At 51.1% G+C, this 1,141,099-nt stretch overlaps 8 protein-coding genes across 32 annotated transcripts; 4 read left to right on the forward strand and 4 right to left on the reverse strand.

Annotated features, from left to right (window-relative positions):
- Window positions 1-37,885: 37,885 nt before the first annotated feature.
- CACNA1B (calcium voltage-gated channel subunit alpha1 B) lies at window positions 37,886-490,665 on the forward strand. Of its 8 annotated transcripts, none has more exons than XM_075906063.1 (49): window positions 37,886-38,543; window positions 40,668-40,774; window positions 47,916-48,055; window positions 190,980-191,071; window positions 193,804-193,956; window positions 203,389-203,576; window positions 254,620-254,723; window positions 278,753-278,868; window positions 288,782-288,838; window positions 289,564-289,635; window positions 292,154-292,243; window positions 296,958-297,167; window positions 307,626-307,738; window positions 311,655-311,767; window positions 319,922-320,053; window positions 321,175-321,247; window positions 324,803-324,920; window positions 333,827-333,894; window positions 341,440-341,546; window positions 351,522-351,584; window positions 364,397-365,218; window positions 369,621-369,838; window positions 372,623-372,749; window positions 376,964-377,093; window positions 379,625-379,684; window positions 381,372-381,478; window positions 395,967-396,063; window positions 397,411-397,571; window positions 399,515-399,652; window positions 401,420-401,621; window positions 403,873-404,037; window positions 405,948-406,058; window positions 406,197-406,280; window positions 419,744-419,860; window positions 423,227-423,292; window positions 423,874-423,965; window positions 427,295-427,445; window positions 436,912-437,039; window positions 442,147-442,243; window positions 461,372-461,480; window positions 465,151-465,258; window positions 466,733-466,845; window positions 469,069-469,196; window positions 469,942-470,080; window positions 473,205-473,315; window positions 476,071-476,106; window positions 480,153-480,360; window positions 480,721-480,920; window positions 486,359-490,665. In XM_075906063.1, the coding sequence occupies exons 1-49, from the start codon at window positions 38,285-38,287 to the stop codon at window positions 486,896-486,898; spliced, it is 7,140 nt and encodes a 2,379-aa protein (XP_075762178.1). In that variant the 5' UTR covers window positions 37,886-38,284; the 3' UTR covers window positions 486,899-490,665. The 8 variants fall into 8 exon arrangements, with proteins under 8 accessions (XP_075762178.1, XP_075762179.1, XP_075762184.1 ...); XM_075906064.1 differs by lacking the exon at window positions 442,147-442,243 and adding an exon at window positions 446,573-446,669; XM_075906069.1 differs by having other exon boundaries at window positions 486,364-486,506.
- Window positions 490,666-497,038: 6,373 nt separating this feature from the next.
- On the forward strand, window positions 497,039-720,650 carry LOC102452610 (uncharacterized). 5 transcript variants are annotated; one of them, XM_075905925.1, is made up of 69 exons: window positions 497,040-497,308; window positions 553,832-553,979; window positions 554,812-554,970; window positions 560,317-560,512; window positions 562,479-562,634; window positions 563,731-563,817; window positions 566,599-566,640; window positions 597,768-598,610; window positions 612,587-612,631; window positions 614,785-614,904; window positions 626,311-626,349; window positions 626,974-627,027; window positions 628,758-628,811; window positions 636,857-636,964; window positions 639,578-639,631; window positions 641,169-641,222; window positions 642,280-642,324; window positions 643,072-643,125; window positions 645,612-645,656; window positions 647,877-647,930; window positions 648,042-648,086; window positions 649,142-649,195; window positions 652,013-652,057; window positions 653,884-653,937; window positions 656,787-656,831; window positions 658,144-658,197; window positions 660,841-660,948; window positions 665,218-665,271; window positions 667,403-667,456; window positions 668,537-668,581; window positions 670,312-670,365; window positions 672,189-672,233; window positions 674,322-674,375; window positions 676,962-677,015; window positions 679,141-679,194; window positions 680,247-680,300; window positions 682,233-682,286; window positions 682,481-682,525; window positions 684,284-684,328; window positions 684,765-684,872; window positions 686,498-686,551; window positions 687,309-687,362; window positions 688,436-688,489; window positions 689,516-689,623; window positions 692,250-692,303; window positions 692,936-693,043; window positions 693,843-693,896; window positions 694,049-694,102; window positions 694,809-694,862; window positions 695,711-695,764; window positions 699,370-699,477; window positions 700,135-700,188; window positions 701,061-701,114; window positions 701,812-701,865; window positions 702,359-702,412; window positions 702,703-702,780; window positions 704,257-704,310; window positions 705,863-705,916; window positions 707,271-707,324; window positions 707,417-707,470; window positions 708,203-708,256; window positions 711,532-711,549; window positions 713,466-713,519; window positions 713,880-713,942; window positions 714,546-714,711; window positions 716,122-716,228; window positions 716,779-716,859; window positions 717,505-717,693; window positions 718,370-720,650. In XM_075905925.1, the coding sequence occupies exons 1-69, from the start codon at window positions 497,206-497,208 to the stop codon at window positions 718,517-718,519; spliced, it is 5,733 nt and encodes a 1,910-aa protein (XP_075762040.1). In that variant the 5' UTR covers window positions 497,040-497,205; the 3' UTR covers window positions 718,520-720,650. The 5 variants fall into 5 exon arrangements, with proteins under 5 accessions (XP_075762043.1, XP_075762040.1, XP_075762041.1 ...); XM_075905926.1 differs by having other exon boundaries at window positions 702,727-702,780; XM_075905928.1 differs by lacking the exon at window positions 670,312-670,365 and having other exon boundaries at window positions 497,039-497,308.
- A 119-nt stretch (window positions 720,651-720,769) lies between these two features.
- LOC102452869 (ER degradation-enhancing alpha-mannosidase-like protein 3) lies at window positions 720,770-746,600 on the reverse strand. Of its 5 annotated transcripts, none has more exons than XM_075905931.1 (20): window positions 746,368-746,600; window positions 744,528-744,573; window positions 742,182-742,282; window positions 740,765-740,804; window positions 736,788-736,900; window positions 736,222-736,375; window positions 734,509-734,643; window positions 733,370-733,475; window positions 732,787-732,884; window positions 731,914-732,039; window positions 730,742-730,825; window positions 728,698-728,781; window positions 728,180-728,304; window positions 727,153-727,318; window positions 725,969-726,123; window positions 725,462-725,582; window positions 724,355-724,540; window positions 723,390-723,555; window positions 722,778-722,966; window positions 720,770-722,020 (listed from the first exon to the last, which is right to left on the reverse strand). In XM_075905931.1, exons 1-20 carry the CDS (start codon window positions 746,463-746,465, stop codon window positions 721,989-721,991), a joined length of 2,325 nt encoding a protein of 774 aa, XP_075762046.1. In that variant the 5' UTR covers window positions 746,466-746,600; the 3' UTR covers window positions 720,770-721,988. The 5 variants fall into 5 exon arrangements, with proteins under 5 accessions (XP_075762046.1, XP_075762045.1, XP_075762047.1 ...); XM_075905930.1 differs by having other exon boundaries at window positions 724,355-724,543; window positions 746,368-746,599; XM_075905932.1 differs by having other exon boundaries at window positions 720,770-722,025; window positions 724,355-724,543; window positions 746,368-746,598.
- Window positions 746,601-749,339: 2,739 nt separating this feature from the next.
- On the forward strand, window positions 749,340-767,544 carry SLC31A2 (solute carrier family 31 member 2). 2 transcript variants are annotated; one of them, XM_075905814.1, is made up of 4 exons: window positions 749,340-749,472; window positions 761,941-762,007; window positions 764,718-764,907; window positions 766,452-767,544. In XM_075905814.1, exons 1-4 carry the CDS (start codon window positions 749,467-749,469, stop codon window positions 766,618-766,620), a joined length of 432 nt encoding a protein of 143 aa, XP_075761929.1. In that variant the 5' UTR covers window positions 749,340-749,466; the 3' UTR covers window positions 766,621-767,544. The 2 variants fall into 2 exon arrangements, with proteins under 2 accessions (XP_075761929.1, XP_075761928.1); XM_075905813.1 differs by lacking the exon at window positions 749,340-749,472 and adding an exon at window positions 752,308-761,143.
- A 1,336-nt stretch (window positions 767,545-768,880) lies between these two features.
- Window positions 768,881-854,238, reverse strand: NIBAN2 (niban apoptosis regulator 2). The gene is made up of 14 exons (XM_075905812.1): window positions 853,698-854,238; window positions 812,745-812,875; window positions 797,761-797,889; window positions 797,081-797,186; window positions 796,116-796,283; window positions 785,537-785,652; window positions 782,799-782,903; window positions 780,251-780,413; window positions 778,505-778,692; window positions 776,864-777,019; window positions 775,541-775,657; window positions 774,805-774,912; window positions 773,789-773,900; window positions 768,881-772,830 (listed from the first exon to the last, which is right to left on the reverse strand). Exons 1-14 carry the CDS (start codon window positions 853,750-853,752, stop codon window positions 771,950-771,952), a joined length of 2,535 nt encoding a protein of 844 aa, XP_075761927.1. The 5' UTR covers window positions 853,753-854,238; the 3' UTR covers window positions 768,881-771,949.
- Window positions 854,239-872,126: 17,888 nt separating this feature from the next.
- STXBP1 (syntaxin binding protein 1) lies at window positions 872,127-937,438 on the forward strand. 4 transcript variants are annotated; one of them, XM_075905261.1, is made up of 20 exons: window positions 872,127-872,735; window positions 896,950-896,999; window positions 897,922-898,003; window positions 901,289-901,365; window positions 902,244-902,322; window positions 903,348-903,451; window positions 904,469-904,617; window positions 905,261-905,345; window positions 906,985-907,115; window positions 908,880-908,987; window positions 911,253-911,313; window positions 911,913-911,978; window positions 912,915-912,995; window positions 913,879-914,017; window positions 915,327-915,436; window positions 916,282-916,383; window positions 921,689-921,774; window positions 924,782-924,936; window positions 926,845-926,970; window positions 934,797-937,438. In XM_075905261.1, the coding sequence occupies exons 1-19, from the start codon at window positions 872,699-872,701 to the stop codon at window positions 926,952-926,954; spliced, it is 1,812 nt and encodes a 603-aa protein (XP_075761376.1). In that variant the 5' UTR covers window positions 872,127-872,698; the 3' UTR covers window positions 926,955-926,970; window positions 934,797-937,438. The 4 variants fall into 4 exon arrangements, with proteins under 4 accessions (XP_075761376.1, XP_075761375.1, XP_075761378.1 ...); XM_075905260.1 differs by having other exon boundaries at window positions 872,128-872,735; window positions 911,910-911,978; XM_075905263.1 differs by lacking the exon at window positions 926,845-926,970 and having other exon boundaries at window positions 872,132-872,735.
- Window positions 937,439-941,376: 3,938 nt separating this feature from the next.
- Window positions 941,377-1,014,190, reverse strand: AKNA (AT-hook transcription factor). 4 transcript variants are annotated; one of them, XM_075905906.1, is made up of 22 exons: window positions 1,014,055-1,014,190; window positions 986,509-986,808; window positions 983,936-985,179; window positions 982,798-982,872; window positions 972,774-973,119; window positions 972,028-972,188; window positions 971,711-971,770; window positions 970,410-970,537; window positions 968,120-968,336; window positions 967,436-967,590; window positions 966,338-966,511; window positions 962,810-963,077; window positions 962,037-962,143; window positions 961,348-961,601; window positions 960,029-960,179; window positions 955,146-955,304; window positions 954,266-954,378; window positions 953,620-953,739; window positions 953,272-953,370; window positions 950,869-950,994; window positions 949,095-949,272; window positions 941,377-946,743 (listed from the first exon to the last, which is right to left on the reverse strand). In XM_075905906.1, the coding sequence occupies exons 3-22, from the start codon at window positions 985,088-985,090 to the stop codon at window positions 946,452-946,454; spliced, it is 4,338 nt and encodes a 1,445-aa protein (XP_075762021.1). In that variant the 5' UTR covers window positions 985,091-985,179; window positions 986,509-986,808; window positions 1,014,055-1,014,190; the 3' UTR covers window positions 941,377-946,451. The 4 variants fall into 4 exon arrangements, with proteins under 4 accessions (XP_075762021.1, XP_075762018.1, XP_075762019.1 ...); XM_075905903.1 differs by having other exon boundaries at window positions 986,307-986,808; XM_075905904.1 differs by lacking the exon at window positions 1,014,055-1,014,190 and adding an exon at window positions 997,302-1,002,958 and having other exon boundaries at window positions 986,307-986,808.
- Window positions 1,014,191-1,020,490: 6,300 nt separating this feature from the next.
- On the reverse strand, window positions 1,020,491-1,135,672 carry WHRN (whirlin). Of its 3 annotated transcripts, XM_075905665.1 has the most exons (13): window positions 1,134,007-1,135,672; window positions 1,103,270-1,103,485; window positions 1,080,689-1,080,814; window positions 1,062,108-1,062,310; window positions 1,061,632-1,061,668; window positions 1,052,713-1,052,925; window positions 1,052,114-1,052,320; window positions 1,049,295-1,049,327; window positions 1,036,584-1,036,655; window positions 1,035,532-1,036,120; window positions 1,029,321-1,029,499; window positions 1,027,251-1,027,373; window positions 1,020,491-1,021,564 (listed from the first exon to the last, which is right to left on the reverse strand). In XM_075905665.1, exons 1-13 carry the CDS (start codon window positions 1,134,700-1,134,702, stop codon window positions 1,021,382-1,021,384), a joined length of 2,877 nt encoding a protein of 958 aa, XP_075761780.1. In that variant the 5' UTR covers window positions 1,134,703-1,135,672; the 3' UTR covers window positions 1,020,491-1,021,381. The 3 variants fall into 3 exon arrangements, with proteins under 3 accessions (XP_075761780.1, XP_075761781.1, XP_075761782.1); XM_075905666.1 differs by lacking the exon at window positions 1,049,295-1,049,327; XM_075905667.1 differs by lacking the exons at window positions 1,020,491-1,021,564; window positions 1,027,251-1,027,373; window positions 1,029,321-1,029,499 and having other exon boundaries at window positions 1,033,995-1,036,120.
- Between the last annotated feature and the right edge of the window lie 5,427 nt (window positions 1,135,673-1,141,099).

The raw sequence follows: 1,141,099 nt of genomic DNA on the forward strand, positions 1-1,141,099 counted from the left end.
TTCTTACAGTGCCGTTACAAGGCAGCGGCGGATGGAAATAAGAAATGGACTTTTGCCTAGGGATGTACGCAACTGGTGAGACGACTAGTCGCTTTCCCCCTCGCCCCCAGCTGCCTCTATCAGAGAGAGGCAGCAAGTGGGGGGGAGCAGGAGCTGGTGCTGGGGGGAGCCAGCTTAAAAGTCGGTTCCCCCAGCACTGTCTCCACGGGGGCAGGGGAGGTAGAGGCACAGTGGAAAACGGCGCACGCAGGGACTGAAGCAGGCTCCGCTCATGCCGGTTCAGCTGCGATTCTGCTTTTGAAATGTTCAAGAGCCCCGCTGGGACTTTGGTACATTCCAAAGGCTCAGGCCTGTGGGGAGCGCGGGGCCAGCAGGGTCCCCCACTGGCTACTTGCTCCTTGTGGGGCTTCCACTTTTGAACTGTACCGAGACCCTGGCAGAGCTCTGGCTACAGTTCAAAGGCGGAGGCGTCCTTCTCAACTAATCGACTAGTCGATGGAAATCTCATCGACCATTCGATTAGTTAATCTAAAGTTAACATCCCTACTTCAGCCAGTGTGGGATTATTTATACAGGAAGCAGGTCTGACCGGCTTTCCTCCGCTCCCCACCTTCGTAAGGGGGCAAGAGAGGTGTGGGCTTGGGGCGGGGGGTCAGTTCGGTCTATCAGGGTCAGGAATGTGATCTCTGACCTTCCCTGGTTTGGCTTGAGGCCTTCTTGGAGGACTCAGAGTCGTGGGCCGGGCGTGTTGTCACTCCTGCACGAAGGGGCTTGGCAGGGTGGCGTAGCCCTCGGCACCGGAGCTTTGCCCCCCAGGCTTGAGTTGAATCGGTGTTGACAAAAATGAGGATTTTTTTTTAAAAACAGTCTGAAGGGTAATTCCCCCCCGGCACAAGCCCAGTTCCGCTTCTCTCCCTGCTGAAGCCGGCTTGCTCCTCCCGGAGGAGGCTGAGTGTCTAATGCAGGAAATCAAAGCGGGGGCGGAGGGAACCCTTCCTGGCCACAAATCTAAATGAGTGTCCCTTTCAAAGGCGCCTTTGAAGCCACGGCCTTGGAAGCTCCCCCGTGGTGGCCAGGACAGTGCCTGGGCCAAAACCCATTTGCATCTGCCCGTTTGTCTTGTGACTTCAACAGGCTTTGATTCGGGGCCGAAGAGAGGAGCAGCAGCTGGTACCGTCGAACCCCAGGCGTGGTTTGGAGGCTGCTTGCCCTGTTGCAGGCCTAGCGGGTGCACTGCAGGCTGCGGCGTGGGGGCGAGGGAGGAGCGGTTCAGCGATGGCACCTTGCTGACCATGGGGTTTTTCCTTCCAAATCTCAGGCCGACCTCAGGCTGCTGAGGCTCTGGAGGGGACACATGCTGGGGGCCTCGCCGGGATCACCTAGGCTTTGACTCTGCTGATGCGTGAAGTCAAGAAACACGCCGGCTCTGCAGAGTGACTCAGCAGGATCCTGGCGATCTTGCACCATAACAGGGTTGCCAGGTGTCCGGTATTGACCCGGACAGTCCAGTATTTTTGCCTCCTGTCTGGTAAAAAAAAATTCAGATTTTTTTTCCCTGCCACAAGGCAAAAATACTGGACACCTGGCAACCCTGTGATACCCTACAATACACACAGCAACCGGACCCCTCCCCCCCGCTGGGCACCCCCGCTTACCTGTTTCCTCAGGGGATTGTCTTGTGGCTGGAACAGAAAAACAAAATGGCCACCAGCAAAAAAGCCTTGTCTTAAAGGGGCCATGCTGATTTTTTTTTTTTTGCTCAACAACTTTTTTTCTTCAACAATTTTTTTCCCGGTGTTTTTTTTGGGGGGGCGGTTCAGTATTTTTGGTTAAACCATCTGGCAACCCTAACCATAAATCTGTCTTTGAAGAAAAAACATGCTCATAGACACCACCCTGCTCACCTGGCCACTGGGGCTTGAGCCCCAGGGCGGATGGTCTCCCTCCCCCTTCTACAGGCACGTGCCACTGCCATGCCTGGGAAGCTGCCCTGTCCACTCTGAACTGTCCCATCCCAGGAAAAGCAGAGCGGCTGGTTTCTGCCTCCCTCGGGATGCTGCTGGAGACAGAGTGGGAGGCCAACAGCCTCCGGCCCACTAAGCGCTGCCCATGGGGTAGCGAATTGGTTTCTGTTGTGCACAGCCTAGGTCCGCGGTCCCCTGTCAAGCTCTGGTTTTCCTTGTCAGCGAGGGGGTGTGTGTGTGGTTCAGGATCCAGGCCCCTTAGTCCTTGGGTTTCCCCTCTCTAGCTTGATTTTGGGGCATTTGGTTGATTAACGCAGCAGGGAGATGGGGGAGGGGGGATTGTGGCTCTGTTGTTTGAATTCTCTTTGGCCACCTCCCTGCTCCTTGGCCTTGGAGCGATTTGTTACTCTACTTGTGCAGGTGGGTTGGTAATTAAGTTTCCAGCCGAGCTACTGGTTGTGCTTAGACACAAAGCAACGGGAGGCCTCTAATCCCCTCCTCACCGGGGCTTGGGGCACTGTGAATTCCACTTACAGACAAGGCCGGGATGACACACACTCAGCTTTCTCAAACGGGGCTGGGGGCTGCTCCTAGTAATGGGAACAGGGCGGGGGAGGCAGAAGGGGGGATATGGAAACAGAGCAGAACCGCAGCTTCACTTGGTGCTTTAAAGATGAAGGGAAAGAAATGACTTAAGGTGCTAAACCGAGGGCCCCATCCTGATCCTGCGCGCACACCGAGTGGCAGCTCCATTGATTTGGGTGGAGTTTACCCCAGTGAAAAATCAGGCAACAAAGTCAAGAAACACAGCCCCCTCCACACGCTATTTCAGATCGTTGTGAGAAACCGTTAACGAGCTGATTTTAAAAAGAAAGTTGAAATAAGCCAGTATTGTCCAGGAGCATCACCCACGCGTCCACTGCTTGCTGGGCTTTTAGAAGACGTTGAGGGGTGAATTAGAGCGAAATAACAGCACAGAACCCTGAGAGCCGGGACTGGTAGCTGGCTCCCATGGTCCCATAACAAAGTTTTGGGGACTGTGGGAAACTTGGTCACACCCATGATAAGTGGCTATCCAGCTAACTAAAATCATGCCAGACCATGGATGTTGCCGGACCAGAGAGGCAGACTGGAGCGGTTCCACTGGAGTAGGGATCGGTGTCTCTGGATGGACAAACAAAATTAGCGATCCCTAAGCTCAGCTTTGAGTTCCCAGCGCCTCGCTTCCCCCATTTGTGAAACCGTTGCCAGAAATGACAGCGTGCAGGAAAGGGGCTTCAGGAAAGCGGCTCGTTTTGAGCCCTGCGACAGGGTGAGAAGTCATTTCCCAACCCGCAGAAGCTGTTTCCCTGATTGCATATAAAGTGCATTCTGCCCTCTGCATAGAGACCATCCTCTTACCAAAGGCGTCTCTGCAGCCTCCAGGTTGCTCTCTGGGTTTGCTGGTCTGGCCCTGCCAGAGAAGGGAGTGGGTGCTTAGCATCCACCCCACCCTTCCGAAAGGACTTTCTCTGTCCCGGGCTGAGTAACTGGCTGCCATCAACACTTCCCTCCCTTACTCACAGACATCCTCTGGCCTCTGCTTTACTCCACACCTGCCCCTCTTACCCTCTTCTCCCCGCCCCCCAGCTCCGTCCCCCCCCTTCACTCCTCATTTCACAGATCCCATCCTAACCCACCCCACCCAGGGACACAGCCATGGCATTGTGCTCCCTGCCGCTAGCCTAGCTCTTCCCTCCCCCCCCAGCTGTCTGTCCATGCAGCTTGTGAGCTGCTCTGGGTGGGGACTCTGCTGCTCCAGGTTTGTTCAACGCCTGGCACAATAAGGCCCCGTTTGCCATCAGCCCTTAGGCGCTACTGTAATAAACCTGGACTTGGTGAATAGGTCTCCCCTGCCCCCCTGATAGAGGCAGCAGTGCAGGGGGGGGAGGGGGCACCGTGGAGATGGTGCTGGGGGGCTCTTGCTCTCCCCCTTGCTGCTTCTGATACAGAGGCAGCAGAGGGAAGGGGGGGTGAATGTGAGTAGTCAACTCGACTACCCGCTAAGCTTAGGATTATAGGTAATCGACTACTCGCTTACGTCCCTATGGCCTACAAGGAAAGTCTCTTTCCGCGAGGTAGAATACGGTGTGATCTGAGCAGGAGGGATGGGGGATGGTTGTAACTGGATCCTCCTAGTTGTAGCTTTGTCTGGGCTGGAGGGTCAACTTGCTTTGATGCTGGAGAGGGGCTGGACACTTGGGCGAGGCTTACAGCCCCCAGAGTAGCACAGCTGCAGCGCTTCTGGGTAGGGTGGCCGGGTGTCCTGTTTTGAACCAGACAGTCCAGTATTTGAGCTTTCTGTTTGGGAAACAAATTGAGACAATAGAAATGAGACAATAGACGTGTCCAGTGGTTTCTAAATCAGCTGTAACGTCGATTGTCATGTCAAGTGTGCCTGGTATGTTTGTTGAAACCATCTGGTGACCCTACTTCTGGGTAGACACTTCCCCTGCCGACGGGAGGGCTTTTCCTGTCCACATAGGACAGGGCTGGGAACCCTTTTTGTGTGGGGGCCACTGACCCACTGAAAAACCACCTCACTCACGTGGCCCCCGCTGAGAAGCAGAAAGACATTCCCCCACGTTCCCCTCACGCCCCAGAGCTTCGGGGGCCTGGGTTGGTAGATTTTGTAGAGGGGGAAATGTCTCCAGGCAGCACTTGACTACGCCTGCCCATGGGAAGGGGGAGCAGCAGCGCATGGAGCCACTGCCTCCCCCATCAGGCAGAGCCTGTGGGTTGGATCTGGCTCTGGCTCCAGCCAGTGTTTGACTGCCTGGACAGCACTGGCTTGTGCCTGGAATCGAGGGAGGCCAAGCAGGTACCTCCTGAAGGGGGGTTCCAAAGAGGATGGAGAGAGGCTGTTCACAGTAGTGACGGATGCAGAACGAGGAGCTCAAGTTGCAGTGGGGGAGGTCTAGGTTGGATATTAGGAAAAACGATTTCCCTAGGAGCGTGGTGAAGCACTGGAAGGGTTAACTAGGGAAGTAGTGGAGTTTCCATCCCTAGAGATTTTTTAGTCTCGGCTTGACAAAGCCCTGGCCGGGTTGATTTATTTGGGATTGGTCCTACCTTGGGCAGGGGGCTGGACTTGATGACCTTTGAGGTCTCTTCCAGCCCTAGGAATCTATGATTTTCTATGCTGTTTTGCCTGTGAAGAACATCCGTTTTCAAGGAGCTGTCGACTGGAGGTCTCCGCTTGCTAAGCGCAGAGACGTAACACTTGTTAGCGCGCGTCAGGAATTCTTCAGCAAATATTTGTGGCCAGAAAATGCCAGCTCCAAATGTGTCCGCTTCAAGAAAAGAGTTTCTCAAATCCGGTCAAAACAAGCAAGGAACAGAGACCAGAACCGCCAGCGGGTTTGAGGGCCTGATTTCAGCAAGGGCTCAGACATGGGTCTCTGATTACTCAGGCGCTCTAGCCTTTGGGCTATGGTGTCGGTATCTCGCTCAGGCCCAGCGTATGTTTAATAGAAGTGGAACGGCTCTGTGATGGGGCGTTTGCCCTGCACTGGCCCTACAAGGGTTAAAACCAGTCTGGGGAGGCTGTGGGCAATTAGGGCCCAGCTGAGGGCGATATAAATAAGGGCTCCAGGAAGGGAGGAGAAGGACACGCTTGCTTCAGCTGTGGAGCAGGAGGGGCCTGGCTGCCAGAGAAGCTGGAGGCTTCCTGACACAGGGCAGAGCTGGGGAACTCCAGCCAGGCAAATTCCCAGGCTTGGGCTCTCAAGGCCTGAGGGTACTGGGGCATCAGGGGAGCAGCAGAAGGCAGTAGGTCCACCCCCTTGCCAATGCTGCAGGGCCATTTCAGAGGGCAGCTGGCCCGAGTTGAGTAGAGCTAATTCCCAGAGGGACCAGCAGGAGGCGCTGTGCTGGTGAGTTGCATTGTGTTATAGGCTCCGAAAGAGACTTCCCCCGCCCCCTGCAATTAGCCAACAGGCCCTGGGCAGGGGAGAGCCACGTTCCAGGCGCTGTTCTGTCTGGTTGAAGCAGTGACTTCAGTCGGTGATAGAAGAGCACCCCCAGCACCAGGCGATGGTCTCAGGGTTGGTGGAAAGTTTTGCAAGTCTCAGTTTGGCCCCGTTATAAAACCTCCGTTTCTCCACAGCGGGCTTCCTGGCCAGCCCTGCCCTTTGGCGCAAATCAATATGTTTTGTTTAAAACGATCAGTTCTTACAATGCAGGGAGCCAGCCGCTCCGCTGGTGGGGGTCAGTGTTGGCCACAGTGGAGCCAGGCTAACTTGTATCGGGGTGGGTGGGAGGGAGCGTTCTGCCTCCTCTGCTGCAGCGGAGATCTGGTCGAGCATTTAAAACCGGATCCTCCCTTGATGAACCAGACCAGCACTGAAACCCCCGTGGCTATCTCAGCGCCTTGGAAAACTCTCAGGAGCAGAGATGGCGGTGTGACCGTCTCGTGGGTGCGAGTTCTTCAATCGAGAGCCCTGATTTTTGACCCCGCTCTTTGCTCCTTTTTGAGGAATAAGGATCTTGCGCAAAAAGGGGTTTTTTTGTGCAAAAAGGAAATGTCCGCACTGCTTGTGTTGGCACAGAAACAGATCAGAAGAGATGATGCAAAGGAAGCGCGAGAAAATGCTAATCCCCGCTTCATTTGCATTGCTTCTTCCGGCAAAACTCGTAGTGTAGACGTACCCTGATAGTGCAGCACCACTGTCCACCGGCTGCTGACAAAGACTCGCGATTGTCTTTTTAATTTCCTGACAAATTAAATTGTTGGGGGAGGGGCATTGAGGCGAACTCTGCCAGCGAGGAGAGGACCCAAAAGTCCCGGAAGTTACAAAAGTTTGATCTGACTAGACAAAGTGTTATGTCGTGGAGAGTTTCACAGCATAGGAAGAAATCAGAGGAAAGGCAGAGAGCCGGAGTAGTTGCAAGTGTCCATTTTATTGCATAGCACAGAACTAACTAGAATAAGCCCAGAGTAGCTGGGCTGACCCCAGTGACCTACTCAGTTACTATAACAACAAGATCTATATCCAGTGGCGGATTTAGGGCAGGGCGAGCGGGGCGGCTGCCCTGGGCCTGCGCATGCGCCATGTCAAAGGGGGGAGCCCCGCGAAATTTCGCTGCCCGGGGCCCCGCGGCACTCTCATCCACCCCTGTCTATATCTACAACCCAAGAAAGAAATGGATACGTTGCTGGAGGTCAGGTCCATCAATGGCTACTGCCAGGGTGGGTAGGGTCGGTGTCCCTGGCCTCTGTTTGTCAGGGGTTGGGAAAGGACAACGGGGGAGGGATGATTTGATGACTCCCTGTTCTGGTCTCACTCTGGGGCACCTGGCACTGGGCACTGTGAGCCGACAGGACCCTGGGTTCAATCGACCTTTGATCTGGCCCAGTAAGGCCATTCTGATGTTCTTGTAGTGGGTCGGAGGGGCTGCCCCCCCCCCCCCGAGCCTTGGTGGGCAACAGCTGGCCCTAACGAAGTACCTGACTCTCAATCATGAGAGGGGTCCAATGAGATAACAGGCCTTCCAAGGAGGCCAGAAAGGCCCGGTGACGGGAGGAGCCGGAAGCCTCCACTCCGCCCTCACCGGAGGAGCAAGACACCGCGGAGGCCGAGCAGTGGGCTGGGCCGCCGGGCCCGCTGCTCCCAGACGGACTCTCCCCCTGGCCAGAGCTGCCGAGGACCCGCCCGGAACCCAGGTACAGCCCAGGGAAAGCTGACTCGTTGTTCGCCGTGACCAGGGCCGGCTTATCCATTCGGCACAGTAGGCAGAGTGTCGAGGGCCCACGCTGCTTTTAGGGGCCCATGAAAATGTTTTAATTTCTTTTAAAAATCAGAAGAAAAAAATGAACTTTTAGGGTCGAGGAAAATGTTTGAATTTTTTTCTCATATCAGAAAAAAAATGAAACTTTTAGGGCCCATGAAAATCTGTTAAATTTTGCCTAAAACAGAAAAATAAAATGTTGAAGTATTTAAAGTTCTATCCAAAATAATTTTTAATATTTTTTTTTTAATGGAGGAAGGGGCCCACGAAAGTCATAATGCGGCCCGGGCCGTGACAGAGCTCGGGCAGCGTTGCGGGGCGGATCCCCGCTGACCCAGCGGCAGACTGCTCCGCTGCGACGTGGGCTGGGACGCAGTGGAGTGGGTGGGCCCGTGTCCCCTCCTCCCGCCAGCCCACGCTCGGGTGGCCGACTCCCCCTTGGCTGTGCCTGAGTTGCAGCCGACACCCACTGCTGCCACGCCCTGAACAGGGGCCTGGCTTTAGATTACTGTGTGTTTGCCTGTTGCCACGCCCTGGCTTTAAACGGCCATTTGAGCCTGCTGCCTTGCTCTGAACCAGGGTCTGGCTTTGAACTCCGAACTCTTTGCTGTTTGTTTAACTGGCTCCCCGCCCTGAGCAAGGGCCTGGGTTTGAACTGCTGTGTCTTTAACTGTTGCCAGGCCCTGAGCAAGGGCTTGGGTGTGAACTGCTTCCTGGTGGCTCGCTCTGGACAGAGGCCGGGCCCTTGAACTGTGTATTGTATTGCCCGTCACGAACTGCGGCCGGGCGCTTGAACTGCTTATTTGTTGCCCGCTCTAGACTGCAGCCGGGCTCTAGATGCCGGGTTGCTGCCTGCCCAGTGGGAGGACCTACCCGCGGACTCACGGCCTCCGCTAATGCCCAACTGACAGCGGAAACGTAGTGCGTCGGAGGGGCTGACCATGAGGGGGAGCTGCCCCTCCCCGAGGCAACCTGCTTACGGTTCCGTTCTGACTGAAATTCACAAGCCACTGAACCTCAGTAAGTGATGTATTTTTATGTGCGTTCACATTAACCAGATGGTATCAAGGGGCTTCTTTCGGGGTATAACTCGCTGCCTGCTGATGTTCGGCCCCTCAGTCACAGCGACACAGTCCCATTCATTTCAGCAGAGCCGCAGCAGATTAGGATACATGGCAGGGCTTAACTGACAATAAACTACACAAATTGAGCTATGTCAATTGTGTAGCTTATTTTGAAATAGAGAGCATCTACACAGCACAGAGGGTATGTCTACACTACCCCGCTAGTTCGAACTAGCGGGGGTAATGTAGTCACCCGCACTTGCAAATGAAGCCCGGGATTTGAATTTCCCGGGCTTCATTTGCATGAAGCCGACCGGCGCCATTTTTAAATGCCGGCTAGTTCAGACTCTGTGCCGTGCGGCTACACATGGCACGGACTACCTAGTTCGGATTAGGCTTCTAATCCGAACTAGCTGTACGCCTCGTGGAACGAGGTGTCTACACTACACACGTGTTCTTGCACAAGTAAATTTACAGGACAGCATCGGAAAACAGGGCTTCTTCCGGAAGAGTTATTCCTCTCCCCACGAGGAATAAGCCCTCTTGCACAAGAGCTCTTCCACAAGAAGGCGCGGTAGACAGGCAACATGATTTTCTTGCGCAAGAAACTCCTATGGCTAAAATGGCTATCAAAGCTTTCTTGCTCAAGAGAACATCCACACTGCCATGGATGCTTTTGCGCAAAAGCACATCTCTTGCGCAAAAGCACATGGCAGTGTGGACGTGCTCTTGTGGAAGACTTTTTGCACAAGAGTTCTTGTCCAAAACAGTTCTTGTTCAAGAAGCCTGCAGTGTAGATGTAGCCAAACAGAATACAATGAGGTCTTCCAAGTATATTGCAGAAAATTTCAATCTGCCATAAACATTTTAAGGTAATATATTTGTTGGTCATCTGTAATGAGACTTGCTTTAAAAAAGGAACACAACATACAAGGGAATTGTTGACTTTCTTCAGAAAACATGACACAGCCGAAGTAATGGGGGTTGTGAAAGTAATTTATCACTGTGTAGCTCTTGACTGACATCTCTCATGCTAAACTGATAGGCTTGGGAGAATTGAGTTTGTGTCGCTATGTTCATAAACATCCATCTCCCTGTACACACACAATCCCATGAAAAAAATTTCCATCAGGGATATTCCAAATTTATAGATAGTCCAACTAAGAAAAGTGCTTTTTGAGAAATTTATGGGAGTTTGAATTAAGGATATTTACTGTGTATATTGTGACCTGTAATGTTGACAACTGAGGCTTTAATGGCCAAAGTGTCGTCATTTTGAATCTGTCTACTGTCATTAATTAATTGTCTGACCCCCATGTCTGAATTTCTGCATAATTTCTCACAAATGTGAAAATTTAAATCAATAAAACTTTGAATAAACCCTCAAACCCATGATTTTGTGCAATTGAAAATTTAAATAGAATAAAAAACAATGTTTAAAAATAAAACATTGCTATCTATTGAAATTATATTTAAAAATGTGTATTCTGCCAAGCCTATAAATAAAGTATAAAAATCCAGTCCCTGCAATGGGTGTATGGAAAATTCCACCTCAACAGTGGCAATTACTTCACTTTATCCTGGCAACACTCCCATTCTGTGTAAATATGATTCAGAACAACCAATAAGCTGATAAGCCTTTCCCCAAGTTAATGATACAAATATTTTTTCTCTTTTGGCTGTGTGGGGAAGTGAGTTTCTCTATAGTTGTGCAGCTGTCAAAGGAAAATAGCTGGAATAAATTGCCTAGGAATTTGTGAATAGTAAATGTAGCCTGCAGCTTTAGCAAAATCACTGCTACACACATGAGTAAAGCTGATGGGAAGAATATTCTCTTTTATGCCATTAATTGTCCCGTAAAGAGGGACTCGTGTTGGGGCAAACGAGAAGCCAAAGGGCTCTTATGGCATGAAAACATTTTGCTTTGCAAAAGCCTCTTTGCAGCCTGAATTGTCTTACCACAGGCAGGTTTTTTAAAAGCAAACTGAAGGGCTCTTGTCTGAATGTTGTGTGATAATGCTGCCAGCTCTTTCTAGCTAAGCAGGTTCAGGTTTGGCTACTAACCAGATGGGAGACTTGGCTGTTCGTTGAGGGAAGGGGTACAGCTTGGTGATTTAGGAACTCGGTGGATTCTTGTTCCTTCTTTGAATTAGAAGCACACCAGTATTACTTCTAGGCTGCTGGGTTTTTTTTTAAAGAGCCAAAACCCAGTGCCCAACTGTTGTGACTAGTAGAATCAAAAAATCCTATCTGCATCTTTAAATGCTGAAATACCTCTGAAAACCTGGTTCTGAGACTATACTGAACTGTTTTGTCTTTTACATCAAATTATAAAGGTGCAAAGTTGCCATGACAAATCTTATTAATCTACATAAGGAAGACAATTGTGAATCATAGAATACTAGGACTGGAAGGGACCTCGAGAGGTCATCGAGTCCAGTCCCCTGCCCTCACAGCAGGACCAAATACTGTCTAGACCATCCCTGATAGACATTTATCTAACCTACTCTGAAATAGCTCCACAGATGGGGATTCCACAACCTCCCTGGGCAATTTATTCCAGTGTTTGACCACCCTGCAGTTAGGAACTTTTTCCTAATGTCCAACCTAAACCTCCCTTGCTGCAGTTTAAGCCCATTGCTTCTCGTTCTATCCTCAGAGGCCAAGATGAACAAGTTTTCTCTATCCTCCTTATGACACCCTTTTAGATACCTGAAAACGGCTATCATGTCCCCCCTCAGTCTTGGATCTGTTTATTTTTGAAGTGATCACTTGTCTTCAAACTTCTCCGTGCTCTCTAAAATATGCAATGTATTTCAATGGGAGATATTGTTTTCTTAAAGAATTCTTGTCTTTGTGATAACTAATAGGGTATATTAGAAGACTTACCTGGCGTTGCCTGGGTCTGACCCGGGAACGGGCGTGTAGGGGGCACATGGGCCTCCCCTTGGTACTCCCTGGGCCTGGCCCAAGGGGAAGAGGTAGCCACACAGACTGGCTGGGCGTGGCCATGCTGGGTTGCCTGGCCATGCTGGCAGGAGGGCCACTGGTGGGTCATGTCGGGAGGAGGGGAGCAGGGCTGCACTACCCAGCCACAGTGATGGGGACAAAGGGTCTTTCACCTCCTTCTCCCTGGTCTGGCGCTAGGGCCAGGGGAGAAGTGTTTGCAGCCAGGAGGCACGTAACTGGGCCAGTGGCAGGCAAGATGGAGAGACCCCTCCCTTGGTGGTGCTCCCCCCAGTGGTTACTCTGCAGGATAGCTCTCCCCTGCGCTTGCTGCCCCCAGTGGTGACGGTGAGTATTGCACCCTTCCTTTCTCTGCCCCTTTCCTTTCTGTGTTATGGAAAACAATTGAATTCCAGGCACATCCTGTTTTCCTGGAACAACCAAACCTCGATCCTGCTTTGAGTTAGGAGAAGAGGAAGCTGCCTCCCAAATTTGGTGGACCTAGCTCTTGCCGTGTAAGAGGAGTTCTTGAACAAACGGACTTTCAGACAAACACACAGTGACACGGACTCACAGACGCACAAATCTCAAAAATATATAATATAAGATATTAGCCTGTTATGATCCCATTTCTTTCCTAACGGTGACACCTTTCAATCCAGAGGGCTCTCCTATTATGGTTCGTAACTTTGTCTACTTAGTGGGAGTGGGCCTTATAACACAGATCTTGATTTGTCAAAGCTGTAAAGATAAACTCTATAAATGGATTTCTGCGTTAAATGCAAAATGGTTGAAACATTCCCCATGCGTGAAACCCTGGTTTTCAGAAGACTGAAGCTTTCCCCTCTTTTTGTATCCAAGGTTGAACCTCTATGATCTGGGATTCTCTGGTCCAGCAACATCTGTGGTCCGGTAGTGCAACCCACACACCTATTTGATCTGAGGAAGTAGGTCTGGCCCACAAAAGCTCATCACCTAATAAACCATCTTGTTAGTCTTTAATATGTTACATAGTCCCGTCTTTTGTTTCAGCTGCACCAGACTAACACGGCTGCATTTCTATCACTATTCCACACACCTGGTGAGGATCACTGTCCCATTTACACTTAGACCATTTACAGTGAGTGAGAAGAACAAGGGCCTAAGCCGAGAAGCAGCTGGCTTGATAGCTTAAGTGTAGAGGCTCCTACACTAAGCTCCAGAGATGGGGATTCCACAACCTCCCGGGTCCGAATCTGCCTGGTGGTGGTTACAGTAGCACCACAGATATTATAGGACCAGAGAGCCCAAGTAAACTGGGTTGCTAGCAGCTGGGAGTGGAACTGGCCGGTGGAACTGGCAGGGCAGCAGGGCCCTCAGGGCAGGACAATCCATAGGCCGGCAGAGCCTAGAATCATAGAATCATAGAACTGGAAGAGACCTCAGGAGTCATCAAGTCCAGCCCCCTGCTCTAGGCAGGACCAATCCCAACTAAATCAACCCGGCCAGGGCTTTGTCAAGCCGAGACTAACATCTCTAGGGATGGAGACTCCACTACTTCCCTAGGTAACCTATTCCAGTGCTTCACCACCCTCCTAGTGAAATAGTTTTTCCTAATATCCAACCTGGACCTCTCCCACCACAACATTGCTCCTTGTTCTGCCTCCATCACTACTGAGAACAGCCTCTCTCCATCCTCTTTGGAACCTCCCTTCAGAAAGTTGAAGGCTGCTATCAAATCCCCCCTCACTCTTTGCTTCTGCAGACTAAACAGACCCAAATACCTCGGCCTCTCCTCGTAGGTCATGTGCTCCAGCCCCCTAATCATTTTGGTTGCCCTCTGCTGGACCCTCTCCAGTGCATCCACATCCTTTTTGTAGTAGGGGGCCCAGAACTGGACACAATACTCCAGATGTGGCCTCACCAAAGCCGAATAAAGGGGAATGATGACATCTCTGGATCTGCTGGCAATGCTCCTTCTAATGCAACCTAATATGCCATTAGCCTTCTTGGCTACAAGGGCCCCCTGTTGACTCATATCATAGCCTATGGAGACATGAAGCCTCAGGGCTGAGGGCAGCAGAGCCTGGTGCCTGGTGAGAGGAGCCCAGCTGGAAATCTGGTGTCTACCCTCCGCACCAACCTGTTGGCCTGGCAAACTTGCTAGACCAGGACTGATCAGGTCTCCAGGGTTCCCGCCCAGGGAGGTCCAACCTGCATGGCAGGTGACCTTGGCAGTTATGGATCAGCTGGCTGTGTGCTTTGGACTGTTGTCGGAACGGTGACGTTTCTTGATTGAATGCTTGGCAAGAGGCGTGTGACCCCAGAGGGCTGTTGCTGACACTCCATTTGTTATGCATGGAAGCCTCCCCTCTAGGGCAAACGCACATTGTGCTGAACAAAACCTCACTGCTGATTGGGTGAGCGAGCTCTCCAATGGGACTCCGCGGAGCTGTGGGGTGGACTTTTGAAGGGCACCGGCTCTCCTAGTTCTTTAGGAACCTTTGCAAATCCCAGCCCAGGAATTTGTGAGTGAGTCAAATCAGATTGGCCCGGCCAAGAAACCAGTTTGTTTGCTGTGTCCACGCTCCGGCCCTCAACACTCCATGAAATGCAACGGCTGGAATGTCTGGTTTGCAGCATGAATACCATGGCTCCTTGAATGAAGATGCCCTTTGGATGAGAACCTGGATATGAGTCAACAGTGCACCCTGGTAGTCAAGAAGGCTAATGGCACATTAGGGTGCACTAGAAAGAGCATTTCTAGCAGATCCAGAGTAGTTATTATTCCCCTTTAGTGAGGCAACATCTGGAGTATTGCGTCCAGTTCTGGGCTCCCCACTACAGAGAGGATGTGGACGCATTGGAGAGGGTCCAGCGGAGGGCGACCAAAATGATTAGGGGGCTGGAGCACATGACCTACAAGGAGAGGCTGAGGGATTTAAGTTTATATTTAGTCTGCAGAAGAAAAGCGTGAGGGGGGCGGATTTGATAGCAGCCTTCAACTTCCTGAAGGGAGGTTCCAAAGAGGATGGGGAGAGGCTGTTCTCAGGGGTGCAGATGGCAGAACAAGGAGCAATGGGCTCAAGCTGCCGTGGGGGAGGTCTACGTTGGATAGTAGGAAAAACTATTTCCCTAGGAAGGTGGGGAAGCGCTGGGCTGGGTTCCCTAGGGAGGGGTGGAATCTCCATTCCTAGAGGTGTTTAAGTCCCGGCTTGACAGGGCCCTGGCTGGGTTGATTGAGTTGGGTTGGTCCTGCTTTGGGCAGGGGGCTGGAGTCGATGACTCCTGAGGTCTCTTCCAGCCCTAGGATTCTAAAATGCAGCCCTGGAAGACCTGTGAAAACAGGGGGCAGCCGGCGCTGCATCATCGCAGGGGGCGACACCAGACTGGCCTTGTCCTGTCGGTCGGCTCTGGGATGACGGGGGAGGAGCTAAAATTCATCTCTGGGGAATCTGGCCCGACTGGGCTTGTAGCTCAAGTAGTTTGTGTCTGAGCAGAGAGAAGACCTGCCCAGCCCATTGGGAGGGGTGGGAATAAATGTAATTCCAAGGGGGCTGGATTCTCTTCAGGGCTGCCAACAGTCTAATCACACAGACCCAAACACCATGCCCTGCCCCTGCCCCGAGGCCCCACCCCTCCTCCAAGGTCCTCCCCCACTCCCTCTGCCCTCCCCTCCATTGCTCACTCTCTCACTTCCATGGGGAAGGGACTGAGGGTTGGGGTGTGGGAGGGGTGCGGGCTTTGGGGTGGAGCTGAGGGGTTCAAAGGGGGGGGGAGGGTCCTGGGCTGAGCCTAGGGCAGAGGTTGGGGTGCAAGCGCACTCTGGGAGGGAGTTTGGGTGTGGGGGGGGCTCTGGGGTGTGGGAGGGACTGTGAGCTCTGGCTGGGCAGCGCTTACCTTAGGCAGCTCCAGGGAAGTGGCCAAAGGGGTCAGCTCCCATGTTCAGAGCTGGCCAAAGGGTCTGTGCACCACCCCCATCTGTCCCGGCAGCTCCCATCGACTGGGGCTCGCAATCAAGGGGCGCTGCGGGGCCGGAGCTCGCTCACTCAGCTGCTCGTGGCCACACGACGTCTCTTCCGCGCTGGACGAGGGGGAAGCCGCCGTGTGGAACTTTAGGGCTGTTTCCTTTCTCGTGCGGGTTTAAAATGCTCCACAGGGATGGCTCCCAAATGGGCCTGGATGAGCACAATGGAGAGCCAATGTAGGAACGCGGGAGACCTGCAGCGTCTTCTGGAGGGAAAGAGTTCGGCAAATCGTCAGGGAGGACGCGTCCTCCTCCCTGGGCTGTAGGCCTAGGTGGGCAGATGGCTGTCCAGGCTGCATCGCTTCTAGTTCCCGGCTCCCCTGCCTACTCCACCTTAGTCCTGCTCTGGGCCCCTGGCCTGCTGGGCCCCTCTTCTGCGTTTCAAGTCCCGAGTCTGTCCCGCTAATTGCAGCACATTGTGGTTTGGTAGGAGCTGGCCGTCTGTACTCGGAGGATTAGATGGAGACCATCACATTCACTTCACGCTTTCTCCAGACTTGAACGCTGACTTTCCAGAGTGACAGCCGCTTGCTGTTAATGGGGCGCTGCCTGGGCCTATAGCATGAACCTGCTTTTATTGCCATGCTTGCCAGCGCCTTGCTGGGGGCCAATGGGAATCTCTCTAAGCTCTCCTCCTATAGGAAATGAGGATATTGCTTAGTAAGCCACCTCACTTGAGGCGGTTGTGAGGCCTAACCTGGCAGACGCCCAGGCAGCACTTGGAAGAGGCAACGCGCCATGTGAAAGCGCCCGAGAGTAAGAAGCAAGGTGGAGAAATAACAATCAACCTTCTTCCAAGTCCAAGGAGCGATATTAGAAAGCTAAGGGCTGGGAGACCATGGACCAGAAGGATGGTGGGATGGGAAGGTGTCCAACCAGCTGCTTTGTGCATTCCTGCTTGTCTGTGGGCTACGGACCAGGACTCACCCTTTTCTGCTCCTGGATGCGGGACAGCACGACTTCCTGTGGAAGCAGCTGCCAGACGCCGAATCCCAGAGAGTTTGTGTCTGAGCTGGGGCTCACTTTCACCTTATCTCACGTAGGGGCAGGAAGGCCAAATGAAAAACCCTCCTTCTCTGACCGGGAGTGGCTGCCTATCGGAGGCATGGACGAGTGATGCTGTACAAAGCTCCACTAGGAAATGCATGCGAGTGTGATTCCCCCCTCCCCCAAAGAAGTTTATTCGTAGTGTACAGAAACTGCAGACAGGAAAGCCAGCCAAGTGACTTGTGGTTTGTTTGAGCACCGTTTTCTCTGGCCTTATAGCATGCGAAGCAATAAACAGCTGCTGAGATTGATTAGGCGCCCAAGGGAAGTTCCTTTATACCGTGCCTCCTTCCCCCTGTGGCTTCTAGCTGTCGCTGTCTGCATGATCTCATTGTCTGTTACTGGACCATGAATCTAGCCTAGAGAAATGCATGTCAACAGTGCCTGGCTTGTGTAACAGTAGGGTGGGATCCGAGCAGCTTAAGTGCTCTGGAATGTAAAATAGGATCATTGAAAATTCCTTCCATAAACCTCACTGGCAGTAGGGGGCTAGCAAGACTTGCAGTGTCACCTTCATCTGGAACAAGTCTTGCTTTAGGAGATCTGGCATGGATACTGAATTCAGTTCAAGGAGTTCAGTCTAGAAAAACTTTACGACTTCTTTGCCTGTGCAAAACAGGATGGCTAACCAGCGGCGGCTAACCGTTCCAGAGCTTTCTCGCTCATTCTTAACAAACTCATCTTGCCTAGAGGAAAGCTGCAAAGGGCCGGATCCCGGAAACTAGTTAGGCTCCTAACATTCATTGGCGTCACTGGGCGTTAGTTGCCTAAATACCTTTCCTGACCAATCCCAAAGTCTTTGGCTCTGTAAGCCCAATATGGCTGCATTGGTGTCCTCAGAGGTAACACTGATTTACCCCGCTGGGGATCCGTCCCGACAGCCTGAATCTTCTGTATTTACTAGTTGTATTATCTAAAGTGAAAGACGCAGGCATGCAAGGGAGTTCCACAGAGTAAAATAAGACAGCTGTATGATAGATAACAACAGAAACGGACTGAATACATTGTTACTTGGCATGTTCACAGTTTATCTATTCCAAATAGTAATTAGATTGCTCGGTGTTACAATTGTTGAATTTAAGTAGTTTGAAAAGCTGGCCTTGTTTAACTTCATTCTTCTATCCTGAAAAGACAATCTGTGTCCAAATATTGGTAGAAATGTAGCCGTGTTAGTCTGGTGCAGCTGAAACAAAAAACAGGCCTGTGTAGCACTTTAAAGACTAACAAGATGATCTGAGGAAGTGGGTCTGGCCCACAAAAGCTCATCACCTATTAAACCATCTTGTTAGTCTTTAAGTGCTACACAGTCCTGTTTTTTGTGTCCAAATATGAATCTTTAGTATGGTTATTTTTTAAGGACAATCATGCTTGGGTAGGTATAAAAATGAACACTAGCTAGAAATTTAAAATACTATGAGCAATTGTTTAGTTTAGTTTTGAACTGAGAGTTTACACAGTTCCCCTCAAGGGTTAACAAACAAACTGTAGTCAAGTGTTTTATTTCCACACCCACTTAGTTGAAGATCTAAGCCTTATTATTTTAAAGCTAGACTTAGGGCTGAGAGAACATGTCAAAAGCTAATCCTAGGAAAGTCAGAAGAATTCAAATATTTGAAAGCATGGACATGCACGGTTACAACACCTGACCAACATTAATTCTGCCCCCTGAGCCTGGCTCAGCAGCCTGAACCTTTCCAGTCTCTCTTTGTTACTTTCAGACCTTCTTCTGCTCCACTGCTTATGCATAGAACATCTTCCATACCCCTCTGCTCCTTCCTCCAGACCCACTGCTCCTGTGAAACAGATAAGAAACTGCCAGTTGGCAAGGGCTAGCTGGAAGTTTGGTGGAAATAGCTGACGCTCTTCCTTCTTGTAAAATGTTCCCGAGGCACTTTCCGGCTCTCCCAGCTCAAAGTGCAAAGGTTTGCAGATCTAACTGGGTGAATGGGGGCAGTATTGACCAGCTGTTTCAGAACCTTCCGCAAGCTTTCAGTTCCCAAAATAAACAGCTTCTCACTTGGATTCTTTCCGGAACCAATTCACTGTTCTCTAGGTTCCAAAAGGGGTCACTTTAGTCCTACTGGTACAGATGTTGCAAAAATCCCCACAGTTGCCTTCCACTGTTCCCTCGCCCCACTGGTCTTCCCTGGCTTTCTCTTGGCAGGAGAACTCCAGCAATGCCTGCAATAGCGCGGCTAAGAAATCTTCTCTGAGAACCATGGGTGTAACTGAGTGTGGCTGATGTTGGGCATGGCTGTTGGTAACAACTGTGTCGGGGAATGGGGGTGCTAAGGCCATGCTTGCAGGTCTGAGCTGCTTGGCTCTTTAGCATTTGGTCTGGTTTTGTTAGCAGAGGAAAAATGTGAGCCAGAGAGCAGTGAATGGAAAGTTTATAACAAGAGAGACTGATTTATTTGTTCTATGGTAGAACCCAGACTGGGTCAGACTGGGTCAGACCAAAGGTCCATCTAGCCCAGTATCCTGTCTGCCAACCATGGTCTATACCAGATGCCCCAGAGGGAGGGATCACAACAGGTAAACCTCATGTGATCCCTCCCCTGTCACCCACCTCCAGAGAAACAGCGGGTAGGGTCACCATTCCTACCTATCCTGGCTAATAGCCATTGATGGACCTAACCTCCATGAATCAATATAGCTCTTTTTTGAACCCTGTTAAAGTTCTAGCCTTCGCTGCATCCTCTGGCAAGGAGTTCTACAGATTGACTGTGTGCTGAGTAAAGAAAAACTTCCTTTTGTTTGTTTTAAGCCTGCTGCCTGTTAATTTCATTTTGTGACCCCTAGTTCTTTTATTGTAGAAACAAGTAAATAACTTTTCCTTATTCACTTTTCCCATACCAGTCCTGATTTTAAAGACCTCTATCATATCCCTCCTTAGTCTCCTCTTTTCTAAGCTGAAAAGTCCAAGTCTTTTAAATCTCTCTTCATGTGGGACCCGTTCCAAACCCCTCATCATTTTTGTTGCCCTTTTCTAAACCTTTTCCAATGCCAATAGATCTTTTATGAGATGAGGCGACCACATCCGTCTGCCGTATTCAAGATGCGGGCGTACCATGATTTTATATAGAAGCAATAAGATATTCTCTGTCTTATTCTCTATCCTTTTTTTAATGACTCCTAACATTCTATTTGCTATTTTGACACCCGCTGCATACTGAGTGGATGTTTTCAGAGAACTATCCACCATCACTCCAAGACCTCTCTCTTGAGTAATTGTAGCCAAATTAGTCCCCATCATATTGTATGTATAGTTGGGATTATTTTTTCCAATGTGCATCACTTTACATTTATCAACGCCATCCTCCTCAGTCTCCTCTTTTGTAAGTTGAAAAGTCCCAGTCTTTTTAATCTCTCTTTATATGGAACCTGTTCCAAACCCCTGATCATGAGGCGAAGGCCAAGACTCTGAGTTGTGCTACTGGAAGTAGACGATGGGTTTAAAAATGTAAATACCCCTTTGGAGTCATGCATTTATGCAGTGCCTAGTATTCATCACCAATACAAACTGAAATGCAAAGCACAAGTGGAATGACCCAGCACTGAATCGCACTCGTCTTGGTCTTGTTGGTGTTCAGTGCAACACACCACTGCACGACAGCGTGTAAGCATGAATGGAGATGCCTGCATCTGAGGGAAAGTTCAGGGGGATTGTAGGGACGGTGGACAGAATGCAATTGGCTGAGTTAGGATTTCCACAGGATGCTAGGGTTCAGGCTAGCAGTCTCACGAAATGTGCCTTGAGCAAGCACAAGTGAGCAAACCCTCAGGTTTTAGCTCCCCAACGCAAGGCTTGGGCACAGAGACTGACTCAGAGGGAAAAAGCACTGTCCGCTGAATTACTAACAGTCTCCAATATTGGCTGGTTTCCGAGCCTGGCTAGCTGGCATAAGGGGACAGGCTCATGGCACAAGGTGATCCATCTGCTATTTAATCACTCGCTGGGTGCAGGGCGCTAGGGAGCGTTGGATGTTATCCAGCTCGTTCAGCTTGCTGTCAGAAATACTCCGGCTCGGTTTCACCAGGAGATGCTCACTTGCATTTCAGCATTCCACCAGAGTGTCAAGCCGATACTTCAAGCCCTGTGCCTTGTCCAAGTAATATACACTTCCCTGGAGTGCTTGTGAGTCGTAATTACCATGTTTAACTTGCAAATATCTCGGTGCTGAAAGAGTTGGCTGTATGTTCTCTCTCTCTCCTCCCCCCCCGTAAATAATTTGAATAGCGAGCCACATAATTTGACAAGACCATGAAGATGTTTGGGGGAAAATAGAGTGACCAATGGCTGTGCATATAGAATGAAACAGACCCGGAGAGATAACTGGCTTCTGCTTTCTCTAGCCCAAAGGTCCCAGAATACTTAACAGACAAGAGGAAATGTTTGATCTGATGATCAGATAGGCACTTGGATGTTAAAGAAAATATCAAACGGCTGGGTATCAAAGGCAGACTACCAGGACTGGATGGCTCTGTTTTTTCTTGAAATGAAGAGGAGATGGCCTGGAGTTACCTAGTTTTACTGAATTCATGGCCGGCCTAAATACCCCAAGTCCTGTCAGATGGGGTAACCTGAACTCTATATCACCCAGGAAACCATGGTAGTCTTAGTTCACGCCCTACAAGGTTTAAAGCACATCCTCCTTTTCTTTTTGTCAGGTCTGGGTCACTCGCCCAGACCAAACGAAGAATGCTAGGGCACAAGGGTTTTTTTTCACTAAACAGTATTAGGCCTCATTGCACGAGGAGTAACAGTTAATTCGAGGGAAGAGTTTTGAATCGGACTACTGCATCTACACGTGGCAAGTTAAATCGGGTGACTGTCATTTTAAAATGGTGGCCGGCTGCGAATATGCCAATCAAGTGCAGGCTAGTTAAATCCCGCGCTTCATTAGCAACTTCAGTATGCTTCATTTGCCTCCCTAGTCCAAACTAGGGGGCAAGAGTAGACATACCCTTAGAAGCCTAAGACCTGTTGATATTTAATGGGACTTAATCTCATCAGGGTCAGATTTTTCTGAGGTTTCAGTTGACTAGTGTGACTTGGCATGTAACCCCCTTTGACTTCAATAGGAGGTGGGGGCCTAATGCACTTAGCTATATTGACAAATCCGCCTCGGTAGCTAAATACCTTTTGAAAATGGGACTTAGGTGCTATTGAAAAGTTTTAACCTGTGTCTGATTCTCAGAGATGTTGAGAACCCACCAATCCTGCCGCAGTCTTGGGGCATAGTGCCAAACAACTCCTGCATCAGGCCAGTTCAATCTTGCCAAATACCCGCGTGAGGTTGCAGATGGTTAAACTGGGAGATAAAAACTCCACAGAAAGAGGACAGGAAGAGACCTCGAGAGGTCACTGAATCCAGCCTGAGGCAGGACCCAGGAAACCTAGACTGACCTTGACCAGCGTTTGTCCAACCTGTTCTTGAAACTCTCCAATGTCAGGAATTCCTTGGAGGCCTATTTCAGACCTTCAATATCCTTATCGGTAGGAAGCTTTTCCGAATTGTAAGGGTGGTTATGCTTTGGAGAAGCTAAGTTCCTGGCCTAGTCACCCAATGAGTTAGGGATGGAACTGGGATTGAACTAGGAATCTTAAATTCCAGAGCCTTGCTCTCCCTACCAGCCTACCTCCCCAAGCTCAGCTGCAGATACAGGCTTCCTGATCCTGAACATCCTGTTATCACCAGGGGACCTCGCCACTGCTCATGGACTAGGCTAGAATCTCCTGACTCATAGCCCAGAGCTGTCAGCTGCATTTTCATCCATCAACTACTCACCCAAAGTTGACCCGCACAGGCAGCGTTGTCCGGCTGGTGTCATGCCACGATTCATCAGCGTCCCTGCTGCTGACTGCTAGAGATTATCACTCACAGCTGGGTCAGCATCTCCAGCTCCATCACAAACTGAGCTGTAAGCAGCTGGGTTTGGAAAAATGAACTCCTCAGACATCTGACTCCCCTGGGGGATAAACGTTTGGGTCTGGCCATGTGCACAAGTTCTATTTTTGGGGGACTGTGACGGGGCGAACCAGCCCCGCACTGAGCAGGAGGAAGGGGAGCCCATTTATTGGGCAGAACACGCCCCTCCCCCACAGCCCTACTGGGCATGCTCGAAGTGTAGCCTCGCTATAAAAGACTGCTGGGCTGCTCAGTTGAGGCAGACCGCTGGGGAGGCAGGAGCTCCGGCCCAAGCTGCCGGCCCGCCGCCGGACCTGCCGCCAGATCCAGAGCCGGAGGAGGCGCCGCTGCCGCCGCTACCACCAGCCCTGGGGCGAGCACGCCCCCAACACCGACGCCCGGTGGCCGCCCGCCCCGCTGCAGAAGACGCCCCTGTGCCGCTGCCCCAGGGACAAGACCGTCGGACGAGGCCGCTGCCGGCAACCCAGCATCACCAGGTGGGACCTCCGTCGGCCGCCAGATTGGGGGTAGGAAGCAACCCAGGGCAAGGGGCCGGGAAACCCCCCCCCAGTGGGCTTAGCATGTTTTGGGGGAGGACCCCCGCTGAGCCGGTGGTGGGAACCACCCACTACCATTAGGGCCCTGGGTTGGGGTCCGGTGGAGAGGGAGGGCCTGGACCCCCCTACTCCACCCCGCAGTGCTGGACTAGGCCGCTGGGCCTGCTGCGAGTGCTGGACTAGGCCCCTGGGCCTGCTGCAAGTGCTGGACTAGGCCCCCAGGCTGGGGGTTAACGCTTTGTTCCCCAGGGGAAAGGGGACGGAGGCAGGTGGTACCCCGCCACAGGGACCTAACAGGAAGATCTGAATCTCATCTCTATTGTAAGGAGAACAAATTAAGCAACCTATGTAATACAAGTACACTGGGCCATTGAGGAGTTCTGTGCTAATGTTTTAGGGCACGCTCAAAAGTGCGCTGGAGAAGTAACATCATTTGATTAGGATGCGGTACTCTAAGGGCGGGGGTTATGTCATGGCTCCGAGAAGAGATGATCATCTGAGCTGCATAAGTGATAAACTATTCATGGTGGTTATATGGTCCTAATTTGCGAGATGCTTAAGCTGTTACATTCATTTCTCATCATAAAGCTCCTGTGCTATTATGCCCATTTTACTAAAGGAGCACTGCGGTTCGCAGAGGTTAAGAGACTCAGCCAGGGTCATGTAGGAAGTGGCAGAGCAAGGCAGAACCCAGGTGTCCCAACTCCTAGGCTTGTCCTACATTTAAGTTACATGACATAGCTTCGGTACTTCATGCCACTCAGTGCTGTAAACCCTTGGCATAAATACAACCAGGCTGATGGAAGAGTTTACCTGTCTGTCCATCTAGCAACAGCCCCTTGGAGAAGCAGATTATGTATGGCACCAGAAAACCCTTCCCAGCACAGGAGGAAGCATCTAGGATATTGCCTGTATCTGTGCTGCTGCGGTGCCTGGTCCTGCAGACATGACCTGAAGTTAGGGATCTTGTTGCTGCACCCGGCGTCCCCTCTAATTCCAGGCGTTTTTCTCGATCTTGGTGCAGCTCTGATGCAGCTGGTCAAAAGGAGGCAGCAAATTTTCACTAACACTTTGTTCTAACAAAGTCCTAAGGAGACCCAAGACCCTCGGGCTCTCTCTGGCTGAGTGGCGTGGGGGCGGCCCAGAGCAAGACAAACGTGCCTCACGATTCATGCCCAGGACCTTAGAAGAATCCTAGAATCTGAGGGCTGGAAGAGACCTCAGGAGTCATCGCGTCCAGCCCCCAATGTCTTCTCTTAGCGTCAGATGGAGCAGGAATGACGCTTCCCCCTTTCTCCTTGTGATTGACTCGGCCCCAGGCTTTTCCTAGCTCTTTTTCTCTGCTAGCATTTACTGTCGCGATGGGCAGTTTTCTTAGGCGCACTTCACACTTCCAACTTACGTTGGTAAAACTCCGTTGCGTGTGAGTGTGCAGCTGTACCAGCCTTATCTCAGAGGTAGCCCGTGCTATGTCCAAGTGAGAGTTTCTCCCTTTTCTGGAGCTACTACCCGTCACGGATGTGGATAAATTACGCCCGCTGAGCAGCTCTCTTGTCTACATAGTAGCTTCTTCACTAAGGCTACGTCTAGACTGCAAGCCTCTTTCGAAAAAGAGCATCTAGACTACAACCAGTACTTTCGAAAAAACAAGCTGCTGTTTCGAAAGAGAGCACCCAGGTAGTCTGGATGCTCTCTTTTGAAAAAGCACAGTTTGCATGACATAGCACTTTCTAAAAAACCGGCATTATTCCTCGTAAAACGAGGTTTTCTGTGGTCGAAAAAACAGCCACGTTCTTTCGATTTACTTTCGAAAGAACGCGGCAGCAGTCTAGATGAAGGGAAAGTTTTTTTGAAAAAAGACCACTTTTTTCGAAAAAAACCCTATAGTCTACACACACCCTCAGTGCTACAGCAGCACCGGTACTGCTGGGCCGCTGTAGCACTGAAAGCAGAGCCAAGCTCTCATATTAGTGCAGTGTTGTCTAGTGGTGATCCCTGGAAAAACGTCTCTCAGCCCAGGAATAAGCTGAGCATCTGGAGACCTAGGGTGCGTCTAGACTGGCAAGAAACTTGCCAGCTGTCCACACTGGCCGCTTGAATTTGCGCAAGAGCACTGACTTTGTAATGTACAAAATCAGTGCTTCTTGCGCAAATACTTTCCCACTCCCGCTCAGGGATAAGCCCTCTTGCGCAAGAGGGCCAGTGTAGACAGGCACCTTAATTTTTTGCGCAAGAAAGCCCGATGGCTAAAATGGCCATCAGAGCTTTCTTGCGCAAAAGCGCGTCTAGATTGGCACGGATGCTTTTGCGCAAAAGCACTTTTTGTGCAAAAGCATCCTTGCCAATCTAGATGCCCTTTTGCAGAAATACTTTTAACGGAAAAACTTTTCCGTTAAAAGTAGTTCCACAAAATCATGCCAGTCTAGACGCAGCCCTACAGTTTTAGCTTTAATAAACAAAGGCCCAAGTGCTCTCCGTGGCTGAGGAGTTGAGGTGCTATGGGAGCCTCTGTCTGCCACAAAGAACAACTTCCAGGATTATCTGCACCTACGTTTTACCTCGGTTCTTGAGATGAACTTAGTCAAAGTGACATTCCAAACACGGGAGCTATTCTCCCAGAAAACTGACGGTGACTTTCTGACGGCCTAATGGCTGTTTCCCACAGAAATCCCTCAGGTATCGATGGAAGGCTGTAGACCCATGTGTTGGATTAACCCTTAAAGCCAGGCCTGCACTTCGAGCTGTAGGCTCTGTGGGGTGAAGAGCACCACGAGAGATGAAGTCTCAGGTCTGGACTCTCACCCGGCGGAAGTCATCCTCTGCCTGCACAAGTTGACAGCTCGTCCCAGAGGGGCGCCGGCTGCATGTCCTGTCAGATCCGCTGGAGTTTTGAGGATGGGAGAGGTGAAAAGGAGCGTCAGTACTGTCTCTGCTGAAATAGAGGGCACTAGAGTACAATAAAAATACCAAACAGCTTCTGTGAGCTGTTGTCAGATGCTCCAGCTTGGCAGAACAACAACTCATCAGTCAGTTTCTGTAAGACACCAGGACAGAGGGATCTGGGAATTGTGTGTGTGCGGGGGGATGGGATGTCAAGGAGGCTGCAGGGGTTGTAATGAGACCCAGAGTCTTTTGCCTTCCACTCTTACGTGATGGAGAGTTACTGTCATCTGATGGGACACTTCCCTTAGCACCCGTCCTACAATTGACAGGTACCTTCCCCCACCTCCTTTCTTTTTCTGTTATGAATTCTGCCTTCCTGTCATTTCTACTCCAGCTCATCTGAGGAAGTGGGTTTTGCCCACCAAAGCTCATGATACTGGATCGATTTGTATTAGTCTCAAAGGACGACTCGTCATCCGATGGGCCGTCTGAGTGGCTCCTCTGGGGCCAACGGGAGGGCCGCTTGCAAGGCTGCTGTTTGTGTCGTGTTTGCGGTGTGGCCCCCGGGAGCTCTCCAGTCTCCAGGGCTGCCAGTCGAGTGTTCGAGTTCACACCAGAGACCCACACGAGCTGCAAAGCTGCACTACCTGCTCTGTCAGGCTTGTGATAAACTGGGGAGGTGTTTCTCTGAAGTGTCCCGAGAGTCCCAGCAGCAAGGATGGCTCTGCCCCATGTTGCTGCCGAGGAGCGGCTCTGACCATACCGAAGGGGAGAGCCTTGGCTGGCACCATCTTCTGGCAGTCACCAAATTAAATTAGTAGGCAGCAGTTTTAAAACAAACAAAAGGAAGTTTTTCTTCACACAGGGCACAGTCAACCTGTGGAACTCCTTGCCGAAGGATGTTGTGAAGGCCAGGACTTGAACAGGGTTCAATAAAGAACTAGATAAATTCATGGAGGACAGGTCCATCAATGGCTATTAGCCAGGATGGGTAGAAGTGGTGTCCCTAGACTCTGTCAGAGGCTGGAATTGGTTGTCAGGGGAGGGATCACTTGATGATTCCCTGTTGTGTTGACCCCCTTTGGGGCATCTGGCATTAGCCAGTCAGAAGACAGGATCCGGACATTTGGCTGACACAGTATGGACGTTCTTATGTTCTTATCTTCGCAGGCGCTCTGCTTTTCCCGCCCTCGCTGGTCCATCATACTGGGAATTTACATGGCATTTATGACGGAGCCAAATAATTGCAACCACCGTAGGTATTGCTAAGGCGCCTCTCACTCATATCTGTGTGCTAGTGGCGTAGTGAGGAGCTGAACTTTGGGTGGGCCCTGACTGTCAGGGTGACGGGCAGGGACAGACTGTTCTACCTGCTGGCTGGCAGTGCAGCCTGGTTAGGGCGGAAGTGTCGATCCCCTTGGCTGCATCCTGACTGCAGCAGCGGGACCAGAGGGAGCCCTAGCCGTGCTGCGGGGTAGGGACTACTGCCCTTCAGCTGGGGCCTCGCCTCTCCTGCAGGCTGTACGGCCTCCGTGCAGAGTCACCTCTGCGGACATGAGTCAGGGCTTGCCTGTGTGTGTAACTTGGCCCAGACTGCCTTGAGCTTCTCAGGGAACTGTGTTCTCTGCTGGGGGCCAGATCCAGGCAAGCCAGCGGTCATATCTGGCCCCTGGGTTTGACGTTCCCCATCCTGTCTTAAAGGATAATTCTTACATTCCCAGGACCTGACTTGCACTAAATATGGCACACGCTGCCAATGTCCTCGGCAGTGTGTCCCGCAGTCACTCTGTGTTAGTGATTTGCAGGGAGGAGTTTGGGTCGGGGTTGTGTACACAGGTTTGAAAATGGTGATGAGATGAGCGTTCCAGGAAAATGAGCATTCACTTCTGATCCAATCAGCAAGCGCAGACATGCTAGCTGATTGGCCCATGGAGGGCCCTGTTCTGAAACGCCTCCTCGCTCTGTGTGGCACCTTGCTGTGGATTTCAGCGGTGAAAGGTAGCACTCCACGTAAGGGTGGCCAGGGGAATGTTTTACAGGAAGTCCCTGGGTTACGTACAAGATAGGGACTGTAGGTTTGTTCTTAAGTTGAATTTGTATGTAAGTCGGAACTGGTACATATTGTAGGGGAAACTCTAGCCAAACATTTCTCCAGAGCTCAGTTTTATTCTCCCACACCTCACTTCCCTCAGTCCTTTATTCTCAAGCTGAGGTGTCTCAAGCTCCGCGTCTCCCTGGTCTGCTGGGGGGGAGGGGGCGCTAGCTTCGCGTCTCCCTGGTCTGCTGGGGGGGAGGGGGCGCTAGCTCCGCGTCTCCCTGGTCTGCTGGGGGGGAGGGGCGCTAGCTCCGCGTCTCCCTGGTCTGCTGGGGGGGAGGGGGCGCTAGCTCCGCGTCTCCCTGGTCTGCTGGGGGGGAGGGGGAGCTAGCTCCGCGTCTCCCTGGTCTGCTGGGGGGGAGGGGGCGCTAGCTCCGCGTCTCCCTGGTCTGCTGGGGGGGAGGGGGCGCTAGCTCCGCGTCTCCCTGGTCTGCTGGGGGGAAGCAGCTAGTGCGGGGTTGCCTCACCCCGTTTGTAAGTAGGGATCCGATGTAAGTTGGATCCATGTAACCCGGGGACTGCCTGTACTCTAAAGCACTGTAGCTGCTGCTTGACTGGCTAATACGCCTCCCATGGGGCTGTTTTGAGTCACTCTTGAGCCAGGACTTTTTCCTTGTATGCAAAAGCAATCTTTAGGTTGGGCAAATGGCTTTTTCCCCCCCCTCTACTCCTGTCCCATTGTGCAGGCGAGTGTCCAATTAGCGAGCTGGCTTCCAGTCATGCTGAGCCATTGTGCCACTACATTGATGGGAACTCACAAACTCAGGTCACCAGCTTTTTTTGGTCTTAGAATGTGAGTTTAAAAGGCACAGGCCAATTTCTCAAATGAGGAAGGTTCTCTCAAGGCTACCATTGGGCTGGAGGGCTCTGTGGTGTGGCTTCCCGGCTTTCCTTTAGGTGCCTCATTCCAAGCATTGGCATTGGCAAAATTGAAAGCATTACTGTTGTACTTTGTCAGGGGGATCATCTCCAGAGCCTTGGGCAACCTCGTCTTTGCTCCCTCGCTACATCTACACTGCAGGCTTCTTTCGTGTGTGTATGTGCAAAAGTTCTTGCACAAGAGTGTGTCCACACTGCCATGTGCTTTTGCACAAGAGATGTGCTTTTGTGCAAGAGCCTCCATGGCAGTGTGGACGCTCTCTTGTGCAAGAAAGCTCTGATGGCCATTTTAGCTATAGGGGTTTCTTGCCCGCCCACACTGCCTTCTTGCACAAGAGCTCTTGTGCAAAAAGGCTTATTCCTCGTGGGGAGAGGAATAACTCTTCTGCAAGAAGCCCTCTTTTCCGACGCTTTACTGTAAATTTACTTGCGCAAGAACGCGTGGGCAGTGTAGACGCCCTGCAAGCTCTACAGCTGTTCTAGCACAAAAAGCCTGAAGTGTAGACGTAGCCTAATGGATTGTCTTCCCCGTCACTGAGAAGATTAAAGGTTCCAGGAGGATCAATGGTCTGTCCCAATGGGGGAGGGTTTTAAAAGGTCTCAGGCAGGCCTAAAATGGAGTCAGCTGACCCTAACTGAGCCAAGATTGCCCTGTCTCAGCTGACCCTAATCTGCCTGAGACAGCCCCTTATCAGCTGCTCTTGCTTGGCCTGCAGTAACCCACTGCTAGTTAACAGGGGAATTAACATTTTACCCTTCTATGGCTGCCTTTTCCCACTCTAGTGTAACCCTCTGGTTTGACTTTATCACAGTACTTAAGTCTTCTTTTCAAAAGTTACTTAGGCACTTTCTCATTATGAGATTAGGCTCCTAAATCACTTAGGTCTTGCAATGCTGAGCAGAGCAACATCTGAACACCTGTAAAATTTGGACCCTGAACGCCATAGAAAATCAGGTCTTTAAGACCTAACTTGCTACATAACGTCTTCTTTCAGGGAGAGAGTTTGTTTCAAACTGTGTTGTGGATTTCTATGAGGCTGACAAAATAGCTTCTAAAAATTACACTGAGATCCACTAAACTCCAGCTCTCCTGGGGTGGAAAAGGGAGTGTATTTTCCTAGCCTATTACTGTCCTCTGCTGCCATGGATGAAGGTAAAGAACGAGGTGCTAGTGAAATAAATGTACAACATCTAAAATAAAAATATCAGGACACATTCAGTGCAGCATCTTATTCAGCTCCCATCACCATGGTATTTGAGAACCTAATTAGGTGCAAAGCAGGTGCAGCCTTACCTGAATGGACTTCTCTGGCATCCACAAAGGAAAACTGTAATTAGTGTTGCTGGGGCTAAGTTATCAGCATAGTGACCTTTTAAACGGAAGACTGGACACCAGACTGCCAGCTGCTTGACTCTCCTTGCCACTCAGTGAATAACTGGGCAGATGCCATTGTTTACTGTGATCTTTGATGTGATCTCCATCTAGTGCAAGATTTTTGTGAACCGTTTATTGGCCTTCACATCCATAGGCTTTACTGAGCTGTGCACTTCCGCCTAATTATTTAGCTAATTGGGTGAACGCATTAAGCCGTATGCAGCAGTCTCAGACACACAATTTGAATCCACTTCTTTTGCAACAAAAAAATGGCTGTAGTTGGGTTTCATGTAAAAATAGATGGGGGGTGAGGAAGCCAGAAGAGACATGAAATGGCTTGCAGCTGATCTTAGTGCACAAGGAAGTGATTTAGTATTAGACGGCGGGCTAAGAGAGGCAACATGGTCCCACCGATAAGGTGCTCTGCTGGGACTCAGGAAAGCTGGGTTCTATTCATGATGTGGTTCTGCTTGGTGGCCTCTTCATATGACCACCTAGAGACTGGAGAAGCAGACACGTCTAGACTAGAAACCAGCGATGGGCACTTGAGGCTAGCGAGCGGGCCGCATTGAGTGACCCTCCTTATTCTCCATGGGCTGCAAGATTGTCGTAACCAAGCCGGTCTCCCGAGCCAGGGTAGTTTTGCTCCCTGCACTTGCATGCTCAAAATTTGCGGGGTGTGCTGATTGAATGGTAGCAGTGCTTTGATTGGATGCAGAGAGCACACACGCCTCTTAGCGCTGGCCTACACTGGGACCTTAGTCTGAAATAACCCCCCAAGTTCGAATTTATAAGTGGTGCATCCACAGTACCAAGCCTGTTATTTCAAAATAACGTGGAATTTGAACTGTGTACTCCTGCTTTTCATGAGGAATAACGCTAATTTTGAAACGTTAGTGTGGATGCTCCGGTGCCGCTAATTCAAACTTATTTGTCTCTGGGGAGCTGCAAGCGGCCTCCTGGAGTGCTTCTAAGTCTGAGGTAGCATGGCCACATGAACAGAGCCTGCCTCAGACTAATTTCGATGCTTCCCTGTAGTGAGGACGCGCTAGTTCGAATTTGTTAAATTGGGCATTCTTAAGTTGAATTTAGTCATTCTGAAATAGTTTCCTAGTGTAGACACGGCCTTACTGTCAATGTTGTGAGCAATAGTACCTCACTTTATATGTCCTGGCCTTACATGCATGTCATTCTAGTGATATTGATAAGAAAAAAATGACATGGACGGCAACTAGTGGAATCTGGCAGCCCTGCATGTGAGCAACAGTAAACGAAATGTCTCATGGGCCATGCACAGAACCCCGATTGGCAGCCTGCAGGGCATGGGCCGCATGCAGCCTACCACTGCTACCAACACTTCAGGGGGAGGGACTGTCTATGACCATGTGTATTCTGGGCCCAATCTCAGCTGAGGAGTCTAGGTGCTACTGTAATATAAATCATATATTATTATTATATTGAGACATTGCTGTGAGTCCAGGAGAAGGAATAGTAGGAACAGGGCCAGCAAATGGTTTTCTTTACATTCTGTTAGATATTTTATTTTATACTTTTCTCTCTGATATAATTTAAAGAGCATCTTTCCCATCCCCACTCTCTCCAGTCACCCGTTGCTCAGTGGGGTTAGGTGTGCTGTGACCAAACAAGGAATAATTTTAACTTCCGCAGTAGGTTTTGCCCGAAGTTCCCAGCTAACTGCGTCACAGAAGGGTCGCACTGTCTCGCTAGCATGATAGGCTGGGTGCCCCGCAGTCAGGCAAGCCGATATCTTTGGCCAAAATCAGACCCTCATCCTTACCAAAAGTGCCACTGGGTCCTGACTGTCAAATGTGAGGTGTGGGCTTTGATTTGCTTTTCAGAAATCCTGAGGCTTAGGATGGCTGAGCCATATCTGAGATTGCAACTCAACTCCATTGCTATTGATAGACTGGAATAAAATGTTGCTCCCTCCTTGGTGGTTCTTAAATGAAGGGCCAGCTGATACGCTCATCTGAATCCAAGAAGAGTGCATGCCATCCATCCCCTTCCCTCTGAGCTGTCATGTAAGACATGGAGGCTATGTCTACACTGGCATGATTTTCCGAAAATGCTTTTAATGGAAAAGTTTTCCGTTAAAAGCATTTTCGGAAAAGCGCGTCTAGATTGGCAGGATGCTTTTCTGCAAAAGCACTTTTTGCGGAAAAGCGTCCGTAGCCAATCTAGACGCGGTTTTCCGCAAAAAAGCCCCGATCGCCACTTTCACGATCGGGGCTTTTTTGCGGAAAACAGTACTGTGCAGTCTACCCTGGCCCTTTTGCGCAAAAGTCTTTTGGAAAAAGACTTTTGCCCGAACGGGAGCAGCACAGTATTTCCGGAAAAGCACTGACGATCTTACATGAGATCGTCAGTGCTTTTCCAGAAATTCAAGCGGCCAGTGTAGACAGCTGGCAAGTTTTTCCGCAAAAGCAGATGATTTTGCGGAAAAACTTGCCAGTCTAGACACAGCCGGGCAGTCTTTGTGGGAGTCTTTGGAATTGAATGGCTCCTCCTTCTCCCTTCAGTTTACGTTTAATCTCTTCCCTATCACCTTTCTCCCACTGCTTCTACAAAGACCTACCTGCTAGAATACTACCTTGGTGACCAGCCATTTGAGAATGTGGGGGTGGTGTCTCTTCTCTCCTGCCCCTTTATGTGCAGACAGAAGAATGGGATCAGGGATCTGGAGCTTATCAAGAAGCAGGTGGCCTATAGTGCTGCCACGTGGTTGAACCAAAAAGCTGTAGAGTTGGTACCTAATCTCATTATGCTCTGTTGTCATGGTGAAGTGTCCAGTGGTGTCCCATAAGAATCCATCCCCCTAAATAGGGACCAGCAGCTCCCTTATAGCCAAATGGCTGTAACTTTGCATTGTTCTCTTCAGCTTCCCGTTGGAATTGAGGCTTGGCCGTTCTGGATCAGCCCATGGTCCTGACTCAGGCACTAGCCAAGGTTTAGTACGTCAGCGGAAGGGTCAGCACTTGCTCGATTCTGCAGTCTTGCTCCAGGTGGGGGGAGGGCAGAAAGAAGAATTGCTCTCCGATGGCAGAGGTAATATAGATGGGGGCCATAAAAACACAAAATTCAATCCCCATCTTCACATTTCACAGTTACCAATGTTAGCCATAAAATGATCCAGTCCATTTTTAGAACCAACTATTTAATGCGTTGTCCTCTTGCAGTGGTAGATTCCATCGTGGTTTGAATATTTCCTTATTGGTTTGAAATTTGCTTTCCATTAATTTCCTTGAGTGACCCTTTGATCAGGTTAAATCTAGTCATATTATATATATTTTTTACTGTTCATAATCTTATGTGCCCAAGCTAAATCTCCATGTTTCCTTTTTTGAGGTGAAATAACCCTAGCTTTTGCACCTGTCTCTCATATTTAAGTCCCTCTATGTCTCCAAACAGTTTTGCTGGCCTTTTTGAGCCTCAGAATCTCAGTTTGAGTTTTCCCGGGATATAACCAAACCGACCATGCATCTGCAGATCTGGGAGCACCCTTGGACTGGGAAATATGAGGTTTGATTCCCAGATTTGCTATGGACCTGCTGAGTAATGTGGGGCGAGGTGTGTCTGTCTCTGTGCCTCAGTTTCCCCATCTCTTAAATGGAGATACTACTGATCTATTTTGCAAAGTACTGTGAAATCTGCATCTGAAGAGCACCTCATAAGATCCAGATATTAATGTAATGTCATTACAACATGTTTGCATTATTTTCTAGTCCATTATGAATGCACCCAAGCACCCTGTTTAATGCATTATTAACTAGAGTCCCGCAGCTGACTTCCTCATTGAGAGAAGTGGCATGGCCTAATGGATCTACACAGAACTGGGAGATGAGAGCTCAGGAGCTGTAATTCTGGCTCTGCCTGATTTGCACTTTCCTGGTGGATAACAACCTACACAGGTGGTATAGTGATAGAAATGTAGCCGTGTTAGTCTGGTGTAGCTGAAACAAAAAACAGGACTATGTAGCACTTAAAAGACTAACAAGATGGTTTATTAGATGATGAGCTTTCATGGGCCAGACCCACTTCCTCAGATCAAATAGTGGAAGAAAATTAGCACAACCATATATACCAAAGGATACAATCAAAAAAATGAACACATATGGTTGTGCCAATTTTCTTCCACTATTTGATCTGAGGAAGTGGGTCTGGCCCATGAAAGCTCATCACCTAATAAACTATCTTGTTAGTCTTTTAAGTGCTACATACACAGGTGGTAAGCATTCTCAGCTCCTTGAGAAGGTGTTAGGAGTTGGCAGTGACGAGCACCCTTAGAAATCCCCACAGACCCAAAGCTGGTTGAAATGTTTCTGTACAGATTTTTTCATTCAAAACGGGGGTGTGTGTTAGAGGACATGCAATTATTCATGAAAACGTCTGTGACATGAACAAGTGGCTTTTCATTGAAAAAATGCAAAAAAAAAAAAAAAAAAAAAAGATTCAGGCTTTTAGCAACCAAAACCAGAAAAGGTGAACTTCCCAAATTTGTAGTGCCTATAAGATTACAATCCAGTTTGGAGTGTTTTGATTTTTAAAAATCCAACTGATTTTTTTAATGGAAAATATTTAATAAACATACTTTCTGTTAATTTTTTCTTACAGGGAGAAAAATAATTTCCCAATTAGCTCAACCCATAACCATTCTGAGCCCTTTCCCCCCATCTGTACAGTGGAGTAAGTAATTCCCTGCGATGCATGGGGCTGGATGGATCCATAAGGTGATGTCTTGCATTTTGAAGATGTAAATCCATTTAAATACTATTATGTCTCTATATATTTTAGCGATTTGTGTGTCTGTCTGCAAGCCCATTTGTTCACAAACTCCTCCTAAATGTTAAGAGCTAGGATCGCTGCACTTTCCTCTTCTCCTAACTTAAAGCAAGGTCAGGGGTTGGTTGTGCCAGGAAAACTGGAAGTGCTGGCAAAGGAACTGTTTTCAATAACATGGAAAGGTAAAGGCTGTTCAGAGGGATGTGATACTGAGAGTGACCACTGGAGGCAGCAGCCCTCAAGGGAGCATCCAGCAGAGTTTGGACTCCACCATCTTACCTGTCAGCACACTGGGTAAGTGCCCCCCAAGCCTCAAATCCTTCTCCCCCCTCCCAGTGCCGGAGGGAGAGGGAGAGAAAAGGCAGTTGGTGGCTGGGGGGAGGGGCTAGGGGGAAAGAAAAGGCCCATACTGGCTGGGATGCATCTCCTCAAGCTCCCTCTCACCTGTCAACCCTCACTCTCACACCCCCTAACCTCCTGTACTGTCCCCATCCTAAAGGCCCTGCCCTGACTCCTGCACCCCCCACACTGCCAGCCCCCTGCCCTGAAGAACCCGGGCAACGCCAGCTAAGTCTTCTAGTTTATTTATAGTTTTCAGCTGTTTGGGATGACACCCAAGATTTCCCTCCCCCCCCCCCCCCAGAGGATCTTGCAAATATCAAGCCCATCAGGACATATGACCTGAGGCTATTTTTGTCAGACACATTATCCAAAGGTTTGCACTTATCCAAAGGTTCCACTAAGATTTCAAAGAGACTGAGGCCAGATATTTTGAAGGGATGGCTTAAAGACACCCTTGGGGCTACTGGAAGACTGAGCAGATTGGCCATAGGACCCTATTTTCTTAAGGCTTCCACATCCTCAATGAGAGTAAAACTTTCCAAAGAGCCCGGCACCCAACATGCACCCAATACACTGGATGCTTTGGAAAATCTGGCCTGGATTGTGAGCGTTGGGAAACCATTTCTGTATTTCCTCCCCTGGCAGGCTGCCGATTCATTAATTCCCTGCAGGAGGTCTCTACACTCTATCAGTTCCATTATCAGCAATTTGCCTCTGGACCTTAGAAACCAGGATGATGTGGCTGGGTCAGCGTAGTCCCATGTTTACCTTGTCACCCAGGCCGGATGTGATGCCATTCCTCCTTTATTATTTGTTTCCGTGTTCCCTTGAGTTAAATGTCAACAGGCTTTCACCCTGGCTGGAAAACCATCCATTGCCAGTCATGGTTACTCAAGCTCCCTCTTCCTGGGTACACAAAACAGTCCCTGGAACTCCAAAAAGGCCGGTTTCTTCTTTAAAGCCAACTCTTAGCAGACAGCAGCTGCCCTTCTTTCTGAATAAACTTCTGTCTTCTGAGCCCTCTTAGAGACTTGCCTCGCTGGTGGGCTGGTTTTGAACGGAGACAGCTTGGATGACTAAGGCAAAATATATGAGCTGCGAGGAAGGAGACGCATCCAGGACTTCCTTCTGTGGCAGAAGTGAAAATGGCTTGACTGACGGCTCTGGCGGGTGCATTTTTAGAGCTGCTGTGGTTCTGTCAGGCTTAGTGTAGAGGTAAAAGAAGGGAGCCCCCCCCCCCCACCCCAGCTCGCTGGTGCAGCGGTAGTCGAGGGGGAAAACTGCAGGCAGCAGGAGGGGAATACGAGAGGGTGTCCGAATGAAGAGGCTAGAAGAGTTGGGTTGGGTTGGAGTAGCCAGGGCTCTCCAGGAGTCAGTCAAACTGTTGGGAAGGAGAGCGCGTTCACCTGTGGGAGGGGGGGGGTTACACACAAACAAACCCCACACACACAGAACCCCCCCCCACACACACACCCTACCAGGGTCCTCTCGTGCCCCCGGGTGTCAAGCAGCGCTCTACCGAGTGAGGGTTTCGTCGGGAAAGCGGAGAGGCCCCGGGCCTGCAGCTGCTCTCAGATCTCCCCCGTTGACCCCTCGCTAGCCCCCCTCACCCGTCCATGGCTCGCTCCCCCGCGCGGCCGTGCTCAGACCGGCCCAGCGGGCGGGGTCCGGGGCCCTTCTCCCAGGGGACTGGTCCAGCCCTTGCGGGGAAGGGCTCCGAGTTCTCCGAAAGTTCGCGGGGCGAGCCCGGTGCAGCCCCCCCGGCCAGGCTCCGGCCGCTGCGTGTGGCGGAGCCCGGCGGGTGAGGCAGGCGGCTCCCCCCCGTCCGTGGCACGGATCGGGGCCAGCCTCGCAGCACCTGGACAGCGCCCAAGGGGCAGGGGCGCGCCGGCGCCTGGGGGCCCTTTCCCCCGGGCCTGTCTGCTCCCCCGCCCCGTCCCAGGGTCGCTCCGTGCCCCCCCCGTGCACTGGCAGAGGCACCTCTGGCCTCGTGGGGGGACCTTGGGGCAGCGGATCCGAGCCCGCTCTGCACCCCGGGGCGGGCACGCACCTGCCCCCGCGCACCCCCAGGCGCGCAGGAGCCTGGGCCAGGCAGCCGGGGGAGAAATCTCGGTTCTGCCTCTCCTGGGCTTGCACGGGTCTGGGTGGAGCCGCCGCCGCTGATTGGCTGTGGGGAGTCACGGGGCCGGGCGCTTATAGGGGGCGGAGGTGCCCCAACCCGGTTACTCGGAGCGTTTCCACTCGAGCGCCGGGTGACTCAGGCCGGCTCCGCGCGCCGCGCTCCGGCCGCCGCCGCCCGGGAGGGGAGCCCCGCGCGCGGGCCGAGGGAGGCGGAGAGACGGGGCAGGAGCTGGGATTCCTGCCCCGCAGCCCCGGGAGCCGCCGCCCTCCGCCGGGGGAGCTGTCTGGGCGCGGAGAGGCATGAGGCTGGGCTGGAGGGAAGGCACCTGGCTGGGAAGTTGAGCGCAGCCCGCCACTGCCTTCCGCCGGCTGGACCGGCCGCCTCCTTCCCCTCCCTCCCACCCCAGCTGCAGCCGGAGCAGCCCCCCCCCCCCAGCAGCGCCAGTCCGGGGCGCTGGGATGCGTCTTCCCCCTGCCTCGCCTGCCAGTGTGGATTGTAGCGCCCGGCTCTGCGCCTTGCGAGGATGGCTCGGTTCGGAGACGATCTACCCACCCGCTATGGAGGCGGAGGTCCGGCCGGGGCTGGGAGAGGCAGCAGCCGGCAAGGTGGCCCCCCGCCCGGCCAAAGGATGTACAAGCAGTCGATGGCTCAGCGAGCCAGGACCATGGCTCTCTACAACCCCATCCCCGTCAAGCAGAACTGCTTCACCGTCAACCGGTCCCTCTTCATCTTCAGCGAGGATAACGTTATCCGGAAATACGCCAAGAGAATAACCGAATGGCCATATCCTTTTGGGGGCTGGAGGGGGCGGGCGTGGATGTGCCGGGCGCCACCAGGCCTGGGGGCGTCTGGGGGGTAATAAAAGCTCGGGGTGTGTGGGTGTGTCTGGGGAGAAAGCAGATGGGTGAATGCTGGTGTCTGGCTGGGTGTTGAACAGGGGTGTGTTCAGGGATCCGTTGGATTTCTGTGGGCTTCAGCTCGGGCTCGGTGTCCGGGGGTAATAGAGGTGGGGGTCGCGGGCGAGAGAACTTGGTTATAATAGAAGGGAGGTGGGGCTCGACTCATGTGGGAGTGACAGGCGTGTCTTTCTCTGTGTGGTAGGCTTTCCCACAGACACGTTTCACGCCATTTAGACCGAGTGCCAAGGGATCGGGAAGACGAGCGAGGGGGAATTTGTGGTAAAATGGTCCTATTTTAGCGCCTCTCTCCGTGCAGGAGGGCGGTAAAATGGTGACACCTTGGCATTGAAGCTAGCGCTAGGGACACCCGTAACCAAGGTCTCCCGACTGCCATCTCGCCCATGCACAATCTGTTGCCGCCTGTTTTTCAGCACCCCACCTTGCCCAGGCGGTCAGTGAGCGCTGCCATCAGCTCTCCCCCTCCGAGGCCCCGCGTATCCCCGGGAGCAGGCGAGCCTGGGGTAGGGTTTTGCTTTGGAGAGGCTCCCTGGCCCAGGGAGGCAGGGCACAAGGGGATGGACCATCGCTGTGGCGAAAGGGGCCGGTGCTTTCCATCCCCGAAGCCGCTCCCGGGCCCAGTGATCTGCAGGGATCCGCCTGGGGAGGGAGGCTCGGCTTGTGCCGCGATGCAAGCGGCGGGGAGCGGGATCCTTGGCAAAGGCAGCCAGGCGCTTCCTCCGGGGTGCGTCTCCGGTTGCCTGGGTGCGTGTGCGCGGCGCAGGAGGAGCCCCCGCAGGAGTGCGTGGCACGGGGGAATCGCCTGTTGTTTTCACCCGACACCGCACACCTATTGCGCCTGGGTCAGTAGCAGCCGGGCCTCCTAGCGACCCCGCAGCTAACCGCGAGCCCGGGACCCCGCGGGCGTGGAGCGCCCCGGGTTGGGAGCAGCTGTTCCCCGCCGCGATCGCTCGGTGAATGTTGGGACGGGCCGCAATCCCGCCTGCCCCAACAGGCAGCGGCAGCCTCCCTGTCTCTGCAGGTCTAGGGGCGATCTCGGCGCCTCCCCCCCGCCCCGCTTTCCCGCCAAGGAAATGAAATGGATCAACTAGAGAACCCCCCGAGTCAGCAGGAAAAGCAGAACCACAAAATGTCCGCAAAATCCACTTTCCGCGGGGCAGTTGCAGCTCAGGCCAGGGAGGAGTCGGCTGGTGTTTGCCAAGGATGCTCTGGGGGAGTTAAGTGCTCCAGGGCAGGACTAGCTAGACTAGATCTGGCGGTGCCCTGGCCCCGGGGAGCTGTCCGCGGTGCTGAAAATGTCACCGGCCACCCTACAATGCTGGAGTCAGACAAAGATTTGCTCATGGGCAGGACACACACACGCTATTCCAGTGGCTTTACTGTCCCTTCTGTGTGTGTACACACACACACACACACACACTATTCCAGAGGCTTTACTGTCCCTTCTGTACACACATACAATTCCAGTGGCTTTACTGTCCCTGCTATATATAGCCCTATAAGGCACGGGAGAGCTTTCTCTACCCTTTGATCTGGCACAACAATCCATCAGTAATTCATCCATAGACCTTGAAATCGAAGTTCCCGATATGCTTAGATGTAAATGCCAGAGAATCACTGAAGCATAATTTGGGGCAGGAGATCCAACTTTACTGTCTTTTTGGGGGAGCACTTCAAATTGTCACCCGCTTTTTAAAAGTCAAAACTTCCTGTTTGTTTTTGGAAAAATAAGAGAAGCTCTGAATTTCTAGAGGGATTCTGTGGGACTAAATTTTAATCACTGGCTCCCAAAGAAGGGAACTTATTTCTTAAAAACCTCCCAAAGATATCCCTACAAGGAACTGAAGTAGGAGTTAGAGCCTGGCTAAGGGTTTCCAGGAGAGACCACTTGAATGGTCAATATCCGAAACGTAATAAGAATGCATGGGATTCTTCTTCTTGCTGAAAGTCTCCTTCTCTCAGCTCATTTTTCTTTAACTGATGGCTCTACTCCATTTGAATACATGATTTTAGCGACAATCATAGCCAACTGCATTGTTCTGGCTTTGGAGCAGCATCTACCAGAGGATGACAAGACGCCCATGTCAGAGAGATTGGTGAGTTGCATTTATTTATTTATTTAGGTTTTTACTATTCTGTATTATAGGAGCATTTCCCCACCCAGTGCTGGATGTCCTTAGCAGTCTTTTAAAGATAGATGTATAAATAAACAGACCCAGCAGTTACTCTCAGGCCAGAACAAAAAATCCAGCCACAACATGAATATAACAAAAATAGAGGAAGCTGTCTATACCCCTTCCTGTGAGTTGTACATCACCGCTAGCCAGCCCTGCTCATCTTCTTAAAGTCAAGGAGAAAAGTTTGACCTTCTAAAGACCAACTTACTCCGGCTGTTATTGACCAAGGTGGAAAGGGAATTCCAAAGGCATCTTCATTCCTATATGTAGAATGGAATGACCCACTTCTTGGGTCATTCCCCACCCCCCAGTATTCTGGATAGAATAGAGAGTTTTCTTTCCTCTTTAGATATCATTGCGGGAGACCTGTCAATATTAAAGTCTTTGGAGTTAGAAAATGTTAGTCTTGCCAAAAAGAAACAACTTACAAAGAAAAGTAATTTGCCAGCAGGCTTTATGGTAATGAGTCAGTTTATAGTATTTCAAATAAGAATAGCTTCACAATAATCCTTTTACTTCTTATCGCCCGATTAAAAACAGGCAATGCTTGGTTTCCTTTTTTTCTTACTCTGCAAATTGGAGCAACTTCCAGGCTAGACTAAATGAATGTTGGTGTCTGGGCAGGGAGCTGGGGGGGGGGGGGGGGGGGAATAAATCTGGATCCATCTGTGTTTTCATGTATAAATGAAATGATGCAAACTAATATTAGCCTTAAGGCAAAAAGCTAGGGAATTAAGGAAATTCCTAGACTTTGTAGTTCATGATCTCTAGAACAGCTCATTACAGTGTTGGTGAGATGAGAAGCTCTTTAATACAAGGAATAAAAACCAAGGTTATAGCACTGGAAATCATCCAGGGTCATTTATTTGATGCACCTTTTCTTACACAACTTGACCTGCTAGTGTCTATTATTTATTTGTATGTTCAGAGTGCTTAGGAGCTGAAGTCATTTTGAAGATGCTGCAAAAGCCTATGGACTTCCTAAAAGTATATGGATTCACTTTCTCCACTACTTAATTATATATTCATTTAAAAAGAGAGAAGGAATACAATCAGAACTCATGTATACATGCCCAAACTTTTTATCATACTATGATAGTGTATTGTTATCAGGCTTGGGACTTATTAATTGGGTCAGGCTGGTTTTGCGATGAAGGCATTGTCTGGGATCCTCGTGACATCAGTGAAAAGTTTGACTCTAAAGATGTAGGACTGGATAAAGGCTGGATTTCTCCTCCCCTTGCTGTTCTGAAAAATATGAATCAGCAAAGGGACAAAATGATTTCCTAGGCTACTCTCACAAGAAACTCTTCAGTGTTGGATTATTCCAAACAAGGAGCAAATCTTACTTATATCCCTACATTTCTCTAGATTCAAGGGCTTGCGGGGGAAGGGCTTGGGAGAGGTGGGAGGAAGAGAACAGGGTTCCATGCCTTGTTTGATGCTGAGAGGACTATTTGATCTTTCTCCCCATCACTTTAATATCTTTCCTCAAATTTCCTCACTGCAGGAGTTGTCCTTCTAGGATTGCTGTCTGTTGCTCCCAGTATTACTCCTCAGTGAGCCAGTGGTTCACCAGGCTGTGTGGCATAAAACTCCCCCACTTCCTATGAGCTAAGTGCATAGTTGCTACAGCACTGACTGATGGAGTAAGAGTTGATCCATAGTTTTTTGGTCCACTGATAATGGACAGCAATGTCTCAGTGGGCAAGCCTACACTGTGAGACGAGATCTGCAGCATGACAGTGGCTGGCCCAGGTCAGCTAACTCCGGCTCATGGGGCTTGGACTATGGGGCTATAAAATTGCATTATAGACGTTCAGGCTTGGGCTGGAGGCCTTGCAAGAATGGTTGAACCTGAACGCCTAGACTGCAAATTTACAGCGCTGCAGCCTGAGCTTTGCCAGAGCAAGTCAGCTGCTTCAGGCTCCAAGATACTGTTTAGTTCTGTGTGGACAGACCCTCAGCCAGTCTTTGTGGGTATGTCTACACTGTATTCAGAGCCTACCTCTGTGGACCTGGGTTTGTGGATTCAGTGTTTTCAAGCCCATGCCTGAGCATCCACATTGCATTGTAAACCTGGGTGCACATTTGCTAGACTTCAGTCTGATAGCCACGCCATTGTGTTCACATTGTGTCCGCACTGAAACACGACAAGGCTTGAACCCACCTGCCTCGCAGGGTTTTAGGACTCAGGATCGGAGTGCTTAATGACCCAAGTGAGACTGATTTGCATGAGCATAAAATGGGGTCTGGGTTCAAAATTGAGGTGGATTCCCAGGTTTAGAGCATGTGTACGTAGGGAGAAAATACCAACTGCATGGTCCCAGAGGCTGGACTCTAGTCTGAACCTGGCTATCTCTAGACAAGCATCAGAAGGGTAGCCATGTTAGTCTGCCTCTGCAAAAACAACGAGGAGTCCTGTGCCGCCACCTAGATGAAGATTTATTTGAGTATAAGCTTTTGTGAGGAAAAAACATTTTGTCAGATGCAACTGACAAAGTGTTTTTTACCCATGAAAGCTTATGCCCAAATTAATCTTAGTCTACAAAGTGCCACAGGACTCCTCCTCAACTCTAGCCAGCAATTTTTCAGCCCTGGAGTCCGTGTTCTGTGAGCCCAAGTCAGCTGATGTGGACCAGCCACAGGTTTGTATCCCTATGTAGGTGTATTTCCCTCCCCCGAAGGTGCAGCATAAATATGCCACTAGACCATTTTAATTATAGCATTTGATAGCCATAGCTAAGGTTGCCAATGAATTTCCATTCTAAAGGCCTTACTGTAGAATCATGCTAATAATATTTTGAAGTTATATCATCTCTTGTGTCCTCAAAGTGTGTTGCCAGAAGAATAAAGTCCTGCTAATGAGCAATAGATTTTTGTTTTTTGTTTTCCAAGTTTTTGGCAGTGGATCACAATGAGGGCTGGGCAGGAAATGGTATTCCTATTCCATTACAATTTTCAATCATGTTTCCCCATTTCAATTTGGGAAGCTACAAACCTCTTTTTTTTGTTCAGAGTTATTGAAAGAAAACATTTCTATTAAGCTGAAACGTTTCATTTTTATTTCCACCTTCCTCCCCTTTTTTTACTTTTCTTCTTTAGTGAAAATGCCCTCAAATTTTGAAATAGAGTCCTTTTGACTGAAAAAATGGAAGCTTGCCAGCTTGAGAATCTTTCTCCCCAAACTGTTTCACGCTGGGTGTTTCATCGAACCTGATGCTGTTTTGTGAACAGTTTCAGTTTGGAAGCGATGACATTTTTTGGAGAAAAAACCTGTTGAAAATTTCCCAGCCAGCGCTAGGCGTGATGTTTCTGAATGTGCTTCCTGTTTCTCCTGCAAAGCATCAGCTATTTCATGTGAAAATGCTAAGAAACTAGTGTTAGATGCACAATAAGACACATAGGGGAAGAATTACCCTCTCACTTTTGATGCCTAGGGTCAAACCCTAACCCCAGTTTTACCATTGACTTTAATGGGACTAAGAATTGGCCCTTTTGGTGTGATGACTTCCTCTCTCTCACATTATTAAACCATTACCACTAGTTCTGTGGAATGGGAACTGTTAGCTGAAATGATAATCAGATTCTGGGGAGCTACAACTGAGCATTATCACCGATGTTCCCTCTAATTTTTCCATCGACGTGCAGAATAAATGTTATGTGCACCAACGCACATGCAGATGTGCACCACCAGTAGAAACACATGCTGTTGGCTGCTGGCAGCTGTGAGTGCTTTGCTAATGAGCTGGGTGGCACCTGAATCTCTCCTAGCATAGCTTACAGGGAACAGTGGCAAAGGGCAGTATTGCAGAAAGGATCAGATGACTGGCCGGGTAACCAGGCCAGGAACCTTCTGGTACAAAGAGGGCTAAGGAGTCTTGGACCATACATGTGTTGTTTCTAGAGTGTGTCAGGAAGGTCGTGAGGAGGCAGAACAGCAAAAAAGGTCACAACATTTCTTTTAGTTTTGTTCAAATGTTGTTGGTGTAAAACCTTTCTGTTCAGCTGTAGTTGGTTCCCTGCTTTCCTTGGGCTGCGTGCTTCCCTCTGCAGTGGCAGTCCAGCCAAATCGTTCTCTTGCTGGGCTAGCACTGGCTGCCCTATCCCCTTCACCAGCATTCCTGCGCCTCTTCAGCTGGGTTTCACTTGGCAGATGGGAGGAGCTAATGGCATATGGGAGGAGCTAATGCGGCCCTGGTCAGCTTTCCTATGTATTGCAACAGCTGTCTTTCTTGGCTAGAATTGCCTAGACATAAAGGATCTTTTCTGCAGTGGAGGCTGCAGGCAGTTTGCGGCTTTGTCACATCAGCAGCACAGAAGGTTGGTGGCAGTTATGTGCTGCCCTGGTATGATTCCTTATGGTCTCCCTTTTCTCTTCAGCCGCCCTGCTTTGGTCTTTACTTTGCTAGAAGAGGGTGTGTGGCATAGGTACCTCCGTGTAAACACCCTCCTGATTGTAAGACACGGGAGGGTCTGCCTGGCGATGCTCTGGAATATGCCGCACGCCTGGGTTTTGGGGGTGTTTTTGATGGGAGCTGGGCAAAGCTGGCTGCTGTGTTCCTCAGCATGACAGATGTTTTAACGTTGCTAATGGATTTCATTCTTTATGCCAACCACAGGCACTCAGCGCATTCACGTGCAAGCGGCTCACATTAACCTCTATTTGTGCAGAGCCTCTATTTACCAGCGCACCCAACCCTATGAGAGTTGTCATCCAGAGCCCAAGGAATGACATGAGGAAATGGACGGGGAGCGGGAATAACTTTCCAGAATCAGCGCTTGTCTCTGATCGGAAACGTATTCCTGAATCTGCATCTGTCTGTCAATGACTGTATCCCCGGGAAGCAGCCTGTGGGTTATGGCCAACTTCTCCACCGGAGTTCTGCCCTGGTACGGAATGGTGGCAAAGGTCCATCCACCAAGGTTATAGATCCCTCCCCCCCCTTGAGGGAAAGGCTGAATGGGGCTACCTCATGGGTCCCCAAACTTTTTACATCACACACCCCATTTATCCCTCCCCACCCCCTTTCTGGGAGCCACAGTGGGAGCCAGGGCTGTGACTCCCAGGTGGGTGAGGAACACAGACAGGGATACAGGAGCTGAGGCTGGGGCAGGAGTTGGAGGTGGGCCTGGGGCCAGTAGTGGGGCTATGGCCAGGAGCCAAGGCTTGGGGTGGGGGCAGGAGCTACAGCCAGGCCACAGCTGGGGGCAGGGTTGAGGCCAGAAGAAGAGGCATCGCCGGGGGGGCCATAACAGTGGGTGTGGCTGCAGAGCCGCAGATGGACCAGGGCTAGCAGTCAGGGCAGGAGCAGAGCCATGGACAGGCTGTGCAGAGCTAGAACTGGGCTGTGGCTGGGGGCAGGGCTGGAGTAGAGCAGAGTTGAGTAGCATTCTCTCTCTGCCCTCCATCGGCACATTCCTGGGCCCCACCACACTCCACTACACATTCCTATGTGCCCTGATAACCTGTGAGAGTCAAAACTGCTATTGCTCCTGCCTCAAAACACTGGGCCAAATGTTATCCCCACTGGAATTGTACAGATTTAAGTGGCAAGACAGGAGGGACAAAGCGACGCAGGAGCCTAAAGTCCACTCTGAGTCAAAGGGTCGTAGGCTCCCAAATATTTGTCCCTTTTGAAAATGGGACACAAGCTGCTAAGTCTAGATGCGAACGTTGGAAACAGTAAAAAAAACTTTACAGCAGCCAATTTCAGAGCCCAGGTGTGCAGATATGGGTTGGGGGCTCATGCCTTGGGGCTATGCGTAGCCACGTTTATGTTCCCCCTTGGACTGGAGCTTTTCTGAGACCAACCTCCTTGCCAGATTTCACATCCTGAGGTTCAGCCCCAACAGGAAGGTCTACATTGGGTTTAGCGCCATACTGTGATCCCGAGTCTGGCAGGTTGTAAGACTTGCTTCCATGGGGGAGTTTACAGTGTAGAAATACCCTTAGATGCTTTTGAAAATTGTACCTGCTGTCTTTGCCTTTGTTATCTCCAGCTCATACATTAATACTAGTCACAGCAGTTCCTCTTCGGTGCTGAAGATAATTTTCTGATACTTAGATCATTTCAAGTAAAAGGGAACTAATATTATAGTGCCACAAATATCTATGATGCTGAACAAAACATAGTCCCGACTCCCAGTGAGATGACAGTATACAATTTTGATCGTGTGATGAACTCCACATGAGGAAAGATCACTGCAGGACCGGGGGGGGGGGCGGTTGAAGACCCAATCCCATTGTCCTTAATTGGGCAAAACTCCAAGGGAAGTGAATGGGAGTTTTGCCTGAGTTGTGATCGATTACCAAATCACACAGAAATAAATGCAGGGTAACGATTCAGACAAGGGAAATTGTGGAGACACCTTGGAGGAGAAAGTTGTTGAAAGGAGAGCTGATGGAATAAATGATTTTGGAGGAGGACAGAGGGAGATGGATTACTGTACTAGAAGTGGGAAGGCATTTAAAAATAGAGCTAAGCATTTCACAAAGAATAATTTTGGTTGAATGCTGCCTTAAATGTATTAACATGAATTGTCCACCATCAGGTCATAACATTCGCAAATGATGCCAAGATTCATCTTATTTCCCCAGAAAATAATTCTCAGTTTGCCTATCATTTGCAAATAATATGTTCTCAATATTGGCAGTCCATACTGGTCTGATTGCCTATGTGCGACGTGTTTTTTGTTTCAGTTCTCTGAGTGTACAGTGTTTGTAAATCACCAACATGGGAAAAACGTCAGTTTACAATTAAACCTCCCATTTGAAATGTTGCTTTTGTTGGCTATTTGATCTTAAAATTCCCTTTTCATGGCTACTTGTGCATCTGAAGCATAATGCTCAGATATTCATGGCAAAAGAAAATGAGACTCCTAAACATGTTGAGTCACAATTTATTTTTGAACGTAAAAAAATATTCTTGGAACAGTTTTTTTTTTATTACTGCGTCTTTTGATCTGGTATATGTGTTCCCACTTCAACAAGAATCTTCAGTATTGACTACATTAGTCTCCCTTCTTGACCCCTCTATTTTTTCTCCCTTCCTTTCAGGATGATACCGAGCCATACTTTATTGGAATATTTTGTTTTGAAGCGGGTATAAAAATCATCGCCCTGGGGTTTGTTTTTCACAAAGGCTCTTATCTCCGAAATGGCTGGAACGTGATGGATTTTGTCGTTGTCCTCACAGGGTAGGTGACTGTTACCATTGCTTCTGGTTTGTTAAAGGATTAAGGTGGCTTTATTTCATATTGTCTTTTAACTATGGATTGGGGGTGGGGGTGGGGGAAGGGGAAGGAAGCAATCCAAATATGTACTGCAGTAATGGTGTGCGTTGCTGAATTTATTGTCTTTAATAGCTGTTGTGCTGAATGAGCTGGTTTTGAAGTGTAATGTTGGAAGTGAACTAAAAAGAGGGCTTGAAGACTGATCAGAATACACAGTCATAGGTTTCCCAGATGTCCTGAGAGTTCCATTTTCCCAGCTTCTAATTTCCAGGAAGCATTTCAACTCTAGTTACAATAATCCCTCATCTGAGACTGTGGGATGATACCAAAAGGAAAAACTTTAAAGGAAATAGGTGACAGTTAGTCTTTGTTAGAACAGCTGCAACTCCATCAGAGTCAATGGAGTTTCACCAGGGATGACGCTGACCCATTCCAAAAAGAGTGACTTGAACACTCAGCCTCTGTTATTCCTTTTAGTCAGTTAAAAATTCTGCTTGTTCTCCCTGAAACATGTAAAGCCCACGACTAGTTGAAAGATATCTGTTGGGTTTGCTCTGTTGTACCAATGCTGAACATTCTAACAGTTTATCTTTATGCCCCTTGCCAAATTGAGAGCGAGTAGAAAAGTAACTCTGTTCAAAGAGTTCTTGTGGCTCCATAGCGATCTATTCATTCAAAGTCCAAAATAGATGTCAACATTTTTCAAAATCTGTTTGAGGTCCTGATCATACAGTCTTTATACATATACGCAACTGACTTCACTAGGAGTTTTGCCTGTTAGTGTTAATATCTACTTGTTTTGTATATCCCTCTGAGTATAGAGTATGGGAAATATACATTCTTTGTCCGTATCCTGGCATGTGATTTGGAATGGAGTGCTTTCAGAAAAGTGCATACATATACACATAAACATATTCAGGAGATGCAGTCTGGTTGTAATTCTATTTGTTGTTCAGTGTACCATGTGATACTACTGTCAAGATGTTGAAGGGAATGTTTAATGCATTAATGTTTTGATTCTCTTGGTGCTAGTGTAAATCAAGAGCATCTTCACTGAAGCCAAAAGGAGAATCAGGTTCATATTCTAGGAATTTGTTAGAGGGGACCAGGATGAAATCTGAAATTAATGCAATTGCTACAGTCATTGATGACAAGATGTTTAACATCCTATTTCTCATTGGATCCTTACAAGGAAGAAACAGACCTTGAATCTGGAAAGCCCTTATGCACATGTTTGAATTCATCCTTATTCCACAAGGCACTTAAGCATTTGCTTAAGTCTGACTTCAAAAGTACTTATACGTGTGCTTAAAGTTGAGAGTTTAAGGGCTTACTTGAGCACAGGTGCTTTTCTGAATAGGGGCCACATTTTGGTTTATATGAACATGGTTTTAATTTTTTTTAATAGCTCCAAATGCAAAATTGACATAGATCCTGTGAAATGCTTCCTGACTGTATCTGAGTAGCTCAGGATTTAGCGCGAGTTTATGAAATACGCCCAGTGCGTGCCATGCGTATGGCATATTTGGGGTTGGGAAGGAATTTTCCTCCAGGGTAGATTGGCTGAGGCCCTGGAGGTTTTTCGCCTTTCTCTGTAGCATGGGGCACGGATCACTTGCTGGAGGATTCTCTGCTTCTTGGGGTCTTTAAGCCATCATTTGAGGACTTCAATATCTGAGATATAGGTGAGAGGATTATTCTAGCAGTGGGTGGGTGAGATTCTGTGGCCTGCATTGTGCATGGGGTCAGACTAGATGATCATAATGGTCCCTTCTGACTCTAATGTCTATGAATCTATCATAAATGAATGTGCAATGCTGTAGACATGACTCGGGCATTTTATTCCTATAATTTCTATGGCAAGTGCTTGCAGAACTGTTTGAGCTCTGAATATAATTGTGGATTATCGGTTTGATTAGACCGCTGTAATAAGGAATCCTGTTGTCATCTGCAAACATGCATAATCCTTTGAAGTACAATCCTGTAAATGTCAAGGCTTGCGGTTTCCAGTGGTGACACTAGCTGGGTTGTATTGAAGTTGTCTTGAACATGGACTTCCCAGCAGGCAAGCAATGCAGGGAGGACTTAGTGTAAACTGAGTGACATTAAGTACAACAGCCACCTCCAGTGAAGACATTCACATCACCTGTAAATATTTTATGGCCTCAATTCTTTGGCATAGTACATAATCACGTGCCTAACAGCAAGCTTTGGAATCACTGGGGTGGCTCATGTGCTTAAGGTTAGCCTTTAATAGGTAGCAGGTTTAAAACAAACAAAAGGAAGTACTACTTCATGCAGCTCACAATCAACCTGTGGAACTTCTTGCCAGGGGATGTTGTGAAGGGCAAGACTTTAACAGGGTTAAAAAAAGAGCTAGATAAATTCATGGCAGATATTTCCATTAATGGCTATTAGCCAGGAGGGGCAGGAAGGGTGTCCCTAGCCTCTGTTTGTCAGAAGCTGGGAATGGGCAACAGGGGAGGGATCACTTGATGATTACCTGTTCCATTCATTCCCTCTGGGGCTCCCAGCATTGGCCACTGTTGGGAGACAGGATACTAGGCTAGATGGACCTTTGGTCTGACCCAGTATGGCTATTCTTATACAGTGCCCATACTTTTTGGAATTGGGGCTTAAGATTGCAAGACCAGCGATGAAAAGAAGGATCCTATGGGACAGAAGTGGTGTTGAAAGATCTCCAACATCACACAGGGTATTAAATTAATTTTCCTATCAAGACTCTTGTGCGCTGGTATAAATTTCCTAGATGAATCGGTTTTCTTAGCTTATCGTTGTGCCACACATGCTAGATTAAAAGGCAAGGACTTGATAGTTGTTTGGGCACCACTCGCCAACTCTGATATCTTTATTATCCACCCAATAACCCATATACAGAGGAAGCTTTAAGCAAGACCATTTTGTTAGAGAGATCATTATGACATCCCCACAAGCGGACTTTAAAGAAAGGTCACCGAGGAAGAACGTTTACCGATAACAAACCAGACTCTTTCTTCAGGGAAGCGTTTGCTCTTTGGTGACATGAATTCAGCTTGGATTTTTCTTTTCTATGAAAGGTGATAGCAGAGCAGTTTATTTAAAAATGCTCATGCGGCAGGGTGTGTGTGTGCGTGTGTATGACGCACCAACAATAATAAACATGATATACAGTAGTAAATCTGCAGCTGATGCAGCATTTTAGATATTTATAGAATGTGTGTTAGAGCATTACTCTTGCTACACTACTATTGCAAACTATCATGCCAAGTTATTTTGTTTTTACTGTACATCCTGGTACTTTGTGAGATGAATTAATTTAGTTCATATGGAAAGTGCCCCACAGTCAACCCAGACAACCCTTAAGTCACTCCAAACACCTCTCATTGTGAAGATAAAAAGGTAGGATCCATTCAGTGCCCCAGCCCAGAAGAGAGCTCACCTTCAAATGCATTTTAAATACATCTGGATCTATGGATTCCTCAGGTTTTGTGAAAACATATTATGTGATGCAGAAAATTCCTTCCACATTCATGCAGAACCTCTGCTAATCCTGTCGTCTTTGGAAAGCTAAATGATGAGCACTGGAAAACCTGATCTCATTTTCAGCTTTCAGATTAAAGCCAGAAAAGCAAAAAGCAGCTTTGCTCTCATTAGCTGTTTCCATAGGGAGCGGGTTAGTTGGTGCTGGGCTTTTATCAAACCTCCCCTTTTGTGTGAATTTTAATATGAGCTGATCACCTGTCTCGACAGACTCTGCAAACAACAAGAACCTTTCTCTGCCTCTTCTCCCCACCCCAGAGCCCAAATCCTGAAACATTGTTGACGTTGTTGTTGGCTGCCGGCAATGATAGACATTTTGTCTGTCAAAATTAGACATTAGAACTTGTTAATTAGAAAATAAATCACAGTTCTGGTATCTGCAGCCAAGATCAATACCCTATTGAACTAAACTGGAGGCTAATAGATTGTGGCCTAAAATGGCTTGTTTTATCATTCCAGAAAACACTCACGCAGTGTCTTACCACCAAAGTGCTGTGGTGTCTCTTTCTCATTTACTTTCAGGAAAGCCTGCCGACATGCTGTTAATAAAAGCAAGGGAAACAAATAGATTTCTGTTCTCCAGAAGATTTTCTTTACCCTGGATTTTTTTGGGGGGGGGTTTAAGCTGCAATTGCAGACAAGAACACTGCATTGTTGGGATGTCTCCTGCTGTATTAGGAGCCACAAATATTTATTAGCTGCTGTTTGACTTGTATAGTTTTATTGGTGGGTTTTCACTTCAGTGACATTTCTTTCCAGTAATAACTGTTAACAAAATACCAACAACCAGGTTAGGTAGGCATCTGTCAGGGATGATCTAGATCAGTGGTCCCCAACCTTTTGGGGCTGCTGTGTGCCTGGGGGGGGGGGACTGTGCATCTGGGGGCGGGGTTGAGTGTCCAGGGGCGGGGCTGCATATGTGCTGTGCATCCGGGGGCGGGGCCGTGTGTGCACCGCGCGTCCGGGGGTGGGGCCCGGGGTGCAAGAATGGCTTGGGCTGACCCATGTCACTCGGCGGGCACACATAAGTGCCCCGGCAGGCACCATGGTGCCCGCGGCACCGCGTTGGGGACCACTGATCTAGATGGTGCTTGGTCCTGCCGTGAGGGCAGGGGACTGGACTCGATGACCTCTCAGGGTCCCTTCCAGTTCTACTGTTCTAAGATTAAAATGATGAGGGGGCTGAGCACGTGACCTGTGAGGAGAGGCTGAGGGTCTGGGCTTGTTTAGTCTGCAGAAGAGAAGAGTGAGGGGGGATTTGAGAGCAGCCTTCAACATCCTGAAGGGAGGTTCCAAAAACGATGGAGAGAGGCTGTTCACAGTAGTGACGGATGCAGAACAAGGAGCAATGGGCTCAAGTTACAGTGCGGGAGGTCTAGGTTGGATATTAGGAAAAACTATTTCACTAGGAGGGTGGGGAAGCACTGGGATGGGTTCACTAGGGAGGGGGTGGAATCTCCATCCTTAGAGGTTTTTAAATCTCAGTTTGACAGAGCCCTGGCTGGGTTGATTTAGTTGGGATTGGTCCTGCCTTGGGCAGGGGGCTGGACTTGACGACTTCCTGAGATCTCTTCCAGCCCTGGGATTCTATAAAACAGACACTCCCAGAAGATGAGCTTGTTAACCCTACGCACCTCTAGATTCACCCGTACACCTACAATGTTTCCTGTCATTGCAATTCCAAGTGTTTTGGGGACTGGAGTTCTACCATCCACGAACCTGATGCAGCAGTATCATTCTTAGAGCTTTGGTGTAATGTTCCTTTGGATCAGGGCCTGATCCAAAGACATCTGAAGTCAGTGGAAAGATTCCAGTCGTCTTCGGTAGGCTCTGAAACATCCTTAATCAGGTAGACATGGAAAAAGCCTTCCACTCTGCAGAAGGAACATGCTGGGTGAGCCTATTGCAGTTCCTTGCAATTAGGACTAGCTGTTGTCTGCCATACAGTCATACTTGTGCTCTAGCATGAGCGCTTCCACCCACTTTAAGCTGCAAGCACTAAAGGGAAATGTATTTGGTGTAAAGATGTCAGCAGAGCAATGTTGCGTGATAGAACATAGCCAGAGGAGGGAAACTTGATTGTGTCTACTTGAGCCTTCCACGCAGCATACGGTAACAGAACTCTCGCACTGTGTGGGAAGACAGACTGACAAACGTCATGTGGTGTGTTCTAGCCCAGCTGTGTCAGTCTCTGCTTCCAAGGAAGCATTGCTCTCGTGACACTGGTAAACCCAACGGTAGCTGGGAAGGCAATCCTTTCTGTGCATAGCAATCCCAATTGTCCTTTAGGACAGGGTTACTCGACTTTGGAAGCCCCAGAGGCCACAATGATACTCTCAGCACATGTCGAGGGCTGCAACTTAAGTGTGGTTGCATATATATGCAAATATGCAAATGACGGGCATGAATACAAAGATTAAGGCAAGACTACACAACACGCAGGCCCCATTTAAGTCAGTTCTGCTGATCTTAACAAAATGCAATATTTACCTGGTTTTTACCCATATGACATCATTTTTAATGAGCAATGACAGTCCAGGAATTTCACTACTAAAACACATCTCAACAGAAGACCATTATACTGACTTGCCATTGTGGAGCGTTTCTCAGTGGAGGCCATGTTCAAAGGATCCCACCTGTGTCGAGTCCCACATAAACCCAAACTGCACTGCGGGCTGTGCACAAACACGCTGCATACGGCCCATGGGCTGTGTGTTGAGTATCCCTGCTTTGGGACAACTAGCTAGGGCTGCGTGATTATGTCCCCAATTTGCTATATGACTCTTGTAGCTGGGTGCGAAAAGCAACGGTACCTCCGTGGCATCAAGTCCGCAAACACTGTATTTTCTTGTCTCAGTGCAGAGCCAGCAGTCAGTATCCAATAGGCAGGAGGAGGCTAAATACAGAGCTTTCTAGTTTGATATAGGTTCCAAACCCAATTTTCTTACAAATTTCTGAGTCTGACCATTAAGAGGAAAGTGCACTAATTATTGAAAGGAAAATGCACGGTCATGTCTTGAGGGGTTCTGCTCTTCCAGCCTGCGAGGGAAATATTGCTGTGGGTGCGTGACAGTTTGTTTGACACGGGAGTGAAGAGAACTTGCAAAGCAGTTTGGTAAAGGATGAAAAATGAATTCCTTGATGTATAAGTTGGCATGTGCAAAACTGTTCACTAGCTTTAGCTGCTCAATGCCTGTTGATAGGTTAAGCACTAAGGCCTGGACTACACTACAGCAGAATGTCACATTAAGATATGCAATTCCAGCTACGTTAATTACATCACTGGAGTCGCTGTATTTTAAATTGCATTTCCGTGCCATCCAAGGAGCAGGAATACTGGCACTGATTGGGACACCCTCTAAGTTTGATTTAGTGGGTCTTTACTAGACACAGCAAGGAAGATCAACTGTGAAAAAGTTGATCTTCTGCGTAGCCCTCAGACAATGAGGAGCACGCAATCAGTGACCACTTGTAAAAAGTTTGGTTTAAGTAACTTGCCTAAGTGTCACACAGGAATTCTGTGGCAGAAGCAGGGATAGAATTCAGTTCTCCAAGGAACATTCCCCCACCTTAAACATTTGATCATCTTTTCTCTTCCTGCAATTCTGTCTCATTCACTAAACATCTTCCACCTTCTGCAGCAAAGAAGGGCAGGGTCCTACAGACAAGTCTTGCTCACTACACAGCCCTGATTCTATCCCACAGCAAGTCTGAACTGTGGAAAGAACAGTATGGGTGTGTCTACACAGCCACATTATTTTGGAATACTGGCCATTATTCCGAAATAACAATGCATGCGTCTACACAGCAATTCCTTTATTTTGAAATAAATTCGAAAGAATGGACAGCTTATTCCTACTTCTATAAACCTCATTCCACGAGGAATAATGCCTCTTCTGAAACTGCGATTTCAAAATAGCTGTTGTGTGGATGCTCCGCTGCTGCTATTTTGAAATAGCTCTTCCCCAGGGCCATTCAAAGTAATTACTCCCTAGTGCCTCCTGGGGCTCTAAACTGAGGTAGCACGTCAACATTAGGGGAGCCTGCCTCAGACTAATTTTGAGGCTTTCCTGTAGTGTAGATATGCTATTTAGAAATAAGCTATTTCGGCGTATTTCTTAGAGAATAGCTGATTCCAAAATAGGTGTGCAGTGTAGATGTACCCAAAGTGATCATGTAACGAAAGACTAGCGGAATGCATCCATACAGGATGGGACAAATTAAAATCTGACACTTCTCAAGTTTTGATTGCTTGACTTTTCAGCCTTAATATTTTTATTGATCTAGTTTTGATATGTAATATACATAGCAGTGGAAAATGAGAATTCACATAGTAGGCATTTAAATCTTCAATAACTTTTACCCACATTTTCCAAGAGCACTACTGTTGTTTGGGGTATATTTTTGTGGATTATTCCCCTGGCATTGAGCTCACGATGTCACATCTATAATGGGGCATCAAGCTGGCTCTCGTAGTTGTGCCCACAGTTTTTCATGCCCGTGTTCTTTATGCATGCCAGCAGCTTGGACTTGCATATCTGAATGCAGCTGCCCAGACAATAAGCATGTGTGTGCACACAAGGGAGTAGATTGAAAGAAATTGTTGGTGCAACGTCAAAGGCTGCTTTTGAAAGGATGCTCCCTGAGTCTGTTTCGTGAACCTCACACCAGAAGTGCTGTAGGGCAAAGGGACCAGAAGAGGGGGGAAAGCAGATTTGTCTGTGCTTTTTATATATTGAGCTCTTTCCATATCTTCAGCAGAAGGCAAAACTGTGCACAAGCCTCAGTGGAAATGGATATTTTCACAGGAACAGGCTTAATTTCTGGCAATGTATTGGGGAGGAAACAAGGAAGCCTCTTTGTATAACTGTCTTGTTATGGATGGAGAGGGGCTCTGACTGATTGCTATTAATGTTGTGCATGAGTCACACGAAGAGCAAAGCCTGTATAGAATTTAGTACATCTGATCCCTCGTTTCAATTTCCTTTATGCTATCATGATGGATGGTGATGACTTGCTGGGGCAGCAGAGCTAGTGGTACCTTGCAAAGTGAAATCCGATAAGAAATGAGACTGGGGGAAGAGGGTCTGTGTGATTTCCAGTGAATGCAGAGTTAACTCCCCGCTCAGATCTCTCTCTGGTGCCTGGAAGGGACTAATGAAGCAGGGCTAGAGATGGAAGGCCCCAGTGATACATAAATCAATCAGAGAGAACCCAGGAACAACCAGCTGCTTGGTAATTGGCACGAAGGCTCTGCTTTCAGGAGCTAACTCTTTGGACTATGCTCGTCACCGAGTCTGTTGATGTGATTCCAGGAAGACTTGAGAAGCGGTGTGGTTCAGAGTGACTGGGGGATTTGTTCCAATCCCAGTTGGGCCAGTAACATCATATGTGCATCGGTTTCCCCTCCCACCTTTGTCTTGTGTATTGTTACCGGCAGTTCCTAGGAGCAGCAAGCGTGCCCAGTGCTGTGATGCAAGCCACACTCACACACTTTCCTTTAGTCTCCAGACGAGATGCCCTGTGGGCTTAATATTTTTATTGCGGTAGTGCCTACAGGCCCACCAGGTCATGGCCCGGCGATGCTGGGTGCACGTACAAGTTATGTCTACACTTGGAGCTGGGGGTGTGACTCGCAGTTCACACAGATACAGTTTTACTGGGGGAGCCTACTCAAAACCAGGGGTGGCGGGTATGCTAGGTGGGGAGAAGGCATTGCCTTTCCAAGCTGCCAGCCTGGCCTCACCCATACTCTACCCCCAGAATGCCTGCTGCAGGTGCATTGGGGGCAGAGTGTTGCTGCCCACGGCACCTGCCCTCCTTGTGCCCTGGGGCTGTGTGCCTCCTCACCTCTTGTGGTGCTCTAGGCGGGGGCCTTGACTCCCATGGGAGGTGGAGCTTGGGCAGAAGGGGCGGGGCTGTGGGCGGGGCTGGGGTCTCGCCTCCCCCAGTCCAACCTTCACCCACTGCCCAGGCTCAAAACGGTAGTGCAGCGACACCAGCGTGGGCAGCAGTGAGTGGTAGCATGGTCTATGCCCGCAGGGCACATCAACCCAGACCCGGTGGGTCAGTAGGTAGGCCGGCTAGCCTGTGCTGCTGCTGCCCATGACTCTCTGGCTACACTTCTCCCTTTAGTGCACTGGCTCAATGAAAGCCAGCCCTGGTATGTCTACACTAGCTGGGATTCACCCCTCCCCAGCTCCAAGTGTAGACATCGCCATAGACTAGCATGACGCCATTGACGCCAGCTGAGGATCTGGCTGGCTGGAGAAAGGGAACTCCAGCTAGCCTCTTGCCTGATACATGGGCGGCACCAATCCTGCAGTCCAATCGCCACGGCTCCATTGCCGTCCGTGGGGTGCCCGGCGGGTGCAGGGTACCGTTCGGGGCTTTCGTCTGAGCTACCCCTTGTGATGATACTGGATGTTTTTAAGCCGTTTGTTTGTCAGCTCTTCCAAACCCTGCTCCTCCTCCTTCCCCTTGTGGCAGGAGGGGAAAGCCTCCGAGGGAATGAGATAATGAGCTGAAAGCACTTTTGTTGTGTTAGCAGCAAATACAAGAGGCTCTGACTACGTGGGCTGTGACTAGGTAAATAATGGGCTTTATGCAACCAGCAGCAAGAGCGAGGAGGCCTGTGACAAATGACTTTTCGCCAAAGCGAGTGAGGAAACATGACAGCCGCGTTTTTCAGATTTCCATCTCCTGTTGATTTCCATGTCTTGTGCCTGTTCACAACGTCTCTGACGCTTTTTCTGTTGGCAAAAAAGAAACAATCCCCCGTGATTATCGCTGTGACGTGCCGGGGAGCTTCCTCCTCCTTCGCCCACAGACCTGGCAATGGGGCTGCCTGCAAAAGCCGGCGGGGGAGGTGGCAGAAATCCATGAGCAAGTGAAAGGAAGGCTTGTGTCCCCACAGCATTAGGGTGGCTATCGGAGCCCTGGTGATGCAGGCTGAGATCATTAATCTAGGCCGCGGGGTTACACATTTCATGGCATTAAAAGGGAGGCCGGGAACGGAGCATCATCTGTTCTGAGTCAATTAGCCAAAGAATGTCAAGGCAATGGGCACTCAGTGTTGTGGGGGGGTTGGCTGTGGTTTGTCTCCACACCGGGATGGGTCCACACACTCTGGCTAATGCAGGTGTCTGTCCTTAGGCAGGCAGGGGAGCTCTTGCCTGCCCTGGTGGAAGAATCTGGTCCGATGACTGTTGCTAACCTCTCAGGGTAGAATGTGCTCCCTGTGTAACTCAATGTTGCATCCAGTGGGGCTGGGGAGGGGGGACGTAGGGTTTAGGCCTCATCTTCACCCACATGGAGGAACTGATCGCGGAATGAAAAGTTATTGCTAATTTAGAACTTGCCTACACTACCAAATTAGGTGGATTTAAAGTGAGGTCAACCTACCGCCACAGCAATAATTCAATTAGCTGTTGATGTCCACGTGACCCTACTTCCACTGGTGGTGTGTGTCCTCACCAGGAGGGCTTGTGCCGACCAAAGTGGGACAGTGTGGGGCACTGTGAGCAGGTGTGTGAGCCATTGGCAGTTGGGAAGGGCTCACGGCTCAGTCTGCCAGCTGGTAGGGCATGGTGAGGGGGAGGGCGGTTTGACAGCCAGGACCTCTGTTGCCCCTCCCAGTGAGGGACTGAGGTTGTGGGGAGGAGACCCTGGGTGAATCAGGGAGAAAAATAATCCTTACAACAATACTGGTCCATTACTAGATGGAAATGGTACAGTGATCAGAAATAAATAGCAGAAAAGACAGACATGCTCAAAATATTTCCCTTCACTATTTGAGGAAAAAAAAGCAGATGATGTCAGATCATACAAGAACATACTTTCCATTCCACCGGTATCTCAGCAGACTATAAAACAGCAGCTACTACAGTTAGACACTTTTAAATAAACAGGTCTGGACAACTTGTATCCAAGAGTTTTAAAAGAACTGACCAAGGAGCTCAGGCCATTTATGTTGATTTTCAATAAGTCTTGGAAAACCAGGCAAGATCCAGAAGTCTGGAACTAAGCTAATGTGCCAGTATTTTAAAAGGGTAAATGGGATAACCCAGGTAATTACAGTCCAGTCAGTCTGACATCGAGCCTGGGCTAGATAATGGAGAGTCTGCTATGGGATTCGATTAATAAAGTGGTAAAGGAGTACAGGTAGTCCCCGGGTTACATGGATCCGACTTACATTGGATCCCTACTTACAAACGGGGTGAGGCAACCCCGCACTAGCTGCTTCCCCCCAGCAGACCAGGGAGACGCGGAGCGGCTTTTCTCAGCAGACACCTCAGCTTGAGAATAAAGGACTGAGGAAAGTGAGGTGTGGGAGAATAAAACTGAGCTCTGGAGAAATATTTGGCTACAGTTTCCCCTACAATATGTACCAGTTCCGACTTACATACAAATTTAACTTAAGAACAAACCTACAGTCCCTATCTTGTACGTAACCCGGGGACTGCCTGTACAATAATACCAATCAAGATGCATTCATTGAAAATAGATCCTGTCAAACTAACTGGATACTTTCTGTTGATGAGCTCACAGATTTGGTTGATAAAGGAAATAATGTGGATATTAGACTTTGGCTTGGTACATGACATTTTGGTTATAAAATTAAAAGTGAAAAGCTGCCTAATTGATAGGTCTCAACATGTAATTGCAAAGGGGGAATCTTCTTTGAATAGGTATGTTTCTAGGCACTGGGTCTTGACCATATGCTATTCAGCATTTTTATTAGTGACCTGGAAGGAAACATAAAATGATTGCTGAAGTTTTTAGATGGCCCACAAATGGTGGGAGTGATAAATAACAAAGAGGACTGGTCACTAATACACAGCAAACCTGAATTGTTTATTAAACCAGACACGAGCCACAAAATGTGTTTTAATAGGACTAAATGTAAATCTATACCTCTAGGAGTAAAGAACGCAGGCCGCGCTAGCAGAACGAGGGACTCTCTCCTGTAGAAAAAAGGTGTGGGGATCATGGTGGATAATCAGCTGAACGTGAGTTTTCAGCGTGACCACAAAGGCTCATGCAACCCTCTGCTGCATAAAGCGGGACATGTGGAATGAAAGCAGGGAGGTTACTTTACCTTGATCCTGGGCCATGGCATCACAGCTGCTGTCATCCTGCGCCCAGTCCCAGGCTCCGTAATTCTAGAAGGGTGTTGGTAAATGAAGAGGGTTCAGAGAAGAACCACGAGGATGATTCAAGGGTAAGAAAACAAACTTCAGTGATAGGCTCAAGGAGCCAAGTCTCTGTAGCCGAATAAAGGCAGGGGTAAGGAGTGATTGTGATTTGATCCCTGCCCATACGCGCCTATGTGGGGAACCAATATTTGATCATTCACTCCGCCAACAAGCAGAAAAATCCATAACGGGTCCCAGTGGCTCAAAGGTGACGGGAAATAAAGCATTCGTGTTTCACATCTCAGGCCACGAACCATTTGCTTCTCAATCCTGACTGGATCTTGTTCTAGCAGATCTGCTGCAAGGATTGTTTGCGGGCAGTTCCCAGGAGGTTAGACTAGTGAATCACAATGGTCCTTCAGGCCTTGGGAATGTCTGAATCTGCCGGGTAAGCAGGGCTAGCGATTCTGAGAGCACAGACTCGGAGAAGTGCTGCTCTGCCGCATGATCTTGCCTGGTCGTCAGCGTGCTAGCACTGGGGCGGGCGATACTTTTTGAAGGGGGAGGGCCATTCTAAGGGTTTGGTAAGTGGGGAAAGGCTGCACTTTCCTATGAAATTAGTGGAGGGAGTGTGGGGTGGAGGTTGAGTGCAAAGAGGGGCTGAGAGGAGGAGATGGGGGTGCAGGAGGGAATTCTGGCATGGGGGAGGGATGTGGAGGTAGGGGAGGACCTGGAAGGGATTGTGACCTGGGGCAGGGAGTTGGGGTGTAGGAGGGGATGGAGTGCCCGGTGCAGGCTCTGGCTGGGAGTAGCTTACTTTAGGTGCCTCCCAGCCAGTAGGACCCTTGGGCAAGTTCCCTGCCTCCTGTTCCCCCTGCACACGGCTCAGGAGGTCGGCATGCACAGCTCTGCATGGTGCATGCCATGGGAAAAGGAGGAACTCCACAAGTACAGCCCAGACAGCTCCCATTGGCCAGTCTGAGCTGCATGGAGGCAGGGGCAGCACGCAGACACCTCCCCCCACGGGGCTTGTGGCATGGGGACATACAGTGGCTCCAGTGCTGTGGCAGGCAGGGAGCCTGCCTGATGGTCCCACAGGGCTGCAGGACATTGGCAGCCCAGAGGATTGTGGCAGGCTGGATCTGAATGTTTGGTGGGCCAGATTTGCCTCGCTCTAGAGTAAAAACTGCTACAAGGGAGGGGAGTGTTGTGCAATGGTTGATGCTGAAGAGTAGGGCTGAGGACTTCTGTGTTCTCTTCAGAGGTAGAGATGCTCTTTGGCCATAACCAAGTCACTTAGGCCTAAGTTTTCAAAAGCAAGCTCTGATTTTGGGTGCCAGCTTTTGACATTTGAGGGCCTCGTCAGCAGAGGTGCTAAGAACGCACCTACAATTCCAGCTGAAGAGGGAGCTGTGGGTTGGTTAAGCCAGGCAACCAGAATTAGAAGCCACGTTTGAGAACATGGGGTGTGAACATTTAGAACCAGGGCCGGTCCTAATGGGGTTTTGGGGCTTTAGAACCTTGAGTTCCTTGTGGATTTCTGAAGGGAGGCGTTGGCTTGGAGGAACACCTGGGAGTTGTGGTGGATCATGATGTCCACCTGAGTCAGCAAAGCAATGCTCTTGGGGGCAAAAGTGCAATTAACAGAGGCATTGCATGCAAGTCATGAGAGGTGGCAGTACTGCCCTACTCAACTTCTGGTTAGGTCTCTGCTGCAGTACTGTATCCAGCTTTGGTCACCGCTGTCTGGAAAGGATGTAGAGAAACTGGGGAGGGAAAAAGGCAAGTGACAAAGATGATCAGTGGGATGGAATGCAAGCCACATGAGCCAAGGCGGATGGAGTGGCCATGTTTTGTTTGGAAGAGAGGAGATTAAGGGGGGATACGAGAGCGGTCTTCAAACACTTGAAGAGTTGCCATAAAAAAGATGAAGAAACCTTGCTCTCTTGCCACAGGGAGGACAAGAGATAATGGCGTCCGACTGCAGTAGAACAGATCTAGATTAAACCTCAGGGGAAAACTTCCTAAATGTAAGAACAGCTCGACAATGGCTCAGACACCTATGGAAGTCATGGAAGAACTTTTGTGAAGAGCTTCAAAAAGATCTGGCCAAACTAAGTGATTGGGCAACAAAATGGCAAATGAAATGTAATGTTGATAAATGTAAAGTAATGCACATTGGGCAAAATAATCCCAACATATATATATACAATATGATGGAGACTAATTTGGCTACAACTACTCAAGAGAGATCTTGGAGTCATTGTGGATAGTTCTCGGAAAACATCCACACATGGTGCAGCGGGTGTCAAAAAAGCAAATAGAATGTTAGGAGTCATTAAAAAAGGGATAGAGAATAAGACAGAGAATATCTTATTGCCTCTATATAAAACCATGGGATGCCCATCTTGAATACTGCAGATAGATGTGGTCACCTCATCTCAAAAAAGATCTATTGGCATTGGAAAAGGTTCAGAAAAGGGCAACACAAATGACGAGGGGTTTGGAACGGGTCCCACATGAAGAGAGATTAAAAAGACTTGCACTTTTCAGCTTAGAAAAGAGGAGACTAAGGGGGGATAGGAGAGAGGTCTATAAAATCAGGACTGGGGTGGAAAAAGTGAATAAGGAAAAGTTATTTACTTATTTCCACAATATAAGAACTAGGGGTCAGCAAATGAAATTAATAGGCAGCAGGTTTAAAACAAAGGGAAGTTTTTCTTCACTCAGTGCACAGTCAACCTGTGGAACTCCTTGCCAGAGGACACGGTGAAGGTTAGAACTTAAACTGGGTTCAGAAAAGAGCTAGATAGATTCATGGAGGTTAGGTCCATCAATGGCTATTAGCCAGGATGGGTAGGAATGGTGTCTCTAGCCTCTGTTTCTCTGGAGATGGATGACAGGGGAGGGATCACGTGAGGATTACCTGTTGTGTTCCCTCCCTCTGGGGCATATGGCACTGGCCACTGTTGGCAGACAGGACACTGGGCTATATGGACCTTTGATCTGACCCAGCATGGCCGTTCTTATGAAGCTCCTTCACTGGAATATTTCAAAAAGAGGCTGGAGGGCCATTTGTCTTGGATGGTTTAGGCACAACACATCTGCTCCATGGCAGCGATTCGATGAGATGACCGTAAAGGAGCGGCACTTGGAGTGCCCCCCTCGGCCAAGGGCGTGTGCCTGCCCTCTCTCATTTAAAGCCTTTTCGATATCTCAGCCCTCAGGCCAAGTCTCACACCCTGTGTGCGATCAAACGCAAACCCCTTCCAAGGTCCACATCTAAGAGGGTCCCGTCTCCTTGCCCTCTGTGTAGGTCTAGGAGTCCATTCCCTCAGTCCCAGATAGCGAGCGGTGCTCCCAGGGCATTCTTCCTGGAGACAGCTTCCTTGCTCTTACCTCAGGCTTTATCTCAAGCTTATCATAGTCCATCAATTTCACTGTCACCACATGGAGCTGTCCATGGTGCTGCTGCTTCCTCAGCCAGCCTGTCACCAGATCTTCACAGCTTGAGGTCTCTAGAGGCTCTGACCCCGGAGCTCCTTTTATAAGGGCCTTTTCTGTCTCCTGATCGGCTGTTTTTCCTGCAGCCACTCTAGCCTGCTTGAAGGACTTCTCTGGTGTGTCTGTGATGTGCCAGAGAGGATCAGGATATGGGGAAAATGACTTCCACTTCATTCATTCCAAACTATCAGTAGCTCTACAACTTGAGAGTATGGAGGGGGGTTGATCTGGGCTGGGCCAAGGAGCCCAGGGCTTCTGCCAGACAGGCAAGTGCTACTGCGTAATTGGACCATCAGATAAATATCTCAAGAGCTGGGAAATATTCCCGGAACTCTTGGATGATTCAGCTGGTAATCTGCAATGCCCTAGTAACCATGTGTAGTGCAATCTGTGGGACAGCCCGCCGGATTGGGACTGAGGAGACATTGGTTCTGTTCCTGACTCTGGCCTGTCACGTCCCCTCTTTGTGTCTCCATTTCCCCATTGTAAAATGGGAATAATGACTCGGGCCTTCTTTTTAAAGCCTTTTGAGAGCTCCAGATAGCGTCATAGGAGTGTGGTGGTGGTAACCCCGGCCCTCCTATATTTGCCTGCATACACAGGAAGGTGTGATTTTTTTTTTTTTAACTCCTTGATGTTTGAGATTTCCCGTTGAAAGGCCACCATCTCAAGACAAGTGTCTTTAAGACCGTGGGCAGTAGAATGAAGGGCCGGCGCTTGGTTCCCTTAAACCTGTGGTTCTCAAAGTCTGGTCTGCAGACCACTAGTGGTCTATCACCCTCTTGCAGGTGGTCTGCAGGCTCAGGGCTATCCCCCACTGCAGCAGAGAGCCCATGCAGGGCGCTCCAGCCCCTCCTGTCCCTCCTTGTGAGGTTGATTTCCCACTGGGGATGGGAGATCCCTGAACCTCCCAGGCTGGGTCCAGCTCACAAGGGTAGGAAGTGGCCCCATGCACTGCTGCTCCCTTTTCCCCCCATTGGGGAAAAGGCACCACAGGAAACTGCTCACCTGGGGACTTTTCCCTGCTGCTCCCATTGGCTAGAATCCTGCCCAGATGCCCCTACCCCCATCCCACTCCTGCACCCAATCTCCCGGCCAGACCCCCCACCACTTCCTGCCCTTTACCTCCCACCCAGACCCTGTACTCCATGCCCACTCCTGCACCCAACTTCCCATACAAACCCTGCACTCCTACCCTGTCCCGCGCCCATTGTATCATTGTGGGTGGCTGGCTGATGGTTTGCGGAAAGGTTTGCATTAAGCAGAGTGGGCGGCGGGCCAAAAAGTTTGAGAACCATTGTCTTAAAGTCATTCTGCGCTGGGCCCAATGTGAAGTTTTGGAAACTCAGTTGCTTACAATGTGAAAACAAAGGGTCGACAGGAGTCAGCCTGGTTGAGTTCTGTTCTCTGCAGGTGACATGTCAAACGTATAAAAGCTGGGATTTGAAAAGTCCTTTGTGGTTCCTGCAAATGAGCTGAATGCTTTAATCCCAGACTTAAAAAAAAAAAAAAGTCCTTCCCCCCCCTGGTGTTTCAGCACTATCTAAATCAGTAGCAGGCAATGAACAGAGGGGATTTTCTTCATTCTCTCGCATACAGCCAGGCAAAGCACCGCCTGATGCCTTTCCATAACTGAATGGAAGGACCTGATTTGCTTTTAGCAGCTGGCTACTGTTGGCGGCAGAGAGGAGGTTCTGATTTAAAAAAACAACAACAACATTGCTGATCAAAGTAGACTGGGAAAGGGTCAGAACAGGCTAGTATTGCTGGGCCAATACCCAAATTCCAGAACTAAGCGCTCTTGGGCTTAGAAGGTAGGCAATGAAAATGATGAGAGGGCTAGAGAAACTTCCATGTAAAGAGAGATTGAAAAGTATGGGCCCCATTAACTTGGGACATGGTGGAAGTATAGAAAATAATGATTCGTACAGACGGTAAATTATGTGTTCCAACCTCTCCTCTCATAATGGAAGAAGAGGAAACATGCAAAGAAATGTGCTAACTTTCAGTGTAAATTTATGTGATGCAAAATTAACCGGCGGGACTTATTGCCACAAGAAATAATTGGGGTCCACATGGACCTAGAAAATGACTGAGCACTTGGATGAACTAAGAAAATATCGAGTTACGTTAGAGAGGAAACGTGTTTTTTTTAGAAGGGATATAAACCCTTCTGCATCAGGGCTGTAAAAGACAAGGGTTAGGAGAAAAAAATACGGTAGTTACTCCATGACTGTTCTCTTTGGGGTGTCTGTGTTCTCCCTGTGATCCATGTTACTTGGAACACGGGTCAGGTCTGGAACAGCAATTCCTAATAAGCTTTTGTTTATGCATATGGAAGGTTAAATGTTGCCATCAGGTACACAAGAAAGGCCACTGGCAATAGTGTGAAGTGCAGGCTTCAGCGCACTGGTTATGGGGCTGAAAGATACACTGCAACTCAAGGAAACGATGGGCTTCCTGCAGAAATCATGGGGTGGATTCTCTGGTGGGAAGATCAGGCAAGGTGACTGTCATGGTCCCACCAGGCTTAAAACACTATGTGTCTGCGCAGTGATTGGAGAGCAGATTTTGACTTTGAAATGGGCTCTCATTAAAACAAATTGGAATGATGCCCACAGGACTGTCTCTCCACTAATAGAGAGATGGCTTCTGCGCAGAAGAGCTGTCCTGTTGTTGGTCCCTGCAGACACCCCCAACTTCTTGCTACACCCAAGTCGCCCTCCACGATGGGACGGCAGGGTTGCGACTGACAGGAGGCAGAACGTAGCGGCAGGTTCTCCTTGCTGGGCGGTGTAATGCTGAAGTGCAAAGGTAGCTGTCGTTACATTAACAGGAGTGTTGTGAGCAAGACAAGACAAGAGACGTCATGTGCAGTTCGGTATTTTTGTTTCAACCATCTGGCAACCCTATGTGATCGGTGATGTCCAAAGGCAACATAAAGTGGCCTTAAGACATTTTCCGGAAAAGGACCAACCCTTCCTCGTCCTTCTCTAGACTACGAACTTCTCTGCTTAGAATGGAAACAACACAGCCCATGCACATTCTCTAGACGCTGCTTCTGGCACCCAGCTGGCAAAGGTCCAGAGAAGGAACAATTTCACAGTCCTAAGACTCAGCTAGATCAGTACATAGAGATGATCAGCAGCACCTAAAGCCTTTGCATTTCCAGATGCAGTGGAAATAAAGCCTGTGTCCTCACAGAGAATATAGTAGAGGCCAAACCCGAGATTTAGCAAAGCATTTGTTTAAAGCCCATTGATTTTCAAAGGGAATTAAGCATGTGCTCCAGGTTAAGCATGTGGCTTAGCGCTTCATTGAATCAAGACCCAAAATGCCAGATCTGAAACAAGTTAGCAGGTGACATTTTTATCTTGTTTACTAAATTACGTTGAGTATTCCTAATCTGATACAGGCAGTCCCCGGGTTACGTACAAGATAGGGACTGTAGGTTTGTTCTTAAGTTGAATTTGTATGTAAGTCGGAACTGGTGTCTAGATTCAGCCGCTGTTGAAACTGACCAGCAGCGGCTGAATCAGACACGCCTGGGGCAGAGCAGCGGGGGTGCTGCTGGGTTGGTCCCGCAGCACTGCTCCTCGGCGCTACTGGACCAACCCGGCAGCACCCCAGCTGCTCTGCCCCAGGTGTTCCCAAGTCAGCCGCTGCTGAAACTGACCAGCGGCTGACTACAGGAAGCCCGAGGCAGAGCTGCTCTGCCCCGGGTTTCCTGGAATCAGCCGCTGATCAGTTTCAACAGCGGCTGAATCTGGACGCCTGGGACAGAGCAGCTGGGGAGCTGCCAGGTAGGTCCAGTAGTGCCGCACCTCGGCGCTGTGGGACCAACCCGGCAGCCCCCCAGCTGCTCTACCCCAGGTGTCAGCGAGAAAAGCCTGGTCTGCTGGTGGGGGGGGGGGTGATGGTGCACTAGCTGCGCCCCCCCTCCCCCAGCAGACCAGGGAGACGCGGAGTGGCTTTTCTCACCGCAGAGGACGCGGGCGGCGGGACTGCGGCATGTCTCGGCAGTCCTGCCGCCCGCATCCTCCGTGGCGAGAAAAGCCTGGTCTGCCGGGGGAGGGGGGCACACCAGCTGCGCTCCCCCCCCCCCAGCAGACCAGGGAGATGTGGAGCGGCTTTTCTCGCCATGGAGGACGTGGGCGGCGGGACCGCCGAGACGTGCCACGGTCCCGCCGCCTGCGTCCTCCGTGGCAAGAAAAGCCTGGTCTGTGTCTCCCTGGTCTGCTGGGGGGAGGGGGAGCTAGCTCCGCGTCTCCCTGGTCTGACATAACCCGGGGACTTCCTGTATTGAAAAAGATTTAATAGAAACAAACACTTATTTTTTGACTGTTTTCCTTTTCTTCCATCACACTTAATTTAACCACTTCCTGGACAGAGAGAAATTTTGGTCCTGAGATGAGGAATTTTCCCTGGGACGCTTTGCTAAAAGTTGGGTTGGGTGAATCCTGTGCTCTTAGTACTGTCTAAAATCCCTTTTGTAGAGTAGCAAATGTCTTTTCCATTGGGCACATCCAAGGTAAGAGGATTTGGGAATACTAACTTTTGCTACCAATTGTAGAAAAGATAAAACCATTCCTTGATCCGTTAAGTCCATTACAAAAAAGAATAGCATTTCTCCCCCCTTTGGCCCCAGTTAAAAAGCTAATGCTAATTATGCCTGATATAAAATTAGGGTAACCTTGGATTAGCACAAGAGGCGAACATCGATGAAAGAAGCTGAATATGAGCCAATTTGCCTGCTTTAACTGGCATACATTAAAAAACACTATAGAGGCCGGTGATGCTGAGTATTCACAATGAAAGATGCAGGATGGTGCGATTTCATCCGTACGTCTAAATGGTCGCATGGCGTGTGCTTGAATAGGCAGACAAGCACTAGCCCTGCTTAAGCTAATGTATTAAAGTAGCCATGGGGTGTGTGAGTGGCTGCTTGGCCCAGTTTGCCTCAGTACAAACCTGTCTGGACGCTCTGGTACGTACTCAAGAGGTTAGCCCATGCTAACCCTGGCTACAATACTCTTTTCAGCACACAAGCAGAGCTAGCAATGCATGTCTGTCTACCTGCGCTTGGAAGAACACTCCCAGCTGCAGTGTAGGTACACCCAGAGTTCATGTGGCCTAGTGCATAGAGCACTGGACTGGGATTTCAGAGACCTGGGTGCTGTACATAGCTCTGGCCTGGCTCATGGTAGATAGGGCATGTCACAGCTCTGTGCCTCAGTTTCCCCATGTGTAAAATGAAGATAACAATATTGACTTCAAGGGTGTTGAGCTGTACTTATCAGATCCAGGTATGGTCATTTTAAAGAGCCCTTAAAATGTCACAGATTTTTTTTTTAAATCTTTTTTTTTAAAGATGTGGAAGCATTTGGGGAGTAATATGTGGGCACACATTTGATTGCTTTATCTAGATTGCCCTCATCCTCCCCCATCGCCCTGGACCACAGGAGCATCATGCTCCTGTTTGTTACAATTGATCTAACCTTCCGGCTGCTTGGAGGCCCTTGTTCTGGGGAGGAAGGCTGGGTGAGGCTAAATTCAATTTCTTATATCCCTGTTAAAATGTTAACATGCTCCGGGAGAATTCCATTAAAAATCAATTACATTAATAGGGCTCAGTTGGAGACTTTCTAAACTGTGGTTATGGTCAGGAAAGTGACTTTGCAATATAGGTCCCTTGATACTGCAGATATTGGCTCCTTATAGAGATCTTCCCGGTCAGAGCTGTGCATTTTACTGACAAGACCAAGTTTTGGCTCCTGTCAGCTCTGCAGAAGGCAATGTAGCAGTGCAAGGGCAAGCTGTAAATCGCATGCTTCAGGGCATAAACCCATCGCTTTGGGGGTCTTCTATCACTATTCTTCTCCCTGTTACTAATTATTTGTATTGCACCACGACTGTGTGCTCAGCCCTGCGCAGAGATAAAAAAGACAACATCCCTGTTAAGCTACCTGGACCCTGAGCAAGTGCGCCTCATTGAGGTCCCCTCTTGGCATTTCTGAAGTGTGTTTCACAGCGGCAGAGCCGGTCTGTTCCTCAGAGCCATGTGGTGCTAGTTGTTATTGGAATCAGGCTACTGAATTCCATAGCCCGGTATGGTCTGATCTGACCTGGCATATGCTGTGTATGCAAAATAAGGGCAGGATTATGCCGTGTTATCCTGCCCTGGTGTTTTAAAATGCATGAAACAAGCTGATCCAGACCTTAGGTGCACCCTGAAACCAGAGTGCTCTGAATTAAATCATATGGAATTAATACTGATTTTCCCTTTTCTTGTTAAGGTGGGATTAGAAGCTCCATATCGGTCAGTAGGCTACTCAGTGCTGTGTTGAGCACATTTCTCTTAAGATCCATAACATTGTGATATTATTAACGGGGCAAGGCTGTAAGATTTAGCGAGTCTCATGTTAGTGCTTAGCTGCCGCTTATTGCAAAGGGGAGATGCAAGGCGCCGTGGACGCACTTGGCGGCTTGTATGATTGATGGACCAATTGGGCTCTGACTGCAGGTGAACACAAGAGGGGTTTATTCTTCCCTTCCCTTCTGTTGAATTAATAAATGTACCCTCCCCGCACGGGCTGCTTTCTGTCATCCAGCGCCAGGCCACTGCCTCGGATTTCTACCACCGCGTGTGTGTGTGATGCTAGTGGAAACAGCTCCTGCTACATTGCCACAGGTTATGCTTAAGATAAGAGAGAGAAAGAATTCACTACTAATTACTCACCACCCTGCCTGCTCATATGTGAATCCCTCTTAAGTGGTTATGTCCCTCTCTTGTATATACGCACTAGGGATGTTAAATATTGGTAAATTGAATAGTCGAGTAACCTCATGAATTCTTTGCAGTTACTCGACTTATTCTACAGTCCCTGGAAATGAGCTAGCAGCCAGTGCACTCCGGCCCCACTCCTGAGGAGCCCCCTGCCTCTCTGCATTGCTGCCTCTGATACAGAGGCAGCAGCATGGGGTGTCAGGTGGGAGCAGGACCACAAGGGAAGCCAGTTGAAAACCCAACTCCTCTCGCGGGCCAGCTGCCTGTCACCCTGTGCTGCTGCGTCTGATACAGGGGTGACATCAGCCCCTGTTGGGAGTGCGGGGGGGGGTGTGGGGTCTGAGCTCCTGGATCCAATGTGAGCCTGAACTGAGCTGGGCTGCCTGCCTGCCTGCCTCCTAATAACACTTTAAATGCAGAGCCGCAGCGTGGGTGGATCCCTGACCCATCGCATGCCAGGACTGAGACAGGCTGCTGGGCCAGCCTGCTAAAAAATGTACTGGTGGAGGGGAGGGGGGAGATGCCTGTCGTCTATAGCATTATCCTATAAGCTTTTGCTGATCAGTTAATCGACTACACGATTACGTCCCTAATACGTATCCTCTCATGCTCTATCTCCAGCTCGCCTCTGCACCCTAACTGGTAAACTTTGCTAAGCAGCTGTTCTGCAGAAAAAGACCTGGGGATAACAGTGGATGAGAAGCTGGAGATGTGTTAACAGGGTGCCCATGGAACCAAAAAGGCTAATGGCATATTGGGCTGCATTAGTAGGCACATTGCCAGCAGATCGAGGGAAGTGATTATTCCGCTTTATTGGGCACTGGTGAGGCCGCATCTGGAGTATTGTGTCCAGTTCTGGGCACCCCCCCACCCCCATGACAGAAAAGATGTGGATGCATTAGAGAGAGTCCAGCAGAGGGCAACAAAAATGATCAGGAGGCTGGAGCATATGATTGACGAGGAGAGGCTGAGAGATTTGGGCTTATTTAGTCTACAGAAGAGTAGAGTGAGGGGGGATTTGATAGCAGCCTTCAGCTTCAAAACTACCTGGAGGGAAATTCCAAAGAGGAAGGAGAGAGACTGTTTTCAGTGGTGACAGATGGCAGAATGAGGGGCAATGGTCTCAAGTTGCAGTGGGGGAGGTCTAGGTTGGATATTAGGAAAAACGATTTCCCTAGGAGTGGGGTTAAGCACTGGGATGGTTCCCTAGGGAGGGGGTGGAATCTCCATCCCTAGAGGTTTTTAAGTCCTGGCTGGACAAAGCCCCGGCTGGGATGATTTAGTTGGGATTGGTCCTGCCTTGGGCAAGCGGTTGGACTCGATGAGATCTCCTCCAACCCAAGGATGCTATGATTGTATACCTGCTGATAACTCCCTCCAACATGCTGGAAAGCCCTTTAAACTCTGATGGGTAATAGGCACCCGTGGAAAAGGCCTGTGGTTTTAGGTTCTGTTCCCTGCGCTACTCTCCCCTCCCTGTACCGCTGGGGGCAAATCAAGCAGCACTTAGTTGTTCTAGAACAGGCCACAAAAATCTCAACCACATCACCATGACTGGTGCCCATGGCAAAACTCCAGCTGGCTTCAGTGGTGCAGCACTGGGACCGGCATATAGTACAGCAGCACTTGGACCAGCAGTGGAGAAGAATTAGCGATATTTCACTATCCAACCTCACTTCTCCTGCCCTCTTCCCCTTGAACAGCAATGTCAAATGCATGTCTTCAAAACCCCGTTACGGCTTTGTATGCCTTCTGCCACCTTCAATTACATAAAAATAGCCCAGACTATATCAAAATGGGTATATTTTGCATAGACGATTGGAATTTGTTTTGTTGGCCATCAGGGACACAACGGGATGACCTAACTCAGGTTCGGTAGAACTGTATTTTGGGCCTTAGTGTAAGGTCCATGCGAACAGGTCAAGGAAGCCATATAACTGCCAAAACCCCATGACTCCCCCTTACAATGTGCACATCGCTCCTTCATACAAGATGGAGGCAGGAAAACCTGCTACTTCTGGTGGCTGAGTCACTTTACCCGTGCTGTAGGGATTACACACAGGGCACCTAGTAAAGCTCATTAGATCTGGAAAGCTGCTATTCCCTGCAGGTAACAGAGCCAGAGAGGAAAATACTTCAGCTGTCCATCTTTGTAATGACTTTTTCTTACAATTTATAGATCTTTGCTCTCATAAAGCATATCAAGTGTATTCCCTGTGTTGTCTGAACATTGCTGGCATAAATTGGGAGCCATCATTTTGAAATGATATCGCTGTACATGACATAAATAATGGAGGAACTCGAACCCTTGTGACTTCAAATAATTGTCCATTACCGCAGAGTAATTATTACCGCATAAACGAGTCCTTGGTACTGTTGACTAAGCCTTTCCATCCTCCCACATCAAAGTCTTTTGGAGACGCAGCTTAGAGTTGTTCTGAACCAAAACTACTTACACGTTTATGGGCCTGATGATCGTGCAGCATAATGGTTGGCTTTGTAGAATGGTTTGTGGCGGAAGTACTGCCAGAATTCTGATTTGAACAGATCTTTCCTGGAGCTCCGTGAAAGTTACAAATGTGCCATTACCATATAGGTCTTCGATGCAGCATGCCAGTGTGTGTTTGGTATTGACCCATGCAGGATAAATAAGGAATCGCTGCAGACGTATGTGTCTAGCTGCAAATCTGTTCTTACCCTGCTTTTTTGCCTTACTTCCTGGCAAGCCTGATGATGGAATTTTTGAGGCAGAAAGTAGGTAAGCTGAAATTCTGGAAGTATGATTGTAGTTAGGTGCCCTTATACTGAATGCAGCATTTTTCCAGGATATTGGGTGCGATTCTGGTTTCAGAAAGACCAAATAATTGGTATAGCTCCATGGAAATCAATGGAGAAGAATTTGGCCCAAAATCTTAGCGTGATCAGTTAAAGGTGTCCTGGTGCCTGTTAAAATTAGGAAGTTTCAAACTGCCATTGTCCCATGAAGGTATTTCTCCCATTTTGGTTCTGCTTTGTCCCTGGTCCAGCTGAATTGTGCAATTGCTCTTTCTTCGGTGAAACCACTATGCACGAGAGCTGAAGGGAACATTTGCAACACAGAGTTGTCTTCTGGAGCCGAAGATAACTTGTATAACCCGTATTCTCCATTGTTGGCTAAAATTCAGTTTCTTCCACCTTTTTGAAGGCCTCTTGTTTTTCATTGCAGCCTCTGCTGTCTTTTCTAAACACCTACATTCTTTCAGCCTCTCTTTAACGCTGTGCTCGGTGTGTTAAATTCTGTGAACCCCATCACCACAATTGGCATCAGCCTCCCTTTTGTTATCAGTCAAAGCAAAAGGCTTGAATGAGCCATGGAAACTAAACTCCAGTCTCTCCTCTGGAACCTCTAAGGGAGCGATAGAACGGGTGGGCACTATGGGGGAGAACTGAACTGACCTGTTGATAAACAAAGTGGCCCGCTGTGGCCCCAAATCCACCATAGCCACTATCAGCAGCACGACTGTACAAAATGGAATGAGCTGGTCCATTTGAGGTGTTGAAGAATGGCTCAGTCCAATGGACTAAGGCACGGGTGAAAATGAACATGTCATCACCCGGCTTGGCATTTTGAGAGGAGGTCTCTGGAGGCTGCGGATCTGCTATAGCTTTACTAAGGGAAGTTTTTGAAATGTGTTCAGTCTTTTACTGACCTTCCCTCTCCTCCGGATTGCAGACAAGATGGCCCTGACACTGAATAAATGAGCATGCTGCCATTTAGCCATTTTATCTTTGTAAGGACCATTTAGCACAGTTCTATTTTTTCCTCTTCTGTGAGGGAGCTTTTCAAAGCGAGGGTCAAGAACATGCAAGCAGTTGGTTCCATTCTTTTAGCTGTCCTTCCTAGCAAGACAGCTTAAAATATCTCCAACAGCATTGTGTAGAACTCCCATGAGCACACGGTTCGCACCCAGACCAGGAGAACACAGGGCGAATTATGACCCACGTACGTTATGGAATGTAACTTGCCTAGTGGAGTATGAAAAAGGAACGTGGGAGTTTGAATGCCAGCTGTAACGTAACAAAAAACAGGACTGTGTAGCACTTTAAAGATTAACAAGATGGTTTATTGGGTGATGAGCTTTCTTGGGCCAGACCCACTTCCTCAGATCAAATAGTGGAAGAAAATTGTCACAACCATATATACCAAAGGATACAATTAAAAAAAAGTAGGCATCTTCTATGAGATTGAACAGCACGTTTACCTGCTGTGCCTCACTGTTTCATCGGTCAGGAGGAAGCTAATACTGCATAGGCAGTGGGTCAGGGTTAATTAATGTTGGAAAATGAAAAGTGCCTTCAGTGTTTGGTTGTAAGCTCTTTGAGGCAGGAACTGTCTTTTTCTCTGATTTGTACAGCGCCTGGCACAGTGGAGTTTCACTTCATGACTGGGACAGCAAGGCACCACAATACCAACTACAGCTCTGACCTATGTGAGGCTTTTCACGAGAAAGGAGGCAAGGCATACTTTTCCTAGTGTGAACTCCAGGCTGGTGCCCTGACAGACGTGCCGAGCGTTTATTGAGCAGAGGCTGACCAATGAGTCTTCATTGTGGTTCGAAAGGACGATGATGCTTATGCAGCCAGAAGCTGGGAATTGGCAAAAGGGGCTGGATCAATTGATGATTACCAGTTCTCTTTGTTCTGTTCTGAAGCACCTGGCATTGGCCATGGTCAGAAGACAGGGTCCTGGGCGATGGGAACCCACTCACTTTTCATCAGAGGAGTTTGGCATAACCTGCAAGTGCTCGTTAATTAAGTCTCACAGGTGAAGTGCTATAGAGATTGAACCTCTCTAGACTGGCACCCTCAAGACCTGACTGGTTCCAGATGAGAGAATTTTCCGGGCTACGGGAGGTCAATATTGTCTTGCAGCATTACCAACACTTCCACTGCTTCTGGGGCTCTTAGGAGATATTGAGGAGTAAATTAGAGCTAAAGAACAGCAGAGAACATGGAGCTAGGACTGGTGGCTGTAAACAAACTTTATGGGACCATGGGAAACGTGACCACCCCATGAACAGTGGATACCTGGCTAACTAAAGCCATTCTGGACGAAGGATGTTTCTGGACCATAGAGTTCTGCTCTAGAGAGATCCCACCTATAGTTAAGTATAGTTCTCTCCATTTTCCAGACGGGAGTTAGATAATGGTGGCATAAAGTCCCATAGCCCTTTAGTGGCAAAACTGTCTGGAGCAAACCCCTGGGATTTTGACTGCTGATTTTAGACAACGTTGTCTGTTTCCAAAAACTGAGATGCGGTGGGGAGCCTGAAATTCCCATTTAGCTTAAATCTCTGGAGTCTTTTTCATGAAGACACAAAACCCCAGGCCCGGTTCACTGGGGTCATTCCAACGTTTACACTTTTCAGTAATGTGGGGGTGTCAATCCATGTGTCCTGCCTCAGATCCCCCCTAAGCTGCCTTCCTAAGTTTGCCTGTCGGTGCAAACTGCATGTAGTATCTTCTCCACTTCCTGTCCTAAACTATCATTATGCCTTTGTAACAGGGTGTGTGGAGTCCCTGTCACTCAAATCCCCCTGGATACATTAATTGGGACCTGACTGAAAGACAGGCAATTGGCAGAGGGTGACAATTAGTGGAGTAAAGATACTGTGCAGGGGCTAATTGGGTGGAAGAAACCCCAGCAGCTGGCTCTACGTAGGCAGCCAGGAAGGAAGTGCAAAGGGAGAGAGATGGATGGCAGTAGGAGGCAGATCTGGCTGTTGCTAATACCGTATCTTTCCCAAGAAGCAAGGGTGGGGAGCTGGCTACTGACTGTAAACTGTATGTAACTAAACTCCAGGCTGGGGCCCGCAGCAGGGATATGATCAAACATGGTGGTGGGGAAGATCATCTGGAGTTGTGGGGTCAGTCACTGAGGCTGGAAAAGTAGGTCTGGGGAGCCTTCTATGGCAGCTGCTTCCTTCTGCCAGAGGGGTCGCTGCTTCCGTATGGGAAGTGAAGTGGCTCCTGTTTTTTTGGGACCATTTGGGATGCGAGGTGCAGAGTAAATGCAAGATGGTTATTCAAGTGTGGAGTGCCTGACTCACAGAGCTCAGTCTTGCACAAAACCAGTTTGAATCTGAAACATGTTTAGAAACATGTCCCATTGGAGGATGGGCGGGAGGGAGCAGGAGATGGGGACAGGGAGGGGGAAATCCCTGGTTTTTCAGCAAGAAAAGTCCCCAGAATGTGGCTGGCTGCCCCTAGTTACCTGGGCTTTACCGCTTCTGACGAAACGTAGCTTACAATCATTGCACACTTGAGCCCTGACCCTGTGTTACAGAAACAGAAGCAGCTCTGATAGTTCCCTACGGCCTCTGAACATCTCCCAGCTTGGTGGGCGGGGGAGAAATGGCATTAAAAAGGAGCTGACCATGCAAGAGGCTCTTGTGTGTTGAAGTAGGAGATCTTACCCTCATCTCCGTAGGACGTGGCTGCGTCTGCCGTAACTGGCTGATGTGTTTGTTCCTCTGAGTGGATTCCATTGCCCCGACCCTTTCTTTGAAATACGTATTTCCTATGCTAAAAGGGGCCCGACTCTGAGCTCACACTTTGTCTGTCAATGAAACCCAAGAGAACGGTGCCAGGGCGGGAGATCAGAACAGGACCTTGGTGCTTTAGCTCTGGAGTTTGTTCAAGCCCATTCTAAGAACGACTCTGTGTGTTGCTGAAATTGATGAGAGGTGCTAATCAGCCCTTATGCCTGGTGATGTCTGCGGCCTGTGTGCTACCGTGTGCATGGGTCTGCGTAAAAGGGGAGGAGCCTTTGTTTCCCTGTGCCTAAATAATTCCACTCAGCTAGATGCATCCAGGGTGACGAATGAGGTTCTCAGAGGGCCAGATTTGCTTCTATTATACTTATATAATAGCTGGAAAACTTCTTCAAAGCCCTTTCCTAGTGGGTGAGCACTGCATCTCCCAGAGAGTTCCTGTGTCCCAGGATTCGGAGCCCTGCCTTCATCCAGACCGGTGTGGGAATCTGGCCGCAGAAGCTCTTTTCTCATGGTCTAGCAGGCCTTGCCTGGCCCGGCAAACCATGCCCAGAGGAGACAGCATCCTCTGTCCAGAGGAGACGATTCGACAGCCCTTGATGGGGGACTTGACAAGATGAAAGGGAAACATAGGACTGAGCGTTGACACAAGGGACGCTGCATGATAACTGCAAATTATAGAGCTCTTTTGGAAGGACTCCATCAAAAAAAGGAGGGGCTGAGATGGAGGGGCCTATTAGAAGCATCCCAGATGTGTCTGAGGTAGCTGGGATCAGCTGCTGTATTTCCATTCATCTCTTCTGCCAGGGAGAAATGGGCTTTGGATCTTTCTGCCAAGCTGGGGGAATGCGACAGGAGACCGTCAGCTGCTCATGTTGCCAGAAGCACTGGGCATATGAGGTTAGTGGGCTCAGAGGACATGGCTGAAAAAGAAAAGTGGAGCTTCCAAGCCTTTGCCTGTCTATAGATGCTTCTGCCATCCCTCCCCTCCCCGTAAGCACGGATGGATGGCAGCAGGGTGGGCAAGGGTCTACAGAGCTGTATTTAAGCTAGGAACATCTTGTGAATGCAGGGGATGAATGGAGAAGTAAGTTACTTTTGTGCCCCCACCTCAGGAAGCATCAGTAGGAAAAGAGCTGTTGTCAATCGACGGGTTGCGTCGTGGGGACCAGGGCAATGATGCTGGCATGTAACCAGTTGTCGTCATTTCCTGGGCCAGCCCGGCCTGTCTGGAGTCAAGGTCGCACCAGATCCTTTGGAGGCGGCACTTAGACCATGACCAACACAGGTCAACGGAAAAAGATTTGGGAGTCATGGGGGACAGTCACCTCAATGTGAGCTCCCAAGATGGTGATGTGGCCACCAGGATTAATGCCACCCTTGGATGCATAACCATGGGACTCCTGACCAGGACTGGAGAAGTGATTTTACCTCTCTATTGCACACTGTGGAGACCATCCCTGGAACACTGTCCTATTCTGGGGTTCAGAGAAGAGCCATGAGAATGATTCAAGATCAGCAAACAACCCCCACAGTAATAGCTCTATTCTTCCTCCTTACAAAACACCTTCCACAGGGCGTCATCCCATGCTGCTGTGGTTGTATATTTGGGAGAGATCGGGGAGGGGGGAAGATTGTCAAAGGGACCCACAACCCGGTTGAAAAGGCACCCTGCAGACTGAGCGGCTGAAAGACCATTTGCCAAGGCAATGGGACTAAGGCAGGTCCCTGCCTGCCCTGGCTTCTTGCAGCCTCAGGAAGTGGCTGGCATCTCTGGTTCCTAAGTGCATGGGCAGCCAAGGAAGTCGTGGGGGTGGCACCTGCCAGAACTTGGGGTCAAGACTTTACAAAGTGCCTGGTGAATTTGATGTGCCCAACGTGAGACATCTCAGACAGGGACCTGATTCTCAATGCTCCTTCCAGCACTGTCAGCAGCACTTTCTAGTGACGAGCTCTTAAAACCAAGAGTCACTTCCAAGCTCTTGGGTTTGATTTCTGACCATGACACCTTAGGTTTGCCACAGAGAGATTTACAGAGGAAGATGCAAGATCAGGTCAGCCATTCCCCTTTATTCGGCTCTGGTGAGGCCACATCTGGAGTATTGCATCCAGTTCTGGGCCCCCCCAGTATGGAAAGAATGTGGACGCATTGGAGAGGGTCAAGCACATGACCTATGTGGAGAGGCTGAGGGATTTGGGTTTGTTTAGTCTGAAGGAGAGAAAAGTGAGGGGGGATTTGATAGAAACCTTCAACTTCCTGAAGGGGGGTTCCAAAGAGGATGGAGAGAGGCTGTTCTCAGGTGTCAGAACAAGGAACAATGGTCTCAAGTTACCGTGGGGGAGGTCTTGGTTGGAAATTAGGAAAAACTATTTCACTAGGAGTGGGGTGAAGCACTGGAATGGGTTACTTAGGGAGGTGGTAGAATCTTCATCCCTAGAGGTTTTTAGGTCTTGGCTTGACAAAGCCCTGGCTGGGTTGATTGAGTTGGGATTGGTCCTGCCTAGGTGGCTGGACTTGATGACCTCCTGAGGTCTCTGATTCTATGATTAGATTTTCCACATCTCTCACTTCTCTCCCACAGCAAGCTCTTCTGGGGAGAAGCAGTAGATTTTAAGTCTCTTTCGCTGATACACTAGTAGTTCTCTCAGGTAAATTCTTCCTGCTGCTGCAGTCACTGGGCATGTTAGGTCAGGCAGCAAACACATGCAAAGGGCAGCAGGGCCTCGTGAGACTTCAGAAACTTACCAGCCATTTCACTTTCTGACTAATCATGTTTTTCCCCCCAGAGTTTTAAAAGCTGCACTCCCCAATAGACAAAGGGCTCTGTACACGCCAACTTTGATTTTTCAAAGCTGAGTCACTTTTCAGCACTTGAGGTGGAAAACAAACATGTCTGTCAATTTAGAACAGAGAATTGGGCTAAATGACTTTTTCATCTAGCGCTCATTTAAATGCATTTAGCTTCAATTTAATAAACTAATCAATAAATTATCACTTTCACTCAGAGACCAAGCATGGCAAATTATAGCTCCAAATAAAAATATATTAAGCATGTTAAACGCTTGTTTGTTTGTATTGGGGCTCTACTGCAGTCATGGAGCAGGAATAGGGTTGCCAGGTGTCCAATTTTCAACCTGAACGCCTGGTTGAAAAGGGACCCGGGCTGATTGGGCCACGAAAAGTCTGTTTGGCGGTGTAACGGGGCTCCCTGACTGTCCTGGCTCCACACAGATCCCAGAAGTGGCCGGCATGTTTGGCTCCTAGGCCCAGAGAGGCCAAAGAAATATCAATGAAACATTTTGACTTGGACTTTAAATGTAACTAGGTTTAATTTTTGTCAAGATTAAAACAAAACTTTGACCTTGGTCTGTAGTGGATTTTTCCCCCTCAGTTTTTCATTTTGGGGTGGAAAACCAAAATAATTTCCATTGTGATTTCACCCAAACGTAAAAAAAATCTGATTTTTTTTTTTCCCCCTGTTTGGCCGGTGAGGGTTGGGGTGAGGGTGGAAATCAATTCTACTGTCTCCTTTGCAGACAACAACAAAAAAGGTGCTGTGCTTTAGAAGGAATAATTTTAATCTCATACACCTTGCTGGGCTCTTCATGAACAATAAATACTGAACAGAAAGATCTGGGTGTCACTGTGGCCGGCTTGATGAAACCCTCTGGTCGATGAGCAGCAGAAATCCTAAAAAAGCCAACTCCTAGACTTTATAGTCAGAGGGAACCATTATGATCTTTAGTCCAGTGGTTCACAACCAGCGGTATGGGTACCCCTGGTGGAACACAAAGACCTTCCAGGGGTTACATCAACTCGTCTAGCTAATTGCCTTATTTTTAAAAGCACTAGTGAAGTCAGTACAAATGGAAATTTCACACAGACGAGGGCTTGTTTATATCGCTCTATATGTCATACCCAGAAACGGCAGTACAATCTTTACATTCCAATTGATCTATTTTATAATTACATAGGAAAAGTGAGAAAGTTGGCAGTTTTTCAATAATCACCTGCTTCTGTCTGAGTTTGTAAAGGAAGCCGTTTTTAAGTGAGATGAAAACTGGGGGGCATGCAAGACCAATCAGACTCCTGAAGCGGGCACAGTCTCCTAGAAAGATTGAGAGCCATGGATCCAGTCTGACCTATGGCACATTTTCGACTCCAGAACCTCACCCACTCACTCCTGAGATATACCCCTAGCCATCCCACTTTAGGGTTTGAATGGGATAGAACCTGAGCTTGGAGGCATGTCAATGGGATGACCTCGTCTGCAGCACCGTGTTCTGGTCTGATCATGGCATCTCTCTCGTTACATGAAATTGAAAGGCAGCCATTTGAGAGCAGTTCCAGGGTCAGGCTTTATTTTGTGTGTGCAGAGCACAGTTAACCTGGGGCGCTCATTGTCCTAAGGCAGGGCTACTCACCATGCGGCCCGAGGGCTGCATGTGGCCCACAGCCCCTCGGTTTGTAGACCATGGGGCGGCTTGAGTTTGCATGGGGCTCAACGTGCAGCCCATGGGTGGGACCCCTTGAACGTGGCCTCCACTAGGAGCACTCCACAATGGCGAGGCGTCTCCCAGGCGGGGTGAGCACTGAAAGACACAAGCGGACGGGCTGGCTAGAACAGGCGGGTACAGGGTGTCAGTGTATCTAGCCCCCAGGGAGGAGGTACCAGGAGTGCCAGGGCATTGTGGGAAGTGCTTTGTATTCATGCCTGTCAGTGTGAAAGAAGCTATTTGCATATATTTGCATATATATTTGCATGTATATGAAACCACACTTAAGTTGTGGCCCCTGGGGCTTCCAGAGTTGAGTAGCCCTGCCCTGAGGTGTCACTGGGCCGGAGTGTAGCAGTATTAAAACACCGTACCAGACATTGATGAGAAATGACAAAAGTGTCCCTGTGCTAGATGGAATGATTGACCGTGTAAGAGGAGGGGTAGAAACGCTCCCGTGGAAGGGCAAAGGGTGAAGTGCTGAGGAGGAGGAAGAAATATTCCTTGCAGGTGGCTAATTCCATCATGGTCGCCCCAGGGGTTCTTGCACTTTCTTGGCTGCAAGGGTAAGGTGGTGGCGGTGGTTGGCGGCTCTGTGCTCCCGGAAGGGGCGGGGCATCAAGCGGAAGGGGTGGGGGTTTGGACAGCCAAGCCTTCAAGAGGCCTGGAGAACGGCGCCTTCCCCAAGTCTCAGAGCTGCACGGCGCGCATGGCGCTCCAGCAGTGATTTAAAGGGCCCACGGCTGCAGCAGTAGCAACCAGGACCCCTGGGCTCCTCTGAATCACCGGGCCCCAGGGAACTGCCCCCATTTCTCTCCCCCTGTGTCAGTGGCACTGGTACTGGCCACTGTCAGAAGCCCTGATTCCTTATTCAGAAAAACATCCCCTTAAATTCGGTCAACATCAGCTTTCCTGACGAGGGATGGATTTATGCAGGCCCTTTCCTGGGGCGGGGCCACACACCGGCTGCTAGAGGAGATGGAGCTATAGTCTGCCCCAGGCTAGCTCCCTTAGGCTATGTCTACACTTGCGGCTTCTTGCACGAGTAATATGCAAATGAGGCTAAGCGTGGAATATCGCCAAGCCTCATTTGCATACCGAATGAGCCACCATTTTTTTCAGCAGAGGCTCTTGCGCAAGAAGGAGCGTCTACACTGCCCTGTCTTGCGCAAGAAAAACCCTCTTGCGCAATGCCGTTACACCTATTACTTTTCAGGAAGAACGGCATTGCGCAAGAGGGTTTTTCTTGCGCAAGACGGGGCAGTGTAGACGCTCCTTCTTGCGCAAGAGCCTCTTCTGAAAAAAATGGTGGTTCATTAGGTATGCAAATGAGGCTCGGCAATATTCCACGCTTAGCCTCATTTGCATATTACGCGTGCAAGAAGTCGCGAGTGTAGACATAGCCTTACTGATTTATACAGGGCATTAGAGCCAATGAAAAGCAGTGGCATTCTCCCCCAAGGAGCATGGACTGTGCTCCCGCCTGCCCCACAGGTCTCTGAGACCCCTTTGGAGACACTGAAGCATCTTGCTTGCAGAGATGCACCATTTTGAGAGATTACTCAGTCAGCATTGCTGCATGTCCCCACTCCACCCATGCAAATGTTTTGTCCAGCAGCCAGTGGGATAAATTTGGAGGGTGCTTGGCTCAGGTGTCCATTGGGAGCGTGAGTGCCTGGTGTGCAGAAGGCCCAAGGAAGGGAAAGAAAACACTTCTAGAGCTGAAGCATTTGTTTTTTTTCCCCCCTTGCCTCCTCAGGCCTGTTTAAGGGAATCCAGCTCAGCCGTTCAGCTAGTTGTCTCCTGGGGCGGCTCCTGGGGCCAGCGTTCGAAATGCATGAGTCTTGCAAGAGCGGAGCATGAGTCTTAACAGAGGGGTGAGCCACAGTGCAACATGAAAGCAGCATCCCTGCATCACAGAAGGGCTGGGGAGGGAGCTCGGTTGCAGTTACAAATAAATCCCAGCTAAAAAGCAGCCCCTCTTTTGCAGTGCTGGCTTGGTTCCCCCCACACGTCCCCGTGCTTTCTCCCCTGCCCCGCCCTACCCCACCCTCCTCCCAAAGGTGCAGCCTCTCGGCTTGCTGTCATGTTGAAATTAGCCGTGGAGAGAGACAGAGCGTGTGCCTCCTTGCCCAGTTTCTATGGTGATATTCCACTCAGCTGTTTTCAGCTGGTCTCAGTTTATTTCCCTGCAGATAAGGCAGCCTGTGCTATTATCCGTTCAGCCTGGGCTCTATGGCTTGGCATCTCGCCGAGGGCTGGTAGCACGGAAATTAAACGGCGCTAGGTGGAATGTATTTCACGCTGGCTTTGGCAATAGCCCGCATTAGCTCATAAAATAATATTTTGATTGTTTACTGCTGCTGTTTGACACTCCAAGCCAGGAGGCTGGAAAATGCACTGAAAACATGCAACCTTCTCTTTCTTCCCTCCATTGTGGCTGACAGCCCAGGGCCTGTTAGCAATGACCTGAGCTAAGACCCCAGGGTAAAATTCGCTCAAGGGCTGAGAGTGTTTGCAAAGGCCTAATGATGCTATTGACGGCCTGTGTTGCCCTGATCTGGCAGGGCAGAAAGCAGGCGGCTACTGGCCATACAGATGGTCTCAGCACCACCTACCCATGCAGGAGAGTACTGGGGATTATTGGGTCTGCACATACATGGATCCTCCCAAGGTCTGCATGTAGATTTTAGGGAGTGGCTCTCATCTCCCTTCCTGGGTTTCCCCATATGAAGCTTGATTATGCAGGAGGTGGGAATGAATTTCACCCACTGAGAGGAGGAGATGGTACAGTCTTCCCACTCTGGCACTTTACCCTGGTACCATCCCCTTATACTTTGGAGTGGAATGGGCCGGGGTGGGTGCCGGGGAGGGGTGGGGAAGGAGTTTTTTTTTAAACAGAGGGTGCCAATTAAAGGCAGCTGCCCAATCTGAAACATTGGCACCAGAGTCATTTTCTAGTGGCACAAAAAAGAATCCGAAGTTCAGGGTAAAAAATGCAGAATAATGCCTCATAGCAGCTGCCCCGGGAGGATTTCAAAGTGCTGCACAAATATTGACTTAGTCTCCAGCTGATCCCCGGCTCCACTGTTGCAAAGCCCCTTTGAAGCGCCAGAGTAGCACTTCAAAGAGGCTTTGCAACGCGGAGCCGGGGATCAGCTGGAGTCCCCAGCTGATACCCAGGCTCCTAATGCACTGCCCCTTTAAAATGCCAAAACGGCACTTCAAAGGGGCAGCACAAGCAGAGGGCCCAGCTGATCCCAGGCTCCTAATGCACTGCCCGTTGGAAATGCCACGGTGGCGCTTCCAAGGGGGCAGTGTTGCATGGAGTCCGGGGTCAGCTGGGGACTCCAGCTGATCCCAGGCTCCATGCAGTGCTGCCCTGTTGAAACACCGCCACGGCATTTTAAAGGGGAGGTGCACGCAATTAATTGCAATTAATTTTTTTAATGACATGACAGCCCAATTTTTAGGACTTGCACGCTGTTCGCAAGGTGCGGAGAGTCCTCCATGCTCCCTGATTGAAGAGGTAGGTGAGGGGGCTCGTAGATTTGCTCAGCACTTGGCAGGATAGGTCCTGCAGTCTGGAAGCTTACCCACAAGCAAGGAAAAGTATCTAAATTGCCATTTGCAATTACATGTGCAATCTCCCCCTGACGCTAACTGACAGACTTTGATGGTTATTTACTGGCAGCCATTTCCTGATGCTTAGCAACCCCAGTCACAATGTTACCTTTACTCCCACAAAAGGGCAAATGAATTTGGAGGTTCTGAAAAGTTCTGATTGTTACTGATTTAATCACTCCCTGGTCCCGAAGACATTTGATGTGGTTCACCAAAGACAAGTGCAGAGTCCTGCACCTAGCACAGAAGAATCCCAAGTCCCCAGGCTGGGGACTCACTGGCTAAGCAGAAGGTACCTGTGCAGAAGGACATGGGGATTACAGGAGACGAGAAAGTGGATATGAGTCAGCGGCGCGCCCTTATTGCCAAGAAGGCTAATGGCATATTGGGCTGCATTAGTAGGAGCCTTGCCAGCAGATCGAGGGAAGTGATTGTTCCCCTCTATTTGGCACGGGGTTGAGTATTGCATCCAGCTTTGGGCCCCCTGCTACAGAAAGGATGTGGAGAAACTGGAGAGAGTCCAGTGGAAGGCAACCAAAATGATGAGGGGGCTGGAGCACGTGACTTTTGAGGAGAGGCTGAGGGATCTGGGCTTGAAGAGGAGAGTGAGGGGGGATTTGAGAGCAGCCTTCACCTTCCTGAAGGGAGGTTCCGAAGAGGCTGGAGAGAGGCTGTTCTCAGTGGTGGCGGATGGAAGAGCGAGGAGCAATGGGCTCAAGTTGCAGTGGGGGAGGTCTAGGTTGGAGATTAGGAAAAACAATTTCCCTATGAGGGTGGGGAAGCACTGGGCTGGGTTCCCTAGGGAGGGGGTGGAATCTCCATCCCTCGAGGTTTTTAAGTCCTGGCTTGACAAAGCCCTGGCTGGGATGATTGAGTTGGGGTTGATCCTGCCTTGGGCAGGCGGTTGGACTTGATGACTCCTGAGGTCTCTTCCAATCCTGATCTTCTATGATTCCATCTGAGGTCAGCGATGGAAATGGTAGGAAGACCTGTTCTGGCTGGACGTGCTCACGGGCAGGCCTGTTCTCGGTCAGCCAGCCTTTGTAGGGTTTGGATGCAGGGGCACGCTAGGCCAGCACGCTTCCATTCTGAGAGCACCCGGGGCTGTCTTGTGAGTGGACCTCTGTTGTGCCGTTGCTGAAGGACAAATCTGTATCCCATTTTGAACTCCATTTTGCATTGTGTCAAACACATGCCTGGACATGCCCAAAGGCATCCCATTGTGATACTTTCCAGAAAAGGGACTTGACCCCTCAGGCAAGGAGAAGCTCTCAAGATGAGGCGATGGAGTTGAATGTGGCTTAGCTCCTGCTACAAGGGAACAATTGTTTTTCCGCATGGGTGGGACAAGAGTGGCTTTGGGAGGAGGCAGTGCAGCAGCTGGCAAGGAGACAGACTCTACCTACAGCAGGGTGCTGCTCTGAGCTGTGTGTGTATGAGAGAGAGTGACTGTCTCCACATGAAGGAAGGACTTGCCAGAGAAAGGGGGCAGAAGGGACTTTGCTTAGCCTGAAGCACTCTCAAACCTTGGACTCTCAGGAGTGGTGAGAGGGGACGAGGGGGGAGGGGGACGCTGTACCTCAGGACTTGTTTTAAATGATCTGTAGCTCTCCCGTGCTTGAAGGGCCAATTGTCTGTGGTTAAGAAATTACTTTGCTAAGCCTGCGTTCCCTGCTGTCTTGTCCCTGAGGGATTCCACTAGAAGTCCAAAGAGCCCACCACCCTAGGAGCACTTGGGGGCATGGACAAGTGACTGGCTGGGGTTTGGACATCATCGATGCTGGTTTTGGGGTCTGTAATGGCTGGGGAGTGGCCCGTGTGCTGAAGAAGGGCCTCAGAGGAGAGGTGTCAGTGGAGAGCCGGGCCTAGAAAGAGTGACTAGAGTCTTGGGACGCTGGGTAGGGTAGGCCGAGGCCCAGAGGTGGCACTGAGATTTCTTCTCACGGGTTTGGCTGGCTGGATCTTGCTCATATGCTCAGGGTCTATCGGATCAGCATCCATGGGGTCAGGAAGGAATTCCCCTCCCCCCCGGGGGTGTGGGCAGTTTCATGGAGGTTTTTGCCTTCCTCTCCAGAGCAGGGTGTGGATTTTCTGGGTGTAAGTCACGTTGCAGGGGCGCAGGTCTGGATTCACGGTGGTGTCTCTGCCTATGGGCCAGTCTCCTGTGGGCTGCCATGCATTGGCTGGGCAGGAGTTCAGAGTGCGGGCGACGACGGTCGAGGAAAGACAAAATGATCTGATGGTCCCACCTGGCCTTGAGCTCAGACAATAGTCCCACCCTTCCGTCCTTACGCCTGTTTTCTTAGATGGGGGGGGGTTCCGCTTGTTACCCCCCCAAGACAGGACCCTGGTACTGGTCCATGGCTATTGTTATTCGGGCAGGCTTGTGTAAGGAGGTGTCTTGCCCGAAAAGTGGCAAAACTCAGGCTCATTGCAGACCCCCCCAGTTCAGCGCGTCTCCTGCTACCTTGCCTGTGAAACGATTCCGTAGCATCCCCGCTGACCGCAGCTGGGGTGACTCTGTCTGAGGCAAGGAGCACAACCTTGTAGCCAAGGCACCGGACTAGGACCTCAGCTCTCCAAGCTCAACTCCCGAGAGTGTCCCGGGCTCACTCGGTGATGTTGGGCATCTCACTTTACTTGCCTGTGCCTCAGTTTCCCTGTCTGCGACATGGAGTCGGTAATGCTTTCCTGCACTCCAGGAGGGGTGTGTGGCTGAAATCACTAACATCTGTACTGTGCTCAGGTTCCACCGGAGTCTGTGTAAATAAAACCAGGGCTTAATTCAGCATTGGGCAGTGAGCGGGGAAACAGCCACGTTGGGTCTCAACCCTTTATCACGTTGCGGCTCCTTGGATCCTGCTGTGAGTGTGGAGCTGAAGTGAACCCCAGAAGTTCTGTCTGAGGTACTCAGGTGGCCGAGTACTCGATTACCTCCCCACGGTCAGGGTATTTATCCTCACAGCAGGCAGGCGAGGTTGGGCAGCGCAGCTATTCCAGTGTTCAGCTGGGGAATGGAGTCACAGAGATTAAGGCTCACATTGCAAAGGGTATGTAGGAATCAATGGGAGTTAGGTCCCTAAATATTTCCGAGGAATTGGGCCCAAGGGATTGCCCAGAGTCACAGAGGAAGCTTTGGGCAGAGCAGACAATTGAACCCTGGTTTTCTTGGTCCTAGACTAAGGCCCACTGGACCAGTCTTCTGCTCAAAGCATACACCAGCCAAGTTCTCATCACTGGTTTCCGCACAGACAATACAAGGGTTGTCAGCCCTCCAGGACTGTCCTGGAGTCCCCAGGAATTAAGTCTTTAATGAAAGATGGGGGGCTGGACTCGGTGATCTCCTGAGGTCTCGTCCAGCCCTGGGATTCAATGATTCCGAGGATTCTGTAAAGACATCACGTGATGAATCTTCCAGGAACACGTCCAACCAAAAGTGCCACCCCAGAGGTACACACTGGGATGGCTTTGTTCAGACCTTGTAGGAACCCAGGTGAACCTTTTGGCAAACCAGCTTGCGGTGAATCTGAACCAGAGCAAAGCATTGCCCGGACTGGAGCTGTGTTAAGGAAGTTTGTGGCTGTTCTAGTGATGACCATTGAGTTCCTACTGACTGACCTGCACTGGATCTAATTTTACTTCCTTGAGTTTATTTTTGTCCATCACAGACTAACAGCTTGACTGTCTGACGGAAATCGGCTTTTTTCTTCCCCCCCTTCCAGTGAAGGATTATTAATAGATGAGGCATTAACAACGAAAAGACCATTTGAGAAATAAGAAAGGACATTTGCTCTGCAGGGAAAAACAGCAACAGCAAACCTCCATATAAAACACATAACTTTTTAAAAGGACTTTGACAAGGACTCTCTCTCTCTCTTTCTCTTTCTCTTTAATAGGCATTTTTATTCCCCATTGTTCCATTCAGCCAAGCTCTCGGCTCCATCTAGTTTAAAATCAATGACTCCCCCTTCCCCTCCACCCCCGCTCACCCCTGATATCATGGTAGAATGATTTTAAGGTAAGTCAAGTGTTGACTTGAAAAAGTCTTGCCTTGAATTCCATTTCCTTCTATCACTCCTGTGCAAGGCGGCTGTCTCTTTCGGCTCCGAGTAAACACCGCCTCCAAGCATAATTAAAACTCATGCTTCAGGGAGTAAGATTGCCTGCAGGGATCAGGAAGGAATTGTTGTTCTACTATTTGTAGGGCTGGCTAGGTTCATTGTATAGAGGAGGGGCTGGAGCTGGTAGTTTCCTCTGGATCCTAGTTATGGGGCACAGATGCAGACAGGCTTGCCAGACTAATGGTCTAATGCGCCGTGACGTGCTGTATGCTACAGACCCAACTTTAGGAGCATAGGAACGGCCAAAAGTCCCCCTCTCCCAGTTTCCCGTCTTCCGAGCGTGGCCAATACCGGGGGCTTCAGAGGGAATGGACCGAACAGGGAATCAAGTGATCCAGCCCCCATTCCCAGCTTCTGGTGACTAGGAATGACTCGTCCCTTGGCTCTTGGTGGTGTCACTCTGTTGCAAGTACTCCATGGCAAGGGCCGGTTCTCGTGGAGAAGCGTTGGGTGTCTATGGGCGTTCGCTGGCAGCCCTGTGCATTGCTCTGGGATGGACCTGCTTCTGGGGTTGCATGGACCAAACACACCTCAAACAGCAGGGTGGGTGCCAACGGACGACCCCACTTTCCAAACCTTCCCTGTGCCTGGTGTTTCCTCCAGAATGGAGTGAGAGGGCCACACAACTCCACATCCACAACACCTTGCGTGACCACCCTCCCCCTTGCCCAGGGTGCCCCAGCAAGCCAACAGCCCAGGACCCAGGCCCTCCTGTCTCCCAGTCCTAGGAAAAACTTGTAGGACTTGAAGTACAGGGCATCAGCCCCCCCAAAGGCCGGTGTGATGCAGGTACCGTGTGTCAGCAGCTCGCTGGATCAGAGACCCCGTTATCCTTACTCCACAGTTCCCCATAAGTACCAAATACCCGGATGATTTCAAACTCCCCTGAAAAGAGGCTTCTTCTGCATGAGACGTGAATGGGGATCAATGACTCGGCACTAATTTGTTGCCATAGCAAAAAAAAGGCACGGCGGAGGGTGCCCTGCTGACTACTGCCCTCTTTTCCTTCTGTGGTCTCACAGCACTCAGCCCAATCCTGCCAAATGCTGAGCATCCTCAGCACCTCACCGGACCAGTTCCTTAGTAAGCCCCGTCTGTGATCTGAGACATTCTCTAGCCCCATTCCTGTCACATTTGAGTACCCCGGTAATGTCTTTCCTCTCTGCTCCTCTGTGAGGTAGGTAGTTCGTTTAGGCCCATTATACAGCTGGGGAGCTGAGGCACAGAGCTGATTTGTCCAAAGAAAGCTGTAGCAGAGTAGGAAAGAACCCAGCCTACCCCTGTACTGAGTTACGCTGCTCCCACGGCTCCTTTACGGGTCACATCCTCAACTAGCGTCTTCTGGAGCTAGTGACTGACGCCAGCTGAGAATCTCTGTTTCCTTCTGTCTTTCTCACGATTCCTGAGAGCAGGTTCATATCCAGCCTGGCAGGCAGTCTTTGAATGGGGAAGCAAGTCCCTGGAGAAGTGTGTTTTCTAAATGCAGTGCCTGTTCCCTTTTGCCCGTGGTTGCAGGAGGGGAACCTACTGTGTTATTTAAACATCTAGTGGCATGGGAGGGAAAGGAGGGTTGATAAGAAAAATGAAACAGTCCTCTGGGATTTGCAGGTGATGGTTTATTTGGAATTCTGGGGCAGCCCTCTGACGACACTTACCAGGTAGATTGCAGTCCCTAGTGGATCTCGATTGGTTGTATTCATACTCGTTCCTGCAAGACAGGAGAGTCAGGAATAAGCTGCCGCTTCTGGGCCAGCTTGTCGAGAGAGGAGGCTTGGTAACTGAAGCGGTTGATGGCTTGAGATCTGCGCATGGGAAGGTGAGGTTAGCCTTGTGGTTAAGAGGCTGCCCGGGACTCGGGAGAGCTTGGCTTCTTCACCAAAAGAGAAAACATTCAGAATTTGGGTGGAAAATGGTTTATCTGAAAACACAATTCTACATCGCAGAACGTTTTTGACAAGACTGTGGATCAGTCCCTTGCAGAGGTTTACTGCTGTGAGAGAAAGTACAGAGACCCTCATGGTTTGTGGAATACTATTTGGGAGTTTGTGGGTCTCTCCTGTTCCCCCAATGCACCCCATTCCCCAGCCTCAGGCAGAGCTGCCCCCAAAGGGCAGCAGTGGTCAGAGGCCCCACCCCCCACTCACCGTGGTGGCTGGGAGCCACGGGGAGCTCACTGTGGCAGCAGGGAGATGCCACCCCCAGTATTTGTGGATATTGACATTCATGGTGGAGCCAGGAAAGCATCTACCAGGAATGGCGAGAGTCGACTGTATCCGCCCTAGCGCTGCTGCTACACTTCAAAGGCGAAAGCGCCGCGTGGAGCCCATGGTCAGCTGGGGACTCCGCCACTGGCCCCGGACTCCAGGAGCCGCTGCTGCTTTGAAACGCTGCAGAGAGCCCGGCGTCAGGCTCCTCGCGGCATTTCAAAGCGGCAGCGCCGCGTGAAGCCCGGTCAGCAGGGGAATCCCTAGCTGGTCCCGGGCTTCACGTGCCACTCCCACTTTGAAATGCTGCATGCACCCTGGGGACACCCCAGCTGGACGCAGCATTTCAAAGAGGCAGTGCTGCGTGGAACCCAGGGTCTGACTCTGGGCTCCACATGGCACTGCCACTTTTGAAGTACCTCCTTCCCCCCCCCCCACCTCGTTCTGATAGAGGGGAGGGGAGGGGGGGAAAGCGACTAGTTGACACGCCTGTTGACTATCTGTTAAGCATTTGCTTATCGGATAGTCAGGTGGACTAGTCCTTCATATCCCTAGTTAGGGTTGCATCTGGAGTTATTGGGCCTAACAGTAGTTTTACACCTAAGTAACCCCAGTGACTTCCGTGACTCCTATTAGGAGTAATTCCTGATTGACTCCCCCTAAGGAAATCAGAGAAGAATCACACCATGTACGCTTCTGAGTATGGGGTTTTTGTTTGGTTTGTTTTAGCATATTAATCAGCTTGGCAAATTCAATTCTTATTTTTTAATAATTTTGGTGGCTTGTTCTTTAAACATTTTACATTTTTTTTTATCCATTTAAATTTGTGGGGCATTACAGGTTTTAACCATTTTTTAAAAGTTCACAGCTTTGGGAAATTCCAGGGGTCCGGCAATCCTTAGTTAATGGCAGCAGACGTTGAGTGAAAGCTTTGTGATCGTTGAAACACAAACTGTCAACATCATATGTCAAAATATACAACGTAAATAGCCGTAAGTCAGATTCTTAAGAGAAACACTGCTGGAGCACTTACTTTGTCTGTGTGGGCCTTTTGATTATTATTGATGGGAACGTTTTTGGCTGCTTTATGTGTGTATGCAGACATTGATTTGTATCAACGTTTACGGATAAAATCTAATGTTTTCAAGCCTAAAAGTTACATTTGGAAAAAAACCTTCATAAATCAGGCTGATGGTGGATTAACTGTAACGCTGCTTGGCCTCGGATTCTTCTGGTATTGCTCTCAAGACATCCCTAGCCTAAGCACCACGGCCGCTTGCGCCCTAGAGATCAAGCCAAGAGTTGCAAGTTCTCGTTTATTTCAGAAGAAGGTGTTTGGATTGTCATTAGCGGAGTATAGGAGCAAGGAGAAGGAGATGGGGAAATGAAGAGTTAAAAGTAATCAGAGAAAGAGGGCTTTTGCTAACTCTTTGTCCCTTAACCAAAATGGGAGGTGGCAGAAAAAAACAAAAGACATTTTCAGGAATTTTTCAAAAGCCTTTTTACTGGTTTATTTTAATTTTGAAATGTAATAGGAAACATTTGGCAATTTTGCCCCAGAGGGAGTGACGGAACAGGGAATCATCACATGATCCGTCCCCTGTCACCCATTCCCAGCTTCTGGCAAAGAGAGGCGAGAGACACCATCCCTGCCCATCCTGCCTAATAGCCTCTATGCATCTAGCTAGCTCGTTTTTGAACCCTGTTGAAGTCCTGCCCTTCCCAACATCATGTACAACAATTCCTTGGGGTTGTTCTGCAATTATTTTATAACAGAACTTCTCCCTCTAGTTCAAAAAATAGCTGGGATTTAAATGTATATTCCCTGTGGGGTAGCCAGGCCAAAAAGAAGGCAGCATTATCCCTGGTTAGAACATCCAACAGAGAGCCAGCTTCCTGGGGTCTAGTATCTGCTCTCCCACTGGTTGGGTTGGTGACCTCGGGCAGGTTGCTTCCCTGCTCTGGGCCTTGGTGTCCCATCTGTAAAATGGGCTAAAGATTTTTTTTCCCTGCAATTAAATCTCAACCTTAATAACTTTACTCACAATGACCTCCCCCAAAGCACTTATAGTACTGGGCAAGCTATTCCAATGCACCAAAAAAGAAAACAGCCTCATCAATAAGTGCGGTTGGATTCATTTTTTAAAAAAAACAACCTTTGATCAATGTTTATATTAATTTTTTCGATTTTTTTATTGATTTATATTTTCACAGTTACATAAAATTATGGCCTGGAGGTTCCAACAAGTATATAATGACCCTAAATGTTAAGGTTCAGATAACCATTAAAACACAATTTGTCTCTCATGTGTCAAAATACACAAAGTAAATCAAACTCTAAAGATGATCAATTAAAGCAGTTTTCTTATTTTGCTTGGCTGTACATTTTGATAATCCTCAATAGAAATACTCGCTTGTGTGTGTGGTGAAATGAATATCGACCGACAAATCTACCTTTCCTAGCCTACTCATACATATAGAAACGAAACCAAGTCCTAAAAAGAAGCATCATAAAAATGGGCAAGTGTTGCAGTTTGCGTATTTATGTTTTAAAGAAAGGGGGCACTTTTCCTTGCATATTAAATAGCAGCACTGCTCTGTTTCATCCCATTGATTGCAAAGAGAGGGATAGCTTTGAGGGTACTGTACAGGACTACAAGTGAAGAGTTCAGCCCAGATCTTTTAATGCTGTGCTCTAGCTACAAAGCCATCCTTCGCATTGTGTGAAGTGGGTGCAAAGAAATGACCCTGGCACCAAAGATGCAAGAAAGAAATAGCAACAAATTGGGGGGGTGCTCTCTGTGTGTGTGTGTGTGTGTGTGTGTACGTAGTCTTGCCATTTGACGAATCTTGGTACTTGGTAGTAGGTATGATATCAAGTCATAGGTCGTATGTTTCCGCTAGAGGAATTTTCCATCAAAGGTTTTCCAATGTAGGAAAATAGCCTTTTGCTAATTTCATTTCCAATGGGAAAAATCAAAATGACTGCTCCCAAGCTGCCTGCCTGGAAGGCTCTTGTGGATTTCGCTTTCTCCCTGCAGGCAGGAAGCTGAAATTGGCAAGCGTCTTCCAGGTGGGCTGCCCAAGACGGAGTGCCCCCACACTCCGCTTCCCTGCTGACTCACTGCTTCTCCGACACAGGCACACAGTGAAATCAAGGAGAGTCTTTGAGGTGGGCAGTCAACGAGCTGAAAAATTCGATGTCGGTTTCCCTGAAATAGAATTTTCTGGAATCTCTGAGGGAAAAACATAGTCGTTCTTGACTTTTTTGTCCTGAGTCGGGGTGATCCCTCCTTTTCCTCCATCCTCCCCAAAGTATAATTTTTCACAGGAAAGTATTTCTATTTTCTAGACAGTTCTAATTTTCGACCTCCCCCTCATGTTGATATCTATGGTCTCAGTCCTCAGCAGATCGCGACGGGGCCGGACCCCTTTGCTGGCTGTAGGTTGATAGTATGAAATGCTGCAGAGTAGCACAGTGATAACCAATATGGCAGACGCTGATTTTTGTTTTGTTTTTTTCAGAAAGGGAAAAAAATACACCCTGCCGTTTCCCACAAAGGGAAAAAATAAACTTATGCCCCTTCCCAGCCCCCTCTGTACTAATTCTGCCTGTTTTAATTTGGCATAGTTACCGGGATAATGAGATTAGCAACTGATCATTTATGCTAATTTTCTGAGCACTGAAACATCTTTCATTAAAACTGCCATTCCAGAGAAATGTTAACTGGTGCGTTCATTTGCATCTCCTGCTGTGGCCATGGGTGCAGCCTGTATCGGTGTTCCAGTGTCTGTAATGGGGATCCTCTGACTTCTGTTACCCATTCCCCCCTCCCCATCTTGAATGGAAGCAAGGGATTGAGTGCTGGCTGGAGCCAGGCCTGGAATAGGTAGAGGCAGCTTTGCGCATGATTATCACTGAGGGTTGCCAGGTATCCGGTTTGGAACCAGACAGTCCAGTATTTGAGCTTTCTCTTCAGGAAACAAATTGAGAAAATAGAAATGTCCAGTATTTTCTAAATCAGATGTAATGTAGATTGTGATGTAATGTCAAGTGTGTCCGGTATTTTTGTTGCAACCATCTGGCAACCCACGTGCCTTGACGTTCCACTACTGTCTTCTCCTGAATAGAAATTAACCGTACAGACCAGGCTCCCGCGTAACAGTCAGGTACTGTGCAGCCTTCCCCACTGTTACGGTCATGGGCATTAAAAAAAAGGTGCAGCCCTTGTCCCATGAAGGGTCAGCTTTGATTTTCAGCGGTGCTGATCACCACCATGGTGACGTCCAAGGCAGGAGGGTGTACTCAGCAGGGGGCGTCTGCCCAACAGACCGGCTCTTGGAGTTGTTTTGGGAAGTTCGATGGCCTGTGTCCTACAGAACATCGGACTCAGAGATCACCATGGCACCTTCTTGGCCTTGGGCTCTCTGGGTACGTCTACACTGCGCTCTAAAATTGAAATCCGATTTCATATCGAAATAGGCTATTTTGAAGTTTGGCGCGTTTCCACGGTGCCAAATTTCGAAATCAAGCGCTATTTCAAGACATCCCTTAGTCCTTGTGGAACAAGGTTTACAGGGATCCCGAAATAGCACGTCTGCTATACCTCCAGTATCCCGAAATAGCCTTGCAGTCTAGACGTACCCTATGAATCTAGCACCCCCAAAAGCTAGCAAACGCCTTCAAATGCTAGTCTGTGCTTCTACGCCTGCGGCTGAGAGGGCATGGAGCCGTGCCAGGGAAGTGCTGCTGCCACATGTGCTCCTAAGGTGGCCACTGAGCGTGCCTCCAGGATACCGGATATTCTGGTCCTTCCAGGAGCAGCCTGGCACCGCCCTGCCTAAGGGACTCTGCCTCCCCTAGGGTGACCTCATGTGCATGGTGCATGGGGCCGGTGGTATGGCATGCCCTTCAAAATGGCCCCCTCCATCACTTGTGGCATGGTGCTGGACAAAACCACATCTCCCCTGGGTTCATGCCCATACCGGACAGGGGGCAAGCCTTGGAAAGAACAGGAGTCCAGCTTCCCACCAGCCGAATGGGCTGCCTGTGCATGTCTCTCCTCCATGATCTGATGGGCCAAGCACTGGGCCTGCAATCAAGGCTGACCCTGTCGCGGGATGTATCGGGGGAAGACTCCGCCCCGGTGCTGTAAAGTGCCAATAGCTCTGCTTTCCCCAGCCAAACCTCCTCCCGCTTTGCTCCCTACTGCTCAGTGCACCCCCAGTGCATTTTCAGCCCCCCTGCTGGACTATCTCAGGACCCACACTGCTTTGCCAATGCACCTTAGGCCCGACGTTCCGCATGGCCCGCTCCTCTAGTCCTACGCAGGCCCAACGGCGGGATAGGCCCGGTACAGACAGGGAACCAGACCGATCCCCGAGCTTATTCCGCTTGCGACTGAAGGCAGATTTGCATCCAGATCTGCTGAGCTGAAAGGCTGGTGCAATTACTTGCCACCCCCTGCTCTCTCCAGGAGCTCCGGTTTGATGTACACTGGTGATGACAACGGTAGCATTACCTCCCAGCGCTTTGATGTTCGCAGACTGAAGCATGTTGGAGGCCGCATAAAAATTGCATGTCATTATGCGTGTCCTGGATCTGTGGGAGAAAGCAGGCATCAATATTGATGGCTGACGGCATTTATGTTTTATACGAGTGTATGTGGGTGACTTTCTGTATTCAGCCGAGCCTTTTGATCGTTGTGTGTGTGCTGGAACGTGAGGGGTGTGGTTTTGGTGCTGTTTTCTCTTTCGGAGCTTGGAACAGGGGACCAAATAGCAAGGTGATCTCTCCAGCAAAGGGGGCCTGATCCTTAAATTGCAAGAGCTCAGGCTGTTGGCATCAAGGTAGTGGCTTCAGGGTGCCTTTTGCGCCCCGGGCCTTTTTCCTGGAGGGACTTTTGCACCATCCCTGACACCCAATGAATAATTCAGAATGAAAGACGTAAGAGGCAGGAGGATGTTGGCTCACAACAGAGGAGTGGGAGGGAAGGCCCCGTGACAACCAGCCCATTAAAGAGAGAGAGAGAGAGAGATTAGGCAGGCGTGTCTGAGGATGAAAGATGTGCTCAGTTGATGGGCCCTGAGACATGTACAGCAAGGACATGGAGGCCAACGTTACCCATGGGAGGGCTGATGCTGATGCCAAGGAGGCGGGGGGATGGCTGGGCACCCTAGGAGGTGTCTAGGCAGTGAGGAAGGCAGTGGGGGGGGGGTGTTTGGGGTGGGTAGCTAGGGAGCAGTGCAGGGAGTGGGTAGGTGAGTTAAGGTGATGGGGTGGGTATGGGGGAAGAGGGGATGGGATGGGTATGGGAGGAGAGGGGGTGTGTAGGCGAGGGTGAGGGGATGAGGTGGGTGGTGAAGGAGGAGGTGGGTAGGCGAGGGTGAGGGGATGGGGTGGGTGGTGAAGGAGGGGGTGGGTAGGCGAGGGTGAGGGGATGAGGTGGGTGGTGAAGGAGGGGGTGGGTAGGTGAGGGTGAGGGGATGAGGTGGGTGGTGAAGGAGGGGGTGGGTAGGCGAGGGTGAGGGGATGGGGAGGGTGTGGGGGGAGACGGGGTGGGTAGGCGAGGGTGAGGGGATGGGGTGGGTGGTGAAGGACGGGGTGGGCATGCGAGGGTGAGGTGATGGGGTGGGTGTAGGGGGAGAGGGGGTGGGTAGGCTCAGAAGATGCATATGGTGGGGGAAGGTGGCAGGTAGGTGCCGGGGGATGTATGGGGCACCACAGCCCCCCTTGTGTTCCCTAAGCCAGACAGCCACCCTTGTATTCCCTGCCATCAGCACAGGGCGTTAGGCCTGCTACTGAATGACCAGGCCAGCTCCTCTGTCTCCAGCTGCACATCGGCCTGGTTTTTGGCTCTAGAACCCGCCTTTTCTTCCCTTCCCTTCTCCCACCCACCTCTCGGCAGAGCGGCCCAGACCCTTTCCCTAAGGTTCAGCGCAGAGCCAGCGTGTCGCCCCGGCTGGCTCTAGCTCAGACTGGGCCTGGACTCAGCAAATCCCTGCTGGAATTCAGCCCCGAGCATCCTGCGCTGCCATGTGGCTCTTCCCCGCCACAGTCACAGGCCCCTCAGCTGCCCCTCGGCTGACTCCATCGCTTGCTGCAGGCCTAACGATGGCCACGCCTGCCATGGCTTCCCCTTTCCCAACCCGTTTCATTTCTGTCCTGCCTAGGCCGCCGTGGTGTCCCACCAGGTCTGAAGCAGCAGCCACTGTAGCGGCTACGGCTACAGCAAACTAGCCACTTTATTCTGAAAACGTAAAGAATGTTGTGAGCCAACTAGCCGCCCTCAACCGGCCAAATAGCCACGTGTGGCTAGTGTGTGGGACACCATGCAACAGCGCATCAGCGTCCCCCCATCTCTCCTGTCTCCTGCGAGCGTGTACGCCACTCACATCTGAGCCCCTTCTCCCAATGCATTAAGCAGCATGGCCCACTCCTGGCTCATACCCTTCTGCCCCCTGGCACGGGGACTCAGGAAGGTGGCGAGGGCAGCCCCAGCTGCTGGGTTGGGTGAGAAGATGCCACAGAAGCCTAGTGACTTGATGTTTGCTCGTGATTTGAGAGCGGAGACAATTTAAACATTTTCTAGTTCCCCAAAGCCAGCTTCGGGGTCACCGTCATTTTCTAACCTTGTAATAATGTTTTCAGGATAAAACAGTTTGGTAAAAAAGTGTTAGAAAATGCGTCTGCTTCCAATCCATGGGACTGGCGGGACGATTGACTTGGGTCCCAAAAACAAGAGTTTGTTTTCCGGCCTGCTCAGACTGGAGACATCAGATGCCTTTCCAGCCATGGGACCCGTCTCCCTTTTCCCCAGGAGTCTCAGGGGGACGCGATCCTAATGATGCAGTTAGCCATAGCATTGCTCCTTCCCCGTGCTGTGTAACAGGAGGGGGTGAGCACCCCCCCCATGTAAGTGGCAGTGGTGGAGGCTCAGTCAGCGCTACTCAGAATTGGGCCGTTTGTTTGCATGGTTGATTAAATGCTGATTGTAAACTGGTGCCTCTCTCCCCTTTCCAAGGGCTTATGTCTGGGCTAATACTAGTGCAGAACACATTGTTACCACCTTCTGTGGACAATTAAAACTGGTATCTGCTGCAAAGCCCTCCACCCAACTTCTACCTAAGGGCGTGGATTAAGCAATCTCTCTGCAGGTTTGTTACTGTGCTGTACTAAATCCAATTAAGTGTTCACACAGTAGTTCTGTTGTCCCGGCGAGTAATCAGGGCAGGAGTTTTCTGTCTCTTAACTCTCACTGTGTGAACCCCCTAGACTAACCCTTGGCAGATTGGAAATCCGTTAATCTGATGTGATGGAGAGATCCTACCTTTATAGAAGATGATAGAGGAACCAATAAAATGGAGCTAACTAAGGCTCCTGGCAGGGAAGATGACTGTAGACAGGGATAGCACAGGATCAGGAGCAGATATATGCTCACAGAATATTATCTAATATAATTAGATATTCCCTAGAGGAAGCGTTCCTCTATTCCTCCATTTTTCCTTTTTCCTTCCCATGAAGGCATTACTACTAGACTTCCAGGTCTTCTCAGTGACAGTGAGGTTATGTCTAGACTACGCCGAAGTTCCGAAAGAGGATATGCATATTCTGCGGGAATTTGCATATCTTCTTCTGATCTCGCTTTCGAAAGTGGAGCTTTCGAAAGTGGAGCTTTCGAAAGTGAAAGCAGTCAGGATGTGTTTTTTTTCCTGCACCCCCGTCCCCTTTTTTGAAAAGCTGCGTAAACCTCATTTTTTGAGGAAGAGCGGCTTTTCGAAAAAGGGCGGGGTGGTTGGCAAAAAAAAAGGTGTCCTGACTACTTTCACTTTCAAAAGCGAGATCGGAAGAAAATATGCAAATTCTGCAGAATTTGCATAGACTCTTTCCGAACTTCAGCGTAGTCTAGACAAGCCCAGCGAGTTATCCTATTTGCACATCCCATACATTTGCAAACACAGCATTTAGTTATTTTCTACAAGCAAGGAAGTAATTTTTGGTAAACTTAATGTGAAGCTATCATTGTTCCAAGAACTGGGCAAGTAATTTCTAGGGAATAATTTACTAAGTAAATCTTGATCTTTATCCTTTTTCCCCCCCAAATGTTTCAGTCTTCAAAGACACACCACTATCTGCAAAAATTCATTTGCTATCCTAAATCGTCAGCATTTCTTTTGAAAACAATTTAAACACATTTCAGCCTATGTCTGGCTTGATATCTGCCCATGAGCATTTATGCCAGCAGATTTGAGTGAATAATTGGTATTTTCCAGTTTGGGGAATGAACAAAAAAAATTAAGTGGGAAAAAATGGTTTGATTGGAACCAGGACATCTTCCCACCTCCCCCCGCAGTTTCTCGTGAAATGAAAAATGCCCTTGTGTAATTTTTTGATTGAGCAAAACATTTGGGTTGACCCAAAATAATTGTTTTTGTTTCGGGCTGGTTTTGCGTAGTGTTCATCCATTAAAAAAATGTGGCTGAAAGTATTGATGCCATTTTGAAAACAAAAGTCTAAACCTCTTATTTTGAAATGGCTAAAATGAACCATTATTGGATAATTTTTCTGAAAAAAAAATTCCATTTTTCCTCCAGACACAATTATTTCTATATAGGAGTTTTGGTGTTTTTCAAAATGCATTTTTCAGCTCATTTACTAATGACCAAAAATGTTTCTCTCGGGTCTACATGACAGTGTTATTTTTTCATTATTCTTGTTAGATGATTAGTTACTTTAGTCATGTGGTACTGTTTCTAGCCCTTGATTGGGCCTCCTATGATGTGTAAACCAGAACAGCATGTTCACATCAATGGAACTAAGATGAGTGAGCCTAGGGAATATTAAAGCATTTATAAAGCTTGTCCTTCCCCTCTCATGCCCAATGAGAAGCATTATGTTATATATGGCTAGGGATGTGATTCCTGGATTTTTAAAGTATCCGGGCTCTTTCCTCAGAGAAGCAGCCAGATTTACTGGCTATTTAGCAGTTTCCTTTTGTTTCATCGATCCCATGTAATTGCATTTGCCCAGGGTGCAGACACTTGTCTTTCCTGATTAGCTGCCACATTGTCGGGGTTCTGGGCAGTGGTTCGGCTGTGGCTTTGTGTTCTCCATCCCATAAACAGCATGCTTTGCTTACAATGGACTGCCCGGTCTGCTCTAGGTAAGTCCAGCTTTCTGTTTAAAGCTTGACTCTTAGCACTGGTTATGTAACGGAACGACTGACTTAGCCTGTCCAGCCGCCACGTGATGTCATGTTATCACCAATATTCATGTATGTTTTTATTAACACCTTGGCTTGGGTTGTCTGAACCCAAGACCTCCGGTTCTAGAATGGAGTTTCTACAGCTTGGGCTAAAGACCCTAGGCTGTTAGTATGGAGGTAGTGAATAGATTCATAAACCTCTATACATCATCCACCCACTAGAGGGGAACAAACACCTGCATTGGATTAACGTCAGCTAGTGGTTCTCAATCAGACCAGAGGTTTCAATCAGACCCAGAGGTCTTCCTGTGGAATATATCAGCTCATCTAGATATTTGCCTAGTTTTACAACAGGCTACATTAAAAGCTCTAGTGAAGTCAGTACAAACTAAAATTTCATCCATCAGTTGTTTATATGGCTTTGAAATAGAAGTAGAATATTTCTGTTCCAATTGATTTAGTTTATCATTAGATGGTAAAACAGAGAAAGTCAACAACTTTCCAGTACTTGTGTGTCATGACACTTGGGTCTTTTCTGTCTCATTTTGCCAGCAAGTCATTTTTAAGTGAGATGCAATGTGGCTTATGCAAGACAAATTGGACTCTGGGGACAGTAGTCTGGGAAGTTTGAGAGTTGCTGATGTAGGTTATGTACAGATGATCCCATTGACAAATGGTTCAGCCATCAATTGTCTCTGCTGTCAATGGATAGCCAGGGCAGTTTGCAGAACTGGTATGTTGAATACTTTCACTATCTCATACAGTACACAGCAGTGCGACTTCATGGAGCTGAAAGAACACATGAGCTGAATTCACTGGTCTTCATTTCCTACCACTGCCTTTCTTGTCCAAAACCTGGCAAAAATAGGGAACAAAATGGTTGTAAAATACTGGATCAAGCTGACCCATTTTATTTTCAAGACAGATACTTCTCTGTTGTAAGTGTCACTGTTATTTAGCAGTAAACTCACCTTCCTCCAAGTGGTTTGGTCTGGTCTGTCCTTTAAAAATGTCAGTAGCAAACTCTTCCAGAGACAGGGACCAGGGGAACGTCAATGGGAAGTGAGCTTCTAAGTCGCTTACGTGCCAGGTGAGTGCCCTGACCACAGGGCTAAGCTTGGAAATGGGGTGATGCCAACTCCTTTCCCACTCGTTATGTGAATCCTTCTGCTTAATTTTTTTCCAAAATGCTTGAAAATCCAAAGGAATTTTTTCAAATTGAAATGAAACATTTACTTTTGACTCTCCATTCCTGTTTGATTCACTCAAAAATTCCAAAAATGTTGGGTTTGGTTTTCTCTGAAACACAACTTTCTTTTTTCAACTTGCCAGAGAACTGACAATTACACCGTCTGCTCAGTTCCCCCTCTGTCAAGCCAACCCTTAGTTACTTTTTAGTATGTGCTTAACTTTAAATCTGTCACTATTCAGCAAATACTTAAGCCAAGACCTTAAACAAATAGTAACAATAAAAGTGAAAGCTGTTCATGCAGATTGCTTTCCAAAACCCCAAATCAGTGAATCCAGACTTATTGCCGCCTCTTCAGCCACTAAACAATTTCTAGTTCTCTTTCCTTTGTTCCCTGGGAGAGTTCCAGGATGCTTGAAAGCAGGTTTGAGAGCAGGAGATAACCTCTCGCATCTGCACCTCTCGCATCTGCAACAGAGTTCCATGCTCAGATAGTTCCCACCATTCAACGTACCCTGTAGAGATTTTTTTAAAGCAAAGAAGTAGCTTGGCTCCAGGCTTAGGGCATGTCTACGCTACAGAGTTATTTGAAATAACTCCCATGATTTCGAAATAACAAGCTGAGCGTCCACACAGCAAGCCTGTTATTTTGAAATAACCACCCTTCATTCGACGAGGAATAACGCCTATTTTGAAATTGCTATTTCAAAACAGGGCTAGTGTGGATGTTCAGCTGCTATTATTTCAAAATAACTACTCTCCTTGCTTCCCGGGGCTCTAAGTCAAGATAATGCATCCACATTACGGGAGCCTGCCTTGGACTAATTTTGAGGCTTCCCTGGAATGTGGATGTGCTATTTCGAAATAGTTATTTTGGGAGTTGTTCTTTCAAAATAACTTATTTCAAAATAACCTAGTAGTGTAGATATAGTCTGTCTGATGGTGGAGGAGGAGAGGCCTTTGTCGACTGCTCTGTTATGCCTCGTGAAATGAAGTTTACTGGAGTGGTCAACAAAGGCTTCCGTTGTCGACCGCGGAGAGTCCAGACTGCCCCGCTGTGCTGCCAAACAGCTAATTGACACAGCACAGCAGCCATTTTGATGTAAATGAAATGGTGATTATTTAAATCGCAATTTCATTTTCCTGTGTCTAGTAAACTCATCTACATGGCTCCATCGACAGAGCCACGTAATCTAGACATACACTGAGACCACTTACAGGGTGGTGTGTGGGTTACATCTGCACCGCCATTTGTGCATGGGAGATTCAGCTAGCTTGAAAGGAAGAGAGAGGCAGGTAAAAAGAGAGGGAGGATCATGTTGAATTCCAGACGTGAGGTACAAGGCCTTGTTTCCTGATCTAAAACTCAAGGGTGAATTGACTTTGAATTCACAGTCCTACCTGATAAGGTTGATTGTTAGCACTTGTGATTCATTGGCCCTGTACAGCCATTTGGTTTACCCTCCTTTCTGGACCAGTCTGCGAGGCAGTAAAGAGAAAGTGGAGGGAAAGCCACAGTGACCACCGTTTGGCTGTAAAACGACCATCATAGTCACCATCTTGGGTCTCTGATCTAGTGAGGACACCATTCAGAGCAAAAGGTAGTTATGCCCAACACCCGTCCCCACAGGGTTTTCTTCATAGTGTTTTTCTTTAAGAACTCAGGGCTGTAGGCTGTGGATCATGCGTCGGATACGCGTGGACACATGATCACTCTTTTTGGTGTGCTGCTGGACACAGAGCTAAGCCTTGGAAGTGCTTTGTACCCCCAGAAGATGTGAAGCACGGCCCTATTTTTGAATGCCTCAGATATTTTTAGATCACGAGCGACAAATATAGTTAATGCATTCTGCACTGACGTCAAATCCAGAGCCGGTGGGTAGCTGGGACGGCTTACGTTTTATTTAATCATCTTGGTAAGCAATTTTTCTCCTCCCTTCCTTTTTCACTAGAAAGAAAGGATCTAGAATGTCTGTGTTAGCAAGGCCAGAGCAGCTGTGCCTAGGGGGAAGCTGATTTTATATATTTTTTAACTTTGGTCTTGTCTGCATCAAGGACCGGAGTCTCTCCTACCGTGCACCTGGTACCGTCATCTACGCCCGGCAAAGTGGGAGTGAAATGCTGCTGTTCGGATTTGGTAGCATTTGTGGGGGGCTGCCCTAGTCAGTGTGGGTGTGTCTACACAGCAAAGTTCTTTTGGAATAACGGCTGTTATTCCGAAATAACTATGTGAGCGTCTACACAGCAATTAGAAAATAATTTCGAAATAACGGACGGCTTGTTCCGACTTCTGTAAACCTCATTCTACGAGGAATAATGCCTATTCCAAAATAGCTATTTTGAAATAAGGCGTGTGTAGACATTCCACTTCTGCTGTTTCAAAATAGCCCCTCACCAGGGCCATTTTAAGTTATTCCTTCTGGGGCTCTAAATTGAGCTAGCATGTCTACATTAGGGAAGCCTGCCCTGGACTAGTTTTGAGGCTTCCCTGCAGTGTAGACGTGCTCTTTCGAAATAAGCTATTTCGGAATAACTATTTTGGAATAGCGTATTCTGAAATAACTGTGCAGTGTAGATGTAGCCCGTGTGATACGCGAGTAGCTGGAAGAACTGCTCTTTTGGTTCGGCAGTGGATCAGAAAAATAAAACAAAAATCAGTTCTGGTTGCATCGAATCTCAAGCAAGTTGGAACCTTTAGGTCGGTTGAAAAAAGACCCCGGATCACCACTATAATCACTTTGCCGTAACCGCTGGATAGAGGTTTTGGGGGGAGGCGGTGGCATCGCCCATCACCACCTCGTCTTTCTCTGCCAGTTTTGTGACTTGCTGCAACTATTCATGTCAAACTCGCCAAGGGGTCTTGCACTGACAAAAACTGCATGTTATGGTGAATAAATGATTTGTCTGAAACATTTCACCCCCCCGGAGTTGTCGCCCTTCCCCCTGCTCCTGTGTGCCTCCTTCACAGAGAATTGAGTCTGGAACAGTCCCCATTCCAACATGTGGGAAGTCATGCATTACATTCCGAATGTCCCTGGTGTGGCAGCCAAGATGGCACCTGTCACGTTTGCCAGCGTGTCTACACAAAGATTTGCACCAGCATGGTGACGTTGGTGCAGCAATACAGCCAGGGATATCAAAAGCAGGTAGAGACAAGATTTTTGGTTGGCCGGCACCCTAGATTTGAAACCATGGAGTAGTAGGGCTGAAAAGCAAGGCATGCTAAAGACAGAGGAGGGGCCATAGATTTGAAGTTCAGGCGGCAGAAGCTATTTTGAAAATTGATTTTAGTGAGAGACCAACATCGTTGAAACTTTAGGGGGAGGAGGCTGCGAACTGGGGCAGCACAAAAAGCGGGGCCCTGGTGGCTGGCGTTTTCACAGCCGGCATATGCGGCTCTGCTCGCTCAGTGAGAAGCTGGTGGCGGAGTCCCACGCGGGGGCGTTGGGTTGGTGGAGGAAAGATGCAGCAGGGAAGTGCTTCAGGCATGGCCTGTTGGAGGGACCCACAAGCAGAGATGTGTAGGTGTGAGAAATGATTCATCTCGGCCTCCCTGCAAATGGCTTACGTGTGGCCAGGGTGGGAAGGCTGCATGGATTTATTTTGCCTTGTTTCGTCTCCTCTCCTCTCCTCTCCTCTCCTCTCCTCTCCTCTCCTCTGCTGTCCCTGATGCTGGGAGCGAACACGCTACTCTCCCTCCCTTGAGACCTCTCTCTAATAGTCCCCTTCTTTCAGCAAGCCCTATCACCTTCACTAATTCCATGACCTGGCTGCAACAAGGTGGGGAGAGGTCCCTGTGTGGGACGCATTGCCCAGTTCCCTGCCTGTCAGATGGCCTCTCTGTTGCAGGGCTGGACAAGAAAGGAGGAAGCCCTTGCAAAAAAAGCTAGCATCTCCTCCAGCTTCTGTCCTGCCAGGCCTTTCCCTCCTGGCCTCATGCCCCACCCCGCTCTCCAACATTCCCCCTACCACTGCCAGAGTCGGCTTCCTCTTCTGCTGCGTTACCCCCTTTCCTGAGTCTCTCTGCTGGTTCGTCTCTTGCTGTTTCATCTTCGTGCGAGCGCCTCCTACAAGGCTCAACAGGAGCATACCCCTTGCCTCTGTCTCTGCCCAGCCTTCACTTCCTCTACTTGTCTGTTCCTCCCACCGCCCACCTCTGGCCCTTATCCATTTTCTGTGCTATACCTTCTGCCGTAGGGAGATTGAGCATAACCTTTGGCCTCCTTCAGACATCCCCCCTCCATTCCCTTCCTGGATGGACGGACGGACAGACGGCATTCCAACCACTTTGCCTCTCTGACAATGGAAGCTTCGGGGGGAGAGAATGAACCTAAAATAGTTTAGAGTTGTCGTTATTTGCTATTCGGTTCTCTGGTTTGGCCTGCACTATGCAGGAAGATCGGTAAATGGCATGTTAATCCACAGGAGTTTGAGACTATTTTGTACAGAAGACGACGGGTTTTGTAAAATGCCCTAAAAGCACTAAGTGACCGCGGCTTAGAAGCACCTTTCACTTTCAGGACCCAGGTTCTTTGGAAAGTATCACCCTTCGTCCCCACGGTACCCTAAAGGTGTCTTCCCTAGGAGCCAAGTTTTTTCATAGGTAATATTGGCTGTGCAAAGCCCTGCTCTGCGCCTCATTTAAAAATCTCAAGCATTAATTAATTAATTAATCCTCGCACTCCTCTGACGCGGCTCAAATATCACCGTCCTAGGTCGACACATGGAGAAATGGAGGCAAACAACGTTTATTTGCATAAATGGCTTGGTGGCAGAGCAGGGGATAGACACCCAAAGACCTGGCTCCCAGCCCTTTGGTCTGGCTTCTAGATGCCTCATTCTCACGGGATTTCTTACAGCTTCTGCTACTTTTATTCTGATTTGCATGATGCTTGTTAGAGGTTGTCTCGGACTCTGTCCCCTTTGATTAAAGTGACTATCCAAACAGTCAAAACACTAGCCAATCAGCTGTCTCAATTTAAAACAACCACTTAACATTCCTTGGCAGAAAATTAAAAAAAAGTTGAAGACACATCTTTTTTTTTTCCATACCCAAGAATATTTGCTGAAGTAGCATTTATTGAAAGGGCTGCGCGTGACTGGAATAAGGATTTCCACTAATACAATCAGAGCGAGGTATGTAAAATTCAGCTGGCTTAATGTAGCGAGGTCCTGGGCAACCTCCTTCACAACATCCCTTTTCAGAGCCGAAAGATAAAAGTCTTTTTCAGTGGCAGTGGGGGATGTCTAGGGTGGATATTAGGAAGAGCTATTTCCCTAGGAGAGTGGGGAAGCGCTGGGCTGGGTTCCCTAGGGAGGGGTGGAATCTCCATCCCAGGAGGTTTTTAAGTCCTGGCTTGACAAGTATTGGCTGGGATGATTGAGTTGGGGTTGGTCCTGCTTTGGGCAGGGGGTTGGACTCAACGACTCCTGCGGTCTCTGCTGGTCCTAGAAATCTAGGATTCTATGAACAGGTAGCATTGAGAGAGCAGCCATTCTGCTTGGAGTACGTCTCAATGGGTGTGTCTAAACTACATGGCTCCATCGATGGAGCCATGTAGATTAGGCTGATCGGCAAAGGGAAATGAATTTAAATGGCTGCTGCGCAGAGCCGACAAACAGCTGATCAGCTGTTTGTCGGCTCAGCACGCTAGTCTGGACGCTCCCGCACTGACCTGAAAGCCCTTTATCGACCTCCCCGTTATGCCTCGTAGGATGAGGGTTACCGGGGAGGTCGATAAAGGGCTTTCATGTCGGCAGGAGAGTGTCCAGACTGCCCCGATCTGCCGACAAACAGCTGATCGGCAGAGCGCGGCAGCCATGTAAATTTAAATGAAGCCGCGATTATTTAAATCGCGGCTTCGTTTCCCTTTGCCAAACAAACAAATCTACATGGCTCCGTCAACAGAGCCATGTAGTTTAGACGTACCCGATGTGTGTGCACGCTGGTGCGCTGTCGAGTGGAGATGTAAATTAGCAGCGTCCGTGGGTCCATGCCATGCTAGACAACCCTGGAGTCCAGAGCGAGGACCTGGCGGGAGGAGTGGAATTGCCGTTGCTCCACTTCCTTCTTGACTGTGCAGTTTGAGGTGGAGCAACTGCAGTGTCCAATGCTTCCTAGATTCTCTTGCTTTGTTTTATTTTAGTGTTTCATTCAATTTTGGCATAAGTTTGTGCTTTAGGGGAGCCCCTGTGCAGTCTCTTGGGATCAATTTGGGTGCCAGGGTGGGGCTCAAGCCCTCCCTCTCTGGCTCTTAGGCAGGGAATTTATCCACTGTGCCACTGAAGGAGCCCCCCAACCTCCCCACATTCTGGGCCCCCAAAATCTGTCCTAAGTCCCTAGAGTGCATTTGTTCCTAGAGTGCATAGAACCATTTGTTTGGCAGCTAAGTTTTGAGGTTTGTGGAAGGCTCCAGTTTTCCGTTAAAAGCATTTTCGGAACAGAGCGTCTAGATTGGCATGGATGCTTTTCTGCAAAAGCACTTTTTGTGGAAAAGCTTCCGTGCCAATCTAGACGCTCTTTTCTGCAAAAAAGCCCCGATCGCCATTTTCATGATCGGGGCTTTTGTGTGGACAACAAATCTCAGCTGTCTACACTGGCCCTTTTGCACAAAAGCTTTGTGTAAAAGGGACTTTTGCCTGAACGGGAGCAGAATAGTATTTCCACAAGAAGCACTGATTTCTTACAGTAGGAAGTCAGTGCTTTTGTGGAAATTCAAGCGGCCAGTGTAGACAGCTGGCAAGTTTTTCCAGAAAAGCGGCTGATTTTCTGAAAAAACTGGCCAGTCTAGATACAGCCAAGTTGCTGTACACAAGTAAACTGTCCTGTTAGCGGCCCCTGCCAGGCTCTCAGTACTATGAACTCCTGGGTTGCAATCCCAGTTCTGGCACTTACAACCTCTGGTTCCTTGGGTGAGTCACTTGACCTCTTCCTCGGACACTTTGAGAGATGGGGTTAATGATACTCACCTCACCGGGCTGTTGTGCAGCTGAATGGGTTGGCTGTGAAGTGCTTTGGAGCTGAGACACCACCCATCTAAAATGTGAACACTACGCGGTTACACAAAAAGCCAGCACTGGATGTAACTAGCACCAGCTGACAGTGGCCATCAAAGGACCATCTGCCAATTTGGGGATTGCCAGAGTCTCTTTCCTTCTAAGCTGCTTTTTCTGGGATCTGTGGGGAGGGTGGCACAGAGGTAAGTTGAGTAGTCCCTATGTCCACTGGAGACCAGTGTTCCCTCTAATTTTTTTCCATCCATGTGCGGAATAAATGTTGTGTGCCAAGGCATGTGCAGATGTGCACCACCAGTAGAAACACATGCTGCTGGCTGTGGGTGCTCTGCTAATCAGCTGGGTGGCTGACCAAGCCCCCAGCGTTCAGAGAACACTGCTGGAGACCACATACTCCCAACATGCACTTTGGAAGACTCTTTGGAGGGGACGTTAAAGTCTCGGCTCCTGGGTATTGCAAAGAGGACAGAACGGGGCTGTTCCCCTCCCTCCGATTCCACTTAGTAAAATGGGTTCAGCTGCTCCAGTTTTGGGAAGAATTCCGGGAGGGGGTGGGAGTGAAGTTCAATTTCTGTGGGGCGGGAGAGGTCAGTTTCCGGCTGACTGTTACGCTGTCTCTTTGGGACCTGGTGCACGCTAGGGCTGTGTGCACTGCCCAGCGCTCCCCCATCTCGAAGGGGTTACAAATGGGCTCAGCTGCACAGGGGGAGGAGGTTCTGTTTCCTGGAGGCTCCTTCCATACGCGTCCGTGCTCCAGGGTAAAGCAGAAACTTCCTGCACTTACACACGTCCATGAGTTACTAAACAAGGGCCTCGCTGATTATTTAGGGAGTGACTCTGTAAAACGGACTCCGAAGCCCCCAGCAGCCAGGTCTGCCTGCTCCCTGGGCTGCTGCCTTGCCTCCTGCCGCCATCTCTGTACAGTGCCTCCCGGACTTCTCCCCAGGAGGTTCTTTCTGCGCCAGGGCGAAAAGAAACAGCTTGCTCCCTGGGGAGGTCTCTTGGTGCGCCGATGGGATTTTTTTTTCTTCATGAACAAATATTTTTCCTCTCTGGATTTAAAAAAAAAAATACGTCCCGGTCTGAACGCTTCTCTCCAGTAGTGCAGGTTCACTCAAGGGACCCACCTCCGTGTACTGCAGTTGCCCAGGGAGTAAATCCAGAGAGGAGCTGCTCTGTGTTTACATATGATGCAACCATGATCAGATTTATGGGTATTTCACCCCATGTGGTTCAACCAACAAGGTAGGGGTGTTCTAGTATAAATCAACGAGAAGACTTACCCGGCATTGCCTGGGTCTGGCCCAAGGGTGGGGGTAATGGGCCATGCAGGTCACCTGCCAGCACTTCTTGGGGCCAGAGGGGGACTCGAAGGGGTCCCAGGACCAGGGTGGGTGGGAAGGAGGGCCATGCAGTCCTCCTGCCAGCACTTCCTGGGCTGCAGGCTGGCCAGGTGTGCCCATGCTGGGCTGCCCAGCAGTGCTCATGGAGATAGGGGGTCACCAGTGGCTGCTGTTGGGGAGGGGTGGGGCTGGGTGGTGCTCCCATCAGGGGAGTGATGGGGCCAGTGGAGCTTCTCCCCCACACTGATCTAGCACTGGAGCCAAGGGTCAGTGGGGAGGGATTTGGAGTGTGGGGGGGGCACTTACCTGGGCTGGTGTCAGGCAAGAAGGCCCCAGCTGACCCCTCCCTTGGTGGTATGGCCACACTCAGTGGTCACTGTGTGGCATAGCTCTTCCCTATGCTCGCTGCCCCCAGTGGTGACTGTGAGTATCACGTCCTTCCTCTCTCTCTGCCCTCTCCCATTTCCATATTATGGAAAACAGTCGAATTCCAGGCATATCCCATTTTCCTGCCACAACCAAACCCTGAATTTACTTCAAGTTAGGATAAGAGGAAGCTGCCTCCCAAATTTGATGCTTCTCGCTCGTGCTGTTTCGGAGGCGTTCTTGAACAAATGGACTCTCAGACAGATGCATACTTCTGTAAAATATAGAGAGAGAGTTCGAGTACATTTATTCTGTAAATCATCCATCCATTCCAGACACGACAGAGATAAATTTTCTCCTGCTCCCATTCTTTCAGCAGTTCTGCATGCCACAGAAAAGCGACGGTCCATTTCCCACGATTTGTAGCAGGAAGCGGCACCAAACTTCCCCTCGCTGTACTTCGACTGCAAGCTCTCAGAGGCAGGGCAATCTTGTCTTCACATTTGTGTCCAACAGGGGTTGTCAATTATTATTATTATTTTTCCTGAAGACTCAAATGTCTTGGTCAAGGTATGGTCAAGATCCAGATGCCAGAGAAAATAATAAAAATAAATGAACAATAACGATAAGAAGAAAATAAAAAGTGTCTGGCTTTGACCAGTGATCTGCCTATTGCCTGCCCTGGTGTATAGTGTCTACTACAAGGGGAGTTCTGCTGGTAGGGCTGTAGGTACCACTGCATTACCAATCCCTAAGAAGAAAGAAAGAGACCCAGACAGACCCCTGCAATATGGAGATCTGTGAGGTTCCCTGGGCGTAACAGAGTAGGACAGAACCCATTGTTTTAATTTAGACTCCTCCAAAAGGACAAAGCTTTTGCCGCACTGTGGCGGCTAATCAAGTTCCGTGAGCAGCTCTGTAAGTATGCCATGAAGCTCACACCTCCAGTTCCCCTGCAGACACCCCCTGCTACAGTATTTATAGAGTGCCTGGTAGTGGGCGGTGTGATCTGTTCTTTTTTTTTAAACTTTCATTCATGAGGGATGCTGCTGCGCATCCCACTCATGAGTAATGCAGCCGCCCGAGCTGCTGCAAGCACAGCTCAAGCTGAGGCTCCCCGCGCGCCCCCACCGCTGTTCTTGGAAAGGATCTGAGCAGCGAGAGCGCCAGCTCTGCTCTGCGGGGGCAGGGCAAGTACAGGTTCCCCCCTACCAGCTGGCCCGCTCTGGGCTTGGGCTGTTGTAATGTGTTGCTGGGCTGGCCCATTTTAGTCCGACCTCTTTCAGCTCGCCTCCTCAGTCGAGCTTTCTTCCCCTCCTCCATAGGCCCGGCCCCTCGGATGCACCCTGCCTCCTCGGCAGCCTAAGTTCAAGGCTTCCTAAAGTGACTGGGGATTTTAGATGCCCAACTTGGAAGGGGGCTTGAAAGGGGGCTGCCTTTCAGCAAATGCCACCTGCCTGCCCTCTAGAAACCAGGCCCCTCCGCTGTGTCCCCAAGTCCCACGTGGCTGTAGAAAGTCTGAATGTAACTTCCCACGTCTTGTTTCACTGATAGCCTCCCTATCTGCCAAGTCTTAGCACCCCCTCCCGCCCAATAAGTCCTGATTCTATCCCTGGGCCCCTTTGGATAGGAAATGGCCACTTCCCTACCTATGCAGGGGCCTCTTCTCCCGTCCAGGGTCTCCTGAAGAAGTGCAAAGGTTGCTTCAGCCCGATATCGGGGAAGACCTGCCGATCTGGCTTTCCCGTGCGTTCCCCCCCATACTACATGTGTCTGAGATGGGAGCTGAGATGTGTGTGGTTTTGTGCCTGCCAGAGGAAAGTGCTGTGCCCTTCAGGGGTTCTCCCCATGCTGGGTAGTTTGTGTTTCTTAGGCACCCCAAAAGCAGCTCAAGGAGACACAAAGACACAACCCAGAGGGAGCGGAACATCAGGAAGGCTCAGCATTTCAGCCTGGGGGAGAAAAAAGACCAAGGACTCATCAGAGAAAGGGGCCAGACTGATCCCCCCGCTGTCTGAATGCTTCTCTCTAGTAGTGGAGGCTTCTAGGCCAGCTAATCTCAAGGGACCCATCTCTGGTCAGTCCTTGTCCTCTCTCTCTCCAGTGAGGGCCAGCCATGGAGTCTCTTGTGGAAGCAGTGCTCAGAGGCATGGACATCTGCCCATTGGACTTCAGCCAACAGCTTATTTTACTTGCACCACGAAGCAGACATCAGATGGTAATTTTTTGAATTCTGTTGCCCAAGGCTGGATTCAACTGAGCAATTTAATGGTTAGGTGAAAGGCTCTGGAGCCTGCTATTAATCCCCAGTTATCCGGTGCCCTGACAGAGAAAATGCTGAGCTATCTAGATATTGTTCATCTGTAGAATACAGGGCTTTTGTGGGGCGCTGCTCGTAAGCACTGGAAACCTATGGAGAAAGCGTCTAGCTGCGGTAAGACCTGTTCAGCACCGAGGCATCATTTTTTGCCATGCTCTTTCTTAGGGAATGCGAATATCAATCCCATGAAATCCACTTACCTGCCAAATCAGACTCAGCCTTCTTGGAGTGTAAAGTTACACCCTGCCAATTTACACAGCTGCTGAGTGCACCAGGGCCTCCTTCAAGAGAAATGCAGAAGGGCAGATGGAATCTGTGAAATGGACATGACCCTCTGTACCACCTGGTTGAAATAAGAGAACTGCTGGTCCTGTTAAACTGATAAATCTAAATAAGCAAATCCGATTGCAAGTCTCTTCCTCGGCCTATGGAATTGCTTGCACAATGGATGAGAACAGCCCTGGTGCCTAATATAAAAGAAAACCTGGTATAAAGAAAAGCAAAGTCAATAAAAACGGCATATTTCAGCGACAGCTCTGCCTATGCGTCTCCAACTCAGTTGCCGCTCTGCCATCAAGAAGAAAACTGAGACCAAAGCAAGATGCCCTCAGAACTTCTGACTTCAGGAAGCGTCACCTGCTTCCTAGGCAGACTGTGCTGGAGGCAGATGGAGCTCTGCCCTGGCGCATGTGTGTATCTGCAGTGATCCAGAGCACCCCAGTGTGTTTGGCGGTAACATCCTCCCAAGCATTGTCTGTCACTTGCCTGTTCACCAAACGGCCCTTCACTCCCACAGTTAGACTATGTCTATACTCGCGGCTTCTTGCGCAAGTATGGCCGTTCTTGTGCAAGAATCTGCAGAGCGTCCACACTGCCCGCCCGCTCTTGCACAAGGAAATTTACAGTACGGCGTGGCAAGAGAGGGCTCCTTGCCCAAGAGCTACGCTCTTTTTTATCGGGTGTAAGCCCTCTTGCACAGGAGCTCTTGCACAAGAGGGCAGTGTGGACGCTCGGCAAGGATTTCTTGTGCAAGAAAGCCCTATGGATAAAATGGCCACCAGAGCTTTCTTGCACAAGAGGGCGTCCACACTGCCATGGGCACTCTTGTGCAAAAGCACAGCTCGCACATGGCAGTGTGGATGTTTTCTTGCGCAAGAACCCTTGCACAAGAACCCTTGCACAAGATTTCTTGCACAAGAACCCTTGCACAAGATGTTCTTGCGCAAGAAGCCGCGAGTGTAGACATAGCCTTAGAGCGGGAACTGCTGGGCAGCTCCTCAAGGGTGAGAAATGGATGGAGAAATAGTGGAGAAATAGTCACATCCCAAATTAGCCTCTCCAAAGGCAGCGGTTGGCACCAGCATCACCCTCTGGAAGCAAACTCTGGAGAGATGCCAAAGAGGAACTGGGCTGTGAACCTTTCTGTTCTGAGGCTTAACCAAGACCTTGAGTCGCTAGAGCTGCCCACCTGGCCCCAGGTGCACTCTCAAAATATATATGGGCCAGAGATTTGCAAGGCATTGTGGGCTAGTGGTTAGAGCACTGAAGTGGGTCTCCGGAGACTTGTATTCTGTTCCTGACCCTTGGGGTGAGTCATTTTCTGTTTTGATGCCTCAGTTACCCCATCTGTAAAATGGGGATGATGACACCAAACTCCTTTGTAATGTGCGTCGGGATTTACTGACGAGAAGAGCTGCGGGGGGAAATTGTTAAAGCGGAATGAGCCAGATGTTGACTGTTGTGGTGCTCTACTGGAACGGGGTAGTGGTTCTGGTGAGGTACAAACGCCACACGCTTTCTCTTCTTCTTCATTAAATACCAGTGCTCAGGCATAGTCTCAGTGTGTCATCTCTGAGAGCTTGTCTATGCTTAAAACGTGGCAGCGGCACAATTGCACCTCTGCAGGGCTTCTGTCCTGGGTTCTCCTGTCAGTGTCTATATTCCCCAAGAGGCCGTCGCAAGATTGATGGGAGAATTCTCCTGTCCTAGCCCTGTCCACAGTGGGGGTTAGGTCAGTGTAACTGCGTTGCTCAAGAGGAGGATTTTTCATGCCCCCGTTGGATGTAGTTATACTGACCTGACTTAATTTCCTAGGACAGACCAGGCCTGGCTGCCTGAACGCATCTTGCATCTGTGTCCCTCCCCCTGCTGCAAGCCAGCCAGCAATCACCCCATCACACACTATCCGGTGGGCTCCGTTCATTGTTCCCTGCATATTGCAGAGTCCTTGATGCCAGGAGAAAGGAGGTGGGAAATGCGATCAAATCAGGACAGTGTCACTCCCTGGCGTGGAGGTGGAATCTCCATCCCTAGAGGTTTTTAAGCCCCACCTTGACAAAGCCCTGGCTGGGCTGATTGAGTTGCGATTGGTTCTTCTTTGGGCAGGGGACTGGACTTGATGACTCCTGAGGTCTCTTGCAGCCCTAGGATTCTGTGATTCTATGAATGATGCCATGGTGAGCTGGGCCTGCCATTGGCTGATATGAGGCAAACCTCAGGTTCAATTTGCCCACACGGCAAGTCAACAGCAGACCTAGAAGCCTCTTGAGCCCCAGTCCTGAATTCTCACTGGCTTGGCATCCTTACTCACCCCGACTGCACATGGGAAAAAGTGAGGGAGAAGCCCTTATTTGTATGGAGATATCCCATCTCATAGAGCTGGAAGGGACCTTAAGAGGTCATCAAGTCCAGCCCCCTGCCTGGACCTTGACAGATTTGCCCTAGATTCCTAAATGGTCCCCTCAAGGATTGAGCTCACAACCCTGGGTTTAGCAGGCTAATGCTCAAACCACTGAGCTATCCCTCCCGCTTTCTGGGCTCTATTCCAGGAAGAGGGACTCCAGGAGCCTTGGAGAAGATGTCTGCTCCCCCAGGTTGTCCCTGACCCATGGCCAGCTTGGAAGGGAAGAGTCCAGGTCTGAGCCTTCCCCTTCCAGTTGCTCAGAGATGGCGAGAGGATGGCAGCGAACTCTGCCAGAGCTGACCAGCTCGTGGAGAACTGGGACCAAATCTCTGTATGATCCAAGCACAAGCATCAGGGCAGGGTATCAGCTTGTCCCCCTCCACCCTACGCAGTGTTGCCAGCTCTGATGATTTTTCCATGCGTTTCAGGGATACTTGGTGTCTTTTCTTAAAGCCGCAGCTCCTGGAGTCCTGTCACTAGAGGAGACTTTGGGTTTTTTAAGCCTTAGTCTTCATGGCTGCAGGGTAGAGCTTCATGCTAGGGCTTCTCCAGGCTCAAAACCAGCGGAAGACAAAAGACCTTCTAAAGATCTCTTGCTTTGTGGGCGTCCGTCTCCTGAAACTTGAAGCCCTGGGATGGTGATGGAGTTGCTGCAAGTCCGGATCCAAACCATTAACGTTCACCTTTAATGTAATTTCTTAAATTAAAGAAGCTGTATCAGGTGTGTTTCTGCCTGCAAGTGCCCGGAGACGCTCCCCTATTAATAATGCTCCAGCAAATCCCCTGTCATTAAAACATTATTAGAAAGCAGCCCGTAAACAGAACAGGCGTCATTAACACCACCTAATGTATGGTAGCCTTGCAATATTTCTTTTTCCAGACCCTTTTCTAATTTCTAGTAATTGAGCTCAATGAGCCTGCTTGGAACGCATTTCTCTGTACAGTTTTCTTTACATCTATTTTTGATTTCTGGCCTGTCTCCAGCTTGTTACTCGATGGTACATTTTATTTTAGCTTTTTAATTTGCTGCTAGAGTTGTCAACAACATGGGGCCCCCCCGCTGTTTTGTTTTGGGTCCCCCCCCCCACCTGCTTAAATAGAGCAGATCTATTTCCTTGGAAAATTAACCACTCGGCTGCTGCTCATTTAGGACAGTTAGGTGGAGATCACTCACTGGCTGTACTGCTAGCATGCCAGCTACATCCGAGCAGAACACACCTGCTGAGCTATTGAGTGTCTGAGGAAATGTTCCGGAGGAGATCAAGCTCTTGCTGGGAAGATGAATGGGCTCAGCACATCCTCACATTCCTGTTATTCTAGTGACATGGTAATAACATTGCCAGCTGCAAAGGGGCTGCTGTGCCTTTCCTGGAAAGGGAAAGGTAATTTGCTTAAAGGAGGGATGAGACCATGCAAACAAACCTCTCCCATGCACATTGTTCTGTTAAGAAACCGAGGGGCCTGATTCTCAGCTGGTGTGAATCAGCATCATTCTTCATTTGGACTTCAGGGAAGCGACGCCAGTTTACACCCATTGAAGATCTGGCCCTGTCGCCATGGTTTGGTTGTTGCGTTAGCTGTTGCAAAATACAGCACCTTGGTTCATTGTTCCCCAGTAACAAAAGTGACCCGATGCGAATTGTGATAGGGCAGCAATAGACACACACAGATGCAGCAGCACCTTCATCGGTAACTTCCTTCTCCCTCTTCGCTCTCCACAGGGCAGGGCTGTGCCATTTTACAGGTGCTGTGACCCAGAGAGCTTTTCTTGTGCTATGGTGATAGAGATGCAGCTGTGTTAGTCTGGTGCAGCTGAAACAAAAGACAGAACTATGTAGAACTTTAAAGACTAACAAGATGGTTTATTAGGTGATGAACTTTTGTGGGCCAGACCCACTTCCTCAGATCAATTCTTGTGCTGGCCTTTTAAATTTTGGAAAGCCCATCCCTGCACTTCTAAAGAAGCCATTTTGTAAGTTTCCTGGTGCATTTTTTTTCTCATTCAGCTGTTAAGTTTTGTGGCCGCCTTTATAGCCGAGGAGACAGCCTGTTCTCCCAGGAACCACGCTCCTACCCCTAGTTATAATGTGCTTGTGAGTATGTTCCATTGTCTCTCTTTGGGATATAATATATCACCCTGCACATGCAATTGGTTCTGAGCTGCTGAAAGCTGATTTATAACTCACTAGTAGAGGCCTGTTGGCAGGGGTGTGTGTGTGTGTGGTTCTGAGCTGCTGAAAGCTGATTTATAACTCACTAGTAGAGGCCTGTTGGCAGGTGTGTGTGTGTATGTGTGTGTGTTACGGGGGTGGGCTCAGAAGGTCTAGATAAGAAAGGGGGTGAGGCTGCACTAAACATCTTGTGTGCACACACCACCCTTACTTCTGCCACTTGTGGAAGAAAACAAAGTCCTCACTCTGCGTTTAGTAAGCAACAAATCAGAGAGTTTATTTTCGAGCAATTGCAAGGGAAGCTGTGACCGGACGGGGGGACAACTCCCCCCCCTTGCTTAGGCAGATCTTCGAATACAAACAGTAAAAGCAGCAGTATATATACTTTCCCGTTACATACAGCAATGGCTAACAATTATCTCTTAGTTCCTCCCAGATGCTATCTTATCTCAAGGTTCTCACTGCAGTCAGCATTCCATCCTTCTCTCCGTATGGAGGCGAGAGGCAAAGGCAGCGCTTCTTACAGTTCTCGCGCTGTCAGGCCACAGACTTAGCCTGACTCTTGCTCTGCTACTGACAAACCTAAGATGGCTGCACACAAATCCCCTTATCTCCTTTTCCTGCTTCCACACACACTATGCTACTGCTGGCAGCAGCGCTGCCTTCAGAGCTGGGCACCTAGAACATTACTTCTGTGTATTGTTCAACCTTTGCACTGGGAAGGGTGGCTGGGTGGGCATTTAGGACTTTGCAAGCCCCCGTCCCCGTGATTCCCCTGTCCATGGGCTCTTTGCACTAGCAGTCATGTTAAGAACATTAGAACGGCTATACTGGGTCAGACTAAAGGTCTATCTAGCCCAGTAGCCTGTCTGCCAACAGTGAACAGACAGGCAGGCAGAGAAAGCTTGAGTTTCTCTAACAAAAGGTGCTTTGATCCTGCAACATACTAATGAAGACAGCTGGGCTCCCTGCAGGTGCAGGGGTCTGCTTAATGTTGCCAATAGCAGGATCAGGGCCATACTGTCTGGACTCTGACCCTGCCTGGTTTATGAGGACTGGTATGCTTCTCCCATATCTGTTGAACAATGGATAGGAGTGTAAAAGGGTGTGAGTGCAGGCTGTACAGCATATGAGCCAAGCTACAGTATTTACATTTTTCACACGCAGCCCAGAAAATGATCGTCACAGTTTAAGATACATTTTAATAGTTGTCTGATGGTAAATTTCCTTGTCAGCTGCTATGGAATTTGGCTTCAAGGCAGAGCCAGGAAAAGCATATTGTCACTGGGGGATTCCTGGTTCTGTAAGAGCCACAAATGTGACCCGGCAGGGCAGCAATCCAAAAGATGAACATAAAGTTTGAATGATACCAGTTGCCTCATTCCAAGGTGCACATGAAACACCAAATGTTCCAATTCAAACTGAGGTGAGAGTTTCTCTTTTTGGAAGGATTTGACCTCTCCCAGACTGGGTAGCGTGTTTTTTTTTTTTCATGAACATATGGAAGGCAGAATTAATCTTTTTGATCACTTATTCGTATGGCCATTATTCCTCCTGGATATAGTTTTGCATTTGACTCTTCGCCCCCTCCCCTTTTTGGCTTCCAGTTCCCTGGTGCCCCTTTCCCTCATCAGTGAGATTGGGGTACATCATAGTTTTAACGTTTGTCTTGGTCAAATGTTGGAAGAAAATGAGCATGGAGCAACTGTGTGTTTCTAGCATTTCCTCTTGGCTACGTCTACACTGGCATGATTTTCCGGAAATGCTTTTAACGGAAAAGTTTTCTGTTAAAAGCATTTTCGGAAAAGAGCGTCTAGATTGGCAGGACGCTTTTCCGCAAAAGCACTTTTTGCGGAAAAGCGTCCGTGGCCAATCTAGATGCGCTTTTCCGCAAAAAAGCCCCAATTGCCATTTTCGCCATCGGGGCTTTTTTGCGGAAAAGAAATCTCTGCTGTCTACACTGGCCCTTTAGCACAAAAGTCTTTCAGAAAAAGGCTTTTGCCCGAACGGGAGCAGCATAGAATTTCCGCAAAAGCTCTGACAATCTTACATGAGATCGTCAGTGTTTTTGCGGAAATTCAAGCGGCCAGTGTAGACAGCTGGCAAGTTTTTCCACAAAAGCAGATGATTTTGCGGAAAACTTGCCAGTCTAGACACAGCCCTTGTGTTTTCTTTCCTGTACACTCATTTCAGAGCCATACTCATTCATCCACACGGATACACACTCACTCGTCCACACGACTGCACTCACATGTACTTGGGTGCGTGCATTCACAGACATACAAATGCGGCTCCTCATACTAACTCATTCCCACGCTTGGCCTAGGCTTTGCCTCCATTTCAACAGGAGTAACTAGGAGGGTCTGGCTTGTCTGCAGCACTGTTGGAGTCATGTTAAGAACATAAGAACGGCCACACTGGGTCAGACCAAAGGTCCATCTAGCTCAGTGTCCTGTCGGCCGACAGTGGCCAATGCCAGATGCTCCAGAGGGAGTGAACAGAAAAAGGAACCATCAAGTGATCCCTCCCCTGTCACCCATTCCCAGGTTCTGACGAACGAAGGCGAGGGACACCCTCGCTGCCCATCCTGGCTAACAGCCATTGATGGACCTGTCCCGCCATGAGTCTATTTAGTTCTTCTGGGAACTCTGTTAAAGTCCTGCCCTTCACAACATGTTTGTCCCAGGACATGAGGGAGACGAGGCAGGTGAAGTGATGCCTTTTACTGGACCCATTTTTATGGGTGAGAGAGACACACTGTTGAGCTCCCCCACCTTGTCTCGCTATGAAACTGTCATTTGCCCACTAGTTTAAGGCTCTTTTGTATAAACACACGATGTCCTGAGTTACTGTCGAAGGGGAAAGAAGGTGGCAATAGGAGGGTGCTGCTTTCTCCGAAGAGGTAGTTATGTTGGATCAGTACCTGGCTTTATGCTGCTTTATTAGCCTGGTGTTTTTAGCACCTGCCATAGGAGCCTTTATTCAAAGCATCTGGGCACAAAGTAAACATACCAGGGCTGGAGCGTCGGTCAGAAGGGAGGGTTCCATATTAGCACCCTTCTCTTCAGCACAGATCTTCCCAGGGTCCACACCGGGAGAAAGCGAATTGACCTGTGCTGTGCCCAGACCGACGAGCTCCCTGTGGCAAATGTAGTTTGTTCTGGATGGGCGGAGGACTGTGGAAAACTGCCTGGAGCTGAGAGCTTTCCGCACCGTTGTATCTGCACATTTGGAAAACTCCATGGAGCTGGGGAGTGGATGTGCTGCCTGTGAAAGTTAGGGGCCAGCAGTGCTGAGTGGAACAGTACAAACTGCTGCCCGGGCAGAGGGGGCAGAGTCCCTTGGTTTGGCCTTAACCAGGCAGTGCAGCCCATGTCTGATACATGCTGCCTCTTCAGCTGGGATGGGAAGGATGCATGTGTTGGGCTAGGGGAATGGACGTGGGGATGCCTCTGAGAGTCAGGGCTGGTGGCTGTAAACAAACTTTATGATAAGTGGACATCAGGCTAACTGAAATCATGCCTGACCATGGAGGTTGCCGGACCAGAGAGTGCCGAATTAGAGAGTGTCAACCTGTAATATATAATATATATATATATATATATATATATATAATATATATATATATATATATATATATATATATATATATTTAACTCCTTTCATCTGAGTATATCAAAGTGACTTAAGCTAGTATTCTATTTTACAGATAGTAAAATTGAGGCAAAGTGAGATTAAGTGACTTGGTTGAGGTCACACATAATCGGTGTCAGAACTAAAAGTAGAATCCAGGAATGTTGGGTGTGGCTCTTGGCCCTTTGTAACATTCAGGTTATACTTTCTGCTTTCCTTCACTGGTTTTCTTTTCCTATCCTGACTGTTGTGTCAATATTTCTATGTTATTTGGAAAGTGGAACAGTAAATAATTGATTGCTGTCACTTGGTATCACTTGACATTGCACTACAAGGATTGATGCATTGCTCACTGTGTCAGTGTGATGGAATGTTGCATAAACTGAGTCAAAGAATTGCTAAGTGTTAAAAATTTAGCCTGCAGCTCCTACCCTGATACACAAACCAGCACATACCCTGATATACACACACAAATCTAATTAGGACTCCTTGGAATCAGAGCTAGGCAAAGATTTTCTGCAAAATTATTTAACCAAACCAAACCAACCAAACAAAAACACCCCCCCCCCAAAACCCCCAAAAGCAGATTCCCCAACTTTGAAACATTTATTACATTTATATAGTTTCCCCAATGTGTTTGCGTTGAAAACAAATTCCCCCAAAGCTGAAGCATTTTGTGGTGACATTTGTAGGTTTGAGATGCCTTTTTGTTTAGAAATTTCCTTCAGTTTTATTCAAGAAACATCCGAGAACATTAACAATTTGCTTTGTTTTTATTTTGCGGTTTGTCAAAAATTTTGGTTTTGGTTCAGCCCCACCTAATGGTTTTTCAGCATAGCCAGCAAAGTGAACAATCCATTGCTTGCAAAACTCTGCTTGGAACAGAAGAAACCCAGACCCAACATGAGTATAGCTCACTCCTCTCCAGATGCTGTTGGAAACAGGTGATGCTCCTGCAGCCCTCTAGGAGCATAGAAAGGGTTCAGAATAGAGCAACTAAAATTATTAGGGGTTTGGAACGGGTCCCATATGAAGAGAGGTTAAAACGACCGGGACTTTTCAGTTTAGAAAAGAGGAGACTGAGGGGGGATATGATAGAGGTCTATAAAATCATGAGTGGTGTGGAGAGGGCCGATAAAGAAAAGTTATTTATTAGTTCCCAGAATAGAAGAACTAGAGGACACCAAATGAAGTTAATGGGTAGCAGGTTTAAAACTAATAAAATAAAGTTGTTCTTCACACAGTGTGTAGTCAACCTGTGGAACTCCTTGCCAGAGGAGGCTGTGAAGGCTAGGACTATAACAGAGTTTAAAGAGAAGCTAGATAATTTCATGGAGGTTAGGTCCATAAAAGGCTATTAGCCAGGGGATAGAAATGTGTCCCTGGCCTCTGTTTGTCAGAGGCTGGAGAAGGATGGCAGGAGACAAATCGCTTGATCATTTTCTTCAGTCCACCCTCTCTGGGGCACCTGGTGCTAGCCACTTTCGGCACACAGGCTACTGGGCTAGATGGACCTTTGGTCTGACCCAGTACGGCCATTCTTATGTTCTAGAACTGACATGATTGTTTCTGTGGGCATGGGCATAGGCACAGACAGCCAGGCCCTCCAGGTCCACACTCAATGCTTGTGTTTTGTCTCCTTTTATCTCCTGCTCAGCCCAGCCCACCAGAGCAAAAGCAGCAGCTTTTCCTTGGGCACCCCCTCATTAAGTTTGCACGTCAGAACTCCCCGTTGTGCTCCACCAGGCCACAGCCACCCACATTTGCTGTGTGCGCCTCTCCGGCGGGTTCAAGGACTGCTGAGAAACCTGAAGCGGGGTCCTGACTTGATCCTCCTGTGGGCTCAGGACATTGGAAGGCTTCAAGGCTGCCGTTTCTGGGACAGAGGCTTGGTCTGCTTGTAGCGACACAGCTGAGTCGCTACAGAAGTGATGCTGAAAGTCACGCTGGGCAGCGAGGGTTTGTCTGGTCTTTCACTTCCACCTTCAAGGAGTGGCAGTCGCTTGGTCGGCAGGAGAGAGCTCTGCTCTGTTCACACTGCTGCCTGTCAGCAAAATTTTTCTTTCAGGGTGGGGGGTAGGAGAGTGTCATTTTAGTGCCTCTGAAAGACACAGCTTTCCTCTTTCAGTATGCCATGTAGATGCAGCCTAAATGGGCCATGAGCTCCCCTGGGGGAGATGTCAGACTGGCAGGGACAAGCTTCAAACCCAGAGTGGACTGAGGACTTCAGTCCTCAGTGTCCGGAGCAAGCGGTGACTAAAAGCAAGGACGTCCCTGAGGTCCACTGCTTGGCTGGCCTCCCCTGCCCTCCGGAGGAAAGAAGGGAAAGCCTGTTGCTTAGCAACGGGGCCGACAGCCACCACAGGACCCGGGGCAAGGTGGGGGGCAGCTCTGCACCCCCAGAAGGAGTGGGGTGAAAGGGGCAGGAGCCAGGGACATTCAGTCCTCAGCACCACTTGGACTGCGGTGTGAACTCACCCACGTCTCAGCGGCACGGCGGTGCGACACTCCGGCGGGGACTCAGAGGGGGGCCAGGGCCCCTCAGAATCTCTGGTGCACTGGGGCAACTGCTCCCTTCCCCCCCTCCCCGCCCGTGTTGGCAGGCCTGTTGCTGAGCCAGTTGTGATGGACACCGTTCGTTTGCATTAGCCAGTGAGGATAGTAGGGGCACAGCTTACCTGAAGCCTTCTGGGGTAAGAGCAGTACCACACCTGGGGGGGCCATCTGATTGTGTATATTGGCAACCCCAGGATGGGGGGGAGGGGGCTCTCCCTGCTGATAATGACTGGTTTGGTGTGGTGGAAAATCTGGACAAAGCAGAGCCCTGGATGTGTGCTGGGGCCGGCCTCAGCGGTGCCTTGAAGTGAAACTTAATGACAGAGACACTCCTCAGGTTCCCCTCCACCTGTGTAACAGGCAGCTCCCCTCTCTATCTTCTTTCGGTCTCTCTGGAAGCAACCCAACCCTGGACACATCTTCTGTTGCCTCATGGGATGAGCACAAGCATTTAAGGCAGGAGGAGAGAGGTCATGCTTTAAACTTGGAGTTGGGCCCCACATTTTCCGGAGGATGCCCTGGGCATGCAACATGGAGTTTGCATGCACACAAACAATTGCGCATGTAGCAGATGCAGAGTTAGAGGCCACTTTGGAAAATGTGGGTGTGGGTGATTATGTAGGGTGCCCAAGCCTGGACGGTGACTGCTGGGTACGTCTTACCCCCTCCCTCTGTCCCTTGGCTTCTCCTGGTGTTGCCTGGTTGTCCAGCTGTTTGTTTCCTTCTTTGTTTGAAGCCAAATCAGGCAAAGTGGTGGCAAGGAGGGGGTAAGCTTTCAGTCTTGTTCCAGACATATCTGACGAGGCAGAATCCTATCTGATATCTCCGGTGGGTCAAGCTAACTGAGCGCATGAGGAATATAGGCAGGAGCTGTTTCTTCTGCCCAGCTAGCCAGAGGGACAAGAAACCCAACCAGCAAACTTAGAGACCCTCAAGGCACATCTACATTATGAAGTCAGCTCAGCCTCAATGAGTCTTGTTGACCTGGGGCAATTGACTTGGGCTACAGGACTCGTACTACAGTGCCGGGTAGCTGTCTGGGCTCAGGCTGGCGGCCAGGCTCTGAAACCCAGGGAAGTCTTGGAGCTCTGACTCCAGCCTGAACCTCAATGGCTACCGTGTTATTTTTAGCCCCATTGCATGAGCCCAGTGTGGTTGATTCGGGCTCTGAGAGTCACTGCAGTGGTGTTGTCTTTGCATTGAAGACATACCAGGAGTTCCCAGCTGGCTGGAGACACCATGGCCAGCTCCTTTGCCATGCCTCCTATAGCCCAGAGCGTGATGGGAATGTTAGGGTATGTCTACACTACCCTCCTATTTCGAAATAGGAGGGTAATGTAGGCATACCGCAATTGCAAATGAAGCCCGGGATTTGAATTTCCCGGGCTTCATTTGCATAAGCCGGGCGCCGACATTTTTAAATCCCGGCTGGTTCGAACCCCGTGCCGCGCGGCTACACGCGGCACGAACTAGGTAGTTCGAACTAGGCTTCCTAGTTCGAACTACCGTTACTCCTCGTGGAATGAGCCAGTGTTCCCTGTTAGCTGTGTGCTAGTGCGCTGGCTGCGGAGAGATTCCAACGCCACCCAGCTGGTTAGCAAAGCGCCTGCAGCTAGGTTTGTGTTTCTCCTGGTGGTGCCTATTCCTATGTGCTTTGGTGCACATAACAAAATGTATTCTGCACATAGATGGAAAAGAGTAGAGGGAACATTGCTTGCATCCACCAGCTAGTGCAAACAGCTAAGAATCTGGCCCTTAATTCTTTCTGAGGATGTTGCAAATGTTTGAAGTCAAGCACGTCAGCTGAGGGGTGCTTTTAGGTTTCCAAAAGACCATTATTATCCGACATGTTGCAGCACATAGGCCAAAGAACCACGCTTAGTAATTTCCAGCATCATAGGAGGTAAAAACACCTAGATAATCCATAATTTGGTCCAAGGGACCCTCTTATCACTTCCCTCTGCTCAATTTTCTCTGCAGGGTTCAGGTCAGGGGGGATTCAGGCAGCATCCACGATAATTCTGGGCTGGTTGGAGATTGAATTCTGGGCTACTTGCATAAAGATGGTGCATAAAGCCACTTGCATAAAGATGGTTTGTAGGGTCTGATCCATTCACAGACAAGTGGTCATTTGGCTGTCACAGCCGCTGGCAGCTTGTGCTGGCCTGAATGGACTTAGTTTGTGCTAAATGAAACTCCTGCAGTAGGCTTTGGCTTGTCCATATGATGGCTCTAAAAAAGACAGAGGATGTTTGAATAATGCTGGCATGGTTGCGAAGTTATATATACATTTCGCCATCTGTGTTGCTGGCTACATCTGTCTGATGCCCCAACGATATAGTCTCTTGCGATGGCTGTTACACTTAACTGCAAACCTCAGCCTCTCTGCATCATTTCTGGGCCATTACGCAACAGCTGGAAACTGAACCAAAGCTCAGCCAGGGCTCAAGCCTCAGGAAGAGCAGCTTCTCTGGTGAAGGGTGCTCAGCTTGTTGGCTGGGCCCTTGGTTTTATGGGTCTTCTAAAAGACGCACCTCCAGCAGCATGTCTAGCTCATATCCTTCTCCCTCCGGACCTAGCTCCTATCCAAATACTAACCGCTCTGACATCGGCTTCCCTTGTGAGATTAGAAAAGGCCCAGCCTAAGGCAGATCCTCTTCTGACCAGCCGGCTGACCTTGGCCAAGTCACTTCCTTGCTGTGGGCCTCCATTTCCACACGTTGGCTGAGGAGATTTCAAGGTCTTTTGGGGGCAGAAGCAGGGGGACATGTTTCCCTATGTTGAATACAGGGAGTCAAGTGAGGTCAGTGGCAATCACTGAGAATGGTGCAGTACAAATGTTCAAAGTAACATCAAGGTAACTGAGCCGCTGGGAAACATAAACGCTGCACAGCTGGATTCTTTATTTACCTTCTTCTCTTTAGGGCTCACATGTAGAGAGGGACACAGCCACACTCCAGTACAGCTCTCTCAGACTGCGGGGTGGCTGACCAACCTGACCCTCCAGGTTTCTACAGGCATGTTAGCAAGAAGAAGGTGATCAGAGAGGGTGTGGGGCCCCTCCTCGATGAAGGAGGTAACCTAGTGACAGATGATGTGGAAAAGCTGAAGTACTCAATGCTTTCTTTGCCTCTGTCTTCACGGACAAGGTCGGCTCCCGGACTAATGCGCTAAGTGACGCAAGATGGGATGAAGCTGGACAGCCCGTGGTGGGTAAAGAACAGATTAGGAACTATTTAGAAAAGCTAAACATACACAAATCCATGGGCCTGGACTGAATGCATCCAAGGGTACTGAGGGAGTTGGCAAATGTCATTGAGGAGCCTTTGGCTATTATCTTTGAAAAGTCATGGAGATCGGGAGAGATCCTGGATGATTGGAAAAAGGCAAATGTAGTGCCCATCTTCAAAAAAGGGAAGAAGGACGATCCAGGGAACTATAGGCTGGTCAATCTTGCCTCGGTTCTTGGAAAAATCATGGAAGGGATCCTTAAGGAATCCACTTTAAGGCACTTGGAAGAGAGGAAAGTGATCAGGAATAGTCAGCAAGTCATGCCTGACCAATCTGATTAGCTTCTATGATGAGGTAACTGGCTCTGTGGACATGGGAAGTCAGTGGATGTGATATACCTTGATTTTAGCAAGGCTTTTGATACGGTCTTCCACAATATTCTTGCCAGAAAATTCCCATACATACAAGATGGGAAGCGACTGTCTAGGAAGGAGCATGGCGGAAAGGGATCTAGGGGTCATAGTGGACCACAAGTTGAATATGAGTCAACAGTGTGATGCTGTTGCAAAAAAAGCAAATATGATTCTAGGTTGTATCAACAGGTGTGTTGTAAGCAAAACTCGTGAAGTCATTCTGCCGCTCTACTCTGCACTAGTTAGGCCTCAGCTGGAGTACTGTGTCCAGTTCTGGGTGCCACATTTCAAGAAAGATGTGGAGAAATTGGAAAGGGTACAGAGAAGAGCGACAAGAATGATTAAAGGTTTAGAAAACATGACCTATGAAGCTAGGCTTCATGAACTGGGCTTGTTTAGTTTGGAAAAAAGAAGATTAAGGGGGGACATGATAGCAGTTTTCAAATATCTAAAAGGTGTCACAAGGAGGAAGGAGAAAATTTGTTCCTCTTGGTTTCTGAGGACAGGACAAGGAGTAATGGGCTTAAAGTGCAGCAGGGGAGGTTTAGATTGGACATTAGGAAAAAATTCCTAACTGTCAGGGTCGTCAAATATTGGAATAAATTGCCAAGGGAGGTGGTGAAATCTCCCTTTCTGGAGATATTTAAGAACAGGTTAGATAGACATCTGTCAGGGATGGTGTAGACGGAGCTTGGTCCTGCCTTGAGGGCAGGGGGCTGGACTCGATGACCTCTTGAGGTCCCTTCCTGTCCTATTATTCTATGATTCTATAAGGGAATATGGATTGGATAAATGGATGGTAAGATGGATAGAAAGCTGGCTAGAATGCCAGGCCCAGCAGGTAGTGATCAATGGCTCGGTGTCAGGATGGCGGTCGGTTTCTAGCGGAGTGCCCCAAGGTTCGGTTCTAGGACCGGTTTTATTCAATATCTTTATTAATGACCTGGATGAGGAGATGGATTGCACCCTCAGCATGTTTGCGGATGACACTAAGCTAGGGGGAGAGGTAGATACGCTTGAGGGATAGGGTCCACAGTGACTTAGACAAATTGGAGGATTGGGCCACAAGAAATCTGATGAGGTTCAACCAGGACAAGTGCAAAGTCCTGCACTTGGAACAGAAGAATCCCAAGCATTGTTACAGGCCGGGGACCAACCAGCTATGTAGTAGTTCTGCAGAAATACAAGACAATTTGCCCGTTTTTAATAAAAAGTTGAGACACCTGCTGGAGGGCTTAACTTCGGGACTGTCCCTTTTAAAAAGGGGGCATTTGGTCACCCTCGGCAAAGGCCATCTCTTTGTAGGTGAGTGTAGAGTGCCTAGCGCAATAGGGCCCACCCTTGGCTGGGACCTCTAGACTCTACTGTCCCACCATATGGAGCTATCCCTGGCTATTGCTGAGTTACTGGGTAAAGGTCCATTGTGGAGTGGGCCTGCCTAGAGATGGAATATTTCAGACCCTCGACCATAAGCGCTGCCAGGAACCTGGCTAGTCCTGAGTATCCAAAGTACTTCCTAGTTTGGCAGTCTCCACAGGGGTAAGAGCAAACGAAGCTAACACATTAAAGCCTCAAGCAATCGCCAGCAGTGCAGGCCTGCGAGGTTAGACGGCCGTCTGGGGGAGGCTCGGGCTTTAGTCAGTTACTCTGAGAAGCCACTCCCCTCGTTCATGCTTAGCAAGCCCGAGTCACGCCTACGTGTCAGTGTGTGTGATGCAACCCTTCAGCCATTCAGCCACAGAGCTCGGCTCTTTCGCTCAAGAGATCTGGATTTATGCATGTAGTTTTGGAAGCCCTGGTTCCATCCCAGGTGTTGGCCAAGACCGCGACTATTTTGCAAGTGCAGACGTGGCCCCGTCTTCTCCGGCTCAGCAACAGCTCACAGAACTGATGGGCTACGTCTAGACTGGCATGATTTTCCGGAAATACTTTTAACAGAAAAGTTTTCCGTTAAAAGCATTTTCGGAACAGAGCATCTAGATTGGCATGGACGCTTTTCTGCAAAAGCACTTTTTGTGGAAAAGCGTCCATGGCCAATCTAGACGCGTTTTTCCGCAAAAAAGCCCCGATCGCCATTTTTGTGATTGGGGCTTTTTTGCGGAAAACAAATCTCAGCTGTCTACACTGGCCCTTTTGCGCAAAAGTTTTGCGCAAAAGGGACTTTTGCCCGAACGGGAGCAGAATAGTATTTCCGCAAAAAGCACTGATTTCTTACAGCAGGAAGTCAGTGCTTTTGCAGAAATTCAAGTGGCCAGTATAGACAGCTGGCAAGTTTTTCCGGAAAAGTGGCTGATTTTCTGGAAAAACTGGCCAGTCTAGAAACAGCCATGGAGAAAAATTTCCCACCCTCTTCAGGTCTAGAACCGAATTCCATCCTTCTCTCCCCACGACAGGATCCTGCTGGAGCAGGGTGGAAGCACGTGGCCGGGTGGGTGCAGTGGGGAAGTTTGCGCGATCCCTGTCCTATGTATAAATAGGGGGACGTTGGTCTCCAGGGCTGAGAATCCAGAGTCTTTCGCCAGCGCAAAAGGCGCTTCACCAGGTTTTGTTTTCAAATGTTCCCCTTCCCCTGACAGCTGGCAATGAGTAATCAGCACAGGGAAGCAGACGGGTCTCCTAAGACCTGGTATTAGTAACTCATTTTGCCCTTTCCTGCAAGGCCGTGATTAAATCTGCAATAATGTCACTGTGTATCATGTCTGCTGCTAAGAGCCAAGAGAGGAGGCATGCAAACCTCTCTTGAGGAGCCTCGGATTGCTCTGGGAAGATAAGGGAGAATGAAGACAGAGGATTAGCTAACTCGCTGGGTTACTGTGGTGGACACACATTTTCAGTCTGTGTCACGGGGAAGGAGGAGTTCAGTGATCGAAGCAGCTGTTTTGGTGCCAAACGCCTACAAATTCTAGTTGAGACCAGATTGCGGACTGCCGCAACCACCTCCCAGTTGGGGTTAGCTGGGGATTACTGCACCACTCCTGGTATTTCACGGCTGCGTTCCCACCACGCAGAGAGCACGCACTATATGGAGCCCGGCGAGACCGGAGATCTGGCTTCGTTGCTATGTTGCCATCCCTGTTCCAGGGGCCAGATTTCAAAGACGGCAGCAGTTGCACAGGGGAGAAGATTTATTCTCCTCTCACACCTGCAGCCCGTCAGTTCCTGCGTCCTGCCTCGCAGTTGCGTGGTTGCGATGCAGGTTGTTTTGCCGAGAGGCAGATCCCCACACACTGGAATGCGCCCTGGGAGCTGCAGCATGCCGTATTGCGTGGGCGTGAGAGGAGCAGTCAGACATCAGCTTACCTTGGGGGAGGATGTTTCAGGAGCAGAAGAACAATGAAGACAGGAACAGATTCCAGGGAGTAGGCTGAGTGGATTCACATGGTTTAAATATCCATAAGGAGACAGCAAGCAGATTCTCCTCTGTGACTGAGCTCCATGCCACTCAGGGGAGTGGTGTTGGGAGGGAGGCAGGTTGGGGAGCTAATTATGGTTCCTTGCGTCTGTGTTGTCCAGCTCTGGCATCTGTTAGAGCAGCCTAGGGGGTGCTCTAATTTACACCGGTAGAGCTGTGCCATGCCATGCCCTGTCTACACCTCTTCTCTGGCCCACCATTCTTCTGTCACAGTGGGACTAGCACAGGTGTGGCTCTGCCATCTGTATGCCAATGGGGAATAGGCCTCCTCCACTAGAAGAACTTTCACGGCCAGGAGCCATAGTAGCCGCAAGGGGCAAACCAGGTTCTTCCCCGGCCTGTGTGTATGACACATGGGCTGCTTAAGAGGATCCCACTGAAACGTCATGGGGCTAAAATGCTCGCGTCTCTGTGATAAATGGAATGTTGGGGACAGTTTGACTTAAATTAGACTCCTCCTCCCACAGGATTACCTTGAGCCTTCTCCTGTGCCTGCTGTTGAAGGGGATCCCCTGAAATGTGTGGCTCCCTATTTCTGCTCTCTTCTCCCCCCTCTTGGTGGATGCTGGAAGTCCACCTCTGCCTCTGCTGTACTACCCTGGTAGACACGCTTCCTAAGGCCTAGCACTCCTGGCAAGCACCAGTTCTGGCAGCTTCCTGGCCATTGCTGCATGCTCCACGCAGGGAACACCCAGAAGTGTGACATTCGAATGGGGGAACTGGAAGCCCATGCTGCCCCCATGGAGGCTGGGAGGAGAGCTGTGGAATATTGCCTGGAGGAAGACACCTGGGTGGAGTGGGGCGGGGGGTAGGAGGTAGTGAGGGTAGAATGAGGCTCTGCTTCCAAGAAGATGTTTGAAGATGCTGTGTCTACTAAGGGAGATCAATACAGGGAGGTGGATGATGCGTAGTGTCTCCCAGGAGGATTCTGGGATGGGGAAAGGGCTGCCAAGTGTCCCATGAAGCATGCTGTTGCGGAGGGGGGTGGGAAGGGCCTGCCTGACAGAGGGAGGTGACAGAAAGGGGATGGGATTAGAGGATCCTTGCCCAGGGTGGCTAATTTGGATGAATTTATGGGTGTTAATCCAAAGTGAACTCTGGCTGGTTGCCAGGTGTGAGCCCCTGGAAATCAGCACTGTGCCGAGAGAAAGAGCCAAGTTCCACTCCGCTCTCTAATGCTGTTAACTGTAGCGACCTCTCTCTGCATGAATAGCTTGATATTCTGAGCATCAAAATGTGCCAAGCTAGGCAGGGAGAGTGATCTGAACTGGGCATTGGTGTCTGTCCTCTCCTGAACCCATCCTCTCCCAGCTCTTCGTGTGTTCCCTCAGCATCTCTCTGGCTTGGCACATCGGTCCCTGGAACTTTACTTGGGCTGGACCAGGGATCCGGGAGAAATACGTGACCCTGGTCACTGATAGAAGCAAAACTGAGCTAAGCCTTGTTTAAAAAAAAGTGTCTCAGATGGGGGGCCCCACCCTAGCCCCCCACAGAGGAAGAGCAGAGCCTGTGTGCTCTGTGGGAGTGGTGAGCCAAATACCCAACTCAGAACGCTGGGGGGGGGGGGGGGGGAGGGGCCTGGCCACACTCAACTGGGTGGCTTGGCAATATCTCTGGTCTGGAGCATCTCAAGTTCTGGGTTAACTATATTTTCCTGTCCACCCGCTAGACTGCCAGATGGCCAAAGTTATATAAGGGTCTGGCCAGCATCAGATATTTCTTGAGAGAATACTGTTTTTGTGACTTTTCCAGAGTAGGGATATTAAATTTCAATTAATTAGCTAATTGAGTAGTTGATGGACTTTCCATTGACTACTCGATTAGTCGATGCGGGGGAGGGGGACATTTGTACCCCTGCTGCGCCTCTGCCTTTTAAATATAGTAAGAGCCATCCAATTCTTATTATGTTTAAAAGGCAGAGCCATAGCAGTTAGGACTCGGTGTGAGCAGGGACTGCTTCAGTCCCCGCTCGCATCAGGTCCTGCGCCACGCCTCTGCCTCCCCTGCACCTCTTCCCCCTCACAGCGAAGATGGGGCTTTGAAACCAGTTCCCCCCACCACTGGCTCCTGCTTCCTCCCACTTGCTGCCTGTGACTATTGAACTACTCTTTTACATCCCTACTGCAGAGTGTTCCAGCCACTTTTCATATGCATCCAAATGTTGTGATTCTTATTCCAGCTGATCCCAAGCTCAGGCCTTCTTTAGTTTTCCCATAACTATACTGTTCTTAATGACTATGAAGATAAGGCTTAAATGGTTGGTTGCTTCCTGGACGTGTGTGTGGAATGATTGAGGTAATTTCCCATATATACTTTTATGCTTTGCACTCTTCCTGGAGGTTATAGGATATTGCATATGCTCTGATGAGGTAACTGGCTCAGTGGACATGGGGAAGTCAGTGGATGTTATATACCTTGACTTTAGCAAGGCTTTTGATACGGTCTCCCACAATATTCTTGCCAGCAAGTTAAGGGATTATGGATTGGATAAATGGACGGTAAGATGGATAGAAAGATGGCTAGAAGGCCGGGCCCAGCGGGTAGTGATCAACGGCTCGATGTCAGGATGGCGGTCGGTTTCTAGTGGAGTGCCCCAAGGTTCGGTTCTAGGACCGGTTTTGTTCAATATCTTTATTAATGATCTGGATGAGGGGATGGATTGCACCCTCAGCAAGTTTGTGGATGACACTAAGCTGGGGGGAGAGGTAGATACGCTTAAGGGCAGAGATAGGGTATAGAATGACTTAGACAAATTGGAGGATTGGGCCACAAGAAATCTGATGAGGTTCAACAAGGACAAGTGTAGAGTCCTGCACTTGGGACGGAAGAATCCCAAGCATAGTTACAAGCTGGGGACCAACCGGTTAAGTAGTAGTTCTGCAGAAAAGGACCTGGGGATTACAGTGGATGAGAAGCTAGATATGAGTCAACAGTGTGCCCTTGTAGCCAAGAAGACTAATGGCATATTAGGTTGCATTAAGAGGAGCATTGCCAGCAGATCCAGAGATGTCATCATTCCCCTTTATTCGGCTTTGGTGAGGCTGCATCTGGAGTATTGTGTCCAGTTCTGGGCCCCCCACTACAAAAAGGATGTGGATGCATTGCAGAGGGTCCAGCGGAGGGCAACCAAAATGATTAGGGGGCTGGAGCATATGACTTATGAGGAGAGGCTGAAGGACTTGGGTCTGTTTAGTCTGCAGAAGCGAAGAGTGAGGGGGGATTTGATAGCAGCCTTCAACTTCCTGAAGGGAGGTTCCAAGGAGGATGGAGAGAGGCTGTTCTCAGTAATGACAGATGGCAGAACAAGGAGCAATGGTCTCAAGTTGTGGTGGGAGAGGTCCAGGTTGGATATTAGGAAAAACTATTTCCCTAGGAGGGTGGTGAAGCACTGGAATGGGTTACCTAGGGAAGTAGTGGAGTCTCCATCCCTAGAGGTGTTTAAGTCTCGGCTTGACAAAGCCCTGGCCGGGTTGATTTAGTTGGAATTGGTCCTGCCTAGAGCAGGGGGCTGGACTTGATGACCTTCTGAGGTCTCTTCCAGCTCTATGGTTCTATGACTTGGATCGATCTCTCTCTCGCTCTCTCTCTCTCTCTCTCTCTCTCTCTCTCTCTCTCTCTCTCTCTCTCTCTCTCTCTCTCTCTCTCTCTCTTATTTTCTTTTCTCATTTGCTTCCCTTTTTTCTGAAATATCATTTAAACCCCCCCCCCCAAAACAACAACAAAACCCAGCTTAACTTCTTAGAAGCTTTCTGTGTGACAAGGTGGGGAAAGTAATATCTGTTATTGGACCAACTTCTGTTTTGTCTCTCTAATATCCTGGGACCAAATGGCTCCAACCGCCCAGCAAACAACAATGGAAGATAATGAGTTTTGCAGTCTGATATGGAAACTCCACAATATGAAGAAAAAGGAAGCAGAACTTCGCAATCTCTGCTTCCTGAGCGAATGCAAGATAACTGCCGTTGGTCCAACAAAAGATATTACTTCACACACCTTCTCTCTCTAATATCCTGGGACCAACGTGACTACAGGACCACTGCACAGAACATATTTTCTGTGTGAAAATCTAAACAGAAGCAGTGAACTAAGCACTTCTGAACTACATTCTAGCTAAAGGACACAACTGAATGACACCAAAATGATGAGGGGGCTGGAGCACATGACCTATGAGGAGCGGCTGAGGGATTTGGGCTTATTTAGTCTGCAGAAGAGAAGAGTGTGTGTGGTGGGGGGGGGGGGGGAGAGGGGGGGGGGATTTGATAGCAGCCTTCAACTTCCTGAAGGGAGGTTCCAAAAAGGATGGAGAGAGGCTGTTCTCAGTAGTGACGGATGGCAGAACTAGGAGCAAAGGTCTCAAGTTACAGTGGGGGAGGTCTGGGTTAGATATTAGGAAAAACTATTTCACTAGGAGGGTGGTGAAGTACTGGAATGGGTTACCTAGGGAGATGGTAGAATCTTCATCCCTAGAGGTCTTTAAGTCTCGGCTTGAGTCGATTTAATTGGGATTGGTCCTGCTTTGGGTAGGGGGCTGGATTCGACCTCCTGAGGTCTCTTCCAGCTCTAAGATTCTATGAATCTATGACTTGACTTTCTGTGCTCCCAAGGTACCAAGTGAAACAGGCTGACGTGAAAAAGGAGCAGCCCTTTTCAAAAGCACCATAAAATCCAGAACCAAGGATCCCTGTAGCACCTCAAAGACTAACAGATTTATTTGGTTTCAGAAAGATAGCTGTGTTCGTCTGTTTCAGCAAAAGCAACAAGGAGTCTGGTGGCACTTTAAAGACTAACACATTTATTAGAGCACATGCTTTTGTGAGCTACAACTCACTTCCTCAGCTGCTGAAGAGAAAAAGAAAGACAGAAAGAGAAAGAAAAAAGGATACAGAGATGGGAGTGTGACATCAGAGCTAATTAAATTAGAGTGGACGTGGCTCATTTCTGACCGTGGTGAGAAGGGAAGAGTACCTGAATGGGAAATTACCTATTGTGATGTGAGAACCATTCTATGTGTTTATTTAGACCTTGGTTCTGGGTGTCAAATTTGCAAATGAATGCCAGCTCAGCAGTTTCTGTCTGCAGTCTGCAGATTTATTTGGACGTAAGCTTTCATGGCTAAAGACCACTTAGCTGCAACTGTGGTTTTCACCCACAAAAGCTTTTGCTCAAATAAATCTGTTAGTCTTAAAGGTGCTACAGGACTAGTAGTTTTTGCAGATACAGACTAACATGGCTACCCCTCTGAGGGTATGTCTACACTACAGGGTTTTGTCAGAAACACGGCTGTTTTTCCAACAAAACGTGAGTAATGTCCACACTGCAATCGCGTTCTTTCGAAAGTAAATCAAAAGAACAGAGGGGGTTTTCCGGCGTTGCTAAACCTCTTTCTACAAACAAGCCTTTTCCCAAAAGAGCTCTTTCAGAAAAAGGTGTGTGTGGACAGAGAAGAGGGAGTTCTTTCGCAAGAAGAGGAAAGAGGAAAAAGGACAGGTGCTCTGGTGGCCATTTAGTGTGGACGCTATCTGTTGAAAAAGCAGATCACTTTTTTGATGTGCTTTTGCTGTATAGGCGCTCTCTTTCGGAAGAAGTTTTTCAGAAGAGCTCTTCTGGAAAAGCTTCTTCCGAAAGAAGCCTTCAATCTAGACATAGCCTGAGACTTAAAATCCAGAGTCCTAGCTACACTACAGACCCTACAGCAACACAGCTAAATAGTTTCATTGCCATATGTAGACACATCCAACAGTGACAGAATGGTGTTTTTCTGTTGATGTAGGTAATCCACCTCTTCAAGCGGCGAGCGCTGGGTTGATGGAAGAAATCTTCTTAGCTGTGTCTATGCCAGAAATTAGGCCAGCTTAATTACAGCAGTAAGGTGTGAGCTTTTTCATCCCCGATCACTGTAGCTCTATGTCAACCTAACTTTTCTGTAGCCCAGGCCGAGGAAGAGTGCCCCCTTGATTTTGAAAGGGTTGGTAGACTTGATCCTCCTGATCTGTCATTGGCTGTAGACAATCGTCTATCAGGGCTGAGCTAGATGGTGCTTGGTCCTGCAGTGAGGGCAGGGGACTGGACTTGATGTCCTCTCAAGGTCCCTTCCAGTTCTAGTAGAACTGGAATCTGGGTGGGATTCAAATCACATACTGCAGTTTCAAGTGGGTGGGTGAGGTTTATGCACTCGGCTGGATGACAGGGTGCAGAATTCCTCCTTCCTCTGTGCAGGGGACGCAGCCCCTTTAAAGCTTGAGGTGAAACCCTCCTAAGCCAGCACAAACACTTTCCAGGTTGACTTGAGGGCAGGGCATATGGTCCAGGGCAGAATGCCAGAAGGGCAGGGTGGGCAGCAGCTGTGTGCTCCAGGACAAGGCTTGCATTTGAGCCCATTCCCCAGATGCTAAGGGAGTGAGGGGAAAGTGCTTGCATTCTGTGCATGCCTCTCACACCTGGCTGGTGAAGGGAGGTCACCGGCCAGGAGCGAGAGGCAAGCGTGGAATGCAAGCACTTTCCCATCACTCCCTTGGCATCCGGGGAATGGGATGAAAAGCAAGCCGCATCCCGGAGCGCACAGCTGCTGCCCCCCTACCCTGCCGAAATTCCACCCTCACATATGGTCCCTCGTCCCCCAGATGTGCTAGAATTGCAAGCTACTGCTTTAAGAGAGGGGCTTTGTAGCACAGCGTGCAAGCGGTGGCTGGTGAGTTATCTCACTGCTTTGGGGTGCAGGCTGCTTTGTCGCTCTCTGCTTTGGGTTTCTAGCATTGTCATTAACAGTTTTCAGAATTAAAGCAGCATTGCATTGCAACCTGCCCGGAAGAGCACTGTATGTGGTTAGCTAAGTTCTCTGTATGCCATGAAACATAAAAGCACTGAGCAGGAAGGAAGAAGGGATGTCAGGGAAGTAGCCTTAGCTTTGGGACCCCATAAACACCCAGTTTCTGATTGGCTTTAAGGCCATTATTGGAAGTCGATGTGTGGGAGTGGGTGGGGTGGACTTTTCCTTTATGCTCTGTAATGAGAAACAAGCTGGTTCCTAGATGGTCTCTTGTGAGATCCAGAACTTCGCAGTGGCTGGAAAATGCAGCCAAGTTGTAGGTTGGGACAAGGCAAGCTGGGAAATCGGGGAAGATAAATTCTGCCACTTTCCCGGCAGGAGAGAGACCTAAGTGGAAGCAGGTTGTTTCTTGGTTTGATCCTTTTTGCTTTCTAATGGGCCTTTGAGACAGCCACTGTTGATGAGTGTCTGAACTCATTCCTCCGGGAACATGGAAACACATCATTGTCGTCTTGCTTAGAGTGAACTGTTTTTAAAAAAAAAAAAAAAAAAAAAAGCACCAGGCAGGGAAAATTGATATTTTTTTTCTATTTTGTTTGTATGATCCCTGAAATGTCTTGCTGTTTGTTTGCTTCCTATGCCACACCCATCTTCATCCTTCAGCTATTTTCTTCAATGACCAGGCCTGGTTGCCCTTTAGGAATTGTTTTTAGCTTCTTTCGTAGCATTCTGTGTTCTCCGGTGAAGAGCCCTTCGGGACAGAAGTGTGTGTATGAATGTATTTAGTGCCTCTTTCTGGCTTATTGTCTTGAACACCTTTGAATCTCACTTAAATGCAGCTCTTGTCCTATGATTTCAGATTGATTCAGCTTTCTTCCCTGTCAGGAGTTTCCCTCCTCCAGCTCAAATCTCATCAATAAATCTTCTGGTTTGTGGCCTCTCTAATGTAATCAGATGTAAAACAGTTTTGAAAATACCTCTCTGTGTAAAGAGGCAGATGGTCACTTCACAATGATTTTCTCTCTTAATCCTAGAATTCAGCATTTTAGAAGAGCCTGTTATTTCTCTGCTGAAGCCAGTGCTCTGTTTTCCTGGGACTCTTCTGTAATTAGTGCCTCAAAAGAGAGTGTTTCTGTGTTTGTTTTTTTGGTTGCTGTGGGGTAGTTGCAGATTAGAGAATGGAGATGTGAATTATTCATAGTCTCAGACAGTCATGGGTGTACAATTGAATAGGCTGCGTATGCCAGTCCAAAGTTACTGTGTTTGGGTATTACCGTGTCCTGCTAGCCTGGTAACAAAAGCCTACAAATTCCTTTCCTTCATGACCCCCTGCATGTTTGAAAACCGCAGCACATGTCTCTTGAGGCATGAACCCGAACCAAATCAACGGCGTAATTTGCATATGCAAATATAATATTTGCATGTAACCTCATTAGGCCACTCTGAGTGCATCTTTTTCTTCCTAGGAAGGAGTGGATTAAGCAGTTATTTGGGACTGCTCCAGGGCATATTCTAGATTGCAAACTCTCTGGGAAAGGGGCTGCCATTTTGTTCTATGTTTGTACAGCACCTAGCACTGTGTGGTCCTAGTCCATGACTGGGTCTCATAGGCTCCCCAGAACTAAAAAGCTAGAGCATTCGCCTGGTTTCCTCCCCACCCTGTGAAAATATTGCTGGAGTGAACGTAAATGCTGGTGTTTCCAGTGCACAATAATATTACAGTATTTCAGCAGGTCTAATGGGAAAGGCTGGTGGTACATGTCTGACAGCGGGCTGGAAGAAGAGTGCTGCAGGCGAGACAATTCTCTGTAGAGTAATTCAGGGGCACGCCCATTTTTTAGCAGAGTATCTCACCCCTTTATATCCGAATTTCCTTCCTTTCCATCCTGAAGCAGTTTTCATTCCTTTTCTGTTTCCTCCTGAGTCCCCTGCATGTCCCTGATGAAGAGCTGAGACATCCCCAACCCTTGTTTGCTGCTTACCCTGAGCCCCTGAGTTGCTGCTGCCCAGCTTGCAGATGAGCGAGAGTGCATGGCTGCTGGTGCTCCCTCAGCTTGCCATGGCGTCTCTTCTCAGCGGTAGCTGTGGCTGTGAATACTTCATAAAGCAGGAACAAGCAAACCCAATGCACGTTCAGGAACAGCTGAGGGAGCTTAGGAGAAGAAGCACAAATCCAAAATGGTTCAGCCATTTCTATTGGTGAGTTACCAGACTAAAGAATCTAGTTCAATTCTTCTGAGTAATGAGATTTCACTCCTCCTTCAGCTTGATGGCACGGCCTCTCGTGCCCTCACTCCCCTGATAGAGCAGGGCAGAAAGGATCCAGGAATTGAACCTACTTGGCCTTTGGCCTATAGTGCGCATGGCACAGGCATAGGCTACCTGATGTATCAGCACCTTATGCTGCATTAGAATCATAGGATAAGTCTAGACGGCATCCCTCTGTCGGCAGAGGGATGCAGATTAGGCAGGTCGACATTGCAAATGAGGCAGGGATTTAAATATCCCATGCCTAATTTGCATAAAAATGTCTGCCGCGTTTTGCCAAGTCAGCACTTTGTCGGCAAAAAGCGGCCGTCTAGAAGGGGATCTGTCGAGAAAGAAAGACAGCCCTTCCCCAAAGGCTCCTACAGCTGAAATTGCCGCCTGCTTTGGCACCAGTCACCTGTTTTATTGTTCATAACGAAAGTGCGACAGTACCAAAACCAAGGCAAGACTTCAGGCTAGCGTGTGCAATGTTTGTTGGTGACAAGGGCAATGCAGTATTGGAGGCATTGCTCTGTGCTGCCAGGGAAGCTGATACAATCTCCCATGTTCAAGGAGACGGCATTGTCCTTCTCCTGGCATCTGTCTCTGGGGAGCGTATTTCTCCCCCTTAGTTAATCACAGCTGGCCAGGTTATGGCTCTTTTTCCTTTGGGATAAAGGTGGGGGACAACCCGCCATGGCCCGAGATGAGTGTGTGTCAGAGGACTGCGCAGTGTGTTTGTGTGGGCAGGGAGGCCCCAAGGCAAACCCACCACTGGGCATAAGCTTTGTTGTGTTGATGCCTTGGGTGCTGTCTCACTCCCCTGAGTCTTGTTAAGCCTCGTCTGGGTGCTGAGCTGCATTAGCTTGAAATTCCTGCCTCTCACCACTGAGCCCTGGGTGAGCGTCACTGGTTAAATGCTGCTGTTTAAAGTGTCGATTGAGGCCCTGCCGTGGTGGGCCAGCAGGGTGCGTTGTGTCCCGCTGGTGAGTGGTACCTGTCCTGCCTGCCTCGTGAGCTATCCAGACGGGGAGTCAGGTGCGGCCCCCAAGTACAGAGTCTGGCTCTGTAGCTCAAGCCCATGAAGAGGTGAAAGTAATGTTAAATGTCTTACAGGTAGAGTTGTGTTGCACCCCGCACCCTGTGGTGGGTGGCCCAGGGCAGGGTGTTGGGGAGAGGAGGGAGCTGTGATACGACAGTACCTGTAAGGAATGTAAGTGTCGGGTGGCGTTTGGGGGCTCGGGCAAAGGCTTGTGCTGTGTGTGGGTGGGCTCAGGGCACAGGGCTTTGCGTGGGGTGCAGGAGTTTGAGGGTGGGGGAGCTCAGGGCAGGGGTACATGTGGATACAGAGAGTGCAGGAGGCAAGGGTGCTATTTCAGGAGGGTAGGGGGCTCAATCCCACCCCCAAATTCGTATCAGGGGGCTTCTTGCCTTTCATCACTCTCAGGGAGTGAGAGGGAAGCTCTCAGTCTGCCTTACTCACTCCTCTGCCCCCTCCCCTCGCTTCCCCAGCCAGGAGGGAGCGGAAGACACACATGCCATGTGCTTTTCTCTCGCTCCCTGAGGGGACGGAGAACAACAAGGTTCTCTGAGGGTGAGGGGCTTCAGTTCCCCCTGCCTCCCAAAATGGTGCCCGGAGTGGGGGTGGAAGCTCAGGGCTTGGATGAGCGGGGGAGTGCACCCCCTGCCAGCCCCTGGTTTTAAACTTGCCTGCCTGCTGCTTAGCAGGGAACCCTGGGAGCCCAGTAGGGAGCATGCCACACTTCCCTCTGCAGCGGAGTGCCCCGGGTGACCGGCTGGCTTTCTTGCTGGAGCAGCGCATCGGGTACACCAGCTTACTTTCGCCTCTGAGCCCAGGTGATGTCTACAGTTAGCTCTGTACAGCCTCAGCTCAGTCCCTGGTGCTGCCCCACTGGTAGCCGTCATGTTTTGTTTAATGGTGTGAGCCCTGGGAATGCATGCTAAGATACAGGCCGACACACCTGAAGTCGTTAGCTGGTCAGTGGGGAGTGTAAGGACAGGCACAAATCGGAACCCTGGCTCCAAAAAGCCCTGAGCATTAGGAAAGTGCAGGGTCTGAACTCATGTGGCCTGCCCTCTGTCCCCCCCCGCCCCCCCCCTCCGGGAACATGATGCGGAACAAGACACTAAAGTGACTAAGCTCATCTGAAGTCCAACAGAGCTGCAGTGTCTGTATGGAGCCAGGGCTTGTAGGTTTGTATATGGCTGGTAATTGTGGTTGTTCGCAGCCCAGCTGTGCCCTGCAATGTGCTCGTGTTCTTAGCATTGTGTCAGAAGCAAAGATGCAACCTCACTGCTCTGCTGTTGCCTGGTATGGCATTTTAATTGTGTAGCGATGTGCTGCCGGCACCTGGATCCCAGAAAAAAAATTGTCTTTTTTTAAAGTTGGAAATAAGATAATTGCATTCGGGACATAAGGTGGGAAGAAACAAATAAGTGAATCAAATCACATGAGGAGAAAAAAAGAGAAAAGTAAAGGAGAGGCGAGACTATGTTTGCAAAATAATCTCTTGGGCCTGCGTCTCCTTCCCAGCTTGTAAAAGGGGGAAATGAGCCTTCTTCTGCCGCACAGGAGACGCCCTAAGGATCTGTTCATTGATGTTTGTAAATCTCTGAGATCTGGAGGAGAAAGGAGCTAGGGAGGTGCCATGTTTTGTTGGGAGTGGGGGCTTCAGTGGGGGGACTAGCTGACTTCCTGAGGTCCCTGCCTGCCAAGACTGCTAGGCCTCTTTCTTCAAGCACATGGAGAGAACAGTCCTCTCTCCCACCAGAGTCCTTCCTTCCTGTTTTTTCCAAGGGCTCATGGGAATTGTAGTCTGGATTGTTGCACACAGGGTCTTTTCAGAATAAAACAGAGGCCCCTTTAGTAAAGGGACTACATATGGTTCTATGAAAACAGATGCATCAAATAGGAAGGGACTTGATCTGATCCAGGGCCTCTTCCTGAGGATTGAAAGCATCTACCAATTTCCTCTCTTCCTCATACCCAGGAATTTTCATTGACCCCACACCTCAGTGTTCCTCTGTATGTGACAAACTCAGACAGATCCAGGGCCTTATATCCCTGTGAAGTTCACACTAAAGTCTTAGAGATAGTCAGTGAACAGACAATAGGCAGTATTTTCACAAATATTTCCTCCATTCCCTTTAGCAGAATATCCATGATCACCTTGTCTTCATTGTTTTGCAATTTTCTGGTGCTGTTGGCTAATTTCAAATCTGGAATGTAAACTGGCTTGCTTAGTTGTGATTGGCCATCTTGGTCACATGGTACCATGTAGCATTATCATATTGGGCTAGTTTTTACTTTTTGTAAACAGTTCCGTGGCACAAAGGCATATGTGCAGTTTGAGTTGGCTTTCAGGGAAAACCCATGCTAGCAAATCACAGTCCTGTGGATGTTCAAGTTCAGGATCTTCAGGGGGTAGCCGAGTTAGTCTGTTACAGAAAAAAACAACAAATGGTCTGAAAGCACTTTATAGACTAACAAAACATGTAGACTGGTCATCTGAAGAAGTGGGCTGTGCCCACGAAAGCTCATGATACCAAGTTCAGGATGTGAGCAGAGCCAAAAAGAATTCATTTAAGAATTGGGATGACTGTTCCAGTGATTTACCCAATCAGGATCCTTTCCTGACATGACATAGCGATATCAGTACTAGAGCTGACTGAGACCCGGAATTTCCATCCAACGGGAAATCCTGCAATTCTCATATTTGCTTTAAACATCAAAATTTTCCAGCAAAACCAATTTAAAACAATCAAAATCCTTTTGTTTTGGTCAGTCAAAATGTTTTGTTTTGCTTTTGACTTTTCTTTTGCATTATTGTTAACATCTAAAATAAGGTGAAATGAACATTCTGATTTGCAGAGAGAAAAGTCCAAATGAATAGTTCTGATCTTATCAAAATGAATCATGTTGGTCATTTTTTTAAATGAACTCGTGTTGCTCGATACATTCCTGTGGCCTGTTTCCATTTGATCAAATCAGCGTTTTCTGACAGAAAACTGTTCCACCGGAAAGTTTCCACGCAGCTGAATCCTGACCTTTCCTTTCTTGCCCTCAGGCCATCTCTGGAACTGAGTTAATTAGGTTTAATTTTATATATAACATATACAAATTCTCTCCCTGGTGACATAGTTTAACTAAATGACACTTGATTCAACTTTATAAAAATCCGTTCCCGCCTCCGCTGTCTGCTAAGCTCAGCAGCCGTGGCTGGTCTTTGATAAGGCAGCTGCAGAGGAGCAGCAATGTCGAGGATTCTGTTCTAGGCCCAGTTGGCTCTTTTAATGAATCCCTAAGGGTAGCCTATGCAAAGCCCTCACGAGCTGTATGGAGCGGGTGTTCACACCGAGAAGGCCTGAGTTGATGATTCGCAGCTTTGTGGGTTGCACACCCACTGGAGAAATGGGAGCCTGCTTTGGTCAGCAGTGCCAGATGATTTAAGGAAGAGGAGGTGATGGGAAGGCTGGCTGGCCGGGGGCTGGTAAGCAGAAACTGTAGAAGTGGAATGGCCACGTTATTATTACATAGTAGAAAATTCAGATGGGATTTGAGCCTGTCTCTCTCCAGATCAAAGGAGCTGGAGGGGGAAGAAAAAAGTGAACTAGTGTCACCTCCCCTTTTCTGGACCTGCACTCCAGAGTAATTCTTCATCTGCTAGTGCCCCTTGCGGCAAAGAAAGCTCCTTTGTCCAGTTACAGCTCTTTCGGCCTCCTCTGTATTGCTGTTCTAAGCCCTGTGCTGGGTGATATATACATTTGCTTCAAGGAAGCAGCCTTAATATGCTTCCTTTTGTTGTGCCAATATCTCTCTTGCCTGTGGAAGCATATCCTGCTCCTGAAGATGATGAGCCTTTTGCTAGGCCGAGTGATTCTCATCTGCAGCTTCTCTTCTGTTTTGTTTCCCTTGGTTTTTGCTGTGCCATGGATTCCAGCTGCACTGTTCAGATGTTCAGTGTCTGACAGCTTGGCTCAGACCCGCCCTGGGGGCTCACCAGCATTCTGTGGACAGCCAGTCTGCTGGTGGAATTGGGACAACAGAATTAGAAGGATGGTTGTGTGCGTAAGCCATTGGATGAGGACTCTGAAGGTCTGGCTTCAGTTCTTGGCTTTGGGCACATCACTTCATCTCTCTGTCCCATGTTCCCATGCTTCTAAAATGGGGATCATAATATTTCTCAGCCCCTAAAGGGGGGTGGGAGCTGGAAGGATACTTTCCTTAATCATTGGACACACTGATGTTATGTAAATACACAGCTAGGAGAAGCTCATAGTCCATACCACATATGAAGAACTGACCTTACATGTGCAGATACCAATGGTACATGCAAGCCATTTGGATGTGCATTGGCCGGGTATGTTGGCCACTGCGTGATTTGTATGTGTGCCACAGGTGTCTGTGTCCATAAGAAAGACATGCAGATATCTGCGCACAGTTACAGGGGCCTAGGTTTGAACATCTGTAGCTTAATGTTTCATCAGGTGGTACCAGTAGAACGATCAGTCTCCCATGTAGCTAATATTGTGCCTAGACTTCATAGAGTTGACTTTTTTAATTTAAATTTTTATTAGGGTAATTGCAGTACAATTACCCAGGGTCCTGTGCTGGTCCAACCTGTATCAATTAATCTGTTTTCCCCAGGAGTAGGAGAACGGTGCTCTTTGGCACCTTAGGTATATCATTTAGTGATATATTCTCAGCTCTCTGATGTGCTGCTGTGATTAAGAGAGGGAGAAAAAAACTCACTTTATGGATGGCTTTAACTGAAATCCACTTACCTAACGAATGGCACAAATCTCCAAAGACCACAGCGTTCACTGGCTTTGGTGCAGATGTTTTTTTTTAAAAACACGTGGATTTGTTTATTAACCCTCTCTGGGCTGCAGAAGAGGTAGAAGTGCAGTGGGCTGTCATGTTGGATGGCTGCTGGGCATGGTTTTCATTGTGGGCCTGACAAACTCGGTTTGCCTCATTCTGAATCCAGCTAAATGTTACACACATGAGGGTCACGTCCCACTGAGAAGATCCTGAATATTGGAGGAGAGAGGCAGGAAACTTAGTAAAACTATCCAGGGGCTGATAGACCAGGGAGGAGAAGAGGGAAACATTTCAAACTGGATTTATTGTTCCATTTTGAAATGTGCCAGCCTGTGTTGGTTTTGTTTTGGTGGTGGTGGGGGGAGGGTGGTGGGGGGAGGGGGGATAGGGAGGGAAGGGAGGACAGAGCAGGGTTCTCTCTCTCACTCAGAGAGCCCTACTTGGGTTTGGGCTGGCACTCTGTTCAAAACCAATGGCTTTCAATGACAGGAAGAAAGAGTTGTGACTGAAATTAGCTGCACAACCCCCAGAAAATATCTGGAGAGCTTCTAAAAAGCCTTTTCTGCCCATTCTGGGTGGATTCAGACCATTTCCTAAAGGGGAGGAATTGCATTGGGAAGGGAGGGGCCAGGTCATGGCTCCTGGGGGGTAAAGAGCACCATTGTTCTCCTCTCCTGCCCTCCAGCTCTGGAGAAGGGGCAGAACACAGCAGCCAAGAGTGGCTATGGACACTGCACTGCACCCATTGTGGATCCATGCAGGAGAGGAAGCCTGGCTATTGGAGGGTGGGGGAGAGAGGAGGAGATGGGAACTCAGAGCCTATCCCAGTGCTTTGAACCTGAGGGCCCAGAGGGTTAGCCTTTCCTTCTTGCTGGTTGCTAGGTATAGATATCACACACACGCAGACATGCACACGCTATATGCACACGCAGACATGCACACACACGGCCCACACGCGCCTTGGACTGAGCACATGATTCCAGTCCAGCAGGCCAGCTGCACTCCATGGCCCACTGTCCTGAGGCCCGCACACTCAGAAAGTAGGGCGTGAAGGCGGCAGGGAGAGAGCGGCCCAACGCCTTTGGGTTTGATTCTGTGGGCAGGAAGGAGACAGGCTCGACTCTGTAATCAGCACACCAGGGCCGCTTCCTGATCGGGGCTGTTCTCGTCTCTGGGGGCGAGCCCAGGCCAGACAGGTGCACAGAGCACTTGGCATCAGGGATGGGGAATCTTCTGGCTGAGGGGAAGGAACAGGCCTAACAGGGAAAGCCATGGAGTGACCTACGAGCAGCTGGCCTATTGGACTGTAGTCATGTCCTCAGTCCAAGGGGCATGCGTGTTGCGTGTGTGTGCCGTGTGTGCATGTATAGTGTGTGTGTGTGTGTGTGTGTGTGTGTGTGTGTGTGTGTGTGTGTGTGATATCTATCCTTAACAACCAGTAGGCTCCTTGAAGTCAGTAGCAAAGCTCTAAATGTTGCAGGATCTGGATCTATGTAGGCCATAGAGTTCTCAGGCTAACTGGTGTTTCATGGGCCCTATGCAATATGATCCATTGGCTTCAAAGGGCTTTGGATTAGGGCCTGTATAGGCCACGGTGCTCCTGGGTCATATAAAGCGGGTGCCTTTCAGCATCAGCTGCAGCCCCCGTGGCTTCAGTTGGGTAACGGGCTGACTCTCTCCCTTTTAAGTCACCAGCAGCCTTATTATTATGACTCCTTGATGTGATGGGAACCATTTCTTCTGTGTGCGAAGGCTATTGTAAGATCTGGAATGTGGGTGCAGTCATTTCTGGCCTCCTCCCTGCTTCTCTCTGAGTAAACTCATTTAGTTTAGCCTTAAAAATACCCCAAGACACAGCTCTGGGCCATCTGCCACCAGGCTGTTTCTAGCATGGCCCCTTAGGAAAGTGTTTTTCCAGGCTGGGAGAACAATTATGCATATTGCTCCTGAAGGAGCCCTGGGGCTCTCTCTGAAAAGGCTCTGGGCCTTGCTCTGTGGCAGTCCACGAAGTGGGGCAGGCCTGCTGCACCAGTCAGCCTTTTTTTAACCCTTCGGAGCCTCTCCTTTCAATTCTGCAACAGCTCTAGGGCTTGTCTTCACCCACTAAGATCCAGGTGGCAGAATCCAGGTGCTCCCCAGAATCCAGCTGCTGGTTGAATACACTGAAGTAAGAGAAGTGTGTGCTATAGTCTAATGCTGGCTTGTGACTGTAGATTTTATTCTTGGCTCTACCACCGACCTGCTTTGTGACCAGGACAAAGTCATTTCCCTTCCCCGGCCTTTGGGTCCCATCCTGCTCGTTAGAGATGGAAATGCCCTATCAGATCACCCAGTCACCCCTTAACCATGCTGCTTCGGGGCACTGGTCCATTTCATAGACTCGTAGAATCCTAGACCTCAAGAGCTCATCAAGTCCAGTCCCCTGCCCTCATGCTAGGACCAAGCACCATCTAGACCATCCCTGATAGATGCCTATCTAACCTGCTCTTAAATATCTCCCGTGATGGAGATTCCACAACCTCTCAAGGCAATTTATTCCAGTGTTTTGCCACCCTGACAGTTTGGAAGATTTTTCTAATTCCAATCTAAACCTCCCTTGCTGCAAATTTAAGCGCATTGCTTCTTGCCCTAACATTAAAGATCTGGGACTATTGCCTGTTGTAGTGGGATCGGTGTCTGGAAAGGCCGTGGCCCTCTTGCAGGGGGTAGGGGTGGCCATGGATGAATGGACTGAAGCAATGCCCAGCTGGCGGCAGGGCCGGACCAAACCATTCCGGCGCCCCAGGCAGACAGTTTAATTGTGCCCCGGGTTGGGGGAGGGTGCATGCGTAGCTCTGCCTCCGCGCCATCACGTGGGGGAGGGTGCACGGAGCTGGCAGCAGCAGGACGCACGTGCCCGGCCGGGCCCAGCCCAGCTACCGCCGCTGACGCACAGCCCGGGGCCGCTGGGGGGAGGCCGAGACTGGCCAATGCAGGGCCCCGCGGCCGCAGGGGAAGGGCGCTGCTGATTGGTGCTGTGGGGGTTAACGCAGCCCCCGCCCTGGGTGGCCGCTGCAGGGTAGCCGCTGGGAGCTGCTGCAGCCTGCGATCAGGGAGCTGGGCGTGTAGCCTGATGGCAGCTATCAGAGGTGCTGTGCGCCCCCCATAGGTTCGCACTCTGGGCAGCTGCCCGGCTAGCCCATGCCTTAATCCGGCCCTGGCTGGCGGCCCTGTTGCATTGAGTTGTAAATGGCTGAAAGAGTTTGCAGGATGGGAGTGATGCAAAAGAAGATTTGATGCTGCATCAGGCCTGGGATGTATTATTATTATTTAGTGTAGTAAAGCCTAGGAATCCCTGTCATGGACCAGGCGTCCATTGTGCTAGGAGCTGTACAAACACGACAGACAGCCCTTCCAAGATTTTACAGTCTGGAGAGAGGCCTGCCCTTGTGGGAGCACACAGAGCAGAGACGCTGCACCCTTAGCTAGTACAGGTATAAACAGCTCAGTAGAAAGCAAGGCCTGGCTTCAGTGAGTGGAATAGAACCCCCAGACTATACACCCTCCCTGGGCTCCCCCCACACACAAGCCCTGCCACTCATGTCTACGCTGCTGTTTTTAGTGGTATAGTGCTGTCCTGCGGCCTTCCGACACACCCAGGGTGTGTCTAGACTACAGGGATTTTTTTAAAAAAGTGGCCTTTTTTAAAAAAATTCTTTACCTGCGTCTATACTGCAGCTGCTTTCTTTTGAAAGTAAATGGAAAGAACGTGGCAGTTTTTTCGACAGTGGAAAACCTTGTTTTACGAGGAACGACACCTTTTTTCAAAAGTGCTCTTTTGAAAAAAGGCACCATGTAATGCAAACTGTGCTTTTTCGAAAGAGAGCATCCAGGCTGCCTGGGTGCCCTCTTTTGAAAAAGCGGCTTGCTTTTTCGAAACTACTGGTGGTAGTCTAGACTTTCTTTTTCGAAAGAGGCTTGCAGTCTAGACGTAGCTCCAGTGACCAGCAGGGATGCAGCCTCCTTTCACTGTGGCATGTGATGTGCGTATGCTACACGTGGCCTTAAGCCGAGATGAGGCATTCGTATGAGATGAGACTGCGAGTGGAGACAGACAGCTGGAGAGTATGGGGAAACCACGAGATAATATTGGTCAGCAGGATGGGCAGTGATTTCTGCAGCCTAGACAGCCAGGTGGGCAGGAGCCATTGGGAGGGTGCCTGTGACTGGAACTCTTGGTTTTACCGGTCAAGGAGGGCGGATATACCTGTTGCCGTTTTGCTTTTTGCCTGTCTAGCCGTTGTGATCGATTTGCTCATCCGAGTAGCTCCGGGAACGGCGCTGAGATAGGAGCGGCTGGCAATAGTCGCTCGTTAAAGCGGCCCGCGAATTAGAGCTGAGTCTAAGCAGAAGGCAGTGGTGGCTGAATACCCGAGTGAGCATGCACGGAAACAAAGGGGGCTGACCTAGAGAGGGCTGATGGAACTTCAGAATTCCACTCCGCTGGGAGCCAGCATGAGGAACAGTCATTTGTCAGGAAAGTAAACTGGCCTTTGGCTTTTTCCGTTCTCTAGCCCGGGGTGGGTAGTAATTTTCACAGGGGGGCCACTTAATGAATTTTGGTATGTGATCATGGGCGGGCTGCCCCCCCTGGAAGGGGCGAGGACTGGGGCAGAAGGGGCAGGGCTTGAGCAGAAAGGGCGAGGATGGACACTAGCATTTCCCCCAGAGTTGTCTGGGGCTGGAGGCTTTGAAGTAAACACGCAGCAAAGGGCGGTCCTGGCCCCAGTGCCTGGTAACCACCCGGTGTTGCTGTGGCCATTTAAAGGGCTCTTGGCTCTGGCCCCTGCCATTTAAATAGGATCCTGCTGCCCGAGCCACTGCCTGGAAATTCGTAGTCCCGGGCAGCAGGATATAGATGGAAAGCAGCCAGATGCAGTCCAGTGGCCAGATCTGGCTCCTGGGCCGCATCTTGCCCAGCCTTGCTCTGTCCTCATCGTGAAGGGTGACTGGTGGATTGTGTACCTGGGCGTGACCTCTTCTGTTGACCGTTTTCCAAGGCTGGCTTCACGTGCCGTCACATCGGTAGGGCTGGCTGGGAATTTCTTTTCCCCCTCTGAACCAAAACTTTTTGTGGGAATGTGTCGGTTCTGACAAAGCTTCGATCGGGAGAGGCATCTCGGCTCCAGGCTGGAATAGACAGAGAGCCCAGGAAAGCCCAGTGCTCTGAATTACACAAAGTAGGGGCTGCAAGGGCGGGCTCCAACCAGCCGGCTTTAGAATGAGCCTCTCTTGGTTTTCATGAAAAATGTTGAGGTGAGCTGTGGGGTTGGGCAGGGTGGTGGGTAGGAGGCAAGGTGCACTGTGAGGTTGGGTGGGGGATGGGTAGGAGGCAAGGTGCACTGTGGGGCTGGCCAGGGGTTGAGGTGCGCTGTGGGGTTGGGGGGTGGCACGTTGTGGGGTTGGGCGGGGGTGGGTAAGGAGCGGCGCACTGTGGGGTTAGGTAGGGGATGGTTAGGGGACAAGATGCGCTGTGGGGTTGGTGCGGGGGTGGGCAGGGGCCAGCGCACTGTGGGCTTGGGCAGGAGAATGGGTAGGGGACAAGATGTGCTGCAAGGTTGGGTGGGGGTGCACACCGTGGGGTTGGGCAGGGCAATGGTTAGGGGGCAAGGCGCACTGCGAGGTTGGTGGGGGCGCACCGTGGGGTTGGGTGGGGGATGGGTAGGAGGAAAGGTGCGCTGTGAGGTTGGCGGGGTGAGCAGAGGGGGTGTGCTGTGCGGTTGGGTGGGGGATGGGTAGGAGGAAAGGTGCGCTGTGAGGTTGGCGGGGTGAGTAGAGGGGGTGTGCTGTGCGGTTGGGTGGGGGATGGGTAGGGGACAAAGTGCGCTGTGGGGTTGGGTGGGGGATGGGTAGAAGGCAAGGTGCACTATGCTTTTGGGTGGGGGATGGGTAGTGGGAATTGCATTGTGGGTTTCTCACAGGCAGGGACAGAGCATGGTGTCTATGGGAACGTGCTGGTTAACGTCACCCATCCATCTCCACCCAGCCTGCCCAAGGCCTCTGCCGGTCTCCTGTGCCTGATGAACTGGCGCTGAGGGTCAGTTTTCCCCTTTGCTCCGTAGGGGGTGGCCTTTGCCTTTCCCCTAACAATGACGTGCTCTCCCTGTGCCCAGCGCTGGCCGTTGCCGAGAAGTGTGTGGGGAGGTGGGGTGGGCAGGGGGAGAAAGGGGCTTTGTTTCCTTGTTGCAGGTTGCTGCCTGCAGAATACAAGGCAGCTCCCGCTGCATAGTGCCTGGCAATGAAATATGAACGGGTGGCAGCAATTGCTCATTAAAGCGGCCCATTTGTAATTAGAGCTGAGTCCAGGCAGAGGACTGTAAGAATGAGTGTTCACAGGAAGCCAGTGGGGATGACCTAGACAAGGCTAATGTAATTCAGAAAGGCCCCTGTTGTTTGTGCGCTGGGGTGCTAGGAGAGCTAGAGACCAGGGGCCAGCGACATCACTACCTCAGGAGGCAGATGGCTTTCCGACAGGCTGAGGAGATGGCCCAGCCCGGTGTGAAGAACCCCCTGGGTTCTCCTCAGCCGCTGAATGAAACAGCCCACTGCTGTGAGTGCCTCCGTGTAACATGGCGGCTTCGTGGTATGTGCCGTTGCTGTGGGAGCTACAAAGCCGTTGAGCTGGGTTTGTGTGACACAGGGTCACGCCGGCGAAATTAGGATAGTCCAGAGCTCCTCTAGGCAGCCCTCGAGGCCGGACCTGCCCTTGTGGAGCAGTTCAGGCCATCCGAGGGGGATGTTTCTCACAGCCTGGGGGCATAGAATCCTAGAATCCCAGGGTGGGCAGAGACCTCAGGAGTCATCAAGTCCAGCCCCCTGCCCAAAGCAGGACCAACCCCAATTCAGTCATCCCAGGCAGGACTTTTTCAAGCTGGGACTTAAAAACCTCTAGGGCTGGAGTTTCCACCACCTCCCTAGGCAACCCATCCCAGTGCTCCCCCACCCTCCCAGTGCAATGGGTTGCGCAGTATGTAAGCCAAGGCATGCAGGAACGTGGCTGTGGGTGAGCATTAGGGGGGCAAGAATTCAGAGCCGTTGCCTCATACTCTCTTCCTGATTCTGGAATAGCTTTTGTTTATGCCTTTGCCGCAAGCTCGCTTCCCTTCAGGATTGGTCCTGTCTGCCTGGTTCTAGCTCAGCACCCCGGGAAACCCTGCTGGCTCGCTGCAGCGGGACAGGTGGACTGCCGACAGCTGGCAGGAGAGACGGGGCAGATTGCTCCTGCTGGAGTCATGGCTTGGGGTGGGAGCCATGCGTTGGCACGCCCCCGTGCAGTGACTCGGCTCGCGGCAGTAGCCTCCACTTGGAACATCCTTTGCTGTTGACTCAGATGCTGAATGTCATTCGGATTTGCGTGACTGCTGAGAGGCAGTCAGAGGCGGACGCCTGACTTTGCCCCCAGCCCTGGTGTGCCTGTGCGTTTGTTTCACGCTTGGTTCTTGGCTGGCCTGTGTCTGAAGCGGATCAGCGGAGGCGGGAAAGAGGGCTGGCCGGGCTTATTTTCAGGGGTTGCTGTGGACGCACGTTGACATTTCTATGGAGAGCCGAACCGAGTGTGTGACTTCCCAAAGGGAGAGGTTGTTGGGGTTGGTCCTGCTTTGGCCGTGGGACTGAGGTCTCCTCCAGCCCTGGGATTCTACGATTCTATGACCTCCAGGAAGACTACAGCTGTGCAGCACTCAGGTGACAGAAGCCAGTCATTTGGCAAAACCAAACCTGCCCCTTACGGGCTGAGGAGAGGACACAAACTCTCTGCTGTCCGGTAGCACGCAAGGCATGGTGGCATCACCTGACAGGTGGTAATGCCAGGGGCAAGCATGAGCCATGAGTGGAGAGCAGGCCTCGTCTGCGGAACTGTTCAATGAAACCCTCTGCGTGTTAGTCAAGTGTTTTCCTACTTGGCTATTCATTTCTTATTGTTAATAACTGCCACGCCCCAGCCCCCGATGCAGCCAGCACACCCAGTCTCCTTGTCAGCCAGCTTAGCAAACAGGCATTTGGATGGGCATCCTTACCCCGGCATTAAGGCATAAGGCCTGTGAGCGCTGAAGAAATTGCAAAGATTAGGCCTTAATGCGACTCCTCCAGCCCGTCAGGATTAAGGCGCCCCAGGGCGGGGTGATGTGGGGAAGGCCGGGATGACTGGATCGTGCGGACAGTGGTGTGTGCACGGAGAGGATGTGTAACGTGTGCCGCTGGTGGGTGGGGGTGCAGGTGTGGGAGTGAGGAGTGTACGCAGGCTGTGGGTATGTTGGGGGGTATGTGAGAGAGTAGAGCAGTGAAGGTTGTGGTGTTGGGGGGATGTGAGAGGAGTGCTGTGAGAGGTGGCTGTAGGGGTTGTGGGTTTGAGGGCTGGGTGCACGTTGTGGCAGCAGGGCAGGGGAATGCAAAGGGCTGGTGCAGATTGTGAGGGGATGAGTGTGAGGGGCAGATGCCGGCAGGTTGTGGTGGCATGGGGGGGTGGGTGCAAGAGATGGGTGCTAGTGCTGTGGCAATGCAGGGGCAGATATGAGGGGCAGGTGGTTGTACAACTGGTGGGTGCAGGGGTTTGGTGACATGGGTGTGAGGCATGGGGGGTGCAGGTGTTGTCATGACATAGGTGTGAGGGATGAGTGCAGGTTGTAGTGGCCTGTGGGTGGGTGCAAGAGGCAGGTGCAAAGGTTGTGGCAGCGCGAGGGGCAGATGCAGGTTATAGGGGGTGAGCGTGAGGGGCGGGTGCAGGTTATAGGGGTGAGTGTGAGGGGCGGGTGCAGGTTATAGGGGGCAGGTGCAGGTTATAGGGGTGAGCACGACGGGCGGGTGCCGGTTATAGGGGTGAGCGCGACGGGCGGGTGCAGGTTATGGGGGCGGGTGCAGGTTATAGGGGTGAGCGCGAGGGGCGGGTGCAGGTTACAGGGGGCAGGTGCAGGTTATAGGGGTGAGTGTGAGGGGCGGGTGCAGGTTATAGGGGTGAGTGTGAGGGGCGGGTGCAGGTTATAGGGGGCAGGTGCAGGATATAGGGGTGAGTGTGAGGGGCAGGTGCACGTTATAGGGGTGAGTGTGAGGGGCAGATGCAGGTTACAGGGGGCGGATGCAGGTTATAGGGGGTGAGTGTGAGGGGAGGGTGCAGGTTATAGGGGGTGAGTGTGAGGGGCGGGTGCAGGTTATAGGGGGCAGGTGCAGGTTATAGGGGTGAGCGCGACGGGCGGGTGCAGGTTATAGGGGGCAGGTGCAGGTTATAGGGGTGAGTGCGAGGGGCGGGTGCAGGTTACAGGGGGCAGGTGCAGGTTATAGGAGGTGAGCATGAGGGGCGGGTGCAGGTTGTAGGGGGTGAGCGCGAGGGGCAGGTACAGAGGCTGTGGTGACACAGGAGTGGGCGGTGCCAGGGTGTATGGGGAATGTGATCTGCAGACACAAGAGCGTTGAGCAGCCAAACCTCTGGGTGCCAAGCGAGAGGCACCCGCTGAGTGGCTTGCGGCCTGCAGTGTTCAGCTCACGTTCAGGGCTCTCAATACTCAAATAACGTTCAGCCCTGAATAAGGAAAAGGCCCAGCCATACCAGCCTCTGCCTTGTGCCCCATAAGGGCCGCTGCAGTCAGTCCCCAAGGATGCCTGCTCCTTCAATACCTGAGAGACATCCCCTGCGATGGATCGTTTGGTTCGTGTGCTGCTTGCCGGGTTGGGCCCATTTTCCTTCCATCCTCCAGGCCTCTTGCTCTTGCCCCCAAACCTGCAGAGAGACGTTCCCTCACCACAGGGAACTGATGAGGCCTCACGTGCCCATTTCTTCTGCAGACGAGTCAACCTCTGAACCCGGCCCTCTAGAAAGAAAACTTGTGCCTCAGCTAGTCTGTCTCCAAGACTGCGGCCCCGCACAGCGCAACCTTGAAGAAGTGCCCAGAGCTAGCTGATCTTCCGACGTGATTTCTTTTTGGCAGCGAGAGGGGATCGGGAAGAGCTGTAATTACAAAGCTCCTCCAACCAGATATTTCATGCTCCTAATTGCTGACACCGGCTGGATCAGGAGGTTTTTTCTCCTCCTGCTTTCAAAATGCAGGGGAAAGGGAGCTCATGTTTCACAGCAAAGTAACATGAGGGATGTGGGCCAGCTCCCCCATCACTTTAACCTTCTCCTCTGGTGGATGGGCTACCATTAGAGGGGAGCTGGGAGGGATTTATTGACTGCCATGTAGCAGCTGGAGCCCTGAAGATGCTGTTTGACTTAATCTTCCCCATGCTGGGGTGGAGCGGAGGAGCCTGCAGATTATCGGGGCTGGCAAATGCTGGCAGCCCAGCCGGCTGAGCAGCGGAGGAACAATTTGCTGACCTTGCACCCTGCTGAGTGGCTGCATGTTCTCATGGAGGATGATCAGTCATCGAGCTGGGGCGGATGGTAAAACTGCTGCCTCAGGTGCAATCCAGCGGCACTAGCTAGAGGGAAAGAATCCAACTGCAGGCAAAGCGACAGGGTCTCAGGGAGAGGTGGCCCAGCAGCCATGTGGGCACCAGAGCTGCCAGGACTCGTTTGCATTGCAAATATTAATACCCCTTCTGCTGGGCAGCTACAGCCACGCTGATGGGTCGTGAGGCTTCCGCAGGGCAGAAGGAAGGGGGTGGGTCTGGTCTCGGACTCAGCCCTACTACAGGGCTGCTAAACGGGGGAGGGGGACATGCCAAAAAACAAAGTGTTTTTATTCCTTCTTTTTAAAAGTTCAGGAAGTGCTGAACTGGCAGCTAGCCCTGTCCTTTGCCGCTCCCAGACAGATGTCCCATTCTGCAGCATGGGAGCCACGTTCTAGGGAGGCCATATACAAGGGATTGGCAGGCCCTTGACCCATTCATCCTATTTTTCCCATGCTCCTCTGAAGCTCCTGGATTCACCCAGAGCCAGAAGCAGGTTGGCTGATCTACCACCAGGGCAGCCTTCTGGGGTATTCCAGACCTGACCCGAGTGGGGAGTGCTGCGAATGTCCCCCAAGGGCCCAATCCCACCAAGCTTCCAGCCTCTTTGTGCAGATCCAGGATGTTCAGATGCTTTGGTGAAGCATGTGTGGTGAAATCCCGACCCCATTGAAGTCTGTGAGAAGTTAGTCTTTAGGTTCAAGGGGGCCAGGATTTCACCCTGACCTTTTAGGGTGCTTTTCCAAATCACTAGGGCTTGGCTGATCAATAGCTAAATGTAGTTGTTCTCTTTTGACCTGATCTGGAGAATCCACCCTCCCTGTTCTAGGCAGTAAGTGGTCTCACTGGAATAATTGTGAAGGATGGCCTTACTGAGAGCAAGGAGAAATGTGCAGAATCCGTGAGACGCAGATGTTTTGTGAACTCATGTTGATTTCATGTTGATTTTACTTAAAAAGCAGGAAACCCAAATGTTCAGAAGAAAAGTCCAAGCATTCCATTGACGCTTTTGAAACAAAACATTTTGATTTGGTGTTTGGTTTGAAATTGGTTTTGATTCACAATGTCCTTTTAACTTATTTTTTTTAAATTCCAGAAACATTTAAAAATGGAAAAATCAAAACATAATATATCATTTGGCCTGACATTTTTTAACTACATTGAAAATGTTGAAAATGTTCATTTTTGGCCCAAACTATAAACATACTTTTCCAACTTTGTGGGATGGCCAGCCAAACTGAAAACTCCAATATTCAGCTATCTGTGGGCCTAACCCTTCTTTCTGAGGAATGCAAATGAGAATAGAGGAAATATTACCCAGAAGATCATGTGGTCAGTTATTCATAGACAGTAATTATTCAACATGTTCCAAAAATGAACATAATTAGTACAATTATCTGTCTCAGATGGTAATTTAGTCCATTCAGTAATAGTTCAAGGCAGAAAAAGGAACTCATCAAACAATGGGTCTGACATATGTAAGTCAACATCTTCTTATCCTGATATGTACAGCATGTGCTGGTTCAAAAATAATTAGTGTGATCAATTCCAGATTAATTGTTGTCTAGAAGAAAAAGAGATTTAATTCTATTCATTTTTTTGTGTAAATGCCTGGCACAAAGGCCTTCAGATACAAAGTTTTGGGAGGAAAACAGCAGAGAGAGGAGAGAGAGAGAGCTTGGTCTAGTGGTTAGAACTTTGGTTCTATTCCTGTCTTTATAACTTTCCTGTTAAGTCCAAAGCAGATGCATGTAGTTAGAGAGGGATCTCTCAAAACTGGCTAACTGGTCAACAGAATGACAGATGGAAATTCAATATTGATAAGTTCAAAGTAATGTACACTGGAAAAAATAACCCCAGCTACACACGTAGAATGATGAAGTCTACATTAGCTATTACCACCCATGAAAGGAATCTTGGAGTCTCCATGGATAGTTGTCTGAAATCTTCTGATTAATGCACAATAGTGGTTAAAAAGGCTACAATAGTATGTTAGCAACTACAGGTTGAAACTCTAAAATCAGGCACTCTCTGGTCCGGCAACATCTGTGGGGTGGCAGGACCTTGGGTATTGCTGGACCAGAGACCCTGGCTGGGAGTAGCGGTAGCCGGGGTCAGAAATGCAGCTGGTGGCAGTGGGGCTAGCGGCAGGGGGTGCAGCCCTGGCCAAGGCTAAGAGCAGAGCCCAGTGGCCGGGGGGCTGGCACCCAGGAGCAGGGCTAATGGCTGGGAAGGGAGGCTTGACCTCCCCTGATCCAGAAAACTCCCTGGTTTGGGACCACTCAGGTCCTGAGTGTTCCAGACCAGGGAGGTCCAACCTGTGGTAGAGAAGTAAAAAGTAATAGAAAATAAGACAGGCAATATAAGGTCATTATATAAATCTGTGGCACACCCACGCCTTGAATGCTGTGTCCAGTTCTGGTTCCTCATCTGAAAAATGATACAATGGAATTTTAAAAACGTCAGAGAATGGCAACAAAGATGATCAAGGGTACGGAAGAGCTGTAGGGCTGTTCAGCTAGAAAAGAAGCCTAAGGGGGAATATGACCAAGATCTATAAAATCAAGAATGGTGTGAACCAGGGGTCACCTGATGCAATTAATAGACAGCTGGTCTAACAAGAGAAATATCAGAAGGGTAGCCGTGTTAGTCTGAATCTGCAAAAACAACGAGAAATCCTGTGGCGCTATCAGTTTAGGATTAAACAAAGGCTGTGAATAGCTAGCCAACTACAAAAGCAGTTTCTCCTCTCTTGGTGTTCACACCTCCACATGAGCTGCTAGAAGTGGGCCTCATCCTCCCTGACTGAATTGACCTTGTTATCTCTAACCTTACTCTTGATTGGAACTCTTTTCTTATGCCTGTGTATTTATACCTGCCTCTGGAATTTCCACTATGTGCATCTGATGAAGTGGGTCTTTGCCCATGAAAGCTTGTGCTCCAATAAATCTTCTAATCTATAAGGTGCCACAGGACTTTTCATTGTTTTAATAAGAGAAAGGACATTTTCACACAATGCACAAATAACCTGTGGAACTCATTGCAAGGGGATGTTGTAAAGGCCAAAAGTATAACTGGGTTAAAAAAAAAAGCTGGATAAATTCATGGAGGAGAGATACATAATTGTCTATAGCTGAGATGGTTAGATATGCTGACCCATGCTCAGGGAGACTCTAAGGCTGTGTCCAGACTCAGGGTTTTTTTCCGAAAAAGTAGCCTTTTTCCAAAAAAACTTCACCCGTGTCTAGACTGCAGCCGCGTTCTTTCGAAATTAAATCGAAAGAACGCAGCTTTTCTTTCGACGGTGGTAAACCTCATTTTACGAGGAAGAACGCCTTTTTTCGAAAGTGCTCTTTCGAAAAAAGGCATTCTTGAATGCAAACAGGGGTTTTTCAAAAGAGAGCATCCAGACTGCCTTTCGAAAAAGCGGCTCGCTTTTTCGAATGTTCCGCTTGCAGTCTAGATGCTCTTTTTCGAAAGAGGCTTTTTCAAAAGTATCTTTCGAAAAAGCCTCTTTCGAAAGAGGCTTGCAGTCTAGACATAGCCCAAATCTCTGACTACCAGAAGCCAGGCTTGGGAGCAGGAAGTGGATCACTCCTTAATGGCCTTGTGTTGTACACTCCCCTTTAAGCTCTAGTACAAGTCCCTGTATGGCATCTCTTATGTTCTTCTGAGGCTGGGCAAGATACTTCATCTCTCTGTTTCCTCTCCCACCCCTTGTCTTTTTGATATTGTTGTCATCTTTTGTGGGGCATTTTTTATTGTGAGTCTCATAATGTCTTGTGCTTTCATTCCAGCCTCAGGTGCTGAACTCTACAAAAGGTGACATGACAATCTCATTTTTCACTTGAAATGAAAAACAGGTATCCAGCCCTCAGGGTTGCAGCAGAAAGCTTGAAACCATGCAGTGAACGTGCCCTAACGGGGCAGAAATCAGAAGGCCAGGGAAAGGAACGCAACCTTTATTCTTTCCTTAAGCTTTGAAACCAGGAGGATTTTTTTTATCTTGTGCTTTTGAGTCCTGGCTTGTGATTTTTGAATGGTTGGAGTAGGCGTGCTGTTATAAACTAATTGGGGAGGGAACTCTTTTGCCATGAATTTGTACAGCATCTAGCACAATGGGGCCCTAGGTGTTATCATCATAGAAATAATTAATAACAGTCATTAGCAAGGAAATGGCTGTGATTTGCTCCCAGTTCAGGGGCTCTTGTGGGCTCCTTCTGCCTTTTTCGCTCCTCCTCAGCCGCCTCCTGTGTTTCTTTAAAGCTCAGCCATCAATTAGCTTTTAGATTTCCCAGTGATTTCGCTGTGGTGGGCCCCATTGCTGCAAACATTAGCAGGAAACTTTAGTTACAGAGAGAAGAGTGCAAAGTCTTGTGGAAGAGGAGATAATTACCTTTCTCATATAATTACACTGGGGTTGGTGATCCTTTTATTTCAATGCATGTACTTCTGGCGGTAATACAATAACAGGCAAGGATTAAAATTTACTAGGCTGTTATCAGTCGCCTGTAGCAATCAGAGCCCATTTCCCTCTCAGCGGAGAGAAATTTGTCAGAGGAGATCGGTGCTAAACGCTAGGGAAGAAGGAAAGGTTTGGCCAGGAAAGGAAAAACACTCCCCAGATAAATCAGTTCTGTGGGTTGTTTAGGTGGCTCGGATAACAAGGCAGGATTAATGGTATTCCAAGGGCTGCTGGCACTGCTCCAGAGTTGGCTCTCCAGGCATAGAGCCGAACCCCGCTTGTTTGAAAGCACTTCTGGGCAGACCGACGGGTGCCTCCACACTACAAGAGCTGCAGCAGCACAGCAGCAATTTGGCCGCTGTAATACACGTGTAGACGATGCGGCGATGGAAGGGGTGTTGTCATCGCGGTAGCAAATCCTTCCCCTCTAGAGGCAGTAGTTCAGCAGATGGAAGAATCATTCCAACAGCTTAGTTGCATCTGCCGGTGGGGCTAGGTTGGCCTAACTCCGTTGCACAGGCCATGATGTTTTTTCACAGCCAGCGTAGAACAATGTAGCCAGATTGAGCTAGTTCTGAGGTGTGGACCAGGCCTAAGATCCTTGCTGTTGTCTCAGGCTCTTCCCACATAGAACCCAAGGGCTCCAATGTTTGGGCAGTCATAGAATCATAGAACTGGAAGAGACCTCAGGAGGTCATCAAGTCCAGCCCCCTGCTCTAGGCAGGACCAATTCCAACTAAATCAACCCAGCCAGGCTTTGTCAAGCCGAGACTTAAACACCTCTAGGGATGGAGACTCCACTACTTCCAGTGCTTCACCACCCTCCTAGGCTATGTCTAGACTGCAAGCCTCTTTCGAAAGAGAGCATCTAGACTGCACGCGGAACTTTCGAAAGAGCAAGCCGCTTTTTCGAAAGAAAGCACCCAGTGAGTCTGGATGCTCTCTTTCGAAGAAGCCCTATTTACATTCAAGAACGCCTTCTTTCGAAAGAAGCACTTTCGAAAGAAGGCGTTCTTCCTCGTGAAATGAGGTTTACCGCCGTCGAAAGAAAAGTCGCGTTCTTTCGATTTAATTTCGAAAGAACGCGGCTGCAGTCTAGACGCAGGTGAAGTTTTTTCGGAAAAAGGCTACTTTTCCCGAAAAAAACCCTGAGTCTGGACACAGCCCTAGTGAAATAGTTTTTCCTAATATCCAACCTGGACCTCTCCCACTGTATCTTGAGCCCATTGCTCCTTGTTCTGCCATCTGTCACTACTGAGAACAGCCTCTCCCCATCCTCTTTGGAACCTCCCTTCAGGAAGTTGAAGGCTGCTCTCAAATCCCCCCTCACTCTTCGCTTCTGCAGTCCTTCAAGATTAGAAGATCTAGCTATAGCTATTGCCAGTGTCTGTATAATAGCAAACGCCCCTCAATGAATTGCTGCAATTCTACACCCCCTTGGTGCATGGAGTTAAATCAAAAGGTCTTATCAAAGGGGCCAGGCAGGCAGGCAAAACAGGCCTCCATAAGAGCATCTCTTCAAAAAAGAGAAGGGAGATTTCTCAGTGATGGCTGGGCTGCTTGGCAAGGCTGAGAATCCGGCGAGGAAAAGCCACTGATCTGTCAAATGTGCTCTCAGCAGAAAGGGAGAGGGGAAGTGGGCAGCTTAGCTGGTGGCTGACCCAGGGGAATACTCGTAAGCTGACCAAGAGCCTGACTGAGAATTAGGAGCTGCAGCAAGCCGCCCACAGCTCGGTTCCCAGAGGCAGGGTGTACCGCCAGGCCGTCGCAGCCAGCTGGCGGTGGGAGGGGAACACAACATGCGTTGCCCCTTTTCGACCCAAGTGGCTTATCAAAGATTTGTTGCGTTTTGGCAAAGTTCGCCTGTCCGAGGGATCCCAAAGGAGAATGCTTGCAGGCACCAAGTCTGCTGGGCCAGCTCCATGTCAGGGGAGTGCATTCTGGAGACCCAGTCAGGCCATGGTTTGGTCCTTGAGGACTCCGCCTCAAAGGGAAAATGAGGCATGGGCTGGCCACTTGAGCGAGGTGCACCGGAAAAGAGATCTGGGGAGGGGCAGCCTACCCAAGGACCATGATAGCTGTCTTCCTCCCACCATTCCTAGCACCGCTGTCCTACTATCAAATCAATCAATCACACCGTATGTCCCTGTGCTGGGGCTCCTCCGGGGCGGAGGGACACAGGTCGGGGTGTGCTGGTTCTGTGCCTGCCAACACCTTCTCCTGTATTGGGGGCATTTCTCTAGGGGCAAATCAGGCTTATTTACAGCCCTTTTATGCTGGTGAGGCAACTGCCAATTGGGCCCAAAGGAGGGGAATTTGAGCAGGGCACACAGAGCGCGGGGCGTTAGCGGGAGAGAGGGAAAAGGCAGGCACAGTTTGCAGGGCATGACAGGTGCTGGGGCCCACAGGAAGCTTAAGATGGATTCTCTTACAAGAATTCTCTGCTTTGGCACCTCCTGGCCCAGGCTGATCTCACGCTGCTTCTCTGTGGGTGCCTCTCCACTGGCTTCAGAGCGAACACGCCTGCTTGACTCCGGTGTCAGACACATCCGAATCGAGCAGCGAAGCTGGAGCACGGAGGGATCCCTACTGGAGAGCGGGCGGACATGTGCCTGGGCAGAGCTGTCTCGATAAGCTGCTGCGAGCAGCCCCCACTTGCCACTGTGAATCAGCAACAGATGCTTTCAGCTGCCTCCCCCACCATCTCATAGCGTTGCTGTCAGAGGACATGGTTGCTCTGGTTATGGCGGAGTCTAAATCCCCTGAGCTAGTTAGTCCCCAGTGCCTCTGACTTCTTGAGCTGCTCTAACCTCTTCTTTAACATTTTCAGGGGTGCTCACATCCCTCCATTTATTTCCAAGCGTCGCTAAGCTCTGTCTTCCGGAATCTCAGCACCTTCTCCTCCACCCCTGCTCTCCGTCTGGCTCCCCCTCCTCTCCTGGCTCTGGTGGGAGTCTCCAGGAGATAAGGAGCTGGGTCTGAACGTGGGCTGGGCTCCGCTTCCTAAGAAAGGCAAGTGTCTTCCCAGCTGCTGGCTGAAGGGTGACTGATACCCAGCGTGCCAATCAGAGGTGCTGTGAGAGGCTGGCCAAATAAGGGATGTCCCCACTCCTCACCTCAGGACGGGAAAGGGAGGTGGCATTTGGGGCAGCTGTGTGTGCTGGCGTTCGGGGTCCCGGGCTGTCGGCCCAGCAGCGAGGGGGCTTCAGTTTTCCCCTGCCTCCCCTCAGCGATATGAAGTCACCGAATTTTCCTGCGCCTCAGCTGTCCTGTTTGTAAAATGCATTTGAAGTTCTGTTGACTGAGCATTCTGGGAGCCTCATCTGAAGCCCATGGAGCTGGGTCGTCAGCAGGCGGGATTGAACCTGGGACTTTGGAGGTCAAAGCCCATGTGCTTCTACCACATGAGCTAAAAGCCAGCGGGCGCTTAGGCTGTAGAGCAGACCTCATTCTCCTTGTCTCGGTGCCTCCGCATTACACTCAAAGGGAAGGTAACGTCTACAAAAGGCACGGATGGTATTATTGCACCTCCCAGGGGCTGCTACTCTTTCTCTGTCGGGTCCCTTGTTGTCGTGGCCAAGCCGCCTTATGTGAGGCGCAGTGACAGGACTTGGAACATCCTGCTTCCACTAGCAGGCTCTAAGAGGGTTTCCTTCCTGAGGTCTGGCTGATCCCCGGAAGGGGAGGTGCCTGAGCACTGCTGCCCCACAGATTCTGAAAGGAAAGCAGCTGGTGCCCTGTTGCGCCTTTACCTGGGGGTTAAGCTCTGCTTCGATTTGCGGTTCTCTCTGCTTCTAACTCGCTGGTGGCAGGGGCTGGAAAAGGAAGAGCTGCTCTGCACAGCCAATTGAATGATAAAACATTGAAAAGGTCAGAGTGGTACAGTTTACTGTTCTCTGTCACAGAACATAAGCGGCATTAAAATTCTGCTGTCTCATCCTTGTAACAAGGGAGAAAGTTGTAAGAAGAGAAGAAAATGGCAAAAAGAAAGAAAACAGTCATCTCCCCTGAAACAAGTTTGGAGCAACTCAGGGCAGAGGTGCAAATTTAACCCTTCCTAGTTAGAGACATAGCTTTGGGGGGCTTGCATTGGTGGATTCACATTCCAACTTTCCACTTCTGTAGACCCAGGTTCAAATTCTGCCTTTAAGCCAGGACACAAGAAATGTGAATTTGATGGTTTTACCTTTCTCCTCGTTCTGTTTTGCCTACAATATTTTGACCCACCTTGTGCTCCATTGACAAGAGTCCTGGTGTAACCCACATGCAGTGGCACCTAGATCACATACAGCAAGAAATAAAACAAGGGAGCTCTATAGCCTAAGCCAAGAGGTTATAGCACAAAAGAGCTTTATAGCGCAAGCTGTAGAGGCTCCTCCAGTAAGTTCCAGAAGTCCCAGGTTCAAATTTGCCCTGTGGTTGTTACACTGGACTTGTATGCTAGAGTTCTTGCAGGAAAGATGTGGTATGATGGCTTTGTTGGGAATTGCTCCAGAACAGCAAGGTCAACGGTGGTGTATAGAAGTAGGAGATCGCCCAGACTGGCATAGCAAGGACCAGGATGGATGTGCATTAGAATGGTCTCTTCTCTATAAGAAAGAGCCACCACCCAGCTGAGCTCTGGGTTATGCCCCACCCCCCCACTCCAGCTCTGACTGCTGCTCAGAGCATGCAGTACTACACTCCATTGGTGATTTAAAGGACCCAGGGCTCTAGCTGTACCACTGGTGCAATTGCAGTGGGGGTGGCCAGGCCTCCCGGGCCTCTCTGAATCACCAGGCCCAGGGGTAACTGCCCCCTTTGCCCGCCCTCCATCTGCGGCAGGCCTGCTCTTGCTGAACGTCCTACCTCCGCATCGCAGCCTTGATCCTGCCTTACAGAAACCCCCCTGAACCTATGCAGCCGTGCCTTTGCTACTCAATACACCGGCCGAGCATTTCACATGGCTTTTCACTGCTCTTCCACGCCCCCGTGCCCCTGTCATGCTTCACGACTAGTTGCCAGGCTGCCTGGAAGTCTGACAGCAAAGCAAAAGGGAGCTGGCAAAAAGACCCGCTTGCCTCTCTACAAGTTACAAATGACTGAAGGAGTTTTCCTTCCCTGCCAAGCATGTGGGCTGCTGAGATTTCTGTGACAAGTGGCGCACTTATAGAAATATCAAAGTTTGATCAGTCATCTGAGCCATCAGCAGCTAAAGAGGCAACTGGGTTTCCCAGACTGCCACACTCTTCAAAGCCAAGCAGCCTCGTGAAATCGAGCTGTGAATCGTGTCCATATGAGAGCATCTCTGGCAGGCAGGTTTCCCAGCTGGCGGATGGGCAGGCGCTTCCACAGACTGATCTGAAGCTGCATTGAAGATAAAAAGACCATGAAGAAAAATATACCATCAAGTGCTTAAGTCCTCAAAATGTATCCTGCCTTAAAACTGTTGTAATCTGACACAGGGAAAAGCCTTCCTTTGGGTTTTTAAGGGGAACTGGTCCAAAAGCCAGTTTTTCCCCAGGAAAAACTGATTCTAAATTCAAAGGTTTGTTTTGAATAGACTTAAAATTCCATTTTGGTTTAAAAATAAAACAGCAAACTCTCAAACACATTTTAAGTCAAAGGCTACATCTAGACTACTCTTGGCTTCCGAAAAGATATGCAGATTAAGTGTGAATTTGCATATCTTCTTCCGATCCCTTTTTCGGAGAGGTTATTTTTGAAAAAAAAAAAGAGCAGTCTAGATGGGGGTTTTCGCGCAAAAACCCCCTTTTTCAAAAGAACTCTGTAAATCTCATTTTTTGAGGAAAAAGGTTCTTTTGGAAAAGGGAGGGTTGCGCAAAAAACCCCATCTAGACTGCTTTTGTTTTTCCGAAAAAACCTCTTCCGTAAAAGGGATCAGAAGAAGAGATGCAAATTCACGCCTAATTTGCATATCTTCTTTCCGAAGCCAAGGGTAGTCTAGACGTAGCCAAAATGAAAAGAACATTTTAGTTTCAATATTTCTCACAGGACAGCTGACTGTGTCATTTTCCTGCCCTCCTATCCCCTCAGATCAGTTTGAATAAAAGTATTTTTCATCCAGAAAACTTCCTCTGTGAAAGACTTTAACCAGTTTTGGTTCTTAGTGCTGACACATCTGTTAATTTGTTTTAAATACATATCACCAAGAAAGTACCAACTTTTCTCCCGCCAAGAGTTACTGTTCACAGAGGAGATACACAAAAGCAAAGTTTTGTCCTTTTTGTTTTTGTTTATATTACAGTCAGGCCCAGTGACCCTGCCCCCTTGTGCTTGGTGCTGTACATCCATACACTAAAAGATAACCCCACCTCTCAAGAGATTATAATTTGCATATGGCCAGACAGTCAAAGGTTGGGAGGGGAAATAAAGGCACAGAGACTAGCTCAAGATGACAATGCAAGTCAGCGGTGGCGGTGGGAATAAAAACCACCTCCTGAGTCTCAGACTGCACATTACACCCTGCTGCCTCTACCATAGATTGCTCTGCTGCAGATGAGTTTTGTTCTCAGTGCTGTGGCAGGTTGCCTGCTAACAGGGATCACGGGAAGAGCGTGGACATGGCTGCCTGTGGGGGTCACACCTTTTCATGGTGTTACAGTTTGCATGCTGTATTTAGGCTGGGGGGCTGTGGTATAAGTTCCCTTGTTGGAGGTTCCAGCAGGAGCTGCTGTTTGTCCCTGTCTCCAGAGATGCTCATGCAGAAGACACAGGCAAAACTTACTGAAAGGAAAACAAATCTGTGAATATTGCTTGGGCATCTATTGCCTCACCACCGAGGCACCAGTCTCTTGCTGTTGCTGATGCGGATTAGGCACATACAAGGGATGCCAAATAAGAATAGATCCCTCAAGGTCGACCTCATTGGAGGCCTCTGGAAGGATGTGGGTGGTTGCTGTGCTAGAGCAGAGTCCGCCTAGCCAGAGAATCTCCCTCCTAAAGTGATATGTTCTAGATGCTCCAAATTAAGCTGTAGGCCCTTCCTCTCCTAGGCAAGCACCTGCGCCCATCAACACTGCACCTAGTCCTGTACATGGGGCTGGGGTGAGGACTCCTCCTTAGATCTGGCTGGTGAAAAGTACACGCACCCCAAACGAGGACTAACTGACATCACATTTTTCTAATCCTACCCAGTGTTCCTAAAGTTGCTCTTTATTACAGGCTTCAACCACAGGATATGGGATTGGCACCAGAATTGCCATGTGGAATTCTGTATATGCCAGGATGGGTAGGAATGGTGTCCCTAGTCTCTGTCAGAGGCTGGGAATGGATGATAGGAGAGGGGATGATTCCCTGTTCTGTTCACTCCCTCTGGGGCACCTGTCATTGGCCACTGTTGGAAGACAGAACACAGGTTCTTTCTAGTCTTAGAATCTATGTGCCAAGTCCTTTAAAAATGTCTCAGTAAGATGTTTGCCTTCATTAATATCCTGCAGCAGTGAGTACCACAGATTTATAGTCAGGTTGCGTTTAAAAACTAGAAGCCATGCAGCGCTAATCTCGTGTTTCTTCACTTGGGTCATAGAGCTGTCTCGCTGATATTAGCATGTGAGAGGCTTTGGTTCATGTTGGGAACGTACAGGTTTCCAGTGACATACTTTAGACCACAACAATTCTGCAACTCAGGCTGTGTCTAGACTACAGCTCTTTGTCGTCAAAATTGCTAATGTAGCAGGGATTTAAATATCCCATGCTTCATTAGCATAAACATGGCCCCCGCTTTTTTTTCAAAACTGAGCTTTTTTTGAAAAAAATCGGCAGTCTAGATGCGAATCTGTCAAAATAAACCCATTTTCAACAGATCCTGTAAACCTCATTTTTTGAGGAATAAGCTCTGTTTCAAAAAAAAGTGGCGGCCATGTTGATGCTAATGAAGCGCAGGATATTTAAATCCCTGCTTCATTAGCAATTTCTACGTGCCTAATCTACATTTCTCAGTCAACAGAGAGCTGTAGTCTAGACACAGCCTTGCACTGCTGTGAGGAGAAAGTCAGGCTGAGAACAGTGCTCTCCATATTTGTTTGATCTTTTCCCTTACGGAGGGGAAAGCAAGGGGATGAGGGGCCCAGGACCTACATTAAGCGAGAATTTTAGGTGGCAGATTATGACCCTGTTTCCTTAGCAGCTCGTGTAATTATTTAATTAAAGGCACTTTTGGAAGTCCCCCTCACTCTTGTTCAGTAGAGTTCAGGGTCCTTTTTACAGCCCGATCCTGCTTTAGGGCTCCCTTTGGGACCATGTACATGTTGGGTGGGGTGCACTGTGGAGACGCTGGAGCAGCTGCTGTTTACTGATTAGGGCATAGATCTGGGAGGCGGACTGATTGCTTTTCGTATTTGCTCCTGTGGCAGAAGAAGCTAGTCTCTCATGCATCTGCATCAGGGTGCCGGAACTCTCCCCTCGATGCCCTCTGAACTGCAAGGCCCCGCGTCACAGCCCCCACCTTTGTGGACAAAGAATGACTGGAGAGGGGCAGCATTGAGTTCCACAGCTCCCTAACAGGCTGAAGTGTGGTAGGGACTCTCTGACACTGCAGCACCGTTCCCGGGTGTAAATTGAGCTCTGAAAACCTGGTGGGGAGGGAATAAGAGCAGGGAGAATGCGTGGGTGGGTAAAACAAGATCCTTGGCTGCTCCTGCCCAGATGGAGCCTTCATCCTTACTTGGAAGGGGGCTAGTCATCTGAGCCCTCTGGCCAGGAGAGGGGTAGACAGGCTGCAAGACCAGGGGTGCATGTGGGACTGCAGGTCCTTGCGGAGCCGTAATAATAGCAGCAGCCGCTGACATGGACACAGACACATCTGGAGCTGCCTCCTCCCTGCAGTTTCCAGGGTTACCAGAGGAAAGAATCTTTGATAACTACAAACGAGGGGAAAGTAAATGACTAAGCGATTGCCAGAAATGCTTACTCTGGAGATTCAACTCCTGCTTCTCCTTCCCTCTTGGAGTCAGAGCTTCCTTGGCTGGCCTCCACTGGATGCAAATCCTCAGTGAACTCAGGCCCATCGAGTGCTTACAGACTCCTTTCTGCCTCACATCTGCTACCCCATCAAAGGCTCATTCACATGCACATCGATATGCCCTCATGTGCCAGCAATGCCCCTCTGCCAGGTATGCTGGCAAACTGGACTGTCTCTTCACAAAGGAGTAAATGGACACAAATCAGACCGTAAGAATGGCAACAGCCAAAAGCCAGTGGGGGAACAATTTAACCTCCCTGGGCACACAGCTTCGGACTTGCAAGTTGCCATTCTCAGACAGAAACACTTCAAAAACAGACTGCAGTGAGAAATGGCTGAGACTAAATTCATATGCAAATTTGACATCCTGAACCAAGGTATAAATGAACACATGGAGTGGTTGTCCCATTGCAATAGATAACTTCCCATGCAGGTACTCTCATCTTCTCACCACTGTTGGAGGGTACATCTAGACTGCAAAGTTTTTCCGAGATACCTCCGGTATCTTGGAAAACCTCTGCCACATCCAAGGAACGCATCTGCTCTTCTGAATTTTTTTTTTTTTTTGGAAGAGTAGATGTGTTTTTTCAGCATCCCTGTAAACCTCATTTTACAAGAAGAAGGGATGTTCCGAAAAAGGGTTTTTTCCTGACATTTGGCCCAGTGTAGATGAGCCAAATGTCAGAAAAGCCTCTTCCGAAAAAAGAAGAGGAAAAAGCTACGCAAATTGCAAACTTTCCCATATCTTTTCCCAGAAGAACTGTGTAGTCTTTCTTTCTTTCTTTCTTTCTTTCTTTCTTTCTTTCTTTCTTTCTTTCTTTCTTTCTTTCTTTCTTTCTTTCTTTCTTTCTTTCTTTCTTTCTTTCTTTCTTTCTTTTGCTGGGAAGAAAGAGCAGGCTGGATAAAATGGAGAAGAGGAGAAAGATTGTGGCTAGTGAAATGTGGTGGGGAAAGGGAGAGAACATGACTAGCAAAATATTTAGGATAAGGAGAAGGAATGTGGCTGGCAAAATGCATAGGCGTAGGGGGAATGGCTACAAAAGTGGTGTGAAGGGATGTCAGTAGCAAAATCCATGGTGGTAGTAGCAATAGTGGTCAGGGAACTGGCTGCTTCTAGTCCCCAGCAGAAGTGGAGCTCAGACTCCAGGATGTTTGTTCATCACGTGCCCCAGTGTCTATCTGGGAGGGGATTTTAGCATTGCTGTCTGCAAGCAGAGAGCAGAGCTCACCTGTTGTGCTTCAGGGACGACAGGGGTGACAAACAGTAATCCCAGTTCCCGGGCTGCTGGGATCTAGCCTGGCTGTATTGTGCACCCCTGCAACTGGTCCCTCTCCCGCTAGTGAGGAACGTCCATGGCCCTCGCACCTCAGCCTCTCTGTCATGAGTGACTCCATGGCTATGAGCAGCTGAGTGATTTAGCTTGCATCCTTACTGCAAAATGGGTGGGTGTCAGCCTGAGTTGAAGAGGCTCAGGGACTTCCTGAGATTACAGCAGAGTCTGCTGCATAGCTGGCATAGCCCTCTCTCCCCCCGATCTGTGTTCTCTGTAAGATGAGCACTTGAACGGCCACCCAGGCTTGTGGTGCCTCCCAACCGATTAGCAGAGCGCCCACAGCCAGCAGCATGTGTTTCTACAGGCGGTGCACAGCTGCATATGTCTTGGTGCACATAACAAAATGTATCCCCCACATGGCTGGAAAAATGTAGAGGGAACACTGCCGCAGATCTCCTGATTGCCAGTCCTGCACTCTGTACATCACACTACATTGGTGTATGGAGGGTTGTGCATTGGAGTCCTTCCCAGCGAGGGCCGTGTCGCCATCTCCAGCCCGAATAAGAGCCATGGAGCTGACGTGTGTGTTCATCGGAGTAGCGCATCCAGGTGGCGGAGGAGGAGCCGGGGTGAGAGTGTTCCAAGGTGATGGATGAGGGAGGAGAAAAGAGGAGCAAGGGGACAGGAGGCTCTGTTGCAGGTGCTGATGCTACCTTCTTCCCAAGGCTCTTCAGTTCCCGGGCAGGCTGGGCTGGAAAGCGCACTCTTAGAGTCTGGCCAGTGCTATAGGAAAGGGAGAGGAAGGAACATCTGACATTCAGAGGAGTACTGCTGTTTCCTGTCTGGCTACTGAAACCCACTGGACTCCTGCGTGCTGTGAGGGTCTCCTTTGTTTTCACCCAAAGGCCTGATGGACACTAACATTTCTGAGGATCACAAGACCGGGACAGTCCCACTATTGGGAGGGCTAGAATGGATGGGGCAGCCACTTCACGTCATCATTTGTCCTGCGTTTGTACAGCGCCCAGCACAATGGGGCTGTCACCAGTATGAACTGTACTTCCTAGAAGGCACATGCACAGTCACTAGCGCGGCTAAATGCCCTTTTGGAAAAACCAACCCAACAAGTCACAGCTCCTTGTTCTGGTATCAGAGCGATTCTTTCTTCTCCATGGCAGCAGCTCTGCTTGTGCTGGGTTTAAAGCATGGTACGGATGGCTATACAATTATTGCCAACTTCCATTCATTATATCAGATAAGGCCCTGAATTTATTGAGTAGAAGCAGATGGCGGGAACACACAATATTGTAGATATCTTGGCAAACTGTGTCTTCTTTAGAACAACATTACACGGCTGCTGTAATGACTCTGGCAAAAGAACAATATCCACTCTCTTCTGCGCTCACATGCCAACTCGTATGGGAGCTACACAGAGGTGAGTGTTAATAGCCATGAGATGAGTCCCGGTGTTGCCAGCTCTCACTATGCTCACAAATCTGGTGTGCTTCATGGAGGCCTGGCGCCTGAGATCATGTGATTAGAGGAGACTTTCTGCACTTGTTGAAATGATTCCTTGCTGGCCTGGTTGTAGAGAAAAGCTGCCGGGATCGGTGTGTACCCTGTGGGCTCAGAAATAAGAGAGCCAATAAACAGACCCCAAATGTTGTTGTCGTTTGGCGTAAAATCTTATGATTTTCTGGGCCCAACTCATGATGTTCAAAGGCTTGGCATCAGCAGTGCCAAATTTCAGTGCAGGAGGCTTCTTCCACAGACGGCGAAGAGCAGGAAATTGATTATTGAGCATTGGGTCCTTTAGTCTGACAGATTTGACCACCAGATGCAGTGGGAACATATGGGCCTGTCTGCGTGCTCTGGGCTTTTACTGGTTACAGCTTCCCCCTGAGATCTGGTTACTAATGGGCCCCGCTGAGATCAGCAGACTGAGAATTGAGCATACAGGAGGGCACTCGTCAGTTACTGCTGGAAACAGGAGCAAAGTTAGGAGCCATGTGTCCCCACTTCGCCTCCTCCCTCTGTGCTCCCCCACTCTGAACTCCTTCAGCCCTCAGCATGAGGGAAGATGGGGCATGTCAGGAGAGCAGGCTGAGGGAGGGGAGTGGTTCCTAATGGTTGGATGTGGATAGTCAGTTCTTGCTGCAGATAAGATTCCGGGAGAACATCTAAAGATCAACCACCTTGCTAAGCTCTAACAAGAGGAACCTCAGCTCCTTCCTCCTCCAGGAGATGTCCTGTTTTGTCGTCTTTACCCCTCCTCTCCCAAGAGTCCCTCACAAAGACCTGCTGTTGGCAGGTTTGCCGTACAGAAGAACCCTTGGGTGCAGCTTGCTTGTAGTCTCGTTAGGTTCATGCATGGCACACGCATGAGCGACGATCCCCAGCTGGATTCTTCCGGGAGTTTGGCTTCTAAAACCACTTTGAGTGAAAGGTCAGGCAGGCCTCATGCTTAAGAGAAGCTAAGCATGTCAGACTCAACGGGTAGTGATCAACAGCCGGATGTCTGGCTGGAGGTCGGTTTTTAAACTGTGTCCCACAGATAGATTCTAAGTACGGTTTTGTTCAACATCTGTATTAATGATCTGGATGAGGGGATGGATTGCACCCTCAGCAAGTTTGCACATGACACTCAGCTAGGGGGAGAAGTAGATATGCAGAAGAGCAGGGATAGGGTCCAGAGTGACCTACACAAATTGGAGGATTGGGCCAAAAGAAATCTGACGGGGTTCAACAATGACAAGTGCAGAGTCCTACGCTTGGGACGGAAGAATCCCAAGAATTGTTACAGGTTGGGGACTGACTGGCTAAGCAGCAAATCAGCAGAAAAAGACCTGGCGGTTGCAGTGAATGAGAAGCTGAATGTGAGTCAACAGGGTGCCCTTGTAGCCAAGAAGGCTAACGGCATATTGGGCTGTATTAGGAGGAGCATTGCCAGCAGGTCTAGAGAAGTGATTATTCCCCTTTTTCAGCACTGGTGAGAACACATCTGGAGTATTGCATCCAATTCTGGGCTCCCCGTTACAGAAAGGATGTGGACTCATTGGAGAGGGTCCAGTGGAGGTCAATGAAAATGAGGAGGGGGCTGGAGCACATGACCTACGAGGAGAGGCTGAGGGATCTGGGCTTATTTAGTCTGCAGAAGAGTAGAGCAAGGTGGGATTTGATGCAGTCTTTAACTACCAGAAGGGGGGCTCCAAAGGGGAAGGAGGCGATAGATGGCAGGACGAGGAGCAATAGTCTCAAGCTGCAGTGGGGCAGATCTAGGTTCAATATTAGGAAAAACTATTTCCCTAGGAGGGTGGGGAAGTACTGGGATGGGTTCCCTAGGGAGGGGTGGAATCTCCATTCCTAGAGGTTTTTAAGTCCTGGCTTGACAAAGTCCTGGCTGGGATGATTGAGTTGGGGTTGGTCCTGCCTTGGGCAGGGGGTTGGACTCGATGACTCCTGAGGTCTCTCTCAGCCCTAGGATTCTAGGATTCTGTGATCCCGTAGGCTTTGAGCAACATGACGAGCACCCCTAAATACCTATGGGTATGTCTACACTAGCCACCTTAGTTCGGACTAGGGTGGCTAATGTAGTCATTCGAACTTGCAAATGAAGCCCGGGATTGAAATATCCCAGGCTTCATTTGCATGTTCCTGGGCACCGCCATTTTTAAATGCCCAGTAGTTCGAACTACCTGCCCACGGCTACATGTGGCATGGGCTAGGTAGTTTGAACTAAAGCTTCTAATTCAAAGTACCATTACTCCTTCTGCAATGAGGAATAACAGCAGTTCGAATTAGGAGCTTTAGTTCGAACTACCTAGCCCGTGCCATGTGTAGCCGTGGGCAGGTAGTTCGAACTACTGGGCATTTAAAAATGGCGGCGCCCGGGAACATGCAAATGAAGCCTGGGATATTTCTATCCCGGGCTTCATTTGCAAGTTCAAATGACTACATTAGCCATCTTAGTCAGAACTAGGGTGGCTAGTGTAGACATACCCTATGAGAGATTGGACTGGGCCCTTTAAGAGGTAGCAGGCGTGGTCTGGCTTTGCCTCATTAATGGCTTTATGATGATGCAGGATAGAAGGCAGCTGGTCTCAAAAAGAGTCGGCGAGGCAGAGTGTAGAAGGCTGCAGGAGAATTTGAGAAGCCAGGGGGATGACTGCAGCCAGGTAGGGCTGAGAGGGACCTGCTAAAGGCAGGAAATGGAGTTGGACTGCGGAGATTTCACTGGGGGACTTTCCCTTCTCCTGGGGGGAGGAGGGTTGGAAGTGGGTGAAGTCCACTCAGGAAGAAGCGAGATGAAGACACAGGGGCGAGGGGCACAGGAACAGTCACCCCTGGCCTGTACGAAGGAGAGGGGGGCTTGGCCGGAGCTGCCCTTTTACAGTGCTGCTGTCCCCCATCGCACACAGCTTCCTCTGTGCTTGGCGGAAGTTGCAGGAGGGCATGCGGCAATCACCCCTCCCAGTCGGACTCACAGCAGCATGATGGGGGGGGGGACAAATACTCTTCCCCCTCCTCCGTTCTGTTCAGAGAGTACAGGGGGTGGTGCTCTGTATCCTCAGGCAGAGGAGAGCAGCACGTGATGGGCAGCTGAGAAGTGAGGGAAAAGGGTCCCAAGTTCCTAAGGGAACAGTGGTGAGCCAAATTAACAGCCCACCCTTCTGAAAGAAAATCCTAGAACTGGAAGGGACCTGCAGGGATCATCGAGTCCAATCCTCTGCCCTCACAGCAGGACCAAGCACCATCCAGATCATCCCTGATAGATGCCTGTCTAACCTGCTCTTAAATATCTCCCTATTCCAGTGTTTAACCACCTTGACAGTTAGGAAGCTTTTCCTAATGTCCAACCTAAACCTCCCTTGCTGCAATTTAAGCCCATTGCAGCATAATAACGCAACAACTTTCGTTTCTCCTTCCCCTATCTGCCCCCTGCAGTCCCAAAGTGCTTCACAAACGTATAGGCAAGCCAGAGAGTAGGGAATGAACATGACAGCTGTTCCCACCACCACGCCCTGCTGTGCTGGTGGTTAGGGCAGGAAGGGAAGAACGCGGCAGCCAATTGGAACCAGAGGGGAAATGCAGGGAGGCAGAAATGCATGGTGTGTGTGTGTGTGTGTGTGTGTGTGTGTGTGTGTGTGTGTGTGTGTGTGTGTGTGATTTAACATGTGTGTGTACACGCATGCACACTCCTTGGGAAGAGCCAGTCCCACTTTGGCCCTGCAGTACCCAGGCAAGCACTGGAGATCTTCCACTGGCCTGGCTGTGCTTTATGTTCTGCACCTAGAGGAATTCAGAACACTTGAGTAGCGGGACACGGGTGATGTGGGAACCGACTGCTGAAGCTCTGAGGTGTGCACGGAAAGCCTGCTGCAGCGCACTGCCTCTCTGAGTCAGTGTCCTCCAGCAATGTTCTTTCAGGGGCAAGTTGCACACTCAGTGCCAATGGCTTCCCATTGCATTGCTCTGCGTGGCCTGGTGCCAGGCGGGAGGAGCTGCGATTCTCTGGCTTGTGAACCACTCAGTTCACCTTCCCTGAGCGGAATGCGTTCGACGCTCTTGCATTGAGCAGGCAGTGGTGGCTCCGGCTGTTGCAATGGGGTGTGGCTGGCAGAGCGGCTTGTGACCAAGAGCCCGATTTGGCTGTGCATTAGAGCCGCAGCATAGAGCTCCCTGCTGATTTTCTCTTGGAACATCAATGGGAGGTGTGAAGGGTGCGCCCGAGCCCCTGCCTGGTACACAGCACAGCTCCCAGCGTGCTTCAGCCGAGAAGGCAGGCGCAGAGACAAGGCAGGGAAGAAGCACACGCTTAGGGCAGCAAGGCCTCGTGGTGTGTTCGGTACTTGCTGTATGTCTGCGGGGCTGGGGCACCATGCCAGGGAGCCCTTATGCCAGGCTGGCCTGAGAAGGAGATGTTTCTGATGGAAGTACAGTCGCAAGTGAAGCTGCCGGCTAAACGGTCTGTAGTAAACGGGGCCCCTTGGTCTGCTGATGAGCAGATCAGGGTGCCTTGAGTGAATTCAACTGATTTCCGTCTGCCTTGTCTTCCGTTGACTAGTTGGGAATATCTGAAACTCTGGTCACGGCTCTTGACTTTGATTGCTCGGCTCAGTCACATGGTGGTGTCATGTTCCCTGACGGGCTGAGCAGGCAAGCACTTTGGGGCAGGCAGGGCAATATTTCATTTCTGCAAATCTCCATGCATAGGATTGTGCCATGAAAACACAGTGCTCGAGGAAAGTGAATGCAAAAGAAGAGAGTGGGTGAGTGGCGGGGGGAATCCAATGGCTGGTCCTGGCCATTATTTTGCGTTATCTTTTCAGCTCTATTTGGAAGGAAACATCAAGGACATGTAAGTATCGTATTACAGCATGCAGAGAGAGGCATTCCTTCCTTCCGTCTTCACAGTGGCAATAGAGTAGTATTAGGGGTATTATTATTAATGCAGTGGTTCTCAAACTGTTTGGCCTGTGGCCCACCCCGCTCAATGCAAATCTTTCCGCAGACCACCAGCCAACTACCCATGACGACAAAATGGATGCAGGAGCGGGCTGAGGGTGTGGGAGTGTGTTGGTGGTGTAAGGGTTTGTCTGAGAGGGAGGGTGCAGGAGTGGGCTGGAGATGGGGGGGTCTGGGCAAGAGGGTGCAGGAGCGGGGGTTGCATGTGTGGGTCTCGGTGGGAGGGCGTGCATGAGGGATGTTCGAGCTTGAAGTTGCTTGTTATGCTTCTTCCTTTGAGATCGGAACAGCCCTTCTGTGGGGCAGCTGGAGAGGCTTATTTTAGGGATGTGCCAAACACCAGCCTGGGATTTTCAGGGGGTATCCTCGAGGAAACTGGTACTCAGGTCCGGTGAGCTCAGTTACAAATCCTAGAGCTCGGGCCGTAGGGATTGACGTATTCCATGGGTGACTTTCCACCTTGGCTTCTGTGCCTCAGGAACAAGTCTCTGCTTTTTATTTGCGGTTGAGGCCAAGTATCTTTGTACTGATGCCTGGTGCCTAATATATATGACCAGCGCTTGAGAAACCCACCCAGGATGTGTAGGAACTCAGAGCGAGTGGGGTGGCTGTGGTCAGAGAGCAGAACAGCTCCTTTCCTTGAATGCCTCAGTTTCCCCTTGCCACTTTGCCTCTCTGGACCTCTCTCTGCCCATCCTTTGTCCATTTAATTTGTGATCTTAGAGCAGGGACTGGCTCGCTGACCTTGATTGGGGCGTGGAGGTACTAGCATAATGCAAATAATCAATACCAATAAACAGTGCTAACTGTTGTCTATCTTTACATTGCAACTGGGGTGGCTTTGGGGGAATGTGTTTTGGGGGCCTGAGTTATTTTTAGAGTGGGCTGGCAGGCTTAGTAAGCGATGGGTCCTGTTTCTCACCTTGTATATAACATGGTGTCCAATGCTGGGGGAGGGAGGGGAAGGTGTTGTCTTGTTGGCAATGCCCACAGCTAGCATGGCCATGGAGAGGGCTTCTTGGGCAGCGAGAGGAAGGAATGGCTAGAGAAGCCCAGTGTGATCATGTGGTTGAGTGACTGGATTCCTTTGTGCCAGCCGTCCAGTGAAGAGCAGGCAAGTGTGGTGCTTGCGTGTATGCTGGAGGGTTATTAAGGTGGATGGTTAGGGAAGTCTCTAATATGGAGTCTTCTAGCCCCCTGGATAAATCTGGCAGCCCTAAAAATGATACAGCAGTGATTAACATTCCTACTCTTTTTGCCTGCCCAAATTTGGTGCCAGCTGCTTGCCTTCGGCAGCCAAGAAAATGCTCATGCCCGTGGAATCAAATTGACTAGAAGGCATCTTTTCAGATAGGGCAGTCCACACATCTCCTGGCAATCTGTGATAGAGCTGCGAGAACAAGGCTGCGCAGAAGAGCGTGAGCTGACAGCGATGCCGCACTGGTTGCTTGAGTCTGGAGGCAAGCCAGGCTTGCTGATCGGAGCAAAACTACTGCCAGCATCCTGCCGTCCTCTTCAAGAACTCCGGCACTAGGATTTCACCTCCACGGACCTGCCTTCGGGTCTGCTCTCACCTCACAAACACGGGGAAAAAATAGTTTGAGCTCATGCAATGTACCGTTAGTGCCTATTAACAGGGCTCAACAAACAATACAATCTACTCGCCCGTGGCGAGTAGATTTCAGCCGCGCGCCCCACTCATTCGTGGCGCGCGCATGCGCATTGTGGCTCTTGCGCATGCGCAGTATGGGGCTGGCGAGCGGTTTTCGCCGCCGTTCATCAAGCCCTGCCTATTAACCACCAGAATTTAGTGTCACTAGTGGTGTATGACTAATAGAATCATAGAATACTAGGATTGGAAGGGACCTCGAGAGGTCATCGAGTCCCGTCCCCTGCCCTCATGGCAGGACCAAATACTGTCTAGGCCATCCCTGATAGACATTTATCTAACCTACTCTTAAATATCTCCAGAGATGGGGATTCCACAACCTCCCTGGGCAATTTATTCCAGTGTTTGACCACCCTGCAGTTAGCAACTTTTTCCTAATGTCCAACCTAAACCTCCCTTGCTGCAGTTTAAGCCCATTGCTTCTTGTTCTGTCCTCAGAGGCCAAGATGAACAAGTTTTCTCCCTCCTCCTTATGACACCCTTTTAGAACCTGAAAACTGCTATCATGTCCCCCCTCAATCTTCTCTTTTCTAAACTAAACAAACCCAATTCCTTCAGCCTTCCCTCATAGGTCATGTTCTCTCGACCTTTAATCATTTTCGTTGCTCTTCTCTGGACCCTCTCCAATTTCTCCACATCTTTCTTGAAATGCGGTGCCTAGAACTGGACACAATACTCCAATTGAGGCCTAACCAGCTCAGAATAGAGTGGAAGAATGATTTCTCGTGTCTTGCTCACAACACACCTGTTAATGCATCCCAGAATCATGTTTGCATTTTTTGCAACAGCATCACACTGCTGACTCTTATTCAACTTGTGGTCCACTATAACCCCTAGATCCCTTTCTGCCATACTCCTTCCTACACAGTCGCTTCCCATTGTGTATGTGTGAAACTGATTGTTCCTTCCTAAGTGGAGCACTTTGCATTTGTCTTTATTAAATTTCATCCTGTTTACCTCAGACCATTTCTCCAATTTGTCCAGGTCATTTTGAATTATGACCCTATCCTCCAGATTAGTTGCAACCCCTCCCAGCTTCGTATCATCTGCAAACTTAATAAGCGTACTTTCTATACCAATATCTAAATCATTGATTTAAACTCGGCAGCCTCTTCTCAAGTAAGGGGATACGGGGAGTTAAATTTATTTGTATCTACCTGGGCTGCGATTGGAGTGATGAAATCTTTCTCTTGGGAACATCTCTGGATCCCTGAAGTGATCAGGAAGACAAGAATTGCTGCATCCCCCAGGAGGAAAGTCTCATTGCATGTAGGCTCAGCTGCATTTTGGAAGGCTTCCTTCTTCCTCCGAGGCATCAGGAATATGCCACGACCAGCAACACACTAAATGGTTGGATGGGCTAGTATGGCACGTCTGGTGTCTCTAAGTCTGGTGGAGCAGGAATCGTGCTCTCTAGAGGGGCAGTAGCAAGACTCTGGATTTGCCGTTGTGCCATTGGCATAAAGCAGAAGTAACTCCACTGAAGAAATGGGAGTATGCTCATGTAATAGTATGATGTGAGATGGGAGTCAGACTGGGTGTGTGGGAAGCTTGCATAGCCCCTGGCTGCATATTATGCCTAGGTCAATTGAGTAGGGTGAATTCTTCATTTTCCCAGGTGCCCTGAAAAGCATGTTTGCCGGGGTTTTCTGGAGTAGGTGAGTATTGCTCTGTCACAGGCAAAGGGACTGGCTAGTGCAGAGGTGCACATGTGCCCTTTCCTCTTGGTATTTCCCATTGAGTGCGGTTCGTTATGTTGAAACCCGTGCTAAACGTTCATACTTGGTGCTTGTTCCTGCCGTGAGGGCAGGGGACTGGACTCGATGACCTCTTGAGTTCTAGGATTCTATGGTTCTATACCAAAAACCGGAAAGCAAGTGACAATCCCTTGAAACGTTCAGCCGCAGCACATGAAAGGAGCTGTTCAGGAGCCTGCTTCCACAGAGCTGAGGTTGGAGAGAACGTTGAGCGATTTATGGCGTGGGGTAGACTCTGGAGCTGGTTTGTGTTTTTGATTAAAGCTTTTCATTCCAGCCTCTGGGGCTAGACTGTTGGTTACTCTCAAATTCAGTTAGCTGCTGCTATTCACGAACCCTGAAAGCCTCATCAATTTGTACCACAAAGGTGCTGTTCACTGGTCCTGTTTCAGATGTTTCAGTTGTCTATTCAGGGAGCAGAAACAGCGTCCTATGATGAGAGCTGGTTGGAAAATTGTAAATATACCCCCTGGAAAGTTTAGGAAAAAATCATTTTCCCTACAATGTTGATTTCATTTTCCCTTCTGATGATTAAAAAAATAGATTTTCGTGAAAAATTTCTGAACCCGTTTAGAAAAACAGATTCTGGTTTTTGGCAGGATAGGAGTGGGGGAATTTCCTAGAAAACTTGAAAAATGTTGAAAGAAACATTTTCATGTTAATGGGTTGTTTTTTCATTTGAAAAGCTGGTTTGGAACAAAAAGATTTCAACCAGTGCTACGTGTGATCGGTATGAATAACTAACGGCTGATCAGGCGCCATTGGGCTCAGCTATGTACCAACATATAATGACGGTGCCTCCTTCAGAGCTTACAGTGTAAATGTAGAAGACGAGACGTAACTGGTTTGTTTACGCTATATACACCACTCCTGGAACAGCGGAGAGCCCAAATGGCACGAAACAAACAAGCAGGCTCGGGTAGGGGACAGTGGGCTAACGATGCACATAGCCTGTTAGGAGTGGTGATCACAACTTACCATCCAACTAGCTGCTGTCAGGTTTGGGTTTCCTGTCTGTAGTGGGCCAGAGGTGGGTTCCAAGTAGGGGCAGAATGGTGATTTCACAGATATGGTTTTTCCGAGCAGGAGGAGCTGCAGGGGAGAAAGTGTGAAGGTGCTGGGGGTAGAAGCACCGAATTAGACAACTGAGGCTGCTGGTGAAGAATGAATAGATATAGTGAACTGTACATGAGCCAATCAGAGTCTGGACATTTCAGACAGTTCTCATGAAGAAGTAAAACAGTCAGGCCTGGCTTGCAAATGAGTCAGACCAAGGCAGCCCGCATGTGCCAAAGGCGTACTGTACAACCAGCTATAGCAGAGGTCTTGTGGAGCTCGGTGATTGCTTTGGTTTCAATCTCACAGCAGGAGAAGGATGTCTCTAGGGCTTAGATGACCGGGATGGTTCTAAATCTGGGTTCAAAACTTGATTCCTCTACTCTTGTGTTACGAGATCTTGGGCAAGTCACTTTACTCAGTTTTCCTCATACACAATATGGGGATAATAATGCAGAGATCTGAGACCAAGAAGAAAGCGCCACATGGAGATTATTGGTATTTATTAGGAGATGTTCCATCACACGGAGCTGTTACACATCATCTTAAAAGTGGCATGTAGACTTTGAAAACGGCTGTATTGTGGGTTAGGTTTGTGAGAGAATTCCTTTTGAGGGAAGCGGTTGCAAGCCTGACGGGAGTTGGTGCTCTGCCTTTAACATCTCGAGACAATTCCTGAGGTTGAGGTGCTCCTGGGGAATGGGGTCATTCCTACATGCCATTTGGGCTCACCTCTGTTCCAGGAGTGGTGCATATCGCGTAAACAAACCAGTTATGTTAAAATATACCCAGGCTCTGTGCCGCTGATTTCGCCTCTAATGGGAAACTGAGCTGCAAGGCCCTGACACCTGACAGCGCTCAGAAGAGAGGTGATGCTGTTGTTAGTTATTTATCCATCTCAACTGCAGTTTGATGTGACCCCCGCGCCCCCCCTCCACTTCTTGAGTGAGGCTGCTCAATTTCTCGCAAGTCTCATTACAGTTCTCATGTGGAGATCTCTCCTTGGTACCTGCCGTTGCGACTCATTATCAATGGCACCAGGGGATTAGGCTGAAAAAACATGCCAAAGTCATCTGCCATCTGATGGTCCTCTAACCCCGAGCCTCAGTGATTATTCTCTGCTGAAGCAGGAACCACTGTGTCATTTAAGCAGAGGTATGAACTGACAGCTGCTTATCTCAGATCATTTATTCCTGGCGCTTAACTCAGAAAGTCTTCCCAGGCTCTGTTCCCCCTTTCCCCTCTTCCGTCCACCGACAGGGAGGCAGCAGAAAGCCTTTGTCATCCATTCCTCACAAGGCTGGGTGGAAAAGATGACCTAAATCTGCTCAAAGGCTGTAAAGCCAGGATGAAGGCAAGGCAGCCGCAGCAGCTCTGAGGAAGAGGGTTAGCTTTTCCCCGGCTTCCTCGCCTCAGGCTTTACAGATCCAGAGGCTCAGTTCGAATGAATTTTCTGGCGTTTTCTTGTGACTGTCTTTTGATCAGCACTTCCATAAGAAGATCCATGCTCATGTCGCTGTGAAATCCCTGGCATTGGGTAACAAAGGGTCTTTTGAAATACACTGGTTTTGGAAGAAAGGCAGATCTCATGCTCCGGGCATAAGTCAACTGCTGATTATGGGGCTGGGAGGGAGAAGCCTTTCGTGGGGGAAGGTCGTCCCCTCACTGCCTACTGCAGCGTTCCCTTGCATTTCCCTCTGAAGCAGCTGATACTGGTTGGCCACTGGTGGAGGCAGGATATGGGCTGGTGTAATCATGGGTGCTGGGTGAAGGGAAGGCAAACCACAAGCCCCCAGCTCTGCCCCTTTTGCCCAGGCCCTTCCCCCCTCCACAGCACCACCGGGAGGGCAGGCAGTGTGCAGCCTCAGCATCTCTGGCCCCAGAGCACAGGGAGTGGGTGGGTGATCGAGGGGTAGCAACACTCCAGCCTACGGTAGGCGTTCTGGGCACAAAGTGTGGCGGGGCCAGCTGGCGGTTTGGAAAGGCAATGCCTTCGCCTGCCTCGTGTACCCGCCGCCCATGGCTATAACTGCAGAGTCCAAGGGTTTTCCTTGACTCAAGCAGTTCTTGATGTGCTCAAGCCATTCCAAAAATGGTCTAACAATCTGCAGGAGCCACCACGAGGGGGAACATGCAGCACAGCGCACAGCTGGGGGGGAAGTCTGTTGCCAAGTGTGCCTTCCAATAAAAGGAGGTTTCTCGAAGGCAGAGTCCACCTCATGTCAGCGACTTTGTGATCTTGTCAGTCTCTGCTGTCAGTCTTTAATCATCACACTTGAGTACAAGTCCCCTCCTGACCCAAGTGCTCAGCTGTTAGTCTCTTGTGCCTTCATAATCCCACTGGTTTCCCAGCCCGCCAGCAGGGAAGTCAAGACCTACTATTTCCAAAGTAAAAACAAGCAGAAACCACCCACCCCCAGCCCACATTTGACATTTTGGGAACTCAACAAGAAAAAGGGAAGGGTACAGACCCAAAGTCTTCCCTTGTTGCTAAGTCGCCTCTTAAAACTTCGCTCCCTCTATTTTTATTCTCATTGTCAGTTTCCTCCGCCAGCTCTGGCTCTCTGCGGCTCCTCGCTCTTTGTTCTCACTTGCTCGGCGTGCAGACAGGAAGGCTTCCGCCGGATTTTCAAGTCAGGCTTGTCATCTGGGCTTGTTTGATCTCTCCTCTTCTCCCCAATTTTTAATAATCATTTCCGCCTTGCTGCTGTGCAAGCCGCGACAGGTTCTGAGGATTTACAGCTCGAGCGCAGGGAACAGGGGAAGGGAGAAAGGCAGACAGCCCCTTATGCGAATGTTATGAAGCGAGTAGAAGCCTTGTGTTAATTACATCCCTTCCCTTCGCTGGGGACTAGTATTTGTCTCCATGTCAAGCTGCAGCACTGCTAAGTGGCGGGGCTGGCCATGCAGGAGTGGTGTGTGATCATGCAATTAGGCAGGAGAAGTGGCGTTACTGCAGCCTGTTCTGGGACAGGAACTGCATTGTCACACACTGGCATAGGGCAAATGAAATCCTTGACTAAAGGGGGGCAGGAATTGGGGGGAGCTGTAAATCAGGCAGTTTTTCTTAACTTCAAACCTCTTAAGAACATGTCACGGGGATGAAGAGCCGCTTCCGAGCAGCTGGCACTAACTGGCACCATTGATTCTCTCCTGCATTTGGGATATGACCTAGGGTAGGAGGGGATTGTGATCTGGGGCAGGAGATTGGGGTGCCAGATCTGGGAGAGTGTAAGAGGGGGACATGGGGTTTGGGTATGTTGAGTGTGTGTGTGGGGGGGGGGGGGGAGAGCAGAGAGTTGGGGCAGGAAAGGGCTGGGGTGCCAGAAGCAGGCTGTGGCCAAGAGACTTACTTGTCAGCTGCCAAATTAGCCTGCTTGCCTGCAGAGCTTAAAATGTTTCCCAGTCAGCCAGCCTGCTTGCTGGGCCATGTGCTTCATGAATAACTGAGCCCAGGAGAGGGGGCGTGATTCTTCTTAGCTGCCTGTTATTCTAACAAGCAGCTCCCATTGGCTGGTTTCTGCCAGAAACCAGCCAATGGGAATATGCTGGGGGCGGGGCAGCTTCTAACCCCCCCCCCCCCATTATTAAAACAGAAACGGAACCCTGCATCCGCGTTTCTCCACAGCACAGGGGGCTATGGGGCAAGCTGGGGAGCCTGTCTAGGGCTCCCCACTGCCTCCGCAGGCTGGATCTGATGGCTTGGCGGGCTGGATCTGGCCTGCAGGCTGTATTTTGCCCAGGCCTGGTCTAGATCATCTCTGACAGGTGTCTGTCTACCCTGCTCTTAAGTATCTCCAGTGATGGAGATTCCGCAACCCCCCAAGGCAATTGATTCCAGTGTGTAAACACCCTGATAGCTAGGAAATTTTTCCTAATGTCCAACTTAAACCTCCCTTGCTGCAATTTAAGCCCATTGCTTCTTGTCCGACCATCAGAGGCCAAGCAGAACAATTTTTCTCCCTCCTCCTTGTATCGCCCTTTTAGATACTTGAAAACTGCTATCATGTCTCCCCTTGTACAGTCTTCCTTTTCTAAACTAAACAAGCCCAATTTTTTCAGTCTTCCCTCATAGCTCGTGTTCTCTAAAACTTTAATAATTTTTGTTGCTCTTCTCTGGATCTTCTCCAATTTCTCCACATCTTTCTTGAAATGCGGTGCCCAGAACTGGACCCAATACTCCAATTGAGGCCTAATCAGCACAGAGTAGAGCGGAAGAATGACTTCTCGTGTCTTGCTCACAACACTCCTGTGAATTCATCCAAGAATCATATTTGCTTTTTTTGCAACAGTGTCACTCTGTTGACTCTCGTTTAATTTATCGTCCACTAGGACCCCTAAATCCCTTTCTGCAGTATTCCTTCCTAGACAGTCGCTTCCCATACTGCATGAAACTGATTGTTCTTTCCTAAGAGGAGTACTTTGCATTTGTCCTTGTTAAACTTCATCCTGTTTACCTCAGACTATTTCTCCAGTTTGTCGAGACCATTTTGAATTATGACCCTGTCCTCCCAAGCAGTTGCAACCCCTCCCAGCTTGGTATCATCGGGAAACTTAACAATCATACTCTCTATGCCATCATCTAAATCATCGATGAAGATATTGAACAGAACCAGTCCCCAAACATACCTCTGTGGAACCCCACTAGTTATGCCCTTCCAGTATGATTGTGAACCGTTAATAACTACTCTCTGAGAACAGTTGTCCAGCCAGTTATGCACCCACCTGATAGTAGACCCATCTAGGTTGCATTTCCCTAGTTTATTGATAAAAAGATGATGAGAGACTGTAACAAATGCCTTACCAAAGTCTAGGTATACTATGTCCACCACTTCTCCCTTATCCACAAGACTTATTATACTATCATAGAAAGCTATCAGATTAGTTTGACATGACTTGTTCTTTACAAATCCATGCTGGCTGTTCCCTATCACCTTATTATCTTCCAGATGTTTGCAGTGAATTCCTTAATTACTTGCTCCATTATCTTCCCTAGCACAGAAGTTAAACTGACTGGTCTGTAGTTTCCTGGGTTGTTCTTATTTCTCTTTTTATAGATGGCACTATATTTGCCCATATGTTACCCACCCATCTTTTGAACCACTATGCAAAATATTAGCTGTGGCATTCCTGCTCCTGTATGTGGTACTGTTATCCCTCAGATCTGCATGATGTTAGGCCCGACTGCTTTACTGATGTCTGTACACAAGGATATTGTTCCATCAAGGGATACCATGACAGGTGTGAAGGCTGCATATGCAGGAGGCAAGAATGGCTAAAAATGGCTCAGCCTGGCTCTTGTGGACTCTGTTATTAGGGCTAGCTCATCCGCACCTTCCTTTTGTTCCCTCTGTTAAAATAGCCTCAGAAGAAACCTATAAAAATTAATGGGTGTTGCCTACAATGATTTTAAAGGGACTGATCAATAGGGAGTTGGTGAGCTGTTTGCTTTAGTTGCCATGGGGAATTCCTTCCTCAGCTCTTAACATTTGTGCTGTGGTAACACCAAAGGAAGAGCTGCAGAAGTAATTACTCAAGGCATTGAGTGTTTAAAGGTGCGTCTACACTGAACCATTATTCCGGAATAACACCTGTTATTTTAGGAAAACGATACTAGCATCCACACGTCAATTCCATTATTTCGAAAGAAAATCAAAATAACAGAGGGCTTTTTCCAGCGTTGGTAAACCTCACTCCATGAGGAATAAGGCCTCTTCCGAAAAAGCTCTTTTGGAAGAGGGGGTGTGTAGATGCTCCACTGCTGCTATGTTGAAATAGCTCCTCACGAAGGCCTTTAGGGGAGCCTGCCTCGAACTAATTTTGAGGCTTCCCTGTAGTGTGGACGGTCTATTTCGAAATAAGCTATTCTGGAAGATATCTTCTGGAATAGCTTTTTCTGAAATAAGCTTGCAGTGTAGACGTACCGTTGTCTGGCAAACCTTGCTAGGGAAGAATGCATTCCTCATGCCTTCTGGAGCCTATGCTCTCTTTTCTTTCCTTGCTGCTGGAGTGAAACCTGTTGTACTATGGCTAGCCTGAAAATGCCTTTTGGTTTTCTCTCTATGATGCATTTTAGTGTCTATGAATTGCCAGCCTGCCAAAATGGCAGCCATTTTGTTCTGAGAGCTATTGCAGACTATTGCGATGTATATGCTCACACTATGCGCTTTCTTTTTTCTTATTGTTTTCCTTTCTCTAAAGTAGGGTATTTTGCTCCCAAACTTATATTTACACATGCACAGAGTAAAACACAAAACAGAAACTCTTTTCATTCAAAGAAACCATCAGCCATCGGCATGATGGAGTCTCTAATAAAGTGTCTCATATTCTAGCCTTGTTAGGGGATAATTTTTGTTGTGTTGGGGATATGTTTGCCATGATCTCACTGGGAAATGGAAAAAGGAGTCATCTTTCTTTACTCAGAGGCTGGCTGACTGCCCCATTTTCCCCATAAGAGCTTGGGTAGGAAAAAAAAAGAAAAACAAACTTAAAACATTTTTTTTTGCCCCACACTGAATTTTGAAATTCAAATGAAATATCAACATTTGAAAATGTCCAACCATCTCTAGAGTTGGTTCCATCTGGAGTTAGTTAGACACCATCACCTGAAGATCTAATTGACTTGCATATTTCAGGACATTTGGGGCCAGTTTTCAAAAGAGACGTATTAAATACACATTTCATATTAAGTGCATGATAGGAGCCGAGCTCTCGAAAATATTACAAGTGTGAGTACTGAGCAAATTTCAAAATATCCTCAATGTTCTGAATTGGATTTTGGCTGGGGAAGATTATGAGAAAAAAATTAGAAAAACTTTTTGCAATTCTTCTAGCCTCCTGATGTTTTTGACCAATTATAGAGGTTGTTGAAATATATCAAACATGGACATTTTGAAAATTCAAGATTGTGTGCTTTGGGAACCCCTCCACTCACCCACCCATATGCTCAGGGTCTTGCGGTATGTCAACAGTCTCCTAAAGAACAAGCCAGGTGACTTCAAAAGGTTAGGTTAATAATTTTGAATGCATACAAGTGAAGGGGATAAAAATTGCTCAGGATTAAATGGAAAATATCAAGTTCAGACTAAACAAAAATTAAACAACATTTTTTAAAAAAGAGCAAAGCTTGTATTATATAAATACACTCGAATTTGCATGTCTGTATACACAGGACACTCCTCTCTGCAAGATGGAATCAGAACTGTTCAATTGTGTGTCATAGACTCTATATTGGGGAGAGCTAACGGAGATTCTCCTTTAGCTTGAATACTAGGGATGTGTGACGCAGGAGCAAGCAGATATGCATTGTATGTTTTCACTGGCAACTGAATGCAGTGTTATGACCACCATAAAATCCTAGGTGGCCTGAATTTGTTATCATGCTTCATTTATTTGCATTTTGGAAAACTCACATTTAATTCAATTTTTCTCTCTTTCTTGCCTTTCCCCATTCCTACCCCTTTTTTTTGTCTTAAATCAGGATTCTAGCCACTGCCGGGACTGATTTTGACCTACGCACCCTGCGAGCTGTTCGGGTATTGAGACCTTTGAAGCTGGTGTCAGGAATTCCAAGTGAGTGTCACAAGAACCATGGCCATATGATTATCCCTGTCAGGGCCCCCTGGCCGTTGGGGAACCGTGCCCTCAGGACACTATAGTTTTCCCTGTGCTTCCGTTCCGCAAGGATGCCCTTGCTTCCCACACCTGGGACCTGATTTTCCATTGCTCTGTGTAAAGGGTCAGCATTTACACCTATGCAGAGGGAGAGCAAAGTGCTACCTCACACATCTGATGCTTGAGACTTCTTCACCTCTGGGACTTGATGAGTGCTCCAAGCAGTGCCCGGTTTCTGGCGCCCTAGTGTTCAATTTCCCAAGGGAGATTGTTAGCTAGAGCCATGGCAGGTGACATCAAATGTGGGTCTGTCCTTCCATGTGACTCAGGCCTGTGTAAGTAGCACCAGTTAAGGCTTGGCCGGGGAAAAGGGACAGTGGCTATAATCAAGTTTCACATAAGGCAACCTGATATTTTATGTCTTCGTTTGAAAGGGCCAGATGCTCTGGAGAGGGGCACTGAACAATACATTGCAGCAGACCCCTGGGGATACCTGCTCATTGTTCCAAGCCTAGTGGCCTCTGGGTGTGTGAGCAACAGATCACTACAAATGGTATATTTCCTTGCTGAGTCTGGAACGGAAGCATTTTCCATGCAGCATGAAGCAGGGACAGGAAATTATTTCCCTTTTAAATGTCAGGCACTTCCATGAAGCTCAGCTGTTTGTTTGGTTTAATGCCTTACCATCCTTCTAAGCAGCAGCCTGGTGTTTCAGCTGTACAACAGAGAAGGTTTCTTGCAGCCAAAGCACCAGGGGCTGTGCACATCTGATGAGGAATTAGCTGCCCTGCCTCTGGGGCTGGAAACTTGAGACAGCAGTGTCCCTTTGGAAGCACAGATTACACAGGCATTTCCCACCCGAAAGGAAGGGGCCCGTGGCTTGGCTTGTAACAAACTGGCCTTCATTTATAAAGAGGCATTTGTAATTAATAGTCACGGGGTGATCTCTTAGGCGCCAAACTACAGTGCTTTTTGACTGTATGAGGCCATTTAAATAAGCACAGAGTGGACAAAGATCGATGAAAATTTTAAAAAATCATATTTTTTATTTAAATTGGGTTTTTGTATTTAAATCAGATTTTTTGTATTTTTTAAAATCATCTATAAAATACTCAATTTCTCATTTAAAAATAATAGTTACGATTAAATCTGATCACAAACATGCTGTAACTACACCTACAATCTCATCAAAATGCTCTAGCCTGGCCAGCCTAACAACCAGCTCTTGCTCCTTGCAACTTCTGGGCTTTCAGTTTCTATTAGTCTGCTGAGAAATAAGTGCATGGAAAAGGCCCAAGATTGGAAGATCGCAGGCCTCTGTTTATCCACAAGATGAGTCCACTGGGTGCAGCGACACCAGCGCCTCTTTGGCTATGTCTATGCTGCTGGGGGGTTTTGGCAGAAGATACGCAAATCGCGCTCTCATTTGCATATCTTCTGCTGATCCTTTTTGCGGAAGAGGTTTTGCTGCTAAAAAGCCCCGTGTAGATGGGGCCATTTGTAGGGAAAAAACCCCTTTTTCGCAAGATCCCTTATTCCTCAAAAAATGAGGTTTACAGGATCTTGCAAAAAAAGGGGGGGGGGGGACAAGAAATGGCCCCATCTACACGGGACTTTTCAGTGGCAAAACCTCTTTCCGCAAAAAGGATCGGCAGAAGATATGCAAATGAGAGCACGATTTGCATATCTTCTGCTGGAAAAAACCCGGCAGTGTAGACATAGCCTTTGTGTCTAAGTGGGTCTCACTGACAGCAGGGCCAAATGTTTCCAGGGAATTGTTTAGTTGCTGAAAAATTCACTTGGGGTCGGCTGAAACCAGTCGTAAATTTTCAGTGGAGTTTGCTGACTCGCTTCCACCACACTGAAAAACTGGTCATGTGGATAACATTTCATTTCGACCCCCAAAATTCTGTTTTGATTTTTCAGGCTTTTGTAAGAAGACCCAAGGAAAGGCATCACAAAAATAATGGAGGGGGGCAGGAAGAGGATGTGGGGGTGATGCTAGCTGCCTTTTAAAGCTGTAGCTGCCAGGCTATGGCATTCACATTGGATGTAGGAGATACAGGTTCAGTTCCCCTCTCTGCCTGAGGTAGAGCAGGAGTTTAAACTTGTGCCTTTTGCAGCTATTCTGGTATGGGGCTTTCTCAATTATTCCAGCAGCTGGAGCGGGGCCCTGAAATTGAGTCTCCTACCAGGTAGGTCATGTCCTAACCACTAGGCTGTGGAGCAGACTGTTTTTTTCCCTGGCCCAGTGATGACCCATTGTCATCATGAGTGGCTATGAATTGCCAGGATGCTCTCTCTTCATGACTAATTAAGCTAATTAAACCAACGCCTTGGCCTCTATGGGAAACAGCGTGCCAAATTCACACCAATTGTGGCTATGGGGTTGCTTGTTTTTTAATTGGACCCATATCCTGGGAGCTGGCTTGAGATCACCAACACATTTCACAGGAGCTACTGAACAGCTTTTAGGATCTGATGTTAGTTGGACAATTTGGATGGGATCTGGGTTGAGCATTAATCCTTGCTGAGCAGAGAGCACTTTGAATCAATGACCTCAAAGAAAGAGGCATAGTCCGACATTGACAATCCAGAGCATTGTATTAAAAATCCAAACTCCCCTCCACTCCAAAACCCCTTTCTTTTCCTCTTGCCTCTGACTACCATCATCTTCTTGCTTCCTACAGGTTTGCAGGTTGTCCTCAAGTCCATCATGAAGGCTATGGTGCCCTTGCTCCAGATTGGGCTGCTTCTCTTCTTTGCGATTGTGATGTTCGCCATCATTGGGCTGGAGTTCTACATGGGGAAGTTTCATAAAACCTGCTTCTCAAATGAAACAGGTGAGACTCAGCTGCTGCTCCCCCCAGTAAATCAGCAAAACTCGCACGATCCCTAAGAGCCTAGTGACCTATCAGAAAGGTTGGATTCCACAGGGTTTTTGACAATGAGACTTAAACACAGGTGATGGTTAAACACTGGACTAAATTGCCTGGGGAGGATGCGGAATCTCTATCACTGGAGATATTTAAGAGCAGGTTGGACAGACAACTGCGGGGGATGGTCTAGACGGTGCTTGGTCCTGATGTGAGGGCAGGGGACTAGATTTGATGATCAAGGTCCCTTCCAGTTCTAGTGCTTTATGATTCTGTGATTAAAGCCAAAGTCCAGGAGCTTGTCCAGTGATGATCCCATGACCAACAGGTGTCCTGGCAGAGTTCCAGCTGGCTTCTGTCTCCCTAATGCCCTCTGCAGTTGGGCTTGGATGTAGTGAGCCCAATTTTCTGATGGTATAAGTCTGTGCAGCTTCATTGGCCTGGTCCTCTTCACTTCCTGCCCTAAATTGCCGTGCACTGATCCTGTTTCTGTTTATTCCAGGCTAGTTTGTGTGCAACATTTCACAATCATAAATGCAATTTCCAGTTTTTGCCTCATTCAGGTTTCTTTCATTCCTCCTTTCCATTCAAGTTACTTTTCTATTCTTATTTTCCTCTCAGTGTTTTCCACTAGCTAATTAAACCACAGCCTTCTACAGCACGCCCCTCTGTGCCTCCTGCTCGGTTTCCCTTTTCCCTTCCATTCCTTCTCTCCCTCCTGCCCACCTGCTGTCAACGCTGCAGAACCCGTGGGCGCTCATGTGCGCTGTGGCAACCAGATAGGGTCTCCTCTCCTTTACAGCATGTAGCTCCACTGGCTTAGATGGCTTTACTCACCACTCATTCACTCACTTACACAGCAGAGCCAGCTCAGGCCATCAGTTTGTGTATCGCTTTTGTGTTGTCACTGGCTGCCAGGTCGCACGGCACTAACTGGATGCAGAGACTTTTGGTATCAAGGAGTCTGGGGTTGTGAGGAGTGGCTGTTTGTGGTGCCCCTAGAACAGAGCTGTTGTAAGAGACAGGACCACTACCTGAAGAATGGGTGGGGACAGATGGGGAATGGCAAAGAAGTCAGAGAGAGGCATGAAAATGCTGGGAGAGAACAGAGGACATGGAGGTAAAAGACTTCACAGAGAGGGAAGTGGGAGCTGGATGGAGCTTTGAGCAGGGCAGGTCAACCGTGTGACCATGAAGGTGAGCAGGAAGGACAGTGCAGCATTGGTGTGGAAGAGGAATGTGGAGCCAGTGAGGTTTGACTGGCCATTGATGTGATGGGTGAAGTCCCTGTGGAACGAGGAGGGACAGGGACAGATGGACAAATCGGTCAGAGAGGTCCAGTCAGAGGAACGGTTCGGCTGAGGAAGAGACAAGGGAGGGGGTGGAGTGTGGGCAGACTGAAGCTGAGAAGACTCTGAGAAGACTCAGGGAGGAGACTGTGGCAGATGAGAGGCAAGACGAATCTATGGCGTGCCCACGGCCTTCCTTGTGGGGCAAGGAGGAAAATGAGGGGTGTGAAAAGCAGGTGGCAGGGCAGCAGTTGCTTGGGATTTGGGAAGCGTGTGGTGCAGGCTGCTGGAGTGTGGCAGGGAATGTTTAAGCACCAGTATCTTGTAAGGGTGATGTGGCTGGGCCCTTTGGGTGTTGTATTCTAGTGAGTACAGTCTGCACCGTTACCCCATGTCCCGGCGGAGGGCTCCCATCAAGCGCGGTGAATTGTGTCTACTGTGACAGACCCAGACCCATTGGCTGCTGCATGCTAATGGAGGGAAGACATGCTGGGGCCTGGGTAAACAGTTTTCTCTTCCCTGGGTAGCATAATCAAGCAGGCACCTGGGGCCAATTAGAGCTTGCTGGACGCTACAGGCTAATCAGACACCTGCAGCCCGTTAAGGCCTATAGAGCTGCTTTCAAAGGTTTCCCCCAGGGAAGGCGGGAAGAAGGAAAAGAGCGAAGGGCTGGAAGGAGGAAGTGCAGTGAGATGTGTGTGAGCTGAGGACTGACGAGCAGGTCCTGGGAGGGATCGTTAGGGGAAGAGGCCCAGGGAAAAGCTGCCAGATTGGGAGTGGCAGTAACTCTGCCTGTTGCTGCTACTTTAGGGTCCCTGGGCTGGAATCTGGAGTAGTGGGCCGGCCCAGGTTCTCCCCAACCTCCCCACGCCACCACAGTCTGCCCCGGAGAAGGGAGACCAGGACTCCAGAGGGGCTTTTATCCCCAAACTATGAACTAGCCTGGGATGAGTACGGCACAGGCTGTGGCTCCTGCCACAGTCAAAAGAGAGAGGCCTTGTGGAGGGTCCCAGCGAGCCTCTGAGGCTAACACTGTCCGCCTGGAGTGCAGGACCATCCCCGGGCACAGCCAGAGCTCTGCAACGCTACACGCTGACACCTCTGGTCTGCTGCACTGACACCATAATCCCCCAGGGCAACCCTGCCCTCGCGCGGCGCGATCCTGCACCCGGGGTGGGACACAGCGGACGCCGTGCCAGCGGGTTAATAAAAGACCTGATAAAGGAGAGGGCTACAATTTGGCGGTTGCCATAAGGGATGTGGCAACCGGGAAATTGGCCTCTGCAGTGAAAATGACATGTCTTTGCTCACAGCTGTGTTACAAACCCCAGAAAATAGAGGAGTAAGGCCGGCATACCCAGAGACCTTTCACTGAGGACTGGCTGCAACCTCAGAATAGCTGCTTGAGATGCAATTTAACTTTAAAAAGGGGAGCAAGCGGTCTTCCCTTCTGCCTCCCGTTAGCTTTTAATCTGGCCATTGACGTGGTGCCCAGTTGTGTAAGGGGGTGTGGTGTGGAATCACACAAGGAAAGAGCTCCTACCCCCGAGAGCCTGCCATCTACCAAAAAAAAAAAAAAAAATTAAAAATCAGACCTCTTCAGTGATTACCATTAACCATCATTTGCATTTATTTGTTTAGGTTTATGCAAACTGAGTGTCCTGTCCAATGCTGTGAGGGGCCTTTAGCAATTCTGTAAAAACTCTGCTACAGTATGGAGCCCCATGCATTTAAACAGGTTTAAAAAGCTGCCTGGCCATTGAATGACATGGGGCCTTCAGCTCTACTCTGGGTGCAGAAATAATTTCCATTCAACACACACACACAGCCACTGAGCAGCAGCATGGGAGACTGTGTTCCCTAATGGACAGAGCACTGGACTGGGCTTGGGGCATGGCTTCTATTCCCTGCTCTGTCAGAGTCTGACGACGTGACCCCAGGCAAGTCACTTCTCTCTGTAGTGGGATCCCCATCTGTAAAATGGGAGCCATGAACCTGACCTTCCAGGGAAAGGTGCTTTGAGATCTGATGAGAAGTGCCAGATAACAGGCAGGATTGTTCCTATTTTATTGCTTTATAGCGGGGGAAAGAGAGGTGCCGAGAAGGGAAGGGCTTGTCCGAGCTCATCCTGCAGCTCACAGGATAGAAATGGGGAGGGGGCTTCCGGGACCTGTTTCTCCATTCCCCAAAGTCCTTTATGCCAGTGTAAAAGGAGGGAGACGAGTTCCGGCACCAGCCTAGGAATGACTGGTATGCAGGTGGCAGCACGAGGTGCAGGGCAGCGGACAATCTGGCCCCAGGTCTCCATGGTGATGGAGGGATGCAGTGTGGAGAGAGGAAGGAAGCGAAGTGCGTAGGTGAGATGGAGAAGATGGCAGGGACATGAGAGCAGAGAGGCAGGCGAGTGAGGCTGTTAGGCCCTGCTGGGTGAGGAGGATGATCTTGAATGAGAGGTGATAGGGAGACAGCACTTGTCTTGGACCCTCCAGAGCTAAAATCATGAGCTGCTCAAGAGCCAACGAAGTGGGCGCTGGACCAGCTCGTGTCCGAGGTGGAATGGCAGAGAGGGAGACCAGTAACACCTCCTCACTGGTGGGTCAGTGACTGGAAGACTGCCCTGGCATGAGTGTGAGGAGGAGAGAGCCCTGAGTGAAGAAGATGGCTGTAATGGTGATGGTTTGCCATAGACTGAGGATGGGAGAGAGATGAGAACCAGGGAATCCAGGGAACAGAAGGTTCAAGTGCTCAGGTGTTGACCTAAGTGTCACATAATACTCTTCTGTGCGCCCTTGACACTTGCTAAATGGGTGGAGACCCCCTTTGAAAATTCTTAGCCTTTTCCTTACTGTAATCGGGAGTTGGGCAGGTGGGGCGAAGGAGGGCAAGTGTTAGGTAGTTGCTGGATTTTCCCCCCTTTTAATGTTTGTAGCTTCTTTCAAAAAGCCCCAGTGCCCGTCGTGACCCCTGGGCATCCATCTTGGGGCACGATATCACAATCACGATAGGACTGACATAATTCTGGGCCAAGAAGAAGGCCGAGTGCTGTTTCTGGCATGTGCGGTGACACGCTCAGCTTAGCACCGCTCTTGGAAGAGTGTTCCAGTCTGAAAGCGGGCGCCCAGCCAGAAGCTTGTGGGTACCATCTTCCACGGCATCTGGCTTCTCGACAAGCGGGAAGTAGGCCCTGCTCCTCAAAGCCTGCACCGTGCCCACATAGGAAGGAGTCTGTGTTCCAGGGCGCCACGCTGCTCTCTGCTCCATGGTTAATATGTCCCTCTACAAATGAATGGCAGAAATGGATTCAGCCCACTTCCCTCTTCTCCCCTCTCCGCTCCCTCCCTCCAATCGGAAACAGAGCAAGGGCATTACTGAAAAGGCAGCGGGCGAGCTTTCCTGGATGTGGAATCCCTGGTGTGCAGGGAAAGTCAAGCATCCTGCTAATCTAATCAACCCAGCCTTTTAAACCTCAATGCCTAATCTCAGAAGAGGTCCATTAACAACGCCGGTCCATTTGCATCGACCTCGGGGTGGAAAGATGAGCCTCCCCAAGGAATTGCGTTCCTGCAACAGGAGGAGGCCCAGAGACCTGGGGAGCTAGGGGGATTCAGGTTTTGTTCTCAGTCCCCAAATGAAACAGTCCCACGGGATACTTATGTAAACCAAGAATGAAAGAGCAGTAATTCAGAAAGACGTTCCAGGCGAGCGTGTGGGATATGAATGCAAATGTCGTGGGTCGCATCCACCCAGCGTTAGTAACCCTACAGCACTGGGTGGCTTAAATTCAAAGGCATAGTTATGACTGTGGGGTTTTCCTCAAACATCGAGGAAAGTTTATAGCACCACTTTTTATCTATGGCATAGCAGGTGCTTCTGAGCTTGTGAAAAAGACACTTGGTTTTGGTAAATACCAGGCAAAAATCTACAAAAACCCCACATGTTGTTATGAGATTTTCTGTGAATATATGAGAGATTTTCCGTTCTGTAAACTTCCGTGTGCTTCTGTTTTGCTGACACCAAGAATTTTTTTATCCACAGCCATTGGCACACATTCTCATTGACTATTCCTGCTTACCAAATTGCAGAAGTCATTACCATGGAATCATCTTGAGACGGGAAGGAATCACCCGTTGATGAATTTTCCTTTGGACACCTATTTAGCCCTTTGAAATAGGTTCTAGAGATTATGGGCCAGTTCTGCTCTGTTACACCAGTGTAAAAATCCAGAGTAATCCCACTGAAATCAATTGTATTATCCTGGATTTACACTTGTATAACTGATATCAGGTATCTCCCTTTGAGTGTGTATTGACTAGAGGGATTTTTAAAACTTGCTAATTGATGGTTAATTTGAGTTGGTAAAATGTTCATGTATGACTAGTCTAGATGCGACCCAACTGATTGTTGTGACACAAACTTTTGTGATGTAGTTGTATCCTGGAACAAACTGTTATGGCATGTGCAGACTTGCATTTAAAAACATAGTAGATTTAAAAAGCTGAGGTAGTTGGTATTCTAGGGACTCTAGACTAGAGCTGAGTGAAAATATTTCTTGTAATCCATTTTTTCACCAAAAAATGCGGATTGCATTTGACTGAAACAATCTGAGAATTTAAATGGATTTTGCCAAATTGTTTCAGTCAGGAAAAGAAAAGAAATTTCCTCACAAAGGTCAAAACTGGACATTTCAGCTTTTCTGAAACAATCATATTTAATTGCTAATAGAGCCTTATTGTAGACTATGCATGGATAGCACCTGGCACAGGCTATGTCTAAATCAGAGTTTTTCGGGATACCGATACCAGAAAAACTCTGCCACGTCCAGGGAATGCGTCTGCTTTTTCAGAACAGTTTCCAAAAAAGCGGGCACGTTCTTTTGGAAGCCCTGTATTCCTCGTTTTATGAAGAATAAGGGATCTTCTGAAAGAGGAGGTTTTTCCAACATTTGACCCTGTGTACCTGAGCAAATGTCAGAAAAGCCTCTTCTGAAAAACAAAAGCGGAAAAAGGTACGCAAATTGCAGTTCGCAGATTGCAGTGTAGACATAGCCACAAGGGGGCCCTAATTTCAGTTGCAGTCGATAGCCACTACTGGGATACAAATGATGATAATTTGGCTGCATCACTTTGCATCCTTTTAAAAATCTAATAAGTGAAGTAGCTAATACCAAGTCCCTCTCCTGATCTCTCTCCTGGCAATGGAGTTTAGAAGACCCTATTTGCTTGTCATGTCTCCTGCTCATAAGGTAATCAATACATGTAGTAATGGATGTTTGTAGCCTTCACCTTGCAACAAAAGGCCAAATGTCAGAAAGCAGGCCTGGCCCCTGGAGAATTGTCTTCAAAGACTATTTTCTTCTTGTTGCCTCGCTTCAGTAAACCCTTCAGCATTCATTACAAGAGCCATAGTGACCCACATGGGATCCTGACCGCAAAACTGAGTCTTAAGATGGGAAAAGGCTGCTTGCACACACGTATTGTGAGATACCCAAGAGCCAGGCCACCGCCGGATTTGTTTTTCCTCTGAAGGGCTCTTTCCATAGAATAATACTAATCGTTGATATTTATTATTCCCTCCTTTGGTGAATTTACTTTAGTCAGGCCCGATTCTCATTGCCCCTGCCTCACCGAGCCTTTTCCGCTGCCTCCCCCGGAGCAGTGTAACTGGGCCTTAGTGTGATAACTGCTCCGGAAAGCTGCAGCGAACATGGAAACCAAGAGGGCTCTGGATATCAAGTGACTTCAGTTGTTGGTGGGTGAGGAGGGGCGCTGTGTGTCTATTTGGCAAGTGACCAATGTTGGCTCAGTCATGACAACAAACAGAGCCGGATTAAGCGGGGGGCTAGCTGGGCAGCTGCCCGGGGCACCAACCTATGGGGGGCACCTGATGGCAGTTGGAAGGTGCGCAGCATGCTGGGGGGCGGGGCCGCACATGCGCTGTGCGCCCGGGGGCGGAGCCGCACATATGTCACGCGCCCGCTGCCTGGGGCGCAGGAATGGCTCGAGCCGGCACCGACAACAAATAGGCGTTTCTGACCTTGCTCGGAGCCAGAGTGATGGGGGAGCAATCTTCCTGGCTTAGCCGCAGCATTGAGGGGATGTTTCTGGTCTTGCCTCGGAGGGCCTAGCTCACCTTTGCCACACCTCCTCTGAAGTGTTCGCAAGTGGTAGATATCTTTCCCTTTGCCTTCAGTGGGGCTGGAGGATGCTCTCCATAGAGCAGAGGATGTTTCATACTCAGGGCAGCTTTGCAAGTGAATTCAACACTGACGATATTGCAGTGATTGTATAGGACAAGCAGAGCCGCTATTACTAGTTGTTCGTATTGTGGGCATGCCTGGAGGCCAGGCCCCACTGCGCTAGGTGCTGTACAAACATGTAGCACAGTGACCATTCCTGTCTGCAAAGACTTACAATCTGTAACATGTTTGGCATTTGGACATGAAAATCTGTTTCAAGGGGAGAAGTAGCATTGGCAAGGACGCGTCAGCCTCGTCCTCTGCATTCCCCAAAATGGACCAGGGAGGAATTGTTATGCCCTTGCTCCAGAGACAAGTTAGAGCTGGTCAGAGGCATCTTGAGCCTTCACCACTGGCCTTAGGCCTGCCTCGTACCTATGGGTAGTGTAACTCACAGGAACTGAGACCACTGCAATGGAGAGTGAAATCTTGTGCACAGCCGTAGCTAAGGGCCACTTGGCTTTAGCCCCAAAGGGGCCAGGTTCTAGCCTGCCTGCCAGCAACCCGGGTCTCTTGGCTTTACAAGTGGGGGCTTGGTTTCACTCTCATTTAGTGGTCCCAGTGCCACTAGGGTACTGTCTGGGTACACTTCAAGCTGGAGATCTATTTCCAACTTGAGTAGACAAATTCACACTAGAGGCACGTCTAGACTGCCCGTGGCTTTTGAAAGAAGATATGCACATTTGGTGCTAATTTGCATATCTTCTTCCAATCCCATTTTCGGAAGAGTTTTTTCAGGAAAAAAAAAAGCAGTCTAGGTGCGGTTCTTTTGAAACAACCCACCCTTTTTCAAAAGAACCCTGTACACCTCATTTTTTTAGGAAGAAGGGTTCTTTCGAAAAAGGGTTTTTTGCCCGAAAGAACCGCGTCTAGACTGCTTTTTTGTCTGAAAAAACTCTTCCAAAAACGGAAGATATGCGTTGAATTTGCATAGCTTCTTTCGAAAGCCACGGGCAGTCTAGACGTGCCCCTAGTGTGGGTTTGTCTACTCAAGTTGGAAATAGATCTCCAGCTTGAAGCATACCCAGACTGTACCCCAGCGGCACTGGACCACTGAAAGAATGAAAACAAGCCCCCATTTGTAAAGCCAAGAGACGCGGGATGCTGTGCCTGGCACATAGTCTCTTTGGGTATGTCTAGATTAAACGAGGTTTACAGGATCGGTCGGCAAAGGCTTCCCCAGACGACAGATCCGTATCTAGACTGCCGTGCTGTGCCGGGTCAGCTGATCTTCGGCACAGCACGGCGGCTATGTTTATTTTAATGAAGCAGGGATTATTTAAATCTCCGCTTCTTTGACTGTGCCGGGTAAACTAGTTTACATGGCTCCGCCGACGGAGCCATGTAGTCTAGACATATCCTTTGCGTCTGCCCCTCCTCACTGTGATACAGCAGGAGGAATGCTAATACTCAGTACTCTTCCGTACATCATAGCATGTCACTGCATCACAGTATTCACTCTGCTTTAAATCCCTGGCATCTCTTGGCCTAGTGCTAGATTTCCTGCTTGCACTGGTTCCAGGGCATAGATGGGATGCTGCAGTTTTTTGGAACGAACCTCTGGCTGTTAATGCTAATGTTAATGATATTGCTCAGTCAGGGCCCGGAACATCGCCCTCACACTGCTGCGAGTGCTAAGTTTGGACCCAGCATCTGATTTACATTGATTAAAGCCCCTATCACGCCCCTGGCAATGTCAGGGGGCTTTTGTGGCTGGACCCACTTTAAGGTTCCAAAGTAGCAAAAAGGCACCGTAGTGTAAATGAGAATCAGACCCTGCGTGTCCGGGAGGCAGCCCATTTGGGGCTCAGTGAAACCAGCATGTTTGGGAGCCTTTGATCAATAACCGTGTCCCCTCTTTGCTTGTCTCCATAGGTGAGGAGATCGGAGATTTTCCTTGCGGAGAGGATCCACCTGCCAGGCAATGTGAGAATGGAACCACATGCAGGAAATACTGGCCAGGCCCCAACTATGGAATCACCAACTTTGACAATATCCTGTTTGCGGTGCTAACTGTCTTCCAGTGCATCACCATGGAGGGCTGGACGGACATCCTGTACAACGTGAGTAGAACAGGCCATGCCCATGACAAGCTCTCCGGGCGATGTGTGAATTGCAATTTTCTATTCCACAGCGGGGACCGGCTTCGCATTCTGTGTGTGCAGAGCAAAGTGTGGAGGAACGTGCCAGTGGTTCAATCTTACAGGGACAGGAGAGAATTCTGGTTTGAACTGCAAAACAATGCAGCTGGTTGATGTTTTCTCACCAGTAACCCTCAGCCCAGGCTTTTTTGGGGGGCATTGTCCCAGTTTTCCAAAGGTGCGGGAGAACTGTGCTTTGTAGAATAGTGATAGAAATGTAGCCGTGTTAGTCTTGGGTAGTTGAAGCAAAATGCAGGACAATGTAGCACTTTAAAGACTAACAAGATGGTTTATTAGATGATGAGCTTTCGTGGGCCAGACCCACTTCCTCAGATCAAGGAAGTGGGTCTGGCCCACGAAAGCTCATCATCTAATAAACCATCTTGTTAGTCTTTAAAGTGCTACATTGTCCTGCATTGTGCTTTGTAGGACGTTTCTTGATGCCTTATAATCCTGGATGGGTCCCACAAATCATCATCGCACTCCAAAGAGATGGTATTTTGAGGCAGCAGGCCTCATGTGTGCATACCAAGGTAGTGACTTGCGATCCCATACGACAGTGCCATGCCAAAATGTCATCAGGTTATGTTGAAATGCACCGATGCAATTTCACACCAATGGATTTGTCCCATAGTGGGAACCCCAAGTGTGAAGTCCATCCTCGCTATTTCTTATAGAATGTATTTAATCAGGTGCAATCAGTGATTCCTTAACAGTTTTCACTTATATCTAAGGGCTTTCCCTACAGTCGAGGTTCACACGGAGTGCTGGGAATGTGTAAAGGATCATAGCTAGATGCTGGTCCCAAATGTCATGCTGAGTTGGGTTATTCTTGGGTTAACTTTACACACAGTAATCAGCCACTTCCTTATCTGCTATATCTCCATGAGCTCTGGCAGAGCTGCACCCAGGATGAGGTTGGTCTTTTGGTTCTGACTTTTCATTGGCTTGCACTTTATTTAGTCATTTACACCGGTGTGAGGTGGGTGTACACTACAGTAGTGGTTTTCACACTTTTTTTCTCATGACCCAGTTGAAGAAAATTGTTGATACCCACCACCCAATGTACAGTGGGCTCTGAAGGTCTGAGGCTGAGGATGAGAGCTTCAGCGTTGGTGGGCGGGGAGCGCAGGGCGGGGTGCGGGATGCGGGGCAGGAGGGTCTTACCTCGAGTGGCTCCCAGGCAGTGATGCAGCAGAGGGGGCCAAGGCAGCTTCCTGCCTCTCTGGGCACCACAGACAATGCTGTGCCCAGAGGCAGCCAGCAACAGGTTCCAGCCAATGGGAGTGCAGCCTAGTGCTCAGGGCAGGGGCAGTGTGGGGAGCCTTGTGCATGCCCCCCACACACCTAGGAGACGGACCGTCTGCTTCTGGGACACCACACAGTCTGTGGTGTCAAGACAGGCAGGTAGCTGCCATAGCCCCCCACTGACCACCATGACCCAGCACCGGGTTGCGACCCGTCGTTTGAAAACCACCGCCCTCGAGTTCAGATCTGGGAATACTTTCCAGCTGTTTTTCAGTCCTGTTGTGCAGTGAAAACAACAGCCCTAGAGGCAAGGGAGCAGCGAATGCTCACTGTCGAACGCTCTCCCTAAGCTAGGGGCAGACGTTTTGGCTAGAAATCGGGGGGTTGTGTGATAATAGCCAATGCAGTAGCACGCCTCAGGGCGGGGAGGCATTCATAGGAGCCTTGAGTAGTACTGTCAAGCGGGAGGCCAAAAGCTCTTTGGGTATGTCTACACTAGCCCTCTAGTTTGAACTAGAGTGGCTAATGTAAGCATTCGAACTTGCAAATGAAGCCCGGGATTTAAATATCCCGGGCTTCATTTGCATGTTCCCGGGCGGGCGCCATTTTTAAATCCCCTTAGTTCGAACTGACTGCCCGCGGCTATACGCAGCAGTCAGAAGTTAATCCGAACTAAGGACTTAGTTCGGATTAACTGTTACTCCTCCTGCAAGGAGGTGTAACAGTTAATCCAAACTAAGGATTTAGTTCGGATTAACTTCTGACTGCCGCATGTAGCCGCGGGCAGTCAGTTCGAAGTAAGGGGATTTAAAAATGGCGCCCACCCGGGAACATGCAAATGAAGCCCGGGATATTTAAATCCCGGGCTTCATCTGCAAGTTCGAATGCTTACATTAGCCACTCTAGTTCGAACTAGGGGGCTAGTGTAGACATACCCTTTGCCTTATAACCACTCCTGAAGTCTGCAGCCCCCTTCATTACCAGGGGCTGGGTGCTTTCATGCTTACCGTGGAAAGGAGTTTACGCATAAGGGAAAGAGTCAGCCCTTGCACTTGTGGGCATTATTGGCATGGGCACTGCCAATGACCTACGAGAACTCTAGTGATGCCCATCATGGGCGATGGGACCCCTTCCCTTCCGTCCTTCCCTCTGGATAGTTCTATGAGCACATGGCTAGCAGCAAACAGCAAGGCAAAACCTGCTTCATTTGAAGCCAACACCTCTCACTTGTTCCCTTCTCTCTTCATTGCACAATTCTTCCATTTCCCAACAAGCACCGACCTGGTTAGACTGGCCGCAGAAGCCAGCAGCCGAGAGATGGTGGAAAGGCCTCACTTCTCAGCTGTGCTTCTCCCCTCCACTCTGCCTATTTCATTACCCAGCCAGTCCCCGTAGACTCATTCACTGACCCTTCGCAATCAGCAGCCATGCAAAAACCCCATTAGATTCCTGGTTTTTCCTGATGGATCAATAAATGGCATATTAGATCATCTTCTTCCAGCCTGCCTGTTGTCTAGCCTGCATGGAGCAGAGCTGGCTGTGTGTGTGGGGGAGAATTGATTCGAGGGCTTTGAAGTTATTACAGTACCATTTTTCAACATCCATTAACCTAATTGGAAATCAATCCATTGATCTGGGGCAGCGAGGGTTGGCTGCATAAGTATGATTTGGATGCTGTAGAGCTTGCCTGTGGAGCAAAAAGCCTCAGCTGCTTATCCCTGGCAAAGCCTTGACTGTCGGGTTGATTTCCCTGCTCCTCCAAGTGGAAGGCCCTGTGGATCACCTGTGTGCAGGAGCGTGCTAGAGGGGAGATTTATAAGCCTTCGGCTAATTAAGGTATGATTCCCTGTAGACTAGAGAAGGCTCCTACAGGCTAATTGAAGCCTGTAGTTAATTGGGGCTCTGTCAAGAACCTAATAACCTCCCCCACCACACACACACACTCAGGCAGACTCTGTGGTGTGAGAAAGGAGCGAGGACTGGAGTTTGGAGGTGTGGCTGAGATTTGATAGACCAGAGAACTGGAAGAAGGCAGTCCTTGCCTCAGTGGAGCAGGGAAGCTCCCCCAGCATCCAGGACTGAGGGTAACCCTACTCAGAGGGGGAAGAGGGCAAGAAGGCCACAGCGGTTGAGAGGGCTGTGCTTCAGACCCAGATCCCTTCCCTGCTCCCCTCTCTCTCCCTTCAGGGCACGAGCAGAGCACACATTGTGGTAAGAAGAGGGTCTGAAACTTAGCCCTTGTATCACAGGCCTGGTATGAGGCCTAAGGGGTGGACAGAAGTAATGGTCAAAACTTGCTAATATAAAGCAAAGCCCGGTTGTGAGCCCGAGGCAGGCCCTGCTCCCAGCATCTGGCAAGAACAGGTCCAATCCTGCAGAAACACAAATACCTAAGAGGTAATAGGCACAAGCTATGCAAACACTCCCCATAGGCAGCAGGAACATGCTGACCCGGCCGCAGGGGAAGAGGATGACAGGAATGTTTTGACCCAGCCAACTTGAATAAGTGAATGCGTGGTACCCAGACACATCAGGAGTGATGCGTAACTTCTTTCTGTCTGTGTAGAAGGATGTATCCCGGAAGGTCTGTCTTTGGCCACCACGGGGCAGTGTGCCGTGTCCCAGCAGTGACCGAGCTGCGTACATTGCAACGGGCAAGCGTGTGTTAGTGTTCCCGTAAAAACCTGACCAAGTGCCTTCATCCCGTATCTGGTTTTTGTAGCCAGGGGGAGGTTCACTTGCGGTCTGGCTCTCCAGCTATCTGTGCAGTATCAGGGGGCACGCTGAAGAAACACACACACGCAGCCAAACCTCTATTATCGTCTAACAGAACACCACCCAGGTAACAACTGCCCCCACACAACACCAAGAGTGGGGCAGAGGGCAGGACCCTGACCTGCGTCAACAAGGGGAAGTGCAGGATCCACCTCAGGAACACCGGGTATTTGCCGCACCTAGGACAATGTTTCTTAGGCTGTGAGGCTGCCATTCCTGGGGGAGCAGGAACGCAACCATGGGCCATTTGACAGTGGAGGGTTGTTTTCTTTTCCAGCCATTCGATCCATGAGCTTCCTGTTACCAAGGGATCGCACACCCCAAGGTTCTTAAGTGTGTGTGTAACTTTAAGCATCTGCTTATCACCATGGTATCCAATACCCCTTTGACTTCAACAGGAATGCTCACGCGTCATAGTGTGTGTGTGACAAAGTACCATTGAGAATCTTGGCCAAAGCGTCACGAAGTCGTCAGGATTCAATGATAGCAGAGTTAAGTAGAGAGTAGCCAGATCTATCTATTGCCCTATTACCTGTCCCTCTGCCAGCTGCATCACCTCTATCCTTCTCGTGTTCCACTCCTGTAATTTACTAGTTACCTGTGTAGCAGCAGATTAAAGGGTGGTAGTGGATAAGGCAAAACAGAAGGGAAGATCTGTCCCATGCAGTCTGGTTTGTTGATTTGTAATCGCTTAGTTTTTGTCTCAGTTTCCCCAGTGCTACACCACGTGTCATTTAGACACACGTAACGGCAACATATCAGATGTGCAGTGATGCAGCTACCAGACTGCACTACAGAGAGCACCCAGCCCATCAAACCCAGCTGCTCCAGCCGACCCAGCTGTGTACCAGCTACTCTGTAGACTTTGCTGCCTGCGCTGGCTGAGACTAGAGTGTGGAAGGGAGCCAGAAAGACACTGCAATGTCTATCCGTAGCTCTGCAAGTACATTACGAAGGGCAGGGGCAAGGGCCGTGATCCTCACGAGACAGAGGAGGGGAAATGAAGTACAGAGCAGGAAAATGAGTTGTCCAAGATGAGTTAATAGCAGAGCCACGTTCATGCTGACTCATCGCCCTGGGCTCAGTCCATTAGCTGACAGCTAGCTCTGGGGCAGAGCCCAGACTCAGGCATCGTCTCTGGGCTGTCGGCCCCTTATTGTGAGTCTAACATGGAAAATAGGAGTGGCCCGGACATTCCCTCTGGTTCGTTAATGAGGAGCACGTTCAGGGCGCAGGTCCATCATCTCTGCGGCACTTAGAGAAGCAGAGTAAGATGGTTCTTCCCTTGCAGAACCTAATCTCCCCCCCCTCCCCCTTTTCCCTTCCCGTGGATCTAGTCAAGGGCTCAGTTGTTTGTGAAGGTGTTTGCTTTGCTCTTGGCGCACTCTGCCAGGGAGGTGAAGGTTTCAGGACTGGGGCAGGCGAGGGTGGATTAGGACTTTAAAAGGGTGGAGCATGTCCTGGTAGGAGACCCACCCTTTGGTCTGTTCTGTCCCCACATGAACTTGCCGGTCCCCAGATGCAGATCTGTCATCTTGGCCACATTGTGGGTCTGCTTTTATACGCAAGGAGCTGTGCAACCCTGAGGTGAGCTTCCAGGGAGGTAGAAAGGAAGACAGAGCTGAGACATCTGCCGCCAGCCGCCTAGGAGCTAGTGAAATGGCCATCTCCCTGACCCCAGCATTGCTGTCCAGATTCCCCAGCCTTTGAGTGGACACTCTCCCGCTCCGGCGAGAATTTGCTTTAACTTCGGCTGGGCAGGTTGTTTGCGTTCCCCCTCACTTTCTGCTGTTAAAACGGGCAGTCATGGGGCAGGGTTTGTCCTAGGCACTGACGGTGTATTACGCTGCTGGGTAGTGTGGGGCCCAAGGCCGTTATGGGGAAATTGAGGTTGCTTGGAAGGTTATTAGCTTCCTCCTGAAAAATGAGGTGATTGATTGTTTGATGGCTTTGGATCAATAGCACTCAGTTGTTGTTCATATTTCTCTGCTACAGCTATTGCTATTGCTGTGCTCTGCCGTGGGGCAGTGGAAAAAAGGTTGTTTTTCCCCCCATGCAAATCATTGTTAGGGTCACTCAGACGAGCCTCTCTCTCTCATCCTAGCTACTTAGCCAGTCCCTCATTAACTTCACCGGGGAATTGGAGCGGTTTACCCCCAACACAGCTTTGGGATGGTTGAAATAACTGACAAGCATTGGTTCTGTGGGACCCAATCCCTAGAGAGCAAGTTTAGGCTTGCCACTAAACCCAGCATTCTGGCCTGTTTGGGTCCTGGGTGGTGATTCAGGTCCCGTCTCCACTTGCAGGAAGATCGATGGCTGCGGTGGTCAATCTTCTGGCGTTCGATTTAGCGGGTCTAGTAAAGATCTGCTAAATCAAACACGGCGAGCACCCCCATTGGCGCTGGTACTCATACTCCTCTCGAGGGGTAAGGGAAGTTGATTGGAGCATTTCTCCCTTCGACCTCCCACTGTGAGGACGGCACCAAAGCTCAGTTTAAGGCACATTGATTCCAACTACATTTTTAATGTAGCTGGAGTTGCGTACTTTAAGCCAACCTTGCTCAGTAGTGCAGACCTGGAGACAACCATTGGAAAGATGAGCCTGAGGTCCAGCTCTGAGATTTGGACTTGAAATTCCCTGATGCTTGTGGGGTTTTGGATCTGATGTTCTGATTTGTCCTGTTCTGCAGACAGACAACCTGCAGGGACCTGATCCAGGCAAAGGAGGGTGCATTGAGTCTGGTTTGCCAGTTGGGCTCAGCTCTTTCACAAAGGGCCTTTGTAGAAGCAACAATCTTCTAAGAACTACTTGTTTCTAAAAGATTGTGCTGACCACACATCTGATATGGACATGATCTTCCCAAAGATTATTAGTGAGTTACACAGAAAGCAGAGGGAAAGGTTTTGTGATAAATAAGACTGACTTGGAACCCCTTAAATCCTTTGGCATTTCCCGCTCCATGAGATGGAGGAGTTACAAAGGCCGGGAGATGGATCTCAGGTTTTCATGGTCTGTAAAATTTCTTTTTCCTTTTGCCTCACTCACCTGCCATTGATGCTTTTATGGGAGTGTCCCTTTAATTGGAGTCAATGGAAGCTTTCTAGCAAGACTTTGTATGGAAAGTGATTTATGCTTGAGGCAAAGAGATTAAAGCATCAATCAGGTAAAATGCTTTAAGAATAAGCTGGGAGAAGATCATTTCTGAAACAGTAGCACAATAACAGCAGAGTAATCGCTCCAAACAAGCTGGGTGCAGGACCAGCTGTGTCCTGCACCCAGCCAGAAAGCTGGTGTGTTTTTAAAGAGCGACACATGATTTAGAAAAAGTCCCTTTGTCTTGTGTGCCGATAAAGGGAGCCATCTTTTCTCCCACAGAGAGCGGAGAGAAAATTCTCTCCTCCTGAGAAAAGCCCAGGGCCCCAGCATTATCGGAGAACACAACTAAAGCACAGACTCAGCCCAGCTAGGCTGCTATGTTTGAAATGTGTTGCAAGACTAATGTGCTGTAACCATTTCCTCCACCATGGCAGAACATGAGTTCCCAACATAGGCTCACGATCCAGCTTCCATTGCCACAGCCCGCTGCCTTTTCTTTATGGTTCATTGAGATGAAGGACCTGAAACTTTTCTCCATTGTCACATGGGGTCACATTACGTAGAAGGTTGAGAAAAATTGTGGGAAGATAATAGAGTACAGATGGGACCCCAGAGACTCCTCAGTAATACACAGCCAGATGTGGAAAGCGTTACTCATTCAGAGGGGCACCTTATTGTGTGAGTAGCTTGCTGAAATACAAAATAGCATCGTTCCTTGGAATCAGGAAGCCATAACCTCTCTGTGTGCAGCGCAGACACGACCGTATCTCCCAGTGGACTGCTGCCTGCCATTCTGGGCACCTCAGTACTAGAGATGCACCATTAAATAGGAGGGAACTTGGCGAACAACAATGAAGAGGCTGGAGGGACTGAAGATTAAAAGAACTTAATGTGTACAGCGTGGCTAAATGACTGCTAAAGAGGATTAAGATAACCGCCTAGAAGTGTTTATAATAATTTACATGGCTCCTTTCTTCCTAAAGTGCTTTACAAATGATATACGGTACACACCATTCAGCGCCACTGGAATACGGCCTCCTTTGGCTTGGGGAGTGGAAACCCACCAGCCAACAGTGAGGGATGAGGAATTTTGGACAAGGACATCAGGGTAAAACTGGGATCTCTATGTGCAAGGACTTGTACAAAAGCAAACCTCGGGAGGGGGTGGAATCTCCATCTCTAGAGGTTTTTAAGTCCCGGCTTGACAAAGCCCTGGCTGGGATGAGTGAGTTGGGGTTGGTCCTGTTTTTGGACAGTGGGTTGGACTCGATGACTCCGGGGGTCATAAGAACATAAGAACGGCCAAAGGTCCACCTAGCCCAGTATCCTGTCTGCCGACAGTGGCCAGCGTCAAGTGCCCCAGAGGGGGTGGACCAAAGACAATGATCAAGCAATTTGTCTCATGCCATCCATCTCCAGCCTCTGACAAATAGAGGCCAGGGACACCATTTCTATCCCCCTGGCTAATAGCCTTTTATGGACCTAACCTCCATGAAATTATCTAGCTTCTCTTTAAACTCTGTTTAAGGGTCTCTTCCAGCCCTAGGATTCTAGGATTCTATCATTCTATGAAATCGAAAAAAGTGGTTCCAGCCCAAAAAGTGTACAGCGTAAGAATGAAACGGTACAGTGGGGATACAGCAGGGCAGATGGGGAGATCCTGAGGAGACAGTGACAAGGAGTCCTGTAGCACCTGGGAGTACGTCTAGACTACAGGCTTTTGTCGACAGATACTGCCGACAAAGAGCATCTAGACTACATCCAGTTCTGTCAACAAAGCAAGCCTCTTTGTCAACACGACAGTGTCGACGCAAAGGACAGTGTAGATTCAATAACACCGTTGACAGAACTCTGTCGACAAAAGGCGTTATTCCTCGCAGAATGAGGTTTACCACCGTTGCAAAACTGCTGAGTTTTGTGGACGTTATGTCAACAGAATTCAGTGGCAGTGTAGACGCAGGTATAGTTTTGTCGACAAAAGTCCACTTCTGTCGACAAAACCCTGTAGTCTAGACACACCCTTACAGACTAAGATGCATTGGAGCATAAGCTTTCGTGGGCAAAGACCCACTTCGTCAGATGTATGTAGTGGAAATATCCAGAGGCAGGTATACATATGCAGGCCAGAATCAGGCTAGAGATAACGAGGTTAATTCAATCAGGGAGGATGAGGCCCACTTCTAGCAGCTGATCTGGAGGTGTGAATACCAAGAGAGGAGAAGCTGCTTTTGTAGTTAGCTAGCCATTTACAGTCTTTGTTTAATCCTGACGAGGCCATCCTTTTCAAGGTCTCTTCTATGGAAATTGAGTTGTATGGGATTTACATTTGATCCTGTGGATTGAGGTTTTCATTTCTATTGAAGCCTCTTATGGAAAAGCAGTGTAGTTTGCTGCGGAATAACTGACTTTGGGCAAACATTTTTCACTCTGTCTTGATCTCTGTAAAATTGGGATCGTAATGGGCTACCGGCCCTGTAAGGCCAAAGGGAGTAGTCTAATAAGCCAGGTACTCTATTCTTTGTATCTCGGGAAGGAAGTGAAGCAGTCATTGAGAGAGAGAAAGTTGGTCCTGGGTTATTGTTTATCTGGTGGAGAAAATGTAAGGGGAAAAACTAAGGACCTGGGATCAAAAGCCTCGTAGGTGTCAAGGTAAAGTTCCCTTCTCTCTCAGCTGGTCCAGGCAAGTGCTTGGGGTTATTAGACCCATCTGAGGAGGGTTATGGTGGTTTCCAGATGACTGACTGCGAGAATCTCAAACGGATACTCCCAGCCCAGTTAGGAGGATGAAGTGAGCCAGAGAGGCTTTAATATTTCTTGTGACTGATACATCTGATTCTCCTGTTTAATACCAGTGGCCGATGGATATTTCATATCTGTAAGCTATTAGGACTAAACGGATATCATAAAATCCTAGGCTAATGCCCTAACAACTGGACCATCCTTAATCATAGAATCATAAAATCCTAGGGCTGAAGAGACCTCAAGAGTCATCGAGTCCAGTCCCCTGCCCAAAGCAGAACCAACCCCAACTAAATCAACCCAGTCAGGGCTTTGTCAAGCCGAGACTTAAACACCTCTAAGGATGGAGATTCCACCACCTCCCTAGGTAACCCATCCCAGTGCTTCACCACCCTCCTAGTGAAAGAGTTTTTCCTATTATCCAACCTAGACCTCCCCCACTGTAATGTGAGACCATTGCTCGTTGTTCTGCCACCACTGAATCAGCATCTCTCCATCCTCTTTGGAACCTCCCTTCAGGAAGTTGAAGGCTACTATCAAATCCCCCCTCACTCTTCTCTTCTGCAGACTAAATAAGCCCAAATCCCTCGGCATCTCCTTATAAGTCATGTGCTCCAGCCCCTAATCATTTTGGTTGCCTTCTGCTGGACCCTCTCTGTGCTATGATAATATGTGCTTTGCAGTTGAAAAAAAATCAGAATTGAATCGTAATTTGATCCTAATCTGAACCCAACCTTTAGTGGGCTTGAGAACGGCTTTTGATTAACTTGGTCCTATTTTCATTTCCGCTTGCATCTCGGAATTTCCTGGTTCCTGTCAGAAACAGAAGTGGAAGGATCAAAACACAATGAGAACATTTGTTTTCACTCTATAGCCAGCTCAAAGAAAGCGGAAGTTCCCAGAATTTGGGAACAGAATTTGTGCTCATGAGACTTTCGTCATGGTTATGTTTCAATAGCTCATATGAGCATTGGATACCTCTTTCTGCTGAACCTAAAAGACAGTTTATTTGAGGTTTGCCCATCAGTAATGTGAACAGAGAGTTCCAGAGTCTGGGGGTGTTACTGGAATGTCTCAGGAAGCGTTTGAACTAAGGATGTTAAGGACTAGTCAACTATCAGATAAGCAAATGCTTATCGGATACTCAGTCGACAAGTTGACTAGTCAATTTCCTACCCTCTGTCAGGTAGGGCTGGAAGAGGCAAGTCCGAGGCCAGTCTAGATGGTACTTCAGCTCTCCCTTTGGGGTTTAAATTGCTTTTGCTGGCATTTTGCACAGGGATGGTTTTTACTCTGAGGTTATCTACCTATTCCTGTACCTACCTATTCCTTCAGAATAAGCCAGCCAACCCCACGGAATTCCAAGGGAGTGGCTTTGAAATTCATTTTCTCCTAACGCACCCTCCATACCGCCATCTAATGTCAATTAGACGTGATTTTAACTGCCGGCACAAATTCATAAATGTTAGACACCAGCGTTGGCCTGAATAAATGAGGGTTCATTTGCACTTGATATTTATGTGTGCCTGAAGCTAGCTGTCTGCAGCATTCCTGGCTGACGGGATTTATGGTGGGTTTGCTATCGCTCACTCGTGTGTGTGTGTGTGTGTGCGTGTGCGTGCCAGCTCTCGTTGTGCTCAATGAACATGCTGAGGAATAAAAACTGTTTAGCCAGCAAAACATGGGCAGCCAAAGGGGGAAAAAATTCACTTGTCAAAAATGTGGCTTTTAATGAAGCCACAAAGGAGGAGGAAAAAAGACAAGTAAAAGTTTTATTTTTTCACCATGGCACCATGCCAAGTTTTTTTTTTTTAAAAGCTGCATTTTCTGTCCTGCCCACTGGGTAGAATTTTGCGCCATTTGAAAGTGGGGTGCCATGAACACAGATGGCAGAGGACACCAGCACCTGCAAAATGGATGGTGCAGCCAAAAGTTTGCAAATCCCTTCCACTGACTCTAGCTGTATGTCTTTGTTGTAGAATCACAGAACTCTAGAGCTGGAAGGGACCTTGAGGGGTCATCGGGTCCAGTCCCCTGCCCTCACAGCAGGACCGAGCAGATCATCCCTGACAGCTGTCTGTCTAACCTGCTCCTATAAAATCTCCTATGATGGAGATTCCACAACCTCCCTAGGCAATTTATTCCAGAGCTTCCTCACCCTGACAGTTAAGAAGTTTTTCCTAAGTTTTTCTAACCTAAACCTCCCTTGCTTCGGTCAAAGCCCATTGCCTCTTGTCCATCCCTCAGAGGTCAAGGAGAATAATTTTTCTCCCTCCTCCTTTTTCATCAGACGGCAGTGTATCCTTTATTGGGATGCTGTGGATTCCTTCTTGGGTGGTTGCTGTGGTGGGAGTAACTACAAGAGGATGCCTGCCCACCTACACGGGGTGTGTCTATATTGAAATCAGAAGTGTCACTGCAGCTCAGGCGGACATACCCACTCGGTTTGGTTTGACCTAGCCAGCACTACTAGCAGGAGCAGTGAAGATGCGCGGGCATAGGACTTGTACTGCCTACACTGCCACCTCTTCATTGATATTGTTAGTCATGCTAGCTAGACGACAGCTCTCGTGGGAGTGCCTGCTTGCACTGCAGTCTCCAGGCAAACCTCACTGAAGGCTGGTGACCTCATGGTGAAGCCAGTTACAGGAAACATGGAGTAGGAGGAGGGCAGGTAAAATGTCAAGCGAGGAGGAGCTAAGAACCGGGCCATCGCTGACCATGCTAAGGCAAGGATTCTGAGCAGCTTCCAGTTCCAAAGCACCCCCAACCTGGGCCTGGACGCTAAAAGCAAAGTAAGTAAACGAGTAATCAGTCGTATTGGCCTTTCATCTGTTGTCTGGGGGACGGGGTCTTCAGGGCCTTGATTGTTCATCCTCAGTCATCGTCACTGAGGTAGCTCTGATTAGCTCAATGTTCTGAATGCTGAGAGAGGTGACAAGGAACAGAGCAGCAGAAAACCCGGGAGCTGCATTAAGGAGCCAGTGTGGCTTATTTAGTTTACACAGAGGCTTGGGGGGAAGGGGACAGCATACCAGAGCGCACTGTCTGTAATAGGGGAGCCCATCTGCTGCACAAATGGGCCACATTAATACTCAGTAACAGAGAGGTAGCCGTGTTAGTCTGATCTTGGTAAAACAAAAAAAGCAGTCGTGTAGCACTTTAAAGACTAACAAGATACTCCTCACCTAATAAACATGACTGCTTTTTTTATTAATACTCAGGGTAACTGACAGCCATGCTGTGCCCCTGGACAAGGTGTGTGGGAAGACTGGCTCCATGCTCCCAGAAGAGCAGCCCGTGTGAAATTTGGCTCAGAGCAGAGGGTCGGCACAAGGCGTAGGCGCCGTTAACATCCCATTTGAATCATCTTTTGAGGATCTGAATGGAACTTTTAGTGAAACACAGAGCTGGCTTTTTGCACAAGTGTGAGTTTCACCTGGTGCGCCACAGAAGTTTTGTGTCAGTCGGGAATCTTGTTATATCTGAAAATTTTGGCTTTGTATTTATTAATTTAGCTGTTTGCTACTCTTTATTAAAAAGCACCTATCCAGCACTCTGGGCACCCTTCGCAGAGTTTTAAAAATACACATATTAATATACAAACTCACCAGTTACTCCAATATCAAATCAAATAACCCAGTGAATAGAGCTAGGCAAATAATGGATTTTTCAGTTCACTGGCAATAACAAAACAATGAAGGAAAAAATAAAATAATTTCAGATAGGTCTGAAATTGAAGCTTTTTAAAATGTTCAGCTAATTTGAAAAGTTGAAAAAATTATCATTTTAATTTTAAATTAATATTTAGTCCTGAAGCAAAATGTTGTAAATTAAAATGTTTTTTAACTGAAAAATCAAAACATTGCATTTAGAAAATATCAAAATCAAAACGTTTAAAGTTTTTCAGGTTTTATTTGGCTGAGACAATTTGGTAAAATCAGTATGAATTCTCGAAACACCTCAGTGTCACGAAATCTGGGCGTGGGAGTGTTGCTCAAAAAAAGTTTTGATTACAATATTTTGCCCATTTCTACCAACAGCATTGATGTAACAAAAATTAATTAGACTCTCCATACAATCCTGTTCCACATAACTGCTACACTGCCCGGTCCATCTCCCATTATTATAGACCAAGTGGAGGAGTGACCAGCAGCTCAGAAGCAAAATAAAATTATTTAATCTTTTGAGTGCGCGTCACTCTGCTTTAGTTTGCAACAACAAAAATCATTAATCAAGTAAAACAAGGCAGAAGCGCCTTTTTCTCAGGGTGGATTTACTTGCCAACATGTCTTCATAGAAAATGTGAAAAACCTTTTAAATTATGATCAATGCTTTGGTATGGAAATCCTTGTACATCCACTTCATCCAAAGGAGAGGTTCTGCATGCAGCAGGCTCTTTTGTTGTTTTTGTTCAGGACATGTGATAAGAATAGAAAATGATTAACAAAATATAAGGAAGGGAATAAAACAATGGGCTTTGCTTTGTGTGGGTGTGAGGCTGCCCAGCTGTTGGCCACGGCTGAAGTCTTTTTTTCAGTTTGTGTACAGGCAATCTCCCCAGCCCACTGCTGAACTTCTCTGAGAGCTTTGAGTAAGGTCATCAGCATTTGGTCCTTTATTTACCACAGTTTTATCTCTCTGCTCAGTGCTAGACACTTTAGACCAGTGATGGGCAACCCACAACCCATGAGCTGCATACGGCCCATCGGGGTCTATGTGCGGCCCATGAGACATTTTGTTTACTGTTGCTCACGAGCAGTGTGGTCAGGTTCTGCTGGCTTCTATCTGTGTCGTTTTTTCCTACTGATATTCCTAAAGTTACGTGTACATAAAGCCAGGGTGCGGGAAGCGAGGTGGGTGCCGATCACACACAACAGTATCTGTGAGAGCCGTGTGCTCCTTCTGCATCCAATCCCAGCGCTGCTACGGGTCAGTCCGCGCAGCCTGCGAATTCTAAGCACGCAAGCCCAGTTGACAAAACTACCCTAAGCCCATCTTGGTCACTAGCCTAGCATCACCGCTCTAGACTTGTGGATTGATTTAAATCAAAGTGATTGAAATAACGGACTTTAATCTTCATTTGAAATCCACAAGCAGAAAACCTGGATTTTTAAATATTTGATTTGAATGGTTTTGCATTTGTGCCTTTTATTTAGTTGCTTTAAAATAGGGCTGATTGGCACTGGCTAGTCATTACAGCACATTTATTTGAAACTAAATATAGCCTTTACGCTAAATGTGGTACTTCTATTGGCAAACAAGAAGGATACACTACATCTGCACATATTTATTTAAGCCCGTGATTCTAACTCTTTCCAGACGACTGTACCCCTTTCAGGAGTATGATTTGTCTTGAATGTCACCTCACTTAAAATGACTTGCGTACAAAATCAGGCATAAAAATGCACATCACAGCACACTGTTACTGAAAAACTGCTTCTATTCTCATTTTTGCCATATAATTATAAAATAAATGAATTGAATATAAATATTATACTTGCATTTCAATGTATTAGTGTGTAGAGCAGTATAAATAAGTCATTGTATGACATTTTAGTTTGCACTGATTCCGCTAGTGTTTTTTATGTAGCCTGTTGTAAAACTGGGCAAATATCAGAATTAATTGATGTACCCCCAGAAGACCTCTGTGTACTCCTGGGGTACATGTACCTCTGGTTGAGAACCACCAATTTAAGCAATCTTCTTTTGAGTGTGTCACAAGTCAGTATCTAGATTATTCAGTCTAACTGCTGCATCACCAAGGGTGTGGCAGTCCCCCCTCCAGTCTTCTAATTATGCACTCCTAATTGTATCACTTGCCTCTCAGTTGTGCTATGAGGATTAGGCTAAATTAGCGGTCTCCAACCTTTTTAAGCATGAGGTAACTTTTTGAATTTAAATACAATCCAGGATCCACCTCAAACCTAAACACCCTTGCCCCACCTCCTTCCTGCCCCTTCACCGAGGCCTCCCCCCTTGCTCCCCTACCCTCACTCACTTTTATCAGACTGGGGCCAGAGGTCTGGGCTGCCTGTGGGGGAGGGGGATGTGGACTCTGATCTTGGGCTAAAGGATTTGGCAGGTGGGAAGGGTTCTGAGCTGAGCCTGGGGCAGGGAATTGAGGTGGGGATTCAGGGTGCTGGCTCTAGGAGGGAGTTTGGGCGCAGGGGGACTCAGGACTAAGGCAGGGGTTTGGGGTGTAGGACGGGTTCAGGACTGGGGCCGGGGTTTGGAATGCTGGCTCCAGCTGGGCACCACTTACTACAGGTGGCTTCTGGGTGGTGGTGCAGGGGACTAAGGCAGGGTTACCACTACTGTGGCCCTGCACCACTCCCAAAAGCAGCCAGCAAACTCTTTCCATCCCTGCTCCCCCCCCCCACTCTGTGGAGATGGGGTGCAGGGTGGGGGGAGGGGCACCATGACATAAGCAACACCTCCTCTTCTTCCTGTGCCCTGCATAGCAAGCAGGAGGCTCCCAGGGCTGGAGGGGGGCAGCTCCAAGGCAGAGGGCAGGAGCAACACAGCAGTGTTTAGAAGGGCAGATGAAGTTCCGGCACTTGACAGCCTCCTGGCCAAAACTGCAGGATCACCTGTCGAAGGCTCCAAGATCGACCAGTAGATCCTGATCGACTGGTTGGTGACCACTGGGCTAAGTGAAATTCAGCATGCTGGCTGGCAGCCACTCCAGCTGTTCCTATCAGCGGCCTGCGAAGCCTGGGACAGGATCCGTCTCTCATTTTGCAAACTGGCAGGGGTGAGTTAGGGCCAAGGAAGTTTGTCAGCGGGCCTCTCTCTCTACCCCAAAGGTACTGTCACTTAGCAGCTCTTGGCTCTGATATGCCTTTGTTCCTTGGAGACTGGCCCTGAACCAGTGGCACTAGACATGAATGGCCCTCACAAAAGACAGGTTTGAAAGCAGCCGTGGCAAGTTCACTGATGAGATTTAAGCAGTTACATTGCTTAAGTAGCTTTTATTCCGATTTTTTTTTACAATTGTTATTGTGATAGAAAATGGTGAATAATGCCCTTTGTTACCCGATGATTAATTTTTTACTTGTGGTTTGTGTCGAGCTTTATTGGGATGGGATTTTGAATCTAATTAAAAATGCACAAAATCCCAGCAATTTTACAAGCTGTTCTTTAATTAGTTAACAGTTTTAGCTAAAACTGCCTTGTGCAGGAGACATAGGAAAAAAATCAGTGAACGACTAAAAATTATGAAAACATATTTTGCATTTCAAACTGTTTTAATAGACAAAGAAAGGTATTTTCTGCAGTTCTTAAACTGAATGGATTGGTTTTGGTCACTGTGTCCTTCTAGTTTTTAGAACTAGTAGTTTTCACTCTCACATTTAGTTTTTATTCATAGATTGGTGGAGGAAAACAAATTTTTCTGTTTTTCAGTGTCTTATCCATTTTAAACTTTGAATGAATCATTGAATGGGACAAGCTAAATTAATTGAAATGAAGAAGCAATACACTCTGCACCTATGGAGAGACAACTGTGGTCAAAATGGGGTTTAGCATATTAACCTACCCTGGTTCTAGGTGCTTAACCAGTGATTTCTCCAGTTCCATGTTTTGACATTCTTTAAAACGTTGGCAGTAAACACATAAGCCTTTTTATTTACTTGAAATTATTTTAATGGCTTAGAGTAAGTTTAAACCTTAAGGTAGGTTATGATTTGAAATACATTTATTTTTAAAAATAAATCTGTATTTAATTACAAACAATTTATATTAAAAAAAATCTGATTAAAAACCCCCAATATTTTTCAACCCTGGAAATACCTGAGACACACAGACAACTGTTGGTAAGGAAAGCTAATCAAGTGTATATAATACATATATAGAAGATTGTTCAATCCACTCCCGGGCTTCTAATTTGTCTGAGGTCATACTCCACTTCCTGTTATTTGGATGATTGCTGTTAAACATTCAGAAGCCCTTTGAAATCCCGCCCTTGCTTCCTAGCATCACAAAGTTCACCTGCTTATCGAATCTTCTCTGTCAGTTTAAATGGGAGAAATCCCCTCTGAAGTCAAAGGGTGAAATCCTGCCATATTGAAGTCAACGGTAAAATACTATTTTGCTTCAATCTGCCTAGGATTTAACTCACAACTTTAAAAGTTAACTGAAGTTTTTATCATCTCATCCAAAAGTGCAGATTCATTTTTACTTTAGGGCAAAAGTTCAGGCTGGGGCTTATTTTACCTTTTGTCATATACCCCAGGTCAAAGGCCCAAAAGATTCAAAGCATCCTCTAATTTTGGATGGCCAATGTGAGACTTAGATGATCTTATATTTAGAGATGCTGGGGCTCCCACCTCTGGCTGAAATAAAACATTGCTTTCCATTCCAAAGTTCATGGTTCCTCATCTTGAACTAATTGAATAAATTGAAAGACATAATAATAATAGATTTGGATTTTGCCTAAGGCTGAAACTGTCTTGAGAATGGTATATTTAGCTCCTCCAATCTGTCTGATACATATCACTGATCATACACCAGTATATACTTGGCTGGAAGCACAAACTGTCAAAGGCCTAATGCCGAGATGAAAATTAATCTTGTGCAAACCACCACTCCAAAAAAAATTACGATATAACAAATTATAGCGCCTCAGCCAAGCACTTGAGCACATGCCCTAGGTTAAGCAAATGTCGGAGTGTTTTGCTGAATCTTCAGGGTTTTATTTAGTTTACTCCTTACCACGCGTTCAGCAGAAGCTTGTAACAAATGACGGGGTGAGCCTCCTCGCAGGTTTTATGAGAGGCACTTAAGAGACACAGAAAAGGAGTGACATTTATCATGCCCACCCAAAGAGACCTTTTAGCCGATCAATTGATCTTGGAAAAGAACCTAAAAATCTCTCCAAACAGCAACTTAATCATCGGTGTTTGCCAAGAAATAAAAGCTGGAGCTGAAGAAATTCACTTGCAGCTTGACAACACGATCCCATTTAGGGTACGAACAGCTCTTTCATATGTTCAACAATTGGTTTCCTGCATAAGGAAATAAAGCCAGCTGCAAGCTTTCAACAATACGCCATCCTGCTGATGCCTCGGCTGTTCCGTCTGTGGTTATAGTGGAAGAAAATAACAGGACACTTATTAACAATAAAAAGCAAGACAATGCACATTGGAATGGTCTGCCAGAAACTTTTATTCATCCTCAGGAGTTCCTAATGCAAACAAATAAATAGGGCTTGATTCTCCATTAGGGATGTGAAGGACTAGTCGACTATCCGATAAGCAAATGCTTATCGGATAGTCAACAGGATAGTTGGCTAGTTGCTCCCCACCTCAGCTGCCTCAGATAGAGGCAGCGGGGGAGAGAGGGTAGAATAGGGGGTACTTATAAGTGGCAGTGCCACTTGAAGCCTGGGGCTAGACCCCAGGCTCCACATGGAGCTGCCGCTTTGAAACGTCACGTGCAGCCCAGGGCCAGCTGGGGTGTCCCCAGGCTCCACACAGAATTTCAAAGCAGCAGCGCCACATGAAGCCCAGGACCAGCTGTGGACTCCCCTGCTGACCTCGGGTTCTGGGCAGCGCTGCTGCTTTGAAACGCCTCGGGGAGCCCAGCGTCAGGCTCCTCGCGGAGTTTCAAAGTGGCAGCACCACACAAAGCTTGGGGTCAGCGGGGGTGTCCCCAGCTAATCCCGGGCTCCACACGGTGCTTTTGCCTTTGAAATGTAGCAACAGCCCTGTCGGCTATTCGATTAGTCAATTAGTCAATACTTGACATCCTTTCTCTCCACACAAAGCCAGGTGGCTGTGTTCTGGCCGGAAGCACCCAGAGCAGAATTCCCCTTTGCGCAGGCAAGCCCATGTTGCAAAAAACAAGTCATCCTGTGGCACCTTAGATGGTGGCATCTTAGATGAGCTGCCTCGTGCTGTGTGTTACCTGCCTCTCTGGTGTCAGGGGAGCGTCAGGCTGAGGTCAGAAAAAGGAAAGGCACAGGGGAGCAGAATTCCACTAGACCCTCCGCCCCCCCTCCCCGAGAAACATTGTGAGCCTCCTGGCAGCTCTAAGTGGAATCCAAGTTCCAAGTGGCCAAGTGGAATCCAAGTTCTGCAACCAGCTCCCTGGAACCTCCTCTCTGGGCCCAAGCAGATCTCAGGACTGGTGGAGATTTCAGCCCTTAATAGATTTTTTGGGACAATCTAACGTTCAGCAGAGGAAATTCAAAGTGCTATAAGAGGCCTTAGAAGTGGCAAATCTCTGGGGTTGGATGGTTTTAGCAGCAAGTTCTCTAAATCTTTTGAGAGTTTCTAATGCCTTACATATGTCAAATGCTCTGTCACTCCATTGCACAGGGAAAATTGCCCAGCTCCTGTTTGGAAGTCAGCATTGCTACTCCTGAAAAAAGAGACTGTCGAATCATTCTGACCAATATTACTAATGAATCTAGATAATATCATACTGGCAAAGAGCCTCCGGGCTTGTCCACAAGCAGATTTTATACCAATTTCACCGCAGTGGTCTAGCAACTGATATAGTTAAAGTGACAGTCTCCTTATGTAGAGGCAGTGAAACCACTGTGAAGGTGTTTATATTGATATAGCTTATTCCCATAGATTCACGTAGATACAGTAAACACTGGTATTACTGTATCGACATAAGGAGCTTGTACTGATTTAAATATATCTGTTTCTAGACTGGTTTAGTTAACTGGTACAAAACTGGAGTGTAGACTTGCCTTACCAATTTGGACAACCCTGCAGAGTCACACTAGGTACGTCTACACAGCAGCGCTATTTCGGAATAACTGACCTTATTTCAAAATAACAAAGCTCATCTTCACAGCAACCACTATTTCAAAGTACTGTAATGTTGAGATGGAGGGCTTCTTACTCCAACTCCTGCGGTGTAAACATGCCCACTGAGTCCAAGGGATACCACAAACTGCCATAATATGCTGTGAAAACTAATCCTCATTTCTGCTATTAAGCAAACATAAAATCAGCCCCTTTCTAGTATTCGAGGCAGAGAAGGTTGCTTAGTAACTTTTAACATTGCTAGAGAAGCAGAATTTTAAGCACTGATTTATAGACAACATCAGACTGTTCTGCAGTTCTCTGTGTGCCTTCTTTCATTTGAAGGGTGCCCCGTTAGTGCATTTCTCTTTACCAGATGATAGACCAGGCACTGTTTTTCATTTTGTTCATTTTTTGTCACCTCTCCTATTTGCTGTCTCCACTGAACCACTTCCAGTAGCTCTCAGATGCTCCAGAGTTTCAGGACACGGCAATTCATGATAAAGAACATAAAAATGCTCTCTTCACAGATGGCTTATCTCAGTGTATCTTAGCCTGCTGCCAGAATTTTCATTGCTTTCTTGGCTTAGCATTTGCAGCCCCCTCCTTCCCAATTTCCAATCAGATTTGAAATGTTGACGGCAATTTTCATTTCAGTTTGGAAATTTTAGACCAGTTCTACAGCATGTTGAAAAACTGGATTCATTTTTCTTAACTTTTTTCCCCCATTTATCTAATTTTTAAACATTTTGTTGAAATTTTTAAATTTGGGAAATGTTGAGTAGCTGTGCTCAAGGGCAGACTGGCCCGGCGGGATACCGGGATTTTCCTGGTGGGCCATTGTTCGGTGGGCTGTTGTGTCCGCACGCCGTTGCCCCTCACTCCGAGCAGCTCCGCATCCACGCAGAGCCAAACCCGCTGCCTGCGCCGTGTGCCGGACATGACGATGGGGTGGGGCTTGAGGGGCATGCAGGGGTGACGTCATGGGGAGGGCTGTTCTCAACCCATTTCCCGGGCCTATTTTGGTTGCCAGTACGCTCCTGGCTGTGCTAGCAGGTTTCCCCCTCGGGCAGGAGAAAAGGTTAGCTTTAAAAGAAGGGAATTAGTCTCAAAGGATCCAGGTCTTGCTGAGAATCCCTTCCCTCCCACAGAAGACATTTCCAGTGTCCGCACCAGGGATGTCACTGGTATACGTGTAGTTTTCGGCCTGCATCTCAGAAAGGTTGTATGTGCATAAAAGGAGGAGGGGGCTGACTTGTGGAACATCACTGAAGAGCCATTTAAGGCAGCCGGTTTTCTCCCCAGCTTTTCGCCCCATGCTGGGTGAGACCAATGGTCCATTGCAGGATGAAACATCACATGCTGAGCATTTCTGGGATGCACCATTGGCTACAAGGAATAACTCAGCGCCTTGGCAGTGCGCCCAATGAGCCACTGTGGGGTTGTGGGCTGCTCTCAGATCAATAAGAGCTGCACCAATTTGCTTCAGGACTCAAGTGCACTTTGTCTGTCTTGAGCCAAAGTATCCAGTCCTGGGTGCAGCATTGCCTCCTGCGGCCGGCCTGACTGTTAGGCAGCTGAGGCACCACAATCGCAGTGGTCAGCCTCTGAGTCTCTCCATCGCCTCGTAGGTAACACACGTCTGAGAAATTGCTCAGTCGCTCTGTGGGACTGTCAGCGGTTGCCCTGGTTTGGGAACCTCCGCTCTGCCCCAGACTCTAGGGACGCTGCAGGGTTCCGAAATGGAAGCAGCCAGCTCCTAGTGATGGGTCCGAAGGGAGAGGCAAGGTCAGGAGGGATGAGATCCAGGCCAGGGCTCTCGTGAGGCTGCAGCTGATGCGTAGCCAGGTTGAACGCTCCTCCGCCGAAGAACACACGCTCGCCTGCTGCTGAACACTGCCTGGAAGTCTCTCTCTGCAGCACGGGCAGGAAAATGCGGCACTTTGTGCTGCATAAGCGATAAGCCTCCTGTTCGCTTTGGAACAAAGTAGTGGAGTAGCCAAAAGAGCACAGGGGGTGGGCAATGATGGGGGCTGGGCAGGGGGCAGAAGGGACTGGGCTGCCTTCCCTCCAACGGGCCTGGGCAGCGGGGAAATGGACACAGGAGGTGACCCCACCCTTCTCCCCTGCCTCCCAGATCCCTGCTCGGAATCCTGCACCTCCCACCCACTGCCCTGATTCCTGTACCCCCCCCCCCCCCGCCCTGACTCCAGCCCCTCACCTCAAACCTCTGTCCTGACTTCTGCACACTCACTCCCTGCCCTGAGCCCACCCACGCACCAAACCCTGCACCCCAAGCCCTCCCTCCCTGTCCTTGCTCCAGCCCCCTCCATTCCAAGCCTCCCACCCCCCTGCCTGCAACCCTACACCACACCCTCTGCCCTGAATCCCCCACCCCTGCCTTGACACCAGTCCCACCCACTCCCAAACCATGCCTTGACTCTTGCAACTCATCCTCTACCCTGAGCCCCACACACCCAACCCCTTGCCCTGTGCCCTCCACCCACTGCCCTGACACCCCATTCCTAAGCCCTCCACACACCTCCCAACCCTTTGGCCTGACTCCTCCACCCCACCCTTTGCCGTGAGCCCCCCAACCTTTGCCCTGCCTCCTGCACTCCCCCCCACCTTGATCCCCATCATTTAAAGCATACACATTTTCTTTTTAATTTCCAACAAATAAACAATGACTGCCGTTAAGGACCCGAGCAACGCCGGGTACATCTGCTAGCTTCGTAGCGTGGTTTTGGGCATCGATCCACCCTCACATACGTTCCAAGTTGGCAACTATCTGGCGCTTTGCTCAACATTCTGGGAATCGCCCCATAGGCTGGACTCTCTGTCGCTGCCTTAGCAATAAGAGCCCGTCTGCTCTGGCATGTGCGCGGGGGTGGGGTGGGAGGAATGCTTATCCTAAGTTATACCAACAGCGCTCTCATTACCGGCTGAACCAGCCTGAGCCCACTCAAGCCACCGGCCTGCATCAGCATGACTGGAAGAAGATACTAAAAACTAGGGCATGTGTATGTACGTCACCCCTCTTCATCCAGTACTAGCGGCCCATTTTGACACCAGTGTTGCTCCTCTGCTGAGTGGCAGAACGTGCCTGGGGCTTTGTAGGTCAGCTCCCAGGTGTAGGAGAAGTCGGTGACGTTGAGTCTGGGTATATTCTAAGCGGAGCTTGCTTTTCTTATGCTCTATAGACCCATCCAGGCCACATAGCTTGCAGGGCAACCCCTCCTTTCAAGAAGCTGGAGTATTGCATCCAGTTCCGGGGTCCCCGTTACAGAAAGGATGTGGACGCATTGGAGAAAGTCCAGCGGCGGGTGACCAAATCGGTGAGAGGGCTGGAGCACAGGACTTCTGAGGAGAAGCTGAGGGATTTAGGAGAAGAGGGAGGGGGGAGCTGAGAGCAGCCACTAACTCCCTGAGGCGGGTTCCAAAGAGGATGGAGAGAAGCTGTTCTCAGTGGTGCAACGAGATGGAACAAGGAGCAATGGTCTCCAGTTGCAGTGGGGGAGGTCTAGGCTGGATATTAGGACAAACTATGTCACCAGGAGGGAGGTGAAGCACTGGGCTGGGTTTCCTAGGGAGGGGTGGAATCTCCATCCCTAGAGGTGTTTAAGTCCTGACTTGACAAAGCCCTGGCTGGGATGATTGAGTTGGGTTGGTCCTGCTTTGGGCAGGGGGTTGGACTCGATGATTCTTGAGGCCTCTGCCAGCCTTGGGATTCTATGAATCTCTGCCCTCCACGTCCTGCCTCAAGATTCCCAAGGTGCAATTCTGCCTCCAGCGCCGACGGCAGTCAGAGCCCCGGCGACTGTGCGGTTCACTGTGGCGCCTCCCAGGGGATGGGTGTGGCGGAGCAGGTTGTCTCTGCTCTAGCTGCGTGGGGGTCAGCCCTGTGAGCGAGTCACCCTGGAGTCTGACCCCTTCTGGGGTAAACCCACGGTCCTTTGACCTCCCATTGGGCCTTCGGTCCAACTCCGGTCCCGCTAGTCTTACCCTCCTGCCGCGGATTCTCAGCCACCCTTGCCCCCTCGCAGGAATGGCTGGTGATGCCTATGAGAACTAGACAAATGCAGGGGTGATAGAGTCTTACTGTTGGTGGGGGGCTGAAGAGGCTCCCCCACCTCTGTGGCCCTGCCCCTGCCTCTCCTCTTCCCCACCCCCAAAGCCCTGCCTCCCAGCCTAGCTGGAAGCTAGATGCAGGCCAGGGAGACCAGGTCCCTCCTCCTGTCTGGGGGCCCCTAGAGCAGCCCCTGGCCAATGTCCATGCCCCTCCCCCCACATCCTCCCACCTAGGGCAGATAGAAGGTCTGTGATTCCCCACAACTGCGGGCAGGCCTGAAGAGCAACCCAGGCAGCTTTGGAGAGGCTGCAGACCTGCCACCAGCCCTGGGGAGAGCCTGGGGGCAGGGGGGAATGGGCTGTTCTCAGGCCCTTCTGCCCTGGGTAGGTGGAAGGGCTGCAGCTGTCTAGATTCCCCAGGCTGGGCTTGGGGAGCAGGGCCTAGGGCAGGGGGCCAAGTCCGAGGGTGAAAAGTAGACAGGCAAGACCTGTCCACTTCCAAAAAGGGGAAGGGCCACGGCCCCTTGGCTCCATCTGCTCTGGTGCCGCTATGCAAATGTCTGGGAGATTTGCAAAATGAGACCTCGGTTGATCTCCTGTTGGAACTCTGGAGCTATCTCAGCATGTCCCCGTCAACCAGTCCCATTCCCAACCTGTCACTAGGGTCAGGCACTGAGAGTTACAGTGACTATTGAGTGAAGCTAGGGTGGGGTTACAACTGGGAGATTTTAATCGCTGGTTTGCATATTGTTAATTGGGAGAAAACTACAAAATGAAGCATTCATGCACACGGAGAGCTTTACTGTGCAGCGTGGATTCCCTTTCCTGTCTGCTATCTGTCACGACAGCCAGCACACTCAAATTCCCAATGGCATTCCTCTTTTGGGGGAGTGGTTTAGAGAGAGTATGGTCTAGTGGTTAAAGCTTTGGAGTTCCTGAGTTCTACACACAGCTGTACCTTTGAATTGCTGTGTGCCTTCGGATACGTTTCTTCTCTAAATGCCTGCTCCGCACAGCCTTTGCGTCACAACTGAGGAGATGTGGCTGGCCCCGCCAGTCCGGTAGCTGGCATGTTAATGCTACCAGCTGAAGACTGTGCACACGAAGGGTCTGACCCAGAACGTGCGCTGCCAGCAGGCACTGTGATTTGCTTGGACCTCGTTTAGACGACTAATTAAAGTCTAAAGCTTGGAGGGAGGGGAATGATCAGCTAAAGTGAGAGTCGCTTGGCCAGACTGTAATTCTTGACAGTGAATTCAGCGTTTAGCAGTGCCAGGCAGGCGGGCAGCTGAGCACTCTCATGAATGAGGCAGCTTAGTGAGTGCACTTGAGCACCGGACTGAATGAATTTTTTATCACTTGATACAGTTAGCATATGTACTGATTGATTGATTAGTGCCATAAGCCTTCAGATCAGTGCATAAAGCATTCCAGCTCTCTCTCTACAGATCTGAGCTTCGGGGAACAGGGCTGGGCCAAGAGGAGGTGAGACTAACAAAATAAAATCGTAGGTTCTTTTCACACGCCAGCTGAATTAACATCAAGGTGATTTGCAAGCACTCAGAGCGCATCTACACAGCAGGGCTTAACTCGAAACAAGCTACGCAATTTGAGCTACGTCAATTGCGTAGCTTATTTTGAAATTGGGAGCGTCTACACGGCACTTATTTTGAAATAGAGCACTCTTCCTCCGGCTTCCCTTACTCCTTGTCCAATGAGGGTTACAGGAGTTGGAGTAAGTAGTCCTCCAGCTTGACAGTATGGTGCCATTGTTTTAAATAACTGCCTGCTGTGTAGACACAGGCTAGGTTATTTCGAAATAATGTTGCTGTATAGACGTACCCCTACACTGTTAGCAGGGTCCAAGCATAATTTCAGTGCTTCCCCCTCTCAAGATTCTATCCTGAGTCTTCTGAAAATAAGCACAGATTTTATTTCTTAAACTGCCCCCCCCCCCCAGTCGCCCTGCCGGCTCCTGGAGTCATGTGACTGCGAGAATTTGTTTTTATCTTCTTTCTGGTTTCTTATGGAACTTTCTAGTCCCCATCATGATTGCAGAAAGAAGCTTGAAAATGTGGACACGAAAGTCTCCAAAATCAAAAGGCAAAGTCTATAAATCTCATGATTTTTAAAACTGTGGATTGATTGGCACTACAGCTGGTCAAGTCACTGATTTTTTTGATTCCATAGCAGTTCTGAAAAACTGCAAAAAGAATGGTTTGACATGAACCAAATCTAGAAATTGCATATGTGTGTGTGTACATATATGTACATATATTTGATGAACGAGACTCAAAAATTGAATGATTCAATCTGCAGTAGATTTTTTTTGCAACAGGGGAGACAGAGGAGGGCGCTATTCTGTCTTGTAGTTCATTGGCCAGAGCATTCCCTGGGGTTACGGGAATGTCACGTCTGCCTGTTGTGAAGAAGGAATTTAAATGTGAGTCTGTTGCCTCTGTGAATGATAAATAAATAGTCACCTGGCCAGGGAAAGAGAATGGCCCTAGTTCTAACTGACAGAACTATAGTTTTTTCAAGCAGCGTGGTAGGGTTATATTTGTACTGAGAGAAGCTACCAGGACTGTACTATGCATTATTTTTGGGGTTTTGTACTGAAACAAGTTCTCCTGGAGTGTTTTGGTGTTTTTTTCCATCTTCTCTGGGGAGTGTCCTTGTTTTAGTGAAGATGATTTTAAGCATGTAAGTGTATATCCAGCACTTTCTCCTCATAGCAAGCTCTGTGCTCTATGAGTGCCTGGCTATAGATATCAAATTTCTTGGCATGTTTGGGTAGTTACTGGATCTGTATAGGCAAGTATAGTGATCCATGGCTTTCTTGTATGTAGTCATTTGTAGAGCTCCATTATTGAAGCTAATTGTGCTGTCAAGAAAATTGATTCTGGTGTGGGAATATTCTAAAGAGAGTTTGATAGATGGGAGGTAATTGTTGAAGTTGTGGAAATCTATAAGGGTACGTCTACACAGCACCCTAAACTCGAAACAAGATACGCAATTTGCGCTAGGCAAATTGCATATCTTATTTTGACTCTATTTTGAAATAGCTTATTTTGAAATTTCGTACATCTACACAGCACCAAATTTTGAAATAACATGCTATTTTGAGACATCCCCTATCCTTTGTGCAATGAGGTATACTGGGATGGTGAAATAGCGTGCCCGTTATATCCAAAAATATTTTGAAATAATGGGCGGCTTTTGTAGACGAGGGGGAAATATTTCAGGATACCTCCAGTATCCTGAAATAGCCATGCACTATAGACATACCCTAAGGGAATTTAGATTGCCTCTTCAGAGGAGAAAAAGATAATCAATATATCTCAGGTATATTGTTGGTTTCATAGACAAAGTGTTTTTAAATGTAATGTTGTTAAAGTTGAGGATGAAATAGGTGAGTTTGGAGATGGGTTGTATGTTATTGAGTGGGTATCAGAGGCAAACTGCAATGCTGTCATTATGAGGGATGCTGATCTATAGGGACGTGACATCTCTGGTGGCAATGCCAGTTTTCTGAGGGAGGTTGTTAATGTTGTGGAGTTTCTGGAGGAAGGCCGTTGTGTCTTGGAAGGAGATGATCTTTTGTGTGGTGAGTGGTTTGAAGATGATCTCTATTGTGAGTCCTGATATTCCCTTAGTAAGAGTGCCCTTTCCAGGTAAGATGGGTCTGCCTTGACCCCTTGTTGAGAACCAAGGAGACGGTTTCTGGGGAGAGCTTATGGGGGACAAGTTGTAGATTTTTTCCTTTGAGTTGTTTGGAAGAGGATTTGATGATATCTTTCCATTCCTGGCTGAAAGCCACCTTTTAGTTCTTTATAGTAGGTGACACCAAAGAGTTTTCTGTTGGACTCCATCATGGGGTGGGCATGCCCAGCCCCCTCTGAGGCAGGACGTTGAGCCTATCAGGCCCTGCAAGACGTGCTCCACCCTGTGCGTGTTACAGTCCCAAGTACTCACAGACCTCTCACTACCCCCTTTCTCCCATACGGAGTCTGGCCTAGGGGCCAAAGTCGGTAGCCATCCCTATCTGCGGGGCAGTAGGGTCCAGTGGCCCAAGTCAGTAGCAACCCCCTGCAATAGGGCCTGGCAGCTGAAGTCACTAGTAGTCTCCCTATCCACGGGGTAGTAAAGCTGGGTGGCTAAAGTTCAGTAGCAACAATGGGAGCACCATGTCACAGGGTGTGGGGTAGGGAGACCCGGGCCCTCTCTCCACTGGGTCCCAGCCCAGAGCCCTGTCAGTGGTGGGTGTGTTCCCCCACTAGCTCAGCAGGGAATCCGCCTGCAACATGCTGAGCTCTCGGGGCTCCAGCTCCCCACCCTGGGCTACTTCCTACCCAGTTCACAATCGTTGGCATCTTCCTCACTTGCCTCCTCCAGACTGGGAGCTTCCCCGGCCGGTCTCTGCTGTCTGGCCTCCACTGCGACATCCGTCTGCTGCTGCTCCTCCTCCTGGGCTCTGGTTGCACCTCCTTCCTCTGCTGTGGACAGTCCTGGCTGGGTTGCGCCACTGACCTGGAGACTGGTCCTCCAGTTGGAGCATGCCCAGCAAGGCTGTGGGGGTGGGGCTCTCTCAGCCAGATAGCCCTGGCTGGCTGCTTCCGACCCAGTGCGGGGTTGGTACATTCCATCACAGTATCACTGAAGTCGTCAGAGCGATTAAGGACTACAATAGCGCCCCCTTTGTCAGCTGGTTTGATGGGTTGGATTTCAGGGACTGTATTAGCTCTTCTATTGGTGGTACAGAGATTGTTTTTTGATGATTTCACAGTCATCCCCCCCCCGAAGCAATTGGTATAATAATTAAGTGTGTGGTTTTGTCCATTGGGGGGGCATCCAGTCAGTTAATTTTTTTTCTTATGACTATTGGTGGGGCTATAGGAGTTGTCGATGGTATCATCTTCGTTGTGAAAGAATTCCCTGAGGCAGAATCGGTGGAAGAATTCTTCTAGTTCTCCATGTGCTCATAAGGTATCAAGCTCTGGCTGGGGCAGAATTTCAGTCCCTTGGAGTACAGATATTCACTTCTGCCTAGAGGTAGTCTTGATAGATTGATGATGTTGGAGTGTTGTGCAGTGTCCACATGGTGGGTCCTCGTGGCTTGGTTTAGTTCAGGAGGTGGTGGTCTGTTGCTTGTGAAGTTACTGCAGTTGGTTCCACATTTCTGGTTTTATGCTGAATGGCTGCCATCAGGGTGGTTTTTAGTTTGTTGTTTTGGGTTTCCTGCATGATTTCCATGTAGGCTTCCTGACTTTTTTTTCCTTCCAGTGTGCAGGAACATGTGATAATTTCTTGTTTCAGATGGTTTCTTCTGGAGAATCTAGGGTGCAGGAAATGGTTTTTTGAAAGTTACAGGCTAGCATGGCTAGCCCTCTGAGATTTCCTCTGCAGAGCTATATGCAGTTGGAGATGTATGTGGTGGTCTGAGGGTTATAAATGGTAAGTCCTCTGAGGGGTGTTTTAATTGCATTTGCTTAGGAAGTAGTGTCACTGGTTAGTCTGGCTTCCTTTTTCATGTTGTGACATCTCCATTTTAAGCACCAAAATTATGTTTACTCTCTTAGAAGCATATTATACATTTATTTTATTTGTAACAATATCTTTGCATGGTATTACTTAGAGCTCTATCTTTACCAATGAATTGCTCTTTGTTTTACCCTAAATCCATGTGCACGCTGCAGTATTAAAGGAAAAAGTGCATCCTCCATTGCACTAGCAGGCTCCTTGGAGACAATGGACCTGGAAATTTCTGTGTGTGTCCAATGACAGGGGCTGAGTATTGTAGGGGAAAACTCTTCAAGGAGGTTCAAGCACTGGGATACACCAAGCTTTACCCGTAAGGCAAAGTAAAAGCTGGTGGAGTCTTGATTAGACTGATGGGAGTGACAAGGTGTTGTCGCTGAGTTCAGCACCAACAAATCTCTTTTGCTAAGGCAGAGGGGTAGCAAGGTCACCCATGGTCCCGAGAAAGTGTCACTCCTTTCTGCATCTCCCTACTGCCCAGGGCAACTCAACAAAGCTACTATGGACGCACTTGGGCTCTGAGTCCATGAGAAAAAGAGAACTCAGTTTACCTCAGTGGAGACCCTCCATTAACCCAGCCACCTCACGGCTGCTGGACCATTTTCCCCTGCATTGGAGCCTGGTTCCATTTCAGACTCTGTCCAGAAAGCAGCAGATAGCCCCTTTGCATCTGTGTGCTCACGTCTCACGCTGCCAGCTTGGTCACCTGAGACTCTTAGCTCTTCTCAGCATGGCCTTTGGGGACAGAACCCCTGCGCTCTCTCTGCCTGGCATTCAAATGCTAGCTTTGTTCTCCTGTGTATCAGCATCTGCACATCTGCTTCGGTTAGGCCTGGTGAGGGCTCTCTCCTTTCCCTCCTCCCCTCCGCTCTTCCATTTTTAGCTCCTTTCTTTTCAGCCGTTCTGCGATTTGTTAAAAATGAGCATCAAGTGCATCTCTGCTCACGTTCCTTGGAGACTTGGGCATAAGCACAGAAGATCATGATGAAACAACATGAAACATTCTCCACTCACATCCCTATCTCCCTGCCCACCGCCAGCAGGGTCAGTTTGTGATTCTTTGCACCTCTGTTTGGAATGGGTAACCAATACCAACCTACCGGGAGAGGCCTGGCCTGTATTTTCAGCCCCTTGCTTTAAGAGGAAAATCAGGATTTCCCACATCAGCATTTCCCAAATATCTGAAAGCCAAGTCCTGCTTCAAGAAAACCAAAACCCTAATTTGTTGTCAGATGTTGTGCTTAAAAAACGGCACGGGATCTTTTTCAGGGGGATAAGGCAAAACGCCACTCTTACTGGTAATCTATATCTATATATCTCAACACTGTATCATATTATACTCATGCACTCACATGCACACACAAACACACTCCATCTTGTTGTTGTTACCAACTAGTTACTCCCCTTGACTTCATTGGCCTGGTGAGTTGGGTGGGAGAGGAGAGGAGCCGAGCTTCTGCCAATGCAGATGGATGCTCCCGTGTTGACAAGATAAGACCCGGGGTCTCCTGCAAGACACCCCACATTTATAGTAGCTTCCCTCTCATGCAAATCTATTAGTCAACTCATGCAAATCTATGCACTCTAGCTTTTCAGTTAGTCATTTGTGGCGCCATCTTCTGGGTGTTGTCCTCAATGCTGCCACATTCATCTTCAAAGAGGGGTTCTGAATTTGCTTCCAGAGAAGTGCTTGCTTCTGACACCCAAGACCCTCAATATGTCGAATCTTTTCTCCGTGAGGTCACTTGACAGGTCTTAGTGTTCCTGGGATCTGTCTCCTATGCCCTTCTCCAACTGTTGCAGCTGTTTGGAGGTGCTTGCCTTCCATACCTTATTCATTCACACCTCATTCATTCAACAGGGCAATCAAGTCAAAGGGGAGAGATCTATTCTACTCCTAGTAAAAAGACATTTTCTTCACCTTAATTATTCTTAGGGACTACAACATTATACTAAGACTTAATACAAGGTTAAATGAAATGATACAAAGTTATATGAAAATGCTTAATACAGAGACTTAGCTACACAGACACCTACCAGTCTTCATGGTATTGTAGAATCTATACTTCCTAATCAAAATGATTGAGTCACATGATGGTAAAGTTCCACAGATAAATGTTTGAGAAGTGTGTTAATACAGGAGTAGAAGGTGTTACAGGTGTCTTCTGCTGATGTGCTTGAGATGATCATGGGTGGTTCTAAACATATCCCATGCTTTGGAAAACATTGGTCTTGGTGGAACAGGCATGTGGTCTGTTACAACGTGGAAGCCAGCTTCTACCTATATTGGACACTGACAAGGGAGGCAGAAAAATCCCCATCATGCATCTGGACAGTTGTGCAATAACAATGCTTCGGGTTTCTCTCAAAACAGGTCCTGGGGATGGCTATGTGAAATGCAGATTGTCTTGTAGCTAGCATGGCGGAGATTAGGAACATCTTTTTGCCAAGCAACGTTTATGAAAACATGCCTAGAAGTAGTGGATTCTCGGTGGTCCAGAGTGGAGCAAATTAAAAAAATCAATTATCGGTTTGAGCTTGCTTGTATGTTAATCATTTCCTATCAAATGTCATGTTGATTCTATGCTGGATTCATTTTTGATCAGATTAGCAAACATTTGTGTGCTTTGCTCTTTTAAACATAAAACAACAGAGAAGCTGGACTTCTTTGGTACTTGTTTTTAAATATTGCTGATTTTGGAGAGTTGGTGAGAATTAAAGGAATTGTGGAGCTGGTTTGATTCTCCATCCACTGGCCAGCTAGGAAGCTGGAGCTATGAAAGGATAGGAGGAGGAAGGGAGATTTATACTGTCTAGGCCCTTATATCATTAAAGCAATAACTCTAACAGCCTAGTTTTCATTTGTGCCAGCAGAGGCTGTAACAGATCAATCAAAGAGATCTTGGAGAGAGGGTCATCTGACTGGTCCTCTTTTGCTTTCAGCCTGTGAGCAGAGGTGTCTCTAGGGGCCTGCAGTCCTTCAAGCTGTAGCAATACTAAAGGTAATTTTGAGATCAGAAGCCCTGTGGATGTTTGCATGGTGGGAAATTATCCTCTATTTCTAACCTAGAGGTGATACGAATATCAAAACAGGCATGCATGCTTGAAAGGAAGGAGAGAGAGAGAGAGAGAGAGAGAGAGAGAGAGAGAGGAAAAACAAACTGTTCTCAGTGGTGGCAGATGACAGAATAAGGAGCAATGGTCTCAAGTTGCAGTGGGGGAGGTCTAGGTTAGATATCAGGATAAACTATTTCCCTAGGAGGGGGGTGAAGCACTGGGATGGGTTCCCTAAGGAGGGGGTGGAATCTCCGTAGAAGTTTTTAAGTCCTGGCTGGGATGATTGAGTTGGGGTTGGTCCTGCTTTGGGCAGGAGGCTGGAATCAATGGGTACGTCTAGACTACATGCCTCTGGCGACAGAGGCATGTAGATTAGGCTACTGGACATAGTAAAATGAAGCGGCGATTTAAATAATCGCCACTTCATTTAAATTTACATGGCTGCCGCGCTGAGCCGACAAACAGCTGATCAGCTGTTTGTCGGCTCAGCGCGATAGAATGGACGCTCCCCTGCCGACATCAAAGGTATTTGTCGACCACCCAGGTAAACCTCATCCCAGGAGGCATCCCTGAGTGGTCGACAAATACCTTTGATGTCGGCAGGGGAGCGTCCAGACTATCGCGCTGAGCCGACAAACAGCTGATCAGCTGTTTGTCGGCTCAGCGCGGCAGCCATGTAAATTTAAATGAAGTGGAGATTATTTAAATCGCCGCTTCATTTTACTATGTCCAATAGCCTAATCTACATGCCTCTGTCGCCAGAGGCATGTAGTCTAGACATACCCAATGACTCCTGAGGTCTCTTCCAGCCCTAGGATTTTATGATTCTATGATTAAGGATGGTCCAGTTGTTAGGGCATTAGCCTAGGATTTAAGAAACACGGGCTTATTTCTCTACTTTCCCACACACTTTGGGGGTGACCTTGAGTCATTTAGTCTCATTGTGCCTCAGTTTCCTTTCAGTAAAATAATGTACTGACAGAATAGTGCCGGGAAAATAAATACATCTAAGACTATGAGGCACTCGGATTCTATGGTGCCTGTGGTTATCTAAGTTCTGAGGATAAATAGATGCAATGTTCTGTAAGAAAAGTGATGCCAAATGATTTGGGGTGGGGAGAGGAGAGGAAAGGAAAAATGATTTGGGGTGGGGAGAGGAGAGGGCAACTCCACTGACCCGATCAATCTTCCTGGTTTTAGATCACTTTCTGGCCTTGCCACTGCGCTGCAGCTCAAAAAGATTTGGTTACTTGAGGCCTTCATATTGTCAATAACATTTACAGTCACAACCTAGCAGCCCATCTCTGTACAACAAAAAGGGATGAATAAGCCTCTCCACAGTACTGATTTTTGTTCGGCGCTTCCCATTGGGAATGCTTGTTCCTGTTGTGTAGACTAGACCGTAAAACACAAAAAAAGTTTGCCTCAAACTCAAGTGTAGCCAGGCTGGCCAGCATGGGTGGAGTGGTCGTGGAGGAGCAATTTCCCTGGGGCCCAGCAATTTAAAAGGGCCGGGGGCATCAGTCACCGCTATTACAGCACTGGAGGCTGGAGTTCTGGGTCTTTTAAATCGCCCCCAGTCCTACCCTTCCGCCCCACTCCTTCCAGTAGTGCAGAGACAGCCCTCCCTTGTACAGGGGCCTGGAAAGTCTGTTGGCTTCCCTGAGTGTAGCATGTAAAACTCCAGTTTCACTTAAAAATATACATCTAGAGATGAGCCCAAGCTAGGGTTGCCAGGTGTCCGGTATTCAACTGGATAGTCTGGTTTTGGAGCACTCTGTCTGGTAAAAACATTCAGAAAATACCGTAGATGTGCAATGTTCTGTATTTTCTGGTTTTCCGGCGGGGCGCCGGATGGAACCCTGGCGGGGGTGGGGGAAGTGGCTGGGAGGCGGGACGTGATCGGCGCTGGGAGCCTCTGGTTGCATCTGACGTAGGAGTGACGCCTTGGGGAGGAGGAGAAGCCCTGTCCGTGCTCCAGAGCGCTGTTCAAGCGTGTAGTGGAGCTGTAGCCCAACTCACTCGTACTTCGCCGGGCCCGTGTGCAGGGCACCCAGCGATCTGCATGTGCTCGGGTCAGTCCCGCTCCCCGCCGGCCGATTCTCTCCCTCCCCACTCCAGCCCCCCGGCCAGCCCCGTTCCCCCTGACCCCCTCCCAGCCAACCCTGCTTCCTGCTGGCCATTGCTCCCTCTCCCAATCTCCCCCTGCCCCCCCCATCTCCCCCAGACAGCCCTGCTGCCCCTGACTCCCCAACCAGCCCTGCTTCCTGCCGGCCGCCCCCCCCCCCCCCCGATCTTCCCTGGCCAGCCCCACTGCCCCTGACCCCCCCCAGCCCTGCTTCCCATCCCTCCTCCCAGCCAGCCCTGCTCCCGTCCCAGCCAGTCCTCCCCCCCCCCCACATGTAGTGTGTCCAGTATTTTTTCTGAAGCTACCTGGTAACCTTAGCCCAAGCTACAACCTTCAGGCCAAGACCTAAACTTCCTTAACGTTCCAAGGTATTCAGATCTGCCTCTTTCAAAGATAAAGGGGCCAGTTCTGAAATGGATCTGAATCAAGATCCAGAGTTGAGACGGCCTCAGATGTGAAGTTTTGGTTCAGGCTCATCGTTAGCAAGATTTTCCAGCATTTTTAAAAACTCCAGCGATTGCTTTTAATTCCAGGAGTTCTGGGATTGCAAAAGAAAAGGGCTTGGAGGAATACAATGTGTGGAAGAGTATGATTTTGATAAGTTTACTGCCCATTAATTTCAAAGACTGATCAGTTTTCATGGGATCTTTCACAATGTTGCCTCTGTCAGATCCATCTACCACTTCTCCTTTTGAGGCCACGCAAACCTCAGTATTAGTGTGAATCTTCTAATATTTAGGCCACTCCCCTGCCAGTTTCATTTGGCTGGAAAGATCTGCTGGTATTGCTTCTACCAAACTGTCCAGCCGAAGTCGAGCTAAGTACCAGATCTGCTCCGTCATCTGAAAAACAATAACCAGAGTTATTTGGCTCACACTATGTCTATACTACAAGCTCTGTGGTGGCCTGGCTGCAGCACTGCACCTACACTGTGCTAGTGCAAATATGTCCTACATTGTTGGGAAAAGGGGGTTTCTATCCATAGAGGCAGCTTCTCTAAGCAGCGACAGCTGGGTCAGTGGAAGAATTCCTTCAGCAATATGGCTGTGCCTACACCAAGGCACATCGATTGTCTTAACAGTGGTGCTCAGAGATGTGATTTTATAAGGCTGATGTAAGTATTAAGTGTAGACCAGTCTGTATCTATGCCCAAGTTAAAGTGGACTGATGAAGATGGTTTGGAAGTAGCTATTATGTGGGTTTATGCTTCTCGGGCACTGGACTGGAACTAAGGAGACCTAGATTTTGTTTCCAGCTGTGCTTCTGATTTGCTAGGTGAACTTTGCAAGTTTCTGTGCCTCTGTTTCCACATCTTTAAAATGGGGGTGATCATACCGACCTCCTTCATAGAGTGCTGTGAGTTCTACTGGTGAAAAGTGTGACAGAAGTGCTGTTATTGTTATGACTGTGTCATTGAAAGTCAAAGTTGCATCCATTTGCTATCACCGGCTAATTCATGTGTCTATGGAAACAGGAGCTAGTGAGGTGAAATCCCTGACTGTGACCCATCTGACTGGGCAGAATTCCACTAAGCCGCACTTTTTATAGCCTTTTGTAGACCAATGGTTGTTCAGTAGGGTTCTCTGCCTCTTACAGCATCCGCAGACATGAGCACTTCATATTGTTAAACTTCCTATTTTTAATCTGGTCATAACGGTTTATTGTCCACTGGTTAGCTGAAAGAAAGCACCAGAGGAATGCAATTGCATTTGCGTTTCTATAAAGCACAGAGCAGGAGGAAAATCTCAAATAGAAATCATAACAAGTATAGCCTACCTGTGCATTGCTAATGGATGCATATTTACAAAAACTCTAAAGCCATGTCTACACTAGGAAACTATTTCAAAATTACTAAATTCAACTTAATAAGTCCCGATTTAACAAATTAGCATGTCCTCACTACAGAGAAGCATCAAAATTAGTCCAAGGCAGGCTGCGATAATGTGGTAGACTTAGACTTAGACCTTAGACTTAGAGCCCCAGAAAGCACTGGGGTGTAATTAATTTGAATTACTGTGGAGAGTAGTTATTTCAAAAGAGCGGCACCGGAGTGTCCACATTCCCACTATTTCAAAATAACTATTTCAGAATGAAACAACAAATGGTCTGGTAGCACTTTATAGACTAACAAAACATGTAGATGGCATCATGAGCTTTCGTGGGCACAGCCCACTTCTTCAGATGACCGGAGTTAAAGCTCATGATACCATCTACATGTTTTGTTAGTCTATAAAGTGTTACCAGACCATTTGTTGTTTTTCTCTGTACAGACTAACTAGGCTGCCCCCACAAGCTTATTTCAGAATGAGCATTATTCCTGAGGAAAAGCAGGAGTACAGATTTTGAATTAAGCGGCCTGTTATTTCGAAATAGTGTGTTTGGTGGTGTGCATGCTCTGTTTACAAATATAAGCTAAGGGGGATTATTTCAAAATAAAGTCCTAGTGTAAACCTGTATTAAGTAAAAGAAATTCCAAAGCCCAGGTTTTTTCCCCCAAAAAATGTAGATGAAAAATGGCCCTTTTTCCAAAATTGGAAATTCTTGCAACTTCATTATTTTTGTTTACATTTTCTGTTATGATGAAATTGGAAAACAGAAACTTTTTTGTTTTATTGCTTTACCTCCTCCCCTTCACTATTTTTAGTGCCAAAATATGTGCAAAAATGAAAAAAAGTACAAGGAAAGGGAAAGAACAAGGGGAAGAAAAGATAATGTAGAAAAAAAGGAACTACAAATTTCAAAACCAAAAGTTAATATATTTTGGGGAAAAAAAAACCCCTTGAGTAAGCCAAAACCCAGGAAGAGTTAACAGGATTTCAGAAATTTGCAGCTAATCAAAATTTTGTCACAAGCCCAACGAACTATCTAGAGGGCCCATTAAAAGGAAGAACAGTTTGGGTCAGTTCGTGAACAAAGATGGTAGAGGGAACAAAAGCTCTAATGAAAGACTTGGTACACGTGCTTCTTGCCGAGCCAAAGGGGACAAAATACTCAAAAAAGAACATTTGCAAAAAAGTCCCCCTTAATAACCACTTTGCAGGCAACATACTTGCCTTGCCCAGCTGCTTGCTAGCGCTACAGCTGAAGACCATTCTGAACCTTCGGCTAGTGCAGAATGCGCCCCCTTTGCTTAATGCACAGGGGATGGGTGACACTGTGGGGTCTGGCCTCACTTCTACGTGATCTCTAGGTACAACTCGCAGTGTTCATGTTCGCACGTAGAACTCTAGCGCATAGGAGGACGAATGTCCCGGTGGAGAACCCTACACTTCCCTGCCTCATAGAGCTGCTGCGAAGATGAACGTATGATGCAGAGATGCTGATAGTGTGCTAATGGGGGGCACATTTCAATACTAGGGATGTTAGATATTGTGTAATTCCATAGTTGTGTAACTGCATAAAATATTGTTGAGGAAGCAGTGCAGGGTGGGAGGGCAGCAAAGGAGGGGGGCAGGCGGGTCCGTGGGAGCTGTGGGAGGCAGCAAGGGGGGGGCAGGTGGGTCTGCGGGAGCCGATACGCATGGGGAGCTGGCTTGAAAGCCAGCACCCTGCAAGTATTGCCTCCTGCTTGCTCCCCTTAACTTCTGCATTGCTGCCTCTTTCAATGTGTGGCGGAGTAGGTGGATCCAGTGCTCGTGGGGAGCCTGCTTAAAGCCAGCTCCTCATGGGCACCAGCTCCCGCTCCCCTCCTTGCTGCCTCTGATGCAGAGGCAGCAAGGAGAGGGGGAGTGTGTGTAGTTGATACGATTAACCGCTAAGCTTAGGCTTATAGGTTAAACGTTTACTTGACTATACACTAATATCCTTATTAAATACCGTAGAGAGATAAATAACTTGTTCTAGTTGGCTCAGTGACTGCCTCTCTGTGTGAAATTGCCAATGGTGCTTGACTTTATAGCCCCCGGACTGAAATGGGAGTGGCTAGAAAATGGCTATTTTCAGTGTGGAGTAGTCTGGAATTCACTTCTCATTAGTCCCCTGGAATCCATGGTTGTCCTGTTGCAAAGTCTTTTCATTTTCTAGGGTGGAGGGCTCAGTGGCTGGGAGCAGATGCTGGAAGACATTTGTTTGGGTGGGTAGAGGAGGGCTCCATCTGGAAATTGGTCCAAATTGCACTCTGTTGCTTGCTTTGATTATGGCAGTGTGTATGTGCACCCAAAGCTATGAGTAGGAAGTAACAGAGATAAATAAAGCACAAATGGCTTTTGCTAATTAGCAGAAGTGGCATGGAGAATTGTGAAAATCAGATGAAAGGTAAATGGAATTCAGCGCAGTGAGACAGCTGAGAGATTTCCCCAATGTGAAAGTGCTTCTTTAAGGAAAGATTATACTTTAATTGCCCCAAATAAGTCAGATTCTGCCAGTAGTTAAATTAACTAAGATAGAGTGAACTTTGGGGACGTCATGCAGTTTTGTACACGACAAACCAAAGGGCTAATGATATGTTTATTTCCACCTCGGATACCTCTGTCAAATTGAATCTCTTCTCTGCTGAACTCCAGAACCCCAGAACACTGAGAAACATTTATTTGTTAACATCTGCATGGGCTGCTTTCATACCCATAGAGGCTCCTGTGTCACCATAGTGACAGTGCTCCTTTCCTAGAAGAGGGAGGGGCATTCAAGTCAAGTCTTCAACCCTAGGCAAGAGGGGAAACTTATCTGGACAACTCCACAGTGCAAAGCCAAATACATCAATTCTTCTCTTTTGTTGGTGTTAACCAAGAGTTACCCTGATAAAATAAATGGATTGTGCTACAGACAGAGCCACTATCTGCAGAGACCTTCCGTTCTGGATCAATGGACACAATGAACCCAGATGTCTCCCAAATGTCCAGGAAAGCAGTAAAAGGACGTTCCATTTATTTAATCCAGGCTCATACTTAGGGTGTGTCTACACGGCAATCAGAGGTGTGACTGTAGCATGTGCATACATTCCTGAGCTAACTGGATTCCAGCTAGCCTGAGTACCAGTAGCCGGGTGGTAGTGTGGGGTACCTGCCTTAGTATAAACCCTTCAGTGGTATGTAGTCTGACAGCTAGCCTGTGCTGCCATGGGTTCCTGAGCTAGCATGGGTCTGGCTGCATGGGCTGGAATCACAAGTCCGATTGCACTGTAGAAATGCCCATGAAGAGCCAAGATTGGGGCATCTCCAGCAGCCTCCAACACTTGAGCAATTACAGACCAGTCCTCTCTGATCGATTTCCATAAAAGAGTCATCAGGTCCTTGCCACCCATCTGTTTCTGCGCCCTTTTGTCTCTTCTGGCCGCAAGCGAAACCAGGAACAGACAACCACCACCCACTCTTATAGTATTGCTGGCTCAACCAGACACACCTTGGGGGACTGCCAAATTTTGCAAATCCTAGATGTTCAAATAAGCAGCTCAGCATTTTGGATGCTTATCACAGCTAAGACCACAAGGCTAATGTTTTACATTCATTCCTAAGCCCCTGCTCTGTGCAAAGTGCCGTGACCATTTTAATGTCCAGTCGAAGGTGCCGGGACTTGGAAAAACAAAGTCTCATCTCTCTGCAATAGTAGAAGAGCCAATGTGGCCAGTGGGAAAAAACACTGGAACTTCAATGAGGTGGGTTCTAACCCTAGCTCTCCCGCTGATTTTCTGTGGGTCTCTGTGTCTTTCTTTTCTCATTCTTTGCTCTTTTAGATTTAAGCTGCTTGACGTAGGGGCTGGTTTTGCTAGGTGTTTGTACAGCACTTAGCACCGGGGCGCAGCGAGGTTCTACCAAAATAGCAATATGTGATATTAAACAGATCTGTCTCAGAGTTATGAAGGGCTTTTTAGACCAATTAGGATTTGAGCTGGTTATTCCAGAGGGGTTTCGAATGTAATGTCTTGATTGCTAAGCTATCCCATCATTGAACAAGCAGTGGGGGAGGGGGGAAGAGATCATAAATCATACAGTGTTGTAGAAAAAAACAACAAACAGTCTGGTAGCACTTTATAGACTAACAAAACATGCAGATGGTATCATGAGCTTTCGTGGGCACAGCCCGCTTCTTCAGGTGACTGGAGTTAGGTTGTATTGTAGGTTGAACTTAATATCGGAGTGAGAAAAGACCATTGGAACTCCACCAAGGAATTGTGTGCATGAAAACTTGTCCAGGCTGAACTTAGTATCATTTGAAACCTAGTTGAAGTTTCAAACACTTTAGGAACACAAAAGCAGCACAGTGTGACCCCGCTATGCGTCCAAGATATGTTCAAAAAATATGGACATATAGCAAAATGATGTAGAGCGGGGAAATTTTCCCCCATGGCTGACTTTTGTTTGTGCAAATTGTTTTTTGTTTTTGTTTTTTGTGCAACATAACAGCAGGGAATGGGAAGACTTATAATGCAACAGTTCTTACAAGTGTCAATGACGTTAGCATGGAACTGACGTATACCAGGGTGCCATATAGCTGGAACACCCTATAAAACAAAACCTGAAGATGCTGAGTGGCACATGGCAGACTCTTTGAATTCCCCTTCCTGGGACCATCATACTGTGGTGAACCTTAAACAATAAACAGACTTGTTGAACAAACCATGATTCATCTTTCATTTCACCTCCTGCCTTCCTGGAAGAAGCCATCGCTCCTTCTCCTCCAGTGTCAAGAAGCTCTGAAAACAAAGACTAAGGCTGTGTCTACACTGGTGCGATCTTGTGCAAAAGTGGCCACTCTTGCGCAAAAACTTGCTGCCTGTCTACACTGGCCACGTGTTCTCGTGCAAGTACACTGACGTTCTACTGTATGAAATCAGGGCTTCTTGCACAACTGTTCACAAATGATGCTCCCACTCAGGAATAAGCCCTTTTGCACAACTGTTCTTGCGCAAGAGGCCAGTGTAGACAGGCAACATGAATTTCTTGCACAAGAAAGCTCTATGGTTAAAATGGCCATCAGAGCTTTCTTGCGCAAGAGAGCATCTACACTGGCACGGATGCTCTTGCGCAAAAGCACATGCCAGTGTAGACGCTCTCTTGCGCAAATACTTTAATGCAAGAACTCTTGCGCTAAAGAGTTTTTGCACAAGATCATGCCAGTGTAGACGTAGCCATTATGTGCTTACTGACTCTCTTCCTTCAGCTTAAACTGGGTTTGTTTCTGTTTACATTTAAATGGATTAGCAATGGGTTAAAACTAAAATGGAATGACCTGCTTACACTGAAATCAGAGTGTCCACACAGGGGTTTGCAGTGGTTAAATTGACCAGGTGTAAATTTGCACGCATGCAATTCTGATGATTGTTTGTGACCCCAGAGACAGGTGGCCAAGGACTGCTGAAGGGGACAGGAAGGCAGGAGGTGAAATGAAAGATGAATTGTGGTTTCTTCGATGATTCTGTTTATTGTTTAAAGTTCACCACAGTTCCAGGAAGGGGAATTCAAAGGATCTGCCATATGCTACTCAGCATTTTCTTGGAGTGGGGAGACCTGTTTGGTTCTACTGCTTACGTATTCCCAAAATGGGTGTAATGGCTCTCAGCGCAATGTTGATTGGGTTATTTGATCATTGGCATTCTGCTTGTCCCATTCGTTCCTTGACACAGGTGAAGCTGAGCTGTGGAGCATAGGGCGGTGGGGGTGGTGTTTGCCTAAGTTGCAAGAAGCTGTCAACTCCAAGTTTTAGACTGTGGTTAGCCCCTTAGGGTGTGTCTACACTGCAGTTAGACACCCGTCGCTGGCCCATGTCAGCTGATTTGGGCTTGCGGGGCTCAGGATAAGCGGCTGTGGAACTGCTGCAGATGTTTGGGCTCGGGCGGCAGGTGTCTAATTGAAGTCTAGCCACACCTTCAGAGCTGAGAAGCCCCTTGAGGCATGTGCTAGTTTTCATCTCTCTGTCTTCTGCTTGGTGGAGTGCAGGCAATGTGCCTGTGAGTATCTGGGAGTAATTTTGCTCACTGGAAAATGTAGATCCTTAGAAACCCGCAGGGGTGGAGAATGGGGTGATGAGATTCCAGGCGTATTTTCTCCAGTGGAGTTTTTCACCCTTGGAATGATAGCACAGGTAGTGGCTGGCCTTTCCTAGGGAGGGAATGCGCCATTGATGACAGTATCTCTCTGTGTTATCAGTTGAGCTCTTTGGACTAACCAGATGTTTGGACACTTTTCTGCATTCCTTTTCCTGTCCCAAATGGTGTGTGGCAAGTCTGGGCTAAGCCCCCTGGGTCCTGCGCTTCCTGGCGGGGTCTTTGCGTACGCCTAGGAGACTCGCGGTGTCACGACCACTGCCGAGAAGGAAGGGTATCCCGCTCCAAGAGCCTTTTCCATCATTGGCCGGTCCAGGGTTTTGGAGGTCAGTCCCTCCGATAGTCCAAGGGTCCCCCTTTTCCTTACTGGCAGCCCACCAGCCAGGAGGAGGGTTGGGGGGAACCCAGTTCCACCCACTTGCTCCGGATTCCGGCCGAGGGACCTATGGGGTAGCCTCAAGTGGGGCTGTGAGGCTTGATCCTTGCCCCACTGAATAGCGGCCCCTCCCTGGGCCACTTCCCCAACCACTCCCTGGTGTCTTGTAACAGACCTGGTTCGCTTGCTGCCTTCTGGGTTTGTCTTCTGCTCAGTCTGTCTCCTCCAGTCTGTCCCTTTTCTTCCTCCCTGCCTGGCCCGCGGGAAGGGTTTTTATAGTGTGCCCATAAGCCGTAACTGGTGGCAGGTTTTCTAATCAGCCTTCCCTCCAGGCTGACTGCAGATGGGCTTCAGGTGTCCTAATGGCTGGGCTGCTCAGGGAACGTAAACCCACACACCCAACTCCCCGTGTCTCTGCCTGCCACCAGGCTTCTGCACCCACAGCCCACTGGGGACATCAGTTGGAGAATCCTTCACGGTGCTGTGAGCACGGGCGTGTACGTGGCGTGGTTCACTCCTGTTCCCGAAACTTGTCCCTTCTGTGGCGTGAGGAAGACCCTGGCGCACATCTACCTTGAGTGTGCCAGAATACAGCCCCTCTTTCGGCTCCTCCAGAACCTCTTGTTGAGATTCTGGCTGCACTTTTCCCCTCACCTGCTAATCTACGCACACCCCATCCGTGGCCCCACAAAGTCACGGGACCTCCTGGTCAACCTCCTCCTGGCTATGGCCAAATTGGCAATTTACAAAACCAGGGAGCAGAGGCTGGCTGAGGGAGGGGCCTGAGACTGTGGGGCCTATTTCCGTTCCTGTGTCCGCTCACGTATCTGGGTAGAGTTCCACTGGGCGGCATCCGCTGGCTCTCTCTCGACTTTCGAGGGGCGGTGGGCGCAGTCCAAGGTTCTCTGCTCAGTATCCCCACCCGGTTCCCTCGTTTTAGCCCTTTGACCCTCACACCTGTCCATCTCTGTTTTCTCTTTATTTGTCCCACGTAATTATTTGTTTTTTGGGGCTCTGTGGACACTTCCCATAGGCTGGGGAGAGGTCCTTTAGGACACCAATAGGACCCGGTTTCTTCAGTCCCCTGCTTTCGGGCTGCCACAGGTGGCTTAGTGTTGTGTGTCCCACAGTGTGCACAGAGACACTCCTGAAAAACAGAGATGCAACAGAAAGCCAGACAATTTGTATTCTGGTTAAAGTAAGGGAACTAAGGAGTCAGGGCTCTTAGAGTACGTCTACGCTGCACACTTATTTCGGAATAAGCTATTCTGGAAGAAATACTCCAAAATAGCTTATTTCAAAATAGCGCATCTACACTACAGGGAAGCCTCGAAACTCGTCCAAGGCAGGCTCCCCTAATGTGGACGCGCTACCTCAATTTAGAGCCATAGGAGGCACTGGGGGGAGTAACTTTAAAATGGCCCTGGGGAGGAGCTATTTTCAAATAGCAGCAATGGAGCGTCCACACTACAGCTATTTCGAAATAGCAATTTCGGAATAGGCATTATTCCTCATGGAATGAGGTTTACAGAAGTCGGAATAAGCTGTCCGTCATTTCAAATGTATTTAAAAATAACACAATTGCTGTGTAGACACTCACAGTGTTCTTTTGGAATAACGGCCGTTACTCTGAAAGAACGCTGCTGTGTAGACCTACCCTCAGATTCTGCTCCTTTCTCTGGCACCAATGCGTATTGCAATCTGATGCAAGCTTCCCAATCGCTCTGTGTCTCAGACTTCTCATCTGTTAAACAGGTTAATTTAATCATCTCTTAATACTTGTCTACCTAAGAGGGCATGTGTGATACTTCCCTATTGTCTTAGGCACCTGGGAATTACTAGGTCAGAGGCTCGCTGTTAATGCAAATTGTATTACACTAGTTCATATAGAAACTGCAGCAGCCTCCCCTTGTTTGCTCCGTGGTATGGTTCTGCAGGGAACATCACACTTTTCCTGCCAGCCCCCACCCCCTTCATTAGAGAAAGTGGAGCTGAAAATGGCGGCAAAGTCTTCAGGAGTTTTTACATGCTCCTTTTTCATACCGATGCTGGCATGTGTCCCCTTTGATCAGCACCGTTTGAAGTCATGGAATGTGGAATTTAGCAGCTATACCCACGATTCATTAAGCTCCCCTGGTGATTCCCTCAGCCAGGGGGAGTGTGGAACCGAAAGTAGGTAGGGTCCCTGGAGGTGGAATTTTCCACTGCTGTGACGTACACGGGGTGGGGGAGAGAAGGCCGAGCTGGCAGGTCTCCATTGATCTGTGCTGGCTGGAACAGAAATCCCATCTCGCGTTTGATGGATTTGGGTCGAGCCGAGCGCGGCCGTCGCTCCTTCTCCTCTAGTGTCGAGTAGCTCTGAAAACAGAGACAGCCTCCTCCCCCCGGTGTAACAGGGCAAAAGGGCTCTGTCCCTTGGCATTTTCAGTGCCGCCAAACCACCTGCAAAGTTGCATCCTTAACCCCTCTCCAAGACAAGGGCCAGAGAAGGGAAAGAGGCAGGCTCGCATGCAAGGGTTTCTAGTCAGTGCAGCCGATTGCAGGCAGGAGTGAATTGCTGTCATGCAGATTGTTTGAAAGCATAATCTTAAAATACTTCACGATGAGACGGAGCGTTACTAGTGCAATGAGGCAAGGTAGCCTAAGGCTTTAGCATGGATTAGATTAACAAGAATGTATGAGGATTGGGCTAGACAGCGTCGGGGAGGTGTGATTCCCAGCTCAATTAGATACACGCATGCTAGCTCTGCTCAAGGTGCTGCTTACGAGCATTGTGGCCACAGTGGCATGGGTGATGGCTTGGGCTGGCCACCAACGTTCCCTCCATTTTTTTCCCATCCATGTGTGGAATAATTTTATGTGGACTGAAGCATGTGTGAATGTGCACCACCAATAGAAACACAGGCTGCCAGCTGCTGCTAGCAGTGGGCACTCTCCAGATCAGATGGGTGGCCTTTGAATCTCTCCCGGGTGGCCACCCAAGCGCACAGCGTAGTGGGAACCCTGCTGGCCACCCAAGTGTAATCTGGCCCTAACTCCTCCTAGTTTATTCACCGAAAGTATTTGCCAGATTTGACCTGCGTTTGCAAAGAGTTTCAGTTGCCCCCGAACAGCATTTTTCCTCCTGCAAATTCAAGTGAAAAGTGGCTGTGGGATAAATGCCCGGAAGATTGTGAGGTGCCGTGGTGGGGGCATCTGCCCTGCACTGGCTAAAGAAGGGTTAAATGCAGCCCTGGGTGAGGGCTGGGCTGTGGCAGATACAGCCAATTGGGGCCCAGCTGTAGCTGTATTAATAAGGGCTCCGGCTGGGGCAGAGACTCACTTGCTCTTGCTCCAGTTGTGGCTGGGAAACTAGAGGCTTCTGACACAGAGCAGGGCTGGGGGAAGGCAGGCAGGGCTGGGGAGCTCTGGCCAGGCAAGCTCCCAGGCTGAGGCCTTGCTCTCAAGACCTGAGGGGACTAGGGGTGCAGGGAGGCAGCCAGGGCAGCAGAAGGCAGCAGGTCCAGACCCCTCGCCAATGAGGAGTGGCCATGCCAGACTGCAGTTTGCCCCTGAGGCTGGGGCTAGATGATGACTGGCCATGGGGTACTGAGGCAAAGTGGGCGTAGGGGGCTGGGGGTTCCCTGAAGGGGAGACCCCAGAGTGTGGGGCACTGTGGTAGGGTCCTAACACAAGATGATGGACAATAACAGGTAACAGTAGGTGAGACACTGGCCGAAAGGGGGCGCTCCAGGCTGAAATAAGCTAATTCCCAAGTGACCAGCAGGAGGCGCCATGGTGGTGAGTCACGCCCTGTTATAGCTGCTCAGATACTGTGGAGATGGGGGCCATGTAGAAACCCTTAGCTGGATACACGTGTTGGGCTTATAAATTGCTACCTCACTATTGCTACTAGTGCGAGTGCAGCAGTCCTGAAGATGCTGGGAACTGCCCACAAGCACCTTCTGCATCTTGATACAGTGTGGTCCCGTCATTACAAGTATTTTATTTCCATCCCTTCCCTATCCAGCTAGTGCTGTGACTGGGACTGAGTGGCGCAAGCCATCAGCCAGGCATTAACTGGAAGCATAAAAATTGATTTGATCTCGGCTTCCCCCAGTTAATGAACAGGGCTGGAGTTGGGAGGTGGGAGTCAAGCCCAGCCTCTCCACTAATGCCCTCTGTGGTTCAGCATACCCGGACAGCTGCAAGGCTCTGCCGAGACGTGGGAGTTCCTTCTTCCTGGCAGCTCACAGACTGATTCATGAAAGCGTCTCTTTGGGGCGGAGGTGGTGCTATAAGTTGTGTCCAGACATGAATTCTTAGTGCTGTGGAGAACAGACCCCCCTCTTGTGTGGACTCTAGAACCTCCTGTGACACTCCATCCCTTGGGGAGTGCCTTGGAACCTCGTTTTCTATCCTTGTGGTCTTACATATAAGGGATAGGTTATGATCTTCTGAAAGTCATTTCTTTTGTCTCCTCAATGCGTAGGAAGGTATGAGAAAGTGTTGTATGGTTGTCACTAAAACATGCTGTGTGTTTGGGAGGTGTCCTCACACTAGCTCTACAGAAACAATGACAGAGGAGGTAACCGACACCTAGGTGGTGCTGTTGAACCGACATCACCAGCTGGCTGTGTTAGAGGAGTGACCAGAGTTATTTCTGCTGAAAAGGACCTGAGGATTACTGTGGATGAGAAGCCTGGATATGAGTCAACAGGGTGCCATTGTAACCAAGAAGGCTAATGGCATATTAGGCTGCATTAGTAGGAATATTGCCAGATCTAGAGAAGTGTGATTATTCCTCTTTATTCGGCACTGGCGAGGCCACATCTGGAGTATTGCCTCCAATTCTGGGCCCCCATTACAGAAAAAATGTGGATGCATTAGAGAAAGTTCAGTGGAGGGCAACAAAAATGATTGGAGGGTGGAGCACATGACTTAAGGGGAGAGGGATCCGTCCATCCATCCATCCAAAGGTTTGTAGCTAGAACAGCATGAAATGCTGCCAGAGATCATTTGTAAGCCCCCAGACAGTTGCCATAGGTATTTATGGATACATTAGTTATTCAGAGAAATGTTCTTCATGAATCTTCTCCTTAGTCTCCGTCATTTGAGGAATGGTTTGTGTCAACATATATGTCGCCAAGAGCGAATCACAAGCTGTTTGCCACCATTAATACTTCAGGTGTTTCTTGTCTGCAATTCATACTGTGTCATCGCTCACTTAAGTCACATGGTATTTGTTTTTGCTCCCCGATTGGATGACTCTCAAACCCCACAAGGAGCTGTCAAGATGGCTTCAAGAATGCACATGGTGCAAATATTTGTCAGTGCATCTATGACATTTCCTTTTCCTGTGAATGCTGTTTTGAGCAAAATTTCACTTGCACAATGTTGACGAATAGTGAATAGAAGGCATGGCACATTGTGAATGAAAGGCTATGTCAAAATGAGTTGTTAGATTTTGTACAAGCCAGTGCTCACAAGTACAGCCGTATTTGCCAAGTTCTGTTTACAATCTATCAGACATTTCAGGCCTGCATCGGGGTGGGAGAACTGTGTCATTCCTTCATCATTGCAAAAGGACAGGTATAAATTTTCCCTGTTTTCCCCCTACAACTTTTGCATTAGCTGATTCACAAGTTGCTGCATTCTGCATCCACAAGAAAAGAATCTGAGCTCTCCAAGGTACTTAGGTTGGGTATTAGCCACACCGCATTTCACTTTTAAGCAATTACTTGAAGAGCTCCCTTGTGGTTAAAGAATGAAGAAATTTTGTCAGAAACTATAACCTGTGCTTCTTCCCTGCTCCTTCCTCCAGTACGCACACTTGCTTACTCAGAAAGTTTTAGACGCTGGTTTTGATGATGGTCTCTAAAAGTGTGCAATAAGCAAATATGGCATTGGCATGACTCTAAAGAATGCTCAGGGAGGCAGCTGTGTTAGTCTGTAACTTTAAAAACAATGAGCAGTCCTCGTTAGAGACTAACAAATATGTTGTATCATTGCACTTTCATGGGTAAAATCCACTTCATCAGAAAGCTCGTGAGATAATATATTTGTTAGGGTACTTCTACACTGCCCACTTATTTCGAAATAAGCTATTCTGGAATAGTTATTCCGAAACAGTTTATTTCAAAATAACACATTTATGCTGTAGGGAAGTCTCAACATTAGTCTGAGGCAGACTTCCCTAATGTGGATGCGGTACCTGGATTTAGAGCCCCAGGATGCACTGGGGAGAAATAACTTTAGAATGGCCCTGGGGAGAAGCTATTTTGACATAACAGCAGTGGAGCATCCACACATGCCTTATTTTGAAATAGCTATTTCCGAATAGGCATTATTCCTCGTAGAATGAGGTTTACAGATTTCAGAATAAGCCATCCGTTATTTCAAAATTATTTCAAAATAACAGAATGGCTGTGTAGACACTCACTTTATTTCAAAATAACACTAGTGATCTCGAAATAATGGTGCAATGTAGATGCACTTTTAGTCTCTATGGTGCCACAAGATTGTTCTAAAGAGTTCCCCTTATTTGTTTTGCAGGACGTTTTCTCCTTTTTGTCTTTGGAGTGTGCGTGTGTGTGTGTGAGCGTGTGTGTAAAAGAGAGAGATTCAGGGCATGCTGCGATCTGCTGCATTAATTGCATCACATATAAGAAGACCGCATCTCCCTCGTGTGCTTTATGTCATGATTAAGATATAAATACAACACAGATATAACACATGGTAACTCAGATTCTTACTTGGGCAGGGAATGTAGGGGCTATTTTTGTAATAAGGTGGATGGCTGGGTTGGCTATTTGAAAGTGTGTGTTGGGAAGGACTGACAACAGGCCCATGCTGAGGTCAGAGAGGCCCAGGGCAGGAGGCAAATGGGGCCTTTGCTCCAGGGCACTGTCACCAGCACTGGAGAGGCCTAGTCTTGGGGTGCTTATGAGCCAGCTATTCTTGCTGGAGTTAGTGGCAGTTTTATGAGGTGGATACCTCATGCACATTACCATGAGACCCACATTTGTCATTAATTCTCTTCCGTGGATTTCAGTCATTAGTCCAGCCTGCGTAATGGTACCAATTAATAGTGGTGCAGTTGGTAGGGAGTCTGAAAGGGGGATCCATTGTCCAGTGCCTTGCACTGGGAGATGTTTGCTTTTCTGGGGACTGATTAAAAATTGCTTTTCTGTCTCCCCTTCTCTATCTTCAGACTAATGATGCGGCAGGAAATACCTGGAACTGGCTTTACTTCATCCCGCTTATCATCATTGGCTCTTTCTTCATGCTCAACCTGGTGCTGGGTGTCTTATCAGGGTAAGTAAGGCATCATTGACTTGTCTGTCTCCACCTGGCTGCGCCTGCCAACAGCTGCAACATATCGGTTTGGGTGTTATGGGCAGGAACTGGGACAGGCAGGTGACACCCTATACTCAGCATCTTGCTAACCCCTTTTATCTTCCCTGCAATATTATGTCCTTATGAGGCCACCATGCTGCTGTAATCTGAGAACACCAGTAGGGCGGGTGAAAAGTTGGTAGCCAAGACAGCCCAAGTGTGACTCCAGTTGCCAGGGCAAGGGAATTTCATGAAAAACACTGACTTTAGGCCTTGTCTAGCGAATACTTACTGACGTGCTTAACTGTAAGCACATGAGTAGCCCCACTGAAGGCAGTGAGACTACTCAGATGCTTAAAACTAAGCACGTGTGTATGTATTTGTAATGCATTTGGGTATACCTCCTTCTAGTGACTGGCTCCTGTGAGGGTAACAGCCTGCTACTTACTCCTGGGTGATGGCATTACCTTGGCAGCTCATGCAATGATAGAGGCGGATGCCTTGGGTTACTACCACTATGCTGTCTGTGGCCACATCTACACCACAGACAGCTTGGGACAGTGGGTAGGGTATGCGAGGCTGATGCTGCAGTGAACACCAGGTTATGTCCATGCTGAGGTGTGTAGCTACAGGTGTCAGGGGAGGTTTTGGCAGAGGAGAGGCGACGGGGAAAGGCCCCAGAGGGTCACCTCATCGGTTAGATGGAGGAGACGCTGCTTCAGTTGCAGTGGGGGAGGTCTAGGTTGGATAGTAGGAAAAACTATTTCCCTAGGAGGGTGGGGAAGCACTGGGATGGGTTCCCTAGAGAGGGGGTGGAATCTCCATCCCTAGAGGTTTTTAAGTCTCGTCTTGACAAAACCCTGGCTGGGTTGATTGAGTTGGGATTGGTCCTGCTTTGATCAGGGGGCTGGACTTGATGACTCCTGAGGCCTCTTCCAGCTCTATGATTCTATGTGTAGAGAGCTGCGTAGGCCAGCCATATAGCGTGGGGTCCAGATGCCTTTACTTACTTATGTTGTGCCCCCTTGCAATTTATACCCATGTGTGTGTGGGGGGGGGGGGGGGGGGAGGGGAATGTGTGTGTGGTGGTGTCGTGAATGTTCCCTGTATGCTGCCATAAGATCTTTGCAGTATAGACGTACCCAGATCGTATGAAACCACCAGCACTGCCAATTCTTATGATTCCATTTCCCATCTTGAGATATTTGGTGTTTTTCTTAAATACCCGTGTGAGGGGGTTTCTCAGGCCTTTCCTGCCCCCCAGCTGGAGCTATTGGCTCCCTGACTCCTCCCCCCCCCTCAAGGAAAATCCACTCAAAGCAGGCTAGCAACAAGACAGTCCTCCAGAGGTCTAGAAGGGCCTGAAAGAAATGCCGACCAATCCAGCCAGCCGATCAGCTAAGAAAGCTTGCCGGCTTCTCCTCGGGAAAGAAGGGGAGACTGAAACAGAGGAGGTGTTGCTCACTGCTAGTCCAGGGCCCCACAGCTGGGCGAGGCCTTTGCCTTTGAGTGGGGCAACTAAGTGCTTGCCTGTGACGTTTGGGTTTTTGCACAAAAGTGCAAACAGTTGAGTCCTGACTCTATTTTGTTATCCGGCTGTCAAGAACGTGACACTGATTTGCTCCAAATCAGTGGCCAGACCTTATGGATTAAGGTAGGATTTGTCCCTAGAGGAGGAGTTATGGAGAGGCCCCACCCACCATGCCTCAGCTCCTGGAGTCCTGTGATTACAGGAGAGCGTGAGCTTCCATTTCAAAACTGAAAATGAATTTCTAGCCCTTATAGTTAAGGGCTGTGTCTACACTGGCACCTTTTCCCGGAAATGCTTAAAACGGAACAGTTTTCCGTTATAAGTATTTCCGGAAAAAGAGCGTCTACATTGGCAGGATGCTTTTCCAGAAAAGCCCTTTTTCCGGAAAAGCGTCTACATTGGCCACGGATGCTTTTCCGGAAAAAAGCCCCGATTGTCATTTTCGCGATCGGGGCTTTTTTGCGGAAAAGACTACTGTGCTGTCTACACTGGCCCTTTTCCGGAACAGTTTTCCAGAAAAAGGACTTTTGCCCGAGCGGGAGCAGCATAGTTTTTCCGGAAAAGCATCTGATTTCTTACAGTAAATCGTCACTGCTTTTCAAGGGGCCAGTGTAGACAGCTCGCAGCTTATTCCGGAAAAACAGCTGCTTTTCCGGAATAAGTGGCCCAGTGTAGACACAGCCAAGGAGGCCAGCTTGAAAATGTAGAGTGAAAAAGCTCAAAACCCATCAGGCAAATAAAATTAACTCAACTTTATGTTCTAAGACTCACTAAGTTTAAGACAGCTACTAAAGTCAGATCCTAACCTGAACATCCCCAGCCTCTGTGGGTATTTGGATCTGGGTTTATCATCCAGACCCACCTCAATAGCATACAAGTCCTTGCCGTGTGTGTAACTGGGTGCCAGAGCCCGTTCAATAAATCAGTATTGGGCGTGTGCACGTGCCCCTAGATTTACCTCTTGCAGCACGGTTCTCTGCCCCTGGCATCACAACCCTATGTTTGCTGATCGCCATTCGGGTAGCAAGACAGGAGTGTGCAGCTGTGGTGAGGAAAGGGTTAATGCTGCTCAGATGTAAAAGTCCTTGAACATTGCAGCCTCTGCTCTTTCTCTGTCCTAGGTAGCCAGGGAAAGAACAGACCCTTACCTAGTGGGTTTTTTAAGAGTCTCGACAGCCACAGATCCTCCTGTGTTCAAAGCAGGTGTATGGGGAAAGTAGGGAGCGGCTTTGTGAGAGGGTTAGGAAAGCTGCCCTCGGGCATGGAGGATGCAGCTGGCCTGTGTTATGGGCAGAGCCCGATTCAGCAGCAGGTGACTGTGGCGTTGAGCTTGTGGGGCACCAAGCTTGGGGTACTGTTTTTGTTGTTAGTGACAAAAGGGAAAACAGAATGTTGAAGTCAGATGTTTCAGGTGTTCCATATGTGGATACGTTTTTCATTATCTCCTAGAATGTTCTGGATCTTTGTAGGATCTCACAGGGCCATCCAGAAGTGCTTAGAGATGGCATGAGTAAATACAGATTTCCCGATCTTAGCATGGAAGTTTATCCTCTTACATGGCAGGGATACATCATGAATGCAAATTGCACATCAAAGTTGTGAAATGGGCTACAAATATAGTTAAAACATGCACTTGGGAGATCTGGTTCTGCCACATGCTTCTTGGGCAAGTCAGGTCAGCCACTCTGTGCCTCAGTTTCCCCATCTGTATTACAAGGGTCATAATAACAGACCTCACAGGGGAAAACTCAAGATTTTTACAGAGTTTCATGAGGAACATCCCCAGAGAAGAGTCTAAGAAAGATCCAAACATATTTAATTAATTGTAATCTAATTAGCATGATTTTACTATCATGCCCATATCTATATCCCTTCCTTTCTTTCTCTTCAAGAATGTGAAGAAGTGAGTTGTCTCTCACAAACTTATGGCTTAATACATTTGTTAGTCTTCATGGTGCCACTGACTCCTTGTTGTTTTTGCTGAAACAGAGTAATACGGCTCCCCCTCCCAACCACATGGGCCGACATTAGCCACATTGCTCACTGCACTGCTGGAAGGTGCTAAACATTGCGGTGATGAGAGGAACATAAGAGCCTGGGTGGAAGAAAATGGCAAGTTACTGTGTTTAATTTTAGACCTGCTGGTGATGTAGCCGTGCATTCCTGCCAGCAGTGATCAGTGCCATTACCGCCCTGGGCGAGTGCTCCAGAGCAGCACAAAGACATGTATGCCTGTTGAAGTTACAGGAAAAATCCTTTACTTTACGGGAAGAGTTTTTGCCAGCAGAGTGTTTGATCATTAAGAGACAAAGGGGGAAATTGTGACCCTAGTCAAAACTATGACAAAACTCCCATTGACTTCAATAGGATAGGATTTCATCTAAGGACTTCATATTAATCTACAGTACAGCTGCACCCAGCAGACAGCAACCCCCTCTGCCATGGACAGCCCCAGCTATATGCCCTCTTCCTGTTGCTGTAAAACAGAGGCATACGTGGCTTTGGGGCTGGGGCCCTAATAGGACCATCATCAAAAGTATTTATCTGGCCCCCATTATCATTATTCCCTACTCTCCTGGCAGGTAGGGCAGTGCTGCTGTCCCTGTTGTATGCCTGAGAATCTGTAGTGTGGAAAGGCCAGCTGGCTTGCTCAAGGTCCCACAAAAGGCTGAAGTAGTGTAAGGGCTTGAATGCTGGTCTCACAAGTCCTAGGTCAGGACCCTAATCAATGTCCCATTCTTCTCTCATGAGTGGTATGTGTGTGATGAGGTACTTCCAACACCTGGACCTTGCAAACGACATCAACATGTGCATGGCCCTTTTTTAAAAATGTGATTTCTAGTTGTGTGAATGGCTTCAACTTGCCACTGCTGATGACACGGAAAGACACAGAATAGATCTTGAACTAAATGGCTCTTGGGTACTTAATGATCTGGATGATGGGATGGATTGCAAGCTTGCAGATGATTCTAAGTTGGGGAGAGAGGCTGGAGGGGCGCGACCTAGATAATATGGAGGATTGGGCTGAAAGAATCTGATGAAGTCCAACACGGATAAGTGCAGAGTCCTGCACTTAGGGTGGAAGAACCTTTCACTGTTACAGGCTGGGGACCGACTGGCTAAGCAGCAGTTCTTCAGAAAAGGACCTGGGGATTCCAGTGAACAAGAAGCTGGGTATGAGCCAATAGTATGCCCTTGTTGCCAAGAAGGCTTATGACATATTGGGCTGCATTAGTAGGAACTTTGCCAGTAGATCTGACGGAGGTGATTATTGTGTTCCATTGGGCACTGGTGAGGCCACATCTGGAGTATTGCGTCCAATTCCGGGCCCCCCCACTACAGAAAGGATTAGGACAAATTGGAGAGAGTCCAGAGGAGGGCAACACAAATGATTAGGGGGCTGGAGCACGTGACTCATGAGGAGAGGCTGAGGGAACTTGTCTTATTAGTCTTCGGAAGAGAAGAATAAGAGGAGATTTGATAGCAGGTTCAACTACCTGAAGAGAGGTTCCAAAGAGGAGGGAGTCAGGCTATTTTCAGTTGTAGCAGATGGCAGAACAAGGAGCAATGGTCTTAAGTTGCAGTGTGTGGAGGGGTCTAGGTTCAATCTTAGGAAAAACTACTTCATGAGGAGGATGGTGAAGCACTGGGATGGGTTCCCTAGAGAGATGATGGAATCTCCATCTTGAGAGGCTTTTTAAGTCTCCGTTTGACAAAGCCCTGGCTGGGATGATTGAGTTAGGGTTGGTCCTGCTTTGAGCAGGGGACTGGATGAGATACCTCCTGAGGTCTCTTCCAAACCTCATCCTCTATGATTTATCATTGTAATTAGGTTTTAATGGATTCCTTTCTGATGCTTGCATTAGGCCCCTTTCCCAGAGTAGCAATGGACATGCTATAGATTTCTGACCTGTTTAAAGAGACACCATCATCTTAAAAGCTGTCATCAATAATAATAAATAACTTCAAACACAAATGAAATTACCTAAATTCCCAATAGCAGTGGTGATTATGAAAAGAGCAGTAAGAAAAAAAAAATAAATAAAAAACTTTAAAAAAGACAATCTTTCTAAAAGCTCACTAAAAGACTACAGACTTATTTACAACTTTTTTTTGCATTAGGTATTTACATTTATAATGAAAAATAGTTGCTGTGTGGAAGGCAAGGATAAAGTAATTGAGGTGATTGATCAATTCTTCTGTTGGTGAAAAGGAGGAAGGCTTCGAAGACGCTGTAATTCTTCTAAGGCGGCTTTATGACAAACATCGTCACCCATTAATTTGTTTGGATCGATTTTGTTGATCTCTACGCCTTCTAAAGAATGTACTCGACTAAGTGCAACAAATGGTTGAGCTGGTGCAAAGTATTGAGAGACAAGGTTCACAACTGCTCTATCCACTGAGGTCCTTTGTAGTTTGTGGACAGACATAGCAGAAATGTGGATGATTGCAAACATTCGCCACTCCGCCAAGCCGTATCCAAAATTCGCTTGAAATTGACATCTGATTGGCTCAATGATGTGCTTGCCGACATCGCCTTCAAATTCAATTTCAACTTTAGGAATATCGGTTTTGTGAATTTGATTGCGGCAGAAGTAGGGTCATATTTTATTGGTAATGGTGCCAATTTTGCCATTGACTAAGCCTTTTGCTTGGTCAACATTGTACTGAAGCATAACTTTAGTGCCCAGATGTCCAATTATTTTTGTAATGCCTGCCATTCAATTGATCTTTGTTGGGATAGCTTGATAAAGGTTAGGCACTCGTCTTCTCTGCTCAGTGAGGGCATCTTGCACTGTGATTGTGAACATTTGGAGGTTTGCATTGTCTAAACTGGACAAAACTTGATTATTGTGGTTGTCTACCATTTTACAAGTTGGTATGATTCTCAAAGCTTTTGCAGGTGAAAAGCCCCCTTGTTGTTTGCTTTCCTCACATTTACGCAGTAAAATATTTAGTTCTCCTGTGAGTTTTTCCTCCCAAAGATTTTCCTCCCAAAGATTATTTAAAATTTTGATAAATGTTGCATCCACTCGCTGTCGCATGTTTTCAGTCAATTCACAAAAGCTAAAGAGGTACCAGAAATGCACAGCAGGTCTCATTGAAGCAGGTTGCTTGTAAATGGGTCTGCCTGATGCTGGTGAAAGTTGAAGGATATAGCTATTTCATAGAACTGGAGGGGACCTTGTGAGGTCATTGAGTCCAGTCCCCTGCCCTCACAGCAGGACCAAGTACCATCCCTGATAGATTCACCCCAGATCCCTAAATGGCCCCCCCTCAAGGATTGAGCTCACAACCCTGCGTTGAGCAGGCCAATACTCAAATTACTGAGCTATCCCTCCCCCTGATCACTGAAGAGCAAGATGTTCAAGCCTCCAGCTGCTCCCAGTGTGGCTGGACTTGAACCCACCAGCCTGTCCTCCCCAGGCAAATCCCTTAAGAGACTCCAGAACCCACCCCACCTTCCTGCCTTCAGAGGGGCCCCTTATTCTGCCTTCCTAATGCAGGAGCCAGCTCCATCCTCTGGGTATGGGGGGGGGGGGGGGGGGGGGGGGAGGGAGAAGAGAAGGGAATCAAGCCCACCACCCTGTGTTCCCCAGGCAAATACCCTATCCCCTAAGCCACTCCAGAACTTTGCAGAAGTCCTTCCAATACCCTTGCAATACAATACAATGCACACCCATCTGTTTGTATACATATATGCATGTGTGTGTGAAAGATGAAAATCCCATGGCAGACAAGAACAGTGGCCGTTTAATAGAAAGGTTGTCTAAGAAATCAAATTACTTTTCACCATTTATCTAGGAATTTCTCTTGTTAGCCATTTATACTGCACTCATCACTATACAGTGTCTGAATACAGGGCAAAGCTAAGTTATTTGAACAGCTACCACTGCTCCTGTCTGCTTTAGAGAGATTTGCACCACCAGTAAGACTAATTGAGAAGCCCTGTAACCATGGAAAGATGGGGTTATACCCAAGCTACTGAAGGAATTGATAAACCCTGTTTTACATCAGTGAAGTGTGTTTAGATTAGGGTGATTCACTGCTTCAGAAAGTCAGGAATGTAACACTGGTGCACTGTTCTCTAATCTTCACCACGACTGTCCTTTCTCTGTGCTGAGAATTTTGTTTCTTTTTCTCTCTCGGTGGGCAGTGCCAATGAACTAGTCTGTCTTGCTTTCATATTCTTATGTACTAACACAATTTGTCAACTTGGGGGTTGCAAACTCTGCAGGTGTGTGCTATTTGTTTTAAAGGGAATTCCAAATAATCCCTTCTACCTTCATTATTAGCCGTGGAAATGAAAGTAAAATAAATAGCCAACAACCATTAAAAAAATTGAGAAAATTTTTTGGCTCTTAAGTGTTAGAAAAACTGAGCTATAAAAATAAACCCTAAATGTCAGACCACACTTGACGTGACAGTGTCCCTTGAGTATACGGCTAAAGATGTAATTAAAAGCATGTTGGCTGTATAATTCAGATTAAATTAGGCTCTGCCTGCTGTAATGACATGCTCCCCCACCCCCATGCATGCTGATCAAAGGGCTGCCAGTGCTCTTGTAATCAGTTAATATTTAAGTACCCTCTTGGAATAGTCTCCTCAGTTTCCTGCTTTTTTTCATCTGATGCTCATCGCTGGAGTGGGTAGCTGGTTTCTCTTCCCCAATGTAAATATCATTCATGGGTCAGAGAGTCAAAGGGGCTCGGTTCCCTTTGAGACATCAAAATAAGTGGCTAGAAAGATGCTCATGCCACTGTGTCTACAATGCTATTTTTAGTAACCTAGCTTCATCAAAGCTAGCTTGGATGTGCTTACACATGGCCTCTACATTGACAAACCCTTGTCATATCTAGTTACTATCACATTAACCATCAGTCTATAAGGACAAATCAGTGCGCGTTTTCGAATGGTAATCCAGCTGTCCCAGGCTTAAACTGCTCAAGACAAGGTTATTTTAGCCCCATGGCAGGGGTTTTTCTTGTCTACACTAGTGGCTTATCACTGGTGCAGCTGAATTTGAGCAGTTGCCAAAAGGAAGGTCCTCCTTTTGCTAGCGTAGACAAGGCACATGTCTCTGCAGCAGGAACAAAGCTGTGTCTATCCTGACAGCCGGGTGCAGTTTGGATTTTCTGAACGTGCTTACCACTATCCTTTTGAGCCATTTATCAGGCAGGAGTAACCTAGTAGACCTCAGTGCCAGTTGCTCCTCTCAAATTGAATACATGCCCCTTCCTTCTCTGCACTACAATGATTCATCCATATTTTCCCCCTTACAGGGTGTCTTCTGTGTTCCTTTTGAATGCCAGGGGTCTCCACTCCTGTCCCTTCACCCCATTCCTTCCCCATAGCATGATCCCACACCACAGGCACTATCCTTCTAGCTGAGCACGAGAAGGTAAGATGCCCTTCAGAGATGACTGATGCCAATAATTCACCTGACTGGCGTCTGGTTTACTGGGCTAACCCTCCCATTCATAAACAACAGTGGCCCGTGTACTTGATCAAGTTGGACAGATACAGTGTGTGTTTGGCTATCCATCCATCAACCCAGTCATGTGTGCACTTGAAAACACATCAAATGGGCTTACAGTGTCAACATGCACTCTTCAGATACCGAGACAGTGGTAAAATCCCTTTAAGGAGGAAAATCTTTACAGCAAAGAAACCAAATTAAGAATGCGAGCAAAGTTTCCCATGCAACATTCAGTGAGCCCACCCAATGTAGGAGTTTCTCAGGCTTTGTTCGTATTAGTGAACTGGACAAGTTGAACTGATCCAACGTAACCACAAACAGGTCTGTGTGTCCATACTAGCTTGGCTGAATCCATTTGTGTTGTCCCACAACCACAGCAATGTAGTCCTGAACTGTTTCATTTGCAGTGACCTCTGGGTCCCTGGGTTAGCGCCCAGAAGCAGGAGAGCCCACCAGACTGCTAATGCACTACGGAGCCATCGCAGAAGCACTAGCGGACCCGTTTTAATTTATTTGCACCCCCTTTGGCACAGACCTGGTCACGTGTTAACTGTTCAACACAGCCTGCTGCAAGGTGGTTTGGACGTGAATGAGGAGGTAACAGTGGCCAGTCATGAGCCAATATACGTTTTTGCCCACTGTAAATATTAGTCTAGGCCTGTGTCATTGGTTGGGATTACACCACGGCAGGAGCCAGGGGAGAGGTGTTATCACACAAGGGTGGTTGTGAGCTTCTTTCAGAGCCTTAGCCTGGGACTGAATTAGGCATTTGCTAACAGTTTCTCCGTTTCCACCATCTGTGGTGTCAGCGGTGGGAGCACAAGGGGCTGGTAGCTACCAGCATTCCTCCCACAGGAGCAGCGAGTAGAGCTGCTCACAGGGACAGCGCTTAAAGTGTGCCCGGTTGAAGTGGGGGCCCAGCCCCCTGAGGCAAGCCCCCTCTGCTCGGCTGCTCTTCCTTATGAGGTGGGCCAGTGGGGCAAGCAGCCAATCAGCACTGAAGCAGAAGCTCTGTGAGCAATGACTGACAGCTGCTCTGACCCTCCCACTTCTCCTCTTCCTCCCAGCAACACTGGGCCTAGGGAGGGAAAGAGGGAGCTCTTGCAGCCCACCACCAAGACACGGAAGAGCCCCAGCAGGGGAAGAGAGGAGGCTGTGGGGGTGGCAGAACAGAAGCAGGAGCTGGAGGGTGCAGAACTGATGGGGGGCTGGGTGATTTGGGGGCAGAGGGGTAGATTGAATTGCTGAGGAGATGGTGGGATGATGAGAGAGCCCCCCCCATCTTTTCAGACCATGTTCAGCATTGCTGGGAGGGGCGTTATGTAGTTGCAAGTGGCTCCCTCCAGATGTGCACCCAAAAGGTTTTAATCTGAATCTCCTGAGTGTAAAGGATGGTGCTGGACTTGTCCTGGACATGAGCTTTTCCATGGCATTGATGGTGGCCTGTGGGGTATTGCAGCCCAACCAAGAAGCAGAAATAACCTTTTTGGGGCCTCTGCTCCCAGCTGTAACCAGAAAGTGTGGAGACCTACCAAGATGGTAGCTAGCACCCTTTCTCCCCCTGGCCTAGACAAACCTGTGCAGCATCTAGCCTGGCTGCGTGCAGGTATCAGCAACAGCCACAGCCTTGCTTATACCTACCACTCGGAGCACGGCCGGTGGAGCTGGAAGAGTGGGAAGGGGTCCTAGTATTGGCAAGGTGTTGATCTGAATGACTTTGACTTCAGATGAAGTAAAACACCCCGTCCTCGTGATGGTGAGAGCCCAGCGTGTTGTTTGCCACAGCCAGATCGGCAGCACAGGCAGGGCCTGTCAGAGCCCGTGAACAGAAAGCATGCCTGTTACTGCTCCGTCTCTCTCGATAGTGAGAATGATTCTGGCTTCAAGGGGCCAGGCTTAATGCTTTTCCGCTGTGACAGGGTGAGGCCAGAGAGCGCTGGAAGAGCACTCGAAGGGAGGTATGTGAGCCCTAGATTAAGCAGGTCTCTGTTCCCTGGTAAATTGGCAGGGGCTGGCCTAGAACCGGCAGGAACTTTCCAGAAGTAGTCTGGACAGTCAGGCCAGTTGGAACGCCTGGAGCCTTCCAGAGCCAAGGGAGTCAAGCTCATCAGACCACCTGGGGCCAATCAAGAGCCAGTGGAGACTGGGTTAAAAGGGCTCCTCTTCTTAGTTCTGAGCCAGGTGAGGAGGAGGGAAGGAGCCAAAGCTCTGAGAGCGAGAGGAGTCCGGGTGAGAGCTGGGAACTGCCAGCCAGGCAGAGGGCCGTGGACGGGCAGGACAGAGGGAAGGTCCTGGGAGGGATCGTTTGGGGGAAATGGCCCAGGAAAGTAGTTGCCAGACTGGGTGTAGAACAGACCCCCTCTGTTAGGGTCGCTGGACTGGAACCCGGAGTAGTGGATGGGCCCGGGTTGCCCCCAACCCTCCCCACGCCACCACAGAGTCTGCCCCTGGGTAGGGAGACCAGGACTACAGAGGGGTTTCACCCCACACTATGGACTGGCCTGTGAAGAACATGGTTCAGCAATCCAGGAGCCCTGCCTCTCGCAAGAGAAGAGGCCGTGCGGAGGGTCACAGCGAGCCTCTGAGGCTGAGCCCGGCCTGCCAGAAGCACAGGACCCCTGGGCACAGCCAGAGCTCTGCCGCATGGTGCATTTGAAAAGCTTGTCTCTGGCTTGGCCTCCAGGCTGCTGATTGTCCTGGGAGAGCTGCTGCAGCACTCATGGTTCACAGTAACAACACGTCTTAAACCTCTCCTGCCAAAGCTCATTTTGAGCAGGTTGCGCCCTATCACGATGTCGTCTGAACTGAACTTTCAATACGTCCTCCTCCCGTTGGCTGCTATTTTCTCTGCACTGAGGCAGTGTGTGTCCTAGATTATCGCTGCTTCCCATCTCTTACAGCCTCCCTGGGGGAGTCTTATCTTTGTTCTTTACCCTTGCATGTTGGGTAACGGCGGCTTCAGTGCTGATGAGTGCAGCCTATTGGCTGGGCGCGCCCAGCTCCGCTAAGACCTCTGGCTTCGTGGCTGCTTTTGCAAAGATTCTCCCATTCAGAAGCTTCGGCTAGATTGAGATCATAAGACTTCATCTTTTGAGACCTGCATAGAGACAGGAGGATAGGGAAAGGCGAATTAATTGATCATAATGGGAGAAAATTTCCTCCGTCCTCTCTTTTCTCATCATGAGGGACAATCCCTCATTTTCCATCCAGCTTTACTTTCCACGTTTTCCTGCTGCGATCTCGCTTGGGCTGATATCAATTATTTGCCTCAAATGCTGCATTGTGGAAAGGGAGGTCACTGCACTATATGTATCTTGCATTCATCTCAGATTCACGCTCTCTTGCTTTGGGGGATCTTTATTGCAGGGCTTAGCCCATCTTTCGGCTCCACATTAGAAGGCAGCCAGCATACGTGGTGGGTGTTGACTCTCCATTCTTCCCCATGGCCACCTCACTTTGTAATAAACCCATTGCTGGAAACAGCAGAGAGACTACTTAGAAAAAACCCCTCTGCAACCTGCAGAGGTGAGAGCAGAATTTCTGGTCGACTAAGAGCTCAATGACCTGGCTTTAGTGTGTGGTCCACTAAAGAGCCTCAGGAGCTGTGTGACATTCACGCAAGGTGTTGCACCTTTGCCCCTGCTGGAAGGGAGGTGGAGGTTAGAGCCGTGAAGGCACGAACCTGTTTAAAATCGAAACTGACACAAGCTGGGTGTAATGACAAAGAGGCTTGCATGGGCAGTGGGTAAAGGCTGGGATGGAGGAGGCAATCCCCCTAGCTCTGCCCCCAACTTTGCCCCTTCTGCCCAGACCTCACCCCCAATACCATGGGGAAGGAGGAGGGCGCACGGCCCCACCCTCCCTGGCCCCGGAGCACTGGGCAGGGAGGGGGGCACGCGACCCCAGACTCCCTGGCCCCGGAGCACTGGGGAGCTTGAAAGGGCATTTGAGGACTCATCTCTGGGCCTTTCTAATTACCGGTCTCTGGGACTAGATGGTGCTTTCTCTGTTCGACTCGCTCCGTGCTCAGGAGACAGGAACGGTGGCGAAGCCGGGATTGATGTGAGCCTCGCTCGCTCTCCATGTGATGCTTTCCTCCCTTCTCAGCTAGCCCAGGAGAGCTCATTTTTCCTCCGTGCCAGCAATGAGCGGGAAGCAGCAGCAGCAGGACTGATTGAGCCTCGACCTTGGCCCTTCCCAAGATAAATGCCGGCTATTAGCAAGGGCTGGCAGTTCCGCCAGCGGGGCTTCTCCTGCCCTGCAGGTAGCCCTGTGTCTGAGACCAGACAGGAAGCAGCCCCGGGGGTGGGGAATCTCTCTCCCAAGCGCAGCACGGCCAGCTGGAAGGCCAGATGGGCTGGGCCAGCACTGGCATGCTGGGGAGTTGTGTGAAGCTAGAGAGAGCTCTGAGGGCAGCTCTGCAGCAACATGCTCTGTCATCTGCCTCAGCCTCCAGTCCCAGTCCTGCTTCGTGCTTCCTCGAAGCGCATCCGTGAATGTCGGCGGGTTAGGCGTCTGCCTCAGGTGCGGGTGCCATTCCACAAGCGCCTGGATGCTCCGGAAAAATCGGCACCCCCTCTCCCTGGGCACCTGCTTCCCGTGCAGCTTTCGAGCCCCTCGGTTTCCTGGTGCTAGCTGTCTTTCATCAGCACCCGCACTGCAGTGACTGTGCCACACCTGGGCCGGGCACACAGCCATGCTGGGATGGTTCTGCCATGGGGCAGGGTAGGGGAGATGAGGAGAGACGGAGCAGGGAGGCGGCAGCCCTTGGGCACTGCAAAGCTGAGCTCTGGGTGGGCCTGAAGCCCCACCCCCTTCTCCAAGCCCCACCCCCTCCCTCCCAACCTCATTCACATTTATAGGGCTGGGGTGGGTAGCTGGGCCACTTTTATAGGGCTGCTTCCAGCTAGCAGGACTAAGGCAGGATTCCTGCCTGTTCTGACCCCGCACTCTCAGAAGTAGCCAGCATGTCCCTATGGCCCCTGTGCAGAGAGGCCAGGAGGCTTTGTGCTCCCCGTGTCCTCAGGTACCACCCCTGCAGTTCCCATTGGGCACAGGTTTTTGGCCAATGCACTGCAAACTCCTGTCTAACTTGTAGCCCCTTGTCCCTCCTAGATCTCCCTTTGCTCGGTGCTGCCAGGTCTCTTTCTCCCACTGGATATGGGCTTCAGATTATTCTCCCCTCCCCCCGATTTACTGGCTTTCACTTTTAAAGACAAATTTAATTTTATTTTCTACCCATGTTTGTAACCTCTCAGCAGCTGCTCTGCTTCGTGCACTGAAGAGAAATATGTTCTTTCCTCTCCTCGCCCATCCCTCTCCACCCCATGGCTCCTATCTGCTGGTATGAATAATTCAGCTGCTGCCGAGCCTGCCTTTGTTCTTTGCACATGAGAAACACCAAAGGTTGGCAGCGTTCAGGTGGCTGGACTGCGTGAAGGTCGGCATGGCGGGGGACTCTGTTCTCCTGCAGCCATCTCCCTGAGCTACCATTTCAGGTTCTTAGAGGTCTGCTGCATCGTAAGGCATCTAAAACTCAAAGGGTTGCTGGCCCTGTTTCAATCGACACTTCCCCACTGAAAGTACGTTCATGTGGCGCTAAACAAGGCAGGAATGAAAGGAAAAACAGCCTGTGGTTAACCCTGCTCAGGTCCTGAGCTTTGCTGCTGTCTCTCAAATAAACTCCCCTTCCTCTTCCTTCACTGTCTTTTTCTATCTCCTCTTCATAGCTGCCATTCCCCTTTTAACTCCTGGGCCCATTCCTAAGCATCTTTAGAAGTCAATGGGATTGACAGATGCTCAGCATTGCATGCCATTTGCATTTGCAAGTTTATCAGCATTTAAGAATGCTTTGCACTCTGAAGTCTTTCTTTCTTTCTTTCTTTCTTTCTTTCTTTCTTTCTTTCTTTCTTTCTTTCTTTCTTTCTTTCTTTCTTTCTTTCTTTCTTTCTTTCTTTCTTTCTTTCTTTCTTTCTTTCTTTCTTTCTTTCTTTCTTTCTTTCTTTCTTTCTTTCTTTCTTTCTTTCTTTCTTTCAAGTTGGCCGTGTCCAGACTCAGGGGTTTTTTCGGGAAAAGTAGCCTTTTCCCGAAAAAACTTCCCCTGCGTCCAGACTCAAGCTGCGTTCTTTCGAAATTATTTTGAAAGAACGCGGCTTTTCTTTCGATGGCGGTAAACCTTGTTTCACGAGGAAGAACTCCTTCTTTCGAAAGTTCCTCTTTCGAAAGAAGGCGTTCTTCAATGTAAATAGGGCTTCTTCAAAAGAGAGCATCCAGACTCGCTGGGTGCTCTCTTTCGAAAAAGCGGATTGCTCTTTCGAAAGATCGCGTCTAGACTGCAGGCGGATCTTTCAAAAGAGGCTCTTTCGAAAGATGCTTTCGAAAGAGCCTCTTTCGAAAGAAGCCTACAGTCTAGACATAGCCTTTCTTTCTTTCTTTCTTTCTTTCTCTCTCTCTCTCTGCACTCCCATTGCTTTTTGTCACTCCTACAGCAGGTTAGACGTGATTAACTGGATGTTTGGAATCACCGAGGGTTGGTGTCCATATGTCTTTTAGTTGTATAAACAGAATCACAAAGTGGCTGCTTTTTGCTGCAGCCAGGAGGGATTGCGCGTTACAATGGATTTACTGTGCTCCAGGAAGACATAGCAGAGATATGAACCTGCAGAATAAATTCTTCCCCTGGAGCATGGATCCGCTTTTCATAACACTAGAACACTAATGCGGTTACTGCAGGAAGCATAAGAGCATTAACGAGATCGGATTCCTAGTGAGACGAGCTGCGGGGGCTTTAAAGGACTTTGTAACCGAGATTTTCAGGAAGGAGAATGTGAGCTTACTGCAGAAAGGTTGGGCTGATATAGTGGAGGCAACACTGAACATTGTGGTAAAGATCTAGTAGCATCATTGAATCCATCCATCTTGCTTACGTGTCCAGATAGTCCTAACCAATAGTCCCATAGGGTTTTGTTTACGCATTTTTGGTGTCTTGAGTAGAATCCAAGATGGAAACAGCTCTCCCCTTGGGTTCTTCCAGAATCCAGGTTTGGAATGCAGGACATTGCTCTAAGGCAATGGTAACATGAAAGGTAACATGAAAATGGTGCTTCTCCATTCCCAGTATCAGGTACTAATTCATTGGTTGCTACCATCACATTTTAATGCCCATTACTCCTTGCAAATCTACAGTTTTTCTCTCCTTTCCTTATATCATAGGGATTGTCCATCTCCTTCTACTGCCCAGATCTGCACTCCCCCTGATTTGTGCAACCTTGTGTCTGGTCCTGCAATGGGCTCTTTTTTTCTTTTAAGATTCCACATTGCACATTGGTTGCTTGCTTGAGGTGTGTCTGTGTGTGTTTCTGAGTGTTGAGCCATCTCTGAGCTAGAAAAAGTGACCCAGCTGGGATGAAGTAAGAATTCCCCTATACCACTCATTTTGGAAGTAGACCAGACTCCTACTCCTTCCATTCCTCACTGTTTCTCCTTCCCGTGCCGGTTCCCGGTCATAGCTGGAAGCAGAAGTGTGAGATCGTGAAAGTGCTTCTCCTTGGGAGATTTTTTTTAGGCAAGTTTTCATTTCCTGAAAGTTTTGGAGGAGATTTTGAGAATTCGCCAGCCTTTAGGAGAACTGCCTTTACCAAACCTTTCGAGGTCCCCTCATTGCTGGTCACACCAAGGATGGACTAAAACTAAGTTGGTCCTTGATTCACCAGAATTTTGGGATGCTTCCCCACATCGTGAAATGGCTCCTTTTCTCTTCTCCCCAACAGACTTCCCCATCCACACAGCCCCCCCACCCCTCTGTTAACTCTTGCCTCCCTCCCACTCCTCAGTCCTTCCTATTCCTGCCAAGTGAGGCAAACTGGCATGTGGCTGTCTGGCACCATTCAGGCAAGCTGGCACCACCACCTGCTGCACTGACAGATTCGCTGCTGGACTCGGTCTTCCTCTGTCTTGGGGGCAGTCTGGATCCCAGGGAACCAAAGAGGTTGCTTTTCCCACCTCTTATTTTCAGCATCAACTGCCCCTTTCTCTATGCTGTTGAATGACTCGGCTGTTTAACATACTGCTTGCTGTTCACTAGCAAGTCTGTTCTTGGGCATTGCCCTATATTCAGCAACAATAGCTTCCAAATTTAGCCTCTGCAGAGCTCATCCATCTCTCTCGGCCTACTTTATTTTTCCACCTAGAGAATTCTCTTCAGCTAGTGACCAACCCAGACACTGCAACATCTGCCTGGTCTGCCAGCTCTAGAAGGAAGAGTGGCCTTCTTACCAGCTGCGTTCATGCGGCAGGGCACCAGTCGGATGGGGGAAGGGGGCATGTTTTTCCACGCAGTGCTGCGTACTGCAGCGTCAGTGTAGCTCTTGATCAGTGGAAGGTCAGTTCCCAGCTGAGGTGAGGAAGCTTTAGACGTCTGAACTAGGCTCTGTGTCACAAACCTAAGGGGCCTTGTAGCACTTGAAAGACTAACAAGATGGTTTATTAGGTGATGAGCTTTCGTGGGCCAGACCCACTTCCTCAGATCAAATAGTGGAAGAAAATTAAATTAAAGTTAAAGTGCTACATGGTCCTGTTTTTTTGTTTCAGCTAGGCCAGACTAACACGGCTACATTTCTATCACTAAGGGGCCTTGGCCTGCCTCCAGCTCATCTCGTTTGGGCACTGGATGGTGGTGAAGCTACTTTGCTAGGTCTATGCTTCAGTTTCTTTCTGTCTGTCTGCCTGTCTCTGCTTATAGCTGGGCATAGCTTTAAATTCACTAGCCTATGGCTGCTGTCCTGTTTTAGGAACTGTGTTCTTATAATAGATGTACAGCACAAGTATATGCTTCTGTATAAGAAGCTAATTGCATAAAATAATAATAATTTTTAATAAACAGTCCATGGCACCCTTCATCTTAGAGGGGGATACATTAACGACCTCGCACTACTGACAGGGAAACAAGGCTCGGGATGGTTGAAGGGCGTGGCGGAGGTCACACAAGAAGTCGGTCATAGCTGAGGCCGTTCGGAGGCCCAGGCATGATGGACAAATTATCTGACGCTTGCATTTCAGCTGTTTGCTCTCAAGTGGAAGGGCTAACCCTGAGACCAATGGGAAGAAGTCAGGTGTTTGGCTGCTGTGACACAGTTTGTCACTGCCTGAGGAAACTATCGAAGCCACACCGCTTGAAATATTTACAGTCAGCATGGATAAACCATGTGGAAGGCCTCTCTTGGGCAATAACCCTCTGTTGACCCCTGGTGATGATTAGATGAGCTTACTCCTCTCTTCTTTTCTTTAGATGGGATTTAATACGACCCCCCCAAAATGGCCATCATGACATTTTTTACAGCTTGATTTACTTTCTTCTTCTACCCACTCAGGGGTTAACCTTTCTTTGTGTCTCTTCCTACTAGCTGGCGCCCGCAACTAGAACTGCCTGCTATTCTAGCTAAAGGTTGAGAGGTTTTCATACTAAGGGGTGACCCCTGCTCATGAGTGTGGTGTCGCTGTGACCTGTTACAGGTATATTCCATAGATGGGCCTTATAACGCTTGAGTGTCTTGAATCAGTTGAATACGATATTCTCCATGGTGAGGCCTCCTGCCTGCCAGACTCACTGTGGCGTGGTCTCTGGGTATGGGGAAAATCTCTTTGGTGCTGTGCTCTTACAGCAGCCATGAGTCCTTGGTGCAGGAGAGAGTGAGGGGAAGAATGGACTGATCAGGGAGCGTGTTGGGGGAGAGTGGGAAGGAGGCAATCTGATTTCTGGGAGCACCTAGATGGATAGAGAAGTTGATGGGAATCTGAGGCAGCCTGGCTTAAATTGCTGCAAGACTCTAGGCTCCTAATACGCCTGCTTCCCCCTCCATCTGCACCTGGGTAGCCTGGTACTGTGTCGAATCATCAGACGCAGGTGGAGTTTATGCCCAGCGGGATGGTGATGTGCTTTCCCCTTTGTACTGGCTTAGTCACAAGAGTAAATCCATGAGACAGCCTCTGATGTTTTGTTCCATCTCCTTGAACCAGGCTGGGTCAGTCTGGGGGGCCAGCACATTGTGCCGGTTGGCAGAAGGGTAGGAGAAAGAGCAGCCGAGAGCCTTGGAAAAGAGATGCCAAGACTGAACAAGCCAGGGGCCTTTTCACCCCGGGAGATGGTCGTCTCCCTCTCCCGCTCGCAGTGCACTGTTGGAGAAGCTGCTGCCTGTCCTGCCCCTGCCCTGTGGATAGAGAAGGGATTTTCGCCTCCAGGGCTGTCGGTCTGGCACCTTTCACCAGCAGCATTAAATTCACAAGGAAAAGGGGCAGGGAAAAAAATCTCCTCTTCTAAAATTAGAGCCTGGTGTGTGAAAAGCTTGAGAGCCTGGCCTGCTGTTTGCATCTCACCTCGCACCTCCCTGGTGGCAGCACTCTCTTGTGCTTCATCTAGCTCCTGCTTTCACGCTGCAGAGCATCCGCCCACTGGCATGGGGAAGGCCACAGCCAGTGGAACCAGCTCTACTGTGTGAATGGGGCACAATGCTGGGACTCGCCCTACAAGGGGTCATCCTAGTGCTTGAGAGCGGTGTACCTGGGTGCCCGGATAGCTCCTTCCTGCTTTAACTCTGGGATACTGGGCGGGGGGAAGGGAGAGGGGTTGGTTGTCAATGGTGTGAAAATAACAATTCTGCTAAATAAATCAGAAGATTTATTTAATGCCAGCCACCCCCATCTCTGGATCCTTCTGTGCTCTCAGCAAAAGCTGGAGGAAAATGTTTCTGACGACACATTTTTTTGGTGGATGGAAAAAGGATTCAACAGAAATGTTTGCACATTTTTGGGGGGTGGGGTTGTTGAAACCCCCCAAAGTGGAAACCATTGGCTTGTTTTATGCCCCACTAAATAATAATAACAAAAAATTAAGAAAAAATATTGAAGAAAACAGGAAGGGAAGAAAATGTTTTTGGTGAAAATTTTACCAGCTCTCCTGTGAGCTGAAGTATAGGAGTAGTCCTCTCTCCACCAGGAAATCTCTTCCCCAAACCACCGTGTCTCCAATGCAGGAGGGTTGGGGAACAGCTTCAGAATCATTCCCGTGGGACATTGAGCAGTGCGTTGAGGTGCTCTTCATAGAATCCTAGAATCCTAGGGCTGGAAGAGACCTCAGGAGTCATCGAGTCCAGCCCGAAGCAGGACCAACCCAACTCAATCATCCCAGCCAGGGCTTTGTCAAGCCGAGACTTAAAAACCTCGAGGGATGGAGATTCCGCCCCCTCCCTAGGGAACCCATCCCAGTGCTTCCCCACCCTCCCAGGGAAATAGTTTTTCCTAATATCCAACCTAGACCTCCCCCACTGTAACTGTAACCTCTTCCCTCCACACTCAGCCGGCATTGGTGAGCAAGAGCCCTGGACTGGAATTGGATCTTGATCGGGCATGTGACAATGCGATAGCTCGTAACCTTCGGGTTAAGCCTATTCCATCGGTGGCTGTCCCTGGCAGAGGTCCCTGTGACAATGCGATAGCTCGTAACCTTCGGGTTCAGCCTATTCCATCGCTGGCTGTCCCTGGCAGAGGTCCCTGTGACAATGCGATAGCTCGTAACCTTCGGGTTCAGCCTATTCCATCGCTGGCTGTCCCTGGCAGAGGTCCCTGTGACAATGCGATAGCTCGTAACCTTCGGGTTAAGCCTATTCCATCGGTGGCTCTCCCTGGCAGAGGTCCCTGTGACAATGCGATAGCTCGTAACCTTCGGGTTCAGCCTATTCCATCGGTGGCTGTCCCTGGCAGAGGTCCCTGTGACAATGCGATAGCTCGTAACCTTCGGGTTCAGCCTATTCCATTGGTGGCTGTCCCTGGCAGAGGTCCCTGTGACAATGCGATAGCTTGTAACCTTCGGGTTAAGCCTATTCCATTGGTGGCTGTCCCTGGCAGAGGTCCCTGTAACACCATGTCTCCAGGACCCGTGTCTGGGATAGCTGGTTACAAGCAATGTCTTCTACTGGGCAGGGTTGGCTGGAGCCTCTCTCAGCCTCTGACCTTGTGTCTCCCCAGCAGGACGTCAGTCAGCCTGGTGAGGAGCTACAGCCTTGCGCCCGAGCACACTTTCTACCTCATTCCACTGTAGGATCCAAACCCGCTCATCAATAGGCAAAGAGCATATTCAACCCCAGTTAGGATTTACTTTTCCCTGGGCCCAGGCTGTGACTGGGGGAGGGGGAAAATGTGCATGTGCCTTGGACCTCCCCCACATCTTAGGCGCATTGCTCAAGAGTCAAGAACATTGATAGTCCTGAACTCAGGAGAACTCAGAGACTGCTGAGTCCAGGACCCCTTCGCACCCCTCGCCCAGAAAGGGATCAGGGGAGACTTTGGCCCTGTTGATGTGCCTCTCACTGCTCTAAATGTTGGCCAGAGCACAGGGTAAGTACTGTCCTTCGTGACACTCTCCCTGGGGCTCACATCGCCTCCTCCTCAGGCCTGTGCTTGTCTGGCCCAAGGCAGGCCTGCACAATTCGCAGTGAGACAACCCCAGATAGCAGCAAGCATAGCCCAGCTGGGCCTGCCCTGTCCCTGTCCCTGTGCTGCCAGATCTCATTCCTCCTCTCCCCGAAAGAAATCAAAACTGACTGGAAGTCCCCGGCCTGGACCGATGGGCACTGAACCAGGTCCCTGCTGACACATGCAGGTTTATGGATCGCAAGCTAGACACCCACCGATAGAGACCTGGAGTGACACTGCCTCCCCCGCACCCACCCAAAAGGTGGGGTCATGAGTTGTGCTGTCGGATGTGGGAGGGAAGAGGCCGGAGACTGAAGGGCAGGCGAGCGACGTAGCTGATGGCAGGTATCAGCTGCAAGCTTTCACTGCAGTCCCTTCTAAACAGCTCAGACCATCCTTCCAGACTAAGCTGAAGCGCCAGCCTTGACAGATGAAATGAAGATGATGCTGCCTCAGGCACCTCCAACCTCCTGCCCCCACCCTTGCTGGCTTTTAACCATGGAGCATGTTTGAACAGGCTTGGATGCTTTGGATGGGAATCTAGAAAAGAACAACAAAAATTAAGCGTAGGGCTGCAGGGACTGGCCAAGCTCAGCTCCGGCTCAGTGGTGACCAACTGGGGGGATACGAGGACCATCTGTAAGGACTTGGAAGGTGTGAACTCCAAAGATCCTGTCCAGATCTTCCTTACGCCACTTTTTCCCAAATGTCAAATCTCCTGGCTTCAGCGTAGTCACTCCTGAGTTCCTCGCAGGTGAGATCAGAATCTGCCACAAAGTGAGTGAGGGACTGGGCAGGGTAATTCAAAGCTGTGCTACTGGAAGTCAGTGAATTGAAGCTGAGCTAAAGGAACTTCAGGAAAAGCTTCTGACAGTGGTGCGTGTTCGGCTGCAGAATAGCCTCACGAGGGAAGTGGTGGATACCCCATCTCTAGGGTCATTTAAACACAGACTAGAATATAATGGACAGACTAAAAACATAAGAACGGCCGTACTGGGTCAGAACAAAGGTCCATCTAGCCCAGTATCCTGTCTGCCAACAGTGGCCAGCACCAGGTGCCCCAGAGAGGGTGGACCGAAGACAATGATCAAGCGATTTGTCTCCTGCCATCCCTCTCCGGCCTCTGACAAACAGAGGCCAAGGACACCATTTCTATTCCCTGGCTAATAGCCTTTTATGGACCTAACCTCCATGAAATTATCTAGCTTCTCTTTAAACTCTGTTATAGTCCTAGCCTTCACAGCCTCCTCTGGCAAGGAGTTCCACAGGTTGACTACACGCTGTGTGAAGAAGAACTTTCTTTTATTAGTTTTAAACCTGCTACCCATTAATTTTATTTGGTGTCCTCTAGTTCTTCTACTAACCCGGCTACCCCTCTGAGATGTTAGAATATCATGGGCAAGAGATCCCTGCATTGGCTGGGGGAAGATGATGACTCTGTATTCTGAGTACTTCCTGGCAGACTTCTCCTTAGAGACCCATTTTGACTATGGATTTCCATTTAATTTTTGCAGCTAATGGGACTTGCTAGTATCTCAGCCTAGGGCTGAGTGAGATGTTTAGCTATAACTGCCAAGTGCCCGCCACCGCTCTTGAGTCAAATGAGACACTTCTGTGAGCCTCAGCGCAGGCCTGTGGAAGTCGAGATCGGCGAAAGCTCCCCATTCTGAATTCTTACAGGCTGGCTGTGTCCCACTCATGTTCAGTGTTCTTTACCACAGTAACGTTGCCCTCGTCCGGGGCGGGGACCCTAATGCCCGGGGGCTGGATCCAGCTATGATTTTTCTGCGGCTCAGTGGCCTGACCCAAGAAAGTTCCCCACCCCTGCCCTAGTCCAACTGGAGCTCTGCTGGGGGATAGTATTTTGATCTCTTTTTAAGTTGTGGCTCTGGGAAGACCAGAGGTTTTTGTTAACATGCACCTCAGTATGGGTTGAACCTCTCTAGTCTGGCATCCTCGGGACATGACCGGTGCTGCACCAGAGAATCTGCCGAACCACGGGAGGGCAATATTGTCTAGCAGCATCACTAACACTTCCCCTGCTTCCTGGGATGTTAGAAAAAGTATAGAGTAAATTAGAGCTAAATAGCACAGAACCCTGAGAGCCAGGACTGGTGGCTGTAAACAAAATTGTGGAAACTTGGCCACACTCATAAGTGAACATCCATCTAACTAAAATCATGCTGGGCCACAGATGTTGCCAGACCAGAGAGTGTTGTTAGTAGTAGCAGTGTTATCCTTGTTTTACTTATTTGTATGGTGGTAACATCTCAGAGCTCCAGTCCTGAAGGGGACCCCATTGTGCAAGGCAAATACAGAACAAAACGCTTACAAACTAAGTCTAAGAGTTGAGATGAAAGGTGGAAACAGACAGACTGGGGAACATAAACAAAGGTACGCCTACAACCTACCCATTGTTAAATATTTGTAAGTATACTGGCAAAGGTGCCCTTTAAAAGCAAATTTGAAGGCGAAAGGAGGTACTGTTAATCTGTCTTGACTTTGTTTGATGTGCTTTTTCTCTCTCTGCAGCGAGTTCGCCAAAGAGCGCGAGAGGGTAGAGAACCGCCGGGCCTTCCTGAAGCTGCGTAGGCAGCAGCAGATTGAACGAGAACTAAATGGGTACTTGGAGTGGATCTTCAAGGCAGGTAAGTAGAGAGCCTTATGACGATAAGCAACCTTGTGTTGAAATGTTAAGCCTCTACCATTTTCAAATAGCATTTTAAACCTGACCCACTTTGCCGGGCGCACTGTCCTCCCAGCTCACTAAGTTGCACCCACAAAATATGCTGCTGCAAGCAAATAACCGTGTGCTCAAAAGAGACTGTTGCACGTACAAAATGAGCAAGTGCTTGCATTGTTTCATTCTGTGCCTATGCCTGCCTCTTTGTTCCTACTTGTAACTGATGCACAGCTTAGATGCCGAAAAAACCAGCCTCATGTCTCTTCAGTGGCTTCATTTGTTTTCCTTTATTTCACGGATGGCTTTTACCCCTCTGCAAACCCAACCATGGATAGCTCCGCCCCTGTGTGAATTCCTCTGGGGTTTGAAGAAGAGATCACAGTAGTCAAGCAGAAGGTGATAGTGGCCTGGCCAAAACTGTTGACAGTCTGGTCAGAGAGGAAAGGCAAAGCATTGAAATATTGAGGAGGAGGAAGATGGAGCAGCAGTTTGTATGATGACCGGAACCTGTCATTCCACACAGTACTCTGGAGAGTGACAGTCAAAAGCCAATTGTATTGACCAAGCTTTATTGGATGTAACAGCTCAACAGGAACTACCTGCAATTAGTTAGATCAAATATTCGAAAGGGTAACACACAGACACCTGTTGGGGAACATTTTAACTTGCCCAGGCACTCATTAATGGACCTCAAAGTTACCATATTATTACAAGCCAATTTCGCAAACCATCTTGAAAGGGAAGCTGCAGAACTTAATTTTATTTACAAGTTTGATACTTGCAATAGCGGTTTAAACGAAGACCTTAACTGGATTAACTGCCACATTCCACATCCTAATGACATAAAAAGCCAAGCACTGGGTACTTAAGAGTACTTAGAATCCACTCTATCAGCTTCATTTAGCATGGGCACTCTAATTGACAATTTCTTTCCTTCTCTTTCCCTCCCCATTCCCTCTCTTTCTCTATTTATTGTACATCTGACCCCCTAACTCCATTCATCTGAAGAAGTGGGTTGTATCCACAAAAGCTCATGGTACTATCTACATTTTTTGTTAGTCTCTAAGGTGCTGCAGGACCATTCATTGTTTTTTAAGTTTTTTCTGTTACAGATTAACATGGCTAACCCTCTGAAACTACCTGCAATGAATTAACCACCATTTATCTCCCTTTAATTCTGTGGTTCCCTAGCACTCAAGAAAGGCCCCATTCATATTGCTTTCCGTTCATAAATTGTCCCTACATTTGTTTACAACTTTGTGCTACTTGGAATTAATTAAAGGTGTATTGAATAGCTAGAGCAGAGGGTGCCTCAATTCTAATCCCATCTCTTGCTGCCTTGCTTTAGGGGCCCTTGAGACTTCCTGATCTCTCTGAGTCTCAGGGTATGTCGACACTGCAGAGGGAGGTGTAATTTCTGGCTCAGATGTAGGTATGCGTGATAACTTTGATGGATCCAGGATGCTGAATATAGCACTGAGTGTAGCTAAGCCTACCTAAGTTCTTACATAGGTACTCTAGGTGGTTAGCTCAACCCACCACCCACTCTGGCTATATTTAGTGTGGTAGCTCAGTCAGAGGTATGTCTACCCCAACTAGAAACGATATCGCAGCTCCAGTGCAGACATACCTCAGTCACCCCATCCGCTAAGTGAAGATAGCAACACCGTTCCTGCAAAGGCATGTCTTGCCTTTATTTGGATTGGATAAGGAGCTTTGATGCACAGTTCCTTTCTGCAGAACACAAATGCCAGAGGTATCACTGGAAGTGGTTGTTGGAAAATGGAGGTGTGTACGTTGCAGAACATGCAGCAAAGTCCCTTCCCTTCCATTTGCCCATCACGGTGGCACCTCTCTGTGGGAATGTCTGGCTGCTGTGTCACGTTGCCTCTCCACGTCTACATGAGGGTGCAGTACACACGCGACATGAAATGCCTATTGCTTCCATTTTGTCCAGGGACATATGACATTTAGAATGGGAAAGCTTAAAGGCAGCTGCTGAATCGGGGAATGGTGATGAAACAGTCCTACAGAGGCAATGTTGGAAATACAATAGTAATGTAATATAGGCTCCTAGTGCAACCTGAAGGAAGCTTTGTGCAGCAGAAAATAAAATAGTTAGCTAGGTTGGGAAATCATTAAATGCAAAAAATAGCATTGAGGGCTATGCTAAGGTGGAGAAATCAAGTGCTTAAAAGTCAGGGGTTGAAATCTTGCCCCCAGTGAAGCCAGTGGGTGTTTTGCCAGAACTGGCTGCTTCAGAAGAAAATGAGACCCGCTTTGCGGACAGTCCTGGACCAGCCAGCCCACGTGGCTGTTTAAGGGATGCTGAAGTCAGAATACCAGCGGTGAGCTGGTAAATCTCCAAAGCAACGTACCTTTGACGGATGCAGAAATGGCCTTAACTGCAGCTGCTTTAATGGAGAAGCTCGTAACTTTGGCAGAGGCGTATCCAGTTGAGGCATCTGAAACAAAGGTGTGCTGAATGGTGACATCCTGCTTGCATGAGTTATACTTAATACAGGAAGCCTTAATTGCGGGAGTACTTAAGAAATGCTTTCTTAACAAAAGGATGGGAAAAGAAATCGAAAGCATTGGATTTAAATATGCATGACTTTAAAAAATACACCCATTTTCTTACCGCTTGCATTGATTTCCCCCCCGAAATAGTGTTATAAAACAAGCTAGGTATTTCCGAGCCCTGCAAATGCTAATATTTCAGCTGGAATTTAATTAGAAGAGTGGTTTTGGTATTTTTAGCACTTCCAAGCTTAAAAACAGCCAGTTTTACTTAAACTTCACAGAAGAACTTACCTTGGGGCTGAGACAAAGCATTGAACATTTTAGCTCAACGGAATTTAATTGAGGGAGTTGTGAGTGACAGGAATAGAGGAGCCACTCCAGAAACTGCATCTCTGCTCTGGGTGAAGGTTTCTGAGAGTGTTTAGGAGAGAAGAGTTATGTTGCAGGAAGACTAGGCCTGAGAGGAGTCCTGCATTTGGCCCTAAGTGGGGTATGAACAACCTCATCTCTTGGGAGCAAGAGGCCATCAGTCTGAATTCAGCTCCTGTCTGTCTATGCCTGGGATATGGGCATAGGGGTCATGACGAATGGTTAGAGCAGGTGATGGTAGTCAGGGAAATGGAGTCAGCGCCAGGGATAATCAGAGCTGGAGTCAGAAGATAACAGGAATTGAAGCTGAGGTTCAAGACTGGGGTTCTTGGTGTGAGACCGGACAGGAGTAAGATCTATCAGAGCTGTGGGTGCATGCGTTGAGCTGTGGGTGCATAGGAGCTGGTTTGCTGACTCTTTCAAACTATCAGACGGCATAACCAATTAGGTAGCCTACTATAGGCTAGCTGCAAGTTGCTAGGAGATTAACTTTGCTACTGGCCCCCATTCTTGAATTTGTCAAAGGTCTGCTTCCAGGCTTTGTGAGTCTGCTGAACTGGCTGATAGTTTCCCGACTCCAGTAGCTAGGAGCAGTCCTGTGGAAGGCTTTGAATATCAGGGCAGAGAGCTTAAACTGGAATCTGTATTCACTTGGGGTACGTCTAAACTACATGGCTCCATCGATGGAGCCATGTAGATTTGTTTGTTCGGCAAAGGGAAATGAAGCCGCAATTTAAATAATCGCGGCTTCATTTAAATTTACATGGCTGCCGCACTGAGCCGACAAACAGCTGATCAGCTGTTTGTTGGCTTAGCGCGCTAGTCTGGACACTCCCCTGCCGACATGAAAGCCCTTTATCGACCTCCCTGGTAAACCTCATCCTACGAGGCATAACGGAGAGGTCGATAAAGGGCTTTCAGGTCGGCGCGGGAGCGTCCAGACTAGCGCGCTGAGCGGACAAACAGCTGATCAGCTGTTTGTCGGCTCAGCGTGGCAGCCACGTAAATTTAAATGAAGCTGCGATTATTTAAATCACGGCTTCATTTCCCTTTGCCTACAACCCTCATCTACATGGCTCCATTGATGGAGCCATGTAGTTTAGACACAGCCTTGGAGAGCCAGTTCAGAGAGCAAAGCACTGGGGTGATGTGTTTATGGTACCTCATGTTATGAAGCAGAAGGGCTGCAGCATTTTCTACCAGTTGGAGCTTTTCCAGGGTGTGGGGCTCCGTTTGGAGAGACAGCGAGGTGCATTAATCAAGGCTGGAGGTTACAAATGTGTGGATCACTGTGTGTCAGGGTGAGGTGCAGATTCCTGTTCAGCTGTGGATGAGGCTGCCTGCTTTTTACTGCAGTGGCCCTTTGGACATCCAGTAGCACCTAAGACCCCCAAAAGGACCCCAAAGCTGTGGACCATCTCAACTCTCTGAGTACAGATGCCGTCAGTGGAGAGGGCTTGTTATAGAGGAATTGGCTTTGCCCTAGTAAGCCGATAGCCTGCATTCACAGGTGATCCAAGTTAGCCATGGAGGGAGATGGAGAGAGGAGGAGATGGGCACAGGAGTAAGACCATGGAGGGGTTACTCATTCCAACCTGTGCCCGTCTTGATGGCTCCCTCGCAGTTTTGTGGGGGCGGAGCTATAATTTTCTCGTATGAACTCATTGTGCATAACTTCTCAGGGGGTAGCTGTGTTAGTCTGTAACTTTGAAAACAATGAGCAGTGCTGTGGCACCTGAGAGTACGTCTACACAGCAGGGCTAAATCCGAAATAAGCTACGCAACTTGAGCCACGTTAATTGCGCAGTTTGAGTTGAAATAGCTTATTTCAGATTTTGACACTGTCTATGCAGCAGCAAGTCCAAGAAAGAGCACTCTGCCTCCAACTTCCCTTACTCCTCGTAAACGAGGGTTACAGGAGGTGGAGTAAGAAGTCCTCTGGCTGGATATTATTCTGACGTTATGTTGAAATAATTGCTTGTGTGTACACGCGGACTGTGTTATTTCAGAATAACATTAGGTATTCTGAAATAATGCTGCTGTGTAGACGTACCCTTAGAGACTAACAATTGTATTAGGTCATGAGGTTTAATGAGTAAAATCCACTTCATCAGATGAGTTGGAGCGCATGCGGAATCCAGCATTTAGAAGGGTTAGAAGGGGTGTAGATAAAGAGAGACAATGGCTTCTAGGCATACACGTTTCAAGTGTGTGCTCCATATATCAGAGGGCATTACAGAAGAAGGGCCTGGAGGTGGACATGAGAGAAGTCAGCCAACATATAGGGTGTGATTAGTCTCTCAGGGTATGTCTACACTACAAAGTTAGTTCGAACTAACAAACGTTAGTTCGAACTAACTTTGATAGGCGCTACACTAGCGCTCTGTTAGTTCGAATTTAATTTGAACTAACTGAGCGCTTAGTTCGAACTAGGAAAACCTCATTTTACGAGGATTAAGCCTAGTTCGAACTAGCTAGTTCGAATTAAGGGGTGTGTAGCCCCTTAATTCGAACTAGTGGGAGGCTAGCCCTCCCCAGGTTTCCCTGGTGGCCACTCTGGCCAACACCAGGGAAACTCTTCTGCCCCCTTCCCGGCCCCGGAGCCCTTAAAGGGGCACGGGCTGGCTACGGTGCCCGTGTCAGGTGCAAGCCTGCCAGCACCCAGCCAGCAGACCCTGCACCTGGCACGGATCGAGCCACCCACCTGATGCCCTCCCCCTCTTCCCGGGACCAGGCTGGTGGCTCCCGGGAGCTTGCCCGGGACCGCAAGAGGCGGGCACCCACCTGGTCTAGTGCGGACATCGTGGACCTCGTCCACGACCTCCGCACTAGGCACAGGAAAGTGGCAGTCTAGGGCAGGATAGCTGCCAGCCTGGCCACCCAGGAGCAGGTGTGCAAGAGAATCAAGGGGGTCCAGTGAGACCCCCGACCCTGAGCCCTGAGCTTACAATGGCCGTCCTGGGTCAGACCAAAGGTCCATCTAGCCCAGTAGCCTGTCTGCCGACAGCGGCCAACCCTAGGGACACTGGAGGGGATGGACCGAAGACAGTGACCAAGCCATTTGTCTCGTGCCAAAACGTAGCAAAACGCTAATTCGAACTAGTTTTTTAGTCTGGATCCGTTAGTTCGAATTAGCTTAGTTCGAATTAACTAATTCGAACTAAGTTAGTTCGAATTAACGTTGTAGTGTAGACATACCCTCACATTGGTGTAAATCGGGTGTGACTCTAGTCAGGTGAGCAGATAGACCCTGGTGTAAAACTGGGATGGAAAGAGAATTTCCATAGATTTTTAAGGCTAAATGGGAACATTCTGATCAACAAATCTGACCTCCTGGGTCACGCAGGCCATAAAACTCCACCCTGTAACTGCTGCCTCCTGCCCATGGGTCCTGGCTTGGGATATGTGTTAGAAAGAGACCCCTTTAATCTGATGTAAAGACGGCACACACTAAAGAATGAAGCCCATGGGATTTTAAAAATAAACTCTGCAAAAGGGTAATTTCCTCCCACCGTTGAAATGTAGCCATCCGCAGGTGCACCATGTCTGTTACCGCCTTAGGCCCACAAACACAATTCTCCTACCAATCGCCACTTCCTTAGCAAATGCAACACCAAGTCTCCAGTGTCTAGCTGGAAACTTGTTGTGCGGGGAACCTTGAGCCTCATTCACTCTGCGGGGGAAAGGTATTTTTTTCCTTTGGCTCGAAGAGAAGGTGGCTGGGAGTTTATTTGAAACGGTGCCCTTTAGAGGACTAAAAGAGAAGAGCATTAAGGAGACACTGATTTAATCCATGAAAATGATCTTGCTGTTGCTGTTTCTTCATTAAATTCCTCAGAGCTGTCGCAACGACGAGGCTGTCATGCCACATTTCTGAGGGAGCCGAGAGCTAGAACTTCTCTCTGGAAAGAGAGAAGCATTCGTAAGTCCCCAAATAGCCTTTTGAAGACATTTCTCTTATCTTACAAGGACATGCATCATTTGAAAATGTTTTCGCTTTGGAGCCTGAAAGTCGTGCAATTCAGAGCAAATCAAGCGGCTTCTTGCATTTTAATTCCTTTCAAGTCCATCTCCGAGCCATAGCCCTTCACTGACAGTTCCTGTGTGTTTCTTTGCCCCTGGAATAAGCAATCTTTGGGGCGTTTCATTTAACCTTTCTCTTCCTGCTCATCGCAGTGTGAGTGACATGCTCCAGTACGGTGAGGTTTTAGGAGCATCAGGACGCAGCTCTTGTGGAAGATGAGGAGACAGCAGTCCCCTCACACAGTTGAGACTAGACGCCTAGACTAATTAAAGCGATGTGAAGCCATGTCAGAGATTCGGGGGGAAGGTGCTTATTCAAGGGGACAAGTGATGGACCCAAAAGAAAATTTAGTGGGGTTCTCCTTATAGGGGATTTCTGTCTTTCATATTCACTAGGTCTGAGCCTAATCATTTAATTTGATTCTTCTGCCTGGTTGTATCTTTAATTCCAGTAATCCAGCCTTTTCCTTGGCATGCAATGTCCTTTCTCTGCATGCCATGTGGTGTCTGGCTTACTAGCTTGCAAGCTCTTTGGGAAAGGGCTGTCTTTATTTTGTGCCAGGTACAACCTCAAGCATAATGTCAGCTCTCAATTAGTAGCAATAAATCCAATCGTGAAGGCATCTATCACTGTGACAGCTAAGTGCAGAGAGTTCCCTACACCCAGGCTCTTAGTGGGCAGTGATTGCTAATATCACCCTTGCTCCTTGTCACCTTGTTGGGTTTAGAATTATCCTCACATCCTCTGTCACTCAGAGGTTTGCAAGGGCTTCTAATAATTTTCTTTTGAATGTTGCATTTCACGAGAATCTCTAAAAGCAGCCCAATTTCAAATTGCTCCTCTTACAGTTTCATGTCAGGGCAGCATATCATAAAACATGCTAGTTACAGAGTGCCAGGCGGCCTGCGCTAACTCCCTCATTCCGCAAGTTTAAAAACGTGGGTACAGTTGCTGACATTCCTTGGCTGGGTTGCGGCAGGGGCAGTTCTTTAACTCCACCCAGGATATTAAGCAGGGAGGGAACTTTTGGTAGCTGGAACAGAGGGGGACCTGGATAGAAATTCTAAGGAGAAACAAATCTGGGGGGTGCATGCTTTGAGTGACGTTCACTTTGTGACGTTCTGTTTTGTTACTAGTAAAACGAAACCTCTGGGATACGTTTGTGTTTGGGAAGCATCTCGGAGTCTCTGTGCTATGGGGAGGACAGAGTAATGATCCTTCTGATTTACAGTGCTATTCCGAGCGAGAGAGAGACAGAGACAGAGAGAGAGATTGGGATTCAGGTGAACCACATCTGTTGTAGGTTGTCACATCACATAACTCCCAGAGGGGAGTGAATAGAGCTGCTGCTGTTGTTGAGGGAGAAGTGCCCCTCCCCCAGCCAGGCAGCTCCAGGCACGAATCCTGCAGTTGCATGGCCGTGATGCCACTCTCCTTAGAGGGAATCTTGTGTGAGAGGGAGGATTGGGGCATGAGGGGGGGCTCAGGATGGGAGAATCCCATCTGGCATGGGCCTTTTTCTCTCTTTCCCCCCCCCCAACCTCCTTCCCCTGGCTACCAGAGGCCTTCCCGCCCCCCCAACCAAGCCCGTCCCTGGCTGCCAGAGGCCTTTTTAAATCTCCCCTAGCTTTTTTCTCTCCGGCCCTAACTTTTACCATTTAGGAGGAGTTCTTGAACAAACAGACTTGCACCCAGACATAGACAGACACACTATATATGGGTATGTCTACACTGCCACCCTAGTTCGGACTAGGGTGGCTAATACAGGCATTTGAACTTGCAAATGAAGCCCGGGATTTAAATATCCCGGGCTTCATTTGCACATTCCCGGGTGCCGCCATTTTTAAATGCCCTGTAGTTCAAACTATCTGCCCGCAGCTACACGCCGCACGGACTAGGTAGTTTGAATTAAAGCTCCTAATTCGAACTACCATTAAACCTCCTTGCAGGAGGAATAACAGTAGTTTGAATTAAGAGCTTTAATTTGAACAACCTAGTCTGTGTCGTGTGTAGCCGCGAGCAGGTAGTTCGAACTACGGGGCATTTAAAAAAGGCGGTGCTTGGGAACATGCAAATGAAGCCCAGGATATTTAAATCCCGGGCTTCATTTGCAAGTTCAAATGCCTATATTAGCCACCCTAGTTCGAACTAGGGTGGCAGTGTAGACATACCCTTTAATATCTCTATACTATTACTTGGCTCATTCAGAATTAAACTGGACAAAGTGACATGGGTTCCATTACGTTCTGGGGGAAACTATTCCACAACCTATGACACCTCACATTCACAGACAACTTCTTTACTTAATTTGTTCCAGTAGCCCCATTTAATACCCCTTTAAATGATTCCTCTTGCTTCTATTTCAGACATGTCACAATCCCCTTGAGTTGTCACTTAGTTGTATTTAGCTCCTGTCATCTTTCTCCTTCCCTCCATGTTCCGAAACACATTCACAGCTCTTCTCTGAACTGTCCGTAGCTTGGGAGTATCTTTTGGATATTGAGGTGTCCAGTCCTGTTCCAGGTGGAGTCACACCTGAGCTTTCTACAATAGCATATGTTTACACCTGTGCAGGTCTTGGGTCTGGATTGGCCTGGATGGCAGCAAGTACCTCCAGATACTGCAAGCAACTGGGTGGGGACGGGCAGAGAGGTGTGGGCAAAGCTAATACTGTTTTCTTACATGTCTGAGGGGGAGGCTTGGTGAGCGGGGAGAAGCAAGTGGCAACCTTTCTCAGATTTTAATAACTTGCTTTCCTCCCTGGCGCAAGAGGGATGCATGGGAGGAATTATGACTCTCTGACTTGCCCTTTACTCAAGCAAAGCCCAAAGACTCGCTCTAGTCGGGCAGTTTGGTGAGCTGAGGCTGTGGTAAATGTCCACGCCCATTTCCTCCCGGCCAGTGATCTTTATGATGAAAATACAACTGCTCCAGGGCTGAGCGCTCTGTTTCCCTTTTGCAGAGGAGGTGATGCTGGCAGAGGAAGACAAGAATGCGGAAGAGAAGTCCCCTCTGGACGGTAGGTTGTTTTGCATTGTACTTTCCCTCTTGTAATCCATGAGAGGTTTACACGCCATATGCTGATGTGGTTTTTACTGTGACCTAGTGGGTATAAACACCATATCTTTGCATGATACCAGCCTGATACCATGATTTAGCAAAGCCAGCTAAAATTCCCTCTTCAAAGTTTCAGGTGGACAATCAGCTGCTCTCAACGTCACTCTAGGATGGGGAGCAACCCTTGGGATCTTCCAGATGCCCTGTCTAATTGCGTGGGGGTCTGGCGTACACAGGGGCCCCCATCAGCCTCTGGGAAGCATGGAGGGATGTGTCTACTTGTAGCCTTGAGGGAAAAGTGCCAGCGTGGATGCCAGCAAAAATAAATAAAGGCAGGGTTCTCAATCAAGGTTTTCAAAAGGATTTGACACCGAGACTAAGACCCCTGTGACCTTTGAGCAGTAAGACATAGCAGGGTGTGGTGATCCTATCTAATCTCATGACTCCTAGGGGCCTAATGTTAGCAGGAGAACTCGAGGGAGTAAGATTTCCGACACAGGTGCCGTGAGACTATGGAGTGTTTCCCCCGCTCTTAAGATGTTACAGACAGTGACCGTTCAGTTAAAGACTCTTCCCTCTCCCTTTTCTGACCATCTTTCGTCCTCCTGTGTCTCCTCCTTCCCCCTTCCCTCCCCGCCCTCCCCTTCTCTTTTTTTTCTTTTTGTTTCTCCTCCCATTCACTGTCAGGGAGGGCCGCCTCCGAGGGGCCAGTTCAGCAAGGCACAGCATCGACGGAGCCTGGCAGCGGCAGCTACAACAGTGAGTGGATTGCAAATCAACAGGGGCTTAGGTGGCACAGTGGGTGGATGCTTATTGCTTGTGGCCTCAGATCTGGAGTCCTTAGGTCATTAGGAACAAGGTGTTTGCTGGGCTATATCTCAGTCCTACATGGCCACTGGTCCACCATGCAAAAGGATCCCCAAATCTGGTCTGCTATGGAGTTGTTAGAGATCTGTGCTCAGGAGAGGCCCAGGAGTGGAAAAGCAGGGGGTATGGCAGGTCAGGGTTGAGGGGCATTGCCAGAGCTTTGGGGTGGGAGAGCTTGGCTGTAGCTGGGGTTGTTGGTCCCTGTCCTAGAAGAACAGCTGTACAAGATGGGAGTTGTATGAATAAAATAGACAGGGGCTCAGGCTACAGAATTCAGACCCAGATATTGGGATCTAGGATTTATGTTCAGCCTGTTATAAAGTCGATATATGCCAAATTTGATTCCAGATCCCACTTTCGATTAGGGATGTTCAAAATTGTGCAATATTGTAATTGAGTATCCACTAAAAATCTTACATCCCCTGTCGGCCCAGCTCCCGAGGAGGTGGTGGCTTCACCGCCTTGACACAGCAAAACCGCCTCCCCGGGAGTCAGCTGAGATTAACCGAGACCATTAACTGATAGGCATCAGTTTATCGGATAAACGGTTAATCGATCAAAGTCTAACATCCCTCGTTTTGATTAGAGCCCTTCGCGCTCCGAAGTTCAGATACTTGGGAAGGTGGGACGGGAAGTTGCTGTGAGCCCTTTTCGAAAGGGAGCTCTGTGACACTTCCTAAGAAGGATTTTGTTGCCGACATGGTGGTGCACCCGTTATTCAAGCATAGCAGTGCAGCTGGTGTAGGATGAGGGTCCCCTGTGGGCGTTACCCTAAACTCCATTTATCCTCAAGACAGACAGTTCTCAGATAGCAGATTCCCTATATCCCCAGCGGACAGTTTGTATCACCACACCATGGAGTGTCTTACTGCTGGTATTCAATCATGCTTAATCATTCTATTGTTTTGAAACTGTTACCAACACGGTATCAAAACTATTTTCTGATAGTTCACAAGGTTCCAAGGCAGGTGGTCTAATGCTCAGAGCAGGGTTTGCAAGACAGCAATTCCATTGTGTCCACAGCTTTGCCACTGACATGTTCCATGGCCTTGGCATACCAGTTCATCGTCCTGTGCCTCAGTTTCCCCATCTGTCAACCAGGAAAGTGATATTTACCTGCCTCCCAAAAGGGGTCACTGCGTCAGGCTGATTTGTTATGAATTTTGAAGTCCCCAGCTGGAAGGCATTGTAGAGTGGATGCCATTAAAAAGACATTAATCATGTGATAGTATTTGCTTATCCAGGGTATTTCCTGTGTCGGGCAACACACAGTGGCAAACTATCTCAACTGGAATCCAGTGAATGGTGTACGCTGTAGAAAAGCAGAGCATCCATCCCATAGCGCATCATGGCCCAATTAGCCAAACCAAATCTCTCCTCTGCATATGACTTTGTTTAATAGAAATGTCACTCCAGTAGCGATACTGAAACGAACAGTGGTGGAAATGCGCTATCTAGGGGTACGTCTAGACTACATGCCTCTGTCGCCAGAGGCATGTAGATTAGGCTACCCGACACAGTAAAATGAATCGGCGATTTAAATAATCACCGCTTCATTTAAATTTACATGGCTGCCGCGCTGAGCCGACCAACAGCTGATCAGCTGTTTGTCGGCTCAGCACGATAGTCTGGATGCTCCCCTGCTGACATCAAAGGTATTTGTCGACCACCCAGGTAAACCTCATCCCAGGAGGGATGTTAAAATGCGGGCATTTAACAAATTGAGTAGTCGATAGAATTTTTATCGACAACTCCATCAGGTGATAGGCAGCTGGCTCGCACCTGGTGCGAGACCAAACCCTGCCTATGGCCGGGTCGCTGTGTACAGGGGATGCTTTGCGGCCTACCCCCCCGCCTCTGATAGTGGCAGCAGCAGGGGTGGACAAGGCTGCACCACAAAGATGGTGCTGGGGTGAACCAGTTTTTAAACCAGCTCCCCCCAGCACTGGCTTGTGCTTCCTTTCCCACTTCCTACCTCTGATACAGAGGCAGCAAGGATGGGGTATGAGTAGTCGACTCGACTACCCAATAAGCATAGACTTCTATGTAGCCGGCTAGTCGACTACTCCTTTACACCCCTAGCCCTGCCTTCAAGCTCTAAGAAGCTACCAGACATTTTTCTTCCCCATTGCCTTTCCACTTGGCTGCACTGCGGTGTGGGTGGACAGAAGTCCTGCCTGGCAAGCCTTCAAGATTTAGAAGGTTAAATAAATAATGACCCTGGCTTCAAAGTGAGCAGAGGCCTCAGCACAAAGCTGTAGGTTGATCGATTTGCTACGGCTTATCCGTGTACGGCAGCTTTTAGCCTGCACTGGGAAGGAAATACAGGCCCCGGAGTGGGAGATGGGGAGAGAAGGTCAGCTACCGACTCTTTATAATGCTTTTCTCTTTAAACTAAATTTGCATGCAGTGTTGAAAAGAGCGACAATAAAGAAGAGCAAAAACGACCTGATTCATGCTGAAGAGGCGGAGGATCATTTCACTGACATTTGCTCCGTGGGTGAGTGTTGGCCCTGCGTTTTCTGGTGATGTGAAGAACTCGGGCACAGGGCTTTCATGTCACACTCCTCTGAGTTATTCTTTTGTTGCAACGGACTGTGCTTCCTTGCTAGAACCTCTGGACGTTTCAGCAGCCAAGTGGGCACAGGTGTGGCGGAGGGGCCCGGAGGTCTCCTCCACCCTTTGACACTCCTGCTTGAGAGCCAGATGCAGAACTTTCCCTTCCAGGGCTTGTGGAGGTACCATTCCTGCATCAGGCACCATGACTCTGGGAGCCCCTCCTTGGGCACTGCCCCTCCAGGCATAAACCCCTCGCCGTGTGAAGGCCAGGAAACTGAGAAAGATCCAAGCCCATAAATGAACAGCGTTGACTACTGGACACATGGCAGACTTCATTAGAGAATGGCTGGTACTCTGGTCACAGAGAAACCCTGGACCAAAGTTCTCTGCTAGCTCTATAACATTTACCCCAGAAAGGGCTCTTGTTGCAGATCTCCAGTGTTATGGCCAGTGAACACGAAGGACTGTGCACAGATAGGGTGTGACTAGACTACACCTTTTTTCGAAAAAAGTGGCCTTTTTTTTTTAAAAACTTCCCCTGCGTCTAGACTGCTGTCACGTTCTTTTGAAAGTAAACTGAAAGAACGCGGCCGTTTTTTCAACTGCGGAAAACCTTGTTTTATGAGGAATAATGCCTTTTTTCGAAAGTGCTGTTTCAAAAAAAGGCGCTATGTAATGCAAACTGTGCTTTTTTGAAAGAGAGCATCTAGAGCTTGGGTGCTCTCTTTCGAAAAAGCAGCTTGCTTTTTCGAAAGTACTGGTTGTAGTCTAGACGCTCTTTTTCTAAACTATATTTCAAAAAAGCCTCTTTCGAAAGAGGCTTGCAGTCTAGATGTAGCCATAGTCATCCCATGCTCACCTGCATAAATCAGGTGCCATGAAATGCCAGGCTCCGATCTCTTCCACGACCACAGCATCTTTCAGCCTGTTGAGCAGGAATGTCATAGGGCCCAGAAACTCGCTTGCTTTCTAGCAAAGAGTTACCTTCCCAGGATTAATTCCCTGCTTAGACCTCACATGGGTGGGCAGGATGGAGTGATAAGAGGGTTGCAAACTCAGTCAGCTCTCTGCTGCCCCGGCAGTGGGACAGCCTTTGAAATGGTGAATTTCTACCTCCAGTGATGGCCCTGCTGGACTATAGGCCAGGCCGGGGACATGTCCTGCTTATTGTCTGGTTAGAATCAATCATTCTCCCCTCTAATTGTCCGAATGAAACCCTTAGGAAGAGACTTTGCTGACTGTGTCTTGGTTTTGTTTTGCCACTAATGCAGCAGATGCTCTCAGCCATGCTACCTACCACTAACCCTAAGGAGCAGCAGACCAGGGGCTTTTAATGATGCCCATTAAAAACGGAAGCCTCAGTGGTACTTGTGTAAGTGCATTTCCACATGCTGGTACAAATGTGAATGCCCTATGCGCACTCACCTTCACTCTTTGGAAATTTGGCACTTCGCGTCCAAGGGCTTGTCCACATGGCAAGTTGCTGCATGGCAAGCCCGTGTGGGACTCTAGAGCACACCAGCTTGCCACACCGTAATGTCCCCCGTGGGTGCTGTTGCCCGGAAGTGCGGTGTGGAGAACAGCCCATCGAAAGTGCACTGCGCTGTAGCATTGTCCATGTGAGACACTGCCGCATAAGCTGCTGTGCTGGAGAGTCCCACCACGGCTTGCTGTGCAGTTCCTTGTTATATGGACAGGCCCTAAAAGATTCCCATTTTTTTTTAATGAGCAGCTGTTCATTCCAGGTGAGTGCTGTACAGCATGTTCGGGTGACTTGCAACCCCCCATCACGCCCTAGGAATCAACTGCTTTATGGCTACTCTGGGTAGAACTAGTAGGACAGTTCTGTTGCCCGGAGAAAGCACAACATCGTTGTGTGTGTGTGTGTGTGTGGGGGGGTGCTGTATCAGTGACAGGAGGGCCACCCTGCTACCGCATTCTCTTACTCCCACGAGAGCATAGAGGAGCTTTTAGTCCATTTGTCAATCCCCTTGGGCTCCAGGAACTTGTGCCGCAGGAGAATCCAGCACTTCAGCACATCTGAGGGAAGCAGGTGCCGTTGCATTCCTGGATAGTCTGATGCTGCACTGAACACCGTCTGCTGGGTGTATGGTCAGGAAAATATCTGCAGTGCCCCCTTTTCTGTAGGGCTGGTTCACCTGGTGGGGGAAGAGTGTGTTTGGCAAAGCAGGGCGCCCTGTGATTAAGAAGAAACAAATACATCAGAGAAAACGTAAAAAGCTGCAGGCTCTGGCAGAGATATTTGAACCTCCTGAAACACAAGGAACTCTGCATATCATCAGTTATCAAACCATCCTGCAGTTTCTGTACAAAGTGAGGCTTTAATGAGTTTTTTTTTCTGATGTTTTCTGTCTGGTCTAGTAACATTTCTCTCTGATGTGACTTAAAGGCCCTGGAAGAACTAACAATCTAATTACAAAGTGTGATGTGAATATGCTGACCAGTGCAGTCCTTGCACTGATGAGCCTCTTGCCAGCTGTTACCTGAACAAGTTGCTTTGTAATTCAATTAAAAGTGCCTCCAAGAACCTTAGGAAACTGGAACAACAGAGATTGTTCATCGTGTTCTCTCTCAAATCATTTTTCAATCCTCACTTTTGTTTTCTCCCTTCTCTTTGCCTTCTTTCCGCACGAATACAACCCCAGTTGGAGATTCTGGATAGGAATACTAGATTCCTAGTACTAGATGCAATAGAAACATGAGCACTGGAACACTCAGCCATTTCAGCACTCTGACTGCCCGATGTCTGGTCTGGTTTTCCAAGGAAAGGGCAAAATTCAGCTCTGAGGCACATCTGTATCTCTGAGGCCTGGTCTACACTAAAGAGAAAGTCGACTTAATATACCCAACTTCAGTTACGTTAGTTACATAGCTGGAGCTGAAGGATCTTGAATTGTATTCTAGTGCCATCTACACAGAGGAGGTCAATGGGTGCACATGTTCCTGTCGGCTTCCCTTACTCCTCATGAGAAGCAGAACTACTGGCGCTGACGGGAACGTCCTCTCAGTTCAAATTAGTGGGTTTTCACTAGACCCACTAATTCAATCCCCAGAAGATCGACTGCAGCAGCATCAATCTTCTCCATAGTGTAGACCACCCCCAACCGGGCCACATGCCACTCTGATTTACACCTGTGTAAACCCAAACTAGATTAGTTCACATTGGTGAAGTTACTCTAGTTTAAGACCGGTTGAACTGAGAGCAGAATTTGGTACATTTGGTTCTCTCACAGCGGCATAGATATCAAGAGGAATAGGGATGTAAGCAGAGTGGAGTATCGGCACAGAACAGATCTCCTGGCCAGCTTTGACAGCAGCAGTTTGTGGTGGGTTCCAGAGGGTTCTGTATTTACAGCACAACATCAGAACTCCAACACAGCATTTGTCTTGGCCCGTGCTTACCTCTGTTGTCTTGAAGGGCAACAGAAACATTGAGAAATTCTTCAGTAGAGAAGAAAGCCTAACAGAGCTAGTCGCACACCCTGCTTTTCTTCAGTGCCCCTCCCTAGAGTGTGGACACGCCATCTAGAACTCTTTTCTTCTTCCAAGTGTCTGCTTTTAACCCTCTGACTCTGTCAGGATTTGAGACAAGATGTGAAACGCAGCTGTAAAGGGCAGAGCAAAGGTGAGTCAGCACACCTGCTACAGAGCATTGCATAGGAGTCCAGATCCTGCCCTGTGCTGTGCAGGCACACGGGGTGAGGGCAGGGCGTAGGGAGCCTCTCCCTTCAGCACAAGCATTGGTGCAGGGTCTCTGCCAGGCAGGGTACCAGGAAGAGACACTGGTTTCCCCATTGGCTAACGCTGCCCAGCTTCAAGGCTTTCAGTCTGCCAGCGTAAGGGGTAGGTCTGGGGCTCTTCCCCATCCAGATCATGGGTTGCTGTGGGCAGCAAGCACTGGCTGAGGTTGCATTCTCCTTTCTGAAGGAGAAATAGTGGGTGCTCAGCATTGCCTCCCTGCACCCTGGCCAGCGCAGGGATGGGGAGCGGGGACGCAATCGTGTTCGCTCTCAGACCCAGCGTTCCTGACCACCAGAGCGGGATTGCACAGGGAGACTCAGCCATGCTGTGAATCGCCCTGAAGAGCCACAGGGTGCTTGCAGCCAGTGCCCTGGCATTCAGGCCAGCTGGTGGGGATTGGGGGGGGGGGGGGGGTTAGATGTATGTTGCAAAGAACCAAAACCAACAAAGAGTCCTGTGGCAACTTAAACACTACCAGACTGATTTGGGCATAAACTTCAGTGGTTAAAAACCTCTTTGTCAGATGCCTTGGAGACTCCTGTGCATCTGACAAAGTGGGTTTTGACCGCAACAGCTAACGTCCAATTCAATCTTGTCAGTCTTTAAGGTGCCCCAGGCCTCCTCGTTGTGTTTGCTGAGACATGCCGGAGCCTCCTGCAGCTCATTGTAAATATATCCAAGTTTGTGCTTAGCTGCATTTTTAGAGAGGAAGGAGGTTCTGCAGTCTGGGTCCTCAAAGATAATTGGGCACCTAACTCTCAGTCCTTTCAATGAGGCATCTCAATACTTTGGAGGACCGGAGCCCGTTGTAGTTGTGATTTCATGTTTCTTGCTCCCCTGTTATCTTCCTGAGTTTAGTGTGAGGATGATTCCTTGTGTCCTTCGATGCCCAGGGTCTCCATTTGCCCGTGCCAGCCTGAAGAGCGGAAAGAATGAGAGCTCCTCATATTTCCGGAGGAAAGAGAAGATGTTCCGGTTCTTCATCCGGCGCATGGTGAAAGCACAAAGCTTCTACTGGATTGTCCTGTGTGTGGTTACCCTGAACACTTTGTGCGTCGCCATGGTGCATTATGACCAGCCAGAGGGGCTCACCAACGCGCTGTGTAAGTTCAGGGGTCAGTCACGGTCCAGCTGGTCCTCCCACTCTGGAGTGCTCTGGTCACTAGCCCCACATTCCCACTAATACCTGCAGCCTCAAGGCCTTTTGGGAACTTCTTATGCCCCCTCCGGAACATCACAAACACATTACTAAGCGGCTCCAAGAAACACCAGAGAAAGGGGGCAATGTGCTATTGGTGCATCGTGACGTGTAATGGTCAGCCAAAAACTTAGTGAACATCATGGTAGGACTGGGGGTAGGGAGGGGGAGCTTGTGGGTTAGGAAAAAACATTTACTTGGGTCCCTCCCAGCAGTTTTGTAAGTTTCTCGAGCCATCTTCACCTGGGGCTGTCCAGAGAACCCCACGAGTCAACCCCACCAGGAGATCACACAATCATAAAAGATTAGGTTGAAAGAAACCTCAGGAGGCCATCCAGTCGAACCCCATGCTCAAAATAGGATGTATAGCTTGTTCTCAGCTCGTCCCTGTGTTCAATACACTAGGCCATTTCTGATAGTAAAACATAATAATGGAAATAATGGAGACTCTGAAGCCCACTTGATATCAAATTGTGCAATGGACAGTTCCACTTCATAGAAACACTATTCCCTACCCCAAAACATTTTACACTAATTCAGTGCAATTGTGTCAGTTAATAGCAACTCCTTGCTGAACATGCACTTGTACAGAAAGTGGCTTTCCAGGAGAGTGCTTGCCTTAATAGGCCAAGGGTGAAGAGAAATGTAATAGTGCCCTTCAGCAAATTGAACTGTGAAAATATGTCCTGTACACATATAAGCAATAATCAGGGCTCGCCAAGTGGACTGCGTTGTGCATGCGCTGACCGCACTGCGCGGCCGCACCGGGCTAAAATCTACTCACCATGGGCGAGTAGATTGCCTGATTTGTCAAGCCCTGGCAATAACGCACAGCAGCTGGGTGATTGTATCACACCCTTGCACATGTAGGATGTGTGTCAGTATCGGCATCCAGTACTGTGTAAAGGCCTTTGCAGTGTTGTTGCTTTTTAAAAGTATGTAATGTTGTTTTATTTTGTAAGGAATAGCCAATGAATCCTGCTTTCTGCACATAGACCTTGTAATGCGGTAAAACCCTTCCTCTGCTGATCACATTCCTGCTTTCACAATGCTCCCCCCAATTATATATATATATATATTTACAAAAGTAGGAGCAGCTTCACTCATCTAAATGTTGCAAAATTTGAGCCCAAACCTCCTGAAGAATTGCACTTTGGTTAAAAGGAAAATGTAAGTGTAGTGTGACACTGATTTGGGGGCACCCATCAATTTCTCTCTGAGGGTAAGTCTACACAGCAATGCTATTTTGGAATAACTAGTGGTATTCCAAAATAACATAGTCTGTGTCTACACTACAAGCAGTTATTTCGACATAATGTCAAAATAATGTCGAGCTGGAGGACTTCTTATTCCAGCTCCTGTAACCCTCGTTTCACGAGGAGTAAGGGAAGTCAGAGGAAGAGTGCTTTTCTTCAGACTTCCTGCTGGGTATGCAGCGCCAAAAGCCAAAATAAGCTATTTCGACTTAAGCTACGCAATTAGCTCAAGTTGCGTCGCTTATTTCGGCTTTAGTCCTGCTGTGTAGACGTGCCCTTAAAGGTTGGGGAGGGTTCAGTTTACTATGGGGTGGAATAACTGAGCTGTGTTACGCGTATGTGTCTGACAAAGGATTCAAAGTCAGTTGGCTAGAGGTTGAATAGGTCATATGCTTTAAAACCAAGCAGGGTCAAAGCAACTGCTGAGCAGAAGGTAAGTTATAGTGCCCTGATTCTGGCTTAATAATAGTTTAAAAATATGGTCGGTGAAGATACATTGGTGTAAAATGTTTGTGAGGGAGATCACAGTCAGACCCTCAGACTGTGTCTAGACTGGCCAATTTTTCCAGAAAATCAGCTGCTTTTCCGGAAAAACTTGCCAGCTGTCTACACTGGCCACTTGAATTTCCGCAAAAGCACTGACTTCCTACTATAAGAAATCAGTGCTTCTTGCGGAAATACTATTCTGCTCCCGTTCAGGCAAAAGTCCCTTTTGCGCAAAGCTTTTGCGGACTGGTCAAATTGCATGATGCCCTCTCCAAGATTTTTTCCCTGTCACTTTGGACCCCTTGTCCACAATCCTGCTCCCACTGAAGTCCCCCCAAAACTCCCATTGGGGTCAGGCCCCACCTCTTAGGGTGAAATTTGCAGAACGGCTCAGCACCCGCTGCTGGGGCCAGGTTTTCAGAAGAGCTCAGCCTGCATGTGCAGCTGAAGTGTGTGCTGCTGGCTTGGCTCTCCTCCTCCAGCATGCTGCGTGCTCAGTGTGTGCATACAACCTAACGCTGGGCACGACAGGTTCCTTCGTGTGGTGCAGGGTTCACACGGACAGTTAGTGTGCACAGTGCTAAAGTGCTGTAGATCTGCCTCCCGGCTGGCTGGTCACATAGAGAAACCCAAAGTGTTGGGTGCTGATATGTCCAAGTGGGGACTGCTGAATGCTGGGCACTTTTGAAAATTTGGCCCCGGTTGTGCAGGCTGCATCTGAAGAAACGGGGCCTGTAGTATGCGGAAGTTTCTTGCACTAGGATGGAGATCAGAGAAGCAGGAGGAGAATTCTTGGTACAGGAGGTGGACTCTTGTTACAGCTTCACGCCTCTGGGGCTCAGTCCGGCAAGGTAATATCTACTCTGCTCCAGACAAGCAGATCATTTAATTTGCTTGATTTTAATTCCCATCAGGTGAAATCATGGGCCCGTTAAAATCAATGACAAAACTACTTTTGCCTTCAGCTGTGGAGTATAATGGGGCTGATTAAAGTTAAGCTTGTGCTTAAGTGCTTTGCTGGACTGGGCCAGAATGCTCAGCACCTTCAGTGGTCTAGAACCTGTGCTGATATATGACGTTCAGCAGTGGACTATCCATTTGGAGCTCCTGGACAAATTTTTCCAAGCCAGAAAAAAAAATTGAAAAATGAATGCAAATGAAATAAGATGTGTAAAATAGACTAACTTAGGAACTCAGTCTTGCTATCTTAAAATAATAATAAAAAGGTTAACGTTTGAAGTCTTTCCTTCTGCTCAGCCTGAAAGAGTGAGGCTACGGGTTACTGTGTCTTCAAAGAGCTCCCGCTAATATTGACTAGAATATTTAATAATACCAGGTAACTGAAAGCTGTAATGAGGGATGGGTGAAAGGGAGATAAAACATCCTTTCAATTCTTCTCCTCTGCCAGGAGTTAAAGGGGAAATAGAGACAGAACACACAGGAAAATCAGTCCTGCCTATTCTTTTTCTTAATTAAACAGTGGAAATAATAGGCTAGGGCAGGAAGACAATTAGAAAGCTCAGGTTTAAGATTTCTTCTCAGATTGGGACTAAATGGTTAGAAAAGTGATATAAGTCTTTTGCTCTAAACAGAGCATTTTAGATTTCTGAGCTGGCTTTCTGGAACTGACATACACAGTAACATTTCTAGGGAAAGCATACAAAGGAATGTGAGCTAAAATCGATTTAGTAGTCAAGCTTGCACGTCCATGGTAACTGGAATTAAAGATGCATTTCCTGGGGAGGTGAGAATCGAGGATGAGTGAGAGAAGTGAAGGGTCCAATATATTCAGTGGGGACAATATGGGGCACACTCCAAAGCCACCGACACACACTGCGAGGTGAGAGCAAAAACTGCTGAGAAAAGGAGTCCACCAGAAATGAGCCCTCGTTATAAGACAGAGGCCAAGTGATGAATGATTTCCAGTCACTTCGGGTATGTCTACACTACCCCGCTAGTTCGAACTAGCGGGGGTAATGTAGTCATCCGCAGTTGCAAATGAAGCCCGGGATTTGAATTTCCCGGGCTTCATTTGCATGAAGCCGGCCGGCGCCATTTTTAAATGCCGGCTAGTTCGAACCCCGTGCCGCGCGGCTACACGCGGCACGGAGTAGCTAGTTCGGATTAGGCTTTCTAATCCGAACTAGCTGTACTCCTCGTAGAAAGCCTAATCCGAACTAGCTACTCTGTGCCACGTGTAGCCGCGCGGCACGGGGTTCGAACTAGCCGGCATTTTTTTGCTGCAGGATGGCTCCCTTTAGATCTGCAATTGTGTGTCCAGAGAGATTGAAGTGTTCCCCTACAGGTTTTTGTATGTTGCCAGTCCTAATATCTGATTTGTGTCCGTTTATTCTTTTACATAGGGACTGTCCAGTTTGGCTGATGTATATAGCAGAGGGGCATTGTTGGCACATGATGGCATATATTACATTAGTAGATGTGCAGGAGAATGAGCTAGTGACGGTATGGCTGATCTGGTTAGGTCCTGTGATGGTGTTGCTGGTGTATATATATGGGCAGAGTTGGCACCGGCGTTTGTTACATGGATTGGTTCCTGATTTCCACTACATGCATCTGACGAAATGGGTCTTTGCCCATGAAAGCTTATGCTCCAACACTTCAGTTAGTCTATAAGGTGCCACAGGACTCCTCGCCGCTTTTGCAGATTCAGACTAACATGGCTACCCCTCTGATACTAGTTTCCATATGAGTAGAGATTAAAAAGTCTGGGACTATAAAGCTTGGAAAAGAGATGAGTAAGGGGGAATATGGTAGAGAGCTACAAAATCATGACTAGTGTGGAGAAAATGAATAAGGAAGTGTTATTTAACCCTTACAGAACACAAGAACCAGGGGTCTTCTGATGAAATTAATAGGCCTCAGGTTAAAAAGAAACATAAGGAAGTGCTTTCTCACAGCATCCATCAGTCTGTGGAACTCATTGCTAGGGCATGTTGTGAAGGCCACGAGTGGAAACGGTTTCAAAAAAAGAAGAGGTCAGTTGGATAGGTCCATCAATGCGCTTAGCCAAGATGGCCAAGGATGCAACCCCCATGCTGCGGGTGTCCCTCCACCAGATCCTGAGTTTGGGCGGCTATTAATGGAGCAGTTGATGATTGCCCTGTTCTATTAATTTCTTTTGAAGAATCTGGCATTGGCCACTGCAGGAAGACAAAATATTGGGCTAGATGGACCACTGGCCCGACCCAGCATGGCCATTCTTAAGTTATGAGGAGATCTGGAGTAGGCATGGATGTTTCTGGAATATTTTCCAGTTTTTCTCTTCTGAAGGAAAAGCTCAGTGGTGTCACACAATGCTGTACGTATTGTGGGTCTACTATGCAGGTTCTCGTCTTCTAAGCTCATAACTTTGTTTGATGAAATAAGATGCAGTTCCAAGTGAACAGATTTCCTTCATGCAACCACCCACCGTCAGTGTTTGCTTTAATTGCTACTAGCACTGGCGTTTTCAAGAGGAAGAGTTTTCTGATCACTGACAACTCTTTAATCTAGCACACAAAAGGCATAATGAAAGCTAGATGTGAGACAAAGTCAGAGTAAAAACAAGACACATGTTTTCCATGAGGGTAATTAACTAATGGAACGACTTAACTAGGCATGCGGTGGATTTTCCATCACTTGCAGACTTTAATTCAAGACTGGATGTCTTTGTAAAAGATGCTAAAGCTCAACCAGAAATTACAGGCTTGATGCAAAAGTTCTTTGAGGTCCTCTGGCCTGTGTTATGCAGGAGATCAGTAAAGATTATCTGAGTTGATTCATCCTGGCCTTAAAAACTCTATGACTTCTCTCAGTAAGCTTGGCTGGGCAGTGGGCAGGAAAGTTCCATGTTGCTGCTGTCCGTCTTGTTCTTTGGCTCCCACCAGTGGAGGTTGCCATTCTCCAGAGCTCTTAACCAGGCACCTCACAGCTTCCTTTGATGTGCTTTAAAACTGAAGTTTAAAGAAAAGGCATAACAAAAATATTTTTGTTCTTCTTATTATTTATTTTTTGGGAGATAGGAAACTCTATCAAGGTATTTGGGCCATCATGGTCTAAGAACTCATCTCCTCTGTTTTTCCTTTGTGGCCTACAGTGTGCTTAACCCAATGCATTATGCAATTAGTTTCTTGATGATATCTTATTTGCCTTTGAAGTAGAAGCCCAGCTCCCTCTGGATATAAATATGCAGCATTTGCAATTGAAAGAAAAAAGGGTTTCTGAAACATGCATGTTTATTTATGTCTGCTGATTATTTCAAGCCCTCTTTCTTCAACAGGAGAGGGAAGGTTTGGACCTGGGGCAATTTTTTCCGGTTAGAGGTTTCCACATGGGGAAAAACAAATAAACTCAGTGGTAGCATCCCCAACTCCTGCACCTAATGACATCAGACTTCCAGACAGTGCGGAAATGGAATTAATTTGTTGGTGATTGACAAAAAGAGCCACTAACTACCTAATTCAGACATCTGGGTCAAAATTATACCAGTGTGGCCTTTGCCAGCCACATACATTTTAAATTAAATTAGACTATTTGTATCAAACTATTTTCCCCTTAAATTGAATTACAGAATGTTTCTGTTTAAAGGAGATTAAATTAAATGTAGGGCCTGAATACCAGGCGGTCCAAACAATGAAACTGCATTTTCAATTATATGGGCAGGACCATGTCAAAAGAAATTCTGTTTTGGATCCATCAGCCCGAGAAGCTGATTCATTCTGAGTCACTGTCTTGTACTCAAGGAGTTAAGTGCTTTCGTTTTGCTCTGCATCCTTGTTTCCACCCTTCCTTTACTGCCTGCATCTGGTTCCAGGGCTCATGCAGCTAGTCACCACTGAGACACTGCTGTTGCTGCCAGCTTTGACCTCTGGACCCAGGTGCTGCTGAGTCGGGTTCTGGATGCAAGGATCACTAGCTCTGAAAGACATTAGTTGTCTACTCTCAGATCTGGAGTAGACATTCAATCTTCTTGGCTGTTTCGCTGATTTTTACATCTGTTACTCCCATTCTTGCCAGGTACCTGAAAAAAACCTTGACCGATTTAATCTGTGTTGAATTTGGCTGTATATGACTATTTAGGGTGCAAGATAGTTATGAGCCTGGGGTAGCATGGTCTAGTGATTAGGGCACTGGACTGAGATTCAACTAGACCTTCGTGCTATTCCAGGCTCTGTCATAGGCCTGTGAGGCAACTTGAGGCATGTCACTGTCCCACTCTGTACTTCTAAAATGGAGATAGTGATACACTCCTCCTTCATAAAGTGCTTTGAGAGCTACTGAGGAAAATTGCTCTATAATAGCTAGATATTATTATTATTATTTATTATACCACCTATATAAAAAGATTATCACAGTGAGCCAGGACTTTTCTCCAGCATGACTTTCTGGATCCACTAAGGAAACACAGCTGTTTTCAAACTTTAGCCACAAAAAAGTTGGTGCTCTTGGCAGCAAGAAACCAAGAGCTTTGTCTAGAGTTAGGTAGAACTGGTGGCAGCTGCAAATTCCCCAGCCTACCTCAGACGTGACCTGACCTGACCTGCTGCTCCCCTCACTGCTTTATGTCTTGTCCCCTCATCGGGGGATGTATGCCTCTTTCATAGCATGTGGGGGAACCCCTGTCTATGAAGAAATAGAAGGAATTTCGCTAAACTCATTCCACTTGTGTCCTGAGGGCCACATCCTTTGGTCTGGCTGAGCTCCTGAAAGGGAACTGGAATTCTGTCCAAGGGGTTAAGGAGAGTTGGAATCGCAAAGCTTAAAGAGCAGCCACAGACAGAATCATGACTCTGTAAATATGACATGTGAGTTCTATCTTCTAAGTCAGTTACTGTAATTCACTTACCACTGTAGCATCTGAACACCTTCCAGCCATGCATTAGGTCTGTGATTTGTTCTTCTTTTATCCTTTCCTCGGGAGGAGAACTGTGGCTGTGTCCAGACTCCATGCCTCCGTCGACGGAGGCATGTAGATTAGCCAGCTCGGAAGAGGGAAATGAAGCCGCGATTAAAATAATCGCAGCTTCATTTAAATTTAAATGGCTGCCCCGATCTGCCGATCAGCTGTTTGTCGGCAGATCGGGAGAGTCTGGACGCGATGCCCCGACAAAGAAGCCTTTCTTCATCGACACAGGTAAGCCTCGTGAAACCAGGTTTACCTGTGTCGATGAAGAAAGGCTTCTTTGTCGGGGCATCGCGTCCAGACTCTCCCGATCTGCCGACAAACAGCTGATCGGCAGATCGGGGCAGCCATTTAAATTTAAATGAAGCTGCGATTATTTTAATCGCGGCTTCATTTCCCTCTTCCGAGCTGGCTAATCTACATGCCTCCGTCGACGGAGGCATGGAGTCTGGACACAGCCTGTGTGTGTAGTGGATTGTTTTGTTTTGGTAGGGTTTTGCTTTTGATGCTACTTAAAAAAAAATCCATAGTTCTTTTTCCTCAGTGATGTCCAGATCTAACGTGCTCAATTTACAAAGCAAAAGGTACTTTTTTTCTGTAACTGTGATTCTTGCAAATTCAATACGGAACTTGAAAAATCCAGCTGGATTTTTTCTGTCCCTTATGTTATCAGAGGTGATAAAAACTTTCCAACCAAAAACTTGCCCGGCTGTTTGGTTTGTAATGCATGAGGCATAACAGGATCCAGTTTGCTGGCTCCAAGCTATGTAGGTTCTGCAAGGCTAACAAAAACAGTGTGATGAGTCGGTAGTAAAGTCAGCATTTTGGATTTAGTATGCAGTGAACACATATCCATGAAGGAATAGATCATTACACATAAAGTAAAGTTCTGTTGAATAAGAAAGTGTCATTTTTGCACATGGTAAAATTTGCAAAAATATCTAAATCCCATTTTCAAAAGTGCCTTTGCTGCTTAGGTACGTAAATTCCATTAAATTTCAAAGAGACTTGGACTTCTACTTAAGTAGGTTTGCAACCTAAATCACTTTGATAACTAAGGGTATGTCTACACTACCCCGCTAGTTCGAACTAGCGGGGTAATATAGGCATACCGCACTTGCAAATGAAGCCCGGGATTTGAATTTCCCGGGCTTCATTTGCATAAGCGGGGCGCCGCCATTTTTAAAACCCCCCTCGTTCGAACCCCGTGCAGCGCGGCTACACGGGGCACGAACTAGGTAGTTCGAACTAGGCTTCCTAGTTCGAACTACCGTTACTCCTCGTGGAATGAGGAGTAACGGTAGTTTGAACTAGGAAGCCTAGTTCGAACTACCTAGTTCGTGCCCCGTGTAGCCGCGCTGCACGGGGTTCGAACGAGCGGGGTTTTAAAAATGGCGGCGCCCCGCTTATGCAAATGAAGCCCGGGAAATTCAAATCCCGGGCTTCATTTGCAAGTGCGGTATGCCTACATTACCCTCCTAGTTCGAACTAGGAGGGTAGTGTAGACATACCCAAAGTGCCTTTGAAGGTCAATAGAACTTAGGCACATAAGTGACGTGGGCACTTTCGAAAATAGAACTTAGATGCTTGTAAAAATGTTAGTCATATTACGCTTAAGATTGCAATCAGATCTCAAATGAGGTGGCCGTTTTTTCAGTTATAGTGCATCTAAAGTAACTGTTGCTCTTAAGAGACTTAGGTAAGGCCTACACTTAAAACACAGCAGCACTTTCAATTGAAAGTTTGACCATCGCCCTAGCACTGGGAGCAAGCTTTCCCAGCGGTCCCTGTAAACCACCTAAATGAGGGGAGTAACAAGTAGCAGTGAGAGCTGGCCTCCCAGTGCTCACAGCCCATTTACACCGGTGCTTTACAGAGCTGTAACTTGCTGTGCCTGGAGGCCGGAGGTAATTTTTCATGCCCCTGAGTGAGAGAGTTCCAGTGGCAATGTAGACATGGCTCCTTGTTTTGTGCCTGCAATATTCTGTGCTCACACATGGAAACTGGGTAACTGCACATCATACTGTACAGATTCAATCATTCAAAGAATTTACTAAGGGGCACGGTGGATTCCATCACTGACCATTTTTAAATTCAAATTGGCTGTCTTTCTAAAAGATCTGCTCGAGGGATTATGGTGGGGAAGCTTTACAGGAGTGCTGGACCAGTTTGTATAATGTGGATGCTGAGAACCATTGAACTAATGCATAAGCCCGTTAAAATGAAAACCATTTCACACCAGGGCTTGCTGCAGCTCCCCTCATTCCAGTCCCTGTGACGTTTCATGGCTGGTGCTAAACAGGTGGCCAGACTAGAGGTCCTTCTGGCTTGGGACTTCCATATGAAAGAGCAGTTGACAGATCTGTGTAGTTGTACATGTGCGAAATATTCCGGGTGGAGCTAAGGGAGGCTTTTATAAACAGCCCCACAATCCTCTTTCTCAAAGTGCTTTTCACAGAGGTTGTCAGGATTTTTCAGAGCTCACATTTCTAACCTCCCCCAGCCACACTGAAACTACCTTTGCGCTTCTTGCAGGATGTGCCTCCAAGCCATATAGGCAGAAATCACGACCCTTACATGAAGGGGCACTAGGTCAGTTACCTTCCCCCTGCAGAAGGGTTTTCAATCAGCAGGAGGCCCTCCATGCTGCGGAGGGTATTGCATTATCTCAGCCTCGCAGGTTCTCATTAACTGATTCAGTCTCTTTGCTGGCTTCTAGATTTTGCAGAGTTTGTTTTCCTGGGTCTGTTCCTTACTGAGATGTCCTTGAAGATGTACGGACTAGGGCCCCGAAATTACTTCCACTCCTCATTCAACTGCTTTGACTTTGGGGTAAGTTGACATCATCTACATAAACTAATGCAGCGTGGAGGGAACTTAAGTCTGTCAGCTTGGACCCAGAACTGACTGACTGCGAGTGCTTCCCTTCCCCCTTCCGGGACTGAACGTGCTGTTTCCGCAGCACTTCATGACTCTGGGAAATGAATATCTGACTCACTGGCTACGTCTAGACTAGCATGATTTTCCGCAAATGCTTTTAACGGAAAAGTTTTCCGTTAAAAGCATTTGCGGAAAAGAGTGTCTAGATTGGCCCGGACGCTTTTCCACAAAAGCACGTTTTGCGGAAAAGCGTCCGTGCCCATCTAGACGCGCTTTTGCGCAAAAAAGCTCCAATCGCCATTTTCGCGATCGGGGCTTTTTTGCGCAAAACAAATCTGAGCTGTCTACACTGGCCCTTTTGCACAAAAGCTTTTGCGCTAAAGGACTTTTGCCCGAACGGGAGCAGCATAGTATTGCCTCAAGAAGCACTGATTTCTTACATGAGATCGTCAGTGTTCTTGCGGAAAATCAAGGGGCCAGTGTAGGCAGCTGGCAAGTTTTTCCGCAAAAGCAGGTGCTTTTGCGGAAAAACTTGCCAGTCTAGACACAGCCACTTTGTTTTACTGTTGGCAGGTGCCCACATCACAAATTCCACTCTGACAGCTGATGCTAATTGGCCCCTTGGTTGGCTGTCTCAGGAGGAGGCCAAGGACCGATCAGGCCTAGAGCCCGGACTAACCCCGTATCTCTAGAGGGGAACTGTGTAGAGCACAGCAAGGCCAGGAAAAGTGTGCTGGGTGACGGGCTGCCAGCGGGGCACCCAGCCCAGGAAGATTGAAGACCCTGCCCTCTTTCAGGACACAGTTTATTAATTGAAATAAAAAACCTTGCAAAGTAGCACAAAATAAAGATACTCCCCAGACCAAAACAGCCTCCTCTTTGCTCCAAGGCCAGTCACAGGAGCCAGCCTCCCTCCTGCAGCCCCCTCTCCCCATCCCAAATGAGCTTTCTCAGCCCTTCCTAAGACCACCTGACCTCTTTCCGCTGGGAATGACTGGCCCCAGAATCTCTGCTGCTTTAAGGGCTAGGCTACCCTGGTAGGCGTGGGAAGCATCTGGTGTACTTTCCACTGCAAGACTGGCTCTCCTTTACCTTTCGCTGGCAGTGCAAAAAGAAACCATCACCAGCCCTCTAATGGAACATACCAAATATGCCCAAACCTGGTGATGGTGATTTTCATGATAAACCATTTAAGGCGTGTTGTGCAGACACTGACCCCCAGTTCTGTTGCAGCAAACTGTCATACAAGTAATTGTGAGTAGGGCACTGTATCTGCAGCTGCTTCCCTCTCCCCTCTCCCCCCATCTAAGTCACATAGATGGCTACACTCCTGATTTTGGAATATCATCAGGGACTTTAGTTAACAGTCCCCCCCTTAAACTAAAAGCAACAGGCTGTAGTAGGCATAATGCTGTGCCTGCAAAAACAAAGGTTCTGCTAAGGCTAGATTGAAAATTGGTTTGGGATTTTCAGAGACTTCTAAGGGAGTTGTCTAGGCCTGGCCCTAAACTAGCTGGTGCCCCAGGTGAGGCGCATGTTCAGTGTGTCCTCTCTGTTTGTTAAGCTCTAATCTTGAATCCCTCATGTTATTGCATTTGTGGTCCATTTCACCATTTTGATACAAGATTTGCACGTGTGATTTATCCCTGGCATACAAAACGATAAAACTAGCTCACTCGTATCTGTACATCTGTATTTTTTCATGCCATATATAAGCAAGTCTGGAAGCTTCCACAAGATTCTAGAAAGGTCCAGAACATTGTAGGAGGTTAGTGAAATATGAACCCACATAAAGAACATCTGAAACATTTCATTTCAAGCATTCTGTTTTCCCTTTCATCATTAACAATAAAAAGAGCACCCCAAGTCCCATGCTCTCCAAGCCCACCACCCCAGGCCATCGCCTGAGTCACCTGACCCTGAACCCGGTCCTGAATTTGGCACCCAGCTCCTATTGAAAATATGGGAGGTAAGCGTCTAACAATTTGAGACTCCTTTGAAAAGTCCAGCCTCTCTGAACTGTCTCTAGAAAATTAGCCAGTTTGGTAACACCCTAATTAGGCTTTTGATTTATGTAAATTTATCGCTGCCTCATTTTTTGACAAGTTCTAGTGAAAGATGCTGGATTGATGTTTTCTATCCACCACATTGATACTTCATGGGCTACACAATATGGCAAGTGTCACCCTCATGGTCTGCTAATTTCTCTTCATTTATTTCCTAAAAGTCTTTGTTAATCAGAATGCTCCCCCAAAGGAAAAAATATACCTTGTCTTGTGGGATAAATGATCTAAGAATTTTATGTTAACCACAGAACAAATCCACTGGGCCCATCAGCTTTCTGTCGTGCCATGCTGAAGGAAGCAGTGGTACAGTAATACGTTTCACGGATTGGGATTCCCAGGAGGGAGGGAGAAGGTTTTGATCACTTTTCTAATTCTTCCTTATTTAGAGACTCCATTGGGAAGCCACCACTGGCTAGCTTTCTTCCACACACCCACCTTCCCACTCCTTAATTTAATTTAGATTTTTTTTACCCCCTTTGGGAACAGCACACAGTTCTGTAGTCAGTTTAGCTTGACAAACCATTGAGATGCTAAGAAGAAAGAAACAACAAAACAGAGACACATTGGCCCTGGGAGGAATAGTCCAGTGGAGCCTTGTGTGAAGTCACTCCCAAGAGGTCATTTTAATATGGCAAGAAAATTAATGATCAATTTAAAACTCAGAGAGCATGGGGGAAGGTTTTACTGATGCATGATGGGTTCCTAAAAAGGATACACAGTGAAGGAGAGGAGAGCTGTGTTCTGCTGAAAAGGAGCTGGACTTCTGTACACAAATGCCATTTTCAGGGTGTCAACAATCTCATGTCATCACTCAAGTGCTAGCACAGGTCTATCTCTTCACCTTGATTTTCTGTGAAAATTGCATTCCACGGTAGAAATCAGCCCCTGGTGCATTTCAAGGCAATTGCTGTGCTACTCCATGGCTAAAGTTTCTCAACCTTTGATTTTGCCTGAAATGAGATATAATGGCTCAGAGATGCTCGTCTTACCTTATTACTTAAGCAGTAACTCAGCTTTTCTATAATCCCCCTTTACTATAATGCAATTTTCACTACTATAATTTCTCCCTCTTTACATTTCATACAGTCCCTTTGTATCTCAGGGTTTGTACTATTGCGTAGCTGCCAAAATGTTAACAAAAATCTGTCCAGAGACAATTCTTTAAATATCTCCAACCCAGGGGCTGTTGAACAGTAGAATGTGAACTCGATTGAATTCTATGGATTTTTATTTAACTGCAAGGAGCTTAATTAACCATCATTCGAAAGGTTCTGAACAGAGAGATGCTTGCAGTAGATTTTACATAATTATTATTAGCTCCTATACAGTGCCCGCTCCTGAGCCCAGCTGTGCCCAACTCATAGGAGTAAGGGGGCGTAAGGAGACATCTCATATCCTTGTGCGGGCTACTCATATGCATGACGTGCGGGCAGGGCCAGCTTTTTTCTGGTTGCTAATGCCCCCTCTTGTGCAGGTGGGCAGTGGCTGGGGCATTGGCTGTGATCCCACAATGCACCAGGCAACATACAGGCCTGGTGCAGAGAGTGCTTCCGCCACCAGAGCAAGCAGCAGACTGGTATCTGAGTTGTTTTCCTTCCTCAGGCTGGATCACACAGGCACGATATGAGAGCCATTCTGTCTGAGAGTTCAGGCTTTCTTGCTGTTTTCTTGATTGTGCAAATTACACTGGCAGCCCCCGTTCCAGCGCAGGATCAGTCTCGCCTTTGGTCCCGAGCCCCTGTGGGAGGACCCACAGCCGGATGTGGAATCATTTTCCCTTTTAAAAGAGGCTGTTCTTGCAGGTGATCGTGGGGAGCATTTTTGAAGTGATTTGGGCAGCGGTGAAGCCTGGCACCTCGTTTGGCATCAGTGTACTGAGGGCTCTTCGGCTGCTGAGGATTTTCAAAGTAACCAAGTAAGTCCAAGTTCATTTTCGCTCCCCTTGGCTGTTAGCTCAAAATGAAAGCTGTCATCACTCTCCTACAATTAGTGTCAATGCTGGCCTGCCTCGCACACTCCTGGGATACAGCCACGTACAAGGTTACCAGATGGTTTAACCAAAAATACCGACACCTCCGCCCCCCCCCCCCCCCCCCGGCCAAAGAAAAACCACTGGGGAAAAAATTCTGTGGAGAAAAAAAGGAGGAGACCAAAGTTGTTGACGAAAAAAAAAGGATCCCGAGAGTTATTAAGCCAAAAAAAAAAAAAAAAGGAAAAAAAAGAACTCAAACCAAAAACAACAGCATGGCCCCTTTAAGAAATGCTTTTGAGACTTTTTGGCCCTAACAGGCTGCCGGCAGCCGTCCACCAACTTGTCTCCCTCCTCCAGGCCAGATAGCTCCCCTGCGGAACCCGGTAAGCACCCGAGATTTTTGCCTCCTGGACGGGAAAAAATCAGAAAGTACTGGATATTTTAGGTGTCTGGTATTTTCTGAATTTTTTTTTACTGGAGAGAAGGTGAAAATACCGAACTGTGCGGGTCAATACTGGACACCTGGCAACCCTAGCCATGTAGCTGTTGGGCCCTGGCGGTAACTTCTGCTTCTGTCCGTCCCCCTCACGCTACCACGCAAGGCCTGCGATTAACTGAGGTGTGTGCTACCAGCACTCACGTCCGCCAAACCGGGCCCTCGGGACTACAGTTGAACGAGCCAGGAAGACTGTACATCACTTCTCCCTACAAAAGACAAGACTGAGATACACCAGCACAACAGCACGAGGACACTTGTGCTACTGCTGCCTGTAGGGTACCTTATCTCAGAGTGTACTGAGGTCTTCTGTTTCCCTGGCTGAATCTGGCACTTTGATTAGCCTGTAGCGTTTGGTAGGCGATGCCTTTTACTCGTTCTTCTGAGGTGTCAGGGGAATTAACAAACAGCTATTGTGCAATTTATATTCCACTTAGTGCCACTGCTGCAGGTGTGAAAGTTGTAATGTTGAGCTAACTGAAACTGTTTTGAAATGACAAGTGGTCCTGTGGCACCTTAGAGACTAACAAAAATGTCTGTCGTATCAGGAGCTTTCGTGGGCAAAACCCACTTATTCAGAAGAGGTGGAGAGGGATATCAGAAACCCAGTAGTACCTGTAAATTGTAGGACTGGGGCTAATGAGGCTAATTAAGTGAGCTGCAAGTGTCCCATACTTAGCCTTTGATGTAAAAATGAAGTGTTAAATACAGGTTATAATGTGACATCCAGTTTATATCTTTGTTCAAGCCCAGGGAAACAGTGTCAAATTTGCAGATGAATGTCAGTTCTGCACGCTCTCTCTCTAATTGGCTGACCATGTTTTGGGCAGCCGTGCCAGTTTTGTTCCTCCCCCCCCAAGTTTTCCCCTCTTCTTCCCTCTTTTTAATTAACTCTTTGTATTAGCAAGAGGCATGTAACTGTGACACCAGGTGAGTGTTGGGGTCACTCAGCCTTGGTCACTTAGCATCACCCCCACTACATCTCTGCAGGGATTGGGGATGCTTAGCTGACACGCCGTCCTGTGCTGTGCAAGGAGTCTGGTTGGAGACAGATGCCAATCAGGGACTGCAGCCTGCCTAGAACCCTAGGGGGAGGGGTTGTGTTCCAGCCTCAAGGTGGGGGTGAGGTTCAAACCCAGAAACTTGGGTTGGTGTTGAGACAGTTTGCAGCTAGACTGCAAAGAGGAAAGCTCACAGCTGAGCCTAGCTGAGTTGCATATTTGGTTCTGTTGGACTTTAAGTGAAGGACTTGGAGGCCGCCGAAGAGGTTGGACTCTGTTAAGTGGCTTGGCTGCAGGGCCAGTCAGATTTATAGCCAAAATGGGGCTGCGAGGGCGCTGGGCAACCCGAAGGCTGAGCTGCTGCAATACCGCTTCCAGCCACAAGGGGGGAGGGGGAGCTGGTGCAGCCTCTCTGTGCAAGGAGCAACACAGAAAGGATTTAGACGGGGAGCCCCTTTTTCGAAACTTAATAGGGTGTCAGGGCTCCGATTGGCCACCAAGAGTATGAAATGGCCATTGGACGTGCTTAGCTACGTCTCTCGTCATCAGCTGCGCAATGTGGGTGTCCTTTAGCCAGGTCTGCGCTGCAATAATTAGTATGTTCTTAGGTCAACTCATGCACATGAGCAACGTTTGGTTTAAAGTAGCTGCAAAGACCCAGTGACTCAGCTTTTAATGTGGATTAGCAGGCCCCATGGTATGTCTACACTGCAGCTGGGAGTGAACCTTCCTTTAAGCTGACAGGCTAGTGGGGGCAGGGCTGCTCGAGAACACTAAACATAGTTGTGGGAACCTTGCAGCAATGTCAGAGGCTCAGACTAGCCACCTGAGTTCAAGCCCACTCTACCTGGGCCAAGCGTGCCTGGATGGCTTGCCTGAGCCTCCCTTCGTGCTGCAACATCCACCAGCTATTCTTACCATGTGAGCATAAGCTCCCTCCCTACCACAGGTCTGTCTACTGGACAAAGCTCGCTCCCAGCTACAGTGGAGATAAGTCCCTACAGAGTTGAAGTCGAGCTGCTAATGCAAGTTAAAAGCTGAGTTGCCATCTCTTTGCCGCTAATTTAACCTGTTAGCTAACCCAAGTTAGGAACATGCTTTTCTTTGCTGTGTAAACCCCTCTCCCCCCCCGAAGAGTTAGCTGGCTTTTTACCTGCTGATCGTTCAGCATCTCCAACTTTCCCCTGTAGGGAGGGGTGAAAGGAACTTACATTTTGTACAGCTACTGTCCTATCACAACCCAGGTCCCTGCCAGCTCCTTCAACAGCTCCCTGCTGGTTTTTGCTGCAGCTCAGCCAGCTCTTGCCGGAGCTGTGCACTAGAGCGCACCTCTGCCTGTAGGTGTCTGAGGAAATCCGAAACAATTTCTGAAAAGGGCAGAGAGCTGGAAAAACTGTAGGTTCTCAGCAGCAAAGAAAAGTCCTGAAGGGGCAGCAGGCTCCAGAAAAGTGCTCAGTCACATCCGAGCAGGAACTAGTTGAGAAAGTTAGCCAAGCAGGAGCTCCATATGTTCCATGGCTGCTGTCTGGCTCTCTTTATCACCTCACCCTGTGCTAATTCTTTCCTTTTTGCCTGGCTTTCCCCGAAGCTCCCTGCCCTTGGATTTTTGCCTCTAATCTGTTCAACGGAAGGCAGCCGCACCATCCTGCTCTGAATAATTGGGAGCATTATGCCTTTTCTTTCAGAGGCCTTTTCTTCCTTCAGCACAAGCCAGGAAGATTGTGAAAAGCAGAGCGACATGATGGTTAGAAAGTTAAATTGCAGCAAGCTGGAAAGGTCGCAGCAGGATGGCATATCACTGCAGAGAGTGGGAATGCAGCCTGAGAGGCACTGAAATTCAGAGATAGGACACAAGGAGAAAATAGCTCAACATAATTTCCTGCTTGTCAAGCTGTAATGGGAACTGGCAACTGTAGAAATTTAACTCCTTGTTACAGCCCAGGAGCCGGTCATCAGTCATGGATGGGTGCTGAAAAGGCCCAGCTACTCGGGATAATACATCCACCTGACATGTGGATGTGCTGCCCAGTTATGTTAACTGAGAAATACCAGCTTGAGAGTTGATGCAAGTTTTGCCTCAGGCAGGCAGCAGCGCGAGGCAGGGAAAATTCCCTTGGAGAACTGTCTGTCCTGGGCTGTGGTCATAAAATCTATCCATTAGAGCAATTTAGCCTCTTTTTAGGGTCTTAGTCTAACTCAGGTACATCTGCTTGATTCATCTCAGGGAAACATCCATCTCAGACACCCAAGCCCTCCCCCCCCCAAATCCTATGCCAGTCTGTCATAGAGAGGCACCTTTTTGGGGCTATCACTGGACTGGATGTTGCAGGCCCTCCAGTGCATGAAGTAACATTTATACCTCATCTCTTACATGCTCACGCTTGTGCAGAGCTTGCAAGTACAGCTGGGTGGAATTTTCCATCTGAAATTTTTTTCAATGAGAAGTGCAGATTCAGCAACACAATAATGTTGTGAATTTGTGAGACACACAGTGGGTGAGGTGACCTCTTTGGGTACGTCTAGACTGTGGCGCTATTTTGGGATATCGGAAGTATCCTGAAATAGCAACACTGTGTCTTTAAACACTCCCGCTATTTCCTGAAATAGCGGGCGTGCTATTCCGGCATCTCTGTAACCCTCATGAGGGTTATGGGATTTGTCAGAATAGTGCCTTATTTTGAAATTTGGTGCTATCGATACAGCACCAAATTTCAAAATAAGTTCTTTCGACCTAGACTCGGAATAAGCTATGAAATTTGCATAGTGCAAATTGCGTAGCTTATTCCAGTAGAAGGGTACTATCTAGACGCACCCTTTTATTGAACCAATTTCTGTTAGTCAGAGAGACCTCAGCTCTGGTTACTCAAAAGTTTGTGTCTCTCACCAACAGAAGTCAGTCCTTTAAAAGATATTAGTTTACCACCTTATCTCTCTAATATTCTGGGACTGACGAGGCTACCCCAATATTGTGAATTCATATCAGTTTCACTGAATTGTTTCATGGGGGGGAAAACAAGCCCCAGACAAGACAAATTCCCCCAGAAGTTAAAAAGTTTTGTTGTGATAGTTTTGAAACAAAATATTTTGATAAGACTTGGCGCACTGGGGAAATGGCAGAAGCTTTCTAGGAAAGAATGAGTGCTGTGCTGGTCTTTAGAAAGAGTAAATGGGATATCCCAGGAAATTACAGGCCTGCCAATCTGACTTTGATCTCAGGAAAGATAATGGAGCAGCTGATAAGGGACTTGATTAATAAAGAACTAAAGGAGGGTAATGTAATTACTGTAAATCAACACAGGGTTTATGGAAAATAGATCCTGTCAAAGTGACTTAATATCTCTTTTTTTGTATACGTTTGGTTAATAATGGTAGGAGTGTTAACATATAAATGCATTTCAATCTGGCTAAATGTAACTGTAGACACCTGGGAACAAAGACTATGGGCTGTACTTACAAATGGGGAGTCTATCCTGGGAAGAACGTCAGAAGGGCCAGACTGGGTCAGGCCAAAGATCCACCTAGCCCAGAATCCTGTCTTGTGACAGTGGCCAATTCCGGTGCCCCAGAGGGAATGAACAGAACAAGGAATCATCAAGTGATCCCTCTTCTGTCACCCATTTCCAGCCCCTGACAAACAGAGGCAAGGGACACCATTCCTATCTATCCTGGCTAATAGCCATTGATGGACCTAACCTCCAGGAATTTATCCAGTTCTTTTTTGAAGCAGTGACTCTTGAAAAGGTTTGGGGCTCCTTTTGGCTTATGAGTTCTCAAGGACATCAATGGCCAAAAGAGTTAATGCAACCCTTGGATGCATAAACAGGGGAATCCTGAATAGTAGAGGGGTGGTTTTAGTTCTGTATTTGGCACTGGTGCCACTGCTGCTGGAATGGTATGTCCACTTCTGGGGACCATGGTCCAAGAAGAACATTGTTAAAGTAGACGGGGGGCAAAGGAGAGCCATGGGGATGATTAAAGGTTTAGAAAACAAGCCTTGTAGTGCTAGATTCAAAGAGGTCAATGTACTTAGCTTAACAAAGAAAAGGCTCAGAAGTGATTTGATTACAGTCGATAAATACCTACCTGGGGATCAGACTTAGAGGCCAAAAGGGACCATCGTGATCATCTAGTCTGACTTCCTGCACTTCACCCACCCACCTATTTAACAAACTTAAATCTAGCAGAGAATGTTATAACATGACCCATGGCTGGAAGATGAAGCTTGATAAATCCAGACTGAAATAAGGCTTTTTTTTAACCAGTGAGAGTAATTAATCATGGGAACAATTTCAGAGCATATTCTCCATCGCTGACCATTTTAAAATCAAGCCTGGATGTTTTTCTAGATGAGCTTTAGGAATTCGTTTGCGGACACTCCCTGGCCTGTGTTACACAGGAGATCAGACGAGATGATCCCAAGCAGCTGGAAGTTGACTTTAAGGGTGTGTCTAAACTACATGGCTCCGTCGATGGAGCCAGGTAGATTAGACTGATCGGCAGAGGGAAATGAAGCCGCGATTTAAATAATTGCGGCTTCATTTAAATTTAAATGGCTGCCACGCTCTGCCGACCAGCTGTTGATCAGCTGTTTGTCGGAAGATCGGGGCAGTCTGGATGCGCTGCAGTCGACAAGGAAGCCTTTGTCGACCGGCGCAGGTATGCCTCGTGAAACCAGGTTTGCCTGCGCCGGTCGACAAAGGCTTCTTCGTCGACCACGGTGCGTCCAGACTGCCCCGATCTTCCGACAAACAGCTGATCATCAGCTGGTTGGCAGAGCGCGGCAGCCATTTAAATTTAAATGAAGCCGCGATTATTTAAATCGCGGCTTCATTTCCCTCTGCCGATCAGTCTAATCTACATGGCTCCGTCGACGGAGACACACCCTAAGTGCTGAGCCCCTTGCAAGGTGGGAGGAGACTTCACACACCCCCCACCCCCAAACCCTGATTGGCCTTGGGGTGTGGGAGTGGCAGAGCCTCTGCAGGCGGGATCAATTCGCTTGGTGGGCTGGATCTGGCCCACGGAGGCCCTTTTGCCCACCCCTGGTTAACCCGGGCTTGCTAAAGAGACCCTCAGCTTGACTAGCTCTGTCTGCCTTTTCTGATTCATTACTTTCCGTAATACAAACGTTCCCTGCTTGTTCTCAGCAGGGAAATATGACAGTGACGTGAGAGTGCCGTTCCTCCACGCCCTGCCCGGACCTCTGTGATTCAGCCTGCCTCTCCCAGCTGGGTGCATGTATAGACACCTGCCCCTCAGGCAAAGGATGCAGGGGGTGGGGGAGAGCAGATTGAACATCAGTGCCTGGCCAGGGGGCAGCTGCCATGTGCAGGTCAAACTAAGTTCCCCTTCCTTGAGTTCTTGGGCACAATATGCAAAATGTAGGGGTTGGATGCAGCGAGGTTAATTTTCAACCCTGGCTGTCCCAATAGGATGGGCAAATTCCCCTAAACTACGCACATTGGATGCCTATTTCAAACACCCACATACCAAGTGAAATGCCCGAAGGTGAGATTTTGAGGTCTTGTGTGTAGAAATCAGGCATTAAACTGTTGAAAGCTCATTTTAAAATAACTTCCCAAACAACATGGTGGGGGTGTAAGAAGGGGGCGGGGGAATCAAGCTCCTATGGAAATGAACCATTCGGTCCTGGCTGAAGTCTTAGCAACATGAGTAGTTCACAGCCCCCTCAGATTCCTTCTCACCTCAGCATTACCAATAAATCCCCGTTTTTGGCATCCCCAGCAGTGGGTATGCATAGTAATGGAAAGGAAATGCAGGGGAGTTTAAGCTGTAGGCAACACATCTATACTGCAGATCAGCAGTTTTCAAACTTTTTTTCTCATGACCCAGTTGAAGAAAATTGTTGATGCTGCAACCCGACATAATTTGACTGGAGCGCAGGCTCCGGGGTGGGGCCGACGTGGAGAGCTTTGGGGTGCAGGAGGGGGCTCCAGCTTTGGGGGGGGGGGCAGGGCTGGGGCAAGAGGGTATTATCTCGAGCGGCTCCCGGTCAGCGGTGCAGTGGGGGAGGGCTAAGGCAGCTTCCTGTCTCTCCTGCACCACAGACCATGCTGTGCCCAGAGGCAGCCAGCAGCAGGTTCTAGCCAATGGGACTGAGGAGCTAGTGCTTGGGGCAGGGGTAGTGTGGGGAGCCCTGTGCACTCTCTTCCCACCCACCACCCTGGCATGGAGCCAGGCCTACTGCATAGTCTGCGGTACCAGGACAGGCAGGGAGCTGCCTTAGCACCTGCACTGGTCACCTGATCCCCCTGCAGCAACGAGCCCCAGGCCCCGACATTCCACGATGCGGTACCGGGCTGTGACCCATAGTTTGAAAACCAGATAAGCTGAGCAGAGAGAAGCTGCATAGTTTGGAACGTGTACAGTTAGTTTGGACAAAGCCCTACAGAATTCATGGAAAGTTGCTATTCTCCACAGCAGCCGTTTGCTCATGATGGCTAGAGATTTCTGATTCTACATGTGGTTTTGCTCTATGATAGACTCAAATGGGCCACGTGTTCTATTTTCATCTCTCCCGGAAATAGCCCCTCCTCACCCAATGACACTAACTGTTGGTTGCTTTGATTTACAACCTAGATACTGGAACTCCCTAAGGAATCTCGTGGTATCCTTGCTGAACTCCATGAAATCCATCATCAGTTTGCTCTTCCTGCTTTTCTTGTTCATTGTGGTGTTCGCTCTGCTGGGAATGCAGCTCTTTGGAGGACAGTAAGTCTAGTGGTCGTTGAGATGTTTTCCTCACATCAAAGCCGTCTCGTGGAAGGCAAAAGACTGAGGGGACTGGATGGCTCAGAGGATTTGCAAATCTGCTTGAAATTCTTTCGTGCGGAAAAATTTCTTCCTGGAACGTAGTTTAATCAAACCTGAATTTTGTTATGAGACAATACCAATTCCAATGACTAATTTCGGTTTTCCAAAGCAACATGCCACAACAAGCATTTTTTGTTTCAGATTGGCATTTTGAAAGAAAAGAGCATTTGTTTCATCTAAAGGGACCGTTGTCATTTTGTTCTTTTAACATTTTAGGTTAAAATGGCCATTCCTAATTCAATTTAATTTATTTTCAGTTTGGATATTTCTGGTTTACAACTTTTGGAATTATTCCACAAAAGTTTTTGGTATTATGATTTTTCAATTCCATTTAGGAATGGAAATTAATTTTGAAATGTTGATATTTCCAGTGAGATGTAAATACTGTTTTCTTAACAGTTCTGCTAAACACACCTCTCTTAGGCTAAGTCTACATGGTACTGTTGTATGTAAAGAAACATCCCTGGCCAACAAAAGTTTTACCGATGAAAACCATTGGTGCGGACAGGAGACACTCTCCCTCTAACTCCAGGGCATAAGGGCAGCCGTGGGGCTCTGTGCACTGCCCCTGCCCCAGGCACCAGCTCCCCTTGGCTGGGCACCACAGCTCCCCTCTCCTATCTGACTCCACCCCAGAGCCTGCATCCCCAGTCCGGAGCCTGTACGTCCTTCCACACCCCAACTCCTTGCCTCAGTCCAAAGCCCAGAGTCTCTTCTGCACCCCAAGCCCCAAATCTCCATCCCCTTGCTGGGAGTGGTTTTATTTTGTCAGTGAGACAACAGAGCAGCTCCACGGCATGCCTTGCAACGGCCAGGCTAGCGGCACAGGTCTGGTGCTCGAAGCTGCACCATGTAGATCTAATCATCCTTAAGATACCACCTCCCATCCTGAAACTGACCAGATTATCCCTCTCTGTAGCAAATATTGTCTTCTGACTCTGGCGATAGAGAATTACGAGAGCGTAGGGTTTTTTTTCCCCCTGCATCATTTTAATTTTTAAATTTTATTTCCTGTGTAGATTTAATTTTCAAGATGAAACGCCGACCACCAACTTCGATACGTTCCCTGCTGCCATCCTCACTGTGTTCCAGGTAAAGCTGCCTCCTTGCTTAGGTGCGCACTTAGAAAGGAACCGTTCAGACACCTTTCTGTTCCTAATGGAGGGGACATCCCTCAAGCTACCTGGATAGGAGAAAGAAATTTGTTTGCTCGTAGCCTCACAGTGTGTGGTTGGTGGGATTATCACGCACATGAAATGATCCATTGCAATAAAGGCCAAGGGACTCTGAAATTCAGGCAAACTGAATTCTTTTACTCGGAAAATGGACGGCTGCTTTGCACAGACAAACCGTCATCTCTGGACGATGGGAGACCCTCCAGCATTCTTCATGAGCTCACCCCCGCTGTACCTTACGCTGCAATGGGACTACTCATGTGTTGTCCTCTGCCCAGCATCTGTAATGGCATCATGTAGCAAACGAGGTGCAATGACCCATTTCCTCCTGAGGGTGCCTAGAATTAATGAGAGTTGCGGGAGAAGGCCCAAGGCAATGAGAAAACAATAGAGCAGTTTGCACTATCAAGATTGAAGGATAAGATTGGCTAAGAATGAAAACCAATGGGAGTTAGGGTTAGACTCATAGAACCCTCGGGCTGAAAGAGACCTCAGGAGGTCATCAAATCCAGCCCCTGTCCAAATCAAGACCAATCCCAACTCAATCAACCCAGCCAGGGCTTTGTCAAGCTGAGACTTTGGTCCTGCTTTGGGCAGGGGGTTGGACTCGATGACTCCTGAGGTCTCTTCCAGCCCTAGGATTCTGTGAGAGCCAGGGAAGAGTTATCGGCTCTGGGCCACGTGGCAAGTCAGTATGGGGGAGCTGCAGCTCAGGCTTTCAGGGCCTCGTTCTGCAGCTGCTCCGTGCCTGGCATGTTTACAGAGTTATGGAAATGGGAGGGACACACCCAGTTCTGTCTGAGACAGCAAGCGAGCGCTCCTTTGCCTCTGGAGAGCCGTGAATGGGGGGAGGGGCACACGCTCTGCATGGATGCTGGCAAGGGCTCAGGCTGAGATGTTGGGGTTTCCATCTAGATCCAAACTTCTCCAAAGTGCAGTGAGGCCTGAATCCAGAAGTGGCAGACACTTCCTAAAAGGGTGGGGGGCACAGCGCCCAAACTGTAGCCCTGCCCCCATGTTGCCCCTTTTCCTTACGCTCCTGCCTTGGCGCAGCCTGTCCTGAGATCCTGCCCTGAGCCACTTCTTCCCCCATGATTCTGCTCCCCGATTGCTCCTCTCCCCCCGTCCTCCATTGCTCACCCTTAAAGCTGGTACCCCCCCATTCTGACACCCCTGCCAAGATCGGCTGTTCCAGTTCATGGTCCTCCCAAGGCAAGGACAGTCCTGTGCTTAAAGCAGAGGATTAGGCTTTTAGAGACCTGGGTGCTAGTCACAGTTCTGTCATTGTTTCACTGTGTCCTTGGGTAAGCTGTGTCTCTATGGGCCTCAGTTTCCCTGTATGGGAAGGGAGGATTATAGGACTCCCCTTCACTGAGATGTTCCAAGTTTCACTGTGTTAATATTTGCAAAGTGCTCTGAGCTTCTTCTGAGGGAAAAGGTATTGTCAGAGACGGTGCTCAGCTCCAGATAGCAATGTCCCCAGACTCTGGGGCTGATTTGACTGAAGCCAATTAGTAATTTGGGGGAAATTGTCGTAGTTCCTTGTTTCCTATCATGTGACAAATTCACCCTGCAATAGTGTTCCTGTGGGTTGACAGTGAGTTTTCTGCAGATCATTAATGAAATTTATGAGTAAGTAAGTGAATTAAAAATGGCTAAAATGGTAACACAAGATAAACTCAGTGCTACCTTGTTGGTTGCATCAAAGTGATTTGATGTCATGTTTCCCCCCCACCACCAAATGCACAAGTCTTCAGAACACTGTAATAAGGGCTCCCAAGCCCACCATTAGAGCTTACATCTGCCTCAGTTTCCCTACTCTCATCCAAGCCAGGTGGCCAACTCACTGGTCAATGGATGTAGCTGATGATACTCCCACAAGTGCCAGTTTTACAGTCCCTTTTCCCAGCAAAGCATTTATTACCCAGATACAAATGTACATCAACATCAATTGAAACAGGTAAACCCTCCCCCCCCCCCCCCGGCCCCTCGTAAGGTTTCAGAGAGTTTCTGCTGCTATCCACACAGCAGGTGTGCCCAGCTAGGTCTTTCACCTACCTGCATGGAAAGCCCTCCCCTCCAGATTCTCTCTCTGATGTCAAATATGCTATAGGAGCCACTCAACTCCCTTTGGCTCTCCCTCTGAACTCAGGCTGCCTTTTGTATCCCAGCGGGATTGTTTTGAGTCACAGTCTCCTACCATGTGACCCAAGGCTTTGTAGCAAATTGCTGCATCTCTGTACTCAGGCAGTCGGGTCGCACACATTCAGCAGCTCAGCAAGAAGGGTTTACAACCACCATAAACACAGAGACTGCTTACAAACCAGAGAGGCCTCTGTTCGCCATCCATGCAGCACTACGTGAGGGTTGCCAATTAAATAATTCTGTGCCACCAGCTGGTAAGAGGTACGCCACTGATGCGTGCCTGAGGGGATGTGAAAAATTTAAAAACCACCAATAGACTTAATAGCACCTTAAAGACTAACAAAGCATGTAGATGGTATCATGAGCTTTTGTGGGAACAACCCACTTCTTCAGAATACGGGAGTATTAGAAGTCCGGATACAAGAATAAATAAGGAAGAAAAGAGAAAGAAAAAGGAGGGGAAAAAGAGAGAGAGAGAGATTGAGAGTGAGTAGATGTTTCAAGTAGTTACAAGAAGCTGCTAAGATCAATTAGCACCTCCGTTGTTTGGTTGGTTGGTTAAGTCATTAGGATGTGGAAGGTAGAGTGGGAGCCAGCCAATGTCCCTGTTCATACCATTAGCATTAGAATTAAAAATGAAGTTAAGTTCCAGTCCTTCCCTGTGTCTTTGGCTTGGCCTGAGACAATAGTGTAACATGGAGCTCCATTAATGAGCGTCCAGGCAGCTTAAAGGGTTCTCCAACAGGTTTTTGGGTGTTGCCTTTTCAGTTATCTGATTTATGTCCAATGTTCCTTCCCATAGAGACTGTCCAGTTTGGCCAATATACATGGCAGCAGGGCGTTGTTGGCATTTGATGGCGTAGATCACATTAATGGATGTGCAGTTAAATGGGCCTCTGACATGGTGGCTGATGTGGATGGTCCGGTGATGAAATCACTGGTGTAGATGTGTGGGCAGAGTTGGCACTGAGGGAATGTGGAATGTTGGAGACAGGAGGGCAGTGAACTTTGGCTGCTCTCGCCAGGTTCTTTTCTGAGTTGTATTGCATGGGTGTCTGATGCAGGGTTTAAACTCTCAGTCAAGTCCCAGGTCAGAAAGCCTCTCCGTTCAGGACTGCACTTTAAGTACGTGCTTCACTGCTTTCGTTTTGGAAGCCCACCCACGATTGATAACAGGCTCTCTAATTGGAGCAGAATTTGGTCCATTTCTGGGGCTTTCTTATCACTAGATTTCTCTTTGAGGGCCTGTATCCAAGGCCGTGTATATAAATGATGCTTAAACACTTCTGCTCATCTCTCTCTCTTGCTCTCATATTTCCCTCTCCAGATACTGACTGGTGAAGACTGGAATGCAGTGATGTATCATGGGATTGTATCACAAGGTGGTGTCCACTCAGGAATGTTTTCTTCCATTTACTTCATCATCCTGACATTGTTTGGTAACTGTATCCTTGCTCTTGGGTCTGAGTTGTCCATGGTCTGTCAGTGGCAAATGAGCAGTCAGGATTCACGGGCCTCCTGAAGTGCTGGCGTGCCATGTTGTGCAGGGGGTGAGGCCCAAATCTGGGCATCCTGGTACTTTGCGTCTGTTCTGACTCTGCCACTGGCTTACTGTGTGGCCTCATGAATGTCACTTAGGACTTGCCTCTGCACAGACCCGTGCCAAACACTAAATTGGATTTAATTTGTACCTTTTGGTATTTCACTGCAAGTCTGTGTGCAGACACTTACTGAACATTGAGAAAGTCCTATACTGATTGACTGTAAGCCGCGGGAAAAATAATTTAAGATCTAACCAAGTAGGACCTTTTAAAGTAAACGTGCCCACACACGCACTTACACTGAAATGAAATTCAGTTTCGGCTCTGTCTACAGGACAGCCTATGTGTGCAAGACGTACGTTACTCTGGAGCTATATCTAAAAACCTCAATTTGCGTATCTTTTTCCACTTGTTTTTTCGGAAGAGGCTTTTCTGAAATTTGGCCCATCTACAGGGGCCCAGTGTCAGAAAAACCTTCTCTTTCAGAAGATCCCTTATTCCTCATAAACTGATCCGAAAAAGTGGACGTATTCCCTGGACGCGGCAGAGTTTTTCCAGGATACCTCTGGAATAGTCCACCTCCCTGAGTGGTATGAGTTACACCTCATGTGCACAGTGCTAAGTGAGACAAATTGCTTATGCCTCAGGTGGAGGTGGAATTTTATACTCTTCCATCTGCTTGGAGCATCTTTGCCAGGCAGCTGCAGTGTTGTGTGTATCAATCAGCATGGCCTTGGCGAATATTTGGGTATAACCTACCCTGGGATCTTACTGATTCTCCAGTAAAATAGGAATAATAATACTCATCTCTGTGAAAAGCTTTAGGGTCATTGGATGAGAGGTTCTATAGCAGGGTGCCTGAAAGGGCTAATCAGAGTTTCTCTCAACCACCTCCCATGGGGTCAGCAAAGCTGTTTGGGAATTTGTATTAAGGAGGGCAGAGAGAATAGCTGTCCTGAAACAGTCCATGAAGAATCGTTAGAATCCCTCTTCTTGAGGTGTTTTAGCAGGTTTTATGTCTCCCCCCCCTTTGGGGTTCTGTATTTTACTTTTATATATATGTGCGTGTGTATAGGTATATATCGTGTTTTAAAAATTTTATAAGCCGCGTCGAATATTTTAAATAGAGAGGCAGGGTAAATATATTTTAAATAACAAATAAATAAATGAATTAGGTCCTTCGTTCTAGGGGCAAGGTGAGAGAGCATGTTGGAAGCAGCACACCAGCCTTTCATTGTGCATGTTCCTCTGTATTCAGCAGGAATATGACAAGAAATGGTCGATTAACTGGCATCCATGTTGTAGGTGTCACGTAAGTGGCCATCTTTGGAATTACCTGGCTCTAATGCAGACTGTTAATGAGCACTACATGGAGAGTGGCTTGGTCTTTGCACTGGGGGGTCCATCTCATGCCAGGCAGAGACAGACCCCTCTGGAAATAGAAATATTCCAAAATTGGGACTGTAGTTTCGGAGAAGGAAGATCTCTGGATCCTTAGGGCACAGCATTTGAAAATGTAATCACGTTGACAGAGAGATTGGCAGAAATAGACTGGCTTTTAACCTAAAGAGACTGAGACCTACTGCTTTAAAAAGATACAGATTCCATTCTTGTCCCTTTCTCCCCTTCTCCCCACCCTCGCCAATTCTCTGCTTCTATACAGGGATGCAACTCCACAGAATTCGTTAGTTACATCAGCATAAAGCTTGTGGACTGGAGTGGCGAATCAGGACAGTGGTATAGTTTTCATAGACTGTTGTTCAGTTTGATATCCACCAAAGGACAGATTCTCTTCCCTGCACCAGCCCCTTTTAAGCTAAGGGGAGAAGGGAGAGGGATTCCCCCAGCAGAGGAGCTGTGCAAGGTATTGCCGAAAGCAGAGAAAGCAGACGAGGGGGTGGACAGAGCGCTGTGTGCTCTGCATAGCCCATAGAAAGCTGTGCAAGGCCGCTGTCCCTGGGACTAGCCTCACATGCATCTGGAGCCACTTCATTACCTTGAGCAGCCTGGAATTAGGGAGACACCAGCGCCATAGAGACTTTCTCCACACTGTCCCAACCTGCTTGGGGAGAGACCTTCCCTTTATGAAATGCTGTGTGGGACATGTGGCAAGGGAGAAGGAGAAAGGGTTTCCCACTGGTAAATACCCTGTTTCGTATACTGTACATTTCTCTGCTAAATGCCTTCCGGGGCCAACATCATGTTCTTTATATACTCCAGCCACCCGTCCATCCCACTTCCCTGTATGTTTCCACCTATACTCCTTTTAATGTGTCTGAAACTCCTCTTCCATGCCTGCTGTGCTCTGCCAAGAAGGGACACTTTAAAATCTTCATGATTGATGTAATTGAATCCAGGAAATATCTTTGGAGGTAGTGAGGAGACTAGATGATAAAGGGTTGTATTAAAATAATAGTCATTATATCGAACTGTGAAACATGATTAGCAGCTCAACTAGCTTTATGGGGTGAGCATCCCCAACCAGGAGAATTTTGCATATAAAAGGGACCTCATGCTGTGGAACTAACCACTTTAAAGTACCATTTTAACTGGCAGATGGTTCCATATGAAGATTACACTCGGGAGAAAATTTTAAAGGCATTTTAATAGCCTGAGTCTTGTATGAGACACACACGGTAGGTAAGGAGGTATCTTTTATTGAACCAACTTCTGTTGGCAAAAGAGACAAGCATTTGAGTTACTCTTTCAGGCCACGTTCCTTATCTAGTATTGGTGTTCGTTCATTTTCATTATTGCCCATTTCAGTGCTCAGTAAATGCCTCCGGTATTCTGACTTAGCTCATCCAGGAGAGCCACCAAAAGTTTGCTTCTCATGTCAGTGTTCTGTAGTCTGAACTATGTGCCATACACCCTGTAGTGCAGACAGAGGAATACTGAGAGTGCTAGATCCATGCTCAAATATGCTATGTTGCGAGCGATTCTTTAATTCTCTGTGACTCCTGTAGGGGAAAGTGAGTTTGCTGCAGTGGAGTTTTTGCACAAATAAATTACACAAGAGGAGAAAGCCAGCTGAAAAGTATTTGTGACATGAATGACACCGTAACAGGTTTGGACCAGGTTTGGATGTGAGAAGCCATACACTGTTGTCAGTCTGGAAGGAAGCCATTGACTTTGATGGAGGCACTCCCAATTGACACCAATGGAAGTGACATCACAATAGAGCTTATTTTGTCTCTGTAGAAATATGTCATCCTAAGTGTCTCAGACCTGTATAGTTTGATAGAGTACTTTTGGGATTACTCGCCTCCCTAGCCATGTGACTGTATCTCCAATTAACATTCATGAGAATCTGCACAGATTGGGAAGAACAGATGTGGGGAATGTTGTTTGGTTTTTGTTGTTCTGTTTTTAAAAATCTCTTTTTCCCTTGATCACCAGGGAACAGCAGTGGTAAGCCCGTTGACACATCTACCAATATTTCAAAAAGGGTTTCAGTGAGGTTGCTGCCACCTCTGTTTTTCATTGTAAGACATTTTTAATGCTCCTGGCATGCAGGGGGCATTCGTTTCATGTATCAAAGAAAATTGAACCATAACTTTCAAATGGTTTATATTATCTCAGGTACAACATAATCAGAAATGTCTGAAAATGAGTTATAATTTTAGTTTGCCAAAAACCAACCAACCTTGCCTAATATTTTTTGAGATGTTAAACAGTTGGAGGTGTAAGTGAATATAACCTGAGGTAATAGAATGTTGGTAGGATACGGTACATCTATTATCCTGTGAGGAACAATCCTGCACTGCCCAGATCATGGATTAGATAGGACAGATAATATTTCTTCTATTTCTAATCCATCAATTAAACGGACTTTGAAAATTACTTTTTAAATTATAATTTTGCTCCCCCCTCCCCCGGGTCATTTGCAAGACCCTCTTAGAAGCTTGGAAGGGACACTTCTTTCTCAATCTAGATTTTTTTTTCATTAAGAAAACACTAGTTTACCACCAATTTTTCCCATGGGCATTATCACCAGCCCTGAAATTTTCATCACTGATATCAGCTCAGCTCTGGGAATAGGTTTTCTTAGCTACAGTGCACTCTGTTTGGGAGGCTGTGCAGTAGCAAAGCAAAAAGACATTTCTGTTCCTGGGTAAAGACGGGCTTTATTTTCAGTTTCTCAGAACAACCGTTTGATGGATCACTGCTTAGGAGAAGGAGGCTGGAAAGAAATGGACCAGGTGTCCTGTTATCAGTTGGGGGTGGGCTTCCAAAACAATGTTTTGCTGCTACCCCACCTCCTTCAGTCATAAATTCCTGCTGGTCTGTGAGCACATCACTATGCGCAGAACTGGCCAAAGAATTTGGGGGGGGGGGGGGGGGGGGGAGATGATTTTGCAGGAATCTGTTTTGTTTTACATCAAAATGTGATGAGTGAATGTATCAACTGCCGCTTACTTCAATAGAGGAGCACAATTGTGGATATATTTTCAAGGCTCTTTGCAAGCAAAAGGCTAGAAACTGACTTTAAAAAGTTCAGCCAAAAAGATCACCAAACCCTGAGATTTGTGTTTATATCGTATGTCACAAAATCCAGGGGCTGGCTCTGTTTTAATAGTCTTAATTAGGGTGGCACTCTTGGGATGGAGAAAAGAATTGGGCCTGGTACAAAGTGAAGCCTTGTGTGTATTCAGTGTGGCTCTGTAAACAAGTGCGACTTTGAATATAATCAAGCCCCAGAGAGGTGTCCTAAGTGAAACGTCAAGGCCAAATCTATTCCTCCAAAGCAGCCTGTGATTCCCCTCTTTTGAGCGCTATGGTGTGAGGACAATGCAGAGCAAAGGGTTCTCATTTCACCTAATCAGTGGATTGTGTTAACCTGTCCAGGCCAATACAGCCTGAGCTAAATGCTGATGCTGTGCATGGTGGTTGGTACAAACCAGGGCTCCTGCCAAGGTATTAAGGTGACTCGCATGGTCCCAAAGTTCCCATTTTATCAGACTGCACCAGTTGGAAGGTGGATCAAAATAGCACATGCCATTAAAAGATACATTGGCCGTGGTTAACAACACTATCGCAGGGGACAGAATGGAAGGCAGCTTTGAGACTGCCACTTCGCTCCATTGGGTGCCCGCATCGGGTGCTTGTTGGGGGCATTTCGAAAGCATCCGAAGCACTGGCGAGGAAGTCCCGCTAGCCCGAGTCCCTTAGAATGGCAGCAGCGACTGCTGACGGCAGTAATGCAGCTCACAGCTGCCACTCCATTTTGTTAAATTAGAACCTCATGTTCCAATCAGCACTTAAAGGGGAATTGGGAAATTAGTCTCTTTTACATCTAACGTTAATGGAATTCAGACATCTGTCAAAAGCGCAGTCATTAAGGAGACAGCACTGTGGGTAGGGAATGGCTGTTTCGGAGGTGGTGGGTTTTTTTTTCCCCTGACTTGACTCAGCTAGAAGAATATTTTCTCACCCATTTCCCCTCTCTGCCTTGCCTGCAAATGGGAAGGAGCCATTTCCAGCTTTTCGCAGAGCCAGGGAGATCATCTCTACAGGGTATATGCCGCTGTCTGACATGACAGCCTGATAGAACGACTCACGTTGGCACCGTGCTGGTGTGCTAAAAATAGGGGTGTCAACGCTGCTGCTTAGGCTTTCAAAACCTTTTAGGCTGGGTGGGCGTGAGAGCCCAGACTGCAGCGTTCACACAGCTAACGTTAGCATGCGACAGGTGGCACCTCTGAAAACCAGCACTCTTTGGTCCGGCAATATCCGTGGTCCTGCCGGACCAGGGATGCTCCTAGACCAGAGAACCCAGGAGCCTAAGGGCAGGAGGGCCAGCTGGGGCTGGGGCAACAGGCGGTAGGTTTGGGGGCTGGTGACAGGGAACCTTCCCCAGTCCAGCAAATTCTCTCCTTTGGGACCAGTCAGGTCCTGACCATGCCAGACCAGGGAGGTCTAAGCTGCCTGCTACAAATCTGTAAGTCTGGACAGGGATACTCACTCCCAGCTGCAGGACAGGCATGTCCATGGAGGCTGACAGACCTTGTGTGGCTTTCTCTCGCTCCGTAGCTCACCGATTGACTCAATACAGCCCCTGTGGCCTAGTGCCGTGATGCAGGGTGATGTTGTATCTGTAAGAAGATTCTTGAGGGACAGGTGGGCTAAGGGTTGGGGCACCTGACCTATGGCCCCTCATTTTCCTAACTAAGGTGCCTCAGTATATTAGGTAGTGGGATAGAGGGATACTGGCCCTCCCTCTCCAATGGGTCCAGTGCAGGGCCCTCTGTGCATCGGGCCCTGCTCTGAGTAAGACTTTTGGGATGGTCCCCAAGATACCATTGCTGGAGCTCAGGGAGCTCTCGGCACGTCCCCAATGTGTCCCTAAGCCAGGGAACTTTTTTTCTGTCTGGGACACTGACTCACAGAAAAAATCAGTCGGGGGGCCACACAGTGTCGTGAAGAGAGAGAGGCTCAGAGCTTCCCCTAGGCTCCAGGATGGGACCAGAAATGAGGGGTTCAGGGTGCATGACAGGGTCTGGGCAGGCACTGAAGAAGGTGAGCTCCATCTGGGGATGTGGGCTCGTGGGTAGGGCTAGGGCCAAGGAGTTTGGAGTGGTGGGGGAAGGGTGGGAGAAGGTTCAGGGTTCAGGCTCCAGGAGGGAGTTTGGGTGCAGAGAGGGGCTCAGAGTTGGGGTAGGAGTATGGAGCAATATTTCCTATACGCTGAGTGCTTGGGTGGACACCCAGGAGAGACCCAAGTGCCACCCAGCTGATTAGCAGAGCACCTACAGCTTGTATTTCTATTGGTAGTGCACATCCACACTTGCCTTGGTGCACATAACAAAATTTATTCCACATATGGATGGAAAAAAATAGAGGGAACACTGGTGAGGGGTCTGGCAGGGGATTCTGACCTGGGGCAGGTGGTTGGGGTGCAGGAGGGGGCTTGGGGCTCACATTCCTTAAGTGGCTCTGGTGGGGCAGAGCACTGGGGCTAAGGCAGACTCCCCGCCTACCCACTGTGTCCCCATGCTACTCCCAGAAGTGGTCACCATGTCCAGACCCTAGACAGAGGGGCCAGGTGGCTCTGTGGAGTGTGCACTGCCCGCACCTGCTGGTACCATTCTCACAGCTCCCATTGGCCATGCTTTCTGGCCACTGGGAGCTCTGGAGCCAGCTCTGGGGTAGGGGCACTATGCAGAGCTTTCCTGATCGCCCCTTCTTCTAGGAGCTGCAGGAACATGCTGATGAGCTGGTGCTCCTGACTCCAGGGCTCCCGCACCGAGACTTGCCATGGATCAGATGAAATGAAGCAGCAAGCTGGATGTGGGCCACGGGCCACAGATTCTCTACCTCTGCCCTAAGCAGAAGGATGGTACAGAGCCAGCAGCTCCAGCTTTATCCCACCACAGGTCCTCTGGATACAGAGGAGTCCCAGTTGCCCTATTAGGACAACTGCCTGAGCAATGCGAAGCACCCACTTAGTCCAAGGTTTCCATTCATCCTGTCTTAGTTGCAGCTGCCATGGAAGGGTATGCTAGCGATGCTACACACCCTTCCTCCTTCCCATCCACCTCTTTATCTCCCCTTTTCTGCCTCATTGCTTTCTCCCATAAATCATTTGTTCCCTACAGCAGGGCCGTATGCAGCTTTCCCAACTCACAGACTGCACCAGCAGAACCAGCCTCGTAGTTTAATTACTTTCTGTCTGCTTAAAATTCCTTCAGGCATTTCAATGGGTTCTAGTATATTTTCAATTCCTCTCCTGAACCCTTGAGCAACAGCTCTTATGTCAAGCAATGACAGTGTTGTGCTCTGGTGGAGGAAGCAACTTCTCTCCATACACTCAGGGATATGCACACACCGATCCACTTGCGTGCACACCCACGGAGAGTTGTAAAGGACTTTGGAATTCTGAGAGGAAGAGCACCACATATATGCAAGATCCTCTTCATTATCATGTCAGGGTCTCAGCCGGTGGATCCATCACTACTTCAGACAGCCATCAAGAGCTGAACCCTCTGTCATATAGCTGGCATTTTCACAACCCTGTGGTATTCTTTCTGAGACACAATTTCGGGTCTGTGGGCTTATTTTGCTTTTCATTTTGTTTTGTTTGCTATATGTGCCCCATCTTTTGTGCCTGTATGATCTGATTTTTAATTTATCTTTTGCTTTATTGCAAACTAATATCTAAAATGGTCACAATAACAATAGGAAGGGGCATGGAGTAGCTCAAGTCATAAGCAAAACTGAAAGTGTTCCTCCTAATAATAAATAGAAGAAGAAGAATTGAGAGAACTCATTGTATGTGCCAATGATTGCTGTATTGACTTTGTGATGTCATATTTTCCTCTAGCTAGTATACAATTTTGCAGTGAGAAAAATTTTACTTAGTAACCTATTATCTTTTTAGCAGCAACCACTGAACAGTAGAGATGGGATAATTGTCTCCAACCAAACCGTTTTTCAGCTCATGGTTGATATTTAAGCAAGGGGGAGTGAGGAAGACCAAAAACAGAGGGGTGTGTGTTTGTGTCAGTGTGATGGACAAGAGAAATTGGATAGGAAGGAACGGATGCAACAGTGATGTCTCCAGCACGGTGGAATAGGCTCTCAGTGACAAGGCTGGGTAATTCGTAACTGGATTGACAAAGCACTGGAGAATATTCAGTAGGGTGCAGCCCTATGTGGAAAAGGGGAACTACATTTTTCCATTTTCCACGTCTGTAATACTATGATGGTTGCAGGCAGTGGGGCAAGAGGAAATCCAGGTTATGGAATATAGATGGAAGGCTATTTAACCCATCACTGCGTAAAGATTTTTCCTTAGCTGCTGCTTAAAGACACACTCCTGAACGTCTTCTTGGCTATTGCTGTCGACAATCTTGCGAATGCACAAGAGCTGACCAAGGTATGTATGGAACGCCTGGTGCTTCGAACCGTACCTGTGCCGGAGGGACTGTGGCATGCGATCTCCAATCTGCAAATGTGACACATGAATTCTTATCGTGTTCTCCCCGGAAACCCTTGAATTTGGCATATGCCATGGAATTGTCCTGCTCCAGCCAACCTGTGGTAGCCCTGAGATTTCTGTACAAGTGCTATGCACCTGTTGCAACCTTCTTTCCCCATTTCCATTGTTTAGGGAGTTGATTGTGAAACACGCATTTCTTTCTGCTTAGTAATGACGACCTGTGCATGTTCATCTTCGTACCCCTGAGCCTTTCTTATTCTTTAGATGGTGATGACGATGAAGTAGAGAGCAAGCACTTTTCCTTCCTATCACACAAAAGGGCCTCTGGCTAGTTCCAGGAGCAATGGGGAACCAGTTGAAGGTTTTTATTGGACTTAATAGCATATTCTGAATTTCTCACCTGGGGAAATTCAGTGATTCGTGTCCTATTGCCTAGTTTGGTGTTTCATGCTCATACATCTCAGCTTGCTGAATCTCAATACAAATCAGAGCATTATAACCCTCCAGGCAGGTCTGTGGAAAGCTAGTTGCAAAAGACTTTTATGGAGTTTCAGTCAAGATATTAACACCTGCATGCCCCTTGGCAGAGGCAAGAGAAGTTTGACATACAAGCTGGCAGAATGGCAGGGCCTGGCAAGAACTTAAAATGAAGCTGACGTAGCTGAAGTAAGGTGAGGGCCTGAAACAAAACCCATGTAGCACAGACCTGGTTGGAGGCCTGAGGACCTCTGTAAAACAGTAATTGGTGCTGGTCATAAGTTGCAAGACCATTCCTAAAGGATGGTACCACCAGCTCGTTAAAAGGACGTTGGTCCCCACACTCCTCTCAGATACCGACCCAGGTTCAGGAAAGGGTCTAAAATGACAGCATGATGGATAGAAATGTTCCAATCGAACCATTGGGTGCAGGGGGATGGGCAATATCTAAGTAATGTCAGAGGGTGGCAACCTGACATGTCAGGAGTGATGTGTAACTTGTTTGCACCTGTATATAAAGTGGTGTCTTGGAGGGGCTGTCTTTGTCAATGATGGAGTCCCATATCACTCCTATCGCTGACTGAGCTGGTCCATTGTCAGAGGGTACAGACGTGTGGTGGACCAGTAAAGTCTGCTGACAACTATTATTGTACTTCATTTGACAATAAACCAAGCCAGGGCACCTTCAACCCTGATCTAATTTTGTGGGTTTGGGAGTTCATTGTGTTGACTACTTGTGCGAGTCAACACCCCACACATGAATGAGCACACATGCAGGCAGCCAAATGTTTATCATCATTGATGGAGCAGACATCCCGCCAGTAAACCCTGACTATTAGAGTAGCTTTACTCTAAAACTCCATTTTACAATGGAACATCCTGAATGGGGAAGAAAACATATACCCCAAGATCCAACATGCTACAGCTTACCATAGTGTTACTGGGCTGCTGGAGATCATTACTGCAGAGTACTCCATGGCTCTATGGACACATTTCTAGCTCTTTTTTACTGGCGGGTAAAATGAGCACAAAGCCATCGCTACCATTGTGTGCCCTGCTAATCAACAGAAAGAAATGTGTTTGTCCATGTGACGTAGTGGGGGTACTTGCTGGGCTGTGGTCACCTCTTCTGTCTGGAGCAAGACCCGGCAGGGAAAACCTCATTATGCAAAGTGATAGAAATGTAGCCGTGTTAGTCTGGGGTAGTTGAAGCAAAATGCAGGACAATGTAGCACTTTAAAGACTAACAAGATGGTTTATTAGATGATGAGCTTTCGTGGGCTAGACCCACTTCCTCAGATCAAATAGTGGAAGAAAGTAGTCACAACCATATATACCAAAGGATACATTATTGGACCTAACCAAGTGAGTTATAAGATCAAGAACACATATTCCTGCGCATCCAGAAATATAATCTATGCTATCATGTGCCGAAAGTGTCCGTCTGCTATGTACATTGGACAAACATCTCAGACACTTCGCCAAAGGATTAATGCCCACAAAACAGATATCAGACAAGATCACAAAGAGAAAACAGTTTCTTGCCACTTTAACCAGAAAGGACACTCTCTAAATGACTTAGCCACCTGCATTCTGCTACAAAGACCTTTTACATCTGCACTTGAAAGGGAATCCTCTGAACTGTCATTCATGTTAAAATTCGACACTTGCCAACAAGGACTTAACAAGAATTTGAATTATCTCACCCATTACCAAGACAGTTTCCCCAATTATCACCTGTAATACCATTAACTCACAAACATCCCACTCTCCCTACCTTTTATATCATCAATTCACAGACACTTACCTTCCTTCCTCCCCCTCCCCCCCCCCCCCCCGCATCCCCCTTCTGTTCTGCAATGTGATTTGTCCTTTTCATATTTGTTCATTTTTTTTAATTGTATCCTTTGGTATATATGGTTGTGACTACTTTCTTCCACTATTTGATCTGAGGAAGTGGGTCTAGCCCAAGAAAGCTCATCACCCAATAAACCATCTTGTTAGTCTTTAAAGTGCTACATTGTCCTGCATTTTGCTTCATTATGCAAAGGTGAGGCCAAACCTGTTGAACCAGACACCCCCCATGGAGAGGAACAAAGGAAGGTGGAATGCTGCCCTGGCTGGGGGGCAGGGCTGGAATAGGGTTAGTTAGTTGCTGTCTGGGAGCATGGAGGAGACAGCCTAGGGAAAGGGGCTGGAGTTTAGGGGCCCAGTCTCCCCCATCTCAAGGGGGCCTGAGGCATCCTAGCCCAGCTCTGTGACCAGATTACATCTGTGCTGTGCTGTATCCTGGAGAGGCAATAAACTTCCTCTATTTCACCGGCTGGTGCAGTCTGTTTGTGCCGTTTCGGACTGCAGGAGACGGGGGACCCCCAACACGCTGTCACAGTCCAGCCCCTAGCAGAGCAGATCTTGGGTCTCCTAGATGCTAATATAATAGTAATATCCCTTTGAGCCATTCCATTTCACAGACCTCTACTGGTTATTTCTTCTGTGGTAAAAAGTTCACTAATCCTTGTGCGTGTTGCACCCACTAGTGAGAGAGCTTTTCTTGGTAGAGCTGTGATCATGCTTGCCAGTCAGTGGCATGCCGTGACGTTTTCAGTCAGGAATGCCGATGTTCATTGGCTCGCTAGATGGCGTCCTCCATGCAGTGTGATCCTGCATATACAGAACATTACAGGTCATGCTGTGCAGAGGATGCCATTTTGGCATCCTCAATGCAAGTTCAGGACCAGACAGAATGATCCCGCAGGCATAGCCGGTCTGAGGCATTCAGTGCATGCCTGTAATCATCAACAGTGCACCACTATTGCCAGTGGTTCGGAGATACCATACATCCCTAATACTTCTTGACATGGGAAGCCAGAGTCAAAGAAGAACCCCTCTCCCATCCCAATTCCTGCCACCCAAATCCCAACACAGCTAACTACATCCTGGTTCAGAACTGGTTTAGGATTGAACTCTTTTTGTATAGTTGTCCCTCTCGGATAGGCAGCTGCATTGCTGCCTTCGGTCTGCAGAGCTGAATAGAGCTTTGTTTCCTGGAAGGGGATGTCTGATGTATTGCACAAGATAGGGATAATGGGTCACAGGTGTATAATAAATGTTCCTCTGTCTGTGAGATCATGTTTGCTGATCTCTTCTCTGTTCTGATTAATTTGAGTCCTGAGTTTAGGGGATGGGTCTGAGTTTTACTGAGGAAGATTTTCCCATTCAGAAACTCAGCTCTTTCTGTGCATTATAAAATCCAGAAGTTCTTAACTAGAAATGTATGATCCTCTCAATAGGTGTACTTAACTTCCCCCCATCCCATGAGGATTTATGGGAGTCACTTCCATGCATGGATAAAAGAATAGACCCCTTAAAGTTCTTGTCCAATGAAGTTCATCTCTTCCTTTCTAGTCTTTTTAACTTTGCCTTTTGAATAGTTTAGAAGTGGACTCTAGTGTTTAGAAAACTGCTTTTGTCAGAGTTTATGGAGTGCAATTATATATTGACAGAATCAAAAGCACTGCCAAATCACAGAGCTTCTTTCGAAATGCTTTCACTTCACAGATCCAAAAATCTACTAAGGTTTTCAAATCAGGAAGAAAAAGATAAAAAGTAATTCAATTATCCGGCCCACGTAGAGAATGAGAGATTTATTGCTAAGTAAACACGAGCGTGCAAAATTCAGAATGGCCTGAAGATATAATTAAATTACTCAGGAGTCAGTTGACCTCCAGGGACTTCATTTGACAATTACATTTTAAAACTCATCAAGATCAGTGTTGCATGCAGTGTCCAAATACTGTAAGTAACCTTAAAATGACTCTTTGGGGGAAGACAAACAAATAAACCTCCCTTTGATGCATCAGTTCAGCCAGCACTTACCTGTATTAGATCTGAAATAGGAGATGGTTTATCAGATGACTTAAACTTATTCTGTAGTATTTACCAGCGGGTTGTCACTGATGGCAGAGTCATGGTTGCTGCATTTCAATTCAGCTTAGTAAGTGGAAACCTGATTAGAAAATGGATGAGTGCTATAAAGCAACTCCCTAAAAATACAAATTTTTCAAGTTTTCCCTCTTCTTGCTTTAAATAAGATAGTGTGCTGCCCATGCAAAGCTTGCCAGTAGCATTGTGGAGGGTGATAAACAATCACATTTACATCCTCCTCACAACTAAAGGAACATGTGCCTCTGAACATAATAACATTACTACTGATGATCATCCTGAGCACTTATATCATTATTTTCATCCACTGGTGAGATATGTGTTCCAGTGAAAGGGTCACAGGCTAGATCTCAATTTCAGGGAAGAAATTATTAGTGGTTAGAGAACAGGACTGACAGACAGGAAGCAAATCACTTATAACCTTCCTATCTGCCTTCTCTTTTGTAAAATAAGGGTATCTATAGGGATGTATGGCTCCAGGTATCCGCAACTGCTGCTTCTGCTGATAGTATTAGAGGTAGTAATATCAGATATGTATTGCAGTAGCAACTGTGAGCCCCTGTCATGCAACAGGATCCCTATGATGCATATGTACAAACAGAACAAAAAGATGGTCTCTGAAAAGAGAACTTACAGTTCTAGTGTAAGACAGAAGTTTGTTTAATATGTGTATACTATTTTGAAAAGCCTGGATAGAAGGTGCTGCAGAACTATTATCGTCTTTATTTTATGAAACACTTTGTCTGCCAAACACTCTAAGTTATGTACTGTTAAATTTGTATATACAATAGCAATTTTCTGCTGGTTATTTGGCACTATAGGGTCTGTCTACACTGCACCTGTACCTCAAAATAAGCTGCGCAATTTGAGCTACGCAAATTGCATAGTTTATTTCAAACGAATTCTGAAATAGCTTATTTCGTAATTTGGCACTGTCTACACGGTGCCAAATTTTGAAATAACCTGCTGTTCCAAAACGTCCCTTACTCCTCGTGGAACAAGGTGTACAGGGATGTCAGAATAGTGAACCAATTATATTTCAAAATAATGGGTGAGTTGTTAAGACAAGGGATAGCAATTTTGGGTACCTCTGGTATCCTGAAATAGGTCCGCAGTGTAGACGTAGCCATAGAGTCAGAATTTTGTGCTGCATTTGAAAGTGGCTAGAAGCAGGAAATTTAATCTTTCTGTCATGTTCCATGAATGGTTATTTTAAAAGGCCAATGACAACAATTTAACCCTCTGTGATTGTATTAAAGCAGGCTAGCACTTGGGAGAAAAGACAGAGAAACCCCAGCCCATAAAAGCAAAACGTTCAAAGTTTAGTCGGTGTACAGTACTTCCAGTTTGTATACCCCCAAATGGTTCATATTTGGCAGAACAAAAAAATATACATTTCACTTACAGTAAAAAGTCTCAAGCCATTGATAAATTTACTGGAAATTGGCAGTTGAGAGACATCGACTTTGTGTAATTGTTTAATGGAGCATTTTTGTCGTGGTCTGGCTTGGATTCCTTCTTTAACTGCAGTGAGGAGTTGCTCATTATAGATTTACTAATATCTGGAGAGAGAAAAAGAAGCAAGCTTCAAAGCCTAATGGCAGAGGGAGTTTTTCCACCTCTATAATTCACTGTAATTTTTTCTTTCAAAAAGAGGAAAGCAAAGGAAACCAATTTCAAAATGAGTTTAATGTGATCAAATAATATTAAATTATGACCAGTTGGTTGTTTTGGCCTATACTATTCCAGGGTGGAAAAATTCAGATGTATGCTATGCACTAGTTAATATGTCACAGCACTAAGCCTCAGCAGCAAGAGATGGTGAAATAGCATCCTGCACTGAGCTACTGTGTGGTCTAGAACTGCCCTCATCTTTGAAGAGTGATTATGCTTGGGGCTGTGAGGTTAAAAGTGGCATTGTAGGGTTCTGTGTTTGATTTTCCATCATTCCTGACACACGTGACTAGATTGAAACAAAGGATGGTTGTTGTCAAGCTCTCGGACCCTGCAGCCTGGCCCCCACCACCTCAGTCTTGGGTCGTGGCCTGGTGGGGGCTTCCCGCTCCTCATGCCCATGACTGCGTTCTGTCTCCTGCTGCCTGCTGTCCATGGAGTTGGCACACTGAGTGACTCTACCTCACGCTTGTCAGCACACAAAGTGTAGCAAAGCCATGGTGGCCAGGAGGAGTGGGACAGGCAGCCCCTCTTTCGCAGACCCCCTGGCAGGAGGAGGTGATCAGAGACTACCGGACCCGAGTGCAGAAGGGTCAGGCCATTTAAACCACTCATGGATTTTTGGTCCCATGCAGTTCAGGTCAGGTTACAAGCCTCTAATCTGGAGCTGTCTTTACACAAGTATCTTTCCAGCCAGAACCTTAATTTAACATGACATCCAATATCAGGTCCCTCTAGGGTAAAACTGTGGAGTGACACCAATGTAAAAATTTCATATGTAGAAGGTCAGATCCAGGCCCTCTAGTACCCTTTTTGTTTTAAGAAAAACATACTTTCAATTTAATCAAAAGAATGTGATCTTATTTGACACACAAAAGGTCACAGTCTTATGTATTCTCTTTCCACTTTGTGTCACATGTTGCCCAGTTATGATGCGCCAAAGTATAAGGAAACTGGAGAGTCCAGCCCACAAGCTGTGCACCTCTGTGGCCCAAATAGAAGGAACCTCAGCAGAAGGAACCAACAGAGAACCTTGCATTGTAGGATTTGTAGTCATGAGAGAGTTTGCTGCTGTATTAAAGATGAAGGCAGCTGCCATCAGCTCTATTTTATGCAGCCTTCAGATTCCTTGTAACTTACTAATATGGCCTTCCAGGGAAAAGCCCGTGGGCCCTGCTTAGGAAAATGTGGCATCACAAAACATGCAATTGTGTCTTTTAACCAAACCTGGATGCTCTGTTTCAGAATGTTTTCACTGTTGTTAGATTAAAAGTGGCACTGACCGTTGTGTATCACTTGTGGCCATTTGAGCTCAGTTGATTTTCATCCTAGGTTTTTAAATAAACGATGAATGATGTAACCCTGGATATGTCTTGATTTTGAAAACAGGATGAAGAGGAGATGGAAGAGGCTACCAATCAGAAGCTTGCGCTCCAAAAGGCCAAGGAGGTAGCAGAAGTCAGTCCCATGTCTGCAGCTAATATTTCCATAGCAGCGTAAGGGTTTTTTTATTATTTGGGAACTTTAATCACTTTGTTTCTATTCTTCAGACTTAGTGTCTATCTGTTCCATTGTAGCAACTTGTAGGGTCCAGGAACCCTGTGTACGATATGGGGTTACATGGGGTGTAGGTTGATTTGAACACTTCAGTGTCGATCACTTTGTTGTGTGTTTTATTTGCTGTTTTGCATGTAGTTTGTTTTTCTTTGAAATGTCATTGTCTCCACATCACTGTAAAAGAAATGCGTTTTAGAGGTTTTTTTAAGTTGTCCTAGGAAAGACTTCACCAGGTGAAATGTTGACCTGTCACTTCAGACTTTTAGTTCTGAAAGACATGTGGGTGACACAAACTATATTTCCAGCACAATAATCTGTGCTTTGATAATTGAATTGTAAAGTAATTGAATTGTAAATCCTAAATTTTAGTCACAAAACTGGCTTTGCATGCTCTTTGCTCTCAAAAAAGCCATTTGAGTGTGCAAAATGGGACATTGCACATGTAAACAGGCACTCCTGTACACCCACTTCACATTCAGAAGTATCACCTTGCATGTGCAAATGTAGGCTTTTCTGCATAGACGTGGCCATGCACATATTGTGTGATCTCCATTTGGAAGAACTCTTAGAAAATGATACTCTTGGGGTCGGCATTTCAAGTATATGACTAACTTCACATGCAGAGCCTGCACATGCTGGTGGAAATAGGTAATTTTCAGACCTGTGCTGAGGTCTTTGAGTTCAGAGGGGTTTTGCTTGTTTGCACATAATACACATTTTGTTTGTGCTTCTTGGGGAGCCTGGGTTTGAAAATGAAGATGTTTTGAAATGTACAGATTAACACAACAATCATCCTAGAAGTTTGTAGAACTCCTTGGGGATGTTCAAATGTCTTTGTGTCAAAAAGACTCTGCTATTTACTGAAATCTGCAAATATTTCTCGGCAGCCTCCTGTCCTTACAAAGGGGGCAGCTGGAAATAACGCCAAGAAGTAGGGAAGCCTAAACTTATTTAGAATAATTTCCTGTCCAGATATGTCCAGGTGCATTCCAAACTATCTGTTGGCCAGAAAGAGACCCATTTAACTAAAAAAAATGTCTAATACAGGCAGTCCCCGACTTACGCGGATCCGACTTATGTCGGATCTGCAGTTAGGAACGGGGCTTTTCTCGCCCCGGAGGACACGGACTGCGGGACCTTGCGGTCCCGCCGCCCGTGTCCTCCGGGGCGAGAAAAGCTGCTCCGCGTCTCCCTGGTTTGCAAAGCCTCGGGGGAAGCCGGCAGCGGGACAGCCCAGAAGCGCCTGGGCTGCCCCGCTGCCCGAGCCCCTCCGTGGCTTTGCTCCTCGTCTTCCTGGAGACCCCCCAGCAGACTGGGGAAACACGGAGCAAAGCTGGGGAGGATGCGGGCGGGACTTTTCTCGCCTGGGGTAGAGCAGCTGGGGCTGCTGGGTTGGTCCTGCAGCGCCGCTCCTCGGCGCTACTGGACCAACCGGGCAGCACCCCAGCTGCTCTTCCCCAGGTGTCCCCAAGTCAGCCGCTGCTTAAACTGATCAGCGGCTGACTACAGGAAGCCCGAGGCAGAGTTGCTCTGCTCCGGGCTTCCTGGAATCAGCCGCTGGTCAGTTTCAGCAGCGGCTGACTTGGGGACACCTGGGGCAGAGCAGCTGGGGTGCTGCCTGGTTGGTCCCCGCAGCGCCACCCCTGCGGGGACCTACCCGGCAGCGCCCCAGCTGCTCTGTCCTAGGCGTCCAGATTCAGCTGCTGTTGAAACTGATCAGCGGCTGATTCCAGGCAGCCCAGGGCAGAGCAACTCTGCCTTGAGCTTCCTGTAGTCAGCCGCTGGTCAGTTTCAGCAGCGGCTGAATCTGGAAGCCAGTTCCGACTAACATACAAATTCAATTTAAGAACAAACCTACAGTCCCTATTTTGTACGTAACCCGGGGACTGCCTGTATATTTTCTCCAATTTAAATCCATCTCATGAGGCCTTCATTGGTGTGCATTTAATCTAGAATTATTTTATTTCAGCAACAGTGGAGGAAATGAAACTTTTTCACTAAACGTGAAAAAAGAAAAAAATATTCTCAATCTGAAGGTTATTTATTTTACTCCTATTTAGCTTTTTTCCCCAATTCATATATGTACAATACATATATAGTTATAAATTATAGGTAATTCTCTTATAATGATTTTCCAGCCTCAAAAAGAATTCACATGGGAAAAAATTACTCTTGTTCTTTGTGTATTTCTGTGCACTGTAATTTTAAAATGCTTATGTTGTTTCATTCTATCATTATAAACGGATTGTATATGTGGAGATTACTTATCACCCCAAAATACCATTGAATGTAATGGGAGCCAGGATTTCAACCCAGTATCTTAGTTACTGACAATCATTTTAGTCCCTGATTTTTCATCAGACTTTAATCTGGTTTTTGATGTCGCAGGATCAGCTTTGTGACTACAGTTACATATGCATGCAAAATTGCAAGCTGTTATTTGTTGTGTCTACAATTAATCTGCTCAGATATCTATGTGCCTGATGTGTAGGTACGCTCAGGTGGCGAGGCTTCTAAAATGAATACAATCACAGGTGCAATTGTTTCCACATTTAGCAGCAGTAGCAAAGTGGTGCTTGCAATACTAGAGGTCATATTTGAATATGTAGGACTTCCTTTCTCAACAGTGTTTCTAGACAAGATGTATCTGCTGTATAGAAACATGAGATACTTACAAGCAATATTCCTTTTAATCTTTTCCATTAATGTAAGGGTTTCTTCCGTCTATGTGCAGGATAAACTTTATGTGCACCAAGGCATGTGTGAATGTGCACCACCAGTAAAAACAAAGCCTAGCTGTGTGCACTTTGCTTATCAGCTGAGCAGCACTTGAATCTCTCCTGAGCGGTTGTACAAGTTCACTGCTTATAGGGAGCACTGCTTCTGAGGCTACTGTGATTTAATAAATGCATATATGAGTGAGAGAGTGACTTTAGGTTGAGAGAGACACTGAAAAATAAATAGATGGATGATGGAATAAACACTTGAAGGACAGATTGGGGTTAGAAGGTAAGTAGATGTGTGGATAGATTGTTGGTTGGTGAGAGCCAGGTGGCTTAATAGAGGAAAGGATCAGAGTGATGTATACATCTATTCACACTGAATTTTTAAATTAAATTTGGTGTTTATCATTTGAATGAGTCTTTTTTTTTTTTAAAGGAGGGGCTTTTTAATTTTTTTTACTTATTTTTAAATTTACTTTTCAAAGAGCATATTTAACATGAAAATGTATTTCAAAAGCCCCCCTGCCTGTGTCAACTGAAATAACTTTCTCTGCCTTTCAGTGTTCTGTGGAGTACAGAGCGCACTGTGGCTGAAGAGTTTTCTTAATAATATTGACCCATGTTAGCAGAATGGGTCTCTGGGAACACTGTAGTACGAGTCCTTCTCTTGTTTGTTCTTAATTCGGTGAGCCTGTCCTTTCGGTTCCTAGAACCTCCAGAGGTGGCAAAACCATCCTGGGGCTCAGTCTGGTTAAAAAGCCATTTCTATTTTCCCTCCCTTGTGTTTTTAAACAAGAAGGATGTGTCTAGACTACAGGATTTTGTCAACAAAAGTGGACTTTTGTCGACAAAACTATACCTGCGTCTACACTACCGCCAAGTTCTGTTGACATAACATTGACAGAACTTGGCAGTTTTGTCGATGGCGGTAAACCTCATTCTATGAGGAATAACACCTTTTGTCGACAGAGTTCTGTCGACAGCATTATTGCATCTACACTGTCCCTTGCGTCTACACTGTCATGTCGACAAAGCGGCTTGCTTTGTCGACAGAACTGGCTGTAGTCTAGACGCTCTTTGTCGACAGAGGCTTGGTCGACAGTATCTGTCGACCAAGCCTCTGTCGACAAAAGTCTGTAGTCTAGACATACCCTAAGATACTGTGCTTGCTGCTTTGTGTTGCTTCTTGTCAGCTTTCTAACATTTCTGCTGTTAAGTGGGAGCAAATCCTCTGTCTCTTCCTCTAACTCTCTTCCCTCCTATTTGCTCATCTAATCAAAGTCTGCATTTTGCAAACTCCTTACTATGTACACCACGGGTGATGGTAGGGTACCCAAGTTTTCCATCTTTATGCATTCCTGCAATGTGTGTATACTGAGCGCTTATTTGTATGTGTCGTATGTGTGTCGCTATGCCTGTGATTGTCTATACTTCTGTGGAAAATCACCTCACTTAAAACCAGCTGAGCTCCAGGAAGAATTCTGCTTACTGTGTCAGTTGCACAGTTTGCTTTCTACACTATAAAAGATAGTTACTTCTTTAGTAGGTCAGCCTAATCCCAGTGTATTGAGTCACATGGCAGAATTTTGCAGACGCATAGGATGCAATGCGAACAAGGATTATTTTATGGTTGCTGGATAGTGAAGTCCTACTTCTGATACTTGATCTTTGCAGCCACATGAGGATGTCAGTCTCATAACTGACTCAGAAGGGGCTATATTCTAATACTGCATCTTTAACTGGGAGAGGCAAAGAAGTACATTACAGTGGGTTATGGCTCCTGCTTCGTACCTCTTCAAGAATTGCAGTGGTTCAACTTCTGTTCCATAAAAGAGGCAAATGGCTTGGTTTCTTTTTTTACCTGGTGAACTCTGTCCTGAATATGGAATATTTTTCTGTTGCACTGTTGTTTTAAAACAAGAGATTTATTTAATGTATGTTTTACATTTTAGTTTTAGCTCATTATTTTCATTCTGGTTTTGTGATTTTTTTTTTTCCGTTTAGCATTTCCCTTGCTTTATTGTTTCTTGAGGTGAGTTTGGGTTTTTTCAGTTTACCCAGAGTTTTCCTTTGAAGTCCCCTGTTTTGTATAGCATTGAAATGGCTCGGTCTCATTAACTGAGCTACTATAATATCGGATGGGACTATGCAACTAGCCATTGGTGCAGCTTCCTTGGTGATGAAAATGGAGAAGAGGGGGAAGCCATTTTAGGGAAATTCCTTATTAATTGATGGGTCTTTAGGCAATGTCTACACAAGGAAACTATTTCAAAGTTAGTAAATTCGACTTAATAACTCCCTATTTAACAAATTCAGAATAGCATATCCATACTATGAGGAAGCCTCAAAATTAGTCCGAGGCAGGCTCTGTTAATGTGGACTTCCTACCTTGGACTTAGAGCCGCAGGAAGCACAGGGGAGTGATTAGTTCAAATTACTCTGGGGAGTAGTTCTGTTCTTTCAAAATAGCGGCACCAGAGTGTCTACACTACCGCTGTTTCAAAATAACTATTTCAGAATTAGCATTATTCTTGATGAACAGCAGTACAGATTTCAAATTCTGCAGCCCATTATTTTGAAACTAGCTAATTAGCCCATCATAAGACGGGATTTTCAGGTCTCTCCTTCACCTTGGTCTTCTCTCCTGAGCCTCCGGTCTCTCGCGCCGTCTCTCTCTCTCTCTCCTCCTCCTGCCTCCCCCTCTCTCTCTCAGCTCTCCTCCGCCTCCTGCCTCTCTCGGCTTCTGCTTCTCTCTCCGTCTCTTTCTTTCTCTTCTCCCCCTCCTGCCTCTCACTCTCCCTTTCTCTTCTCCTCCTCCTCCTGCCTCTCTCCCCTCCGTCTCTCCTGCTCCCGTTCCTCTTACTCTTCCCCTCCCACCGTGGCGCTCGGCTGAGTGCTGCCTGCTCAGCTGGGTCGCCGCAAGGGAGGGGGGCGGGGCGATGACAAACACGTGTATGTCACTGCCCCCCCTTCCCTCTTCCCATGGTGCTCAGCTGAGTGCTGTGTGCTCAGCCGGGCTGCCGCGGAGGAGCCCAAACGCTGCTCTGTGGCAGCCCGGCTGAGGGGCGCAGCACTCAACGCCACGGTGGGAGAGGAAGGGGAGGTGGGGCGGTGACGTACACGGCCACACCCCCGGCCATGTATGTCAGCGCCCCGCCCCCCTTCCCCTCCCACCATGGTGCTCCACTGAGTGCTGCGTCGCTCAGCTGGACCGCGGCAGGGGAGCAAGCGGCAGCAAGCGGCCGTTTGGGGTCCATGCTGCATGCCTGTGGAGCGTGGACCCCAAACAGCCGCTTGCCGCCACTTGCTCCCCCACCGCATCCCAGCTGAGCGGTGCAGCACTTCAGCACCACGGCAGGAGGGGAAGGGGGGCGGGGCGCTGACGTACACGGCCAGCGGGCGTGGCCATGTACGTCAGCGTTACAGACTCATAGACATTGGGCTACTATATTTTTTGAAATAACAGGCTTGGTAGTGTGGACGCTCCGCTTATAAATTCGACCCGAAGGGGTGTTATTTCGAAAAAGTCCCAGTATAGACCAGGGATAACATAGAACAAGTTATTGGGAGCCAAGAATCAGCACTTTGTTCCCTGCTTTGCCACTAACTCATGATGGGAGTTGGAGCAAGTCATATAACTTCTGAGTCTCAGTGGCGAAGTTCTGGTGATGACTCATTAACTCTGTGGAGCATGAGGCTCCACCCGTTGCTGTGTTAAGTACTTTGGCTACGTCTAGACTAGTAGCCTCTTTCAAAAGAGAGTGTCTAGACTGCAACCACTTCTTTCGAAATTGCGAGCCGCTTTTTCGAAAGACAGTACCCAGGCAGTCTGGATGCTCTCTTTTGAAAAAGCCCTGTTTGTATTCAAGAATGCCTGTTATCGAAAGAGCACTTTTGAAAAAAGGCGTTCTTCCTCATAAAATGAGGTTTACTGTGGTCGAAAAAACTGCTGCGTTCTTTCGATTTAATTTCGAAAGAACGCGGCGGCAGTCTAGACGCAGGGGAAGTTTTATACCCTGTAGTCTAGACACACCCTCTGAGTCCTTATGTGAGAGGCACTAGAGAAACGCATAGTCCCAGGATTGTTTATATTATGGCATAAAGCCCCTATTTCACAATGTCGTTTTTGGGAGTTGTCTGATAATTCACAAATCCTCAGTCCGAAATGCTACACCTTTGAGTTCCCCCTCCACTTCTTTCCCAGCCAGAGATGCACCAATGGCATGTACAAAAGGGGCTGCATTAAATAAAACCACACACCAGAGCTCTTCGTAGTTCAGTGGACCAGTCTGACAGACAAATGATGACTCATGAAAGCCCCACACATGCGCATCCACTTCACCAGTAGTGCTCAGGAGCTATCGATGCAGAATTTGGGCTTGAAATAAATAACCTTTGTATTTGTTTATTCCTGGGTCTGTTTCAAACTCTTAAAATAGCAACTGCAGCAGTGAGCGCCACATCTAAATTCATTATAACCTGCAAAATAGTTGTGCCTAAGTTGTCACACGGAGTGATTTTTTTCCCCACGGAGGTAATGGTTTTGAGTTGTAGCTGGCTTCCAAGCAGCTACAGTATTGTAATACCGTATGAATAGGTCTGCAGCTGTATATTGTGACGGGAGTGAGAGCCCCGAGACATGATAGCTCTAACCCTGTATGGAGCGGTAAAGAGACAGTTTGTACAGGAATATATGGGCCAAACTCTGCACTAAGAGCTGTCTCGGACCATAACTGACCACTTTAAATGATTCTGTGTGTTTTCCAATAGAATGTTTGTCAACCTTTAGTTATCTGGTAGGTGGCTGGTTCCTTACGTAGTTGCTTTAGGCATTTTACATTTACTTGTGTACTCACTCAGCTGCGACCTCCTGCTCACAGGTAAACCCCGCTAATTGCATTGATAGCCCTGGCCCAGGTGAGCTGCCAACTCATCATAAATTGGTAAAAAATTAAAAGATGTGCTGTTAAAATACCAAGGATAGTGCATGGAAGAGCAGGTTCGGTAGCACACTTCCATCTTTCACAAACACTTCTTAGTGGTCCTCTGTCCCTTTTGTACAGGTTTGGGGGTGCAGGTGTGGGTGGGTTCTGTTTTATCTGGGCATTGTCCATCTCAAAGATTCCTATTTTCCCCTGTCTCTGGAACTCTGTGGTCAGTTCTAGTCATTGTTGGGCATTGCTGTTGGTACCCAATAGAATCCTGCAAGACATATGCCTGAATAATTAGTAAATAAGAAGTACTGTGTACAATGGTGTAGACTAGAAGAGGCATTCTCTTTATTTTGCTGGCTTGTTGTTTCTTCCCTTTTCTTCCTCCCTGGGGGTGTGGGTGTGCAGGATACTGTGACTCTTCCTATTTGCTCTTTGGCCCTTTTCGTGGTGTCATTGTGAATTAGCCAACAGCTGCCCAAAGTCTTTCTCTTTCTTTCCCTCTCTCATGGTAAGTAGCAGCAGGCAGAGCTCAAATACCTCCTCGGCTTTGCTTTGAAAAAGGAGGCTGTCTTTGCCCTGTGAGTTTGCATTGTGTGATTTCAGTATGAAAGCATCGTGGAACAGGGATTCCAGCAATGAAATCAGAGAAACGGAACTCTGAGGGCCCTTTTACAGAATTTGCGTAGTCGTGTTTGGCCAATACAGGGATGTTTGGCAGCACCAGTGTGGGGCCTTCATCCTGCACTGGACCAATTGAGGCAATGAGGAGTGGGATAAGTATTTTGCCAAGGAATTTCGACATATGTTTTAAGCAACAAAATGCTTTAAGTTGCCCTCTGCCTCCACAGACACTTGGCCCGTGCTAGTTCTCCTTTTCCTGAATCTTCGATGAGTTAAGCCAGTACTGGTACCTTGTCTGCTATGCGTTTTCCACCTCGTTTGCTCAGGCCATTCTCCTCACACCTTAGACCATGTTACAATCATAGGGTCCTTGCTGGAGGGTTCAGTTAACACCCACTGTCTGCAGCGTCCAGCCAAATAAAGAAATCAAGGAGTGCTTTCTGTGGTGACCCCAAAACAATAATGCCCTTTCAAAACCTTACAGTGTGCTAATGCCAAAGGATCAACAGCTCTCCTGTTTGTGTCACCGCAGTATAAATATACTAATAATGAAGTTAGGGCAAAATAACCATAAGATTTCTCCCCAAGACCATTTATGCTCTGTCACATGAACTAGCCAAGCCTCTATAAGGTTGTTTATATATTTACGCTTCCCCTTGGTCTACATTGAATTTTGTAATATACATTATTACATAATATCCTATGAGTTTGTAATGTACATATTTAAAAATCCTCCAGTTCGTCCTGCCTTTTCCCTCCAAACCTGGCTCCTTCCCAGGAACAATATCTTATCAGCTGGGCCTTCTGGCTTTATGGCATATTATTCACTAAATAAAACCCACAAAACCCCAGTGGAACTATATCGGTGTTAAAACAGAAAAAGGGTAAATTCAGAAAGAGGGTGGATTTTATTTTCCACCTCCAGAGAGGGTTCCATTGACAATGCAGTGTTGAAAAAATGAATATATAGAATTATTTTTTAAATTAGAACTAAGTGTCCCTTTAAGTGTTCGAATAGGAATGTCAAATTTATCTGCTACTGCATTTCAGTCCTCCCACCTCCACCCATAGATAGGCAGTCACATGTATGTGAAACAGACACATCCCGCGTTGCCTATGCAAATGGTATATCCTTAGGGCTAGGCCGCTATACCCTATCCCCTGGATGTTACGATAACCCGAGTTGGAATCGGTGGCCTTGTGTCGTTCTTTTAGTTGGAAATGAGTCATTGCAGCACATAGTGGAAATGCAAACTCCACCTATTTCTACAAAGACCTCTGATTGGGGCCTTGAAGGTAGCTTGTGCAGAGGACTCTTGACTATGTGAGTACAGCACGTTGCAGCCTAAAGTCTTACTATCATCTTGTGTCTTTTGGTTCACCTTTTTATATTTCCTTCTGGCTCAGATTTGATTTTCCAGTTGTTTGCCTTTTAACTAGAAGACGATGTCTCTGTGGCTTCCGCACTTTCTGAAGCTTGCCCGGGCTCCTTCCAAGATGCACGCTGCAGCCTGCATTCGATAGGACACAGCCTGTTTGAGTCTCCTCCCGATGTCTTTTATAGTTTCTCTCCTCTTCTTTTTTTTCTCACCTTTTTTTTTTGTTGTTTTTTTGTTTTTGTTTTTTGCATGTGCAGTTTTGTAAAGCAAACTCGAGGTACTGTATCTCGCAGCTCGTCAGTCTCCAGCGTAAATTCACCGTGAGTTGCTCTCTGTTACAATATTCAGTAAATGGATTTATGATATATATCTATATATTTATAAACCCCCCTGCCTCCCACCCTCCTGATGCCTTCCCCCTTCCTTTGGTTTTTTTTCCCCAAAAAAGTCATTCACATCATTGTGGAAAACCTCCAGGCCAACATATGGTAAAAAGGGCTGGGAAGGTGTACGGCAGTGCCATATAATGATTGTGATTTGAGCGTGAGCAACTCTGTAGTGTTGTGTACATTGGGTGTGAGCTCCTCTGCTTCTTTTCTTTGTTTTTTTCTTTTTCCCCTTTATTCTTTCCATGCTTCTCTTTGTCCTTGCCTTACCTAGTAGTTAACTAGTTCTTTCCCTCTTGCTCTTCCCTTGTTCTGTGGCCTGCCGTGTTCTCACTTATATTTTTCCTCTGTGTTCTGTATACATTGGGCTAATGGTTTTGATATTCCACCAGTGTTTGCGCTTTTGGTTCCAAAGGAGAATCCCGGCATGAGCATGGTCTGTAAAATGAAAGCTAGAAAGAGAGAGTTTCAAAGGAATCCAGCTTCTGGAAACTGTGCATAAGTAACCCTTGGAAATTTGCTATAACAAGAGCAGACTTGCTCCTTCAGCCCTTCCTGGGGCTTTGATTTGTGCTCCCATGTAGTCGAGAGGTTTGCAAACATGGTGGTAGATCCTTCAACCATTCCACCCACTCCCCATTACCAATCCCACCATCTCCAGGGCTCACCGTGAACCACGAGTATGCCTCCAAGGTGCACGTTGCAGGTTTGTAGAAAATCCCTTCCATCCCTTCCACGTCACGCAGCCAAAGTTTGTCATCACCTCATTGAGTGTCTTTGGTGTTTCTCATACGTGTGCCGCTTTGTGTTACTTTTCTGCTGTGTAAGCTCTTGGGGAGACAAGCAAGCGGAGTTCAGACGCAAAGAGCCAGATATTCTGGTGCATCACAGTAGGACTTAGTGCACCCAAGCAGTTGGGCTTTCCCCCTCCTTTCTGCCCCCTCCTCTCACTCCGTCATTCCAAGGGGCATCTCAGGTCCAGTTTGGCCCCAAGACAACGTGGAGATGCTTGGATTGGTTTCGCCAATCTCTCTTCACTTTGTGACATGCTGCAAAATTCCCCCTCTGTAGGGGGACTCTCCTGTTGGTGCAAAGTTGGTGAAAAGGACTCTGCTGCCTCCTGCTTCAGCTGTGGTGTGCGTGGTTTCTAGGGTCCTGGAACCCTCTCGCGGTATGAGGGAAGGCAGGTGGAAGGGAGAAGGTTTGTGAGGAGAGGGGATGTGACTAATAAAGTCTGTGCCTGGTTCTCTGCTGCTGATACTCCAGCAACGTAAGTTAAAACTGCGCAAGAGCAGTGTAAGGCAGCTTTTTCAAATGGGAGCCAGGCCTGTTAGCTTTGAATGTGACCCTTACTGCCCGTCTTGTGGAGACAGGGCGGGCTGCTCTTTTAAAAGCAGAAGGACAAGTACACAAATCATGGGAGTGGCCTTTACCCTAAAGCCACTTTTGTCATGCAGCCTTAAAGCAGGTGCAAATATATTTTATATCCATGGTAAGGCCTCTTCAGTCTACGAGAGCACCAGCTGTGAATCAGGCCCTTTGTGTGTTCGGCAGACCTAGGATTTTGAAAGTTTTGCTAAGCCTGAATTTCTTTTTCTGTGCATATCTACAGCGCTTTCCTCCAACAAAATACTTGCTTGGCTAAACAATTCACTGGATCCCATAGGTAGCTATCACTAGCTATATGTTACATGCAGGATTTCCAGGATCCGGTTTATACCAATAAAATCCTCTCTGTAATTAAACTTAAAGGACCTGATTCTTAGTTACACTAAGGCCTACCAGCGTATAAGATGACTTTTTATACTAAAAAACATCCCCCAAAAATCGGGGGTCGTCTTTTACGCCGGGTATAAACATACTGTAGCTTCGGCTACATACAGAACGTCCCTGTGCTGATACTGTATGTACCGCGCTGAGCCAATCCCGGCAAGCGGTGTCACCTATTAATGCATACAAAGCCTGCTCGGATTGGCTGAGTCAGAGAGGCGGGCTATTACAACCTTTGCCAATCCGAGCAGGCTTTGTATGCATTAATAGAATACACCGCTTGCCGGGATTGGCTCAGCGCGGTACATACAGTATCAGCACAGGGCCGTTCTGTATGTAGCCGAAGCTACAGTACTGTATTAGGGCACATCCAGCAGGCTGGTGTTATTAAATGGTGTTGCCTCGGAAGGAGGGGTAGTCTTATACGGTGAGTATAGGCCAAAACCTATGTTTTAACTGGAAAATTAGGGGGTCGTCTTATACGCCCAGTCGCCTTATACACCGGAAAATACGGTAACTATTTCGGATAGAAGTGTTGCTTTTTCTACTGAAACAGTATCCTCCCACCCCCTGTAGTGGGGAATGCAGTTATACCAGTATAAAAGTGCCTCATAGCTTATTCTCCTTCCCTCTGGAAATAATTATGCTGTTATAATTACCTTTATAGCAATATAATTGCTTGTTCCATGTGGGGATTCAACCATTTTATCTATACTGGTCCATAGGGGAATAATTTTTAGACAAGGTCTAAAGCCGTGCTCTAGTCGTATGAAGTACAAATAAAACTTATGACCTCTGTAATACTGCTTTGCATTGTGAGACCTGTAGAAAGTGGCCATAATGTAATTAAGCATTAAGCCTTGAGAATCTATGGTTACTGAGTGGAAACCAAAAAATTTCCACTGGAATTTAGATATTTTTTCAGTAGTCAGTGTCTAATTTTGTCTTTAGGAATTTGTTCAGTTGAAATTGTAAGTGGCAAGAAAATCAGGACAAAAATATGGGCAGTAGCTTCTTAACAACAAAACATTTAGGCGAGTTACCTTTGAGGTAATTTTCAGACTTTCCTGTTGTAATGACTGTATGGTACAAACACAGCAACCAGAAAAAATCATATTTGGTTCACTTGGGAAAGAAAAATAATGAAACACATGTACAAACAATTATTTTTACTTTTAAACATTTAGTCAAGATTTGTAGAATATACATGCTGAAAACTGGCAACTAGCTGCATTGTAAAGTGTTAACATCCAGCCAAGTGCACAGCTATACTTCTAGTACAAGTCAAAGTGCCTTCGATCACCCAGGATCACATGGTAATCTAAACATGTGACATGGGAGGACTGGAGGAAAGGAATCTAAAGGCTATAACAGACACAATATGTAGCTGTCGTGGAACGTAGGCGTACAGATAGTGCGGAATGGCTTGCTAGTTCGAACTATCTAGCCCGTGCCGCGTGTAGCCGCGCGGCACGGGGTTCGAACAAGCCGGCATTTAAAAATGGCGCCGGCTGGCTTATGCAAATGAAGCCCGGGAAATTCAAATCCCGGGCTTCATTTGCAAGTGCGGTATGCCTACATTACCACCCTAGTTCGAACTAGGGTGGTAGTGTAGACATACCCTGAGGGAGGGTATGATAGATGTATATAAAAATCATGAGTGGTGTGTAGAGGGTGAATAAAGAAAAGTTATTTACTTGTTCCCATAATATAAGAACTAGAGGACACCAAATGAAATTGATGGGTAGCAGGTTTAAAACTAATACAAGAACGTTCTTCTTCACACAGCGCACAGTCAACCTGTGGAACTTCTTGCCAGAGGAGGCTGTGAAGGCTAGGACTATAACAGAGTTTTAAAAAGAGCTAGATAAATTCATGGAGGTTAAGTCCATAAAAGGCTATTATCCGGGGGTAAGGAATGGTGCCCCTGGCCTCTGTTTGTCAAAGGCTGGAGAAGGATGGCAGGAAACAAACTGCTTGGTCATTGTCTTCAGTACACCCCCTCTGGGGCACCTAGCACTGGCCACTGTCGGCAGACAGGCTACTGAGCTAGATGGACCTTTGGTCTGACCCAGTATGGCCATTCTTCTTATGTTCTTATGTGGGAAAATATCTCCTGGTCCTCATTTGCCATCCAAAAAACCAAATCACTGTTTACCCTTATCACTTGTGTCTGCCTGAATTCGCCATCTGTATCTTCTGGTTTATCTCCCTTCTCACAGCAAAAATGGCTGTAGCATCTTTGCATGAAATTGTTTTGTTCTTATCAGAACCTATCAGTTCCTGCAGGGACTGAAGCCAGAACCCAGCCGGGGCTGCGCAGTTGTGCGTAATAATCGCAGAAACATCTTATTGAAAGTCTAACATGAGTGATGTAGAGAAAACAGCTCACAGGAAAGGAAATGTTTTATGACTGGATTTAGGCAGACTTCTGTGCACTGAAGGGTTCATTATGTTTAAGCTAGAAGTATTGTTTGTTGGATCAGGACTGAAAAGTGCACTTTTAACCTTGCTTTTTTGCTCCTGGAATTTATTACTAAGAAAGCAGTTACTTTATCACAGTATGTAACAGTGGTACCAAACTCTAAACCACATAGTACGAGTGTGATGACTTGGTATCAAATCAATATTTTCTGGAGTTTCCGTGCGTTTAGAAGTTGCTAAAAGTACTAGGCTTCAATGAATACAAATTAACTAATACATGATTGTATAATTTTACAATGAGTAATTAAAAGACTCGGTGTATTAAAGCAATAGTCTGTGGCATGCATGCTGGTGCATTTTATTGAATCCAGATCTTGCCATTGTTACTCAGGTGAAATTGCCCCTGATTTCAACAGAAGTGCTGCTCGAGAAAGAGCTTCAGGCTTTGGCACTGAGAACGGCATTGACTTGTCAGCTGTTTGACAATGTAAATCAGGAGATGACACCATTCCTTTTGGTGTTAGAGGCTCCAGCAAATTGCACTTGAGTGTGCTTTATGGCTTCTTATGAAATTAAATTTCCGGAGAGACTGGATGGCTCAGGGAATTGATAACAAAATACTAGAGCTTTCCTTTCTAGTGTACTGATCCATAAACACCCCCACCCCCGCCATCATGGCCCTCAACATGTAAGGGTTGCTCCATAGCCTGCAGGAAGTGAGTTGATGCTTGTTTCTTCTTCCCGGTGGCGAGGTGTTAGTAAGAGGTGGACTGGATGGTGGCTGTAATCCTGTCCCCCATTGGGGTCACTGGATGCAATACTTGGAAGTGTGCTAAGTGTTCAGAGACCATAGGGCAAGTGTTTTAGCCATTTCAGCTGATGAGACCTAAAGGTTCCTACATCTGACAGTTCCTCTAACTGCCCTAGAGCCTTCACCACCTGCTATCTTACCACCCTCCAGGCAGCAGAGAGAAGAACGGGAAACATCCTACTTAACACATTCACAATAGGGGCTTCCGTTGACCTCTGGCGGCCTAGAGGGTTCTTTACAATACCTAGTTTTAATGAAACCCTCCATCAAAACTTGGCACAAAATCTGATGTTTGTTGGCAGTTTCAGTAGTGAGACCAACAACTGAATGTGCCGTGAAAAGCAAATGGTGCAGGCCCAGACTAAGTCATGCTGGCAGGGCAGCATAACAGCAAATAGCACTGATGCTTCCTGGCTGTACCTGCTGTTTGGACAGAGGACTCCAGCCCCTAGATCTAGCAGTCAAATGAGTGTCTTTTACCAACCCTCTTTTCATATTGAATTGTTTTCTTCCAAGGAGCTAGAAAATGATATAGCATTTTTATATGAAAATATTAAAAACCTGACTCCTGTATCTATTGGTCTTTATTGATCTAGAAAGTTGACGTTAGTGTCAGTTTTAAAGCCATTTCTCAATTCAGTTATATGCTTCCAAATTGAGTTTAATAAAGAATTCGCATTGATCAAAAATCAGAATGTTAAAAAACTGGTTTTGTCCTGAATTCAGACACAATGTTGAAATATCAGAATTTTTCACGTAACGGAAATGGTAATTTTCAAAGGGCTATAGCTCATACATGTTAGAAGGCGTGGCTGGACAACACCTCTTGTAAGGTCCCATGGTCAGAAGACTCTCTTGATGTACCTCAACTGGTCAACCTACGGGACACTGTTGTGTGTCAGAGGATGTGGTCGAGCCAGAGTGCAGAGCCTATAGACACTCAAACTACAATTGCCAAGAGGCCGTGCAGGAGTTGAGGTGCGCAGAAATTTGGTGTTAAAGTCACCAGGAAAAAAAATCATCGCATCATAGGACTGAAAGGGACCTCAACAGGTCATCTAGTCCAGTCTCCTGCCCTCATGGCAGGGCTAAGTATTATCTAGACCATCCCTGACAGGTGCTTAACTTGCTCTTAAAAATCTCCAGTGATGGAGATTCCACAACCTCCCTAAGCAATTTATTCCAATGATTTTTTCCTAATGTCCAGCCTAAACCTCCCTTGTTGCTCATTGCTTCTTGTCCTATCATCAGAGGTTAAAAAAAACCCTTTTTCTCTTTTCCTTGTGGCAACTTTTTATGTACGTGAAAAGTGTTGTGTCTCCTCTCAAGTCTTCTCTTTTTCAGACCGAACAAACCCAGTTTTTGTAATCTTGCCTCACAACTCATGTTTTCTAGACCTTTCATCATTTTTGTTGCTCTTCTCTGGACTTTTTCTGGTGTGTCCACATAATCCATGAAATGTGGCATCCAGAACTGACACAATACTCCAGGCTTACTCTGTGTGGAATAGAGTGGAATAATGACTTCTCATGGCTTGCTTACAGCACTCCTGTTAATTCATCCCAGAACGATGTTTGCTTTTTTTGCACCGGTTGATTTATATTTAGCTCATGGTCCACTGTGACATCCAGATCCGTTTCTGCGGTACTCCTTCTTAGGCAGTAATTTCTCATTCTGTATGTGTACAACTGATTGTTCCTCCCTAAAGCTGTGTCTATACTACACCTCTCTGTCAACAGAGAGATATAGATTAGGCAAGTTGAAATTGCTAATGAAGCAGGGATTTAAATATCCTGTGCTACATTAGCATAAACATGGCTGACATTTTTTTCTAAATGGAGCTTTTTTGGAAAAAAACGGCAGTCTAGACACGGATCTGTTGAAAAATAAACCCTTTTTTGAAAGATCCCGTATTCCTCAAAAAATGAGGTTTACCGGATCTTTCGAAAAAGGGTTTATTTTTCAACAGATCCGCGTCTCAACTGCCATTTTTGTTTTTTGTTGGTTTTTTTCGAAAAAGCTCCATTTCAGAAAAAAGCAGCAGCCATGTTTATGCTAATGAAGCGCAGGATATTTAAATCCCTGCTTTATTAGCAATTTCTACATGCCTAATCTACTTCTCTCTGGCGACAGAGAGGTGTAGTCTAGATGTACCCTAAGTGGAGTACTTTGCATTTGTCCCTATTGAATTTCATCATATTTACCTCAGACCATTTCTCCAGTTTGTTCATATAATTTTGGATTATAATGCTAGCCTCTAAAGCACTCACAACCCCTCTTGGCCTGGTATCATCCACAAAATATATGTGTGCTCCTTATGCCATTATCTAATCATTGATTAAGATCATGAACAGAACCGGACCCAGAACTGATACTTATAGAAACTCACTTGTTATGCTCTTCCAGCATGACTCTGAAACCATTGATAACTACTGTCTAGGAATAGTTATCCAACCAGCTATTCACCCGCCTGATGGTAACTCCATCTAGGCTGTATTTCCCTAGTTTGGCTATCAAGAAGGTCATGCAAGACTGTATCAAAAGCCTTATTAAAGTCAAGGTATACCTTGTCTATAGCTTCTGCCCTGTCCACAAAGCTTATTATATTGTCAAAGAAAGCTTTCAGGTTGATTTAACATAATTTGTTCTTGATAAATCCATGCTTCCTGTTACTTATCAAAGTATTATCTTCTAGATATCTAAAATGTTTCATTTGGTTTAACAAACTAAAATATTTCAGTACAGATCAGTTCAAACCAAACTGAAATATTTGTTCCCTATAGAAATAAAAAACATTTAGGCAAAATCCAATTTTGATTTTGCAGGAATTGCATTTTCTATAAAAAATATTTCAACAAAAATTCTCCACAGCTCTTATCAGAAAATACTTTTCTAGCATACAAAAATCTACAACATGTAGGGCCAAATTCCAGAATTATTATACAGCTTTATTCAGTCTATACTCAGGTAAAATTCTTAAAGACATCAGTGATGGAATATGTATTATATATTGTTTTTATTCAGGCGGTTAATTTAAAACAGTTATTCTGGAAGGTAATGGTCCATTACATAAAAGTGTCATTCTAAATAGATGTGATAAAAATGCTTCAGCCAGTAAGAAAATTGCTTGTTCTTAACTGTGATTTTTAAAAATACCAGAAAGGAATACTTTATAATTTCCTGAACAATCTAGAGTGTGATTGGTTGATACTTCTTTTGTATTATTTTTAATGAGGAACTAGAGGATTCACTAGTTAGGAAACTGATATATTAACATCAGTTTTATTTGACACAATGTCTGTTTTGTACAGAGAGATGTAACGTATCTGATTACAGCCACTGCTTTATTATCCAGTGGTCAGTCTCTGAATACAAGTAGCACTGGTGGCATTATGCAATAAAATCCCTAATCGTAGCTGCCAAACTGTTTTATCATGTCAGGTGCTGGGGAACTCAACCTGTATGTGAAGTGCTCAGAATAAAGAGAAGTGGACATTGGGGCTTGAGGAAGGCAGGTAGATTCCTGAGTGCTTTTTTTCTTCTTCTTATGCAGTTTGCAAAAGGAATAATATGGAGCGCTATTGATTAAAAGCACCAAGTCAAGAACAGATGTGATCACAGCGTTCATGGTTGTAAAGGACCATTTTGCCTAGTTCATACTTGACATCGAAATATCTGCTGCTAATGCTGCATTTAGTATCTTAAGGAGATTTTGTAATAGCACCGTTTCTTGAGTCATTTAAAACGGAACTAGACAAAGCTCCAGAGAATGTGTTGTAGGGAATAATTGTATATCAGCTAGATTTTTTTCCCATCACTTCTGCCTTTCTTTGTGTGTGCAACGCACATGAACGGGATCTCTATATGGTCCTTTAATGATACTGTGTTTTGTCTTAAGGTGACTTCGCTAATGTGCCATAAATAAATCTGGTCAAAAGCCTTCCTCTCAGAAGAAATGCAGCAGCAGCAACAGCAGAGAAGCAGCACTCAGACTGTCTCTATTTCAGTTACTGTGAGAACATGTGGAAAGCAAGAATCAGATACATTTAATTGGACAGGCAGAGTACATAATTCCCCCAGCTGCTTGCACGTTCACTCTGAAAAGCCCTATATACAGTCTTTGGAGGGACAAGACTATTTTGTCTCCTCATTCCCATTTCCCAGTCAAGACCCTAACATGTAGTGTCACTTTTCCTGGCCTTTTTTACTAGTTTGGGTGTAATGATTAGCTGAGGGTATGCTTAAAACTTTGCAGGTAGTGCCTTTGCTTATTTTCTGTTTGTTTTTTCCATTTCATTCCATAAAATAAATATCATCACTTCCAAACCTCACTGCTAACTGATTCTCTTGCTCTTTGGCTTGTTAGTGACAAATGCTAGTGGCTGGCAATGCATTTTGGTGTGGGTGTCACCCTTTGCTAACTGTGTCAGTGTAAATGATGTGACCTCAGTATTTATAGATGCTGAAAAGTTTGGCGAGTCTATAATTTTGCTGTCCTGGCTAAGGAAGCAAATTTTGCAAAATAGACTTCATTAATATGCAAATTACTATGCTCCTACAGGTTCCCAATGGTGTGTGTTCTTAGCAGCAGCTTTAGCTCTCAGTTGTCCATGGTCCAAACACAATGGAACACCTTGCAGCTCCCAGATAATTATATTTTAAATGACTGTTTTGTGTTCTTAATCCGTGCGAAAAACAACTAAAAACCAAATCCCTCTGCCATTTCCAGAGCAAATGCTTCCTGTGCTAGTAGGTCATTGGCCTGAAACTTACCCAAGGAGAAGAGCTCAAAACCTATTGCAAACACCAGCCTAAAAGGGCACTCACTTTGTAGGAGCCATCAAGAAAGCTTCTGAAATCTGAGGGCCATGTGCATGGTCTCAAAGTTTCCTAAGCCACACAGGTAGGAAGCCAGGCCCCTCAACAGCACAGCTATTCATCCATTCAAATCCAACTGAGGTTGGGAGGCGTCGTAAGTCTCTGGTTGATTATGATGATCAGTCTGTCTAGGTTTTTACAGGGCAACCTCTCTATGCTACGAGTGCTTTAGGACTTTGGGTGGAATATGTTTGGTGGCCTCAATCCAAGTGCCACGGGACAGGTTGCATCACAAAATCCCAACCACAGTTGCACTGGTTGCCCGCGTTAGTGGCCAAGGGCTCCATGGGTCACAGAGACAGAGCCCGCTCTGGAGAGGGTCCCTCCAAGTCAGGACTGTGGGGGGGGAGGGGGGAGGAACAATGCTGCTGCCCAAGCTACTGCTGTTCTGTGGCTGGACAGAGCACACTGATCAGCATCGGGGCTGCCACCCAGCACTGATGTAACACGCTATTACTATTGTCATTTTAGTGCTGACACCGTGCTCTGTGCTGTACGAGATGCCAAAGAAAAAATGGTCCTTTCCCCCTGGGCTTTAAAATCGAATGAATGGTATTAGCTCAACAGCATCATGCTGAGTGCACATAGTCAATTGAAACCCAGGGCATAGGAACATGCACAGATTCATGCTCGAGCTTTCTTGCTGAGGACAGACCCGTTCCCTAGCACAGCCCTGTTGGTGGGCTCCGGCACACCTCTCGGCTCTCTAGACCCGGCAGTCCCCGCTGCCCATTGGCTGCAGCCCCCAAGTTGGTGGAGCCCTAGCAAGAGAGGTGCTAGTGCTGTCCCTTTCCTGGGAAGCTTTGACTGGCAGGGCCGTAAGGTTACTTGACTTGATTTTAAAATTGCCAGCCCCTCAGGTGAGACCTGCCCGAGGATGCACTTATTTATGTCGAGGCTACAGTTCTACAGCTGTGAATGGAAAGCGCAGTACAGGCGTGTGAGCCATCCTGAGTATCCCACGCTTGCTTCTCAAATTCCCATGTCAGTCAGCGCATGCAAGGAGGCAGGGTTCTGCCCGTTGGGTATCTGTGGGCAGTCCCTCGGGGTAGGCAACAGGGAATTGCAGGAGGGTTTTCCATGCGTACCCTTTCTAGTTCCTTTTGAGAGCGTGCAGTACATGAAACTGCTAAGCTGCTAGGCCATTGCCTTGAAATGTGCTCCCCCTATAGCAGGGGTGGGGAACCTCTTTTAGGTCGGGGGCTGCTGACCCACAGAAAAATGAGTCAACGTGAGAAGCAAAAAACCCCAAACCAACCAACCCCCGGCTGAGAAGAACACTCCCCACCTTCCCCTCCCACACCAGAGTCTAGGGGGGTTCAGGCTAGTAGATTTTGTGTGCTCCCGCCCTATGGTGGAGCGGGGGGGGGGGGCTGGAACACCAGCATTGGCTCCCCAATGTTGGGGAGAAGCCCTGAGCCTCGGGGGACGAATCCAGGCAAGTCGAGGGCCGCATCCGGCTCCTGGGCCTGAGGTTCCCCACCCCTGCCCTAAAGAAACCTCCTTCCAAGAAAAGAGACTCCTTCATATTTGAACTGAGCAATTCTGCTTTGGGATCAAATCGGATTCATTTGCCTGACCGTCTCAGACCATCCGAGTGAATATTTCACACGTTTTTGCCTCTTAGCGAAACTGGCTGGTGCCACTTTCAGTGAAATGTGGCAGATGTCTGAGATGCAAACCTTTTCCGCCAGTCTCCCATGGCATGACATAACTCCATCTGAAAGCTGTTCCCCGAAGGGCCGGAGAATAGTGACAGACAGACAGTGCCTGTCTGACCTGAATGAATGTAAAGAACGCAGTTCTGCTTCCCCCTCTCTACATCCTCTCCCCATCCCGCAGTCCCGCTGAGACAACAGCAGACGCTGCAGATGGGGGTCTGAGAGGAAGAGGGCGTTTCCTTTCTTGGCACGGGGATTTTTGTGAAGGGAGCCTGGGCCAGTTCTGTTCTCATGGAAGTCCATGTAAAAATAGAGTCACTCCCTCTCTCTGAGCTGACTCTCGTTTTACACTGGTGCAAATGAGAGTAGAGCTGGACCCCAAATGTTTAGAGTGGTTTTGAATAAAAGCGGCCAACAGCAGTACATCATCGGCTGCCTCCTTGGTTAAGTTATTGGCCTGACCTCCGTGGCTAGGCTGTGGTTACCACTATGAGGAGGTTATATAGAAGGCCACCTCCCATTCCGGATCTTCTTTTGACAGGGGTAGAGACTAGTTAAGTGTGTGTCTCACATGTACCTTGGCCAGACTAGTTCCCATGGCAGCTGAGATCTTTGCCGCTTTGGGCATGTGCCGTGGGTTTGGATAGATCAGAGGCCAGCTCTCCCCCACAATGGCACAGGTCAGATTGTCTGGGGGATCCAGAGGAATACGTTCTTCATTGAAATGGGAAGCAGGGCTTTCTGGGTGAGGACTCCTTTACTGTGGTTTTCTATCTCTTCCCCAGCACCCACAATCTGCTGAGCGCCACGTTGCATGGCCAGGCTCGGTTGTTCCCCTGGGCCTGGTGATCAGGGATAGGTGGCTGGCTAGGGACGGCCAACGTGTCCATTGTACCCGCCCCTAGAATGTGGGAGGGCCCTGTTTTAGGAACCAAAGTAAACCCATCCCACAAGCCCTTTCTGAGAGTGTCAGCTGTGTGTGGGGATGGCGCTGGCACCCTGGTGACCCCGCTGGCTTTATCTGCTCGTGTGTTTTCCGCCCGTCATGCTCTTTTCATCCCTCTGTTTTCCTTGCCTCAACCCTACACTTCCCTGCCTCCACTAGACAGTTACATTTTTCTTTTTAACTTTTCTTTGAGGGAAAAGGATCCAGACCTGATGCTAACTGTCTCCTTATTGGTGTGTTCTCCTCTGTTCTGCAGCAAACAGCAGAACTCCTCCAAATCCAAGTCCGTCTGGGAGCAGAGGACTAGCCAGATCAGGATGCACAATTTCCGGGCCAGCTGCGAGGCGCTGTACAATGAGCTCAATCCCGAGGAGCGTGTGCTCTACGCTACCACCCTCCACATCCGGCCAGACATGAAGACCCACTTGGATCGGCCGCTGGTGGTGGAGCCAAGGACTGACGGCAGGAACAATGTGAGTAAGCTAAGCCCGGGGGACATTCAGGAGACTGAGCAGGCCAAGGTGACCGCTGCCGACAGTGCAGAGGTGCCCCGAAAGCACCACCGGCATCGGGATAGAGACAAGGTGGGAGAACAGGAGAAGAGCGACATGGCGAAGGATGAGAACGGGGAGTCCGGCACAAACAGTAAGGAGGAACGGCACCGGCAGCACAGGAGTCGCAGCAAAGAGGCAGAGGGAGGCAGTAAGGAAGGAAAAAGTGAGCGCAACAGAAGCCAGGAAGGGGGTAAGAGGCACCATCGCCGGGGCTCAGTGGAGGAAGGGGCCGAGAAGGAGTACCGGCGGCACCGGCCTCACCGGCATGCGGTGGAGCGGCAAGCCAAGGAAGGCAACGGGACAATCAATGGGGCCCGGAGTGAGCGGCGTTCGCGTCACCGAGGAGGGTCAAGGTCAGGGAACCGGGAAAGTGATCCCGGCATGAAAGGAGAGAATGGGGAAGAGCCCCACAGACGGCACAAGATGCGGCAGAAAGCTCTGTCAACCTATGATTCGGTGGAAAAGGAGAATGGGGAGAAAGAAGGAGAGACGGGGGAGAAAGACCTTAGGAACCATCAGCCCAAGTAAGTCGGCACTACACAAACCAAGCTTGTCGGTACGTCAGCTGGGGGGGATTCACTGCAGTTGTCGCCTCGTGAGTGTGGCGGGCTGGGGTCACCCTGATGGGGCAAGAGGATTCAGCCTCCCTCTAGGGCAACTTTTAAAATATGGTCAGTGCTGCCTTGAAAGGGTGTCAGAGCACGCCCACTTAGCATCCAGGTCCACCCAAATCCTTGGCATGGGTGTGCTGCTGCCCCAGCAGCCCGGACCATCACAAAGACACCTGAAATTAGGGAGCTCTACACCCGCCCATCAGGAAGAAATCGGTAATCCCTAGGGCTGCCAAAGTCATGTTGGGTCACACACACTCCCAGGACAGCCTGGGACTAGCAGGGGGCCAAGAGGATGATAGGTTTTAAGGCCAGAAGAGTCTAGTCATGTAGACCAGAGATTCTCAACCGTTTTTCCCCCTGAGCCCTTAACCCCACCCTTAATAGGCTGTCAAAACTCCATGGCCCACTTATGCCACTACAATGGTTTTTCTGCATAGCAAAGCCAAGGCCAGCGGGGGGCAAGCAGGCGCAATTGCCTGGTGCAACACACCACAAACCTAAGTTGAGTTCAACTTCAGCCCCAGGTCCCAGGCTGCAGCACCATGTGGTGGGCCCTGAGCTTTCTGCTCTGGGTCCCCGCATGTCTGATGTTGGTTCTGCTTGGCAGATCTGCTCAGACCAGTTTGTGGCTCCCAGGGGCCCTGGACTCCTGGTTGGAAACCGCTGCTCTAGGCCTCTTGCCTAACCCTGGCCACAGCATTTTGCTCTGTGAGACCCACACATCTTCTGCTTAGGCTGGAATGTATGTGAAAAAGGCAACTCCCTAGCCTGCCACCCTGGACGCTCTGCATCTGGGGACTGCACTTCCCAGAGGCTTAGGACATGATCACACGCCTCACATTTGAGAACCTCTGATCTAGTCTGAACTCCTACATGCCACAGCCATCCAGAGCCCACACACTTAATTCCAACAACCAGAATGTGACCAAAGCATTGCAGCTCTGGCAAGACACAACTCTTGTGTGCCAGAAGAGGAGGGATCTTTTCTTTTCTCCAGTGAGGTGAGTCGAGTAACACAGACCTGCCACCAGGGGAGTTCTGAGGTTGAGCTAGTCAGTGCTTGGAGAGCACTTTGACCTCTTGGCATTATGGGATTGTGAATTATTGCCCTTAAATAGTGCTAGGAAGCAGTGGGGGGAAATCTAGTTTTAATAAATACGAACATGGAACATGTTCCTTGCAGGGTGAAACGTTGTTCCGCTTACCCATGGAATGCTGCAGGGCTTCCGGGCAGTCAGGCAGCACACAGAAGGGGGTACACAGTCAATGCGCCATATTCAGGACTATGCCTGTGGCGGTGTCTCCTGGAGTTCCCCAGTATGCAACAGGGACTGTGGATAATAAACGGAGTGATGTGTCCATTCTCAACTTTCTTAGGGGCACAGTGTGTCCCCAGGGGAGCAGAGAGGGACTGACATTGCGTCTGGCCTTTGTGAAAGCCCTTTGGAAGGTTCTTTGTGTCTCCCCTCCCATTGCACAGATGAGAACAGCAGAATCTGGCCCCTGGATCTCACTTACACGGCTACAAATCCAGAGTAATCCCCCTGCAGTCCTTCCTGTGAAAACTCCTGATTTATACCAGTGTAGGGAGGATCAAAATTTGGCTTTGCGCATCTGCTGTATCCAGATTGCTTTCATGTCCTGAGTTATAAACACCATTGTCAGATCCTTGGCAGTTTTGAGTGTGTTGCAGTTTGTAGATGAATTGGAAGCTGAATATGTCTCAGGGTAAGCACAATAGCATTTATTATCCCGATTTTGTCCCATCCTGATTCCTCAGTACATGTTCGCAAGCTCCTTACAATGGGGATTCCACTAATGAGCACTTAGGGGCTTTTAAAAATGTATGTAATTGATCAGGTGGCCACTCATGCCCCTCTCAAGCTATTGCAGCAAATCACAGAAACCTGCTCCGGCCCATTAGAGCACTCGGAGCCCACGGTTGGTGAGTTCCCGCAGTCGAAATGTGCAGAGATTGATTTCTGCAGAGATGCAGTAGCTACAGTTTCCCTGTTAACAAACTCTTCAGGCTTTTCTTTCTTCCTTTTTTTGATACATTTGGGAGATATCCAGGAACTATCCTGAGCCAAAATGTGTCTCTTGTTGTGCTACTTAACCATGTAAAGGGACACTTATGGGGGAAAGGTTGGGAACGCCATAGACTGACTAAAGCTAGAAGTCACCTCTTGCCTTGAGTGTATTTGATGATGACTGTAGCATGGGGCAAATACAGATTTTGTGTGCCCAGCATCCTCTGGATTCTCAATTTCTGTGACACGTAAAAGATTTTTGAACAATACCTAACATCTGTTTTAATGCACCTGGGAGTGTTCCCTGTAAGCTGTGCTCTTGGGCGGCCGGCCACCCACGAGAGATTCAAATGCCACCCAGCTGACTAGCACAGCACCCTCAGCCAGCAGTATGTGTTTGTACTGGTGGTGCCCATCTGCATATGCGTTGGTGCACAGAACCAAATTTATTCGGCACGTAGACGAAATGTCGCCCCATTTACACTACCTAACTAAACAAGCCACGTGACTCCGTGGGATGCACTTCACGTATGGGCTAACAGGTTGTAGGTTCATGTCTCCCACTAGCAGTTGGGCTCCTACTTGCTGGTGCTATTGCAGTGCCTTACGGAGGGAGGGCTGCTGTGTTAGAAACAAGCCTGCCAATGGGCAGGTTAAAGGGGGCAATTGCACCAGGGCCTGGCAATACAAAAGAGCCCGGTGTTCCTGGTCACTGCAGCGGCAGTCAGAGCCCCTAGCCCCTATCAATCACCACTGGAGCGGCACACTCCAGGCAACACTGAGGGCTGCCTAGCCCCGCCCTCTTCCACCCGAAGCCCCTCCCCTTCCAGCAAGGCTTTTGGCCCCACTGGCTAGAAGTGACACATGAAGCCCTAAACCTTTTTTGGTCATGATTCAGTCAGCAGTTAAATGCTGGAAAATGTAAGGGCCCTGGTCAATTTTCTCTCCTTGACAGTAGCTTCTACAGCCCAGTCTTGTGCCCACTGAAGTCAATTACAAACCACACATAGACCACAGTGGGGAAAGGGCGAGTCCATTATGTCCAAGTCTGGGGGTGCGCACGGAAGGGCAACCACGTTCAGTGCGTTGCTGTTATCTGCGAGTACGCTGCACGAGAGTACGCAAACCATTCTATTAGGTTCCCTTTCATTCTGATTGGAATTAATAGAAAACTTAATAACCAGGAATCATTCTGAATATTTAATAAAGAAATATTATTAGCCGTTATCACTCTGCTAATCTAAATGGAAACCAATTAAGCTGGGAATCATTGGAGTGAATAGAGTTCCCCCTATGAAGTCCTGGTAACAGAGTGGAGTTGACACAATGATCTCGGCAGAGTGCCCCTTCCATTCAAAGGGATCCCAGAGCACTTTACATGGGTTCTAGATTGGCCAGATCCACTTTGCTCCTTGCTGAATGCAGCCACTTCTAATGTGGAACTCAGCGGCTTGTTAATGCACGTGCATCGTTCCACACCAGCTTCAGACTGGAAATGAAGAGCACCAGTTTCAAATGAAACTGCAGGGAGATGAAATGGAACGTCCTAATTCAGAATCTGGCCAGTACAGAAAGGCCAATGGGCTTGCTCTGGCAAAAGTGCCAAGTGATCCTCACTGCACATAGCTGGGATTTCAGTTGGATGTCTCATTAAAACAAATGGCATGGCCAGCCCCCCAAAGCCTCCGGACAGCATATGTGCAGCATCTAGCACATCTGACTAGCAGGCGCCAGGATAATACACATAATAACGACAACTATGTTGTGCTTGGATGATGGTTCAGTCGGTCTCGGGGGAAACAGAGTCACTGAAGCCATGTTTGCACGTGGAGGGAGGTGTGTGATCTCCGGCTCATATACATGTACTTGCAGCAGCTCTCATTGAGCTGTTGCTAGTATAAATATGTGTAGTGGTAGCAGAGGCAGAACTGAGCTGTACCAAGCTCATACCAACTCAGTTCAGGTGGCTTTGTATTCAACATGGCTCAGCTGTGCCTTCTCGGCCACTCCCCACATTACTACAGCCATATTACTATTTATACTCATGTTGGCCCAAGTATTCGAGCATGAGCAGAGAACTCATACCCTGAGCTTGCAGTGTAAACATGGCCTCACTGAATCACTGATGTATGAGTTTTCCCCACAGGTCTTCCATGTAGAGATTGACACAGCTTAGCTTAGATGATCTGGGCGACAGAGTGTATGAAGGCCTGCTGCCGGGCATGGGTGTTTTCCCTGCTTTGGTCTTGAAGGGGTTTATGCTGTCTCCTGTTCTGTCTCAGGGAGACTCAGTTTGAGATCGAGGCTGGGGGTAGCGTGAGTGTCGTCCCAGCCCATACCCTGCCCAGCACCTACCTGCAGAAAGTGCCTGAACAGCCAGAAGATGCTGACAACCAGAAGAATGTGACTCGGATGACTCAGCCACCACTGGACAAAACCACCACTGTGAACATCCCCGTCACCATCACTGCACCTCCTGGGGAGACCACTGTCATACCAAGTGAGTGCCTTGGACAACTTCTCACTCTCAGTGGAATATATGGACCAGGGCCCAGATATTCACAAATAACTCTGCATATTGGGTGCAGAGCTCTTTTGAACACAAGAACATAAGAATGGCCATATTAGGTCAGACCAAAGGTCCATCCAGCCCAGCATCTTGTTTTCTAACACTGGTCGATGCTAGGCACCCCCAGAGGGAATGAACAGAGCAGGGAATCATCACGTGTCACCCAATCCCAGCCTCTGACAGAGGCTAGGGACACCATTCCTACCCATCCTATCCACCATGAATTTATCTAGTTCTTTTTTGAACCCTGTTAAAAGTCCTGGCCTTCATAGCATCCTCTGGCAAGGAGTTCCACAGATTGACAGTGCGTTGTGTGAAGAAGTACTTCCTTTTGTTTGTTTTAAACCTGCTGCCTTTTCATTTCATTTGGTGACTTCTACTTCTTGTGTTATGAGAACAAGTTATTAACTTTTCCTTTCTTCACACCAGACATGATTTTATAGACCTCCATCATATCCCCCCTTAGTGTCCTCTTTTCTAAACTGGGAAGTCTTTTTAATCTTTCTTTATATGGCAGCCATTCCAAACCCCCTAATCATTTTTGTTGCCCTTTTCTGAACTTTTTCCACAGATGAGGTGACCACATCTGTACACAGTATTCAAGATGTGGGCGTACCATGGATTTATATATAGACAATATGATATTCTTGATCTTATTCTCTATCCCTTTTTTAATGATAGCTCACGTTCGGTTTGTGTTTTTGGCTGCTGCTGCACATTGAGTGGATGTTTTCAGAGAACTATCCACAACTCCTCCCAAGATCTCTCTCCTGAGTGGTGAAAATCCCACCCCCCTAGCGTGAATTGTCACACTGGGTAGACAGTCCCTGACACTGACTTGAATCTGTTGGTCTTGGGCAAGTCACCTGGGGGCCTGATTCTTCAGAAGAGACGAGCACCCAGCAGAAGTCAGCGGGTGTTCAGCACTTGTGAAAATCAAGTCCTTTAAGCCCTTCTGCCTCAGTGTCCCCAAAGGAAAACAGGGGAGAAGACCTGCCTCAGAATGGCTGTGAGCCTTTAATTCATGAATGTTTGTGAAGCACGTTGGAAATATCTGAGTACTACAGTGTAGGGTTAGTGCTGGGCTGGGCAATCTGGGGCTGGCGGCTTTGAATTAAAAGCAAAGAGCTTGTGGCTCCTGGCCCCCTTCAGCCAATAAATCCTGCCAAGACTATTGAAACCAAATCTCCTGTGACCCCAAAGTAACCGTCACCGACCGTGGGGCAGCTGTCAGCAGTGCGAGCCAAAGGCTTTTCATCTATCCAGCATGAGCGCTGGGGAAGGGACAGCGGGCGGCGTTTGATTAAAACGTGTCACTCAACATGTGCTCTAACTAACGAGGGCTGGTGTGCCATGTCTATCCCTTACGACTCGGGTGAATGAGAAATTGGTGGTTCATTCTTTGCCCTTTTGGAGGTTATATCCTGCATACGTTCATTACAAGGCCCCCTTCTGAAGCCGTTTAGAAGGTGGCTTCCGTTCTTTCTCTAAACGTAGCTTTTCCTTTGCATTGTCAGCTTTGTATCTTCAGGCCCCAAGTCTCTCCCCTGCTGTGTCGGTGTAAAGGGTTGAGAAACAATCTCCTAGAAAATACCTGTGTGGCCCTACCCTTCCCCCTGCTTGTGGGCGCTGGTTTGGGGTGAGACGTCCACGGGAGAAGGGGATATCCTGGGGGCCTGACTGGAGAGCAGTTTTGAGCGGGTGACTTAGAGCAGCCCCTGGAGCTGGTCTGGGGGTGGGATCTGGAATACAGGAAATGTAATTAGGCTTAAACGGGTATCTGTTTGTATTCTTCCTCTTCACACTCTGAAATGTTTGGCAATTCTACAACAGTCTGATATTGACATCTCTTTCAGTGACCGTTTCACCTAATACTTTTTTCCCTAATGGTGTTGACATCTAGCTGATTGGAGAAAGGCTGAGCAAATTCTTTTCTGTGTTGTGGGAAAGGATTTAGGGGGATTGCTGGGGAAAAATGAAATATCTGGGAAGGAGGGGAGATGAAAAGTAAAGGTTTGGTGGGTACATCATAAACCCTCAGCAAAAGCGACACAAGAGAATGTCTTTATGGGCTCGCTCATGAACTGTATGACCAGCATATGCAGCAGCTTTTTGGCTAAGAAATGAACATACAGCATAAACAGGGTCTCTTGTTTGTGTTCTGGGCATCAGACTTCACTAACAGGCCTATCATAGAGCAGGCCAGGTGTCCCAGCTTGCTTATTTGAGCCTTCCAGATCCATCTCCATTGCTGATTTATATGCCATGAATCAAAAGATTCAGGAGCATGCTGTCCGTTCTCATTATCTTTATTTTTTCATAGTGCCCTCGCTGATTCCCTGTCCTCACCTATGGGATTACGGAGATATCTGGTTGCTTGGGATCCAATTTCAATCCCCATCTTGATGGATCCTTTATTAAAAAAAACAACTTGAGATTTACCTGCATTTGGGCATTCCCAGACATGTCTAAAATATTGCTCATCAGTGAAGCAACAAAGGGATAATTTGTTTGTACTGTGTATTATACGATAATAAGTAGACATGCTCACTGACAGCTAGTCCATTCATTATACTTAATTAACAGTTTGAAAGCTGCTTTTTTTTATCCAAGCTGCCTTGTGTGTATTTCCAGCAGTCGAAGCCCATTTGTAAATGGAATGTGTTTACATTCTTTGATCTGTTTGATGCCTGCTTCCTTCCATTCACACTGTAGTGAACAACGTTGAATTTGAAAGCAAAACGGAAGAGAAGAAGGATATGGAGGTTGACGACTTGACAAAAAATGGGCCTAAGCCAATCCTGCCTTACAGCTCCATGTTTATCTTAAGCCCTACGAACCCGTAAGTCTTCCAGTGGTGCCTTTTCTGTCGTGTGTGTGAGTGTGAGTGTGAGTGTGTGAGAGAGAGAGAGAGAGAGAGAGAGAGAATAGGCATAGAAGAATAATGTACTTTGATCTCTGTTTAATCAAATCCACTAGAAAAAGTAAGTACATAGCTTACTGCTTGTGAATTAGAGGCACAATTTGAGCTGGGCTTTCCTGGATAATAATTTACTGTTGGGAAAGAGGAAAAAAAATCCTTGATGTATGAGCTTGATGGTCAAGATAGGGAACGTTTGTTCAGTGATTGGTCAGTGGTGATAAGCTCGCTGTTGCAGATTGCTCCTCTGAATTTCCAGTCTCCCCAAGAGCACATGCCTTTGTCAGGGATCTGTTTTGGAGGATGGAATGTCAATAGAAGAAGAGGAGGATGAGGAGCAAAAAGCAGGGGAAACGTGTTCTGGGGACCAGCCAGTGCAGCCTGGTTCCACACAAACCTTCGCCTGGAGGATGTGGTACTCGTGCCAGACCTGTAGCCCCACATCACCATAGAAGCTGAATTTCTGGGAAATTAGGAGCATTTTTCACAGACCAAGGCAGAATAGAACATATAGGGTCTGTTCAGACTCTAGCACTTGTTCTGCTTGTGGTGTCTGCGTCTCATGGGTAGCTTTGCACTTTGACTCTGCCAGTAGAGAACCGTGTCATTGTGAAGTGTGACAGGACTAGACAGATACATCATCATGAGCTGCAAGCATTCTAGCAGAAAGGGCTGTGAGTCATTTCAAGCAGTGCATTGGGGCTGGAGCAGATGTTGGGAATTTTTGCTTCCCCCGAGGATTGCTTGCCCTCTTTGTGATCATTTCTCTCTGGATTAAACCCTGGTTCTATCTGGTGTTGGGTGTGTATAGTTGGAATACGCTGGAAATAAATCTGGAGGATATAGTTCAAAACAAACTATAGCTACAAAGGCTATAGAAATTAATTGAGGGCTGAGTCTACTTCCCATTAACAACATAGGCGTCTCTGCTTTGGTTTTCATCTGCCTTTACTGTGGTTTGTCCCTTCAGCTGCCATTAAGGCCTTTTGAAGGTTTGGGGGGACTGATTGAAAAATCTGTGGAGATTTCTGTGTCTCAGAATGCTGTGACTACACTGTACTAGTTCTAATAGTAGCTTTAAATACAACAAACCATCCTTTGATGGATGTGATAATCACAGCTAATGTGCGGGAAGAGTTTGATCTCGTGCACACACAGCGTGATACAAAAGAGTGATGAACTTTCTGGGAACAAATACTTGTTTGAATTATGAGTCTTGGATCTTGGCTGGCTCAATTTTAAACATTATTCTGCCTCAGATATACAGCTGCCTCTTTGCTATGGGTTGACTGCCTAGAAGCGAGTCTCAGGCTGTGAAGCATCTGATAAAGTTACTAAGCTTCAGCAGAAGAAAGAATACAAACTCCTGGGCTGTGAATGGGCTGAGTCTAGCCTCATACAGATCGGTTAAAGTAGCACAGGTGTCCTCAGCCTTTTCCATGTAACCCCCAAAACACACCCACACTTTCTTCTTTTACTGCATCTTGCAGAAAGCTTTCAGACTCGTATTCCGATATCCCGTGGGGGTCTATTAATTCTCCCTCCTCTCACCCCCTCAGAAAAGAAACCAACCAAAGGCTTAATGCATAGTTCATGGGACCATATATGGACAAAGTAGATCTTAACATACATGGCCATATGGTGCCCATGTGAAAGTAAGCAAGATGAGTAGAGGCCACAAGCTGCCACCCAAGAAAGGGCAAGATGCAATCCCGTTGTGGAGCATGTACACTGATCCCTACAAATGTATCCTATATAGCACATCCCTGCTGAAAAGCCAGAATCTAGCTCACAGTTGGATGATTTCATCTGGTTACTGAGCCCTTTTAGAAATCTACTTTCAATGTACGCGCTAAAGCCACGTTTAAATGAAATGTGTCACACTAAAACAGAGCTACTCGACTTTGGAAGCTCCGGGGGCCACAATGATACTCGCAGCACATGCCGAGGGCTGCAACTTAAGTGTGATTGCAGATGTGTGCAAATATATATGTAAATATATGCAAATAGTTTCTTTCACACTGACTGACATGAATAAAAAAATTAAGGCAAGATTACACAACATGCAGGCCCCATTTCACTCAGTTCTGCTGATATTAATAAAATGCAATATTTACCCCATTTCCACCCAGGACAGCTATTTTAATGAGCAACGACAGTCTAGGAATTTAACTACTAAAACACTGATCAACCCAAACCATACCGTAAACCCAAACTGCACCACAGGCCACAAACAAATGGGCCACAGGCCACCTGTTGAGTAGCCCTGCACTAAAATCATGTCAAAAGAAAAAAGAGAAAGAAAACAGGTTGTGGTGTTTTGTTTTGGGTTTTTTTTGTCCAATATAGCTGAAAGTTGTGTGTAGGTTCATATCTCTGATTCAGTTTCTATTTTTGAATAGTGGGATATTTTTCACAGTACAGGTGGAATCTCTCTAGTCCAACACTCTCTGATCCAGCAACATATGTGGTGCAGCATGATTTTAGTTAGCTGGAGGTCCACTTATCAGGGTGTGGCCAACTTTCCCGCAGTCTCATAAAGTCCTGGCTTTCAGTGCTCTGTGCTGTTCTGTAGCTCTAATTTACTCTTAACCCTAACCCTAAGAGCAGTGTCCGTTTTGGTGATGCTGCAAGACAATATTGACCTCCTGTGGTTCAGCAAATTCTCTGGTTCGGCACCAGTCAGGTCCCGAGGGTGCTGGACTAGAGGTTCAATCTGTATCTCTTTCTAGATGACTGTCTTTCTAAGCTCTCAAGAGTTGTGTTGCCCAGAGCACAGAGCATTTCTGAAATATACAATTCAGATAGATGGTTTTAAAAGTACCAATGTTTTAACAATGCTCATGCACAATGAAAATGATTTATAACATGCCAATCATAGTTTAGAAACACGTCTGTATTGCAATACTTGTTCTGAATGACCAAAATAGCTATTTGATATTTCTTTGTTGCAGCCAAGTTCAATATGTAAATTAAACTTACAAATTTTGTGGATAATTTCACTTCTTTACAGTCCTAGAACACCAGGAGAGTTTTCCCTTTTTGTAAGATATATAACAAGAGTGTGAGGTTGTAATTTTAGTATTTTTCAGAACAAGGTCACTTCAGCTTTTTTGTGCCCCTTTTACATTCACTACCCATTAATGTAGCAACAGCAATTACTAAAATAAATACTTCCAAAAAGGGTATTTTAAAATCCACTATTCAGTGACAGATTTTGAATTATGATTTATTTACATTCTCATAATTTAGGACTGTTGGTTAGTTATACACATCATTCAGACTGGGAATGGAAACATCATTTTTATTGTTAACTAACCAACATGATACAAATTTGTAATTTTGCATTCTTTAAATTAAACATTTGCAACTATGTGCCAGTCAGGAGTTATTTGCTGAAAGTATTTTGAATAATGTAGAAATGCCAGAGTATAAATAAATTAATGGTTATGTCCAGCTATCAAATATTGTAGTAAAGGGAAGGGTACAGATGCCTGGAGAGAGAGAGAGAGAGAGAGAGAGAGTACAAATTATTACATTGAAGTTATGAATCATTCAGTCTTTGGGAGTTTTGCTGCTAAACTGAACACAGTCAAGTCAAGTCTTATACATACAAGGAATGTTAGTGCCTAGCAATCTGGGGTGTGCATTTAAAGTACAATAGCTTGTCATGAAGTAATGTCCCATAAGGACTGATATACAGCTCATTAAATGTGCAATCTCATGTACTAGTGTTGGAAATGAGAGTACATCAGAACATGCCACAGAACTTTTAGTGCACAGTATCTACCTGGGCGGTTGCTGAATGGCAAGGTAGTGGCTACACATGAACATCCCATCCAGATTAGTCCTTTATAAAGTGTGCTCCAGTTACTTAAATTCTTGCTGGTTCTGTGATATTTATCACCACTGTCACCTGTACACAGATGGATTAGTGAAACGAAGTGACTTGCCCGGTGTCCCACAGCAAGTTGGTGTCCCGAAGAATAAAGCCCAGTCGTCTTGACTCTCATTTCCCCACTATATCCATGATAAAATTCCCAAATGTAAAATATCCTTGGTAAGCAACGTGCTCCCCCAAGCCACCGACACCACAGCACCGCTACTGCATTATTGTATTGATTTTGTTCTTTCAGAATCCGACGCCTGTTCCATTACATTGTGAACATGCGCTACTTTGAGATGGTCATCCTCATAGTCATCGCCCTGAGCAGCATTGCCCTGGCTGCTGAAGACCCTGTCCAAGCCGAGTCTCCACGGAACGATGTGAGTAGTTGCCAAGGGAACCAGGCTATGATGGGTTTGCTTCTCTGACTCAGAGAGCGGTGGTTCCGTTTGGGACATGAATGATCTGACTTGTACAATCTAGTGGGGGACACTGGGGTTGGGAGTGCAAACCTGGGGCTTTCTGGAAATGAAATCTGCACGAGTGAGAGCCAAGTGCAAAAGAGAGGGAAGGTAACAGCCTCCAAATCTGGCTAGACTTGATGCCGGCTAGATGCCCAGTGTAGTGAGACTCACAATAGCATGATGATAGCTCATGGATTCCATGGATTCAACACTGAGAAAACAGAGCCTTCCAAAGTAGTGGCTAGTCATTTATACCAACAATCCACTCCATCAGTTTCCCCACCGGAGTCCTGAGGTTCTCTGGCAATTTCCTCAACTTAAACTCCATTCGCCTTTGGGGTATCTTAGCTGTTGGCTGATGCCAGCTGTATGGGTCTGCCTTGGAAACCTAGAAAGCCGTTTCCTGTACCTTCCCCAGCCAGAGAGGTCCCTGCTGAGCAGTGGGAGGTATTTCCCCCACTCCTGATGGGGGAGTACACTTCTAGATTTTCATCGCCTATAGTACAGAAAGCAAGAGACTGAAGCTGGATTTCAGAATGGCTTCTCCTGGATGGTCGGGCCCAACAGTAATCACTAGAGCCAGCACAGGATGGATAGTTTGTTTTTAACCAGGTACAGAAAAATACATTTAGGGTCAAACTCTGAGCTTGCACATCCAAGCGATAATGCACCCACCGATGGGTCTGCACCTTACATCCAAACACAAGCCTCCCCCCCCCCCAGAGGCAGTCACAGATTAGGTGGCTGGTGCCTGTTGTTTTGGAACATATCTTCCCCATATGATCCATCTTGGATCAGGATACTCTGATGCTATGCCAGCTAGTTACTAGAATGGGGATAATTACCAAACCTCTGCTCTCATACTTTTGAGAATGAAAGTGATATGAATGCATGGGCCCAGATTCGAATACACTTGCTCTTCAGTAACACTCTACTCCACAAGTAGCCGTACTGTCGTGGGGATCAGAGGAGTCTGGCCCTAAATTAGCAACAGATACAACCGGGTCCAGCTGCCCGATGTGTTGCACAACCTGTGTTCACAAAATGGGTGCAGTCAATTGCAAGGGTAAAAGCGGGCATACAAACCTGGAGATGGGGACTGACCATGTCTCACTTACTATCCAAAGCAGTTTACCAAGAAGATTATGAAGCTCATAGGTGTGAACTGGCAGGTGTTTTACTTACTGAAGCCTGAATTCAGGATTCTGCCTTTTCCTAACTCCTAAAACAAATCAAGGAGTTGCATTCCTCAGAGCATGGGAATTGCTATATTGGATCAGACAAGGGGACCACGTACTCTCATAGCCTGTTTCTGACCTGGCCAATTCCAGAGATTTCAGGAGAGGGCTCAGGAAACCTTGAAGGAGGCAGCTATAGAATCATAGAATCATAGAATAATAGGACTGGAAGGGACCTCGAGAGGTCATCGAGTCCAGCCCCCCGCCCTCAAGGCAGGACCAAGCTCCGTCTACACCACCCCTGACAGATGTCTATCTAACCTGTTCTTAAATATCTCCAGAGAGGGAGATTCCACCACCTCCCTTGGCAATTTATTCCAATATTTGACCACCCTGACAGTTAGGAATTTTTTCCTAATGTCCAATCTAAACCTCCCCTGCTGCACTTTAAGCCCATTACTCCTTGTCCTGTCCTCAGAAACCAAGAGGAACAAATTTTCGCCTTCCTCCTTGTGACACCCTTTTAGATATTTGAAAACCGCTATCATGTCCCCCCTTTATCTTCTTTTTTCCAAACTAAACAAGCCCAGTTCATGAAGCCTGGCTTCATAGGTCATGTTCTCTAAACCTTTAATCATTCTTGTCGCTCTTCTCTGTACCCTTTCCAATTTCTCCACATCTTTCTTGAAATGTGGCGCCCAGAACTGGACACAGTACTCCAGCTGAGGCCTAACTAGTGCAGAGTAGAGCGGCAGAATGACAGCTATGAAATGAACTAGCCATGGGGAAAGTTTCTTCCTAATATTCATTAGAAGTTGGTTTATTTCCTGGACAGAGGGATTTATATCTCTTCCTTACACTCCAGAGATATTAGTGATGCTATCATCCGTCATTGCAGAGGGAAGCACATTTGTACAAAGGCATTGGGAGGAAAGAAAATTAGGAAAAGTTTTTCACATACTTTAATTTAAAATATATTCACTTTGCTATTTTAAGGCTGCTACGTACATGCACAAAAAGATGAATGCTCACAACATGCACACGAGCATTCTAACAGTGATTTCTGTTAAAAAAGTTTCAGCTCCATGGAGGGGATTCAAATTTGGGGTCTAAACAACCTGGCAGCACACCATGAAACAGGTGCTATGCAATGGCATTTTGGTAAATATGCCACTGCTGGAATTATCCTTCCTTACTCTTCTTGTGTGGATCATTTCAGTGATTCTGTGCTTAATCTCCTTTAAATTCAGATTTCTTTTTCTGACTTAGGCGCTGAAGTATCTGGATTACATATTTACAGGAGTCTTTACCTTCGAGATGGTGATAAAGGTAAGAATATCACCGGGGTATTTCTTCAGCTGATTGCCTGTGGTGTATTTTTAGGAGTCCAGAGCAAGAGACTGGAACGGGGCAGACAGACTACTTATTCTTGTAGAAAAATATTGATAACAAGACATTCCACCTGTTATGAGCAGGGCTTGGAAACATCTGTACATCAGACCCGCTACGTTTTGGAGTCACTGTCTTGTTCTCCAGAATCTCACCTTTCATTTTATAAAAAAGTCTCTTGCTGTTATGGTCATGAAGAAAATCTCAAAAACGTGAAGGGAGGGTGATGCAAATATGTCATCGTGAGTCTGCAGATACTTGGAACCTTCGTTCTGAAAAGTCCCATTTATCTCAGTCAGGTGCAATATCTGAGGCTCAGTGATGATCATTCAAAAGTCAACATTTCCTATTTTATCCCACACGTAAGAGCTGAGAGGGAAGGGGATCACAGCTTGTCAGTGTATTATGAGAGAGCTCTCGTTTGGGAGCTCTTGCCACGGATGGGGTTCTGAGCACAAGGAATTTATTAGTTTGTTGTGCTCCCTCTCTTGCCTATTACAATCAAGTAGTTTGGCTCCCAAGTAATTTCCAGTAGTTTCCTCTGTGGACGTTATTTGATTTAATTTTGTGTAGTTGACAGAGTACAGAAGACCAACGCACTGCAGTATGTATGTGTTAAGTAATGAGGAAGTAAATAATACAGGCAGATGTATATTTAAGAAAAGACCAAATTACAGGAAAGGGACAAAAATTCCCTTTTCTCAGGATTATCTCTCGTCTATACTTTATGGTACCAAACTACCACACGATATGGTATTGGGGGAGGGGTGTTCTGACAGGAAAAAGGCCCTGGAACTGGAAAATGAAGGGGTTTTACCATGGGTGGCAGATGAACTGACTGTTGGGGGAGGCTAACTGCTGGTCCACCCGCCCCTGCACTCCTAACTCCAGTGCCCCCAACCCCAGTTCCAGAGCACAGAGCAGTCACCAGCCAATCCCAGGCTCCCTAAATCCCAGGCAGCAGGCCATCTGGCCACGCTGGGAACTCTCCGGACCAAGCAGAGTCCAGGGGAGGCCACGCCAGGCTGTTGGGAGAGGCACAATCTCCTCTGGGATCGACAGCCTTGGAGTGCCTGGCAAAACTAGGCATAGGTAAGGTTACAGAGCAACTGCCTGCACGGCTCCTGACTGCTCAGCATCATCTGCTCCTGAAATACTCGCTTCTCTTGGCAAACTACACACGCAAACCTCTTTCCCCTACAGAAAGCCTGTCAGGGATAAAAAACAGGACTATGTAGCACTTTAAAGATTAACAAGATGGTTTATTAGGTGATGAGCTTTCGTGGGCCAGACCCACTTCCTGGTTGTGACAATTTTCTTCCACTATTTGATCTGAGGAAGTGGGTCTGGCCCATGAAAACTCATCACCTAATAAACCATCTTGTTAGTCTTTAAAATGCTGCATAGTCCTGTTTTTTGTTTCAGTTATACCAGACTAACCGGGCTACATTTCTGTCAGGGACAAAGCATTGCTACTATGTAACTTAGAAGGAGGGATTTTGAAGGGACCAAAATCATTTGACCAAGGCCATAGGTTCACCTTGTTGTACAAATCCCTGCTGCATATCTGCATGGAAGATGTTTCCTGTGGTTTTACATGTCTCATGTTAATTTGTTTCCCCTTCAGATGATTGACTTGGGGCTGCTGCTTCATCCTGGCTCCTATTTCCGTGACCTGTGGAACATCCTGGATTTTATTGTGGTCAGTGGGGCCTTGGTGGCATTTGCCTTCTCGTAAGTAGCACTTCCAAAGTCTGAATCTGAATTTCCTGGGAGGGCGAGAAGAGGGCAGACAGGACACTGAAGCAGAGCCCCTTAAAGCTCAGTGGTTGTGGGTCTGTGTCACAAGTTCATGAGTAGGGCTCTACCTAGTTCCCGTCCCATTCTGGTCAATTTCATGGTTATAGGCTTTTAAAAAATTGTAAATTTTGTTATTTCAGCTATTTATAACTGAAATGTCATATTGTAATTTGAAAGGTCCTGACCCATAAAGGAGCTGTGGGGGATTGCATGGTGATTGTAGAGAGTGTTGTGGTACTGCTGCCCTTACTTCTGCACTGCTTCTTGCAGTGGTGCTGCCTTCAGAACAGCTGGGCTTCATCTACACTGGCATGATTTTGCGCAAATACTTTTAACGCAAAAGTTTTTGCGTTAAAGTATTTGCACAAGAGAGTGTCTACACTGGCGTGTGCTTTTGCGCAAGAGATGTGCTTTTGCGCAAAAGCATCCGTGGCAGTGTAGACGCTCTCTTGAGCAAGAAAGCTCCAATCGCCATTTTAGCCATCTGGCTTTCTTGCACAAGAAATTAACGTTGCCTGTCTACACTGGCCTCTTACGCAACAACATTTGCGCAAGAGAGCTTATCCCTGAGCGGGAGTGTCAGAGTATTTGCACAAGAAGCACTGATTTCCTACATTAGAACATCAGTGTTCTTGCGCAAATACTCGCGGCCAGTGTAGACAGGTGGCAAGATCTTGCCAATGTAGACACAGCCCTGGAGAGCAGCAGATACTGGCCAGAAGCCCAGCGCTGAAGGCAAAGCTGCTGCCAGCAGCAGTGCAAAAGTAAGGGTGGCATAGTATTGTATTGCCACCAATGTTCCTGCCAGTCGTTTACAACCATGTGTGGAATTTTTACATCCATGTGTGGAATACATTTTATGTACACCAAGACCTATGTGAATGTGCACCACCAGCAGACACAAAAAACCTAGCTGTGGGTGCTCTGCTAATCAGCTGGGCAGCATTTGAATCTCTCCTGAGCAGATGCCCAAGTGCACAGCTTACAGGGACACTGATTGCTGCCCTTAGTTCTGCATTGCTGCTTGCACAGCTGGGTCCTCAGGCAGCAGCTGCCACTCCCTGGCCACCCAGCTCTCCAGGCAGCAGTGCAGAAGTAATGGTGGCAGGGTATTGTATTGCCACCCTCACCTCTGCAGAGCTGATGCCCTCTTGGATCAGGACACTCAATTTGAGAAATGCTGGTCTCCCCTGTCAAATCTGTATAAGTGTAGGTTAAAAGCACTCAAAAGGCCTGATTTTGGGAGGGGGAGGGGACAACAAGATTTAACAGTCTGTGATGTGTTTTTCATGCCCATGTATTCAGTAGGAAAAAGAATTTCCCATCATGTCAACCTAGATTCACTGTTCTAGAGTTCATCAAAACTTCAACTCGGTGCATTTTGATTCCAGCTTCCACTCCCTCGAGCCTGGCTCCCCGTTTGTGTCATATTGGCAGCCTTTCCTGAGTTCTAAGGGCTCATTACAAACATTTCTGGCAGCTCTGAGTATTTTTAAGCTGCCCTGATTGATGAAAATAATAATCGCAAGAGATTGAGCTGTTTAAGAAAATATGCATTTTTCATCAAGTAATATATATCTTTCCCCCCAAATCTGGAAAAACATTGTTTTGGGAATCACTGCAGCTTCTGCTTTGTGCATCTTCTGTATTTGTCTCCCCGCACTCTCTCTCCTGAACAATAATTTCCAAGTTTCTACAGCGTTCCTCTTGCCTTGCTGCTTATTCATTACCTCAAGTCACTCTCCTCTGTTTTCTGACATCAGTATGATTTCCCGAACAACCTACTGGGATTTCACAGAGCTTTTTGGTATCAAGTGAGGAACGAGCAGCAGACACAGCTGAATTGTTAAGAAACCAAGATCCTCTTTCCATTCAAATGTCCTTATTAGTAAAGAACACAGGAAGAGAAATACCCACACTTCAGCACACAGGCTGATCGCAGGGAGAGTGGGGGAGGACATCTTCCCCCGTGTAGTACTGCCTAGTTGACCTGTTGCATTCAGAGGGTTTTCCGTACACCTCTGAAATTCCAGATATTGACCTGGAGGTGAATTTAAAATAGGAGTAAAATACACCAGGGACCTTGTAGTGCACAGCAGCAGCCACGTCTGGACACGTAATGCATGGCTAATGCAGGGTAGATTTACACCATTGACGTCTGGTGATGTGCGCACAGACAAGTTCTAACAGGATTTTACTTGCCAATCCAAAGAATGCATTTACTCTAGGCAACTGGGCAAGTGGAAATATGCAAGTCTGTCCTAATATGTTACAGAAGGAGAACCATTTCTAAACAGAAGGCCAGATTTATTGGTACTCTTTGGTTGATTTGCATCACTCTGACAATGCAAAGCCACCGTCAGCTCGCCCTAAAGTTAAGAGGGGTTTATGGTTGCTTTGCGCCACTGGAGCTACATAAAGTTTCCAGAGCATCCCAGAGAATCTGGCCCAGGGTTCTTTTTAATTCTGTAGTTTTAGAATTCCTTCTCTGTTGTGTCCACGAAGTCAGCCTTTTAGAGCTGTTCAAAATACAAAATCCATATCCAAGTTGATGCGACCTCAGCCATTGAGACTGGAAACACCGGCACAGAGTTTGCATTGTGGGATTTATTTTTAAATTGGTTAAGATATGACAGCCGGCTTTTCTCTCTTCCCCCAGGGAGGGAGTATTGGAAACTTGTCTTAAATCACAGAATTAGACCATTTCAGCCTCTAGAGCAGAGGTGGGCAATAATTTTTGCAAGGAGGCCACTACATGAATTTTGGTACATGATCATGGGCCAACTCTGGGCCCCTCAGAAGGGGCAGAGCCTTGGGCAGACGGGGCGGGTCTGGAGGCTACAAAGAGAGAGGAAGAAAGATGGAGAATATGTGTGAAAGAGATACTGTTTCCATGTGGCAGAGACTGAGGAGAGTGTGTGTGGTAGTGTGTGTGTGACAGTGACTGTGTGTGTGGCACAGAGACAGTATAGCACAGACTGGGTGTGTGCGACAGTGACACTGTGTGTGTATGCTGGGTGCTGCTGGGTAAGTTTCTGAGAGAAGCCATGCTCTGGCTCTTTGGCTGGGTCTAAACTGCGGCATTTTTGCAGAAAAAGCTATGCAAAATGCGCATTTTGTGTAGCTTTTTCCGCCTTTTTTTTTTGGAAGGGGGTTTTCCGCCATTTGGCCCTGTCTAGACAGGGCCAAATGGCAGAAAAGCCTCCTCTTTCAGCGGAGCCCTTATGCCTCATGAAACGAGGTATACAAGGCTCCCCGAAAGAGCGCGTTTGCTCTTCCACCTCTGGTATCCCACAAAAACCCCATAGTCTAGACATAGCCTCTAATACAGGGGAAGCTGTCCTAGTCTGTTGTCTCCCCCCTCCCCTGCCCTGCAGAGATGAGGTTTTGGAAGAAGTGTGTGTGTGTGTGTGTGTGTGTGTGTGTGTGTGAGTGAGAGAGTGAGAGAGAGAGAGAGAGAGAGAGAGAGAGAGAGAGAGAGCACTGAAATCTTAGAAACAGAGCCCTGACACTGAAGACAGGTCCTCCTCTGAATCACTTACCATCCATTCTTCCAATTGGAGCAGCTCTGCTCTCTGTCTCCCTCTCACCAACCCCTATTCTGCAGAGATGGGGGTACAGTGGCAGGTGACACCCAGATTTCAGCACTCCCCTCCCCACTGCACCCCACCTCCACCTGCACAGCTATCAGGAGAATCCTGGGAGCAGCTCAGCTGCAAGACAGAGCAAGGGAGGGGAAGCCAAACACACACTGATGGCTGTAAGCCTAGTCAGCTGGGCAGGCTGAAGAGAAATACTTGGCAGGCCGGATTTTGCCCACCCCTGCTCTAGATTCATTTTAATGTTACTGTGATGACAAGGACTTTCCTAGAAGTGGTTAGATTTCAGAATATGATCAAACTATTATATTTGCCGGCATTAAATGGATAAAACTAGAACCATCCCAAACCTTCTCCCTGAGCTGAACTGAATCAAACTTTTTTTTTGTGGTTTAGAAGAGTCTGAAGATTTTTCAACTTTTGCTGCTGCTGTTCATGTGGTAGCCAGACTTCTGTATTCCAGCTGGGACTGTAAATGCTAACGTCCCACAAGAGAAACAATACTTTCAGAATGTATGGGCTAACTGGATTCAGATAGTTCAGATGAAATGCGGATAAACATCCAAACTCTTGGTTATTTTTCCAAACCAAAGGCCCACTTGGTTTGGAGTTTTGTTTATCAGTAGAAAAGAATTTGATTTGGTAAATGAGATGGGTGATTCTGTTGCTCCCGTGTTGGGTGTTTTTGCTACCAAATGCTAAAGCACAAATAAAGGTAGAGCTTGCAACAATCTTGTAAGCATTCTTTATTGCAATCTTTACTGATTCCAGTCTGCAGTAAGCCAGTTGAATGACTCTCTCTCAGCTAACCCCATTTATTTCACCAAATTAACGTTCTTGATCTGTTGTTCGATAGTGGTGATCTGTATTAACGTTTTGCCATATGGGCATGTCAGTGGAATACTCAGTCAACCAGATCATTCACAAACATTGTCTCCTGGAATATTGCAATAGCATCAGTTGGTTAACATAAATGATGAGTCACTTCTGTGAGATTTCATAGGCTTCACCAGTCCACCATCTCCTGCTTATAATTCTTCAGATTGTAACTCCATTGATTCTTCAAGGTGGGCCCCAAAGAGATGCTTGCACCCGAAGAATAATAACAAAAAAGGATATATCTTTCTTTCAAGATGAAGCATCTCCCTGTGCTGGAGATAAAAATGACATGCACGTTGGGCTGTATATTGTTGTTTCTAAAGAAATGGAAGTAGAGGGGCTTAAAACAGCCTTGCAAATTAGTCCTGAAAATTGGCCAGCCCTAGGCATGACTTCTGCTTCTCAATCAAATGATGCTTTTAAGTGGGAGGGGGACTAGAAATACACTCCTTGTGCATCAATCAAAAAAGTATAGAATTTTGCATGGCTTGTTTAAAGTGAAGGAATTTACCCTAATTTGCTGAACAATGAATATTATTTCCTCCCCAAGTGACAATAAGCTGGAAGTATAGTAATACTGTCTGTTTGACAGTGGAAGGATTACTCTGGCGCTGGCAAATGTATGCATGAATATTTTATGAGCATTGAGTTCGGCATGGCGGGAGGGAGCACGCGTCTTTTTGTGAACTGGGTATATTGTAAATACCTCTGTTTCTGTCTGTCATTGACTTTGTGCTCTTTCTTTGTCTTCCTGTTGCTGGAATCTCTCTCTAGGAGTTTCATGGGGTAATGCGTTATTGCTCTCTTGCTGCATTGTTATGCCTGTGAAATGTGTGTATGCTCGACTGAGTTTACACACTCACCTGTGGAAATTATCCATGTTACACCCATTGTATTGACTCCTTTGTCCTTTCACTCTCCATTATTCAATGACATCCCCTTCCTCTTAACAGCTCACATTTGTCCCAGATCACTTGAACCAGAAGAAGAAACCCAGGTTGCAGTTACTATGTTTAACAAAACTCACACATTAGAATAAGCAAATTTATATGTATCCAGCTACAGTGTGAAAGATTTGGGGGAGTGACTTCACGTGTGATATACAGTGTACATAAAAATAATAAACTAGGTATAAGAATGAGGATTTAGTCTCATGGAGGGGGTTGTGTATGTAAACTCCATCAGTGGGTAATGGAAGTTACATGCATAACTTTCTGTGTCCATAAGAATCAAGCCCATTATCAACTCTGAATCGATGCAATTGATAATCGAGTGAAACTAAGTGACATGGGGTTTTGAGGGCGCTGCAAAGGAAAGATGTTGCAAGAATGATCTTTAACCTTTTTGTCTGGAGATCTCTGGTATGTCTGTAGGAAACAGAAGCTTCCTTTTCAGGACCACAAACAGCTCCTTCATCCAGAAGACAGACTGTGCCATCTTCTTGTCTCATTTTCAAGAGTAAGAGAGGAGGGCAGGAATTCTAATCAGTCTCCCTGCAGAAGGAAATGAGGAGATAGAATGAAAGGAACAGGTGTTTTGTGATACAATCCAAGATGCAGGGTGCTCTTTTCTTTCTTCCCTTTTTGATGCTGGAAGTGGGTAAAATCATACTCAGGCAGAACTGAATCCTCATTCCCCCTTAAACGGAGCAGTTCACGTTCTGCCTTGGGGATTTCAGGCGATCACAGGAGATGGTGGCTCTACCCCTCCATGAATATTTGATGAGAATCCTTTAGGAGACCCGTGTACATGAAATCAGAGTTCCTGCAGGAGCAAGAGAAACAAGAAGCCTCCATTTGAAAGAGCTATCGATTTTTTAACAGATCGTTTATTTATTAAAGAAAAATAACTTACAAGATCTCTTTCAGTATTTTTAATAGTTTCAGTGTATGAACAGCTCTCTACTACAGGGCAACCAGAGCTGGCCCGATACAATCAAATTGAGGCAGCATAAACACACAGGCCAGTTCCTTCCCCCCTACACACACACTTTCTATCTATCTATCTATCTATCTATCTATCTATCTATCTATCTATCTATCTATCTATCTATCTATCTATCTATCTATCTATCTTTGGGATTTCTATGTTCTGTCCATTTTCTGTCATACTCTGCTGATCTGCAAAGTTCATACTGCTGCAAAGATCAACTCCGTCTCCTCTTTCTCCCACACTCACTTTGTGTTTGGGCAGGGAACATTAGACAGTAGTTGGACTTTTGTGGTGAAATCCATCCTGGTGTCGATCCATTAAGTGACCTTTTCCATTTGTGTTTTCTAAGGCAATTTACAAATCAAATCTGGAAAAAGCCCTCCATTGAAAAATAAAAAATCTTGTCCTTTTACAGATAGTTAGGTAGTGGAGCTGCCGAAAGCGGGAATGTTTCATCAGGATATCACTTGCATTGATCTATCACCTACAGACCTGGATCCTTTAAAATTCCATCTCTCTTGTAGGGAGAGTCTTATTTTTTTATCAGGAAATCAGCACCTACATAGTTTTCAATGTAATTCATGCACTTAATACACTTAGGAGCTTTTGAAACCCCCATCCTCATTGTTAGTCACGAGAATCTGCGTAACACCGAGTTTTAAATCTTGAAAACCTTTATTAGGAGTTTAGCATGCCTCCTGTTCTCATCACAGAACAGTTTTGAAGTATATTCCTTATATTAAGAAGACTGGTGATGATGCTGGAGGGAGTAATCACCATACTCGTTGATTAAGCCCCATGTCTTTTAACTTTCTACCTCTCACCAGGAATGCAGTCACTTAATATGTGGTTATAAATTGGTGGTAGATGCAGCCTACTGGATTTCCAGTTTACAGCAAGATCTCTCTCACCTGAAGATTATGGACTCACTGTTCTACAGACATAACGCCCCCCCCCCCCCTTAGATCAACCATCCACTAGCTTTCTCCTGTTCAAAGCACAGTTTCAAATTTTAAATTTTGCTTCTTATTCACTGTAATAAGGAATTCTGCCCGTTCCATTAGGGCTCTGGAATGTGGCTGTGTAACTGCACGGTCTAAGTAATCAATGGATTTCTAGTTTGCCAGAGTTCATGTTTCTTGATGTTTAGATACAGGGTGCTCCACAATAGTTCCTCTCTGCCTGCATTTCATTATTTCCCAGCTACAGCAAGACCTGTAGAAATAGATCCATCTGTTTGCTGTGCTTTGCAGTGTGGGTGGGCTGCCAAAAGCCAGTTCTTGTTTCTGTATACCGAGAGCGCTCAATCTTTGTTTATAGAGATGAGCATTGTGTAGATCACACCCACAGGTGCCTAATATCTCTCCTCTTCTCAGGAGACATTTGAATCTCATTTTGTTTGCTGTTCACGCATCCTGTTTCAGAAAACAAAACTGGGCTGTGGAATGACTTGTTTTTGATTCTTTCTTCTATCTAAATGCTCTGTCTTCCAAATAGAAAAGAAGGCTGAGCAGTTAAATGCCTGTGTGTATTTTTTGTGTGCTTGCACACCTGAAAAAGGAAACTCGGCAGAAAGACGTGAAAAGTTTCCTCTAGGTTATGCTGGCAGTTATGTACTGACTGTAATGTGATTTTTACTTGCGGACATCTGGCGATGTAAACATATGTAAAGCAATCCAAAAGTACTGCTCAAAACCTTTGGGTCTGAGTCTCATTTACACTAAAGTCACTGCTCTAACAATGTAAAGGGGCTTAAAGGGAGAGTAAATTACAGTGATGCTCATTTTAAGATCGTCTTATGCTACCAGAGCAGTATAAAGTGGTCTTAGTGTAAATGGGAATTGTGTCCTTTATTTTGGATAGTTGATCATTCTTAAAAAGTGGCGAGGAGTCCTGTGGCACCTTATAGACTAACTGAAGTGTAGGAGCATAAGCTTTCATGGGCAAAGACCCACTTCGTCAGATGCATGATCATTCTTAATGTGTCATTAGCCCATATTTAAAACACATTTACGCGCTTTCGGTGTGGATGATCTTACATTAAGCATTGAAGGCAAAAGTGATCAGCTAATAATATTGAATTTTATTCCAGTTCCCCCAAGACAGCTTTGCAGTGGGATGTGTAGAACTGATCTGCCCATTTACCATCTTCCTACAGCCTCCACAAAACCAAGGTTTGGAAAGAAGAGCTTTCCTAGCTTTTCTGGAGGCCAGCCCTCTGTACTGAAGATGAAACAGACTGCAGCTTGCTTCAGTTCCTGCAAATTTGTTCTGAACCTCCGACACCTGGCAACTTGCCAGTGCAGACCTCAGTGGAGCAGAATTTGGCTACACCTTGCTAATGTTGCTCTGCCCCGCAGAGGCTCTGCAACCTTCACAAATGAGGACACTGTTGTCTCTGTAACCACAGAAACGATTCCCTCGTGGCTGCAATTGAGTTGTCTGTCGATTCCCTGCCTCCTCTCAGGTTACACTTCAGGGTCCTCAGGCATCCTTCTGCAGGAAGAAAAATTAAACCCCCTCCTGCTCCCGTTGAACCTAAAGGGTTTGTGCCACTGATTTCAACAGCAACCAGATCAGGGCTTAGCACTGTAGGCGGAGCGGGGGGAACAGACAAGCACTGCATTTTTTTTTTTTGCATTTGCCACCAATTTTCCTATTAGCCGTGCCATTTATCACAACGCAGGCTACTGCCTCCATCGTCATAGACAATGACAGGAGCTGATGAACTGCATGCACAATGCTAAAACTTTGTGATTGCCCGTGGAAAAAACTGCTTACAAATCAGACATAATATAAGAACTGTCAACTTTTCCTGCTGCCTTTGAGAAGCCCATGGGAACTTTCTCGAGAATCCCTTAAGCCAAACGGTTAGCTTGTCGTCTCGGCTTTCCACTCTCCTTCACATGGCTTCTCTGACCAGCACACAAAGGGATTCCTTTCCCCTGGCGTTTGGGTACCAGCCTGCCTAGAGGGAATAGTCAGTGTGGTGCAGGCCAGCCGATTTTTTCAGCAATGTGGCGCTCAGAAAAACCCTGCTAGCAAGGACCATGCTTAAGCTCAGCTGGAGCTCAATCTTTTACCAGCTGAATAGCAGAGACAAAGCCTAAAAGTCATAAAATGTGTAATCGGGAGAGACAGGTTGGGTGAGGTCAGGCCCACCAATGGGGGGAGGACAACTGCCCTGGGGCCCAGTGATTCAGAAGGGCCATGGGCTCTTGGTAGCAGTGGCAGCCAGAGCCTTGGACCCTTTAAATCGCTGCTGGAGCACCACACTGTGCTCTCCAGGCAGCTCTGAGGGCTGGCGGGAATGGGGGGGCAGAGTGGCACACTCAGGGCAGCTCTATGGGCTGAAGGGGTGGGGGGTGCGCTCCTGGCAGTGCTGAGGCTGGCTGCTCTATCCCCGCCCCTTCCACCCAAAGTCCCGCCCCTTCCAGAAGCATGGAGCCAGGCACCCTGCCCCCACCCAGCTTGCCCAGGGACCCGGCAAGTTTGTTGCCTCCCCTGAGTGAGATGATCTCGTTTTTTGATTGCACCAACTTCTGTGTGTGGAAGAGACACGCTTCCAAGCTTCACCGAGGTCATCTTCAGGTCACAACTCCATCGGACACCGTCCCCGTCCTCAAAGAGCAGTGATTAGCAGACTGAATCAATCACTTCTCCGGGGTAATGCACCTCCATAGAAAAGCTTTGGGCTTCTGCTGTCCATTTTCAAATTAAGAAAAAAAATGTGCGCGGCGATCGACAGGGAAGCCTGGCAGCGTTTGAGAAGAGACCAGTCTGTAGATGGGCTCTCCAAGACCTCTCCTCCTGTCTGTGCAGAGGGGCTCCCAGAAGCAAATACGCTGGCGTTAAAGCCATAAATCCCCTTGGGTATGTCTACACTACCCCGCTAGTTCGAACTAGGGTGGTAATGTAGGCATACCGCACTTGCAAATGAAGCCCGGGATTTGAATTTCCCGGGCTTCATTTGCATAAGCCGGCCGGCGCCATTTTTAAATGCGGCACGGGGTTCGAACAAGCCGGCATTTAAAAATGGCGCCGGCCGGCTTATGCAAATGAAGCCCGGGAAATTCAAATCCCGGGCTTCATTTGCAAGTGCGGTATGCCTACATTACCACCCTAGTTCGAACTAGCGGGGTAGTGTAGACATACCCCTTATGAGTCAATCATAGACCAGCTTCCTCAGTGCCATAAACCAGTGGTTTTCAAAGTACGGGTCACAAGCCAGTTCTGGGTCACGGACTGTCAGGCACTGGGTGCCCTTGCTGATTGGAATTCTAACGATCGCTGCTGTACAACAGCTCTAACGAGCTGTGCAGCAGGGACCTGGAGAGGAAAGAGCTAGGGGGTGGGAGGGGTCTGGGGAGGGGAGCAAACTGAGGTTTCAAGGCCACTGCAACTTCTCCTCCAGCCCCAGAGCTCACCGCTGCTGGTGGAGAGAGAGGGCGTCTCCTCCCAGAGCTCAGTGCTGCCTGCCGGCAGGGAGAAAGAAGCTCTTCTCCCGGAGCTAGCTGCTGCTGGCAGAGAGATGGCTGGGATAAGTCTCCTGGCCTCAGACCTGGAGCAGCCTGTCTGCACCCCAAACTCCCCATCCCTGGCCCCACCCCTGAGCCTGCATCCACAGCCAGAACCCTCATCTTCCCCTCCCCCACATTACAACCCTCTACTGTAGTCCTGAGCCCCACCTCCTGCACTTGGAGCCCCTCGCCCCCGGCCCCCATTTGTTTAAAAGTAACAGCCCTGTCTAGTGTTATTTACATACAATGGGTTAAGCTGGAATGCATTGCAATACTCCTGAACCTCTTTAATCCGGCAACCCTGGAATGCCAAGTTAAGGAAGTTTGCGTTCCATGGAGGGTGCGGGGATGGAGTCTGGGATGGAGGCAGGGTGTGAGGTGGGTGGAGGTGGGGCATGTACCTGGAGGTGGGGAAAAGCTTCCAGACCTGCCCTGCAGTTCCCCCAGCTAGGGAGGGAGGAAGAGCAGGAGGGTGGTAAGAAAACTGCTGCCTTAGTCCACAAGAGAGCGGAAGGATCGATACCGGCATTCTCACTTTGTAGTGAGAACAATCTCCCGTAAGTAGACAATCCCTTCCCGTCATACCTTGGATTTCCGACCCAAATGAGACTAGTCTCCTCGCACCAGTTTTATGGTAATATAATTCCATTGACTTCAGTGGTGCTACTTTTCTGCTTTATAGCAATGTGAATTAGAGCCGGCTCAAACTCAGGATATGTCTGATGAAAGTGATTCTAAAATATCAGTGGAAAAACTCTCAGATGAGCTGTCCTCTTCCTTCTATGACCCTAACCACTCCCCCTCCCTCTCTATAGTCATGGAGCTCAACACCATAGACTCCCTGTAAAGATGAAACCTCCCCGGTTTCATTCTGAATATTCCATCTGTCTCGGGCTGTAAATGAAGAGAAGTGTTGGCTGTGGCGTTCCCCAGGGTACAGTCCGGATTGTTGAACATCTGTGTTCCCTCAATTCTTCAACCTGGGGTGCTTTTTACACTGCTTCACTGTGAGAGCAGCTATTCCTCAGTTGCCCACACACAGCCTTCAGCAGGTAAATTACTCCCAGCAATAGTGAATGGGCTGTGTAGCCAGTCAGCCATGAATAATATTACAGAGTGACACCAGTAAATTCCCAGCCCCAAACTTTCATATCTTGTACTGCCTGGCACCCTCCTAGACAATACAAGCTCAGTGAAAGTCCGTCATTTCATTAATAAAAAATTATATGCACAAATTTCCCAAACACTTTCAATGCAAACACACTGGTTTAGAGAAAACAAGATTAGTTTAACTACTACAAAGTAATGAGGCATAGAAATCAGAATTGGTGACAAAGAAATAAAATGAAAACAAATCCCTAATTTAACAAGCTAAGTGAATTCAAAGTAAAAGTCTCTCTTACCACGTGCTATAGAAATCTTACTAGCTAAACCTTACAGTCAGAATCTCCCCACAGCTCAATGATCTTTCTTTATCTTTTCAAGTGCTGTTAATGCTGTGCGTGAAGATGAATGCAGAGAGATAATCTGGGGAATTTGCTCCCCTATCTTGTGGCATTTCTCTTATTTGAGAGTCATCTCCAGCTGGGGTTCAGGTGACAGCACATCTATCAAATGGGAACGTCCAGTTGTTTCTTTGCCAACATGCAAATTTCTCACTCTCATCCTTTATTCTGCCAAAGAATGGCTGCTTAACCAGATGCTGGTCTATTTGATTTGCTGACACCTGGCCAAGGCATTAATTTGCCTTTTGTCGCTGAGCAACTGGTTTGTGCCTACTTCTCTAAACTTGGAATATGTTTTAGACCGTGAAATTTCATAACTTTGTATACAATGTTGCCACACATATTTTACCAAGACAATAATGTTCAGCAGATTATCCGTTTTCAAATAATACAACATAAAGCACAGTTTGTACCACATTTATCATAGTCTTGTAGCAAATGTGAACATGGGGATACAGACTGTCACACTAAATAGAGAGAAAGATTGCAAATGAGACATGGGCATATTCACCTCTGGTACAAATCCACTCTGTATAGTAGTAACCAGAAACTGTTACTCTCTGATCAGCTGGCGGTGTGACATGACTTGTTGATTTCTCTTTACTAGTGGATTCAATTCACCAAACCCACCATCGCCACTGTGAGGTGGGGTCAGTGGCTTGAGTGAGCCAAAGAGTTGGAGCTGTCGTCTTCCCCCTCCATGTGGTTCCTCCAGAGTGCCATCACCTTACTGGTGAGGCAGTGTGGAGGAACTTGAATTCAACACTGCCCGTGCTGTACAGTTCTGCATCTCTTGGCTTCATTGTGTTTGTTCTTGATACATTTTCCCAGTGGGGAAGGGATACTGAATGTGTGGGAGGGGGAGCAGAGCAGGGCCGGGCCAGAGAGCCGGCTCAAAGCATTGTTCATTCATATCATTTGTTGCTGTAATACACGTTTATGTCTAGATCCTCCTTTGAACCCATACCTGTAGTCAAGTTCAGCTCCATCAACAGTCTTCCATCTCATTCTCATGCCACACTAAATGAAGGTGAACTGCACTGTTGTACTATCTGATTGCCAAAAGGCCTAGTTGCATCTCTTCAGAAAAAGCCCTACTTTTTTATTTTAGGGGCGTGGGGGGAAAGGAGCTCTGTTTCCACCATCACCCCCCATTTCCCATAATGGTATCTAAATGAACAGTATTATTTGCATAAATTATTAACCTTTTGCATATGGTTTTTGTAAAAGAGAAGTGACCTCCAACCTCTGCATGCATGACATGGAAAGTTACTCTGTTATTGTTTCAGGCATGTAATATGCCTGCATATTACATGGCTCAGCATGGTCTTGGCAGCATGTCCTCTAAAAGAGACCTGAGAGCAATAGTATGGCTGTACACACTGCAGAAATGGAGAGCTTATTCTGCCCTGATACGGTGTTCTGTCCATCTACCCACCAAAGGCTCCATTTCCTTCTATTTGCCGCCTGTTTTATGAAGGGAAACATTATCGCCAGGCTGTTAAGAGAGTGGCACTGACAATTTGGATGGGAGGTGTGTCAACAAATGATCTGGCTTTGTGGGAAGAGGCGGTGATGCAGGTCCACCCAGGCCAGAAATCTTTTGGGTGGAGCAAATGTGACTTAGCTATGCTAATGTGCTCTGGCTTCTCTCCTTCCTGCTGTGACCAGAGGTCCTCGCCTGCCCTCCTACTGGTGAGAGGAAGGGGAGGTTTCTGAGTATGAGGGCAGAGTCTGACTCGCTGGGGAGCGATGCTGGGTTGGAGAACACAAGCTATTAAACTTTCTCAGGGCCGAGTTTTGCCCTCAGCTTCCCTTCTGTACTTTATGCTTCTCGAGTGAACACTCATCTGTAACTCCCCATGTGAGCATTCAAGGGGAAGAATTTGGCTTCTGATCTGAAAAATCTGAGTATTTGCAGGCTTTTATAATGAGCCCTCCTAGAAGCAAACTCCTTCCCTTTGTTCTTATTTCATTCCCCTTTCAGAGGAAGCAAAGGCAAAGACATCAACACAATCAAGTCCCTGCGAGTCCTGCGAGTCCTAAGACCCTTGAAGACCATAAAGCGTCTGCCCAAGTTAAAGGTTGGCAAATAACAGGAAAAAGTTCTTCTTTGTTGGGGACTTGCAGGCGGTTCTGTGGGCAAAATTTCTTGTATAAACCCAAAGTGGGTAACATATGACCTATGATTTCATTGTAATTGATGTTAATTTTTCAGTTTTACTGAGCTAAAAAGACCCCCCATGTAATAGCTTGGCACATTTTTATCACATTCCAAAATTTGCCTTCACAAAAGCAAAACCCAACCAAATGTTGTATGTGCTCACACAGAATTAACCAAACCCACTCAGAATTCTTTCCGTGGAATTATCACCACGACCTGTTCTGGAACATTCTATAAGCCAACAACTATTTGCAGAAATGATTTGGCAACAAATACCATAAAACAAATACATGCAAAAACTGTTTGCAGACAGTTCACAAGCTACATTTGCCAACAAAATTATTTAATAGATAACACTGGTTGAATTATTTGCCACAAATTATTTATTCAAAGCGTTTTGGTATTTTGTCATGAAATATTATTTCTTATTATCCAAACAGTTCAAATAATATTTAACAAGTAATTTATTTGACAAGTCTTTTTCTATCCGTCATTGAATATATCATTTGCATATACATTTTTTCAGTTATTCATCCAGTTATAACAATATTTGCTTGGGGCTAATATTTACATATATAAATTGTTATTACCGTATTTTCCGGCGTATAAGGCGACTGGGCGTATAAGACGACCCCATAATTTTCTAGTTAAAAGATAGGTTTTCGTCTTATACTCGCCGTATAAGACTACCCCCCTTAAGAGGCCAACAGGCAGCACCCCAGCGCCCCTCCGCCTCCCCGGCTTTGCTCCCAGAGTCCCTGGTCTGCTGGAGACGGTCCCCAGAAAATTAGGGGGTCGTCTTATACGCCCAGTCGCCTTATACTCTGGAAAGGGACCAGGGAGACGCGGAGCAGACCAGAGAGACGCGGAGCAGCCTTTCTCGCCCCGGAGTACACGGGCGGCGGGACCGCGAGGTCCCGCAGTCTGTGTCCTCCGGGGCGAGAAAAGTCCCGTTCGAACCTGCAAGTTGGGGACTGCCTGTATACCCGGCGTATAAGACGACCCCCGATTTTTGGGAGATTTTTTTAGCATAAAAAGTCGTCTTATACGCTGGAAAATACGGTATATTTTCCATTTTTATGGGCAGTATCACAGAATTTAAGTCATATGGTTTAAACTCTTGCAACAAGGAAAAAGAATGGAGCTGCAGTAAGTAGGTGTTAGCAGAACTCAGAATTTGAAACATCTAGTGTGCAAGTTAACAAAACTTTTTCTTGACAGCTCTCTGTCCTCCCCTCTTCCCCTATTTTTCACCCCACCACCACAGGCTGTCTTTGACTGCGTTGTGAATTCTCTGAAGAATGTCCTCAATATTCTGATTGTTTACATGCTCTTCATGTTCATCTTTGCTGTCATTGCTGTGCAACTCTTCAAAGGCAAATTCTTCTACTGCACGGATGAGTCCAAGGAGCTAGAGAAGGACTGCAGGTATTTGAAGAATGGCAGGGGATGTTGGAAGCCAGTACTGAATTGCTTGCAAGATCCCTTCCAGAGTTCCCTTCATGGTGATAACTCATCTAACTGTGTGTGACTTAAAGTTGCATCATTCTGGGCTCAAGTGATCCTAGTGCAGCTCCATTGAATAAGAGTGCTACTTTAACAGAGTTATACCTAATTTTACCCTTTGTTTTTCAGTAGGTGAAATGTCTAAGGCATGGCTACCGTAGAAAATTATTTCAAAATAACTAAATTCAAAATAATAACTCCCGAAATAACAAAATCAAAATAGCATGTCCCCACTACAAGGGAGCCTCGAAATTAGTCCAAGGCAGGCTTTCTTAATGTGGACCCACTACCTCGACTTAGAGCCCCAGGAAGCACTGGGGAGTAATTACTTCGAATTATTCTGAGGAATCGTTATTTTGAAATAGCAGCGGCAGAACGTCCACACTAATACTATTTTAAAATAACTATTTCAAAATAAGCGTTATTCCCTGAGGAATACAGGACTACAGATTTCAAAATAACCACCCTGTTCAAAATAACAGGCTTGGTAGTGCAGACGCTCCGCTTATTATATAAAAATAACTCCCTAGCATAGACCAGGTCTCAGATCCTGTAAACTCAAATACTTAATTAAGTCTGTGTAGTTGCAGTGACTTGATTCAAACTAATCATGTGCTTAAAGTAAAGCACACACTTAAGTGTTTAAAGGATCAAGGCCTGTGTAGCTAATTTACTACCTGCCTTTCAGATTTTTAAAATAGATTTTTTTTCCCTTGAAGCTCTTTTATTTGAAAATTGCAATTGATGAGTAAGAGGTTAAAAAGAAGTTAACGGAGCAGTATCAAGTATTTGAAAAATAGCATGCCATTGTTGGCAAAATCATGATAGAAGCCCCATGTTTCCAGTCTGTTTTGTCCTTTCCCCTTTAACAGTGTTTTATGTTGTTTATATGCAACACACACTAGCATGGCTCATATTTGCTTGCTGCTATCATTACTGAAGACATTCCCAGATGATGACAATCATCAATGTCAGCAATAGGTCTTGGAACAGTGATATGTAGGTTACCCTCTCTATATTTTCTCTGCTGGCTGCTGAATCTATAGCAGCAGATTAAATATATTATGAGGCCAGATGTAAGCAGTATTTCTGGGGTTTGTGTCTCCTTTTTTTCATTGGCTGTGTGGTGAATTTGTGTTCAAACAGATATTTAGAACCAAAAGGACATGCTGCACTAGATTGTAACAGTTTGAGATGGATCAGATTATTCCAAGCTTAAAATAATTGACAATGTCTTCTTAACGGTAAGTATTTTCTTAGGGCGTGTCCACACTACACTTAAATGGATGTAAGTTATGTTGCTCAGGGGTGTGAAAAATCTACACGGAGCCCCAGAGATGTAACTTACATCAGTTTAAAGCAGAATATGCCCCTTCCCTCCCGCTATGCTGGCAGGAGATGCTCTCCTGTCAACATTGCTTCTGCCTCTCATTGAGGTGGAGTAATTATGTTGACAGGCGAGCGCTCTCCCATTGGCATAATGCATCTTCACCAAAGGGGCTAACGTGAGGCCACTGCATCAATGTAGTGGCAAAGACAAGCTTTTATTTATTTTCCCCTGTGATTGGCAGACCTAGGGACAGGGTCCTACCCTCCCGTGCCCAGCACTGTGGAGTCACATCTCTGCTGTGTCTTGTGCAGAGATTAACATTGTCTGGCCCTTTTAATTTTGATTGAGGTTATATACAGTTTGGGGGCAGGAGCCTTTTTTTTGTTCTGTGTTTGTACAATGCCTGACAGAATGAGTCCAAGACTGGGATCCTACACATTCCTGCACACTACAGATAATTACAGGAATCCTCATTCATCAGTTGCTGCCGAGCCTTGTCACCTCTCCTGTTTCAAACTTCTGCTTTTATTTTTAGGGGCCAGTATTTGGATTATGAAAAGAGTGAGGTGGAGGCACAGCCCAGGCAGTGGCAAAAATATGAGTTTCACTATGACAACGTGCTTTGGGCTCTGTTAACACTGTTCACTGTGTCCACAGGAGAAGGGTGGCCGACGTAAGTACATGGAGTTCGTCGGGTTCATTTGTCTCACTGACTGTAACGCTCGCTCTTCCTAGCTGTCAGGAAGAGAGAAACAATCAATGACTTGTGCAAAGTAGAAGGGAAATTCATTATCAGACAGGCTTGTGGTTTTCCTCACGGAAATGTTAAATGAATCAGAGGTATTAGGCAAGACTGGAGTGTATTTTTCTGCACATTCCTATGAGCTTGCAAAGTGGTGTTTCCTGGGCACTTTTTGATACAGAATTGTCTGCTCTCTCCTGGCCTTCAGCTCTGCGCTGCTTTCTTTGGTGTGAAATAGATTAGGAGGTTCACAAAAGTTGCTGAGCTTCAGAATGGGGGAGAAGGAACATTGTGACCCATGCAGGAAGCATTCCTGACTGCTTAGCACAGAGCTGCCTTCACTATTAATCTTAGAACTTTATTTTGCTTGGCTTTTAATGGGAAATATACGTTAAAAATGCAAGCTAGAAGTCTTTTCATGTGGCAGACAACCCATGCCCTGCTTTCTAATCTACTATATATTTTGAGGGAATTTGTAAGTGAACAAGTCTGTCTGTCCCTCCATCTGTTTGGTCAAGAACTCCTCCTCAGTGGTAAGAGCTAGGACCACCACATTTGATATGCAGTTTCCTCTTATCATAACTGAAAGCAAGGTAAGAGTTTGGTTGTGCCAGGACAGTGGGATGTGCCTAGAATGTGATTGTTTTTCATAACGCAGAAAGGGTAGGAGCTGCTATCAGGGAAATTATATTTTGTCATGGCCACGGGGGGGCAGCAAGGGGCCAGACATGGAACTGGGACTGCTATAATGTCATTGGGGAGCCAGGAGCAGGTAAGTTTCCTGCCTGCCACCTGGAGAAGTGAAGTCCCTGCTGCTGTAAACCCCGGGGAACTGCCCTCCACCCCACGCCATGGCTGCCAGCCCTGGGGAGCCACCCTCCACCCAGCATGGATCCTGCCAGACCCAGCCGCAGGGAGCCCTCACCCAGGCAGCGAGTTCCCCATTGCAGTCAGCCGTGGGGAGACACTGCCTGGGCAGCACAGTCCCCGCCACAGCCAGCTTCAGGGAGACAGCTCCTCCACCCCCACCCCCTCAGCCCTCTGCCCTGAGCCTGTCCTTACCCCGAACCTCACTCCAGCCCTCTCCCACACCAGCCCCCTACGCTGAGCCCTCTTCACCCCTAAACCCTCACGCCTGTGCCCCCACACATTCCCAGACCCCTTTCCTGAGCCCCTCCTTGCCGCTCAACATTGACTCCTGTATTCCTCACAGCCCCCTGCCATGAGCCCCCACCATCCCCAAGCCCTTGCACCCCCTCCCACCCTCAGTCCCTTGTCCTGAAGCACACAAGAAACACTTGGTAAATCTTCTTGTAAAATAATGACCAACATAGTCTCAGGAGAGTCTGCACAAGAGGCTATTCACAGTTTAGTCACGTGGCCCTTTCACTGCCATTGTTTCATCCATATGAACACAGAGAAAGAGATTGAGACCCCAAAGTATCCTCTCCCTTTGCAATCACTGAAAATTAATCCTGGCAGATACGCTGACATAATACAGCCAAATGATCCCCTGTTCCAAAATGAAGGAAGAAGAAAGGATGCCCATTAATACACCCTTCCCATTTGCAAAGATGGCAATGAATTGAATCCCATGCATGTAAAGATCCTGAGGCCATGTAAACCTAGAGGCATCCTTGGTACTTTGTCCTGCACTTAATTTCATTGCTTTCCTTCTCTTTCTGCATTTGATTACAGTGTGTTGAAGCATTCGGTGGATGCTACACATGAAGACCAGGGTCCCAGCCCTGGCTATCGAATGGAAATGTCCATCTTTTACGTGGTGTACTTTGTTGTCTTCCCCTTCTTCTTTGTGAATATCTTTGTGGCGTTAATTATCATCACCTTCCAGGAGCAAGGAGATAAAGTGATGTCAGAATGCAGCCTAGAAAAAAATGAGGTACCCAGGTGTTACGAATTCAGCAATCCCTTGTGCACTGAATCATGAGCTTTCGTGGGCAAAGTGAAACCAAGAGATATGTATAACAGCAGAAGTAGTACCTGTGGGTATGTATACACTAGCCCCCTAGTTCGAACAAGGGAGGCTAGTGTAGGCATTCAAAGTTGCAAATGAAGTCCAGGATTTAAATATCCCGCGCTTGATTTGCATCTTCCCGCCCAGTCGCCATTTTTAAATCCCCTTAGTACGAATTAACTGCCCGCGGCTACACGTGGCAGTGAAACATTAATTCGAACTAAGTCCTTAGTTCAATTTAACTGTTACTCCTGATGGAATGAGGTGTAACAGTTAATTCGAACTAACGACTTAGTTCGAATTAACGTTTGACTGCCGCGTGTAGCCACGGGCAGTCAGTTCAGACTAGTGGCATTTTAAAATGGCGCCCGGATGGGAACATGCAAATAAAGCACGGGATATTTAAATCCCAGGGTTCATTTGCAAGTTCTAATGCCTACACTAGCCTCCCTAGTTCGAACTAGGGGGCTAGTGTAGACATACCCTATCAGTCTTCTCTAGCTCCAGTGATAGAGGCCAAGAATTGTTAGTTGTTGATACCTGGACATTATTTGCTTGGGATAGCACTAGCTTTAATCTGCTGTTAGTCTCTGTTTGACAGAAATTAATGAATCGGTCAGGAATAGTCAACAGGCAGATTTTAGGCCAAATCAGAACCACCAGACACTTTTGAACTGACCCTGAAATCTTTTTATTTACTTGTATCATCATCATTATTATTATTTTCTCCAGAATCTGAACCTTGACTTTACCTTGACCAAAAATTTGGACCTTGACAAAAAATAATTGACAAACCCTGACTCAATTGTAACTGTTCATAAATTAAATAAACCAAAAAATTCTTGTGTGTGGCACAGTAGTTACCTGCTTTCAATATGCCTGTATACAACAAACAGTCTTTCACTTTAATGGCCAAACCATTCAGCTGAAAACTTTTCAAAAAAGGAAAAGAAAGTGAAATGGGTAAGCCAAATTACACCAATAAACACAAGATTGACATTGGTTTCTTTTTTCTTCTGGGTGAAAACTCTGATGTTAAAGGAGTTTTATAAGATACCAAAGTGCATACTCACAATTTCCAAGGGATCTGCCTGTTTCCTCCTTAATGAAGATTCCCATGACGAGAGCTTGTTTGGCATTTGTTGATTAAACCAAAACTTCCTGCAGGAATATGTTCATTCTGACAAATATTTTTGTTTTGAAAAAACTTTGGAAAAGCATTTGAAAATATTGATTTCTCATCTGGGCTTTTTCAGAATGAAATATTTCATTTGTTCAGCTCAAATCTATATGAAATTTTAGTAAAATATCAGTTAAAATAAATAAGATCAAAATCCAAATGTTTCAAAATTATTGAAATAATAGATTTCAACTATGAATTGTTGCAGGGGTTACAGTCAGAGAGTATTTTAAAGAGTTTGACCTGCCATCCTGATTTGGGATGGAATGTTCTCATGGGAGAGGGAAAATAATTTCCCACCCAGTTCTAACATGTAGGAAAAAAGCAAACCCTGTGGAAAAACCGAGCCATTCACATTCCACTGTGCAATCCAACAGTGCCTTCTGGAGCTGACTGAAAACATTACCTGGTTAGTTTATTATTAATAATTATAATAATGTATTATTCCCATTACATAATGCATATGAATTATTAGATGAATATTTTCCTTATTTGCATATATGTTATTGATGTTATTATTAATTCATTAATTTTGCTATTAATTTCACTTTTGGGGGAATGAGGGTGGGGGAGAAATATCAGTTTTTCAAAGCACCCAGTTCCAGTTCCTAGAATTAAGTACCAGGATTGTACTGGCAGGTTGTCCTCAGTGGAGGACCCCTGGCTTTAGAATGATGTAATGGCTTAAAATCCATGGATCTATGGAACTTGCTTCCCCAGGTTGTCTGCCCAAGGAAGTGATTTTGCAGGCTGGTATATAAATTAACATAGTTTAATTTTTCAGAGAGTGTTTCGCAGCTGCTGGTGGTCCACGTGCCACGTGCTATATTTTGCTGTATTTTAGAGTTTTTCCGTGCCTAGGCACTATGTGATATACATACTCAGTCCAGTCTCCCCAAAATACCCCTCCCAAATATAACCTGCTTGATACGTGCTTGTTGACTCTTGGATGACCCCAGCTTATTTTGATTTTTTTTCCCCATTCGTGTGACGTAGAGGGCCTGCATAGACTTCGCCATAAGTGCCAAACCACTGACCCGGTACATGCCTCAAAACAAGCAGTCGTTTCAGTACAAGATGTGGAAGTTTGTGGTGTCCCCTCCCTTTGAATATTTTATCATGGCCATGATTGCGCTCAACACTATTGTGCTGATGATGAAGGTTAGTGAGTTGCTGTCAGTCCTTCCCAACTTCATGTGGACTAGGAAATGTGGCATTTGCTATGTAGGTTGAACCTCTCTCACCTGGCACCATCGGGACCTGACCAGTGCCGAACCAGGGAATTTGGCAAACCATGGGAGGTCATTATTGTCTAGCAGCGTCGCCAACACTTCCACTGTTTGCCGGGCTCTTAGAAGACATTTAGGGGTAAATTAGAGCTAAATAACAGCACAGAACCTTGACAGCCAGGACCGGTGGCTGTAAACAAACTTTATGGGACAGCAGGAAACTTGGCCACACTCATGATCTCATGATAAGTGGACATCTGACCAACTAAAATCATGCCAGACTATAGATATTATCGGACCAGAGAGTGCCAGACTAGAGAGTTTCAACCTGTAGAAGCAACGTGCTTGAGATACTATGGTAAGATGAAAGTGACAAGAGGTAGCTTACTTCTGCTGCTGCTTAGTCACTGGTTTGGCCACAATGCTGTTAGCTGGGCGGTCCTTGCTGATTGCCTCGATGTGAACCATTGTAAGACTGAGCTCCCCAACTAGGATACAGAAGGCAGAAAGCACAGACTGCATCTGCTTGCACAACCTTATGCCTGGTTGCAGAGGAATTGGGACTCGGGTCTCTAATCAAGTCGTGTTCCCCACTGAATCCGTCACTCCTAATAAAGGGTCAGATTTACCTCTTGTTTACACTGGTTGAATCCAGGGCAACTCAAGTTAATAGTTACTTAGATTTGCACCAGATGGATCTTTGGGTCTGGCTGAACTCCACAAAGCACCGGAAAGGGGGAGGCAGATGTGTCTATATCGTGTGGACTGACCCCCCAACCCTGATCTCTGGCATAAGCTGGAGCTGCCTCAGATGAGCCCAGGAGCTGTTTCATTACTGGATATCACTGGGGTGCAGCAGCATCCAGGGCATACCCTGAATGCTGCTGCCATGCCTGCGGATGGGGGGAGGGGCAGGCTAAGAAGGCAGCTGGCCCAGGGCTCCAAGCCACCATTACTGTAGCAGCCAAAGCCCTGAGCCCTTTAAATCTCCTCTGGAGTGCCAGGCGGCGCACTCCAGGTGGCACTGAAGGGCTGGCGGAGAGGCTAGCCTCAGCCACACCCCTTCTGCCTGAGGCCACACCCCTTCTGGAAGATCAGAGCCCAAAGGCCTGCAATTTTGTCCGCATCTCTGGTACTGCACCTTAGAGATCTCCAGCAATGAACTCTTAACCATTCCCCCAATGTACCTGCGGCTTGGGAGGAGGCCCTACACCAGAGGAAGATTTTCCAAAGCTAGAGGAAAATCCAAATTGTGCCTTTGGAATGGCACTAATGGTCCAAATCATAGACCAGCATCTGACTTTTACTGAAGGCAGAATCTGGCCCTATGGCCATGTCCACACTAAGAAATTATTTCAAAATTAGTAAATTCGACTTAATAACTGCCAATTTAACAAACTTGAACTAGCATGTCCACACTATTGGGAAGCCTCAAAATTAGTCTGAGGCAGGCTCCGTGAATGTGGACACACTGAGCCCCAGGAAGCACTGAGGAGTAATTAATCTGAATTACTCTGGGGAGTAGTTATCTTAAACTAGCAGCACCGGAGCATCCACACTACTGCTATTTTGAAATAACTATTTTGGAATTAGCGTTACTACTGATGGAAAGCAGAAGTATAGATTTCAAATTAAGTAGCCCGTTATTTCGAAATAACAGGCTTGGTAGTATGGACATTCCGCTTATAAATTCAACTAAAGGGGGTTTATTTTGAAGTAAAGTCCTACTGTAGACCAGAGCTTAATCTATGAAGATTCCAACAATCTAGCAACTCAGTTGTGGACATTGTTTCATCAGCTAAAAGCCTTCCCATAACAGTCTGTCTTCCCTCTCCATTGTAGTTCTACGATGCTCCAGAGACATATGAAGAAATGTTGAAATGCCTGAATATTGTGTTTACATCCATGTTTTCAATGGAATGTGTTTTGAAGATCATTGCCTTTGGAGTACTGGTATGTTGCTTTCTCAGTCACCCTCTGCTGCTTCCCCTTTGTACCAAACATTCATGCTGCGAGACGAGGCAGTGATAAAAAACTTCCCCACATTTAATTTAGAGATTTTTTTCCCTATACTGTGTTTGTATTTCACAGAATTATTTCCGAGATGCCTGGAATGTCTTTGATTTCGTAACAGTATTGGGAAGTATTACTGATATTTTAGTAACAGAGATTGCGGTAAGTACAGTTTGCCAAATTCACTTTCTTAATCCACAAATCTGTGGCCTGTCGAGGCATTGCCTCTCCTTCCCATCAGCCTGTTTCCGGGAGTGCTCCCTGTGGCTCCTTATGAGACGGTGGGCTCTGGGGATCCATTCACAGGAGCTCTTTTCTTTCCCCAGGCTGAACAAACTGCCTGGCTGAAGACTCCCTTTCCAAGTGTTATGATGAGAACAACTGTGTTAATAGCTATTGTAGGAAATGCCATCTCTTTCTCGTTTAATGAAAGGATCCCCATTCTTGAGCCTTTTTTACATCTTCTTGGAAAAGTCCTATAGAATTTCATAGAGAAAAAACCCAAACCAGGTTATTACAATTGTTCCTCTTTAGTAGTATCCAGCACTGTGCTAGGAGCCTTGCAGAGGAAATAAAAACCACTGTTCTCTGTCCCTTCAAGCTTTCAATCTGCATTTTATGTTAGACACAAAGTGATGGTGACAAACCAGGAAGGAGCAGATGGTGCGAATGAGAACAGCAGCATCGTCTGCAGCCATTGTTTAGCCCTGTTGGGGGTCATTGTAAAAGATTTCAGTAGAAATTAGTATTAGAAGAGTTTAATAGAGAATGGGGGCTTGTCTTCACTATGCTATGGATCGACACTGCAGCAATCGATCCACCGGCGGTCGATTTATCACTTCTGCTTAGACGCGATGAATCAATCTCCATGTTCTCTCCTGTCGACTCTGGTCCTCCACCAGGATGCAAAGAGTGCCAGAGTCAACAGGAGAGCAACCTGTGCTGACCTTACTGCACAGAAGATACCATGGTAAGTATGTCGACTTCAGCGATTAGCATAGCTGAGGTTGCATAGGTTAGATCAGTGTGGGAAAGGGGAGAGGTTAGTGTAGACAAGTCCTGAGGTCATTTCTGTAGAACTTACTCCTGAGCTGTAAAACATAACAGAATTGCATCACTGCTGAGGAATTTTGTAGGATCCTTTAAAAATTCCAGACTTTCTATTAAATTCTATAGGAGATTTTCACAAGAACAAAGTGACCGTGTACCAAGTACCTGGTTGTAAACCATTTATGACCTGTTATTATCATAGCTACTTGTCTGCATCACATTGTGATGTTGTTTTAGTTATGAGTATTGAAAACATACTATCCTTTTCCCTTGGACATCTCTTAGGGCTTATCTGTAGCAAGTTGTAACATGGCAAGCCAGGGTGTGGCCCTAGAGCACACTTGCTTGTGTACCATTCCTTCGGGACACTCACCAGGTGGCCTGGTGACTCCTTGTAGTATATCAAACCGCACTCTGAGGCTTTCAGTGCTCTGGGGCAGTCTCCACTCAGGATGTTACTTCGTGTGAAAGTGAGGCACTGTATCTTCACACCCTGGCTTGCCACGTGGAACCAGCCCTGGAGACTTTACTCTAAGAAGTCCTGTCCCTTGGACGCATTTATAGAATTAAGCCGTTTGTGCTTTGGTCACAGCTCAGTATTGAATGGTCCAAGGCTGCAGTATCCCAGGGACAGTGTATCCCTTGTGCTGAACCTTGGGGGCAGCTGTGCAGTCACACAGCCAGCTGGTGTGGGGGCTTGGATTTGTTTGGGGAAGAGTCATTAGTGTTGGTCTTCTTACCTTTCCCTCCCATGATTCTGGGGTATTTTGCACTCCAGCCATTGCGAGGACAGTGTGCTCTGTGTGGTCAGGAGAGAGCAGAGAGAATGACTTTGCCTGGCTCTGCAGAAAAGGTTTGGAGGGGTGGTGAAGGACGAAGCTCCATGCTCCCGTCTTTTTTCTCCTGCCTTGCCACGGAGAGGCCAGCATAGACTGACCAGCAGCAGGCAATGGGATGGAGCATCCTAGAGTCAAGACTCACGACACACGTGAGCACACATGCATGCGGCCTTCCACGCACATAGTACGTTTCACGCTCAGATTGTAACAGATTTTCCTAGCGTGCGTCTATGTGAACGTTTAGTGCACGGCAAGCTGAGTTGTGGATCTGCTCCACACTAGCCTGCCACAGACTGACTGTCTGCTGGGACCCTGCTGACGATTCATTCGTGCGCTTTGATCTAGTTCTCTTTGCAGTGGGAGGAGAGAAATACACAATAACAAACTGCTCCTGCACGTCAGCAGGGCCCATGCTGACTGTCAAGGGCTGGCGAGTGCAAGCAGATGTCCATGTAGACAGGCCCTTAGTAATTCTGAAAATACTATGTGCTAGGACTGACCAGTGATTTCATGTGCGTGTTTCCATTGCTCTTTTATTGGACTGCAATTTCTTCAAGCTCACTCATCAAGTATGGAGGGCAAAATACTCTGATGGTTTCAAGGTTGGTGTGACAGGAGAAGATGATCATGTTCAAAAGAGCCAAACTTCCAGGCACCGGTAACACTTTTCAGGGGTGCTCCCAAGTTGCATGTTAGGGGCTCCTGGTATAAGAGTTACAAAGGCTACATCTAGACTGCAGTTTTAAATTGGAAAAAGATACGCAATTTGCGGTATGCTAATGCACATCTTTTTCCGATTTACTTTCGAAAGAGGCTTTTCTGAACTTTGGCGCATCTACACGGTGACAAATTTCAGGGAAAAAAGTGCTCTTTCGACACATCCCTTATGCCTCATAGAATGAGGTTTACAGTGGTGGCAAAAGAGCACATCCGCTTTTTCGAAAAAATTTCGGAAAAGCAGATGCATTCCTTGGACGCGGCGTTGCTTTTCCGGCATGCCTCTGGTATCCCGGAAAAGCAATGCAGTCTAGACATAGCCTAAGTGTAAACACCTAGCTCTCCTCAAAGAGGGGTGGCTGAGTATTTCCAGTTATTGTGATTCTGCAACCTTCTTGGCTGTGAGTTTTGTTACAAAACTGTTCTTACAAACAAACTTTCCCCCAACATTTAACCTAAATGTGCCCTTTTCAGCACCAGCCCATTACTCCTTGTTCTGTATCCATTGACTAATGAACCTATTTTAATCCCTGTGGTCTTTTATTCATGCCTTTATAAGTAGTTGTATACACTTTCCTTGTCTCCCTTTTACTCTTTTCTCTCAACTGAATATAACCATTTGTCTCAGCCTTTCCTCACTGGGCTTCTCTCGTCTTTGTTGCTGCCCTCTGGACTCTGTCTATAGTAACACATTCCTTGTTATGGAACAGCTGTTGTGGCCTCTGGTGAAGAACCCTTTAAGCAAAGCACCTCTTTTTGTAACCTTCAAACAGGATCAGGGAGCAACTACTTCTCTGGCACCGCACAAAGCTGGCTGAAGAGATGTTAGAAAGGCGCTTAGCTCACATAAGGGGGACATTGACACACAGGTCTCGTGAAATCGTTGCTTAGTTACACTTTTTTAAGTGGTATTCCATAAATTACATCCAGAACAAGACTTGAAGAGCAATAAATAATGGTCGTTTTCAGTGTGTCCCTGACACGGAACGCCACTTTTACAGTCATCCTGCTGCATGTAAACAAGGGCTCGGCTGCACTGGTACTTTTCTTCCTCCTCTATGCCCAAAGAAGACCAAAATATCTAGGGTGGAATCCAAAAGGGAGAATTCAGCCCCTTTCTATGGTGCTTAGGCACAGGGGCAAGGCTGTCACACACACCAATATGGCCATTCTGGCCTTTCCTGGTACAGACATGGACAGCTGTAACTGAGAGCAGACCTGCCTGCATTACACTGAGGGCTGTTTTGGGCCCCAGCCCAAAATCTGAAGGGCATGTGGAGTCTGCCTTTCGATCTCTCCCCCATGGCTGCACAAGCTGTACTCCGTCTCCTGGAAAGGCATTACCGCAGATGGCTTTTCCTTTTCACTTATGAGCAAGCCGTGAAGTCAACGAGAGTTGGGGAAAGATCCTTGCTGATCTCAGCCTATGCAGCTTTTCCTCTTTAAACTTTAATGGGTCTGCAGCTCCTAAATCACTGAGGTGCTTTTGAAAATACCCAGTGAAAAATGTTGCGAGGAATAAGGTGTGTTGGGGAATTTAGCCCTGTATTAGTGAGAACACTGCCAGGCAGATGTCAATCACCCCAGCGAGAGCTGAAACAAATCATAAGAGGGGAGTGGACCACGTGATGCCTCATTAGAAAGTTGAAGAGCTTTCTTCAGGGGGTATCTCTTCGATTGGGTTTAATCTTTGCTCATGTGCAAACCTTTTCCTGCCCCTCAGCCTCTTGCAGGTAAGGGGACTTGAACTCACTTGACTTGAACCCACCATCCTGTGCTCTCCAGGTAAATACCCTATGCCACTCCAGAGCTGAGCCGAGACTACCCCACCTCCCTACCTTTGGTGGATTCTGTATCCTATGTTGGCTGTCTGGTTGCAAGTGACTAAGGGACTGAGACTGATTGCAGCTCAGGGTAGCTAATGCTTAACCTCACTTAGCCTCTATTCATGCATAGTCTGGAACATAGCCACCTTGCACCTCCTTCTAGGGTCAAGCTGTGCTGTTATACAAACTGCAGTAGCCAGAGAAAGGAAGGGGACTTTGTTCTCAGGTAATTTTCCAAAGATCCATGCCCAAAGTGTGTGATTTGCTTATGGGGGGAAAGGCCCCTTTTGTTGGCAGCCTGGCCTTCCTGAGGGGAAGGTGCTCAGTGGGATGTAGATGGCAGTAGGGACATTTGTATGGCAACACTCACATGGGTGTGTTGCCCTAATGAGCTATCAGCATGAAGTTATGTGTGGTTTTTTTTACCTGGGCACCAAGAAGTCCATATGCCATCCTGGTGCGTTCTCGACTCAGCACAATTTCTGTTTAGGGGTTCCTACAATGGAAATGAATTTCTTCCTACTCTCCGTTGGGGGAGAACTCCTCTGTGGAACCAACCCTGCGATCGCTGAAAACTGTGGCTAGCGATGGGAAAGAGAGAGATCTGGCTTGCAGAGAGCTGCAAGGAATCCTGTTTCCTGCTTGACCAACCTCCCTCAATTTTCCCACTGTAAACATTCTCCAAGCCAACTCAACCAACTATGGGCATGTCTGCACTAGGAAACTATTCTGAAATAACTAAAATAGATTTAATAACTCCTGAAATAACAAAATTGAAATAGTGTGTCCTCACTATGCGGAAGCCTCGAAATTAGTCGGAGGCAGACTCCGTTAACGTGGACCCGCCACCTCAACTTAGAGCCCAAGGAAACACTGGGAAGTAATTAGTTCGAATTACTCTGGGGAATAGTTATTTTGGAATAGCGGTACTGGAGTGTCCACGCTACCTCTATTTCAAAATAACTTTTCAAAATTAGCATTATTCCCCAAGGAAAGCAAGAGTACAGATTTTGAAATAAGTGGCCCATTATTTCAAAATAATGAGCTCGGTAGTGTGGATGCTTTGCTTATTAATTCGACCTAAGTGGTTGGGGGGCTCGAAATAAAGCCCCAGTGTAGACCTCGTGTTAACCTACCTAGCCTTGCTGCATCAGCAGTTTCGTAGCACTAAAGAGTAAAGATAAAAGGAAAAGAAATGTGTTGATAAATTGCTTTCTTTGGTTTCTTAGTCGTGTTATATGTGATTTACTTTGTGAATGCAGTAGATTTTTTTTTTATTTCCTTAGGCAAAAAATACACATATGTCAGTTTTTCCCTGGTTTAATAACCTAAATAAATGAGATGGAGTTAAAAAGACAGGTCAGTCCTTCTGAGTTTAGGAGGCCCGTAGGAGGTACAATGAGCATATATGAAACTGACATCTATTTCTCTGCCTGGAAATACAAAAAAATAAAATAAAAAGTGTTTGTGAACTGTCTCCTAATTTGCATTACAAGATGAAATGCAAATAACTGCTGCACTGTCTGTGTTACCTTTAGGGTTTCAAAATCGGTTTTGATTTGAAACATTTTTTTAATTTATATAATTACCATAAAAGCAGGGGAAACCTCCAAACCCAACAATTTTTTTCCAGTGAAATTTTCAGAGCTTTTGTTTCTTGCTCGTCCTGATTACTCATTTTCTCTTTTGTTTTCTGTTTTTGTTCTTTATTTTCCTTACCTACCTGCTGAATCACGCCATCCAATCAACATACAATGCGAAAACCATGTCTCCGTCTGTATGTTGTGCGCCTGCTGCTCAAAAAATAATTTGTAAATAATCTTGCAAATATTCATCCATGAAAACATCACATATAGGACACGGTTGGTTTCATTGAATTTAAACACTTATTTAATTCTCTGCTTTTATTTTCTGTTGGTTTAATATTATTTTTTAAATTTCATTTTAATGAGATTACCGATTGCACTAGTGGGAAGTCTCACTGTACGTTTGCAGCATGCCTCATCATTGGCTCCTCTTGTGCATCTTCTTCCCATTGGCTAATTGGTGATATGAGGCAAATAAAGTCACCAATAGCTTGTTTTCTGCTGTTTGTTGTTTCACTTGATAACAATAAAGGGGAAACTGACATTTGCTTTATTTTCATGAAGGGCTGACTTAGAGGTGGAGGGATAGCTCTTTTCACATGACCTCTAGAGTAGGGAAGTTTCTTTGGCTTGAGCAATCTTTATTTTGTAGGTGATAGAATCAACTTTAAGCATCTAAGCAACCACTATTTTATACTGAGATTGGTTGGGTTTTATGACAAAAGAAGTGGTCCATTTAAAAGGACAATGCCAGGTGTTTTAAACCCATAGTTTAACTCTGATTGAAAAACAAAGATTTTTAGTGAAGCATAAAGAGATTAGTGAAAACATTAACTCTGGCTTTGAATGTCCACGGGAAAGCCAATATAGTACTATTTTGCCCCCCTATGAGATCTAAAAGGAAACAGTGACTAGCAACAAAAAGGTTGAAAGAAGGTAGGTATCCAAATCCCATTAAAATTCAATCAACGTTAGATGCCTAACTCCCATTGGCTCATAGGAAATCCGAACATAGACTGTTTTCTTTGCCCAGGATGAGTAAATACAAAAAGCAACAAGCCGTATAGATTGTGACAAATATGTTAAAACTATTTCATTTTTAATAACCCCAAGTGGCATTAATAACACAAAGACATGGGTTTATTAAAAATACATTTATTTTATCTGGCAGCATCCCTTTAAGCTACGTTAGTTTTCCATCTGGAATTTCTGTCGCACAGTTGCTGTTTTATCCAGAGATTATAAAAGCTTTCGCCTCCATGACAGACTGCAGACACACACATTCCATAACATTTCATGCAGGATCATGGGGGAAGTTGTCTTTTGGGAAACAACAGAGAAGCAAAAGCAATGTAAAGTGCAAGTTATGCCTTTCTAGAATTTTCAGGGTGAAATCTGAAAGGAAAGTTCTTTATAGTACCGGAATGATGACAGCAGAGATGGCCATAACTATGCTATCCAGTTTGTGTGTGCAAATGCAGTTCACACATGTACAACAAAGCGAGTACGTCTGATAAAACTTAATCACCCACATTGGAAAATGTGGGCCTTGGTACTGGTGGGCTACGTCTACATTGGCCCCTTTTCCGGAAGGGGCATGGTAATTTTTGAAATCGCAATAGGGAAATGCGCGGGGGATTTAAATATCCCCCGCGGCATTTAAATAAAAATGTCCGCCGCTTTTTTCCGGCTTTTAGAAAAGCCGGAAAAGAGCGTCTACACTGGCCCCGATCCTCTGGAAAAAGCGCCCTTTTCCGGAGGATCTTATTCCTACTTCCTACTTCAAAGTAGGAATAAGATCCTCCGGAAAAGGGCGCTTTTTCCAGAGGATCGGGGCCAGTGTAGACGCTCTTTTCCGGCTTTTCTAAAAGCCGGAAAAAAGCGGCGGACATTTTTATTTAAATGCCGCGGGGGATATTTAAATCCCCCGCGCATTTCCCTATTGCGATTTCAAAAATTACCATGCCCCTTCCGGAAAAGGGGCCAATGTAGACGAGCCCGTGCAGATTAATGGTTTAGATCCTGATCCTCCAGGGGCTGAATTTCACATGCTTGAGAAATCCCCTTGACTTCAGTTTCCCGGGCTAGGGTCAAAGGAAACAACATGACAGAGTCTCGGCAGCGCACACAGATAGGGTGAAATCCTGGCCCTGTTGATTTCAGGGAGAGTTCTTCAATGAAGACAAGACTTCGCCCAGGGTATGATCATTCCCCCTTAATATGAATAGAGTCACATGCATCAGGGGGGACCATTCTGGTCACATTCATCTGGGGGAGACCGTGTGTGTCTGCACACTTCAGATTCTTTGACCACGTGAGCAGCTTCTTGCTTGTTGTTTCTTAGCGGCATAGTTGAAATGTTAGTTCCCAACTGTCATCCCTCCAGTGCAATGAAGTCTCCCCAAGATAGCCCTGAGACAGCACTGAAGATTCAAAGGCTGACCTCTGTCCTCAAGGCCAAATAGCTGCCTCATCCGGCACATGACTTTGGAAGAACCTGTCATTTGAAGGAAGACAGTTAGCATGTCTGCAATGAAGAGGCAGCAGCATGGGCTGTGCAAGCCCGTCTGGAATTCTGGCAATGTACTCCCGCTGCTGGTCCATGCCACTGCTATATTTATCTATGCTAGGTAGGCTGAAGCCACGTCCCTAACTGCAGAGTAGACATGGAACCATAGAACTGGAAGGGATCTTGACAGGTTGTCAAGGCCAATCCCGTGCCCTAATGGCAGGACCAAGCATCATAGAATCATAGAGCTGGAAGAGACCTCACAAAGTCATCAAGTCCAGCACCCTGGCAGGACCAATCCCAACTAAATCAACCCCGCCAGGGCTTTGTCAAGCCGAGACTTAAAAACCTCTAGGGATGGAGATTCTACCACCTTCCTAGGTAACCCATTCTAGCACTTCACCACCCTCCTAGGGAAATAGTTTTTCCTAATATCCAACTTAGACCTCCCCCACTGTAACTTAAGACCATTGCTCCTTGTTCTGCTATCTCTCACTTCTGTGAACAGCCTCTCTCCATCCTCTTTGGAACCTCCCTTTAGTTCATCTAGTTCATCCCTGACAGATAAATGTCTAACCTGCTATTAAATCTCTCCTATGATGGAGATTCCACATCCTCCCTAGGCAATTTATTCCAGTGTTTAACCTCCTTGACAGGAAGTTTTTCCTAATGTCCAACCTAAACCTCCCTTGCTGCAATTTAAGCCCATGGCTTCTTGTCCTGTCATCAGAGGCCAAGGAGAATAATTTTTCTCCCTCCTCCAGGTAACTCCCTTTTAGGTACTTGAAAGCTGCTATCATGTCCACTCTCAGTCTTCTCTTTTCCAAACTAAACAAGCCCAGTTCTTTCAATCTTCCCTCATAGGTCGTGTTTTCTAGATCTTTCATCATTTTTGTTGCTCTTCTCTGGACTTTTTCCAATTTGTCCACATCTTCCCTGAAATGTGGCTCTCAGACTAGGCACAATACTCCAACGGAAGCCTAATCAGAAGAGTGGAAAAATCACTTCTCATATCTTGCTCACAACACTCCTGCTAATACATTCCAAAATGGTGTTTGCTTTTTTTTTCAACAGTGTCACACTGTTGACTCACATTTAGTTTGTTGTCCACTATGACCCCTAGATCTCTTTTTGAAGTATTCCTTCCTAGACAATCATTTCCCATTTTGTAAGTATGAAATTGATTGCTCCTTCCTAAGTGGAGCACTTTGCATTTGGCCTTATTGAATTTCATCCTATTTACCTCAGACTGTTTCTACAGTTTGTTCAGATCATTTTGAATGACAGTCCTATCCTCCAAAGCCCTGGCAACCCTTCCCAGCTTGGTATCATCTGCAAACTCTATATGTGCACTCTCAATGCCATTATACAAATCATTAATGAAAATATCGAACAGAACTGGACCCAGAACTGATCCCTGCAGAAACCCACTCGTCATGCATTTCCAGCATTACTGTGAGTCATTGACTCTTTGGGAATGGTCATCCAACTAGTTATGCATCCAACTTATATTAGCTCCTCCTAGGTTGTTTTTCCCTAGTTTGTCATGCAAGACTGTATCAAATGCATTACTAAAGACTAGATATACCACATCTACCACTTCCCCCTTATCCGCAAGGTTTTGCTATCAAAGAAAGCTATTAGGTTCTCTTGACACGATTTGTTCTTTACAAATCCACACCCACTGTTACTTGTCACATATTCTAAAGCTACAGGCCATTTGTTTTCTGTTATATGTCTGCGAGAAATTCATGTTTGATGGTGTTGGCATAAGTTAGTTGAAAGAAAGAAAAGCAGGCGTATGAAGCACACCAGTGTAACTTTCGCAGATCTCATCATTCTGTGAGATGTAACTCACATCAATATGATAATCCATGAAGACAAATTCAGCTGTGGTAAAAGAAGTCACAAATCTCATTTCAGATAAAAGATTCTGAAATTAACTTAGCCAGTCATTTTGCTGACAATACACACAGCAGAATAAAATACAGATTGCTTTTGTGCATCTTTACTCCCTCTTCTGACATGGCCACCAGTTTAGCAGTCTGCAAATGAAGCTGAGATGAGGCTGTAGATGCAAAAGGAGCAGATTTGGTGAATAGCAGAATGACATATTTGTGGTCATTTTTCTACTTTTAAATACAGTAAATAACATATTATGGGAATGGGTAAAAGCTAAGACATTAAAATAATGTCATTCACCCTCGCCCGTGTTCGGCACCTGTGCAACAGAAAAAAGAGATAGCAAGAATGAAATAAATCATCCGCCAGAATGACATTCCTCTCTCACATATGGTTATTTGAAAGGAAAATCAATGCAAAAATAATGGAGCACAAGAAATACTGCAATGTGGAGTTTCTCCTTTAAGTGCATGCAATTCTAATAACTGCTGAGGTCTTGAGGGACAGTTTTTCTGCACAGTGTATGGGAGGTGTGTGTGTGGGGGGGGGGGGTGTTAAACACATGAGCTATATCCCTTCAATTCTCACAATTGCATGTTTAATGTTACCAAACAGGGAATAGCATGGAGAACTGTCCCTCAAAAGCTTTGTAACTTGATAAAATAGGATTTTCCTGGGTTGCTAGTGATCCCCCTCTGGGCTATTCATTTGATTACACAGAGTGAAACACTGGCAGGAGTGTTTGAAAAACAGATGTTGAGCTTGGATCTGTAATAAAAAAAAAGAACATTGTTAGGCTCCTAACTCCCATGGAATTTCAATGAGAGTTGGGTGCCTAATTCCGTTTGAAGCTGGTCCTCAACCAGGTTCATGTTGTAGAGATCTTCTTCCTTTTTTACTTGCACGTCTCCCTCGCTAGCACTTCTTATTATCACACAGCCGTCCTGTGTTTTCCTGTAGAGGTGAAAAATGGAGTTCGCAGCGACCATGCTGACCATGACTTAGATCAGACACATGTTAAGCATCGTATCAGCTGACTGTGATTATGAGGGAATTTTAACAGGAGTCTGGACAAGACAAACTATTGTGGTTTTGCTACCAAGCACACGCTGTAAGAATTCTTCAGGGGAAAATGCTGGGGAAATGCACTTCTAATGTTTTATAAATTCAGGGCTGATCCTGTTTACACTTGCTGTATGTATACAGAACTGCTTATATGAGGAAGATTGTGTGTGTGCGGGGCCTGGCCCATATACCACACCATATCTACCTATTGTATCAATGGGAATTAAGGACCTGATTTCCCAAAGCCACGAACCTTGTGTTATCACTTGGGGCCTGATCCAACACCTGAGAAGGTGAAGTCTTACTATTGACTTCGTTGGGCTTTGAATCATAGACTCCTAGGGCTAGAAGAGACCTCAGGAGGTCATGGAGTGCAACCGCCTGCCCAAAGCAGGACCAGTCCCAGGCTCATACACCTGCACAAAGTCAGTAGGAAGTGGGCCCTGATTTATCCCCACTACTCAAATGGACCTTGACCACTCAAGTTCCTAGATCGGGGATTAGGTTGAAAACTAGATTACATCAGTGAAGTTCTGATACATTTACACTGCCGTAACCACAATGAAAATCTGACTCCCGGCCATAGATGGCCTTTAATGCTGAGCTGAGCTCTGATATGTATTGTATCAAGGGACAATAACCTAAAGTATTGTTCTAAGAAATCATCTTCGCAAAACAGGCGCTGATGATCCAAACGTTAAACAGCCCAGGAGAATCCTTGCTTGTGTCTTGCCTGCCGTGGACTGCCTTCCGTGGTAGACTAGAAATCGCTTCCGTGTTGTCTGCTCTTTCATGAAACATACCTGTGCTTTTCTCTTTTCTCTTTATTTTAGGACTGGGTCTGACATACAATATATGCCTAACTCTGAGCTGCTTGCATTTTAAACCCAACCCAAGTGCATGTCTGAAACTGATTTCTTGAACCATTTGATGGTATCCGTGGAATGCAGCGGTCTTGGCCCAGTTTGCTCAGCTAGCATTTAAATAAATTAATAGATAAAACAGGCACCCCCAAACTCAGCATGAGCTATGCACACAGATTAACAAGAGCTGTCAATCCCTTTAATCTGAGCAGGTATCTTGTGGTAAAAGATGATGGGAGATGGGACTAGAGGAAGACTGTACTGATTCATCTTTACCTACAAGGCCTCCTTATGATTGGGTCACCCTCTCCATTGCTTAATACTAGGTGGAATTTTGTTTAGTTAGCCTAGTCAAATTAATTCCTGTGGTTAAATTTTAGCATTCACTGGAATTGGGATTAATGTAGGCAGGGGGGATTTTTTTTAATCTACTTAGATTCCCCCCTGCCCTCCTCTTTCAACCTTTGCATGTTTTCGTTTGGAAAGACCTCCTCCCCTTCTAGGTTAGCTCGTTAAATGACCTATTTTCTGTCCATAAAAGGGAAGGGAGAAGAATCAACTAAAACGATCAAATAAAAATCAAACCCCCTGGCATTTCTTTGATTTACCTTAAAAGTGATATTTGTGAATCATTAATAAGTCAGCAGGTGCCTAAGGGCAACCCCTGCTGTGGATCACTCAATCTTGCCTGCAAATGATCTCCCCTCTAAGATAATGATCAGATTCCAGCGTTGCAGGTCAGCAAGGTTCTTGTCCTATCACCTGTTGTGTAAATACTTCTAAAAGGAGGGTGCTTTAAAGTAGATTGGCTGATCTCTTCCTTTGTCATGGAAGAGGCTAAAGCTACGCACTCTTATAGACCCTCTGGGCTTACATTGGATTCACTATAATAAAAATAAAATGAGCCAATCCAAGACTTCAAAACAATCCCGCTCACTAGCAAATAATAATCACCATCACTTTCCTTTCACGGGGAAAACCAGCTTTGCACAAAGAAAACAAGAATTGAAAGAAAAGTGCATAAGGGAAATTTTTTTTCCTTTTTATTATTTACCCAATAGCCGAGGGAGGGGCTTTTGTGGAGAGGGGTTTTCTCAGACTTACTGCATGTGGAGTGATCTGCACTGACGAATGTTTCTTTTGGAAGGTTTTCTGGTGGCCGATTTGCTGCTTAGATCGTGAAGCCGGTAATTTTAATTTCTTTTTTGCGGGCTGTGGTTTCTAGTCGCGTTAATTTCTGAAGGACACAAAACCTTTACTTTCCACAGGATAACTTCATCAACCTCAGCTTCCTGAGGCTCTTCAGGGCTGCCAGACTCATCAAACTTCTTCGCCAGGGCTACACCATCCGCATTCTGCTCTGGACATTTGTACAATCTTTTAAGGTGAGTAGCCCTCACGGTTGAAAGCAGAAGGGGATCAGCTAATGCCTTGCACTTCGGTAGCATCTTCCAGGTGAGGACATCAAATACTAAAGAATTAAGCTTTTCAGCATCCCTAGAAGACAGTTCTCTGATAACCTGTCTGTCAGGCATGTAATTAACTTGATGAAGGTTCTCCTTGGTCTGATTTTCAGAAGCATTCAGTGCCCCTAACATTCATTGACATCAGTGGAACCTGCTGGTACTCCACACTTTGGAAAATCAGCTCCAAAAGAGAACAAATTGCAGACACAGAAATAGGGCACAGGAGGGCAACGTTCCATGCTCCTCCTCTGTCTGCTGCAAAACCTCTTCTAGAATTTATATGGGGTGAAAACAGCAGAGTTCACAGAAGTCGAGGTGGGCTTTCCACAACCTATGGAATGTAGAGAATGAATGGTGTTTGGTTTGATTTTAATTCTGTAGAAGGGATCTAATTAAATTCTGTAGACTAAGAAGGGTATCATTTTCTCCTAATTCAGTCGGGGTGTTATAGTGCGATCACCAGACTATCTGCAAAAATAATATTTAGCATATACTATTATTTGCTGTTTTTACTATGGTAAAGGACCCAACCTCATGATGCTCAAACACATAAGCAAAAGTTGGTCTCTTCCCCAAGAATCTCAAAGTGCTTTATGACTGAAGAAAGGGGTCATGATTCGCTTTTCTACAGTTGAGAAAGTGAGGAACAGGGAGCTCATACCAGACCTTATCCATTAGCTCACGTACATCGGCATCTCCCCCCCCCCCCCCCCGACTTCGATTCCTCCACTGAGTTACAGTAAGCTGTTCTGTGTGCCTATGTATCATATGTCAGGCTTTCTACTGTGTATAGAGTTCCCTCTAGCTTGAGGTCTTGCAGCTGCTGTTAGACTGTTGCATGGAAGCGCGTGCAGCAGAGGCTTCCCTGAGAACAATGGGGCAATTTTATTTTGTCTAGGGCCTTCAATAAAAGCTGCTCCCTGCAGCTGCCTTTCAGAGTTAATCCACAGATACTTGCAAAGGGAAAGAAAACTCAAGAGAGAGCAGGTGTGTAATGGGGTCAGGATGTGATGTGGAGTCAGTGAAGCAAGAGGTTCCAGATAGAAGAAATTTCCTCCAAGAACAAGAGAGGCGAAGGGGCGTGCTCCAGGGAGTTGCTAGATGGCTGGGGGGAGTGGGGAAGGAGTGTGGAGAGGAACGGAGAGTGAGAGAGGGGCTGTGGGAGGTGCTGGAGCTGGAGGAGGATGGAGAAGGTGGAGGATGGAGAAGTTACGTAACATTGTGCACGTGAGAAGGAAGGCAGTAGAATGCTGTGCGGGCAGCGGGGCCCACAGCTCCTGTGCGCCCTGGGGCAGGCTCCATGCTCCCTGGAAAGGGTGGGGACTCGGGCAGAAGTGGGGGCTGGGATAGCCAGCCCTCAGACAATGGCACTGCCCCTGCCACTCCCAGCCCTCAGAGCCATGCGGAGCGGCATTCTGGCCTTCGACTCCAGTAGCCGCCGCCGCCACTACTTTGAATCACCAGGCCCAGGGGCCTTTGCTCCCTTTGTCCTTCCCCCTCCCGTCGACCGGCCTGGGTGCAGGCTGCAGCCTGGAGAGCTGGGACTTGAGGAGTTCAGCACCAGGAGTTTGAAGTCCTTTGAGAGATCGTGGGGGGCAGGCAGCTGGGTGGTTTCTAGTGCACCTTCAACATTTCCGCTCTCACTTAGCGGTCAGGCCGTGGAATTAAAGGCCTCTTGCTCTGGCTGCTGTGCTTTCAAGCAAATACCCCAGGATGTGTGTTTGATAACACTTTCTCGAGGTGAGGTGGGGATGGGTAGTATGTAAAGGCCACAGCAGCCAGTTTGAAACGCACCAGGAACACCTCCCACCCTTGGACAGAGAAGGTGCCTCCGAAATAAACCGGTGCCCTAGGAAGGATAGAAGGGACGGGCTTGTAGTTAAAACACAAGAGTGGGGCTCGGAAAACACTGGGTCTGGATCAACCTCTGCCAGGCAGCATGCTCTTGAGCATGCCACCTGGGCCTGGTCTTGAGAGAGAGAGAGAGAGACAGATGCATGAACCAAATCCTTTGGCTGGATGTCTGAGAGCCAGCTGGTGGCAAGATCATTGGTGACATCAGTAGTGATGCAGGCCAAGGTCAGATGGAGTGCATTTTCTCCATACAAGGTCACTGCTCTTGCCTCCCAGCCCCAAGCATAGCAATATTATTATCCCTGTTTTCTACAGGGGAGGAAATATAGACATAAGGGAGTGAAGAATCTGCTCCTGAGCACCTACAGCTCTTGCTTATCACAATCCCCGCCCCATGCCCGTTACGCTGTGCTAGCGCCATATTGAGGAGATGCAGCTCCACCCCTTCTCCTCCCCTGCCATCGGCGCCAAGGGCAGGGGTGAGCAGGCACGTCACACTTGCAAGTCTTGGTGGCTGCACAGGTTGGGTTCATATGGACTCCCAGCCTGGGCAGAGCAACTGACTCTTAGTCAAGCCCAGTGAGGGGAGGGATAGCTCAGTGGTTTGAGCATTAGCCTGCTAAGTAGAGGGTTGTAAGTTCAATCCTTGTGGAGGCCATTTAGGGATTTGGGGCAAAAATTAATCAGGGATAGTACTTGGTCTTGCTGTGAAGGCAGGGAACTGGACTCAATGACCTTTCAAGGTCCCTTCCAGTTCTAGGAGATAGGCAATCTCCCTTATAAAAAAACCTTTAGCCCAGTCAGCACAGAGCTGCAGCCCATGTAACATCCTCATGGCCATGCAGGTCATTCTGGATGTGGCCCATGATGGTAAGTAGGTTGAGGCGCACTGCTCAAACCTTTAATGATTTATCACTCAAGACTCGGAAACTTCTCTTTTCCCCCACAATGCCCAGTTAAACCCAGCGCTTGCTTCTTTGCAGATGTATTTTTCTAAGAATGTGTTTTTACTAAACTTCAGAAATAACTTTTATAATTGTATAACATTGCCTGAGAACCGCCACGGTATGTCATGACTAGGCTAAAGTACGCACCCTGCAGTCTGCTAGTGCCTCCCTTCTGGTGAGGCTCCGTCTACTCACACGGGTTGGTATGGACCATAACAGTGCAGAAAACTAACTTTATTTAAAGCAAAATAAATAGTCTTGCCTTACTACAACCTAATGGCGTGTAGTAAGGCAAGACCAGCTTTCAGCCGAGTCTCTTGTGCAGGTCTCCTTTGTGCCACAGCAGCTCAGGTTTCTCTTGCTAATGCTCTCATCCAAACCACAGGCAGTTTGGAGAAGCTCCGTGCTAACCAATAATTAATAAAGACTGTTTGCTAATCTGTGGCCCTGCTTTGTTAATGCTGTCCCTATTGGTTTTTTCCAGGCCTTGCCTTATGTGTGTCTCCTCATTGCGATGCTCTTCTTCATCTACGCCATTATCGGCATGCAGGTAACATGTTGGCTTCGACAGCTAAGACTCTACGATTTGCCATGTTGACGCAGAGCACGAGACACGCTATTGCTACTGCCTGCCTCCAGCAGGGGGCCTCTTTCAGAGTAAGGTGAAGAGCTCCCCCAACTCCAGAGTAGAAGGTCAGAGGAGGCACAGTCCCCATTGCTCCCACCCCGAGGGACTGTGCCAAACAGCGCTCAGATGCTGATATTCCTTAGGGATCCAGCTTAGCCTGGAGTGAATGGAAGTAGCTCTGATTGAATTCACTAGCATATGCTAAGGCCAAACTGGCTCCTTCAATTTTGGGGACAGCCAGCTTCATGTGCATCCAGAACATCTTCTCTTCGGTTTAGCGTCTTTCCTTGCTCCACACCTTATGCCTCTCCAGCCCTATAAGTTACACCCATTTAGCACAACTTGATACAAGTTACATTCCCACCCACTCTAACATCTGCTTTATACCCAGTCATGACCACTGTGCCTATCTCATACACTGCTGCTGACAGGGGCCCAGAGATTACCAAGGTTGCTTACTCCAGGCTGCATTTGGTCCTGATAGCTTTTGTTTCCTTTTCTAGGTATTTGGAAACATTGCACTAGACGATGATACCTCGATTAATCGACACAACAACTTCAGAACTTTCTTGCAAGCCCTGATGCTATTGTTCAGGTAAATCCAATCAAATCAGCCGACTTATAGGCTTGCCATGTGAGTAATAAATAACTTTTTATCTTCATGTGCCGGTTTAAGGGCTGAGCTTATTTAAGTTATATAAGACCTCCAAGCACAGCAGTTGTAATGAAGCACATGTTCCTCCATTTTGTGTTACGCATGGTTAGAGCAGGACACATCAGACAGAAATGTATCATCCAGACATTGCACGCAAATTGCTGTTTCGTTCCAGGTGAGTTCATGCCTCTCAGATTTTTCTGTTTTGAGAAATTCAACTTCATGGTTATTTTTGCATCATGAGCAACTTGAAATTTCATATTTCAAAGGGTACTTGTGGGTCAGAATTAATCCATTTCCACTTGGGCTCATTCATGTTGAAAAAGGAGTCCATTTTTAAGTAAATTGTAGCAAACATTTCAGCCATCTGATTCCATTTTTGTGGGTGTAACAAAAGGGAAAAACAAACAACCCTCAATACCAGGGTAGTGTCACCGTTCATTGTGTACATTTCACAAACATCTATGTGTGAACGTAAGAATGACCATGCTGGGTGGAACCAAAGGTCCATCTAGCCCAGTATCTTGTCTGCCAACAGTGGTCAATACCAGATGCCCCAGAGGGAGGGAACACAACAGGTGATCCTCACGTGATCCCTCCCCTGTCACCCATTTCCAGACAAACAGAGGCTAAGGACACTATTCCTACTCATCCTGGCTAATAGCCTTTGATGGACCTAACCTCCATGAATCTATCTAGCTCTTTTTTGAACCTGTTAAATTCCTAATCTTCAAAACCTCCTCTGGCTAGGAGTTCCACAGGTTGACTGTGCGCCAAGTGAAGAAAAACTTCCTTTTGTTTGTTTTAAACCTGCTGCCTATTAATTTCATTTGGTGACCCCTTATATTCTTATTCTTATATTGTGGGAATAAGTAAATAACTTTTTCTTATTTACTTTTTCCACCCCAGTCATGATTTTATAGACCTCTCTCCTATCCCCCCTTAGTCTCCTCTTTTCTAAGCTGAAAAGTCCAAGTCTTTTTAATTTCGCTTCAGATGGGACCTGTTCCAAAACCCTAATCATTTTTGTTGCCCTTTTCTGAATCTTTTCCAATGCCAATATATCTTTTTTGAGATGAGGCGATCACATTTGTACGCAATATGCAAGACGTGGGTGTACCATGGTTTTATATAGGGGCAATACAATATTCTCTTATTCTCTATCCCTTTTTTAATGATTCCTAGTATTCTATTTGCGTTTTTGACTGCCGCTGCACACTGTATGAACATGTTCAGAGAACTATCAACAATGACTCCAAGATCTCTCTCTTGAATGGTTGTAACTAAATTAGTCCCTGTCATATTGTATGATGTGCTCTGTGTTATGCACAAGAAATGGTTTATTTTTGCATAAGGCTACTGCTTCCCCCAAGCAGCTAGTGCCCATGTCAGGGGCTCAGGCTGTGGTCAGTCAGGGAAACTTTATTCTGATGATGTAATGTTTGTAATTGGATAGCCTGCTAAAGGATCTTGATTAATGGAGTGTGTGGAGAGCCAGGCAGACATGAAATTAGCTCACTCGGGTTTACTCATGCAGTTTAAAATAATCTTGTTGAAATTAATCTCTTAATTGAAAAAAAATCTGATGTTATTGCAGTCTTACTTCTGGATCCTTTGGGCCAGATCCTGGCCCCTGGCATAGGGCCCTTTTTGTCACAGCTGCAGAAGCTAGAGACTATAAAGTGAGTTTAACCAGCCAACTGTGGATACTCTCAGAATTAGGGACATTCCTGAGATGGTGAGAGCTGACCTTGCTAGCACAGTGCTCTGCCATTGTTGGAGAAGGTTGGACCAGGATCTGGGACCTGACTCTGGTGCCGCCCAGTGAATTGCACTTTGAACAACTTAAAATAGTCTTGTGGCTGCTTTAAATTCCACAAGGAATTGAACCAGTCCCAAGATCAAGGTCCAGGCATATGAGTCAGGTCCTGTGTGGGAAGATTTTCACTATTCTGTATATATCCCCGGGATAAATACAGTACTTCATAGTACCCAAGGCTTCCAGACGAGCACCATTCATCAGCATTGAGGTTCACTGGAGTTTGTAAAGTTTAAGGGGGGAACAAACAAATGAAATAACAAATATATTAAGACTTTAGAGCAGCAACACTTTGCACCCACTTTGCACAGGTGTAAATAGCTACATAGGATACCGGGCAATGGAGACTCAAGTTATGGGCTTGGTCCATCAAGTATTGAGTGAGGTTCTCTGGTCTGTGATACATGGGAGCTCAGGCTAGATGATCATAATGGTCCCTTCCAGCTTCATAATCTATGACCCCATGAAGTTACTCCAATACACGATGTTACCTCGCCCACCTAGTCTCTAATGTCCTGGGACTGATTTGGCAGCAGTTGCACGACATACAAGTTAAGGTCCAGTCATTTGATGGAAGACGCCTAAGAAAAGAGACAAGAATTGGCTGCTGCTATTGGCTACTGCTATGCTTTTGGTTAGTCCCTCCATGATTAGTGAATATATTTAGTTAGTTATTAAATCACATATTGTGACAGTGCAGAGTCACTTGGGGATAATTCAAGGTTATATTTGCATCTGCTTCTTACCACAGGAACAGCTGCCATAGGTAACATAAGGAAAGAGAGAGGCAAAGGCGTTCAGAAAACCCAGTAGACTCTCATAAGAAAGCGTATCTGTGTCAGAGTGGTAGACTGCAGTATTCTGATGCATCCATTTAAAATGATAGATTGAGACAGGAGAGTCTGTTTTTGTTTCAGTTCCTCTCCATTGGGTTTGTAGCTGCTATTAAGGCTGAGCTGCTGGGTTTGGGGAATGGGAGAGTTAAACTTGTTTGATTACATTGGTCCTCTGTGCTTGCCTGACTTCAGTTAATCTGTTTCTGGAAATTGAAAATAGATTAAGTGTATCCTGTCTGAGCTTGTCAGGTTGATTTTGTTTCCCTGTGACATGGGTGGAGGAGGGAAGATCTTTTTTCATGTCTTTCTTTCATACGAAGTTGAGAAATGAATCGGATACAGTAAACGCCAGTGCAAACTGCCTCCCAGAATGTGTACAGACACACACAGGCCGGCCATGGGAAGAGGAGGTTGTGTGTTACCAAAAATGATAAAGGGAATTCAAAATAGAATTTTTGAAACATTGTTACTGGGTGTTCTTTGGCTAATTTGACCTCCCGTAACGCGTCGAGAAGTGCTTGCGAGGGCTCTGGTTAGCTCTCACGGTGTACTCTTTTGCAGTCAAAAGAATTCACCCTTTTTCCTTTGTTGGAATCTTTTCCCCCCATCTGCAGGAGTGCCACCGGGGAAGCTTGGCATGAGATCATGCTCTCCTGCCTCAGTAACAGAGCCTGCGACAAACTCTCCGGCCTCACCAAAAACGAATGTGGCAGTGACTTTGCCTATTTTTACTTCGTCTCTTTCATCTTCCTTTGTTCCTTTCTGGTAAGTCAGTCCCAGTCTCTGCTTCCCTTCCACCTTATCAAACAGCAGGCATCACGTTAGCCCTTGCCAACTCCTCCAGCTCCCTTCACGCTTAGGCCATGTCTACACTTACCACTGTGAGGATCAATCTCCTGGAGGTCGATTTAGCAGATCTAGTAAAGACCCACTAAATCAACTGCTGATTGCGCATCCATCAACTCTGGTACTCCACTGAAATGAGACGAGTAAGGGGAATTGATGGGAAATTTTCTTCCATTGACCCCCATGCAATGGGGACACCGTGGTAACTGGATCTAAGGTATGTCAACTCCAGCTACGCTAGTCACGTAGCTGGAGTAACAGACCTTAGTTTAACCTTGCGCTCTAGTGTAGACCTGGCCTTAGCATGAAGTGGGTGTTTCTTTCCACCTCCTTCTTTCCTGCTGCTCCCTAATTACGATTTAGACAACAGTCCAAGACATTTCCATTAAAAAACATTTATTATCATGGTGATTAAAAACCTTTTAATATCCAAGAGATAATTTAGTAATTAGTTTAATGCAAAGGTTTTTATCTTTCTCCCTGGAAGCGGGGGCGAGGGGAGGGTTCTAATTTATGGAATTAAACATTAATCTGCTTTGTCTCCATTTTTACACGGGCTTTTGAAGAATGGGATTGAGAACAGGGAGAGGCAGGCTTGTAGGGACACACTTGGCTCTATGGTGCTTTCAGAAAGCAGCAGGAAAGCGCCAAGTCTGTGTGATATTTTATATGTCGGGTGGTACATTGTCACTGAGAGTGGTTTGGAACTTCTCAGGCACAACGGTGAAAGATGTACACCAAGGTGCGGTCGCTGACTCAGGCCACTGTTCCTCGGGCAGGACTGACACTAGCCATGTTTTACAAATCCCTTCTGAACGCATGAAAGGTGATCTGTTCCCTGAGGTGGAGTCCACCTTTGGATTTTATGCTGATGTAACTCCACCGGCTTACAAGAATGGAGAAGCAGGCACACAGGGAACAAACTCAGAGGCTGAAGAGTTGAAATCACAGCTCAGAAGCTTACCAGAAGGCAAATAGGGTTTATCCGTTCTCCCCTCACTGCTTTCCACTGCATAGACAAGAGATTACCTTACAGTATAAGAGCTTATTGTGAATCAGAACGTCACAAATTCAGCCAATCCCTATTGGCCACAAAAGGTTCAGTCTTGGAAAAACAGCTTCATATGGCATTTATATATTACAGGGAGACCTACCACCTCATAGGTCTCCAGGAGATCCTTTAGCCAGCTGGAGCCCTTTCCTTTCCATCTGGCATCTCACTCTTTCCTGCACCGATTAAAATTTGGAGCACCCTGGAAGCTGATAAAAAGTTACTGCACCATTTACTGATTCCTTTCGAACTCCACCTCTTCAAAGCTTTTCTTGTGTAATCCTTCACTGAACATCAGAAACTTTCTGTTTTAAAGCCCATTAACATTTCTCAAGTTCTTCCTGCCCCCGGGAGAAAACCTCACCGAACTGCACCAGATTTCACACTCATGTAATAGTGAAATTGGAGGCTGCAGTACATCTGTGAAATACACAACCCTGCGTGATCTTATACCTTACACCAGTGCCCCTGAACACTCTGTGGGACCACGCCCTTTGTTCATTGGCAGGCCTTGGGGAAGCCCCAGGTGATGAGTTAGGGGAGGCGGGACTCCAAAAACAGATGATGCATAGTCAGCCAGCTGCAATGTTTCAGGACAGAATCATTCCTCATTTTTTAGAAAGCATTTGGCACAACCTTGCAATAAAATGTGGTTCCCCACATCTGATTAAACCATTATACAGCAGCGGCCTTGTCAGCAGGGTGCGTATTTATGGTGTCTTGGGTTTGGTTACATCACGGAATTGGGGGGAATGATGTAATGTATTGGTTTTTAACATTGCTTCCATGTCTTTAAGGATGCCTGGTTGGCATCATTTTCCTTGTTTAGTTTGCACCCTGTGATATAAAGTGCAACTAAAAATTAGAGCAACTGCAAAAGCTCCTCTGGAGCAGTCAGATAAGCCTCTCTAGACCCAGCCTTGCCTTGAGGACTACACAGAACAGCACCACTCTCATGGGAGAACAACCTCTCAAGAACAACTTGCTGTATCATCACTCTGGCAGTGCAACCTCCTGTGGCCAGCCATCTCTCCTGGGCAGTGCAGAAAGAGGAGAGGAGAAAGGTCCTGCCCCTGTTCCTACTCTGAGGTTGGGGGAGATGTAACTGATTGGAAGAGAATCACTTTCTTAGGTCCGAAAGGGAGTGATCAGATACTTACCACCTGGAGCCTGACTGAAAGTCAAAAGACAGATGGATTCTTGCGCCTTCTTGGGATCAAGCCTCAAACTCAGATAAACTGTCACGGTTGTGAGAACTTTGGGACTGCAATTGTTATGAATGGAACATCCTGCTGGGTAGCTAATGGGTACAGAGAACACAGCCAGGTGTATATACTAGCCAGATGTACTAGCTTCTGTTCCACAAAATGAACCAAGTAACTTCAGCAGAAATGATCCTGGTGGTTTCAGGTGCCCTAGTTTAGTCCGTGGACTCACTAAATCAAACACCAGAAGATTGATCTCCAGCGTGGGAAGTGGAGATGTGGCCTGGCAGTTGTCTCTGAGGGTGAGGAGAGAATAGGAAGTGTCATTGTGCCTAATGTACAGAGGGGATTCCTGAGAAAATATAGTCCATCAGTAATATTTTTAAAAGTGTCCAAGTGATTTAGGAGCCAAAGTCAAACTTAGAGCCTGGCAAGGATACAAAATGTGTATCCACATCCGATCCGCAATCTGCAAAATTGGTCCATGGATATCAACATCTACAGCTGCAGAGCTATAGTCCCCGTCTTTTAAATCTCTCCTCGCACGGAAACTGTTCAATACCCCTCCTCCTTTTCGTTACCCTTCCCAGCACCTTTTCCAATTCCAGCATATCTTTTTGAGATGGGGCAACCAGAATGGCGTGCACTATTCAAGGGGTGGGCAAAGCATGCATTTATATAGTGACACAAGAATGTTTTCTGTTTATTATCCCTTTCCTAATGGTTCCTAACATTCTCTTCACATTTTGACAGCCATCACACGCTGAGCAGAGAACACATTGACACCAAGATCTCTTTAAGCTGTAACAGATAATTTAGAGGCCATAATTTGTAGATATAGTTGGGAATGTTTTGGAATGTGTATTACTTTGCGCTTCACACTGAATTTCATCTGCCATTTTGTTGCCCATTCACTCAGTTTGATGAGATCCCTTTGTTATGGTTCACACTCAGCTTTGAATTTAATCATCTTGAGTAATTTTTGGTCATCTGCAAATTTTACCACCTCACTGTTTGCCTCCTTTTCCAGATTATTTGTGAATATGTTGAACAGCACAGATCCTAGGACAGAGCTTGAAGACCCTGCTATTTGCCTTTCTCCACTGTGAAAACTGACCTTTTATTTCTACCTTTTGTTTCCTATCTTTTAATTACTTACAAATCCATAAGAGGACCTTCCCTCTTATCCTTTGTCTGCCAATGTTGCTTAAGAATCTTTACTGAGGGTCTGAGGGACCTTATCAAAAGCTTTCTAGAAGTCCAGGTACACTGTATCACTGGATCCTTCTTGTCCACATACATGTTGACATCCTGAAAGAATTCCAGTAGATTGTCGCATCGGTCTGAGAATGCGGGTACTTGGATTCTTCTCCAAGTGTTAGTTCACGTACATTCCAAACAGGTGTGTGTGCACGTAGGTGCACAGTAGCAATAAGGTTTTTCCCTACCAGCTGCCGATAGATAAACTTAAAAAACAACAAATGGTCTGGTAGCACTTTAAAGACTAACAAAACATGTAGATAGTATCATGAGCTTTCGTGGGTACAAACCACTTCTTCAGATGACCAGAAGTAGGCTGTGCCCACGAAAGCTCATGATACTATCTACATGTTTTGTTAGTCTTTAAAGTGCTACCAGACTATTTGTTGTTTTTAAAGTTTATCCTATAGGGTATGTCTACACTACCACCCTAGTTCGAACTAGGGTGGTAATGTAGGCAACCGGAGTTGCAAATGAAGCCCAGGATTTGAATTTCCCGGGCTTCATTTGCATTAAGCCGGGCACCGCCATTTTTAAATGTCCACTAGTGCGGACTCCGTGCCGCGTGTAGCCGCGCGGCACAGAGTCCGCACTAGCGGACATTTAAAAATGGCGGCGCCCGGCGAGATGCAAATGAAGCCCGGGAAATTCAAATCCCGGGCTTCATTTGCAACTCCGGTTGCCTACATTACCACCCTAGTTCGGACTAGGGTGGTAGTGTAGACATACCCATACAGACTAACTCAGCTACCCCCCTCCAGAAGCTACCCCTAGAGTCTGTCTGGGCATCCCCAGGAGTCTCTCCTTCATGGTGCCCAATATAGAGCCCTTTCAGTCCATCCCCTCCTCTGTTCCTTTTTACCACCCAAGACAGTAAGTTGCTCAGCAGTTACATAGTTCTTGATGTAGTTTTTGTATTTTATAGTTGTTAAATAATGAGTTGGTTAGTTATAAGTTTCAGTCGTGGGCTTTCCCCCATTTTCTCCCTACTGCCCATGGAACATGCTGTGGTCTCCAGGTTTTAACCGTGCAAGTACTACGTGAGCTGCATGCCAATCAGTGATCCCCACACATCCTGCTTGAGGTGTCTGGAAGAAGATCACCAAACAGCTCTCTAAGATCTGTCAGGAATTCCGACCAAGGACACTGAAGGAATGAGAACAGCGGCAGAAGAGCCTCTTCCTAGACAGAACCCAAACCAAAGGCTCTTCTGGACCCTGTGGGCCTTCCACCAAGCCCAGGGGAGGAGCCAGGCTCTCACTCAGCCTCAGGGGTGTTAGTCACATCCATCCCACCAACACAACCCTTCTCGTCATGTCAGTGGAGACCCCAGTTACTTTCCCACTCTTCCCAAGACTCCGACCCAAGACTCCAACACCCAAAGTGCAAGTCGCTCGACCTCATGGCGTGGAAGCTCCATGGCTGAATGCAACATAGCTCTCATGTTCCGACCGGATCAGACAATTCCTCCTGGGCAGTAGGAAACCTGCCATGAGAGCCACCTACCTAGCCAAGTAGTCAGTGCAACACACCTTGTCTCCGACACTCACCCCACTGCCACTTATTTTGGACTACCTTGTCCATTGAAAGCAACAAGGATTAGCAGGCTCGTCAATATGGGTTCATCTCACTGGTCTATCGGCATTCCTCCTGGTGCACAGGGCCTCTTTCTGTTTGTGAACCCCAGGTCAGATGATTCTTAAAAGGTCTTGACTGACTCCCTCAGCTCCACCACCAATAATTTTGGCCAGAAAGCTATCTGAGCTCAGGGCCCGATCATCGGAGACCCCCTATACAGTTTTCTATAAAGATAAAGTACAGCTCCAACTTCCCACCCCCGCTTTCCTCCCAAAGGTGGTGTCACATTTCCATATTAACCAGGATATTTTCCTCCTGCCATTCTACCACAAGCTACACTCTTTCATCCCAGCACACCAAGTCTTGAATAGGGTCCTGAAATCGGGACTGTTACAACCTTAAGAACATAAGAACAGCCATACTAGGTCAGACCAAAGGTTCATATAGCCCAGTATCCTGTCTGCCAACAGTGGCCAATGACAGATGCCCCAGAGGGAATAAATGGGACAGGCAATCAAGTGATCCCTCTTCCTGTCATCTCTTTCTAGTCTCTGAAAAACAGGCTAAGGAGACCATTCCTACCCATCCTGGCTAATAAATATTGATGGACCTAACCTCCATGGATTTGTGTAGTTCTTTTTTGAACCCTGTTAAAGTCCTGGCCTTCACAACATCCTCTGGCAAGGAGTTCCACAGATTGACTATGTTACATGAAGAAAAACTTTCTTTGGTTTAAAGCAAACTATTAATTTCACTTGGTGAGCCCTAGTTCTTATGTTATGGGAGGAATATCTGCACCTCTCCCCCTTCACTGCACACTCCACCAGAACACAGGCCTTGTCTGCAGCATTTGTGGCTCACATCTCTACTCAAGAAATCTGTAGAGCATTGGCCTGGTCCTCCAGCCGCACCTTGGCCGCGCACTATGCGATCACCCATCAGGCTCAGGATGACGCAGCATTCAGCTGAGCAGTGCAAGACTCTGACCCTGTGCCCGAACTTTGGTGAGTGAGTCACCTTGTGACCTTGTGCACATGAACAAGCACTCGAAGAAGGAAAACCAGTTACTCACCTTCCCATAACTGTTGTTGTTCAAGACGTGTTGTTCATGTCTGTGCCAACAACCAGTCTCCCACCTCTCTGTCAGAGTAACCAGCAAGAAGCAACAGAAGACGGGGTGGGTCATCAGAGCTTTGTATTGGGTACCATGCATACGTGATTCCAGGGTGAGCCCAGGGTAGCTGCTAGAGAAAAATCTGGCTACGGTGCATGCGCACGCACACACACCTGACTGGAACGGATCTGAACAACACCTCTCAAAGAACAACAATTATGAGAAGGTGAGTAACTGTTTTTTCCGTTCTCCGCTTTACTAGGTAACTAAGTCAATTTGCTTTTCTGTGCCTCAGTTCCCTGGCCTATAAAATGGGGTTATGTAAATTGTTAGGAAATTCTACAGGGGGATTAATTAGCATTCATAAGGCATATTTCTGTGGCACTTGGGATTCGGGGTGTCTCAATTATCAGGTCATGAGTAACAGCAACAGCACATCCTACACACGATCCCCCGATCAAAGATCCACCCCCTCTTCCACATGAGGCCGGAAGGATGCAGGGTTCTTTTAAGCAGCACAAACTCCAATCCCAGATGCAATTGCCTGGTTTCATTGTAATGACTTGCAGATGCTGCTGATCTGAAGACAGCTAAATATTGTGTCATTTCATCGATTCCAAGCAGAGAGCTTGCAACCGGCTCCGCTGCGCTATTTCCTTGTGCACGATGTCATGCCACGAAGCAGCACCCACATCTGCGTATCTCAACGTGAGGTTTCCCATTGACTTTAATAAGAGATAGGTTGGACCCTTTTTTCTCAGGCCCATTTGCCTACCTGTGTATTAGGATCTTGCCATTTCCAGCCGAGGCCTTTTGCATGCTGTGCCTCTCGTCCTCTTCGCTTGGAGGATTCTCATTCCTGAGATCCTAACACAGGACATCCAGGTTCGAGACCCACTCGTCTGAACTGCTTTGTCTTGATTTGCTCTGATCCGAGGAGCAGTGGGAAATGCTCTCAGGAGAGTAGCTGCATACATCTGAATGATGGGCTGGTTGACTGGTGAACCTGGGCCTCTTTCCGCCGGCATTAGGAATAAGGAAACAGCGTTTCTCCAGAGAGAGCGTGAGTCACACTGCCTCCGTCATGAATCACGCTGGATTGTAGCACGCTGCCTAAGTGCCTCAGTAACGGAGAGAGACGTTTCCTGTTACACTAATAAATATGTTCTGACATTTCACACGGGCAAAAGGGGCTGGATTAGCAGCCCAGGATAACCAACTCCACTGCAGCAAGAAGAATGGGCAGCAGTGTCTGTCTCAGTGTTTGCGAGCACACTTCCATTCTGCTGCACGGGGTCTGTCTTTAGGCAATGAGAAGGAACTTCACTCTCCTTGGTCCATTCAGTCCTTGTCTTTCTGAGGAGGGTATCATAAAGAGAGCATAAGGTAGCATGCTCACCACCTGTCGCCCTTCACACTCTTCTAGCAGCCTCCTTCTAGCTCAGCTGCTTCATTGTTAATTAGCGAAAGGGGCAAAACCTGTCTGCTGCTAAGTGTAGCCTGCAAGGTTGTCAAGAGACAAGTAGGCCCTAGTTCTCCTGAAGAGCCATTGACCCCATGACAGATTGGACTTCCCGGAAATGGACATAGGTCAGCAGCTCTTTTTATATGGGCTGCTGATCATCCTAAAACAACTTTATTGCCACCAGCAAAGAATAGACCAAATGGCGCTCCTGACCCTGGCTCTGAGGCCAGGAAGAAAAAGCTAAGCCAGCATATCATAATGGGATTTCTTGACACTCAAAACAAACTGTTAAACCAGGAGTTCTCAAAGTTTCACCACTCGTAGGGTTACCATATTTGAACTCCTGAGAGGGAGTGTATCAGTATCTACCAACTCATGGGCTGAGTCTAGACTGGCATGATTTTCCGGAAATGCTTTTAACGGAAAAGTTTTCCGTTAAAAGCATTTTTGGAACAGAGCGTCTAGATTGGCACGGACGCTTTTCCACAAAAGCACTTTTTGTGGAAAAGCGTCCGTGCCAATCTAGACGCGCTTTTGCGCAAAAAAAGCCCTGATCGCCATTTTCGCGATCGGGGCTTTTTTGCGGAAAACAAATCTGAGCTCTCTACACTGGGACTTTTGCCTGAATGGGAGCAGAATAGTATTTCCTCAAGAAGCACTGATTTCTTACAGTAGGAAGTCAGTGCTTTTGTGGAAATTCAAGCGGCCAGTGTAGACAGCTGGCAACTTTTTCCGGAAAAGTGGCTGATTTTCCGGAAAAACTGGCCAATCTAGACATAGCCATGTTGTATTAATGTGTATATATACTACATATTGTATTCATATATTATATAGTATATATAACATATTACTACAACGTGAGTTGGTAGATACTGATATAGATACACTCCTTCTCAGGAATGGCCTCTTTTTTGAAAGTTCAAATATGGTAACCCTATGGACTTCTCAGGAACCTCAAAACAATCCGTTGTGTGAGTTCCAGTCCCACAATCCTTTGCAGTCATATCCTCCATCTCTCTGGCATCCTGTCAAGAGCCCGGGGCTATCTTGGGGCAAGAGGTCTGATGTGAAGGTTGATGGGGTAGGTTTGTGGATTCTGGAGAGGAAGGTGGATGCTTCTGGGCATGGACAGACATTCTGTGTGGCATGATGCTGGTAGTGGGGGAACGAGGACGGGGGCAGGAGCTGCTGTCTGGGGATACAGATGCAGAGAGAGATGCTTTAGAGTGGGGCTGTGCCGAATTGTGCAGTGGAGGACACTGTGCTGCTGGATATTGGTGGAAAGAGTGCAGATCTGGGAGAGGTGCTTCCTCTTCTTCCTTGCCACACCATCTGCCTGCAGCGTGCTCCACTCCTGCAGTGACTGAGCCTCTGGAGTCAGGGGTGGGAGGTCTCCTGTTACCATGCTATTGCCAACGTGTGAGGAGCTATGGCTACAGGCCCCCAAAAGGAGGTTTTCTTCAGTTCTTCCTGGCCTGAAGGGTGCATAGTGGCTGCATGCCATGCTATCTGTGGATCAAAAATTGTGGGACCTCAAAACAACCCTAGGGATGAGGAGAAACCACACTTCCTGCTAGGCAAATACATGTGTTCTCTACTTGCAGCTTCATTCTTCCACCACCTTCAGTTACATACCTTAAATCGAATCCACGAGGTAAAAGGCAAGTGTGTTTCTTTCCTCCCCCACCCCAATATCCTTTTCCCTCATGCAGATGTTGAACCTGTTTGTAGCTGTAATCATGGACAACTTTGAGTACCTGACACGAGACTCTTCCATCCTAGGACCCCATCACCTTGATGAGTTCATTCGGGTCTGGGCTGAATACGACCCAGCTGCCTGGTATGTATATAGACAATACGGACATAGCACATATACTGGTTTTGATGTGGCTACAAGTCTACAGGAAAAACAAAATCCAGAGCTGGGGAGGTGAACATTGCAACCCAGATTCACTGTGCACTTGAGATTAACAACCCTGATGTAATTACAGGGGAATTTCCTTTTAGCTGACATGGGAACCACAAAAGAGAGAAAACTCAAACCCTTAACACTGCCAGAAAAAGAATGGGTCTGATGCAAACAGAGCGCCTGACCCTCGCTCCGTGGTTATGCAGAAAAAGCATTTGTTAATTCTGGAAACACAACTAAACACTTTTGGTTTTCATTTCCCAGTGTGAAGTGGGGGGGAGGGAGGAGTAGATTCTCTCACCATGTTAGCATGTTAGTTAGCACTTGAAATTAAGTGGTCCAGAAACACAAAGGTTATGTTTTTTGATGGACAAGAATTGCCTGAATAATTTAAAGCAATAAAATGCAGCATGAATTTGTTTTGAGACCATAGAAAACCAAGGAAGCTTTCTTTTCACATTTTCAAGGTGCCATTCCCCTCCCTAAAAAGTGTGGCCCTGATTTGCCACTACTTTGCATGTTGCGCCATCACTTTCAGCTGTGCAATATGAGTGTAAAATGCTACCAAATCATAATTCTCCTCACTCCTGGTAGCTTTTTGCATCCACTCTGTACAGGTGTACAGGACTACACAGGCTGCAAGGCAGTGCGGGAAGGACTGAATATTTGTTATCAGAGCATTGGCTTGATTAAACCTACAACTGGAATAGAAAATTGCCATCTAAAATTAGGGTTTGATCCTGAAACATCCATTGAATGGCATCACGTTACAGAGGAGATCTTTGATCCTTTTAAGAATATGCTGGGATTTGGACAGGAGGTTGAAAGCTGAGACATGTAAAGCAATAAAGAGGAAACAAAAACAATAAGCTTAATATCTCTGAGCCTTTCAATTCCTGGTGAATCTCCAATAAAACACCCTTGGGTTTGTTAAGGGAATGGGTGTTTTTCTCCAGCCAGAAAGTGAGGGTTGGAATGAAAGCTGCCTAGGATTTTTCTTTTTTAAATCCAAATACAACAATGGAGGAACCTAGGTACAGGTTGCGATCCGTCATGACAGAAAACACTGCACTAAGAGGAGAAGGAGAGTGTGTTGCCACAGACCAAGAGACAGGATAGAAGAAATTTTAGGGTATAGTTGATGTGGGGGTCGACTCACACAAGGTTGCCTTGTTACCAGGCTTGGAGCAAAGTTTGCATGAAAATATATTGTGACAAATGTAGGGGAGAAGGTCGTTCTGTTAAGTGCCACCTTTCTGACAATGCCGGCTTTAAATGGGCTAAGAGCTATCCGTGGGCTTGTCTACACTATCTGCCAGATAGGCGGGATCCATCAGAAGTCGATTTATCGTCTTTATTATAGAGGTGATAAATTGACCATTGAGTGACCTCTCATTGACTCTGGTACTCCACCAAATGAGAAGCGCAGGCGTGGATTTACTGCACTGAAGACAGCATGATAAGTAGATCTAAGTCCATCAACTTCAGCTATGTTGTAAACATAGCTGAAGTTGCATCATTTAGATCAATGGCCCCTGGTAGACTAAGCCTACAAATCTGAAAGTTTTATGAGCTCAGGGTGTAGTCAGAACCATTTCCTTGATGTTTTACAGCTTTTGGAAATGTTATATGAGGGACAATTTTTTACAAGCTTTCACCCCCTTCTTATCCTCAGTCCTCCCCACAGAGCCACCATGCAATGTGTTTCCTACAAAATACTGCTTTCTTGTGGGAAGGCTTCAGACCTGCGCATCTACAACACATCGACAAAACTAAGGCTGCCTTCAGCCCCTTTGTGCTTTTCACCCAGATTTTGTTCCGCTGCACGCAGAGCTGAAGATATAGGAAAAATGTTTATAGACAAAAACTTCAACCCCTTAATAAAAATGTGCTTAAGATGGTTTAAATCAAACTTAACGGCAACGTCTAGACTGGCATGATTTTCTGCAAATGCTTTTAACTGAAAAGTTTTCTGTTAAAAGCATTTGCGGAAAAGAGCGTCTAGATTGGCACGGACGCTTTTCCGCAAAGCACTTTTTGCGGAAAAGCGTCCGTGCCAATCTAGACACGCTTTTGCGCAAAAAAGCCCCGATCGCCATTTTCGCGATCGGGGCTTTTTTGCGGAAAACAAATCTGAGCTGTCTACACTGGCCCTTTTGCGCAAATCATTTGCGCAAATGTAGACAGCTGGCAAATTTTTTTTGCCAGCAAGTTTTTTTTGCCAGCTTTTGCGGAAAAACTTGCCAGTCTAGACACTGCCAACCAGTTTGATTTAACGTAATAACTTTAGAACAGTAGGTAAATCTGTTTAAACATAATTTATACCATCAAGTGCATCCACAGGCATTTGTACCAGTATAGCTAGATTTTTGTTAGTGCAGGTTTCTAATACCATTCCTTAGTGAATATTTAATCAGTAATTGGTGGTTATGTTTATTTGCAAATCCCTCCTCTTTCTTAGCACTGATGGGAAACTCAGGGAGGCTGAAAATTTGGGAATGTCCATTCTCCCTTTAACAAATAACCTCAATTCCCAATATCATCAATTATGTAAATTACTTGTATACAAGGAAGAAGAAAAAACACAAATGTGCTTCACAGATTCAGATGCTCGGACCAGTGGAGTCAAAATGAGGGTGTTTTCTGTCTGATTTCCTCCCTCTTTGGATTCCAAAGAGAAAGGCTAAAGTGTTGGTTTAAAATGACACTTATTTTTAAAAAAATCACTAGTGCACACTAGGTCCCACGGGAAGATCAGGGAGTATGATTCTCTAATTTATTCCAGTTTTCCACTGGTATGACTCCATTCACTTCACTGGAGTTACTCCCGATGTGCAACTGTGTAAATCAAACAGGAATCAAGCTTTGAGCCTGCAAAAACCTGTCCGTGCTTAATTTTACACATGCAGGTATTTCCACTGAAGTCACACACATCAACTAAGCACTCTTAGGTGTGTGCAGGTTTGAGGTCTAAAATATCACTGATTTACACTTTCTGAGATAAGACCCTTTCCTCATAATATGGGTATTTGCATGTCATGAATAATAATAATAATAATAATAATACTTTGCATGGAAAAGGATCATATGGCAGTATGATCTAGATTCAGGCAAACTGGATCATTATTCCTGCTTCTGTCACTGATTTACTTTGTGACCTTTGTCATGCCACTTAGCGTCGTTATGCTTCACTTTGCCCATCAATAAAATGGACATAATGTCATATCCATCTTTGAAAGCTATTTGAGACTCTGAGATGGAAGGTGATGTGTGAGTGCAAAAAGCAAATATTATTTGTGTATAGCAATATTTAGTAATATTTTATATCTTTAAAATATTATCTTCAGTGTCACCACCTTTCTCTTGGTTATTATGTCTTTAAACTTTCCTGTGGGGAAATGTTGAGAAAAAGGTTAAAAACAGAAAAATATTGCTATAGTTTTGAAAAACTCTTTGCTAAATAAAATGTAAATGTGGTAATGCTGATGGGTTAAAGGAGGGTAGATACACCATACATCAGAGAAAGAGAGAGAGAGAAAGAGAGAGAGAGAGCTATGAAATCTACCAGTCTGCTTTTGGGGGAAATCTATCACACACAAATTGAAACTGATAAATGGCAATCTCACTTTTAACTATCAGCCATTTTTAGTCCCTTTAAAAAATAATAGCATTGAACTTCAAGATGGTCTGCAAAATAAAATAAAATTGGATTCATGCCCTTTTTTGTTTCTTTAAGACGTATAAAGAAGGCCTGAAAGTTGCTGTATTTTTCTTTTTAAGAGTCTTTTCTATATGTTTTCTTTGGAAATATTAGGAATGTTTTTTCAGAGGCCTCCTTAGAGAACCAGAAGTGTGCACTGTAAATGTTTTTACCTCTTAATGGCAGGAGCAGGGTTGTGGAATCCCTAATAAGGAGAGGTTCTCTCACATGTCTGAGATAAATAGGTGTTAACAAAAGCAAACAAAAAACAAAGAGATTTAAATAGCCTAAATAAGAATCAAATCCACTGTGAATTAATCATAATTCACTGCAGTGGTGTTTCTCACATCATAAACATGCTAGCTCTCCAGTCATCCACAGAGTTTCTCAGGGAAGATATATTTCAGACCTTGTCTACACACCATTTTTGCAGTGGTTTAACAATACTGATTTAGAAATTTCACTAAATTCACTGAAAGGAAATGCCACTATTATATCAACATGCCACAGTTTAACTGTTTTCATAGTAGTGGGTTACACCAATTGAACTTTATAGTGTTCTAAATTGATGCAATTATACCTCTGCAAAAGCTTTGGATAAAGCAGCTCTGAATTTCTAATGAAAACAACAAACAAACAGTGTGAAAATATTGGGGGAAAACAATCTTTATGGCCTTTCTTATGTATCATAAAGAAGCTAAAAAACGAGGGGGAGGAGTTTATAGTCCCAGTTTGCTTTCCTTTGCAGGTTGCCTTGAGTTTCAGTGCTGCTATTTTTTTAGATGATTTGACTAATTTTAATTAGAGATAAAATTAATCCATGACATCTCTTAATCCAACTGCTAGATTAACTGAAAACATTTTCAAATAATAGAATTAACCATAAAAACAACTATGGTGATAGGCTTATTTCAGTTGTTACTAATGGGATCTGAATTTTTCAGTCTTAATCAGTCTGATAATGCTCTACTGGCCTGACTTAATTTTTTATGTTCTTATATTTCAAACACATTAAAGAACTAGAGCATTAGTAACTGTCATAATTAAGTGCAGTGATTAAAATATCTTTTCTATTGCACTGTTATTCAGGTAGTAATTAAAACAATCAGGCTACTTTATGCTATGGCTTTTGTAGAGCAAGTGGAAGTTCTCCCTCTCTCGATCTGAATGAAGGTGTCTACCTCCTGGAGAATCCAATCCTTGTCGAACTAACCTTGCTTCTCGAATGTTTTCCTTCCCCACCTCTCCCATTTGCTATGTTCTGCAGGGGAGTGTTCTTGGGGAAGAAGGCCTCCCTCCTTGTCTATGCTGTTATAACTTGTGATGTTTTCTTTCCAGTTGCCGGATTCATTATAAGGATATGTACAATTTGTTACGTGTTATTGCTCCGCCCCTTGGCTTAGGAAAGAAGTGCCCTCATAGGGTGGCTTACAAGGTTTGGAATTTCAGGGGTCTGCCCAGCCTTTCCTTCTTTGGTTTTCTTTCTTTTTTCTTTTTACCCCTTTTTTATCCAAACGGCAAATGCACACAAGACTGAAACGAACCTGGAACGTGACTAACCCGTTGCTTGAAAAGGAATGATTGATTGCCCCCTTATCCCATGATGCATCAGTCATCTACTCCTACACCCCAACTGGCTGGAGAAAGGCAGCCTTATGAGACAGTGAACTCAAAAGCTTCCATCCCTCGTGGTCTAGATGGGAAGGGGTGAGGAAGGGGCAATACTCCAAATATATATGAGAGAGAGACACACCACATAATAATATTCCTGTGGAATGCTGACGAGAAAATCTAGTGGCATGGGGCCATTTTATTTTTAATTTTTAGCTGATGTTGTGCCTTCAGTTTAGTGACTAACCTTTGATCCTGTCTCTTTCCTCAGTTGAAAGGACATTAATTCAAGGGCCCAATTAATGATGCAGCAGGGTGGGAATGCTTACGTAGGATTAGGAAAGGATGCAAGGCTGAACATGCTTTCTCTGTCAAGCAGTAGCCCCAGGATGCTTTTAGGAAGAACACGGATCTCTTTGAGGTTCTCAGATGACAGTGTAGTGGACTTGCAAAGTATTATAATGTCTGGATGATATGATGATGTAAGGGGAGGAAGGTTTTAGGTTTCTTAAGGACTTTTGAGGATAAGAAGAGCCTATACAGGAAGGATAAGCTCCACCTAAACTAATAGAGACCCAGACAGTTAGCATGGAATATTAAAAAAGTTTTAAACTAAGAGCTGAAGGAAAGCTGACACATGCAGAGGAGCATACGGTTCCAGTGGAGATCACGTTTAGGGATGAATTTATTGAAGGAGGAACTCAATAGCATAAAAAAGATGATAGGGAAGAAGTTGGTAAAGTACAGGTAGAACCTAGTGAAGCATAAAATAATTCAGTTTAAATATAATACATGAAGGGAAGCAACTAAATATTGACAGAATGTACTACGGCATAAGTACAGATGCTAAAAGTCTGCGTGCAAAGGTGGGTAAATGCGAGTGCCTGGCATTAAATGGGGATATTGTTAGAAAAGGTGCTGCCCGTGCTTGATGGAGTGAGGGCAATCAGCGGACAGTATATATAAGGACAGAGTGGGGGGCACCGGTGGGGGAGTGACTCTGGCTCTGAAAGAAAGCAGCAAGTCAAATAAAGTAAAAATCTTAAATGACTCAAACTGTACCAAGGAATCTCTGGCTAGAAATGCCGTGCTTAGCAGTGACAGTAGAACAGTAAGAACACAACATTGGCCATCTGACCAGGAAGACAATGGTGACTGTGAGCTGAGCAGGGAGATTAGAGAAGCTATAAAGACCAAAAACACAATAATAATGGGAGAATTTCAACTAGCCTCTTATTGACCGAGTACGGGTCACCTTAGGAAGGCATGCAGGCATGTTTTGAGACAGGTGGAGCAGCTTCTCCTGGAACCCAACAGAAGAGACGCAGTTCTTGATTCTGGTCCAAGAGGTGAATACAGCTGAACTGCTCAATAGCAGCACCCATACTGCAATCGAATGTAACGTCTTGATTGGGAGGAAATAGCTGTAAAGTGCATGGAGAGTTTTAAAAAATACCAGAGGGGTAGCCGTGTTAGTCTGAATCTGCAAAAGCAGCGAGGAGTCCTGTGGCACCTTATAGACTAACTGAAGTGTCGGAGCATAAGCTTTCGTGGGCAAAGACCCACTTCATCAGATGCATGTTTTTTTTTAAAATACCATAACAGAGCCCCAAACTAAATATGTAACCACCCCACCCCAAATAGTAATAGGACCTAAGAAGAACCATCATGGCTAAAGAACAGAATCAAAAAGGCAAAAAAGAGAAAGAATCTGAAAAACAAATAGCTAAAAGCACAAAATATAATAGCCAATATATTTTTAAGTGCATCAGAAGCAGGAAGCTTGGCAAACAGTGCGGCCACTGGATGATCAAAGTGCTAAAGAAGCAATCAATGAGATAAGCTCATTACTGAGAAACAAAATGAATTCTTTGCATTGGTCATCACTGCTGTGAATCTGGGGGAGATCCCCACATTCGAGCTCTTCTTTGCAGGTGACAAATCTGGAGGAACAGTCGCAGACTGAGAGTCAGTAGAGGAGATCTTGGAACATACTAATAAACAGTAATGTGTAACTAGGATCAGACGGCATTCAACCAAGAGTTCTGGGGGAACTCAAATATGAAATTGCAGAACTACTAACTGTTGTATGTATCATTTAAATCAGTCTCTCTATCAGGTGGCTGTAGGATAGTTAGTGTCGTGCCAATTTTTTAAAAAAGCTCCAGAGGTGATCCTGGCAAGTAAAGGCTAGCACGCCTAACCTCAGTACCAGGCAAAATGATTGAAACAATAGTAAAGAACAAAATTATCATGTCTTTAGCAAAGGGAAATCCTGTTTCAACAATCTACTAGAATTCTTTGTGGGGCCAAGCAAGCATGTGGACAAAGAAGATGCGGCTGGTACAGTGTACTTGATCTTTCAGAAAGCAAGCCCCTTGTCCAACGAGGTCCCTCAACAAAGGCCCTTAACCAAATAAGATAAGAGAGAAGATCTTCTCCTGGATCAGTAACTGGTTAAAAGGGCTGGGGGGAGGACAAGTTTACACTTAAAATGCTGCATTGGTGCAGCTGTTCTGCTGTTGTGTTTTAATGAAGACAGTCTACTCCAACAGGAGAGAGCTCTTTCATTCACATAATTCATCTTTCTCCCAGAGAGGTGGTAGCTACATTGCAGGGAGAAGCTCTCCTGCCAACAGAACCACTGTCTACATGGGTGGGATTGGTCAGTATAGATATGTTGCTCTGGGGTGTGGGTTTTTCAGATCCCTGAGGGCATGTCTAGACTGCCGAGCTTTTCCAGGCAATGTGCGTATCTTTTTCCGATAGATCTTTGTAGTCTAGACACAGCCTGAGTGGTGGTGTTCCCTGTTTTTCAGATCCCTGAGTGTTGATGGGTCTGTAGTGTAGACTACACCAAAGGGCAGGAATAAATGGCCATTTTCCACAGTGGACAGAAGTACAGAACAGCATCCTCCAAGGGTCCATATTGGGACCTGTGCTGTACAACACACTCATAAATGATCTGGAGAAGGGGTGAACAGCGAGGTGGCAAAATTTGCACGTGATGCAAAATGACTCAAGATAGTTAAGTCCAAAGCTGAGTGCAAAGAGGTGTGAAGGGATCTCACTAAACTGTGTTATATGACACACGACCAGCTGGTCACTTAAAACCAGACACTACAATCAATAGCAGAGCCAGTAGGGGCAGCAAGCCAGAGAGGGATGGCTTTTAGGCTCTGCCGACCCTTCTTCCCAATGCATGATTTAATTTGACTCCGGCTGTAACAAAACTCATCAACAATGGAAGCAGAGTTGTGAGGCTTCTGTTGAGCCCCTGTACTTCCTAGATCTGCCAACTGCTCCCAAACTCCCAGGCTGGCCAGCATACCCTTGAATGAAGCCAGATGGTTACACAATGGAATGGCCCCTGAGGATAAAATAATGCATCCTCTCCACGGTCCCCGCTCGCAGATGAAGGTAGGCGGGATTATGTGTGGCTGCCCTTGTCAGATCTAATTCTGAGTTGTTAGAGAAGTATGGCTTGATTGGTCAGGGTGCTGCAGAAATTCATTTTTTTTCTTGGAGTCAGGGCAATCTTAGTCCACATGGGGAAAAAAGGTTCTTCTTTCTCTTTTAGTCTTCAATCTAAACTGGAAGCAAAACTTTTTATCCACAAAAGAATTTTCTATGTCTCATCTCTGTCCCATAACTCTGCCTACCAGCTCTCCCTGGCATGGTGAATACAACCCTTTTTTGATTTGAAAAACAAGCAACCCCCCGAAAAAGCAACCCCTGCCTCAAAAATCCCTCTCCCCCTTCTCCCCCATCCCTTTCCACGTCCATTGACTTAGACATCAATCATTCCGTACTGCTGCCGCAGGGATTAGAGTGTCAGCGTTTAACCTGGGATTTCTCTGCAATAAGGAGGAGACACCCAAGTGTTCAACCAAAGGGATGGAAGCGGAGAAATCCTTCCGTTTACCCTCCTCTCTATTTTGTTTATTTTTTCTCTTTCCTGAGAAATCTGATTAACCGGATATCTGTTTTTCTTGTCTGCTTTCTCCCCTGCTCTGTCCCTGCATTTCCCTCGCCCTGGTTTTGTTTCACCTTTTCGTGTTGTTCCCCTTTTTTATTTTGGCTCCGGTTTGATTGATGTGTCCTCCTGCTTTTGCCCCTTGCTCTCTTTCTCCCCCCTGCCTTCAATTCCAAGTGGGCGCATCAGTTACACTGACATGTATGAGATGCTGAGACACATGTCCCCACCTCTAGGCCTGGGAAAGAAATGCCCTGCTCGAGTTGCCTATAAGGTAGATCACCCTTAAAAACTCCCCAAAACTGCCAGTGAAAGCTTCTGTTGCCATGCTTCTATGGAAATGGGGGCCATTTTCTGTGAGATTATTGGTGTGATCCTGGGTTCTTTCTGGTGCTTTATCTTCTTTCTACGCAGACTGGATTTGAAACATGACGCATTTTTTATACTATTTTTTTTAGTCATTACAGTTGTGACACCTTCGTTTGTCTTTGTAGCTATGTCTCCATCTACCTATATAAGTGTCGCTGCCTGTATCTTTGTGCTTCTTTTCCAGTCCATTTGGGGGTGGAGAATGGAGTTTATAAGCAATTTATGCCACCGATAAAATGCCACTTATTTTTGTATATCCCTGTCTACCCCGACCAGCCTTTTAGTTATGTATAGGGTCTTTTCTTTTAATTAGGTCAAAATAATTAGGGTAGGCAGGGCCATGGGAGGTAGCAAGTTATTAAATACAGCTGAGGCCATAAATGCTCCCTAATACACTCATGGAAATAATTGCACACAAATCAAATCATTTAGATCCAAAGAAAAAAGTGAAATCACATATAATTTGTCCTACCGTTTTAATTAAACCTCAAAACATGCTGCATTCAGAACTATGTTAGTTGCTACATTTCAGACCCTGCTGGGGAGAGTGTGGTAGAAATGCAGAGAGACATTAGATTTAATTCACAAAGGCTGAGGGAGGGTTCCAGCCGATTCATTCCAATTGGCTTTAGCGAGAGTTGGCTGCTACCACCAAACTGTGTATGAAATGTGCATGAGGGGGAGGGGAGGGATTCGCTGGGAATAGTTCTTCAGCTTGGATATTCAGGCCTTCCAAGGGATGTTCTCAAGCATGCAGGACTGGCCTAACTTTGCTCCCATTAAAGACAATGGGGGTATGTCTACACTACCCTCCTAGTTCGAACTAGCGGGGTAATGTAGGCATACCGCACTTGCAAATGAAGCCCAGGATTTGAATTTCCCGGGCTTCATTTGCATAAGCGGGGAGCCGCCATTTTTAAATCCCCGCTGGTTCGAACCCCGTGCAGCGCGGCTACACGGGGCTCGAACTAGGTAGTTCGGACTAGGATTCCTATTCCGAACTACCGGTACTCCTAGTCCGAACTACCTAGTTCGAGCCCCGTGTAGCCGCGCTGCACGGGGTTCGAATCAGCGGGGTTTTAAAAAAGGCGGCTCCCCGCTTATGCAAATGAAGCCCGGGAAATTCAAATCCCGGGCTTCATTTGCAAGTGCGGTATGCCTACATTACCCTCCTAGTTCGAACTAGCGGGGTAGTGTAGACATACCCTGGGAGTTTTACTGTTGACTTCAGTGGAAACAGAATTAGGCCAGCACTGAGCATGTTTGACGATCCCACCCATCCATCCGGAGCTGTGCCTGGTGTGAAAGGCTGGAATGAACCCAAGCCACATCATACCTCCGAGCAGCCCCTGAGTTCTCATTTAAACTATGGGACACTGAGTTTCAGAAGAGTTTCCATATGACAATCATGGGCAAATACTGGCCCACGGGCTGGATCCAGTTCCCCAGGGTTAGCCCCTGGCGGGTTGGCGCTGCTATAGTTACCTGCGCCTCTGCAGGCATGGGCAATTGCAGCTCCCATTGGCCGCAGATCACCATTCCCAGCCAATGGGAGCTGTGGGAAGCAGTGACCCAGTCAGTGCCACTTCCCACAGCTCCCATTGGCTGGGAACAGTGATCCGCGGCCAACAGGAGCGATGATCGCCCATCCGTGCAGAGGCGCAGGTAACTATAGCAGGGTATGTCTACACTACCCCGCTAGTTCGAACTAGCGGGGTAATGTATGCATACCGAACTTGCTAATGAAGCCCGGGATTTGAATTTCCCGGGCTTCATTAGCATAAAGCCGGCGCCGCCATTTTTAAAAGCCGGCTAGTGCGAACCCCATGCCGCACGGCTACACGCGGCACGGGCTAGATAGTTCGAACTACGTAGCCATTCCGAACTATCTGTACACCTCGTTCCACAACTAGAGTTTCAAATACATTCTTTCCACATAGCCCTTCCCTATGATAGTGCATTTCCCTTCTATGGGGCAAAGTGAAAAGAAGGTAAAAACAGCTGGCTTGGAAGGGTCTTTTGGATTCACTACTATACGAATGACCAGTATTGTATGAATGACATTTTCTATGTGCATCTTGAAATGCTCCTAAAAGCATAAGAATAGCCCTTTCTGTTCTTCCAAAGGTGGCCAAACCAGGTACCCCAGAGGGAGTGAACAGAACGGGTAATTGTCAAGTGATCTGTTCCCCCCTCTTCCCTCCCATTGTCCCCATCCTGACATAAAATGTGAGTACGCCGAAGGGTCATCTCTATTGTGAGTACACAGCAATACTCAATCTATAGTAAAAGCCTTATAAAAAGTTCCTAGAAACATTATCAATTTTTAAACTTTATTTTAGCCATTTAAAATACACCCACCCACACCCACACCCACAACATTTGTAAAAGTGGCCACTGGTTTTCAGGGTCTCTACTTTAGAGCTCCAAAGACGCAGTGGTCCTGATTTTCAAAGGTGCTGGGTTTTTGGTTGTGTTTGGTTGTGGGCTTTTTGACCACTTTCTGTGTGTATATAGAGCATATGTATGTATGCACATAGTCCAGAAGGCCAATATTTTCAATTGTATTACCTTTTGCTACCTCTCTGCATTACAAGTAGCCAATAAAGGTGTTTAAAATGTACATTTTAACAGAGTTATTGTCAACTTTTAATTCTGCCTTGTGAAGAGGCTACATATTTGTTGTTCAGTCTATACATGCAGACTTTTTTCCAAGCTGAGACCTTACATATTTACCTGCTTTCATTCTTCACTAGAAAGTTCTTTTCAAATCAGTCATATAAGCAGTTTAACATATGCCTGTATTTATATACCTCTCTCCTAGCATTTAGGTACCTTTACGTATTTTTTTAAATACGCTGACTTGATTTTTCCAACCGTAAATCTCCAAAGAGATGGCAGGGCGTGTAACTGAGCCCCGTAAATAGGGACAGGTCCAAGCTGTGAAGTTCAGACTTAGATTTAGTCAAACTTTCTCTGAGTTGAACGTGGTTGGATACATTGTTCCACTTTGGCTCACTACAGACTAAGTCAAAAGTCTGAAGTTTTCACCTGGACTTTGCTCTGAGGCACAGGAGGGTTGGATCAACCCTTGCAGTTTAGACTGATCTGCATTCACAGTGGAAGCAGTGCTGCTAGGGCATTTCAGTGCACATGTTTCAGATTGCAAACAAACCAGCTTTCTAAGAAAATAGAAAATAAGAAAATAATTAAAAGAACACCCACTAATTTTGCAACCGTAGCTCAGAGAGAGCTAGTGAAAGAAGTCAGTGTTTGGTCTCTGCATTCTACTGTTCTCTCGCTGTCAGTAAAAGTCACTTGTTTTCTGTTCTGTTGGGCAAAAAGGGTTTTGCCCTTTTGTCCCTCTTTGTATTATGTGTATTTTCCTGACTCTTTGGTTGCAAAGATTTGATCAGCCTGTATGGTTTTGTCCCTCTCTCTGTCAGCTTTCTCGATATTTCAGCACAGTGCTGTTTTTTCGTTCGTTCGTTTGTTTCCCTCCAGCCTTTTTGGGCTATCGTTTCTTTTTATTTATTTGTTTATTTTGTTTCTCCTTTATTAACAGTTCTCCTTGGTTAGGAAGACCAATCCCTGCAGAGTTGTTATGCACGTGGCTTGCTGCTTGCCTTGAATTTCATGCATGGAATCTTTTAATGCCTTCTTCTGACACTCCTCAGCTGACAGGACAGCTCTATCCCAAGAGACACTGGGCTTCCAAAAGGAAAAGGCCACTTTCCTTCACATTACTGGAGCTGGGTAGGGAAAAGTGGCACTTTGGCTCCCCTCCAGGTGATTAAAGTTCTAGCAGTAGCATAGTTTCAAATCAGAAACTTAGGTCCTTTTAGCAAAGTTTACCAAGACTTTATCTTAGTCTGGTACGGGCCTTGTGAGTATTTCAGCACCCATAGGAAGTGCTGGTCCAAATTTTTTGGCAAAAGATGCAGAGTTGGCAATGCCAAAACTTTTTGAGAGTCAGTGTCAGTTTTACCAAACTGTTCTTGTCCAAAACAAAACCACAAAATAATCTAAACATTTTATTATGACACGTTGTGGGGGCCGGGGGAGCTTTTCTTTCCTTTGGTTCAAAACAATGTTTTGTTTGGTTAATAAAAATACAAAACCTTTACAAATGGTTAAAACTGAAACAAAACATTTGATTTCAAGTTGAATGAATTGTTTCAGCTTTGGCAAAACAGTAACATTTGGTTTCACATTGAATGAAATGTTTAGTTTCACTAGAAATTATTTTTACTTTTAGATTTGCTTAAAATTTTAAAAAATCATTTATGGTCCAACTCTATTTTTGTATTAATTTGTCAGGTTTTTTTAAATTACCAGCTAACAAGAAAGAAAAACAACCAGCATTTGTCCAGTTCTAGTTATAGGTCTCCCCTGTGTTTATAATGCACACCACAAGCATGGAGCCTTCTAAGCAATGGAGTTTTTAACAGGTTTGTAGAGAAAGAATCTTGAATAATTCTACCCATGAGTATAACCTACACATGCATACTCAGGGAAATTGCACAGGAAAATGGTCAGTGCATTATCTGAATGCATTCATGGGTTTTGTGGCAGCAATGCCACAAACTCTCTCTCGAAAATCTGTCCTTGATTTTCAGGGCCATACATTGAGCATTCCAACAATGTGTTTTGGGTCTGATGACAGAACTGCAGTCCAAATCTTTGCAGTCATTGTGCTCAGCTATTGACAATGGCTTTTTCAGCAATGGGCTGATTTTATATATCAGAGTTTCCAATGTATATGCAGTGAAATTGGGGGAAGGAAACCCAGCACACTCTGTGCCCTTAGAAATGTGTTGCTATTGAGCTGATACCAAAGTGAACTGGAGTCTGGAGGCAGAATTTCAGTTACATATGAATCTGGGTATGACTTTAGAGCATAAAATCATTAGGCTTGGAAGGAATTGATTTTTATTGATAAATAAATGCCAGCAAACATTGATTTGGCTGTACACAGACAAACCAATGAAAAAATATTTCCATCAGTAATAATGGTAATTACAGATGGGCCAAGTAAGAAAAATGTTGCTTGAGAATGTATTAGAGTTTGATTTAAGGCTATTTACTTAATATAGTTTGCCATAAGATACAGGCAAATTGTGATTTACCAGTTAGGAAGCTTTCATTTTTTGACTCATCCATTTTACCCCTCAAAATTATTTTAAAAAGTAAAATCGAAATCCGCTGTTTGGCATATACCAGGGACATCCAAATGTTGCCCTGCTGAGCCTCACATGGATTTACGAAAAATACCCAGGTCATGCCCTAGCCTTGCTATCTCACACCATGGGCACAGCCCATGGTGACTACAAATTCCAGCGGGCAAGGCTTCATCTTGTTCTGCGTAGCCCTGTTTGGCCCACTGAAGCTGTGATGTCCATAGGCTATTTTTCAGAACTCTCTGGGCCATATCAAGCCACCCACACTGTTTTGGGGGACTCTTGGCAAATATAGTCCTTGCCATTCTAACTCCATCATTGTCACTTGAATGTGGTAACTTTATCCCAAAGTAGTTTTGGTTTCTTTCTTCCCCAAGCTTTGTACCAGCAAAATTTGAACATCCGGATTAGGCTGCGAAAGATTCTAAACAAATTACAGACTTTAAACTGGTCACCGTGCTAACTGGCTGGCCATTCTACCTTCCAATCAGTTTCACACACAGAGAATGGGAAGTGACTGTTTAGGAAGGAGTACTGCAGAAAGGGATCTAGGAGTCATTAGTGGACCACAAGCTAAATATGAATCAATAGTGTGACACTGTTGCAAAAAAAGCAAACATGATTCTGGGCTGCATTAACAGGTGTGTTGTGAGCAAGACAGGAGAAGTCATTCTTCTGCTCTATTCTGCGGCCTCAATTGGAGTATTGTGTCCAGTTCTGGGCACCTCATTTCAAGAAAGATGTGAAGAAATTGGAGAAGATCCAGAGAAAAGCAACAAGAATGATTAAAGGTCTAGAGAACATGAGGTATGAAGGAAGACTGAAAGAATTGGGCTTGTTTAGTTTAGAAAGGAGAAGACTGAGAGGGGACGTGATAGTTTTCAAGTATCTAAAATGGTGTCACAAGGAGGAGGGAGAAAAATTGTTCTCCTTGGCTTCTGAGGATAGGACAAGAAGCAATGGGCTTAAACTGCATCAAGGGAGGTTTAGGTTGGACATTAGGAAAAACTTCTAACTGTCAAGGTGGTAAAACACTTGAATAAATTGCCTAGGGAGGTTGTGGAATCTCCATCTCTGGAGATATTTAAGAGCAGGTTAGATAGACATCTATCAGGGATGATCTAGATTGTTCTTGGTCCTGCTATGAGGGCAGGGGACTGGACCTGATGACCTCTCGAGGTCCCTTCCAGTTCTAGTGTTCTATGATTAAGTAACTAGCTAGTCAAAAGACAAGACATTAAATAAGTCAGAGCATAATAGTTACAACTGGAACAGAATGAATTATTCGTAGCACATAATTTATTCTACAAATTCAGACTCTGTTACTACCAGCAGATTGTCCGTAAGCAGTTCTCAGCCCTTTTGAATGTATTCACTGTTAGGAATTAGCTCCGCAGTGATTTTTGTCCCTTAAATTGCCCACAGGGTACTTTCAAAGTGAGTTTTCAATATCCAAAGTTTCAGTGGTGCTAGCTAGTTTTAATGGCATATACAGAGCACATGGTAATTTTTCCATTGACATAGAAATGATCCTATCAGTGAGTCAGATTTCTCATGCACAGATTCACGTTTACAATTTAAATCTGTACCGAGGGGCACAGGAGGCCAGTGTTCTGCCTAAATCTCACTTTAATCCTGGGATGTAAGTGGGGCTAAATAATCAGGGCCATCCTGAGGGGGGTGCAGGGCCTAGGGCAGCCCCCCTGCCACAAGACCCTGCTCCAGGCCTGCCCCAACTCCACTTCTTCCCCACGCAGTGCTGCCTGGGGGCATACAGGGGACTGGTGTGGTGGCAACACAGGATACCCTCCCTCCCACACTCACCACAGCGGTGGCAGCTGGAGTGTCCGGCAGGCTTTTCCACTCTCCCCCACCCTGCTGCGCCGCCCTCCCAGCCAGCTGCACCCCACTTCACCGTGGTGGTGGGAAGGGGAGTGTCCTGGCGTGGGGTACTCTGCTTCCTGCTGCAACTAAGAAGCCGTGCACAGTGGCATGGAGCGGGGGAAGGGCAACTGCTGCAATGCCAGGCCCCCCAGTAATCTGCCAGGGCCCTCCTGTTCATACGATGGTTGAGGTGGCTGCCATGGGCCCCCCAAAAGCGCAGGGCCTGGGGCAATTGCCCCCAAGTCATCCTATGGATGGGACAATCTTTGTGTATAGCAGGGTTACCAAACCACAGAAATTTAATTTACGGGCAAAATGGAAAACATTTACGGACGGACACATTTTTTTACGGACATAATTTTTATACTATATTAAGATGACATAAATGGCCAAAAGTGAAGAGTAATCCACAGCAAAATGGCTGAAGCAGCACAGAAGAAATTGAATTGCTATAGAATAATTGCTGTTTTTTGAAAAGTTATTGCACTTTTACAAAATTTACAGACACCTAAATTTTTTAATGGAATTTACAGACATGTCCAATTTCAGCTAATTTTTTACGGACTGTTCACAAATTTACTGACGGTTGGCAACCCTGGTGTATAGCAGCCCTCTACTCAGATGATTTGCCTCTAACATTATGCTTAAAATTCCCTGTCTCCATGGGCACTCCTGTAAGTAAAGTTTTTAGGAGACTCTTTGTTGAACATGAACATGAAACTGGCACAAATAGAGGCTTTGTCTACACAGGACAAATGAGTCATTGAGTTTTGACTGTTCATCGGGGCGCTTAAAACCCCCCCGAAGGACAAATCCTTTGTCATGGCAAATACTAGTATAAACAGTGCTCTCCTGTTGATGCCGCTCAAAAAGGGCGGAAGATTTTTGTTCGTTTTTACTGATAGGGCTGTGTCAACACAGCCGTGTCGTTAAAAGCTGTGTAGTGCAGACAGTCTAAGGCCTAGTCTACCCCACACCCTCTCCTCACCCCCGTCAATCTAAGATACACAACTTCAGCTACGTGAATAGTGTAGCTTAAGTCGATGTACTGAGACCTACTTACTGTGGTGTCTTCCATGCAGTAAGGTTGCTGGCTGATGCTCTTCCATCATTTCTGCCTACTAGGGCCCTCCCTAGGGTAGTGTGGGAACTGGGGCAACCACTCCAGTGTCCCAGGAGTGGGACCCCGGGCAGCCACCCACCTCACACGCTGCCACTGCCCCCACCCCACCCACCTCCATCCCACTCTACCCCTTCTCTCAAGCCCCACTCCAAGCAGACATGATAAATCCACTGCCAGTGGATTGATCGCTGCAGCATCAGTCCACTGTGTAGTGGAGACAAGCTCTTAGCAATGTAACCCATGTGCTGGTCTGTAATTGGCTGTTATCTTGTTAGCTGGTTGCTCCCCCCTGTGTGATGCAGAGCGTTAATTAGGATACTCTAGAGAGAACATCTGAGCCCCAGCCCCGAGGCCTTTCACTGCAGAAACATTAACAAGATCTTCTGATATATTAGATCGGTTCTTTGTGTTAGCCGCTATTCCGCTCCTGTTGAGAAGGGAGAATGATTCCGAAGCTGCCTAATTCAGATCTGTGGATTGAGGAAGTTTCTGTGGCATAGGTGAGGTAACCAGGAACTAGACCTCCATCCCCCGCCTAAATCTTCTCTCAAAACTCCATAGGAGGAAATGTAAGAGCAAGGGAAGTGTAGGAAGCGGAATGGCAGAAGGAGCTGAGAAATGTTTCTGCCAGGCACAGAGATCGAGTGGAGGCTTTTCTCCTTGTCCTAGATAGTTTTCTTCCCCCATCTAACTAGTACAGCTAACCACACTGCATTTGTGGCAGGCAGTCCCACCTTGATCCTGGGGTGGAGTGAATTCCTTCTCAGCAGCTCGGAGCATTGTGACCCCTTCCCATGTGCAGGGCCATCCTTTGGATTTACGGGGCCCTAAGCAGGACTGTTAAACCGCTGCCCCCATGCCCAGCTGCAGCCTGGAAGGGGGGAAGAGGTGACAATGATTTTTTTTAGAGACGTGATTTCATGATCTTCAGGAAAATTGAATATTTTTAAAGCAAATTTTAAACAAAAGTCCTGTATACAACACGGTAAATTCAGAAACGGACAGTATATACCTGTTAAATGTTTTCATTGCCACCAGAAGGAATCTTTCACAAGTTCAGTGTTCTGCTAATAGGCCTGCTTAGAAGGTTATTTCACTTCCAAATTAACTAGCTCCTCTCTGGTTGAAGACTCACCAGATTGCAGCAGCAGTCTGAGGGGACATTAAGTCCCAGTGGTACCTGAAATTTTCAGGAGCCCTACACAGGGACTTGCTCTGAGTATGGGTAAGGACAGAGAAGAACAATTATTAAAGGTCTAGAAAAAATGACCCATGAGGAAAGATTGAAAGAACTGGGTGGCTACGTCTACACTGGCATGATATTCCGGAAATGCTTAAAACGGAACAGTTTTCCGTTGTAAGTATTTCCGGAAAAAGCGCGTCGACATTGGCAGGATGCTTTTCCGGAAAAGCACTTTTTCCGGAAAAGCATCTGTGCCAATGTAGACGCGCTTTTCCGCAAAAAAGCCCCGATAGTCATTTTCGATCTGTTAGAGCGGCTGATTTTCCGGAATAAGTGGCCAGTGTAGACACAGCCGGTATGTTTAGTCTGGGGAAGAGAAGAACAAGGGGGAGACATAGCAGTTTTCAAGTACATAAAAGGTTGTTCAAGGAGACAGGAGAAAAAATATTCTCCTTAACCTATGGGGATAGGACAAGAAACAATGGACTTAAATTGAAGCCAGGGAAGTTTAGAGTTGGATTTTAGGTAAAACTTCCCAACTGCAAGACTGGATATAAATTGTCTTGCACAGTTGTGAACTCTTGATCACTGGAGATTTTTAAGAACAGGGTATACAAACACCTGATAGGAGTGGCCTAGGTAATACTTTGTCCTGAGTGCAGGGGACTAGACTAGGTGACTTCTCCAGGTCCTATGATTTTATGATTTCACTGTGTGGCAAGATTTAACAGCACTGCAGGAAGATGAGGCTATTAAATGGGAGAAAGAAGAAGGTGACTATTTGGTGCTAATGAAGGATAGGACGGTGAGGTGATGTAACTGGAGCAAAACGTTACTTTAAAGAGATATTTGCTGTTTATGCTGCAAGATAGGACAACAGGAATCAGTTGGTGCACGTGGCTTGTGTGGACTAAACGCTTCTAGAAGCCTGAGCAGACCCACGCTGAGCTGAATGCTTGTGGAGTTAGTGACAGGACTGAACGTCTCTCTTAACAAACGTGACCCCTGAGAGCTTATTCAGCATCACAGGGGGGCCGTCATAGAGAGGATCTGGTTTTAACTCTCCCTTTTCTCCTGTAATGCATTCAGAAAGGGGCGGCTGCTCTAAGTAGATGACTTAATCCCACTGCAATAAACAAACCCAAATCTTGCTGTCGAGAGGTAGTGGGCACATTTTGTACATGTATATTACAAGTTACTATCCTGTCTTCTGCTCTTCGAGAAGGAGTATTCAAGTTGGGGAAGGGGAGTCAGGACTCTTGAGGTTTTTTTCCGGCTCTGCTACTGGCTCTCTTTGTGACCTTGGGGAAGTCACATCACTTCTCTGCTTAATGGGAACAAGTGAAGTGAGGCTGATGGCCAGAGTGTGCCTGGGTGAGCAAGGGAGTGCAAAGAGACTAACTGGAGACCCATTGGAGGGCGTACACACTGATCCCCGCTAGCTTCACTGCCGACTGTGGGAGGAGCTGGATGATTGGCTTTGACCTTGCCCATCCTCTCTACCGACTAGGGGCGAAGGGCCGTGGCCCCGGAGCACGTTGCAGTGGTTCTGGTGCTAACTCTGCTGCTTGTGCTCCTGTGGGAGGGAGTCTGGTTGAGTCTGCTGGGACTCGCCACACTCACCTCTGCCATGAACAACCAGATTTTCATTCCAAATTAATATCTGTAAAGTGCTCTGAGAGCTGTGATGAAAACTGCTGGCACGTATTGATAGCACGTCCAGTCAGAAATCACCCTCACTGGGTTGCTCTAACAGTGATGGCGTGAGAGCATCCTATTAGTTGCCACTTTATGGGTGAAAGGCTGTTAGGTCTCAGCTACGCAAGGCCGCCAGTCACATCACTCCAGTTACTGAGAAGTACGGTTACAATGGGATGCAGAGTGAGGGACAGAATGAATATGGAGGGCCAGATGTCTAGGTGGGCCTGTCACCACTCCCAGTCAACACCTGTTTCCATGTAAATGTGCATTCCCATTTACTCAGCCGTGTTGCTCCCACATCTGTTGGTGTGTGGAGATGCAGGGGACTACGTACGCCATCAGACTTGTGAGGGAGGGCCTCCATGCAGCGACGACATGTCAGTTCTCAGCGTGAGGTGTCTTCTGCCCTCTGTGCATAAGCACAGCTGCTCCTGGGAGTTAACTCAGTGACGTCTATGGGGAGACCCAGGGTTTGCAGTCCCAGTTCTCTGGAGGATGGAGCTCTCCTAGGAGGACTTATTTCTCACCTGCTTGGTCTTCATTTCCACGCGTCTTCTTTCTCTCGCCATCTCTTAACTCTCTCTCTCTCTCTCACTGAAGTAGGATTCAGTGGGGCTCTTTCTGTAAGTGAACCATTGGATTGCATTGAACACACTGGTTTTGCTCTAACCGTTGGCGTGCTGAAGGAGGATTTTCCAACGGACCAATTTCCCAATTTTACACAATGGACCAGACAAAACGTTTGTAGCTTTGCCAGCATTTGTTCTTGCCTTTGAATTGCATGGGGAGGAAATTCTCAGCTTTGATTTTGTTGTCCCTCCTGTCAATAGCCCGAGGAGAACCCCTTGTCCTTGTTTGAAATGGGGTGCTGTTAGGTTGTGCTGGTTTCTCTTAGCTCAGTTATTACTAGAGTAAACCTGTAGGGGGCAGCCTTTTGCCCCAGTAGACAATAGGATCAGAGGCTAACGTGTAAAATGACTGGGATGGTCTCAGCTCTTTCCAGCATTTGTTCACCATAAGAAATGGTTGTGCCAGAAGCGTGTCCCGCTTTACATCCGCAGGGCTCAGAATAATATTTAAAGTCCTAACGCTCCTGTTCATGCCCTTCTGTAGGGTTCTTGAGCTATGGAGTGTTTATCTGTAACTGCTCTTCCCCCACACCTGGCACTGTGCATGGGAGCCTTCGGCATGTGGCCACGAAGTAGCTGGCAGGGTTAGAAGTAGAGGGCTGATGAAGCTAATGAGATGAGCTATTAGTTCAGGATCGGATTCAAGCACACGCAGATGTTCATGGCCCAGTTTCCTTAAGCAACCAGCGGTGTTCAAACAGGAAGTGGTGGAATCTCCATCCCTAGAGGTTTTTAAGTCCTAGCTTGACAAAGCCCTGGCTGGGATGATTGAGTTGGGGTTGGTCTTGCTTTGGGCAGGGGGCTGGACTCGATGACTCCTGAGGGCTCTTCATAGAATTCTAGGACTGGCCAGATTTCTGCCCTCGCGCAAGCTTTACTCTACTACACTTCCATTGACTTCCCAGGAGCTACTCCCAGGCTGCAGCGAACAGCGGTTGCATGGGTGCTTCCTCGCATGAGCAGACAGACTAAAATAGTCTCATAGTTGTATGGCCACGGCGGCACAGACAGCAGCTTGGGCCAGCCCTCCTTACCAGTCTCACCTGACACCCTCAGTACATAGGTGGGTCACCACGCTGCAATTTGCAATATGTCCACACGGACAGAGAGTGTGCATGGCTGTCCATCCAAGCCGGGGTGTACACTGCCAGCTGTGGTGGAGGCATACCCTACTTTGCATTGCTAGAAGTGAACAGGGGCTTTTTCTCCTGATGGTGGAAAAGGAGGACAGACCAGGAATGTAACGGCCAAGTCCTTTTCCATGCAGAGCAGTTTAAGGATCAGAGCAGAAGACTGGAAGTCCAAACCATTACAGAATCCTCTTCCCAAGCCTGGCCCTCCTCTGCTCAGTGGCTGCAGGCCACTCCCTTCACTTTGCTATGCCTCATTTTCCTCCATCCATAAAAAAGAGCCTCACAATAAGAGATGTGTCATGAGAATTGGTTCATATTTGTATGTTGCTTTGGAAACTCTGAGAGGACTTTGGGTAACACTTTCAAAAGCCCTCGAGTGACTTAAGAGCCTAACACTACGACTACACTCGTACTTTTGTTTGTATACGTTATTTCCCTCAAGGGTGTGAAAAAACACCCCCCAAGCAACATAAGTTACATTGACAGAAGCACTGGTATGGACAGCGCCATGTTGGCAGGAGGTGCACTCCCACTGACATAACTACCGCTACTCGTTGGTGTTGGTTTAATCTTATCGATAGGAGAGCTCTCTGTCCTCACCAACCCGCGGCTCTCCCCCAAAAGCGCAGCTCACAAAGCCACTCCTGTGCCACCCCAAATGACCCCCGGCTTCCCGCCAATTATTCAAAATGGCACCCATTGACGGGAGCTGATATGGCCAAAAAGCCTAAGCTTGTTTCTTAAAGGGGCAGCCTCTTTTCTTTTTTTTTTTTTTGCTTGCCAATTCTGATGCGGCTTTTCACATTTTTTCCCACCGCTGTTTTGGCTCTCTTTATTAAATGGATTGCCTACCCCTGGCATAGAGCATCCACACAGGAGACCTTAGAGCTGTGCAGCTGCAGTGGTACATCCTGTACCAGTAAGGTCTCTAGACAAGAGCTACAAGGATGCAAGGGCAGGGCCAGAGGCCTAGCTGGGGTAAGCGGGCACAGCTACTCCCACATCAGTGGCGCTGCACTTGCTTACCCCAGAAAGGAATTGCCCTCGCAGTGTCCATCTCCTCACCCTTCAGACCTACTTGCTACGGCCAAGTCCTGCTGGTGGTTTTTGTCTCTGTGGTCTAGCCTCACTGTGAGAAGCACCCACGTGGAATAGGTTACTCCTAGGGGAAGGCATGTGGCTGGAGTCAGCCACAGAGTGTTCTCGTTAATGTGCCGTGTCATGGGGAGCAGAGGCAAGCTATGCCTCTTGTCTGGCCCGTGGAGACCCTAGCTGAGTGGCTTTCCTTGGGCACATACAGCCAGGGTGAGGTTGGTTTGGCTGAAGCCTCAGTAGCACGTCGAAGATGGCCGAGGGAAGGCCTCATCTGCTGCTGGACTTCCTTTGCCCCAACTGGAACACCTGGAGCTCATGTGCTGGGAGATCAGGATAGGCTGGTAGGTCCTGACACGGGATATTGCCAAGGGAAGTTAAATCAGTCCAGCTTGAGACAAAATCTACTCCTCTGCGGGCAGCATGAATGCTGGCAAACCCCAATCTCAGAATATGGCAGTGAGCCCTCTAGCCGTGCAGCATCCCAGAAACGGAGCCACCATCCGTCAGGCCGAGGTGCATCTCCTCCCCACCAGCACGCGAACGGTTAACCTTTCCAAACGGCACCGACTTGTGATTTTGCTATTGTAAGAATCCGGGGGCTGGACGATAACCCGAGAGGGGGGAGGTGGGGGAGGGACAGCGCCAGCAGGCACTGACAGCAACTCTGCTTTGTTCCTAGCGCCTGGTGCGGATGAACATGCCGATCTCGGACCAGGACTTAACGGTCCACTTCACTTCCACGCTGATGGCCTTGATCCGGACCGCTCTAGAAATCAAACTGGCAACAGGTGAGGGGGTGGGGAGAGGAGAGGGATCCAAGCCGCACAAAGATGAGCGTGAGCTTGGCACGGAGCTGGCAGCAAGGTTATTCTGCAGAGGGGGCCGGCTTTCCTAAGCCAAAGGAAGGGGGTACGCTGAAGGAGAAGGGCCATAGAGGATCCTCTAGCCAATTCCCACCCGTCCAAAAAAGAGAGGAGAACTGACAGATTTCGGACCAGGAGTCCACAGCTCTGGTCTGACGCAGGGGAACGTCTGCACTACAGATGGGAGGTGTAACGTCAGCCCAAGTTGATGTCCACGGGTTAGCTCATGGGTGGGCCGAACGGGTTGATCCAGCCCGTGGAGCCCTGCCGCTCCCCCGCCCCCAGGCAGGACCACGCAGCACTCTGAAGCTCCAGGCACTCCTTGCAGGGTGGGAGGAGACGTCACGCGCTGCCCTGCCCCCAAGCCCTGATTTCAAAGTGCTACGTGCTCCTTGCAGGGCGGAAGGAGGCACCTGGGGGCGGGGGAGCTGTGCAAAGCTTCCTTCGCCCTACCCCGGCCCTGTGCGCCTGATTGGCCTGGGGGTAGGGGAGTATGCGAAGCCTCTTCCCATCCTGCCAGGGGCATGGGTGCCTAATGGGAAGGGGGGCAAAGGGGCTTCCCCTCCCCCAGACCAGTCATAGTCTGGGGGTGGGGTAGCCCAGAAGCATCCTGGCCCCACCCCTTCCAGTTTAGGCCCCACCCCTTCTGGGGTGGCCCAGGGCCACTTCAAAAATTTTAGAAATGGTCCCCGGCCAAAAATTATTGCCCACCCCTGGGCTAGCTGTGCTCTGGTTAGCGCCTAGAAGATACAGCAATAGGGTTACAGTGGCACTGCCGGCACCTTGGACCACCTGCCCGAGAATTGACGTAGGGGGGTGGGTGGGAATATCCAGCACCAAGTGCGAGCCACCGCCTTGCAACTGCAGCTACCCTGCTCATTTCGCTTTGCCCGTGCAAGGTGGGCATTGCGCCTCCCGGCTGCAGCGCACACGTACCCTGCGTGTGCCCTCGACACGACACTTCTCCGCCCCGCACTGCCTCGTACAACGGAGAACGTCACCTGGTCACCGGGACGGGCGGCTTTGAAGTGACATGCCCCATGCGGGCACCAGCCCCGGCTCTTCAGGTTTTATTATCTTAGCCATGCCAGGAGGAAGAAAAGCCTCTTCCTGCTGATAGTGGGAGCTGTAAGTCTGCAAGCTCTGACCTGTATTATGCTCTGAGATGAAATTTAATTATGTAAATGCTTAATCAGGCAGCTACTTGGCTTCCCAAGTAACCAATCCCACATCGTAACATCTATCCAGTTCTGCCTTGGCTTATTAGACTGTTTAATGGGCCCTCAAAGCCGGGGCTTCCACTGGAGCCAGAGTGGAAAGGGCTGGAGATTTTTTTTCGTTTCAAACCCCAAGGGCGGGCAGAACGTGTCCCTGGGGTTGAGATGCAGGACTGGGAGTCAGGCCACGCGGGTTCTGCTCTTGGTTGAGTGAGTGAAAATAAGGATCTAGGCTGACATGGGTCACCTAGCCCCTACTGAAATCGTTGGGAGCGAAGAGCCTGAATACCTGGGAGGCTGTGCATCTTAGCCTCTCCCTGATACTGACCTAGCTCATAGGAGGGCTGGAACACGTTAGCTCTTTGGCTGGAAATTGCTTAGGGGCAGTGATCCCCGGACTTTTTACCTTGTGCCCCCCCAACCTCTGTCCAAGCACCCGCCCCCCCCTGTGGAGACGGGGGTGGGGCTAGGAGCAAAGCTTTGCCCAGGGGCCACCCTATCAGCGAGATCCTGGGCACAGATCCTCAGGGGTGTGAGTAGCAGCTGGAGCCCCAGGCTGGGAGCAGGTGCATCCCACAGTTTGGGGTCCTCTGCTCTAGAGGGCAAAATATTATGGCCCAAAGGATCTAGGCAGACTGACAGCACAGAGGACCGGCCATGTGATTTTAAAGCATGTGGCTAGGACGGACTCATTCATGTCTTGGGGATCAGTCCCCTCCTTCACATGAATACGCCTGCGTGTGAAGGGGACAGTTGAACCCGGAGAGTCTGTGTCATTTTCTTACATTTCACTGGCGATCGTTCAGGCCAGGTCCCGTCAGTGAGCATGACTGTCTGCGTCTACGAGATCTTTGGCCACCAGCAAAGAGGAACAAGCAAATACGCCACTTTCCACAGAGCACAGCTAGTCAGGGGAATGGATCTGAGGGTCTGGATTTGGCTTTACCCATTATTACCGAGCTGGTTTGGATTTTTAGTTTTCTTCTGTCAATTGTCAATGACACTAGTTGGTAGGACAAAGCGTCCTGTAAGTGGGGTGCAGGTCACAGGCTCCAAGCCCCGGTGGAACGGCAAGCGCTAGAGGAGCGATCATTATCTCCTCCCTTTGCTTTTCTCCCCCACAGAGAGAAACCGCTCCACCTCATTCTGTGTAATTTAGCCAGTCGGGAGCCAGCCTGTCCTCTCAGGCTATGTCTGCACTACAAGGCTATTTCGAAATAACAACTCCAGAAATAACTCTGTCGAACTAGCACATTTACACTACAGGGAAGCTTTGAAATTAGTCCGAGGCAGGCTCTGTTCATGTGGACGCACTACCTCGACTTAGAGCCCCGGGGAGCCCTGGCGAGTAATTACTTTGAATGACTCTGGGGAGTAGTTATGTCGAAATAACAGCCGGGGAGCATCCACACTTGACCCTATTTTGAAATAGCTATTTCAAAATAGGTGTTATTCCTGGTAGAATGAGGAGCTATTATTTCACTATAGCACACCCGTTATTTTGAAATAATTTCAAAATAACAGGCTTGCTGGGTGGACACTCACCTTGTTATTTCAAAATAACTCAGTAGTGCAGACATGCCCTCAGAAATACTTTAATCATTCTTAGCCTGCGTGTTGAGAACCCTCTTTGGCCTTTTTAATAGTCTAGCTGTCTTTGGCTCTTTAACATCTTACTTGGATTTATAGCATCTATTTGATGATGATGATGATAATGATGATATAATATATGGTCTTATAATTTTTTGTGAGGGCCGCCCCCCTACTACCATAGGTGGCGGGGAGGGGAGTGCATGGGGGGAGTGTTTATGTAATACCTCGAGCCCATGGTTATTTTCACAGTCAGTTTTGTTGTTTCCCTTAGAAGCAGCTAATGAGGTGACAAGTCTAAAAGGATATAGGGGAACAGTGGCAGAGCATCCTTCTGGTGGGGACACCAGATTAAACTGGTCCCTGAAATATTGGTCAGACTGCATCTGTTGCAAAGCTCACACACCAGGGTATAGCACTGTTCCCTATACGCTGAGTGCTTTGACAGCCACCCACTTGATTAGCAGAGTGCCCACAGCTGACAGCAGGTGTTTCTACTGCTAGTGCACACCTGCACATGCCTCAGTGCACATAACAAAATTTATTCCACATGTGGATGGGAAAAAACTACAGCGAACATTGGTGTGCAGTGAGGAGGGTTAGCACTGTTGTTAGTATCAGTGGAAAAGCTGATCCTGACTTAGCATATTGGAAAGAAGACAAGGGGAGTGGGATCGGAATAGTCAGGGTCTGTTCACATATTAGCGCTCTCTGGTTCTCTTGCGGTACATGTGCAATGGATAGTCCTTTGTTCTCAGCTTCATGTGCCTTTTTTGCCCCCTCGCCAGCGGGCGTGCAGCAGCACCAGTGTGATTCTGAGCTGAGGAAAGAGATCTCTCTGGTCTGGCCCAACCTGTCCCAGAAGACATTGGACTTGTTGGTGCCTCCCCATAAACGTAAGTGCCGCGTAAGAAACCTCTTGCCCCTAGAAGCAATGCAGAGACATGAACCTGAAAACCCATTCCAGGCAGTCACTAAAGTCCAGGTCTTTCCCCTTCTGGGGATGTTCCCCAGAGCCCAGCCAAGGTGCACACAGCAGTCTAGATGCTACAGGGCAGGAGCCCATTTCATCTTCGGCCTGGACCATCCAAGCATTGCCTCCAGAATGCCCACAGCCCCATGTCCCCCTGCCTGACTAGTACAAACCCCTCAGTCACTCCCAGGCATCATGTCCTAGTGCCTCTTGCCTGAGACAGCAGATTCTTTGCATCATGGAGCAAGATAATACACACTGGCCAGAAGAGAGCACTGCCTTGTCCAGCCTCTTCGAGAGACATTTCTGTGTTGTGCACAGTCCTGCTTCCTGTCGTTTTAACTGCTGCCAGTCTGGCTCCAGCTGGTTGGGGGAACAGTTTCTGCCTTCTAGACTCTGTCTGCATCCAAACAAAGTCAAGAGAAGGATGTTAAAGAGCCCATATAATAGGAAGGGGGGGTACAAAAGGTGTAATCTCCCCTAAGGATGGCCTGCAGGAGCTCACTGAGAAAATGGAAAGTTTGAAATTCTCTTGATTGACAAAAACAAGGGCTCTGAGTCCCCTGACTTTCTGATTATGAAAAACAGCCCCCTCCAATCAGGGCAGCATTAACTGTGGAAGGTATGGAGCCATGACGATGGACTGACAACGCAATGGCTGCTTCTCTCCTTCTCCCTCCCCCTGCGCACACACCCCTCCCCCCCAGCAGATGTTGGCATATCCCGGAACTTTGCAGCCCCTTGCTATAAGACAAGTGCTAAGTGGCATGGCAGGGACAGGTCAGTGGCATGACTGTAAAACAAAAATGAGCCAAAAAGCCATCTGGAAAAATGAAATACCATTTAAAGGTATATTAGCCTATTCGTCCCCTGTTGGTAATAGAAAGAAAAATCAGGCTTTTCTGATCATAAAAATGCTGGCTTCAGATCTGGTATTAATTTAAATGTTCTGTTCTGTCCCCCATTCTTACAGCGCCACATGGGTTTGCTTGCCTAGGGCATCCTTTCTATAATATATCCCTAAATATTTTCCATAGAGGGCGAGGCTAGAGGGCTGGGTGGCTTTAAAACACTGGGCGCCGTGACTCTCAGAGAGATGGTCAGGGACGGAAGGAAGGAAGGGAAAAGATGTGAACTTGAAGAAGTTTGTTTTAACTATTTATTTTCCCCTCTCTCTCTCTCTCTCTCTCTCTCTCTCACCCCCCCCCCCCCCCCACTTCTATTGTGACATCCTACCACTTTTCACTTGCTTTTCTTGCCCATCGGACATTTCCCCCATTGAAATAATTTCTTCTCTTTCCCTCCATTGCTGACACTCATTCCTTCTCTCCCCCTGCTTGTTTCCACTCTTCCTGTGACTCCCCCTTCTGCATTTCACCTCCTGTCTCCTCATCCAGAGGATGAAATGACTGTGGGGAAGGTCTATGCAGCACTCATGATATTTGACTTCTACAAGCAGAATAAAAACAGCAGGGACCAAGCGCACCAGCCACCTGGAGGTCTTTGCCAGGTACCCAGCAGCAAGACGCTGTTTTCTTTTCTCGCTCCCATGTAGATTCGGAGGGGCTGCATGCTCCTTCATGTTAGCAACCCTCAGCAAGTCTAGAGGTTCCATTCTATCCAGCACCCGAATGTTGAGATGCTATTGAATTGTCCAAGCATCTTGGAAGTAGACAATCTCATGGCAGCACACTTTCTCATTTTGTTTCTAACGTTCCTAATTTCAGCAGGGCTGGAAATACTGAGGTGTTTTTGGAAATTGTAGCCAAAGTGACTTAGGAGCCTACGCCTCATTACAAGTCAATGAGATTTAGGCTCCTTCTGTAATTGAGTAATATTTTCAAAAGCACTCACATGCTCGTAGGCACTTGGGAACCTAGGACCCATTGAAAGTCAGTGAGATACAGGCTCTTGAGTGTTGTCACTTTTGAAAAATGGAACTTCGGCTCTGTTGAAAATGTTACTCCTTGAAAATAGCTCCCTGCAGGGTGTTTGGGCATTTTCACTTCCCACCCTGGGCAGAACTGAGCAGGCTGGGGAGCATGTAGCCAGGTAACTTCTGAAAGTGTGAGACTGCAAGATGGGTTCTTGTCCTAGATGGCTACACAGAGCATTGTGCTTGAGTGGGATGATGTTTTAGGCAAAGCAGCCTCCCAGATTATGCAGAGTTATGGTGATTGACGTGCACACAGCATCGCGGAGACTGAAAGATCTTCAGTGCACAATACGGCATCACAGTCTGCAATATGATGTAGCACCCGACCCTTTAAGCTGTGGCACCTTTTGAGGTTGACTCGAGACCATATTATTTTATTCCGATTGATCTGGAAATGGATCATAGAATCATAGAATAATAGGACTGGAAGGGACCTCAAGAGGTCATCGAGTCCAGCCCCCCGCCCTTAAGGCAGGACCAAGCTCCGTCTACACCATCCCTGACAGATGTCTATCCAACCTGTTCTTAAATATCTCCAGAGAGGGAGATTCCACCACCTCCCTTGGCAATTTATTCCAATATTTGACCACCCTGACAGTTAGGAATTTTTTCCTAATGTCCAATCTAAACCTCCCCTGCTGCACTTTAAACCCATTACTCCTTGTCCTGTCCTCAGAAACCAAGAGGAACAAATTTTCTCCTTCCTCCTTGTGACACCCTTTTAGATATTTGAAAACCGCTATCATGTCCCCCCTTAATCTTTTTTCCAAACTAAACAAGCCCAGTTCATGAAGCCTGGCTTCATAGGTCATGTTCTCTAGACCTTTAATCATTCTTGTCGCTCTTCTCTGTACTCTTTCCAATTTCTCCACATCTTTCTTGAAATGTGGCGCCCAGAACTGGACACAGTACTCCAGCTGAGGCCTAACTAGTGCAGAGTAGAGCGGCAGAATGACTTCACGAGTTTTGCTTACGACACACCTGTTGATACAACCTAGAATCATATTTGCTTTTTTTGCAACAGCATCACACTGTTGACTCATATTCAACTTGTGGTCCACTCTGACCCCTAGATCCCTTTCTGCCATGCTCCTTCCTAGACAGTCGCTTCCCATCTTGTATGTATGGAACTGATTGTTCCTTCCTAAAGGATGTGCCACTAAAACCATTCCTCCCAAACAGCCTGGCTCATGGACTGTAAAAGGTTCGGCCGCTGTATAATGGCAATGACCCAGAGAGAGGGAAAGAACCATTTTTAAAAATGAATCTAGTACTGGTGCAAAATGCAAAATGCCAGACTGATGTCCCTGAAGGCTGCTATTCTGCTTGCCCCGAGTGTGAACAGCAAGGAGTTGGCAGCCAGTATTCCCTGGAAGCTGGGCAGCCATCCAGGAGAGATTCAGGTGCAACCCAACTGATAAGCAGAGAGCCCACAGTGCCAACAGCTGGCAGTGTGTGTTTCTACTAGTCATGCACATCTGCACATGCTTCAGTGCACATACCAAAATTTATTCTGCACATGACTGGAAAAGATCAGAGGGAATACCAGTGGCAGTGAATGTTCCGTTAAACTTTCCCTGAAACTGGCCTCATCTCGGATACATAGGGACCAAAATTATGAGCTAAAGGAGAGTCCAAACTTACGGATTTACTCTCACGTAATGCTAGTGGCTGTGATTCCGGAGGAGTGCTTTGATCATGGGGACACCGGTAAGCACTGAACTAGGAAAGTCCACACGACTTGTTCTCTGAGCATCTGTAGCTTTCTCATTGGTGCCCTCTCTTTACGCATTGCAGACTGGACCAGTGTCATTGTTCCACCCCTTGAAAGCAACCCTCGAGCAAACCCAGCCTCTGGTGTTCAACAACGCTAAAGCCTTCCTCCGCCAGAAAAGTTCCGCCTCGCTCAACAACGGGGGCACACTGTGAGTCTTCCCGGGGCGTTCCACCACTACCTTCAAAGCAGTGGCTCCCAGAGGGATTTCTCTGTAGTTCCCTGGTTTCTCAGTACAGGTTGGACCTCCCTGGTCTGGCACGCTCAGGATGAATGAGGAAACCATCTGTCAATCCAAGCTCAAGAGCCCTGCAGTTTACTCCAGGGGCAGGCTATAATTTTCGCAGGGGCCCACAGAATTAATTTTCGGATGTGGTCACGGGCTAGCTCTTCCCTGGAAGGGGTGGGGCCTATGGCAGAAGGGGAGGGGCCTATGGCAGAAGGGGCGGGGCCTGGGACTAGCCTCCCCACAGAGTTGTCAGGGGCTGGAGGCTTTGAATTCAAAACACAGCAAAGGGCTTGTGGCTCCCCCCCCTGCCGTTACCGCATTGCCTAGCAGCCAGCTGGGGTTGTTGTGGCTATTGAAAAGGCTCATGGCTCCGGCCTCTGGCAGGCTAGCACCGTGGCCATGAGCCTTTTAAATAGGAGCCTGCTGCCAGAGCCACCACCTGGAAATTCGGTGGCACGGGCAGTAGGATATAACTAGAAAGTGGCCAGATACCGTCCACAAGCTGGATCAAAATGTTAGGCAGGCCGGATCCTGCCCCCGGGCCGCATCTTGCCCAGCCCTGGCTTACTAGCTTCACCAGCCACTTCCCCCCCCCCAGACTGCTCCAGCGCTCTTTAAATCAAACGCCTAGCACAGCTGTTCACCTTTTCTCTCCCCCTTGTACCAGGCCAGCCCCGGAGAGCGGGATCAAGGAGTCTGTTTCCTGGGGGACTCAGCACACTCAGGATGTGTTTTATGAAACTAGGACACCAGCTTTTGAGCGAGGCCACTCGGAAGAAATTCCCATTGAGCGGACAAGCAAACAGGTGAAGATAGAGCGGAATATCATAAGTCTCCCTTTGTGTCGAGCTCGTTATCCCTTACTGCAGCAGTCCCCAACCTATAGAGGCTCCCGGGTGCGTGGGGGTGGGGCCACTCACGCGCCAGGCGCCCGGGGGCAGGGCCACGTGTCCTGGGGCACGCCAGGGGCGGGGATGCCCTTGCACCCGGCGCCGGCATGTGCCCCAAGGCCGGAGCCGCCCGAGTGCCTTGTGCCGTGGGCCCGGGGCCGGCGCCACCGCCCAAGCCGCGCGCCTGGGGCCGGCACCAGCGCCGCACGCCCGCATGTGCCCCTGGGGCCAGCGCCTCCAGAGCGCCACACGCCGGGGGCGGGGCCGGCCCAGGTTGTCGGCGGGCGCACACAAATGCCCCAGCGGGCGCCCTGGCACCCGCGGGCACCGCGTTGGGGACCACTGCCTTACTGACTGCCTAAGGCCTTGTCTACACTTACTGAGAGATCAGTAAAGACTCGCTGAATCGGCCTCCATTGACTCGGGTACTCCACCGGAGTGAGAACAGTAAGGGAGTGAGCAGGAGAGATTCTCCCGCAGTAGAGACGCCGCAGTAAGTCACACTATGCAAGGTCCACAGCAGCTGTGCTAGTCACCTAGCTGGAGCTGCGTACCTTAGCTCGACGTTGCCCCCAGTGTAGACCTGGCCTAAGAGCCCCCATTCATGTTTTGGGCCAAGTATCGCCCCTTCACAACGTAAGCTACAAAAGGTTTGCTTGGATGTAACTGAGAACTGAATTGGACCCGTTAATGTCTCTGAAACACTTTCTTTGGCAGTTTCAGGCTTATCCCAAATGGGAGCCTGGGGGAGTAAGATCACCTTGTGCCCATGTGGCTGGATTGGTAGGTAGGAGACTTAGTGCGTCTCCACTGCAGGGTTTAACTCGAAATAAGCTATGCAAATTGAGTCGTGCCAATTGCGTATTTGATTTTGAAATAGCTTATTTCGAAACAGGGAGCATCTACACAGCGCTTATTTCAAAATCGAGCGCTCTTCCTCCAACTTCCCTTACTCCTTGTACAATGAGGGGTACAGGAGTCAGACTAAGAAGTCCTCCAGCTTGACAGTATTTTGACACTGTTTTGAAATAACTGCCTGCTGTGTCGATGTGGACTAAGTTATTTTGAAATTGTGTTGCAGTGTAGACATACCCTGAGATCCAGTTCTCAGCCAAAAGCTTTGCTATGTAACCTTGAACAAGTCTCTGCCTGGCTTCCCCATCTGTACCTTTCCACCCAGAGCCAGGAGGCTAAAATCCATTTATGACTGTGAAACACTCAGTTACTGCCCTGAGGAGAACTAAGCAAGTCTGTAGATAGATCGGTGTTACTGGAGAACAGGGAATGTGGTTAAAGAAGGCCTTCACATTCATATGGCTTTCAGAAGCAATGTTGGCATTGCTGTGGTGGCTTTAGCTTAGTGTATCAAATCACGTCTTGCTTCATGGGCCTCCCATTTCCAGTGCTGCTCATCTGATTCCCCCTTCGGGGCATCAGCTGACAGCGAATCTGGAGAAAATTTCCAGACCTGGATCTCATTGGCTGTCAGAGCTGCATGGAGTTGGTGCTTAAGTGGGAGGCCGAGGAAGAAAAGAGAATTTGGGATTAGTCTGGAGTCATTTGGAAGGAGGGCAGGACTGTGGATGTTCCTTCTAGTGAATAATGAGTAGCCCTGTGGCACCTTAGGGTGCGTCTACACTGCACCGTTATTCCAGAAAAACAATATTAGCATCCACACAGCAACTGCGTTATTTCAAAAGAAAATCGAAATAACAGAGGGATTTTTCTGATGTTGGTAAACCTCATTCCATGAGGATTACGGCCTCTTCCAAAAAAGCTTTTTCGGAAGAGGGTGTGTGTGGATACTCCACTGCTGCTATATCAAAATAGCTCCTCCCTAGGGCCATTCTAAAGTTATTCCTCCCCAGTGCCTCCTGGGACTCTGAATCGAAATAGCATGTCCACATTAGGGGAGCCTTCCTCAGACTAATGTTGAGGCTTCCCTGTAGTGTGGACGCTCTATTTCGAAATAAGCTATTCTGGAAGATATCTTCCAGAATAGCTTTTTCTGAAATAAGCTTGCAGTGTAGACTTATGGTGCCTACAGGTGCCACGAGACTACTCCTAACATGGCTACCCCTGAGAGTTTTAGTGAATGTCATTTTCACAGCAAGGCAAAGTTTCAGAACTGGCAAAACTGGAGCAAGGGAAATTAGTCAAGAAGAGAAAATCAGAAAGCAAAACACATCGAGGGCCTAGTGGAATGGGCTTATAGAGACTCTTAATTGTAGGTGACTTGTTCAAATCCAGCCCAAGTTAATAGTCACTGTGAGGGTATGTCTACACTACCACTCTAGTTCGAACTAGGGTGGTAATGTAGGCAACCGGAGTTGCAAATGAAGCCCGGGATTTGAATTTCCTGGGCTTCATTTGCATCTCGCTGGGCGCCACCATTTTTAAATGTCCGCTAGTGCGGACTCTGTGCCGCGCAGCTACACACGGCACGGACTAGGTAGTTCGGACTAGGCTTCCTATTCCGAACTACTGTTACTCCTCGTTTCACTTAAAAATGGCGGTGCCCGGCGAGATGCAAATGAAGCCCGGGAAATTCAAATCCCGGGCTTCATTTGCAACTCCGGTTGCCTACATTACCACCCTAGTTCGAACTAGGGTGGTAGTGTAGACATACCCAGAGTGTTTACTTCATGAAGGCTCTTCACTGACCTATGTGAATGAGGTTTGGGGTCTTTAGTGCATTCTGAACGTATCGACAGGCTGTATTATAAAAAGCACCACCATTTTTGGCACTAATTGGCTCCCTTATTGACTGAATGAGAGGCAGAGACTGACCTGTGCTGAGAAATGGTCCAAGTTGAGGTGCTCTGACAGTACGCTCCAGCACTCCCCTGGATGAGTTAGTTCTGTAGAAAAACAGAGACCTTTGGTCACCAGGACTGTCAGGCTGGTATTTCTGACAAACAGGGAATCTTCACAGATGAAGCAAAAGCCCTGCAGTTCAACTTAGTCCTGGAGCAAGCCTGGCAGAGCCGTTATTTACTTTTATGTTCCTGCTTCTGAAAATATTTCTCAATCCAACCAGGTTGTGGAAATGAGAGAAATCAGCCCCACCTTGGCCAATGGAGACCACCAACCTGGCTTGGAGAGCCAGGGGCGGGCGGCTTCCATGCCGCGTCTGGCCGCCGAAACTCAGGTGAGGGAGGGAGGCTTTACTGGCAATGGAAAACTTACAGTAAGTCAAGCATTCGACACCTTTTCTCTTCTTGTCCATGTCATGTCGTTTTTTCAAAGTGACCGGTGGGTTGTTTGTTTCTTTAAGAGATAACAATAAAGCTGGAGGCTCCACAATGTGACCAGCCTTTGTGCTTTTGATCATTGGGATGCTGTGTGGACAACGCTGTGCTCCATCCCTATATACAGCCAGCAAAAAGAAATCCAGCTCCCTGGGCAAAACACTTCATTTAATCTGATTTCTGTCTAGCTGAAAATATATGTTCCCAATGACAGGGAGTCACGCTGTAGTTGGCAGAGGTGGATAACCATGCATAGATATGCATAGATTGCTGCCCTGCGTGCATATCGATAGCGCTGGGAATAAAATAAGCAGCAGGTTTCTCTTTGAGTCTGTATGTATATGAATTGTGCTGTGCACTCTCCCACCCCGAAGGGTTGCATTTCCTTTGCCTCTCTCCTCCGCCACTCACCCAGGAGGCTTAGCGCTGTTTGGTGGGTGGCTAATAAGATGCTTGGGACTTTACTTCCTTTGCTTATCTGATAACGCCTTGCAAGGAAGCCCTGTCACAAAAGGTGGCCTTCGGAGCAACTCTGTGACTCTCCCAGGGCACTTCACCCTGGGCATGACAGCAGGGTTTTCTCAAATCACTTCTGGGCATTTCACATGCGCATTGCTAACGTGTCCTCCCGTCATCAGCATAGTGCCTGGTGTGTGTTAGGCCATCTCCATCTCGCCACACATCATCGTGTCTCCTTAGCTCAAATCGCCTGAATGGGATTGGGCTGTTTCACGAGGGAGACAGAACGCAGGAGGCTTGCTGAATCCGAGAACTGAAAGGTTCCCCTGTATCCAGCCACACCTCCAATAGCTGTGTCATTCCATTCCGGCTGTGTTCCTGCCAGTTTGGATCATGACAAACTGCTGTCAGCTCGGCTGTCTGGCTCTCTGTGATACCCTGAGAAAGGAACACCTCTCCCCAAGGACTGTAGAAAATCCTTGGATAAGTCTCCATCTCCCAGAATTCTTTGAGTTCTCATGAACTCTATTTATTATGCTTAAAACCAACCTTTTCTCCCTCAAGCTCCAAAAGCTGAGCTGCCCTGATTAGAGGGTCTCATGCCAGGTTCTACCAAACCTAATGGAAACGGTCAGCATACGAACCTTAAAGACAATCTATTCTCGGGTATTTAGGGTACGTCTACACTGCTGAGCAATTTCAGGATACCGGAACTATCCCGAAATAGCTATTCCACGTCTATTGAAGCAGACTGTTGTTTCGAAATAGATTTCAAAATAATGGACGGCTTATTCCAATGTCCCAGTAACCCTCATTCCACGTGGGTTAACGGGCACTTTGGAAGAGCGAGTTATTTTCAAATTCGGCGCTGTATAGACAGTGCCAAATTACAAAATAAGCTATTTCGAAATACGCTCAAAACAAGCTACACAATTTGCATAGCGCGTAACTTATTTCAAGCTAAGGGACAGACACTCCGTTAGTGTTGGGCATCGAGCCTTTTCTTCAGCGCAATATAAACAGTAACTTTATATTTACATGCGCTTTTCAGCCCATTGAATCCCAAAGCACATTAAGGACTGCGCATGTAACCAGTGGTTGCCAATAAAATCTTTGCTGAGGCTTGCAAAGGCGAAACTAGAGATTTTAACGGGGACCAATGCCCATGCAGAGGAATTCCTCACCCGCCACTGAAGAGCAGCTGTGTCTTAGTAGCCATTTCATCCCAGCCTCTCTTCCTGGCAAATTTCAGAGGTTATCACAGAAATCATGGGGGGGGGGGGGGGGTTGATACCCACAGGACTCTTGAATAAAGGCTAGCCTTCCAGCATCGTTGCATTCCCACCACTGCAATACACTGATTGTCAGTAGCACTAGGGCAGTCCTTGGAAAATTGCATACCCCGTACTGACCAATCACAGCCTTTCTTAATTAATGAGAACTGACAAAATCACAGTCCTAGGTTGAAAAGCCCCAGGCCCATAACTAGCTTCCCCTCCCCCCCCGCAGAATCTGCCAGACTACTTCTGTGCTCTCCCTGGTACTCATCATTTTCCCTCAGGAGACTCCAACTTCTTTGGTCGTTTTTTTAATACCAAACAAATCAATGTTTCCATTTTCCCGAGAGAGCTGCAGAGGAAGCCTGTGAATACCTGGGGGTCTGGGAGGGAGCCAGGGAGTGAATTTCTTACTAAGGAGAAGCACGTTGCCCAGAGCAGTGCCGAGCTGCCTTGCATTAATGCTGTGTAACTTATTTATGAATCAGGCCTCTGGTATCTGAACAGCTCTAACCTCATTAAATGATGTAATGTTTTAGTGGTTGTAGCTTCAGCAGAATAACTGATGTCCTTTCTGTGTGTGTTTCCCCTTCTGTGCCCTCCCCCTGACCCTTTGTGTGCAACTTCCGGCTCCTCCCCAAACTTTAATTTCTTTTTGATTTGTATTAATAATAATGTTTTCGTTTTTTCATTCATCCCCTTTTCGGTTGGCCTGTCATGTCTGTCCTTTTGCGTTTCTCTTCTTTTATCGGTTCATGCTCTCAACCTGGCTTCCTTCCTCCCCTTTTGCTTTCCTCCTGTCACCCGCCTTCCCTTCTCATCATCTCGTCTGCCGCACATCTGCCACGATGCCTGACAATGGCTCTTCTGTGGGGGCTGCTTCAAATATTCTCTCCCATCTTGTCCGAATTGTTTGCAGAGGAGCAAAACACGGTCACCGGGGAGTTACCTGGCAGTATGTAGCTCGCACAAAGTTGTCTCCTATTCAGTTGTTAAGCAATGATTTCCCCTCGCTAACCCCTCCCCCCTTGTTTGGGTTACGTTCTGGTGCAGTAAAGATGCAGCTGTCGTCGGTCTCCCATTCAGTTTGTTGCCGTTATTTTGCCCCATAGTTGCATGCTGCACGTTGTGATACAGTGAATGTGTTTGAATTGCTCTGTCGGGTAAAAAATGTCGTAAGTGAAAAGAGGCTTGCTGATGAATGAAAAGGTGACGGCCCTCTCAAAGGCTGTGGTATATTGTCTGCCCGTATGTCTTGACGTGAGCTGGAAGTGTCATTTCCTGCCTACCAAAGGCTCATGAAGCTAGCTGTGGCTGAGCTAGCATACGAACCACAGAGACATCTGGCCACAGGAGTGCAGGCCTAGGGTCCCCGGTGGGACTGTAACCTGTCCTGCCACCCTGCACTGCTCTGCTCAGCATGCTAGCTCAGTCAAACCTATCGCACGTTCTGGAAATGACGCCTCACACTCCGCTATCAACATATGGGTGTGTAAGTCCAGCCAATGAGACTGAGCCACCAGGAGAGACTATAACTGTCTGGGTGGTATAGGAAGAGAGACTGTTATAATCCCATTAGTTTCAGGGCTGGATTGCACCTAGAACAACTGCAGACTCAGGCCCTGGGAAGGTTTGTCTCGTGCATACTTAGCTTCTTTTTCAAGTCTTTGCCCCTCCCCGTCGCGTTTCGTGTGCAGCAGCTCCTGGGGGCAGAGGGAGGCTATCAGGTTACTTCATCTTAGGTCTTGAGCTGTGATCTGCCATGGTGTTACCTTGCCTGCTGCCCCTCAGAAAAGAAATTTTCTGGCCCTGAATTAGTATGGGGGCCTGCCATTGGCCCCCGTACCGTGGACAGGAGGCAGCATGGGAGAAGATAGCAGTGGAAACGGAAATGAATAAGGCGTGAATTATATTCTGGTCAGAGATTTGCTCTGTTGCAAGGGTGCATCTACACAGCAGCATTATTTCGGAGTAACGGCCGCTATTCCGAAATAACAATGCACACGTCTACACAGCCATTCCGTTACTTTGAAATAAATTCGAACTAATGGGCGGCTTATTCCGACTTCCGTAAACTTCATTCCACGAAGAATAACGCCTCTTCCGAAATAGCGGTAATGTGGACTCTCCACTGCTATTTCAAAATAGCCCCTCCTCAGTACCTATTCCCCTGGGGCTCTAAATTGAAGTAGCACTTCCATGTTAGGGAAGCCTGCCTCGGATTAAGGCTATGTCTAGACGGCCGCTCTTTTCTATGCCATGTCCAAGGAACGAGTCCGTTTAAAAAAAAAAAATTCAGAAAAGCGGGCACACTATTTCGCCATCCCTGTAAACCTCGTTTTATGAAAGGATGTGTCAAAAGAGGAGGTTTTACTGAAGTTTGGTGCCGCATACACACACCAAATTTCAGAAAAGCGTCTTTCGAAATAGAAGCTGAAAATATATGCCAATTGCTGTTAGCAATTTGTGCATCTTTTCCTGACTTTTCTTTGTAGTGTAGCCATCACCTGATTTCGAGGTTTCCCTGGAGTGTAGACGTGCTATTTCAAAATACTATTTTGGAGTATTTTTTCCGGAATAGCGTATTCTGAAATAAGCGTGCAGGGTAGACGTTCCCTTGGTGACTTAAGACAGGTTTGTCTGCTAAGGGCCTGGTAAAAACCACAGCTCTAGTGGGGACAGAGTTCCAGGAGAGGGAGCCAGCACCGTGTTGTCCTCTCTCCAGCACTTTGTCTATACGGGCTGCATAGCCTACCAGTCACCTGTTCGGAGAGCCCGTTGCCTCCTTCCTCTTCCCCCTTACTACTCACTGCTACAAACCTACACCACTGACCAGAGCCACCTGGGCAGCAAGAGCGTAAGCCTTCCAACCAATTCCAGCCCTATACAGGGCGCAGAATACCCCTCCTCAAAGGTTACAGCCAAACCTGGCCTGCTCCCTTAACATTTTGCAACACCACAGCATCATTGAGAGTCCTCTTGGGCAGATCTTAACGCCTGCTGCCCAGTCTGTGCCCTCCTAGTGCTTATATCTCTGTGAGAACCCTGCTCCCAGCAGCACCATGCCCCCTTGTATGTGAGATAAGAGACCCCAACGTGGACACTACCCTCTAGGAAATGAATGGTGTCTTTAGATTGCAAGGAATTCGTAGAACTGCTCCCCTACTAGCCTAACAATGTGCAAATCCCCAGGGGCAGCAGGTACGCAGACTCCAGTGTCAGCCAACGACGGGGCACCACCATTTAAAAACAGAACATCCCCTGCAATGGAAGCTAGAAAGGTTAAAGAGAACAAAGTTAATGCTTTGGTAGAGCGCAGGAGAAGGGAGCATTCTGTCGTGCATGTAACCAAAGGGACAGAGAAATCCCACGTCCGTCTCCATGAGAGTTGAGGCTGCTGTGGGCAGAGGTCTTTTCTCTACCAAGGGCCTTTTGTGTAATCAACAGACACAGCAGGCCCTCTAGAGGATGAGTGCCATGCTGCCACGTCCATAAAGCAGGGCCACGGAACAGCCGGAGATGAGGAAAAGAAGAGAAATCCAGGCTCTTATCACTTATGGAGCTTTGTGCGTGGTCTTTGGACAGGAGGCAGGTCTCACGTTGAACTCGTAGCCATAGAGATAATGCAAGCAAAGACCCTGGCAATTAGAGAAAAACCCAAACTCCTAGCACACAGCTACCCCTCTCAGTGACCCCGGCCCCTGTCCCATGGCATTACTCAGCACATGTCCTACCACCCCAGAAGTCTGCTTTGTGCGGCTGTCCCAGCTTATGGAGCTGTCCTCGTCTCACCAGTCTCCCCTTCGGCTGTGTTGCACCTCTGAATCTACATCATGCCAGATCTGCCTTTTCTCCTGCCACCTCTTAGAAACAGGCAGAAATGTTCTGGAGCTGCTGTTCTTAGAAAGGCAGGGCCAGGGATATAGTGGCATGGCAGTGTGGGTGGGGTGGAGAGTGCAACAAAGTCTGCAGGGGCCATGTCTACACTTACCCCAAGATCGACGCTCCGGAGATCGTTCTTCCAGGGTGTGATTTAGCAGGTCTGGTACAGACCCACTAAATCAACCACTGAGGGTGCCCCCATGGATCCTGTTATTCCACAGGGTTGTGAGGAATAAGGGAAGTTGATGGGATTGATTCTCCTGTCAACCTCCCGCAGTGGGGATACCGGAGAAATTCGATTTAAGGTACGTTGACATCAGCTACACTATTCACATAGCTGGAGTTGCCTATCTTAGGCCAACTTTCTCACATAGTGTAGGTCTGGCCTAAACTACTGGACTGTGAGAAACTGGGACTGGACAACAGAGGAAGGATCACTCAATTATTGCCCTGGTCTGCTCATTCCTTCTAAAGAATCTGGCACCTGTCGAAAAACAGGACATGGTGCTAGATGGACCATTGGCCTACCTAGTATAGACATTCTTGTGTTCTTAAGGAGGCCTGCTCCCATGTTTGAACTCATAAAAACCAAGAGACTTAGCCCAGACCGGAAGTAGCATCTTCTTTTAGTCCCAGTCCTTGGTGGTAGCCACTGGACAGCACGACCTCTTTATTTCTTTGGCATTGCACTGGGAATGCTGTAGTTTCTGGAATTGCACTGGGTGAGACAAACAGTGGATTGTCTTTGTGAAAGACTTAGATGTCGTGCCTGCCCTGAGATCCTATTTAGTCATTCTTGTTCACCCCTCCCCCCCGAATCTGTGTATGGTGGCTGATGTTAACTGATGTGCATTCCTCTATGGATACAATAATTGTGTTGTCACAGAATTCACAATATAGCCCAATTCAGGTATCGCCGATTACATTTGTTCCACAAATTTAGCACTAACTATTTCATTATGCGACTGCTTCTGACCTTCCCCGTTCTGTTTGATTAACCTTTTCTCTCCTTCCCCCCACCCCCTGCAAAATTCTCCCTTGCTAGAAGACACTCAATTAATTGCACTGTGGTCTCTGTCCTCTCCCACCCACTCCCCATTTCCTCCTTGTGCTTTGCAGCCCATTCCAGACACCAGCCCCATGAAGCGCTCCATCTCCACGCTGACCCCACAGCGCCCGCATCCCATGCACCTGTACGAATATTCCCTGGAGCGCATGCCCCCGGACCACACTCATCACCACCATCACCATCGCTGCCATCGACGGAAAGACAAGAAGCAGAAGTCGCTGGACAAGCCGCCCAACCAGCTGGCTGACGGAGATGCTGGTAAAAAGCCTTTTCCACGTTGTCTTCTCTCATTTGCACCACGGAACTGTGAAGATGGCTCCTCCCAAACTGCCAGTCTTCATGCCTCAGGGGTGGGGATGGGGACTTAAGAGAGAACATGGAGCCCCTGCTCATTTAGATCCCATGGGGCCTTTCCCCAAGGCAGGCCCTTCATGGAGGCTTCCCCGCCCTATGGGTAATGGTGCCCAATAAGAAGCTGACCCTATGGGTGTATGAGGGTCTCATTTGAGAGGATTCACATGGGGCTCCTGGAGTTCTTGAACTCGTTCAGCCCAAAGTTGAATGTTTCTACGGTAGTTGAAGCCCCAACTAAATACTTTACTTTGGTGGCACGTCCAGGCGAGGCTTCTTCCAAGGATAAGAAGCAAGAACGAGGCAGGTCGCAAGAGAGAAAGCTGCACTCCTCCTCGTCCTCTGAAAAACAGCGCTTCTACTCCTGCGACCGCTACGGGAGCCGGGACCGTTCTCAACCCAAGTCAGCTGATCACAGCAGGCCCACCTCGCCCAATGGGGGCCTGGAGCCAGGTCCCCACAGACAGGTGAGGAGATTCAAGGGGGCAGGAGGCCTGAAAAGAGCAATAGGTGCACCCAGATTAAAAAGAAAAAACAAACAAACAAACAATAAGGGTTAGGACTGTCTGGGCAACAGGAGACGGAGCTTGTTTCAGATCCAGGCCGGTGACTCAGGGTTGTTGCCATTTGATGGCTCTTTGGAGGCTTTGTACAAGATGAGTTATGCCCTTCAAGATGAGTTTAAGATCTCAACTCAGCTGAGACTCTGCCTACGCCGGTCACTGTGCTGTGTAGCTGCATGTCACAGTGAAAGCCTCCGGCAGAAGGATACAACCCTGTTGCCGAGGAGGGAGGTGTTGCTCGGGTGTGTAGAGAACTGTGTATTTGGGGGTTCAGGCCTTTAGGAGACTGTACTCATCTCAGCTGTTCCTCAGCTGTCTTCACTGCTGCATATCCCCATGCTAGCTGGGCATGTCATGTCTGAACACTACACACGGCCATCACTGTAGATGTACCATAAAACCACAGTTAGGAGGGACTGCAAGGGTCATCTAGTCTAACCCCCTGCCAAGATGCAGCATTTGTTGTGTCTGACCCATCTGAGACAGACGACTAGCCAGCCTCCTTTTGAAAACCTCCAGTGAAGGCGCTTCCACAACCTCCCTGGCGGTCTGTGCCGTGAACCTACTGTTCTTCCAGGTCGAAGGTTTTTCCTGAGATTCAATCTAACTCTGCTTTGCTGGAGTTTGATTCACCTCTTGTCTTGCCCTCTGTGGCAAGAGAGAACAACTTTTCTCCACCTTTTTTCATGGCAGCCTTTCTAGTATTTGAATACCACTGTCATGTCCCCCCTTCATCTCCTCTTTCCAAACTAAACAGACCCACTTTCGTCGGCCTTTGCTCAGGGAGCTGTGTTCCATCCCTTTGACCACCTTTATCACTTGCCTCTGGAACCTTTCCAGTTTCTCCACGTCCTTGCTATATATTGGTGACCAATGATGAACACAGTACTCCAGCTGAGGCCTAATCAGTGCCCAGTTGAGCGGTACTGTCCCCTCCTACGACTTGCATGCTGCACCTCTGTTAATGCAACCTAACATTGCATTTCTTTTGCAGCAGAATTGCATTGCTGACTCATCCTGAGTTTGGGATCCGCCCTGATTCCCCGATCCTTCTCAGCAGTGCTGTCACCAAGCCAGTTATTTCCTATTCTCTCTTTGTGGTTTTTCTTCCCTGGTTACCTCCACACTGCGGCGCTATTTTGGGACACTTCTGGTCTTTGAAACAAGCCCATTATTTCAAAATATAATGGGTTGGCTATTCCGACGTGCCTGTAAACCTCGTTCCACGAGGGTTAAAGGATATTCTGGAATAGCTCTTTATTTCAAAACTAGCTGGACTTACCCAGTGTTGCCCGGGAAACTGGAGGAACAAAATTTAGAAAAATAGAAGCTGGTCCTGACAGCCTCCAGCCACACCACGACTGCCAGTGCCTGACATCTGGCCAGTATGGCAGACCCCCCCCCCCCCCCCCCGTGCTTTTCTACTGCTGCATCAAGCAAAATCTCTGACTCAAAAAAAGCTGCATTGCCATGTTGAGAATCAGAGCTATTTGACTTGGCAAACTTAGATACAAAAGTCACAATAGAAACTAGGTCTCTGTTTTCTTCCCATGTCATGAGTCTTGGAGCCCTTAAAAGCACAGGGGGAGGGAGAGCCCCCAAATCACCATGGCGTGTTTCCCCACCAGTGCGGGAAGCCTACGGAGGCCCCTCTTCAATAGTGCCATGTTTTGCTTCTTATCAGATGGTATTTTTGCTAATTATCCTTGTAGAAGCTAATGGGTTTTTGGTAGGGAAGTAGGGGAGAGGCATGCTGGGTCTGCAAATTCTCATCCAAGAGCTGAGTACAGGGATGCCTCAATCCATGGGGCTGGCCCTACTGCATCTGAGAGATTTCAGGGTGACACCTCAAACTCTTCTCCCATCTTTTTTGATGAAACTATGAGTCAACTACCTGAGCCTGCTGGCACCTCTATAGCCCCTCCTCCAGCACCACCCCCTTGACCAGCTGCCCCTTCCATGGACTGCATCTCTCCCCCCCCCCCCCCCCCACCACCGCCCGGATCATCCAGCATCAAACCCAGGACCAATGCCCAGATTGGAAGGATCCCCCTCCGCCCACCTTGGATTAATTTCTCACCCACCCAGCATCATCCAGCGCTGCCCTTTGGGCCAATGCCCCTCAAAGGAGACCCCCCCCCCCCGCCACGGTCTTCATTTCTCACTCACTCCCTTCCAGGATTGTCCAGCCCCACTTCCTTCATCACCCTACAATCCTGCCTTCCCCCGACTCACCCCCAACGGTCCAGCCCCAGCCCCCTACAACCTGCCCTTCCCCCACTCGCCCCAACCCCCTACAATCCTGCCCTTGCCTCCAGCGGTCCAGCCCCACCACCCCCCACACAGAATTCTGCCCTCCCCCCACTCGCTCCCAACGGTCCAGCCCCCCCGGACCAGCCCACGCCCCAACAATCCAGGCCCCCCAATCCCGTCCTCCCCCACGCGCCCCCCCCCATTCTGTCCTCCCCCCATTCACTCCCAACGGTACAGCTGCCCCCCAGGCCACCCTGCCCCCCAATGATGGAGCCCCCCCCCAATCCTGCCCTACCCCCCACTTGCTCCCAATGGTCCAGCCCCCCCCATTTCCCCCCCCTGCTTTCACATCCAAGATGCGCCTCCTTCTGGACATTTTTTCAAAGTGGCAGCTGAGCAGTAACACCAGCCCCACCTCCTCCGCCTACAGCAAGCCCAGACAGCAACCCACCCACCCATTGGTTGGCTGCCAAGCCCCAAGCCAATCACAGTATTGAAGAGGGGCCTCCATATGCTTCTAGCTTCTCCCCGCACTGCCAAGCGCCGTGCAGCCCCGGGGAGAGGTGTCGGCCTCTCCTCTCTTCCCTCCCACAGAACCTTAAACCCTTCTCCTGGAGGAAAGGTTACCCCATGCAAAGTTTGGTTGCAGTAGGTCTTACAGGGTTCAAGTTATTAGAGCGCAAACATACAAACATTCTCCTTTCTGTATTAGATTGGTGCTGTGTAGACAGCGTCACATTACAAAATAATCTCTTTCAAAACACACTCGAAATAAGCCATGCAATTTGCATAGCTCAAGGGGGCAGTGTAGATGCACCCCCTGCATGCAGCACCTGACATTTCTTTTTGTTGCCTGTTGTTGTCTGTAGCCCAGCTCTCCAATTTATCTAGATCCTTCTGAATTTTAGCTCTGTCCTGCAAAGTGCTAGCACCCCCTCTGCCAGCTGTGTGTCGCCGTCTGGTCCTATGTCTAACTCATGAAAATGTTAGACAGCCCTCAGCCCACAGCAAATCCCCATGGAACCCCATTTGAGACCCCCTCTAATCAGACCTCGTTCCATTCATAGTTACTCTTTGTTTGCCGTTGTTTGACCAAGTATGTAGCCAATTAACGGTACATTCACTGAGTCCACGTTTCTCCAGCTTATTCACCAGAATGTCGTATAGGACTGTGTCAAAAACATGCTGAAGTCCCAGTATATTATATGCCCTGTATTCCCCCATCCACCAGACCAGTTACCCTGTCAAAGAAGGAAATCAAGCTGATTTGGCAGAATTTGTTCTGCTCGTTGGCTGCTCATGATTACTCCTTCATCCTTCAGGTATTCACAAACTGAAGGTTTTCTACATTGCTGTAGTAGCTTCCCAGGTATCAAAGTCAGACTGACTGGTCTACAGCTCCCTTGCTCCTCCTTGTTCTTCTCTGAATAGATGGTCACTACGTTAGCCCTTTTCCAGACTTCCAAGACTCTCCAGTCATCCAAGAGTTTGTAAATATTATTGCTAGTGGCTCCGAGATTTCTCCAGCTAATTCCTTCAACACCCTGGGGTGAACAGCATCTGGCCCTGCTGATTTGAATTCACTCAGATTGGTCAGAAGCTCTGTCATGTTCTTTACGTGTCCTGGTCTGCATCTCCTCCTCTTTATTGTCTGTGGTAACGTTGCTACAGATAAGACTAAAACCGCTATCTCCCGCCGCCACCACTCAATCCACCTGCAAACATGTAATGGGAAAAAAAAAGGTACATGGCAGAATAAGAACTGGAATGACCTGATCCTTTATATCGGGGTGGGGAACCTTTTTTGGGTGGGGGGCTGTTGACCCACAGAAAGAGAAGTCTGGGGCTGCACACGTGAGAAGCAAAAACCCCCAAACAAGAAAAAAACACAACCCTCACGGATGTGGCCCCAACTGAGAAGGGAAATGACTCCCCATGTTCTCACACACCAGAGCCTCAGAGGGCCCAGGCTAGTAAATTTTGTGTGCTCCAGACCCCTGGTGGGACAGCAGGGATGGGGACTGGAGCACCAGCATGGACTCTCCAAGGCTGGGAGAGGAGAGCCCTGAGTTTGGGGGCCAGATCCAGGCAAGCCAAGGGGCTGCATCCAGGCCCTGAGCCTTAGGTTCGCCACCTCTGGTGTAGGTATATAGAAAAGCTTCACTTCCAAAGTCAATGGGCGTTGATAGGTCGTTTCCAGCAAACAAGACATAAATATTTGGTAAAATACTTCCGAAAATTCATATTCTTCCATGTGACACTGCAAACAAACACCAATGCAAGGGGGCCTGATCCTCCTCTTGCTTCCACCAATTTTACACCAGTGTGACTTCTACAAGACTCACTGTTGATAAGAGCACAGTTTCGCCAGCACTGTGAAACTGACCAGTTTGAGACCCAAAAAGCCAATGCACACTGCCCTACATAAGTACTGAAAAGTAAATAGATTTGAAAGCGTTCTCAATGATCTCGGGTGTTTTAGAGTCGAGCTGGTCAAAAGAATTTCCTCTTTGTTTGTGATGAAAAACTAAACAGACATTTTCTTCACACAGCCAAAAATCCAAAATATTTTCAGTTTTCAGCTACAGAAAATTTAAAAATTGACAATGTCCAGTTGTCAAAAACTGGAAAAGGATGGCAACATCCTTCCAAAAATGTGAACATTTTTAGTTTTTTTCCCCAAAATTTGTTTTGTGGAAAATAATACACATTTTCCTACTGGCTCCATTGACTAGCTCAGGTAAGGACCTTGGAAGTATGTATGGTATGTATCCCTTTTCTCTGGACAATGTCCTTTTTTGTTGGAGCCGTCTGCTGGTTTGCGTCCTACTAATGCGCTGATTGTTTCTGTTCTGATTGATCATTCTCAGCGCTTTTGCAGCTCTTTACACCGCTGTTTAAATTGCTTCTCTATAACCTCCTTCCCTTGACTGTGCTTGTCTAAACACTCTCTCTTTCGTTTTTCTCTCCTCTTGTGACGTGTTTCTCCCTCCTGTCGCTTGTCCTTCTGTTTTTTACCCGCGTGCCTTTGTGTCTGTCTGGTGTTTCCTTTTTTATTTTTGATTTGCTGTGTTCCAATTTTCATGTAGGGTAGTGGTTCAGTTAATGGGAGCCCCTTGCTGTCGACATCTGGTGCTAGCACCCCGTGCCGCGGGCGGAGGCAGCTCCCGCAGACTCCGTTGACCCCCCGCCCCAGCATCACTTACAAGACCGCCAACTCCTCACCCGTACACTTCACCAGTTTCCAAACCAGCCTGCCCACGTTCTCCCCGGGACGCCTGAGCCGAGGTTTGTCTGAGCATAACGCGCTACTGCAAAGGGACTCTCAGAGCCACGCACATTCCATGGTGGCCCGCATTGGTTCCGACCCCTACCTTGGACACCGTGACGACAGCGACAGCCCGTACCGCGTCGTGCCGGAGGACACGCTCACCTTCGAGGAGGCTGTTGCCACCAATTCAGGAAGGTCCTCGAGGACTTCTTATGTCTCGTCCTTGACTTCCCAGTCTCACCAAATCCGCAGGGTTCCCAACGGCTACCACTACACGTTGGGCCTCAGCACGGGCCCTGGGACATGCGCCCGCGCACGCAGCTATTACCACGAAGCCGACGAGGATGACTGGTGCTAGCATAACGGCAGAGCCCTTGCAGGTGTATGCATTTGGAATTGATGAGTTTTATCATCTGGGAGGCTGTGTGCTCAGACACACATGGTGACTGGGGTCGTGGGGGGGGGGGAGGGAGAACCAGCCGCTGGTGAGAACTGCTCCCCACCCAAGCCCAACACCATCTGAGACGCTTGTTCAGCCCGTCTTTTCTTTCTTCTTTTTTTTCCTTTTGCACTAGACAAAGTAAATAAACAAGGACGATCATTATTGTGAAGGGAATGGTCTCTCTCTCTCTCTCTCTCGCTCTCTCTTTCTCTCTCTCTCTCACCTGCCTACTGGCTTGTCTAATGTAATGACATACACCAGATGCCAAATCTGCAATGTATGCACAGCGCTGTGGGAAGGTCGGAACTTGGACGGCCAAAAAAGAACCATCGATCCATAATTTTTGTTGGGTGGTTGGTTGGTTTTGTTTTAATTTTCTGCTCAGAGTGAGTATGGGGGATAGAAATTAAACACTCTTGTATAAAATAGAGCCTGTATTTTATCCCGCTCAAACAATAAGAGGAAGAGATCTGCCTAATGCACTGGGAGAGGAGAGCCCCAAATCAGAACAGAGGAGAATCCTTTGACTCAATGTTCAACAACAGCAATCGTTTTCATTGGAGCCAGTAACAAACCTTCACTCTGATAAAGCCCCGTGTTGTCCGTGATTCTCTGCTTCAACACGCTGCTCTGTGGATTTCTTTTATTTCTCCACATCGAGTCCTTCACACTGACACCCGATAAAGCTACTTTGTAAGGACTGTTTCCTTGCTGCTGGGACTTTTATTTCTGTCCCCTCATCTCCTGTCAATTGCAACATGCCCTCACGATTTTGTCTTGTTTACAGTATAAGCTTGATTTAGCAAAAAAATCAAAAAACAAACAAAAAAAGAAGTGGGCGGTGGAAAGGAGAAATGTAATTGGTTTTCTATCAAGCTATTAGATAGAACTTTAACTTTTCATTGTGTGCATTTTTGTAAATTGTACAGTAAAAAAAAGAAAAAAAGAAAAAAAAACTTTATGTAGAGAATTAGTCCAATTGTCATTCCAGGTCCCACTGTTTCTATTGAATGCTCCAGTTGTTCACTACTAAGTGCCTAACCTTTGAAATCTCTCACAGCGATGATGCACCCTCTTGCTTCAACGCATCAGAACTTGAGAAAATGGGAGGGGGAGAGAAAGAGCCTGGAAAATGGGGTTGTCTCAGATCTCTGCTGTGCATACAATGCCACACGTATGTTTTCTGAACAGTGTTTTCAAGTAGCCGGATTGGAAACTTACAAAGGGAGCGTAAAGTAAATTTGATTGGGAAATGGGTGGCGAATGATCATGGCAAACAGAATCAGCCTTTTCTCGTTGAATAGAAATTTAGGCTCCTACAGGAGAAATGCAGGTAAAAGTACAGCATTAGCGGCAATGCTTTTATAGAAAAAATCAGAGACTTTCACATTGCATGTCTAGTCTTAACTTGGTTGTGAAAGCTCTGGCAACGTTTCATGGTGCGTAGTTCGTCTCGAGGGCGGGTTGGAGAGAGCCTTGTTTTTATTGCCTGTTGAAAAAAAATCTGACTCTCAGGGATGAGATTTCTGTATTTTTATGTTGGATCATTTCCTTCTTGTGCGTGAATGCAGATTTCTGCGTTTGGAGCCTGGGGAGAAGACAGTGACAAGAAGGGGGGATAAGTGCTAAAGAAAAAGAGGAACAGACCTGCCAGTGATGGGCTGGAAGAACTGCTGGGTGGCCACCGTTGGAGAGGCTGTGGCCAAGGGTTTGGCATGGCATGTTGGGAGAAGGGTTAAAGAATGGTGAGGGAGGCAAACAGAAAACCCAGCAATGCCAAACAAAAGAGGCATTGGAAAGAATGCTGGCAGGGAATAGGTCTGAGACAGTGACCAAGCCATAGGACACTAAGACTGTAGAATGAGCTGGCGCTTGCAAAGTGTTGGGCCCGGCTTTGGTTTGTAGCTGGGTTACCAGGGGGAGGGTATCACACATTTCAGAAAATGGCTCAGAAGAAGGCATCTACCACTATCGGCAAAGTCTCAGGAGGGGAGCAGGACAGGTATTGGGTGATCGTCCACATCTCCTTGAACCTTTATGTTGAGCGGGAGGGAGAAAAGAACTTTGTTTTGTTTTAGAAGCTCCGGCCAATCTCATCCCTGGATTCTGCTAAAAGATAACTCATCTCTATTCTATGTCTATTTATCTGTGCACTTTGAGGAAAGGAAGTGCTTTAGCTGAGAGGTACATTATGGATAATGGATGTAATTTTTAACTGTAGGGCTATGCAACAAGATGACACTTAAGGAAACAAATCAAAACAAACAAAAAGACCTTCATCCATTCTGTAGCTTTACCTGCTGGATTTTCCTGATTCAGGCTTCAGCATGATTGTGACCAAATGTTTTATACATTTTCCTTATATGAAGGCACAAACACTTTCTTTGAAATTTTAAAGAAAACATTACTATTTTACTCCAAGAAGTCAAGGGGGAAAATCAGTATGGCTGATAGTGCATGCAACCTTCGTATCCACACTAGAAAGTGAAAGGAAATGTTCCTCTGTATTACAATTTTTTGTCTTTTCCTCCGCCCCTGCCTTTCCACTTCCTGCCTCCTTTTAGCTACTAAAAGCCACAATCTCATATAAATAAGATGGCTGGAATCTCACAGAAATAGATGGCATTGGATCTTTTAACTAGTATAGACCACGAAGAAGAACGTTGTTGTCTACCACCGACTCTTCTCTTGCGGGGGTTTCTTCAAACGACAAGGACAGGAGAGCCTGACCACCGTTGTTCATAACCCCTTTTGCATATTTTTTTACAGCCTTGGCGCTGTCTCTTAGCCACACACATCTCTCCCAGAATTCTCATAGTGAGTTGCCAAACTTGAATTGCACCAACCAGTTTTCTGCATCCAGAACCAGTCTCGTAGTGGCTGTACTTTGAATAAGTAATGTTTGCATGTAAAATATATACATATATATATAAAGTATGTGCATGGAAAATGTTTATCTTCGTACTTTTTTGATACAATGTATTCATCAGTTGTTAATTTTTAATTATATTTGATATAAATTGGGGGTTTGTTGCAAAACTTTATATTTAAAAAACAGTGTTAAAATGATAACAGTTCCAACCATGCAACACAACTGGAACTTTACCAAAAAAAAAAAAAAAAGGTTCTGTGATTGCCTAGTTTGCTGCCTGAGTAATATTTATCAGCCAAACTTTGAATTCTGCAGTTGTTTCTACAATTACATTTTGTATGAAGCAAAGTCCTTGAATTAAAATAAAAACTTAGCAAAAAACGTACAGATCCTAAGGTGGTGTGTGCAGCGTGCATGATGAATGGAAGATGAGTATCCCACAAGCATTGCCCATTCTAGCTAGGAAAAAGTAATCGAGAAATTTGCCTTTTCATTCTGAAGATACAGGCTACCGCTGATGGATTTCATTTGGAACAAGATTGCATGAGCCAAAGGCTGGGAGTTGAAGCTAGACAAATTCAAACTGCAAACAAGTTACAAATGTAGAACAGTGAGAGTAATTAGCCATTGGAAGAGTACACCCAGTGTGATGGTGGATTTTCCATCACTGACTAGTTTTAAATCAAGCCTGGATGTTTTCCTAAGAGCTCTGCTCTTGGGATTATGTTGGAGCAGGTCTCTGGCCTGTGTTATGCAGAAGGTCAGACTGGATGATCACAATGGTGCCATCTGGGTTTGGAATCTGTGAATTGCCTGGTTTTGATGCCATTAAATTAATTAAGCCTCTCTTTGGTTGTGCTCCTATGCAGATGCTCATTTTCCAAAGGATCTGTTTGTGACTTTGCCTTTTCGATATGAGTCCAGTAATAAGGTTACAATTCTTGAAGTCCAGTATGCAGAAAAATTGCGCTAGCCAGGTGGAATGTTGTAAGCGGTCGATCCTATCTTTCGCTGTTCCATGCAGACTGACAGGTGCACATTTTGACACAGGCATGTTGCTCTCACGGAAGTGGAGCAATTAAGCATTAACCCTTAACTGTCATGCTGAATCCTCTGTTTCCCAAAGCCAGCCGCAGCCTCTGGTAATGCTATTTCAAATATACATTCCCCATGGAATCGACAGAGCATCAAGACGCAGGATGTCTGTTTGGCAGTGTAAGAGGTATACGTCACCTGCCTAATATACAGGGGTAACATGCTACACTTGTAAAAGAGTTAATAGGAGCAGCTTGCATTTCCCAGAGCTCATAGTGAAGCAGCAGAAAAATCCAAGGAATGTTTGTAAATACAAATGAACAGCAGCAGCTCACTTCTTTGGACAACAGGACACACTTCCTCCCCTGCCCCCGGAGAAATGGATGAAATGTGCAAAGCTCCCAGATCGGGATCAGATGTCATGCTCTTTCTGACAAGTCAAAGAGCACTAAGTCTCCTGATCTTCTTCCCAGCACTGCAGAACCATTACACCTGAAAAGAATTACAAAGAGGAGAATTTCTTGTACTTTCCAGAGACCCAGATTTAGGCTTTTTAGGGATCACTCCATCTCTCCTCCCTCCCTGCCTATCTGTTGTTTATAGCGGGTCTGACCTAGACCTCGAAGGTCAGGTTAAGGTCTGCAGCTCCAGCTCTGTAAAATACGTAGCTGGAGTCAGCTTACCTTAAACCAAGCTTGGCTCCATCTTCACAGAGGGAGGCCAAGGGGAGCAAACACTCCTGTCAGCTCCCCTTACTCCTTGTGCCTGCAAGGAGTACTCGGGCCGACCGAAGCCACCCTTGGCATTTGATTTAGCAGGCCTTAACTAGTCCCACAACATCAAATGCCAGAAGTTTGAACTCTGGTGTGGCAAGTGAATATATGCCATTATGGGCACTGCTAGACCCTGGAGTACCCAAATGAGACCAGCACATTGTACTAGATGATGTACATGTATAGTAATACATAGTGCCTGCTCCCCAAATCCTAGGATCTCCATTGATAAAGCTGAAGGAGAATGGGAGGAGAAAGTATTTGACCAAGGTTCTGGAGCAAGTCATTGGAAGGAACAACCACATCTCGACTGCTGGCCTGAACCACTTGTCCTCTCCCGAGCGGTCACAAATGTACAGGCTTTGGCAACAGTGTTATTTGTTCTTCCGCACGCACCAAGCATGGTCAGAGAGGGCTTCCTTCTGCCCAGAGTGTCTGGACAGGAAGAAAGGGAAGCCACCTCCTGGCTCATTCTAATAGCTAGAAGTCAGTCTGTGTTCCCGGCTCTTCCTGCTTTAAAGGAAATGTGCGGTAGGATTTAACACACACACAGAACATTTCAACAGGCTTTCTGACTCATCGGATAGCATAGATCAGATCCCTCCCGGAGAGAGCTCTCGAGTGGAAGCTATAGAAAGCTGTATGCCCTATGGCTTAAGAGACGTTCCCCCAGAACAGTATTGGCTTCGTTCCTGGTGTAATGTTCCGGGAGTTCAGAGCATGCACACCTGGCTGTGCCATGTACAACTTTCTGTGTGCAGCGACAACTCAGTGAGCTGGTGACAGGGATTGATTCCAATCTCTGGCTCTAAAAAGTGCACTGCACTGCTGCCTGGATGAAGGGACAAGGTCCAGGGGTCAGTAGCCCTACAAGCCACAGTCTGGCCTCTAGATGGAGCCATGGCCTTCCCTAGGGTTCATGTGGGAGATGTCCTGAGTACCAAAGGTCCACTGTAGTTCAGATTCCTGTACCAACCACCACTTTCTTACCACGCCCTTGGACATGTCACCAACAGAGATTGAATTTGACAGTTGCAATATGTCTAAGCACCTCCCACCCTTGGTTTTTTTTTAATCCTTGCAGGACTTCTTACATCACAAGGGATCAAAGGGGGAGGGAAGGAGCAGGGTATAGTCCACTCCTTTGCTGGTAGTAATTCATGCATCTGTTGTGCAGGGAACGATGGCTTGTGACCCTGGGTGAATTCATAACGCGGGTTGCGTTGTAACCCATTTCCTTAATGGGCGATCTAGACTCAACAAAGAGTTCCAAGGAGAAACCCAGGTGATTTGGAATTTCTTGTTCACAGGAGAATGAAAAGTCACCATAATTCAGCTGGTTCCCAACGTTATGCCCATTTCCATAAGGTGTCCACAGATTTCTATAGGCATCCAAGTCCAGGACTCTATGACTTACGCATTCCAATGAGCTGCTGGAATTCATTCGTGTTGAGCATTCCAAAAACTGATAGGTTATCTTTGATCCACTGCCTAAGTAACTCCTTCTTATATAGCACTTGGGTGGATTTGTGGGGCCCTGGGCCAGGATAAGTGGGGACCCCCCCCCCAGCGCCCTAACCTTGCTCCCCAGTAAGAGCAGAGTGGGATGCCCATTTTTCTGGGACTCTCATTTGGAAGAGGCCCCTGTGCATGGTCTAGTGGCTAATCCAGCACTGTACATTTCAAAATGTACAAGATTCTTATCTTGTTACTGATGGGGAAACTGAGGCACAGAGAACTGACACAACTTACGAAAGCTCACGCAACAGGTGAGTGGCAGAACCAAGACTAGAACCCAGGTCTTCTGAGCCCTGCGAGGTCACATGGCCTCCCTAACTCCTGACTCTTAACCTTCATAGGCTTAGAACTGGTGAAACTGCACCTAGAATCTGCAGGCAATACCCGGTATCTCACTACAGGAAACATTTTGATTAATTGGAGGAAATCTGGAGAAGAGGAATGAGAAAATGATTAAAGGCCTGGAGGGATTGATTTATGGGGTAGGATTTAAGTAGCTTGGGGAAAAGGATGGTAGAGGGAGCCCTGGAAGGGAATCCAAATATTTGTAGGGCATGAAATGCAAAGGAGGTAGAGATGGTGCCTAGGATTGTGCAAAGAGGCCGAACTAGGGGACAGATTTCTAACAGGGAAGGCTGACTGCAGCAATTTTCCACATCAAGTGGGGGAAGCGTCTTCAGTCCTGTTACTGCAGTTGGGGTGGTCTATAGTCCACAATCATTCCTCCCCCAGCTCAAATGTCTATGATTGTCCTGAGCCAGAAAATATTCCTCCCCCAATTCTTTTGCCTGCATCTGTTTATAATTAGCGATGGGTTTCTAGTAGTGCCCTCTGCACTCAGTAAAGTCCATGGCCCCGGACCAGTCACTGCTGCACAAACGCCCAGGACTAGGAACTGACCCTGGACTAGCCATTGTGTGTGGGGAGGGAGTTGCCATTTTGGATAACTGTTTGAAAGGGCAATACAGCTGGGGAGTAAAGGCTTTCGTTTCACCAGGCGAAGTACAGCAATAGGAATGGAAAAGGCCTGCCTTGCAGGTTCTCACACAAAGCCTCCCACTCACCAGGTGATGGGAAATTTGCATGTGAACAGTAGGGTTCAGCTAGTTGCCCTAAAGGCTGGCCAGATGTCTCCCATCAGAGACCTGGTACACGAGAGACATGGGGGAGGGAGAATGCTACAGGAGCTTTCCAGAGGGGCCTCTGGGACAGATGTCAACCATGAACATCAATAGGATTCCGTGACATCTGACAAAGGAAATGTCCACAATCCGCATCCAGAACTCTACACATTCTATAAAGCAGACAGGCCCCTCTGTGTCTCTGGAAGTTCATTCCCTCAGCTGAGGGGGTAGCAGGATGCTACCTTAGAAAGGGTAAACAGGGACCTAAGAGAAATGTAAGGCTAGACAGAACCTCGGGGTCCATCTAGTCCCTCCTGCTCAGGCAGAACAGGGTTTGTCTTGCCTGCTGTTGAAAATTGTTGATGACAGCAAGTTGTTAAGCATCCTGGCACTGTGTCTACATTGGCGCGATCTTGCGCAAAAGCAATTGCTTTTGCTCAAAAACTTGCTTCCTGTCTACACTGGCCGTGAGTTCTTGCACAAGTACACTGACGTTCTAATGGATGAAATCAGTGCTTCTTGCGCAAGAACTATGATGCTCCCGCTCAGGAATAAGCCCTCTTGTACAACTGTTCTTGCGCAAGAGGCCAGTGTAGACAGGCAACATCAATTTCTTGCGCAAGAAAGCCCTATGGTTAAAATGGCCATCAGAGCTTTCTTGCACAAGAGAGCGTCTACACTGGCGTGGATGCTCTTGCGCAAAAGCACATCTCTTGCGCAAAGGCACATGCCAGTGTAGACGCTCTCTTCTGGAAGAGTTCTTGCACAAAATCATGCCAGTGTAGACATAGCCCTGAGGTATTAGGAAACCCTGTTGAACTACAATGAGTAACAACCATTGTTCCTGCAGCCCCATAACAAACAGGTGGAGATGCTTGGGTTAAGGGTTTAATGTTCCTGAACAAGGGTTCAATCAAGACCTACTCAACCCTGATTCTCCATGGCTGGGGCATTGCAAACACCTGAGCAAAATGGGCCTCACTTGCTACCAGTCTACCTTGAGAGCATTTGACACTCATTTTGCACAGGTGTAACTTCCCAGTGGAAAATCAGGCTGCTTATCTACACAGGCCTCTTCCTCTAAAATTTCCTACTCTTCTGGCCCAGATCCAGCCTGTGCCACTAGCAGTGGGAATGCAGGCCTAGATTGGGGCTCGATCTAAGATAGTGGGGTGCTTTGGACCAGGCACTAGCCACACAACAAGTCTTGGAAATCCAGGTGGTTAAAAGCACCACAAGGGTTCAGTCCATGCTAATGTGCTCCTGGTTGTGCCTGCGGTCTTTGTGCAGCTGTAGAGTCAAAAAGAAATGAGAAGAGTAGCCTGTGATTCAGAGGACTAGTCTGTCGATCTGCCAAGCAGGACTTTCTCCTGCCAGGGTCTTTGTGGGTTTTTTCTTTTAAAATCTTCTGTCTTCAGGAAACTGTCTCTAAACGTGTTCTGGCTCCGTTTATGCTCAGAAGATGAGTTTAGTGATCACTCATGCACATGGGGGGAGGAGGGTGACCTAGGCTTCACCTGTTAAAATGACAATTTGATCTGTTCCCACTAAGATTTTAACACATTTTAATTAACAGGTAAAAAATGCCTATTTGCCTAGTGCAGAAGTGCCCTGTGACAGCAAAAGACTCCAGGAAGCTGTCACCACATGGCTCAGATGGTGCAACAGCTGTGGCCCTGAGACAGCTGGAAGTAACCAGGCGAAGGTTGGTGTTGGATACAAGGCTGGCTGTTAATAGTGAAGTGGGCTCTGATGCTCCGTTTGTGGCGGTAGGGGAAAAGGCAAAGCAGTAACAGGCAAGAGCCCAGGGGGCCTAATAGGAACTGCCTTGACAAGGGGAAGCAAGAGGCAAAATGCCATAGGACTCTGGCCCTTTTCCCTGGGGATTTAGCAGCTGAATCCTGGGGACTCCAAAACAGGACCTCAGGGGAACCAGACCCGCTCAGCAGGCTGGAGCCAGGAGCCTGTGGCATCTCAGAGAGCTGGATAAACACACTGTGATGGGTGTGTAGCTTTTAGGCACTCCCCTCCCCAGCTTGGCATGCTCCTGGCATGAGCGGATGATGCATGTGGCTGGGTGTTCCTTTAGCCCATGGAGTACTAAACTCTGGGAAAGGGAGGTTGAGTCCCGTTAACCAGTCTGGACTCTGTCTCTTTTTAACATACTAGAGACAAGGTGGGGGAAGCAGTAATTTGCATTGGGCCAACTTCTGCTGGTGGAAGGGACAAGCTTGGAGCCGCACAGAGCTCTTTGAATGGGGAAAGACCTTGACAGGAGATTAGGGTTGCATTGGGATTGGGGGGAAGGAGGGAGAAATGACCCAGGCAGTTCCAGAAATGGGGGGAGGTGGAGTCTGCAGCACCCCATAGCTTGAAGCAGTTTCCATTACATAGGGGGTTATCCTTTGGTTCAGTGACACTCAGCACCCCCACTGTACAAGTGGGTCCAGCACTCTTGGAGGGAGCCCCCCTTAACCTAAGCAATACCCGGGCAGTAGTGCCAAGCCCTGAGGCCAGTATCTAATAACCCTGCAGTGCCAGAAAGGGGAGGGGATGCCCATTACCCCAGGTGGGCAGGGGATCCCCATTAACCTGTGCGAAGCCAAACCACGGGAGGGGGGGAGTATCCATTAAACGTGCAGGGGGCGGGGTTCCCCTTAACCCGTGCAGTGCCCAGCGGCGCCCCCTTCCCTGCTGCGAGCCCAGGCCGGGGGGAGGGAGGGGGAGCGTCCCCCCAGGCAGCCCGGGCGGCGGTGGGCGGGGCCGGGGGCTGCGCCTGTCCCGGTGGATGCGGGCTGGAAGCAGGCGCAGCTGGCCGGGCAGGCAGGGAGCCTGGCGCGGCGGGGCTGAGCGCTACCCCCCGGCGCTCCGGGAGCTGCGCGGCTGGCTCCGGGCAGCGCCATGGGCGGCGGGGCGCTGAAGATGCTGCTGCTGCTGCGCTACCTGGCGCTGGGCGCCGCGCCGGAGCAGGAGCCCTCCGAGCTGGGCTCCGCACTGCCCCCAGGTAGGGGGTGTCCGGGGGGCGCCTGAGGCTCCCGCCTGCAGAGAGCCGGGCTGCGGGTTGGGCTTTCCTGGCGCCCGGCTCTGGGGCTGGCGCTGCCTGGGGCAGGCGGGGGAGGGAGCCTGGCCGGGTCCCGGGGGACGCTGCCCGCTCCGCTGTGTTCAGGCAGGGTGAGCCCGGGCCCCGCCTTGCCGCCGGGCTGTGTGGACGCGGCTCAAGCCGCAGAGCGCGCCAGGGCTGGTGGGGGTGGGGCAGGGTGGAGATGGTGCGGGGGCTGGAACCCCCAGTCGCCAGGGTGCGCCCCGCAGCTCTCCAAGGCAGCGAGGAAACGGGCGCCGGGCTGGTAGCTCCTGGGGCTCTGGAACCCGGCCTGGGCTAACCGGTGCAAAGCTCCAGCCTGCTCCGCTTGGCAGGGATTTGCCCCCCAGGCTGCACCCAGCTGAGGGCATCGGCCGCTTTTCCCTACCTGCAGCGACAAGCTGCGGGCTCCCTAGCTCCTCCCTGTCCAGCCTAACCCGCTGGCTCCCAGCCTTGTCCAGCGTCCGGGCCCCTTTTCAATCTATTACAACTTCACCCCCCCCCCAAAATAGCGGTGCCTGCAGCCTGCACGTCCCGCCTCCCGAGCCAAGCCCCTCAGCCCGCTGGGGAAGCAACGGGCGGGCCGAAGGACGCGCTGGCTGCAAGAGACTCCCTGAGAGTTTTAGTTGCTGATTCCTCTGCGTCGGGTCTGGCGACAGCCCCTGGTGCTCTTGGAGGTGGAGCCACGGACAAGAGGCATCCTCTGGGATGCACTGTTGAGTCAGGATTTACACTCCTTGGGAACACCCGGTAGGAGGTAACTGGCAACAGCATTACAGTTTTTTCTGATAATTGCCCTGTTCTGTCTAGGCACTGGGGCGGTGTTCCCAGCCCTTTGGGCTGACTCTGTTTCAGAATCCTAATGCCACACCCCTGTACAAACTGCAGAGCCAAAGTGCTCCCCAGGATGCAAAGTGATGTGCAGGTGCTGTGTATGGTTCGGATGGTTCTGTAGTCAAGCGCCCCTTGTCCCTGAATCTCTCCATCTGACCCAAGAGACTTGTGCAGCTTTCTCTGACAGAGAATACTTGGAAATCGTCTCTCCCTGCAAAAAACCTGAATCTTAACTGGACTCTATAAAGCCAAACGTGATGACTAGTTTCAGAGGGGTAGCCGAGTTAGTCTGTAACAAGCAAAACTTAAAAAACAACAAATAGTCTAGTGGCACTTCCAAGACTAAATAATTAAGAGGCTGGTAAGAACCATCAGTTTGCACTAGGAAAGGAAGAGTATTATGACTAGTGTCCTGCTACGTGGCGGCTCTTTTATTCCTCCTTCAGAGCTTCAAGGCTGGGTTTAATCATGCCATCTGGCAGGCGGGATGGCTTGGGACTTGGTGACGTGGGGCACGGATTAGTATTCCACAGGTGTGACCGAATGTGACGGTCCTAGCTTTTACTGTTTAGGAAGAGTTCTTGAAGAAACACAGGCACACAAACTCTCTCAAATATGTAGTAGATTTTTAGACGGGCACTCAATCTTAGTTCAGACTTGAGGTAATAAAGAATTCGCCACATCCCTAGTTCCAGGGGCCAGATTTAGGAAATATTAAAATATAGCGCTTGATTTTTGCATCTTAATTTGTAATGTCCCTTTTGGAGGTGAAATTGATATAAATATTCCACTGAGCTGTGAAAAGATTTCCAGGATAAATGAGTGCCTTTCCCTGGTAATAATGAGAAGAGGGCTTTCTACACAAGAAGGTTCAAGATCTAATCAGAACAGGATGTGTGTTTCTGATCATATAAATACATATGTTTGAGGCAGATGGGCAATACATGCAACACTTATGGAAAAATAAGCGGTTTTGAATTACTCCGGTGGGGCCCGTGTGCTACCATGCATAAACCAGGTTATCTTTCATTCTAGAAATATTTACAGAAGCTCTCCCATGCTCTCAAGGCAGTGCATGTGGCCAGCAATAAACCTGAACTCCCATCACTAATGGGCCCAAGCTCAAACACCAGCTATTTTTATGTGATGCAGACCCAGCTGTGGCCAAAAATAACAAGCTGATTGAGCCAACAAGTTGGCCGGGTCCTGGAGGGGTGGGGGGCGTGGTTCTAGTATGAGAGAGGCATTTGCTAGGATGTACAGTGATGTGGGTCTGGCATTTTCCATGCCCTGTCCCCCATGGGCAAGCTCTGAAATGATCTGATCATTAATACTCTGGGAAGACGGGGCAGATTTTAGGTGCACAAATGTCTAACGTGACCGAGCCACGGTGCTAAGCACATGGACCATGTGATGTAATATTCCATCTCAAGCCAAAACAGGTGGCACTGGTTTCTTTTTATGGATATTCTCTGGGTGCCGTTTTTTAAAAAAGCCCCCCCTTTCATAAGCCTTTTATTTATAGCAGGGCCGCCGGGTTGATGTCACTCCTAATGCACGTGGTCCTTTGCCTTGTGTGAAAGATGCTGGGTTTGATTCCAGTATCAGCGGGAATTAAAACTTCCCCTCTGCCCAGCCCTGCTATACCATCTGCTGCATGTGGCGTGGTTTTTTCCCCTGCTGCCTTGGGTTGATTTAAGCCAGGCTCAGGGAAGGAAAGCGCAGAACGCCCTTTGTAGAGCAGAGGGCGGAAGGCAAAGTAAATCCGCTGACCATTATTGGTCCCATTGTGAGTGATGCTGGACATACATCCCAAAAGGCACCATCCCTGTGCTGAAGGGCTCGTGATCCAATATAAGCCAGACTCCGAAATTCCAACAGAGGGGAGGGCTAAGGCAAAGAGGCAGGAGGAACAGAAATCAAGCACTTCCTGTTACGGGACTGGGAAATGCAGTTAATAGTCTGTGCTCTCTGTAAGATGGGGGCTTGGGCAGCCACCCAAGAGAGTGAGATGCCGCCCAGCTGATTAGCAGAGCACCCACAGCCAGCAGCCTGTGGTTCCCCTGGTGGTGCACATGCCTCAGTGCACATAACAAAATTTATTCCACACATCTGGAAAAATGTACAGGGAATACTGATGGTGCTACAAACGTGGTTTTCTCAGCATCAGTCATTGCATTTGGATTATACTTAATCGCTGCAAAGGAGGGATTGGTCTACCCATCGCTTCTCTAACACTTGCCCACCTATTCAGCTTCACAGCTGGTTTTATTTTTGCCCCTCTATCAGACTTCTGTTAGTTGGCCTGTTTCCTTTTCTCCTCTCCCTCCCCTCCCCCCCGCTTTACTATTTCCCTTCCCTCTGAGCTGTGTTCGGGTGTGAGATGAACCCCACTCCCTCCTCGCCGTCCCTCTTCTGCCAGGCTTCTGGAGAGACTCTTTACCCCAAAGCTACCCCGGGGGGAACCAGTCACTGGCCTTAACAGCCCCTCTTGCTGCCTGCACAGTGTGTGTCCTTGGACCGGGAGTGAGCTGAGGCTGGACTGGGCCTTTCGTGCCCAGAAGGGGAAGAGCAGAGCGTGCAAAGCGGGAAATGGGGGGAGCAAGGCGGGAAATGGGGGGAGCAGGGTGGATGCTGGTGTCTGCTAATGTGCTGTCTACCTGCTCCCCTGGCCCACGACATAGCTGGAGTGGCAAACTCAGCCCCTGCTTTCTGTCAGGAGATAGATCCTGGGGTAGAGGAAAGGAAAACCACCATCATAAACTAGCCTCCAATCAGCCATCCCCTGTGAAACACAAGTGGCTGCGTCTAGACTGGCATGATTTTCCGCAAATGCTTTTAATGGAAAAGTTTTCCGTTAAAAGCATTTGCAGAAAAGAGGGTCTAGATTGGTACGGACGATTTTCCGCAAAAGCGCTTTTTGCAGAAAAGCGTCCGTGCCAATATAGATGCGGTTTTGTGCAAGAAAGCCCCGTTCGTCATTTTTGCCATCGGGGCATTTTTGCACAAAACAATACCGCGTTGTCTACACTGGCCCTCTTGCACAAAAGCATTTGCACAAGAGGGCTTTTGCCCGAACAGGAGCAGCATAGTATTTGCGCAAGAACATTGACGAACTTCCGCAAGAACACTGACGATCTCATGTAAGATTAAGAGGCCAGTGTAGACAGCTGACAAGTTTTTCCACAAAAGCAGCTGCTTTTGCGGAAAAACTTGCCAGTCTAGACGCAGCCAAGGGCTACATCTACACTGGTGTGATCTTGTGCCATAGATATGCAAATGAGGCTAAGCGTGGAATATTGCTGAGCTTCATTTGCATATCTAATGAGCCGCCATTTTTGCAGAAGAAGCTCTTGCGCCAGAAGGAGCTGTCTACACTGCCTCTTCTTGCGCAAGAAAAACCCTCTTGCGCAATGCCGTTATTCCTGAAATTAATCAGCGTAGCGGCATTGCGCAAGAGGGTTTTTCTTGAGCAAGAAGGGGCAGTGTAGACAGCTTCTTCTGGAGCAAGAGCCTCTTCTGCAAAAATGGCGGCTCATTAGATATGCAAATGAGGCTCAGTGATATTCCATGCTTAGCCTCATTTGCATATCTCTGGCGCAAGATCGCGCCAGTGTAGACATAGCCAAGGGGTTTGCTTCTTGGGACTTCCTGGGCAGGAGGAGAAGGAAAACCCATTTCTTAAGGGAAGGGTTTAGAATTTAGAGCTTAGGGCAGACTCCAGCATCCAGCTGGCTTGACCTTGCTCAGAGGCAGGGAAATACAGAGGAAAATCCATCATCTTGCACCAAATTCAGTCCCCTGATCCTGTGTTGGGCTGGAGGATTGTCAGGATTGTGTCCGCCTGCAATGGCCACAATCCAGCAAAGCCTGCAGCTTGTTGCAGTATTCCTGAGACATTCACGACCCATCCCATCCACACGCACATGCAAGAGATTTTTGCCATGCTGGGCTACAGCTCCCCATGGCTGTGAAATGGGGAGTGGTTGGAATTGGATTTGTGGTCCAGGTGCTTTCAGGTACATGTTGGTTCAACAGCTAGCACCTGGGGGCCTTGGTGTCTAGTCAACACACGTGTTGCATTACAAATTATTATGGAAAGGGGCCTCTTCAAAGAGAGCCTGATTGGGGGTGCGCCACTAAGCTCCATTAAGGCTTTTCTTACTACGTCTTCCAGAGCCTCTGGGCTGCTGTCGAAGCAGCCGCCCTCTTGCTTGTCTATGACGTATGGTGCAGCTGTGCTGCTAACCACTGAACCGGCCTGCGCGGTTGATGCTAATAAAGATAGCAAGAGCGAGTGCCAACATTTGCAGGCCTGCTCGCCTGACGTTAGGTGCCTTAACAAATAGACATTCTGCAGGAGCTGTGGACTAGGGTTGCCAGATGGTCTCCCAAAAATACTGGACACGCGGTATTTTTTTGGTCGAGCAAAAAAAAAAAATTAATAAGCCCTCTCCCCTGTTCTGGGGTGCCCAGAGCGGTGATCCCAGGCTGGAAGGCGGGGCCACGATCGGCGCTGGGAGCCTCTGATTGCACAGAAGCCTGGCGGGGGGAGTGGCTGGCAATCCCAGCCACTCCCCTCGCCCCCGCCAGACTCCCAGCGCTGATCGTAGCCCCGCCTTCCAGCCACTCCCCCCCGCCCACGCCAGGCTTCCGTCTGGTGCGCAGCCGGAAAAATCAGAGAATACCGGACATTGCACATGTCTGGTATGCTCTGATTTTTTTACCGGACAAAGAGTGCAAATACCAGACTGTCCGGTAGAATACCGGACACCTGGAAACCCTACTGTGGACAGGCAGTACCACATGGCTCAGCACCTCAGAAAATCAGGTTTATGTCTCCGTCTGAATACGAACTTCAGGGCTACGTCTAGACTGGCATGATTTTCCACAAATGCTTTTAACGGAAAAGTTTTCCATTAAAAGCATTTGCGGAAAAGAGCGTCCGGATTGGCACAGACACTTTTCTGCAAAAGCACTTTTTGCGGAAAAGCGTCCGTGCCAATCTAGATGCTCTTTTCCGCAAATGCTTTTAACGGAAAACTTTTCAGTTAAAAGCATTTGTGGAAAATCATGCCAGTCTAGAGGTAGCCTATGTGTTCCAGAGGATGAGATGTCAAGCCCTGCACGGATGTACTTTCATGCACTTTTTTTAAGGCCTGGCTCTCGCCAAGTGTGGCACAGAGCCAGGTGACGAATGAGTTTTGGTTCTCTGGCAATTTGGAAAAGTTGGGAAAAAAATCATCCTGAATTGAAAAACCCCCAGTTCTTCAGAACTTTCACTGAACTGGAAACGTGGCACGATAATTCATTTGAGGTGAAGGAAACATCTAGATTTTCCCCCATTTTAAAACATTTGCTTGGTTTTAATGAAATAAAATACTAAAATGTTTGTTTCAAGCTGAAAAATCAAATTTTTAAAAATGCTGAAATGCAACATTTAGATTGGTGGTGGGAAAGTTGTTTAGGGCTTCTCTCCACCCAGATAATTTGGTGCTACCAGCATGAACTCTCAAAGCTTTTAGGTGTTGCCAGATCTGCAGGGTTAGCCAAAAAATAAGCACTGTCACCATTCGCTATTGCTAAGCATCATCCGTTCCCTTTGGCTTGCACTAGCATTGAAGGCTGTCGGCTCTGAGTGAAGAGTCATTCCAGACTTTCTTGTGTGAAAGGTATTGGTTTCCATGTCCCATCTCGTTTGATTAATTCCAGGGTATGCAGAGAAAGCACTTGGATTTTTCAACACTGAGAAATTCTGGCGCTCAGGAATCATTTGGGGAGGGTGCAAATCAAACATGGGCTCTGTGCTGAAAAGCTAATGTAAACTAAGCAGAGTGAAATATTACCTGAAAGCACCGCTGGAGCCTGGGTCTGGTGATGACCTTTCAACCCGAGGCTAATAGTCACCTCTTTGCAAGACATCTTTTTAATAGACCTGGGTGGCAAGCACTAATTCTCCCCGCACCACCCCACGCTCTCAGCCCTGCTTTATGTTGCACCGAGGCAAATTACAGCCCCATATGAACACTCGGCTTGTCCAGCAGCAGCGGTGAGAGTAATAGTACCTACAGCAGCCAGGGAAGCTGGTACCGTGGTCGGCTTATAATTAGAGCTAGATTCCCTGACACATCTGTCTGTGCTGCCTGCTGCTTTTCTGTGAGCAGGGCAGGTGCTGAAATTTGCAGTGAGCCTCCTGTCACAGCCTATAAAACCGGAGCAAAACTCAGATGATCTGCTGGCTGAAGTCAAGGCACAAGAGCAGAGGAGAATCCCTAATCTTGTTGTCTCTGTGTCCTCCGCAGTCCAAATCTAACTAGCCGCGACGCTGGGGATGCAGCAGCCAGCTGAGCAGATGGCGTTTCTCTCCCAAAGTCCTAGTTTCTGAGGCTTGCTAAGAAAGTAAATCAATCAACTTCCCCCGAAGGCCTTGAGAGAAATAACATGATTCAAATCCACTTCTGTTTAGGGCCTGTCAACCTTGACCGTGTCTCTAGCCCACAATGCTGGTAATTAGTGCAGCACTAATGAGGAGAGTTGAACTTTGCCTGGTTGTGAAGGGCCCACTGGCAGCAGAATGTTTTGAAAGGTTAACGGTCGCGCTAGGTCAGTAAGGGCTGAGGGTGTCCTGCCTTGGAGGTGTAAGGATATGCAAGGGAAAGGTGATGGAAGGAAGCACATCGCAGCCCTTCTTTGCAGCTCTTCAGTCTGTTACATGCAGTGGATCACAGTGGTGCTCTAGAGTTGCAGCAGTGAGGGCGTAGTTACGTTGGCAAGGCATTTTCCACGTGGCTCTCCGTGTGTTCTCCAGGGAGTCAAACTGGATGGTCACAGTGATCCTGTCTGGCCACTGTCTGTCAGGCTGCGAAGGCTGATTTCTTTTCCTTTCCTTTTCTCCTCATCTTTTCTACACCCACACGATCCTCTATCCCTCCTTCAGCACGTCTGCACAAATGCACCGTGCCCCCAGAGTTCCTACTGGTGTGCCCTTGCTAGAGGAGAGTGTTTCAGGGAGATTGGGCACGATCTGTCAGAGAAGCGAGACTTTACAATTCTGGCATTTCGAGTCGCTGTGACGAACAATCTGCGATAAAACTTTGGGTTAGGAACCCCCCATTTGTCATTAAAAATGTTTGGAAGTGTCGCTATTTCTACACGTTTTACTAAGTTGCTGGCTCATTTCCAAGTGGCTCGCTATAGGCAATTATTTTTCTGAGGGTTTATGCCTCGGGGGGGGGGGGGGGGGAGAGTCAAACAGCAGGGGTAGAATTGTGGCCTCCAGGGCTGGCCTTATGGTGAGGCGAACTGAGGTGGCCGCCTCAGGTGCCAGACAGAGGGCGGGCGCCACTAGAACCCAGAGTGTAGAAAATTGTGTCTGCTGCTGATGCATACGGGGCGTCATTTGAGCTCTCTGCCTCAGGTGCCAAAATGTGGGCCGGCCCTGGGGGGCCTCGATATTTTAATGTGAGAGTCTCTTGAGAGAAATGATTTATGAGGTTGTAGCAACTGCTGCATGTTGCCCAGCCACCACTAGATGGGGACAGTGCGCTATTACCGTCTGAGTGGGTGTGGCTTACAGCTGCAGAGATACGGTTTGGGTCAGGTCTGGTACAACTCACTGGGAAGCAAGGCTCAGTGCTGTGGAGCAGACTAGCCCCAGGCACGGAGAGCTCCAGACTAGCCCCTCGTGGAGGAAGGGAGCAGCGGCAGACGCTGTCTGGAGAGTGCAGTGAGCCTGCCAGTGGTTCTGCTTGGCTCTCCGGAGCGAAGGTGAATAGGACGTTAAGGACTTCCTGGCACGTAGTGTTCCGCTGTGCACTAGCCAGCCTTATTAAACTGCTCCTGGTCCTGACATCTGTGGGGAACTGAAGGTGCTGAGCACCTTGCAGGGTCTGGCCCTCTGTTTACTATACGCTATACAGCTCCTTTTTTCCCCGCTATCAACACTACTTCTGTTACATAGCTATTGAGTATCTGCATCTCCTCAAAGCCCCACAGAAACGACACAATAAGATACTTATTGCATATGCACAGTTCCTGGTCAGGGAATTCATAATGAACTTAAATGGGGAGAAGGCAAGGCTTAGGGTCAGAGTTAAGGTTGTTTTTAGAGTCCTGTTTCCTTTCCATAAGGAGGCCTGGCTTGTCACCAGGGAAGGTACTGAGCTATTAAATACATGAGCCCGTAGCTCAGTATGAGGCATTGTTAACCCTTATCATCCCTGTGTGTGGTAATTCTGATGCTGGTTTATTTCAGATTATTTTAAACCTGTTCGTAAGCACTTTAAGATAAATCCCCAAATAAGTCATTTTTAAATGGAAATGAGTATGTCCCTGCGGATTTGCAGTGGGCTAAAGACATACTTTCAGGCTTGTTAACCCCAGACATGTAAAAATCACAAGTCACCCCCACCCCGTGCAATCACAGACCTTAGAACTTTTATTTATGCTAAAATTCGACAGGTTGGGAATGGGCCTTAATGGAGATGATAATTATCTTACACATTACAAAGACAGCCTCCCCACTTTATGAATGGGTCTTAACAAAGATGCTAATTACCTTACCCATTACAAAGATAGTGTGGTGTTTTAGATGCTGTTTCTAATTATTAGAACTGGGAGCACGGGCTGTTGGGAAGCTGGAAGCATAGGAAACAGGAAGGAGGGGGAGGAGATGGGCCAGGCCTAAGTGAGAGCTACAGAGAGGAGCAGCAGCAGCTTTGGAAAGAGGTTTCACCTTTGGTAAATAAAGGCCTGTTGAAGTTTGTTACTACCTTGATTGCATGATACAACAGATAGCTTTGCCAATTATCACCCCTAGTATCATTAGCTCATAGATACTAGCCCTCCCCCTCGCCCCCCTTTCTGTTCTAAATCTGATTTGTCAGTTTTATAATGTGTTCACTTTTTTTCATTGTATCCCTTTGGTATATATGGTTGTGCCAATTCTCTTCCACAATTTAATCTGAGGAAGTGGGTCTGGCCCAGGAAAGCTCATCACCTAAGAAACCATCTTTGCTAGTCTATAAAGTGCTGCATAGTCCGGTCTTTTGTCCCCACCTTTTGATATTCATAGTGACCCCAGATTAGCCACTTAATTGACTCTTACAGTAAGCAATTTCCTCCTTCCTTGTCACCCCCCTCAACTCCCACCTTCTATTCTATGTAGCTGATTTGTCAGTTTGTATTTTTTTGGTGCAGCCCATGTTTCCTTGCTATTGTAATTTGCAGTAGCTAGATGAAAGCAAGCTCAGGTTTGTCTAAGCATACTGCAGTCACACCTCTGAGTGTGCAGTGTACACGTGCCCTTAGGAAACTTATTTTCCTTTCTGTTATCAAGCTTGGAATTGTATAGATGCTGTTTGACCTCTCCATACCAGATTAAAAACACAATCACACTCACACATCTCTGGATGTTGTCTAGGGACCTTCACATGCTTATCTCAGATCATGCATTGAAGGTACCATAATAAAAAATCTTTTGAGGCTGTTTCAACATTAGTGAAAATCGACTCACCTTCCAAATATTGACTGGCTTGTCATTATTTCTATCGCAGTATCACCTATGGATGCAAAATAGAGATTAAGAGTCCATTTGCCTTGGCAGCTCAATACCAAAAAGACTGCTTCTATAATTGAGACCTCTTGCTCCATAAAGAAACAATTGAAGGGGTTAGATTTTTGTGCATCTTGAAGTTGGATAGCGGGGGGGGGGGGGGGGGGGGGGGGGAATCTGGCACATGTGAAGTGAATGGCTTGGTTATTTGTAAGATGGGACTAGTTACTAACCAAACCTGGTAGAAAATGGAGTGGCAGAGGAGGAGTTAATGTTAGAGCTGGTTAAAAATTTTCTATCAAGGTGACTTTTGGACAGAAAATGCAGTTTCTGCAAATATCTATTGCTGCTGATTTTGTTTTGTTTTCTGTTGGGAGGACAAATAGATTATTTCATTTTGGATTGGCTCACAGGGAGATGCAGTGTAAGGCTGAACGGCCGTGAAACAAAACGGGTTCTCTCAATTCAGCAAACCAAAGCGAAATGTTTCACCTTGGGAATGTCAAAATGCGCATCGCTGTCTCCAATCCTCAACTTTCAGGAATTTCACATTTTGTGAAAAACCTTCTGTGTTGCTCTTTTGTCCCGTAAGGGGATGAAAACAAATATGGACATTTCCCACAGGATGGAATTCTAATTTTTTTTCACTCTGTGCTAATATTAAAATTATGGTCAGACTATACATGAGTCAATATCCTCTCTCACGTGACAACTGAAACCATCACCAAGTGGGAGCCTTTAACATCCTAAGGTTGCTACCCGGCATTCATTCATTTAGAAAGCATCACGCACTTGTCCCTCCCTGGCTCTTTTCAGTTTAAATGCTCAATGGTTTTTTTCCATCCATTTCGTAAATAGGACAACAGCCACTTGCTTTGTCCCTTAGGAAGGGAGAGAAGTTTCTTACATTTTATTGATGGAATTACCCCCCACTATTTCATGCATAGAACTTTAAAGCAGAGGAGATAAAATCCAAGGAGTTCTTGTCTCCTTGGGCTCTTTCATTTGTATCATCTACTGTATATTTGAGAGAGTTTGTGTATCTGTGGGTACGTCTAGACTACCGGGTTTTGTCAACAGAAGTTTTGTCGACAGTATCTGTCGACAAAACTTCAGTCGACAAAGAGCGTCCAGACATATTGAGTTCTGTCGACAAAGCAAGCTGCTTTGTCGACAGAACCCTGTAGTCTAGACGCAACCCTACAGGCAATAACACCTTCTGTCGACAGAAGATGTTATGCCTCGTAAAATGAGGGATACCAGTGTCGACAAAACTGCTGAGTTCTGTCGACGTTATGTCGACAGAACTCAGCGGTAGTGTAGACGCTGGTATAGTTTTGTCAACAAAAGTCCACTTTTGTCGACAAAACTCAGGAGTCTAGACACATCCCTGTGAGTCTGTAAGTGCGCTTGTTCAATAACTTCTAAACGGTAAGAGTAAGGACCACCAAATTCGATACGTAGCTTCCTCTTCTCCTAACTTAAAGCAAGGCCAAGGGTTGGTTGCGCCAGGGCAATGGGATGAGCCTGGAATTCGACTGTTTTTTATAAAATGGAAAGGGAGGAGTGGGACAATTACACTGCAGAATGACCACAGGGGCCAGCAAGGGCCAGAGATGGGGACCTGGACAACTATAACCCCATTGGGCCAGCAGGGGGCAGGGGTAAAGAAAGGAACAGCTATCCTCTACTCCTGTATAATTCAGAGAGATTGTCTGTGTGTGTGTGTCTGTCCCCCAGCTAAGGGACATGCAAGCCTGCCTCCGGCTGTGCCCGCTGTGGTGGGCATGGAGAGGCAGTTCTCACTTGGCCCCAAGCTGTTGCGGTGACAGAGGGCTGGCGTCATGCTCTTTCCCCAGGACAGCCTGCATACTGAACCCCTCCCCCGCCCCCTAGAGCAATGATTTAAATGAAGAAAACCAAAAGTTATTTGAGTTCAGGACCCAAAGAACACTGGCTAAATCTTCTAGGATAGTTATCAGATAATGAATATAAATATTGTTCTTACATTTCAGAGTTCAGTATATGGCAGTATGCAGAGTAGGGTTACCAGGTAGACCCCCCCCCCCAAATACTGGACACACTTGATCATGGGCAGGAGGGGGGCAGGGACTGGCCAGGAGGTGGGCGGGAAGCGGGGGGGCGGGGGCTGCGGGGCTGGCCGGGAGGAAGGGGGGCGGGAAGCAGAGCTTGCGGGGGGAGGGTGCAGCCAGTTCTCCAGCTGTAAAATGGGGATAAAAACAACAAAATCGAGATGGGGGCCATGTATGTTTGTATCATTGAGATGGGGGCCAGGAAAATGCTTGAGGGGAGGAAATGGAATAAGGAGCATGGAACTTACCGAAAGCAGCTTTGTGGGGGACATTAGAGGACCCCCAAGGTCGGTAGGAGTGGGACTTCTCCATGTTAAAGGCATGTGTGCTCAAAAACCTGGCTGGATCGGGGCCACACAAAATGGCTGCGCTGCTGAGTATTGAAGTATGGTTTGTGGCCCCTCGGGGAGTGAGAAGGTGTCTATGAGGAGCAAATGCCGTGTATTTGTGGGTACTAGGAGAGAAAGGTGACGTCGCTGGCCTGTAAGGATGGAGAAGACAATTCAGCCCTTTGCCATCCTCGGGATCTGCTGCAGTCACGGGAGTCCCCGATCCCACCCGGCTTCCCCAAAGTCATGTAGACGCTTCTGCCCTCTAGCCAGGGGCTGGTTAAAATGAAAACACTCCTCGGGTCCCCTTCCTGGGTGAGTGAACCAGGGAAAATTTTGCAGCCTTTGGATACAAGGGGAAAACTTTGGGGTGACTAGAAGCACAGTCAATGTCATGGGCAGGATGGGAGAAGCCAGTGCCGGTGTCTGAAGCGTGGTGCATGGCAGCTGGTATCTCAGAATATATTTGTACCTCTGGAGGGCACAGGTTCAGCCCCACCTGCTGAGGCCTGGGGTCTGCCAGCGTCACATGGTCACGGCAGAAGATGCGCGTGTGATTATGAAATGATGGGATGTTGCCCTGAAAAGCCTAGTGCACAGAGTCTGTGGGCTTCTGAACTACCTAGTCCTCCTTGGCTTCCAGTCCAGTTCCTGCCTCCCATCCATTTCACCGGCTCCCCATCCTCCCTCAGCTGCATTCTGATCCATCTCTGAATGTTGCACTCTTTTTATCGCTGTTTAAATTCTCTGCCTGGGGGAAGTGTGGTGCTAAGGGCTGTCTGGGGGAAGCCCTCAGCCCCGCCGCTTCTACCTGAGGCTCCGCCCTTTCCAAGGGCACAGATGCCCCCTCCCCCTGCCTTGCCCAGGGGCCAGGCATGGTCTGTCGGCCCCACCACCTGAGAACCTGGTGCTGGGATGGTATTTGAATAATAATTAACTCTTTTTCATGTTCACAATGCTTTATAGATGTTCTCTAATTAATCCTGACTTTGTGAGTGTTATCCCTGTTTCACCGGTGTGGAAACCGAGAGGGATTTGCTAAAGGGTGCTGGAATTGGGGTGGGGGTGGGGGTGAGCTGGTATTAGACCCTGGAAGTTCTGGATTGCCAGCCTCATGCTGAAACCATGAAATAATGCATCTGGTGTTCGTTATCAGAGCGGGGAGAGGTCTACCAGGGGGAGTGGCGGCCGTGCCTCCATTTCTTTGCGGTGTATGTCGAGTATTGTTGAGAGAGTCAGAGACTGTAGCGCTGCTGGAGCGACTGGTTTTGTTTTGCTGAGTGTCAGGCTCATCAATGCTAATGAACGTCGCTTTCCAGAACAACCCAGAAATCACCCTGCGGTCACATCTCCACTGAAGCCTGGTGCTCGAATGGGCGTGATCCTTGTAAGAAAGTGACTCGGTCAAAGTGACCAGCAGTGGTTCCCTTCTAAAACGAATCTGAAGAAAGGTGCCAGAATGAGCGTGTGGAAAGTCTTGTATTTTTGTGGGTGGTTAGAGCATGATTGGTTTTTCCTCCTCCTTCCCCCTAGTAAAAACCCACATGCTTTCAAGGGTGACATGGTCACGGGTGCATTTGTAAGGCACCAGATGTGGGACTTCTGTAACTGCTCTATATAGACAGCAGATATTGCCTAGGTCAAGGAAGATAAGAGAGGGGTGCTAATGACAGCACTTAAAAAATACAGGGAGAAAAATGATGAGCTGGAGTGACCCTCGATCCCTTTTTCATAAAAGCTAGAGGATATGGTTGCGTAAAGTCTGTGATTTATTTCCGTCCGTAATCTTCCTCGCCTTCCTGTGCATGACTCTCTCCCCTCCTCCACTTTGTGCATCTTGTGGCCCTCCAGTTCTTCCTTGCTAGTTGTGTTAGACATGATTGTAGTAGCCAAGTAGCCATAAAACGTGACTCCTCGGGCGTTGAGCTGTTCCAGGTAAAGAGAGGAGAGAGCTCCAATAAAGAGAGCATAAAACTGCTGTCCGGGGCTGGTACCGCGGGCCTGTAGATACACAAGAGTTCTTTTCTCTGATGTTAACAAGAAGGTTTATGCCACCTGGCTTATTTCTGAGTTTTCGAGAGGTGTGAAGGCCTCTGAGGCTCCAGTGGAGATCTCTGAATGAGGGCAGTGGAGGAGTTTGATGTGTGGCTGGAAGGCGCACCAATGCTGCAGCAATGAGAGAGGTTACAAGAACATGTACAGAATGATGTAGAGTCAGACAGAAATGGCTCAGGGATGGGAAAACTACAGGGCTACGTCTAGACTGGCATGATTTTCCGGAAATACTTTTAATGGAAAAGTTTTCAGTTAAAAGCATTTTTGGAACAGAGCGTCTAGATTGGCACGGACACTTTTCCGCAAAAGCACTTTTTGTGGAAAAGCGTCCGTGCCAATCTAGACGCGCTTTTCCGCAAAAAAGCCCCAATCACCATTTTCACGATCGGGGCTTTTTTGCAGAAAACAAATCTGAGCTGTCTACACTGTCTACAAAAGCATTGCGCAAAAGGGACTTTTGCCTGAACGGGAGCAGAACAGTTTTTCCGCAAGAAGCACTGATTTCTTACAGTAGGAAGTCAGTGCTTTTCCGGAAATTCAAGTGGCCAGTGTAGACAGCTGGCAAGTTTTTCCAGAAAAGCGGTTGATTTTCCGGAAAAACTGGCCAGTCTAGACACAGCCCAGGTGTTGTCTCTTCACTGGGAACCTTTGGAACGCCACAAATGACTGAGTAAATAAATGAGAAAGAAATGTCAAGAGCTGGTGGAAAAGTATCAGTTCTAACCCATAGCGACTAAGGCCAGATCTACGTGAGAGGAAAAGTTCCATTCAAGATACACAACTCCACCTACGTTAATTGCGTAGTGGGAGTTGACATGCCTTGATCTGAACTTTGCTGTTGTCCCCACTGGGGGAGTTAGACAGGAGAAATGCTTCCATCGACTTCTCTTACTCCTCTCAAGGAGTAGAAGTACCAGCGCCAATGGGGGTGCCCTCAGGGTTCAATTTAGCAGGTCCTTACTAGACTCGCTAAATTGAATTCCGGAAGATCAATCTCTGGAGTAATTGATGAAGGAAGGAGCTTATAGAATACTGCAGAATATAGTGTTTGTGTGCGCTCAGGCTGGTGCAAGCTCATTTCAGGAGTTAGGGTCACTCTGCCTTTTCACTTCCTGCCTTGTCTCAGCCCCACATAGGAAAACATGGCCATAAATCCCCTAGCCAGGGGCGGATATATGGCAGAGTGAACGGGGCGGCTGCACCGGGCCCCGCGCTTCAGAAAGCCCTGTGCATGCGCCGTGGTGCCGCTGCGCATGCGCATGGCGTCACTGCGCATGCGCCGTGGCAAAAGGGGGGCCCCGCGGAATTATGCTGCCCGGGGCCCCGCAAAACCGTCATCTGCCCCTGCCCCCAGCGTGTGCATTACATGCCTCTATCAATACACGCATGCCCATGCATGCATACACGCCTCACCTAAACTGATATCTCCCCTTCAGAACAGCTCCTTTGCAGAGAGATGAATCAGCCTTTGCTTGTGACCTTGATCTTTGTACCTCCCTTCCCATCAAAGTGTTAAGCATGTGGCCCACAGATGCTGCTCTACCCAGCTGAGATTACGGAATCCGATTCGGATTGTACTTTCTCTAGGATCCGTCTTGTGGCTTAACTGCTTGTTTTTGTGCAAAAGCCTCTTGTGCAAAAACGGCCGCTCATGACTTATGCAAATGAAGCGCGGCGATATTCCACACTGCGCTTCATTTGCATATGCTTTTCCGCAGGAAGGCTACAATATAGACATAGCCCTAGTGTGTGGGTTACAGATGTACAAAGAGCAGGTAGATGGGAGCGTGAGATGGTTGGAAGCCCGGGGAGAGGGAGATCTCGTGGTGATTAGAAGTTAGAGGCTGTATTGCCCACCTCATGTTCAAAGGCCACTCGATAGCCCCTCCCCCCATAAACATGTTTTAAAAAATCAGAAGGGGAGGTGTAGAATTAATCTTCTCTTTGAGTTTGACGCAGGCGCATTTCCAAGCGTTTTCTCCGTCGCCATGAATGCTAAAAACTCTTTGCAAAGCTGAACTTCTCATCTAACCACACAGCTCCCGGGGCCGTAGGGAAAGTCACTCCCCTTATGAAACATTCAAGCAGTGCACAAGCCTCATGATACACCAGCGAGAGCGGGCACCACTGGTCCGTCATCTCGGACATTCAGCTGCCGTGTCCTCTTGGGAAGTCCCTGAACCCAAGTGCCATTAGTGACAGGGGGTCTCCCCTCTTCCCTGGCAGGGACGTTGCAAGGTTTAACAAGGTGCAAGTGCTTTGTGATGCTTGGCTAGTTCGCTCCTCCCTATGAAATGTGCGGTGCCAAGTATAAAAGGTTGGGGTAAATATGCCTTTACTAGACCTTCCTGCATGGCAGAAAGTTTAAAAATCACGTCTTTTACTCCTCTTTTCTCACTTGCTCGCTCCAAAGGGCTAACACTTCTCCCTCCACGGGTGTGTCCCACAGTCCAAGAAAAGAGGTCCTAGCCAATTTGTAAGCAACCTTTCAATCCCCTTAATTTTTTCCTTAGATTAGCTGTTCTCAGAGGACTCTGCTCTGCAACTAGGAGTTTGCCTCCCTGTCCGGTAGACAAAGCAGGGTCTAATTTGGACCAGGGCTGTGCCCCAGCATCTCTGGGCTTGGCAAGTTGATAGCCCTGGCTCCTCTGGGCTTGCAGTATCGGTAATGAATGTAAAAAAAAAGTGTTTGCTTGATCTCTGGCACATCTTTAGTTGTGGGGAGGTGTATTAAAAGAGCAATGTGGACATTCTAAGGTTGCCAGGTGTCCGGTATTCGCCCGTACAGTCTGGAATTTTCACCTCTTGTCCAGTAAAACAATTCAGAGAATACCGGACACCTAAGATGTCTAGTATTTTCTGAAATTTCCCTGGACAGGAAGTGAAAATGCCAGGCACCTGGCAACCCTACAAACACTCAGCGCCCGGCCTTCTCCCCCCCTCCAACCCTCCCCCCAGCTCTCTGACCCCAGCCCCCATACTCACCTGGTTCCCCAAGGTTACCGGCACAAAATGGCTGTTCCTATCCCTGCACTCACTCTTAAAGGGGACATACTGTTTTAATGCTCTTTTATTTTAACTTATTTTAATTTTTTTTGGCTTAAAAAGTCCTTAGAGTCCTTTTTTTCCCTTTGGTCTCCCACCCCGTTTTTTTCCCCTTCAACAGAACTTTTTCCTGGTGTTTTTTTTTGTGGGTGTGGGGGTGGTATTTTTGTTTCAACCATCTGGCTACCCTAATTGCAGCACAGGCAACTGCTGCAGCACCCTGGGCATGTATTTGTGTGACTAATTTGGGCTGCTGCCCAGACTCCCACACTATTTTCAGGACTCTGGCTAGTGTGTTTGTCTCCCTAGGCTGGCAGGTGCACTTCAGCTGCAGTGTGGACATTCCCTAAATCCCCGTGGCCCATGGCTTCCTGTCAGTGCATCTGAGTTGTGGGTTGTTTCATACAACTGCACAGACAGCCACAGGTTTTTGCATGTGTGCATGGTCTGTGGAGACACACACACACTGTGAATACATTGATTCTGTGCAGATTAGCTCCTTCAAAAGCAGCCTGTAGTTATAATCATAATGGTCCTGTTTGCCCTGGCAGCCAGCAGAGATGCATGGGCCTGATTTTTCCCTAGGCCTAGGGCAACAGCTTAGAAGGGAGGGAGGCCTCTCTCTGATGCTACAGGCAAAATCCTTTGCTCAGGAAGAACTGGTCAGCCTGCTTTTTAGGCATAAAAAGGAGCAAGAAAACAAACCACTCTCATTTTCACAAAACACGGTTGCTTTTCCTTGCTTTCGTCTCCCGGCATGTGTTTGGCTTTCTGTGGTCCTTTCAGGCTTGGCTGAAGAGCCCAGAGGGCCCTGGCTGAATGGATAATATCTCCTGCCTGCAAACAGAACATAACTAGAAGGGAACTTAGGTAAATAAATAGGAAAGACTCCCGGCTCATGAGTGTACGGTGCCTGCCACAAACCTTGCTCAGAGATGTTTTTGAAGTTGAGCTGAACGGGGATTGTGGTTTCCCTCCCACCCAGTCCTGGAGCATTTTTGGTTGGGTTGCTTAATGCCAACGTGTGAAGTTGTTTATAAAAGTCACGATCAAAGTATATTGAGTTGCACTGGAAGGTAGGGATGGGATGGGATCTCGCAGTCTGTGTGTCTCCTGGGGGGGGGGGGGGTGTATGTCATGCCTATCCCCATTTTCTTGAGGTGGAGAAGGGAGGGACTGAACTATCAAGAGATTAAATGATTTGCCCAAGGTCCCACGGTGAGTCTGTGGCAAAACCAGAATTGAAGCTAGTGCCTTAACTGGAAGATCATCTTTTGTTTCCCTGATAATTGGTCTGATCAGCGTGTCAGTTCCTGCTTTCCCTTGTGAATTCCAGAGGTTAATGCTAGAGCTGGTAGGGAATCGGCCTTTCTGTTCCATGTGAAATTCTGACGTGCCTGCTTTCAAATCAAACCAGAATGAAGAGCCAAGGTTTCAAAATTTCCTTCAAAACAAAACAAACGGTCTGTGTGGGACCCCCGCATTGTATCATTTTGATACGGTAGAAATGTTTTTCTTTTGATTTGATCATTTACTCGTTTTGTTTGATTTTTATTAAAACATGTATGGTGCTGTCAAATATTAAATTATATGCATTTAATATACTGTATTTGTATTTTAATAAAAAAATTACAAAGTCCAGACAAAATGAATAAAAACATAAGACCGGCTGGACTGGGTCAGACCAAAGGTCCATCTAGCCCAGTATCCTGTCTGCCCACAATGGTCAATGCCAGATGCTTCAGAGGGAGTGAACACAATAGTTAACCCTCACATGATCCCTTCCCTGTCACCCGTTTCCAGACAAACAGAGGCTAGGGACACCATTCCTACCCATCCTGGCTCATAGATTCAGAGGGGGAGCCATTCCACGAGGAGTAACGGTAGTTCGAATTAGGATCTTTAATTCGAACTACCTACTCCGTGCCACGTGTAGCCGCGGGCACGGAGTTCTGACTAAGGGGGATTTAAAAATGGAACATGCAAATGAAGCCCGGGATATTTAAATCCAGGGCTTCATTTGCAACTCCGCTTGCCTTAATTACCCTACCTAGCTCGAACTAACGAGCTAGTGTAGACATACCCTAACAGGAAAAAGGTAAAAAACAACAAATAGTCTAGTTGAAGCAAAATGCAGGACAATGTAGCACTTTAAAGACTAACAAGATGGTTTATTAGATGATGAGCTTTCGTGGGCCAGACCCACTTCCTCAGATCAAATAGTGGAAGATAATAGTCACAACCATATATACCAAAGGATGCAATTAAAAAAATGAACACATATGAAAAGGACAAATCACATTTCAGAACAGTAGGGGGATGCGGGGGGGGGGGGGAGGAAGGAAGGTAAGTGTCTGTGAATTGATGATATTAGAGGTAGGGAGAGTGGGATGTTTGTGAGTTAATGGTATTAGAGGTGATAATTGGGGAAACTATCTTGGTAATGGGTGAGATAGTTCAAGTGTTTGAGTCCTTTTTGGAAAGTGTCGAATTTTAACATGAATGACAGTTCAGAGGATTCCCTTTCAAGTGCAGATGTAAAAGGTCTTTGTAGCAGAATGCAGGTGGTTAAGTCATTGAGAGAGTGTCCTTTCTGGTTAAAATGGCAAGAAACTGTTTTTTCTTTGTGATCTTGTCTGATATCTGTTTTGTGGGCATTAATCCTTTGGCGAAGTGTCTGAGATGTTTGTCTAATGTACATAGCAGACGGACACTTTCGGCACATGATAGCATAGATTATATTTCTGGATGCGCAGGAATATGTGTTCTTGATCTTATAACTCACTTGGTTAGGTCCAATAATGGTATCAGCAGAATGAATATGTGGACAAAGCTGGCAACGGGGTTTGTTGCAAGGGAAGGTACCAGGTTTGGTATTAGTGTGGTATGTCCTGTGGTTGTTGGTAAGAATCATCTTGAGATTAGGTGGTTGTCTATAGGAGACTATGGGTCTGTCTCCCAGAGCCTCTTGGAGTATGGTATCCTGTTCCAGTATAGGCTGTAGTTTATTGATAATGTGTTGGACAGGTTTAAGTTGGGGGTTGTAGGCGATGACAAGTGGTGTTCTATTGTTGGTTTTCTTGGGTCTGTCTTGAAGTAGATGGTTTCTAGGTATTCGTCTGGCTCTTTCAATTTGCTTTTTTATTTCTCCGGGTGGGTAGTTGAGGTTTATAAATGCTTGGTAGAGATCCTGAAGCTTCTGGTCTCTGTCAGTGGGATTAGAGCAGATGCGGTTGTATCGAAGGGCTTGGCTATAGACGATGGATCATGTGGTGTGTTCTGGATGGGAGCTGGAAGCATGTAGGTAACTGTATGAGTCGGTGGGTTTTCTGTAGAGAGCGGTGTCTAATTTTCCATTGTTGATTTGTACTGTGTGTCCAGGAAGTGGATCTCTCGTGTAGAATGGTCCAGGCTGAGGTTGATGGTGGGGTGTAGGTTGTTGAAATCTCTGTGGAATATCTCCAGTGTTTCTTGGCCATGTGTCCAGATCATAAAGATGTCATCGATGTACCGAAGGTAGAGAAGGGGTGAAAGGGGACGGGAGTTGAGGAAACGTTGTTCTAGGTCAACCATAAAGATGTTAGCATACTGTGGGGCCATGCGTGTACCCATGGCTGTGCCGCTGATCTGGAGGTCATCATCTAATAAACCATCTTGTTAGTCTTTAAAGTGCTACATTGTCCTGCATTTTGCTTCAGCTACCCCAGACTAACACAGCTACATTTCTATCAAATAGTCTAGTAGCACTTTAAAGACTAACAAATTCTGTAGATGGTATTTCCTGGATAATAGCCATTGATGGACCTAACCTTCATGAATGTATCTGCTTGGAACCCTGTTAAAGTCCTAGTCCTCACAACATCCACAATCTAAACAATAAAGTCAAAGTGAAATATTTCACCTTCTGAAAATGATTCCTTTTGGCGTCTTTCTCCATCAAAAATATAGGGAAATGGAGACTTTCCTGGAAACATTTACATTTTGACTAAACTGCTATTATTCCATAGAAACCTGTTTAATCAAAGTTTCAAGCAGCTGGAGCTAAAATATATCTCAGGTACCTTCCAGTATATTTTTCTCTTCCTTAAGTCTATATCATGCGGCCATGGCGTCCTATATATTTGCACCGGGAAACATACCTACCCTGATCAAAAAATCATGTGGACTTTTGGGTGAGTGTTTGTGTTTCTGCGTGTGCGGTAGCTACAGAGAACAGCTTTGCAAGCCCCACTGTAAGCTGTTTCTACAGCTGTGCTGCAGTTGTGGTGTTTAGTCTGATGAGTTGAAAACAAAGCCGCTGTGCTTTTGTTTAAAAGAATCACGGGAACACCAGAAGATTTATATTCACAAGAATTGGCATATATTGTTCTCAACTGTATTTCATAGGTAAATCTAGCAGATGTTGCTGGTCTTGATGGGAACGGAGGGGAGGGGGGGAGAGAGAGAGACTGATCAGCTCAACACGAGGAAGAAACTCCTGGCGTTGCAAGTGTAAGCAAATTTCTGGTGTCATTTGTAATCAACTTGCTTTTGTTTCAGTTTCCAGAGGGATTCTGAATAGCCTCTTTAAGGCAGTATTTGGGTGTTTTATTCATGTCATTATGATCGTTATTTATGTCATTTATAGTAGGGCCTAGAGCAGGGGTGGCCAACCCATTTAACAAAGAGAACCGAAACAGCGGCAGATAAAATGTGAAGAGCCGCACCAGAATTGTAGAGCCCCCCCCCCCCCCCCCAAAAAAAAGGAGGCTGCCCCTTTAAGAAACAAGTCTAGGCTGTTTGGCCATATCAGACTCCCGGCAATAGCCGCCATCATGGGCTCCATTTTCAATCGTCGCCCCAGTGAGCACAGGGGAGCCGGGGGGTGCGGTGGGGGGCAGCAGTGTTTGGCCAGGAGCAGCTTCACGAGCTGCACTTTTGGGAGAGAAGAGCTGCACGTGGATTGCGAGCCGCAGTTCGGTCACCCCCAGCCTAGAGGATCTCTTCTTCCCCCACCCCGGTCTGAGCACTGTACCCACATGTAATAAGAGACAGCTCATGCCCCAAAGAGTTTACAGTCTAGATGCATAAGAGGAGGTTTTTGGAAGCACTGAGTTATGAAGGCCAGGACTTTTAACAGGGCCCCAAAAAGAGCTAGATAGATTCATGGGGGTTAGGTCCATCAATAGCTGTTAGCCAGGATGGGTAGGATCAGTGTCCCTCGCCTCTGTTTGTCTGGACGTGGGTGACAGGAGAGGAATCACATGATGATTCCCTGTTCTCTTCACTCCTTCTGGGGCACCTGGCACTGGCCACAGTCAGCAGACAGGACACTGGGCTAGATGGGCCTTTGGTCTGACCCAGTGTGGTCACTCTTATGTGCTGAAGGAGTTTAGCAGCGTGGGCTCCACAGACTTTGAATGGGTCCTGTGTTCCCAAACCTCTCTCTTAACTTGACTGCCTTTTCTCCTGCCTTCCTGTTATGTCTCTTATGCCCTCCTTCCTCCAGCTCAGCACTCCACCAGCTCTGTGCGTGTAGAGCAGAGAGAATATATCTGCGCCAGCAGCAGACACAATTTTTTACACTCTGGGTCCTAGTGCCCCCCGCTCCCCACAGTCTGGCACCTGAGACAGCCGCCTCAGTTTACCTCATGGTAAGGCCAGCCCTGTGATGTACCCAAGTGCCCTGCATATCTTAAGTATGAGATTATGCTGCTGCCTGGGCAAATCTGTGCCCCTGCAACAAACATCTAGCTGTAGAGAGGTTTGTGCTTCACTGAGTCATGTTCTCTTGCTGCTCTCGGGAGAGGCAGGGTGGTGCAGGGGCGAGGGCACTGTGGGGGCTTCCCTGAGACCTGGGTTCAGTGCTGTTGCGAGGATTGTTCAGGACACAGAGGGGCTCAGATACTGACGGGGCCATAGAATACCTAGAAATGTTGGAGATGCACCTCCGCGTCCTCGTCTGACCATCCTCCCAGCTTGGAGTCTCCAAAGCCTGGGCTCAGCAACCTTCCCCTGCCTGCCCCAAGCCTGGCCCCGAGGCCACATCTCCTCTGCAGCAGAGATGCACTTCCCGCTGAGGTGGGCACACCCCCGGCCTGGGGGATCGCTGCTCGCGTACAAGCCTGCCCACGATGCTCAGTGCAGGCTAGGATGGCGCCCGGCTCCATCAGGGCTCGTGTGAGCATGGCGGGCGGAGCTGGGAGTTCCAGCTGCCACAAGCGGAGTGGCCACGTCCTGGGAAGCTGGTTTCCGGTCTTCACCTCGATAATTCACAGCGCCCGTTCTTTAACCTCCAGCTCTCCAAAATGGCCACCGCCTGGCTCATTTACAGGCTCCCGACGCCTTCGAAATGAATTGTGTGAAACTAAAGCTGCCCTCTCATGGAATCCTAGGGCTGGAAGAGACCTCTGGAGACCTTTGTTTCAGTTCACTGCGGCTTCCTTATCTCCCTGCCATCCTCATGGAGGGAACCTGCCCGGTGCTGCCTCTCGTGCGGCTGGAATGTTTTATGTCTTACAGGGACAAGAAGGGTTTCCTCCGCCGTGGTGGGTTTAACAGATTCCTGAAGATTATGGAGCATTAAATACTATGTAGCTCTATTTTAATGGTCAGCACAGCTCCTTCTTTTATAGCCGAACACTTAACAGGCATGAAGCATCCTGATGGGCCACACAAACTGTGATACTGGTTGCAAAGCCAGATAGTTTCCACACTGCCTGCTCTTTGCTCCATGGCCTGGGGTCCTGCTCTGCCCGGGCCCTGTTTAAGCAGGTCTCGTTAGCTGGTGGGCCGTAAAACCCTGGGCTTAGGGTCTGAAATGCAATCTGGTTAAAGGCCTCCTTCCCCCTCCTGCTTTCTGCCCTGCCCCCATGCTAACTAGAGACCGGATTTACCCCCAGGAGCGCGTCAAGGAGAAGTGCTGAGTGCTGCCTTCTGTTTCCAATCGATGGCTTCCCAGGAGGAGCAATGAGAGATTAAGCATCTTCTCTTATGGACGCCTTTGTCGTTGAGTAATGACTTGGCTCTGTAGCTGTCTCTGCTCCATGGAGAAATGCTACAATGCCTCTCCTGGGGATAGCAGCAGGCCTCTAAAAGCTGGTTTGCTGCCAGCATCGTCAAAGACTTTGGTTCCTTCAATTTCCTTTGTTCTGGCTCCGATCCTCCCTGGCATTAAACTCCGATCAGAGCCTTGAGTGCAGCCGACGTTTCTTCCTTTACTATCAATGGAGCATGTTTGGATTATGAAGTTCCAGGCTCGATTTCCCGTGGTGTCTGCACTTCCTCTGATGGTTCCACATGGTGACCCGGAGGGTTTCAGAAATTGTGATGAAATCATAAGGGCGTGTTCTTGCCTATGTTCTTGCATATGGTTGTGACTGTTTTCTTCCATTATTTGATCTGAGGAAGTGGGTCTGGCCCACGAAAGCTCATCATCTAATAAACCATCTTGTTAGTCTTTAAAGTGATACATTGTCCTGCATTTTGCTTCTTGCCAAGAGACTTTCTTTGTTTCACTTTTTTCTATAAGCTGCAGCTCTTGTCTGGCAGCTGCTGAGGTGTGTTGTTACTTATACTGTCTCCTCTCTGGCCTATCTCTAGCTCATTAAAGCAACGTAACGAGGCGTCTTTTGTGCCGCACCAGTGAGCAAGTGTCATGTATAAAAATGCAGTGAATATTCTTCTTCTCCCTCTACCTCTGTGTCCTTTGAGGCATTTGTCAGCCTCATGGAGTTGAAAGAAAATTGCATACATCTTACTCTCAATTTGATCATTATTATTTTTGTTACTATTTATGTGCCTGAGCCTGTCTGAGCGAGTAGACCTTTCATTAGGTCAATAGACTGAATGTTCCATGGTTGGCTGAGCCCCCAAAGCTGTGGATAGAGAGAAATATCTGTTTTTGATTAGCCTTCACAAAGCACAAAATAGAGAGAGATGCAGGATTTTGTGTTTGCTGTCTGACTGAGTCACTAGCATTTCAGGTGGAGTTATTGCTTGAGAGAGCAGTGGCTGGTTATGCTTTGTGGTTTGCAGTGAATTTTATATGATCATAACACTCCAGAATACAAGGAACATGTCACATAAATGTAGTTTTAGGAGAAAAGTGAGAAATGAGTCCAGACTAGAACTAGACCAGACTAGAAAAAGTCTAGATAAGCTGATGAGAATCCAGGAGGCTGGTTAAGGTAGACACCTCAATAATTCAATCATTCCTGGAGAAAATTGACAACAGGCTGATATGGAACCACTTACAAATGTGCCTGCAGTTTGCCTGAGGTGAAAATGTGACCTTTTTTGAAATGGAAAGTCTCAGTTTTTCTTTGTGTGAAGAACAGTGTGTGCACATGTGATGGCCACCGCTTTGGATGACCCTACTGGGGCTTTGAACCGGGGATCTCCAGAGCTAAAAGAGTCACTGCTGCAGCTTCAGCACCCAGACTCTGGACTATGGCTGTAACGAATCCCGTTCTCAATGGAATGGCACTCACTGCTGAGTTACTCATGACAGCTGGAGAAGGAGGAGAAGCGCAGGTGGCCGACTAAGAGAAGAAAATAATGTTTTTGAAAGTGGAAAAACACTGGCTGTTGGTTGTCCCTATTTCAACCAAGGCAGGGTCAGCTTTAACATATGGGATTTGAAAGAGCATGAAAAAATGGTCCATCTTGCATCCTGGAATCCTCTCCCATCCAGATTCCTCTCCAGGCATAGGGTTCTAGGGTGTGAGGTTAGGATCACTGGAAGGGTGTGTCTACACTGGCACCCTTTTCCGTAAAAGGGACGCTAATGAGACACTTCGGAATTGCAAATTCCACGGGGGATTTAAATATCCCCCCCGGCATTTGCATGAACATGGCTGCCGCTTTTTTCCGGCTTGGGGTTTTGCCGGAGAAAAGTGCCAGTCTAGACGGGATCTTGCGGAAAATAAGCCCTTTCCTAACTTTCAAGTAGGAATAAGGGATCTTCCGGAAAAGGGCTTATTTTCCGCAAGATCCCGTCTAGACTGGCACTTTTCTCCGGCAAAACCCCAAGCCGGAAAAAAGCAGCAGCCATGTTCATGCAAATGCCGCGGGGGATATTTAAATCCCCCGCGGAATTTGCAATTCCGAAGTGTCTCATTAGCGTCCCTTTTACGGAAAAGGGTGCCAGTGTAGACACAGCCGAAGAGTGTTTGGGATCATCTCAGGAGTCGTCATCGAGGTATTGGGACTTACACCAGCAAAGGCTGATATCTGCAAAGTGCTGCTCAGTTTACTTGGCTGTAAAGGAAAATTCTCCTTTGTCCTGGTTTTAATTTAAACTTGGTGACACTTGATTCCAGTTTTCGCTTCAGTGCTTGGCTTTGCCGGAGGCTCAGTAGCAGAAGCCCCAGCAGAGGCAGGTTTCCAGTTGGGGGTCCTGAGGTCTGTCAGCAGAGGCTGAATTCATGTGCATGTATCTAGTTTCTTCAGCTCCTGGCTTGGCGGGGAGGCGAGGTCACGGGGGGTTGAACTGAAAACAGAGAGCCTGTTCATCCGCGCCTACGGCACAGGAACCTGCCACTCCACAGGGTAGCCAGGTATCTTCATGTCCTTCAATTGCATATCAAAGCCATTCTTCAGATCCTTCCATTGCTTTATTCTAGTTGGCCAGGCTGGTTCCCTTGACTGCTACGTTCAGCCCCTTTAAGGGGATGCTGGCCCCCTGCAGTCAGAGGTTGGATAATAAAGCTTTTAACATAGTGCGTTTCCTGTTGGTACACTCCCAGCCCACCCCAGTCCTACTGGACCTGCCTGTAGGGCCCAGAGCAGATGTTAGTAATTGAGAAATCCTTTGCCATCCCTGACTGCTCCAAAATCGCGGTTCAGAAAACCCGAGGCTGGCATGATAATCGTGAGACTTTAAAGGCACAAGCATGTCCTGTTGTAGGGCATGATCTAGAGCAGTGGGAAGGTTTGGCGGCGAAAATGCTGTCGACATGTGAAAGTCGCCAAAAGTGACAACCAGTCAAACCATTTTTTCTGCCTCCCACTGTCGACACTTCATGGCCATGTTGCTAGCACCCTGAGGGCTGCTAGAGCAAAGCCATGTGGACGAGCATCACACAGTGTCTGACGTCACCCTCCGCCGCTAAGTACTGTAGGAATGAGCAACATAGCGCTAGGCACCTAGGGAATGTGAGAAATTGTCCCGTCAGACACCTCTTTGCTTCCCAGCCCTCCCTGGGCTTCCATTGTACTTTTGTGACACTTGAATGACAGTCCTTGCTGCAGAGTCCAGCGTCTGCTGTGAGAAATCATGATCCCCAATTCTCCCCCACCTTGTGATCCATGTGCTTAAGACATCGCGCCTCGCAGCACGGCTCCTTCGGGATTTGGTATTTGACGACAATGAGGATGGGAATGACACTGACGAATTGCTATTGCATTGGGCTATCACAGGTCACTTGTGCACCATAGACCATTGCTTAGGGGCTAGGGAAACCAGCACTGAGTGGTAGGATCTCACTGTCATGCAGGTGTGGGGCGCATCTTTTTACATGGCTGCAGAGCAGCAGAGTTCAAAGCGCTGGCCAGAGCGGCTAATCAGGCATTGTGGGAAACATGCTGGAGGCCAATGAACTCGACAGAAATCCTACTGTAGCACACCTGATGGTAGATAATAAGGACAGGGGAGAGACACGAGTCTCGTGCGGAGGTGGAAGTTTTTGCTTGCCAAGAAGGGCGTGTCGAGACGTTTGTCGCCTTGCAATGTGAACGCTCTTCGGGTTTTGTCACCAGAAAGGGACCTTTAGGAACAAAACGTGCAAGAGTAGACAAGGCCTTGGACTGTGAAGCCATCATGGTAACCTGTTCTGGCTTCCTGCACCCTGCAGGCCATGGCGCCTCCCCCACCCACTCCTGAATAGACCTGCATAGTCTGGCTCAGGGACTGCCACCTCCTCTGTCTACAGCAATTTGCTCCCCTGTATTCTTGCCCCACTCCTGTCCTTCCGGCTGGCTGCATTAATCACTGCCGCCTCCTTTCGCTAATGGGATCATGATGGGCCATGCGTAATTGGAGCCAGCATCTCATTATTGCTCCTGCCGGCATAATTAGCAAGGTGAAGAGAGGACCAGTATGCCTGATGTAACTGCCAGAGGTTCTGAACCCCGGGAACAAAGGGCCCTGCACTGTTGTTTGCTAGCAGGGGGCAGTGTTAATTACCTTTCTGACCTGTGTCTCGGTACTTTGAAACTTGTTTTAACACTAATATTGGAACATCCAGTGGAGCTGTTCCTGACTTCAGCATACCAGGGAGTATGGGCGACACGGAATGGATGATTTCATAGAATCATAGAGCTGGAAGAGACCTCAGAAGGTCATCAAGTCCAGCCCCCTGCCCTAGGCAGGCCCAATCCCAACTAAATCAACCCGGCCAGGGCTTTGTCAAGCCGAGACTTAAACACCTCTAGGGATGGAGACTCCACTACTTCCCTAGGTAACCCATTCAGTGCTTCACCACCCTCCTAGTGAAATAGTTTTTCCTAATATCCAACCTGGACCTCTCTCACCGCAACAAATTCAGGGAATTTGAAGATTCCCTGTTCTGTTCACTCCCTCTGGGGCACCTGGCCTTGGCCTGGGCTAGATGGACCTTTGGTCTGACCCGGTGTAGCCGTTCTGATGTTCTTGCAGCAGCAACAGTTACTCTCTTGGCTGATTGAACTGGGCGCTCCAGAGCTGAAGACAAAGGGTCTCTCTCGCTTTAGCTCTATCACCAGGCTCTGTAATAGGTACATTGGTTACCAAGGCACAACACACCCTGGGCAGTGTAACTCTGAGACACACGTCTGTCTTTAGATCAGGTATTCCGTAACCCCCACTAACCTTAGCATCCAGGCTCCTCACAACCTGGATGTGCTCTTAGCCTCATTTTACCCATGCGGAGCCAAGATGCAAAGATTGGCTTGCCCAGGCGCACACAGAATGTCTGTGGCATAGCAGGGACCGGAGGCAGGTCTCCTGAGTGACAGGCTAGCACCCTAACCAATAGACCATCCTCCCTGATTGGATCCACCTCGTCATCTCCAGCCTGATTCTGGCCTGCATATTTATACCTGCCTCTGGAAACGTCCACTACATGCATCTGACGAAGTGGGTCTTTGCCCACGAAAGCTTATGCTCCAACACTTCGGTTAGTCTATAAGGTGCCACAGGACTCCTCGCCGCTTTTGCAGAATCAGACTAACACGGCTACCCCTCTGATACCTTCCTTTCTGTGGGTGATCTTCTGTAGAATGGACAGACTGTGTTACCTGAGCAGAGCGGGGCGGAGAACACAACAGCCTGGATTTGTGGGGTTTGTCAGCCCTGTGGCATTTTTCCAGGAAGGGAGTGTGGGCTCATGACTGAGCAGAAGACGACTTGGAGTTGAGAGACTTGTGTTCTGTTCTTGTCGCTGCCACAAATCTACTGTGTCATTTCAGGCAACTCACTAGAACCCTGACTTCTGGCCAGCAGACCCTGGACATTAGTGGAGCTCTGCGGGGTTTAGGGGTGTGTGCAGGTGGACCTTACTGCAGGACAGGGGTACTAATCTGCCTGCATTTAATAAAATGGGGGAGTTGCTACCTCAGAGAGATGTGTTGTGGAAACATTCCACAGTGGTGGACGTGTTGTAGCCGGCTTGGTCCTGGGATATGGGAGAGATAAGGCGGGTGAGGTAATACCTTTTGATGGCACCCTCCCCTGTGGGTGGGAGAGCTTGTGACCATCACGGAGCTGAAGAACAGATGTGCTGCATCTTAGGAACTTGATTGTGGCACCTGCAGAAGTTGGTCCATTAAAACATGTCACTTCACCCACCTCGTCTCTCTCAAGCATTCCTGCTCCAGGACATGAGCCCACTTCTAACGGACAGGACCGGCTCTTTGTGTGCTGGGTGCTTCTGAACTGCCTGCTTGGGGAAGGGGAGGACTTCTTGTGCTTTATAATATATGGAGATCTATCTGTCCCATAGAACTGGAAGGGACCTCGAGAGGTCATCGAGTCCAGTCCCCTGCCCTCATGGCAGGACCAAGTACCATCCCTGACAGATTTGCCCCAGATCCCTAAATGCCCCCTCAAGGATTGAAATTACAACCTGGGCTAATGCTCAAACCACCGAGCTATCCCTGCCCCCAGCCCTGGTAATTGTGTGAGATGAGACTGGGCCCATGGGCTGTTGCACTGTGGTATTCCTTCTCGCTGTGTCCGGAACTCGGAGATCCTTGACTCAGACTCCTTGAAAAATAAGGAACCCTAACAGTCCTGAGGCGTTTCCTTTTTCTCTGTGTGCGACAGATGTTTTGTATGCACTCGACTGGCTCATTTTTAATAAATCCTCTACCAGCTTCTAAAATTCACATATGTTGATTTTAAGCCTCCATTTACCCCATGTGTTATTCTTAACTTCTTACAATGAAGTTCTATGTAAACGCTCCAAGTGCAGGCAGCATAAATATAGTGATTGAGCACTTCAGAAAATAAAGCAAGCAGGGTTGTTTGAGGGACAGACTCGTTGGGGGGGGGGGGGTGTTGGTTGCAGTTTGTACCTTGCTGAAGTGGCTAGAATTCTCAGTGCGGGCTCTCTTGCTCATTATTAAAGCTGCAGTTTCTCAGAAGTTGCAAGAGTCTATAAATAACAGTCCGGACTCAACCCCTTCTAGGCTTTGAAATAATTAGCTCAAGACAATGTGAGGTTAAACTGAAGAACTGTCTGTAATGCTAACCTTGCGGGAGGGTGAAGGCTGGGCTATCCGAAAGGGGCATGCCTGTTAGAACATAAGAACGGCCGTACTGGGTCAGACCAAAGGTCCATCTAGCCCAGTAGCCTGTCTACCGACAGTGGCCAGCACCAGGTGCCCCAGAGAGGGTGGACCGAAGACAATGATCAAGCGATTTGTCTCCTGCCATCCCTCTCCAGCCTCTGACAAACAGAGGCCAAGGACACCATTTTATCCCCTGGCTAATAGCCTTTTATGGACCTAACCTCCATGAATTTATCCAGCTTCTCTTTAAACTCTATTATAGTCCTAGCCTTCATAGCCTCCTCTGGCAAGGAGTTCCACAGGTTGACAACACGCTGTGTGAAGAAGAACTTCCTTTTATTAGTTTTAAACCTGCTACCCATTAATTTCATTTGGTGTCCTCTAGTTCTTCTATTATGGGAACTAATAAATAACTTTTCTTTATCAGCCCTCTCCACACCACTCATGATTTTATAGACCTCTATCATATCCCCCCTCAGTCTCCTCTTTTCTAAACTGAAAAGTCCCAGTCTCTTTAGCCTCTCCTCATATGGGACCCGTTCCAAACCCCTAATCATTTTAGTTGCCCTTTTCTGAACCCTTTCCAAGGCCAAAATATCTTTTTTGAGGTGAGGAGACCACATCTGTACACAGTATTCAAGATGTGGGCGTACCATAGTTTTATACAGGGGCAGTAAGATGTTCTGGGTCTTATTTTCTATCCCTTTCCTAATAATTCCTAGCATCCTATTTGCCTTTTTGACCGCCGCTGCACACTGTGTGTAAGTTTTCAGAGAACTGTCCATGATAACTCCAAGATCTCTTTCCTGATTTGTCGTAGCCAAATTAGCCCCCATCATACTGTACGTATAGTTGGGGTTATTTTTCCCGATGTGCATTACTTTACACTTATCCACATTAAATTTCATTTGCCATTTTGTTGCCCAGTCACTCAGTTTGGTGAGATCTTCTTGGAGTCCCTCACAGTCTGCTTCTGTCTTGACTATCCTAAACAGTTTGGTATCATCTGCAAACTTTACTACCTCACTGCTTACCCCTTTCTCCAGATCATTTATGAATAAGTTGAAAAGGATTGGTCCCAGGACTGACCCTTGGGGGACACCACTAGTTACCCCTCTCCAATCTGAAAATTTACCATTTATTCCTACCCTTTGTTTCCTGTCTTTTAACCAGTTCGCAATCCAAGAAAGGACCTTCCCTCTTATCCCATGGCCATGTAATTTACACAAGAGCCTTTGGTGAGGGACCTTGTCAAAGGCTTTCTGAAAATCCAAGTATACTATACCTACTGGATCCCCCTTGTCCGCATGTTTGTTAACCCCTTCAAAGAACTCTAATAGATTAGTAAGACAGGATTTCCCTTTACAGAAACCGTGTTGACTTTTGTCCAACAAATTATGTTCTTCTACATATCTCACAATTTTATTCTTTACTATTGTTTCGACTAATTTGCCCGGTACTGAAGTTAGACTTACCGGTATGTAATTGCCAGGATTGCCTCTAGAGCCCTTTTTAAATATTGGTGTCACGTTGGCTACCTTCCAGTCATTAGGTACGGAAGCCGATTTAAAGGATAGGTTACAAACCACAGATAATAGCTCAGCAATTTCCCATTTAAGTTCTTTTGTTGCCCACAAAAGCTGGAGGTTTTGTAATTTTGGAATCCTCATCGTCTGTCAAATGGTACTTCTCACAAGATGCCTTTTTTACTCCCTTTCTCTTATGTCTTCAGATTAGTGCCTCTGGGGTTGTAGCTTGCCAGACTCCTATCCATCCATCAATCCATTGAGTAACAGGAAGTTGTGTGTGACTAGATAACTCTCTTCATCACAGCCTTCTCTCATCTTGGACAGTGCTATTCTTGAGAGGACCCACCGTAGGCTCCACCCACCGTCTGATCTCTGCATCAAGACCCCTCTCCTCCATAAGAGCTCAGGGACTTGTCTGCTGTATCCTCGGTGCATGCTCCAACCGAAGGGAGGGGGGAACCTTTTTTGGGTTGGGGGTCTTTGATCCACAGAAAAATTAGTTGAGGGCTGCACACAAGCGAGAAGCAAAAAAACAAAAAACAACCCCCCAAACAACCCGTTCCCCGACTGAGAAGAAGAAAGACACTCCCCACATTCCCCTCACACACCAGAGCCTAGGAGGGCCCAGACTAGTAGATTTTGTGTGCTCCAGCCTCGGGGGGAATGCCAGCATGAGCCTTGGGAGCTGAATCCAGCCCCCGGCCCTTAGGTTCTCCATTTCCTGTTCTAACCACTGGATTACAGAGTCAGTGTGTCTTTTTCTGGCCTATTCTGCCAAGTGGAACAGCTCCAATAGGGGACACTGTTAGAGGCCTACCCCAGAATAGCTCATAGCCTACTGCTTAGGATGCTCACTTGTGACAAGGGAGGCCATGCTTTGGTTAATTGTTGCTGCCAAGTGAAATAGCGCCAGTCCCTCAATAGATAAGAGCCCTCTTGGCCAGGGCTGGCCCGCTGGGCCTGAGAAACCTTTTCTAACAAAAGTTATATTGAAAACGGTACGTTCCTGTGGGGAAGTCTGGGGTCTGAAAAACCGTCATTTTCTGACAGTCTAATTGAAAAACTACCTGCGTCTGCAGGCTGTGTCTACACTGGCCACTTATTCCGGAAAATCAGCCGCTTTTCTGGAATAACTTGCAGGCTGTCTCTACACTGGCCCCTTGAATTTCCGGAAAAACACTGACAATCTAATGTAAAATCGTCAGTGTTTTTCCGGAAAAACTATGCTGCTCCCTTTCAGGCAAAAATCCTTTTCCAGAAAACTGTTCCGGAAAAGGGCCAGTGTAGACAGCAGAGATTTCTTTTCCGCAAAAAAGCCTCAATCGCGAAAATGACGATCGGTGCTTTTTTGCGGAAAAGCGCGTCTAGATTGGCCACGGACGCTTTTCCGCAAAAAGTGCTTTTCCGGAAAAGCATCCTGCCAATGTAGATGCGCTTTTTCCGAAAATGCTTATAACGGAAAAGTTTTCCGTTATAAGCATTTCCGGAAAAGGGTGCCCGTGTAGACGTAGCCGCATTGACTAACAGACTTGGTCCCTCAGCTTAGGTAGTGGAGGATCATAGACTCACAGAACACTAGAACAGGAAGGGATCTCAGGTCATCGAATACAGTCCTCTGCCCTCACGGCAGGACAAAGTGTAACCACCACCAGGCAGATTTGAACCTGGGATCTCTGAAACTGAGTATAGGAGCCTCTACCCTCTGAGCTAAAAGCCAGCTGGCTCCTAGCCTATGGTGTAGAGGTTTCTTGGTCTTAACTATTGCTGTGCTTGAGGTACCACTTGCATTGCTCAGTAACCACACTAGGTGTGTGGGTTACACAAGCACCATCAAATCATCCCTGATAGATTTCTATCCAACCTGCCCTCAAATATCTCCAGTGGTGGAGATTACACAACCTCCCTAGGAAATTTTTTCCAGAGTTTTACCACCCTGACAGGTAGGAAGTTTTTCCTAATGTCCAACTTAACCTCCCTTGCTGCAATTTAAGCCCTTTGCTTCTTGTCCTATCCCCAGAGATCAAGGAGAACAATTTTTCATGCTTTGAGGTCCCATGTTTGATCCTTACTGTTACCCATCCATCCACCCAGAAGGTTGGCTTAAAAATCATACCGTGATTTTTAAAATGAGGGTTCTTTGTATTTAGCTTCTGGTGTGAATCTCCAGGAGGCATTCATTTCACGTTTTCACTCTGAAACCATGAAGGATAGAAACTTTAATAACACGATGACCCGTCTCATGCATTCTCTTGATTCCAGCAGTTAGGAGTTAAAGAAAAAAATTCAAATACAGGTGAACCTCTCTTATCCGGCACACTCTGGTGTGGCAACATCCATGGTCTGGCATGATTTTAGTGAATCGGATAGCCGCTTATCATGGGTGTGACCAAGTTTCCCGTGGTCCCATAAAATTTGTTTATAGCTTCCATCCCTGACCTTATGTTCTGTTATTTAGCTCTAATTTACCCCTACAAGTGTTCTAAGAGCCCGGTAAGCAGTGGGAGCGTTGGTAATGCTGCTAGACGATATTGACCTTCCATGGTTCGGCAAATTCCCTAGTTCAGCACCGGTCAGGTCCCAAGGGTGCTGCACTAAAGAGGTTCAACTTGAGCAACAATAATTTAAAATACAGATTGTATAATCCCTAATTTTAAAAACAAATGTGTTCTGACAGCCTCTCTAAACAGGATTTACTAAGATGTTTGCTTTAAAAAAATATTAGAAACAATGATTTTCTACTATTTTGTTACATAAGGGCCTTTCCAGTTAATAGTAGCACCAACATTTTCGGAGATAATTTTTCTCCCAAGTTGGCCGTGTCTTTCTTAACTTGCTACTGCTTAGAAAAGAAATTACCACTGCTCATCCGAGCATGGAGATTAGGGTTTAAGTTAAATCCTGTTGCGTAACATGCTAGATTTGGCTTCGTAACCAGGTCTAGGCTGGCTTGTGCATGTTTAGGGAGAAGCCTTTTGCAAGTAGATTTTTTTTTTAAATCATAAGTGAGATGGAAGCAGTTGGTAATAGCAGAATTGTTACACTACCAATCGACTAGAGAGTGGTTTAGAAATTTCTTGTGCAACTTTGCACTGATGCCAACATAGAATCAAAGAAAGAGAAAAGAAACTAAGAACAAAGTCAAAGTCGTATTACTGAATCTGATACAGCTACAATGGGCTATAACAATATTGTCAGTTCCAAGCATTCAAACGTCATGAGGTGGGCCCCTACAAAATCATTAATTAGCTTTAAGATAATAAATATGGGGTTTTCTTAAGAGGGGTCAAGCTTTCCTTTGAAGCCATGAGAGTAGACATGCATTTTTAAATGGTGCTGAGAGTTTTATGTGATCAGTTGACTCCAGGAGCTGAGGTTTGAATTAAAAGCAGCAATTATCATGAGAGCTGGCCATGCTGTAACTGGGGCCCAATCCTGCATCTGACAGCACGTGAGCAGGCTTCTGCCTGTGCCCCGTTGATATGAATTGCAGGAGTAGAGTAAAAAATTACCATTAAAAATCCCACCCCCAGTCTTAGAGCTCATTTTTCAAAAATGTTTAGCATTGCAAAAGCAGAGGCAGCGAGCACAGCAATGGCTCAAAAACCTCTTGACCCAGCATGGAAATATTGATATGACTTCACTGTAGGGATGTAATAGTGTGGTCGATTAACTGATTAACCGATAAGCAAAAGCTTTATAGGTTAATGCTATAGACTACACACATTTCCCCCCTTTCCCACACCAGTAAATTTTTTTAGCAGGCTGGCCAGCAGCTCGGCTCAGTCCTGGCTCACGCCAGGTCCGGGACCGACCCCCGCTGCGGCTCTGCATTTAAAGTGTCTTAGGAGCCGGGGGGACAGGCTCAGTTCTGGCTCGTGCCGGTCCAGCTCAGACCTCCCTCCTCTACAGGGGCTGCTGCCACTCTTTTATCTGAGGAAGCAGCCCAGGGCAACAGGCAGCCGGTCCACGAGAGGAACTATTTTTTAAACTGGCTCCCCTCACAGATGAGCTCCTGCTTGGCACCCTGCGCTGCTGCCTCTGATACAGAGGCTGCAGTGCAGAGAGTAAGGGGGCTCCTTGGGAGGGAGGCCAGAGTGCACTGGCTGCCAACCCTGCCCCCCTCCCCTCTCCCGGGGACTATAGAATCGTTGAGATATAGAATTCCCTACTTCACTGCACTGGCAGTGAAAAAAATTGTCCCAAGGTACACATGTGCAGCCAATGGTACATCTAGTGGGGGAGGCTGGTGTCCCCAAAGACTCACGCAGGTCTTTGAAAATCACAGGATCTAATGTCCAAATGTGTCTTCCGATGTTCCCTCTAATCTTTTCCTGTCATGTATGGATTTGTTTTCCATTCATGTGCAGAATAAATTTTGATATCCACTACAGTTTATGGCATGCTTACCGCATCACCGGTTAACCTTTCACATCCCTTCTCTTAAGGTTCCCCTCAGTTCTGTGTGTTTATCGATATCCAGTTTGATTTGTTCCAACCACAATTTTTTAAAAGTGTTTGAATTGAAAAAACAGAATGTTTTGATCAACTCAAAATGATTTCTTTTAAAAGGTTTTTGCTTCACTTTAGTTATTTTGGGGGGATTTTTGCCTTTCTCTTTTAATTGGCGAAGCTGGAAAATGAAATGCAGGGTTTTTTGAAAGAAAGACAGACAGACAGAAAATGAGAATTGAAATGAGAGAGACCAAATTAAATATTTTGAAATGGTCAAAATGAAACATTTCAACTTTTTCAAAAATCTTTCAGGTTTTTTATTTTTGGCTGATACTATTTGTCACATTTTCCCTGAATTCACAGATATTTTTATCCCTTCTCCCCTTCCCCCCCAATGCCTCTCCCCTGTTCTATTCCTGAGTGCTAACCTAGTGCCTTAATCACAAGCACGAGAGGAATTTGGGCTGTCACAATGCAAGGGAAGAAGAAGAAATGTTTTGGGTGCCTGTTTTGTTTTTCAAGGCTTTGCTCTTGGCTGTGCATGCTAATTCGGTGGGGGGTAACCACTCTGGTTTGCCAACAAAACCAAAGACTATTTATAGCACCCTCCTCACCAGGATTAAGGTCTGTGGCATTTGATGATTTATTGGTTTTAGCGGAAGATCGGAAACCATAGCTGTGATCTACAAATGTCTCTAATTTACAGTCTGTAAACGTTACTAAAGCACATGGCATGTGATGCTAAGCAGACTCTGAGCAGGAAATTTTCACAAGGTAATCATGGAAATTAGAGATGGAAAAGACTTATTAGATCATCCAGTCTGTTCCCCTGCCAACCTTAGGAGTGAACTGTTTCTTATAGTCCATTCTCCAGTGCTTTGTCAGCTGGGTTATTTAAATTATGCACATAACGAGGCCTCAACACTCCCCTTTGGAGACTAATAGATTCAGTGTAATAGATTTTACTCTAAGGAATGTATCTTGATATTTTGCTTATGTTTTCCTTCACTTCATGTCATTCCAGTATTCCTAGCTAGGCTTTCTTGGAGAGAACATAAACAAATCAGAGCAAGTATAAACTTCGTGTACTGATATAGGTTTGTCTGGATGCAAGTTCTTGTTAAAAGCACAGCAGTCAAAACAGGATGGCTGTGGAAATATGTAGAAGCTGATGTGAACATATGAAAATAACTGTCTTCTGGGGTGATGGTGAACTGTTCTTGTTATAATAAACACAGGGCTAGGCCCACTAGCACTTAAGCCAGAGCTGAGCAGTTTCTGTTCTGTGGGGTGCTCAGGCATTTCAAAATTGATTTTCAATTCTAAGTCAGAATGAAAACAAAATTTCCTGCAAAATAAATAACTGAAACATTTTGGTCCAATTTTGACTTTTGATATTATAATTGTATATTTATACTTTGTAATACATTTTAAATAAAAAAAGCCCTTTCAAAAGGAAAACTTGAAATGTTCCAACTCAACAAACAGTTTCAACCTTATCAAAATGCTTTCTAAATGAAATTGTGTTTAAACTGGCACATTATTTTGGAAACTTTCAGCAAAGTGGCATTTTCTGATGGAAAAGTGCTTCACATGAACATTTCTCATCAACTCTAATTTCAGCATTTACAGAGACAAGGTACAGGAGACTTCCGATAATCCGGAACCTATGGGACCTAGGTGGTGCCGGATTATCAGATATGCCAGACTATCAGGAGGTACTATAAGATGGTTATATATATACACACTGTATACATTATATACTGTATATAAAGTGTTCTTAACCCTTTTTATTGTACATACTGTATACAGTATACTGTAATGTTTTAGTTTTTTTAAGCCTTTTTTACCCTTTTTGCTCAGTTCAGCTGCTGCCGCTGTTACCTTGTAACTTTTTTGCCAAAGCTCACTCACTAGGCTCTTGCCATTTTGATGCCGGACTATCAGGAGTGCCAGACTATTGGATGCCAGACTATTGGAGTTTTACTGTACTGTTTTCAGCTTCTTTTATTGGACCAGTTGGAAAAAGAGACACACTTTCAAGCTGCACAGAGCTCTACTTCAGGTCTGCTCTCAGGAAAGGTTTATGTCATTTTATTTGTGCGTTTCACATTCGCAACACTGGGGAGTAAGTTTGTTTACAAGTGAAAGAAATCACGGGGAAAAATATTGTTCTCTATTTTCTTTTAGCCTATTCACCGTGATGCCTGTGGCAGTGACTTCATTTTAAAATTCAACCTTGTAGTTGTAAATCCAGCCCGCGGGATGCAGGCCGAGAGAGGTGGGCCTTGATACGGCTTTTAACTTTTTAAAAAAATATTGATTATCTTGCAAGTTGACACTGTCTCTGGAAGAACAGAGGCATGTGTTAAGGACAGCCCTGCTTTGTGGCACTAGTACTGGGGAAAGGTGCTAGACTGACAACATGCAGGAGAAGAGAAGACACACCACAATTCATGCTGGCTACTCCAGCTGTCCCAAACAATGCAGCCCACGCAGAGGGGTATTTTGCTGTCCAAGTCTTCCTGCCTCTCGTGTATTACATGTTCCCCGTATTACCTTTTTGCAATCAGTGCTCACACCACAAAACATGTTTCTGAAAGGGTAACCACCATTGGACCGATTTGAACCTGGGGTCTCTGGAACATGGGCTATGTCTACACTCGTGGCCTCTTGCGCGAGTAATATGCAAATGAGGCTAAGCATGGAATATCACCGAGCCTCATTTGCATACCTAATGAGCCACCATTTTTTTCAGAAGAGGCTCTTGCACAAGAAGGAGTGTCTACACTGCCCCTTCTTGCGCAAGAAAAACCCTCTTGCGCAATGCCGTTCTTCCTGAAAAGTAATAGGTGTAACGGCATTGCGCAAGAGGGTTTTTCTTGCGCAAGAAGGGGCAGTGTAGACGTTCCTTCTTGTGCAAGAGCCTCTTCTGAAAAAAAATGGTGGCTCATTAGGTATGCAAATGAGGCTCGGCGATATTCCATGCTTAGCCTCATTTGCATATTACTCGCGCAAGAAGCTGCGAGTGTAGACATAGCCTTAGTGTAGGAGCGTTTATAGCTCAAGCTGTACAGGACGACTCAACTTTAGAAGCCCTGGGGGCCATACTGATACTCTCAGCACATGCCGAGGGCCGCAACTTAAGTGTGGTTGTATGTGCATGCAAATATAGATGCAAATAGCTTCTTTCACACTGACGGGCATGAATACAAAGTTTAAGGCAAGACTATGCAACACGCGGGCCCCCTTTAAGTCAGCTCTGCTGATATTAATACAATGCAATATTTACCCGATTTCCACCCAGATGACAGCTCTTTTAATGAGCAATGACAGTCCAGGAATTTAATTACTAAAATGCATATCAACAGAACACCATTACATTGACTACTTTTTTGTTTTGGCTCCCACCCACGGGCCGTGTGTTGAATGTGGCGTAAACCCAAACCACACTGCGGGCTGCAAACAAACAGGCCACGGGCTGCATGCAGCTCACAGGCTGTGTGTTGAGTAGCCCTGCTGTAGAGACTCCTACACTAAGTTCTAGAGGTCCCTGGTTCAAATCTGCCCAATGGCAGTTGTGGGGGGGCTTGTCTGGGATTTTAATTGGGTCTCTGAAGCTTGAAATGTGATTCCTCAGCTAGGGGAAGTATGTAACCCACACACCTAGGCTCTGTTTACACTGGCCAGTTCTTGCACAAGAAATATGCAAATGAGGCTAAGTGGAATATGGCTGAGCCTCATTTGCATACCTAATGAGCCGCCATTTTTGCAGAAGAGGTTTTTGCACCAGAAGAAGCTGTCTACACCACCCCTTCTTGCGCAACTCCCTCCCTTTTGGGCAATACCATTCTTCCTGAAAATAAGCAGCGTAATGACATTAAGCAAGGGGGGGGGGGGGGGTTTGCACAAGAAGGGGCAGTGTAGACAGCTCCTTCTGGCACAAAAGCCTCTTTCACAAAATGGCGGCTCATTAGGTATGCAAATGACACTCAGCAATATTCCACGCTTAGCCTCATTTGTATAGCTCTTGTGCAAGAACCAGCCTGTGTAAACATAGCCCTCATGTGGTTTGCTGTCCCATGTAGTGGCACTTTGACCCTGTATAGCTCAAGCTCTAGCAGCGCCTACACAAAGCTCCAGAGGTCGTAGGTTCAAATCTGCCCAGTGGCAGTTACAAAAACACCTGCATAATTGCCTGCTTTAAAATCCCATTGCTGGGTTCACTGAGATTGACCCCCCACACAGTGCATCTCAGTGGGGTTTGCAAGAGGGGCTGGAACCTGACTGCACTAAAGCAAACTGTCTCTGCTCTTGCATACCTTGGTTAAGGATCTTTTTTCCCATCTGGCATCTCTGGCTGCTGCTTTTTCTGTGCAGCTCCAGGCATTGCAATAGTTTCGTTGTGAACGATTAAACAAAGAGCTAACGTGTGGCTGTGGCAGGTGTTTATAGGCGTGTTTGGTTTTGAGCAAGATGCTGTTCGCTGTCAGCTCCACAGCCCTGGTCCTCCCAAAATGGGCTCGGCGCTAGAGACTTCAGATCGAGATGACACATTCTTGGCTGAGTCTCCTTGGCCCGTGTTCACTCCTGCTAATGTTGGCCTGAGTACAAGCCACCCTAGTGCAGAGCTGGCTGAAAAGGTTTCTCCGCTGCTGTAACAGCCCAGAGGCAAGTTAAATTTGGCAGTGAACCTTGATCTCTAAGAATCGTCTTCTCTGAAATGCTGGGAGAACCGTCTCTTGTTCTTTTCACCTGACGGCGAAGAAGACAGAGTAGACGCTAGTTTATGCAGCATTTTGCATACTGAGCGTCCCCAAAAAGGGCTTTGAAATGAGCTAATGTGCTTGGATCTTACTGCTCCTGTCCATGGTGCAGCAAGGGAGAATGATAGTATAGTTCTGTGATGGGCAGCCCAGGCTAGTGAGTGGGCCGTAACCAAGATTGTCTTCTGGGATAGGGCAGTTTTGCTCACTGGGCTTGTGTGCCTAGGATGTGCAGGGGGTGCAGACTGAACCGTAGCAGCACTGGGTCTGGGTGCAGAGAGGGTGCCCGGCTCTCACAGTCAGCGTTGTGTGCGATCAGCATACGCCTCACTTCCCGGGCCCGGGCCTTAGGCACGTGTCGCTGTAGTAATGCCGGTAGAAGGGGGAAAATGTTAATGGAAGCCAGTAGAATCTGGCAACCAGCGTGGGCAACAGTAAACCAGCTGTCTCATGGGCCACAGGTAGAACCCTGCTGGGCTTCATGCGGCCGCCACTGGTATAGACTCAAGTCTGGGACGTTTCTGGACTAAGTCTCTGCCCGGTGCACTAGGCCTCAGCTGTCTCCAGGGACCGTCCCCTCCTGTGTGGAATGGGGAATGCATCTTGCCAACCAGGAGCACTCCTCTGCGGACAGGTAAGCCCTTGCAAAGGGGAAAGCTGTCAGGGAGTGGCTGATCACTCGTGCATGGACGCAGAGGCACCCCGGGGGAGGAATTGGCTGAGCAGTGGGAGCTCTGCAGAGGGTAGCATCGTGGCTCTCCAGCATGAGTTTTGGACACGAGCCAAAAGAGGCGTAAGGAGGATGCTGCGAGGTCAGGCGAGCCACCTGCTGGCAGGAGCTGCCCGGGAGCCGCTGCCGTGACACACAAGGCCAAATAGCAGTGACCCCAAGAAGGTGAACTGCAGAAGGGGGGGTCCTCTGAGAGGGGACTGGACAGAGAGGAGACACCTCCGGACCAGGCTTGAGGGACCCTCGGCCCTTTTAGATGTGCCTGGGTGCCGAGCTGAGGGCAGCTTTCTTATTGTTTGGTTACATCTGTTGCAGCTAGCGAGTCTAAGGGGCGTGCAACCTCTTCTGCCTGCCCCTACTCAAGTGCTGTAGGTCCCCAAGCTTACCAGGCTGTGTCTAGACTGCATCCCTCTGCCGAGAGAGGGATGCAAATCAAGCACTTCGGAAGTACAAATGAGCCTGAAGTTTAAATATCCCGGGCTTCATTTGCATACTCACGTTCCCACGCTGTGCCAATCAGGCTCAGTGTCGAAAGGGAAAGTAAAGTATAGCCGGGGCTCTGCTGACAGTGGGGAGCTTTTTCCGCAGCTCCTGTGCTCCTCAAAAAACATGCCCAAAGCGAGTGCTGGCCACTATGGGAGACAGGATACTGGATCGGATGGATCACAGCTGTGCTCCGGCTCGGCAGGTCCTATGGCAGAGAAACGGAACAAATCACATTCCTAATCACGTACAGCCAGCTCTGCCGTTAGTGCGCAGGGAGCCCAGGACTTCCAGCACCAAAAGCACACGCCCCCCCCCCCCCCCCCCCGGTCCCTAAATAAAATAAGTAACATTCAGCTATAAGAAGTAACATTACTTCTCATTTTTCAGGTGGGGAAATTGAGTCACCCTGAGCTAGGGCTGTAAAATCCCGGTTAATCAGTTAACCAGTTAAATGTAATGTTACTTCTTATAGCTGAATGTTACTTCTTTTATTTAGGGATGGGGGAGGTTTGTGCTTTTGGTGCTGGAAGTCCTGGGCTCCCTGCCCGCTAATGGCTGGGCTGGCTGTGCGTGAATAAGAAGGTGGTTTGTTCCGTTTATCTGCCATAGGACTTGCCGAGCCGGAGCATACCTGTGGTCCATCCAGTCCAGTATCCTGTCTCTCATAGGGTACGTCTAAACTACATGCCTCCATCGACGGAGGCATGTAGATTTGCCAGATCGGCAGAGGGAAATGAAGCCGCGATTAAAATAATCGCGGCTTCATTTAAATTTAAATGGCTGCCCCGCTCTGCCGATCAGCTGTTTGTCGGCAGATCGAGGCAGTCTGGACGCGCCGCGCCGACAAAGAAGCCTTTCTTGATCGGCACAGGTATGCCTCGTGAAACCAGGTTTACCTGTGCCGATCAAGAAAGGCTTCTTTGTCGGCGCGTCCAGACTGCCCCGATCTGCCGACAAACAGCTGATCGGCAGAGCGGGGCAGCCATTTAAATTTAAATGAAGCCGCGATTATTTTAATCGCGGCTTCATTTCCCTCTGCCGATCTGGCTAATCTACATGCCTCCGTTGACGGAGGCATGTAGTTTAGACGTACCCATAGTGGCCAGCACTCACTCTGGGCATGTTTTTTCTCAGTAAATAGATTATTTGCCCAAAACCACATTTTTTTTCAGTTGAACGAAACTATTTGGGAACTCAGGTAAAATTTGGACAAAAATTTCCTCTGAAGAAAACTGGAGAAAAACTCCAAAAGAGCCAAAATATTTCATTTTGTCATTTTCAGAGTGAAACATTTTGAAACGATGTTTTGTTTAGAACTGTGGCTGGTTTTAGCATACAAACACACACCACCACCCAGGAAGGATAACAGAACTCTGAAAATGACACAAACGGTTTTGTTTTGGATCGAAAGAAGAGTTTTGTTTGGCCTAAATCAGAAAAATTTTGGTTTTTCATTTCCCTGAACAGAAACATGTAATTTTGGGTTGGCCAGAAACCAAAGAATTCTGGATTTTTATGCTATGGCCACTGACCTGAAAAATTGATTATTCACTCGAGCTTCAGAGGAGGATGCAAGAAACTCCACAGGAGGCACATCTGTGATCACCTGCCTTCTGCGCAGTCTTGCATGGATTGCTAACAGTTAAAGATTGGCATTAGCCCAGAATCTGGAATGTCAGGATCCCTTCCACAGGTAACGGTCTGTTCACACTTCCAGCAGGTTGCTCAATTGCGGTGGAAGAGGAATAGTTTGAAAATTATTCCAAGTTCCTTCATGTTTTTGAAATGACAAGATAGCAGAGATGGGAGGGACATGCTGTTTCTCTTGCTTAATCTCGGGAGTAGAAGATGCAGAGTTCGACTTGGCTGAACACACCACGAAGGCTGCTGAAATGAGCAGGCCTTGCTTTAATCACCTCTGCAGAGGCAGCACGCTGTGCAGTAGAGACGTCTGGGCCACGAGCGGGGGCTGCTGTCACAAACAGCTCTTTCAAGACGCTCAAGAGGATCGGGTTAGGCCATGTGTGCTCTCGTGCAGCACAAATCTCTCCTCTTCCTGCTCCAGTGGGTTTCTGAGGCCTGCTGGCTTATCCTGGCAGAGGAGAAACCAGCCAGATGAGGCTTGGCTAAAATAAATGAGTGGAAACCGGTTTCTGCTAAGTCTGCAGTGTGACGTTGATGCAGAAGGGCAGCATACGCACCACGGGGCGGTGACACACTGGTTCGGATCCCCCAGGTCACCTCTTCATGAAAGCTGGTGTGTCTGGGCGCGAGATGTCATTTAATTAGCCATCTATTCGGCTAGCAAAAGGTGGGAAGGTAGCAATGGCGTCTGATGGGACCATCGCATTTCTGCGCTGCCGATTGCTATGGGTTCCTAGTGCTGATCTCGCCCAAATGATGTACCTCGTTGAGGTCCCATTAGCTTTTTGCCTTGAGGTTAATGGATATTTTTATTATTCTCTCCCTCCTTTCACCTTCTGCATCCTTACCGCCTCCTTTGAGGGACTCCTGCTGTTTGCATTTTGATAGCATGGATGATGTCGCCACAGCTGGGGGCTGGTGGGGCTGATGGTTTTGCAGACAGGCTGTACTTTTGCAGGACCGCATCGTTGCCGGCTTCCTGGATGAGGGCGAGACCGTGTGGCAATGTTTCCTCTCGTTTTTTCCATCCATGCACGGAATACATTTTGTGTGATGTGCACCAAGGCATAGAATCATAGAACACTAGAACTGGAAGGGAGCGCGGGATGTCTTCGAGTCCAGTCCCCTGCCCTCACGGCAGGACCAAGCACCGTCTAGAATAATCATCCCTGACAGGTGTCTGTCTAATCCGCTCTTAAATATCGCCAGTGATGGAGATTCCACAACCTTCCTAAACAACTTATTCCAGTGTTTAACCACCCTGACAGGAAGGTTTTCCTAATCTCCAACCTAAACCCCCCTTGCTGTAGTTTAAGCCCATGGCTTCTTGTCCTATCCTCAGAAGCCAAGGAGAACAATTTTTCTCCCTCCTCCTTGTGACACCATTTTAGGTACTTGAAAACTACCATGCCCCTCTCAGTCTTCTCCTTTCTAAATTAAACTCAATTATTTCAGTCTTCCCTCATAATTCATGTTCTCTAGACCTTTAATCATTCTCGATTCTCTTTTCTGGACCTTCTCCAGTTTCTCCACATCTTTCCTGAAATGTGGTGCCCAGAACTGGACACAATACACCAACTGATGCCTAATCAGCGCAGAGTAGAGAGGAAGAATGACTTCTCGTGTCTTGCTCACATCACTCCTGTTAATGCAGCCCAGAAAGATAGTGATAGAAATGTAGCCGTGTTAGTCTGGGGTAGCTGAAGCAAAATGCAGGACAATGTAGCACTTTAAAGACTAACAAGATGGTTTATTAGATGATGAGCTTTCGTGGGCCAGACCCACTTCCTCAGATCAAATAGTGGAAGAAAATAGTCACAACCATATATACCAAAGGATACAATTAAAAAAATGAACACATATGAAAAGGACAAATCACATTTCAGAACAGGAGGGGGATGTGGGGGGGGGGGGGGGGAGGAAGGAAGGTAAGTGTCTGTGAATTGACGACCTTCCCTTGCAACAAACCCCGTTGCCAGCTTTGTCCACATACTTATTCTGCTGATACCATTACTGGACCTAACCAAGTGAGTTATAAGATCAAGAACACATATTCCTGCGCATCCAGAAATATAATCTATGCTATCATGTGCCGAAAGTGTCCGCCTGCTATGTACATTGGACAAACATCTCAGACACTTCGCCAAAGGATTAATGCCCACAAAACAGATATCAGACAAGATCACAAAGAAAAAACAGTTTCTTGCCATTTTAACCAGAAAGGACACTCTCTCAATGACTTAACCACCTGCATTCTGCTACAAAGACCTTTTACATCTGCACTTGAAAGGGAATCCTCTGAACTGTCATTCATGTTAAAATTTGACACTCTCCAAAGAGGATTGAACAAACACTTGAGAACTATCTTACACATTATCAAGATAGCTTTCCCAATTATCACCTCTAACACCATTAACTCACAAACATCCCACTCTCCCCACCTCTAATATCGTCAATTCACAGACACTTACCTTCCTTCCTCCCCCCCCCCCCCCCGCATCCCCCTCCTGTTCTGAAATGTGATTTGTCCTTTTCATATGTGTTCATTTTTTAAATTGTATCCTTTGGTATATATGGTTGTGACTATTATCTTCCACTATTTGATCTGAGGAAGTGGGTCTGGCCCACGAAAGCTCATCATCTAATAAACCATCTTGTTAGTCTTTAAAGTGCTACATTGTCCTGCATTTTGTCCCAGAAAGATGTTTGCTTTTTTTGCAACAGCATCACACTGTTGACTCATATTTAGTTTGTGGTCCACTATGACCCCTAGATCCCTTTCTGCTGCTCTCCTTCCCAGACAGTCGCTTCCCATTCTGTATGTGTGAAATTTATCTTTCCTTCCTAAGTGGAGCACTTTGCATTTGTCCTTATTAAACTTCATCCTGTTTACCTCCGACCATTTCTCCAGTTTGTTCAGATCATTTTGAATTATGACCCTGTCCTCCAAGGCAGTCGCAACCCCTCCCACCTTGGTATCATCTGCAAACTTAATAAGCATCCTCTCTATGCCAGCATCTAAATCATTGATGAAGATATTGAACAGACCCGGTCTCAAAATAGACCCCCGCGGAACCCCACTTGTTATGTATGTGCAGATGTGCACCACCAATCGAAACACATGCTGCTAGCTGTGGGTTGCATTTGAAACTCTGCTGGGTGGCCACCCAAGTGCACAGCTTGTGAGGACCCCTGCCATGTGGTATGTTCTGGTCTTCCACGCTCTGGAATGCAGCCGGACTCCCTTTGGGGTGACGTGTGCTTTGTGTCTCTCTGAATCTGGTTGAAAGGAATCTTATTCATTTCATGCTTCATTTTTGGTTTTGGTTGCTGTTTAAGGCCAGAGAAAGATTCCCTGTGCAAAGATTGGTGCTCTCTCTATGTGCCCACAGCTGCTACGGGACTGGTATTTCGACCACACTCCCCTGACATGATGCTGCAGTTCCAGCTTTGGGGAGGGGAGTTTCTAGTGTCCCTGTTCAGAAAAGCACTTAACTTCTGCTTAATTTACTTAACTTTACTTGTGCGCTTAACTTTACTCATGTGCTTTCCTGGCTAGGGGCCTGTGCTGATTTGGGCATTTGTCCATAACCTTAAGCATTCAGAAAAGCTTGAAAGTGAAGCACCTATTTACGTGCCTTCCTGAATCGGGGCAAAGCATGGGACGGTAATTCATCCCAAAGCGGGCGTCCGGTCACGGCCCTTAGCTGAAATTGCCAATGAGGAGATTAGTGAAGGGTGGTGGGGTGATGTAGACTGGCACCCATCAGCCCCACCACCCTCATTTTACCAATTCCTACTCAGAGCTGGGCAAAAATGTTTAAATTCAGAAACTTTCTGATGAGGGGGGAGGGGCTGAGTGTTTTCCCACCCAGCTCTGTTCACACCCAGACAAACTTCTCTTCCGCGCTAGCCTGTCAGTTTCGAGGAACAGAGCTGACAATTCCTTAATGCTCCGAGGAGCCGAAGCCTGCCTCCTTCCAGTCTGGCCCCTTTCTGGTTTTCTGATGCTCTTGTCTCTGGTTCTGGGAGCTGCTGTGTCTCTGCAGGATGAGACTTGCCCCATGACACCGCGATGCTGCATAACCTGGGGAGCCGGCTAACACCCAAATGCGTCGTGGACGCCACGCGTCTCCCTGCACATGCGCAGTGCTCCCGCTGGGCTGTGCTCTCCAGGAAAGCCCTGATGGCAGAGCTGCTACGTCCCAGCGTGAGAACTGGATCCAAACGGCTTCCTGCTCCGTTGACTTGTTACTCCCCAAAGCAGCAGATCTCAACTTTGGGCAGGCACCTTGCCAAGCCGTGGTTTGCCCCAGGGTGTTCATCTGCCCTGGAATAAATCTGGCACCTGCTCCACAGCGGGACACCGTGTGAAAGCAAAGGCTGGGTGTCTGCCCAGTGACTGCAGATGCTAGTGCAGATGGTACTGGCAGGGCTCCCTCTGACAAGTAATCGAGTAAGATTGTCCATGCCCTCCCACCGTCCTAATGCATCACCGGTGCCATAGGTGAGGAGGAGGATGCTGCTGCACCCCTGGGCTCCCGGCCCGGTGTCCCAGCTACGTCCCCTGCTGCTGGCCCCGCGTCTGGGGACCCAGCTGCCACCCTGCTTTGCTGCCAGCTCTGCACCTAGGATCCTGGCTTCAGTCCTGCGCACGGGGGGCTCTGCTGGCCCCGGGGCAGGACAGGGATCGGACGGGGTGTCAGCACTGCCACTCTTAGAAATGTTCCTGCGCCGCTGGCCAGGAAAGCCCAGCGTCTTTGTACCAGGTGGGCCCAGTGCAGCGTTGTGGGGGACTATTGCCTTGTCCCAGTCCGCTAGCTGGTAGCACGTTATTTCCCGTTGTGTGTCATGCAGGTCAAGGCACAAACAAGGATGTGGTCCCAGAGCTTGCAGAGTTAGAAATGCTCTGCCCAGAGGTGACTCCCTTCCCCACCCGCTGCTTTGGTGGCCCTTGATTTCTGTCACAGCCTCTCCTCTGCCTTCTTGGCATGAGCTGGAACCATGAAACTGACAAGGAAGCTGGCTCCTGGCTCCCCAGCCGGGCTGTTGCCAGGTCTCCTCACTAAGCCAGGCTGGCACTCCGGCTCCTGGCTTAGGCTGCCCTCAGGGGTCCTGCTGCCCCCAGGGGTCCCGGCATGGCTTCTCCGTCACCTGCATCGTCACTGCAAAATGGGAGGATTCCTGCTCCAATTGGGGTGACCCCCAGGCTTTAACACCCCTTCCCCCACAGCTGGGTCAGCTTTCTAGGCAGAGGTTCTTCTGTGTTGATGGTGGGGAGCGTTAGGTGATAACGAGGTAAGAGCCCCGGGTAACTGTGCAGTGTGGACGTACTTGGGTGCTGATTTGTTTGGGGTTGGAAAAGCAGAAGGTTCAGCTCCAGAGATTTGAGAAGAGCTGAAGCTCTGATGGGCATCAGATGCCAGCCCCCCTGCTGTCAATTATCCAGCTGCTGTGTACAATGGCCTATAGGAAAACCAGTTGGTCTGCGGGGGTGGGAGGAGAAAGGCTGGGCTAGAAAAAGAGGATCAAGAAAATGAAGGAGCGGGAGCTAGTCTGGGAGGCGGTCCAGCACTAGCCCGGGAGGGGAAAGGATTTGGATGCATTGGCAAGAAGCCATCAGAGAGGTCAGACAGCCCCGGCCTTTCCCATCTGTGCTCCTGGCTACAAGCAGCAAAGCCCCTTGCTCTGCGGAGGTGAGACTGGAAGACATGCCGATGGCACACGGAAGCTGCGGATGCTCCGGTGATGGGTGTCGGAGTGAAAGCCCCGGAGGGATGCTCCTTGAGCTGAGAGTTGAGCCTGTGAGCATGGCCTGGGTTTCAACTGACTTACGCCAGTATAACTGTTGGCCTCCGAGGAGTTGCTCCTACCTTACGCTGGGGTAAGTAGAGTCTGAACTGGGCATGAGGACGGCAGCTGGCGCACAAAGCCGTTTGGCTCTAAACAGTGTCTTTCATATCCAGCGCATCCCAAATTTCTGTGCACAGCACTGAAGGCAGTGGCGCTGCAGTGACTTTTAGTGCAAACTGTTACCTGCTTATGGATGCTAGAGCCTGTGTTGTCGAATCCCCTGTGTGGATTCCAATGGGCTGATGGTGGACAGAGGCGCTTGGACGGAGAGTAGAGAGACTTGTAGTTTATTCCTGGCTCTGCCACTGGCCTGCTGTATGACCTTAGGGAAGTCACTTTGCCTTTTCTCCTGGGACTCTGTCACTATGTGTATGCACAGCGGGGCCCCGATCTCCATTGGTGCCTCTAGGCACTGCCGCAATATGACTGTTAAATGCTCTGCTATAAGAGCAGGGTGACTTAATTTGCAACTGCAGCAATTACTCAGTGTGAGGGGGGCTGTGGTTTCTATGGAGCTGATCCGTGCAGTAGCTGTTTGGCTGTGTGATTGCACAGCGGGTGTACTTCCCTGCCTCGCTTGGCTGTGTCTGTCATCTTGCCACCAGCAAGAGAAGCCTCCTCTGGTAAAATACTGCGGTGTCGAATGCAATCATGTCATTGGTGGGCACCTTAGTTCTATAGCAGTGATTCCCAGTTTTATTTGGCCACGGAACCCTTTTAAACTCCAAAGAATTTTGTGGAACCCCTAATAGCAGTCTTAATTATGGAGCTGAAAAAGTAGACCACAAATAAGTAAGGATAATAATAAACAAATGCTAAACAAGGTCATGAGATCAACAGAAATGAAAATTGGTTTCAATAAAATTCATGTATCAGAGGGGTCGCCGTGTTAGTCTGAATCTGCAAAAGCGGCGAGGAGTCCTGTGGCACCTTATAGTCTAACAAGTGTTGGAGCATAAGCTTTCTTGGGCAAAGACCCACTTTATCAGATGCATGTAGAGGAAATTTCCAGAGGCAGGTATAAATATGCAGGCCAGAATCAGGCTGGAGATGACAAGGTGGATCCAATCAGGGAGGATTAATATTTATTATAATTATTATTATTATTTTAATAATAACATGTTATTGTAATGGATTTTTCTCGCGGAACCCTTATTTTCACTTCGTGGAACCCCAGGGTTCCCCAGAACACCATTTGGGAAACACTGTTCTATAGCAACGGCAGTAATCGGGGTGATTTTTTTCAGGTAATTTGGGGTCCCGGCATCAGCATTGGGGCCTCTTCTCATGCAGGGATTTTTTTAATGCTGGTGCGAATGGGCATCACGGGAGACTGAAGTCCTTTCCAGCAGTTACATTACCAGCAGTATAGTGATAAAAATGTAGCCGTGCTACATAGTCCTGTATTTTGTTTCATTACCAGCAGTAGCCGTCATGCTCCCCTAACAGGACCTGCAGTAAAAGCTTGTCAATGTGCCACCTACTTGCAGACCAGATCCCGATACGGGTGGCTGCTGCATGGGATGGTTTTTCAGGGTATGTCTAGACTACATGCCTCTGCCGACAGAGGCATGTAAATTAGACTGCCCAACATAGTCAATGAAGCAGGGATTTAAATATCTCCGGCTTCATTAAAATAAAAATGGCCGCCGCGCTGTGCCGGCTCAGCTGATCGTCTGCACAGCGCACGAGTCAAGACGCGGATCGGTCGACAAGAGAAGCCTTTGTCGACCGCTCCCTTATGCCTCGTGAAACGAGGTTTACAGGAACAGTCGACAAAGGCTTCCCTTGTCGGCCGATCCGCATCATGACTCGCACGCTGTGCCGACGATCAGCTGAGCCGACACGGTGCGGCGGCCATTTTTATTTTAATGAAGCCGGAGATATTTAAATCCTCGCTTCGTTGATTATGTTGGGTAGCCTATTTTACATGCTTCTGTCAGCAGAGGCGTGTAGTCTAGACATACCCTCAGATGTGAACGGGGATGAAATAACCGGGCTCATTAGGAAGTTAGCAGGAGATTCCTAGGGCACTGCCTACCCGCTGATGTGTTTTCTCTCCCTTCCTTTCAGGACCCACTTCAGCTTTGCTGAAACTCTGATTTAAAGCACAGATTCCCAGCCTAGGCTTTGTGGGAGGATGGGGACCCCGGCTTTTGCTGTTGTAATGGTTTAGAGAAGGCTGAGACACACCCTCCCACACTTACTGTTTTTTAAAATTCAAACAGTTTCATGAGCTTGATTCCAAACGTGGTTCCAAACTCAGTTCCATCACCATGCGCTCACCTCCGCCCCCTTTCCATTTGTCATGGGCACGGGGAATGCATTAAGCGCCGTATTACCCTGTGGCTGCTGTCCTTTCTTGGGGACATAGAAATCCAGTGTGGCCACACGGGCGTCTGTTATCGTCCCTACCCCAGACCCAGGGCTGAACCCTCCTTTTTAGCTCGCTGGCTGCTGGCCTTGCAAATGTTTTGCTCAAACTGGTGTTAACCTGTGCGTGCATCTGACCACACTGTTTGTCCCACTGCCTCCTTTAAAATGGCTGGGTAGAATTCTGGCAGAGTCTAGAGTAGCAATTCCCAACCTTCTCCAGATGGGGACCTGTTTTGACAATTCAGAAAGACTTGGTGACCCAAGGCAGTTCAAAAACAGGGGGAGGAGGAAGGGCAGAGTCACCTGGCGAGACACTTGGCGACCCATATTTGGGTCCCGACCCATAAGTTGGGAAACCCTGGTCTAGCGTGTTTGGAAACTGGACCCGTGAACCGAACAGCTCACCCAGTTGGTTCCAGTAGAGATGCTAAATTCAGATTAATTGGCTAATCGAATAGTCAATGCAATTTGCATTGACTATTTGATGAGTCAATAAGGGCGCCTTCACCTTTGAAGTGCAGCAACAGCCCCAGAGTCTGAGCTGAGCAGCTGAGTCCCCAGCTGACCCTAGGCTGGGGAGACCTGGCCTGGAACGTGCCATGGCTTTGCTGGGCTTGGCAGCAACAATTGAACCCATTTCCCGAAGCCGCGGAGTAGCTTGTCCAAGTCCTTGCCGTGGATGGAGCCGGAGAGGCGAGCATGCCTGTGGCCATATGTGCTCCTGCCATGCACCCTGGATGCTTGGGCAGTGACATGGGTGCAATGCAGTTGTCATGGGCTTGTTCCCACCCCCGGACTCAGCGAAGGGCTGCCGTGTGGCTTGTGTGCTTTCATCCGGAGCATGATCTGCTCTCCCTGTGATGGGGCGCTACCGCGAGTGTGTTATTGTGTTAAGTGCGTTACTGCGACGGTCCTTCCCTCTGCCTGCTTGGGATTCCAGCGGGCGTGTCCGCGGACTCACGGGTGCTGCAGGAACCTTTCCTGGGCTCTCACTGGGTCCTGGCTCATTTTGTAGCACGCATGATGCCCGCTTTTGGAGGAACCTCTCCCCTCCCCCCCTCCGAGCTGTCATTTCCAGGGAGTAGCTCAGTGCCAGCAAGGAGTGTCCCTCTGGCCCAACCCAAGGGGTGTGGCCAAGGGGCGTGGCCATACCCCAGCCACAATAGCCGATCACTGAAAAGAGAGCTGGGGTTCTCCAGCGCCCAAGGGGGGGCTGACATTAGGGATGTAATCGTCTAGTCGATTAACCCATTAACCGATAAGCAAAAGCTTATCAGTTAATGCTATAGACGACACGCATTTCCTCCTCCCCCTGCCAGTACATTTGTTAGCAGGCTGGCCAGCAGCCTGGCACAGTCCTGGCTTGCAATGGGTCTGCGGCCTACCCTGCTGCAGCTCTGCAATTCAAGTGCATTAAGAGCCAGGCAGGCAGGCAGCCCAGCCTACAATGGGTCTGGGAGCTTTGACCTCCTCCCCACAACAGGGCTGCTGCACTGGCTCTCCTCACGGACCAGTTCCCGCCTGACACCTACGCTGCTACCTCTGATAGGGTATGTCTACACTACCCTCCTAGTTCGAACTAGCGGGGTAATGTAGGCATACCGCACTTGCAAATGAAGCCCGGGATTTGAATTTCCTGGGCTTCATTTGCATAAGAGGGGAACCGCCATTTTTAAAACCCCGCTGGTTCGAACCCCATGCAGCGCGGCTACACGGGGCACGAACTAGGTAGTTCGAACTAGGCTTCCTAGTTCGAACTACCGTTACTCCTCATTTTACGAACTAGCGGGGTAGTGTAGACATACCCATAAAGAGGCAGCACGGAGTGGCAGGGGGCTTCTTGGATGTGGGGCGGGAGTGCACTGGCTGCCGGCCCCACCCCTGGAGACTATAGAATAGTTAACTAGCCAATAAGAATTCATGAGGTTAATCGACTATTCCATGAACCAATATTTAACACCTTCCAAAGACATCTGTCCATGGCGTCCTCTCCCTTTTCTTGCCATCACCTTGTGTTTGCAAAGCTACACGTGTCCTTCCTTTCGGGGATGTGAGAACCCTGCTGTGAGGATGGCCGGGGTCCAAGGAAGGCCTCTCATTCTGCTAGGTGCAGCATAGGGAGATCTCAGTTCCAGACATCCCTGGGAGTAGAGCGGTACCCTCGGGGCGGCGCAATGCAACGCTGAGCACAGCAGTGAGGAGAGAGGCAGTTAACACAAGTCCTTGAGTCTGCTAGTTCCCGTGAGCCAGGTGTAGCAGAGGTTGTAGGGGGCTGTGTGGCTGGCAGGAATATGGATGAGCAATAGTGTCCGGGATGTGACAGGGTAGCCAGTTACCCGGTAAGCCTCACCCTTAATGGCAGCCCCCCCACTGCTTCTGCCCAGTGCGAGCTTGCCGACAGCTCCCCCGCCTGCACCTGCGAGGGTGCTGACCCCCAGCCCGTGGACCCGTAACCTGCGCAGGCTGCCAGCAAGCTGCTCCTGCCTATGGTGTGGGGGCCACTCCAGCCCGGCTGTGGCAGGTGGGGGGTTGCTCCACACCAGCCGGCTGGAAAGGTCCCCCCTCCCCCCCGCCAACTCTGTTTAATCAGTTAAACTTAACATTTAACTGGTTAACTCATTAAATGGGATTTTACATCCCTCCTTAAGGCATCCTCTTCCACTGAATCCCTAGGCAGCGTTTTCAGGTGCGTCTCGCTGCAGGTCACTCTGGAAGAAGATGAGAGTCTCACAGCTCTGGGACACGTCTCTGGGCAGCCCTGCGCTGTTCCTAGACACACTCCTTCTCCGTCTGAAAGCCCTTCCAAAGGGCTGTTGCCTGTTGGAGACCATGTCCCTGTGGCCTCCCATACAGCCCCTTGCCAGTGGCTAGTGATGTGACCAGAACACTGGCAGGAGGCTGCATTCAATATTTCGCATCTCTCTCTCCTTTTTGCCTCCTGCCCCGGGCAGGTGAAGTGAACTTGCTGGACAGGCTGACTTCTTCCGCCCAGGACCTCAGCAACGTTTCTCTCAGTTACGACGACTCCAACTGCAGCGTCTTGGCGGTCGGGCAGTACTCCACCCTGAGCATCTCCACCCGGGAGGCCTTCGGCGACAGGTAGGCTGACTTCCCCGGGGCTCAAAATCTGGCTCCCTGCACGCCTGGGGATTTGGGCCTTTACTGTCGGGCCTTCCTGCCCTCCCCTCCTTGGGACATGTCTTCATTGCCACCGGAGGGTGCATGGCAGCTGGTGCAGACAGGCCTGTGTTTGCCGAGCTCTAGCTAGCTCACTACAAATAGACAGCAAGAAGTCACACCGCGGCCTGCAGCACCTACCCAGGGGACTGAGGGGAGGCTGGCCGGTCCGTAGCTCCCCCAATTCTCCGTCTTCCCTTTTTAAAGCTGGGCATGACATTTGCCTTTTTCCAGTGGTCCGGAAACTCCCCCGATTGTCACGAGTTTTCCAAAGTAATGGCCAATGGCTCTGCAATCGCATCAGCCAACTCCCTCAGCACCCTCGGCTGCGTTAGCTCTGGCCCCATGGATCTGTGTATGTGCAACTTTTCTTAATAGTTCTTACCCTGTTCTTTCTCCACCGAGGGCTGCCCACCTCCTCCCCATACTGTGCTGCCTGGTGCAGCAGGCTGGGGGCTGACCTTGTCTGCGAAGACAGAGGCAAAAAAGCATCGAGTACTTCAGCCTTTCCCACATCTTGTGCCACTAGGTTACCGCCCCCATCCAGTAAGGGCCCCACACCTTCCCTGACCACCTTGTCTCCCCTGCTGAAATCTGTCCCGTGGCTTCCTTCCTTCTTCCCTTTCCAGGGCTTGGCTGTGCAAGCTGAATGATGGACTTTGACTGTAGTTTCTGTGTGACACACTCAGAATGACGGAAGGATCCGTTGTCACCCGCCTGCTACAGGGCGCTGTGGTTTGCTTCCCTCCCCTAGGTTTGCAGATGAGCTGAGCCTGTTGGTGAAACTTAGGTACTCTCTGAAGGAGGAGACCAGCCTCTTGACCATCCTGAGTCACCGTAACCATGTGCTGTTCCAGATCAGGGTGAAGCCCCACGCCGTGGTCTTTGTCAGCACTCGGCGGCAACATTATGAGTAAGTTCCAGCTGAGCGCTTCAGTTCCTCTCCCCACGCGGCAGGGGCAGGAAAGGGGGCATTTTCAATGGCAGGCCCTGCAGCGGAGCCTGCCTTATACTGAGATGTGGGGGCAACGGGGTAGCTGCCCGGGCAAGCGAGCACAAGGCTCTCGGTTAGGCTGGTGCTGCTACATGTCGTTAGGGGTTTGCACCCACGTATCCATCCACTGCCCACTCGCGTGCCTCTTCGGAAGGTTGACCAGGGTGTCGTGCCCATGCAGACGTGCGCTAGCTCCAGACGTTAGTTGACAGAGGGGAAGGCTCTTGGAGTGCCCAGGTCTGAGTCACCTTTTTACCCCCCGAGTGGAGAATTCTTGCTTGTGCTTCACTGGGTGTCTGCTCCCTGAGACCACCAGCCTGTTAGCCATGCAAGTGCACTCCTCTGGGCTCTGATAAAGATCATGAAGATGCTGCGGCCTCAGGCACCTCTGCCCTCACCCTTGCTGGCTTTTAACCTTTGCGCATGTTTGAATAACAGGCTTGGATGCTTTGGATGGGAATCTAGAAAACAACAAAAATTAACTGTCGGGCTGCCTGGCAGGTTTACAATAGGTGTCCTGAGCCCCCTTGAAGCAGTGCTGGGCAACCTAGGCTAGTGCGTGGGCCGCATAACTGGCCATCCCTCGTCACAGCGGGCCACAGTATTGTCATAACACCAAGAGGGTCCCCCAGGATACAAGGTTCTTAGATCACAGCAGGGAAGAGGTTTGGTGATGTAACAAAACTCAGGATCTGGTCACGTCCCTCAAAGTTCTCCAAGGCTCTGTCCCTGCAGGCCTCTGAGGCAGACGCCCCTCTGATCATGAAGCAGCGTCTCTGCTGCCCGGACCCACGAATCATCTACATGCATCATCTTCCCCTGCCTGGGCCCACTGAACCTCACTTCTCATCGCACCCCTCTGGTGCAGGCGAATGGAGAGGGCAGAGCTTAAGTGTTAGTCTCACATCCTCTCAGGTGAAGGATGCTGTGGCAGATTTCTAGGTGAAGTTGAAGGGTGTGTTCCCGGTTGTTGTCTCTTGCTGGTTGTTCTGATAGGACATCGCCAGTCCTGTGACGTAGTTTTGGGTATCAGGAAAGACTATTTCCCTAGGCGGGTGGTGAAGCACTGGAATGGGTTACCTAGGGAAGTAGTGGAGTCTCCATCTCTAGAGATCTTTAAGTCTTGGCTTGACAAAGCCCTGGCCGGGTTGATTTAGTTGGGATTGGTCCTGCCTAGAGCAGGGGGCTGGACTTGATGATCTTCTGAGGTCTCTTCCAGCTCTATGATTCTATGATCAGCATGTTTGTGCTCACTCTTGTTTGTGTATCAGAGGGGTAGCCGTGTTAGTCTGAATCTGCAAAAGCGGCGAGGAGTCCTGTGGCACCTTAGAGACTAACCGAAGTGTTGGAGCATCAGCTTTCGTGGGCAAAGACCCACTTTGTCAGATGAATGCTTGTTTGTGGTATGGCGTCCCCCTCCTGAGAAACGGGAACTCGCCGCCTTCACCCCGTTTGGGCTTGAAATTGTTTGGAGGGAGACCATAAGAACGGCCCTGCCGGGACAAACCAATGGTCCGTGTAGCCCAGAGTCCTGTCTGCTGACAGTGGCCAATGCCAGGTGCTCCCGAGGGAATGAACAGAACCGGGAATCACGTGATCCCTCCCCTGTCACCCATTCCCCGCTTCTGGCAAACGGCTAGGGACACGCTCCCTGCCCATAGTGGCTAACAGCCATTGCTGGGCCTGTCTTCCATGCACTTTTCTAGTTCTTTTTTTATCTCTTTTACCATCGTCTTGGCCTTCGCAACATCCTCTGGCCAAGAGTTTCACAGGTGTGTGAAGAAATACGTCATTTGGTTTGTTTCAAACCTGCTGGCTGCCCGTTTCATTTGGTAACCCCCTAGTTTGTATGTGGTGTGAAGGAGTAAATAACTTCCTTGTTTTCTTCCTCCATGTCTCATGGCTGCATGGCCCTCGATCATCTCCTCCTTCGTCGTTCCTTTTCCTGACCGAAGGGATGAAGTGTCAGTCACCAAGATGTGCTGTAGAGCGGTGGTTCTAAGGCCCTGCTGACACTAGGCGCTAAAGGCGTGCTTCCCCTCTTTGTGCGCCCGTACTCACACGAGGTCTTAGCGTTAGCACAAGAATACGTGATAGCAGTGGCGGTCCAGCATAGTTGTGCGGCGGATGAGCAGGTTTGTAACTGGGACAGTTAAGCCATGGCCCTGTTGCTACTACTACAGCTACCCTGCTATTTAGATGCCTGTTAGCTCGATGCGAGCGCATGGGAGCGTCAGTCTGCGTGCAGAAGAATCACCCTCTCACGTCTAGCGTAGGTGTAGCCGAAATGTCTCTAGCCGCGACGTGCTTGAGAGGTGCCGTGATCTGTGGAATTCATCACGTCCGGCAGAAGAGAGACTCTCTCGTGCGTGGCACAGGCTGTCTGGCCGCATGTCAGTCACGGGACGCTGTTCTTCACCTCAGCGGCCTCTCAGGAGTCCTTGTGCCGCTATTTCCCCCAGGTGAATGTGCCACAGCTTTGAAAGGAATGATTGGAGGAAGCAATAATTTGCCCAAATCCACAGTAGCGTACAAGGCAGGGATGGTTCACGTGGGACCTCACTTCACCATCCTCCGGACCTAGGGAAATCGTTTTTCCTAATATCCAACCTAGACCTCCCCTACTATAACTCAAGACCATTGCTCCTTCTTCTGCCACCTGCCACCACTGAGAACAGCCTCTCTCCAGCCTCTTTGGAACACCCCTTCAGGAAGTTGCAGGCTGCTATCAAATCCCCCCTCACTCTTCGCTTCTGCAGACTAAATAAGCCCAAATCCCTCAGCCTCTCCTCGTAAGTCATGTGCTCCAGCCCCCTAATCATAGTAGCAAGGGAGATTTAGGGTAAGTATTCGGGGAAAAAACTTCTAACTCTTCAGGGGTATGTCTACACTACCCCACTAGTTCGAACTAGCGGGGTAATGTAGGCATACCGCACTTGCAAATGAAGCCTGGGATTTGAATTTCCCGGGCTTCATTTGCATAAGCGGGGAGCCGCCATTTTTAAATCCCCGCTGGTTCGAACCCCGTGCAGGGGGTAGGTAGTTCGGACTAGGGTGCCTATTCCGAACTACCGGTACACCTCGTTTCACGAAGAGTAACGGTAGTTCGGAATAGGAACCTAGTCCGAACTACCTAGTTCGAGCCCCGTGTAGCCGCGCTGCACGGGGTTCGAACCAGCGGGGATTTAAAAATGGCGGCTGCCCGCTTATGCAAATGAAGCCCGGGAAATTCAAATCCCGGGCTTCATTTGCAAGTGCGGTATGCCTACATTACCCTCCTAGTTCGAACTAGGAGGGTAGTGTAGACATACCCCAGGAGAGTTAAGGTCTGTAAGAGGCTTCCAAGGGAGGTTGTTGAAACTCCATCATTGGACATTTCCAAGAGCAAACGCCTTTCAGGGACAGTCTAGGGTTATTTCAACCTGCCTCAGCCTAGGAGGATGGACAAAATTATCTCATAAGGTCTCTTCCTATCCTACACTTCTATGATTTGATGGTTATTTGGCATGATGTGAATAATGATGCATCTGTTTTGCTAATGAATCCCTCAGCACCTGTCTCAGGCACACGTGGCTTTTCCAGGATCCTGGCAGAGATCCAGCCCTTCCCGAGAAAGAGGGAGGCTCCCTCTCTTGCGTGGTCTGGGGGTGCCTCATCACTGGATTTCCTGAGTTCTTTTGCTGCTGACTGGCAGGCAGGGACCATCCAGCAGCAGCTGGCGTTGTGTTCCCAATGGCCCATCCCCTGTTCATGTGGCTCTGGATCCAGTCCTGCCTCAGCCCGGGGCTGCAGATGAGGGGCAGGTGGGGGATCTGCGCTGCAGAGCCAGGGTATGAGAAATCAGGGCGGGGGAAGTGTCAGCGTGAGTAAAAGAGCCAGCTGCCTCAACCTCTGACTCAAGGGCTGGAGCAGAGCCAGGCCGGGACTCCCCGGGCAGTTTGGAAAGTGTCAGTTTCAGGTGACGGGTTTCTCTCTGCCTTGGGAATGCCAGTCCGGGGTGGGATTTTGAAAGGCCGTCCGTGTGGCTGTCTGCTGTGATGCAAGGCACGTCCAGAGCCAGCTTAGCTGGGCAGTCTCCAACTGAACCAACCTTTCCCCGTCATCCCAGCTGCAAAGACTAACTCTAAATCCGCTGCAAAACCCCAGGAAAGGGCTGATGCGGGAGAAAGCGGCTGGCCCTGGCTGACGGAGACAGTCCGTAGAGTGCACTCAGTTATTGTGCTAGGGGCCCATGTGACATATTACCCTGCAGAGGGAGAGGGGCTGGATGAATGGGTGCAGGGGTCTTCCCAAGACAGACGGACACCTGTGAAACAGGCGGTAATAGACGAGGTGGGGGATTTTTCTGCTGATTCCCCAATGCAATGGTAAGCTACAGTGTTCCAGCACTAGAGACCGCAGCGACAGTGTGTGTCTGTTACAGGCTGAGCCACTTTTTCTTTAAATCAATTGTTTATTAACTGAAAAATGCCGTTTCGGTCTACCCGACTGACATGTGAATTTGATCCCCTGATTACTTGTGCCTGGGGAAAAGGCTGTCGGGGTCATCTTCAGAAAACCACGTCATGTCCTTCATAACCCGGAGTCCGGTGCGCCGGGCCCTTGCTGCCTGGGGTGAGGGAGCCCCACATTCAAACCCTCCTCTGGAAAAGGGATTTGAACTCGGATCTCCCCCTCCAGGCTTTGGCTGGTCTGGGCTTGGGTGTGCTTGCATTCTGCTGAGGAAGCTATTCCAGTTTTTGCATATTTACTCTTCACCGAAGCAGGGACTTGAAGTCAGGTCCCCTCCCACTGAATTCGACAGGGAGACAATGCAAATCCCCATCTCCAGCCACCTTCATCCTCAGGCAGCAGAGTCTTCCTCTCTCTCTTTGGCCCTCTGAATAGGCCTGCAGTGATACAAAGTGGAACAATTTGGGAGTGATGGAGAGCAGCTATCCACAGGCTGGGGATTGGAGGCACGCCGGGCAGGGGAACCTCAGTTTTCAGAACTCACTTGATTTTTTTTTCAGCCTGCTGGCCAGGCCAAAACCCCAATTATGTGCCAAGCAATGGATGGGTCAGACTTCCATAAGATCCTTTCCTTTAGCTTCCAATTAGCCTGTGTCTGGAAGGCTGGATGCAGAGCACAGTGGGGGGCAAGCCTTTGAGGGCCCCGATGCTGCTACTGAAAGGTGACCCCAACCCGGTGTAAGATGTTGGTTGGTTTTGTCCCTCTGAGCCTCCTGTTCTGTCTTTCTCCTGCCTCCAACTTGGGGCACGCAGGTTCCCAGTTTCCAGCCTAGGAGACGGGGACTGGCATCGGGTTGCCCTCAGCATCTCCTCCGAGAGACTGGAGCTGCATGTGGACTGTCAGCTGGTGGAGAGCGTGGGCTGGTTCAATTACTTCGGGCTGGGAGTCAGCACCCAGGGGCTGGTCATCCTCGGAGGCCTGATTGAGTCCTTTGAGATTCCCTTTGAGGTGAGAGCTTGCTCCTGGCGCACACAGACTCCCCTCTTTGGGCCATCTGCAGGGGAGACGTGGGACGGGGCGGTTCTAATGAAAGGATGCTGGAAACCCATTTGTGATGGAACCCATCTCCTCCCTTCGTGGAACACTGTGGCTACGTCTACATTGGCATCATTTTCCGGAAATGCTTTTAATGGAAAAGTTTTCCGTTAAAAGCATTTTCGGAAAAGCGCGTCTAGATTGGCAGGACGCTTTTCTGGAAAAGCAGTTTTTGCGGAAAAGCGTCCGTGGCCAATCTAGATGCGCTTTTCCGCAAAAAAGCCCCAATCGCCATTTTCGCGATCGGGGCTTTTTTGCGGAAAACAGTACTGTGCTGTCTACACTGGCCCTTTTGCGCAAAAGTCTTTCGGAAAAAGACTTTTGCCCGAACGGGAGCAGCACAGTATTTCCGGAAAATCACTGATGATCTTACATGAGATCGTCAGTGCTTTTCCGGAAATTCAAGCGGCCAGTGTAGACAGCTGGCATGTTTTTCCAGAAAAGCGGCTGATTTTCCGGAAAAACTTGCCAGTCTAGACACAGCCTGTTATTTCCCTACTCGAGGGTCGTGCAAAAAGTGCACCAGGTTTTTGCCCCTAGATCAGAGAAACCCACACAGCGAAAAGTACATCTGCCTGTAAGAAGGGACATCCCAAATAAAACACCTTCTGAACTCCTCCTTTCTCCGCATACCAGCTGCAGGCTTGCACCCGCGCTGCGGGGAGAGGGACTGGGTTTCGAATGTCCTCAGTGAGAAGTAATAGAGATGTAGTCGTGTTAGTCTGGTCTTGCTGAAACAAAAGAGAGGACTAGGCAGCACTTTAAAGACTCACAAGATGGTTTATTAGGTGATGAGCTTTCGTGGACCAGACCCACTTCTTCAGAACGAATTCTGAGGAAGTGGGTCTGGCCCATGAAAGCTCATCACCTAATAAACCATCTTGTTAGTCTTTAAAGTGCTGCCTAGTCCTGTCCTCAGAGAGAAGTGATTTTGAAATAAGCAGCAAAGAGCTTTCTGTTCACTCCACGCTAATATCCCCACACAGGAACCTTAAACCTTCGGAGCACAAAAGTCCCTCTCTCCGCATGGAAGAACTGCCCTTTAGTGTAGCTAGAATGAAACCACCCGGGTATGTGACAGACTCGAATCCCGTTTCCAGCCCACTTGAGACTCCTGAGGTTGAGGGAGGAGAGAAACCCAGCCTCACCACATTGGCATTGTGACATGGCAGTGTTCCTGGGCGGGAGGGGGCGGCTTTGCCCTCGCTAGCATTGCTGAAAATAGCAGCACGGGCTGTGCAAGCCCCCCTGTGCCGTTGGCTAGGCCTGCATTTCGCCAGCCTGCACTGAGGTCCGTGTCTTGGAGCTGCCAGCCAAGACTGACCTCATGGAGACAGCCGGTTCTTCCCACCCTGCCTTGCCCAATGCTGGGGATGATGCTAATCCAGAGCCCGTCTAGGCCATTTCAGGCTGGGGGGAGGGGGAATGGGTCTGCCCTTTGGGGTAGGACCTGATCCATCGGCGACCTGAGAGGCCCTTTAGGGCTGATGCTCAGTGCCCTTTGCTGCCTTTTAACTCTATCCCCCTCTCTCCAGAGATGCCCAGATGGCAGCAGAGTCCCGTCCTTCCCACACAGGAGTTTGCTCGGCTGCTCCCCTGCCACTGGCATGGGTGCAGGCCCTCCCTGCTTGCCGTGGGGCCAAGGGCCCTGCCCGGCTTTGTGTGAGGAACCAGACTTGGCCACTTTGGCACAGAAAAGGGAGTGGGGCCAGGCCTTCCAGGCTCAGACACCCACGCCCCTGGAGGGCGCCTCTTTTGGGCCTGGAGTAGGATTCCTTCTCTGTAGACTGAGGTGGGGCGAATCCTGGCCCACGTAATTGCTGCATGGCCTGTCCGCTTGCTCGTGTAAACTCCGGCTTGTTTGTCCTTGCCCCCGCAGGGTGCTCTGCAGCAGCTGACCTTCCAGATGGGAGACCCGTGGGCTGCCGGCGAACACTGTGGGGGCTACCACGCCAGCTGCAGCAGCACGTTCAGCCCGGAAGCTTTCCACAACCAGTCGTGCTCCTGGGGGGAACCGTGCCCCCCTTGGCCGGAGGTGTGGCTAGGGCCAGCAAAGAGCATTCTTGGGTTTCCCCTTTGCAGAGTGGGCCCCAGTTTATCCCTGGTGTAATTAAACCTTGGGCTCCTTCCATTGACTTCATTCAGCCTTCTGGGGCTCAGGTTTCTGTGGTGACGTGGAGAGCACGCAGCGGTGACTCTGACACCCTTTGCGGCCGGACACCAGTCTGGTGTTTCCTCCCCACCGGGGATGTTAAATTTAGTTTAATCGACTAGTCGATGGAACTTCCATCAATTAGTCGATAACTGGGGAGCTGCAGCGGGGTTAGCTCCAGTCCTGGTCCTGGGAGCTAACTCTGCTTTTTAAATGTATTAAGAGCTGGCAGGTTCTTAATACATTTCAAAAGCAGAGGCGCAGCATCCTGGGAGTAGGCATGAGCTGGGAATCAGTTGATTCCCATCTCGCACCCAATCTCCGCTATTCCTCCTGCGCCCCACGGAGATCGTGCTGGGGGGAACCGGCTTTTAAGCTGGCTCCCCCCAGCACTGGCTTCTGCTCCTCCCCTTGCTGCCTCTAATAGAGGCAGCAAGGGGGAGAGCAACTTGTCGAGGGATTAGTCGACTAGCCGATAAGCTTATACTTATCAGATAGTCGACTAGCCGATTAGTCACTTACATCCTGATTCCCCACGTGTGTCCGTGCTCCAGGGCTGGAAGGGAGCCCCGGAAAGCACCCCCGTTCACCCTGTCGTACTGCCCCTCGGCCCACCCATCAGTGGGAGCTGTAGCGCTGGTGTCTGATGTCACCTGGGCAGTGCGCGGCCTGAGTGATACTTTTGGAGTGTTTGTCCTCCCATCGCCCCCCGCACCGTGTCTGGTGGGCGCTCACAGCCCTATTGTCCTGCCTGTTTCTGGGTGGGTCAGCAGGAGGACCTTGCTGGGCGGTACCATGTCTGGGATGGGGAAGGGGTGTAGCGTGGCCTGCTAGCGCGGGGAAGCTGAAGGGAAGTTAATCGGGACTGGGGGTGGAGAAGACCCCACAGTCGCATGCACATGGAGAGGGGTTCCTGGGCTGGCGATCATGGCAGTTCTTGGCCACTGACCACACGTGTCTGATCCCTCATTCCAAACAGAGCCACGCCCATTCCCCCGAGAATCGCCTGGGCAACGAGGGAGAGGGCTCTGCTGCTGTCATGGGGACGCCGGCGCCTCCGTTAAACGTAAGCTGTCCATCCGCCGCTGCGGTGCCCCATGGGACCTCGGCGTTTGACTTCCCTGGCGAAGGGGTGTGGCACAAAGGGGAAGAAATGGCTGGAAGGAAGGGGCAGGGCTGTGTGCGCACTATTGTGCACGAGTGTGTACAACGCACACTCGTATTTGTGATGTTGCAGCACACTTATCAAAGTGCGATGAGTGAGAAGCCTTGTGCTTAGGAGTTCCAGCCCCTCTCCCCCAAATCCCACTGCCATGCCTGGTTCTTAGAGACACACAAACGCTCTGACTTTTGGGAGCAGGGCTGAGGTGAGGCAGGTACAGTATCAGCGGCCTCCTGTTGCAGTTGTGCGGCGTAGAAAGGTCTGCGTAGCAGGGCTTGCTTTGGTGGAAGCAGTGGGTACAGACGTAGTGTCAGCCTTTGGCATGAGCTTTCCTCTGTGTTTAATAACTGCTCAGAGTGGCTTACTAATGACCTGGCAGCGGCGGTGGAAGGGTAGGACATAGATGTGTAGGACGGAGCAGCTGCCTCCCCGGCCCTCCCTGGGCTCTGGGGGAAAATCTCCTGGCTCCTGGCATCTTGTTTGCGTTCACGTCCGTTCATTGTTGTTCTACTCCTTGACGGGGAAGGCAGAGGAGCGACGCTGCAGCTTGTGCTGCTTTCGAACAGCCCCTGGCTTCCTCGTGCAAGTGCTGGGCCGTGGGGCAGCCATTCCCATAAATATTGGAAAGAAAATGTTTGCGACAGAAGAAAGTCCTTGCGGGGTGAACCAGGGATTTATGCTGCCAGAGGAGGGGCCGGCGCAGACCATGTGACACGGGGCGCAGACCGTATGACACGGAGCTCAAAGGGGAGCCACGATGGATGTTGGGGTAATAGGCTGGTTCTTGCCTCACTGACTATGAAAACAATTTGCCCTCCTGGGTGCAAGGGCTTGTCCACAGGCGCGTGTAGTTCACAGGAAGCTGGGATGGGAACCTGCCCCCCGCCACAGACGTAACCGCCGGGGTGGACCCTGCTCGGGTGCACGAATCGTTTGTTAGCGCACGATCGTCGAGTCCTCTCGGGAACGGACCTGACTCAAAGTACAGCAGCGACCTGTAGTTGCTCGTCACTAGGGTCTAGTGAGTGCGCAGCTGGCTAGCGCGGGGGCGATTCTCCTCCTGGCTTTCTGTGAACTAAGTGTTCCTGTGGACAAGCTGCAGCACCACAAGAGTGGCCTCAGGAACGCTGGTGCTGGGGCTTTCGAGGGCTCTTGCTCATATTGCTCTGCCAAGCTAGCGGTTGCCACGCTCGTGGGTTAGCATCCTCTCCATTTTGCAGAAGGAGAGCTGTGACCCAGCGAAGAGCAGGCCCCCAGATGGGGGGTGGAGGAGAGCAAACGGGGCAGTAGTCCCGGAGTAGCTCAAAAGGCAGCTCTGAGGGCTGCCTGGGGGTGGGGACTGGGGCTCAGTACGCTCTGGGCCGCGCTGAGGGCTGCCTGGGGCTGGGGACCGGGCCTCAGTACGCTCTGGGCAGCGCTGAGGGCTGCCTGTCCCAGCCCTGCCCCTTCCACCCAAGGCCCCCGGCCTTCCAAAAGCACGGAAATGAGTCATCCCGCCCTGCCCCTTCCAGTTCCAAGAGGGCACTGGAAAAGTGAGGAGTAGAGCCCAGGTCTTTGTGAGCCGCACCCGGTAGTAAAAACACCTGGAGAAAATAATTGCTTGACAACAAGAACTTGGGTAAATGTGCACAGGGACACCCAGGGCATGTCTACACTGCCACCCTAGTGCGAACTAGGGTGGCTAATGTAGGCATCCGAAGTTGCAAATGAAGCCCAGGATTTAAATATCCCGGGCTTCATTTGCATCTTGCTGGCGCCGCTGTTTTTAAATCCCCCTCAGTGTGGACTCCATGCCTGCGGCTACACGTGGCACGGAGTAGGTAGTTCAAATTAGGCTCTCTAATTCGAACTGCCGGTACACCTCGTTCCACGAGGAGTAACGGTAGTTCGAATTAGAGAGCCTAATTTGAATTACCTACCCTGTGCCGCGTGTAGCTGCGGGCACGGAGTCCGCACTAAGGGGGATTTAAAAAAGGCAGCACCCGGCAAGATGCAAATGAAGCCCGGGATATTTAAATCCTGGGCTTCATTTGCAACTTCGGATGCCTACATTAGCCACCCTATTTCGAACTAGGGTGGCAGTGTAGACATACCCCCAGGTATTAAAGTACCAACCAAATTCCCCAGTCCTGCTCAGGCAGTGAGAAGCATGCTGAAAGAAGTAACTTTTTATAATGGGAGGGACTCAAAGACCCAGGGGCCAGACGTGGCTCCTCAGCTTGCCTGGCCCCCAAGGCTCACGGCTTCCCCCCCTCAAGCACAGGGGAGCTCACGCTGGTGCTCCAGCCCCCTCCGCCATCCCCCCACAGGACTGGAGCACACATCTACCAGCCTGGGCCCCCCTAGGCTCTGGTGTGTGAGGAGAATGTGAAGAGTGTCTTTCTGCTTCTCAGCGGGGGCCACATCAGAAAAGGGTTTGGTTTTTTTTGTGTTTCTCAATTGTGTGTGGCCTACGACTGTTTGTGTGTGTGTGTGTGGGGGGGGGGGTCAGCAGCCCATGACCCCAAAAAGGTCCCCTCCCCCGTTTTATAAGACCCCGCTGTGCATTACGCTCTTAGGCTATGGAAACAGCAGAGCCACCAACCATCACTTGGTTAAGTAAATTCAGCTGCTCAGGTAACCATGTTGTATTTCATGTTGTGTCCCCCCCCCCCCCACCACCCCACCCGGCCCTTTTTTATGTAGGTGCCAAAAGAAACAAACGACATTCAGGAATCCTACACTCAGGTAGGACTTTCCCAGCTCAACTGCAGGACGTCTGCAGGGGTTCTCCCTTTTGGGGAGGGTTTGGGAGAAGGCATCCAATGTTTCATTGATGCCTCATGCTATGACGTTTCTACATTGTTAATGATCAGCCAAACACTGTATGATACAGCCTGGGCTGCAAGTTGCTTGGGGTTTTCCCCAAGCAGCCCAGAAGTAGGCTGGATGCCTTCAAAATAAACACTGTCCTGAAGAGCTTCCAGCAAAACTATAGAGCTCGCATGAACCATGTTAAGCAGTAACGGCAGAACAAGAGTAACAAGCTGACAGAGTTGCTTTGAGTTTTTGGGTGTCATTGATGAATCCCACAACTTTTTCTGTTGGTGGGGGGAAAGGTTTAGCCCAAAAATTGGATTTAAAAGGGTTTATGCATCGCTTATGAAACTTGGCGCATTATAGTTGAACATACATCAGAGCACAGCAAAACTTTAAATAGCCAGATCCTATGGCATGGTCTCACACTCTCACCACGTCATTAATGTTCTGCAAAATACAGAAAGGTAGGTGTTTGGAAGGGTGTTACCTGGTTCTGCCTCTAATTTGGACACACACTTGAGTCTGAAGGCGTGTGCAATTGAAGGTTTTGTTCAAATCTGACCATAGGCGGGACTGAAAAGCTGTTCCTTAAAATTCCTCAGACTCCGTTACAGAACTTGCATGTTCCAGGCAAACGATGAATTACGCAGCTGCACAGTGATCCACATGAGCAGCCTCGTCTGTGGTGCCCTTTGCTTATCTATTCTGTTATCTGTCTGCTTCCCTTTGTCTTTCCGAAACCCAGCTCATTCTCAGTAGCTTTCCTGCGGATTAGTGTGAATTAGCAAGATCCTGCTCTAGTAAGAAAGCCGGTGAACTTCACAGGCCCAACGGGAAAGAATAATGAGTTTCTGGAGCTGGGTCAAGTTTAATTTTTCAAGCACTTAATCAAAACCAGAGACTCCTGAGGATCTTGAACTCTGATATTAACGGCTCATCTGGTCTTCAGCAACTTTAAATATAGATCTCTATATGTGGGGGTTTGAAAAATAATGAGGAACAGGTCAGCTGCTGCCGAGAGCAGCTTTCCCAGCCTGCTGCAGGGGCTGTGATAAGCTTCAGTTAGTCGTTTTCATTTTCAAGACTCTGCGTTTTTAGGGGCAGATGGAAGCTCCAGAGTTTTCATTAGCTGCTAATTAGGATGAACTAATTACATATTATAAAGGGCTTGGTTAGTACAGCGGTGAAGCTGAGGGCAGCCATGTAAATGGATGAATACAGAAGGTACTAGATTAATTGCTTGGAGCAGATATAAGAAATCGATGTCTCCATTGTTCAAGGGTAGAAGATCCTTGGAGTGTGTCTCCAGGCAAGGTCAGGAGTTTAGCTCCAGGGAAGTGCTGAAAACATATTAATCTTCAGCATCCAGCCAGCACTTATGCAGTCCCTGGAGCTGGGAAATTCTGCTTGTTGTATTTAAACCATTTATCCAGAAGGAGCAGTTGGATCAAGTGATTCAAATAGTCTTTTAAAGAGGGGATCAAAACATACAAGTAAAACTGGGAAGAGACAGCAGGATGTGTTTCCTTTCTTTTCTCCACCCCTTGCCTTCCTGAGCAAGGGCGGCCCCTGGCTATAGGCCGACTCGGCCATCGCGTAGGGTGTTGCCTTCAATGGCACCCGATGATGACGTCATGGGGCGCCTGATGATGACATTACCCCATTGACGTCCCATTGACGGCCTTGCAGGCAGGGGCGCCAATCACGCCTTCCGCTTGGGGCGCCGCAGCCGGCCTTGGGCCGCTCCTGCTCCTGAGGAATCGGGACTGTGCCATTTCGTAGCCAGATGGCTGGCTGGAGCCATATGCCCTGGGAACAACTTTCAGAAGCACCCGCATAACATAGCAGCTGAAGACTTGTTTTCCTAGCCACCGCACAGGCAATTAGGAGAGCGAAGTCTCATTGACTTTCAATGGCACTTGGGCTGCTGTGTCATTTAGGTGCTTTTATAAAATGAAAGCAAGGTCTGCATGGGAGGGAAATTTGCTAAACATTCCAACTGGCTCTAAGACCAGTAACTGGTTGCAAAAATAATTATTTGGAGCGTCTGAGTGACAAAGACAAAGCTAAACCAATTCAGACCAGAAATAAGGTGTGAAATTGTAACCCTCAGAGTAATTAACTATTAGAACTAAGGTGGATTCTCCAGCAGGGATGTTAAATATCGGTTGTTGAGGGGAAAAAAAAGGACCCCGACAGCAGTTACGTAAACAAATTTAAAAATTAAAAATCATCATGGCCCCTTTAAGAAAAGGCTTTTTTTTTTTTGGCTGGTGGCCATTTTGTTCTTCTATTCCAGCCACAAGAAAAGCCCCTGCAGAACCAGGTGAGCGGAGGCGGGGGGGGGGGAGAGTGTCCGGAGAGGGGGACCTGGCAGGCTATCCAGGGGCTGGGCCCGGTTGCTGAGTGTGTGTAGGGTTGCCAGGTGTCTGGTATTTTCCGAATTTTTTACCAGATAAGAGGTGAAAATACCGGATTTTCTGGGTCAATACCAGATATCTGGCAACCGTGTCCCCCCCTCCCAGATACCCCACGGCAGCAGGAGCCAGGGGGGAAGTGGCACACGCTAATGGGTGCATTTACTCCACTGCATTCTGCTTCCCCGTGGTGGCAGGAGCCACAGGAGGGCACAGCTGCTCCTGCCTCGTGGCACCAGGCCCCTGTGATCTCCAAAGTCACTTTCTCAGGGAGGAGAGGCGTGGCAATGGCAGCATGGGAGACAGTCAACCACAGCTCTGCCCCAACCGGATTGTGCAGTCGCTCTGCCAGGACTGGCCTGTGGGCTGGGAGTTTGAAGTCCCGGCCTTAGACTCTGGCCCCTAATCCCATCCTTGCATCTTTCCAGGGCTTGTCCTCAGTCCTAAGTAACTGAACCGCTATAGCAGGACTGAACTCGCCACCTTTAGCTGTTGAGCTTTCTCCTCATCTGCCTGATATAAGGGTCTTCTGAGTGCCGGCTTCAGCCCTACCCCAGCACTTGGGTAATAAAAGGCTATTGCAAACTACAACAGGACCTTCTTCCTGTATGCCCTGGGGGCTGTTTCTCTGGTGCTGGGTGTGGCATGAGACCCCTGACAGATGGAAGCATGTTTAAGGGAGGTCTGACCTTGGGATGGCATCATGTGGCTAGCCATGAGAATGGCGATGTTCTTGCTTTTTGTTTTTTATGGCCCACAAAACCTAATGCAGTGCAGAAATACCTTAAGGCAATTCCCCATAACAAACTAGAACTGCAGCACCAAATAATGGAAGATGAATGAATGAGTTGAACTAAGCAGATTCTTATCGCTGCCCCGATCTTGCAAATGCTTCTGCAGCTGAGTGTTCTGTGGTGTTATTCCCCTGTGCAAAGTGACTCCCGTGCATAAGCACTCGCAGGGTTCGGCTCTGCGATGCCCAGGTTACGTAACTGCAAAAAGCAAACTGTGAGTTCTTGGAGCTTGGTTTAGATGAAGTGCAAAGTGAATAAGATTGTTTCTGTTCCCCTAATTGATTTATGACGGATCAAGACAGCCGCAGACCCTGCTTCCGCTTGAGGGCTGGAAGAAGCTCATGCACAGACTTTTTGGTTTTTATGCTCTCATTGTATCACCATTTCTCCCGTTCCCCAAAGAGTTCTGTCAGCAAAACCAAGGAAATCAAACCATGATATTTCTGGTGATTCTGAGTTTGTCGGTGGTGAGGAAAACCAGAAAACTTGTTTTGCTGGGGAGGAGTTTGGGGTCTGGAATACAAATCCACAGAGCCCTAAAGAAACAATGAAAAGCAAAACCTCTTTGCTCTTCATCTTGAAGTTATGATGTCATTGCCCTAACTCACTCACTCTCTCTCTCTCTCTCTCTCTCTCTCGATTGGAAGCCCCTCTTAAGAGTAAGTGGTTAATGGAGGATTTGGCGGTAACTTACCATTTGCACCTGTGGGAGTCAGAGTTAAATACAGCAGGTTGCTTGACACTCAGAATCCTGTAGTACACTGATTGTTCTTGTAGCCTGTGCCTTGTGTGATGGAGACCAGACCTGATGGTATAAACACATGCAGTTTTCTGCTCCACTAATGCTCTCCAGCGTCTCTGACTATATGCTACTTGGGCAATGCAGTCTAGACAGAAATCCCTCTGGGTATGTCTACACAGCAGAGGTTTTTTTGAAAAACGGAAATTTTTCCAAAAAAACCCTTCACTTACGTCCACACTGCAATTGCGTTCTTTTGAAAAAAATCAACCGAGGGTTTTTCCGACATTGGTAAACCTCTTTCTACGAGGAAGAAGCCTTTTTCGGAAAAAGATGTGTGTGGATGGGGAAGAGGGAGTTCTTTTGAAAGAAGAGGGAATAGGAAAAAGCAGAGGGGCCCTGGTGGCCACTCTGTCCATAGTAATCACAGCTTCCATGCGAGATAGCGTCCATTCAGTAGACGCTATCTTTTGAAAAAGCAGGTTGCTTTTCGATGCGCTTTTGTGTGTGGACGCTCTCTTTCGGAAGAAGTTTTTTCAAAAGATCTCTTCCAGAAAATCGAGAAAAGATCTTTTCCCGAAGAGATCTCTTCCTAAAGAAGCTTGCGGTCTAGACATAGCCTCAGCGAGCTAGAGAGCAAAAGTTGTGTCAAAAGCTTGACTAGAACGAGTCTGAGCAAATGAGTTGTCCCTGCGTGTCTCTGCAGTTCATTTGAGATGGTGCATATAAGGATTAGCTCTAATGCTTATTCTAAATTGAACTAAGCAAATAAGTGATGGGTTTTTTTTATTATTATTTTTGTTGGTTTGTGGCTGAACTGAAAACCCCAAAGAAAAATTGGTTAACTTCCAGCTGAAACTGATTGTGGTGTTTTTTTTGTTATGAAATGAAATACTGGAACAAAAATCATGTGGGTCAAATAAAATGTTGCCGAAGTCGACTGGGAACACTTTAGAAATTGTTGTTTTCATATTGTTTTTCAGATGTAATTGTTTCTGTGCCTCAAAAAATGGGCGGTTTGGCTAGCTAACACTCACGAAATTTTCTGTCAGCTCTAATTATGGACCTTCTAACGTCTCAGTTGTCTTGAAAGAGACTGCGCGGAATTTCAGACCGGATCAGATATTTTTAGGTTTCTGGTACATTGTTTCAGATGTGTGTTTTGCTTCTTAATACTATTTTTTTTTTAAAAAGAGGGGAGGAATCGGGGGGAGGGGGGCAGAAGTTGCTTTTATTTTTGTTGTAAGAAAAAAACCAAATATCATTAAGCCATGCAATGAGATGACATCTAGATAGTGTTAAACCTTTTATTAGCTGATCTGCAGGCTCTCAATTCCTATGCTCGTGCTGCCTTTTATGGTTTACTGTACACATGCGACATTTCAGTATGTTTTCGGTTTGAGAGATGACTTCTCTGCTCCTGTCCAAGCACTTCGCCTCCCTGGTTTGTCATGTCGTATTGATGTCTTGCTGGGGCCATGTGATTATAGACCCATTGACCTTGTGGAAGGTCAGTCAAGCTGCTGTTTGCCAAGGGACAGTTTTGAAATGATTTATCTTTCTGTCCTTCTCTTGAATTGGATTTTCAATGGTGATGTATTAAGAGTCACCCTCTGTTTAATAGAAGTGCATTGGTGTATTTAGGTTGATGACTCCTTGTTTGACTAGAATCATAGAACACTAGAAGTGGAAGGGACCTCAAGAGGACATGAAGTCCAGTCCCCTGTCCTCACGGCAGGACCAAGCATCATTTAGATCCGTGGTCACCAACCAGTAGATCGCGATCTACCAGTAGATCTCGGAGGCTCAAAGAGTAGCTCTTGAGCCCTCTCTGAACTGCACATTTGCGCAGTACATTTACATTAGATTTCCTCATTTGAGGAGCTGCTACTCACCGAGCAACAGCACAGGTGAGTAGCTGTGAGGAATGGTGGGAATTTTTTTTAAAGTAGCAGTATAAGGATTGGGGATAGCAAGTGATGGAGAGGAGGAGAATAGAGAGGGCGGGGCTTCAAGGAAGGGGCAGGGCGGTAGATCTTGGCTTGGTCTGTCATTTAAAAAGTGAACTTGGGTGTAAAAAGGTTGGAGACCACTGATCTAGATTATCCCTGATAGATGTCTACCCCACCTGCTCTTAAGTATCTCCAGTGATGGAGATTCTACAACCTCCCTTGGCAATTTATTCCAGTGCTTAACCATCCTGACAGGAAGTTTTTCCTAATGTCCAACCTAGACCTCCCTTGCTGCAATTTAAGCCCATTGCTTCTTGTCCTATCCTCAGAAGTTAGAGAATACAGGCAGTCCCCGAGTTACGCGGATCCAACTTATGTCCAGCTAGTGCGCCCCCCCCCCCCCCCCCCCCAAGCAGACCAGGCTTTTGTTGTGGACGTCTGGGGTAGAGCAGCTGGGGTGCTGCCGGGTTGGTCCTGGGGGGACCTACCCAGCAGCGCCCCAGCTGTTCTGTCCCAGGCTCCAGATTCAGCCGCTGTTGAAACTGATCAGTGGCTGATTCCAGGAAGCTGGGGGCAGAGCAACTCTGCCTCGGGCTTCCTGTAGTCAGCCCCTGGTCAGTTTCAGCATCAGCGGCTGAATCTGGAACCAGTTCCGAGTTACGTACAAATTCAACTTAAGAACAAACCTATAGTCCCTATCTTGTACGTAACCCGGGGACTGCCTGTACTTTTCTCCCTATTCCTTGTGTCACCCTTTTAAGTACTTGAAAGCTGCTATCATGTCCCCTCTCAATTTTCCCCTTCCAAACTAAACAAACCCATTTCTCCTAGTCCTCCCCCATAAGTTTGACGCTCAGGCCTAACTGTCTCAAGATGGCTGGAGTGATTTTATGTACCTTACTTAGTGGAAACCCAGCTAGAGGAAATGTAAAAGGTTTTGACCTTAAGAAGTCCTGAGTGCCTGCTCTTTGAAAATTAACCCCTTTAATACAGCGGTGGGACCCCTGCATCCTGAGGGTCACATGCAGCCCCCCACAGGGTCTCTGTGTGGCCAGCGAGACATTTTGTTTGCCACTGCCCACGTGCTGGGTTGCTAGATTCTGCTGGTTTCTGTCTGAGTAGGTTTTTTCCTACCTGTGTTACTAAAATGACATGCATATAAAGCCAGGGCCCGGGATGTGAGGGGTGTGCTGATTGTGCACAACGTTGACCGTGAGAGCCGGGTGCTCCCTCTGCACCTAATCAGAGAGCTGCTACGGTTCAATCAGCATCCCCTGCAAATTCTAGATACGCAAGCCCAGTGAGCAAAACTGCCCTAGCCCGGGAGACTCTCTTGGTTACAACAATCTTGCGGCCCACTGAGATGAGCAAGGGCCACTCACCAACCTAGGTAGGCCATCGCTGCTTTCAGGTGTCTCGAATTAGACACCCATATGGTGAAACTCAAAATCATGCTCATCATTCTTGAAAGCTTAGGCCTTTAATAATTAAGGCTTGCAGGGTATTAATATTCCAGGTCCAGCATCTGGATGCCATGTGTAAATACGAAGGGAGCAAAAATTACTGTCACATTGCCTTAGCCCCAGGGACTGGGCACGCATGGGTTGAGAAGCTTGACTTTCCACAGTAGCAAATAAATCACACACATGCTCCTGCTCTTCCAGAATCTGCAGCATGAAGTCCCCTCGTACAGCTGGTCCCCTCAGTAGCACAAGATGGGAATTTTCACGGAACTCTTTTGCATTGAAAAATGCTGATTTGTTGAAATGGAAACTGAAACAAGGGCTGAATTTCCCAAAGAAAAAAGCAGAGGGGAAAAAAAGCTTTGGAATTGGAGTTTTGTTTAGACAGCGTTTGACGCACAAATGTCGGGGGTTTGTTTGGTTGCGGTTTTTCTGGATCAAAATGACATTTCATTTAGAAATGTAAAGATTTTAGAAGAAAAGATCAGTCAAGACACAAGTGTTGACTTGAGCCAATGACATAATTTGATTGACCCGAACCAGAAAACACTGTGGCTGCGTATAGACTGGCAAGTTTTTCCGCAAAAGCACACGCTTTTGCACAAAAACTTGCCAGCTGTCTACACTGGCCGCTTGATTTTGCGCAAAAGCACTGACGTTCTACTATCCGAAATCAGTGCTTCTTGCACAAATGCTTTGACGTTCCTGTTCGGGCAAAAGCCCTTTTCCGGAAATGTTTTTGCGCAAGAGGGCCAGTGTAGACAGCTAAAAACTGTTTTGCGCAAAAATGCCCTGATGGCGAAAATGGTGATCGGGGCTTTCTTGCGCAAAACCGCGTCTAGATTGGCACGGACGCTTTTCCACAAATCCGTGCCAATCTAGACGTTCTTTTCCGCAAATGCTTTTAACGGAAAAACTTTTCCATTAAAAGCATTTGTGGAAAATCATGCCAGTCTAGACGTAGCCTGTGTGTTTTGGTTCACTAATCTTCTCAAGATTTTGAGTTTTTGGTTTGATTTTAAATGGGGGAAAAACCTTTGATCTCTTGCGAATATGAATGGGATTAAACCGTTCCCTGGCTGTTAGAGAGCAGTTCCTACCCTCCCACTGGCTCTGCATTCTAGGGCTCCTGAAGCCGAGAAGCGCGTCGATAGCCACAGTGGCAGCCGAAGGAGGATTTGCTGCATTGCAGACAGGCAGCAGCCACCTGAGCTGTTGTGGAGCTCAGGAGCCCATGGCCTGCCCCCTCAAGCCTGCTGGAGATAGGCAGGAGGGAGGTATTGACAGCAGAGCCCAGGCTGCTTATCGCTTCACATTCTTCCTGTCTGTGCTCTAAGCTTTTGTTGTGGGGCTGTCTGGGACTCTCTTATCTCTGGGGAGGGAGACTGGAGAGAGGGGGTCTTGTGCTCCGCGGGTCTTGGACTCTTAATCTAGCAACAGGAGGAATTGTTTTCCCAATGCTCCTGCAGAATAGTAGCACTGCTCTTGGTGACAGTGCAGGATAGGTAGGCCTCAGTGCCTCCAAGCCGGTGCTAGAGCCATTCACAAAGGATTTGTGCTCAGCTGCCCCATAATGTGTGTGTGTGTGTGTGTGTGCATGTGCGTGTGTGCGCGCGTGCATGTGTGTGCGTGCGCGCGCGCCTTCAGGAGTTCAGAGTTGAGGGGTTTTTTACCTCCTCCCTTGCTTTTCCTCAGCCCAGTTGGGCAGAGACTTGTTTTTGCTTCTGATTTGGTGTCGGGTTGCAGTTTTACTGCTGGCGTGTGCAGGAAACAGATTTAAGGTCCAAATGATAATTTTGTGAGGGCTGGGTTTCCACTCTCCTGCTTCAGGGCATCCGTTAACCTCTAATTAATAGGGGTTAGGAAGGGACTTTGCCTAGGGGCAGGTTATTCTATTGCCATCTGCTGCAGCGTTTCACCAACCTTCCGCTGAATCAGCTGGTACTGGCCACTGTTGGAGACAAGATACCAGGCATCAAGGTCAGGCTGGCAAGTCCTATGTTCCATGGGATGCATGGGCAAAAGCATTTGCAGACCCAAGCAGGAGCACACCCCCATACCCAGCCTAGCAGGGAAAAGGACACCAGGAAAGAGGCTGTGTGTGCAAATTTTAGGTCCTCTTCAAAGTAATTTCCAAACAATAAGTAATTAGTGCAAGGCCCATGGAGAGAAGGAGGTATTGGTCTCCACTGCAACACATGGGAAAGCAGAGTCCAAAGCACTAGAACTGGAAGGGACCTCAAGAGGTCATCAAGTCCCCTGCCCTCATTGCAGGTCCAGGTACCATCTAGATCATCCCTAATAGATGTTTATCCAACCTACTCTTAAATATCTCCAGTGATGGAGATTCTACAACCTCCTGAGGCAATTTATTCCAGTGCTCCACCACCCAGTCAGGAAGCTTTTCCTAATGTCCAACCAAAACCTCCCTTGCTTCAATTTAAGCCCAGGAAGTTGAGGGAAATGGTATCCGAGTTGGGAATAAAGTCCCGGGGTCCTGCTTTTGCTTGCATCCCTGGCTATGTCTACACTCGTGGCTTCTTGCGCAAGTAATATGCAAATGAGGCTAAGCGTGGAATATCACTGAGCCTCATTTGCATACCTAATGAGCCACCATTTTTTTCAGAAGAGGCTCTTGCGCAATGCCGTTACACCTATTACTTGAGAGGAAGAACGGCATTGCGCAAGAGGGTTTTTCTTGAACAAGAAGGGGCAGTGTAGACACTCCTTCTTGCGCAAGAGCCTCTTCTGAAAAAAATGGTGGCTCATTAGGTATGCAAATGAGGCTCGGTGATATTCCATGCTTAGCCTCATTTGCATATTACTCGCGCAAGAAACCGCGAGTGTAGATATAGCCCCTGTTTTTGGTAGGTATCATGTGCATATATTTATCTTGCATAAAATTCAGCTATAAAATCCCCAGAATGTTTTGATTTCCCTACTGCTTGCAGCTTGTTGCTAATAACATATGTGCTGTGGGTATAAACAGCCTTTAAATGTGGTATTTCAGGAACGAGCTGGGAATGGTGCTCAGGGGTAAGCCCTGGCTGCCTGCAGTACTCATCAACGTTGGACTCTCTGCCCATCCGGTTACCATCTTCCAGCTTTTGACTCTATTCTTTTCTGTCGTTGAAAATTATATCCTGTTTTATTTCAGTGGCAGCCTCTGGCCTTTCCAAGACCGAGGCTGGAGCAGGCTTTTATGTGCTATAATAATGAAGGGGCTTGCTGCATAATGAGCTACTAGCCGGCATTTAGTTTTTTCTATTCTATGCTGTAGGGTGAGAAGGGCGAAGGCTGAGCTTTCAAGTCACACGCCAGTTTGCGTCTCAAATGCAGAGACAAAAATAAGTTTTCCATCTGCTTCTGGATTTGTTTCTCTTTGAAGAGTTGGTTTTTAAGCCGGGCACCCTGTGGAATGGCATCCACGTGGCATGGCCTTCCATTTATTGCTACTGACACTTCTTCTTTTATTTTCTTTGCCCACCTGCTCCGAAATATTGCATCTGTGGTACAATTGCTGTAGTACCAGAACCCTGCATGAGTCCTGTTCCTCCAGTCCATGCTAGGATATAGAATCACTGCTGTCCCTGCCCTACACACAGGGGATGAGGCCCAGGGAGATCAAAGCATGGTGTATATTTGAAGGATGAAGGGCAACAATGGGCAGCCTAGACAAGTGACTGGTCTCCTTCGTCTCCGTGGGCCGCAAGATTGTCATAACCAAGATGGCAAAACTGCCCTATCCCAGGAGACCAACGGCCCTTGCGTGCCTAGAATTTTCAGGGAGTGCCCATTGAAATAGCAGCGCTTTGATTGGACGCAGAGGGAGCGCCCGGCGCTCGCAGTCAATGTTTCGTACATTCAGCACATGCCTCACTTCTCAAGCTCTTGCTTTACGTGCGTAACACCCGCAGGAAAAAAACCTACATGGCTGGGAACCAGCGGAATCTGGCAGCCCTGCATGTGGGCAACGGTAATCAAAACATTTCGAGGGCCGCACAAAGAATCCTGATGGGCCACATGTTGCCCACCGCTGTTGTATGGTCTTGACTTTTTAAAAATGATACTGTCACACTAGTCTGAGCCCTTATATGGCCATATCAAGGTGGCATCATTAATCCCCTTTCTGTTCTAGAATAGCGATACTGGTGTAAGACACCTTTCTACTGATCCAGCTGAGTCCACACCAAACGGCTTGTGCCGGTATAATTGAAGTGGCCCAGTTTTTGTGTCTAGAAAGGCCTAAGTGTTTGCCCCGGGTCACACACAGCGTCTGTGAGGATGGAAAATTTTAATCCAGGTCTCCTGGGTCCCAAGACGCTTGGAACCATCCTTCCTCGTGTGTTTTTTCTTACACGTCTTTAAAAATATGGCATAATGTGAGGTAAGCAGCACAGGGCTCTTTGGGTTGCCTTGGTAACGCTAGATCCTTGCAGCTCTTAAAAGAGAGTTTATTCTTTCATATAAGATGTTGGGTCAGCTCCTGAGCTGGTATAAAGCAACATAGCTCCAGAAACATCAGCTGGTCATTTGGCCCACAGTCAAGCCTGCTGACAGGGGCAGGGGCGGGCAAAGATGACACTTGCCCAGGGCCCAGTATTCAAAGGGGCCCAAGCAGGAGTCGGTACATGCAGGGAGCTGTCTTAAAATCTGGCTCCCGGCTTGCACCGGCTCCCCAGGCTCTCTGCACATATCAGGAGCCTGCGTGTAACTGTGAACATGGTCCTGCTTTGGGCAGGGGGCTGAACTCTGACCTCCTGAGGTCTCTTCCAGCCCTGGGATTCTATGATTAACCAATGAGCCCAAGCTCATCAGTTAACCGTTTACACGGTTACACTTTTCACATCTCTGTTGGCTGAAGTTCCTAATGCCAGCCAATGAGGAGCCTGTGGTAACATTAACAAGGCACGATGTGCCCACGCTTGGAAACCTCAAGCAAATTTGCTTTGATACAGTTTCAATCTAAATATAAACCTCCTGTTTTTTAAGCCAATAATGACATCAGGTCAGACTTGGTTGTGTCGATGACTCAACTTTATGATGCCAACAGGGAGCTCTTAAAAGCAGGAGCCTTTGGTCAGCTTGTGGACAGCTGTAGCTGCCTGATGGATCAGCGTATGAATGCCAGTGGGGGAGCGTTTTTAAAACCTCACCTCAGGGTTTCCGACCATAAGGAATACCCAGGGTGATTGGGTTTTAATAACATTAATAGGCTAGACTTGAAGGTTCCTCTGCCTGAATTTAAAGGCACATTTTAACATTGGCTGACTTCCCTTTCTTGGCTTTTCTGTAGTGAAAGAACAAGGTCCTTTCAGTACAATAGTTCAGTCACAGCAAGCATGGAAAATTACAGCCTGTGAAAGCCAGTAATTGGTTGAGGACCATCTCTATAGCCACCGTAGCAACAATTCAGTGTTGGAGGTGAATGTATGTTCTGCATAAATAATAATTTTCACTTACTAGCACTTCCTATTTGAGTGTGTGGATGTGCTTTTGGGTTGATGAGCTTCACGGGGCCCCAGCCGAGCAAGGAAGGGTTGTACGAGAATCTCTTGCCCCAGCGCAGAAATGCAGCTGCACTTGAGCTAGAAAACAGCAGCCATTTAGCAGCATGTGGCATTGCTCCTAAAAACGGGGCACTAGGAAGAGAACCACGTGGACTTGTCACTGCAAGGGGAGCATAGGTAGGTGCAGTATAACAGTCTGAACTGGACTGTGGCTGGGAGCTAGTGCCCATAAACTTGATAATGTGTCCTCCCGCCTGGATTAGGATTTCCACATCTTGCCCGTATGGCATAGCTGCAGCCCATCCTTTCTCCACCAATATCTGCTGGTCTGGGTCATCGGTTAATTGCTGAGATATCACCAACCCCACACCCTACAGTGGTGAAATGCCACTCAGAGTCTGATCCTCGTAAGCTTGGGAAATCTGACGGGTTCACAGCCCAGTGGAAGCAAGAGAAGATCAAATGAAAACTAGGCGAAGGGCGTGTCTACGCCGCAGCCATGGGGTGGGACAGCAGCTCATGCAGAGGTCCCCAGGAGAGCGTTGATCTAGCTAGCTCAAGCGCTGGAAGAGTGAAGCTGTGTTGTCAGGCTACATAAGCCCCCCAGCGCTTTGGGTAATTGTGCGGGTGGCTGGCCAGCACTGAAGTCTGTGTTGTTCTGACTTCACGGCTCCAGCTAGCTCGGGTATGTCTACACAAGCTGGACTAAGACCCATGCCTACAGTAGAGACCAACCCTCAGATGAGGCACTTGTGAACTAATGGTCAGCATTGGAACCCAGACTCTGAGAGGTGGTGAGTTAGTGCTTACTAGGGGTGTAAGAGGGTAGCTGTTTAAATGGGTAACCAATAAGCACGAGCTTATCAGTTCCCCAAAAGACTATCCAGCTATGCATAGCTCCCTGTATCAGAGGCAGCGGTGTGGGGCGGCAGGCAGGAGCTGGTACATGTGGGGATCCAGCTGCCGTTACACCAGTGGTTTCACAGTTAACCAATTACACGCATTTTAACATCCCTAATGCTTACCCCAGCATGCGCTTTCCTACCCTTCTTTCCCCCTGTTGTCACTCCAGCCTCGCGATTGTGAGCAAAGAAGTGTGGCTTAGTGTCAGATTGTTGTTTTGAAAACACATCTGTGCGATCTCTGATGGTTAATTTAAAATCGAAGCTGTTTCAGTATTGATGCAGAGAGAACAGGAGAGGGACCTGCCTAGGTATTAGCAGTTCACGTCACACTTCCGTATCCATGTTATTTTTTATAGAAACCTCAAAAACCTCTTCAGAAAGCATTTTGCATGTGCATGAAATATGAGACTGGCCATACTGGTTGTAATCAATGACCCATCTAGCCCAGGATGCTGTTTTCTGCCGGTGGCCCAGGCCAAATGCTTCCGTGGAAGTGAACGGAACAGGACAATTTGAAGTGATCCCCCTCTTGTTGCCAGTCCTAGTTTAGTAACTGGAGCATGGGGGTGCCTGACTGTGTGTTGTATGAAGCTTTTTTTTGGTTTCCGGTTCATGTTAATTTCATTGGGTGATCCCAAGTTCTTGTATTCTAAGTGGTAAATAACATTATCCACATCATTAATTCTTTAATATACTTCTGTCATGTTCCACCCTGAGGGTATGTCTACACTAGCCCCCTAGTTCGAACTAGAGAGGCTAATGTAGGCATTCAAATTTGCAAGTCAAGCCTGGGATTTAAATATCCCGTGCTTGATTTGCATCTTCCCAGCCGGTCGCCATCTTTGAAATGTACAAGTCTGGACTAACTACCCGCGTCTACACGTGTCAGGGACCCGGTAGTTCGAAATAAAGCCCTAGTTTGAACTACCTGTTAAACCTCATTCCAGGAGGAATAACAGGTAGTTCGAACTAGGGCTTTATTTTGAACTACCGGGTCCCTGCCGTGTGTAGACGCAGGCTGTTAGTCCGGACTTGTAAATTTCAAAAATGGCAACCGGCCGGGAAGATGCAAATCAAGCACGGGATATTTTTAAATCCCAGGCTTGATTTGCAACTTCGAATGCCTACATTAGCCTCCCTGGTTCGAACTAGGGGCTAGTGTAGACATACCCTTAGTTGTCTCTTTTCTAAGATGAATAACCACAAGCTTTCTAATCTCATATAGAAGCTGTTCCAAACCCTTAGTCACTTGTGTTGCCCTTCTCTGTACCCTCTCCAATTCTATGATATCGTTTTTGAGAAGGGATGACCAAAATTGCGTGCAGGATTTGAGGTGTGGGTGTACCATGAATGTATATAGCAGCACTATAATTACTGTCTTCTTATCTAGCCCTTTCCTAAGGGTTCCTAGCTTTGTTAGTTTTTTAAATTGCCGCTGCACATTGAAGCTACAACTACACTGCCTCTTTTGCCGGCAGAGAGTATGCTAATGAAGTGTCCTGATGCTCTGGAATGGGGCTAGGCCCTGAGGCCTAAAACGACCATAGATAAATCCTCTAGGAGGCTAGAGTGGCTGTGGAGAAACCAGCCAATCAGAAGCCAGGAGGTGACTCCAAAAGGAGCTGCAGGAGCAGAGGCAGCTCATTTGTGGCCCAGACCTGGAAGGGAGAAGGTCAAGGGGTCTGGCTGGCAAAACCAAGGGCAGCTCAGAGTGGGGGGTGGCCAGGACACACTCTTCAGGAGGAGAAGCCCTGGAGGCACCACTCCACTACCAAGTGGGGAAGCAGAGTGAGAGGCTGGACTCAGAGTGACACTCTGAGGAGGGCACTGGGATGAGCCCCCTGTTCGAGGTGCACCCCGGAAGGGGGTTGTGATTTCACACAGGGCTGTATGACTCGGCCAGAGGGCTGAGTAGCTGCAAGGCTTTTAAAATACTGAGGCAGTGCAGGAACTCAGCCAAAAGGGGGCAGTGCCGGGAGGTGAGTGCCGACCCTGTTTACGCCCTCCCTTTAGGATGGGCTGGTGGCTGAGGGATTCTTCCCTGCACCCTTTGCTGGGGTGGGGGAGTTAAGTGGGTTGCGACTTCCTTTTCAGTTCTAGATGCTTTTTCATGCTGGGGTTTTGGCCTGGTGCGGAGTCGGCTGGAACAGGGCTTTCCCCCGGCGAGGTTTGAGTGTATTGTGGAAAACTGGAAACGGCTCATCAATGGAGTGAAAGGAGAAGATGTATAACAGCAGATCCAACCCCAACCTTCTTTCTCGGTGTCCAGGCGCTGATGGGAGACCATGCATGCTGCAAGTGCCAAAGGGATCGACTCACATGTCACAGGCCCCCCCGGTTGCTGTGCAGCATGTGCGCAATGGACAGGCAGCTTTCGGAGAGTGTAATGAGCCAGTGGCTGCTAATTATGGTGCATTCATTTGTCTCTGGGAAGCTAATTGTTTGTTCTACCTAGAAACTCCTTTTGGCCAGACCGCAAGGGTTTAACCCAGCTCGGTATGGAGGCAGCTAGCCCTTGGTCCAGCCGACCACTGAGGCGCATGCTTAACTGCATTGTCCCATTAAAGATTTGTGCACTCAGCATTTTGCATGGGGGAGCTGCAAGGAAGCAGATGTTTGTTCTGTAGCTGATGAGTTGTATAATGTAATCTCGGGTATTAATGATGGAATAAATCTGAGCCACCAGAATTCAGGGCACAGGAAGTAATGGGCTTCTGTACCCTGGGATATGTAGGTTGGATGTCAGGGAAAAATTTCTAACTACGTGGATGTTAGAGAAGAACAGGTTACCCAGAGGCTGATCCCAACCCTTGGGATCCGAGTGAGCAACGAATTAACCACAGGCACCTTTTTATCTTAGTATGTAAATGCACTGATCAGTTACATCGCTCTTTAAGCCTCAATTTAGTAATGTGAACACCCATGTGATTCATAATCATAACCGTGTGAAAGGAGATGTGCCCCGTATGTCTACTGCAGAGCAAATGGGAACGGATACGGGGGTAAGGACGATAGCATGACCACACATAGACCATTCATGAAAAGTTACATCCTGGGAACAGCTGTAGCTTATCCAGCCTGAGCAAGCAGGAAAGGAGGAATCCGAACGAGTTTATAAATCAATAGGAGCAGTGTCTGCCGGGGCCATGCCCCATTGCTTGGTTGCAGCTGCCAAGACCCTGACACACCCCAACAAGGAAGAGTTACACTTTGGGACAGGCTGCCAAGGGAGCGTGTGGAATCCCCATCACTGGAGGATTTTTGGAACAGGTTGGACGGACCCCAGCCAGGGATTCTCTAGGCTGACGTGGTCCTGCCTCAGCAGCGGGTGCCGAACTAGGGGACCTCTTGAGATCCCCCCTGGGTCACCCTGGTATCAAATATTCCGCTCCATGGAGCTGCCACCCCTTCCCTTGGGAGCCTGTTAATAAATGTGCCTGCCAGGGAGTCTTTCCTGATAATCCTTAAATTTCCCTTTCCTAATTTCATCCCATATGACTCCTCCTCTGTCCCCCCGTATACCACCCTAAATAATCCCTTTCCTTCCCTTGGGAGGGCGAGTGCAAAGAGGCCCTGGATGCTTTCAGTACTGGCCAGCAGGCCTGCTGATAAAAGGTGGGGGGGAGGGCAATTGCTCTAGGGTCTGGTGATTCAAAGGGGCCCAGGGCGCCCAGCTGTTGCTACTGCGGCATCGGAACCCCCTTTTAAATTGCCACTGGAGCACCTTGCAACACGTTCCGGGCAGCACGGAGGACTGGCTGCCCTGGCCATGCCCCGTCTGCCCGAGGCCCCCCCCCCGCCACGAGCATGGAGCTGAGCCCCCCCACACACCTTCCCCAGGGGCCCATGGTGGCTGCCAGCTCCCCTGCTGGCCTGCTCTCCCCCAAACCATCATGTGTTTGCACCAGTGGACCCACATCCCTGCTTCCCCGCAGGCCGGGCCCGTTCTCTGCCGTTGGCTAGGGCCTGACAGCGTTTGCCCAAAGTCCTGTGCACTGCAGTGTAGCTAGCATTGCCTGTGCTGCTTCTGGCCAGATGTGGGGCCTGGGAACCCAAAACCACTGGATTCCAGTATAGCAATCCTGTCTGCGGGGCTTTAATGATACTCTGCCGAGAGCGCAAAAATACCCGTCCTGACATTGATACGCCCCTGCGGGGGCTGGGTGTCCCCCTTGGCAGGCGGTGCCTGGTCTGTGGCTCTGCACAGAAAGGCTCCTTTCTCATTATCTCCCAGGGAGCTCTAATTTGGTTCCTCTTCAGAGAAACAGCTGAAATCACTCCCAAGGAGGGAGACGCTTGCATGGAGGCTGCGAGCGCGTCAGGCTTTCCTGGGGGGCTGCAACGCCCCTCGGGATTAGCCTCCACTGAAAAGCAGCCTGGCTTCAGAAATGTTAGGCCCATGATGTTAGAAAAGCAAACAGCCTCTCCTGCCCCCCCACATCTTCTGTTTGCTGGGGAGCCAGTGTCTCTTCTTTCTTGGTCTCATGTTTGCTGCTGCCAGGTAGGGAAGGATGGAGACCGGAGCATAGGAATTGCCAGACCAGATCCAATGCGCAAGGTCCATCTATACAGCCCACCAAGCCACCGGATCTGGCCCATGGAGGCAGCGGGGAGGCTCCTCTGTATGCCCTGCAGCCCCGCAGCTGCCAGCCCCGTTTCTGTTTCAAAACGGGAGGGGAGGGGAGGGGAGAAAGCTTCAGAAGCTGCCCTCAGCACAATCCCATTGGCCAGTATCTGGCCAGAAACTGGCCAACAGGAGCTGCCTGTTTGAATAACATGCAGCTAAGAAGCAGGGGCGGATGAGAGTGCCACGGGGCCCTGGGCAGTGAAATTTTGCGGGGCCCCTCCTTTGACACGGTGCATGTGCAGGGCCTTGGGAAGTGCGGGGCCCAGGACAGCTGCCCTGCTCACCCTGACCTAAATCCGCTGCTGCTGTGAAGAACCACAGCCCTTCTCCTCGGCTCAGTTATTCACACAAGCACTTGGCCGGCCAGGCTGGCTGGCTAGGAAACATTTTAAGCTCTGCAAGCCTTAACTCTGCAGGCAGGCTGGTTTGTCTGCTGGCTGGTAAGTCTTCTGGCCACAGCCTGCCTCTGGCACTCCAGTCCCTCCATTCCCCAACCCTCTGCCCCCCAATGAACATACCCAAACCCTCTTCCCCCTTCTTGCACCCATACCCCCTCCCAGATCTGCACCCCAATCTCCTGCCCCAGATCACAACCCCCTCCTACCCTAGGTCACATCCCAAACTCCTGCACTCCAGTCCCCTGCCCTAGGTCACAACCGCCTCTGTCGCCCAAACCCCCTCCTAGACTCCATTCTCCTTCCTGAACCCCAGTTCCTTACCCCAAGCTCCCTTCTGCACCCAACCTCCATCCCTGACCCCTCCTCTCCTCCATTCATATCATTGAAGAGTGCAGCCCTTGACCACTTTGCAAAATCTTGGAGTAGCCCCCCTGACAAAAATTATTGCCCACCCCTGATCTAGCCGAAGGTTCTGTCTGATGCTGGTCAGCGTCAGAGGCTGCAGAGAAGGTATCAAATCTGACCGTAGCAAATGTGGGATAATCTGCCACTTGTGGGTCTGGTTCTAACCCTTTATAATGACCTGTTTTGTTTAGCCACCAACACACGAGGTTTAAATCCCTTCTGGCACATTGTGAAGTTTTTGACCTGAGGGAAATGCTATGGCAATTCCACCCGATTGCTTGGAGGGTTCTTAAGTTTATTTTTTCATGCCTCTCCCCACAGGACAAATATTTCAAATGCATTCCCTAAAGACTCCAGCATGAAAAAGAGCTAGATAGATTCATGGGGGTTAGGTCCATCAATGGAAATTAGCCAGGATGGGTAGGAATGGTGTCCCCAGCCCAGTGGACCCCAACGCGGTCCCTGTGGGCGCCATGGCGCCCGCTGGGGCATTTGTGCGCTCCCGCCGACAACCTGGGCTGGCCCGCCCCCGGCACACAGCGCACGGGAGGCGCCGGCCCCAGGCGCGCAACATGCACCAGCGCCGGGTGCGCGGCGCTCAGGCGGCCCCAGCCCCGGGGCATATGCGGGCGCGTGGCGCTCGACTGGCGCCAATGCCGGCCCCAGGCGCACGGCTCGGGCGGCAGCGCCGGTCCCAGGTCCACGGCACAAGGTGCTTGGGCAGCCCTAGCCCCGGCCCTGGGGCACATGCCAGCACCGGCGCCGGGTGCAAGGGCATCCCCGTCCCCTGGCGTGCCCCTGGACGCGTGGCCCCGCTCCTGGGCGCCCGGCATGCGAGTGGCCCCGCCCCTGGACGCCCGGGAGCCTCTAAAGGTTGGGGACCACTGCCCTAGCCGCTGTTTCTCCAGAAGTGGATGATGGGTGACCTGTTGTGTTCCCTCCCTCTGGGGCAGCTGGTATTGGCCACTCTTGGCAGACAGGATACTGGCTGGATGGACCGTTGGTCTTACCCAGTGTGGCCCTTCTTATTGAATCGTATCCTAGAACTAAGGATGTAATAGTGTAGTTGATGAAATGATTAACTGCTAAACAAAAGCTTATGGATTAATGCTATAGACTACATTCTTCCTCCCGCCGCCCCCCCCACCCGGTCAGTAAATATTTTAGCAGGCTGGCCAGCAGCCCAGCTCAGTCCTGGCTTGCAATGGGTCCGGGGTCTACCCCTGCTGCGGTTCTGCATTTAAAGTGCATTAGGAGCTAGGCGGGTACGTAGCCCAACTCAGTTCTGGCTCATGCCAGGTCCGGGAGCTCAGCCCCCCCACCCACCCCGGACCAGGGCTGCTGCCACCCCACGCTACTGTCTCTGTATCAGAGGCAGCAGCCCAGGGCAACAGGCAGACAGTCCGCAAGGGGAGCTGTTTTTTAAACTGCTCCGCTCATGGATCAGCTGCCTCTGTATCAGAGGCAGCAGCATGGAGTGGCAGGGCGCTCCTCGGGAGCGGGGCCAGAGCGCACTGCCTGCCGTCCCCATCCCCAGGGACTATAGACTCATTGAGTAACCAATAAGAATTCGTGAGGTTACTCGACTATTCAGTTAACCGATACTAACATCCTAGAACAGGGTGGGTAACTGCTGAACAGTGTGATCTGTTCCATTCCCTAGTCTGTCTTGTCTCCTCTGTGATAGTTAGATACTGTGGTGAGTCATCCTCTTGTGAGCTAGCTCTTGTTTGACTGGCAAGATCAGAATGGTTATATTTCAAGGGAGCTAACCTCCCCTCATAGTGGAGGGTTAAACTTTTTTTTTTTTTAATAAGAGCCATAAATGATTCAGTTGTGCTGAATTTCAACCTAGTAATATTTTAAAATTACTAAATTAGTCCCTGGCCTGAAAATAATTCTCAAAATAGAGAGTTAAACTTTTCAAAATATTGATCTGAAAATGACCAGATTGGATTCAATAGATGTATTGTTATTTTGGGGGCAGGTGAGTTGTTTTTTTAATGGACACAGGCTTTCTTCTAAGGCCTTCTTTGTACTCGGAGATGCACAGTATGGTGTGAATTCTAACCTGTTTAGTTAAACCAGTGAAACCCACAGTGTGGATGCTCTTATTCTGAATTTAAAGCAGTGTTATATCTATCTTTAAACTGAATTAAAAGTCCCTCAGTCAATATAAACCAGATTTAAATTGCACTGGTCTGTGTGGGATAATGCAACAGGTTAATTAAATCAATTTAAAATAGCATTTATAGTGAAACTGGTGCAAACTCTGAATGTAGACAAGGGATACAAATTTCAAAAGCACCTAAGTGACTTGGGGGGGGGGGGGTCTCAGTTCTGCATAAAGCCATTGGGATGTAGGCTCCTAAATCGCTTAGGTGCCTTTGAAAACTTTAACGGAGGTCCCAGGCCAGTGTGGGGAGGCTGTGGAAATGGGGCAGAAAGAAACTTGATAATGGGGTGGGGGTTAGAACGGAATGCACCCAGATGGTTGGCCTGGAGGAGGGGGATGGGGTATGCATGAGATAGAATGTGCCTGGCAAGTCAGAGTACATTTTGTAGAAGAAAACGTGTGCTTGCTCCAAAAGTTGGGCTTTCTTCCAAATCCATCTCAAAGCCATCACCAGGCAGCTTGGGTCTGAGGTGGACATCTGGATGCCTTTGGTTTAAGACTTACCAGTGCTCAGAACATGATACCCACATGTGGGAAGAGAGCAAACATGGTGTCTCAGCCTTCTGCCAAGTCAATTCAGCCTGGAGTTCCTGTATGGGACTTGCTTGCAGCTTATGCTTCTGTGGGAAAGTCCAGCAGAGAGAGGATTCTGAGGCATACCGTGTATTTGTCTAATCCATGGTATTAACACACCCAGGCCTCGCTTGCTAATTGGTTTCAGATGATACTGGCCCTGGCTGATTGAGGACCAGTAGACACCAGCGGTGATGCAGCAAGTGTTCCCAAGGACAGTACAAACATTGTTTAACCCTTTAGCTTCCCAGAAGCAGCCAGTGCAAAGAAATACAGAGAAATTATCATGCCTTGTGTGAGGAAAGCTCCGATATATAAATACTCCCCAGGATTCCATTGTGAAAACCTGTGGGTGAGTTCACATGTTACACACGTGCTAATTGCAGCAATTTCATCACCAGAAGAGTTTAGGATTGTGCCCCTTGTGTAAATGAGATGAGCTGAAACCGACCGTATGAGGAGGGCTGTTGAGTGCCAGCTTTGTCCACATATTTACCCTGGATACACCATCACTGGACCTAACCATGTCAGTTACACAATCAAGGGCTCGCATTCCTGTACATCCAGCAGTGCGATATAACCTAGAGAATGTAGTCTCTCTTCTCAGTTCTGTCCCTGGGAATTGGGGCCGGCTGATGCTCAGAGTTGTTGAGCAAATACAACTCCCGTGGATTTGGCTGAATAGGGGCATCAGCAACTCTAAAAATGAGCTCATAGGTGTTTGCTTACATCAGTTACAGCCTCTGTGCTATCAGGCGGGCAGACTGGAAAACAAGAACTCCACTTTATTAATGGTTTCGAGACTGACGCATTGGTTTTGTTCCACTGTGGGGATAAACTGGGAATTTTCAAACTTTCATAATTTTTTTTCATGAAAAATGAGAGTCTGATCTCAGAGTAGACCGGGGTGAGCACATGCAGATGGGATGTGGGTTACACATGGAAAACTCCATTCAGGATGGAGAGATGGTCGCGTGGTTAAGCTTCCCATCCAAGAATGGGGAGAACAGTTGATGTAGAGTTCATACTGCATGGATGAGGGTCATCATTGTGTTTCCCCTGGAAACCCAACAGACTACGTGTAGTCTTTTTTATAAAGTGATTTTTTTTTTTTTTAGTTTGTTCCTGCTTTATCTAGTAAAGGAGCCACTTCTTACTTTTCTATAATGCCTGATAATTTTCAGGGTCTTGTGTCTGTTATAGGCCGTGTCTATACTACAAAATTAAATTGACCTTACTTACGTCAGCATCCAGCCACTGCTGTAATTCCATCGCTTGTGCAGGTCTACACTTTGCTCCTTGTGCCGGTGGTGTGTGTCCTCATCAAGAGTGTTTGTGTCAGTTGTGCTGTCTGTGGAGCATTGTGAGATGGCCAGTAACTGTGATCACAAGCAACACTGTGTCTACACTGGCATTGTATCGACCAAACTAGATTGACCTGATTCTGTGCCACTTGTGGCGTTAAGCCGACTTAGTGGATCAGTTACATTGCTGGGTGTGAAATTTAAATGTGGGCACTTCCATAAGTAGGTTAACATAAACGGTTTTGTGTCAACCTCACTTTGAGTGTAGACCAGACTTTACTTGGCGAGTTCGTTAAAATGGAGAAGAATACTGAGTACACACACCCTGGACTCTGTAAGATAATCACTTGCCCTGATGGCATGTTCCAGGGCAGCATTTTTAATAAATTCATTTTTCATTAATGATGGGATCCCAACCTGAGATAATTAAGCCTCCGCTGGTGAGAGAGATTCAAGTTCCAAGAGCTCTTCTTCACATCTGGGAAATGAACTCTGAAAGTTTGTGGCTCGAAAGCTTGTCTCTCTCGCCAACAGAAGTTGACCCAATAAAAGATATTGCCTAAGAGTAAACACAGTGACTCTAAGATCCTGGGATCAACATGAATATAACGTGGTCCGTCATTAGTGTGCTGAGTATATGAAGTCAGTAGAATGTCTGAGTTACTAGGTGTCTACATTTTATTTTGGGGAGAAAACAGTGGGGGAGATATGTACATAACTTAGGCAATCTCAAAAATATGGGGACCCCTTTCTGTCTTCCCCCCTCTCTCCACCTTGCTTGATTATTTGTCAGTTTCTGTTTGTTTATTGCTAGATTAGCCAAATAGCCCATCATAAGACGGGATTTTCAGGTCTCTCCTCCACGTCGGTCTTCTTTCCTGAGCCTCTGGTCTCTCACTCCGTCTCTCTCTCTCTCTTTTCCTCCTACTGCCTCCCTCTCTCTCTCTCTCTTTCAGCTCGCCTTTCTCTCTCTGTCACTCTCTTTCTCTTCTCCTCCCCCTCCTGCCTCTCACTCGGGGGACCGCGGAGCCCAAACGGCTGTTTGGGCTCCGCACTCCCCATGCTGCATGGGGACTGTGGAGCCCAAGTGGTCGCTTGTGCCACTTGCTCCCCCGCGGCGGACCGGCTGAGTGGCGCAGAGGTCAGCCGAGCGCCACGGCGGGAGGTGAAGGGGGGTGGGGCGGTGATGTTCACAGCCAGGGGGCAGGGCCTGCAGCCGCTGTCACGCCGCACGTCACTGCCCTGCCCCCATTCGCCTCCCGCCGTGGCGCTCAGCTGACTTCTGCACTGCTCAGCCGGGCCGCCATGAGGGAGCAAGCGGCCGTTTGGGCTCCCCTGCGGTGGCTTGGCTGAGCGGCGCAGAAGTCAGCCGAGCGCCTCAGCGGAAGGCAAAGGGGGGCGGGGCGGTGACGTGCATGGCCAGGCTCCGCCTCCCTTCCCCTCCTGCTGTGGTGCTCGACTGACTTCGGCGCTGCTCAGCCGGGCCACCACGGGGGAGCAAGTGGCCGTTTGGGCCCCACACTCCCCATGCAGCACGGGCCACCCAGAGGGAAAAGCCAGCATTTCTGCGTTACAGACTCTCAGACACTTGCCTACTATATATATGACTAGCACATTAGCCCGTCATAAGACGGGATTTTCAGGTCTCTCCAGCACGTCGATCTTCTCTCCTGAGCCTCCGGTCTCTCTCCTCCTCCTCCTCCTCCTCCTCCTTCTACCTCCCTCTCTCTCTCTAAGTTCTCCTCCACCTCCTGCCCCTCTCTCCGTCTCTCTCTCTCCTCCTCCCCCTCCTGCCTCTCACTTGGGGGACCACAGAGTCCAAACAGTCACTTTCACCACTTGCTCCCATGAGGCGGCCTGGCTGAGCAGTGCAGAAGTCAGCTGAGTGCCACTGCGGAAGGCGAAGGGGGGCAGTGATGTTCACGGCCAGGGGGTGGGGCCTTGAGCCGCTGTCATGCCGCACGTCACCACCCCGCCCCCCTTCGCCTCCCACCATGGTGCTGGGCTGACTTCTGCGCCACTCAGCCGGGCCGCCACGAGGCAGCAAGCAGCCGTTTGGGCTTCCCCATTGCAGCACGGCTGAGCGGCGCAGAAGTCAGCCGAGTGCCGCAGCAGGAGGCGAAGGGGGGCGAGGCGGTGATGTACATGGCCAGGCCCCACCCCCGGGTATGTACGTCACCACCCCGCCTCCCTTCCCCTTCCACCGTGGCACTCGGCTGACTTCTGCGCCACTCAGCTGGGCTACCGCAGGGGAGGAAGCGGCGCAAGAAGCTGTTTGGGCCCTGCACTCCCCATACACCACGGGCCGCCCAGAGGGAACAGCCAGCATTTTGGCGTTACAGACTCTCAGACACTGGGCTACTATATATGTGATGTCTGGCTATTCAAGATCTGTTTTAGGGTTGTGGAAATACGGCTGCCAGAGTCCATTAAGTAGTTTAAGAGCATCCCGACATGGAGCGCTATGGTTCTCCTGGTAGGAGAGCAATGCTGGGGAGAGAGTAGATTAACACACATAGATGGACACACCCACCCTTTGTGTGTTATTCATGATGTGTCATTAGATCTGATGCTACTATGTTGGATGAAAGGACTTGGCTGAGGAGAATACAGGGGAGATGGGAGGTAGAAATGGGGCTTTAAAGGGGACCATCGGCCCTTCCTTTTTAATCTCCTTTTGCTGTTGAAGGGAGTGGAACGGTGTTGAATTGCACTTAGGAAGCAGGATTGCTCTGGGCTGCGAGGTACAGTGCATATCTGTCATTGGGCACCCTTGCCCTGGGCTCTGTTTAAATGAACCCTTTCTCCCGTCTGAGCACACCCTCGCTCCAGGAGGACAGTGGCACAGCCGGGAGCAGAGAGAGCTCAGGGTCTGCCCTTGGACCACCATTTCCTTACCCGCTCTGACATGTAGATACACATTGGCAAAGGCTTTTTGGCTGAAGAGAACAGCCCAAAATCTGTGGTGTGCTTCGACGCCCCGCCTCGCTGCAGGCTGTGCTTCCATTGAGGAAAATGAGAGCCCTTGTCAGGACTAGCTTTGTGGTAGTGAAGTGGGCAGGGCTACGTAGCATCCCTTGAGTCTTATGCCAACGGCACAATCTGCCCGTTCCACTCCCCAAGCTTAGCTTTACCCGGCTGGACACGATGAAGATCTTGGTGCTGACCTGTCTGCTGCTGACTTTGCAAGCAGCTCATGCTGCCACCGGCTTTCCTAAGGTAGGGGAGTAATTTGGAGTGGGTGATGATCTCTGTAGGGACATCTCGCCGTTGGGGGCATAGCTGTAAATCATTAAATCATTTGTCCTGGTTGTTCAGGCTGGTTGGATTGCAACTAGTAAAGGCTTTTAGCATGTGTCCTTTTCCCCCCATATCTTCATCCCTTCAATGATTGATGCGTGTGTCTCTGCAGAAGACAAATTTATTTTACTCCTTTCCATAGTGCCTGTCTCGGTTCCATTGAAGATAAGGAAATGCCACAGTTAAATTGTTAAAGAATGTCCACAAAAGAGAGAAGTGGCTTGGGGTTAAACAGCACAGAGAGTGCAAGGAAAGTTTATATCCTGCCCATAAATCTTCTCAGGCGAGCAACTGGGTGTCATTCTGAGGCTCTGCTTCTAGCCTGCTTCGATGTCAAACCAGAATCTTCACTCCTGGCCAACCTCCTGTTTTGAACCTGGCTTCTCTGGATTCAAATAATTCATTCGGAAGTGATTTTTATTTAGTCTCTGTTTCGAGCTGGTTATTCGCAAGCCTGGTTAGCACAGAAAGGAGGAAGCTGGAAGGGGTGTGAGATGTGCTCCAGGGAGGTGGATGACTGGGAATTCTGTGCATCAGACAGCAACGTGGTATTGACCTTTCTGCATTTTAATTGTGGAAATGCTGTTTCTAACTGTATGGAATTTAAACCGATTTCAGCCAGATCCCTGACAGGACAGCCCTTCCACAGCTTCCCAGCTGAGGGATTTACTATTTGGCACCAAGTTTCAGTTGAATTTCCTTTACATAAATTGTGTGTGTTTATATTTAGTAATCTAGAAACCCAACCAACTCTGCCTTCCAAGGAGCAGTCTGGGTGGAGCCCTGTAAATCTGTGGATATAAAGCAGCTCATTTTTTGCAGATATGGATGAGGATGCAGATATAAATTTTGTATCTAGAACCCTGCAAATTTGTGGATAGCCGCTTTATATCCACGGGTATCCACATCTGCAGGTGTCAGCACAGATAACCGCGACTCATTTTCGCAGCTACAGATGCAGATGCCAAATTTTTATGTTCAGGGCTCTCTGTATTAGAAGAAATCACTGATGCAGGCATGTTCCCTGTTTTCCCAACCACACGTTGTCTGTAGAGATCATTCAAGTGAGTCATTTGCAGTTTAATTTTGTGGTTTCATTTAGTTCTTGAGGAAATGAACATTGGAGTTGTTGGCCAAAAGTGCCTCGAACACACTAGTCTTTTGGGGAAATCTTCACTGGGGATTACTGTCATATCTAAACTCTGCTCAAAGCAGGATGAGCTAAGAGAGAAGAAAAAATGCCAGTAATTGTCAGAGCCCTACTTATACTAGTGCTTCCACTATGGGCAAAGTTCTGCATATACTGTCCTGCTGTGTGTGGAGACTTCCTGAAGAACAAAATGCATCTTCACGGTGAGCTCTCAGAATGAGATAGAAGTGGGGTGGTTGTTATTTTCGTTGGTAATTAACCAAGGCTTACTTGTCGTGAGCAACCAGTCTGAGTGAAACAAGTTTCTCTAGTGAGCATCGATACTTTTTAAATACTGCACCGTTTACCTTAAGCAACCCCAAAAGAACCCCTAAAAATTGGTGTCAAGTATCAGAGGGGTAGCCGTGTTAGTCTGAATCTGCAAAAGCGGCGAGGAGTCCTGTGGCACCTTATAGACTAACTGAAGTGTTGGAGCATAAGCTTTCGTGGGCAAAGACCCACTTCGTCAGATGCATGCACGAAAGCTTTGCTCATGAAAGCTTATGCTCCAACACTTCTGTTAGTCTATAAGGTGCCACAGGACTCCTCGCCGCTTTTCCTAAAAATTGGTGATTTATGCAGAATGATATGCCACAGCCTGTAAATTGGGAGCCACTGGAATTACACTAGGGTAAAATTTGCACAAGGAGAGATTCATACCCAGGATTGTGGCTAATCAGAAACATTATGACAAGATGTTTTTCATTGAAAAATGCTGGTCCGTCAAAATCAGACCGTTTTGTGGGAAAGGGTTGATTTTGATGAATTTCTCAACTTGAGCTATCTTTTGAAAAAGTTTTGTAATTGTCAGTGCTTCTGTCAACATGTTGGAAATGAATTTTTTTGTCATTTCAGCTTGAAACCAATTTTGTTTGAAAATGTAAGCTAATTATAGTAATATATATTTTAAACCTGACAGATTCAAAACAAAATGTTTCCATTCACTGGAACTGAATCCCCCCACCTCTCATTTTCAGATCATGAACAATTTTGAGACGTTTGACTTGGTCCTGATTTAGAAAGGGCAACATTTTCAAAATCTCAGAAACATTCCTGGCATGAAAAACTGTTTCCTTAGGCTGTTGGTGATATTTTAGGGCACGCTGCGGAGGCAGGAAGTTGCCTGGTAAGAGTTGTCTTCTTTAGTTTTCTCTGTAATTGAGAGATCGCCTCATTGAACTTAAAAGGGGATGTTTGTGTTAACCTATCAGCAGGGTCATAGCTATTGATGGACAACCCCCCTCCCCCACCCACTGTTACTCTGCTTTCTTGGGACTCTTAACCTGCTCTAACACTAGCATCCTTCCCACAGCTCTGTGTCTGCAAGTGAGTGGGTTCTGTTTTCCTTCCTCCTTGTTCCAATTTCTCCCCACCCTCTTGTCATGTTAAATGAGGTACCACATTCTGGAAGTTTAATTCTCTGTTTCCTCTCTTTATTATGCCACTTGCTGTTTGTGACAGATTATTTCAGCATTTCTAAAGAAGCAGTAATGGGTCTGTTAATCAAGACCAGGTGCCTAGCAAACAGTTGAGCCAAATGATGTTGCCCGCCTGCTCTTCTAAAAGCAAGTCCCTGATCTATGCCGATGGGCTGGAGAGGATCTCGTGTACGAGAGAGTGTCCCCATTTTGCAACAGTGGAACAACGCTGATTGACTCTGTCTACACTAGCACTCCTGTTGTTGCTGTCGCCAATGGAGCTTCAGCTGTGGGCGATTTTAAAGGGCCAGACAAGTGTGGGACTTGGTCTCCCTCTAGTGACTGCTCGAAGAGGGTTCTGATTATGATTTATTATTTGTACTGTGGCAGTCAAGACCAGGAGGACTTAATGGTGCTAGGAGCTCTACAGTCACAGAACAAACAAACAAACCAATATTGCCCCTGCACCAAAGTGCTTACAGTTAGAGCCCTGCAAATCCAGGGATCCACCGGGTTTCCTCATCTGTGGATGCGGCGGCTAGCCTCAGATCATTTTTGTGGATTGCGGGTGGATCCGGACACAGGTTTTGAATCTGCCCAGGCCTCTACTTACAGTGGGAGACAACAAGCAAATACAGGGGAGAACAAGGAACATGCTGGGTGTTGTTTCTGGAGAGAGGACTTGACTTGCTGAAAATTCTACAGTGAGGCCTCCCTGTCAACCAAATCTGGAGGCAGTGACAACACCCCTGAATATGAAGTGTAGCATTCCTTCTAATTTAGCTACACCGCCTGGGGCTGAACACCTTACTTGTCTGGGGGATGGGGGTGTTTCTTTGTGAGTTTGGAACTCTTTAAATGTTGTGGCTTCTTCCCCACTCCCCCCCTGTAGCTGTACGGGGAAGGCTGAGGTAGCAGGACTCCGTCTCTCTTGTGCTAGGGAGCTGAAAGAACAGTTGCTGGTTGCACTATCCCAAAGGGGGCAGTTGACTGTGATGGGCTAATCCAGAATGAAACCCTTGCTGGTTACCATGTGTAATTCATTCATTTGCCTCGAACATCCAAGTGCCTGCGCTTCCTCCTCTCTCTCCATCTCCCAACGTCCTTCCTGGCTGCACCCTCAAGGAGGTTTGCGGCCTAGAGTGTTATTCCAGGGGCTGTTAAAGGGAAGAGAAAGTTGCAGATTGAGGGCTGGGCGTTTAGCAAATTGCCCTTAATTGAAATGTGTCTCTGGGCATGTGACTGCGCAGGGACCACAAGGGGACTTTTACATGCTTTGAAAGTTGTACCTCAAAGACTTTGGGAATGGATGTATGCTTCATTTAACTCCATGGACTTCGGTTTTCCTCTTGCACCAGGGTTGGATTCCCATCCTCAGAACTCTGGTCCCTGGCTCCCCCCACAAAAATCAGTGTTTAATTTTGTTTTACCTTTTTGTTCAAGGCTGATAAAAGAAGGGACTACATGGTTTGTCCGCGGCCTTGAATGTCACTTGGCATCCAAAGCATTGACCTTTATCAGTTTTTTAAAATCATACTCGTGAACTATTGAGCTCTAGATTATGGCTCCTTGGCTGGGATGTTCCATTTTGCTCTGAAATTAGGGATAAACTGGCCTCCCCATTAAACCAGATCAACCAAACTGCTCAGCAACTCTGCGTAATCAAAAATAAATGAAGCAACTGCTCCATGCTGTGGTTACCCAGCCGTACCTGATGCCCATCTCATCGTGGGCGAGGGAGAAACAGTTGGACCTAAAACAAACACGGGTTGATTTTGGACCAACATGGCAACATCAGGTGTTTTCAGAGGCCTGGAATGCCATCAGAGAATGCTCTGTCTGGTTGCAATGGTTACAAATTACGTTTCTTCTTCCTCCCTTTCAGGGCTCAGAATTTACCTCTTCGGATTTGGCCCTGAGGAGAAACCTGACCTGGGAGACTCCCCGAGACAACCATAGTCCTCATCCCAATGGAAGTGCCCTCACTTCAGCTCTGTCTACCAAAGGGCTCTCTGGTGAGGAGGACGAGGAGGAGGAAAGCCTTTCTATTCAAGAGGAAGGCTTTGAGCTTTTGAACTCTACCTACAATAAAATTACAGGACCTGGCAGGCCCGGGATTGGCGGAAGTGAGTTGGAGATCACAGAAAATGCCAGTGATTCCGTTACCACGGTTACCTCAGTTCCTCCCTCTGGGCATCGAGACGCTCAGGTGGCTGATGATCACTTTGTCCTTTTGGGACCCTCCCCTAAAGTCAGCAGACCGGCTTCCAAGAAAGACCACGTTTCGAAACCCCAGGACGAGAACATCACCACAGAAAAGCTGAAGGGAGACTCAGGCTCTCGGACCTGGTTCTCACCCAGCAAACCAACCGATGCCATCATAGACCTAGACAATCCTTCCATCTTCTCCAAAGTGTCTGCAGAGGTCAGTCAGGCAGCGGCCTCTGCAGGAAACATATCCAGGCCCCCCTCTTCTGAATCCCGTAGGGAGGCGGAGGCACCTATGGGTGGAGGAACCCTAGAGAGCCCTTCTAAAACTTCCCTAAACCCCGAGGATGCTGTGAAACCAGTGCATAACACAGGGGCCATGCTTCGGGAGAAGACAGGCAGTGAAGCAAAGGGAAGTGAGGGCCATGACCAGGGAAGTGCCTTATGGACAGCAGCAGATGGACAACAGGTTCGAGTGAAGCCAGGACCCCGTGGGCCTCAAGGACCACCAGGTTTGCCTGTAAGTGGAATGAGGTGTGTGTGGGGGGGGGGGAGGGGGGTTGTGTGAGGGAACGCTGCTGTGTACAGTGGGGAATTCTCATTTGCCATTCGTGAAGCAGTCAGAAGTTACAAGCAACAGGCAAAGGCACCCCCTTCCAAACAACAATACGTGCTGTTGGGTGTGCAGGGGACTTCCATTGCTAGGAAGACTGGACTAATGGGCAGCCACCGGAACAATTTTTGGAGTGGGGGTGCTGAGATGCTCCCTCCCCCCCTTACCTTAGATGCCTATATACAAATGCGAGAAGTATGGGTAATAAGCAGGAAGAACTGGAATTGCTAACCAATAAATACAACTATGATATCATTGGTATTACAGAAACCTGGTGGGATGGGACGCATGATTGGAATGTTGGTATGGAAGGGTACGACTTGCTCAGGAAGGACAGACAGGGAAAAAAGGGAGGAGGGGTTGCCTTGTATATTAAAAATGTACACACTTGGACTGAAGTGGAGATGAATGTAGGAGATAGCTGTGTAGAGAGTCTCTGGGTTAAGCTAAAAGGGGTAAAAAACGAGGGTGATATCATGCTAGGAGTCTACTACAGGCCACCTAGCCAGGTGGAAGAGGTGGATGAGGCCTTTTTTAAACAATTAACAAAACTATCCAAAGCCCAAGATTTGGTGGTGATGGGGGACTTCAACTATCCAGACATATGTTGGGAAACTAACACAGCGAGGCACAGGCTATCCAATAAGTTTCTGGACTGCATTGGAGACAACTTTCTGTTTCAGAAGGTTGAAAAAGCTACCAGAGGAGAAGCTGTTCTGGATTTGGTTTTAACAAATAGGGAGGAACTAGTTGAGAACTTGAAAGTGGAAGACAGTATAGGGGACAGTGATCACGAAATAATAGAATTCATGATCTTAAGGAAAGGTAGAAGGGAGACCAGCACAATTGAGGTAATGGATTTCAGGAAGGCAGATTTTGATAAGCTCAGAGAACTTGTAGGTAAGGTCCCATGGGAAGCAAGACTGAAGGGAAAAACAACTGAGGAGAGTTGGAAGTATTTCAAAGGGACGTTGTTAAGGGCCCAAAAGCAAACAATTCTGCTGTGTAGGAAAGATAGAAAATATGGCAAAAGACCAGCTTGGCTTAACAAGGAGATCTTGCATGATCTCAAAATAAAAAAGGAGTCCTATAAAAAATGGAAACTAGGACAAATAACAAAGGATGAATATAGGCAAGCAACACGGGAATGCAGGGGCAAGATTAGAAAGGCAAAGGCACAAAATGAGATCAAACTAGCTACAGGCATAAAGGGAAACAAGAAGACTTTTTATAAATACATTAAAAGCAAGAGGAAGACCAAGGACAGGGTAGGCCCACTGCTTAGTGAGGAGGGAGAAGCAGTAACAGGAAACTTGGAAATGGCGGAGATGCTCAATGACTTCTTTGTTTCGGTCTTCACCGAGAAGTCTGGAGGTGTGCCTAACGTAGTGAATACAAGCAGAGAGAGGGTAAGTTTAGAAGATAGGATACACAAAGAACAAGTTAAAAATCACTTAGGAAAGTTAGATGTCAGCAAGTCACCAGGTCCTGATGAAATGCATCCCAGGATACTCAAGGAGCTGATAGAGGAGGTATCTGAGCCTTTAGCTATGATCTTTGAAAAATCATGGCAGACAGGGGAGATTCCAGAAGACTGGAAAAGGGCAAATATTGTGCCCATCTATAAAAAGGGGAATAAGAACAACCCAGGAAACTATAGACCGGTCAGTTTAACGTCTGTCCCAGGGAAGATAATGGAGCAGGTAATTAAGGAAATCCTATGCAAACACTTGGAAGGTAATAAAGTGATAGGGAATAGCCAGCATGGGTTTGTGAAGAACAAGTCATGCCAAACTAATCTGATAGCTTTCTTTGATAAGATAACGAGCCTTGTGGATAAGGGAGAAGCGGTGGATGTCATATACCTAGACTTTAGTAAGGCATTTGATACGGTCTCTCATGATATTCTTATTGATAAACTAGGCAAATATAACTTAGATAGGGCCACGATAAGGTGGGTGCATAATTGGCTGGATAACCGTAGTCAGAGAGTTGTTGTTAACGGTTCTAAATCCTACTGGAAAGGGATAACAAGTGGAGTTCCTCAAGGGTCTGTTTTGGGACCCGTACTGTTCAATATCTTCATCAATGATGTAGATATTGGGATAGAGAGTACGTTTATTAAGTTTGCAGATGATACCAAACTGGGTGGGGTTGCGACTTCTTTGGAGGATAGGGACATAATTCAAAATGACTTAGCAAGTTAGAGAAATGGTCTGAGGTAAACAGGATGAGGTTTAATAAAGAGAAATGCAAAGTGCTCCACTTAGGAAGGAACAATCAGTTCCATACATACAAGATGGGAAGCGACTGTCTAGGAAGGAGCATGGCAGAAAGGGATCTAGGGGTCATAGTGGACCACAAGTTGAATATGAGTCAACAGTGTGATGCTGCTGCAAAAAAAGCAAATATGATTCTAGGTTGTATCAACAGGTGTGTTGTAAGCAAAACTCGTGAAGTCATTCTGCCGCTCTACTCTGCACTAGTTAGGGCTCAGCTGGAGTACTGTGTCCAGTTCTGGGCGCCACATTTCAAGAAAGATGTGGAGAAATTGGAAAGGGTACAGAGAAGAGCGACAAGAATGGTTAAAGGTCTAGAGAACATGACCTATGAAGCCAGGCTTCATGAACTGGCCTTGTTTAGTTTGGAAAAAAGAAGATTAAGGGGGGACATGATAGCGGTTTTCAAATATCTAAAAGGGTGTCACAAGGAAGAAGGAGAAAATTTGTTCCTCTTGGTTTCTGAGGACAGGACAAGGAGTAATGGGCTTAAAGTGCAGCAGGGGAGGTTTAGATTGACATTAGGAAAAAATTCCTAACTGTCAGGGTGGTCAAATATTGGAATAAATTGCCAAGGGAGGAGGTGGAATCTCCCTCTGGAGATATTTAAGAACAGGTTAGATAGACATCTGTCAGGGATGGTGTAGGTGGAGCTTGGTCCTGCCTTGAGGGCGGGGGGCTGGACTCGATGACCTCTTGAGGTCCCTTCCAGTCCTATTATTCTATGATTCTATGATCTCTGTCCGCTCCCCTCACAGCCCCTTAGAGCTAGGGCTGGCAGTTGGGGGTGCATGCGGGGCCAGTGGTCAGGATCCTGGGCTCAGTAGCTGGGCAGGGCCGCATGCGGGGCTTGGCGGTAGCGCCAGCAGCTGAGCAGGACTCGGGGTCATCGGCCAAGCCCCTGTGCGCGGGGCCGACAGCAGAGCAGGACTCGGGGTCATCGGCCAAGCCCCTGTGCCCGGGGCCGGCAGCAGAGCAGGACTCGGGGTCATTGGCCAAGCCCCTGTGCGCGGGGCCGGCAGCAGAGCAGGACTCGGGGTCATCGGCCAAGCCCCTGTGCGCGGGGCCGGCAGCAGAGCAGGACTCGGGGTCATCGGCCAAGCCCCTGTGTGTGGGGCCGGCAGCAGAGCGGGACTCGGGGTCATCGGCCAAGCCCCTGTGCATGGGGCCGGCAGCAGAGCGGGACTCGGGGTCATCGGCCAAGCCCCTGTGCATGGGGCCGGCAGCAGAGCGGGACTCGGAGTCATTGGCCAAGCCCCTGTATGTGGGGCCAGCGGCAGAGCGGGACTCGGGGTCATCGGCCAAGCCCCTGTGTGTGGGGCCGGCGGCAGAGCGGGACTCGGGGTCATTGGCCAAGCCCCTGTGCGTGGGGCCGGCAGCAGAGCGGGACTCGGGGTCATCGGCCAAGCCCCTGTGCATGGGGCCGGCAGCAGAGCGGGACTCGGAGTCATTGGCCAAGCCCCTGTATGTGGGGCCAGCGGCAGAGCGGGACTCGGGGTCATTGGCCAAGCCCCTGTGCGTGGGGCCGGCAGCAGAGCGGGACTCGGGGTCATTGGCCAAGCCCCTGTGCGTGGGGCCGGCAGCAGAGCAGGACTCGGGGTCATCGGCCAAGCCCCTGTGTGTGGGGCCGGCAGCAGAGCGGGACTCGGGGTTATTGGCCAAGCCCCTGTGTGTGGGGCCGGCAGCAGAGCGGGACTCGGGGTTATTGGCCAAGCCCCTGTGCGTGGGGCCGGCAGCAGAGCGGGACTCGGGGTTATTGGCCAAGCCCCTGTGTGTGGGGCCGGCAGCAGAGCGGGACTCGGGGTTATTGGCCAAGCCCCTGTGTGTGGGGCCGGCGGCAGAGCGGGACCCAAGGTCAGCAGCCAAGTAGCTGTTTGTAAAATAATCACTCCTACAATAATTCTGTCTCAGTCACAAGACTTATTCTGCTCAATCTCCCCTCCTCAGACAAAATATCACCAGGCTATTGGGTCACTTGCCGTTTAAATGTGGGTCCATTAGGCTCCCTCCAAACCACTTTCCTTCTGCTGCGGTTATTGCCTGCAGGACTAGACCAGTGAAGAGAACAGAAGACCCCAAGAGTCACCTTGTTCACACAACTCTGGACAGTGCTGCTGTCTTGCCCTCAGAACAGGGCGACAAACACACGCAGAGCACGCAGCAGAATGGCCGCTCCATGCTGTCTGGTGGGCATGGCCTCGCCTGGGAAAAGCCAGCGTGATGAAAGCTGGTCCAGCGCCCTCTGCCCCTGAGCGGTCTCGAAAGAGGGAGTTTGCCGGAGCAGGGGAGGTCAAGCCTCAAGTTCTCCCAGGGCTCCCCTCCTGGCCACCGGCCCAGCCAGTGCACGGCCCCCGGCTCACTGTCAGGGACCCGCTCCGGCCGGCGGGGCTCATCTCCCAGCCTCAGGGGCTCCCTGCTCCCAGCCGGCAGAGATCCCCTTCCGGCTGCCATGGCTCCATGTCCAGCCCTGCTCTGGCTGCCGGACCGCTGGCCAAGCTCCCTGCCCCCAGACTACTGGCCCTGCAGGCTGCCTGCTGCCAGACCGGCTGAGCTCCCAGCCACTGGCAACCTCTGTGGCTGGAGCTCTCTGGCCCAGCAACATCTGTGGTCCTACCAGACCATGGATATTGCTGGAGCAGAGAGTCTCAGACCACAAATCAGCAGTAGAAGACAGTTGCAAGTTTCCTGCAAAATGTTTTAGGAGGAGAAAAAGTGGTATTTTATTTTATTTTATTTTATTTTATTTTATTTTATTTTATTTTATTTTATTTTATTTGTTTGCTGTTTGTTTAGTAGAACTGCTCTTTTGTGAAAAACAGCTCTTATTTGGCTTTCATCCCATTTATTTTCCACTGGAAAAGGGAGAGGCACAGAAACCCCCCAAATATCTATTTGCATTGAAATGACCATAAAACCATCTACTGCTGAAAAGATGTTTCAACCAAACTATTTCGACACAGTCTCTATGTCCCTTGTGGGCCACTCTCTTTTGTTCTAGAGCCCTCTACAAGCAGGTCTGGTCTGGAGTGTTTCATCCACTTGCCTGGAGTGGCGAGGAGTCCCGTGGCACTTTATAGACTAACTGAAGTGTTGGAGCATAAGCTTCCGTGGGCAAACACTTAACCTGGCTTTTAAGTATGATTAATTTCAAGTGTTTCCTTTTGTAAATCTGAAGCTTCGTAATTGACCTGTGTTGTTCCCATTTCTCCCTGGGGTGCCGCGCTGCCCAGCTCCGCTAGGTGGTTTTACACATGCAAACCTCACCGGAAGGTTGCTGAAATGCCCCCGGGCTCATGGTGACTAACGCAAAGAAGTGATGGATTTTTCAAGTGTTTAAATGTGTCCCAGAACGCATTACATCTGGGGGGAGGGGGGATCTCCTAAGCTGGCTTTAGGTCTGTGCCATTGCTGAGGGCCCCACACAACGCACAAGCCCCTGTGAGTCCGGCAATAAATTCTGCACCTCCGAATTTGTCTGTCTACTGGTCCAGGTGTCTTGATTCTTGCTGTAAGTTCTCCTGGCTCTACCCGGTGGGTGCTGCTCTGCTAGGCCTGCCTCAGTGCTCCAGACTCTCCTTTCTTGCTTTATCAATTGCACCGCTGTGCCCGGCGCTTTGCAGAAAGGCGAAAGAGCCGGTACCTGGCCAGAGGAGCTGCAATAGATGTGACAGGGGTGATGTGAGGAGAGGTGGCTCTTGGCCAAGAGGGAAGGAGGGAGACAAAGCAAAGCTACCAGTCCGGTGCCCAGCATGGATTGTGTTTGCACCTTTCTTTTCCATGCAAAATTTCCATGTGGCGGGACCGGAGAGGAGAGGAAAGCTGAGTGCTGTTCAGGACAGGGCAGGGCTTTCCAGGAGCAGAGTGGGAGTTAAAGGAGAGAGTGTATCTAACCACCACCAGGCAGATTTGAACCTGGGATCTCTGAAGCTTAGTATAGGAGCTGCTACAGCTTGAGCCAGGGCCGGATTAAGGGTGGAGGCTAGCTGGGCAGCTGCCTGGGGCACCAGTCTATGGGGGTGCCGGATGGCAGCTGTAAGGTGCACAGCGCGCCGGGGGGCGGGGCCGCACATGTGTCACGTGCCCACTACTCAGGGCACAGGAATAGCTCAAGCCGGCCCTGGCTTGAGCTACAAAGCCAGCTGGCTCTCAGCCTATGCTGTAGAGGTTCTCTTGTCCTTAGCTGTTGCTGTGGTCTAAGTGCCACTGCATGGGACAGTGACCCACACTAGGTGTGTGGGTTACACATGCACAGGGGCAGATGACTCCCCAGGGGCCGTGCCGAGGAAGAGGAGCACAGCTAAGTCCTGACTGCTCTTGTGTTGGTGCGTAGCCAACGCTGCCGTTGCAGAGACAGGCGTGGGATGGACGTGCGCACGTGGCAGGGTTCTATCAGCTGGAACGCAGCTGAGCTACCCTGTGCGGAGGAGCGAGAGAGTTTTGCCGGCTGGAAGGAGGCCTGCTAATGCTTGGGACCAAGTTCTTGTCTCTGGGGCAGTGCCCGGGGAAAGTCTGCCGCCTGGCGGGGAGTTGGACCATTGATGTCTCCAGCAGAGGAGTCTGTCCCGTTCAACCGTGCTGGCTCTTGGGGCCCAATTAAACCCGTAGAACTAGCCTAGCGAGAGCAGAGGGACAGGGTTAAAGTGCTGCAGGTCCCAACCATAGCACCGTGGAGGAAAGCAGAGATGCTCGTTGGTGAACACCGCCGGCAGGAGAGCTGATTGGTTGGTGCTTGGTAGGACTGCATTTGGACTTGGCTCTGTGCTGCATCCGAAGGCAAGGCTGGGCCCCGCAGGGGAGGGAGGAGATGCTGCTGTGTGTGAGTGGGGGAGGGCCCTGGAGAGTGAGTTGCAAATGAAGTCCAGGGCTCTGCGTGCACTTAGAGCTAGGGTGGGATTTTCAGCTCCCGTGGACCCACCCGGCTGGCGCTAGTGCGCTGCAGATGGCATTGCAGCAGGCAGTGGTGAGCGGCCGTATAGATGAGCTGCCCTGAGTGCGTAGCCATGGGGGTTTGGCCGGTGCACACTTGGCATGGCTAGCCCATGCTGCTGCTCACCGCTGCCTGTGCCACGGCAGCTACACTACTCTTTGTAGCTGATGAGTGACACCCCAGCTGGGAATCACACCCCAGTGCTGAGGATAGACCGTCCCATAGGAGCGAGGCCCAGAGAGGTGGAGGGACGTTGCAGTCAGAGAGGGGAGCCACCCAAAAAGAACTAGATACATTCCTGGGGGTCAGGTCCATCAGTGGCTATTAGCCAGGATGTGCAGGGATGGGGACCCTGGCCTCTGTTTGCCCGAGGCTGGAAATGGGCGGGAGGAGAGGAATCGCTTGATGATTCCCTGTTCCGTTCATTCCCACTGGGGCCCCTGGCATCGGGAACAAGCTGGGCAGAGGGCTACGGGCTTCCCGGGGCCAGCAGTGAATGAGAAATGAATCTGCGTCTCATTTGTACGTGATGCCGAAGTCTGGGTGGTGGGTCGGTGCCCTGGCAGGGGAAGCACCGCAGAGCACTGATGTTAAGTAGGAGTCAGGGTGGCTTTCCCATGGCATTAAGGTGGCTACCTAGCTTGTGAAAGAGACGCTTAGAGCAACTGTTTAGGGCAAGAATTCAGATGTAACAAGGTTCTTAGTATGTTAGCTTTAGCTGGCGTTCTTTTGTTTGTTTGAACTTAGTAACTTATTTTGAGCTGACTCTTCACTTGCAAGCACTTAAATTCTACTCTTTATACTTATAATAATCAAAAGTGTTGTATTAAGTCCAGTGTAAATAATTGTTACTGGGGAAGAGGGGGGGAAGGAGACTAACCACTGTGCATCTCTCTCTTTCATTGTTAAAGGGAGCTTTCTCTGCATAAAACTTTTACACCGAGTAAGGCGGATTTATTTGGGGTTTTGGTCCCCCTTTGGGGTCTGTGTTCCAGGATGCTGAGCCCTTATGGGGGAGCCTTCCTAGAGCTAAGCCGGTTTAGTGTCTGTGTGGCTCTGCAGGGGGGCGGTAACCCCAACTCTGGGCCTTGCCTGGGTGAGCCCAGAGTTTCTGGCCCAGCAGGACAGGATGGTGGGGAGCCCCAGATGGCTGGAAGACGAGCATCATTGGCTTGATCAGCATAGCAGGGGACAATCCCAAGGGTACTTCTGTGATCTAACCCATCACTGGGGGTGTTCGTTTGCTGCTGCTGTTACTCAAATTTAGCACTAGCTCTTTAACGAAAAAGGCATAGAATCCTAGGGTTGGAAGAGCCCTCAAGGTCATCCAGTCCAGCCCCCTGCCCAAAGCAGGACCAACCCCAATTAAATCATCTCAGACAGAGCTTTGTCAGGCTGGGACTTAAAAACCACCAGGGATGGAGATTCCACCCTGTCCGTAGGGAACCCAGCCCAGTGCTTCCCCACCCTCCTAGGGAAATAGTTTTTCCTAATATCCACCCTAGACCTCCCCCACTGCAACTTGAGACCATTGCTCCTTGTTCTGCCATCTGTCACACTAAGAACAGCCTCTCCCCATCCTCTTTGGAACCCCCCTTCAGGGAACTGAAGGCTGCTCTCAAAGCCTCCCTCACTCTTCTGTAGGTTAAATATTCTGTAGTCTAAGATTTACCCTGAATTCTGATAGAAATACATTGTGTCAGAGGGCAGTATGATTCCATGGGGGGAGCAAAGGCAGAAGCAGAACTCTGGTTTTCACCCAGGAGTTCTCCGTCATTCCATGACATGGACAGTTACAAATGTCAGGTCACTGTGGAAGATGAAGGATTATAGCCCACAATGACACTGAATATGATTTACTGAGAAGAGCATGAGGTCTCTTCTTTAAGAGATTCCCCTGGATCAATTTTCATCTTCTGCTCTGAACTGCTATAGCCCTCATGGCTATTATTCTTACTGCTGTGAATGTGCTTTGTCTTGCTCTGAATGGTATCAATTTAAGAGGAATTTGGTGTGTAAAGGCGAGAGAAATAGATACTGTGAAATTGTAGCTGATGCCATGGTGACTGTTGTACTCAGTAACAACTCCCAAATCCTCACCTCTTTTTGTCCATCATATATCAGGCTTCTTCTCTATTTGTCCGTACTGTTTCCCGCCTGAGATGGCATTGATTTTGTGAATTTATGGTGGTTATTCATTCATGTGAGCTAGGAGAATGAAATTGAATAAGTTCACTGCCAGTCAAAATGTATAGAAAGAGCGCATGCCAGACGTGAACCCAGCAAAATTTACAATACATGCCCATGTCCAAGATGATGGAAGAAGGATTTTTTTCCTCTTCAAAAATGCCAGTTCATTTATGAGGTAGGGGTACAGATTAATTTTAAAACTAAGCAGTGGGTGTGCTAACAATAAAGAATCCGTGTTCTGATTTGCTTACGGTCTAAGTAGACTAGACAGATAGAGGGCAGAAGAAAGGATTATAATCTGAAATGATGCTCAGAGAATAAGTGATTTGCCCAAGGTCGCATAAGAGGGCAGTGTCAGAGTCAGAATATAAACCCAGCCTCCTGAGACATAGTCCAGTGCCTTAACCACAAAATCAACTATCTTCCCCAACTTCGGCCGAGTGGTTTGCTTTGCCCTGGTTGAGAGCGAGGCCTGTGCCTCCGTTTATCTCCCCTGTGTGAATGCAGAGAGATTGTAGGGAGATGTTAAGGCCTTGAAGGGGCTATCCTCTCACTCCTAGCGGGCATGGATACCGAGGTGAGAAATGAGGAAGTCTGGTGATGCCATCTGAGAGAAGGGGGAGGGATGCCTGAGAACAGTGATCATTGGGAGGGGGCAACGACAAAGATGGGGTGGAATAAAAAGCAGGCAGAGGAGACAGAAGAGGAGCAGATGTTGAAGAGAATTTAGAGCTGGAATACGATTCTAACTAGCCGAACTGGCGGATATCTTTTAGCAAGGGATTAGGTGAGAGCAGATCTGAGGAGGGCCCTGAAGGTTAAGAACAAGGAAAACCAGAGAAGGGACTCAAGGAAGACACTGGTACAATTGGAGCCACACGCAAAAGCTTTGATAATCTTAAGCAGTAGGGGGTTGCCTGTGAACAACCTTTGGAGCTGCAGGGGGTCTGGTCTCATATGAGGGAAGAGAGGCAGGTAGCAGCCTGAGAGGGCCCGATTCCCAGCCAGCCACTCCAAGGCTATATCTACACTGGCGTGATCTTGCTCCAGAGCTATGCAAATGAGGCTAAGCGTGGAATATCACTGAGCCTCATTTGCATACCTAATTTTTGCATACCGCCATTTTTGCGGAAGAGGCTCTTGCGCAAGAAGGAGCTGTCTACACTGCCCCTTCTTGCGCAAGAAAAACCCTCTTGCGCAATGCCGTTACGCTGAGTATTTTCAGGAATAACGGCATTGCACCAGAGGGTTTTTCTTGCACAAGAAGGGGCAGTGTACACAGCTCCTTCTTGTGCAAGAGTCTCTTTCGCAAAAATGGCGGCTCATTAGATATGCAAATGAGGCCCAGTGATATTCCATGCTTAGCCTCATTTGCATAGCTCTGGCGCAAGATCGCACCAGTGTACACATAGCCCAACAGTTCAGCTGTACAAGCACCCCAAGCCCTGTAGGAACGTGGAATGGAATTTCCCAGCTCTCGCTTTGGGGGTATTTGTGGAGACAGCATCTCTGCGAATCAGACCACTTCTTAATGCGCACAAGTCGGTAGGCCTCCAGATTGGAGACTGTGGGCTCTAGCTCCCGGATGGCACGCTTGCGGGCGGAGGATAAACTCTTTCAGACTTTTGTGCTCACCGCTCTGAGATACGTTGAGCATCTGTGCGGGGAACCAGGTCACGGAGGATCACTGCACATGCAGCTCGTTAAACAAGGCGTAACTAGCACAAATATGCAGCAGACTAGTTCATGTCCAAGGTTGTTGGGACTGAAAGGCCACCTCTGCTAGCTCTGTTGTGTGTTTACAACTGGAGCCTGCTTTATGTGGTACCCAAAGCCAAAGCTTTCCAATTGCACTTTTAAACTTCATGCATTTTCCAGAGAATCCTAGTCAAGGATGAATTCTCTCCTCCCCCTCCCCGCAAAGGTGTTTCTCATTGAGGGAGAATGTGCGCCATATGATTCTATTTTAAAAACCCTCAAAACTGTTATGCACAGGGCTGGAACGTCTGTGGTTGGACGCACCCGAAGTATGAAACCGTGTGGAATTCACACCTGGATGCTAGTGTTGTGCCAATTCAAAGTTCTGGATAATGGCCATGTCTTCCGAATGATATTTGAGTTCCTTCTGTGCCAAAATAGCGACCCTCTGTTTTGGGCAATATGGACAGAGTAGTTTGATGAGTAATTTCTGTTGCTGTTAGTGGCCCAGGGAAGGATACTGAGATGGACGGTGCCCCTTTGTTTCTTTTTCCACTCCGCATGAAAGGAGACTTTTTTTTTGGCTTGACTGACTGTGTCCTTTATGAGTGCTACTCCCTCATGCTAAACTCTTGGGTGAACTGAGGGGAGGGTGTCTCAGCTGAACGCTTAGTTAGTAGAACATGACTTGCATCAGAGAGCCACCAATCAGGTGTTGGCTTTGCTTGCAGGCTGTGCTCAGTAAAAACATCCAGACCCTGAAAAATGTGTTAATTGCAATTTACCCTCCGAGCTCAGGGTGTTTCCTTCCTGCTGCAGTTGAAAGCACCAGTGTTGTTGTTGCAAGTGATTTTTTTTAGGATCATATCCCCAGCTGGTGGAAAAGGACAACATTGCTTTAATGGTTTTAATAGTGCTACACTGATTCACAGTAGCTCAAGATTTAGATTTAGATGCGGCTAGATGAGTGGTTCTCAACCAGTGGTACACATACAGCCAGGGTACGCAGGGATCTTCCGAGGAGTACATCAGCTCATCTAGATACTTGCTTAGTTTTACAACAGGTGACATAAAAAGCATTAGCAAAGTCAATTCATACAGACAGCAAGTTGTTTGTATGGCTCAATGTACACTGAAATGTGTGTCCAATATTGATATTCCAATTGATTTATGTTATAATTGTAAAGTGAAAAAGAGAAAGTCAGCTACTGTTCAGTACTAGTGAGGCAGGGATACCTGTAGTTTTGTGTCTGATTTTGTAAACAAGCAATTTTTAAGTGAGGTGAAATTTGGGGTCTGCAAGACACATCAGCCACCTGAAAGGGAGGAGTACAGTCATCTGGAAAGGCTGAGAGCCCCTGGAATAGGGACCATGATGCAGAAGTTTTTTCCTTACAAAACAATTGAAAGCACAAATACGCCACCAGCGTCCCCGATGGTATTTGTCCCTGTGCCTTTTCCCGAGCAAGAAGCTTGACAAGCTAAAGACAGGTCCTGTCAAATAGAGGATGGGATCCAGTTTTCCAAGGCTCGAGAGTAGCGTTTTCAAAAGTGACACAGGCGCCCAAGAAGCAGTCACATTGACCATGAGTGGGATTTACACTGCTGAGTAGAACTGGACAGGAACCGCTTTCCTTATCTGTGTGTGTCCACCTCTGTCCCAGCCCTACATAGCCCCTAGCCCAGGGCTTATGGCGCTCAGCTGGCATGTGGGAGACCCCTGTCCAAGTCTTAACCTGATTTGGATCAGGGACTGGAACTTGGGTCCCTCCCACATGCTGAGCGAGTGCCCTGGTTGCTGGGCTGTAGAGGGCTCCCTTGTGCTTTGACTAGAAATTCCATCTTGCACCAAACCTTCCCTTCAAAACTGACCCACCAGTTGGAACAGGAATTTGTCATGGGAATCAGCATCCCCTTACTGCCCCCCCCCCACACACACACCTGGGCTGGGACCACACATAAAACACTGCAGGGCTTCCGTGTGTGGCATCTGTCAACACTCACTGCAGTGGCCGGAGAGGTTCTCGTCGGCAGGCGTCACCGAGAGGTGGTGGCTGATGGAAGACCCATGCAGGGGACTTAGGTCGGCTTAACGGCTTGTTCTTATTCTTATTCTTATTTTAAACTAAGAAAAACTGAATTAAGGCTAAAATGAGTGGCCCTGTGGCACCATAGAGACTAACAGAAACAATCAGTATCATGAGCTTTGGTGGGTAAGACCCACTTCAGTGGACTCATTGGTCGGTGCGTCTCAATGTGTCTTGGCGAGAGCTGGGTAGACATGTGCATGTGCTTTGCAGTCACGCAGCTCCTGTCTGTTACTATCCGATGAGTGGGTCTTGCCCACGGAAGCCTGTGATACCGTATGTATTGTTTTTCGTCTCTACAGTGCTACAGGACTACGCATTGTTTTAAAATTACAGACTAACACGGCCCCCCTCTGAGACTGAATGTGAGTATCCATATGGATTTAATTCAGTTTAATTAATCCACTTTAAAGTGACACGTTTCATTAATTCAGATTAATTTTCGTGAGCGTCCCCCTGAGGACAGGCCCTGCTACAGTCCGTTTCCTCCCAGCCTGGAGCAAGTTCAGCCTGCCAATTGAGTGATCTGCTTTTTAGCCTGTGCTTGCAGTATCTCTGCTTAGAAATTCCTGTCCTACAACCAGCTTGGGGGATCGTCGCAAGTCAAGATTGTCCTTGTGTGCCAGCAACCGAGCCCTTTGCCCAGGTGGAATCGAGCAAACCACACAGCCAAGTGACACAGCTCCTGTTTTTGTTTTTCAGGGATGCCCGGGGAGACATGGACCTCTGGGGCCCAAAGGAGACAAAGTGAGTATGCTGGAAAACGCCGGAAGTTCCTCAGACGTGGTTAGGTTCAGTGGTGAACGCAGCTCTGACATGTATGGGATTAGAAACTGCCTGGGTAGCTTCTGAGATTCCTACTCACCACGCCCCGTGTTCCAGTACTCCTATGAGGATGGCTCAGCTTGTGTTGGGATATTTCCAAGCCAAATTCATGCTTGTGTCTTAAAGCATCTGCTCTGTAGAAGCACGGTGGAGGAATCTCAACTACCGCCAGGTCCCTCACAAAGGAGGACGGTACCGTTCTCATTTCACAGGGGAGGAAACAGACAGAGAGGACAAGTGGCTTGCTCAATACCATCCTGTAGGCCAGAGTCAGGCACGAAGCAGAACCTAGGTTTCCCGAGTCCCAGACTGCACTGCTCTCCCTGGTAGCCAAGGCTCTGTAGGCCTTAGGCCTCGCCTGGTCGACGGTGAAATCAGCAGAGCCCCTGGATGTCATATCAGTGGTAGGGGCTGAAGCAGACGTCACGCCAGTGCTGCTTCACTTTGCCTATTAGATTTGAGACTTAGCATCCCAGGGAACATCTGCACAGCAAAGAGCCCTGCAGCAGCGTGTCTCAGAGCTCAGGTCAGCTGGCTCAGGGTTGCAGGGCTTGTGCTGTGGGGCTACAAACAACCGTGCAGAGCTTCCAGGTCCAGCTGGTGCGCCCCCCTCGCTGGTCCCAGAGGCCAGGTTCTAGCCCAAGGCCGAATCGCTACATGGCTGGTTTTGGTCTCTAGCAGTCGAGCCAGGCTCTGAGGCTTGCTGCTGCACGGGTGGTGGAGGGCAACGTGGTTTGTGTTTTGCTGTGGAGACGTTCCCGCACAGCGCCAAGGCAGCAGGGCGTGACAGACCTATTCCAAAGGCTTTGTCCTGCGCAGGGCTGCTTTCCCCAGCCTGAGAAATGCAAATCGCAGCCCTTGGCACGAGTAAATCCCCATCGTCCCATCCGCCCTGTCTGTGCCCAGTGCTGCGCATGGTGACTTTAGATAAGCCCCAAGATCGTCCTGAGGGGGCCGCAGGGCCTGGGGCAATCTCCCCCCGCAAGGCCCAGGCGCAGGGCCCTGGGGGATCCCCACCCTTCCCACCAGAGGCCCCAGCCCTGCCCTGCCTCTGCTACACTCCCACCCCCAAACAACAGGGGAGCCTGGCGTGGTTTCAATGGGTCGCTCCCCCTTCCCATTGCAGTGCTGGGAGCTGGAGCCTGCTCCAACCTGCCACGCCGCCCTCTCCTGGCCCGCTGCACCCACTTCTCCACAGCAGTGGGAAGCCGAGTGCCCTGGGGGAAGCCGAGTGCAGCGGGCCGGGATGGGGCGGAGCCGAGCAGGCGGCCGGGTGGATCCAGCTCCTGCTGCCGCAGTGAGTGCAAGGGAGGAAGGGCGGCCCCTGCTAATCCTGTGGGGCCCGTCCATAAGATGGTTGGGGCGGCTGTCACAGGGCCTCCAGAAGCACGGAGTCTGGGGCAACTGTCCAGGTTTGGACGGGACGGCTCTGACAAGCCCACTCTCTCTCAGAAAAGGAGGGTAGCGGAGCAGGGCTTGTACATGCCGCCAGCAGGCCCACGCGGGGACGTTCGTTCCTCAGAAGCGGCGTAAAATTTTGGCCATGATGCTACAGAGCCCACGATGGTTTTGACAAGGGCCCTTCTCCACCTAGCATCTGTCAGCATCACTTCTCTGTCCAGGCATGGCGTCGCCCAGCAGATGTGCACAGTGTGCCGAACGGCTGTAGAGATTCCAGGGGTGGCGATGGATTCATTTGGCATGTGTCTCTTGGCGAGAGAGCTAGTAGAGCGGTGGGTGGGTGTGGCAGTCACGCTGCTCCTGTGCGTGTGTTAGGGTGACAGGGTTAGAACTGTACTCTCCGCTTACAGCATCTCGCTCGGTCGGTGTGCAGGCTCCAGACACTTCAGAGTTGGGTCAAACCCAACGTTTCATCCCCAGCTCCACGTTTTCCCAGAGTGGTTTGGATCTTGGGGCTTCACTTGATTTCATTTTGGTCCCAGGAATTGGCTAAGAAGTTCAGATCTGAACTCCCCCACGGTCGGGGAATGTGGTTTGGTTCAGGCCCAGCTCTGGGTGCGTGTTGACTGGAAAATCCAAGCCTGTCTTCACGGAGCTGTTCTTCTCCATCCTAGGGACACCCTGGCGTAATGGGGAGAACAGGCCTCCCCGGAGATCCAGGCCCCCCAGGAGTCCCTGGTGTACCTACCCTTGTTCTCTGGAGGAATTCCAAGGAGGACTGGCTGGCATTCATGGTGAGTAAAGGACAAGGAACTGCATAGAAAGGGTGTCACTTCAACAACACCTGCCGCCTGCTGCTCTCAAAGAGCTTCCAAGACACTAGTTGTGCCCTCACAACTTCCCTGCACAGGGAATAAGCTCTATGCCTGTCTGACAAGTGGGGAAACTGAGGCACAGAGACATTAACCACCAGATTTTGAAAGTTTGCTCTCTGTTTGGGAATACCTACTCCAGTTTTGATTATGGCAGTTTTGGGCTAGAGCTTGGCGTAGAAACCAGCTCATTAGCATCCGAATCTGGTGCCCTATCCACTAGGCCAAACAGCCTCCCTTTAAAAAGCTTGTAAGTCTAATTTCCAACATGGCCCTGTGCCAGTGGGTAGTGAGGTGAGCATGTCAGAGTTCTGGCAGTAAGACAGCGGCTACTCAGTGTAGGCTGTGGGGTGAGGCCAGGGGTGAGGAGCTTGGGGCTGAGACAGGGTTGGGGTGCAGGGGTATGAGGGCTCTACTTGGGAGTATGGGTTCTGGGGTGGGGCCAGGGACGGGGTTGGGGTGCAGGGACTCTACCTGGGGGTGTGGGTTCTGAGATGGGGCCAGGGGTGAGGAGCTCAGGGCTGAGTCAGGGTTGGGGTGCAGGGGTATGAGGACTCTACTTGGGGGCATGGGTTCTGGGGTGGCGCCAGGGACAGGGTTGGGGTGCAGGGACTCTACTTGGGGGTGTGGGTTCTGGGGTGGGGCTAGGGACAGGGTTGGGGTGCAGGGACTCTACTTGGGGGTGTGGGTTCTGGGATGGGGCTAGGGACAGGGTTGGGGTGCAGGGACTCTACTTGGGGGTGTGGGTTCTGTGGTGGGGCTAGGGACAGGGTTGGGGTGCAGGGACTCTACTTGGGGGTGTGGGTTCTGGGATGGGGCTAGGGACAGGGTTGGGGTGCAGGGACTCTACTTGGGGGTGTGGGTTCTGGGGTGGGACTAGGGACAGGGTTGGGGTGCAGGGACTCTACTTGGGGGTGTGGGTTCTGGGGGGGGACTAGGGACAGGGTTGGGGTGCAGGGACTCTACTTGGGGGTGTGGGTTCTGGGGTGGGACTAGGGACAGGGTTGGGGTGCAGGGACTCTACTTGGGGGTGTGGGTTCTGGGGTGGGACTAGGGACAGGGTTGGGGTGCAGGGACTCTACTTGGGGGCGTGGGTTCTGGGATGGGACTAGGGACAGGGTTGGGGTGCAGGGACTCTACTTGGGGGTGTGGGTTCTGGGATGGGGCCAGAGGTGAGGAGCTCAAGGCTTAGACAGGGTTGGGGTGCAGGGGATGTACCTGGGGGTGTAAGTTCTGGGGTGGGGCGTGAGGGCGCAGCTAGAGATGCAGGCTGTGGGGGGAGGTTTGGGGTGAAGGAGGTTGCTCCAGGGCTACTGCAAGCTGAGAGAACTCCCCCAGCTCTCTCTCCTCACCGCAGCACCTGCAGCTAGCTGGAGGCTGGGCATCAGGCAGCCCTTCCCCAGCTGCCACGAGTCTCCGGCCTGCACGTGGCTTAACTGAGTCTCCGCATGCCTCGCAGCAGTGCCACGTGCAGGGCTCGTGGGTGGCAGGGCTGAGCGCTGGCACAGATGAAGCACCGATCCCTCCTGTGGGCCAGGCATGAGCTAGACAGGGGAATGGACACTCCTACCCGGTGCGCGGTGCTGGTGCGTGTGCACTGTGTTCTGGCGCAGGGGCTTTGACTAGTCGCAGCGTCCCTGGCGAGCTCCCTGCAGTGCCCACAGCCGTGCTGCCAGGGGTCCGTTCTGCAACGTGGTGGGGGCTACAGGAGCAGCAGCCCTTACGGTCCCCAGCTTCTCTTCAGCAAAGATCAAAGCTGAGCGAGCGCCCGCAGGGATTCCTGGGGCGGGCGAGTCTCTGGTTTCAGTTTCAGGCAGTCGGGTTTTGATTTTTTTTCCCCTCCTCCAAACCCGCATTCCCAAACTTTGCCCTGGGGCCGGGGGCGGGAGCGCAATCCTGATTAACCCCACATGGAAGGAAGAGAAACACATGGAAGGAAGAGCAAGGAGAAACCCGGTGACAATTCCAGTTGAGGCTGCCCGTGCCTGAGATGGACACGGTGTGTTCCGTAGCGATTGCTTTTCCTGTATCAGTGCCGCGCGCTCGTGTGACGTTAGGGACGGTATTAAAACATCAAAGGCCGCTCCTGCTTTTTAAAGTCGTGCCGTATTCCCTGCTGGTTGTGATGCAGGCTGGGAGCAGGGTGAGCACATGGTGCTATTTCAGAGCCTACCGGAGCGCTGCTTTTTAACGCTGAGCCCGTGCCTGCATGTACCTTGTGCAGCAGCCAGGGTGTGTAGACAATGGGCTGATCATTTTACACCTTCCATGGCTCCAGACTGTGTTTGTGGGGTGGGGAAGTGTTGATATTAGGCCATGTCTCTGATGGGGAGTCAGAAACCAGGCGTTTATTGTAAGTAACTGACCTGAGGCAATGTAGCGAGTCAGTGGCAGAGCCAGGAACAGGGCCCCAGCACCTACACAGTCGCAGAGGCAGAATAATAATGAATTCCAGCCACAGCTGAGTGGAAGATTGTACCCGGCAGCCAGGCACAGACCTGTCCATGGGATCCACCGTTTCACAATGTCCCAGGCTAGGTTAATGCCCCTCCTATCCAGGAGGGAAGCTATTGCAGTGTGAAGGTCCAACGCAACCACCCGCCTGCTTAGCAACCTTGCTTGCCCTGAAGGCATCACTCCGGCTCCCTGTCAATTAGAGGGCAGCTCTAGGTCATCGTCATCAAAGTCCATGATGGAGCTCGTCCTGCTTACTTGAGGGTCAGTTTCCCTGCTGCTGCTGCTGTGGCCTCCCACGACCGTTGCAGGTGCCTGGATCAATGAAACGATCAATGAATAATGGAGGACTTGTGGGTGCAGGAGGCAGGACCTTCCCAGGAACCGGAGCTGTGCTATGGACCCCACCCCGCTAAGAAATAGGAACAACCAGGGGCTTCACCATGTTTGCGGCTGAGCTCTTGGATGTGGCTTTCTCTGGGTTTCTATCGACATGCCGACTGTAACCTGCCACTTCTCCTGCAGGCTGGGACTGAAGGGGGAGGTCTTGTTCTTGCTGTTCCCGCTTGCGAGGTGCTCCCGTGGCAGGGCCACCACCGTTGTTGGCCTCCTTCCACCTGCGAGAGATGGTGGGGTTTGCAGGCGAAGGGGTCGATGGCTGGCAATGTCTCATGTACCTGAATAGTTCAATCCGAGGCTTGTGTTATCTTTGGCAATTATTGCTCACGTGTGTCTCTTGGTTGGGAGCCGCTTGCTTCCTATGGGCTCCTTTCCCTAGAGAGCCAGCTGCCGAATCTCTGGTCCTAGGCTATGGGCTGTCTCTGCTACCGTGGCACATCAGCAATGCCACTCTGGTGTGGGCGCTTTGTACAGCAATGGAAGGGGATACCCCAGAGCAAATAATTCTCTTCGGGGTGCTTCAGCACCTTGAGCCGTGCCTTGCAGGGATCTGGAAAAACTTTTTCCCCTCCGCAGCGCTGCTGGTTGGCCGTCCTGGTTATTGGGAAGGAGAGGCAGGATTCCCCTGTGCTTAGGATGATGGCCAAAGCTGTGGGAGGCCCCCTTTGGCTTCTCTGCTCGGCCATAACTTGCTGTGACAAGGGACGTAGCCGCTTTGGGCTTCAGCTCCCCAGCTGTAACATTTGGATTAGGGCTGTTAAATATCTGTCAATTGAATAGTCGATTAACTTCATGAATTCTTATCAGTTACTTGACTAGTCTGGAGTCCCCGGTGGCGCAGCTGGCAGCCAGTGCGCTCCGGCCTCACCCTCCAGGAGTCCCCTGCCACATTGTGTTGCTTCATCTCTATCATAGGCAGCAGTGCGCGGTGCCAGGCAGGAGCTGGTCCGTGAGAGGAACCAGTTTAAAAACCAGCTCCCCTCGCAAACCGGCTGCCTGTCTCCCTGCGCTGCTGCCTCTGATACAGAGGCAGCAGCGCATGGTGGCAGCAGCCCCTGTCTGGCGGGAATGGGGGTTGAGCTCCTGGACCCAGCGCAAGCCAAAACTGAACTGAACTGAACCCAGGCTGCCTGCCTGGTTCCTAATACACTTTCGATGCAGAGCCACAGCGGGGGCAGGTCCCAGACCCGGCATGAGCTAGGACTGAGCCGGGCTGCTGGCTGGGCTGCTAAAAAATGTACTGGCAAAGGGGCGGGGAGAGATGCGTGTAGCTTATAGCATTAACCTATAAGCTTTTGCTTGTCAGTTAATCGGCTAATCAACTAGACTATTACATCCCTAATATGGATCAGAGCCTGGTGCTGCCTCGCAGGGCGTTGTGAGGAGAAACGCATACATTACTGTCAGGTGCTCACAGATCCCCAAAATGGGGACTCGGTAAATACTTCAACGTCATTCTGCTGAAGCATCAGCTGTTGGCCAAGGCTGACGTACTGAGCGAGGGTTTGACCTGGGGCTGCGCAGTCTGTCTGAGTGGTCTCGAGTCACCACAACAGGCCGATCAAGTACCTGTGTGGATTCCAAGCTGGCAGCCATCAGAGCGTGTCCGTGAGGCATGTCCGTTGGGATGCAGCTGCCCGTCTTGGCTTCACCTCTGCCGAGAGGAGCCCACCTGTTACTATTTCAGCTGGAGAGGTGAGGGGAGGCAGGAGGGGGCCGTACAGATTTCACAAAACAAGCTGGTTACGGCCATGCTCCATCGCCGCTGCCGGGAGCTCCATCAGCCTCATGCACGGGTGCGCTGGAAGAGCGAGTGCGCGGGCCGGGGTGGCGGAAGTGAGATGAGACCAGCACATGGTGTCTCCGGAGCGCATTCGTCTCGGTGTGCCTGTGTGTCGGTTACGAGCTTGGGACGGGTGTTCTTGTACGTGCCACTTCTGCAGAGTGACGTCTTTCCTCTTTGCAAACACCATCACAGAGGAAGGGCTGGGCTGGCGCGGTGCCGGCTGCCTGGGCAGGGGAGCTCACCACCAGGGAAGTGCAAACCGATTCCCAGGGGCAGGGTTGCTCGAGCTCTCCTGCTAGCACTGTGCCAGCAGGGAACGGTGGCGGGGAAGTGAGAGAAGATTCTGGAGAAGGGGCTGGAGATCTGCAGGTGCTGGGCAGCAGACGAGAGGGAATCCTCAGGATTCAGCTCATCACCTTTGATAATATTCATCACCAGCCAAGCCAGCAAAGAGATTTTTCGCCTGACCTGTTTGGACACGAGCAGTGGCATTTCCACCACACAAGAGAACCCATGTGCTCCCCTGCTGTGCCAGTCTGTGCCTGCTGTCGCTCCGGTGAAGCCACTGAACAGCCCCAGCTGTCCCTCTTGGGTACCATGGAGAGCATCTGCCGCATGGCAGCCAGCTGTCCTGGTGTAGCATGTTAGTGCCGTGACGCGGGCGGTGTTGGAGGGAGGAGGTGTATCCTTCCTTGATGGACCTCGCCAGCCTCCTGGGTCCAAGGACTCTGTTGTTTTCGTCCCTGGATAGTGAAGAGACAGATCATTGCTACTCCTAGTAAGGTAAATGGAACGTGTGTATTTTGCTTAGCCCTTCTTGTAAGGTCACTGTTCTGGATTTATTAAAGATGGGAGCAAACTCAGCACCCAGAGGCTGAACTTTCCTACATTTCTCAGATGTGTGGACTGGGCTGCCTGGAGCCAAACCTGCCTCTTTGATAGTTTTCTTTTTGTTTCTGGCCACATCAGAACTACAGGAGAGGGTGAGATTCTGCTTTGGACAAAGTCTGAATCCTCCCAAGAATTCAGACAGGCTGTTATGTCTTGAGGTTGGTGTGCTCTTAATCCTAACCCTTGGCTAAAGTCAACCCAGCATCCAAGCTCTTCCGATTGCCCCCGGCCATAGAGCAGAAACTCAGACAGTAACTAACAGTGGTGATAGACTTAAAGAAGCTAGTGACAGATGAGACTTGTTGGGTTTTCTAATCCCCATCTCCTTGCCGCAAGCCTCTGAATGTGCTTTGGGGATCAGCCACGCATGTGGCCACCCGGCCAGGCCTTGTCTGCCTGCAAAAGGGGGTGAGGTGACGTTCCCAGAGCTACGTGGTGTCTCAGTGTTGGGGTTAGAGCTTCGTCATTCCTGAGCGCTGCCCAGCTGTAGCCTGGCTTTCCATTTAGTATTTAGAGGCATTTTATAGTAAAACTCCCGGTTTGCCCTCAGGCACTTGCATTCCGTTGGTTTAACAGGCCTCACGTCTGTCACCCGAAAATATTACCTAAAGCCACATGTCTTCCGAGTATTGGGTGCCCACAGTAAACAGTGGCATTCCCATGGCAGGGAACCAATGGTATCTGTGCCGGGGTTTGGGAGAGTGATTCTCGAGGGCTGTGTTCTCTGCAGAGATGGTGTGTTCCCCGCTACGTGTGTCTGCTGAACAAAACACGGAGCCTTGTGTCTCATGGCCCCTCACCCTTAGCCCATTGCCTCTCTTCAGGGGAGAAGAGCTACGGGGGAAGATGATGCTGAGCAGTTGAAAGGCTTTCTCCGTAACTGGAGGGGCGTAGCAGATTTAGCGACAGGCTCAGGGGGTGTTACCATTGCAGCTTTGCTGGAAGGAAAGAAATGGCCTGTACTGAAACAAAGCAATGTAGGCACATGAAGGGTTAACTAGTTCACCTGAACGAGTGATGCTGCTAGTTCCAGCTCACCATTAACCGGTGGGGCTGGCACAGCTCCCTGCCTGCCATGGGCAGCTCCAGCCCCACGGGGGGTCCACAGGCAGAGGCTGCATGGTCCAAGGCAACCACTTTACTCGCCTTAAGGCTGGGCCCGCACCACTGTGACCTTCCTACCCCCTGGTGTTCAGTGGCGTATTGTGTCTACACTAGCGACTCCACTTCTCTGCTGGGCAGAGCGGCTTCAGGCAAAGAGCTGCTTGTTTCCTGCTTCAGCTGCAGAACGAACTGGATTTCCCTCGGCTTCTGAGGCCTGGATTCAGCCTCCGTTCAGGGGTCAATTCTCTCTTCTTTTTTGAAGTTTAACGGAACAGCATCACAAGCCCCCGGTGCACCTGAGTTCACGGCTTCAAACGCCCCGGGGAGAAAGCCCTGGGCTGCCTGCCAGTTCCTCGACGGCCCCCGAAAAGTGCCTCTGAAGGGGCTTCTGAGGGAAATGAGGCTCAGCTGCAGCGAGCCAGGGCCTGGCTTGACAGGCTGTCAGGGATTTTGCACATTTGCTCACATTAATCAATCTGGGATAAACTTGAAAGGAGCCGAAGTGGCCGGTGCAGCATTAGAGCTAGTTAAATGTATTCATCCATCATCGGCCCTGCTTATTACTGGAAATATTTCCATATGGCGAATGCCCTTTGTTTTGGTAAATGAGCTCGCTCAGATTCCCCTCCTCCTCCCTCCTCTTGTGTCTGAGGAATAGTCTTGGGGGAGGGAGGAGGAGGAATTTCTGACTACTGAGCTGCGCGTACAGCTTGGCAGTGAACGGGAACCCAGTTCTGTCCATGGTGCTTGGTTTCTGTTGGGGAACTGAAGGTGCTTTTGTGTCTTTCTGGTGGGCTGGGGCTGTGGGGAAAGCTGACAGGATCAGGTGCTAGTCCCTTCTGGAGACCAGAATAAAGTAATTGGGTTGGGGGGGATGACAGGAGGGAAAATAACCCTTTCCCTTCCAGCATCCTTGCCATTCAGGCGGTTGAGAGAACTTCCAAAGGTCTGGAGTGTTGGATTCGTGCTCTTTGTTTTCAGGATGAGTCTCCAAACTGAGCCTCTTGAGAAACCTGGCCTGGAAATGTGGGTTTCTCCAGTAATTTTTCATTTCCTCTAGCTGGGCCAAAATGACTGAGCGAGCTGCTTCCCAGGTCTTTTCCCTTTGTGGTGGGTTTTGTTGTTTAAGATGGTTTTGATTTAGTTTTCTTTTACGGATTCAGTGGAGACGTGATCCAGAAGTGCAGTGGCCCATAAATAAAAATCAGTGCGAGAGGAAGGCTGTTGTCACTAGAGTAGAACTGGTAGGAAAATGGAACTTCTGTTCTATGGGAAATGCTGACATTTCATAGAATCATAGAATACTAGGACTGGAAGGGACCTCGAGAGGTCATCGAGTCCGGTCCCTTGCCAATTCACGGTGGAAAGTGAAAACTTTCACAGAAGAAAAACTCTAGGCAATTTCTACTCAGAAACATCTAAGGGACCTAGTTAAAACATTTCAATAACATTGGAAATGTAAAACAAAATATTAAATGTAATCGAAAACATTAAATATGCCATGCATGGAGAATTTAAAATGAAGATTTTATTCTAGGAATAAAATATTGAAATATTTCATTTCAGTGTTGAATTCTTCCCTTGGATTTCATTTAAATCCTGACAAACATTCAGGATTTGTCTACACTATAGAGTTTTTTTGGAAAAACAGTTGTTTTTCCAAAAAACTTCACTTACATCCACATTGCAATTGCGTTCTTTCGGGAAAAAAATCCTCTCTCTATGAGGAAGAAGCCTTTTTACGAAAGAGCTCTTTTGGAAAAAGGCGTGTGTAGATGGGGAAGAGGGAGTTCTTTCGAAAGAAGAGGAAAGAGGAAAAAGCACAGGTGCCCTGGTGGCCACTTCGTCCATAGTAATCTCAGCTGAAATGCAAGATAATGTCCATTCAATGTGGGTGCTATCTTTCCAAAAAGCAGATTGCTTTTTTTGTGCGCATTTGCTATGTAGACGCTCTCTTTTGGAAGAAGTTTTTTCAGAAGATCTCTTCCAGAACAGCTTCTTCCAAAAGAAGCCTTCAGCGTAGAATTTGATGAAACGCCATTTTCAAATGGAAAACCGTTCCACTGATTATCTTTCAGCCAGCTCTGGCTTTGAATGAATGTTTCGGTTATATTTAGAGAGAGCTGGAGCAGAATACTCAACATCCACCATTCTCATGACTGGCTTTTAGCAGTGGTTTAATCCTGTCATTTGGTCCAAGAGAAGCACTCAAGATTTTGCATTGCGTGCCGTGGTGCATTGCTGGCTTTTTTTTACACATCTCAGATGGTGATTCGGAGTAGGACTGGCCGGTGAACAAGAATTTCAAAGTAGCAGGGACTGGCTTGATTCTGCATCAGGAGGAAACAGATTTTGATTTTTTTTTCATGAAAAATCAGACTAGCTCATTGGAAGACCCAAATCCAAGTCCCCGTGCTGCCCGATTCAGAACAAGGACTTGACCCTGGGCTTCCACGCTATAATCTCTGGACTGTTGGCTATTCTGGGCCTTCTGTGGTCAAAATGACACAGAGAGAAATTGCATCATGGGCCTGATAAACCTTAAATTTCAGAGGGTAGCCGAGTTAGTCTGTAACTAGAAAAGCTTAAACAACAACGAGTAGTCTAGTAGCACCATAAAGACTAACAAAACATGTCGATGGTATCATGAGCTTTCATGGATATAACCAACTTCTTCAGATGACTGGAAGATGAATATTGAAAACAGGACGTCTTCCAGTCATCTGAAGAAGTGGGTTATGCCCGCGAAAGTTCATAATACCATCGACATCTTTTGTCAGTCTTTAAGGTGCTACTAGACTATTTGTTGCCTTCCTGACAAAGATTTTGTTAAAAACCAAAAATGGTTCCAACAAGAAATTGTTTTGACTAATTGAACTTTCTGATTAAAACATGTCTTGGAAAAACCCCTGGATGGCTCCAGTGTGGAGTCCATTGTGCCTTTGGCCTAACACTTTGAAAGGAGAATGGTATAAAACCAGCGTTCAGTGCCCACAAATGCCAGTCTGTTGAACTGCCGAGTAGCTGCTGCTTGCAGTAGCATCCAGAGGAAATGCAATGGCCTCAAAATACTTTCAGGCCAACCACCAAAAGTTATGTTTATGGCATATCTTTTGAGGTAAAAGCAACAAATGAACGGGACTTGAAATATCCTGGTGCCTCTCCTGGATGGAGTTCAGAGCATAACAGAAAAGATGGTAAAAGAGGTGGAGGGATTGATTTATGAGGTAAGATGAAAGTAGCTAAATTTATCAAGCTGTGCTAAGCGGGGGATAGGACAAGCCTACAAAAGACTTATGAGGCTGTGAAGTATTTGCGGTAGTGCCAGGGGGTTCAGCTCAAGGACAGAGGAGACGAAATTGAAAGAAAATGTCTGAACATCAGGAGATGTTTCCTGACCCCGAGTTCTCTTTGGCTCTGGGATATTTTCTTGCCAAAAGCAATCAAAGCCATATCGCTTTGGAACTTCTAAACTGAATAAGAGAAATCACTAGCAAGTGTCCTGTACAGGCAGTTTTTCCTCTGGGCCCCAGTCTATGGTCTGGGTGGTTCACTGAATCTTTTTGGATTTCTAGTCTCCATAAGATTTGATTTTTATAGTCTGTTTAACACCTATGCCTGTTGTCATCTATAGGGATTGAACCCAGATCTTCTGGATCCCAAAGGATAAGCTGCAGTTTGTATAGACTTGCTAGCAGATTTGTAACCCTCCATAGGTAGGCTTGCTAGAGACAGAAGAGAGCAGAGCCCACACTGTGTTAGCATAGGTTACAGCTACATTTCATGTTTGTTTTGTGTGTGTGTGTGTGTGTGTGTGTGTGATGCTGCCATCCCCTTTTGGGGAGTGATGGCGCTGTATTCTCACGTCATACATCCTCGGTGCTCCCCTCCGCCCCGTTCTAATGTCTAGTGTTTTATTTGGTTGGAGAATCTCTCTACCTCAGAGGCTGCATCTCCAGAGCAAAGGGATAATCTATGAATATTGGCTACGTCTACACTACAAGTTTTTGCGGCAGAAAATATGCTAATGAGGGAGTCATTAGCATAAGTTGTGACATCATTCGCTTATTTTCTGCTGTTTCTTTTTGCGCAAGGGGCTTTCTGCACAAAAAGAAGCATCGGGGGAGGGGAGGTTGTGAAAAAACCCTCTCTGGGACAGGCATAAGGATCTTGCACAAAACAGGGTTTTTGCACACACAAAAAAAGTCCACACTGCTTCTTTTTACACAAAAACCCCTTGCACAAAAAGAGCAGCATTTCTTAAACTGGGGGTCATGAGCCAAAAGGGAGTTGCAGAGGGTCACAGGGTTTTGTCATCTTTACATCTGCGCTGTCTGCAGAGCTGGGCAGCTGGAGAGTGAAGCTGCTGGCTGAGGGCTCAGCTGTGCAGGCCGCAGTGCAGAAAGTTGGCAACACCATACCCTGCCCTCCTTCCTTCCGCGCTCCTGCTGGTGGCAGCTATACCCAGCCAGCAGCTGCCGCTCTCCAGGACCCAGCTCTGAAGGCAGCGCCACTGCCCGTAGAAGTAAGAGTAGCAGTACAACAGCGCCCCCATACAATAATCTTGCCACCGCCAACCCACAATTGCTTTTTGGGTCAGGAGGGTCATGGCTACAGCAGCATGTGCCATCCTTGGCTGGGAGAGTAGATGGATTTTTTTACATGCTCTTTCTTTTTTCTTCCTCTCCTTTTAGCAATCCTCGTTTTACCAGCTTCTCCATTCAGGCTGGCCGGTGAGTGTCTCCTGTTACTTAGAGGGACATGGTGGGTTCTCCAGCATCTGCAATTTTTTAAATTAATATCTTTCTAAAAGATCGGCTGTGGCTCGAACCGAAGTGACAGGCGTGACCCAGGAATCCCTGGGGGGACATCTCTGCCCCATGTTACACAAGAGACCCAACACAGATGGTCTTAATGACCCCTTCTGGTCTTAAAAGAGGACATTGGGACAATGCCACCCAAGTGCATCAAGAGCAGGTGGCATGGCTGGGGCACACTTTTGTCTCCTAGTTATGCCTAGAATGAAAGGATTGTTGGGAATCCAGAGGTACTCCCCTTGGAAGCTCTGTCTTCCAGTAGCTCCGCTGGATCCCAGTCCATTTTCAGGTTCAGTCAGATATTAATCCTTATTTTAAAAAAAGTGTGTGTGTGCTGCCCTCTTCACAGACCTTTTTTGTGCATTACACCACTGCCCCCTACCCACCCCTGAAGTATTTAAACAAAAAGAGGATTATGTCTCTAAATCCCGTGACATGATCTCTCACATTTCTCCTGAATGATCATATGGAGTCTTGTGTCTTTCCAAATAGGTTTGATCTCTAAAACATGTTACTGATTGCCTTTTTTTTTAAATCTAGAGACAGCCAGGACCACGTGGACTGTCAGGGCATCCAGGAAAACCAGGATCACCTGTAAGTATGAAAAGTATCCCCCTAAATATGCCCACACCAGCAAAGTTCTCAATTCTCCCATCAGACATTCCTGCTTTCATTGGATGCTTTCACAGGCAATGTTTAGAGACACTTGAACTGATAGATTCATAAACTGTAAGGGTATGTCTATACTAGCCCCCTAGATCGATCTAAGGAGGCTAATGAGGATGACTGAAATTGCAAATCAAGCCCAGGATTTAAATATCACGTGCTTGATTTGCATGTTCCCGGCAGGTCACCATTTTAGAAATTGACTAGCCCAAAGTAACTTCCTGCATCTACACGCGGCAGTGAAACGGGATTCCGATTTAAAGCCCCTAAATCGAATTAGCTGGTAAACTTCATTGCAGGAGGAATACCAGCTAATTCGAGTTAGGGCTTTAAATCGGAATCTCGTTTCACTGCCACGTGTAGACGCGGGCAGTTAGTTACTTCGGGCTAGTCAATTTCTAAAATGGCGACCAGCCGGGAACATGCAAATCAAGCACAGGATATTTAAATCCCGGGCTTGATTTGCAATTTCGGTCGCCCTCATTAGTCTCCCTAGATCGATCTAGGGGGCTAGTGTAGACGTACCCTAAGATCGCAAAGGACCATTGTGATCATCTATTCTAGATCATCATTCCTGAAATAGACCCACAGCCTCCGGCTGCATTACTGAGGTCCTCAAATCAAAGTTACAGAGACTCCACCATTTACACTAGTTTTAGCCTGCAAGTGATCCAGGTCCCATACTACAGAGGAGAGTGAAAACCCCCCAGGGTCTCTGTTCTATCACCCGCCATTGAGAGATTCGCTGCTAGCAGTTGCAGATCAGCCGAATGCCCGTGTAGGCAGTCTCATCAGACCTTCCCCCCGATACATTTATCAAGCTCAGTCTTCACCAATGTAGGACACATAAGGGGGTTTACAAACCCCACACTGAGCACAGACGGGGACAGCCTTTGATCATAACCTCACACAGGGGCCAGGCATGGAGGCAGTACTTACAGCTGGTGGTCTGCTACAAAGGGGAGAGGTAAGAGAAGTAAGGGGAGGTTGGAGGATCTGAGCTAACACAAGGGCAATAGGCCTGCATTAGGCTGCCTCCAAGAAAACAGCCAAGGGACTAAGAAGGCTGCAAGAGACTGATATTTGTATTACTATTTTATATCCAGTCCAGAGGACATTTTATTTTAAAGTGATAATTAACTAACAGGGTCCCTAAGTTTGAGGTGGTAACTGGCGGTGCTGATGGACAGACAGGGCGAAAAGGCAGGTGTGCTCTTGACAAGCCGTATTATAAGCAGGCCTGGGAAAGGGAAGCTGGATTGTGTAGAAGGAAGTTTGTGGAACCCAAATGGATTGAGAGAAAAGCGGGGAAAAGACCCGTTATGGTCCAGCCTCAGAAGAGAATTGTAAGCAATGGAGAGTTTGCACCCCACAGCCTGTGGCTGAATACTGATGGTGTCCTTGCCACAAACTGGGGGAATGCCAGCAGAACAGCAACCCAAGGCCTGGCTCCGAAGAGCTATGTTGCAGCTCATCCGGCATGTGACTGAAATTGCCAGTGCTGCCTTTGTGTATTGTTCATTGTCTGCCCTGGAATGGGATCTGTAAACAAGGCTGCAAACCCCAGCATTCTCTCGACACGGTAAATCCAGCAACCTGATCTGGGCTCGCAAGGGGAAAGGTTAACGTGCACTGATCTGAGCTCTGTGTGTGCGCAGGGCCCGCCCGGATATCCAGGGGAGCCAGGAGATAAAGGCCGGCTGGGATATACGGTAAGTGCAGGCTGCCAAGAGCTGCTGTCTCATGTGGTGTTAGCCCGGATCAGGTACGTGACCTTCCAGACCCTAGGGCAGTAAGAAATATTCTAGTGTCCGGGCTGGCTTCCTGCTGGTGAGCAACAGTACACACGGAGAGTGTGATTCCCAGAGGTACGGGACCGGCACGATTCACGCTGGGAGGCATGGGAAACTCCATGGCTCTTCGCAGCAAGTCTCTAAGTCGCAGAATCCTCCAGACATTTGCACAGTAATAATGTGGAGCCTCAACGCCAGGCTGTGGGTTCATCTGAAGAGCCCGATGGGATGAGATTGGCTCCGTGGAGATACTGTGGGGAGGGAGGCGGGACTCCCCATGATGGATATTTGTGTCTTCTTGTTCCTTTGCTCTCCCCTGAGTATTCACTCACCCAGTCACTCTCCCTCTCCTCCCCCCGCCCACACAAGGTGGAATGGTCTGCGCCAGCGTGATTGTCATTTCCATGTGATCTGTGACCGCCTCAGTCATTGTCGTCCAATCAAAGAAATCCCTGTACCCGCGCTGGAATGGTGCGTTCATTCGCTAGCACTGCGGTAGGCGATACTGTCGCTAAAAGCCGAACCCCTTGTCCATAGGAGGCGGATGGAACTGGGGTTTGTGCTCTGTTCATTTGCTTGTGCAGGTCTTCCCCAGCCGGCTCGGTGACATTGTCTCCAGGCCAGATCCTGGAAAGCATCCGCCTCCCCCCCATGCTTGGATTTGAGAGAGCTCTGAATCTAAATAGATCCCACCATTGCGCCTGTCTATCTCCCTTCCTTCTGATAGGAGACCTCCCAGCCTGTGCCCTCCTTACCTCGCTCCAGCATGAATAAGGAGGAATCCTAGCTCTGGCAGCTGGACCTGAGCAAACTGCTCTGCACAATTCAGATGAGGTTTTCATCGCTGCCTAAGGAATTTGACTATTCCAATCCCATGAAAACAACAGGAGGAATCAGGTGTCCAAACCCTGTGTGGCTTTGAAAACCGCACTTCTGACTTGTCAGCACATAGTCAACCTGTGGAACTCCTTGCCAGAGGATGTGGTGAAGGCTAGGACTTTAACAAGGTTCAAAAAAAAGCAAGATTGATTCATGGAGGTTAGGTCCATCAATGGCTATTAGCCAGGATGGGTGAGAATGGTGTCCCTCGCCTCTGTTTCTCTAGAGGTGGGTGCCAGAGGAGGATTACCTGTTGTGATCCCTAGTTCAGGTACAGGTGACTGGATCACCATCTCCCCAAGCCTCTTCTTACCAAACACTTGGCTGTTTCCCAGTGACCATCCTCTTGTGTGAACTTCAGTTCCTGGGGCTCATCTGTCTCCCCCAAGAGGCCCATTTGTCTTCAACCGCTGCAAGTCCAGCCTTCGCAGGCACAGCGAGCAGTCGATTTCCCCCGACCCTGTAGCTATATTGTTCTCCCATAGGACATTCACCAAGCTGGTAACGGTCCCTTTTAAATTCTATTGTCCAGAGCTTTCCTCATCTCACCATGTTCCCAGAGACCTCGCCCAACCTACATGCAGTTCCCGTTTGCTTCCCTTCCCCATGCTACTTCCTTTTGTTCATTCCCCTCACCCCTCCTTTCACAGCAATCCTCTGTCCCTTCCTGTTGCTTCTGCTCTCACAGGGAGATGTCTCCTTCAGCCTGCGTTTGTCCAGGAAGGGTGGGGGAGAGCGCACGGGGATACTCTCACCTTGATACAAGCAAACGTAGGCAATTGGCAGACGTTTCCCTGGCTTCTAACTGGATTCCTAAAGCGTTTCATGGAGAAGCAGGCCATTCTGTGCGTGTGTGTGTTCCTTGGGGGCGATCTTTGTCCTGACTCCTTGAGACCATGAGGCTGGCTGACGTTTCTCCTACTGATCCTAGCCAGAGCACGGCCATGCAGGGCAGGAGGGAGCTGAGTGTTTGCAAACCTTGGTGTGGCAGTTTGTGTTTGGTTTGAGCTTGGTTCCCCCTCTCCCCCCCCACATCCCTAGGAGCCCCCATGCCCTCCCTGTCTTGAATGTTCTTCCAGACTGGAGGGTTCAGGCCAGGGACAGGTGTGTGCTCCCAGCAATCTGCATAGGGGATGTTGAGCGGTGGTGGTGGAGGGGGCTTCTTGTAGCTTCTGCTGAGCCAGTGTTGGGCATCCTTCAACAGGAGGAGGGAGAAAAATTGTTCCCCTTGGCCTCTGAGGTCAGGCCAAGAAGCAATGGGCTTCAACTGTAGCAAGGGAGGGTTAGGTTGGACATTAGGAAAAACTTCCTAACTGTCAGGGGGTATGTCTACACTACCCTCCTAGTTCGAACTAGCGGGGTAATGTAGGAATACCGCAATTGCAAATGAAGCCCGGGATTTGAATTTCCCGGGCTTCATTTGCATAAGCGGGGCGCCGCCATTTTTAAATCCCCGCTCGTTCGAACCCCGTGCCGTACGGCTACACGGGGCTCGAACTAGGTAGTTCGAACTAGGCTTCCTAGTTCAAATTACCGTTACTCCTTGTGGAATGAGGTTTGAACGAGCGGGGATTTAAAAATGGCGGCGCCCCACTTATGCAAATGAAGCCCGGGAAATTCAAACCCCGGGCTTCATTTGCAATTGCGGTATGCATACATTACCCCGCTAGTTCGAACTAGCGGGGTAGTGTAGACATACCCAGGGTGGTTAAACACTGGAATAAATTTCCTGGGGAGATAGTGAAATCTCCATCATTGGAGATATTTCAGAGCAGGTTAGACAGGCACTTGCCAGAGATGATCTAGATGGTGCTTGGTCCTGCCGTGAGGGCAGAGGACTGGACTCGATGACCTCTTGCGGTCCTTTCCAGTTCTAGTGTTCTGCGATTCAGTGAGGTCAGTAGCCGGCACAGCGAAGCTGAAGGAGCGCTGACATCTCTGAAGCACCGGGACAAGTAGCCTGGAGTTGTCTGAGCATCTCCAAGGCCCATGGGATTAGATAGCAGAGAAAGGGGGCTTGCTTTTTTTAACCTCGCCAAGTGTATTGTTCCATCTTCATTTTTCCAAGCCCTACCCAAGAAGTTGCTCCTGGCAGTGTTTTCTGAACTGTGGGCTGCGGAATTGCACAAAGATGTCTGGTGCATGGGTCCATTTGGGCTTTGTAAAGAGGGGGCAGAAAAGCAGAAAGCTTATTTAGTGGGGAGGGTGTCTGGTCCATAAATCCAGATGCCTCTCATCTGTGGAGAGCAGAAGAGGGCAGCTCTGGGGAATCGGTAGCAATGCACAGTGTTCCCCCCGTATATTTTACCAGCTGCCAACATCTGGAAGGTTTCGCTGAGCGTGTTAAGCCGACAGAATGTAAACCTTGGAGGCTGTCAGTGAAGCTTAATCAAATTGCACCACAAATTATTCATCCGTTCGCATAAACAGGCTTGGCGAGGGGGTTTGCGGCGGGATTAGTGCAGGAATGAAAAGGAACCTTTTTTCTCAGCGCGCAGCTGTGACCCTGATGTGCTTCAGGTCTGCATCTGAGCTCGTGGGTTGCGACTGAGTCCTGGGCGCTGGGTAGCTCTGAACAGAGACCTCGATTTGCCAGGGAAGTGAAACTCGGCTTTGTTGCGGTTTGAATGAGCAGCTTTGTTTTGTGCTTGCGTTCATCTCTCAAACATGGCCTCTATTTCTGATACCTGTGGCGCCCACATGGAATATCCTGATTAGCCAACCACACGTGTAGTGGCCTGCTCATTGTCACTGGCCCGGTAGGCATGTTTATTTTCCAGAGGGTGTAGTCTCAGCAAACCAGAGAACTCTCAACACAGTTTCCTATCCTATCACAGACCAACTCCTGAATTCCCAAGTCTTCTGCAGGCAGCCATTGCATTGATTTTAGGGCTGACCTCTGTCACTGGAGAACAATGTCTGTGGGTTAGACATTTCCAGTCCTGGAGTTCTTTCTTGCTGTGAAGCTTTGCGATTGTACTGTTTTGTGACTACAGCCCTAAGGGACGGTAACAAACTTTCAGCTCAAGGTTCCTACAGCTACCCAGGGAAAATGGAGTCCTGTTTTGGTGTCAGATTGTGCAGGTGGCATGTTTGTGGTGAATACTTTGGAGTGGGAGCCGTTTTCTGGCTCTGTTTGCAGAGCACCGAGCATGAATGTGAGAAACCTTTCCCCACGGTGCCGTATCCTGGAGCCATGGGGCGATGTGGTTGTGGGGTAGTTGAGGAGGGACTTACTCAGATCCTTTGGGTTTGGGTCACAGGTGGCTTGTCTTTTGCTGTGGCCTGGGTCAGTTCGTTCTCTCCTAGGGTACATCTACACTACAACGTTAATTCAAACTAACTTAGTTCAAATTAGTTAATTCGAACTAAGCTAATTCGAACTAACGGATCCAGACTAAAAAACTAGTTTGAATTAGCGTTTTGCTAATTCGAACTAGCATGTCCACACAGAGTGGACCCTGAACCAGGCTTAAGGATGGCCGGAAGCAGTGCCAGCAGGGCATCAGAGGAGGACTTAGAGCGTGGAGATGCTGTCTCAGGCTAGCTGAGGGCTGTGCTTAAAGGGTCCCGACCCCCACCCCGGACAGACAGTTCTCAGGGGTGCCCCGCTTGCAAAGCAGTCCTGGCTTGGATTGCCCGGAGTACCCACACTGGGCACATCACAGCACTTGGCCATCAGACCGGCTGCACTTGCCACAGGCTGCCATCTGGGGGGAGGGGGCAATTGGGGGGCTGCAGGAGAGCTTCCACCCCCAGAAGCCCACAGAGCCAGACCAGTCCTCCCCATCGGGGGCTCGTGCCCCATTCCTCCCTCACCTCCTTCCACTTACCCCTCCCTAGCCCCCCTTCCTGATGTACAAAATAAAGGACAATTGTGTTCAAAAATGGAATCTGTCTTTATTGAACAAAACTGGGGAACTAGAACAGAGTTTAAAGGGAAGTGAGATCAAGTCATGGAGGTTGGGTCCATGGAGTGGTATTAGCCAGGGGGTAGGAGTGGTGTCTCTGCCCAAGGTTTGTGGAAGGCTGGAGAGGGATGGCACGAGACAAATGGCTTGGTCACTGTATTCGGTCCATCCCCTCCAGGGTCCCTAGGGTTGGCCGCTGTCGGCAGACAGGCTACTGGGCTAGATGGACCTTTGGTCAGACCCAGTACGGCCATTGTAAGCTCAGGGCTCAGGGTCGGGGGTCTCAGTGGACCACCTTGATTTTCATGCACACCTGCTCCTGGGTGGCCAGGCTGGCAGCTCTCCTGCCCTAGACGGCCACTTTCCTGTGCCTAGTGCGGAGGTCGTGGACGAGGTCCACGATGTCTGCACTAGCCCAGGCTGGTGCCCACCTCTTGTGGTCCCGGGCAAGCTCCGGGAAGAGGGGGAAGGCTGGGGGGGAATCGGGTGGGTGGCTCGATCCGTGCCAGGTGCAGGGTCTGCTGGTTGGGTGCTGGCAGGCTTGCACCTGACACGGGCACCGTGGCCAGCCCGTGCCCCTTTAAGGGCTCCGGGGCCGGGAGGGGCAGACGAGTTTCCCTGGCCAGAGTGGCCACCAGGGAAACCTGGGGAGGGCTAGCCTCCCACTAGTTCGAATTAAGGGGCTACGCACCCCTTAATTCGAACTAGCTAGTTCGAACTAGGCTTAATCCTCGTGGAATGAGGATTACCTAGTTCAAACTAAGCGCTCCGTTAGTTCGAATTAAATTGGAACTAACGGAGCGCTAGTGTAGCGCCTATGAAAGTTAGTTCGAACTAATGTCCGTTAGTTCGAACTAACTTTGTAGTGTAGACATACCCCTAGAGAAGAGTTCAGCAAGGAGTGGGGAGGGGGCATTTCAGCAGGCCATAAGCGCCAGCCAGTCTCTGAGAGATGCCACTTCCAGTTGAGGCAAAGCATTGCTTGCCTGCTCATCCCTCGGTCTCTAGCTGCATTTTAACAGCTTTCCGTTATTTAATAACAACCCACGGGTGGCCCCGATGCGAGCTGACCTATCTTTGCTGCTGGTGGTTTGTTGTTGGCATTGGTTGTTGTGGATCAACAACGCAACAGCAGCTTGCTAGGGGAGAAAATACCGCAGTTAATCCTCCCCTCCACCACCACCACCACCACCGCCCAGCAAGCTACTGTTGCATAGTTGATCCACACTAGTTTCAACCAACTTTTTTTTTCTTTTCCTTCTTGTTTTTAAGGCAAGTGCAGTGAGGCCTGATGTCTCAAGTGGGTGTAAACTCCCAGGCGGAATCAGAGCCTGGGTCCGTTGTGTTCGGTGGCTGCTGGTTTTCACATGTGCGACTTTCCTCTGTCCCTGGGGAGACTGTTGCATATTCGGAGGTTGGGTCCACACGGCGAGCGAGGGGTGTGACTCCCCTGCTCATGTACTTGCATTGAATGGTGTGGTAGTGCGAGCCATGGCTGTGGGGGCGTGGCTGAGCCGTGCCAAACCCATCGGCAGCGGTTTGGGCGATCCAGTCAATAGAGCATCGCTCTGCCGCTGACATTGTGTCTGTTTGGAGAGTCAGCTCTGTGAGGCAGGGACCTTCGTTGGGTGTTTTCTTACAGAACAACGTGGCTGTGGTCTCAGTTTGGGCCCCTAGGTGCTACTGTTACACCCATCCTGATTATAACAGCTCTTGGCTCTGCAAAAGCAGCCACCGCAAGTCACCAGGTCTTTGTATCTGTTCAAGCTGCTGCAAACTAGGGATATCAGAGTATAACCAACTAACCGTTAAGCTGATGCATTTTGGTTAATGGTGTAGGTTACACTCAGCCAGCTCCCGGAGAGGTGGCTTCGCTGCGACAGGGCCAGGCGGGGAAGGGCGTTGCTGCAGGTTCTGCACTATACACTAACGTATAAAGCTTTCTACTGCAGAACCTGCAGCGTGTGTAACCATGTCATCGCTATCTCTAGCGGACACACAGTTACCATAGGAAATGAATTTTAGCATCCCTACTGCGTACCTAGCGAGGAGCCTCTGAGCCCAGTCAGCAGTGTGCCAATGTTAGGGAGGAGACAGTCGTACAAGGCCTTTACTTGGCCTTCTCCTGATGTCCTCTTGATTCACTTCCCTTTTCTCCTGCCTGTGTTTCGTTTCTTGTCGTGTAGCCAAGGAATCGGACTTTCGTGGGCTGGCTGGCTGGGTCACAATGACCTGGATTTGGATTAATCTTTCTGCACTTTCCCTACCATCGTTCCCTTCTACCCCTTGGCTCTTAACTGGGTTTAGAGTGGAAATAAAACTCTTCACCTATTTGGATGTTGCCAATTTCCTCCCTCCACGCACAAATCTTTTTACTGCAGCCCAAGGCAGAGCTGAATGACAAGGCCGGAGTGAAAGAGAGTGCTTCATTTGCAGTGTTGCTCTGTAGATTCTTATTCCAGGGTGGGCAATTATTTTTATGGGGGGCCCACTCTTTTCTACGGGGGTTCAGGGTTTTGGATGGAGATTGGGTGCAGAAGAGAACATGGGGTAGAGGAGTGGGGAGCAGGAGAGGGGGGTTGGGTGAAGGAGGGGGTTGTGACCTGGGGCAGGAGATTGGGGTGCAGAGTCCTGGAGGGGATATGGATGCAGAAGATGATGTCGGCCTGGGGAAGGGGTGTAGGAGGGGTCCAGGCTCTGGGAGGGATTTTTTGACCTGGGGCAGGAGGAGAGGGGTTGCAGAGGGTTTGGGTGGTGACCTGGGGCAGGGGATTGGGGTGTGGGCAGGGTTGGGGTGCCAGCAGGTGCAGGCTCTGGCCAGGAGATGCTTACCTGTCTGGCTGCTCTATGTAACTGTCTGTGCTGGAGGAAGGTTTCGCATGATGCTCCCACCCCCAGCACAGCCTCCCAGCTCCCATTCGCTGGTTTCTGACCAATAGGAACTGAGAGATTGTGCTGGAGGCATGGGCAGTGCGCGAAGCCTTCCCCCACATGCAGTGCAGAGAACCACATGAAGCAGCCAGCCGCTTTGAGCAGCATGGGGCTGCTCCATGCCTGAAGGTCCTAGTAGGGCAGCTGCAGGCTGGATTGAAATGCTTGGTGGGCCGAATCCAGCCCGTGAGTCGTATCTTGCCCACCCCTGCTCTGATTGATCCACCTTCCTTCTCTCTGCAGGGGGAGCCTGGACTTCAGGGCTTGCTAGGACGTGCTGGTTTCCCTGGCTCAGATGGGCTTCCTGGAATGGATGGAAAGCCTGGACCAGCTGGGTTACCAGGAGAGCAGGTGACAACCAGGATCATTTTGCCCTTCGTTAGAAGTGGTTATGGGCCCATTGGTGTCAAAACTCTTAGCACTCATGCGGAGAGAGCCAACAAAAGAGCGTTGGATGCTGTAGCAGGATATAATGGGAGATGTTTGCACCAAAGAGGTAAAGACACTGTCCACTGTCCCCACTGATGGTACTTAGGCAGCCAGCAAGCCGATGCTGAGTTGCTTATTGGCCTCCTTTAATAAAAGAAAGGGCCCATTCTGCCTAAAATTAGAACCTCTGGGCACTGCTCTGATAATAATGCCCAAAGGTTCACATGTAACGAGTAAAGAGGAACAGCGTCAATGGTCAGTGGGGCATAGTTAGTGTCTCTGGAGCCACCTGAGCTCCTGGCACGCTTCACTGCACCGCTGCTTTTAGTTTCCTGGGTTGTTTTTACCAGAGGGAGAAAGGAAAAAGTTGAGAGAGAATCTGGATTCCATCCGCTTGTCTAGTTCACAAGCTCTGTTGACTTCTTTTGTGGAGCTTTGTGCTAATAGCCTTCCCCTTACCCAGCCTTGCATGCTGGCTTCTGTCAGGAAAGCGCAGGCTTTGATTCAGGGTCTTGTGAGAAGTGTGGATGAACAGTGATTAAAAAACTGGTGGAGGTAAAAGGCAGAAAGTCAGAAAGAAAGTGGGCAGGATAGCCTCTGTATAAATCTATGGGACACCCACATCTTGCATACTACGTACTGATGTGGTTACCTTATCTCAAAAAAGATCTCGTCACTGGAAAAGTTCAGAAAAGGGCAACAAAAATGCTGAGGGGTTTGGAACGACTGCCATATGAGGAGAGATTTAAAAGACTGGGACTTTTTCCTTTAGAAAAGAGTGGGGTTATGATAGAGGTCTACAAACTCATGACTGGTATGGTGAAAGTGAATTAGGAAAAGTTATTTATTTGTTCCCATAACATAACAACTAGGGTCACCAAATGAAATTAATAAGCAGCAGGTATAAAACAAACAAAAGGAAGTTTTTCTTCACTCATCACGCAATCAACCTGTAGAACTCCTTGCCAGAGGATGTTATGATGACCAGGACTTTAATAGGATTCAAAAAAAAGAACTAGATAGATTCATGGAGGTTAGGTCCATCAATGGCTATTAGCCAGGATGTGTAGGAATGATGTCCCTAGCCTCTGTTAGTCAGAGGCTGGGAATGGATGACAGGGGAGGTATCACATGATTCCCTGTTCTGTTCATTCCCTCTGGGGCACCTGGCATTGGCCATTGTTGTCAGACAGCATACTGGAGTCGATGGACCTTTGGTCTGACCCCGTATGGCCGTTCTTCTGTTCTTACAACGTCAAAGCAGGGGAGGTAGCAGGCAGTTGTGCCCAGGCTCAATGCAGGTTGTGGGTTATAGAGGGATAGCAATATGGAGGAGACTTTCATTGAGGGAGCCCAAAAAGCTGTGCAGCACCTATAGTGGTGGCAAAGCCTCAGGAAGTTGATGGAGATCAGAAGAGCTAACTGGCCCCTCTTCATGGGCTCAGCATTCAGGGAAGGTAGGCGTTAGATGTGAAACGAGTGCCAACGAAGTAACGCCGGGTGAGCTCTTCACACAGCTGCTTGGCTCATGAGGCCTGAGGCTTTGTCACGATTAACCTGTGTGGTGTTTTGGATGCTGCTTGTAATGATTAGAACTGGGAGCACCGGCTGTTGGGAATCTGGAAGCACAGGAAGGAGGCGGGAGGAGATGGGCCAGGCCTGAACCTGGCAGCGGGCCTTCGGCAGACAAACATTTCAGAGCCCCTGCTTGGCAACGTGAATAACAACACACAGCTGTACAGCACACGGGCACAGCTGGAATGGCCATGCTATGGATCCATCCAGACAGCTGCTTGGGGCTGCTCCCCGAAACAGGGGTGGCCGGGCCCAATGGGAGTGAGTGGCATTGCCATGTGGCACACAGGGCCACATGTGGGCTCCCCATAAATGTGGTGGCCACACCTAGTTCACCTCAGCATTAATCTGGCCCTGCTGATGAGGCTGCAGTCTGGATTTAGGAAGCGAGGCTGAGGGATTTGGGCTTGTTTAGTCTGCAGAAGAGAAGAGTGAGGGGGGATTTGACAGCGGCCTCCAGCTACCCAAAGGAGGGTTCCAGAGAGGATGGAGAGAGGCTGTTCTCAGTGGAGGCAGATGGCAGAATGAGGAGCAATGGGCTCAAGTTGCAGTGGGGGAGGTCTAGGTTGGATATTAGGAAAAACTATGTCACTAGGAGGGTGGTGAGGCACTGGGCTGGGTTCCCTAGGGAGGGGGTGGAATCTCCATCCCTAGAGGTGTTCAAGTCCCAGTTTGACACAGCCCTGGCTGGGATGATTTGGTTGGGGTTGGTTCTTCCTTGGGCAGGAGTTGGACTCGGTTACCTCCTGAGATCCCATCCAACTCCTGCCTTGTCATTCAGAAACTGGCCCTTGGCCTATACAAGCGGGAGCAACTCAGGGGAAGCCAGTGGTGCTTCACTACTTACAACAGGCTTGAATGTGGCTGGGTGAGTGTAGCCACAGCAATGTGAGAGCTCGGCTCATCTCACTAGGATAAACTCACCTTTTGTGTGCTCCGTTCCTTCTCCCTTGTCACCAGGGCCCCCAGGGATTTAAGGGCGACCAAGGTCCAGATGGAGAGACAGGAGACCAGGTGAGTTGGGGGCATGATCTGGGGGGGGGGGAGGGAGGCCAGGAAGGGGAGGGAGATCCTGTAAGTTAAGGGGGTGGAACTCCAAATTAGTATCTTCTCTTACCCTGTGCCCGCTCTGCACCCCGCCCCCACCACTCCCTCGTGAGAAGAGACATCATGCTGCAAATGACAAGCTCTTCTTGGATCTGAAGCCCTACAGCCTTTCATGCTTAGGTCTCCTGTGTGTGTGTGTGTGTGTGTGTGTGTGTGTGTGTGTGTGTGTGTGTGTGTGTGTGTGTGTGTGTGTGTGTGTGTGTGTGTGTGTGTGTGTGTGTGTGTGTGTGTGTGCATTTACATGAGTGTCTGTCCCCTTCTCTCCACCTGTCCGCACAATTTTTCAAGCACGTGACATTAAAAGCCTCTCTCCGAAGGGTTAACAGATGTTACATGCATATCACACGAGTAATGTGTGTTCTGGAAGGCTATAAACCCATCAGTAGCTGTTTGCAGATGGCCTTAATCCATGTTTGTAATTAAACTGTTGGTCTCTATAACGACCTGTAACAAACAATTGATTTGATCATTTATCAGAATGATTACGCATAAACTAATTATCAATGCTTCTTGACTACAGAATGCGAACACGTTTCCCTTCCTCCCTTTCCCTGGGTTTCCTGCTTTGCTTGGTTTCTTTCCTCGGTTGCCCATGTGTGACCTGAGCAGCGTCCCCCTCGAGAGCAGTACTGAGAGCCAGGAGCGCCTCTCTGGGCATTGCCGTGCCCGTGTGTTTGGGCAGGGCAGGGAGTTGATCAGAAGTTGCGTAGGATACATTGTAGGCTGCGGTGTCCCTTGTTGTAGAGGAGCAGGGATCCCATATTCTGAAACAACGTGAGATTTCATTCCTGGGCTGTTTCGGTTGATCTGAAACAGTCAAAACCCATGTTACTGAGAGTTATTTCTTCCAAATTGTGGTTTTCAGAGGCTGATTGAGCCTGGTGGTTTGAGTTTCTCTGAGCCAGCTAGGATGGATCAGCTTGCATGGAAAATGTCCATGTAAAAGCCTCTTTCAGGCCAGGTCTACGCAAGTGTTCCCTGTAAGCTGGGTGCTTAAGTGGCCATTCAGGAAAGATTCAAATGCCACCCAACTTATTAGCAGAGCGCCACAGCGAGGTTTTTGTTTCTGCTGGTGGTGCACATCAAAATTATTCCCCACATGGATGGAAAAAATCCACATGTGGCTAGAAAAGATTAGTGGGAACATGAGTCAACACAAGGAAATGAGGTCAGAATAACCACATCTCTCAGTCTCCGAGGAGTAGTTGTGTTAGTCTGTAGCTAAAATGATAAGGGGTCCTGGGACACCTTTAAGGTTGTGTTCACATCTCTTGGGGCTGTGAAAGATCCATGCCCAGGGAGTTTCTGAGCTCTCACATGGACCAGGTTTGGGCATGTTAATTGCATTCAAGCTGCCAGCACTCAGAGAGGGAGCAGGCTGATTGGCCCCCCGCTGCTTAATAGCTCTGCAATGGTTCTCATGTCTCCAACGTGCCTGTTTCAGGGGTTCTTGGGCGACCCTGGACCACCTGGGGAAAAAGGAGAAAAGGGGGCAAAGGTGAGTTCACATGTTCTGAACCTGGACACAGGGACCAGGGGGTAGGAGACCCAGGCAAGAGATGCTGCTGGCTACTGGAGTTCAGAGTCACTTGCATGTGGAGCACTGGCCATCAACAGCAACCCTTCCAGCGTCCCCTGTGACCTAAGGGGGACACGTGGCTTTGCTCCCCTTTCGCTGAGACGAAGCCAGTTCTGCCCAGGTCTCGTCACTCAGAAACCTCGGCACCGTCTCACCTGTGCAGTCCCCCGGGTGCTGAATTAGCTCACAGCCCTGGTACTAGGGATATTTCCGGCAAGTCAGCTAACTATTTAACCGATAAGCAATCGCTGGTTAATCATGACAACTTCTTCCCCTCCGCCGCGTGCTCTGCATTTAAAACTCAGGCCAGCAGGCTGGCTCGGTCTCAAGGCAGTCTCTGTCTGTGGGGAGCTTGGGCTCCACTCAGACGGGGGGCTGCTGCCACCCCTCTCTGCTGCCTCTGTATCAGAGGCAGCAGCGCGGGTGGCAGGAGGTTCCCTAGGAAGGGAGCCGGGAGCTCACTGGCTGCCCCCGGGAGGCATCGAGTAAGCATGTAACCTCTAAGAAATATAGCGGTTATGGAGTAATTGAAATAACCACTGTCTAACATCCCTACCCGGTGCAGGCTCCTTCAGGGCCTCGTTGCCTCCTTCCTAAAGCGGGTGCTGGCTCTCCCCACTCTTCAGCACATTTCAGGAGAAGGAGGGGTAGGTGGGATCGTGCTTCCCCTTCACTACAAAGAGTCTAGATCAGAGAAGGGCAGAGACCTGCTGGTTCGGGTTGGAGGCCAGTCAGGACAGGCCTAGTGGCTTGGTGGGTAGACAACGGAAATGCATCGAGCCATACAGCTGACTGACTCGGCAGTCCCATTGCCCACACTGCAAAAGGGGGTGCTGATGAGTCAGTGCTCACAGAGTTCTGACCCGGGTCAGGATCCCAGCGGGCACGAGGGGATCCCCCGCCCTTTAGCCCTGCTTTCTGCTGCACAAGGGATGTTTCCCTGAGCTCCTCTGAGCTGCGCGTTTTGCTGTTTCAGGGGGTGAAAGGACAAAACGGCCCCTTGGGACCTGCTGGAGTTCAGGTGAGTTGACAAAGAAACCATCTCCTCTCATCCTCTGCTCGCCTCCCAGGGTTTCTGCCTCACCTCCCACTTGCCTAGTGGATCCAGCAGCCGGTTTTGCTGTGAGTTCAGGGGGATGCTAGAACCCCACACTCAAAGCAAACCCCAGGGAGGCTTGAACCCCACAAAGGGAGCCAAAGGTCTCCAATTCTAGCCCCTGCTTTAGCTTCCCCCAGCTGTGGCCGTCCCCACACATTTTGCCCTCCTTCCTCAGAAGAGCCAAGCGTCTTACACATCTAGGATTGAGTCTCCAGTGCCCCTCGATTCTGCCCCGTTGCTCTCCTGAGCAGAGACTGTCCCAAAGCTGGAATGGTACCTACCTTTGATACCTTTTGTGACTGGTTGAGGACGGGTGGTCTCTAGTGGTTACAGCACATGATGGGGAGTAGGGCGAGACAGGTTCTATTCCTGGCTCTGACGCAGATTCACATAGCCCTGGGAAAGTCACTCAATCGTTCTGTGCCTCAGTTTACCCATCTGTCAAAACGATGATTCTCCTTGCCTTTTGGGGGTGGGGAGATGTGTGGATATCTCCTTGATGCTTGGAGACCCTCCCCCTCAGGGAAGAACCCCTTGTTGGATGGCTATGTTCTCAGGTGCCTTCCGGTGGGACTCTCTTGGGTTTGACACTTTAAAGAGGGGGATGAAGTGGCCCTGTGCCTGACATGTCTGCGCCTAATCTCTTCAATACATTGGCTTGTTTCCTAGGGGATGATGGGTATCAAGGGTGCTTCAGGGTTCCAGGGCCCGCCTGGGCCGCAGGTGAGTGACTTGCTCTCTTCTCCGCTTACTTCCTGAGTGCTGCAGCACCTGTCCGGTCATAGGCACGGAGGAAGAGGTGAGCCGCTCCACGCTGGACATTAACACAGCTCTGGCGCCTCTCTGGGCAGAAGGACTGAATTACCTTGTAGCCGCAGCATCCACTCGAATTTGGCCCAGCCACCCTCGGCCATCGCTGGAGGGAGTCGGGCCAAATTGAGTGGCATTATGATTCCACGTGCCAGTGGAGCCTTGAGGGGGCTAGACCTCACTCCATTGCCCTTCTCCCAGGCCTTAAGATCCCAACCCCCACAGAAAAGTAGCTGGAGACCCAGAGTTCAGTCTCTAAGGATTTTCAGCAAGGATTGCACAGGGTCAGCCGCCCCCCGCCTTCCCACCTTGATGTCCCAAAAGGAGCTAAGGAAATGAATTTAACTAAATAACTTTATAAAATCGTACGATGAAGAAACAAATAATCACATTTTTCCAACCTAACACAGCTACTTTTAACCCAGACAGTAACGTCACAGCTACCGTAAACATCAATAAAGAGAAAACCAGAAGTAGCATTTGAACAGTTCGGTTCACACAAATCTCCGTGAGGAGAAACTCAGAGACCCCAAAAAGTTAAGTGTAGTTCACCCAAGTCTCGGTGTCTCTGAGCGGCAGCTCTGCATTTAAAATGTATAGGAGCCGGGCAGGTGGGAAGTCCAGCTCAGTTCCGGCTCGCGCCAGGTCTGGAACCAAACAAACCCCGCTGCGGCTATGCAATTTAAAACGCAGTCGCTGGGGCGCAGGCTGCCGGCTCCTACTGCCTTTTAAAATGCAGAACTGCAGCAGGGTTTGGTCCCGCACTTGGCATGAGCTGGGAATGAGCTCGGCTGCCTGCCCAGCCAGCAGCAGCCCCTGTGTATGGGTGTGCCCAGTGGGGAGTTAGGCCCTGTCTGTAGCCTCTCCCCTCCCACACACACACTGCCTCTGATAGAGGCAGCAGCGAGTGGGGGGGACAGGTGGCACTGCAGAGACAGTGCTGGGAGGGACTGACTTTTAAGCCAGCTCAATGCAACACTGGCTCCTGCTTTTCCCCCCTTCCTGCCTCTGATACAGAGGCAGAATGGGTGGAGGGGGCGGGTGTGAGTAGTCAGCTCAACTATCCAATAAGTATAGGCTTCTCGGGTAGTCAACTAGTCCCTTACATCCCTACTGATCCCCAGATCTGCACAATTGGCTGAGTCTGGACCATCTTCCCTCCACTTGCTTGAAGAAATCCTCAGTTGGAATCCAGGCAGACTTTTCCTCTGCTGTGGATCCCTGCGAGCCAGCCACTCACTGGTTAACCAGTCACTCAGTTGAGTCACAAATATACTGATTGTAAGAAAACCCTGTTACAAGCAAATAGAGAAACTGAGAACAGCGAGGTAGAAATGACGCTTTTCCCGTTGCTACATTTGAAAGAACGGCTGATGAATCACAGTAGCTGAGAAATTTAACTAGACGGTTTGGCTAAAATCAAACCAACATTCCAAGCGTACAATTAAAACAGAAGTTATTTCCCCTTAACATCATCACTACCTGCTGCAAAGTGCTTCAGAGTGAGGGACAGCAGCCTGCTCTCTGCTCCTGGCTCTGTTTTGGGGAGCAGCCTGCTTTGTCTCGATCCATTTTGTGATCCTTGTGTGTTGTTCTGAACACTAGGAAATAACGAAGGGCTACGTTGTCACCTTCCAGCAAGAGTAACTGGTTTTAATCTAACGCCCCTAAGTGTATGCCTTGAAGATAGTAGCTGGGACTTCTGGATCTTAAAGCATGAGTCTCTACTGCCCACTCTAAGAGACCCTGGTCTCTCTCTGTAGCCCAGCCACCGCTTGCGTAGAGCAGAGGACACATGGAGCGGGTGTGGGTTACACTTACATGCTAGCAACAGTCTGGGTTGCATCATCCACGTTCACAAACCAACGGTGGCTTTTTCCAGGTACTAGTGTCACTCAGTGGCTACGTCTACACTGGCCCCTTTTCCGGAAGGGGCATGTAAATTTCACCAGTCGTAGTAGGGAAATGCGCGGGGGATTTAAATATCCCCCGCGGCATTTAAATAAAAATGTCCGCCGCTTTTTTCCGGCTTTTAAAAAAGCCGGAAAAGAGCGTCTACACTGGCCCCGATCCTCCGGAAAAAGCGCCCTTTTCCGGAGGCTCTTCAAAGTAGGAATAAGAGCCTCCGGAAAAGGGCGCTTTTTCCGGAGGATCGGGGCCAGTGTAGACGCTCTTTTCCGGCTTTTTTAAAAGCCGGAAAAAAGCGGCGGACATTTTTATTTAAATGCCGCGGGGGATATTTAAATCCCCCGCGCATTTCCCTACTAAGACTGGTGAAATTTACATGCCCCTTCCGGAAAAGGGGCCAGTGTAGACGTAGCCAGTAGGAAAGGGGGGAAGGGAAAAGAGAACAGTTGCTTGGAGTGCGGGATCTCAAGTGTTTCTTTATCCTGCTTTAGGGGGAACATGGCGCAGTGGGCTCTCCAGGGCCAGCCGGACCTATGGTAAGTTTATCATCTTCCAGTTCAATCCGTGGATATAAACCAGGGTGTTCTTGTGCCGAGACAGTTTTCAAGGACAACCATGCTCCCCTAATGCATTCAGCGCTATTGCCCTGGAGAGCTGGGAAGGGAATTACAGCACATGGCAAATTTTCTAACAACGTTTTTCCATTAGAAAATGTCCTTTGGTCAAAATTGAATCTTTCCAGGGGAACGTGTTGATTTCAGAAAGCTTACTTGAGGGGAGGGAGTCAAAATGACGCCTGCCCATAAGGATGGAAAATCTTGTTTTGATGCTTTTGAGATGGAACCTTTTTATTTTTTTTGTTTGTTTTAAAACACATTTCATTTTATATTACACATTGTACTATGGAAGAAAAAAAAATCAAAATGGAAATGCCACTTTTTCAAAAATCCAGTCTCCCAGGAAGGTTGGAAATTTGAATTTTCTCTCCCGATTGGAACGAAAGCACATTTCCAGTGGTGGAAATTCCAGCTCTGCAGGCAATCTGGCCTGTGCTGAAAGGGGAGGACATGTTGCATAGTGCACAGGAAAAGTGGAAGGAAAAGGGAATTCCTTTCCCAGATGCCCCCCCCTGCCTTGTCTCCGCTCCCACCAAGAAATGGGGCTGTGGTGTGTCTGGGGACGGCTGTCTTTTCAATGCAAGAGCGTTACTGAGTTTTAATTATAATTGTCCCCGGGCCTTGCTAAGGATGTTAAATTGTGGTTATCTGGCTAATCGTGTAGTCGATACAATTATCGACTACACGATTAGTTGATAAGGACCGCTCTGCAGAGCCATTCTAGCGGAAACTCCAGCAGCTGGCTCGAGCTGGGACTGAGCAGTCCCAGCTCGTGCTAGCTCCGAGAGCCACCTGTGCTGCAGCTCTGCATTTTAAATGGAGTAAGAGCTGCTGTCTGCTGTGAACAGGGACTACTGCTGGAGCAGTCTCCTCCGTCCCCCCTGCTGCCTCTGATAGAGGTAGCATTGGGGGGCAGGTGGCACCATGGAGATGGTGCTGGGGGGGAACCGGCTTCCCCCCCAGTCCTGGATCCTGTTCCCCCTCCCCTCGCTGCTCTCATAGAGGGAGCGGGGGTGGAGAGCGAGTAGTCGGTACTCCAGTCAACTACCCAATAAGCTTATGCTTCTCAGTTGGTTGACTAGTCGACTACTCGCTAACATCCCCAGGCCTTAGCGGTGCCAGGGTTAGGAGACCAGGCATGCATGAGCATCGGTCTCTGTGGGAATGAGTCGGTCATGTCGGGTTGCAGCACAGTGAAATAAATCTTCTCGTGCAGCAATAAAAGGGGAGGCGTGAGGTGGTAGCACTGGAAAGAGAGAGACTGACTCACATGTGCCCGGGTTGGGCTCTCTCCAGTTTGCCTCACCCCCGTATTTTCTGGGGCTCTCTTGCGGAATGTGAGAATAGGAAACGTTCTGGTGTATTATGAGTGTAGCTGTCACATCTAGGAGCCTGGCTCATGGACCAAGTCCCCATTGTCCTAGACACGTGCAAACTTGTCTCAAAACACTCACAATCTTGTGCGTCTGGTGGTCTCTCCTATCGATTGACACCATGATGCTAATGGAAATCCCCCGGGGCTTTTCTAATTGCTAGATTATGAGATGTGTAGGCCAGAAGTGAATATTTCGTTTGAGCTGTACAACACAGGCCATAAAATGTCACCCAGTAACTCCTGTACTGAAGCCAGTAACTTGGGCCTCGGAGCGTCTGGCTCGTCTTGCTTCAGCCAGTGCCCTGCTCTGTGGGGGTCTGTCTCTGGAAGCCACGAGATAGCCCACCTGGGGGCTGCTGGGTAGGGACCCCCAGCTCATGTGTTGTGATGAGTCATCCCTGAACCTGAGATGGTGAGTCAGCCGAGATAACCCCCTGTAAGCCCTGTGGCAGGCCCAGGCCAATCATCCAGCTCCCAGCCAGTCTGTAAGCAAGGGCCTAACTAGGTGGCCCCAAGGCAGGTATAGAAACTGCTCATGGAAGCAGCTGCTCCAATCGGCTCGACATTGCAGCCTTGCTGGGAGAATTCCCGGTTGCTTGGCGCATCAGACAGACCGCTCCAGCCTGTGTGTGCTCCTGCTCCTGCTGCCCCCCCCCCCCCCCCCGGCGGTCCTGACGGGCAGCCCTGAAGGAGCGGACTGCCTGGTTCTCTCGTGTTATGACAGAATGACCACGGGACTGCATTTGTGTGTTGTGTTGTTGCAGGGCGAGCCGGGGCAGCCTGGGCTGGTCGGCCTGCAAGGAGTCAATGGCTCTCAGGTGAGTCCGTACTAGGGAGTACTGGGGAAAGGGGCACGTGCCTTGTCGTGGGGCACCTCTCTTCACGGGCTGCTGCTATAGTGAGTGTGCCTGCGTTTGCTTTGTTCATAGGGAGAAATGGGCCCTTCCGGCTTGCCAGGCCCCCGGGGCCCCAAGGTACGTCCTCGACCCTTCTCCCTCGTTTGAACGCTAGCCTTGGGGTCACAGGTGGCGGATATAGGAGGCGGGGGAAGGCACTGCCTTCCCAAACTGCCAGCCATGGCCCCGCCCACTCTCCGCCCCCATAAAAGCTACAGTTTCAGCACGGCTGCCAGCCACATGCCACTGGGGCCGGGAAGGCTGGGGCTTCGTGCTGCCCGCCTTCCCCATGCTCTGGGGCTGGGCTGGAGGCTTTCCCCTGCAGTGGGTGGGGGCGTGGCTCCTGTGGTGGGCGGGGCCTCGGATAAAAGGGGCGGGGCTTGAGGCGTGCCTCCCCCAGCCCTATGTCCGCCCACTGCCCATGCTTGTGGTGGCAACAGTTGCTATGGGGAGCATTGTGAAATGAGCTCCCAGTAGCCGACTGTCCCTGGCACCTGGAGGTGAAAGTAGTCTGGTGCGCCGCTCCGGCAAGAAGGAGCCCCTGCCCTCCCTGAATAGCCCCCTTGGGCTCCCTGCATCCACACACACCCCAGCACCCTGCCCTGAGCTCCTCCTCACACACCCCAGCACCCTGCCAGAACCCTGCCCTGACCCCTCCTCACACACCCCAACGCTGACTCCTGAACTCCCTGCCCTGAGCCCCGCACACACTTACATTTCTTACTGGTGTTGTTGTATTGCAACCCCATCTCCTCCCCAAAAAAACCCTCTGCCCTGAGCGCCTCCCCCACCAGGGGTGTATGTGCACGGTAACAGTACCTATAAGAAATTTTAAGTTACTTTCACCTGTGCTGGAACCAGATGCGACGGCTCAGCTGGCACTTCCTGTCAGCCGAGGTAGAGGTTGAGGGTGGTTTAATTGGCCTGAAGACTAACGAACCCCTCTCAGGCTTTGCACGCCCAGCACAAGGTGCAAATACTTGCGCACATTCCGTGAAAGAGGCAGCTGGTGACTGAGGAATGCTGCACACCCCACAGACTGTACCTGAAGGTGGCGTTTCTGGGTTTTTCAATGCGCTCGAGTTCATTCAGACCTAACTGTAGGCTGCTTTCACCCCTCCTGTTTTCTGAAGGGACCACAAGGCTTGCAAGGGAGACGTGGGCCCCCGGGGCCGAGAGGATCACAGGTAAATTGCTCCCAGATGCCAATCATCTCCTTGGTACCAAACATGAGGCATTTCCAAGGCCACAGGGGCCCCATGCAGCACTTGGAGAAGAGGGGCCTGGCTCAAGTCCTTGCTAAGCAAAGGGACTGCTGCAATCCTCCATTGCACCTCGCAGATGGTGGCTTCTCTCATCCAGGCCATATTTAGCCCTGTCTCAGGGAAGGCACAGAGTGCTCAGGGAAAGGAAGTCGCATTCCCTAGTGGGTAGGGCACTGAACTGGGAGCCAGGAGACCCAGGTGCTGTTTCCAGCACCGCCATTGACCTGTGTTTGACCTGGGCAAACCATTCTCCCACTCTGCATCCTTGCCCACCCTGTCTGCTCTGTCTGTTTACATCTGTTTGGGGCTGAGACTGTCTCTCACTGTGCGCTAGAGCAGGGCTTTGTTGGACTGGGTCTCTAGGGTCTGTTGCCATATAACCTAGAGGGCCGTGTGCCTCATTGCTTATAGAATCGTAGAACTGGAAGGAGCCTCCAGAACTCAACAAGCCCAGTCCCCTGTCCTCACAGTGGGACCAAGCACCATCTAGGCCATCCCTGACAGATGTTTGTCTAACCTGCTCTGAAATATCTCCAGGGATGGAGATTCCACAACCTCCCTGCGCATTTTATTCCAGTGTCTAACCACCCTGACAGGAAGGGTTTTTCTAGTGCCCAAACTAAACCTCCTTTGCTGCAATTTAAGCCCATTGCTTTTTGTCCTATCATCAGAGATTAAGGAAGCAAAATTGTTCTCCCTCTCCTGTAACAATCTTTTAGGTACTTGAAAACTGTTCTTATGCCCCCTCTCAGTCTTCTCTTTCCCAGTCCTATTTTCTAACCATTTAATCTCTCCGATTTGTCCACATCTTTCCTTGTGCCCAGAACTGGACACAATCCGCCTAATCAGCGCAGAGTAGAGCAGAAGAGTGGCTGCTTCTCGTGTCTGCTCACCACGCTCCTGTTAATACATCCCAGAATGGTGTTTGCTTTTTTTGCAACAGTGCCACACTGCTGATCATCTTTAGCTTTAGAGGATAGCTCTACACCTTGCCAAGCCCCACATCCCTTCTCTGGCCAGTCCCCCCCCCCCCACCCCCCATCCAGCCATGCACTTGCCCCCAGTGTGGCCATGTCTGGCGGGGCGGGACACGGGGGCTGGCTGGGTGGTGTGTGAGGGCAGCTGAGGGAGAGCTGGCCAAACTGCTGTGCAGAGCCCACCGCACTGCACACCAGACCCCGTATTGCCTCAGCCAGTATCCGATTCCTCTGCTCGCTGTCACAGGTCTCTGTGAGATCACTGCCTTGCCCCGGTCCTGTGAGAGACCAAAGGGCTGTTTTACTGGAAATCAGGCTTTGCTGGTTTTTCAGTTGTCACCAGCCTCTGCAGGGTTTTGCCCACGGGTGCCTAGAACACACCTCAGAGCGTTGGGAAGGATCGGGTGGGGCGGGCAGACGTTACCACCTGGCGGACACGTGCCAGTGAGTTTGTGCAGGGGCTTGCTGCGCTCCCCCAGGTCAGCCCCTTCCTTCTGCTGGAGCATGGTAGCAAACGGGCCACCTGACGCAAAGTATCACTGCTAGCACTGGGTGCTTACCTGCCACTTTTCATGCGAGGGTATCGAAGTATCTTACAGCCTCCCCCTTCCTTGTCGAGGGGGCGACAGAGGCACGGAGCAGCAAAGGGACTTGATGGAGCTCGCACAACGAGTCAGTAATCACACTCTCGCTGACCTGGAGCTCTCTGTGAGGCAGTAGCATTGGAATAGCAGCGCCAATCCTTTCCAATATGGGGAGGAAAGTTCTAGGCAGTCGTGGGCAGAACTCTGTTGATTTTAGTGAAATTTGAAAAGCCCCGAGTCCAGTCTAACCAAGAATGGGTCACTCAGAATACGGGGGCACAGGCTGGTGGCAGGGAACCACTGTTGCTATGGATACGGGGTGAGGCAGTGACCCTAGGGCGAGGGTTTAGCTAGGATTGACTCTGGCCGGAGTGGGGGCCAAGGCATGGCTGGGGTGCATCTTGGTCTGCGTGAGCAATGAAGTATAGAACCTCTGGTAAACTATGCTGCGAGGTCCTGCGCCGGCTCTCTTCCTCCTGAGGACTGGCGCCTGCTTCTCACCGCTGCTGGTGAGATCAAAGCCTGGAAGTGAGGTTACGTGGCTCTTAGAAGAGTCTCAGCATGGCCCTGGTGGGGACACCCGTGGATGTTACTAAATCCGCCCTCAGGGCTAGTGGAAGGAGAAGAGACAGGTGGAGATGCAGGAAATGACTAACACAAGCAAGAGGTACCCCGGGGAAACTTGCACACATGAAAAATCGTTGTTATGGGCATGGAAATATACGTTTAGATCCACCTCGCTTCCTTAATGGGCTGTAAGAAAGCTTGGGACAGGCATCTCCATTGCCATGGGTAATTAGCCATGGATGTGTTTCTAGTTCTGACCCTTCCTGGGTCTGTCCATTGCCTGGGAGAGTTTCACTTGCAGGAGACCTAAGTGGAAACTGTGTAAGACTGGGAGGGCAGGAGGACCCAGGGCTCATGAGACGAAATCCCCTGAGATCCTGTGTCGCTAGTGAACATAAACCACCGCGCTCAGGGATATGTGGCATTTGAACAGTGGAGTGAAAGTAACAGCAACTGCTTCTCTTGACCTGTTGTGACATCTCCCACCCTGATCTGAAGGAGGCTGGGCAGGCTTCTGTTTGGCTCTGACTTCATTGAACCCCTACTGCTGAAGAATTGGGTCTTTATTCTTGCTTATATTGACAGCTTCTTTTCTTTCCTTTTCTCTCTAGGGTCCGCTCGGGGCTGATGGATCCCCTGGGCCTAAAGGAGACCCTGTAAGAATCTTTCCCTCCATCTGTCTCCATATATAGAGAGATTTGCTAAAAATATTCTTCTCTGTCTTGCTGCCATTGCATCTGGCGCATTGTTCGGACGTGTATTGTGATGAGCCCATCACTGCAGTAAGCTGTTGAAGATAAAAACTTCCACCCACTGCACTGGGGTTGGGAGTGAGTGCAGAGACTGGGCTGCAGCTGTAAAATGCTCCTGTGCAGCCCCATTGACGGAGAAGAGGTAGCTGGATTCCCCTGGTCTTTGCTGTGTTGACTGGCAGGCAGAAGCACCACTTCAGAACTATCTTCTCCCTGTCCAAGTGGAAGAACACAAGCTCCAGCGTGTGGAAAACGCCTTTCTATGATAAAAATGATCCACTCAGTGCTTTTGTCTGACCCCTACACTCCTACTGCCAAAAGTGTGTGGGGGGGGGAGAAATTGTAAAATTTTAGGGAAAAAAGGAAGGACAAAAACCACCAAATATTCTACCCCCAAAAGGGAGAAGGGCCAGAAACTCTTTCAAGTCCGCTAGGAAGTTTTGCATCTGTTATTAATTTGAAGTGGAGAGTATTCAGATCCTGTAATGATGGCGCGCGCGCGCGCGCGCGCGCGCACACACACACACACACACACACACACACACACACACACACACACACACACACACACACACACGTCTCCCCTGCCCAGACAGGTATCTGTGTAGTGATTCCATGTTTAGCTATTTCTCGTCCCACTATATGAGCTGCAGGTTCTAACTCACTGGTTTAAAGAGAGAGCATTAGAGGGGTATTTGGTCCTTTACACAGGGATCTGGCACAACCTTGAAACCTTTGGGGCAGGGTGAGGGTGAGTTCTTTGTCTATTCTCCTCCCACATTTGTTGCTGACTTGATCACGGGTCATTAACTTGCCGTAAAGGTTAGAGGATGACTGCAGGGCTAGAAGAACCTAATGGAAAAGAATCTAATGGCTAAGCAGAGGCATTAATGGTAATTGATAAAATGCAGAGTTGCGCGTTTAGATGTCAATCTTGGAAGATCCTCTGATCAGTTAAAGAAGCTGCCTTGTGAACTGAGGCCAGATCTACACAACAGCCGAAGGTTGGCTTAAGCTACGCAATTCAACTCTGTAAAAAAACGTAGCTGGAGTCGACATACCTTAAGCCAAGCTTCAGCACTGTCCTTATAATGGGGAGTCAATGGGAGAAGTGCTCCTGTTTTCTTCCCTGGCTTTTCACAAGGGGTAGGAATTCTGGCATTGTCAGGAGTGCCCTCAGCATTTGATCTAGCAGGTCTTTACTAGACCTGCTAAATCGAATGCCAGATCAACCACCATAGTGTCCATCTTCTCTCAAGTCTAAACGTAGCCATAGAGTGTCTTTCGTTTGCTTCCATTGAAATCAATGCCTCTAAGGTTCTTCTGCCATTCATAGCCAATTCATGGTCATAAAGGGTCCTTGGTACCTCCTTTCCCATAGCTGGTGGCCATGTGCCCAGTATATGCCGAGTGAAGAATCTGGCATCTGGGAGTCTAGAATGGATCGAACCACCTTGCCTCTGGAGTGGGAAATGTGCCAAATTCATTGAACTTTTGATGTCAGATGCAGAAATCTCCCTTTGGGGTGACACATGATCCCTCCTCCCCCCATTTCTTCTCCCTTGGAAATGGGATTTGATTACTTTTACCCACTCTCCACTGGTTTCCCTCGTGCTGTGTGTCAGTTTGGATTTCTCCAGGCCTGTTAATAACTGTCAGCCTGCATGAATTCATTAAAACATGGCAGTGTTGTCATGAAGCCATGTTTATAGAATTATTTCTGATTTCAGGGAGCAGCCGGCCCTGCCGGCCTCAGAGGCGAGCGTGGTCAAGAAGGCCCCATGGTAAGTCTGCATGGAGGTATCTTTCTGTGCTGCAGCTCACTGTGGGCGGGGTAGGAGAACGCTGGACATGGTGAATTCCTTATGTCCTATTGCTCCAGTTTGTAACCTGAACTGGTGTGTTGCTTTGGAGAGAATAATGAGGGAAACCTCCTGGATTTTTCCCTTCGCTCCATTTCTTTCTGAAGCCCGGCTGCTACCACTGACCAAACTCCACATCCAGTGTGAAACCCTGCCCACTCATAGACAGACAAAGCAAAGTTGTCTTTCTCCCCCGCCCCCTGGGTGTTTGTGCACCGGATGTATCTGCACATGGTTGGGCCTCTTTCCTGTGGAGAGATGGGCCAGATATAAGACTGGAGAGTGAGGACGCTGCCCTCTCCCTTACTGCTGCAACATCGTAGTCCCCAGGAACGTCCTGGGGTTTGGACACGGGGTGCCTGTGTGCATTTGAGAGCCACACTCGCCAAAGCCAAGCCCACGTGACTTAGGTAGAGTACTGAGGAAACCCAGAGTCTGAACCTGGTCGGCCCTGTTTGGGGAGGAGCTTCACTCCTCATGGAAAGACCAAGGCCAAGTCATTGTCGACGCTTTCCCGACGCTGATGTATTCTTCCAGGCAGCTCTCCGTGGCTTTTCTACACCCCCTGAGCTGGGCACCAGAGTAGCTCTCGCTGCTGACTTGCTCTAAGGCTGCTTCTGCCCCCGCCCCCCACACACTTACAGTCCTTTCACCAGTGCACACGCCAGAGCCCTGGTTGGTAGCAGGCTCACTGTGTGTTCGTGGCCCACACTGGGGCTGTGTCTCCATGTGTGTGTGGGGGGGGGCAGTTCCATAAGGCTTTGCTTCTGAGTAGGGATGTAAACTCATTTAAATGGTTAACTGGTTAAAGAGGGGTGGGTTGGAGCGCCGCCTTACCCCCCACCCCCACCCCCACCCCAGCAGGGAGGGGCTGCTCTAGCCCAGCTGGAACAGCCCCTGCCTGCAATGCACCTGGGCCGGCCACGGACAGGGGCTGCTCTGACAGGGCTGGAGCGTTCCTGTCCACAGTGGGCCCTGTGGGGCTGGAGCAGCCCCCTGCCTGAGGCGGGTAGGGAGCTGCTCCACCCCCACCAGTTAACCGGAACGGGTAAGCCTCTCCAGTTAGGGGGATGCTTACCGGTTAACCAGTTAACCTTTCACATCCTTGCGTCTGACACCGGCATCCTAAAGAGCAAACCTGACTGTAATATTCCCTCCTGGAGGCATGTAAAGCCCAGAAGGCCGGGGTCACTTCTGGAGGTTAACAAGCAAGGAGCCAGCTGCTTCTAAGCTGTGTCTCTGTGCAGCAAGGAGGTAGGTTAGAAAGATGGTCTAGTGGTTAGGGTGCTGGAGTGGGACTCAGCCAATGGGGGTTCAGTCCCAGGTCATTTTCAAGCTCCCTTGGGTGAGTCACCTAATATACCCAGTGTCTCAGTTCCCTCTCTGTGACAGGGGACAGGCATTTCTCCTCTGGGCCAGGTGTGGTGCGGTGTCCAGACAGCCTCTTCCCTCCTGTTTCTCCCTCTCGCCAGTATCACTGGATCAAAGCTGGCACTTGGCAGGCATCCAGCTCTGACGAGCCATGGGAGCACGGCCCAGGGGAAAGGAAGGCTGCCTATGCTAACACGAGCCATGGGAGCACGGCCCAGGGGAAAGGAAGGCTGCCTATGCTAACACGAGCCATGGGAGCATGGCCCAGGGGAAAGGAAAGATGCCTGTGCTAACACGAGCCATGGGAGCACGGCCCAGGGGAAAGGAAGGATGCCTGTGCTAACACGAGCCATGGGAGCACGGCCCAGGGGAAAGGAAGGATGCCTGTGCTAACACTGTATCCCTGTGTTTCTGGATCGCCTTCCTGCGGAGTGACTAGCTGTGAAATGCAACTGGGCTCAGTGCTCCTCCTCGAGTCCGGGTGCTCCGTTTGGGCCACCTAAGGGGGTGGGGAGTGTCTAGAAGAGGCCTTGTGAGAGAGACCTAGAGCGTCTGAGCAGACTCATGTGGTTGGGAAGAGCCAGAGAGGGGAGCTGCCAGAGAGAGAAGGTGGCTCCGGGGAGAAGTTTTTAGGCAGGGGCATAACAAAAGGGGTTTGCTGGCTGTCGCCCTGAGCCAGGGCAGGAGAGGGCTGAAGGCAGGAGCAGCAGCAGGAGATGTCATTGGCTCTGAGCTGGATTGCTGGACGGAGAGCTGGAGAGGGAGGTAGGAAGTGGGTGCTCCAAAGGGCTTACCTGCTGGTGTCTCCATGCTGATGCTGATGCCTTGGAGCCACGGGTGCTCCCAGTGGAGAGGCTGTGGGGGTTCCTGCTGGGATAAGTGGGTTGCACCCAGAAGGAAGGGCAGGGCTGCCTGTCCTGGCAGAGGGACAGAGGACTCACAAAGTGTTGCAGGTGGAAGACACCAGGGTCTAGTGAGAACAAAGTGCACTGGGGATGAGCTGAACTGTCTAGGGCCTTTGGGTGATGGATCTTTGCACCAAGTCTTGTTCATAAAGTATGATGCTCTGGAAGATAATCTCCCATGGAATTACTGGGGCCTCAAAAGGGAAACTGAGGCAAGGGGCCACTTGCAGGGCTGTCCTGGGGCCATGAGGAGGTGCCTGGGAGAAGGCCTCTCGTTTACACCTTGTCATGGTATCATCAAACCATCCTTCTGCTTCTGTGAGGCTTCTGTTTCCCATTGGACATGAAGTTCAGACACTACGTTTTGTGGCACGTACCTTTCACCCAGGGAGGTTTCGAAGGCCTGGGTGGACTTGTTGTGTCTTTTAAAGTTTCCTTCAGTGCCTTTCTTTCCCTGAATGTCCCTCTTCCATTGAATGTCTGTGTCTCTTTCAGGGGTCGATTGGAATGCCAGGTTCAAGGGGACTCCCAGGAGAGCGGGTAAGTCACTTGGCCTGCATAATGCAGTTTACCTCAGAGTCGCTGGGCCCAGTCGTGTAGGAAAGCCGAATTGTGGGGGGTTGGTTTACTGTGGAATTGCTCACAGCTTGATCCCCTGTATGAGCGCTCACGCTGCAAGCTATATGTGATTGTTGGGAAGAAGAATTGGAGGCTACTTTCATACTCAGCCGAGCTCTCCTGTTTCATCTTCCTGTGTTTTCCGCTATGCGGACAGACGGCTCTGTGGTTAGTTGGTCCCCTGGCCTTACCCTGTCCACGCCACTCATTGCCCCACACTGGGGCCACAGCTGGGGCTGGCTGTGGAGCCCCAGGCGTGGGGCTGATGGCCAGGGCTCTGGGGCCTGCAGAGGAGCTCCTGGGCCCAACGGCAGGGATCCCAGGGCTGACAGTGTGGGTCAGTGGGGCCAGTGGCTGGACCCCCTCAGAGGCAGAGGGGCCAGGAGCAAGTGAGTCTCTGGTCAGAGTCACCACAGGGTACAAGACAATGTGTTTTCTGCTCTTGGGTGTGGCCTTGTGATCTTTCAGCAGGCACCAATCCGGGTAGGCTGCCTAGCACTGAGGGTCAATGCACTGGCCAGTCACTTGCAGATCCGCTTTCTGCTCCTTCCCTGCAGAAGTGCAGACTCAGCACCTCCTCCTAGCTCCTGCCGTCCCTCTCAAAAGCTCCCCCGGTCTGGCAGCAATCAGCCCCGCTTGTACGCCGTGCGTGAAACAGCCGACGCAGGCCTTGCTGCATGTCGGTGCCGTGCTCTGTGGAAGATTGCCCGGTCTCTGCCTATATCATGCCCTGCCCAAGCCAGTGACAATGGCAAATTCAGAAGAGTGGGTTTTGAGTTGGGGGGAGGAAGAGTGGGGATCCCCGGGTAAAGCAGAAGGGAAGTTACTTTATTCCTTAATAGCAATGCAGATGGTCCTTCCTTCTCACCCAGGCAACCAGTGTATTTGCATCAACTCCAAACCAGAGCAGCTCTAGAGTTGACTCCCTGCCATACGCTCCACCATTCAAGATACCCCCTCCCCCCACTCCCATTTTGCAGGCATGCTAGCACTAGCTGGGAGGTCTGAAGTTACCAGAGTGTCCAGCACGAGCGGGGGGCCTTGCAGCTGTTTGGTCTGGGTGCAAAGGGGACTTCCCTTTTGAGCTGTGGCAAGGTCCATTGAGAACAAACTTTTGCTCAAAACATGAAAGCTGCCTCTCCAGGGCTGAGGGCAGCCCACAGTGCTCCTCAGCCGGGGAGAGCAGCTCGCCGCGGCCTCCTTGTTGCACTCTTACCGTGTGCTGTTCTTGCAGGGTGGCGAAGGCTCAGATGGAGCGAAGGGGGACCTGGGAACCAAAGGAGACAAGGTACAGCGGACCCCGTGGCTGGCAATCAGAGGGCACTTGTGGTGGCTTCCCCGTTCCTCCCTGCTGTTGAAATGTGGTCCCATAAACCCAGGGCATGTTTGATCTGGTTGTGTGGAACTAATCGTTTCATTGAATTCTTGTGGGCCAGCACATCCTGGTTTTGGCCATAGGACCAGCACTCTGTGGCACTTGCAGAATAAACAATTAGCATCACTAGGAATTTTCATCCTGGCACCTTGCTTGAGGGGGTGAGTCTCTGCTCCTTGTAGACAGCAGCCTCACTAGGGGGAGGTTTGCCTAAAGACGATCCCACCATGCAAGGAATTTAGTCGCATGGTCACCTGCTGAAATGCTGGTGCCCTTTCTAACATGCTTATAGGTAGCATTGCCTGTGCCAAGTGACCAAAACTCATGAGTCAAAGGTCAGGAGATCAGCAAAAATCTTGATTTTTGTTTAAAGTTGGGTTCTTTTTCTTTTACTTCAAGTTCCTGAGCCTTTAGGATTCAGCTTTATAAGCTTTTCCCCACGGCAACGAGGGTTAAATGCTTGCTTTCCTCATTACAGTCAATGGAAGCTCTGGGTCTCGGGTAATCACATGACTCCAGAAGCTGGGGCTTTAAGCACCAAATATTGTGAGATTTATAAAATCATGGGAGCTGGCAACACGACAGAGAAAGCTAAGTTAGCCCAGACCCTCGGCCCAGACCCTCTCCTTTTGAGCCTTGTTATAGTCTTGGCTTTCCACTGGCTGGCTGTGTGCTTTGTGAAGAAACACTTCCTCGTGTTTGCTTTAAACCCACTGCCTATTAATTGATGACTCCTAGTTCTTGTGCTATGAGAACGTGTAAATAACACTCCCTTATTTACTTTCTCTGCACCAGTCACGATTTTATAGGCCCTGTTCTGTCCCACTCAGCCATCTCTCTCTTCCAAGCTGAAAGGTCCCATCTCATGAATCTCTCCTCATAAGGAAGCTGTTCCATGCCCCTAATCACGGGGGAACCCAGCTTTGGTGCTTCAGCTATCCAGTTCATACCTTCCAGATGCTGACCCTGGGAACCTCTTCTCATGTAGTAGGGTGGCTGGCAAGACAGCAGGCTAGGACATTAGGTTTTGAGGGGAGAGGGGACATGTGGCTGCAGGTCTTATTTAACTAAGGGCCTGTCTCCGCTAGATCACTGAAGTGTTTCTAGCCCCATTTGTTTTTGTAGCAGGTCAGTATGTCTAGACACATTTCCCTGCGACTGACCCTGTTCGCCATGTTTCCAGGCCTGGCTCAGGTGTATCCATAGCAGCCTACACTGGGCCAGGGTCTTTCCATGATTTACCCATGAACTGTGGCAAAGAGTGTGCGAGTAAGAGAGAAAACATCAGCACTTTTTAAATGAAAATAATCACACCTCATTCTCCCCTTTCACCTTCCCCCTCGCCCCAGTTACTGGCCCAGCTCGTATGTTTTGAGCCCCTCTCTGCCAGTGAGTCTCAACCCCCGGTCTGCAGACCGCTTGTGGCCCAGTCGGCACACAGCAGCAGCCCCTGTGACACCATCAGGACCATAGGGTAGTGTATATGTTGTGTGGATGCAGCCCACCCCACACCCAGAGAGCTGCATCTGCAGCCCACAACAGTAAATAGGTTGAGAACCACTGCTCTTGGAAGTTTCCAGAAAGAAAGGAGCCCCCACCAGAAAGAGAGAGATCACCCCGCCCCTACTTTCACTTTGGTGGCAGAACTTCAATGGGCGGACGTGCAGCCACTGTTCCCCGCACCCGTAGGCAGATCTTTGTAATCTGAAAAGACATTTTCAAAGTGATCTAGGTCAAGTTCTCTGCTCCTCCACAGATTTCCTGTGTGATCTTGGGCAAGTCACTCAGTCTCTCTGTACCTCAGTTCCTTAGCTGCACAGTGGGAATAACAGCCTGGCCCTGCTGTCCAGGGGTGCTCTGGGAATAAATACACTCAACAGTGTGAGGAGCTAAGATAACACAGAAACTGGAGCCATATACATATCAGATGGGTGTGGCCCGCTCGGCCCCAAATCTTGGGACGCTCTGAGGCGGAGAATGCTGGCAATGAGCAGCCGTATTTTCTTTGGGCTTCGACTCGCTGGTAGTGGTGAGGAAACGGGTGTTTTCGAGGAGGATGTTGTCCAGTGGGGTTGACTTTGAATCAGAGATGAGGGTTGGGCTGCCAGGTTCAGAATCAAAGGGCAGGGCTATTTGAACCTGGGATTTGGGTGAGCCCTATTTAATTTGCCAGCTCCCGGGTGAGAAGGGACTTTCCAGGAGTGAAAAACTGAGGGAGGCTCTGAATAATGAGAGGCATGTTCTGGTGACCGGGACCGCAGTATGGTCCGAAGGGGAGACCACATCCGAGAAAGGACATTCAGGGCTAACTACGGCTGTTTCCTTTCCCACTTCCATCCTGCCAGGAATGCAGCACGGTGACATTTAAGGGATCCCTGGGTAAAATTAAGACCAACTATCTAGAGGGGGAGCAAGAAACTCACTGTCCTAAGGGATTAGGAGCTAAGAGTCACACTAGTTGCTTACTACAAAGGCCTCCATTTTCATCTTGGTTCGCGCCAGCGGAAGGGCAGCAGCCAAGCCCTCAATGATGTGTTTGTGTCTTATTGTCTCCAGGGAGAACGTGGGCTGCAGGGAATGAAAGGGCCCCCAGGAGTTCGAGGTCAAATGGGTCTGCAGGGGTTTCCTGGACCCAGAGGGCCGGCTGGACACCAAGGACCTGATGTAAGGATTCTTTGCTTCTTCGGACATTGGTTAAACACTGTGTGATCAAGCGGCTGCAGCACAACAGGCAAAAGAAAATATCTTCGATGTGTTGCCCGCTCCCCACCTTGAATTGTACCTGGGAGAGCAGTCTCTGGCTAATTGCTCAGTGGTTAACATACCTACACTGATCATCCATTTACCTTTCCCCGCCCTGTAGCTCAGCCATGAGTATATTACCATAGAATCATAGAACACTAGAACTGGAAGGGACCTTGTGAGATCAAGAAGTCCAGTCCCCTGCCCTCATGGCAAGACCAAGCACCGTCTGATCATCCCTGACAGGTGTCTGTCTAATCTGCTCTTGAATATCTCCAGTGATGGAGATTCCACAACCTCCCTAGGCAATTGATTCCAGTGTTTCACCACCCTGACAGGCAGGAAGTTTTTCCTAATGTCCAACGTAAACCTCCCTTGCTGCAGTTTAAGCCCATTGCTTCTTGTCCTATCCTCAGAGGCCAAGGAGAACAATTTCCCCACCTCCTTCCTCCCTGTTGATACCCTTTTAGATACCTGAAAACTGCTATCATGTCCCCTCTCAGTCTTCTCTTTTCCAAACTAAACAAGCCCAAGTCCTTCAGCCTTGCTCATGTTCTCTAGACCTTTCATCATTTTTGTTGCTCTTCTCTGGACCCTCTCTAATTTCTCCACATCTTTCTTGAAATGCGGTGCCCAGAACTGGACACAATACTCCAGCTGAGGCCTAATCAGTGCAGAATAGAGCGGAAGAATGACTTCTCCAGTCTTGCTCACAACACTCCTGTTAATGCAGCCCAGAATTGTGTTTGCTTTTTTGCAGCAGCAGCAGCATCACACTATTCACTTGTATTTAGCTTGTGGTCCGCTGAGACCCCTAGTTCCCTTTCTGCAGTATCCTTCCTAGACTGTCACTTCCCAGTCTATATGTGTGAAATGGATTGTTCCTTCCTAAGTGGAGCACTTTTCATTTGTCCTTATTAAACTTCATCCTATTTGCCTCACACCATTTCTCCAGTTTGCCCAGATCATTTTGAATTATGACCCTATCCTCCAAAGCACTTGCAACCCCTCCCAGCTTAGTATCATCTGCAATCTTAATAAGCGTACTTTCTATGCCATTATCTAAATTGTTGATGAAGATATTAAACAGAACTGGTCCCAAAACAGCCCCCTGCAGAGCCCCTTTCTAATCAGGTTACATGCCCTTCCAGCATGACTGTGAACCATTAATAATTGCTCTCTGAGAACGGTTACCCAGCCATTTATGCACCCACCGTATATTATGTTTTCCCTTTTAGCACTGAGTTTCTGGGGAAACTGAATACTTTAGGCCTTGTGTTCTGTGGCTGTAATTTATCAGCAGCTCCATGCAGGAGTGGCCTAGCCGTGGGGACAGTGGGGTGGTGCTCTTTATCAAAACCTGGGCTCTGAGGTACGGCACTGAAATAGCATTTCAGAGTCAGCGCGTTTTTACCCAGGGAAATCAGCAATCGTGGTGCCGGTGTGAATTCTAGAGAGGCACGGAGCAGAGCTGATTCCACACTAAAATGAATCAGTCAGATTCCCAAGTGGCCACAGGAGAATTGCTCTAGAGTCAGGGGTGGATTGAGGAATCCCATCCTAGCTCTCTCGGCGGTTAGGGGTGTGCTGAGCCATCGTCCTGGCTTGGTGAAAGCGGGTTGCTGAACACGCTTCTGCCTCGCAGCGGAAAGGACCCAGACTGGAGTCACTGCCGTGCCTTGGATCCAAACACTTGAGCTTTCCCCATTTCCCCCACTTCCTGTCTCATCCCACCGTCTCCTTGCTTGCTGGGAATCTTCCACCTCGCCTCTCTCTCCCCCTGGATGAAACCCTTGCCGTCCACCCTGCCTTCCGGAGACCGTCGGTGTAAATATTCCCATGCGCTACATTTCAGTCCATGGCATCTCTCCAGTGGACCCACGGTGGACCTCTTAAGTTGGCATCTTGAGGAGAACGTGATGCAAGGGCTCCCTCTAATGGTGCTTCGCCATGTGCTTTAGCAACTCTGTGTATTGTCATTTTCTTATTGTCTGGCTATTGCAAATGTCACTCATAAAGAACTTTCTAGTGATAAATCTCGTCTGCTTTAAGCTTCCTACCAACTGAGAAGAAATCCTGAGACGGCAGGGGTGCAGCCAGAAGGGCCCACTTGGGTGGGCAGCAACTTTGGGTGGGTGGGCAATAACCACCCCCTGGCCAGAGTGCCAGGTGTTAGAATGCTGACAGAGCGGAAACAGCCCCACCCCGGCTCCCTGGCCAGAGCGCCAGGCACAGCAAAGTCAGCCCCAGTGCCCCAGGCCTGTTCTCCATCCCCTGCACCCAATGGATGAGCCTGGATGAAAAATGGGTGGGCTGGCTCAGGTTTATTATCTGTCTTTCTCACTAGCATGGTGAATACGTCAATAGAAGTTGAATGTGTATCCTGTTATTTTTCTCTAATCAGGTTACATCTTTCTGGGGAGAAACTTAAAAAAATGAGAAACTAAGGGGTAAACACACAAAACAGAGATGCCCTGCAAAGAGGTACTTAATCCATTGGCAGCATGGATTCAGTCTCCGATAATGGACCTGATAGAAATTAAGGGTCAGATTCTCAGCAGGTGTAAATTGGCACAGCTGTGTGGGTTTCAATGAAGGCAGTGGAGCTGGGCCAGTTTACACTAGCAGAGATTTGATCCCAGTTGCCTGGGAATTTGCCCATCGCTGTCTCTGTAGATGATGTAAATTAGACAATTGAGAGGTCCAATGCCAATGCAGCTTAGTGCAAAACTGGCCAAAGGCAGGAGCTTGATGGATTTCCAATGTGGTGTTGCAGTCCATTTGCCTTGAATAATATTCCTGCGGGTTTCTCTCCCATTGCGTCTCCAAATGAGGCCTGTTTACCAGCTTACGGGTGTTCTGAGACTGTGCAGTTCGCAGGTGGTTCTTTCTAGCGGCCAGCCCTTCCCACTGACGCAGAGATCAGAATGAAGCTGAATTCTCTCTGCCTCTTCCGTCACTGAAAACAAAGATGCTGCAGTTGCAGTTTGGTTCTCATGTGAGAAGGTAGGAACTGCTCTAAGCAGGGCTTCTCCAGCTCAGCCACCTGTCTCTGGTCAGTTACCAGATGGGTTTGCTTTGTGACCCCAAGAGGGTCAAATCTCGAAGTGCCAGGAGAAGGACGCTGATTGTAAAAGCGCTTTCCCGTGCAATGCGGATTTCTATGCCGAGCCTTAGGGCTGGGCAGGTGCCAGCAGGAAGTGGAATATTTTAACATCGAATTAGATCCTCGCTGATCTTTGTCTTTCAATGTTCAAAACCACAAGCAAGTGGAGAGAGGGGAGCGGGGTGTTTCCCCGCTGGCTGCCCCAGGAGTAAAAGGCCGTGCTGGCTGTGAATAACGCTGTGTCATCGAGCTGCAGGAGTTTGGCCTCCCACGAGCCCTGCTTAGGTATTCACTGCTCAGACTGGATGCGCTTGGAGAGAAGGATCACTCAGCAGAAATCCTGCCACTGCTGCACAGTGCCTTTCCAGCTTAGTATGCGGCACGCCCCGTCTCAGAATAGGAGCTGCTTGCAGAAAGGGGCTGCCTGCATTTTACTGTGACAAGCCCATGGCAGAGCCCGGGGCATTGGGAGTCTGAGACATCAGAAAACTGACCCCTTAAAAATCCTCTTCATCCTCTGGAAACGGAACCAGTTCGGTAGCCCTCTTGTTGGCCCTAGTCTGCTTTCGTTTCCTACGAAAAGAAACACTGCTGGGTTGGCTCCCTGTGCCGTGCTTGGCAGGGGACAGAGCTGGACTGCTCGGGAGGGCTGTTTCCCTCTCTGATTCCTGGAGGACATGCAGACTCTCTCTTTTTCCAGCCTGGCTGTTCAGTGCCCTGCCCCCGGATCCTTGATTGATGTCCTAGGCATGACTGTCTCGATACATAGTCCTGGTTTTTGTTTCTTCTCTCTCCTCTGCTGGAGGGGGGCACTGACACATCCCTTCTCCGGCTGAAGACTCAGGGGCAGGCATACTGCTTCTCTCTCTTTGTACCTTATGTCGGTAACTCCCCCTGGAGGGCGGTGTCAGGAGCATCAGCGTGTAGACGTGAGCAGCATTTCCCAAGATCAGCAGGAGCCGGGTCCAACAGCCTCCAATTCCAAGACAGCCTTGGGGGCAGCAGGCTGTATCTGACTCCTTGCAGAAATGATTTTCCAAAGCTTGTCTCGAACGTGTCTTAATTCTGCTTCTTGGCTCTTATAGGGGGAGGAAGGACAGATCGGCCCACCCGGTCAGAACAGCAGTGAAGGGCCAAAGGTCAGTGCTGCTGTTATTTCTTCCGTCTCTTCACTGTGAGTCCTGTGTCTAACCCTCTTCAAGGGGCTCTAGGGTGTGTCTATACCACAAAACCCAGCCCCGCAGCAGTGACTATCAGAGCCCCGGCTGACTCAGGCTCGTGCTGCGGGGCTAACAAGCGTTTGGAGACCTGCCCTCCCACCCACACACCCCTACCTTGCAGGTTTCAGAGTCCAGGCTCCAGCCCCCATCCCTGACGTCCGCACTGCTGCTGTTCACCTCACAGTGTGAGCGCCAGGTACCCCAATCAGGCGACCTGGGCTCTGAGACTCCTTGCGGGAGGTATTTTTCTGTGTAGGTGTAGACCCACTTGCAAATCCAAGCCACTGGATTTCAACAGGACTTGGGCCCCTAACTACAACAGGCTCCTTTCAGGATCCTGTCCTCTACGAAGCTGAGGTGCCATCCCCGTTTTCCAGTTGGGGCAGGCCCCCTATGGAGGGGGGAGCAAAGGGGGCACGTGCCGCTGGGCCCAGCAATTCAAAGAGCCCCGGAGCTCCTGGCTATTGCTGCTACTTCACCCTCCCTTCCAGGCCCTTTAAATTGCCACCGGAGCCCTGCGTGTCACACTGGGTGGTGCTGAGAGCCGGTTGCCAAGGCCCTGCCTCCTGCAGGAGAGCAAAGCCACCCCCCCCCCCCCACACACACAGACACCCCAAATGTGTCGGCCCACCTGAGCTGGGGAAACTGAGGCATGGATAAGTGAACTCACAGCTGAGCTGTGCCATTTCTTTGTGTGCATGATGCTGGAAGGTAGGGCAGTTCCATAACTGATTAGGTTATCTGTAACACGGAACATCTGTTTTCTTTTTACACGCGTTTTAAGCTGACAGCGCCATATAAGCATAAGTCACCTCATTGTGGAGAGATGGCCCAAAATACGCGAGCACAAGCAACACCCATACTGCCCGCCCTAGCTCCGTGGAGAGTAGGGGTGTCAAAATGTGTGTATTTGTGTGAACGTGTAGCCCCGGGATTTGTTTCCACTGGCTTTGAGTCCCTTAGAGCCCCTGTTTAGCTTTGGGTCGTGAGCACAAAGAGTTGATGATTTGTTCCCACAAGCACCTACTCCAAACCCCCCATCATCTCCCTGCTGTGCTTGGATCCTCCACTGTCAAGAGCTGCCGCTGCGCTCTGCTCAGAGAGCTTGAGATGGCATTTTGGGCTCCCTTTCTAACAGTCTGTGCTGATTTCAGTGACAGCCGCAGCCCGCCGGGGAGTCTGCTTGACCCGTTTCAAGCTGGGAGACCGACTGTGGCCTCCATACGGTGCAGTGCTTAGAAAGGGAAAAGCCGTCTTTCCTCAGTGGAGGCAGAGCTACTGAAGGAAACGCACCGGGGCGGGAGGGAGGTGTACTTTCCACTCCTGCCTGCCCACCCCACGCACACGTCTGCTCTTGCTGATAGGTGGGCATGGGCATGACAGGGATTCCTGTGCTCCGCAGACATCCAAGGGATAGGACCCCCGCGGAACAGCCCCCCAGCCTGGCAACCCGACTGAACCTCCAGGCAGGGTTTCGGAACAGGAAGGGGTGGGGCAAGGCGAGGGTTTGGCGCCTCTGCAGCGGGGCTTCCTCCAGCATGTGTCCGCTGCTCTCCTCAGGTTTCTGCGGCTCTGCGGAGGCAGCACTTCAGGAGAAGGCCAGGGAACTGGGAGTTCTCACTTCACCCTCTGCCCCCGGGCTCTCTGGGACTCTGCATCCGGCCAGCGTGGGGGGTTCCGAACGTAGGGTGCACCTACAAAAAGTCAGGGCTGCCTCCCCCTGCTCCTAATGATGCTTGCGAAGCCCAGTGTCTCCGTGGCCACAGCCGGGGACTGACGTGGCTTTTCACGTAAACACCAGCCGCTCCCAGAAGCGTTACGCGCGTCGCTCCCGTTTCAGCATCCTTCCACTAGGAAAATCCACCTCAAAACCGGCATCTCCAGCCAGACCCGAGCTCTTGGGTCCGGTGAGCCCAATGGGCTTTGGCCGAAGCCCCTAAAACTGTACAGACTCATGCCTAGCTGTGTACTGCTGAGAGAGGTGGGGACGGCGGGGAGAGGGGGGAGTGAAGCAGCCATGCCTGAAATTATGTTCCTCTGTGCATTTTAGGGCAGCCGAGGACCAGATGGCTCGAAGGGAAGGCCAGGGCCGAGAGGACACAGGGTAACTCTCGGAGCGTTTTGTTGCTGGGAGGCGAACGGCGGAACTGTTACAGGGCTCGGACCCAATGTCTTAAAGCCATTTTTTGGAGCTGTTTGTGAGCAGCGTGGCTTGTGTACATGGGCGTACAGCAGCGGTTTTCAAACTACTGGTTGCGACCCCGTACTGGGGGGTGGAATGTCGGGTGTGGGGTCTCGGCCGGTAGCAGGCCTGGCTCCTTGGTGGGGGGGAGCACACAGGGCTCTGTGCACTGCCCCTGCCCCGAGCACTAGCTCCACACTTCCATGGGCTGGGAACCCTCTGCCAGCTGCTTCTGGGGGCAGCCTGGTCTGCGGTGCCAGGAGAGGCAGGAAGCTGCCTGAGCCCCCCCCGCTGCACCGCTGCCTGGGAGCTGTTCAAAGGTAAACCCCTCCTGCCCCAGCCCTGCCTCCCCAAAGCCGGCGTCGCCTCCTACATCCCAAAGCTCCATCCTCAGCCCCACCCCGCAGCCCACACTGTCGCTAAATTCTGTTGGGTCGCAGCATCAACAGTTTTCTTCAGCTGGGTCATGAGAAAAAGCGGTTTGCCACCCACTGGCCTAAAGCGCCCTCTGCATGGGAAGCTGCGCCGGAGAGCGGCGCCTTGGCCTTACTAGCGTTCCAGGTCAGACCGCTCCTAAGCACGTTCTAACTTTAAGCATAAACCTCAGTCTCCTTGACGTGAGCGGGATTCAAGTAAGTAGCTTTCCTGAATCGCTTCTGAATGACCGGCAGGCACAGAGCCACCTAGGGCCCTATGCAGAGATCTACCGTGGAGATGGCAGCGACGTGGGGAGCCGTGGCAAATAACCGTGCCAACTCCCTGCACTTGAAAGGGCTGAATAAACTCCTCCGGGCTAGTAAGGGGGGAATACCAAGCCAGCGGGGAGTTTAGATAAAGTTGGAGCCATAACTGACGCAAAACCAAGTCTACCTCTGTAAAGGCCCTGTCACTTTTACTCTTGGCAAAGCTCATTCCTGGTGCCAAACTTGCCCATGGAGGCCTGTGAATTTGTGTTGTGTAGTGGCAGTCAAGTCCTCCCTAGTCATATTTGTTTCTTTACAGGGCCGCCCAGGCCAGCGCGGGTTGGTTGGAATCCCAGGACTCCCAGTAAGTAGCCCTACACCCATACTACGTCTCAAACTCATGAGTTCCCAAACTGGGGGGGCGTGAAGAAATTCCACGGGGGGTGCGAGGCAACCGAGCCCCCCTCCCCATCAATCCCGTCCACACACCCCCAGTCAGTTCCTTTTTTTTTTTTCCTCAGAGTTTTGCTGCTATTGGGGAGGGGGGGGGCATGAGGGTTTCTCAAAAATCAGAAAGGGGCGTGATGCCGATAAGTTTGGGAACCACTCCTCTAACTCGTGGGAAATGTGTTGCGGAGAAGAGATCGGGACTGGTTGCCACAGTAGCATGGTTCAGGCTGGAAAGCAGAAAGCAAAACTGGGATGCCTGGTTGGCAGATACAAGTGTAATTGTCTCCCAGCGGAGGGCATTATTCCAATCTGACAGCACCACATCAGGGCACAGGCCTTGTGCGTGTAAGTGGGCGTGCGCTTCAAAGCATAGCAGCTATGGCACGCCTGCCTGACAGCATGGAAACAAACAGGCAGCAGGCATGCGAGTCTGGCTTGCTCCTCAAGGGCACGATTGCTTCTTTCTCAACCTAATTAGGCATCTTAATTGCACCTTTCGCTGCTGGTGCTGCAGTTGCACATGTGCCGACTGAGGGTTTATTGAAAACGTAACCCTTTCTTCCCTGCAGCTCCCCGATTAAGGCTGAGATAGTTTGAGTTAACAGTGCTTGCGAACCTCGGCCGCACTCTTTGGACTGGGCTGTCTGCAATCAGTGGTTTCCATAGCAGAGCTTTGGCATGAGCCAGGCTTGAAAACGTGGGTCGTATTCTGCCCCCGGAGAAGCCGGCAGTAATGTCAGTGGGCGGCAGATTCAGGATTCCCTTGTTACAATAAAAATATTCCAAACCCCGCCAGAAACACAACTTTTTACCTGCTGGCAAGGAATGTAGGACATAAGACTCTTGTTTAAATAGCCTTCAGAGGACCTGTTGCTGCACAGGCTTACATTTGACAAACAAGCTACAATGAGCAGTTGTGGGCAAAAGATGGTAGGGCAGAAAAATAGACTTAAGGAACTGGGCATTTTTGTCTGTAGCAGTAAAAATAGGTTTTTACCGGCTGCTCGGTTTTATTTTTTTTGGTTAGAACGTTGGCCCGCGGAGGCGGGTTGGGGCTGTGAGCAGTTGTTTGCCCAGGGTGGTGAGTAAGGGATAGGCAGGAGACGCAATGCTTGTTAATGAACGCAGTGCAGTTATAAGCACGGACGTTTCTCCAGAAGGATTCCAGCCAGTTTGCACATTTAGTTTATTTCTCTTGCACGAAGAGGGCATCCAGGGAGCTCCAACAGAGAGGAGGACAATGTCGGACTAAGCACTGTGCAAACCAACAACAGGAAACACCCCCTGTTCCAGAGAGGGCCCGGTCTCGGATTTCGATGGCACATAGCTGGTGAATAAAGAGACAGGCAGCAGGAGGGGAGCAGAAGACGAGAGAACAGTGGGGACAGATGTGATTGCATTAATCACTCTTTTCCCTGTAGGCAGACTTTAGCACTCCCATAGCAAACAACTGCACGCGCGTAAGAGTCTCCTATTCCCTTTTGTTTAAATTGCTCCTATAAAAATATTTGTATTTACTTTGCTTCCATGGTTGCCCCACCTGTATCCTGTAAAAGCGTCTTTGCGTCTTGTATCTTCGGCACTTACAGTCCAAGCACCTGTTTGAATTCACAGGCTCCTCTAAGACAGAACTCTCCTTTTCAGGGCTTACGAGGCGTTCCTGGAATAGCAGGCCCAGAAGGAAAGCCTGGTACACAGGTTCCCATTCTATACTATATACTTAAATATTCTTCATTGTCTTGTATCTAGAAGACTTACCTGGCATTGCCCAGGCCCTTCAGGGAAGGGGGCTGGCAGTGTGGGGTGCAGGAGTCAGAGCAGGGCCTTGGGCAGGGGGCTGGGGATGTGAGGGGGGGAGTCAGGGTGCAGAATGAGGAGGGGCTCAGGGCAGAGGATGGGAGGGCAGGAGTTGGGGAGGAAATGGGGGGCTTAGAGCAGAGGATGGGGGTGGCTGTCGGCTTGTCAAATGTGGAGACCATGCACCCTGCCTGCCAGTTTCTCCCTGTGGCTGTTTGGCACGGGGGGGGGAGGGCACATACTACACCCTCTAGTTTGTCCCTGGGGTGGAAGTGAGCTATGCACCCTGCCTGCTGGCTTCTCCGCAGAGGCCAGACCGGTGCAGGGGTGTCCGGGGTCGGGGAAACATGCAGGCCGATCCCGCGGGCACTCCCCAGGCCGGGGAACGGAGAGGGATGGTGAGTGTACTGGGTGACCTGGCAGTGCTGTGGGGAGCAGGCTGTGGCTTCTCAGGGAAGGGAGGGGGGGCTGTGCTGCCCGGCCCCGGCAGCACCCTCGGCCTGGCATGGTGGCAAGCGCCAGCCCCAGCTGGCCACTCTGTTCCTTGTGCAGCTGCCCCCTTGTGATCTCTTTGTAGTATAGCTGTCCCCCATACTTGCTGCCCCCCGTGGCCACTCCGAGCAGCCCTCTCCCTCTCCATGTTATGGAAAACAATCGTATTCCAGGCACATGCCATTTTTCTGGCAAAATGAAACAATTGAATTCCAGGCACAACAAACCTCTGAGCTTGCTTTAAGTTAGGAGAAGAGGAAGCTGCATAGCACGTTTGATGGTCCTAGCTCTTACTATTTAGAAGGATAATAGAGATGTAGCCATGTTAGTCTGGTCTTGCTGAAACAAAAGACAGTGCGGCATAGTCCTGTCTTTTATTTAGAAGAAGTTCTTGAACAAACGGTCTCAGACAGACAGATGCACAAATCTCTAAAAGATAGATAGATAGATAGATAGATAGCCATGCCAGCTACATGGGCCAGCGCAGCAGGTGAAAGTTGCTGTGTTACTGCATGTCGTGTTAAATCTGGTATTCGTTGGCTTCAGTTGGTCTGTCTCTGGAAAATTTGGTAAGTCTCTTAGCAGACCCCAAAAAGCAGGGAGGTACGTCGGAACCAGGCCTGGGATTTTCAGATCTGGAGCCACACTTTCTGGTCTAGGCCCATCTCTGCATAGTAGTGAGGATTTGACAGCACCAGCTTGGGGCTGGCATAGTTCATATCCTTCCTTCCTTCCTTCCCAGGAGCCTCCAACTCTGCTCCGGTGTTCCAATTCACTCCCCAACCCCTCTCTGCCAATTCATTTCTCCTGTCTCCTGCAACTCACTCCACCTCCTCCACTCGCACTGGCGTGTTCTTGTTCTATGTCCAGAAACAGCTCTGCCAGTGACCTTCACCCAGCGCCCACAGCAGCCAGGGCCCTGTTGGCCCAGTCCCCAGCCCTCCGTGCACAGATGCTGCATAGAGCCAAACCGCATGGTGGTTTGTGGGAAACTGACATTTGTTGAGAGCTAGCAGGAGGCCCAGGAATGCCTTGCTTCTGGTCTAACCTTTCATAGGAATTAGTCCTCAAGTTTCCACTCAATTCCAGCATGTGTGCCTAGTGCACTTCCCTTGCAGAGAAGGGTGAGCTCGTGTGCAAACCCGTGTTCATAGAACACAGTACTGGGTGGGAACTGGGGGGAGGTTTGTGATCTCTCTGGGTCCTTATCATTTGTCTGACTTATCCTGCAGGGTGTATCGGGTACCCGGGGGAGCCCTGGCAGAAAGGGACCAGCTGTGAGTAGAATTCCTTGTATGTTTGTTTTAAATTCTTCCAGTCCTTTGAGCCACATCGACGTGATGCTAATATATAACTCATGTATATAGCTTTTCATCAGTAGATCTCAAAGCACAACACAGTCTTTCATGGTTTGATCCTCACTCGCTCCTGTGTGGCAGGGCAGGTCTATTATTACTGTTGTACAAAAGGGAAACTCAGGCACCGAGAGATTAAGTGACTTGCCCACGGTCACCCCAGAAATCTGTGCCAGAGCTAAGAATGAAGCTGTCAGGCCCTAGACTAGTTCCCTAATGATGGTGACTCCTTGAGAGATGATCAAGCCTGGCTTTAGCTGAGCTAACTAGTCAGCCTGGCCCTCCTGGGTGTGCTCTCTGAGTGTCGAGAGGATCCTGCTCTGAATTCAGACCCAGAGTTTTGGTTACAGATAGGGGTTTGTCACTTAATGCCCTGCAACACCTTGTTAATGGTGATTTCACATAGTCATACTGCCAGGCCTGGATTAAGGTCTTCGTAGGCCCTAGGCTCTCTCATAATCATAGGCCTTTAAATTAGATTATATATAAATATGTAAGGGAGAAATGCTCTATCGCCTATATGCCTAATATTTAATTGCATGTTATAGCTGAATGTTGGTTGCTGGCTAAAGATAAAATTAAATTAAATGAGATTGCCTATCTCCTAGAACTAGAAGGGATCTTGAAAGGTCATTGAGTCCAGTCCCCTGCCTTCACAGCAGGGCCAAGTACCATCCCTGACAAATTTTTGCCCCAAATGGCCGCTGCAAGAATTGAACTTACAACCCTGGGTTTAGCAGGCCAATGCTCAAACCACTGAGCTATCTCTCCCCCAAACAATAGTGACCTATTAATTTTGATTTGGCCATTTTCTTTTCTTATTTTCAAGTCCATTATGAATTTTTTGTAGGCCCTAAATGTTTTTGTAGGCCCTAGGCTCTGTGTCTGTTGTGCCTAATGGATAATCCAGTCCTGTGTACTGCAAGCAAACTTGCTGTGAGGGTCGTCTTAGCTTCCAGCACTGATTTTTCCATGTTCGATTATCAACTAACAGTGACCCAATTCAATGGTACCAGATTTAACCTGGCATGCTTGCGAGATGACACATCACATGCCTCACTCTTAGGGCTGAGACACAACTGCATCCTTCCGCCTCAGGTGCCACCTTCCCTCTCCTGACCCATCTCCCCTTCTGACGCTGCCCAGGTCTCGCGAATCCTGTGAGCTGCTCTCACGCACCGCAAAACCACTGAGTTCAAGCTGCAGCCTGAGAAAGGCCCTTGAAGTGCATTGTAATGGGTGCATCTGCCCCAGCCTTGTGCCACGTTGGTGTCTTCTCTTCCTTTGGCTGTCAGGAGATAGGAGAAGGATTTCTGTGGCTAAGAAATGTGCCATCCACACCTGCTCTCTGTGCAGAAATGAGCAAGAGAGGAGAGGCTGGAAACATTGGCTGTTTCTAAGGCACTTTTGGTGCCACTGGCTTGTCAAACCCAGCTCTGAGGTGGGATCAAGGGAGCCAGCAGCTAGAGCTGGCTGGTTCACAGATTTTCAAAATGGAAGAGCAGAGACAAAAAATTAAAATCTCCCACAAAATGAAATTCCAAACCCAACTTGCTTCAGGTTGATCCCAACATTTTCACTGGGGTAAAATCACACCCTGTTGCGCGGGATGGGACTTTTTGCAGTGGACCTTACGTAATGTGCACACTTTTGAAAACTGAAATGCGGGTGGGGTTGAAAGGGAAACGTTCCGAGTTGCAAAGGTGGAAACGTTCTGTTTCAGTTTCCCGGGGCTGCTCCGTTTCAGGCTGGTTCTTTTTTAAAGAAATTTCATCCGTGACCAATCCATGAGGAAATCCACAGACACTCAAGAGCCAGCTATTACGGAAGGCTGCTCCAGGGAAGCATGCAGCTGTGGGTACAAATAGCTTGTCAGGAGCACCAGCACTGGTCCCATGGCAGGCTGCAGTGGTGCACCTCTGTGTGTCCACTTCTGCTTTCTTCCCCACCAGTAGCACTTCCCCCTCAACTCTCAGCATGCGTCTCTTGATCTTTTGCTGTTCTCTGCAGGGTGTTGGTGGCTTACCCGGTAGCAGAGGGCACGATGGACCTCCTGGACCAATAGTAAGGAGCATCTTGAGTCTACATTATTTGTCTGTTGTGTTAGTCTACCCAGCACCAAAGCAGAAAGTCAGCTGCCGTGCTGTGTGTCCTGGGAGGCAGGTGAATGGTAGAGGCTGAGATTGATAATGGCTGGCAAGGGGTATGTTGGTGTTCTCTCGCTAGGAACAGGTGGGAGGCGCCAACCCCCTAGAGCACAAGTTTCTAAACGTTTTCTTACTGCATTGCCCGATCCTCCTTATCACTGATACTTGGTGTGTTCTTCTTAACGCTGTCTGTCTTTAGCCATTTGTCCATATTTCACTGTTACATACAGATTTGGTGTGACATATAGCACCAAAACCCCTACCCTCACTAACTTCTGAGCTCACTTATGTTGAACAGTTGCTGGGTAACTGAACCAACGCCATACGGTGATTGGAGGTGAGGGCTCCATATGTCAGTATTTTTATGTGACTCATTGGTACATCTGTGAAGGAAATTAATGACTGTATTTTATGTGTCAGATTTTCCCCAGGAGCATTAAAGCTTTGTATGAGTAGCCTATTATGAAAATGTGATGTAATAATAATACATAAAATCCACCATTACATAATTTCTCCTCCTTGCCCCCGGGAGCGTGTGGACCACAGTTTGGGAACTGTTCTTCTAGAATACTCTTAAAGGGTTTGACCCAACACCTGTTAAAGTCCCTGGCAAGTGCCAGGTGGTGGAAGTGATTGTTGGCTCGTGCCTTAAATGGAGAGAAGAATAATGGATCCCCAGATTGCTCTGCCTGACAGAGACCTCCGAGAAGGAACTTTTTATCTTAATCGTGGAACTTTTGTCGTGGATGGTGCCCTGGTAACATTACACCCTGGGCTTATATACAGTAAATAAGGCTGCAATGAACTTCTACAGTGAAAACTCGTCTACAAACCTCGTCTGTACAAACCTCTCCGAGGTACACAAGAACAGGGGGCTCCATCTTGCATTCACATGGGCTACGTCTAGACTGGCATGATTTTCCGCAAATGCTTTTCACGGAAAAGCTTCCGTTAAAAGCATTTGCGGAAAAGAGCGTCTAGATTGGCACGGATGCTTTTCTGCAAAAGCACTTTTTGCAGAAAAGTGTCCATGCCAATCTAGACGCGCTTTTGCACAAAAAAGCCCCAATCGCCATTTTTCACGATCGGGGCTTTTTTGCGCAAAACAAATCTGAGCTGTCTACACTGGCCCTTTTGCGCAAAAGCTTTGTGCAAAAGGACTTTTGCCCGAACGGGAGCAGCATAGTATTTCCGCAAGAAGCACTGATTTCTTACATGAGATCATCAGTGTTCTTGCGGAAACTCAAGCGGCCAGTGTAGACAGCTGGCAAGTTTTTCCGCAAAAGCAGCTGTCAACCTTGTAGTTGTAAATCCAGCCTGCGGGATGCAGGCCAAGAGAGGTGCTTTTGCGGAAAAACTTGCCAGTCTAGACGCAGCCATGGTGTATTGCCAAGAGGCAATGGTTCTTCCCTTAAGGGATTTGGAGGCAATAAGCACACAAATTTGGTGAAGGCGTAAAGATTTTACTAAGCAAATATTAAGGTAAAATACAATGCTTAATATTAGAGTAAAATACAATGAAGCAAATCTTAGAATACAATATAATACGTATTAAGCCTAAGCAACCCTCAGAATAAAATGCAATGCTTACATCCCTTCTGCTGCCGGGAACCCCCTGAAGAAGGACAGCGGATGGACCCCAGTGGCCAGTGTGTAGCACCTTCTGCAGCTTCGGTCTACGCCAAGGTTCCAATGTTAGGAATGTCTCCGGCAGTAATATACTGTTGGATCTACAGTAATCACACCTGTTATTCTGAGAACCTAACAAGATCGTTGATACATTGCATGTCTTCCCGGATCCAATAATTAGCGTGGTGATACTTTGCTTATTTTCCCAGGCCAAATAATTAGCATTATCAGGTAGGAAGCATTCAGCAAAGCTAGCTATGTGATCTTCCCAAGCCCTTCTGCACTCCCAAACCAAGTGCAAGTCCTGTCCTAGAACTTGTTGAAAGTCGACAGTACATTCCTACACTGTACCATCTCGAGCAAACAGCTAACTCTTTGAGAATCACAAAAGAATAAGAAGAAGCAAAAAGCACAAATGGCTGCCTAGGGCATCCGGGCCTGTAAGAAAATGCAGGCACAAAAGGAATTATTGTGGTACGCCACCTAATTTCCTCAACCTCACAATTGTCTTCTGCATTTCCCGCATGGCCCCTAGAAAAACTCGACAGTCTCCACGCTTCCTAGTGAAAACCCAAAGGCGCTGCCCATCTAGCTGAGACATTCCAGCGCCTTGAGAGTAAAAAGCATGGGACCTGCTGCTGGAGCAGCCAGTAACAAAGCTGGCAGGGAGCCACAGAGCAGTCGCTTTGTGAAGTAGGATTTTGGTCTTGTGTTCCAGATGAAGCAGGGGTGGCAGATCACATGCTCTGGAGCGGGTCTCGGAGTCCATCCAAGATAGTGCGTGCAGGAGGGAATGCGCAGAATATTCATACACAGCTGAAACGGCCTGATAAGGTGATGTGGTTAATGACACCCCTCCCCAAACGTTTTTCAGGGCCCTCCAGGAAAACAAGGACCAGATGGAGACCAAGGGTCACCGGGGCCACAGGTAAGAGCTGCTAGTGATGTGCGCGGGATGATGCAGCTGCATGAAGCTCCCTCACATAGCCTGGTCTTAGGCTATGTCTGCACTGCAGCCTTTTGTCGGCAGAGACAATGCAAACGAAGTGCTCATTAGCATTTGTCGCGCTCTCATTTGCATATTCTCTGCCGATGCTTTTTGCAGAAGAGATTTTTGCGCAAAACCAAGCAGTGTAGATGGGGCCTTTTTGTGCAAAAAAAAATCCTTTTGCGCAAAATCCTATATACAGGCAGTCCCCAGGTTACGTGGATCCGACTTATGTCGGATCCCTACTTACAAACGGGGTGACACCCCGCACTAGCTGTGCCCCCTCTCCCCAGCAGACCATCGAGACGCGCTGCAGCGGTCTCGCCGCCCATATCCTCCGCAGCGAGAAAAGCCGCTCTGCGTCTCCCTGGTCTGTTGGGGGGGGCCCCCAGTAGACCAGGGAGATGCGGAGCAAAGTCGCAGAGGACACGGGCGGCAGGACTGCGGCGCGTCTTGGTGGTCCCGCCGCCCGCGTCTCCCTGGTCTGCTGGGGGGGGGGCGCAGCTCATGCACCCCCTTCCCCTCCAGCAGACCAGACTTTTCTCGCCGACACCTGGGGTAGAGCAGCTGGTGCACTGCCAGGTTGGTCCCCGCAGCGCCGCACCTCGGCGCTACGGGGACCTACCCGGCAGCACCCCAGCTGCTCTGTCCCAGGCGTCCAGATTCAGCCGCTGTTGAAACTGATCAGCGGCTAATTCCAGGAAGCCCGGGGCAGAGCAACTCTGCCTCGGGCTTCCTATAGTCAGCCGCTGGTCAGTTTCAGCAGCGGCTGAATCTGGGCGCCAGTTCCGACTTACATACAAATTCAACTTAAGAACAAACCTACAGTCCCTATCTTGTACGTAACCTGGGGACTGCCTGTACCTCCTTTTTTGAGGTATAAAGGATCTTACGCAAAACGGCTTTTTTGCGCAAAACGGCTTTTTTGCGCAAAACGGCCCTATCTGCACTGCTTGTTTTTACGCAAAAAGCATCGGCAGAGAATATGCAAATGAAAGCGCGACAAATGCTAATGAGTGCTTCATTTGCACTGTCTCTGCCGACAAAAGGCTTCGGTGTAGACGTAGCCTCAATGACAGAGCCCCGTGGCTTCGCTCAGCGGTGCCACAGAGAGATCCGTGTGAGACTGGGTGGGTCCCTGACTTGGAAGCGCTTCCCGGGGTAGAGAGCTGTAGAGGGCTGCTTGGTAATGGCAATTTGAAACATCAGCCATGTTGCCCGACTTCAGGGCAAAAGGACTCGTTAGATATTAGCTGGGTATGTCCATGTCCCAGCTCAGTTCATGCTCTGAGTTGTAGATTCTCTTGCATCTCCCAATACCCTCAGCCCCATGTCCCGGCTGCCTCAGGCCATGCGACCTCTTGAATTGCCTGTCTCCTCAGCAGAGAGAGAAACAGTGCAGCCTCTTTTCCCCTCCCCATCACTCCCCCTTTGCCAGCACAGGCAGCGAGTGGGGCAGACTGTGTGACTAGCTGAGGCTCCCCAAATGGCTCAGCGTTGCACCTGTCTGAATACTGGAGCTGGGTGGCAGGTTTTGGGCAATACTTGGGGGGTTTGAGGAAATATGCAGATCTGGGTCGACCAAAACACTGGGTGGAATTCGCCGTTTCCGTTGTTTGTCAGGAAAACAACCCAAACCTGCTCTTTCGAGATGAACCTCAATGTTATTCAATTCAAGAAAGAAAACAAGTTAAAACCCCTCAAGTTAAATGAACTTTGTTGCATCCAAAGTAATCTTGAGGGGTGGAGTGTGGTGGCCAAAGCGAAGAATGGGTTATTCACACAGCTCTACCATCGCCCAGTAACTTACCCTTTGCAGCCTGACTCTAAGCATCCGTAGTCCCCACTGGAGCCAGTAGGAGTGAGTGCTCAGCGCCTCTCAGGATTAGACCCATAAAGCGCAATGTCTGTTGGGATGAGCTTTTAGCTGGGGAGGTCTATGCCCCCTCGTTCTTTGTGATCTCTTCTACTGCCCTTCCCAGGCCAACGCTGGCACCGGACCCGACCACCTGTATTCAAATCAGCACTACTACCTTTGCTCCATTTCCCCTTTCTCTCCTGGCAGGGACTGTCTGGTAAACCTGGCTTGGAAGGACTGCAAGGACCTGTCGGGATGTATGTAAGTGCTCCCCATGCCCAGCTGTTCCTAGAGCAGAATGAGGCCCCATAACAAGCAGACAGCTACAGGAAAACTTATTGGGCAGAGGTGGAGGGAGGGTGAGCTTGGAAAAACAAGCAGTCCAGACGGAGGCCCCAAGGCACCCGGCATGTCCAGCATTCTGTGTAAGGAATTCACACAGCTGCAGGCCCAGCACCGTAGGCTACCCTGGGTATTTCCCTGGAATTTCCTCTGTGCCGGGAACAGGGCACACATCCGGGAGAATGACTGGCTCGTAAGCCAGTTTTCCAACCCCGGCCAATTGCCCCCCTACTTGAGTGGCAGAATTTATTCCCCTCCTCTCGGAATCCCAGCCCCAAGGATGGTCTCACCAGAAGATGTTTGGTGACTTCTGCCTTGTTGCATGGAGGAAATGGGGCTCCTGTTTCTATGAGGTTTGGAAGCCACCATGTTGCACTGTGTAACTCTCGGTCCTGATCTCCAGATTCAAGTGAGACGGGTGGTTGGTGCCTTCGCCTACAGCCTCTTTCCCCATTCAGCGGGCACGAGGTCTCGCCTTCTGCTCTGGCAAAATGGGCGCTGTCTGTCCTACTGAGCCCCTCTCTGCCTAGCTGTGTGTCGTTTGAATAAGGAGGGTGATGCTCCGGACAAGCACGTCCCATTCTGGGGGGTGTCTGGTTTTGAAATGCCCATTGGCAGTGCTCTCATGAGGTTCTCCTGACCCGGTGGGAAGGGGACAGGGATAACTGTGAGGAGAAGCCAACTAGACATGGCACTGCTGGCCAGTGTGGCTGGGGGGGCCACAAGACCCTCATTTGTAGGAGGCCAGTAAGGTTAGTTGAAAGGGAAGGGGGCTCATTTGAGGGAGCCAAATAAACAGAGAGAGATGTGGGAAACCTGGACCTGCATGATGGTCTCCTCGTCTTCTGGATGTCAGACGCAAGCACCACCGTCCATGAGCTGCTAGCTTCCTCCGCTTCCTAGCTGTCGCTGAGAGAGAACACAATGTGCCCACCTGAACTGACCAGTATCAATGGATTTCTCTGCCCCAGGGCTACCCAGGACTGGTTGGGGACCGAGGAAAGCCAGGACCCATGGGTGGAAAGGTAGGACTGCAGAAGAACTCCAGAGATGAAGATCATTGGGAACTCGGGGGTGACCTGCGAAGAGCTTTTTGTTCCCCATTTACTGAGGTGGTAACTGTGGGGAGGGATGGCTCAGTGGTTTGAGCATTGGCCTGCTAAACCCAGGGTTGTGAGTTCAATCCTTGTGGAGGCCATTTAGAGATTTGGGGTAAAAAATTTGTCAGGGATGGTACTTGGTCCTGCTGTGAAGGCAGGGGACTGGACTCAATGACCTTTCAAGATCCCTTCCAGTTCTAGGGGATAGGCAATTTCCAATGCTAGGAGCTGGGTGTAGGAGTGGCCTGTGTAGGGTGTGACTGTACTGCTCTTCCAGTCTCTCTGGCTTCTTTTGTGCCAGCCCATCCCTGTTCCAGTCACTTCCTGACAGACCAACATTGAATGGGAAAGGTCATGGGGGTGGGTTAGAACTCCGAGGGGCACTGGCTATGCGATGATACAGCTAGCGTGAGAGCAAAACGAACACACAGAAATCCTGCTACATCCGTTCATCAGCCCAGAAACAGAGAGAGGCTCAGAGTTGCGATGGTCCCAACGAATTTTGGGCTTCTTTGAAATGTAGGCGTTTGCATTTCCAGTGCCTGGGGTTTGACTTCTTATAAGGACCTGTTCAAAAGATGGGACGCCAGATTGAAATGTGGGGTGTTGACTCTGGCCTAGCTCAGATCAGCCTGGCACACTTTTGTCTATGAAGTTGCCCTTCAGTACATCACCAGGCTCCAACTTTGTCTCCACCAACACGTCAGTAGAATTCACCTAGAGAACTGGTCAGAAAATTCGCAGACTCCCTCCCTCACCCCTCCACTCCCTGTCCAACACATTATCAATAAACTACAGCCTATATTGGAACAGGATACCATACTCAAAGAGGCTCTGGGAGACAGACCCATAGTCTCCTATAGACAACCACCTAACCTCAAGATGATTCTTACCAACCACCACAGGACATACCACACTAATACCAACCCTGGTACCTTCCCTTGCAACAAACCCCGTTGCCAGCTTTGTCCACATATTCATTCTGCTGATACCATTATTGGACCTAACCAAGTGAGCTATAAGATCAAGAACACATATTCCTGCGCATCCAGAAATATAATCTATGCTATCATGTGCCGAAAGTGTCCGTCTGCTATGTACATTGGACAAACATCTCAGACACTTCGCCAAAGGATTAATGCCCACAAAACAGATATCAGACAAGATCACAAAGAGAAAACAGTTTCTTGCCACTTTAACCAGAAAGGACACTCTCTAAATGACTTAGCCACCTGCATTCTGCTACAAAGACCTTTTACATCTGCACTTGAAAGGGAATCCTCTGAACTGTCATTCATGTTAAAATTCGACACTTACCAACAGGGACTTAACAAGTCTTTGAACTTTCTCACCCATTACCAAGACAGTTTCCCCAATTATCACCTGTAATACCATTAACTCACAAACATCCCACTCTCCCTACCTTTAATATCAGCAATTCACAGACACTTACCTTCCTTCCTCCCCCTTCCCACCCCCCCGCATCCCCCTTCTGTTCTGCAATGTGATTTGTCCTTTTCATATTTGTTCATTTTTTTAAATTCTATCCTTTGGTATATATGGTTGTGACTACTTTCTTCCACTATTTGATCTGAGGAAGTGGGTCTGGCCCACGAAAGCTCATCATCTAATAAACCATCTTGTTAGTCTTTAAAGTGCTATATTGTCCTGCATTTTGCTTCAACTACCCCAGACTAACACGGCTACATTTCTATCACCCTCCACTCCCGCTATTTTCTGACCCGCTCTCCTTAACCTTAGTCACCCGTATGGGGCGGTGGCGGTGGCTGCTGCTGTTCCCGGGCGTTCTGCTGAAGAACCGAACACAGACGAGCTTCTCTCTGCTCCTTCTTTCAGGGAGAGCCCGGAGTCCGAGGCCCACGAGGATTTCCAGGCAAAGACGGTCCCAAAGTGAGCATCGTTCCCTGCCTCTCGGTAGAACCAACCTGTAGCGCACCAGGCCCGATCTGTTTTCTGTGGGCACTGGTAGCTCTGAGGAGATCTCCATGCCCAGAGGTTAAATGAAACCGGAGGCGGACGTGCTTAGCCTGAGCCTCTGTGGTGAGAAGCTGAAAGGTCTGATCCTTGTCTCTCTCCTCACGCAGGGTCCCCCAGGCCCACCTGGTGCGAAAGGCCCCCCCGGCCCACAGGTATGTCCTGTCCTGTCTTTCCTTTCTGGACACATGGTGAGATGCTGTGGGCACTGCCAGGGCTAGGCCGGTTTTGCCAGTTCATTTAACACTGGGGTGAGAGCCTGGGGCAGGGCCAGGGCTCTTGACAAGGGTGTGGCTGTGCTGTTCCAGGGCTGTGGCCCTTGTGACTCCCAGCACAGTGGTGAGCAAAGCATCTCAGTGCCAGCCTCCGCAGCGGCCTGCCACGCCCAGCCCCCGATGTGGTCAGGCCGGTGAGGAGGAGGGTGGAGGCTGGATGTGCCCCTCTCTGGTTTCCAGGGTTACCGTGCCACAGCTAGGACAGTCCAGCCGTGGAACGTGGCCAGAGGCGTTTCCGTCCCCACCTGTGCAACCTGGACCACGGCCCAGCCAGGGGCAGCAGAGGAGCCCTCTGAGAGGCTGGGTCCGAGTCGGGGACGTTGGGTCTGCCTGGCGCAATGAGAGACAAAACAAGGGGCCTCCCGTCTCGACTACAGCCTGGGTCCACCTCCCTCACGACAGGCCGTGTTATGGCTGCTCCTGGGGAGGAGCAGCTACAAGGGGCTGAGCAAATCTGCTTCAGTGGGAAGCTGCTGCCCCCTAACAGGAGCTGGCTTGCTGCCCCCCTTCCACCTCCAGGCATTAGCCAGTTCTCAAGAGCCCCGGGGGCTGCCACAAGGCAAAGGCAACGCCCACAGAATTCCCCAGGCTCTCCCCGTTTTGGCCGGCTCCGCGCAGAGGCCGGCGCTGTGACAGGAACGCTGGGCTTCCTTCCTGAGCCCAGGGAATAAGTCGGTGCCAGTTAATCTGTGGCAGCGCTTTAGCTGCGCCCGTTCTGCACCAGCAGCATCTCTCTGGAAGGGGAGCGTCTGTCTAATTCCGCTGACTCGAGACAAGCGTTTGCTTTCCCGTCTGCTGATCTGATTTGCTGCTGCCGCACTGTGTGAGCTTCCTGAGGACGCGCACGGCACCAGTCCAGTCACATAGGCTGACGGGGGCGGGGTGGGACTGGGGCAGGCCGGTGAGGCAGGCGTAGTGCCGGGGTGGGAGGGTTGCCCCCAACAGGCAGTAAGGAAGGTGGGGCGGGAAAGGGACTTCTCTTCCCTCTCCCCTCTATAGGACAGAGTGGGACAAAATGCCTGTCCCTCTGTGTTCTCTTTAGTCCCCACATCTCCAAACTACCCCTGGACGCCCCTCACGCCCTCATTCACCAAGTGACTCCATTCAGCCTACTTCTCTCCCAGCTCAAATCTTCCTCAAGGCTCATCAGCTCCCTCCACCCCACCCCACTGCAGCTCAGACAGCCCCTCGCAGTCTGAGAACTGCTCATGTTACTACATAACTTCTCCTCAGCTCTGAACACTCCTCCGCCCGGCACCCCGTGCCGCCCCCTCCCCCCCCGTTATCTGCACACACACCACTTGCAGCTCAGAGAGCCTCCCGCCCTTTCTCCTCCACTTGTGGGGAGCACGGGCCTGGAAGAGACCCTGTATTTTGTGTGAAGTAGGATAACAAGTGAAGAGATGCTCTCGTCTCTTTGCAAACACAGGCGAGCCCTGGGACACGGCATTTATGTGCTTGTGGGAGACGGTCTCTGTTTTGGTGGCACCATGTGAAATAAACTGTGATCTGTTTGCATTATGGAGAAGCTGGGCACATTTCTCCCCCCCCCCCCCCCCAGCATGAGACCAGTGGCTTCCGGGCCCAGATGGGAGCAAATAATCTTCCACTCTTATGGGTAAAACCAATTTGTTTCAGGGCAGAGTGGGAGACCCAGGTCCTAGAGGGCTTCCGGGACTGCTGGTAAGTGGAAGATCAATAGCTGTGCTAATGCAGTTACCCCCATTCTAGTCTCCTGTTATCTGACATCCATACCCTTCTGAGAGACTAATTTGTCCCTGTCTTTTGGCTGAGGGCTGCCCTGAGTAAAATGATTTGAGGTCTCAGTCCGGCTCTCAGTGGGCGTATGTCCCAAGTCCCTGGCGATAGAATGGGTCTGGAGACAGCACTGCTGCACTGGGTCAGGGTACGGCGCAGGAGGGAAGCCTGCATGGCTTATGGTCAGCCTTGGTGTTATTGAAGCTATAGAGGGACTCTGATTTTCTATCACTCCTCACCTTAGCACCTCAGTGCAGCGGCCGACTGTCGGAACTTAAACACCGAGAGTGTGTGGTTTGGAGAGCACATCTCCCCACCTACATGCACCAGTAGTTGCATAATTGTTCTTTCCTGTGCACAGGGGCCTCCAGGCATTCGGGGGCCAGATGGCATCCCTGGGAAGGCTGGTATTCCAGGAGAAAAGGGGCCAGTGGGGCCGAATGGGGCTGCTGGACTGGCTGGATACCAAGTAAGTACAGATGCTAATTTCTTAGACTGATGGCGTGACATGAGAATGACCCCGTTGGTTGCCCCTTCGCTTACAAGCGGGATTACAGATGTGCTCCATGAGCTGGGAGCTGTGACCAAGGAGAGGTCTCCTCTCCTCCAACTCCATGGCTCTGTTACATACTGTGTAGCTACAGATCTGCCAGGTACCTTACCCAGTTCCCCCAGGATCCGCGGAGTAACCTGCATGTCCATCCTAAGCGCTGCAGGACTGAATCTCTGGTGTCCCCAAGCCCCTGATAAAACCCATGTGTGATGTTAAATGCACCGTGCTCTTCCCCCTCCCTCTCCATCTGGGCATGCCATGGGCTCCCAGACTTTACAGGGGTGACCCGTCAGGTGCATTTAGTCCTTTGGGGACCCACCACTGTGCAAGAATGACTGCCACGTCTAGGAGGTGCATACGGGCTGCGAAGGCTATTCCAGCTGCAAGAGTTCTCCAACCCCAGGTCCCCTGCTTGGCTCTAACCGGCCCCAGCCTGTCCTCCTCCCGCAGCCGCTCTCCCCGTGGCTGGGCCGTCATTATCAGGCTGCTGACTAGCCACCTGCTGACCCCAGCTGATTCCTCCATGCTGCTACTGTCCAGATCTTGCTCCCCGTGCCACTGCCTGCTACCCCAGCCCAGCGTACGTGAAAGCATGGGGCGGGGCACTTCTAGGCTGCACCCAGGGCAGAGAGTGATGGGGGCAGGTACAGCCGACCCCACCCAGCCCTCTGACAACCCACTCATGGGTCAGCCCCCACCATTTTTGAGCCTCGCATTAATGGAACCAATCGTTCACGTCTCGGAAGGGGCACCAGGCGCGCGACGAAAAGATAAAACTGGCTGCAGGTTTTGGGAGCCCCCCCGAGCCCTCCCAAAGGGGGCCTGGTTTCCAGAGGGCAGGAGCTCAGCATGGTCAGAGAAGCAAGCCCCTCCTCAGGGGCTTCAAGGTGGCACCCCAAATAACTAGTCACTTTTGAAAATCTTGAGCAGCATAACTTGCCCTGCCGACGACGGGGTTACGATGGGCCCCCGGCATGCCACAGCCTTATGCTCCGCTCTGCATGCGAGATTGGCAGGGTCCATCCCATGATCCAGCACCCTGCCTTGTATTCACTGCTTGTGTCTCTGGTAGCCCAGGGCGACAGCAGGAGGCTCTCCCGAGGCAGTCGCTGTGGAAACTCCTCCAGCTCTGTGTAGATGGCCTAGGCCAGATTTTCAGCCTTTAGGACCTGTAGGCTGGGGCGGGGTCTGTGATGGGCATTTCTGGCACCCCGGTAGCAATGTAGCCCATCAGGGACTCATTACCGTACTCACAGATTCCATACTTGATGGTCGCCTCCTTTGCCAGCTCCCTTGTTCTTTCAACATGGGTTACTCAGTGCACCAGGTGTGGCCGTGAAGTTTCCCAGTGGATTGTGCCCAAGGTGCGAACACCAGGATATAGTACAAGAGACTTCGGTGGTGATACACAAGCCTTTACATAGACACGCATGGCTGGCTCGTCCCATTGGCCGGTGAGCTGGGTGGTGCTCAGCGTGTTCCATCAACACAGCTCCGTGTGAACTGGGATGTGCTTGCTAATCCCGTTCCTGTTCTTGCAGGGCCAGGCAGGGCCAGCTGGGCCTGGAGGGTCTTTGGGGGAGATAGGAGAGAAGGTAAGGAGATGAAAGGGGCACTTGGCTCCATGCCTGGGCAGTTGCATGGGCTGGGGCGTGACAGGTTCAGCACCGCTGCACACCCCCCTTGGGGATGGGAGGAGAACAAGAAGCAATCTGTCACCACAGAATTGTTCTCTGCACGTGTTAGAATTCTTCTTCCTATGGCAAACACAGTGCAGTCCCCTCTAGGGGCTGGGACCCCCATGCAGGCAAAGTGGCAGGGTTAGCGGGACAGGAGGAGGTGAAGCTATCGCCCCAGACACTTTCCTGCACCCCCTGCAGCCTCCTTCTGGTAACACTGAAACTTGACCCTTTTGCATCTCGTCGACGTGGCCGTGTGCCATGGGCTCACTCCTCTGCCTTCCTGGCAAGAATTGCATCCCAAGCCCAGTCGCTTCTGAGCCCAGCTCTCCTGCACCTGTTGCTTGCCTGCAGCAGTCCTGGTCACACCCCAGATGAGTGCTAGTCCTGCTTACCAAGGAGGGGACCCACCCAGGCTGAGACACGCTAATGCACATGCCCCAACCCCCACTGTCTGGGGCGGGGATGAGAATACAAACATGGAGAAATGTAGGTAGGAGCATCTGCTGCACTGGAGAGTCAAACCCTGAAAACTCTCCCAGCACGTCTGTTCTCAGATGTCCCAGCTTGGCGATGTTGAGTCCTTCGTCCTGCGAAAGTTTGAATGGCGGAGACTCTTCAGTGCAAACTCCGACTCGGAGTAGCTGCTCTAGGGACTGTCCTGTTTCTTTAGGGTGAAGTGGGGGAGCCTGGAGAAGCTGGCATCAGAGGCCTGGATGGAGAGCAGGTAGGGTGGGAATGTCTGGTTATGGTACAGCACTTTTCATCCATAGCTCTCAAAGGATCATTCTCTCCATTTTATAAAGCGGGAAACTGAGGCACGGAGCATTGACTTACCCAAGGTCACCCAGCAGGCCAGTCGCAGAATCCCAGTCCAGTGCTCAGTCCACTAGGCAACACCAGTAAATAGCTCAAGAAAGTGTAGCCTCTGTCCCCTTCTAACAGCCCTCCCTCTGGACTTTTCAGTCTCCCTTCCAGCTGCTGGGAGTAGTAGAGTCGGGGCTGCGTGTTCCAGAGAAAAGCTGTGATGGCCAAGGCTTTCTGGTCAGCTTAGTTATTTGAGTTGAGCATTAGTGCAGCCCCAGGACAGGCCTTCAGGCAGATGATACGTCTGCAAGGCAGGCGGGGGTGTAACACTGGTGAGTGTCTGTTGCAGGTCCCCCTCGGAGTCTGTCACTTGTGGCTCATGAGCTCCAGCTGTAGCAGCTCGTGCTCTTAGCTCTGGAGTTCCCTCGTTCAGTCCCTGGAGCAGTGGTCCCCAACCATTTAAGGTTGCCGGGCGCCAGGGGGCGTGGCTGTTCGCCCGCCGGGCGCCAGAGGCGGCCCCCCCCCATAGCCACGTGCCCGGGGACAGGCCCCCCTCCAAGCGCCGTGCGCCGGGGCCGACGCCCCCCTCTCCAAGCGCCGCGCGCCTGGGGCCGGCGCTCCCCCCATGCTCCACGCGCCAAGAGCACGGGCGGCCAATCCGCGGCGCTCCCGGGTCCGGCACTCACCGTGCGCCACGTGCCCGGGGCCAGGCCAGCCCCAAGCATTTGGCGGGCGCACACAAATGTGCCCCATGTTGGGAACCACGACCCTAGAGTGTCAGACAAGATGGCTGCCGTCCCTATGGCAACCTGCCGGAAAGAAAACCAAGTGGGGATATTCACCTACTGCTCCCATGGGTGTCCTCACCAGGTTGTCATCTCCTGGGCGACTTCCAAGATTGCCCTCTCAGTGTAGAGTCACAGGCATGTTACTCTTCGGCGCGCGCGCTTCATAGGTGCGTAAACTCACGAGCTGGTCTGTTTTCCCCATTAGGGTTCCCCAGGACTCCCTGGCGGGGAAGGTCGGCCTGGGTCCAAAGGCGAGCAGGTCAGTGCCCAAGACGAGTTCTAAAACCTGCTTCAGGAAGCTCAAGTCCTTGCGTGACGCTAACACCTGACGGGGATTTGTGGGCAGAAGCCCGGATAAAACTGCTCCATGGTGCTTTGGCACTTGGCGCGCAGCAAACCCGCCCCTGGGCTCAGAGCCAGGCCTTTATTCTCATCCTGTCTCTGGGGTTCTTGTACCACGGAAACTGGAACTTAAAGGGAGGCCTTTACCTACAATTAATAACTGGGCACTTTTAAAAAAATCCACCTTCCCCACAGGCAAGGCTGAGGCTGTTGCAAATCAAAGAGTCCTCCCTTCGTTCTCCTTTCATGCTGGGCTTGCTTTGCACGAGGAAAACACCCCAGTGCGTTTCACATTCCTGCTCTGCAGCAGCTCCACCAGAAAGCACGAGCTCTCCAGCTTTTTGGAGGCCAGCTGGCACACTTGTGGGGTTGGGAATAAGCAGCCAAGCCGCCCAGGCTTTTGCAGTTCACCCATCACTACCATCGGCACCCGGGGCAAGATCTTCAGTAGTGTCTAAGGGAGTTAGATACCCAGTTCTCATTGATTTTTCCAGTGGGAGTCGGGCACCTGATTCCTTCCATGTAGTTGCCTGGGGAGAAGGGTTCCATCCCTGGCAGCTGACAGAAGACACCATCCTCCAGTAGCCGTAGTTTTGCTTTGTCATTCACTACTGCTCTCCAGAATCCACCCTCTCCAGACAGCCCCAGCAGTCAGCCGCCTTGTGCTCTCATTGTGGTTCAGGGGAGAACAATCACCCTTCAAGAAAGCCCAGGCCATGTGTCCCAAGTTCCTCTGGTTGGGAATTTTCCTTTATTCGTTGTGATATATTCTATCAAGAGCTGGATTGGGAACCCAACAGCCTTAGCCCCTGCTTTCCAGATGTAGGATCTATCCGGTTGCTGAGGCATTTTTAATTATTTCTGTTCGACAATCAACAGGTGTCCACACCACGGCTGGTAAAGTCCACTGGATAGTAATACTTGTCTTCTCCCTCCTTTCCAGGGGGAGGCAGGAATCCATGGGGCTCCAGGTGTCCGTGGAGGCTCTGGCGAGCCAGGAGAGGAAGGGCCGAAGGGACGTCCTGGGAGACCAGGGCAGCTAGGAAAAGAGGTACGTCTCTGACAGGTGACCCAGCACTGTGGTAGCCATGTCACTGTGACCCATGAGAGAAGGCTGCAGTTGTGGTCCTTGAGCAACCAGGGAGAAATGCTTTGGATGGCTGGATTATTAGACTCAGCTAAACTCAGGGCTCTGAGCTGGGCTTGAAGGTCATGTCAGGGCTGGGGGAGAGGATGGCGTGGTCACATAGGGGGTAGTGTGCTGTGATCAGCAGCTGGGGACCAGCCCTGGCAGTCCCCACGCAGGTTATTTTCCTGGGTGTTTCCTGCTCTTTTCTGCAGCAAGCAGAGCTTTGACCCAGGCAAGGAAGAAGAGCTAGAGATGTCAGGAAGTCCCTAGGATTTTGAATGGAGGGAGCTCAGATCCCACTGCGAGGGTGGCAGCATACCTGATGTCTGTGTCTGTGGGAACAGGGCGGACCCTGTAGGCAGAATGAGTGTCAGAGAGAGTTTGATTGGAAAGTGCTTTTTTGACATCTCACCAGAAACCTTTTTTCCTGAGACTCGTTTGGCTGCAAATTGAAAGGGACGGGAACAGTGACCCAAAAGAAAATTTGATTTTCAGTTTTCCAACCAAAACTCTGTACGTTTTTGTTTTTTTAGGACAAATGACACTTTTGTGAAAATTCTCAGACCAAAACCCCAATTTTCCATTTAAAATGGAAGAGATTTGTCCTTGGGTTTCTGAACTTCTTAGTATGGCAGTTCTGTCTGTGAGCTCGTGAGGGGCCAAGGACGTGTAAGATTCTGCATCTGCCCCCTCGGCTCCCATCACCCGCTTGCTTGGGAGTTCCCTCCTTACCAATTTCAACCCATTTCTCCTCGGTATTCGCTCTGCTTCTGCTCTGAGATTAAAACCACTGCCCTGCCCACCTCAGAGGCACAGTAGTGTTAGAAATGAGCCTCCAGAAACTGCCCCAGCGCTTTAATTCTGTTACAAACCACTAGAATTCCATCATGTGACAACGACAGACCTGGCACTTGGAGATCTCCCTGCCAGGGGCAGAGGATAGAAAATGCAACTTGGGATTGAAATGACACACGTGCGTTGCATGCAAAATAGCCTCCATTGTTGTTCTGGGAACTTGGGATAGAAGGAAGCCTGACAGTAGATAAACGCAGTGATCCCTAGTAATAGATTGTAAGGTGAGAAGAGGGCCTCCTTGCATTAATTCCTGCTTCAGCTAGAACAGATCTCTTAGAAAAACATCCAGTCTTGATTTTAAAATGTCTCGTGATGGAGAATCCACCCCACCCCTTGATATGTTGTTCCCATGGTTAAATACCCTCATTGTTCAAAACACAGACAACCCGCCAACTTGAAGCAAATTCCCCCCAGCAACTATATACCACACCACAGTAACTCCCACTCTGGAACCAATCCCTGCAATAAACCTTGGTGCCACCTCTGCCCACATATCTACACCAACGACACCATCACAGGACCTAACCACATCATCCACACCATCACGGGTTCATTCATCTGCACAGCTACCGACGTAATAGATGCCATCATGTGCCAGCAATGCCCCTCTGCCATATCCATCGGCCAAACTGGACAGTCCCTACGTAAAAGAATAAACGGACACAAATCAGATATCAGGAGTGGCAATACACAAAAACCTGTAGGAAAATATTTCAATTTCCCTGGACACACAGTAGCAGATTTAAAAGTAGCCATCCTGCAGCAAAAAAACTTCAAGAACAGACTTCAAAGAGAAACTGCAGAGCTACAATGCATCTGCAAATTTGATACTATCAGTTTAGGCTTAAACAGAGACTGTGAATAGCTAGCCAACTACAAAAGCAGTTTCTCCTCTCCTGGTGTTCGCACCTCCACATCAGCCGCTAGAAGTGGGCCTCATCATCCCTAACTGAATTGACCTCGTTATCTCTAACCTTACTCTTGATTGGAACTCTTTTCTTATGCCTGTGTATTTATACCTGCCTCTGGAATTTCCACTATGTGCATCTGACGAAGTGGGTCTTTGCCCGTGAAAGCTTGTGCTCCAATAAATCTGTTAGTCTATAAGGTGCTACAGGACTTCTCGTTGTTATTGTTCAAAATGTCCACCTTAGTTTCCATCTGAAGTTGTCTAGGTACATCTCTCAGTCATTGGATCTTGTTATAACTCGTCATGGCCTGTTAATTCACCCAACATCTCTACGAGTAGAAGGGCTGATACAAAGAGGGCTGTGATTAATTGTTTCATGTCCATTGAAGGAAGGACAAGACATAATTGGCTTGTCAATAGCTAGGGAGACACAGGTTAACCATCTGGAAACCCTCTCTAACTATCGGCATGATTAAGATCTGAAACAGGCTTCCAAGGGAGATTGTGGAATCCCTGTCACTGGAAGTTGTTAGGAACAGGCTGGCTGATGTTAAGAACACGTTCAGGATGATCTAGGTTTGCTTGGTCCTGCCTCAGTGCTGGTCTTGATGACCTCTCAGACTTTGTGGTGCTTCCAAGCCCTGCTGAAGAATGCTTTGCCATAGCAGTTGAAGTCCCTTGAGAGTCAGCGTAGGGGACTGATGAGCATGGAGAGGACACACCTGGTGCAGCACATGGGTGCTCACCGAACTGGAGCTAAAGTTTGCTGCTGCTTCTTTGCAGGGTGACATCGGGGATCCCGGAGATATGGGAGAGCCAGGGCCCAAGGGCGAAAAGGTGAGGAGCCTCTCTTCTGTTTTCCTTTAAAGTACCTGCATTGCCTCTCAGGGCCTGCTTGGTCCCAGTTGCTCTCTCACACCTTTGTAAAGCGCCTGGTCTCCAGATGAGATGTGCCAGGCTCACAGAGGCAGATTAGGGCTTTGTGGGGCCCTGGGCCAATGCAGTTGGGGGCCTTCTACTCTCCCACTTCCACCTGCAGTGTCCCCTACTCTCCCCCCAGCAATGGAGCCAGGGCTTGGGTGTTTCCTGTGCTCCTTAGCAGGAGCAGCAGGCACAGTGGGACAAGCCCCTGTGCACTCACCCTGTTCTCTGGCAGGAGCGCTGGGCAGGCAGAGCTGGTTGGGCTGTGGAGACGCCCATTTTCCATTAGCGCTGGCCCAGTGGCTAATCTGCCATTACACTGGAGTGCAGTCATTTTAGAGCTGAGATTTACGAACCCAGCAGGGATTTTTATAATCCTCTTTGCTGCGTGTTAATGATGTTGGGCCACATGTTTGCCACCCAAGATGAGTTTAAAACCTGCATTAAGTGTTAATTTAGATGCCGCTTAATTGTTGGCTCGTTTAACTCCAGTTGATTTTACTCATTCAGGTCTGTTTAATAACACATCTGTTTCTACTCATGAACAGGGCGACGATGGCCCTAGGGGCCCTCCTGGAATGCCTGGACCAGGTGCCATTATGGGAGAAACTGGTGAAAAGGGACTTAGAGGCGAGAAGGGGCAAGAAGGTTTACTGGCAAGTACAGTGAGGACCTGAATCCCAGGGGGTTTCCCCTTAGGGCGGGAGTTTAGGTCTAGCTGGGTATATAGGGGAGTTCTTGGATTTATTTGCCCAGGGCCATGCCAAACGTTCACAGCAAAATTGGAAAACCTCAACAATTGATGATGTTTTATGTCCTGTTTCTATTTTATCCAATTAATCCAATGAAATTTCATTTTGAATTAGAAATTTTGTTCGGAGACAGGTCAGGTTTCACCCCGATGTGTTCAAGAATCTGACACTGTGCGCAGTTTTGTGCCAAAACTATCCACTGGCAAGCAGTCCAAATTGTGAGCCAGCGTCACTTGACACACAGCCACGAGTGTTCCTCCCCGGGGCTGCTCCTGTGGGTGCTTTTAAGTCTCAGTGCTAGTTTTTGAGTCTCTCACTAGAAGTTTGAGTTCCTGGGGTCAGAAAAAATGGATCTGTCAATATCCAGGCATGTTTCTGGCTCCCAGTTTAGAAGATTTTGTCCCTGAGTCTTCCGTCCTCTATCCAGGTGTGTTCTTCGGGTTGTCCGTTAGGGTCACGTTTGTGTTTGCTGGTCATGTTGATATTGCCCAGTAGGATGCATATGGGTCTGCCACCTTCCACACAATTGCCTGGTTCCCTGTGAACCTTCTGCGGTTAGATTTCAGCCTTTCGTGGGTTTTCCACGTGGAGTCCCTGTTTGTGGGCTCTGTCACAGTGGCAGCTGAGTGCAGTGGCTCATTCTAGGTTAATTCAGCAGCCTCTGGCAGGGTTCTGAGAAGTAACACTTCCCTTCCCTCTGCAGGGCCAGGTCGGTGTGACCGGGCTTCCGGGACCTGCTGGAGCCAGAGGACCAATTGTAGGTCAACTTGTCCTATTCCTCCTTGCTTTGCTGGTTGCATGCTCTTGGATGTAGAAATCTGGGGAGTCGTGCATGTTGCTTGACCATCAGATGGCGATTGGCTCCTCGGGCATGAATGGAAGACGTGATCTATTTTTCCTTCATAACAGGGTGAAGCTGGCAGGCGAGGGCCACCCGGGTTAGTCGGCCCTGAGGGCGAGAAGGTATTGAGAACTGATATAAACTCCCCCCACCCCCCAATGGCCCTGAGATAATGAACTGTCAGAGGTGGACAAGCTGGGGTTTCCAGATAACACGGGAGAGACGGGCACGGCTTGATGACTAGCCGAGCTGGTTTCCTGGGTACGGAGAGGCCTTAGACAGCTGTAAAGAGCCCTCCTCTTGTGCTGTAGAGAAGTCAAGGGAATTTATGAACGGAAAACTCGCCTTCCTCTGTCTCACTCATTTCCCATGCACCTGATGTCTAGCCAGGCCTGCCACAGGTGTAGGGGCAAAGGGTACCACTGCCCCGGGCCTGGCAATTCAAAAAGGCCCAGGGCTCCAGGCTTCCCCTGCTGCTACTACACTCCGGGCAGATCTCAGGGCTGGGGGAGTGCACTGCAGTCCAGGTGGGACTGAGGCTGCTTCCGGCCCCGCCCCTTCTGCCCCAAACCCCACCCTTTCTGAGAGCACAGAACCATCACCCCCCACAGCCTCGCTGGGCCCTGGGCAAGGTGTGTTGGCTCCCCTGATAAGTGGTGAATTGAAGTATGAAGGCAAGGTCCTATATTACGTACCCGTTCCCCCTTCATCCTAAAGTAGTGACTGTGCGAGGGATCAAAGGGGTGAGGGGTGTGTCAGCCCCACAGAGGTTGTAGTGGCCTAGGTTCCAGAGGGCAGGAGAAGAACTCTTCCCTTCTTTTTCCCCAGGGGGATCCAGGCCCCAGTGGACTGATTGGCCCAGCTGGTGTGGCTGGATTGGAGGTAATTGTTGCTGGCATCCTTCCCAAGACACTCCTCCCAGCTGGCTTCTGAAATGAGAACTGGCAGAGTTCCCCCTGGCCAGAAGTGACAAGTGATGTTGGATGCATCAGTTCTTGGACCAGACTTCAGGAAGGACTGAACACCCGCCCACTGAAAATTGGGCCCCTTTCACATTTGTTTCCCATCGCCGTCTTACAGACACTAGCTCTGGGACAAGAGCACCTTGGTGGGGCGAACAGGGTAGCCTGACATCCCTGGAGACAGAGCCTCTTTACTGCCATATTTGTCCATGAGACAACAGCCATGCAAGCCCTCCCATCCATGTGCTTCTGACAAGGAGCAGCTGTAAGGGGCAGGGCAGTTTTCTTGCTGTGGGCTATTTAGTGCTTGACTTGCAGTGAAGATGTGGCAGCGTGGCCCCCAGTGCAAGCCAGCAAGCTGATCACACCCCTATAGCCCTGGTGGTGGGTGTGAGTCATTGTCCAGCGCAGTGGCATATAGATCACTTTCAGAGAGAGAGAGAGAGACAGTGAGTTTGCTCTACAGCCCTAGCTGAGAGCCAGCTGACTTTTAGCTCAAGCAGCAGAGGGTCGTGCACTAAGCTCAAGAGGTCCCAGGGTTGGTTCCGCCTGTCGGTGTGACCCTTGTACTCGGTCCCCTAGAGCCTCACCAACACTAAATGAAAGCCAGTCGGGGTGTGCAGAGACTCATTTACAGGTCAGAGATTCCCAGCAAGGGAGCCAGTTCTCCATGGTGCTGCGCTTGGCAGCATCCTAATAGGCAATATCAAGGAATGCATCAAACCGTGCATGGGAGTCAGTCACATTAACTCTGAAATGTTCCTGCAGGGAGTCCCCGGGGAAGCTGGAAGAAAAGGCGAGCGAGGGAAGCCAGGGCCTGCCGTAAGTACCAAGTCCTGCTCCTGAGCGTTCCCCCATCAGGTCTGGCTTCATTCAGAGATGCTCCTGGCAGGTTTTAAGGTGGCTGCTCGTTGAACCTGGCTCTGTAACACTTTATTCTCTTTCGGATTTTTCGTACGTTTTCCTTTAATGGTTTACTCCAGGGAAGAGGGTGCTACTGTATGGAACCAACTCTTACCTGGTCCGTCCCAACTCTCGAGGGCAACCGATCAGGCTGGAACCTCATGGCAGCAGGCTTGGTTGCTGTCAGGGCCGTTCCCCACTCTGGCACGCTGAGTGCAAAAGGTGGGAGTCCACAAAAGCCCTTAAATACCTTGCATCTATAGGCTCTAAATACAAAAGAACTCCCCAGAGTCACAGATACACTGACTCTGGAGGTAGGCTGCCACAATCAAGTGATTTTAAAGAACTCTGGAAAAAAAACCAGGAAGAAGCACTTGACTTCCTTCCCCAGAGGTCCCCCAAGCTCTTCTGCCACAAGGGAGCTTGAAAAAAGAAACAAAAGAAAATGCAGAAAACAAAGTGTATCTTTGCTAGCTGACTTCTCAGGGTAGGCAGTCACTCACATACCTGTTGCCTTCCGGGACACAAGAATCACATCACCTTAGAAAAGATTATTTTATTAACAAGAAAACAAGCATGCTTGGTTGCTAGGTTTTATAGAGTAACTGAGAAAAACAAAACACAGAGAACATAGTATCTCTGGGTACAGCTTAAATAGTGAATGGGGGGAGGAACGCCATGGGAGAGCACATGGATTTTACACAACGAAGCTTAACCAAACAACCAAAACAAAGAAAAGTACTCTGCTAACAACTAAACATACATTCCCCTCTCTACTCACAGTCTCTGTGCTTCAAGGCCCAGTTCACTCCCATGCCCAATATTCCTTGGGGGCATCGTAATTGTGAGTACTGCACGAGCCCTTAACTTAGAACTCACACACAGGAAGAAGCAGCCAGGTATCGATAGCCAATCTACATTTCAACCGTCTTTCCCATTGGCTTCCTACCAACACCCCTGCTAGCTTCCTGAGTTTAACCCCTTAGTCACCAGGTGCTGGCCAGCACTCCTATCCATCACAGTTGTGCATCTTTATTTCCACCTTGGCTGGAAATAGCCAAGCTTCTTGTGGATTTTTAGGCCTATAAGATACTTGTGGATTTTTCTTCTGGCCCTAGGTGAAATTGGGATTGGGATTGGTCCTGCCTTGGGCAGGGGGCGGGACTTGATGACCTCCTGAGCTCTCTTCCAGCCCCATGATTCTATGAAATCAGAGCACTGGCGAAACTGAGGCAGGCTGGGAATTGACACTTTTTTCAAACCTCCAGGGTGCTTCCAGCTTTGGGTTAGATTTCGGGTCAGTTCTGAAGCAGCCCATATCTCAGGACTCAGGTGTACAGAAAAGTCTCCAGTTCAAAATGAAAAGTCATTGCAACCTTTTGCTTGCTCTAGCTGAAATAAGCTCCTGCTGTTGCTGTTGTGTTACGAGACATGAGAAATTGGCCCTCCCTCACATCTCTGGCTTTGTGGTGCTTCAAAATCTAGATCCAAATAGGGCATTATTGTCCCAGTTTGTGACAAAATGGTTGTGTTTATGGCAATGCCACGATGCAATTATTCTGCATTGGGACAGTGTAAATGGATGGCCAAGAAGGGATCCTTTCAGATAAATACTTTCCAATCAAGTCCTTTTTGATTTCTGCCGAACTATAATCTGTTAAAGGCATTTGAAGTACAGTTGCTAATAAGACACATGACTGACTGATGCTGTAACAGTGCAGTTATTGCTAGTTTTTGTCATAGAATTTGCACAATACATTTAGATTAATTGTTGCTGTCGTAGAACAAAGACTCTTGAATTGAAAGCTGACCAGAAATGCATTTCACAGATCACCCAGTGCCCAGAGAGCAGTGCCCTATTAAAAATGCTCACCCTCATCTTTGGTTCAAATTTAAAAGGCCAGATAACCACCCCGCTTCCCTCCATGGACTGTCTGATGAACGGCTGAACGTAATGACATTTAATGATTGCAAAGCTGACATTTACAAAGCACTGCAGATGCATTAGTGATGCTGGGCAGCTTAATTGAAGAAATAAATCTTGTCCGGGTCCTGGATTTCCCATTGTCTAATCTGGCAACTCATCTCTCCATGACAAAAAATGGTTTTTTCGTTCAATAAATTCCATTTGCGAAGAGAAGCAAGGATGTGAAATTAATGGTCTCAAAAAAACAAGGAAACTTTAAAGATTTCTGGGAAATGCTGCTTAGACTGTTTCAGCCAAACCCCCACCCCAACCCCAGCTAGACCAGAGTTGGACATCAGTGAGCAGCAAGGCAAATTTGTTTTCAGAACATGTCCAGTTCACAGGGAGACCTGGCTTGGACGTGTGAAACTGCATTGATGACTGAGGTCCACAGCTGTCCATCCTTGGGCACCTGAACTTTATTCAGCTACATCTGGGTTCAGCTAGTATCTCACGCTGTTTTGCAAGCTTTGTGTGGGCTTTGTGCAATGGGCCTGTCATGAATGGGAGCTGCAAAGGAGAACCCAGAGAGTGAGGAAAGGGTTAAACTAACCTTAAGCTATTCTGCACCTGAGGGAGAGGGCTGGACATTCAGCCAACCACCTGCAGCTAAGAATTTCAAACTGGGGGAAGCAGTCTCCTTTATTTGAGAGAGAAGGGGGATCTTCTCCAGGCACAGAGGGAAGAAATGAGTTCCCCCCCAAACAGATCCCCTGGATTCATCCGAATGTGTGAGTTGGAAAACGTTTAGATAGTCTGTCAGGTTTATTGTTTTTCTTGTTTGAGGTTTGGAAATTATGTCTGAGCTGGTTAATTGTCTTTTGTTTTTCTCTCTTGTAACCAAGAATTCATCCCAGGGAGAATCCCTGAGTTTTATTTCAATTCGTGGCTTTTAACACCAAGTCATTTACTACGCTTGCAGTGATAGTCTTGTTTTAATAATAAAAGTGTTTGTTTGGGGTTTTTTTGGGGGGGGGGTGGGGGTTGTTTTGTTTTGCTTTGCTTTGCTTTTTAACAGTATTGGTTGATCTTTTGTGTCCTTTTACGTAAGTGCCTGGCTGCAGACATGTTACCGGAGAGAGCGCAGGTTCATTGCTCTCAGAGTGTTCTTGCTTGTTTTTTCCTCAGGAGGTTGGGGTTTTGCCCTCAGGGAAGTGATTCCAAGTGATTTCTGTCCTGGAAAAGGGGGGGGGGGGGTCACTTGCTACTCTCTGGTGGTGGCAATACCGAATGGATTTCACGGGAAAATGAAATCAGGAAAACTTTTTTTGTCTCTGGGAGCTGCAAGGACAGGATCTGACAGTGGTTTTATTTCACTAGCCGCCCCCCATTACCTACACTCAAAGTGCCAGGTTGGGGAATTCAGCCATGAGAGGGCCAAATAGTTCTCCCGAAGTTCTATCTGTGACATTTCCACAGCCGGCCTCTGAAGGAAGAGACCGTGGAGAACAGAGGTGTCTCCTCTCCACTCTTGTGCCAATGACACCACTTTGGGTCAGGTTGGTGCTATGAATTAAATCCATAAGGCGGCTTCATCTCCCTCTTTTGTGCACTCTAGGGTGCAGCAGGCTCCAGGGGGGAAAGCGGGATGCAAGGCCCCAACGGCTTTGGCGGGCCTGCAGGACCCAAAGGAGATGCAGGGGAAAAAGGAGAGATTGGCCCTCAGGTAACTTTATCCCCCACCCTCCCTCCTGCAAATCCTTTGAGATGGTTTCCCTCCCTGCCCCTTCTCTCAGTGCTGCGGCACATGCCTAGCTCTGCTGGAGTTCGCAGAGATCCCCACGTGTTGCTTAGCTCCCTTTGCCCGCACCCTGCAAAGGGAGATGCCGGTAACGGAAGTACACCATAGGCTGCCTTAGTGCAGGTTGGTCCCACCCAATGGGTCCTGGGCTGAGCTGTCTGTGCAAAGTGACCTTTCTCTTGCCTGGGCTTTGAGTCCTTCCATGTGCCTCTTTGGAAGGGATGGGTGCAAACCCTCTCGTTCGTGGATGTCACTACCCCTCGGGAGAATGGTCTGCCAGGAGGTGACCGAGACAGAAGTCCAAGCATCAGCCAAATACAGTGATAACCTTGCACCTCTCCAGAGCACAGAATGATCAATATAGGCGAATCAAGTTGTGTAACTGCCCTTAGAGGTATTATCTCCATTTTACACATGGGGAAACTGAGGCACAGAGCGCCTACATGAGTTGCCCAAGGTCAGCGGCAGAGCCGGGAATAGAACCTTGAGTCCCAAGTAGGTTTTTTAACTATTTGACAGTCTTTCCTCTGTTGCCCCTGAAGCTCATGTCAGTCGTGTCCCCCTCTCCCCCAATGAATTCAGGGTTCTTGTGGGCCTCCTGGAGAAGCCGGCGCAGCAGGGCTAAGTGGCGTTGAGGTGAGTCGACCTGTTTACTGTGTTTTGAATAATTGCAGAGCTGGTGGTTTGCAGCTGCTCTCGTGGGGGGCTGTGCTTGTGAACAGGGCTTGGGAGGGTGGCTGGGATCGAGCTCAGAACTTCCGTTCAGTTTATAACCGACATAAGCCGATTGCCTTTGATTACTTGGAATTCAGTTGCACAGAGGCATGTCCCCTGCACTAGTGGATGCTGGGCAGAACCGTGCGCACGTCCCCGCCAGAAGGGCGTTCTTGAGATTGCAAAGCCACGCACTAGGAAGCACAGTATTCTGGCTGCCCGTGCAAGCTTAATTTGGCCCCCTTGTGCACGTGCTTTGCAATGTGTCTTTAACGGCATGAGGGTGAGCTTAGTTCTGCCACTGGACTCCTGCCTCATTCAGGGCCCAGGCTGGACCGGGTTGTGCCGGGAAAGAGACGGTCTCCTCCTGTGCGAAAGCTTCTTGTCCCAGTGGCTTTGCCCAGCCGGCCCCAGCTCTCTCTGCACCGTCTCCTCCTCACATCAGTCTCCCCTGCCCCCCTTCTCCTTTCCACTGGTTCTCCGTCTGTCTCCTGGCCCACCCACTGTCGCTCCTTGGCTCCTCAGCCTGTGTCGGCCTCCGCTCCACCTGCTAGCGCCTAGACCCTGGCCCCCTCCCTTCCCACCAGGATCCCAGCACAAGTTGCCCCCTCTGTCAAAGAGACGAATAGTCACCGTTCCGGAGGGGCGTGAGGACAAGATCCATTCCTGACTGGGCTGCGCGCGGCTGGGCAGCCGGTGACCCCCTCGAAGGGGGTCTAGATGGACAGTTCACAAGAATAAGCTCTCTCGGGAGATAGGAATGTAACCAATTGTCCCTCTGTTTTTTCCGCTAGGGCCCTCTGGGCGAGAGTGGGAAGCGGGGGGACCCGGGAGAACCAGGACGAACGGTGAGGACAGAGAGAGGCAGCCACGCCATGCGCCGGCTTGCAACACGGCCACTCCCCTCTGCCTTGCAAGCACCCGTGTCGTGCACTTTTTCTGCCCTGAACGCATGACTCCAATGCCTGTCCAGCATGGGTGGGGGGGTGAAGGTGGGGTGGGAGAGGCAAGCCCCACCCCTTTTTACTGAGGCCCCACCTCCACGGGAGCCACGCCCCCCCAGTACCACAGGGAGGGCGTAGGGTGTGTGATCCCAGCCAACCCAGCTCCAGGGCACAGGGAGGGCAGGCATTCGGGGGGCAGCAACACTTCACCCCCAGTGCACCTACAGTAGGCGTCCGGGGGGGGGGAGGATGGGTGGGGCCAGGCTGGGGGGTTGGGCAGGCTGTGCTGTGCCTCCCCCGCCTGGTTTACCCTCCGTCCCCTCTCTTCAGGGAACAGGGCTCGCAGACTTACCTGGCTGCTCTCAGGCTGAGTAACAACCCCTGTGACGTCTCATGCCTCCCCTCCACCCCCTGGGCTTTCACAAGGCCTGCTTAGGAAGCAAAGGGAGAGAGTCTGCAACTGTACCCCGGGAGGGGGAAGGGGGGAGCTTGGGGCGTTTCCGGGCGGGAGCTGCGTTAGGGAGCATCGCTGAAGAGACCCCCCCCTTGGGGAGTGTGTGGGGTTCCCATGGCGATGTTTCCTTCTCCCTTGTGATTTCAGGGGCCTCCAGGACCACGGGGTCCAGAGGGACAGAAGGGTCGTAAAGGAGAAAAGGTAACTTGAGGAGCCCCCATCCCCCGGCTCTTCAGCGGGGGAACGGCCCTTCCTGGGAACGGAGCACTCCTGTTGTGGAATTACATGGCTCTGGAGCACCCGGCTGTGGGGGGCCGGAGCCAGGGTCTCTCCCGTCAGAGTAACGGGCACCACTGGCACCGGACCCCCACCGTGGGTAACGTCCTTCATGTGGATCGCTCCTTTCACCCAGACAACTTGCAGCACCCGCCTCTGGGGCCGCCACCTTGCTGTGCATTCGGCCCTGCAGGCTCTTTCTGATGGGGGCAATTTCTAGTGAAAGGGGCGCCTGCCGCAGGGTCCCGATTGCTCAGGGGCTCTGAGCCAGCTGGGCACCCTCTTTGCTGAATGCCAGGGATGCTGGAGCGGCGCACGGGCGCCTGTGGTTTCCCGTGGGTGGCTGGGAGGAGTCTTTGCCCCCTTTCTGGCGGCTTGTGGGAGCTGCTGGTGACTTGCCGTGTGCGTGTTTCCTCAGGGGGATGGCGGGCGTGAAGGAGATCGGGGCCTCCCTGGCAAACCTGGCAGACGGGTAAGGTGGCATTAGCTTCCGGCTTTGCATGCGCCGCTAGCAACGGTTCCACGCGGGTGACTGGCGCGAACGCCGTGCGAACGGTCCCGTGTTGGCAGTTTGCAGGGTGACCTTGGGAGGGGACGCAGCATCACGGGCTGCGTGGGATACAGTCACGCTGGGGAGAGGACGCCACTGCTGGGGTGTGCTAGCGTGGAACTTTGAAGGCAGCCCAGGGGCGAGGGGCTGTTGTATGAGGAGCTGGGTTGGGCAGGAGCCTTTGCTGATTTGCACGTTGCTTTGTTCACAAGCTCCAGCTCTCTCTCGTTGCGCAGGGCAAGCGAGGCAAAGCCGGGCACAAGCTCCCGAGAGGCCCCAAGGGACCCAAGGTAGGAAACCGGCTCATTCTCTTCTCCTTTCCCAGCTGTGCCGGGGACAAAGTCCCATCTCCCTGGGCCTCGGCCTGGCTGCCCTGTGAGTGTGATGAGCTAGCACGGACCACGGGCACTTGGCTAGGCAGTAACCTCCACGTGGTTTTGTAGCTCTCACTTGGATGAGCCCAGTCAACGCTCTGCTGGGCTGACTGATCCACACCCCCTACTTCTCCTTGGCCTGTCACGCCAGCGCGACGCCTGGGTCTGTTCAGCCCCAGAGCAAAGGGGGACGGATTTTCCTGTCGTCCTAGCCGGTTCCAGGCTCCCAGGGGTCGCTGCATGGACAGGATCTGCTTTCCATCCAGCCCTTTCAACGGTTCCAGGAGGGGGAGCAGCTCCCTGGGCCCCACAGTGCCCACCTGCACAGCTGTCAGGGTCACTGGGGCTCCTACACCCCATGCTCATCACTGCTTGGGGGGAATCTGGTCCCCAGAACTGAGCTGATACCCCCAAGCATGTGAGGTGCTTGCCTTCGCCGTGCCGTGGCTGAGCCGTCTCTGGGATTTCTCTCTCCCCTGGGCGGGGGGTTCGCAGCCCTGAAGCAGCAGGAGGTGGAGAGGCTGCTGAAAGCTGGCGTGTCCATGTGGCAAGGCGAGGGAGGCACCAGTAGAGAAAGGGGGGAAGCACCTAGCTGCCGTAGGTGGCTCCTGGAGCAGCGAGTCCTGCTCCTCTCACTCTCCCCACTTCTTTCAGACAGTATCTGTCCCGGCTCCTCCTCCGTAGAATCGTCTGGGGCAAAACCTTCGCTCCTCCTCTTACCTAAAGCCTGGATCAAGGCTGTCCGGAATCAGGGCCTGGGACAACCCACCCCAGCTCCATCCCTGTCCTGCCCCCACTCCACCCCTGCCCTGCCTCCTCGCACCCTCCTCCGGGGCCCCCTCCCCCGAGAGAGACAAGCGAGGGGTCTGGGGTCAGGCCCCCCCACACTCACCATGGCAGCGGGAGCCAGAATGAGCCGGCAGCCTGCTCCACTTCACTGCCCTCTCCCAGCCGGGTCGCTCCTCTTCACTGCGGCTGCGGGAAGCGGCGCGCCCTGGCCCCAGCCTGCTCCCATGAGCCCGCGTCACGGGCTGGGCCGGAGCCAGGGCCCTGCACAGGCTGCTGTCGCGGTGAAGTGGAGTGGCCCAACTGGGAGGGGGCTGCTGCGTCGCTCCACGGCCTGTGGCTCCCACCACCGGGTGAGCGTGGGGCGGCCTGACCCCTGGCACCAGGCTGCTGCTGCCCCATGCCAGGCCCCCAAAGCACCGGGCCTGGGGCAGCCATCCCAAACCATCCCACTGACAGGACAGCTCTGGCCTGAGTGCCCGGGCCCGTTCCCACGTGTCCAGCACTTGCACCATCGCCGCGATCCTCGGCTTCCTTCTGCACCCGAACCGGCCTGGACGCCTTCCTGTGACACTGGGTGGGCTCTCTTCTCCTTCTGCCTTCCAGGGCCAGCCCGGTGAACCAGGCTCAGAGGGACCACGCGGCCCACAAGGACCTTCCGTGAGTATTGGCACAGAGGCGGCCCGTCGGGGTAGGTGCCTCCTCTGAGCCTGCTCTGTTGCTGACCCGTTTTAAATCCCCCTTGGAGGTCAGATGCATTGATCCTGGTGGTCCCTTCTGGCCCTAGAAGCCGACCCTTTCCAGGCACAGAGCACACGATGTCGCTAGGGTTTCTGAGAAAGGAAGGGCAGCCCTGTGGGTGAGGCACTCAGGAGAGTGCAGTTCAACTCCTGGCTCCGCATGGACCGGGATCCTGGTGTGCAAGTTGCTGTACAAAAGCCAGAGAGCCCCGGACCTTTGTCTCGGAGAAGGCTCGGAGCCCTGTGCTCTCCCAGCACCCTGGGGCTGATGCTTCCTGGCCTGACACCCTTGTAGTGCCCCCTTCAGTGGAGTTACTCCGGGTAGCCTGAGAGCAGGACCCAGGCTAGCACAGGGGGGCTCCATTCGTGGTGTTGGCCCATAGGCTAGAGCCAAGCACAGAACATTTTTTTTTAATCCCGCTCCTGCTATTACGGCAGCAGGATACACTAGTCCCGCTCAGGGCTCTACCATGTGCACAACCATAATAAACACAGTTAATAATACAGGCTAGTGCCGGACAGCGCCTTAGGGAGGCAGCCGAGCAGACTGCATCTGAACAGCTTTGTGACCATTTGGGCATCAGCTTTTGGGGGTGAAGAAACACGTCCTCAGATGCATTTGACAACGTGACTTTTACCCACGAAAGCTGATACCCAATGTCCGTCCTTAAGGCACCCTCGTTGTTTTTGCAAATGACCAGACGTGGGGCTGGAAGAGACTGCCAGGGTGAGCCAAGTCCCCCACTGATATAAACACCCCATCATATAATCCAGTTCATAAACTGATTGAGGCTAAACTTAATATTAGCTGGATTCCGCAAACTAACATTCCTCCCGTCGCGCATGCCCAGCGTGATCAGACAATGGGGAGAAAAATAAAATCATGATGAAAATCAACATTTCATTAAACTCTGTGCATCTCGCGGCCCTGAATTTTCTGACTAGCTGTGGTTTTTGAGAAGAGCATCCCAGCCTTGGGGATGGGTCTGTCGGGTGGATGGTGTGATCACATTCCAGATGTGCCCTCTGGGAAGACAGCACTTCCAGGGATGGGCCAAGATGTGGCAGCTGGAGCTGGTTGTGAGCTGGAGTGCGAGTTTTAATTAACTTTACTAGTTTTTCCAAATAATGAAAAACATTGAAATTTCAACAAAACAATTGTCACTAAACTAAAAAAGTTCAGCTCCAGAACTGATTGGTCAAAGAACGTGAACATGTGGATGGAAAATGTATTTTCCCTGTTGAAAATCTTTGTTCCTATGAACGACAGCGCAGCAGGCGCACCCCGCTCATAACATTTCAAGCCGCTTGAATGGCAGCCAACAGGGGCTGTTCCTGGCAAGACTGGTCTTTGCGGGGCGACCGTCCGCCCCCTGGAAGTGCTGCTGCCTAGCAGAGGGCTTAGCAAATCGACAGCCGTCAGCGAGTCACATGTGATGGAGATACATGGATGCTGCATTTTTCCCCCACAGGGGATTCCTGGCCTGAAAGGGGTGAAGGGAGACCAGGGCCCAAAAGGGCAGAAGGTACGTAGTGCACCCGGGCTCTGTGTTCTGGGGGCTGTGCCCGGGTGGAGTATGATTCTAGTTGGCAGTAGCATATTGGGGAAAGCTGCGTATTCTGTCCCCTTCTCGCCTCCAGCCATGATGAGGGGTGCCGGGCCGGAGCGCCAGCTGACTCGTGCTGCTGGAGGGAGGGGGGAGCCCCGACCCTCGCAGGCCCGATCAGAGCGAACCACAGGCTCTGCCTGGCAGGGGGAAGGATGCAGCTCCACATGGCTCTGTGCACTGCCAGCACATGCTCCCTGCAGGTGCACACGGGCACCCCCGTCGCTTTCATTGGCCAGGAATCCCAGCCAATGGGAGTGATGGGGGGCTGTGCTGGAGGGAGCATGTGCCGGTAGCATGCAGAGCCACGTGTGTTTCTGGGAGCTGGGCCACGTAGGCGCCCCGATCCCCTGCCCTCTCCTGCCTCCTACCCAGCGCCTGCACCCCCACCCTGCTCCTGCACCTTCCTTTCCAGATCCCCCCAACCCGCTCTGCACCCCCAGCCCATCCTGCACCCTACCTCCTACCCAGACCCTGCACTCCATCCTGCTCAGACCCCGCACCCCCAGCCCACGTCTGCACCTGCCTCTCACCCGGACCTCACCCTCCTCCCTGGATTTTGGGTTGCCAACATGTTTTGATAAAAGACATTTTTATCCCAAGAATTTGTTTCATTGTCAAACACGTCCTGTAAAAAACCCAGAAATCCCTCTGAAAAACAAAAGCACTTTCCAGAATGTTTTCAGCCAGCTGCACTTGTCAGCATCCCCGCACCGGTTCTGTTCTTCACTCTGCTTTGAACCGTCTGGCCCTGCTTGGCTGATTCATGTTGACTCTGCCCCTGTTAGCACAACTCTTCTTTCGGGGGATGAGGTCGGGCTGTTTGCCACGGACCGCTCAATGGAAGAGAAGAGCCTTTGCCCTCGGGGAAGTTGGCTGAATCGAGGCCTCCTGTTCATTTCTGCACTTTCCCTCCTCCTGGCGTGTCATGCACTTGTGTGGATTGCTCACCTCCTAGGGAGGATTTTCAGTCCCTTCGCCTCCCCGATTACAGCAGCTGTCCTGGGAACATGATCAAGATCCATCAATACTTAAAACACAGCAAAACCTGCCCTGCTGATCATCTGCCTTAATTCCTTTGGTCTCAGAACCCCCTGTCCTGAGAGCCAGGCAAACCTCACTTCTTGGCTGTGTCCTACTTAATTTAGTAACTGACCTGACGGAAGGCTCTGGTATCTCAGCTCCACAGCAGCTCACCCTCCAGCTCCCATAGGGCGATTGAGTTTTGTTGTCTCTACCATTACCAATTCCTGTCTGTGGTTGGCCCTTCTAGGGTGAGAGGGGCAGCAGAGGCTATCGCGGCCCTCAAGGAGATGATGGCTTCAAGGCATGTATTGTGATTTCTTTCTTTTCTTTCCCTTCCCTCTCCTGCCTCTTGAAACTCCTCTAATGCTCACTCAATGCCTGTCTGTGTCACAGGGCAAGCAGGGGACCAGAGGTGCTCCTGGAAGGCCAGGACCAAAGGGAGAGCAGGTAAAAGACCTCAACTTGTCCTCTCCTTCTGGGGTGAATTGTTCTGCAGCTGCCCCAGCTGGCTTACCCGGCAGTTCGCTGGCACTAGCTCTCCGTTCCAGTGCTGGGAAGAAGAGGGCGGAATGATGTATTCTGCCAAGGTCAGTTCCCAGCCTGGGGTGGTCCCGCAAGGGGAGGAATGCAGGAATGAAGAGACAAAGAAATGCCGGCAGCAGTGATGTTACTGCATGGAATTGGGTGCGTTTTTGGCACTCTTTTTGTTGCGGTTGCAAAAATCTGCCTCATCTCTGCAAAAACACACCAGCAGGTAGAAAAATGAGAGATGGCTTTGATTGTATATCAGCGCATGCAGCCCCTGTGCTTCCAGAGAGACTAGTGTTAGACCAGAGAACTGGGAATCAGAGGTCGAGGCCAGTCCTGAGTGACACTGATGTGCTCTTTGACCTTGGTCAAGTTGTTTAATCTCCATTTCCTTTCTACAGACCGAATTGGGTTGCGATTTAATTGTTTAAGGTGCAGTGTGTTTGTCAGCTGACTGTGGGCCAGGTGTTTGTGTTAGTGATGGTCCTTCCTTGTGCTGAGGGCTGCAGAATCCCTCTGTAGCTTGGAGGTTCAGTGCATGTTCTAAACTCCAAGACTCTGAACGGGGTGACCCAGTTCCAGGGGCACCCAGGGGTGGTTCCCACGTTTTCCTGCTATACGTTGTCAGCTGAGCGTCTGTCACTTTTGCAGGGTGATGTCGGCCCACCCGGTCCTTGGGGATCTTCCGGCTTCCCTGGAATCCCGGTAAGTCCTTTGTGTTCCCAGAGGGTGTCCCGGAGAAGGGGAAACAGCTGCTTCTCGCGCTTGGCTAGATGCTCTGGCCTACAGCCGCCCACCGAAGCCAGCGTGAATAGCACAACTAGTTAAATCTCTCTCTGTGTATAAAAAGTTTTTCCTGCTGGCCGGCAGAATGACGTCATCACGCTGCTCTCTGGCCACGAAAGCCACTTCCTAGGCCAGGGCTGGGCAGCCTATGGCTCTTTTTCAGCTCCAGCTCAGCTGCTCCCCCGCAGCAGGGCACCCATCCTGGTGCTCAGTCTCACACGCACACACCCCGTGAGCTTGAAGAGCCAGCGCCGGCTTCCTGTGGGGGGTGGGGAGAGAGCCCCGAGGCTCCCCGCCAGATCCGGCCTGTGGGGAAGAAGTGGCTGCACGATCTGCTGCTCCCCTTCCCCCTCCCCTGGCGCTTCCTGGAGGCATTTCCTGCAGCTCGGCAGGGCAGTGAGCAGGGTTCCCTCTAAGCTTTCCCATCTGTGAGCCGAGCAAGGCGGTCTTGTGCTCCAACGCGGACGTGCGCTGACGTGCGTGTGTTCGGACGTGCGCTGACGTGAGCGTGTTCGGACGTGCGCTGACGTGCGTGTGTTCGGACGTGCGCTGACGTGAGCGTGTTCGGACGTGCGCTGACGTGCGTGTGTTCGGACGTGCGCTGACGTGAGCGTGTTCGGACGTGCGCTGACGTGCGTGTGTTCGGACGTGCGCTGACGTGCGTGTGTTCGGACGTGCGCTGACGTTCGTGTGTTCGGACGTGCGCTGACGTGCGTGTGTTCGGACGTGCGCCACCGTGGCACCCGGCAGTTACTAACTATAGTGAGAGGGAGGCATGGGGGGGGGGGGCGCTCAAGCCAGGGGATGCAGGATTCAAGGGGAGCTCAGAATAGGGGGCTGAGGGGTCAGAGAGGTGGCAGCTCCTCGCTGAGAGGAGGCCAGAGCTGGGCTGCCCATTCCTCCGGGGTTCCCTGCAGGGGTTGGGCCCCAGGACTGGGCTTCCTGGCCCCCCAGGAAACTGCTCGGAGGAGGGAGCCAAGTTGGGCTGCCAGACCCTGGCCAGCCAGCAGCTCTTTACGGGAGGAAGGGCGGGGGCTGGGCTTCCCAGCTCCCTCAAGCGGTGGGCGAGGGGAGGAGCTGGGACTCACCAGCAGCTCCTGGGGTAAGGGGGCCCAGGCTACTGCAGCCAAGAGCCAGGGGGATGGGCTTGGGAGCCATGGGGTAGCTCCGGCTCCATCCCCAGCTGGGGCCGCCTGAGCAGGCTCCGCCCGCTGCTGGTCAGATGGATGGGCCTACAGCTTTTTGTGTGCAGCTTAGAGGGATCCCTGGCGGTGAGTGAGGGGACTGGGAGTGTGAGGTCTCAGCAGGGCGGTGAGTGAGGGGGATGCGGGCGGGGGGGTCTCAGCTTGCAGGGGGGCAAGGCTGGAGCCAGCACGGGCTCTCAGCACAGCCCAAGCCCCCTAACCCCCAACCCCCTCATGCCCCGCCCTGCCCAGACCTGCACCCCCAGCCCCCTCACGCCCCGCCCTGCTCACACCCTGCAGCCCCAACCTCCTCGCCCCCAGTCACTTCACACACACACCCTTTCACCAAGACCCTACACCCCAGCCCAAGCCTGCACCCGCCCCCCTGGCCAGACAGCTACCCCCTGAGAGAGGGGGCTGGCAAGCACAGTGAGCAGGGGGTGCAGCCTTGCTGTGTAGCTGTGGAGACTGGTCAGAATGACTCGAGGAGCCCTCCTCCACCTGGCAGGCTGGGGGGGGGCAGAATGTGGAGGTGGGCGGGTGAGTCGTGCTCTGCCAGGTGCGGTCCGTTATGTGTACAGGCAGTCCCCGACTTACGTCGGATCCGCACTTACGAACGGAGCTTTCTCGCCCCGGAAGTCGAGGTGGCAGATTGCTACCTGCGAGCTCCGGGGCGAGAAAGCCCCGTTCGTAAGCTGCTCCGGTGCCCCTGGTCTGCTGGAGACCGTCTCCAGCAGACCAGGGGCACCGGGCGGGTTCCCGCGCTTCTGAGGCTTTGCCAGAGCAAAGCCTCAGAGGCGCGGCACCCCGCTGCCGCTGCGGCTCTGCTCCCCGTGTCCCTGGTCTGCTGGGGGAGGGGGGGCGCAGCTAGTGTGCTCCCCCCCCCCCAGCAGACCAGGCTTTTGCTTTGGACTCTGGGGCAGAGCAGCTGGGGCGCTGCCGATTGGTCCTGCAGCGCCCGTGGGCACTACTGGACCAACCCGGCAGCACCCCAGCTGCTCTGCCCCAGGTCCTGATTCAGCCGCTGCTGGTCAGTTTCAGCAGCGGCTGAATCAGGACGTCTGGGGCAGAGCAGATGGGGTGCTGCTGGGTTGGTCCAGCAGCACCCCAGCTGCTCTGCCCCAGGCGTCCCCAAGTCAGCTTCTGCTGAAACTGACCAGCACTGACTACAGGAAGCCCCAGGCAGAGTTGCTCTGCCCCGGGCTTCCTGGAATCAGCTGCTGATCAGTTTCAGCAGCAGCTGACTTGGGGACGCCTGGGGTTCTTAAGTTGATTCTGTATGTAAGTCAGAACTGGCGGTCAGTTTCAGCAGTGTCTGAATCTGGACGCCAGTTCCGACTTACATACAGATTCAACTTAAGAACAAACCTACAGTCCCTATCTTGTACGTAACCTGGGGACTGCCTGTATTGGGTTTTAATCTCACAAGTCATCAGGCTGAGACTTAATCGTGGGCTGAGCCTCCCCCAAAGAGTCCTGCATGGTCCCAGCCACATAGCACCCCAGACCCTGGCCTGGCCTTTCCCCTGTGCTCAGGCTAAGGCCGGGGTGGGTGGCTTGCAGCCTAGGACCCCAGGCAGCTGGGGCCACGTCTCCTGCCTTTAGCAGCTCTGGGGCTGGGGTTGGAGGGCTTGTGGCCCCAGTGAGGGGGCTCCATCTCCAGTAGAGGCAGAGCCTCAGACAGAAGGGGTGTGTTCAAAAACTCTGCCCTTTGGGATGGCTCGGGGTTGGGCACCATACAGGCATGAAAGGGTAGAAGTGTGGCCCACTGGGCAGAGCATTGGTGTAGCACTCAGCAGACTTGGGCTCTATTCCCTGCTCTGCTAGTGGCCTTCTGGATGACCATGGCCAAGTCACTTCCCTGCCCCATGCCTCAGCTTTTCCATCTGTAAATTGGGGGTAATGAAGTCTGCACATTAGTCTGCGTGTTTGTTTATTGCTACACTGGTTCTATTTATTCCCAAGTCAGTGTGTAGCTCAAATATTCCTTTTCTGTGATTTCCCTTCCAGGGCCTGCTTGGACAAAAGGTAAGTAGGAAGCGGAGAGTTCTCTTCTGTGATCTGATCTGACTACAGCCTGTCTCTGAGCATATCCCCCCAGCACAGCTCCCCCTCTGCCCCCTCCCCCGGCTCAGTGCACACACGGGGGGAGAGGCGGGAGAAGAGACCGTTATGTCTGATCTGCAGCTGGGTAGCAGGCGCAGGGAAAGCTGGAGCTGCTTTTTCCTAACACTCGTGCTGGTTTGTGCTCACAGTCTACCTGGCCCTGGGCAGCCTTTGCCCTTAGAGGCCCATGTGTGGCGAGTGGCAGCAGAGGACAAACTCTGGCTGCTGAAGCCCCTAAAGCTTAATCCAGCTCCAGACTCCAGCTGCACAAATCTCTCAGTCTGCGCTAGTCTCGCTGGTGTTGGGGGTGGGGGCAGGTCTGGTGTTCCCTGTAAGGTGTGCGCTTGGGCAGCCACCCAGCAGGGAGTCAAGTGCTGCCCAGCAGATTAGCAGAGCGCCCACAGCCAGTGTCCTGTGTGTCTATTGGTGGTGCACATCTACACCTGCCTTGGTGCGTATAACAACGTTTATTCTGCACATGGATGGAAAAAATTAGAGGGACCATTGGCTGAGACGTGTCCCACGGGGTCTTGGGAGCTGAAAAGGCCGATCCTCAGAAACGCTGTCTAAGGTGCTGTGGTGCCCAGTTTCCTCGGTAACAGGTTCTGTGTTGGGCTCCTGGGGGAAGGGCCAGGATCTCGCTGCACTGCCGCAGCCTGGACATGGCAGGAGGCTGGGAAGGTTTGAGGTGGGGTCAGGGCCCTTCTGAGGGGGCTGCCCTCCTCCTCCTTCTCCTCGCCTGCAGTATGGGGGCTGGGCCTCAGAAAGCAGCCACCTGGCAGGTGCTACCCTCTCCAGGCATGCAAAGGGGGCACACGGAGCCAAGCCTGCATGACTCAAGCCTTTCCCAGCTGTGTGGGGAGTTTGGCAGAGCCCACGAGCCTGCAGGGGTGGATGGGGCCTGTTCTGCGCTAGGCTTCGATGTTGCCTTCCCACCCATGTTCCTTACAGGCCCCCCTCCCCCGTGTCGCCCCTAGTCCCTGCAGCTCCCCCCAAACCTGCCTTCGCCCAGAGAGTGCTTTGGGGGCATTTTATCCAGGTGGACTGAGCCGCCGGGGGCGGGCCCAGCCGTGGGAAGAGCCGGGGCTCCGAACGCCTCCTTCAGTGACGTTTCTCTGGGCCTGAGTTCCCCTAAGCTGTGCGGCCGCCCAGCTTCCCTGTCAGCTCTGCCCCAAACCAGCCCCGGCGTGCGGTTGCCGTAGCCAGGACGGCTCTGTGCTGGGGCTGGCAGGGAACTGGTCAGCACAGCAGGTCTGGCTTCGAAGCGGGGAGCCACGGGGCTTCGCATGCTGCCGCGGAGCCTCATCCCTCCTTCCCCAGGAGCCAGACCTGCCTTCGTGCCACTGCCCAGGAGCTGCCCAGGTTCCCTCCACACACCCTGAGCTCCCCCCCACCCCAGAGCTGCCTCCTGCACCCCGAATCCCACACCCCCAGTCCAGAGTCCCACTTCTTCCAGCAGTCCGGGCCTGCCCTCTTGCATTCCAAACCCTTCATCCCCTGGCCCAGCCCACAGCCCTCACCCCAACTCCCTGCCTCAGCCTGCAGCCCCCTCCTGATCTGAACCCCTCTGCCCTCCCAGAATCCCCTCCTGCACCCCAACCCCCCGGCTGCACTCCAGAGCCCATGTCCCCCATTAGAGACGAGCCCCACCTCGGCCCCAGCCCACCCCGCTATCTGTGTGCGCCATGACTTGTGATACGCCACTTCCAGATCGGTGCACGCCACGGCAGCCATTCCACGCATGGACGTAAAGAATCCGAGGGACAGTCTGGGACTCTCCAGCCACAGAACGTCTCGCTGATCGTTCATTCTTTTCCCCGTGTTCTTTCTCATCTTAGGGACCGAAAGGCTTCCAGGGCCAGCCGGGACCCAAAGGCGCGCCAGGCCTGCCGGTGAGTTAAGCTGAGTTCCATAGCCAAATGTTTCCGAGGGGGAGCCAGGTTAGTAACTGGAAAAACTTAAACAAGGAACAGCCTAGCGGCCCCTTAGAGACTAACGGAACGTAGCTGGCAGCATGAGCTTTCGTGGGCTCAGCCCACTTGCTTTCTCACGCACGAGCGAACTCGCACAGCGCTGCGGACAACACGGGGGGGAGGGGGGCGAGTCAGAAGGCCTTGCCTGCCACGTACACGGGGAGCACAGACACGGAGCGGGCTGGCTGGCCGGATGGGAAAGGCCCTCCTGTCAGTGCCTGGCTGGCTCGGGCCACCCCGCTGAGAGGTGCCAATGTTGTGGTTGTGCTTGTCATCTAGGGTGCACCCGGCCTTGCCGGTCCCAGGGGACCCTCACTAAACATCTCCATGGAGGAGCTGAAGGTGAGTGCTGGGGGGGGGGGGGCACAGCGATCAGGCCCCACTGAGCCAGCAAGTCTCCCCCAGAGCAGCAACCCGTTTCCCTCCCCAAAGCTCCAGCTAGTCTGGTGTAACTCGCACAAAGCTTGGCACACCCGTGTGATACACGGCACGGGGCAGCGTGTCTGACGCGATGGCTCCTTGTGCTTTCGCTTGCACAGACTTGCTGGAACGTCACATACGGTGGCTTAATCCGCACAGAGGAAGAAGTGGGAGATTTGAGGAGTCTGCAGCTCCCTGAGTCTTCACTGCCGGCCTCAAATCGCGTCCCCGCTTTCCGCTGCTTTCGTTTGCAGCCCAGCACAGGAGAGTAACTTGGCTCCTCTTTGGGCAGGAACCAACCGCTGCTGCAGCGTTAGATCCCAAAGCCCCGGGGGCAGGTTTTGACTTAGCCATGCAGCTTCCCCCCTTCTCCGTATTCCAGCGTTACGGAGACCCCAGCGGAGGGCAGGGCCCATCCTGCACGGTGCTGCACAGAGACAGACGCTGGCTGCGCTTGGGGTCCTGCCGGCCTGGGGACGGGTGACAGATACAAGTGACGTTCTGTCTGTCTTCCACCCCTTTTAGCATCTGATTTATTCCACAAACAAGCTGGACTACAGCACGGTGTGGGCTCTTCTGGACAACTTGGGCCATGAGCTGAGGAGCCTGGTAGACCCCCCAAATGGCACCAAAGACCACCCAGCCGCCACCTGCAAGGAGCTCCTCCTGGCTCAGCCTGACCTGCCTGATGGTACCAACCAAACTGCACCGGCCTCTGGGGAGAGCAGGGTGCCGGTGTGATGGGGTCACGGGTGGAACGGGCTCCTTCAGGCCCCTATGAACTCTGCCTGGTAGCTCCATTCAGGAAAGATCACCTCAGCATGGACCTCCTCGGTCCAGCACCCTCGGGAAGGTCAATTCCAGCTCCCCAGACTGGCTCCACGCCCAGCCCCAGCTGCCACCTCCCCGGCCGGCTTGACTTCCAGTCCCAGCTAGGCTGCCGGCCGCCAGCCCCACTGCCCCCAGCCCTGGCAGGGCTCCCGGTCACAGGTCCTCCTGCCACCTGACTCCCGGCCACCAGAGCTCTCTGGTCCAGGAGCATCCGTGGTCTGGTTTTTAGAGGGTCAGCCTGTGGTGCAGGAGTGTGGAGCCTTTTCTGGGTCAGGGGCCACTGAGACCCCCCGACGAGGAAGCAGAAAGACGCTCTCCACGTTCCCTTCGCACACCAGAGCCTTGGGGGGGGGGGGCAGGCTAGTAGCTTCTCTGTGCTGCAGCCCCGCAGGGATGGGGGCGCAGAAGGGGAGCCGGAGCACCAGCACGGGCTGCCTAATGCTGGGGAGAGCCCTGAACCTTGGGGGCTGGATCCAGGCAAGCCAGGGGCCGCAGGTTCCCCACCGTGCTGTAGTGGGTAGCGGCTGTGGAGCTGAGACCAAGCGGTGCAGAGCCGTTGACTTGAGGCACACGCCTTAGGCCTGCCTGGGGGAGGGGCATGGGGCCAGTGGGCGTCGCTCCTTGGCTCAGCTCAGAGGAATTTAGATCCGGGCAGATGTCGGGGCGGGATGTTGATTTCCTGCATCTTGGCTGGCCCAGTGGGAACTGGGCAGGGGCCCTCCAGAGCTGAAAGCCTGAGCTTCTGCAGGCCATAACACACTCGCATGGTTTGGATCAGGCCCGGGGCGAGGTGTGTGTGTAACACACTCACCAGCTGCTTGCACGCTTCCTCTGGGCTAAAGCCCATCACGAGGGCTGCGGTGGGCAGCAGTGCGAGGCCTGTGCCAGGCCTACCCGGCCTTGGGGCGTAACTGAAAACAGACCGCGAAGCTGGAGCGGCGCCACCTTGAGCGAAAGACCCAGCGGGGTACGTGGTGGGGCGCAGGGTATTTCTGGCTGCGGGGTGAGCAGCCTGGCTGGGGTGTATTCGTCCCCAGGGGCGGGTTGGTGAGGGGACGGGCATCCAGAGGAGTGGGGCATGGCTGGGAATTCAGCACCAAACAGGCCGAGGGGCTGGGGTGGGAACGCAGCAAAGCACCGCGCCAGCCTGGGGCTCTAGGGCTGATGCCCTAGTCACAGGGGCAACCATTAAGGAACCCCTTGTAAAACGAGCTACAGCAGCCACCTCGCTTCCCCGATACCAGCATGCGCTTGCCCTTCCCCCTTCCAGGTTACTATTACGTAGACCCCAATCAAGGCAGCCCACAGGACTCTCTGCTGGCGTTCTGCAACTTCACCGCAGGGGGAGAGACCTGCATCGCGCCAGTACGCAATCAGGTACGGGGGGGTCTGGCCACTTTTCTCAGGCAGAGGGACATGCACAAAATCGGCGTCTCAGCAATGCTCTTGTGGCAGCAGAGCAGGTGTGGATGAGGCCTTGGCACGTGCTGTGGAAGGGAATGGAAGCCAGGGTAGTGATGCAGGAAGCGGGGAGGGCGTGACTAAGAGGACATGGGACAGGGAAGGAGGGAAAGGAGAATGAGCCAGGAGGTACATTAGCCCCAGCGATCAGCCCCACGTAACTGGCTCAGTGTCTGGTGTGGCTGTTCTAGCGCAGGGCTTGTGCTGACAGCGCCGGGGCCTTGTGATCAAGGCAGAGCGGCTGTTTCCCTTCGCCCCTCTGGGCAGAGCTGGGTGGGAAGAGGCGGAGGTTTGTAAAACCCAATGATTCCTCCACGATTCCTTGCGCGGCAGAGGCCTGGGCTGAGCGGAAGCCAGCCTGCAGTTCCTGCCAGTGTTTGACTTCGGAGGCCCTAGTACCAGTCACGACAGGCTGGCAGCGCCTCAGCCGCATGCAGGGTGTCTAACGGGCAACGTTTCCCCCCAGGTGCCTATCAAAGCCTGGCTGAGAGCATACGCGGCCGAGGGGACCTTTGAGTGGTTCAGCACCCTGCCCGGGGGCTTCCTGGTCAGTTCCGTGCAGGCGTGGCAGGGCGGGGCCCACCTCCTGGGCATGGCAGCGCTGAGGCACGGCTCGGTACCGGGGCCCTCAGCAGGCTGGGTGTTAATACAGGAACTAGAACCGTCTTTCCCTGTGCGCAGCACATTCTGTGGGAATGGCTGGGTGGGGGCCAAGGGAGCGCTGGGTAATCCTTGGACCAAGCTCCACTCAAAACAGGAATTAATTCAGGGAGGTGCTCGGGCAGCGGGGTACGCACGGTAAGCACCATGGTGCCTTCTGGCCCACCGCCCGTCTGTGCCCGTGAGGGGGAGCAGGCGCCGGTGTGCATACCCTCAGCGCACTTCTCCGCTGCCTCTGACGGGGGGTTTGGCCCACCAGAGCTTGTGCCCAAATCAATCCGTCAGGCCTGTGGCACCTCAGCCTCCTCCCCGTACACTTGTACCCTCTCTTTGGGGGGAGGGGAAAGCCTGGCAGTCCCGCCTGTGCGGCTTCCTTCCCCGTCCGTGGGCTGCAGGGTGGGTTCAAGACGGGCCGTGGCTGAGCCCAACTCCCTCCCACCCTGAACGGTGCCGGCCCTGCCCTCAGGCTAGGCTCTGAGGTGGTGCTGTGGGTGCCCCCCGCTGAGCACCCTTACCCCTCTTGTTGCTGCAGCTGGAATACCAAGGCACCGGCACCGTCCAGCTCCGGTTCCTGAAGCTGCACAGCAGCCTGGCCACCCAGAAGGTGTCGTACTCCTGCAGGCCTGAGGCCGACGGAGGGGCGCTGCAGCTGGAGAAAGCCATCAAATTCCTCGCAGACTCCAGGGCGCAGAGCTACATGACCACCCTGCAGGGCTGCATGGTGAGTGGGGAGTCTGTGCCAGTGGTTTGAAACAGCATCCTTAGCTCCCCTGCCCACTCCCTGTTAAGCAGGTAACCGGTTAAACTGACCGTTTAACCGGTAAATAAATAAACAGGATTTTTACATCCAAGTGGCTCGGTGTAGGGGAGACCCGGCCGCCCACGTTCCGCATATCAGGCCGTTTAGCTCAAGGCCCAGGCGCAGGGAGCCACGTTTGACACTGACCCTTAGCCCGGAGTTAATTGCAGGCATTGCAAGCGCCCAACGTTAGCACACGTAGCTAGAAAAGCAGCAGCACGGAGCAATAATTGCACCTGCACCAAACCCTGCGGAGCTCCCCTCTGGCACCTGAGCTGCATTTTCAGTAGCCGCTGGAGTCCCTGCGCTCGGTGCCTTGTGCTAGGTGTTGGACCTACAAGTGAAAAGAACAGGCCTGCCCCAAAGCACTGAGGGAAACGGGTGTGTTCTTACTTCATAACTAGCTACAGCAGGTTTGTGGCTGGTCTCCAGTTCAGAACACAGGTGTGAGCACAAGCAAGGAAGCTACGATTTACCGTTGCCTGCTAACACACCTCAGTACCACTGCAGGGGTCTTTCCTGATAGCTACATGTTACCTCGGGGCACAGGGCTCTGCGGCTGTGGCAAGGTCACACTGCAGCTCATTGTGTGTTACAGCTGGATAACGAGTCGTCAATCTCTGACACCATATTCCGGTTTGACACCGCGGAGCTGGCGCTCCTGCCCCTGCGCGACCTGGCTGTGTTTCACAACGGAGATGCCTCTCACCAATTTGGATTCACTATTGGACCCGTTTGCTTCAGCTGAAACCGGACCCAAAACCCCACTTGCCTTGTGGGACCATGTGACTGCAGCAACAGGAATTAAAACCCCCGTCCTGGTGCTGCACCGCCGGCTGCCTTTTGAACGCTACCCTTCCTATTTATGTTTATAGATGCATTATGCCATGGACTACACCACCATCGGAAGGAAGAAACTAATGTTTACAAAAGTATTTTCTCTATAAATATCTATATATGGTGCTAATTTAATAACTGATGGACCAACTGTCATTTAACTACATCCCTTTCGACCTACTTCAAAGACGAGCCGAGCTTTCTGCTGGAGCCAGTTTTCTTCACCTCATTCGCTCGCCCAAGTAAGTGCCTGGATCCATTCTCTGCTGCAGCAGGAACGTGTTTACAGCAGCTGGAGTAGCAGTGACAAGTAGAATGGGGAGGTGCTAGTGGAGATCAAACAGGGAACTCCAGCTGGTTAGAAATTTTTCCACAAATTGTGTTTTGCGTGGGGAAAACGATTTCTCAAAACCAGACCCTGCTGTGGGAAAGGGTCAGTTGAGAAAAGAGGACTCAAAAATAGCGATGAAAAATTTTTTTTCCCCCATAATTGTCGTATTAAGCTGGTTGTAGTTTAACAGTGGTTGAAATCAAAACACTTCAGCTATAGCGCACTGAGCCGTTTCTGAAGGGGGGGGGATTTTCAATGTGTGAAAATTGTCACGATGTTGACTTTGTCCCCATGCAGGGATGGGAAATTTGCCATCTCAAATTGCTGCACAATGGCCAATGATTCCTGCCCACTTCTAAGTGCACCCTGCCTCCAGGAGCTTATGGGAAGCAACTGCACTAAGGTTCCTCTGCCTCGGGCTGCTGGGATGTTTTCTTCCCCACTGTGAGGCTGGCGCTTGCCAGGAACATGGTACGATAACTGTGTCCTCTGTGCTCACTTTGCTGGGTCAGCTCGGCCCATGCTCACCAGCCTCCCCACGTTCCCTGCTTCTCACTCCAACAACGCCTGAACTTTATCAAGCTTGGTGGGAAAGAATGTTCTGGTTATTGGCAGCTTCTGAAATCATTATTCTAAGCAGCAGCTGCCAACAGTTCAGTGGCAGTGAATGCGGAAGTCATGCTGTAAAGAAAAAGGGGAAGGCTTGTAGTCGGATCCCCCCCGTCCATGTATTGGTGAAAAGCTTCTCTCCATTTGGGGAGGTAACTGAAGGGCCACACCGGTCTCATTCTAATCTGCTGCACCATGAATTAGCGTTCCCGGGGTGCCACAGACAAGGAGTGAGCTGAAAACTGTTCAGTTGAACATGGGCATGTTCCTATTACGTGGCTAGGGTCAGGGCGGGGGAAGGGTGCTAATCTGTACCGTATTGCCCCCTTCCTGCCATGCAGTTCTACCTGACAAGCTGGCTCCAGCAGCTGGTTATTTGGCCAATGAAGTGTTATAGAGTCAACTCTCTTCCGCTGCTCTGGCTCGTTTTGCTCTTAAGTAGCAAAGTGAGTGAACTCTCATATAAAAGCTCAGCTGTGGGCCTCAAGCGTCACTAAACACAGGCACCTGTCAGATTGGGGGAGTGCATGGAGCTACCCCCTCTGTTTTGCAGCCTGTTTATCAGGGCCACTCCACCTGTGTACAGGCTGAGGCTGAGGCAGGCACCATAAGTCTGGTTTCAAGCCCCCTCACTCCCGGGGGGCAGGTACCATGTACAGCTGCTGCAGGGAATCCAGGTCACTTACATTCTGCTTCGGCTCTTTTCTGTTTAACGGTGGTGATGGCCATTGCAGGCAATGGCTGCACCAAACCCAGCCTTCCCGGGAGCTCTGGCCGCCTCTTCCCGTTATTTGTATAAGTTGCAGTTGTAGCCTGAGCTCTCCCTGAGAGATGCTGGTCATTGTGGGTAAAGACGTGATGCGTTTATGAAACTAGCACCAGTCCAGTGTATGCAATACAAAGATTTGCCTTAACCCTGCGCCTTGGCCTCTTGTTCTGCAACGAGAACATCCACGTGGTCCGTCACTAGGGAAGGTTACAGCCCTCGGGCCATTGCAGGAGGGAGCTGGGGGACCAGGGAGGGCTGCCGGGGGGGTATTTGCCCCCATCCTTCCACACAAAACAAACATCCCTTTGCCCCAGCTGCTGAGTGACACCGCAGGGCTCAAACACAAGCTCGTTCCCATGAATAAGACTGGCCAGCAGAAGACTCCTAGTAGCCAGTGCCCCCTGCCAGCGGCTGGCGTGTAGGGTTTGTGCAAAAGACAACACAGGCTGTCGCAAGGGCCCACAAGAGGAACATTTCATTTACTCAAACCAGCCGGCAGCTAAGGCCAGTTCCTTAGCAACATTGTGCACCTGAAAGCACAGAGCCCATGGCTCACGGCCACGCCATAGTAAAGTGCAGCTGGCAGAGGCACCGTGTGAGAAGAGACCGTTCCTCTCCACCTGAAGGAGCAAGCAGCGCCCTGCCACCGGTGGATTTAGAAAAGTCTTCCCAACGACGGCACAAGACCAGAATTCTCAAGCTGCTCTTCCCGGCAGGGGCAGAAAAAGGTTTCTGGTGCTCTGTTTAGAGCAATGCACATTTGTATCACTATGAGTCAGAACTTCAAGGGCAGGGCAGTAATTGCAGTGAACTGTTTCTCCTGCCAGCCCTCCGGAGCAAGGTTGAGGGGTGCTACCTCTTCCTGCCAACCCTCCGGCAGAGCCAGCTGAGAGCTAGAACAGCACCAGAGTAGGTCAGTTAGAACAATTTTCCAAGGCTATTTTTTAAAGCAAGGGCCTCCATTGGTGCCCCATTCACACCAGGTATGTCCTAATCCAGTCTTACAGCTGCCGGAGGTGTGCTGCAGCTGTGGGTTCACCCCCTCAGGGCCTGAAGGCTGTCACATTTCAGTTAGCTTACGAGCCAGGCGGGCCATGTACCTGCTACACATGCAGGCGAGGGCTTCGACTCCGTAACACAGGCCAGCAGGATTCCTCGCTGACCACTTCCCACCTGGATGTTTCAAAGTACTAGAGATGCAGAGCAGAGCCCAGCCCTTGACAGCGGCTCAGACACCAGCGGTTGAAGCTGGGTTTGTCTTGGCTGCTTTGGTACAAAGTCCCGTGCTCTTTGCTGGCTGCAAGGGCAAGGTTAGTACTCACCTCAGCCACCCCATCCCAAAGGGTGGCTTCTTTCCATTTCAAACACGCACATTGTCCATGACACCCACCACGGCCCTTCGCATCACCGACATGCTACAGAAAATAGACGCTGCAAATCTCCAGGCTGCTGCCTCCAGCCGAATGCTGGCCGTCCCTTCCCCCAGACGACCAACATGAACATGCCTGAGGTCTTTGGCAGCTGGTGACTCCGTGCTTGGCCGGGCACAGGGGCACTTCTGCTTGTTCCTGGCTCTCCTTGCCAGGGGCTGGCCACTAGCCTCCTGGGCAGCAGGTGCAACTCATGCTTGGTCTGGAGCACGTCTCACCATCCTGGCGCCGGGGTCTGTGGCTACCACGTGGGCAACAGCTGCTCCGTGTTTTCTAGACTTTTAGAACAGTGACAGGATGAACGTTCTAAACCAGCTGGGTGGGCTCCCCTTGTTAACCCGGCTCCAAACACCTACAGCTCCTGGAGAGCCCCCCCCCACCCCATCCAGAGCTGTGAAGGGCAGAGGCAAACAGTGTGATCATCTGCACTGGTGAAAGCAGAATGTGTCAAAGGGGCCAGGTGCAGCTCCAGTCCCCAGGGCCAACAGGACTCAGCTCCCTGCTCGCGGTGTTGTCACGTGGGGCACCAGGTCCCAGCAGCGCTCAGGTTTGGCCCCTCCATGAAGAGAGGCAGGCAAGTGGGGCCAAATCTCTGTGAAGGGCAAATCTCCAGGCCCAACACCAGTGGTGCACATTGGGCCCAGCCAGTCGGAAGGTAAGAGGGGGTGGGCTCCACACTGCAAACTCCTCCCCAACGCAGGATCCGACACCCTCCATCTCATTTACTGGGTTGTGACAGGCTCCTCTCCAAGCCCGCCACAGCCCCAGCCCCAGCAAGCTGTTCTAAAGCGACCGACCCTCCCCCGGGAAGTTAACGTGTCCACCGTGACTCTCTCAGTTCTGCTGCCAGGCATTCGCTCTCATTCACACCCCTCTTCCCCCAGAGCCCAGCCCAGCAGCCTGTCCCTGCCTTAGTAACTGGGCAACCAGCTGGCTCCAAGGTGAGCTTGCTCCTCACTCAATCGCCTCTTCCCTCTCCCGCCCCCCCCCCCCCGCACTTCTCAGCTCCCTCTGGCTCCCCCTCTCGTACCTTGCCCTCGGAACAGGGCTTTAGGGCCCAGGAGCACGTCCACATTGCGATGTTGGGACAGCGCATCCAGGAGGACTTGCCCCTCCCTCTGGAAGAGGAAGACCAGGGGGATGAGTATGTCGCTGGTGCTTCCATCTCCCACCATCTGGAACAGAACCATCTCCTCGCTGCAGCTGCCTTCAGCGTTGTCTAACAAGGGGAAGAGGAGAGTGTTTCCGGGGCACAGCTGGGCGCATCGTACACACGGCCACAACGCACACACCGCACTCAAGGGCAGCTGCTGATGGGGGCGTTTAGTCCAACCCACAATTTTATGCAGGTAGGATATTTGGTCTTACTTGCACTATACACAGTTACGAGCAGGGGGAGAGGCGGGCTCAGACCCCAAAGGTAACTGCAGTTCCTGCCTCTCCCATAAACCCTCTACCTAGCAAGCAGGGTTCTGCAATGAGCAGACACCTCAGCAGCAAAGATGATTCTGGTACAGGCCTCAGCTCCCAGCCCCGCGGTGGCGCTTTTGCCTTCACTCCCCGACACGTCAGAGCCCCCGGTGCCCCCTGCGCCATCGGCGAGCGGGACGCGCACACGCTAACCACCGTGCTGGAGACTCACCGATGAAAATCGCCCCCACGGCGCCTGCCGTCTGCAAGTTCCTGGCTTTGGCAGCAAACATGCATTCGCCTCTCTGGGCCAGCGCCACCTTCCCATGTACCTCCTCCTGGTTGGTGATAGCGGCACAGGCCTGGTACGGGTCACTCTGCACTAAGCTTCCTTTCACCTGCCGGGAGCAGAGGCAGGTGAGCTCCCGACAGCAAGGCCGGTCTTTTGGCTGGGTGTTTGTGCGGCGCCCGCCTGGCCCCGGGGCTCACAGCGCAGGGTAACACTGACACGTGTAAACAAAGCCTGTTGAGCACCAGGAAGGCCTGTTCAAATTCCCTAGGGACCCTGAGGCTCGGCGATGGCTTGCGTGCACCAGTCGCTTGTGGTGTGGGAGCCCAACATTAGCCCTTCCGCATTACAGAGGCTGCATCTACCCACTGAAGAGGCAGGTAACAGCTGAGTAAGGGGTGTAACACCCCCGGCACTTAGAAGCTAGCCCAGGGGATATCACAGTACGTGCCCCCTCCCCCATACCAGCCTGCCAGTTCCCAGAACTGCTTTGGGTCGCGGGGCCTGGCTATGCTGCAGTCTCTGTGGACTTTAAAGAGCAATTACAGCCAGCCAGGACAATTCCCAATCTCCAGTCGCAGCTTGCAGGTTTCACGCCTCGCAGGAACGGGGCTTCGTTTGAAAACAGATCAAACTTGAGAGCAGAAATTTTATTCTCCTGGTTTTTTTTTTTTTTTAAGTGCTCGTCCAATCCAGGTGCAGAAACAAGGCTTTGGTGACCCGTCATGCTGCATCGATAGTGAACAGGCAAAGCAAAATTACTCCGTGACTTCTTTACAGCCGCTCAGGAAGCAAGGTTCAGCTGGCCAGCTCTATGGCCCAGCAAGGACAGCCAGGAAAGGTTAGACACCCCTGCAGACCCAACCCAGCCAAACTCGCCAGCTACTAGCAGTGAAAGAGTCACTCACCCCATGCTCCTGCTTGGTCAGGTCCATTCCAAACTGGGCTGGTCCAGCGGTGAGTACCATTCTCCCTAAAAACGGGGGAGAAATAATTTGGACAGCCAGTGGGGAGATGCCTTGCTGCTCTCCTGCAGGCGGGTCGACCAGCTCGGTGATGAATTTCAGACTGAAGAGCTCCAGGGGGGAAGCATCCTGCTGCGGAGGGAGAGACACAGCACTGTACAGGCCTTGGCAGGCTGAAGTCACACAATAACCTAGCTGGCAGCTGGAGACGTCAGCCACCCGCTCCGGACACCCGGCAGGAGTGCTAGGGCACAAGCTGGGGACGGCACCCAAAACTTCTGGCCCTGCCAATACTCTCCCATTCCCCCCCAAGGCTGGCTAGAGGGTTACCTGTCAGAGATCCCTGGAGGAAAACAACTCTACTTGGCAACGATGGACAATGCACTTGGAAACCTGACACACATGACCACCGAGCGAGCTGCACACTCTTGGCAGCTGGATGGGATTTGGGCCGGGGTGGGGAATGTTTTTTGGGTCGGGGACACTGGCCCACGGAAGAGTCAGTCGGGGGCCACACACAAGCAAGAAGCAAAATCAACCCCTCTGGCGTGGCCCCGACCGAGAAGCAGAGACACTCCCCTCACGCCCCACGCACACCAGAGCCCTGGGGGGGGGGGGGTCCAATCTAGCAGACTGTGTGCGCTCCAGCCCCACGGTGAGGCAGTGGGGGGGCTGGAGCGCGAGCGCAGGTTCCCCAGTGATAGGAGGGAGGCCCTGAGCGTCAGGGGCTGGATCCAGGCAAGCCAGGGGCTGCACCCACCCCTGCTTTAGATGTTCCCAGGACAGACAAGGAGGATCCTTGAAGGCCATTGCTTAAAGACAGACACTCAGGTGTAGGAGGTGATCTTGGGGCAAGGTCTCGTTAGCTGCCCCAGCAAGGCCGAGCCTCTGGCTGCCCACACCCACGTGGAGGAAATGCTCAGTCCTGGAAGATCAGCTGCAGTTTTCCCGGTGAGGTGACTGGAGCTGGTTGGAACCTGGCCAGGAACCCTCACCCTGGACTTCCGCGGTGCCCAGCAGTGGGCAGAGCACGGTGCGCTCAGCGCTCACCCTGTGTCGGAGGCCAGTCAGCTGCACGCTCCTGTCGCCCAGCGGGAGCAGGGTCAGCCCCATGCTCTTCAGGATCTCCAAGGGCTCCAGCCTGGTGTCATGGAGTGGGAACTCAATCCCCCTGCAGGAGACAAGGAGCAGCCAGAGTCAGGCTGACAGCGACGCCCCCCGGCCCAAGCCCAGACAAGATCCAGCCCCTGCAGGGTGAAACTAGACAAATTCAGGCTAGATATGGGGGCAAGTTGTTAACAGTGCGTGTGATTAGCCAGCGAGCCCCAGTACCCAGCGCGGGTGGACTCTCCAGCTCTGCGTTTTAAATCGCAATCAGGTGTGTCCGAAGCCCTGGCCTTGTTCCAACACCGCGCCTGGCCTTGAAGCCGGGATTTGTAGGGGGACGTCCAAGGACCTATGTGGTGCAGGTCACACAGGATGGCCCCAATGGTCCCTTCTGGCCCGGGATCTCTGCTCTGGCAGAAACACGCAGGCCGTCCCAGGGCTGCCACTCACCTGAAGAGCGCCAGACGCTCGGCGCCCGGCTGCAGCAGCTGCTTGTGGGCGTCCCGGATGGTGCGGGTGAAGGTGGGATTATTGGGGAAGAGAGTCTGTGCGCTGGGGCAAGAACGGGTAAAAATCCCCTCCTCTCCATGGCCCCTGGGAAACATCTGCAGAGAGAGACGAGGATCAACGTCCGCCACCATGCGCAGCCCCCTGGGTTTGTGTGACCAGCCCTGACCCTCCAGCGCCCAGCGAGGGAGCAGAGCCGCTCAGCCCAGCTCAGCCTCCCCGGCGACAGCGGCAAGGCCTCCTTCTGAAAAGCTGCCACGAGCCAGAGCCTGGCTGCAGCGACAGGCCCCGTCCACGCCAGGGCTGGCAGCACAGGCGCTCTGCTCCGCTCCGCAGCAGGCCTGGTGCCAAACAAGCAGACCCCGGAGACAGCCTCACTCAGGAGACTGGAGTTACGTGTGCGGGGGCCATTTTACTCCGGGGGGTGCTGGAAGGTCAGCGGGGGTAGCCTGTGGACACGCCAAGCCCCAGCACATCAGCTGTGCTCAGGCAGGTCAGAGGCTCCTGGGACTCGCTGGTCGGCAGGTGTCATGTCCCCACTGCGCCCCATTCACACAGGCTGCGAGACTCTTAGAGGCCCAGCTGCAGAGCCTGGCGGTTTGGCCCAAGCTGCACAGATCCCCCAGCAGTTTGCTGTGGAGGGCGGCACGGCCTTCCGGGACCAAGGAGCTCTGGGTTCTAGTCCCTGCCCTGCCGCTGGTTTGCTGGGTAACCTCGAGCAAGTCCTTCCCCCTCCCGTGGGACAGGGAGAACGGCTCCAGCATGCGTGGCCCAGCACTGAGTCCTGCTGAGCAGAGTTCAGCGGCCGTGTCCCTCTGCACGCCCTCACACACACACAGGCGCGCGTGCGCATGCGTGTTCGACATTCACCCGTCACCCCCGCCCCGACATTTCACAGCAACGCTGACCGACTTTTACAAATAAAGCCAGATCCCTCAGTGAGCTGCCTAAGGGATTCAGGAGCCTGCTCCCATTGGAAATTCCTTCTCAGGCTGTGACCAATAGGGTTTTAACCTTGGAAAATTACCAGCCATGCTCCTCCTCTGAAAACTGCCATGGAAGTCAGAGATGCACCCTGAAGCTAACCATGCCCCGGGCACCCTTAAGAAAGCCTACAGCTGACGTACAGTCACGTTCCTAGGGCAGGGGGGCCGGGCAGTGGAGAGCGAGAGGGGCAGCAGGTGGGCCTCGGTGGTGAAGATGTAATCGTCAATGTCCAGCGGCAGATCCCGCTTCTCCGTGAAAAGCAAGTAGAGGTACTTAAACATCTCAGCCAGGAAGAAGGAGTCCATCCTGCAGGGCAAACAGAGACAGGCATGAGGCCAGGCCCACTGAGAACGCGGCCGCAAAAACCGAGAAGTTTGCAAAGATTTAGCCACATCCCTAAGTCTCCAGGGAATCGCGTCCTTCCTCTCGGCTTTACCTGTCCTGAGATGGCCAAAAGCAGCAACTTCAGAGGCCTCCTCCCTGTGAGGCCCACATAGCTGCTGCTAAAACACTCTCTTCCACTTCCTGCAGCAAGGCCGCTGGGAGAGCGCATTCCTACTCCCGCGACAGACAGAGCGCACACACGGGGACTAGGTTTCCTCCTGAGCCAACGTGGCTCTGCAGACTTCATTCCAGGAGAGTCGGGCCCGTGTGCTACCTTTGTCCCTCCTTTCTCTTGGCTTCTGGGGTCAGCTGTTAGATTCAGGCTGGGGGCTCTGTAAGCTAACAGGCCACCTCTGTGTGCCAGCGAAGTGCTGTGTAAGCCAACGGCTCTAGAAATGCCACGCTCAGTGAAGGGGGGAGCCTCGTGGGAAGAGGGGGATGGAGGCGAGCGAGGCTCCTCAGATAGGCAAGAGACTCCAGATGAACCCTGTCAAGGCATATTCAGAGCAACACCGCCATGGGGCAAGGCCGTTCTGTTCCGGCTGTGCTCTGGAAATGGCTCTAACCACCCCTCTGCAGGCCGCTGGGGAGAGTCCAGCGGGTCTTGCACACACAGCACCGCACGGTTCAGGACAGGCCGGAGATCCTGGACTTCCCACCACGTGAGACATCAGAACAGTCTGGAGGCTGCTCCTGTGCTGGGTGGCTTTACCGCTGAGCCCGGAGTTTACTGGTCCATTCTAAGGCCTTGTCTACACAACCATTTACTCTGGTGCAACTCACCTATCCTCATGTCGGCCCGTCCGTACATCCTGCACCGCCGCAAAGCCGCAGGCCACCCGAGCATAGGCATTCAGGCTCTCTACAATGGACTTGCCCACCTGGAGGTAGTAGGGGTCCCGGGTAGCCTGGGAGAGAAAACCATTGCAATTCAGCCTGCCACCAAGCCACTCTTCCAGCACAGCCAAGTCCAAGGGGGACGGCGGCTCATTCACAGCTGGCCCTGACAAGTCTCTCTCCGCCGGGTCAGTCCTGCATTGCCACCCCACTGGGAAAGGAACTAAGCGCCACGAGGAACGCTCAGACCAACTCTCACTCGCCCACGCCTTCGAAAGTCAGCCTGCAACACGAGCAAGCCGCCGATCCGCCACAGGCTCTTCTCTCCACCAGCTCCGGCGTTTGCTGGGAGCAACGACACTCTCCAGTCTGATAAAGCTCTGCTGAGACCTTATAGGGGTTACACACGTCCACTTGCGTTCAGCTGCTTGGTTTTTCCAGCCAAGACACGGGACAGGACTTACCTTGTACAGGAAGTAGGTGCTCTCGGCAAACTCCGGCCGCAGAGGATGCTGGGCCCAATACACGGCAAAGTCAGATGTGAACGCCTTTCATGAAGGGAGGGGGAGAGAAAGAGAGAGAGAGAGAGAGAGAGAGAGAGAGCGCACGCACTAAGATACGAGCTGCCACTTTCACTACGCACACACGAAGGGCTTGTCGATTTGCAGACTGAGTGCGTAGCGGGTCAGGATGCAAGCGTACAGCACTCTAGCTTGCCAGGCACTAAGGGTACGTCTACATTGCACGGCTATTTCAAAATAAGCTATTACAGAACAGTTATTCCAAAAGAGCTTATTTCGAAATAGCACGTCTACGCTGGATGGAAGCCTCAAAATTAGTCTGAGGCCGGCTTCCCTCATGTGGACGCACTACCCCGATTGAGAGTCCCAGGAGGCACTGGGGAGGAATAACTTAGAAGGGCCCTGGTGAGGGGCTATTTCGACACAGCAGCCATGGAGCATCTACACACGCCTTATTTTGAAATAGTTATTTCGGAATAGGCGTTGTTCCTCGTAGAATGAGGTTTACAGATTTCGGAGTAAGATGCCTGTTATTTTTAAATGATTTTGCGGTAACGGGATGGCTGTGTAGATGCTCGCATAGTTATCTCGAAATAACGGTGCAGCATAGATGACCCTAAATGGCTACAGGGGCCTGACTCCCACACACAAACAGTGCCCCACGATTGTGTTTGGAACAGCAATCTGCCAAAGCACCACACCCGTCAGTGTGCTGGAGCAGGGTCCACACAGACAAGCACGTTCAGACTAAGGATGTTAAGAAGCGGGTAACTGACTAATCGCGTACTCAGTACAACGTGTATCAACTGCACAATTTAGTCAATAAGCTGCGGCTCTGCAGTTTAAATGCAGTAGGAGCCGGGCGCGCAGGCAGTCTGGCTCCTACTACATTTAAACCGCAGAATCGCAGCAGGGATAGGTTCGGGGTAGATTCCCCACGTGACTCTTCCTATATTTAAAAGGCAGAGCTGCAGCGGGGGACCCAGCACAAGCTGGAACTCAGCAGTCCTGGCTCACGCCGGCTCCGGGACTGCTGCGACTCTGCTTTTTAAATGTAGTAAAGCCAGGTGGCGCTTATTACATTTAAAAGGCAGAGCTGCAGCCCAGGTGGCTCCCAGAGCCAGCGTGAGCTGGAACTCAGCAGCCCTGGCTCGCGCCAGCTCCGGGACCGCCATGGCTCTGCCTGCCCTGCGCCCTTCCATGCATTGCAGACAGTGCCGATGAGGAATGGCTTTTAAGCCAGCTCCCCCCAGCAACGGCTTCTGCTCCCCTCCCTTGCTGCCTCTGATCAAAGAGGAGGCGGGGGGGCAAGTATTCGAGTACTGACTCGACTACCCCATAAGCCTCAGCTTCCTACTCGAATAGTCGCTTACGTCCTTCGTTCAGACACTGCCCACTGGGGGCCGGATCCAAAGCCACTGGAATCAGTGAGAATTTCCTATCGACTTCCCCAGGCTTTGGGTCCAGCCCTGGAGAGCTAGCGAGGTGCAGAGCTGGGAGAAGAGCGTGAAAGGCTGGAGGGCATTTTGCTTGGGCAGCTAAGGAGGCCTCGGGCATTTCAACCCCTGCAGAAGGGACAGCAGTTCCCGCATGGCTGTAAAGACCATATAAAGGGGTAAAGCAGCAATCCCCGGGACCCTTTCCTCATCTAAAAAGCCCACGGACGTAAATGGGAGTCTATCGACTTCGAGAGGCACTGAACCAAGCCCCGAACCACGTCCTTGGAAGCAACAAGGGAACGCAGGCCACGGTTCGACCGGCCCCGGCTGGGCATGTCCCGAGGGCTCACAATCCAGCCCCTGCTCGGCGGGCCGGTGCCGGGGCCACTCGGCAGCAGGAAGAACCCTGCGCCTGGCACAAGGGCGAGAACACGGGAGGCTGACGAACGCCCCCGCGGCGAGGGAGGGAGGAAGGTTTCCCTGTCGCAGCGGCTGGTGGGCAGTGCCCAGAGACCAATGGGAGCGCTGCAACTGGCTCGTCCACTCACCTCCGGGAGGAATTTGTGTTGCTTGGTGACCTGGTACAGCATCTCGTGCGTCTCGATGGCCGGCTTCAAATCCCCCCTCAGCACCTGGGGACAGACAAGCCCGTTTCCCTGGGGCACCACAGAGGGATACAAATGGCCCGGGGGCAACTGCGGGGCATTAGAAATGCTCCTGGCCCATCGCAGCGACCGCTGGGACAGCAGCGAGGAAGAGACGTGGGATAATGGTGCAACAGACGCCAGACTAGTCCCTTTCGGTCTTCGGTGTCAATGCTGCCACTCAGAGGCCAACCCAGGGAGAAGGCTAATTAATGCCAGCTACATGGAGGGCGGGCTGGGCCATGCAGACAGCGCCATAGGCTGAGCCCCCACCAACTCATTGCACATGTCGGTTATAGCCCTCCCACATCAACCACAATGTGCCCGCTGTCCCCTCCCAGCCAAAGCCGGCAGAAGGAAGGAGGGAAGGTATTTTAGCTTCAGCCACCACCATGCTGCCCACAGCCTATTTCCTCCTGGACCCGTGGCCCTGATTCACCTTGGGTTGTATCCCTGGGGCCAGTGCTGAGCCAGGCTGAGCAGATCAGCCCGGGACAGAGTGTCTGACAGACGGACATTGGGAAACAGGTCACCTTGCAGCACATGCTTCCCGAGACCCCCAAACCAGCTTTTGTATGGACACAAAAGCCTGGAGAGAAGGAGGAGTGGTTAGGGCAAAAGCCTGCCCCCCCAAGAGACGTAGGTTGAATTCCTGACTGTGCCACTGACTTCTTGGGCAACCCTGGGAAAGTCACTTAGCTTTGCTGTGCCTCGGTTTCCCCTCTATGCACTGGAGATCCTAGCAATGCTCGGCTCCCTGGGGTATCACAGGCTAAATACATTAAAGACTATGAAGCACTCATATGCTAGGATCACAGGCCAGATATGAACCAAAGCACAAACGCTGACTCGGGAAATATCAGCTAAAGGACTCACAATTGCTGAAGAGCAGAACAGTCGGTTAATTTGACATATCGCAATTGAGCGATGGCACCGACCTGCCCCTTGGCTGAGCCAGGCAAATAAGGGACAGCCAGGCGGCCTCTGAGCACAGCTCCGTGAAACCCAACAGCCTGTGTCTGTTTGGCAGAGCCCTGGCACGGCCAAGTCCCTCTTGCCCAGGGCCGCTGCTGTACCTGAAGGCCAGGGAAGAAGGCCAGGAGGGAGTCCATCCAGCTCCGGATGCTGACGGTGGGGTTGTGCATGTGGACATTGAGCAGCAGGGGAGGCTGGCTGATGTATTTCATTATGGCCACGTAATGCTGGAGAGAGAAAGACACCAGCTCTTATCCAACCAGCAGGGAAGGGCTCTCAAACCAGCAAGACACAGGAGCAGCAGAGCAGGGAGGGCATAAGAGTTTACAACTCAACGGGAGGGCTCCCCAGGGCGGCACTTAGGGATCAGGGACTGGCAAAGTTAGAGTTGCGCCCGGTCTCAGCTCTGTCGCACGTGCCGAAGTGCGTCCGTCACGGGACACGTCTCTTCCGTGCTCACAACTCTGGGTCACGTCCACCCCACGGCCGTGTGAGCAAACAGGAGCGCGGCTGCTGGCTGCCGCACTAACCAAGGAGAGGCGCCACAAGCCTCCCCATCCCTCCTCAGAACGGAGGCCGAGCTCCCCAGCCCATCAACGAAGGGGGGGGGGGGGGGGGAGAGGCTCCGCAATGGCTCTAGCTGGAAAGAACATGGCAGCGTGTTTGTGGCAAAGGAGCAATGTTTCCCACCCCGCCCAGATGAGCAAGGAGATGCCAGGTTGGCCTGCAGGCTCCTGACTACCCAGCCGGCCGCCCCGTGCAGGACTTGCTCTTGCTTCATGACGGAGAAGCAAATCAGATTCGCTGAGCCTGCTGGGGCAGGAGCCGCGCCCGTACAAGGAAACGGCGGCAGACAGGCGGCCTGGCCTTTCATTGGTGGGCTCCAGCTGGCCCCGCCCCTTCCCGGGGAGTTCTCAGATGGCAGAGGGTGGGGGGAGCCCTGATCAGCCAGAGGGGCTGCCCTGGGTACTCACAGCGTTGAACCTCTCTAGGTAGGTGTCGTCTCCCAGCAGGATATAGGCCTTCATGAGGTACTCGTAGTACGAGTCTATGCCGGCGCCGACCCCGCTGTCTAGGGAACACGCAACGGGCGCAGCCGGCAGTGAGTGCAGGGCTTACCCCGAACGCCCCCGCACGGGCATCCCAGAAGGGCCTTGCGGCTTCTCCTGCCCCGTGTGCCTTGGTCTAACCCACGCTGGCACAGCCTGACCGCGCCGGCCACGCCCTCAGCAAGGCAGATCTCCGGCCACGGCCCAGCAGCAGGCAGAGCGAGCGGCACCACCTTCCGCACGCTGCCCAACAGCCCTGCCCAGAGCTAGCTGAGCAGTGTCCCAGCAGGGAGCTCCAGGCGCTGGGACTGCCAGGGGTCATCTGGCTCCCCCCACCCCAGCAAAGGGGAGTAATGCACAGCTCCACCCCGCAGCCCACAAAGCATGCAGGCGGCGCGGGACCAGCCGGCCCAGCTCTGCCGCCAGGCAGCCGCACGCGCAACGCTGACCTGGGTACTCCCAGCATTGACCCTTCCGGCCCCCAGCACTGAGCCTGCGGTTCGCTTACCCCTGCGGACCCAGTCCCCACTGTGGATGTTGATGACTGTGCCCACCAGGTCGGTCCCTTTCTGGCGCTTCTCCCAGAGGACATCCAGTGCTCTGCGAGCCGTGTCCTGAGAACGGAGGCAGGAGAGAACGTGCAGTGTCTCCGTGTCACACCCCCGTAACGGCTCCTACGCAGCCCTTACTGAACAGACCCACCCTGCAGAGCACGGGGACAGAAGAGGGGACCAGCCCTACAAGAGGACTCGGGACCTTTGGGCTCTGCCACTAACTGGGGGGTTTGCAGCTCGGGTTTCCCATCTGTAAAATGGGGGCAAGACGCTTCCCAAGCCAGCGGGTGCTGCCACAAGAAACCTAGCCCTGGGTTCCAGGCATCAGAGACATAAAATGGACTCATCCCCCACCCCGATACGCTCTTACTGCTTACTCATTTGCTAAGCCCTGCCTGGCGCTTTGGGGCAGCCTGCTGAGCGCTCGCCGACTAGGGAGCGCAGCACAGACGAGCTCCGCACAGGGCTGCACTTTCCATCTTCCAGCTGCCTGCAGGAGCAAGCAGCACCGGGCAGGGCGTGCCCCAGATCCCAGCAGGGCGGGGGGAAGGGGAGCAGATGTCCCAATATCATCAGGACCATCCCAGTAGTGAGGGTTCGGGCTTACAGAAGCGACCTGTTCCTCCCCGACAATCTCCCTAATTTCCTCTCTTGCTCTCTAGTCACCAGGGGAAGGGGGGAGGGTTCTGCAGGATCGCTCACCAGCCCCCTTTCATTCCTCACCCATTTAGCCTGTAGAGAGGGCCAGCAGGGATCCTGTGGGCATGCCAATGGCACAGGCTGCGCTAGGCCCTGTTAGGGTGAGTGCAGATGGTGTGGGATCTGTGGGCTTCCAGGGGCTGCAGGAAACGGGCCAGTGGAGAGCGGGGACTCAAGCCTGGTCCACAAAGGACGGATGGCTAAGAAGCAGCCGGAGGAGTTGACCGTGTGTATCTGGCTCCTGGCATTCAGGGGATTGGCCCAATCTCTGTGCAAGTTCAAGTGAACCAGGGCAGCCCAGGACAGGCACTGTGGGAAAAGAGCCCCCTTCCCCCACACACAGGATCTCCTCAGGTCACCATCTGCTCTTCCACTGAGCCTCCAAACCACCTACCTCAAAAACTGTCTCTTGCGTCATGCGACTGAGGGCAGCAAACTCCAAAATCATGGTGCCGGCACAGGCCGTACAGGTGTCCAACTCGGTGCCTGTCCGGGAGTTTGGACTCAGGACTCCATACCTCAGGTTCACCTGGATGGAGAGATGCTCTCTCAGTTTCACTAGGAGTCACCACAGACTCACAGAACACTAGAACGAGAAGGGACCTCGAGAAGGCATCAAGTCCAGTCCCCTGCCCTCACGGCAGGACAAAGCACCTTCTAGATAAGCGTTACTCAACTTTTTTTGTTTTTTTAATAAAGTACCCCTTCAAAAAAAATTATCAATACCCCCTTTAAAAAAAAAAAAAAAAAAGGAAGTGCCCCCCAGTACCTACAGTTTTCAGACAACTTTTTTTTTCTACCATTGCTACACATTTGTTTAAACAACTTAATAGTAGCCAGGTGTTTTTGGGTGTAATAAGTACAAAAATAATAAAGCCCTGTCAAAAAACTTAAAACAAACATTCAGCTTTCTTCAAATTTCAGTTGTGTTGACGTCCCCCCCCCAGACTTCGAGTACCCCGAGGGTACTCGTACCACTGGTTGAGAAACCCTGACAGGTGTTTGGAGATTTTTAAGAGCAGGTTAGACTATGCTGGAGATCCCAAAACCACCCCAGGCAATTTACTCCAGTGTTTAATCACCCTCAAAGGGAGGAAGTTTTTCCTCATGTCCAACCTAAACCTCCCTTGCTGCAGTTTCAGCCCAATGCTTCGTGGCCTGGCCTCAGAGATCAAGGAGAATAATTTTTCTCCCTCCTCTTTGTAACACCCTTTTAGGTGCTTGACAGCTGTTAGCATGCCCTCTCTCGGCTTCTCTTTTCCAAACTAAACAAGGCCAGTTCTCTCAGCCTTCCCTCTTAAGTCCTGTCTTCTAGACCCTTCATCATTTTTGTTGCTCTTCTCTGGACCTTCTCCAATTTCACCACATCTTTCCTGACATGTGGTGCTCAGAACGGACTCAGTTCTCTAGTGGAGGCCCAATCAGCGCAGAGTAGAGCAGAAGAATGACTTCTTGTGTCTTGCTTATGTTTTCCCGCAGACTTGTCACGTGCGGCAATGAGGTTATTCTGCTGTCATGCAGCACTCTGTCCTGCAGAGCTTTACAAAGCATCTGCCAAATGCAGCCCCCTCTGGGGTGGAGAGTAGCAAACAGCTGGCATGCGATACATTGCACCCCAGCACAGAAAGGGGTATTCTGGCCAAGAAAGTGGGCCACGTGTGCCCTATTGTCAAGAAGATCAGCTACCGGCTACACAGGGCTGGAAGGGTTTGAACAGCCATCCGGAAGTGCTCCTCTCCCCACCATAAGCCACCTGGAATCTGCTCTATCTCCTGCAGCAGGATGCAGCCGTCTCTGGGGCTGCCTCAGACCTGAAGCAACAGCCCAGGAAGTACGGAGCCATCTCGAGAGAGCGCTCTGAACCCCTTTCAGTCACGCGGCTGCACTGGGAGGCTGCCAAGAGGGGCCAGCCCCGCCCCCACTCACGGTGCTGCTGGGCATCTGAGTCAGCGAAGCGGCTTGCCGAGGCAGGTGGCATTCTGGGGACGCCCCCGGGCCCACACGTGGCTCCAGACCCCACAGGCCTCACTGCTGCTGCTGTTGGGTTGGTCTCTGCCAGTTCATGTGCAGCCTCCCCCATCCCGGCTCCGACCTGCCACGCCCTTACCCTGGGGTATGGCAGCCCGCTGGTGGTGTTGAAAGCGGGCAAGAGACGGTATCCTAAATCCCGGGCCAGGTGCAGGAGCTCGGCCTTGTACCACTGCAGCCGCACGCCTTGTGCCTTCAGCATGTCGGCCATGACATGGCCCCCCAGCAGGCCCCTGCATGACAGAGGAGGGTGGGGTCAGGCTGCTCAGAGGGACTTTGCCAGTTGAGACCCCAGACAGCCCATTTCAGGCGCTCAGGGCTCACTTTCCCCACTAGGCCCATCCGCACCCAGCCCCAAGGCCCACTGGTGAGCCATGGACCCAGAGCCTGTGGGGATGCCCCCACTGTCCAGCCCCGTGGAACCCCGTGCAGTTCATACCCAGCAAGCAGCCGGTCCCCTCTCCCCCAAGCTCTTCTGCATCCTCCAACGCCACCCCCAAGAGACAGGCGGCAGCACATCTGACAGATCCCAGACCCACTGGCTGGGCAGCACGTGCTTGGGCAGGCAGCGGAAGGAGACCGACGGGGATGCCCAGCCTTTGCAGTACGCCTCACTGGCTCAGCCCTGCCCGCGCGGGGGCTCACCCCAGCACACGAATGTTGGTTTCGAAGACAGAGACCACCACATCGTTGTCCAGCTGCACATCCAGCACCACCTTCCGCACCGCGTCCTCAAACTCATCCAGCTTGTTAAGGACCTGGCAGCGAGAGCCGCGGGAGAGACGAGACTCGGGTCAGCGGCGCAGGGTCAACAACACGATTCCTCACTCGCTGCACGTCCGCTTTCAGATGGCTCTGCCCTGCCTGGTTCTAAAGGCCCTACTCACAGACCCCTCCCGGCTACCCACCTCCCAAAGCCTTGTGCTCCAGTTCCCTCTCCCCCACAGCAATGCTGTCACACCCATTGCGCCTGGCACACCTGCCCTGAGACAGCACACCATACAGCCTCCCTCCCTTCTGCCCAATCCTCCTCCAAACCCATCTTCTTCTCAGCCCCCTCCAACAACAATCCAACAGTTCCCCCTCTGCTAGGACTAATCCCTCCTTTGGCTCAATGTTCCCTCTAATTGTTTCCACCCATGTGTGGAATAAATTTTATCATGTGCACACAGGCATTTGTGCACCACCAAAAGAAACACATGCTGCTGGCTGTAGGCACTTTGTTAGTCAGCTGGGCAGTATCTGAATCTCTCCTGGGTGGCCACCCGAGCGCTTGGCTTGCAAGGAACACTGCTTTGACTATATGTTGTCTACGGAGCCTGCAAGGTGGTCTTGTGAGAAGTGTACCTAACTGCCACTGAGTGGATTTGAACCTGGGCCCTCTGGAGCTTAGGGTAGAAGCCTCTACAGCTTGAAAAGCCAACTGGCTCGCAGCATGGTCTGTAGAGCTCCCTTGTTCTTATATCTCGTAAGTGGTCTAAATGGCACTCCATGGGGCAGTGAACCCCACTAGGTGTGTGGGTTACACGTAAAGCCCCTAGCACACTGCTGGGTGCTAGATAAATGATAGTCATAACTGCAATCTGCTGGTAACATTCCAGATCATCTGCTTAGACATCCCATTGCTGGGAGAGCAGGACCTTCCTAAACACGGCAGATCTAGCTATTTTATGTACTTAGGTGTGTACACACACACACACGCACGCACCAGTGTCCATCTCTCAGACCCTTGTGGGGGCAGGGCAGTGGTGCCTGGGGAAATGAAGCACCAAGAGGCTAAGTGACTTTTCCAAGGTCACACAGACAGTCTGTGGCAGAGCAGGGAAATAAGCCTATGTCTCCCAAGTCCCAGGCTAGCAACTCTGACCACCTGGCCAACCTCCCGCTCAGAGGCGCTTTCTGGGTCTCTAGCTCAGTGTGGGCACCTACGGTCAACATCTCCAGTGCCAGCAGGTGCTGGTCTTACACAAGCATGTGAGTGGTCCCCAGGCTGCCAACACATGATTTCATTGTGAGTCTCCCCATATTTGCCCTTTGTTGTTTTCTTTTGTTTTAAATAGCCTCAGATCCCACATCTCAGCTTCCCTAAGACAAGTTTCTAGCTCCCATGGGAAGAGCCTCAAGCCATGGCCTGGGTACACACTGCACACTTAAAAGACAGAAGGCCAAGAACAGGAACCTACAGTTTATAATAGATTCCTTTTAAAGTCTCATGATTTCATGGGACCTGATTCATGATTTTTGAGCAAAAAAAAGCAATACCAGCAGGTATATTGGGGGCGGGACAGCCACAAGGACAGTGCTGGCCACAGGAAAGTAAGGACAAGAAGGGCGGATGATTGTAATTGCTTTGAGGCAGGGACCATGTTTCAGTTCTGCATTTGTACAGCACCAAGCACAACAGGGCTCTGATCCATGACTGAGGTGACTAGAACCTACCCCAATACAAACACACGCACGGACAAGACTAGATGAAGCCAGCTAAATAAATCCAGGATTAAGACTAGACAATAGGATTAAGGAAACAAGACTAAAGGGAGAAAGACGCCGAAGATAGACAGAAGCCGAGAAAGGAAAGCATGCCTTGAATTTATCACTAAAACATCAATCAACATAGAATCTAGGCTCCAGAAGGGGCTCTTGGGAGAGAAAATTATTGGAATGAACATGCGTTCATTTTCCTGTTCATCGCTCAGGAGATTAATACTAAGAGGAAGATGCATTAAGATGAAAAAGAAGGGGATAAAGGAAACTAACAAATTATGGAAGTGAGGAAGGGGAGGATCAAAGAATCTAGGCGGTAGCACCTAGAAGCCTCAGCTGAGATCAGGGCCCCATCATGCGAGCCACTGGACGAGAGTGTCCTTCCCTTGAAGAGCATATGTCCAGCAAAGACATTTTTCATTTTGATTAGATTCTCTTCTGTAAGCAAGACACATGCATGCTAAAATGAGAGGCTCCAGGGTTTTAACTGCACTGCTTTCAAACAGACTGCTTTTATCTCCCTGCAATACATCTACTATATAATTGAGAGAGTTTGTCCATCCATGCGCGAGTCTGTCTGTTCGATCAGGAACTCCTCCTACACAGCAAGAGCTAGGACCACCAAATTTGGTATACAGCTTCCTCTTACAACTAAAACCAAGGTAAGGGTGTAGTTGTGCCGGGAATGGGATTGCTTCTCATAAAACAAAATCACCAGGCAGGTGAAAGGGCTGGCTGAGGGCTGCCCCAGCCCTGAGCCTCCCACCCCTCAAGTCCCCTTTGGGGGCGGAGGCTGCAGCTCTTCCTCCTCCCCCTCAATGGGAACATTCCTGGCTGTTCCGCTTCATCATAGAGCCAGGGGAAGCGCACAGCACTCTGGCTGGGGACCACAGGGGGGTAGACGAACCTGGATCGGCTCCAGCCGGTGGCCATGCACCCCTACCCTGGCTGTGCCGGCTGGAGCTGCAGCGGCCATGAAGAGGTGCATCTCAGCTTGCCGCAAGCTGCTGCAGTGAGGGAGGACTGACATAGTCCTCTCTCCCCGGGTCAGCCTGCATCCTGAACCCCTCCTCTCCAGCCCCACCTCAAAGCAATGATTCAAAGACAAACAAAAGTTAATTGAGTTAAGGACCGGAGCATGAAGTAAGCACAACCAGCACAGTGGTGGGAGCTGGGGTAAAGTGACTTGACCCAGGCTAGACAGTTAGTGGCAAAACTGGAATGAGAACCCCAGAGTTCTGGATAGACCTGCACGAAGGTTTGCTGATCCTGTGGGTCTGGATTTCATTCCGATGCTGAAGTTTAGGGCAGGTTTCGCCCTCGGAGTTCCAAAGCCTTTCGCCTGGCATAAGCCAAGATCTGGCCAGAGCTTGGGAGTGGGTTCAGCTGAACGTCCCAAGCAATGACAAACAAAAGAAAGGACTATGCAGCACTTTAAAGACTAACAAGATGGGTTATTAGGTGATGAGCTTTTGTGGGCCAGACTTCCTCAGGAAGTGGGTCTGGCCCACAAAAGCTCATCACCTAATAAACCATCTTGTTAGTCTTTAAAGTGCTGCATAGTTCTTTCTTTTGTTTCAGCAAGATCAGACTAACATGGCTACATCTCTATTACTATTCTCCCAGCAATGACTGGTATGTTTAGCACTCAGATGAGCTGCCAGAGTTGGAGGGAGGACGGGGTGGGCCGGGGGAGGGAAAAAAAAAAAAGCAAAAGTTCACATGAACTCCCATGGGCCAAACCTGTCTGTGCGCTGAACACTTGACGGTGCTCCAACCACTAGCCAATACTTCCTCCCACGTCCTATTTAAAACAAGTCCTTCCACTCCAATCACCACAGAAAATGCCCCAAGCAACTCCTAAGTATACTTGAATTGTACTTTAACCTCAAGCTTGCCCATCATGAACATGAAAGAAACCCTACAGCTTCAAGGTCAATTTTTTGCTCACTTGCAAAGAAGCAAAAACAACAAAGGAAGGATAGAGTCCAATACGCAAGAACGAAAGAGAACCCCTCTGCACCAGGAATTCCATCTTGCTGTTGACAGACGCTTGTAAAGCCAGACATGACTAAACCCAGCTCAACAGATCTGCCAAACCCTGATAAACTGGTCTGAGAAGCAGATTGCTGACTTACCACAAGGGTATCCAAAGTGTCAATTAGAGTGAGGGAAAACCTACAGATTGAAAAGAAAACATTTTAAATTCAGATGATTAAGCCTTGGAAAGTGAATTGGACAAGTTAGGAGAAACACACACCAAAGGGCAATTTTTTTTTTTTTTTGCAAAATAACCCCCCCCCCAAAACCCAACACTTGTAAAATGCATGCCATGCATGCAGTTGCTGTGACTAAGCACACAAATGGATGCATAACCACCTGTGCATGCCACTGCAAGGGTAAAAGTGATCTTTGCGCTTGCAAATTAGATGTATAAATATTCATCTCTAGAGTTCTAAAAATGTGACACGTGATGTTTCTAGATCGAGCAGGTCAACAATTTTCACTTAACTTTTTTCCTCCCTTTTCACTGAAATAGTGTGGATTTTTCCCCACAACCAAAACACAAAGTTCTGCAGCAAGGAGCCATTTTCAACAACTTTTTTTTTCATGTTTTCACTGAAAATTTTCAATTACAGAATATCATCTTTTTTTTTTTTTGCTGCTTCAGAGGGTAGCAAAGTTAGTCTGGTAGCACTTTATAGACTATTTGTTGTTTTTTAAGTTTATCCTGTACAGACTAACAAAACATATAGATGGTATCATGAGCTTTTGTAGGTGCTTATAGATTACCAGTTTTTCCTGTTTGCCATTTGATATTTACATACCCTCTACTTCTTGTCCCCCTTCCCCCTCCCCAACCCTTCCTTCTCCCCTATTTGTTTTAAGTCTGGACATCTTAAACTCATAACTCCGGTCATCTGAAGAAGTGGGTTGTGCCCATGAAAGCTCATGATACCATCTACATGTTTTGTTAGTCTATAAAGTGCTACCAGACCATTTGTTGTTTTTGTTGTGTTTTGTTTTTTGATGAAAAGTATTTTGCAGAAAAACAATTCCTCATAAATTTTTGCAAGAATAAAACCATTTCCTGGCCAGCTTTCATTCTGTCCCCTTCTTGGTCAGGAGAGGGAAGATATGCACTTTAATTACAGAGAATAACTTTATAAATAGTGCCTCCACTTGCCCTCTTAACGAGCCTTCCAGCAGATGTCTCAAAGTGCTTCTCAAATATTAATGGATTCAAGCCTCAAAGCTCCCATGAGGAGTATGTATCACCCTCGTTTTACATTTGGATATACCGAGGCACAGTGTGGTGAAGTAACTAGCTCCTGGTGACACATTACCCTGTGTCCAGTGTCTGAATTGGAAATAGAAGCCCAGATTCCCAATCTACTGTCCTAACCGCTAGGCTGCATTGTTCTACGCACACCCAGGAAAAGCCACAAAACCATGCCCAGCAGAAAAGCTATCGGAGGATGCTTGGGGCTAACGGCTGCTCCACAGCCTATGGCTCAAGAGGAGGACGCGGAGGGAGCCATCATGCACACTCACTTGCCAAGGGCATCGTCAACATCCCCACGACTCGGCTCCATCCCACGCACTCGACCCCGACAACTCAAAGGCATTAGCTCGTCTGCAGGATATGCGTGTTTCTGTACAAGGGAGGGGAACAGGCACTAAGTGTTCACTCTCTGTTGACAGTAGATCTAGGACTTGGAAACAGTCTCCCAAGACGGTAAATTGGGCCTCTCTGGAAGTAAAGCAGGCCCCTGGTCATTCCTGTCGCAGAGGAAATGCCTCCTGCGTTAGGCTGTTTGCTCTAGTTACACACGCACCTTACCAAGCTCTAGCCAGGACATGTGAAGCCATGAAAACAGCGGCTTAGAGCGGTGCGGGACTCATCTAGATCGCTAACACTGGGAGTGCCGACACTCCGCCAATCTAAAGCACTTCGCCAAGGATGTTGGGGGCTTTGCAAACACTCAGTGAAAGCCTGGAGCTCCCACTCAGACAGAACTCCACATCAATTGGATTTTGCCTAAGATAGGAGCGAGTGCAAAGCGAGTGTGAGGATTTCAGTATTTGCTCTTTAACGCTTAGCTCCATTTTACAGAATGCAGACGGCTGTAGCTCTCTTCAGTGGCAAAGCTAGGAATAGCACGCATCCATCATGCTGAGCTAGGGCTGCTCCAATCTGTTAGGGACTACTGCAGGCAGAGACTCCCCCCGCCCTCCTCCCACAGTTAAGCAACTAACCAGCTAAACAATAGGTTTAACTGATTAAATGGGATTTTACATCCCTAATGCTGGCTGACCGCTATCTCATGCAGTCATCATAAGAAAATATCATGTCTATTGCCAAGCAATCATAGAATCCTAGGCCTGGAAGAGACCTCAGGAGTCATCGAGTCCAGCCCCCTGCCCAAAGCAGGACCAACCCAACTCAATCATCCCAGCCAGGGCTTTGTCAAGCCGAGACTTAAAAACCTCTAGGGACGGAGATTCCACCACTTCCATAAGTAACCCATGCCAGTGCTTCACCACCTTCCTAGGGAAATAGCTTTTCCCTAATATCCAACCTAGACCTCTCCCACTGTAACTTGGACCATTGCTCCAGTTCTCAGTCAAGACAGCCACCTTAAATTCTGTCATTTAGGTGAAGGACACTGGGAATTTTGGCCAGAATCAGTCTGGCCTTAACCAGTCGGAGCTCACACAGTATTCAAGCGACCCTTTTGTTCAGATGGACCACTGCCATTATCTGCTACCCCTACTCTATGCCCAAGGGAGTAAGATGAGGCAGTTTCACTCCTCCATGTGCAAGCCTCCTAGCGCTGGGCGGATTCCAGCCAGCACCTGAATGCTGTCCAAGGCCTTTACCATGTACAAATTTCTTTGATGAATTTTAGATCTGATCTATATCTTAAACTTAGGTTGACCTAGTTACATTGCTCAGGGGTGTGGAAAGTCACCCAAGCCAACCCGAGCTCTAGCACAGACACTGGTAGGCTGGTTGATGGAAGGATTCTTCTGGCAACTTGGCTACTGCCTCTTGGGGGCTGCATTTACGACAGTGACGAAGAAACCCCTTCCATTGCTGTAGCAAGTGTCTACACTGCACTGCTATAGTTGGGCAACTGCAGCACTGGTAACGTGGACATACCCTTAGCGTCATTTAAAGAACAGAAAGGAAGAAGGCAGATTTCTTTTGCCAAGTGTGGTCTTCTGAAACAGGGAAAAAACAGACAATGCATGGCCATGGGAGGGGGCTTGGTGGATACAAGCAGCTTCCCTGCCTCCTGTATTCCTCAAACAAGAGCCTGGGGACTGGGACACAGGGTCTGATCCATCCTTCCATGCACAAACCAACCTCCTCCGTAACAGTCTCAGCCCCTCCCAGCTCAGAGTTGGAACCAATGTCCCCTCTAATTTGTTGTGTATATAATACATTTTATTATGTGCACCAAAGCATGTGCAGATGTGCACCACCAGCCAAAACACATGCTGCTAGCTGTGGGTGCTCTGGTAATCAGCTGGGTGGCATTTCACTCTTTTCTGGGTGGCTGTCCAAGCGCACAGCTTACAGGGAACGCTGGCTGGGGCAACGGCACCACAACCCAGCGTGGAGTGGTGGCTAAATGCCATAGCCTCACCCAAAGAGGAGAGGAAATGCAGCAGAGTTGGGGCATGAGTGGCTTCCCTAGCATTTGTGATTCAAAGAGGTCTTGTGTGGTCACGCCCTGACACTCCGGGATTTTTGTCTGCAGCTGCAGAGCAGCGCAAGTGACCTGACCAAGTAGTGGGAGGAAAGGCTGCTGGGTAAGTGGCATTAGAAGAACAGACAGGACATTCTGTGCAGAGACCATGAGCCAGAACAAAGATAAAAATACTTCTTACCATGTAGCTGCCATACGCGTGGTCAAACATCTCCACGACCTGGTCCCTGGAAAGGCAACAGCAAAGAGACATTGGGATGCTCAGCTAGCAGGGAACTGCTTCTCACTGCCATTGGGCAGTCCCGTTTATCGAGAATTCTGTGACTTCCATTTCAAAGCAGAGGAAACAGCAACTATCCAGCAGTGATGGCGGACTAGTGTCGGACTAAATCAGGGCTGAATTACGGGGCCCCTTCTCAACTATGGTCACGAGATACGTACCTCTCTCCTAGAACTGGAAGGGATCTTGAGAAGTCATGGAGTTCAGTCCCCTGCCTGCACAGCAGGACCAAGCACCATCCCGGACAGATTTTTGCCCCAGATTCCTGCATGGCCCCCTAACGAATTGAACTCGCAACCCTGGGCTTAGCAGGCCAATGCTCAAATCACTGAGTTATCCCTCCCTCCTAAACTGTGCAGAAGTCCTAGCTCTCTGTGGGGGAGCCTGGATGGGGCAGACAATGCAGGGAAGGCAACAAACACGTTCCAGTGTTCCCTAGATTGCTTTTTGTTCACATGGAGCTGCCCACAAGGCTGACGCCATCTTTAGACATGGCACCGTAAAACGCTCATCTCTTGCTCCTAGACATTTGGAAACGGGGGGCTGACTGCTGGAGGGGAGAGGGAGGGGACTTACATTTTTAAATTGCCAGGTTTCATTCAGTTGCTCTGCTGCATGCAGATGCTCAAGTCATTAGCGACGTATTTCCAAGTTGTAACAAGGGCTTGTAAAGGGCACAGCACTGGCGCAAACCGGCCAGCACGGTACGCGCTATGGGTCGGGGGTGGTCTCTTTCATTATGGACACATCCAGCACCTTGCACATCCAGCCCCCGCCCCACTGATGCCTCGCTGGGGCACCATGAGATTACTACACTGGCCTCCTGCTCACCAATGGCAGCTTGAAACCCCCCCTTTCCCCGGCCCCCCTTACGACTTTCCCAGGCAGAACTCGGTGCGTTGGAGGTTTGCTCTCCGCCGGGTGGGGACCCCGCTTTAGCTTGATTCAGTGCAGGGCAGAGAAGTGGACAGGCAGTTTCGCACATCGGGGGGGGGGGGGAGCCAAACAGCCCCCCCTGCATGGGAGAAGCTGCCAGCTCCCCAGAAGCAGCAGGACACCCCAAGCCTGGGCAACATGAACCCAACCCCCATCTCTCCCCGGGTGGGGGGGGACAACGCTGCTCCCCAGCTCCCCCCGGGCGGGGGGGGAGAGGTGTCGGAGCCCTGGCCGGGGGGGGGGGGGGGGGCAGACACGGGGCTTCCCTCACCTGAGGAGGAGGGCCCCGTGGGGGGGGCAGACACGGGGCTTCCCTCACCTGAGGAGGGGGGCCCCGTGGGGGGGGGGAGACACGGGGCTTCCCTCACCTGAGGAGGGGGGCCCCGTGGGGGGGGCAGACACGGGGCTTCCCTCACCTGAGGAGGGGGGCCCCGTGGGGGGGGGCAGACACGGGGCTTCCCTCACCTGAGGAGGGGGGCCCCGTGGGGGGGGGGAGACACGGGGCTTCCCTCACCTGAGGAGGGGGGCCCCGTGGGGGGGGGCAGACACGGGGCTTCCCTCACCTGAGGAGGGGGGCCCCGTGGGGGGGGGCAGACACGGGGCTTCCCTCACCTGAGGAGGGGGGCCCCGTGGGGGGGGGCAGACACGGGGCTTCCCTCACCTGAGGAAGGGGGCCCCGTGGGGGGGGCAGACACGGGGCTTCCCTCACCTGAGGAAGGGGGTCCCGTGGGGGGGGCAGACACGGGGCTTCCCTCACCTGAGGAAGGGGGCCCCGTGGGGGGGGCAATCACCGGGCGTCTCTCACCTGAGCCGGGTCTTCTCCGCCGCCCCCAGGGCCGCCGCCCCCGCGGCCAGGGCAGCCCAGAGCAGGGCCAGCGCCAGCCCGCGGGGGGCCCCGCCCATGGTCGCCCCCGCCCCGCGCTAGCGGCATGAGCCCGCGGCCCGGCGGCGGCCGCAACGTGTCCGGCGGCGGCCCCGCCCCGCCCGCGGGCGCGCGACCCTGTAACGCCCGGCGCCCGCTCCCATGGCGCCCGCGCCTCACGGGCCGCCCGGCTCGGCCCCCGCCCCGCCCCGCGCGGCATGCTGGGAGATGTAGTTCCCTGCCGACGCCGCTCCCGGCGCGGGGCATGCTGGGAGCGGTAGTCCCCAGGCCTCGGCTCCCTGCGTTCCGCCCTGAGTGACTCCGGCGCCCTGCGCAGCGCGTGCGGGGAGGGGGCGCTGGGAGGGTCGCCCAGAGGGGGGGGGGGCTCCTCGTTTAGCAATCAACGAGTGGGGGTCCAGGGGGCGGTGCACCCCCCCCCCGGGCTACCCCGAGCCAGCTGCCTGGTGCCTGGCGCTGCCGCACGTGGCTGGGAGCAGAGCGCCCAGGGGATGAGTTGCATGGGCCCGGGGTGCTCGGCTCCCCGCCTGCAGCCCCTGTGCGCCTCCCTCCAAGGCTGGACCTAGTGGGGTGGGGATCTGGGATAATCCCCCCTCTGCAGGCCCCACCCTACTTCTGCTCCACCCCTACCCTGCCCCACGCCTATCCCCAAGACTTGCCCCGGCTCTGTCCCCTCCAACTCCCTTTCATCCCTGTGACGGCGCGTTGGGGGTCCCCCGCCTCCTGCACCCCCGAAACGGCACGAACAGACTCCACCAGCCAGTGGAGTTTATTGGTTTATTGCTTCTCCAGGATACAGCACAGCACAGATGTCATCTGGTTACAGGGCAGGCCTAGGATGCCTCAGCCCCCCTTGAGATGGGGGGGGGGGTCTCAGCTTCTAAACCCCCCAGCCTGTTGTTGCGGCTGCTTCCTCCATCCTCCCAGACAGAAACTAAACTAACTCTCCTCCAGCCCTGCCCCCCAGCCAGGGCAGCATCCCACCTTCCTTTGTTCCTCTCCATGGGGGTTAGCTGGTGGGACAGGTTGAGACACCCTCTTTGCATAGTGACTCATCGCCTGTCTTGCTCGGTGGTGCTACAGACAGTGGCCAGTGAGTTAGCAAGTTCCCCCCCACTACGTCACAATCCCATCCTGCATCAGGCTCCCCAGGTAATCCCCTGGGCTACCCTGGGCTCTGTGGGTTCTGTCCACAGCCTGGTTGAGGCAGCTGCCACAAGGACACCCAAAGCACAGGGCCTGAGATGGCCATCCCAAATAAGCAACTAATTGACCAGTCAACTATCTGATAAGCAAAAGCCTCTCGGATAGTCGACACACTAGTCGACTAGTCGCTGCCCCCTCCTCTTGCTGCCTCTATCGGAAAGAGGCAGCAAGGGGAGGGAGAAGCAAAGGAGGTGCTGGGGGGAGACGGTTGCCTCCAGCTGCGTGGGAGGGGGCAGGGGTGCAGTGGCAACGTTCCAACTTTGAAATGTACAAGAGTCCCTGCAACACCAGCCCCACGTGGGGAGAGGGCTCAGAAGAGCAGTTCCGGTTGGGCTGGCCCCACAGAGGCTGGCAAAAGTGGGGTCAGGCCGTCCTGCTTCTGGGGAAAGCAAGGGATCCTGATCTGGCCCCTGGGATGTCTTATTTTTTCCTTTGGGAAAATACGGTCACCCTAATACAGCAACACTTGTCTCCTGCACAGGAAAGTTTCAAAACTGGATTACGTCAATGTTCCACTGTGAAGTGTGGAAAGAATCATAACGTTTTGTTCAGTTATGAACATTTCAGAGTTACAAAGACCCTCCTTTCCCGAGGTGTTTGTAATGCTGAGGTTCTACTGTGTGAGCACCTGCGTTTACAGGATCGCCCCAAGGGGGCTGCTCCTAAACAGAACAATGCATATTCTCAGGTGGAAACTACTCCTGGTCTTTGCTGTGCACATTTTCCCCACAGGAGTTCATGCAAAAGGCAAAATAAATAAATATACAAACCCGTGGGTCCCATAGACAGAGCTACATCTCCTAAGAGCCTATAGTCCCAGATGCTGCTGCCAGACTTGGAACAGACAGGGTTGCCCTACCGCCCCGTGACCTACTACAGGATAATCACTTGTGGCTATGTCTAGACGGGCATGATTTTCTGCAAATGCTTTTAATGGAAAAGTTTTTCCGTTAAAAGCATTTGCGGAAAAGAGCATCTAGATTGGCACGGATGCTTTTCCGCAAAAGCACTTTTTGCGAAAAAGCGTCCGTGCCAATCTAGATGCGGTTTTGCACAAGAAAGACCCGATTGCCATTTTCACCATCGGGGCTTTTTTGCGTAAAACAGTTTTTAGCTGTCTACACTGGCCCTCTTGCGCAAAAACACTTCTGGAAAAGGGATTTTGCCCGAACGGGAACATCAAAGCATTTGCGCAAGAAGCACTGATTTCGGACAGTAGAACGTCAGTGCTTTTGCCCAAAATCAAGCGGCCAGTGTAGACATCTGGCAAGTTTTTGCGCAAAAGCAAATGCTTTTGCAGGAAAACTTGCCAGTCTAGACGCAGCCTTGTCAGTTTCTGCTTCTGTAAAATGGAGATCCGGATAGCACAAAGGACTGTGAGATCTGCAGGGCAACAGCAAGGCATTAGTTTCCCCCTTCAAAAAGAAAAAAAGATGTCAGTCAAGTTGCAAAAGCTCCAAAGGGGAGTCAAACAAAGTCTATCCCCATTCATTAAATTGGTAATGAAAATAGTTTAAACTGCTTCTGGAACGCACAAAGGGGCTAAAAAAAGGGTTTTCTCCCCATACACAAATCTCCCAGGATTCCTTCTAGAGTAGGACACACACTGCACTACAACTCCCAGGATCCTGTACGAGCCATGTGATTTTTTTTTCTCTAGCTTTGCAAGTGACCTATATTGAAACACCCACCGCAATTTACCAAAGTGCTGAGTTTCCTGAAGCGCAGCAATTGTACCTCGGGGTCGGGCTCACTTTACAAACTCCCTCCCTTTCTGGGTTTGTGACACAGCACAGGAGACATAAAGACGCCAGCACGATGCAAGTAAGTACATTTCCGATCGGAGGGTTGTAAATCTGCCGGGACTGTAAACTACAGGTTGGAGTCAGCGGATACACACCGGGCTTCCCTTCAAGTGTAACTGACACATTCGGGGCATTTCGTTAACAACCCGAACGCAGGGGGCTGCCCATGGGAAGGGTTACATTTTGCACAGAGGTGGCTCTGCTGTGATCTGCCCATTTATCCAGGGGCAGTGCAGGATGTGGTGGATACAGTAACTTTCTTAGGGACAGCACGAGGCAGTGAGTCCCTGCTCAAGTGAATGTTTCCCCTGCTCCCACCCAATGGAGGGGAGGGCTCTGGGGGTTGAGCTTTCTGACTGGAAAATGTCACATCTCAGAGGGCCACATTAAGCTAAAAATTATCTTCTCAATCGTCCCCCTTGGCCTGCAGCTGCACCGTTGCAAGAAGTAATTGCCTGAGGACCGTGCTCAGCAGACAGACTGATGGAAATAAATCCCCTTTGATGGAGAGGGCGGGGTACTTGGTAACGTCTACTACCCCCAGCCCCATTTTGTAGGCATGGTAGTCAATGGCTCTGCCTGGAGTCTGGGATTGTAGAAGTACAGCCCCTAGCGCAGTTGCTTGCAGCTCCCAGCTGTTCTGTCTTCTCCACCTCACTTTGCTTCTCTCCACCTCTGTGCTCCAGCGGCCCTTTCTATGAGAGGTACTCGGCCAATCTAACCATGGTTGAGCATAACTCAGACTAACCACTGATCTAAAGCAGCTAGTTTGAGAACCACAGATCAAGGGTGTGGGGGGGAGGTCAACGTTTTTTAAAGTCCGAGATAAGTTGATGATGTTGGGCCGTTTTGGCCAAAGATCACGGATTTCCTCAACATTTTCATTTTTCTGATGAAAACTTTTGCCATTTGCCACTTGCAGTGTTCTTTCTACTCCTCCCCACCTTTTTCCAAAGGTTGATTTAGGCTAGACCCACCTACATACAGAGTTCTGCCCACGAACTATGCCAGTCAGGGTGGAAAGACGTGATCCCTAACCAACATAGGTAAGCTAGCAAAAGCCCCTCTGCTGACAAAGCTACATTTTGGCTGGCGTCGCTTGTTTTGCTCAGGCAGGGTGATTTTAGGGTACCAGAATCAGAAAAGTGTAATGCTGGAAAGGACCTCAAGAGATCACGTAGTCCAACCTGCTGCACTGAGACAGGACCAGGTATAATGAAATGAGACCATTCCTGACAGATGTTTGTCTAACCTTTTCTCAAAATCCTCCAGTGACATTGGTTCCCAAATCTCCCTTGGAAGCCTATTCCAGTGTTTGGCTGTCCTTACAGGAAGAAAGTTTCACTGTACTGGTACAAAGCCCAGCTTTGCTATATCTACATGTAAACCAGGAGTTTTGTGCCAGGACAGTATCCTGGTATTTCTATTCCAGGAAAGCACTCCTGGTGTGCACTGGACAGCATTTTAGCAAATGATCAGCTTTCCTGGTTAGGACACAGTAACAGAATCACTGAAGTTGGAAGATAAGGATCTAAACTAAAGTTATGTACATCTTCAGGATTTTCCCCTGCATTCAACCGAGTGTCTAATCGAATTAGAAATTAGTCTTGGGGCTTCTGACACTTCTCACAGAAAAACACTGACATTCTGAGTCACTTCCAGTAATAGAATTTGTTCTTTTTAATTATTGCTACTTTTCCTCATGTTTGTGAGAATCTGACTCCCGCCCTTATCCAGAGGCCACTGAAGTTGTAAAGACTCCCAATCGCCAGTAAAAATAACAAGGAGTCCTGTGGCACCTTAAAGACTAACACATTTTGTTGGACATCAGCTTTCATGGGCAAAGACCCACTTTGTTGGATGCTTCTGGCTGGTATATCTGTTTGCAGAGCTGTTCTGGATGCCACAGTTCAACATTCTCCCTAAGAAATGAAGTGCATTAAAATTTAATTTTAATTAGTGAAGTGGATCATCAGATGTATTAGCTTACTGAGGCACAGTTCAGCTGTCTGATCATTTAATCCATAGACCACGAGTGGAGCGAATACAAGGTGATGATCAGATGCAGAGCTTGAAAAAAGAGGAACGAAAAGTGACTCATGATAGCACTTGGGAAGTGCGTTGCTCCCTTTGCCTCCACCAACAATTAATTGCTAAATGGGGTTGCACTTCCCAGCCCTCCGGGTGGCCCTCCCTGCACCCCCTCTCCCCACAGCACCTGTTACCCCAACACAAGCTGCCTAAGTTCAAATCCAAAATCTAGTCTGATTTCCCCAGCTGTCAGGGGGTGTTTGGATCCAGAGTTTTGTTTTCAGGCTCATTTCTAGCAACCACAGATGTTTACCTACCATAGTCCAGTGGGAGTTAGGCACCTAACTACCTTTGAGGACCTGGGCCAGTATAGGTCAGTGACTCACCCTTCTGTAACTTCCACTCCAGCTCATCGGATGAAGTGGGTTTATCCCACGACAGCTGATGCCCTAATAAATCTGTTAGTCTCCAAGGGTATGTCTACACTACCCCGCTAGTTCGAACTAGCGGGGGTAATGTAGTCATCCGCAGTTGCAAATGAAGCCCGGGATTTGAATTTCCCGGGCTTCATTTGCATGAAGCCAGCCGGCGCCATTTTTAAATGCCAGCTAGTTCGAACCCGGTACAGCTAGTTCGGATTAGGAAGCCTAATCCGAACTAGCTACTCCGTGCCGCGTGTAGCCGCGCGGCATGGGGTCCGAACTAGCCGGCATTTAAAAATGGCGCCGGCCGGCTTCATGCAAATGAAGCCCGGGAAATTCAAATCCCGGGCTTCATTTGCAACTGCGGATGACTACATTACCCCCGCTAGTTCGAACTAGCGGTGTAGTGTAGACATACCCCAAGGTGCTACAGGTCTCCGCATTCTTTTCCCCATAGCTAGCGAAGCTTTTGGGCTTTAGGATTACCTCCATCTACCTGAAATCTAATGTAGTCCTTCAACAGCAGTTTGAGGTAGCAGGTTATTACTTTAGCCCAATGCCTCACCTCCTATGACATCATGTTACAATGTGTTTTAATCATTGTCCTTGCTCTTCTATCGCACTTTTCATCCCTGGTTCTCACAATGCTTCAGAAAACCAAGACACACCATGGTTAGCCCCATTTTACAGATGGGAAAACTGAGGCACTGAACAATGACAACTTGCCCCAAATCACTTTGGTGGTCAGTGATTAAGGTTAGGACTCAGGTTTTTGACTCACAGACAAGATCCCTGTCCACCGCACCGTGCTGCCTCCACACTGTTTTGAAATGAGATCCATGAGATAAACACAATGTATCTAAAATCTGTTTGACAGCCACTGGAGCGTTTTGTTTTTAAATAACATTAGAGCAGGAGGATGACAATCGGGATTATTTCTAGGTCTTTCTGCTGACTTTGTGGCTTGACCTTTGGCAAGTCATTTAACTTCTGTTCACTGACCCAGCGGTAAAAAAAAGGAATGATAACATCTTAATTGCTTTAAAGTTCTTTGGGATCCCCAGCTGAAAGCTGCCATGTAAATGCAAAGTATTATTATTTAAAAGCTGACACATTGACCTTAAACCCCCTTTACCATAATGTGGGCATTTCCCCTAAGAGAATTGCTACATAGGAAAATGTTTTTCTAGTTCCTTTTTCTCCATGTGATTTGGCTGAGGGTTTTCATTACAATTAAGGCGATGACTTGTAAACAGGACTGACTTCCGTATCGATGGGTGTAACACACTTCTGTGGGTGTGAGGAGTGGGAAAGTGAGGCGACTGACCATTGCTTTGGTCAGGCTTTTGGCTTTGGGCTCTGGGGTGCCACGCCTAGAGTAGAAAACACAGTACTTCTTTTTAAATTGCTTCCACAGGTTGAAACTTTGCTTAAAGCTGGTTTAGCTTAAATTGGCGAGGCTTAAACTGGCTTAAGTGTGTGCATTCGACTGGTGAAACTAAACTGATTTTAAATTGATTTTCATAGAATCATAGAACTGGACGAGACCTCTAGGGCAGGACCAATTCCAACTAAATCAACCCGGCCAGGGCTTTGTCAAGCCGAGACTTAAACACCTCTAGGGATGGAGACTCCACTACTTCCCTAGGGAACCCATTCCAGTGCTTCACCACCCTCCTAGGGAAATAGTTTTTCCTAATATCCAACCTGGACCTCTCCCACCACAACTTGAGACCATTGCTCCTTGTTCTGCCATCTGTCACCACTGAGAACAGCCTCTCTCCATCCTCTTTGGAACCTCCCTTCAGGAAGTTGAAGGCTGCTCTCAAATCCCCCCTCACTCTTTGCTTCTGCAGACTAAACAGACCCAAGTCCCAACTAAACAGACCCATGTCTTCACAGCACAATAGCCACCGTGAAGGAACCACAAAGCAGCCACAGAGGCACCTGGGAAATCCAGCCAATGCAGGGGGGACAACCCAGCAGGCATAGCCACACCTAGAAGAGCCCCAGCTTTCAGGACGGAATCTTGGCAGGGCATTCCTAAACCCTGCTATCGGGATAGCAGGAACAGTCCATAGGGCTCACCAGCGACCTGGCTGCCTGTTAGGACATCCTTCTCCCTTGGGTTGGGGGTGGACCAGCCCCCAGCATCCTTGCATAGTAAAGGTTCCAGGAAGACTTGGCCCAGGGAGCTGACCCCTGTCCTCACACTTGGAGCATTTCCTCCTCAGTTGGGGAGAGCCAGTTTCTCATTGTGCATCTGAAGGTGGCAAATGTAATGACAGGTGGAAGCTCCCTAGTCCGGCAGTCTCTGGTCCAGCAACATCCGTGGCCCGCCATGATTTTAGTTAGCGGGATGTCCACTTATCATGGGTGTGGCCAAGTTTCCTGCAGTCCCGTAAAGTTTGCTTATAGCTGCCAGCCCTGTGCTGTTATTTAGCTCTAATTTACCCCTAAACATCTCCTAAGAGCCGGACTCAGTGCTGAGAATGCTGCTAAACGTAAGCCTGGGTCCTTTTCCTTTTCTTCTTGTTGCCTTGTGCCAATACGGTAACATTGTGTAAGACTAACACTTTGTTATGAAGCGAGCCGATCAGCCTTAGCTAGGCGTAGGCTTATAGAGGGTGTATCAGTTCAGTCATGCAGTATTAAGCAGTATTGCACGGGCTGTTCCATTTTATTCGCCTCAGCAAAATAAGAGTCCCACTCGCTACAAAATTGACTTCCCATGGTTCGGCATTGGTGCCAGATTAGAGAGGTTCAACCTGTCCTGGATGGAGTACTGGGATCTGGGTTCAGATCCTGGCTGAGTCACTGAATATTTCTACATGCCCATTTTCCCTTTTGCAAAGGGGGAAAAAATGCTCCCAGCACAATGAAAGGCCTCAAATTGATGGGTGAAGTATGCCAAGTCCTGATATAGTCTCATTTAAACACTATGATTATAAATCTGCTGCCAAAGGAAATTCAGAAGAATGAACCAATTACATGTGATAATATGCTTTGTACAATGCCCTGACTAAGCATGTAATTAGATCCTGTGTACTGGATGAATACATACATCTATTAGGCAATATTTCTAGCCCAGGCAGGTCGCTTCAGAAGCATCCTGGAAATTACTGTGCAAAATGCGTCGTTTGCACTTGCCATTAACAAACGTTGCAGTTGGGGGTGGCATGTAATTAAAAAAGCAAAGGCCAGGCCTTGACTGCAGAAAGATGCATTTTTAGCTGTCGCCATTTAAAAGGCTAATGGCGACAAGGAACAAGGTGTCTACAGCCTTGGTGTAGCCCAAGTATTGCCCCAAACTGTAGTCCTTCCTGGCCCCACACAAACACTTGTAACTGGTGTAACAAGGGGAGTTCAGCCATGAGGAAGGAGGTCGAAGGTTAACGCTGTCTAAATGTGCCAAGGAAAAATCTGGCCCCGTTCTCCAGGGTCATCTGAGCAAATGACTTTTTTTACCCCTTCAGCAAAGCCAAACCCAAAGGAAGATGAATCCAAGCAATTCTGGGGCCGTGTGTGTAGGAGGTTCAGTGCACCATGCAAGATAGGTGCCCGTAGTCCGGGTGCAGCTGCAACCCGATGAAAGCTGCATGCTTCAGGACGTAGCACTAGTTTTGTAAAATAGGCCTCAGAGGACCCAGGCTGGGACTAGGAAGGGACCCTTAGTGTCACTGGTAGCAGCGCCCAGAGGATCAGCTCGGAGTGAAATGCAGGAACATACCGCGCAGAAGAGAGGGCTCTTCCCAGAACGGTGCCTGTGCTGCTCAGCCGGAAAGTCGTGTGCGTGGCTGGAGAAACGTGCTCCGGGGAAGGGACTTGCTGGCTTGGAGGAAACAATTGGCCCAAGTCCTGCGGCCAGAGCAAGGGGCAGCGAGGGAAGAGTCTGCAGCTTCTCTGCGTGTGCTCTAACCGCAGAGCTGCTTTGCAAAAGGCCTCAAGCGGCACCTGACTGGCCTGCACCATCCCCCTCGCAGGCCCTTCCGAATTCCTCCTGGCACAGGCTGGGTTGGAAGTACGTCCACTCCCTGACCCTGCTGCACCTCAGGCTCGGGGCCGACCAGGGCTCTTGAACCCTGAGCCACAGGCCATCTGCGTGCAGAGCATAATCGCAATCCGGCCCGGGAGACCGGAGGAAGGAGGGGGGATGTGCCGGTACTCAAGCCCCGCCCCCTTCCTCCCACTGCACCCTGACCCCAGAGGGACGTGGCCTTGGGGTTACTGGGGGGCCTGGTGCAGGGCGGCAGTAGCTGTCGGGGCCCCCGCACACCCCCTGGCTCCCGCCGCTGTGTGGAAGTGCCAGGGGGTGGGGGACCCCTGACCACTGCTGCTGCCCCATATCAGACCCACCCACCCCCAGGAATCCCCCCTCAGGGGTGGGGCGTCATGGGAGGGGAGTGTGGGATGATGGCGGGAAGTGGCAGGTTTGGGGGGCAGGTACTGGCGCACACACATCCCCCATGTCGGCTGGACTGAGGAAACGCTCCGGTCCGCAGACAGCCCTCAGGCCGTGAGTCGGAGACCCCCGATCCAGACTAGGAAGGAAGGTGCTTTTTCCAACAGGGTGCAGCCTCCACAGCCTGCTGGATTCACGCTAAGCCAGCGTTTTCCATCCACTTAAACTAGCTTGCTTGAGGCAGTTTATTGGAAAAGCCCCTTTCACATCCTCTCGGCCTCAGACCAGCATGGGGGGGGGGGGCACTACTGAGATGCACATTGCAGGGCAGAACCCTGGAACGCTCCTGCCTTGGTGACAGGAACGCCAGGCAAGGGTGCATTGGCTTAGAAAGAGCCGCCCACCCCACCCCTTTTTCCAGCACTTTGGTACCTCGCCCCTCTCCCCTCTACACCGAACGGTGCTTTCGGAGGGATCTGGCAACGCTCGGAGCAGGGCTGTCCTTACCCATAGGCAGAATACAGCACGCAGCTGTAGGGGGGCTGCTGGGGCTTAGCTCCCACCCACCCGCCGCCTCCTAGCCGTGTGCTGCGGCGCTGCTTCCTCCGGAGAGGGTCTAGTTCACTTCCACCTGGAAAAGCCTGGCAGAGCTGTTAGCAGTCACGGAACCTGGGAAGGCCGCTCACCTGGCAATGAAGCCATCGGATGGGCACGTGCCAACCCACGGTCTCTATGGCAACATCTGGCATGCGGGCCGTAAGCGGCACACGAGAGGATTTTGTGTGGTACACGCAAAGAACGCCCCCCCCCCCAATGGGGAGCCGGTGCTGCTGAGCTAGCATCGTGTCCCCCTCAAGATTGGAGCCAGCGCCGGGTTCCTGTGGGGGAATTGGGGGGGGAGCCCCGAGGCTCCGCTTCCGGCTTGTGGGGAAGCGTGCACGCACTGCTCCTCCCCTCCCAATAGGAAAAGCCAGAGCGGAGCCCAGGGCAGGAGACCAAGTGCAGACCCGTACGCCGGGGGGTGCAAAGGGTGCGAACGCACCTCCCCATGGTCTCCCGTGTGGCTGATTCCTGCCAGGGGAAAGGCAAGAGCAAGGCCTTGCCCAAACCTCCTTCCCCCCATGCTCTGGCCGCTTCTCTGGGGCTGATTCTCCTCTCCCTGCCTCCCGTCCAGGAGTGAGTTTCCTGCTAGGAGCCAGAATCAGTGAGTGACATGGGGTGCGCAGTGGCAACCCCCCTCCCGGGAGAGTGGCAAATCTTGGGCAGGCCACTTGGGAAAGGCGCCGACCCCGGGTCTCTGCTGTCCCGGCCTGACTTTGCAGTGTTAGTCGGCAGGGCCTTGGTTTAAAAGTGGTCTCCAAGCAGTTCAGGAGCGCGTTGCTGAAGATTATAAAATCACCGCTCTAGAAATCCTCCCTCCAGCGGGCAGGCGTCAGGGCCCCCGTGTAACAATGCTGTGTAGAGCCGCGCGACTCCTACAGACGGCCCTGGCCTGGTGGATTTTCTAGCCGCCACGTCCTGCCCCCACAGGAAAGCACCACGGTGGGAAACATCCCGTATGCTACAGCGCAAAGGGAACCGGCGCGGAGCGCGCCACTGTCCCAAAGGCAGCTCACGGCACTGGCACTGCGCCAAGGAGAAGTGAAACTGCCTGAGCCCCACGGAGCCGATTGCTGGCACTCCCCCGGGCTTTCCAGCCGCCCCAGCCACACGGCCTGCTCCTCGCTGCCATGAGCTCCGCCGCTCCCTGGCAAATCTCAGGTGGCTCCTGGCATGGCTACTCAAACCGAGGGCCTGTGGCTGAGGGTGCTGCAGCCAGGAGCCCGGGCTCCATTCGGGATCACGCTCTCTGTGCTATCCCAAAAGTGAGCTAGTCACATGGGCAAGTCAGGCCACTACTCTGGGCCTCGGTTTCCCCACATGTAAACTGGGGCTAATGATTTGTAAGAACCAGGGAAGAGTCAGGACTCCTGGATCCCATTCTTAACTCGCCTTGGAAGCACAGCCAGGTTCTCTAACCTCTCCGTGCTTCCATTTGCTGATAAAATGCAGCCCACGACGGCTTCCCCCGGCAGGATCCTGTGCGGCTTTATTCCCGTCGCATTGTGTGCCACACTCCCTACGTCTAACCTGCCAAGCAACTTGGGGCTGGTTCGGGGAGGTGTCTGAGCTCAGCATTCCCAAACCAGCAGCCCCTGATTCTGGTCTGCCTGGTCTGGGGCTTTCTGCCGGGCAGCTTCTCCTCTCAGCGGGTGGAGCTGAACCAAACAGAACCGGAGCAAACCGTTTGTCCTTTGCCGTGAAGACCCAGCGCTCAGGGGAGCTGCCCCGAGGCAACTCTGGGGAGAGCCCTTCAGCTGGGTTCAGCAAGGGCAGGCCGTTCCAAGAGGGTTGGAACTCAGCTGTTGGCTCAGCGCGCCGAGGAGGTCGCTGCTTGTTGCTAGTGGAACCGTCTCCCTGGCATAATCCTGGGGAAGAGACTTTACCAAAGCAGAAGTGCCTGCCCTGAGCTAAAGAGACAGAGAAAGGGAAGTATGAGGGGCTGGGCGGAGCAGGAGGGACCAGATTGGGGTCAGGAAACAGGATACAGAGACATGCAATGCACTGGTGTCACTGGCACTGGGCAGATTTGAACCTGGGGCTTAGCGTAGGAGCTGCTACAGCCTGTGCTATAAAGCCAGCTAGCACTCAGCTTAGGCTGTAGAGCTCCCTTGTTCTTACCTCTTGCTGCAAGCGGTCTAAGTGCCATTGCCTGGGCCAGCGAACCACCCGAGGTGTGCGGGTGACACCGGCTCCAAGCCACAATCCTTAGCATCGTGGGAGATGGAGGGGTGTAGATCACACAAGTAGCCACCTCCTGCGACCCACCCTCATACGCGAGTCCGCCGTTGGTAGCCTCAGAAAGAAGCCACCAGCCCCACCAGAGGGGGCCACTCCAGACCAGGGTTCAGCTTCCCTGGGGGTGCCCATGGGGAGCCCTGGGCCCAACTGATTATTCTGCAGCGAGGGAGGTTTGCAGCCCCCAGGGCTAGGCCACCCAGCACGTTATTTCAAACCAAACGTCTGGACCAACCCCCGCCAGGCGGCAGAAAATCTGCCTCGCAAGTGGGCAGGAGGCAGCAGAAGCCAATTCCAGGCCCGCCTCTGGGGACCTGAACAGCACACGCCAGGGAGAGGGCAGGGGCAGGCCACCCAGGAGACACACTCCACCCCCTGAGGGGGGTTCCAAAGAGGATGGAGAGAGGCTGGGCTCAGGGGTGCAGATGGCAGAACAAGGAGCAATGGGCTCAAGTTGCAGTGGGGGAGGTCAAGGTAAGAGATTAGGAAGAACTATTTCCCTAGGAGGGGGTGAAGCACTGGGCTGGGTTCCCTAAGGAGGGGGTGGAATCTCCATCCCTAGAGGGTTTTAAGTCCCGGCTTGACAAAGCCCTGGCTGGGATGATTGAGTTGGGTTGGTCCTGCCTCGGGCAGGGGGCTGGACTCGATGATTCCTGACTGAGGCCTCTGCCAGTCCTGGGATTCTAGGATTCAGTAGATCTTCCAGGAAGGACCCTATGGCGCTTCAGCTAGAGCGGAAGGAAGGGCGGCGGCGGGTGGCATCCTGGGAGTGCCCTCCTGCAGCAGGGAGTTCCCCCCCTTCCTGTACAGCTACAGATGGGGCCATTCAATTTGCACAACTGGCCCCTAGACATTGGCCCTGTGCAAACTGCAAGCTGCCATTGTGCTGTTTGGGCCGGAGCCCGTGCTGGAGGAGGAGACGCTCCACAGCCCTTCCGCCGAAGCCTGCACAACCGGGGGAAGGAGAAGACTCTGAACAGCAGCTGACACGAACAGCTGGGAGAAACCAGCCCAGAGAGACCTGGTCCATGAGGGATTGCACGTCCCACCACAGACTGCAGCTGTTACTGAAACGCAACAGGCGATGCAGCAGCCTGTGCTGGACCCTCCCTACCCCCATGAGGAGCGGAGAGCCGCTGGGCAGAGCCTGCGCAGAGCCAGACGGAAAGGCCATTGCACAAATCACGGCCAGCTCTTTAAAACACACATGGGTGGCCTAGGACTTGAGTTGCTGGTCTCAGCCCAGGTGGCGTCCGCATCACAAGCCCCACTCTCGTGGGTGTCCCCACTGCCCTTCCAAGGATTGGGTGGCCTATGGAGGCTGCGCCATCCTTCCTGTCTCAAGGGGAAGGATGGCCCAGTGGTCAGGACTTGGGAGACCTAGACTCAGTTCCCCATTCTGCTACAGACTTCCTGCAGGGCCATGGGCATGTCACTTAGTCTCTGTTCCTATCTGTAAAATAGGGATACCGGCACCTCCCAGGAACAAAGATTGTGAGGCGCTCACATGCCATGGTAACAGGGGGGCACACACATACCTCAGCTGCCTAAATAGAGCCCTCACAGTGGCTCCTTCTATTAGTCCTTGAAACTGCATCTGTTTCCCCCCTCCATGGTCCAAAAAGACCTCATCTCCACCCCCGCAAGGCTGCCGGGTCCCAGCCCTCACCTCTCTGTCAGAAGCCTGTGGCTTGCTCCTCCAGCCCAGCCTCCACAGCTCCCTGCATTGGCTGCGAGTTCCCAGCAAGACCGGCTGCCTAGACAGGCTGGCTTTGCTTTCTCCTCAGAGTCTTTCAACAGTGCAACTGCCAGAACTGCAAGCTGCAAGCAAGCCCACAGGAAAGCATCACAGAGAACACACCAAGACAACCAAAGGATGCACATGGCCGCTGATAAGCTTATCAGAGAGCTGCCCCCAGCTCCCACACGGGCTCTGGCAGATGAACTCACAAGCTCGACACGGCTTTTGCTCCGCCCGTGAGCGCTGCCTGAAAGCGGTGGGTGTGTTCTCGGCCCGGCTCAGCTGCACCGCCACGCCCCACGCTGCCCTTTGTGGCCGCACATACCCGGGCTAGCTTGGTGACAATGAGAGTATACACACCAGCAGGGAGTTCCTCTCCTCTTCCCCCCCCCCCAAGCTCACTGCAGGTCCCTTCTTCAGCTCTGAGCTGCAGAGCCTGGGACTGGGTCCTTCGCAGACCACAACCGGACAGCTTGGGGCTGGAGGGGGAAATCAACATTCCCTTCCCTCCAGGTAACAGGACGCCTGCCTCGTCCCAGCCGACGGCACGGCCTGGTCTGGCCCATTGTGAAAAATCACCCTTTGACACTCCAAACACTTCCCAGAGTTTACATTGGCCATGTCTCCCCTCCCCCCAGAAGTTATACACAACCCCACACCACACACACGTTGCATTTGTAACACAACCTATGCCAAAGCTATTTCAACTTGAGCTCCCAAAATATTGCCGGAGCTTGCCGTGCCTGTCACTGGTTTGCTCAGACAGCTGGTTTCCCCTAGTCTGTGTACTAGGAATGCTCTCCCCATTCCCTGTGGCTACACAAACAGGCCCTGAGACAGCCTGGCACTTGTTCATCAACAATAAACCCACTTTTATAAAGAACAATCGACATTCCTTAGAAGCGGCAGGCACTCTCTCTCAGAGGCTGTGATTAGCGATCATGGGTCTGTCTCCACAGCTGGAAATCTGGCATCGGCTGGTAGGAGATGGGGCAGCTGTATTTATATTCCACCCCAGTCCAGTTTCTAACTTTTGCCTTTGGTCTCTTCCAGATGCATTTCTTCTTCTCAGACAAGGTGGTGCTTTTGTTTGACTTCTGGAATGTCCACAGCCCAGCAGGTAAGAACCAGAATCTGTGGATTATTCGCACGCCAGAGCCCCCTAACTTATACCACCGTCATTTGTACTCTCCACCGAGCCTGAGACCTGGTCTAGTTAGGGAGTTATTTCAAAATAACCCCGCTCAGGTTGAGTTAATAAGCAGAAAGCAGCCTCACTACCAAGCCTGTTCTGAAAAAATGGGCAGGTTATTTCAAAAGCTGCATGCCTGCTTTCCTTGAGGAATAACGCTCATTTCATTTAAAAAAAAAAAAGCAGGCATGTGGACGCTCCAGTGCTGCTATTTTTAAATAACGACTCCCCAGAGTAATTTGAACTAATTACTCCCAGTGCTTCCTGGGGGGCTAAGCCAAAGTAGAGCATTCACATCAACAGAGCCTGTCTCAGACTCATTTTGAGGGTTCCCCATAATATGGACACACTAGATCGATTTCGTTATTTCAGGAGTTATTAAATCGATTTTCGTTATTTCAAAATTATTTCCTAGTGTAGACGTGTCCTGAGAGAGCAGCGGGGTATGTGCGGTTATCAGTGAAGTGGTGTGTTAGGGTTTACTCTAGCAGAGGCCATACTCTGTGCTGGTTGGGTGATAGAGGAGGGAATACGAGAGGCTATTCAGCTTACCGTATTTTAGCGAATATACCCCACACCCGAATATACCCCACACCGGAATATACCCCATGGTTTTTGCTATTTGAGTAAAAAAATGTCTCGTATACCCCACACAATAGTATATCCTGTGGGGTATACTTTTCTTTCAAACTGTGCCAGGGGTAGATTTGCTACTTTACGGTGCCGGTGGAGGGGAGGGCGATGGGGGGGGGGGGGGGGGAATTAGACTCACAGCCCCGGTTCCTGCGGGCACTCACCTCCCCGGACCAGCCTCTGGGCAGGGAAGTGCTCACTCCCCGGTTCCTGTGCAGGTGAGTAAAAAACCCAACTATATTATACCCTATGCACGAGTATAGCCTGCAGGGGGGTGGGGTGCGGGGTTTGTAAAAACGAATATAACCCTCAGGTTATATTTGCTAAAATACGGTAATCACTGTAGCAATCGACACCAAATCCAGGACTATGAAAACAGGCACTTGCCTGCACAGAAAACTCCAACGGAGAACATGGTTCTCCATCCTCCAGAACTCTACACATGCTGCCTGCCCCAGCCCCACTCCGGTTTTCTGGGGGCTCCCGCCTACCCTGTTATAGCCCTGGGCTCTCCCCGTGAAATTCCACGCCTCCCCCGAACTGCCACATCTCAAGCCGCTGAAAGATTGTCCACGGGACGGCTCAGCAGGGACTGATGCCTGGGGCACAGTTGCTAGGAACAAGTTACCATAGCTCGGGGGTGGGCAATAATCTTTGATTGGGGGCCACTCCAAGGTTTTGGAAAGTGGTCGAGGGCCGCATGCTTCAATGATATGAATGGAGGAGATGAGGGGTCTGGGATGGAGGTTGGGTGCAGAAGGGAGCTTGGGGTAAGGGATTGGGGTGCAAAGGGGGAGGGAGTTTGGGTGACGGAGGCGGTTGTGACCTAGGGCAGAGGACTGGAGTGCAGGGGTTTGGGATGTGACCTAGGGTAGGAGGGGATTGCGATCTGGGGCAGGAGATTGGGGTGCAGATCTGGAGGGGGTATGAGTGCCACAGGGGGACGGAGGGTTTGGGTATGTTGAGTGGGGGGAGGCAGAGAGTTGGGGCAGGGAGGGACTGGGGTGCCAGAGGCAGGCTGCCTGCCTGCAGAGCTTGAAACGTTTCGCAGCCAGCCAGCCTGGCCATGTGCTTCAGCGAATAACTGAGCGGAGGAGGAGGAGTGTGGTTCTTCTTGGCTGCCTGTTATTCAAACAAACAGCTCCCATTGGCTAATTTTTAGCCAGAAACCAGCCTATGGGATTGGGCTGGAGGCAGGGCAGCTCCTGAAGCTTCGCCCTCCCCTCCAGTTTTGAAACAGAAAGGAAACCCACCAGCCGCATTCCTGCAGGGTGCACGTGGCAAGCAGGGGAGCCTGCCTGGGGCTCCCCGCTGCCTCGGCAGGCCAGTTGCGGCCTGCGGGCCATACTCTGTCCATGCCTTCCATAGCTGGCCACCTGTGCTCCAGCGTGGGCCAGGAGCAGGCTGGGGCAGCCAGGGGGAGCCACGTAGGGGGACAGAGCAGTTATCGGTCACACACCAGCTTTGTCCATCGTTCTACCTCTCCCATCCCCCACCCCGAGGGCCACGCCCATCAGAGCTGCAGAAAGGCCTGGCCGAAGAGGGTGCTGAGACTCAGCCTCCGCGTTGCCACCGCACGGGGGGGAGTACCGGTTTGGTCGCCGCTTGGGCGGGACCGAGGAGATGCCCGGAGAACGTGCAGCGACGTGCTCTGCTGCGGGCGGCCCAGGCAGCGAATCCCACCCCAGCCAGCTGCCACTCAGCAATGCTAGGAGCAGGCCGGGGGAGCCGTTCTGGAACGTGGGGCTCAGGAAGAACTTGGTGCCACGTGTCTGTCCCGTGGAAGAGGCTCTGGCCCCAGCTGGGATGGGCAGATGGGGCAGCCTCGGTGGGGTGGGTAGAGGCCGATGGCCCTAGAAGCATCCCTGGCATGGAGCTCGGCAGCCTGGGGACCGAGGAGAAGAATAAGGGCAGGGCAAAGGCGACAGAAGTGGCGCGCCCGTGGCAGGGGCAGCCGGGCTCTGGCGTGATGGCTCTGGCCCGCGGCGTGGCGTTTGCCTTGCAGGGATGGTGCTTTCGGTGCTGGTGGTGCTGCTGCTGGCGGTGCTGTACGAGGCCATCAAGATCAGCAAGAGCAAACTGCTGCGCCAGACGCTGCTGGCCCTCCCCACCAGCCTCAGCCAGGAGTCACTCGGGCCGCCCGACAGCGGGTCTGTCAACTCAAACCTGGGGCAGCAGAACCCCAGCTCCAAAAGGTACCCCAGGCCCAGCAGGAGGCGGGGGGGGGGGCACAGGGTGCTGGCAAAGGGCCTGGAACCGCATTGGCTGGCTGGGCCCAGCGGAACTGCCCCCTTGGATCCGCCCCGACCAGCTGTGTTGGGACGGTGCGAGAGACCTGGGAAGGCTTCCTATGCATGCCCGAAGAGCGGCTGGGGTGCATGGGGAAGACGGGGCGGGGGCGGCCAGGCAAAGGGGACAGTCACTATGGGGCTCTGGACCCCTGCCTCTACTGCAGCCACAGCGCTGGCCAGAACCCTGGGCCCTTTCGAATTGCCGCCGGAGCCCCACAGCAGGGCACAAGGCAGAGAATTTCACCACGTTAGGGCCAGACGTAATCCCGGCCTGGAAAGGGTTCAGAGAGCAGCGGCAAGTCGCAGCCCGTCTGCAGAAGAGGGAACACTTAGTTCAGAGTTAATCCAGCCACCACCGCCCCCTGATTTCGCAAAGGCCCAGAAAGCCAAACACACAGGAAAGGCGGGTGACAACGCCAGGGAAACTCTCATACCGTCCCGCTTTGCATTTCCCAGTTGGGGCGGGGTGAAGTTTCAGCTACAAACCGGCCTGAGAGGAGGACGCTCGTGGAGGGGACAGGGATGGGGACAGGCTCCAACACGGGGTCATTTTGGTCTTGTAGCCTGCACAGCGTTGGCAGCGGGCTGAGCTCACTGCCTCGCATGGTGCTGAAGGTCCTGTTGTGTCTGTGGGCTTCTCCCTCCGTCTGTATCCTGCTGCCCTCTTGTCTGCGACCGGGGGGGGGCAGATACGGCCCTCCAAGCCATTTGATCCAGCCCATGGCCCACCCTGCTGCCCCTCTGCCCCCAGGCCAACAAGCCCCAGGTGCAGGGGCGTGCCCAAGGTCATTCGCTGCTCAAAACGGCTGGCGATTCCTCTAGGCGCCGGACGGATTGACCTGGGGGCAGGGCAGTGTGTGAAGCCTCCTTCTCCCCCCACTGGGGGCACATGGTGCCCAGAGGAAACCACCCCTCCCACCTGAGGCCCCGCCCCTTCTGGCTGAGGCCCCGCCTTTCCAGGGAACAGCGCGAGCCCACAGCCACTAACAAAATCAGGGATGTGGCCCCGCTGCAAAAATGTGTGCCCGGCCTGTAAGCTGGGTCGGTGACCGCCCTCAGTTCTGTGTGTACGGCGCGTAGCGCACACGGGCCGGGCCCACAGGGAATGGGGGCTCCCTGGGAGGGACCAGCCTGCCTCAGCCACTCAGCCCAGCCAAAACAGCCCCGTCGACACACCCGCGCCGGGGGAATCCAGCCAGCTCGGCGCCGGCTGGGAGCGGCGATTGCACAGCAGGGGGGTGCAGCCCACAGACCCGGAGGCAGCACCGTGCCCACATCAATTAACCTCACTTCATGTTACACCCACAATGCACTCCGGGCTCTTTGGCCCTCAGCCATTGGCTGGGGCTGCCCTCCTGCGGGGGACCCACTCAGAGGCCTGGGGGGACAGTGCTAACACGCAAGGCTTGCTCGCCCCAATGGTGACTCCACTTTTCTTCTCCGGGCAGGTGGTTTCTGTACCACGTTAGCCAGACCCTGCTCCACGTGGCCCAGGTGGTGATCGGTTACCTGGTGATGCTGGTGGTGATGTCCTACAACGCTTGGATCTTCCTGGGGGTGATCGTGGGCTCCACCCTGGGTTACTACTTGGTCTACCCAGTGCTGCACACGCGATAGAGACGCCACCGTGTGAGATAGAGGCACCGTGGCCTTCCAGGGCGCGGCCGAGACAAAGAGGGCGACATCTGCAGTGGCAGGACGTCGAAGGAGGCGCCACTGGCGACCAGGCTCACGCAGGACTGGGTCTGGTGGGAGAATCATCCCCAGGCGCTGGGGGGCTCTCCCTATCCCCCCCTCCGAGGGGGAGTTTCTTCCCCTCACTGTGGCCGCCACTTCTCTACAGCTCTCCATTTTGAAGATCGTTTCTGGAGCGTTCCTGCCAGGCGGCCCTCACCAAGCAGGGGCGGGTCCCCCGAGGCACTGAACCATGCCAAACCAGGCTGGGCAGAGGAGGCGCCTCCGCCCTGCAGCTGCCTGCACCCGCACCTCCCAAGACGCGCGCTCACCAATGACTTCAAACCCCCCCCCCCCCACACACACACTTCTCACTCAGGAATCCCAGGAGCCTTTCCCGGCTGTCGGGGGGACTCGGGGCTGGGGACAGAGCAAGCGGACGCACTGCAGGCTGGGCGTCCATTAGCAGGGGCCAGAGGGAGGGGAGCGTGCGGGGACGGATTGGGGGTTATTTCACCCTCCCTCCCAGCTTGTTCGTGTTTCTGGCTGGGCTCCCTGCCTGCTTTGTCCGCTTCTCCCTGCTGCTTGTGGGCAGGAGGAAAACAAACCTCAAGAGGCTCATGCTGGACTCTCCCCTTGCACTGTGCCTTCCGTGTTCCCCTCAGCACCAGCTGTCCGGCTGGATAGCGCAGGGCGGAGACACAGCTCGGCCCCGCCCCCACACACATCTGGAGCCGAAAGAAGCAAGTCAGTTGATTTGAGAGTCTTGCCCATGAAGTGGCTCGTTTGCTTTGGAAACCGGGGGCTGGTGTGTTTCCCAGACCCGGCTGGGCCGGTTTTAATAAAGCTCTCCTGATTGCTTGGCTACTTCTGTGTGTGCGCCTGGTAGCAGGACCAGAGCTGGCTTACACGGGTCTGAAAGAGGACGTGTAAATAGATGGAGCTGATCAAAACTTCGGCTCCCCGAAGGACAGCCCTTCTCCCCTGGCAGGGAACGGCTCACAAAGCTGCAAGGGCTGCAGCCAAGCGTAAGCTCTGTTAAAGCAATTGCCTACCTGTTAGCCATAATGCCCCAGCTTTGATTCAGCTGCGACAACTGAGGCAGGCGGGAGCCCCATTTGTAGACATGCACCGGCAGCCCCCAAAACGATCCGTGGATGCCCTTGGCCGTGCGCACATTTGCAAGATTCTCGATACAAAATCTGTATCCACGGCCACATCCCTCCTTGCAAAAACGAGCCGCGGTTATCTGCAGTCACCTCTGCGTAGGCGGCTACTCGCAGATACCCCGGGATTTACGGTGGGTAGCCGCAGATTGGCAGGGCTCTCCCTGTTCATAGAGCAGCAATCCATTGTGCTTGGGGCTGTACAGACAGAACAAAAGGATGGTCTCTCTTACAGCTAAGAGACCAGGGCTTGCACTGGGTCTTCCGTCCAACTGGCTGCATGGACTTGGGGCAAAGCTGTTCATGGCTCTGCAGAATGGAAATACCCTGCTTTGGAAAGTGCTCGGACATTAGCCTGCCAGAAAGCACCACCAGGGAGGTCACCCTGGCCAATTACCCTCATTACAACTCAATTCTAGGCTCCTGCCATCCCGTGGGGTGACCCAGAAGGCAGCATTTTTACTGACAATAAAGGAGAGATGGTCTGGTTAAGCCACAAGCCGACTCGGGAGATGTGGATTCAGTTTGTAGAGCCCTGGTCTTTCTATGCCTCACTTCTCTATCTGTAGCACGGGGACACTGCCTCCTCCTCTCTCCCAACCCCATGGCATACACACTGCACACTTTGGGGGGTAGGGACTGTCCTAATGGCTGTGTACTGCACCTAGCACAGCAGGGCCAGAAAATGCACCTGGACTACAAAGCCACTTGGTGATCGCCCCTACCCCAGCACACCCGAGCCCAAATTCTCTGCAGCTGCAACCATCTCTGCTGCACTGCACCCCCCCACCCTGCCCCAGTCTGCTTTTGGATGCACCCGTGTGTACGCACAGACCAACAGCATGACCAGCCCCAGACTTGACATCAAATCAACGCCCTCCTTCGGAACTTAGAGGAACTTTGTAGCTCGTCCCCGACATTCCAGGTCCAACCCTCCCCCCACCAAAAAAAAAAAAAAAAAAAAACCCCTCCATGTGGAATGTCTCCCTTTCCTTGGGGCAGCCGGAGTGAACCATTCAGAAATGAGCACGGCTCGCTTTAAATAAAGCTGGATTTTATTTATCAGTAGAAGCGTATTTTAAACATTTGTAGAACATTCTCAATAAAATATATTGGAAGAGGCACGTTTGGCTTCCCAAGGCAAGGCACACTGGCAGCTCCCACCCACTTAAAACGAGAAACAAGGGCGTCTAGGATACACGTGGAAGTTGGAATGTATCTGTTGCAGAGGATAGGGTGGGCAGGCTGGGCTCTTGCTCCAGATTCTGCACTGGAGGGCTAAGCAGCCCATTCGGGGGACTTTACACCCATTGTTTCGACTGCAGAGCAGGTTTTAAACACTCCATTGCCTCACGCAGCTTGTGTGTCTGCGGAGACTCCTTCCCAGCTAGTGACACGACCCCTTAGCAGCAGTGGAAGTCTGAGAGACAGATCATCCACGCGAGGCACAGTAGTTCCCTTGCATACTGGGCTATCTACCAACAGCTGGGGTTCAGCTGAGCTCCTGGCTGGGGGCGGACTCCATGCAATTGTACTTTGATTGCTGGGATGCACCAGAGATGCCTGAGAGAGAGCTGGAGAAACCCAGCCCCTGCCTTTGGCCAGCGCGCACGTCTGCTCTTCCCGGCCTTCCTGAGACGGGCAGCACAGAGAGCAGCAGTCGGGCTGTGCCCTTGCGAGGAGTCACTTGCCCATGCCGGCTGAAGATGTAGGAGCCTGGCCAGAGCTGGATCCTGGTGGCCCCCTCTTGCCAGGCTCGCCTTGGTGCCCCTCTGCTTCCCACGTGGTGCGTGGACAAGGGCCACAGGACACTCGTGGGGGCGCTGGCGTTCCACAGCCACGCTTTGGCTCTACGGTTACTTCAGCCCAAGGTTGAACTCGTTTGCCCAACCCCCCAAAGCTCAGTGAGTCTCCTCCCCGCCCCCCCCCCCAACCTACCAGGTGTCTCCAGGGGAAGGTAACCCTTGGAAATGCAACGAGAGCCAAGTCCACATGGCGTAGGGCACCGTACCGAGATCCCGTGGCCATGGAAGGTCGAATCCCTCCAGGGGGCCGGGTGGATTTCGCTGGCACCCTGGGGTAGCTCAGTCTTACACAGGAGCCGGGGAGATGGAGTCCCAGCACGCAGAACTGGGAAGGGCGGGTAATCTCAGCCGAGCTTTTCTGGGGAGCTGGATTGGGGGTGGGGAGACATCACAAGGGACCCAGTGGGACCCCCCCGTGTCCTGGCTGGGGTAGGCGGGGGAAGGGAGGAAAGACTTGCAGGCCAGATATATCCCTTCCATCCTCAGCTGTCTCTCCTCCCCGGGCCACCCCTCCCCCGCTATGGGGCAGGCAAAGAATCCAAGGCCAGCCCAGTCATCCTGCAATGAAATCCCCCCCGGAGGATTGCCAAGACCTTTTCCCCACTTGTTTCTCTCACTAATACTAGGAGGTTTGCAGCAGCCCAGCTCGCCCCAAGCCGCCCCTATCCCGGAGCTCCTCAGACAAAGCACGTGCAATGAAAACAAGAACCCGAAAGACATCGAGAGCTGGAAGGGAAATGCCACAAGCCAGAGCCTCAGACTCCGCAGCACCCTCTCCCCTCCAGCGCAACAGGAGCTTCCACTGGGCCTTCGGCCAGGACCTGCCCTCACCGATCCCTCCTCTGAACACACCTCAAGAGTTCTGGCCTCCGCCAAGACCTTCAGCTCTCTCCCTACAGCAGCCAACTTCCTCTCCTTTCCATCCGAAACCCCCCTCCCCTGCGCCGACCTTCGAGTTCCCACTCTCGCCCTGCATCCCCCTCCAAGAGGGCGGGAGACAGGCGAGCAACAGTCGTGTGGGAATCAGCAGCTGTGAACAACTCCAGGTGGTTTCTGGCTGTAGGGGGCTGGCGAGGGGTGGGGGCGCTACTCCTTGGAGCACTGGAGGAACCACACCCCAGCAGCAAGGGGAGGAAAGGAAAACAAACAGCTGGTTCTAAAACTTCGGCGCCGTCTCAACAGCTGCACAAAAAGGCCTCGAGCATTACATTCACCTGCTTGGGTAACGGGGCAGACGGGACATGGAGGAGGTGGTGAGAGCTGAGAGGTATTTGTGGCTCCTTCCGTCCCTCGACCTGCCCTACCGGTCGACAAGCTTCGGAGCCACCAGTGGAACCTGCAGTCAGAGCAGGGCACGCAAGGAAGGGCAGGAGCAAGAGAGTTAAGATGCCGCTCTGTATTAGCCACACCGGCTTGTCTACTTATTTCCCAGCGATGCTCTAACGTGGCCAGAACTAGGCAAGCAGCAGCCCCATCCTCCCACGCGGATGCTCCTTCTTGGGGGGCCACTTAGAACAGATGGATTCCAGTTCAAGATGGGTCGCGACTCATTTAACCCTCCCTCTGCCAGAGTGAGTGACAAGGAAAGTCACAGCGCTGGCTTGGACAGTGCGTGGTCGCCAACACATAGCACCCATTGGCCACGTGGCCGGGGGGAAGGGTGCGCGTTTCCAGGGGGCGGTGGTCAGCATTCAAAGGGACACAGGGGGAGCACCCATTCCCTCTCAGCCAGGGTCCTGGAGCAGGCTGGTGAGGAAGAGGTGGCCTCGGACTGCAGCCGCCACGTTTGAGACAGCAGCGTGGCCTCTTTGGTTGGAATGAGAAGCACCCGACGAAGGGAAAGGCTGGACTGTTGGAAGAGCCACGGGGCTGCCCACGTAACCACCTCTCCCGGGCCTCAGGCGCCTGCTGGCACTTCCTGGGTAGCTGTCCTGGGAGGCGTTCGCACCGTCACCCCCTTGTGAGTCGAGTAACGTGGTCAGGTGCCTCTTCAATGACGGGAAAACAACGACAGAGCAAAGTAGGGGGCGTGGCCTATACTGAGAGGAGGGGCAATAGTGTGGCCCAGCGTGGCATCTTAGTTCTGGCCAGCATAAAGCTCCCCTCCCTGTAGCTCTGGTGTTTAGGAGATTAGCTCCCCCCCTTTCCCTGGAATGCTGGGGTCCGAAGCAGACCCGGGAATGTAACAGTTACCAGCAACCGGCCCAGCCGAGACGCCCCCACCCCCATGGTGTCACTGACTCCAGTCCAGCTTCGGCCCACAGTGTACACAGCCGGCAGGGATCCTGACCGGGGGCTGACCTAGAACTGAGTCTGCAGCCCCTCACTGCTCTCTGTGGTCCCCTTGCTGCTCTCTGGGGCCCCCACGCCGCTCTCTGTGGTCCCCTGGCTGTTCTCTGGGGCCCCCGCACCGCTCTCTGGGGCCCCCGCACCGCTCTCTGGGGCCAGCTGAGCAGGCTCCCCCTTCTCTGCCTGGCCCTGGCTGGTCACCTCTTCCCCAGTCTCCTTGTCGTTGGGCTCGTGGCGGTTCACTTCAGCTCCCTCCTCAGCAAGCCCCGGGGCAGCTGCCAGGGCAGGCGGCACGGCCGGAGAGGCGAGCACAGCTGGCTTGGCTTCCTGCTCCTCCACCTCAGGGTTCACTGGGTACAGGGAGCCAGCGTCAGGCCGGGCGGAGTGTTCCAAGGGAGCAGGGCCTTCCTCAGCTGACGGGGCAGCCTCCTCCGCCCCGCACACCTCCGAACCGGCGCTCAGCTGGACTATCGTACCATTTGTCAGCTGTTCCTTTGCCTCCTCTCCTGCCAGGACCCGGGTCTCCACACGCACCTCCTGCACCAGCATGCCCCGTATCTCCTGCACGTCATCAGGGGAGCCTGGTGCAGCCAGGGCAAGGCAGGTCTCCGGCTCCTCTGAGTCAGGCTCTTCCTGAGAGACTTGGTGCATCAGCACCCCCGCGCCGGCCTCGTAGGGCAGGGCCCCCTCATCATCGTGGATGACTGACACCACCTGCTTGGCTCGGCGGCGCTTCTCGGTGGCCGGGTCGGAGTCGGGCTGGCTGCCGAACTCCTCCCCCCAGTCGATGGGCGTGCCCTCGCCCAGCAGGTGCAGGTTGGGGTCGCTGTTGTGCATGACCATGCTGTCCCGGTACAGGTTGTGCTTCCGTTGCACCGCTGCCTCCTTCACAGCTGGAACGGCAAAGACAGGGAGGTCAGGGCAGGACAAAGCTCTAGGTACACGTCAGCAGCACCGCAGGCCTCCTTCGAACGCGCGGCTGGCCCATCTCTGTGCTGTGCTCAGCCTGCTGAGGGCTCAGAGCACGGCACACGCAGCGCACCGGACGGAGAGAACATTAAGGCCAATCTGTACCTGGGTACCATTCTCTGCCCACCCTGCAGATGAAGCGTCTCTGTCCACGCCTTAGCCGGGCCACCTTTGATGGGCTAAGTTCCTACTTCTGTCCTGGCAGGGAGGCCCGAGGAGGAGGGACAGCCTGGCAGGGCGCACAGCGAGGTGTGCGGCGGACAGATGGACCGAGCGGGCACAGCAGACGGAGGGGAGGGGCGCGTGATGCCGCCTGAGCACAACGGGAATGCGGAAGCGCGAAGGGGCGTCCCCGGGAGGCCAAGAAGCCGGACTTCGAGGCGGTGGAGAAGCGGGGATGGGTGGAGGGAGTCAAGGGAGTGGGGGGGCGATGAATCAGAGCGAGGGAGCAGACGATGGGCTCAGCTGATGGGGAGGCTGGGAGCTGGGCTTTATGCAGCCATGACAGCAAATGGCACAGGGCAGGGGGAGAGGCCGGGCTGTCAGGACAGAGGGGAAAGGCCCAGATCCTAGGGACGGAAGAAGGGGGGGGGGGAGATTTGGGCCCAACTTCCACACGTGGCTGAGTCAGAGCAGGCCGCAGGGCTACAGAGCAGAGTCACCTGGAGGGAGGGGTTTAGGCGAGGGTGCACATGCATCTCCCCCACCGCCGCAGCCCCTGGGCCTGGAGCAGGGGCAACACGCTGCCCAGACATTGCAGCCGCCACAGGCCCAGGACTGGCCAAGCTGGCCGCCGGGTGGCTCAGCCAGGGTGGCATAGGTCCCTCCCCGGAACGGTGTAGGGGACATGCCCCCGGCCCCCCACGGCAGGCAGCCTCTCACCCTGCATGATGTCCTTCATGACCGACTGCAGCACCACCTCCTCGTACGTGTTCTCCACCAGGATGAAGCTGTCGAAGTCCTCGAAGATCAGTTCCTGGAACTTCGGGAGCTCCTGCCAAAAGAAGGGGGCAGCTCTCACGCCACCGGCAGAGAACCCACGGCGGCCCGCCTGCCCTGGGGACTCCCAGCCACGACGTGCCTTGGAGAGGCAGAGTGTCCCCGGTCCCACAAAGGCAGGGGCACCACGGCCAGGGATCCCGCCAGTCCTGGGCCAGGGGAGTTACACACCGAGTTTAGATTCAACGCCCTCCCGAAGGGGGCAGGAATGTCACAATCAGGACATCACAGAGTCACCCATTAAGCCTTTGTACACACGCCGGGCCCGTGTTTCAGGAGCCCCGAGGCCACGTCACACCACATCTATTGAGCTGACTCTCCCCTCCAGGCTCCCGGACACCGCCAGAGCGGCGTCAAGGGCCCCCCAGGGCCAAGTGGGACGGGACCCGTACTTGGGGGTCGTGGGCAGCAGGGGCGGCACCTCGTTCATGGGGACACCAGCACTAGGGAAGTTCCATTTCGCTTAGCGAGCGAATCGAGTAGTTGATGGAATTTCCATCCATGAGTCGATAAGGGGGGCGCTCCCCACGGTTCTCGCACATTTCAAAGGGAGAGGCGCGGCAGTCTGGACCCGTGCGAGTGGGGACTGCTTTGGTCCCAGCTCACGCCGTTCCCCCCACTGTGCCTCTGCCTCCCGCGCCCCACAGAGACAGTGCTAGGGGGAACTGGCTTTTAAGCCGGCTCTCTCCAGCAGCGGCTCCTGCTCCCCCCTGGATGCTTCGGATACAGAGGCCCCAAACGGTGGGGTGGAGCGACTAGTCAAGCAGCGACTCGACCACCCGGTAAGCCTAGTGGTCGACTAGTCGCTGCCACCCCTGACCAGCACAGAGCGGGACTCCGCAGGGATCGTGGGAGGTGCCCCCCCTCCACGCTGGCTGGCCGGCTGGCTCCGCTCTTACCCCTTTGCAGGTCGGGGCCAGCTTCTTCAGCAGGAAGGGGACGGTGATCTGCAGCAGGGCTTCCCTGAAGAACTTCTTCCGCACGGTGCTGCTGTCGTAGTCGTATTTCTGCGGGCAAGGGGCGAGCGGGGGAGGGGGAGAGGAGGCAGGTTAACGGACATTCGGCGCCTCGCTGGAGACGAGACCACAGAGGCCCTCTCCTGCCGCTTGATTCAAGGCTCCTCCCCAGGAGGGCTGGCAGGCCTGCTTCCTGCACCCAACACCAGCCCCTCGCCGGGGCTTGGGAGGCATTGGGGGGGGGGGGGTGTTCAGGGGATTGGTCGCCAGAGAGATTCGGATTGGCTGTGGGGCCTGTGCGGTGACCAACTTGTGCCCCCGTCCAGCCTGCTGATTGGACGGCGAGCTCTTTCCAGACAGGATGGTTGGTTGCTAGGTTACGCCTCCCACAGCGGGGTCCCCCACCTCCCCCCGCTCTGGGAACTCCGGGGATGCCTCCTGATGCACCACTCGGCCCACCGAAGGCCCCAAAAGCCAAGCGCCGTTCTACACCGTGCAGCCAACCCCGCCCTTTGCTGCCCCACGCAGGCACAGAGCATGCCCGGGCTCCCTTTGCGGCCGAGGTTTCCCGCCTGACTAGCGCCCCAAGGCCTGATGGTGCAGCCTGGGCACGTTGAAAGGCTGCGCCTCGTCCCGCGGACCCTGCCGGAGCACCCAGCTGCTCCGCCTGCGACCTCACCTTGAGCACCCGCTCGAGGATCCGCTGGATGGACTTGCACAGCTCCTCCTTGCCCAGCATCTTCCCCAGCTCCTGGTGCAGCAGCGTCCCGAAGGTGTGAACGGCGTCGTCCATTTGCTGCAACAAGGAACGTCACCGGGGGGTGTCCCAAGAGGAGGCCAAGAGACCAGGGCACCTCAGGCTGGACACCCCGCAAAAGGCAGGCCCAGCAGCACGCCGCCACATGGAGACGGGCCACAGGGGTATCCCCTCTACTGAACTCGCACCAGGATGGACGGCAGCCCCCCCCGTCAGCTAGGCCATCCCACCCGGGCGCTGCACCCCGTCCCGATTCGGAGTGCACCAACTTTGCCTGCACAAAGGTGTTTGCTTTCCCACCGCTAGAGGGCACTAGCAGCACGTCCCCCGAATACAGAGCTGCAGTGGTGCATGGGAGACCACAAACTCCTCCCCACTCCCTGGACCTGCCAGAGGATACCAGTCCATAGCGGCCCCTCCTCTCTCCATTGGGGGCTCTCCCAAGTCAGCTGGGCCAGGTTGTATGGGATGGAAGCGATGGAGGGGGACGTATTCCAGTTACCGAACGTCTCCCGGTTCTCCGCGGGTGCCAGAAACCCCAGTGCAACATGACACCGGCCCAGAGGCTCCTCCACAGCTCCCCGAGGCATGCTTCCTCCACAGAGCAGACCACTGCTGTGGAAGGGCGAAGAAGCGCATTGGATCGGTGCAGCCCAGGCCTGGCCACCCATCCTGGCACCAGCGCAAAAGCGTCGGAGGTGTACGAGGTCTCCCCGTCCCCGCGCACACACAGGCGTTCCCAATGCACAGTCACAGCACGCAGGGTCAAGCTTACACAGAGCAGAGGGGACAGCGGGAGCTCGCGCGTGCCGGGCCACGGGCAGTGCGGCGCCGGGGAGCAAAACCAGGGGTTGCCCAGGGCCGGGTCTGCCACTAGGGCTTTGTTTTTCTCCTCTGAATATGGCAAAGTCCCTGAAATACGCTTGTCTCCACACCAGTGAAGCTGTTCATTTAACAAGGCAGCTCTTTCAGGGGACGGCTCCCGGGGCTGGGTGCAGCCAGACGCCCAGCCAGCCCTATGCACAAGAGCACGCGCCAGTAGGGGGCGCCCCTGCAGCACGACTGCTGACCGGCCACGGCCAAGGCAGGGCACAGAGAGAGTTTCAAAGAGTGCCTGAATTCCTAGGCCCAGGGAACAGCCTAAAACCTGTCCGGACAGCCCTGGTGGCCGGGGTCAGACGGCTCCCCGCTGGATCGCAAGCACGAAGGCTACTCACCGCCTGCGTGGCGACTACTAACACCCACCTCTCTCATGAGGATCTGGGCCCTCTGCTTGAACACGGAGGCGCTGGAGACGTCAAATCGCTGCTGAAGCCCTTCCAGTTTCAGCTGGTCCATCTTCTCGTAGCAGGACTGCATCTTGACGGGGTGGAAGGCCAGCTGGGAGAGCTTCTCCATGTGCTGAAGAGCAAGGAGACACGGACGCAATTCACCGGCTGCACCGCGAGAGTCGCCAGGCCGGCCGCGGCCTGGCATCAGAGCAGACCCCACGCGTCCAGAAGTCAGCATCCTTCCTCAACTGCGCCCATTTAATCCGGCTCACAAAGAGCCTTTCCACGCGTCCCTGGGTCCCCGCCAGCTGCACACACATCGGGGAGCCCGGTGACGGAAGAGCCACCTGCTACAGGTCACAGAATCAAACCCAAGGTCTCCACTGTTAGCGCGGCGCGGCAGGCAGTCGTGTGACCGTCTGGGGCTGCTCGGACGCACACAGAAGGACCCAGCTGGATAGAGGGAGACCCCATGGTTCCATGTGCAGGTGAAACCGCACGCCCTGGATTTTGTTAGGCTACTAGCTGCCCAGGGCTCGGGAAGAGAGCTGGGAATCCAGTTCCCACCTGCAGTGAATTGGTCCAGCTTCTGCTAGACCAGCAATACATAAGAAGAACATAAGAACGGCCGTACTGGGTCGGACCAAAGGTCCATCTAGCCCAGTAGCCTGTCTGCCGACAGTGGCCAGCACCAGGTGCCCCAGAGAGGGTGGACCGAAGACAATGATCAAGCGATTTGTCTCCTGCCATCCCTCTCCAGCCTCTGACAAACAGAGGCCAAGGACACCATTTTATCCCCTGGCTAATAGCCTTTTATGGACCTAACCTCCATGAAGTTATCTAGCTTCTCTTTAAATTCTATTATAGTCCTAGCCTTCACCGCCTCCTCTGGCAAGGAGTTCCCAGGTTGACAACACGCTGTGTGAAGAACTTTCTTTTATTAGTTTTAAACCTGCTACCCATTAATTTCATTTGGTGTCCTCTAGTTCTTCTATTTAGGGAACTAATAAATAACTTTTCTTTATCCGCCCTCTCCACACCACTCATGATTTTATAGACCTCTATCATATCCCCCCTCAGTCTCCTCTTTTCTAAACTGAAAAGTCCCAGTCTCTTTAACCTCTCTCATATGGGACCCGTTCCAAACCCCTAATCATTTTAGTTGCCCTTTTCTGAACCCTTTCCAAGGCCAAAATATCTTTTTTGAGGTGAGGAGACCACATCTGTACACAGTATTCAATGGGATTTATGGATCTAATGGGACCGGGATTGGTGCTGCCCCAGGAAGCCCTCGGCCTCCTACGGTCTCTGGCTTAGAGGAGAGCCCAGACTGCCAGCTCAGTCGGGAGCAGGCTCAGGGCGCGGTCATGGGTTTATTCTCATCATTCGACTCCAGCCTTACTCAGGACAACGGGGGTAGGAAGCGGTGCCCCCCCCAAGGCGGATGCTCCTCTCAAATTCAGGCAGGGGTGGAGAAGCCACGTGTCAAGCGGCCCATTCATGCAGCACGTTGCCCTCTGCCCACGGCGGCAATCTGAACAGCTGCATCACCCCTTCCCCTGGGCCTATGGCCAGGCCAGAACAGCAACCCAGCAAGGTCTTTCAGGGGCCTCACCTCTCCCAGGCTCTCCATCCCGCTCTCGTTGATGACGTTCATGTTCATGTCGGTGACCTCCTTGAAGAACACTTCCCGGACCTCGGCAAAGCCCTGGCTCGTGGGAGTCATCAGCGCCTCCAGGATGGACGGGATGTAGGGCTGCACGTGGTTTCGGACACAGATCTCCGCTTTGGGGAGCACAAAGGCTGGAGGAGGAAGAGACAGATGATGAGCATGGGATGGCTGCCGCTCCGCCCTCCTCTGCCGCTGCGCTTTGGAGCGCCTGGCAGCCTAGCATGGGGCTGAGGCTCCTAGACGGACACCCTAGAAGGGCAGGAATTTCTCTGTTCCACCCCCTCCAGGTAGAGACCCGAAAGCTAGCGGAGGAGCTGGATCCACTTTTACATGGGACGACAGAGTTGTCTAGCCCCTGCTGCGGCAGGCTTGAAGACCCACAAGGTCCTTTCCCATCCTACGGCCAATCAGCCTGCAACCACAGCCCCTCTGCCTGCGGCACCGGGCAGGCCTCGAAGGGCAGAATTCTAGGAAAGATGCGTGGAGGTGCAGAGAGTGCTCCTGGCAATTCAGCACTCGAGTGTCAGCACGGACCCCGTTCCTGGCTTTTGTCTGAGCTCCTGGTACCACAGGGCTTCTACAAACACAAGAGCTTGTCTCAAAACCCTGCTCCAATTCTAGCCTGAACAGCTCTAGTCCATTGCCAGCAGCCCTGTCTCTGCACTGCCATGGCATGTTTCGCTCCCTGTCCAGCACCGCTGGCCCTTAGCAGAAGTCACGTTCCACCTGCAGCGCAGCGCCTTTCGTTTGTTAAAAAGGTCGAACCTCTCTCGTCCGGCAGCCTCGGAACCTGACCGGGGCCAAACCAGAGAATTTGCTGAACCGCGGGAGCAGAATCACCAGCACTTGCACTGCGTCCTGGGTTGTTAGACATCGAGGGGTAAATTAGCGCTAAACAACAGCACAGAACACTGAGCCAGGACTGGTGGCTGTGAACAAACTTTTTGGGACCATGGGAAACTTGGCCGCACTCATGATAAGCGGCCATCCGGATGACTAAAATCATGCCGGCCCATGGATGTTGCTGGACCAGAGTGTGCCGGACTAGAGAGGTTCAGCCTGTACGTGGGGTCCTTCAGGAAATAAGGAGCTATGTATGCGGACCACCTCTGATGCAGGGAAATAAGGGAAAAGCACATGAAAAACAAGGGACACCACTTTATTTCAAGGGAAGTTTTAGAGAAACACCATTTCCTCCTCCCCTCCCCGCCCCCAGGTACGTTCCTATTGGTCTGAAATACACACTGCAATTAGCATAAGCCTCAATTTCACGTTTAAAACAGAACTTATCGGTTTTAATGCATTTCAATATCGCTAAGGGAGGGGCGATTCCTCAGAGCCCAATCAAAGCCAGAAGGGATGGATGCTCACCCTGGAGCGATGGGAACTAGAGAACGGCTCCAGCATTTGCCTCTTCGCACCCGGGTGAGGTTTCCCACTCCCAGCCCTAGGAGCACACTGAAGTTTTTAACGTCAGGATTTTTGACCAACCCAACAACTGCCGGTTGTAGCCATTTGGGCTACGGCTCGGAAACCCCCACCCCTCCTTAGGCATCGTACCCGGAGCCTGAACCTCACCCAGCTCGTTAGTGCCGGAGCACGAGCCCAAGTCTGCATATCTGGAGTCTGTGCTGCAGGTGGGATTTTTTTTGCCCACAGACACACCCAAAATGGGAGCCCATGTCTTACCTCGGATCTTGCTTGCCAAGTGTTCCTTTGACGTGATGATCTGGTCCATGTCTGTGCGGATGGTGCTCTCCATCCTGGGACGCTCCAGCTCACATTTGGTCACCATGGCGTCGTAGTGCGCCTTTATCTGGTCAGAGATGAGCCTGTAGACAGCATCAGAGATCTGGGGGCGGGGGGAGGGAAGAGGAACAGCATCTTCAGCATCTGGATCCCACGGGACTTCTAAGGCTGCACGGCCATCTGACCTCGCGGAGCCTGGGACACTGCCGGGCCTTGCTCTGCACGGCTACCTGCATCCCTGCCTTTGCACCCTCACGGGACTCAGTGCTCCCCAACCAGGGATAGGCAGGGGCGTCTGACACTAAGCTTTCTGCAACTTACATGGCAACTGTATCTGCAGATGCCATCAGAGCCATAAGGAAAGACCTGGCTATCTGAGAGCTGCCCATCACATCTTGTTCTAGCACACTGGCTGGTCAGTACATCTCCTCATTCACTGGTTCCTTACACCAGCAAGAACAATGGACTCCGGTCCACGCTGAGGTCAGTTCACTCCTCCTCTCCCATCCATCTTTCTTTGAATATTGTTTTTAATTTTCTACTGTATGTTTGCGCTCGTTTATCTTGACTCTGCTCCTGCACTGGAATCCAGGCAGACACCTGCTGGGCACCATTGCATTCAGATGGCAGGGGTCCCCAGGCATCCCTGCTAGCAGATCTTAGTGCTCGGAGGTTCACATCCCATGGGGTGCTTCATTAATTCATCTTTTGACTGCACAGTGTTACCGTACAGACAAGTTATTAATTGTGGGGTTCGGAGGAGTCTTCTGCCTGGAATTTTGTCAGGCTACTGCTTAGCCCCTCTGCTCATGGGGATCATAGAGTCATAGAACTGTTGGGCTCAGCAAGTTCAAGCCCCGACACTGAAGCATGACAAGATAAACTAAGTGTGTCCCTGATGGGTGTGTTTATCCAGCCTGTTCTTAAAAACCTCCAATGACAGGGATTCCACAACCTACCTTGGAAGCCTGTTCCCATCCTTACGGGGAGAAAGTTCTCTAAAATCTCCCTTGCTACAGATTAAGCCCATTGCGTCTCGTCTTACTGTCTGTGGCCACAGAGAACAATTGATCCTTGTTCTCCTTAGAGCAGCCCTTCACATAGCTGAAGGTCTGAAAACCAGACATGCCCAGGTTTGTTGCTAATCTTTCCACACAGGTCAGGTTTTCAAAGCCCCGGATCATTTCCGTTGCCCTCCTCTGGGCTCCCCAACTTGTCAGCAGTGTTCCTGAAGCGTGGCTCCCAAAAGTGGGCACAGGACTGAGGCCTCGTCTGTGTTAGAGCAGGACGAGTACCTCCAGCAGAAGGAAATACGCCGCTCTTCCTGGAAGTCAGGCCCCTTCTACAGCGTCACGCTGTGCACCCCAAAATCAGTCACTTCAAACTTGGACAAGTCACTTGGGTCAAAGTTTACACAAAGGGCTTGGGGGGCAGAGGTAGGATTTGAACTCAGATCTCGTGTCCCACACCAATGCCTTAACACGCCAGGCCACCCTTCCTCCCGAGGGCCTTCCTCATCCTCCTGAGCTTTCAAGGGAGCAGTACAAGCCCTTCCCCACCTTGGATAATTACAATTAAACAAGAACCCAATATGATCAGCAGGATTTGTGTTGGGAATCTGCAGACTGGTTCCCAGTCGGTTTTGCTTCCCTTCTCGCCTGCACCAGCACAGGGCTGGAGCGTCCAGGGCGGTGAGGCGAAGGGGAACAGTTTGTTTGTTTTAAAGGAGGTTTCAAGTGGAATTCTGTAGAGTGCCTCATGGAAACATTTCTATTGGTCTGAAAGGTTTCACAACAAGCTTGCTTTTATAAAACCATCCGTTCGGGCCAGATTTAGCCTGCGTTGGTCTAAAAAGGGTTTGCTAAATATAGCCGGGACAAGCCACACTGCTGGCTGAGCTGCGGGTCGGTGTTTGCTAGGGTGTACTTCCCTCCCCGGGAGGCATGGCCAGGACCACAGAATCCGCCTGTTATGGACGCGCACGCAAGCAACAGAAGGTAAGTGGGAGGTTGAGAAATAGGCTGTTTATACCTCTGAGAGGGAGCTGGATAAAACCAGCAGCCAAGAGTACAGCCAGCTTGTTTCCCTGCGCCCTCGGGGAGAAGGGGATGAACTGGGGAGGTGACTGACTCACACAAGCCAGCAGGAAACAGAGTCAAGTTGCCACACCCAAGGCAAAGGGACCCATTCCGAAAGCTGTCACAATCCAGTCCTGGATTTCCCTGCAGCCAGCGCCGATTTCTTGGTGGAGTCATCCATACAGGAACAGAGGGGTAACCTGTTCTCTGTTCCAGCAACAAGAGGGCTCTTGTGGCACCGCAGAGACGGGCGAATAAGCTCTCGCCCAAATACATTTGCTCCTCTCTAAGGGGCCACAGGATTCCTTGCCGTCCCTACAGGAGCGTTCAGCCAGTGCAGGCTCCACCACTGCACCAGCCTCGTGCTGCTGCACTCGGGAACCTCTTTCCACCGCTCCCCCCAAACCAACCTGGATCCACAGCCTCTGCCTCTCCTGGGCCTTGCCCTTCAGCTTGGGGCCAATCGTGTTTTTCAGTTCTGGGACCAGCTCCTCCATCACCAGATTGCTCAAGACCTGGAGGAGCGGAGGGAGGAAGCTGTTAGTGACTAGAGCTCACACGGCGGCGAGCTGTCCTTCCATCGCTTGGGCGCTCCGCTCTCCCCTCCTCCCCGCCCTCCTCTTCCTCACAGGCTGCCCCTTCTTCTGAAGCGCCATTTCATCCCCCCCCAGGAATCTCCTTCCTCAGCCCCACCACAGGCTGCGGGGACACCCTCCCCGGTATCTCCATCGCCTTGCTCCAAGGCTGTGGTACTTCCACCTAGAGCAGCGCTACTCAAGACGTGGCCCGTGGGCTCCATGTGGCCCACCACCCGTTTCTGACCCACCATGCGGTGCGTGGCTCAACACGCCGCCCACAGGCGGGATCCTCTGAACACGGCCTCCACTGGGAACATGCTCCACAACAGCGAGGGGTCTCCCAGGAGGGGTGAACGCTGAAAGGCGCAAGCGGACGGGCTGGCTGGAACAGGCGGGTACAGGGCGTCGGCGTTTCTAGCCCCCAGGGAGGAGGTGCCAGGAGTGCCAGAGCATTGTGGGAAGTGCTTTTTATCCATGTCCGTCTGTGTGCAATAAGCTATTTGCATATATTTGCATGTCTATGCAACCACACTTAAGTTGCGGCCCTCAGCACGTGCTGTGAGTATCACTGTGGCCCCCTGGGGCTTCCAAAGTTGAGTAGCCCTGGTCTAGACCAAGGCCCCTCATGAGGGCTCCTGGCACGAGCCACATGCTAGCGGCCTCCCTCTGGCCGTTCTGAAGCGCTGCCGCTCTGAGGACCTTGGCACCTCCAATCTCTTTCTGAGGCCTTCGCGGCAGCTGGGCCATCTGTCCTGACGGAGCAGGAGGGACGGGTTCTGTAAACGGAGCCGCTTCCTCATCCCTCACAAAGATCTCCCGCGGCCCCGGAGGGCCATGCCGTGCTGCGGCAGTGCGAGCTTAGCGCCGAGACGGCGCGCCGCTGCCTCGCTAGGACTGCGCCACCAGCCCCGAGAGGCGGCCGGTCTCCTGAGCAGGCCCCAGCGGACGTGGTTCCCTTTGCGCCTCCTCCTCGTTTCCATGGCGTTACCTCCCAGAGGGTCGGCGCCCCACTGCACTCGGGGGTAGGCACCCACAGAACCAGTGAGAGTCCCGGCTTGGCTGAGGTCCCTCCATCCCCGCCACTTCCGGGAGATTTGCTTTGATGCCTCTCTGCCCCTTTCCTCCACATTCAGCCTCCTGCCCTCGTGCCACCTTCTGCTCGGCTGGGTTCCTAAACCCAGGAGTCAACGTGCCCCCTCCTACGCCCTTCTAGTCCCAGCGGAGGCCTCAGAACGGTTCACGTGCGGGACTTTGGCCCTCCGCCCAATGGCCGCCTTCAACCTGCCAAAGGGATCGTATTCAAACGACCACGCGAGTCGGGAAAGCCACATCCTTGACATCTGAGCTACAGCGTTGCAGACAGCTAGTGCTGCTTCCCCTCTCACTCCCCCACTGGGTTCCAGTGCACCCCCCCATCTCCCAGCAGATTCCAGCCCTGCCCCCTCCTGCCCCACAGAGGATTCCAGCCCCCCCGTCATCACCAGGGGATTCCACCAGACCGTAGGGAGCGGGGGGGGGAGATTTCCCTACCACAGTGGGAACTGTGGTATTTGCAGAGGCCCAGCAAGGTCCCAGAGCCGTAACCAGCCGTGGCTGGAATTCCTGCGGGGTGGGAGCAGCTCGGCTCCTGGTGGAACGCCCTGGGAGGGGAGCATGGCACCTTCCTCTTTCTCAATCGGCGCCAGTGTGCTGGGAGGGGCGACGCCAAGGCGTGTCGAGAGGGAGAGAGAGGGGAGGGCTGCAGGAGTATTTGGGGTTCCAATCCCTGCCTGCATGCATGCCACCTTTCCTTCCCCCGGGTTTGCCCTCCATGCCAGCCAGCCCCAGGACTTCACCCCGAGTCTGAGGCATCAGCAGAGCTTCTCGGGGGAGGGCATACACGGCGAGCTCCCCCACTGGGATAACAGCTTGGGCTTCTTCCCACGCAAAGCATTGCTATTTCTAGGGAAGGGTGGGAGGTCGCTTTTAAAAAGGCAGCTCGCACCAATCTTCCTACAGACGTGTCCTCTCTTGGAGGGTCCCTAGCACCCCAAAAGGCAGCCCCGTTGGTGGAAAGGCTGGGAAGGGTGTCTATACAAAGGGGCAAGCCACACCAGGCTGGAGCTAGAAGGGGGAGAGAGTGCAGTGCAGATACAAGCTAACCAGACCTTGGTGCCCATGGCAGCCACTGGACGTGATACCAGTGGGTACCACAGGCACCCAGAAAGAGGGGGGACCAGGCAAGGGGGAGGAAGGGCCAACAGTGGACGCTAGCATAGCACCCATCCAGCAGTGACCCACAGGCAACATGCATGTGCTATGCGTCTCCCCCCGCCCCACCAGCTGACAGGGCAAAGGGACAATGGGTTTGGCCCCCCCCAGATTGATCCCTGGTGGGGGGCATCAAATGGGACAAGCCCCGCACGGCAATCAAGTCCCATGGCTCTGGAGCATCTAATCCACCGCACAGCTGGCCCCAATCGCGGGTAGTCTCAACGCAGCCATAAGCAGGCAGGTTCGGAGGCTCCGAACCATCCCCAGTCCGGCTGGGGGCCTTGCAGCTCAGGGGGGCACACGCCTCTCACCCTCACCTGCACCTCGTTGCCACAGAGCATGTCCCAGGTGCCGTACTGCTCCTTCGACTGCCGGTACATGCGGATGGCATCCGTAAAGGCCGGAGCCTCCACTGTGGAGTCCTCTGGGATGCCTGAGGGGGGAGAGAGAGGGGGGTTAGTTACACTGCGGCGGGGGGGAGCCAGCAAAGAGGAACCACAGATTCCCTGCGATGAGCTCACAGCCTCGGTGACGTTTTTGTCCTTCACGTTAGTTCCACATTCCCTTCCCCTGCCGTGACTCACACCGACGAGCACTGCCGCCATGGGATGCTCCCCGCCACAATCTGACGGGGTGGGGCCCTTTCTGAGTCGGGAAACACTGATCCAAAGAAAAATCAGCTGGGGGCTGCACACAAGGGAGAAGCCCAAAAAAAACCCCAAATCCCTCACTGAGAAGAGACGGTGGCCCCTAACTCAGAAGCAGAAAGACACTCCCCACGTTTCCCTCACACACCAGAGCCTAGGGGGGCCCAGGCCAGTAGATTGTGTGTGCTCCAGCCCTGTGGTAGGCAGCGTGTGTGTATGGGGGGGGGGGAGGAGGGCTGGAGTGCCAGCACGTGCTCCCCAATGCTGGCGGGGGGGAGGGGGGGGAAGGGACACCTGAGCCTCGGGGGCCGGATCCAGGCAAGGGGTCTAGAGCGACTCCTGCTGCTGCAGGCAGGGACTGGAGTATAGGTCCCCGCACTGCCTCCTAGTGGCAAGAGACTAGCTATAGGGCAGGGCTACTCAACGCATGGGGTCCATGGCCTGTGGTGAGGGTTGCATTTATGTGGGACTCAACACAGGTGGGATCCTTGGAACATGGCCTCCACTGGGAACACACTCCACAACGGCGAGGTGAGCATGGAGGCGCAAGCGGATGGGCTGGCTGGCTGTATTTCTAGCCCCCAGGGTGGAGGTGCTGGGAGCACTGGGGCATTGTGGGAACTGCTTTGTATTCATGCCTGTCAGTGTGAAAGAAGCTATTTGCATGTCTATGCAACCACACTTAAGTTGCAGCCCTCAGCAGGGGCTGTGTGTAGCATTGTGGCCCCCAGACTTCCAGAGTTGAATAGCCCCTCTATAGGGCAAGAACTCAGGCAGGATGCAGCACCCCTACAGACATTACACAGGAGGAGGAGGAGGGGAGAAAGAAGGTGCCCAGACATCTGCAGAAAGATTTTCTATTGGCTCCAAGTAACCCCCCACCCCACCCCGTTGAGACTTGGGCCGCCCCAGCGGAGCTAACCGGAGGCTCAGGGTTAGGCAGGCACCCGGAGCACTGGGACGCGCCAGCCACAGGAAGCGAGGGCTGACGGAAATTACCAATGGTGGGGAGGCAGGGAGGGAAAGGAGAATGACTTAAAAAAATAGTATGAGCAGCAGGTGAGTCATGGGCCACACGGGCTCCCAGCCAAGCCCTGCCTGGAGAGGTGGAGACGGACCAGCATGGCAGCCTGCTCCCCTCCCACTGAGATTTCAGCTCCATGATTCACAGCAGCCCAGATCGCAGGAAGGGAAGAGGACTAGCTGATAGGGCGGGGGGAAGGGATGAACTATCCATCTTTTGCACGGCCTCCCCCTCCCTGGAAGCCAGCTGCCCCACCCGCAGGTGGCTGTTCAGGCAGGGATGGGCCGGGGAGCAGCAGGGGTTAACGAGGGCGAGAGGTACCACGCTGGGGGCAGCGTGCTGGGAACGGGTTTGCATATCCCATCACAACACCCAGATACACAAGAGGAGGAGGGAGGCGGAGGCAATAACCTTTCCCCAGCTCTTTAATGATGCTCCAGCCCGGGAGCTGTGGAATGTGAGAGAAGAGAGGGGGCTGCGGGCACATGCTGGCTGGTTGCCAATCGCTCCATGCCTAGCACGGGGGTCCCATTAACCCTCCCCTGCCTCCAGCCGGTCTGCACTGGGCTCTGCAGCCTGGAAGGCACATGCTGGGCAAAGGGAAACGGGGTGGTGGGGGGAAGAGCTCCCCTCCAGGTGACAGAACAGCCGGATGCCTGATGCATTAGACTGGGCACGTGCGTCCCTTCTGGCTGCCTTGGCCAGCAGTCGGAAGCACGCAGGATGGGACGGGGCCTCGGCCCAAAGTCTGGCTCGCTGTAATCCCCTGCCAGGCAGAGCTCAGCCTCCAAGTGCTGCAGGCCGGCTCAGCCTGCGTGAAACCCCAAAAAGCAGCCCCTTCCCGCTCGGCCCCCGGCATGGTGAGCATGTTACAGATACCCGAGCATGCAACTCGGGCAGTCACGCTGCAGCAGAGGGATCAAGGGCACCTGCAGCTGCTGCTAGGGAAATGGAGAAGAGGGTGAAACAACAGTGTCAGGTGTATTCTTGGTGTGTGTGTCTCTCTCTCATACGGCAGATCAATAACCGACACCTGACAAGACACGCAACAGCACCAGCTTGCTACAGCGGAGGCCAGGACCTGGCCCAAGAAGCAGACCCAGCGTGATAGCAGCTGAGGACTATGTAACATTCGAAGGGAGCACCAGGGTGTTCCTGGCAGTTTTCGCAGAGACTAGAACCCAGGCCTGGCAGAGGTCGGTGGGAGCTTTGCCACTGTGGGGGTGAATCCTGGCTGAGCTGATGTCACCTCTCCCCCAAGGAGCATACAGGCAGAAGGGGACGCTCGCCCTGCCAAGACAGGGCATGACTCAGATTTACCAGCAGGATTGCCTAGTTTGACTCCTGCACACTGCAAGCCACAGAACCTTCCCCCCGCCTCCCGCCCCGACTGTGTTAGCTCAGAATCTCTGGCTACGTTGCTGGAGTCCATAAATACTGATTTAAAGGCTTCACGTTCTATTTCCTCGCGTTCCAACCACCAGGTGACCCAGGCAAGAGCCAAGCTCCCCGAGGATCTCTGACAATCTGTCCTAGGGGGATTCTATTCTGACCCCATGTATGGCCAGCAGCGGAGACAAGTCAGCTAAAAGATGTTCAAGCACTTGGGTGGATCTCAATGGCCCAACGGATGTGGCGACAGATACCATGACAAATTCAAATTATTATCCTACGTGGTTTCTAAAGATCTGCCAGAGCAGGAACTGTAAGTCAGCCTTGCTGTGATAGCCACAGATCCAGGTTGCAACAGAAACAACCTACGACAGCTTCCAACCTGCTACTGCTTTACATACCACACCCCTTTCAGCTCTTCTGACGGCTGGGATGCCACTAGCATTGCTAAGGCGGAATGGGAACCCCATTAGGTTTTGATCCAGATTTGGGAAGCAGCCTTCCTAGGGCTAGAGCATCGGATTGGATTCTGTTCCTGGCTCAGACACTTACTGGGTCACTTTGGCAAGGCCATGCCCCTCCATGTCTCCGTTTCCCCATCTGTAAAATGGGGAAACTGATATTGATCCCCTCCCTTTGTAAAGTACTTGGGGATCCACTGACGGAGAACTCTACAAGAGCTGAGATTTATTATTTCGTAGAGCCAGACCATCATTGCAATAGCTGGGTGATGCTCTTATTGCAAGCAACCCAGGAATGCTATGGGCAAGATTATTCCTCTTTGGGTAAATCCCTAGACCTTGCTGCCAGGCACAGCCGCAGTTCATAGGCTCTACCCCGCCCATGGCCCCAAGTTATTATTTAGAAAGAAATAAACAAGATCCTCTGACACAGTTCGGCCCAAACAAAAGCTAATTCCTTACAAGTGTTCTGAAGCAACACTTTTTGCAAACAGAAGAACACAAAGGGGCCAGTTTTATATTAATTTAGTAGCAAAACAATCCTTAAAAAAAAAAAAAATCTTTGAAATTGGACTCCACTGGTCTCTGTCGTTTCCAAAATTCATATTTAATTTAAAGTGATGCACATGCAAAAAGTCCCTACGTAAATACTCGCTCCTCAGCTGTCATATCTACCTGCAAAAACCAGTTTATTTACTTGGCATTCCTGTTAGCCCTGCAGTGCCTAGAACGGTGAGCCGGATGCTAGCGTGACTCATGCATCAACACCAAAATTGCTAACTAAGCAGCTACTGCAAAACTCTGTTGCGATCTGTAATCCGGGGAGAACCTAGCTGTATATTCACACCCCAGGAAGTTTATAAGCAGCTGGCAGTTAAGGGGAGGGAGGGGGAAAATCCCCAGGTATTTTTCCCCGTGTGCTGAGCATTTAGCTGGCATATGGACAGTACAAACATGGAAAACCACAATGCCATTTTTTAATAGAGGGAATTTCAAGATAACCAGACTGAAATGTGCCTAAAAGATTTAAGGCCAGACGGGACCATTATAATCATAGAACACTAGACCTGGAAGGAACCCCGAGAGGTCATCAAGTCCAGTCCCCTGCCCTCATGGCAGGACCAAGCACCATCTAGATCATCCCTGATAGATGTCTGTTCAGCCTGCTCTTCAATATCTCCAGTGATGGAGATTCCACACCCTCCCTAGGCAATTTATTCCAGTGTTTAACCACCCTGGAAGGTAGGAAGTTTTTCCTTATGTCCAACCTAAACCGCCCTTGCTGCAATTTAAGCCCATTGCTCATCACATCGTTTGCAGAGCAGGCCCTCCCCAGGGATTCCTAGCCTCCCTCCTTCAGAAAGTCACCCACGTCCTGGACTCTTTGGTTTTATTGGTCACCAGGATGGACGTGGCAAGTTGAAATACGTGCCAGAGAGTTTAAAGTGCCACGTGTGATGTAGTGTTGGTACCTTGCTGGTTGCTAGGTTTGGGCTGTAGGTGACCCCCACTGGCTGCTGTCTATACCACGGCCCAGCAGAGTAGCTGATGGGACAGGGAGGTAACCTGTTCGACTGGTTACCTCCCAGGGAGAGGAACAAAGGGAGGAAGGTGGAGTACAGCCCTGGCTGGGGGGCAGGGCTGGAAGTTGGGCAGTTCCTGTCTGGTATCATAGAGGAAGCAGCCTAAGCAAGGGGCTGGGATTTAGGGGCCCAGTCTCCCCCATCTCAAGGGGGGGGCGGATGCATCCTAGGCCTGCCCTGTAACCAGATTACATCTGTGCTGTGCAGCATCCTGGAGAAGCAATAAACTCCCTCTATTCTGCTGGCTGGCGGAGTCTGTTCATGCCATTACAGGGGTGCAGGAGTCGGGGGAACCCCGACGCGCCGTCACCACGTTCCAAAGCCCGTTTGTTCTGAGGGGACAGGTCAATGCAGAGCTGAGGACACCCGGGACTGCATTCAGCATAAACAGCTCCACAGCGGGTTCAGGCACGGGGACTTGGGTTCACAGCACCCCCTCGATTAGCAGCAACGGAGGCCAGGCGGCCTGCTTCCTCCATGGAGTGTGGCCAGTCACTGCACAGCAGAGCGCACGCGACACTCCAGCCAGGGACGCCGTGCTGCAGAAAGCCGGCTGAGGCGGAGGAAGCGTGTGCAGCATCTGTTCGTAAACTGCAAACAGAAGTTTTCAGCAGCCGCTGCCATCCGGGTAGAATTTACCCCCAGGAATGCTGGGTAAAAGGTGATTCCCTTCCATTGCATAGCTCCTGCCAGGGTCACGGCCACAGCCACGGCCACGGCCACACAAAGGCCTTTGGGGTTGGGGGAGGAGGGGACTCAAATGGAGCCACTCCCTTACTGAAGAGACACTGGGGGGAAGGAGGAGTTGCAAAGCAAGCCTGCCCCGTACTCACCCTGCATTGGTGGCTCCTGTCCTGCAAGGCTAGCCCCAGGGGCCTACTCCACGCTTTGCAACCTGGTGCAGGGCGATCTAGTGCCGTGCAGGTTTGGCCCCTCCCCCAAAGGCCACACTCATTTGGCCCAGAGGCTCTTCATCACAACAGAGGAGAGTGAGCACGTGGCCAAACCTGGGTGGCCCAGCACCCAAGCGGCAAGGCCACTTGCTCTGGGACCCTTTCAAGTGCAGGTCCTGGGGCAAACTGCAGGTAAGTAAATGTGGAGTAAGAGAGACCCCTTCTTCCAGCCCAAAGTCTGCAGGTAACCCTCCTGCCAGAGACAAGTCTGGCAAGGAGTACAGAGGAGCAGAGCTGGGTAGTTCTCCCCCTCCCCCCCAAAAAAGCTTATACTTTGAAAGTTTCCTTGCCACGGATCGGGATAAAAGTCAGTCTCTCAAACTTGCATATAAAAAAAATCCAAAGAAGCTCAGTTGGGGTTAATCAGGTTTCTCTTAGAGAACTTCTTTTTAAAAAGAAAAAAATACCGGTTTTGATCCTTTCACAAGCTCATAATTTTTGTTTGGCTGTAAATTAGCTTCCCATTCTGACCACAAAGCCATTTGGAATGAGAAAGTTGGATTTTATTTTTCATTTCAAAAGCATCAGAATAAGAGACTATGCGGTATCATGTGGCACCTTGAAGACCAACAGATTGATTTGAGCATAAGCTTTCGTGGCCAAAACCTCACTTTTAAAGAAGGTCCCTCAGAACAGACCCTTCCCTGCTGGACAGTCCAGTCTGGACAAACCTGCAGGGGGCTGAAAGAGGCGCCATTAAAAAAAATAAATCAATTCTATTGACAAGTTTGTCAGCAGCGCCTCCTCGCTCTCCAGCCACGTTTACTGCTGGCTGCTTCGCAGCAGAGGGGCAGTTTTGTTTCTCTCATTAAGACTGCCCACACGAAGGTGGAAGAAAAATATCCCCTCTATTACTAATGGGGAACGGTTCCTCTTTTGTTAGTGGCTGCTAATTAGAGGGCTTGGTCTCTCTCCAGTTGTGCTTTAGCGTTTGGCTGGCAAGCAATGAAGGGAAAGTGGTAAAAAGCTAAGTAAGGTAGAATCAGAGAAAACTAGGACTGGAAGGGACCTCGAGAGGTCATCAAATCCAGTCCCCTGCCCTCATGGCAGGACCAAATACTGTCTAGACCATCCCTGATAGACATTTATCTAACCTGCTCTTAAATATCTCCACAGATGGGGATTCTACAACCTCCCTGGGCAATTTATTCCAGTGTTTGACCACCCTGACAGTTTAGGAAAAAGTTCTTAATGTCCAACCTAAACCTCCCTTGCTGCAGTTTAAGCCCATTGCTTCTTGTTCTGTCCTCAGAGGCCAAGATGAACAAGTTTTCTCCCTCCTCCTTATGACACCCTTTTAGAACCTGAAAATGGCTCTCATGTCCCTCCTCAGTCTTCTCTTTTCTAAACTAAACAAACCCAATTCCTTCAGCCTTCCCTCATAGGTCATGTTCTCTAGACCTTTCATCATTCTTGTTGCTCTTCTCTGGATGCGTGTGCATGAGGAACACCAGGCTGACAGGCCTACAAATGCAGGCTAATTCAGAGTGGGCCTCGACATGCAATCCTGGATCCAAAGTCTGCAGCTCCAACAGCTCGTTGCCCAGAAGGCAAGCTGACTAGCTCTATTCGTTGGGGATCTCCCAAGCAGAGAGGGACCCCGAACCCCTCATCTCTGAAGTAGGCCAGGCTGACCGGACTGAGGGGAACACTGCCTACCGCCCGCCGTGGCCACCACCCTGGCCACCACCACCACCACGTATCCACCAGGGCTGGAAATTCTTCCCTGTGGGTCTGGCACAGGACGCTGGTAACAAGCTGTCCGAGCATGACAGTGAGTCTTGACAGCAGACAGCAACGCACCTGCCTGGCCAGCTTGCTCCTCTTTCACTTCCCCTTGGCTTAGGGCACAGAGTGAAGCTAGGGAACAGAGGGCCTTTGTCTGTGGGGCAGGGCACGAACAGTGCTGGGTGGGGAAGGACATCCAGGGTGGGGGGTGCCTGATGGCCTCTGCCCTGCAGGGCTGCTTAAGGAGCCCTCCTGCACAGCCAAATCCAGCCTGGCCCCACAAGGAAAGGGGGGAGCTGGGCCCCTGCCAGCTCTCCACTCCAACCTGCGAGGGAACTAAGCTCTGCCTGGCAGGGACCTGGCGGAGCATGAAGGGGGGAGCTGGGATGGAAATTTTTGAAGCAGCAGCTAATTTCTGCTGAGTCAAGTGGCGGGAGGAGGAGGAGCCGCTCTGAGCCCCTCTATTCCCGGCATTTATCACAGGCCAGTACACCGAGACACCAGGGAGGATTAACAGGGCTGAAATCCAACCCACAGCATCTTAAAGGGAAAGGGGCCTGTTTGTTCAGCTGAGCGAGTTGCTGAGACAGGCTGGAGGGGAAGCCTGGCAGACAGACTGACCGACCGAAGCTCTCACGTGTGACCAGGAGCAAGTGCATGAGGGACTGAGCACAGACCTGGGGGAATTGGGGAGACTGAATCCCAGCTCCAGCACCCATTTGCTGTGAGACCTGGGTGGGCAAAGTCCTTTCATTAGGTGCATGATGGTAGTGCCTAGAGCCCCCCCAGAGACAGGCCTCACCTGAGCGCAGAGTCTAAATAATAATGGATGGAAGGGAGGAAAAGCCACAGGCAAGGGAAGTAACTTGCCCAGAATTACACAGCAAGGCATTGGCAGAGCTGGGAACACAGCCCAGTTCACCTGGCTCCCCGGCCAGTTCCTTATCAGTTATGCCTCGCCTCCTACCATCTTCTGGAAGTGGAACAAATGGCTGAATCCTGTGTGTGACTCCCCCGCCTGCCCAGGAGAGAAGAGGTTTCTGTTGATGGAAATAGCTAGGCACGCCGTCGCCGAGGAAAATCAAACATTTAGCATCTCAACAGCACGTCTGGGGAATTTCAGGACTCCTGGGGGCGGGTGTGAACCTCGCTCCCGACACAAGGGTGCTATTTGCAGCCACGTGGGAGTCAGGCCTACGAAGAGGCAGGCAAGCGTGAGAAACATATGGGAGCACTCCTGAAGTTTCAACTGGAAGCTCTTTGGGGCAGAGAAATAAGGTGCAGCACCAGGCTCGTGTCTCTGGCCTGGTGTTCTCTAATGTGAACATGTTACAACAGGTGTATTTCTCTCACTCTCACCCTCCCCCCCGTGTGGAGTAGACACACACACACACACACACACACACGCACACACACGCACACAGTCATATAACTTGCTGCACTGCAGATACTCCTGTGATGGGCACAGTATAAAATCCTTTGCAGAATAAAACAGGCACAGCACCTGGCTTGCTGATGGCTCTCTAGACCAGTGTTTCTTAAACTGTGTTCTGCGGCACACTGGTATGCTGCAAGGCAGTTGGAGGTGTGCCATGGACTACAATAGAGTTCAAAATGGCCACCCTTAAGGGGCATGCGACTTTTTTGGGGGGGGGGCTCAACTTTCCCCGACCCATTTCCCCCCCCCCCCCCCAACAAAAAAGTCCTTGGTTTCCCTCAAAAAAAAAAAGTTGTTTGGTATTCCTTGGTCTTAAAAAGTTTAAGAAACACTGCTCTAGAGGGCTTGATAAGAACTACCGTGCGGCTAGAGGGCGTGGTGCTGTTAGAGGTGGCTACTTGTGTGAGAGGCAAGAAATGGGTCCTGAGCACCAGGGGTCATTAAGGATTGAGCAAGGCTTACAAGGAAGGGGCTGGGCTATCTATAGCAGAGGTCCCCCCACAGTGGGGAGCGTAGCAAATTTTTGGGGGGTGCAGTGGGGCCTTGGCCAGCCCCTACCAGGGCACCACATAGCCCCACTCTGCTTCCAGCTCTGTTCCCACCCGGCCCCGACTCCCAGCCCCTTCTGTGGGCTGGCCACGGCTGCGCACGTGGCTGCAATCCCAGACCCACTCCCAGCTGCAGCCCCCTTATCTCGGTCTCCCTTCTGGCCCCTCTCCCAGCCCCGACCCTGAAACGTTCAGGGGTAACCGATCTATAGCCAAGCAGGATTATGTTCTGCCTCCCAAGATGGCCGCCTCACACTAGCTGAGAGAAGCACAGCGCGCTTTGCTCCCTGGCCCGCAGCGCTGGTGGGTACCAATGAGACGCCTGCGCTGCAGGGATGCCATGACGTGAATCCCAGGGTGGGACTAAATGGCAGGGCTATAAAACACTTCGAGGCTCGTGACAGGCACATAAGCGGCTACCAAAGCAGCTAATTCAGTGACAAAAGTAGCAACGATTCTCCGCTTGCCTTTCCAGTCCTCCCAGCGGCCGCCAGTCACCCCAGCTCCCCCCCCCCAAGACTAAGGGCCACCACACTGTGCCGGGGCACCGAGACAGCTTGGGAGGGGGGGGGGGGGGGAGTGGTGAATGACAGGAATGTGGCCGTTTTACGACTGGCTTGGGTCATTTAGTCACCCCTTTGGGGTAGAAAATAGTAAAACCACAGCAAGCGACTTGCCTTTAGCAAGCACTATCCTAGCTGGTTCTCACACTGTTGAGTACTGAAAACACTTTGTAACACGTTCACCGTAATTAGAGCCAGATGGCAACAGCTTTAGCGTCAGCCCTGAGGCTCCTCATAGGCAGCCATGCCAGTAGGCTTAGCACAAGGCCTTTCTGCTAGGCCGCGCCTACGGGGCTGGGTTTCCAAGCAAGTCTCCCCTGCCCGTTTGACATGGAAAGAGCAGAGACACAAAGAAACCTGGAGTCCCCCACGGTGGCATTTCTTAAGGGAATTGCTTTTCCGGGTTGGCCTGCGCTTGGGGAAGGAACAAGCCTGATCTTGCTCGTATTGCTAGTAACACCGCGGTGCTCCCCCCTCGCCAGAGGCAGGGGACAGGGAAAGAGGAATCCAAGACGCACAAGGTCCAATCTCGGGCGGAGGCCGCGAGGCCTGCACTTACCATTGTTGCAATGCCGCACGCAGTCCTGGAACACCGCTCGCCACTTGTCCTGCTCCTTCCCGGTCATCACGCAGAAGTAGTAGTGGCGGGAGTACGGGTGCCAAAGGATGAGAGGAAACTGGGTGGGACACTTGAGGATCGGGGCATTGCTGGATTTGGGGGCAGTTCCTGAGGGAAGAAGAAAAAGACACTGAGTCCTGGGCACATGCTAGGAACGCTGCGTGGCACTGGCCGGGCACGAGGCCCACGGCTCTGGATCCACAGGCCAGGCATGGCAGAAAGGGGCTCGACTGAACGCCACGGAGATCGACCGCCTCCAAGAGCCCAGCTGCAGAGCGGCTTCCTGCACTGCCCAGCTACGGGGCTCAATGCAGACCACCACACGGGATGCCCCGGAAGGCTAGTCTCCAGGGGCCATTCAAGCCAAGAAATCAAGTAGCTGGCCCTAGAGAGCCGAAGCTAAAAGTTACTCCTTGCACTCCTAGAAGGAAGCAGACTCTGCCGGGCAGGGATGCTGGAGAAATAATCCCAACCGTGTTCTCAAGGTGTGGAGCCAGGGAGCAGTGCTTGTGCGGGAGCGTGTCCCATGCCAAGCCAACGAGTGTTCATATCTCCATGGCGCAGGAAGGGGCGCCAGCTGTCTTCACGCCTCCCTCCCTCGTCTCCTTCCTATTTCCTTTGGTGCCACCTCTCCCGCACCTCTGCGCCTTCCAGTGGAGAGCACTGAAGCCAGGAGAGCTTGGAAGAGACAAAAGGGGACCTAGATGGCATGTGGCCATGCCTGCCTCCAGCTGCTGGTCCTATGGATGCTGCTGATCCTACGCATTCTGGGAGAGCAGCCGAAGGGACACACATGTAAGCCAGCCTGGAATACATCCCCCTATTCTAGTCCCCCCCATCCTTTGCCCTTGGACATTCAGAGCACCGGAGAGAGGAGACCGTCAAGCGGCCCAGGGTGGACTTACCTGGCAAGCTGCTATTGACAAGGTCAAGATACTGGTCCAGGGAGGTGAGGATTTTGTAGCCAGCGCTGTTGAGGGCTACTCGAGGCTGAATCCCTCGGTCATAGGCCTAGAGAGGAAGGAGAGTGTGAGAGCAGTCCCCAAAGCCACTCAAACCAGGATCTCTGACAAGCCCATGTCTGCAAACCCCTGGTAAGCAAGTTCAATGCCTTGCTCCTCTCCCTTGGTTTTGGCAGGGGTTAATATACTATACTGCCCATATAGATCAGGGTGGGCAATAATTTTTGATGGGGAGAGGGGCGGGGGACGACGGATTCCCGGGTTTTGGTAACTGATCTAGGGCCGCATGTTTCTATGGAGCGCGGGGTCTGGGATGGAGGGGATGGTCCTTCAATCGGTGCAGCAGCCAAAGGAAGCAGAGAGGAAGTTCAAAGCTTCCCTTTAGCGCCCTAGCTCTGTAACTCCAGCCTGGTACCTTGATCCTGGAGATACCGGCCGTTCTCCCAGCGGCCTTGCTGCAATGCACGGAGCGCGCTGGCTAAGTGTCACTCTTGGGCAAGCACCGTTTGCGCAGCTGTGGGAGGCTCCTCAAAAGGAGCACAGCTGCTGTGGGGGTCTTTCCCTGGGCCGAACACCGCCCCCCCCCCAGCAAAGCAGAGAGAGGTAAGGGGCGAGGGCCTCACCAGCGTGTTCTCATACAGCACCAGGCCGTAGTTGTGCGGCACGACGCAGAAGCGGTTTCGCCACTTCTTGTTTTCCTCCACGTACTGGAAGAGGTTCCCCGAGAGGATGATGCGGTCCTCCAGAGGGACCTGCACAGAGCAGAGACATGGAACAGTGAGTGGAGGAGGAAGGAGAATTTAGGCTGCACCAGAGAAACAAATTCAGGGGAGCCAAACCCCACCCACTAGCCGGGGCACTGGCCTCTGACAGCTATGCCACAAACTGCTTCGTTCTTGCCCCACGTGGGGTTTTCTATTGGTAGCTCAAGAGCTAGGTCCGTATGAGCCTCATTTTTTAGAGGCAAGGAAGTAGAGGCAAAGTGACTTGCCCATGTTTACAGAGCAGGTCTGTGGCAGAGCTAGGATTAGGGATGTTAAATTGAGTTTAATCAACGAATCGACTAGTTGATGGATTTTCCATCGACTAGTCGATACGCAGGGGAGCTTGTTGGCTCTTAATACGTTTAAAAGGCTAAAGCACAGCAGGAGGGACCCAGCATGAGCCAGGACAGCTGATTCCCAGCTCATGCTGGGTCCCGCCCCGCCCCCACTGTGCTTCTGATTTTTAAATGTATTAAGAGCTGGCTGGCACTCTGATTCCCGGCTTGCGCCCAGTCCCCGTTACTCCCCTGCCCCTCACAGAGATGGTGCTGGGGAGAACCCGCTTTTAAGCCGGCTTCCCCCAGCACCAGCTCCTGCTCCCCCTGCCCCATTGCTATCTCTGATAGAGGCGGCAAGGCGGGAGGGGGGGAAGGGAGGGGAGCGACTAGTCGAGGGACTAGTCGCTTATGTCCCTAGCTAGGATTAAAACCCAGTTCTCTTGGCTTTCTTTGGAGAATTACTCCAAAGTGGGTGCTAATGAACACATTACGCATCACACTCGCCTTCAGAATCCTCATTGGCCAGAATTCCCCTTCGCCCTCCAGAAAAGCACACATCTGTATCACAGCAGCACCTAGACCCCAGTGCAGAGCACAGATTATTGTGCAGACCTGGTGTACAGCAAGGGACTGGTCCTAGGTGATCCACAAACCCCTAACTGCCAACCAACAAAGGCATTACAGGAATATCCTGATTCGAGTGCATGCGCTCTGGTTCACCAAAGAAAGTCATGGGAGGTTTTCTATGAAAGACGGGGTCACATGGGTTATTGATTTCATTGTGAACTGTACAGAGAGATCCTATGCGAGGTAGGGTGTGTGCGCGCGCCCGTCCTATGCAAGGAGGGGGCGTGAGAATATTGCAAATATGTTCTTAGGTTATCATCACAGCAGAGGTGGCAAAACCGGTTTTCTGCAAAAGACAAGAGGTTTCCTTAGACATAAATTAAACATCGTGAACTAGCACGGTGGATGCTCATTTCTATATGAAAGTTTTGAAGCCAGCAAAGCAGCAGCACAGAGGCAAACCAAGCCGGGGGTGTTATACTGTCGGAGTACAAACAGTGAGCTTGGTGGGGGAGAGCAGATAAAGACAGCATCCTACACCTGGGAAATGCCGTTTCATTCATGAAAACAGGATCTCCAGCAGCTTGGCCGAAGATGCTGCAGCACCCTTAGGCAGAGATAAAATCATAGCGTGCTTTCTAGAAACTGAACTTGACTAATAAGCTTCTTTAGACGAGAATATGTTTGATGTAAAACCCTTGGTTTCCATTCTCCTTACTCATCTCCTGATGCTTCGTCTTGGATGATAACTCTGTGGCTTTCACTAGATCTCAGTGCAGTGATCTTAAGCAAGGTGCCGATTTGGAGTGGAACCACACAAGCGAGGGTGGGGAGTGTTCCTTTGGGGACCCCAGGCCTGGTGTTTGTGCGTGTGGTTGGTGGATAAGGAGTGATCACTGTAGGGGAACACTTCCAAGGGTCTTGGGGACCGGGCTGCACTGATTGCTGAGCTGCAAGGCAAAGCGCGGGCTGACAGATCACGCAGGACGACGCTTGCATGGCTAACAGGCGCGTGGTATCAGGGAGCAGCCTCCCAGAGAAGCACAAGCAAAACACCCTTTCACTAGTGGCAGGGGGAAACAAAACGACTCCCAATTCTGGGTGCCCTGAGAACGGACACACCCTTCCCAGAAGGATTCATCATTTTAAATGCATATGACCAAGTATTGGAGGGGAACAGATCAGGTTAGTGGCCAAGGCCCCACAGCAGGTCAGTGGCAGGAACAGAAGTCAGGGCATCCTTGTCTGTACAAAGACCTATCCTTCGGACTCGACGGTCTGTAACTGGCTACGCTTTTGGCCCCTAAAGCTCCTGTGTGTTAGAACTTGCTGTGGGAACCCAAACACAGGCTTGCCAATGCGCCGAGAGAAGTCACCATTCCAGGGAATTTTTATGACCTTTGGGATATAAACAAGAGCAAAAAAGCCCTTCTTGCCGAACGTCTCTCTCCGGCTTGTAGCCAAGTTGTCAGTGACGACAGTCAGCAACAAGGATCAGGATTTATGAGATACTAGACAGGCCCAAGTGATCTAAACACACAGATTCCCCCTCCCCGCAGCAATACGGGAAACTGAGGCAGGATGAATTGCTCTTCACCACAGAGTTAACCCGCATGTGGACGGGAGCTACGCTGGGGAGCTAAACTCTCTCACTTGAGTTTAGTGGTGCTTTTAACCAGGTTAGCTGGCCTGACTGGCGGGGACGGGTTAGGACCCGGCTCCACTTTCACACTGGCTGGTGGTGGCTCACTCAGGGTACGTCTACACAGCAGTGTTATTTCGAAATAACAGATGTTCTTCTGAAATAACAGTCCACGTCTACACACAAGCAGTTATTTTGACATAATGTGGAAATACTGTCAAGCTGGAGGACTGCTTACTCCTGTAGCCCTCACTGTATGAGGAGGAAGGGAAGTCGGAAGAAGAGAAGAAGAGTGCTCTATTTAGAAATTGGGAACGTCTACACAGAACCTAATTCGCAACAAGCTATTTCAACTTAAGCCATGCAATTAGCATAGGCTTGCCAAATGCTTTCAGCAAAAATCCCGAACATGGCAAAAAAAAAAAAAAAATTTCATTCGCCCACACCAAACATGGCAGGGGGAAGATTGTCCCCACCGGCCTTCCGTCCAAGAGAAAAAAAAATACTGGACATTTTACGTGTCAGTATTTTCTGGGTCCCCCCCCCAGACAGGGGCCAGAAAAACCGGCCACCTGGCAACCCTATGCGTAGCTCCAGTTGTGTAGCTTATTTTGAGTTTAGCCCTGCTATGTAGAGTACCTGTGCAGCGAGGACTCAGGCTAAGCCATTGAAACGTGATGGTCCCCAATGCCTTCCCACAATGCCCCCTCGAGTCCAGAAGGACAGACAACTCCTCCCACAATTCCCTGGGAAACAAACGGTTCAGTTTCCTGCAGCACACAGCACCCCTAGTGCCACATGGGGAAGCACAGAGGCAGCGAGGGTGCAGTAGCCGATACCATTTTGCAGTGGCCTGGACTAGGCTCACTCAGATGCCGATCCCCAGGTTACCCCCGCAGGGAGGGCACACCCTTAGGGCATGTCTGCACTGCAATGGAAGCCCAGGGTGAGACGAAAGTGAGTTGCAGACCCTGGTGCTTGTTAACCTAGGGCTTGAGCATCCACCCTCATTCGTAACCCCAACTGAGGGAGCACTGAACCCAGGTCCTAGTACCTGCACTGTACTGTGCAGGCCTAAGTCCAGTCATCCACACCCCAGGCTTCTTAGCACCCACCCAAAATGTGGCCGCTTCAGCCCTTCGTTCGTGGTGCAGCGTGGGAAAACTGGACTGTCCAGAGGACAAAACGCTGGCCCATGTGACTGTGGGATGCTTCTGGCAGACTCCCAGTCCAATGGGGCTGCATGCACACTGAAAATCAACAGGGCTTGACTCCTGGGTACCAGCTTGACTCAAGTATCGGACCCCCATGCGGTCCTGGGACCCCGAGTCCAAGCCCTGGGCTAGAGCAACGTGTGTGTAGTGGAAAGGGGGGGTCAGGCTTGTGATCAGTTAAAACGCTGCAGTGTTGACAAACCCTCTGCGACTTGTCCAGTGACCATTGTTGAACCGGGGCCACCAAAGTCCCAAGCTGGCAGCCCTAACCACAGGCTCACGAGCCAGATGCAGAGGCTGTTAAAAAGTAACACCAACTAGGATGCTACTACTGGTAGCAACCCCTTTCCCACTCCCCGCTTCCCAGTTTTAAATAGTCACAAAATACCACATCTGCCACCCATTTTTTCTGAAAGAAACTTTTAAAAAAAACTTTCTTGTAGGCGTGTCTCACGCCACTGGGACCAAACAGGGAAAACGGACTGGCACAATATTTATAGGGCAAAATAGATCAGCCTCCACAAAGACAAAGAAGTGTCTCTCTCCTCTTTCAGTTCCAGTATCCTGGGTCTTGCCTCTACTGATAGTAGGTATAAAATTTCAGATCAAAAGCGTAACGGTTAAGTTGACAGTGCTCCTTAAGAGACTTGCCTGTAGTCACACAGCTAGACCACGGCGACGCCATAAAAGGAACCTAGCTGTCCTGTTTCCTTGTCCACAAGCTTGCTCCAGCAATCAACATTCCTGCTAAGTCATTAACCTGGGTTTTGTAGCAACAACAAACAGAACTGACTAAGTCAGTTAAAAAATGTATCATGCAGTTCGGCCACTTTTCCCAGGCACTTGGAAGAAAAGCGTAATTAGAAAATACAGTGAAAAGAGGGGACCAATTCAAATAGGCGGGTAGCAAGAATAAATTTAAATTAATGGAGATTGCCTATCTCCTCGAAATGGAAGGAAAGGTCATTGAGTCCAGTCCCCTGCCTTCACAGCAGGACCAAGTACCACCCCTAACAAATTTTTGCCCCAAATCCTTAAATGGCCTCCGCAAGGATTGAACTCACAACCCTGGATTTAGCAGGCCAATGCTCAAACCACTGAGCTCTCTCCCCTCAACCATTACACAAGCGAATGGTAAGCTAATCACAAGGCAGAAGGCAAACAAGTGGGGTTTAGACAGTAACAAGGATTAAAAGTCCGGGGGGGAGGGGGGAGAGAGCGGGGAAGAGAAGGGCATGGAAAGCCAAGGTCTGGTACCTGGACTATGTAAAAGGACATTCAGCCAGAGCTCCCCAGTCTGCACATGCCCTTGGAACAAGGTCCTTCACACCCCCACGCAGGAATGGGATGAGAAGCTATCGGGGGGGGGGGGGGGGAAGTCAGGGGTGGGGAAGTATCCTTAGCAAGGCAGCTTGTCAGTCTGTGCTCAGAGCACCACCCTGAAAGCCACTCTGAGGTCGGGCTGGCACTGAAGAAAGGAGGGGCGAAGGAGATGCATGCGGGTGATGTCCCTTTAAAACCCCAGCAGTCAGACAGCAGATGCCCTGCGCAGGCTGAGGCCAGCCCCAGCTGGACACAAACATCCAGACAGGCCCCGTGGCGCAAAGGCGGATGCACCAGACCCCCTTGGAGAAGGCAGCCGGGTTCAGCGCTTGCCTCAGAGAGCTGGCACGAGGCTTACCTCAAAGCCAGCAGGTCAGACTACAAGGGAGGGAAGTCAAGGCAGCCCTTGGGGAGAAGCGGAGGGGCCCCTCTCCCCCGCTTTCAGCAGCTCTGTGCTGCAGTTACCTCTCCACTGGCCGTGACAGCTTCAGGGCTTGGGAGAAGCCTCTCTCCCTACTGCAGCCTGAGCGCCCACGTGGGAGGCTGTGCAGCCACGCAGTTCAGCAGGAACCTACGTCCCAAGGATCTGAGAGCTGCGTTCTAGCATCAGTTCCTCCTGAACGGTCTCTGCCAGCGCGTAATCCCAGCCCGGAGCATCTTCCGACCTACATTCATGAGACGCACCTGCTCCCAGATGTGGCCAGTCCTCCCCTCCCCATAGGAGTGATCCAGCACCCAGAGGCGCACAGGAAGATGGAGGGAACAGAAGCCAAGAGGCGGGGAGGTGGCAAGCAGGGGAAATGGCTTCTGTTTGAACCCCATCATTCTGGGCAGCTACAACCCAGCTAATAACACTGTTCCTCGTGGGAGTCTAGGGTACGTCTCTATACTTGCTTCCCCGTTCGAACTAGGGATGCAAATGTAGCCGACTGAAATTGCTAATAAAGTGGGGATTTAAATATCCCGTGCTTCATGAGTATAACCTTGCCCACGCGCTATTCCACTTGCCAGGGAATGCGCTTCGGGACACGTTAGTTCGAATCAAACCCCTTGATTCGAACTAATGCACCGGAACAGGGATGGGAAGGAGGCAGATGCTGGCGAGTGGAGGGGGCAGTTTAAGGACTTTGGGGGATGGGGGAGGCCTTTCCAAAGGCCCCCAAATAGCAAGACCTCCCAGAGTCTCCAAGCGCCTTGTGAACACTTTCGGAATCAGAATGGGGGACACGGAGGCAGAGCGCCTGCTTGGGGAAGTCTCCTAAAGTCACAGACGTAGGCACCGACCTCCAGTCCTGGGCCTGACCCTGACATGCTTCCTCCTACTGAGGGAGCGGGTGGGCATACAGGAGAGATAACCCAAGGCCCCAGCTGGACCTCAGCCTAAGCAGGAGCTGCCGGAAGGGACCAAGACAGACTCAGGCCCCGCTGTGTCTGGGCTTTCCAGTTTGTACCGCTCTGTCAAGTGCTGGCAACAGGCACCCCCAGCCCACCCGCCACGGGGTCAGCGCTGCAGCTCACGGGCAGTGTTTCAACAGAGCTGGCTCCAGCCTTCCTGACCAAACCACCCATTGGGATCTCCGGCCCCGGAGGTGTACACGGCCTCTTCAGCCGATGCAAATCACACGCTCACAGGTGAAACACGCCTCCCCGAGCGACGTCCCTCTCACCCGCGGAGCCCGCAGCTGGCCCATCTGTGTGGGAGATGGTCTCCCATTGACGTAATGCGTCTCCATCAGAGGCGCTGCATCAGCACGGCAGGGCCAATGCAGCACGGCCATGAACACAAGCCCTCGGTCGGGATGTGCACGTACAGTCGATGCAGGAGCACTGGCCAGCCAGGCAATTTCCAGAGACAAATGGGAGTTAAACCTCCTTTTGAACAGCTCAGCAATGTCTTCGTGGGTCTCAGTGTTCAGCCTACGGGAGGGGCACCAGACCCTGCACGTGTGGGCTGAGATTGAGATCTTCCCCTATAGCCCTAATAGCTGACAATCATTAACGAGTTTCTCCGTATCCCATGATGAGCCAAAAGCAGCAGCCAGGTTGTGAAGTAAAAAAATAAAATAAAGTTGGAGATGAAGGGAGTTCTGGAAAGAGGTCACTGGTCCCCCAGGAGAACGTCTCCTGGCAGAGGGGACGAGAGCAGCCAGGAGGTACAGAGACCCAGCAAGCAAGGATGCCGAACCAGGGACAGGAGGAGAAGCCATATTTATTCATTCGTCAACACAGTTCCAGGACAGTTGGCCTGGCACCTGCCCCACAGGATCCCTCTCGCATGCACAGCAGCTGGGCATGTGCTGCTTCTGCTCATTTTCCCAGCCCCCGTGGCAACAGGAGAAGGGGCGGCTGGCTTGCCCATACTTATAAAGAGCCTCTCAGCTCTCGGAACAAGGAGGACACTCCTGGATTACTTGCAGGTACACTGAACCCAACCATTTGTCAGAAAACACGTCTCCCAGCCTCCGGGCAGGGCAGATCAGATCAGAGCCACAGCTGTGCCCTGGCCAAGCTCCGGCAGCTCCCGGGTTGGCCACTTTCTCTGCCCCCGCCTGCCCACACACTGCCATCGTGAACCCTCGCGGTCCTGGCCGGAGGGAGTCAGGCGGTCCAGGCAAACAGCCAGCAGCAGCCATGACCAGAGCTGGGGCACAGCAGCATGGCTGCAGCCAGGCTCTAAGAGTACGTCTAAACTACATGGCTCCGTTGATGGAGCCATGTAGATGTTTGTTCGGCAAAGGGAAACGAAGCCACGATTTAAATAATCGCGGCTTCATTTAAATGTAAATGGCTGCCCCGCTCTGCCGACAAGCTGTTTGTCGGCAGATCGGGGCAGTCTGGACACTCCCCTGCCGACATGAAAGCCCTTTATCGACCTACCCGGTAAACCTCACCCTACGAGGCATAACGGGGAGGTCGATAAAGGGCCTTCAGGTCGGCGCGGGAGCGTCCAGACTAGCGCGCTGAGCCGACAAACAGCTGATCAGCTGTTTGTCGGCTCAGTGCGGCAGCCATTTACATTTAAATGAATTATTTAAATCGCGGCTTCGTTTCCCTCTGCCGATCAGCCTCATCTACATGGCTCCATCGACACACCCTAAGGAACCCGGTTCCCGCAAAGTCCTACTCTCAAGCTGCAATTCTCATCCCCATCTACTTGCACACCCCCGCCGGGGCAGATGCCTTTTCCCGCCTCCTCAGCAAACACGCAGAGTCCAAACTCCCTCCCTGCCTGGGAACTAGCTTCATAGACAGAAATAAGCTCAACCCAGAAGTAGCAGAAATAAGTCTGCTACTGCCTGCTCAGAAGGTTCCTCCCTCAGGGCCACTCAGCTCATCCCCTATCCTCATGCCTTTATTATCGAGGTGGGGTAACAAGCCACCTGCCCTGGTGAGTCAGCAGAAGCTTCCCAACGCCCCCTCTTCCTGGAAAAGGGTTTAGGGCCAAGGCTGCCCCTTCCCTTCCCCTAATCAGAGATACCGAGCTCAGGTGATCCTGCTGGGCTTTGATCCAAACTTAAAAGGCAAGTTACGAACTCAGGATAGGACAGCTCAGTTTCACTCCCCGCTCCACCCTGCTCCTTGCAGTTTCCATTTAGCAAGGCCTTCCTGTCAAGGAGAGAGACATTCATCCACCCTGCCTCCTGAAGCAGGGAGGGGCTGCCCAGCCCCAGTGATCAAAAGCATGAGAGGCGGAGAGAGCTGAGAGACTCAAACTGCTCCAGTGGGTGCCTGGCAGGAAGGGGGAGGGTGTTCGTCCACCAAACCCTCTTGCTTCCAGGAGGGGTCCCCTCCTTGCCTCACTCCGTCACCGGTAGCCAAGGCACAGCAGCAAGCTAGAGGCAGGAAGTGGGGCAGACGTGGGGCCAGAGTGTCAAGGGCTCAGCGCAGCGTTCGGCACCTCCTGTGCCCATGTGCCTGGCCTTGGCTGCGGGCGCCGAGTCCTGCCGATTCTGCCTCGGCGCAGGAAGAGCCGACTGCACGTGCTGCTCCACGTACCGGGGCGGGGGAATCTCCCTGCACCAGGAGCGAGGGCTACTCAGCACCATTCAGGATCAGGCCGAGGATTTGGCTCCACGAGCCAGCAATGGCCCCTGGAACCCGACATGGGTGGGTCCTCTGGTCCCGCAGCAGCCAGATGAGACGAAGCCGATGTCCCTGCCGCAGCTCAGCAGCGGAATGTCCTATTGACAGTCATCTGGTTGGAAAGTCACCCCGTGTCCCTGACCTCCGTGACTCGCTTCCATTTCTCAGACATTCCCCAGCTGCGAGCGGGGACTGACGACACCGGCGACCTTTCAGCAGTGCTCCCTGGGAGGCCTGGCTGTATGGGAGGGTGGTGGGTGATGTGGCCAGCACTTGTGAATGCTATTTTGCTTAGCACACCCACTGAGTGGCCTGGAACGTGGACCTGCACCCAGAGCTCTCCTGCATGGCCACCCAAAGCTCCGCTTGCAGGGAACGCGGGTGTATAGTGTGCCGTTAGGTGCTTGTGCTTCACCCCAGAGCTGGCCGCATTACAGTACTGGACATTCAGCAAAATGTGCTTATTTGGGGTTCGATTCTGAACTCTCACTGGTGTCATCCACAGACTTCTGTGGAGACTTTACACCCATGTAAGCTGGAGCCCTGATCAAAACGCGTGAATGTCTCATTTACTCGACTCCTGACGTTAAAGATCCCACAACGTTTTCAGTAAGAGTAGGGGTGTTTCCGAGTCACCTGGGCTCGATGCTCCCCTCACCTATGAGATTGTGTATTGCAGTGTTCCAACTGTGGAATAAATTTTGTTGCTTACACCAAGGCCTGTGCAGATGTGCACCACCAAGAGAAACACGTTACCAGCTGCGGGCACTCTGCTGATCACAGTACAAGGCCTGCCATGTTGACGCCAATGTCCAGGCTAGCCCCCACCAGCTTCCACTGCCCGTCAGAAGCTCGCCAAGATTTACCACGAGGTGCTGAGAGTTCCCATCAACACGGCCGGGCCTCAGGGTGCTATACAGAGCTATGGGGAAGCCCCCAACAGCAGGGGCAAGGAGAACAGAGGGGAAGAAATGAAGAGGCAAAGGGCCAGGAGAGGAGAGGTTCCCAGCAGCGATCGGAAGTTACAGTACAGGATGGACCTCTCTGGTCCGGCACTCTGGGGACAACCGGTCCCGAACGAGGGAATTTGCCAGACCAGAGGAGGTTTCCTGCTACCAGCTCCCCAAACCACCTTCCCTCCCTGCTGCTGCCCCTAGCTGCCCCCTGCCGTGCTGCTGTGGCCCTGGCAGTCTGGACTGCCCTGGCTCCAGCCCCACTACTGGGGCTGCCGTGTCCCTGGCTCCAGCCACGCTACCAATCCCACCACGGCTGCCGTGTCCCCGGCTCTGCTACTGGGGGTGCCGGGGCCCCTGCTGCGCTATTGGGGCTCCAGCCCCAGCCCCACTGGGCTCCGAGCCGCCAGGACTCCCTGGTCCTGGGACACCCGTGGTCCTGCTGGATGAGGGAGTCCCGGTTTTGGGAGGCCCAACCTGTCGCTCTAGCACGCGGCTGACTGAAGCGACTGCTCGAATCTGGAAGCCCCTGCAGAGAAGCGGTTCCTCCAGCTTCACCTTGCGCTGCGGCTGCAGAGGGAGCCCAGGAAGTACCTGCCCTGGGGTGAGGGGAGAGTCGCAGAGCGGCTCCCCATAACTCCGGATAACTCTGGCCAAGGCACTACCAGCGGCAGCCTTCCATGCGCTACACACAAGCCGTCGCAGGGGGCACGGCCGCGGAAGGGACACTCCACCCCAGCAAAGCCGGTTCCCGTTTAGCGTGAACGGCCATCACCAAACAGATGCTCAAGAGAGTAACCAGACCGGCCGCTGCCGCCCAACATGCTTTGCAGGCCCCGAGCCCCCTTTGGCCCCTGGTAAGGTTCATTTCCCCCTTTCAGGAACAGTTGGGAAGCAGTGGGAGGGGAGGGGCCATGTAGACAGACCTAAACACCCCCAGGAGGCTGTTCTCTGCCACTCTGCCAGCTGGGGACAGAGGGAGATTTGCCCAAGGTCACTCAGCAAGTCCGTGGCGGAGCCAAAGGAAAGATCCTGCAATCTGGGTGCTTCTCTCATGCCGACGTTGGCGGAGTGGCATGTCTAAGAGACGAATGGGCCCCCAAGTCCAGCCCATCACACTCTCATCTCATTTCTCTAGCGATCACAGAAGCTGCTGGCCAGGTCCTCAGAGGGTCCCCACAAAGCCCGTGGCGAGGGATGGGGCTCAGTCGTGTGAGCCATGGGCGTGAGTTTCTCGCAGATGCTGCTTAGCTCACCAGGGTCCGGAGCTGGAGCAGAGCCGGCGTGTCAGAGCCAGGAGGCACTGCACCACAGTCACCGTATCCCGAGTATAAATCCCCCGGCCCATGTTTGTAACGGTCAGGCTTGGAAGCACTGCAGTCCACATGCCAGCTGAAATGAAAACTAACCCTTCCCCAGCCGAACTATAGGCTCGGGGAGGGTGATTTCCCTTCCCTCTTCTCCCCAAAGGCCGTCAACCCTGCACAGCCTGGCATTTCCTGCCTCAGGCGCTTTGTTTACGGCTGAAGTTCACATTCTCTTCCCCCTGCAGTGGGACCAGGTCTGAGCTGCCGACAGGATGAGGGGCTCCACTGACCTGGTGAAGCACTGAAACCCAATTGCTCCCCCCTTCCTCCCTCCCCTCCCGGAAAACGTCCGCCAGAGAGGAAACGAAACAAAGAGCTTGAATCTTCAAAATCACCCAGATTCAGTCTCAGGCAGCAGCCCAAGCAGGAGGGTGTGACCCGAGCCATTACATCCCGCAGCAGCCAACAGCCCAAGGGGGTCCATTCTCCGGACGTGCAAGGCCTTCCTGGTGCTCACGTAGCACAAGAGATGGGACTCACAGTGCTGGTGATTACACCATCTGCTCAGCGTGCCCAGCCTCTGCAGGGCCAGCGCTACCTCCACTTGGGCTAGTTCTTTGGCACAGGGGTAGTTTTGTTGCATTTGTACAGCTCCAAGCACAACGGGCCCATGGTCGGCAGCCCTCAGCGCTACAATACAAATAGATCCATGGTGCACACAAGTCCCTGTGAGTAAGGCCCAGACCCGAGCCAGTTAGGCTAGTACCCACCGCAGTAATGTGTCCTTCTGGACTGTATCTAGGTCCTCCGAGCCCATCACGTTATGCTAATTAACTTTGCCCTATAGTAAACCGCCAGATTAAGTCTTTAGCTGCTGGAATAATTCAGTGTGACCTATCAGAACGGCCACACTGGGTCAGACCAAAGGTCCATCTAGCCCAGTATCTAAGTCTGCCAACAGTGGCCAAGGCCAGGCGCCCCAGAGGGAGTGAACAGAACAGGGGATCATCACGTGATCCCTCTCTGTTGGATAAACAAAGAGGCTAGGGGCACCATTCCTGCCCATCCTGGCTAATAGCCACTGATGGGCCTCACCTCCATGAATTTATCTAGCTCTTTTTTGAACCTTGTGAAAGTCCTGGTCTTCACAACATCCTCTGGCAAGGAGTTCCACAGGTTGACTGTGCACAGTGTGAAGAAACTTAATTTGGTCTTAAACATGCTGCCTATTAATTTCATTTGGTGACCCCTAGTTCTTAGGTTATGGGAACAAGCACATAACTTTTCCTTATTCACTCTCTCCATACTTGTCATGATTTTATAGATCCCTAGCCTAGCCTCTCTTCTCTTAATCTTCTCTTTTCTAAGCTGAAAAGTCCAAGTCTTTTTAATCTCTCTTCATATGGGGGCCCATTCCAAACCCACATCAATTTTGTTGCCCTTTTCTGAACTTTTTCCAATGCCAAGAGATCTTTTGTGAGTTGAGGTGACCACATCCGTATGCAGTATTCAAGATGTGAGCATAGCGTGGATTTATACAGAGGCAATAAGATATTCCCTGTCTTATTCTCTATCCCTTTTTTAACGATTCCTAATATTCCTAATCTATAGAATAAGTAGCTAGTAAGTACTGGCAGGGGCTAGGTGCGCAAAGCTTCCTGCGTTGGTCTCTAGGGCTTTCCCTAGCTACATTTGCTCCTGGAAACTGGATGATTTTACATGAGGGGGATGGGAGGTTGGAGGGATCAGATGACAGGCGCGGCTCAGCACATAGGAACCTGCGTACATAGTCAGTCCCGACGTCCATCTGGCCCGGTACCGGTCTGACATTGGCCAGGAGTTCGTGCTTCCATACACTGCTTGCTTTGGGTCAGCTGGGAGAATCCATCTCCCCAGTATTAGGACTCCTAACCCCTAGTCAGGGAGACTGGCTTATGCCCCAAAACAAGATATTTAATATCCCTTCCCAAGTTCATGAGCAGCGGCTGTATCGGCCCATTCTGGCTCTCCATGTCCGTAATCCCACCCCAAAGCTCGTCCATAGCCCCGTGTTGCAGGGAGCAGGCACAAAACGGCCAGCAGAGGGAAAGTCTCTCAGATGCGCTTCTCTGCCCAGTGCGTTCCTCTAACGTCTGTGCTGTCACGGCTCGGCGCGTTGGAGATGCCTGGGTACTAGGGTGCAGACGCACGAGGGCGCCCAGCAAAAGGCAAGGCAGGGCTGAAACGCAGGGCACCTCCTGCCTTTTTCCAAGGAGCCTATTGGCTCCCTCTGTGGCTAGGGGAAATGAGTCACGTTGCACAAAGCCACAATTAAGTCATTTGACTCACTCGGGAAGGGAAAGCCAAGGCTGGAGCTTGGGCGGGAGCCAAATGCCGGGTGAAGAGCCCGTCCCAGCGCCCGGCCTGGAAGGGGAGTCACAGAAGAGCTAAGGCTAGAACGTTAACCCCCCCCACCCTGAGTTTCTACCACCACCTCTGCCTCCCCATTTACACACCTCCCATAAGCCAGGGGCGGGCAAGGCAGCCCCCACGGGCTGGATCTGGCCTGCCCAGCTGGTTGATCCGGCCCGCGCACACCCTGCTGCTCCCCTGCTCCCAGGCCAATCGAGACCTGGGGACGGGGGGCATGCAAAGGGGAATATGCAAAGTCTCCTCCCCGGCCAGGGGCATGTGGCACATGCAGGAACTGCCAGCTGTTCAAAACCGCTGGTGGTTCTCTCTAGGTACCACAGGGCAAAGACTTCACATGCCGCCCTCCCCCGCCTAGGTCCCAGGCTAATCAGGGTCTGCAGGGGGGGGGGGGGGCACAAAAGGCCTCCTGGCCCCGCCCCTTCCACCTGAAGCCCCGCCCCTTCTGGGCCAGCCCACAACCGCTTCAGAAATGTGTGAAAAGGCCCCCCCCCCCTTTCAAAAATTATTTCCCACCCTGCCATAAGCGGAAAAATTCAGCTCCCAGGCCGCTGCTTCCCTGGGACTGCAGAGCGTGCCAGAGCAGCCGTGGCCAAACCAAAGTTACGCTTCTCTGTGGGCTCTGCTGCGCTGGAAGAACTTGACGTTTGCCTACTACAGAGGTGGAGTTTGCCACCTCCGCACTCTCCCTGAGCGGGCCCCGGGTTTCTAGTTCCGCCCCCAGGAAGGCTGTCTCCGCCGGCACCGCATAAATCCATCACTGTGGACACGCCCTGCTGCCTTCAGCAAGTCCATCAGCCACAGCAGACAGGCCCCCGGGCATCTGCCTCCCCTCACCTGGAGGCCACTTTCAGCTACAAATGTGCATGCACAAAGCTCCGAGAGCCAAACAGCCCCAGATACTGTTTGGTCGGTGGCCCCTGCCCATTTGTGCATCCTGGCTGCACAGACAGTGCAGGGCGTATTGCATGCGGCAACCCAAGCCAGGCTCCTGGAGCAGAGCGGAGCCAGAGGTCCCGGGACAGGGCGATGCGCAGAGGAAGTCTGTGGAGTCGTTTCTCCCTTACCTTGCGGTGGAGCAGCTGGGACTGCGGCCCTCCGTTGCCCTCAATCTCATACCGGATACTGTTGAAGAGCGCGACTCCATACTGGTCCTCGTAAAACTGGCAGAATTCCCCCAGCACCTTCCCGGTTTTCTCTGAAAGTCAAAACAGAGGGAGGGGTCACACCGATCGCCTGGCCAACGGATCAAAAACCCACCGACGTGCACGCTGCAAACCCCTCCCCATCTGCCAGGAAGACTCCTCCAGCCAGCGGACGCTAACAGGAAAGCCAGGGACTAATGGGGAGAACGAGTTGTCCTGCAGCACCTGAGAGACTAACAAAAATATGGATCTTGTGTCATGAGCGCAACCCCCTTCCTCCGAGGTGTCCTGCAGCCGGCTGGCACCATCCCTAGCAGGTGGGTGGCCACAAAGGTTCCAGATCACCCCATGAACCGATGGCCAAAGGGGGGGGGGGGGGGATTAGTGGAATCATCGGACCTGACGAGCAGCAGGTGGGTTACTCCATTGTATCACTTCTCTTCCTAGCCTAGATACCCTCCCACTAAGTGCCACATTTGTTTTGATCTCTATGGTCCTAGAAGATCAGTGCTGAAGAACCCAGGTAGACCCAGGCCAGGACCAAGTCACCTCCCCGTCTGCAATGAACAGCTGCTCTGGACGGGGCCTGCCAGCATTTCTACAGCATCAGGGAGCCAGTTACATACACGGGAATCATTTCATTCTGCCCTAGCCATCCGGTCCTCTCACGCATTTGTGGTTCTGCCAAGGGGCATCAGGTTGGCACACACCTTCCTCCGGCCCCCACACACACACACCTCGTAGGCATCAGCAGGATGGACGAGAACAGGCAGGACGACGGGGCCTTTTGCTACTCGTAGGGTGCAACGTGACTGGCTCATACAGAGCACTAGAGAATTCCAAAAAATGCCTTATCCCGGCCACTCAGAAATTGGGGTGAAATCGTCTTCCCCCCACCTGCCTATTCCCTCCCCCTCCTCCTCTGAATAGATCAGGGGAAGCCAGCCAAGCAGAGGTGCTGGAAACTTCCCAGATGACACTAGGGATATAATAGCACACTCGATTAACCGACAAGCAAAAGCTTATAGATTCAGGCTATAGACGAGTGTTTCTCAACCAGTGGTACGAGTACCCTTAGGGGGTACTCCAGAGAAGTCTGGGGGAGGGGGGGGGTAACATCAACACCTGAAATTTGGAGAAAACTGAATTTGTTGGAAGTTTTACAGGGTTTTATTATTTGTGTACTTTTTACACCCAAAAATTTCATCGCCCGCCCGGCTACAATTAAGTTGTTTAAACAAATGTGTTGCAATGGTAAAAAAAATATTGTCTCTCTGAAAACTGTAAGTGCTGGGGGTACTTATAAATTTTTTAAAGGGGTATTAAAAAAAAAAAAAAAAAAAAAAAAAAAAAAGGTTGAGAAACACTGCTATAGACAACACGCATCCGCCCCCAAACCCAGTAAAGTTTTTAGCAGGCTGGCCAGCAGCCTGGCTCAGACCCCGTTTGTGCCAGGTCTAGGACCTACCCTTGCTGCAGTTCTGCATTTAAAGTATATTAGGAGCCAGGTGACCAGGCAACCCGGCTCAGTCCTGGCTCATGCTGGGTCCAGGACCTACCCCCACTGCAGCTCTACATTTAAAGTGTATTAGGAGCCAGGCAGGCAGACAGCCTGGTTCAGTTCCAGCTTGCGCTGGGTCCGGAAGCTCAGACCCACCCCACACTGCTGCCTCTGTATCAGAGGCAACAATGCAGGGTGCCAGGCAGCCAGTCCGTGAGGGGAGCTGGTTTTTAAATTGGTTCCCCTTGCGGACCATCACCCGCCTGGCACCCCGCGTTGCTGCCTCTGGTACAGAGGCAGCAGCGTGGAGTGGCAGGGGGCTCCTCCGGAGTTGGGCCGGAGCACACTGGCTGCCCGCCCCCCCGGACTACAGAATAGCTGAGTAACCAATCAGAATTCATGTGGTTACTCGACTATTCAATGAACCGATATTTAACACCCCTACAGCACACCTCCCGGTCCAGCCTGGCTATGGAAAGAATCCGAGCGTTCGTGGGCCACTCCTACTGTGCAAGGCACCTGTGCGTCTGCCAGCAGCCCGGCATTCGTGCACTGCCCACAGGCTCTTCCCTGCCTGTGGGGGAGGTTCCAGCCTCTTGGTGCGAGCGGCAGAGACGCAGAACTTTTCACCAGCCTGCTCCCGGGCTGAGCCCAAACCCAGCTCTCGGTGGGGAAAGGAGGGCGGCTTTCCCCACGTGCAGCCTGCCCCCAGGAGCAGCAGCACGGCGCATCCTCTGAATCCGGCAGCCCCGAGCCAGGTGAATCCCGTTCCCAACTGCCTCCGATCTCTCAGACTAGAGCGTGCATAAGGGCACATGCAGCGCCACTTGAAAGACTTCCCCATTCCTCGGGCCAGCAACACCCTGTGTCCTCCCCCGCAGGGGCCAACACGCTTGTCGTGGAAGCAGCGGGTCATGTGCCGAGGAGACGACAGCAGGACAGACTCCTGCAGAGATGCCGGATTTGATCGCTGAGCACCAGGCGGGAACTCCACCTTTTTGTTTCAGGCGAGAATGGTCACGGACGGACTGGGGGGGCGGGGGAAGGAAGGGAGGGCCTGAGGAAATCCTCACAGAATTTCACTGTAGCCCAGCAGTTTTAAACGAGGGGCCGTGCAACATCAGGCGCTGGGGCTCGCTGCTGTGGGGGGATCAGGTGAGCAGCGGGGGCGCTAAGGCAGCTCTCTGCCTGCCCTGCATCGCAGACTGTGCTGTGCTCCAGAAGCAGCTGGCAGCAGGCCCAGGTCCTAGGTGAGGGGCGGAAGAGCACGCAGGACTCCACGCACCGCCTCTGCCCCAAGCACTAGCTCCGCACGCCCATTGGCTGCTGGCTGTTTCTGGGGCACAGCATGGTCTGTGGTGCCAGGAGAGGTGGGAAGCTGCTTTAGCCTTCCCACTGCACCATTGACCGGGAGCCGCTTGACGTAAGCCCCTCCTGCCCCAGTCGTGCACCCCCCCAAAGCCGGAGCCCCTCCTGCACCCTAAAGCTCCATCCCCAGCCCCACACCAGAGTCTGCGCTCCAGTCAAATTATGTTGGGTCAACAATTCATCTACTGGGTTAGTAGAAAAAAATGTTTGAAACCCCCCCCTGCTGTACCAGCCCTGGGAGCAGGGACGATACATTCACACCTAAGGTCTGGTCTCCACTTAACTGGTTCTTGGCATCGCAGGGCGGGTTAGGGCTGTGACTTTTGTGCTGGTATAAACCCGAGTGTTGCAGACACGAGACATGAGCTATGCTGGCAAGCGCGCTCTTATGCCAGCATAGCTCCGGTCTCAGGGAACAGCTGCGCCAGGAGACACCCTGGTACACTCCGTATCTACGCTAGGACAGCTATGCCAGCAAATCTTTGCTAGGGCGGGCAAGCCCCAGACATCACCTCTGGCCTGCTACCAGGCTCCCACACAAGCCACCCCCGAGCAAGCGGGGAACTTCCTAGCGAGGTGACCGATTGCCCAGTCTCTCCCGGGCATGACCCAGGCGGTCTGCACCACCGATACCCCCCACCAGGACCGCTCCCTTGTAGCACAGCCCAGTTCCCAAGCTCCACTCAAGATGCTGCCTCAGCTCAGTTTGCTGGGGCTCAGTTTGCTGGGAGGGCCCCGCCCTCCAAGCGCCATCCCTGCTGTGGGGGTGACGTTTCAGAACGCCCCGAGCACGCAGCACGGCGGCAGCTGCCAGGTACTAGTTGCAAGAGTGCCAACACGTACTGCACCGGGGCAAGTCCTTCCCATCGCCACGTGCCCGACTCCAGCAAGAGGACGCAGGAACCTCCACCGTGCGGTTCTGAACCTGGGGCTGGAACGGAGGCAAACTCCAGCAAATGAAAACACAGCACCTGGAAAACACGGACTGAATCGCCTCGGAGTTGCCATGGACTTCAAGGGAGCAGAATTTGGTCAATGCCCTCCGCCCCAGGGATGTGTAACCGTATACATGGTTCACTGATGAGCCCATGGTTACATGCAGGCTCCCAGGATGTCGCTTGTTTCCACCCCCCGACCCCGCCCACCCTCCCCGTGCTGGTGCCCCTGATACTAAGGGTATCAACAGCATGTAAATTAGATTACCCAACAGTCAATGAAGCAGGGATTTAAATATCCCCCACTTCATTAACATAAAAATGGCCGCCGCGATGTGCCAGCTCAACTGATTGTCGGCACAGCACGCGAGTCAAGACACGGATTGGTCGGCAAGGAAAGCCTCTGCTGACTGATCCTGTAAACCTCGTTTCAGGTGGCATAAGGGATCGGTCGGCAAAGGCTTTCCTTGCCGACCGAGCCGCCTCTTGACTGCTGCGTTGTGCCGACGATCAGCTGAGCTAGCACAACGCGGCACATTCGAGCCAGCTGGGAGCCCTCCGGGATGCAATCGGGCAGATGCTGCAAAACAGGGAGGGACCGTTCCAGCAGATCTCACTTGGTACCAGGACCTCGTCTCTCCCACACACGTTGAGTGCGAGCAACGAGCGGCCAAGCCCTTTGGCTCTCTCTGCACTGTCACCAGAACGCCCGGTCTGCACTCCGGCCGGGGCAGCCAGCTAGCATTCAGGAAGGACATGCATGTCAGAGCAGCTGCTTAGCTGCAGCAAATCCCACAGCCCGGTCCTCTAGGGAGGGCCAGGCACCAGCTGGACCCGGTGAGCTTAGATCAGAGAGCAGCAGACAGGTCTGTCCGCCGGATGGGGAGAGATTGGACTCTTTGGGTAGCCAGGCTCCCAGGGTCAGTCCCAGGCAGCTGCAGGCACCACGTGGCTGTTTCTTCACTGCCGTATCCCTTGGACATCTGCAGTCTGAGTCACTGCCCCACCTAAATCCAGGGGGCCTGGCACATGGCTCTTCCCCAGGGGCTTGAGGGCAGGGGCCCCAGAGGGGAAAAGTTGAGCACAGAACAGGGCCAGCTCAGGGCTCTCCAGTGACCCCAAACAACCAGGTCTGAGAGGGGCCGCATCTCACCTTTCTCCCTTGAGCACAGGGGAAGTCAGCCCCCCAGGGCCTTTTATCAATGAGACTGGCTGACTTTCCTCTAAAGATGAGGCCAAGAGCCTCCTGGAACCTCCGGCACCGTGCTCCCCTCTCCTCCCAAATGACGGCTCCGGGGGTGGGGAACACACGGACGCCCAACACACAGAAACTAGCTCAGGGTTAAACTTGCCGTGAGCCACTGTGCCACTCGCAGACTCCAGACCCCTGTCGAAACCCAAGGCAAGAGGGATCAAGGCAGAGCCTGCTTGGTGTGGAGTCCCCACGGCTCCCTTGTCTCCTGCACTTTTCACACAGCCCCTCTTGCTGCAGGAGGCCAGTCTACATGGCACTAAGCCAATACAAGTGGCTGGAGGGTAGCGTCTGACGCTTCCCTCGCCTCCTACTTAGCTGCTGGGGTTTAAAAAAAAAATCCTGTTTCAAGACAGAGAATTCTCTCCTGTTGTGTGAGGAACCCACATCAAAAGGGGAACCGACCTATTGTAAAGAGGGAAGGAAGTGGGGGGGGGGGCGGGAGAAGACAGTGCAACAATCTATACAAAGCGTTGTCAAGTATTTACAGACAGACACCCCCTTTTGCCGGTCCCTCAAGGAGGGAGGCCCCCGTTATAACCATAGACACTCCATGGTTCTGCTGGCCCCTTGGTTTGAGAATTGTTTAAATCAGAACTGCAGAATCATGCACGCGAGCTCCACTGGAGGACGGACACTCGCCAGCCATGCAACCTGCCGGCATGAGGAAGATCTGTCGCGCTGCACTCCACATTTGAGGTGTGGTTAGAGGAAGGGTGCACTCAAGTGTAGGAGTCGAAAGAATGGAAAGAGATGAATCGCTTTAACCCTACTGGTAATGATACAGTTGAACCTCTCTAGTCCGGTAACATCCATGGTCTGGCAACCTCCGTGATCCGGCATGATTTTGTTTAGCTCGATGGCCACTTATGGGTGTGACCAAGTTTTCTGTGGTCCCATAAAGTTTGTTTACAGCCACCAATCCTGGCTCTCGGTCTTTTGTGCTGTTATCGAGCTCTAATTTACCCCTAAATGTCTTCTAAGAGATCAGGAAGCACTGAAGTGCTGGTAATGCTGCTAGACACTATTGATCTCCTGTGGTCTGGCAAATTCTCTGGTTCGGCACCAGTCAGGTTACAGACCAGTGGGTTTTGATTGTCAAAGGGCGGCCATTCCACTAGAGAGCAGAGGGGGCCAGCATAGCACAGGCACCTTCTACACAAGTTACACTCCGAATCCTCAGCTCTGCTGATGGACTGATTTGCTGGGGATTTGTTGCAGCCCCCGCTAGCAGAGCCCGGCACTGTTCCCGGTCGCGTGCGTGACCGGGGGGAAGACCGTCATGCACACAACTGAAGAGATCAAGAGCTTCCCTGAAGGAGAGAAGGCATGTCTAGTTCTGTTGCAGTCACCGCACTAAGCCTCTGAACAGGATCCCTCATCTCTGAGCTGAAGAAAAGCCAGAGCACTTCCATTTCACCCGCCTTCAGGCTCGTTTCAAAGTAAGAAACATGGGCTCCTTCGAGGCATCATTCGTATGGAGTCAGGGCACATCGGGGCTAGAATGCAGAGCACTCCCTTCTCCAATCTGCTCCACCCGGACCAGAAAAGCTCCTCTTAGGTCCACTCTGGGCAGAGCAGAGATGGGAGCATCCCAGTGAAGGGCAGTGAAGCCAAAGATGGCGGCACCAGCAGGTTCTCTTCTCTAGAAGCCAGGCTGCATGGGCCCAGAACGCCAAGACGCAGGAAGCAATGCCCTAGAATTCCTGCAAACCCAGGCACATATTAAAAAAAAATATTCAAGCAATCCTCCTCCTCCTGGAATGTAAGGAGCAAGTTAAAACAAATGAAGCTTCTCCCAGTGCTAGAACCAGACGTAGTTTTTCCAAACTCCCTTTTCGCGGATGAAAAATTTTTCCATCTGCAGTTTGCATATTTGTGAAGGAAAAAAAAGTCACCGGAAATTAACATTTTTCAGAGTTTCCTGCAAAAACCCGTTTGTATTTCCCACCCAGGTCTACTCAGCAACTTTCTCCAACTGCTGGCTTTAGTGCCACCAATGCAGCCTTTCAGCCGCCACAAGCTAGCATTAAGCCAACTGATGGGTGCGGGCAGCTCTCCCCTTTATTTTCTAATCTGACAGCTACAGAAGAATGTGCGGTTCAGAGGCTTAACTCGGTTCAGCAGAGCTTGAGAGAACTGGTTGCTTCCCGCCCAGTGACAGTCTCTGCTGGTTTTATACACCCCAGATGTTGCCAGATGTCATTCTGCATATGGACGCAACATTCCAAATGGATTGCATGAGGATGGGCTCTTTGCTTAGCCTGCTCAATGCATATGGCGAGGGAGTAAAGTTGTGGAGGAGATAAAACAACATGGTGCAGCTTTGGGTAGCTGGATTCGGAGCACTCAGACTTTAAGGTCAGAAGGGACCATTATGATCATCTAGTCTGACACCCTGCACAATGCAGGCCACAGAATCTCACCCACCCATCCCTGGAATAATCCACTCACCTATCTCTCAGATATTGAAGTCTTCAAATGATGGTTTGAAGACCCCAAGATGCAGAGAATCCTCCAGCAAGTGATCCATGCCCCATGCTACAGAGGAAGGCGCTTCTTAGCCCTTCCCTTTAGGTTCAAACAAGGGATGGGCTAAGAAGCGAGATCAGAATGGAATTTAACACTGAACAAGCAAGTTGAGGAGCAACGCCCCCATGTATTGCAGAATGCCCCCCACGAGGCTGCGGGGAATATTGAGTTCCACTGGTGAGACAGACCCTCACGCTGGTTGAATATTCCCCAGAGGACAGGGCAATAACTGCTAAACACAGAAAGCTTGGTTAACCTATCTGTGGTTGGAAATGTACGAGATAGCCTGCACTTCCTTTCCTGTCCACCCGTGCAGATCAAAGTTTTCCATGCAAGTCGAAGCCTGCACTTCCTTTCCTGTCCACCCGTGCACATCAAAGTTTTCCATGCAAGTCGAATACGGTTCTAACAGATTTAGAAGTTGGCAGGACAGGAACATAAACATTGAAAAGGCTAATTCATTGCCCCTTTGAGAAAGAGCTGCCACATGGGAAGGGAAACCTTCAGCAATGCATGCCAGGGTCCATCTCGTACAAAGGATCGAAATGATGTAGCTGGGAGATGGTGAATGATTTCATGGAGTTGGAATTTTGAAGGATCAGGAAGACGGCTCCTCGCTCACGTCATTTAACTCTAGTCTAGATAGCGCTGGAAACGGTCCTTGCCCATGTGGAGCGAGCTGGCCTTTGACTCCTAATCACAGCGAGCCTGGAATTCGGCATCCAGCAGTGGATGGTTTCTGGAGGTCAGAACTACACACTTCACTTGGTTCCCTGTTCAGAGACGGCCCACGGATCCCTCCTGCCCTGCCAGAGAAACTAGTGCAGGAATGTCAGCCGATTCCAGAGCGTCTGGTGCTAGCAGAGGCTTCCAAACGGAAGGTTTCCCTGAGCGATTTACAGCCGTTTTGTTTGGCAGGTGGGACCTTTGCTTTGAATTCCGCCGCTTCCACTTTGCCCTGCAGAGAGAAACACTCGCTGCGGCCTCCAACAATTCCGAGAACTGTTTGATCTATCCCACAGATCTGCAGATAGCAGGAGGACAAGAATGCAGCATCCTCAGCAAGGAAACTAGCAACGTCCGGCAAGTGCTCACCCAGACCCCCCACACACACACTCCACAAGACGTTGCTTGAAGAGGTGGCCAAAGGCTCTTCCACTTCAGCTCTGGTTACAGCTCTTCCGGAGGCACGTTCACAGGAACAGCTGCCAACTGAGCTAGGAAGACAAGGAGCGGGGAAGAGGACCCATCTCGTCTTGTTTACCCGGGTGAGGAGCACAGCAAATAGCCCAGAGCAAATGAGGATTCATCTGGAGCCCAACGAATGGAAGGGGATAATCAAGCCTGCAGAGATAACAACCACGACCACGCAGTGTGCGGCTGGGTCTAAGGGGCTGGAGGCAGGTTCCTCCCCCCGCTCAGGGCCAGATTTACTCTTCCGGGAACAGGGGCTACCAGATTTTTGTGGAGGCCCCCAGGCTCCAGGGTGGGGCCCAACATTAGGGGAACAGTGTGTGGGAGGGGGCTGTGGGTTGAGGCAGAGGGGGTGCGGGCTCTGGGGTGCAGCCGGGGGTGAGGCCTTTCGGGTGCAGACAGCTCCACACTGCAGTCAAGGGATCTACAGTGCAAGAGGGAATTCCAGGCAAGGTGGTGGGGTCTGGGAGGGTGTGCTTACTTGGGACAGCTTCCATGGGGGGTGGGAACTGTGTGGTGGGGGGGGGGGGGCCTATGGTTCGGCCTGGCCTGTACTCATTTATTCAAGAATCATGGCCAATGGGAGCTGCGAGGGGCAGAGCCTGAAGGCAAAGGCTCGGGGTGGGGGAGCAGTGGGGAACAGCAGCATGCGGAGCCACCACCCCGTCACCCGCCGGGCAGACTGGCCTGGAACAGCACGCTGGGGCTGCAGAGCCCCAAAGGTCCTTCCTTAATCCAGCCCCGCCCCTGTGGATGGTTTGCCAGTTGCCACTTGAATCCAGGACACACGACAGCCAGTGCGGTCGGTCTCCGCAGCCTGACTTCTCTCCACACGCCTTTACCGGACACTCCCGTGGCCGGGGGGGAAGGTGCGGCGAATCTCCTATCCCCCATGACTGGATTGGTTCACTGGGTGGGGATAAGCCAGGACCAAGGGCTCTGAAGTCTCACGGGAGGGCCTCCAGCTGGATTTTTGGCCCAGTGCTGCAGAAAGGCCAGGTGCCCTGGGGGCAGCACTCCAACAGGAGCCAGACGTGACATGGGGCGATTCAGAGCCACCCGCTCACCGCCGCGCCAAGCTCCAAGATGGGACATGCCGGGGAGTAGGGAGTCCAGCTCCGGACCCACCTCCTCCTGGGCATGACGCCCTTGTCTCCACTACGATGCCAACGTGCCACTAGGTTATGGAACGGATCATAGGCACCGACTTCTCCTCCAGCTGGGGGTGTTTGACATCCCCCCCCTATTCCACCCCGGCCCCGCCCTGCCTCTTCCCACCCCACTCCACCTCCTCCCACAGCTTCCTGAATACCAGATCAGATGTTTGTGGGACTCTGCTGAGGGGGCTCAGTGGAGCCACCATGGGGCAAGAGGTGCAGGGGGACAGGTGCGGGGGGGGGGAGAAAGGGGGAAATTTAGCCGCCATTGGGTGCTCCATATCCACTGAAGTTTCCCCGTGGGTGCTCCAGCCCTGGAGCACCGATGGTATTGGTGCCTACAGAACTGGTTCCGCATTTACACGCAAGAGAGAAAGCTGGGAACAACTCAGTCAAGGAAGGGACAGATGGGAGAGGCTATGGAGAGGGCCGGGCCGGGCCAAGAAGAATGGTTTCAGAGATGGAACACACAGTAAGAAATGCACGTTTTTGCAAGGCAGTTGGGAAGTGGGGGGAGAAAACACCAGTTAGGACCAAAAAGTCCCCGCTCCCAAAAGGTATACATCACCTATTTTGGCCTCTCCCACTGGAGAATCGCCCCCAAAGAATGGAGATCCCTCGCCATTAGCTGCCACAAACCAGGGCGTGTTAAAAAAAAATCCCATTTGGGTTTAAAAAAAATTTTCTGAGAAATGCTGATGACAGAGACTAAGATTTAAGAGAGTATTTTGAAGTCTCATTTCCTCCAAGTTCATGGGAAAGACAGATAGTCTAGCACTGCAGCAGTCAGTGCCGTTATTCATTCCTTACTAATTAATGACAGACCACTCGTTCGGTCCGTGGTGAATGGAAACGAGCCCTGCACCGACGTGAAAAGGAGTTAAAAGGACTTTCCTTGCCCAGATCGAGACTGAAAATTCCCATCGCCTGGTTCTGGAGCGGGATCATGGAAGCCCACTTTATTCCTTTCAAAATGTGTCCGAGCTCGCTGCCACTGCACTTAGCTCTGGTGTTCGGGTCTTTCGCTTCCATAGAAGAGAAGCGGAGAACGTCCTTTGCTTTCCTAGTAGCGCAAAGGTTATAAGGCATCTGACCGCATTGACCTGGGGTGTTAATCCCGGTAATTTTATCAGCACAAGTCTCAGGGTATCCGGTCAAAACAACGAGGAGTCCTGTGGCACCTTCAAGGTGAGCACAATCATTGGGCACAAGCGCTAGGGGGCTGTAGCCCACTTCCGCAGGTGAGTGAAGCGGAAAGGAGGGCGCGTTACGTTGCTATGTGGAGGACCAGTGCCAAAGAGGCCAATTCAATCAGGGTTAGGAATGTGAATGTTTAACCAGTTAACCGGTTACCTGGTAGGCCTCACCCTCAATGGTTTCCACATGCCCATTCCAGGTTTCCACGTGTTTCCCTTTCCCGTGTCTCCCCTAATCCAAACCCAGTTTGTGGCAGAGGCAGGAAAAGCGAATGGAACCGTGGGCCAAGGTGTTCTTACGCTGAGAGCTGCACTGAAGTCAAGTGGAGCGAAGCGCCCGTCAGCCACAGAAATGGGAGCATCCTGCCCAGCCTACTTAGCTTAATTAGCACGGGGGTCCTATAATTGGCAGGGACTTCTTTTGCTTCTACAGGTCGAACCTCCCTAGTCCAGCACCCTCGGGACCGGAGCGGCGCTGAACCAAAGAATTTGCCAAACCATGGGACAGCAATATTATCTAGCAGCGTTGCCAACACTTCACTGCTTCCTGGGCTCTTAGAAGACATGGAGGGGTAAATTAGAGCTAAATAACAGCACAGAACCCGGAGAGCCAGGACTGGTGGCTGTACACAAACTTTATGGGACCGCAGGAAACGTGGCCTCACCCATAAGTGGCCATCCCGCTAACTAAAATCATGCTGGACCGTGGATGTGCTGGACCAGAGTGTGGGGGGGGGGGGGGGGGGGGAGAGAGAGAGAGAGAGTGTGTGTGTGTGTGTGTGTGTGTGTGTGTGTGTGTGTGTGTGTGTGTGTGTGTGTGTGTGTGTGTGTGTGTGTGTGTGTGTGTGTGTGTGTGTGTAATATATATCATGGATTCTGTTGTTTCCACTCCAACGCATCTGATGAAGGGGTCTTACCCACAAAAGCTCATACCACTGTATATTTTTGTTGCTCTCTAAGGGCATGTCTATACATCAGGGCTAAAGCCAAAATAAGCTATGCAACTTCAGCTGCGTCAATTGCGTAGCTGAAGTCGAAATGGCTTAATTTGGCTTTTGGCGCAGTCTACACAGCAGGAAGTCGGGGTTAGAGAAAAGGGCAAAGTCTGAACCAAGGTAAGTGATGAATGTGTTTGGTCAAAGTGCACTGGCCAGCGGCTGGCTTGCACTGTGTGGTTAGAGCAGGCACTGTTCCCCCGGTGTCCCAATCCCGGTCTGCAATTCCACTTCCTGCGTGGCCCCCGGGCTTCTCTTCCCCACCGCAGAAGCACCCTGACTACTAAGACTCCTGTGCCAGCCAGGTGTGAAATGGGAAGAGAAGAGCTCCAGCAGCCCTGGGACTGGCCACTCTGGTTTGAGAAACACTGGACCAGAGACAGAAAGAGTGGAAGGGAAGTTTCCAGCCACAGCCACATGCCGAGTTTTCCAAAAAGAGCCCCTGACCCATCCCTTAGCATTTGCCACAGGGCCTTGCCCCCATGGAGGGCCACCAGGTTAGACCTGCAGTTAGCTCAGTCCCAAGCTGCCTCACTCGGCCCCTCCACACACTTTGGCTGTCAGTGGCACATTGCTACCTCTTCTGGGAATCTATTCCAGATCTAGCCCCCCTGCTGTCTGCGATACCTAACCCCCCATCACTGTAGTATCTGAGCCAGTATCTTTAATGCACTGATACTCTCAGCACCCATTAGGCAGGTTGGTAACCTGTGCTGCATGAGGGGAAACTGAGGCACAGAGTGGCTAAGTGACTCGCTCAAGTTCTGTGGCAGAGCAGGGAATCAAATCCCCACCTCCCAAATCTTAGGCAAGTGTCTAACCACTGGACTGCACTATCCTGCCTCCCTTGCTGTGGGGCTGGGTACTGCTGCCTCAGACGCACTCTCATGCCAAGGTAAACAGTTCACTGCAGCTATTCCGAAAATGCTCAGCAGACGCATTCCAGGGCAGGCGCACGGGGACCCAGCCCACTGCTCTCCGGAGGATGACCCAGAAGGAGATGTTTTTGCTGCTGCAGAGGACGATGAATCATAAGCAAAGCTTGCAAGCCACACTGGGTACACAGAGGGCCCCAGGAGACACACAGTTCTCCTTATGCAACAGCAGCACAGCAGAGACAAGGAACCCATCACAGACGTAGCGACACCCGTTGGGCTGCTGAGAGGGGAACCACCCCCAGAACCCCCAGGTGCTCTGGAAATCTGAGCAGTGGTCCAGGCTCCCTCCGCCCCCTTGGAGAGCTCTGCGGTCCGACTGCCTTGTCGCTGGGGCCAGGGCTGGCTCCTCGGCCTCGTACGATTACCCCAGGATGGGATGCTGTCGAATCCTCCCCGTAGTCAACTGAACTCCCCAGCCAGGCAGGCCTCTACGTGCCTTTATCCACAGAACCCAGATGCTAGCCAAGCCGTAGGCACCAGCTCCTAGGTAGGGACCACGCCCAAGAGACCAAACACTAGCGAACGGCTGACCCGAACTGCTCTGATCTTTGCAGCTCAGGCCCAGCTCTCGGCTGGAGACTAGCGATGTGAACAGGTTACCTGGTAAGCACCACCCTTAACAGGGCGCTGGCACAGCTCCCACGCTGGACACCTGCTGGCCTGGAGTGCCCTCCCCCCGCCGGCCGCAGGCAAGGGCTGCTCCAGCCAGCCCCCCAACCCCCTTCAATCAGTTAAGCACTATGTTGAACCATCTAACCAATTAAATGGGATTTTGCATCCCTACTGGAGACAGCCTCGTCACCTCACACAACACAGGGAGATACAGAGAGCCGGTGGAGTCTGGGCTAGTAGGGGGACTGGTTGGCAAGTGCCCTGACGCTGGGGGCTTGTTCCAGGGTCTTTGGTAACATGGGCATGGGAAGAAAGAGGAAGTGGGGGTTTGGAAGCAGCTTTAAAGGTGTGATGGAGTGAAGGGGTAAACCCAGAACTGTGGGTATCCAGGAAGTGTTGGCAGGGAGCCAACGGGAAAAAAGTCAGAGACCTGACTGGAAAGCAGCAATGTGCCTGCTGCCGTTGTGTGTCTGGTTTTGGAAAGAAAAAGCTAGGGAGAGATGGAATGACCCTTGGGAGCCAGCCATGGAATGTCCCACCACAAAAATTCATGTCTCCAATGGGCGGAACCTAGGAACAAGAAATGTGAGTAGACAGGGAATGTCTGTAGTTAGATGGGATCGGGTTATTTTCTTTGCTTTGTTGTTTGCTGTTTGGGGTGCTAACCCCCGCCCCACATGCTGTAACTGAAGCTGAATCCCAGGGAGGCAATTCTCTGTGTTGCAATCTGTTTTCTCAGTGGCTGTGTAACACCTGGCAACCGAGTATGCTTGGCCAAGTAGGTCATCTTTGTTCTGTTAATAAAAATCACCTTTTTAACAGGTCTGATGCCTGTGCCCTATAAGGCAGGAGGGTCTGTACGCACGTGCCCAAGAGGCCAGCTATTAGAAGTTACAGTTTGTTTTCAAGATCTCTCCAGAGAGAGGGTAAAAGAGGTTGGGGGTACCCCATAGGAAGAAATTCCCAAGGGAGTCTTCCTGGGTTCAGAAAAGGGGTTTTGCACTAGGGTGGTGGCAGCGATACCCATCCAAGATCAGGGGATGTGTGCCCTTGGGCAGTTTTCAAGCAGAAGCCTAGAGAGGCAAGGCATTTTTAAGTCTCGAGGGCCGCCACTGTCTGCATTCGAAGCGCCAGATTGGGGAACAGCCCTGGCAAGAGGCCTTTGAGTGGACAGTTTCCTGCTGAAGAGGAAGGAGGGGAGGGATCCTGTGTCAGCACTTCCGGAAGTGGTCCCAGCCACGAGGTTCCTTGGGTTGCTGAGCAGGTGCCCTGGGCCAACATTTGCCCCAGAGAGAGGGCAAGTTGCACCCGCTGCCTTGGGACCCACATTGCAATGCTGCTTCCACACCCCCTGCTCCCTGGAACCCGGCTGCAGCGGCCCCTCTCAACAGCCACCACGCCAAGGCGCCTTTACACAGGAGCCGGTTCATGGCACCTTCCCCTATTGTCAGTCGACTCACTCATCTCACACCAGCTTCCTCTCCAGCCTTGCCACCGGCAGCGCTACCACTGCAGGAGAAGTATCCCTGCCTCAGACTGTCCTGTCTCTTCCCTCTGCCCAGGTTCATACCTCAGCTTCCTCTTCTGCCTCCAACTTCCTGTTAGTGCCATCATTAAACGATACCCGTCCTACCGAGTCCCGAGGGACACTACAGCCTGTCCTCCACCTTCCCTCACTCCTGGCCTCTCCCAAACCTCCCCCGCCCTCTTGCCCCAATCCACAGAGCCAGCCGGCTGGCTCCTGCTCACACTGACACAGGTGTAAATCCAGCGGGTCTCAGACACGGCTGGGATTCCACAGAGTCATGCCAGGTTGCCACTGGAGTAAAGCGAAGTGCGGCCCAAGAGTTCTTCGCCAGACCCAGGGACTCGGATTCTGCCCAGAGGTGCCTCCCTCCAGCGGGACCGTCCCCGCAGCCAGATGATCAGGTCACCTGGCCATTGCTGACAGCCCGAGCGAGCGAACGGAGCCTGTTTGCTTCCAATCACCCTTGAAAATCACATGAAAAGGAGCGCGGCTTTAAATAGCCCAGGCTGCGGCTGGCCGGGTCAGCTGACTTGGCAGCCGGAAGATCAGAGCCTGCAAACTGTCACTGCGTTGCATGTGGCAGCCTGCTGCAGCGCATGGGGCTGGGGCGCTTGGAGCAGAGACTCTCGGTGGGACGGCAGGCCGGTTTCCTTCTGCTCTCGGACCTTACGACCGCTTCCCGCCCAGCCGGAGGATAAAATCTCCATCCCAGAATTGCTAACGCCTCTGAGCTGCATTCTCCCAGCAGGGGGGAGCTGCCCGAACAGCCACACGCCAAAGGTTAGACCCTCCCAGACCCATGTCCTCAGGTCTACGCAGCACGAGCATCGAAACCCTTTGGCAACGGAGAGGACCAGGCGATGTGGAGGAGAGCGAGACGGACCTGCTCCGGCTCCAGCCCCGGCCCGAGTTCTCTAGACCAAGGGTTTTCAAAATGGGGGTAGTGACCCAGGACTGGGGGGGCGGAACGTGGGGCTCATTGCTGTGGGGGGCGGGGCTAACACAGCTCCCTGCCCTGTCACCACAGACTGCGCTGAGCCCCAGAAGCGGCCGGCAGCAGGCCTGGCTCTTAGGTGGAGTGGAGCGCACAGGGCTCTGCGCACCACCCCTGCCCCAAACACCCCCCCCCCCGTTTCTGGGGTGCAGCACGGCCTGGGGTGCCAGGAGAGGCAGGAAGCTGCCTTAGCACTAGGGGTCTAAGCGACTATTCGAGAGGCAATGGGGGCGGGGGGAGAAGCAGGAGCCAGTGCTGGGGGGGAGCCAGATTAAAAGTCTGGGGGGGGGGGTAGAGGAGGCAGAGGCACAGAGGGGAAATGGCGCGAGTGGAGACTGAAGCAGACCCCGCGTGTGCCGGGTCCCAACCGCTGCGCCTCTGCCTTTGAAACGTAGCCAGAGCCCAGCGTTCTGCCGTCTCCTAGCTGCGTCCCCACAGGCAGGTTGGCGACGTCAGGGCCTGCGGGGGCGGGGATTCTTCCACACCCCCAGTGCGGACCCAGGTATTAAGTCTAGCCCAGGCTGCGGGCACCTGGATGGAACACACACATGACTGAGGGGGAGGCTGGCTGCCTGCAGGCTGGCGCGGGAGCCAACGCCTGGGGTGGAGAGTCACTAGCCCCTTGTCTCCTCCCTGGCACCCAGAATCCTTCCCAACCTGGGTGGGAGCGGCCCAGAGCAGAGCACTTCCTCTCCCCCTCACCGCTCTGCGCCCGGGGCCCTTCCCGCCCTCCACGCTCACACCAACGAGCCCGTCCACGCTAGGAGCGACGCGGCACTCCGCGCCCGGCACAAGCAACACTGCCTCGCCGTCTCTTGGCCACAGAGGCCTCGCTCACCCCCCTGGAGGGAGCGGGTGCCCCTTCGGCCTGGTAACACTGCTCCATTCCTGCACCCCGGCTCCAGCCAGAGCCATCAAGGGGACGCTGCGTCTATCAGACAGCAACCCATTTGTACCATGCATGTCCTGGGGGCGAGGGGAGGCCACGATCCCCCTCTCCAGAAGGTCAACAACAACAAACGACACCGGCGTTTCCTGTAAGCTGGGAGCTTGCGCGGCTGCTCAGGAGAAATTCACATGATGCCCAGCTGATGAGCAGAGTGCCCACAGCTAGGTGTTTTGTTTCTACTGGTGGTGCACATCTGCACGTGCCTTGGTGCACATAAAAAAAATATTCCACGCATGAATGGAAAAGTGTAGCAGCAACACCGAAGGACACCTAATGAGCAGAACATTCACCATGTTCCCTCCAGGGGGTCCCCCACAGAGCCCGAGGGGAAGGAATTCTCTAAGATCTCCCCTGTGTGTGCCTGTCATTGCTGGAAAGCTACAACCCTGCCAGCAGCGGCAGCAACCAGAGCTGGGATCCCTTCCAGGTCAGGTTGTTTCCAGCACTAGCTTTGTACCAGGCTGGCCAAGTTCTTAAGCAAACTCGCCTCCGAGGGCAGGCCCCAGACCCTGGGAGATTCAGTGAAGATGAAAAGGCAGGTTGGGGTTGTAAATTACAGCCCTTAGAAACAAGCCGGCTCAAGACACAAAGCCCCAGTGTATTCTTCCAACAGAGAGCCAGCATAAGGTATAGTTACTCCCCAACCCACAGGCTTCTCTTTGGGCTGGGCATGAGCAATAAAGCAGAGTCCATAACTAGGGAATAATAATTAAAAAAAAAATCATAAGTCCAGGGCTAGCTGGCGTTCTCCCTAAAGCCCCAGCTACTGGAGCACGGAGATCTTTTAAAAGGAGAATTTCCCAACTTATAGTTCTGAACCTCTTTGGCTGGAGAAAAGCTTGGAACAAATAGGACTCCCCTAAAGGCTCAAAACCTCCCAGACAGAAGCAAAGACACTGAAAGGACGGACGGAGAACCCCAATTTCTTCTTTTAGTCTCCTGATCTTTTAGGCCAACCTTGGGCTTGTTTTCAGAGGGGTGGGAAGTGATTCATGGGTGAGAGCCCTTGGGGAGCGGGGGGGCGCGAATACCACAAGTGCTGCCAGATCTGGAGAGGACTTGGAACAGCAGGGATGTGGCAACGGCAAAGGAGCAATGCATGGGCAAAGCAGGACAAAAGAGTAAGGGGGAGGGGAGGAGAGATTGGACAGCCCCTGTCTGCTTCTCCAGGCTCAGTTACCAACTCTCAGACCCATTCCAATTCCTGTTACATTCAGACAATTGCGTGAGGGAAAGAGAAGCCAGTTCCTCCTTCTGGAGACAGATGGCTATTTTGGAGTCTGCCCAAGAGGGACAACCTCTTGATAGATTGTTTCCTGGCTGCCGGCTGAGAAGCTGTTCGGTCCAGAGCAGGAGCACTTGCTTTAGCCAGGATTACAGCCCTCCTGGCCTACCGAGTAGCCAGTTGCCAAGCCCTGGCACGTGGGGTAAGAAGCTGAAGAGAACAGGAGGGAGAAAAAGGACCTAAAAGCCAGTCCCCGAGAACCAGGAGACGTTTGCCCGTCTGGAGGATGCACGGAGCCTTCCCGCCACTGCACAGCGAAGGGCAAACTGCCCGGCCCCCTGCCACGGTTCTCCTGGTACCTCCCCAGCGGCAGGGAGGGAGGTCTGCTGTTGCATGGAGCTTTCCTGGAACAGTGGGGATGTTTGAGCTGAGCTCCCAGGACTTAGTCACCCCGTTAGCTCCAGGCCAGAAGAAAGGCCGCCAGCCCGGCTGCTCTCGGCCCAGGTGTCAGCTCCCAGCCTGCGCAGGTGACCGGTGGGGCTGAAGCAGCCCTCTGCCCGCGAGGGCTGCTTCCGGGGACCGTTTAACTGTTACCCAGTAAGCACCACCCTTCAAGCAGGACACCTCCGGGGCGGGGCTGCTGCTACACCTGAACAGAGAACGGCCATGGCAAAGAACACTAGAACTGGAAGGGACCTCGAGAGGTGAAGTCCAGGCCCCTGCTCTCAGGGCAGGACCAAGCACCGTCTAGACCATCCCCTCCAGGCGTGTCTAATCTGCTCTTCAATATTTCCAGAGATGGGGATTCCACAACCTCCCCAGGCAATTTGTTCCAGTGTTTGACCACCCTGACAGTTCGGATGTTTGTCCTAATGTCCAACCTAAACCTCCTTTGCTGCAATTGAAGCCCATTGCTGCTTGTCCTATCCTCAGAGGCCAAGGAGTACAATTTCCCCTCCTCTTCTTTGCAACCCTTTTAGATACTCGAAAGCTGCTAGCAGGACCCCTTTCCGACCTCTCAATTCCAGACTAAACAAACCCAGCTTTTTCAGTCTTCTCTCAGACGTCATGTTTTCTAGACCTTAAATCATCGGTGTTGCTCTTCTCTGGACTTTCTCCAGTTCGTCCACATCTTTCCTGAAATGCGGCTCCCACAACCGGATACAAGGCTCCAGCGGAGGCGTGATTAGCGCGACGCCGAGAGGAAGCCCCTTCTCGTGTTTTGCTCCAGTTAATTCCCTGCCCCCACCCAGCCAAGCTCTGGCCAGCCTGGAGACACTGCGAGAGCCAGCAGGATGCCACGGCAGAGGTGCTCTCTCAGGTAGTGAAAAAAGCTCCTTGCACCTTCATCCATTGCTGGGTGCCCAATGCACAGAAACCAAATTAGCATCAAGGTCCAAGGGTGCCTAACCAGTGACTCTCCAGAGCCCCCAGCCACCCCACTTCCCAGGATACAGAAGGAGCTGCAGTTGCTGCGTGTAGCAGCGGGTTACTAGCCCAATGGGCCAACAGGACCCAGCGGCAGGAGCCTGGCTAGAAGCCACTGTTGGAGAAGGATGCGGGGGTGCAGTCCCTACTGGAGAGCCAAGGCCAGCCACATCTCCCAATGTAGCAGTGCCTGCTCTCACCCTTTGCTAAATGCCCATGAGGTTTTGTGAGGGGGAATCCGCTGCGAGCATTGTCTCCCACATGCATAACTGACCCAATCTTTGCCCACAAGAGGGCTGGAGCTCAGGAGACAGCACAAAAGTGACTACCTAGCTAACTGAGCTACTCTTAGCCCGACAGCAGTAGAAAGCTTTTATCCCCAAGTCACCAGCCACAGGGGCGGAGCAGGGATGGACAAAGCCCTAGGTTGGTAGAAAGGTTCCACTGCCCAAAAGCCCTCAGAGTAGAACTTGCCTCACAATAGCTGTCTATGTCCTCTGGCCTTCAACTGGGAGCAGCAATTCCCCGGCTGCCCTCTACATTGGGCAGCACCTCCGGGGCAGAATGATCAAACAAACATCTAAGGCAAAATTCCACCAGCCTGAGTCACAGGTCAGGAGATACTGGCCCTTGCCGAGTGCTGCTTTGGCAGTTTACTCTGTCGTTTTAGTTTCACTCCTTGGTCACTCTGGGGGAATCATTGGGGAAGCCAGGGAAGACGCAGTAGCTGGAGCAAGCTGAGCAGGCAGCACTGAACGTGTCCTTACAGCCTGCTAGGTTCGGCCTGTCAGTTTCCACCTTGGAGACCTTATGAATGGACGGAAGCAGATTCCGAGCTGAACACAGAGCAAAATAAAGGCCCCTCCTCCAGAGGCCACATGGCTTCCGTGGGTAAACATCAGAGCTGCCAGTGTAATCGGAGACCGACTCCACAGCCCCGGCCCTCCCAGACGTAGCGCTGCCAGGCAGGAAGAGACACGCCAAGGGAATTCTCAAGGATAACTAGACACCAATGGCTCTGCCGGTACAACCGAGGCCCAACGACAGCTTACCCAACAGCTGTCCTTCACTCGCTGACTCCAGAGAGCACGGGTACCCCCTTCCGTGGACTGCAGAGACTTGTGTTAAGCTCAGGACATCCCTGAAGCTGGCCAAGGCAGTGGCCATCCCTTAGCTTTCTAGCTCACACTCCTGCTGTGGCTGTATACATCTCTCTGGCCTGCTCCCCGCAGCCTGGCATTCTTGCACTTGAGCCAACCTAGCTTTCCTCTTCTGCAGCTGCTCCAACCACTAGGGCCCGCTGTCTGTTCATCAAATTCAGAGTCCTCGGACTCCAAGCTCTGCCCAACCCTTCACACCACCACCCTGCTCTTTCTGTTCATGTCCCCTCTGTGTCCTCTTGGTTCTCTCCCATGCCCCTTTTGTAGGCATCCTTCGGGGCCCTGTTCTAGAAATTAGGCGACACCTAGAGTTCTCAGAGTGCCAGCCAAACGCGCACCCTTTCTGTCTATACTGCACACCGCTCAGAGCATGACTGCTGCCCATTCAGACAGCTACAGGAGAGGGATCCCCGAATCTCAGATTTGCAGCATCCTTCTGGATTCAGGGTGTTGTAAGAGATACAGTGGAAGAGCCTTTTATTACTCCCCTAAGTGACAGCTGCCACTAAGAGATTGCTAAAGCGAGTAGGTCAGAAGGAGGGAGAGGGAAAAAGACGTCGCCCATTATTCATTAAGGCTACTTGGTGCTGGAAAGGCCAGCCAGCTGCTGTCTCAGGGTCTGCCCGCACGAGGAACTTACTCCCCTTAAATCTGCCTAGCACCTTTTAGTTCAAGAGGCGACAAATACCTACTACAGTTTTAGAATCGGGCTTCCGTTTGCACGAGTTAATCCAACAGGGTTAAGCCAGGTCAAAATCTTGACAGTCGCTGCGTAAGAGCTGTGCCACAAGCAGTCCCTCTGTCTGAATTGCGTGCAGATCATAGAATACTAGGACTGGAAGGGACCTCGAGAGGTCATTGAGTCCAGTCCCCTGCCCTCAGGGCAGGACCAAGGAGTGTCTAGACCATCCCCCCCAGGTGTCTGTCTAACCTGCTCTTAAATATCTCCAGAGATGGAGATTCCACAACCTCCCTGGGCAATTTATTCCAGTGTTTGACTACTCTGACAGTTAGGAACTTTTTCCCAATGTCCAACCTAAATCTCCCTTGCTGCAGTTTAAGCCCATTGCTTCTTGTTCTATCCTCAGAGGCCAAGATGAACAAGTTTTCTCCCTCCTCTTTATGACACCCTTTTAGATACCTGAAAACTGCTATCATGTCCCCCCTCAGTCTTCTCTTTTCTAAACTAAACAAACCCAATTCTTTCAGCCTTCCCTCATAGGTCATGTTCTCTAGACCTTTCATCATTCTCGTTGCTCTTCTCTGGACCCTCTCCAATTTCTCCACATCTTTCTTGAAATGCGGTGCCCAGAACTGGACACAATACTCCAACTGAGGCCTAACCAGCGCAGAATAGAGCGGAAGAATGACTTCTCGTGTCTTGCTCACAACACACCTGTTAATGCATCCCAGAATCATGTTCGCTTTCTTTGCAACAGCATCACACTGCTGACTCATATTTAACTTGTGGTCCACTCTTCCCCTAGATCCCTTTCTGCCGTACTCCTTCCCAGACCGTCGCTTCCCATTCTGTATGTGTGAAACTGATTGTTCCTTCCTAAGTGGAGCACTTTGCATTTGTCTTTATTAAACTTCATCCTATTTATCTCAGATCATTTCTCCAATTTGTCCAGGTCATTTTGAATTATGACCCTATCCTCCAGATTAGTCGCAATCCCTCCCATATTGGTATCATCTGCAAACTTAATAAGCGTACTTTCTATAACAATATCTAAATCATTGATGAAGATATTGAACAGAGCCGGTCCCAAAACAGACCCCTGCGGAACCCCACTTGTTATGCCTTTCCAGCAGGATTGTGAACCATTAATGTAGTCACCTCGTCTCAAAAAAGATATATTGGCATTGGAAAAGGTTCAGAACAGGGCAACAAAAATGATTAGGGGTTTGGAACAGGTCCCAGATGAAGAGAGACTGAAAAGACTTGGACTTTTCAGCTTAGAAAAGAGGAGACTAAGGGGGGATATGATAGAGGTTTGTAAAAATCATGACTGGTGTGGAAAAAGTAAATAAGGAAAAGTTATTTACTTATTCCCACAATATAAGAACTAGGGGTCAGCAAATGAAATTAATAGACAGCAGGTTTAAAACAAACAAAGGGAAGTTTTTCTTCACTCAGCACACAGTCAACCTGTGGAACTCCTTGCCAGAGGATGCGGTGAAGGCTAGAACTTTAACAGGGTTCAAAAAAGATCTAGATAGATTCATGGACTTTAGGTCCATCAATGGCTATTAGCCGGGATGGGTAGGAATGGTGTCCCTGGCCTCTGTTTCACTGGAAACGGAAGATAGGGGAGGGATCATGTGCGGATTACCTGTTGGGATCCCCCTCTCTGGGGTACCTGGCATTAGCCACTGTCGGCCGACAGGACACTGGGCTAGATGGCCCTTTGGTCTGACCCAGTATGGCCATTCTTATGAATGTTGTGTGTCCAAGGATGGGTTTGCTCCCAGTCGCCCACCTTCATGGTGAAATTGATGCAACTCCTGCATCTAGACAAGGCCCCAAGCAGTGTCTAAGATGCTCTCTTTCTGGACTCATCCTAGCCCCGCAGTGTCGCTGAGTGCAGCTAAAACCCCTCAGAGCTGAGTCCAGAGCTTGCAGGGCATGCATGCCTACAGCTCAGCAGCCGTAGTACCTCAGATGCACTCAGAGGTCATCGCTGGCCCCATCTACACTAGGAGTTTGTTTGGTTTCATTGGGGGGAGTCAATAAGCTCTCACCCCACCCCCCACCCCCAAACTGGGGTTTGACTCCACTGATCCTGTCTGCCCCAGGTGAGTAACTGAGCTTCTGGTCTTGCTTAACAAAACCCGGGCAGTCCGTAGGGCTTTCGACGGCACTTAGCCACACTACGGACAAAGCCTCTGGCTGCACTAGCCGCTTTGAATTCCTTCTATTGCTCTTGCGGGGAGCGCAATCAGCCCATCACATGACCTAGCCGCTGGAAGCAGACAAAGCACCACGGATGGCTACGTCAGTGCTCTCGCAGAAGAGGAGAGTGAGGGGGGATTGGAGAGCAGCCATCAACTCCGAGGGGGGGGGGGTCCAAAGAATGGAGAAAGGCTTTTCTCGGGGGGAGGTAGGAAGCAGATGGCAGAACAAGGAGCAATGGTCTCAAATGGCAATGGGGGAGGTCTAGGTTAGATATTAGGATAAACTATTTCCCTAGGAGGGGGTGAAGCACTGGGATGGGTTCTCAGGGAGATGGTAGAATCTCCATCCCTAGAGGTTTTTAAGTCCTGGCTTGACAACGCCCTGGCTGGCATGATTGAGTTGGGGTTGGTCCTGCTTTGGGCAGGGGCTGGAGTGGATGACTCCTGAGGTCTCTTCCAACCCCATGATTCTATGATTTTCACCTCTGCTGGAGCTGCTGCAATAGTGGGACATGTGTAGCTAGAGCAGAGACTTGGACCTGGCTTTGTACACACCACATAGCAAGAGACAGCCCCCGCCCCAAACGATGGACAACAGAAATAGGGTAGGATGAGAAGTGGGCAAACCACGTCTCAGATCTTACAGCAGGTTAGTGGCAGAACCAGGCACAGAATCCAGCTTGGACTCCCAGTTCCGCAGCCTCATCGCTGGACCATGCTGCCTCTTGCTAGCTTGAGCATGAACTTGTCAGAGAGTGGTTAAGCTAATAAAATTATGGGGTAGCCTCATCATCCCTTTAAATCTCCCTCCCTGACTCCTGAAGTACCCAAAGGGTTAACTTTCAGCCTGTGGCACAGACTTGAGTCGAATCTTTATTCCATTCATGTCCAACTAGAATACTCAAATCCCCTCCCCAGGACTAGATTTAGCTCGCACCGGGAGCATTTCCCCACCAGAGAGGTGTTTGCTGCCCCAGCCACGCACACCCTGCTCCCACGCACAACACTGGTAGGACTTTGAGGAAAGGTATGGTCTTGAAAGCAAGTCAGTAAGAGAATAAGGGACGGCTGGCACGTGAAACGTGAGCTCTGTCAAGTTTGCGGCTTTGTATTTCTCTCCACCCTGTTGCTTTGTCAAAGGCTCCTGTGGATCAAGGAAACTGACGTTATCCGGGTTATTGTCAAACATACAAAGGCTCTGTCTACATGCAGATCGGCATCGGTGCGCGTTCAGACACGCCCATCTCAGCAGAGGAGTGGCTTATTTCAATTGAGCTCCTTCCTAATGGACAAACTAAACCCTAGCCAATCCTGTTTGAAATCGAGTCATGCCCACGCTGCCTTTTGCAACAACTGCTTAACAAAACCCTAACCAAACAAGTGGGACGGTACAAGTCTCCATGCAGACAAGTCTGAAGGAAGCTAACCGGCAACATGAAGGCAGGAATTCCCCTCTGCTTTTCAAGTTAAGGTTAATAGTCGTGGGCACAAATATTTTCAGACTGAGAAGTGTCTGTTTTAAGTTGGTGCCCCTTAAAAAGTCACTTTCCGAGCAGGCGGCAGGTAGCTGCACTTGGTGCATGGACGCGTCAAACTGCCAGGGACTGCAAGGTTGCAGGTTGTGGAGCACAGCACAACGGGACACGTTACAGACTGACCTCCGGGACCAGGAGGTCAGACTAACTCAATGGGGGTGGGACAGGCTGAGGCCCAACTGGTTCGTCCTCTTTTGCATGGTGTGTGTGATGCTGGAGGGGTGGAGCTGCAGGTATTTGGGGCGAGGGACCTATTGCACAACCCGGCTTCTCCCCAACTTTTGGCAGCGCTTCCCAATTGAATTTCAGCAGATGTGGCGTAAGCGCTGGCCCTCGCTGGGAGAGCCCAGCCCATGATCAGACTGACAAAAACTTGGAGACACCATTGAGCCAACCACAGAATTTGGAGTAGGGATGCAAGAGCGCAGCCGTTTAAACAAGCTCATGCTTATCGGTTACCTATCAGTTATCCGAAGGGTCACATGTGGCTCCTCGTCCGGCTCCCCAGGAGCAGGGTGGCAGGTGGGAGCTGGTAGTCCAGGGAGCTAACGGCTGCCCTGCATGTAACCACTGAAACGTTCAGCAGTGACAGACAATTACACACGTTTTAACAACCCTAATTTGAAGTGAACTGGAGTAGCGCTCTATTGGCTCTAATGGAGTCATGCTAGCTGGAGATCTGGTCCTAAGAGTCTCATATGGGTTGCAATTCTTGGAAGCAAGTGTAAGGCCACCAGGCAGAACCGAACCTGGGACCTCTGGAGCTTCCTGCATGAGCCTCTACAGCTTGAGCTAAAAGCCAGCTGGCTCTCAGCTAAGGCTGCAGAGTAGCCTCATGGTCCCTCTCTCTGTAAAGGGTCTCAGTGTCACGACACAGGACAGTGACCCATACCCAGTGGGTGCGCGGCTTACTTAGGCAACCTGCATGTGGGGATTTCCGTGTATTACAGAGTTTGACAAGCCCAGCCCCCAAACCTGCTCAGACCAGGCAAGTTTCCCGGCTTCTGCTGGAACTTTGGCAAAATTGAACCCTCTCTGCAAAACAGATGGTGATGTCATGCAGTCGACAAATCTCGACAAAATAGTCAGGATTTTTCCAGACAGTTCTATTGCCTTGCTAGGCTTGGCTCTCACTTGGACTGTGTCTAGACTACATTCTATTTTCGAAAGAGGATATGCAAATTCCCATGGGAATTTGCATATCTTCTTCCGATCTCATTTTTGAAAGTGAAAGTAGTCTGGATGCGTTTTTTCAGAAAAAAAACCCCACAACAACAGCCTTTTCCTTAAAAAAAAAAGGGGGGGGGGGTAACACTTCTCTTTTTTCAAAAAACACAGGTTTAAAAAAAAAAAAACCCACACACCACACATCCAGACTTTCACTTTAGAAAGATCCTCTTTCAAAAGTGAGATCAGAAGAAGATATGCAGATTCCTGCAGAATTTGCATATCCTTTAGAAAACCCCCTGTAATTTAGACATATCCTTGGAGCTGTAGGTACTACTACACAAGACCTAGAAGTAGGTAGATAAACCAAGGCAGGCAGAAGCTACCAAACCAGAACAGCTGCCGTTATGGGGAGGTCAGATCACCAGTTTGATAACAGCAACTTCTTTATCTCGCCACCTGGCCTCGGTCATTGGCTACCTCAGATCCTCTTGATTGATCTGTCCAAAGCTGAGTGCCTGCCAAGTGCCTCCATCTCATCTAGAGTCTATTTTGCTGCACCTTGTCATGAGTGGCCACGTGACCTCAACCCACCACGGAGAAGAGGAATGCAATTGGGGGATGACAGGGCCTGCATGAGGGAGGCGGGACAGTTCATTCATTGCCATGCTGCTTGGAGACCCGTATTCGGCCTCTATGACAAAGGATAAATGGGCAAAAGTCAGACATCAGCAGAAGCCTGTGGGGGGACATTTTAACCTGCCTGGGCTCTCAGTCATAGGTTTAAAAGAAGCCGTTCTTCTACAAAGGAATTTCACCAGCCAACTACAGAGAGCGCGCAGAATTCACCTTCATATGCAAATCTGACAGTTTCCTTTGGCCTGAACACTACAACATCCCATTCATGGGATGGCCCATTATAAAACCAGCCTCCCTTACATTTAAGCCCTGACATCAGAAGCTAATGGGACACTTCCAGCCCATTCAATTAGCCTCATTAGTTCTGACACTGCAATTCACAAGTATTTCTTCCTCCCCCCCCCAAAACCACCACCCCCGGCAGCCTTTTTTCTATTATAAATTCTGAGAGTCCCCACTTTTATCCTCCACTCCAGCCCACCTGAGGAAGTGGGGTTTGCCCACCAAAGCTCATGATTCTAGATATATTGGTGTTAGTCTCTAGGATGCCACAGGGCTTCTCATTGCAAGTCTGAAGACACTTTCCCGGTAGCAAGGCGATGGTGGCAAATCCCGCCTCGAACCCAGCAGGAATCAGGCTCGCAATGCGCAGCCCACCCCAGCACTCTCAGCTCTGCAAGAGCCACCCCGTGCAGGGCTAAGGGTGGCGCCTCCCTTCCCGTGCAGCCCATCCCGGCTCCAGTAAAACCCTGCACAAGAACATTCCAGGCACAGGCGTTCCCTCCCGGTCGGACCGGGGGCCGGCTATATCGGCTTCGAATTGCAGCCCCTGTACTGCGTTGTGTAACTGGAGCAGGCGTGGTACGTCAGCACCGCTGTACGCAATGCCAGACTCTGGAGTATCACCCTATTACCCAGTTTTGCGGTAGCTTCCCTCGCCTACATGGGACAGGCCCAGAGGCCATTTTGTGCTTGTGAAATCTGGCAAGGAGACAATTCCCTGTGATCCCAGGAGCCCGTGCAATTCAATCCAGCAAGTGACCTGTCGCTGTGCATGATGGGTAGCAAGTTTGCCAAGTTCTCTTGGTCGCTCTGCAGGTTTCTTCCCAGTAGGGCTGAGTGTTTCAATCTCCCCTCCACCCCACACCTCCACCCGCTTCCATTCCTCTTTCCAAGTCGTACAAGTTCCAACCGTGCTCCTGCTGCGGGTGCCAAAGACACACTGAGGTAAGCGCTGGCAAAGGATCCAAGACAGAGTTTAAATCCTTTATTTTTAGTGTATCGGCAGTGCCGTCTACAAAAGCAAGAGCAGTATCAGAGTTCGGATCGACCATTGCATAAGCTTCCCAAGAGAAGAAAGGATCTTTTGCAATTTGAGTGTGTGTGTGTCACACCGTTCTGGTCTGCAGAGCCGGTTTGTGCCAACAGGAAACCCAATTCCAACATTCCAGCGCCCAGAGGGAAAAAATAAAACACAAAGACTTTCATATATGCAAAAAACAAGTTTATTCAGACAACCAACCAGTCTGTTTTCAGCTGTTAGCAGGAGCTGGCGCTTTGGACTCTTTGACACATGCTTTTCTATCCACAGGCCTCACATACGAACCCCTCATCGAAGTAGACTCGAATACAGATCTCTCTTTCCTAGCTGGAGCCTTCTGCCTCCACATTGTGTGTTGGATCCAGAGGACAAGCTGGTGACAATACCCAGAGCACACTGGTTTACATGCATGTGCTGCCTTGTGTCCTTTCTTCCTCTAAGCACGCTCTAAAAATCCACACCCAGAGAGGGGAGCTATCTGGCCTCAGAATCTGGCCCATGGGAGTGTCTTCCCAGCTGATCACCACTGGGGCAGAACACAAGAGTCCAGGGAGGGACTGGGCTCCCAGCAGCCAAGCAGCGAGTGGATGCAAAGGGAAGAGATTCAGGGAAGAGACTCAAGGCGTTGGCGACAGATCCTCGTGGGTTGGAGGAGACGCTAGCCCCAGCCAATCCAAAGGCAGGGCCCGTCTGTTAGCACACGGGGATCCTGCGGCATTCCAAGGACGTGGGGAGCTCCCAGAAAGCTTCCAAACCAGATGTTTCCGTTCCGTCAGGGGCTCGAACGCTGCAGGCCTGGTCCGCACCAGCCCTCTCCCTGCTGCCGAGTCACCGCTACTGCTGTGCCAGCGCGGGTGTCCAATGGGAGCAGGCGCTTCCAACGCCATGTTGTCTAGCCTCCCTGCAGGGCTGGATGACATCGGAGCCCTGTCTACACACTGGGCCGTGGTGCCCAGAGGGCTGCAGGGGGCCCGGGAGGAGAGAGACCCAGTGCAGAAAGTCACCACTTTTCTACTGTGCAGCGGGCCGAGAGTCCAGCCCTTTTGCCCGCAGAACCTGGAACGTCTCCAGAACCCACAGGGCCCCCGAGGTCCACACGAGGCCTGGTTGGTGCAGGGTCTAGATTCCAGCACATCCCCTCATGGAGCAGCCTCGAAGGGCTCCACATACGTCAAACAGACCCACCTCTCCAGAGCCCGGAAGGAGCTCGCCTCCCAGCAGAGGGGGCACCGAGCCAGGTCACGTCTCGCGCCTCGTCCCTTTGGTCTCGGCTGCTGGGCGCGCAAGCAGGCAGGTAACTGGGTCCCAGCAGCCTGTAGGGGAACCGGGAAACTCAGCCAGTAACCCGGCAGGAGCGTTTCTGTGGAGAAGGCAATTTCCACCTCACAAGCCAACAAGCCAGGTTTCCGAAGCCAAGGGGACCCTTCCCAGCCCTCAGCAAGATCAAGACGGAGCTGCCCAGATGCATGCTGGGTGGGGGCCCATGACCAGCGCATTGGGGAACGGAGAAGCCAGAGGACGGAGAACGACTTTCAGCTGCGGGCCCAGCCCTTCTGCCAGCGGGACCGGGAACATCTCCAGAAGCCAGAGGGTCCAGTGATGGCCACACCTGGGCTTGGCTCGTGTAGGGACTAGATCCCAGAGCTACATGCTGGGACTGGCTAGCGGGAGGCAGAGAGACAGGGAAAGCGAACACCCCTCTATTCCCTGCTCTGTAGGTGAGAAATGCCCCCAAACCCTGCCCCCAGTCATGCAGCCGGGCCCAGGAAACTTAGAGCAGCAATCACAGAAACAGGCAGCCAGTCAGTCGCCCCACCCTCCCTGTGAGAGGGAGTCCCCTTTATTCCCCCAGCCTCACACACACTGCTCCAGTTAGCGCCAGAAGCACTCAACTACTGCAAGGAAAGGCCACATGCGGGATTCCAGCCTGGACAGAAGCCCTCAGCCTCCCCAATTTGGCAGACCTAGACTCTGCATTAAGGACATTGTACTGCTTCCATTGCACTGTCCGCCCAGGATCTGAGGTGGTTTTAAATAAGTAAGCTCACATTATTCCTTACTTAATCCTCACCCCACGTAGGGAAACTGAGGCACAGGGCAAAGCGACATGCCCAAGGTCACAGCCTGTCAGTGGCAGAACTGAAAATAAAGTAAGCCGTGTGCATGATCCAGAGGACCATTCCACCACCAATACATTCAACACGCAAGCTTTCAGTGCCTCCTCTGATTTGTCTGCCAGTACCAGATTGCCCTTCCTTTCCAAGACGAGGAACCGTAAGGAACACAGGCTGGGTTCTTGTGAGAGATTCAGCTCGGTCACTACAAGACGTGCCCAAAGGATTTCTCTTCCAGTCTCATGAATTGGAGGAATCCTTTTGATCCTCATTGCTAGTCCACGTGGCTTGGCCACAAGTGCCTCAGGCAGCTGTTTGAGGTGGTGGTATTTGAATGCAATGGAGGAAAGGGGTTTCACCCGAACCATGCATCACACCGTGCTCTGAACCCCCTGCCCAGCCCCACCAGCCACAGTTCTCCAAGGCAGATGCAAGAGAACTGCCTTGCATCTGCCTTGGCTACCCAGGATTAGCATTGGGCTAGTGAGAGAATTGGGAGCAGAGGAAGCAGGCATATGAAACCCATCTCCTTGTCTATACCAGAAATAAATAGTCAAGCCTGTATGGCAGCAATGGGGCTCCTACTTCAGAGAGCAGCTATGAGAGCACTAGTTAAAACAAAAGGAAGTATTTCTTCACATAACCTGTGGAACTCCTCGCCAGAGGATGATGTGAAGGCCAAGACAATAAAGGATTCAAAAAAGAACTAGATACGTTCATGGAGGATAGGTCCATCACTGGATATAGGGCAGGGACGGTGTCTCTGAGCTCTGTTTGCTAGAAGCTGGGAATAGGCGACAGGGTAGGGATCACTTGATTCCCTGTTCTGTTTATTTCCTTTGAAGCACCTGGCATTGGCCAGTCGGCAGACAGGCCACTGGGCCAGATGGACCTTTGGCCTGACCCAGCCTGGCCGTTCTTATCCACTAACCCTGGTCAGAACCAGAGAGTCAGGGAGCCACCTCCCTACTGTCAGCTGATGCCATCTCCAGCTCTGGAGAAGCTGGTGGTGGCTTCCTGTCTGCTCCAGGGGCAGGAGACAGGGCGGGGGAGGGGATGGGGGTGGGGCTTCTTTTGTCCCCTCCCACCTACCACAGGTAGCTGGGCTGTGAGCACGCTAGGCCAATGTTGCCTTTACTCAAGCATCTCAGGGAGATAAAGCCCAACAGACAAGCTGTGTGCAAGGTGGCGGCGGCAGCACTGGGGCCCTGGTACGGGCCTGCCAGACCCACGCCCCTTGGTGCCAAACCCCACCCGTTCAATCCCTGGCATTACCTAAACTAGCCATACACACCCCACCAGCAACAGATTTCCACCAGACGTTCTGCCCCCCCCCCCCCAATGGCCCCCAGTTTATCAGCCCCCCCAGTCCCACAGGCCGGACACTGTAGCCACTCTGCAAAGCAGCCAACTCCTGTGTGAACTCACAAGCTCTCCACCACAAAGGCGAAGTGGTTCTCACCCTGTTTACCACTGTGGGCCGCACACAGCGTGTTTCGTGGGCTGTAGCCGCACAATACTCCCTGTACGGCCCTGAGCACGTCACACGGGCCCAGCAGCTCCCGGGCTGAGCGCCGCTGTGTGTAATCTCTGCTAGAGCTTTACCCAAGCCCAGCCCCACCATCCCGGAGGCGGTGTGGGGAGGGTCCCTGCAGGGAGACTGCTTCCCTGCTTTGTTTTGGCTGCAGATGGCAGGCCCATGCCAAGAGGGGATTGTAAAAGCCAGAGGAGGAAATGCAGTGGGGGGGCAAGGGAAAAAGTTACATTTTTTGACCATTTTTAGAAGTTTCTCAACTTTCTGCCTAGTGAGGACAGACCAGAGAGGTGTGAGGAGTAGAAGCCACCGTGGCTGCGGCTGCCGGCCTCCTCTAAACCGGGAGGGGACACAGAGGAAGCTGCTGGGATCAGGGGAGCTACGACAGAGGAAGTGAAGATGGGGGGCAGGAGAGAGACTCCTTATGACAGCTCAGGACTGCGAGAGAAAGTGGGTGGGGGCGTCTCCGTCAGGAATGCTCAGAGAAGCCAGAAGCCACATTGGTGATCGTAGGGAAACAAACTCGGCTCTGTAGTGCAGGGCTGAACCCCTCCCCTCCTGCCCCGCCCAGAGCGCCTGGCCGACAATTAAAGCCACAAGGAAGGGCCAATTTTACAGGTGGAGAAAATGAGGCACAGTGAGAGGCAAGAACTTGCCCAGCTCCATTCCCAGGACGCTGCCCTGGATTCCTGATCTGTCACTCGAGGCTGACTTGACCAGCATTCTTAGGGGACACTGTCTCCCATCCCGCACCCCTTGCTCATGGGCTCACAGGGGGACCCCCCCAGCAGGTTGCCCTAAACCTGTAGCAACGCACCCCTTCCCCCTCCTGAAGAGACGCCAGCCCCCCTCCCATGTCCCAGCCTTTCCTGACAGGAGAGCACCAACTCCCTCCCCACTGGCAGCAGAGGGGAAGAGACCCTCCTCCTGCAGAGAGGGAGACAGGAAACAACTCCGCTCCCCAGCTGAGGCCGACTCCACAGGCCCCTCTGCTGCTGCCAGGGCTCAGCCACCTCCTCCAGCCTCCCCGCGTAAGCGCCCAGGGCGGAGATGCAGTAGTATGGGCCACCCAAAGCCCGGCGAGCCCCTTGGCATGGGGAGGGGAGGGGGGTTCTGTGCCTGGAACCCAGCCTGCCAAGGGAAAACCCAGGACGGCTGCAGCGTGGCATCTGCGAGGTGCCGACGGGAAGCTCTGAACTGCAGGGAGGGAGGAGAATGGACGCACCCACTTCCCTGGCTCCCCATCCACAGGCAGGCGTCTGTCTCTGAGCCCTTCCCCCTTGTGCCCTGACAAGCCAGCGCTCGTGTCATGCCTTTGGGCTGGGGGACACCAGCCACCCCCCAGCAGCCCCGGAGCTGCCCCCCGACTCGCCTCTCGCGGCGCAGCTCGGGCTGACTGCACGTGGCACGGCTGGTGCCGTGTGGCTCACTCAGAGGCCCTGGCAGCTCAGGTGGCAGCACGCAAAGGCCTGAAACACGTGCACAGCCTCGCTAGTTCAGCTGGCTGGCAGCTCCCACGGCCAGGCCAGATTGCAAGGGTCAGGAAAGCACTCAGCAAAGGAGAACCTGGCAAGACACAGCAGCCAGGCAATTCCTAGGGCCCAGGGACACACCCTTCCTGACCCCGCGGCGTAGGGGCGTTCCTCGCAGGCGGGGCTCGCTCAAAGCGGGGGTCTCAGGCTGCAGCCTCAAGTTCCCATCTCGGGCCGTTGAGCCACACGGCACAGAAACAGCCCCGGCCCCCTTTCCACAAACAGATTTGAGAGGGCCGCCCTGGGCACCGGTACCAGGATGAAATGGCTTCCCCCGGACCCTGCAGCCCACACCCTGCTCCCATTGTGGGTCAGCTGCCACCAACGCTAGGTCCTCTCTACGGAGCTTGCCCTTGCGGCCGGCAGCCCTAGGCCTTGGAGGGACAGGCTGGAATGCACTTTGGGCGCTGCTGAAGGGGGTGGGATCTTGGGAGGTCGCTGGGGCCCGTCCGTGGCTGCGCCGCAGGAATTTGAATGCGAGCTGGTGTTGGCTGGCAGGTCCGCGGAGCTCCTGCAGCGGGGTGCGATGCTTGCTGGGGCTTGTGCTGCTCAGGCAGGCACGGCCCAGCGTGCAGGGTCAGCCGGGGCTCTCCAGCTCTTCCAGCTAGGCTGGAAGGAGGCAGCTGCTGAAGTGGACGGCAAAGCACCCGAGAACCAGAGTCCAGCCCCACTATGCTGGGACTGGCCAGGAGCCAGGCAGCTCCAAAGCTCCTGATGTACAGCCAGGGTGGAGCCGCCCCGCCAGCGAACTCCCACCGCATCCTGGGCTCCACTCCGGTCTGGGCCACGTGTTCAGCCCTTTGATACCCCCAAGCTGGGGCACTACAGCCCACCCCCAACAACTGCTCACAGAACAAGGCTTGAAAAACAGCGACACAGCCCCCCAGCCAGACGGGCTAGCGCTACACCCGTGCCCCTTCAACAGGCTGGTGACTTCCCTGTGTCTACACAGAGCCCTGCCCTCCAGCGCTCAACCAGGCACGACTGGGAGCTTGTGGCAGACCTGCCCCTTGCCGCATGCCAAGCCCTGCCCCCTGCAAGCTGGCAAGCCAGGAGAAGCCAAAGCAGAACCACTAATTGCAAACAGGCTTTCGGAGAGTGCGAGGAGAAGAGAAGCTTCACTTTCCTCCCCTTTAACTCTGGGGAGAAGGAGCATGTGTGTTCGGGGCGGGCTCTGCAGAACGACGGGGAGGAGTTTTCCGCTGAGGGCTGGAGGAAGGAGAGAGGCACCTCCAGCCGATATTCTCCCTCTCCCCGCCCTCTGAACTAGGCCACAACGGTTTTGCCCTCCAGTCACTTGTGTTTACTCCCTGGCGCGTTGCTAAGGGACTCAAATCCCCTCCAGTGGACGAGGTTTGGCCTCCGGGCGCTCACTCAGAGGGACTCTGTCAGGGCTTGTTTTACACAACAGAAAGTCTCCGGTGTTGCATCCTGCAAACCCAGCAGCAGCCCGGGGGAGAGAGGAACAGCCGTCGCTTTACCGGGACTTGAACCATGCACAGCCAGCCCAGGAGGGGCACCAAATCTGGGGTCTACGGCAGGCAGGCAGGGGGGGCAGAGTGGCATGGTTTGAGCACAGGACCAGGAGACAGCCCCACGGGGCAGCTGGGCTTTAGTGCCTGCTAGAGGAGAGACAGGGAACAGAACAGAAGCCACATGACGCCTGCACCCACCGAGCCTCTGGGCCTTGCAGGGACCAGCCTGCCATCCACGGAAGGAAAAGCCATTCCCAGGACACTCCAGTGTGCTGATTTTCCAGGCAGGCGCAGAGAGGGGCCAAGATCACTCAAGCTCGCTAGCGGTAGCTAATTATTCACTCAGCTCTGAGGCGAGCCAGGGACCTTTGGGGAATCAAAAGTGTTTTAATTACATTTTTACGGTCAGGGCCAGCTGAAACCCTGCCCGGGGCATCTTAGCTGGATTCCGGTGATAGTCAGAGGCAGGCTGGGCTCCCCCTCCAATCTTTGGGGAATTCAGCTCCAAAATTTGCCTTGAGGTGAGCCCACGGCGAAGACCCGGTTTGCTCGAGAGTCCGCCCACAAGCTCTGCTGTCCCCTTACACAACATCGGCGCAGCGCAGACACGACTGGCCGCACGGCAAGGAATCTGATTAACCGGGGTCATATAAACTGGTGCACGCTGTGTCTGCGCACTGGGAGCTGCCGCGGAGACAAGGCCTCCGGTGTCTCCTTCTCACTCTCTTCCCCCCTCCGCGTAGTTGTGCGCGCTCATGCCCGCCATCCCAGGGACAGCAGAGGGAGAGCGAAGGGGCGAGGCTGGGCTTGCTCAGGCTCGAAGGAGGCTCAGGCAGGAATAAATTCGAAGTGAAAAAACAAGCCGTGAGGCCGTGGACAGGGCATCCCAGTGCCACCCCAAGCTTGGGGGAGGCACTTGGCTCACAGCTGCAATAACTAAGGCCTTTTATGCCGGGCACCTCCTGGAAACTAACCCCAACCGCTCCCTGAACATAGTGCGGCTGCTTTACTTAGGCAGGACAGGAGGCGAGGTGCCAGGGGACGGGCGACTGCCTTGCTAGGTTCCTAGCCCAGCAGCGCACGGGTCACCTCAGGCAACACCCCAACCGTGTGCGATCCAGGGCATTGCAGAATGGATGGGGAGAAGGCCCAGCCGGCGTGGCAGTGACATCCCTAGCAGGGACAGGCCCTGCTTCCCAACCGTCCAAGTGACCCAGGCCAGGGGGTCTCAAACGCTGTCGCATCACGACTCCATAAGACCGGCCAGACTGGGTCAGAGCACAGGTCCATCCTACCCAGCAGGGAGGCGAGCAAAGCAAACGCCTCCCTACCCGCAGCATGTAGTGAATCTGCATTTGCAGAGGTGCTCAAAACGCATTGGCTGGAACTGGAGCCGGCTGGAAAGGCACACACGCCTCGGGGTGCGCGGGGGAACCACTGCATGGAATGCACCTTGTCCCCTTAAAATAAAACCGGCCCTAGGGGGCATCCAGGAGCCCAGCGGTCTGGTGGGCAGAGCAGCGCTCAGACTCGGACCCTCCCGGGGCCTCTCTTGGTCTGTCCCAGCTGTTGAAAACCCGGCACAAGGGGGCACCTCGGTGAGACCATGCTGGAGGTGCCCTGCACCAGCACTGGCTGAGCCTGGGAGGCCCTATGCTCGGCTCCAAGAAGCCCACCGACAGCAGGAGATTCGGTGTAAAACATGGAGGGCAGAGGGAACCCTGTGGCTATTCTAGCAGAGCCAGAGGGCCATGCAGTCCTACAGTCGTTAAGGGCATCCATTAGCTGCTTCCAGCATAACAATGGCCCCACCCCATTTCTGCCCCTCTTCCCACAGCAGATACCCTGAATGATCCATCTCCCAGTCAGGGAAAGAAATGGGGGCGGGGGACACACACCCAGAGCCCCTGGCATTAAGAGAATGCAGGATCCTGGTATGGGGAGGGGGCATTAAGGGCTCTAAGAATGCAGGGAGGTAGATTGGTAGATCCACGCGTGTGGGAGGAGCTGGGGGTTGCAGGGCGTGACAGAAACAGAGGGGGGGGGGAGGGTGACACGCAGGGAGGGGTGCCAGGCGCCCCCCAGGCCTGGGAGCTCAGCCAGTGACAGCCAGGCAGCGCAACTGCTAGCGGAGCCAACGGGAGAGCCCAGGCAGGATGGTTCGGGTGGGCCAGGGGAGCACGTTGGGACTGTGGGGGAAGGGCCAGGAAGGATGGTGCAGCTGAGTCACCGGCACGTTGAGTCTGCACTAGTGCTGCACAGGTGTCAGGTGGGGGCCCGCCCACACAGGCCGCACCCAGGTGGGGACAGGTGAGGGAGCTCTGGAACTAGCAGCCTCCCTCTGCCCTGATACGATGCTGCCCAGCCAGAAGGGGCTGGCTTCCCCCATGCACACCGAAGCGCTGCCCCCCCTCGCCGCCCCTCCTCCAAGCAACCGGAAAGACTGTGACCGAGCACAGGGCTGTAGCTCCCCGAGTCCCTGGCACAAATGCCAGCAGCCCCACGTTCCCTGTGCCTTGGAGAAGCCAAGCAATAGCTGAGACTGATCACTGGGAAGTTCGTATCCATTGGCAGAGCTTGTGTTCCCCCAGCCCTGCCAAGGAGCAGAGGGCCGGGAGCTCTCAACTGGTCTGGGCCTGCCCTTCGAGGAGCCGCTGAGACCTCCGGCAGCGTCTCCACTGGCGAGAGTTTGCAAACGGCTCATCCTGCACCAGGCAGTTCCGCGTGGCTTGCAAGGGGCCTGCGGTGCAGAATGGGATTGGGCATTCCAACCAGAGCCATGAGCTGCAAGCCGCCCACAAACACTTCAGGGGCGCACATTAATGAGGCTATTAAGTAGTAATGATGGCAGCAGTTACGAGAGGCCAGGCAGTTGGGGCCTTCAGAGCATGCACGCACACACGCCCCCAGTAGTTCAGCTGCCGTTGTTGCCAACACTACCCAAGATGACCAGATGTGGAAGAGACTGGAGGAAATTCTTTGGGGGGGTCTTTAAAAACTTTGGACAAGTTGTGCCTTCTCTGTGTGATTCTAGCCAGTCATTCCCCCACCACACACCTCACTCCCCAACTTGTGTAGGTCTTTAACACAACAGGGGAAGGGCCAGATTTGAAAGATAAGGAAAAAAGGTGTTTTAAGGCTGTTTGCACAGGGCTAGTACAGCGGAGCCTTGCTCCTGATGGCCCCTAGGACGCTTCCTCACATAAGTAGCAAGTTAGCAGGACTCAGCAGTAGATTTGGGGTGGAGACCCTCAGGCCCGGGGGCTGGCTGTGGCCCCCCCACTTGCCTGAATCCAGCCCCCAAGGTTCAGGGCTCCCCCCAGCATTGGGGAGCCCGTGCTGGCGCTCCAGCCCCACCCACCACCCAACCAAAATCTACTAGACTGGGCCCCCCCCAGGCTCTGGTGTGCCAGGGGAATGTGGGGAGCATTTTTCTCCCCACTCAGGAGCCACGTCAGTGAGGGTTTTTTGGGCAGGGGATTTCTCATTTGCATGTGGAACCCAATTGATTTTTCTGTGGGTCCATGGTCCCTGCCCCCCAAAAAAGTTCCCTGCCCTGATTTAGGAGCTGAAACACACACTTGAAATTGGAGCACATTTTAACAGTGTCCATTTAAAAAAAAGGGGGGGGGGAAGAGGTAAAGGGAAGCCAGATCATCTGCTTTCCTACAAAGAGACCAGGCTAATAAAATCAACTTCCCTCACTCCTTGCTTTTAACAAGCTAAAGCCCCATTTGTTATAGTCTCCCTTTAAATAGTGTTTGGCCCACATAAAACTTCATGATTCACAGAGATGAATAGGAAGCTTGACAATACTTTACAGTAAGTGACAAGTCATAATTTCTCTGGTATTCAGCAACGCAACACCATTAGTCACGTTGTGAGCCTCTGATAGTAACACAGCTGCAACGCACTGTTCCTCTGGCATTTTAACTGTAGCTTTGGATGAAGTGACCACTCCATTAGAAATGGGGGGGGAGGGGGAAGGCAGGCCATAGTTTTCCTCCAGGGAGTGAGGTGGCCTAGTCACCTCTGACTCGGTTTGGAGTTTCCAAGGTATTTTGGTTCTCCGATGGGAGAAGCTGGTTAGGTCCTGTGCCATCGTAGCCGCGTCTCCAAGTGCAACTTGATTTGTGAAGTCCGGGGGTCCAGTTTAAGCACTTAACTATTACGGCTCACAGCGCCTCCAAGAAGCCTCTGTTGTCACTGTAATTGAAGCCTACGAAAGGCAGGGACAGAGGTCAAGTCCTGCAACTCAGAGGCCTTTGGGGGCTCCAATGTCGACCTCATAAATTATGAGGCGTCCCAAGAAAAGAGGGCGACACAGAGGCCAAGTCACACTGCTCAGTGGCAGGCTGACCCCACTTACAAAGGTCAATCAAGTAACTGCAGGCACCAATTAGTCCCCCAGCCTCTGCGCAGTCAGATGCCATCTCCACGGACAAAAAAGCAACTGTACAGAAGCCACAATCCCGTGCTTAGACAGGCCACTCCAAGCCGGGCTAACCAGAAACCCTGATGCCCAAGTCCAAGAGGAATCTTTAAGTCAGACACATCAGACTGAGAGACCTACAACATCAAGAGTAAACGCAGGGCAATCAATAGCTGCATTGTCACTTCTCTAGACTCCAAGGCCCGACATTTCAGGAATAGGAGTTCAGCGGGCGGTAGCACTTTGCCCAGCTCCCTACTCAAAAATCCATTCACTACCAAAGTTATCAGAAAGGAGACACAACAGATATTAAAGCCAATAACTATGCTTGATCTTTGTCAACAAAAGCCAAGACGCAATACAGGGCAGCTGCAGCCTGGTCTGCACAAGAGGCAAACCCATTGCTGGCCTAGGTCCAGAGGCCAGATCTGCAATCCTAGCCACACCGGCAGCCCTCTGTGCCCAGCAGTGTTTCATGTAAGCTCTCCCCCTCAGAGATTCAAATGCCACCTAGCTGATTAGCAGAGCTCAAACAGCCTCCAGAGCAACATATGTTTCTAATGGTGGTACACATCCACACGTGCCTCAGTGCACATAACAAAATTCATTCTGCACATGGGGAAAACCCACAGGATTGGGACCCAAGAGGTCTCCCCTTCAACCAATGGCGAACATGGCTTAAGGGCTGGTGGAGGGAACAACACTTCTCCACATCAGCCTCCCAGAGAGCTGTTCCCCTTCCTTCCCCCTGCCCACAGAAGCCCTGGCCACACCAGGGCTGTTCGCCTGAAGCAAATCCCTTCTTCCTGCAGCCAACGCAAACAGCCACCGCACAAGTCAAGCCTTTCAGAGGGGAGGCAGACACTTCTTTGCCCCGCTCCCCCTTCCGAGCCAGGCTGCTTCCAGCTCTGCGGAGGAGAGCCCCGGAGCTGCAACGTGGAACTTTTCAAAAAAAGTTTTAAGGCGTTAAAACAGGCGCCCCTAGCAGGGAGGGGAAGGAACCCCAGGCGGAGAGGGGGCTACACCGGGGTGCTGCTTGGGGGGAGGAGGGATTCCTCCTGCCCCCCGCTCACCGACACACGCTTGGGAACGGCCCCAAACAAACATCCTGCTACTTGGGGGGGGGGGAAGCAAAAACAACGGAGAAAGTTTCCTCCAGCCACGGCCAGCTCCTTCCCACGCACGCCGCCTTCCACAGCGCAGCCAGCGCCGGGAAGGGGGCCCCCTCCAGCCGGCTGGGAACGGCCCGGCCCCGGCCCCTTACCTGAGATGTAGAGGCGCCTGCTCTCGTCCAGGTGCGTGGAGATGACAGCGCCCATGGCGGCCGGGGCGCGATGCTCACGGGGAGGGAAGCGCAGCGGGGGGCGCGCACCCCCAGGCGGCTTGCGAGTCCCACGGGGGTCTCCGGGCCGGGCCACCAGTCCGCTGCGCTCGGCTACCGCCGCTCCATGGGCAGGGAACCAGCCTCGCTCCTCCCAGCCGAGGGAAGCCCTGGGCGGGCTGCAGCCGAGACACTCCTGCCTACGTCCTCCCCCCGCCCCGGGCCACACCCTGCGCGCAGCTCCGGGGCCTGGGCGCGGGGTCCTTGCCGGACCGCGAGTTCCTGCTTCCCGCGCGGGTGGGGGCTTGTAAAACACCGTCCCGGGCCGCTTCTCAGAGGCCTTCTCCGGCGAGGGTTTGGGAGTGTCACGGGAAAGCCTCCCCCTTATCGAATGACTGCCCAGGCCTTTGCTAACCACTAGCCCACCTGGCCCCCCGCCCACGTGGGACCGCTAGGAACCTGCAGCCCCCGGGGAGGCCTTTGTCGGGGAAGCTGATTCCTCCCTGCAACTAAACAGGGCTTTTCTCTTGCACCCAGGGGCCTCCCTGCCCCTCCAGCTGCTCAAGGGATCTTCCGGCTCCTGCTTGGCACTTGGCTTGATTTCTGACATTGCCTCACCTGGGATTGCAACATTTACCCAGGCTTGTATAATTCCCCCCTCCCCCAACTGTGCCCAGCCATAAACCACAGCCTGGACTCTTTCCTCGCGCCAAGGTGCATCTGGTACTCACCAAGGCTACGTCTACACTGGCATGATTTTCCGGAAATGCTTTTAACGGAAAAGTTTTCCGTTAAAAGCATTTTTGGAACAGAGCATCTAGATTGGCACAGACGCTTTTCCGCAAAAGCACTTTTTGTGGAAAAGCATCCGTGGCCAATCTAGACGCGCTTTTCCGCAATAAAGCCCCGATCACCATTTTCGCGATCGGGGCTTTTTTGCAGAAAAGAAATCTCAGCTGTCTACACTGGCCCTTTTGCGCAAAAGGGACTTTTGCCCGAACGGGAGCAGCATAGTATTTCTGCAAAAAGCACTGATTTCTTACAGTAGGAAGTCAGTGCCTTTGCGGAAATTCAAGCGGCCAGTGTAGACAGCTGTCAAGTTTTTTCCGGAAAAGCGGCTGATTTTCTGGAAAAACTGGCCAGTCTAGACACAGCCACCATGGGTAACATTGGACATCGCAGCAGGGTGTGGGTTTGCTTTGCTACAAACCCTCCTCCTTCCCTGCTTTTCCCCACGGTCTAGCCTGTCTGAGCCTCTGCTGCTTGGCCCCTTTCCGGCTTAGTACAGCAAATGCAGGACTTAAACCAAATACCCCTCTCCGCTGACTTGGGCAGTGCCCAGGAATGGGCTCTCCACCCACAGAGCCATTCACTGCCCCTGTCCCAACTCCTGCATCTCCACTCCGACCCAGAGGCAGCCTAGGGGCCCGAGGGTTGGCCCGGCCTGGGGAAATCGGTGTCGCACCAGTGCAAACCCTCCCATGCAGACACACTGCACTGGGCTGTCCCACTGCAGTGGGCTCCGCACTGGGCTTCTGTAATGGGGGCAGGGCTTCGATTTCTGTCCAGGGCCCTTTGCTGAGGGTGCGCTGATGTGCTCTTAAGGGAGCTGGGTCCCCAGGAGAAGCCAGATTTCACCCCAGGCTGCAGTTCTGGGGCCGTACTGGGCTCAGGCCTGGCCCCGTGCAGTGTCCCCCTCTTGCAGGAGGACAGACCTGACACAATGGCCATGTGACCATCCCTCCGGGGAGCCCTTGGCGCAGAGAGACGCAGGGGCCCTGCCCAGGAGTGGAGGTGGTGGGAGTGTGGCCAAGGAGCTTGGCCTTGGCTGCTGGAAGGGCCTGCAGGGAGCTCTTGCTTCTCACCAGCCAGAAGGCAGAGCAACCTTGCGGCTGCTCTAGCTAGTTGAGGGCCTGCTCCAGACTGCAGGATGTCACGCACAGACCTTTGCCTCCCTGGGCTGGGTTCAAGGGCTCGGCCTCTCACAGGTATTTGGGTCCCTACGTCCTGCTGAAATTGGTGGGTGTTAGGATCCGGCCAGTGAGTCTGAGTTTATATGGGAGTGAGTCGGGCTCAAGGACAAAGCTGTGAGGCCTGAATTTTTCCTGGGGGTACTGCTTGCCTCCGGAGGCAAGGGGAGTGTTTCTGGCCCAGCGTGACTGCTCTGTGTACAAAACGTCCTGTTTATCCCCTCTGACACCGCTTTTCTTGGCACACCGAGCTCGGCAAAATTCCTCAGGCGTCTGCGAACACCCTGGCAGGGCTGGAGGGAGCTGGAGAACGAGCCCGGCTGCCTGCCCCACATTCATATCCAGTGGGGATGGTGCCTGGGGTCACCACCTCTCTGCGCTGGGAACAGGGCTGCCCAAACCCAAGTGTTCTCGCAGCCGGGGCCCGGGTAAACAGCACCCGCCCAAAACACACAGTGCGGAGAGTGTGCGCGCGCATTGTGCAATGCAGGGCTGCAGACCTGCCCGGCCTGTGCTAAAACACGCCACCCTGGGCGGGGAGGGCGAAGCCCTGCAAGGAGGCAGAGCCGGCCGGTCGGCTGCTTCTGGGAAACCTGCTGGTTTGGTCTGGGAAATCTGCAGCAGAGCAGTCGGCTCCATGACATACGGCTGGGCACTTCCTACATGGGGATTCAGTCTGGACCCGATACCCTGCCCCCGCCCGCCTTTAGGAGCCATTGCCCCTGTGTGAAATAAGGTAGCTGAGAACCGAAGGGGGGGGGGCTGTTCCCCCTGCTGCATATTTACCATCCCTCCAGAGAACTGGGGCTAGAGGTGTGACACATGGGGGTCACAGCCACCGGCCACCAAACCTCTGGCTCTCAGTGGGAGAGGGGAAATGGATGAGCGGGTTCTGGCCACTTGTGGCAGCCGCTATCCTGGCCCAGCAGTGCGCAGAGAGGGGACCTGCAGGGCTGGAGAAGTAGCCCAGCTGCCCACCCCACACTCACGCCCAGTGGGTCCGGTGCATGGGGTCACACAGTGCTACTCAGGTGTGCCCCTGGATGGAGTGAGGAGGCAGGCCCAGCCCTGAGGGACAGGAACTGCCGTTGCTGGGGGCTCGCTCTCTGGCCCCGTGTGAAAAGGCACCTCACGTGCTGAAGGTCGCTGTGGGGAGCAGCCCCCTTCCCCTGTTAGCGCCGCTGCTGTGTGAGTCTCCAAGCCTTGAGCGAAACGACAGCTCTGCAGGCCGAGCTGGGCGATGGCTCTGCCAGCCACCACTAGAGGGCGCCTGCACCAGTGGGCGTGGCTTACAGATGCAAAAGACTCCACCCGCCACCACCCGTCCAGGGATGCCCCGCCGCTGGGGCCATCTGGGAGCTGGCCTACCAGAAAGGGGTGAGTGGCCAAGGGACCTCACAATCCAGCCTCACACTCGCCACTGACTTAGTCTTCAGTGTTGAGTGCTGCAGAAGCCCATGGCCCAATGGCCTTGGAGACGGAGCCTCGTTCTCCCTCAAGCGCGGCTCCGTGGGGGGAGTTGGCCCTGCCACACAGGCGTGGGACTGCAGACTCCACCACCGTCCAGCCCACGCCCACTAGCAGATTTATTAAGCTCTCTAGGTGGTCTCACCGCTAGAGAGCAACACAGCCTCACCCTCTTAGTCTCGTCTTTCTGGCCCTTCCTTAGCAATGGTTGTTAGACACCCACCCACCCTGGCCTGCTGCCTGGTCTGATGAGGCTGCGTTTTCCAGGTCATGTTTCCAAATCAAGCATCCTCTCTCTCTGCAGCGGCTGGTCAGTGACCCAGCTGCCACTGGCATGCTGCTGATGACTCAGGATCACAGGGGAGTGAAGCAGCTCTGGCATTGTTCAAATGCCCCCTGCCATCACCAGCCCTGCTCCTCCTGACAGAAGGTTGCAAAGGACAGAATTTCCAGCTGAGCCCTTTTGTCAGCCTGGCTCTGACTGTGGTGGGTGCTTAGCAGAGCTGCGGGGAAGCCAGAATTTCTATTTGGGGAGGGGCAAGGGGAAATCCTGTGACTGCAACATTTCTTTGTGCTGAATCTGAATAAAAACAACGGATTTAGACATTTCCACTAACAAAACTTCCAAAACACCCTTCATTTTGTGCCAAAGAAATGGGTTCTACATACACAAATAAAATCAAAACATTCTGTTTTATTGTTCACATTTACAATGTTCTATCATATAAAATAATTTGCAAAAAATGAAGCGTCATCCCAAAAAACAAAACCACTAAAAGCAGAACTCTCCTCTCCAAAAAAGTGGCCAAGCCAAAAATTTCATCCTGGTCAAAATGCTGATTTGGAAAAAAAACAGAAAACAAGCATGTTCTCGTGGGCTGTTGAAAAAACAGCGTTTTCTGATGGAAAAACATTCCGTCTGAACATTTTCAACCAGCTCTCGTCTAGTACTCAGTCCTTGGAAATCTGGCCCTGAATTCTTACGAAAACCTCGTCCCAAAGGCCTAAGAATTTGCTTACGACTGTATATTGGGCAATCACAATTCATGTCAGGATCACAAAGGTCAGCACATTTTTGTTAAGCTTTTCGTAGGTGAGAAAGGGTTCCGTCGGTCAGTGATCAGTCAAGATGCACAAATGCCAAACCAAGCGTATATCAAGCTCTTTGGATCTTCCTAATTCTAGGTCCCCTTCTTCTCCATTTCCTTCTGTTTTACCCCCACTCATTGCAGCATGTGTGAAATTAATGAAGTTTATTGAAAATTAGTTGTTTTTCCGATAGGATTTTTTTAATCCATTTTTATTAAAAATGTGGATTTTCATTTCCCCCCCTTTTCTCTCCCATTTTTCTTCCTTCCTCCTTAAGTTTTTCCAAATAAAAACGTTTCAATTTGGAATAAAAAATGTCCTTTTCCAACCACTGGTCCGACTGGGAATTAGCTCTGTCCTCAGCAGGGCGCCCCCTTCTGGCCATGGCTGCTCCACTCTCTCCTTGATCCACACCACTTCCAAGACCACAGCATCCTCTTCAGGACACTGCTGTCCGGCAGCACCCACCACACTGGTCTCCACCCCCTTCTGGCGGTAGCAGCAGTCCACAGCCTCGCGCCTGCCACTGTGGCCAACATAAGAACATAAGAACGGCCGTACTGGGTCAGACCAAAGGGCCATCTAGCCCAGTAGCCTGTCTGCCGACAGTGGCCAGCACCAGGTGCCCCAGAGAGGGTGGACCCAAGACAATGATCAAGCGATTTGTCTCCTGCCATCCCTCTCCGGCCTCTGACAAACAGAGGCCAAGGACACCATTTTATCCCCTGGCTAATAGCCTTTTATGGACCTAACCTCCATGAATTTATCCAGCTTCTCTTTAAACTCTATTATAGTCCTAGCCTTCACAGCCTCCTCTGGCAAGGAGTTCCACAGGTTGACTACACGCTGTGTGAAGAAGAACTTTCTTTTATTAGTTTTAAATCTGCTACCCATTAATTTCATTTGGTGTCCTCTAGTTCTTCTATTATGGGAACTAATAAATAACTTTTCTTTATCGGCCCTCTCCACACCACTCATGATTTTATAGACCTCTATCATATCCCCCCTCAGTCTCCTCTTTTCTAAACTGAAAAGTCCCAGTCGCTTTAACCTCTCCTCATATGGGACCCGTTCCAAACCCCTAATCATTTTAGTTGCCCTTTTCTGAACCCTTTCCAAGGCCAAAATATCTTTTTTAACGTGAGGAGACCACATCTGTACACAGTATTCAAGATGTGGGCGTACCATAGTTTTATACGGGGGCAGTAAGATGTTCTGGGTCTTATTTTCTATCCCTTTCCTAATAATTCCTAGCATCCTATTTGCCTTTTTGACCGCCGCTGCACTCTGTGTGGAAGTTTTCAGAGAACTGCCCATGATAACTCCAAGATCTCGTTCCTTATTTGTCCTAGCCAAATTAGCCCCCATCATACTGTACGTATAGTTGGGGTTATTTTTCCAGATATGCATTACTTTACACTTATCCACATTAAATTTCATTTGCCATTTTGTTGCCCAATCACTCAGTTTGGTGAGATCTTCTTGGAGTCCCTCACAGTCTGCTTCTGTCTTGACTATCCTAAACAGTTTGGTATCATCTGCAAACTTTACTACCTCACTGCTTACCCCTTTCTCCAGATCATTTATGAATAAGTTGAAAAGGATTGGTCCCAGGACTGACCCTTGGGGTACACCACTAGTTACCCCTCTCCAATCTGAAAATTTACCATTTATTCCTACCCTTTGTTTCCTGTCTTTTAACCAGTTCTCAATCCAAGAAAGGACCTTCCCTCTTATCCCATGGCCATGTAATTTACACAAGAGCCTTTGGTGAGGGACCTTGTCAAAGGCTTTCTGAAAATCCAAGTATACTATATCTACTGGATCCCCCTTGTCCGCATGTTTGTTAACCCCTTCAAAGAACTCTAAGGGTATGTCTACACTACCCCCCTAGTTCGAACTAGGGGGGTAATGTATGCATACCGAACTTGCTAATGAAGCCCGGGATTTGAATTTCCCGGGCTTCATTAGCATAAAGCCAGCGCCGCCATTTTTAAAAGCCGGCTAGTGCGAACCCCGTGCCGCGCGGCTACACGCGGCACGGACTAGATAGTTCGGATTAGGCTTCCTAATCCGAACTATCTAGTCCGTGCCGCGTGTAGCCGCGCGGCACGGGGTTCGCACTAGCCGGCTTTTAAAAATGGCGGCGCTGGCTTTATGCTAATGAAGCCCGGGAAATTCAAATCCCGGGCTTCATTAGCAAGTTCGGTATGCATACATTACCCCCCTAGTTCGAACTAGGGGGGTAGTGTAGACATACCCTAACAGATTAATAAGACAGGATTTCCCTTTACAGAAACCATGTTGACTTTTGTCCAACAAATTATGTTCTTCTACATGCTTCACAATTTTATTCTTTACTATTGTTTCGACTAATTTGCCCGGTTCTGAAGTTAGACTTACCGGTCTGTAATTGCCAGGATCGCAGCCTCAGTCTAGCCCCTCACCTCGGGGGCAAGCCACAGTCCATAAAGGTCACTCCTCACTGGGCATGGGGCAGGGGAGAATCCATGCCTGCCTACTACTCTGGGTCCCAGCCCAGGGATCCTCTGGTGGCAGCCCTGTCCGGCTCTTCTCTACTGCCCCATGATCCCTGCACCTCCCTGATCCTCACATCAAGCCCGGCAGACGTCAGGCTGGAGCCTCCCTCTGTCGCTAGCTCCCCTGAGCCTGCCCAGCAGTGCTTTCTGTAAGGTGCCTCGCTGCGGCTCTGCACCTTCCCCCATCAGGCCAGCCCTGAGAACCAGCCCTGCACCTTCCCCCATCAGGCCCCCAACTGCCCTCTCTCTGCTGAGCAGCTCCTTATGTACATGGCTGGCCCAACAAGCTGCCCTCTGATTGGCTTCTTTAAAACCTTTCCCTGATTGGCCAAGGCTCTGCGCAGGCTCCCACTCGCCCGGGCGAAAAGCCAGCGCAGCCTCCCAGGCCCTGCCTCTTCCAGCATAAAGGCAGCAGAGCAGTTAACGGTGGCTCCAATGCCAGTTCAAGTCAATGGGAAGGTAGGTATCGGGTTGGGCCCAGACACGGCTCGCTCTTTGCTGCTGGGGTTGTAACCTGCTGTCAATCAACAGTGAGAGCAAAACTCTCAAGGGCCTGGTCAGTTTTCTCTCTGTGCAGCCAGCGTGGCCAGACAGGATTCACCCGGCAGTCTGTCTGCAGGCTCAGGCAGCCCTCTCCTGCTAACACAGCACTGACCTTTGCAGGGCTTTCTTTCCTCCAGGAAGGGGGTAGAAATGGACACCGGGGAGAGGGAGATAGACTGGCCTTGCAAACACGTACCCCCAGCGACTTACCTTCGGTGTTATCCCAAGAGGCCCGGAAACTCCTCAGTGGGTCTTTTCATTGATACTCCTGAACTAAAACAGCACCATCCGGTGGCCTTGTTCAAACCCCGTACCATTTGGCTGGGCCCCAGTTCTGGCCTACTTGCTTGGGACATGAACCAAGCAAGTGGTAGGCGGCTCACTGGTTTTTACTGACCTCAGTGCGCTTTGGATCAGGTCCTCAATTTCCAGTTTATTCAAGGACAAGGAAGATAAGGACTTCAAAATTACACTGTCATAAAGATTCTAATCACCACAGCTAATTACACATAGGCGCAAATCACTAAACCAGCTGTCCCTTACACCTGCTTATCCTGGAGGTAAAACACACCCTGGTTTGGGAGTGAAGAGCTTGCCTATGTATTTGAAGAGCACCCAGAACCTCTCCCTGCAAGGGGGGGCTGTGTGTGCAAAGCCACACTGCAGATGGAGGTGTGACTGCAGCATGAATAGACAAACCTGCACCAGCATAGCTAAAAACAGCGGCGCAGACAGGCAGTGTGGGCACCAGCGCTGGCTAGCAGTATGAGTACCCACCAAGGGTCCCCAGCAAGGGGATACAGCCCACCTTGAAGCTCATGCTGCTGGATAGATACAGCTAGTTGTAGCTTTGCTGACGGGGTAACACTAGTGCAGGTAAGTCTCTCGCTGCTGCAGTTAGCCAGACCCTGAAGCTTCTGGACTCTGGAGTCAAACTCATCATTGTCCTCCACCTGAGCATTTGCAGGGGAAGGATTTTCTTCAGTAAATATTTATTTCCCTCCCTCTGCCATTCTCACAAATCGCTGGCATTTTCCTGTGGCGCTAATTGACCCCAGGCGGTAACGATCTGTTTTCACAGCGAGCAAGATCAACAAAAATCTTATCTGAAGAATGTGCAGAGAATTGGAAGACGGGGACTGGCCGTCTGGTCTGCTTTGGACCCGGTCCCTGGGAGCGCAAGGCCCTGCCCATGCACGGCTTGGTAGCTGCCTTGAAAACAGCTTGCAAAAGCCCTGACAGCCAAGCCTGTGTGGGCAGGTGAGAGCCACCTGAAGAAACGCGGCTCAGGGCGGTCTCTACAGCAGTGCTGGGCCACGTGAGTAACACCGGTAGGAAAAAAACCCTCCATGGACGGAAACCAGTGGATCCTGCAACCCTGCGCGTGGCTCTTGTACATTTCAAAGGGAGAGGCGCAGCGGTCCGTCCCCACTCGAGCTGCGGTTCCACCCACACCGTTTCCCCCACTGCGCCTCTGCTTCCCCTGCCCCCCCTTGCAGAGACAGTGCTGGGGAAAACCAGCTTTTAAGCCAGCTCTCCCCAGCACTGGCTCCTGCTCCCCCCCTTGCTGCCTCTAATACAGAGGCAGCAAAGGGTGGGGGAGAGCGATTAGTCGCTTACATCCCTAGTCCATAACCATGCAACAGCAAAAGCAAGAGGAGAGGGGCCTCCTATAAGTCTGAGGACCCTCGATATTATTCATGTTTGAGCCAGAGCAGGGGGGAAGATGAGGTCTCTGTCACTACAAGCACATGCCTTGGAGCCGGATTCTGCAAGGTAGATGTAGGTCCATGACATGGGGAAGTCCAGTGCCTCATGTGAATCAGCCTTTGGAGACCACGCCAGAGGGGGGTGACATACCCACGGAAAAGGGGGTCCAAGCACAAAGTGGAGGGGCAAGCAGCAAAACTGGAAGCCCGTCTAGTTAGGGCCCAAGTATTTTGTTATTTCATTGTTTAGCGCTTGTCCCCTCTCTAACCTTTGGCAAGGGCTAACCCCCAACTACAGGCTGGCTGCTGCCTCCCCGCAGGTGTGGGGGGATTTGATGCCGGGATCATGGCACAAGGGGTCCCGGAGCCACACTGCCGCTGCGGGTGCGACTCGCAGTAAAAACGTGAAGGATCTGCAAGCGGCCCCAGGGCGCTGGAATGGGGGCGATGGGCAGGGCCGAGACACGAGATGGACCCTCACGCGTCCCCAGGAGCAGGACGCCTCTGCTGACCCGTACGGGAGGGAATCCTCCTGCCAGTGCCAGGCTGTCCACAGTCCCATTCTGCCGCAAGCCAGCTGGCTCGTGTGGAACGCTCTTGCCCTCTGGTGGGCACGGGTGAGATGAGCGGGCGCCGAGAGAAGGACGGAGCAGCAGGAGGGAGCGTCTGACCGGCAGGCCATTTCCCACGGTTAGCCCTGGGGATGATTTCAAGCAGTTGCTGCGCCCGGGGGTCTGGGCTGCTTTGAGGGCCGGTGCCATCCCTAGCAGCCGCAGCCTCTGCTGTAATGTACCGTAGCTTCCCATCCCGGGGTGCTGGTAGCCTGCCTGCACTGCCGTTCCGAGCAGCTCCCGAGCCCCGCGGCGCCCCGAGCGATAGGGCTGCCAGGTGTCCGGTTTTGAACCAGACAGTCTGGTATTCGAGGGTTCTGTCCGGGAAACAAATTGAGAAAATACCGGGCGTATAAAATGTCCAGGATTTTCTAATTAGGTCGGTTTTATTATTATTAGGAGTATCAGGATGTAGTTGCCTACTGCCTGGCCAGTAGACACGCTCACACGGCATGAGTGTGTCTATCAGCCAGGCAATACGCACCTACATGGGGGGGGGGCGGAAGGGAATCCCCCGGGCCGGACTCACTCGTGCTTTGACGGGACCGCGTGCGGGACGGGAAGTGCCCTGGGATCTGCGTGTGCCCGGGTCAGTCCCACTCCCCGCTGGCCGATTCTCTCCCCCCGCTCCCTCACTCTGGCCAGCTCTGCTCCCCCTTCCCCTCCCCCTCCCAGCCAGCCCTGCTTCTCGCCGGCTGGTCCCCCCCTACGCCTGATCTCCCCCGGCTAGCCCCACTGCCCCCGACCCCCCCCTTACCCCAGCAGCCCTCCTTCCTGCCGGCCGGTGTCCACCCCATCTCTCCCCGCCAGCCCTGCTTCCCGCCAGTTGGTTCCACGCCCCCCCCCCCAGCCAGCCCTGCTCCCCTCCTGACCGGTCCCCCCCTCCCCCATCTGAGATCAAGCGTGTCTGGTATTTTTTTTGAAGCCACCTGGTAACCCCACCGAGCGATGCCCCGGCAGGCCCAGTTCACTGGGGCCCTGGCACGGCTGGTGCTCTAGCACTGGGCAAAATCCATCCCTAAGTGCTCGACTTGCCCATCCCCTCCCCCCTCCTCCAGGCCTTAGACCACCAGTTCATTTTGCCCTCGCGTTGAAAGAAATAGGAGCCATTTGCAGACAAGGAGTCTGTACCCCACTGGGTGACTCGCTCAGCACTGGCTGCCGCTAAGGGCGCCCTGTGGCTTCGGGTTCCTCAGTGACCCGTAGGTCCCCCCTTGGGTTATGGCTTCATCCCACCAAAACCAGCCCCGGCCCGCTCCCCTAAAACTCACCCAGCCAGCCAGCCAAGAAGAGGCTCCACTAGCAGAACGCCGAGAAACGCGCCTCGGAGCAGAGGGCCGGCAGTCTCTCTACCACTTAAGACTCACCAACGTTTTAGGGAATCCACAGGGCGTACCTGTGCCTGCACTGGCACCGTCCCTCTGATACAGGGGGTGGGGGGTCCACCATTTTTGGATGGAGCCGTTTTTTGTCTGGAAAATGCTAGCTACTAGATGGAAAGGTCTCATGAGCCCACGTCGAGTTTGTTGACAGTTTCACTGGGGACTTACCGAATCCTCCGGTTTTGACTTTACCAGACGATGTTCACAGCAAACGTTGAAGCAAAGGCAACGTGAAACATCCCAGTCAGGTCACTTGCTGTTTCCAGGGTGAAATGGTTCTTATTGTGCAGTACGTTTTGAAATTTCAGCTTTCTTTTTGTGCTAATTTGGAGCAGAGAAACAGCAATTCCAGCCTTTCGGCCCAGGGGTGAATTTCTGGGGGGCACTGATTCCCAGCGCCAAAGTTTTTAATAGTAGAAACCCCAATCCCTTGTTTCAGGGGTCGCCTTCTGCCGAGAGGCATAGCAAGGATATCATGCACCTGGGGGCAAAGGCAAAATTTGCCTTCCCCCCGAACTTGGCACACGGCTGAGCCCAACCCGGGGAAGGGAGGAGTGGAGCTTGTACCACGTCTTCCCCATCCCTCCAGTTTGGGGCCAAGCCCCTCACGCACTAACCTGCTGGCGGAGGTGGAGGAGGGTCGGGCTGGGGGCAGAGGGGGGGGGGAGGAGGTTCCAGCCGGCAGCGGCAGGCGGAGGAGAAGCAGGAGAACCAAGGGATGACGGGAAGTGGAAGGGGACTAAATTAGCGCCATCCTAGCGTGGCATCCGGGGGCAACTGCCCTCCTGTGCCCCACCTCGCTACGCCACTGCTTCTGCCATAGTTTCCACAGCTCCAGAAGCCAACATGGACGAAGATGCCCCTGTTAACAGGCAAGTGAATGGAAATACCCAGGGCCAGATCAGCTGGTGGTAATCAGCCGGTGGAGCTAGGCTGTTCTACGCCCTTCCACTCCCCCCTTGTTCCTCTGCCAATTTCCCAATATGCTTTATATGCCATATGCTACTACGTCCATTCGCTACTCTGGGGCTGATTGCGAAGTGAGCTTGCAGGGTGGAGGGAGGAAGTAGGAATCACATATTTTGAACTGAATCTCCCCTGGCTGGATCTGCAGTGTGAGATGTAGCAGATGGGTCTGATTTCATTTGAGTCGCTGCCTTGGAACAAAGGCCGAGCATGCTGGGGTGCGGAGCAAAGTGCCTCTTGCTGTGCCGCATCCATTCACCGCTGCACGGCCGGGTTATTTATTTATTTATTTATTTATTGAAATATTTTACCCTGCCTTTCTATTTAAAATATTCAAGGTGGCTTACAAAAAAACACAATACAAATATATATAAAAATTTAAAATATGAGACCCCAGAGGGACATCATAATAATAGAGATTGCCTATCTCTTAGAACTGGAAGGGACCTTGAGGTCATCAAGTCCAGTCCTCTGTTTTCACAGCAGGACCAAGTACCATCCCTGACAAATTTTTGTCCTAACTGACCTCCACAAGGATTGAACTCACAACCCTCTATTTAGCAAGCCAATGCTCAAACCACTAAGCTATTCCTCCCCTGCTGAAATGTATATAGAGGAGGAACACACACATACAGACTCAAACATTAATAAAAGCACAAATAAAAAGGGTGGCTTTAGCCTGACGCCGAAACAACACTAGCGTTGGCGCCATGTGAATATCCCGAGGAAGAGAATTCCACAGCCTGGGAGCAAAAGCTGAGAATGCCCTGTTCCACGTAGATGTTAATCTTATCTCCACAAGTGGGGGAAAACAAAGCAAAACCTTCCCATCTGACCTCAATCCCCGGGCAGGTTCATATGGGAGAAGAGGGTCCTTTAGATACCCCGGACCCAACTCATTTAAGGCTTTATAGGTCATAACTAAGACCTTAAATTGTGCCCGAAAACAAACCGGAAGCCAGTGCAGCTGCCAAAGCACTGGCATAATGTGCTCCGTATAACTACTGTTAGTTAAAACTCGAGCAGCCGCGTTCTGGACCAGTTGAAGTTTCTGAAGGCTCTTTAGAGGCAGCCTCCCTAGCTGTATCAAAGGTGCCTCCTCCAGGAACAAGATCTTGCACCATCCCTAATCAGGACCTATCTAACTACTCTCTGCGGAACAGCAACTTTTATACAGGGCTGCCCCAGAAAGCTACACCCTGATTGGCTGGTTGAAAGCCTGTCCCTCATTGGACAGCCCAGGGTTCTGTGCAGGCTCCCTCCAGCCTGCATTAACCCCTTCTGGCCAGTATGGGGCAGTCACCCCACCAGAGGGATGGAAAAAAATACACTTGATGCAATTCCCATTTAAAAAATTGACTAAAAAAAATTACACAGAACATTTTAACAATCCATTTATACCCAATAACAAAGCATGTACATTTTCCTTTTATTTTTTTAAATTGAGTTAAGGACCTGAGCAACACTGAGTAAATCTGCAACAGGCTGACTCTGGCGCAGCATCCTTGGGACCTGGCCAGTGCCAATATGAGAATGTGCCAAACCATGGGACGTCAATATTGTCTAACAGCATTACCAGCATTTCTATTGTTTCTTGGACTCTTAGAAGACATGTAGGAATAAGTTAGAGCTAAATAACATCACAGAAGACTGAGAGCTAGCTGGGTTTGTACAGCACCTAGCACCAGGAAGTCTTGACTGGGACTCCTTGAAAGTACCATAACTCAAATGATAAATACTATCACAGTTCCAGGCCTCGCTGCTCTGCTGTGTTCTTTCTGGGTATGTCTACACTACCCTGCAATTTCGAACTAGCAGGGGTAATGTAGTCATCCGCAGTTGCAAATGAAGCCCGGGATTTGAATTTCCTGGGCTTCATTTGCATGAAGCCGGCCGGCGCCATTTTTAAATGCCGGCTAGTTCGGACTCCGTGCCACGCGGCTACACTCGGCACGGACTAGCTAGTTTGGATTAGGCTTCTAATCCACGAGGCGTACAGCTAGTTCGGATTAGAAGCCTAATCCGAACTAGCTAGTCCGTGCCACGTGTAGCCGCGCGGCACGGAGTCCGAACTAGCCGGCATTTAAAAATGGTGCCGGCCGGCTTCATGCAAATGAAGCCCGGGAAATTCAAACCCCGGGCTTCATTTGCAACTGCGGATGACTACATTACCCTGCTAGTTCGAACTAGCGGGATAGTGTAGACATACCCTCTTGAGTGTGTCCCCTCTGATGTCAGGCCTCGTACCTGTACCACTCCTGAGGAGGGAGTCAATGCTGCTGTTATGTCACTCAGAGGCCCAGCCCTCTGCTACAGCCCCCCACGTGTCAGCCGAGCTCACCCAACCCATCTGTCCGAGTGTAGCCCCTGCAATTCTTCCTCTCGGGAGTCAGAGACTAGCCATGAACACAGGGACCAGCCAGCTTTCTCCGACCCAAGTACTGTTTATGCTCATAAAAGAAAAAGAAAACTGGAGAAAAGAGGATTTTGAAGAAGCAACAGTCTCTCTCACAAAAGGCTTACCATCCCTGCTAAGTATCGAGGGAGGCCAGGTCACAGCCAACACGCCACCCCAACACGCCATCTCACCCCTTCTCTCTTGAGAGTGTGGGGCCTATTCAGCGGACCAGCTCTCCGGCGGTCACGAGCCTTTTCTCGTCTTGGTCCTACTGCTCACCCGTTCTGAAGTGTTTGCAAAGTGGTTCGTTCATCTGAGCCATTCTTTCCCTTCCAGCTGGTTTTTCCCTCTCAAACGAAACCCTCCTCAGGTCTAACGATCAAAGAATCACCATATAACCAGCTCGCCAATAACCCTCGACGTGCAGTATTCATAAGTTAATGCAGCGCAAGTCCAAATCTGTTGCAAATAACACTAAACCCACAGCGCAGGGCACGTGACAGATACATGTGCTTTCGAGGAATCCTAGAACACATCCTGATTTGGGAAGAGTTCCATCTCTATGCTAAAGCAGGGGCAGGCAAGATACAGCCCTGGGCTGGATCCAGTCCACCAAGTCTTTTAATCTAGCCTGTGGCTCACTCCTGCAGTTCGGAGCAGCTCCACACTGCTCAAAGCATCTAATTCGGTGGTTCCCAACCTGTGGTCCACAGACCCCTGACTGTACTGTAGGGGGCCCGACTGTACTGTAGGGGGTCCATGGAAAGTTTAGGAAAAGAAAAGTAAGGATTGGGCCCACTGCAGGACTGGCACTTTCTGCCAGGCGATTCTCACCTGGGGCTCACTGTTTACAACCGGCCGCATGCACGCAGCCTCCCACCCTCGGAATGGGCTCTTGATACCCCAGGTAGGGTTGCCAGGTGTCTGGTATTGGCCCAGACAGTCCGGTATTTGCAACTTCTGTCCGGTAAAAAACCGAGAAAATACTGGACATGTCAAACGTCTGGTATTTTCTGTTTTTCTCGGACGGAAGGCTACTTAGGACATTCTTCCCCTGCCCTGTCTGGGGGAACGGGGAGTGTTTGGATTTAAAAGCACAGTGACTCTTTTTTTTTTTTGCTCAACAACTTTGGTCCTTTTTTTTTCCTCAACCAATTTTTTTCTCTGCCACGTTCGTTATTTTTTGTGAAAGTATCTGGCAACCCTAACCCCAGGAGACACCATCCCTCTTCCTGCTACCAGCTGCGCTGCCGTTTATGCTCCAACCCTCTCCCTTCTCCTGGTCCTGCAATGGGCCTGATCCTTACTTTTTTTTTCCTTTTCCTTTTCTTTTTTTTCTTCTCCAGGGCTCTGTGCATGGAGAAGGACGGAGTGCTGGGGCAGGAGTTGCCTTTGGCCACGAGACCCCACTTTCTATATGCTCCATGGATCGTCAGGGATGAAGGGGGTGGGAACTGCAGAAGCAGCATGGGCCAAGGGATGTGCTGGCTGCCGTTTCCTGCCACTCCCTTTGGAGGGGTCTATAAAATTTTAAGAGATTGAAAAAGGGTCCATATGCTCAAAAAAGTTGGGAACCACTGATTTATCTGCTCCCTGTGGCTCTCTGTGCCACATGTGGTGGCGGGAGGAGGGGGGGGGAGATTTCACATGTTGCCCCCACCCCAGAATAATCTCCTAGCTCCTATTGGATGGAAACTATCCAATGGGAGCTGAGAGACTATGCAGGGGACAGGGTCAGCATGCAAAGCCTCCCCACCCCTCCCCCCACAGTGCAGAAAGCCACATGGAATAGCCAGACCCTTTGAGTGTTTGGGGGGGTTGCTGGCAGGCAGGGAAGTCTGCCTGAGGATCCTGCTGGGGTTCTGGCCGGGAGCTGTTTAGGTAAGTGCCATCCGGCCAGAGCCTACCTCTGGCACCCCACCTGCTCCTGTCCCCAGCTTCCTCCCAGGCTCTGCACCCCCCCAGACCAATCCGCTTCCCAAGATCAGAAAACTCTCCTGTACCCATAATCCCTCCGGGACTCTGCACCCCAATCCCCTGCTCCTGGTCCTTCCAATTCCCTGCTCTTCCTTCACCCAAACTCTCCCTCAGACCCCACACACTCTCCTGCACCCTAATCTCCTACTCCAAACCCCCTTCTGCACCCAACCTCTGTCCCAGACTAGCACCTCCTCCATAGAAAAGTGCGGCTCACTACCACTCGCCAAAATCTTGGAGTGGCTCCCCCATCAAAAATTATTGTCCACCCGGTGCTGAACACGGGTGGTTTTATTGTGAAGCCATCTTCCCTACTCCCTCTGGGTGTCTGTCTGTCTTGTCCACATTCCATCTGACACGCCTCATCCTGCAATGTGTTGACCATGGGCATCTGTCCCTTTACTTGCACAGTCGCCCAAATGGGGCATTCATGGGCACAGACACATGCGATGCGGGAATCTAAGCTCACTGTCTGTTCTATGGCATGGGCCTGCCTAGTACGGGGTCACAAAATACACTAAGATGAAACAAAACAACAGCAGCAGATCTAGAAGCCCCGGCTAAGTTTGGGGCCCTATTGTGCTAGGTGATGTACAAATACCCAGCGAAATCCAGTCCTGCCCCAATGAGCCTACAATAGACCAGAGAAAGGGGAGGGAACATGGCATAACACATTGATGTGACTTTCCCAAGTTACACAGCAGGCACCGGAGCTGCACTGGGCGTAGAATCCAGGTCTCCTGACTTCCTACTGGTACTTTATTTACTCACCAATTTATAGACCTAAAATCCAGGATCAGACACTTTGCGGAAAGTTCTTTGACTGACTCCACTGTGTAGATTTCTCTGCTGGTTGGCTCACTGCCCCCTCCATCTCTCTTACGTGAGGATGAGGAGGCTCTATCCTAGATGTCTGTGGGCTGGGGACTGATTACGGGGGGAGGGGCTTTGCCCATGGGCGGCGGGTATGCTAGGCAGGGGAAGGCTTTGCCTTCCCAAACCGCCAGCCTGGCCCTGCCCACACTCTGCCCCCCGAACACCTACCGTAGGCGCACTGGGGGCAGAGTTTTGCTGTCCCCAAGTGCCCGCCCTCCCCGGGTGAGGGAGAGGGGGTCTTGGCTCCTGTGGGGGCAGAGCCGGGTAGAAGGAGGGGCTGGGGGCAGGGCAAGCTCCCAGTCCTACTTCCACCCATGGCCGTGCCCCTGCAATGTAGGAGGAAGCCCAGGCTGGCTGAGCTAGAGTCTCCTCTCTCGCTGGATTTCCCCCATCTGGTCCCCTTTGATTTCCTCAGGGAGAAAAACAAACCGCAGCTCCAGGATGCAGTAAGGGCCAAAGTCCAGGGCTGCCTTTTGCCACCCACCCCTGTGTCTACAGACCTGAACATCATCCACCTTATGCACAGCCGGGGATACATCCAGCAATGACCTGAACATCATCCACCTTATGCACAGCCGGGGATACATCCAGCAATGACCTGAACATCATCCACCTTATGCACAGCCGGGGATACATCCAGCAATGACCTGAACATCATCCACCTTATGCACAGCCGGGGATACATCCAGCGATGCTCTAGCATCCGGAGGAGCAACTGGACTCTGCGTGTACTTCTCCCGCTCCCCCCCCAGAGAAGCAACAGCCCCCCCCCCACACTGAATGGTCAAAGCTGCCTTTCCCCTGCTGCCCTCTCGAGGCCGCGTTAAGCCGGGAGCCGGGAGCCGGGGGCAGCAGCGGGCGGTGACAGGACGGGGCTGGGTGCGAGGCGATCCCGATCGGGCCGGTGCGCGCGGGGTGCGGATCCAGCCCGGGTCGCTCCAGTCCCTGCGCCAGGGCAGGAGCTGCGCCCCGGACCAGTCCCGGGGGGGAGGCCGCTAGCGCTGCGGCGGATGCAGGGCGGCTCCTGGGCTCGCTGCACCGTGGGGGCCCGGCCACCCGCCCGCCGGGAGCCCCGGAGGCAGGCAGCGGCGGCTCCCCGCGGCCGGGGGAGGCAGGGCGCGCAGTAGCCCGGCCCAGCTGGCCAGGGGGCTGAGCCGCAGCCCAGCCACGGCCGCTGCAGCAGCCCGCCGAGGCGATTGGTCGGCAAAGCGGTGACGTCCCGGAGCACCCTCCCCTCCCCTTCTCCATCACCCCCCCCCCCCAGCTTCCCGGCCGCCCCCCCATCTCCTCCATCCTTCGCAGTCAGCTGAGAGCGAAGCCGCGCCAGCCTGCCGGGCAGAGGATTTGTACAAAGCCGAGAGGAGCAGCAGGAGAAGGGGGAGAGCAGCCCCCCCAACCCGAAGGCACCAGGGCACCATGGCCCCCATCGGGCTCAAGGCCGTGGTGGGAGAAAGTAAGAGGCTGCTTCTGTCCCCGCTTCTGGTGCCCAGCCCTTTCCTGGGCTGTGCGGTGGAGGCTGGATGGGGGGGGGGTGCCTCGAGGGGGAGGGTCTGGGAGATTAGATGAGCTCCGGGGGGGGGGGTGTTGTGGTATGTGTGTATGTTGGGGGGGGGGCAGGATCTGATGGGGAAATAGACTGGAGTCTTGGTCATCTTTAGCTGAAGGAAATACAAATGGGGCTGGGGGGGGGGGGATTGCAGATGCGCAATCGGGGATACATTCAGCAATCAATGGGCAGTCAGGATCAACGCCCAGGCGGGGAGGGGGCAGGGAAAGCAAATGAGAGGAAGCTGGAAAATGGGGGAGGGCGAGTTTGCTTGAGGGAGGGGGGCTGTTTGGATTATTCTGCAGTGCTGGGAAGGGAAGGCAGGCAGGCTGCTGTTTCCTTTCCCCAGGCTCTGGGCCCTAGTGGCTTTGTGTGATTATTCCAGTAAAAATAGGAATGCTATGAATTAATACAGACCCCCCCTCCCCCGCAGAGCCTCAGGGCATGGGAAGGGGGAGGAGGCGTTTGGCAGGTGGGCTCTCTGCCCGAGGCCAATAATAAATACATGCACAGTGACAGGCTCCCAGTCCTGTTGTTCGCAGACAGGGGCTACGCTATTTTGCGCAGGCAGAGTAATCCTGCAGTGTCAGAGCAAAGCCTTCTGGATTCCTCCCCCACCCCATCCCACCCCCTGCAAAATCGAATGACACGGCCTAGGCAAGCTATACCCAGCTCTCCCTTCCCAGCAGGAATATTCTGCAAGGAGGCAGCGGGGATGGCGGCGGCCCAAAGAAATGGTTCAGCTAAAGGCTGGATCTTCTCTAGGTTTGGCGCAACTGGAGGATTTCTTTGTGCACTTGCTCTGATCTTTGTGTGGAGCATAAGCTCTTGTGCATGGAGCCAAGGTGCTGGTTTTGGTTCACAGCTGACCATCTCCAGATTTGGGGGGAAATCCTAAATTCCCCTCAAAGATGATGTTATTTTTAGTATCAAAACTAAGGGTCTTACAGGATTCAGAGCATCTGCAAGCCGGGCAGTGGGAAATTCCAGTACAGCAGGCCTGCATTCGTCAGGCCATAATAATTACCCTAGAAACTTTTATGCCTAAACAACTAACAACAAAAATGGTATAAAATGGTGGCAACTTCCTCCGAGTCCCTCTGTCTTGAATCACATACATCCGTGGCTCTCTGGAAAAGAATTCATCTTCAACAGAAACCTGGCAAAGTATGGCTTTAAAAATTCATCGTTTAGCTAGTTTTTATTTTGCTTAGCTGCAGGGATGGGAGAAATACACGTAAGGTGTAACAGTTTTGGATACAGAGAAAGCACGGCTGGAGCTATGTGCAGTAAGAAGACAGTGTCTTATTTAACAATCCTCCCCTCCACAGCATTGGCTCCAGGCTGCAGATGGTGTGGCGGGAGCAGGGTGGTGTGACTGTTTGGTGGGATGATCCCATTCGATTGATGTCCTGCTTTGTTCCAAGAAATCACCTGCCCAGAGAGCTAATAGACAGCTCTGCACCAGTCTCGCTCTGCTTGTGTTTCCCAGAAACCTGCAGCTCAGCATCTACTGCTCTGTCAGCTTGCACAGTGTGCTGGGAAGTCGTTTTGATATTTGAGTCAGGAAAAAAAAATCCTTTGGTTCCGCTGCTGCAAGATAATCCGATGGGGCGGGGGATGGAATTGAAAATGTTTTGCTGCAGTTAATTTGCTTGCGCTTGAATGTCCTCTTTCATTCGCTGGCGTGGGGGAAGTAGGTTATGAAACCGATGGGATGTCCAGTGTAGCACTGCGTTCCGTAACCAAACGTGCCTTAGAAAAATGAAAGGTCTCATCCTCCGTCAAAACTCCCAGTCATGAGCTAAATGGACCTTCTAGACCTTCCATTGCTTGAACCAAGACCAGTAGCTGGAATACGATGGACTTTTTACACATTTTCTTTCTTTGCATGAAGACAATATGAACCATCACACATACACACACTTTCTTGTTCCAACTACAGTGAGGGACATTTGTCTGTAGGCAGCTCTTTATCCTTCAGGCTTTTATAACAAACTGCACAGTACCTGCCTCAACAGAGTCTTTCCAATATGCAAAAGAACCCGCAGCAGGGTATCCATCTAGCTGAAGACAAATTGAGAAATCTGCGTATCTATAATATTAATGGTAGGTTCTGTATCCCCGGGCAGGGAATGCTGCATAGAGCACAGGAAGTTTGGACTCTGATTGTCCAGGAATTCCATGCTGTCTGACCATCGTTGGCTTCACTGGGGCTTGGGATTCTGCCTACAGGGAGCTCTCATTGTAGGATCAGGACCTTGGAGAGTTTGCTCTCGGTCTCCTTGGAATGGTCCAGCCTAGGGATGCTAAATATCAGTTAACTGAATAGTCGATTAACCTCATGAATTCTGTACTCCCCGGGCGTAGGGCTGGCAGGCAGTGCGCTCTGGCCCCACTCCCGAGGAGCCCCCTGCCAGCAGCGCGGGGTGCCAGGCGGGAGCTGGTCTGTGAGGGAGCCAGTTTAAAAACCAGCTCCCCTCACAGACTGGCTGCCTGTGGCCCCACGCTGCTGCCTCTGATACAGACTGTGTGAGGGTGCAGGGGAGAGCAGATGAGTTGGGGAGCATTAGCCTCCCCATTGCTCAGAAGGCCTCTTCATCCCATCCTCTGCCCATTCCCCAGACCTCTTATCCCGCCTCCATCATTTGATTCACTTCACTTGCTCTCGGCCTTTGGGTCCCTGTGTACATTGGGCCCGGAAGAGCTGACAGAGTAACAGCTATTTCAGGTCGTCGCCTCCCCCGCCAGGTGCTAGGCCATTTTCTTCCTCCCTAGGGCCGCTGGCAGCCTGCTCCTTCACGCCTCTTAGGCCTGTTGGACGGAAGCGGCAGCCTCTCCTCAGCTGACGTGGCGGAGGTCTCCCACCCAGCAGATGAGCGGTTCATTGCGCAGCTAGAGGAGAGCAGGCCGTAAATGCTGTAGCTCCATTACCCTCAGCAACTGCCCGCTCCTGGGATTTGCTCTTTCTCCTCTTTGCATTTAGATTCCCTGCTTGTTCTTTGTTTTTTTCCTTTAAAAGAAATGAACTTGTGCCACGCAGGAAATGCAAGGACTGAAATTAACACACAGTGTAGATCGGGACTGAGACCTTTTTTACATTGATTTAGGATCTTTCGAGACCTTTAGAAACCTGTGGCTGTCAGAAACAAGCCAATGTAACATCAGTGTCGATTCAAAGAGGCAGTCTAAAGGAAGATCTGAAGACACTTTTTGTATTAGAATGAAGAGAAGCCGTGTGTGAAGAGTCCCCTGTGTGCTTGGGAAATCTCCACCAAGATACCAGCAACCATACTGCCCATCTGTAGCATCCCCTATTTTAGCTTCCTTGTTTGATGTCTGACTGTATCTAGCATGGTGCGTGGCTTTTCACGTGAGTGTCACAAATACATTCCAGAGGGGCAGCGTGTTCATGCTAGTGGTGCTGTAGGACACTGAATTCTCAGTTTGGGATGTGTCAAAAAATGATCAAACCTTGGCTTCGTATGAGCGCTTTGAAAATCTGGCCTGAATTATGTTCAACAGGCTGAATCTTAGGCTGTGTCTAGACTGGCAAGTTTTTCTGCAAAAGCAGCTGCTTTTGCGGAAAAACTTGCCAGCTGTCTACACTGGCCACTTGAATTTCTGCAAGAACACTGACCTCCTACTGTCTGAAATCAGTGCTTCTTGCGGAAATACTATGCTGCTCCCGTTCCGGCAAAAGTCCTTTTGAGCAAAGCTTTTGCGCAAAAGGGCCAGTGTAGACAACTCAGATTTTTTTTGCGGAAAAGCGTGTCTAGTTTGCATGGAGGCTTTTCCGCAAAAAGTGCTTTTGCGGAAAAGCGTCCGTGCCAATCTAGACGCTCTTTTCCGCAAATGCTTTTAACAGAAATCTTTTCTGTTAAAAGCATTTGCGGAAAATCATGCCAGTCTAGATGCAGCCTTACAGTTTTGCCCCTCGGGTAGTCACTTGGCTTAGATTCTTGGAGGGGTTTTGTCTGGAAATGGGTGACAGGGGAGGGATCATGTGAGCATTACTTGTTGTGTTCCCTCCCTTTGGGACACCTGGAATTGGCCACTGTCGGCAGACAGGCTGCTGAGCTAGGTGCAGGAACGGCCCTAGACGAGCTGCTGGCAACTGGTGCCCTAGGAGAAACACGCGATTGGCGCCCCGGCCTCCAAAGTCCTCATTGACCATTTATCTTGGTGCCCTAGGCGATCGCCTAGTTCGCCTGAATTGACGGGCCACCACTGGCTAGCTGGACCTTTGGTCTGACCCAGTATGGCTGTTATGGGCTTAGGGCCCCAGTGTCTGCTGAAATCAAAGAGGTGACCAAATACCTTTTTATACCAGCGGTACCTTGCTGCCGTTGGGAGGGGAGAATCCTGATTTGCTCACATTTCACATCCACTTGCACGGGCTCATTTGACCCCCAAGGTGCAAGGCAGCGAGAACCTGCCCTTAAAGTCTCAGCGGGGAGAGATTCTACATTTGTCTGAGCCTCCCCCCAGTTCATGAGAGGTAGGAAAGGAAATTCTGGCTGTAGCGACACTGCTCAGCAGCGAAACCTGACGGTGCATCCTTCATTTATCAGACTTTTCTGGTTTAATTTGTTCTGCTCCCATTTCATTTTTACTTTTCCAACTGGAGTTTAAAAAGAGAGCGTCTCCCTCATGCTCCACTCCCGCCCGGAGCTTGGCCGCAAGTCCAATGTTTTCTCTGGTGTTTCACACTTGTGAAGACCAGGACTTGAACAGGGTTCAAAAAAGAGCTAGCGAGATTCACGGAGGTTAGGACCATCAATGGCTATTAGCCAGGATGGGTCGGAATGGTGTCCCTCGCCTCCGTCTGGAAATGGGTGACAAGAGAGGGATCACGTGAGGATTCTCTGTTCAGTTCACTCCCTCTGGAGCATCTGGCATTGGCCACTGTGGGCATTGGCCACCTTTGGTCCAACCCAGTTTGGCCGTTCTTATGTAGCAATGTGCCCGGCCCGTTTCAGACCAGCCCAAGCCAAGCTGATGGCGGCTGCGATGGACACAGCGAGTTACCCTTATGATCAGATTTCCAAGTGCTCCGTGGCCATGAGTTGGGGCAGATTTCTCCCGACACATTGAGGGCTTTGGGAAATGCGCCCCTCCAGGCAGTGCTGCAGGGTGCATTAAGGAACTCCTGGCAGTGATCAAATCTATGGCACATTTGCACTGCTACCTGTGTGGGATCAAACATGTGGCCCTTCCTCCCTGCAGTGGCTCTTCAGGTTTGGCAATCTGGGGGGCAAGTCACGGGGTTGGAAAAACTGCTCCTGCTCCCCTCGATCTTGGTAGGAATTCTGCTGCTGAATTCAGTGAGAGCAGGATGGAGCCTATGCCCTGTTTCTATGGTAGGGATGTGTAATAGTACACCTGTGCCACCCTGCAGGTAGCATCTCAGGGACCAGGTATTAAAGGAGAGCGCTTTTAGGAATTTGAGATGTTATCTCAAAGGGCCTGCCCCATTAAGTCAAGGGAGCCTGCTTTACGCCTGTCCCTCCCTGCGGGAAATAATAATTTTAAGCCTAGAGAACATGGATTGCGCTAATTTCGGAGGCATATAAATGGTACAATCTATTACCTGTAGTTGTGTGTACACAATGGGGCCTCTCAGAAGCAATCAGCTAATGGACCTGCAAAACTCAGTTGCCTAGTCAAAGTGGGTCTTTAAGTAAAGATTGAACAAACATGTGCTGGAGATACGTTAAGACAGGAATCGGGTATTTGGGGTGGTCCCCGAGCAGGTTAAGTGGCTGGTGATTCTGGGCCCAAGCGGCGCTCCGTTAGCGGCCCGCCTTCCAGACGTGCAGAGCAGCTGCCCTGTGAAAATCAAGCGAGAGAGGAAAGATGATCCAGTGACTGGGATGTTCACCTGGGACTTGGGAGATGGGGGTTCAGCTCCCTGCTTTGCCACCAACTTCCTGCATCATCTGGGGCAAGTCGCTGGGATGGGGCTCGGGCACAGCCCAGACAAGAGGGGGGTAGAGTCCACTCTTACCCTGCAGCCTTGGCCACCTCAAATGCTTTCCTACAGTAATGCTGTCTCTGGGATAATGATAGTGAGCAACAAGCTTGCAGGTCACACCCTGAGTGTCTTTGCAGACCTACAGCCCTGGTTCAACAACACACCACTGTCACATTCTGGCTCGCACCAGCCTTGGTTACAACCAGCACAGTGATACTTCCAGCCTGGATTTCTCCAGAACCATGTGTTCAGCCCTCTTCTGGGCAGTGCAGAGACACCATAGGCTGCGTCGAGACACCCAAAGTGGCCGCTTTTGTGGAAAAACTTGCCAGCTGTCTACACTGGCTGCTTGAATTTGCACAAGAACACTGACGATCTGATGTAAGATTGTCAATGTTCTTGCGCAAATACTGTGCTGCTCCCGTTCGGGAAAAAGCCCTCTTGGGGCCAGTGTAGACAGCTCAGGACTGTTTTGCGCAAAAAAGCCCCGATGGCGGAAATAGCGATCGGGGCTTTCTTGCACAAAAGTGCGTCTAGATTGGCACGCACGCTTTTCCACAAAAAGTGCTTTTGTGCAAAAGCGTCTGTGCCAATCTAGATGCTCTTTTCCGCAAATGCTTTTAACGGAAAAACTTTTCTGTTAAAAGCATTTGCGGAAAATCATGCCAGTCTAGATGTAGCCCATAGGGTTGATTTGTTCCTCTAAAAACACAGAATCCACTAGCTTGCCAATTAACTGAAGTTAACAGTCATTTGAATTCAAACACAGCGCTAGTGGTTCAGATCAATAGTAGAACAAAATGCTTAATAATGGACATAGGTTAAGTGATGCCAAGTAAAAAGATTACAAGCCTGTGAAAGTGATCACTCACAATCTAGCAAGATGCAGGCTTGTTTCAAGATGCTTTCTCACCTATAATCATTTTCCAGAGACTTTAATGCCCCCTTTGGCTGAAGGACCCATCTTTCTCAGCATGCAAGAGCTCTGTTGCATTGGGTTTGGCTTTCTGTCCTTGCTTATGTCTTCCAAAGTTCAGTGACTTTGTTTCAAGAGACAGGCCGACCTCCTGCAAGTTTTCCCCTTCCTGTCAGCGTCCCATCCCCCTGCTAGTCTTCCGTGTAAATGGAGCTTGGTCACACCTGGCTTCATTTCATTGCAGACAGACACACAGACAGCTGCCATCCCTCCTGTTTCTCCCTTTGTTTGGTCAAAGCCTGGGAAGCTTACTGTCTTTCACAGTGTGTTGGAAATAATGCCTACGCGGGGAAAACATGTTCCTTTGTCTACGGCAAACCTGTTTACCAACTTCCCCTGGTATAGAATCATAGGATCCCAGCGCTGAAAGAGTCCAGCCCCCTGCCCAAAGCAGGACCAGCCCCAACTCAATCATCCCAGCCAGGGCTTTGTCAAGCTGGGACTTAAAAACCTCTAGGGATGGAGATTCCACCCCTCCCTAGGAAACCCATCCCAGGGCTTCCCCACCCTCCTAGGGAAATAGTTTTTCCTAATATCCACCCTAGACCTCCCCCACTGTAACTTGTTTAAACACGTTGGCTGTGTCTAGACTGGCAAGTTTTTCCGCAAAATCATCTGCTTTTGCGGAAAAACTTGCCAGCTGTCTACACTGGCTTCTTGAATTTCCGCAAAAGCACTGACGATCTCATGTAAAATTGTCAGTGCTTTTGCGGAAATACTATACTGCTCCCGTTCGGGCAAAAGTCTTTTTCCGAAAAACTTTTGCACAAAAGGGCCAGTGTAGACAGCAGAGATTTGTTTTCAGCAAAAAAGCCCCGATCGCAAAAATGGCGATGGGGGCTTTTTTGCGGAAAAGCGCGTCTAGATTCGCCACGGATGCTTTTCTGCAAAAAGTGCTTTTGCAGAAAAGCGTCCTGCCAATCTAGATGCGCTTTTCCGAAAATGCTTTTAGCAGAAAACTTTTCTGCTAAAAGCATTTCCGAAAAATCATGCCAGTGTAGACGTAGCCATTAGGCATAATTCTAGCATGTATCCATAACCTTTAATACCATCACTTACGTACATCACACAAGAGTATTAATGATCAGGGAGTTGTTAGTTTTTAAATGATAAAGGTGTGTTTTGTTCCAAGATTACAATACTGTGTAGGGTGTGAATACACAGGTGCTTAATGTCACAGTCACTTACTCGGCCGGTGCCTCAGTTGCTTATCTGTACAATGGGGATAACAGCAGTACCCTATCTCCCAGGGGAATGACTACAGGGTGTTCAGATTCTACAGCAATGGAGTTCCCCACATTTGAAAAGTGGGAGCTGAATCACATCATACGATATGCATGTTATATGGGATGAGCACACCGTCTCGGGCTCTTTGTAAGACCTGAGGCTGAAGACCAAGCTGAGAACAGGCATCCCTTGGCACTGCTCATCTTGAAGTGTGTTACTGCTCTTGTGAACATGCTGCAACATGAGTGCCTAGCAAGTCTTTCCCATTGGTTGACAGCCACTGTTGGTAGCTGAACTGGGAGTATCCTCCCAGTCATATTCTTTGTCAGCCACACCAATTGTTCCTATGGTACCAGTCTTATTACAGGGGCACATTGGTTTACAACTTCCCTTCGCAATGTTCCTAATTTCCTTATAAGCTTCAAGGTATCTCTGTAGAATGACCACATGCAGAGAACAAGCTGTAGAGGTAAAATTAGACATTTTGAAGTAAATTCTGCCTTTGGTTATACCTAGGCTCTGCCCTGGAGTTAATATGGCATAACCGAGGGCTGGCGAATGCTGGGAATTTGCATCAGCATAGCTATGTCTCTCAGAGGTGTAAAAAATCCACACCCCTGTGAGTTGTTGTTAAGCCAACTTGGCCCCGGTATAGACAGTACAGCTGCTCCCCGACTTACGGCCACCTCCACTTACGACCATCCGCACTTACGACCAAAGCGGTCATAAATGCAGATCCGAGTTGTGAATGGCGATCCGCGCTTACGAATAGCGCGGTCGCCATGTAACTCAATAGGATCCAAGTTACGAACAGTTCGAGTTACGGACCAAGTGTTGGTCCATAACTCATTCATAACTCGGAGAGTGGCTGTACTAGGTCGACAGAAGAATTATTCCATCGATTTAGGTAGTGCTTCTCAGTAGGGATGTTACATTTCTAGTAATTGACTAATTGAATAGTCGAGGCAGTTTGCATCAACTATTCGATTAGTCAATAGGGCACCTCTGCCTATGAAGTGTAGCAACAGCTCTAAGGGTGTTGCTACAACTCAAAGGCAAAAGAGCACAGGGCCAGCGGGGTCTTTCTGATAGAGGCAGAGGGAAAGGGAGGGTGGAAGGGGAAGCGACTAGTCAACTCGACTCTCTGATAAGCACTAGACTAGTTGTTCCCATCCCTACTTCTCAGTGACATTAACTATGGCAACTGGAGAACCCCTCCCATCGGTGTAGCCCATGCCTACACTGATGTGCTACCATGATGTCACGGTAGCTGCTTAAATCTAGACGTACCCTGCGTGAGGAATTTATGCCACTCTTCTGAACAGCTCTACCGTTGCACCATCAATGTCAAATGGAGATTTGCCATTGATGCTAATGGCAGGAGGATCAGACACTCTGTCAAGCAAACTGTACTTATTTGAAAGGCTCAGTGAAAGATTGCTCTGCATGGCTGTTATACATAAAACACCCCGCCTCCTGGGGTGACATACAAGTTCTATTTCTTACAGGCCACCTCATGGCTAACTTTTAAATGATCCAGGCAGTCCCATCAGTGCCATGCAAATCACCCCAAGAGACAAATTAATTTGGAAAGAATGATGGATTGGAGGAAACACAGAAGATATCTGAGGAGCTGGCTGCAGCCTTATGATTTGTCCCCATCACTTACTTAAGACCTCACGTCTCATCGAAAAAGGGCGATCGATAAGAGAGGAGAAATCTTCACTCTTGGCCATTTGGATTAACAATTTTTTCTCTAGCATAAAGAAGTGGCATTGTCGTGGCTTGCATCGCCCCTGCTTCTTAATAAACAGACATTTAAGAGCAGCTTGGCCTGAAGATACCAGACACAAATTGGTGAGAGCGTGCAGGCATGTGTATGCTGATAACATCCAGCACTGTGGGATGAATGGACACCAAAAACATTTCTTCCATGACCTTAGTTATAGCCGCTTCCTCTGAGGCATCCAGTAGAACAGGTTCACCTTCATTTTGCAGGAAATAATTTAATGCCCCGGCATTAAAGAATTTATCAACAATCCTTCTCTGGTCCAGCCAAAAGGCACTTCACCAACCCGGGTTTCTTGGGCTGACACAGGGAGAGCCTTATGTAGAACAGCTTTTGAAAGCAGCAGCCCTCTTTTTATCTGGCCTGCTGGCCTCTGATTGGCCTCTGCATACTCCAGGCCCTCTAGCCACTGGAGGACCAAGTATCGCTGGTTCAACCAGCAGCTGATCCAGGGAGGTCTTTCTAGTAGCTCCTGGAGGTATGAATGTGCTGCTTTTCCCTTCCAGGACAGCTTCCTAGGGCACCAAGGCAGCAGGACCTCCAGGAGAGGCTGTACATGGCTGGTACACCCTGTCCCCACAACCTGTGTCATTGCAGATAATAGGCTTGATCCGTCTCTTGGTTACAGTGGTGTGAAGCCAGAGTAGTTTCATTCACGTTATTGATGGACACACACGTGCTCCCACCTCTTGCCCGTGGGCAGCCCGAGAGGAAGTTCATCAGAGCGCCTAGTTTCGCCGCTTCCCAACGCTGCGGGAGAGCCACATAGCCCACACCGGGCCCCGAGTGTTTCCCCAGGCTGGGCCCAGGACACACTGGTTGGGGGGGGGGGATTGTGGCTGTTGAAAGGGTTCATTTAATCATGGCGTGTGGTCCCAGGTGAGATGCCTCCTCCCAGTCCTGGTACCTGACACTGGCAGGTACCAGAGGGCATCCGAAACTCAAGGGGCTGATCTGGTGCAGCAGGGGCTCGGCTAGCCCTGCCCAGCAAAGGACAGGGTGTACAGAAATCTGAACCAAACCACCTCGTCCCCAGCCTGCAGGCTACTTTCAGCCACATGTGTGAGAGAGCAGCTCTGCTTGGGCAAGTCACGGCACCCCCGTGCCTCAGTTTCCCCACCTGTCTGATGGGGATAACTCTACTGCACTTCTTGGCGATGCGCTTTGAGGGCTGTGGATGGAAAGCGCCACAGAAGAGTTAGGCTTTGCTGCTGTTACTATTCCAGATACTGGGGGGGGAGGGAAGAGCTGGTGCCCGGCACTGCCCAACACAAAAGGGTGCGTTCGAGCGGGGCGGTGCAGCCGCTAGGGGAGTGCACTGACCAGCCCAGCAGCCATAGAGGGGCACTTTCCGACAGAGCCGGTGGATGGTGAAGTCAGTTTATGGGGCTGCCCCGAACGACTGACCTATCTATCCCTGTCGCTGGGCAGGAGACGCAGCGTGGGATCTGACGGAACCGTGGGCCGGTGCCCAGGCCTGCTGAGCTGGGGGCAGAGGAAACTTCTTGCTGGGCTCCAAGGCTGGCAGGTGACTGCCGGAGACAGCCGCCCGCCTGCAGCCAGCAGGGACCGGCCTGGCTGCACTCGGTGCAGAGAGGACTCTGCCGGGGCTGCAGCGAGAACCCCTCGCCCTGCCAGCTTGTTCTCTCCAAACCTGCATCTTCAGGCAGCTGCTTGTGCCAGGCCTAGGCCCCCACGGACAAAACGAGACCCGCAAAGGGTCCAAATGGCTCCTGCCAGGCAGTGCTGAGCCAGGGGATAGGAAGCATCTTCTCCAGCAACCTCCCGCCAACCAACCACCTGCTCCGGACACGGCGACGCGCCTTGGCCGGGCAGGGCGGGCTGTTGAGGAGGCTCCGACTGAGAGGCAAGTCCAGCAATACCCCAAGGGCAGCCGGGGCATAGCCCCCTCGGCATCCTCGGGCCCTGGCACCCCTGCCCTGCCAGCTGCTTGGCTGCTGGCCTCCCGCCGCTGCTCGTCCTCTTTCTGCGTCCCCAGTTCCTGTTCTGGCCTGTGTCCATGGGAGCTCATGGAATGGGGAGCGGGGGGGAGGAGTGAGGGGCAGGGGCAGTGGGTACGCAGCAAAGGGCATGGCTGCAGGTGTGTGTGTGTCTGGCCGTGGGGTTCCACAGAGCCTCAATCTCTGCTCGGACTGTCTCACTTCCCTTCCCCCCACGCCCTGGGCAGTGCCAGCCTGAGGCAGCCCCTCAGTCCGGACGTGCCCTGCCAGCCCAGCAGGAGAGAGGCCCGTTCCCATGAAAAGATGCCCAGCAGCCGGGGTGGGAGGCGGGGCAGCTCTGGGAGGGGAAAGGTGCTGCTGACTCAGGATGGGCCAGGCCTCTGCCCACACAGCCAGGCCTACAGCCCCACCATGGGCCAGGCTCCTGCTCCTGGAGCCGCTGCAGTGCCTGGCCCCAGACACATCCGCAGTGCTACCCGGGGCAGAGGGATGGGGGGCAGGGAGATGAATCAGCTCAGTGGGGAGAGGGGGCGGGGCTGTTTTGGAGGGGAGGAGACCGCCTGCCTCGGGCAGTTTGTATGAGGCTGGATTCAGCTGGAGGCTAGAGGAGTAAACTCCCCTTTACCCAGAGGGCAGGGCTGCCATGGCCATACCTGTGCAGAAGCCACAGGGCGAATTCACCTCCTTGGAGACTGCGGCTCCGAAGCATTCGTTGGCCAGGAAATCTGGAAAACCTTGGGTGTGTCTCCGCTGCCGCCGCTGCCGCTCTGCTTGCTGGAGAGGCAGGCAGCATGGCCAGGGTCCCTGGCAGCTACCCTTCCCCCTCAGGTCAGGGTCACAGGAAATGGTTCGAGACCCGCTTCCCACTGGCCAAGCCCAAGGGGCTTCTCCTCGACAGCACCTGTTCCAAAGTGGGCGTGATTCCCAGCTCTGCCCAAACCCCAGCCGAGCTCACAGCTGTTCCCCCCTCCAGCTGAGGCAGCCCCCAGCTCTGCGCCCGGGCTGGCTGGAAAGTCTGCAGTGCAGGCTGATGGGCGAGATGGATTTTAGCATAGTGGCTCATGGGGAGCTGCAGGCTCGCTCAGTGCAGTCTCCTGGGCCCCCCGGAAGCTGTGCCGCCCTGCTGGGGGTTTTAGCTCCATAACAACCCCTCCCTCCCCCCCCCGCCGGGGACTCCAACAGAAACAGGGAGAGTTTCCCCTCACGCTAACCCACTTTCAACCCTCGCCCCTGCCCAAGGAGGCCAAGGTCGTTGTGCCAGCTTACACGAGTGCTGAGTTGTCCCCTGCCACTCCCACCCTTGCCCTTTAGCAAAGAGCCAGCCAGGAACGTGAAGGGTCCTTTTACCCGGCAGCCCCACTACGGCCCCAGCTGCACAGACAGGCCCCTGGGACTCCTCAGCGCTTGCTCACATCTAACAGATCTGTGCTTCCTGGATCCCAGCTGCAGCCACTCCGCCCCCACGGAAAGAGACTGGAGCTCTGTGTCCTTTTTGCTATTCAAGGGAGAGAACCTGGGGGGCAAAGCCAGCCAGGAGCCAGAGGCCTAACCTGCAGCACTAGGGAATCCGCTCCCCTTCCAGGGAGCACCTGCCACTCTGTGCCTCAGTTTCCCCATCTGTAACTTAGCGATGCACTTTAACCGCTCTACTCCAGGTGTCCCTAATGCAGGAACACCAGTGGTGAGGAGGAAGTGACTCCCCCACAGCTGGGGGAACCACAGCAGAGCCATGTGTGCCCCTGGGAGTGGGGTGCCAGTAAGCACCTCGCTCATGCCCAGATCCTGCAGCACCCTCCCGGGCCTGGCAAAATCTTTAATCTGGCAAAGCCTATTTCCCCACATCAAAGAGGTTCAAATGTAGTGCTGCCTCTTGTACAGCACCTCGGCATCCTAGTTGTGCCAGGCAGCAGCCCAGAGCACTGGAATGGGCCCAGGAATCCAGAGCCGGAGCTGAAATGGCTGATCCAGTGGTTGTAGGCAGGTCGGATATATGCAGAACTAAGGCTCCTCCTGGGCACGTCGCTCTCCAGAGGTTTTTGTCACCTATGGCTTAATGAGTAAATAATCCACCGACGTCAGTGCTGATGAAATCCGCTGAACAGGGAGCCCTGGGGACCAGAGAGGGCTCTGCGTCCGCACAGGAGAAGATGCAGCCCAGGGAACGCGCTGGCTCAGGGTTCTGACCCTTTTCTGATGCCTGATTCGCATGGAGGACGGCCAGCGGCTGCCACCAGCTGATGGAGTTACTCCTGGAGCTGCAGAGGCAGAAGCCTGGACTATGGTCTGGGGATTTGTCCCACACTGGTGGCTGGTGCCCTACCTCGTGGCTGGTGCCCTGCCTCGTGGCTGGACGTGGCATAGCTGCAGCTCTCTAGCGCCCCCTGCTGATGATCGCTGCTGTCCCACACTAGTCTGCCTCTTCTGGGACTCAGCCCTGCAGCCATCACCTCGTGATTTAGCTGCACCTCCTCCAAAGTTCACAAAGTCCGAACCCTAAGGAGTCCAGTGTCCCTACATCTGGTCTTTGGCCACAACGCTGGACTCCATGGTATTTGCACTGGTAGAGCTCATTCCCCTCACTGGCCCTTTGGCTGGTAGGGGAACCCGGCCCATCGACAACATTAGAGCTCAGTCCAGGGACCTATCTCCAGCAGCCACAGTTTGCTCCACAAGTCTCCGTGCTGCCGCCTCCCTGGACCTCTTCCTACCATAGCCCCCTCATGTCACCCTCCTGCCAGGGCCAGGGCTGTCCCCGAGAATCCCCAATAAATCCCACAATAAAGGTACCAACTTCGGCCCTCTTCAATTTTGATTGTTCATCTCTCTTACATTTCCCTTGTGTCTCCACTGAACACCTCCCCCAGCTCGTGCCCTGGGAGTTCAGCCCCATGCCTTTGATCCAGGCTCCCCACTTGCTGCTGTGGGTCTCCCCGAGCCTCCTGCATACAGAACCAGATGCCAGCGCCAACTCTCCCCTGGACTCCCCTAGTCACTCCACTCCCCTGATAGTCCCCTTTGCTTTGTACCAGCCACCCAGCTGGGTTTATCCTTAATTGGGTCTGGCCCAGCCCCCAAGTGCAACCAGGTGAGCTAATTGGCCTCGCTTACTCCCTGTCTCTGAAAGAGTGAGCAGATGGAGCAGATGGGATTGTCATAGGTGCCCATGTAAAGGGTGAGGTGGTTGTTCAGCCACCTGGCCCCCTCAGCTCTGGGCCTCCTTGCTCAGGTTGTCCACTAGGGCCACATTTGTGGTGATGTGGACACTTGTCCACTAGAGACTGAACGGGAAGTGCTAATTTATTGCATGTCAGCTGTTGGGAAGTCACCAGGTGGTGGTAACTGTCAGTCACTGCAGAGATGGGCTGGATTTGAACCTGTGGCCCAGGGGAATCTCTGCAGATGTCTCAACAAATTGTTAGCGTAACCTTAGGCAGGCTAGACTTCAGCACCCTTCTCCAGTGTCTTAAAAGCCCAACTCCCATAGAAAAGTAGCTAGAGACCCAGAGTTTAGCCTCTACGGATTTTCACCGAAGATTGCACAGGGTCAGCCGCTTGAGGTCCCAAAAGGAACTAAATACATTACATAACTTTATAAATTTTATAAACAAAACCTTGTTTTTACAACAGAATACAGCTACTTTACCACCCACAGACATTAGCTGCAGTTACAATAAACATAAAGAAAAAACCAAAAGTAACATTTGAACCATTCAGTCCCCACAAATCAGAACCCGAGAGACCCCACAAGCTTAGGTTTAGTTCACCTGTGTCTCAGTTACCGTCTCCGAACCCCAGATCTTCAGAATCGGCTGAGTCTGAACCATCTTCCCTCCACTGCTTGCAGGAATCCTCAGCTGAAATCCAGGCAGACTTTTCCTCTGCTGGGGATCCCTGCGATCCAGCCACTCACTGGTTAACCAGTCACTCAGTTGAGTCACAGATATACTGATTGTAAGAAAACCCTGTTACAAGAAAATACAAAACTGGAGAATAGCGAGGTAGAAATGACATTTTGCCCGTTGCTATGTTAAAAGAACGGCTGATGAATCACAGGAGCTGAGAAATTTAACTAGACAGCTAGGTTGAAATCAAACCAGCATTCCAAGCGTGCAGTTAAAACAGGAGAAGTTATTTCTCCTTACTGCAGTTAACTCTGCCCATGCTCCCTGGTAGTTAGCAATAGCACTAACCTGCTGCAGAGCAAGGGCCGGCAGCCTGCTTTCTGCTCCTGACTCAGCTTCTCTCAACTCACCCAGGGCACCCTGCCTGAGCTGCCCAGCAAGAGGGACAGAACCATTGGAGCAGACCCCAAACTACCATCCCCATTTCCAGGAGCTGCTGGGTGTGGGGTGCTAACTCTGCCCAGCACCTAAGCCCCAGACACAACTCACTCCTCCCACTCTTCATGGGTCTCTTAAAGAGATACCTCCCCATTAGCACATATCCATTTGGCAGAAATATGTTTCAGGGCTGGTCAGGTCCTCTGATCCTGCTACTTGGTTGGACAGGACCCTGTTTCACTTGTAGGGCAAGACCCCTAGAAGATAGTGTGATGCTCTCACAAATTCCCCCTAGCCTCTACTCTCCCCCTCTCCCAACACACATAAAGGCCAAGTGGCATGGGGTATAGATTGCCCAGGACTTATGGTATCAGTTCTTTCCCAGGCCAGACCACAAGCAGAAAAAGCTTCTAAGGCAAGCAGATACTGAATACATCCAGCCTACATTTAAATCCATTAATTATTAAGCCAATTTTTATTACAAGGCCTCAGCAGAGGAAAATTCCACATGGTGTCTGTAGGCTTTACTGCGCTGCGGTTTAATACATCACTATGGGAACTTGGATGGAAATGCAACAGTTTCAATATATTTAATGGTCTCCATGTAGTAATTAGTAGACATCTATTTACCTTGGATCCCAGGACCACGTTATCTGAGCATCTCACAACAGTCTGGGAGGCAGGACAGTGCTATTATACTTGTTGCACAGAGGGGGAACTGAGGCATAGAGAAGCTAAGAGACATGCCTAAGGTGACACAGCATGTCTGTGGCAGAGCAGCAAATTATACACAGGTTTCTCAAGTCCCAGAGAAGCACCCTACCCATTATGTCAGGCTGTCCTCATGACAGAGCTGGGTGTGGGTATCCATTTTAAGGCAGCAGGATAAGCTGCAGGACGAGACTTGGGCACACGAGCAGGCTGGGTGTGTGACTTGAACGGTTTATGACGGCATGACATCTGGCATTGCCCAAAGCACTGAGCTCCTCGCTTTCCCAAGTGCTACGAACCACCCAAATGATTGTTGTAGGGTCCTGTCAAATAGACTATCCCAGCCCACAGCACTGGGATCTCGGCACGAGTAGAGCAGCGCTTCCTCTCGTTTTACTGCAGTGGATGCCAATCAACCATGATCATAATTTGTGAACAACAGGCCTTATTTGCCGTACCATCTTCCTCCCAGGCAGCGTTTTACAGCATGAATATTATAGCTGGGGAGTCCTGCAATATTTTTACCGATGTCCATGATTCTAGACTTCCACTCATGTAGCACCTGAAAGCCAAAGCACCTCAAGAAGCAGGCATGATCTATTGGGGCCACTACCTAAAACCCCACAGCTGTTTAGGAGGTCCCACAGTAACACTGCAGGGCAGAGAGTGAAAGTTTGTCTTTTATGTCTGCCTTAGAATGGGGAGGTTAGGCTTCGTTGACATGATGCCAAAACTCCACGTCTACACTGGCGCGTTCTCACACAAAAACTCTTCCAGAAGAGAGCGTCTGCACTGGCATGTGCTTTTGCGCAAGAGCATCCATGCCAGTGTGGACGCTCTCTTGTGCAAGAAAGCTCCAATGGCCATTTTAACCATCGGGCATTCTTGCGCAAGAAATTCATGTTGCCTGTCTACACTGGCCTCTTCAGGAAGAGCTCTTGCGCAAGAGGGCTTATTCATAGACTTTAAGACTTTAAGGTCAGAAGGGACCATTATGATCATCTAGTCTGACCCCCTGCACAGTGCAGGCCACAGAATCCCACTCACCCCCTCCTAGAATAATCCTCTCACCTATATCTCAGATATTGAAGCCTTCAAATACTTTGAAGACCCCAAGATGCAGAGAATCCTCCAGCTGTGATCTGTACCCCATGCTACAGAGGAAGGCAAAAAACCTCCAGGGCCTCTGCCAATCTACCCTGGAGGAAAATTCCTTCCCGACCCCAAATGTGGCGATCAGCTAAACCCTGAGCATGTGGGCAAGACTCACCAGCCAGACACCCAGAAAGTTTTCTATAGTAATTCCTATCATCCTGAGCGGGAGCGTCAGAGTGCTGGTGCAAGAAGCCCCGATTTCATACATTAGAACGTCAGTGTACTTACGCAAGAACACGCGGCCAGTGTAGACAGGCAGCAAGTTTTGGCGCAAGAGCGGCCACTTTGGCGCGAGATCGCACCAGTGTAGACACAGCCCCAGAGATTTCAGTGGTGCAGGGAGGTAAGAAGATATCACAAGCTTTTCATTCTTGGCCTCTGTTTCCTGACTCATATAGAACCAGGCACCTCTCGTAGCAAAGCAAAATGGCCCTATGGACTCAGAGGGGAGAGGACCAGAGCTGGGTTACTCCCAGATTTTCCTTCTTTGTGGGAAATTCTATGAGTTTGAAAAGAAACTCCATTCCAACATGGAACACGAGCAAAAGAAAAGGGACATTTCCTGTGAGGTGAAATTCTGAAAATAATCATTTTGGCTCGATTGAAATGGTCTGATACAATCAAACTGTTTTGTTCCAAGAAGTCATTTCAAAATGGAAAATGGGAAGGATCCATTCAGAGAAGGTAAGAATGTTTGGAACATTCCAGTCTGATTTTTTCCCATGAAATTTGGTCCAAACGGACATTTCTGCGACATTTCATTTGACATGATTCAGCAATTTCCAAAGTAATAACCTTGTATCAGAACATTTTCAGCCAGCTCTAGAGAGATCCCCTTCCAGGGAATCATCTTCTGTCCCCCTTTCTGCCTCGTGCTGCTCTCCCCTGGTTAACTCCTGTCCACATACCAATCTTGCTGAGCTGTTTGCTGGTAAGTATGTCTCACTCATGTACTTCATTATATAGATGCATAGGGCTGGACTGTGGCACAAGGCCACATTCTAATCCAGAGCTGGGTACATTGCAGTTAGGCAATGAGTGAATGGTACATCTAGTTTGCAAAGGGTTCCTTTGGGAAGAAAGGCCAGTGTGAGACACAACTGTTCCCTTTGTATGGAAAGAATGACTTTGCTCGAGGATGGTCTTGTGTTGGTGTGGTTTTATCGCTCCTCCTCCCAGAGTCGGGACGGAATTCCTTGTTTGTAAAGTTGACCATTTCCTTGGCATGTCTAAAGGGCTTTGGCCTGGCGCTGTTGTCTGGACCTTGTGCAGTAGGCGTCCATAGGCTACCCACTGCCTGTTGGTTCAGAATGAAAACTAATAAATAGAGATATTAATCCAGAGGCCAAGATTTTGGGTGTGTCTGTTTTTCTGGGGGCAGGTGCTCAGCGCTTTAAGGTCTCTTGCATTGGTCATCCTAAATTACTAGTGACTTCTGGTTCTGCGCTTCAGTTCTTTTTAGTCCTCATTTGGGGCTTGACCCAGTAACCAATTAAGCATGTGTAATTACTCACATGGCTTTGAGGTCAGTGGGTAAAATTGTTCATCGTCATAAGTACTGGCAAGATCTGTCCGTTAGTGACAGATTTCTCCTCTGATTTTTTCATGTAAAGCAATTTAAAAAAAAACCAACAACACGGGATGCTGAATTCTTTGTTTAGTGTCCCCAATCATATCTCAGGTTGCATGTTAGCAAAACTTTCTGGGAAGCAAAAGACACAGAGAGGAAAATGACAAACCATATAGCATATGCTGCTTTCCCATCAATGTTGCTCTTTAGATGTACTTTCTTTTCTGGTTTAGTCGTACAGCCCAGCGGTGTATCAGAGTTCTGGGAGGGACGGATTGTACTGGGAAAAGCGGAAGTGTGAAGATGGCTGGTGTTCTGGATGTTAAATATCGGTTAATTGAATAGTCGAGTCACCTCATTAATTCTTTTCAGTTAGTTGATTATTCTATCGTCCCCATGGGTGGGGCTGGCAGCCAGTGTTCTCCGGCCTCATTCCTGAGGAGTCTCCTGCCACTCTGCACTGCTGCCTCTGTATCCGAGGCAGCAGTATGGGGTGCCAGGCAGGAGCTGGTCTGTGAGGGGAGCCAGTTCAAAAACCAGCTCTCCTTGCAGGCCGGCTGCCTGTCCAGCAGTGTGGGGTGGCAGCAGCTCTTGTCTGGGGGGTGCTCCTGGACCTGGCACGAGCCGGAACTGAGCTGGGCTTCCTGCCTACCCAGCTCCTAATACACTTTAAATGCAGAGCTGCAATGGGGTAGGTCCTGGACCTGTTGGAAGCCAGGACTGCAAAAAAATGTATTGGGGGGGGGGGGGGGGAGGAGGAGAGAGGAGGAAGATGCATGTAGTCTATAGCATTCATCTAGAAGCTTTTGCTAATCGGTTAATTGACTACCCTATTACATCCCTATCTGGCACCTACGAACATGCTAGCTAACTGTGGTATCGTTCTCTCTTGAGCGTGGGACCACGGAGGAAAAGATCTGCTACTACCTGAAGAGGTAACTTTAGCTCCAGTTGTTGTGGCTGGTGCTTTTGGTGCCAGGCTGTCGCCAGCCTTGCTTTCACAGAAGCCTTGCTATGAGCTAGAGAGAGCTTTGCTACTCCCTCCCTCCCCCTTTGCTTCCAGGCATCATTTACTTGACATCCAACTCCTTGGGCTGAAACACTTCACGCTTGGCCTGGGGCCAGAAGGAAAGAGGGTTTGGAATTAAGTGCATTTCAGCAAAGTCCCATTTGGGAAGTGTCCAGCGGCGAGGGAGAAGGAAGGTGAGGATGGGAAGAGGCAGGGGGCAGGGACTGGAGAGTTGGGCTCTACAGCGAGCTGGGCTGGGACAGAAATCCTAGCCCATGGCCAATAAAGGAGAAAGCCACCCCAATAAAGTGCAGGGTGTGAGGACCAGCCACTGGCCAGGCAGATCTCAGCCGCAGCAGCCAAGAGTATTTTTGGGAAGGTTACACTGTTCTCCCCCTCCCCCATTAACCAGCTGTGGAAGGTCAAACCTTTCCAGCCATAGAAGCTTTGCCGGCAGCTCGCCCTGGGAGCGTGCTCACACATCATAGTGCCTGGGCCCCCCGTGACGTGCAGTCCTTGTGCTTTCCACTCCCCCCCCCAAAGGCCCCTCTGCTCTTGCGTGGCTCCGGGTCGCGTTCTCCTGGCTGGCGGGGGTGAGCCGGGCATGCTGTGCCGCTGCTCTGAGGAATCGCTGCCACGCAAAGGCCCAGGCATGTGCCTGCGTGTTGGCACGTCTCAGCCCGTGTTCTGGCCACCCTGAAGGCGGATACCCTGGCGCTGTGTCTCTGAGTCCAATGGGCGGAGGCTTTGGCTCTGCCGCCATCACTTCCGTGCGACTCTGAGGCCAGGTCTATACCAGACCCAGAAGGTCTGCTGAAGGAACCTGACGCCAGCTGTGTAAATAACGTCGCGGGAGTTGATGTACCTGACACCGTCTGCACAGCAGGAGGTTGACGGGAGCAAATGCTTCCTGCCAGCTTCCCTCCCTCCTCATGCGGGAAAAGCTTAAACCGCACCGAACAGTCCTGCAGCACCGGACAGACTTTTATTGAACCCCATTAGAAATGCTGGAGACAAAGCAGGGTTTGGGGTGCAGTCTGACAGCTCGTGACTCCCCTCCACGCAACAACCCTGTGATGCCCTGAGGGGTCATGTCCCCCCCGTCGGAGAACCACTGCAAACGTCTGATGGAACACGGTGGTGGGCAACCCACGGCCCATTGGGGTTCTCTGCGTGGCCTGCGAGACCTTTTATTTATTGTTGCCCACGCGCAGGGTTGCTAGATTCCTCTGATTTCTGCCCGTGTCATATCTCGGGAGACTGGCTTGGTTAGAAGAAATTAGCGGCCTGGAGGCCACTCGTGTGGCCCACTCACTAGCCCAGGTTGCCCCTTGCTGCCATAACGTGCATAAGAGCAAGTCAGGCCACGAGGCCAAAGCAGACCCCAGAGCAGCCTGGGTAGGGCTGTGCTTGGAAGGCCTCACTGCTGAGCCTCCTAGCGGCGGGAGCAAAGGCGAGCCTGATGCACCGGGGGTGAAAGTGGAGTGAGCCGGGCGTGAGGGGGACGGTGTCGCGGCGCCGCCTCTGGTTGCATAAGCCCCACCGAAATGGGAGGTGAAATGCGATTGCCGAGGATTAGGCGGGACCGGCTCAAGCCGCTTGCTTCCTTTCTAAAAGGGGCTCTAAATCCTTTGCTGTTTTCTTCGCGCCTCGGATTAGACAGCTCCCGTCGAGCCGGGTGACTGAGCAGCACCCCGGGCTGGGCTGGGCTGGGCTGAGGGGTCTGAAGAGCGCTGCCCGCGGGCAGGCTTTGGCCTCTGCCTGCCGGGAGCTGGGTTCAAATCCGTCTGCTCGGAGCGAAAAGCGGGTGCGGGGCCCCAGCCCTGCCAGTGCCTGAAGAGCAGGGGAGGGCGGCTCACGAGGCCTGTGACATTATCGGCCTCAGCAGACCCCTCTGTGCTGTGCAACCACGTTCCAGACCGCCAGCAGCCCTTGGAGCCGTGACTGGCGGTTACTGTGCCTAGGTGGGTTACTTCAGGCCAGGGCAGATTTGGGTGCAAGACAAGGATCCTCCGCCCCAGCAGGATAACTCCGGTTGCTCTGCTGGTGCCACTATGAACTTTTTGAAGGCTCTGGAATGCCCGGCCTCACCTCAAAGCCCACCGCCGTTAATGGGCGTCTTCCCACTGCTCAGGAGGCACCGCCAGCCTCCCCTAATCCAACCCTCTGCCGGGAGGAGAGTTGCTGTGTCTGAGCCATGCAAGAGAGACGGCTCCAGCCTCCTTGCGGAAACCTCCGGCGAAGGCCCTTCCCCCACCCCCAGGGGTCTGTCCCCTTGTCCTGCCGTTCTTACACTTGGCAAGATTTTCCTGAGATTAAATCTGTTCTGCCACGGGTGGTGGAGGAACCAGGGATGGGGGAGCCCCGCCTCTTCCACCTAAGAGGCAGCACTGGGCTTTCATTTCCTGTCCGGGAGAGTTTCAAACCTTTTGATTTCGGTTCCACACAGAACAAACCTGATTTTGCCAGATGAGAACCCTCCGTGAAATGGGACGATCTTCGTCTGCCCTGCTCTGCCTGAGGCTTCATCCACACTGAGGCAGTTTTTTGGAAGAGAAAATGCAAATGAAGTGCTCATTTGCAGATCTAGCGCTCTCATTTGCGTAGTCTCTTCTGATCCTTTTTGCGGAAGAGGTTTTTGCGATAAAAAGCCTTGTGTAGATGGGGCCATTTGTCGGAAAAACCCCCTTTTGCACAAGCTCCTGTAAACCTCATTTTTTGAGGAATAAGGGCTCTTGCGCAAAACGGGGTTTTTCCGACAAGCGGCCCCGTGTACACAAGGCTTTTTATTGCAAAAACCTCCTCGCAAAAAGGATCGGGAGAGACTATGCAAATGAGAGCGCGAGATTTGCAAACGAGTGCATCATTTGCATTTCCTCTTCCGAAAAACTGCCGCAGTGTGGACGTAGCCTGAGATGGCAAAGCTGTTCTCTGTGTACCCTGTGGCAGAGATCTGGGATAGCGCCGAGCCATTTCTTACTGTGCCACTGCTCCCAGGCACAGCAGTTACAGGTCACAGAAGTAGGTCAGATGCTGTAAGAAAATCTCCAGTAGGGAATTTTCCCCTTCTTCAAGCCCTTCTGCTTGTCATCCACAGTGACAATCAACCCCCACCTCCTGGCTTGCGAGGCCGTATTGTCCACAGACTAGACCACTGGTGTGGAACTCAGACGACCTGAGTTCTAGTCCTATCTCTACTACTAGCTTGTTGGAAGAGCTGGGGCAAGGCCACCTCTGTGCCTCAGTTTCCCCTCCCATAAAATGGGAATAACGGTACTGATGTCCTTTGGGAAGTGCTGTGCAATCTGTGGCGGAGAAGGCTGGTTAATAATCTCCTTCTGCCCTGCCTGCAATCAGCATTGGCCAGTAGCCGCCATGCGACCCAGTGGGCGCTGCTGCAGCCCCGGAGGAGGAAGGTAGGAGAACAGGTGAGAGCTAACAGCCGTCTTTTCCATTCTTTTTGCAGAGATCATGCATGATGTCATCAGGAAGGTGAAGAAGAAGGGCGAGTGGAAGGTGAGTGGGGGAACAGGGCAGGCAGGAGCACGGGGGAAGGCGCAGGCGCCAACTCCATGGATGCTCCGATCTGGAGCCCCCCTCCCCCAGGACCTGCCAGCAGCCCTGCTGAGCTCTACCTCCCCTCCCAGCACCTCCTGCTGCAATTTGGCAGCAGGCCAAGGTGGGAAGGGGCAAGTGAGGATGCAGCACGTTCAGGGGAGGGGGTGGAAACGTCGGGTGGGGGTGGGGTGGGGCAGGAGTCGAGCACACCTGGCTAGAGCAGAAGTCGGCACCGATGGAGGAAGGGGTGTGGATGACAGGAAGCGGGGAGGCTGGCAGCAGCCTGGGAGTTGCTAGTCCAGCGGGAGGCAAGGAGGCGTGGTGGAGGGGTGCTCAACTTGCCCAGCCCATGGGGCATACGATGAGTCATGTGGTGCACCAGATCTGTGGGGTTCCTGCTCCTGCTCAAGGCCCCTGCTCCTAGGCCCACCCCTTCGGCCCATGCCCTGGCCCTGGCCCCACCCCTTCGGCCCATGCCCCACCCTCCAGCACCACAGGGAGGTGAGGTGGCGTGTGGTCCAAGTGGCAGCAGCACTCCGCCCCCAGTAGGCATTGTGGGGGCGGAGTGTGGGCAGGGCCAGGGTGGTGGTTTGGAAAGGCAATGCCTTCCCCTGCCTAGCGTACCTGCAGGGCACCGGGGGGGCCATTGGCAGAGCTCTGTGACAACGCAGCGCCCGTGGGTGGAGCCCGGCGTGACGATAGCTCTGGGGAAAGCTGGCTGTGCTGCATGTCGGCACTGAGATGCGCTGGCAGGGCTGCGGGGACAGGCCTGCGGGTTGGCCCTTTGCCGTGCTGGGCCCCGTCGAGGACGCGCTGTCAGACACGTCGAATTCCACCCGGTGCACCCTAATGCCCACGGGCTCAATCTCTCGCCTCCCAGGTGCTGGTGGTGGATCAGCTCAGCATGCGCATGCTCTCTTCCTGCTGCAAAATGACCGACATCATGACGGAGGGGATAACAAGTGAGTGCAACCCCCCCGGGGTGCTCCCACTCTGCAGTCCCCCACGCCCCCTGGGTGCTCCCATTCTGCTCCTCAGACTCTAGCTTAACCTGTAAGGTCAGCTGGTGCTGGGAGGCAGGTGATCAGGAAGAGCATCTTCTTCCCCCATTTCATGCTGAATGAGCTGCAGCATTTCTGTCAGCCCATCTCTCCTGGTCAGCACTTTGCCACTGGAGCTCAGCAGGCTCTATCGCGTCTCTTGGAGCTCCAGTCACACTGAAAACTTCCCTGTACAGCTGATGGCTGGAGAGCTTCATTCTCCTCCCCCTGTACCACTGTGACCTGAACTGGGCTGGCTAGGCCAGTGTGATCCCTTCCACCCAAGGTGCAAACAGACTGGGAGTCTCTCTTCCACACTGGGCTCAGGATACAGGCACAGCAGCACTGCTGTAGGTCCCAGTAATCCATGGTAACCCAGTCAGCTAGGTGTCCAAGTTGCAGGATTTTTTTTTTAAATTAATGGAGATTGCCTATCTCCTAGAACTGGAAAGGACCATCAAGTCCACTCCCCTGCCTTCACAGCAGGACCAAATACCATCCCTGACAATTTTTTGCCCAAAATCCCCTCCTCAAGGATTGAACTCACAACCCTGGGATTAGCAGGTCAATGCTCAAACCACTGAGCTATCCCTCCCAGATATTTGGGGTTAGGGATTTGGGGTGAGATTTTTCCACAGGCTTCCCTGAATGACTCACACAACTTGGCTAGCATGAGGATCTGGCCTCTTTGTGCTATTTCACTCCCTGGTAGCTGGAAATGCCACAAGGAGACCTGACGTCCCAGAATTGGCTCTCCGTGGAATTAAAATAGCTAGAGGGGGAAAATGCAGCACACAAACATGGAGCCATTCAGTTTACAGGTGTTTGACCAACAGATGCCGCTTGTCATGGCAATTGCCCCAGCACACAGCCCTGCTGCAGTGGCCAAACATTGGATCTGGGGTCTGCTTTTTCTCTCACAGCAAATTTAGTCCAGGGCTAACTCCACTGCCTACAGTGCAGGTTGCTCTGTTTTACGCCAGGGCAAGTGAAAGCAGAACTGGAATTTCAGACAGCGGGGGATGCCAGCCAGCTGTAGAGCGTATGGGATAAACCAAGATCCTGGTGTTATGGGAATGCCCCCCCGATAGCAACGAGAGAAGGGTCAGCCCAGTCTGAATGGCACAGATTGTAAGCTAGTTGGGGCAGAGACTGTGTCTTCATCTCAGCACGTGCAGTGCCTAGCACAAAGCGGCCCTGCCCTCCAGTGGGCACCTGTAGGCATGAGGCCAAGGGAAATCATTGATAATAAGAATGGCCACGCTGGGTCAGACCAAAGGTCCATCTAGCCCTGTATCCTGTCTGCTGACAGTGGCCAAGGCCAGATGCCCCAGAAGGAATCATCATGGAGGGCGCATGGAATGCATCAAAGGTATTCTGGCCAAGAGGAACATTTCACAGCTGGTGGTTAGCCCGCCAGCATGGTGCCACACCGTAAGAATGGTTGTCCACGACTGACACGACCCGTCATGCACGGGTGTAAGCCCCACACCCCACACCCAAGCAACGTGCAGCCCCATCCACGCAACCTTTCCTGGATAAGGAGGGGGTTACTTGGGAGATGCTGGGACTTCTGCCTGCAGCACAGTTTTGTACCTGAACAGAGGACTCCAGGCTCCAGAGCACCCTTCACACGCGTTACGATTCAAGGGGAATAATCATCATATAGAGAACTTAAACATGGAAAGAGCCATCTCAAAAAAAATCAATCAACCCTTTCTAGAAAAAGAGAAAAGGTTCTTGAGGCCTCTTCAGTCTCCCAGCTGTGCTGGTGGGAACCGTGTCTGTAGAATACAGCTGGGCTATGTCTAGACTACGTCCCTTTTTCGTAAAAGGGATGTAAATTAGACGTATCGCAATTGCAAATGAAGCGGGGATTTAAATCTCCCCCGCTTCATTAGCATAAAAATGGCTGCTGCTTTTTTTCCACACGGAGCTTTGCCGGAAAAAAGCGCCAGTCTAGATGCTGATCTTGTGGAAAATAAAGCCTTTTCCGAAAGATCCCTTATCCCTCAATGAAATAGGGATAAGGGATCTTTCAGAAAAGGCTTTATTTTCCGTAAGATCAGTGTCTAGACTGGCGCTTTTCTCTGGCAAATCTCCGTGCGGAAAAAAAAGCGGCAGCCATTTTTATGCTAATGAAGTGGGGGAGATTTAAATCCCCACTTCATTAGCAATCGCGATACGTCTAATTTACATCCCTTTTACGAAAAAGGGACGTAGTCTGGACGTAGCCCTGGGCTTTAGGGGACTGGCTGTCCTGCAGAACGGAGCAATACGCACCGTTGCCTCTGGAGTGCCGTCCCTTTGTTCCCCCTTTAGGGGCGCTGTAAGAGCAAGCTGGCTGGGAACCTTTTAGTTTGGGGTGGGAAAGTCGGTGGAACCGCACCTCTTTTTTCATTGGGGCTTGCTGTTAGATGTGACCAAAAAGCAAGTCTTGGACAAGAGATTGCAGGTCCCCAGTGGTACGGATGTATCTGCGACCGATCTGAGGGAGTTTGTCCGTCTGTTCCTAAACAGCAAGATCTAGGGCCACCAACTTCAATATTCAGCTTCCTCTTAGCGTAACTTCAAACAAGGTTAGGGTTTGGTTGTGCCAGGACAGTGGGATGTGCCTGGAGGGGGATTGCTTCTCAGAAAATGGTACAGAAAAGAGACAGAATCACCAGGGAGGTGAAGGGTCTCTCCTACCCTCCGGGACTGCCCCAGCCTCAAACTTTCCACCCCTCAAGACACCCTTTAGGGCAGGCGGGGTGGGGGTGGGGGCGAAGCTCTCCCCCGCTTTGTACGGGAATGTTGCTGGCTGTTCCCCTCATCAGGGAGCGAGGGGAAAGTGCACAGTTTGCTGCGTTCCTCTCTGGCTGGAGAGGGCAGGGGGCAGACAAATCTGGACCTGCCCCAGCTGGGGAACGTGCACCCCGCCCCCAGCTGTTCCCATTGGAGCTGCAGCAGCCATGGAGAGGCGCATCGCACCTGGCCCCAAGCTCCTGAGGTAAGAGAGGATTGGGATATGTCCTCATCCCAGGGCAGGGAGCATACTGAACCCCTCACCCCCACCCCACCCAAACAGCAAAATTCCTTAACTGAGTTAAGAACCTGAGCAACACTGGGGATCTCTTCTAGTACCCTCTAGATAGCTCTAGACAACGGAGAGGAGGCAGCCTGTCACCCATGTTCCCTTTTGTGTTGGTTGTGTTTCCTGAGCAGTTGTGGAAGACATCAACAAGCGCCGAGAGCCACTGCCCAGCTTGGAGGCTGTGTACCTCATCACTCCGTCTGATAAGGTGACTCTCCAGCATGGGCGTGTCTTGGACCAGGGTTTGGGGAAAGCTAGTCATGTTTGGTCACCGCGCCGGTGGCGAATGGGGTATTTGTCAGTGCCCGGGTAAGAATGGACGGCAGTGTCCTATAAAAACTTAAACAACAAATAGTCTAGTCGCACCTTAACGGCTAACAAAACATGTCGCTGGTATCATGGGTTCAGGATTTTGACTTTTTTTTCCCATTCCAATTTGGAACAAAGCCCCCAAATATCAAAATGCTCCGCAAAAATAAACGCTGAGAGAAAAAAAAAGTAGTTTTGGATTGGCTGAAACATTTCATTTCAACAAAACCCTGCAGTACAATATAAACTAAAAAAACCTCCTCAGAATGAAAAGTTGTTACATGATGAAAAATGTTTCATTCTGTCAGTGTCAAAAAATGGGACGTTTCAACCTTTTGGGGATTTTTCCCCCCAGTTTTCTCCAAAACAAAATATTTGGTGAAATCAACATGGTTTGGTGAAGCGTTTTGATTTTGGTGGCCAAAGATTCCAGCTGCATTTTACCATCCAGCTTTAAGGATAGTCTTTAGGGCCTGACCATATTCACAGCCATGCAAAATGCAGCCCGGACCATGAAATCTGAGCCTAGATCCTTTTTCTTAATGTTGCCCCCAAAGCACCTTCAGCTCCTGAAGGGGCTGGACTGAAACGCAGAGTTGAGACTGTGTGAATACCTGTCTCCTGAGCGAATGGGTCAGAGCCAGCTGATTCCCGCACATGGAACGCGTCTCATGATTGGGACCCAGCCATACACTGGCTGGGCTAAGTGTCTGAAAATGCTAATCATTACCTACTGTGTCCAGCCTCATGTGGGTTTCCTTTCTTCCCCCCCTGTAGTCTGTCCATTCACTCATCAGCGACTTCAAGGATGCCCCTACTGCCAAGTACAGGGCAGCCCATGTCTTCTTCACTGACTGTAAGTACACCGCCTTTGTCCTTGCCCCCGCACCTCCGCCGTCTTGTCCGGGCTCCCGACTCGCTGCGGCTTCCCTAGTGCAAAGGCGAAGCGGGAGTGGGGCAGGAAACGAGCGAGACTCGCACGCGGGAGGTTTGTGAGAAGCTCTGCCTGCGATTTGTAAAATTCCCCCCAGACTCCTAGAAAGCAGAGCGAGGGAAAGCTGTGTGAGCAAGCCCAGTCCACCCCCGTGCAGGGCAATCGTGTTCCCTCCGCCCCCAGCGTGTGCAAGAGCGCTGTCTAGTCTAAGCTAAATGACTCATGCAAAGGCGCTTTCAGCAACCCCTGTGGGAAGCTACCGTGCACTCCAGTCAGGCTTCATTGTATTTCCTGTGTTCAGCCTTCGCCCTCAGGCATTCCCTTCTGATCAGACCCCATCAGGCCGGGGCGTTCGGGCAGGGGATAGTTCTTCCAAGGGCCCACTTAGCCGTGGCATCTTTGCACGTCACGGCATGGGCAGTGGGTGAAAGCCCAGCCGTGGAAGGCAAGCCCCGCCCATGGTGCCAAGCCCCGCCTCTGGTGCCAAGCCCCGCCCACCCCAGCCAGATCCTTTATGGCCATGTAGAGGGTTGGAACTGCCAAGCAGGGGCCTGGCTTGGCCCTCCCCGATGGACAGGGAGCAAAAAACACCCCCAGCCTTCCCCACCGGTGGCCCCAGCCTTCAGCAGTTGGGGCGCGTAGGCAGATTGGGGAAAGCTGGGCCTGCCTTAGCCTACACTGCCGGCCGCCCAGGCTTCCCGGGGAAGCCAAATTCCCTAACAATGCGCAGAAAGCGCTTGGAGATCCCGGCGTGGAAGGGGCAGGAGACATTCTCAGTACTATGGTGCTGTGTGCCGGGACAGTCGGAGAGCTTTCTGAGCACTGGAACGAGGCCACCACCCCCTAGGTTGACTGGGGCAGGTTCGATTCCTGCATGGTGGGTTTTGACCTTTGGTGCAGGGATCTGAAATGGCGGCTGAACGTTTCGGTTCCTTCCCTCTTGCCAGCCTGCCCCGATGCTCTGTTCAACGAACTGGTCAAATCTCGCACGGCCAAAGTCGTCAAGACCCTGACGGAAATCAACATCGCCTTCCTTCCCTACGAGTCCCAGGTGAGTCCGGGGGGGGGGGGGGCGGGAGCACAGCCCCGTCACGCGCTGCTCCGTGCGGAGACCCAGGTGAGTGGCCAGGGAGGGCTGGAAAGGCAACCGGTCCAGTTTTACTTGCTGGGGGCTTTGGCGCCATCAGATTTGCTCTGTAGCTCGTTCTCACGTTCCCGGGAGAAGGCGGGTTTACGGAGCAGCCTGAAATGAGACATTAAGTTACTAGCCTCCTTCCCGCAGGGTTGGTTCTTCATCACCTGTCCCGCTCTCAGCCTTGTCTCCTTTGATTATTTCTCAGGCCTGATCCCCTGTTGTGTGCTATCCCTGCGCTCCACCCCCACCCCATGCTGCTGCCTGCCATTGGGTACCATCGGGGCACAGGAGGGGTCAAACCTCGTGCCATCTGCTGCCGACCAAGCCCTCCTGTTGGGGGCAGCCCACGTGACTAGGAACAGATGGCAGTCAGCCTTCAGAGCCATTAACTCTTCCAATCCCAAACGAGGCAAGGATTTTCCTAGCTGGCCTTAGCCAACGTGCTGCCTGCAGATGAGCCTTTGCCCACATCTGGCAGTAGAACTTGGCGCCTTCTTATCACGGGGCAGTTGGCTGGGACAGGCGTCGCTGGACTGCCCCCTTGGTGCAGGCACGATCTGGTTTCCCCTCCCCGCCGAGCCAGCTGGAAACACGCATCTCGTGCTGCGGGGAAAGGACCCGGCTGTGCTTTGCCTCTCCTGCCCGGCCTGCAGCCGCTGCCAGGCTGGGGGAGCTGGCTGGTGCAGGAGGGGTGTTTACATGGAGAGGCTGATGCTAGGGAGAGAGGCAGCGTGGGTATGGCCTGATTCCCAGTCCTACCCGTGGCTGGCGGCTTGGCTGCAGGCAACTTTCTGCACCTCCGAGGCCCCTGCCTTTTCTCTTCGCTACGTAAGAGCTTGGCACCATCGTCAGAGGGGAGAGCAGGTAGCCTGATCTTCTCCTTACGTGGCGTTCACATTTAAGCTCGACCTCGGCCGTTCCCATCCCCTCCAGGTTTACTCCTTGGACTCTGCCGACTCTTTCCAAAGCTTCTACAGCCCCCACAAGACCCAGATGAAGAACCCGATCCTGGAACGCCTGGCAGAACAGATAGCCACCCTGTGCGCCACCCTGAAGGAATACCCAGCCGTGCGATACAGAGGGTAGGGCTGCGCCCGGGGGTAGGGTGGGGTGGGGGCTGAACTGGAGGCTTCTCCTCCGCGTACCCCTCTCTCCTCCTGTCTGAGTCCTTCACGTCCACTTCCTTCCCGCGAGCTTCCCTCTGCCCCTGCTCAAAATCCTTCCTTCCCTATGCACTGTCCCCTCACAAGCGCCACCCCACTCCCTGCGCCTCAGAAACGTAAGAGGGAGAGCGCAGAGTCCCCCGCAGCGGAGACGGGCTCAGAGGTGGGGCAGGATGGTGCCGAGAAGACGGTGTGTACTCACCAACAGGGGTGGGGGGCGATGAAGTCGACTAACGCCACAGAGGCGTGTTACGCGGGCCTGCTGAGAGCCCCAGCCAGCGCCCTCCTTCTCCATGGAGCCCAGGGTTTTACATGGAGAGCGACCCTGTGAGGAACCTGAGAGATGGTCCACAGAGCCACGCTCCTCCCTGCTCCCACATGGGTCCGGAGCGCCACAACCCTTGGAAAGGAGAAGCGGCTGTTATCTGCCTGCGTGCGGTTGGGTTTCTTTTCGGGGTGTTTTTTTCCAAGCTCCCTCACCTCATCGACGTTCATTGTAGGCCGGGAGGTGCATGAGGAACTCAATGAACTTTGCATCTTTCTTTCCCTCCTCCTCGGCTAGAGACTACAAAGACAACGCCATGCTGGCCCAGCTCATCCAGGACAAACTGGACGCCTACAAGGCGGACGACCCAACCATGGGCGAGGTGAGCACGGGCCGCAGGGGGCTGGATACTGGCAGGAGCCATTAGGAGAACAGCAGCCGTTCAGGAAAGCACAGATGCACTCACTCGTGTTTTACCTTGGCTCTGTCCGGGTGCGTGCTCGCATGGTAGCAGAAGCCTGCCACACATCAGTGGGACCAGGCGTGTCGGGGGACGAGCAGAAGGAAGAAACTGTCATCTTAGATCATTCAGAATCGTTTGCCTTAGGGCAGCATCGAAAAGCCCACAAAGGAGGGTCGCAGTGTGCTAGATCCCGTAGCAAGAGACAGCCCCTGCCCCGATGCGCTTACAGTCTATAGAGACGACAGTCAAGGCGTGGGAGGGGAAGCAGACACAGGTGAAGTGCCCAGCCCTGGTCAAACAAACCCAGAACGCGTATGTCACGTTCTCCTCGTGGGAGGGATGGCTTCCTTCCCAGGGCACTGGCTTTTCCTGGCCTTTCCTCAACGTGGATTGAGCCCTTGTTCCATAAATCCAGCCCAGACGCTGACTCAGATCACTTACTGCTGTGCCTGTGCGCAGCGCCCCCTGCTGGTGGCATTCTTACAGTAGAAGCCTTGGGCTCAAGTTGTAGTGGGGGAGGTCTAGGTTGGCTATTAGGAAAAACTATTTCCCTAGGAGGGTGGGGAAGCACTGGGATGGGTTCCCTAGGGAGGGGGTGGAATCTCCAGCACTAGAGTGCTGTGTCTACACTGGCCACTTATTCCGGAAAATCAGCCGCTTTTCTGGAATAACTTGCCAGCTGTCTACACTGGCCCCTTGAATTTCCGGAAAAGCACTGACGATCTACTGTAAGAAATCATCCGCTTTTCCGGAAATACTATGCTGCTCCCGTTCGGGCAAAAGTCCTTTTTCCGTAAAACTGTTCTGGAAACAGTAGTGTTTTCCACAAAAAAGCCCCGATCGTGAAAATGACGATCGGGGCTTTTTTGCGGAAAAGCGCGTCTAGATTGACCACGGACGCTTTTCCGGAAAAAGTGCTTTTCCGGAAAAGCATCCTGCCAATGTAGACGCGCTTTTTCCGGAAATACTTATAATGGAAAACTGTTCCGTTTTAAGCATTTCCGGAAAAGGGTGCCAGTGTAGACGTAGCCGAGGTGTTTAAGTCCTGGTTTGACAAAGTCCTGGCTGGGATGGTTGAGTTGGGATTGGTCCTGCTTTGGGCAGGGGCTGGACTCGATTCCTGAGGTTTCTTCCCACCCAAAGATTCTAAGCACGGAGCTCGCTGGTCCTTGGGGTTCCTTAGCATGAGGCTGGGAGCGTTGCTCTGGCAGAGGCTCCCTGGTGGCCTCTCTCCTGCTCTCCTGCTCTGCACCGGCACATTTGGCTCCAAACAGGTGCCAGCGCCCACCCTGAATGGGAAGTTTGGCATTTGCTTCCAAAGTGGAACATTTCTGGTGCTGCTTTCAGCTCGGGCATGAAAACTTAGGCTGGAAGGACCGTGCTGTGCCGTAGGCCGAGCTCTGTGTTCGGGAGCAGGGTCTGCCCAGCCCGTCCAAGAGCATGCGCCTGAACCGGAGCACGGCTTAGGAAGCGAGCTCTGATTTCCATGTTCATGCCGCTGATCCGTGGAGACTCCACCCCCGCCGAAGTGACAACGGCTTGCTCTGTGTGTCGGTAGGGTCCTGACAAAGCTCGCTCCCAGCTCCTCATTCTGGACCGTGGCTTTGACCCCGCCTCCCCGGTGCTGCATGAACTCACGTTCCAGGCCATGAGTTACGACCTGCTGCCCATCGAGAACGACGTGTACAAGTGAGTACGGTGGCAATAGCCTGGGAGATGCAACGTACAATGCCCCTTAATCCCTGCAGCTCCGGCAGGTCCCAGCCTGACGGGTCCTGAAGAACTCGGTGGCTTGGCCTAAAGTGAGGAGTCTGGCATCCCTAGGAAACAGGCTCCGTCTCAACCGGTCGCCCCAAGTTCCCAAGTCACGGCTGGGTACTTTGGCCTGAACCTACCTCTGCCTTGGCTGCCTTAATTGATGGATGGTTAACAGAGTTGTGTGGAACAAGTACCACGAGCAGCGCTCTGAAAGGCCTCCAGCTGAGAAGCGCAATATATTCGGAGCACCACGCCCTTTAAAGAGCAGCGGCACATTTCCAACCTTGAGGGGAATGTCGTTTAAAAATACTAACAGTTAACAAATACCACACGGTTTTCATACTAAGGCGCATACAAGCTAGAGAGCAGTTGGAAATTGGCCTTTTCTAACCCAAACTACTGTTAGTCATAGTAAGTATTTGTATTACGGTGATTCCTAGAGACCTTAGCTGCGATCAGGTCCCCGTAGCATCAGGTGCTGTACAAACACAGTGAGAGCGTATTCCTGACCTGACGAGTTTACAGACTAGGGGTACGTCTAGACTACATGCCTCTGTCGCCAGACACATGTAGATTAGGCTACCAGGCATAGGAAAACGAAGCGTCGATTTAAATAATCGCCGCTTCATTTAAATTTACATGGCTGCCATGCTGAGCTGATCAGCTGTTTGTCGGCTCAGCGCGATAGTCTGGACGCACGGGTGTCGACATCAAAGGCATTTGTCGACCACCCAGGTAAACCTCATCCCAGGAGGCATACCTAGGTGGTCGACAAATGCCTTTGATGTCGACACCCACGCGTCCAGACTATCGCGCTGAGCCGACAAACAGCTGATCGGCTCAGCGCGGCAGCCATGTAAATTTAAATGAAGCGGCGATTATTTAAACAGAGGCATGTAGTCTAGACGTACCCAAAGTAGGGAAGATAGTGTAGGAAATGAAACAAGTAGCTCTAGGGCACCAGTAGAGCCAGGAATAACACGGAGGTCTCCTGAGCCTAGTGTGGTGCTCTCACTACTAGCCCACACTGCCTCCATGACAGTGGGGGTGGAGTGGAGGGAGGTGTAATTTGCAGACAATTTTGCTGCATCTTCCCCGTTGCATATTAGTCACTATTCTTGCTCCTTCTAAAGAGTGGAAGAGCCAGTCGGTCAGGTAGCTTGAGGGAAGCCTGTAAAGTCAGACACTCACCCCGGCCTCGCACTAGGCTGGAGCGATTCCTCGCTGAACCCAACAGTAATAGCCTGGAATGGGGGATCCCCCAGAGTCCGGTCCAGTTCTGGTTCTGCTCCAGAGTGCAAGCAGGTCAAGGAGACGCAAAGCTCCCTGGAGCCAGCCGAGACCAGCTAGAGACTGTATTAGCCCACTCCTGTCATGTGCCATGCTACTGGCTGTGCTGGACCGGCCCCCAGCGCATAGACCCAGAACCTGAGGCTGGTGCTACCGAGTCCTGCCCCCCGAAGAGAGCCGCCCTCGCCAAGGCTGCTGTGGGCTGCAGCGGTACAGCGCCCTGAGGGCCCGCGGGCGCGAGATGCACGGTCTGTCTCCTCTTTCTGCTCCGGGGCAGAGGAGGGGCTGACAGAGCTGAGGGGAGCGGCTGCAGGTCTCTCTGGCAGAAGCAGGAGGCGGCAGGTGCTCTCCCCCTCCTCCCGCTGCCAGTTCCCCCAGCCGATGACGCCCCCCCCCCTTTCCCAGGTACGAGACGAGTGGCATTGGAGAGGCCCGGGTGAAGGAGGTTCTCCTGGACGAGGACGACGACCTCTGGATCACCCTACGCCACAAGCACATCGCGGAGGTGTCCCAGTGAGTGCCTGGCCTGCCCGCCCTTTCCCGGCAGGGCCGTGTGCGCCAGGCTTGTGCTTAAGGGGGGAATTCAGCCCACAGCTCCGCCAGCACGTCTCCGCCCCACCTGCAGGCACCTCTCTAGGCTGGTCCTCCCTAGACCCCCAAGCCCAGCCACTGCCCCGCAATCCAGGCCTGAGCCGGTCCCCTCAGAGTCTCCCCACACGGCGCCGCCACCGCCCCACAATCCAGGCCTGAGCCGGTCCCCCCAGAGCCTCCCCACACAGCGCCGCCACTGCCCCGCAATCCAGGCCTGAGCCGGTCCCCTCAGAGTCTCCCCACACGGCGCCGCCACTGCCCCGCAATCCAGGCCTCAGCCAGTCCCCCCAGAGCCTCCCCACATGGCGCCGCCACCGCCCCACAATCCAGACCTCAGCCCCCTGCTGTTCCCCCAGAGCCTGCCCTGAACATAGACTGAAAGTCGTGCTGGACCCCCCCATTTTTTGTCTACGTTTGTGTCCACACGGGCCCACTGACGGGGCAGGGAAGGCAAAGGGCGAAGTTGCCGTGGGACTGGTGATTCAAGGGCGCGCTCCGGGCAGCTCTTAGGGCTGCCTGGGAAGGCAGGGGTGCTGCACGGTGCGCTCCAGGAGGCACTTGGGGGTGGGGGTGGGGGTGCAGCCCAGGCAGCACTAGGGGCTGGCCCCACCCCTTCCACCTGAGGCCACGCCCCTTCTGGAGCACAGAGATGCTTTGCTCCCCTGCGTCTACACTAGAACTGGGAGCAGACTTCCCAGAGTGCATAGACAGGCCCATCCCAGCTCCACCCAAGCTAGTGCACTGGACGTAGCAACATAGCCGGGGAAGCATGGACGCCGGGGCAGTACCAGCAAACCCAGCGCCGGACAGGCACGCTCTCTGTGGGTTCCTGGACCAGAGCGCCCTGGTGGCAGGGAGTCTGGCAGCAGAAGGGCCAGCTGTTGGCGGCAGGGCTGACATCCCTCCTGCGGTGACAATATCAGGGCCGGGAGCCCTGCCAGGGCTGCGGATCTGGTGTGTCCCCCCCCCCATCCGCCAAACTCTCTCGCTCAGGACTGGTTAGGTCCCCTAGGTGCCAGCCCAGACCTGTACACGGCCAGGGATCTGGGCTGCTAACCTGGCTACACGGCTGGTTTTGGTGCATGCATCTGCCCACACATAGATGCACCCTACCAGAGACAAAGAGCAAAGCCAGCCGTCTCGTTTGCCGGGTGTCCAGTGTCAGCAGTATTAGGCCTCCAGTCAAAATTCCCCCTAATTGTTTCCAGCCCTGCACTCCCCCCCCCCATCTGCGTGTGGAATACATTTTGTGATGTGCGCAGAGGGGCGTGCGAATGTGCACCACCAAGAGAAACACAAATCTAGCTGCTAATCCGCTGGGCGGCATTGGAATCTCCGAGTGGCTGCACAAGCACACAGCTTACAGGGAACACGGCCTCCGTTGCCAGGGAGGGCACACGCCAGCTGTTCCCTGTAAGCTGTGTGCTTGTGCAGCCTCTCAGGAGAGTTTCTAATGCCGCCCAGCGGATTAGCCGCTAGGTTTGTGTTTCTCTTGGTGGTGCACATTCGCACGCACCTCTGCGCACATCACAAAATGTATTCCACACGCACATGGGGGAAAATCCCACACGTGTATGGAAAAGAGTAGAGGGCATTTTGATTGGAGACCAAATGCTCCTGCCCCTGGACACCTGCCGCAGATGGCCATGTGGAGCGGAGCCGGAAGTACAGCTCTGGGTTAACTCTGCCTGCCGCATGTGCCGTGGTGGAGTCAGGGCTGTGCCCAGATCTGCCAGAACTGTGCAGCCCTCGCCCTGGTCCCTTCGGATCCCTTCCCGCTGCCCCCTCCCCAGCTCAGCAAGCGACGCGAGCGCTGTACGGGGCAGCCCTGCCTCCTGGCAGCTTATGTCTGGGGCAGGCAGTTGCCTGCCACGTGCGGACGGTCCTGGGGAGCTCGCTGTCCGGGGAGGGAGGGGAGCGCAGGCTTCAAGTGAAGCTGAACTGGGATCTCGCTGCTGCAGATGGACCCATTTTATGGGGCTTGGATTCCTAGGCCTTGGCTTTCACACCCCCACCCCACCCCTTCCTGCGGAGCAAGGCCCGGTGGCACAGGGCGGCGGGGCTGGGGAAGGCTCCAGAAAGGAAGCGGGTGAGACTGCAGGGGACGGAGGAAAGGGGAGGCCGGGCAGGAGCCAGGGTGAGTAGAGACTGAGCCGGCAGCTGATCCCTATGCCCCCTTCTTTCCAGGGAGGTCACCCGCTCTCTGAAGGAGTTTTCTTCCAGCAAGAGGATGAACACAGGAGAGAAGGTGATGCCATAGCTTGAACCTGGTCTTGCAAGTTGCCAAGGGCCCTCAAATCCCAGCTACCTTGAGTGGGCCCATTTAGGAGCGAGGCAGAGGGCAGCGGGATATCCAGGTCACCTCGAGACCCCCAAACGCTGGTCAACGCCACCCCAGGCGTGGGCCTGAGCTCCGGGTTGGGGGGGCAGGAGAGGGGCGTTTCTCCTCTGCGGCCATCAGCATCACATTCTCGCCATACAAGATTTGCCCTACGGGATCCGATCAGCGCTCCATCACTCCGAATCCCGCCTAGCCCGGGCACGGAGCAATGACAGCCTGGTCCGACCTGGGGCCCATCTGCTCCAGGATCCTGTCCGTAGCAAGGGCCAGCTCCAGCTGCCTGAGAGAAAGGCACGAGAAGCCCGACAGACCCAGAGCGGCAGGTTTCCTCCTCACCTCCAGTAGCTCGTTTGGCCCTGAAGCATGAGGGTTCAGATCCCAGCCCTGCAGGAGACTTGGGGACGTCCTGCCCACCACCCCCAGAGAGGCTGCGACGCTCCCAGTGGTGTCTTCTTCCCTGGCCTCCCCCCTGCCCAGAAGGGAAATTCTGATTTCTTTCCCAGCAGACCACTATGCGGGACCTGTCCCAGATGCTGAAGAAGATGCCACAGTACCAGAAAGAACTCAGCAAGGTGAGCAACGGAGGGGAAGGGGGTGGCTGCTCACAGCAGGGAATCCGAGCAGGAGCATCCTGCCGCTGGCTAGTGCCCCTTTAGGCTAAGGCAGCTGTGCTCAAACAGAGGTCCGGGGGCCAGCAGTGACTGGGGGGCCCTTGCTGTGGCCCATTGGAGATGTCTGTTACGTACCACGTGGTTGGGTTGGGTTGGGTTGGGTTGGGTTGGGGGTGTGGTGGGGAGGAAAGAGGGCCATCCTTGGAGGCTGGGAAGGGAATCGTCCTCCAACAGAAGGTGGTAGCAGGACTCACCTGCTGAACATCTACGTTATTTTGAAAGCAGAGTTCGAGATCTCAGGTGAGCTCATGGGCCCATTGTACAAGGAACTGAACCAGCTACATAGCAGGAAACAGCCCTGGCCCACAGAGCTTACAGTCTAACCGGAGAACACAGCGGAAGGTGGGCAAAAAGCAAAATGACAGGCCCAGGGTCACCCAGGAGGTCAGTGGCAGAGCTGGTTCTGAAACCCGGCTGTCTCAGCGCCATACCTTAGTCTACAGCCTCTTGTGGTCCAGAGTGATTCATTCTCCTGGGAAAAGTCAGACGCTCTCCCAGGCCCCCCCGTGATGGGGCGGCTGGGAGGAGGAGGAAGAGGAACTTGGCAAAATGTAGGAGAGGCTTGAAATCCCAGACTTGTTTTGCCAGGCACGAGGGGGCGCAGCGCAGCGTGAACAGCTCTCGTCCCGGCTGGAAAGGGCACGAGGCAGAGCCGCGGAGGGAGATCAGAGGGGCTGGGGATGCTCCTGAAGTCTAGTCACACGTCCTCGCCGACACAGGCCGGCCCCTGCGTAGCTGTCAATCAGGGCCTGGTCGGCCGAGCCGGCTTTCAGCCCCGGGGAACTTAGTGCTGCTGCCACTGCTAGGCCTGCGCCTGTCCCCTTCCTGTCTCCCCAGTACTCCACCCACCTGCACCTGGCGGAGGACTGCATGAAGCACTACCAAGGCACCGTGGACAAGCTCTGCCGAGTCGAACAGGTGCGGGGCTCCTCGCGCTCCCTCTTCCCCATGCTCCCGTAGCACCCCGGGCCCTGCCCCCCTGCTCCCGTGGCTCCAAGGCCAGCCACACAGCCGTGGAGCCCACAGATCCTGCAGGGCTGGGGCTGAACCCTCCTTCGCCAGGATGCTCTGCTCCCCCGCCCAGCCAGGTTGTTGCTGGGTTTAGCGCCGTGCTGCCTGGACTTGGCGCGCACCGTGCTCGCTCGCCGGAGCCAGGGCCTGGCCGTGCCTAGCGGGGGGAGCCCAGCACCACCGAGCCTGCAGGACAGATCCTTTATGGGATCTCCCCGGCTGCCCGTCAGACCGTCCAGGGCGGGGAGAAACTGTCTAGAGGCAGGAGTCAATAGGCCCCCGTCTAGCTGCAAACTAGGCAGTCCCCTCCCACTCCCCTCAAGGGCCAGGGGCACTGGAGAGTCTCCACTCTGCTGGAGAAAGCTGCCGGCCTGGTGCTGGCGAGAGGCGGCCTGTTCCCAGCCGTGTGCTTGTCTCTCTGCCCTGCCCAGGTTTGTCCGGGGCGGAGGTTTGAACCACCCGCTCCTGGGACGGTGACAGCCTCAGCTCCCTCCCTCCCACCCCTCCTTAGCTTCCTGCTGCAGCGGCAGAGCTGGCTGCTCCCAGGCTCCTGCCCCAGCGCTCCAGCTGCCCGGCCGAGATCACTTCCAGGGCTCGCGTCAGTCTCCTTTTGCTCTGCGCAGGGCGGCGCTCGGAGCCCTGCTCTGCCCCTTGCGCCCTGGCTTGAGTCAGAGACCAGCCTCCACACCCCCCGTCCGTGCCCCTAGCCCCGAGGCTCCCCACGCGGCTGCAGCATGGCCCCGGGCAGCAGGCCGGGGGACGAGGTCAGGAACGTGCACGTTCTCTGCAGGACCTGGCGATGGGCACTGATGCCGAAGGGGAGAAGATCAAGGACCCCATGAGAGCCATTGTCCCCATCCTGCTGGACGGGAACGTCAGCACCTACGACAAGATCCGCATCATCCTGCTCTACATCTTCCTGAAGAATGGTAGGAGGGGAAACTGCTGCCGGGTGGTGGCCGGGAGGGTGGGGCTCTTCTGGGCACAGTACATGGGGAGAGACAGTGGCGGGGAGAGGACTAGAGGAGGGTGATAAGATGCAGAGCCCACTGCCTGCTCTTCCGACGTGCAGCTCAGCCCTGGCCACTGCAGATTGGCAGGGGCCTGAGCCCTGCACCCCAGACAAGAAATTGGAGCTCCCTCCTGCTCCTCTGTTGCCAGGGAGCGCATGCGCTGGGCACTCTACTTTACCCCGCAGGAATATTTAACCTGCGCCCAGGACATCCACCGCACCGACTGTCGGCAACGTTCTCGAAGTGTTTCTGTTCATGTGCAGAATACATTTTGTTAGGTGCACCAATGCATGTGCAGATGAGCACCACCAATAGAAACACGGGCTGCAGTCACTCTGCCAATCAGCTGGGTGGCACCTGACTCTCTCCTAGGTGGCCGCCCAAGCGCTCAAGGAACAGTGTCAGTGACTCAAACTGCTCATCACAACTGTGCTCACTGTGCTCTCTCATAACTCACACCACTCCACTTTACAGCCCTTTTGGCAAGAGGCAGCCTTCCCACAGGGAAGGTACCAGCCTCCCCTCCCAGGTGGAGGAAGCAAAGGCATGACGGGGGAAGTGATTTACACACTCACCTGGCACTTCAGGGGCAGAGCCAGGCCTAGAACCCAGGACTTCTAGCTCCTCCTTGACCCCCTAACTTCTTGCGGTGGTGAAGTCTGCAGAGCCAATGCACAGAACCGCAGCTCTTCCAGGCAGAGTGCAGCTCTGAAGGGGGAAGGCAGGATTTAGTCTGCAGAAGAGAAGAGTGAGGGGGGATTTGAGAGCAGCCTTCAACTCCCCGAAGGGAGGTTCCAAAGAGGCTGGAGAGAGGCTGTTCTCAGTAGTGACGGATGCAGAACAAGGAGCAATGGTCTCAAGTTGCAGTGGGGGAGGTCTAGGTTGGATATTAGGAAAAACTATTTCCCTAGGAGGGTGGGGAAGCACTGGGCTGGGTTCCCTAGGGAGGGGGTGGAGTCTCCATCCCCAGAGGTGTTTAAGTCCCAGCTTGACAAAGCCCTGGCTGGGATGATTGACTTGGGGCTGGTCCTGCCTTGCACAGGGGTGTTGGACTCGATGCCGCCTGAGGTCCCATCCCATTGATTCTATGACTGGAGCTTTCTTGCAGTCAGTGAGGAGCCTCGTCATTGAGGATCCCTGGTGATGATTGACAGGTGGCAACCTCTGACCCCAGGCCAGGAGCACAGGCTCAGTTTGGGACGCCGTTTCCCCTTTGCCTTCGTAGGGATCACCGAGGAAAACCTGAACAAGCTGATCCAGCATGCTCAGATCCCTCCGGAGGAGAGCGAGATCATCACCAACATGGCTCACCTCGGGGTGCCCATCATCACAGACGTAAGCGCCCAACAGCCCCCTGCTGAACCAGGGCGCCCGCCTCCCCCTGCCCTGCGCATCAGCCCCACCCATGCTCACTCATGACTGGCCCAGAGTCTCCCTGTCACAAGCTGTGGGCTCTAGGAGCCCCCTCCCACGAACTAGCCTGGATTAGGATTAGCCATTATCGGACAGACACCAGCGGGAGGCGGCCACTCAAGTGACAGCTGAATTCTGATGGGCTTTGGGATTGTAATTAAATTCCAAATGGCTGGTACTGACTGGCTCTTGCAGGAGCTGGGCAGGAGGAGCTTGGCCCAGTGCTGCCAAGTTGTAAGTGACAGAGGATCAATAGAACCACGTGAAGAAGAGAGAGCGCCTGATCCTAAGGAAACAGGACCTGCTCCCCCGAGACATCATAGGGGCAGAACTCTGTCCCTGAGTCAGAGTTAACAGCTGGTCACGGAGTGGGGTGTCGGTGTCGGGAGCATACTGACCCGTCCCTATGAATCCCCCAGTGTTGTGAGTCTCTGGGCGCTGCAGAAGCGCCCGTGATCTTTACCTGTTGTTCCTGGGGCAGGCAGAGCAAGGGAGGGGAGAGGCCGGGGGAAGAAAATCCACGGTGCTTTTACCGCCACTCTCAATGTTCGCTCCATGGCCATGAAAGAAGCTGGATTGACAGCCCTGAAGGCACAGGGCAGCACGGGCCAAGCCAGGGCGTGCAGACTGCTTCCCCTCCTCCAGCAATGAGCAGAGAAGCAGGCGTACATCTCGGGGTGGGGGGGACCCAGAGGGGGGATCCAGGGGGGGATCCAGGACTAAGCCTTCATTTTAAAGGCCGCTATGCCTGTGTCATTTGTGTCCAGTCCACCTTGCGTCGCAGGAGCAAGCCGGAGCGGAAGGAGCGTATCAGCGAGCAGACCTACCAGCTCTCGCGATGGACCCCCGTTGTGAAGGACATCATGGAGGTAAGGCCGAGAGGCGGGGAGGGACAGCGCGGTGGAGAGAAGGGCAGGAGCAGTGCTAGTGGAGATCTTCTCTGGAGAGCACAGTGCATAGATCAATGGGGACTAATTTAGTTAGAACCACTAAAGAGAGACCTGGATGTGAATGTGAGGAAAACCGGGAAAATCTGGAGAGAATTAGAAAAGGTGGCACAAGACAGAGAGGCTTGGAAAGAAATGTTGATGGCCCATGCTGCCATAGGAGCGAAGGGCAAAGACAACGACTCAAGAGAGATCTTGGAGGCATTGTGGATAGTTCTCTGAACACATCCACTCAGTGTGCAGCGGCGGTCACAAAAGCAAACAATGTTCGAAATCATTAAAAAGGGGATAGAGAATAAGGCAGGGAATATCTTATTGCCTCTGTATAAATCCATGGGACACCCACATCTTGAATACTGCGTACAGATGTGGTCACCTCACTTCAAAAAGATCTCTTGGCATTGGAAAAGGTTTAGAAAAGGACAACACAAATGAGGAGGAGTTTGGAACGGGTGCCATCTGAAGAGAGATTAGAAAGACTGGGACTTTTCCACTTAGAAAAGAGGAGACTAAGGGGGGGATATGATAGAGGTCTATAAAATCATGACTGGTTTGGAGAAAGGGAATAAGGAAAAAGTTATTTACTTGTTCCCATAACATGAGAACTGGGGGTCACCAAATGAAATTAATAGGTAGCAGGTTTAAAATAAGGAAGTTTTTCTTCACATAGTGCACAGTCAACCAGTGGAACTCCTTGCCAGAGGATGTTGTGGAGACCAGGACTTTATCTAGTTTATCTAACCCTGTTAAATTCATGGAGGTTAGGTCCACCAATACTTATTACCCAGGATGGGTAGAAATAGTGTCCCTAGCCTCTGTTTGTCAGAAGCTGGAAATGGATGACAGGGGAGGGATCACTTGATTACTTGTTCTGTTCACTCCCTCTGGTGCATCTGACATAGAAGACAGCATGCTGGGCTAGATGGACGCACTGGAGAGGGTCCAGCGGAGGGCGACCAAAATGATGAGGGGGCTGGAGCACATGACCTATGAGGAGAGGCTATGGGATTTGGGTTTTTTTAGTCTGAAGAAGAGGAGAGTGAGGGAGGATTTGAGAGCAGCCTTCAGCTTCCTGAAGGGAGGTTCCAAAGAGGCTGGAGAGAGGTTGTTCACAGTAGTGATGGATGGCAGAACAAGGAGCAATGGTCTCAAGTTACAGTGGGGGAGGTCTAGGTTGGATATTAGGAAAAACTATTTCCCTAGGAGGGTGGGGAAGCACTAGGATGGGTTACCTAGGGAGGTGGTGGAATCTCCATCCCTAGAGGTGTTTAAGTCTCGGCTTGACAAAGCCCTGGCTGGGTTGATTTAGTTGGGATGGTCCTGCCATGGGCAGGGGGCTGGACTTGATGACTCCTGAGGCCTCTTCCAGCTCTATGGTTCTATGACCTTTGGTCTGACCCAGTACGGCCGTTCTTATTGCAAGTGCTTTGGGGCAGGAACTGCTTGTTCTGTGTTTGTTTTGCACAGAGCACAAATAGGGTCGGATCCGTGACGGGGCTCCTAAGCACCACGGTAAAGCAAAGGCATTCACCTGCTTCCAGGACCGCATGGTCCTGTAGAACACGGACCCTCTGGGCTGCATCCGTCAGCTCAGCAAGCAGGGCGGGGTCTGTCAGAGCGTGCTGCACACTCTGGTCTCGGGAGGCGACCTGCCCTTCCATTTCGGATTGCGTGTGTCCAGCTATGCAGAGCGAGGCGGTGCTGCGGGCACTTCACCATGCTCACAACCAGCCTCCCTCTCTGGGAGCGGGTCCCGTCCCTGCGCTCTGGTATCCCATTGCCAGGGTGGTGGAGCAGGTCAAAGGGGGAGGGGTATGGAAACACATTCACTCAATTCTCCATCACCCCTGGGGCAGATGAACGTTTCTGAGCCCGCCTGGCACAGAGCGCAGCGTTGGCTTTGAACAAAGATGTTTTCTGAGCTGACCTTTCAAGGTTAATTGCCAGGATAATAAACCTACTCTCCAGTGCCGTGGTGCGAGCTCGGCAGCCAACTGAGGCCAAGCTGCTCGGATTTTAATTTCTCAGGGTACGTCTACACAGCAAACCGTTATTTTGAGATGATGTCGAGCTGGAGGACTTCTTCCTCCAACTCCCGTAACCCTCATTTGCCGAGGAGTAAGGGCAGTTGGAGACGACTGTTCTTCCTTCGACTGCCTACTGTGCAGACAGCGCCAAAAGCAGAGTGAAGCCATTTTGAAGTCAGCCACGCCATGGATGTAGCCGAAGTCACGTCTCTCCATTTGGCTTTTGCCCTGCTGTGTAGACGTGCCCACTGTGACGCAGTGCAGAAAGGACCCTGGCCTATGCTGCCACCTAGTTGCAAAAGGCAGCCCTGAAGTGGAACAGCCCTCTCTTTGGAACCGTGGCTGTGTCCCCGGCAGCCAGCAGAAGAAGGTTTTAGACTATTTACGAAGTCTAAAGGAGAGAGCTGCAACCCTTTCCCCTGCATGTTCATGGGATCTCAGCTTGGCTAAAGAGGAGCCAGCACTAGCAACTATTCCCCACCCGTGTTATTGCATAACTTCCCGTTCCCGAGTTTTCCGCTTCCCTCTGGAAAATGGGACCTTACTGTTTACCCATCACCCAAACCTGTGGGCGGGGAGTGTAAAACCCCCAGTGGCGGAGAGATTCAGAACCCGCTGGTGTCAGGCTGCAGTGCCCAGGGATGAGACAGCCTGGTGCTGCTCTAAACAAAGTCGCTCGCAGCCAGGCCTGCGTCTGCCTCCGTCACTGCACAGTGACTCACTGGAGCCTTCCCGTGAGGTTGGGGTTATTGTTTGTGCTGGCTGTGTCTGTGTGGGTGGCACATGAATTCTGCATACAGATGTGGTCGCCTCATCTCAAAAAAAGATACATTGGCATTAGGAAAGGGCAAGAAAAGTGATTAGGGGTTTGGAACGGGGCCCATATGAAGAGAGATTGAAAAGAGTTGGACTTTTCAGCTTAAAGAGGAGACTAAAGGTAGATATGAGAGAGGTCTATAAAGTCATGACTGGTGTGGAAAAAGTGAATACGGAAAAGTTATTTACTTATTCCCACAATAGAAGAATTAGGGTCAGCAAGTGAAATTAATAGGCAGCAGGTTTAAAACAAAGGGAAGTTTTTCCTTCACTCAGTGCACAGTCAACCTGTGGAACTCCTTGCCAGAGGATGTGGTGAAGACTAGGACTTTAACAAGGTTAAAAAAAGAGCTAGATAGATTCATGGAGGTGAGGTCCATCAATGGCTATTAGCCAGGATGGGTAGGGATGCTGCCCGTAGCCTCTGTTTGTCTGGAAATGGGTGACAGGGGAGGGATCACATGAGGATTCCCTGTTCTGATCCCTCCCTCTGCGGCATCTGGTATTGGCCACTGTCGGCAGGCAGGATACTGGGCTAGATGGACCTTTGGTCTGACCTATGGCCGTTCTTATGAGGGGGGTGCTATGGTGAGGGGCTACATGTGCCCACTGGTGATCTTGTGGGGCTGGGGAGGGTTCTATCGGGAGAGCTGTGTGGGTGGCCGGTAGGCTAAGTCATCCACCATCTGTGCAGTCTCCTTCATGCAACCAATGAAACTGCTACATGCAAATGTGCTGTAGCGTGAGGGTGGTGATTGGTTGAGTTACTCTGATCTCAAACTGGTCTTGGACTCTAAAGCACATGTCTATGGCCCGTACAGTAGCTGGACTCCACACTGGTGTAATTCATAAGACCAGACTGGCTGAGAACTCAGATTGGATGGCTACAACCCAACCCCGCAGTGCGGGAACAGGGTGGTATCCTGAACAGACAGCGCTCTCCGCCCTCCTTGTAGCTGCGTCACACCCACTCAGTCAGCCTAGGCTTCAGCGTCACACAAACTCCTGGCATCTTAGTACACTACAGGGGTAGTTGTGTTACCATAAGGCGTACCAGCCCCAGTCATGCACCTGGGCCCCAGGGTGCGAGGCGATGTCTCAGCGGAACAAAAAAATTGGCTCCTGCCCCAAGAGTTCAGTGTCTGTTAGTGAATTAGAGGCAGAGGTGAAAGTGCGTCGTTCGGGGCCAGGACGGCGTAGCGGGGAGACGTAGCCATCGGTACGGTACTGACCCGTACACAGCTGACGTTAACTACCATGGCAGTGCTGTCAGACCCTACAGGCCACTGAGCCCCAGGACAAGGGGGTGACTTTAACCCCTGATTAGATGGAGCCCTTCTGTGAGCCAATATGGCAATGCTTTGCCTGTTATTGATGCTGCACTGGAAGCAGCTTGTTTGGAGACTAACAGCGGGGAAGAGAGGGAAGGGGGGGGAGTGTATGGCAGGGTGTGTGTGTGCATGTGTTAAATCCCACATTGGAAGGCGGGGGGGGGGGAAGGGAGCTAATGTTCTCTGATAGGTTGTATTGGAGAGACGAGAGATGCACAGAAGCATTTTCTGCCTACAGAGCTCTTGTGATCAGCAAAAAAGAGTCAACCCCCCATTATCTTTGACTGCTAAGTAATTAACCTAATGAACACTTGATGCATGCTAAGAATCAACTGCAAACTTGGGAGAGGGAAGACAGAGTAGATGCCTGTGGCCTTTGCTTTTGTTTTATCCCCGACTGCTCCCCCATCAGCCATGCTCTCATCCTGCCAGCGCCACCCCCGTGTTTTACAGACACCTCTGCCCTCCAGGGCCCTCCCTGAAGGCAATGACGAGGCACTAATCAGAGCTCTGTGACCGTTGGCTCAGCACCCCCTCAGGATGGTGGGGGAGGGTAGAGAGCAAGTCTTTAGGGCTGATGACAATGGCTCATTAAGGGTGCCTGGCCCCGTGGGGTTCCTCGTAGATCACACCTGGGAGCTGTGCAGAGTCATTACCCTGTTGCTGGGTGTCGGAGCTGGGAATCAGTAGACACAACAGCCGGCCCAGTCCTGCTCGGTTAGGCGCGCTGGAGGCAGCGGGAACCTCACAGCCGCAGCCTCAGTGATGGTCCCAGGGATTTTATGGCAGAACAGGTCTGCCCGGCAGGTGGCTTAGGTTCCAGGCTCGCCCAGGACATGCAGGAGCAGCGGCTGCAGAGCGACCTGCTCACTGGGCTGGCTGGGAAACCCAGGAAGGAGCAGGGAGGCCTATAGAATCGCAGCCGTACAGGGGCCTCCCGAGGTCAGTCAGCCCATCCCTAGTCAGGGCCAGGGTTACGTTTCCTAGGAGCTGTTTCCGACAGTACCACATTGCTGGGCCCATTAAGCTCGGACTCTTCTCTTCTCTTCCCAGGACACTATTGAGGACAAACTGGACACCAAGCACTACCCCTATATCTCTACCCGCTCCTCGGCCTCCTTCAGCACCACTGCAGTCAGGTAGGTAGAGCCCCCGGCAGAGGAGCCCTGCCCTGGCCCAGAGGAGGTGCAGCTCTGAACCGCAGGCCAGCCTCACCGCTCTGCCTCCATGGGCTTCTCAGCATGAAGAGGTTGTGGGGCACCAGAGGGCTCAGTTAGGATTGAAGCCCTGGGTAGATAAAAGACTTGCCCAGCATCTCACACACATGCGGCAGAGCCAGGAACTGAACTTGGGTCTGCTGATCCCCACACACATGGGCTGTGTCTAGACTGCATCCCATTTCCATAAAAGGGATGCAAATTAGACACATCGCAATTGCAAATGAAGCAGGGATTTAAATCCCCCCCACTTCATTTGCATAAACATGGCTACCTCTTGTTTCCAGCTCGGAGCTTTGCCGGAAAAAAGTGCCAGTCTAGATGGGGATCTTTCAGAAAATAAAGCCTTTTCCAAAAGATCCCTTATTCCTTTTTTTAAAGAGGGATAAGGGATCTTTTGGAAAAGGCTTTATTTTCCAAAAGATCCCTGTCTAGACTGGCGCTTTTTTCTGGCAAAGCTCCGAGCCAGAAAAAAGCAGCAGCCATGTTTATGCAAATGAAATGGGGGGGATTTAAATCCCTGCTTCATTTGTAATTGCGATGTGTCTAATTTGCATCCCTTATGGAAAAGGGATGCAGTCTAGACACAACCTTCGAGTCCTACCCACAACTTGTCTTCCTATGCCACCTTCGGGCCCATTACTGCCTTGGGCTGCACCCACAGTGTGCTCAATATCCAGTGACTATGGCAACCTGCAATGCAGCCTCTTTTCCCCAGGCCTAATCTGTAATCCACTCCGTACATCTGCTGCATGGGTAGGGCCAGCAGCTGTGCCTGCGTAACAGGTGAAATTAGTCACCTTTTCTCTCAGCTCTTCAGAGAGGACACCTGCCAGCAACCTGTTACCTGGCCAACCAGGATAACCTGATCACCTCAGGAGAAAAAGGGGGGGATGTTGGAGAACAGAACAACATTAGTTAAAGAGTCTATCAGTGTTCATTTCATCAGTCATCACTCCAAGTCTCTAGCCTTATTCCCTCACAAGTGCTCTTACCAGGCCCAGAGTTCCCTAGGGAGCCAGGCCTGGTTGGTGTCCTGTGCTGCCCAAACTCAGTGCCTGTCTCTGCTTCTATTCTCCCTTCACCTCCCCACTTCACACCCCTGGAACGAGCTGGTCTGGCTTATATAGGTTGAGGCCCCGCCCACTTTCAGCAGGCTGTGTGCTGATTGGTTACTTGGAGTCAGCTACTTGTGGGGTTTTTTTCTGCTCCCTACCCCCGAACATTCTGTCACAAGATCCCAGAATGCATTGCCAAACAGACTGCTGCCATCTGTGCTGGTCTCCCAGGTGCTCTCCCACACACACTAAGGCACCATTAAGGGGCACCATCAAGGCAGTAATGGGCCCTCTGAGGTCCCTCAAACATCCTATCAAGGTAGGGTGGCCTAACAGTCACAGAGTGTGTGCAGGGTAGTACAGCCTAATGGCTAGAGTCAATATACACTTCCCCTCAGTTCAGGATAGTACAGCCTAATGGCCACAGAATCAGTACACAGTATAGTCCAGCAGCCACAGAGTCAATATACTCCCCCCCTTCCCCAGGTCAGAGGGATACAGCCCAGCAGCCCAAGAGTCAATATAATTCCCCTATGTTCGAGGTAGTAGGGCCTAACAGTCACAGGAGCAATACACTTCCCATGCAGTCAGTTTGGCCTAGTAGCCAGTGGCCAAAGAATAGGGGAAGCTCCCAGCACGGGTTAGGTGAGGAAGGGGTAGGGGGATCCGGGCCCTCCTTCTGCACTGGGTCCCAGTCCAGGGCCCTAACAACAGTGGAGCGGTTCACTGCTAGCTTGGCAGGGAATCCACCGCAGCACACCCTACCTGTATCCTGGAGGGAGTCCTCTCACGCCAGTCTGGAGGCACCTACCACAGTCCCTCAGCCTGGCTGCCACTGCTCAGTCCAGCTATGCTTCCTCCCCTGGAGTCATCAGCCCTGAGCAAGCCCCCCCAGAGGTCTTTATATAGCCAGCCTCCAGCTGGCGCATGACCAGCAGGGCTGTGGGGCCAGCCCTCCTCAGCTAGCAGAACCAGGGTTGAAACACTCCCGTCAGAGTCACTGTGGGATAATTAGGTTAGGACAGGTGTGGCTGCACAGACATGGGTGGGGGAAGCTGCAGTCTGGACGCAGCTCAACCCTGCTTGGGTTGGGGTGGGATGGAGGTGTCGGGATCTGGCTACAAAGGTCCATTTGTAGCTGGCAGGTGGATAAACCCACAATCATCCCCAGCACCAGCAACTCACGTTGACTCTGCTTTCTTTCCTTCTGATTCCATGGGAATTGGAGCTGCTCAGAGTGCTCAGGGCAAGGCACGAGGTGGGCACTCAAGGGGGAGGTCCAACAGCAGCCCCTGTGGGTCCAGTTCTGAACCCCCGGCATCTCCTGGATCTTCCATTGCACCTCATGCCTGCCTGGCATCCAGGCCAGGCCATGTTGCCTAAACTGCAATACCTAGCGATGGAAACTGCTCCGTGCCTCAGTTTCCCCATCTATCACAGAGGGGTAACTGACTGCTCATCGAGAAAACATTTAAGATCTTTGCAGGCAAAATGGAAAAGCGTCACCAACTTTTATTATTGCTGCCTGTGTCCTAATAATATTTAGCGCTTCTTAACCCCCCCCCCCAAATAATTAACCCTTGTAACAGCCCCAGGAGGGCAGGTAGCATTATTCACCTCTCTGCTTCGGTTTGGAGTCCCCTGCCTCATGTTCCTCACAGATACTGTCACTTACTCAAGTTTGTAGAGGGAGCAGAACCCAGGCCCCCGTCTCCCTGCCCTGTGCTCAGGCACCAGCCGGCGTTCCTCAGCCGGAGGGATTCGTCAGACACAGGAGCGGACTGGCACCGTGCAGAGCGATTTCAGAGTAGCGCGAGTGCAGAGACTCTCCGCTGCGTTTCACCACAGCTCTTCCTCTCTTCCCTCTCTAGTGCCCGCTACGGACACTGGCACAAGAACAAGGCCCCCGGTGAGTACAGGGCCGGCCCTCGCCTCATCATCTTCATCCTGGGGGGCGTGAGCCTGAGCGAGATGCGCTGCGCCTACGAGGTGACGCAAGCCAGTGGGAAGTGGGAGGTGCTAATAGGTGAGTGGCGCGGGCGGTCTGGGCTGAGCCACGCACAGCTCCATCCCACGCTTCTGTGTCTCACCCTCTCTCTGAACGCCGTTCCGCTCTGTGCCAGAGGCCAGCAAACAAAATCCAGTTTCCAGATGACCGTGTGGGAGGGACCAATGTGGAAAGTTCATTTCTCCCACCTGGGAACCCAGGGTTTGCCCCTACAGACCATTGAGCCTGTGAGTCTGGCAGGGGCCAATACTTAACGCTTTGGGCAAAGGTGAGCTCTCTCTCCCAGCCAGTTGTTCAGGTGGAAAGAAAGGGAAGTTTCCTTCCTGACCCCTGAAATGGTCTCTTTTGGCCCTGAAGCATGAGAGTTGACTCTTGTTGCACCCTGTTGGCTTTTATTGGTCAGAAGACATACACATGTCCACAGACCTCCTTCTCCAGGGCAGAAGTTTGGAGGTGCTGCCACACAAGGGCAGCAAAGTGTGTGTGTATGTCCTGGGGTAGAGTCAAGATCCAGCAGGTAGCAGAGGAGTTAGGAGCCACAGACACTCCAGGGCTGTGTCTAGACTGCATCCCTTTTTCGTAAAAGGGATGCAAATTAGACATATCGCAATTGCAAATGAAGCGGGGATTATCTCTTATTTTAAGAGGGATAAGGGATCTTTCGGAAAAGGCTTTATTTTCCGAAAGATCCGCGTCTAGACTGGCACTTTTTTCCGGCAAAGCTCCGAGCCGGAAAAAAGCGGCAGCCATTTTTATGCTAATGAAGCGGGGGAGATTTAAATCCCCACTTCATTTGCAATTGCGATATGTCTAATTTGCATCCCTTTTACGAAAAAGGGATGCAGTCTAGACACAGCCCAGGAGAGGAGGACTGGCTAATGCATGGTTCTAACGGAGAGGCTGGCCTTTTCCTTGCTGCAGGTCACAATTGACATGCCCCCGGGGCGCTCCATGTCTGTCTGTGCTTTGGGTGTGGGTAGGTCTGGAGTAGCAGCAGAAGTTGGTGTCGGGGTGATGGGAAAGGGAGCGTATGCCTGGTTCCAGGGAGAGCTCTTAGGCCCTCCTGTCCCTGAGTGTGAAATTCACTCCTGCTGGGTTAGCACTGGAGGCCCTCCGGACTGCGTCCTTAACACAGCACTGCTCAGCTTGGCACATCCAGAACGTAGGCCGCTGGCGTCCCTCGTGGCTCCTCTAACCAGCACCTCATCTGCTCACTGGATTTTCTCCACTGGAACATCTACTCTGCCTTGCCTTTATCTCCTCCTCTAACCTCCACCGCCTGGCCAGCCACCTCTCCGTGCGGTTCTGTGTGTTGCGCACTGTCACCAATCTCATTCACCACGTCACATCTGCCATTAACGCGGCCTCTGGTCTGTGACTCTGATTGTTGCATGTGTGTTTAATGTCCCCTGACGATGGTGTCTCGAACCCTTCTGGGATGGCAGCGGTTTACCTCCAGGCCTCCTTGCTAAGCAGGGTTCTAAGATCCGCTCCATTCAGATGTCTTCAAGGTTTCTCTCATAATGATCTGACATAACATCCACTGGAATCGATGGAAGGATTCCCATTGACTTCAGTGGCCCTAGATTTGGCCTTCGGCCTAGCGTGCTTCCTAGAAGCCTCACAGCTCAGCAGAAATCTGAGGTGAGGGCTGGGGTGGAGACGGATGATTGACCGTTGCTGTTACCCTCATACAACACACCTTTGTTAACCACGGAGGCCCAGTGGTGACCGCATAAGCCCAGCCTCTGAGCTCATGTGTTAGTGCACGCAAACATCCATTTCTCTCCATCTCTCTCTGTGTGTCTCTCTCTGGCTTTCTCACCCATTTTCACCTGCTGTGTAGTATGAATATTAGGCCTAAGTTGGCATGTTCCTTTAATTTATTTCTGTTCAAGAAGTCAGCCCGCCTCTGTTCTCTCACAGGTTCTACTCACATTCTTACTCCCACCAAATTTCTCATGGATCTGAGGCACCCCGACTTCAGGGACTCCACTAGGGTATCTTTTGAGGATCAGGCTCCAACAATGGAGTGAGAGCCAAAGAAACAAAGTAAAAGCAGCTTATTAAAGAAAAGAAACTCTTCCACCTGGAAGGGGTTTCTTTGATACTTCCGTCACTCTTTTTCTTTAACTATTATTTCGACTTTTTTTTTCTTTTCTTCTTTCCTTTTGGTTTGTTGGTTTGTTTTGGTTCTTTGATGAGAAAATGCTTGCAGTTCTTCCTACCGATTTGAAAATGTGTCCAGTGCCGCCTCCATTAACCCTATACCATGAATCTCTTTTTGGCCAGAACTTGCCGGCATCCTCATGCCATCCGTCCCCCATTGCGGAGTCCTCGCGAGGCAGGGGGCGAGGGCTCGCTGGCGGGCACTCGACTGGAGAGACGCCGTCACTTAACGCATCTGAATGGGGAAAGGGCAGGAGGTGGACTCAGGATTCGCGGACCGGCAGAGCGCGTGCATGGATTTAGAGTCGGGGTTAGGGCCAGACGATTCCTGCGCGGATGGGCAGCATGAACTGGGCGCCGTGTGGCTGCATCAGTGGAGCTCCCTGCTTTGGATGCAGAGGGGAAGTGTCCAGCAGATCAGGTGTTAGGACAAACCATGGCTTCCGGTGGCAGGAGTCACATGGCTCCTAGAGAGCTACCTGGGCAGTGGATAGCAATCCCTGCGGCTCGTCGGACTGTCCCCGTCCTGCTCCCATCCGCAGTGGTGCTGGAACCGTTTGTGGGGTGCAGTTGCTGTGCTGCCACCCGTTAGACCTGTTGAGATCCAGTTGCCAGCTCTCCTGGACCAGATGGACTGGACTCCATTGCTGCAAATGGCATCCAGTCTGGGAGAGTTGGCAACCCTCACTGCCCTGGGGCAGCTGCAGAGCCCTGGGCTGGCAGCAGGACCCCGGAGCTGGTGGAGCCCATGGCAGGGCCAGTGGGACTCCGGGGGCTAGCAGATCCCATGGGGCTGGTGAATGACAGGACCCTGAGGGCTGGCAGGACCCCAGGTGGCTGGCAAAGCGCATACGGCCAGCAGGACTCTGTGGGGGCCACCCGGAGGCTGGGACCCAAGCCTGGAGGAGCTGGCAATGGGGCCAGCCCGCAGGCTCAGGGAAGCTGGGTGCAAAACCTGGGGGTGCTGAAGTACCCCTGCATCCCTGCGCCTTTGCCCATCCCTCCCCTCCCCCCGATTGCTGATGTTTTCATGTTGCCTCTTTCACGCCGCTTTCTCCATCAGGGACTTTTGCAAAGCCTCTGGCGTGAGGGTGTTTTGGGTTGCCAAGGGAACGGACTAAAGGGAGTCGTGGTTACGCTGTAGCAGCTTCAGAGGCCTGGGGCCAGATCCTGGAAAACTCTCCTTGCGGTCGGGTGGGCCATGAGAACGGCAGCTTTGCGGGTGTGAGGAGATGCACACCAAACCCTGGAGTCCTGTCACAGTGGGCAGAGGGGCACGATCAGTTACAGCCCAGGGGAGCAGGGACGAGGGATCTTCACAGGGGTTTGGGCAGTGGGGAAAAGGGGAAAGAATCTCATCGTGCCCTCCACAGATGCATGTCAAGCAGCACCAGCTGGTGCTGCCCGTTTTCGAAAGGGGACGTGACTCCGTTTCCCCCTCCTTGGAATGCTTCCAGGCTGCCCTTGACTTTTGTTTTTACTGGATCCGATTGTGGGCCATGCTCCTCCTCTGAGCCCCCGTCGGAAGCTCACAGAGCTCACAAGTCCCTTCCTGCACTGTCCCAGCTGGAATCCAAGCAGCCGCTGCCTCCAGGGGCTGCTGTCCGTCGCCAGAGGTTGGGTGCAAATGCCATTCTGGTGCAAAGGAGAGAGTTGGCTTTATCAGACCCTACGTGAGCATCCGGACGCACATTCCTCCAGGGCAAAGTCCTGTGGTTCAGGCGTAAGCGTCGGCCACCTCCCGTACACCAAGGTCTGCCAGGCAACAGTGTCAGAGGCGGCAAGTTTGTTGCACAAATGCACAGCACAACTCGGAATCCATTTGTGCTGAAAAACCTCCATCGCAATGACATCTCTTCTGCCTCCCTGGGCAGCTCCGCCGGCATGCACTGGAGATGCCAGTGAGACTTGGGGCTCCCTGCTTGTCTCACTCACGCCCCACCCGGGTGTGCCGTCCAGCAAGAGCTGAGGAAGAGAAGCACTCGGCTGCTCTTGGGGCTCGATCTCTGCTTTCATGGGGCACAGAGGTGAAAAGCATCTTCCGGCCAATCTGAAGTACCCTGGTGGGTGTTCAGGGCGGCATGCGGAGTGGAGCAGGTGGCCCAGTGTTTGGTGCTGCACAGAGTTTGTTGCTTTCTGAGGCTGGGTGTCAAAGGCCCACGTCGGTAAAGAGTTGATCAGCACAGCGAAAGCATCGTCTCCGACTCCATCCCCGGAGTGTCTCCATCAATCCCATTTACACTACCAGCACTTTCCACATCTCCATAGACTGACAAGCCCCCAGTGCATCCCCTGGACCGACAGAGAACCCGAGTCAATACGAGGGGAAGTGACTTGCCCAAAGACAGAGGCGTAGCGGGCTGGAAGTGACCCCAAGAGGCCAAGTCCAACCTCCTGCACTGAAGCAAGACCAAGGACACATAGACCCACCCACAAGAGTTTGTCCAGCCTGTTCTTAGAAACCCCCAGCGATGGGGGTTCCACAGCCTCTCTTGGGAGCCTCTCCAGAGCGTAGTGACCCGCAGGGTTAGAAGCTTTTCCTAATATTGAACCTCAGATCCCCCAGGCCACAGATCAGCCCATCATCTCTTGTCCTACCTTCAGCGGAGACGGAGAACAGTGGATCTCCTCTAGAATGACCCGTAACGTCTCCGAAGCCGGAGACCAGCCGCCTGACCCAGTTTTCTTTTCTCAAGACTCAGCTTCCTCAGGTGTTTGAATGGTGCCGCATAGGCCAGGTGGTCTAAGCCGTATATCACTGGCGTTGCTCTCCTCTGGCCCCTCCAACGTGGCCACGTCCTTCTTAAAGCGCGGTGCCCAGAACCGGGCACAGTCGTCTGGCTGAGGCCTCAGCAGGGCCAGGGAGAGCGGGCCCCTTGCCTCCACCCAGAGAGCCTCTGGCAGAGGCACGTGGCTCATTCGCAGGACTGAAGAGCCCCCATCCGGATTCCTGACCAGGGTTTTAAAAGAGGCTGCTCCCAGAGAGTATAAGGTGCGCTGGGGCCGGCCTTTGGGATCTGGCCTGTGTGGTGCAGGTTCCCATGCCCTAGGGCAGCGTTTCCCAGTTTTATTTGGCCATGGAACCCCTAGGGTTGCCTTAAAAAAAAAAAGCCATCGCCACGTTTCGTCGAGCAAAAAACAAAACAGAGCCCCGGCCTGTGAGTCCTGCGGCGGCTCTGTCTCTTTAAGAGGGGGCGGGGGAGTGCCGGCTCTTCGCAGAACCCCAGGGTTCCACGGCGCACCAATTGGGAAGCGCTGCCGTAGGGACGTGTGTAGTAGCGCGTGGTTGAGTGTCAGTGCTGTGGTGTGAGCGCCTAGTCCCTTGGACCGTAAGGCCTGACTCCCAGTGCCACAGTCTAACTGCTAGACAACGCTGCCTGTAGACTGAGAGTCGGGAACCTAAATGCTGGCCCTGAGTCTGCCCAGCTGCGTGGCGAGGCCTCCAGAACATCATTCTGCCTCCCCATGGGGCAGTTTCCTCAGCTGTCGAAGGGGCAACACAGCCCAGAGCCTCAAAGGGGTTTCGGCACCTGCCTCCCACTGATGTCGATGCAGCGGGGCCGCGACAGCAGAGCCGGGAGAGAGAGGCTCACGCCGAGCAGCATTTAACCGCACCTGCCTGTGGAGCCAGATCCGGAATTGTGTTTAGGTGCCTGACTCCCGCTGATTTCAGTTTAGGCTCCTCCATGCCGGGCGAGGGGCAGGGGGCAAGGAGAGCCCGTGACATTTACCTTCATGGGGAGATGCCTGGCGACCGGCGGGGGAAAAGCCGTATAGAGGTGCCAGGCATTTTAACAGGGCTGCCAACTTTCCCAGGGCTTGCGGGGCGACGTAAAGTCCCAGCTCCAGGAGTCAAGGGATTACATGAAACGCTCGGATTTCACGTTGGCCTTTTAACGTACGTTTCTAGCCCGCCTGCTCGAAAACATGAAAACAGGAGCCCCTAGGGCCTCAGAGACGGGAAGGCAACTAACAAGAACCCCAGATGTCAGTACATGTGCAGCCCAGCCCATGATTGGTGCCGGCTTCGGGGTGGCCATGCTGGCTTATTGCAGATGGGGGCCCAGGGACTCCAGAGGACTTTTTTGTAGCAGCTAATGTCCAACGAGGGTGACAGCTGCGGCCCTGGGAGAGGAGGCAGGCGGGCTGGCTGCTCTCATTGGCAAGAGCTCCAGTATTTGCCCGTCGTGTTTCTCTTTCTTCAAGGCTATGTCTACACTGGTGGGTTCTTGTGCAAGAACGGCCGTTCTTCTACAGAGCATCCACACCGCCCGCCCGCTCTCGCGCAAGATTTACAGTCCGGCGTCAGAAGAGAGGGCGTCTTGCGCAAGAGCTACGCTCTTGTCTAACAGGTGTAAGCTCTCTTGTGCAGGGGCTCTTGCGCAAGAGGCAGTGTGGACGCGCGGCAGAAATTCTTGCGCAAGAAAGCCCTATGGCTAAAATGGCCATCAGAGCTTCCTTGTGCAAGAGAGCGTCCACAATGCCATGGATCTTGCGCAAAAGCACATGGCAGGGTGGACGTGTTCTTGTGCAAGAGTTCTTGTGCAGGAATCTTGCACAAGATATTCTTGCGCAAGAACCCGCCAGTGTAGACATAGCCCAAGAGGGCAGCTCCATGAAAAACGAGTCAACCCAGAGGGTGGGTTCGTGCCGTGCTTGCTTTGTTTCTGTCTCTTGACATGTAAGAGGGCCGGTGGCTCCCTGACGCCGTCTGTCCGAGAAGGAAATAGAGCAGCTCTGCTGTAGGGGGCTGGATTTGCCCACGTTGCTGCTCCCCGCACCGTGTTCCTTGCTGCCCACGCTGCAGGGAGCAGGGAGAGAGAGACAGAGAGGAACTTGCGAACCTCCTTTCGAGCCTTGTTCCAGAGAAGCTCGCAGTGGCTAAGGCTGGAGCTGAGGGGGCCGTGAGTCTGGGGCCCGGCTTTGGTGGCTGAGGAAGGAGCCAAACAGCCACACGTCTGTCTTCTCCCTGCAGCAGGTCCGCCGGGGGGGGGGAGCGCTCTGGAGAGTTGCCCGCATGGGGCCACCTGAGCCCAGATTTGGATGCCGCTCTCTGCATTAGCCAAGTGTTTTGGGCCCACGCTGCCCCCGCCTTCCCCACAGCTGGCAGGCGCTGGGGCTGGCGAGGGCGTGAGCTGAGCGTCGGTGGGGGCAAGGGTGTGACTGCTGAGCCAGAGTAGGGGAGGGTGGGAAACGCAAGAACCCATCCAGGGGGAGGAGTCAGATGAGGTTCCTCCTACGGCTGGGGGGGTGCGCCTCACAGAACCGCCGGAGGTAATTGTGTCTGGGGGGCAGCGGTCCGTTCGTTAAAGGGAAGGATGCTATAAAGGGCAGGGGCTGCAGGAGGATGGTTACTACAGGGCAATCCAACCCCCAGCACCAGTAGATATTAAGAGTGGGGAAGCTAAGGCCCAGGGGCTGGAAGAGCCCCTGGCTTGCCTGGATCCAGCCCCTGAAGCTTGGATCTCCCCCCCCACCTCCCAGTATTGAAGATCCTGTACTGGTGCTCCAGCCCCCTCCCCACCTCGTGGGGCTGGAGCACACACAATCCACTAGCCTGGGCCCCCGAGGCTCTGGTGTGCGAGGGGAACAGAGAAGGGATTTTCTCAGTCAGGGGCCATGTCCGGGAGGGGTTGGGTTTTTTTCACTTGTGTGTGGCCCCCGACTGATTTTTCTGTGGGTCAGTGGCCTTGACCCAAAAATAGTTCCCACCCTGCATTATCCGTTCCCCTGGAGTGGCCTTAGGCAGGGACTGGGAGCCGTTGCGCTGGCTGGACCCGGGTGCCTGTGTAAACGCCGCGGGGTGGGTCCGCCCCCAAGGGAAGCCGGCCGTTGAGCCCTATTCGTGTGAGCGCGGCACTAGGGCCCCCATCCCCCGCCCAGGGGAGGGGCGCGCCCTCTGCAAAGCGACCAGGGTGGCGGAAGCAGCAGGGGTGTGCGCCCACCTCTGTGTACGCTTGCACGCACGAGGGAGAAGGGGTGGAGGCGAGCCCAAGCCCCGGTGTGTTGTACGTCGGCAGGGCGGTGCCGCGGTCAGGGCCGGCCTGAGCCCTTTTGGCGCCCTGGGCCCGGGCGTGCGGCGCCTCCCCTGGACGCAGGGCGCATGCGCAGGCCCGCCTGTGGGGCACGGGCCGGCCCCCCCAGGGTGCGCAGGCTCACCCCCGGGGCACACGGCGCATGCGCTGCCCAGCCCAGCCAGCGCTGCTCGCACACGCGCCGGGCCGTGCATGGCTCCGCAGCCGTAGGGGCAAGGGTGCTGCTTTCCGGCGCCGCGGGAGCCGGGCGCACGGCTCCTGATGGCAGCTGTAAGGAACGCCGCGTGCCCCTTACAGCTGCCATCAGGTGCCCCCCGTGGGTTGGTGCCCTGGGCAGCTGCCCAGCTCGCCCATGCCTCCGTCCGGCCCTGGCTGCGGTAGCTGCCCGCTGGGCCAGGCCTCGCACACAACCTTGGAGGTCTTAGCCTGGTGCCTGGCAAAGCCGGGGCCTGCGCTGCTGGGGTGCTGAACGGTTCCTGCCGCCGTGACCAGCTCCCCACTTCCCATTCTCGTCAGCGCCTCCCGAATCGCCTGCCAGCAACCAGCACCTCTAGCGGCCTCCCTCCCCCAGGGTGCCCTTCGCTGGCGGCCAAAGGAATCCCCCTCCCGTCCGCACTGCCCCCTGAATCTCCTCCCTCGTGCAAGGCTACAGGCCCAGCCTCTGCTTGCCTGTAGGAGTCCAGCTCCCGGCCACCTCCCTTCCTCCCCCATCTTCCGAGGGACGCACGTTTTCAAGAGCTGGCGACTTTTCACTGGGCTCCTCTCTCCCCCCGAGGCGGCGGCGGTCGAGGCGATGGCGGCATCTTTCCCTGAAGGCCGCCACTGCATCGTCAGTCCTCATGCGCCTCCCCCCTTGCCGCCCCACGCGCTCCAGGCCGTTGGGTTGACGCGAGGTCCATGTCCTCCCCACACGCTCCATGCCTCATTCTGTTGCCGCACCTAGCTCTCTCGCTGAAGGCCTCCATCGATTTCCTTTTTCTTTCCTTTATTGTTTTCTGCAACAGAAACACTCTTAATTCCATAGGCTCCCATTTTTGCAAGCATTTCCAATAATGTACGGTGCTGTCTCTGCAAGGTAAGGACGCAGGTCCCAGAGCTGGCCTCCGCTCGCCCGGCCAACGCAGTGCCCATCCCCGGGAAGGGGGGGCAGGGTGAGTGGAAGGGGGACAACCCCACGCTCTCCCTCGCTCTCCCTCGCTCCCAGAGCGGTAGCATGCAGCGTGTGCGCTCCACAGCCGAAGCAGAGCGCCCGCCGGGCCCTGTCGTCCCCCACCCCTGCTAGCGACATGCGTGGTTGGGGCCACGTGTATGGGCCACCAGGGAGTACGGAGGGGGCGGGGCTCTGCCACCAAGCCACACGCCTCTTTCTCCGTCAGCAGACCGCGGTGCCTGTGCAAGTTTGTACGCACGCTCAGCTGCGAGGGTGCAACCAACCATGCTCACGCTGGCCGTACCAAAGCCTTCCAATGGGAATCTGATTCCCTCCTGAGCGCCTCACACACCTACTTTAACTCCGCCTCCGGGCAACCGCGTGTACCGCCTCTGCTGTCACTGCGTGGGGGGAGCAGGGCCGCCCGGGCCCTTCAGTAGGGGGGTGCACAGCAGCGGGAACGCTGCCGGACGGCCCCTTCAGCGCGCTAACCATCTGCCCACCCTTCCCTCTGCCTCTCGCAGGGTCCACTCACATCCTCACCCCGCAGAAACTCCTGGACACGCTGAAGAAACTGAATAAAACAGAGGAAGAAACCAGCAGTTAAAACCAAGCGAGCGAAACGACAACTCCGCCTTCCTGGCTCACGGTGGCCCACGCTGGGGCTGCCCCGCTAAACGTTACTTTGCTGAACCATGGCACCATCTCCCGCCCCCCGCCCTCTCGCTTGCTCCCTGGGCTTGTGGTTGAAAATCTGCCCTTCCCTTTGCCCCTCCTTTTACGCAAAAGAGGGTGAGTGGGCGGTGGGGCAACCGGACACAAAATGCATTGCATTTAAAGAATAAACTAAAGGAAAAAAATATGTATCCTCTATGCATCCAAAAAACAAACAAAAAAACCCCAACCCCAACCCAAACGCATTTTCAACTAACCCATTGCTAGAAAAAAAAATGTCCAAGTGTTTGTTCAGGCTGGATGGAGGCGCACAAATTATTTATAGCTATGTGAGCTTGAACCTATCCCAGATGCAACCACAACTGGTCCATGTGAGAATTTGCTCAGCTATGGACTTGGGAGAGTTCTTTGCACTGCTGCTGTCATTGGGGTTTTCTTCCTCCGTGTTTGGATGCGTGTGTATGTGATTCTGAAATGCATCGTTGGGGTTTTCTTTTTTTGTGTCGTGGAAAAAAATATGTTCAGTTGGGGGGCTACTCATGATTCCAGCACACCTGGCTCCAGCTCTCCCGAGGCATCCTCTGCTGCTGGCAGATGCTGCCTAACCCTGTCCCTCCTACCCCAGCTGGGTTCAGGTGAGCACATCTGGCCAAATCAATCCGATTGCGGCTGGAGGGCTGCCCTCTCACTTTGTATATGTAAGCAGGGCTTTTGAGATGAGCCAATCAGGACTTTGGGAGGTGGGATTCGAGTTGCATTTACCAATCAGCTCATGGTAGCCTGACTCTGAGGCTCCGTCTACACTGTGTGTTTTTTTCCGACAGACGATATGCAAATATAGCGCTCATTTGCATATCTTGCACTCTTATTTGCATATCCTCCTCTGATCCTTTTTTGCAAAAGTGGTTTTTGCGATAAAAAGCCCCATGTAGACGGGGCCATTTGTTGGAAAACACCCTTTTTGCGCAAGAGCCCTTATTCCTCAAAAAAATGAGGTTTACAGGAGCTTGTGCAAAAGGGGGTTTTCCTGACAAATGGCCCCCTCTACACAGGGCTTTTTATTGCAAAAACCTCTTCCTCAAAAAGGATCGGAAGAGGCTATGCAAATGAGAGTGCAATATATGCAAATGAGCACCCCATTTGCATATCTTCTGCTGAAAAAACCACGCCGTGTAGACGTAGCCTGAGGGTGGCCAAAGCCTGATGTCTGGGAGGACGGCATGAAAGCCCCATGGTGCCGTTAGCTAATTGTGGGTGGGCTGGGGGCAGGAGAGGGGCAATGGCTGAGCTCCATTCAGTGACTGGCTGTCATGACCGGAAACCAGCCCCATCCCAGTTATGAGCTGGGATGCTAGCGCCAGTCTGCAGACAGAGAAGGTTTTAGCTCTAGCGCGCCCCACAAAACAGCGCCCCCTAGAGGCAGAGCCCAGACCTGCTGGTACCCAGATGTTTCTGCTATTTAGAGATGCACAATATCGCAGCTCCATCCAAATCTTTTCTCCAGCGGTTCAGCTCTTTTCTTACCCAGCCTCAGTCTAGTATATTCCTTAAAGAAAATAATATCGACTGATATATACAGAGGAATTTTTTTTTAGACCTGCGGGGCAAAAAAGCCTCTCTCTGCTTGCAAAACTATTAATTACCCCCAAGGCCCTGTGTGTCTCAGTATTGAAATTAAGTTAAAAAAAAAAGTACTAAAAAAAAATAATCTAAAGGCCGTCATTTCCTTGGGTTCGTCTGGAGGTCTCTCCTGCACTGCTCTGAGTAGCGCCGCCCCCGTTTGTTTCTGCTGTTGTCGTCCAGTAGTGAAATGTTGATGACTGTGGAAATCGCCAACACTCCTAACCGGGCCTCCTCCCGTCCCTCTTTCACGGCAGACTGTGTGTATATTAGTTAAGGTGTCTTGTGATGTTCTTACGAGCTTGGCGTATAGTGGTTGAACTAGACCTTGTTACTTTTCTTTAAATTATTTCCTTTCTCCCGCCACCTCTGGCGTTAGCTGCATTGCGATAGTTTAGGGGTTCTTTCCCCCCCAAGGAACTGGACTCCTTGCCCGCCTCTCACCCTGGCCTTCCCAAATAGATCTCTCTGTTTTATAGGTGTTTCGATTTTTTTCCTTGTCACTCCCCCCGTCCCTCCGGTCCTGACCCATAACATTAGATACGGGCAAAGTCTGTAAACATTTGCACTGATCTTTGTTAGTTTTTCTTTGCCCTGTCCCCTCCTTCTCATTTGTTTATATTAGCATCCCACCTGCTACAGGATCTTGTCTGTTGGACATGGTTATTTTTCTGTTTGATCTCTCTTACCGTTATTTATATAAACAAATAATTTATCAAAAAGGAAACATTTTAAAAGCATCTTGTCTTGGAACTTGTTTACCTTGAAACTTATCGGAATCTAAATGTTTGAAACGTGTTGAAGCACAAACATGTATCATCTCTGTAGAGCTGTATGAAAGCACTCGAGTCAATAAATAAATATGCTCCCATACATGGTGCAACGGGCCGCCTGGCCTGTCTTCTTTTCGGGGGGGGTTGGTTAGCGCATGAAAGAGCGGACCCTGCCCCCACGCTCTGGAGCAGACCTGGTTGCAGAACAAAGGATGGACAATCGTGCAACTATTTTTGTACTTTTTTCCCCTTTGGGGCGGGTCACGTTTTGATCCACTTTGATCCCTTGCCTTAAAAAAAGGCAAAACGTACCGATGCCCTCCATTCCCCCAGGCCCTAGGAAGCCTGGAAGCGTCTCTCTCTTGCCCACAGAAGATGGTCCAATAAGAGATACGACCTCACCTGTCTTGTTTCTCAAATAGCCTGCGACTGACACGGATACACCCCCACTGCCCTCTCTCCCCCCACCTCCTGACTCCTCATTTGTCAGGGACAGTCACAATGTTGACAGAGGAACATGGCAGACTCTGAAGACTTGCAGCAGCTCTATGCTTTGCAGAGCTTTCTCCTGGGAACGCAGGCTTGGCCACGCTGAGTAAGACCCTTCGTGGCTCCTCTAATAACAACACCTTGCTCTTGTATGGGCCCTTGCCTCAACAGATCTGTACAAGGGAGGGCCGTGTCATGCGATGGGGGACTGGGGAACAGAGAGAGACCCCGTGTCCTGCCACCGTCACCCAGCAGGTCAACCGAGACTAGAATCTGTCTCTCTAGAGTCTCCCTGGGATGGCCAACCGGACACTAAGAGCCAAAACAGCTGTGGATAGTAGTGCAAAAAGCCACACACCCCTCCCCCAGCCTTCCCCCCCACTCCAACCCAACGCACCCACCCCTCCCCCAGAGCCAGGCAGCTCCAGCCCCCCCCCCACTCCAACCCAATGCTCCCACCCCTCCCCCAGAGCCAGGCACCTCCAGCCCCCCCCCCCGCTCCAACCCAATGCTCCCACCCCTCCCCCAGAGCCAGGCACCTCCAGTCCCCCCCCCCCCGCTCTAACCCAATGCACCCACCCCTCCCCCAGAATCAGGCAGCTCCAGCCCCCCCCACTCCAACCCAATGCACCCACCCCTCCCCCAGAGCCAGGCAGCTCCAGCCTCCCCCCCCGCTCCAACCCAATGCACCCACCCCTCCCCCAGAGCCAGGCACCCCCAGTCCCCCCCACTCCAATCCAGTGCACCCACCCCTCCCCCAGAGCCAGACACCTCCAGCCCTCTCTGTTCCAACCCAATGCACCCACCCCTCCCCCAGGGTCAAGCACCCCTAGGTCCCCCACTCTAACCCAGTGCCCTCCGCTTCCCCCACAGCCAAGCAGCCGCAGAGTCTTTTAATTTTTTAGTAGCACGCTGGGTCTCACTGGAGCCTCCGCTGCCGTTCCAGCCACATGCTTCTCCCGCTAGGCGCTGGGGTGCATGCACAGAGCGGCCCCGAGCAGCCCGGGCGTGGGGCTCCGAATGAAAATCGAGCCCCCTCCCCGAATCCCAGACATTTTGTGTGTTTTAAAAAAGCTGGGAAAATGAGGACCCGGCCGCATGGTAACCCTAAGAGCCGCATTTCTCCGAGCAAAGAGCCGCATGTGGCCACCATGAGCCCCTGCCACGGGCTGGCCACCCCTGCACTAGGCCATACTAAGGATGCTCAATTGCGGTTTTCTGGCTAATCGTGTAGTCGATACGATTTGTATCGACTATACGATTAGTCGATAAGGGCTGGTCTGCAGAGCGGTGCAGCGGGGGCAGCTCCAGGAGCTGGCTAGCCAGGATTGAGCAGTCCTGGCCCGTGCTGGCTCCGGAAGCCACCTGCGCTGCAGCTGGGCATTTCAAATGTAGCAAGAGCCCGGTGGTTCTTACAACATTTAAAAAACAGAGGCGCAGCGTGAACTAGGACTGCTTGGTCCCGGCTCGTGCCGAGTCCAGCAGCCCCTGTTCACGGTGGCCAGGGCGGTTTCAAAACACACTCGACATAAGGTCACGGAAAGGCACCTTGAGCTCATCTAGGGAGCAGTTCTAGAGCCGGGGGCCTGCTAAGTCACAGCGCCGCACCCAGGAGCCGCTAGAGGGCTCCTCACTCCACCCTCCTGCAGGCTGCACTGAGGCCGCTCAGCTGATCCCAGCTGGCTGGAAAACTGACAAAGGAAACTGCTTAGAAGCACGGAAGGGAAGTTTTGTCGCTTCCCCTGCTCCCACTCCCGTTTTCCAGCCAACTCCCGGCTGTTTTGCAGGTGGAAGGGGCTGGAGGGTCAATGCCCACGGGGGTTGTGGTTGTTTGGGATCAGAGGTGAGGCCAGGAGGGGCTTAGCTCTCTAATACACACCCCTGGGGCTGGGGAAAGGGGCTGTAGGAATCTTCCCAGCTCTACAACAGATGCCGTGGCCACGTGCTCCAAGTTGGGTCCTTGGTCCTTTAATGCTCTGAGGTGCAGGGGTGCCCCAGTCGAATGGGGGGCTGGCCCAGACTGAGGGAGTCATAGTGCAAGCAGCTTAGCCACATTTCAGGCCCCTTGCCCCACCCCTACTCACCCAAGGGCTGGTGGCGGCCTCAGGCTATCCCTGCAGCGATCATAAAGGACCCTGAGAGGAAGGAACGTTGCCACCCCGAGCTCTCGGCGTCCCGGCACTCGGACTGGGACAGTGGGGCGGGTCACGCCATCATGGCCCTCTTCTGTTCATTCCCCTTGAAGCATCTGGCACCGGCCGCTATCGGAAGACGGGATGCTGGGCTGGATGGACCATTGATCGGACCCATTCGGGCCCTTCTGCCCCAGCTGCATATGGGGAAACTTCCATAACGCCTGGCAGCCCCCCACATTTCCAGGCCTGGCTATCTAGGGGTGGCAGTCAAGACACACCATCCCCTGGCTCTTCTGACCATCGGCAGGGTTCTAATGCCCTCAGGGATGGCAGGGTGGCCTGGTATCCCCCCCTTTGTCTCCAGGGAGCGTGGCTTGTCAGGAAACGGTGGTGCACGGAGGACGGTGGGGTCTATGGGAAAGTCTCCAAGACGGTCCAGCCAGGCCCTGAAGGGCCCAGGAACCCAAGCACCACAGGCTAGTGCTGCCTCTGAGATCTCAGCCCTGCAAGGGCGACCGGAGGGTGGGGGCCCTAGTCTGGGTGAAACCAGGAGCGAGAAGCAAAGCAGCCTTCCCCGCTGGTGACGCCAAGCGGAAGCTACGGCTCGCAGGGCAGGGCATGGAGCTCCCGCCCGAGTTCAAAGCTATGGAACGCCCCTGCCTCTCTGGGGAGGTGAATGCCCCAAGGCCTTTTAAAATCCTACTTGGCATCTGTCCGGCTCCTTAAGCCTTTTAGACCCAGGACCCCTGGGATTTCGTCCCAGCTTTGCTACTGACGTGCTTGGACAGTCACTTCTCAATATGTCTCCGGTTTTCCGTCTGTCTCAGCTATGTAGGCGTCTGAGGCAGGACTGTGTCTAACTCTCTTATGTGCACAGTGGGGCCTTCCTCTCAGCTTGGCCTTCCAGGAATACAGGTGGAACCTCTGTGGTCCGGGACTCTAGTCTGGCAACATCCGTGGTCCAGCAAGACCACGGACGTTGCTGGACGGAAGAGTCCGAGCGGCAGAGGTTGCTGGTGGCTCGGAGTGGAGCTGGCCGGCAGGTCCAGCAGGACCCACAGGGCAGAAGAGTCCACAGCCAGCGGGGCAGGGAAGTTGGTGGGGGGAAGAGGGGTCTCCCGGGGCCATGGCGCCGACAGGACTGCCTGGGCCGCTGGAGCTCGCGAGGCAGCAGAGCCTGCAGCCAGCAGGGCTGCGAGACTGGGAGCTCCAGCAGGGCTGCCGCAGCTCCCAAAACCAGGAGAGGAACCCAGGTGGCTGGGGAGAGGAGCCCAACAGAGAGGCTGGTGTCGTCCTCCTCCCAAACCTCCCCTGGTCCGGCAAATTCCCGTGTCCGGGACCGGTCAGGTATATTAATAATTGCCAAGAGGGAAGGCTCAGGACTGTGCCCAAAGCACGTGAGAGAGGCTGGGTTTGAAAAACAAACATTTATTTTGTTAAAAAATAGGCGCATCTCTCGTTACAAAATACTGTCGAATGGCTCTGCGAGCTCGTTACAAAACCATGCGCGGCGAAACGCGTCGCTTTCACTTCTGGTTACCACAGATCCTGGAATTAAATACACACACGCACACACCCCAACGCCTTGTGCTCCCCCAGCCAGGGGCATGAATCTCAGTGTCCGGGTTTCCAGAGCTCGGGGGCTCACGGCCACAGTACAACCAGCTGTGCCTGCCACCCCTCTGCACCAATGGCCCCGCACCCTTAAAAGCCAGGCCCGAATTTGGTCCATCGAATGGAAGCCTCTTGTAGCAAAGTCTTTTTTAAAAAAAACCTGAACAGAACAACTTCACTCTCAGCAAAGGTTTCACATTTCAAGGAGAATTGCTCAGTGTGGCACAGTGAAATGGGGCCTTTCGTCTCTCTCTATATAGCAGAGGTTGTTGTCTGTGGGTTCCAGCTTTTCTAATGGAGAGGTTCTCACGCAAACACTCGTTCAAGACGTTAATCTTAAGAGACTGCCCCCAAAATATCCCCCCGGTAGGGTTCGGTTCTGCTCTCCTGCTTTGTCAGACGCCATCTCGGGTAAGCGCCCCCATTTTTTGTCAGCGGTTGTCCGCGCTGATTTTCAACGTGCAAAGACTCTGAAATGTTGTGGATCAACCGCTACTTCCCCTTGTTCCAGGGCTCTGCCTGTGGCAGGACAATCTCGGAGGCTCTGTGAAGTCTCTACAAGGCGTGCGACCTGATAACTTGCCTTGTGCATTAAAAACAGCCACAGCCAGGTTATAGCACGTCTACTAAAAAACCCAAGCAAAATATAATTTTCATAAGGGGACACTGGGGATAGGCCCTGCCTATAAAGCACATGTGCTGGATCAATTCCAGAAACCACTTGCGTTGTGATTTTTTTCAGATCAGGTCCTCCCATCCCCCAAAGAATGTCCTGATTGAAGTCAATGAAGGTTGGTTTTCCGCCGGGAATTTGAGATACGGCTGGATAACAGATGGCTTGTGTGCAGAATGTTACAGCTGGGACAGAGTCTCGTAAGTCTCTGCCCATGCCAGGCAAAATGCGTCTCATGGAGCGTGGAACAGGCCCTGAGCGGAGACGGGGAAAGCCAAGGTTAATTCTCGCTCATGGAGGTTAAAACGGTTCTTTCCATACGCTGTAGCACATGATCGAAGGCAGCGATGGGCAGCCTAGGCCGGTGCGTGCGCCACACAAGGGCCTCCATCTCTGTGGGCTGCAAGATTGTCGTAACCAAGCCAGTCTCCTGGGCGAGGGCAGGTTTGCTCACTGCGCTTGCGTCTCTAGAATCTGCAGGGTGGGCCCACTGAACCGTAGCAGCGCTTGGTCTGGATGCTGAGGGAGCACACGACGCACAGTCAGCGCTGCGTGCAGTCAGCATGCACCTCACTTCAGGTGCTCTTGCTTTCTGTGCGCGTCACATCGGTAGGAAAAAACCCCACGCGGGCGGAAACCAGCAGAATCGGGCAACCCTGCGCACGGGCCACGCACAGACCCCTGATGGGCCCTGTCCTCTCCCTACGCTGCTGATTTGGAAACTAGAGTGAGTCCTACCCTCAAATGAAGCCGGAATGACCCATTCCAGAAACAGCCACCTAAGCTGGAACAAGGAAAAGGCCCTGCTAGAACAGCCTTTGCCAGTTAAATCTGGTCTGGTCTGAACAGCCAGCTCCATTTCAAACTAGGCTGAGGAACGTACCATGGGGAGCAATGTCAGGATGGACCTGCATTCGGAGAGCTCCTCCTCTGTCCAAGCGCTTGCTCTGAGCCGGGCTGGCCTGCCCCCTTGCAGTAGGGAACAGCCTCTACAGTACCTAGCTATGCTCCCCCACCCCCGCAAAGCCTTGATCCAGCCCCATTAGCAGAGCAGCCATGGGCTATTACTGCACCATCAGCACCCAGAGCCTTCTCCTACCTTCTCCAAGGAGGCCCGATTGCTTGTGTGACCCTCGGCCCCCAAACCCCAGGGCATATGCACACTTTTGCCCAGAGAAGGACCATTGGAGGCTGGTGAAGCATTTGCTCACAGATTTAAAAGTGCACAAACAGTGGGAACAGCTTTAAAAAAAACAATAAATTACATGTACAAAATGGAATGCCCTAAGGATTATGTTGAAATAGACAAACACACAACACTCTCTCTCCCCAAAACCTGACGAAAGAGAGTGATTTAGCCACTCACCAGCTACCACAAAGAGAAATATTCCATTACAAATATCAACATGCAAACAGGCCCTTCTTGATATAAAGCTTAAACCCTAAAACTAAGTAAGCAGAAAGATCATGTGGTTTTAAAGGGACAGTGTCCTATTATGGCTCAAAGTTTTTTTTTCCCCCCTGTCAGAGGGGATTACAAACCTAGATAACAATCCTGAATTCAGATGATTGGCAGACAGGCAGACAGATATTATGGGGGCGAACAGACAGACAGATGGACAGAAAGACTGACTCCTATACCCATGCAAAAACCTTACTGATGTCACGAGAGTAGCTGAAATGTTTCCATTTGAGTTTTTTATTCCAACGGGGGAAAAAAATCCCCCTTCTACCCAAACTGGCCATTTTAGCATGGGTTGTTTTTGTGGTAAATTTGCCAACTTTTTAACCATGATTTTTGTTTGAAATGTTTCAGCGATCGATCCCGCCAGCCTTTGCTCTCTTTTTCCCCTTCCTCCTTCGCCTTTTCAGTGGCAAAACAGGAAGGAGGAGGAGGAAAGGGGAAGCACCAAAACCAGAAATATTTCTGGTTGCAGATTTTTTTCCAAAGTGAAAAATGTAGAAACCCTTCACCGAAAATGGAGAGAAAAGGAAGAGTTCGGTGACGTGTCCTTACAGACTTTCCTACCAGCTCTTGTGGGGGCACCCTATTGGATCCGATTGTAGGTTTGGATCTTCATCTCCATGGACACGGAGAGAGGCGCAGTGCACAATCAATGCCGATAAAAACAAGACTGACACAGAAACTGAGGCAGCATTGAACACACCTGACCCAGCAGCACGGGGCTAGTGCAGGCCAGTCAGTGCCAGGACCTAACCTTGTGGCTGATCTGCAGAAGGTGATGACTTGCTACGTCTTCTCTCAGGCCACGTTTAGACTAAAAGCTTCTTTCGGAAGACACTTTCCAGGAGAGATCTTCCGAAAGAGAGCATCCATGCTGCAAAAGTGCATTGAAAAAACGATCTGCTTTTTCGACAGATAGCATCCACACTGAATGGATGCTCTCTCACATTTCAGCTGTGATTACTATGGATGAGTGGCCACCAGGGCCCCTGTGCTTTTCCCTCTTTCCTCTTCTTTTGAAAGAACTCCCTCTTCCCTGTCCACACACGCCTTTTTCCAAAAGAGCTCTTTCGGAAAAAGGCTTCTACCTCGTAGAAAGAGGTTTACCAATGTCAGAAAAACTTCTGCATTCTTTCGATTTTTTTCCGAAAGAACATGACTGCAATGTGGACATAAGTGAAGTTTTTTCGAAAAAAAATGGCTGTTTTTTCAGAAAAAACTTTGCCATGTAGACATACCCTCAGATTCAAGAGGAAGCAAGGGGGCTTGGTGCTTGTCAGGATCAGTCCTTCGCAACAATGAAACTGACCGGTTGTGTTTGATTTTCTCCAGCTGAGCCATCAGCAACCCAGGAAACAGCAGAGATGGTGGAAAATATCAAAGAAGTTGCTACAAACTGCTTGCATGGGAATTGTCTAAGCGGCTGGGACGGGCACTTCTTACTTGGACACTGGTCGCGTAACCCTCTGCTTGCTGCTGCCCGCAGACTGATCCTTCCTGCGTGCCTTAGGGGGTGCAGCTGAGAAAGTCCATGGACACGCGATCACAGCTTTGGAGCCGGTCAGACAGGGCCGGATTAGCCCCAGGGCCGGTGAAGATGGCGCCAAGGGCTCGCCCTGATGGGAACGTCCTATGTTGCGTCCCTTCGTCGCCCAAGCTGTGAATTGGATCAGAGGGGGAGCGCCCTGCCTGGACAAGCAGGGGCCAGGAGGAGAGAGAAGAGGAGAAGGTGAACGATCCTCTTGAATTGCCAGCTAAGCGGAGTTCCAGACTCCAGAAGCAAAGCCCTTGCGATTCTCACGTCCCCTCCCACGCCAGCGTCACTCCGGCAATAACACCTCGGCGCAAACAGGGAGAAAACCAATTCCTCATAACCACCTGAGCCTCCGCCATTCACCTCCGCAGTGAACGTAGAATAGAGACAGGTCTCCTGTCCCCCACAAGCACTTTGAGGTAACCTACTGCCACCCTTACTGTGACAGGGCCCACACAAAACAGGAGCAATTCTTGAAAAGGCTCAGCTTGTAAACAGAGTTGCCCCAGCCAGGCTGTGCCCCAGTAGCCCTGTGATGTGTTGTATTGGGGCGGGGCTGGGGGCAAGGCCCAGGTGGGAATTTCTGCAAGGGGTAAGGGGTGGGACCTCACAGTGAGATGGTAAGTCATTGGCCAGTGTCCGTGTCCAAGCTGGCCAATGGGAAGAAGGGGAAGTTAAAACGTTACTGAAAACTCGAGCGCTCTCTAGGGACGAGGCCGGGGGATTCTAAAGTGCGGGTCTCAGGCCCCTGGGAGGCCAGAGCAGCTCTGCCCAGTCCCGTGTCCCAAGGACTGTCACTGTTTCCCTTCATCTTCAAATCGTTCCTTCGAGCAAAGCAGCACCAACCGAAAGCTACTGGCCAAGCGGAGAGGGGCCGGCGAGACCCCCAGTGCAACGGCAGCCCCCAAGCAGGAGAGAGGCTTAAGGCAACTGGGCCATGCAGGCTGGGGGGGCTCTGGAGAAGAGTGGAGAGATGACTCTGCCGGCTGAGCTCCCAGCGCAGACTCCAGCGCATCACGGGCTCCTCAGGCGCTGGAGGGCGGCTCTCCACCCCCCGGAAGGGGCGGGAAGCTGAGTCATTCTTTGGCAAATCAGTTCCCCAGACGTTTGCGGGAAGTTCATCTCCAGATGTTCTGAGAGGCTCAGCCTGCTGGCTCAGGGGGTCCCCTCCAGGGCCCAGGGGAGCTGCCCCCAGCTCCTGTCAGAAGAGGCAGGATCGCCTCAGGCTCCTGGCCTTGCTCAGTTCGGAGGTCAGCGACCTGTTCATTTGCTTGGTGGTGAACTTCACGCTCTTGGCGGCTTCCACGGCCCGGCTCAGGGACCAGTTGAGGTCCTCCAGGCGGTCAATGCCGAGCATCAGCGAGTGTCGGCGGTGATGGGCTTGCTGCCGCGTGGCCCTGGGCTTCAGCTCTGCCACTGAGTACCCGCTGGAGTAGTGGGGGGGCAGGCCGGCCGGGTCGGGGACTGAGGTAGGTGCGGGTGGAGCACAGTAGCTGCAAAGTAAGCAAGGAGAACATGTCAGCCCATGGCCCTGAGCGCCTGGGGGTCTGTTAATCCTACCGCAATCCACCTCATTAGAGCACGTGCTGGCAACGTTTGCCCTCGCGCACTTCAAATCCCTTCCAACAGGGGGCGGCGGTGAGCCACACGCCCCGACTCATGGCTGACACTGCCCCGCAGCTACTGCTAGGCCTGTGGATGGCTGGCAGGCTCACATGACAGCAGAGCCCCCCAGCCAGGGTGGCATGTGTCCTGTGGGCAGAACCTGCATGTGTGCCGCTTGGCAGCACCATTGGGGTACATAGAGAGAGGCGTGTGTGTATCTGGACGCCTCTCTGAGAGAACACTCAGCGGAATGCTGTTACCACTGGGAAGGCATCGTGAATGAGTCAGTGGAGGGAAACCCAAATGTCTCGCTTGGGACCCAGACTTTCTTTTTCTTCTGTGCCTAAGGGACCGATAGGGCCTCCATGGTCACGGCATTTGGGCGGCTGACCATCTGACAGGCGCGTTACTATTACAGCTGGAGAACTAAGGCACAGAGAGGCCGGAGGCGGAAAGGTCTTTCGGCGTGGCTCCCCTAGCAGCTGCAGCGCCCGACTAACTTAGGAGCCTTGGTCTCATTGTCCTGTGACTTAGCATCACAGAAATGGACGGTGGGAAGGGACCTCAATGGATCCTCTAGGTCTAGTCTGTGCCCCTTCGCTCAGAGAGGAACAGGCAAAGTGAGAAATCCCCCCGCTTCCCCGACAGCTGTTTGTCCAACCGGTTTTCAAAACCCTCCGGCTACGTCTAGACTGGCATGATTTTCCGGAAATGCTTTTAATGGAAAAGTTTTCCGTTAAAAGCATTTGCGCAAAAGCACGTCTAGATTGGCATGGACACTTTTCCACAAAAGCACTTTTTGCGGAAAAGCGTCCGTGCCCATCTAGACGCGCTTTTGCACAAAAAAGCCCCGATCGCCATTTTCGTGATTGGGGCTTTTTTGCACAAAACAAATCTGAGCTGTCTACACTGGCCCTTTTGCGCATAACGACTTTTGCCCGAATAGGAGCAGCATAGGATTTCCGCAAGAAGCACTGATTTCTTACATGAGATCGTCCGTGTTCTTGCGGAAATTCAAGCGGCCAGTGTAGACAGCTGGCAAGTTTTTCCGCAAAAGCAGCTGCTTTTGTGGAAAAACTTGCCAGTCTAGACACAGGCTCCAAGGATGGGGATTCCGTAACCCAGTGGTCCCCAACCTTTAGAGGCTCCCGGGCGCCCGGGGGTGGGGCCACTCACGCGCCGGGCACCCCGGGGGGTGGGGCCACTCACGCGCCAGGCGCCCCGGGGGGTGGGGCCACTCACGCGCCAGGCGCCTGGGGGCAGGGCCGCGCGTCCTGGGGCACGCCAGGGGCGGGGATGCCCTTGCACCCGGCGCCGGCATGTGCCCCAGGGCCGGGGCCGGAGCCGCCCGAGTGCCTTGTGCCGTGGGCCTGGGGCCGCCGCCGCTGCCGCCGTCTGAGCCACGCGCCTGGGGCTGGAACCGGCGCCGGCACCGCGCGCCCGCATATGCCCCGGGGCTGGGGCCGCCCGAGCGCCGCGCACCAGGTGCCGGTGCGTGTCGCACGCCTGGGGCTGGTGCCTCCAGTGCGCCGCGCGCCAGGCCGGCCCAGGTTGTCGGCGGGCGTGCACAAATGCCCCAGCGGGCGCCATGGCGCCCGCGGGCACCGCGTTGGGGACCACTGCTGTGACCTGTTCCAGAGCGTAAGTACCTTAGAGTGAGAAAGTTTTGCCTGACATCTCACCTGACTCTTCCTCGCTGGAAACTAAGCGGATCATTTGCTGTCCAGTCCTCAGTGAACATGGAGAACAACTGATCACTGTCCTCTTCAGAACAAACTTTCCCGCACTGGAAGGGTTACACCCTGCCCCCTGTTAGCCTTCCTGCCCCTTTTTTTATCCTTTCCTTGGAACTCAGGTTTTCTGAACCGGTCGGCTTTGCTCTCTCTCCAATTTGGATACGTCTTTCTTAACGTGCGGTGCCCCAAAATGGACACAGCACTCCAGATGAAGCTTCTAAGTGCCTAAATCACTTAGATTTGGCCACGCTGAGTGGAGCAATGCCGAAATATCTTTAAAAATCTGGCCTAAGTGATTTGACCAAGGTCAGGCAGGATGCCTGTGTCACAGCAGGGAACCAAAACCATTCTCCCACCTCCCAGCTCTGTGTCCTAGCTACTGGACTATCTTTCCTCTCTCTGGTCTCTACTTTGGCCCTAGAAATCCTAGGCTGCCTCCCACAATCTCAGAAGGGAACTCCGAACATCCCTGCCCCAACAGAAGTGGTATGAGCTGCTCTTACAGCACGGGGGGTGAGTAAGGCACCAGGGGCACCGTTGGGATGTAGTTGACAGCTGTGCCAAGGGGTGGGGCTGCCAGGTACCAAAGGCCGGGCTGTTGCTGTTGCTGCTGCGTCGTCCCGGGTCTGTGACTGAGGCCGGAGCCTTGAGAGGAGGTGCTCTCTGTGCCGCGGGCTGCCCCTGTGGAGAAGGCAGGATGCACGTGGTCAGAGGAGCCAGCAGACAGAACAAAGTAGGTTTCCAAACAAAATAAAACCCACAAGCGAAGTTTAATGCACGAAGGAGCCGGTTACATGGAACATCTCCCCCTCTGGGCTACTCGGATACGCTTCCCTCACAGACCGGACAGCCTCCCGGCCTGGGCTCCGGCCTGCCCCTCTTCAGTTTTAGATGTTTCCAGCAGCCACCCTGGGTGTAACCAGGGGTGACCGGGCGTCTGGCAGCAGCCCCTATTGTTTGGCGTCCCAGCTTTATATAGGTTTTGCCCAAGGCGGGAACCCCTTGTGTTCAGTTCAAACTTTTTCTCCCTGTCAGTGGACGAGTACAGCTTCCAAGACGGGGCCCAGCCTCAGGGCACATAGTCACACGTCTTGGCTGGGCCAACTGTAGCCCCACCCCGCAGGCTTGCAGGAAACACACGTCTGTTCACAGACCATTGTCCCGAGGACTGGGCCATTGAGTTCCTTGTGCACTATTACTAACAGCCCTCACTTCGCATGGCGACAGTAGTCACACAGGTGCATACGGCATATTTCTAACTTCAAATACAGGAATGAGACATGCACCCAAATGGGATCAGAGAATCATTCAGCTGGAAGAGACCTCAGGAGTCATCCAGTCCATCCCCCTGCCCAGGGCAGGACCAACCCCAACTCAATCAACCCAGCCAGGGCTCTGTCAACCTGAGACTTAAAAACCTCTAGGGATGGAGATTCCACCCCCTCCCTAGGGAACCCAGCCCAGTGCTTCCCCACCCTCCTAGGGAAACAGGTTTTCCTAATATCCACCCTAGACCTCCCGCACTGTAACTTGAGCCCATTGCTCCTTGTTCTGCCATCTGTCACTACTGTGAACAGCCTCTCTCCAGCCTCTTTGGAACCTCCCTTCAGGAAGTTGAAGGCTGCTCTCAAATCCCCCCTCACTCTTCTCTTCTGCAGACTAAACAAACCCAAATCCATCAGTCTCTCTTCATAGGTCATGCGCTTCAGCCCTCTAATCATTTTGGTCGCTCTCCGCTGGACCCTCTCCAATGCGTCCACATCCTTTCTGTAGTGGGGGGCCCAAAACTAGACAAAATATTCCAGATGTGGCCTCACCAGAGCTGAATAAAGGGGAATAATCACTTCTCTGGATCTGCTGGCAATGCTCCTCTTAATGCCCCAAATATGCCATTAGCCTTGTTGGCTACAAGGGCGCACTGTTGACTCCTATCCAGCTTCTCATCCACTGTAATCCCCAGGTCCTTTTCTGACAAACTGCTACTTAGCCATTCAGTCCCCAGCCTGTAACCATGCTTGGGATTCTTCCGTCCTAAGTTCAGGACTCTAACTTGTCCTTGTGGAAGCTCATGAGATTTCTTGTGGCCCAATCCTCATCATATTCAGTGGAGTACGTGCTTTCCACGCATCCCTTACGTGAGACATTTTGCATACAGCATTTTCCAGTTAGGTCACAGTCATCAGCCTACTTTCATAAGGCCCCGTGACGGGAACCATCACCACGTCACTCCTCATGCACAGGATGGAAACGCTCCAACGGAGCACAATGTTCACCCACCGTGTGTCGCTTTGTCTCTGGGTTTGGAAGCCGGGGTGCTCCTGGGCCCACTGCAGATGGGACAGAGTGTTTTCCTTGGTGTGCTATGCTGAGCAGGTCTCAAGGTGTCCTCTGCTGATGCGCTGCCTAAAAACCAGCCAGGAGACACAGGGAGCAAAGTAACTCCACAGAGCTGCACATTGCAAAAGGCCACAGACACCCACAGGAGTTTTCAGGCTGCTTGGAAGCAGCAGAGTTGTCAGGACACTAGATTGAGGCAAGTTGCAGAAACTTTTTGAAAAAGACGGTTGCAGAGTATTCTGGGTGACAACTTGCAAATGCCACAGCCTGTCTTTCACGGCACCGTGGGCTCCTCTTAGCGATTGAGCAAAACACAGATGGACACAACCTTGGATGTGCAAAAATTCAGGCAAATCACCCGAGGGGATGACACGGGACATGCAATGAGCCCAGAGCGCTCGGTGCTACGGATTGCTTGGCAAAGGCAATGCACGTTCATTTTTAGCCACATTACAGGGTTCAGTGCAGGTGGCTGCCTGTTCGGAAGGCTGGGCATCCCTGGGGGTGATGTCTGTCGCTAGCACTGGGAAAGCAGACACACAAAGCAGGTGGCTCAACACACAGCTGGCGTTAGCACAGCGTGACAAGGGCAAGGTTGCACTCAAAGGCTAAAAAAATCCAAGGATTAGGGGTGCTCAGCCAATGCCCCCCCGCAGCCTGTAGATCATGTGAGGGCCTCCCTAACCACAAACAGCATCCACATAGTCACGTCACAAAGGAGAGCGCAAGAGACAGGCACACCTGGGCTGAGCTAACAGGCCAGCAGTGGAGGATGCCACGTTCTCCGATCTGTCCTCTCCTGCTCCCTGGCAGTAGCGATACCCCCTCAAGGATGCCTGTGCCTCAACCCATAGCTCGGGTGGGCAAAAGGGCCTCTGTGGGCCAGATCAGTGGGTTGATACGGCCCGTGGAGACCCTGCCACTCCCCTGCCCCTAGTAGGGTTGCCAGATACTTTCCCCCAAAATCCCGAACATGGCAGGGAAAAAATTGGTTGAGCCCCCAAAAAAGGGGGGGGACCCAAACGTGTTGAGCACAAAAAAAAAAGTCACTGCCCCTTTAAATTCCCACGCTCCCCGCTCCCTCTGCCCCTGCCAGAAATGGCAGGGGAAAAATGTCCCCACCAGGCTTCCGTCCAGACAGAAGATGCAATAACCGGACACCTGGCAATCCTAGACCCAGGCCAATTAGGGCCTGAGAGTGGGGGGAAGCACACGAAGTTTCCTCTGCCCTGCCACTTAGAAGTGTCACGTGCTCCCGGCAGGGCGGGAGGAGACTCGGCACGTTCCCCCGCCACCCAGCCCTGATTGGCCGGGGGCAGGAGGGAGCGTGTGCGAAGTCGCCTACGGGGAACCTCTCAGGGGGGCAAAGACTTCACGCACTGCCCCACCTCCAGACCAATCAGTCTGTGGGTGGGGAAGCAGGGAAGTATTCTGGCCCCGCCCCTTCCGCTTGGGGCCCTGCCCCTTCCAATGCGGCATGGGGCCACTTCAAAAATTTCTGAAGTGGCCCCCGGTTAAAAATTATTGCTCCCCCATAGCTGCAGATCCCTCCTCAGAGCTCACAGCCAGAGCAGCGACTGGCCAGTCCTGCTGGTGCACAACCAAGAGAGGGAGCCGGCGCCTTCCTCTTCCAGTACGAAAGTCGGGAGAACTGAGAGCCCGCCAGCCCCCTGGGCAAAGGGGGGGGGGAGTGGAGGCCTGGCACACAGGAGTAGGAGGGGTGGGGGCAACCGGCTCACGGTGCCACCCAGCTGGCAGCCCCCCAGCGTCCCCCAGACTAAGGAAGCTGAAATGCGGGTACTTGCCTATTCGAGTGGTGGACAGATTTTATCGACTCCTGGAACTGGATACGGGTCGGCAGTTCCAGCGCTCAGTCTGGCTCGCGCTGGGCCAGGCATAACCTCTCCTGCAACCGCTCTGCATTGTGAGGGCCCAGAGCTGCAGGTGCCGCGACAGCAGCAGCGGGGTGCCCCGGCCCCTTTGAATCGCCCAGCCCCAGAGCCATTGCCCCCGTTTGCCCACCTCCCCATCGGCAGGCCTGATGAAGGAGGTCCTGCCACCCCCGGGTTGGCTGCGAGACTGTCTCACGGTTCCCTTCTCCGGGGGTAATCCACCCCAAACTCATCTGCCTTCCAGTGGGGGGCGCTCTCTGCATCTCTCTCCTCCGGGAGCTGGGAAGCTTTGTTGCGTGACTGGCCCATGCCTTGACTGGCTAACAGCTTGGTTAGCAGGGGGCTGGGAAGCCCTGGGAAGTCTCCAGCAGGAGGTGCTAGTGAAGGGCAAAGCAGGCCTGAGGTGGGATTCCTTGGGGTCCGACCCAAGAGGCGCCCAGGGGATATTTACCAGCTTGCGTCCCGGTCCCTCGGCAATGGAGGCAGGAAGCGGGGCCCGTGTCTTCCCTCCGCTCTGGGGACCCGGGGGTCGATACGTGGTAGCGTGTCCCTGCAAAATCCAACGCACGCTCGCTCAGCACGCTCCCGGGGGGGCCCAGCTGGGCGGTGGGGGGGGCGGTGTTGCAGGCTGCACGCCAGCACTGAGCTGTGGACGCTCGCTCCTGCTTGGCCAGCCCAGCAGCAGTCGGCCTGTGCCCGGGGCAAGGAGCGGGGATCCAGGCTGAGAACACAGGGCGGCCGCCGGGATCACACGAGAGGCAGCGTCAGGGTAGAGCAGCCCCTGCCTTTGCTCACCCACCTGTGTACTGGCCCCGGAAGGTCAGCGTGTCCAGCGCCCTCGGAGGGCTCTGCCAGGAGGAGACGGTTGCCCTGGGCTCCCCATCCCGAGCCTGCGGCGCGGAGCAGTCCGACTCGGAAGCTGCGGAGCACAGAGGACACAGATCTGGTGGCTGTCCACCTCCATGCCCCCCCCCCCAAGGGAGTTTCTAAGCAGCCGGCGCCTTGCTCTGGGCCGTTCCCTAGGCTGCAGGGGCGAGCCGCCTTCCCAGCATGCACTGGTGCAAGACTATGGGGGTGAAGAAGGTGCGGTGCCGTGGGGGGAACCCCGCTCAGGCATCTGCTGTTGTCGCCAGGTGAACGGGTCACACACCCACAGGGGCGCTTGGAGCATCCACCCGCCCTTGTGACAAACCCCAGGGTCCAGGGAAACGAGCTGGGCAGACGCTGCGGCATTTGGATCTAGGTCCGACGCCAGCTGTCCTAGAGGGGGCTGGAGCTGGGCATGCGCCTGCCAGATCTGCCCCCCTGCACATACGGGAAGGGCACCTGAAAATCCCTTAGGAAGGGGGATTCCAAGCAAAGCAGACCCTGCTGTCCCCCCAATGCTCCTGGAAAGTGGGTGGGGGGCTGATCCCCCAGGGGCAGGTTCCCCGGGGGCTACTCACTGAGGTCCAGTTCCGGCCCATCCCGCGGGAGCGATGCCGACCTCGCCCGCCTCGCTGGCTTGATGGCAGGAGCCGGCTCCCCGCGCCCGCCTGGGCTCCTCTCTGCGGGTTGGCTGGCGAAGGGACAGACACAGAATGAAGCCCTGGGCGGCTCTGGGGGCAGGGGAAGGCACCACCTCCTCCCCCTGGCCCTGGGGGGGCGAGAGTCGGGGTGACGCTCCCAGCAGGTGCCTTGAGGAGCCCCGGATTAAAGCACAGAGAGGGTGAGCTGCCACGTGCTTAGCAGCCGGGGACCTGGGGAGCCTGGCAGGGCTGCTGCGGAGACTTGGGCACGGACAGAATCACCTGTCACCCGCCAGGACCCCCCAGGGGTGAAACGAGCCAGGCCCTGTCCTAGGCTCCCGTGAAGCTCCTCGTCCTCCCAGAAACTGCCAGGCCAAGGGCCCACCCCCCACCAGGCGACAAGGGGCCCGGTTCGTCAGCATCAACCCGCCTCTGCCACTTGGACGAGGGCTGCAAGGCCTGTCCCCCCAACAGCCAGAGGCGGCAGCCCGGGCAGGACCCCTGTGCTGCTCACGCCTGGCGTTCCCTACACCCCCTTCCACCTGCCCCTCTGACCCCCACCCCGCTCAGCGCTGCCGGTGCAAGAGCCTTCTCCAGCGCAGCTCCCGACAGCTGGAACCGCCTCCCCCTCCCGCCCCCTGCTCAGCTCAGCAGAACACAGGCCGGTTCCACTGGGAAGGGCAGGAATCTTCCCGGGCTCCCGAGCGAAGCGGACAAGGAGGCTGCCGCTGGCCCCTGCAGCGCTGCGCTCCGGCTGGCAGAGATTGCAGGAGAGGCTCCATAGGTGGATTTGGGCCACGTTGGGTTGGGCACCTACCCAAAGGGGGCGGAGGGGCCGCTCGGCACAGGCAGCCTCCTGCTCCTAGCAGGGCGCGGGGAGGACTTCCCTTCTGGGCAGCTGCGGGATCGGTGCAAACTCTCCTCCAGCCGCTGCCGAAGCCGCGAGACCTCGTCCTGCAGCGCCCGGATGGCTTGGCTAGGAGGGGGAGGGGACAAAGGGTTAATAAACGAAGCAAGTGGAGAACCCTCGGTTCTCTGCGCCTGCCTGAAATCACACGGCCGGCCCCCTCGCCGCTCATCCCGGCTGCCTGACCCCGGAGAGCCGCAGACCCTTGCAGGGGCACAGGGAGCAACTGCCCTGGGCGCCAGTGACTCAAAGGGGCTTGGGCAGCCTCGCCCGGAGCCCCGAGCCCTTTAAATCGCCCCCAGAACACAGCGGGGCGCTCCGGGAGGCTCTCAGGGCTGCCTGGGCTGCACATCACACCATGTGCTCCATGCAGCGCTGGGGGGGCACCATGGTCTGGGTGTGGCTGAGGGCTGGCTGCCCTCGGCCACGCCCCTTCTGCTGGGGCTCCGCCCCTTCCAGGAACATGGAGGGTGTCTACACGGCAACCCGGAGATGTGGCAGCGGCACAAAGCACCACGTCCACACTCGCTTTAATCGGGGTGGATCCAACCCAGCTTGAGTAATAGCAGCAGTGAAACCGCGGCAACCTGGACCAGCCCACCCACCCACGCCCTGGGCTAAGTACTCAAGCAGCTGCCGTGGTTTCACGGCTAGCGCCAGCTGGTGCCACTGCTACGGATGCCCACGGACGGCCCTGGACACGGCGAACGTGGGCCACACACAAGCCTGCAGCCAGGCACAGCCCGAAGGGGCCCGCGATTGCCCTTCCTGCAGGGATGCTGGAAAGGCGGAGAACACACGAGGGGTCAAGAGTCCTGCCTAGGAGACGGCACGTCGCACTCCAACCGGCATCGCCAAGGACTGCTCTGCGCATTGCGGCTCAACAGGCCCGTGGCTTGTGTGGCCGAGAGGAACCGCACACGGGTCTGAACCACCGCGCAGCTGATTCTGCTCCCCAGCTCCGTTCCGACAGCCCCTCCACGCGCTGTACCAGCCGGGCCGGGGACGCGCATGTCTCCAGGCTCAGGGCCGCGGAGAAGCTCCCAGACAATTCGCAGTGGATGAGAATACCCAGCTCTGCGCTGGACAATGCTGCTCGCCAGCGGTGGAGCGATAGAACAGCCAAGAGAAGCGCGAGGTTCGATATCTATCGGGCAGTCACCCTTACAACGTGGCTGCGGGGGTGCGCCACCGCGAACGTATCCCTGCCACACGGATCAGCCCGAATCCCCGCTGGCTGTCCGGCATTCAAGCCAATGCTGATGAAAACTCAGCGGGTCTTGGCCTCTTGTTCGTCCCACGCGCTCAAGCACACCCAGGGCCGGGTTTTATAGCCAGCTGTGGCCCTGTGGAGGCCACACTGAAGTCAAACAGGAAAGCCTGTTGGGTTGACCACAGCAACTGGGAACTATCAGCCCACGGCAGAGCAAGGTGGAGGATTTGCCCAGTTGCTGTGAACGGTTTGGAGCCTGCCATTTGCGAGGGCTGCCAGGTGTCCGGTATTCTACCGGACAGTCCAGTATTTGCTCTTTGTCTGGTAAAAAAAATCAGCGAATACTGGACACGTGCAATCTCCGGTAGTCTGTGATTTTTCCGGCTGCGCACCGGACGGAAGCCTGGCATGGGCGGGGGGAGCAGCTGGAAGGCGGGGCCGCGATTGGTGCTGGGAGCCTGTGATTGGGCAGAAGCCTGGTGGGGGCGGGGGACTCCCAGCCACTCCCCCCACCCCCACCAGGCTTCTGTGCAATCACAGGCTCCCAGCGCTGATGGAAGCCCCGCCTCCCAGCCAGGGAGTCCCAGCTGGGAGGCGGGGTTGCGATCGTCGCTCTGGGCGCTCCAGAACGGGGGGGCTTATTATCCTGCGTTCCTTTTTGCTCCACCAAAACAATACAGCATGTCCGGTATTTTTTGGGAGACCAGCTGGCAACCCTACCTGTCACTAGTCCTTCTAGAGACACTTTCCAGGGATCTGGCTCCAGAGCCTGCCACACCCGGCCCCTCTGCCTGGGCACCCAGACCATAGTTCCCTGGGCCTCAGTCTCCACAATGGAGCAAGTCCCCTGAGCAGGGACAGGAGACCCTCAACCCACGTGGCGGATCGGGGGGCGGCAGCGTGGAGGACTCTCTCAGCCTTCTCCAAAGGCACCAGGCCTCTGGGGTCCGCAAAGGCAGCAGGGATGGCTCAGGGCCGGCAAACTGGGCTCATGCTACCATAGCTGGAAGGTGAAGGGCAACTAGGCATGGGTGTTGCTGGGCAAAGGGGGTGGAGGGTACCAGGCAGGGGGGTAGGGGCCGGGACATGCTGGAAACTCAGGGCTGAGTTGGAGTCACAGGTGAGAGGGAAGTGCAGGGACTAGGGGCCAAGGGGGCAGAGGGGTTGGGGACTGTGTTTCCTCCAACTTTTTCCATCCGTGGTGGAATAAATTTTGTTATGTGAGGCATGTGCAGATGTGCACCACCAGCAGGAACACAAGCTGCCAGCTGTGGAAGGCTGCGGGCACTCTGCTAATCAGATGGGCAGCACCTGAATCTCTCCTGTGCGACCGCCCAAGCGCTCAGCTTACAGGGAACACTGGTTGGGGAGCCCATGTGTGCCATGGGAAACGGGTGGGGCTCTGCCCACAGCTGTCAGGGGCACAAAACACAAGCTTGCCCAGCGCACCATTTCCCCTAAGGCCGGCCCTGAAAGGCAGGGCCAAGACCTCCTGGGAACAGGCTCTCTCGCCAGAGGGCTGCGGGAGATGTAGTGAGAGAAACATGTTTTCCTTCCTATTTGAGTCCTGGCTGCGTCCCAGAACTCCAGGGCATAGCAGGGAATAGGCTAAAAATACCACAAAAGTCACCCAGACTAAGGCTACACACATGTGACCGGTCAGTTCCAGGTTACTCAGGATCTCGGGTTCAAGGTTCACAGAAATCCGGGGCCACCGTAGGCCTCCCTCAGGTGTCGCTATCGGCCACATTGCAGCGTCCCAGACCGTCAGGACAGGCCTCGGATCTCCCTGCTCCAGAAGGCACCAGGTCTTGCCAGCTGAAGGAGACTCTCCCTCAGCACAATGGGATCTAGGACACACACCTGAGCAGTGCTCATTCCACCCCGCACACACTGCCCCGTTCATTACAGGATGCAGGACCCCTTCGTGTGTCCGCCCCGCTTTCGGGAGAGATCCCGTTATCCATCAGACGCAGCGCAAGCTGCTGCCGCCGGCTAGCTAGGAAAATCTACAATCACCCTCAGCGCAAGAAACACCAGCATCCCGGCCAGCGTGAACTGGGGTCGCCCCCCTGCAGTGACCGGAGCGATGCTGATTTGCGCCTCCCGAGGAGCCAGCCCTCAAGAGAACAAGGAGAGAGGCATTCGCACCGGGTGTGCCAGCCCCACGGAAAGAGTGGGAAACCAGACTCCCCCGGCCGCTCTGGCCCCGAGAGGGCGTTTCCAGCCTTGGAAGGTCTGGTTCCAATCGGGGTCTCTAACCAGGCGCAGGTGGGGGGCGAGCAGAGGGGGCAGGTTTTGCATTCCTGGCCCACCCCTTGGGAGTCCTACCAGGGTTAACATGTTACCCGCCAGGCTGAAAGGAGGCAGCCAGGCAGCGAGCGGAGGGACGTGGAGGTGAACCAGATCAGTCGGCCTCACGAGGGCCCAGCTCCCCTGCTCTCTCCGCCTTGCTGCGGAAAGAAAAGCTTTCACTCCGGACTCCGCAGGAGGGCAGCTCGCGGCTCCACCGGCCACTCGGCCAGCGAGGGGGATGGGAACTCCCGGACCCTTTCCCTGATCTGCTCTTGAGACAGCGCCACCCCGGGGCGGCCCGTGTCCAGGATGGACCCCACGCCCCCGCGGAGACCACACAAATCCGTGATACGCACGTGGTGGAGGAGGCCGGGACAGGCATGGTCACTGCCAGTTCTTCTCCGCTTGCTCCCTCCCGCTGGCCTCTCCACTCACACCACCATACGGGTGAGGCGGCCTCCTGCGGCTCTGAGCGCTCTCGTCTCCAGGAGGGAAAGGGTGCTGGCTCTGGACCCACGCCCGGGGAGAGAACTACTGGAGCCTGCCTGTCCTGAGGCCGCTCTCAGCTCCTCTGCACCCAAAGAAGCAAGCGACTGGGCTCTCTACAGCAACGTCCACCAGCCCAGCCCAGCCCAGCCCAGCCCAGCCCAGCCCAGCCCAGCAGAAGCCAGTCCGATCTCAGTTGAGCAAAGCTGTGCAGTGCTCCCATCTCCCAAGGAGCTTGGCCAACGTCCCTGCTTCTCCATGCACAGAAACCAGCTGTTTCTTCCCCAGCCCCGCCCCGCCCGGCCGGCCAAGAGAGTCAGCGTCCTAGCAACGCTCGCAGAAATGTTGGCTGGCATTATGCAAGGAGAGGGCACTGAACGGGGGACACGCCCCCCGCCTGGCCCTGCTCGGAGACAGCAGATAAACACCCTGCCCCCATCACGCTCAGGGGGAGCTAAGGACGCTGCCGGGAGATCTCATGACAGGGCTGGCGACAAAGCCCTTCCCGGGGGCTGCTCCAGGGACTGGCCCAGAGCGGACAGCAGGGAGCCCAGGGTGTGATTTAGCGTCACAACAGCTTCACAGCACGACGCTCCGGCGGGAGAGAGACTCCGGGCTCATCCAGCCGCGGCCCCGCGCAGGGATGGCGCTGCCCCGGCGGAGGCTGGCCCTGGCAATGGCAACACACGGCCACGGTTCATGCACCGCCCAAGGGGCAGAGGGACGCTCGGTCTCCCCCCATTTCTTCCCCGCAGCATCGGGGCGACCCAGCCTTGCCCCCGCAGCTCAGCTCACTCACTCTCGTTCCAGGCGGGAGCCCAGGGGGCCGGGGGGCGTGCGGCCTGGGGAAGGCGATGCTGAGGCAGAGCTGGGGGCACGTCTCGCTTTGCCGGGGCGGCAATCAGAAGGGCTGGCCCAGCTGAGCGGCTCAGCCTCGGAGTCCGTGTGAGCTGGGGACGGAAGGAGACAGACACAGACGTTACGTGGCTGTCACCTCGGGTGCCTCGGTGTAGTGCCCCAGCTGCTCTGACCCAAGCACCCTCCACCCCAGTTAGGTGGCTCACCTCCCCCCTGGGGACAACCAGTCGGGGCAGGCGAGGATTCAGTCTGCACGGGCCACTCAGTCTTTGATCTCACTGCCAACAAGCAACACGAATGCGCTGTGGGCTGCCTGCCACTGGAGCAGGATCTCCTAAACTCATCCCACCCAGAGCCAGCTCAGCCGCCGGCCTGGGTGGGATTCAGACCAGCCCCCCAAGAGGGGAACGGCTCGGGGTCCCATGCCTGGTCTCCGGAGCCACCCCCAGTCGAAGGAGCAGGGCAGGGCGACACAGTGAGGGAGGCTCCATCGCCGGCTTCCCTCCAAGCCAAGCGCCTGAGGAGAAAGGGGAACCAGGCTGGATTTGCCCCAAGCCATAAACCAAAGGAAGGACTCGAGGTCCTAAGAACCCTAAAATCTATCCTGCCTGTGAGCAAACTTCAAGCCCAATCACAGAGCCTGCAGCCCAAAGGGGGAGAGAAATCTCTGGGGGATGGGAATGGAGGGTGAGAAAAGGTCACTGGCTGGTACAGCCTTAATTTGGGGGACCAGAACCGCTCCCCGAAGTGGCAGGAAGTGGCTAGCCTCCGTGGGCCTTTCCTTCTGCTCTCTCCGGCTGCCTGAGCCCCATCGTCCCCTCTCAAGCCCCCCTCTCCCTAGTAGGCCCATGGGAATCACTCGCCCTGCGCCAAATCTTTTAGATCAAAAAGGAAATTTTTGGGTGGAAAAAGTTTCATTTTGGTCCATTTTTTTCAGTTTTCTATTGAAAAGCCAACCCCTCCCTTCCCTCCGCCCCCCCTCCCCCAGCCCAATTTTGGTTTTCAAACTTTTTTTTAAAGCAAAAGTAGTTTTGGGGAAATGGACATATTCTTCGGCTTTGCAGAGAAAAAAAATATCCTGGGAAAGGTAGAGGAAAAACATGCCCAGCTTTCCAAAACGGAAATTGGTATTTTCTGTGTGTATCAGCAGCCCCTCCCACTGTCGGAAGACGGGAGGAGAAGTCTGCCCCCTTCAGGGAACAATGTGCGTTTCACGCTGGAGGTGTCCAGACAGCCAGGCGATGGGCACTTTCTACTCACTGATGTCCGCGTCTGGTCCAGCCTCACTGGAGATGCTGTTTGTCCACTGGGGAGGGGAGCTGGCTTGGGAGAGGCTGCCACCATGGGGCAGGCTATGTCTCCGGGCACTGCCTCTGGGTGGCAGCTGGCTGGCGGATGGGTCCACGTCCTGCAGTCCCTTTTCCGGAGGCACCGGAGAAGCCTCTTTCCTCAGGGAAGCGCGAAGGGCAGCCGGCTTGGCTGTGGGGCCAGACCTTCCCAGCATACCAGGGGTCCTGGGAACAAGGCAAACACACGGGCCTCACTGAGGGACTCTCCAAGCTATCACCCGCCCGGCTGCTCCCAGGCTGGTTTCCTCTGGTCTGTTCCGTCCCACGTCTTTCCGGGCACCTTGGCTCAGCTCTGTAACTATCCTCCCCCGCTCACTAGCCATCCCCTTTGCTCCAAACCCTCTCGCCCCATTCAGCAAATCGGGGATAACAGGACTAGGGGGGTCCCCCCGTGTCCTCAGATCCCCTCCCCCACTCGGCGCTCCTGCTCTAGCCCCTCCCCTATTCACCAACGACCAACCCCCACTGGGCCCCATATACTCAAGCTCCTCCCCCTGCATCGTGTCACACACTCCCTCCCTGTGATCAGCCCCAGGGCAGAGAGGGGCCGAGGGCAGCCCATAGGCCTGGGAGGGGGGAGAAGAGAGGCCAGGTCCGTACGCAGGGCGAGAGAAGTGATGCTCCGGGCTACGCGTCAGCGGGGACACTCGGCTGGCCTCTGACCCCACAAACCCGCTGTCCGTCCCTGGAGACACGATGCGATGGTCCTGCAAGGGAAGGGGAACATGAGGCAGTTTGGATCAGCAGGGAGAGCCGGTCTGCGGCCACAGGGGAGGCCACCCGGGCAGGCACGCCAAGGCCAGGGGCTGGTCAGCCCGGCAGTGGTCAATGCTCAAAGGCCCTAGCAAGGCGTTCAGGGGGCTGCGTTGCTGGGGCCACCATCTTTTACGGGAGAGAGAAGCCCGAGGTTCTGGCCATTAAAGGAAACCCCAAGATCCAGGCTGCAGGAGCCAGGGTGTAAAACCCGGGGGCATCGGGCCATATTCCACACTGGGGAATTGCACCCTGCCCTCCGCAGTAGTGTGGAAATGATCCGTCCCTTCCTGCCTAAGAACTGGTTGGCGGGTATTCCGGCATGCTGTTAAACCGCTGCGGAGGACAACACCCCAGAGGTGGCTGCATTTCCGCAGCCGAGTAGCCAATTTCTGCCCACAGACATAGGAGCTGGGACCCGGGGTGTGGGAACGTGGGGCGGCAGCCCCCTCTGGCTGGACGCGGTTTCCGTTCCACACAGAGTGGACCGTTTGTCTCGCTGGCTCTCAGCACCCCCGAACAGACAGGGCCTAATTCTCAGGGCCTAGATCTCTGCCCCGGATTCAGCGACCCCGAGGAGATGGGAGCTCTGCCTCCCGTTCAGCATCCCAGGTGCTCACCTCGGGCCGGGAGGACTTTGCCCGGCGGAAAGGCTTGTGTGGAGGGTACTCAGAAACAGCGCTACCCGCCACGCTGCTCTGGCCGGAGAGCGGCTCCTGCTTCCCCCCCACAGATGGCTCGGGGCCTGCACCCTGAGGCCTGGCTGGAAGAGCCCTGCTCCGAGGGAGGGACTCCTCGCCCTGGGTGGAGGACAAGCGGTCGCTCCTCTGGACCAGCGGCTGCCGTTCCCCAGGCCGCAGGGCACGTGGCTTCCACTCCCGGGGCTGCCTGTTAGGGCGAGAAAGGAACACTCGTGAGAACCTCCCATCATCGGGGGGCTGTGTTCCCCTCTTGGAGCTCTGCCGCCGTCAGGCCTCCCACCCCCGGTCACGGGGCACCGGCGCCCGCCACCCCCCCGTCCCTGCCAGCAGCGGCTCAGGGAGCTGGCGGGGAGCAGTGTCCCGACAAGAGCTGCTACTGTCAGCAACGGGAACAGTCAGGTCCCGGGGCCCGCTAGCAGGGCCGGATTAAGGGGGGGGCTAGCCGGGCAGCCGCCCAGGGCGCCAAGCTATGGGGGGCGCCTGATAGCAGCTGTAAGGGGCGCCGCGCGCCGGGGGCGGGGCTGTGCATGCATTGTGCACCCGCTGCCCAGGGCGCAGGAATGGCTCGAGCCGACCCTGCCCGCTAGGGAGGTGTCTGCTTCCAGGCCCCATGCTGCACCCGGAGAGCTGGGTGCAGAAAGGACCGTCCAACCCCTGGAGGATTTCCAGAGTCAAAACCTGGGTGCGTTCCAATTTGGAAATGGAAATCAGAGCGCTGAAGGGACGGAGACCTGGCCCCAGGCTGCTCTGGGGCTCGGATGGAGGGCTGCCCCCAGAGACGTGGGGGACAGAGGAGCTAGGAGCATGGCAGGCAGGCTGCCGGGAGCTGCCAGGGAGCTGGCAGGGAACCAGGCAGGTTTCCATTTTAAGCAGCCCCACCCCCGACAGGCTGGGCTGCCAGAACATTGTTGACATCGAAACTGTCCCTGTGAAGCCTTTCGATTTCCACCAGGGACGTCAGGCAAAGGGGGACTCGGCCCACCAGACGTCTCAACTTATCAGCTATTCAGGGCAGGGGCTGCTGCTTCCTTTAGATGCGTACAGCGCCTGGCACAGTTCGGGCCTTTACTAGGGTCTCAGAGACAGAGCCTCAGTTTCTCGCCTCTCTCCCCAGACAATGGAACGCGTCCGAGTTGGTCCACTCCGTTTTCCTCCTCCCGCCCTGTCCCCTTTTGTCCTCCCCTCGCCCTCTTTCTCCTTCTTATTCATTCTGCAAGGGGCTCGCCCCCAGGGGACAGAGTCCTCCTGGCTTCCACAGCCAGCTCGCCCTCCAAGACGGGTCCGGAAGAGCCGAAGGCTCCTTTTGTTCTGCTTGTGACTTGGAGCGAAAGACAGAGCGGGGAGGCGTCTTTGTGCGCCTGCTTTATTGCATTTTATCTGGGGAAAGCGGAAGAGGGACTCGGTTCTTATCTAGGTCACACCCAGACACACACACAAATGTGTGTGAATAAAATGCAGGAGAACAGCACTCGGCAGGGTTCCACTGAGCCAGAGCGGCTCCTCCCACTGCCCTGCTGCTCCTGCAAAATTGGAGATTTAATTTAAAAAAACGGAGGCAAAACATTTCCAAAAGTGGCCGCTGATTCTGGGAGCCCAACTGGAGCGTATCTAGGGGTAATTCAGGCTGCCAGCTCTTTGGGAAACGGACAGTCTTTCTGTTCTGTTTGCACCGCACCTAGCACAGTGGGGCCCTCATCCCTGACTGGGCTCAGAGGCACTACCACAACACAACACAACACAACGCACCGCACCGCACCACACCACACCACACCACAACACAACCACTGAAGTGCAAGAACGTTTAACCTCCTGACTTTCCAAACCTCTGGAGTCAGTTGTGGGATTGATGACTCATGGGGATACATTTTCATCAGTATCCGTTCTGTGGGTTGGGGTCTTTTGGGGGGGTAAATTAAAAGGAAAACGTACATGTTGTATTTAAATTATTGTATTGGGGAGCGGGTTGGGTGTGTGGTGGGGGCTCAAGGCAGGGGGCAGGAGTCTGGACAGGGAGCTTGGCGATGTGGGAAGGATCAGGGCAGAGGGATGGGCTGCAGGCGTCAGGCCAGGGGGCTGGGAGGTGTGGGGAAGCTCATGGCGGGGGAATGAAGAAATCAAGGCAGGAGGTGGGGGACTCAGAGCAGGGAGCTGGGAGGTGGGGGGGGGGGCTCAGAGCAGGGAGCTGGGAGGTGTGGGGAAGCTCATGGCAGCAGGGTGAAGAAATCAGGGCAGGGGGTCCAGGGTGGGGAGCTGGGAGGTCGGGGGGCTCAGGGCAGGGAGCTGGGAGGTCGGGGGGCTCAGGGCAGTCGGTGGCTCAGGGCGGGGAGCTGGGAGGTCAGGGGGCTCAGGGCGGGGAGCTGGGAGGTGTGGGGAAGCTCAGGGCGGGGGGTGGAGGAATCAGGGCAGGAGGTTCAGGGTAGGGGGCTGGGAGGTCGGGGGCTCAGGGCGGGGAGCTGGGAGGTGTGGGGAAGCTCATGGCAGGGGGTGGAGGAATCAGGGCAGGAGGTTCAGGGTAGGGGGCTGGGAGGTTGGGGGCCTCAGGGCGGTCAGGGGCTCAGGGCGGGGAGCTGGGAGGTCGGGGGGCTCAGGGCGGGGAGCTGGGAGGTGTGGGGAAGCTCAGGGCGGGGGGTGGAGGAATCAGGGCAGGAGGTTCAGGGTGGGGAGCTGGGAGGTCGGGGGCTCAGGGCGGGGAGCTGGGAGGTGTGGGGAAGCTCATGGCAGGGGGTGGAGGAATCAGGGCAGGAGGTTCAGGGTAGGGGGCTGGGAGGTTGGGGGCCTCAGGGCGGTCGGGGGCTCAGGGCGGGGAGCTGGGAGGTGTGGGGAAGCTCATGGCAGGGGGTGGAGGAATCAGGGCAGGAGGTTCAGGGTAGGGGGCTGGGAGGTCGGGGGGCTCACCGGGGCCGCCTGTGGCAGTAAGAGCGGTGCTGCTCCTGGGGTGAGGGGGCTGCAGTGCCAGACGAAGTTGCAGGGAATTGAAGTTTCCTGTGCCAAGTTGGGGCCTACGGTAATTGAGACTCTCAGAACCAGTGGCCACTTTTGAAAATCTGGGCCTGTCTAACCCTCATGGCTAAAAAGAAAATCTTTCATATGCCACATAAAGCGCTGCAGCCCGCCTGAGAAAGAGCAGCCCCGAAGGGCCCACACGTTGACTCTGAACCCTAACAATGGCAGGGCAAACACCAGTAATATACATGATTTCACAGCCAGTCAGCTTAGCTCTGCACTTTAGCCTTTGGGTTTCCAACGAGAGGACATTAATTAAACAAAGAAATGAAAATCAAAGCTTTTTTAAAATAACAAAAACGCTTTTTACCAGTTTCCCCTCCCTTCTAACAATACCCAAATCCCGGGCTGATCGTGCTGTCCCTGTCAATGCGTTTTCTCATTTCCCCTCTCCCCTTGCAGGATAATCACAGGACGCGTAGTTTGGGCTCCTGAATTACTTACGGCTGAGTGGTCACATGGCTCCTCTCTTCCATTAACGCCAGCATCCCAGGAGGAATCTCCTCCGTCCCCGCATCCTCCGCAGCAGGACCGTCCACTTCCTGCGAGGAGCCGGTCTCTGCCAGGCCCAGCTGTTCCATGCTCAGAGAGCCAGGCAAGGCCTTGAAGCGACTGTACCTGGTGGTATGAAGGAGACTGAGTCTCCCTCCAGCCAGCCGGAGATCCCTTCCTCGCGGCAGCAATACCACACTCTGGCACCCAGGCCCTGCTTCACGAGGGCCCAGGCAGTTCATGGCGCTTGGCACTTTCGCCAGGTCCCGTTTAGCTGCACTGCATGGCAGCGGCCAAGGGGCCAGGACAGGCTGGCAGCTGGATGTGTGAGCAAACAGGGCAGGTCCTCCCGCCCGGCGCTCAGAGCTCCTCGCCCCTACCTGGCAGAGGCGCTAAGGATCTCAGCCCCAAGCTCCCACACAGCTGGGGGAGGCAGATGTGGCTGCCCCTGCCAGGCCAGTCCCACGGGCTGGCGTTTCCTGGGGACAAGACGAAAGCTGCTGAACTTGACATGCGTGTGCAAGGCCGGGTTGGACAGAGGTGGGAGCCAACTGCCTATTTTGAACGCTCGGCCCGAACGACCTCAGTTTCCCCTTCCCGGTGACAAGCACCGCGTGAGGCACAAGGCCCCTTTCCAGCATGGGGCGGGCAGCAGAGACGTATGCTGTGTATTCAGAACCCCTGACCAGCCGGCCCAGGGCTGGACTAAGCGGGGGGCTAACCGGGAAGCTGCCCGGTGCGCCAACCTATGGGGGGCACCTGATTGGAGGGGTAAGGGGTGCCGTGCGCCCGGGGCTGCGCATGCGCCACACGCCCGCTGCCCGAGGCGCAACTATGGCTCGGTCCGGCACTAGGCCGGCCCCTCCGTGTGAATGCCTCGTGTGAAGCACACCCCCCTCAGGCACAAACGTGCTGAACCACACGACTGCGGCATGCGGGGCGCTCGTGATGCACGCGTGCTGGTGCTGAGCACGTGGCATGGCGCGTGCGTGGCCATTTCAACACGGCAGCAGGCAAACGGCAGGCTGGGCTTGCCGGGGCCACACTTACTGGTCCAGCAGGGTTTCATAGTCCAGCTCCACTTGAAGCTGCTTGTGTTGAAGGGTCTCGGGCAGCTCTTCCCTCTCCTCCTCCGGCTCGCCGCTCGCAGAACTCACCGCCGCGTCCACATGCGTCTGGAAGTGGGCGTGCTGTGGAACAGGGCCCTATGGGGCAGAGGGGGTAAGGTCAGCCCCCACACCAGAGCACCTCTGCCAGCAGGGGGCGCTGCAGGGAAGGAGACGGACAAGGCAGAGGGAGGTAAGCTCAGCCCCCACACCAGAGCACCTCTGCCAGCAGGGGGCGCTGCAGGGAAGGCGATGGACGTGCTGGCGGCAGAGGCCCCGCAGCAATTTTCTCGTGCCAGCCGCAAATGGAAGGTCTAGAGACGTCGGCGCAGCTCACCGCTTCTCCAGCAGGAGGCACTGCAGGGAACTGAGGGGGAGCTCAGGCTGCGTGTGTGTGGCGGGGGAGGGCTCACTGCTACCCCAGTTCTGGCCTGACCTGGTAGGAGCCAGAGGAAAAGGGCAGGAGCAGCGGCTGCCCTGCGACTCCGGGCCCAGGAGCTCTCTGGAAGAGGCAGCTTTGAAAGCCCTTCCAGTGCCATGTTCTGGAGTGTCTTGGCAGTGAAACGTTCCAGCAATCAGCTCACCCAGGGAACCCCAGGCCAGACACCCAGAGCAGCGCGGACTTTACCTCAGGATAGGGGGTGCAGACGGCTGGGACCGGGGCCTGAACTGACGGCCTTGGGCAGGAGAGTGGCGGCTCTGAGACCAGGCTTGGCAAACAGCCAGGAGACAAGCCTGGCTCAGAGCAACTCCTTGAGGAGGGCTGGTTCTGCACTGCTCGGTCAATCCCGTCCTTCAGCTCTTCCAAGCGCAGACCCAGGAGAAATATCTTCCCTTCCACCGCTCTGAAACACACCAGCACCGCAGCGGCGGGGTGAGGCCCTTCAAAACCATGCACCAGTGCAAAGAAAGGAAGGGTGCTCCAGTGGCTAAGGTGCCAACCTAGGGCACAGGCAGTCTGAGTTCCAGTCCCTGCTCTGTTACAGGCAGCTTGGGTGACGCCTTGTGCCCCCCCCCCCCAATCTGGTAACCATCCTCCCTTTGCTTGGCCTGTTTGCTGTGCAAGCCCTTCGGGCAGGTACTGTCTCGTTGTGTGTACAGCGCCTAGCACATCGGAACATTGCTCTCAGGGAGGGGCACTAGCAGTAGGAATAAAACCTAAGAATTGCCCCACACTGGAGGGCTCTGAGCAGGGATATTCCTAGGATATATGGGGCCCTATGCAGTTCTGTTAAACTAGGGCCTCTATCCCCAGATGGGGGGAATGTGATTTAATAACCTTCAGCATCACACCAATGACACAGTTTGAAAGCAAACTTTAAACTACGGTCCTGTCGCCTCACACTGTAAATTGAGACGCTGACACGACAGACGGGGGTTGGCACATGCCTGTTCGACGGCTTCGTTACCACCTGACTGGCTCTTTCCCAGGTTCCGTGTCTGCTAATAGCCCTGGCAGGCTTTTCCAGGTGTAAGTTAATTAGACCCTCTCTGGAGGAAGCAGAGACACAGCACAGGGATAGGAAGAGATGGGTGGATGGACATTAAGACCCAGTAGTGTCCCAAATTTTCAGATGCCCAACGCAGCTGCATATTCTGAGTATGGGTAAGGATGGCCCCAGCTCTGGGCCAGGTTCTGAACCAGGTAAATGGGCAGCAGGGTCACTGCCAGACCAAAAGGTGATGCTTTAGGCTGGCATCTCCCCTATCTAACACGCCTGTTATTTCCATGTCAGTGCCCGTCCAGACTAATTCCACGCATGTGGGTGGGGCTATTCTGGATTTGCACTGATGTGACTGCAGATCAGGTCTGAGCCACTCTCGCCAGGCATCAGAGCTTATTTGTCCTGCAGGGCAAACATCTGGCTCCAGGTCATGTTCTGCCGCACCAGAGCATCTTTTGAAACAGGCACATGAAGAGCCAGGAGCCATCAGCCGACAGGGCTGGCTAGTCCGGGATCAGATCGCAGCCTGCAGTAAATCACTGCTCAGGACTGACGGGCCTCGACCCTTCATTCACGCCCACAGGTACCCATCAGGGAACACGGGCAGATAAGAATAAAACGGCATAATCGCAACAGGACACTCCCGTGCTACAAACGTGGCTGCATTCATCACACTGACGGAGCGGGCAGGCGCAGCCTTTGTGCATGGCGCTTTGCAGACCCAGATTTTAAACTCCAATCCCAGAGCCCTTCCTGGTCCAAACAACATGTTCTTTCTTGGGCTCTCATTATACTACCTGGCCTCCAGGGCTGCAACATCTAGCACCTCCTTGGCACTCTTGTGTTCCCCCCCAGGCGGTGCTGTTATCGGCAGGGCTCGCCAAGTGGTGGCGAGCTCTGCTCGCCAGCCACGCGGTTCGGCACACTGAGCATGTGCAGACCGCACTGCGCAGCTGTGCCGGCTTGTAATCTATTCACCATGGGCGAGTAGATTACACTAATTGTCAAGCCCTGGTTATCGGCATTTTACCCATGGGCACCAAGAAGCTAAGTGATGTGCCTAGGGTCACAAGGTGCCTGTAGCAGAGGAGGGAATTGAACCCTGGTCTCTCAAACCCCAGGCTGGTGCTCTAACCACTAGGGATGCAAATGGCTAACAAAGTTAATCGATAAGCTACACCTTTACTGGGTGATGCTTACCAATGATGCTTACACAGACAGGAGGCTGCTCCAGGTTTGTGGGGCCCGCCATGGACAGGAGGCTGCTCCACCCCAGACATGGCAAGTGCGTGAGCCCTCCCGCCCTCCCTCCCACCCATTTAATCGGTTAGCCAGTTAAACATAACATTTAACCCTTTACATGAATGGGGTTTGACATCCCTACTAGCCACCGCTGAGCTATGCTTCTCCCAACAGAAAACGGCATTTGACCAGGACACTGTTAAAGGAAAAACATGGGTGGAAAAAGCCTACCTGTCTGGATCGAAGACCCCCAGGGGCCCTGCTGCAGCCGGGCGCTGCTGCTGCTGGTGGGTCTCTTCCCGGGCCTGCAGGTACGCTCGCTCCAGAGCATCCTGCGCCTCCTTCAGCCTCGCAAATCCCTGGGGGGGGAAGGGGGGAAACACATTGAAACGCCTGCGTCTGAGCCTTCGGCCCCCACACGGTCCAGGGCCCCGTGCCAGATGACTCTCCCGCAGCAGTGCCTGGCTGGGCTGGGAGGGAGGGATTTTGAACTCCCGCCTGGCAGCACCGGGCCTGTGAATCCTGGATAACAAAGCCAGGACCACGTACACGTCGCCATGGTAAGTCTCCAGGGAGCTAGACCTGGGAACTTCAGAGCCTCTGTCCGTTGAGCTGGAGGGTAACTCTGTTTGCTGTGCACGCATAGAAGGCTTTTGTCCTCTTTGGGCCAGCTGCAATTTGGCCCACACACCCAATCAGCGTATTACAATGGCACAAGGAATAACAGATCCCACAGAGGCAGCGTCTAAACCGCCCCTAGCACACCAATGTGAATTAACCCTGACCGCTCCACAGCAATAGTTACTCTCATTTTTTCCCATTCCTGTGCAGAATAAATTTTGTTATGTGCACCGAGGCATGTGGGGATGTGCACCCCAGAAACACACGCTGCTGGCTGTGGGCGCTCTGCTAACCAGCTGAGCGGCATTTGAATCTCTTCTGGGCGGCTGCCCAAGCGCTTGGCTTGCAGGGAACGTTGCTCTTCAAGGTTCTTTGGTGCAGCAAGCCAGTAGGCTCAGCAAAATGCAAGTGCAGTGAAAGCTTTAGATACAGCTGATCCCAGCTCGGGGACACCCCAGCAACCTCCCCCCGCCCCCTCTGCATGTGAGCGCTGGCTAAATACAGCATTGCTACCTCCTCCCCGCTGTGCTGCCCGGCTGGTCTCGCGCTCCTACGCTGAAGCTGGGGCCAGGCTTTGGAGGGCCGTAGCTGGACCGCGCCTCACTGCGGCAGCGTCACAACGTTGGCATCGCCACGGCAGGTTGTCCCATCACCCCGGTGTGCCTGTGCAAAGCGTCACGAGGCGACAGTGCTGGGCCGTGACACTGAGCAGCCTTGGGCACAGGGACTCTGCTTTATTTGGGAAGGGGGGGGGGCTCTCCAGGCGTTTCAGCCCTTCAGGGATGCTCTAGGGCCTGGCGTGCACGTGCCCAGCACGAGATGCATCTGCCATGCTGCAGACGCCACCTGGCAATGAGGGGAGTCTCCGAAAAGGGGCCGGGAAGAGAGGCAGAGAGTAACGCTGGGCGTACCGTTAGCTGGGCCTGTGGCGTCAGCCTCCCGGTTTGGATCAGTCCCTCGAAGGATTCCACCTGGACAGGCAGAAAATGACATTAACTACCGGCCCATGGAGCTGCCTACGGGAAGGTGAGTCTAACCGTCAATGACAACGGAGGGCAGCCTCCTGTTCCTGCCCCTCCTCTTCCTCCTGGCTCCTTTCTTAGGCCCCAGCCCTTGCTGGAGTCTCCCTCAGAAGTGAGGAATTCAAACGCCGCCTCCCCACCCCTGCTCTGATTTGACTGGGGTTCGTTCCAGGCACCGTCGTTGGCTCGCTCTGGGCCCAACTTGCCTGCGTCTCAAATTTCCTCGCCTGACCAGCCAGAGTCTGTGTCAGGGGATCCACTGGAAAGCGTCTCTCCGCAGAGGCGCAGGCGTCAAGCCCAGCCAAGTGGGGGAGCGCAGCATGGGCTGGTGGGGGCGTAGCCTGGTCTCCCGCTGCCGAGGGCGGCCCTGGAACAGAAGACACAGGTGAGAAGAGCCAGCGTTGTCATCTCCATTCTCCAGCTGGCTCCAGAGCTCAGGGGCCAACTCCAACAAGCCCCCCTCCCCACGCCCGGCTTGCCGGACTCCAGAGCAGTGAGATCAGACAGGCGCTGCCCATTCCCAGCGGAGCCCCCGGGAGCCAGCGAGCCCGGGCGCGAAGCATTCGGGGGCTGGTCTCTGGCGCACCGCTCGACTGGCTCGTGAACGAGCATCTGTCTCGGCCAGCGGACTGGGCCAGGGTGAGCAGTCCACCCCGCTCCGCTCCCTTCGCTTCTCCCACCGCCGCTGAGAAGCTGGTGGGGGGGGGGGGGTATTTGTAGCCGGCACAAATGGTGCCAATGCCTTGGAAGTCACTGGCATTGTGGCCACTTGTACCAGGCCAACTCGGCTCCACGTCCTTCCCCAGCAGAGACACGTGGGCCAGGACGTAGCTCGGCAGGTGGCCACGAGATGCTGCACGACCGGGGTCCCGGCAAAGGGGGGCTGCACAGGCACCCGGTAGGGATGGCACCAGGTGAATGGAGCCTGCACCGCGGAGCGAGCAGCATTTACCGGAGCACAGCGCCTTGCCAGCCAGGCCTGGGGGCGGTATCTCCAGGGGCTGGGAGCTGAGTGCAGCCAGGTTCGCCTGCTGGCGCGGGCTCCGGAGCTGGGGATGTGCAAGGGAGCAGCTGACGGCAGGAGGCGGCGGGATGAGAGAAGAAGCGGCTGCGTTCAGACACTCCAGGGCTTCAAATGCACCTTCCTGCAGAGCCGCCGGCAGGGCTGGAGCGGGGCTGCTGCTGAGCTCTGCCGTCCGGATCCGCGGGATGCTGAAAGCCATGACCCTGGAGCCGGGGGCCACGGTCCCCATGTGGACATTGTGGCTGGGCTTCGGCGGGTCGGCGTACAGGTTCACCTGCGGGGAAGGAGAAAGCCAAGAATTCCGATCACTCCCGACACTCAGCCTCGGCGCCCGCTGGGTGAGGTCTGCGGAAACCAGCTGATCCGCCGGCTCTTTGTGCTGCTTTAGCCGGGGGGGGGGGGGGGGGGAGATTCTGAGGGGCTGGCCTGGGGGTCAGGCGCTGCTCTGAGTCTGCTCCATTCCCGGCTCTGATCCCCACGTTGGGAGGGGCTGAGAGCTCTTGGGGTGTCTAGCAGCACCAGCCGTGGGATTCTGTCCCACCAAGAGCCAGCCCCACACTGAGCATTCGGCCAGCCTAGGCTACTTTGCGGCCTGTCTGGCCCAGGGCTAGAGGGGCCCACCCAGCCTTCCTGGGCCAGGAGAGCCGAGACCAGTAAATATTGGCTCCATCAGGCCCTACCACCCCTTCTGGAACCCTCAGAGATGGCAACCTCCACGCCAAGGAAAGCGACTGCAGCATATTCCCAGAATATGCTCAGACCAAAGGAAGAAAGCAGAGCAGCAGAACACACACCCTGGACTTCAGAAGAGCAGCCCTGGACTCCCTCAGGGAACTGATGGGCAGGATCCCCGGGGATGCTAACAGGATGGGGAAAGGAGTCCAGGAGAGCTGGCAGTATTTTAAAGAAGCCTCATTGAAGGCACAGGAAGAAACCATCCCGATGTGCAGTAAGAAAAGCAAATATGGTAGGCGACCAGATTGGCTTACCGGGGACATCCTTGGTGAGCTTAAACACAAAAAGGAAGCTTATAAGAAGTGGAAACTTGGACAGATGACTAGGGAGAAGTATAAATATATTGCTCGAGAATGCAGGGGAGTTATCAGGAAGCCGAAAGCGCAGTTGGAATTGCAGCTAACAAAGGATGTGAAGGGTAACAAGGTTTCTACAGGCATGTTAGCAATAAGAGGGTGATCAGAGAGGGGGTGGGGCCCTTACTGGCTGAGGGAGGAAACCTAATGACAAATGATGTGGGAAAAGCTGAAGTACTCAATGCTTTCTTTGCCCCTGTCTTCACGGGCAAGGTCAGCTCCCGGACTAATGCACTAGGCAACACAGTATGGGAAGGAGGTGGACAGCCCTTGGTGGGGAAAGAACAAGCTAGGAACTATTTAGAAAAGCTAAATCTACATAAATCCGTCTGGATTTAATGCATCCGAGGGCACTGAGGGAGTTGGCAAATGTCATTGCGGAGCCTTTGGCCATTATCTTTGAAAACTCGTGGAGATCAGGAGAGATCCCGGATGATTGGAAAAGGCAAATATAGTGCCCATCTTTAAAAAAGGGAAGGACAATCCAGGGAACTACAGACTCATCTTCGCCTCAGGGGGAGAGGTGGATATGCTGGAGGGCAGGGATAGGGTCCAGAGTGACCTGGACAGATTAGAGGATTGGGCCAAAAGAAATCTGATGAGGTTCAACAAGGACAAGTGTAGAGTCCTGAACTTAGGACGGAAGAATCCCAAGCATTGTTCCAGGCTGGGGACTGAATGGCTAAGTAGCAGTTTGGCAGAAAAGGCCCTGGGGATTCCAGTGGATGAGAAGCTGGAGATGAGTCAACAGGGCGCCCTTGTAGCCAAGAAGGTGAATGGAATATTTGGGTGCATTAGGAGGAGCATTGCCAGCAGATCCAGTGACCTGATTATTCCCCTTTATTCGGCTCTGGTGAGGCCACCTCTGGAGTATTGTGTCCAGTTCTGTGCCCCTCACTATAGAAAGGATGTGGATGCATTGGAGAGGGTCCAGCGGAGGGCAACCAAAATGATGAGGGGGCTGGAGCATATGACCTACGAGGAGAGGCTGAGGGATTTGGGTTTATTTAGTCTGCAGAAGAGAACAGTGAGGGGGGATTTGACAGCAGCCTTCAACTTTCTGAAGGGAGGTTCCAGAGAGGATGGAGAGAGGCTGTTCTCAGTAGTGACGGATGCAGAACAAGGAGCAATGGGCTCAAGTTACAGTGGGGGAGGTCTAGGTTGGATATTAGGAAAAAGTATTTCACTAGGAGGGTGGGGAAGCACTGGGCTGGGTTCCCTAGGGAGGGGGTGGAATCTCCGTCCCTAGAGGTGTTTAAGTCCCAGCTTGACAAAGCCCTGGCTGGGCTGATTGAGTTGGGGTTGGTCCGGCTTTGGACTTGATGACCTCGTCAGGTCTCTTGCAGCCCTAGTGTTCTAGGGCTAATGGTGGGGTGCAGCAAGGTGGAGGGGATGGAGCGGGACTAGCGCAGGGGTGGAGAATCTTTTTTGGGGAGGGGGCCGCTGACCTAGAGAAAAATCAGTCGAGGGCCTCACAAAAGCAAAACCCCCCCAAAACCAACAACCAAACTAAACCAAAAACCCCTCCTCGTTCCCCAGGCACACCAGAGCCTAGGGGAGCCCAGGCTAGTAGATTTTGTGGGCCCTGCTATGCAGAAGGATGGGGCCAAAAATGAGGGGTTCATGTGTGGGAGGGGGCTGCTGGGAAGCAGGCTGGGGGTGTGGAGTCTGGGAGGGAAGGAAGGTACAGGAGTGGGTTGGGATTTGGTGGGTTCTGGGAGGGCTGTAGGGTGCAGGGTCTGGACGGGGGGGAGGGGGGGAGGCTTTACAGGGCTTGATCACCTCCTGAGCCTCAGGAACTGAATCCAGGCAAGCCAGGGGCCGGATTAGAGCGTAATAAAGGAAGCAGAAGATGTGCATCTACGTGCCTGCTCAAATCCATGCGTGCATACACGTGCAAACATGCACACACGTGAACACCCCACGTAAACAAACATGCATGCATGCCCACACGCAACAAAATGCGTGCACGCAGCCATTCCGATTTTGGGCACAGAAGGCAGAGTTCTCTCCCCAAACTATTTTCCAGCTAGACTCTGTCTTTGGTCTCTTTTTAGCCCGGAAGGAGCAACGAGATTACGCATACGAGCTGGCCCCAGGAGGCTCGTGCTGCCTGACAGCTCTTCTCGCTCAAGTTGCATTTCGTGTCCTTGCAAAGAAATTCAGCCCCTTCAGAAACAGGATCACGGCCCCAGCACCGAGACACTTGTCTCCACCCTCTGCCTCCTGAGCCTCTTCCCAGCTCTCATTCCTCCTCTGCTGGCAGAGGGCTAAGCTGGATTTCAGTAATCCCCCCATCTGCTCATTGCCCCGCCCTGAACCATGGCTCAGAACCCATGTCCTCCTGCCCCGCTACCCAAGGGACGGTAGGAGTTTGCCCCAAAGTTCCTCCTTTCAATTTTCGGTAGAAAATTCTCCCCCCTCCCAAACTCCCAGGAGCCCAGGTGAAGACAGAGGGCAAGGTTGTGCCCATCTGGACGGGCTCTTGCCTTATTGCTGCCCTTCCACAAGCCCTCTATTAGCCTCTGGCCATGGCAGCGCTGCGGTGAGCTGCCTGCTTGGAACCCCTCGGGCTTCTGCTTCCACCTGCAGCCTCCAGGGAGCCTGCCCCGTGGAACGGACCTCGAGACATTTCACTCCAAACGGTCAAAACTGCTCCAAGGCCTTCTCCAGCGCAGCCCCTGGCTTTCAGCCTGAGCGTCTCATGCCCAGCTAGGCAGCCGTGTTGCCGGAGAGCTGCATGCTGGGAGCAGGAGCTGGAGCTCGGGCTGTAAAATCCCATTTAATCAGTTAAATGATTAAACGTTATATTCCACCAGCTAATCGTTTAAATGGGGCAGGCCGGGCTGGCGTGGCCCCCACCTGCACCGTGGCAGGCCGGCTGGGCTTGGAGCGTCTCCTGCCCGCGGCTCAGCTGGCTGCTCCAGCTAGGCTGGGCCCACTACAGGCGGGGCTGGAGTGTCCCCCCACTTGTAGCATGATGGGCTCTTCCAGCTGGGTCCATCACACTGCACTGTGGGTGAGCGGGGAAACTGTTCCCGTCTAGCTAGGCTGGCGTGCCTCCTGCCCACATCATGGCAGGCCCAGCTGGGCTGGAGTGCCCCCCCCTTGTAGCATGGTGGGCTGTTCCAGCCGGGCCCATTGCGCTGCACCACGCATGGGTGGGGAACAGTTCCAGTCTAGCTAGGCTGGCGTGCTCCCACCTGGGCTGGGGCAGCCCCCTGCCTGCACCGGGTGGTAGGCTGCTCCAGCCCCGCCGGGCCACCGGTGAACCGTGGACATCCCTGGCTGGAGCTAGGCATCATTTTGGCAGCAAATAGTAAATTTCCTGAAAAATTCATTTTGGGGGGTATTGACACGACTTGCAAATTCAGGTCCCGTTTGACTCACTGTTTCAGCCGAAAGAGAAGAATTTGGAAACGCTTCCGAGACGCATCGTTGCAGCATTTCATTCTGAAGCAACATGGGCTAGTTTTGCTGAACCCAAATTCATTTTTTAAATTTGGGGTTTTCATTTCAGCGAGAAAAACTGAAAAAACCCACCCCCGGCAGTTTTGATTAGAAACGACCCTCTTGTTCTGGATTTTTGGTTGATCCCTCCAACAAAAGAATCAATTCTTCACCCGGCTCTCGCCTCTTCATCCCTTTTAGTGATGGAGAGTGGCCGGGAACCAGCAACATGAGCTATCAGCCACTCAACACGCATGCCCGACACCAAGGAGGACATCCAGCACCCAGCCTAGTTACGGAGGGGAAGCAGAGACTACACAGGGTGCAGGAATGGACGTGAGAAAGGAGCATCTCTCCCATATACCCATAACTGCACGTGAGCTCTGCCACAGAACTTGCCCCTGTTCCCCTCCCCGGGTCTGTATGGCCTGAGATACAAGAGACTCCACCCAGGGCCCAGGCAGGGGCTTACACCTCCCCACTGTTTGGCAGCAATAGCAGCGGTAGGCAGTGTGGGAGCCACCCCTCGCTGGAGCGTGTTGGCTCAGCGCATGCCTCGGCCGGAGCGCACAGCTGTGCAGCCAGCATGTTTGGGGAGAATGCACAAAGCCAGAGGGGAGGTGAATTTCCTGAATGGATTTGTCCTTGCAAATCGCCTGCCCCGCTCTCTGCCATGTCGGGTCGGTGCCAGGCAGTTTGGTGCCAGAATGCAGCAAGAGGCCGGCTCTTGGGGACAGAGAGAGAGAATTTGCGACTCGTACAGCCAGACAGCGTATGCATCATATTTATTTATAACGGAGACTGGGGGCCCCATTGCGTCTGGCTTAGAGAGTGCACCAGCTACAGAGACGAGACAGACTACAGGTGGGAGAGTATTCCTCCGCCTTCAAATGGGAAACTGAGGCACAGAGACATGGAAAGTAACTTGCCTCTAGCTACACAGCGAGCCAGCACCAGAGCAAGGAATTGAACCCACAGCTCAGAGCCTTGCCCACGAGACCTCTCTTCCTTCCCAGTCTGCTGCTGATTTCAACAGCTGGCTCTGCTCTAGACTGGGACTAAGTGGGAGGGTTGTTTGGTTTTCAGGAGCCCCAGCTTGAGACCCCAGTGAGTCACGGGATTGTGAGCAGAGGGAAGGCACCTGCCCAAAGTCAGTGGGACAGCCCTGATGCATGGCTGGCAAGACGATTACAGGGAGGTCACTTGGGTACATGCTGGTGGGCCAGTGGTTACTAAATTAGCAGGGACATGGAAGAATGATGGGCAAGCCTCTCCTCTGCCACTGACTTTCCTGCATGACCTCGGGCAAGTCACTTTCCATCTCTGTAGCTCAGCTCCCCATCTGTAAAATGGGCATAACAGCATGGCCCTTCTCCCCAGGATATAGCCACTAAAGATTGTGAGGCGCGCCGATACTACAGGGAAGAGGGGCATTTAAGTATCTACGATACAGGACGCCAGAACATCATGGACACCACATGAGCGCTGAGATGGTACAGTGTGATCACCCGGGACACACAATCGTTTGGACACACACAATGCCGGGGAGATTACTGACTCCTGTATTGCAAAGCCCACCTCCCCCCCCGCCCAGCACAATGGCTGCTCTAGGCGATCCATTAGCACGGAGAGACCTGCCATGCTTTGATGAGCAAAGATAAGGGCTTGAAACAAAGTGGGGGGGTGGGGTGGGGGGGAAGGCCAGAGATCACAGAGACACATTAGATTTGTGGGGAAAAGACCCGGGGGAGGAGGGGAGGGCATTTGGGGAGCCAGCTGCTAATGCTACGGTGCTCCCACCACCCATCAAGGAAGCTGCAGCCAGGCTAACACGCTTTCCCCTCCCGGGAAGCAGAGGCAGGCGTGTGCCTGGGAAGGCGGGTGTTTTTCTATTGAGACACGCACCTATCAGCCAGTCACTCAGACTCAGACAGCAGAGCCCGGGGCCAGCAAGACCCACCCCCTTTGGGGCTAATTAACCAGGCACTGTGATAAGCCATCAGCATAACAGTTGGGGCTTAGACCCATCCAGGTATTTATATGACACTCCTCGCTGGCGGGACCAAGACCCCTAACTACCTACCTGACCTAAAGAGCAGGCCCCAAACCCTCCGCCTGTCCCCTCACCCCAATTACTGTCACCTGCAATCTGTGCGCACAGGCCAGGTTTGTGACTCTCACTTCTGCTTTAGGGGGGCTAGGGGAGGCTTCCCCAGGGGGCCGGTGGTACAGATCCCATGCAGAATGCTGACCAACAAGTCAGTGCGTCGATCTGGTAGGTACTAAAGCTAACGCTGCTTTCCCTAAAGCGAGGGAAAGTCTTTCCTAATGGTTAGAGCCAAGGATCCGGGGTCAGGACTCCCCGGTTCTTTCCCTCCCTTGGTCCCCCAAAGGAGAAGCGAGTTGCTGAGTGACTTTGGGCAAGTCACTGGAGGGCTGCTTTTCAGAAGCACTGAGCCCTGGTGATTCCCAGGGACAGCGAGATGGGGGAGAGGAGACTCAGTTCTCCTGAAAATCAAGCCCTTCGCTTTCTCGGGGGTCTCTGTTCTTGCGTGTAGACGGGGGAGAAGCCCTACCTCCGGGGAGAGGTTTAACCTCTGCATTGTGCTTTGAGATCCTCTCAAGGGAGATGCTGCAACAGGGCAAAGCCCAAGATGACAGGCCACTCAACCGGAGCAGAGCAGGGTGTCTGTCCCCCCCGACCAGCCCTGGCGCTCACCCTGCCCCAGGTGATGCAGAGGAGGGTGTATTGCTGATCAGCCAGAACGCTCGCTCGGGTGCCGCACTGTCACTTCAAGAGCCAGAGGGGAAAAAAGGTTCCACTGCAGATCTAGCCTCTCTGCCAAACCCAGCATCCTGGGTCAGAGAGGGGAGCCCCAGAGGACCAGCTCATCAGCTCTCACCCGCCCCATCCACCTGCAGGGCCATGGTGCTGAGAGGCCCCTCGCTGCAGCCTGCTGGGACCTGGGAGCAGGCAGACAGAGCTCCTTCAGCCTGCCCGTGCCCGGGGCGCTCCCAGCACGTGGGGTGCTGCCCTGAGACGGGTCAGCCCGTCGCACTGCACCCGGTGCCAGAGGGCGATGTGCCACGAAAGCCAAGGGGACACCTCGCTCTGGAGGGGAGCCCAGGCCGGGTGGGACTTCGCAGACGGGGGCCAGACGCAGAGCAGGCCGGGGGGGGGGGGGGGGGGGAAGGGAGATGCTCTGCTGAGCTCTCACATTCAAACCCTGTTCATGGACAGGCCCTTCACCCCACACAAGCCCCCCCGCCGAGAGTCCCTCACCCCAGGCCTAGCTAGTCCCTCCCCTCCTCCCACGCCCAGGCCTCGCCCACAGACCCCTTCTCCAACAAGCCCCGTCCACGCGCCATTCCTCCCTGCCCTCCGACTGCGCCCCAAGCCCCACCTTGTTCAGCACCTCCTCCACGCTGAACCCGTCCTGCCTCTCACCTGTGCCCCTGCACACAGACCTAGCCTCCCTCCCCAGCCCACGCCACGCCCCAGGCAGACCGTCCCCACACTGAGTGCGGCCGCCCAGCCACCCCTCCCCACCGCACACGGACGGCTCCCACCCTGGCACACGGTGCGCCCCATCACCCGCCTTCTAGCCAGCCAGAAGTTCCTGACAGCAGCGCCCGGCGCCGAGCCACTGTGGGCTGGGGAGAGGGAGGGTGCGTAAGGCACGGCACAGACGGCTAAAGGGGACTGGTGTCAAAGAACAGAGTTGCTTGGAGCTAGCCTTTGCGGGGGTATTGCGACAGCCTAGAATGCCAGGGAGCAGCGAGAGGGAGGATTGCCTAATGGTTATGGTGCCAGGTCCCTGTTCTTGCACAGCCGCAGGTCTACAGCCTGTGTTATATGGGAGGTCAGACTTGATGGTCCCAAATCCAGCCCTGGAAACTGGGAGGCCGTCTGAGGCCATGGGCAAGCCACCGCTGAAGTTAATGGAGCTGTAACAATTTGCACCAGCTGAGGAGCTGGCTCTCTGTGCCTCAGTTTCCCTTGTGTAATGGGGGTAACAGCATTTGCCTTCCACCCACGGCTTTTGTGAAGACACATACAAGGTGCTATGGGGATTGAGGGCAGAGAAGTACCCTAGACAGAGTGAAACAGCAGGGCTGCAGCAGACCAGAGTCTGGGCACACGGTGAATTATGCCCTGGCTTCAGCTACATACAAAGCAAGGACACAACAGCAGGGTCAGCTCCCATGTCCGAGTGCCACTGCACACAGCGTGTGCCTCACAGCCGCGGTTTCACGCCATCGCAGGGTGCTGGTAACGGAGAATCGGCCCTGCCGTTCTGCAAAGGTTCCCAGCAACAACCCCTTGGCTGGAATACGAAGAGCAAGGGAACCTACCAGAGGCCTGAATGCAAGAGCCATGTCAAAATGCCCAAGGCCGGTCACGGAGGAGTTTTTGCAGCAAACACCCCGCTCCGGCTGCGTCTCTTTTGGGGCCGGCCTCAGACAGGAAGGGGGAGGAGGCGGGGAGACAGCGCAAGAGGTTTTGCAATGTAACATTGCGCCAGATTTCAGTGTCGCTCCCCTGGCGCTGCACTCGCTCAACCGCAGCTCTGTGGCTGCCCCGAAAGGGGAAGGAAGCGAGCGGCAGTGTGCAAGGACGCTGCCAATTCAGTGCTGGGGCTGCTGCAACTTGGAGCCTTTTGCTGGGAGCCAGGTTCCGATGGAGCCGCTAGCCTGCCATGTGCGCACTGTCGGACTGAGCCAACGCGGGTGGGCGGGGGGGGGGGGAATGAAAATCAGCGGGCGTGGGATGAATCCATTCTGCTTGGACCCTGAAGACAGACCCCCTTGTAGGCAGGGGAGCTGAGGGGAGCCTCCGAACTGCCCTTGAGCTGCATAAGCTGAAGCGGATCGCAGCCACTCGCCCCGTGCGTGTGGGGTACAGCTCTGGAGGCTGAAGATCCTTGCATGCAGCTCCCCTGCCTTGCTCAGAGAGCTCCAGCGTCCCCCCAGGCCAGATGACATGGGAACCAAACACAACATTTACAGAGCTCCACCCACACAGGAACCTCTTCAGGAGCGCCGAAGGGCTTGGGTAACTTATGGTGCAATTTCCTGGCTGTCTTGGCACTGTCTGCCTCTGGCTGGGACCAGGGCTGCCGTAGTACCCTGAAAAGGGGCAGGCCTTGAGCAATCCCAGGCCAGAAGGCAGCGTGGGCCAGTGGTTAGCGTATTGGACTGAGAGGCAGGAGATGGAGGTTCTGCGCGCTGCGGTATGGTCGCGGGAAAGCCCTTTGCTTTCCAACACAGACAACGGCACATCCCCACCTTCATTACTATCGTCTATCTCACACGCAGCCTGCTCCTGAGAGCCCGCCCGCCCCAGCAGCAGCGGGGCACAACATCTGCCAGGAGGGGCGCCTCTCCGACGCGAGCCCCGGCCACTGTACCTTTGCTCTCAGCCGCAGCTGGTCAATGGTGTTCTCGGCCTCAGCGTACTTGGTCAGCAGTCTGTGGTAGTCCTCCTGGAAGCAGAGCACACGTCAGGGGAGCACCTGTCACTGAGCACTTATAGAGCAGGGGGTCCAAGAGGCGGCTGGTGGAGCAGTGAGCCGGGGGGGGGGATATGACAGGGCGTGGCGCACGTGGGCGCAAGCACTGGGCGTGCCGGCCAATCGGAAATGGGCATCCAGGGTTCAGACAACAAGGACTTCAGAGTTCAGCCTGCAAGCCAAGACTTGCTACAACAAAGTTTAAGCACATGCCCGCCGGAGACCGCCCGGAGCGGTGACTCCGGCCTCCCTAGTGTTAATTCCAGCGCCCTGCCATTAGCAAGCAGTGTCCTGGCCCGTAGCAGTGCTGGAGGGACACGGGGCATTAGTAGGAGCATTGCCAGCAGCCAGTCACGTCTGGAGCATTGTGTCCAGTTCTGGGCCCCCCACTACCGAAAGGATGTGGACGCATTGGAGAGGGGCCAGCAGAGGGCAACCAGAATGATTAGGGGCTGGAGCTATGAGAGGGACTTGGGTCTGTTTAGTCTGCGGAAGAGGAGAGTGAGGGGGGATTTGACAGCAGCCTGCAACATCCTGAAGGGAGGTTCCAAAGAGGCTGGAGAGAGGCTGTTCTCAGTGGTGGCGGATGCAGAACAAGGAGCAATGGGCTCAAACTGCAGTGGGGGAGGTCTAGGTTGGAGATTAGGAAAAACTATTTCCCTAGGAGGGTGGGACGCACTGGGCTGGGTTCCCTACGGACAGGGTGGAATCTCCAGCCCTGGAGGTTTTAAGTCCCGGCTTGACAAAGCCCTGGCTGGGCTGATTGAGTTGGGGTTGGCCCTGCGTTGGGCCGGGGGCCGGACGTGACGACTCCTGAGATCCTCTCCCCAGGGTTCTGTGGCCCAGGCAGCACTGTCTCCTAGTCCAAAGCTGCCACCCAGAGATGAAGGCTCCAACATCCATTCCCTCCATGCTCTGCCCCTGCCTCCTGCCCAGCTTCCTCTCCCCCAGCAGAGCCCTTCAGTTTCAACCCTGTGCAGAGCTCCCTGGGCTCCTCCTGGGGAGGTCTCCCTAGCCAGTGAGAGGTGGAAGTTACCTGCAGTTGCTGCACTAGCTCGGTGGCTTCCTTCGGAGACCTGAACTCCTCGGGCACCACGGTGGAGGAAGGGGTAGGGCATTTTTGCGGGGATCCCTCTGCGCTGTTCAGCAACACCTCCCGGACGATCTCCGCAGGAGACTTGAAGACCACGGGGCTTGCTGGCCCCCTGGTTCTCATGGGCAAAGTCCTGCCCCGCGGAGGGCGGTAGCTCTGATCGTCCTTTGGGAACCTCACCCGCGGCTCCACCTTGGACAAATCCGGCAGCGGGTAGTTGAGCTGGCCTCGGCCATAAGGCAAGGCTTCAGCGGTACCCGGGGATGGCCGGGCAGGGCCTGACTTGGGAGAGCCAGGCCGCTCTGCCTGCTTATGGGCGTTCCTCCGAGGGCTCAGGGACCTGGACTGCCTGCTGAACTTGGAAGGGAGTGCCGGGGAAATGATCTTCAGCTTCCGTGCCCTGTCCTGCTGCAGGCTGCCAGCCTGCCGGAGGGCACGGAGAGTCCCCGCTGCCTGGAGCCTAGAGCCCTCCGAAGGCTCAGCCGCAGGCACCAGGTGGCAGAGGGATGCCCTCACTCCACCAGCAGAGGTGGCCTTGGAGAAGGTTTGGGGAGGGTCCTCCAGGCTCTCGGCGTAGGAGGATTCTGGGAAGGTCTCTGCGTCGATGCTTGGGGCGTTCTGAAGGTCTTCCACAGACAGGTGGTGCAGGAGGCTCCGGCTCCGGTTCCAGCGGGTGGAATCGGGCAACGGGCTCAGCCCAGGGCTGGCCAGGTGCCTGCCTGAGGGCGAGGAGAACTCCGTCTCTGGGGGGAACTCCAGGCTCTCCCCCAGCTGGCTCAGGCTCTCCAAGGCATCAGCCACGGTTCTCTGGGCTGGCCGGTGGGGGTGCTCCGGCAAGGTGCTGGAGGGGGGCGGGCTGACATCAGAGCATCCGGAAAGCTCCTCCTCATTGTCCGTGGTGATGCTTAAGGACTTGCCATAGCCCCCGTACAGAGCCTCAGCGTCCCGCAGCCCATCAGGGCTGGTGCTGTACCCTGAGCCATCCTGGGCCTCGAAGGAGAGCTCCGGGTAACCTTCCCCTTCACTCCCTGCCTCCCAGCCCCCCTCCTGCCTTGCCACGTCCCCTGAGCTGGCTCTGTCCTCGTCCTCTTCCGTCATGTCCAGCTGCCTGTCCCCCTGCGGGTGCCAGTAGCCAGGGGAGGTTGGGTCCTCCTGTGTCCCATCATGCTCCAGTTCCTCACCTTCATCTGGAAAACAAACAATTGTGCAGCCGCCACCAAGTGCTTCCTCGTTTCTTTGTTCATGTGATTTCACCCAAGGCCCTCAAAGCTGCTCAGGAGAGCTGGGTTCAGTTCCTGGCTCTAGCATTGGGCTGCTGGGGGACTTTGGGCCTCAGTTTCCCCATCTGTAACTATCAATAACGATACTGACCTCCTTGGGTCAAAGTGTTCTGTAGGGGCTGCGGGTTGTCGTCTCTTACAAACACGGGCTACTTTGCTACCTGTGTTTCGTCTCCATCATCTCCTGCTCCAGCGGCTCCCACAGGCCACGGGACTTAGAGAAATACCGGTCACCCCCAGGGAACCTGCCATTCTTTCCGGTGCTGCTGTTTTAACAGGCACTGCCTTCTGATCATTCCTAAGCACCCTCTTGTTCCATGACAGCAGGGGTGGGGAACCTACAGCCCGGGGCTTGCCTGGGTCTGGCCTGCCAGGCTCAGAGCTCCCCACCCTGCAGCGGGGTAAGTCCATCTTCCAGACCTGCACTTCCACCCCCACCCCTGCCCCCTACATCCTACTCAGACTCCCCACCCCCAACCCACTCCAGCACCCTACCTCCTACCCAGACCCTCATCCCTACCCCCAGCCTGCTCCATGGCAACCCCCCTTCACACACTGAACCCCTTTTTGCCCACAGAGCGCCAGTTGGACCCCCAAAATCTACTAGCCCTGGACCCCCAGAAGAGTTAATCCGGCCCTGGGGGTAAACCCCTTCTGCGTTTGTCTGCAGGTGAAAGGACACTGCTAGCATGTATGTGCTGGCCACATGCCAACTGGGCTTTCGACTGGATACAGAGGGATTCCTCACTTCCTGTACTAGACCGTTGCGCTGCACATAGGGTGGGTGCAGTGTTCCGCCCCAGAGGCAGCTGCATTTTAGAGTCAATCCCTATTAACACACACGCAGTGCGGGATTTGTGCTCTCCAAGGCAATGAGCTGCGTTTCCCAGGTCCCAGCAGACTCCTGGGGTCTGGAGAGAACCCCCAACGCCTTGGCATCACCAGTCCCCCGTGGTGGTCACTCTGCTCTCCGATGGGTGCTATCGCTGCAGACTACCAGAGGAAAAGGGGGACAAGCGAGAGCGCTGACTCACCGGTGGGTGGGCTCCCGGCACGGTCTGCATCCCGCCGGGGCTCTCCCCACTCAAACTCCTGCGGGTCACTGAGGTCGAAGCTCCCGTCGGTCTGTGCCAAGAGCCCCCCGTGGGACAGTGACCCCAGGGAAAGCTCCAGGAACTCCAGTTCTGAGGGCTCCTGAGCCGGGGACTCCTCCCACTGGCCCATGAGTCCATTCACCTCCACTCGCTTCTCAGCGTCCTGCTCCGCCGCCTCGGCCCAGCACTGCCGGCGCCCGGAGCCGCTGCCCAGGTCCGTCTCTCCCCAGCGGGCCCATGGCGCTGAGCTGGCCATGTCCTGCTCCCTGGCGACCGGCAGGGCGAGACGCCCGGCTAAGGAGGGACCCGCCGGGGCAGAAGGGGCTTCACGCGCATCATTTCCAGGTGCCGGCGCTGAGAAAGCTTCAGGGGCTGGGGGCACCTGGCTTCCTGGGGAAATGCAGCTCACGTCGCGGCTCCATTCGGCGCTTCAGCGTCCTGCCTGCAGCGGAGAGGAGACAGTCGCGGGAGGGAGAGACGCTTAATGGCAGCAGCCAGGACGGACACAGTGGGCTCTATTCAGACAGCCCCTCTCCCCTCCCCCGGCTCACAGATGTCAGCTACTGCCTGCAGCTTCCCCCCCCAGCTCTCCCCAGTGCCAAAGGGAGCCAGCCACCTCAGCTTTGCACCCTCCCTCCCCAGATGAGGCAGGAGGCCCCACCGCTTTTGCCCGGGCCAGGCGTCACAGGGATGCTGTCGCGACACCGTGCTGCCCGTACCAGGCGTCACAAGGGCGCTGCCACGTCGGGGTCTCCGACCACGTGGCTCATGGGGCGGTGGAATTCTGCCCACTCGCTGTGGTGCTGAGCCCGCCAGCCCCCCCCCATACTAGCTCTGCGGGAGCGGCAGAGAGTTGCTCAGTGACACGTTCTGCTAGGCCATGCCCCGTCCTACGGCAGTGCACTCAGCCGCCGGGCAGGCTCCGGGCCTACCGGCTTCCTTCCCACGGAGCTGTCTCCCTGCCCTGCCTCCCAGGGGACAGGGCAGACACAATCCCTCCCTGCCTCTTCCCAGCCCAGGCCCGGGCTCACAGCCGCTCTATAAGCAGGCAGGCAGGCGGGCTGCAATTGTACACCCCTCCCTCTCCCAAAGCCTCGCTCGGTGTGATGCCGGGCGCGGAAGCTTGGCCAACACCTGCCGAGCCTCAACCATAATCTAGCCAGTGAGCAGGCCGGCCGTACGGTCACGCCAGGCCTTCGGTGAATGCAGGCCCCTTTCACCTGGCCATGACAAGACCTGCCATGGCCCCCGGTCTGCAGTCCTGGTCAGGCGTGCCTGGTGTTCATGGTCAGAGGCTGGGGCGGGGCAGGGCAGGGGGGGGTAGTGCCAGCCACACTCACAGTGGGCACTAGGAGGCACCCCCCGGGGCAGAGGAGACAGCGGAGGGCCTGGCCGGGAGGTCGCACAAACAAGGCATTGCTCAGTGGGGCCGAGTGCTAGGGAGATCTCCCACCCCAAAGCCTATTCAGAGCCAAGATCGGCTCCATCCTGCCCCCCCTCCGCCTGTGGGGGCAGCTGGAGACGTCGGACCCGCTGGGCCGGTGAGCAAAGCAGCCGATGGCTGGGTGGACGCCTCTCGGGCACGTTCAGCAGCACGGCAGGAGTGTTCATGGGGCGGGGGAGTTAATTCCAGGAGGCTCGCAGGGGACGGTGAGGGGCTCCGGCTGTCGTGAGCTCCCAGCTGTGCCAGGCCCTGGCTCCACACAGCTTTTGAGAAATGCCAGCCTGGCACCACACCAGGGGGGAGCCCTGCGACGGGGTGACCTGCCAGCCCCTCTCCGACTGGGGCTGGGAAGAAGGATTCACCCGCTGGGCGAGAGCTGCCTGGGGTGCATGCTGGCTGGGCCTGGGGAGCGGAGACCTCGCCCCAGGTGCCGAGAGCTCCCCTGCCCCCCCCTGCACGCAGCAGCGAAACCTCCTGCCCTTCCTCCCCCCACCCCTCCCCTCACTCTCAGCCCCAGCCGGCGGCGGCCGCAGGACCCCTCGCTGGGGGGGGGGGGGGGGCAGTGCCACTCCGTCCCATGCGGGGTTGGAGCGCGGCAAGTGCCGGGATGCCCCCGGGAGCCGCTGTGGCTGCCCAGGCTCCATTAGGCAGGCTCCCATTGTTCCTCGGCATTGTGTGAGAGGCAGCTCCCAGCCCCCCGCCAGCCGGGGAGGCTCTTACACAGCTGAGCCAGCTGCGTGTTCACCCTCCCCCTCCAACCAAGAGCCCTGCTCTCGCTTCCCCCTTCCTCTGTCTCCATGCAGCCCTCCCCGCGCTCGCTCTCACATCCTCAGCACACGGCTCCAGCCCCCAAACCACTGCGGGGGGGCACTGGCCTGGCCCTGCTTGGGGGAGCCAGAGGGCATGGGACCACTGCCTGCCACGGAGCAGGGGGACCTCAGTACATCACCAAGGCCATCTGCTGCCCTCTTCGCGGGGCCACAAGGAGCAGGTGATCTGCACCCCTTCTGTGGGCAAGCTGCCTGCCGCCAGTCCCCCTCTCCCCCCCACTGCTTCTCCCTCCTGCTGACACAGGACCCGACACATTACTGGGCATGACACGGCCTTGCACGCTCCTGTCGTGACACCGCCTTGCACGTTCCTGTCGTGTGCCACCAGGGACCCACGTACTTGGCCAGCCATGGTGTCGCACGAGCAGGAGCACGTGTCTCAGCCACCGTGGCTGTCCAATAGCAAACATCCTCTTGCCCTGAAACCACTGAGCCTCGCGCCATTGCTTGAACTCCACCAGCCAGTTTCAGCCCGGCTCCCTCTTCCACACTGCGCCCTTCCCTTCCTTTCCCAGATTTCTACGCAGGCTGTTTGCCTGCTCCTGGCTGCTGCAGGCCAAGCGAAGCTGCTTTACCGCCAGGCCGCCCTACGGGCAAACAAGCAGGTGCACAGCACCCTCGGGCTCCAGCGGCTTTCCTGGGGATGCTGATCCCCTTTGGGGCAGGCACCGAGCGGCTTAGGGGACATGGGGCCCATCGAGGCCTAGATCACTGGCTTGCAACTGGTTCCAGGAGGGGAGCAAGCAGCCAATCAGTGGGGGCTTGTGTGCAATGAGTGTTGGGGCTCAGCCCGGTTCCCACAGGGGAGGTGTCCATGGAACAAACCCACCAATCCGGGCACCACACAGTGGAGAGAGGCCAAGGAATGAGCAGGCCCTGGAAGCCCAAATGCCCTCGTCTCCCCCGCAGCGACGGGGAACCTGGCTCGGCGGCAGCCCAGCCCTTCCTGTTCTGTGCACCAGCAAGCGACTGGCCCCCAGCACAGCGTCTACTTGCATTTTAACCAGCAGCACCGGACGCAGGCTTGCCAGGTCCGATGCCAATGGGCCGCTCCTGGGCTGAGAACTCCCCGTTCACTGCAGTTTGGTCTCAGCCAAATTCAAGCCCATGATTGGGAAGGGGGAAAAAAAAAGAAAAATCAAAGACTAAAACAGCCACTCCCCACTGGATGCTGTGTGCCCTGCAGTGCATGGTAGAGCCCAGCTGTGGTGCAGAATTGCTCAGCAGTGTGTCAAAGACCCTATATTGCTAACAGCTAAAGGTGACTCTGCATAGCCCAAACGAAGGGGGCCTGTGCTCTGGAGCAGGAGGATCTCAGTTCTAACCACTCCCCATCCCCCACCGGTCTCCCTCTCTCCGGTGCCTGCCTGGCAGTTTCACAGCTGAGTATGTTTAAAGCGCCACTTCCACCATTAGCCCCTGGCGTGCTGGCAGGTCCCAGCTTGCCAGCCACACGGCTGCCCCAGCATTAGCGCTGTGGTTCCCTTGATTCCTCTGCCAGGCCCTGCCCCAAGACCGTTTCCTCCCACCTGCCAGCCAGGAGCAAAATCATCCCCAGAAACTGCTCCGCTCACCTCTCTTCCCAAGGAAGCTGAATGTTCTCTCAGCTGTGACCCCAACCCCCAGGGTCCCCCTCATCCCAAGAAGGTATCACAAGCCCCAACCACCTGGCACAGGGGTTCTCACCCTTTTTCTTTCCGAGCCTGCTCCCCAACAAACTATAAAAACTCCACTGCCCTCGTGGGGCACGACAACTGGTTTTTCTGCGCACAAAAGCCAAGATCGGCATTAGGGGGTAGCAAGCAGGACAGCTGCCCGAGGCCCCACGCAGCAGCTCCCACCCCTCAACGCTACATTTCTTCAGCCCAGTGCAGTGGGTATTCTGCTTTCTGCCCTGGTCCCCAGGGAGTCTCATGCCTGTCCTGCCTCGCAGTCCCCCTGAAACCTGCTCCTACACCCCAGGACCACTGACCTAGGACTTCCCTGCCACTGTGGCCATTCAAACCTTTAGTGCCCTTGAGATTAGAACTGAGATCCTCCTGCGCCAAAAACGCAGGCCCCTTTCACTGGGGCTATGGAAAATCACCTTTAGCTATTAGCAATATAGGGCCTATGACACACGGCTGGGCAATTCTGCACCACAACTGGGCACTGCCGTCCACTGCAGGGCACACATTGTCCAATACAGGGCACGTGCATACCCATCTGCTCATGCCTGGATTAAGTTCACCCCTCACGTTAAGCCCCAGTTTACCCAGCGACTAACAAACCCAGACCTAAAGGTTTCCACAGAGCGTGGCTGTTAACCCCTGTGCTCCTGCATTCAGAGTCAGGTTTCACCAAGATCCCAGAGCACCAGCCCTGGCAAGCGCGTCTGGGCGTGGGGCTGAGAGTCCACTGCCGGCGCCTGGAGCAGTGACACTACCCAACGGGCACCACGTGGGTCTTTAATTGGGGCCCACAAGAGGAGAGCGCTGGGGGGCAGGAAGAGCCACTCCCGGACTCGCTGTAGCCTGTGCCGTGTACCAACGCCCACCGGCCAAGGGTGATTCAGGGGAAGGAGCGAATGCAAAGGCACCTGGCTCAGTCAGCAGAGACTCATTGCCCACAGCCAGGCCCAGCGCCGGGGAGGAGTGGGGGCCAAACAGGGCAGTTGCTCTGGGGCCTGGAAATTCAAAGAGGCCCGGAGCTCCCAGCCACCCCCACCGCGGGAAGCCCCCCACCTCCATACACCTTGTCCCGGGTTCACGGTGGCGGTTGGCACCGCTGCCCCCCGCCCCAGGCCGGGCCACTCAGCAAGGGACTCAGCGGGGCTCGTAGGGCAGCTGGGAGCAGAGAGGGCACTGCCTGCCCCGACAGCCCACCACAGGGTCTTGCACTGAGGGGCTCGGTGTCAGGACGGAGAACTCCGAGGCGCTCGCGCTTTCCAGGCCGCGGGGGCCGACGTGGAGCCGTTCGGGGTCCTTCCATTCTCCCCACCGCTCCGGAGGCTGCGCGGGGTCTGGCGAGAAGCAGTCAGCCAGAGTTTATTCCTGGAAGGCCGAGCTAGCTAGCGGGGGACGAGAGCCCAAGGTGGGAGGGGGTGAAATCAGAGAACAGCCAGACTGAGCCTGGAGCCTGTTCGCGGTCTGCCCGGAGACGCGTCGGTGTGGAGGGCAAGTCGGACGGTGCCTGAAAGAGACAGGCTGATACACCTGACGCATCCCACGGATGACCCGAGGCAGGACCGGAGAACTTGCAGTCCCTACCTCTCCCTGGGGCCCGGGGTTTCCCAGTGACTTGGAGAGCCCAAACGGAGAGGCTTTCAAAGGGCCTGTCAGACACCCTCCCCCCCAGAAATCAGCCCCTCCCCAAGGGGGCTCAGGTTGGGCCCCCTCCAGCCACTAGCCTCTCTCTGTGGCTGCAGCACCTTCAAGGACCAGGGCCCCGCTGGGCGAAGCCCTACACAACCGGGAGAAACAGGGCCCTGTCCCAGCCCACAATTCAGCACAGATCGAAACACACCCCAGCTCTCTCCTTACACCCTCCCGCTGCAAACACAGGCCCGGGCAGGCTGCTTGTGCTTGACACAAGGCCCACGCGCCTCCGCCCACGGCCAGTTACCTCAGTCCCCCCATCAGCAAGAGCCTCTTTCCCCAACAGGCCTCAACCCCCGTTCCCGGCCGGCCAGCACAACGCCCCAGGCTCACTGCCCCTCGCTCGGCCCGGGCTGCCAGCTGTGCCCCCACGCTGGCCAAAGGGCCAAGCCCAGCGCTACAGAATCCCTCTGCGGAGGGGGAGACGGCAGGGGGCAGGAGTTCTCTTGTGCTGCCTAGTTTCCTGATACTGCAGTTCCCTGACGGGCAGTGCTGACTCCTTCTGACCCCTTCCCCTGGGGGGAGATCAGGCCTGTCCATAGCGCCCCGCGCCCCACACCGCGCCCCATCTAACCCCCTCTCAGCAACTGGTACCTGGGCCTGCTCCAGACACGCACCCCCCGTACCACAGGTGAGCAGGCGGCCCCAGAGCAGCAGTGGCAGCACCACCCTGCTGCGACCGCAGCTACCTCAGGCTCAGGGCAGCCGCTTGGAGCCGCAGCTCGGAGCCAGTGGGAACTTCCCTCAGCCTGGAGCAGCTCCGAGCCCACGGCAGGGCACACAGAGCCAGCTCCCATCTTCTCCCTAGCCTCTGTTCGGGCGACAGGGGATGGATCCCTTGCCTGCCGTGTTCACTCCCTCTGGGGCATCCCTCAATGGGCCTTTGGTCTGACCCAGCCTGGCCATTCCAGTCTTCTCCTGCCCCCTCCTGTTATCACCAGCAAGAGCAAAGGCAGGAGCAACGGAGGCCGATATCCACCCACAGGCCGGGGCTAGCATTGGAGCGCCTGACGCCAGCTTCTCCCACACTGCCCTGCCGAGGGGCCCGCCCTAGTCGGCAGGAGGCCCCTGCTAGACACTCGGACGCTCTGGGGAGGAGCACGGTAGAAGGGCTGTAGGGCTGGGCTAATGCAAACAGAGCCACCCTCAGGTTCCTGGTCATATGGCTTCTGCCTAGAACCATCCCCGGCTCTCTCCCACCTGCCTCCTGCGACAGCCGTCAAGAAGCTGCACACAAAGCCGCAGGCAACCACTCGTGGCCTGTAGAGAAGGGATTACTCACTAACTCTCCTCGGTGTTTCAACCTGTGAAATCGTATGGGAAGGCGGCTAGAGACTCCCCCATTCCTCGTTTTCCATCAAGCGGTGCTTAGGGAGGGTCTCAGATCTCCAGTGGGACTGGAAGTGGCCCAGACACCTGTGAGGGGCACCCACATCAGGCGGCCACAGGACCTGGAGTTTCTGGGGGGTGGGGTGGGGGTGGGGGCTTCCTTCTGGCCCAGGGTTTTCAACTGAAATTTTCTAAAGTTGTCCCTGATTTGAGTGCCTGATTTGTAGAGGTGCTGAGCACCCAGAGGTCCCACTGACACCAGTGGTGGGAACGCAGCACCAGTGAGAATCGAGCCCAAGGTGCCTTAAATTGGCTGCCCAGAATCAGAGGCCACGTTGGCAAACCTAGGGCTCGCAGCATCAACAGCCCGTGTGTCGGCATGCACAGAAGCAGGAGTCCGGAAAGGTGTATGATTCATGTCCGGGTTCCCCAGCTCTGCTTCCTTTCCATTGTAAAACTCCCAAAACCCACCACCCTTTCAGAAGCTACTGCAGTTCTGAGGCACCTGTATCGCTACAACCTGCCTAACATCCCGAACAGGACTACAATCAGACCCAATCACAAGAGAAAACAGCATCACTCAAGAGATAACTGGTGTTAAATTGGTATTTGGTTCTCTCTCGGCATCAAACACAGCTATCAATACACATTCCCTACAACCTACATGAGTAGAGCGTCAAACTCTCTATAAGCCACACTGACAAATCGTGGACTCCCAACCAATGTTCCCTTTAATCTTTTCCATCCATGTGTGGAATAAATTTTATGTGCACACAGGCATGTGCACATGTGCACTGCCAGTAGTAACAAACCTAGCCTTGCTAATCAGCTGGGCAGCATTGGAATCTTGCCTGAGCAGCTGCACAAGCATGCAGCTTACATGCAGAACTCTCCTTACAACCCAGCCAAACGGTGCGAAACACACGCCCTGTGCCCCGGGAAAGCGGGAATCCAGGCCATTTGCATTTCGGAGCCATGCTGCCAAGACTCATTCATTCAGTTTTACTCACGGACCAAAGAGCTGCTTCTCTCACTGTTAATTAGCACACCCCTGCCCCCGGGGAAACTTAATTGGTTTCTTTAATCAAAACATCTCCCTCCATCCCAGGTGTGTTATTACAGGTTGACCCATGACCTCAGGCTGCGCAGTGGGTTCCTGCAGGGCTGCTTGCGGGCACTGAGTGGAAAGCTAGGCTATTGCTGACAGAGCTTTGACTAGAGCCTACCAAATCCACAGTCCATTTTGGTCAATTTCCTAACCACAGGATTTTTAAAATTGCAAATGTCATGATCTCAGCTATGTTAGTCTGCAATGTCTTGGCGGGGTAATCGTAGGGGTCCTACGGTTGTGTGGCGGTCACAAGGTTATTGTGCGGGGTGTTCCGGCACTGCTCCCCTTCCTTTTGTGCTGCTTCTGGCAGTGGCGCTGCCTTCGGAGCTGTGCACTGGAGAGAGGCAGCTGCTGGCTGGGAGCCCAACTCTGAAGGCAGAGTGCCACCCACAGCAGCGCAGAAGGAAGGAGGGCAGGGTATGCTATTGTCACCCTGACTGCTGTGCTGCTGCTGCTGGCGCTCGGCCAACAGCTGCCGCTCTTCGACCACTCAAAAACCAACACAGAAGTAAGGGTGGCAATATTGTCACTGTCCCCCGAAAATAACCTGGTGACCTCTCTGCAATTCTCTTTTGGGGCAGGACCCCCTGTAGAAATGCTGCTCTCCCCCTTGAAATCTGCATAGCATAGGGTAAAAACACATAAAGGACCAGATTGCCACAGTCCATGACACGTTTTTCATGAGTTTAGCAGGGCCCTAATTCCGTCCACACTACGGAGAAGAGCGACCCTCTGTAGTCGGTCTTCTAGTGTTCTATTTAGCGGCTCTCGTGTAGACCCACAAATCAAATGCTTGGAAACCCCCCGCTGGCGTCCAGTCAGTACTCCTCGGTCTATGAGGAGTAAGGGAAACCAACGGGAATACGGGCTCCTGTTGGCCTCTTGCAGCGTAGACACTGCGACAGCTGGACTTAAGGTAAATCGAATCCAGCTCCGCATTTTGCATAGCTGGGTGGCGTACCTTACACTGACCTGCCTGTGTAATCCAGGCCAGGGCGAATACCAGGCTGCCAGCATCGATTTTCCTTGCCATTAGCAATACCGAGAGTTAGCTTTGGTGCTAGGATCACACTGGCAGCATCGGAGGGGCCGAGGGAGTGCCCTGAGGAACTGCAGCTTTCGACGGGGTATTAGCTGGATCGGCAAACAGGAAGGGAAATGCCTGAGGGTTGTTTGGGCTACTGTTGGTGAAAGGAGACTCCTGCTAAAAGCAATGTCAGCAGCAAAGGATCCTGGGAGCACAGACATGACCACAGCAAATCAGATGACTGGTCCATCTAGTCCAGTGTCCTGCAGGGTAGCGGCAGCTGCAGAAGGCCCAGGAGAGTGCCAGAAATCCTCTGGGACCATTGTTCAGCAGGCTGCCTCTGGCTGCAGCCCTCTCTTGCACCAATGACCCTAGCAGGTGATCAGAGCAGGCCCGTGGAAAGAGGCCCAGGGCTTTTAATTCAGACACGGAGAGCCCAGTTCTGCCAAACGCACGCACGCCTGCCTAGTCGTGCTTTGCTCCAGGAGTAACCTGGGGCTACCGGGCAATTCATGGTGAGCAGGGGGGCCAGGATCAGGCCCAAAAGCATTTGGGGATTGGGTTTTTTGGGTGGCAGGGGGAGGAGGGAAATCCGTCCAACTCACACATACGAACTGCCTGTGTAGGACCTAGTGGAGTCTTTTTGGACTTTGCTCCCACCCAGGATGCCCGGCGGTTTACCCCATGTCAGAACTGCCCACGTCTCGACTGCTGGAGGCAGCAGAATGGAACTACATACCTTGGTAGGTTTCTCAGCATCCCGTGTGCCAGCCTGGGGCGGGGCAGCCCAGAGGGACCAAAACATCCAGTGCAAGACTCAGGCCAAGAAGTTAACCTCCCTCCGAAGTTCGACAACCCCCACAACAGCCCAGTCACCCAACCTGCTTCCTGCAGAAGATTCTGCCCTCTCTCCACATCCCCTAAAGCCCCTTTCATTTACACGACACAGCTCAGCACCACGGCCGTGTCGCCATGGCAAGGACTAGTGGAAATGGTCCACGAGCATCTCTTCTGCCGGCAACGCCACGGCGCCACTAGGGCGTGGAAGTGTTTTCACTGCCCGACTTTTAGCCACCCAGCTGTGTGCTGCAGACGTACATATGAGCGACCTGAGTTTGAGAAGCCCATACATATTGTTCTCTCGCAGAGCTAGGCCAAAACCAACCCGGCTGGATCCCCCCCCCATCCCCCAGCTTCCAGGTGGTCTGCAGCCTGGGTCAAACCTCAGCCTTGGGAAAGAGCTTGGCGAGAGTTTGGACCTGGATTCACACGAAGGTCCGGGCCGGCACGACTCAGCCACAGCCTAAGGAATGGCTCTGAACACGGATCACCGTCACCACAGCGCTCAGCCCTGCCCGCCGCCATGTGCTTGACACAAGAAGTCCCCGCTTGCTGCAGGAAATCCCCATGGAAGCAAAGCAGGCAGCAGAAAGTCTCGCTGCTTTGGGGCAGGGGCGACATAACGGTGGGGCTCACCGCGGAGCCAGGGTAGCTTCCGGCCAACCCCCGCCCCGGGTACAGCTCAGCAGCAGGTCCCTGGAGCCGGCAGTACAGCTGGACACGGTGGGGATGCGAGCACTGGAAATGCACAGGCAGACTGTGGTGCCGGGGCTTCCCTCGCTTCCCACTGCCCGGCCCCCCACCCCCGCTGCACCCTGCCGCCCCGCTTGCCTCTCCAGCCTGCGTCCGCCCCTGTTGTTTCCTTCTCAGCACTGCTGCTGGGCTCTGCGCACAGACCCCGGCAACTCCAGCGGGCGAGTGCTCGACATCCGGAAAGCCTGCTGCCGCGGCCGGGGGCAGAGCCGAAGCAGCGGGGTGGGGAGGTCAGATCCACTTACCTGTTTGCCTTCTCCCTTTCCACGCCCGCAAGCCCAGCCTGGCTCCCTGCCTGGGGTCTCCAGAGCCGCGCCGTCCCGCCAAACCCAGCTCAGTTCTGTCCTGAACTCTCCCCCTTCAGTTCTCCCGCTGCCCTGGCTCGTCTCCAGCCTGCGCTGTCAGACCGAGGAGCCTCGCAGGCTCATGTCTCTCCCCGGGCTCCTTCCCCGCCCCCAGACGGAGGCAGAGGCAGGAAGCGTGCAGGCAGCTTTCCTACAACTTCTCATGAGGGTGCGCGCAGGCAAAACGGCTTAACCCTGTAGAGCCTGCCAGTTGGCACCAGCCCTGTGGGCCCGGCGGGCACAGCCCTGCCACCCTCAGCTTGTCCTGCATTCAGACAATAACCTGGGCCGGAGGCTCCCTTTTAAAACAGATCCACTGTGGACAATTGTCCCTGGAGGCTGCTACCCACAGACAGACGGGCAGTGGTAGGGCAAGCTGCCTCCATGGGGCTTGGCCAACGTGCCGCCTCGAGGGGCGAGGGCGGCATTCAGTGAGCACTGTGCCTTCAGTGCTTGGCAGCTCTGGTGACGCTGGACAAAGGGGCGTCCCGCTGAAGAAGGATGCCTAGGGAGAAATCTAGGGCCACACCCACCATCCGACAGGGCTGGGAGACGTCTCAGAGGTGCAGGGTGGGGAAAGCGACTGATGCTAAGAAACCCGGGACCGTCCCTCCGACCCAGAATCTGGTACATATGAAATTAGCTTGTGTGACGTGGTCCAATTTTTACCGAGACCTGAATGGACGCCGCCAACGCGTGTCGAATGAATCAGAAGGGAACGGCCTTTGGTCGCTCCTGGCTGCGTAAAATGCTCGGTCTGACTCAAACTGGCTTTTTAAAGATTTTGCTCTTCCTGTGTTGTGAGGCTCCTCTCAATATAAAAGGCTCCTTTTGGTGCTGTGGGTTCCTACAGTGTGTCCATGAAGCTGCATCTTGTTTGGGGCCCTTCTAGGCCCTGACACGTCACAGCATCCTCCTGGCACTCCTGGATTTCGCCTCACAGTACCCCAGGGAAGGGAAGTATCCTCCTCCCCATCTCACTGATGGGAACTGAGGAACCCAAGGTCACCCAGAAAGCCGGTGGCGGAGGCAGGATGTGGCCCCAGATCTCCTGATGGCTAGTTCTTGTGCCTGGACCACAAAACCGCGTCTCTTCTGACGCTGCTCCGTGCCGCTTCTTGTGTGGTGTGGTGCCGGCGGCTGACTTGGCTTAGTCAGTGCTGCCCCGAGGGAGACGTGAGGAGGAATAAAGACGCCAGACGAAGAGGCAGCTGAGCTGGGCAAGATGAGGTTTCTCAAAAAAGTTAAGAAAATGTGGGAGGCCAACTGCGGATTCGCGTTGAAATATCCCCGGGAGCCTGCGACAGGACCCTTTTCACAAGGTGCTTTGCCCCAGCACCACCTCTTGTCAGGGGCATCTCGACAGAATGCCGGGCCCCTCACTCCTGACTGGCACGTTTTAGCGGTGCAAGGCCTACTTAGGTCCAGTGGCTACAGCACCAGGCCAGGATCACGAGCCCCAAGTTCTCTTTCCACCTCTCACCTGCTGGGTGACCCCGGCAAATAGCAGGCCAATGAGAAGTGGAAATAGAGTTGCTGCGCTACTCTGTGCCTCAGTTTCCCCTCATTGTCCATCTTGTCTAGACTGTAAGCTCCACAAGGCAGGGACCGTTGTTTGCACCTCCCCCACTGTGTTTCTGATTTTGGCAGGGACCTCCAGGTGTCACTGCAATACAAAAATTCATCACCCTCACTCTGGCTAAGGGAGGAGTGGATCAGAAGGATGCAGAGTGTTTCACCATTAGGGTACAGGTTCACAGGCAACGCAGGTGGGTAGCGCTTTGTGCTCAGTGCTGCTGACAGCAACAGGCGCTCCTGGGTTGCTCTTTGAGGGGCCAGGAGACACCCATGGGTGCTCTCAGTCAGTGGCCATCCCATTGTCCACTCTGCCTCCCCCCCTCTCCCCACGCTGTGTCTGTCTGTCTGGTCTCAGCTCTTTGGGGCGAGGCCCTTCTGCTATTCAGCCAGGCCGTTTAGTCCTGGGGGAACCCTGCAATGGTCGCATTGAGAGCCACAGTAAAATTGCCGAATTCCCCCAGGACTGATTCTGGGTTGGGCTTTAGGCAGGGCCCTAACCTTAGATCAGAGGGTGCCCTGTGGATGAGTGTCCCCGTGACAGCTAGTCCCCTGCTGGAAGTCTCAGCTGGGAGGAAGGGGACCGAACGAGCTTGAAGACTCAACTCCCTCTCCGCCGAAGAGGCAGGGCATCGTGTCAGGAACAAGGCCCACGGTGTGACAGCACAAGGTACCTTGGCCCGCTGCTGCATCTGCCCCGTGGACAAGGAAGGAAGTGCCTTCCGAGAGCTGTAGGCAGAGGGTTTCCGTGCCCAGAGCTGCCGGTTCCGCACCCTTCCCCAGCTGGACATCTGCACAAATTCCGTCCCACACACCGAGTGTTTGCAACAGCAGGCAGATCGCTCTGCGGGAGACGAGGCTTTTCAACAGATCGCTCCTGGACACGGGCTTGGACGCGGCCTCCAGAAAACGTCGCAGAACAACGGCCGAGGACAGGCGAGTTCTGCTCCGTCCCCTTTGCTGCTTCTGGTGGAGGCAAATCTCCGAGGAGCCCCCAGCTTGGACGGCACTAGAGTGTGCGAGGCGCACCCACTGGCTTCTCCCTGGGGCACAAGGAGACGGGCTCCGCTGGCAGGCAGGACATGCTGGGTTCTGGGTAGAGCAGCGCAGGCGTTAATTGGGATTTACTGTAGGACCAGGTGTGGGGAAACCTTTTCTGGGTCGGGGGCCACTGGCCCACAGAAAAATCAGCCGGGAGCTGCACACAAGTGAGAACATCTCGCTGACACGGCCTCCGACGGAGGAGAGAGACGCGCCCCACATCCCCCTCGCACGCCAGAGCCAGGGGGGCCAGGCCACTAGATTCTGTCTGCTCCAGTCTCAAGGTGGGGTAGCAGGAGGGGGTGGGGCCTGAGGCTCCCCACCCCCGCTGTAGCCAGATCACCATTCCTGCGCTTGTCCTTGCTGTTGTTTCTTTATCACCCGTTAGCATCTGGCAGGAGGAGCAGGGGGCTAATGTCTCCCCAGCATGGTGCGAGGCAACACAATAACCCTGGAGGGTCTGCCCAGGGGAAAGGCGGGAATGACGCAAGCTATTTTTTGCCTTCACTGTCCAGGGAAATCCCGCCGGCCGCTTGCAGTGGGGCGCCCCCCTCGGGTCTCTCGACTGACATCGAAGGCTGCTGGATTGAGTCTGCCCCGTAGGGAAAGGATCCGGAGAACCTGGGCTCAGGAGCGGAGGAGGTGCCAATGGGATCGACTCACCCAAGGGCAAGGCGGCATCAGCAAAACAAAACCTGGCCTAAGCCTTCGCCCCACGTCGGAGCGCCGGATTCTCTGCACCCCAGCCCAGATCCGGCGCTGGGCACGTTCCAACTCTCCTCGCCACCGGAGAGCTCCCACAAGGGGCAGACAAGCTGCCCGGCTCTTTGGCCACGAGTCCAGCGGGGCGATTGAGGCTCGCCCCTCGCTGGAACAAATCTTTGCATTCAAACGCGGCTGGCGCCACAGGCAGAGGGAAGCAGGGTTGCTCTGCAGCCCAGGCAATCGCTGCTAGACAGCCCTCTATAATTACACACAAAGGGGAGCCGAGGAGACGGAGGGGTAATAATCACTCCCGGCGACGGCGTGCTGTAATTGTCATCCTGGGGGCGTGCCATGTGCTGGCATATTCATGAGAGGGCAATTAACCCAGCCCGGGCTGTGTAATTAGCGAGGCGAGGACGACAGCGTTTGCCAACCCTCTGCAGCAATTGAAACCCGGGCAGGGATGGGAATGTGCTTTGATTTGCGGTGGCCAGGGCTGGCCGAGTGCGGCTCCAGAGCAGAGAGGAACGGACCAGTCGCTTCCAGTTACGTCTGCCTAGGAGCTGGTCAGGGCAGGGTCCTGGCCACCTCCCACCTCTGTGCTCTGCGGGGATGTGAGCAAAGGGTGGCCCAATGCTTAGGGCATTAGCCTGAGGCGCTTAAGACTGGGCTGATTTCTTGATCAGCCGCAGAGTTGGGCAAGTCATTTGGCGTCCGTGCCTCAGTTTCCCATCTGTAAAATGGAGTTAAACAACGCGACCCAGTCGCACCGGGAGCTTGTGGGGATAAACACATGCAAGGGTGTAAGAGGCTCACATACTCCAGTGATGGGCCTGCCCCTAAGACAGACAGACAGTATTCCTGCTGTATCTGGATGGGGACACCCACGTCCTTCTTCGCCATCCTGTAGGTCCGCTGTGCACCCAGGAGACGCAGTCACTAAGGCAGCTGGCCCTGTGTAAGCCTCTGCTCTTCACTGCACAGGGGACTACTCACCCTTTCCCCTTTCACATCCCAAGGTCCAGGGCAGGCCACGAGGCTGGTACCCTCCCAGACCAGGCCAGCTTTGCATACGGTGCCCCAGACAATATGGATTTTGTCTTGGAGTGAAAAGATACAGGGCCCGATCCAAAGCCCACCAGCATCAAAGGAGTCAAAGAGCTTTGGATTGGCCCCATTATGCTGGACGGAGCAGACTTGGGAGCTTACCAACAAGCCAAAGGGAACGTGGCGATTGCCTGTTCTGTTCATGCCCTCTGAAGCACCTGGCATTTGCCAAGATCTGGGACAGGAGACTGGGCTAGAGAGACCTGAGGTCTGCCCCAGGCTGGCCGCTCTTATGTGATGTTCTTCTACGAATGCCCGAGGGGCCGGAGAGTTCACGCTGGGTGCCAACGGGCCCCTCGTTATTCGGTTTGGGCCTAATCCCTCAAATCTGGACACACCCAAACAGGACTCCCAGACAACCAGCTGGGAGAACTTCACCGTGGGGCTGCAGACTCACTGGAGCTCCTTCGGGCTCTTCGCTCGCGAGCCTTTTCGTTAACGGTTTGATCTTCTCCACAGACGCAACCATCACCCGGCGCGGGCTGCAAACGCGGAGGAGAGCCCAGAGGCAGCTGCCCCCTTGGGCAGAACGCAAGCCCCACCTGGTTCCGATGCATCGCAGAGCAACGGGGCCGCTCCAGTGAGGGCGCATCTTCTGTTCCGAGTGACGCTATTTTCACCTCCCTCCGATTCCAAGTGTTATTATTGGTCTGTACGGCAGTAGCGCCGATGAACCCCCGGCAGGGCCAGGACTGCACCGTGCTAGGCGCTGTACAGACACAGGGATGGTCCACAGAATACTTAGATATGTAAATAACAATCACTACTGCTTAGCCCCACCTTGAGTGCAGGGGACTGGCCCAGAAGGCCTCTCCAGGCCCCTTCCAGTCCTAAAAGCCTATGAAAAAAGATGGTCTCTGTCTCTAAGAACTTGTGAGGTATCAGCCTTGTCTCCACGTGGAAAAGGGGCTGGGTTTAGGGGTCAGGACTACCCAGTATGGGCTAGCTACGCCCAAATTAAACACACACATTTAAATCCACCCTAAATATATAACCTGTGCACCGCATTGCACTGAAACGCTCTGGGTATTCCACATGCCAATGCACCCTCTGCTACTCCTGGCCGTCCCACGCCCGGCTCAGCCAACGCACCTTGGTCCCGACCTCTGCTATTCCTGGCCGTCCCACGCCCGGCTCAGCCAACGCACCTTGGTCCCGACCTCTGCTACTCCTGGCCGTCCCACGCCCGGCTCAGCCAACGCACCTTGGTCCCAACCTCTGCTACTCCTGGCCGTCCCACGCCCGGCTCAGCCAACGCACCTTGGTCCCGACCTCTGCTACTCCTGGCCGTCCCACGCCCGGCTCAGCCAACACACCTTGGTCCTGACCTCTGCTACTCCTGGCTGTCCCACGCCCGGCTCAGCCAACACACCTTGGTCCCGACCTCTGCTACTCCTGGCTGTCCCACGCCCGGCTCAGCCAACGCACCTTGGTCCCGACCTCTGCTATTCCTGGCTGTCCCACGCCCGGCTCAGCCAACGCACCTTGGACCCGACCTCTGCTACTCCTGGCCGTCCCACGCCCGGCTCAGCCAACGCACCTTGGTCCCGACCTCTGCTACTCCTGGCCGTCCCACGCCCGGCTCAGCCAACGCACCTTGGACCCGACCTCTGCTACTCCTGGCCGTCCCACGCCCGGCTCAGCCAACACACCTTGGACCCGACCTCTGCTACTCCTGGCCGTCCCACAACCGGCTCAGCCAACACACCTTGGACCCGACCTCTGCTACTCCTGGCTGTCCCACGCCCGGCTCAGCCAACGCACCTTGGACCCGACCTCTGCTACTCCTGGCTGTCCCACGCCCGGCTCAGCCAACGCACCTTGGACCCGACCTCTGCTACTCCTGGCTGTCCCACGCCCGGCTCAGCCAACGCACCTTGGACCCGACCTGATGTCCAAGCCCATAACAAGGTTCAAGGAAGAGCTAGATACATTCATGGAGGACAGACCCATCAATGACTATTAGCCAGGATTAGTAGGAACGGCGTCCCTGGCCTCTGTTTCTCAGGAGCCGGGAATGGGAGGGACCTCTTGAAGACTCCCTGTCCTGTTCGTTCCCTCTGGGGCATCTGGCGCTAGCTGCTCTTTGAACACAGGCTGCTGGGCTAGATGGACCGTTGGTCTGACCCACTATGACCATTCTTACGCTCCAGATCTGGCGTCGCCATAACCAAGTCCCCCATAGTGCAAAGCCAAAATAAACTCACTTGCCATAAAATCAGAAGAGCTGAAGGCAACGGGAGCGCTAAGGACAGAGGCCGGAGGAGCTAGCGCTGCAAAGGGCTCAGGATACGGGACAATGAAACGATTCTGCCAGCGAACTGGACAGGAGCACGTTCCGACGGGGCGGGGTACGAACCCCGAGGCAGGCGTGGGCCTTATTGCCGACAGGTTAAAAGAGAGTTTAAAACAACGGAGGTTTCCTGAGGTCGATGCAGTGAGGGGAGACGGAAGCTCGGGGTGGGGGAGGGATGGTCCCATGCGTTTGTTGTGTCTGTGCAAGGCTGAGGTTGCTAGGCACCGCCATCATCCCGATCGCTGGGCCAAATCCTCAGCTGATGGAGACTGGCGTGTCTCCAGTGACCTCAGTGGAATGACGCTGATTTACACCAGCCGAAGATCCTGCCCCAATTCGCTTTCTGACGTTTCTGTGCGTTTTCTGTGGAACGGGGTCCCGGCACCGTCTGCGGGAGCCAGCACGGCTTGCTGGTGCTTCGGATACTGGGCTGCCATCTCTCCTTCCAGAGAGAGGAGTCCGTCACTAACTCTGCCACCCTTCCTCCCTTCTTCTGCCATTCGCCCCCATGCCTTCTCTCCAGACAGGGACGTACCCCACTGTGGCCCCTAAACACACAGCCCCACATAGCTCCGAACGTCCCCGGAACAGGCCGCCCCAAAATCTCCTTCCATCACAACCCGTAACAGACCCCCCCCCCCCAACATCCTCTCCCTCCAGGCATCCACACACTTCCCCCCCCCCCCCCCCCAGATGCCCATCCTGAACTAACATTTTCCCATCACCAGATCTCAAGACCACAACCCCAAACACACCCTCACCCATCCAAAACCTCCTGGCCTGTCTGTCACATACACGACCAGCCTCCTCTCCCGCCGTCCCTCCCCTCACACCCACCTTTCTTCACCAGACACACACACAGCCCCCGTCCTTGAGTTCCAACCCTCCTTTTTGGGGGGCTGGAGCACAGGACTTGACAGGTCAGCGTCTCTTGTTTCTTGTCAGTTTCACTTGTTTTCTTGCTCTAGCACAATGACGCAAAGACTGAGCTGCAAACAGCACTGCTAACTAGCCTGGTTTTATTGGGTCTTGTGATACTTGGTGGTTTTCTGGAGTTCATGTTTCGTGAGAATCTCAGATTTCTGTTGATCAGATATTAAAACTCTGCCCTTAGGGCCTGCAGAAAAAACTTGAAAAACTAAACTCTCATACTCAAAAAAATAATAATAATAATAATAATCACACAGCAAACAAATACATTCCAAAGTTTTTGTTGCTTTTTGTTTATTTCATGATTGCAGGAGGCTTGGCTTGTGATTTGAGTCCCTAGGTTTGGCAATATCGCAAACACTGGAAGATTTAATAACAAAAATTAAAAACCATTCTTCCCGTATGAATTCTTCTTTCAAACTCGTGGGCATTGATTTTGGTTTTGTGAATGACTGTTTTACAAAACCTAACCTGGGGTCCAAGTTGGCTTTCTCCCCCTCCAGCCTATAAGCAGAGGACATGGACAATTCCCTACAACCACAGTGACCTTTGGCAGAAATTGGCAAACAGTTTCTCACCTCTTCTCCCAATGTGAAACTCCAGTGGGAGGCGGGAGCGGGGGGAGAGGAGGAGGGGGAGACTCTAGTCCTGGCCAGTGCATGAAAATGAAAGAGAAAGAGACAGGCAGGGCCCGACGAAAGGATGTGACTAAAGTAGACACCCTGACTCCTCCTCCCCCTCTCCCACCCCAGAGGACAGAAAGGGAAGTGGGTTCTGATTCTTTGCTACAGCATCAGTGGAACATCATAACCAGGAATCCTTCACCCCAGCGAGCCTGGGGCCGGGTGGCTACCCACGAGAGGGGCTGGGAAGTGTAATCAGAGGTGCAGGGAATAGGTGTGGGGGGTGCCGCAGGCCCACCCACAATTTTGCACCCGGAGCCAGGATCCCGCCCGCCAGCCCATGCCCGGGGCCCTGCTGCCCCTGGGAGTCGCGGCCACCACCACCACTACCCTGGGGGCTCCTGGCTGTGGGTTTCACAGGTTCGGCTAGTTCTGGCAGCCTGGCCCTGCTGCCTTGGGGGGGGGGGGGGGTCCCAGCTTCCGACCCTTTGAGCTCCATTGGCAGCTCTGGGTTCCTGGCTGCCAGGGGCTATTTCAGCAACTCCACTCCTGGGTGCTGCCATCGCCCCCCAGGTGTGACCCGCGCCTGGGGCAAAGAGGGGCGCAGCTCAGCAGCCCCACCCTCAAGATTGTCCCAGCCTCGCTGAGTGTGATCTGCCAGCCAGGCTTTTGCTCAGCAGCCTGGCCCTGCCACTGGCAGCTGCCCGAAAGAGAAGCCGTGGGGAGGGAAAGCGCCCTGCCCCCACTCTGAGATGCCAGCCTCGCTCGGCTAATCTGATTATCCATCGCTGGCCGCTTGCTGCTCTCCCCACACTCGTGCAGACAAAAGCCCCCTGCGCCAGGCCCCCCCGCGGCTGGGAAGGCACCAGCTGAGCGTGGCTCCAGCCGCGCTCTGGGGACTTGCTGGTAGCAGGCAAAGCTTGGCGCGGATCCCGGGAGAGCTGAGGCGCACGCTGCATTTCCTGGCTCTTTCCTGGGCCCCGGATGCTCGCTACGTCCCCCCCTTTTCCGTTGTGAAATGCTCGTGCGAGCGAGGAACACGAGTGTGTGGGGACAGCACGCGGCCGATGGAGCTCCGGGCAGTCACGGGCGCCGCACAGACCCAACTCCACCCCAGACACGCCCGGCATCGCTGCCTGACCCCCTGCCATTGCCATGCACTGCACTGCCAGGCACCTCCACCCCAACCTGCTGCACCTTCTGCAACTCCTGCCTGGCCCAGGCACCGCCCTGCCTTCCCCTGCGGCCCAGCCCAGCTTTGCCAGCACACTCCAGCCTGCCCAGCGATCCTCTGGGCTAGCCCAGCCCGGCCCATGTGCACCCCAGCCCCGGCTTGCACCTCTGTGCAGCTGGGCCATGCAAGCTCTGCCAATGGGCACGGGAGGCACAAATTTCCAGCTCACCTCCGGGCGCATCGCCCCCGCTGCACCCGCAGTCCGCAGGGCCACAGGACTGCAAGGGAGAAAGGGCCAGCTGCTACGCCTCCCTTCCGCCTACGAGCAGGGATGCAGCCCAGGAGGGGGGCAGCTAGAAGACGACAAAAAGAGACGCCCCCCCCCTTTCTGAACTGCCAGCCCTCTGACAATCCAGCGCTCTCCCCCGACATTCCTCCCAGCCCGGCCACCCACCTGGGGGGGAAGCGGAGCTGGCCGGGGGGGGGGGGGGGGTGCAGCCACGGCCGCAGTCTGAGTCCAAGGGGCCGCCCCCCGCCCCCCCAGCAGGCACTCCCTCTAGTTGCTTGTAGAAGCCGGGCGGGGGCGGGGCTGGGAGCCACTCCCCCCACCCGGCTTCTGCACCAATCAGAGGCTCCCAGCTGGGAGGCGGGGCTGCGACTGGCGCTGGGAGCCTCTGGTTGTGTGCAGAAGCCGGGCGGGGGGAGTCCCAGCCCCCGCTCCCTCCCCCCCCCTCGGCTTTTGCATGTGACCAGAGGCTCCTAGTGCCAATCGTGGCCTCGCCTCCCCGTCGCTCCCTTGCCCCCGCCCGGCGCCCAGCCGGGAACTGAGAAAATACCGGACATTGCTCATTGCACATTGCACACGTCCGGTATTTTCTGAATTTTTCTACCAGACGGTGCAAATACCAGACTGGTAGAAAACCGGACACCTGGCAGCCCTACAGTGGCTGGGGAGATCGGGGGAGGGGCAGCCGGCGGGAAGCAGAGCTGGCTGGGGGCAGAGGGGGGAGCAAATTGGCTGGCATGGAGCGGGACTGACCCGGGCACGTGCAGATTCCAGGGCACTGCCCGTCCCGCACACGGGACAGGGACAGGGCTTCCCCTCCTCCTCAGATGCAACCAGGGGCTCCCAGCGCCGATCGCGCACCGCCTCCCAGCCACTCCCCCTGACCCTGCCAGACTTCCGTCCGGCGCCCCGCTGGAAAACCAGAAAATACCGGACAGTGCACATTGCACGTCTGGTATTTTCTAAAAATTTTTACCAGACAGAGGGCCCAAATACCAGACACCTGGCAACCCTAGGGAGGCTGTGTCTGCACAGTGTCCTTTTAATCCTAGAATCCTGGGGCTGGAAGAGACCTCAAGAGTCATCCAGTCCAGCCCCCTGCTCTAGGCAGGACCAACCCATCTAAATCAACCCAGCCAGGGCTTTGTCAAGCTGAGACTTAAAAACCTCTAGATATGGAGATTCCACCCCCTCCCTAGGGAACCCATCCCAGGGCTTCCCCACCCTCCTAGGGAAATAGTTTTCCCTAATAGCCAACTTAGACCTCCCCCACTGCAACGTGAGACCATTACTCCTTGTTCTGCCATCTCTCACTTCTGTGAACAGCCTCTCTCCATCCTCTTTGGAACCCCCCTTCAGGAAGTTGAAGGCTGCTATCAAATCCCCCCTCACTCTTCTGCAGACTAAATAAACCAAAATCCTTCAGCCTCTCCTCAGAGGTCATGTGCTCCAGCCCCCTAATCATTTTGGTTGCCCTCCGCTGGACCCTCTCCAATGCATCCACATCCTTTCTATAGTGAGGGGCCCAGAACTGGACAGAACACACCAGATGTGGCCTCACCAGAGCTGAATAAAGGGGAATAATCACATCTCTGGATCTGCTGGCAATGCTCCTTCTAATGCAACCTAATATGCCATTAGCTGCAGGTGCTGCCCCGCAGCTCCCGTTGGTCATGGTTTCTGTAAAGGGAAATCATGCTTTAGTAATCTGCTAGAAAGCTGCAGGGGGTAGCCGAGTTAGTCTGTACAAGATAAACTTAAAAAACACTAAATGGTCTGGTAGCACTTTGTTTTGTTAGTCTATAAAGTGCTACCAGACCATTTGTTGTTTCATGCTAGGCTACATCTACACTTGTGGCTTCTTGCACAAGAACAGCTGTTCTTGCACAAAAACTTGCCGGGTGTCTACACTGCACACGCATTCTTGCACAAGGAAATGTACAGTCTAGTGTCGGAAAACAGGGCTTCTTCCAGAAGAGTTATTCCTCTCCCTACGAGGAATAAGCCCTCTTGCGCAAGAGGCCAGTGTAGACAGGCAACATGATTTTCTTGCGCAAGAAAGCCCTGTGGTTAAAATGGCCATTGGAGCTTTCTTGCGCAAGAGAGCGTCCACACTGGCATGGATTCTCTGGCGCAAAAGCACATGCCAGTGTAGACGCTCTCTTGTGAAAGACTTCTGAAAAACAGTTCTCGAGCAAGAAGCTGCCAGTGTAGACATAGCCCTAGAGTTCTTTGAGGGGGTCGGTAAACATGTGACAAGGAGGATCCAAGGGTACCTAAAGCTAAAGCTCCATCCATTATGACCTTAAGTGGGAAGCTCAGCATTCATTATTTAAAGGAAGTAGCTTCTAGTACTCCTAGGGGCGTGTTTTCTGGTTTTTCTCCGCAACAAGTGACAGGGCATGCCCCAAAGGCACAGAAACGAGGAGTCAAATGGAAAGATTCTCCCCTTTTTGGTTTTAATTTCTTCATTTTGCTGCCATTGTTCTGATTGTTTTGGTTCCTGACTTGTGTTTGTTGATTGCCCGGATGAGAACCTGCAGCTCCCCTCCTTGGTAGTCGATCTATGGGCACTCAGACACCTTGGAGATCAAGGGGCTGTGTTTTAGGTGATTATACATGGGGACAAACATCAGTAAGAATGAAATACCCAGCTCTTATCCAGCACTTTTCATCAATAGTCCTCCAAGTGCTTTCCAAAAGGGTGGCTGTCTCATTAGCTCCGTTCTACAGATGTGGAAACTGAGTCACAGAGCAGGGATGTGGCCAGCCTGAGGTCCTCCCCCAGACAAGGGGGTGTGCCAGGAATACAGCTCAGGTCTCCTATGTCCCCTTCCAGTGCTCAATCTGCTAGTACACTCTGCCTCCCATAAGGTATCCCCCCCTTTGAAAATCTGGCCCTATCTTCACTGCCCAGGATGAGTGAAATGCAAAAAGGAAACCAACAGAGTAAAGAGTGAAAAATACACTTTTAAAAACATCTTTTGCCGTTAACTCATCTAATCTCCCTAATCTCCATAATCATTATGCCTAATAGAGAAGGAAGTTTTCTACAGAATTTTTGAACCCACCAATGTCCCTTGCATGTTAACTGAAGCTGCGAAGGGAAACTTGACGGAATGATAGCCCCTTGTAGCCGATCGTTTTCATACTCCCAGGCCTCAAGTAGTCTCAGCAAATTCCCTGTTCAGTCTGAACTTTTGTCTATGCCACTAGCTCATTAATGGCATGTCAGCATTTCCAGTGAAAACCTCTGGTTTGGGGGATTTTAAGTAGGCCATAAGAATGTGTCCCTGGCTGACATTTGGCAAGAGGAAATTCTCAGTACAGCAGCTAATTATGCCTGGCTTGTAAAACTTTACTTACACACATACAACTTTTGTGCACATACAAAGAAAGGAAATAAACGACAAATCCTGATAGTTATTTCTTAATTCATAAACAATTGTACATAAGTTATCTTATGGGGAAATAAAGTCTTTTATAAAAGCTCCTCGCTAGCACTTTCATCAGATCTCAAAGTGCTTTCCAAAGGAGGGCAGTGTCATTGGTCCCAGATAGGGAAACTGAGGCATCATCTGGGCAAGTGACTTGCATAAGGTCATCCAGCAGGCCAGGGGTTGAGCTGCAAACAGAACCCAAATCCCCTGAGTTCTAGTGCGGTACTTTACCCACTAGACAGCACTGCCTCTCAAGCATGGCCTGGCATAGATTCCTAGACCTGGAAGGGATCTTGAGAGTCATCGAATCCAGTCCCCTGCCCTCATGGTCATCAAATCCAGTCTCCTAATCTGCTCTTAAATATCTCCAGTGATGGAGAGTCCATCTGACACAGCACCGTCATCCTTTCTATTAACACACACGCAACCTTGATTTCATGACAGGGGAGGTTACAGCGCTGCGCCCCACACTCACCCGAAAGCTGCAGAGCAGCGAAGGGGCAAGTCCCCTGCATTCTCCACCACCTTTGGAGTGCCTGCACTGCTGTCAATGGCACCCCACCAAGCTTGCGTGCCCATCTCCAACAGGCATTGAAAAGCGACACCGGCGGTTTCGTCACCCAGCCGGCACCCTGACCTCACACCTGAACACCGACTGTACCAAGAGCCTGGCCCAGCCAGCTGACACGCAGCCCACACCTTTCACTATAAAGGATCACCCCGAGAACACCAGAAACGATGCAGAATGCCCTTCGCCACCTCTAGAATACAGCCATGCAGAGATGCAGAGATGGCTGTTTTTCCAGTCTCCCTCCCCCAAACTCTGTTTCAAAAGAAACCACAGGGGGTCAGTGGAGGTTGGCAGGATCCCAAGTTGGGACTGACCGAGGGCTTTAACTTCATCCCCTGCTCTGGCGCCCTGGGAGCTGTATTGCGTGGAGCTTGGTTTGCCATGGAAGATGGAAGATGCAGGGTATTTCTTCCCTCCCATGTCTGTTAAAAATGAGCTAAGGGTTCAGCTGGTGTTTATTCTCCGAGGACCCAGTCCTGTTTCTCTTGCTCAGGTGAACGCTGCCCTTTGAGTCCATCCACTCCAGTCACTGAGCACTCACCGGGGACACCTCCAGGGTCGGACACAAACCCCAGAGGGACGACTGTCACTGCTGGCAGGGAGCTTTGGCTCTGGCCTCAATTCACCAGGCTGTGACCCGAGGAGTCAGTCACCTGCCAGGCAGCGCAGCATGAATGAAGACGGAGCAGCAGGCCACACGTGCAGCCCTCGCTTTGCCTCTCCTGCCGTGGGTCCCTGTGACTCTGACCCTAGCAGGGGTAACAGCCTCATCTCAGCACCTTGCAGCACAAAACCCGTGCACGTCCCCCCACAGCGCTTCAGGCGAGGGGCTATTTTGGACAAACGACCTTTAGCCTCTTCTGAGCTTCCAAAGCCCCCGGGATGCCCCACGGCGAATGGGGATGCGCCACGGCGAATGGGGATGCGCCGCATCGCTCCTCAGCATCATCCCCCCACCGGGCGGGTGCGTGCTCAGCGCACGTCGCTCTAACGCAGTCTGACAAGTCTCCCTGCCAGTTCTGTGGCTCAGGACGGTGGCCTTAATTCCTGTCTAGTTACAGCTGTCAGCCTGCGGGCAAGGGAGACCCTTCCAGCACCAGGCTGGGAAGGAACAAACGGGATGGGCCACGTAGACAGCAGAAGGGATCATGGGGCCAAATGGAAAGCGTGGCCGAGATGTGCCGGTTACACTGGATACAAAAGGGACCCTTCCTCTAAAAGCCTGGCCACCTCGTGCACCCTGGGGTGTGGCGCGTGAGCTGTGTTGAAGGAAATGAGGATTTTAAACGCTTTTTTTCTAAGAAAAATAAAGGGAACTAAAACTCAAAGCAGCCCTTGCAACATCCTCCAGGCAACTACCTCCAGGGCGAGATCCCAGTGTCTTGAAATCCCCCTCGTCAGCCCAGGACAGGACTTACTGCCACATTTCCTGCCAGTGAGCAGAGTACGCTGATGAAATGACCATGAAATCCTCTTGCCACAAACTCGGAGAGCCCACTTGAAAAAGCAAAACAGACTTTTTAAGTGGAAAGAGACTTTTAAAAAACCACGTACACGTCCCCCGCGCCCTCCGGACATTCTTAAACCAGCTGCCTGCTTAGAAAGGAAACAGACCCACAGAAAGCCCATCACGGGGAAAACAAAATCTTTTGCACTTTTGAATGCAGCTTGGCTTGTGCTTGCCAGTTTGTACAGCTGGTATTTCCGAAGAATGCGTAACATAGAAGCACTGAATCGCACTCCCCTCTAACCACCACAATACATTCCTTTTAAATAGGGGCCGGGTGTGTGTGTATGTGTGTAGAACCCAGGAGTCCTGAGAGCCAGCCCCCATCTAAGCAACAGAACTTCACCCTTCAAAAAACAAGAGTTCTCCCTTCTGCTCTGTGGATTACAACACCCCACCCAGGAGAGGGTAACAGAACACAGGAGTCCTGCTGTAATCACTAGACAACACCGTCCCTCCACAACCGTCTCTGTCTCCCCCGACATTAATCCCTAATAACCAAGAGCTTTCCCACCTCTGCCTCCCACCGAGAGAGGGGCCTGTAGCTTTCTGTGCGCGGGAAGCGGATTAGCTGAATCACAGGTTCTTGTAAAGCAAGTCACCAATGCACAGAATGTCTCCTTGGTTGCCTAGTGAGTTTCACACACACAAACCAGCCAGCTTGCAATGCCACTTAGGCTGGGGGTAACCACAGCAACGACACTCCAGCCCTGGGACACACACACACACATACACACACACACATCTGTTGCAAGGAGCGGAGACATAAACAGACACAACTGATCTGTTGCATGGGGCTGACACACACACACATACACACACACACACACACAGATCTGTTGCATGGGGCTGACTGACACACACACACACACACACACACAGATCTGTTGCATGGGGCTGACACACACACACACACACACACACAGAGATCTGTTGCATGGGGCTGACACACACACACACACACACACACACACACTGATCTGTTGCATAGAGCTGGGATTGTTTCAAAGCCCCCGCCCCTCTTAGACATTTCTTGTGCTGTAAGAAGCCTGGGAACACGAGTGGAACAGCGACAGGAAACCCAAACACACACACACACACACACACACTAACCCCACAGCTGGCTGCGGCCCCCGCTCACGTTTCCCTCCGCACAGGGCGAGATGAGCAAAGCTGGTTCATTTTTATTCCTGTTTTTTCTAAATCTCTTCCCCTCCTTGGGGGGCTGAGGCATTTTTACCGTCTCGCCTCGGGTTAAATCTCCGGCCCCCAGGCAGCCCTGGGTTTGCGAGTGAACTTTCGAGCCGCCTCCCACTGCAAACACACATGGAACTTGGCAGGCGGCGGGTAGGACCCGCCCCGGCCACGCTGCTCGCCCGGGTCAGGGGGCCTCGCTCACCTGCGCAGCTGGCGGTTCGAGTCCCTTCCCCGGCCCAAAGTTTGGCCCCGCGCAGAGCAAACTCCCCTCCGCTGTCCAGTTCCCGGAGTTGCGAACAATAGTCTCCAGCCCGAGACGGGCAGATGGCAGGGGCGGGGCCCTCATTAGCATAACCCCGGCAGGAGGCGGCGCCTCGGCTCTCATTAGCATAATACATCATATTTCCCGCACCGGAGTTTTTGCAAGGGTACGTCACATCTGTCCGCTAAGGGGGCGGGGCTCTCGTCTATATTTGCATAATGCAGAGCGTGGCTCCAATCAGGGGAACAGTGATAGAGATGCAGCCCTGTTAGTCTGGTCTTGCTGAAACAAAAGACAGGACTAGGCAGCACTTTCCAGACTAACAGGATGGTTTAAAGTGCTGCCTAGTCCTGTCTTTGTTCCAATCAGGGGAGAGGGATTCCATTTCATTAGCATAATATAACGATTGCAGCCAATCAGCGCGTCCGGAGAGCAGCGAGTAGTCAACAGCTGGAATAAACTCGGCAGGATCAAGTTATGTCAATCAGTGCGTCTAGCAACTCCTGCGGGCCTGGGATTGGGCAGCAAGAGAGAATGGGCGGGGCAGAGATTCATCCCTCCCACCTCCATTCAGCTGGACCTACCTGTTGGCCCCCACTATGGCTCCATCCCACCCCATTCCCTGCCCTGCCAAGGGCTGTGGGGGGCTAGTGCAGACCACAAGGAGGAAGGAGAAAATTTGTTCCTCTTGGTTTCTGAGGACAGGACAAGGAGTAATGGGCTTAAAGTGAAGCAAGGGAGGTTTAGATTGGACATTAGGAAAAAGTTCCTAACTGTCCGGGTGGTCAAATATTGGAATAAATTGCCAAGGGAGGTGGTGGAATCTCCCTCTCTGGAGATATTTAAGAACAGGTTAGATAGACATCTGTCAGGGATGGTGTAGACGGAGCTTGGTCCTGCCTTGAGGGCGGGGGGCTGGACTCGATGACCTCTCGAGGTCCCTTCCAGTCCTATTATTCTATGATTCTCTTTGGCTGGTTCAAAAATCTCTCCCTCCTGTGCCACTCTGCTTCGGCTGCCCCCCCCCCACCCCACTCCCCACCCAGCTCATCTGGCGCAGGGGTTTATCTCGCTGCCCATCACTGCATATTGGAGTCTCTGCCATGTGAACGCAACAGCAAGAGCAGAGTCTGTGCCCTTCAGGGAGTCCCTGGCTCCAGAGTGAAAGCTGTCTCGGGAGTAGGCTTCTGGGGAGGGCTGGGGGGTAAGGCAGAGCCAGGGTGTTTGTACTGTGAGTGTCACTGAGGGTGAAAAGTCTCTGCCCAAGAGGAAGGTTTTGCAGCTTTTCCTAAAGCTGGTCCCATTCTGACATTGGGAAGTTTGTTCCAAGTTTGGTCCATCTGTCCCCGACTCTCACATGCTTCAGCCAGGAATTTGGCTAGGTGTTGTCCCAAAGGAGTGCCACTGTCTTCCTACTTACTTCCCCCATCTTCTTGGCCTCCTCACCATCTCTATGCACCTCCTTCTTTCCCTCCCATCTCCATGCTACTCCTCCCACTACTACCTGAATGGAAGGAGACTCCCCATTTGCTTTGACCAGGACAGGGCCTATGCCACACAGCTGAGCTGTCCTGATTCCAGCCAGCCGAGGGATTGTGCACACATACATCATTACCATAGAAACTGTCTTCACTGGAGGTGAGTCGCTCACACTGTTCTGTTTCCTCCCCAGTGTTTTATTATATTTAGAACAATGGTCCCCATTCTTTTCCCTGTGGAGCACTTGCTGGCAGTCCACGGCGCTAGCTCACTTAATTTCCAGCTGCGTCCACTTCATGCATTAATGACATCTAAAAATCTCGGAGGGGTAGCCCTGTTAGTTTGTAACTAAAAAAGAACTTTAAAAATGAGTGGTCTTGTAGCACTTCAGAGACCAACACAAAATATCAGAGTTGTTGACTCAAGTCCCATGACTTGAAGTCGAGTCTCACTTAAGTTGCCTAGGTGACTTGACTTGAGACTCAACTTGGGCTCATTGCTTGTGACTTGAGACTCGACTCGAGACTTGTTAATTTTGTTAAATCGACTCAGTGAAAAAATTGTCCGAACATGCCAATATTGATGGCTTGTACAAAAGTGACTTGACATTTTTTAAATTACGACTTGAGACTCGACTTGGGACTTGACTCGAAAGTGACCTTAGGGACTCGAGACTTGACTTGAGACGTGAACTGTAGTGACTTGAGACTCGACTTGGATAATGACGACTTGAAGACAACACTGCAAAATATAGATGGCATCATGAGCTTTCGTGGGCACCACCCACTTCCTCAGTGCCTCTTGCTCCACTCATGGTCTGAAGAAGTGTGTTGTGCCCACAAAAGCTCACGATACCGTCTATATTTTTGTTAGTCTCTAAGGCCATGTCTACGCTAGGAAACTATTTCAAAATGACTAAATTCAACTTAACTCCCGATTTAACAAATTCAAAATAGTGTATCCTCTCTACGGGGAAGCCTCGAAATTAGTTCAAGGCAGGCCCCGATAATGAGGACGTGCTACCTCGGCTTAGAGCCCCAGGTCGCACTTAGGAGTAATTAGTTCAAATTACAATGGGGAGTAGTTATTTCAAAGTAGCGGCACCAGTGCGTCCACATTAATGTTAGTTTGAAATAACTATTTCAGAATGAACGTTATTCCCCAAGAAAAGCAGGTGTACAGATTTCGAATGAAGTAGCCCGTTATTTCCAAATAACGGGCATGGTAGTGTGGACGCTCCGTATATCAATTCAATTGAAGAGAGGTTATTTCAAAATAAAGGCCTAGTGTAGACCAGGGTGCAGGTGCTACAGGCCCATGTGTTGTTTTTTAAGTTGTTTTAACATTTAAAAATGCAGCACTTTCCCAGTGCCAGAGCACTGCTCCTGACTATCCCATGATGAGCTGCACAATGAGCAGCGAGATGCCCATAAGACAACAGCAGAACTAAGACGCAGCCGACTCGGAGGAAACCAAGCCCTTGATATAGGCAGCAGCGAATGAATCACAGACGTGGGAGGCAACTCTTTGCATGTCCCTTGCTGGCAGGTCCTCAGCACGAAGCGAGCTGGGGTGCATGCACACAGTGACCAGAATCCTAGCCCAGCTAGTGGTTGGGAGCAGAAGCGGTGACGACTTTCGGTTTCCAAAACAAAGGCAGCTACGGTACTTCCCAGGCACTTTTACACCCCACTTCCCATGAGCCGTGCCCACCCCTTCCAGCCAGCAGAGGGGGCAGCGATCCCAGGAAATTGATTAGAAAAGAACACGCTACCCCTGGCTCCCAGCTCTCCAGTTCCCCAGGGGAGTAGAGAAGATGACAACACGGAGCTGACCAGCTGGGTGGGAGCAGCAGAGACAGGGCATTGTGGCGCCAGCCATGGGAAGGTGCCTGGCTGCCGTGAGCGATGCCTGCTAGCAAACACCCAGAAAGAGAGTCTCAGAAGGGGAGCTGTGTTAGTCTGTTACTGTAAAAACAAGCAGCCCTGTGCACCTTAGAGATGATCAAATACATTCCAGCATCCGTGGGGTTTCCGAAAGCTAATACATGTGTTGGTCTGTAAGGTGCCACGGAGCCGAGGAAGAGAGAGAGAGACTCTGAACGTTCAGCAAGCACCATTCTCTGGTGGGCGCCTCTCTGCCCTGTGTGGCTGGACAGTCCGGTGCGGGAATCGGGTACAGGTGCCCTGGGCTGTCCGAAGGGGCCGGGAGAGTTCTAAGCCCTGCTGGGAGATTTTGCTGAATATTAACCTTGGGGCCCCGGCCCTGCATGTGCTGCAGCCTTTCTGTTCGGGCCAGTGCTGCCTCCTCAGTTTCCTTGGAGTCACTGCCTAGAGCCGGTGGTGGGGCCCTGCAGATGGGCATTCTGGGGTGACAGGCAGGGCTGTACTGAGCTGCCTGTGCAATGGGTCTGTCAGGGCTGTCAAACTGGGCAGCCCGGGCAGGTGTGCTGGCTCTGGCCTCTTGCTCTGTGCCAACGGGCTCTCGGCTCTGAGCTTTCGGGTGGTCTCCGAGCTGTGGCTCCCTGCTGTATTGCCTGCACAGGAGCCCGGAGCCCTCTGGCTCTCTGTGCAATCAGTGGGCACAGGTGGGGCAGGGGCCGGACACGCTTCCCCCCAAGTGGAAACGTTTCTTTTCTGAGCATGCCAATTGGGGGCCAGTTACTGTGGAGGAGCAGCTGCGGGTGGCTTTGGAGGGACGCTAATCTGGTCTGAGAACCAGCAAACTCCGCAGTCCCCGAGAACTCAACGGAAGCCAGGTGCCCCATTGCTTCTGCAGGGGAGGGGTCTTGGCTCCGATTGCTGGGCCGGGTGAGCGCTGTCCGATGCCTCCTGCACACGGCACGTGGCCTCAGAAGGCAGAATCGCTCCGGCAGCCCCAGGCCAGCGTTCCCTCCGGCTGGTCTCCGCAGGGCGGCCGGAGGGAGGTCCTGCGTACACTGCTGGGGCTGGGCTTTCGCTCGCTAGCGTCCTGGGAGACAGGAGTTAACCGTCTCCTCACCACGGCGCGTAGGCACCTGGGTTGGTGGGGGCTCTTCAAGCAGATCCGGGACTCCGGTCTCCTCACAAAGCCATTGGACCCCCCCGCCGCCATCTGCAAGGCTCACGACTGCGTGTGGCCCTCCCCCGCCCACGCCCCACCGGCCTGGCCCGAAGGGGGCTGGGGACGAGGGGACGTGCCTGTGAGGTGCCCTGTGCGAGGTTCCCTGAAGGCCCAAGGGCTCCCCTCAAAGAGCACAAGCCGCAAGAGCCACATTCGGCCCACGGGCCAGGCCCCGGGCAGGGCTGAGCCGTGTTCGCAAGCCGCCTGGGCAACCGAGCCGCCAGCCCCTGCTGCCTGTGACGCGGGCCCCAGGGATGCAGGGGGCTGCGCTGGCCGCTGGCTGTTCTCACGGGGAGGACAGCGCTGTTCTCGTTGGGGAGGGACAGACCCAGGGCCAAACGGCTGCGAGAAACAGGGCAAAGGGCAGGGTCTCCAGGGCCGGCTCCTCGTGCCCGGCTGGCAGGGGCAGGGCTGAGCCTGTGAGGAGCTTGCTGTCGGCACGGCATCCAGCAGCCTGCCCAGAACCGCAGGACAGGGCATTCACGTGCAGCATGCGGGACGCCTGCAGAGGGACACTTACATGCTCTGCACCGCCCCCCCTTTGCATGCAGCACACGTGTGCTCTGCACACACCCTTTCCCTTTGCATGCAGCACACGTGTGCTCTGCACCCCCTCCCCTTTGCATGTAGTATACGTGTGCTCTGCACTCCCTCCCCTTTGCATGCAGCACACGTGTGCTCTGCACACACCCTTTCCCTTTGCATGCAGCACACGTGTGCTCTGCACCCCCTCCCCTTTGCATGTAGTATACGTGTGCTCTGCACTCCCTCCCCTTTGCATGTAGTATACGTGTGCTCTGCACCCCCTTCCCTTTGCATGCAGCACACGAGTGCTCTGCACCCCCTCCCCTTTGCATGTAGTATACGTGTGCTCTGCACACACTCTTCCCTTTGCATGCAGCACATGTGTGCTCCGCACCCCATCCCCTTTGCATGCAGCACACGTGTGCTCTGCACCCCCTCCCCTTTGCATGTAGTATACGTGTGCTCTGCACCCCCTCCCCTTTGCATGTAGTATACGTGTGCTCTGCACCCCCTCCCCTTTGCATGCAGCACACGTGTACTCTGCACTCCCTCCCCTTTGCATGTAGCACACGTGTGCTCTGCACCCCCTGCCCTTTGCATGCAGCACACGTGTGCTCTGCACCCCCTTCCCTTTGCATGTAGTATACGTGTGCTTTGCACACACCCTTTCCCTTTGCATGCAGCACACGTGTGCTCTGCACACACCCCTCGCCTTTGCATGCAGGACACGTGCTCTGCACACACACCTCCCCTTTGCATGCAACACATGAATACTCTGTGTACACCCACTTCCCTTTGCATGCAGCACATGTATGCTCTGTGCACACATTCTTCCCCTTTGCATATGTAGCACGTGTGCTCTGTGCACACACCTACTCTGCATGTGGTACACACATGTCTTGTGTGCACACACCGCACATGGCACACACCTGGTCTACACACACACACACGCACCCAGAGCGAATGCTGCAGATGCACACGCTGCTGCTGAATGAATGCTCGGCCCGGGCGTGTACGCGGGTTTCTCAGTTCTCCTTCCCACACTTGGTCTGTTCTGGCTCTTTAAAGGCAAGCTCTTAGGGGCCGGGACTCTCTCCCTGTGTCTGTGTGGCACGGAGCACAGTGGGGCTCTGTTCTCCACTGCAATGCAAAACTTCAATAACAACGCTCGACTGGGGACGTGCCCAACGTGGAGAGCAACCGTCCCCCTGTGAACTGCTCGCCCCACTGCAGCCAGGATCGGGAGAGACATCCACAAGGCGGCCGTTTTCTAACCTGTTGGATTTATTGAAAAATTAAAAGCACAAGCTCTGTCTATGTACACACGCCCACCCCGCTGGCAATCGACAAGGCATCCCTTCCTGGCGGCACGCTCTGGGGCAGGGGGCGTGGAGCCTTGAGGGGTGCCGGGGCCACAGGCCTGCCACCCCGCCCCCAGAGCACCAGCCCGTGAGAGAACACGTGAGGAACCAAGTGACCAACACAGAAATCTCTCCGCCGGCCCTTTCCTGTGGCCATTCGCAGCCGTGGCCTCTCCTGCGCCCCACGTGTGGCACTAACATGACTGCACGGCAGGGCACGCGGCCTCCCTTGCGCCCAGCCAATCACCCAGGCCTGGAGGGGCTTTCTGTGTAGAGGAGGGGGACTGATGGAGGGGAGAGAGAGGCCGGTGAGATGGTGAGGGACAGGGCAGGGTGGGGCGAGCTCCCAGGGGCGTGGCTGGCCTCTCTGCCCCCACATGGAGGCAGGGATACAGGGAAAGACCATCTGGATATGGCTTAAACGGGGGAATGACTCTGAACTCCCTGCAGAGAGACAGAGGCTGGGCAGTGCCCTGAGTAAGTGCCCAGACTGGAGAGCAGGGACCAGCTGGAGTCAACATTCTCCTCTCTCCCCCAGCTGCTTTGCTTCCTCCCTCTGCCTCTCTCTAGCCACCGCCTCGTGCCTGGGGCAGCCGGGCTGGCTGCCCACGTTCTGTGCCCGGAGCGGGCGCGTGAGCAGGTGTATGGCGGGCAGGGGGCTCTGCGCAGGAGAGGGTGGCTGCCCAGTGGCGCGTGGGTGCCCGTGGTCACTGGCCTGCTGCTCTGCCCAAAGCCCCGTTGGATCCAGCGCCCGGCGGCCTCGCTCTCCCGTCCGTTTGGCTCGGGGGCGGCCGGGCCCCCTAAAGGGCGACATTGAACTCGGTGACCAGGAAATCGACGTGGTCCTTCTCTTTCGCCTTGAAGGCCTCGGCGATGATGCGCGCGGCTGCCCGGTGCTCCTTCCCCCGCAGCGTCGTGCCGTTCACCTCCAGGATCACGTGCCCCACCTTCAGCTTCCCACAGTTGTGGGCGGAGCCTCCTCGCTGTTGTGGGGCAGGAACAGAGGAGAGGGATGCACTTGCAGGTAGCAATCTGCATCCCTGAATGCTTCAGGGGTCACTTAGGCCCAGAGCCGGACTGGCATTTAGGTGCCTAACTCCCTGTGGTTTCAACTCAGGCACCTAAACACCTTTGAGGAGCAGGGCCTTAGCCCACACTGAAATGCAGCCACCTCTGGGGCATAACGACTGCTTAACAGCTGCATGCAACATTACACAACAGTGCGGGACAAAGTGAAGAATACTGTATCCAATCAAAAAACAGGCAGAATGTAATTCCCTGGGTTGTGGGCTGGCCAGTGGTCCTGGATTAGCCCTCGTTTTACAGGCGGGGCCCAGAATGCTGGGGCATTGAAGTAGGACACAGGAGACTCAAGGTCTAATCCCAGCTCTGCCACTGGCCTGCAGCAAATCCCTCCCTGTCATCGCCTTCCCCGTGCCTGGCTTGTCTCTTCCCTCTCTGGGTGTTTCTACAACACTGGGGCCCTGATCTCTTTCAGCGTGTCCGTACCCCTGACAGAGCCACTAACGCAAATGAATAATGCTCAGCTGGTTCGCTCGCATTGGCCAGTCTTCGCCAGCCCTGATGGCTGCATTTGCATTAGTGTTTGTTACGAGCCAACCCTGTTATTCAGCAGGACTCACTGTCTAAGCTGCTCAGCCCGGGACTGAACGGTTGTTTGTTTTGCTTTTTGCACATCGTGGGACTCCTATAAGATCAGCCCTGCTCCCTCAGGGGACGTCTCCACCCGCAGCGTTACTTCGGAATAACTGACCTTATTCTGAAATGACATAGTGCACCGCACTATGCACCGCGTCTCCACCGCAAACCATTATTTCGAAATAACGTCAAGCTGGAGGACTTCTTACTTTGACTCCTGTAACCCTCGTTTCACAAGGAGTAAGGGAAGCCAGAGGAAGAGTGTCCATAGATTAGCTTCTATGATGAGGTAACTGGCTCGGTGGACATGGGGAAGTCAGTGGATGTTATATACCTTAACTTTAGCAAGGCTTTTGATACGGTCTCCCACAATATTCTCGCCAGCAAGTTAAGGGATTGTGGATTGGATAAATGGACGGTAAGATGGATAGAAAGAAGGCCGGGCCCAGCGGGTAGTGATCAACGGCTCGATGTCAGGATGGCGATCGGTTTCTAGCGGAGTGCCCCAAGATTCGGTTCTAGAACCGGTTTTGTTCAATATCTTTATTAATGATCTGGATGAGGGGATGGATTGCACCCTCAGCAAGTTTGCGGATGACACTAAGCTGGGGGAGAGGTAGATACGCTTAAGGGCAGAGATAGGGTCCAGAATGACTTAGACAAATTGGAGGATTGGGCCACTAGAAATCTGATGAGGTTCAACAAGGACAAGTGTAGAGTCCTGCACTTGGGACGGAAGAATCCCAAGCATTGTTACAGGCTGGGGACCAACTGGTTAAGTTGTAGTTCTGCAGAAAAGGACCTGGGGGTTACAGTGGATGAGAAGCTGGATATGAGTCAACAGTGTGTCCTTGTAGCCAAGAAGACTAATGGCATATTAGGATGCATTAAGAGGAGCGTTGCCAGCAGATCCAGAGATGTCATCATTCCCCTTTATTCGGCTTTGGTGAGGCCGCATCTGGAGTATTGTGTCCAGTTCTGGCCCCCCACTACAAAAAGGATGTGGACGCATTGGAGAGGGTCCAGCGGAGGGCAACCAAAATGATTAGGGGGCTGGAGCATTTAATTCAAAATGACCTTAGCAAGTTAGAGAAATGGTCAGAGGTAAAGAGGATGAGGTTTAATAAAGAGAAATGCAAAGTGCTCCACTTAGGAAGGAACAATCAGTTCCATACATACAAGATGGGAAGCGACTGTCTAGGAAGGAGCATGGCGGAAAGGGATCTAGGGGTCATAGTGGACCACAAGTTGAATATGAGCCAACAGTGTGATGCTGCTGCAAAAAAAGCAAATATGATTCTAGGTTGTATCAACAGGTGTGTTGTAAGCAAAACTCGTGAAGTCATTCTGCCACTCTACTCTGCACTAGTTAGGCCTCAGCTGGAGTACTGTGTCCAGTTCTGGGCGCCACATTTCAAGAAAGATGTGGAGAAATTGGAAAGGGTACAGAGAAGAGCGACAAGAATGATTAAAGGTTTAGAGAACATGACCTATGAAGCCAGGCTTCATGAACTGGGCTTGTTTAGTTTGGAAAAAAGAAGATTAAGGGGGGACATGATAGCGGTTTTCAAATATCTAAAAGGGTGTCACAAGGAGGAAGGCGAAAATTTGTTCCTCTTGGTTTCTGAGGACAGGACAAGGAGTAATGGGCTTAAAGTGCAGCAGGGGAGGTTTAGATTGGACATTAGGAAAAAATTCCTAACTGTCAGGGTTGTCAAATATTGGAATAAATTGCCAAGGGAGGTGGTGGAATCTCCCTCTCTGGAGATATTTAAGAACAGGTTAGATAGACATCTGTCAGGGATGGTGTAGACGGAGCTTGATCCTGCCTTGAGGGCGGGGGGCTGGACTCGATGACCTCTCGAGGTCCCTTCCAGTCCTATTATTCTATTCTATGATTCTATTCTATTCTATATAACCTATGAGGAGAGGCTGAGGGATTTGGGTCTGTTTAGTCTGCAGAAGCGAAGAGCGAGGGGGGATTTGATAGCAGCCTTCAACTTCCTGAAGGGGGGTTCCAAAGAGGATGGAGAGAGGCTGTTCTCAGTAGTGACAGATGGCAGAACAAGGAGCAATGGGCTCAAGTTGTGGTGGGAGAGGTCCAGGTTGGATATTAGGAAAAACTATTTCACTAGGAGGGTGGTGAAGCACTGGGATGGGTTACCTAGGGAAGTAGTGGAGTCTCTATCCCTAGAGGTGTTTAAGTCTCGGCTTGACAAAGCCCTGGCCGGGTTGATTTAGTTGGAATTGGTCCTGCCTAGAGCAGGGGGCTGGACTTGATGGCCTCCTGAGGTCTCTTCCAGTTCTATGATTCTATGATTCTATGACTCCCTGCTGTGTAGACAGCGCCAAACGCCGAATTAAGCTATTTCGACTTCAGCTACGCAATTGACGTAGCTCAGCTGAAGTGGCAGAGCTTAATTCGACTTTCGCCCTGCTGTGTGGACCCATCTTAACTGGAGCGACATGAATAGCAGATACCAAACAGCCAGCCATGCAGGGCACAACTTCGCCGGCCTTGCTGGAAATGAGGATTACGGGCCGTGGAATCCATTGTGTTGGAGCCGTTTGCAAATCTGCTGTTTCATTTCTTGCGCACCAGAGAGCAGGGCTGCAGCATTATAGTCAGAGCAGGGCAAACGTTCTCCTCTCAAACTTTTTTTTTCAGTGACAAAGGCAAATTGGGAGACACATGACATTTCCCACAGTCGCACTGGTTTCCCATCCATTCTGACCTTCTCAAAACCAAACGTTTCAATTTTTCAGCTTGGAATGACTTTGCATTTCAAAACGCCTTTCATTTTATTTTTTTTTAATATTTAAAAATGCCCCAAATGTTTAGTGTGACACTAAACTCTTTTTTTTTTCACTTTTCAGTTTACTGAAAATTTCAAAAAATGTTCATTTTCAGTTGGACCTGAAGCAATATTTTTTGCCCAAGGAACTGAAAAACCTGGCTCGAAGATTTCCATACATTAGCATCTCTTAACCATTCCTGACAACTGTACCCCTTTCAGGCATCTGATTTGTCTCATGTACCCCTGAGTTCCAACCTTACTAAAAACAACTTGCTTACAAAATGAGACATAAGAATACAAAAGTGTCACAGCACACTGGCACAGGACAGTTGCTAATTTTCTCATTTTCTCTCTGTCTATAAAAAAGTGATAGAAATGTAGCCGTGTTAGCCTGGTGTAGCTGAAACAAAAAGCAGGACTATGTAGCACTTTAAAGACTAACAAGATGGTTTATTAGGTGATGAGCTTTCGTGGGCCAGACCCACTTTTCTTCCACTATTTGATCTGAGGAAGTGGGTCTGGCCCACGAAAGCTCATCACCTAATAAACCATCTTGTTAGTCTTTAAAGTGCTACATTGTCCTGCTTTTTGTTTTGTCTATAAAAAAGTTTTTCTTACTGAGCGACATAATGACGTCATCACACCCTCATGCTTCCTGGCCACGAAAGAGGCAAGAGAGAAGAGGGTTGGCGAGTATAGCGAGCCGCGGACGTAGCCCCCTTGTTACTGTATATTTATGAAATAAATCAATTGGAATAGAAATATTATGTTTACATTTCAGTGCGTAGTGTATGGAGCAGCATAAATGAGTCATTGCAAGAAAAGTTTGTTTGTACTGACTTTGCTAGTGCTTTTTTATGTAGCCTTTGAAAAACTAGGCAAGTATCTAGATGAGCTGATGTACCCCCAGGAAGACTCCTGGTTGGGAACCGCTGGTCATGGACACTGAGTGCAAGACAGACTGGGGCGTGAGTCTACCCCCAACTTGCCTGCCGCGAGCTAAGTGTCCATGTGGACCTGCTACTGTGCACTCAGGGTACATCCACCCAGCAGGGCTAAAGCCGAATTAAGCTACACAACTTGAGTTCTGTTAATTGCGTAGCTGAAGTCGAAGTAGCTTAACTGGGCTTTTGGCGCTGGCTGCACAGCAGGAAGTCGAAGGAAAAACTCTCTTCCTCCTCGTGCAATGAGGGTTACAGGAGTCGGAGTAAGAAGCTCTCCAGCTCGATGTTATTTCGAAAGAAAGGCTCGTTGTGTTGACGCGCTCTTAGTTCATTTGGAATAATGTCAGTGATTCTGAAAGGGCGCTGCTGTGTCGACGTTCCCTAGCAGGTCCTTCCTGCGCTTTGAGCTACCTCCCTTGGAAACTGGAGTAGGTCAAAGTGGACTATGGAACGCTTAGTGTGTGGCTGGGTCCAGATGGACCCTTCATGCTCAGCACGCTAGTGCAGCGTGCCCTGGACTAAGTGTCTGTGTAGACCAGGGCTGGGCAAGAAGCGTCCCGGGGGCTGGATCCTGCCTGCCTAACACTTTGATCCAGCCCGCAGATGGCATCTGGCTCCTTCCTAGTTATATCCTGCTGCCTATGCCACCGAATTTCCAGGCAGTGGCTCAGGCAGCAGGATCCTACTTAAATGGCTCCTGGCTCCCAGTTGTGGTGCTACCCCTGCAGGGGCTGGAGCCACAAGCTTTTTAAATTGCTGCTACAACTCTAGGGGGAGGCTAGTCTCCAGCCCTGCCCCATCTTCCCAGGCTCCTCCCCTTCTGCCCCTGGCCCCTCCCCCTTCTGGAGGTGGAACTGGCCCATGACCATGTACCAAAATTATTATTTCTTCCCCTCCCACCGTGAAAATTATTGCCCGCCGCTGGTGCAGACAGACCCGGAGTTACAATCTCCTCCCGTCCCAGTGTGGCCCCCTAGGGGAACTGCCCGGCGAGCCGTCTCTCCTGCACCTCGCTGGCTTTGACTCTCCCCTCCCAGAGAACACGCTTGCCCTCTGCTGGAGACGGGGAGAAGTGACGGGGACGATGGAGTCAGCACTCTGTCTCCATCTGCTGGTGGGGAGCGATAGGCCCAGCGGGGGAAGGAGGCTGGATTCTGGGCGTGTCCCGGGTAGAGGAACCCGGGTGTGAAATCTCACGGGACCTGTCAGAGCACAGAGCCCCGGGGAAGCACTGGCACCGAGGTTCTCCCGTTCTCAGCCTGCCGTACCTGTATGGTGACTATCCGGGGCAGAGGCTGCCGGGTGTTGGCCCCGCCCTCGATGGCGATCCCCAGGGTGGGCGCGCTCTTCGCCACTCGAATCAGACACGAGGTGGGCTCCAGGAGGCCGGGCTGTGGAAGGCGAGACAGCAACGTGGCTGATGGGGGCTGGAGCCGCCTCCCCAAGCCATCCTGCCCCGTCCCCTGAGAGACCCGACTTCCTGGGGGCCCCTAGGCAAGCAGGTTAACCCTTCCCAGCCTGGCGAGTTTTCCTTGGCAGAGGAACGAGGATCCTGGGGTCCCTCTGGCCACGGCCCTGCAGTGACTGATGGGACGAGCAGCGGGACGTGCTGATTGGCTGCTGTGACTCCCCAGTCCAGGGGCCTCTGAGCTGCAGGGATCTCGGCTCCGCAGCTGCAGGGGGATGTTGCAGCCTTGTGGGAGCAGCAAGATGGTCTCCGAAAGGCTGCCAGCCCCGCGGCTCGCTCTGCATCCCAGTGAGGCAGCCAGCCCCTTCGTGCCACCAAGGCTGGCCCGTCCCCGCCCGCTGTTGTGGGTAGGGGCCCGTCCGCACTGCAGGCTCCCTACGTCAGCGTGTGGAGACACACACTGCACGCCCAGCACGGGGATCAGTGGCAGGCTGCGGGGAGGAGAGGGGCGGGCTTTCGCTGAGTAGCATCCAGACATGCCACAGCCCACCCGGTCCTCCCTCCCCCTGCAGGCACCCGTGGCCCCTGCTAAAGCCACGGCCAGCTGTGTGGGTTCAGCATGCGCGTGAAGGACCAGTCCTGCCCTCGGGAGGCTGGGCCAGTGAATGCTGCCCACTCCGACATCTCCGGGGCAACGCCTGCCCACTAAGGGGAGTGGGACGTCCCCAGTGCACGTGGGGCGTGAGTGTGGTGGCTGCAGCATAGACGGGCCGGAGCGAGTTTCGAGCTAGAGACTCAAGAGCTGTGACCAGGTAGCAGCCTGGATGGTACAATCCTGCCTGGGACGTGGGGATGCGTGGCTTGGGCAGCTGGCCACAGCGCTGTGGCGTGGCGAGAGGGTCGACTTAGATCAGCCACGGGCAAGCGCGGCTCGGGAGTGGCCCTCCTCTGTCTTGGTGGCCGCCAGATGGAAATCTACCGTGTGCATAGGGTTGCCAGATGGTTTCAACAAAAATATTGAATGCGCTTGGCATGGCATAAATTAATAGAGATTGCCTATCTCCTAGAACTGGAAGGGACCTTGAAAAGTCATTGAGTCCAGTCCCCTGTCTTCACAGCAGGACTAAGTACCATCCCTGACAAATTTTTGCCCCAAATTCCTAAATGGCCTCCACAAGGATTGAACTTACAACTCTGGGTTTAACAGGCCACTGCTCAAACCACTGAGCTAGTCATCCCCCCAATCTACATCCCCTCTGATTTAGAAAACACTGGACAGTTCTATTGTCTCATTTCTATTTTCTCAATTTGTCTCCCGAACAGAAAGCTCAAATACTGGACGGTCCTGTTCAAAACTGGACACCCGGCACCCCTACGTGTGAACTCACCAAGCCCCCGCAGCTAAGATTAAATACATGAATGCAGGGCACGTCGAATGTTTCCAAACCAGTAGGCATGTGTCAGCCATTCATATAAGAATAGAACTGTCAGCAACTCCAGAGAATAAAAAAGGGAAACGTTTATAATATCAAATCCCGGCCTGGCCTCTTCCCTGCTGCCTCTCCCAAGCCCAGCTGTTTTTGGCTCCTCCCCCACCTCTCAGAGCTTAAATGCCGCGAATCAGCAGATCCGTGGTGGTCTCGAAGAGCTGGGAGGGCGGGGGAGGAGTGGGTAAGTACAAGGCCCCCAGTGCACGAGAGAAGTGGGAGATGGGGCCGAGGGAGGTGTATGGGCCACACACAGAACCCCGATGGGCTGCATGCGACCCCAGGCTGCAGGTTGCCCGCCGCTGACCTAGCTCAAAGTTGCTGTCACACCTCTACCCCTGGTTTCTACTCCCGCCTCCCCATCAGGCATGGGGCGTGTGATGCTTGTGTCTGCGATGCCCAGGTGAGCCCCCCTGCCCGGCCAGCTTGACTGGGTGCCTCACCGGCTTGGAGGCTGCCTCTGCTGGACGGTCACTTCTCGGGGCCTCCTTGGGGCTTCGGCATCTCCCAGGGATCTGCTGCCGGCTCCTGTCCTTGCCGCTCAGCTCCGTGTCGCCGATGTCCACCCCGCTGTCCTCGCTGAGGGTCTGCCCGCTGTCCGAGAGCTGGGAGAGCGTGGAGGCTGGGGGGAGAGCAGGACCGGGGCGGTTAGCGGGAGGGTCAGAGCAGCATGCAGGGGGCATGGTGGGCGGCTGTGCATGGACACCGCAGGCGTGGGCTGCTCCACCCCAGGACCTTTCACTAGTAAAGCTACGCTGCTGCGGGGTGCGAGCGGGCCTCCCCCTGAGACGTGGTTAAGCTGATCTGACCCCCAGCGCTAGGTCGGCTGGAGAATCCTTCCGCTGACACAGCTCCCGTCTCCTGGGGAGGAGAGTTCCCGACATCGACGGGAGAACCCTCCTGCTGGTGCAAGGAGCAGCAGCTTTGACTCTCTGCAGGGGCTGACGTGCAGACGGACCCTCAGCATCCCACTGGGGAGCTGTCCGCATGCAGCACTGCCTGGCAAGCTGGGCTCCCGTATATCCAGAAAGCAGCATCTGCAGTGGTACCAGGGGAGGGAGGTTCCCAGAACAAGGCATCTGGGTTCAGGCAGGGCCTCACCTTTGTCTTTGCATCAGGCAGTCGGGGAGACTCGCCTGGCGTGTTTGCAGTCGGCTGGAACGGGCCCCATTGAACCCCCAGAATGCAACCAGCTACAGCTGCATCCCGGGCTGGATAGACAGGCCCTCAATTGCCAGGGTCACTCCAGCTTCAGATCCAAACACGAAGGCTCAGACACTAAAGCCATCGGGAGTTAGGGGCCTTGACACCTTTGAGGGTCTGGACGTAGCTTCCCCGGTGTTCAGATGGGGAGGGGCTGGGGGCCTGGTGTAAATGCAGGCTCAACTCACGAGTGCCCAGATTTAATAACGAGCCAGCAACCCACAAATGGGGCCCGATCATCAGAACCGTGCACATGAAGAGCTGAACGTTGGGGCATACGTGGCCCTGCATTCGACTCTAGGCCCCGAGCTGAGCCTAGATCAAGGGCGGGGAGGGCTCTGGGGTTCCTTCTTAGGCCCATCTCTGATTCTGACACACTTGAAAGCCAGGGATGTTCAGGCCTCCGCCTCCGGAAGGAACATCAGCCAGGGCAGATTCCCAGGGCACGTAGGGCATCCTAGAATCCTAGGGCTGGAAGAGCTCTCAGGAATCATCCAGTCCAGCCCCCTGCCCAAGGCAGGACCAACCCAACTCAATCAACTCAGTCACGGCTTTGTCAAGCCAGGACTTAAACACCTCTAGGGATGGAGATTCCACCCCCTCCCTAGGGAACCCAGCCCAGTGCTTCCCCACCCTCCTAGGGAAATAGTTTTTCCAATATCCAACCTAGACCTCCCCACTGCAACTTGAGACCATTGCTCCTTGTTCTGCATCCGTCACTACTGAGAACAGCCTCTCTCCATCCTCTCTGGAACCCCCCTTCAGGAAGTTGAAGGCTGCTCTCAAATCCCCCCTCACTCTTCCCTTCTGCAGACTAAACAGACCCAAGTCCCTCAGTCTCTCCTCATAGGTCATGTGCTCCAGCCGCCTAATAATTTTGGTTGCCCTCCTCTGGACCCTCTCCAATGCGTCCACATCCTTTCTGTAGTGGGGGCCCCAGAACTGGGCACAATACTCCAGATGTGGCCTCACCAGAGCTGAATAAAGGGGAATGATGACATCTCTGGATCTGCTGGCAATGCTCCTCCTAATGCACCCTAATATGCCATTAGTCTTCTCGGCTACAAGGGCCCCCTGTTGACTTATATCCTGCTTCTCATCCACACGCCAGGTGCTGTTTCATAGGGTTTTGGTGCAGTTTCCAGTGAGACTGGACGCCGTCAGCATTGCCTTTGGGGCGTGTTTGAAAACGAAGCCCCAAGCTGAATGTTGAGGGTAGCGAACTTGGGGCTTGAAAGCAGGGACCTGCACCATAGGGAAATGGAGCCCCCTAGTTTTGCGTCGTCATGCTTACATATGCCAGGAAACATATGGCACAGCCACACAGCTTGCACTGTGCATCCGGCAAGCTGCCGTAAGACCCTACTTTGCATACATTTGCATAAGAGGTATTAACTAGCCATACATTTTAAAAAAATGCACCTGCAAATTGGGTGTAAATCATCAGGTTTATAGCCACAGCATTCATTGTGGAAACCTCATTTGCCAGGCACTGCAAAGTCGGGCAGAGGGCTCAGTCTGGCTGCGGGTGCTCTCTGCAGCCATCCATGTCCCCTTGACTTTGCACCCCCTTACCCCAGCTGAATGCCGATATTTTCACCACAAGTCCCTGCCACATTCTGTGCAGTAATCAAAGGGTTAATGGCAGAACTGAGCAATGTTCCCAGGGGTGCAGATGGCAGAACAAGGAGCAGTGGTCTCAAGCTGCAGCGGGGGAGGTCTAGGTTGGAGATTAGGACAAACTATTTCCCTAGGAGTGGGGTTAAGCACTGGGATGGGTTCCCTAGGGCGGGGGTGGAATCTCCATCCCTAGGGGTTTTTAAGTCCCGGCTTGACAGAGCCCTGGCTGGGATGATGGAGTTGGGGTTGGTCCTGCTTTGGGCAGGGGGCTGGACTCAATGACTCCTGAGGTCTCTTCCAGCCCTAGGATTCTAATGGAAAAGACCAATTAGGACAGGCCAGGTGTAATCCACCCCTGTGCAGAGCCCCAGCAAAAGGCCTACGTGTCCCTTCACCCCTCAGAAGAGGTCCCAAGAGGGACCTAAGTGGCATAGAAACTACATTGGAGCCTGCTGCATGCACAGGGGAGAATTTCCCCTCATCCCGTTCCTCCGGACAGGGCAGGACTATCCCCCCATAGCACCCGCACATGGCAACTCTCCTCAGACATGGTGAACCTTCTACCTGGTCGGCAGAGGTGAAGCCCTCTGGATTCTGGGGGGGTCTGCTCCACACACGCTGCAGAGGGTGGGCAGTTTTGTCCCGGAGACATTACAAAGCAGAGGGACTCTACCGGGTCTCGAGCTGCTTGCGGGCGGGAAATGGCTCCAGGCCACGGTGCCTCTTGAAATGATTAAGTCCTACGATAGCGAGGTGCAGGACAATGAGCTTCATGGCTCAGCTGTCTTGGCTGGGTATGGGCCCCCGAAGACCTGCCAGGAATCAGGCCAACCTAGACTTTGAGGGGAGTTCCGTTGGGGGCACCTCTGCTGGCCTGAGGTGTTACCGACGTGAGGGATGGGAAGGTTCGGCAGGGGAGGCATGGGGTGTGCAGGTTGCAGGGCCAAGCCAGGCTCTCCTCGGCCGGGGCGGGGAGGAGGTCCAGGGAGTGCCGGGAACGGGAGAATCTGTGTCTAGCAGCAGGGGATCGGGCTGATGTCTATCAGCCCCAGGCTCTGGAGGTGCCTCCATTCCCAGGCTCAGCGACAGGGAATCAAGGTCAGTGTCCTGGCCGAACGTATGGGACAAGAGCTTGAAATGGGTCTCGGCAAGTTTCTTATCAGCCTAGTGTGCTAGAAGAGCTAGCTAGGCTGTACGGGCTGGTGGAGAAGACAGCGGAGTAGGACACTGGCCCTAGTTCTGCCACTGTCCCGCTGATTAACCTTGGGCATGTCACTCCATCCCCTTTCCTTTTCCACCTTGTGTCCCTCTTGTGCATTTAGTGTTAGCTCTTCAGGCTGCGGCCAGTCTCTCAGATCTGTGTCCAGCGCCCAGAGCAACGCCCCCTGACCTCACCTGGAGCCTCAGCTGCTCCTGGAAAGATACTAATCAATAATACAAATCTGAACTACCATTCTGAATGGCATTGCAGGTGGGGGCTCAAACCATGCCTGGCAGGAAGAGCAGGAGGGGGATGGGCTGTGTCTGGCCCTATGAACCCGTTGCCAATGCCGGGGCGGTGGCCAGGCAGAGAGCAGAACGGAAGAGAAAATCTTGTCTTCTCTCCTCCACCTGCAGGGACATTGGCAGTGTGTAGACACAACCACTAGAGGGCAGTAAAGCCACCCACATGGAGCGTTCCCAGTCTGGCACCCAGGAGCAAATGGAAAATTGCCCTTTGAGGTTCCCGGCCAGGCTCCGATCCAGGCGGGCGCAGCGAGCCAGTTCGGGTGTTTCCCCCAACTGTATTTGGAGCAGGACAAACTTTGGGGCTGATTCTCATTTATATTAAGGCCCCGTTACAGGGCCTGGGGAGGTGAAGTGAGCCAAGCAGGCCCTGGTGGCAATGGGAACCAGGGCTTCTGGCTTCACAAGTCCCAGAGAAATCCAGTCCTGGATTCTTGGTCATACTGGAACTGGATTCTGGGGACACTTCCACTGCTCATGAAGGACTGAGCAAGGGGTCGATGAGGCAGAATATCTGTTGACTTGGGTACACCCCAACTTCGATCCATTGTGATAGCAACTCTACCGGCAACGCAAGGCAGCTTACCCCTTTGGGACCTCATCTCTTTCCTTGTGGGTAACTTTCCTTTGACCTCCTCTTTGCACTGCCCTTGTCTCCTGCCCTCTCTCCAAACACGTGTCAAGAACCATTGCCTGGTTAAATCTCCCCTCCCAATTTAGTTTTTTTGCCAAACAAGCTCTTCTCACCCCAAACACTAATGGAAAAAGTCTCAGGGTTATTTCTCTTTTCTTTTCAAATTCCATCAGAAACAGATTTTATTAACAAACACAGCAAGACTGGCCCAGGAGACCAGTTGCAATCAGCTGCCTCACACAGCTTGGTCTTTAACGAAAGGTCAAGTAAAATTGCACTGGAGAGCTAGGGGAGGCTTATAAAAGTTCACTGAGCATAGGGCAGCAGGGTTCTGTAATGAGCCCCACTCCAATAGCACTGCCAGCGGCAAGCATGCAAATATCAGGAAATCAGCTTAAAAATCTTGAGATTCAAACAATAATGATTTGCCCTCTTGCTTTTGACCCTAAAACTGAATATTAGGATATAATCCCTAGGTACATAAAAGCTAGGTATTATAGGGTACTGTATTGCTAATAAAGGTAATTCCAGTCTTTTATTCATCATTAGGAAGACTAGACACTGATTGTTTTTACATAGCGTCTGATATTCTCACATGACTCCAGCAGCTGGGGCTTCAAGATAGGCAGCAAAGTATTGCACCAAAATCTTGTGAGTTGGCAGCGTAGCTTCTACCACAGAGAGGACACCCTGGGTATTGCCCCAAAGTCTCTCTTTCCTGTGGTTTAAGGCGGGGCTTGTCTCCACGTGGAAGTTATTCCAGAATAAGGGGTGAATTTAAAGTGCAGTAGGTCTCCATTACACATTCTTATCCCAGAAGAGCCATGCCGGTCCATTTCCCTGTGCAAACAAGCCCTTCGCAACACAGGCCCAGATGGCAATGAGGAGCCTAATTGCCTTTGAGGATCTCAAGCAGGGCTGTGTTTACAGACGGACTCAGCCCTCAAGAGGTATGTCTACACAGCAGCGTTTTTTCGGAGTAACATAGCGTGTGTCTACACAGCAAGCTGATGTTTTGAAATGACATAGAGATGGAGGACTTCTTACTTTGACTCCTGCAACCCTCTTTGCACGAGGAGTAGGGGAAGTTGAAGGAAGAGCGCTCTTCCTTCAACTGCCTGCTGCGTAGCCGGCACCAACAGCCGAAGGAAGCTATTTTGACTTCAGCGAGGCAATTGACGTGGCTGAAGTTGTGCTTCTTGATTTGACTTTTGCCCTGCAGTGCAGACATGCCCAAACTGCTCCATCATCTGGCTGGTCTCAAGGGTTTCTCCCCATCCTAGTGTCTAGCTCTCTCTTGCCTCAGAAAAACTCGTAGCCTTTTCTAGTCCAGAGTTTGGGCTAGTCAGGTGTCCCTGATCTAATTGCCTGAGTGAGGCAGCAGAATAGCTCTGTTGTCCCCGCAGGGCTCCACTCCCCACTGCATGTCCTTAGAGAAGGTTTCACTGTCAATTGCTCCCCCCCTGCTCATCCAGGCCTTGGGAGATCATGAGACTTGAAAATGGAAATTGACTAGCCGGTGGCTGTACAGCAGAGTGAAACTGACCAGTCTCAGAGTCCAAGCTGAGCCATGCAAAGGAGGGAGAGTGAGCAGGTCCCTTTAGCCTTAGCCCCCGGAGTGGCCATTTGGGCCCCGGTGCTTTAACCTGGCAGTGCCCCCCAGGATCAGTCGAGCAGGCAGAGCCACCCACCTCGGGCTTGGGGCAAGGGTCTCACTTCGTTCACGTCCGGCTCGCTGTTGGGCCGATGCACCTCCACCATGATAAAGTGCTGGTTGATCGCGGACTGCGGGCTGCCTTTGTCTGGCTCCAGGGGCGCCAGGGGCGGGGAAGGGGATAGAGGCGCAGGTGTCGGGAGGCTACTGGCTGGGGTGCTCTCAGGAGAGGGAGTCTTCAGCCTGGTTGGAGACTGAACTCTGGGGAAGGGGCCTATCAGGTGCTGGTTGACCAGGGACAAGTGGGCACCCATGTGCCGCCTCGTGCTGTGACCGGCAGGGGACACGGCGGCATAGATGGTGCTCGAGCCAGAATCCTCGGTGGACATGGAGGCCAAGGTGGAAGCCATGCTGGCCGCATCCTTTTCGGGGTGGCTGGGAGACGGGGTGGGGCTGCGAGGGGCCATGAAGAAAAGGCCCGACTGGGAGGATTCGGAGGAAGGGCGCTTGGGTGTGTCTGTTGCTGCATTTCGGAGCTGAGCAGTGGAGGAATCCAGAGCTAGAGCTGGAAAAGGGGGTGGGGGCTTAAAGCTGGGCGGTTCCTCAGGGAAAGACGAAACATCGTCCTGCGGAAAACCAGAACAAAAAAAGCCATTAGGTGCCACAATGTGAGACGATAGATCCTTCCCTTTCCTGGAGACCTGCAGACTGCCCCATAGCCTGGTCTTCTGTCATCTGCAATGACCAATCTCAGACATGTCCCTTGGATTGGAGGTGACAGCCTGGAAATTTCAGCAGCAATCTGAATATCTTCTGGAGCGTGACGATTGATAGAGGGAAAAGTCTGGTAATCCCGATTTTAGCTCCAGTATCTGTGAATACTATTCTTACTCTCAGATCCTGAGTCCTTTTCCCTAATTCTGTGATGTTATTTGCATCAATCATGTCCTGCTGCAGTGAGTTCCACAGGTAAGGGGTGTGGGAAAGTACTGGAGAAGATGAGCCAAAGTATGGGTGCCTTCATTCATTGTTGATTTCCATTTGAGGAAGCACTGAATAAAGCAGGGAAAAGAAGGTGAGGTATCTTACCAGAGAGATGTCTGGCAGGGCATTAATACTGTTCTGGAGTCCCTCACCGTTTCCCTCTAGGTCGGATGTGTTCTAGACACGTAAAGGAACAGAAAAAACAGCCAGTCACTGCACCATATGGCAACACAAAGCACAGCAGAGGCCCTAGTGGGAGAGGCTGCTCCGGAGGTTAGGGTGAGTCTTAGAAAACCTCCCACGGACAGAAATGTTTGCAGCAAAGGGAGTGTTTTGGTTTCAGCGACAGAGGCTTGTATTCATGGAACGGTCTCCCCTGCAGCATGGAAGATCCTGGCACAACCGCTAGGACAAAGCAGCCAGGAAGGGAAACTGTCTGTCTCCTTGCTGAGGGAAACTCATAATGCAAACCGGCTCCATAAGCAGGGACCAGTTGACTCAGCTGCAGCCAGCCACTCGGCGCGTGCTGTGTACTGCCCTGCGGTGGCCGATCCACGGTGGAGCTGCTGCCGCGCCATGTGCAGGCTGGGCAGGCAAGGCCATCAGCAGGAGCACTGGCTTTGTGGGTTCAAGCCCCCACGACGAGCCTCGTGCTGTTGATACCCTTGGTTAATAATGCCTGGGACGGTTAGTAATACTGGTGGGAATCCCTGGGGCCTGCGGCTGCCCTCTGGGTGCCCCGACCTTCCTGTTGACCTCAGCAGGGAATTTTAGGGGAGCCAGGGATGCAAGGATGGAACCCTTGGTATGTATCTTGGCAGCAGCCCTTCTCTTTGCCTCCCCTGCACCCCGCTGGGAAGCAGGGGCCACGCCCTTGGGGACCCACTGTCAGGTGCAGCAGCTGCGAGCGCGGAGGCAGGACTGAGCTAGGCTGCCTGGACTAGAGGCAGCGGAGATGTCTGAGCACGGCCAACACCTCCAGAGGGGCACGGCTGAGCTCCCATGCATTGGTAGGGCTGCCTGGAGAGGCCCTGGCTCTGACAGGTGGGACCATCACTGAGCATTTCAGTCCCACTCTCCAAGCCACAGGATCTCATTTCTCTTTGGACTATGGGCTTGTGGGCACTGGGGTGAGACTGTGCTGCAGGCGGCTGTACTGTACTTAAACTGTACTGGGTGTAGCTGTACTGAGAATATGCTGCAGGTGGCTGTACTGTACTTAAACTGTATTGGGTGTAGCTGTACTGAGACTGTGCTGCAGGCAGCTGTACTGTACTTAAACTGTACTGGGTGTAGCTGTACTGAGAATATGCTGCAGGTGGCTGTACTGTACTTAAACTGTACTGGGTGTAGCTGTACTGAGACTGTGCTGCAAGTGACTGTACTGTAACTGTACTGGGTGTGGCTGTACTGAGACGGTTCTGCATGCAGCTGTACTGTACTGAGACTATTCTGCATGCACTATATTATACTGTACTGAGACAGCCCTGCATGTGACAGTATTATACAGAGGCTGTACTGCATGTGGCACTGTTGCTGTAGCCTCGTGCGGGTGCCTTGCCCTGGTGAGGAAAGCACAGCAAACCCCGCTTTGCACACCAGCACAGCGCAACTCCAGGAGAGCGTAGCATTGGCCAGATGCATCTGCATTTTGAGAGTGTAGCGCGTGCCCCGCCACCATGGCCACAGCCCCTGAGTCAAGTTCTCAGTTTGCAGAGGCCGGGGTGGTGTGTGCGGGTCTCTCTCTATCTGGCCCTCTCTCCATTTGGTGGCCGTCGCCTCCGTCAGGAATTGCAGCTGCACTAGGAGGAGATCGCCTGGCAGGGCCTCCATTTCCACAGTCCCGTCCATTTCATTTCCTTCTCCCCGCGCTTCCCCCCTAGCAAAATGCTTCTTCAGGAGCCCACACACCCCGCCCGCCCAGCGCCTTCGGCTCCCTCCCCAGCTCAGCTGAGCCCGCTTGTGGTTGACCCAAGCATATTTTCACCTCCCGGGGCAGTGGTGCTGGCACAATTTCTAGGGTGGTGGTGCTGAGCTGAGCCCTGCCTTACCCCTGCCCACACCCCTCACTGTCCCAAGCTAAGGGTACAGCTGAGGGACCCAGGGGCTGGCAGCGGAGCCCCCAGGAGCCCCCAGGACTGGCTGCCAGGACCCTGGGAGACACTGGGTCTAAGTGGCTGGAACCTCAGGTGGGGAGCCAGTGGTCAGGATCCCCTGGGGCTGGCAACTGGAACCCTGGCATGGGGTGCAAAGTCTGCGGTGTTCCACAGCACCCTGCACCCCTATTTCCCGCGCCTGTGTTCAGGGGCGGGGGGTAGGGAGAGTGGGTGGGATCTTCCACTCTTCGGGGGCAATGAAAGAGTCAAATCAAGATTCTCCCCCCACCGCACACAACACCCCTCCCTGACCTGCAATCAAACCAGACGGTCTCAGATGCAAACACACGCCAGCTGCGGGGTGCATCGGGGTTGTGGGCTTTTTATTCATAATAATTCTAGGCAAAATTAATTATCAAATGTCAAAATACAGCCCGGAATATGCCAACACCAGCAGCGGAGCGTGAGAAATCAGCCCCAGAACTCAATGAGTTCGTCGGTCTCTCGGTGCAGCGGGGGTGGGGGGCCTGTCAGTCAGGGGCCGGGGAGCGCTGGAGAACAGCAGCCGGAGGAGAGAGGCTTGGAGCAGCGAGCGCCTGGCTAATGAACGCAGGGAATTGAGGGAAATGTCATTTCCATGCACCGAGGGGGTTCTGCAGTGGGGCTAGGCCGGGGCGGCACGCCGCATCCCAACAGGGCGGGCACAGGGGCTGGGACAGCAGAAGGTCTTCTCTTCGCTCTTGTGGGCTCCAATCTGACTCCACCACATGGCGGGGGCAGCGGGGGACAAGAGCTGGGGGAGGAGGACTTGGCGCCTGCCCCAGCTCAAAGAGAAGAGGAGAGGGTGGAATTTAGGCAGCTCCCAGGGGAGTCGCGCCTCACACGAACACACCACCCGGGGAAGGGAAAAAACGGATTGACAGAGCCAGACGAGCGCCCAGGCATTTGCTTCTTTAAGATGGGCCCAAGGAGGAAAACAGCAGAACACCCGGGGCATCCCCTGCCTACAGCCTCAGCTGAAACCCCTCCAGCTCATCGTCGACCATCTACAACAGGGGTTCCCCAACGTTTCAGCATCACGCCCCCTTTTTTATTTTTGAGAAACTCTCACGCCTCCCCCCACAATAGCAACAAAACTTTGAGCAAAAAAAAAACTGACCAGGGAAAAAAAAGTTTCGTTTCTGAAAAACAAAAATAACAGCAAAACTTGGGGGGAAGAGGGAGGGAGGGGGTGATTGACAGGGGGGAGGGTGGGTCACCTCGCGCCCCCCCCAGAATTTCTTCACGTCCCCCCAGGGGGGCACGTCCCCCAGTTTGGGAACCCATGATCAACAACAACCGTGGGAAACCAGCCCTCCCTCTCGCAGGCCTCGGGGCACAGGCCCGTCCTCGCCTCCAGACAGCCCCCCTATCTGAAGCAAATTCTTGCCAGCAGCCAGCAGCACACGTCAATCATACGCACCCAGGAATGCGCCCCCCCCCCCGCAATCAGCGCTGGTGCCAACCCTGTCCACACATCTACACAAGCGACACCCTCACAGCACCTAACCACATCAGCCACCCCATCTTGGGCTCATCCACCTGCACATCCACCAATGTGATCTATGCCAGCAAGTGCCAGCAATGCCCCTGGGCCACAAGAAAGGGTTAATGGACACCCATCAGATATTCCAAATGGTCACTCGCAGAAACCTGCCTGGACGCTCAGTCGCGGGTTTAAAAGTCGCCGTTCTTCCGCAAAGGAATGTCACCAGCCAGCTCCAGAGAGCGACTGCGGAACTGGCCTTCCTATGCAAATTTGACGCTGTCTCTCAGGGACTGAACAAAGACATGAACTGGATGGGCCGTTACATTCAACCCCCAAATGACGTTAAACGCTAAGACACATCCAGCCCATTCTCTTAACCTCGTTTAGCACGGGCGCTACAATCGACAAGGGTTTCCCCCCTCCCCCTCTCCCTTCTTTTTGTGCGCTACATTCAGGGGGTTTCTCCGCTTTGCTCCACTCCTCTGAGGAAGTGGGTTGTGCCCACAAAAGCTCATGATACTGGATAGATATTTGTGGTTGTCTCTACGGTGCTACAGGACGACTCCTTTTTTAAGTTACAGACTAACACGGCCCCCCCTCTGAGACTTATGACCAAGAAAGGCCCCCAAGCGATCTGGCAGAGGAGGGGACGAAGTTATTGGGCCAAATTCAGAACAGGGCTGAGCATCCACGCTGAGCTGACCTGCTTCCCCCAGCTCTGCCCTGGGCTCTACCGCAGAAGAGAGCTGCTCCCCCTCTCCTCTCTTCTGTGATCTCCCGCTGCTGCCCCCAAGCCAAAGGGTCTGTCAATAACCACACAGGAAGCCGGGGCATTTCCAGTCCCCTTTGCATTTTGCCATCCGGAGGAGGCAGCAGGGTCCGTAACTCAGGTGAGCTTTTTCACCGCCCGGCAGACTTTCCAGATGGGCGAGCGAAAGCTTTCCATCTGCCAGCTGAGCGAGGCTGTTAGCCGCACACCAGCCATAGCGGGCTGGAGCACTTCCACCGCGCATGCCAGACCCCCCCATCTTTGAAGCCCACCCACTCTGCAGAGGGAAGTTCACTGAGTAACACCGAGTCCTGTTGGCAGATCTTCCCCTTGCAGCCCGGGGGAAAGATTAAGGCTCTGGAACTGCACAAAGAGGGACCCTCAGGAGACAGACACTGAGACTCCCCCAAGGCCCATGGGCTAGAAAAGCTTCCAGGGAAGGTGGAGTGAAGAGAGAAGCTATTTACATGGAGAGCACAGTCTGCTGCTCCCAGCCAGGTGTGAGTGGACACAGTCGGCCTGCTAGTGCCTGCGCCCATCTATTCTATGCTGGTTCTTACACCACGGCCATCACCGGGGCAGCTAACACCTGGCCCTGGCTCATGTGTAGTGTCAATTTCAGCACTGCACTGGTAGGGACAGGCCCATACGCAGCGGTGGGGGGTAGTGAAGGGTGTGAAAGCACCCCTCATGGTCGCCCAAGTTAGCATGTTCCGGCCAGCCAGGGGAAGGCAGGAGCAGCTCGCTGCCCGAGCCTCCCTCCCGCATGCTCTGACCAGCTGGGGGAAGGCTGGGGCTGATTTTCCTGTTGCCTTGGTGGATCAAAGGGGGTGCACTCACACCCTTGTGGTCCACATGTACAAAAAAAGCCCCCCCAGCCCCGAAATCCCTGAGTACGGGCCTGAGGGAGTTTGCACGCTGGGTTGATGGACGTACAATACAAGGCTCTCCCACGTGCCGCATGGCTGCTGCTTTCCTGCGCGATGCCAGAGCCGCTCTACACCAGCCGGGCCATCTGCCTGGAAGCTCCCGTGCTTGGCGAGGAGCGGGGAAAGTTGGATGAATTCCTGGAGATTTCATCACACGACTTTATCTTTAATTAAAGATTCAGCGTTAATCCCTGGCGACGCCACAACAATCCCGAAGGCCGGGCAACCTCCTGGCACAATTCTTTCAAGAAAACCAAAATCCCAGCTCACACTGAACAGGGAGAATCTCTGCCAGTAACAACCCGGTCCAGACCCAGGTGCAGCTCACTCAGTCTGGATTGTCAGCGTGGCCTGGGCTATCTGGCAGCTGTGCCCTTTAAAATTCCCCTTTCCCTGCAGGGTGAATGGCACCCCGTCCCGTCCCTTCCCTTCCTGCGGGATGGCTGAATTTTTCACAGGTCACACTGTGGCAGATCTCTGTGCTGAGCCAGGAAAAGGGTCCTATCACAGTCAGTCCATTTTGGTCAATTTCTTGGCATAGGGTTTTAAAGCTGGTAAATGTCACGATTTCAGAGATTTAAACACACCCCGGTGTTGTACCTGCAGTGAGCCTGACCCACAAGAGAGTTGTGGGGAGTTACAAGGTTTGTATAAGGGAGGGTGTTGCCATCCTTAAAGGGTCTGTCGACACTAGGGGGCTAGTGTAGACGTGCCCTTTCTTCCGTGTTGCTGCTGGCTGTGGTGCTGCCTTCCGAGCTGGGCTGCTGAAAAGCAGCAGCTGCTGGCTGGGATCCCAGCTCTGCAGGCAGCAGCAACACAGAAGTAAGGATGACATGGTAGGGCATTGCTACCCTCACTTCTGCACTGCTGCTGCAGGACGTTGCCTCTATCTGCTGTCGCTCTCTGGCTATCTGGTGCGGAAGGCAATAAAACAGCAAGGGTGGCCATAACCTTGCACACTGCCCCCGCAGCTCCCTTTTGGGTTGGGACCCCCGTTTGAGGAACACTCCCTGTGAAATCCACATCGCATGGGGGGAACCACGCCGAAGGAGGTTTCACGCTCTGGGATGCCTTTTCCATGCCCATGAATTGGGCAGAGTCCTACCCGTGAGGACACCTCCCGCTGGTGTGCTCTGGCAGAGACTACAGGACTGCTCTGGTTTTACACCCATTCCACCCCAACTCTGTTTCTGGGGGGCTGTTTCTAGGGCATCTCAGCTGGAGATGGCTCCGATCCATTCTGTGGGTGTTCCAGAGAAAGGGCTGGTGGGCTCGTCGTCTCCGGCCACACTCAGGCACCCTGCACTGGAGGGGGGACTGGCTCTCTGAGCCAACACATCCTGCCACCACCCTCTGTGCTGTTCGGGGGCGCTCAGCAGCCCGGGGCTGCTCTGTGCCCAGGCCTTGCAAACAACACTGCTGACGCTGGCTGCTTCTGCCCGTCTGCGTGGCAATATAAATATCCTTCCATTTTTTGCTGAGTACCCTAAAAGAGGACTGGATTTCCCTTACGCCTAATATTTTTGGGCAAAAGAGAAATTGCTTCGGGCTGTAAAAAGGTAATGCCTTTCAAGCAAAAGTGGGCCGCTAGGAGCTCACACTATTTTAAGATCATGGTTTACCAGATCGCATTTTAAAAAGCCTCCGAAGCATCAATAGCTTTGAAAAACAAGGGTCTGGAAACAGTTCTGCTCCAATCAGCCGTCTATTGCGCCGCTCTCGAATTTATGCTCTTCACAGATTCTGAGCTCGGAAGGGAACGTTATGCCCCTATAGCGCACGGGTGGGCAAAAGGGCCTCTGGCCTGCCAAGTGGGTTGATCCAGCCCACGGAGATCCTGCTGCTCCCCTGCCCCCAGGCCAATTAGAGCCTGGGAGTGGGGGGAAGTGCATGAAGTTTTCTCTGCCCTGCCAGGAACATGTGGCACTTAGAAGTGTCACGTGCTCCTGGCAGGGCAGGAGGAGACTTGGTGCATTCCTCCGCCACCAAGCCCTGATTGGTCTGGGGGCAAAAGGGGGAAGTGGCCTCAGGGGAACCTCTGGTGGGGGAGGGGACAAAGACTTTACGTGCTCCCCCACCCCCAGACTAATCATGGTCTGAGTGTGGGGAAGTAGGGAAGTATCCTGGCTCCGTCCCTTCTGCTTGGGGCTCTGCTCCTTCCGGTGTGGCCTGGGGCCACTTCAAAAATTTCTGAAGTGGCCCCTGGTAAAAAATTATTGCCCACCCCTGATCTATTCTGGTCCCTGCAGACCACAGACAGGGGAATTTCACCCACCGATTTCTGTACTGAGCCCAACTGTGGCTGAGCTAGAGCGTGCGTGTTAGGAAAACACCCCGTCGTGAGGGACAGACTGCAAGGGATGCAGAACCTACCACATTCCCTGGCTAGCAGTGGCAATGGTGAATTAAACTCATTGTTAAACATTAGAACCTCCTTCTCGCCCATTACTGCTAATGATGGGAGCCGGGCAGAGAAAGACATTCCAAGTCCAGAAGGGTCCAGGTATTTTGAAAGCTGAGTTTGTTCAGATTTGGAATCAAGCTCAAAATTCTCCACGAAAGGGAACAGAGTCCCAGACTTGGGGCAGTCTGCATGGCAAGCTGCCACGGAGCCCCCCACCCCAAAAGGCCCAGGGATACCAGGCTCTCTGTTCCCTCTGTAAAGTACTTCGAGGTCCTCTGATGAGAAGAGCTCACAAATTAAGGTATGTCAATTGCGTAGCTTATTTTGAAATAGCTTATAGAATCATAGAATCATAGAACCATAGAGCTGGAAGAGACCTCAGAAGGTCATCAAGTCCAGCCCCCTGCCCTAGGCAGGACCAATCCCAACTAAATCAACCCAGCCAGGGCTTTGTCAAGCCGAGACTTAAACACCTGTAGGGATGGAGACTCCACTACTTCCCTTATTTCTGAATTGGGAGCATCTACACAGGACTTATTTTGAAACAGAGCGTTCTTCCTCAAACTTCCCTTCCTCTTCGTACAATGAGGGTAACAGGAGTTGGAGTAAGAAGTCCTCCAGCTTGACAGTATTTTGACATTATTTTAAAATAACTGCCTGATGTGTAGACGCACACACTAGTTATTTCAAAATAATGTTGCTGTGTAGATGTACCTTTGTGATCATTCCTGGGGTTGGCAGCAGAGGTAGATGCAGGGCCCAGAAGTCTGGAGTACCAGCCCCTTGCTTTAACCACTAGACAGCCCCACCGCACTTTTATTTATACCCTTGTCCCTTTAAAACTTCCCCGCAGGAGTAGTTCCTCCTAGAACGCAGTTCATGCTCATTCTCAGGGCTCATGATCAATCATAGAACACAAGAACTGGAAGGGATCTCAAGAGGTCATTGAGTCCAGTCCCCTGCCCTCACGGCAGGACACAGTACGATCTAGACCATCCCTGATAGACGTCTATCTAACCTGCTCTTAAATATCTCCAGAGATGGAGATTCCGCAACCTCCTTAGGCAACTTATTCCAGTGTTTAGCCACCCTGACAGGCAGGAAGTTTTTCCTAGTGTCCAACCTAAACCTCCCTTGCTGCAGTTTAAGCCCATTCATTGCTTCTTGTCCTAGCCTAAGAGGCCAAGGAGAACAATTTTTCTCCCTCCTCCTTGTGACACCCGTTTAGATACCTGAAAACTGCTATCATGTTCCCTCTCAGTCTTCTCCTTTCCAAACTAAACAAGCCCAATTCCTTCAGTCTTCCCTCACACGTCATGTTCTCTAGACCTTTCATCATTCTTGTTGCTCTTCTCTGGACCCTCTCCTATTTCTCCACATCTTTCTTGAAATGTCGTGCCCAGAACTGGACACAAGACTCCAGCTGAGGCCTCATCAGCGCAGAGCAGAGCGGAAGAATAACTTCTCGTGTCTTGCTCACAACACTCCTGTTCATGCAGCCCGGAATCATGATGGGGGAGGGTGGAATGGGATACTTCTTCTTTCTGTGTTGTGTCTATTCTATAGGGCCTGATCCTCTGCAGTACTGAGCGCCTCCCAGGCGCCTCTGGGCCCTGCGCAGGATCGGGAGAACTCTGCTGTCTGTCAATCTGACTCTATCTCCGCTATGAAATAACCACCAAACAAAATCAATGCCGAGTTCAATTTTGTAATCATAATAATTACATAGCTGCGAAAAAAACAGACCCAACTCCCTCAGGACCAGCTCGTGTTTTAGCAAATCCTACAAGAAGCCTGCCTCGGTGAACAAGAGGCTGCAGCTGGCTCTTACATTGTACAATTAACCCCTGCTTTGCAGAACGGAGCCGAGAGTAAAAGTCATTAAGCTCAGAGGTGATAACCGGGCCTGGCTGGGCCACACGTCAGCCTCCAGCTGGTCGCGCCAGATAGAAAGGGTCATAATTACTGTCCAGTGCCAGGTTACAGGGAGTTTAATGAGGACTTGGCTTGCCTGCGGGTGAATGTCCATAATGATATCGCACCTTGCAAGGCTGGAAGGAGCTAATTGCCTTCCAATTTTCCAGTTCATTCATAGGATTCCTCATTAACCAGCAGCCTGGAGACTTGAAGAGACCCTTAGTTTACATCTACCCTGCCACCAGCCCCCCATCCTCCTCCAGTGGTGAGCCTCAAAGGGCCACATTGGGGGGAGGGCTAGCTCAGCGGTTTGAGCATTGGCCAATGAAACCCAGGGTTGTGAGCTCAATCCTTGAGGAGGCCATTTAGGGTCCTGGGGGAAATCTGTCAGGGATTGTACTTGCTCCTGTTGTGAGGGCAGGGGGCTGGACTTGATAACCTCTCAAGGTCCCTTCCATCTCTATGAGATGGTATATCTCCATGTACATATAAATATAAAACTCACTGGGACTTGTGCTAGGGGGCTAAAACTAGCAGTGCTGCCATTCCCACTAGGGCCTGAAAGCACTAATTTTTCTACCCACATGTGGAATAAACGTGTATGCACACAGAGGCAAGTGTGAATGTGCACCATTGGTAGGAACAAAAAACCTAGGTGTGGGTGCTCTGCTAATCAACTGGGTGGCTTTGAATTTCTCGAGTGGCCATGCGCACACACAGCTTACAGTCACCCCAAGACACACAAGTGATTCAAAGAGGTAGCCAATCATCCAACTGCCCTCGGGATTCATTCTTAAAAACTGTCTAGAGAGCCAGTCACCAAACGTAGCCAACGGTAGACCCAGAATGGTGATACGAAACGGAGACCTACACGCCCTCCTTCCAGGAAGCAAATTTTTACCTCAGAGCAAGTTCACCTCACAGTGTGTGAGCTTCAAAGCGAGGCCTCTCAGCTAGCAGAACCGATAGGGCAACACTGCCAGTGACAAAACCCTTTACACACCACTTCAGGTGTAAGTTCATCCCTCTAGGTCAGTGTTTCTTAAACTGTGTTCAGTGGCACACTGGTGTGGCACGAGGCAGTTGGAGGTGTGCCACGGAGAACAACAGAATTCCAAATGGCCGCTCTTAAAAGGGTAGGCGACCTTTTTTTTTGCTCAATAATTTTCCCCCCAACCCTTTTTTCCCCCTCTCAATAACTTTCTCCCATCCCTTCTCCCTCCCTGATCTTTTTTTTTTTGCTCAGCCAAAAATCCTTGGTGTTTCTCATAAAAAAAATATTGTTTGGTGTTTCTCGGTCTTAAAAAGTTTAAGAAACACTGCTCTAGTTCATGCCAGCTTGTCCGGGTACCTCCCTCTCTTCTCCATCTCTCATTCAGAGCATGACATTCCCAGCACCAATGAGCCCGAATGAAAGGAAGCTTCGGCATCACTTGGCACAATGCGTTTGTGCATCATCACTTTTACAAATTTCCTGTTTTTTTTTAAATTCCAAAGCTGCCTTCAGCTTTGCAAAGTGTTCGTTGTGGGATTCTTAATATGGATGAAGAGAATTATGGGATGCCCATAATACATTCAGGTAAGGTAGCTCCCCAACATGATATCAGTACCCTGCCCATATGACACATTAGCTGCTGTGTTCTACCCCTAGCATGTATGCATTGGCTAACAGAACCGAACCCCCTCCAAATTGCTTCAAAGAGATTTTAACTCCAGACTTCAAAGAGAAGCCTCAGAACTGTCATGCATGCTTAAATTTAACACTTTACGTATGGGCCTTAACAAAGATGCTAATGATCACAAAGATTACAAAGATAGCTTCCCCAATTATCACCCCTAATATCATTACCTCACAGATACTAACCTTCCCCCCTCACCTCCTCTCTGTTCTAAAATCTCATTTGTCAATTATATATGTGTTCACTTTTTTTGATTGTATCCCTTTGGTATATATGGTTGTGCCAATTCTCTTCCACAATTTGATCTGAGGAAGTGGGTCTGGCCCACGAAAGCTCATCACCTAATAAACCATCTTGTTAGTCTCTAAAGTGCTGCATAGTCCTGTTTTTTGTTCCAACCCACTCCAGTTATGCTTCATCATGTTCGCTTCCCAGTACCAGCCTGAACCCCCCCCGATGCCCTTTTCATTGGAGCACGCTGGCATGGGAGGGGCTTTCCAGGGAGCAGGGCTATTGGGTAGGGAGCAGGAGGCACTTATGAAGTTGCTCCTCTGTCCCTGCAGATGCCCAGATCACATCCAGAGCAAGGGACCCGGAGCCCCTCTGAGCCCACAGAGACATGGCAAGCCACGTCAGGGGTTAGTGCAGCAGTCTGACATGGAGCCAGGGAGGTCGTTCTTGCTAGCCCCCTGCTCCCTCAGAGCCCAGACAGGTAAGAACCGATCACCGCCAGGAGCAACGTCACGCCGTCCGAACGCAGGCGCCGCGCCACGGAAACCAATTGCTGCGCCAGCTGCAACCCAGGTGCCTTCAGAGCCCACTCGCCCTGCAGGGTGAATTCCATCCGTGAACCTGGAGCCCCCTCCCGCCAGGCTAGAGGGGATTCTCCAAGGCTCTTTAGTGGATGCACTCAGCCTCACCAAGGAGAGCTGTCAATCATTCCCTGTATGGGGGGGTCTGACTGCCCAGGGTGGGTCCTATGCCAGTCAGCAGAACCTGGATATTTTGAGCCCCCTCCCCTCCGATCCAGCCCTTCCAGAAGAGGAGTGTGGCTGTGCCCCCGAGGTTAAGAGCCCTGCTACTGTGCGTTGCTATTACACTCCGAGGCTGCTCTGGGGCACTTGAATCAAAGATAATGCGGCCCTAAAGCCGTCGGGGAAAAGCCAACCTCTGCCTAGTCTCACCTGCCCTAATGGGCTACGTGACCTGCAGCCCAGCCCCGACTGGCCGATGACACCTGGCAGCTGACAGGCGGGGCAGTGAGGAAGGAGCAAGCACCCTGGGGTCACGGCACCAGCCGGATTAAGGCAGAAGGTGAGGACAGAGCCAAAGGATAAAAGCAAACCCGGGAGAACGGGGCCCCAGCTGTTCACATGGGGAGAGCACAAAGAGGATCAGCCTCTGGCAGCACACAGCTGAGGTGTGCCCCCTCCCTGCCCTGCCACCATGCAAACCCCAGCACGCGAGCGCCCCGCCCCGCCGCCAGGCCCCTACCTCCATCAGGTCGATTAGCCACAAGAGCCGCTCCTGGGGGAGCAGATCCACACGGACAAAAAGGGGAAAAAACAGAACGTTAGGGAGGAGGCAGAACAAACCCAGGACATGAACACAATGTGGCCCAAGCCCTTCCCCCCACCCCCGGGGCAGGCATCGGGGTGTCTCCCGTGCAGTTAAATTAAGGCACCGAGCGCTTTGTTCTGAGAGCCGCGCAGGGACGTGGGGCCAAGGAACCGGCATCAGGGGGCTGCCTGGGCTCGCTCCTGGCTTTGACAGACATAACCGGCCCCCTGGAGTTCACGCCATCATCTCCGCCTCCTGCACCACTGGAGCAAAGGGCCGGGCCAGGCACAGGACTGCCTGGCCACGCTGGTTGCTGGGGTTGCTCTAGACGGAGGCTGCGAGTCTCAGGAGCAGCAAGCAAGAGCCAGGATTATGGGAAGAGAAGTTGCGTTACCTGCCCTGGCTTCCCTGCAGCCCCCGGAGCAAGCCCTGGGCTGATTCCCGGCCCGTGCGATCCCGCAGACCCGGGGAATGGCTGCAAGGGCTCCCAGCAGGAGTAATTTGGGAGAGGGCTGCTCACGCTGACTCCCACGTTCGGAAGCGTCATCCCGGCAGAGAGCAGTTAGCTGCTGCCCAGCACAGCTAGCGATCGCGTGGGGGGAAGGGCGGAAGGCAGCCACCCGCCGATTTGAGATTTGAAATATTTCCCAGCCTTCCTGATCCCCTCTTGTCATAATTGGCCTTCGCAGGGCGACCGCCCCTCCTTTGCCAGCACCCACGGGTGACCTGCGATGGCACTTGGCAGGGGCACTGCCTAACGGTGCCCTGCCAAAATTTTAATTGCCCCCATCCCCCTCTGGGTAGCCCCCCCGCATCCTCTTCCCCCCACATGCACCAGCTGCCCTTGCCAGCGCCCTCTTCCACAGCTCTGGCGATATTGGGCAGAGGAGGCTGCTGGCATACGAGTGATTCTGGAGTTTGGCTTGGTCCAGTGTTTGGCTTTAATCCACCCCGGTGGCGCAGAAGGGATTAACTCCCACGGAGGCTGGAAAACCGCTCCCAGGGCTGCTCGGAGCTCAAATCCGGCTGCCTCGTCCCCCAGAAAGACCCCTCTGCGTCTCCCCTCTTGGCTGCGGAGCCAACCCCGTCTGTTTTCCGACTGCCCCTCTCGCCGCGCGTCTCTGCCAGCAGCCCCTGGCACCTGCTCTTTTCACGGAAGTTTTAATTTCCCAGGCAGCTAATGTCTTTCTGATGGAAGGCGTTTTACGGCTGGGAAATTAATTTTGGGGCCGCACCGCTGCACACTTCGAGGTGATTATGATAACTTAATTAGACCGTGCTCACCGAGGCAGGCCGGCGACCGTAACGGAGCCACAGACGTGCCGGGAGGAGGAGGACGGGTAGGGAATGCAGATGGGATGGGGAAGGAGGGGGCCAGGGGCCTGTGTGTTTATGGGGCAAGAGGGGCAGTTGTTTCAAGGAACAGTGAGTACCACGACAATAACGGCAAGCCAGGGTCGGGCCAGGCAGATGGAGCCTATGTCCGTGCCATGAAAATTGGAGGGTGGTGATATAGGGTGGGATTTGCAAGCAGGCTTGGCTGGCCACTCCCCCCGTGTGTGTGCGACCGGGGAGTTGGTGCCCGATCTCAACCCTTCTCTTGCCGAGATGAGGGCCCCATCTCCAAGCTCTCACCACCTCTTCGGTTCCCAAGAGCCTGCAGAGGACCCTTCCCCAAAGTCCTGGTGGATCATCTCCGAGTCCCACGCCCCCTCCAGCTGACCTCTCCTTGCAGACCTCTCCTGATGCTTGGAGGACTTACAGCTGGACCCTCCCTAGCAAAACCCGGTGCTGCCGCCTCCTGCTTGTTCAGTTCCCTTTGGGCCACCGTGGCAGGCGGGTGGAGCCCCTTCTAATGCACTGGCCCCCTGCACGGCAGAGCTCGGCCCCGCAACCACCACCAGCAGGCATGGGACTGCTGAAATGCTCCCGGGGCGAGCGTGTGCATTCTCCATGTGCTCCAAGGGTCTCTCTCTTTGCCCTGACGAGGGTCCATCAGTATCACACACACAGAGGCCAGGGGAGATCTCGGGGCATGAGTCTGATGCTTCTGCATCATTTCTGGCTCCTGGCCAGCCCCACGCCTGTTCCTGAGCCCATGTGTCTGACCCCAGGAGTAGAGCGACCAGGTGAGCCTTTCCATGCCAAACACGACCTTCCCCAGCATTATAGCGAGGCATCTGGGAGTCACCGTTACAGAGTTTGCCCATTAGGAGCCAGGCACTGGCCAATCAGAGCTGGCATGTGGCCATCCACAGTGGCCCAGTATCTCTTGCTTCAGTGGGAGACATTTCCTCCTCTCAAACAGTTCCCAGCGGATTCTGCCGAGCCGTGGAGGAGGGGGTGGGCTGGGGGTTGGAAGGTAGATTTTTCCAGGATGCCTGTAGGAGTTTGCTCCTGCCTTGAGGCCCGCACAGTTTGACCAGGCAGCAGTTTTAGAGCCAAGCCAGCAATCCCATTCTCCTCCCAGCACCACCTCGGAGCCACCTCTGCACAAGAGACCAGGGTCTCCAGGATGCCTTCAGCCGGCTGCCGGAGCGGAGTCACCGTGAGCACGAAGGCGGGAGAGGGCGGGGAGCTTGGAGCTCGTTCTGGGGACCTGATGGGGAGCAGGTTTGCAGAGGGTTTTTTGTGGGGATAGGGGTTCAGACAGGAGGACGTCACAGGAGGGGGCCTTCCAGGGGACGCAAGATGGTTCCGGAAGCCGACTGGGATTGGCAGGAAAGCCCTGAGGGAAAGGGAAGCGCACTTACCCGGGCCGAGCTGACGGTGGTGGCGGTGAAGTGGCTGCCAGTGGAGGAGCCGGTGTCGCTGCAGGACGTCACGGAGTAGGAGTCGGCGCTGGGCACCGAGGCCTGCCGGGCCTTCATGGACTCGATCTCCCGCTTCAGCACCAGGTTGTCAAAGCGATCCAGGTCCTGCGGGGCAACCAGGCCCCTCACCTCGGAGAGCAGCGAGAACTGCAGGGAGGGGAGGGCAAAGCCAACCCTGAGACGGTGCCTGGGCGGCCTGGAGGGTCTCTTTTTTTAACCCCTTGGTGCCAACCACGCCCTTTGCCGCCAGGCCTCCAAGGAGGCTCCCACAGTACTTACAGCTTCACACCCTCACACAATGGCCACGTGTGCTCCAGTCACAATGCAGGCCGCTGACCACGGTGCATGTGCAAATGCTGCACTGAAACCTGGGTACATCAAACCCAGCGGAGTCCCCCCCCGAAACGTGCTCTTAGCCCAGCCTGACCCAGGGCTGCAGAAACCCCAGGAAATTGACCATCCATTTGCTTTTCACTGTTCCCTCCTCCGGCAGTGGACTCCATCCCCCTACCCCCTGGTGCTGGGTCTCCCTGCCTCACCTTGGCATGGGTGTTGAGTAGCTCGAAGAGAGCCATGACCAGGGAGTCCACCGAGATGTTGGTCTCCTTGTACTCGTCCAGGTAGTAGGCCATGGTCGCCCGCTCTTGTTCGTTCAGCAGGTGGCGAGCTTGCTCCTCGAGCATGACACGGGTCTGGTTCACCAGGCTGCTCAGCGTCACCTGGGAGCCGGCCAGGCCCCTGTAAAACACGGGCTGAAAGAGAACAGGCGGGAACCGGGTTACAACCGAGAAACGGGCCCCAGAAATGCAACAGCAACAGAGAGGTTGCAGGTGATGCCGCATTAACATCTCCCGCAACCCTGGACCTCTGATCAGCTGTTCCCGGCCAGCTTTGTCAAGGCTGAACTGAACTGAGAGCTGGGGACAGGTGCCTGATTGGCAGCCGGCCTAGAGGCCGAAGGCGTCTTATCTTCAGAACAGGCGCAGCATGGGCAGCAGCAGAGCCATCTTTCCCAGCATGCCTCAGTCCAGGCCAGGAGGGAGCAGGGTGAGGAGAGAGTGGCCTTCTGGGCTGTTTGACACTCAGCCGCCCTGCTCAGGCTCCCACCGGGGCAGCGTTTGTGAGGCAGACACGGAATGCAAAGGGCGAGCTCATTTCGTGCTGGCCACCAGGCGGCAAAGACTAAAACCTCCTGTGACCAGGGACTCCGCCACCAAGGGCAGTAGTGCCTAGCGGTTAGCCCATCCCCCGCCTGGCATGGCCCTTTCTGGGCGCAGAAGGGTTTGAAAGACGAAGGCTCCTGGGAATGAAGGGGGTGGGGGGCAGAGCAAGTGTCCCTCTCCCCCAGCCCACGGGGAGTGGCGCAGCACGAAGGCTGCCTGCTCCTCAGGTGCTGGTGGGAGCAGGAATGGGCGGCTAATTGTTCTGCTGCAGGAAGCGGGCAAAGGCTTTCGTCACAGTGGCAGCTCCAGGAGAAGGCCGGGGGGGGGGGGGAACCCCTCCCCCTGAAGGAGAACACAAACAATTCACCTCAGGCTGAGGTACCTGGGAGAAAACCCGCTCCAGAGAGAGGGCTGGGGGGCTCTGGCCAGTCCCAGGTAAGAGGCTGCAAGAAGGGCTGGGAACAGCTCTGAAGGGGGTGCCGCTGTAGCGGGCAAAGCAGCAGCAGCGAGAAGCCCTTGATTCCAGGCAGGGAGGGGAGACTCCCAAGATCCGGGGGAAGATGCTGAGAGGTTTGGCAAAGGGAAAGAGCGGCCCAGCGAAAATGGCACAGGGACTGAGGGAAAACCCTCGGCCGCCTACACTGGGCTGGACCGGCGTTCCCCTCCCCTGCCCCAGAGCCAGGGCGAAGGTGTGGGCTTCAGAAAGGGTAAGAGGCCCAAAGATCAGGGGCCCCAGAAGGAGTTTAAGGCCCAGCCTCAAAAGCCACCAGACTGGGGGCCCTATCCAGCACTTTTCTGTCAACCCCAGAAGGGGGACGCGCTGAGCAGCCCCTGGCCACGGGTCCTGTGTAGTGACAGACGGTCATGGCACCACAATGACTGCAGGGGGCACTAGACTAAAGTCCTGCGACACCGCCCCCTGGAGGGGAGACATGGCAACAGTGGCATTTTCAAAATCAGCCTCTCCATTTGGGGGCCCAGTTCTGGTCTCCAGCAGCGCTGGGCATTGGCCCTTCCCAAGGAAAATTGGAGCCCTGGGGACTCCGCCTGCTTGGCAAATGGCACTTCTGTGCTGGGCACCCACCCACAAGAGCAACCGGCATCCAAGGCCACTTTGGAAAAACTCTGGCCTTCCTTATTGCCAGGCTGGGTTTGATCTGGTCTCAAAGGGAGGAGGGCTTCATAGCCCACTACCAATCCCCCCCGCTGAGCCAGCCAGCGGGCTCCTAGCTGGGATGCCCATTACGTCCGCTTTAAAAAGCCGCCTTCATTATAAAGCCCAGCGAGAACACAACCCAGGCCGGATTCATTCTTCGCCCTGACACAGGAGTGTCGCTATCGGCTTGATGTCGAGGCGTCCGTCCAAGCCATGGGGTTCTAATACAAACCTTCTCCTCTGGTCCCCGTCCACAGTCTATCACGGGACGAAAGCGCGATACTTCGGGAGAGCGTATTGACTTCCTGCGCAGGAGCGGACTCAGCAGCCAGCTACAGAAATGCCTCCTGTTCGCAGGGCGTCCGTTAACCGCCAGCAGGCGGAGGGGCCTGACGGAGGGCGGGGCGTGGGTAGCGCTATCAGGTAATAGCTGCTCATTCGAGCGGAGGCTCATCTCTCAGCAGCAGAAGCAGGCCCAGTAACAGAGGTCACTTCCCACCTCGCCTCTCCTTCTTGGAGGCATCCCAGCTGAAGATCTCCTGCCCTTGCGGTGAACAGATGGATCGCTCCCTCCTCGGCTGAGACCCCTCACGCCAGGCTCCACTGTGCTCCAGCCAATCTCCGATCACCCCGGCATGGCTGCAGCATCCTCCTGCCAGGCCGTGGCCTAACCATGGCACCGTTTGCCCTCCGGAGCCAGGCCTGGGTACCCGGCTCTGCTAGATGAATGTGGAAGACAAGCAAGGACGGACATCGAAGAACAGGGCTCGGGAGAGGAGACGCGAGGAGCAGAGCTGCTCAGATCCAGGGAGAGATGTGCGCAGCAGCAAATGTGACCTGTGTGAGCAGGTGGGTCGGACGAGGTCACTGCAGGGAACGGTCACTCAGCGGACAAATCAGCCGGGCACTATGACCGTCCCACTACCCGCGAGTACAGAGAAAGGTGGGTAGGTACAAACAGAACCCAGGAGCCCTCACTCCTCCCTGAACTCACATACCTCACAGAAGCAGGTCTAGAACCATGAGTCTCAGGTGGCTGCTTTAACCACTAGACCGCTCTGCCTCTGCCAGTGAGCGGGTGATGTGGACTGTCATGGCTTCTTCCCCACTCTGGCATGATAAATGCAGAAGTGGGGGCCAGCAAGTGTACCCCAAAGCCTTATCTACCAGGCTTTGGTATAAAACTTCCCCCAAAATCTTAAAAACCTAGATTTTGGGAATAAAACTTCCGCTGCCACCACCCAAATATTGATAAAGAAATCAGGGGAAAGATCATCTGGGAAATCTCACCCCTATTATAAAAATCAGGACACACAAGTAACCACTGCCAGGTTAATAAAAAGAAAAGAGAAGACTTTTATTATTACAACAATATTCCTGTTGCAGGCATAATGACTAGATGGGAAGGTAACAAAATATACTCCTGGAGAAACTCCATGGGCCTAGAACTTAGTTACAAAGAAAAGCCAAAACATCTTGTAAGCAGTGCCAAACGTCAGATCCCATACCCCACCCTTAAAACAATAAAGCCTAACGAAACTACCTAAACTTTACCCTATTTACAGAAAATGAAGAATGGTGTCTTGGAGAGAGAGAGACATGCTTGTCCCTCTCTGTAGCTGCAGAGAATACACACGGAGAGACAAAAGGGAGAAAGGAAAAAACCCAAATTCCTTTGTCCCAGTTTGAAAGTCCCACCTACATTCCTACTGGTCACTCCACCTGGCTAGGTGTAGTTAACTCCTTAATCCCCAGGCTGCTGGTTAACCCTCATAACCATGACATGGACCATAACGGCAGTACCCCTGGGTTTCTGCCCAGAAGGTAGTCACGCTCCGTGCTGCAAAGATGCAGGGACTCTCTCACTAGCTTAATGGACTGTGTATTCCTGCTGCCGTAGAGCTAAAATAGGACTGCACAGCAACCGGAGAAACAAAGCGTTTGCCCAGCCCCCTTCAGCCAGCTGGGAAGTTATCCCGTCAATAGTGACTGATTTAGCATCGCACCAATGGCGGCACTGCTCCCTGGGCGAGCGCGCCAGGTGGCCTTCTCCAGGAAAGGACAAAGCAAGATGAAGTGTGTGCGAGGCAGCCAGCCGCTCCGAGCTGAGAGCCACGCCGATTCCAGCTTGGCTGAGCCGAAGGCCTTTTGCTTTTGGAGCCATGGTTAACCTGCAGGGATTTCCCCACGTCTGGGAAAGCAGCAAATCCCTGGCACTGGCTTCCCAGCGGCTGCCCGACCGGCAGTTCCACAAGCTGGTCAGGCTGCTGGAAAGGTCCTGGATGTGTGAACCTAACAGCTGGGCTGGCCCAGCAAGGTAGATTATTACCCTGGTGCCTGTAACCCACACACCTAGTGGGTGTGGGTCACTGTCCCATGGAGTGGCACTTAGAGCACTTACAGTGAGCGCCAGCTGGCTTTACAGTGCCAGCTGTAGCGGCTCCTACACAGAGGTCCCAGGTTCAAATCCACCCTGCGTCAGTTACTCCTGCCCAGAACATTTCCGAGTTCTCAGCTGGCAGTGAAAGGGTGATGCTGAGACGGGTGCCCCTCTGGCCTTTCCAGCACATGCTTGCTCTCCTTAAGGTGGCAGAGTGATCTGTAATCAGGGCCTGGGCCTGCTGGTTTCTCCGCATGTGCTCTTGGCTCAAAATTATCCACCCAGCGGCTGCTCTCAGGCCCCGAGCCATTCCCAGGTCTCTCTCCTGCTGAGGCTGCTTCGGTTTTGCTCCACCTCCGGGTGCAGCCCGAGGGCCAGCACCCACCCCTCGCTTTCAGGGGGGAACCCATCTAACCCCGCCGCTCTGAGCCACAGCTGAACACAAAGCTGTTTTGGGCTGGAGAGTCTCTCCAGGGTCTCAGGAATTGCCGGACGAGGCGGGAGAGACATTTCACGGATACGTGGGAGGCCGCTTTCCCTTCTTCCCAGCCTCGGCTGCAAACCAGGCCCTTATGCTCGGCAGCCACATTCAGGGCATCGGTTGCTACACCCCTCCGCCGAGCACGGACTATAATGTAGGCAGCGGTCCCTGCCCTGTGGGCTCCAGCCGGGCCGTAGGGGGGCCACCAGCAGAGTCATAGCGAACGTGTTATGTGCCCGGCGGCAAAGGCAAAATTTGTGCCTCCCCCCACTGCTGCGGGGGCCCCGAACCTGGCACATGGCTGAGCCCGACCCTGGGAGGAGGGGGGGAGCTTGTACCGTGTCTTCCTCTGCCCCCTCCAGTTTGGGGCTGGGCCCCCGCACGCACTAACCCGCCGGTGGAGATGGAGGAGGGTTGGGCTGGCAGAGGAGAGGTGGGGAGGAGGCTCCAGCCGGTGCTGCGGGCGGAGGAGGAGCAGGCGAGATGAGGGATAATGGGGAATGTAGGGGGACTAAATTGGCACCCCCTTAGCGTGGCACCTGTGGGCAACTGTTCCCCTCCCACTACGCCACAGGCCCCCAGGCAAGATAGAGAACGTGACTCCTAGCTCCGGCGGGCACAGCTGTGCTAGGAGGTCGCACCCAGTGGCGATCCAGGGCTTTGGGGATCTTGGACAGCACAGGGCGTGATGAACCATCCTGGAACCAGAGAATCCCGGGGTCTCCTCGGTCCAACGGCCTCAATGAAAAGAATTTCTTTGACCGTCATTCCTGCTGAACCCTGTCCCACCTTGCCTGGGGTGGGGGAGGAGCGAACAGCTAGCGCCTTTGGGGTGGCGGGTTATAAAGCCACAGCGTGGGTCCTGTGCTGGTTCTCCCACATGCCCAGGGCTGGGCATTAGATCAGCGCCGCAGAGAGACGATCACAGAACACAAGGACGGAAGGGACCTGGAGGGATCATCAAGTCCAGGCCCCTGCCCCCCGGCAGGACCCGGCGGCATCCAGCTCAGCCCTGAGAGCTCTGTCCAACCAGAGCGCAGAGGCGGAGGGAGCTTGCCTGTGCCAGGCAGAGATCTGCAGAGCTCCCTGCTGCCTCCAGGCTCGTGGCCCGGCTGCCCCTGGCCTCGGCGCGCAGTCTAGCCCAGCGCAAGGGTGCACGCGCCGTCTCGGGAATCTGCCAGATGCCCCCATGGCAGAGGAGTTGCTCCCTCCTCTCCCACCTCGGACCTGGCAGGCCCGACAGGGCCCTGGACTGAGGCTGGTGGTTGCCACGCGTCCCTAGAAGCTCAGGACGCTGCTGACCTGCCCCCGTGCCTGCGAGCTTCCAGCGGGCGAGTATGACCCAGGACAGGGCTGCTCTCCATGGGCCCGTGTGAAAGGGAAAGGCAGAGCTGGTGGCACAGCTCCCTGCCCGGCTCCCACCTCCATCCCCTGCCCAGAGGAAGGGCCCCTGGATGGCTGGGGGTGGTCACGCAGGCAGGGGAAGGGGTGTGGCTGCTAGCTCGGGCCTGGCATGGCTGTGGTAGCATGTACCTGCCCTCTGGAGCGCCAAGGCTTTCACACCTGACCCCACTGGACCCAGACCAGCGGTATACACAGCCCCAGCCCCGAATGGCTGGAGCCAGGGGAAGGGTCAGATAATGGATCAGGACCAGCCTGGGATGGAGATGGCTGAAATCGGTTCTACCCTCTGCCGACTCTCGCGCAGTGAGGATGCACCGGTGGGTTCCCGGTCGGTAACCCATCTGCATCCTCTCCTCTCCCCATCAGAGTTCTGGCCTGGAGTTAGGGGGAGCAGAACCCCTCTGTCCCCACCAGCCCATCGTAAGAGCCGGTCTCACGTCCACAGCGCTACGGACAAAGGCTCTGCCTGCGAGTTTCCCATTGCCCGGCAGCCCCAGTCCTCTGGCTCATGAAACAACGCGACGTAGAGATACCTGCAGCTGCCAGCTCTTCCCCAGGCGCGGCTCATGCACTCTGGGGCTCAGCTGTGGTCCTCTACCATGTCCCCCTGAGCGGACACGTCCCCTAAAGACCCAGAGAGCGGGGAACGCGATGTTCCCCTGGCCCTTTGCGAGCGTTTGGCTCCATCCTTCTAGCTTCTGCCTCCTTGAATGTCTCTTCTTCGATGCACAGTAGTGATACGGGAGATCCAGAGGCAGGCACCCCCTAATGCAGCAGACCCCTCCTCTGGAGAGTGGCTTTGGCCAGGCTCCCCACCCCTCTGACCTTGTAACCCATCCGGCAAACAACCGGACTGACCTGCTTGCTGGGAACACAGAACATCCCCCTCCTCGCTGGAGTCCTAATCCCAGTCACTCCCCGCCCAGCTGCAGCCCTGGCACCAGGGTGTGGGCAAGAGGGACGAATAGCCCTGACCACAGAAGGTGGCTGCTGGCAGGGAGGGCAGCAGCCAGTTCTCTTGGTGGAAGAGGATCAACCTCTCTGCTCAGACACTGAGGCCCGCTGGAAAGCACGGAGGAATCAGGAAACAGCGGCATGAAGAGCAGCCCCCGGGATGTCTATCAGAGCAGGTGAGAACATATTTGGCTCTTAAGTTTCTTTCTTCATGCTTGCAGCTTTCTTACTTCATGAAATATTATCTCCATGAAATAAGAAACCGCGGTGCGCCCGCATCTTGAATATTGTGTATAGATGTGGTCGCCTCATCTCAAAAAAGATATATCAGCCTGGAAACGGTTCAGAAAAGGGCAACAAAAATGATGAGGGGTTTGGAACAGGTCTCATGCGAAGAGAGATTAAAAAGACTTGGACTTTTCAGCTTAGAAAAGAGGAGACTAAGGGGGGATATGATAGAGGTCTATAAAATCATGAGTGGTGTGGAAAAAGTGAATAAGGAAAAGTTATTTACTTGTTCCCACAATATAAGAACTAGGGTTGGCAAATGAAATTAATAGGAAGCAGGTTTAAAACAAACCAAAGGAAGTTTTTCTTCACACAAGGCACAGTCAGGGTTGCCAGGTGTCCGGTATCGGCCCGGACAGTCCGGTATTTGCGGCCTCTGTCCGTAACCCCAGAAAATACTGAACACGTAAAATGTCCGGTATTTTCTGTTTTTCTGAGACAGAAGGCTGCTTGGGACATTCTTCTCCTGCCGCGCCTGGCAAGAGTGTGGGGAGAAGCATGGGGATTTAAAAATGCAGCGACTTTGTGTATATGTGTGTGGGGAGAGGGGGGTTCTTAATAACTTTGTTGCTTTTTTTTGCTCAACCAATTTTTTTCCCGTCATATTCGGTATTTTTTGTGAAAGTCTCTGGCAACCCTAGGCACAGTCAACCTGGGGAACTCCTTGCCAGAGGATGCGGTGAAGGCTAGGACTTTAACAGGGTTCAAAAAAGAGCTCGATAGATTCATGGAGGTTAGTCCTATTAGCCAGGATGGGTAGGAATGGTGTCCCTCGCCTCTGTTTGTCTGGAAATGGGTGACAGGGGAGGGATCCCGTGAGGATTCCCTGTTGTGCTCTCTCCCTCTGGGGCACCTGGCATTGGCCACTGCTGGCAGACAGGACACTGGGCTGGATGGACTGTTGGTCTGACCCAGTGTGGCCGTTCTTACGTTATTTCCGAGCCATCTCTTCCGATTTCAGAGCATAGTCTCCAGACAAGCTGTAGGGCTAAGCAGTGGCTGGCCACTGATGCTGCATGGGACGGTAGGACCACGCTCTGCCCAGGTTACTGATGTGCTCCGAGATCTCTCTCACTTTCCATCCAAGTGCCCCACACATGCTCAGTGTCCGTGTTTTGTCATTCTTGGACTATAGAATTTAGCCTGTGGGATCGGTCAGGTGGCCCATCGACTCAGAGCCCACCTCTCCCGACCAGTCCCTGATGCAGCTGGAGGAAGAGGAGATCCCTCACCCGGCACGTGACACCCCTGGGTAACTGTGCCAGGCTGCCCGTGAGGGAAGAGAAGAATTACACCGCGTCACCCTTAACCAATCAGCTTGTGGCCGGGAGCATGTGACCTGGTGGTCGTTGCACCGTAGCTTGCGTGGCGGCTTTTTCTTTTGGCCACCGAACTATTCAAAAATCCAGATGGCGGGAGAAGGGGGCTGGTCTCCCAGAGCACACGACAAAGGGAGAGCAAGGCAGCTATGCACAGGCAGCTCTGCTCTGCCTTTGGAAGCTGTGCTGCCTTTCAACGATTCCTGGTGCACAGCTGGGCCGGCTCTCCAACCTGCCTGGCTTTCCAATCTAATTCCAGGCCACAGGGTCCCCTCCGGCATACCTCCCTCGCTCCCCCCATCTGGAGTCTTACCTTTGCCGTTGCCTTTGCTGGGGGCTCGCCAGCTGCCCTGCGAGGAGAGAGAACGACCTTTAGCACCGTGTCAGAACAGCCCAAATTGGCCCAGTAACAGGCTGCGACCATCTTAAAAAGGCGGTTTGCCCTTCCCCCATTGCTCTAGGTTAACACTAAAGTTGCAGGCGATGGGTCATTTCTAGATTGTGGGGAGTTATGTTCTAGATCCCAGGGCACTGGTCCATACTGCTGGGTTCTAGAATATAGTCTTGGGGTACAGGTTACCAGGGGGTAGGTATGGGGTGCTAGGTTCCGGGTTGCCGGGTTCCAGATTATAGGAACATGTAGCAGGGTCATAGAACGTAACCAGTCAAGTTGTGGAGTAGAGGCCAACGATCTCACCTAATGACATGCGGGGGCTCTTTACCTAGTCCATGGGGTGCAGGCCTGTACAAAGTATGTTTCCGCAGATCTCGCCCGGCACGCATACAAACCCTGCCGTGTTCACCGGGCTCTCCCCGAGCTGGGAGCTCGCTATCCATCTGGTCTCGTCCACAGTGGTGCGGGCGTGAGGCAGCCTCCCGATGTCCTTCACGGTCATGATGAGGTGCCGCGACGACTTCAGCAACTTCACCGCCTCGTCATGGGGGATGCTGAGGAAGCTTCTGCCGTTCACCTCCAGGATCTGGTCTCCCACCTGCAGATGCAGGGAGGAAGGGGTGAGCTGGCAGACCTCCAAAAATCTCTTAATATTCGAGACAAGCATCCCTCTCGCCGGCGCTAATCTGGTGTTCCCAGGTACCCACCACGTAACCTGGCGTCATGACTTATCTACAGAGCTGTGTCCCTCTCCTGTTGTTGCTGCCTCCAGCCGTTCCCTGTCTCTGGAAAGATTTGCAATGGTCGCATCCTGGCCAGCTCTCTGGGGCTGCTACAGCTTCCGCTAAATCCCTCCAGTAGGGACTGTAAGATCGCCTGTCTGCCGGGCAGAGAGGGGCCCATAACACACCCACGTGGTGTTCCACTTCCCTTGCCCTGAAGCAAGGCTGGATCACGAATGCTCACGAGGGGAGGTTTTTAAAGGGAGCCGCTGCCTTTAGCCGGTGAAGGTGTGAGTGTGGCTACCTTCAATCTAGCCAGCCGGGGTAACTCCAGTAGTATGGAAATGGTGGCACAGGCAAAAGACCAGTGGCTGCCAGCCCATGCTGCGACAGCTACACGATTGTAGGTGGAGCACAAGGGGGCACGTATCCCACATGCCATGGGGGGGAAGAGCCAGGGGCTGGCCAGCAGCTCAGGGTCCCAGCTTTGGGTGGGTGGGTAAGAATGGAAGCGGGACAGAAGGGATGGAGGGGGGTAAGCCGGAGAGCCAGGGACGAGAGGGATAAGCCCCGGCACTCCGGTGCTGCTCTCCAGCTGGAGAGCCGGATGGGGGTCTGGATACAAGGTGGTGGACCATGGCCCACTCAGGGCTATGCCCCTGGTTCCACCCCAGAGGTGACTGGCTGTCAGTGGTAAGTGAACTCGATCCCTGTGTGTGTCTTTCTGGTGTAAAATCTACAGGCTACAAACTGGAGAGGTCTGACTAGGGACTTGCTCTCTTCCTGATAAGCCAGGACTCCCTGGCTCCCTTGAGAGCTCCACGAGAGACATGGAAATTACACCAATATTCATAAATGCTCATAACTATGTGGATGCCACAGAGGACGAAACACAAAAGCGCCAGGAAATGAAGCCTGCAGTATGCGAGGGGTGAACCCAGGAGAGGCAAAGATTTGGGGCTAACACGGTTGTTCAGACTAAAAGGCACCAAGAGGGACCTCACAAAAGTTGGATGACTGGCCAACACAATGCAGGTAAAATTAATTGGAGAGGAGTCCCGGGGCCCGGGCATTGGAAGGAACGACAAATTCACTTAGATGGTTTCTAAACAGCAGCTACAGGTTGAATCTCTGTAGTCCGGCACCCTTGGGACCAGAGAATTTGCCAGGTTGTGGGAGGTCAATATTGTCTAGCAGCATCACCAGCCCTTCCCCTGCTTATCAGGTTCTTAGAAGACAAGTTGGGGTAAATCGGAACTAAAGACTAGCAAAGAACACCGAGAGCCAGGACTGGCGGCTGTAAACAAACTTTATGGGACTGTGGGAAATTTGGCCACACCCATGCTAAGTGGACATTAGCTAAAATCAGGCTGGACCACGGATGCTACCGGGCTAGAGAGGTCAACCTGTAGTGAGGAAAAGTACCTAGGCATCCTGGTGAACTGTTCAAGAAACATCTGCTCAATATGCAGTGGTAGTTTTCAAAAATAAAAAAGGAAACAAGCTGTCGTGTTAAGTCAGGCACAGAGAACAGCCCCAAGCTGCTCTCTAGCCCAGTTGGATGCTCTCACCCTGTGAACATGCTTCCACTGTGGTCACTCATCTCAGGCAAGGTGCTGGAGGAAATAGAAAGTGTCCCAGAGGCAATGAAGATGGGTAGCAGCATAGAGAGGCTTCCAGGGAAGATGCGATAAAAAAGAATCGATCTGTCAGATTTAGGGAGCAGACATGAGAGGGTCATGGCGGCGGTATCCGAAATACTGAATGAGAGCCAGAAGACAAGTCAGGTGCTCTCATTTACTGTCTTTCATAAGACGAGAGCAGGGCCATTCAATTAAATGCAGAGGTAGCACATTCTAAACAGATAGAAGGAAGTCAACTGTGATTTTGCAGATGATTCATGGGACGCTGAGCCACAAATTAGCACAGAGGCTTTAAGAAAGGTAACAAGAAGACATTCTACAAATATATTAGAAGCAAGAGGAAGACCAAGGACAGGGAAGGCCCGTTGCTCAGTGAAGAGAGAGAAACAACAACAGGAAACTTGGAAATGGCAGAGATGCTTAAATAACTTATTTGTTAGAGAAGGCCCTGGACCTGGGACCAGATGGGACTCCCCATCCTGAGCCCCTCCTGCCATCCTCCTGCCCTTCCCCCTACATCACCAAGGCCTGCCCTGACTCCTGCTCCCCCCACACCACCAGCCCCCTGCCCTGAAGAACCCTGGCAACGCCGGGTAAATTGTCTAGTCTCTTATAAATGAAAGTATCAGATATTGTTCTTGTAAACAGTGCAGCATTGCCAGGACAGATGTGGAGTTCTATTATTTACTGCATGTCGTGGAGCACAGCTGTGTATGTAAATACAAGTAAAACGTGTCACAGCGCAACTTCAAAAGGGCACTGCATGGGTTTGCTGCTTGGGGGTGGGGCTGGCAGTTCACTCTCTCGCAGTAGCCCAGTCGTACAGCTGAGTCACTGTTGCTCGCTGGTTAGTGAAGGTCAGTCAGTGACCTGCAACAGCTGTTCTGCCGCAGTACGAGCTGTGATCCACAAGAAGCTGCATCTACAAAGACGTTGTATTGTGTTGGACTTGAAAAATTGGGTAAGAGGTTTTAATAAGATTGTAAAAGGCTTTACTATTACTCTAACAGCAATAGTCTCCAATAAAGACCCAATTTTAATCTTCATTTTAATTTATAAGCTTAGAATTGTGTATTTATTGGAGACTGTTAAAGTAATAGTCAAGCCCTGATTTTCGAATATCTGACTGCTCACGTTAACAGATACCACGTAACATACACATTTCTTTTTGCTCTAATTGCAATAATGTTCAAAATAGAAGTTCCAGGCTTCTGTTTAATTTTAAAATAGTTTTAAGTGAACATTAAAATGATCAAATAAATTAAAATTTACCAGATTTATGTTACTATGATGCCATTCCGTGTGCAGTAACTCACCAGGAAAGGTTTCAATAGGTAGAGAGCTACATGCTCTATTGTCTCATGGCATTGCAAATTTACAGGCAGTCCCCGGGTTACGTACAAGATAGGGACTGTAGGTTTGTTCTTAAGTTGAATCTGTATGTAAGTCGGAACTGGCATCCAGATTCAGACACTGCTGAAACTGACCGCCAGTTCTGACTTACATACAGAATCAACTTAAGAACCCCAGGCGTCCCCAAGTCAGCTGCTGCTGAAACTGATCAGCAGCTGATTCCAGGAAGCCCGGGGCAGAGCAATTCTGCCTGGGGCTTCCTGTAGTCAGCGCTGGTCAGTTTCAGCAGAAGCTGACTTGGGGACGCCTGGGGCAGAGCAGCTGGGGTGCTACTGGACCAACCCAGCAGCACCCCAGCTGCTCTGCCCCAGACGTCCTGATTCAGCCGCTGCTGAAACTGACCAGCAGCGGCTGAATCAGGACCTGGGGCAGAGCAGCTGGGGTGCTGCCCGGTTGGTCGAGTAGTGCCCACAGGCGCTGCAGGACCAATCGGCAGCGCCCCAGCTGCTCTGCCCCAGAGTCCAAAACAAAAGCCTGGTCTGCTGGGGGGGGGGGGAGCACACTAGCTGCGCCCCCCCCCCCAGCAGACCAGGGACACGGGGAGCAGAGCCGCAGCGGCAGCGGGGTGCCGTGCCTCTGAGGCTTTGCTCTGGCAAAGCCTCAGAGGTGAGGGACCCCGCCGCGGCTACGGCTTCAGTCTGGGTGCCTGTGGTCTGCTGGGGACGGTCCCCAGCAGACCACAGGCTCCCGGACTGAAGCCGCAGCCGCCGGGGGGTCCCGCGCCTCTGAGGCTTTGCCAGAGCAAAGCCTCAGAGGTGCGGGGAACCGCCGCTGCTGCCGCTTCAGTCCGGGTGCCTGTGGTCTGCTGGGGACCGTCCCCAGCAGACCACAGGCACCGGGTCTCAAGGGGCAGCAGCAGCGGTTCCCGCGCTTCTGAGGCTTTGCTCTGGCAAAGCCTCAGAAGCGCGGGAACCTGCCCGGTGCCCCTGGTCTGCTGGAGACGGTCTCCAGCAGACCAGGGGCACCGGAGCAGCTTACGAACGGGGCTTTCTCGCCCCGACTTCCGCGTAAGTCGGATCCGCGTAAGTCGGGGACTGCCTGTATATATTTTTCTCTTTCCAGGCATTATTTACTTGACATTTAGTCGTTCTTGTTAAACATTTTGATTCATTTATCTTTTGAGTGTAACATAAATAGTATTCTACTTTACTAGCGTTGTTTTCTATTTTCATAATTTAGTTGAAACAGTTGCTTTAAATTTTTCATAAAATTAACACTCTGGCAAATAAAAAAAAACCATCTGGAGCTCAATATCGTACAAGGAAAGCTGAGTAGAGAAAAGAACAAGCAAAGCAAAAAGGTTCTGTCCTCAAACATCAAACATCCACAACCAGACAAAGGTAGCTCACAGCATCAAATTAACACTGAAGTTGAGAAAATGTATTAATCTGCAAATACATGTGCCAAGGTCAAGGTTAAAAAAAAGATAACAAGGGAGCAGAATGTAGATATGTCGAAGATGAACTCGCTACAAGTTACAGTATGGAGACCCTGCTATATGACCTAGATGTTATGATGGTGTATCACAAAGTCTAGCGGAACATGGACTGGAACAAGTTCAGGAATTTTGCTTCCCAAAAGATGAAAATAAAAGAAAATTCTCGGCATAGCTCTACAAGAGGAAACTTGCCAATAGGGAAGAAATACATCAACGGTGATTACAACATTCACTGTCAAAAGACGCAGGACTTGCCTTCACTCCACGGAAGATCAACGTTGCTGCTATCGATCTTTGGGAGTTTGATTTAGCAAGTCTAGTTCAGACTCACTAAATTGAAGTCAGAGGGCATGCCCCCGCTGATGGTTGGCACGCCTGCTCTTGCAAGAAATAAGGGAAGCTGATGGGAGGGTTTGTTTCCATTGGCCTCATGTTGTATGGACAGTGCCAAGCTCGGCTTAACATACGTATTCTACGCAGCTGGAATTGAGTACCTTAAGATCAGCTTCTGGGTCTAGTGTAAACCTGGCCTCAGTGTTTTGCTTCTGCTACAAGCTGTTTAGCAGTCATATAACGGATACCTCACTTACTGAAAATGGTTCAAAGTCCTGGAAAAATATGTTTTCAATTCTGTCTTCTTATGAAAAAAGTTCTGAAGATTTGGAAAATTTACAAAATTGGAAAGATCCTGAATTATGATTGAAAAAACAGAAAATTATTGACGAAGAAAATATATGTAATCAAGTGAGGAGAAGAATAGTGGAACCAAACATTGGAGCGTCTGGTTGTTTCATTCTGGGCGTCTTATTTTTCTCTATATTGAATAGGGGGAGGGCAAAGTATTTGTTTGCCCAGGGTGCCCAAACCCCTTAGTCTGGGCCTGATCCTCATTGCCCCCATGCGGCAAAATGTCTCATCATTGATTGCATGGCTGCAGAAAGGATGGGTAGGATTAGATTATCGACTAATGAAATGTCAGCTAAGCCAAGCTCAGTCAGCTTTATTGACCACAGAAATCAGCTCAGAAAAAAAGGGTTAATATTTTTCCCAGTCCTGGAAAGCAGTTTTCAAACTGCATCTGCTCCAAAGTGCGAGCTTCATCTGAGTTATTTTTATAGGGTATGTGTTTATGACAAGCTGGAGATTAATACACCTCACTCCCTTTTCGCCTCTTTGCTTCATACAATACCATTCCGGATGCCAGTAGAGCGTAAAGTACAAATAATATTAAGCCCATGATGTGAACTACTGTTTTGTACTCCAGTGCCTAGCAACATTCATCTGGAATACTCCGGAGAGGATCCCACATGCCCAGACAAAAAACCCAGCCTTGAACAATTTAACTCCTCAGTAAATTTGCACAATAAAGCTTTACAGAAATGCAGAGTGTGCAGGGAGTGTGGTTTCTAGCTCAGCATAAGCATCCTGGTTAATTTGATAACACTGACTACCCGTAAAACCCCAGTAGCAGCAGGTGCCCTGTATGGTAGCAGTGCCGCCAGCTGTAGAGCTGCTAGAAAGAAAGGGATCATGTAGACAAAGCCAGAGTCTCACTCCAGATCATATCAGGAGTCTGAAATAGAACTTGTTTCTCCTTCCTCCCTTTTGTCACTGAGCAGAACCCATAGGATAGCCATGGCCAACCCATGGTTCTTCCCCCTCCTCCCCGGTGTGGATTGCAAAGCCCCCCCCGGTGGCTCATAAAGCTACCCCCACACCCCTGAAAATGGCCCTCTCCTCCCGGCTCCCTGTGCTCACCGGGGCTGGGGAGCTGTCCGGCATGGCCATTAAAGATGGAGTATTAAAGATGGCGTCAGCTGGCAGGAGCCTGATGCGGCCAAAAAGAGTTTTCTTAAACGGGCAGTCCTTTTTTTGTTTTTTTAATTTGCCCCTGCTCTTTTTGCTGAATCCTTTGGGTATGTCTACACTACCCCGCTAGTTCGAACTAGCGGGGTAATGTATGCATACCGCACTTGCTAATGAAGCCCGGGATTTGAATTTCCCGGGCTTCATTAGCATAAGCGGAGAGCCGCCATTTTTAAATCCCCGCTGCTTCGAACCCCGTGCAGTGTGGCTACACGGGGCTCGAACTAGGTAGTTCGGACTAGGTTCCTATTCCGAACTAGCTGTACTCCTGGTGGAACGAGATGTACCGGTAGTTTGGAATAGGCACCCTAGTCCGAACTACCTAGTTCGAGCCCCGTGTAGGCTCGCTGCACGGGGTTCGAAGCAGCGGGGATTTAAAAATGGCGGCTCCCCGCTTATGCTAATGAAGCGCGGGAAATTCAAATCCCCGGCTTCATTAGCAAGTGCGGTATGCATACATTACCCCGCTAGTTCGAACTAGCGGGGTAGTGTAGACATACCCTCGGATATCTTGGCTCTTTGCCCGGAATGGATTGGCCACCCCTGCACTAGGACATTGGTACTGGCAGCTCGAGGCAAAGAATCAAGCCAACGGAAGCCAGCAAACGTAGCAGTTCAGCTGCTTTGTTAGAGCGAGTTCAACTCACAACTGTCATGAGTTCTGATGCTCTTGGACGGCAGAATCCACAAGTCAGCCCAAATTCCCTTCATGCTCTCTTGGCTTTAAGCCAGTGTTTGGAAAATTCCTGACACCATAGGATCAACTCTGGTAAATTACGTGTCAGCCTAACCTGCTCAGACAAATGCACGTCAGGGCAAAGAAACCTTGAATTTCAATGTGCAGTGAGCATCGCCTCCCAGGACTCTTCAATGCACTGAGCAACACATATGGGGAAGACGTTTTGCTGCTAAAATAAGGAGTGTCTCGTGCACTGCAGCATGAAAATGATAAAGATTCAAGTACTCTCAAGGAGTTTTATTACAATTATGAATTTTTAATAGGTTTTCATATCCAGTATTAACTTTTCATTTTGGGGGACAAGTCAGATATGCAGTTTTAATGAGCCATCTTATAAGTATTTCACAGAGGTCCAACACACCAGCAAGCCCTTTCCATAATAAGGCGTCCAGGGAGGGAATGTGACAAAGGAAATGAAGCAGGCCTAGCAGCAGGAATGGATCTGGCATTACAGGTGCTGGAGCCGACCAGGGCCGGTGCCCGTGATGGGGAGCAGCACAAGCTGTTTGTGCTGTTGTAACAGTGCCGGAGAGTGACAGGAGAACACAGTCTTAGCCCAGCTGTTTCCGGTGCAGTTTGTGTGTGTCCAACACAAAGACCACCTGGGGTGAACTAAGACCACCTGGATTCTTGTCAAGTGGAACCTTTGATAGGTCACTTCATCTATCAGCAGGGTGTTTCACCTCCTGCTTGGCTTTTGGCTATTTAACTTCTGAAATTTTCATGGCAGAGATTGTTTCTTACTAGGTCTACACTGTCCCGTTATTTCGGAATAAATGATTCCGGAATAGTTATTCTGAAATAGCTTATTTTGAAATAGCACATCTACACTACAGGGAAGCCTCAAAATGAGTCCGAGGCAGGTTTCCCTAATGCAGACATGCTATCTCAATTTAGAGCCCCAGGAGGAATAACTTAGCCCCTCACCAGGCCCATTCTATTTCGAAATAGCGGAAAAGGAGCATCAACACCCGCCTTATTTCAAAATGGCTCTTTCAGAATAGGTATTACTGAAATGACCTTGTCACATTACTGAATTGGAGGGAAGCAGCCAGATCGCTGCTGCACCCCTAGGTGGGGGTGTTGGCCCCAGAAATTGGTATAAAAGGGAGCCATGTGGGGTATTGAATGGGAGCTTATTGTTTGTTGATCTTATGTACGCTATTTATGTGAATATATAATGTCTGTGTGTGTAGGTAGGAATCTGTAATCTGTGTGGAAGCTGAATATTTCTCTGAATGTGGGTAAGCATTGCTATGGACAGGCTGATTAGGAGCCCCGGATTTGAGCAATTCGCCCTGAGCGGACGCCCTCAGCTGTGTCCAGACACGGCCCGGTCCGTCACAGACCTCATTATCCCTAACCTTACTCTTGATTGGAACTCTTTTCTTACGCCTGTATATTTATATCTTCCTCTGGAATTTCCACTACATGCATCTGACAAAGTGGGTCTTTGCCCACGGAAGCTTATGCTCCCTACATTTGTTTGTCTATATGGTGCCACAGGACTTCTCGTTGTTTTTGCAGATTCAGACTATCACGGCTACCCCTCTCATACTTGTTATTTCAAAATTATTTTGAAATAATGGAATTGCTGCGTAGATGCTCACATAGTTATTTTGGAATAACAGCTGTTATTCCGATACAACTTTGCTGTGTAGACACACCCATTATGTGTTTATACAATGCCTCCTATCATGAGACTCAGTTAGTGCTACTGGAATAAGAAGAGAGGAGAAACTACAGGCCAAATACATCTGTAAGTTACAGATCCTGTAGAACAGTTATTGATGAGAAGCAAATGGGGCAATACTTGGGGAAAAAAACCTGAGCCTACACAAATCCGTTAGCCTGATTATATGTACTTTGCCTGGGATTTTACTAATTAACACCAATAACCACTTTTCAGAAGCCAAGGACAACACATGTCTGGGTGAAGAGAAAAATATACCAGCTGGTTTGTTTTTAAGTTGATCCTGGCAACTACTGTGCTGTGCTCTAGCTTGCATAAGGGAAATAAAGGAAGAAATAGGGGGAGATTAACTGAGAGAGAAAAGTCGCCGCACTGGGCATTGTGGGATGGATTTATAAGGGCTCACCACATCGGGTGTGTCATAACCAGGAAGGCTGACCAGCACCTGGGGACGAAAGGGTTAACTATGTCTCCTATCCCTCGCCAGCTATCTGGTCAGCCAGTAACAATGCAGGTAGGGAGTTCAAACCGAGACAAAGGAATTTTTATCTTTTCCCTCCTTTTTTTCTAGGTAACAGAGAGATGGGAGGCCTGTCTCTCTCTGTCCAAGAAAAGTCTTCTCACAATATGTAAGTAGGGCAGTGTTTAGTTAGCCCATCAGGTTTCATTGTTTTCTGGTTTGGGAATCTGGAATTGAGGTCTGTGCTGTTAAAAGTGTTTTTTCTTTCTTTAAAAGCGTTTTCCTTTTGTAACTAAAGTCCTGAGCCCGGGGGTTCCCCTGGGTATCTAGATTAATTGGTGGCTCTTACCAGATTAATTGGTGGCTCTTACCATCTAGCCACCTCAACTACGCTTGCAATGGTAATTTTGTTTTGATAATAAAAGTTTGTTTTCTTTTTCTTAAGAACCGGTATTGGTTCATTTTTATGTCCTGGGAGGTCTGCCTGTCTGGCTAGGGGACAGCTACCACAGACTGCAGCTTGTTTACTCTTTTATTTTTTAAGCTCTTTGGGGAAAAGAGCTTGGGGTGACCCTGGGTTTGGTTTCAAGTGTCCACCCCTGTTTGTGGGTTCAAAAGCACTTGATAGTGACAGTGGATATTCCCCAAAGTCCGGGTAGTAGGATTTTTTTTGGGGGGGGGGAGGAGTTTTTGTACCAAAGACTGTAGAGATAAGTTTTTGGGGTGCTTTTGCGTGCCCCCACTTCTGCATTTGTCATGCCAGAATGGGGAACAGCCTTGACAATTGAGAGAGAAAAGTCACTGCACTGGGCATTGTGGGGCAGATTTTCAAAGGGCTCCCCACATGGGGTGTCAACAGTAGGAACAATGGGATAAAGAGCAAATTTGTGCTGGACAATTTTGGTGGCTTCTTTGTAAAGAACAATAAAGTGACTAGATGAAGGGAGGTGCAGGGGATGGAACACAGGTGGATTTTGGAAATGAATTCGATGTGGCATCTTGCAATATCTTGAAAAATTAATTCAGGCTGGCTTGGGGAGGAAGGCAGCCCTGTGGCCTTAATGTGAGTGAAAAGACTGAAGGGGGATGGAGAGAGGCTGCTCTCAGTAGTGACGGATGGCAGAACAAGGAGCAATGGTCTCAAGTTCCAGGCGGAGAGGTCTGGATTGGATATTAGGAAAAACTATTTCCCTAGGATGGGCTGGGTTCCCTAGGGAGGGGGTGGAATCTCCACGCCTAGAGGTTTTAAGTCCTGGCTTGAAGAAGCTCCGACTGGGATGATTTAGTTGGGATTGGTCCTACTCCCTAGGTCTCTTCCCATGCTAGGATTCTATGATTCAATTAGCTTTACCTTTCCACGTAAAGTAACTAGCAATTAATTGAGCTAGGGAGCAAGATGGCTAATGGGATGCTACAGGGCTCAATGTTAGGACTGGCCTCATTTAACATCATGAATATATCCAAAGATGAAGGTTAAATGGTATAATTATCTACTCAACTACAAGTTGTTGCCAGCACCAGCCAGAACAGAGAACTAAGACCTAGAGAGACGAGAAACTGGAAAAAAAAAAAGAATCGGCTTGGAAGAAAGTAAGCTAATATACAAAGGGACATAATCCAAGACACCCAGACTCAACAGGTGGCCGGCAGGGATACTAGACAGGCCTACGGTGATGGTGGACAGCAAAAGGAGACCAATGCACTTGTTGACTCGCACATGCAAAGGCACCGTCTTGTCTTCTCTATGGACCTGGTGCAGTGCACATGAAAACCAACGAGAGTCTTTCCATTCACTTAACTGAGCTCTGCCGAGACTCCGTATGCAGCTGCTGAACAATCACACCTAGAATATTCTGGTCACTGCTAGAAAGGTGAAAGAGTTCAGAGAGCAGTGATCTGTGACCAGAGGGACTGATTTATAAAGTAAGAGTCAGGCCTGGTTTACACTACAGTGAAAGGTCGGATTAAGATACGCAACTCCAGTTATGTTAATTACATAGCTGGAGTCAACGTATCTTCAACTGAGTTTCTGTGGGAGGCCAACATGAACAAATGCTCCCATTCGCTTCCCTTACTCCGCCCAAGGGGAAAGAATACTGACACTGATGGGGGCTCCCTCTGAGTTCCATTTAGCAGGTCTCCACTAGACCCACTAAATCAAACCCCGGAACATCGACCAGGCAGCATTGATCTTCTATGTAGTGTAGACATGGCCTGAGGGAGGAATGGGGCACGAGCCCCTGATGAGGAGGACTGGGGTGGCTCTGCAGGCTCCTCGGGGTAGAAGCTCTCCTGCAGGGCCTCCTGGATCCCGACAGCCTCCCGACTGACCCCCCCGGATGGCAGCCTGTGGCAAGTGCAGCCGGGATGATGGCCGAGTGCTGTGATGTGCCGAGTGAGGGCACTCAGGGCACTCCAAGTCAAGACTGCTTTGCTGTCCCTCATCGAGCTAGACAAGCAAGCGGGGAACCCTGAGAACTGTCTGTCCGGGGTGGGGGTCGGGTCCCTTTAAGCACAGCCCTCGGTGAGCCTGAGGCAGCAGCCCCACACTCTAAGTCCTAACCTGATGCCCTGCCGGCACTGGTTCTGGCCATCCTTAACTTCGGTTCGGGGTCCACTCAATGTGGACATGCTAATTCGAATTAGTTTTTAGGTCTAGATGCACTAATTTGAATTAGCTTAGTTTGAATTAACTAATTCGAATTAAGTTAGTTCGAATTAGTGCTGTAGTGTAGACATACCCTGACTGCCCCTTCTCCAAGCCACACCCTTCCTTTGTTCAAACCCCTTCTCTGGTCAGGTGAGAACCAGTTGGGCCATGGTGTACGTGACATGAGGGCCCTCTGAGCGACCCCCCGCTGGCCAGTGCTTACAGACCCAGGCCAGTAGGGGTCACCCACAGCCCAAGCATAGCAACCAGTGAATGCTCAACCAGCACCCCCGCTACATCACACCATGTGAGGCTCAGGAAGCCCTTAACAAACCCTTTTGTCCCCTGGGAGTCAGAAATATTCCCATAGGGCTTTGGGGGGGGAAGGGGTTGGAGCACAGAGCAGCTAAGGATGATGCTTCCGAGACTAAAAAAGTCTGTCTTGGCAGCTCAGACTGTGTTCAGCAACTTTGAAAAATCAGGTCCTGGGAGCTGAAATTGACACCTTTAAATCCCTATTTTTTCTCTCCTCATTTGTTTATTGCTCCCATTGGCTGATTTTCTCCAAACACTGTTTATCTATAAGGCCACGTCTACACTACGTGGAAGATCGATGCTGCTGCGGTTGATTTTCCGGGGTTCGAACTTGTGGGGCTAGTGAAGACCTGCTAACCTGAACTGAGAGGGCGCCCCCTTCAGCACCGGTAGTTCTGCTGCTCACAAGGAGTAAGGGAATCCAACCAGAACATTTGTTCCTGCCAATCTCCCGCTGGGTGGGTGGTGATTTAAGATACGCCAGCTCCAGCTCCGTAATTAAGCATAGATGGGCCCTAAGTGACTTTTCCCAGTCACACAGGCAAAGCTGAGAATGGAGCCACATTTCCTGAACCCTAGGCTAGTACCTTACCCATAAAAGCCATCCCTTAGCTGGCTAGTATTTGTTGGCTCCTTGGATGAAGACTTTTTGTAGGCCTGGCATTCACACTCCACTTACAAAATTTATCACTCATCATATTAAATATAGCTGAGGGCAGATAACAGTTTAATATGCTGAGTGATATCTAGTAATTTAGGGCCTTATCCAATGCCAACTGATGTCAACAGGAGTCTGTCTGTTGACTCCAGCAGCTGTTGGATCATGCCCATAAGGAAGAGAAGTCTTCTTGTTTGCCTGGTGTAACACAATACTCGGAAGGTCTTGTTTAATGTCCAATTCATGCCGCATCTTCGAATCCTGTCTCTCTGTGCCTCTGCCTGTATTGGCTTAGGGGGTGCCCATGTGCCTTCTATAGTTTAACTATCATCCTACCTGGTTGAAAACGAGACCCAGAGCCCCCCTTTATTTTCCTCCCTCCACCAAATATTTCCCAATTTAGAAATTGCAATGTATGCAAGCCAGGGGGCAGGAAATATAGACAAGCATGCAGACCTGCTGTTCGCAAAGCACCAGGCGCCTGGCATGCACAAATCAGTTACAGCAAAACAGCCCAGAAAGGAGAAAGGCATAAAGAATCAATAAGCAGAGCCGTAATGTGAAAACAATGCTCGCTGCGGGAAGCCAGGCATAGAAAACATCGCCGCCTCTTAAATCCTCACCAGCCAAGGCGGAAGAAAATAACACAGGATTAGACAGTGCTTTTTTTAATAGAAGATTCTCCAATTATTTCCTTCCCTCCTTTGCCTGGGAGATGAAGTGAGAGGTGGAGAGATAATGCTGGGCATTGTAAATGGAAATAATCAGAGAGGCTGATAATAGAAGGCTGTATTCATGATAGGCCTGCTATTATTCTTTCCTATACATATTTCCCTTGGCCCCGATGTTCCATTGGCTGCTCCAGCCTCCTAGCGAAAGCTGCAATTTTCTCTAGGTGCTGGGACGGGGGGTGTTGGTGGAATGTGGAGACATCGATTATGAAAATCATCTCTGGGAAAGGAAACAAGTACCTGCCATTAATCTTTCAGTGCTCACCTACGGGAGTTGGACAGACGGGTGCTTTGATCTCCCCTCTGCCGTGTGATTGGGCCTGTGTCCGAAGGCAGCCCTGGGTGGGACACCTCTTTTCTTTTGACATCGGGGGAGAAACGTGGCTGTGTTGCTGTGGCACATGAACGGGATTCCGTGGCTGCCCTGCCATTCTGGCTGCCAGGGAGCACGGTCCCTGCTGCCCCTCGTGGACATGAGCTAGGGGAACAGTCAAGGCCTCCCCAGGGCTGGGGGTGAACCTTGAACTCAGTGATCAGCTGCTTAAAAAGATCTGGCAGGTCGGGAGAGTGGTTTCAAAGGGAGAATCCCAGAGGCCATGTGATTAGGTGGTCAGGCCTGCCAATGGGGGTGGAGGGAAGGGGACAGTTGCCTCAGGGCTCCCAGCTGCTGCCACTGCAGCAGCGTCAATTCCCAGAGCCTGGGGCCCTTTACATCACCGCCAGGGTGCCATGCGCCATGCTCCATGCTCCATGCAGCGCTGAGGGCTGGCTGCTCCAGCCCCGCCCTTTTCACCGGAGGCCCCGCCCCTTCTGGCTGTACAGAGCTGGGCCCCCTCCCACCTGGTCTAGGAGCCCGTGGAGGCTGTCGGCTCCCCTGAGGGTGGTATAAGAATTGAATATTGTAGAGATGGCTCAGTACGGAGGGTCTGTAGGCCTAGCTGGAAGCAGAAGGCTAATCTTCCTGAAGTTTCTCAGTCTAAGTAGCCCCCAACACTTCAGTTATCAGACCACATCACAATCTTTCACGGGTTTATCGGCCCACACCTCTCGGAGGCAGGGCAGTGCTAGCATCCCCATTGTCCAGAAGGGCAACTGAGGCACCAACAAGTTGAATGACTTGCCCAAGGTCACACAGGAAATCTGTAGCAAAGCAGGAACTGAACCTTGGTCACTTAAATCCAGGTGAGCACCCTAACTCTCGGCCCATCCCCTTCCTCTCTAGCCTGCAGTCTCAAGCAATTTAGTACAGGTGGGGTTGCCAGGTGTCCAGTATTCAACCAGATAGTCTGGCCTCTGTCCGGTAAAAAAATTCAGAAAATATCGGACATGTGTATTGTCCGGTGTTTTCTGGTTTTCTGGCTGGGTGCTCGACGGAAGCCTGGTGGGGGTGGGGGGAGTGGCTGGGAGGCAGGGCGCTGGGAGCCTCTGGTTGCGTCTGAGGAGGAGAAGCCCTGTCCGTACTCATGAGCACTGGTCAAGCGCGTAGTGGAGCCATAGCCGGACTCGCTCGTGCTTCGCCGGGACCGTGAGCGGGACAGGCAGTGCCCTGGGATCTGCATATGCGTGGGACAGTCCCGCTCCCCTCCAGCCGATTCTCTCCCACCCCGGCCAGCCCTGCTCCCCCTGCCCCCCCCCCCCCGGCCAGCCCTGCTCCCCCTGGCCCCCCCCCCAGCCAGCCCTGCTCCCCCCGATCCCTCCCCAGCCAGCCTTGCTTCCTGCTGGCTGGTTCTCCTCCTTATGATCTCCAGCCCTGCCCCGCTCCCCCCAACTCCTCCATCTCCTCCGGCCAGCCCTGCTGCCCCCGACCCCCACCCCAGCCTTGCTTCCTGTCCTTCCCCCCTCCTCCAGCCAGCCCCACTCCCCTCCCGGCTGGTCCCTCCCTCCCCCCGATCAAGTGTGTCCAGTATTTTTTCTGAAGCTATCTGGTAACCCTAAGTACAGGCCCAGTGGGGTCAGAAGGTCAGCGCTGGGAGGATGTGGGATTAGCCCTCTGTCTCCAGTTTAACCATGGGAGTCATTTGCCAGCCCTTCCCAGGTGCTGTGGGATGAGGGTGTATTACACCTCGATCCCTGATAATCAAGGCCTTTGTCACTGCTTGAGAGAACATAAGGAGTTTGTTATCCATCAATTCTACACTGAAGCCATAGCCAAGGGACGGCCTCCTCTGCCCTGCAAATCACTTTTCCCTCAGTTGCGGCTGAACCCCACTGAAACAGAGGAAGAGTACAAAGTTGCGACCCGGGGAGATGGGCCATTTAGAGAAAGGCCACCAGATCTGGGCTATTTTGAGCAGCCCAGCCAGAAATTACAGCCCGTAAAGCCAGCTTCTGAAACTCGCTCCCAGTCAGCGGCGTTAAGGAAAACTCCAGAGTCCAGTGTGTCTCTCTACAATTTTCCTGTCTGATAGCAGGCAGACTCGGCAGAGCTCCCTCATTTCCCACGCTGAGACCTCTCTCCTGACTAACAACTGGGTCTGGGAGTCCTTTGAGCGAAGGAGAAACGGGGCCTTGTCTTACGCTGCCTATGCAGCGACCATGCACCAAACCGGGGACATGAGGACAAGCCAGCTGCAGAGAGAATTCCACAGGATATGCTGTAACAGACCCTCCAGCTGGGAGTCCTGGCGTCTTTCGGTCAGGGCCGAAGCAAGCGTTGGTCATAACCGTGAGGGAACTGAATAGGGAGATGCGGAAGCGACCAGAAGCGGAAGTCAGTCCCATCAATTGAGGCTGCCTACAGACGCAGTCTGCCTCAGCCCGGCATTTGCCACCTACGGTTCCGATCGTTAATGGAGATTATTCCTGCTAATATCACCGAAGAAGAAGGCAGCCATCAGAGCCGTGTGTCGTGCCTGCTGCTGCTCCTGTCAGCACAACCTCCCTGCTGCTAACGTGGACACCCACGGCGGTACTTATATTGGGAAATACGGTCACCCTAAGAGAAACTGGGACACCCCCAGCTGCTCACCCAAGAGCTCCACCCTCTAGCTGTTGCTAGAACCTCCCCCCTGGGAGGCTGTTGCTGGAGCCCTGTTCTGCCCCCCGCAATGCTGGAATGTTGCTTCCAACCCAGGGGGGCTGGCATCACTACTCCCCCCTCCCTCATTCCTCTGCACCCCAATTTGTCAGCAAGAGCAAATGGGACAAATGCCTCCTTTTGAAAAAGTCAGGCTGAAAAAGGGACTGTCCCAGCCAAAATGGGATGTGCGGTCACTAGGGTTGCCAGGTGTCCGGTATTTTCACCTCCCGTCCGGTAAAAAAAAATCAGAAAATACCAGACACCTAAAATGTCCGGGATTTTCTGTTTTTTTTCCTTGCCAGGAGGCGAAAATACCAGACACCTGGCAACCCTACGACACACTCAGCAACTCGGCCCAGCCCCCGGAAATGCTGCTTACCTCGTTCTGCAGGGAAGCTGCTTTCTGGCTCGACCAAGAAAACAAGATGGCCACCAGTAAAAAGCCTAGAGACCACCAAGCAAGGGGAAATAATGCCTTCCCTGGGTCTTAGTGCTCAACCTCTCCCTATCCCTATTTTGACTCTGCATGCACTTAAAGGGGCCATGCTATTTTATTTTTTTATGTATTTATTTATTGTTTGCTTAATAACTCTCAGGGTCCTTTTTTTTTTTGCTCAACAACTTTGTCCCCGCCCTTTTTTCCCCTTCAACAGAATTATTTTCCCAGTGTTTTTTTTGGGAGGGGGTTGGTATTTTTGGTTAAACCATCTGATAACCCTAACAGTCTCCCTAGTGGGGAAGGAGTTCAAAATGCCAGCTCCACGCGGCTAGCAGTGACCAGTTTCTGATCAGGCAATGAGAAAGCTGCATGGGGAGAGGGGCAACACCAAGACCAATCACTTTAAACAGAAAAGCCTCTTCTCTTGCAGCATGGGGAGGCAGGAAGGTGGGTAAATGCCTGCTTTTCCCTCCGGACACCTGGCTTTGAAGCCTAGAATTTCTGGGCTGGGCTGACTCTCAGCTCCTGGGGGAGAGACCTCTGTTTGGATTGGACACAAGGTGGCATGAGTCCTCCCATGGCGGGCACTAGGGCGGAATGGCAGCCACCCTGGCTCCGGAGGGGTTGGGTGCATCCACTGCGTACAGCGCGCCTGCTCTCCCCCTCCGTAGCAGCCCTTGCAGATAGGTTGCCAGATACCTTCACAAAAAATCCCGAACACGGTGGGAAAAAAATTGGTCGAGAAAAAAAAAATGGGGAGACCAAACTTGAAGGTCAGGAAAGGTCTCTGTGCCTTTAAATTCCTGCTCCCCCTACCCAATGCAGCAGAGGAAAAATTTCCCTGCCGGCCTTCTGTCGGAGAAACATAGAAAATACCGGACATTTTATATGTCTGGTATTTTCTGTTTTTTTCTACCAGATAGAAAACCGGACACCTGGCAACCCTACTTGCAGAGCGTTTTAAGAGCCCAGTGTAAAAAGCCACATTGCATCCTGTGACGATTCACCCCGTTCAGCAGGAGCACGGCCCAGCCCAAGGGGGGCTGTGGAGGCCCAGCACAGCGGCTGCGTTATTGTGTCGGCATCATGAGCGCTGAGACTCCCCTCAGCTTGAGATCCTGTTCTAGAAACACACGCGCAGCCCCCAGTGAGCCCCCAACCCTACCCCCACCTCCCCGCTCGCCTCTCACCTTCAGGCCTGTGCTTTCCGCTTCCGAGCCCTTATCCACCCCGGTGATGTAAATGCCCAGGGCATATTCCGCTCCTCCTCGGATCATGAGGCCCAAGGACTTCCCTTCGCTCAGCACCAGGTTCACCTGTGGGGAGGGAGAGCGGTTAGTTCTGGAGCCCCACGGACACGCCCGGTACTTCACTGGGGAAGGGAAAGCTCTGTCTCTACCCGCAGTCTGACAACATGGCATCCAGCTACTGGCCATCGAGGCCTCTCTCACAGCAGCAGGGAGACCGTCTTTAGAAGACAGCACATACCTAGAACCAGGGAATCTAGCTAACGATGAACCGAAAATGGGCTCGTGGCGCACAGTGCGAATCGGCCCCAGTGCTACAAGGAGAGATGTCTCCCAATGGCCTCCAGCCATCTCCCCCAGGCTGGGGACATGGGTGTAATCTAAGCAGTGGCTGTCCCTTTCCTGCTACTGGCTTCCTGCAAGGGAGGGAAGTGAGCCGTTCTAGCTACTCCTTTTGCTGTCTTTCCTGCCGTGTTAGTGGAGTCCTGTGGAGAGCAGGATGGTGAGGGAATGGCTCCCAGGCCGAGGGACATAGCTGACAAATTAGTTGTGGCCTTTGCCCTATTTTGTGTGTGATTTTGACAAACCAAAAAAGAAGAAAGGTCCCAAACACTTGGAGCACAGAGTCAATATCAGCGTTTACAACAGTCTACGTAAGACCCAAACTATGTCATTGTTAAAGGCAAAGAGTAGTGTAACAAGAAGGCTCTTTGGCTGGTTGCAGAAATTTGCCTGCATAATTATGTAGCAATGGTCATTTCATTATTCAGCAGGATCATAAATTGATCAGCTGAATGATACCCTTTCAGAGACAGAGAAACAGTGGGGAAAGAAAAGGCTCAAAAGAAAAGCCTGAAAGGGAGGTGAAAGAGGGTAGGAGAGAAATGATATTGACAGAGGGAAGGAGAAAGAAGGGATCAGTTGGAGATATGGCAGGAACTTGGGTTTAGAGGAGCACAATAGAAGATAACCCAAGAAGCAAGTTAATTAATTAATCTAATAATGGGGAGCACATAAATGGAGCTTGCTTGTTTCTATTTGTTCCATATCATCAGGATCTCCAAATGAGAGTACCAGTCTTCTACAGTTGCGCACACTTTGGACTTCCACGACTATTGATTTGTCTCCTCAACCCGTGTTTCTGTTTCCAGGACGGATTGGTTAAGCCTAGGGTGGAATGGCCATCTGCTGCTCAACCTTAGGGTACGTCTAGACTACAGGCTTTTGTCGACAGAAGTTTTGTCGACAGATACTGTCGACAAAACTTCTGTCGACAAAGAGCATCTACACTACATTCAGTTCTGTCGACAAAGCAAGCTGCTTTGTCGACATGGTAGTGTAGACGCAAAGGACAGTTTACATGCAATAACACCTTCTGTCGACAGAAACTCTGTCGACAGAAGGCGTTATGCCTCGTAAAATGAGGTTTACCAGTGTCGACAAAACTGCTGAGTTCTGTCAACGTTATGTCGACAGAACTCAGCGGTAGTGTAGATGCAGGTATAGTTTTGTCGACAAAAGTCCACTTTTGTCGACAAAACTCTGTAGTCTAGACACACCCTTAGTGGAGAGGAAGAAATTGGCCCAAATAGTTACTTCTGTCTAGAAAAGCCAGAGGACAGGGCAGTCCTATTCCGCGCGGTATACGTTAGCACTGCCCACATTGCAGCACCAGCATGTGTCAGATCTGGCCAGACCTGAAAAGTTGCTATGGAGTCCAGAGTGTTCTTCCACTGAAGACCAAATCGAGGGAGCAACGCTGCCTATTGGAACAAATCTTATTCCACTGAATGCTGGCAAGGGAGACTGAGAGCTTCTGTTCCCTTCTAACATTGTCGTTACTATTTGCCAGTTTGCCTAGTAGGAATTCCGGCTGGCCAACAGCTAAGTAGACAGTGTAACATTTTCAGAAGACCCAAGGGTCTGTGGGGCTCAGGGAGACAAAGATATCCAGCCCAAACCGAGCAGGTCTAAGTGGAAGGTCTTGGCCGTCTTTCTTTGGGATTGGTTAGAATTTCTCCCGGAGGCAGATAGGAATAATTTTTGGTTATGTTCTCACAATCCCCTTATAATCCAGACAGAGCACAGAACAGGTCTATGAGCAATTACATGTTGAAGTTACCTGACAGTCAGTGTAACAAAGGATAACACTTCAACTCACAAGCAGCCAGCTACTCTGCTTTCCTGCCAGCCACTACTGTGACCGAATTCTCCTCCAGGAGAGAGTGGAGGACGGATGCTAGTGAGAGCAAGTCGACAATTTCTCCCCCATGCACCGCCAGGCTGGGGGGCCTGCATGTTTGAGCCAAGCAGCACTATGGCTGTCCCTCTAAGGTGAGGCTGTAGAGTAAAGGCCCAAACTGGGCAGCCCCCAGCCTCCTGATTTAAGAGGCAGCTTCGTTCGGTCAAAAGATAAAATGGGCTTGTTGCCCTCAAAGCCTTCAAAATGCCGTTAACGCTGAAAAGAAACACAGGGAGAACGTGAACTAGCAAGGAGCTAAGACCATAAAGAAATCTCAAGATGACATTCATCTTTACTGTATTATTCGGCCCCAAGGCCAAGGGCATGGCCCATCGTCTATGCAGATCCCAAACTAGCTGTGTGATAAAAGGATCAAGATTAACTGTGACTAGTTCTTTTATGTTCCTAGGAAAGAGAACTGCCAAGTACCTGATTTGCAGCTGTTGCCAGCAAAAAAAGTGTTACCTAAGAAGGGGACATCAAGCCCCCGACTAGAGGTGAGAGTGTCCCTGACTTGTGCCAAGCAATTTGGTACCCGGCAATTTTCCCAACCAATTCTATTGTATAATATGTAGGGGAAGGTCGGAAGGGGGCTGATGATGAATAAAGGCAAATCAGCATGTGTCTCTTGGGGCTCCATTTTATCCTCTGTAGCCCCTGAGGCTACATCTACACTACGAGTTTTCTCTGCAAAGAATATGCTAATGAGGGACTCATTTGCATGAGTTGTGATCTCATTTGCATATTTTCTGCCGATCCGTTTTTGCACAAAAACAAGCAGTGTGGACATTTTGTTTTTGCCCAAAAACCACTTTTCCCACTTGATCGGTAGACCTCCTTTTTGGGGGCATAAGGATCTTACGCAAAAAGGGGTTTTTGCACAAAAAGAAAACGTCCATACTGCTTGTTTTTGTGCAAAAACCCCAGCACAAAAATAGTTCGGCAGAAAATATGCAAATGAGATTGCAACTCATGCAAATGAGTCCCTCATTAGCATATTTTTTGCCGAGAAAACTCGTAGTGTAGACGTAGCCTGACTCTCTAATTTGTATTGCCAGAGGCTCTTAGGCCAAATCAAACAGGAAGGGGACTGCTCCCCCAGAAGGAGAGATTCGGTGAGCGGTTCAAACACCGGAGGTGAGACGGGAGCACAGAAGTCTAATCCAAAGCAACAAGGGAAACGGAAGGCTAGTTCATGCGGATTAGAAGCTGTTTGAGGCAGGATTCTCTGTTTGTGCAGCACCTCGCGCAACGAGTTTAAAATCAAAGTCCTCCAGGGCCTAGACAGAGCAGCTGTGAAACTCTCCCAAACCTCCCTGGGAGAGACAGCCCACTCCGACAGCTGTCCACGTCTCCGACTGCTCAGATCCAGCTCTTGCTGGACACACGTCGCTACCCACGAAAGGGTCGCACGGCTGTGACGTTCTGGCCTAACGCAGCCCCCAGAAGGACACCCTGGCGAGGGTCCAGGAGAGATCACAGCGAAGGCGAGTTCTGAAGAATCTAAAGGCCCTGGACTTGCCAGAGATCTGCACAGAATGAGGGTTAGCTCAGTCTGCATGGCCTGGGTCCCACATTACGCAGCGAGGCAGCTGGAAGACAAGCTCCGTGGGGCATTTTCAAGGAAGGTTTGCAGGGAGACGTGATCTTATGCATGGGGAAAGAGCTCAGGGGCCACAGTGTAAACAGGAGGGGTTGAGAGGAAATAGGGGAAGAAAAGCAGAAGAGCTGCACCCAAAAGGTAGCACCACCGGGGAAGTAGCTCAAGAGATGGCGGCATGTGTCGTGTGGGGAGAAGACCAAGGATCAAGTAAAAGCAAAGCCCCGGAGAGGAAGCTGGCCTTGTCATTGAGGCACTTGATGAGGCGGCAGGAGATCTGGGTACAAGTCCCAGGTTTGCTAGGAAAACTAGCGGGCGAGTCATTTAATCTCGCTCAGCTTCGGTTCTCCACCTATGAACCAGGGAGAGCCCAGTCCTGCAAGCCTCATGCAGGAAGAGCTTTTGCTGACTTCAAAGGGGGCAAGCCGTGGCTTTTCTGTAGCATTTGAGCTTTTTGGAACAGGTCCTGCCTCTGCGTGTTTGCACAAGGCCTTATGGCAATGGAGAAGCTCCCGAAACACCAATCATGGGCACACACAAGGCTGGCATGGGGGTTCAAACGGCCTCGCTCTCTCCACTCCAACAAGCCCCCTGCCCCCTAGCTAATAAATGGGAGGGAGAGTAACCAGGTCCAGCATTCAGATCTGTAGATCACCTCCTCTCCAAAGCTCTCACAGCATTAATCCCTCCTCCCCAAGAGACGGGCAGTAATGATTGTTAACCCCAACGCATGGAAAGGGAGGCCGAGACACAAAGGAGGAGTGTAACTTGTGCAGGTGTGTGCGTGTGCGTGTGCAGGAGAGCGAGAGACTGTCACCCACACACACAGTGATAGAACTGGGAAGAGAACCCCAGAGTTCGCTCCCTCACATACGCTTGATCTACAGGTGCTCTGAGCTGGAGCCTCAGCTGGCCGAAATGCCTAACCCCATTGACTTTGGTGGAATCCTGCCAGAGGCTCCATCCCACAGCCCAGGCCATTATGTGAACGCGAGATTACAAACGAGCCACATGCTTTTCTATGGGTTAGGAACCAGCCTGAGTTTTCTCTCTCCCCGTCATGCCAGCCCCTAGCCCAGGAGTCAGACCGGAGCAGTAGCTACAAAGGTGACGTCTTCCAGAAGAGACATCCTGGGGCTCCCACAAGGTGGGGAAGGGTCTGAGTCCCCCGGAAATGTGGCTTTAGGACCAAAGCTCCCTGCCCCATCCTGAGCCACCGTTCTCGATCTGCAGAGCACAGGCAGCGGCTGCCAAGCCCAGCGAGGCGAGTCCTTCTGCAGCAAGCAATCTCTTCCTCTCTCCCAGACAAATGTCTGTCCTGCAGCTCGGAGGGGGGGGAGGCTACAGAGCGTGCTCACACCTGCTGGGGTCCCACCAGTTGCAATCGGCTGCTGCTGCTGCTCTCTAGGGCTGCGAGGACAGGGGAGATTCATTTCCCTAAAGAAACGGAACAGGGGTCAGAAGAGAGACGAGGCAGTTCCCCTTTGAGTCCAGTCCTGCAGTCCTCACATAACCCCTCCTGGTCACTAGCGCAGTGGGAGGTTATTCAGCATAGGGGAAGCCTTGTGACTTCTTACACACCTGTGGGAGGCGAGGTGTGCTCTGCGTTGTGTACTAGTGTGTGCACCTCACACCAGACCCACTCAGGCAAACCACCAGGAACAGGATCACAGTTCAGCAGCCCCTCCCCCTCCATAGGCAAAGCTGCCACGGACTCCAAAGGGTGCAAGCAACAATCTTGTTTCTGAATCCCAGGACTGAGACATGGGGCTTGAGGGTTTCTTTCCAGCTCTCCCACTGACTTCCCCTGCCAGGCAATTTTGGGTGCCAGCCTGAGCCACCTCAATGTATTTCAAAGCAGTCGGCCCTTCTTAGAGGGTCAGATTTTCACAAGAGCCAGGTTTTCCGAAGGCTCATTACCCACAGTTCCAGTCAGACTGTCAAAAGTGCCAGCAGGTACCTGGGGTGCTGAGCTTTTACATTCTGTGCTGAGTTTCTTCTAGGCCTTCAGATCCTGGCCTGGTCATGGCACTCTGCTGCATACACGGGTGGGAGCCATTGCACAGCAGTTAACTCTGGGCTAGCTGAAGAACAAGCAAGGGCTTCCCCCTGGAAACTGTGTGATTCACTAGTGAGAAGCACACACGCAACACAGATTGTGCGCCCTCCCCAGGGACAGCTGATGCACAGCTGACAGGTGTTAGGTAATTCCCACAGACATCTGGCAGCAACATTATCAGGCTAAGATAGGGTCGAGAGTTCTTCCCAATGTATGCAGACACCAGTCTAGTACAGCTGTTGCTACACAGTGTTTTCCCACAGCCTCCCCTATAGCCAGCCCTTAACGTTTCCCTGAACATTCTGCTCCAAAGGCTCGTCTACACAGGGACAAGCAGGAAAGTTAATCTGAATTAACTAAAGCCATGAATGTAAAATGAAGTCACATTAAACTCTTGTATGGATACCCTCATTCAGAATGAAAGTGGCCTGAAATCGGTTTAGTTTCCTACAGTGTGCCCATGTGGACAAGTCCAAAGTGATTGCTTATTGGAAAGGGTTTAGTAGACGACAGGAGGTCAAGTCTATGCTGCAAAGATTTGTGGACATAGATGTGTCAGTCAGGTGTAAGAAAACAACACTCCCTCCCTACCCGACATGGCTACACTGGCAAAACCCCCAATGTACATGCAGTGATGCTAACAGAAGTGTGCCTAGCCAAGCCCTGAGATACAACCGGATCTGCTCCAATCCCACAGACAGAGACAAACACCAACAAGATCGTTATCAGGCATTCTTAAAACTGAAATACCCACCTGGGGAAGTGAGGAAACAGATTGACAGAGCCAGACAAGTACCCACAAGTCAGACAGGCCCAACAAGGAAAACAACAGAACACCGCTGGTCATCACCCACAGCCCCCGTGTAAACCCCTCCAGCACATCATCAACCATCTACAACCTATCCTGGAAAATCACCCCTCACTCTCACAGGCCTTGGGAAACAGGCCAGTCCTCACCGACAGACAACCCCCCAACCTGAAGCAAATACCTTCCAGCAGGCACACATCACACCTCAGATACTCTCACCCAGGAACCTGCCCCTGCAATAAACCCTGTTGCCAACTCTCTCCACACATCTAGGCCACGACTACACTGCAGTGCTATTTCGGGATACCAGAGGGATTCCACGTCTTTTGACTGTGCCCGTTGTTTTGAAATATAACGGACTCGCTATTCCGACGTCCCTGTAAACCTCCTTCCACGAGGAGTCAGGGATGTTTCAGAATAGCGATTTATTTCTAAATCAGTGCTGTGTAGACAGTGCAACATTTTAAAATAAGCTATGCAATTTACGTAGCTCAAACTGTGTAGCTTATTTCGAGCTTCGGGTGCAGTGTAGACACTATACAAGTGACACCATCACAGGAACTAACCACATAAGCCACATCATCAGGGGCTCATACAACTGCACATCCTCTAACGTGATATATACCATTCAATGCCAGCAATGCCCCTCTGCCATGGATATTGGCCAAGTCGGACAGTGTCTGTGCCAAAGGATAAATGGACCCAAATCCGGTATCAGGAATGGTAACACATAGAAACCTGTAAGGGAACATTGTAACCTGCCAGTCATGGATTTAAAAGTAGCCATTCGTCTACAAAGGAATTTCACTAACCAATTACAGAGAGAGTCTGCAGACCTGGAATTCATCTGCAGATTTGACACAGTTACCCTGATCAACAAAAACAATGAAAAGTCTCAAAAACATGAGCTATGAGGGAAGACTGAAAGAATTGGGCTTGTGTAGTTTGGAAAGGAGACGACTGAGAGAGGGGACACGATAGCTGTTTTCAAGTAGCTAAAGAGGTGTCCCAAGGAGAAGGGAGAAAAATTGTTCTCCTTGGCCTCTGACGATAGGACAAGCAGCAATGGGCTTCAATTGCAGCAAGGGAGGTTTAGGCTGGACATTGGGAAAAACTTCACAACTGTCAGGGTGGTTAAACACCGGAATAAATTACTTAGGCGCTTGTGGAGTCTCCATCACCGCAGATATTTAAGAGCAGGATAGACAGACACCTGTCAGGGATGATCAGATGGTGCTTAGTCCTGCCATGAGGGCAGGGGACTGGACTTGATGACCTCTTGAGGTCCCTTCCAGTTCTAGGATTCTATGATAACAGCACAGAACACAGAGCCAGGACTGATGGTGGTAACAAACTTTACGGGACTGCGGGAAACGTGACCACACCCATGAAAAGTGAACATCCCGCTCACTAAAATGATTCTGCATGATGGATGTTCCTGGACCGGAGAGTTCTGGACTAGAGAGGTTCAACCTGTATTAGAAGTGCGATGCTTGTGAGTAGCTACCGGCATTAATCTCAAAAGTCCAAACACTAAACACATTATAAACGGAACAGCTCTTTTTACAATGCTAACAGCCAGGGGAGCCAGACAGGTTTGCAGTGAGGCAGTGTTCAGCAAGGCCTTGGGGCCTGGGCACGAGTTAGCACCTGGTCTGCCAGTATCCTGCTGAACTGTCAATTGGAGTCTCGACAGCGTGACACATTCCAGCTGAGGACTATTCATTACATTTTATAAGCTGGATCCAAAGGCAGCTCTCATTTTTATGACCTGGTTTTATAGCTGCTTTGCAGGCCTGTTAATAACCCATTGTCACCTATTCATGTTTGGACAGGACTGCCAGCATCCAATCAGATAATGATATGGCCTCTGCTGAGACATGATGCCCCATATCGACTCCAGTCTTGTGCTTCCTTCCTGTTGTTCCCTTTTACCATGACTGGCCTGTAGAAAAGGAAGGGAGAAGGCTGCTATGCTGACTTCACACTGTACAGTGGTCATCATTAACTTTAGTCTGGCAGAGGAGAAAGACAGAAAAGGAGACTTCCCCATCACTGCATCCAATTCATTCATGCTGTTTGCATTCCATGGCATGGCTACAGCTGGGAAAGCCAGATAGTCACACGTCAGGGAAACTAGCTAACTAGGGCCTCTTCTAACCCCTGCCTCCAAAATGCTTCAATGAATTGGTTTAACCCCTGCATTGCTTTTAGGGCCAGAAGGTACCGAAAACAATTCTTGGGTTACAGACTCAGGAAAGACTTGTAGCAAGCCCTGTGGGATTCCCATTGGACAATACAGCTCGGCAAAACATTTCAATTTTTTTTCTGGTCAAAAAGAGGATTTTCGTTTTGAAGGAAAAAAGCTGTTTGGGACCAATAAAACTGATTTTGATGGGAGATTTTTTTCTGGTTAGTTTGCTTTGAATGGAGTTCTGTTTGTGCGCTGTTTTCTAAACCAGGCAAAGATCTGATATTTTAAAAATCTATTCTTTCCCTTTATTCCCCGCAGCAATTGCAATAAAATGAATTATACTTAGGGTTCCTCCCCCACATATACTGGTACTTTCCCTCCCTCCTGTCTTTCTTTTTTCCTCACTAACTTTTAAATCTTCTCCAATGCTGGAAGAGTCAGAGGGGGAAAATGCAAAACAAAAAACCAACCAGCACTACTACAGAGAAGTAAATTCTGCACTGTTCCATAGAGGTTCTCAGATCGCGTTCATCACACAGTAGCGGAGTGCTTCCAACAGTCCATTAAGCAACAAGACTGGCATCTGCTATGTGCTCATTTGCTCACTCTCTTACCCAGGGGAGAAGCTCATGCAGTGGAGTCTCTTGTTTTGGTAGAATTAATCTGTAAAATTTGTTTTAAACATGCACTAAAACACCTCCCTCCTCAGAAATTCAGAGTGCTCTAAGCGCTAGAGCAATGCAGCCCAGAGTGAAACAATGGTGCAAGGAAAAGAATAGCCTCATATAACAATACTGGCAGACAACGGCAGGGCTGATAAATCCCAATGGCCTGTGACCGTTGGGATCTCCCAGACAGTCACACGTTCAGAGAGGTGCCTGCTGCCATTTTGATAGGGTCATAGACGATCATAGAGCTGGAAGAGACCTCAGGAGTCATCGAGGCCAACCCCCTGCCCAAAGCAGGACCAATCCCAACTCAATCATCCCAGCCAGGGCTTTGTCAAACCGGAACTTACAAACTTTTAGGGATGGAGATTCCACCCCCTCCCTAGGGAACTCATCCCAGTGCTTCCCCACCCTCCCAGGGAAATAGCTTTTCCTAATATCCAACCTAGACCTCCCCCACTGCAACTCAAGACTATTGCTCCTCATTCTGTCATCTGCCACCCCTGAGAACAACTTCTCCCTATTCTCCTCTTCAAGAAGTTGAAGGCTGCTATCAAATCCCCCCCCACTCTTCTCTTCTGCAGACTAAACAAACCCAAATCCCTCAGCCTCTCCTCATATGCTCAAGCCCCTCATCATTTTGGTGGGATCATTGGGTGTCAGATTTTTTGAGTGGTAGGAGTTGGTTTCAGATGTATTTAGAGAACACAAGATTAAAGTAGTCAGCCACCCTTTTCACATGCTTAAAGGTAGGCATCTGCTTATGTACTTTGCTGAATTGGTGCCCCAAGGACCAATGAGTGAAAATAACTGAACTCGGGATGCTGGTAATTAAAGACTTCAAAGCCTTCCCTTACATTATAAGCCTGAGCTACTGTGTTAAAAAAATACGCAAGCATTGCTTAAAAAATACACAGCTGCTGGCAGTCACAGAAGGCTGGGATAGCGAGGACTTAATTGCATTTCTTAATCAACTAATACCTAAGGCTCTCCAGATAGACACTGAAGACGACCCAATCTACATTAAAGAGCAGGCTGCCAAGATGAGCGTCAACTGGGAGTGAGGGACAAAAGAAAACTGCCACATTCATAGTGCCTGACTTCTTGATGAAAGGCAGCTCCATGCGGTAGCCAAGAAATGAAACGGAACCGAGCAGAGAAAGGAGGAGACCTGTTTCTCCTCTGATTTGGGATCAGTCGCCAGGCCAAAAGGAGGAGGGCATCGATTACACTCCAGCAGCTGAACATGGAGGCAGCCTTACGACCCTTTAGTACAGGGGTGGGGAACCTTTTTGGGGTTGGGGGCTGTTGACCAACAGAAAAATCAGTCAGAGGCTGCACATAAGGGAGAAACAACCCCTCCAAAAAAACTACCCCCCACTGATGTGGCCCCTGACAGACGGAGAAAGACACTCCCCACTTTCCCTTTACAACTTGAGCCTAGGGGAGACAGGGTAGTAGTGTGTGTGCTTCAGCATTGTAGTGGGAGGGACCCCTGAGCCTTAGGGGCCAGACCCAGGCAAGCCAGGGGCCACACCTGGTCCCGGGGCCTGAGGTTTCCCACCCCTGCTTTAACTGAAGAATGAAACAGGGTAAAAAAGCAACTGGCTTTGTGCGAAGTCAGAAGATTTGCCCACAAAGACATAGAGAAATGATATCCAGCTGTTATGGCTTGATACTTCACCAGTGTAATCAATGGGACTTTTGTCACTGAATTATACGGGAGTTGGATCAGACCCCTTCAGGAACAAAAAAGGCAGCGGCTCGACACAAGTCCCAGCCTGGGATGGGCCAGGCGGCAGGCAGGCAATCACCTGTGCTCGTGGGATCATGGTCTGCTTCAGGGACCAAAACAGCCCTGCGTAAGTTAGAGCAGCCCCAGGGATGCTCTAGTTTTCAGCAGCCTCCTTAGGCCTGCCCTGGGGTTTGAAGTAGTACAAGTGTCTCCATAGTGCTGTGTGTTACACACTCCTATTTCCCTCCCACCCTGAGCACGTCCTCTGCTCTGCGGCTAGCCAGAGCCCCTTTGCAGCATGCTGGTGGGCCCCAGGCACTGCTGGAGTCGGAGAGAGTGGGCAGAGAATAAAATCTGCCCCTGAATTATCTGCAGCAGCTTTCATTTCAAATCCACTCACATGGTTTGGGGCAGTTGGCTGCTTGGGGCAAGATTGGCTTTATTTGTGGATTTTACAATAGTCACCCAAGAACAGCCGCGTGTCTTACATGGAGACTTAACGGGGCCCAAGTGAGTGGACTGCCTGGTGCATCCGGCACTTTTCTTTTTTGGAGGAAATGTGTTTGTTGGGATCAGGTTGCAGATTTTATGAATCTCCCATTTTTGGCTGGGGAGGGAGAGGTGGGTGTTGGGTCATTCTTAGGGTGGAATGGTGTGTGCATTTTTATTCGTCACCATCAGGGCAGTTTAAATTCTGGACCCTTTCACAAATAAAACACCCAATCAAGAGAGCTGGGCAAAGATTTCCTATTAAAACTTTCACCAAAATTGCGACACAAAAGCAAAGAAGATGAAATTTATGCCACATCCTGCCCCCCTCCCATACATTTTTCAGCCAGCTTTGCTGCTAACTATAAGCTCTGGGCCTACAGAGCCCCCAATTAAAGTAGGGGGCAGACATTTACCTCAACTGATCCTCATCTTTTCCTGTCCAGTGCCCCTCTACTTATAACCCTCAAGCTGAAAAGCTCCAACCCCCTGCTAGCCAAATCTGAGGGAGTGACGTTGTGACCTGGCCTACAGGGTAGAAGCATCACTCAGATCTGGCCTAGCAAAACGTGGTCTGGCCATGGCCCAGGTGGTCCCTCACCCCTGGCTCCGAGTGACTAACTATGTTATAGCCCTTTAGTATGGGAACACAGACATTTTCAATTGTTCTATCATTGCAACTAAATAGACAGAGGTAGGCTCCCAGCATGTCCTTAATGTTCAGCGGGGTTCACAGCCTTGCCAGGCCCTGGGGCAATGTGGGAGGGGCCCCTGCTTTATGCCCCCAGAAGGGGTGGGGCTAGGCAGCCCTCAATGCCCCCCAGAGAGCTCTGTACCTCCCTCAGACAGCCCTCGGTGCTGCCTGGAGCATGCCACGCAGCGTTCTGGCATCAAATTTAAAGGCCCAGAGCTCTGGCCGCTACCATTGTAGCAGGGGTGGCAGCTGGGAGCTCTCGACCCTTTTCTATCACCGGGCCATAGGGCAGTTACCACCTCCCCCCTTCTGCTCCCCCTTGTGGGCAAGCCTGTTAACTTTACATACAGGAGAAGCCCCCCTTGAGTTCAGCAGGGCTACTCCCATGTGTAAAATTACAGAAGTGTAAGACTATGTCTGTGGTGCAGCTTACATTGGCATAAGTTAAGGGGTTCAGGGGTGTGAATGTGACAGAAGCCAAGCCGATACAGGCACCTGCAGGGGCACTTCTCCCAAAGCAGGATTGAGACAATGAAAAATGCCATCACAGCGTCCTCAGTCAGGAATAAATCTTGGGTCGATACTGGTGATGGTTTTGTTGGTTTGGTTTATGCAATTATTTGTTGATGGATTCAATATCTTTGAGAAAAGCCGTTGCAGGCAAGACTTATTCCACACCAGATCAATTCTACATGTGACTGCGGGTTCTATTTTAAAGTTTCATATTACTGATGTTATCTTGATGACAATACTGCTAAAATGCAATAAAAATAAAGCTTAAAATGACAGAAGATCCTAGTCTCACTTATGGCAGGGTAACTCTGCTGATTTTAAACAGGATTATTACTGATTTACACCCGCATACATGAGCGCAAGATCAGGCCCAGCTGCACGGGATCTAATCAAATGCCCTCTACAGCTTCCTTTCACCTGCTTTTTCTCCAAACTGAAAAGAAAAAAAAATCTAACTGAAATTCTGCATACTTGATTGCCTCTAGTAATGACACTATTGTAAGCATTAGCATTTAGGACATTATTATTAGAGCATGTGAAAAAACCCATCAGTGGAATGAATTTATGGGTGTGGAAAATGCCTGCTTTCCTCTCAAACTTTTAATTTCCTCATTGGCAAACCAGTTCCCCTCCTCCACTCAACAGCTGAATTTGCAGCTCAGTGCAGAAGCAACAACCAATAAAAAGCCCAAACAAAAAGGCTGCATCTACACTGGCATGATTTTGCGCAAATACTTTTAACAGAAGAGTTTTTCCGTTAAGAGTATTTGCGCAAGAGAGTGTCTATATTGGCATGTGCCTTTGCCCAAAAGACTTGCTTTTGCACAAAAGCATCCATGCCAGTGTAGACGCTCTATTGCGCAAGAAAGCTCTGATGGCCATTTTAGCCATCGGGCTTTCTTGCGCAAGAAATTGATGTTACCTGTCTACACTGGCCTCTGGCACAAGAACACAGAGGGCTTATCCCTGAGCAGGAGCATCACAGTATTTGCGCAAAAAGCACTGATTTTGTACATTACAACGTCAGTGTTCTTGTACAAATACTCACGGCCAGTGTAGACAAGCAGCAAGATTTTGCGCAAAATCTTGCCAATGTAGATACAGCCAAAGAGTTTGTATCTTTCATGCTGCTAGAACTATGAGGGGCCAGGATGATTAAGCATAACTAGAAGATGCCCAGTGCTTAGCCTGGGCAAGCCCAAAGAGCATAGAAGTTTCTATAATAATAATTATCCTTTGAAAATGACTATTTGGTGCATGCAGCTAAATGTGTACTTTAACTTTGTATATAATAGAGCCTTTTTTCCTATTTAATATATCATTAAATAGGCACTCCTAAAATAAACGCCAAGCGCTGTGGTTCTAAGTTCAAAGGTGCAATTGATCTGGGATAAGCAACTGGTCCTTTTGGACTGGGAGTAACAAATAGACAGTCCCTTACATTACAAATAGCACTATCACAACGGCAAGCTTCCCTAGGGGATAAGACAGAGCAGAGTTGAGAGGGGACGGTCTGACTCCATCTTATAGTGCCTAAGTTGTTCACACTTGGTACCTGGCTGGTGAAATCTAAGTCCAGAACTCAGCCAGTTTGGGGTTTGTGCCTGGTTTTTAGCAGCCTCCTCTGAGGCTGGTATTCATGCTCTTGAGCCACTGTGGTCATGGGAGATGCTAACTGTGTGTGTTTAGGGTGATTTCTGCAAAGGCAAGATCTTCCTGGGAATGTTCAGCCATCTGCTCCAGATCATGGGCATGATTTGGAGCAAGAAAAACATGACTCCAGATCCCTGTAACATACGAAGGGGACAGAACAGACCTGAGAAAACAATTACACCGTGCAGCCAGAGCAGCCCTTGCCAAGAGAAGCCTTTGCCACAAGGACCTGGGGCCAGATTTTCAGAAGAGTTTTGCACCCAGTGTATGCCTGCTAGGCCAGACCTTCTAAAGAGCTCACTCCAGGGGGCACGTCAAGCTTCACAGATTCTTTTTCTTCCCCTTTCCAGCTACCTGAAGTCAGGTCTTCAGCTTGGTCTTTTTTACACTTCCCTGCCTAATGCTGCACATCTACTCCATCCTCCCATCATTTTCTTGGGGGTCATCTAGAGTTTGTGGACAAAGAATCAGTCTCAATGGCTTCACTACCAGAGTTTCCTTCTTCCGCTCTTCAAACATACCCATGCCTTCTCAATCGCCGCTCGTGCAGCTACTCTCCCGCCTGAAGACCCCAATCTCACTGCTGGCGACATTATTCAATATGGTCCAGCACAGTCACCCCCCCTCACTGCCCGCAAACATCTCAATGATTTCAGGTCTTCAAGCCCCTTGCTTTGGTCACCCAAGTCTCTGATCTGTGCAGGTCTAGCCCTGGCTTTGTACAGTGCCCTTTAAGTAATGTGAGCATCTATTTAGAATAAATCGCTCCATTTAGCTTTCCCCTACCCCCCCCCCCCCCTCAACAGCCTTGCTTGCAGTTCTCTGACAATGTCTCCATTTGCCACTAACCAGCCCATAAGGTAGAGACAGAGACCAGATTTAGGTGCCAGCCTTCATCTGTCGTGGTTGTGCAGAAGTCACCCACAACTTCAGTCTTTTCTTTACTCATTGAGGCCTTAGTTCCCTGTTCCAAATAGCAATTGAGGGGCCCTCACAACTCAGCCGCTATCTGCACTGACCACCTCTAAGGTCACCTTCTATTTATACGTGCCTACATATGAAGCCCATCACAACGGACAAAGTGCTGATCCCAGGTGGAGACCAGCCTTCACCACAAAACCCAGTTACACTGGGCACCTGCACCTTTGCCATGGAACCACCCTGCAAACCCATCACCCACTGGACCAGGCTGTTCAGTAGTCTCTAGACTCATATCTGCGGTGCTAGCCATCACCTCGGCACTTTGGCCTCAATTTGGAGGCTGCACTAGAGAGCGAAACAGTACCCAGTGTTCCCCCTAGCTTCCTTCCCACCAACAATTTAGCATTGAACATAGCCATGCCATGCAGTGTCCCTCGCCGAAAGCCAGACGGCTCCTGCCTTAAAATGGGCTCCACTGTTTGCCAAATGCAACTATCTACGATTCTCTCAGATGCAGCAACTTAATTCCTCGGCACTTTGAGCAGTTGTGGAATCATCTTCGTTCATCTATCAGTGCCAGTACGGACTCTCCTCACTCCTGGGATTTTCCTCTCTCCTAAAACTCTGCACAGGATTCACGTGAGTCAACACACACCAAACTCTTTCAAGGCTTAGATTATGTATGCTGGCCCACTGTCCGGGCAGGCTGCTTTCCAGGTACTGTTTCAGCAACTCTGAAAAGGCACGAACAGCCCATGATTGCTGGTTCCCATGATGGCACTGTAGCCTATAAAGGGTTCTCACCATTAGGCAAACACTCATAATATTCATGGTATCAGGTATGTACGAGTAGCTTGTCCCCTGCACCCTTCATAAAGGATGTGTCCAGTCCAGCTCCCTTCCTTCTGCTTTTTGTGCAAGCCATCGCTTTATTTCAGTTTGGGCAAGTTGACAGCAGATGGTCCAACTCCTCATACAGCTTCTTTAATGCTAGGCAGCGTATTTCCCACAAATGTGCGCACATGCATCCCCAAAACTGTCCTTCTCCTTACCTTTGGCCCCCCCCCACCACACCCACCCTCCCTAATCCAAGAAACTGGTACATGTAGGAGCAGTGTAACCTGCAGCAGTAGTTTCCATATCAAGCCCCCAATGACAGCTAAGTGAACTTGTCAAACAAGGCTACAGACTGCTTCCTGCCGGGCCACCGAACAGCACTGCCAGGAAGAACGCTGGCTGGAAACATTTCTACCCCCCGACAGGTGCACGCTGCCTGCTCTGACCTTGAGTTTTACCTTGCAAGAACTGAAAACATTTTAACGACGGTCACATCCCTGCTATATTTAGTTACACCCCCTCCCGCTCCAGTTAACCTTCCGTTTTGCTTTTCATCTCTCCCCAGCTCGAGGGCTGAATTCAGATCTCTGAATGGTTTTTCCTCTTTCAAATGCCACTCATTCAAACCGTCTTTGACGACTGATTCCCGGACATGCAGACTAATTAGAAATGGAAGGGAGAGGAGGAGGGATCTCTAACCCTTTCCAAGGATTTTAAAGCTGGCTAGACATCAGACACCCTTCTGGGCTTCTGTCGTTTCTGCCTGTCAGCACTGAGCCATCCAGGGAGATGGTGCAGTTACGTGACATTTCTAAGCAGGACAGCCGCAGTCACAAGGCCCGGAGTGGCTCATGGCTGGATCCCAAGGGGTGCTGCTGGAGTCCAGGGCCTGCTGTTGAAATTAATGCAGCTTACGGGTGCCTTGCAGCTTTCAGTCCTGGAGCTTGGTGCATGCTGAACTAGTGCAAAGTGTCTTGGATAATTCATTCTTTAAGGAGCACACCAGGACAGGTGACATCCCCCCATACTCCAGGACAGCTGCCCCAAAATTCTCTTCACCCCAGCTGCAGCTTGTGATGATTACAGTGCTGTCTTCAGTGGTTAACTGACCGGGCGAGGCACCTTTGGGTATGCAGTCTGCTGGGCAGCACTGAATGTAATAGAGCACGCAGCATCTCACAGCCTTCTTCCACTCTGCATACTGATGAGGCTTCAATTTTTTGGCCTCAGAGGGCAGAGTAATATCCATAGAACCCCGGCATAATGCTCTTCAGCAGCAATAATGGACTAGCTCTCGAGGCAAGTGCTGAAAGTCAGGAGAGAGCGGGGGGGAACAGGGAGGAAGGAAGGGATGAGGGAACTTCAGCAAAGCGGCAGCCCACCCCTTCCTCCAGCTCTTAGCCTGTAGCCTCGCACTGCAGCGGGCCCGGTGCAGAGATGGCAGGTGTGCACGGCTCAGGCCTCCTCAACTTTTTGAGTTCACCCCCAAGGAAGACGAGAAAGGGAAATGAAAGGCCAGAGGAGAGCAGGGTGCGTGAGGATCACTTCCAACCTGCTGCTTCCCAGAGCCACATCAAAGGGATGCAAAGCAGGGAGGAGGGACATGCTGGAGTCAGTTCCCCCCTCCACCCCCCCCATGGCTGTTTGCTTTTCGGCTTGTGACAGGAACGACCCCTTCTTCCATGGGGCTGGCCCAAATATTTCCTCAGCGAAGCCAAACATGGCTCCTGCCTCCCCTCATACAGTTTTCTACCTCACCGCCAGGAGAGGTGCTAGCTCCCAAGTGTCTCCTCAGAGGCACCAGGCCACGCCAGCCTCTTGGGTTAGCAGTCGGGGGGCCTGGGGCAGTTCAAGCAGACAAGGAGAGGCCTCAGCACGAGCAGACAGAGGCCTGCCAAGGCACAGGCAGCTGACCTCCTCTGGTAAGCAGAGCTCAGCCCCCCGCAATGCTGGGGTGATGGCAGGTCCCCACAGCTCTGCCGATAGCCACCTCACTCACCAGGTTTCACAGCCCAGGCTGCAGCTAGAGAGGGGACATCTGCCCTGCTCTCTTTAGCCCCACAGCCCCCAGGAGTTGATCCAGGTTCTGAGACTCAGCCTTAGAGCTTCTCCACAAATAACGGTACTTTTGTAACCCACACACCTAGGCTATGTCTATACTGGTACGATCTTGCGCCAGAGCTATGCAAATGAGGCTAAGCGTGGAATATCGCCGAGCTCATTTGCATATCTAATACGCCGCCATTTTTGCAGAAGAGGCTCTTGCGCAAGACGGAGCAGTCTACACTGTCCCTTCTTGTGCAAGAAAAACCCTCTTGTGCAATGCCGTTCTTCCTGAAAATAATCAGGAAGATTCTGGTTGGATCAGCAGTGTCAGACCCTCCTATCTGCATCTGAAAGAGCCTCCACCCTGTCCAGGAAAGGAACTGGCACATGGATGTTCGACCCAGGAGTCTGATTCTCAAAGCCCAGAAGGAGGGCCTTGTTGTCTATTGAGGTCCATTGAACCTGGTTATATTTCATCAGGACCTGGCTGGCTTCATCCCTGTTCAGATCAGCAGGACTCTGCAGTTACCAGGACCCCGAGTAGATGGAGCTGAAGGCGAGGGCATCTACACTACCAAGTTTTGCTGACAAAATTTGCATCACCCAAAAGTCAATGAAACAAAAAGTCGCCAGAGGGGGGTTCCCACTTGCTCCAAGACAGGCATTGTGGGATACTGGCGGAAGCCACTTCTGTGGCCAAAACCAACTGCTGCAGCCACATTGGCATTTTCTGGACAATAAAGGGAGGGGAAAGAAAAAAGTCTTTTGTAGGGGTGGAAGTTTTGTCTTTGAACTGGGTTTACCCACCGCCCTCCCCATCCCGACTAGGACAAAAGTCACAGGGCAGTGTGAACGCGCGCACTGTTTTGTCGCCACAAGGCCGCTGTTGGTGACAAACCTTGGTAGTGCAGACACACCATCAACATCAAAACTGAAGGAAATCAGAGGCGGGAGAATATCGCAGGGAGAGTTGACAGAACCAAGCTGTGAGTTTGGGGATTGGATCAGATCTAGGGGTCCCCCTCTCCATTGCCCTCATAGACTCATAGACTTTAAGGTCAGAAGGGATCATTATGATCATCTAGTCTGACCCCCTGCACAATGCAGGCCACAGAATCTCACCTACCCCTCCTAGAATAATCCTCTCACCTATATCTCAGATATTGAAGCCTTCAAATACTTTGAAGACCCCAAGATGCAGAGAACCCTCCAGCTGTGATCTGTACCCCATGCTACAGAGGAAGGCGAAAAACCTCCAGGGCCTCTGCCAATCTACCCTGGAGGAAAATTCCTTCCCGACCCCAAATATGGTGATCAGCTAAACCCTGAGCATGTGGGCAAGACTCACCAGCCAGACACCCAGAAAGTTCTCTATAGTAACTCCTATCATCCCTCCATTGACCTATTCCCACTGATAATGAATGGTCAATTAGTTACCAAGATCCTGTTATCTCATCAGACCATCCCCTTCATAAACCCATCTAGTTTAATCTTGAAACCAGATAGATCTTTTGCCCCCACTACTTCCCTTGGAAGGCCGTTCCAGAACCTCACTCCTCTAATGGTTAGAAACCTTCGTCTAATCTCAAGTCTTAACTTCCTACTAGCCAGCTTATATCCATTTGTTCTTGTGTCCACATTGGTATTAAGCTTAAATAATTCCTCTCCCTCCTTGGTATTTATCCCTCTAATATATTTAAAAAGTGCAATCATGTCCCCCCTCAGCCTTCTTTTGGTTAAAGTAAACAAGCCAAGCTCCTTTTGAGTCTCCAGCTGCAGGGATTTCTGTCCTGCAGAGTGAATGACGGGCACTTTGGAACAGTCTTGCCATGCAGGGCCATGGCACAGGACCTAGAGAAGCAAAGGGCCAGCCCTGGCTCTGGGAGGAACAGGTGGAGGAGGAAGTAGATATGCTGGAGGGCAGGGATAGGGTCCAGAGGGACCTGGACAGATTAGAGGATTGGGCCAAAAGAAATCTGCTGAGGTTCAACAAGGAGAAGTGCAGAGTCCTGCACTCGGGATGGAAGAATCCCAAGCATTGTAACAGGCTGGGGACCGACTGCCTAAGTAGCAGTTCAGCAGAAAAGCACCCTGGGGGTTACAGTGGATGAGAAGCTGGAGATGGAGTCAACAATGTGCCCTTGTAGCCAAGAAGGCAAATGGCATATTAGGGTGCATTAGGAGGAGCATTGCCAGCAGATCCAGAGTAGTGATTATTCCCCTTTATTCGGCTCTGGTGAGGCCACACATGGGCTGTGTCTACATTGGCATGATTTTGCGCAAAAGAACCCACTTTTGCACAAAAACATGCTGCCTATCTACACTGGTGGGGAGTTCTTGCGCAAGTACACTGACGTTCTAATGGATGAAATCAGGGCTTCTTGTGCAAGAACTATGATGCTCCCGCTCAGGAATAAGCCCTTTTGCACAACTGTTCTTGCGCAAGAGGCCAGTGTAGACAGGCAACATGAATTTCTTGTGCAAGAAAGCCCGATGGCTAAAATGGCCATCAGAGCTTTCTTGCGTAAGAGAGCGTCTACACTGGCACAGATGCTTTTGCGCAAAAGCACATCTCTTGCACAAAAGCACATGCCAGTGTAGATGCTCTTGCGCAAATACTTTAATGCAAAAACTCTTGTGTTAAAAGTATTTGCGCAAAATACTTCTTGCCAATACAGACGTAGCCGTGGAGTATTGTGTCCAGTTCTGCGCTCTCCCCCTGGCTCCATAGAAAGGATGTGGACGCATTGGAGAGGGTCCAGCGGAGGGTGACCAAAATGATTAGGCAGCTGGAGCGCATGACCTATGAGGAGAGGCTGAGGGATTTGGGTTTGTTTAGTCTGCAGAAGAGAAGAGTGACGTAGTGGGGGGTACCTTGCTGGTTGCTATGCTGGGCAGTGGGTTGTGAGTTACCTCCACTGGCTGCAGCGCGGCCCAGCAGGGCAGGGGATGAGTCATTATGCAAAGAGGGTCTCTCAACCTGTCTGACCAGCTACCCCCCAAGGAGGGAAACAAAGGAAGGTGGAATGCTGGCTGGGGGGCAGGGCTGGAATAGAGTTAGTTAGTCTCTGTCTGATATCATGGAGGAAGCAGCCTACGCAAGGGGCTGGGATTTAGGAGCCCAGACTTCCCCATATCAAGGGGGGCTGAGGCATCTAGGCCTGCCCTGTAACCAGATTACATCTGTGCTGTATCCTGGAGAAGCAATAAACTCCCTCTATTCTACTGGCTGGTGGAGGCTGTTCGTGCCATTACGGGGGTGCAGGAGACGGGAAAACCCCAATGCGCCGTCACACGGGCAGCCTCCACCCTGCGGAGGCAGACCTGCCCTGTACTGACCCCAGGGTCGCGCTTGCGCTCCTGGGGGCAGACCAGGAAGTGCAGGTGGCATGCGGCCCCTGTACCGCCGCCGCTCAGCTGAGAAGCTGGAGGGGCGGGGCCAGATCTCACGAGCCTGTCCTTAGGGCCCTGGGCTGGGGCCCGTGAGAGAGGGCGGGCCCGGGCCCCCCTACCCGCACATCCCAGCGATAACAGCCGAACCAAGCGTCAGGCGCCGGGGCAGAGCAAACGAAAAATACTGAGGACCAACCCCGGGCAGGGGAACATAAGGGGGGGGGGGGGAGCGGCAGCTAAGCATGCATCTGACTGGGGCGGGCTGGCCCCCACTCCTACAGGGGGGATTTGATAGCAGCCTTCAGCTTCCTGAAGGGGGTTCCAAAGAGGATGGAGAGAGGCTGTTCTCAGTGGTGGCAGAACAAGGAGCCATGGGCTCAAGATGCAGTGGGAGAGGTCCAGGTTGGATATTAGGAAACACTATTTCCCTAGGAGGGTGGGGAAGCACTGGAATGGGTTCCCTAGGGAGGTGGTGGAATCTCCATCCCTAGAGGTGTTTAAGTCTCAGCTTGACAAAGCCCTGGCTGGGCTGATTTAGTTGGGATTGGTCCTGCCTAGAGCAGGGGGCTGGACTTGATGACTCCCGAGGTCTCTTCCAGCTGAATGATTGCATGACGCCGGGGCTTGCACTTCCATGGCTACAGGGCTTTGAATATCTGCCCCCTCGCTCACCTTTTTCTCATCCCCCTCTTGCAGAAGCTGCAGGTGGCTCCTCTTCTCACTGTCCTTCCGCAGGGAGCTGCTCTGATGCTGCGGCAGGCCGGCGGGTGGGGAGGCGCTGCGCCCCTGGGGGTCCACCCAGGTGTAGATGTGATTGGTGACATAGCCCCCAGGGATCCGCCCCACCGAATGCACCGACAGGTTCAGCTTCTTGGAGCCTTTCAGAGCCTGTGGGAGAGTCCAGGAGAAGAGGGGAATTAATGCCAGAGCCGAAGGGAAACAAGAGCAACACAGATGTCTGCATCAATAATGCCAAAGCCTTGCTCGTCTATGGAGCCATCTGTTCAGCAAAGTCCAAGCACCTACCCAATACGGCTGGAGCAAGCCTCACCCTTGCACGGAACTGGTACAGGACCCCCAATCTGGGTACCATCTGCCAAAATGCAGCCACTTCTGGGGTAGATCACAACAGCTGTTTAACAGCCCACAATGTGGGCTCTTAAGCAGATGCTCATCTTTGCAGCTTAATCACTTGAAAGGGCAGCAGGGCCAGAGGGAAACATGTTGGAAGGAGGAGAGACACGGGCATTAACCAGCCTAGTTCTCCTGCAAAGCCCTAGGGGACTGAGGGATTGGCTGTGGGCAGGAGGCTGTATTTGGTCACATAACCCTTGGTACCAGGGCGGTCTCCGGAGTTGTAGGTAAGTGCCCTAACCACTGGGCCATCCTTCCTCCGCAGTATTTGGAGCCACATCTATTGTATGTTCGTGCCGTGTTTGAGGAGCAGCTCCGCCCTGTTCCTCAGTCACGTTAGGCAGGATGCAAGTGCTTCCGAAGGGATTGTCTGTGTCTCCGGACATACACCCCCCTCCTCAAACATGGGGTGAGCCTAGGAAGCAGCTTCTGATAGGCAGGCTATGCCGTACTCATTCTCTAGAGGGTTCTTTCGGGGCCCCTTCCTCTGGTCTCCCAGGAGCCTGCCCCTGGCAGAGACAAGGCCCAAAACCTGCTCTTCCTCAACTCCTGCTCCAGCCTCACCACAGCCCAGAGCAGGACGCCTGTAGTCACCCAGCCCGGGGCAGCCGAGGACAACCAGTCTGGACACGGGGCCATTTCTCCTCTGAGGGAAGGAGGCTGGCCCAGGATAGGGCTACTCCATCCACAAAGACTGACACTTGTGGAAACCTGCCTGCCTCTGCCAGTCAGGCTCATGAAAGAGCCTCCGCCTTGGTGCTGCTCCTTACTGTAAACCTCCCAAGCACAGAGAGTCAATTAACACCTCCAATAATTAAGTTAGTTAAAAACCTCCCCCCCCCCCCATCCACCTGGGGACCTGGAGATCCAGCGGGGCCGGTTTGCTTTCCTCCCCTGCCTCGTACTGCAGAGGGCTGCCCGACAACATTCTGGAGTTACATTTTATTTAATTCACTTTACGGGGCCGACCAGCTGCTCCCAGGCCTCCGTGACATGGGGCGGCGCAGCACGTGCCTGCAGCTGGAGGCTGCTTTGCGGGTTTCGCAGACACACGCCCGTGGGCAGAGACAGCACAGCGGACATTCACTGCCCACCAGGAATGGGAGGCGAGCAGAGCCTGCCAAGGAGCCCAGGGCACAGAAGGGCCTTGGGCCATGCCTGGGGCAGCCGGAGGATGGGGCAGGCATTCATCTTGGCCCCAGAGGGGCACAGCAAACTGAGGAAGACCACAGTCAAGTGTGGGTGCAAGGGGTCCCCGCTCCCCGGCCCTGGGCACATGGAGCAGCTGTCTGCCCAGCTCTTGTGGCTGCTTTGGCCCATCTGGCAGCAGCTTCCAGCTTGGAGGGAAAACAGACCTGCCACCCTGCCTGGCCACGGCTTCCCCACCCAGCCCGGGCTCAGTCCTGCCTCCAGGAGCAAGGGAGCTTTAGCAGGAGAGAAGGGGCCCGGGCTGCCCCACCTCACACTCTCTCCAGATACGGAGGACATGTGGGGGCTGAAATATAGATCAGCCTTCCCCCCCATAATATTTCCATGGCTGGGATGCTAGCTCCCCCCTCGCTCTGCCTCGCCTGTTTGGGAGCCCGGTCTCGTGTTTATACCAGCTGAGCCCCATGCTGGGGGGACTTGCCGAGAGGTGCTGGCCAACATTCCCTCTGATTTTTAACATCCACGTGCAGAATAAATTTTGTTATGTGCACTGAGGCATGAGCACCACCAGCAGAAACAAAGACTGCTGGCGCGCTGCGGATCAGCTGGGCTTCATCTGAATCGCTCCTGGGCAGCCACCCAAGCGCTCCATGTAGAGCGAACGCTGGTGCTGGATGCTCTTAGGTCCAGGCTATGAGATTACATGCCCCCTGCACTGATCCAGTGTGCAAGGCCATCCCTCGGGGTGCTGGGCCCAGGCCACGTCACCTGTACGGGGGTCCCCCCCCTTAAGATTTTTAATAGGGGAGAAATCTGGTTGCAGTGAACTTCAAGGGCAGCTGCTGGCTGCAGGTTAATGCCCAGTTATAATATTATATTGTAGTTTTTTATAGTGCTGATAGAGTTCGGATAATTAAAAAACCTCATTGATCATGAGCAGTGTCTCATTTTCTGAAACCCACCTTCCTGGACTGCCTTGCAGCAGACCCCGCCATGGCCCAGCAGGACTGAGATGCCACCTGCAAGCTGATCCCATGTCGGACACAGGGAGGAAGCCCTGGACCCAACATCTCCCCCACTTCCCCCTCCATTTCACATTTTCACTGGCCACAAGCGAACCTGCTGTTTCCAGAGTGTGCGGGACGGGGGATCACACGACTGGGACGCAGAGGGGTCATGAGAGCAGCCACCGCTGCAACCAAGCGCCACACACAAGCTTGCAGGCAAGGGGGTTTCTTTCCTTGCTGACAAAGGTTAAATAACCCAAGTGCAGTTAAGCTGGTACCTGGCCCCAGGCTTTAGGCCAGCTGATTGGCCAGCTGGTCACCCCTCCCAACAGCTTCTGACACTCCGGCTCCCTTCAGCATCCTCACTTCAGCCAGCTCCGCTCCCCACTTGGTGCACCAGCCAGAGCGCTGTGTTTTCAATCTGCCCTTGAGCACCAGGGACTGCCCATAACCCTCCTCTCAGCTGCCTTTTATAGACCAGGCAACCTTCCTTCATTAGCTGCATTAGGCTCACCTGCTCCAGTCCAGGGGCACAGTCTCTCCCTCAGATTGATTGCTGGGACTTTTAAACTCAGCAGGGACCCCACTGCCCCCTACTCTTGCAATAGCACCTTGTAGGAGAGCGCAAAGGCTTTAAACAGGTGTCCACACGGGCTTTGTCTGGGCTTTGAGGGTTTCCCTGGAGCTGAAACCAGGCAAATCCCAAGGCAGCTCTGTCCACAGTAAGGAATGTCATCAAAAATAATTCCGAGCACCTTGTTTGCTACAGGCATTCCCTAGTGCAGGTGGGGCGTGAACAGGTTGATTTGTTCCAGGTGAACTAGCAACGAAACCAGGAATCCAAGACCCCAACCCCCGAAATACGGCAGCACGTCTCAGAGCCCAGGTCAACTGGCTTCGGTTTGTGCTACAATAGCTGTGGAGATGTCCCCACTTGGAGTGTGGCCCAGGCTCTGGAACCCAGTGACGGGGCAGGTCTCAGAACCCTGAACACTAGAACTGGAAGGGACCTCGAGAGGTCACCGATTCCAGTCCCCTGCCCTCACAGCAGGACCAAGCACCGTCTCTAGATCATCCCTGATAGATGCCTATCCACCCTGCTCTTAAATATCTCCAGTGATGGAGATTCCTCAGTCTCCTGAGGCAATTGATTCCAGTGTTTAACCACCCTGATAGGTAGGAAGTGTTTCCTAATGTCCAACCTCTATCTCCCTTGCTGCAGTTTAAACCCATTGCTTCTTGTCCTAGCCTCAGAGGCCAAGCAGAACAATTTTCCCCCCTCCTCCTTGGAACACCCTTTTAGATACTTGAACAGAGGCTCCAGATGCTATTGTCTGTTTCTCTACTAACCAGTAACAAGGCTCTGAAACCAGCAAGCCCCAGATGGGTGACGGACACCACAAAACATGCCACAAAGACTCACAGGCTGTGTCTAGATTGGCCAGTTTTTCCAGAAAATCAGCCGCTTTTCTGGAAAAACTTGCCAGCTGTCTACACTGGCCACTTGAATTTCTGCAAAAGCACTGACTTCCTACTGTCTGAAATCAGTGCTTTTTGTGGAAATACTATGCTGCTCCCATTCGGGCAAAAGTCCCTTTTGCGCAAAAGTTTGGTGCAAAAGGGCCAGTGTAGACAGCTAAGATTTGGTTTGCGCAAAAAAGCCCCGATCGTGAAAATGGCGATCGGGGCTTTTTTGCGCAAAAGCATGTCTAGATTTTGTGGAAAAGCGTCCTGCCAATCTAGACACTCCTTTCCGAAAATGCTTTTAACAGAAAACTTTTCCGTTAAAAGCATTTCCGGAAAATCATGCCAGTCTAGATGTAGCCACAATGTGAAGGAGCGCATGGAAAAACCCCATAGCACTCTGTCTCCAGTGATGAACAGTGGTAAAGAACCGCAAAGACAGCAGTCCTATAACAGGGAACATAACAGACCCAGAGACTTTGGCCTATAACCCAGACTGCAGAAGGATTGCCCTGCTATTCAGAACATGTGTGAAAAAGAGTCAAGTTCTCTATTAAATGCTATCAGAGGTTAGAGCAATTTCTCGAGAGCCCTGTTACATTTCTCTAGCCCATAGAAAACTGTTCATTTCAGCAGAGACCACAAGCCATGGTCAGCAAGATCTTTGCCTTGAAGAGGACTGTACCAAGTCATCAAAAATAAACACAAAAGAGCAGGAGAACAAACAGAGCTGGTTTTGTCTAGGGGATAGGCCACCAGTCTGGAGTCATCAGAAGAGCCACATTTTCTTCGCTGCTCTGTTGCATGACTCAGGGCTAATGGCTTCAAAGTGAGTCTGGCCCACGAAAGCTCATCACCTAATAAACCATCTTGTTAGTCTTTAAAGTGCTGCCTAGTTCTGTTTTTTGTTTCAACCTTCCCCCCATGTGACCTTTGTCTGTGTTATCTACTAGTGTGTAAACTCATGGGGTGTGTCTACACTGCATTGTAGGCCCTAGGTGGGACTTGAGCCAGCCAGCCACCCTGTGCTTCCCTGGCAAGTGCCCTATCCCCTCAGCCACTCCAGCACCTACCCTACCTCCTATGGGTCCCTTATCCTGCCTTCCTAATACGGGAGCCAGTAGATGTGGGTGGCAACCTGGTAAGCAGTGATCATCACTCATGAGATGGTCGATGTCAGGATCCTTATGAAAGGCAGAAAGGAGAGCAGCAAAACACACACCCTGGACTTCAGAAGAGCAGATTTTGACACCCTCAGAGAACTGGTGGGCAGGATCCCCTGGGTTGCTAACATGAGGGGGAAAGGAACCCAGGAGAACTGGGCGGTATTTTAAAGAAGCCTTATAGAAGAAACAGGAACAAACCATCCAATGGCTGAAGGAACAGCAACAAACCATCGCAATTGTGGGTCTTGGGGTAGGTCTAAATGCCTGTCTGCCACCCCCCAGTGCAGCAGCGCGTTTCAGAGCCTGTGTCTACAGACTTGGGCTTGGGCTACAGCACTATAAATAGCCAGCTAGACAATCTGGCTTGGTCTGGAGCTCAGACTCTGACACCCACACGCCTCCCTTGGCCTCAGAGCTTGAGGTCCAGACCGACCCAGGGCGTCTCCAGGACTCTTTTTCGCTCTCCAGCGCAAGCCCCAGGAGCAGAAGTCTGAGGACGGTGGCTCTGAGACTGCTGGTGGGTTGGGATCTCCATGTACTAGACCTACCTGGTGTTTCCAAGTGCGGGCTGGAGTGTCCTCACTGCACTGCAAAGCTGGGCCGGCCCCGGGTCTCACAGCGGCGCTAACGCATCCGCACTGCGCTACGCCGGCCCTCTGACTCGGGGCTGCCGCTTGAGTGGAGTCTGCATGGCAGAATATCAGGGCTGGACTGGAGTCGCAGTGGGACTCAGGCTCTGAACTGTTGCCCTGGCACCCGGGGCAGCTCGGGCTTAGCGTGCCGTGTGGACAAGCCCTGAGGAGGGCCGGAATTGGCTCTTGTTTTCAAACAGCCCTTACACATGTTCCCACAGCGTTCGGTGAAATGGGGCCTCGAGCTTGGCTTCTAGGTGCTCCTGTGACTTAATAAAGAGAAAACTCCCCCTGGTGTGGCTGGTCCCTTCCCATCTCAGAAGCACCCTCCCCACAGGCCCACTTCCCCATCACCCTGGCCAGCCATGGGGGCCAAGCGGCCTCCCTTGCCCCTCCCAGAATTAGGGCTAGCTGAGGTGGGAACGACTCCCTCCCCAGCCTTTCCTCCGGGGCCCTTTCACCTGTGCCATGGAAGGAGGAAGCTGAGCTGGAGTTAACCCCAGTGGTGCCATGTGGCAGAGAGAAACGGAGCCGGCTAGAGAGAAACGGAGCTTGCCCAGCCTCCCTCCGGTGCCCAGCCTCCCCGGCCCGGCCTTGGTCTGACACGAGCCCGCCCGGCCGTGACTTTGCAATACATTCAGTCACTCAAAATGCCAGAAAAGGCAGAGGGGGAACCCGGGAGGGAGCCAGGGAGGCTGCGCTCCCCGCCAGCCCCTGACGGAGTGGGAGGTAAAGAGGAAGAGGCTGAGATTTACAAGACACTTTTAAGGTCCTCTTGGGCCTCCCCTGACAGTACTGCTGGGCAAATGGAGTCTCAATTCACAGCAGGATGTTTTATGTATGTAGCCGACAGCAGAGACACGGGGAGGCTTGGAAAGTGACCGCAGAGCCCTGCACGTCAGCAGCGGGCTGGGCCCGGGGTCTCGGCAGCAGGGACTGGAAATGGAGGGATGGTCTGTCGCCAGGCTGCTTTCCAGAGCGGCTGTCTCAGAGGAACAAGCCAGGCCAGGACAGCCCTGGGCCCCAAGTCAGCCTGGTGGCCAAGCTGAGACCTGAGGTGGCTCAAGTCACCTGTTCTTCTTTCTTATTCTGCAGGGGCTAGGGCTCCCCTCACTGGTTGCTCCGGGCCACAAGGGGCTTTTGCTGCTGCCGAGAAGAGCCACAGCATGGCAGTTCGCTGACCATGCCCGCGGTTCCAACACCCCACGACCTCCAGGGACTGGCACAAGAACTGCTGTGGAACCCTTGAAATGCTGCGTCCCCTATGCTGGGAAATTTCCCACCAGGCTCGCAGCTGGCCTGAAGGGACTGTGTGGGCCAGATGCCTGCCCAGAGCTGTTATCCCCATTTTACAGATGGAGAACTGAGACTCAGGCTAGATTAAGTGACTTGCCCAGGGTCACACAGACAATCTGTGTCAGAGCAGGAGCTGACCCCAAATTCTGAGTCTTAATCCAGTGCTTTATTTACTAGACCATCCTGCCTTCCCTTCAGCCAGGGGTCAGTGAGCAATCACTGAGATGCACAAATCCCAGCTCTGGAGGCAAGTGACCTATTCAATTATTTTGGTAGTTGGGGTTGATTTCTGCTCCAGCAAAGTAAGAATTAGAAACAAATATAAAGGAAATAAATTGGCCCTGTACTCCTGACATTGCATTTGCTACATCTAAGCAGCCACATCTAATGGGATGCCAGCACTGTTTCCACTTGAATACTGATGAAATTGCTCCATTTGTCCTTAACTTCACAGGAAAGGGGCTGTTGGAACTTTGCCCTTCACTTACAAAATCCTCCTGTCTCAGCTTTTAAAAACAATCGGTTACTTACTTCAAACTGCGGCAGGGGAGTTAATCACTAGCGACAGCAGATAATCAGCCCCCTCTAGCAACACTTGTGGCTTGAAAACATGTATGCCTGCTACCCAGACGCGATCTTTTCTGCATCAAAATAACATTTATCTAAAAGCTACACTTCTTCCTGTGCGCTAAATCCCATTCCCTGCTCCCACCCAAGGCTAGGCTGTGGTGAACTCAGTGGCATGTAGGAGGCGGCCAATTCATTCTTTTCCATTCATGTGTGGAATTTTTCCTTTCGTGTGAGGAATAAATTTTGTTATATGCACCAAGGCATGTGCAAATGTGCACCACCAGTAGAAACAAAAAACCTTAATGGTAGGTGTTCTGCTAATTGGCCAGGTAGCATTTGACTCTTTCCTGAGTGGCCACACAAGTACCCAGCTTACAAGGAACACTGGAGGCATCTTAAGTCTGTTCAGGGAGATGGAATCCCCGCTCCGGTCACTTCTGTACCAGAGAATGACAAGTAGCTTCATAGCAAACCGCTGCCCCTCCAGCATCCTACTGTGCAAAGAGGTGAGAAGAGACAGCGCCTCCCTCCAAGAGGGATCCCCTCCATGGGCAAGCTGGACAAGGGCAGGGAGGGGAAACAGAGACAGGAAACCATTTGTCCAAGTGACTGGGCACTCTGGGAACGGAAGCTTTGCCCCTGGCTTGGTGCCCTTTCTGCCAGACCATGGCACAGGCTCCGGAGCCATAGAGGACTTCAGCCACCCCAGGGGACCGTCCTGGTCACTGGACTGTGAGACGCACCCGATGTGGAGGAATTGCTGGGACTGCCGCTCACCGTGTATCTGGGGGAGATGGAAGATGGCCGGTGGATGAGGTAGGGACAATGGGGAGGTGAAGAAGTAGCCCAGGGGAACCTGACGCCCATCTGGCTGCCACTGTTAGGGACCTGGGCTGGGATGTGGTGGAGCTGGTGAATCTGTGGTCCCCTCTGCCACTCAAGCCTAGGAGGCCTGCCTGCTGACCACCCAACCCCACTATACCTGGGCCCCCCAAACAACTAATGCTCACCCCACTTACTTAACTGGTTTCAGAAGTGACTGTAGCAAAGGGATGTGGCGACTGACCGGGGTGGGGTGAGGTAGGAGGGGGAGGGGGAGGGGGAAGGGACAGGCCCACCTAACTACTTACAGAAGCTTTGTTCTGCAGCTGAAACAACCTCCCTCCTCACATGCACCTGTCTGCCACTATTCAACTCGGGGTGGGGTCCTGCAGGCAGAACAGGGCTCTAGATGCCCAGTTTTGTATCTATCCGACCCAGGGTGCTGCTCATAGGCACCTGCCATCACGCACAGAGACTCCTCTAATGCCAGAGGCCAGAGGAGGAAAGTTAAGGATTGTCTGAGATTCCTGACACACGTTGGCTTGCGCCAGAATCTTTACTTCAATTTGGCTTTTATTGGATTAGTCTCCTTTCACAAATGAAGTCATCTCTGCAATAAAGGAACAAATCTCTCATGGAAACACAAGCCATTGGGAAAAGAGGATATATCGCTGGAAGGATTTAATCATCCGAGTGTACTGAGGGAGTTGGCAAGTGTCATTGTGGAGCCTTTGGCCATTATCTTTGAAAACTCATGGAGATCGGTAGAGATCCCGGATGATTGGAAAAAGGCAAATGTAGTGCCCATCTTTAAAAAAGGGAAGAAGGACGATCCAGGGAACTACAGACCTGTCAGCCTTACCTCAGTCCTTGGAAAAATCATGGAGGGGATCCTCAAGGAATCCATTTTGAAGCACTTGGAAGAGGGGAAAGTGATCAGGAATAGTCAACATGGATTCACCAAGGGCAAGTTGTGCCTGACCAATCTGATTAGCTTCTATGATGAGGTAACTGGCTCTGTAGATATGGGAAAGTCAGTGGATGTGATCTACCTTGACTTTAGCAAAGCTTTAGATATGGTCTCCCACAACATTCTTGCCAGCAAGTTGAGGGAGTATGGATTGGATAAATGGACTGTAAGATGGATAGAAAGCTGGCTAGACTGTTGGGTCCAATCGGTAGTGATCTATGGTTCGATGTCAGGTTGGCGGTCGGTTTCTAGTGGAGTGCCCTGAGGATCAGTTCTTGGACCGGTTTTGTTCAACATCTTTATTAATGACCTGGATGAAGGGATGGGTTGCACCCTCAGCAAGTTTGCAGATGACACTAAGCTAGGGGGAGAGGTAGATATGCTGGAGGGCAGGGATAGGATCCAGAGTGACCTAGACAGATTAGAGGATTGAGCCAAAAGAAATCTGTCTGCCTTGGGACGGAAGTATCCCAAGCATTGTTACAGGCTGGGGACCAAATGGCTAAGTAGCAGTTCGGCAGAAAAGGACCTGGGGTTTACAGTGGATGAGAAGCTAGATAGGAGTCAACAGTGTGCCCTTGTAGCCAAGAAGGCTAATGGACTATTGGGGTGCATTAGGAGGAGCATTGCCAGCAGATCCAGAGAAGTGATTATTCCCCTTTATTCAGCTCTGGTGAGGCCACATCTAGAATATTGTGTCCAGTTCTGGCCCCCCCCCCCCCACTATAGAAAGGATGTGGTCGCATTGGAGAGGGTCCAGTGGAGGGAGACCAAAATGATTAGGGGGCTGGAGCACATCATCTATGAGGAGAAGCCGAGGGATTTGGGTTTGTTTAGTCTGCAGAAGCGAAGAGTGAGGGGGGATTTGATAGCAGCCTTCAACTTCCTGAAGGGAGGTTTCGAAGAGGATGGAGAGAGGCTGTTCACAGTAGTGATGGATGGCAGAACAAGGAGCAGTGGTCTCAAGTTGCAGTGGGGGAGGTCTAGGTTGGATATTAGGAAAAACTATTATCCTAGGAGTGAGGTGAAGCACTGGGATGGGTTCCCTAGAGAGGGGGTGGAATCTCCATCCCTAGAGGTTTTTAAGTCTCGGCTTGACAAAGCCCTGGCTGGGCTGATTTAGTTGGGATTGGTCCTGCCTTGGGCAGGGGGCTGGACTTGATGAGCTCCTGAGGTCTCTTCCAGCTCTATGATTCTATGGTTTTATGATCCCAAAGCAGAGAGTGTATCAAATGCCTGTGGATGCGGGGCTATTTACGGAGTACCCAGGAGAGAGTAATAAATCACTTCATGAACCATCGAATTAGAGTAGAATATGACAACTACTTAACAGTGCCCAGCGACACTATGCAGCATCTGAGCAAAGGAAGAGAAGAAAGCTATAGGCTATTGGAAGGTTTTTCTCCCGAGAGGCAAACCCCAGAGGTTCTCATTCAAGAAGGCACTTAGGCATCTGCTTAACTTTAAGCATGTGCTGAAGTCCCGCTGAAGTCAAGAGAAAGTGAACAGGAACTGGGAAAGTGCATTCACAGACGGGCATATTTGCCCAAGTGGATTTTCTGATCCATTAGACTGTGCCGACTTGGAAAGCACTGTAGGTAGCTGTTTTGCAGAATATTCTGCCTGGAAATGCATCAGAACCACCTGCAGTATGGAGCTGTAAAAAATAAACAACAATAACTTTGCCAGTGGGTAAAAATACCAGGGACTAAAGGCAACCCTGGATCCAGCTTGGTTGAAGTCAGTAGTTACACCTGAGATGAGTTTGACACCCAGCAGGGATGGCCTTACCATGAGGCAAACTGAGGCACGTGCCAGACTGGGCACGGGAGCAGGGAGTGCAACTAGGACCCAGAGTGTAGAAAATTGCGTCTGATGCTGGCCCAAGCGAGGGAAAATGGGAGCATCATTTGAGCTCCCTGCCTCAGGTACCAAAATGTTGTGGGCCAATCTTGAGATCCAGGTTTCATCGTTGGGGACAAATCCATTGCTGTGTATCAGTGACAAGTCAGAATAGGTCCGGGGGTCGGGGGTGAGTGTGTCATCCTTAAATCCCTATGGGAAACATGCCCAACTGGCAAGCCACAGCCCAATTCCCTGCTCAAGACAGGGCCAGAATGTGGAAGAGCAGGGGAAGGTGCTTTATGAAGTGTAGCATCTAGCAGGGTGTGTCTTAGAACACAAGGTCTCTTCCAATCCTAGGATTCTATGATTCAAAGCAGCTTGGATTATTCTTATCCATGCTACAGTCATGCTAGAGGCCCCAGGTGAGACCTGGGCTCCACTGGACAAGATGCTGCGAAAGCCCCTAGGGTCCGTCTGCAAGCAGGAGATGTGATTGCTAACGGCGCAGATTAGCCGCTTGCGCTCGTACCCAGGACCCTATGTAGGCGGGGCAAGCCCATTCCACTCCCTGTGCTGCTGCAGCTTCACTGCTTTTGATTTCCCAGCTAGCCACGTCAAAGCCAGCGAGGCAAGTCTACGCATGATGCACTCATGCTGCCCGGTGGTAGAGTAGACATACGCCCAGCGAAGTACCGTCCCTGCCTTGTCTCGACAGACAAGAGGAACAAACCCCCATCCTGGCCGCCATGGATGTAAAAGCTCTTTACACTGACATTCCCCGTGAAGACGGATGACAGGCTGCCAGGAACACCATCCCTGATGGCAGCACCTGGTTACAGAGTTCTGCGACTTTGTCTTCACCTGCCACTACTTCCGATTCGGAGACAATTTGTATCTTCAAGCCAGCGGCACAGCTATGGGCACCCACCTGGCCCCACAATATGCCAACGTCTTTATGGCTGAACTTGAACGTTTCCTCAGTTCTTGCCCTCTAGCACCCTTATTCTTCTTACTCTACATTGGTGACATCTTCAGCATATGGACCCATGGGAAAGAGACCCTTGAAGAATTCTACAGGGATTTCAACAACTTCCACCCCACCATCAACCTCAGCCTGGATCAGTCCACAAAAGAGAGCCACTTCCTTGACACTACAGTACAGTACGTGACGGACACATTTTCACCACCTTATTCCGGAAACTCACCGACTGCTACACTTACCTTCATGCCTCTAGCTTCCATCCAATACACATTTCTCAGTCTATTGTTTACAGCCAAGCCCTAAAATAGAACTGGATTTGCTCCAATCCCACAGACAGAGACAAACACCTACAGGATCTATATAGAGAGCATTCTTAAAACTGAAATACCCACCCGGAGAAGTGAAAAAACAGATTGACAGAACCAGAAGAGTACCCACACATGAACTACTTCAAGACAGGCCCAAAAAAGAAAACAGAATTCCACTTGTCATCACCTACAGCCCCCAACGTAACCCCCTCCAACACATTATCAACAATCTACAACCTTTCCTCGAAAATGACCCCTCACTCTCACAGGCCTTGCGGGACAGGCCAATCCTTGCCTATAGACAACCCCCTAACCTGAAACAAATTAATTCCAGTAACCACGCAGCACATCTCCATCATAATTATCCAGGAACCCACCCCTGCCATCAGCCCGGGTGCCAACTCTGTCCACACATCTACGCAAGTGATTTTATCACTGGACCCAACCACATCAGCCACCACATCAGAGGTTCATTTAACTGCACATCCACCAATGTGATCTATGCCATCAAATGCCAGTAATGCCCCTCTGCCATGTACATTGGCCAAACTGGACAGTCTCTAAGGGTGTGTCTGGACTACATGCCTCTGTCGCCAGAGACATGTAAATTAGACATACCAACATAGTCAGTGAAGCGGGGATTTAAATATCCCCCACTTCATTAGAATAAAAATGGCCTCTGCGTTGTGCCGGCTCAGCTGTTTGTCGGCACGAACCGGCAGTCAAGACAGGAATTGGTCAGCAAGGAAAGTCTTTGCCGACCAATCCCTTATGCCTCGTGCAATGAGGTTTACAGGATTGGTCAACAAAGGCTTTCCTTGCCGACCAATCCCCGTCTTGACTGCTGGTTCGTGCCGACAAACAGCTGAGCTGGCATAACGCGGAGGCCATTTTTATTCTAATGAAGTGGGGGATATTTAAATCCCCGCTTCATTGACTATGTTGGTATGTTTAATTTACATGCCTCTGGCAACAGAGGCATGTAGTCTAGACATACCCTAAGGGAAAGAATTAATGGACACAAATCAAATTTCCGAAAAGGTGTAGCTCAAATTGCGTAGCTTATTTCGAACTGAGGGTGCAGTGTAGACGCACCCTTACAGACTAACAGATTTTTGTGGGCATAAACTTTCGTGGGCACTTATGTCCAAATAAATCTGTGAGCCTTTAAAGTACCGCAGGACTCCTTGTTCCCATGGATCCAACTCTCCACACTGTGTCTGTCCCACTATCCAAATTAGTGTTATCCCCAACATTTTTCTATCCTCTCCCCCAATTTCTCAAAAGTTGCACTTTCAAAGTCCTTTATAACACCATGATTTGCGTGAATGTCCCTTTATCGGACTATTGCTGCCCCAGCCCGGCAGATGCAGTTGCTGCCTTTGGCAAGGATTATCCACTGGAAATGCCATCCATTATGGACTGTGAATCAGGACACATGCAGTGTATTCGTCATGCTGCCACTGGTGTGCGTGTGATCTTTAGGCAAGTCACTTCCCATCTCTCCGTGCCTCAGTTTCCCTGCCTGTAAAACTGAGGATCGCTCTTATCCACCTGTGTGAGTGGCTCTGAGACTTGCAGATGAAAAGCTCCAGAAGTGCTCAGGGTAAATGCCACCTCTAATACACTTCCCCGAGGACCTCCTCTGGATTCCCCAACTGGCTGCTCTTTGAGACGGGCTCCCTGAGAGCAAAGGCGATCTCTCTCGGTGACTCATGCCTTGTCCATCCTCATTTATCTGCCTCAGTCCAGCCTCAAGAGCATACGGTATCAAGACGAACGTGGCTGACTTCACTTTTTACCAGGGAAGAAGTTTGTGGGTAGTTTTCTTACCCACTGAAAAATGTTCCCGGAGGCCCTTTGAAAGCTGTCAAAGGAGGAGAAGGAAAAGGAGCCCTCATGTTCTCCAGGCAGTTGGTTTTGACAGCTGTGGAAAAGACGCCCTCCAAAGGCTACCTGGGGCCATCGGGCCACCTTCAATGCCACCATCACAGCTAGGGCTGGTCCCATAAATTCTTTCATTCCGTCCTGGGCTTGTCATCTGTTACTGCTTCAGCGCAGGGACACAGAACGGACTTAATGGTGCGATTTAATGCAAACGACCAAGGTAATGAAGTGCAGCTGGTAGCCGTACTACTGCCGGCTGAGCTCTGTTGTAGTTCTGACATGACTGAGCAGCCCTGGAGGGCAACGTGGATCGGAGACCCACACGGAGCGACTGGAAGTGCTGCTCTTCCCTTCCGTTCTGAGCTGCCTTCTGGCAGCACTAAGGTGACGGGGATGTGAAACGGATGCCCCGTCGCACGGTTCCCCCTGACGCTGCCAGGCTGGGTTGAGAGGTGCCCTCTGGAAGGGAGCTGTTCTCAGGCCCTGACGCAGAGGGAGGCAGGCACAAACGGGCTGAGCGGGGAAAAGGGCATACGGCGTTCGAATTCCTCCTGGAGCCCTCGGGGATGTTCCAGCTCAGGGGGTAAGAAATCCCCCCATGGCAGCACATGTGCTGCTGGATTCGGTTCTGAGGCACCCCCAAAAGGGAGCCCCACGGCTAAGCCATCAGACTACGGCCCTGGACTCCACAGTGGCTTTGCAGTGCGCCAAGGCCAGTCTTTGGCTGAGTCAAGCCCCGGGGAGGTTAGAGCAGCCCAAGGGCCAGTCCTAGCCTGCTCAGCTGGTCGGTGCTCCTATGGGTCCCCGAGGCAGCCAGGAATAATCAGGAGGGGGGCGTTCGCATGAGGCCCCGGGTCCTCGGGAACAAACCCAGCAAGCGCCCCATGCTCAGGTTCCGCTACTGACCACACTGGCAAGACACATGCTTGACTTCCGTGGACCTCCCTGGGTCAGCCCCTTCAAGCCAGCAGGAGCCATTGGACACCCGTGAGTGGAGCCCTCAGCGCCCAGCACGGAGCAGGCCAGAGACTCCTCTCGGTTACAGCAGGGTGGCTGCATTGTGAGGGATAAATCTGAATGGGTGTTTGTGCCATAGGGTCCTGCTGGGTCAGCTCCTGTGCCAGCCCTACCTCCTTGGGGTCCTGCTCCTTTTAAGGGGGTGCTTTGGGGCTGTATACACAGGGTGGTAGGAACACCCAGAGGCCTTAGTTGAGTTCAGGGTGCCATTGAGCCAGGTGCTGAACACATACAGAGAGCGACAGTCCCTGCCCCAAAGAGCTAACAGTTGAAGCAGACAAAGGGTGGGAGGAAGGAAGCAATGTTACCGCAATGGGGAAACTGAGGCACGGAGCGACTAAGTGACTCACCCAAGATCACACAGGAAGTGTGTGGATGACCCCACATCTGTACCAACCTCAGTATGTCCTGGGGGGGGGGGGGGGGAGAGGGTCAGCCCTGTGGATGGAGACCAACGAGCTCCTGCAGAAATTGCTTTCTTTTCCCTGTGCATTTTACCATCCACTGACATCAGTGGATTCCTGAGCTCAGCCCAGATATTCAGGGCTGTTCTTGGGATTTAATCTGACGGGCAGATGCTGGATGGCAGCCACACAACAGGCCGGACATGGGCAGCTGCCAGGCAACCTTCCTCAGTTTCCCTCTGCTACATGTCAGCAAGTGGGAAACTCATCTTCTGTCCCAGCTGTGCCTGGTTTGTTTTGGCTGCCGGTTGTAACCTAGACTGTAAGATTGGGGACTGGACTCGTTGACCTCTCGAAGTCCCTTCCAGTCCTAGTATTCTATGATTCTATCTCTGGGGCAGAGGCTGCCTCTGTGTGAGCATGTGCATGGGCCTAGGGGGCTGATGGGCATGGATTTTGGGGATGCCATTGGCCTCCTGATAGAGGGAGGTTATGGCCAGTGTCCACCAATGCAGCCTCCTCCCTTGGCAGCTGATTAGTAGGGGCCCTGCAGCGGGGCTCAGCCTCCCAGAAGCTGGACCAGATCCGGGCTGGACTGGCAAAGAAGGCGAGAGGTTGGGAGGAGTCGGAGGAAAGGTAAACAGGCTGCTCTGGTGTGAAACAGGAAGGGAACAGCTTCCCCGAACTCCAGTTCCCACCAACAGGTTCCTGCAGCTCCTTCCGAATTGGAAAACAAGGGCTGGGACCATCAGGCTGCTCATGGTGAGCTGCTGCTTGTCCAGATTCTCCTTAAGCCCTTGAGGCTGAATTGGCCCCGGGGTCTCCAAACAAGACTTTTCCTGGGACGGAATTCGGACCGGACATAAACTGGTGCGATCCATGGGCTGCAGCAGAGCTTTATTCACCCTGGGGAGAATTCTGCCCTGAACCCGAATCTTAAAGCGGAACCCTGAGCCTTCCTTCCCTTAAGTGAGCATTCGTGGCTGGGAAAGACTGAAATCACTAGCAGAAATCAGACAGCACAGGTTGAACCTCTCTAGTCCGGCACTCTCAGGTCTGGTAACATCCATGGTCCGGCATGATTTTAGTTAGCCAGATCATGGGTGTGGCCAACTTTCCCGCGGTCCCATAAAGTTTGTTTCCTGCCACCAGTGCTGGCTCTCATGGTTCTGTGCTGTTATTTAGCTCTATTTTATCCCGAAATGTCTTCTAAGAGCCCTGTAAGCAGTGCGAGTGCTGGTAACGCCGCTAGACAATATTGACCTCCGTGGTCTGGCAAATTCTCTGGTTTGGCACCAGTCATGTCCCGAGGATGCTGGACTAGAGAGGTTCGACCTATACAAGTAGGAGCCAGCCAACACCTGAATTCCATGGTGCACTGAGGCCCATATGAGGTAGCCTGGTGGCGGTTCTCAGGTTTTCACACCATGTTACAACAGGGAAAAGGTTTGGGGATCTACTTCTTCTAGAAGAAGGGGGAGGGTGGTTATGGGACCAGGCTAGGCCCAGGTTGAGGGACCATTGTGGAGAACCTTTCCATAGGCTCAGTGTGTGAAGAAAAACCATGATGCTGCCATCCTCTTAAAGTCATTAATTCGCCAAGGGCTTTTGAGAGTGGTGATACTATTGGGCAAATAACGGGCTAGGTAATTGCAGCAGTTAGACTGCACACTCTACAGACACATGGCTTTCTCTCTCTGTAAAAAGCATCTATTACATTTTGGCTGGCTCGGACAACTAAAGTACTTCTGTCTCCTTAAATCCCCACTGCAGAGGCAATTGGACTCCTTCACTTCCTTTCTCAAACGGTTGTGTTAACTTGTTGGGTGTTATTTGGGGCTGTGTTCCACCTCAGAGGCAGCTGCATTTCATTAGCGTGCAAGCTTTGCATCTACTGCCTGTAACATGCTTGTCAAAGGAAAGGTGCTATGTATGTCCCTCAGGCCTGGTCTACACTATAGCGGAAGGTTGAACTAAGATACATGACTCCAGCTACGTTAATTACATAGCTGGAGTCGATGTATCTTAAATTGAGTTTCTGCACCGTCCACACAACGGGAGGCTGACAGGGACAAGCGTTCTTGCCAGCTCCCCTTAGTCCTCATGAGGAGCAGGAGTACCGGTGCTGATGGGGGCACCCTCTGAGTTTGATTTAGTGGGTCTTTACTAGACCCACTAAATCGAATGCCGGAAGATTGACCATGGCAGAGTTGATCTTCCACATAGTGTAGACATGGTGTCAGATAGTGTGTGTGTGAAGGGGGAGGAGCTAAAGGAAGCAGATCTAGTGGCACTGGGGAATGGTAGCATCAGGGGACCACCCTTCCAAAAATCACAGCCGGGAAGAAAACACAAATCCAGTAAGTATTCTTATGGGAAGCTAGTGTCAGAGACAGGACAGATTTTATAAAGCTATTGATTTTAAGTATATTTCTCTCATTTTAAAAGCACTTTTTATACTAGCATAGTTACCCCAGGAATCTCTAGCTTTAATGAGTCATTAATATAAATACCTTGCCTGCTGCAGGGCTTTAGGTGCTATTAAATGGATTTGCAATCCAGCACTTTATTTGCTAGGATCAATGCCTGTGACACATTCAATCCTTCAAGAAAATTCATTTAAGTCAACGGTGCCTAATGCTATCGACTGAATTTGTTTTCTTTCCCCTCCCTGCTTTTTCTTTCCATGGCCAGTTCTCACCCTGTGGAAAGGGAAAGAGAGGAGCCTTCTTAAAACTTCTCTCTGGCCCTCAAAAACCCCTCAGCAGGAAGGCAGATGATGTAAATCAATTGCCACTAACGACAAGGAGTTTCCTGGCAGCCTGAATAAAAGGCACATCTCTTCCGGCTGCAGCTCACTCGCTTACCTTCTCTGCTAATGAAATGAGCAATCTATTCCAATTCTTTGGGTGTAGTGGCACCAGGGCAGATCACAGCTGGGTACAGGTAGCATTAACTCTGGGCCACCCCCGCCCGGTCCTTTCTCCTCCCACCTACTCTAAGGATCTATTTGGTTTCTTGAGTTATTCAGATGGTTGGAATTCATTCTTCTGCCTGGGTAATTATCCCCGTTGGTAGAGCTGAGGTCTTAGATAATTGTCAGACTCCCGCAGTTTTGCCGGGATTCAATCCAGGATAAAGACATCAGGTGTGAAAGGAGAGAAGGAGAGGGAGAAGGGGAGGATTAGAGTCTTCACACGCCCGGCAACATGGCAGGAGCAACAGGCAAATATTTGCACAACCACCGGTTCCTGCGCTGTCCTGCCGTGTCCCGATTAGGAGAGGCAGGTGAATCAAAGAGCTGAACATCCTGACGGCTGGCCCTTTGGAGCCAATTAGGTTGGGCAAAAACAACCCACTGCCGATCGCACAGAGAAAGCTTCCAGCATTGATATGGAGGGCAGGCGGGAGGGAGGAAAGCTGGGCAGGTTTGAAAGGAGACATTTTGATGCAGGTTGGCTTAAGGCATCCCTCTGCATGCACGGGTGAGGGGATGAGGAGCAGGGGGAAGGGATGTGCTGTCACGGAAACAGGCACCCGTCATCCCCCGGGACCTTTTCTGAGTGCCCTGCAGAGAGAGAGGAATATGACCAGTATCCAGCTGAGCCTGGAGCCCCATAGTCCTGAGCACTGCACACACACACGACGCTCTCTGTCCCCAAGAACTTAGAGTCCAAACCAGGGGTGGGGAACCTCAGGCCCAGGGGCCGGATGCGGCCCCCGGCTTGCCTGGATCCGGGCGCAAAGCTCAGGGACCACCTCCCACGTTGAGTTGCCCATGCTGATGCTTCAGCCCCGCCCCCACTGCCCCACTGCAGGGTTGGAGTACACCAAATCTACTAGGCTGCACCCCCCCATCCCCAGGCTCTGGTGTGCAAGGGGAATGTGGGGAGTGTCTTTCTCCTCAGGTGGGGGCCAAGTCAGCGAGGGGGGTTGTTTCTGTTGTTGCTTCTCTCGTGTGTGTGGCCCCCACCCCTGAATGGATGAGTCCCGCAAAGGCTGGGAAGAGAAACAGAGGCCCAGAGAGCGAAAAGGAAGCAACTTCCCCAGGCCACAGAGCAGGTTGGGGGCCGAGGCAGGGCTAGAACCCACGGTGCTGGTCAGCCTGAGTCCCAGCAGCACGAACGGCCTCCCTTGCCAGCAGCCTCCACAGAGCGGTCGCACACTGAGCAGCCTAGCGAGGCTGCTTTCGCACTGGAGAGGGTCCCTCTTGGAACTGCCCATCCTGCACCGGGGCTGAAAGAGAGGCCTCCCCTCCCCCGGGCTGCCAGCCCAGCCCTGGTCCCCACCGCCCCCAAATGACTCTGCCGTGTGAAGAAGCAAACTAGAGTCTGGCTCCATGGGGCTCAGGACTGCAGCACCCAGCAAGCCCTGAGGGAACCGGGCCTCTTTTTCTCTCAGGCTCCCGTGACCTGGGTGAGAATAGCTGATGGCTGCGTGGGCCCGGTTCTGCCTTCAAGCTGATTTGACCGGTCCAGCAAAGCAATGGACTGAATGGAGTGTGTACCCTTCCGGGGGGGGGGGGGGGGCGCGTGAAATCCTCACCCCCAGCAGCTCGGAGCGGTTTGCATCATGAACCCACATTTCTGGGTCTTTAGGCAGCCCTGACTCTTCCCACACAGGGCCTGTCTCTGTTCTCCTCTCCACAGCCCCAATCCCGCTGGCCAATATCCTCACTGTGCCTCCCCCATTCACCCAAATGTTGTGGCTCCCCATCAGAGCAGCCTAGCCTTCCGTTTTTGTCTGCAGGCTCTGGCTTTCCACCCCATGCCCAGCCCCACCGCCGCCTTCTGCGGCTTCAGGATTTACTTGGCCAGAGCTCAGTTTCGTTCTCAACTTTCCCCCCAACTGCTCCGGAGAGGCGGCTAGGCCGGCTTGCTGCCCTCTCCCCTAGGCCCTATGCATAAAGCGCGTGTGCTGTGGGCCCGCTGGGAAGGGAGGGAGTGGAAGGCGATGGGACCAGAGGGCTGGGGACAGAAAAAGGAGAGTGGGATGAGGGAGCAGACACAGAGGAGGCAGACTTGAGCGCAGCTCTGACATCTCATCGGAGAGCCAGCAGTGAGAAATGCGAGGGGGAAATGGGGTTGTTCCTGGGGACAGAGATGGGGACTTCAGGGGGCATGCTCTGTTTTTTAAGGAGCTGGCCCAGCCCTGAAAATATGGAAATGAAAATATATTTTGGTGAACAAGCTGCTGTATGCAAATGAGCACATATGGGCATGTAAATATATGCAAATGTGACAACAGGCCTTTAGAGGGCCCGGCGGGAGCAGGTTCACACCCCTCCCATTTGCTAGGTCCAGGCACACAAGAATGAATGAAGAAAGTTCCAATCTCCTAGGACTCTGTCTCTGGCTACATGCTGCAGTAGAAGGCTCTAGCCTACACCCGCTATGCACAGAGACTCTGGCCCTCTGCCAAGTCTCTTTGATACCCAGGCCTGGAACAACTGCTCCATGGGCTCCTATCACCAATCCAGGCAGTGAACACCAGCGAGGATTTGTAGAAAGGACTTTTTCTTCTCTCTGAACTTCTCTGCATTAAAAAAACAACAAAAGAGCCCTCACTGGATTTTTGAGCATAAACCAAAACATTCTCATTCTCTTCTTTTCAGACCTTCCCTTTTCCTCTCCCTCTCCCCTCCCCAAGCACCCCACTGAGAAAAGAAGGGAAGGAAAAATTCTGCTGTGTGTGCTTGGAAGGGGGGAGAGCCAAACGGAACATTTTTTCCAGACTTGGGTTTGAATTGACCAAAACAGAAAATATTGAAAGCAGATTCATGGAAAACAAAGACATTTCCAGGTTCAAAAAGAGAATCAATCAGATCTAACCACCGGCGGCCCACAGAACTGTTTCAGCTGGCGGCTCCCCGCCTAGTGTTATGCAGGATGCAAAATTTTAAGCCCAAATAATAAGGGTTGTGGGTTTGAGAGGCAGATGGGGTCATGCACGTCTCTATGTGATAGGCGTATCCCTGATTCAACGAGGCGCTGATTTTATTTACAGTGGGATAACATCGGCACTTTGCAAGTGGCAACCAGGAACATTTGGGTAATGCACAATCTAGAAAGCAAAGCAAAACAAGTCTGTAAATATGTTGTCAGTTTCAATGAGCCTGCCAGTGATTTAGATTCCTGCAATTCTCAGCGGGGGCACGGCACTGCCAAAAATATCTAAGAGCGAAAAGAAGAATTCTAGTAGGATTTTAACTGTGAATTATTCTGCACCCTACATTTTTGTTTTCTTCTAATCCAGAGTCGGGCTGAGAAGTTTCTCTTTAAGGGCAGTTTGTTTATTTCTTCACTGAGGAGAAATGTTTCCTTGTTAGGTTGCAGTGAATGTCACCGGATTTTTTGTCACTTATATTCCAGCATTACCCACTGGGCCCCGATGTACTAGATGCTGTGTAAGCAAATGGTAAGACACAGTTCAGCTTTGATGAGTTTTGTAGACAGGCTACAGAGGAGAAACAAAGCGTTATTATCCTGGTCATACAGATGGGACCCCGAAGCACAGAGAGACGCCTTTTCATTTCTCTTATGCTAGTGTAAATCCATCGACTGGAAGACTTACTCCTGATTTGCTCCTGTAATCTAGGCTCTGTCTACACTAGCACCTTTGTCTGTCGAGTGTAGGGGGAGAAAATCACACCACTAGGTGGGGGTGGTTTAATGATGCAGACAGGGCTCTCTCCAGTTGCCATCAAGTGGCTACACTGGAGACCTTATAGCGGCACAAGTATGCTGCTGGAAAGTCTGTACAGGCTGCACCTCCCAAAACAGGCACTCTCTGCTCCGGCAGAGCCCCACGGTAGCCCACGGCAAGCTGGGCAGGGCCTCACTGCAGGAGACAGAGCCTGGGTTGCCCAGTAGCAGTTGAACAGCCCAACCAGGTGTGTGTGGGGGGGAGGTAGGGTGCCTTCTGGGGCAGCCATCTGGCAGCCGGCAATGAGCCTGGTGGGCCGGTGGCAGGGGACCTCCTCTGGTCCAGGAAATTCTCTGGTTCAGGACCGGTCAGGTCCCAACGGTGCCGGACCACGGTGGTCCAGCCCTGGAATGCAGGCACAAGAGAAGTAGCAGACCCAAAATGATTTGTGGGAAACCCGTGGCAGAACAGAGACCTCAGCCTGTATCTCCTGAGTCCCGAGCCGATACATTAGCACAAGCCCAGCTGGAGCAGCTCTGTAGAGCTGTGTTCACAGCTCCCCTGGAGGAGATGAATGTTGTCATCTCGGCTAAGTCCACTGCACCAGAAAACAGGTGATTGCCCAGTTCGTCACTGTCGGCAGTTCGACCCTTGACTATCAGCTGGAGTACTGTGTCCAGTTCTGGGCGCCACATTTCAAGAAAGATGTGGAGAAATTGGAAAGGGTACAGAGAAGAGCGACAAGAATGATTAAAGGTCTAGAGAACATGACCTATGAAGCCAGGCTTCATGAACTGGCCTTGTTTAGTTTGGAAAAAAGAAGATTAAGGGGGGACATGATAGCGGTTTTCAAATATCTAAAAGGGTGTCACAAGGAGGAAGGAGAAAATTTGTTCCTCTTGGTTTCTGAGGACAGGACAAGGAGTAATGGGCTTAAAGTGCAGCAGGGGAGGTTTAGATTGGACATTAGGAAAAAATTCCTAACTGTCAGGGTGGTCAAATATTGGAATAAATTGCCAAGGGAGGTGGTGGAATCTCCCTCTCTGGAGATATTTAAGAACAGGTTAGATAGACATCTGTCAGGGATGGTGTAGACAGAGCTTGGTCCTGCCTTGAGGGCGGGGGGCTGGACTCGATGACCTCTCGAGGTCCCTTCCAGTCCTATGATTCTATGATTCTATACCCTGGTGGCTCTGGGCTACAGCAGAGGGGCCCAGGAGGAAGCCACATCAGCAGAGCTGGGCGGGAAAACACGCCTATTGCCAGCTGGCTCTTTGCTGGATCCCTGCTCCCTTTCAGGTGCATCAAAACAAAGTTAAAATACAAATGTTTCCGACTCAAAGAGCCAGCCCACCCTTTTCCTCAGCTGGGAAATCCTGGGGACTCGGATTACTTCCCCGTCAGCCTGGGAGCTCAGCGAGCTGCTAGAATGAACATGTACATTGTCTGCAGGACAGCAGAGCCAAAGCCTACGGCAATTTCTTTTAGCTGTCTGTATTTACAATCTTTTTCCCTCTTGTATTGATTTTTTTTGTAGTGCAATTAAACAAACCAACCAATCCAAACCCACCCAGGATCCATTTACCAACAAGGATTCTGATGTTGCTTCCAGCTAACTATTGGGGCAGATGAATAATAACCCTACTATTTGGATCCACCCTGTCTGTGCTGTGACCACTCTACAGACTCCTGGGGGAGGAGAGAAGGAGGCGTTTTGGCCCCTGGGTTGCACTCCAGCTTCTAAAATGCACAGAGGAGCTAACACAGAGCAGCCTGTCTGCGTAAAAACTTTTATAAATGATAAGAACAAGTCTGATACCTTCCGGCATCTCTCTATCAGTCTACCTTGCCTCGCTAGTCATTGGTCTGGCTGTCCGGAAAATGCAAAGGTTGGGTGGGTTAAAGAGCACACTCATCCGTACCAACGGCTTCAGCAGACTGTCTGTGGCATGCAATGACTGGAGCAAGGAAGCCTCGTCAAATGTGCGAATCGATTAATTGGGCAACAAGCAGAAACAACAAACCGAGGCTCGTTTGCTTTTAAACTGGCTGGGAGGCAGGGCTGTGCTCAATAGGGTTTTCGGCAAGCTTTTCGGCGTGTCTCCTTTGTCACTTCTCAGCAGCGTGGTAGCAATGCTGCACGGCGCCCCACCGGAGAATCAGCAGCCGCAGCTCTTTGTAACTCGCAGGGAATATTATAGCCTTTTCAATGAATGCCCTGCCTGCTGCCTTGGGTATCCAAGTGAGCAGAAAGTTAAAACAATTCAAAGGAGATGTGAGGGTTTTTTTAAATGCCTGCTTGGCAGAGGCAGAGTGTGAGAAGAAAAGAACGTCTCCACGTGAATTAAACCCCCTATGTATCAAACTGAGGCAAACAAGTACAAATGGATAAAATCCGCCCTCTGGCCACCTAAGCCTCTTCCTTCCCAAATAAGTCTTCTCAGACGGAGCTGCACAAAGGGAATACATCTGGTAAAAGGATAAGCTGCTCGTGAGCCGTCAGATCTCTCTACTGCATTCTGAATTCATTTTGCTTCCCAATAACTGATCTGTCTCATCACAGCCTCTGCCCTGGCTCCTTATCCCTAAAATGAGATCACCGAATCCTTTCAAAGACCCTGAGCTGAGTTACACAGGTGCAAATCTAAGGTGGGTCACTCTGGATTTGAAGCAGTGTGAATGAGCTTAGAATCAAACTCATTGGGCCAGATCCTCTGATGTGCTAAATCCATGTAGTTCCATTGACTCTGGTGGAGATACTCTAGGTCAGTGGTTCCCAATCATTTTGATACTGGGGATCAGTAAACCCATTCACAAGCTTTTCGAGGATTGGGAACATTTATTTGCATATTTGCATATTCATTAAGCAAATGATGAATATGCAAATTAATTGTGTCGCTGGCCCTACCTGTCCTGTGGGTTGTTCCACTCCCCTCCTCACCCCAATCCCAGCCGCTTTATCGTCCGGCACTGGCTCCCCTGGCCGCATCCAGTGCCAGTGTTCTGTGTCAGTGTGCATGGTGTCTGGCCTTCTCCCTGGATCCTAGTACCTGCCGGATCTAGCCCCGTCGCCCGGGAGCATGCCTGGCAGAGATGCCATGGCAGTGGGCTCTCTCCCAAGAGGGCTGTGCCGCCACACTCGGCAGTGGGGGGTGCTGCTACTCTGTCATACAAATTAATAGGATCGCGCACGATAACTTTTCTAAGGACCGGTATTTTTTTTCTAAGGACTAGTACTAGGTCGCAGACCACACTTTGGGAAATGCTGCCTGGGTTTACACGGTGTAACTGACTGGAATCAGACTCATTGGAATTCTGCTAATTTATGCCAGCAAAGGATCTGGCTCCATTATCAGTGTCCTTAAAACTAAAACCAGTGAAAAGAGTGAGCTACAAAATAAGCCCCAGCAATAACTGAAGAGGAGAAATGTCTTTGTGAGTGATGCATCGCTCACATTGGTTTTGAATTGAAAGTATTCTGGACAAAATAGTATGGCTTATTGAAACATACACTCATTTATCTGTTACAACACCACCCAGGACAGACTGTAGCAAGAGTAAGCACAACCAGCTGAACTCTAGAAAAGCACAGAGGTGATGCAAACAGCTTTCGGTAGAGTGTGATTTAAATTACAAGGTGCTTCCGATAAGCCCCCGTGTGCTAGAGTGATGGAGCTATAATTGCAGTGAAGTCATTTAATTGTGATGTGGATGAAACACAGACAGACTATGGAGCGGGCTAGGCACAACCCCCACTGTGCTCACAGTGGGTTAAGAAGCCAGTTATTAAGTGAATTTGATTTGGAGTGCTCAGCAAATCTCACTGCTTATGTCAGAATCCTACTTTTTCTCTTGTTTACATTAAAATATCTTCAATCCAACGTCCAGGTCAGGGCATAATCGTACGTTTCCGAGTGGAATGGTATGTAACCCATCAATTAATGTCTCTTTTGTCTGACTTTGTGGCAGTCTTAGCTGGGCACCAGGATTCCACGCTCAGGATATCATGTCTTTGTAAGACTTTCAGAAATGATTGCTCTTCTGTGAATTGTCTGCGGGGTCATTAGCCAACGGAAAGAGAAACTGCCCCATGTCAGACTTCTTCCTTCATGGAAGAATGCTGGAAAGACGAGATTGTTTCTGCAAGGTCAGGTAAAAGATCAAATGCTACAAAAGGAGAAAGCGACTGAACTTCCATGGTTTACTGAGATGAACATGTTAGTCACCCTGGGAATTAATTTAATAGGCTCTGTGGACAGGAATGTGTCTGGCTGTTTGCCTGTGCTTTCGTACAATGCCCATCAATGCGTAATCTGGGCATCTAGGAAGTGGCATCTTGGATCACATCACTGGCAGAGTCGGCTGGTCAATATGTGATGCTTCAGAAAAAGGAAAGAGATCCATAAATACTATAGGCCGGGGGGAGGGAGGGGCAATTGCAGAATGCCCAGAGAGGAAATTCCTTCCTGGTCCCTGCGGTGGTCACCTTGTACCCTGAAGAATGAGCTTTGATTACTCTGATCGTGCTTGCAGCTTGCTTTGCATACACTGAAGTGTCCAGACACAGGGTGGCAATTTTCACTGCAGGACAATTACAATCAGAATGCAGCAGGGAAGGCATGCTCCTTTTCACCTAAATGGGAACCAGATTAATGCCCTTCGTCTGAGTGGAAAGCACACTTTAATCAGGGAGCTTTAGAAGGAAAGCAACTGTACCCCAATCATTTAAAGCGAACTCCGGACAAGACAATGTTCAGGGAATCTTATTAGAGTGATTTATGGTTTTGTGCTAGGAAAGGGCCCCAGCTAGTACTAAACTGCCCACATTTTATATCAGCAATAACCCTAAGTCACGGGAAGAAAAACTGTGCACATTTCTCTGGGCCTTAATTCGTGTGCTCCCGATACTCCCAAGGTCCAATTGTCCCTCTATATGCCAATTGGACCAAATTCTGTCATTTTTGCAGGGGGAGAGGGAGGTTTCCAGATTGAGCCTGGTGTAATGGAGAACTGGATTTGGTCTATTGACTGCGGGTCTACTGGATTTGGTCTACTGACATGCTTACACTAAGGCTGAGTTGATCTCTATTGATTTCAGGAGGAGGCTGGAAAAGAAGGGAAGGGTCTGGACTGGAAAATATCCTTAATTCACTGGGTCACTGCAGCTCCAATGGTGTAGAAAAACCTCTTGTGGCCGAAGGAACCTCCTATAACTGTACACAGCAGAGCGAGATATGGACGGGGGGCTGGAACCATATTTATAGTGGGGTTGCAATATACAATTGAACCAAACTGTGAACCCTGCATATAATAGAAGCTACTGAAAGGCCTGGGGTGCGGCAGCCCCCTCTAGTTCCAGCACTTACGGTTATGGATGGAATGTATATCTTAACCCTGAGTTGTGTCTTTTGAAGTCAGATCCTTAACATTATTTGAATGAGGTTTTTAGCTCTGCATTTCCTTAGAGTGTATTGCAAAAGCGGCAGAGCCATACGGTGCATTAATTTCCATTCAGTTTTAAAATCTCCAGAGGAGCCATGCTGGTTAGCTATGTGAATCGTTATGTGATTGCCTCTCAGAAAAAGGGGCGGGGGGGGGGGGGGGAGGGAGGAGAGGATGTTCTTCAGAATCAGGGCCATGGATGTGTAGTACACATCCTTTTTCATCAGCCGACCACACGAGCTCTGAAAGATGCCAGTTCCCCTAGATCTGTGATGAAACGTCTGTTTGAAAAACTTTCAGCCCATATGTGCATCATTTGTAAGCTTCCATTTTGTAACCTGATCAGTTCAAAATACCTTACAGAGAAACCATCGTGTGGACTAGCCCCTTGGCAAATTTTACTGTTAAACTCTGAAGGCTTTACACAAACACTAATTAATGAAGCCTAAAAATATCCATGGGAAGAAGGTAGATATGATTGTCTACATTTTATCAGTGAATAAGTGGAGACACATCTGTTAAATGAATTGCCTAAGGACACAAGGTTGAGTCACTAGCAGAGCTATGAATAGACCCTGGAGTCCTGGCATTCTCTCCCCATCTCTAATCACTGCACCATGCAATAGACATTTTCTTTCAGTTTTGTGGGCCCAGAACAGCATCTTCAATTGGAAAGGTTCCATTTTTATTCTACATTAAAAAAAAAAATATCAAAACCTCAGGCTGGTCTTGAGGTTATTTATACCTAAAGTTCAGCCTGGCTGGAACACATTTCTTTTGCTGGGTGTAGAAAGTTTAAAATGACAGGAGAAGGAAATTTGTCAGTTTAAAAGAGAAAGATTTGATCTTGTAAATTTGTATGCGAGCGATCCTTACTGACCTGGTCACCCTCATTGAAACCCCTAGGACTACTCCCAGGAGTAAGGGATTGCAGAAGCAAAACTTGGTGAAAGGTACCAAACATACTGGTCTGGAAACTAAAGTGCGTCAGTTATCCACAGAAGACAAAAGCACAGGCAGCCACAAGGCAGCCTTCCAACTCCCGATCTCCCCACCCCAGCTCTGCCAATGTACCCTGTGGGTTACCCTGCATGGCTGATAAGAACATAAGAACAGCCATACTGGGTCGGATCAAAGGTCCATCTAGCCCAGTATCCTGCCTGCTGACAGTCACCAATGCCAGGATCCACAGAGAGAGTGAACAGAACAGGGAATCATCAAGTGATTTCTTGTCATCCATTCCAACCTCTGACAAACAGGCTAGGGACACCATCCCTACACATCGTGGCTAATAAGTATTGATGAACCTAACCTCCATGCAAATATCTAGCTCTTTTTTGAGCCCTGTGAAAGTCCTGGTCTTCACAACCTCCTCAGGCAAGGAGTTCCACAGGTTGACTGTGCCCTGTGTGAAGAATTGAACCTCATTGGACCCTTGGTCTTTCTGTTAATATTGACAACTATTGTGCCGTGGATTGAGCCCACCAGCCTATTTCACCAAAATGTCTTGATGTCAGATGGCAACAACTTTTGGTCACTCTAAGCTGGGTCAGGCTCCTGTCAGTGAGCTGCAGGTGCAAAATTCCTTGTGCGGATACCTGCCACGTTGTCCCCTGGCTGGCAAACTGCCTTATGGCACCACGGTAATTCCTACTTACTTATATCACAGTAGCTCCCAGGGGCAGATTGTGTGCGGTGAGTGTGCATGGCACGGAGTGTGTTTAGTGAGTTTCTGAGCAGCTTGCAACCCAGGTGAGTGACTTTTTCATTCTGGTCGAGTGGTAAGAAAAGGGACCTGAGTTCTATTCCTAGCATGCCACTGAGTGGGCTGGGTGAGGGGATGTTATTTGGCCTCTCTGTGCCTCAGTTTCCTTGCCTGTGGGAAGTGGTAGTATTGCCTAGTGTATAGGAAACTAAGCAGACCAGGGTTCAAAACCAGATTTCCAGTCTGACCTTGAGCAAGGCACTTAGTCTGTGTCATCAAATGAGATGACAGCACCACCCTGCCCGGGGGATCCATGAATGTCACCGAGTGCTCAAACACTGTCATGGGGTCTCCCACTAGAGAGACAAACACTTAGAAGCAGAGCAATGTTCCTTGTTCTCCTCGGAGAAGTGCTTTCAGCTAGCGGCTGTGTGCAGAATAGCCCCAATCCTGTCCTTTATTATGATCCCCACCTTAAACTAACTGGCCCTGTGTATTGCTAATGCTTGTTTTCCACCCTCCCCACATGGCAGGAGAATGTGTCTGATCTTTCCTTCAAAAGTGCATGAGGGCCCATGCCTTTGCATGCTTTGCATTGGCACCACTGTCCCAGAGCAATGTTCGGGGTAATTGTTTCCATCCATGTGCAGAATAAATTTTGTGATGTGCACTGGCAGCACGGGCAGATGGGCACCAAACACAGGCTGCGGGATATGGGGGCTCTGCTAATCAGCTGGGTGGTATTTGACTCTCTCCTGGGTGACCAGGGAACAAGCTCCCAGAGCCAGAGGCCTGGCCAGTGGTCTAAGGGTCACAAGCTCGGGGGCAAAGCCATGTTGCAAAGCGGGGTGGGAGGGCCTGGTCCTTAGAGGGGGCCTGAGATCCCAGGGTCCTTAGAGGGGGCCTGGCCCTGGAAGGGGTGAGAGCCACTGTCCTTCCCCCCCCCCCCCCCCCCCCCACCTACCTTGACAGCCTCGGCGTGGCTCACCCGGTCCAGGGACTTGTCGTTGACTCTCAGGATCTGGTCCCCGACCCGCAGCCCTTCCTTCTCCGCCAGCGAGCCCGGCTCCACCAGCGACACGAAGATGCCCACGCCGTGCTCCGCGCCCCCGCGGATGCTGAACCCCAGGCCTTCCTGGCTCTTGCTCCGCTTGAGGCTCACCTGCCGGAGCTCGCCCCGCGGCTCCCGCGCCGGGGGCGCTGTCCCGCCCGCCGCGGTGCTGAAATCCAGCGGGGCTCGCCGGGGCCAGGAGCGAGCCGCGGGCGCGCTGCACGGGCCGGGGCTCGCCGGGCCCGCGTCGGGGCCGCCGGGCAGGAAGGCGGGCGTCAGGTAGGGCCCCTCCGAGGTGTACTGGTCGAAGAGCAGCTGGTCGGAGCGGGGGATGACCAGGCGCAGCAGGGGCAGCAGCTGGCGCTGGGGCGGGCTGGGCAGCAGGACCCGCAGGCTCTGCACCAGGTCGAACACGTTGCGGCGGGCGTGGTAGACGTTGAGGCAGTGGATGAACTGCTCCCGCTCCGGCTCGCTCAGCAGCCGGGTCAGGGCTTGGTGCAGCTTCCGCACGTTGGCCGAGAGCAGCCGGGCCCCGGCCCCCGAGGGGGGCCCCGCCGCGCCGGACGAGCAGGAGGAATCCACCGACGTGCGGTCCAGCTCGGCGCTCATGTCCCCGGGGGCGGAGGGGGCAGCCTCCAGGTCAGAGCATCCTCCGGCTGCCCCCTGGCTCCGGGCGGGGATCGCCCTCAGTCAGCCCAGAGCCGCCGCCGGGGGGGACTCCGGCGTGGCCAGCGGCTCAGCCCGGAGCGCAGAGGAGCCATCAGAGAGGGGGGAAGCCCCCCCGGACACACCCCTCTCCCCTCCCTGGGTCCTTGGCCGGCGCCGGGCAAGCGGAGAAGCCGGGAGGCAGCTGGACCCCAGCGCCCGGGCTGCCTCTGTCCGGACGGGTGGCGATCTCTGCCCGCGGGGATCGCTCCTGGCGCCGGCTGGTTCTGCGCCCTGGCGAGGCGGGGAGCCCCCCGGGCCGGCTGCAGCCCTGCGGCAGGGCGCGAGCCTGGAGCTCGCTCCCAGTCTCCCCCGGCGGGCCCCCGGGCCGGGAGCGGTCTCCTGCCGCTGGGCTCCCTCCCTGCCTCCAGCGCGGCTCTCCAGCCACTTTCCTGCGCGGGTGCGCGGCCGGATCCCCCGCGCAGCCCCAGCCAGCGCCCCGCTCCAGCTGCGGCGGGCTCGGGCTCAGGACAGCGACTTTGCCAAACTGTTGAGCCGCCCCTGCCCTGATCCCGCCCGCTGCCCGGCTCGCCAGGGCCGCCCCCTGCCAGCAGCTCCTCAGGAAATGACGCGCCTACTTACTGCTTGTCGGTTGCCAGGAGACAGGGTGATACAGCCCGACTCTAGGGTAATACAGCCCGACTCCAGGGTGTTACAGTCCAGTTCGATGATGGTGCATGGGGGCCTTTAACTGTTGCGAGCTCATCGTGTGCTTGGATACAGGAGAACTGAGGTGTCCCTTCTTTCTTTCTTTCTTTCTTTCTTTCTTTCTTTCTTTCTTTCTTTCTTTCTTTCTTTCTTTCTTTCTTTCTTTCTTTCTTTCTTTCTTTCTTTCTTTCTTTCTTTCTTTCTTTCTGTCTGTCTGTCTGTCTGTCTGTCTATCTATCTGTCTATCTATCTGTCTATCTGTCTGTCTATCTATCTATCTTAAGCTTGGTTACCCATGACGTTGTTCCCGTTACATCTGCAGAGGACACACCATTTCACACAGTAATTTAGGATATATGAACTCAGCCAATTGTTTATTAACCAAAGATGATGGGAGAGAAGAGCAATGGAGAGGAAATAAATGAACGAACAGGCAAATATCACAGCAGGGGCTGTGCTGTTCTGGAAGGGGGTGACTCATGTGAAGTGTCTCTGAGTTTGAACGTCCTGAGACTGATTCTGCTCTTATCATATACACTGGAGTAAACCAGGAGTGACTCCCTTGAAGTCAAAAGAGATACCAAAGTGGTGCAAATGAGAACAGAGTCAGACCCTCTCTGTGTTGCCAGTAATTTAGACAGTCTGAAATGATCTTACTACCTTAACAAAAAAAGTAGAAACATGTTGTCTGAGGAGTTGCTGTCAAATGTGGGAATCAATTGTTTACAAAGGAGCTAATTTCATGCCATGTGGTTAATGTTCACATTCCCTTTGCTTGGTTTTCCAATTATGCTAAAAGTAATCCTTAGAATTTACCCAGCCGTTCCCATCGTCAGCTTGTTTCAGGAACATCAGGCACTTAATTCCCAGTGCACCGCTTTGTTAGCTAGCTCATATTCTGTGGTTTGACAGTGCAATTTCAGAAGTGCCTAGTGTGGTGATACTGTGTGTGTGTGTGTGTGTGTGTGTGTGTGTGTGTGTGTGTGTGTGTGTGTGTGTCGGGGGTCTCCACTGAGGCTTCTGAAAGAGGCCTGATTTTCAGGGAGTGGGTGCCGAGTACTTTCTAAAGTCAGAACCATTTTAAGTCAGGCACAATTAGTCAACCCAACTCACTAGTCCCTTTTGTAAATCTTGACTATAACCCCAGTCCATAGAGGTAGAGGGGTAATGAGTAAGACTAAAATGTAAACATGGAGGGTGTCAGTGGCAGAGATGGATTTAGAGGTTTAGGCCATTAAGCCACGCCCCTCTCCTCTCCAATTAGAGTTGTCACTCAAGTCTGGGTTTAATAATTCATCTCCATATGGATTTAACCTCTAATCTGTTCTTAGTAGTTGTATAGATAGTATAGATAGATAGTAGTTGTATTGTGGGACTAAGGGACCACAACTGAGATTAACCCTTGTGCTAGGTGCCATACACACACAGAGCAAGACTGTCTATGCCCCAAAGGTCTTACCAAACAAAGGTCCTGAGCCTGCATTGTCAGCCGTGTGGGTCTGTCCCCATGCAGAGCCCTATAGCGGTTAACTGGGCTCTATGCGAGTGCTGGGCTCTGTCTACAGGGAGCCCATTGCAGGATTGGAGCCTAAATACGGAGTTTGCTTTGTTTTGTTTAGGCAGTATGGATGCTGTACAAATCCGACACCTGACCCTGCCTTTCCTGTCTAGCCCTTGATTTCAGTGAGTGAAAGACAGTGCCAGGAATTGTGGATTGGCCCCATTATAGCAAATAGGGAAGCATTGAGGCATGCACATGTTTATCATGTCAAATGCTTTGGCTTTGTGTGTGTGTGATCATGAGTCCTGACCAGATCGTGGCCACAGGTTGGAGAAGGAACAGGCTGATTTTCACTAGCAGTTTCTCTCCATCCATCTTGCATAAGTACCTTCAAATCTTCTTTCAAACGAAGCAGTTTCCCATGGTGTATTGTGCAGCTGGGGCCCAGAATTCTATTTCCTCCCTGACAGTGAATCAACTGTTTAGACACGACCTACTGGGTATCTAAAAGCTGCACTGGGCCAGCCCAAAGGTCAGAGAAGAGGAGTCAGTTTACACACTGTTCTGCGGAGAATACCTTGGCTTGGCTGTCCACTGCCCCTTCTGAGCACAGTGGTTATGTGACACCAGTGAGTGTGTTTTCCACTACTTGATGTGCTAACTCAGGCTGTTACTAATAACAGTAATTAATAAAAGCTATTATAGTTACTAATTACTAATTCTGGTTAATAACAATAGCGATACATTATGTACACTAAAGTTGTGATTCATCAAAGCATTTAAGAACATGCTTAATGTCAATCACATTCAAATCCCATTGATGACAACGGGACTTAAGAACATGCCTACTTTTCTGAACAGGGACTGGCTCACATTCCTGCTTAAAGTGACGCGGGCACTGAAATGCTTTGCTGAATCTGGGCCTAAGGGCCTGATGTCAAAAGGAGCTTTTCAATCAACTTCCTTGGTCTTTGGCTCATATAATCCAGTTCCTTTCATTCAGGACACAAAGCAAAAGCACTCCATAAACATGGCTAAATAAACCTCACAAAAACCTTTATCTGGTACGTTCTGGCTACACAGGATTCATTTGCACTCACCACTAAATGCAGTCACTTCTCAGTGGAATCCTAAAGAACCCCTCTTATATGCCACATGTCACAGCAATGTAGGACAGGAAGTGAAGATGGATACTACATCCAATTACGACAGAAAGAAGAAATGTGAGAGAGTACATTAACCCAGGGATGTAGCTATGGCAGAAAGGGTGTCAAAGCTGTTCCCCACTTTGGCACTTTGAATGCAGAAGGTGAGGGCCCACAAGAGACTTTAAAAGACGTTGTCACTAAAGACTTGAGTTAAAACTCCCCAAGGTTTGCAAAAACTCCTTTGAGAACCCAGGAAGGCACAATGGGAGATTTTTTCCTGTAGGGTGCCTCAAACTCTTTAAACCTCCCCTTGGAGACAGCATGAGAACTTGTAATTTCTCTTAGTAGCTTGGCTTTGCAGTCTTAGGTACGTGCGAGCAGAACCTCCTGCCTTCTAGCTCACAGGAATCAGAGCATGGTCTCAAAGGGGAGACTTTTATTGAAAAAAGAAAAGAAAAGAAAACACACCTTGTGAAACATTACTTGTTTGCTGTGTGTTACAGAGCAACAACAACAAAACACAGATAATTGCTTTTCTGGGATTCACATTGGAAAGTTACAGTATATGGGGTAGTTGCATGAGCTCAGCACAGAAAAGTCTAACGAACCCAAAATAAAGAAAATAACCTGATTGCATCTGACTAAACATTCCGGCTGTGTCTACACTGGGCCACTTATTCTGGAAAAGCAGCCGCTTTTCCGGAATAAGCTGCGAGCTGTCTACACTGGCCCCTTGAATTTCCGGAAAAGCACTGACGATTTACTGTAAGAAATCAGCTGCTTTTCCGGAAAACCTATGCTGCTCCCGCTTGGGCAAAAGTCCTTTTTCCAGAAAACTGTTCCGGAAAAGGGCCAGTGTAGACAGCTCAGTAGTCTTTTCCGCAAAAAAGCCCCGATTGCGAAAATGACGATCGGGGCTTTTTTCCGGAAAAGCGCATCTACACTGGCCAGATAAAGGGCTTTTCCAGAAAAGCATCCTGCCAATGTAGATGCTCTTTTTCTGGAAATACTTATAACGGAAAACTGTTCCGTTTTAAGCATTTCCGGAAAAAGGTGCCAGTGTAGACGTAGCCTCCCTGTTCTACTCACATACCTATTTCAAGATTTAGTCCTTCGCTAGGCATGGATGTCACTGGATTCTCCATGCCTGGCTCCCTGGTTTAATTCACGTCCTTCCCGCTCTGCTCTGGTTACACAACAGCAGGAACAGGAAGGCCCCTGATTTCAATTCAAAACCCACACTGTTCCCATTGTCTCTCCTGCCAACTCACTTCCTGCCTCCCTAGCATTCCAGGGGACTCTCTAGGATCCTCTCTCTATGGTTTTAACTCTTCCAGGAAAGACAGTTAAGGCTAGGTCCCAAGAATTAACTACTGAGAAAGATTTTAGCTAACTGAATGGCTGGAATGTCCAGGAAAGGATATTACCTCTCTCATTCATCACAATGAGTAACATCTTCATTTCTGAAGAAAAATGATACAGTAGCTTAACCGACCACAAGCGATCAGGGCTTTAAGGAAGCAACATGGTCTAGTGGGTAAGGCAGGAGTCTGGGACTCAGAGGAGCTGGATTTTGGTCTATACTGTGCTACCAACCTGCTCTGTGACCTTAGAAAAGTTAGTGAACCTTTGCTTCTGCTCCTTCCCTGTGCCTGTCTTTTCTATTTAGATTGTGAGCTTTTCTGGCTAGGGACTTTCACTCATCCTATGTATGTGAATAGTTTCTAGCACAATGGGGCTTTGATCTTAGGTGGGGCCTCTATATGATGCTGTAGCATAACAAAAATCCTGAAAGATGGACCCTAGCTTCTTAGTGGGGTGGGGCTGGGGGGGATTAGAGTCCATCACCTATCTATCCTCTGTAGGTCTCACATCCAAAATGGAGCCAGCCCATGGATTGTGGTTGCATGGCATGAGCTTTCTTCTTTCCCAGGTAAGATCACACCTTCAAATTCGTTTCACTTGTGACCTTTCCTAAGATTAGAACATGAAGCAGCAGGAGAAAAATCAGTTGAAAAATGCATTGCGACTACTTGGTCGCATTGCTTGATTAATTTTTTTATTATGTACATTTTCATTTAATCTTTCATTTTCCTCTGTCTTTGGCATATGAGTGAAAACCATTTAATATTCCAAAGTCATTAAAGTCTCTCCTTCTTTCCATCCTTTGCTGAAGTGCCTGCTATCCAAAACAATTGAGGAGGATTAAACTTAATCTATCAGATGTATCTCGATGGCAATAGAATTCATTTTATTCATGGAGAGGATGAAAGAGCCTTAACAGCTGCATTACAAGTAGTTGTATGTATCAAAGCATTGTTGGATCTTTCAGTGCTTTGTTTAAAAGAAAACAAAACCTGGCAGATTGCTAATTTGGGTTCTAGCTCTGATAAACAAGCAGACGGAATAGTCAGTGTAATTGGGAAAAAGGACAACATAGTAAGTGGCAGACAAGTGAGCAAAACTGATCAACACAATAGCAGCAACTGAAATTAAAAAAAATAAGAGAAAGGCAAATAAGGTAAAGAATGAACCACAGCATTCCTTCAATTTAGTTGTTACCAACCATACAATAATGCCTAGAAACTCCCCAGAAGTCGACGTAACATGCCTGTAAGCCCCCATCATTTCAGGATCTGAACACCTTACACTCCTTAATGTATTTGTCCTCACAACATTTGGGAGACAGGAAAGTGCTAGTATGCTTCCCCCCCGCCGATTTCTGGGGAACTGAGGCATAGACACTACAGATTGAACCTCTCCAATCTGGCGCACTCTGGTCCGGCAACATCTGTGGTCCGGCATGATTTTAGTTAGCCAGATGTTCACTTATCCTGGGTGTGGCCAAGTTTCCGGTGGTCCCATAAAGTTTGTTTACAGCCACCAGTCCTGGCTCTCAGTTTTCTGTGCTATTATTTAGCTCTAATTTACCCCTAAGGGTGTGTCTAAACTACATGGCTCCGTCGATGGAGTCATGTAGATTAGGCTGATCGGTAGAAGGAAA

This window comes from Pelodiscus sinensis, chromosome 22 (assembly GCF_049634645.1).
Source record: "Pelodiscus sinensis isolate JC-2024 chromosome 22, ASM4963464v1, whole genome shotgun sequence".
Classification (NCBI taxonomy): domain Eukaryota; kingdom Metazoa; phylum Chordata; order Testudines; family Trionychidae; genus Pelodiscus; species Pelodiscus sinensis.

What these genes read in the sequence shown, in the direction of transcription:
- STXBP1 (XM_075905260.1), top strand. Translation starts at nt 872,699, where the DNA reads ATGGCCCCCATCGGGCTCAAGGCCGTGGTGGGAGAAA. An exon ending in AGAAGAAGGGCGAGTGGAAG is followed by an intron (nt 897,000 to 897,921) that starts GTGAGTGGGGGA and finishes CTCGCCTCCCAG; the next exon opens with GTGCTGGTGGTGGATCAGCT. An exon ending in CACATCGCGGAGGTGTCCCA is followed by an intron (nt 908,988 to 911,252) that starts GTGAGTGCCTGG and finishes CCTTCTTTCCAG; the next exon opens with GGAGGTCACCCGCTCTCTGA.
- LOC102452869 (XM_075905930.1), bottom strand. Translation starts at nt 746,465, where the DNA reads ATGGGCGGGGCCCCCCGCGGGCTGGCGCTGGCCCTGCTCTGGGCTGCC. An exon ending in ACACTTTGGATACCCTTGTG is followed by an intron (nt 736,901 to 740,764) that starts GTAAGTCAGCAA and finishes TCTCGCTGCCAG; the next exon opens with GTCCTTAACAAGCTGGATGA. An exon ending in ACGGGCCGACATGAGGATAG is followed by an intron (nt 727,319 to 728,179) that starts GTGAGTTGCACC and finishes TTTGCCCTGCAG; the next exon opens with GATGGACTCCTTCTTCCTGG.
- WHRN (XM_075905665.1), bottom strand. Translation starts at nt 1,134,702, where the DNA reads ATGAGCGCCGAGCTGGACCGCACGTCGGTGGATTCCTCCTGCTCGTCC. An exon ending in GGCTAATCGACCTGATGGAG is followed by an intron (nt 1,036,656 to 1,049,294) that starts GTAGGGGCCTGG and finishes TTACGTGTCTAG; the next exon opens with AACACATCCGACCTAGAGGG. An exon ending in ACCCTTGCCCCAAGCCCGAG is followed by an intron (nt 1,029,500 to 1,035,531) that starts GTGGGTGGCTCT and finishes CTCTCCCCCCAG; the next exon opens with CCTCCACGCTCTCCCAGCTC.
- NIBAN2 (XM_075905812.1), bottom strand. Translation starts at nt 853,752, where the DNA reads ATGGGCGCTGTCATCTCCACGCACCTGGACGAGAGCAGGCGCCTCTAC. An exon ending in CCCAGCTGCTCCACCGCAAG is followed by an intron (nt 797,890 to 812,744) that starts GTAAGGGAGAAA and finishes TGCTCTGTGCAG; the next exon opens with GTCCCTCTGGAGGACCGCAT. An exon ending in TCCTCGAGCGGGTGCTCAAG is followed by an intron (nt 774,913 to 775,540) that starts GTGAGGTCGCAG and finishes CCTTGCCCGCAG; the next exon opens with AAATACGACTACGACAGCAG.
- AKNA (XM_075905903.1), bottom strand. Translation starts at nt 986,622, where the DNA reads ATGGCCAGCTCAGCGCCATGGGCCCGCTGGGGAGAGACGGACCTGGGC. An exon ending in GGGGTCTTCGATCCAGACAG is followed by an intron (nt 968,337 to 970,409) that starts GTAGGCTTTTTC and finishes GGTGTGTTTCAG; the next exon opens with AGCGGTGGAAGGGAAGATAT. An exon ending in CCTTACTCACCCCCCGTGCT is followed by an intron (nt 946,744 to 949,094) that starts GTAAGAGCAGCT and finishes CTTACTTTGCAG; the next exon opens with CTACTGTGCTCCACCCGCAC.
- LOC102452610 (XM_075905925.1), top strand. Translation starts at nt 497,206, where the DNA reads ATGGGCGGCGGGGCGCTGAAGATGCTGCTGCTGCTGCGCTACCTGGCG. An exon ending in ACTCGGCGGCAACATTATGA is followed by an intron (nt 554,971 to 560,316) that starts GTAAGTTCCAGC and finishes TGGGGCACGCAG; the next exon opens with GTTCCCAGTTTCCAGCCTAG. An exon ending in AGGGGCAAGAAGGTTTACTG is followed by an intron (nt 693,044 to 693,842) that starts GCAAGTACAGTG and finishes TTCCCTCTGCAG; the next exon opens with GGCCAGGTCGGTGTGACCGG.
- SLC31A2 (XM_075905813.1), top strand. Translation starts at nt 761,087, where the DNA reads ATGAACTCACAAGCTCGACACGGCTTTTGCTCCGCCCGTGAGCGCTGC. An exon ending in GTGAGCGCTGCCTGAAAGCG is followed by an intron (nt 761,144 to 761,940) that starts GTGGGTGTGTTC and finishes GGTCTCTTCCAG; the next exon opens with ATGCATTTCTTCTTCTCAGA. An exon ending in CAGAACCCCAGCTCCAAAAG is followed by an intron (nt 764,908 to 766,451) that starts GTACCCCAGGCC and finishes TTCTCCGGGCAG; the next exon opens with GTGGTTTCTGTACCACGTTA.
- CACNA1B (XM_075906063.1), top strand. Translation starts at nt 38,285, where the DNA reads ATGGCTCGGTTCGGAGACGATCTACCCACCCGCTATGGAGGCGGAGGT. An exon ending in GGGGCTCACCAACGCGCTGT is followed by an intron (nt 297,168 to 307,625) that starts GTAAGTTCAGGG and finishes GCTGGCTTCTAG; the next exon opens with ATTTTGCAGAGTTTGTTTTC. An exon ending in GCAGCCTAGAAAAAAATGAG is followed by an intron (nt 401,622 to 403,872) that starts GTACCCAGGTGT and finishes CGTGTGACGTAG; the next exon opens with AGGGCCTGCATAGACTTCGC.